The sequence below is a fragment of the Lissotriton vulgaris genome, chromosome 3_1, assembly GCF_964263255.1.
Source record: "Lissotriton vulgaris chromosome 3_1, aLisVul1.2, whole genome shotgun sequence".
NCBI lineage: Eukaryota > Metazoa > Chordata > Amphibia > Caudata > Salamandridae > Lissotriton > Lissotriton vulgaris.
In genome coordinates this window covers 7259751-8413183 of record NC_141689.1, presented here as the reverse complement: position 1 = coordinate 8413183, position 1153433 = coordinate 7259751, and the positions used below count along the sequence as shown (strand labels likewise).

The window sequence follows — 1153433 nt, the reverse complement described above, 5'->3', positions numbered from 1 at the left end:
CCTATAGGTCAATCAGTAATGGCAGAACATGTTTGTGTGCTTCAAAGGGAAGGTTGTGGAATAGGAAAACACAGGGAGAGAATAGCGAAGGCCAAAATATAAGATACGGCACGAGAAGAATACTAAAGGCTAACAGATAGTTGATATAGAGATTAGGTAGTCCAGACAAGGATTAGTTTAGGCCGGCTGGTGTCTGAGATGGGTTTCAAGACAAGAACGGAGGGGTTTTGTGACACGTTGCAGTCCAAGGGGCAGAGACACTACGTGAATCGAGCAACCCGTGTTAAGGCAACACAAAATGGCGGTGAATGTAAAATGGAGTCGAAATTAAAGAACCTCAGACCCTCCTTTTGCCATCACGCAGGCAACTCCTAATTCATTGCTAGGTGAAATAGGAATATCCTTTATCAGAGTACATATAGAACACTACCTCAGGACCATTTTGGATGAACATATCCAACACCCATTTCATACAGTGGCACTGGAAACACTTGTGCAACCACAACTATACCCAAAGTCCATTCTAAGCCTCTCTGGTAGGCTTCTATCGTCCATCAAATCTGCTTCCATTGTCGCATTGGGCCTCTTGATTCAGGCCTTCCATGAAAATACCGCTTCTCAGTATCCGTTGGAGTGCCCTCCTGGCAAACACTTACAGCTCACTCGAAAGTTCCAATGTCTCAATGCAGTGCACCAGTGTCTCTCCTCTGCGGCAGACACTACAGATATTGTGCTCTTCGTTGGTCATGGGCACAGATCATCTTGTGCAGACCCAAGTACTATTAATCGGGAAAGAGCAACAGACTTTCACACTCAGCAACGCTTTCAGGCTCCAACACTCGTTATTTAGTGTCAGAGGACGCCTGGGCTGCTCTTTCATTTAATTTTTTCCTTTCATCATGGTACCACAATGTAGTGCCTTTTGACAATCTTGGATCCTCCGGTGCACTGCCCTTCTGTTGGAGCAAAGAAAAGGGGGTGTGTGGCCAAAACTCAGGCCAAGGGGCTCAAGGGACTGCACACTGTCAGAGGTTACCAGCACATGACAGGTAGAAAACTGAAGCCTCACAACAACAGGGATCTTTCTCTTTCGCTCTTTTGCACTGAAACTCTGGTTCTGTGATGTCCAACGCCGTCTGATGGAGCAAGTACGATGCTTTGGAGATACCATTGATGACGTGCTGGCGATCGCTGTCCAGCCTTGCTACTTTCTGGGTGCTGGGACTGTAGGGCTAAGACGTCTGCCTTTCATCTGTAGCTGTCACTTGATGGGAATTAGGCTTAAATTAATGTTCTGCAGTTTATTATGCCGCAGAACCTAGTGACGTAGGAAATGTGGCACAGTTGTTAGTTTCTTTCAATTTAGTACAAAAACAGTTCATTGTATTTGACAATGGGACTGCAAGCAGGTGGCCTGCAATCTGCGAGGGAGTAGCCATACGCCATGGAACAATTCTGGTCTAGAATACACTGTCATTCTCAAAGGCAATACTTCTAATCTCTTCAATTGGGTACCCTTCATTATCCTCTGCCATCTAAGGGGAGATAGTTACATGGGAATTCTATCTGAATGGATGTCCTCACATATGGTGGCATTGCCTAATGGGGTAAACATTTTTTGTTCTTTTTCAATGATTACGTGTAGGTGTGGAAACAAATGACAAGAACTAAAGAGTCCTGGTATTTCCACGATTTAGAACACATCTGATCCGACCGAATATTAAAGAAGCAGGAACAAAAGGGTAAAAATCCAAATTAAAATAGTCATTGAAAATTTGTCATGTTCAAAAAAATAAATGTAAGTTATCTCCTATTGAGGTGGAAAACTTGTCTTACTATAGTATTGAGTCAGTTAACCAGTCCATCACTACCCTGACGGTCAGACTGGAAAACATCAAAGTAGGCCTAATGAAAATTCTTGAAAACCAGTCGGGTCATACAAAAGGGAATTATACATAATATGGGGGTCCCTGGTACATTTCTGTAGTCTGGAAGTGTAAACCTGAACAATACACCAACAATAATAAAAGGGCTAACTGGTGAAAGGAATCCGGAAAAAGGAAATGGGACTAGGACACAGCTAAAATCCCCAATAACTAGGCACAATGCGACATCAATCACGGGAGAAGTGGCAAAAGAAAAATCTATAGGAAGAACAAGAAATTACTCGGGTGATAGTCAAGTTTGTGACAGAATCCCAAGGGTATAGGTGATACACAAAAGTCAAAATAGTACACAAATTTTAACTCTACCGCTGGCCGCTACACCATATACGGTAATCTCAGCTAATGTTCCAGTTCCTTCTTCAGGGAAAATGAAACCTGGTTTCCTTTAAGGCACAAAGCCATACACCACTTAGGAAGCAGAACAAAACTGACTAATGTAATATAGAAATTAGGTCACCATGTACAAGAGTCACAGATCTATAATTAATCCTTACGTCTAATCAGGATACATAAATCTAGGGCTGCCGGTTCCTTTAGGGAAGGGGCAGTAACGTGACTAACTGCAGGTGACACACTTTGATCCTGTATATCTCTTTTTATTTTCCTTCAATACCATTATAGCCAAATAGACATGCACTGGTGAAGTGTTGTCTCTCATGTTCACAGCATGAAATATCATTATCTTTGGAATTTAGTATCAGACTAAGTCCAACCAACTGTTGTGCAGCGATATGCATCGGAAGCAACAACATAAAACAAAAAAATTCATAAAATAAAAAAAACGCACATGTCAAGCCATCAGATATACTTGCTGTATACCAAGCACAAAAAGCATAGACAAAACAATAGCATATGTAAATGAGCGGTGACGCACAACACCATGTCATGTACTTTACGGACTGTGAACCTGCAGCCCAAAACCCAATATTCGGGTCTGCTTAATTTGTCAGGCTTAAAATCAAAATTACACTTTCTTTTACTTTCCTCATCCTCCTTTTGACAGCTGGTCACCAGTTAGTGGTGATCGGCTGTCAAATACAACTTACTGTGTCGCTTCTGACACACAGGACCAGCAGGAACAATTCATAGAAGGACAAAATGCAAAAACATGAAAAACACACAAACATCTTTTTTTCTCTCAAAGGAGTCATACAAAAAAACTCATCTTGTTTCAACATACTGCTGATACTTCACATAACACACAAAATATCAACTGTAACCAACCATCTTAAATTAAGGCAACTACATGGACATTATTTTTCAAAAACAGAAATACGAATGTATCATCCCCTTTGAGGCCCTGCTTTTCGAAGCAATGATTTCTCCATCTGTTTACACTCACTCCTAACTCCCATCTTACTGACCTCAAGGTCAAAATCTTCCTCGCATCCTCAGCCCTCTCTCTCTCCTCACCCTGAAGCTGTCAAAGACAAAAAACCTTCCTAACTCTTTCTAACCTGCAATAATTAACCCTATTTAAAAACACATGTTATATATATTACTTCTGTTAGGGGGCTACAATTTATTTCTATTTTTAGATTATTAAAACAGTTACTGTGAATAATTCGCAGAACATAATAACATAACATACCAGCCTTAGAACACATGTTTGTTACTACCCTATGCAACAGTACTCAGTTCATCAACCTTAAATGAATGAACGTCTCAGTAGGTCCAGTTAGAGTTAGAACCTTCAACCCTGATATTAAACTCAAACCTCTGCACCGGGCACATTGGCTCACTGAGCCATTAAAAGCAACCCCAAATGGGAACAACCTGCAAATTTGTATTATACCTAAATGTATGCATTTACTGAAGCCTAAGGCACTTTAAAGCTATTGTAAATGGCAAGAATGCTGTTTGAATAGTCTATTTTACCCAAATTCGACTTTGATATTTGTGGCACTTAAAAATAAATATCCTATAATTGTGTTACATATTAATCATCCTCAGAATGTACTTTTACAAATTGCAGAGATTGGACATTAGACATATCTCATGCAAATCCTTTAGAAAAATTAGTTTTTTACGCCTGCGCCAAGTGAAATTCCATATGCTAATGTCCTCATTATGCAGTACAACACAACTTAAATTACATTATAATTCTAGGAGGTCACAGTATGAGTATTAAGCTTTATAACTAGTAAAAACGAATTTAGAAGCACTTATTTTTAATAATTCTTTTTCACAATTAATAATTATTTTTAATAAACCCAATCATGTTTGATAAATCCACATATAAAAGCAAGCTGCATCTCTTGCCTATCATTATAGACGCATTCATTTATAAGCCTAAGCACAGAAGCCTAACTTGAAACATGACACATTTTTGCACAACTTTTTTTTTAAAAAAGGACAATTATTATTTAGCAACCGAACCAAGAATATGCTTACAAAAATGCTTAAAGAGAGGAAACCCTTAATTGAAATGTCTTCCTGTAATACAAAATAATAAACCTTATGTTTGTAACCTTTTTTAAAACACTATTCTGAAATGCAAAGTTTTCACCCGTGTTTAACTGAGGGCGAAGTCCTGGCTGAGTAAATATTCCTGTTTATTTAGCTTGTCTCTCAGTGTTGTAACATGAGCACGGTGGCAGTCTTTTTCAAACTAAGACATATCAATGTGTGTTCTATAATATGCGTTTGAGTTCAGCAAAAATCTACTTCAGCTGAAGTGTTTGCCTGTTAACATCAAATACAATGTATGTTAGTAATAAGTGCTATAAGTTTGTTTTTCTACAAAACACACAATTTTGTTTTTGAGGCCTTTTTTATTCCTAGTGAATGTGAATTTTAATTTTATTTTTTAAGCATTTAACAGTTAGTACATGTTCATAATTGCTTATTCTATAAATTAAATAGCAACATATAGCTATTGTAGCATATCATATGGTTCATTTCTGGATTTTTATTTAATTTCTACTTAATAGTTATTAACTGAAATTTTGCTTAATAGACTGAAAACATAAAAAAAACACAAACACACATTGAGCTAATTTCAGACATAAACAGAAAGGGGTCAAACACCCAGGACACACAATACGGCGTGCTTCAGCCATTCGTTTCATAAATAGCGCCATCGCTATTTACTTACAGAAGTTGCACTAATGGGAAAACCACATAGACATTTAAACACACATTTAACCCACAGATCAACACTTAGGACTGAAACAAAGGACAGCCCACAAACTGTACTTAAATCAAACCATTTGTAAATACTAGTTGTAAGTCATATTTACAAGAAGCGCTTCTCAATAATGTTCCAAAGGGCTGCAAAAACAGCCCAACAGACTGCTGTATGTTCAAGAAGCCAAAATACACTCATTGCACAGAATAAAGGATCCCTGAATGTATTATGTCCATATTTTAATTCCCTGGGGATACAGAATCACCAAGGAAGAAATATGTTTTTAAACCTAAACCTATTTAGGTATTCCCTCTAGGGGAGCTGACTAATTTACTTCACATCACACTATGGTACCTCCAAAAAAAGCAACACATTCTTTGATGTGAGCTTGAAAACAGGCATGCCAAAAATATTGCAGAGTATGCAAATATTATAATCAAAGTAGTGCTTAAGGTACTCTTCGTACGTGCACCGTTCAACAAAATCAGATAGAGAAAAATCTCCTCATTACCTGCCTACACAAATTGCAATTTGCATATCAAATCCATATATATCCAAAGTTGGCCAACACAAATTACAAAATTCCAAAGCTACAGTAAGCGTTACTAAACTACCTTACTCTTACCAATCAAAAGGTTGTCCAAATTCTAACTGCCAAGTTCTGAATGACCTAATGGTCTTTTTTAGAATACTCAGGCCAAAAAGGTTCTCAGTCAGGAGTGACATCATGTGGAGGATCAAAATCAGGAAGATCAGAAATATACTGGGCTGCAGAGACAAAGAATCCCCAGAATCTCCGTGCACAGAATACCTCCTTAGTAGAGTCCTGTCCTGTCCTGTCCTCCTCAGTAGATTTCAGTCTCCTGACAAGATCACTCCCTCAAATAGTCACTTCTCTGATGAGGTCCCCGTTGGCGCGCCAATTGAAGAAATCAAAACTCCTTCTCGGGGGTCTCACTAATACAAAGAAGAAGTTGACACAGAAGCTGGAATATAAAATAACATCTTTATTAAACTCAAATGAGTGAGACTACGTCACACAGAAGCCTTAGCAACTGAATGAGGCAGTCTTAAGAGTACAGAACACTGGGGTCTTATATATACTTAGGGTTACAAACTCAGCAAAAAAGTAAGGGGCAGTCCTAGCTCATGCAAGCATGCAAAATGCCTAATATGGACATGCAAGATCTGCCAAATATTAGCCAATAGGAAAACATTCAAAACAAGGCATCATGTAACCAGAACGTCCGCCTTGAGTCGTGTTTTTGCCCAACCCCATAAGTCAATCAATGACAGCACCTATAGGTCAATCAGTATTGGCAGGACATGTTTGTGTGCTTCAAAGGAAAGGTTGTGGAATAGGAAAACACAGGGAGAGAATAGCGAAGGCCAAAAGATAAGATACGGCACGAGAAGAATACTAAAGGCTAACAGATAGTTGATATAGAGATTAGGTAGTCTAGACAAGGATTAGTTTAGGCTGGCTGGTGTCTGAGATGGGTTTCAAGACAAGGACGGAGGGGGTTTTTGACACGTTGCAGTCCAAGGGGCAGAGACACTTCGTGAATCGAGCAGCCTGTCTAAAGGCAACACAAAATGGCGGTGAATGTAAAATGGAGTCGAAATTAAAGAAACTCAACGTTAAGGAGACCAGCATTGGCCGCGTGTGAAAGTGAAAGTAGTGCGGCGCGGTGGGGGAGGGGCGGAGGAGCGTGAAAGCAATCAAGTGAGAGGAAAGACAGGTGGCGACTGATCGGGCGCTGAAAGCTGGCGGTTGCGTGCTTGCACGCATGTGCTTGGCCAGCCAAAGCAGCTTGTAGTAGCACTTTTTAAAGCCCCTACTTAATGTCTCACAGAGCAGCGCATGCTTTGGCTCTAGCAAGACCTAAAAAAAGGATCTCTTTAAAGCACTGACTGTGGCACACTCAACCTTTTACAAGGATGGTCCCAAATACCGTCCAACAGGATTTCCAAATACTGTCCTAAAAGACCTTCGCATTTACAGTCTGCCCAGTTGATGGCTACTGCCCACACCAAACAGAAGAAGTGGGGCGGGCACGCCTGCTCTGCTTTGGCAGCTAAGCACTGGAAAGTGCTCCCTCTCCCACACGGATATATCCCAGAGAAAACCATATTTCAAAAGAAACTGAAAACAAATTTGTTCAACTGTAGGGGGGTTGCCGCTCTCTTTTTGGCCACTTGCCTTGGCGTTGGGTCACTCTTGTGGGAGCTGTGGGCTTTAGAAATTGACTCAATTATTTATTCAACCCAGCTGAGGTTACTCCTGAACTACCAGGAAGTAGAATATGGATTCCACCAAGTCCAAGTAGAGGGCAGGGTGGGGTTCAGCATGGGAAGAAGCATGGGGAGGGGCAGGGGTTCTGGCCTGAGGCCCTACATGCACCGAGCAGCCCCAAACAAGAAAGGCCCTTCACAAATGCACCCCAAACCTGAGACCTGAACCCTGACATCTCGGGAGGAAAGGCTAAGGAGGGACAGAGGAGGGAGTAAAAGGACTACAAAAGATTGCCCTGAAATAGGACAAGTGGAAGGGGAAGCAACGGTCAGCCCCAAAAGCACCAGGGTGCGTAAAAGCACACTGGAAATGGTGCGAAGAGCTAAGCAGCACAACACTCATAGGAGCCCAGGGGCAGCACACGAAGACAAACAGAAACGTGCAAGCCAACCCTTTAATACACATTACTTTACAAGCCCCCGGAGATCCTTCTCCTCCCCCTTTACAAGCCCCTTGCGCCACTTTTGCATCACTTTTAACATGGGAAAAGTGACGCAAAAGTGGCGCAAGCGGCTTGTAAATCTGCTCCAGAGTACTCAAATGTGTTGCTCAGTCTCTTATATTCCATTGATGATTGAACACATTTATTTTCAACTAAGTAGGTATGTTAGCAGGGATCTGCGACTCATGCTTCCCACTTTCAGCTAGATTCATCATTGTTAAATCGGCTCGCAAAGGGCCAGATTCTGAGAATCTGGCCCTTTGCGAGTGCAATTTTTGCATTTGGGACTCATCATCCCAAATGCAAAAATCGCTAATTGCGAAATTGCATATTTGCGAGGAATTGCATTTAAGGAATCTCTATTTGAGATTCCTTAAATGCAATTCATTAACCATTTATTATTTGCGAATTCGCTATTTCTGGCCGCTATTTACCACGAAGTCTGACTTCGTGGTAAATAGCGAAAACTTAGAAAAATGCACTTTAGTGCATTTTTCTAAGTGGTATGTTACACACACACATGTCCTTTGGACATGTGTGTGTGCAACATCAGTCTACATTTTCATTTCAGGGGTGCTACAGGGTGTCCTTTGGACACCCCTGGCACCCTTTGAATTTGCATCCTTATTTGCATTTAGGCCCAAAGGAATGAATGGGGAGTTATTCCTTATTTGCGATTAGCAATTTGCCAATCGCAAATAAGGAAGATGTAGGAATCGCATTTCTTTATGCAATTTCTACATGAATCCCGTTTTGCAAGTCCTTAATAGCGATTCCTTAATAATCGCTATTAAGGACTCGCAAAACGGGACTTTGATGAATCTAGGGGTTTATGTTTAAATGTGTTTATTAGCATTTTCAAGAAATAGAAAAAATACCAAGGCATAAACCACACAATGAGATAAAGGGCGCCATCTGCACACAGTGCGGGCACAGGAAAAACACTTTGCATACAAGAGAGACAGGAAGAATCTTACCTTCTTCCTTGTCTTAAATCATTTACGAATTAACAAGCAGACAAAATCAATGTTGCAAAAATGAAACAGACTCGCTGAGAAACTAAGAGGTCTCAGCCAGCAGGTCTGCGTCTGATGCCTCTGGAAGACTTTTAAAGCAGCTGTAATAACCTTGACTCTGGCAGAGCCGGTGTACTATCGAGCTCTGTACCCCATCGAGCGATGTACCCCCATTCGTTTTGCGCATGCGCAACATTCCTGCGCATGCGCAGATTATGCCCCTATGACGTAGTATGACGTTTTGTGACGTGGGTCATTATATGCTGTACCCCCTTTCGTCTCTGACCAATCAAACTCTCTCTCTTATTCTCATCCAATCACAAGTAACAGTTTTTTTCTCATCCAATAGATCGCTTCCAAACTGTTAGCTTTAACCAATCATCGCATTTCTATGTATTTATTAATCGCCAAACTTCTGTAACTTTTCCCACAGCCCTGCTGAACTTAGTAGTTTGCAGTTCCGTGTGTTGCAGTGTGTACTACATCCTTTGCATCGTCTACTTGCAGCCCTTGTATCGATTGGGCTTCACTCTGTTGCTTTCAGTCGGTGAGTAGTTTAGCTATGTGCGGTTTTTGGTATCTCAAACCGGCGTTGTGCGTATTTTTTAAAGGTAGACCGCTACGCCCATGAACTTCTATCTTATGTCTTTTGTAAATTAATATTTCTGCTAGCCAACAATGTGCCTTTTTTGGGTTCATGCCTTTGTTCGAAGTTGAAAGCCAGATATTCGACGTTGAAAGCCAGACATGTGCGTTACCAATATGTATAGTTATGGTGTATATTTACACCTTCGTTACGTATTGGCCTTTGTAATTATTTGAATGATACCATGTAAAATGGCATAATGGTATATATGACTGTGTATAATTCTTTAAACTTTCTCTATTTATAGTAATGGATGCCATAAAGTACAATGAGCTTGTGGATTATGTGAGCCGTAATGTTTATCCAGATGGTTTTACAAAAGTTCAGAAGCATGGTTTACGCCGGATGTCGAAAACGTACACCGTTGATGGTAGTATATCTCATTATTTATTTGTAAGTGGCATGCGTTAACGGTTTATGTGTTATTGCATGTTTTTTGTTAATGTTTTCACTTTTGTCTTGCATAGTTTGCGTAACTGTTTTTTTTTTCTCTTTTTGATAATAGGTGGGTGTTTGTTCTATACTGCTAAAGCTAAGAAGACTAAAGTGGTCTTTGGTGCTGAATCTGCTTATAAAATATTTCAAGAATTCCATTCCTCTACTCTTGGTGGCCATTCCGGTATTAATACAACTCTGAAAAGCATTTCCTCCCGTTATTTTTGGCCAAATATGTCTGTTCAAATTGATGAATGGGTGAGTTTCCATTTGTCCTGTTTTTATAAAAACTTATTACATATGTTTTAGCCTTAGCGACTGTCCTTTTAATACAAAAAAATTGAACCCTAATATTTGTTTTATTTTACTATCTCTCCACTATGGTATGGTATGTACAGTTTTTCAATGAAGCACTCTATGGGGTATGTTTTGTTCTTGTTCTCCCTTAGCACTGTCGATGTAAGGCGTCAAGTTTTTAAGATTGTGCACTCAGTGACATGGTTATTAGTTGTACTTGTAAGATTTGTATTTTTTTAACTTGCAGATCAAACACTGTGATGTTTGTCAAAAGGAACAACCATCCCTCAAGATTTCCCAGAATTGAAACCAATCGAAGTATGTTTTTCATTCGTTGACTCTACTGTTACAAACTTTCTGTCCATTACCTGTTTTTGATCTTAGTATTGCGTTTTTTCTGCCTTCAAGTTTTGTACCTGTGATTGTGTTTATTAACAGGTTGAAGAAGTTTGGGAACTTATTGGATTAGATTTGATTGGACCTTTACCTACCACTCCTACAGGATACAGATATGTTCTGACAGCCACAGATTATTTTTCGAAATGGGTTGAGGCATTCCCTTTACAATCAAAGAGTGGAGTTGAGGTGGCTTCAAGACTGGTGCAAATGTACCTTCGCCATGGTACTCCAAAAAGGATCCTAACCGATCAAGGTCGTGAGTTTGTGAATGAAGTGAGTGAGCCATTTAGCCGTAACTTATAATGCTCTGTTGTCTATTGTGATCTTTGTGTTCTTTTTTTTATTAACAGTTCTAAAGTTTATTTCACCCACATGTCCCAATATGTTTTTTTTTTATTCAGGTTAATATGGAGTTGTGTAGGCTCTTACAAATAGGACGTTCTGTAAGTGCAGCCTATCATCCACAGACAAATGGGTTAGATGAGCGTACAAATGCTAACATTAAAAGGTAATGCAAGTTTGTCATTGACTTTCTAAGCACTTGTGAGTTAGCTGTCACAGTGATGTTTTTGCACTGTACTATTTCACTACTTTTTCTCATGTGGTCTGACGGGTTTGTTTTGCTGCAGTGCAATTGTAACTGGAAAGTAATGTATCTACTTAGGTTAAAGTATTATTTATGTTTTATTACAGCATGTTGTCCAAGTACGTCAATGAGCATCAGACTGATTGGGATGTTTATTTGGACCAAACATTGTTTGCTTTACGATCGAAGCCGCATACCACCACAAAAGTTTCCCCTTTTCTACTTATGTATGGCCGTGAAGCAAGATTTCCTAGTGAGGTCATGGATGGACCGGTATGATATTTATAATATTCCAATGTATATTTTAAAGTGGCAGTTGATGTACTTTGACATACATGTTTGGCGTGCTTTTTTGCATTTGAAACAAACTTTGTTTATCATATTTGTGCTAAATAGCTGTATATTAAATTTCTCCATTTAAAATCGGTAAAAAGCATTTTTTTTATTTTTTCCTTTATTAGCTTCTGTTTAAACTACCAACAGAAAGCGAGTATGCATCAATTGCTGCAGAAAAGGAAATTAGAGAAGCAGAGTTGCAGAAGCAGACAATGCAGAATATAGAGGTTGCACAGGAAAAACAAAAAGAGAAGTTTAAAAAAAGAGTTTGTAAAAGATATAAGCCGTACTTGTTCAGCGAGGGAGAGTTTGTCCTTGTGAACAATTGTAGGCGATTGGCAAGGAAAGGCGGCATTTTGGAGCATAATTTTGCAGGACCCTACCATATACATGAGATTAAAGGGAAGCGTGTAAAGTTACTCAATAGTAACAACGTGGTCTTACGTAGGACTTATAATCTGGACATGTTGAGGCCTTATCATTTGAGTGCGACAGGTAATTTTGTTAGGGCTACCTTTTTTAAAGTAATGGCCAAATATTTTTATGTTTTGTATTATGTTGCTCACTGTGCCTGTGTAAATGTCTCTTTCATATGCGCAAAGTTAAATTTTGTTGTGTAAAGAACACTACTTTACATTTGGGATTTATCAATATGTTCTCTTGTTTCAGTATTGTTTGCGGTTGCATGTTTGAGTATTCTGTCTAAATGATTAACAACCACTTTAAAAAATAATTTAGCAGGAAACATGACCAGTGACCGAAGGCCATCCGTGCTCCCACTACCTGCCGCACCGCCTGCATCATGTCCCGCCACGCCTGCATCATGTCCCGCCACGCCTGCATCATGTCCCGCCACGCCTGCATCATCTCCCGCCACTGTAGCATCATCTGCCGCCACGCCTGCATCTTCCGCAATGGCCGCTTCATCTCCCACAAAGCCTGCATCCCCCTTAGGTCCTACTACCAAATTGTGTAAAAAAGTTCATGATGTATGGCGTAAACCGGCGATTGGACGGTTAGAAGCAGTAGTGGCGGGTTTCAAATTATATGATGAATCTTTTTGGTCCTTAAAAGAGGACCAATGGATAGTTGATGAGGTTGGTTTTCATAAATTGTATTCTGACTATAGTATCTAATTATGTAGGATGTACATGTAGAGTCCCGTGGTAGAGTTTATTTGTTTTCTTCATTTTTTTGAAAGGTGATTGATGCGTATCTCATCAGATTATGCCTGTTAACCACTAATGTACGTATATTGTCATTAATTATTAATGCACCAACCAAAAATATTAAATATGTATGAAATGTTCCTAACCTACTTTATTTTATCTTGACTTCAGTGCTTATTGATTTCTGCAACAGTCTCTTCGTCCATTTTCCTTGGATCATATCGCCCCTCTCATTGCCGGGTAAAGATTGAAATGTGTATCATGATTACAATATTTATTTGGGTTCTTAATGATTATTCCATAGTTCCAATTATTTTTTATGCCATTTATTAATATTGGAACATTTTTCCGAGCACTAAAAAAGGTGTATGCTGTATGTCATTTATTTTTTGTCATTGTCTTTGAAGTGATTATTGTTCGTTTCTAGTTCTCTTTTAATAGTTAATCACTTGTTAGCATTTTTCTGCATACATCGAGTAGGGATGTTGTATTTCACTTGCATTTTTTCATATGCTTATTTTGTACTGTATAGATACCTTTTAAGATGAAGGATACAGTCCTGTGTCTGACCAATACTGGCGTCCATTGGCTACTTTTGGTAATTGTAATCTTTTTTCACCTTTGTCACTTTTGTCATATTCTTCTCCCTAGCTTCGACTTTGTATTACTAGTAACTGCTGATCTGTTTTGCTGAACACTATATTAATTTTCATTTTTTGATTTAGCAATCACGTTTGTAGCATACAAAATCATTGACAAATTTCCATATGTTAATATTTCTTTTCCTATTGTGCGTACCGTTTCAGATTTTAAAAACTTTTGCCAGAAAAATAATAGTGTATGATTCGCTGGATGCCAATCCTGGGACCTACCTTAATTTTTTACAGAATTGGAGGTAGCACTTACTTTTACTTTCTATTGCATATGTTATGTCAAAAGTGCGCAGATACTTTTTGTCCAACATTTTCTTTTTTTCTAAGTTGAAATATGTATTATATTGTAATCGTATTTCTGTTTCATTTTTCTAAACAATATGTAACCTGACCGTTCGTATGTTTCTAAAGGACTTTTCTACAGGCAATCGACTGTCCACACAGTGAGCTCTGGCACTTAGTGGTAGAATGTAATGCCAAACAACAGGATAGCTACAATTGTGGTGTTTTTTGCATGCTGGTAATTTTCCCATACTTTAATTTCAAGTTTGAATTTGTCGTAGATAGGTTTATGTTAAATATTGCTTACGCCTTCGTAGTAGTTGCATACATTAAAGACTGCTTTATATTTAAATTACTGTTTTGAACGGCAAGTGATCCTGGTGGTACTGCCTGTCGGCCTTGATTTTCATTTGCCTGTGTATTTGTCCGACAAGGAGATGTTACTGATGTGGTAGGTGTGAGACGTTTTACAAAAGAATTGTAAATTAAAATGTGCTTCAATGTATGAGTTCTTTTTTTATTTCCATTATGTTATTAGTTTACCTGTACGTTTTTAAACTCTGTCTAGTTTGCAGAATCGTACTTACTTGGAAGACCACTTCCGTCAAATGAAATCAATACCACGTTTCTGAATGATTATAGAATGTTTATTGTAGTAAAGCTACTGGAGTATTCAGGTTAGAATTTTAGATTGTACGAAACATGTTTGTACATTTGTAATGCCCTGGCTTACTTTCAAACTTTATGTGTGTGGTAGCAATTTTTCTTTTCTTCAAAGATCAAACGAGCACTGCCAAGTATTTCATTGTATCCAAGCTAGTAAGTAATGGAAATTACCTTGTAGTTTTGTAAATGGTTGTTTTTGTATTGGTTTTTTCAAAGACTTTCGAACAGCAGTGACTGGCCTATGTACTTCGTTTTAGTATTGTTTGAAATCTGTCCATAATGTCCTTTACTGATGCACTACTGTTGTCCTCTGTCACATTTAGAATCAGTTCAAGACTTCTGCGGGGTCTGCAATGAACAAAATTTACAGCTTGTTCTGAATTCCTCTAAGGCACAATGCCAAGTATGCTGTAGATGGATCCACATGGAGTGCATTCCAAGTGACCCCTCGTCTTCCTTACCTTCTCAAGGTTTTACTTGTCAGAAATGTATTTAAAAATGCAATGTATTTTAGTTCACCTTTTTCCGCATTTTGGCTGTAGATTTACATGGTGTCTACTTTCCTGCCTTCTATAAATGTGTATGTATTATCATCTAATATTAATCTTTGTTTGTCAAGTGCAAACAAACCATCATCCGTTACAGTGGCTAGCTGACTAATGGTATGCGCGAATATAATGTAATTTCCGTGAAAGCCAGCCATGTTTTATTTTTCATTTGCTACACACTTTGACATAACCCCTGTCTGGGAAATGGCGTGTGCGTTAAGAAATGTGGTAAGCTCTCAGGCACTCTGCCAAATCGCATCCAATTCACTTCTCACAATGGTCTCTAGGTGCAGGGGGCTGTCCGGGACATTAAGGAAGTCATTAAGCAAGGCACCGTTGAATCACCCTTGATGCTACGCCACACCTTTCCACAACTACAAATAACATCAAACAACTGTAGGTTTTGGTTTGGTAGGCAGCAGGGTCCATGCGAATCACCTTCACCTTATTCAGCATCCACAGAATGCAACGCATCCACAGAATGCAACACATCGATTTCAAAGTGCAGTGACAATATTTCTTTACATTCAAACTACAGGCCCTTTCTGATCTGTGTTTGTCTATTCTTTTAATTCAAACTACAGGCTCTTTCTGGGCTGTGTTATTTTGTATTTGGCCTGTACTTTTATTGTCGATATTCCAAAGTATAGGCCCCTTCTGGGCCTGTACTTTTACTGTCGATATTAAGAAGTACAGTCCCCTTCTGGGCCTGTACTTTTATTGTTGACATTCCCAAGTACAGACTAATCGGTCACCAAGTTCAAGATCAGTTTGGACAAGTGGAGTCCACTCGACTTCTGGACTTATTCACCGCCCACACAATGCAACACACCAATTTCAAAGTACAGTGACTCTAATTCTTTACATTCAAAGTACCGGCCCATTCTGATCTTTGGTTCTCTATTTTTTCAATTCAAACTACAAAACCTTTCTGTGCTGTGTTTGTTCATTATTCTTTCAACTCAAACTACAGGTCCTTTATGGGCTCTTTTTGTCTGTTATTGTTGAACTTCAAAGTACAGGCCTTTTCCGGTCTGTGTTTGCCAATTAATCATCAAAATCAAAGTACAGGCCATTTATTGACCCTTTGTGGCAAGTACTATCCCGTGAATGCAGTGGCTACTTTGCACACCTGCTGCCTTTTGGGCTGTGTTTGCCAATTATAACATACAATTTTGTAGCGGGGGACCCGATTTTGTAGCAGGGATTAGACTTTGTAGCCGGGATCAGATTTTGTAGCTGTGATCAGATTTAGTAGCAGTGACTGGATTGCTACTTACCTCAGCTGGCGAATGAGCAGGTATAATGTTTAGTTTATTCTGCTTATTCAGGTAGTTCGTCAAACATGTCCTGGCTGTTAATGTCTTATCTTTGAAGAGTATGTTTGGTATCTCATTTATTCAATTTTTTGGGTGTTCTTTTGTTCAACGTCTACCTTCTTTGGGCTCGCCCTCTCAGCTGAAGCGGTTAACACCTTCAAAATCAGTTTGACTCTTATCTGACAACCTGTCAGATCTTACGCTTCCGCGTAATGCAACCATTGGGCAATAGTAGTAAATCTGTATGAAATGTATTTTTTCTTTCATGTATTTCCACCTTCCTCTTTATGGTATATTGCAAGAGTGTCTTCCGCTATAATTTTTGACACTAGGGCGCCTTTCTTCACCAGGCTCTTGGCCGCATTGTAGCCAGCACCGATTAGCGCCTTCTTCTTGATACACTGGGACCGGCCAACCTTATAAGTTGTGCGGAAAAGCTTATTTACCGAGGCAAAAATATTCTTACTGTGTTTTGTCATGGTGACTCTTTAATTCAACACACCTACATGTTGCCTTTCTGGGCTGTGTTGGCAAATTTATTTTCTAATTGTAATGGCAGGCCCTGGTATGGGCCCGGTAGTCACATTTTTCAGCCCAAACGCACAGTCTTGAGTGGGTACTTTGTGCACTTGCTTGCTTCCTTAGATATGGTACCCGTTTCTCAGGCTCGCACTGAGGAATCAGACTCCCATTCTTTGTAATGGCCACGACTTTGACTTGTCAGTAAATGTGCACCATACATTGTTGTTCAACTTCTTCTTCAGCCTTCGGGGGCATCAAGCATTGCTGTACTTTGCCATGTTGTAAAAGTCAATAAGACGGATCGACATCGGTGTGTGTTTTCCACAGGATGGCGATTCTCACCATCCAGACGTATGTCACCCTCTCCCTTTGAAAGTTCTTTTTGGTTGTCATTTTCTGCGACATTCATAATTTCTATGTAGGTTCGTGAAAATTAGAACGTAACAGCCTCCTCATATTATTGGATTTTAATTTTGATATTTCTAGCTGTAAAATGCAGATTTAAAATTCACTTATGAAATAATAAAAAAAAGAAATGTTGGCTCCAAGCTACAGGTAGCCCGATGTAGATGTTAATGTCGTGTCCCTCTGACACTTTCTGATGGACCATCATGGGTCGTGAGAAATGGTCTGCTCAGTCCTTTTTGACTGCTGTGTTGCTCAGGTCCTCTGGTGACAGATGGTCATCACTTTATGGGACCGTCCTCTCAAGCGTTGGGTCGCTGTCATGCATCTTCTCCCCTCAATTCATTCATGGCATTTGTTCACCGTTTCTGGTTCAGTCCAGTCCATCACAGAGGTTGGCGTCTTTCAGGTCCAACCGGACCATCCAGTCCCCTTCCTGCAGCAGATATGTCAAAAGATGGATTCCCTCTGTGAGGAGGAGCAGGACGGGTCCCGTGGTGTTACCCAGGAAGGCACTTCCGCTTTGCCATCATGCACGGACCAGGAACGGGCCAGCGCTCTAGTCTCAGGCAAACCGGAAGGGGCGGAGCCGAGTCTGACTGCGGAAGTGAGGAGGATAAGAGGACTGGGGATGGAACGGACGGTGTGCAGCATTGGAGGCAGGAGAGCCGAGCACCTGGAGGACGGAGAGGAGAACCAACGGAGAGGACGTATTCCAGTAGGAGAGGAAGTGACGGACGTCGGAACAGCGGAGGAGAGAGCCGAGAGCTGCGTCGGACCAGAGGAGGAGGGAGCAGAGAGCCGCGTCGGAGCAGCGGAGGAGGGAGCAGAGAGCTGCGTCGGAGCAGCGGAGGAGAGAGCAGAGAGCCGAGCAGAGGACCCGGCGAGTGAATACCCAAGTAAGAAGAACGTCTTATACAACGCGAGTAAACCCGGTGGGCCGACGGGAGGAGGAGAAGACGCCCCGGGTCCAGGCGCCGTGGTCCAAGGGACGGGCCGCGGCCACAGGCAAGTGCTGTTGCAAGGGGCATTCTGGTGGGGTGTTTGGGGAGGTGGGAGGTAGAGTACTTGATTCGGGGAGGTGGGAGGCAGAGCACTTGAGTGGAACTGGGTTTTGTTTAATGTTCCTCACACCCCTCATCCCCACTGACTGGTGACGGTAGCACACATAACAGAGAGGCAGACTAGTGGATTGACCCCGTGTCTTGCACCCTTTTCTCTTCCCTTCTGAGGCCCAGAGACCCGGGATACCAGAGAACTATGAGCCCAAGGAGAGACCCCATCATCCTGACCCGCTCTGGACAAGCAGGAAGCAGAGAACCAGTGCCCTGAGATCCTATGGATTCCACCCTTACATAGTGTTGTTCATAACTGCCAATATCTTGAATAAAACAATCAAGAACATAAGTACTGTGGTCTGGCTATTTACATCCCTTGGGTCCCAAAATGCCTACACTTGGTGTCAGAAGTGGGATCCTAGTGTGACGACATGTCACAACCCGTGCCCATCCCAGTGGAAAATGTCATTACCCAATTGGCGGAAGGCCAAAGACATCTTCAGATTATATTCGAACAACAGATGCAAACTGCAAAAACAGAGAGGGAAGTATTACAGGATGCGCTAAAAGAGCAGGCCACTCTCCTAACCACAAACCAGCATGTTCAAGACACTGCCATCCTGCGTCTTACGGATGTCATAGACAATACCAGAATACACCCTGACGTGCCTATCTCTGTCCTACAGAAATTCCAAGAAGGAGAAGACCCTGACTATTTTTTTACTAATTTCGAACGTGTTGCCACCTCAGCAGCATGGCCTAGGGAAAGGTGGAGCCAATATGTTGCACCCTTGCTGTCCGGTGAACTACAGGCAGCCTATCAGGCCGCTAATTCAGCCGGCAGAACACCTTATGATGAAGTAAAGAGAGCCATCCTTGAAAGACTCGGGTGCGACCAGGAATATTACAGGGCTAAGTTCCGAAAAGAGAAGTGGAACCCTGGGGACAACCCCAGGGCCCTATACTACCGGATACAGGACCTAGGGACACGTTGGCTTACTCCCCAAGACTCCACCGTGGAGGAGCTGACCGCCAAAGTGTACCTGGAACAGTTTTTGGATGCCCTGCCGATCTCCACTTGTTCATGGGTTAAACAGCATCCCCATCTTACTCCCGCTACAGCCATTGACCTAGTCTATGCATATCACAGGGCCCCCGAGTTCCGAATAGGGCACACCCGATCTCTTACTCCCCTTCCACGACAGAATAGCCCCAGAGCACCAGTCCGACCTGAACCTCGAGCCCCTTTTCTCCCACGTATCCCCTTCAGGCCTGTTACCCCCGTCCCGAGTCCCAGTGCACAAGGACCCCAATGTGATCACTGTTCAGAGTGGGGCCATATAGCCCGACAATGCCCTCACAGAAACCCACCGGCCGAACCAATGGATATCGGCTATTCCAAAGGAAGGATATACCTGACTGGTCGGGGTCATCCTCAATATAATAGGGAGGTCTTACTAAACGGAAAGAAGCAACAGGCCCTGTTAGACACAGGTTGTAGAGTGTCAGTCATAGACGAAGCCCTTGTATTCCCACAACAGCTGCGAAGCCACGAAAAGGTCCATGTAACCTGTGTCCACGGTGACACCGTGGAATACCCTGTCGCCGAGGTGTTGTTGGATGTCTCAAATGATCCCCAATTGCGCCAAGTGGGTGTAATACCCTCCTTACCGGAGGCGATTATAATCAGGACAGACCACCCCAGGTTTGACCAGTACATAGACGAGACAAAGAAGGATACAGTGACTTGGTGGGGTGATACCCTTTCAATAAAAGCGAAGTGGAGGGAGAAGGGGGAAAAATCCGGAAAAGCAAAAGTGAGAGACGAAAAGCAAAAACCCTGTACGCTCAAATACACCGACGCTCACACGTTTTTCCTGTGACCCTTACAGACGTGGTGGAACCCTCCCCTACCAGCTTTCGGGTAGCCCAGAGGGACGACAACACCCTTCAGCACGCCTGGGAACAAGTGCAAGAACCAGAGCCCGATAAGGTAGGACCTTATTTTTATGAAAGCATGGTTTATTGTAAAGAGCCACAAAAAGAGGAGACGCTGTCTCAAACCAGCTTCTTGTTCCCCTACCCTTTCGTGATCATGTGCTACAGTTGGCCCACAACCACACTGGGGGAGGTCATTATGGGAAGGAACAAACGCTTACGTATTTACTGGGACGGTTTTATTGGCCTGGGGTCTATGGAGACGTGGCAAGGTATTGTGCTGCATGCGCAGGATGTCAATTGTCTAACCCGGCGGGAACAAGAAAAGCCCCACTGTTTCCTCTGTACATCATTGATGTCCCGTTCAAACGCATTGGAATGGACTTAGTGGGACCACTCACTCCCTCAGCCCGGGGCCATAAATACATATTGGTGGTGGTAGACTATGCCAGTCGATACCCCGAAGCGTTCCCACTGAAATCCATGACTACCCCTGCCATAGCCAGAGCCCTGGTCACCTTGTTCACCCGGGTGGGGTTCCCCGAGGAGGTTCTCACGGACCAGGGGACCCCTTTCATGTCTCGTTTGATGTCCCAGGTGTGCGAGATTCTGGGTATCCGACGAATAAGGACTTCGGTATACCACCCCCAGACAGATGGCCTTGTGGAGCGTTATAACAAAACCATCAAGAATATGCTCCGCAAGGTCATCTCAGACACAGGAAGATACTGGGACCACCAGTTACCTCTCGTTATGTTTGCCATTCGCACGCATGAACAGAGGTCCACGGGCTACTCCCCGTTCGAGATTCTCTTTGGTAGAAGACCAAGAACCCTGCTAGACATGGCAGCAGAGCAATGGGAAGAGGAAGAGGAGGAGGGGAAACCCCTTCAGCAGTACGCAGCAGACTTAAAAGCCGCCATTTCACACATATGGGGTCTGGTACACGAACACTTAGAGACCGCTCAAACCTCACAGAATGACTATATGATCGGGGTTGCCAGATGAGGACTTTCCAGCTAGGCGATAAAGTACTCCTACTCCTCCCAACCAATGACAACAAGTTATTGTCCAAATGGCAGGGTCCCTTTTCCATAGAAAAACACGTCACCCCTGTCACTTACAGTGTTCTCCAACCACTCCACCCAGGGGGGAAACAGATCTATCACATTAACCACTTAAAAAAATGGGTTAAACCCCCTAAGGCCAGGGGTGGGGGTCAATCGGCCCTGTTTGTAAACACGCAGAAACCGTTAAACATCCCCACAGCACCTACCACCTCTTCACAGACCGAGGAAGCCCCGATAGGCAACATCATCACTCCCACCCAGCGTACTCAGTTAAAAGCCACCCTCGCTCACTTTCCTGATCTCTTTTCCTCTAATCCCGGGTTGACCACATTGGTACAACACAACATCGTGGTCCTAAACAATACCATAGTCAAACAGAAACCATACTGAATCCCTGAGGCCAGAAGAGAGGCAGTGGAAAAAGAAGTATCCGCTATGCTTCAGGCCAACATAATCGAACTATCCACGAGCAACTGGTGCTCCCCAATAGTGCTGGTACCAAAACCCGACGGAAGCATACGCTTTTGCATAGACGTCCGCCAGGTGAACAACGTGACCAGGTTCGACTCCTACCCAATGCCTCGGGTTGATGAAATGCTAGAAAAATTAGGAAATGCCACCTATATGACTACCCTTGACCTAACTAAAGGGTATTGGCAGGTCCCCCTTTCACCACAAGCAAAAGAAAAGACTGCCTTTTCCACTCCGTCGGGGCTTTACCACTTCTGCGTCCTTCCTTTTGGATTGCATGGAGCCCCGGCGACATTTCAAAGGCTAATGGACCGTCTCTTGCAACCCCATAAAGACTATGCGGCTGCGTACTTAGACGATATAGTAGTATTCAGCCCTACATGGGAAGCCCATTTACGTCATCTGGTTCAGGTGTTCACAGCGATCCAAGAAGCTGGGCTCAAGATTAATCCAAAGAAGTCACTACTGGCCACAGACTCAGTACACTATCTAGGATACACCGTACAGGGAGGACATATCAAACCCCAAATGAGCAAACTAGAGGCAGTAAAAGCTATCCCGACCCCTAAGAAAAAAAAAGATGTTAGATCCTTTTTAGGGTTCATATGCTACTACAGGCGCTTTATCCTGCACTTTTCCACCCTAGCCAGCCCTCTTACAGACCTGTTGGCCAACAACCGTCCCACCCGCATTGCTACCTGGGGACCATAACAAGCAGACAGCTTTCAGGCCCTCAAAACAGCCATATGTAAGGCACCCATCCAGCAGTGCCCTGACTTCCGACGGACTTTCGTCCTACAGACAGATGCCTCCGGTGTTGGTCTAGGGGCAGTCTTACAACAACCAAATGCGGATGGTGAACTGGTGCCCCTCATATACATCAGCCGAAAGCTATTCCCTAGGGAGATACATTATTCAGCCATCGAAAAAGAATGCCTGGCAATCAAGTGGGCGATAGAAGCCTTGCAGTACTACCTCCTGGGTCGCTCCTTTTTCTTGTTGACAGATCACGCCCCACTGACCTGGTTGGCACGGAACAAAGACACTAACCAGCGTATCCTCCGATGGTTTATGTCCATGCAACCTTTCTCTTTTCAGACACTGCATGTTCCCGGTTCCAGACAGATCTGTGCGGACTATCTGTCTCGGCACCCTTGTCCTGATTGGCCACCCCGTCCGTTCTTACGGGGGGAGATGTGTGAGGAGGAGCAGGACGGGTCCCGTGGTGTTACCCAGGAAGGCACTTCCGCTTTGCCATCATGCACGGACCAGGAACGGGCCAGCGCTCTAGTCTCAGGCAAACCGGAAGGGGCGCAGCCGAGTCTGACTGCAGAAGTGAGGAGGATAAGAGGACTGGGGACGAAGCGGATGGTGTGCAGCGTTGGAGGCAGGAGAGCCGAGCACCTGGAGGACGGAGAGGAGAACCAACGGAGAGGACGTATTCCAGTAGGAGAGGAAGTGACGGACGTCGGAACAGCGGAGGAGAGAGCCGAGAGCTGCGTCGGACCAGGGTAGGAGGGAGCAGAGAGCCGCATCGGACCAGCGGAGGAGGGAGCAGAGAGCTGCAGCGGAGGAGAGAGCAGAGAGCCGAGCATAGGACCCGGCGAGTAAATACCCAAGTCAGAAGAACGTCTTATACAACGCGAGTAAACCCGGTGGGCCGACAGGAGGAGGAGAAGACGCCCTGGGTCCAGGCGCCGTGGTCCAAGGGACGGGCCGCGGCCACAGGCAAGTGCTGTTGCAAGGGGCATTCTGGTGGGGTGTTTGGGGAGGTGGGAGGTAGAGTACTTGATTCGGGGAGGTGGGAGGCAGAGCACTTGAGTGGAACTGGGTTTTGTTTAATGTTCCTCACACCCCTCATCCCCACTGACTGGTGACGGTAGCACACATAACAGAGAGGCAGTCTAGTGGATTGACCCCGTGTCTTGCACCCTTTTCTCTTCCCTTCTGAGGCCCAGAGACCCGGGATACCAGAGAACTTCGAGCCCAAGGAGAGACCCCATCATCCTGACCCGCTCTGGACAAGCAGGAAGCAGAGAACCAGTGTCCTGAGATCCCATGGATTCCACCCTTACATAGTGTTGTTCATAACTGCCAATATCTTGAATAAAACAATCAAGAACATAAGTACTGTGGTCTGGCTATTTACATCCCTTGGGTCCCTAAATCCCTACACCCTCCATCTTGAAATGATTGGAATTGATAAAGTGATTGAAATCCCTGAGGTCCCGAACTACTTTGTTTCCAACTCCGCTTCTTCTGTACAATAAATATACAATACATATATTGTTTCAAAAGCCGTGAGGCCCCTGGGTGACTGGTGCTATCGCGTGTTTTTGCAGCAACACATCGATCTCCTCTATAAAACTGAGATTTGTCCGGGAAAATGTAGACCTGCAGGAATACCTGAATGAACAGGGCAAGAATAAAACATCAAGTGAATCATGTAGGACCCTACCGTGTTGCTGGAAGGGAGCGTGTAAATTTAATGAATGCTAGCAAAATGCTATTACGTAGAACTTTGCAATGTGGACATGTTAAGGCCGTATCATGTATGCGAGCAAGGTAATTTATTGAGGGAAACCTTCAATGCAGTCTTGGCATAATATTTAGCATTTGTTTTGTCATGGTGTTCCCTCCGCTGCCTCTTCAATTCTCTCGTTGATCGGTGCATCTTCTCCCCTCAACCCATTCATGGCATTTATTCACCGTCTGTGGTGCAGTCACCTTGAAGTAAAAGAAACAGCTTTTATTTTACTCGCAATGACCTGTTTGGATACCTGTGGATGTGAATGCACGTTTGTGTTGCAGTCGTCTTCTGTTGAATTTTTCCTTCCAATTGTTAACTTTCACCATTGACCTGTCTATTTAATGGGCTTAATCCGGTTCCAGCTGTTCCGATAGTTTTCCACTTCCCAGAGAATTCAGATTTTAAACCTCTCCTCAAACAGCCTACTCCTTGCAAACTTGGTCGACACTTGTTTTACTGTTTGCCAAACGTATACTGCTGCTCCATTGAGTTTAAATCAGGCCTTTCGGGGCCGCGTTTGTGTATTATTAATATAAGTTAAGGCACTGGCCATTTATTGAGCCTCTGTTCAAATTACAAAGTACACGCCTTTTCCGGGCCTGTACTTATATTGTCTAATTTCCAAAGTACAGGCACCTTCTGGGCCTGTACTTTTATTGTTGACATTCCCAAGTACAGCTGAAGCGGTCACAAACTTCAAGATCAGTTTGGACAACATGAGTCCAGTCGACTTTTCACCGTCCACACAATGCAACACACCAATTTCAAAGTACAGTGACTATAATTCTTTACATTTAAAGTACCGGCCCATTCTGAGCTGTGTTTCTGTATTCTTTCAATTCAACCTACAGACCCTTTCTGTGCTGTGTTTGTTCATTATTCTTGTAATTCAAACTACAGGCCCTTTTTGGGCTGTGTTTGTGTTTTATTACTGTAAGTCAAAGTACTGGCCGTTTGTTCAGCCTGTTTTGAAATTACAAAGTACAGGCCCTTTGTGGGCCTGTACTTTTATTGCTGAATTTTCCAAGTACAGGCCCCTTCTGGGCCTGTACTTTTATTGCTGAATTTTCCAAGTACAGGCCCCTTCTGCGCCTGTACTTTTATTGCTGAATTTTCCAAGTACAGGCCCCTTCTGGGCCTGTACTTTTATTGCTGAATTTTCCAAGTACAGGCCCAGGGGCCTGTACTTTTATTGCTGAATTTTCCAAGTACAGGCCCCTTCTGGGCCTGTACTTTTATTGCTGCATTTTCCAAGTACAGGCCCCTTCTGCGCCTGTACTTTTATTTCTGAATTTTCCAAGTACAGGCCCCTTCTGGGCCTGTACTTTTATTGCTGAATTTTCCAAGTACAGGCCCCTTCTGGGCCTGTACTTTTATTGTCTGATTTCCAAAGTACAGGCCCCTTCTGCGCCTCTACTTTTATTGTTCAATTTTCAAACTACAGGCCCCTTCTTGATGATCCTCTGCTGTTCCATTGTGTTTAAATCAGGCAATGTGTCACTTTCTGCTTCTTTATGGATTTGTATAATGTCATCCTGAGACATGTCGATCGCCTTCATGGCTGCGCACTCATTTCACTCATTGTCTGATTTCCCAATTACAGGCCCCTTTCTGGGCCTGTACTTTTATTGTTCAATTTTCAAAGTACAGGCCCCTTCTGGGCCTGTACTTTTATTGTCAGATTTCCAAAGTACAGGCCCCTTCTGGGCCTGTACTTTTATTGTTCAATTTTCAAAGTACAGGCCCCTTCTGGGCCTTTACTTTTATTGTCTGATTTCCAAAGTAAAGGCCCATTCTGGGCCTGTACTTTTATTGTCTGATTTCCAAAGTACAGGCCCCTTCTGGGCCTGTACTTTTAGTGTTCAATTTTCAAAGTACAGGTCCCTTCTGGGCCTGTACTTTTATTGTCTGATTTCCAAAGTACAGGCCCCTTCTGGGCCTGTACTTTTAGTGTTCAATTGTCAAAGTACAGGCCCCTTCTGGGCCTGTACTTTCATTGTCTGATTTCCAAAGTACAGGCCCCTTCTGGGCCTATACTTTTATTGTCTGATTTCAAAAGTACAGGCCCCTTCTGGGCCTGTAATTTTAGTGTTCAATTTTCAAAGTACAGGCCCCTTCTGGGCCTGTACTTTTATTGTCTGATTTCAAAAGTACAGGCCCCTTCTGGGCCTGTACTTTTATTGTCTGATTTCCAAAGTACAGGCCCCTTCTGCGCCTCTACTTTTATTGTTCAATTTTCAAACTACAGGCCCCTTCTTGATGATCCTCTGCTGTTCCATTGTGTTTAAATCAGGCAATGTGTCACTTTCTGCTTCTTTATGGATTTGTATAATGTCATCCTGAGACATGTCGATCGCCTTCATGGCTGCGCACTCATTTCACTCATTGTCTGATTTCCCAATTACAGGCCCCTTTCTGGGCCTGTACTTTTATTGTTCAATTTTCAAAGTACAGGCCCCTTCTGGGCCTGTACTTTTATTGTCAGATTTCCAAAGTACAGGCCCCTTCTGGGCCTGTACTTTTATTGTTCAATTTTCAAAGTACAGGCCCCTTCTGGGCCTGTACTTTTATTGTCTGATTTCCAAAGTAAAGGCCCATTCTGGGCCTGTACTTTTATTGTCTGATTTCCAAAGTACAGGCCCCTTCTGGGCCTGTACTTTTAGTGTTCAATTTTCAAAGTACAGGCCCCTTCTGGGCCTGTACTTTTATTGTCAGATTTCCAAAGTACAGGCCCCTTCTGGGCCTGTACTTTTATTGTTCAATTTTCAAAGTACAGGCCCCTTCTGGGCCTGTACTTTTATTGTCTGATTTCCAAAGTAAAGGCCCATTCTGGGCCTGTACTTTTATTGTCTGATTTCCAAAGTACAGGCCCCTCCTGGGCCTGTACTTTTAGTGTTCAATTGTCAAAGTACAGGCCCCTTCTGGGCCTGTACTTTCATTGTCTGATTTCCAAAGTACAGGCCCCTTCTGGGCCTATACTTTTATTGTCTGATTTCAAAAGTACAGGCCCCTTCTGGGCCTGTTATTTTAGTGTTCAATTTTCAAAGTACAGGCCCCTTCTGGGCCTGTACTTTTATTGTCTGATTTCAAAAGTACAGGCCCCTTCTGGGCCTGTACTTTTCTTGCTCAATTTTCTAAGTTATTTTCCAATTTCTAAAGTGCAGGCCCAGAGGGGGCCTGTACTTTTACTTTAGAGGTGTGTCCCGTCCCCCTGCCCGGGAGCCATTTTTGGGCTCCAGGGCGGGGGCAGCTATTTTGTTGTCTGGACGTTTTGGCCGCCTTCTTGTCTTCAAAGTCTTTTAAAAGGTTTATTGTAAATCTGTGTACGCCAGAGTTGACAGGTCCATTAATGGCTGAATGAGGCAAATCCATGCATTCAAACGATCCCCTGACTGGGACCCAACACTCCTATCAGTGTGGCGCAAGTATTTAGACTTAATTTGAGTTTGCTATACTGCTCAAAGCCACATATCTGTGTAGTGAGGTTAAAAACCTAACAGGACAAACTATGTCTTCATTTTTTTTTCTCAGGTGTCAGTAATCGATGTGCTGATACTCAATTGAACACACCCCAGTGAGAGCTTCTCTTCCTGTGCAAGTACTTTTTAAAAGTTGAGTAGGGTGCTGGCAGAAAGTCTCTGTGGGTCCTAGCAAACAGCGACATGTATCCTGGACATGTAGCACTGTGCGAGCTGCAGATCATGGCTTCTTGTCACCACCCAGACACATATCAGTATAGTGAGCGAGGAATCCCAAACATCCAGCCTTTAATATTGCTCCCTTCTTGTTTTCTATTATTTTTTTTGCTTTCCTCTATTTTTATTATGCACCCAAAAAAAAGTTTATGTCTCCGAGAAAAGATGCACCTCTGGGACAGACGTATTTGTGATTGAGGATGAATCGGGACCAGAAGGATGGCACTGGATGCTTCCACAGATTCCGGATAGGCCACGCCCTCGTATCTAGGCTAATGTTCTTTTGGAAACTAAAGAGAAACAAGTGGGTGCCATCGTCCCAGCTGCGCATGTCGTCCTGCCTTTGTCATAGTGATGGTGTTGTGAGTAGATGCATCTAGCAGGTTGATGTTGTGGTCGGCACAATAAATGACGAACCGCTTCCATTTCGCCGCATAACATGCTCTGGTGGTGGGCTTTCTTGCCTCCCTTATGATATTCATACAGTCTGGAGGCAAGTTGAGGTACCCAAATTCTAAGACCTCAGGAGCCAGATCGTCAGGTTGAGCTGTTGCGGATCTGGATGCTGAATGTCGCCATGGCTCTGCGTCAGAAGGCTGGGTGTGAGGCTCAGCCTTTGATGCGGTACCACGGATAGTTCTAGAAAAAACGTGGTGTACCATGGTTGGCGTGCACACGTCGGAGCAACCAGGATGAGTGTCATCCTTCTGGGCCTGTACTTTTATTGTCTGATTTCCAAAGTACAGGCCCCTTCTGGGCCTGTACTTTTACTGTTCAATTTTCAAAGTACAGGCCCCTTCTTTCAAAGTATAAGGCCCCTTCAAGTGCAGCTGAAGCAGTCACAAACTTCAAGATCAGTTTGGACAACATGAGGCCAGCGGTTTTTCACAGTCCACACAATGCAACACACCAATTTAAAAGTACAGTGACTCCAATTCTTTACATTTCAAGTACCGGCCCACTCTGGGCTGTGTTTGTCTATTCTTTTAAAATTCAAACTAGAGACCCTTTCTGAGCAGTGTTTGTTCATTTTCTTTCAATTCAAAGTACAATCCCTTTCTGAGCTGTGTTTGTGTATTATCACTGTAAGTTCAAGTACTGGCCATTTATTGATCCTGTGTTCAAATTACAAAGTACAGGCCCCTTCCGGGCCTGTACTTTTATGGTCGAATTTCCAAAGTACAAGCCCTTTTATTGTCAAATTTGCAAAGTACAGGCCCCTTCTGGGCCTGTACTTTCATTGTCCAATTTCCAAAGTACAGGCCCAGAAGGGGCCTGTACTTTTACTGTTCAATTTCCAAAGTACAGGCCCAGAAGGGGCCTGTACTTTTATTGTCTGATTTCAAAAGTACAGGCCCAGAAGGGGCCTGTACTTTTACTGTCGAGGTGTGTCCCGTTCCCCTGCCCGGGACCCATTTTTGGGCTCCAGGGCGGGGGCAGCTATTTTGTTGTCTGGACGCTTCGCCGCCTTCTTGGCTTCGAGCTCTTTTTAAAGGTTTATTCTAAATCTGTGTACACCAGAGTTCACGGGTCCATTAAAGTCTCTGTGGTTCCTAGCAAACAGCGACATGTATCCTGGACATGTAGCACTGTGTGAGCTGCAGATCATGGCTTCTTGTCACCACCAAGACGCATATCCGTATAGTGAGCGAGGAAACCAAAACATACCGCCTTTAACATGGTTCCCTTCTTGTCATGGACCCTGACATGGCTCGACATCGGTATGTCTTTTCTATTTTTTTTTCTTTCCTCTATTTTTATTATGCACCCAAAAAAAAGTTTATGTCTCCGAGGGAAGATGCGCCTCTGGGACAGATGTATTTGTGATTGAGGATGAATCGGGACCAGAGGGATGGCACTGGATGCTTCCACAGATTCCGGATAGGCCACGCACTCCTATTCAGACTAATGCTCTTTTGGATGTATCTCCCACTCGTGCATCTGGTGGCTGTACCTGCTGAGCAGGTCCGCCATCTGATTGTCCTTGCCCGGGAGGTGCTCCGCCATGAGGAAGATGTTCCTTTGAATGGCCCACTTCCACAAGCTCTGAGCCAGATGAGACAACTGTGGAGAGTGTAGGGGGCGTGGCCATGGCAGCAAACGTAATGGCCGCTCTGCTGTGAAGTTCCTCCGAGCGGGCGCCCGGCGAAAGCGAAAAGAGATGTAATCTGCGTCCAATCCCTTTCCCAGACGCTAGGACCCATCTCCCGATGCCCGCGTGACCACCTGGGTGAAATTTCCGTGCCGCGGGAGCGGCCGGACACGGAGTGCACGGCGGAGGGGATCTGAGGCCTCCGGACCTCGACGCCATCTTCCCTTCTGCACTGGAGCGCCGGGTGAGTGCTGCTTGGCCGTTGGCGGTCGCGATCCCGTTCCTTGCTGTCTCCCCTGCTGGGCTCGCGTAGGCGCCGCCATTGCTGCGCGGTTCCCGTTTTCCTGGGCTACCTGGTTCCCGGCGTGAGGCGGGGGCCTCTGGCCCGGGTGAGCGCAGGAGCCGGGGCCTAGATTACGGGCCCGTGCGGGAGTGTAGGTGACGGCTGTGGGGCCTGGTGGAGGGTGGGGGGACGGAGCGCGCGGCTGCTGGGAGACCTAGCGGCGATCTCCGGTGTCGCACAGCGGCCCCACCGTGCGACTGCTGCAATAGACCCGGTGCCTCTCCGCTTTATTATAACGCGGTCTATCCCTGAATAGTCACGCTTGAGGTAGCGAAGGCCCATGACCGGGAGAGACTCTGAGTCATTTCACTGTGCTGGCTGTGCCTGGCTGATATCTCACTGACCTAGCTCCTCTGGACTGGGACCTACTCACTGGGTACACGCACCGCCGGTATTACACAGGCTCTGGTGGCTTCTGAGATTGATCACCCACCTTGACCATTGATCCCTGCTCTACGCCACTGTCGCTGCATCTGCGGCCTCGCCACGCGTCCTTGACGATGGGGAAAAGAGATCCGGCCCAGAGGACGCTCAACTTCGACAAAACACCTCTCCCTGACGCTGATTCCCCCACCTGGTGCGGCCTCTGGCGCTCATGGGACACAGGACAGTGGTGATGCAACGTCCATGATGGCCACCATGATGGGGGAAATGCGTGCTGGCTTCAAAGCACTTGACACGCACTTCGAAAGTCTGGAGAAAAAGTTGTCTGACATTGGCTCCACGGTACAGGCCCACGACCGGCGTCTCGACTTAGCCGAGTCCAGAATATCAGATGTGGAGGACGGGTCCTCTAAGACGCTGAAACGACTGGAACGAGTCGAAAAAATTCTTAAAGATGTGGCCATTAAGAATGAGGACTTGGAAGCGCGTAGTCGGAGGAATAACATTCGGATCCTTGGCGTGGCGGAGACAACTGCCACTGGCCGGTTTGACACCTTTGTTGAAAGCCTCCTTATTGAACTGTTCGGAAAAGACACCTTCACGGTTGGCTTTGTGGTGGAGCGAGCACATAGGTCGCTGGGGCCTAAACCGCGCCCGGGGCAACTGCCCCGACCCATTATTGCCAGGATTATGAACTTTCGGGACCGTGACGCCGCACTCCGAGCTGCACGCGATATGGGGGAGGTGCAGTGGCAGGGGAGCAAGTTGTCCTTCTTTCCGGACTACACTTTAATGGTGCAGGAGGCACGGCGGAAACTCACTAGTGTCAAAGCGGCTCTTTGCAATCTAGGCTTGAAATACAGTATGCTTTACCCGGCGCGTCTGAAGGTGGACGTTTACGGCAGATTCCGCATCTTTGACTCTCCGGCTGAGGCCCAGGACTTCTGTCAAGCTTACAAAAAGGGCCCGGGCTCGGCTTCCGGCTCCAGACCTAACTCTCCACCTCAACCTGACACGCAGGCTAGCGCAGACTTGTTCGTAGAAACTGGCCTGGGCTGATAATCCGAGGACACTCCGGTCATGGCTCCTTGTCTATTTGGGAGGACGGTCCGACTTTGCTGGATTTCATCATTTGCCAATATCTCGTATTTCGCGCAGCTGGGTTGCCCGCTTGGGGGTAGCGATGCTTCCCCCCATGGCGTATGCCTGCTTATTTTGCTCTTCTTGGGGTTTATTACGTTTAAGTTTGCAGATGTGTTTTGCTGTTCTGTATAATTGGCTATTGGTGTTCTGCACTGCTGTTCAGAGACTGGCTGGGTTCTGCCTCTCATGGGGTATTGGGAGGCTGGGTGGTGGGTGGGAGATGGGTTGTATGTTTTTTTTGTGGCTCAATTTCTTTTTGTTGTTTGATTGCGAGACTTATGGTGTCGGCTTGTTGGGCGACCACTTATTGCTTACAGTCCTTGATCTGACGATATGGCCCGGTTAGGTCTGCAGTCTGGACCATATAGACTAACATTGATGACATGGAATGTCGGTGGCTTGAACTCCACCCGTAAACGTAAACAGGTTATGCAATATGCTGAACGGCATAAAACAGATGTTCTTTTCCTACAAGAAACACACATGGTGCAGGCGGACACAGCCTCATTGGCAAAGGGATGGGGTGCCCATAGAGTGTTTTCAAGCTACAGTAGGTACGCACGTGGGGTTGCGATTCTGATACATAAGCGGATTCCCTTTGTGTTCACAGATAGTAAAATTGATGGCGAAGGCAGATATGCGATACTCTCTGGGGTGTTGTATGGTTATAAGATTGCCTTTGTGGGGTTCTATGGTCCCAATACTGACTCACCGGCCTGTCTCCACGACCTGTTCCTATCACTGCTCCACTCCAACATAGAATTACTGGTGCTGGGGGGCGATTTCAATCTGTTGATGGACCCTCGTAGGGATAGCACATCTCCCTCCCCTGATCGCAAACCACTTGCCCGCGCAGCCGTGGCAGCTATATGCTCACATTTCTCACTGCTTGACATAGAGGCCAAACGGCACACTAACACCCCTGCATTTACTCACCACTCCAGTTACCACAACACGAGCACCAGAATTGACTACTGGCTACTCTCTCCGGGCTTGGCGGGATGGGTCACTAATCTTCGCACGCTTCAGCGCACTCTTTCTGATCACTCCCCTGTGGTCCTGACACTGGCGATCCCTAGGCTGGGCGGATTGAGCGACAATGGAGATTCCCAGGGAGAGTCTTAGCGGACCCGGTCTTCACTGAGGAGGTCCGTTCCGCCATTGAGGACTACTTTGAAATTAACACTGGCTCTGTGACCACTTGGGCCACTTTGTGGGAAGGGTTTAAGGCTACCATAAGGGGGGTATGCATCACCAAACGTGTTGGAGCACTGCGTGAAATCCGTGCAACTCTGAACCGCCTAGAGACCGAACTGTTAGCGGTTGAAAGTGAGATCCTTGCTGACCCTTCACCGGGTCACAAGGCGCGGCGCCTCGAGCTTTTACTGGAGTTCAGGGACACCGCGGACAGAGAGTTGCGGTTTCAGGGCAAATACCAGACGGCGCGCCGGTATGGTGAGGGAGATAGGTCGGGCAGGTTATTGGCCCAGCTGCTGTGCCTGCCTCGGCAAGCCGCATACATTACCGGCATAGCTGACGCACAGGGCGAACATCACTTCTCAACCCCTGCTATTTGTGACACCTTTTTGACCTACTATCGACATCTTTAGACATCTGCCCTTCCAGAGGATTGCCACGATCCGGGGTCGTATATTAACGAAATTGCCATGGTGTACTTAGAGAAATATATGCAGGACTCTCTAGCTCATCCCATCACTCCGGAATTGATTACGGAAGCCATTGACTCCCTGAGGCGCTCCTCGGCGCCGGCCTTGATGGCTTCACAGCCGATTTTTACCAGGAATACAAAGAGGAACTGGTGCCCATACTTGTTGAAGTATATGCCGAAGCCCTGGAGTCTGGTATTCTTCCCCCAACACTTCGAGAAGCGGTCATAGTTTTGTTGCCTAAACCGGGACGCGATCCCACGGTCTGCAGTTCCTACAGCCCACTGTCACTTCTAAACCTAGATTACAAGATTTTGGCCAAAGTACTGGCGATGCGGCTTGCACTGCTGGTGAACACCATTGTTTCGCCAGCACAGTCTGGCTTCATCCCTCAGAGATCAACTTCACTGAACCTTCGCACACTTTTCTCGGTCCTACATAGAATTGATCCCTCCACTCCAGCGGCTGCGGTCTTATTAGATGCCGAGAAGGCTTTAGACACTCTAGAATGGCCCTTTTTTTTGGAAGTAATGTGAAGGATGGGCATGCCCGCAATGTTTGTTGCGACGGTGGAGCTGCTGTATACTGCGCCCACGGCTCGCATTCGCTTAAATGGCACCATCACTGATGGGTTTACTCTCTCTAGAGGCACCCGGCAAGGGTGCCCCTTATCTCCCCTGCTTTTCATTTTGGCAATGGACCCCCTGGTTCGTCACTTCCAGGAGAAACATCTCCACAGAGGGCTCCAATTCCGCACCAGCTTTCTGTTGGTCTCGCTTTATGCGGACGACATGGTTTTATATGTCCGTACTCCGGAGACCAATCTACAACCCCTGTTATCTGAGATTGCTCGATTTGGCGAATACTCGGGCCTCAGGGTCAATTGGCACAAATCACAATTATTTCCGCTCACTCCCGCCACCACGCGGTGGCCTTGCTCCCTCCCATTGGAGTGGTGTGAGGAATCTGTCAAATACCTGGTGATACATGTACATCTTGACACTGTGTCCATTATTCGTCTAAACTACGGACAAGCTCTTGATTTTCTGGCAGATAACACTGACAGATGGCTCCGTCTCCCTCTATCGTTGGCCGGACGTATCGCTATTGTTAAGATGGTGGTTTTTCCCCCGGTTTTTGTACCTCTTCAATAACATACCAATCCCTCTAACCAAGGTTTTTTTCACACAATTACGCACTGCCCTGTTGAGATTGGTGTGTGGGGGGGGAAACCCACGCATAGCCTGGCGAACACTGACGCTACCTTATGAGAGAGGTGGCTTTGGGGTCCCGGATTTCTATCTCTATTACTTGGTCGCCCAGTGCTCGTATGCCCACCCTTGGTACCATCCGGACGCCAGAATTCCACATTTGAAACCTGAAGCTGATGCGGCACTCCCGGTGTCACTTAATACAATTCTCCCCAAGGGCCTCCCTCGAGAAGCTCACGACATAATCCCGCTCACTACGACGACTTGGGCTTGGGACAAGATTAGGCGCTTACTACACATAGACACACTATACTCATCTGCCCTTCCGTTGCCCAATTCGCACTGCCTCCCTATAACGGGCGAAACTGTGGTGCGCCGGTCGCTATCCAAATTCCAGCTACTCACGGTCGGTGACCTGTTCCCCAATGGCCATGCCTTCTGTGTGACTGAGGACCCCCGCTTCATTGATCGGACCTTTATGGATACCTTCATACTCACGAGATTGCGAGCGCTGTTGAGAGCTAAATTTCCCACATTCCCCCTTCCGCCTGATGATAATCCCGCACTTGCATTCATCATACAAAATACCTCAGGGGCTCACGTGGTATCCAAACTCTACAAGTTGTGCTTGTCTTCACTTCCATCGTCGGATGGGGCGGTTCGCGCCGCATGGGAACATGATCTGGGCACGCAGATTTCAGACGGCCAATGGGAGGCATGTTGTGCTATGACCAGAGAGGTCTCCATGAATAGCAGACACAAACTCATACACTTTAAATTCCTGCGAAGGATGTATCACACACCGGCACTTGCTCACAGAATTGACACCAACAGACCCCATACCTGCCCCAAATGCAGCGCCCCTCAGGCCGACTTCGCACACCTGTCCTGGACTTGCCCGAGACTCCACACCTACTGGGTAGAGGTACACAAGATTCTGGGTAACATACTGGGTTTGTTGCAAACTGTTACACCGGAAATTGCGCTGCTGGGTTATGTGGCAAATTTCCCCCGCAAAACCCGTAAATTGGTGTCCATTTGCTTCCTCCTAGCCAAAAGGGAGGTTGCACTACTCTGGTGTGCACGACGCGCCCCTACGGTCACCTCGTGGCTTGGGAGTGTGGCATACTGTAATGTGAATAGTGTGGAATATTCGGAGCAACTCCCAACCCCTTCTCGTCCTATAGACTTTTGGGGTCCATATCGCCAATATATTGCAAAGATGACACGGGAAGCGCCCTCTTGGTGACGCATTGCCCTTCCTGGCTCCGGGGGTGCATTGCCTGACGCACAGGGAGATTGTATCATGTTCAATCTATCCTTCTGACCTTCTTGTGATCACACAACTGTGTGGGCTACTGAACGCCGTCCATGTCCCGGTTGGGTGGTGCATGATGTCGTCTGCTTTGGCTGGACTGTGGTTGTTGTCAGAGATGGTGGTTACCACAACACGAGCTGAATTACTGTGTTGGTCTTGCAATCTAGTAATTATGATTTTTGTTTCTTTTATCTTGCTTTCGATTTTCGTGCTATTCATTTTGTTCTTTTTGGATCTCTGTTGCCTTATCAGAAAATGTTTACCTTGCATCATTCTCTATGTTCAAATACGCAATCCTGCTGGAAACATCAATGTTTTATTTGCAATGTTATATGTGGTACCTGATGTCAATCTATACTTGATGTATACTTGGTCTTTACAAATGTGGATTGCCTCTGCAGCTTTAATAAAGTGTTATAAAAAAAAAACTGTGGAGATTGTACCTCCCTGCTTTTGTATGTAGTACATGGCCGTCATGTTGTCCGTCCGGATCAACACAACCTTGTTGCACAGATGTACCTTGAATGCTTTCATAGCCATCAGTTCCAGAAGATTGTCCGACAGTAGTAGCCTTCTCTTTAATATGTTTGAGCGAGTCCGACACCTGCTTTGAAAAGGAGGCGGATGGCTGTGTTGACTCGACGGGTTCCTTCGAGCCACCACCGGGTGTGGACTCGAGGCCTGTACTGCTTCGAGCTTTGTCGGGTCGACGATTAGGATCGAGAACCTTCTGAGTTCCGAGTCCCTTGTCTGTGTTGACGGCCTTCGGCACCGACTTCTTCGGGTCGACGTCCTTGACCAGTTTTTTCAGCGCCCCGGTCTTCGGCTTGACACCCTTAAACAACCTCGCCGGGTCGATAACACTCTTCTGCTTTGTCGGTGCCGATGGTTCAGAGGTCTTCCAACCGACCAAAGTGATACGCACTTTTGGTTTCGATTTAGCGTCCAGCGCTTTCGGTTTTGTTGACACCGATGCTTTCGGTTTCGATTTGGATCGGTCAACCAAAGTCTCGTTAGAAATGTCCATAGCCGGGCCTTGAGGCGGGGCTGTAGAACCAAGTGTACGATCTTGGGTAAGGCCATGTGGCGATCCCTCGACCTGAGCCTTATCGACTGTTCTAGTCACGGCCCCCGTACCAACGGTTGGGCCTAGCTCCTCGCTTGAGCTATCTTCCATGGCTGCGAAGGCCTCATCGTCGTCTCCTACCTCGTTGACGACGTCTTCAGTATCGACCATCTCTACATCTGCGTCGTAGCTGGAGTCGATCTCCGAAGCTGGATCAGACAGGTTCTCCTGATCTTCCTGCTTGATTCCCTCATCTTCCTCGGCATCGAAGATGTTCACCGGGTCAGGTGGTGTCTGCTGGGCCTCCTTCCGCGCAGCGCGTCAAAGGCGAATACTCTTCTTGGAGCGGAACCGAGAACAAGCCATACAGCTGGCTTCATCGTGATCCGGAGACAGGCACTTGTTGTACACCGGGTGGACGTCGATGTGAGGATACTTGGAGTTGCAAACGGGGCATCTCTTGAACGGGCTCCGTTCCATGATTGATCGTCGATAAGGCCTCTGGCGTCGACCGGGCCTGCAGTGTCAAAAAGCCATGCGGCTCCTCTTGATGTCCGGCTCAGGACAGAGCAGGAACAACTACTGGTACCGATTGCAAGACAATACCGACGATAACTAAAGGCCTTTTGGCCAAAGAGAAAGTTTATTATCGATTACGACCTTGAGTTAACCAATAGACATCCGACCCCAATGGCGGAAAAAAACAATCTGAGGATGGAGTGGATGCCCATGCTCGCTGTAGTCCAGGTCAACAATGTGCAATCGATCCAAGATGGTCGCGTGAGCTGTGAGCTCCCGAAGCCCTCGCCGCCTCCACCATCTATCCTGTCACGGATCCTGTTTCTAACTACGGGTTATTGTAGCTGAGACTCTCCTTACCTACATGGTCTTTTTCAAAATTCGAATCGGATGCCGGACACCTGAAATACTCCATCCTGAAGCCTGAAGGCCTACACCGTGAGTCATCCCGGGACTTGGGCATCCGAAACACCCCGAGAGTAGTTGAACAACAACTGCGTATGGAAGGAGAAAGCTACCAGGGGTCTACTTTCGGTTTCGTTTTTCCTGTCTAAGACGGCTGGGAGACGACTGTCCCTTGATCTTGCTGGCCCGTAGCACACTCGCTTGATTGCTCTTCATCGGTGCCCTGCACTTTGATTTGTCGCTGTTTCTCTCCGTGGGGAGCCATTTTCACCAGGTCCCAAAAGCCCCCAAGGGGCGCGCAGCCTACCATGGCGGGCAAGTCCGATAGCGACAAACGGTCGATCAAGAACACGTCTCGAGGTGGCATTACTCAAACCACCATTATGGACCGATTTGCACGCAACAAGGGTTCACCCAGCGGAACTGGCAAAACCTCTGAGGACCTTGGTGGTGGCCCCCCCGAAATGGAGGAGCTGACCCTTCGAGATGTGATGGGCGCCATTGTGAGTATGAAGTCATCCATGGGCCAACAATATGAAACTTTGGCCGCCAAGATTGACACTGTGGCTGTGGATGTTAGCTTGATCAGGGCGGACTTGGCCAAGACCAACGAGAGAGTCAAGTCGCTGGATCTCAAAGCTGCCAGTCTCACCACCGACGTTTCCGATCTCCAGACCGAGGTCCGGACCCTTCAAACCTCTAGTGAACCGGTTGCCCGCCGGCTTGAGGATTTTGAAAGTCGCGCTAGGCGCAATAATGTTCGCATCGTCGGAGTTCCGTAGTCCTCAGCCGATCAATCGACGGACCTCCTTGTAGAAGACCTGATCCTAAACCATCTTGCCCCTAAGGGCCTCAGTAACTTTTTCGCGGTGGAGCGTGCCCATAGAGTACCTGGCGGAAGATGCAAACAGGGTGCTACACCACGACCCATCATTGCGAGGATCTTCAACTTCAGGGACAGAGACGCCATTTTACAGGCCTTGAGGACTAACGCCCCCACCAAATTTGAGAATGCGTCCATCAGCTTCTACTACGATTTCACTCAATCGGTGCAGAAACAGAGACTGGGATTTACCGGGGTGAAGCGTAGACTGAGAGACCTGGGCATGAAGTATGCCATGCTCTTCCCTGCCCGACTGCGTATCGAACATAATGAGCGTGTGTTATTTTTTGATATGCCAGAGGTGATTAGTGACTGGTTGGACACATTGTCGACGCAACTGGACAATGCGGAGCACTCCAAAGGCGCAGAGGGAGGCCAACGGGACCAGGAGGAGTAAGGACACCGGCGTGTGCAACCACCGTACCGTGTTGCGGTGGATCGTTTTCTTTTTGGGTCAATGACAATTTCATGAGACAATCCCTGGGGCGGCGGGGAGTTTGGGACTTTTCCTCCTCCTGGGTTGTTTCCTTTTCTTCTTGTAGATTAGTTTTCTTGGGTAGGGCGACAGGCACACTGCAACTTGGGGTGGTTTTTTGTATTGACGCAGGGGTGCAGGGTGGGGGGATGTGTGTATGGGGCATTTTGGGGGAGGAGGGGGGCTATTTCTTTCCGTTTGAATTGTTTCATAGGCTACGCATTGTTGCATATTGTGATCTGTGTTTCCTTCACGGGTTTGGGGGATCCTGCCACTGCTTATGGGATGGGGGATAGGGGGTTGAGAGTTTTGAGTTGGAACGTCAATGGCTTGGGGGACAAGATAAAACGGGGGATTGTACTTCAATATATAAAACGCCATTCCCCCGATATTGTACTATTGCAAGAAACGCACCTGGTGGGGAACACGTTCCATGCTATGAACCGTAGGGGCTACAGGTTGGTTGCACACTCGGGGTTCACCTTGGGATCCAGAGGGACCGGTGTTATGATCCGAAGTTACCTCCCATTGGAGATTGATGATACGGTACTGGATGATAGGGGACGGTATGCAGCCATCATTGGTAGGTGGGAGGGGAAGGCGATTTCCATCCTTTCAATATACGTTCCCCCGGGTTTACAGACCCCCACGTTTGCCGACCTGGGGAAACTGGTGTTGGGGCTTCCTGAGGGGATCTTGGTGGTTGGAGGAGACTTCAACTCTGTTGTTAGCGGCTTGGAGGATCGTCATCCTCCCAGAGCTCTCACACAGTCGCAGTCCTGCCTGGGTGGCTTCTTGGAAACGTTTGGTATGGTTGATTGTTGGCGGATGCTCCACCCCGGGCAGGCTCAGTATACCTTCCACTCTGGGGCACATGGGAGCTTGCCTAGACTTGATTACATCCTCATGCCTGCAGCCCAAGCAGCATCGGTAAGAGAGGTCCGACATTTTCCTAGAGGCATCTCGGATCACTCCCCGCTATGGATACTCATTGATCTCCATCTGGGCAGCGGGGGCCGGGTTGCCCCGATCAATCCCTGGCATCTCCGTCTTTCGGAGACCAGGGCTGGGGTGATTAAGGCTATTGACCATTACTTTGCCGAAAATGAGGGATCGGTGTCTTCGTCTGTGTCCCTGTGGGAAGCCTTTAAAACTGTTATACGGGGTCAGACGCTATCGCTGATTGCCGGTTTTAAGAAACACCACAAGGAAGAGGTTGAGCAGTTGGAATCTGATATTGTTGCTTTGGAGGCAGATCTTGAGTCTGGGGGTCACGCGAGATAAGGTACATGTTTTGCAACTGAAACTGTCAGGGCCTGCTCCACAGGATCCGATCGATGAACAAAGGGGTCCACCTCCTGATGTTACCAACACCCTGAATGAGTACACAGGGGGTTCGAACCATCAGGCGAGGGATAAATAATGAAAAGAGACCGGGGACGGGTAGGGGTCAGCAGGGACAAGGGATCTGAAACGACAGAACATAAGTTTTATAACACCAACCAAATGATAAGGCTACTCTCAATACTACTCTCTCAAACTTCTGAATACCTTGAGGGGCTGTACACATTCCTCCAACAAGTTTAAATGATTATCGGTTCAGCTTCCTGAAAGGAAACACAATGGTTATCATAACATATATCACACAGGTTTAAGATCTAGAAACTGTAAACCCTTTGTGAATACACACCGTATTATGTGGAGAATTAACCTTATTAAATGATCCCCCCCGGGTAAAAAGACTTGTTCCTCTAAATTAGTCTTTGAGCTATTCACAAGTCTATCGTCCGGATTAATCCTAAAAGAGTTTGTGGTATAATATCACACGTTGTCACTCGATCAAGCAATGCTCTGTCCCTTAAAATCACATAGAATATCTTTTAGCCAAAAAGAGGCAATACGTTGGTGTACACTTCTGCATAACAAAAAGTCTTTAAACCATATAACGTGTGGTTGCGACCACCACCACGCTCCGCTATTTGAATCTGATCAGATAAACAAAATGTCTAGCCGGCAGTAGGTAGTTAGCTCACCACTCTACTCCGGACATTGCAGGAAATGAAGGTTACTCTAACCGGCAGTAGGTAGTATGAGTCACCACTCTACTCCGGAATGCAGGACACGGATATACAATTCAAATTAGGCTTTCCGCAGTAACTTGCAGCAGCCGCCGCAAAGCCTCGTGAACCGAAAACCCAGAGGAGCCGGGTTTGAAATTGACACGCACCAGGCGGTGCGTTACTTCGAAAAGGAAACAAGGCTTCAATCACTATAATGCCGGCAAGCGCCCGAGACCAGGGCTCCCAGCGGATCCTTTGCAACAGTACCTTAACGCTGAGAGGAGCTTGATCAGCGCTCTCACTTCCCAACGCGGCAGCAGCTCGATGAATGCCGGTCTTCTCCCAGCAACACGGAAAACACAAAGAAAGGACACAAAATTACGAGCAACTCTTTTCCTGTGAACACCACCCTTATACTTCCCCCTACAAGGATCATGGGAGATGTAGTTTTCTAATGATTGGGTAGGCGCGGTGATGCAGGAACCTGACAGAAACAGTCTGACTATAAAGCCTTGGTTACGAATGCCGCGAAAGCTATGAGTCGAGAGCAACAGGGCCGCTTGTATGATGTGGGCGACAAGGCGGGGAAGTTGATTGCTTGGCTGGACAAGAAGGAGAGACTGAATCGAGTGGTGCCGGTTGTTGAACGAGTGGATGGTGTACGTGTGACGGATCCACTGGAGATCATGGAGGAGTCGCTTGTCACTTCCTAGCGGTGTACGTGCCGGTCTCTGACCGGCCGAAGGAGGACTCGCATCTTTTGCTTAGGGATATCGCTTTGCCTAGCTTGTCCGAATCTGACAGAGAGCTTATGGAGGCGGACTTTTCCACCGATGAAGTTGCGCTCACTATTCGCTCCATTCGCTCTGGAAAAGCTACGGGCCCGAACGGCATACCTATTGAGCTGTACAAGTTGTGTCCGAACAAAATGGCGCCGTACCTTCGCTCGATGTTCTTAGAGTCCAGGGAGAAGGGTTCACTCCCCCGAGATCAGAGATTGGCATCTATTGCAGTAATACATAAAGAAGGAAAACCCCGTGAGTTGTGTACTTCCTATAGACCCATTTCACTTCTTAATGCTGAACCCAAGATCCTGGCAAAATTGTTAGCGAATCGATTGATTAAGGTGATTGGGGATTTGCTGCACCCAGATCAGTCTGGCTTTATTCCGACCCGCAACACTGCGTTGAATTTACGTCGTCTACACGGCGTACTGGCGAGGGCGGAGACGTTACGTGAGCCGGCCATTTTGGTCTCTCTGGATGCCACCATGGCATTTGATACAGTGGAATGGCCGTACCTATGGGCGGCTCTGACGAAGTTCGGCTTCGGACCGGTATTTATTGGCTGGGTCCGGCTACTATATGAAGAGCCCCTGGCCCAGGTGGTCGTTAATGGTTGGGTCTCGGCTTCTTTTGTCCTGGGGAGGGGTACGCGACAAGAGTGCTCCCTGTCCCCGCTGCTTTTTGCCTTGCTTTGGAGCCCTTGGCCGCTTGGTTGCGGTGGGAACCGTCACTCAGGGGTATCAGATGGACCCCTGACTTTGAAGACCGCATCTCACTGTATGCGGACGACATTCTCCTTTATCTCACTTCCCCTCGGAAATCTCTGGGGGGTGCTGTTCGACGTCCTTGGTTCCTTCGGTAGAAACTCTGGTTTAGTGATCAACTGGAGTAAGTCCTGTGTTTACTCGCTCACGGACGATACGCCACTCGTGCCGCGCAACTGCCCAATACAAATCTCGCCTTCTGGGTTCAAGTATTTAGGTATATATGTCTTGCGCGATCCTGCAGTCGGGTATCAGCGCAACTTGCTCCCCCCGCTTCTTCGTTTGAAGGCTGATGTGAAAGCCTGGTGTAGGCTGCCGCTGTCCCTGGTGGGCAGGGCAGCTCTTTTCAAAATGATGTCCCTCCCTAGATTTTTATATGCACTGCAAAACACTCTTGACCTTGTGCCTACTAGCTACTTCCACGAGATCGAGAGCCTCCAAAGAAAGTTGTTGTGGACCGGACGTCCCCAGGTTGCCTTGGCTAAGCTCACGCTGCCTTGGTACGATGGCGGTGTAGCGTTGCCTGATATCAGGCGCTATTACTGGGCCTCTCAATTGAGTTTGGTTAATCACGCGATGTATGGCCCAGTTTCTAACCCGGCCTTTGCTATGGATAAATGGCTGCTGCCGGGCGGGGATTACTACAGGGCACTCTACTCCAAACGGTCAGATACTACGTTAACTGGGCCCACCAAGGTAGCGGTGCGGATCTGGTATAACGCTAATGCGGCTATGGGCTGGTCAGACACTGTCACTCGAGCAACTCCACTCTTTGTCTCCGAGAGGTTAGGCAATTTGTGGACTACCAAGGGCTTTGAGAAATGGGATCTCATTGGTATCAGCAAGGTGGGGGATCTTTGGCGGAAAGACAGGATAAAGACTTTTGATGAGCTGCAACTTGAATATAAACTTAGTGATCGAGAATACTTCCGGTACTTACAGGTCCGACATGCCATCTGCTCGGTCTTCCCGACCGACTCTCTGGTTCCGGAATCCTTGCCCCTGGAGGATAGAGTGCTCGACAGCCATGTCCCGGACAGTACGATCTCTCTTATATATAAGAAACTGATCAATGACCGGGCAGACCTTCTTTTACAGCTCAGTGAGGCCTGGACTAGTGATGGATTGGAACTTGATGATGAGGATTAGCAGGCAGCGATATCCTCCCCGAAGGAGGTGGCGATCCCGGCCCGTCTGCGACTGGTGCAATAGAAAATCCTACACCGAGTGTACGTGACAGGCCCTCGATTGCTGCGTATGGGATACTCTTTGGATGGATTGTGTAAGCGTGGGTGTGGAATGGTGGGTACCTTCCTGCATATTTTGTGGGAATGTCCAGCGGTGGTGTCCTTTTGGAACCGTGTGTATGGCGTCATGGAAGAAGTAACGGGTGTTTCGATCTTGCCTGAGGCCCGAAGGTGTCTTCTGAATGTGTGGGAACCCAATGACTACAACGTGGCTCAGACACAGTGGGCCACCTTAGGGAATATGGTCGCCAAGCGTGATATTGCGCAACTGTGGGGATCGTCGAGGGCACCTAGTCTGTCAGCCTGGTCAAGAAACATGGACTGGTGTATGTTTCGCGAGAAAACGGTCTATGTCGCCCGGGGCAGGCTCAAGAAGTGGGGGAAGGTATGGAATCAGTGGAACCAGTATCGTTGAGAGATCTGTACTCCCCCCTTTGTGAATCCACCGGAGGTGTTGAACTCCCCCTAGCTGGATGTTCCTTCTGGTCTTGATTTTCGTCAATATACTGCTTGCTTGCTCTCTTCCCCCTTGCCCCCTCCCTCCTTGCTTTACCTGTGGCATTTCAACTTCAATTGTTGCTGTATACGATCCTTGGATGCGGTTCTCCCTCTCCCGAAGGTCACTTGTATATAAGCTTCTTGTTTTGCCTCAACAGTTATTTACTTTTTTCTTTTTTATTGGTTTGTTTGGTTTTCCTAAAAAACATAAAAAAGAAAAAGACCTTATTTCTCCTGCGATTGAATATATGGCTATGACATGTTTGCTTAATTGCCGCCGGACCCCCGGGCTGTCCGCTGAAGTGCTGTGTAACTGACTCATCCGTTATATTTACTGACAATGGTGACAGCCGACTCGGAGTGGCTACATGCTTGCAACTGTATAACCATGTTTGTTGATAAACGTTTTTTATAAACAAAATAAAAAATAAAAAAAAACAATGTGGAATCATCCGGACCCAACATTAGGCGGCGATCTATGCACAGATGTAAATTCAGCAGCCCACATGCCTCGAACATGTTGTGTACAGAAATTAGCAGCTACTGTAGCTAGGCATTATGTGAACACCCGCGGGCTGTTGTCACACCAAATGGTAGGACTTTGACTTGTCAGTAAATGTGCACCACACATTTTTTTTCAACTTCTTCTTCAGCCTTCGAGGGCATCAAGCGTTGCTGTACTTTGCCATGTAGTCTAAGGGAATAAGACAGATCTACATCTACGTCTACATGTGTGTCCCGTTCCCCTGCCCAGGACCCTTGATGGGCTTCTGGGTGGGGTCAGCTAATTCTTCAAATATCCAACTTGTCCGCCTTCTTTAGTCTCTGGTGATCCTTTTTGGTTTTTTGTTCACTCAATCGCCATGTACTGGCATCACCGTCTAATGCAACACTCTAAATTACTCATGTTGTTCCACATGCAGTTGTGTTGATGTCAGCAGATATTTTCCACTTCTGCTTCCATGTATTCAGACTGGACACAATAACAGCAAATGGGGGTCTCTTCTTGACCCCAGCGTGAGTCTTTGCGTTCATTCGACTCTCCTTGTTGACCCCAGTCTGAGTCTGAGCACTCTCCCATCGCAGCACCTCGGTTGCGTCTGTCCGATCTCTGCTCTTCCCTCTGCAGTGTCTTCACTGTGCTTCATAAAGGTCCATCGTCCCCCGGGGAAATAGTGTCGACTTGCACTCCCATGATGCTATCAGAACAAAGCAGGCCATGTGTATGAAATGTTTGTTTTCTACTTTCATTCATTTTCACCTTAGTCTTTTTTGTTTTCTGCAACAGTAATTTCCTCAGTAGTCTTGGACAGTAGGACGCCTTTCCTAACCAGGCTCCTGGCCGCATCTTAGCCTCATTTTCAAGGCAGATCGCAGTATTTTGTGACAGTGGTTTGACTATGACTTCTTTGCGCCCGCCAGTGGAACTCCATTCATCTCGGCAGAGGCGGTCATCACTTTCAAGATCAGATCTGAGAAGCCGCCCTTTGCTTGCCTTATAAGTTGTGTGTGAAAGGTTATTCTCTGAGCTGTTCTCAGCCTCCCTCTTTCTTCACAGATTCTTGTGGTGTTTTGCTAAATGCTGCGCGCTTGCACTCCAGGCAGCCGCACCTGGCTATCTGGTTCCGTTCGATGTGGCTCGTGTGTTTTCTTCTTTTCAAAACTGCATAAAATCGTTAACTTTTGACATGAACCTAACTCAGCATCCCCAGAATGCAACACACCGATTTCAAAGTACAGTGACTCTAATTCTAGACATTTAAAGTATCGGCCCATTCTAAGCTGTGTTTGTCTATTCTTTCAGTTCTAACTACAGACCCTTTCTGGGCTTGTTTGTTTATTATTCTTTTGATTCAAACTACAGGCCCTTCCTTGGCTGTGTTTCAGTATTGTAAAGTGAAAGTACTGGCCATTTATTAAGACTCCTTTGAAATTACAAAGTACAGGCCCCTTCTGGGCCTGTACTTTTGTTGTCGACATTTTTCCTGTTGTTGGTCCATTTTTGGGCTCCAGGGCGGGGGCAGCAAATTTGTTGTCTGGAATCTTGGCCGCCTTCTTGGCTTCAAGCTCTTTTTTAAAGGTTTATTGTAAATCTGTCTATGCCAGAGTTCACTGCTCCATTAATGGCTGAATGAGGCAAATCCATGGCAGATCGTGTGCATTCAAACGATCCCCTGACTGGGACCCAACACTACTATCAGTTTGGCGGAAGTATTTAGTCTTAGTTGGAGTTTGCTATGCTCAAAGCCACATATCTGTGTAGTGAGGTTACAAACCAAACAGGACACACTATATCTTCATTTTTTTTTGCCGGTGTCAGTACTCGTTGTGCTGATAACCAATTGTTCGCCGGCTTGTATTTCAAGCAATGGCTTGTTAATAATGGATTTTATTTGGAAGTGTGCCGTAGTGGACTTCAAAGCTTAACATTATTATATAAGTTCATTTTTTTCAACCTTCACAATCATTGTGCTGTCCATAACAGCCTAAAATTAATATTGGTTTTGCATTTTTTTCTTCCACTTCTTCTGCCGCCAAGAGTCAGTGTTCTTTTATGGCTTTCTACGGTCATAAGACGCTTCGACATCGTTGTGTGTCAACGGGATCACGCTCAACGGGATCTCCGTCGAGGTGTGTACCGTTCCCCTGCCTGGGACCCTTTTTGGGGCTCCAGGGCGGGGGGCGGCTGTTTTGGCGGATGTCCCAGTGGCCGCATTGTAGGCTGCTGGATTCTTGATCTTGGCGGCTGAAATATTTTCCGCCTTCTTGGACTCCACCTTTCTTTTTGTTCACCTTGAATGATGTAGATGCCTGGTTACTCCCGGTTTGTTCGGAGATTTTTGTGGTGTTTTCAAATGAGGCACGCTCTCCATGCCAGTGGTGGTGGTGGTGATGATTTAATCCTCGGCTTCTGAGTGTAGGTGGAACTGTAGAACGCTACATCACTTGTGTGTGTCAACGGGATCACGCTCCACGGGATGTCCGTCGACGTGTGTCCCTTTCCCCCGCCCGGGACCCTTTTTTGGGCACCTGGGCGGGGGGCAGCTATTTCTTTAGATTTTCAACTGCCCGCCTTCTTTGCTTCCAGCTCTTTTTTGTTCACCTTTATCTTCTTCCGCCAAGGGCATCAAGCATTGCTGTACTCTTCCATTTTATCAAAGTCAAGGAGAAGGGGATCAAACTGTTGTATCCACGAGACAGACTAAGTCCAGACTAAGTCCTGTTTACTGTAGGCACAGACAATACTGCTGTAAATAAAGAAATTTTAACAGGCAATTTACTTTTGTAAAAAAGTATTGAAGGCTCTTCTGCGTATTAAACGGTCCCACTCATTCTAGTGCCACATAAACAACCTGTTCTTGGCACAAAACTCGAAGGTTTCATCGTTTAGAAGAAACTCGAGTACCAGCTTTGCCCCTCTGGTCTTCACGACTACCCTTAATTGGCAAATAGCTCTGCTGGCACATTATACCTTTCAACTGGCCAGCCTCACAGCAGGGGCACTGTGGTGGCTGCACGTTGAGGCTCGTCATCTTTGTAAATGTAAACCTGCTGTGAGCTGTATTTCAGGGCACGCACTCCCGTCCAGCGTAATTTCCTTTTGGAAATGTAAGAGAAAAGATTGGCTGCCATCGTCCCAGCTGCGCATGTCGTCCGTCCTTTGCCAGAGGGCTGTTGTCCACTTTGCATTGCATCATGAAGGCCATTCTTCTAAGGATGTGTCACCACCTTTTTTTGTAATCCTTGAATGGTCAAATATGATCTTGTAACATTTCTATGAACAATACCTACCTTGCTCCCTTCAGAAAGGATATTCTCCTCCAGGGAAGCCAAGATTGCAGTAGACGCACTGGTCACCTTATGGGATGCATGCTGAACTACCATCTGCACGCTTCAAGACACCATTTATAAGAAATACTTAAATATGCTTGAATTGATAACACTCCAGTGAGTGTATGCACATATTTACACTTCTTCCAATATAATTAATCTAAAAATTTCAAAGGTACACGTTCTAACAGTGCTCTGTGGACTGTATGGCCACTGCCTTGCCACATCTAGGGCATACGAGTTGAGTGCTTTGTATCCAGAGGTGTTCAGTTGGCCTTAGATTTCTTCTATGGATAGCTCCAACGCGGTTTCTTCTTGCTCTCGGTGATCATCGCCTTCTTGTTAAGCCACTGCTAAACCTTTTTGGGCTTCGGGGTGGGGGGCGGCAACTTATTAGAAACTTGTGCGGCTTCTACCTCTGTTTGGCTTAAGGTAGGTTGTTTGTGACTGTTCACTGTTTTTTTCACGTCCAATGACAATACTACACCGGTGTGTGTCAACGGGATCACGGACGACTGGCTCGCCGTCGGTGTGTGTCCCGTTCCCTCGCCAGGAACCGCTTATGGGCTTCTGGGCGGGGAGCAGCTAAGCTGTTCATTCTGATCTGTTTCTTGTCCGATATTTTTGTTTTGTTTATAATTTATTCTACTTAGAATTGTAAACACAGGCCCTGGAAAGTTCCCGGTTTTGTTATTTTTTTTATCCCTACCGCTCAGTGTGTACTGGGTACGTTGTTCACTTACTATCTTCTTTACATGTGGTAGCAGTTTCTCAGGCTCCCACTGCGTAATCCGACTCCCATTCCGTGTAGTGGACTGGAAATCCAAACACCCAATGCCCTGAAAATGCAGAGGTTGATTTACGCGTTTGCTGCCTTTGTTGTTTCGAACTTTAATCCTCATGGCCTTCTGGGCGGGGGGAAGCAACTTATTGAAAACTTGTGCAGCTTCTACCTCTGTTTGGGTCATCTTTTTCCGTCATCGGCCTTGTAAGCTTCCCCCTCTTTTTTGTTTTCTTCCGTTTAGTCACTTCAGAGACATTATGTCGTGAAACGCTGCCCCTGCTTGTCACTCAGTATTCACATGTAGATTTAAAAGTGCAAACGCTTCGACACTGGTGTGTGTCAACGGGATCATGTTCGACGGGGTCTCCGTCGAGGTGTCCCGTTCCCTCACCCGGGACCCTTTTTTGGGCTCCTGGGCGGGGGGCAGCTATTTCTTTGGATTTGCAACTGCCCGCCTTCTTTGCTTTCAGCTCTTTTTTGTTCACCTTTATCTTCTTCCGCCAAGGGCATCAAGCATTGCTGTAGTCTTCCATTTTGTCAAAGTCAAGAAGAAGGAGATCAAAGTCTTTGATCCACGAGACAGACTGGTTCGCCGTCGACGTGTGCCCCGTTCCCTTGCCTGGAACCCTTCATGGGCTTCTGGGCGGGGGGCGGCAACTTATTAGAAACTTGTGCAGCTTCTTCCTCTGTGTGGCTTTAGGTAGTTTGTTTGTGACTGTTCACTGTTTTTTTCGCGTCCAATGACAATACTACACCGGTGTGTGTCAACGGGATCACGGACGACTGGCTCGCCGTCGACGTGTGTCCCGTTCCTGGAACCCTTCATGGGCTTCTGGGCGGGGGGGCGGCAACTTATTAGAAACTTGTGCGGCTTCTACCTCTGTTTGGCTTTAGGTAGTTTGTTTGTGACTGTTCACTGTTTTTTTCACGTCCAATGACAATACTACACCGGTGTGTGTCAACGGGATCACGGACGACTGGCTCGCCGTCGACGTGTGTCCCGTTCCCTCGCCTGGAACCCTTCATGGGCTTCTGGGCGAGGGGGCGGCAACTTATTAGAAACTTGTGCGGCTTCTACCTCTGTTTGGCTTTAGGTAGTTTGTTTGTGACTGTTCACTGTTTTTTTCACGTCCAATGACAATACTACACCTGTGTGTGTCAACGGGATCACGGACGACTGGCTCGCCGTCGACGTGTGTCCCGTTCCCTCGCCTTGAACCCTTCATGGGCTTCTGGGCGGGGGGCGGCAACTTATTAGAAACTTGTGCGGCTTCTACCTCTGTTTGGCTTTAGGTAGTTTGTTTGTGACTGTTCACTGTTTTTTTCACGTCCAATGACAATACTACACCGGTGTGTGTCAACTGGATCACGGACAACTGGCTCGCCGTCGACGTGTGTCCCGTTCCCTCGCCAGGAATCTCAGAGATATAACCAGAAGATTTAAAAACATAGGCTATAAAGATAAGGTTATTATGAAAGCGTATGACAGAGCTTCTAAACTTAGGAGAGAAGATACACTAAAAATCTAGGAATAACAGTGAGGGGACTAAAAATCTGCAGCAGGTGAGGATGATTACCAATTTTGGAGCAGGGAGTCATAAACTGTATGCAATTCTAGATACACATTGGCATCTCTTGAGAACAGATGGTGACATAGTACCCTTTTTAACTGACAAGCCCAGTTTGGCATTTCAAAAAGGTACTACAATTGCAAATATGGTGAGTCCGAGTTACCCTAAACTCATTAAACCTTTACAGACAGAACATTGGTTACGTACTAAACCTTCAGGTTTTTACCACTGTGGCCTCTGCAGTTGCTGTAGATGGGCCACTAAGAAAATATCATCTTTTGAATATAACAATACAGGTACTTACAAGATTCAATCATTTATAAATTGCGAGACCACGTTTGTTATTTATATAACAGCATGTACGTGTGGAAAAATTTATGTTGGAAGTACCGTGAGACGATTGAAAGATCGGATGATGGAACATTTCCGTGCCCTTAAGAATGGGGATACACGATACCCAATCGCCTCCCATGCTATCCAAAATCGGAATGACTCTGTCAACCATAAATTTACATATCATGGAATAGAACATGTCAGTCGAGATAGAAGAGGCGGGAATAGAATTCTGAAACTGAGACGTAGAGAAGCGAGATGGATTATGGTCTTACGAGCAGTTGAGGAAGGATTAAATTTAGACCCTGAACTACAATTTTTCTTAGGTGTGGAGCGCATGGTATTTTATCCGTTCCTGGAAAACCGGATAAATAAAAACATTAGTAGTCTTCCAGCACTTTTTTCTCCTGGTTCTTCTGCCGCCAAGAGTCACTGTTCTGGGCCTGTACCTTTATTGTTGTGTTTTCTAAGTACAGGCCCCTTCTTGATGTTCTTCTACTGTTCCATTGTGTTTAAATCAGGCAATGTCACTTTCTTCTTCTTTGTGGAGTTGTATAATGTCATCTTGAGACATGTCGATCGCCTTCATGGCTGCGCACTCACCATCGCTCTGCTCCATGAGCGCGCCGATACAAGCACACTGTAGATTAACGCCATCATACCAACCATTACAAGCATCCCCCAGCACTACCTTGTCAGCTGCCGGTATGGTGTGGAGCGCATGGTATTTTATCAGTTCCTGGAAAACCGGATAGATAAAAACATTAGTAGCCTTCCAGCACTTTTTTCTCCTGGTTCTTCTGCCGCCAAGAGTCACTGTTCTGGGCCTGTACCTTTATTGTTGTGTTTTCTAAGTACAGGCCCCTTCTGGGCCTCTACTTTTATTGTCGAGGTGTGTCCCATTCCCCTGCCCGGGACCCATTTTTGCGCTCCAGGGCGGGGGCAGCTATTTTGTTGTCTGGACGCTTGGCTTCAAGCTCTTTTTAAAGGTTTATTGTAAATCTGTGTACGCCAGAGTTGATGGGTCCATTAATGGCTGAATGAGGCAAATCCATGGCAGATCGTGTACATTCAAACGATCCTCTGACTGGGACCCAACACTCCTATCAGTTTGGCGGAAGTATTTAATCTTAGTTGGAGTTTGCTATACTGCTCAAAGCCACATATCTGTGTAGTGAGGTTAAAAACCAAACAGGACACAATATGTCTTCATTTTTTTTTGCAGGTGTCAGTACTCGATGTGCTGATAACCAATTGTTTGCCGGCTTGTATTTCAAGCAATGGCTTGTTAATAATGGTTTTTATTTGAAAGTGTGCCGTAGTGCACAATCATGTGTCTGTGTAATGGACTTGAAAGCTGAACATCATTATATAAGTTAATTTTTTTCAACCTTCACAATGATTGTGCTGTCCACAACAGCCTAAAATTAATATTGGTTTTGCGTTTTTTTCTTCGACTTCTTCTGCCGCCAAGAGTCAGTGTTCTTTTATGGCTTGGTACGGTCATAAGACGCTTCGACATCGTTGTGTGTCAACGGGATCACGCTCGACGGGATCTCCATCGAGGTGTGTCCCGTTCCCCTGCCTGGGACCCTTTTTTGGGCTCCAGGGCGGGGGGCGGCTGTTTTGGCGGATGTCCCAGTGGCCGCATTGTAGGCTGCTGGATTCTTGATCTTGGCGGCTCAAATATTTTCCGCCTTCTTGGACTCCACCTTTCTTTTTGTTCACCTTGAATGATGTAGAGGCCTGGTTACTCCCGGTTTGTTCGGAGATTTTTGTGGTGTTTTCTAATGAGCTCTTTTGTTTTTCATCTTCCTCTTTTTTTTGTTTTCTTCCGTCTTGTCACTTCAGAGACATTATGTTGTGAAACGCTGCCCCTGCTTGTCATTCAGTATTCACATGTAGATTGAAAAGTGCAAACGCTTCGACACTGGTGTGCGTCAACGGGATCATGGACGACTGGCTCGCCATCGACGTGTCTCCCGTTCCCTCGCCAGGAACCCTTCATGGGCTTCTGGGCAGGGGGCAGCAACTTATTTGAAACTTGTGCAGCTTCTACCTCTGTTTGGCTTTAGATAGTTTGTTTGTGACTGTTCACTGTTTTTTTCACGTCAAATGACAATACCATACCGGTGTGTGTCAACGGGATCACGGACGACTGGCTCGCCGTCGACGTGTGTCCCGTTCCCTCGCCAGGAACCCTTCATGGGCTTCTGGGCGGGGGGCAGCACCTTATTTGAAACTTCTGCAGCTTCTACCTCTGTTTAGCTTTAGATAGTTTGTTTGTGACTGTTCACTGTTTTTTTCACGTCAAATGACAATACTACACCGGTGTGTGTCAACGGGATCACGGACGACTGGCTCGCCGTCGACGTGTGTCCCGTTCCCTCGCCAGGAACCCTTCATGGGCTTCTGCGTGGGGGGCAGCACCTTATTTGAAACTTGTGCAGCTTCTACCTCTGTTTGGCTTTAGGTAGTTTGTTTGTGACTGTTCACTGTTTTTTTCACGTCAAATGACAATACTACACCGGTGTGTGTCAACGGGATCACGGACGACTGGCTCGCCGTCGATGTGTGTCCCGTTCCCTCGCCAGGAACCCTTTCTGGGCTTCTGGGTGGGGGGTAGCAATTTAGTCAAAACTTGTGCGCCTTCTACCTCCTTTTTGGGTCATCATTTGCTATCATCAGCCTTCTAGGCTTCCACCTCTTTTTTGTTTTCTTCCGTCTTGTCACTTCAGAGACATTATGTTGTGAAACGCTGCCCCTGCTTGTCATTCAGTATTCACATGTAGATTGAAAAGTGCAAACGGTTCGACACTGGTGTGTGTCAACGGGATCACGGACGACTGGCTCGCCGTCGACGTGTGTCCCGTTCCCTCGCCTGGAACCCTTTCTGGGCGGGGGGCAGCAATTTAGTCAAAACCTGTGCGCCTTGTACCTCTTGTTGGGTCATCTTTTGCCGTCATCAGCCTTCTAGGCTTCCCCCTCTTTTTTGTTTTCTTCCGTTTAGTCACTTCAGAGACATTATGTTGTGAAACGCTGCACCTGCTTGTCATTCAGTATTCACATGTAGATTGAAAAGTCAAAACACTTCGACACTGGTGTGTGCCGTATTACATGCATTTAATACAGTGCAGTTAATTCTGTTCTCAGATTCTCAGGGAAGGCAATAGTTATTCAATGTTTGTGTGCGCAAAAATTACCCAAATTATAAATTGGGCAATGCCCAACCACCCATATGGTTAATCTGCCACGGTGTACTGCTGTCTACCAACACCCGGTCTGAGAGCTGACCTTGAGCCTGGTTCCACTGTTGTTCTAGCCATTCTTGTAACCGACGCAACATACAAGTATATTATAGTCTAAATAATTCCATGATCACCATCTGCAGACAAATATGGTAGCAAGTCGGGGCCCAGGCACAATATCAGAAGGAGACAGCCTTTCCACAGAGCAATTTCTAAACATCCAAAAAGAAAAAAAAAGGCAGGATTATGGCAACCATGTGAATCTACAGCTGTACATGCCAAACAAATACCTACAGTGTAAGTGACAATAACCATATCCAAGATGTGTCAGTAGTAATGAAACATGTTGTCATTGAATTGAAATGAGTTTTTCTGAAACAGTAAAACTATTTTCACAAGTTCTGTAATGTTCTAACACGGTTTGGGGTCCTCTTTTTTTTAATTTAGAGGAACAGTGAAACAGTACAGAATTTTTAAAAATAGTAATACTTGCATTTGTGGGCCCACAGATTCTTTTGGCTGATACATTGAAATGTGTTTCAAAAGTTACTGTTTGAAGAGCAGAGATGTAAATAATTGAGTTTGGATACATGCTTAACATTTCTTTACTGTAATATCGGCATTTTTGAGGTATAATATCAAATGTAATTAATATTTATGTATTATGGAAATAATGTCAAAAAACTTTGTACTTGTGCCAAATAAATTTCCCTAAAATAAATACTTACAAATAAAAACAGTGTCAGTGGATTGTGTCAAGTGCTTGATTATGAAATATGCATGGAGAAGGCGATTTCAATTGTTGGGACGCACACATACACACAATAATAGACTGTGCAACAGAGGCACATTACGGAAAAGTACGTAGCATTTCAGTCAATAATTTGGCCTTTAAGATGGCTCGCAGACCTCACATACAAAGTAATATCACAGCCATCTTACTTTTTATATGAAAGGGTTGCAAAGGTCTTTCACAAAAAATGTAAACAGAGAAGGCTGGAGGTTACTTATGACAGTAGACTAATGCTTGAAAAGCGTGTGCCAAAGTTTGCATGTACAATGCCCGGTGGAGGCATTTTCAGGGTGGGTGCACACAAGGTGGTGTGTAGAGGTCAATATCTGGTACAGTATCAAACTTGCACTAAGAGGGCAAGAGCAGATTAATTGTACATGCTTGGACTATAAGCATTAAACACTGGAGGAGTAACAGGTTAAGTCAAGACTTTTGATAGAGTAGTTTCTAACAAATCAGTACAGTTCTGGACTCTGGGTATCTGTGAAGAACAAAGTTAAACGAATTTGTATGTGCATGCTGGAATACCAAAGATCTCTAAACATTTGCAAAAAGGAATGGTATGAATTTCCAAGACACATGAGAGCTATATAGGGAACATCTCTGCCCAACCCTTCGTCTTCATCTATTCAATCATTTTGGTGAAGAGAAGTTTCTCTATGGGTAAAAATTGAAAATAAAATGAAATTATATTGTAATTAGCCTATCCTTTTCACTTGTTGAGGAAGTACTGGGCAGTGTAGACTTGTATTTGTACACTACATTGTTTGTGTTTGTAATTATCTGAACTCTATGCAGGACTGGAATGATAACCGCTTAACAAAGTAATTTAGATTACTACAAGCACATGGGCAGGATTATTCACAACATTAACACTATAACAAAGATACCCCTAGTACAAAACTGGAATTATAGATAAGAAACGACCGCATAAGGCATTGCAAACAAAGGAGTAAAGAACAGGCTGGAAGGTCCATAGGTGGTGGAGGCAGAGTTTGGTAATCTGTGTCCTACCTACTTAAGACACTATAACAACCAAAGCACCTTATTTTATGTCCCCAACATAAATGAAAACTAAGATTTGAGGAAGTCAGTGTAAAATAAAAGTCACTAAATTAACTACTATGGTCAGAACACTGGATAGTGCACCGGAGACCCATTGCAATATATAGCAAAGAAGATACAAAGCAACGCGCCATAAAAAAGAAAGTAGATCGCCTACGCACAATGAAAAATCAGATAAAGAACAAAGCTACAAAACTACAAGAAACACACAATGTGGAACAGATTGCGATGAGAGGTCCAAAGGAAGTATGAAAAATTATATATTTATCATTTATTATTATAATTAATTCTTCATAATTATTATATCATTATATTTTATAACATGTATTATATATTGCATAAGAAATTAAAAGATAAATATAATATTATAAATTTAATATTATAAAAACAATTTCAAACTTTACAGAATTAAAAAGAACGATTAGAACAATATGTGAAAAAAACTTGCTTTATACATGCAAAGAACATGTGTCCAAAATGAATTCCATCAATTTCAAATAATCCCGCTGAGCAGCCTTGAAACCCAGTCTATAAATCTGCAACAAAGTCACATGCACCCACCTTCTCCTTTCCCCATGTGCACGAGGAGTCCAGAGGTGAGGCAGGCTCAGTTGATACCTGTAAAGATATATATTTTTAACAACAAAAAAACAATAACATTTGCAACACCAATTGCTCAAATATTCACTAATGCGAGACCGATTGCATTGCAAATGCTTGTTGTTAACTGCGGAGCACATCCGCTCCAGCGACTGGCCACTTGCCCTTGTGGCAAGGTCGATTTTGAAACTCTCTTTACACTTCACAGGGTTTGACAGGAATTCCGATGTACAAGGCAGACATCACACCCACATATGGTCACTTCAGTGCCTTAAGTTATTAGACGCTGTGCAGGCCATTATCTGCTGCAGGTGGGGCGTCAGGAACGTGGGAAGCATACGGCAGTGCATGTTTAGTTTATTAGTCGACACCATATATGGCCCTGTGTCTATCAATCCTTTGAGCAGGCTCACACCAAGCGGGTCACACCACACAGTACAAGGGCCAGATCGGCCCAAACACGTCATCACAAGCACTTTTAGACTCTAGTCGGAAATGGCAACGGTAAAACAGCATGCGCGGCGTCGCAAAGTGCGATTCGCAATTAAGGAATACCTCCCCATTCATTCCTATGGGCCTAGAGGCCCATAGAATGGGAAGACATTCTCAATTTGCGATTAGCAATTAGAGAATCGCAAATTGAGAATAATTTCAAGGTAGCAGGGCTGTCAATAGGACACCGTGTTGCACCCCTGAAATAAGCATGGGTGCACATGTGGCGCACATACATGCCCTAAGGGCATGTATGTGCTTCACATGGCACTTTAAAAAATGCAACAAAAAAATTAATATTTCAAAGAAATTGAAAATTACCACCAACATGAAGTTGGTGGTAATTTGCGATTCCTTAAGTCCAAATTGCACTTTTTCTGTGCTTCTTACATTTCATTCGATTCCTTAAATGCAATCACAAAATAGGGCACCGCAAATTTTGTGAGCCAGTTTTTCATTCATACATACCACTAAGCCAAATTGCGATCGCAAACGCTGAAATTCTGCAAATTTCAGGGTTTGCGATCGCAATTTGGAATGAGACATGTGGCCCTTAGAGTTCAACTTTGAATATTCTGCATGTCAGGCCAGTCACTGTTCTGGCCCCTGAAGATGTGCTACATATAATCAATGTTTGTTTCTACAGATCCGAACAAGGGGCCTTCGGCGGTTCTATTGGCGGAGCCGCTCGGGCCACTGTTGTGAAATGACTTGAATCTCACAGAAAACATGAATTTCCTGCAAATCACAGGCTTGACTTCAGCCAACATTCTTCCAGCCGTGCGTATCACAGGGAGTCAAAACGCACTTGTTTACCCTGAGGGTGCTTTGGCTTTTGTAAAGTGTGAGGTAATGTTGTGTAGATGCCACACAGTGCAATGTTTTTCTTGTGGCACACTTTATGTACGAGGTTTTTCCACCACACCCAATGCTTTAGTTGGAAATCAGTTTAGCATGTTTGCTCGTGTTTCTGTAGGGAAGACCTTCTCATGTGGGGAGCATGTCTCTGAATGCTGGGTGTCCCTGTAGAGTTAGTCCTAGGAACCACACACCTGCATCAGTCTCACACTCAGAAAGGCAGTCTCTGAAGGTCACTTCAAGTGTGAAGTATTTGAGACTTAGTCCCTGATTACAATATCAGGCCGTCGGACTGCCGACTGCTGTTGCGGCGGTCAGGAGACTGCCCGACAAGTGGTCAGCAGGCTGACCGCCCAATTACGATAGGGCACCGCGCTGGCGGTCAGAAAGTGCTCATTAACACTGTGGCTTGTGCTGCAGACCAGGAAAAGGACTGCATTATAAGGCACAGTGTTAAAGAGCTCTTAGTGCATGGCACACAGTGTATGGATGTGCACAATGTGGCGCATGTCATACGGTGCGTGGGGCACTACATGTGCTCCCAGGGCCACTTTGCAGAGGCCCACGAGCGATAGGGGTCTTGTTTGGGTCGACCAAAGCTGCTTTTCGACAGTCTTTTCTTTCCCTGGCCGTCTTCCCAACATGAAAAGGCTGTCGGAAAAGGACATCGTAATCCCGACGGCAGTGCCTGCCTCGGATCCGCCTCTTGTCGGGACTATGATTCCGACCGCCGCCCTTTCAGGGTCTGCGATCCTGGCGGAGGCCGCGGTCTTCCCTCGACTACTGACGGTTCGACCGCATGCATCGAGAGGCGGCGGCCGGACTTCCACCCACAGCCTGTCGGTGGCGGTCCGCCTGACATCGTAATCAAGGCCGTAAGTGTCTCTTAACAGCCCTCTTTCAGAGAAACACATCTGACATGCTAGAGAATGTTTTGGGCTTTGTTTTCTCAGGAAATCAAGTAGATACAAAGCTACTCAAATGTAAAGTCTCGTTGCCTCTTGACAGTGGAATGGAACTGGGCCAACGGCTTGCTGATTGGGACCAGCAGTTAGTAAGGACACTGCCCTGCTGGAATCAGGAGCCATGCTTGCAAACATTCCAGATATTAATATAGGCCTTCTAGCATGCCAAATAATACAGGGGAGACCACAGAATGTTTTATACACCCACCAAACTGTCCTGCTTATGTTTGCTCGATTCCTAAACCTGATAGAATTGTGGAGATTGCGTTAATGAGGGCTGCAGCACACCCATTCTGCGACTTGACACTAAAACATGCTGTGAGCCGTCTACATTCTACACCATAGAAAGTTCAATTTCACCTTAATGTTTTCATTTCAGGAATGATGTAGTGAGGCGAAGACCCCTGCAGAGTCCTACAGAGGTTGGCGCGATGCCTGGACGATGGGGCGGAGAGATACCAGCTCTTGCTGCATCTTCCAGGCTGACCTTGCAGTTGCTCTCCTCGGTGAGATGGTCACCACGGTGGCTGAAGATGTTCAAAGCACAGACGGTGCTGCCCTGTTCTGGATTCTGCAGCACTGGCCACTTCAGCCACCCACACCCCAGCCAGCGGGGAGACTGACAAGCAGGAAGAGGTCAATGGAAATGAGGGGTTCTCCTGGAAACTGACCAGAACAGCGGGGCAGATGATCAAGAACTAGGGGAACTCCTGGCCACCTACAAAGACATATGACAGTTTAAGGATCTCGCATTTTGTCCATGAACCCATCTCCCTGCTCACCTTTGATCTATGGGTGGCAACAGAACTGTGCAGTGGGTGCCACCCTGGACGTGGATTCTGGCCCTTCGATTGGACTCTTGTGCTGACCACGCGTCACACCCCGCCAGAGTCGGGGTGCAGCGGAGTAACCCCAGTTATACTGCATCGTCTATTGACACCCGTGCACATCTGAATCACAGGAGTATCTACGTTTGCCCTTCTTAGTAGGCACTCCCGTGACGTCATTCATTGAATATGTTGGAACTCTGATCTAGATGGACAGGTGCAGCCAGGTCACTTCAGCCATAATACGATTGACGCCACGTCTATGCACAGTGACCACGGGTGTCTTTGACGTTAAGAACATTAAACCAATTCTTACAGAAAAAATAGGACCATGTCCCCCAGTTTTCCATAAAATGTGACTCACTGTGTTGCAAATTCACAAACCTGTGTTGAAGTGTTTCCCCTCATGGTTTAAGTGGATTTGCTTCTTTTAAGGAATTTGCACAAAAGCTGCGATATTTGAATGCGGCGGCTTGCTGTCCTACACTGGTGGATTGTTGCCCTAGCCCTCTCTGGAAAACACTCATCTTCCCATTCCGAACCATGAACCTATTTCTGTGTCAAATCACCAACAGTGGCAGATTCTCTGGCTTAAATTCAATTTGTGGCATTAAATGCCCAGATATCTTGATTTACAAAATAAGATCTTCTACGTTGAATTGTTTGTTCAACAAATTTGAACTTGGGTGCCCAGAATAAATTTTGAATTCCACCCTTTGAGCCTGATGAATACATTCGGGAATGAACATCTGCTACATTCTTTGGAATTGATTTCCGTCTAATGTCTCCAAACCTGTCTGTCCTGCTTCTGCGTCAAGCCTGTGGTGGCAGCCGATCTTTTATTCTGCATTAGTTGTTTACTGACAAATACACACCATTTGCTTTACATTTCTCAGCAGTTGCACAGAGTGCTGCCTTCCTGTTAATGTTTGCTCTTTAGAAATGTCTACAGAGTAATTATTTCTGCTGATCTGCTGGAAATGCAAAGTTTGAGGACCCTCTCAGGGGTAGCCCTCATGTACCTGAGCACACTCACTCCTGTGACCCCTCCATGAGGTGGTTGCTTCGGGTGGATGCATGCAGTTGTTGCTGAGGGGGCATATAAAGTCACAGAGGAAGAGGCCCATGTCTGAACCATGGTTAGCTGCTGTGATGGCGGTTGTTGCAGGAAGTTACATTCTGAAGAAACGTGCATCGGTTTGAGGGATGCCGCGGTGTCGTCACTTCCTTTACGCGTGAAGTCGCTGATCTCGGCTTCTTCAACTATGCTCAGCCGGCAGGTTTCTGGGTACCAGGGATGAGGGCTTCCTCCTCCCACTTCCTTATCACAGTCTTGCTTCACTGAGGCGTCCCGCACTCTGCACGCACATACCCCAGTCCCCCACGCCTCCGGGATGCCATACAAGAATGAGTATTACCCAACACCATTCCTAGTGCCTCTGCCCCATGAAGGAGACTGGTGCCCAGACACTCTCTTAAAACATCCTTGTTTCTCTTGGTTGTTAGAGACTTTGATGACCTCGTGTGTAGGTTTCAGTGAGTCTCGTTGACCTACAGTGGTCCTGGAGTGTGACGGCGGGTCATAGAGGCTCACCTAACCGCTGTGGGCTCAGTTATACGGCTGAGAAGCCACTGGCTCCCGAAGGGATCTGCAAGAAGTGGATTGTGTGGTATGTGATGTGATTCCAAGGCCGGATCTGTTGAGCAGAGGTCCCAGTGCTGCTGAGCAGAGGCCCCAGTGCTGCTGAGCAGAGGCCCCAGTGCTGCTGAGCAGAGGCCCCAGTGCTGCTGAGTAGAGGCCCCAGTGCTGCTGAGCAGAGGCCCCAGTGCTGCTGAGCAGAGGCCCCTTAAAGGCTGCTGAGCAGAGGTCCCAGTGCTGCTGAGCAGAGGCCCCAGTGCTGCTGAGCAGAGGCCCCAGTGCTGCTGAGCAGAGGCCCCAGTGCTGCTGAGCTGAGGCCCCAGTGCTGCTGAGCAGAGGCCCCTTAAAGGCTGCTGAGCAGAGGTCCCAGTGCTGCTGAGCAGAGGCCCCAGTGCTGCTGAGCAGAGGCCCCGGTGCTGCTGAGCAGAGGCCCCAGTGCTGCTGAGCAGAGGCCCCAGTGCTGCTGAGCAGAGGCCCCAGTGCTGCTGAGCTGAGGCCCCAGTGCTGCTGAGCAGAGGCCCCAGTGCTGCTGAGCAGAGGCCCCAGTGCTGCTGAGCAGAGGCCCCAGTGCTGCTGAGCACAGGCCCCAGTGCTGCTGAGCACAGGCCCCAGTGCTGCTGAGCAGAGGCCCCAGTGCTGCTGAGCAGAGGCCCCAGTGCTGCTGAGCAGAGGCCCCAGTGCTGCTGAGCAGAGGCCCCTTAAAGGCTGCTGAGCAGAGGTCCCAGTGCTGCTGAGCAGAGGCCCCAGTGCTGCTGAGCAGAGGCCCCAGTGCTGCTGAGCAGAGGCCCCAGTGCTGCTGAGCAGAGGCCCCAGTGCTGCTGAGCTGAGGCCCCAGTGCTGCTGAGCAGAGGCCCCAGTGCTGCTGAGCAGAGGCCCCAGTGCTGCTGAGCAGAGGCCCCAGTGCTGCTGAGCAGAGGCCCCAGTGCTGCTGAGCAGAGGCCCCAGTGCTGCTGAGCAGAGGCCCCAGTGCTGCTGAGCAGAGGCCCCTTCAAGGCTGCTGAGCAGAGGTCCCAGTGCTGCTGAGCAGAGGCCCCAGTGCTGCTGAGCAGAGGCCCCAGTGCTGCTGGGCAGAGGCCCCAGTGCTGCTGAGCAGAGGCCCCAGTGCTGCTGAGCAGAGGCCCCAGTGCTGCTGAGCTGAGGCCCCAGTGCTGCTGAGCAGAGGCCCCAGTGCTGCTGGGCAGAGGCCCCAGTGCTGCTGAGCAGAGGCCCCAGTGCTGCTGAGCTGAGGCCCCAGTGCTGCTGAGCAGAGGCCCCAGTGCTGCTGAGCAGAGGCCCCAGTGCTGCTGAGCAGAGGCCCCAGTGCTGCTGAGCTGAGGCCCCAGTGCTGCTGAGCTGAGGCCCCAGTGCTGCTGAGCTGAGGCCCCAGTGCTGCTGAGCAGAGGCCCCAGTGCTGCTGAGCAGAGACCCCAGTGCTGCTGAGCTGAGGCCCCAGTGCTGCTGAGCAGAGGCACCAGTGCTGCTGAGCAGAGACCCCAGTGCTGCTGAGCAGAGGCCTCAGTGCTGCTGTGTGGCCACGTGAGGTGCTCAGAGAGAGTCTGTTGCCAGCACGGGCATGAGACAGGGCCGGGCGGTGGAGTTATGACCATCCAGTGCCACCCTGGAGCCAGCGACTGGTGGAAGAGCGGACCAGCCTGCTCCTTGCAGACTTCAATCACCCATGGCGGGAAGGAAGTCTTGTGAAAGCGGCCCGCAGAGGAGGACAACCATAGCAGAGCAGCATTGGAGGAGACGCGGGCGGCCCCCCCGGTTCACGGAGCTCAGCCGGTCAATGCGCAGGTGGCAGCGATTCTCTTTCCTCCACATTCGCCCTGTATCTGTGGGTACAGGCGTCTGTCCGTGTGCTGTGGCACCCATGACCTCTGTACAAGCATTGAGAATAACGTCATCTGTGAAGAATGGATTCTGAAAGTAAGAACCCCGTCCTACGTTGCCTTCGCCCGGCATCATGGAAAACTTTTAGCTCAAATGAATGTGACATTTGGAAAATTGGTGGAAGAGCGAAGGAATCGCCGGGCCCGCGCCGCCCCCGAGATGTAGTCAGTCCATCTTGAATTTAATGTATCAAAGTGGATCACACAGTAAATTAGCACAATATATGTCGAGCCCTAGGGACATAAAATGTAAATGTAAATTGATACTTGTATAGCGCACTACTCACCCGCAAGGGTCTCAAGGCACTTGTACGAATACCGCTGTGGAACCCATCCTGGCTTTCCCTGTGAGGCGTCCACTCCTGGGCACCCCCAAGGTGGAGGCCAGGCATCCTTAGCGTTGTGGGGGCCGCTGTGGAGATTAAGCAAGCTATTGCCCAGAGTTGCAGAGTGGGACTCCATGATTGGAATAGGCACCGAGGTGAGAATTATCAGGTCCGTGGAATTTTGAGCCCAAGACCCACCGAGGCGGGGAATTGAACCCTGGTCCCGGGCTAGACCTCTGCATCAGGGTCTGCCGCTCTAACCATTGAGCCACACGTCTCCACAAACCATACACCATATACTAAGGAAATGATATAAGAACCACGACTTGACTAGACACAAGGCCTAGAGCCTTCAGAACCGCTGAGGCCACCAGGAACCACCCAAGGTAGTGACCCAACCAGCCCGTGTGGTGGATGAGAGTGAGGAAATGAACATCAGCGGTGGCTTTGTCCGCAAGTGAGTTTCCTCTGGCTATCACTACTTCTTTCTCTGCTGTTATTGACATATTTACGGCGCTGCTCTTTGAACGTTGGGACTATTTTGCTGAATCCCCATACCTGCTTCGTGGTGCAGAAACACTATCCCCGCCCTGAGAGTCCCCCCGCTGCCGCTTGCTGACATCTGCGGTCGCCGAGCGGGGGACTCCATTTCCCAGGATCCTTTGGCGGCGCAGAGTGACGAGGTCATACCAGCGACCGGGGGCGCTTAAAACTTCGTGCACCCCACCCTTCGCGGGATCGCGCACGGGTCTGCGCCGGGCTAAGCCCGGGCTAAGGGTGGGCCGTCTGTGGCCGTCCGGGGCAGTCCAGAGCCGGGCTGGGCCACCCCCCTTTCTGTTTTTTGTTTAGTTATCTGCCAATTCCACTTCGGACTCAGAAGTAAGAACTGCTGTGAACAATTTTGCTTAACATTTTGCTATAACACTATATGTTCCCTACCTTAAAATGACCACGAAATCTAGTCTGGGTAGGAAATCGCTAGCGGGGGGCTCATCCACCTCCTTTAAAGGAACTCTAGATAACTACATGACCAGGGTCGTCACAGTTGTTGAACGCGAAATAGAGCAGGCTGAACGGCGTATATCCTCAGAGTGGCACAACAAACGCTCCTCCCTTGGCCCTTTCCAGAAAGCCTTATCTCCATCTCTGCCTCATTCTGGCTCTGCTTTATTAACGGACATTGGTATCCCCCGCAACTCCAAGACCTAACTTAATGTCCGGCCAGTGTGGGGGTTTGTAATTCTACCAATATTATAATCTCTTCCCCTACGGATAGCTCGTTCGAAGAGCAACTCCCAGTAAAAACCATCAGCGCTGGAACACCAGCGCCATCCCTCCCCATAAAAAGAAAACGAGGCCGAAATAAACAACAAAAAGGTTCCAGAGCAAAAAAACCTAAACCCTCAATAACCACCAAAACTCCTAGCACTGACCCTCAAAGCAAAAATGAACAAAATCCCCTGCACACGCTTCTGCCAGACGATCTCTTGAGAAATATAGAGCACCTGCTGAAATCCCTACTGCTGCCTCTTGTAGAGAGGGTTAAGCGAATAGCAGACCAACTTGGGTCAGTTCAAGCCACTGGTATCTTGAACACGAATTTACTCAGAGAACTGTCTACAACAAGGTATCCATTGAACACTCCAGTACCTGCAGAAAACTCAAACTTAGCGACTGTCCATCTAGGGGTAAGTCTCAATCAACTACCCAAGATATTCTTCCCACTAGTCAACTTATTAAACGAGCTCCCTCTCCCACAAACTTCAGAGAACCCCGAGAATCAGAGCAAACTAATAAAAGGGGACAGGCACATGACAATCCCGGGGGGAGGCGAATGGCAGTCAAAAACCCTAGAGGGAACGTGCAGCACGTAAAACTCCCGCCTGAAGCAGAACCGTACGTAATAGTATTAACTGGGGTTCCAGTGCTGAAGCCAGGACAATTTGAAAACTACCAGACCCTGAAAAACAAGGTCACGTACTGGTTAAGTGTCAACAGGCCACTACCCGCAAGTATTGATGGTAAAATCTTAAACGTTAGGAGGCTACCATGGTTGGGTCAAAGACCTAAGGAGGTACAAGGGGACAGTGTAATTATACATTTTAAAGACTATAGGGCTACAAATTTCATCAGAGACTGGTATAGCGATAGCTATGAGGGAGGCATATCTACTAGATCATTAAGCTATTTCTACCCAAGAGCCCTGGTTGAAATTCAAAAGCCAATGAACCCCAAGAGCAACTCGGGCCCAACCATTAATATTGCTACCTTCAATCGCTTTGTGGCTCTCTCGAGCTTAGAGGGGGTAGACTGACTCGCAGATAAGCCCAACACGATCCAAAAGGACCATGTAACCGTAACTAACACAGGTACTGAGAATGTAGATGCTCCCATTTCGGAAGCTCTTTCTTATAACCCTCCCCCAGAGAGCATCCCTAAATCACAGAATGCCCAGCGGCGGTTGGTTCCCTCAAATCACCACACAATCCCTTCTTTCCCGACCTCTCCCCTGTAACTGAAGTCTTACAAGTTCCTCCTTCTCGCTCTATTGAACCAATTAGTTCCTTAACCCTGACCATGATCTATTCGAATGTAGCAGGGTTACGTACAAAAATCGACCAACATTCCTGGCTTGAAATAATCCATAAACACAACATGCTATGTCTCCAGGAGACTTGGTTGATTTCTCCTATTCATTTACAGGGTTACACGACGTTCCACTCAAGTGCTCGATCTTCTCCTTCAGGTAGACCTCAAGGAGGTCTAATTATCTATCTATCCAACGACCTCCCTCTGAAGGAAATATCTGAACTGAAGATAGCCGAGAATTATCAAATTCTTAGAATAACGGTGAAGAAAGGGTCCTTGTATTTTCTGGTTAACTTCTACAATAATTTGTCTCTACCTGAATCCGTAAATGTTTTAAACGAAATATCAGTTTTTTTAATGGAGCAACGGTCTAGATACCCAGTATCTTCTTTTAATTTGATTTGGGGCGGTGATTTTAATATTCTTTTGTGTGCTAATTATGAAAATGCTAAGTGTGGTATTACAGACGAATGTGGGTGCCCTTTAGCCCATTATATTCATTCTAACTCCGGGAACTGTTTAAATGAACATCTTTTCTCCTTAAATTTGGGTTTTGCAAACGACCTGGTAGACCCTCCTACAGCTTTTTCCCCTACATTCCATGGGAGGGGTCTATTGAGTGTTATAGACGTCATTTTATGCACACATAACACGAGAGCACACTTGTCAAATTTTGCAACGGGAGTGGATATTAGCAGTGATCACTATTCTAACAGTCTTACAGTTACAGTTCAGAGTACTTCTCAACAACCTAGGATTCCCAGTCTGCTTAACCAACAAGCCATGACCATAGCCAAGTTGAACGGCTATTCAGTTAAATGGTCGAAAGTAGACCCGAATGTACTGTCCGCTAATATAAAAAAAAGAGCACTCCCCTTATTGGAAACATGTTTAGACCTAGAGTCTCCAAAGGATCTGATTCAAACCAGTTTTGCTGAGATCACTAAAATAATTAGGGAGGAACTATTCCGTAAGCAAAATCTCAATAAATCCCAAGTGAAAAGCTGGTTTAACCCCCAATGTCGTAGGGCACTCTCATCTTTAAAGGAGGCCCTACGCAATCCTATAAGAGATCCACTTGAAGTCAGAAAATTAAGGAAAGAATATAATTTGGTCATTAAGAACTGCAGACGAGAAATTAAGAAGGACCTTTGGGAACAGCTCCATGAGAGCTGTCGCACTAAGGACTGCTCAGCTTTCTGGCGAGTAGTCAAATCCCCTTTTCTCTCAGACTCAAGCTCTGCACCCAGGTTAGAAGTGGCAGTAACCGCAGAGAGCTGGGTTAACCTTTTTTCGAAAATTTTCTCTGCCGACAATTTAACCCAGAACGATAATGGGAAAGCTAGGGAAGGAGTCCCCATATGACCAGCATCTACCCCATCCAGTTAGCATTTGGGCATAATGAAATCATCAACTTCTAAATCAAGCAAGGCGCCCAGCCCGGACGGGGTACCGTTAGATGTCTTTACCCATAATCAGGAGTTATTGTCACCGATTTTGACCCGTGTTCTTGAAGCTGCCACATCACTGGGGTTAATTGACTCATGGTCTACCTCAACCTTGCTCCCCATTTTTAAAAAGGGAGACCGCAATAACCCTGCATGCTATAGGCCCATATCCCTCCTTGATTCCCTTGGCAAAGTGGCCGGTCGGCTGGTCCTTGAGCGCCTACAGGATTGGGCCGCTGCTAATGATATCATGACCGATTTGCAGTATGGGTTCCGGGAGGGACTGGGAACCGTAGAGCAGGTGTTAAACCTCTCCCTTTTAATTGGAAAATGCGCTGGGGCAAAGAATGGCAATCTACATCTAGTGTATGTAGACTTGTCCGCAGCGTTTGACTGCGTGTCTCACTCTAAACTGTGGTCAATCCTTGCCGAATTGGGTGTTGACCCGCCTCTGGTCACATTTCTATGAGAACTCTACTCTGACGCCTCGGCGAGAGTGAGATACGGGGTGCACGGCGAACTTACTCTATCATTTGCCGTCACCAGGGGAGTTAGGCAGGGCTGTGTCCTGGCTCCCTTCCTTTTGAACCTTTGCACCAATGGCCTTGAGTTGGCCATGTTGGAAGGGAGCCAGGACCTACCAACAATTGACCACCGCCCCATTCCCGCATTATTGTATGCGGACGATTCAGTGATCATGGCAAGAACCCCAAACCAGCTGCAGCATCTTCTTAATAATTACTGTAATTTTATGTCATCTCTGGACCTGATGCTCAACATTACAAAGACCTTCGTAATGCACATTGGCAAGCGGGGGCAGCTGCGCGCTATAAAAATATAAATAACATAACATAACATAAAGAAGCCTAAACCGATCTATATCGCAAAAGATAAGCTGGAATGTACTAACACGTACCCTTATCTAGGTATTCTATTTGACAGCAAAATGTCCTGGAAGCAGGCCATGTGCAGTAGGAAACTAATGTTTCTACGCGCAACAACTGCCCTGGTTTCTTTCGCACGTAAGCTTGGAACGCCTCCTCCCGAAGAACTTCTGAAAATATACTATGCCAAATGCCACAGTGTGGCAGTCTATGGTGCGGGGGTGTGGGGCTATGCTGCCGCAGAAGCTCTTCAGGTGGTAGAGAACGGTTTTATTAGGTATATACTGGCAATCCCGAAAGGTGCTCCAAACTACGGTAGCCATATAGAGCTGGGTATGGATTACATCACGGATAACATCAAAATCCAGCCCATTCTCTTATGGCACCGAGTTTGGACCACGGAGCAGTGTAATTTGACCCGCTCGCTCATCATGAACTGCCTGGGCCTGACCAACTGGATAAAAATCCCCTGGCTGGCCTATGTGAGTAACTTTTTTAAGGATATAAACATGACTATGTATTTCTTTGAGCCCTCAACTTTGTTAAGCATTTCAAGGAAAAACCTAAAAATGTTATGCTTATCACATTTGAGGGAGCTCCGCTTATCTCAAGAAATGACCAAGATTTCCAATATTCAGATACTAAGTGTTCAATCTGCCTTAGGCATTCAACCCTACTTGAAACACCACCTAAGTGCATATGAAAAATATCTGTTGACTCAGTTTCGTTTTAATATATTCCTTCGTATTGTTTCCTTTCCGAAAAAGCAAGATTGGTCAAAATCTATTACCAAGTGCCCATGTGATGATACTTCGGAACAATCCACAATCCATGTTACGCTATTTGGCAGATTTTATGAATTACCTCGAAAGCGTTGGATTATCCCTTTATTGTCATCTATGGGTTTGAGATCCTGTCGTCCCGCTTTCCGTGCTCTGCAATACCTAGACTCTGAATTCACTGCCAAATGCGTAGCTGGTTTTCTCAAAACATGTATAAAATATCGATGTAATTATGACTAATTTGTCTTTTAAAGCACTCGCACTTTATCAACAGTCTGTTTAATAACCCCGTCTGATTTTAACCCTAAAATGTATCGCTTTTTAATGAAAATTTTGTATTTTGCTATAACTCTTTCCGCCGTCCTATTTTTATAAATTGTTTGTTGTAATGTACTTTTTATGGTTCCTAAAAAATTATGGAAACCGAATAAAAGATATATGACTGACTGACTGACACAGGAGACCCACGGAGGACACATGCAGTATCTGAACACAGCCACGGATCGCCGTTAACTTCAATGGGGAAAGTCGCTGTTGGAAATTTAAAGATAAAGGACACTTAGGAGAGGACTTTGAGCAAACCCCTTTAGACTTAAAGGGTTCTAGGGCGAACACCCAAGGGAGCACTGGAGTACACGAGTTACCTTACCCAGGGAAGCCGGGTGCATAGGTGTCTTTTAGTGTCGGGAATCGTCGTTAATTTCAATTGCGATCTGCGGCAAAGTGCGGCTGCAGTCAAAGAGGAAAGTGTCCGGAGTGATCCAAGCCTGGATCAAAGATGAGAAGAACCTGAAAGCAGGGGGACAGAGTCTGGGTCACTAGCCAGTGACCAGGGGCACAATAGGCGAATGCTCACTGATGTCGGGTGATTTCAGGTTGAGGAGGTGAAGCTTGACTCTTCAGCCATGAGGACCAGGAGGCGTCGACGACGACCAGGATCTGGAATCGAGCTGCCTCATAAAGGATGTTGAGTGCTGCGATGTCGGTGCCCGGATTGTATCCAACAAGCCTTGGCAACAGCAACCCACGCAGGAATCAAAGAAATGCTTCGTGCAGACCAGCAAGCTCTGAGGGACTCACCACGTGGTGGGGAGTCTGGGCACGTCTGGAGCAACCAGGGAAGTCCAAGGAAAATCAGAGTTGCCTTCGAAGGGACCCACCAGTCGACGGACCAGGGATCGCGAAGGGACACGCACGCACTCAGTAGTGGCTCAAGGAACACTCGTGGAGTGTAAGCCAGCAATCTTCGGTGCAAAAGGTGCTTGGGGCTTGGGCTACAAGTAACCCAATGCATAGCCTCAAAGAACGTTGAGAAGCTGATGCACTTGAAAATGTGCACAGTTTCCAGGAGTTCCGGTTCCACGTCACTGACGAGGGCTGCAGGTCTCAGCTGTGCTGGGGACTCGGGTCGGCCTCTGAAAAGTCTGGAAATCCTCTTCCTGGGCTGCAAGTACTTCGGAGTCCGTCGGAAGCTTTGAAGAGGCAGACTGGCAAATGCTTTGTTGGTGCCTGCCAAGCAGGGGAGTTACTCCTTTACTCCAAGGGAGATTCTTCAGTCATCTAGTCGTGTAGATCATCGAAATTCCAGGATATCTGTAGCAGAGTTTCGTCCAGGGATATCTAAAGTCCTGTTGTCAGGGGTTCCTGTTTTATACCCAAGGAAGGGGTTGGACATACTCTAGGAACCCACCTATGAAAGGGCTTGGAAAGAGGGGTGGCTACACCCATTTCCTTTATTTATTTATTTATTTTCAGAGTTTTATAGAGCGCGGACAAGACCCTTCCGGGTATCAGAGCGCTTTACACTACATGGGAATAATGATAACATAAGTCCAAGAAGAGTACGTAATGCCTAAGGGCAATCATAGAGCAGGGCAGTAGGACGTGACCTGAAGAGTGAAGGTAATACAGTCCATGTAAATAAGTGAAAATAAAAAATAACATCATTACGAACGACAAAGAGGAGCAACAAGGAGATGATAATAACGGACTGAGGGGAAATGGTGACAACAACAAGGATACTTAGGAAGGATAGTTTGAAACCATGTACGTAGGTACTTCGGGAAAACAAGGGTCTGTGCTTAAGAGAATTTTGCCATAAGAATGCCTTTTACTTCCAGTTTAAAAGCTGCGGTGGAGGGGTTCAGTCTAGTTTCGGGGGGAGGGCATTCCAAATCCTGGGCGCCATTCCAGAGAAGGAGCGTTTGTACGTTTTTTTCTTGTTGAATCTTTGTGACTTCAATAGGAGGTTTTCCGCGCTTCTCGTGGATCTTATTCCGCCGGATATTGTGAGTTTCTGTGTGAGATAGCCGGGTGCCTTGTGGTGAATGGCCTTATGCGTCATACATGCTATTTTCAGGTGAATTCTGGCTTCAATTGGCAGCCAGTTTAGGGATTTAAGGTCAGGGGAGATGTGAGCCCTTCTTTTTGAGCCAGTGATGAGTCTCGCTGCCGCATTGGTAGAAGCTCTTAGGGGGGCCGTAGTAGCTGTAGGCAGTCCGCAAAGCGAGACACCCTGTAGTCTAACCGAGGTAGAACTAGGGCTTTCACCACCATCTTGAAGTCATTGGCCGGTAGGAAGGGTTTAAGTTTCCTGAGGGTGTTAATCTGAAAGTTTGCTCCCTTGGTTGCGTTACTAATGTGTTTCTGCATGTTGAGGCTGCAGTCCATTGTTATGCCCAGTGATTTCGCTGAGTCCACAATAGTTGGCTGAACGTTGAATGCCGTGAGTTGTTTGATCCACTCCTGCATTATGGGGACTTTGGCAGGTGGGGCTATTAGAAGGAATTCTGTTTTTGAGGCATTCAATTTGAGGGGATTCTCTGCCAGCCATGTTTGGGTGGTCTTAAGGGTAGTGTTAAGCAGGTTGATGTCTTCAAGAGTGTTGATCTTAAGGTAGAGTTGGGTATCATCAGCATACATGTGGAATTGCACTTTGGACGTTTGTAGAAGATCTGTGAGTGGTTCCATGAATAAGTTAAAAAGTGTTGGTGATAGTGAGGACCCTTGTGGGACTCCTAGCGTAACTGGCACTGGTTTAGAGAGGGTGTTGTTGACCTTGACTTTTTGGGTCCAGTTTTGCAGAAAAGAGGTAAACCAATTTAGCACTGATCCAGATAGGCCCATTCTACAGTTCAAAAGATCTATCAAGTTCTTGTGTTTGACTGTATCGAAGGCTGATGAGAGGTCTAGAAGGATAAGAAGGCATGATCCGTTTTGATCCAGTATTTGAAGGGCATCATCAATGATGTGAGTCATGGCTGATTCCGTGCTGTGATCTGCTCGGAAGCCGGATTGGTGTTTGTTGAGAAGGTTGAAGCGATCAATGTGTTTTGTTAGTTGGTGATGAACACATTTTTCTAGAAGTTTGGCCAAAGTGGGAATGTTGGTGATAGGTCGGTAGTTGTTTAGGTCCGAAGAGTCAGCTGTGGGTTTCTTAAGGATGGGAGAGACCTGCCCCACCTTAAGGGAGTCAGGAATGCAACCTTGTATGAGTGAACCGTTGATGATTTTGGTCCAGAGAGGGAGAAGCAGTGGGGTAAGTTCTTTAACCGCATTTGCGGGAAGAGGGTCGGTGAGGTGATTGGAAGGCTTCAGGGTATTGAGAAACTTGCCTATAGTGTCTTCAGAATAGGTGTTAAAGGAAGACCACACTGAATCGTTTTTTAAAACATACTTTGAAGGTGTAGGTGGTGTTGCAATTATGGATAAAGTGGAGGTATTGGTGAGAGGACAAGTGTGAGAGATAAGGTCACTGAGGAGGTCTTTCTTGATGTTCTCAGTCTCCAGATTGAAGAAGGTAGAGAATTCTTCACATGTGGGTTGTGGATGAGTAAGGTCTTGTGGACGCTGAGGTACGTCCTTAGTTTGGGTTTTGATTAATTCAAAGAGTTTCTTTGGTCGATTTCTTGCTTGGTCGAGTTGGTGATTGAAGAAGTCTGCTTTAGTGCGCCTGATCTTAGGGTAGTAGGCATTTCTCTTTTCTTTTTAGAATCATGAGGTGCTTGGCGGATGGGACCGATCTCCAGTTGCGTTCAGCAGTTCTCAGAGAAAGTCTATCATCGTTAAGTGGATCATTGAACCAAGGTTTAGAGTCTTTTGTGGAGACTCTCTTTAATTGAAGGGTAGCAAATTCATTGATTATCGTAGTCATGGAGTTGAGATAATGGTTGGTAAGATCATGTACGTTGGACAGACCCCCCAGGATATGATATAGCGGCATGGATTGGCAAATTTAGCGGCACAAAAATGGAAATTTAGCGGCATTTAGCGGCGTTTTATTTTGGGGTTTTTGCAACACCAAACACAGATATCTTACTGTTTGAGTTTTTTGACAACATGGAGCTATGTACATTTTTTGTTTATTTACAATTCAGCCCATTTGTTTTAGTTATAATCTGCCTTTCTGCCTGTAATTTCGCTTCCCCCGGTCTCTCTGCCTTTGGGATTCGCTCTTTCCCTTTCATCAGCTGCCATTTTCAGCAGCATGGAGAGTTCAGCAATAAGAAATTCGAACTCCGTAGCAGGTACTTTTAAAGCAAATTTCTTTTTTTCAAATAATCAGCAACTTCCACCCCAACCTCAGCTTTAGGTGCGGCTGAATCAAACGGTTCTCTGTGACAAAAGAAGCAACCCACTGAGCTATCTACATATAATGCAGTTCATTACAATACAATATGCCGTTATACTTTCTTTGCAGTATGCATATAAACTCTCTGCTATACTTAATAGTGAGTGAAAACAGCCATGAGACGAACTCAGACAGCTCTCTAGCGGGGATAATAATCATCTGCCTTAACTCTGACTAAGCAAGTCTCACAGTGCTGCGAAAATAAAGGCTGCTGCTTGTAGTACCGCTGACAACTAAGGATATTAAACCCTTCAACTAAACTAGCAGTTTGATGATTTATTAGTGCAGACAAAACTCAGGGATGGCCTGCATTTACAACACAAACAGACAACTTCAGTGTACCCATTTCCAAAGCGCTATGCTGCGCTGGAGACCCCCTCCCCATTCTCTTAATAAACATTTTGAGTTTCATCAGCGAATTATTAAATGCATATCTGACTTACCTGGTGTGGTCTCTTGATGGTCAGAATGATCCACTGAGAGGAGCTGCCTGCCTGAGTGTCACAGCAGAGATTGTTAGCCTGTCTCTTCTTAAGAGAGTCAGACAGACAGCCGTGCTGCAGCCTCAACCTGTGCCACCTGCTCTCACTGTGAGAATCACGGTTGGGTGGTGAGTCCGGCCATGGGCACTAGTTGGGCTGACTGGCTGGGCAGGGTACAGCAACAGTATGTGCCCAGGTCATGAGGAGGTGAACAGGTGATCGATTGTCGCCGGCGTCCTCCTTTCACTCTGGGCCATGTATCAGGGCGTGCAGAGGAACAGCAATGAATTCCTCGGTGCCTTGGGGCCCGACTGGCAGGCAGGAAATGAAACATCCTGTCAGACTGGTACAATCGAATGAGGACTTAACATTTACTAAAAGTAGTTGTGGCGCTAGGTTCTTTGGCATAAGAAAGCCTTCGTTCCATTGAGCAATTATTGCATTGTAAGTATGTGCCTCTGCAGAGTTAGAGACGAGCAACAGTAAGCTGCATCTCTCCTCGATCCTTTGTCCGTGCACCGACCCTTCCCTCCCATAGAGAGAAGCTGTCACACCAACCTCGGAGGGGTGGGGGGCCAGGGCCGGGGGTAGAAGGACGGGAAATTAATAAATCCTCTCGGCTTGTTCTGTCTCTGCCCCATGCTTACTGCGCCGGCCGGCGTGACTCTCTATGCCAGTGAGCCTCGGTAGAAAATAAACAGCCATTTAGGAAACGGAGGCAAAACGCTTCATGCTCTCTCCCCCTCTTGCTGGTGTGGCACTGGTCTCCTCCCTCTCTCGGCCGCCGTCCTCGACCTCCTCGCTCCTTCTCTTCTCGCCGCGAAATCAATCCTGGGGGGAATGGTAAGGCGGAAACGAGCGGAAAGAACGGGCGGAAAGACCTCGAACGGCGGAATTGGCAAACTTCGCGGCCTTTTTGCCAAATATCGCGGCATTTCCAGAGATCGGCCGATTTCGCAATTTTTTTGCAAATCGCGAAATCGCGATAAGCTGGAGGGTCTGGTTGGAGGCATCAACAGGGGGCAAAAGTAGGTTGTGGCTGGAAATGGGTAACATGTTTGGATTGAGTTTTTTCCAGTCTCTTTTCCAGGCTTTGGGTTTTGTCGATTGAGGCAAGTTGCGTTTCACTGTTTCATTGATAAAAAAGGTGATGATGTGATGGTCTGACCAGTCACAGGGGAGGATCGATTCAAGGTGTGTGGAATCGCCCTTGGAGATTATTAGGTCTAGAGTTGCGCCTTTATTGTGTGTAGGGCTGTTGCAAATTTGGTGGAGGTCTAGGGCGTTGAGGAAGTTTTTAAGACTGTTGACTAGAGTATCGGTGAGGTGGTTCCAGTGGAGGTTGAAATCACCCAGGAAAATTTGGGTGTTTTGTCGTCCAGTGTAGGTTGTAATCATGTCCATGAGATGTTCTGTGAAGATGAGGTTGCCACCAGGAGGGTGATAGATAGTGTGTAACGTACACACGGGTTTGCCATTACTGTTGATGTCCAGGCATATGTATTCGCAAAAGGGGAGTGTAGGAGATATGGCTTGGTTTACGGTGATGTTACTCCGGTGGATGCTAGCAATTCCCCTTCCTGTCTTGCCACTCCTATCCAGCCTGATGATGTCATAGTTAGGTGGAACTAGGATGTCAATGAGAGGCGAGGAGGATTCTGTAATCCATTTTTCAGTGAGGATTAGCAGATCCAGGTCAGAAGAGATTATGAGGTCTGCTAAGTCGGTTGCGTGCTTAGAGGCCGATCTGCAGTTCAGGAGTGTGCATTTAAGCTGAGGAGTAGCGAGGTGGTGTGATCCTGCGTGATTGGAACTATACTAAGATTGTTGTTGTTTATTCCTCTGATGTTGTGGGTAGAGGGCCTATTAGGGTCGGAGAGGATAGAGGGGATGGGGATGTGTCTGAGGGCAGCTGGACTTGCGATGGAGGGTTCGTAGGAGAGAAGAAGAGAGCGAAGATCGATCTCCAAAAGAGGGTTGGTGGAGCGCATTGGGTGGGAGGATAGATTACAGTAAGGTATTGATTTCCAACAGGGAACATTCCGTATGGGGGTGATAGGTAAGTGAGCTGGGGGCTTGCTGGGTATACATGTGCTGTAGAATCCAGAGAGCCGTGGCTGTCTCACAAGCATTGATTTAAAAACAAGGAGATCCTCTTTGATTGAGTGAAGTGTGGACATGATCTCATCTAGTCTAGTATCAGAATTGGTCATGATTGGGGTGTGTGTCTGAGGTGTGTGAAGGACGGGTATAAGGGCCGGGGCAGGGGTGAGCGGGTTAGTAAGTGTGTTTGAGTGTGTGTGTGGGCTATTTGTTAATGTGGGTGGTTGAGTAGAGGGAAGATGGTGGGCAGGAGTGGTGTGGAGTGTGGTAGGAGGCGGCGTGTTTTCCAAGGGTGGGTAGTTACTTGAAGGGTCATGGGGTGACCTGAAAAATACATGCGACTGAGGTGAGGGGGGCAGGTTGACCTGGATGGGGTCTTTGCTAGGTGTGTTATTGCGGGGAGGGGAATAGATGGAGGGAGCTCTGATTGGAAGGGGGGTAGTGTTAGTGGGATGGGGAGCTATGGTTGTTCCCGAAGTAGGTGACAGTGCTATATGGGGGGGGAGCTATGATCGCTCCTGGGATGGGTACAGTGGGTGTGGGGGGGTGTGAGTAGCTACGACAGTGTTTGCTAGGGGAAAATGGAGCGGGAGGGGGTCAGTTTGAGGTGTGGTGTTGTGGGGGGAGACGGAATAGTGGAAGAGATGGTGTGGGAGAAGAATGTGAAGGAGGGGTGAGGAGCTATGGTCGTGTCAAGAGTGGTTTCCATGACTGTGTAGGGTGTGGGCGTAGTCGCGGCTATGCTAGTTGGTGGATGGTTGCGATGTTTCTGAGGAATGCTGTTCGGTGTATTGGTGAGAGGGTCATCAGGGTCATCGGGGGAGAGGAGGAGGATGTGGAAGGAACAGGAGTGGAAGCAGCTCGAGAGATGATAGAGGGGGTGGCTTGGGAGGCAGTTTGGGGATTATCCATTTGTTCCTTAATTTTGGGGCTAGGAGTACTTTCCTCCATTGGGCTCTCCGTTTCGTGTGGAAGATGATGTCCATGGTTGAGTGCCCGTTGCGTGGGGAGAAGCAGGGATCAGCGAAGAGGGTTTCAGGGTGTGATTTGATAAAATTCAGTGAACGGAGAGCGCGAGATCAGAGCTCTCTGTGCTCTCAGTGTTGTTGTAGTAGGCAACGGAGGGGGCGGGGCTTCCTAGCGGTATTTGGCAATGAACCGAGCGTAGTCTGTGCAATCCTAGGAGGCCTCGATCCCCAAGCGAGAGGGCAGGATCAGTGCACAGCCGTCAGGAGAACCCGAGCCTTCTGGGCCGGTCGGCAGCTGTATACAGGGGCCCTCCATCTCCTCGGTCCACGCGGAGCCTGGGAGCAAGGAGCCGTCTATGAGGAACGCGTCAACCACGTAGCAGTGTGGGGCGAGAGCTGCGCCAGCAAAATCACTCCCTAGCTCGCAACAGATCACAACAGATCGATGGGGGTTGGCTCCAGTCACGAACACCCTTGTATGCTGATGGGGGTTGAAAGGGGCTCACTTCCGCCGCATCGCAAGTCGGCTGCAGCCCCAGTCTGTGTCGGGGCCCACTCGGGACGTTAGGTCAGTCATGCCCCACTCGGAGAGAAGATGCTGAATCCGTGTGGACGAGGGAGGGCAGGGCCTGATTGCCCCTGTAACCGGTTGGGACTGGACTATGCACAGGGACACCAAATGTGCCCCCAGTGTATACATCAAAGCACTCTCAGAGTGCACCCACCCAGCCCCAATCCACTAAGGCTTGTTTGGGAGGTAGACACACCTCCCTGTGACAGAAAACCTATTGTCCAGGCCTCCCCTGCCAGAGTTTCGGTCGGAAGCAGGAGGCCAGACTCTTGTCTGTGGCTGAAGCATCCATTTTGTGATGGCAGGGTTCTTCTAAACTGGTACTGGGTATACCGGTGTGTACATGTCTCTCCCTCCAGAAGGGTGGAATTCTACCCCAGCCGCCAGGACTGGCGGGGTTGGAGTGGGGGGTAGGGGGGGTAGGATTCCAAAGTGTTTGACACCAAACACGACATGTTTCCATGCAGCCATTCCGAAGGTAGCATTTACCTCGAGGTTAAAAGGCACTTAAGAGTATATGGTCAGGCTGCATCACACAACAGCCTCAGAGAATAGGCTCTGAACGCTGCAAAGGGGTCCTGCTCATGCATGGGCACCCTCTCACACAAAACCAAGCGCTCTGCCTTCAGGATTCATAAGGCCTGCCATAGGGGTGACTGATAGGTTTCTATGTGCACATAAAAAGGCTTACTTCATCCATTTTTTTCATCTTGAAAATTTTAAGGAATGTGCTCCCTTTTATTCCAGGAAAGCTACAAAAACAGTGATGTCAACCTTAGTCCTTTCAAAACTCGACTATTGTAATGAGCTTCTGGTAGGAGTAAACAAATCCGCGCTGGTTAAGCTTCAGGTACTTCAGAACTCTGCAGCAAGACTGCTTTTTGGACTAGCCAAATTTACATCAGCAAAACATGCTCTCAAAACGTTACATTGGTTACCCATGGAAAAGCGCATAATGTTGAAGGCCATGTGTATTGCCTTCAAGTCATTGCAAAGCTCTAGACCTTGCTATGTGAGGAAGTGTTTTATATGGTTTACCCCCTGTCGAACCCTGCGCTCAACCTCATTGAAGCTAGTAGAGGAACCCTCGTTTCGTCTTCAAAGATGGGGTGGTAAAAGCTTTTTTAGTATTTCCACTAGATGGTGGAATAAGCTACCATTTGATTTGAGAAATGCCCCTGATTTGTTATCCTTTAGGAGAGGCCTAAAGACTTGGCTCTTTACTCTGTAACCTGGAGTTGGTCTGAGTTGAAGTACAGTTAACGTTCACCTGATGTAGTCTCCTCAAGCACCTTGACGCCTTGGGGTATATGTTGCGCTATATAAATATTTAAAATAAATAAATAAATAAAATATGTGCAGTGATTAAAGATAGATATAGGTAACCTATACCTTAGTAAGGGGTGCATACATTACCCTACTCCGCCTGCAGTAGAAGACCTGTGGTGTCATTTTGGAGGGCTTCCCATGGGTGGCACAATACATGCTGCAGCCCCTGGTAGGCTTCTGGGTACCTATGATCTTAGTACCTAGTGAACCATATACGAGGGACTCACAATGGTACCCCAGTAACCAAACTGGAGTGAACCTAAAGCACATGCAGTCATTGTAGAGAAGAGGCAGCTAGGCTGGGGTCCTGGATAGCAGGATCCCAGCCAGACTAAAGTGAGAAACAGTGAAACACCAGCAAAAAGTGGGGGTAACTAAAAGAAGCTGATCCTACTCTCCTCCACTAATGCACCTCGAGGTACATGTGTCCTTTCTGAGGTTTTGACACTTCTTCCTGTCACAAAATCCCAAGTTGATCCATTTCACTCTGCACGTGTTTTCTGATGATGCGCCAATTGGTGAAGTTGATACTGAATTGTACTCTTGCTTCAGACTCTGGAGTGGCTTTGAAGTTTGAATGCTCATAATGGTTGTGATTGCCACAGCGGCAACATCTCTGCTTCATCCCAATTCAGTGGGGGTAGGGTTCCCGTTTTTAAGTTTGCAACATTGTTGTGGGTCTGGGACCTCGTTACATTTTCTGTGAGAGATGTAATTCCTCTAATGGGAGATGCTGTGCGCTAAAGCACCGGAGTTTCTTTTGGGTGAAATTCTGAGCCCGACATAAGGGGTGAAGTCCGTTTGTGGTCCTTTTCATTCGATACTGTGTTTGGTAAGTGCTGCTTGTGGAGTTTTATGCGTTTCAGATTCCTTTGGCATTTATTTTCTATTCAAAGTTGGCATGATGCTATCTAAAGAATGAGTCTACGTTTGAAAGAGATTAAAGCGGTGTGGCCATATTAAGTGCTACCAATGGGAGGTGCGTGTTGACACTATCCTGGCAAGATGATGGGGGAGTGAGGGGCAATATGTTTTTGATGGGCATATTATACGACATTAGACCGCGTGATGTAGGGTTCATGCCCCACCCGCGCTCTACAAGAGGTTCCGCTCCCTCATCAGATCCATCCTCCGGGCAGCGTTGACAGGTTTCACAATGGTGGGAGTTGATTTTAATAACCTGATGAATGACACAGTGGACCTGTGACCCTCCACTATTAGTGGTACCTGAGTCGTCACCGCTGGATGTTTTTCTGAGATATGAGATTGAGTGATCTATGAAGGCGCGACCACCCTGGGAAATTCTTCTGTCCAAAACCTCAATTTCTCAATCAGAAGAGATCCGGCTTTGACGAAGTAATTGTCAATGAGGCCCTTGGCGGCTCCGGCCGCGGCCAGTGTAGTTTTACTTCTGGTTTCTCTAGTGCTCATTGCTCCGTTATGTGGGGGACCGGATATGGCAAAAAGGGGGGAGGGCCCGGACCGGACTCTCCCGTACTCGAAGGGCCTCAAACGGCCCGCTCTTTGCCCGGTCTTCGCCCACGCTTCCGTCTGCGCGCGTCCCGCGTTCGCGTCAGGAGGCTGGGCTAAATAGGAGGAGGGGGGCGGGAAGAGGCACCAGGTGCGTGGGATGATCTTGCGCAAGCACCCCTGGTCCTCGCAGTCCCGCTCCCGGTATCAGGGCGTGGTTTCCTCACGGCAGGTGGTGACCGAGTACACGGGCTCCCAAGTCACAAGGCAAGTTCGGTTTGGTGGTGATTTCCAAAGCAGGGAAGGCTTGTCCACAACACGACTGCGAGCGGCACCCGTTTTTTATAACTACAGCCAAACAATTAAGATCATTTGTCTACACACCAAGGAACTCTGACCGCACACCCTTGGAGTCACAATCTTAGTGCTAAACCTCCTGATGATCCGTTTCCGTGGTGGCCGAGACCCTGGTGGACACTGGAACAAGAGGTCAGAGAGGCCCTTTTAGAAGACAAAGCACATTGTTTTGAAACAAACGCAGGAACAGTCAATGGGAAGGGGCCAAGTAATAAAGGCTGTCTTACTCCACAAAAGGGAACAATTGAATAACATAAACAAGCCCTGGACACTGAATGCAAATCCGGATCCAATCACACGGAAGATAATTTGCATACACTCACTCAAAGCAAACTCCAAGACAGGCAAGCCAGAAGGAAAGCCGCTCAAGACATGGCTTCCGCACACAGCAGGCGGTATGAGCAAGAACGCAAGATTGATCAACGGATCCCCTGACTGGCATAGAAAAGGAATCCAGGCGCATTAGTGATTTATCTGGAGGAAATGGTAATATCCTTACCCAACCATTTGACTTTGCAACCATGTTTGTTTACTATAGATCTTTATTTGAGTCATTTTGTTCCTGTTTACAGGATCACCGCTCAACATATTTGTCTTCCATGTCGTTGCTGACGCAGCGTGAGATGGATACATTCTCTCCTAATGAACCAATATCAACAGATGACATTAGTTGCAAAGCGCCGGTCGGAACAGATATCCAGCAGAATTCTTCAAAGGACTCACCACACCACTAGTCCAGTGCAACCGGCTCGAAAGAGCTTAGGCTATGGGTGCTTTTCCATTGGAGAATAGGGAATCATACTGACTGGTTGTACTGAAGCCAGACTGTCCTCAAGACAAATGTAAGTCGTATAAACCAATGCCGAGATCTCAGCAAAAACATGAGTTTAGTAGTTTTGGATATATGGAAGACTTTGCATAAACAAAATATAGATTATCCAGTTACATAGAAAACTCCCTTTGGACATGACTCACTACATCTCACAACCAATTCATACTCTACTCACAATTTCACTCAGCACACCATATGCTTCCCTGGAGACATGAAGGTAGGACCCCGTGACTGTACGATTCTTTCTTTAATTATAAAAAGCATAAGGTCTATACTGAGTAAAAAGGTTTTTTGCAAATAATTATAAAAATATTCAAAAACCAAATTGTGACAGTTAAGAATCCTATTCACATATAGTTAAAAAAGAAATGAATCCTCTAAGTGCAAAGGCAAGAATACAAACAGCAAGAAAAAGAAGAGAGTGGACAGTCACAACTCCTAACACCCAGAGGCGACCTCAGGAGGATTTGCCCCACCCACATGACAGTAACAGACTGCACGCAGCTCTGCAATGGCAGGCCTGAGACACACTTCACAAGGCTGCTTCTGTGGGTTATATCAAAAAAGCGAGCAATCCAATATACCCTTGAGGGTTCGGGCAAGAAATATAATAGGGTAACGGTACCTTCAAGGAATTTTGTTCGTATTGTTTATAACTTAAAGCAAATAGCGCAAATTTTGAGACTCAAAGTAATTTCGGTCAATCGTGCAAATATGCAACAGTGATTACTTATTCAAATTCAAACAGTCACACTTGGTGATCGAAGCATAAAGAGCAAAAGCAGAACATGTATTTATGAAATATGTGTATTTAATACATTTCAAGAGATTAAAAGAGGGTACACAATCAGTGTCAACAATGTTACAAGAAGTACATGTTAAAACAATGAATTGAACACTTCTTTGAAACAATTGTCTGAGCTTTTCTCCCTATTCGCAATTAATATATTGAATTCAACGGAGAAAAAGCGTGAGTCGACGTTTCGGTCTCTAGTAGTCAATTGATGAGACCATCTTCAGGACAAATGGATATTTCTGAAGACCCTAAAAATGATATAGAATTGTCATTATTGGCATATTCTATATCGAATCTAGCAAATAAAAATTATACATTATGTACATATCACACCCGTGATCTTTGTCGCTTTGAACAATTATTGTCATCAAGATCCATAATTTTAGCTGTTTGCAATCTTTGCCTATCTCCGAACAGTAACCATGTACTATAAATAACATCTGGTCATTAGGAGCTCATGTTTTATACATACATTTATCATTTAGATCTACATAGTCTTTTGAGCTTGAACAATTTGTTTAAATAAATGGCACATCTCTAATTTTATTTAAAAAAGTGAGATGGCACAACCAGTGCTGCAGGCCCACTAGCAGCATTTGGATTACACACCCTGGCACACTCAGTGCACTAGACTAGGGTCTGACAAGTAAACCAAATTAGCCAAACATGGAACCACTAATTCATACATTAATTTACAGTAGGGAGAGCATATGCACTTTAGCACTGATCAGCAGTGCTAAAGTGCCCAGAGTCATGGAACCAACAAAAACAGGTCAGAGAGAATATTGGAGTAAGGCAAAAAGTTCAGGGATGACCCTGCCAAGAGGGCCAAGTCCAACCCACCGTCTTGCAATATTTGACTTCTGTTGACGTGGCTGATCCTCCGGACTTTAGCCCTTTAGAAGCCAAGTTAAATATGTCAAAACTCCACCTGTAAGGGAAAATAACCTGTTTCTATAGGACCTTGATTATTAACTGCCAAGACACCTTCATCTTCGAGAGCCTGGGAGAAGTTGATAGACCTCCTGCCTAGAGGATGATGAGTGGACCTTTGCACTTAGGACCCAGGTCCCTCTGCAATTTCAAGTCGAATATTTTGAATACAGTTGAACTCTCCACGCGCAGCAGATTTGACTCCAGCGAAGCGATTGCATTTTTGAGGAGGTCGCTTTCCAGAATTCCTTAATGTCGGGAGAGGTGGGAAACTTTCATCAAACAAGTTGGCCCTGTGTATATATTAGGACCCTTTGGAACGAGGGATCCTGTACATTCCAGGCAGCCCTGAAACACCCAATTGAATTGCATCCAAACATTGCATTATTACATCTTCTTGAGGATAAGGACTGTGCCTAATACTGCAAACAAGAGATCTTGTGCAGAATCGAAGGCGTGAACCCCCCCAGTACAGTGAAGTAGAAAAGGGGCATGGACAGGTGTCATGAACAAGGGTTTTCCCCAAAACCTTGCCAGATCTGGGAGGGATACTGCACAGAGGAGGGGTGCTATGACAACCCATTTCACTCATTTCATTGGCAATGAGGGGCCAGTTTATCTATGTGCTTCAGAAGGGATCATGCTGGTTGAGTCCAGGGAGATGTAAATGAGCATCAGCAACACTGAATCGTCTTGTTGTTTTGAGCACCTGCAAACCTGCCAGTTTACCCCACGGCTCTTCCATACAGGTGACCAGTTGCCACAAGACATGATGAGTTGTGTTTTGTTTCCTGCAGAAGTGTGCTGCTTTGCTTTAAATCTCTGGGTGTTGGAAGCCAGTCAAGGAGTTACTCAACAACTGAGCTGGATGGGAGTTCCAGTGCTTGTTGAATCTGCAATGGCAGGGCCATAGGCTTGGCTGAGGTTCTGTTTGCTCAGCTGTCCATCAGTCCCTGTCTTGGGTGATTGATGGCTGTCATGAAGGATACAGGTGATCTCTGACTGAAGATATCCTGAGGGTGACCCAAACTCCTCCAGTGCCTGCATGTGTGTATATGTTGGCATTAGCATCGAGACGTTGCTGGTTGCTTGGGGTCAAAGGCAGCGGGGCCCTGCTTGGATATATCTTCAGTGGAGACTGTGACAAAGCAGTGGTCCATAGGGTAATACTTCCCGGGTTGGTTTCTGGTGATAATTATGACTCTCTTTCCTCAGGCCAATGCTGTGCACATCCCCTTCCAGGCCTCTTTCCAGCTGGCTGCAGCCTTGCTTGAATATTGCTTTTATGGTCAACAGAGGTCAGTTCAGGAGGGGTATTCTTATGTCTAAGGCGTCCATGCAGAGCGGGAGCTTGTTTAAGGAAGTCTGGTGTGGTGGGATGCAGATTGGCTGCACTAAGAAAGCTGGCACACTGCATTGAAGCAAGGACTGTGACGGGGGAGAGTTGGAGACGCGGGGCCATCTGGGGCCTCGGTGCAGACATTGTCGCAGTTAAAGGGTTAACGGCAGTAGTCCCTGGAGGTCAGATCAAACCTCTAAACTTTACCATTTTAGGAGATTTTAACATCCATGCAGATGAATGTGACTCGCCGGCCTGCATTAATTTGACTACCGGTCTGGAAGTTCTTCATTTGAAGCAGCTAGTCACAGACTCTACACACACTGCAGGACATATCCTGGATCATTGCTACACCAATGTAAACACTCTTAGTTATGACAATGCTATTAGGGTCCCCTGGTCTGATCACTCACTATTACTGTTTTCTATGCCCTCTCAGAAGCAAGTTGAACATGCCACATTCGCGAAAAAAATTTGCCGCGTCTGGTCCAAACTCCCAATAGAAACCTGGGATATTAATCTCAAAAACACTTTACCTAAAATTACCAATGACCCTTTGCAAGCCGATATGTCTTTCACTCAGTGGGTAGAGGCCTCTTTGGACCTCACTCTTCCTAAGACTGAACTGTCTCATAGAAGTGGGGAGCATAAGAAAGCCTGGTACACGCCCGAGTTGAAATTATTGAAGCTAGTATGTAAACAACAGGAAAGACAGTGGAGAAAACATTATTCTGAAACTGACAAGGCCAACTACAAACTTGCCTTAAAAAAGTATAAAAAGGAGATTAAAATCACTCAATCCAATTACTTTCAGACAAAAATTAGTACAGCCGCCAACTCCCGAGAGAAATGTTTTAAATTTTTAAATCTTTGGTCATCCCTCCTTCCCCTATTGATGATCCAGGACTCGCACAGGTGCGATGTGAGGAGCTGGCAAAATTCTTTTTCACTAAAGTGGCCATCATATACTCATCCTTCCAAAAAACACCTATTGAATTTCCTTCCTCATCCCACATGGCTCTGACTCAATTGGAAGAATTGGATCCGGTAGACCTTCCTACTACTCAGCGTCTTCTAAGTAATTTAAAATCAGGCTTGCCAAATGATCCTGCACCCCCTACCATATTAAACCTGGTATCAGACACTGTTGCCCCAGTTATTCAGGAGGTGATCAATGCCTCTCTGGCCTGGTTCCGTCTACTTGGAAACAGGCCAAAGTTAAGGCTCTGTTGAAGAAACCTAACCTTAACCCTGAAGACTGGGCAAATTATCGCCCCATCTCCCTTTTGCCCACTATTAGTAAACTCACGGAGAAGTATGTTAATTCTCTATTGGCTACTTTTCTGGAGGATAACAACTCTTTTCATGCTACACAGACAGGGTTTAGGAGAAATCAGGGCACAGAAACTGCTCTCATTTCAGTGGTTGAGGAAGCAAGGAAGATCGTAGACAACGGAAACCATGCGGCCATACTACTATTATTATTATTATTATTGGACATTTATTAAGCGCCTGGTTACGCCACTGGCGTGTCCCCGCGCTATGATAAGTGGAATGACTGTCCCCCCTCCTCCTAACCCAGCTATCTACTGAAAAAGATAAGTTTTAAGTTTTTTCCTAAACTGGATTTCGGAGGGCTCAAGCCGAAGTTCCAGTGGCAGTTTGTTCCAGCATTTGGGAGCAAGGTATCTGAAGGACCTGCCTCCCATACGAGCTTTAAATATTCTTGGTACTTTTAACAGCCCGACCTGCGAGGACCGAAGACTGCGTGTAGGCTCGTAGTAGGCTACTAGGCTCTGGAGCGGGAGAGGTGCCTTGCCATACAAAATACGGTGGCAGGTGGCAAGGGCCTTAAACTTTACTCTCCTCTCAATGGGGAGCCAATGGAGCGCTCGCAAGGCTGGCTTGGCGGAAGATCTCCTGGGGAGTCTGAGGACCAACCGCGCTGCCGCGTTTTGAAGAACCTGCAGGCGACCGATGACCCTGCCTGTGGCCCCCAGATAGAGCAGGTTCCCATAATCAAGTCGGGAGGTGACCAAGGCATGCACCAGCGTCTGACGAGCAGAGATGGGAAGCAGGTCTAAGACTTTCCTAAGAGCTCTCAGAACGCTGAAGCATACCCCCGCCACCCGACCGACATGTGGGCCAAAGGTGAGGTCCTTATCGACCCACACGCCCAGATTCCTAGCCTCACGGCAGGGAGCGGGGACTTCCCCCAAACAAGGTGGCCACCACGCCGACGACCACGCCGACGGTACACCCCCCACCACGAGCACCTCGGTCTTGCTCCCGTTCAACTTTAAACAGTTGGCAGACATCCAGGCAGCAAGGTCTTTCATGCAGTTCCTGAAGATGTCTGCCGCAAGACCGGGCGCGCGCGATAGGGAGATGACCAACTGCGTGTCATCGGCATAGGACACCAGGCGGAGGCCGTGACCCTCCACAATGGCCGCTAGGGGGGAGACGTAAATGTTAAATAGAGTTGGGCTCAGGGACGAACCCTGAGGGACGCCCTGGCCCAGCTCAATCTCCCTGGAATAACACTCACCCAGTCTGACCTGAAAGCATCTCTCAGAGAGGAAGGACTTGATCCAGCCAAGCGCAGCACCTGTCACCCCGCCTTCATTCAGACACTGTAGCAAGGTGGAATGTGCTACAGTGTCGAATGCTGCGCTTAAGTCTAAGAGGATCAGTGCCATCGTCTGGCCCTCGTCTACTCCCTGTCTGAGAGCTTCTACCGCCACGAGGAGAGCAGACTCCGTCGAGTGACGGGGACGGAAGCCAAATTGCGAGTCGTGGAGTAGCGAAGCCGTCTCCACGAACTGCATGAGCTGTATATTGGCTGTTTTTTCCGCCACCTTCGCCATGTAGGGGAGGAGTGAGATAGGACGGAGGTTATCCAAATTTTCAAAGGTGACGTTGGCCTTTTTTTGCAGGGGAAGTACCACCGCCTGCTTCCAGGCCTTCGGGACCACCTGAGACTCAAAGGAGACATCCAGAAGCTGACGTACGTAGGGCTCTAGCACTGGTAAGCTGTCCTTGAGCCGGCTCGGGGTAGTCGGGTCTCTGGGGGAACCGGATTTGATGGATCCACATATACGGAGAAGCTCCATAGTGGAAGGAGTGACGAACATGGTCAACCGATGTTCCCCTTCCCTTCTAGGGAGTTCCACGGGGGCAATGCCTCTATCTGTCTTCTGGGGGAAGGAGTTGTAAATGTTGGAAACTTTAGTTGCGAAGTACTCCGCAATACGATTGCAGCCCTCCGTAGTGCAAAGTTCCTTCGGTGCTGTGGCAGTTTTTCCTATTGCAATGGATTTGTAAATAGAGAAAAGCTCCTTGGTGGACTGTTTGGCTTCCTCAATTTTATTGCAATAATACAATGATTTGGCCTTCCTAATCATCATGTGATAGGCACGCCTGCAATCGGTATAAACAGTTTTGGCCTGCGCGGAGTATGCAATCCTCCATTGCCTTTCGGCGCGTTTACATGCAGCCTTGGCCGTTCGCAGATCTTCATTATACCAAGGTGCCGACCGTTGTATACGGCCGCCTGATTTCGACATGCCCAACGGTGCCACCTGATTCAGGGCTTCCAAAATGCGTTGGTCAAAGTTGGAATTGACTTCATCAGCCCCGTCGCCCCCAGGAAGACCTTTCTCGGTAAGTGCCAGATTGAATTTGGCCTGGGAGAACGCTGTCCATTTCCGCCTAGGATGTTTATCAGAGGGAGGGTCATTGGGACGGGGTTCCTGTAGTTCGATGGAAAAAGGGACAAGGAAGTGATCGGACCATGCGATGGGAATCGGGGCATGGGCGTCCACTTGGCTCCAGTTAGCAAAAACTGGGTCCAGAAGGTGACCCAGCTTATGGGTGGGCAACAGCACCTTCTGCTCAAATTGTAAGCTAGCCATCGTGTGGCATAGCTCGCTTGCCACTTTGTCGGAGGGGGTATCTAGGTGTAGGTTAAGATCCCCTAGGACCAAATATTTGTCCGAGCGTAGAGCGGCTTCTGTGACACCTTCCACTAGTTCTTCAATGAAGGCTGTAGAAGAGCCTGGAGGACGATAGATTAGTAAGCCTTTCAAGGTGAAGCAGCCATTAATAAGAATGGAAAAGGCGCCAGCTTCACTGCCATCAATCGCAGTGCGATCCAGCTGACATTGGTAATCTTGCCGCGCAACAATGGCTATACCGCCCCCTCTTCCGCGTGGTCTGTCTAGCCTTTGTATACCGTAGCCTTCAGGAATGGCCTCAATGATCTCCGGCATGGAGTCTTGATCAAGCCACGTTTCCGTGAGGAATAAGAGGTCCCACTGTTTCCCCGTGAGGAGGTCATGAATGTCGAGGGCGTGTTTCCGTAGGGAGCGGACATTTAGTAGGCCACATACCAAAGTATGTTGGCCTGCGGTTAGCGCCTTGCCTGTGTCAAAGGTGTATTCACAGTGACTGCAGCCCGCATAGGTTCCTGCGTCAATGCTGTGGGGGCACAGCCCGCATAGCTCTCCTCGGAGGAGAAGTAACTCATCTCGACTCCAGGAGGTTTGACAGGAGGGAGAGGCAGGGGTTATGGCCCTGGGCCGCAGTCGGCCGCGGACGGGCGCAGACGGGCTTAACTCTGGCGCGACTCCGGCGCGCCTTCGTCGCGCCCGCTGCGCTCGCCCGCTGCGCTGTCGACAGCACATCCGCCTTATATCCCCCCCAGCGTTCCAACCACTAGAGCGCTGCTGTTCCCTACCGGAAGTGCCTGGCTCGGACCCTCCACGCCCTCTGCACAAACGGCGCTAATCACCGGCGTCAGACCGAGGCGGGAGGGAGGGGCGAGTCCAGTCCTCCGTGATCCGTCTAGTAGAGCTCAGCCGAGCTAAAATCAAGGGGCACACCCAACGCGCTGCCAACACGCTGTGCTTCCCAGCCAGGTAAGGAGAAATAATGTGCAATTTAAAAAAGCATAAAATGCTCACGCGCCGCTAAGCAGGCGAGCTACACGCAAAAGCGCTTAGGTTTTAAAAGCGGTAGGGACGCTGCCACAGTCCACTTACCACACAAGGCTTCTGAATCCAGTGCCTTATATCCCCCCCAGCGTTCCAACCACTAGAGCGCTGCTGTTCCCTACCGGAAGTGCCTGGCTCGGACCCTCCACGCCCTCTGCACAAACGGCGCTAATCACCGGCGTCAGACCGAGGCGGGAGGGAGGGGCGAGTCCAGTCCTCCGTGATCCGTCTAGTAGAGCTCAGCCGAGCTAAAATCAAGGGGCACACCCAACGCGCTGCCAACACGCTGTGCTTCCCAGCCAGGTAAGGAGAAATAATGTGCAATTTAAAAAAGCATAAAATGCTCACGCGCCGCTAAGCAGGCGAGCTACACGCAAAAGCGCTTAGGTTTTAAAAGCGGTAGGGACGCTGCCACAGTCCACTTACCACACAAGGCTTCTGAATCCAGTGCCTTATATCCCCCCCAGCGTTCCAACCACTAGAGCGCTGCTGTTCCCTACCGGAAGTGCCTGGCTCGGACCCTCCACGCCCTCTGCACAAACGGCGCTAATCACCGGCGTCAGACCGAGGCGGGAGGGAGGGGCGAGTCCAGTCCTCCGTGATCCGTCTAGTAGAGCTCAGCCGAGCTAAAATCAAGGGGCACACCCAACGCGCTGCCAACACGCTGTGCTTCCCAGCCAGGTAAGGAGAAATAATGTGCAATTTAAAAAAGCATAAAATGCTCACGCGCCGCTAAGCAGGCGAGCTACACGCAAAAGCGCTTAGGTTTTAAAAGCGGTAGGGACGCTGCCACAGTCCACTTACCATATTAGATCTGAGCGTGGCCTTCGACACCGTGAACCACTCCATCCTGTTACACAGGCTGGAGGAAGTTGGTGTCTCGGGCCGCGCGCTACAGTGGCTGCACTCTTTCCTGTCTGATAGGACCTTTGTGGTCTTCGAAAACGAGGCTTCCTCCCCCCAAATGTGTCTTAATTGCGGTGTTCCCCAGGGTTCGTCCCTCAGCCCCACCTTATTTAACATTTATATGAGGCCTTTGGCTGAGGTGGTGCTGCCCTGGGGAGTACAACTTGTTACATACGCAGACGACACACAACTGATTATTTCATTAACCACGCATGATGCCCCTTTTGAAAACTTCTCCATTTGCCTTAATAGAGTTCGGGAATGGATGGATAAATCCTTCCTAAAACTTAATGGGGCAAAAACAGAGGTGATGATGCTGGGACACAAGGCACCTACCACAGTGGAGGAATGGTGGCCGGACAGTCTGGGCCAACCACCCAAGCCCAAGACTCAAATTAAGAGCCTTGGGGTATGGATGAACCCAGCTCTTAATTTCTCAGTTCAGGCCCGGAAGGTAGCTGCCACATGCTATGCACTTATGAGGCTTCTGAGGAAAATTATCATCCTTCTCCCCTTTGAAGCTAGAAGGATCCTAGTTCAGGCGTTGATATTATCACGCCTAGATTTTTCAAATGCACTATATCTAGGTGCCTCTCAAGGGACAATTAAGATACTGCAGCCTGCGCAGAATTGCGCTGCTCGTATGTTGTTGAACGTCCCACGGAGAACATCTGCCAAACCTGCACTCCGCCAGTTGCATTGGCTTCCAGTGCAACAGAGGATCGAATTTAAAGCTCTGGTCACGGTCCATAAAGTAGTTCATAAAACAGGACCTGCATTGATGCAATCATTATTCTGCCTGTATTCCCCTGGTCGGGAATTAAGATCTCATAATAAAAACCTCTTGACTGTCCCTAAAACAAGGAGAGTGCGTATGGGTGGTCGACGCTTCTCCCTACAGGCCTCAAAACTTTGGAACAATCTTCCACTCTCCATTCGAATGGAAAGCAACCATCTTAGTTTCAGGAAGATGCTGAAAACCCTCCTGTTCGTCTAGCCCGGGTGAATGAACGTTGGTCTAAAGCGCTGGGATGCCTTCGGGTAGCCATGCGCGATACAAATACTTAATCATTCATTCATTCATTCATTCAAATGTTTTTGTTTATGTCTTATGTCATTGCTGCTTATTGTTAAAAACAGTATCTGTTGTTCTGTTCAGCTATTGTCAAAGGGCCACTTCAGGAGCTAAAAACATGCACGACAGAAATGAGACCTTCACACTGTGGCCCCTTCTAACTGCTTAAAGAGACAAGTACCTTTGCTGTTGTATCAGAGCAAGTGACAGTCCACCGATGTGAGCAACAGGCTGAGCAAGCCCTGCTGCGGGACATAATCTGGACATATTTGTTGAAGTTGCTTTGATTTTAAACAAAATGAAAATAGTGCTTTAAATAAGATTCTGCCTTCATCTGAATCCATTGGATTCATAGTTTGATTTCTTACCCAATCCCTGCCCTGCTTATTTTCAGGACACCTTGCAAGTTGGCAATGGGTGTTTCTTCTTCCATTCACACTGCATTTGTGGACAGGGGTGTTAGTTACACCGTTGTACCAGCCAGAGAAACCCACAATGATGTTAAGAATTGAACAGTGTTTCAAGGATCTCATACCTTCACGTTTAGGGATCCAATGGTCCGTGAGAGTGGAGCGTGGAACTGAGACCACAGTTATTCATGCCGTTAGGATCCGCTTGGATGCGGGGACCTCCGCTGTCCTCATCCTTCTAGACCTCTCAGCAGCCTTCGATGTGGTGCCTCATGGAACCTTGATGAGAAGACGGCACCACCTTGGAACCCTTTAAAGGCTCTGGCAGGGCCTGGGGTCTCTGACACACAGAGCTCAAACCATCTACTTGCCACCTTTGAGATCTAAGGCCATCGGTGCCGTATATAAGGTTCCTCAGGGAACTAACTTCCCTGAGCTTCATACTTTTCAAAATGTTTACGGCGCCTTTGGCTAAAATCATCCCTGTTGATAGTTTTGAGATATAATCGAGGCTGGCACACGGCTGGCACGCGGCTGGCACGCGGCAGGCGGGATCTATGGCTGAACCTCTCAAATCTACTAGTCAGACTCTGGGAAGGTTTGAGATCAGCTGCCACTTGGGCGAAAAAGAACCGTCTCAAATTAAACTGAGACAAGGCCACGATTGTCCTGTTTGGCAAGACCAAGAAGACATGGCCAGATGAGTGCTGGCCTCACAAGCTCACTCTTCCCGCTTCTCTTAACAAGCATTTGCAATGCAATAGGTCTCGCATTAGGAAAGTTTGAGCTATTGGTCTTATAACACATTTTTTATTTATGTGTTGATTTTGTGTTGATTTTGAAAATAGCGAAATAGCGAAATTATAGCTTTGTCATTTACAATGCCAATACTTTTATCTTTTGCAAATGTGACACCTATAGCATTTGTAATGCAATATGTGTTGTATTTACGTGACTTAGAGGTATCGATATTACAAATAACAATGATTTTTATTTTTTTTAAATAATTAATACTTAAAAGTTATTGTAATTTATAATGGCAATAGCTTAAATTTTTGTAAATAACTTTTGTAAAGATTATGTTCAGTGTATGTTATTGTGACGAAAATCCAAGAACAGAAGTGAAATATCAAAATCTTTTTGTGACATTTGTAATAAAGTTTGAAACATTGAGAGAACATATTTAAACCAGTTATTGTTGAATGGTTGCACTGAGTGATGTTGTGGTGCCCCTGAGTGGTGATGCTGTGGTGGGGCTGAGTGATGCTGTGATGATGCCATAGATAGATAGAGTGAGGGCGATAGATAGATAGAGTGAGGGCGATAGATAGATAGACAGAGTGAGGGCGATAGATAGATAGACAGAGTGAGGGCAATAGATAGATAGATAGATAGATAGATAGATAGATAGATAGATAGATAGATAGATAGATAGATAGATAGATAGATAGATAGATAGAGTGAGGGCGATAGATAGATAGAGTGAGGGCAATAGATAGATAGAGGGCGATAGATAGATTGAGTATGGGCGATATATAGATAGAAAGATAGAGTGAGGGCGATAGATAGAGTGAGGGCGATAGAGTGAGGGCGATAGAGTGAGGGCGATAGATAGAGTGATGGCGATAGATAGAGTGAGGGCGATAGACAGAGTGAGGGCGATAGACAGAGTGAGGGCGATAGAGTGAGGGCGATACAGTGAGGACGATAGAGTGAGGGCGATAGATAGAGTGAGGGCGATAGAGTGAGTGAGGTCTACAGATAGAGTGAGGGCGATAGACAGACTGAGGGCGATAGACAGAGTGAGGGCGATAGAGTGAGGGCGATAGATAGAGTGAGGGCGATAGATAGAGTGAGGGCGATAGATAGAGTGAGGGCGATAGATAGAGTGAGGGCGATAGAGTGAGGACGATAGATAGAGTGAGGGCGATAGACAGAGTGAGGGCGATAGACAGAGTGAGGGCGATAGACAGAGTGAGGGCGATAGACAGAGTGAGGGCGATAGACAGAGTGAGGACGATAGACAGAGTGAGGGCGATAGACAGAGTGAGGGCGATAGAGTGAGTGAGGGCGATAGATAGACAGAGTGAGGCCGATAGATAGATAGAGTGAGGGCGATAGATAGAGTGAGGGCGATAGATAGAATGAGGGCGATAGATAGAGTGAGGGCGATAGATAGAGTGAGGGCAATAGAAAGAGTGAGGGTGATAGATTAAGTGAGGGCGATAGATAGAGTGAGGGCGATAGAGTGAGGGCGATAGATAGAGTGAGGGCGATAGATAGAGTGAGGGCGACAGAGTGAGTGAGGGTGACAGATAGAGTGAGGGCGATAGATAGATAGAGTGAGGGCGATAGATAGAGTGAGGGCGATAGATAGAGTGAGGGCGATAGAGTGAGGGCGATAGATAAAGTGAGGGCGATAGATAGAGTGAGGGCGATAGATAGAGTGAGGGCGATAGATAGAGTGAGGGCGAAAGACAGGGTGAGGGCGATAGACAGAGTGAGGGCGATAGATAGAGTGAGGGCGATAGATAGAGTGAGGGCGATAGATAGAGTGAGGGCGATAGATAGAGTGAGGGCGATAGATAGAGTGAGGGCGATAGAGTGAGTCAGGGCGATAGACAGAGTGAGGCCAATAGAGTGAGGGCGATAGATAGATAGAGTGAGGGCGATAGATAGAGTGAGTGCGATAGATAGAGTGAGGGCGAAAGAGTGAGGGCGATAGATAGAGTGAGGGTGATAGATAGAGTGAGGGCGATAGATAGAGTGAGGGCGATAGAGTGAGGGCAATAGATAGAGTGAGGGCGATAGATAGAGTGAGGGCGATAGATAGAGTGAGGGTGATAGATAGATAGAGTGAGGGCGAAAGATAGAGTGAGAGTGATAGATAGAGTGAGGGCAATAGATAGAGTGAGGGCGATAGATAGAGTGAGGGCGAGAGATAGAGTGAGGGCGATAAATAGAGTGAGGGCGATAGATAGAGTGAGGGCGATAGATAGAGTGAGGAAGATAGATAGAGTGAGGGCGATAGATAAAGTGAGGGCGATAGATAGATAGAGTGAGGGCGATAGATAGAATGAGGGCGATAGATAGAGTGAGCGCGATAGAGTGAGGGCGATAGAGTGAGGGCGATAGATAGAGTGAGGGCGATAGACAGAGTAGGGCAATAGACAGAGTGAGGGTGATAGACAGAGTGAGGGCGATAGATAGAGTGAGGGCGATAGACAGAGTGAGGGCGATAGACAGAGTGAGGGCGATAGACAGAGTGAGGGCGATAGATAGAGTGAGGGCGATAGATAGAGTGAGGGCGATAGATAGAGTGAGGGCGATAGATAGAGTGAGGGCGATAGAGTGAGTGAGGACAATAGACAGAGTGAGGCCGATAGATAGAGTGAGGGCGATAGATAGATAGATAGAGTTAGGGCGATAGAGTGAGGGCGATAGATAGAGTGAGGGCGATAGATAGAGTGAGGGCGATAGATAGAGTGAGGGTGATAGATAGAGTGAGGGTGATAGATAGAGTGAGGGCGATAGAGTGAGGGCGATAGATAGAGTGAGGGTGATAGATAGAGTGAGGGCGATAGATAGAGTGAGGGCAATAGAGTGAGGGCGATAGATAGATAGAATGAGGGCGTTAGATAGAGTGAGGGCGATAGATAGAGTGAGGGCGATAGATATATAGAGTGAGGGCGATAGATAGAGTGAGAGTGATAGATAGAGTGAGGGCAATAGATAGAGTGAGGGCGATAGATAGAGTGAGGGCGATAGATAGAGTGAGGGCGATAGATAGAGTGAGGGCGATAGATAGAGTGAGGGCGATAGATAGAGTGAGGGTGATAGATAGAGTGAGGGCGATAGATAGATAGAGTGAGGGCGATAGATAGAGTGAGGGCGATAGAGTGAGGGCGATAGATAGAGTGAGGGCGATAGACAGAGTGAGGGCAATAGATAGAATGAGGGCGATAGATAGACTGAGGGCGATAGATAGAGTGAGGGCGATAGACAGAGTGAGGGCGATAGATAGAGTGCGATAGATAGGGTGAGGGTGATAGATAGATAGAGTGAGGGCGATAGATAGAGTGAGGGCAATAGATAGAGTGAGGTCGATAGATAGAGTGAGGGCGATAGATAGAGTGAGGGCGATAGACAGAGTGAGGGCGATAGATAGAGTGAGGGCGATAGATACAGTGAGGGCGATAGATAGAGTGAGGGCGATAGAGTGAGGGTGATAGACAGAGTGAGGGCGATAGACAGAGTGAGGGCAATAGATAGAGTGAGGGCAATAGATAGAGTGAGGGCAATAGATAGAGTGAGGGCGATAGATAGAGTAAGGGCGATAGATAGAGTGAGGGCGATAGACAGAGTGAGGGCGATAGACAGAGTGAGGGCGATAGACAGAGTGAGGGCTATAGAGTGAGGGCGATAGATAGAGTGAGGGCGATAGATAGAGTGAGTGAGGGCGATAGATAGATAGAGTGAGGGTGATAGATAGAGTAAGGGCGATAGATAAAGTGAGGGCGATAGATAGAATGAGGGCGATAGATAGAGTGAGGGCGATAGAGTGAGGGAGGGCGATAGATAGAGTGAGGGCGATAGATAGATAGAGTGAGGGTGATAGATAGAGTGAGGGCGATAGATAGAGTGAGGGCGATAGAGTGAGGGCGATAGATAAAGTGAGGGCGATAGATAGAGTGAGGGCGATAGATAGAGTGAGGGCGAAAGACAGAGTCAGGGCGATAGACAGAGTGAGGGCGACAGATAGAGTGAGGGCGATAGATAGAGTGAGGGCGATAGATAAAGTGAGGGCGATAGATAGAGTGAGGGCGATAGATAGAGTGAGGGCGATAGAGTGAGTGAGGGCGATAGACAGAGTGAGGCCGATAGAGTGAGGGCGATAGATAGATAGAGTGAGGGCTATAGATAGAGTGAGGGCGATAGAAAGAGTGAGGGCGATAGAGTGAGGGCGATAGTAAGAGTGAGGGTGATAGATAGAGTGAGGGCGATAGATAGAGTGAGTGTGATAGAGTGAGGGCGATAGAGTGAGGGCAATAGATAGATAGAATGAGGGCGATAGATAGAGTGAGGGCGATAGATAGAGTGAGGGCGATAGATAGATAGAGTGAGGGCGATAGATAGAGTGAGAGTGATAGATAGAGTGAGGGCAATAGATAAAGTGAGGGAGATAGATAGAGTGAGGGCGATAGATAGAGTGAGGGCGATAGACAGAGTGAGGGTGATAGATAGAGTGAGGGTGATAGATAGAGTGAGGGCGATAGATAAAGTGAGGGCGATAGATAGAGTGAGGGCGATAGATAGAGTGAGGGCGATAGAGTGAGTGAGGGCGATAGACAGAGTGAGGCCGATAGAGTGAGGGCGATAGATAGATAGAGTGAGGGCGATAGATAGAGTGAGGGCGATAGAAAGAGTGAGGGCGATAGAGTGAGGGCGATAGTAAGAGTGAGGGTGATAGATAGAGTGAGGGCGATAGATAGAGTGAGTGTGATAGAGTGAGGGCGATAGAGTGAGGGCAATAGATAGATAGAATGAGGGCGATAGATAGAGTGAGGGCGCTAGATAGAGTGAGGGCGATAGATAGATAGAGTGAGGGCGATAGATAGAGTGAGAGTGATAGATAGAGTGAGGGCAATAGATAAAGTGAGGGAGATAGATAGAGTGAGGGCGATAGATAGAGTGAGGGCGATAGACAGAGTGAGGGTGATAGATAGAGTGAGGGCGATAGATAGAGTGAGGGCGATAGATAGAGTGAGGGCGATAGACAGAGTGAGGGCGATAGATAGAGTGAGGGCGATAGATAGAGTGAGGGCGATAGATAGATAGAGTGAGGGCGATAGATAGAGTGAGGGCGATAGAGTGAGGGCGATAGATAGAGTGAGGGCGATAGACAGAGTGAGGGCAATAGATAGAATGAGGGCGATAGATAGACTGAGGGCGATAGATAGAGTGAGGGCGATAGACAGAGTGAGGGCGATAGATAGAGTGCGATAGATAGGGTGAGGGTGATAGATAGATAGATAGAGTGAGGGCGATAGATAGAGTGAGGGCAATAGATAGAGTGAGGTCGATAGATAGAGTGAGGGCGATAGATAGAGTGAGGGCGATAGACAGAGTGAGGGCGATAGATAGAGTGAGGGCGATAGATACAGTGAGGGCGATAGATAGAGTGAGGGCGATAGATAGAGTGAGGGTGATAGACAGAGTGAGGGCGATAGACAGAGTGAGGGCAATAGATAGAGTGAGGGCAATAGATAGAGTGAGGGCAATAGATAGAGTGAGGGCGATAGATAGAGTAAGGGCGATAGATAGAGTGAGGGCGATAGACAGAGTGAGGGCGATAGACAGAGTGAGGGCGATAGACAGAGTGAGGGCTATAGAGTGAGGGCGATAGATAGAGTGAGGGCGATAGATAGAGTGAGTGAGGGCGATAGATAGATAGAGTGAGGGTGATAGATAGAGTAAGGGCGATAGATAAAGTGAGGGCGATAGATAGAATGAGGGCGATAGATAGAGTGAGGGCGATAGAGTGAGGGAGGGCGATAGATAGAGTGAGGGCGATAGATAGATAGAGTGAGGGTGATAGATAGAGTGAGGGCGATAGATAGAGTGAGGGCGATAGAGTGAGGGCGATAGATAAAGTGAGGGCGATAGATAGAGTGAGGGCGATAGATAGAGTGAGGGCGAAAGACAGAGTCAGGGCGATAGACAGAGTGAGGGCGACAGATAGAGTGAGGGCGATAGATAGAGTGAGGGCGATAGATAAAGTGAGGGCGATAGATAGAGTGAGGACGATAGATAGAGTGAGGGCGATAGAGTGAGTGAGGGCGATAGACAGAGTGAGGCCGATAGAGTGAGGGCGATAGATAGATAGAGTGAGGGCGATAGATAGAGTGAGGGCGATAGAAAGAGTGAGGGCGATAGAGTGAGGGCGATAGTAAGAGTGAGGGTGATAGATAGAGTGAGGGCGATAGATAGAGTGAGTGTGATAGAGTGAGGGCGATAGAGTGAGGGCAATAGATAGATAGAATGAGGGCGATAGATAGAGTGAGGGCGATAGATAGAGTGAGGGCAATAGATAAAGTGAGGGAGATAGATAGAGTGAGGGCGATAGATAGAGTGAGGGCGATAGACAGAGTGAGGGCGATAGATAGAGTGAGGGCGATAGATAGAGTGAGGGCGATAGATAGAGTGAGGGCGATAGATAGAGTGAGGGCGATAGATAGAGTGAGGGCGATAGATAGAGTGAGGGCGATAGATAGAGTGAGGGTGATAGATAGCGTGAGGGCGATAGATAGAGTGAGGGCGATGGATAGAGTGAGGGTGATAGATAGAGTGAGGGCGATAGAGTGAGGGCGATAGAGTGAGGGCGATAGATAGATAGAATGAGGGAGATAGATAGAGTGAGGGCGATAGATAGAGTGAGGGCGATAGATAGATAGAGTGAGGGCGATAGATAGAGTGAGAGTGATAGATAGAGTGAGGGCAATAGATAGAGTGAGGGCGATAGATAGAGTGAGGGCGATAGATAGAGTGAGGGTGATAGATAGAGTGAGGGCGATAGAGTGAGGGCGATAGATAGAGTGAGGGCGATAGATAGAGTGAGGGCGATAGATAGATAGAGTGAGTGCGATAGATAGAGTGAGGGCCATAGAGTGAGGGCGATAGATAGAGTGAGGGCGATAGACAGAGTGAGGGCAATAGATAGAATGAGGGCGATAGATAGAGTGAGGGCGATAGATAGAGTGAGGGCGATAGACAGAGTGAGGGCGATAGATAGAGTGAGGGCGATAGATAGAGTGAGGGCGATAGATAGAGTGAGGGCGATAGATAGAGTGAGGGCGATAGATCGAGTGAGGGCGATAGATAGGGTGAGGGTGATAGATAGATAGAGTGAGGGCGATAGATAGAGTGAGGGCAATAGATAGAGTGAGGGCGATAGATAGAGTGAGGGCGATAGATAGAGTGAGGGTGATAGACAGAGTGAGGGCGATAGACAGAGTGAGGGCGATAGATAGAGTGAGGGCGATGCCTGATGTTTGTGGATGCCTGATGCTTGTGGATGTCTGATGCTTGTGGATGCCTGATGCTTGTGGATGTCTGATGCCTGATGTTTGTGGATGTCTGATGCCTGATGCTTGTGGATGTCTGATACTTGTGGATGTCTGATGCATGATGTTTGTGGATGTCTTATGCCTGATGTTTGTGGATGTCTGATGCCTGATGCTTGTGGATGTCTGATCGCCACCTACAAAATAATGATAACGGCAGCAAAAAAGCACTTTTTTTTCGCTACGTATAGAAAAAGCAAAAAATTCTAGCAAACAACTATACAACATTGCCAAGACCCTAACCGGTAACACACCGACCTAAATCCGCCCCCATCACAACTATTATGCGACGCCTTGTCCGAGTTTTTCTTCTCGAAGGTAAACAACATATACCAAGCTTTTACCTTAGAACCTAATAACAGTAGTGTTGCTAACCCCCCGACCATCCTGCGAAATACCATGACTAGTTTTAAAACCCTAACCATTGATCAAACAAAGGACATAGTGAGATCTATCAAATCAGGATCAGCCCTGGACCCCTGTCCTACTTCTGTGCTCGCCATGGTATCAGATACAATTATCCCAATTATCACTCATGTCTGCAACACGATATTGAGCTCTGGGACCTATCCTGACTCTTTAAAAAACACGCTGATCAAACCTCTGCTCAAAAAGCCAAATCTAGATAGGGAGGAATTAAAACATTACCGGCCTATAGCAAGTCTCCCTTTTCTAGCTAAAGTGACGGAAAAGGCCATGAATCAGCAGCTATCGAAATACATAGAAAGAAATAATTTGCTTGATGACACTCGGTTCGGTTTCCGTAAACACCATGGTACGGAAACCGCTCTCATCAAAGCAGCAGATGATATTAGAATCATCCGTGACCAAGGAGGAATAGCATTGCTGGTACTCCTGGATCTCTCGGCAGCCTTCGACACGGTCGACCATAAGATCTTGGTTGACCGTGTCGAAAAGATGGGTATACAGTTCACTGCGAGAGACCTGCTTGCTTCCTTCCTGGCCAACAGAACTTAGGCGGTCACATTAAGACCATTCCAATCGGCCAATCTGTCGTTACCGTGTGGGGTTCCTCAAGGCTCATCCCTAAGTCCGACACTATTTAACATATATGTGTCGGACCTTGCTAGTGTCATCAAAGCACACGGGATGAGCCTAACCTCATACGCAGACGACACACAATTGGTGTTGGCCATTAAGGGTGATGGGCAGGAGGTAGTAGAACGGTTCTAAAATGGAATGATTGCTATTGGTGAGTGGATGGCAAGAAACTGCCTGAAGCTCAATTCCGATAAAACGGAGGTGGTTATCTTTGGTACTCTCTCGCCAGCCTGGTCTGTAACTTGGTGGCCATCAGTTTTTGGCACCCCACCTTGCCCTACCTCTAAGGTCAGAAACCTGGGAGTTAACTTTGATGACCAGCTCAATGTTATGCCACATGCAAATAAGGTAGCGGTCACTGCCCATTTTAAACTCAGAATGATAAGAAAAATCATCCCTTTTCTGCCGGACACGGCCGCCAAGACCTTGGTTACTTCATTGGTTTTAACATCACTAGACTACTGTAATGGACTCTTTCTTAATGCACAAACCAGAGTTACAAAAAAGCTGCAGACTGTACAGAACGCGGCTGCACGCCTGCTCTCTAAAAAACCTAAATTCGTGCCCATTTCAGATACCTTGAAGACCTACCATTGGCTGACCATCCAAAACAGGATAAAGTTCAAATCACTGTGCACAGTTTACAAAGTGTTGCAGGATCAAGGGCCTTGCTTTCTTAAAGACCAACTAATACCTTATAACCCGGTCCGAAAGCTCCGATCCACATCACTTAATCAAATAGTGGTCCCACTCAGCAGAACAGTCTCCTGGGGCGACCGCCGCTTTCTAGTTGCGGCTCCTAAAATCTGGAATACTCTGCCACACCACATAAAAACCAGTCCCTCACTCCTACAGTTCCGAAAAAGACGGAAGACGTGGTTATTCAACCAATAACACAGCATACTAGTCCGCATAAACTTCAGCCTTGGGGAGGGACATTACTGTAGTCTAGCGCCGAGACGCCCACGGGTATTCGTTCGCGCTCTAAAAATGTCATTAAATAAATAAATAAATAAATGCTTGTGGATGTCTGATGCTTGTGGATGTCTGATGCTTGTGTATGCCTGACGCTTGTGGATGCCTGATGCTTGTGGATGCCTGATGCTTGTGAATGTCTGATGCTTGTGGATGCCTGATGCCTGATGTTTGTGGATGTCTGATGCCTGACGCCTGTGGATGTCTGATGCCTGATACTTGTGGATGTCTGATGCTTGAGGATGTCTGATGCCTGATGTTTGTGCATGTCTGATGCCTGACGATGTCTGATGCCTGATGCTTGTGGATGTCTGATGCTTGTGGATGCTTGATGCTTGTGGATGCCTGATGCTTGTGGATGCCTGACGCTTGTGGATGCGCCTGATGCTTGTGGATGCCTGACGCTTGTGGATGTCTGATACTTGTGGATGTCTGATGCTTGTGGATGCCTGATGCTTGTGGATGTCTGATACCTGTTGCTTGTGGATGTCTGATGCTTGTGGATGTCTGATGCTTGTGGATGTCTGATGCTTGTGGATGCCTGATACTTGTGGATGCCTGACGCTTGAGGATGTCTGATGCTTGTGGATGTCTGATACTTGTGGATGTCTGACACTTGTGCATGCCTGATGCCTTTGGATGTCTGATGCTTGTTGATGCCTGACGTTTGTGGATGTCTGATGCCTGATGTTTGTGGATGCCTGATGGCCAACGCTTGTGGATGTCTGATGTTTGTGGATGTCTGATACTTGTGGATGTCTGATGCCTGAGGCTTGTGGATGTCTGATCGCCACCTACAAAATAATGATAACGGCAGCAAAAAAGCACTTTTTTTCGCTACATATAGAAAAAGCGAAAAATTCTAGCAAACAACTATACAACATTGCCAAGACCCTATCCGGTAACACACCGACCTAAATCCGCCCCCATCACAACTATTATGCGACGCCTTGTCCGAGTTTTTCTTCTTGAAGGTAAACAACATATACCAAGCTTTTACCTTAGAACCTAATATCAGTAGTGTTGCTAACCCCCTGACCATCCTGAGAAATACCATGACTAGTTTTAAAACCCTAACCATTGATCAAACAAAGGACATAGTGAGATCTATCAAATCAGGATCAGCCCTGGACCCCTGTCCTACTTCTGTGCTCGCCATGGTATCAGATACAATTATTCCAATTATCACTCATGTCTGCAACACGATATTGAGCTCTGGGACCTATCCTGACTCTTTAAAAAACACGCTGATCAAACCTCTGCTCAAAAAGCCAAATCTAGATAGGGAGGAATTAAAAACATTACCGGCCTATAGCAAGTCTCCCTTTTCTAGCTAAAGTGACGGGAAAGGCCATGAATCAGCAGCTATCGGAATACATATAAAGAAATAATTTGCTTGATGACACTCGGTTCGGTTTCCGTAAACACCATGGTACGGAAACCGCTCTCATCAAAGCAGCAGATGATATTAGAATCATCCGCGACCAAGGAGGAATAGCATTGCTGGTACTACTGGATCTCTCGGCAGCCTTCGACACGGTCGACCATAAGATCTTGGTTGACCGTGTCGAAAAGATGGGTATACAGTTCACTGCGAGAGACCTGCTTGCTTCCTTCCTGGCCAACAGAACTCAGGCGGTCACATTAGGACCATTCCAATCGGCCAATCTGTCGTTACCGTGTGGGGTTCCTCAAGGCTCATCCCTAAGTCCGACACTATTTAACATATATGTGTCGGACCTTGCTAGTGTCATCAAAGCACACGGGATGAGCCTAACCTCATACGCAGACGACACACAATTGGTGTTGGCCATTAAGGGTGATGGGCAGGAGGTAGTAGAACGGTTCTAAAATGGAATGATTGCTATTGGTGAGTGGATGGCAAGAAACTGCCTGAAGCTCAATTCCGATAAAACGGAGGTGGTTATCTTTGGTACTCTCTCGCCAGCCTGGTCTGTAACTTGGTGGCCATCAGTTTTTGGCACCCCACCTTGCCCTACCTCTAAGGTCAGAAACCTGGGAGTTAACTTTGATGACCAGCTCAATGTTATGGCACATGCAAATAAGGTAGCGGCCACTGCCCATTTTAAACTCAGAATGATAAGAAAAATCATCCCTTTTCTGCCGGACACGGCCGCCAAGACCTTGGTTACTTCATTGGTTTTAACATCACTAGACTACTGTAATGGACTCTTTCTTAATGCACAAACCAGAGTTTGTGGATGTCTGATGCCTTTGGATGTCTGATGCTTGTGGATGCCTGACGTTTGTGGATGCCTGATGTTTGTGGATGTCTGATGCTTGTGGATGTCTGATGCTTGTGGATGCCTGATGCTTGTGGATGTCTGATGCTTGTGGATGCCTGACGCTTGTGGATGTCTGATGCTTGTGGATGTCTGACGCCTGTGGATGTCTGATGCTTGTGGATGCCTGACGCTTGTGGATTTCTGATGCTTGTGGATGTCTGATGCTTGTGGATGTCCGATGCCTGACGCCTGTGGATGTCTGATGCCTGATGCCTGTGGATGTCTGATACTTGTGGATGTCTGACGATTGGGGATGTCTGATGCCTGATGCTTGTGGATGTCTGATGTTTGTGGATGTCTGATGCTTGTGGATGTCTGATGCCTGATGCTTGTGGATGTCTGATGCCTGATGCTTGTGGATGTCTGATACTTGTGGATGTCTGATGCATGATGTTTGTGGATGTCTGATGCCTGATGCTTGTGGATGTCTGATGCTTGTGGATGTCTGATGCTTGTGGATGTCTGACGCTTGTGAATGCTTGATGCCTGTGTATGCCTGACGCTTGTGGATGCCTGATGCTTGTGGATGCCTGATGCTTGTGGATGTCTGATGCTTGTGGATGCCTGATGCCTGATGTTTGTGGATGTCTGATGCCTGTGGATGTCTGATGCCTGATGCTTGTGGATGTCTGATACTTGTGGATGTCTGACGCTTGTGAATGGCTGATGCCTGATGTTTGTGGATGTCTGATGCCTGACGCCCGTAGATGTCTGATGCCTGATGCTTGTCGATGTGTGATACTTGTGGATGTCTGACGCTTGTGGATGTCTGATGCTTGTGGATGTCTGATGCTTGTGGATGTGTGATGCTTGTGGATGTCTGATGCTTGTGGATGTCTGATGCCTGATGCCTGTGGATGTCTGATAATTGTGGATGTCTGATGCTTGATGTTTGTGGATGTCTGATGCCTGATGTTTGTGGATGTCTGATGCCTGATGCTTGTGGATGTCTGATGCTTGTGGATGTCTGATGTTTGTGGATGTCTGATACTTGTGGATGTCTGGCACTTGTGGATGTCTGATGCTTGTGGATGTCTGATGCTTGTGGATGTCTGATGCCTGATGCCTGTGGATGTCTGATAATTGTGGATGTCTGATGCTTGATGTTTGTGGATGTCTGATGCCTGATGTTTGTGGATGTCTGATGCCTGATGCTTGTGGATGTGTGATGCTTGTGGATGTCTGATGCTTGTGGATGTCTGACGCTTGTGGATGCCTGACGCTTGTGGATGCCTGACGCTTGTGGATGCCTGATGCTTGTTGATGCCTGATGCTTGTGGATGCCTGATGCTTGTGGATGTCTGTTGCTTGTGGATACTTGACGCTTGTTGATGCCTGACACTTGTGGATGCCTGATGCCTTTGGATGCCTGATGCCTGTGGATGCCTGATGCTTGTGGATGCCCGACGTTTTTGGATGTCTGATGCCCGATATTTGTGGATGTCTGATGTCCGACACTTGTGGATGTCTGATGCCTGATGCTTGTGGATGTCTGACGCTTGTGGATGTCTGATACTTGTGGTTGTCTGATGCTTGTGGGTGCCTGATGCTTGTGGATATCTGATGCTTGTGGATGTCTGATGCGTGTGGATGTCTGATGCTTGTGGATGTCTGATGCCTGACGCTTGTGGATGTCTGATGCCTGATGCTTGTGGATGTCTGATACTTGTGGATGTCTGATGCCTGATGTTTGTGGATGTCTGATGCCTGACGCCTGTGGATGTCTGATACTTGTGGATGTCTGATGCTTGTGGATGTCTGATGCTTGTGGATGTCTGATGCCTTTGGATGTCTGAAGCTTGTGGATGCCTGACATTTGTGGATGTCTGATGCCTGACGTTTGTGCATGTCTGATGCTTGTGGATGTCAGACGCTAGTGGACGTCTGATGCTTGTGGATGCCTGATATTTGTGGATGTCTGATGCCCGACGCTTGTGGATGTCTGAAGCCTGATGCTTGTGGATGTCTGTTGCTTGTGGATGTCTGATGCCTGATGCTTGTAGATGTCTGATACTTGTGGATGTCTGATACTTGTGGATGTCTGATACTTGTGGATGTCTGATGCTTGTGGATGTCTGATGTTTGTGGATGTCTGATACTTGTGGATGTCTGATACTTGTGGATGTCTGATACTTGTGGATGTCTGATGTTTGTGGATGTCTGATACTTGTGGATGTCTGATACTTGTGGATGTCTGATGCTTGTGGATGTCTGATGTTTGTGGATGCCTGATGTTTGTGGATATCTGATGCTTGTGGATGTCTGATGCCTGATGCTTGCGGATGTCTGATGCCTGATGCTTGTGGATGTCTGATACTTGTGGATGTCTGATGCAGGATGTTTGTGGATGTCTGATGCCTGATGTTTGTGGATGTCTGATGCCTGATGCTTGTGGATGTCTGATGCTTGTGGATGTCTGATGCTTGTGGATGTCTGACGCTTGTGAATGCTTGATGCTTGTGTATGCCTGACGCTTGTGGATGCCTGATGCTTGTGGATGCCTGATGCTTGTGGATGCCTGATGCTTGTGGATGTCTGATACTTGTGGATGTCTGACGCTTGTGGATGTCTGATGCCTGATGCTTGTCGATGTCTGATGTTTGTGGATGTCTGATGCTTGTGGATGTCTGATGCCTGATGCTTGTGGATGTCTGATGCTTGTGGATGCCTGACGCTTGTGGATGCCTGACGCTTGTGGATGCCTGATGCTTGTGGATGTCTGATGCTAGTGGATGTCTGATGCTTGTGGATGCCTGACGCTTGTGGATGTCTGATGCTTGTGGATGTCTGATGCTTGTGGATGTCTGATACATGTGGATGTCTGATACATGTGGATGTCTGATGCTTGTGGATGTCTGACGCTTGTGGATGTCTGACGCTTGTGGATGTTTGATGCCTTTGGATGTCTGGCGCTTGTGGATGTCTGATGCCTGATGCTTGTGGATGTCTGTTGCTTGTGGATGTCTGATACTCGTGGATGTCTGTTGCTTGTGGATGTCTGATACTTGTGGATGTCTGTTGCTTGTGGATGTCTGATACTTGTGGATGTCTGATACTTGTGGATGTCTGATGTTTGTGGATGTCTGATGTTAGTGGATGTCTGATGCTTGTGGATGTCTGATGCTTGTGGATGTCTGATACTTGTGGATGTCTGATACTTGTGGATGTCTGATGCTTGTGGATGTCTGATACTCGTGGATGTCTGACGCTTGTGAATGCTTGATGCTTGTGTATGCCTGACGCTTGTGGATGCCTGATGCTTGTGGATGCCTGATGCTTGTGGATGTCTGATGCTTGTGGATGTCTGATGCTTGTGGATGCCTGATGCCTGATGTTTGTGGATGTCTGATGCCTGACGCCTGTGGATGTCTGATGCCTGATGCTTGTGGATGTCTGATACTTGTGGATGTCTGACGCTTGTGGATGTCTGATGCCTGATGCTTGTGAATGTCTGATGTTTGTGGATGTCTGATGCTTGTGGATGTCTGATGCTTGTGGATGTCTGATACTTGTGAATGCCTGACGCTTGTGGATACCTGACGCTTGTGGATTTCTGATGCTTGTGGATGCCTGACGTTTCTGGATGTCTGATGCCGGAGGCCTGTGGATGTCTGATGCCTGATGCTTGTGGATGTCTGACGCTTGTGGATGCCTGATGCTTGTGGATGCCTGACGCTTGTGGATGCCTGATGCTTGTGGATGTCTGATGCTTGTGGATGTCTGATGCTTGTTGATGCCTGACGTTTCTGGATGTCTGATGCCGGATGCCTGTGGATGTCTGATGCCTGATGCTTGTGGATGTCTGATACTTGTGGATGTCTGATGCTTGTGGATGTCTGATGCTTGTGGATGTCTGACGCTTGTGGATGTCTGATGCGTGTGGATGTCTGATGTTTGTGGATGTCTGACGCTTGTGGATGTCTGACTCTTGTGGATGTCTGATGCCTTTGGATGTCTGACGCTTGTGGATGTCTGATGCTTGTGGATGCCTGATGCCTGTGGATGTCTGATGCCTGATGCTTGTGGATGTCTGATGCGTGTAGATGTCTGATGCTTGTGGATGTCTGATGCTTGTAGATAACTGATGCTTGTGGATGTCTGATGCTTGTGGATGTCTGATGCTTGTGGATGTCTGATGCTTGTGGATGTCTGACGCTTGTGGATGTCTGACGCTTGTGGATGTCTGATGCTTGTGGATGTCTGATACTTGTGGATGTCTGATGCATGATGTTTGTGGATGTCTGATGCTTGTGGATGTCTGATGCTTGTAGATAACTGATGATTGTGGATGTCTGATGCTTGTGGATGTCTGAGGCTTGTGGATGTCTGATACTTGTGGATGTCTGATGCGTGATGTTTGTGGATGTCTGATGCTTGTTGATGTCTGATGCTTGTAGATAACTGATGCTTGTGGATGTCTGATGCTTGTGGATGTCTGATGCTTGTGGATGTCTGACGCTTGTGGATGTCTGACGCCTGTGGATCTCTGATGCCTTCGGATGTCTGACAATTGTGGATATCTGATGCTTGTGGATGCCTGATGCTTGTGGATGTCTGTTGCTTGTGGATGTCTGATGCCTGATGCTTGTGGATGTCTGATGCTTGTGGATGTCTGATTCTTGTGGATGTCTGATTCTTGTGGATGTCTGATACTTGTGGATGTCTGATACTTGTGCATATCTGAAACTTGTGGATGTCTGATGCTTGTGAATGTCTGATGCTTGTGGATGTCTGATACTTGTGGATGTCTGATGCTTGTGGATGCCTGATGGTTGTGGATGTCTGATACTCGTGGATGTCTGATGCTTGTGGGTGTCTGACGCTTGTGGATGTCTGATGCTTGTGGATGCCTGATGTTTTTGGATGCCTGATGTTTGTGGATGCCTGATGTTTGTGGATGTCTGATGCTTGTGGATGTCTGATGCTTGTGGATGCCTTACGCTTGTGGATGCGTGATGCTTGTGGATGCCTGATGCTTGTGGATGCCTGATACTTGTGGATGCCTGATGCTTGTGGATGTCTGATGCTTGTGGATGCCTGACGCTTGTGGATGTCTGATGCTTGTGGATGTCTGACGCTTGTGGATGTCTGATGCTTGTGGATGCCTGACGCTTGTGGATTTCTGATGCTTGTGGATGTCTGATGCTTGTGGAAGTCTGATGCCTGTGGATGTCTGATGCCTGATGCCTGTGGATATCTGATACTTGTGGATGTCTGACGCTTGTGGATGTCTGATGCCTGATGCTTGTGGATGTCTGATGTTTGTGGATGTCTGATGCTTGTGGATGTCTGATGCCTGATGCTTGTGGATGTCTGATACTTGTGGATGTCTGATGCATGATGTTTGTGGATGTCTGATGCCTGATGTTTGTGGATGTCTGATGCCTGATGCTTGTGGATGTCTGATGCTTGTGGATGTCTGATGCTTGTGGATGTCTGACGCTTGTGAATGCTTGATGCTTGTGTATGCCTGACGCTTGTGGATGCCTGATGCTTGTGGATGCCTGATGCTTGTGGATGTCTGATGCTTGTGGATGCCTGATGCCTGATGTTTGTGGATGTCTGATGCCTGATGCCTGTGGATGTCTGATGTCTGATGCTTGTGGATGTCTGATACTTGTGGATGTCTGTCGCTTGTGAATGCCTGATGCCTGATGTTTGTGGATGTCTGATGCCTGACGCCCGTAGATGTCTGATGCCTGATGCTTGTCGATGTCTGATACTTGTGGATGTCTGACGCTTGTGGATGTCTGATGCTTGTGGATGTCTGATGCTTGTGGATGTCTGATGCCTGATGCCTGTGGATGTCTGATGATTGTGGATGTCTGATGCTTGATGTTTGTGGATGTCTGATGCCTGATGTTTGTGGATGTCTGATGCCTGATGCTTGTGGATGTCTGATGTTTGTGGATGTCTGTTACTTGTGGATGTCTGACACTTGTGGATGTCTGATGCTTGTGGATGTCTGATGCTTGTGGATGTCGGATGCTTGTGGATGTCTGATGCCTGATGCCTGTGGATGTCTGATAATTGTGGATGTCTGATGCTTGATGTTTGTGGATGTCTGATGCCTGATGTTTGTGGATGTCTGATGCCTGATGCTTGTGGATGTGTGATGCTTGTGGATGTCTGATGCTTGTGGATGTCTGACGCTTGTGGATGCCTGACGCTTGTGGATGCCTGATGCTTGTGGATGCCTGATGGTTGTGGATGCCTGATGCTTGTGGATGTCTGTTGCTTGTGGATACTTGACGCTTGTAGATGCCTGACGCTTGTGGATGCCTGATGCCTTTGGATGCCTGATGCCTGTGGATGCCTGATGCTTGTGGATGCCCGACGTTTGTGGATGTCTGATGCCCGATATTTGTGGATGTCTGATGTCCGACGCTTGTGGATGTCTGATGCCTGATGCTTGTGGATATCTGACGCTTGTGGATGTCTGACGCTTGTGGATGTCTGATACTTGTGGTTGTCTGATGCTTGTGGGTGCCTGATGCTGGTGGATATCTGATGCTTGTGGATGTATGATGCGTGTGGATGTCTGATGCTTGTGGATGTCTGATGCCTGACACTTGTGGATGTCTGATGCCTGATGCTTGTGGATGTCTGATACTTGTGGATGTCTGATGCTTGTGGATGTCTGATGCCTGATGTTTGTGGATGTCTGATGCCTGACGCCTGTGGATGTCTGATGCTTGTGGATGTCTGATGCTTGTGGATGTCTGATGCCTTTGGATGTCTGAAGCTTGTGGATGCCTGACGTTTGTGGATGTCTGATGCCTGATGTTTGTGCATGTCTGATACTTGTGGATGTCTGACGCTTGTGGATGTCTGATGCCTTTGGATGTCTGATGCTTGTGGATGCCTGATATTTGTGGATGTCTGATGCCCGACGCTTGTGGATGTCTGAAGCCTGATGCTTGTGGATGTCTATTGCTTGTGGATGTCTGATGCCTGATGCGTATAGATGTCTGATACTTGTGGATGTCTGATGCTTGTGGATGTCTGATGCTTGTGGATGTCTGATGTTTGTGGATGTCTGATACTTGTGGATGTCTGATACTTGTGGATGTCTGATGCTTGTGGATGTCTGATGTTTGTGGATGCCTGATGCTTGTGGATGTCTGATGTTTGTGGAGGTCTGACGCTTGTGAATGCTTGATGCTTGTGTATGCCTGACGCTTGTGGATGCCTGATGCCTTTGGATGTCTGATGCTTGTGGATGCCTGATATTTGTGGATGTCTGATGCCCGACGCTTGTGGATGTCTGAAGCCTGATGCTTGTGGATGTCTATTGCTTGTGGATGTCTGATGCCTGATGCTTGTGGATGTCTGATGCTTGTGGATGTCTGATGCTTGTGGATGTCTAATGCTTGTGGAGGTCTGACGCTTGTGAATGCTTGATGCTTGTGTATGCCTGACGCTTGTGGATGCCTGATGCTTGTGGATGCCTGAAGCTTGTGGATGCCTGATGCTTGTGGATGTCTGATACTTGTGGATGTCTGACGCTTGTGGATGTCTGATGCCTGATGCTTGTGGATGTCTGATGTTTGTGGATGTCTGATGCTTGTCGATGTCTGATGCCTGATGCTTGTGGATGTCTGATGCTTGTGGATGCCTGACGCTTGTGGATGCCTGATGCTTGTGGATGCCTGACGCTTGTGGATGCCTGATGCTTGTGGATGTCTGATGCTAGTGGATGTCTGATGCTTGTGGATGTCTGACGCTTGTGGATGTCTGATGCTTGTGGATGTCTGATGCTTGTGGATGTCTGATACATGTGGATGTCTGATGCTTGTGGATGTCTGATGCTTGTGGATGCCTGACGCTTGTGGATGTCTGATGCTTGTGGATGCCTGACGCTTGTGGATGTCTGACGCTTGTGGATGTCTGACGCTTGTGGATGTCTGACGCTTGTGGATGTTTAATGCCTTTGGATGTCTGATGCTTGTGGATGTCTGATGCCTGATGCTTGTGGATGTCTGATGCCTGATGCTTGTGGATGTCTGATGCTTGTGGATGTCTGACGCTTGTGGATGTCTGACGCTTGTGGATGTTTGATGCCTTTGGATGTCTGGCGCTTGTGGATGTCTGATGCCTGATGCTTGTGGATGTCTGTTGCTTGTGGATGTCTGATACTTGTGGATGTCTGTTGCTTGTGGATGTCTGATACTTGTGGATGTCTGTTGCTTGTGGATGTCTGATACTTGTGGATGTCTGATACTTGTGGATGTCTGATACTTGTGGATGTCTGATGTTTGTGGATGTCTGATGTTTGTGGATGTCTGATGCTTGTGGATGTCTGATGCTTGTGGATGTCTGATACTTGTGGATGTCTGATACTTGTGGATGTCTGATGCTTGTGGATGTCTGATACTTTTGGATGTCTGACGCTTGTGAATGCTTGATGCTTGTGTATGCCTGACGCTTGTGGATGCCTGATGCTTGTGGATGTCTGATGCCTGACGCCTGTGGATGTCTGATGCCTGATGCTTGTGGATGTCTGATACTTGTGGATGTCTGACGCTTGTGGATGTCTGATGCCTGATGCTTGTGGATGTCTGATGTTTGTGGATGTCTGATGCTTGTGGATGTTTGATGCTTGTGGATGTCTGATACTTGTGGATGCCTGATGCTTGTGGATGCCTGACGCTTGTGGATTTCTGATGCTTGTGGATGCCTGACGTTTCTGGATGTCTGATGCCGGATGCCTGTGGATGTCTGATGCTTGTGGATGCCTGCCGCTTGTGGATGCCTGATGCTTGTGGATGCCTAACGCTTGTGGATGCCTGATGCTTGTGGATGTCTGATGCTAGTGGATGTCTGATGCTTGTGGATGTCTGATGCTTGTTGATGCCTGACGTTTCTGGATGTCTGATGCCGGATGCCTGTGGATGTCTGATGCCTGATGCTTGTGGATGTCTGATACTTGTGGATGTCTGATGCTTGTGGATGTCTGACGCTTGTGGATGTCTGACGCTTGTGGATGTCTGATGCGTGATGCTTGTGAATGTCTGATGTTTGTGGATGTCTGACGCTTGTTGATGTCTGACTCTTGTGGATGTCTGATGCCTTTGGATGTCTGACGCTTGTGGATGTCTGACGCTTGTGATGTCTGACGCTTGTGGATCTCTGATGCCTTTGGATGTCTGACAATTGTGGATGTCTGATGCTGATGGATGCCTGATGCTTGTGGATGTCTGATGCCTGATGCTTGTGGATGTCTGTTGCTTGTGGATGTCTGATGCCTGATGCTTGTGGATGTCTGATGCTTGTGGATGTCTGATACTTGTGGATGTCTGATTCTTGTGGATGTCTGATGTTTGTGGATGTCTGATACTTGTGGATGTCTGATACTTGTGGATGTCTGATACTTGTGGATGTCTGATGTTTGTGGATGCCTGATGCTTGTGGATGTCTGATGTTTGTGGAGGTCTGACGCTTGTGAATGCTTGATGCTTGTGTATGCCTGACGCTTGTGGATGCCTGATGCCTTTGGATGTCTGATGCTTGTGGATGCCTGATATTTGTGGATGTCTGATGCCCGACGCTTGTGGATGTCTGAAGCCTGATGCTTGTGGATGTCTATTGCTTGTGGATGTCTGATGCCTGATGCTTGTGGATGTCTGATGCTTGTGGATGTCTGATGCTTGTGGATGTCTGATGCTTGTGGAGGTCTGACGCTTGTGAATGCTTGATGCTTGTGTATGCCTGACGCTTGTGGATGCCTGATGCTTGTGGATGCCTGAAGCTTGTGGATGCCTGATGCTTGTGGATGTGTGATACTTGTGGATGTCTGACGCTTGTGGATGTCTGATGCCTGATGCTTGTGGATGTCTGATGTTTGTGGATGTCTGATGCTTGTCGATGTCTGATGCCTGATGCTTGTGGATGTCTGATGCTTGTGGATGCCTGACGCTTGTGGATTCCTGATGCTTGTGGATGCCTGACGCTTGTGGATGCCTGATGCTTGTGGATGTCTGATGCTAGTGGATGTCTGATGCTTGTGGATGTCTGACGCTTGTGGATGTCTGATGCTTGTGGATGTCTGATGCTTGTGGATGTCTGATGCATGTGGATGTCTGATGCTTGTGGATGTCTGATGCTTGTGGATGCCTGACGCTTGTGGATGTCTGATACTTGTGGATGTCTGACACTTGTGCATGCCTGATGCCTTTGGATGTCTGATGCTTGTTGATGCCTGACGTTTGTGGATGTCTGATGCCTGATGTTTGTGGATGCCTGATGGCCAACGCTTGTGGATGTCTGATGTTTGTGGATGTCTGATACTTGTGGATGTCTGATGCCTGAGGCTTGTGGATGTCTGATCGCCACCTACAAAATAATGATAACGGCAGCAAAAAAGCACTTTTTTTTCGCTACATATAGAAAAAGCGAAAAATTCTAGCAAACAACTATACAACATTGCCAAGACCCTATCCGGTAACACACCGACCTAAATCCGCCCCCATCACAACTATTATGCGACGCCTTGTCCGAGTTTTTCTTCTTGAAGGTAAACAACATATACCAAGCTTTTACCTTAGAACCTAATATCAGTAGTGTTGCTAACCCCCTGACCATCCTGAGAAATACCATGACTAGTTTTAAAACCCTAACCATTGATCAAACAAAGGACATAGTGAGATCTATCAAATCAGGATCAGCCCTGGACCCCTGTCCTACTTCTGTGCTCGCCATGGTATCAGATACAATTATTCCAATTATCACTCATGTCTGCAACACGATATTGAGCTCTGGGACCTATCCTGACTCTCTAAAAAACACGCTGATCAAACCTCTGCTCAAAAAGCCAAATCTAGATAGGGAGGAATTAAAAACATTACCGGCCTATAGCAAGTCTCCCTTTTCTAGCTAAAGTGACGGGAAAGGCCATGAATCAGCAGCTATCGGAATACATAGAAAGAAATAATTTGCTTGATGACACTCGGTTCGGTTTCCGTAAACACCATGGTACGGAAACCGCTCTCATCAAAGCAGCAGATGATATTAGAATCATCCGCGACCAAGGAGGAATAGCATTGCTGGTACTACTGGATCTCTCGGCAGCCTTCGACACGGTCGACCATAAGATCTTGGTTGACCGTGTCGAAAAGATGGGTATACAGTTCACTGCGAGAGACCTGCTTGCTTCCTTCCTGGCCAACAGAACTCAGGCGGTCACATTAGGACCATTCCAATCGGCCAATCTGTCATTACCGTGTGGGGTTCCTCAAGGCTCATCCCTAAGTCCGACACTATTTAACATATATGTGTCGGACCTTGCTAGTGTCATCAAAGCACACGGGATGAGCCTAACCTCATACGCAGACGACACACAATTGGTGTTGGCCATTAAGGGTGATGGGCAGGAGGTAGTAGAACGGTTCTAAAATGGAATGATTGCTATTGGTGAGTGGATGGCAAGAAACTGCCTGAAGCTCAATTCCGATAAAACGGAGGTGGTTATCTTTGGTACTCTCTCGCCAGCCTGGTCTGTAACTTGGTGGCCATCAGTTTTTGGCACCCCACCTTGCCCTACCTCTAAGGTCAGAAACCTGGGAGTTAACTTTGATGACCAGCTCAATGTTATGGCACATGCAAATAAGGTAGCGGCCACTGCCCATTTTAAACTCAGAATGATAAGAAAAATCATCCCTTTTCTGCCGGACACGGCCGCCAAGACCTTGGTTACTTCATTGGTTTTAACATCACTAGACTACTGTAATGGACTCTTTCTTAATGCACAAACCAGAGTTTGTGGATGTCTGATGCCTTTGGATGTCTGATGCTTGTGGATGCCTGACGTTTGTGGATGCCTGATGTTTGTGGATGTCTGATGCTTGTGGATGTCTGATGCTTGTGGATGCCTGATGCTTGTGGATGTCTGATGCTTGTGGATGCCTGACGCTTGTGGATGTCTGATGCTTGTGGATGTCTGACGCCTGTGGATGTCTGATGCTTGTGGATGCCTGACGCTTGTGGATTTCTGATGCTTGTGGATGTCTGATGCTTGTGGATGTCCGATGCCTGACGCCTGTGGATGTCTGATGCCTGATGCCTGTGGATGTCTGATACTTGTGGATGTCTGATGATTGGGGATGTCTGATGCCTGATGCTTGTGGATGTCTGATGTTTGTGGATGTCTGATGCTTGTGGATGTCTGATGCCTGATGCTTGTGGATGTCTGATGCCTGATGCTTGTGGATGTCTGATACTTGTGGATGTCTGATGCATGATGTTTGTGGATGTCTGATGCCTGATGTTTGTGGATGTCTGATGCCTGATGCTTGTGGATGTCTGATGCTTGTGGATGTCTGATGCTTGTGGATGTCTGATGCTTGTGGATGTCTGACGCTTGTGAATGCTTGATGCCTGTGTATGCCTGACGCTTGTGGATGCCTGATGCTTGTGGATGCCTGATGCTTGTGGATGTCTGATGCTTGTGGATGCCTGATGCCTGATGTTTGTGGATGTCTGATGCCTGATGCCTGTGGATGTCTGATGCCTGATGCTTGTGGATGTCTGATACTTGTGGATGTCTGACGCTTGTGAATGGCTGATGCCTGATGTTTGTGGATGTCTGATGCCTGACGCCCGTAGATGTCTGATGCCTGATGCTTGTCGATGTGTGATACTTGTGGATGTCTGACGCTTGTGGATGTCTGATGCTTGTGGATGTCTGATGCTTGTGGATGTGTGATGCTTGTGGATGTCTGATGCTTGTGGATGTCTGATGCCTGATGCCTGTGGATGTCTGATAATTGTGGATGTCTGATGCTTGATGTTTGTGGATGTCTGATGCCTGATGTTTGTGGATGTCTGATGCCTGATGCTTGTGGATGTCTGATGCTTGTGGATGTCTGATGTTTGTGGATGTCTGATACTTGTGGATGTCTGGCACTTGTGGATGTCTGATGCTTGTGGATGTCTGATGCTTGTGGATGTCTGATGCCTGATGCCTGTGGATGTCTGATAATTGTGGATGTCTGATGCTTGATGTTTGTGGATGTCTGATGCCTGATGTTTGTGGATGTCTGATGCCTGATGCTTGTGGATGTGTGATGCTTGTGGATGTCTGATGCTTGTGGATGTCTGACGCTTGTGGATGCCTGACGCTTGTGGATGCCTGACGCTTGTGGATGCCTGATGCTTGTTGATGCCTGATGCTTGTGGATGCCTGATGCTTGTGGATGTCTGTTGCTTGTGGATACTTGACGCTTGTTGATGCCTGACACTTGTGGATGCCTGATGCCTTTGGATGCCTGATGCCTGTGGATGCCTGATGCTTGTGGATGCCCGACGTTTTTGGATGTCTGATGCCCGATATTTGTGGATGTCTGATGTCCGACACTTGTGGATGTCTGATGCCTGATGCTTGTGGATGTCTGACGCTTGTGGATGTCTGATACTTGTGGTTGTCTGATGCTTGTGGGTGCCTGATGCTTGTGGATATCTGATGCTTGTGGATGTCTGATGCGTGTGGATGTCTGATGCTTGTGGATGTCTGATGCCTGACGCTTGTGGATGTCTGATGCCTGATGCTTGTGGATGTCTGATACTTGTGGATGTCTGATGCCTGATGTTTGTGGATGTCTGATGCCTGACGCCTGTGGATGTCTGATACTTGTGGATGTCTGATGCTTGTGGATGTCTGATGCTTGTGGATGTCTGATGCCTTTGGATGTCTGAAGCTTGTGGATGCCTGACATTTGTGGATGTCTGATGCCTGACGTTTGTGCATGTCTGATGCTTGTGGATGTCAGACGCTAGTGGACGTCTGATGCTTGTGGATGCCTGATATTTGTGGATGTCTGATGCCCGACGCTTGTGGATGTCTGAAGCCTGATGCTTGTGGATGTCTGTTGCTTGTGGATGTCTGATGCCTGATGCTTGTAGATGTCTGATACTTGTGGATGTCTGATACTTGTGGATGTCTGATACTTGTGGATGTCTGATGCTTGTGGATGTCTGATGTTTGTGGATGTCTGATACTTGTGGATGTCTGATACTTGTGGATGTCTGATACTTGTGGATGTCTGATGTTTGTGGATGTCTGATACTTGTGGATGTCTGATACTTGTGGATGTCTGATGCTTGTGGATGTCTGATGTTTGTGGATGCCTGATGTTTGTGGATATCTGATGCTTGTGGATGTCTGATGCCTGATGCTTGCGGATGTCTGATGCCTGATGCTTGTGGATGTCTGATACTTGTGGATGTCTGATGCAGGATGTTTGTGGATGTCTGATGCCTGATGTTTGTGGATGTCTGATGCCTGATGCTTGTGGATGTCTGATGCTTGTGGATGTCTGATGCTTGTGGATGTCTGACGCTTGTGAATGCTTGATGCTTGTGTATGCCTGACGCTTGTGGATGCCTGATGCTTGTGGATGCCTGATGCTTGTGGATGCCTGATGCTTGTGGATGTCTGATACTTGTGGATGTCTGACGCTTGTGGATGTCTGATGCCTGATGCTTGTCGATGTCTGATGTTTGTGGATGTCTGATGCTTGTGGATGTCTGATGCCTGATGCTTGTGGATGTCTGATGCTTGTGGATGCCTGACGCTTGTGGATGCCTGACGCTTGTGGATGCCTGATGCTTGTGGATGTCTGATGCTAGTGGATGTCTGATGCTTGTGGATGCCTGACGCTTGTGGATGTCTGATGCTTGTGGATGTCTGATGCTTGTGGATGTCTGATACATGTGGATGTCTGATACATGTGGATGTCTGATGCTTGTGGATGTCTGACGCTTGTGGATGTCTGACGCTTGTGGATGTTTGATGCCTTTGGATGTCTGGCGCTTGTGGATGTCTGATGCCTGATGCTTGTGGATGTCTGTTGCTTGTGGATGTCTGATACTCGTGGATGTCTGTTGCTTGTGGATGTCTGATACTTGTGGATGTCTGTTGCTTGTGGATGTCTGATACTTGTGGATGTCTGATACTTGTGGATGTCTGATGTTTGTGGATGTCTGATGTTAGTGGATGTCTGATGCTTGTGGATGTCTGATGCTTGTGGATGTCTGATACTTGTGGATGTCTGATACTTGTGGATGTCTGATGCTTGTGGATGTCTGATACTCGTGGATGTCTGACGCTTGTGAATGCTTGATGCTTGTGTATGCCTGACGCTTGTGGATGCCTGATGCTTGTGGATGCCTGATGCTTGTGGATGTCTGATGCTTGTGGATGTCTGATGCTTGTGGATGCCTGATGCCTGATGTTTGTGGATGTCTGATGCCTGACGCCTGTGGATGTCTGATGCCTGATGCTTGTGGATGTCTGATACTTGTGGATGTCTGACGCTTGTGGATGTCTGATGCCTGATGCTTGTGAATGTCTGATGTTTGTGGATGTCTGATGCTTGTGGATGTCTGATGCTTGTGGATGTCTGATACTTGTGAATGCCTGACGCTTGTGGATACCTGACGCTTGTGGATTTCTGATGCTTGTGGATGCCTGACGTTTCTGGATGTCTGATGCCGGATGCCTGTGGATGTCTGATGCCTGATGCTTGTGGATGTCTGACGCTTGTGGATGCCTGATGCTTGTGGATGCCTGACGCTTGTGGATGCCTGATGCTTGTGGATGTCTGATGCTTGTGGATGTCTGATGCTTGTTGATGCCTGACGTTTCTGGATGTCTGATGCCGGATGCCTGTGGATGTCTGATGCCTGATGCTTGTGGATGTCTGATACTTGTGGATGTCTGATGCTTGTGGATGTCTGATGCTTGTGGATGTCTGACGCTTGTGGATGTCTGATGCGTGTGGATGTCTGATGTTTGTGGATGTCTGACGCTTGTGGATGTCTGACTCTTGTGGATGTCTGATGCCTTTGGATGTCTGACGCTTGTGGATGTCTGATGCTTGTGGATGCCTGATGCCTGTGGATGTCTGATGCCTGATGCTTGTGGATGTCTGATGCGTGTAGATGTCTGATGCTTGTGGATGTCTGATGCTTGTAGATAACTGATGCTTGTGGATGTCTGATGCTTGTGGATGTCTGATGCTTGTGGATGTCTGATGCTTGTGGATGTCTGACGCTTGTGGATGTCTGACGCTTGTGGATGTCTGATGCTTGTGGATGTCTGATACTTGTGGATGTCTGATGCATGATGTTTGTGGATGTCTGATGCTTGTGGATGTCTGATGCTTGTAGATAACTGATGATTGTGGATGTCTGATGCTTGTGGATGTCTGAGGCTTGTGGATGTCTGATACTTGTGGATGTCTGATGCGTGATGTTTGTGGATGTCTGATGCTTGTTGATGTCTGATGCTTGTAGATAACTGATGCTTGTGGATGTCTGATGCTTGTGGATGTCTGATGCTTGTGGATGTCTGACGCTTGTGGATGTCTGACGCCTGTGGATCTCTGATGCCTTCGGATGTCTGACAATTGTGGATATCTGATGCTTGTGGATGCCTGATGCTTGTGGATGTCTGTTGCTTGTGGATGTCTGATGCCTGATGCTTGTGGATGTCTGATGCTTGTGGATGTCTGATTCTTGTGGATGTCTGATTCTTGTGGATGTCTGATACTTGTGGATGTCTGATACTTGTGCATATCTGAAACTTGTGGATGTCTGATGCTTGTGAATGTCTGATGCTTGTGGATGTCTGATACTTGTGGATGTCTGATGCTTGTGGATGCCTGATGGTTGTGGATGTCTGATACTCGTGGATGTCTGATGCTTGTGGGTGTCTGACGCTTGTGGATGTCTGATGCTTGTGGATGCCTGATGTTTTTGGATGCCTGATGTTTGTGGATGCCTGATGTTTGTGGATGTCTGATGCTTGTGGATGTCTGATGCTTGTGGATGCCTTACGCTTGTGGATGCGTGATGCTTGTGGATGCCTGATGCTTGTGGATGCCTGATACTTGTGGATGCCTGATGCTTGTGGATGTCTGATGCTTGTGGATGCCTGACGCTTGTGGATGTCTGATGCTTGTGGATGTCTGACGCTTGTGGATGTCTGATGCTTGTGGATGCCTGACGCTTGTGGATTTCTGATGCTTGTGGATGTCTGATGCTTGTGGAAGTCTGATGCCTGTGGATGTCTGATGCCTGATGCCTGTGGATATCTGATACTTGTGGATGTCTGACGCTTGTGGATGTCTGATGCCTGATGCTTGTGGATGTCTGATGTTTGTGGATGTCTGATGCTTGTGGATGTCTGATGCCTGATGCTTGTGGATGTCTGATACTTGTGGATGTCTGATGCATGATGTTTGTGGATGTCTGATGCCTGATGTTTGTGGATGTCTGATGCCTGATGCTTGTGGATGTCTGATGCTTGTGGATGTCTGATGCTTGTGGATGTCTGACGCTTGTGAATGCTTGATGCTTGTGTATGCCTGACGCTTGTGGATGCCTGATGCTTGTGGATGCCTGATGCTTGTGGATGTCTGATGCTTGTGGATGCCTGATGCCTGATGTTTGTGGATGTCTGATGCCTGATGCCTGTGGATGTCTGATGTCTGATGCTTGTGGATGTCTGATACTTGTGGATGTCTGTCGCTTGTGAATGCCTGATGCCTGATGTTTGTGGATGTCTGATGCCTGACGCCCGTAGATGTCTGATGCCTGATGCTTGTCGATGTCTGATACTTGTGGATGTCTGACGCTTGTGGATGTCTGATGCTTGTGGATGTCTGATGCTTGTGGATGTGTGATGCTTGTGGATGTCTGATGCTTGTGGATGTCTGATGCCTGATGCCTGTGGATGTCTGATGATTGTGGATGTCTGATGCTTGATGTTTGTGGATGTCTGATGCCTGATGTTTGTGGATGTCTGATGCCTGATGCTTGTGGATGTCTGATGTTTGTGGATGTCTGTTACTTGTGGATGTCTGACACTTGTGGATGTCTGATGCTTGTGGATGTCTGATGCTTGTGGATGTCGGATGCTTGTGGATGTCTGATGCCTGATGCCTGTGGATGTCTGATAATTGTGGATGTCTGATGCTTGATGTTTGTGGATGTCTGATGCCTGATGTTTGTGGATGTCTGATGCCTGATGCTTGTGGATGTGTGATGCTTGTGGATGTCTGATGCTTGTGGATGTCTGACGCTTGTGGATGCCTGACGCTTGTGGATGCCTGATGCTTGTGGATGCCTGATGGTTGTGGATGCCTGATGCTTGTGGATGTCTGTTGCTTGTGGATACTTGACGCTTGTAGATGCCTGACGCTTGTGGATGCCTGATGCCTTTGGATGCCTGATGCCTGTGGATGCCTGATGCTTGTGGATGCCCGACGTTTGTGGATGTCTGATGCCCGATATTTGTGGATGTCTGATGTCCGACGCTTGTGGATGTCTGATGCCTGATGCTTGTGGATATCTGACGCTTGTGGATGTCTGACGCTTGTGGATGTCTGATACTTGTGGTTGTCTGATGCTTGTGGGTGCCTGATGCTGGTGGATATCTGATGCTTGTGGATGTATGATGCGTGTGGATGTCTGATGCTTGTGGATGTCTGATGCCTGACACTTGTGGATGTCTGATGCCTGATGCTTGTGGATGTCTGATACTTGTGGATGTCTGATGCTTGTGGATGTCTGATGCCTGATGTTTGTGGATGTCTGATGCCTGACGCCTGTGGATGTCTGATGCTTGTGGATGTCTGATGCTTGTGGATGTCTGATGCCTTTGGATGTCTGAAGCTTGTGGATGCCTGACGTTTGTGGATGTCTGATGCCTGATGTTTGTGCATGTCTGATACTTGTGGATGTCTGACGCTTGTGGATGTCTGATGCCTTTGGATGTCTGATGCTTGTGGATGCCTGATATTTGTGGATGTCTGATGCCCGACGCTTGTGGATGTCTGAAGCCTGATGCTTGTGGATGTCTATTGCTTGTGGATGTCTGATGCCTGATGCGTATAGATGTCTGATACTTGTGGATGTCTGATGCTTGTGGATGTCTGATGCTTGTGGATGTCTGATGTTTGTGGATGTCTGATACTTGTGGATGTCTGATACTTGTGGATGTCTGATGCTTGTGGATGTCTGATGTTTGTGGATGCCTGATGCTTGTGGATGTCTGATGTTTGTGGAGGTCTGACGCTTGTGAATGCTTGATGCTTGTGTATGCCTGACGCTTGTGGATGCCTGATGCCTTTGGATGTCTGATGCTTGTGGATGCCTGATATTTGTGGATGTCTGATGCCCGACGCTTGTGGATGTCTGAAGCCTGATGCTTGTGGATGTCTATTGCTTGTGGATGTCTGATGCCTGATGCTTGTGGATGTCTGATGCTTGTGGATGTCTGATGCTTGTGGATGTCTAATGCTTGTGGAGGTCTGACGCTTGTGAATGCTTGATGCTTGTGTATGCCTGACGCTTGTGGATGCCTGATGCTTGTGGATGCCTGAAGCTTGTGGATGCCTGATGCTTGTGGATGTCTGATACTTGTGGATGTCTGACGCTTGTGGATGTCTGATGCCTGATGCTTGTGGATGTCTGATGTTTGTGGATGTCTGATGCTTGTCGATGTCTGATGCCTGATGCTTGTGGATGTCTGATGCTTGTGGATGCCTGACGCTTGTGGATGCCTGATGCTTGTGGATGCCTGACGCTTGTGGATGCCTGATGCTTGTGGATGTCTGATGCTAGTGGATGTCTGATGCTTGTGGATGTCTGACGCTTGTGGATGTCTGATGCTTGTGGATGTCTGATGCTTGTGGATGTCTGATACATGTGGATGTCTGATGCTTGTGGATGTCTGATGCTTGTGGATGCCTGACGCTTGTGGATGTCTGATGCTTGTGGATGCCTGACGCTTGTGGATGTCTGACGCTTGTGGATGTCTGACGCTTGTGGATGTCTGACGCTTGTGGATGTTTAATGCCTTTGGATGTCTGATGCTTGTGGATGTCTGATGCCTGATGCTTGTGGATGTCTGATGCCTGATGCTTGTGGATGTCTGATGCTTGTGGATGTCTGACGCTTGTGGATGTCTGACGCTTGTGGATGTTTGATGCCTTTGGATGTCTGGCGCTTGTGGATGTCTGATGCCTGATGCTTGTGGATGTCTGTTGCTTGTGGATGTCTGATACTTGTGGATGTCTGTTGCTTGTGGATGTCTGATACTTGTGGATGTCTGTTGCTTGTGGATGTCTGATACTTGTGGATGTCTGATACTTGTGGATGTCTGATACTTGTGGATGTCTGATGTTTGTGGATGTCTGATGTTTGTGGATGTCTGATGCTTGTGGATGTCTGATGCTTGTGGATGTCTGATACTTGTGGATGTCTGATACTTGTGGATGTCTGATGCTTGTGGATGTCTGATACTTTTGGATGTCTGACGCTTGTGAATGCTTGATGCTTGTGTATGCCTGACGCTTGTGGATGCCTGATGCTTGTGGATGTCTGATGCCTGACGCCTGTGGATGTCTGATGCCTGATGCTTGTGGATGTCTGATACTTGTGGATGTCTGACGCTTGTGGATGTCTGATGCCTGATGCTTGTGGATGTCTGATGTTTGTGGATGTCTGATGCTTGTGGATGTTTGATGCTTGTGGATGTCTGATACTTGTGGATGCCTGATGCTTGTGGATGCCTGACGCTTGTGGATTTCTGATGCTTGTGGATGCCTGACGTTTCTGGATGTCTGATGCCGGATGCCTGTGGATGTCTGATGCTTGTGGATGCCTGCCGCTTGTGGATGCCTGATGCTTGTGGATGCCTAACGCTTGTGGATGCCTGATGCTTGTGGATGTCTGATGCTAGTGGATGTCTGATGCTTGTGGATGTCTGATGCTTGTTGATGCCTGACGTTTCTGGATGTCTGATGCCGGATGCCTGTGGATGTCTGATGCCTGATGCTTGTGGATGTCTGATACTTGTGGATGTCTGATGCTTGTGGATGTCTGACGCTTGTGGATGTCTGACGCTTGTGGATGTCTGATGCGTGATGCTTGTGAATGTCTGATGTTTGTGGATGTCTGACGCTTGTTGATGTCTGACTCTTGTGGATGTCTGATGCCTTTGGATGTCTGACGCTTGTGGATGTCTGACGCTTGTGATGTCTGACGCTTGTGGATCTCTGATGCCTTTGGATGTCTGACAATTGTGGATGTCTGATGCTGATGGATGCCTGATGCTTGTGGATGTCTGATGCCTGATGCTTGTGGATGTCTGTTGCTTGTGGATGTCTGATGCCTGATGCTTGTGGATGTCTGATGCTTGTGGATGTCTGATACTTGTGGATGTCTGATTCTTGTGGATGTCTGATGTTTGTGGATGTCTGATACTTGTGGATGTCTGATACTTGTGGATGTCTGATACTTGTGGATGTCTGATGTTTGTGGATGCCTGATGCTTGTGGATGTCTGATGTTTGTGGAGGTCTGACGCTTGTGAATGCTTGATGCTTGTGTATGCCTGACGCTTGTGGATGCCTGATGCCTTTGGATGTCTGATGCTTGTGGATGCCTGATATTTGTGGATGTCTGATGCCCGACGCTTGTGGATGTCTGAAGCCTGATGCTTGTGGATGTCTATTGCTTGTGGATGTCTGATGCCTGATGCTTGTGGATGTCTGATGCTTGTGGATGTCTGATGCTTGTGGATGTCTGATGCTTGTGGAGGTCTGACGCTTGTGAATGCTTGATGCTTGTGTATGCCTGACGCTTGTGGATGCCTGATGCTTGTGGATGCCTGAAGCTTGTGGATGCCTGATGCTTGTGGATGTGTGATACTTGTGGATGTCTGACGCTTGTGGATGTCTGATGCCTGATGCTTGTGGATGTCTGATGTTTGTGGATGTCTGATGCTTGTCGATGTCTGATGCCTGATGCTTGTGGATGTCTGATGCTTGTGGATGCCTGACGCTTGTGGATTCCTGATGCTTGTGGATGCCTGACGCTTGTGGATGCCTGATGCTTGTGGATGTCTGATGCTAGTGGATGTCTGATGCTTGTGGATGTCTGACGCTTGTGGATGTCTGATGCTTGTGGATGTCTGATGCTTGTGGATGTCTGATGCATGTGGATGTCTGATGCTTGTGGATGTCTGATGCTTGTGGATGCCTGACGCTTGTGGATGTCTGATACTTGTGGATGTCTGACACTTGTGCATGCCTGATGCCTTTGGATGTCTGATGCTTGTTGATGCCTGACGTTTGTGGATGTCTGATGCCTGATGTTTGTGGATGCCTGATGGCCAACGCTTGTGGATGTCTGATGTTTGTGGATGTCTGATACTTGTGGATGTCTGATGCCTGAGGCTTGTGGATGTCTGATCGCCACCTACAAAATAATGATAACGGCAGCAAAAAAGCACTTTTTTTTCGCTACATATAGAAAAAGCGAAAAATTCTAGCAAACAACTATACAACATTGCCAAGACCCTATCCGGTAACACACCGACCTAAATCCGCCCCCATCACAACTATTATGCGACGCCTTGTCCGAGTTTTTCTTCTTGAAGGTAAACAACATATACCAAGCTTTTACCTTAGAACCTAATATCAGTAGTGTTGCTAACCCCCTGACCATCCTGAGAAATACCATGACTAGTTTTAAAACCCTAACCATTGATCAAACAAAGGACATAGTGAGATCTATCAAATCAGGATCAGCCCTGGACCCCTGTCCTACTTCTGTGCTCGCCATGGTATCAGATACAATTATTCCAATTATCACTCATGTCTGCAACACGATATTGAGCTCTGGGACCTATCCTGACTCTCTAAAAAACACGCTGATCAAACCTCTGCTCAAAAAGCCAAATCTAGATAGGGAGGAATTAAAAACATTACCGGCCTATAGCAAGTCTCCCTTTTCTAGCTAAAGTGACGGGAAAGGCCATGAATCAGCAGCTATCGGAATACATAGAAAGAAATAATTTGCTTGATGACACTCGGTTCGGTTTCCGTAAACACCATGGTACGGAAACCGCTCTCATCAAAGCAGCAGATGATATTAGAATCATCCGCGACCAAGGAGGAATAGCATTGCTGGTACTACTGGATCTCTCGGCAGCCTTCGACACGGTCGACCATAAGATCTTGGTTGACCGTGTCGAAAAGATGGGTATACAGTTCACTGCGAGAGACCTGCTTGCTTCCTTCCTGGCCAACAGAACTCAGGCGGTCACATTAGGACCATTCCAATCGGCCAATCTGTCATTACCGTGTGGGGTTCCTCAAGGCTCATCCCTAAGTCCGACACTATTTAACATATATGTGTCGGACCTTGCTAGTGTCATCAAAGCACACGGGATGAGCCTAACCTCATACGCAGACGACACACAATTGGTGTTGGCCATTAAGGGTGATGGGCAGGAGGTAGTAGAACGGTTCTAAAATGGAATGATTGCTATTGGTGAGTGGATGGCAAGAAACTGCCTGAAGCTCAATTCCGATAAAACGGAGGTGGTTATCTTTGGTACTCTCTCGCCAGCCTGGTCTGTAACTTGGTGGCCATCAGTTTTTGGCACCCCACCTTGCCCTACCTCTAAGGTCAGAAACCTGGGAGTTAACTTTGATGACCAGCTCAATGTTATGGCACATGCAAATAAGGTAGCGGCCACTGCCCATTTTAAACTCAGAATGATAAGAAAAATCATCCCTTTTCTGCCGGACACGGCCGCCAAGACCTTGGTTACTTCATTGGTTTTAACATCACTAGACTACTGTAATGGACTCTTTCTTAATGCACAAACCAGAGTTTGTGGATGTCTGATGCCTTTGGATGTCTGATGCTTGTGGATGCCTGACGTTTGTGGATGCCTGATGTTTGTGGATGTCTGATGCTTGTGGATGTCTGATGCTTGTGGATGCCTGATGCTTGTGGATGTCTGATGCTTGTGGATGCCTGACGCTTGTGGATGTCTGATGCTTGTGGATGTCTGACGCCTGTGGATGTCTGATGCTTGTGGATGCCTGACGCTTGTGGATTTCTGATGCTTGTGGATGTCTGATGCTTGTGGATGTCCGATGCCTGACGCCTGTGGATGTCTGATGCCTGATGCCTGTGGATGTCTGATACTTGTGGATGTCTGATGATTGGGGATGTCTGATGCCTGATGCTTGTGGATGTCTGATGTTTGTGGATGTCTGATGCTTGTGGATGTCTGATGCCTGATGCTTGTGGATGTCTGATGCCTGATGCTTGTGGATGTCTGATACTTGTGGATGTCTGATGCATGATGTTTGTGGATGTCTGATGCCTGATGTTTGTGGATGTCTGATGCCTGATGCTTGTGGATGTCTGATGCTTGTGGATGTCTGATGCTTGTGGATGTCTGATGCTTGTGGATGTCTGACGCTTGTGAATGCTTGATGCCTGTGTATGCCTGACGCTTGTGGATGCCTGATGCTTGTGGATGCCTGATGCTTGTGGATGTCTGATGCTTGTGGATGCCTGATGCCTGATGTTTGTGGATGTCTGATGCCTGATGCCTGTGGATGTCTGATGCCTGATGCTTGTGGATGTCTGATACTTGTGGATGTCTGACGCTTGTGAATGGCTGATGCCTGATGTTTGTGGATGTCTGATGCCTGACGCCCGTAGATGTCTGATGCCTGATGCTTGTCGATGTGTGATACTTGTGGATGTCTGACGCTTGTGGATGTCTGATGCTTGTGGATGTCTGATGCTTGTGGATGTGTGATGCTTGTGGATGTCTGATGCTTGTGGATGTCTGATGCCTGATGCCTGTGGATGTCTGATAATTGTGGATGTCTGATGCTTGATGTTTGTGGATGTCTGATGCCTGATGTTTGTGGATGTCTGATGCCTGATGCTTGTGGATGTCTGATGCTTGTGGATGTCTGATGTTTGTGGATGTCTGATACTTGTGGATGTCTGGCACTTGTGGATGTCTGATGCTTGTGGATGTCTGATGCTTGTGGATGTCTGATGCCTGATGCCTGTGGATGTCTGATAATTGTGGATGTCTGATGCTTGATGTTTGTGGATGTCTGATGCCTGATGTTTGTGGATGTCTGATGCCTGATGCTTGTGGATGTGTGATGCTTGTGGATGTCTGATGCTTGTGGATGTCTGACGCTTGTGGATGCCTGACGCTTGTGGATGCCTGACGCTTGTGGATGCCTGATGCTTGTTGATGCCTGATGCTTGTGGATGCCTGATGCTTGTGGATGTCTGTTGCTTGTGGATACTTGACGCTTGTTGATGCCTGACACTTGTGGATGCCTGATGCCTTTGGATGCCTGATGCCTGTGGATGCCTGATGCTTGTGGATGCCCGACGTTTTTGGATGTCTGATGCCCGATATTTGTGGATGTCTGATGTCCGACACTTGTGGATGTCTGATGCCTGATGCTTGTGGATGTCTGACGCTTGTGGATGTCTGATACTTGTGGTTGTCTGATGCTTGTGGGTGCCTGATGCTTGTGGATATCTGATGCTTGTGGATGTCTGATGCGTGTGGATGTCTGATGCTTGTGGATGTCTGATGCCTGACGCTTGTGGATGTCTGATGCCTGATGCTTGTGGATGTCTGATACTTGTGGATGTCTGATGCCTGATGTTTGTGGATGTCTGATGCCTGACGCCTGTGGATGTCTGATACTTGTGGATGTCTGATGCTTGTGGATGTCTGATGCTTGTGGATGTCTGATGCCTTTGGATGTCTGAAGCTTGTGGATGCCTGACATTTGTGGATGTCTGATGCCTGACGTTTGTGCATGTCTGATGCTTGTGGATGTCAGACGCTAGTGGACGTCTGATGCTTGTGGATGCCTGATATTTGTGGATGTCTGATGCCCGACGCTTGTGGATGTCTGAAGCCTGATGCTTGTGGATGTCTGTTGCTTGTGGATGTCTGATGCCTGATGCTTGTAGATGTCTGATACTTGTGGATGTCTGATACTTGTGGATGTCTGATACTTGTGGATGTCTGATGCTTGTGGATGTCTGATGTTTGTGGATGTCTGATACTTGTGGATGTCTGATACTTGTGGATGTCTGATACTTGTGGATGTCTGATGTTTGTGGATGTCTGATACTTGTGGATGTCTGATACTTGTGGATGTCTGATGCTTGTGGATGTCTGATGTTTGTGGATGCCTGATGTTTGTGGATATCTGATGCTTGTGGATGTCTGATGCCTGATGCTTGCGGATGTCTGATGCCTGATGCTTGTGGATGTCTGATACTTGTGGATGTCTGATGCAGGATGTTTGTGGATGTCTGATGCCTGATGTTTGTGGATGTCTGATGCCTGATGCTTGTGGATGTCTGATGCTTGTGGATGTCTGATGCTTGTGGATGTCTGACGCTTGTGAATGCTTGATGCTTGTGTATGCCTGACGCTTGTGGATGCCTGATGCTTGTGGATGCCTGATGCTTGTGGATGCCTGATGCTTGTGGATGTCTGATACTTGTGGATGTCTGACGCTTGTGGATGTCTGATGCCTGATGCTTGTCGATGTCTGATGTTTGTGGATGTCTGATGCTTGTGGATGTCTGATGCCTGATGCTTGTGGATGTCTGATGCTTGTGGATGCCTGACGCTTGTGGATGCCTGACGCTTGTGGATGCCTGATGCTTGTGGATGTCTGATGCTAGTGGATGTCTGATGCTTGTGGATGCCTGACGCTTGTGGATGTCTGATGCTTGTGGATGTCTGATGCTTGTGGATGTCTGATACATGTGGATGTCTGATACATGTGGATGTCTGATGCTTGTGGATGTCTGACGCTTGTGGATGTCTGACGCTTGTGGATGTTTGATGCCTTTGGATGTCTGGCGCTTGTGGATGTCTGATGCCTGATGCTTGTGGATGTCTGTTGCTTGTGGATGTCTGATACTCGTGGATGTCTGTTGCTTGTGGATGTCTGATACTTGTGGATGTCTGTTGCTTGTGGATGTCTGATACTTGTGGATGTCTGATACTTGTGGATGTCTGATGTTTGTGGATGTCTGATGTTAGTGGATGTCTGATGCTTGTGGATGTCTGATGCTTGTGGATGTCTGATACTTGTGGATGTCTGATACTTGTGGATGTCTGATGCTTGTGGATGTCTGATACTCGTGGATGTCTGACGCTTGTGAATGCTTGATGCTTGTGTATGCCTGACGCTTGTGGATGCCTGATGCTTGTGGATGCCTGATGCTTGTGGATGTCTGATGCTTGTGGATGTCTGATGCTTGTGGATGCCTGATGCCTGATGTTTGTGGATGTCTGATGCCTGACGCCTGTGGATGTCTGATGCCTGATGCTTGTGGATGTCTGATACTTGTGGATGTCTGACGCTTGTGGATGTCTGATGCCTGATGCTTGTGAATGTCTGATGTTTGTGGATGTCTGATGCTTGTGGATGTCTGATGCTTGTGGATGTCTGATACTTGTGAATGCCTGACGCTTGTGGATACCTGACGCTTGTGGATTTCTGATGCTTGTGGATGCCTGACGTTTCTGGATGTCTGATGCCGGATGCCTGTGGATGTCTGATGCCTGATGCTTGTGGATGTCTGACGCTTGTGGATGCCTGATGCTTGTGGATGCCTGACGCTTGTGGATGCCTGATGCTTGTGGATGTCTGATGCTTGTGGATGTCTGATGCTTGTTGATGCCTGACGTTTCTGGATGTCTGATGCCGGATGCCTGTGGATGTCTGATGCCTGATGCTTGTGGATGTCTGATACTTGTGGATGTCTGATGCTTGTGGATGTCTGATGCTTGTGGATGTCTGACGCTTGTGGATGTCTGATGCGTGTGGATGTCTGATGTTTGTGGATGTCTGACGCTTGTGGATGTCTGACTCTTGTGGATGTCTGATGCCTTTGGATGTCTGACGCTTGTGGATGTCTGATGCTTGTGGATGCCTGATGCCTGTGGATGTCTGATGCCTGATGCTTGTGGATGTCTGATGCGTGTAGATGTCTGATGCTTGTGGATGTCTGATGCTTGTAGATAACTGATGCTTGTGGATGTCTGATGCTTGTGGATGTCTGATGCTTGTGGATGTCTGATGCTTGTGGATGTCTGACGCTTGTGGATGTCTGACGCTTGTGGATGTCTGATGCTTGTGGATGTCTGATACTTGTGGATGTCTGATGCATGATGTTTGTGGATGTCTGATGCTTGTGGATGTCTGATGCTTGTAGATAACTGATGATTGTGGATGTCTGATGCTTGTGGATGTCTGAGGCTTGTGGATGTCTGATACTTGTGGATGTCTGATGCGTGATGTTTGTGGATGTCTGATGCTTGTTGATGTCTGATGCTTGTAGATAACTGATGCTTGTGGATGTCTGATGCTTGTGGATGTCTGATGCTTGTGGATGTCTGACGCTTGTGGATGTCTGACGCCTGTGGATCTCTGATGCCTTCGGATGTCTGACAATTGTGGATATCTGATGCTTGTGGATGCCTGATGCTTGTGGATGTCTGTTGCTTGTGGATGTCTGATGCCTGATGCTTGTGGATGTCTGATGCTTGTGGATGTCTGATTCTTGTGGATGTCTGATTCTTGTGGATGTCTGATACTTGTGGATGTCTGATACTTGTGCATATCTGAAACTTGTGGATGTCTGATGCTTGTGAATGTCTGATGCTTGTGGATGTCTGATACTTGTGGATGTCTGATGCTTGTGGATGCCTGATAGTTGTGGATGTCTGATACTCGTGGATGTCTGATGCTTGTGGGTGTCTGACGCTTGTGGATGTCTGATGCTTGTGGATGCCTGATGTTTTTGGATGCCTGATGTTTGTGGATGCCTGATGTTTGTGGATGTCTGATGCTTGTGGATGTCTGATGCTTGTGGATGCCTTACGCTTGTGGATGCGTGATGCTTGTGGATGCCTGATGCTTGTGGATGCCTGATACTTGTGGATGCCTGATGCTTGTGGATGTCTGATGCTTGTGGATGCCTGACGCTTGTGGATGTCTGATGCTTGTGGATGTCTGACGCTTGTGGATGTCTGATGCTTGTGGATGCCTGACGCTTGTGGATTTCTGATGCTTGTGGATGTCTGATGCTTGTGGAAGTCTGATGCCTGTGGATGTCTGATGCCTGATGCCTGTGGATATCTGATACTTGTGGATGTCTGACGCTTGTGGATGTCTGATGCCTGATGCTTGTGGATGTCTGATGTTTGTGGATGTCTGATGCTTGTGGATGTCTGATGCCTGATGCTTGTGGATGTCTGATACTTGTGGATGTCTGATGCATGATGTTTGTGGATGTCTGATGCCTGATGTTTGTGGATGTCTGATGCCTGATGCTTGTGGATGTCTGATGCTTGTGGATGTCTGATGCTTGTGGATGTCTGACGCTTGTGAATGCTTGATGCTTGTGTATGCCTGACGCTTGTGGATGCCTGATGCTTGTGGATGCCTGATGCTTGTGGATGTCTGATGCTTGTGGATGCCTGATGCCTGATGTTTGTGGATGTCTGATGCCTGATGCCTGTGGATGTCTGATGTCTGATGCTTGTGGATGTCTGATACTTGTGGATGTCTGTCGCTTGTGAATGCCTGATGCCTGATGTTTGTGGATGTCTGATGCCTGACGCCCGTAGATGTCTGATGCCTGATGCTTGTCGATGTCTGATACTTGTGGATGTCTGACGCTTGTGGATGTCTGATGCTTGTGGATGTCTGATGCTTGTGGATGTGTGATGCTTGTGGATGTCTGATGCTTGTGGATGTCTGATGCCTGATGCCTGTGGATGTCTGATGATTGTGGATGTCTGATGCTTGATGTTTGTGGATGTCTGATGCCTGATGTTTGTGGATGTCTGATGCCTGATGCTTGTGGATGTCTGATGTTTGTGGATGTCTGTTACTTGTGGATGTCTGACACTTGTGGATGTCTGATGCTTGTGGATGTCTGATGCTTGTGGATGTCTGATGCTTGTGGATGTCTGATGCCTGATGCCTGTGGATGTCTGATAATTGTGGATGTCTGATGCTTGATGTTTGTGGATGTCTGATGCCTGATGTTTGTGGATGTCTGATGCCTGATGCTTGTGGATGTGTGATGCTTGTGGATGTCTGATGCTTGTGGATGTCTGACGCTTGTGGATGCCTGACGCTTGTGGATGCCTGATGCTTGTGGATGCCTGATGGTTGTGGATGCCTGATGCTTGTGGATGTCTGTTGCTTGTGGATACTTGACGCTTGTAGATGCCTGACGCTTGTGGATGCCTGATGCCTTTGGATGCCTGATGCCTGTGGATGCCTGATGCTTGTGGATGCCCGACGTTTGTGGATGTCTGATGCCCGATATTTGTGGATGTCTGATGTCCGACGCTTGTGGATGTCTGATGCCTGATGCTTGTGGATATCTGACGCTTGTGGATGTCTGACGCTTGTGGATGTCTGATACTTGTGGTTGTCTGATGCTTGTGGGTGCCTGATGCTGGTGGATATCTGATGCTTGTGGATGTATGATGCGTGTGGATGTCTGATGCTTGTGGATGTCTGATGCCTGACACTTGTGGATGTCTGATGCCTGATGCTTGTGGATGTCTGATACTTGTGGATGTCTGATGCTTGTGGATGTCTGATGCCTGATGTTTGTGGATGTCTGATGCCTGACGCCTGTGGATGTCTGATGCTTGTGGATGTCTGATGCTTGTGGATGTCTGATGCCTTTGGATGTCTGAAGCTTGTGGATGCCTGACGTTTGTGGATGTCTGATGCCTGATGTTTGTGCATGTCTGATACTTGTGGATGTCTGACGCTTGTGGATGTCTGATGCCTTTGGATGTCTGATGCTTGTGGATGCCTGATATTTGTGGATGTCTGATGCCCGACGCTTGTGGATGTCTGAAGCCTGATGCTTGTGGATGTCTATTGCTTGTGGATGTCTGATGCCTGATGCTTATAGATGTCTGATACTTGTGGATGTCTGATGCTTGTGGATGTCTGATGCTTGTGGATGTCTGATGTTTGTGGATGTCTGATACTTGTGGATGTCTGATACTTGTGGATGTCTGATGCTTGTGGATGTCTGATGTTTGTGGATGCCTGATGCTTGTGGATGTCTGATGTTTGTGGAGGTCTGACGCTTGTGAATGCTTGATGCTTGTGTATGCCTGACGCTTGTGGATGCCTGATGCCTTTGGATGTCTGATGCTTGTGGATGCCTGATATTTGTGGATGTCTGATGCCCGACGCTTGTGGATGTCTGAAGCCTGATGCTTGTGGATGTCTATTGCTTGTGGATGTCTGATGCCTGATGCTTGTGGATGTCTGATGCTTGTGGATGTCTGATGCTTGTGGATGTCTGATGCTTGTGGAGGTCTGACGCTTGTGAATGCTTGATGCTTGTGTATGCCTGACGCTTGTGGATGCCTGATGCTTGTGGATGCCTGAAGCTTGTGGATGCCTGATGCTTGTGGATGTCTGATACTTGTGGATGTCTGACGCTTGTGGATGTCTGATGCCTGATGCTTGTGGATGTCTGATGTTTGTGGATGTCTGATGCTTGTCGATGTCTGATGCCTGATGCTTGTGGATGTCTGATGCTTGTGGATGCCTGACGCTTGTGGATGCCTGATGCTTGTGGATGCCTGACGCTTGTGGATGCCTGATGCTTGTGGATGTCTGATGCTAGTGGATGTCTGATGCTTGTGGATGTCTGACGCTTGTGGATGTCTGATGCTTGTGGATGTCTGATGCTTGTGGATGTCTGATACATGTGGATGTCTGATGCTTGTGGATGTCTGATGCTTGTGGATGCCTGACGCTTGTGGATGTCTGATGCTTGTGGATGCCTGACGCTTGTGGATGTCTGACGCTTGTGGATGTCTGACGCTTGTGGATGTCTGACGCTTGTGGATGTTTAATGCCTTTGGATGTCTGATGCTTGTGGATGTCTGATGCCTGATGCTTGTGGATGTCTGATGCCTGATGCTTGTGGATGTCTGATGCTTGTGGATGTCTGACGCTTGTGGATGTCTGACGCTTGTGGATGTTTGATGCCTTTGGATGTCTGGCGCTTGTGGATGTCTGATGCCTGATGCTTGTGGATGTCTGTTGCTTGTGGATGTCTGATACTTGTGGATGTCTGTTGCTTGTGGATGTCTGATACTTGTGGATGTCTGTTGCTTGTGGATGTCTGATACTTGTGGATGTCTGATACTTGTGGATGTCTGATACTTGTGGATGTCTGATGTTTGTGGATGTCTGATGTTTGTGGATGTCTGATGCTTGTGGATGTCTGATGCTTGTGGATGTCTGATACTTGTGGATGTCTGATACTTGTGGATGTCTGATGCTTGTGGATGTCTGATACTTTTGGATGTCTGACGCTTGTGAATGCTTGATGCTTGTGTATGCCTGACGCTTGTGGATGCCTGATGCTTGTGGATGTCTGATGCCTGACGCCTGTGGATGTCTGATGCCTGATGCTTGTGGATGTCTGATACTTGTGGATGTCTGACGCTTGTGGATGTCTGATGCCTGATGCTTGTGGATGTCTGATGTTTGTGGATGTCTGATGCTTGTGGATGTTTGATGCTTGTGGATGTCTGATACTTGTGGATGCCTGATGCTTGTGGATGCCTGACGCTTGTGGATTTCTGATGCTTGTGGATGCCTGACGTTTCTGGATGTCTGATGCCGGATGCCTGTGGATGTCTGATGCTTGTGGATGCCTGCCGCTTGTGGATGCCTGATGCTTGTGGATGCCTAACGCTTGTGGATGCCTGATGCTTGTGGATGTCTGATGCTAGTGGATGTCTGATGCTTGTGGATGTCTGATGCTTGTTGATGCCTGACGTTTCTGGATGTCTGATGCCGGATGCCTGTGGATGTCTGATGCCTGATGCTTGTGGATGTCTGATACTTGTGGATGTCTGATGCTTGTGGATGTCTGATGCTTGTGGATGTCTGACGCTTGTGGATGTCTGATGCGTGATGCTTGTGAATGTCTGATGTTTGTGGATGTCTGACGCTTGTTGATGTCTGACTCTTGTGGATGTCTGATGCCTTTGGATGTCTGACGCTTGTGGATGTCTGATGCTTGTGTATGCCTGATGCCTGTGGATGTCTGATGCCTGATGCTTGTGGATGTCTGATGCTTGTAGATGTCTGATGCTTGTGGATGTCTGATGCTTGTAGATAACTGATGCTTGTGGATGTCTGATGCTTGTGGATGTCTGATGCTTGTGGATGTCTGACGCTTGTGATGTCTGACGCTTGTGGATCTCTGATGCCTTTGGATGTCTGACAATTGTGGATGTCTGATGCTGATGGATGCCTGATGCTTGTGGATGTCTGATGCCTGATGCTTGTGGATGTCTGTTGCTTGTGGATGTCTGATGCCTGATGCTTGTGGATGTCTGATGCTTGTGGATGTCTGATACTTGTGGATGTCTGATTCTTGTGGATGTCTGATGCTTGTGGATGTCTGATACTTGTGGATGTCTGATACTTGTGCATATCTGAAACTTGTGGATGTCTGATGCTTGTGAATGTCTGATGCTTGTGGATGTCTGATGCTTGTGGATGCCTGATGTTTGTGGATGTCTGATGCCCGACGCTTGTGGATGTCTGAAGCCTGATGCTTGTGGATGCCTGATGCTTGTGGATGTCTGATACTTGTAGATGTCTGATGCTTGTGGATGTCTGATGCTTGTGGATGTCTGATGTTTGTGGATGTCTGATACTTGTGGCTGTCTGATACTTGTGGATGTCTGATGCTTGTGGATGTCTGATACTTGTGGATGCCTGATGCTTAAGGATGTCTGATGTTTGTGGATGCCTGATGCTTGTGGATGTCTGATGCTTGTGGATGTCTGATGCCTGACGCCTGTGGATATCTGATGCCTTATGCCTGTGGATGTCTGATACTTGTGGATGGCTGACGCTTGTGGATGTCTGATGCCTGATGCTTGTGGATGTCTGATGCTTGTGGATGTCTGATGCCTGATGTTTGTGGATGTCTGATGCCTGATGCTTGTGGATGTCTGATACTTGTGGATGTCTGATGCATGATGTTTGTGGATGCCTGATGCCTCATGTTTGTGGATGTCTGATGCCTGATGCTTGTGGATGTCTGATGCTTGTGGATGTCTGATGCTTGTGGATGTCTGACGCTTGTGAATGCTTGATGCTTGTGTATGTCTGATGCTTGTGGATGCCTGATGCTTGTGGATGCCTGATGCTTGTGGATGCCTGATGCTTGTGGATGTCTGATGCTTGTGGATGCCCGATGCCTGATGTTTGTGGATGTCTGATGCCTGATGCCTGTGGATGTCTGATGCCTGATGCTTGTGGATGTCTGATACTTGTGGATGTCTGACGCTTGTGGATGTCTGATGCCTGATGTTTGTGGATGTCTGATGCCTGACGCCTGTAGATGTCTGATGCCTGATGCTTGTCGATGTCTGATACTTGTGGATGTCTGACGCTTGTGGATGTCTGATGCTTGTGGATGTCTGATGCTTGTGGATGTCTGATGCTTGTGGATGTCTGATCCCTGTGGATGTCTGATAATTGTGGATGTCTGATGCTTGATGTTTGTGGATGTCTGATGCCTGATGTTTGTGGATGTCTGATGCCTGATGCTTGTGGATGTCTAATACTTGTGACGTCTGATGCCTGTGGATGTCTGATGTTTGTGGATGTCTGATTCTTGTGGATGTCTGACGCTTGTGGATGTCTGATGCTTGTGGATGTCTGATGCTTGTGGATGTCTGATGCCTGATGCCTGTGGATGTCTGATAATTGTGGATGTCTGATGCTTGATGTTTGTGGATGTCTGATGCCTGATGTTTGTGGATGTCTGATGCCTGATGCTTGTGGATGTGTGATGCTTGTGGATGTCTGATGCTTGTGGATGTCTGACGCTTGTGGATGCCTGACGCTTGTGGATGCCTGATGCTTGTGGATGCCTGATGCTTGTGGATACCTGATGCTTGTGGATGTCTGTTGCTTGTGGATACTTGAGGCTTGTGGATGCCTGACGCTTGTGGATGCCTGATGCCTTTGGATGCCTGATGCCTGTGGATGCCTGATGCTTGTGGATGCCCGACGTTTGTGGATGTCTGATGCCCGATATTTGTGGATGTCTGATGTCCGACGCTTGTGGATGTCTGATGCCTGATGCTTGTGGATATCTGACGCTTGTGGATGTCTGACGCTTGTGGATGTCTAATACTTGTGGTTGTCTGATGCTTGTGGATGCCTGATGCTTGTGGATGTCTGATGCTTGTGGATGTCTGATGCTTGTGGATGTCTGATGCCTGACGCTTGTGGATGTCTGATGCCTGACGCTTGTGGATGTCTGATGCCTGATGCTTGTGGATGTCTGATGCTTGTGGATGTCTGATGCTTGTGGATGTCTGATGCTTGTGGATGTCTGATGCTTGTGGATGTCTGATGCCTGACGCTTGTGGATGTCTGATGCTTGTGGATGTCTGATGCTTGTGGATGTCTGATGTCTGATGCTTGTGGATGTCTGATGCTTGTTGATGTCTGATGCTTGTGGATGTCTGATGCTTGTGGATGTCTGTTGCCTGTGGATGTCTGATGCCTAACGCCTGTGGATGTCTGATACTTGTGGATGTCTGATGCTTGTGGATGTCTGATGCTTGTGGATGTCTGATACTTGTGGATGTCTGATGCTTGTGGATGTCTGATGCCTGATGTTTGTGGATGTCTGATGCCTGACGCCTGTGGATGTCTGATGCTTGTGGATGTCTGATGCTTGTGGATGTCTGATGCCTTTGGATGTCTGAAGCTTGTGGATGCCTGACGTTTGTGGATGTCTGATGCCTGATGTTTGTGCATGTCTGATACTTGTGGATGTCTGACGCTTGTGGATGTCTGATGCCTTTGGATGTCTGATGCTTGTGGATGCCTGATATTTGTGGATGTCTGATGCCCGACGCTTGTGGATGTCTGAAGCCTGATGCTTGTGGATGTCTATTGCTTGTGGATGTCTGATGCCTGATGCTTATAGATGTCTGATACTTGTGGATGTCTGATGCTTGTGGATGTCTGATGCTTGTGGATGTCTGATGTTTGTGGATGTCTGATACTTGTGGATGTCTGATACTTGTGGATGTCTGATGCTTGTGGATGTCTGATGTTTGTGGATGCCTGATGCTTGTGGATGTCTGATGTTTGTGGAGGTCTGACGCTTGTGAATGCTTGATGCTTGTGTATGCCTGACGCTTGTGGATGCCTGATGGCTTTGGATGTCTGATGCTTGTGGATGCCTGATATTTGTGGATGTCTGATGCCCGACGCTTGTGGATGTCTGAAGCCTGATGCTTGTGGATGTCTATTGCTTGTGGATGTCTGATGCCTGATGCTTGTGGATGTCTGATGCTTGTGGATGTCTGATGCTTGTGGATGTCTGATGCTTGTGGAGGTCTGACGCTTGTGAATGCTTGATGCTTGTGTATGCCTGACGCTTGTGGATGCCTGATGCTTGTGGATGCCTGAAGCTTGTGGATGCCTGATGCTTGTGGATGTGTGATACTTGTGGATGTCTGACGCTTGTGGATGTCTGATGCCTGATGCTTGTGGATGTCTGATGTTTGTGGATGTCTGATGCTTGTCGATGTCTGATGCCTGATGCTTGTGGATGTCTGATGCTTGTGGATGCCTGACGCTTGTGGATGCCTGATGCTTGTGGATGCCTGACGCTTGTGGATGCCTGATGCTTGTGGATGTCTGATGCTAGTGGATGTCTGATGCTTGTGGATGTCTGACGCTTGTGGATGTCTGATGCTTGTGGATGTCTGATGCTTGTGGATGTCTGATACATGTGGATGTCTGATGCTTGTGGATGTCTGATGCTTGTGGATGCCTGACGCTTGTGGATATCTGATGCTTGTGGATGCCTGACGCTTGTGGATGTCTGACGCTTGTGGATGTCTGACGCTTGTGGATGTCTGACGCTTGTGGATGTCTGACGCTTGTGGATGTTTAATGCCTTTGGATGTCTGATGCTTGTGGATGTCTGATGCCTGATGCTTGTGGATGTCTGATGCCTGATGCTTGTGGATGTCTGATGCTTGTGGATGTCTGACGCTTGTGGATGTCTGACGCTTGTGGATGTTTGATGCCTTTGGATGTCTGGCGCTTGTGGATGTCTGATGCCTGATGCTTGTGGATGTCTGTTGCTTGTGGATGTCTGATACTTGTGGATGTCTGTTGCTTGTGGATGTCTGATACTTGTGGATGTCTGTTGCTTGTGGATGTCCGACGTTTGTGGATGTCTGATGCTTGTGGATGTCTGACGCTTGTGGATGTCTGACGCTTGTGGATGTTTGATGCCTTTGGATGTCTGGCGCTTGTGGATGTCTGATGCCTGATGCTTGTGGATGTCTGTTGCTTGTGGATGTCTGATACTTGTGGATGCCTGATGCCTTTGGATGCCTGATGCCTGTGGATGCCTGATGCTTGTGGATGCCCGACGTTTGTGGATGTCTGATGCCCGATATTTGTGGATGTCTGATGTCCGACGCTTGTGGATGTCTGATGCCTGATGCTTGTGGATATCTGACGCTTGTGGATGTCTGACGCTTGTGGATGTCTGATACTTGTGGTTGTCTGATGCTTGTGGATGCCTGATGCTTGTGGATGTCTGATGCTTGTGGATGTCTGATGCTTGTGGATGTCTGATGCCTGACGCTTGTGGATGTCTGATGCCTGATGCTTGTGGATGTCTGATGCTTGTGGATGTCTGATGCTTGTGGATGTCTGATGCTTGTGGATGTCTGATGCCTGACGCTTGTGGATGTCTGATGCTTGTGGATGTCTGATGCTTGTGGATGTCTGATGTCTGATGCTTGTGGATGTCTGATGCTTGTTGATGTCTGATGCTTGTGGATGTCTGATGCTTGTGGATGTCTGTTGCCTGTGGATGTCTGATGCCTAACGCCTGTGGATGTCTGATACTTGTGGATGTCTGATGCTTGTGGATGTCTGATGCTTGTGGATGTCTGATACTTGTGGATGTCTGATGCTTGTGGATGTCTGATGCCTGATGTTTGTGGATGTCTGATGCCTGACGCCTGTGGATGTCTGATGCTTGTGGATGTCTGATGCTTGTGGATGTCTGATGCCTTTGGATGTCTGAAGCTTGTGGATGCCTGACGTTTGTGGATGTCTGATGCCTGATGTTTGTGCATGTCTGATACTTGTGGATGTCTGACGCTTGTGGATGTCTGATGCCTTTGGATGTCTGATGCTTGTGGATGCCTGATATTTGTGGATGTCTGATGCCCGACGCTTGTGGATGTCTGAAGCCTGATGCTTGTGGATGTCTATTGCTTGTGGATGTCTGATGCCTGATGCTTATAGATGTCTGATACTTGTGGATGTCTGATGCTTGTGGATGTCTGATGCTTGTGGATGTCTGATGTTTGTGGATGTCTGATACTTGTGGATGTCTGATACTTGTGGATGTCTGATGCTTGTGGATGTCTGATGTTTGTGGATGCCTGATGCTTGTGGATGTCTGATGTTTGTGGAGGTCTGACGCTTGTGAATGCTTGATGCTTGTGTATGCCTGACGCTTGTGGATGCCTGATGCCTTTGGATGTCTGATGCTTGTGGATGCCTGATATTTGTGGATGTCTGATGCCCGACGCTTGTGGATGTCTGAAGCCTGATGCTTGTGGATGTCTATTGCTTGTGGATGTCTGATGCCTGATGCTTGTGGATGTCTGATGCTTGTGGATGTCTGATGCTTGTGGATGTCTGATGCTTGTGGAGGTCTGACGCTTGTGAATGCTTGATGCTTGTGTATGCCTGACGCTTGTGGATGCCTGATGCTTGTGGATGCCTGAAGCTTGTGGATGCCTGATGCTTGTGGATGTGTGATACTTGTGGATGTCTGACGCTTGTGGATGTCTGATGCCTGATGCTTGTGGATGTCTGATGTTTGTGGATGTCTGATGCTTGTCGATGTCTGATGCCTGATGCTTGTGGATGTCTGATGCTTGTGGATGCCTGACGCTTGTGGATTCCTGATGCTTGTGGATGCCTGACGCTTGTGGATGCCTGATGCTTGTGGATGTCTGATGCTAGTGGATGTCTGATGCTTGTGGATGTCTGACGCTTGTGGATGTCTGATGCTTGTGGATGTCTGATGCTTGTGGATGTCTGATACATGTGGATGTCTGATGCTTGTGGATGTCTGATGCTTGTGGATGCCTGACGCTTGTGGATGTCTGATGCTTGTGGATGCCTGACGCTTGTGGATGTCTGACGCTTGTGGATGTCTGACGCTTGTGGATGTCTGACGCTTGTGGATGTTTAATGCCTTTGGATGTCTGATGCTTGTGGATGTCTGATGCCTGATGCTTGTGGATGTCTGATGCCTGATGCTTGTGGATGTCTGATGCTTGTGGATGTCTGACGCTTGTGGATGTCTGACGCTTGTGGATGTTTGATGCCTTTGGATGTCTGGCGCTTGTGGATGTCTGATGCCTGATGCTTGTGGATGTCTGTTGCTTGTGGATGTCTGATACTTGTGGATGTCTGTTGCTTGTGGATGTCTGATACTTGTGGATGTCTGTTGCTTGTGGATGTCTGATACTTGTGGATGTCTGATACTTGTGGATGTCTGATACTTGTGGATGTCTGATGTTTGTGGATGTCTGATGTTTGTGGATGTCTGATGCTTGTGGATGTCTGATGCTTGTGGATGTCTGATACTTGTGGATGTCTGATACTTGTGGATGTCTGATGCTTGTGGATGTCTGATACTTGTGGATGTCTGACGCTTGTGAATGCTTGATGCTTGTGTATTCCTGACGCTTGTGGATGCCTGATGCTTGTGGATGTCTGATGCCTGACGCCTGTGGATGTCTGATGCCTGATGCTTGTGGATGTCTGATACTTGTGGATGTCTGACGCTTGTGGATGTCTGATGCTTGTGGATGTCTGATGTTTGTGGATGTCTGATGCTTGTGGATGTTTGAAGCTTGTGGATGTCTGATACTTGTGGATGCCTGATGCTTGTGGATGCCTGACGCTTGTGGATTTCTGATGCTTGTGGATGCCTGACGTTTCTGGATGTCTGATGCCGGATGCCTGTGGATGTCTGATGCTTGTGGATGCCTGCCGCTTGTGGATGCCTGATGCTTGTGGATGCCTAACGCTTGTGGATGCCTGATGCTTGTGGATGTCTGATGCTAGTGGATGTCTGATGCTTGTGGATGTCTGATGCTTGTTGATGCCTGACGTTTCTGGATGTCTGATGCCGGATGCCTGTGGATGTCTGATGCCTGATGCTTGTGGATGTCTGATACTTGTGGATGTCTAATGCTTGTGGATGTCTGATGCTTGTGGATGTCTGACGCTTGTGGATGTCTGATGCGTGATGCTTGTGAATGTCTGATGTTTGTGGATGTCTGACGCTTGTTGATGTCTGACTCTTGTGGATGTCTGATGCCTTTGGATGTCTGACGCTTGTGGATGTCTGATGCTTGTGGATGCCTGATGCCTGTGGATGTCTGATGCCTGATGCTTGTGGATGTCTGATGCTTGTAGATGTCTGATGCTTGTGGATGTCTGATGCTTGTAGATAACTGATGCTTGTGGATGTCTGATGCTTGTGGATGTCTGATGCTTGTGGATGTCTGACGCTTGTGATGTCTGACGCTTGTGGATCTCTGATGCCTTTGGATGTCTGACAATTGTGGATGTCTGATGCTGATGGATGCCTGATGCTTGTGGATGTCTGATGCCTGATGCTTGTGGATGTCTGTTGCTTGTGGATGTCTGATGCCTGATGCTTGTGGATGTCTGATGCTTGTGGATGTCTGATACTTGTGGATGTCTGATTCTTGTGGATGTCTGATGCTTGTGGATGTCTGATACTTGTGGATGTCTGATACTTGTGCATATCTGAAACTTGTGGATGTCTGATGCTTGTGAATGTCTGATGCTTGTGGATGTCTGATGCTTGTGGATGCCTAATGCCTTTGGATGTCTGATGCTTGTGGATGCCTGATGTTTGTGGATGTCTGATGCCCGCCGCTTGTGGATGTCTGAAGCCTGATGCTTGTGGATGCCTGATGCTTGTGGATGTCTGATACTTGTAGATGTCTGATGCTTGTGGATGTCTGATGCTTGTGGATGTCTGATGTTTGTGGATGTCTGATACTTGTGGCTGTCTGATACTTGTGGATGTCTGATGCTTGTGGATGTCTGATACTTGTGGATGCCTGATGCTTAAGGATGTCTGATGTTTGTGGATGCCTGATGCTTGTGGATGTCTGATGCTTGTGGATGTCTGATGCCTGACACCTGTGGATATCTGATGCCTTATGCCTGTGGATGTCTGATACTTGTGGATGGCTGACGCTTGTGGATGTCTGATGCCTGATGCTTGTGGATGTCTGATGCTTGTGGATGTCTGATGCCTGATGCTTGTGGATGTCTGATGCCTGATGCTTGTGGATGTCTGATACTTGTGGATGTCTGATGCATGATGTTTGTGGATGCCTGATGCCTCATGTTTGTGGATGTCTGATGCCTGATGCTTGTGGATGTCTGATGCTTGTGGATGTCTGATGCTTGTGGATGTCTGACGCTTGTGAATGCTTGATGCTTGTGTATGTCTGATGCTTGTGGATGCCTGATGCTTGTGGATGCCTGATGCTTGTGGATGCCTGATGCTTGTGGATGTCTGATGCTTGTGGATGCCCGATGCCTGATGTTTGTGGATGTCTGATGCCTGATGCCTGTGGATGTCTGATGCCTGATGCTTGTGGATGTCTGATACTTGTGGATGTCTGACGCTTGTGGATGTCTGATGCCTGATGTTTGTGGATGTCTGATGCCTGACGCCTGTAGATGTCTGATGCCTGATGCTTGTCGATGTCTGATACTTGTGGATGTCTGACGCTTGTGGATGTCTGATGCTTGTGGATGTCTGATGCTTGTGGATGTCTGATGCTTGTGGATGTCTGATCCCTGTGGATGTCTGATAATTGTGGATGTCTGATGCTTGATGTTTGTGGATGTCTGATGCCTGATGTTTGTGGATGTCTGATGCCTGATGCTTGTGGATGTCTAATACTTGTGACGTCTGATGCGTGTGGATGTCTGATGTTTGTGGATGTCTGATTCTTGTGGATGTCTGACGCTTGTGGATGTCTGATGCTTGTGGATGTCTGATGCTTGTGGATGTCTGATGCCTGATGCCTGTGGATGTCTGATAATTGTGGATGTCTGATGCTTGATGTTTGTGGATGTCTGATGCCTGATGTTTGTGGATGTCTGATGCCTGATGCTTGTGGATGTGTGATGCTTGTGGATGTCTGATGCTTGTGGATGTCTGACGCTTGTGGATGCCTGACGCTTGTGGATGCCTGATGCTTGTGGATGCCTGATGCTTGTGGATACCTGATGCTTGTGGATGTCTGTTGCTTGTGGATACTTGAGGCTTGTGGATGCCTGACGCTTGTGGATGCCTGATGCCTTTGGATGCCTGATGCCTGTGGATGCCTGATGCTTGTGGATGCCCGACGTTTGTGGATGTCTGATGCCCGATATTTGTGGATGTCTGATGTCCGACGCTTGTGGATGTCTGATGCCTGATGCTTGTGGATATCTGACGCTTGTGGATGTCTGACGCTTGTGGATGTCTGATACTTGTGGTTGTCTGATGCTTGTGGATGCCTGATGCTTGTGGATGTCTGATGCTTGTGGATGTCTGATGCTTGTGGATGTCTGATGCCTGACGCTTGTGGATGTCTGATGCCTGATGCTTGTGGATGTCTGATGCTTGTGGATGTCTGATGCTTGTGGATGTCTGATGCTTGTGGATGTCTGATGCCTGACGCTTGTGGATGTCTGATGCTTGTGGATGTCTGATGCTTGTGGATGTCTGATGTCTGATGCTTGTGGATGTCTCATGCTTGTTGATGTCTGATGCTTGTGGATGTCTGATGCTTGTGGATGTCTGTTGCCTGTGGATGTCTGATGCCTAACGCCTGTGGATGTCTGATACTTGTGGATGTCTGATGCTTGTGGATGTCTGATGCTTGTGGATGTCTGAAGCTTGTGGATGCCTGACGTTTGTGGATGTCTGATGCCTTATGTTTGTGCATGTCTGATGCTTGTGGATGTCTGACGCTTGTGGATGTCTGATGCCTTTGGATGTCAGATGCTTGTGGATGTCTGATGCTTGTGGATGTCTGACGCTTGTGGATGTCTGATGCGTGATGCTTGTGAATGTCTGATGTTTGTGGATGTCTGACGCTTGTTGATGTCTGACTCTTGTGGATGTCTGATGCCTTTGGATGTCTGACGCTTGTGGATGTCTGATGCTTGTGGATGCCTGATGCCTGTGGATGTCTGATGCCTGATGCTTGTGGATGTCTGATGCTTGTAGATGTCTGATGCTTGTGGATGTCTGATGCTTGTAGATAACTTATGCTTGTGGATGTCTGATGCTTGTGGATGTCTGATGCTTGTGGATGTCTGACGCTTGTGATGTCTGACGCTTGTGGATCTCTGATGCCTTTGGATGTCTGACAATTGTGGATGTCTGATGCTGATGGATGCCTGATGCTTGTGGATGTCTGATGCCTGATGCTTGTGGATGTCTGTTGCTTGTGGATGTCTGATGCCTGATGCTTGTGGATGTCTGATGCTTGTGGATGTCTGATACTTGTGGATGTCTGATTCTTGTGGATGTCTGATGCTTGTGGATGTCTGATACTTGTGGATGTCTGATACTTGTGCATATCTGAAACTTGTGGATGTCTGATGCTTGTGAATGTCTGATGCTTGTGGATGTCTGATGCTTGTGGATGCCTAATGCCTTTGGATGTCTGATGCTTGTGGATGCCTGATGTTTGTGGATGTCTGATGCCCGCCGCTTGTGGATGTCTGAAGCCTGATGCTTGTGGATGCCTGATGCTTGTGGATGTCTGATACTTGTAGATGTCTGATGCTTGTGGATGTCTGATGCTTGTGGATGTCTGATGTTTGTGGATGTCTGATACTTGTGGCTGTCTGATACTTGTGGATGTCTGATGCTTGTGGATGTCTGATACTTGTGGATGCCTGATGCTTAAGGATGTCTGATGTTTGTGGATGCCTGATGCTTGTGGATGTCTGATGCTTGTGGATGTCTGATGCCTGACGCCTGTGGATATCTGATGCCTTATGCCTGTGGATGTCTGATACTTGTGGATGGCTGACGCTTGTGGATGTCTGATGCCTGATGCTTGTGGATGTCTGATGCTTGTGGATGTCTGATGCCTGATGCTTGTGGATGTCTGATGCCTGATGCTTGTGGATGTCTGATACTTGTGGATGTCTGATGCATGATGTTTGTGGATGCCTGATGCCTCATGTTTGTGGATGTCTGATGCCTGATGCTTGTGGATGTCTGATGCTTGTGGATGTCTGATGCTTGTGGATGTCTGACGCTTGTGAATGCTTGATGCTTGTGTATGTCTGATGCTTGTGGATGCCTGATGCTTGTGGATGCCTGATGCTTGTGGATGCCTGATGCTTGTGGATGTCTGATGCTTGTGGATGCCCGATGCCTGATGTTTGTGGATGTCTGATGCCTGATGCCTGTGGATGTCTGATGCCTGATGCTTGTGGATGTCTGATACTTGTGGATGTCTGACGCTTGTGGATGTCTGATGCCTGATGTTTGTGGATGTCTGATGCCTGACGCCTGTAGATGTCTGATGCCTGATGCTTGTCGATGTCTGATACTTGTGGATGTCTGACGCTTGTGGATGTCTGATGCTTGTGGATGTCTGATGCTTGTGGATGTCTGATGCTTGTGGATGTCTGATCCCTGTGGATGTCTGATAATTGTGGATGTCTGATGCTTGATGTTTGTGGATGTCTGATGCCTGATGTTTGTGGATGTCTGATGCCTGATGCTTGTGGATGTCTAATACTTGTGACGTCTGATGCGTGTGGATGTCTGATGTTTGTGGATGTCTGATTCTTGTGGATGTCTGACGCTTGTGGATGTCTGATGCTTGTGGATGTCTGATGCTTGTGGATGTCTGATGCCTGATGCCTGTGGATGTCTGATAATTGTGGATGTCTGATGCTTGATGTTTGTGGATGTCTGATGCCTGATGTTTGTGGATGTCTGATGCCTGATGCTTGTGGATGTGTGATGCTTGTGGATGTCTGATGCTTGTGGATGTCTGACGCTTGTGGATGCCTGACGCTTGTGGATGCCTGATGCTTGTGGATGCCTGATGCTTGTGGATACCTGATGCTTGTGGATGTCTGTTGCTTGTGGATACTTGAGGCTTGTGGATGCCTGACGCTTGTGGATGCCTGATGCCTTTGGATGCCTGATGCCTGTGGATGCCTGATGCTTGTGGATGCCCGACGTTTGTGGATGTCTGATGCCCGATATTTGTGGATGTCTGATGTCCGACGCTTGTGGATGTCTGATGCCTGATGCTTGTGGATATCTGACGCTTGTGGATGTCTGACGCTTGTGGATGTCTGATACTTGTGGTTGTCTGATGCTTGTGGATGCCTGATGCTTGTGGATGTCTGATGCTTGTGGATGTCTGATGCTTGTGGATGTCTGATGCCTGACGCTTGTGGATGTCTGATGCCTGATGCTTGTGGATGTCTGATGCTTGTGGATGTCTGATGCTTGTGGATGTCTGATGCTTGTGGATGTCTGATGCCTGACGCTTGTGGATGTCTGATGCTTGTGGATGTCTGATGCTTGTGGATGTCTGATGTCTGATGCTTGTGGATGTCTCATGCTTGTTGATGTCTGATGCTTGTGGATGTCTGATGCTTGTGGATGTCTGTTGCCTGTGGATGTCTGATGCCTAACGCCTGTGGATGTCTGATACTTGTGGATGTCTGATGCTTGTGGATGTCTGATGCTTGTGGATGTCTGAAGCTTGTGGATGCCTGACGTTTGTGGATGTCTGATGCCTTATGTTTGTGCATGTCTGATGCTTGTGGATGTCTGACGCTTGTGGATGTCTGATGCCTTTGGATGTCAGATGCTTGTGGATGTCTGATGCTTGTGGATGTCTGACGCTTGTGGATGTCTGATGCGTGATGCTTGTGAATGTCTGATGTTTGTGGATGTCTGACGCTTGTTGATGTCTGACTCTTGTGGATGTCTGATGCCTTTGGATGTCTGACGCTTGTGGATGTCTGATGCTTGTGGATGCCTGATGCCTGTGGATGTCTGATGCCTGATGCTTGTGGATGTCTGATGCTTGTAGATGTCTGATGCTTGTGGATGTCTGATGCTTGTAGATAACTTATGCTTGTGGATGTCTGATGCTTGTGGATGTCTGATGCTTGTGGATGTCTGACGCTTGTGATGTCTGACGCTTGTGGATCTCTGATGCCTTTGGATATCTGACAATTGTGGATGTCTGATGCTGATGGATGCCTGATGCTTGTGGATGTCTGATGCCTGATGCTTGTGGATGTCTGATACTTGTGGATGTCTGACGCTTGTGGATGTCTGATGCCTGATGTTTGTGGATGTCTGATGCCTGACGCCTGTAGATGTCTGATGCCTGATGCTTGTCGATGTCTGATACTTGTGGATGTCTGACGCTTGTGGATGTCTGATGCTTGTGGATGTCTGATGCTTGTGGATGTCTGATGCTTGTGGATGTCTGATGCTTGTGGATGTCTGATGCCTGATCCCTGTGGATGTCTGATAATTGTGGATGTCTGATGCTTGATGTTTGTGGATGTCTGATGCCTGATGTTTGTGGATGTCTGATGCCTGATGCTTGTGGATGTCTAATACTTGTGACGTCTGATGCGTGTGGATGTCTGATGTTTGTGGATGTCTGATTCTTGTGGATGTCTGACGCTTGTGGATGTCTGATGCTTGTGGATGTCTGATGCTTGTGGATGTCTGATGCCTGTGGATGTCTGATAATTGTGGATGTCTGATGCTTGATGTTTGTGGATGTCTGATGCCTGATGCTTGTGGATGTGTGATGCTTGTGGATGTCTGATGCTTGTGGATGTCTGACGCTTGTGGATGCCTGACGCTTGTGGATGCCTGATGCTTGTGGATGCCTGATGCTTGTGGATACCTGATGCTTGTGGATGTCTGTTGCTTGTGGATACTTGAGGCTTGTGGATGCCTGACGCTTGTGGATGCCTGATGCCTTTGGATGCCTGATGCCTGTGGATGCCTGATGCTTGTGGATGCCCGACGTTTGTGGATGTCTGATGCCCGATATTTGTGGATGTCTGATGTCCGACGCTTGTGGATGTCTGATGCCTGATGCTTGTGGATATCTGACGCTTGTGGATGTCTGACGCTTGTGGATGTCTGATACTTGTGGTTGTCTGATGCTTGTGGATGCCTGATGCTTGTGGATGTCTGATGTTTGTGGATGTCTGATGCTTGTGGATGTCTGATGCCTGACGCTTGTGGATGTCTGATGCCTGATGCTTGTGGATGTCTGATGCTTGTGGATGTCTGATGCTTGTGGATGTCTGATGCTTGTGGATGTCTGATGCCTGACGCTTGTGGATGTCTGATGCTTGTGGATGTCTGATGCTTGTGGATGTCTGATGTCTGATGCTTGTGGATGTCTGATGCTTGTTGATGTCTGATGCTTGTGGATGTCTGATGCTTGTGGATGTCTGTTGCCTGTGGATGTCTGATGCCTAACGCCTGTGGATGTCTGATACTTGTGGATGTCTGATGCTTGTGGATGTCTGATGCTTGTGGATGTCTGAAGCTTGTGGATGCCTGACGTTTGTGGATGTCTGATGCCTTATGTTTGTGCATGTCTGATGCTTGTGGATGTCTGATGCCTTTGGATGTCAGATGCTTGTGGATGTCTGATGCTTGTGGATGTCTGACGCTTGTGGATGTCTGATGCGTGATGCTTGTGAATGTCTGATGTTTGTGGATGTCTGACGCTTGTTGATGTCTGACTCTTGTGGATGTCTGATGCCTTTGGATGTCTGACGCTTGTGGATGTCTGATGCTTGTGGATGCCTGATGCCTGTGGATGTCTGATGCCTGATGCTTGTGGATGTCTGATGCTTGTAGATGTCTGATGCTTGTGGATGTCTGATGCTTGTAGATAACTGATGCTTGTGGATGTCTGATGCTTGTGGATGTCTGATGCTTGTGGATGTCTGACGCTTGTGATGTCTGACGCTTGTGGATCTCTGATGCCTTTGGATATCTGACAATTGTGGATGTCTGATGCTGATGGATGCCTGATGCTTGTGGATGTCTGATGCCTGATGCTTGTGGATGTCTGTTGCTTGTGGATGTCTGATGCCTGATGCTTGTGGATGTCTGATGCTTGTGGATGTCTGATACTTGTGGATGTCTGATTCTTGTGGATGTCTGATGCTTGTGGATGTCTGATACTTGTGGATGTCTGATACTTGTGCATATCTGAAACTTGTGGATGTCTGATGCTTGTGAATGTCTGATGCTTGTGGATGTCTGATGCTTGTGGATGCCTAATGCCTTTGGATGTCTGATGCTTGTGGATGCCTGATGTTTGTGGATGTCTGATGCCCGACGCTTGTGGATGTCTGAAGCCTGATGCTTGTGGATGTCTGTTGCTTGTGGATGTCTGATGCCTGATGCTTGTGGATGTCTGATGCTTGTGGATGTCTGATACTTGTGGATGTCTGATTCTTGTGGATGTCTGATGCTTGTGGATGTCTGATACTTGTGGATGTCTGATACTTGTGCATATCTGAAACTTGTGGATGTCTGATGCTTGTGAATGTCTGATGCTTGTGGATGTCTGATGCTTGTGGATGCCTAATGCCTTTGGATGTCTGATGCTTGTGGATGCCTGATGTTTGTGGATGTCTGATGCCCGACGCTTGTGGATGTCTGAAGCCTGATGCTTGTGGATGCCTGATGCTTGTGGATGTCTGATACTTGTAGATGTCTGATGCTTGTGGATGTCTGATGCTTGTGGATGTCTGATGTTTGTGGATGTCTGATACTTGTGGCTGTCTGATACTTGTGGATGTCTGATGCTTGTGGATGTCTGATACTTGTGGATGCCTGATGCTTAAGGATGTCTGATGTTTGTGGATGCCTGATGCTTGTGGATGTCTGATGCTTGTGGATGTCTGATGCCTGACGCCTGTGGATATCTGATGCCTTATGCCTGTGGATGTCTGATACTTGTGGATGGCTGACGCTTGTGGATGTCTGATGCCTGATGCTTGTGGATGTCTGATGCTTGTGGATGTCTGATGCCTGATGCTTGTGGATGTCTGATGCCTGATGCTTGTGGATGTCTGATACTTGTGGATGTCTGATGCATGATGTTTGTGGATGCCTGATGCCTCATGTTTGTGGATGTCTGATGCCTGATGCTTGTGGATGTCTGATGCTTGTGGATGTCTGATGCTTGTGGATGTCTGACGCTTGTGAATGCTTGATGCTTGTGTATGTCTGATGCTTGTGGATGCCTGATGCTTGTGGATGCCTGATGCTTGTGGATGCCTGATGCTTGTGGATGTCTGATGCTTGTGGATGCCCGATGCCTGATGTTTGTGGATGTCTGATGCCTGATGCCTGTGGATGTCTGATGCCTGATGCTTGTGGATGTCTGATACTTGTGGATGTCTGACGCTTGTGGATGTCTGATGCCTGATGTTTGTGGATGTCTGATGCCTGACGCCTGTAGATGTCTGATGCCTGATGCTTGTCGATGTCTGATACTTGTGGATGTCTGACGCTTGTGGATGTCTGATGCTTGTGGATGTCTGATGCTTGTGGATGTCTGATGCTTGTGGATGTCTGATCCCTGTGGATGTCTGATAATTGTGGATGTCTGATGCTTGATGTTTGTGGATGTCTGATGCCTGATGTTTGTGGATGTCTGATGCCTGATGCTTGTGGATGTCTAATACTTGTGACGTCTGATGCGTGTGGATGTCTGATGTTTGTGGATGTCTGATTCTTGTGGATGTCTGACGCTTGTGGATGTCTGATGCTTGTGGATGTCTGATGCTTGTGGATGTCTGATGCCTGATGCCTGTGGATGTCTGATAATTGTGGATGTCTGATGCTTGATGTTTGTGGATGTCTGATGCCTGATGTTTGTGGATGTCTGATGCCTGATGCTTGTGGATGTGTGATGCTTGTGGATGTCTGATGCTTGTGGATGTCTGACGCTTGTGGATGCCTGACGCTTGTGGATGCCTGATGCTTGTGGATGCCTGATGCTTGTGGATACCTGATGCTTGTGGATGTCTGTTGCTTGTGGATACTTGAGGCTTGTGGATGCCTGACGCTTGTGGATGCCTGATGCCTTTGGATGCCTGATGCCTGTGGATGCCTGATGCTTGTGGATGCCCGACGTTTGTGGATGTCTGATGCCCGATATTTGTGGATGTCTGATGTCCGACGCTTGTGGATGTCTGATGCCTGATGCTTGTGGATATCTGACGCTTGTGGATGTCTGACGCTTGTGGATGTCTGATACTTGTGGTTGTCTGATGCTTGTGGATGCCTGATGCTTGTGGATGTCTGATGCTTGTGGATGTCTGATGCTTGTGGATGTCTGATGCCTGACGCTTGTGGATGTCTGATGCCTGATGCTTGTGGATGTCTGATGCTTGTGGATGTCTGATGCTTGTGGATGTCTGATGCTTGTGGATGTCTGATGCCTGACGCTTGTGGATGTCTGATGCTTGTGGATGTCTGATGCTTGTGGATGTCTGATGTCTGATGCTTGTGGATGTCTCATGCTTGTTGATGTCTGATGCTTGTGGATGTCTGATGCTTGTGGATGTCTGTTGCCTGTGGATGTCTGATGCCTAACGCCTGTGGATGTCTGATACTTGTGGATGTCTGATGCTTGTGGATGTCTGATGCTTGTGGATGTCTGAAGCTTGTGGATGCCTGACGTTTGTGGATGTCTGATGCCTTATGTTTGTGCATGTCTGATGCTTGTGGATGTCTGACGCTTGTGGATGTCTGATGCCTTTGGATGTCAGATGCTTGTGGATGTCTGATGCTTGTGGATGTCTGACGCTTGTGGATGTCTGATGCGTGATGCTTGTGAATGTCTGATGTTTGTGGATGTCTGACGCTTGTTGATGTCTGACTCTTGTGGATGTCTGATGCCTTTGGATGTCTGACGCTTGTGGATGTCTGATGCTTGTGGATGCCTGATGCCTGTGGATGTCTGATGCCTGATGCTTGTGGATGTCTGATGCTTGTAGATGTCTGATGCTTGTGGATGTCTGATGCTTGTAGATAACTTATGCTTGTGGATGTCTGATGCTTGTGGATGTCTGATGCTTGTGGATGTCTGACGCTTGTGATGTCTGACGCTTGTGGATCTCTGATGCCTTTGGATATCTGACAATTGTGGATGTCTGATGCTGATGGATGCCTGATGCTTGTGGATGTCTGATGCCTGATGCTTGTGGATGTCTGATACTTGTGGATGTCTGACGCTTGTGGATGTCTGATGCCTGATGTTTGTGGATGTCTGATGCCTGACGCCTGTAGATGTCTGATGCCTGATGCTTGTCGATGTCTGATACTTGTGGATGTCTGACGCTTGTGGATGTCTGATGCTTGTGGATGTCTGATGCTTGTGGATGTCTGATGCTTGTGGATGTCTGATGCTTGTGGATGTCTGATGCCTGATCCCTGTGGATGTCTGATAATTGTGGATGTCTGATGCTTGATGTTTGTGGATGTCTGATGCCTGATGTTTGTGGATGTCTGATGCCTGATGCTTGTGGATGTCTAATACTTGTGACGTCTGATGCGTGTGGATGTCTGATGTTTGTGGATGTCTGATTCTTGTGGATGTCTGACGCTTGTGGATGTCTGATGCTTGTGGATGTCTGATGCCTGTGGATGTCTGATAATTGTGGATGTCTGATGCTTGATGTTTGTGGATGTCTGATGCCTGATGCTTGTGGATGTGTGATGCTTGTGGATGTCTGATGCTTGTGGATGTCTGACGCTTGTGGATGCCTGACGCTTGTGGATGCCTGATGCTTGTGGATGCCTGATGCTTGTGGATACCTGATGCTTGTGGATGTCTGTTGCTTGTGGATACTTGAGGCTTGTGGATGCCTGACGCTTGTGGATGCCTGATGCCTTTGGATGCCTGATGCCTGTGGATGCCTGATGCTTGTGGATGCCCGACGTTTGTGGATGTCTGATGCCCGATATTTGTGGATGTCTGATGTCCGACGCTTGTGGATGTCTGATGCCTGATGCTTGTGGATATCTGACGCTTGTGGATGTCTGACGCTTGTGGATGTCTGATACTTGTGGTTGTCTGATGCTTGTGGATGCCTGATGCTTGTGGATGTCTGATGTTTGTGGATGTCTGATGCTTGTGGATGTCTGATGCCTGACGCTTGTGGATGTCTGATGCCTGATGCTTGTGGATGTCTGATGCTTGTGGATGTCTGATGCTTGTGGATGTCTGATGCCTGACGCTTGTGGATGTCTGATGCTTGTGGATGTCTGATGCTTGTGGATGTCTGATGTCTGATGCTTGTGGATGTCTGATGCTTGTTGATGTCTGATGCTTGTGGATGTCTGATGCTTGTGGATGTCTGTTGCCTGTGGATGTCTGATGCCTAACGCCTGTGGATGTCTGATACTTGTGGATGTCTGATGCTTGTGGATGTCTGATGCTTGTGGATGTCTGAAGCTTGTGGATGCCTGACGTTTTTGGATGTCTGATGCCTTATGTTTGTGCATGTCTGATGCTTGTCGATGTCTGATGCCTTTGGATGTCAGATGCTTGTGGATGTCTGATGCTTGTGGATGTCTGACGCTTGTGGATGTCTGATGCGTGATGCTTGTGAATGTCTGATGTTTGTGGATGTCTGACGCTTGTTGATGTCTGACTCTTGTGGATGTCTGATGCCTTTGGATGTCTGACGCTTGGGGATGTCTGATGCTTGTGGATGCCTGATGCCTGTGGATGTCTGATGCCTGATGCTTGTGGATGTCTGATGCTTGTAGATGTCTGATACTTGTGGATGTCTGATGCTTGTAGATAACTGATGCTTGTGGATGTCTGATGCTTGTGGATGTCTGATGCTTGTGGATGTCTGACGCTTGTGATGTCTGACGCTTGTGGATCTCTGATGCCTTTGGATATCTGACAATTGTGGATGTCTGATGCTGATGGATGCCTGATGCTTGTGGATGTCTGATGCCTGATGCTTGTGGATGTCTGTTGCTTGTGGATGTCTGATGCCTGATGCTTGTGGATGTCTGATGCTTGTGGATGTCTGATACTTGTGGATGTCTGATTCTTGTGGATGTCTGATGCTTGTGGATGTCTGATACTTGTGGATGTCTGATACTTGTGCATATCTGAAACTTGTGGATGTCTGATGCTTGTGAATGTCTGATGCTTGTGGATGTCTGATGCTTGTGGATGCCTAATGCCTTTGGATGTCTGATGCTTGTGGATGCCTGATGTTTGTGGATGTCTGATGCCCGACGCTTGTGGATGTCTGAAGCCTGATGCTTGTGGATGCCTGATGCTTGTGTGATACTTGTTGATGTCTGATGCTTGTGGATATCTGATGCTTGTGGATGCCTGATGCTTGTGGATGTTTGATGCCTGATGCTTGTGGATGTCTGTTGCTTGTGGATGTCTGATGCCTGATGCCTGATGCTTGTGGATGTCTGATACTTGTAGATGTCTGATGCTTGTGGATGTCTGATGCTTGTGGATGTCTGATGTTTGTGGATGTCTGATACTTGTGGCTGTCTGATACTTGTGGATGTCTGATGCTTGTGGATGTCTGATACTTGTGGATGCCTGATGCTTGTGGATGTCTGATGTTTGTGGATGCCTGATGCTTGTGGATGTCTGATGCTTGTGGATGTCTGATGCCTGACGCCTGTGGATATCTGATGCCTTATGCCTGTGGATGTCTGATACTTGTGGATGTCTGACGCTTGTGGATGTCTGATGCCTGATGCTTGTGGATGTCTGATGCTTGTGGATGTCTGATGCCTGATGCTTGTGGATGTCTGATGCCTGATGCTTGTGGATGTCTGATACTTGTGGATGTCTGATGCATGATGTTTGTGGATGTCTGATGCCTCATGTTTGTGGATGTCTGATGCCTGATGCTTGTGGATGTCTGATGCTTGTGGATGTCTGATGCTTGTGGATGTCTGACGCTTGTGAATGCTTGATGCTTGTGTATGTCTGATGCTTGTGGATGCCTGATGCTTGTGGATGCCTGATGCTTGTGGATGTCTGATGCTTGTGGATGCCCGATGCCTGATGTTTGTGGATGTCTGATGCCTGATGCCTGGGGATGTCTGATGCCTGATGCTTGTGGATGTCTGATACTTGTGGATGTCTGACGCTTGTGGATGTCTGATGCCTGATGTTTGTGGATGTCTGATGCCTGACGCCTGTAGATGTCTGATGCCTGATGCTTGTCGATGTCTGATACTTGTGGATGTCTGACGCGTGTGGATGTCTGATGCTTGTGGATGTCTGATGCTTGTGGATGTCTGATGCTTGTGGATGTCTGATGCTTGTGGATGTCTGATGCCTGATCCCTGTGGATGTCTGATAATTGTGGATGTCTGATGCTTGATGTTTGTGGATGTCTGATGCCTGATGTTTGTGGATGTCTGATGCCTGATGCTTGTGGATGTCTAATACTTGTGACGTCTGATGCGTGTGGATGTCTGATGTTTGTGGATGTCTGATTCTTGTGGATGTCTGACGCTTGTGGATGTCTGATGCTTGTGGATGTCTGATGCTTGTGGATGTCTGATGCCTGATGCCTGTGGATGTCTGATAATTGTGGATGTCTGATGCTTGATGTTTGTGGATGTCTGATGCCTGATGTTTGTGGATGTCTGATGCCTGATGCTTGTGGATGTGTGATGCTTGTGGATGACTGATGCTTGTGGATGTCTGACGCTTGTGGATGCCTGACGCTTGTGGATGCCTGATGCTTGTGAATGCCTGATGCTTGTGGATACCTGATGCTTGTGGATGTCTGTTGCTTGTGGATACTTGAGGCTTGTGGATGCCTGACGCTTGTGGATGCCTGATGCCTTTGGATGCCTGATGCCTGTGGATGCCTGATGCTTGTGGATGCCCGACGTTTGTGGATGTCTGATGCCCGATATTTGTGGATGTCTGATGTCCGACGCTTGTGGATGTCTGATGCCTGATGCTTGTGGATATCTGACGCTTGTGGATGTCTGACGCTTGTGGATGTCTGATACTTGTGGTTGTCTGATGCTTGTGGATGCCTGATGCTTGTGGATGTCTGATGCTTGTGGATGTCTGATACTTGTGGATGTCTGATGCTTGTGGATGTCTGATGTTTGTGGATGCCTGATGCTTGTGGATGTCTGATGTTTGTGGAGGTCTGACGCTTGTGAATGCTTGATGCTTGTGTATGCCTGACGCTTGTGGATGCCTGATGCCTTTGGATGTCTGATGCTTGTGGATGCCTGATATTTGTGGATGTCTGATGCCCGACGCTTGTGGATGTCTGAAGCCTGATGCTTGTGGATGTCTATTGCTTGTGGATGTCTGATGCCTGATGCTTGTGGATGTCTGATGCTTGTGGATGTCTGATGCTTGTGGCTGTCTGATGCTTGTGGAGGTCTGACGCTTGTGAATGCTTGATGCTTGTGTATGCCTGACGCTTGTGGATGCCTGATGCTTGTGGATGCCTGAAGCTTGTGGATGCCTGATGCTTGTGGATGTGTGATACTTGTGGATGTCTGACGCTTGTGGATGTCTGATGCCTGATGCTTGTGGATGTCTGATGTTTGTGGATGTCTGATGCTTGTCGATGTCTGATGCCTGATGCTTGTGGATGTCTGATGCTTGTGGATGCCTGACGCTTGTGGATGTGTGATGCTTGTGGATGTCTGATGCTTGTGGATGTCTGATGCCTGATGCCTGTGGATGTCTGATAATTGTGGATGTCTGATGCTTGATGTTTGTGGATGTCTGATGCCTGATGTTTGTGGATGTCTGATGCCTGATGCTTGTGGATGTCTGATGCTTGTGGATGTCTGATGTTTGTGGATGTCTGATACTTGTGGATGTCTGGCACTTGTGGATGTCTGATGCTTGTGGATGTCTGATGCTTGTGGATGTCTGATGCCTGATGCCTGTGGATGTCTGATAATTGTGGATGTCTGATGCTTGATGTTTGTGGATGTCTGATGCCTGATGTTTGTGGATGTCTGATGCCTGATGCTTGTGGATGTGTGATGCTTGTGGATGTCTGATGCTTGTGGATGTCTGACGCTTGTGGATGCCTGACGCTTGTGGATGCCTGACGCTTGTGGATGCCTGATGCTTGTTGATGCCTGATGCTTGTGGATGCCTGATGCTTGTGGATGTCTGTTGCTTGTGGATACTTGACGCTTGTTGATGCCTGACACTTGTGGATGCCTGATGCCTTTGGATGCCTGATGCCTGTGGATGCCTGATGCTTGTGGATGCCCGACGTTTTTGGATGTCTGATGCCCGATATTTGTGGATGTCTGATGTCCGACACTTGTGGATGTCTGATGCCTGATGCTTGTGGATGTCTGACGCTTGTGGATGTCTGATACTTGTGGTTGTCTGATGCTTGTGGGTGCCTGATGCTTGTGGATATCTGATGCTTGTGGATGTCTGATGCGTGTGGATGTCTGATGCTTGTGGATGTCTGATGCCTGACGCTTGTGGATGTCTGATGCCTGATGCTTGTGGATGTCTGATACTTGTGGATGTCTGATGCCTGATGTTTGTGGATGTCTGATGCCTGACGCCTGTGGATGTCTGATACTTGTGGATGTCTGATGCTTGTGGATGTCTGATGCTTGTGGATGTCTGATGCCTTTGGATGTCTGAAGCTTGTGGATGCCTGACATTTGTGGATGTCTGATGCCTGACGTTTGTGCATGTCTGATGCTTGTGGATGTCAGACGCTAGTGGACGTCTGATGCTTGTGGATGCCTGATATTTGTGGATGTCTGATGCCCGACGCTTGTGGATGTCTGAAGCCTGATGCTTGTGGATGTCTGTTGCTTGTGGATGTCTGATGCCTGATGCTTGTAGATGTCTGATACTTGTGGATGTCTGATACTTGTGGATGTCTGATACTTGTGGATGTCTGATGCTTGTGGATGTCTGATGTTTGTGGATGTCTGATACTTGTGGATGTCTGATACTTGTGGATGTCTGATACTTGTGGATGTCTGATGTTTGTGGATGTCTGATACTTGTGGATGTCTGATACTTGTGGATGTCTGATGCTTGTGGATGTCTGATGTTTGTGGATGCCTGATGTTTGTGGATATCTGATGCTTGTGGATGTCTGATGCCTGATGCTTGCGGATGTCTGATGCCTGATGCTTGTGGATGTCTGATACTTGTGGATGTCTGATGCAGGATGTTTGTGGATGTCTGATGCCTGATGTTTGTGGATGTCTGATGCCTGATGCTTGTGGATGTCTGATGCTTGTGGATGTCTGATGCTTGTGGATGTCTGACGCTTGTGAATGCTTGATGCTTGTGTATGCCTGACGCTTGTGGATGCCTGATGCTTGTGGATGCCTGATGCTTGTGGATGCCTGATGCTTGTGGATGTCTGATACTTGTGGATGTCTGATGCTTGTGGATGTCTGATGCCTGATGCTTGTCGATGTCTGATGTTTGTGGATGTCTGATGCTTGTGGATGTCTGATGCCTGATGCTTGTGGATGTCTGATGCTTGTGGATGCCTGACGCTTGTGGATGCCTGACGCTTGTGGATGCCTGATGCTTGTGGATGTCTGATGCTAGTGGATGTCTGATGCTTGTGGATGCCTGACGCTTGTGGATGTCTGATGCTTGTGGATGTCTGATGCTTGTGGATGTCTGATACATGTGGATGTCTGATACATGTGGATGTCTGATGCTTGTGGATGTCTGACGCTTGTGGATGTCTGACGCTTGTGGATGTTTGATGCCTTTGGATGTCTGGCGCTTGTGGATGTCTGATGCCTGATGCTTGTGGATGTCTGTTGCTTGTGGATGTCTGATACTCGTGGATGTCTGTTGCTTGTGGATGTCTGATACTTGTGGATGTCTGTTGCTTGTGGATGTCTGATACTTGTGGATGTCTGATACTTGTGGATGTCTGATGTTTGTGGATGTCTGATGTTAGTGGATGTCTGATGCTTGTGGATGTCTGATGCTTGTGGATGTCTGATACTTGTGGATGTCTGATACTTGTGGATGTCTGATGCTTGTGGATGTCTGATACTCGTGGATGTCTGACGCTTGTGAATGCTTGATGCTTGTGTATGCCTGACGCTTGTGGATGCCTGATGCTTGTGGATGCCTGATGCTTGTGGATGTCTGATGCTTGTGGATGTCTGATGCTTGTGGATGCCTGATGCCTGATGTTTGTGGATGTCTGATGCCTGACGCCTGTGGATGTCTGATGCCTGATGCTTGTGGATGTCTGATACTTGTGGATGTCTGACGCTTGTGGATGTCTGATGCCTGATGCTTGTGAATGTCTGATGTTTGTGGATGTCTGATGCTTGTGGATGTCTGATGCTTGTGGATGTCTGATACTTGTGAATGCCTGACGCTTGTGGATACCTGACGCTTGTGGATTTCTGATGCTTGTGGATGCCTGACGTTTCTGGATGTCTGATGCCGGATGCCTGTGGATGTCTGATGCCTGATGCTTGTGGATGTCTGACGCTTGTGGATGCCTGATGCTTGTGGATGCCTGACGCTTGTGGATGCCTGATGCTTGTGGATGTCTGATGCTTGTGGATGTCTGATGCTTGTTGATGCCTGACGTTTCTGGATGTCTGATGCCGGATGCCTGTGGATGTCTGATGCCTGATGCTTGTGGATGTCTGATACTTGTGGATGTCTGATGCTTGTGGATGTCTGATGCTTGTGGATGTCTGACGCTTGTGGATGTCTGATGCGTGTGGATGTCTGATGTTTGTGGATGTCTGACGCTTGTGGATGTCTGACTCTTGTGGATGTCTGATGCCTTTGGATGTCTGACGCTTGTGGATGTCTGATGCTTGTGGATGCCTGATGCCTGTGGATGTCTGATGCCTGATGCTTGTGGATGTCTGATGCGTGTAGATGTCTGATGCTTGTGGATGTCTGATGCTTGTAGATAACTGATGCTTGTGGATGTCTGATGCTTGTGGATGTCTGATGCTTGTGGATGTCTGATGCTTGTGGATGTCTGACGCTTGTGGATGTCTGACGCTTGTGGATGTCTGATGCTTGTGGATGTCTGATACTTGTGGATGTCTGATGCATGATGTTTGTGGATGTCTGATGCTTGTGGATGTCTGATGCTTGTAGATAACTGATGATTGTGGATGTCTGATGCTTGTGGATGTCTGAGGCTTGTGGATGTCTGATACTTGTGGATGTCTGATGCGTGATGTTTGTGGATGTCTGATGCTTGTTGATGTCTGATGCTTGTAGATAACTGATGCTTGTGGATGTCTGATGCTTGTGGATGTCTGATGCTTGTGGATGTCTGACGCTTGTGGATGTCTGACGCCTGTGGATCTCTGATGCCTTCGGATGTCTGACAATTGTGGATATCTGATGCTTGTGGATGCCTGATGCTTGTGGATGTCTGTTGCTTGTGGATGTCTGATGCCTGATGCTTGTGGATGTCTGATGCTTGTGGATGTCTGATTCTTGTGGATGTCTGATTCTTGTGGATGTCTGATACTTGTGGATGTCTGATACTTGTGCATATCTGAAACTTGTGGATGTCTGATGCTTGTGAATGTCTGATGCTTGTGGATGTCTGATACTTGTGGATGTCTGATGCTTGTGGATGCCTGATAGTTGTGGATGTCTGATACTTGTGGATGTCTGATGCTTGTGGGTGTCTGACGCTTGTGGATGTCTGATACTTGTGGATGCCTGATGTTTTTGGATGCCTGATGTTTGTGGATGCCTGATGTTTGTGGATGTCTGATGCTTGTGGATGTCTGATGCTTGTGGATGCCTTACGCTTGTGGATGCGTGATGCTTGTGGATGCCTGATGCTTGTGGATGCCTGATACTTGTGGATGCCTGATGCTTGTGGATGTCTGATGCTTGTGGATGCCTGACGCTTGTGGATGTCTGATGCTTGTGGATGTCTGACGCTTGTGGATGTCTGATGCTTGTGGATGCCTGACGCTTGTGGATTTCTGATGCTTGTGGATGTCTGATGCTTGTGGAAGTCTGATGCCTGTGGATGTCTGATGCCTGATGCCTGTGGATATCTGATACTTGTGGATGTCTGACGCTTGTGGATGTCTGATGCCTGATGCTTGTGGATGTCTGATGTTTGTGGATGTCTGATGCTTGTGGATGTCTGATGCCTGATGCTTGTGGATGTCTGATACTTGTGGATGTCTGATGCATGATGTTTGTGGATGTCTGATGCCTGATGTTTGTGGATGTCTGATGCCTGATGCTTGTGGATGTCTGATGCTTGTGGATGTCTGATGCTTGTGGATGTCTGAGGCTTGTGAATGCTTGATGCTTGTGTATGCCTGACGCTTGTGGATGCCTGATGCTTGTGGATGCCTGATGCTTGTGGATGTCTGATGCTTGTGGATGCCTGATGCCTGATGTTTGTGGATGTCTGATGCCTGATGCCTGTGGATGTCTGATGTCTGATGCTTGTGGATGTCTGATACTTGTGGATGTCTGTCGCTTGTGAATGCCTGATGCCTGATGTTTGTGGATGTCTGATGCCTGACGCCCGTAGATGTCTGATGCCTGATGCTTGTCGATGTCTGATACTTGTGGATGTCTGACGCTTGTGGATGTCTGATGCTTGTGGATGTCTGATGCTTGTGGATGTGTGATGCTTGTGGATGTCTGATGCTTGTGGATGTCTGATGCCTGATGCCTGTGGATGTCTGATGATTGTGGATGTCTGATGCTTGATGTTTGTGGATGTCTGATGCCTGATGTTTGTGGATGTCTGATGCCTGATGCTTGTGGATGTCTGATGTTTGTGGATGTCTGTTACTTGTGGATGTCTGACACTTGTGGATGTCTGATGCTTGTGGATGTCTGATGCTTGTGGATGTCTGATGCTTGTGGATGTCTGATGCCTGATGCCTGTGGATGTCTGATAATTGTGGATGTCTGATGCTTGATGTTTGTGGATGTCTGATGCCTGATGTTTGTGGATGTCTGATGCCTGATGCTTGTGGATGTGTGATGCTTGTGGATGTCTGATGCTTGTGGATGTCTGACGCTTGTGGATGCCTGACGCTTGTGGATGCCTGATGCTTGTGGATGCCTGATGCTTGTGGATGCCTGATGCTTGTGGATGTCTGTTGCTTGTGGATACTTGACGCTTGTAGATGCCTGACGCTTGTGGATGCCTGATGCCTTTGGATGCCTGATGCCTGTGGATGCCTGATGCTTGTGGATGCCCGACGTTTGTGGATGTCTGATGCCCGATATTTGTGGATGTCTGATGTCCGACGCTTGTGGATGTCTGATGCCTGATGCTTGTGGATATCTGACGCTTGTGGATGTCTGACGCTTGTGGATGTCTGATACTTGTGGTTGTCTGATGCTTGTGGGTGCCTGATGCTGGTGGATATCTGATGCTTGTGGATGTATGATGCGTGTGGATGTCTGATGCTTGTGGATGTCTGATGCCTGACACTTGTGGATGTCTGATGCCTGATGCTTGTGGATGTCTGATACTTGTGGATGTCTGATGCTTGTGGATGTCTGATGCCTGATGTTTGTGGATGTCTGATGCCTGACGCCTGTGGATGTCTGATGCTTGTGGATGTCTGATGCTTGTGGATGTCTGATGCCTTTGGATGTCTGAAGCTTGTGGATGCCTGACGTTTGTGGATGTCTGATGCCTGATGTTTGTGCATGTCTGATACTTGTGGATGTCTGACGCTTGTGGATGTCTGATGCCTTTGGATGTCTGATGCTTGTGGATGCCTGATATTTGTGGATGTCTGATGCCCGACGCTTGTGGATGTCTGAAGCCTGATGCTTGTGGATGTCTATTGCTTGTGGATGTCTGATGCCTGATGCTTATAGATGTCTGATACTTGTGGATGTCTGATGCTTGTGGATGTCTGATGCTTGTGGATGTCTGATGTTTGTGGATGTCTGATACTTGTGGATGTCTGATACTTGTGGATGTCTGATGCTTGTGGATGTCTGATGTTTGTGGATGCCTGATGCTTGTGGATGTCTGATGTTTGTGGAGGTCTGACGCTTGTGAATGCTTGATGCTTGTGTATGCCTGACGCTTGTGGATGCCTGATGCCTTTGGATGTCTGATGCTTGTGGATGCCTGATATTTGTGGATGTCTGATGCCCGACGCTTGTGGATGTCTGAAGCCTGATGCTTGTGGATGTCTATTGCTTGTGGATGTCTGATGCCTGATGCTTGTGGATGTCTGATGCTTGTGGATGTCTGATGCTTGTGGATGTCTGATGCTTGTGGAGGTCTGACGCTTGTGAATGCTTGATGCTTGTGTATGCCTGACGCTTGTGGATGCCTGATGCTTGTGGATGCCTGAAGCTTGTGGATGCCTGATGCTTGTGGATGTCTGATACTTGTGGATGTCTGACGCTTGTGGATGTCTGATGCCTGATGCTTGTGGATGTCTGATGTTTGTGGATGTCTGATGCTTGTCGATGTCTGATGCCTGATGCTTGTGGATGTCTGATGCTTGTGGATGCCTGACGCTTGTGGATGCCTGATGCTTGTGGATGCCTGACGCTTGTGGATGCCTGATGCTTGTGGATGTCTGATGCTAGTGGATGTCTGATGCTTGTGGATGTCTGACGCTTGTGGATGTCTGATGCTTGTGGATGTCTGATGCTTGTGGATGTCTGATACATGTGGATGTCTGATGCTTGTGGATGTCTGATGCTTGTGGATGCCTGACGCTTGTGGATGTCTGATGCTTGTGGATGCCTGACGCTTGTGGATGTCTGACGCTTGTGGATGTCTGACGCTTGTGGATGTCTGACGCTTGTGGATGTTTAATGCCTTTGGATGTCTGATGCTTGTGGATGTCTGATGCCTGATGCTTGTGGATGTCTGATGCCTGATGCTTGTGGATGTCTGATGCTTGTGGATGTCTGACGCTTGTGGATGTCTGACGCTTGTGGATGTTTGATGCCTTTGGATGTCTGGCGCTTGTGGATGTCTGATGCCTGATGCTTGTGGATGTCTGTTGCTTGTGGATGTCTGATACTTGTGGATGTCTGTTGCTTGTGGATGTCTGATACTTGTGGATGTCTGTTGCTTGTGGATGTCTGATACTTGTGGATGTCTGATACTTGTGGATGTCTGATACTTGTGGATGTCTGATGTTTGTGGATGTCTGATGTTTGTGGATGTCTGATGCTTGTGGATGTCTGATGCTTGTGGATGTCTGATACTTGTGGATGTCTGATACTTGTGGATGTCTGATGCTTGTGGATGTCTGATACTTTTGGATGTCTGACGCTTGTGAATGCTTGATGCTTGTGTATGCCTGACGCTTGTGGATGCCTGATGCTTGTGGATGTCTGATGCCTGACGCCTGTGGATGTCTGATGCCTGATGCTTGTGGATGTCTGATACTTGTGGATGTCTGACGCTTGTGGATGTCTGATGCCTGATGCTTGTGGATGTCTGATGTTTGTGGATGTCTGATGCTTGTGGATGTTTGATGCTTGTGGATGTCTGATACTTGTGGATGCCTGATGCTTGTGGATGCCTGACGCTTGTGGATTTCTGATGCTTGTGGATGCCTGACGTTTCTGGATGTCTGATGCCGGATGCCTGTGGATGTCTGATGCTTGTGGATGCCTGCCGCTTGTGGATGCCTGATGCTTGTGGATGCCTAACGCTTGTGGATGCCTGATGCTTGTGGATGTCTGATGCTAGTGGATGTCTGATGCTTGTGGATGTCTGATGCTTGTTGATGCCTGACGTTTCTGGATGTCTGATGCCGGATGCCTGTGGATGTCTGATGCCTGATGCTTGTGGATGTCTGATACTTGTGGATGTCTGATGCTTGTGGATGTCTGATGCTTGTGGATGTCTGACGCTTGTGGATGTCTGATGCGTGATGCTTGTGAATGTCTGATGTTTTTGGATGTCTGACGCTTGTTGATGTCTGACTCTTGTGGATGTCTGATGCCTTTGGATGTCTGACGCTTGTGGATGTCTGATGCTTGTGGATGCCTGATGCCTGTGGATGTCTGATGCCTGATGCTTGTGGATGTCTGATGCTTGTAGATGTCTGATGCTTGTGGATGTCTGATGCTTGTAGATAACTGATGCTTGTGGATGTCTGATGCTTGTGGATGTCTGATGCTTGTGGATGTCTGACGCTTGTGATGTCTGACGCTTGTGGATCTCTGATGCCTTTGGATGTCTGACAATTGTGGATGTCTGATGCTGATGGATGCCTGATGCTTGTGGATGTCTGATGCCTGATGCTTGTGGATGTCTGTTGCTTGTGGATGTCTGATGCCTGATGCTTGTGGATGTCTGATGCTTGTGGATGTCTGATACTTGTGGATGTCTGATTCTTGTGGATGTCTGATGCTTGTGGATGTCTGATACTTGTGGATGTCTGATACTTGTGCATATCTGAAACTTGTGGATGTCTGATGCTTGTGAATGTCTGATGCTTGTGGATGTCTGATGCTTGTGGATGCCTGATGTTTGTGGATGTCTGATGCCCGACGCTTGTGGATGTCTGAAGCCTGATGCTTGTGGATGCCTGATGCTTGTGGATGTCTGATACTTGTAGATGTCTGATGCTTGTGGATGTCTGATGCTTGTGGATGTCTGATGTTTGTGGATGTCTGATACTTGTGGCTGTCTGATACTTGTGGATGTCTGATGCTTGTGGATGTCTGATACTTGTGGATGCCTGATGCTTAAGGATGTCTGATGTTTGTGGATGCCTGATGCTTGTGGATGTCTGATGCTTGTGGATGTCTGATGCCTGACGCCTGTGGATATCTGATGCCTTATGCCTGTGGATGTCTGATACTTGTGGATGGCTGACGCTTGTGGATGTCTGATGCCTGATGCTTGTGGATGTCTGATGCTTGTGGATGTCTGATGCCTGATGTTTGTGGATGTCTGATGCCTGATGCTTGTGGATGTCTGATACTTGTGGATGTCTGATGCATGATGTTTGTGGATGCCTGATGCCTCATGTTTGTGGATGTCTGATGCCTGATGCTTGTGGATGTCTGATGCTTGTGGATGTCTGATGCTTGTGGATGTCTGACGCTTGTGAATGCTTGATGCTTGTGTATGTCTGATGCTTGTGGATGCCTGATGCTTGTGGATGCCTGATGCTTGTGGATGCCTGATGCTTGTGGATGTCTGATGCTTGTGGATGCCCGATGCCTGATGTTTGTGGATGTCTGATGCCTGATGCCTGTGGATGTCTGATGCCTGATGCTTGTGGATGTCTGATACTTGTGGATGTCTGACGCTTGTGGATGTCTGATGCCTGATGTTTGTGGATGTCTGATGCCTGACGCCTGTAGATGTCTGATGCCTGATGCTTGTCGATGTCTGATACTTGTGGATGTCTGACGCTTGTGGATGTCTGATGCTTGTGGATGTCTGATGCTTGTGGATGTCTGATGCTTGTGGATGTCTGATCCCTGTGGATGTCTGATAATTGTGAATGTCTGATGCTTGATGTTTGTGGATGTCTGATGCCTGATGTTTGTGGATGTCTGATGCCTGATGCTTGTGGATGTCTAATACTTGTGACGTCTGATGCCTGTGGATGTCTGATGTTTGTGGATGTCTGATTCTTGTGGATGTCTGACGCTTGTGGATGTCTGATGCTTGTGGATGTCTGATGCTTGTGGATGTCTGATGCCTGATGCCTGTGGATGTCTGATAATTGTGGATGTCTGATGCTTGATGTTTGTGGATGTCTGATGCCTGATGTTTGTGGATGTCTGATGCCTGATGCTTGTGGATGTGTGATGCTTGTGGATGTCTGATGCTTGTGGATGTATGACGCTTGTGGATGCCTGACGCTTGTGGATGCCTGATGCTTGTGGATGCCTGATGCTTGTGGATACCTGATGCTTGTGGATGTCTGTTGCTTGTGGATACTTGAGGCTTGTGGATGCCTGACGCTTGTGGATGCCTGATGCCTTTGGATGCCTGATGCCTGTGGATGCCTGATGCTTGTGGATGCCCGACGTTTGTGGATGTCTGATGCCCGATATTTGTGGATGTCTGATGTCCGACGCTTGTGGATGTCTGATGCCTGATGCTTGTGGATATCTGACGCTTGTGGATGTCTGACGCTTGTGGATGTCTGATACTTGTGGTTGTCTGATGCTTGTGGATGCCTGATGCTTGTGGATGTCTGATGCTTGTGGATGTCTGATGCTTGTGGATGTCTGATGCCTGACGCTTGTGGATGTCTGATGCCTGACGCTTGTGGATGTCTGATGCCTGATGCTTGTGGATGTCTGATGCTTGTGGATGTCTGATGCTTGTGGATGTCTGATGCTTGTGGATGTCTGATGCTTGTGGATGTCTGATGCCTGACGCTTGTGGATGTCTGATGCTTGTGGATGTCTGATGCTTGTGGATGTCTGATGTCTGATGCTTGTGGATGTCTGATGCTTGTTGATGTCTGATGCTTGTGGATGTCTGATGCTTGTGGATGTCTGTTGCCTGTGGATGTCTGATGCCTAACGCCTGTGGATGTCTGATACTTGTGGATGTCTGATGCTTGTGGATGTCTGATGCTTGTGGATGTCTGATACTTGTGGATGTCTGATGCTTGTGGATGTCTGATGCCTGATGTTTGTGGATGTCTGATGCCTGACGCCTGTGGATGTCTGATGCTTGTGGATGTCTGATGCTTGTGGATGTCTGATGCCTTTGGATGTCTGAAGCTTGTGGATGCCTGACGTTTGTGGATGTCTGATGCCTGATGTTTGTGCATGTCTGATACTTGTGGATGTCTGACGCTTGTGGATGTCTGATGCCTTTGGATGTCTGATGCTTGTGGATGCCTGATATTTGTGGATGTCTGATGCCCGACGCTTGTGGATGTCTGAAGCCTGATGCTTGTGGATGTCTATTGCTTGTGGATGTCTGATGCCTGATGCTTATAGATGTCTGATACTTGTGGATGTCTGATGCTTGTGGATGTCTGATGCTTGTGGATGTCTGATGTTTGTGGATGTCTGATACTTGTGGATGTCTGATACTTGTGGATGTCTGATGCTTGTGGATGTCTGATGTTTGTGGATGCCTGATGCTTGTGGATGTCTGATGTTTGTGGAGGTCTGACGCTTGTGAATGCTTGATGCTTGTGTATGCCTGACGCTTGTGGATGCCTGATGCCTTTGGATGTCTGATGCTTGTGGATGCCTGATATTTGTGGATGTCTGATGCCCGACGCTTGTGGATGTCTGAAGCCTGATGCTTGTGGATGTCTATTGCTTGTGGATGTCTGATGCCTGATGCTTGTGGATGTCTGATGCTTGTGGATGTCTGATGCTTGTGGAGGTCTGACGCTTGTGAATGCTTGATGCTTGTGTATGCCTGACGCTTGTGGATGCCTGATGCTTGTGGATGCCTGAAGCTTGTGGATGCCTGATGCTTGTGGATGTGTGATACTTGTGGATGTCTGACGCTTGTGGATGTCTGATGCCTGATGCTTGTGGATGTCTGATGTTTGTGGATGTCTGATGCTTGTCGATGTCTGATGCCTGATGCTTGTGGATGTCTGATGCTTGTGGATGCCTGACGCTTGTGGATGCCTGATGCTTGTGGATGCCTGACGCTTGTGGATGCCTGATGCTTGTGGATGTCTGATGCTAGTGGATGTCTGATGCTTGTGGATGTCTGACGCTTGTGGATGTCTGATGCTTGTGGATGTCTGATGCTTGTGGATGTCTGATACATGTGGATGTCTGATGCTTGTGGATGTCTGATGCTTGTGGATGCCTGACGCTTGTGGATGTCTGATGCTTGTGGATGCCTGACGCTTGTGGATGTCTGACGCTTGTGGATGTCTGACGCTTGTGGATGTCTGACGCTTGTGGATGTCTGACGCTTGTGGATGTTTAATGCCTTTGGATGTCTGATGCTTGTGGATGTCTGATGCCTGATGCTTGTGGATGTCTGATGCCTGATGCTTGTGGATGTCTGATGCTTGTGGATGTCTGACGCTTGTGGATGTCTGACGCTTGTGGATGTTTGATGCCTTTGGATGTCTGGCGCTTGTGGATGTCTGATGCCTGATGCTTGTGGATGTCTGTTGCTTGTGGATGTCTGATACTTGTGGATGTCTGTTGCTTGTGGATGTCTGATACTTGTGGATGTCTGTTGCTTGTGGATGTCCGACGTTTGTGGATGTCTGATGCTTGTGGATGTCTGACGCTTGTGGATGTCTGACGCTTGTGGATGTTTGATGCCTTTGGATGTCTGGCGCTTGTGGATGTCTGATGCCTGATGCTTGTGGATGTCTGTTGCTTGTGGATGTCTGATACTTGTGGATGCCTGATGCCTTTGGATGCCTGATGCCTGTGGATGCCTGATGCTTGTGGATGCCCGACGTTTGTGGATGTCTGATGCCCGATATTTGTGGATGTCTGATGTCCGACGCTTGTGGATGTCTGATGCCTGATGCTTGTGGATATCTGACGCTTGTGGATGTCTGACGCTTGTGGATGTCTGATACTTGTGGTTGTCTGATGCTTGTGGATGCCTGATGCTTGTGGATGTCTGATGCTTGTGGATGTCTGATGCTTGTGGATGTCTGATGCCTGACGCTTGTGGATGTCTGATGCCTGACGCTTGTGGATGTCTGATGCCTGATGCTTGTGGATGTCTGATGCTTGTGGATGTCTGATGCTTGTGGATGTCTGATGCTTGTGGATGTCTGATGCCTGACGCTTGTGGATGTCTGATGCTTGTGGATGTCTGATGCTTGTGGATGTCTGATGTCTGATGCTTGTGGATGTCTGATGCTTGTTGATGTCTGATGCTTGTGGATGTCTGATGCTTGTGGATGTCTGTTGCCTGTGGATGTCTGATGCCTAACGCCTGTGGATGTCTGATACTTGTGGATGTCTGATGCTTGTGGATGTCTGATGCTTGTGGATGTCTGATACTTGTGGATGTCTGATGCTTGTGGATGTCTGATGCCTGATGTTTGTGGATGTCTGATGCCTGACGCCTGTGGATGTCTGATGCTTGTGGATGTCTGATGCTTGTGGATGTCTGATGCCTTTGGATGTCTGAAGCTTGTGGATGCCTGACGTTTGTGGATGTCTGATGCCTGATGTTTGTGCATGTCTGATACTTGTGGATGTCTGACGCTTGTGGATGTCTGATGCCTTTGGATGTCTGATGCTTGTGGATGCCTGATATTTGTGGATGTCTGATGCCCGACGCTTGTGGATGTCTGAAGCCTGATGCTTGTGGATGTCTATTGCTTGTGGATGTCTGATGCCTGATGCTTATAGATGTCTGATACTTGTGGATGTCTGATGCTTGTGGATGTCTGATGCTTGTGGATGTCTGATGTTTGTGGATGTCTGATACTTGTGGATGTCTGATACTTGTGGATGTCTGATGCTTGTGGATGTCTGATGTTTGTGGATGCCTGATGCTTGTGGATGTCTGATGTTTGTGGAGGTCTGACGCTTGTGAATGCTTGATGCTTGTGTATGCCTGACGCTTGTGGATGCCTGATGCCTTTGGATGTCTGATGCTTGTGGATGCCTGATATTTGTGGATGTCTGATGCCCGACGCTTGTGGATGTCTGAAGCCTGATGCTTGTGGATGTCTATTGCTTGTGGATGTCTGATGCCTGATGCTTGTGGATGTCTGATGCTTGTGGATGTCTGATGCTTGTGGATGTCTGATGCTTGTGGAGGTCTGACGCTTGTGAATGCTTGATGCTTGTGTATGCCTGACGCTTGTGGATGCCTGATGCTTGTGGATGCCTGAAGCTTGTGGATGCCTGATGCTTGTGGATGTGTGATACTTGTGGATGTCTGACGCTTGTGGATGTCTGATGCCTGATGCTTGTGGATGTCTGATGTTTGTGGATGTCTGATGCTTGTCGATGTCTGATGCCTGATGCTTGTGGATGTCTGATGCTTGTGGATGCCTGACGCTTGTGGATTCCTGATGCTTGTGGATGCCTGACGCTTGTGGATGCCTGATGCTTGTGGATGTCTGATGCTAGTGGATGTCTGATGCTTGTGGATGTCTGACGCTTGTGGATGTCTGATGCTTGTGGATGTCTGATGCTTGTGGATGTCTGATACATGTGGATGTCTGATGCTTGTGGATGTCTGATGCTTGTGGATGCCTGACGCTTGTGGATGTCTGATGCTTGTGGATGCCTGACGCTTGTGGATGTCTGACGCTTGTGGATGTCTGACGCTTGTGGATGTCTGACGCTTGTGGATGTTTAATGCCTTTGGATGTCTGATGCTTGTGGATGTCTGATGCCTGATGCTTGTGGATGTCTGATGCTTGTGGATGTCTGACGCTTGTGGATGTCTGACGCTTGTGGATGTTTGATGCCTTTGGATGTCTGGCGCTTGTGGATGTCTGATGCCTGATGCTTGTGGATGTCTGTTGCTTGTGGATGTCTGATACTTGTGGATGTCTGTTGCTTGTGGATGTCTGATACTTGTGGATGTCTGATACTTGTGGATGTCTGATACTTGTGGATGTCTGATGTTTGTGGATGTCTGATGTTTGTGGATGTCTGATGCTTGTGGATGTCTGATGCTTGTGGATGTCTGATACTTGTGGATGTCTGATACTTGTGGATGTCTGATGCTTGTGGATGTCTGATACTTGTGGATGTCTGACGCTTGTGAATGCTTGATGCTTGTGTATTCCTGACGCTTGTGGATGCCTGATGCTTGTGGATGTCTGATGCCTGACGCCTGTGGATGTCTGATGCCTGATGCTTGTGGATGTCTGATACTTGTGGATGTCTGACGCTTGTGGATGTCTGATGCCTGATGCTTGTGGATGTCTGATGTTTGTGGATGTCTGATGCTTGTGGATGTTTGAAGCTTGTGGATGTCTGATACTTGTGGATGCCTGATGCTTGTGGATGCCTGACGCTTGTGGATTTCTGATGCTTGTGGATGCCTGACGTTTCTGGATGTCTGATGCCGGATGCCTGTGGATGTCTGATGCTTGTGGATGCCTGCCGCTTGTGGATGCCTGATGCTTGTGGATGCCTAACGCTTGTGGATGCCTGATGCTTGTGGATGTCTGATGCTAGTGGATGTCTGATGCTTGTGGATGTCTGATGCTTGTTGATGCCTGACGTTTCTGGATGTCTGATGCCGGATGCCTGTGGATGTCTGATGCCTGATGCTTGTGGATGTCTGATACTTGTGGATGTCTAATGCTTGTGGATGTCTGATGCTTGTGGATGTCTGACGCTTGTGGATGTCTGATGCGTGATGCTTGTGAATGTCTGATGTTTGTGGATGTCTGACACTTGTTGATGTCTGACTCTTGTGGATGTCTGATGCCTTTGGATGTCTGACGCTTGTGGATGTCTGATGCTTGTGGATGCCTGATGCCTGTGGATGTCTGATGCCTGATGCTTGTGGATGTCTGATGCTTGTAGATGTCTGATGCTTGTGGATGTCTGATGCTTGTAGATAACTGATGCTTGTGGATGTCTGATGCTTGTGGATGTCTGATGCTTGTGGATGTCTGACGCTTGTGATGTCTGACGCTTGTGGATCTCTGATGCCTTTGGATGTCTGACAATTGTGGATGTCTGATGCTGATGGATGCCTGATGCTTGTGGATGTCTGATGCCTGATGCTTGTGGATGTCTGTTGCTTGTGGATGTCTGATGCCTGATGCTTGTGGATGTCTGATGCTTGTGGATGTCTGATACTTGTGGATGTCTGATTCTTGTGGATGTCTGATGCTTGTGGATGTCTGATACTTGTGGATGTCTGATACTTGTGCATATCTGAAACTTGTGGATGTCTGATGCTTGTGAATGTCTGATGCTTGTGGATGTCTGATGCTTGTGGATGCCTAATGCCTTTGGATGTCTGATGCTTGTGGATGCCTGATGTTTGTGGATGTCTGATGCCCGCCGCTTGTGGATGTCTGAAGCCTGATGCTTGTGGATGCCTGATGCTTGTGGATGTCTGATACTTGTAGATGTCTGATGCTTGTGGATGTCTGATGCTTGTGGATGTCTGATGTTTGTGGATGTCTGATACTTGTGGCTGTCTGATACTTGTGGATGTCTGATGCTTGTGGATGTCTGATACTTGTGGATGCCTGATGCTTAAGGATGTCTGATGTTTGTGGATGCCTGATGCTTGTGGATGTCTGACGCTTGTGGATGTCTGATGCCTGATGTTTGTGGATGTCTGATGCCTGACGCCTGTAGATGTCTGATGCCTGATGCTTGTCGATGTCTGATACTTGTGGATGTCTGACGCTTGTGGATGTCTGATGCTTGTGGATGTCTGATGCTTGTGGATGTCTGATGCTTGTGGATGTCTGATCCCTGTGGATGTCTGATAATTGTGGATGTCTGATGCTTGATGTTTGTGGATGTCTGATGCCTGATGTTTGTGGATGTCTGATGCCTGATGCTTGTGGATGTCTAATACTTGTGACGTCTGATGCGTGTGGATGTCTGATGTTTGTGGATGTCTGATTCTTGTGGATGTCTGACGCTTGTGGATGTCTGATACTTGTGGATGTCTGATGCTTGTGGATGTCTGATGCCTGATGCCTGTGGATGTCTGATAATTGTGGATGTCTGATGCTTGATGTTTGTGGATGTCTGATGCCTGATGTTTGTGGATGTCTGATGCCTGATGCTTGTGGATGTGTGATGCTTGTGGATGTCTGATGCTTGTGGATGTCTGACGCTTGTGGATGCCTGACGCTTGTGGATGCCTGATGCTTGTGGATGCCTGATGCTTGTGGATACCTGATGCTTGTGGATGTCTGTTGCTTGTGGATACTTGAGGCTTGTGGATGCCTGACGCTTGTGGATGCCTGATGCCTTTGGATGCCTGATGCCTGTGGATGCCTGATGCTTGTGGATGCCCGACGTTTGTGGATGTCTGATGCCCGATATTTGTGGATGTCTGATGTCCGACGCTTGTGGATGTCTGATGCCTGATGCTTGTGGATATCTGACGCTTGTGGATGTCTGACGCTTGTGGATGTCTGATACTTGTGGTTGTCTGATGCTTGTGGATGCCTGATGCTTGTGGATGTCTGATGCTTGTGGATGTCTGATGCTTGTGGATGTCTGATGCCTGACGCTTGTGGATGTCTGATGCCTGATGCTTGTGGATGTCTGATGCTTGTGGATGTCTGATGCTTGTGGATGTCTGATGCTTGTGGATGTCTGATGCCTGACGCTTGTGGATGTCTGATGCTTGTGGATGTCTGATGCTTGTGGATGTCTGATGTCTGATGCTTGTGGATGTCTCATGCTTGTTGATGTCTGATGCTTGTGGATGTCTGATGCTTGTGGATGTCTGTTGCCTGTGGATGTCTGATGCCTAACGCCTGTGGATGTCTGATACTTGTGGATGTCTGATGCTTGTGGATGTCTGATGCTTGTGGATGTCTGAAGCTTGTGGATGCCTGACGTTTGTGGATGTCTGATGCCTTATGTTTGTGCATGTCTGATGCTTGTGGATGTCTGACGCTTGTGGATGTCTGATGCCTTTGGATGTCAGATGCTTGTGGATGTCTGATGCTTGTGGATGTCTGACGCTTGTGGATGTCTGATGCGTGATGCTTGTGAATGTCTGATGTTTGTGGATGTCTGACGCTTGTTGATGTCTGACTCTTGTGGATGTCTGATGCCTTTGGATGTCTGACGCTTGTGGATGTCTGATGCTTGTGGATGCCTGATGCCTGTGGATGTCTGATGCCTGATGCTTGTGGATGTCTGATGCTTGTAGATGTCTGATGCTTGTGGATGTCTGATGCTTGTAGATAACTTATGCTTGTGGATGTCTGATGCTTGTGGATGTCTGATGCTTGTGGATGTCTGACGCTTGTGATGTCTGACGCTTGTGGATCTCTGATGCCTTTGGATATCTGACAATTGTGGATGTCTGATGCTGATGGATGCCTGATGCTTGTGGATGTCTGATGCCTGATGCTTGTGGATGTCTGATACTTGTGGATGTCTGACGCTTGTGGATGTCTGATGCCTGATGTTTGTGGATGTCTGATGCCTGACGCCTGTAGATGTCTGATGCCTGATGCTTGTCGATGTCTGATACTTGTGGATGTCTGACGCTTGTGGATGTCTGATGCTTGTGGATGTCTGATGCTTGTGGATGTCTGATGCTTGTGGATGTCTGATGCTTGTGGATGTCTGATGCCTGATCCCTGTGGATGTCTGATAATTGTGGATGTCTGATGCTTGATGTTTGTGGATGTCTGATGCCTGATGTTTGTGGATGTCTGATGCCTGATGCTTGTGGATGTCTAATACTTGTGACGTCTGATGCGTGTGGATGTCTGATGTTTGTGGATGTCTGATTCTTGTGGATGTCTGACGCTTGTGGATGTCTGATGCTTGTGGATGTCTGATGCTTGTGGATGTCTGATGCCTGTGGATGTCTGATAATTGTGGATGTCTGATGCTTGATGTTTGTGGATGTCTGATGCCTGATGCTTGTGGATGTGTGATGCTTGTGGATGTCTGATGCTTGTGGATGTCTGACGCTTGTTGATGCCTGACGCTTGTGGATGCCTGATGCTTGTGGATGCCTGATGCTTGTGGATACCTGATGCTTGTGGATGTCTGTTGCTTGTGGATACTTGAGGCTTGTGGATGCCTGACGCTTGTGGATGCCTGATGCCTTTGGATGCCTGATGCCTGTGGATGCCTGATGCTTGTGGATGCCCGACGTTTGTGGATGTCTGATGCCCGATATTTGTGGATGTCTGATGTCCGACGCTTGTGGATGTCTGATGCCTGATGCTTGTGGATATCTGACGCTTGTGGATGTCTGACGCTTGTGGATGTCTGATACTTGTGGTTGTCTGATGCTTGTGGATGCCTGATGCTTGTGGATGTCTGATGTTTGTGGATGTCTGATGCTTGTGGATGTCTGATGCCTGACGCTTGTGGATGTCTGATGCCTGATGCTTGTGGATGTCTGATGCTTGTGGATGTCTGATGCTTGTGGATGTCTGATGCTTGTGGATGTCTGATGCCTGACGCTTGTGGATGTCTGATGCTTGTGGATGTCTGATGCTTGTGGATGTCTGATGTCTGATGCTTGTGGATGTCTGATGCTTGTTGATGTCTGATGCTTGTGGATGTCTGATGCTTGTGGATGTCTGTTGCCTGTGGATGTCTGATGCCTAACGCCTGTGGATGTCTGATACTTGTGGATGTCTGATGCTTGTGGATGTCTGATGCTTGTGGATGTCTGAAGCTTGTGGATGCCTGACGTTTGTGGATGTCTGATGCCTTATGTTTGTGCATGTCTGATGCTTGTGGATGTCTGATGCCTTTGGATGTCAGATGCTTGTGGATGTCTGATGCTTGTGGATGTCTGACGCTTGTGGATGTCTGATGCGTGATGCTTGTGAATGTCTGATGTTTGTGGATGTCTGACGCTTGTTGATGTCTGACTCTTGTGGATGTCTGATGCCTTTGGATGTCTGACGCTTGTGGATGTCTGATGCTTGTGGATGCCTGATGCCTGTGGATGTCTGATGCCTGATGCTTGTGGATGTCTGATGCTTGTAGATGTCTGATGCTTGTGGATGTCTGATGCTTGTAGATAACTGATGCTTGTGGATGTCTGATGCTTGTGGATGTCTGATGCTTGTGGATGTCTGACGCTTGTGATGTCTGACGCTTGTGGATCTCTGATGCCTTTGGATATCTGACAATTGTGGATGTCTGATGCTGATGGATGCCTGATGCTTGTGGATGTCTGATGCCTGATGCTTGTGGATGTCTGTTGCTTGTGGATGTCTGATGCCTGATGCTTGTGGATGTCTGATGCTTGTGGATGTCTGATACTTGTGGATGTCTGATTCTTGTGGATGTCTGATGCTTGTGGATGTCTGATACTTGTGGATGTCTGATACTTGTGCATATCTGAAACTTGTGGATGTCTGATGCTTGTGAATGTCTGATGCTTGTGGATGTCTGATGCTTGTGGATGCCTAATGCCTTTGGATGTCTGATGCTTGTGGATGCCTGATGTTTGTGGATGTCTGATGCCCGACGCTTGTGGATGTCTGAAGCCTGATGCTTGTGGATGTCTGTTGCTTGTGGATGTCTGATGCCTGATGCTTGTGGATGTCTGATGCTTGTGGATGTCTGATACTTGTGGATGTCTGATTCTTGTGGATGTCTGATGCTTGTGGATGTCTGATACTTGTGGATGTCTGATACTTGTGCATATCTGAAACTTGTGGATGTCTGATGCTTGTGAATGTCTGATGCGTGTGGATGTCTGATGCTTGTGGATGCCTAATGCCTTTGGATGTCTGATGCTTGTGGATGCCTGATGTTTGTGGATGTCTGATGCCCGACGCTTGTGGATGTCTGAAGCCTGATGCTTGTGGATGCCTGATGCTTGTGGATGTCTGATACTTGTAGATGTCTGATGCTTGTGGATGTCTGATGCTTGTGGATGTCTGATGTTTGTGGATGTCTGATACTTGTGGCTGTCTGATACTTGTGGATGTCTGATGCTTGTGGATGTCTGATACTTGTGGATGCCTGATGCTTAAGGATGTCTGATGTTTGTGGATGCCTGATGCTTGTGGATGTCTGATGCTTGTGGATGTCTGATGCCTGACGCCTGTGGATATCTGATGCCTTATGCCTGTGGATGTCTGATACTTGTGGATGGCTGACGCTTGTGGATGTCTGATGCCTGATGCTTGTGGATGTCTGATGCTTGTGGATGTCTGATGCCTGATGCTTGTGGATGTCTGATGCCTGATGCTTGTGGATGTCTGATACTTGTGGATGTCTGATGCATGATGTTTGTGGATGCCTGATGCCTCATGTTTGTGGATGTCTGATGCCTGATGCTTGTGGATGTCTGATGCTTGTGGATGTCTGATGCTTGTGGATGTCTGACGCTTGTGAATGCTTGATGCTTGTGTATGTCTGATGCTTGTGGATGCCTGATGCTTGTGGATGCCTGATGCTTGTGGATGCCTGATGCTTGTGGATGTCTGATGCTTGTGGATGCCCGATGCCTGATGTTTGTGGATGTCTGATGCCTGATGCCTGTGGATGTCTGATGCCTGATGCTTGTGGATGTCTGATACTTGTGGATGTCTGACGCTTGTGGATGTCTGATGCCTGATGTTTGTGGATGTCTGATGCCTGACGCCTGTAGATGTCTGATGCCTGATGCTTGTCGATGTCTGATACTTGTGGATGTCTGACGCTTGTGGATGTCTGATGCTTGTGGATGTCTGATGCTTGTGGATGTCTGATGCTTGTGGATGTCTGATCCCTGTGGATGTCTGATAATTGTGGATGTCTGATGCTTGATGTTTGTGGATGTCTGATGCCTGATGTTTGTGGATGTCTGATGCCTGATGCTTGTGGATGTCTAATACTTGTGACGTCTGATGCGTGTGGATGTCTGATGTTTGTGGATGTCTGATTCTTGTGGATGTCTGACGCTTGTGGATGTCTGATGCTTGTGGATGTCTGATGCTTGTGGATGTCTGATGCCTGATGCCTGTGGATGTCTGATAATTGTGGATGTCTGATGCTTGATGTTTGTGGATGTCTGATGCCTGATGTTTGTGGATGTCTGATGCCTGATGCTTGTGGATGTGTGATGCTTGTGGATGTCTGATGCTTGTGGATGTCTGACGCTTGTGGATGCCTGACGCTTGTGGATGCCTGATGCTTGTGGATGCCTGATGCTTGTGGATACCTGATGCTTGTGGATGTCTGTTGCTTGTGGATACTTGAGGCTTGTGGATGCCTGACGCTTGTGGATGCCTGATGCCTTTGGATGCCTGATGCCTGTGGATGCCTGATGCTTGTGGATGCCCGACGTTTGTGGATGTCTGATACCCGATATTTGTGGATGTCTGATGTCCGACGCTTGTGGATGTCTGATGCCTGATGCTTGTGGATATCTGACGCTTGTGGATGTCTGACGCTTGTGGATGTCTGATACTTGTGGTTGTCTGATGCTTGTGGATGCCTGATGCTTGTGGATGTCTGATGCTTGTGGATGTCTGATGCTTGTGGATGTCTGATGCCTGACGCTTGTGGATGTCTGATGCCTGATGCTTGTGGATGTCTGATGCTTGTGGATGTCTGATGCTTGTGGATGTCTGATGCTTGTGGATGTCTGATGCCTGACGCTTGTGGATGTCTGATGCTTGTGGATGTCTGATGCTTGTGGATGTCTGATGTCTGATGCTTGTGGATGTCTCATGCTTGTTGATGTCTGATGCTTGTGGATGTCTGATGCTTGTGGATGTCTGTTGCCTGTGGATGTCTGATGCCTAACGCCTGTGGATGTCTGATACTTGTGGATGTCTGATGCTTGTGGATGTCTGATGCTTGTGGATGTCTGAAGCTTGTGGATGCCTGACGTTTGTGGATGTCTGATGCCTTATGTTTGTGCATGTCTGATGCTTGTGGATGTCTGACGCTTGTGGATGTCTGATGCCTTTGGATGTCAGATGCTTGTGGATGTCTGATGCTTGTGGATGTCTGACGCTTGTGGATGTCTGATGCGTGATGCTTGTGAATGTCTGATGTTTGTGGATGTCTGACGCTTGTTGATGTCTGACTCTTGTGGATGTCTGATGCCTTTGGATGTCTGACGCTTGTGGATGTCTGATGCTTGTGGATGCCTGATGCCTGTGGATGTCTGATGCCTGATGCTTGTGGATGTCTGATGCTTGTAGATGTCTGATGCTTGTGGATGTCTGATGCTTGTAGATAACTTATGCTTGTGGATGTCTGATGCTTGTGGATGTCTGATGCTTGTGGATGTCTGACGCTTGTGATGTCTGACGCTTGTGGATCTCTGATGCCTTTGGATATCTGACAATTGTGGATGTCTGATGCTGATGGATGCCTGATGCTTGTGGATGTCTGATGCCTGATGCTTGTGGATGTCTGATACTTGGGGATGTCTGACGCTTGTGGATGTCTGATGCCTGATGTTTGTGGATGTCTGATGCCTGACGCCTGTAGATGTCTGATGCCTGATGCTTGTCGATGTCTGATACTTGTGGATGTCTGACGCTTGTGGATGTCTGATGCTTGTGGATGTCTGATGCTTGTGGATGTCTGATGCTTGTGGATGTCTGATGCTTGTGGATGTCTGATGCTTGTGGATGTCTGATGCTTGTGGATGTCTGATGCCTGATCCCTGTGGATGTCTGATAATTGTGGATGTCTGATGCTTGATGTTTGTGGATGTCTGATGCCTGATGTTTGTGGATGTCTGATGCCTGATGCTTGTGGATGTCTAATACTTGTGACGTCTGATGCGTGTGGATGTCTGATGTTTGTGGATGTCTGATTCTTGTGGATGTCTGACGCTTGTGGATGTCTGATGCTTGTGGATGTCTGATGCTTGTGGATGTCTGATGCCTGTGGATGTCTGATAATTGTGGATGTCTGATGCTTGATGTTTGTGGATGTCTGATGCCTGATGCTTGTGGATGTGTGATGCTTGTGGATGTCTGATGCTTGTGGATGTCTGACGCTTGTGGATGCCTGACGCTTGTGGATGCCTGATGCTTGTGGATGCCTGATGCTTGTGGATACCTGATGCTTGTGGATGTCTGTTGCTTGTGGATACTTGAGGCTTGTGGATGCCTGACGCTTGTGGATGCCTGATGCCTTTGGATGCCTGATGCCTGTGGATGCCTGATGCTTGTGGATGCCCGACGTTTGTGGATGTCTGATGCCCGATATTTGTGGATGTCTGATGTCCGACGCTTGTGGATGTCTGATGCCTGATGCTTGTGGATATCTGACGCTTGTGGATGTCTGACGCTTGTGGATGTCTGATACTTGTGGTTGTCTGATGCTTGTGGATGCCTGATGCTTGTGGATGTCTGATGTTTGTGGATGTCTGATGCTTGTGGATGTCTGATGCCTGACGCTTGTGGATGTCTGATGCCTGATGCTTGTGGATGTCTGATGCTTGTGGATGTCTGATGCTTGTGGATGTCTGATGCTTGTGGATGTCTGATGCCTGACGCTTGTGGATGTCTGATGCTTGTGGATGTCTGATGCTTGTGGATGTCTGATGTCTGATGCTTGTGGATGTCTGATGCTTGTTGATGTCTGATGCTTGTGGATGTCTGATGCTTGTGGATGTCTGTTGCCTGTGGATGTCTGATGCCTAACGCCTGTGGATGTCTGATACTTGTGGATGTCTGATGCTTGTGGATGTCTGATGCTTGTGGATGTCTGAAGCTTGTGGATGCCTGACGTTTGTGGATGTCTGATGCCTTAGGTTTGTGCATGTCTGATGCTTGTGGATGTCTGATGCCTTTGGATGTCAGATGCTTGTGGATGTCTGATGCTTGTGGATGTCTGACGCTTGTGGATGTCTGATGCGTGATGCTTGTGAATGTCTGATGTTTGTGGATGTCTGACGCTTGTTGATGTCTGACTCTTGTGGATGTCTGATGCCTTTGGATGTCTGACGCTTGGGGATGTCTGATGCTTGTGGATGCCTGATGCCTGTGGATGTCTGATGCCTGATGCTTGTGGATGTCTGATGCTTGTAGATGTCTGATGCTTGTGGATGTCTGATGCTTGTAGATAACTGATGCTTGTGGATGTCTGATGCTTGTGGATGTCTGATGCTTGTGGATGTCTGACGCTTGTGATGTCTGACGCTTGTGGATCTCTGATGCCTTTGGATATCTGACAATTGTGGATGTCTGATGCTGATGGATGCCTGATGCTTGTGGATGTCTGATGCCTGATGCTTGTGGATGTCTGTTGCTTGTGGATGTCTGATGCCTGATGCTTGTGGATGTCTGATGCTTGTGGATGTCTGATACTTGTGGATGTCTGATTCTTGTGGATGTCTGATGCTTGTGGATGTCTGATACTTGTGGATGTCTGATACTTGTGCATATCTGAAACTTGTGGATGTCTGATGCTTGTGAATGTCTGATGCTTGTGGATGTCTGATGCTTGTGGATGCCTAATGCCTTTGGATGTCTGATGCTTGTGGATGCCTGATGTTTGTGGATGTCTGATGCCCGACGCTTGTGGATGTCTGAAGCCTGATGCTTGTGGATGCCTGATGCTTGTGGATGTGTGATACTTGTGGATGTCTGATGCTTGTGGATATCTGATGCTTGTGGATGCCTGATGCTTGTGGATGTTTGATGCCTGATGCTTGTGGATGTCTGTTGCTTGTGGATGTCTGATGCCTGATGCCTGATGCTTGTGGATGTCTGATACTTGTAGATGTCTGATGCTTGTGGATGTCTGATGCTTGTGGATGTCTGATGTTTGTGGATGTCTGATACTTGTGGCTGTCTGATACTTGTGGATGTCTGATGCTTGTGGATGTCTGATACTTGTGGATGCCTGATGCTTGTGGATGTCTGATGTTTGTGGATGCCTGATGCTTGTGGATGTCTGATGCTTGTGGATGTCTGATGCCTGACGCCTGTGGATATCTGATGCCTTATGCCTGTGGATGTCTGATACTTGTGGATGTCTGACGCTTGTGGATGTCTGATGCCTGATGCTTGTGGATGTCTGATGCTTGTGGATGTCTGATGCCTGATGCTTGTGGATGTCTGATGCCTGATGCTTGTGGATGTCTGATACTTGTGGATGTCTGATGCATGATGTTTGTGGATGTCTGATGCCTCATGTTTGTGGATGTCTGATGCCTGATGCTTGTGGATGTCTGATGCTTGTGGATGTCTGATGCTTGTGGATGTCTGACGCTTGTGAATGCTTGATGCTTGTGTATGTCTGATGCTTGTGGATGCCTGATGCTTGTGGATGCCTGATGCTTGTGGATGTCTGATGCTTGTGGATGCCCGATGCCTGATGTTTGTGGATGTCTGATGCCTGATGCCTGGGGATGTCTGATGCCTGATGCTTGTGGATGTCTGATACTTGTGGATGTCTGACGCTTGTGGATGTCTGATGCCTGATGTTTGTGGATGTCTGATGCCTGACGCCTGTAGATGTCTGATGCCTGATGCTTGTCGATGTCTGATACTTGTGGATGTCTGACGCGTGTGGATGTCTGATGCTTGTGGATGTCTGATGCTTGTGGATGTCTGATGCTTGTGGATGTCTGATGCTTGTGGATGTCTGATGCCTGATCCCTGTGGATGTCTGATAATTGTGGATGTCTGATGCTTGATGTTTGTGGATGTCTGATGCCTGATGTTTGTGGATGTCTGATGCCTGATGCTTGTGGATGTCTAATACTTGTGACGTCTGATGCGTGTGGATGTCTGATGTTTGTGGATGTCTGATTCTTGTGGATGTCTGACGCTTGTGGATGTCTGATGCTTGTGGATGTCTGATGCTTGTGGATGTCTGATGCCTGATGCCTGTGGATGTCTGATAATTGTGGATGTCTGATGCTTGATGTTTGTGGATGTCTGATGCCTGATGTTTGTGGATGTCTGATGCCTGATGCTTGTGGATGTGTGATGCTTGTGGATGACTGATGCTTGTGGATGTCTGACGCTTGTGGATGCCTGACGCTTGTGGATGCCTGATGCTTGTGAATGCCTGATGCTTGTGGATACCTGATGCTTGTGGATGTCTGTTGCTTGTGGATACTTGAGGCTTGTGGATGCCTGACGCTTGTGGATGCCTGATGCCTTTGGATGCCTGATGCCTGTGGATGCCTGATGCTTGTGGATGCCCGACGTTTGTGGATGTCTGATGCCCGATATTTGTGGATGTCTGATGTCCGACGCTTGTGGATGTCTGATGCCTGATGCTTGTGGATATCTGACGCTTGTGGATGTCTGACGCTTGTGGATGTCTGATACTTGTGGTTGTCTGATGCTTGTGGATGCCTGATGCTTGTGGATGTCTGATGCTTGTGGATGTCTGATACTTGTGGATGTCTGATGCTTGTGGATGTCTGATGTTTGTGGATGCCTGATGCTTGTGGATGTCTGATGTTTGTGGAGGTCTGACGCTTGTGAATGCTTGATGCTTGTGTATGCCTGACGCTTGTGGATGCCTGATGCCTTTGGATGTCTGATGCTTGTGGATGCCTGATATTTGTGGATGTCTGATGCCCGACGCTTGTGGATGTCTGAAGCCTGATGCTTGTGGATGTCTATTGCTTGTGGATGTCTGATGCCTGATGCTTGTGGATGTCTGATGCTTGTGGATGTCTGATGCTTGTGGCTGTCTGATGCTTGTGGAGGTCTGACGCTTGTGAATGCTTGATGCTTGTGTATGCCTGACGCTTGTGGATGCCTGATGCTTGTGGATGCCTGAAGCTTGTGGATGCCTGATGCTTGTGGATGTGTGATACTTGTGGATGTCTGACGCTTGTGGATGTCTGATGCCTGATGCTTGTGGATGTCTGATGTTTGTGGATGTCTGATGCTTGTCGATGTCTGATGCCTGATGCTTGTGGATGTCTGATGCTTGTGGATGCCTGACGCTTGTGGATGCCTGATGCTTGTGGATGCCTGACGCTTGTGGATGCCTGATGCTTGTGGATGTCTGATGCTAGTGGATGTCTGATGCTTGTGGATGTCTGACGCTTGTGGATGTCTGATGCTTGTGGATGTCTGATGCTTGTGGATGTCTGATACATGTGGATGTCTGATGCTTGTGGATGTCTGATGCTTGTGGATGCCTGACGCTTGTGGATGTCTGATGCTTGTGGATGCCTGATGCTTGTGGATGTCTGACGCTTGTGGATGTCTGACGCTTGTGGATGTCTGACGCTTGTGGATGTTTAATGCCTTTGGATGTCTGATGCTTGTGGATGTCTGATGCCTGATGCTTGTGGATGTCTGATGCCTGATGCTTGTGGATGTCTGATGCTTGTGGATGTCTGACGCTTGTGGATGTCTGACGCTTGTGGATGTTTGATGCCTTTGGATGTCTGGCGCTTGTGGATGTCTGATGCCTGATGCTTGTGGATGTCTGTTGCTTGTGGATGTCTGATACTTGTGGATGTCTGTTGCTTGTGGATGTCTGATACTTGTGGATGTCTGTTGCTTGTGGATGTCTGATACTTGTGGATGTCTGATACTTGTGGATGTCTGATACTTGTGGATGTCTGATGTTTGTGGATGTCTGATGTTTGTGGATGTCTGATGCTTGTGGATGTCTGATGCTTGTGGATGTCTGATACTTGTGGATGTCTGATACTTGTGGATGTCTGATGCTTGTGGATGTCTGATACTTGTGGATGTCTGACGCTTTTGAATGCTTGATGCTTGTGTATGCCTGACGCTTGTGGATGCCTGATGCTTGTGGATGTCTGATGCCTGACGCCTGTGGATGTCTGATGCCTGATGCTTGTGAATGTCTGATACTTGTGGATGTCTGACGCTTGTGGATGTCTGATGCCTGATGCTTGTGGATGTCTGATGTTTGTGGATGTCTGATGCTTGTGGATGTTTGATGCTTGTGGATGTCTGATACTTGTGGATGCCTGATGCTTGTGGATGCCTGACGCTTGTGGATTTCTGATGCTTGTGGATGCCTGACGTTTCTGGATGTCTGATGCCGGATGCCTGTGGATGTCTGATGCTTGTGGATGCCTGCCGCTTGTGGATGCCTGATGCTTGTGGATGCCTAACGCTTGTGGATGCCTGATGCTTGTGGATGTCTGATGCTAGTGGATGTCTGATGCTTGTGGATGTCTGATGTCTGATGCCGGATGCCTGTGGATGTCTGATGCCTGATGCTTGTGGATGTCTGATACTTGTGGATGTCTGATGCTTGTGGATGTCTGATGCTTGTGGATGTCTGACGCTTGTGGATGTCTGATGCGTGATGCTTGTGAATGTCTGATGTTTGTGGATGTCTGACGCTTGTTGATGTCTGACTCTTGTGGATGTCTGATGCCTTTGGATGTCTGACGCTTGTGGATGTCTGATGCTTGTGGATGCCTGTGGATGTCTGATGCCTGATGCTTGTGGATGTCTGATGCTTGTAGATGTCTGATGCTTGTGGATGTCTGATGCTTGTAGATAACTGATGCTTGTGGATGTCTGATGCTTGTGGATGTCTGACGCTTGTGATGTCTGACGCTTGTGGATCTCTGATGCCTTTGGATGTCTGACAATTGTGGATGTCTGATGCTGATGGATGCCTGATGCTTGTGGATGTCTGATGCCTGATGCTTGTGGATGTCTGTTGCTTGTGGATGTCTGATGCCTGATGCTTGTGGATGTCTGATGCTTGTGGATGTCTGATACTTGTGGATGTCTGATTCTTGTGGATGTCTGATGCTTGTGGATGTCTGATACTTGTGGATGTCTGATACTTGTGCATATCTGAAACTTGTGGATGTCTGATGCTTGTGAATGTCTGATGCTTGTGGATGTCTGATGCTTGTGGATGCCTAATGCCTTTGGATGTCTGATGCTTGTGGATGCCTGATGTTTGTGGATGTCTGATGCACGACGCTTGTGGATGTCTGAAGCCTGATGCTTGTGGATGCCTGATGCTTGTGGATGTCTGATACTTGTAGATGTCTGATGCTTGTGGATGTCTGATGCTTGTGGATGTCTGATGTTTGTGGATGTCTGATACTTGTGGCTGTCTGATACTTGTGGATGTCTGATGCTTGTGGATGTCTGATACTTGTGGATGCCTGATGCTTAAGGATGTCTGATGTTTGTGGATGCCTGATGCTTGTGGATGTCTGATGCTTGTGGATGTCTGATGCCTGACGCCTGTGGATATCTGATGCCTTATGCCTGTGGATGTCTGATACTTGTGGATGGCTGACGCTTGTGGATGTCTGATGCCTGATGCTTGTGGATGTCTGATGCTTGTGGATGTCTGATGCCTGATGCTTGTGGATGTCTGATGCCTGATGCTTGTGGATGTCTGATACTTGTGGATGTCTGATGCATGATGTTTGTGGATGCCTGATGCCTCATGTTTGTGGATGTCTGATGCCTGATGCTTGTGGATGTCTGATGCTTGTGGATGTCTGATGCTTGTGGATGTCTGACGCTTGTGAATGCTTGATGCTTGTGTATGTCTGATGCTTGTGGATGCCTGATGCTTGTGGATGCCTGATGCTTGTGGATGCCTGATGCTTGTGGATGTCTGATGCTTGTGGATGCCCGATGCCTGATGTTTGTGGATGTCTGATGCCTGATGCCTGTGGATGTCTGATGCCTGATGCTTGTGGATGTCTGATACTTGTGGATGTCTGACGCTTGTGGATGTCTGATGCCTGATGTTTGTGGATGTCTGATGCCTGACGCCTGTAGATGTCTGATGCCTGATGCTTGTCGATGTCTGATACTTGTGGATGTCTGACGCTTGTGGATGTCTGATGCTTGTGGATGTCTGATGCTTGTGGATGTCTGATGCTTGTGGATGTCTGATCCCTGTGGATGTCTGATAATTGTGGATGTCTGATGCTTGATGTTTGTGGATGTCTGATGCCTGATGTTTGTGGATGTCTGATGCCTGATGCTTGTGGATGTCTAATACTTGTGACGTCTGATGCGTGTGGATGTCTGATGTTTGTGGATGTCTGATTCTTGTGGATGTCTGACGCTTGTGGATGTCTGATGCTTGTGGATGTCTGATGCTTGTGGATGTCTGATGCCTGATGCCTGTGGATGTCTGATAATTGTGGATGTCTGATGCTTGATGTTTGTGGATGTCTGATGCCTGATGTTTGTGGATGTCTGATGCCTGATGCTTGTGGATGTGTGATGCTTGTGGATGTCTGATGCTTGTGGATGTCTGACGCTTGTGGATGCCTGACGCTTGTGGATGCCTGATGCTTGTGGATGCCTGATGCTTGTGGATACCTGATGCTTGTGGATGTCTGTTGCTTGTGGATACTTGAGGCTTGTGGATGCCTGACGCTTGTGGATGCCTGATGCCTTTGGATGCCTGATGCCTGTGGATGCCTGATGCTTGTGGATGCCCGACGTTTGTGGATGTCTGATGCCCGATATTTGTGGATGTCTGATGTCCGACGCTTGTGGATGTCTGATGCCTGATGCTTGTGGATATCTGACGCTTGTGGATGTCTGACACTTGTGGATGTCTGATACTTGTGGTTGTCTGATGCTTGTGGATGCCTGATGCTTGTGGATGTCTGATGCTTGTGGATGTCTGATGCTTGTGGATGTCTGATGCCTGACGCTTGTGGATGTCTGATGCCTGATGCTTGTGGATGTCTGATGCTTGTGGATGTCTGATGCTTGTGGATGTCTGATGCCTGACGCTTGTGGATGTCTGATGCTTGTGGATGTCTGATGCTTGTGGATGTCTGATGTCTGATGCTTGTGGATGTCTGATGCTTGTTGATGTCTGATGCTTGTGGATGTCTGATGCTTGTGGATGTCTGTTGCCTGTGGATGTCTGATGCCTAACGCCTGTGGATGTCTGATACTTGTGGATGTCTGATGCTTGTGGATGTCTGATGCTTGTGGATGCCTGACGTTTGTGGATGTCTGATGCCTTATGTTTGTGCATGTCTGATGCTTGTGGATGTCTGACGCTTGTGGATGTCTGATGCCTTTGGATGTCAGATGCTTGTGGATGTCTGATGCTTGTGGATGTCTGACGCTTGTGGCTGTCTGATGCGTGATGCTTGTGAATGTCTGATGTTTGTGGATGTCTGAAGCTTGTTGATGTCTGACTCTTGTGGATGTCTGATGCCTTTGGATGTCTGACGCTTGTGGATGTCTGATGCTTGTGGATGCCTGATGCCTGTGGATGTCTGATGCCTGATGCTTGTGGATGTCTGATGCTTGTAGATGTCTGATGCTTGTGGATGTCTGATGCTTGTAGATAACTTATGCTTGTGGATGTCTGATGCTTGTGGATGTCTGATGCTTGTGGATGTCTGACGCTTGTGATGTCTGACGCTTGTGGATCTCTGATGCCTTTGGATATCTGAGAATTGTGGATGTCTGATGCTGATGGATGCCTGATGCTTGTGGATGTCTGATGCCTGATGCTTGTGGATGTCTGATACTTGTGGATGTCTGACGCTTGTGGATGTCTGATGCCTGATGTTTGTGGATGTCTGATGCCTGACGCCTGTAGATGTCTGATGCCTTATGCTTGTCAATGTCTGATACTTGTGGATGTCTGACGCTTGTGGATGTCTGATGCCTGTGGATGTCTGATGCTTGTGGATGTCTGATGCTTGTGGATGTCTGATGCTTGTGGATGTCTGATGCCTGATCCCTGTGGATGTCTGATAATTGTGGATGTCTGATGCTTGATGTTTGTGGATGTCTGATGCCTGATGTTTGTGGATGTCTGATGCCTGATGCTTGTGGATGTCTAATACTTGTGACGTCTGATGCGTGTGGATGTCTGATGTTTGTGGATGTCTGATTCTTGTGGATGTCTGACGCTTGTGGATGCCTGATGCCTTTGGATGCCTGATGCCTGTGGATGCCTGATGCTTGTGGATGCCCGACGTTTGTGGATGTCTGATGCCCGATATTTGTGGATGTCTGATGTCCGACGCTTGTGGATGTCTGATGCCTGATGCTTGTGGATATCTGACGCTTGTGGATGTCTGACGCTTGTGGATGTCTGATACTTGTGGTTGTCTGATGCTTGTGGATGCCTGATGCTTGTGGATGTCTGATGTTTGTGGATGTCTGATGCTTGTGGATGTCTGATGCCTGACACTTGTGGATGTCTGATGCCTGATGCTTGTGGATGTCTGAGGCTTGTGGATGTCTGATGCTTGTGGATGTCTGATGCTTGTGGATGTCTGATGCTTGTGGATGTCTGATGCCTGACGCTTGTGGATGTCTGATGCTTGTGGATGTCTGATGCTTGTGGATGTCTGATGTCTGATGCTTGTGGATGTCTGATGCTTGTTGATGTCTGATGCTTGTGGATGTCTGATGCTTGTGGATGTCTGTTGCCTGTGGATGTCTGATGCCTAACGCCTGTGGATGTCTGATACTTGTGGATGTCTGATGCTTGTGGATGTCTGATGCTTGTGGATGTCTGAAGCTTGTGGATGCCTGACGTTTGTGGATGTCTGATGCCTTATGTTTGTGCATGTCTGATGCTTGTGGATGTCTGATGCCTTTGGATGTCAGATGCTTGTGGATGTCTGATGCTTGTGGATGTCTGACGCTTGTGGATGTCTGATGCGTGATGCTTGTGAATGTCTGATGTTTGTGGATGTCTGACGCTTGTTGATGTCTGACTCTTGTGGATGTCTGATGCCTTTGGATGTCTGACGCTTGTGGATGTCTGATGCTTGTGGATGCCTGATGCCTGTGGATGTCTGATGCCTGATGCTTGTGGATGTCTGATGCTTGTAGATGTCTGATGCTTGTGGATGTCTGATGCTTGTAGATAACTGATGCTTGTGGATGTCTGATGCTTGTGGATGTCTGATGCTTGTGGATGTCTGACGCTTGTGATGTCTGACGCTTGTGGATCTCTGATGCCTTTGGATATCTGACAATTGTGGATGTCTGATGCTGATGGATGCCTGATGCTTGTGGATGTCTGATGCCTGATGCTTGTGGATGTCTGTTGCTTGTGGATGTCTGATGCCTGATGCTTGTGGATGTCTGATGCTTGTGGATGTCTGATACTTGTGGATGTCTGATTCTTGTGGATGTCTGATGCTTGTGGATGTCTGATACTTGTGGATGTCTGATACTTGTGCATATCTGAAACTTGTGGATGTCTGATGCTTGTGAATGTCTGATGCTTGTGGATGTCTGATGCTTGTGGATGCCTAATGCCTTTGGATGTCTGATGCTTGTGGATGCCTGATGTTTGTGGATGTCTGATGCCCGACGCTTGTGGATGTCTGAAGCCTGATGCTTGTGGATGCCTGATGCTTGTGGATGTGTGATACTTGTGGATGTCTGATGCTTGTGGATATCTGATGCTTGTGGATGCCTGATGCTTGTGGATGTTTGATGCCTGATGCTTGTGGATGTCTGTTGCTTGTGGATGTCTGATGCCTGATGCCTGATGCTTGTGGATGTCTGATACTTGTAGATGTCTGATGCTTGTGGATGTCTGATGCTTGTGGATGTCTGATGTTTGTGGATGTCTGATACTTGTGGCTGTCTGATACTTGTGGATGTCTGATGCTTGTGGATGTCTGATACTTGTGGATGCCTGATGCTTGTGGATGTCTGATGTTTGTGGATGCCTGATGCTTGTGGATGTCTGATGCTTGTGGATGTCTGATGCCTGACGCCTGTGGATATCTGATGCCTTATGCCTGTGGATGTCTGATACTTGTGGATGTCTGACGCTTGTGGATGTCTGATGCCTGATGCTTGTGGATGTCTGATGCTTGTGGATGTCTGATGCCTGATGCTTGTGGATGTCTGATGCCTGATGCTTGTGGATGTCTGATACTTGTGGATGTCTGATGCATGATGTTTGTGGATGTCTGATGCCTCATGTTTGTGGATGTCTGATGCCTGATGCTTGTGGATGTCTGATGCTTGTGGATGTCTGATGCTTGTGGATGTCTGACGCTTGTGAATGCTTGATGCTTGTGTATGTCTGATGCTTGTGGATGCCTGATGCTTGTGGATGCCTGATGCTTGTGGATGTCTGATGCTTGTGGATGCCCGATGCCTGATGTTTGTGGATGTCTGATGCCTGATGCCTGTGGATGTCTGATGCCTGATGCTTGTGGATGTCTGATACTTGTGGATGTCTGACGCTTGTGGATGTCTGATGCCTGATGTTTGTGGATGTCTGATGCCTGGCGCCTGTAGATGTCTGATGCCTGATGCTCGTCGATGTCTGATACTTGTGGATGTCTGACGCGTGTGGATGTCTGATGCTTGTGGATGTCTGATGCTTGTGGATGTCTGATGCTTGTGGATGTCTGATGCTTGTGGATGTCTGATGCCTGATCCCTGTGGATGTCTGATAATTGTGGATGTCTGATGCTTGATGTTTGTGGATGTCTGATGCCTGATGTTTGTGGATGTCTGATGCCTGATGCTTGTGGATGTCTAATACTTGTGACGTCTGATGCGTGTGGATGTCTGATGTTTGTGGATGTCTGATTCTTGTGGATGTCTGACGCTTGTGGATGTCTGATGCTTGTGGATGTCTGATGCTTGTGGATGTCTGATGCCTGATGCCTGTGGATGTCTGATAATTGTGGATGTCTGATGCTTGATGTTTGTGGATGTCTGATGCCTGATGTTTGTGGATGTCTGATGCCTGATGCTTGTGGATGTGTGATGCTTGTGGATGTCTGATGCTTGTGGATGTCTGACGCTTGTGGATGCCTGACGCTTGTGGATGCCTGATGCTTGTGAATGCCTGATGCTTGTGGATACCTGATGCTTGTGGATGTCTGTTGCTTGTGGATACTTGAGGCTTGTGGATGCCTGACGCTTGTGGATGCCTGATGCCTTTGGATGCCTGATGCCTGTGGATGCCTGATGCTTGTGGATGCCCGACGTTTGTGGATGTCTGATGCCCGATATTTGTGGATGTCTGATGTCCGACGCTTGTGGATGTCTGATGCCTGATGCTTGTGGATATCTGACGCTTGTGGATGTCTGACGCTTGTGGATGTCTGATACTTGTGGTTGTCTGATGCTTGTGGATGCCTGATGCTTGTGGATGTCTGATGCTTGTGGATGTCTGATGCCTGACGCTTGTGGATGTCTGATGCCTGATGCTTGTGGATGTCTGATGCTTGTGGATGTCTGATGCTTGTGGATGTCTGATGCTTGTGGATGTCTGATGCTTGTGGATGTCTGATGCCTGACGCTTGTGGATGTCTGATGCTTGTGGATGTCTGATGCTTGTGGATGTCTGATGTCTGATGCTTGTGGATGTCTGATGCTTGTTGATGTCTGATGCTTGTGGATGTCTGATGCTTGTGGATGTCTGTTGCCTGTGGATGTCTGATGCCTAACGCCTGTGGATGTCTGATACTTGTGGATGTCTGATGCTTGTGGATGTCTGATGCTTGTGGATGTCTGAAGCTTGTGGATGCCTGACGTTTGTGGATGTCTGATGCCTTATGTTTGTGCATGTCTGATGCTTGTGGATGGCTGACGCTTGTGGATGTCTGATGCCTTTGGATGTCAGATGCTTGTGGATGTCTGATATTTGTGGATGTCTGATGCCCGACGCTTGTGGATGTCTGAAGCCTGATGCTTGTGGATGTCTGTTGCTTGTGGATGTCTGATGCCTGATGCTTGTAGATGTCTGATACTTGTGGATGTCTGATGCTTGTGGATGTCTGATGCTTGTGGATGTCTGATGTTTGTGGATGTCTGACACTTGTGGATGTCTGATACTTGTGGATGTCTGATGCTTGTGGATGTCTGATGTTTGTGGATGCCTGATGCTTGTGGATGTCTGATGTTTGTGGATATCTGATGCTTGTGGATGTCTGATGCCTGATGCTTGCGGATGTCTGATGCCTGATGCTTGTGGATGTCTGATACTTGTGGATGTCTGATGCAGGATGTTTGTGGATGTCTGATGCCTGATGTTTGTGGATGTCTGATGCTTGTGGATGTCTGACGCTTGTGGATGCCTGATGCTTGTGGATGCCTGATGCTTGTGGATGCCTGATGCTTGTGGATGCCTGATGCTTGTGGATGTCTGATGCTTGTGGATGTCTGACGCTTGTGGATGTCTGACGCTTGTGGATTTCTGATGCCTGTTGCGGTTGGATGTCTGATGCTTGTGGATGTCTGATGCCTGATGCTTGTGGATGTCTGATGCTTGTGGATGCCTGACGCTTGTGGATGCCTGATGCTTGTGGATGCCTGACGCTTGTGGATGCCTGATGCATGTCGATTTCTGATGCTAGTGGATGTCTGATGCTTGTGGATGCCTGACGCTTGTGGATGTCTGATGCTTGTGGATGTCTGATACATGTGGATGTCTGATGCTTGTGGATGCCTGATGCTTGTGGATGCCTGACGCTTGTGGATGTCTGATGCTTGTGGATGCCTGACGCTTGTGGATGTCTGACGCTTGTGGATGTCTGACGCTTGTGGATGTTTAATGCCTTTGGATGTCTGACGCTTGTGGATGTCTGATGCCTGATGCTTGTGGATGTCTGATGCTTGTGGATGTCTGATGCTTGTGGATGTCTGACGCTTGTGGATGTTTGATGCCTTTGGATGTCTGGCGCTTGTGGATGTCTGATGCCTGATGCTTGTGGATGCCTGACGCTTGTGGATGCCTGATGCTTGTGGATGCCTGATGCTTGTGGATGCCTGATGCTTGTGGATGTCTAATGCTTGTGGATGTCTGATGCTTGTGGATGCCTGATGCCTGATGTTTGTGGATGTCTGATGCCTGACGCCTGTGGATGTCTGATGCCTGATGCTTGTGGATGTCTGATACATGTGGATGTCTGATGCTTGTGGATGTCTGATGCTTGTGGATGCCTGACGCTTGTGGATGTCTGATGGTTGTGGATGCCTGACACTTGTGGATGTCTGACGCTTGTGGATGTCTGACGCTTGTGGATGTTTAATGCCTTTGGATGTCTGACGCTTGTGGATGTCTGATGCCTGATGCTTGTGGATGTCTGATGCCTGATGCTTGTGGATGTCTGATGCTTGTGGATGTCTGATACTTGTGGATGTCTGATGTCTGATGTTTGTGGATGTCTGATGTTTGTGGATGTCTGATGCTTGTGGATGTCTGATGCTTGTGGATGTCTGATACTTGTGGATGTCTGATGCTTGTGAATGCTTGATGCTTGTGTATGCCTGACGCTTATGGATGCCTGATGCTTGTGGATGTCTGATGCCTGACGCCTGTGGATGTCTGATGCCTGATGCTTGTGGATGTCTGATACTTGTGGATGTCTGACGCTTGTGGATGTCTGATGCCTGATGCTTGTGGATGTCTGATGTTTGTGGATGTCTGATGCTTGTGGATGTTTGATGCTTGTGGATGTCTGATACTTGTGGATGCCTGATGCTTGTGGATGCCTGACGCTTGTGGATTTCTGATGCTTGTGGATGCCTGACGTTTCTGGATGTCTGATGCCGGATGCCTGTGGATGTCTGATGCCTGATGCTTGTGGATGTCTGATGCTTGTGGATGCCTGCCGCTTGTGGATGCCTGATGCTTGTGGATGCCTAACGCTTGTGGATGCCTGATGCTTGTGGATGTCTGATGCTAGTGGATGTCTGATGCTTGTGGATGTCTGATGCTTGTTGATGCCTGACGTTTCTGGATGTCTGATGCCGGATGCCTGTGGATGTCTGTTGCCTGATGCTTGTGGATGTCTGATACTTGTGGATGTCTGATGCTTGTGGATGTCTGATTCTTGTGGATGTCTGACGCTTGTGGATGTCTGATGCGTGATGCTTGTGAATGTCTGATGTTTGTGGATGTCTGACGCTTGTTGATGTCTGACTCTTGTGGATGTCTGATGCCTTTGGATGTCTGACGCTTGTGGATGTCTGATGCTTGTGGATGCCTGATGCCTGTGGATGTCTGATGCCTGATGCTTGTGGATGTCTGATGCTTGTAGATGTCTGATGCTTGTGGATGTCTGATGCTTGTAGATAACTGATGCTTGTGGATGTCTGATGCTTTTGGATGTCTGATGCTTGTGGATGTCTGACGCTTGTGATGTCTGACGCTTGTGGATCTCTGATGCCTTTGGATGTCTGACAATTGTGGATGTCTGATGCTGATGGATGCCTGATGCTTGTGGATGTCTGATGCCTGATGCTTGTGGATGTCTGTTGCTTGTGGATGTCTGACGCCTGATGCTTGTGGATGTCTGATGCTTGTGGATGTCTGATACTTGTGGATGTCTGATTCTTGTGGATGTCTGATGCTTGTGGATGTCGGATACTTGTGGATGTCTGATACTTGTGCATATCTGAAACTTGTGGATGTCTGATGCTTGTGAATGTCTGATGCTTGTGGATGTCTGATGCTTGTGGATGCCTGATGTTTGTGGATGTCTGATGCCCGACGCTTGTGGATGTCTGAAGCCTGATGCTTGTGGATGCCTGATGCTTGTGGATGTGTGATACTTGTGGATGTCTGATGCTTGTGGATATCTGATGCTTGTGGATGCCTGATGCTTGTGGATGTTTGATGCCTGATGCTTGTGGATGTCTGTTGCTTGTGGATGTCTGATGCCTGATGCCTGATGCTTGTGGATGTCTGATACTTGTGGATGTCTGATGCTTGTGGTTGTCTGATGCTTGTGGATGTCTGATGTTTGTGGATGTCTGATACTTGTGGCTGTCTGATACTTGTGGATGTCTGATGCTTGTGGATGTCTGATACTTGTGGATGCCTGATGCTTGTGGATGTCTGATGTTTGTGGATGTCTGATGTTTGTGGATGCCTGATGCTTGTGGATGTCTGATGCTTGTGGATGTCTGATGCCTGACGCCTGTGGATATCTGATGCCTTATGCCTGTGGATGTCTGATACTTGTGGATGTCTGACGCTTGTGGATGTCTGATGCCTGATGCTTGTGGATGTCTGATGCTTGTGGATGTCTGATGCCTGATGCTTGTGGATGTCTGATGCCTGATGCTTGTGGATGTCTGATACTTGTGGATGTCTGATGCATGATGTTTGTGGATGTCTGATGCCTCATGTTTGTGGATGTCTGATGCCTGATGCTTGTGGATGTCTGATGCTTGTGGATGTCTGATGCTTGTGGATGTCTGACGCTTGTGAATGCTTGATGCTTGTGTATGTCTGATGCTTGTGGATGCCTGATGCTTGTGGATGCCTGATGCTTGTGGATGTCTGATGCTTGTGGATGCCCGATGCCTGATGTTTGTGGATGTCTGATGCCTGATGCCTGTGGATGTCTGATGCCTGATGCTTGTGGATGTCTGATACTTGTGGATGTCTGACGCTTGTGGATGTCTGATGCCTGATGTTTGTGGATGTCTGATGCCTGGCGCCTGTAGATGTCTGATGCCTGATGCTTGTCGATGTCTGATACTTGTGGATGTCTGACGCTTGTGGATGTCTGATGCTTGTGGATGTCTGATGCTTGTGGATGTCTGATGCTTGTGGATGTCTGATGCTTGTGGATGTCTGATGCCTGATCCCTGTGGATGTCTGATAATTGTGGATGTCTGATGCTTGATGTTTGGGGATGTCTGATGCCTGATGTTTGTGGATGTCTGATGCCTGATGCTTGTGGATGTCTAATACTTGTGACGTCTGATGCGTGTGGATGTCTGATGTTTGTGGATGTCTGATACTTGTGGATGTCTGACGCTTGTGGATGTCTGATGCTTGTGGATGTCTGATGCTTGTGGATGTCTGATGCCTGATGCCTGTGGATGTCTGATAATTGTGGATGTCTGATGCTTGATGTTTGTGGATGTCTGATGCCTGATGTTTGTGGATGTCTGATGCCTGATGCTTGTGGATGTGTGATGCTTGTGGATGTCTGATGCTTGTGGATGTCTGACGCTTGTGGATGCCTGACGCTTGTGGATGCCTGATGCTTGTGGATGCCTGATGCTTGTGGATGCCTGATGCTTGTGGATGTCTGTTGCTTGTGGATACTTGAGGCTTGTGGATGCCTGACGCTTGTGGATGCCTGATGCCTGTGGATGCCTGATGCCTGTGGATGCCTGATGCTTGTGGATGCCCGACGTTTGTGGATGTCTGATGCCCGATATTTGTGGATGTCTGATGTCCGACGCTTGTGGATGTCTGATGCCTGATGCTTGTGGATATCTGACGCTTGTGGATGTCTGACGCTTGTGGATGTCTGATACTTGTGGTTGTCTGATGCTTGTGGATGCCTGATGCTTGTGGATGTCTGATGCTTGTGGATGTCTGATGCTTGTGGATGTCTGATGCCTGACGCTTGTGGATGTCTGATGCCTGATGCTTGTGGATGTCTGATGCTTGTGGATGTCTGATGCTTGTGGATGTCTGATGCTTGTGGATGTCTGATGCTTGTGGATGTCTGATGCTTGTGGATGTCTGATGCCTGACGCTTGTGGATGTCTGATGCTTGTGGATGTCTGATGTCTGATGCTTGTGGATGTCTGATGCTTGTTGATGTCTGATGCTTGTGGATGTCTGATGCTTGTGGATGTCTGTTGCCTGTGGATGTCTGATGCCTAACGCCTGTGGATGTCTGATACTCGTGGATGTCTGATGCTTGTGGATGTCTGATGCTTGTGGATGTCTGAAGCTTGTGGATGCCTGACGTTTGTGGATGTCTGATGCCTGATGTTTGTGCATGTCTGATGCTTGTGGATGTCTGACGCTTGTGGATGTCTGATGCCTTTGGATGTCAGATGCTTGTGGATGTCTGATATTTGTGGATGTCTGATGCCCGACGCTTGTGGATGTCTGAAGCCTGATGCTTGTGGATGTCTGTTGCTTGTGGATGTCTGATGCCTGATGCTTGTAGATGTCTGATACTTGTGGATGTCTGATGCTTGTGGATGTCTGATGCTTGTGGATGTCTGATGTTTGTGGATGTCTGATACTTGTGGATGTCTGATACTTGTGGATGTCTGATGCTTGTGGATGTCTGATGTTTGTGGATGCCTGATGCTTGTGGATGTCTGATGTTTGTGGATATCTGATGCTTGTGGATGTCTGATGCCTGATGCTTGCGGATGTCTGATGCCTGATGCTTAAGGATGTCTGATACTTGTGGATGTGTGATGCAGGATGTTTGTGGATGTCTGATGCCTGATGTTTGTGGATGTCTGATGCCTGATGCTTGTGGATGTCTGATGCTTGTGGATGTCTGACGCTTGTGAATGCTTGATGCTTGTGTATGCCTGACGCTTGTGGATGCCTGATGCTTGTGGATGCCTGATGCTTGTGGATGTCTGATGCTTGTGGATGTCTGACGCTTGTGGATGTCTGACGCTTGTGGATGTCTGATGCCTGTTGCTTGTGGATGTCTGATGTTTGTGGATGTCTGATGCTTGTGGATGTCTGATGCCTGATGCTTGTGGATGTCTGATGCTTGTGGATGCCTGACGCTTGTGGATGCCTGATGCTTGTGGATGCCTGACGCTTGTGGATGCCTGATGCATGTCGATGTCTGATGCTAGTGGATGTCTGATGCTTGTGGATGCCTGACGCTTGTGGATGTCTGATGCTTGTGGATGTCTGATACATGTGGATGTCTGATGCTTGTGGATGTCTGATGCTTGTGGATGCCTGACGCTTGTGGATGTCTGATGCTTGTGGATGCCTGACGCTTGTGGATGTCTGACGCTTGTGGATGTCTGACGCTTGTGGATGTTTAATGCCTTTGGATGTCTGACGCTTGTGAATGTCTGATGGCTGATGCTTGTGGATGTCTGATGCTTGTGGATGTCTGATGCTTGTGGATGTCTGACGCTTGTGGATGTTTGATGCCTTTGGATGTCTGGCGCTTGTGGATGTCTGATGCCTGATGCTTGTGGATGTCTGTTGCTTGTGGATGTCTGATACTTGTGGATGTCTGTTGCTTGTGGATGTCTGATACTTGTGGATGTCTGATACTTGTGGATGTCTGATGTTTGTGGATGTCTGATGTTTGTGGATGTCTGATGCTTGTGGATGTCTGATGCTTGTGGATGTCTGATACTAGTGGATGTCTGATGCTTGTGGATGTCTGATACTTGTGGATGTCTGACGCTTCTGAATGCTTGATGCTTGTGTATGCCTGACGCTTGTGGATGCCTGATGCTTGTGGATGCCTGATGCTTGTGGATGTCTAATGCTTGTGGATGTCTGTTGCTTGTGGATGTCTGATGCCTGACGCCTGTGGATGTCTGATGCCTGATGCTTGTGGATGTCTGATACATGTGGATGTCTGATGCTTGTGGATGTCTGATGCTTGTGGATGCCTGACGCTTGTGGATGGCTGATGCTTGTGGATGCCTGACGCTTGTGGATGTCTGACGCTTGTGGATGTCTGACGCTTGTGGATGTTTAATGCCTTTGGATGTCTGACGCTTGTGGATGTCTGATGCCTGATGCTTGTGGATGTCTGATGCCTGATGCTTGTGGATGTCTGATGCTTGTGGATGTCTGACGCTTGTGGATGTCTGACGCTTGTGGATGTTTGATGCCTTTGGATGTCTGGCGCTTGTGGATGTCTGATGCCTGATGCTTGTGGATGTCTGTTGCTTGTGGATGTCTGATACTTGTGGATGTCTGTTGCTTGTGGATGTCTGATACTTGTGGATGTCTGTTGCTTGTGGATGTCTGATACTTGTGGATGTCTGATACTTGTGAATGTCTGATGTTTGTGGATGTCTGATGTTTGTGGATGTCTGATGCTTGTGGATGTCTGATACTTGTGGATGTCTGATGCTTGTGGATGTCTGATACTTGTGGATGTCTGACGCTTGTGAATGCTTGATGCTTGTGTATGCCTGACGCTTGTGGATGCCTGATGCTTGTGGAGGCCTGATGCTTGTGGATGCCTGATGTTTGTGGATGTCTGATGCTTGTGGATGTCAGATGCTTGTGGATGCCTGATGCCTGATGTTTGTGGATGTCTGATGCCTGACGCCTGTGGATGTCTGATGCCTGATGCTTGTGGATGTCTGATACTTGTGGAAGTCTGATACTTGTGGATGTCTGATGCATGTGGATGCCTGATGCTTGTGGATGTCTGATGCCTGATGCTTGTGGATGCCTGATGCTTGTGGATGTCTGATGCCTGTTGCTTGTGGATGTCTGATACTTGTGGATGTCTGATACTTGTGGATGTCTGATGCTTGTGGATGTCTGATGTTTGTGGATGTCTGATGCTTGTGGATGTCTGATGTTTGTGGATGTCTGATGCTTGTGGATGTCTGATGCCTGATGCTTGTGGATGTCTGTTGCTTGTGGATGTCTGATGCCTGATGCTTGTGGATGTCTGATGCCTGATGCTTGTGGATGTCTGTTGCTTGTGGATGTCTGATGCCTGATGTTTGTGGATGTCTGATGCCTGATGTTTGTGGATGTCTGATGCCTGATGCTTGTGGATGTCTGATGCTTGTGGATGTCTGATGCTTGTAGATGTCTGACGCTTGTGAATGCTTGACGCTTGTGGATGTCTGATGCTTGTGGGTGTCTGATGCTTGTGGATGTCTGATGCTTGTGGATGCCTGAAGCCTGATGTTTGTGGATGTCTGATGCCTGACGCCTGTGGATGTCTGATGCGTGTGGATGTCTGATACTTGTGAATGTCTGACGCTTGTGGATGTCTGATGCCTGATGTTTGTGGATGTCTGATGCCTGATGCTTGTGGATGTCTGATGCTTGTGGATGCCTGACGCTTGTGGATGCCTGATGCTTGTGGATGTCTGATGCTTGTGGATGTCTGATGCTTGTGGATGTCTGTTGCTTGTGGATGTATGATGCTTGTGTATGTCTGATGCTTGCGGATGCCTGACGCTTGTGGATGCCTGATGCTTGTGGATGTCTGATGCTTGTGGATGTCTGATGTTTGTGGATGTCTGATGCTTGTGGATGTCTGTTGCTTGTGGATGTCTGATGCTTGTGGATGTCTGTTGCTTGTGGATGTCTGATGCTTGTGGATGTCTGATGTTTGTGGATGTCTGACACTTGTGGAGGTCTGATACTTGTGGATGTTGGACGCTTGTGGATCCCTGATGCTTGTGGATGCCTGACGCTTGTGAATGCCTGACACCTGTGGATGTCTGACGCTTGTGGATGTCTGATGCCTGATGCTTGTGGATGTCTGATGTCTGATGCTTGTGGATGTCTGATGCTTGTGGATGCCTGACGCTTGTGGATGTCTGATGTCTGATGCTTGTGGATGTCGGACGCTGGTGGATGCCTGATTCTTGTGGATGCCTGACGCTTGTGGATGCCTGACGCGTGTGGATGCCTGACGCCTGTGGATGTCTGACGCTTGTGGATGTCTGACGCTTGTAGATGTCTGATGCCCGACGTTTGTGGATGTCTGATGCCTGATGCTTGTGGATGTCTGATGCTTGTGGATGTCTGATGCTTGTTGATGTCTGATGCCTGATGCTTGTGGATGTCTGATGCCTGATGCTTGTGGATGTCTGATACTTGTGGATGTCTGTTGCTTGTGGATGTCTGATGCCTGATGCTTGTGGATGTCTGATGCTTGTGGATGCCTGATGCTTGTGGATGTCTGATGCCTGATGCTTGTGGATGTCTGATACTTGTGGATGTCTGATGCTTGTGGATGTCTGATGCCTAATGCTTGTGGATGTCTGATGCCTGATGCTTGTGGATGTCTGATGCTTGTGGATGCCTGATGCTTGTGGATGTCTGATGCTTGTGGATGTCTGATGCCTGATGCTTGTGGATGTCTGATGCCTGATGCTTGTGGATGTCTGATACTTGTGGATGTCTGATGCATGATGTTTGTGGATGTCTGATGCCTCATGTTTGTGGATGTCTGATGCCTGATGCTTGTGGATGTCTGATGCTTGTGGATGTCTGATGCTTGTGGATGTCTGACGCTTGTGAATGCTTGATGCTTGTGTATGTCTGATGCTTGTGGATGCCTGATGCTTGTGGATGCCTGATGCTTGTGGATGTCTGATGCTTGTGGATGCCCGATGCCTGATGTTTGTGGATGTCTGATGCCTGATGCCTGTGGATGTCTGATGCCTGATGCTTGTGGATGTCTGATACTTGTGGATGTCTGACGCTTGTGGATGTCTGATGCCTGATGTTTGTGGATGTCTGATGCCTGACGCCTGTAGATGTCTGATGCCTGATGCTTGTCGATGTCTGATACTTGTGGATGTCTGACGCGTGTGGATGTCTGATGCTTGTGGATGTCTGATGCTTGTGGATGTCTGATGCTTGTGGATGTCTGATGCTTGTGGATGTCTGATGCCTGATCCCTGTGGATGTCTGATAATTGTGGATGTCTGATGCTTGATGTTTGTGGATGTCTGATGCCTGATGTTTGTGGATGTCTGATGCCTGATGCTTGTGGATGTCTAATACTTGTGACGTCTGATGCGTGTGGATGTCTGATGTTTGTGGATGTCTGATTCTTGTGGATGTCTGACGCTTGTGGATGTCTGATGCTTGTGGATGTCTGATGCTTGTGGATGTCTGATGCCTGATGCCTGTGGATGTCTGATAATTGTGGATGTCTGATGCTTGATGTTTGTGGATGTCTGATGCCTGATGTTTGTGGATGTCTGATGCCTGATGCTTGTGGATGTGTGATGCTTGTGGATGTCTGATGCTTGTGGATGTCTGACGCTTGTGGATGCCTGACGCTTGTGGATGCCTGATGCTTGTGAATGCCTGATGCTTGTGGATACCTGATGCTTGTGGATGTCTGTTGCTTGTGGATACTTGAGGCTTGTGGATGCCTGACGCTTGTGGATGCCTGATGCCTTTGGATGCCTGATGCCTGTGGATGCCTGATGCTTGTGGATGCCCGACGTTTGTGGATGTCTGATGCCCGATATTTGTGGATGTCTGATGTCCGACGCTTGTGGATGTCTGATGCCTGATGCTTGTGGATATCTGACGCTTGTGGATGTCTGACGCTTGTGGATGTCTGATACTTGTGGTTGTCTGATGCTTGTGGATGCCTGATGCTTGTGGATGTCTGATGCTTGTGGATGTCTGATGCTTGTGGATGTCTGATGCCTGACGCTTGTGGATGTCTGATGCCTGATGCTTGTGGATGTCTGATGCTTGTGGATGTCTGATGCTTGTGGATGTCTGATGCTTGTGGATGTCTGATGCTTGTGGATGTCTGATGCCTGACGCTTGTGGATGTCTGATGCTTGTGGATGTCTGATGCTTGTGGATGTCTGATGTCTGATGCTTGTGGATGTCTGATGCTTGTTGATGTCTGATGCTTGTGGATGTCTGATGCTTGTGGATGTCTGTTGCCTGTGGATGTCTGATGCCTAACGCCTGTGGATGTCTGATACTTGTGGATGTCTGATGCTTGTGGATGTCTGATGCTTGTGGATGTCTGAAGCTTGTGGATGCCTGACGTTTGTGGATGTCTGATGCCTTATGTTTGTGCATGTCTGATGCTTGTGGATGGCTGACGCTTGTGGATGTCTGATGCCTTTGGATGTCAGATGCTTGTGGATGTCTGATATTTGTGGATGTCTGATGCCCGACGCTTGTGGATGTCTGAAGCCTGATGCTTGTGGATGTCTGTTGCTTGTGGATGTCTGATGCCTGATGCTTGTAGATGTCTGATACTTGTGGATGTCTGATGCTTGTGGATGTCTGATGCTTGTGGATGTCTGATGTTTGTGGATGTCTGATACTTGTGGATGTCTGATACTTGTGGATGTCTGATGCTTGTGGATGTCTGATGTTTGTGGATGCCTGATGCTTGTGGATGTCTGATGTTTGTGGATATCTGATGCTTGTGGATGTCTGATGCCTGATGCTTGCGGATGTCTGATGCCTGATGCTTGTGGATGTCTGATACTTGTGGATGTCTGATGCAGGATGTTTGTGGATGTCTGATGCCTGATGTTTGTGGATGTCTGATGCCTGATGCTTGTGGATGTCTGATGCTTGTGGATGTCTGACGCTTGTGGATGCCTGATGCTTGTGGATGCCTGATGCTTGTGGATGCCTGATGCTTGTGGATGTCTGATGCTTGTGGATGTCTGACGCTTGTGGATGTCTGACGCTTGTGGATGTCTGATGCCTGTTGCTTGTGGATGTCTGATGCTTGTGGATGTCTGATGCCTGATGCTTGTGGATGTCTGATGCTTGTGGATGCCTGACGCTTGTGGATGCCTGATGCTTGTGGATGCCTGACGCTTGTGGATGCCTGATGCATGTCGATTTCTGATGCTAGTGGATGTCTGATGCTTGTGGATGCCTGACGCTTGTGGATGTCTGATGCTTGTGGATGTCTGATACATGTGGATGTCTGATGCTTGTGGATGCCTGATGCTTGTGGATGCCTGACGCTTGTGGATGTCTGATGCTTGTGGATGCCTGACGCTTGTGGATGTCTGACGCTTGTGGATGTCTGACGCTTGTGGATGTTTAATGCCTTTGGATGTCTGACGCTTGTGGATGTCTGATGCCTGATGCTTGTGGATGTCTGATGCTTGTGGATGTCTGATGCTTGTGGATGTCTGACGCTTGTGGATGTTTGATGCCTTTGGATGTCTGGCGCTTGTGGATGTCTGATGCCTGATGCTTGTGGATGCCTGACGCTTGTGGATGCCTGATGCTTGTGGATGCCTGATGCTTGTGGATGCCTGATGCTTGTGGATGTCTAATGCTTGTGGATGTCTGATGCTTGTGGATGCCTGATGCCTGATGTTTGTGGATGTCTGATGCCTGACGCCTGTGGATGTCTGATGCCTGATGCTTGTGGATGTCTGATACATGTGGATGTCTGATGCTTGTGGATGTCTGATGCTTGTGGATGCCTGACGCTTGTGGATGTCTGATGGTTGTGGATGCCTGACACTTGTGGATGTCTGACGCTTGTGGATGTCTGACGCTTGTGGATGTTTAATGCCTTTGGATGTCTGACGCTTGTGGATGTCTGATGCCTGATGCTTGTGGATGTCTGATGCCTGATGCTTGTGGATGTCTGATGCTTGTGGATGTCTGATACTTGTGGATGTCTGATGTCTGATGTTTGTGGATGTCTGATGTTTGTGGATGTCTGATGCTTGTGGATGTCTGATGCTTGTGGATGTCTGATACTTGTGGATGTCTGATACTTGTGGATGTCTGATGCTTGTGGATGTCTGATACTTGTGGATGTCTGATGCTTGTGAATGCTTGATGCTTGTGTATGCCTGACGCTTATGGATGCCTGATGCTTGTGGATGTCTGATGCCTGACGCCTGTGGATGTCTGATGCCTGATGCTTGTGGATGTCTGATACTTGTGGATGTCTGACGCTTGTGGATGTCTGATGCCTGATGCTTGTGGATGTCTGATGTTTGTGGATGTCTGATGCTTGTGGATGTTTGATGCTTGTGGATGTCTGATACTTGTGGATGCCTGATGCTTGTGGATGCCTGACGCTTGTGGATTTCTGATGCTTGTGGATGCCTGACGTTTCTGGATGTCTGATGCCGGATGCCTGTGGATGTCTGATGCCTGATGCTTGTGGATGTCTGATGCTTGTGGATGCCTGCCGCTTGTGGATGCCTGATGCTTGTGGATGCCTAACGCTTGTGGATGCCTGATGCTTGTGGATGTCTGATGCTAGTGGATGTCTGATGCTTGTGGATGTCTGATGCTTGTTGATGCCTGACGTTTCTGGATGTCTGATGCCGGATGCCTGTGGATGTCTGTTGCCTGATGCTTGTGGATGTCTGATACTTGTGGATGTCTGATGCTTGTGGATGTCTGATTCTTGTGGATGTCTGACGCTTGTGGATGTCTGATGCATGATGCTTGTGAATGTCTGATGTTTGTGGATGTCTGACGCTTGTTGATGTCTGACTCTTGTGGATGTCTGATGCCTTTGGATGTCTGACGCTTGTGGATGTCTGATGCTTGTGGATGCCTGATGCCTGTGGATGTCTGATGCCTGATGCTTGTGGATGTCTGATGCTTGTAGATGTCTGATGCTTGTGGATGTCTGATGCTTGTAGATAACTGATGCTTGTGGATGTCTGATGCTTTTGGATGTCTGATGCTTGTGGATGTCTGACGCTTGTGATGTCTGACGCTTGTGGATCTCTGATGCCTTTGGATGTCTGACAATTGTGGATGTCTGATGCTGATGGATGCCTGATGCTTGTGGATGTCTGATGCCTGATGCTTGTGGATGTCTGTTGCTTGTGGATGTCTGACGCCTGATGCTTGTGGATGTCTGATGCTTGTGGATGTCTGATACTTGTGGATGTCTGATTCTTGTGGATGTCTGATGCTTGTGGATGTCGGATACTTGTGGATGTCTGATACTTGTGCATATCTGAAACTTGTGGATGTCTGATGCTTGTGAATGTCTGATGCTTGTGGATGTCTGATGCTTGTGGATGCCTGATGTTTGTGGATGTCTGATGCCCGACGCTTGTGGATGTCTGAAGCCTGATGCTTGTGGATGCCTGATGCTTGTGGATGTGTGATACTTGTGGATGTCTGATGCTTGTGGATATCTGATGCTTGTGGATGCCTGATGCTTGTGGATGTTTGATGCCTGATGCTTGTGGATGTCTGTTGCTTGTGGATGTCTGATGCCTGATGCCTGATGCTTGTGGATGTCTGATACTTGTGGATGTCTGATGCTTGTGGTTGTCTGATGCTTGTGGATGTCTGATGTTTGTGGATGTCTGATACTTGTGGCTGTCTGATACTTGTGGATGTCTGATGCTTGTGGATGTCTGATACTTGTGGATGCCTGATGCTTGTGGATGTCTGATGTTTGTGGATGTCTGATGTTTGTGGATGCCTGATGCTTGTGGATGTCTGATGCTTGTGGATGTCTGATGCCTGACGCCTGTGGATATCTGATGCCTTATGCCTGTGGATGTCTGATACTTGTGGATGTCTGACGCTTGTGGATGTCTGATGCCTGATGCTTGTGGATGTCTGATGCTTGTGGATGTCTGATGCCTGATGCTTGTGGATGTCTGATGCCTGATGCTTGTGGATGTCTGATACTTGTGGATGTCTGATGCATGATGTTTGTGGATGTCTGATGCCTCATGTTTGTGGATGTCTGATGCCTGATGCTTGTGGATGTCTGATGCTTGTGGATGTCTGATGCTTGTGGATGTCTGACGCTTGTGAATGCTTGATGCTTGTGTATGTCTGATGCTTGTGGATGCCTGATGCTTGTGGATGCCTGATGCTTGTGGATGTCTGATGCTTGTGGATGCCCGATGCCTGATGTTTGTGGATGTCTGATGCCTGATGCCTGTGGATGTCTGATGCCTGATGCTTGTGGATGTCTGATACTTGTGGATGTCTGACGCTTGTGGATGTCTGATGCCTGATGTTTGTGGATGTCTGATGCCTGGCGCCTGTAGATGTCTGATGCCTGATGCTTGTCGATGTCTGATACTTGTGGATGTCTGACGCTTGTGGATGTCTGATGCTTGTGGATGTCTGATGCTTGTGGATGTCTGATGCTTGTGGATGTCTGATGCTTGTGGATGTCTGATGCCTGATCCCTGTGGATGTCTGATAATTGTGGATGTCTGATGCTTGATGTTTGGGGATGTCTGATGCCTGATGTTTGTGGATGTCTGATGCCTGATGCTTGTGGATGTCTAATACTTGTGACGTCTGATGCGTGTGGATGTCTGATGTTTGTGGATGTCTGATACTTGTGGATGTCTGACGCTTGTGGATGTCTGATGCTTGTGGATGTCTGATGCTTGTGGATGTCTGATGCCTGATGCCTGTGGATGTCTGATAATTGTGGATGTCTGATGCTTGATGTTTGTGGATGTCTGATGCCTGATGTTTGTGGATGTCTGATGCCTGATGCTTGTGGATGTGTGATGCTTGTGGATGTCTGATGCTTGTGGATGTCTGACGCTTGTGGATGCCTGACGCTTGTGGATGCCTGATGCTTGTGGATGCCTGATGCTTGTGGATGCCTGATGCTTGTGGATGTCTGTTGCTTGTGGATACTTGAGGCTTGTGGATGCCTGACGCTTGTGGATGCCTGATGCCTGTGGATGCCTGATGCCTGTGGATGCCTGATGCTTGTGGATGCCCGACGTTTGTGGATGTCTGATGCCCGATATTTGTGGATGTCTGATGTCCGACGCTTGTGGATGTCTGATGCCTGATGCTTGTGGATATCTGACGCTTGTGGATGTCTGACGCTTGTGGATGTCTGATACTTGTGGTTGTCTGATGCTTGTGGATGCCTGATGCTTGTGGATGTCTGATGCTTGTGGATGTCTGATGCTTGTGGATGTCTGATGCCTGACGCTTGTGGATGTCTGATGCCTGATGCTTGTGGATGTCTGATGCTTGTGGATGTCTGATGCTTGTGGATGTCTGATGCTTGTGGATGTCTGATGCTTGTGGATGTCTGATGCTTGTGGATGTCTGTTGCCTGACGCTTGTGGATGTCTGATGCTTGTGGATGTCTGATGTCTGATGCTTGTGGATGTCTGATGCTTGTTGATGTCTGATGCTTGTGGATGTCTGATGCTTGTGGATGTCTGTTGCCTGTGGATGTCTGATGCCTAACGCCTGTGGATGTCTGATACTCGTGGATGTCTGATGCTTGTGGATGTCTGATGCTTGTGGATGTCTGAAGCTTGTGGATGCCTGACGTTTGTGGATGTCTGATGCCTGATGTTTGTGCATGTCTGATGCTTGTGGATGTCTGACGCTTGTGGATGTCTGATGCCTTTGGATGTCAGATGCTTGTGGATGTCTGATATTTGTGGATGTCTGATGCCCGACGCTTGTGGATGTCTGAAGCCTGATGCTTGTGGATGTCTGTTGCTTGTGGATGTCTGATGCCTGATGCTTGTAGATGTCTTATACTTGTGGATGTCTGATGCTTGTGGATGTCTGATGCTAGTGGATGTCTGATGTTTGTGGATGTCTGATACTTGTGGATGTCTGATACTTGTGGATGTCTGATGCTTGTGGATGTCTGATGTTTGTGGATGCCTGATGCTTGTGGATGTCTGATGTTTGTGGATATCTGATGCTTGTGGATGTCTGATGCCTGATGCTTGCGGATGTCTGATGCCTGATGCTTAAGGATGTCTGATACTTGTGGATGTGTGATGCAGGATGTTTGTGGATGTCTGATGCCTGATGTTTGTGGATGTCTGATGCCTGATGCTTGTGGATGTCTGATGCTTGTGGATGTCTGACGCTTGTGAATGCTTGATGCTTGTGTATGCCTGACGCTTGTGGATGCCTGATGCTTGTGGATGCCTGATGCTTGTGGATGTCTGATGCTTGTGGATGTCTGACGCTTGTGGATGTCTGACGCTTGTGGATGTCTGATGCCTGTTGCTTGTGGATGTCTGATGTTTGTGGATGTCTGATGCTTGTGGATGTCTGATGCCTGATGCTTGTGGATGTCTGATGCTTGTGGATGCCTGACGCTTGTGGATGCCTGATGCTTGTGGATGCCTGACGCTTGTGGATGCCTGATGCATGTCGATGTCTGATGCTAGTGGATGTCTGATGCTTGTGGATGCCTGACGCTTGTGGATGTCTGATGCTTGTGGATGTCTGATACATGTGGATGTCTGATGCTTGTGGATGTCTGATGCTTGTGGATGCCTGACGCTTGTGGATGTCTGATGCTTGTGGATGCCTGACGCTTGTGGATGTCTGACGCTTGTGGATGTCTGACGCTTGTGGATGTTTAATGCCTTTGGATGTCTGACGCTTGTGGATGTCTGATGGCTGATGCTTGTGGATGTCTGATGCTTGTGGATGTCTGATGCTTGTGGATGTCTGACGCTTGTGGATGTTTGATGCCTTTGGATGTCTGGCGCTTGTGGATGTCTGATGCCTGATGCTTGTGGATGTCTGTTGCTTGTGGATGTCTGATACTTGTGGATGTCTGTTGCTTGTGGATGTCTGATACTTGTGGATGTCTGATACTTGTGGATGTCTGATGTTTGTGGATGTCTGATGTTTGTGGATGTCTGATGCTTGTGGATGTCTGATGCTTGTGGATGTCTGATACTAGTGGATGTCTGATGCTTGTGGATGTCTGATACTTGTGGATGTCTGACGCTTCTGAATGCTTGATGCTTGTGTATGCCTGACGCTTGTGGATGCCTGATGCTTGTGGATGCCTGATGCTTGTGGATGTCTAATGCTTGTGGATGTCTGATGCTTGTGGATGTCTGATGCCTGACGCCTGTGGATGTCTGATGCCTGATGCTTGTGGATGTCTGATACATGTGGATGTCTGATGCTTGTGGATGTCTGATGCTTGTGGATGCCTGACGCTTGTGGATGGCTGATGCTTGTGGATGCCTGACGCTTGTGGATGTCTGACGCTTGTGGATGTCTGACGCTTGTGGATGTTTAATGCCTTTGGATGTCTGACGCTTGTGGATGTCTGATGCCTGATGCTTGTGGATGTCTGATGCCTGATGCTTGTGGATGTCTGATGCTTGTGGATGTCTGACGCTTGTGGATGTCTGACGCTTGTGGATGTTTGATGCCTTTGGATGTCTGGCGCTTGTGGATGTCTGATGCCTGATGCTTGTGGATGTCTGTTGCTTGTGGATGTCTGATACTTGTGGATGTCTGTTGCTTGTGGATGTCTGATACTTGTGGATGTCTGTTGCTTGTGGATGTCTGATACTTGTGGATGTCTGATACTTGTGGATGTCTGATGTTTGTGGATGTCTGATGTTTGTGGATGTCTGATGCTTGTGGATGTCTGATACTTGTGGATGTCTGATGCTTGTGGATGTCTGATACTTGTGGATGTCTGACGCTTGTGAATGCTTGATGCTTGTGTATGCCTGACGCTTGTGGATGCCTGATGCTTGTGGAGGCCTGATGCTTGTGGATGCCTGATGCTTGTGGATGTCTGATGCTTGTGGATGTCAGATGCTTGTGGATGCCTGATGCCTGATGTTTGTGGATGTCTGATGCCTGACGCCTGTGGATGTCTGATGCCTGATGCTTGTGGATGTCTGATACTTGTGGAAGTCTGATACTTGTGGATGGCTGATGCATGTGGATGCCTGATGCTTGTGGATGTCTGATGCCTGATGCTTGTGGATGCCTGATGCTTGTGGATGTCTGATGCCTGTTGCTTGTGGATGTCTGATACTTGTGGATGTCTGATACTTGTGGATGTCTGATGCTTGTGGATGTCTGATGTTTGTGGATGTCTGATGCTTGTGGATGTCTGATGTTTGTGGATGTCTGATGCTTGTGGATGTCTGATGCCTGATGCTTGTGGATGTCTGTTGCTTGTGGATGTCTGATGCCTGATGCTTGTGGATGTCTGATGCCTGATGCTTGTGGATGTCTGTTGCTTGTGGATGTCTGATGCCTGATGTTTGTGGATGTCTGATGCCTGATGTTTGTGGATGTCTGATGCCTGATGCTTGTGGATGTCTGATGCTTGTGGATGTCTGATGCTTGTAGATGTCTGACGCTTGTGAATGCTTGACGCTTGTGGATGTCTGATGCTTGTGGGTGTCTGATGCTTGTGGATGTCTGATGCTTGTGGATGCCTGAAGCCTGATGTTTGTGGATGTCTGATGCCTGACGCCTGTGGATGTCTGATGCGTGTGGATGTCTGATACTTGTGAATGTCTGACGCTTGTGGATGTCTGATGCCTGATGTTTGTGGATGTCTGATGCCTGATGCTTGTGGATGTCTGATGCTTGTGGATGCCTGACGCTTGTGGATGCCTGATGCTTGTGGATGTCTGATGCTTGTGGATGTCTGATGCTTGTGGATGTCTGTTGCTTGTGGATGTATGATGCTTGTGTATGTCTGATGCTTGCGGATGCCTGACGCTTGTGGATGCCTGATGCTTGTGGATGTCTGATGCTTGTGGATGTCTGATGTTTGTGGATGTCTGATGCTTGTGGATGTCTGTTGCTTGTGGATGTCTGATGCTTGTGGATGTCTGTTGCTTGTGGATGTCTGATGCTTGTGGATGTCTGATGTTTGTGGATGTCTGACACTTGTGGAGGTCTGATACTTGTGGATGTTGGACGCTTGTGGATCCCTGATGCTTGTGGATGCCTGACGCTTGTGAATGCCTGACACCTGTGGATGTCTGACGCTTGTGGATGTCTGATGCCTGATGCTTGTGGATGTCTGATGTCTGATGCTTGTGGATGTCTGATGCTTGTGGATGCCTGACGCTTGTGGATGTCTGATGTCTGATGCTTGTGGATGTCGGACGCTGGTGGATGCCTGATTCTTGTGGATGCCTGACGCTTGTGGATGCCTGACGCGTGTGGATGCCTGACGCCTGTGGATGTCTGACGCTTGTGGATGTCTGACGCTTGTAGATGTCTGATGCCCGAAGTTTGTGGATGTCTGATGCCTGATGCTTGTGGATGTCTGATGCTTGTGGATGTCTGATGCTTGTTGATGTCTGATGCCTGATGCTTGTGGATGTCTGATGCCTGATGCTTGTGGATGTCTGATACTTGTGGATGTCTGTTGCTTGTGGATGTCTGATGCCTGATGCTTGTGGATGTCTGATGCTTGTGGATGCCTGATGCTTGTGGATGTCTGATGCCTGATGCTTGTGGATGTCTGATACTTGTGGATGTCTGATGCTTGTGGATGTCTGATGCCTAATGCTTGTGGATGTCTGATGCCTGATGCTTGTGGATGTCTGATGCTTGTGGATGCCTGATGCTTGTGGATGTCTGATGCCTGATGCTCGTGGATACCTGATGCTTGTGGATGTCTGACGCTTGTGGATGCCTGATGCTTGTGGATGTCCGACGCTTGTGAATGCTTGACGCTTGTGGATGCCTGATGCTTGTGGATGCCTGATGCTTGTGGATGTCTGATGCTTGTGGATGTCTGATGCTTGTGGATGCCTGATGCCTGATGTTTGTGAATGTCTGATGCCTGACGCCTGTGGATGCCTGATGCTTGTGGATGTCTGACGCTTGTGGATGCCTGATGCTTGTGGATGTCTGACGCTTGTGAATGCTTGACGCTTGTGGATGCCTGATGCTTGTGGATGCCTAATGCTTGTGGATGCCTGATGCTTGTGGATGCCTGATGCTTGTGGAGGCCTGATGCTTGTGGATGCCTGATGCTTGTGGATGTCTGATGCTTGTGGATGTCAGATGCTTGTGGATGCCTGATGCCTGATGTTTGTGGATGTCTGATGCCTGACGCCTGTGGATGTCTGATGCCTGATGCTTGTGGATGTCTGATGCTTGTGGATGTCTGACGCTTGTGGAAGTCTGATACTTGTGGATGTCTGATGCATGTGGATGCCTGATGCTTGTGGATGTCTGATGCCTGATGCTTGTGGATGCCTGATGCTTGTGGATGTCTGATGCCTGTTGCTTGTGGATGTCTGATACTTGTGGATGTCTGATACTTGTGGATGTCTGATGCTTGTGGATGTCTGATGTTTGTGGATGTCTGATGCTTGTGGATGTCTGATGCTTGTGGAGGCCTGATGCTTGTGGATGCCTGATGCTTGTGGATGTCTGATGCTTGTGGATGTCAGATGCTTGTGGATGCCTGATGCCTGATGTTTGTGGATGTCTGATGCCTGACGCCTGTGGATGTCTGATGCCTGATGCTTGTGGATGTCTGATACTTGTGGAAGTCTGATACTTGTGGATGTCTGATGCATGTGGATGCCTGATGCTTGTGGATGTCTGATGCCTGATGCTTGTGGATGCCTGATGCTTGTGGATGTCTGATGCCTGTTGCTTGTGGATGTCTGATACTTGTGGATGTCTGATGCTTGTGGATGCCTGATGCTTGTGGATGCCTGATGCTTGTGGATGCCTGATGCTTGTGGATGCCTGATGCTTGTGGAGGCCTGATGCTTGTGGATGCCTGATGCTTGTGGATGTCTGATGCTTGTGGATGTCAGATGCTTGTGGATGCCTGATGCCTGATGTTTGTGGATGTCTGATGCCTGACGCCTGTGGATGTCTGATGCCTGATGCTTGTGGATGTCTGATACTTGTGGAAGTCTGATACTTGTGGATGTCTGATGCATGTGGATGCCTGATGCTTGTGGATGTCTGATGCCTGATGCTTGTGGATGCCTGATGCTTGTGGATGTCTGATGCCTGTTGCTTGTGGATGTCTGATACTTGTGGATGTCTGATACTTGTGGATGTCTGATGCTTGTGGATGTCTGATGTTTGTGGATGTCTGATGCTTGTGGATGTCTGATGCTTGTGGATGTCTGATGTTTGTGGATGTCTGATGCTTGTGGATGTCTGATGCCTGATGCTTGTGGATGTCTGTTGCTTGTGGATGTCTGATGCCTGATGCTTGTGGATGTCTGATGCCTGATGCTTGTGGATGTCTGTTGCTTGTGGATGTCTGATGCCTGATGTTTGTGGATGTCTGATGCCTGATGTTTGTGGATGTCTGATGCCTGATGCTTGTGGATGTCTGATGCTTGTGGATGTCTGATGCTTGTAGATGTCTGACGCTTGTGAATGCTTGACGCTTGTGGATGTCTGATGCTTGTGGGTGTCTGATGCTTGTGGATGCCTGAAGCCTGATGTTTGTGGATGTCTGATGCCTGACGCCTGTGGATGTCTGATGCGTGTGGATGTCTGATACTTGTGAATGTCTGACGCTTGTGGATGTCTGATGCCTGATGTTTGTGGATGTCTGATGCCTGATGCTTGTGGATGTCTGATGCTTGTGGATGCCTGACGCTTGTGGATGCCTGATGCTTGTGGATGCCTGATGCTTGTGGATGTCTGATGCTTGTGGATGTCTGATGCTTGTGGATGTCTGATGCTTGTGGATGTCTGTTGCTTGTGGATGTATGATGCTTGTGTATGTCTGATGCTTGCGGATGCCTGACGCTTGTGGATGCCTGATGCTTGTGGATGTCTGATGCTTGTGGATGTCTGATGTTTGTGGATGTCTGATGCTTGTGGATGTCTGTTGCTTGTGGATGTCTGATGCTTGTGGATGTCTGTTGCTTGTGGATGTCTGTTGCTTGTGGATGTCTGATGCTTGTGGATGTCTGATGTTTGTGGATGTCTGACACTTGTGGAGGTCTGATACTTGTGGATGTTGGACGCTTGTGGATCCCTGATGCTTGTGGATGCCTGACGCTTGTGAATGCCTGACACCTGTGGATGTCTGACGCTTGTGGATGTCTGATGCCTGATGCTTGTGGATGTCTGATGTCTGATGCTTGTGGATGTCTGATGCTTGTGGATGTCTGATGTCTGATGCTTGTGGATGTCGGACGCTGGTGGATGCCTGATTCTTGTGGATGCCTGACGCTTGTGGATGCCTGACGCGTGTGGATGCCTGACGCCTGTGGATGTCTGACGCTTGTGGATGTCTGACGCTTGTAGATGTCTGATGCCCGACGCTTGTGGATGTCTGATGCCTGATGCTTGTGGATGTCTGATGCTTGTGGATGTCTGATGCTTGTTGATGTCTGATGCCTGATGCTTGTGGATGTCTGATGCCTGATGCTTGTGGATGTCTGATACTTGTGGATGTCTGTTGCTTGTGGATGTCTGATGCCTGATGCTTGTGGATGTCTGATGCCTGATGCTTGTGGATGTCTGATACTTGTGGATGTCTGATGCTTGTGGATGTCTGATGCCTAATGCTTGTGGATGTCTGATGCCTGATGCTTGTGGATGTCTGATGCTTGTGGATGCCTGATGCTTGTGGATGTCTGATGCCTGATGCTTGTGGATGCCTGATGCTTGTGGATGTCTGACGCTTGTGGATGCCTGATGCTTGTGGATGTCCGACGCTTGTGAATGCTTGACGCTTGTGGATGCCTGATGCTTGTGGATGCCTGATGCTTGTGGATGTCTGATGCTTGTGGATGTCTGATGCTTGTGGATGCCTGATGCCTGATGTTTGTGAATGTCTGATGCCTGACGCCTGTGGATGCCTGATGCTTGTGTATGTCTGACGCTTGTGGATGCCTGATGCTTGTGGATGTCTGACGCTTGTGAATGCTTGACGCTTGTGGATGCCTGATGCTTGTGGATGCCTAATGCTTGTGGATGCCTGATGCTTGTGGATGCCTGATGCTTGTGGAGGCCTGATGCTTGTGGATGCCTGATGCTTGTGGATGTCTGATGCTTGTGGATGTCAGATGCTTGTGGATGCCTGATGCCTGATGTTTGTGGATGTCTGATGCCTGACGCCTGTGGATGTCTGATGCCTGATGCTTGTGGATGTCTGATACTTGTGGATGTCTGACGCTTGTGGAAGTCTGATACTTGTGGATGTCTGATGCATGTGGATGCCTGATGCTTGTGGATGTCTGATGCCTGATGCTTGTGGATGCCTGATGCTTGTGGATGTCTGATGCCTGTTGCTTGTGGATGTCTGATACTTGTGGATGTCTGATACTTGTGGATGTCTGATGTTTGTGGATGTCTGATGCTTGTGGATGTCTGATGCTTGTGGATGTCTGATACTTGTGGTTGCCTGATGCTTGTGGATGCCTGATGCTAGTGGATGTCTGATGCTTGTGGATGTCTGATGCTTGTGGATGTCTGATGCTTGTGGATGTCTGATGCTTGTGGATGTCTGATGCCTGACGCTTGTGGATGTCTGATGCCTGATGCTTGTGGATGTCTGATACTTGTGGATGTCTGATGCTTTTGGATGTCTGATGCTTGTGGATGTCTGATGCTTGTGGATGTCTGATGCCTGATGTTTGTGGATGTCTGATGCCTGACTCCTGTGGATGTCTGATACTTGTGGATGTCTGATGCTTGTGGATGTCTGATGCTTGTGGATTTCTGATTCCTTGGGATGTCTGAAGCTTGTGGATGCCTGATGTTTGTGGATGTCTTATGCCTGATGCTTGTGGATGCCTGATGTTTGTGGATGTCTGACGCTTGTGGACGGCTGACGCTTGTGGACAGCTGACGCTTGTGGACGGCTGACGCTTGTGGACGGCTGAGGCTTGTGGATGGCTGACGCTTGTGGATGTCTGATGGGTGATGCTTGTGGATGTCTGATGCTTGTGGATGCCTGACGCTTGTGGATGCCTGATGCTTGTGGATGCCTGATGCTTGTGGATGTCTGATGCTTGTGGATGTCTGATGCTTGTGGATGTCTGTTGCTTGTGGATGTCTGATGCTTGTGTATGTCTGATGCTTGCGGATGCCTGACGCTTGTGGATGCCTGATGCTTGTGGATGTCTGATGCTTGTGGATGTCTGATGTTTGTGGATGTCTGATGCTTGTGGATGTCTGTTGCTTGTGGATGTCTGATGCTTGTGGATGTCTGTTGCTTGTGGATGTCTGATGCTTGTGGATGTCTGATGTTTGTGGATGTCTGACACTTGTGGAGGTCTGATACTTGTGGATGTCGGACGCTTGTGGATCCCTGATGCTTGTGGATGCCTGACGCTTGTGAATGCCTGACACCTGTGGATGTCTGACGCTTGTGGATGTCTGATGCCTGATGCTTGTGGATGTCTGATGTCTGATGCTTGTGGATGTCTGATGCTTGTGGATGCCTGACGCTTGTGGATGTCTGATGCCTGATGCTTGTGGATGTCTGATGCTTGTGGATGTCTGATGCCTGATGCTTGTGGATGTCTGATGCCTGATGCTTGTGGATGTCTGATACTTGTGGATGTCTGATGCATGATGTTTGTGGATGTCTGATGCCTCATGTTTGTGGATGTCTGATGCCTGATGCTTGTGGATGTCTGATGCTTGTGGATGTCTGATGCTTGTGGATGTCTGACGCTTGTGAATGCTTGATGCTTGTGTATGTCTGATGCTTGTGGATGCCTGATGCTTGTGGATGCCTGATGCTTGTGGATGTCTGATGCTTGTGGATGCCCGATGCCTGATGTTTGTGGATGTCTGATGCCTGATGCCTGTGGATGTCTGATGCCTGATGCTTGTGGATGTCTGATACTTGTGGATGTCTGACGCTTGTGGATGTCTGATGCCTGATGTTTGTGGATGTCTGATGCCTGGCGCCTGTAGATGTCTGATGCCTGATGCTTGTCGATGTCTGATACTTGTGGATGTCTGACGCTTGTGGATGTCTGATGCTTGTGGATGTCTGATGCTTGTGGATGTCTGATGCTTGTGGATGTCTGATGCTTGTGGATGTCTGATGCCTGATCCCTGTGGATGTCTGATAATTGTGGATGTCTGATGCTTGATGTTTGGGGATGTCTGATGCCTGATGTTTGTGGATGTCTGATGCCTGATGCTTGTGGATGTCTAATACTTGTGACGTCTGATGCGTGTGGATGTCTGATGTTTGTGGATGTCTGATACTTGTGGATGTCTGACGCTTGTGGATGTCTGATGCTTGTGGATGTCTGATGCTTGTGGATGTCTGATGCCTGATGCCTGTGGATGTCTGATAATTGTGGATGTCTGATGCTTGATGTTTGTGGATGTCTGATGCCTGATGTTTGTGGATGTCTGATGCCTGATGCTTGTGGATGTGTGATGCTTGTGGATGTCTGATGCTTGTGGATGTCTGACGCTTGTGGATGCCTGACGCTTGTGGATGCCTGATGCTTGTGGATGCCTGATGCTTGTGGATGCCTGATGCTTGTGGATGTCTGTTGCTTGTGGATACTTGAGGCTTGTGGATGCCTGACGCTTGTGGATGCCTGATGCCTGTGGATGCCTGATGCCTGTGGATGCCTGATGCTTGTGGATGCCCGACGTTTGTGGATGTCTGATGCCCGATATTTGTGGATGTCTGATGTCCGACGCTTGTGGATGTCTGATGCCTGATGCTTGTGGATATCTGACGCTTGTGGATGTCTGACGCTTGTGGATGTCTGATACTTGTGGTTGTCTGATGCTTGTGGATGCCTGATGCTTGTGGATGTCTGATGCTTGTGGATGTCTGATGCTTGTGGATGTCTGATGCCTGACGCTTGTGGATGTCTGATGCCTGATGCTTGTGGATGTCTGATGCTTGTGGATGTCTGATGCTTGTGGATGTCTGATGCTTGTGGATGTCTGATGCTTGTGGATGTCTGATGCTTGTGGATGTCTGTTGCCTGACGCTTGTGGATGTCTGATGCTTGTGGATGTCTGATGTCTGATGCTTGTGGATGTCTGATGCTTGTTGATGTCTGATGCTTGTGGATGTCTGATGCTTGTGGATGTCTGTTGCCTGTGGATGTCTGATGCCTAACGCCTGTGGATGTCTGATACTCGTGGATGTCTGATGCTTGTGGATGTCTGATGCTTGTGGATGTCTGAAGCTTGTGGATGCCTGACGTTTGTGGATGTCTGATGCCTGATGTTTGTGCATGTCTGATGCTTGTGGATGTCTGACGCTTGTGGATGTCTGATGCCTTTGGATGTCAGATGCTTGTGGATGTCTGATATTTGTGGATGTCTGATGCCCGACGCTTGTGGATGTCTGAAGCCTGATGCTTGTGGATGTCTGTTGCTTGTGGATGTCTGATGCCTGATGCTTGTAGATGTCTTATACTTGTGGATGTCTGATGCTTGTGGATGTCTGATGCTAGTGGATGTCTGATGTTTGTGGATGTCTGATACTTGTGGATGTCTGATACTTGTGGATGTCTGATGCTTGTGGATGTCTGATGTTTGTGGATGCCTGATGCTTGTGGATGTCTGATGTTTGTGGATATCTGATGCTTGTGGATGTCTGATGCCTGATGCTTGCGGATGTCTGATGCCTGATGCTTAAGGATGTCTGATACTTGTGGATGTGTGATGCAGGATGTTTGTGGATGTCTGATGCCTGATGTTTGTGGATGTCTGATGCCTGATGCTTGTGGATGTCTGATGCTTGTGGATGTCTGACGCTTGTGAATGCTTGATGCTTGTGTATGCCTGACGCTTGTGGATGCCTGATGCTTGTGGATGCCTGATGCTTGTGGATGTCTGATGCTTGTGGATGTCTGACGCTTGTGGATGTCTGACGCTTGTGGATGTCTGATGCCTGTTGCTTGTGGATGTCTGATGTTTGTGGATGTCTGATGCTTGTGGATGTCTGATGCCTGATGCTTGTGGATGTCTGATGCTTGTGGATGCCTGACGCTTGTGGATGCCTGATGCTTGTGGATGCCTGACGCTTGTGGATGCCTGATGCATGTCGATGTCTGATGCTAGTGGATGTCTGATGCTTGTGGATGCCTGACGCTTGTGGATGTCTGATGCTTGTGGATGTCTGATACATGTGGATGTCTGATGCTTGTGGATGTCTGATGCTTGTGGATGCCTGACGCTTGTGGATGTCTGATGCTTGTGGATGCCTGACGCTTGTGGATGTCTGACGCTTGTGGATGTCTGACGCTTGTGGATGTTTAATGCCTTTGGATGTCTGACGCTTGTGGATGTCTGATGGCTGATGCTTGTGGATGTCTGATGCTTGTGGATGTCTGATGCTTGTGGATGTCTGACGCTTGTGGATGTTTGATGCCTTTGGATGTCTGGCGCTTGTGGATGTCTGATGCCTGATGCTTGTGGATGTCTGTTGCTTGTGGATGTCTGATACTTGTGGATGTCTGTTGCTTGTGGATGTCTGATACTTGTGGATGTCTGATACTTGTGGATGTCTGATGTTTGTGGATGTCTGATGTTTGTGGATGTCTGATGCTTGTGGATGTCTGATGCTTGTGGATGTCTGATACTAGTGGATGTCTGATGCTTGTGGATGTCTGATACTTGTGGATGTCTGACGCTTCTGAATGCTTGATGCTTGTGTATGCCTGACGCTTGTGGATGCCTGATGCTTGTGGATGCCTGATGCTTGTGGATGTCTAATGCTTGTGGATGTCTGATGCTTGTGGATGTCTGATGCCTGACGCCTGTGGATGTCTGATGCCTGATGCTTGTGGATGTCTGATACATGTGGATGTCTGATGCTTGTGGATGTCTGATGCTTGTGGATGCCTGACGCTTGTGGATGGCTGATGCTTGTGGATGCCTGACGCTTGTGGATGTCTGACGCTTGTGGATGTCTGACGCTTGTGGATGTTTAATGCCTTTGGATGTCTGACGCTTGTGGATGTCTGATGCCTGATGCTTGTGGATGTCTGATGCCTGATGCTTGTGGATGTCTGATGCTTGTGGATGTCTGACGCTTGTGGATGTCTGACGCTTGTGGATGTTTGATGCCTTTGGATGTCTGGCGCTTGTGGATGTCTGATGCCTGATGCTTGTGGATGTCTGTTGCTTGTGGATGTCTGATACTTGTGGATGTCTGTTGCTTGTGGATGTCTGATACTTGTGGATGTCTGTTGCTTGTGGATGTCTGATACTTGTGGATGTCTGATACTTGTGGATGTCTGATGTTTGTGGATGTCTGATGTTTGTGGATGTCTGATGCTTGTGGATGTCTGATACTTGTGGATGTCTGATGCTTGTGGATGTCTGATACTTGTGGATGTCTGACGCTTGTGAATGCTTGATGCTTGTGTATGCCTGACGCTTGTGGATGCCTGATGCTTGTGGAGGCCTGATGCTTGTGGATGCCTGATGCTTGTGGATGTCTGATGCTTGTGGATGTCAGATGCTTGTGGATGCCTGATGCCTGATGTTTGTGGATGTCTGATGCCTGACGCCTGTGGATGTCTGATGCCTGATGCTTGTGGATGTCTGATACTTGTGGAAGTCTGATACTTGTGGATGGCTGATGCATGTGGATGCCTGATGCTTGTGGATGTCTGATGCCTGATGCTTGTGGATGCCTGATGCTTGTGGATGTCTGATGCCTGTTGCTTGTGGATGTCTGATACTTGTGGATGTCTGATACTTGTGGATGTCTGATGCTTGTGGATGTCTGATGTTTGTGGATGTCTGATGCTTGTGGATGTCTGATGTTTGTGGATGTCTGATGCTTGTGGATGTCTGATGCCTGATGCTTGTGGATGTCTGTTGCTTGTGGATGTCTGATGCCTGATGCTTGTGGATGTCTGATGCCTGATGCTTGTGGATGTCTGTTGCTTGTGGATGTCTGATGCCTGATGTTTGTGGATGTCTGATGCCTGATGTTTGTGGATGTCTGATGCCTGATGCTTGTGGATGTCTGATGCTTGTGGATGTCTGATGCTTGTAGATGTCTGACGCTTGTGAATGCTTGACGCTTGTGGATGTCTGATGCTTGTGGGTGTCTGATGCTTGTGGATGTCTGATGCTTGTGGATGCCTGAAGCCTGATGTTTGTGGATGTCTGATGCCTGACGCCTGTGGATGTCTGATGCGTGTGGATGTCTGATACTTGTGAATGTCTGACGCTTGTGGATGTCTGATGCCTGATGTTTGTGGATGTCTGATGCCTGATGCTTGTGGATGTCTGATGCTTGTGGATGCCTGACGCTTGTGGATGCCTGATGCTTGTGGATGTCTGATGCTTGTGGATGTCTGATGCTTGTGGATGTCCGTTGCTTGTGGATGTATGATGCTTGTGTATGTCTGATGCTTGCGGATGCCTGACGCTTGTGGATGCCTGATGCTTGTGGATGTCTGATGCTTGTGGATGTCTGATGTTTGTGGATGTCTGATGCTTGTGGATGTCTGTTGCTTGTGGATGTCTGATGCTTGTGGATGTCTGTTGCTTGTGGATGTCTGATGCTTGTGGATGTCTGATGTTTGTGGATGTCTGACACTTGTGGAGGTCTGATACTTGTGGATGTTGGACGCTTGTGGATCCCTGATGCTTGTGGATGCCTGACGCTTGTGAATGCCTGACACCTGTGGATGTCTGACGCTTGTGGATGTCTGATGCCTGATGCTTGTGGATGTCTGATGTCTGATGCTTGTGGATGTCTGATGCTTGTGGATGCCTGACGCTTGTGGATGTCTGATGTCTGATGCTTGTGGATGTCGGACGCTGGTGGATGCCTGATTCTTGTGGATGCCTGACGCTTGTGGATGCCTGACGCGTGTGGATGCCTGACGCCTGTGGATGTCTGACGCTTGTGGATGTCTGACGCTTGTAGATGTCTGATGCCCGAAGTTTGTGGATGTCTGATGCCTGATGCTTGTGGATGTCTGATGCTTGTGGATGTCTGATGCTTGTTGATGTCTGATGCCTGATGCTTGTGGATGTCTGATGCCTGATGCTTGTGGATGTCTGATACTTGTGGATGTCTGTTGCTTGTGGATGTCTGATGCCTGATGCTTGTGGATGTCTGATGCTTGTGGATGCCTGATGCTTGTGGATGTCTGATGCCTGATGCTTGTGGATGTCTGATACTTGTGGATGTCTGATGCTTGTGGATGTCTGATGCCTAATGCTTGTGGATGTCTGATGCCTGATGCTTGTGGATGTCTGATGCTTGTGGATGCCTGATGCTTGTGGATGTCTGATGCCTGATGCTCGTGGATACCTGATGCTTGTGGATGTCTGACGCTTGTGGATGCCTGATGCTTGTGGATGTCCGACGCTTGTGAATGCTTGACGCTTGTGGATGCCTGATGCTTGTGGATGCCTGATGCTTGTGGATGTCTGATGCTTGTGGATGTCTGATGCTTGTGGATGCCTGATGCCTGATGTTTGTGAATGTCTGATGCCTGACGCCTGTGGATGCCTGATGCTTGTGGATGTCTGACGCTTGTGGATGCCTGATGCTTGTGGATGTCTGACGCTTGTGAATGCTTGACGCTTGTGGATGCCTGATGCTTGTGGATGCCTAATGCTTGTGGATGCCTGATGCTTGTGGATGCCTGATGCTTGTGGAGGCCTGATGCTTGTGGATGCCTGATGCTTGTGGATGTCTGATGCTTGTGGATGTCAGATGCTTGTGGATGCCTGATGCCTGATGTTTGTGGATGTCTGATGCCTGACGCCTGTGGATGTCTGATGCCTGATGCTTGTGGATGTCTGATGCTTGTGGATGTCTGACGCTTGTGGAAGTCTGATACTTGTGGATGTCTGATGCATGTGGATGCCTGATGCTTGTGGATGTCTGATGCCTGATGCTTGTGGATGCCTGATGCTTGTGGATGTCTGATGCCTGTTGCTTGTGGATGTCTGATACTTGTGGATGTCTGATACTTGTGGATGTCTGATGCTTGTGGATGTCTGATGTTTGTGGATGTCTGATGCTTGTGGATGTCTGATGCTTGTGGAGGCCTGATGCTTGTGGATGCCTGATGCTTGTGGATGTCTGATGCTTGTGGATGTCAGATGCTTGTGGATGCCTGATGCCTGATGTTTGTGGATGTCTGATGCCTGACGCCTGTGGATGTCTGATGCCTGATGCTTGTGGATGTCTGATACTTGTGGAAGTCTGATACTTGTGGATGTCTGATGCATGTGGATGCCTGATGCTTGTGGATGTCTGATGCCTGATGCTTGTGGATGCCTGATGCTTGTGGATGTCTGATGCCTGTTGCTTGTGGATGTCTGATACTTGTGGATGTCTGATGCTTGTGGATGCCTGATGCTTGTGGATGCCTGATGCTTGTGGATGCCTGATGCTTGTGGATGCCTGATGCTTGTGGAGGCCTGATGCTTGTGGATGCCTGATGCTTGTGGATGTCTGATGCTTGTGGATGTCAGATGCTTGTGGATGCCTGATGCCTGATGTTTGTGGATGTCTGATGCCTGACGCCTGTGGATGTCTGATGCCTGATGCTTGTGGATGTCTGATACTTGTGGAAGTCTGATACTTGTGGATGTCTGATGCATGTGGATGCCTGATGCTTGTGGATGTCTGATGCCTGATGCTTGTGGATGCCTGATGCTTGTGGATGTCTGATGCCTGTTGCTTGTGGATGTCTGATACTTGTGGATGTCTGATACTTGTGGATGTCTGATGCTTGTGGATGTCTGATGTTTGTGGATGTCTGATGCTTGTGGATGTCTGATGCTTGTGGATGTCTGATGTTTGTGGATGTCTGATGCTTGTGGATGTCTGATGCCTGATGCTTGTGGATGTCTGTTGCTTGTGGATGTCTGATGCCTGATGCTTGTGGATGTCTGATGCCTGATGCTTGTGGATGTCTGTTGCTTGTGGATGTCTGATGCCTGATGTTTGTGGATGTCTGATGCCTGATGTTTGTGGATGTCTGATGCCTGATGCTTGTGGATGTCTGATGCTTGTGGATGTCTGATGCTTGTAGATGTCTGACGCTTGTGAATGCTTGACGCTTGTGGATGTCTGATGCTTGTGGGTGTCTGATGCTTGTGGATGCCTGAAGCCTGATGTTTGTGGATGTCTGATGCCTGACGCCTGTGGATGTCTGATGCGTGTGGATGTCTGATACTTGTGAATGTCTGACGCTTGTGGATGTCTGATGCCTGATGTTTGTGGATGTCTGATGCCTGATGCTTGTGGATGTCTGATGCTTGTGGATGCCTGACGCTTGTGGATGCCTGATGCTTGTGGATGCCTGATGCTTGTGGATGTCTGATGCTTGTGGATGTCTGATGCTTGTGGATGTCTGATGCTTGTGGATGTCTGTTGCTTGTGGATGTATGATGCTTGTGTATGTCTGATGCTTGCGGATGCCTGACGCTTGTGGATGCCTGATGCTTGTGGATGTCTGATGCTTGTGGATGTCTGATGTTTGTGGATGTCTGATGCTTGTGGATGTCTGTTGCTTGTGGATGTCTGATGCTTGTGGATGTCTGTTGCTTGTGGATGTCTGTTGCTTGTGGATGTCTGATGCTTGTGGATGTCTGATGTTTGTGGATGTCTGACACTTGTGGAGGTCTGATACTTGTGGATGTTGGACGCTTGTGGATCCCTGATGCTTGTGGATGCCTGACGCTTGTGAATGCCTGACACCTGTGGATGTCTGACGCTTGTGGATGTCTGATGCCTGATGCTTGTGGATGTCTGATGTCTGATGCTTGTGGATGTCTGATGCTTGTGGATGTCTGATGTCTGATGCTTGTGGATGTCGGACGCTGGTGGATGCCTGATTCTTGTGGATGCCTGACGCTTGTGGATGCCTGACGCGTGTGGATGCCTGACGCCTGTGGATGTCTGACGCTTGTGGATGTCTGACGCTTGTAGATGTCTGATGCCCGACGCTTGTGGATGTCTGATGCCTGATGCTTGTGGATGTCTGATGCTTGTGGATGTCTGATGCTTGTTGATGTCTGATGCCTGATGCTTGTGGATGTCTGATGCCTGATGCTTGTGGATGTCTGATACTTGTGGATGTCTGTTGCTTGTGGATGTCTGATGCCTGATGCTTGTGGATGTCTGATGCCTGATGCTTGTGGATGTCTGATACTTGTGGATGTCTGATGCTTGTGGATGTCTGATGCCTAATGCTTGTGGATGTCTGATGCCTGATGCTTGTGGATGTCTGATGCTTGTGGATGCCTGATGCTTGTGGATGTCTGATGCCTGATGCTTGTGGATGCCTGATGCTTGTGGATGTCTGACGCTTGTGGATGCCTGATGCTTGTGGATGTCCGACGCTTGTGAATGCTTGACGCTTGTGGATGCCTGATGCTTGTGGATGCCTGATGCTTGTGGATGTCTGATGCTTGTGGATGTCTGATGCTTGTGGATGCCTGATGCCTGATGTTTGTGAATGTCTGATGCCTGACGCCTGTGGATGCCTGATGCTTGTGTATGTCTGACGCTTGTGGATGCCTGATGCTTGTGGATGTCTGACGCTTGTGAATGCTTGACGCTTGTGGATGCCTGATGCTTGTGGATGCCTAATGCTTGTGGATGCCTGATGCTTGTGGATGCCTGATGCTTGTGGAGGCCTGATGCTTGTGGATGCCTGATGCTTGTGGATGTCTGATGCTTGTGGATGTCAGATGCTTGTGGATGCCTGATGCCTGATGTTTGTGGATGTCTGATGCCTGACGCCTGTGGATGTCTGATGCCTGATGCTTGTGGATGTCTGATACTTGTGGATGTCTGACGCTTGTGGAAGTCTGATACTTGTGGATGTCTGATGCATGTGGATGCCTGATGCTTGTGGATGTCTGATGCCTGATGCTTGTGGATGCCTGATGCTTGTGGATGTCTGATGCCTGTTGCTTGTGGATGTCTGATACTTGTGGATGTCTGATACTTGTGGATGTCTGATGTTTGTGGATGTCTGATGCTTGTGGATGTCTGATGCTTGTGGATGTCTGATACTTGTGGTTGCCTGATGCTTGTGGATGCCTGATGCTAGTGGATGTCTGATGCTTGTGGATGTCTGATGCTTGTGGATGTCTGATGCTTGTGGATGTCTGATGCTTGTGGATGTCTGATGCCTGACGCTTGTGGATGTCTGATGCCTGATGCTTGTGGATGTCTGATACTTGTGGATGTCTGATGCTTTTGGATGTCTGATGCTTGTGGATGTCTGATGCTTGTGGATGTCTGATGCCTGATGTTTGTGGATGTCTGATGCCTGACTCCTGTGGATGTCTGATACTTGTGGATGTCTGATGCTTGTGGATGTCTGATGCTTGTGGATTTCTGATTCCTTGGGATGTCTGAAGCTTGTGGATGCCTGATGTTTGTGGATGTCTTATGCCTGATGCTTGTGGATGCCTGATGTTTGTGGATGTCTGACGCTTGTGGACGGCTGACGCTTGTGGACAGCTGACGCTTGTGGACGGCTGACGCTTGTGGACGGCTGAGGCTTGTGGATGGCTGACGCTTGTGGATGTCTGATGGGTGATGCTTGTGGATGTCTGATGCTTGTGGATGCCTGACGCTTGTGGATGCCTGATGCTTGTGGATGCCTGATGCTTGTGGATGTCTGATGCTTGTGGATGTCTGATGCTTGTGGATGTCTGTTGCTTGTGGATGTCTGATGCTTGTGTATGTCTGATGCTTGCGGATGCCTGACGCTTGTGGATGCCTGATGCTTGTGGATGTCTGATGCTTGTGGATGTCTGATGTTTGTGGATGTCTGATGCTTGTGGATGTCTGTTGCTTGTGGATGTCTGATGCTTGTGGATGTCTGTTGCTTGTGGATGTCTGATGCTTGTGGATGTCTGATGTTTGTGGATGTCTGACACTTGTGGAGGTCTGATACTTGTGGATGTCGGACGCTTGTGGATCCCTGATGCTTGTGGATGCCTGACGCTTGTGAATGCCTGACACCTGTGGATGTCTGACGCTTGTGGATGTCTGATGCCTGATGCTTGTGGATGTCTGATGTCTGATGCTTGTGGATGTCTGATGCTTGTGGATGCCTGACGCTTGTGGATGTCTGATGCCTGATGCTTGTGGATGTCTGATGCTTGTGGATGTCTGATGCCTGATGCTTGTGGATGTCTGATGCCTGATGCTTGTGGATGTCTGATACTTGTGGATGTCTGATGCATGATGTTTGTGGATGTCTGATGCCTCATGTTTGTGGATGTCTGATGCCTGATGCTTGTGGATGTCTGATGCTTGTGGATGTCTGATGCTTGTGGATGTCTGACGCTTGTGAATGCTTGATGCTTGTGTATGTCTGATGCTTGTGGATGCCTGATGCTTGTGGATGCCTGATGCTTGTGGATGTCTGATGCTTGTGGATGCCCGATGCCTGATGTTTGTGGATGTCTGATGCCTGATGCCTGTGGATGTCTGATGCCTGATGCTTGTGGATGTCTGATACTTGTGGATGTCTGACGCTTGTGGATGTCTGATGCCTGATGTTTGTGGATGTCTGATGCCTGGCGCCTGTAGATGTCTGATGCCTGATGCTTGTCGATGTCTGATACTTGTGGATGTCTGACGCTTGTGGATGTCTGATGCTTGTGGATGTCTGATGCTTGTGGATGTCTGATGCTTGTGGATGTCTGATGCTTGTGGATGTCTGATGCCTGATCCCTGTGGATGTCTGATAATTGTGGATGTCTGATGCTTGATGTTTGGGGATGTCTGATGCCTGATGTTTGTGGATGTCTGATGCCTGATGCTTGTGGATGTCTAATACTTGTGACGTCTGATGCGTGTGGATGTCTGATGTTTGTGGATGTCTGATACTTGTGGATGTCTGACGCTTGTGGATGTCTGATGCTTGTGGATGTCTGATGCTTGTGGATGTCTGATGCCTGATGCCTGTGGATGTCTGATAATTGTGGATGTCTGATGCTTGATGTTTGTGGATGTCTGATGCCTGATGTTTGTGGATGTCTGATGCCTGATGCTTGTGGATGTGTGATGCTTGTGGATGTCTGATGCTTGTGGATGTCTGACGCTTGTGGATGCCTGACGCTTGTGGATGCCTGATGCTTGTGGATGCCTGATGCTTGTGGATGCCTGATGCTTGTGGATGTCTGTTGCTTGTGGATACTTGAGGCTTGTGGATGCCTGACGCTTGTGGATGCCTGATGCCTGTGGATGCCTGATGCCTGTGGATGCCTGATGCTTGTGGATGCCCGACGTTTGTGGATGTCTGATGCCCGATATTTGTGGATGTCTGATGTCCGACGCTTGTGGATGTCTGATGCCTGATGCTTGTGGATATCTGACGCTTGTGGATGTCTGACGCTTGTGGATGTCTGATACTTGTGGTTGTCTGATGCTTGTGGATGCCTGATGCTTGTGGATGTCTGATGCTTGTGGATGTCTGATGCTTGTGGATGTCTGATGCCTGACGCTTGTGGATGTCTGATGCCTGATGCTTGTGGATGTCTGATGCTTGTGGATGTCTGATGCTTGTGGATGTCTGATGCTTGTGGATGTCTGATGCTTGTGGATGTCTGATGCTTGTGGATGTCTGTTGCCTGACGCTTGTGGATGTCTGATGCTTGTGGATGTCTGATGTCTGATGCTTGTGGATGTCTGATGCTTGTTGATGTCTGATGCTTGTGGATGTCTGATGCTTGTGGATGTCTGTTGCCTGTGGATGTCTGATGCCTAACGCCTGTGGATGTCTGATACTCGTGGATGTCTGATGCTTGTGGATGTCTGATGCTTGTGGATGTCTGAAGCTTGTGGATGCCTGACGTTTGTGGATGTCTGATGCCTGATGTTTGTGCATGTCTGATGCTTGTGGATGTCTGACGCTTGTGGATGTCTGATGCCTTTGGATGTCAGATGCTTGTGGATGTCTGATATTTGTGGATGTCTGATGCCCGACGCTTGTGGATGTCTGAAGCCTGATGCTTGTGGATGTCTGTTGCTTGTGGATGTCTGATGCCTGATGCTTGTAGATGTCTTATACTTGTGGATGTCTGATGCTTGTGGATGTCTGATGCTAGTGGATGTCTGATGTTTGTGGATGTCTGATACTTGTGGATGTCTGATACTTGTGGATGTCTGATGCTTGTGGATGTCTGATGTTTGTGGATGCCTGATGCTTGTGGATGTCTGATGTTTGTGGATATCTGATGCTTGTGGATGTCTGATGCCTGATGCTTGCGGATGTCTGATGCCTGATGCTTAAGGATGTCTGATACTTGTGGATGTGTGATGCAGGATGTTTGTGGATGTCTGATGCCTGATGTTTGTGGATGTCTGATGCCTGATGCTTGTGGATGTCTGATGCTTGTGGATGTCTGACGCTTGTGAATGCTTGATGCTTGTGTATGCCTGACGCTTGTGGATGCCTGATGCTTGTGGATGCCTGATGCTTGTGGATGTCTGATGCTTGTGGATGTCTGACGCTTGTGGATGTCTGACGCTTGTGGATGTCTGATGCCTGTTGCTTGTGGATGTCTGATGTTTGTGGATGTCTGATGCTTGTGGATGTCTGATGCCTGATGCTTGTGGATGTCTGATGCTTGTGGATGCCTGACGCTTGTGGATGCCTGATGCTTGTGGATGCCTGACGCTTGTGGATGCCTGATGCATGTCGATGTCTGATGCTAGTGGATGTCTGATGCTTGTGGATGCCTGACGCTTGTGGATGTCTGATGCTTGTGGATGTCTGATACATGTGGATGTCTGATGCTTGTGGATGTCTGATGCTTGTGGATGCCTGACGCTTGTGGATGTCTGATGCTTGTGGATGCCTGACGCTTGTGGATGTCTGACGCTTGTGGATGTCTGACGCTTGTGGATGTTTAATGCCTTTGGATGTCTGACGCTTGTGGATGTCTGATGGCTGATGCTTGTGGATGTCTGATGCTTGTGGATGTCTGATGCTTGTGGATGTCTGACGCTTGTGGATGTTTGATGCCTTTGGATGTCTGGCGCTTGTGGATGTCTGATGCCTGATGCTTGTGGATGTCTGTTGCTTGTGGATGTCTGATACTTGTGGATGTCTGTTGCTTGTGGATGTCTGATACTTGTGGATGTCTGATACTTGTGGATGTCTGATGTTTGTGGATGTCTGATGTTTGTGGATGTCTGATGCTTGTGGATGTCTGATGCTTGTGGATGTCTGATACTAGTGGATGTCTGATGCTTGTGGATGTCTGATACTTGTGGATGTCTGACGCTTCTGAATGCTTGATGCTTGTGTATGCCTGACGCTTGTGGATGCCTGATGCTTGTGGATGCCTGATGCTTGTGGATGTCTAATGCTTGTGGATGTCTGATGCTTGTGGATGTCTGATGCCTGACGCCTGTGGATGTCTGATGCCTGATGCTTGTGGATGTCTGATACATGTGGATGTCTGATGCTTGTGGATGTCTGATGCTTGTGGATGCCTGACGCTTGTGGATGGCTGATGCTTGTGGATGCCTGACGCTTGTGGATGTCTGACGCTTGTGGATGTCTGACGCTTGTGGATGTTTAATGCCTTTGGATGTCTGACGCTTGTGGATGTCTGATGCCTGATGCTTGTGGATGTCTGATGCCTGATGCTTGTGGATGTCTGATGCTTGTGGATGTCTGACGCTTGTGGATGTCTGACGCTTGTGGATGTTTGATGCCTTTGGATGTCTGGCGCTTGTGGATGTCTGATGCCTGATGCTTGTGGATGTCTGTTGCTTGTGGATGTCTGATACTTGTGGATGTCTGTTGCTTGTGGATGTCTGATACTTGTGGATGTCTGTTGCTTGTGGATGTCTGATACTTGTGGATGTCTGATACTTGTGGATGTCTGATGTTTGTGGATGTCTGATGTTTGTGGATGTCTGATGCTTGTGGATGTCTGATACTTGTGGATGTCTGATGCTTGTGGATGTCTGATACTTGTGGATGTCTGACGCTTGTGAATGCTTGATGCTTGTGTATGCCTGACGCTTGTGGATGCCTGATGCTTGTGGAGGCCTGATGCTTGTGGATGCCTGATGCTTGTGGATGTCTGATGCTTGTGGATGTCAGATGCTTGTGGATGCCTGATGCCTGATGTTTGTGGATGTCTGATGCCTGACGCCTGTGGATGTCTGATGCCTGATGCTTGTGGATGTCTGATACTTGTGGAAGTCTGATACTTGTGGATGGCTGATGCATGTGGATGCCTGATGCTTGTGGATGTCTGATGCCTGATGCTTGTGGATGCCTGATGCTTGTGGATGTCTGATGCCTGTTGCTTGTGGATGTCTGATACTTGTGGATGTCTGATACTTGTGGATGTCTGATGCTTGTGGATGTCTGATGTTTGTGGATGTCTGATGCTTGTGGATGTCTGATGTTTGTGGATGTCTGATGCTTGTGGATGTCTGATGCCTGATGCTTGTGGATGTCTGTTGCTTGTGGATGTCTGATGCCTGATGCTTGTGGATGTCTGATGCCTGATGCTTGTGGATGTCTGTTGCTTGTGGATGTCTGATGCCTGATGTTTGTGGATGTCTGATGCCTGATGTTTGTGGATGTCTGATGCCTGATGCTTGTGGATGTCTGATGCTTGTGGATGTCTGATGCTTGTAGATGTCTGACGCTTGTGAATGCTTGACGCTTGTGGATGTCTGATGCTTGTGGGTGTCTGATGCTTGTGGATGTCTGATGCTTGTGGATGCCTGAAGCCTGATGTTTGTGGATGTCTGATGCCTGACGCCTGTGGATGTCTGATGCGTGTGGATGTCTGATACTTGTGAATGTCTGACGCTTGTGGATGTCTGATGCCTGATGTTTGTGGATGTCTGATGCCTGATGCTTGTGGATGTCTGATGCTTGTGGATGCCTGACGCTTGTGGATGCCTGATGCTTGTGGATGTCTGATGCTTGTGGATGTCTGATGCTTGTGGATGTCTGTTGCTTGTGGATGTATGATGCTTGTGTATGTCTGATGCTTGCGGATGCCTGACGCTTGTGGATGCCTGATGCTTGTGGATGTCTGATGCTTGTGGATGTCTGATGTTTGTGGATGTCTGATGCTTGTGGATGTCTGTTGCTTGTGGATGTCTGATGCTTGTGGATGTCTGTTGCTTGTGGATGTCTGATGCTTGTGGATGTCTGATGTTTGTGGATGTCTGACACTTGTGGAGGTCTGATACTTGTGGATGTTGGACGCTTGTGGATCCCTGATGCTTGTGGATGCCTGACGCTTGTGAATGCCTGACACCTGTGGATGTCTGACGCTTGTGGATGTCTGATGCCTGATGCTTGTGGATGTCTGATGTCTGATGCTTGTGGATGTCTGATGCTTGTGGATGCCTGACGCTTGTGGATGTCTGATGTCTGATGCTTGTGGATGTCGGACGCTGGTGGATGCCTGATTCTTGTGGATGCCTGACGCTTGTGGATGCCTGACGCGTGTGGATGCCTGACGCCTGTGGATGTCTGACGCTTGTGGATGTCTGACGCTTGTAGATGTCTGATGCCCGAAGTTTGTGGATGTCTGATGCCTGATGCTTGTGGATGTCTGATGCTTGTGGATGTCTGATGCTTGTTGATGTCTGATGCCTGATGCTTGTGGATGTCTGATGCCTGATGCTTGTGGATGTCTGATACTTGTGGATGTCTGTTGCTTGTGGATGTCTGATGCCTGATGCTTGTGGATGTCTGATGCTTGTGGATGCCTGATGCTTGTGGATGTCTGATGCCTGATGCTTGTGGATGTCTGATACTTGTGGATGTCTGATGCTTGTGGATGTCTGATGCCTAATGCTTGTGGATGTCTGATGCCTGATGCTTGTGGATGTCTGATGCTTGTGGATGCCTGATGCTTGTGGATGTCTGATGCCTGATGCTCGTGGATACCTGATGCTTGTGGATGTCTGACGCTTGTGGATGCCTGATGCTTGTGGATGTCCGACGCTTGTGAATGCTTGACGCTTGTGGATGCCTGATGCTTGTGGATGCCTGATGCTTGTGGATGTCTGATGCTTGTGGATGTCTGATGCTTGTGGATGCCTGATGCCTGATGTTTGTGAATGTCTGATGCCTGACGCCTGTGGATGCCTGATGCTTGTGGATGTCTGACGCTTGTGGATGCCTGATGCTTGTGGATGTCTGACGCTTGTGAATGCTTGACGCTTGTGGATGCCTGATGCTTGTGGATGCCTAATGCTTGTGGATGCCTGATGCTTGTGGATGCCTGATGCTTGTGGAGGCCTGATGCTTGTGGATGCCTGATGCTTGTGGATGTCTGATGCTTGTGGATGTCAGATGCTTGTGGATGCCTGATGCCTGATGTTTGTGGATGTCTGATGCCTGACGCCTGTGGATGTCTGATGCCTGATGCTTGTGGATGTCTGATGCTTGTGGATGTCTGACGCTTGTGGAAGTCTGATACTTGTGGATGTCTGATGCATGTGGATGCCTGATGCTTGTGGATGTCTGATGCCTGATGCTTGTGGATGCCTGATGCTTGTGGATGTCTGATGCCTGTTGCTTGTGGATGTCTGATACTTGTGGATGTCTGATACTTGTGGATGTCTGATGCTTGTGGATGTCTGATGTTTGTGGATGTCTGATGCTTGTGGATGTCTGATGCTTGTGGAGGCCTGATGCTTGTGGATGCCTGATGCTTGTGGATGTCTGATGCTTGTGGATGTCAGATGCTTGTGGATGCCTGATGCCTGATGTTTGTGGATGTCTGATGCCTGACGCCTGTGGATGTCTGATGCCTGATGCTTGTGGATGTCTGATACTTGTGGAAGTCTGATACTTGTGGATGTCTGATGCATGTGGATGCCTGATGCTTGTGGATGTCTGATGCCTGATGCTTGTGGATGCCTGATGCTTGTGGATGTCTGATGCCTGTTGCTTGTGGATGTCTGATACTTGTGGATGTCTGATGCTTGTGGATGCCTGATGCTTGTGGATGCCTGATGCTTGTGGATGCCTGATGCTTGTGGATGCCTGATGCTTGTGGAGGCCTGATGCTTGTGGATGCCTGATGCTTGTGGATGTCTGATGCTTGTGGATGTCAGATGCTTGTGGATGCCTGATGCCTGATGTTTGTGGATGTCTGATGCCTGACGCCTGTGGATGTCTGATGCCTGATGCTTGTGGATGTCTGATACTTGTGGAAGTCTGATACTTGTGGATGTCTGATGCATGTGGATGCCTGATGCTTGTGGATGTCTGATGCCTGATGCTTGTGGATGCCTGATGCTTGTGGATGTCTGATGCCTGTTGCTTGTGGATGTCTGATACTTGTGGATGTCTGATACTTGTGGATGTCTGATGCTTGTGGATGTCTGATGTTTGTGGATGTCTGATGCTTGTGGATGTCTGATGCTTGTGGATGTCTGATGTTTGTGGATGTCTGATGCTTGTGGATGTCTGATGCCTGATGCTTGTGGATGTCTGTTGCTTGTGGATGTCTGATGCCTGATGCTTGTGGATGTCTGATGCCTGATGCTTGTGGATGTCTGTTGCTTGTGGATGTCTGATGCCTGATGTTTGTGGATGTCTGATGCCTGATGTTTGTGGATGTCTGATGCCTGATGCTTGTGGATGTCTGATGCTTGTGGATGTCTGATGCTTGTAGATGTCTGACGCTTGTGAATGCTTGACGCTTGTGGATGTCTGATGCTTGTGGGTGTCTGATGCTTGTGGATGCCTGAAGCCTGATGTTTGTGGATGTCTGATGCCTGACGCCTGTGGATGTCTGATGCGTGTGGATGTCTGATACTTGTGAATGTCTGACGCTTGTGGATGTCTGATGCCTGATGTTTGTGGATGTCTGATGCCTGATGCTTGTGGATGTCTGATGCTTGTGGATGCCTGACGCTTGTGGATGCCTGATGCTTGTGGATGCCTGATGCTTGTGGATGTCTGATGCTTGTGGATGTCTGATGCTTGTGGATGTCTGATGCTTGTGGATGTCTGTTGCTTGTGGATGTATGATGCTTGTGTATGTCTGATGCTTGCGGATGCCTGACGCTTGTGGATGCCTGATGCTTGTGGATGTCTGATGCTTGTGGATGTCTGATGTTTGTGGATGTCTGATGCTTGTGGATGTCTGTTGCTTGTGGATGTCTGATGCTTGTGGATGTCTGTTGCTTGTGGATGTCTGTTGCTTGTGGATGTCTGATGCTTGTGGATGTCTGATGTTTGTGGATGTCTGACACTTGTGGAGGTCTGATACTTGTGGATGTTGGACGCTTGTGGATCCCTGATGCTTGTGGATGCCTGACGCTTGTGAATGCCTGACACCTGTGGATGTCTGACGCTTGTGGATGTCTGATGCCTGATGCTTGTGGATGTCTGATGTCTGATGCTTGTGGATGTCTGATGCTTGTGGATGTCTGATGTCTGATGCTTGTGGATGTCGGACGCTGGTGGATGCCTGATTCTTGTGGATGCCTGACGCTTGTGGATGCCTGACGCGTGTGGATGCCTGACGCCTGTGGATGTCTGACGCTTGTGGATGTCTGACGCTTGTAGATGTCTGATGCCCGACGCTTGTGGATGTCTGATGCCTGATGCTTGTGGATGTCTGATGCTTGTGGATGTCTGATGCTTGTTGATGTCTGATGCCTGATGCTTGTGGATGTCTGATGCCTGATGCTTGTGGATGTCTGATACTTGTGGATGTCTGTTGCTTGTGGATGTCTGATGCCTGATGCTTGTGGATGTCTGATGCCTGATGCTTGTGGATGTCTGATACTTGTGGATGTCTGATGCTTGTGGATGTCTGATGCCTAATGCTTGTGGATGTCTGATGCCTGATGCTTGTGGATGTCTGATGCTTGTGGATGCCTGATGCTTGTGGATGTCTGATGCCTGATGCTTGTGGATGCCTGATGCTTGTGGATGTCTGACGCTTGTGGATGCCTGATGCTTGTGGATGTCCGACGCTTGTGAATGCTTGACGCTTGTGGATGCCTGATGCTTGTGGATGCCTGATGCTTGTGGATGTCTGATGCTTGTGGATGTCTGATGCTTGTGGATGCCTGATGCCTGATGTTTGTGAATGTCTGATGCCTGACGCCTGTGGATGCCTGATGCTTGTGTATGTCTGACGCTTGTGGATGCCTGATGCTTGTGGATGTCTGACGCTTGTGAATGCTTGACGCTTGTGGATGCCTGATGCTTGTGGATGCCTAATGCTTGTGGATGCCTGATGCTTGTGGATGCCTGATGCTTGTGGAGGCCTGATGCTTGTGGATGCCTGATGCTTGTGGATGTCTGATGCTTGTGGATGTCAGATGCTTGTGGATGCCTGATGCCTGATGTTTGTGGATGTCTGATGCCTGACGCCTGTGGATGTCTGATGCCTGATGCTTGTGGATGTCTGATACTTGTGGATGTCTGACGCTTGTGGAAGTCTGATACTTGTGGATGTCTGATGCATGTGGATGCCTGATGCTTGTGGATGTCTGATGCCTGATGCTTGTGGATGCCTGATGCTTGTGGATGTCTGATGCCTGTTGCTTGTGGATGTCTGATACTTGTGGATGTCTGATACTTGTGGATGTCTGATGTTTGTGGATGTCTGATGCTTGTGGATGTCTGATGCTTGTGGATGTCTGATACTTGTGGTTGCCTGATGCTTGTGGATGCCTGATGCTAGTGGATGTCTGATGCTTGTGGATGTCTGATGCTTGTGGATGTCTGATGCTTGTGGATGTCTGATGCTTGTGGATGTCTGATGCCTGACGCTTGTGGATGTCTGATGCCTGATGCTTGTGGATGTCTGATACTTGTGGATGTCTGATGCTTTTGGATGTCTGATGCTTGTGGATGTCTGATGCTTGTGGATGTCTGATGCCTGATGTTTGTGGATGTCTGATGCCTGACTCCTGTGGATGTCTGATACTTGTGGATGTCTGATGCTTGTGGATGTCTGATGCTTGTGGATTTCTGATTCCTTGGGATGTCTGAAGCTTGTGGATGCCTGATGTTTGTGGATGTCTTATGCCTGATGCTTGTGGATGCCTGATGTTTGTGGATGTCTGACGCTTGTGGACGGCTGACGCTTGTGGACAGCTGACGCTTGTGGACGGCTGACGCTTGTGGACGGCTGAGGCTTGTGGATGGCTGACGCTTGTGGATGTCTGATGGGTGATGCTTGTGGATGTCTGATGCTTGTGGATGCCTGACGCTTGTGGATGCCTGATGCTTGTGGATGCCTGATGCTTGTGGATGTCTGATGCTTGTGGATGTCTGATGCTTGTGGATGTCTGTTGCTTGTGGATGTCTGATGCTTGTGTATGTCTGATGCTTGCGGATGCCTGACGCTTGTGGATGCCTGATGCTTGTGGATGTCTGATGCTTGTGGATGTCTGATGTTTGTGGATGTCTGATGCTTGTGGATGTCTGTTGCTTGTGGATGTCTGATGCTTGTGGATGTCTGTTGCTTGTGGATGTCTGATGCTTGTGGATGTCTGATGTTTGTGGATGTCTGACACTTGTGGAGGTCTGATACTTGTGGATGTCGGACGCTTGTGGATCCCTGATGCTTGTGGATGCCTGACGCTTGTGAATGCCTGACACCTGTGGATGTCTGACGCTTGTGGATGTCTGATGCCTGATGCTTGTGGATGTCTGATGTCTGATGCTTGTGGATGTCTGATGCTTGTGGATGCCTGACGCTTGTGGATGTCTGATGTCTGATGCTTGTGGATGTCGGACGCTGGTGGATGCCTGATTCTTGTGGATGCCTGACGCTTGTGGATGCCTGACGCTTGTGGATGCCTGACGCCTGTGGATGTCTGACGCTTGTGGATGTCTGACGCTTGTAGATGTCTGATGCCAGACGCTTGTGGATGTCTGAAGCCTGATGCTTGTGGATGTCTGATGCTTGTGGATGTCTGATGCTTGTTGATGTCTGATGCCTGATGCTTGTGGATGTCTGATGCCTGATGCTTGTGGATGTCTGATACTTGTGGATGCCTGAAGCCTGATGTTTGTGGATGTCTGATGCCTGACGCCTGTGGATGTCTGATGCGTGTGGATGTCTGATACTTGTGAATGTCTGACGCTTGTGGATGTCTGATGCCTGATGTTTGTGGATGTCTGATGCCTGATGCTTGTGGATGTCTGATGCTTGTGGATGCCTGACGCTTGTGGATGCCTGATGCTTGTGGATGTCTGATGCTTGTGGATGTCTGATGCTTGTGGATGTCTGTTGCTTGTGGATGTATGATGCTTGTGTATGTCTGATGCTTGCGGATGCCTGACGCTTGTGGATGCCTGATGCTTGTGGATGTCTGATGCTTGTGGATGTCTGATGTTTGTGGATGTCTGATGCTTGTGGATGTCTGTTGCTTGTGGATGTCTGATGCTTGTGGATGTCTGTTGCTTGTGGATGTCTGATGCTTGTGGATGTCTGATGTTTGTGGATGTCTGACACTTGTGGAGGTCTGATACTTGTGGATGTTGGACGCTTGTGGATCCCTGATGCTTGTGGATGCCTGACGCTTGTGAATGCCTGACACCTGTGGATGTCTGACGCTTGTGGATGTCTGATGCCTGATGCTTGTGGATGTCTGATGTCTGATGCTTGTGGATGTCTGATGCTTGTGGATGCCTGACGCTTGTGGATGTCTGATGTCTGATGCTTGTGGATGTCGGACGCTGGTGGATGCCTGATTCTTGTGGATGCCTGACGCTTGTGGATGCCTGACGCGTGTGGATGCCTGACGCCTGTGGATGTCTGACGCTTGTGGATGTCTGACGCTTGTAGATGTCTGATGCCCGACGTTTGTGGATGTCTGATGCCTGATGCTTGTGGATGTCTGATGCTTGTGGATGTCTGATGCTTGTTGATGTCTGATGCCTGATGCTTGTGGATGTCTGATGCCTGATGCTTGTGGATGTCTGATACTTGTGGATGTCTGTTGCTTGTGGATGTCGGATGCCTGATGCTTGTGGATGTCTGATGCTTGTGGGTGCCTGATGCTTGTGGATGTCTGATGCCTGATGCTTGTGGATGTCTGATACTTGTGGATGTCTGATGCTTGTGGATGTCTGATGCCTAATGCTTGTGGATGTCTGATGCCTGATGCTTGTGGATGTCTGATGCTTGTGGATGCCTGATGCTTGTGGATGTCTGATGCCTGATGCTCGTGGATGCCTGATGCTTGTGGATGTCTGACGCTTGTGGATGCCTGATGCTTGTGGATGTCCGACGCTTGTGAATGCTTGACGCTTGTGGATGCCTGATGCTTGTGGATGCCTGATGCTTGTGGATGTCTGATGCTTGTGGATGTCTGATGCTTGTGGATGCCTGATGCCTGATGTTTGTGAATGTCTGATGCCTGACGCCTGTGGATGCCTGATGCTTGTGGATGTCTGACGCTTGTGGATGCCTGATGCTTGTGGATGTCTGACGCTTGTGAATGCTTGACGCTTGTGGATGCCTGATGCTTGTGGATGCCTAATGCTTGTGGATGCCTGATGCTTGTGGATGCCTGATGCTTGTGGAGGCCTGATGCTTGTGGATGCCTGATGCTTGTGGATGTCTGATGCTTGTGGATGTCAGATGCTTGTGGATGCCTGATGCCTGATGTTTGTGGATGTCTGATGCCTGACGCCTGTGGATGTCTGATGCCTGATGCTTGTGGATGTCTGATGCTTGTGGATGTCTGACGCTTGTGGAAGTCTGATACTTGTGGATGTCTGATGCATGTGGATGCCTGATGCTTGTGGATGTCTGATGCCTGATGCTTGTGGATGCCTGATGCTTGTGGATGTCTGATGCCTGTTGCTTGTGGATGTCTGATACTTGTGGATGTCTGATACTTGTGGATGTCTGATGCTTGTGGATGTCTGATGTTTGTGGATGTCTGATGCTTGTGGATGTCTGATGCTTGTGGAGGCCTGATGCTTGTGGATGCCTGATGCTTGTGGATGTCTGATGCTTGTGGATGTCAGATGCTTGTGGATGCCTGATGCCTGATGTTTGTGGATGTCTGATGCCTGACGCCTGTGGATGTCTGATGCCTGATGCTTGTGGATGTCTGATACTTGTGGAAGTCTGATACTTGTGGATGTCTGATGCATGTGGATGCCTGGTGATTGGGGGATGAGTTTCCCAGTGGATGCACCAGTGGACCAGGGACTAGCCAGTTGGGCTAGATCTTCTTGGGGGGACCCGGGTGGCGCCACTTCTGTTCTGGGGGATCTTCGCGCACTGTCAGGTGGACAGGGGATTGGAGATCTGCGCCATACAGACAGTCACACAACGTATGTGTCATTTGTTAGCCTCAGGGGGGATGGTGTGTGAATCCCCAGAAGTCCTGGAGTGGCAGGCAAATGTTCCACCAAAGGTTTTAGACCAGAGGTTGGGAGGCCAGGTCCAGGATCCGCATGACCTGAAGGGTAGGACGACTGTAACCAGTGTCCTGACCGGTTCTCTTTCCAGAGGAACCTCTCCAGTTGGGAGAGGGCAGACCTCTGGAAGGGGGTGCAGAGGGAGGGAGAGCCCACCTCTGACCCCGGTGCAACCTGAGGGGTTAAACCCTGGGTTGGAATGGCGTTCTAGGTGTACCCCTCGCCGGAGGAGGAGGAACCCTAGGAGAAGAGGTAGGGGGAGGAGAGCCTTCCCTGAGACTCCTGGTCCGCCTGAGGGTGTTGACCCTAGGCTGGAGAACCAGTGGCAGTATGGTCCTTTCTTGCAGACAGAAAGAGTGGAGAATAGCTACTATGTGCCAGGGGTTACTACCCCCCGCTCTGCGAATAGGCAAGGACCAGTGGCACCTGGGTGGCCCAGGGCCTGGTCCTGGCCGCGGACAGCTCAGGAGTGCCAGTGGGGTAGCCCAGTTGGTCCAGACAGTGTTTTGAGAAGGAATCCCATGGGTTCACCTCAGCGTAGAACAGGAGGGTGTCCCTGCAGTTGCGGGCCCGCGTCCGTGTTCTATCGCCCCAAGCAGGGAAGTCCATCACGGTGGTGATCGGTCTCTCCTGCGTTTTGGCTGGAAGGGGGTTGTGTTGGACTTGGCCCTTCTGGCAGGTGTGTAAATGTGAATGTGTTGTATTTGTATAGCGCGAACAGTAACCCGTAAGCATCCCGGCGCTTGTACTCCTACCACAAGGGAACCCCTCCTGGCTTTTCCTTGTGAGGTGTCCACTCCTGGGCATCCCATGGTGAAACCAGGCATCTCTTGTGTATCGGGGGCCATTGTGGAGACTAAGCAAGCTATTGCCCCGAGTTGCAGCGTGGGGCCCATGCTTAGATTCGGCACTGAGGCGAGAATATCCGGTCAGAGGAATTTAAGCCCACTCCAGCCGAGGCAGGAATCGAACCCTGGTCCCTGGCCAGCGCTCTGCATCAAGGTCTGCCGCTCTAACCATTGAGCCACACTTCTCCACTAGGTTCACCCCTAATCTTTTTGCTTTCAATGGCGACCTGGTGATGGTGATTTTTGGGTTCTGCGCACTTTCACTGTGTCCCAGTGGAAATTGCGTGCGCACTCTGAGTGCGTGGAGTAAGGTTGGCCTGCCCTCCCATAGGAATGCATGGGGAATGTATGTGTCCCTGGTAGTTCCTGATGCGTGGGGTGTACAGGCTCGAGTCTGGTATGTGCGGAGTTGTGTGATTGAATGCTTCGAAATGATGTATGCGGCGTGTATGTGTCTAGTGTGGAAGTGCCACTTCTAGACAATGGTGTGCGTGTGCTGTGAGAGTGCTGGCGCGTGATTGGCTGAAGCTGGCTGGGGAGCCTGGCTCCAAGAGTCTGTGTGGGTCTGCCCCGGTGGTGAATGGAGAGATTAGCGTGCTGCTGTGAGGGAGGGGCTGCACCTGGGTCCTGAATAGGGCTGGGCTTTCCCCACACAATGCTGGCTCCGCCCTCTGTGGTGCGTCTAATGACCCTAGCCTCCCTAGTCAATAGAGTGAGGGGCTGAGCACATCAAGGGTTCTCCAAAACCCGCTGCGACTGGTTTCTCCCCCACCCTGCACCCTGAGACAAAGGGATTTCATGTATAAGAAGGGGCTGTGTCCCCTTACAATTTGTTCTGTTCCATTATCCTGTCTGAGGGGGCTGCTGCTGTTACTGGGCAGGAGGACCGCCACTTGGACTGCCTCCCTGCCTGGAGGCCCAGTGAGCTGGGGATCCCATTTCTAACATTAACCAGCCTTGCCCCCCTCACCTCCCTGAAGAACTTTGCTGGACTTTGGTTCCTTCTAGCACTTGGGAGCGCTGGTTACTTCCTTCTAGCGCTTGGGGAGCTCTTCATTTCTGCCTTAGCGCTGAGAGCGCTTTACTTTCACCCCTAGCGCTGGGAGCGCTGTGAATTGTCCTTGAGCTTGGAAGCGCTTGATTTGTGCCTTAAGCGCTTGGGAGTGCTTTGTTTTACTTCTAATGCTTGAGGGCGCTTTTTCTGGACCTTCAGCCCTGGGGAGCGCTGTGAATTGCCAAGCCGGTGCCCACCCGGCATTTGCCCCAGATTGCCGCCGCTGTCCTTCAATATCGAGTGCCCACCTCGATTTATTGATTATTGCCAAGGAGCCGATGCCACTCGGCATCTGCCCCAGATTCCTGTGTGAACCTTCCCTCGGGCCGCCGCTCTGCCTACGGCGACCCGGAAGCAGCTTGCTGGCCGGCCAATCACGGCCCGGGAGAAAGACCGGAAGTCCCGCCCCCGAGAAAGAACCTACGGCGTCTGCCCACGAGGCTCCCCCAGCGAGAGGAGAGCCCCGACGTGTAGGGAGAGCAGCTGGGAGTGCAGGCGGGGCTCCGGTGTGTAAGAGGAGCCCCGCGCTGCCTGAAGGAAGTCCCGGCACCAGGGTAGATACCGAGGACAAGGGAGGAGTCTCCGGTGCCAAAGAGAAGTGCTGGCGGGGTCCAGAAGCAACCTGTCTGGCAGCGGGGCTCCCAGGCATTGAGAAGAGCCCCGTGGTGGAGTCCCCTGCGATCGAAGCGCCGCCCGGTAAGTCCAGACGGGCACACTTACTAAAGGGGGCCTTCTTTCTTTACTGAGCCACGAGGGCTCCGGGGGCAGCTTGAGGAGGTCGAGTCCCCCGGGAGGGGGGACTCCAACATTGGGGGCAGTTCCGTTTTACTCCGAGCAGCCCCGGTTGACAGCAGTCGCTCCCACCTTGCCCCTGAGTTGTTCGTGAGCCCAGAGAGGCTCACAGGGCCCCGAGTGTTCCTTGTTTTGCGAGCCCAGAGAGGCTCTAGGGGGCATTTATTTGTCTTCAGTCCAGGAGGGACTCCAACAAGGGGCACATCATTATTTAAGAGCCCACAAGGGCTCAGGGGGCATCAGTCGTTGCGAGCCCAGAGAGGCTCACAGCCCACCTTCTTGTTTCAGAGCCTGCCAGGCTCCAGCATTGCCCCGATCTTTGTTACATAGCTGCCCAGCACTTCGTGGGCAGCTGCTACGTTTAGGCCCCCCCCCCTGACTTTGGTACACAGGGCATCCTAGCCCTAGAGAGGCCAGTTGGCCTAGGGACTGCCACAGGTGGTGGCTTATGTGATTTTTGCGCAATTGGGTTCTTTGATACACCTCTGAATGTTTTTAGGCATCATGTGTTTTCCTTCCCTGCTCCTCTGAATGTGTTGTTAATGTGTCATGTGCCTTGTTCCTTACACCCCTGAATGTATGTTACGCATCATGTGTTTTCCTTCCCTGCTCCTCTGAATGTGTTGTTAATGTGTCATGTGCCTTGTTCCTTACACCTCTGAATGTATGTTACGCATCATGTGTTTTCCTTCACTACACCTCTGAATGTGTTTATGCATCATGTGTAAAATGTTCCTATGCTAATACCCCTAAAATGTATGGTGATACTTAGGTGGTTGTTCTTGCTAGTACAGGTGGTGCTAGTGAGGTCCTGGTTCCCTGCGTGACCTTTTCCTAAGGTGGTTAGGGTTGCGTAGGTGGTACTTACCTGTCACCAGTAGTTACTGGTTGTGTGCTAATTTGTGCTACAGTGATTCTAAGTTCTAAGTGCTAGTTCTAAAAGTGCTGATTACTGACAGTGGTCCATGTGGCCCTGTCTTGTACATATCCCCTGTAAATTCTGCCCGTGCCTGTTGGCACATTGAGAAGTGTGTGTTTTAATCTAATGTGTTTTGGTGTAATACAAAGGCTATTTTTATACATAACCTTGTGTGGAGTTTCCTTTGTGGTTGGCCTTGGGTGTTGTTGCTGGGGTGCGCGCAAATACTTAACTCACATAGCCTCCAAGTTTAGCCTTGCTGCTCGCGCCACGTTACCTAGAGGGTGAGCAGGGGTTATCTTGGCGTGTAACTCCCTTGCCCTGACTTAGGAGTGGTGGTCTCTGATTGACTTTAGCGCAAGCCCTGGCCAGCCAGGGATCCCATTTCTAACACTATTCATCATCTGTGCCAGTCTGGTTCACCCATGCCAGGGTCTATACATCATCTGTGCCAGTATGTGTCTCCCATGCCAGTGTCTATTCATCATCTGTGCCAGTCTGTGTCTCCCATGCCAGTGTTTATACATCATTTGTTCCAGTTTGTGTCTCCCATGCCAGTGATTATACATCATCTGTTCCAGTTTGTGTCTCCCATGCCAGTGTCTATACATCATACCAGTGTCTATACATCATCTTTGCCAGTCTGTGTCTCTATGCCAACGTCTATTCGTCATCTTTGCCAGTCTGTGTCACCCATGCCAGGGTCTATACATCATCCATGTCACCCATGCCAGTGTCTCTACATCATATGTGCGAGTCTGTGTCACCCATGACAGTGTCTATACCTCAACTGTGCCAGTCTGTGTCTCCCATACCAGTGTCTATACATCGTCTGTGCCAGTCTATGTCACCATGCCAGTGTTTATAAATCTTCTGTGCCAGTCTGTGTCACCCATGCCAATGTCTATACATCATCTGTGCCAGTCTCTGTCTCCATGCCAGTGTCTATACATTATCTGTGCCAGTCTGCTTCTCCCATGCCAGTGTCCATAAATCTTCTGTGCCAGTCTGTGTCTCCCATGCCAGTGTCTATAAATCTTCTGTGCCTGTCTGCCTCACCCATGCCAGTGTCTATTCATCATCTGTCTCAGTCTGTGTCACCCATGCCAGTGTTTATACATCATCTGTGCCAGTCTGTGTCTCCCATGCCCGTGTCTATTCATCATCAGTGCCAGTCTGTGTCACCCATGCCAGTTTCTATACATCATCTGTGCCAGTCTGTCTCCCTTGCCAGTGTCTCTACATCATCTGTGCCAGTCTGTGTCTCCGATGCAAGTGTTTAATCATCATCTGTGCCAGTCTCTGTCTCCATGCCAGTGTCTATACATTATCTGTGCCAGTCTGCTTCTCCCATGCCAGTGTCCATAAATCTTCTGTGCCAGTCTGTGTCTCCCATGCCAGTGTCTATAAATCTTCTGTGCCTGTCTGCCTCACCCATGCCAGTGTCTATTCATCATCTGTCTCAGTCTGTGTCACCCATGCCAGTGTCTATTCATCATCTGTCTCAGTCTGTGTCACCCATGCCAGTGTATATACATCATATGTGCCAGTCTGTGTCACCCATGCCCAGTTTCTATACATCATCCATGTCACCCATGCCAGTGTTTATACATCATCTGTGCCAGTCTGTGTCTCCCATGCCCGTGTCTATTCATCATCTGTGCAAGTCTGTGTCACCCATGCCAGTTTCTATACATCATCTGTGCCAGTCTGTGTCACCCATGACAGTGTCTATACCTCGAATGTGCCAGTCTGTGTCTAATCATCATCTGTTGCAGTCTGTGTCTCCCATGCCAGTGTCTCTACATCATCTGTGCCAGTCTGTGTCTCCGATGCAAGTGTTTAATCATCATCTGTGCCAGTCTGTGTCTCTGATGCCCGTGTCTAATCATCATCTGTTGCAGTCTGTGTCTCCCATGCCAGTGTCTCTACATCATATGTGCCAGTCTCTGTCACCCATGCCAGTGTCTATACATCATCTGTGCCAGTCTGTGTCACACAATCCAGTGTCTATACATCATCTGTGCCAGTATGTGACTCCCATGACAGTGTCTATGCATCATTTCTGCCAGTCTGTGTCTCCAATGCCAGTGTCTATACATCATCTGAGCCAGCCTATGTTTCCCATGCCAGTGTCTATTCCTTATCTGTGCCAGTCTGTGTCTCCCATGACAGTGTCTATTCATCATCTGTGTCAGTCTGTGTCTCCCATGCCAGTGTTTATACATCATCTGTGCCAGTCTGGTTCACCCATTCCAGTGTCTATTCATCATCTGTGCCAGTCTGTGTCTCCCATGCCAGTGTTTATACATCATCTGTGCCAGTCTGGTTCACCCATTCCAGTGTCTATTCATCATCTGTGCCAGTCTGTGTCTCCCATGACAGTGTCTATTCATCATCTGTGCCAATCTGTCTCCCATGCCAGTGTCTATACATCATCTGTGCCAGTCTGTGTCTCCCATGACAGTGTCTATTCACCATCTGTGCCAGTCTGTCTCCCATGCCAGTGTCTATACATCCTCTGTGCCAGTCTGTGTCTCCCATGACAGTGTCTATTCATCATCTGTGCCAGTCTGGTTCACCCATTCCAGTGTCTATACATCATCTGTGCCAGTATGTGTCTCCCATGCCAGTGTCTATTCATCATCTGTGCCAGTCTGGTTCACCCATGCCAGTGTCTATACATCATCTGTGCCAGTATGTGTCTCCCATGCCAGTGTCTATTCATCATCTCTGCCAGTCTGGTTCACCCATTCCAGTGTCTATACATCATCTGGGTCAGTCTGTGTCTCTCATGCCAGTGTATATACATCATATGTGCCAGTCTGTGTCACCCATGCCCAGTTTCTATACATCATCCATGTCACCCATGCCAGTGTCTATACATCATCTGTGCCAGCATGTGTCTCCCATGCCTTTGTATATACATCATCTGTGCCAGTCTGTATCACCCATGCCAGTGTTTATACATCATCTGTTCCTGTTTGTGTCTCCCATGCCAGTGTCTTTACATCATCTGTGCCAGTCTGTGTCTCCCATCCCAGTGTCTATACATCATCTGTGCCAGCATGTGTCTCCCATGCCTTTGTATATACATCATCTGTGCTAGTCTGTATCACCCATGCCAGTGTTTATACATCATCTGTTCCAGTTTGTGTCTCCCATGCCAGTGTCTATACATCATACCAGTGTCTATACATCATCTGTGCCAGTCTGTGTCACCCATGCCCAGTTTCTATACATCATCCATGTCACCCATGCCAGTGTCTTTACATCATCTGTGCCAGTCTGTGTCGCCCATACCAGTGTCTATACATCATCTGTGCCAGCATGTGTCTCCCATGCCTTTGTATATACATCATCTGTGCCAGTCTGTATCACCCATGCCAGTGTTTATACATCATCTGTTCCAGTTTGTGTCTCCCATGCCAGTGTCTTTACATCATCTGTGCCAGTCTGTGTCTCCCATACCAGTGTCTATACATCATCTGTGCCAGCATGTGTCTCCCATGCCTTTGTATATACATCATCTGTGCCAGTCTGTATCACCCCCACCAGTGTTTATACATCATCTGTTCCAGTTTGTGTCTCCCATGCCAGTGTCTATACATCATACCAGTGTCTATACATCATCTGTGCCAGTCAGTGTCACCCATGCCAATGTCTATACATCATCTGTGCCAGTCTGTGTCTCCATGCCAGTGTCTATACATTATCTGTGCCAGTCTGTGTCTCCCATGCCAGTGTCTATACATCATCTGTGCCAGTCTGTGTCTCCCATGCCAGTGTCTATACAACATCTGTGCCAGTCTGTGTCTCCCATGACAGTGTCTATTCATCATCTGTGCCAGTCTGTCTCCCATGCCAGTGTCTATACATCATCTGTGCCAGTCTGTGTCACCCATGCCAGTGTCTATACAACATCTGTGCCAGTCTGTGTCTCCCATGACAGTGTCCCCCTCTAACAGTTACAGCGCCTTAGCATGCGCTACACATAGCCAAAATATGACACAACACTTAATTTAAGTTTATTATAATTTAATCTGCACCTTTTCACATATCTCATTGGTCCTGAGGAAAGCCAGCTTAGAATTCAAAAGGCACTGGCTGAAACATGTAGACCACACTGGACGCTGGAGGTCATCATAGCACTCTTTTTTACGTCCCCTTGCCTTTTTAACCTGCTAACAGAGGCCCAGTTTATTAAAAATTGTTAACCCTCGGGTGCTGGGACCTCGTGTATAGCTTTTTAAACTTCACCTCTTTCACCTTTTCACTGCACACTCAGCAATATACCAGCTCCGCAGTCACCTGGCGTTGCAGCACACCCGGGGCACATTCGGTGCCACTGTGGTGGGCCCGTTGATGAAGCATTCCACCGACTAGGTCGGTGGGGGAGGGCTTTATAAGGAAAACAGTGCTTTTTTCTTAACATTATTGTCTGACGTACCAGAGTCTCCTATACTCCTCCCTAACTAGCTAGTCCTTTTTTGATCTATACATATAAACCAGGGGATTCGGGCTAGCCTATCTAGTCCTCTCTCTCCCTTTGATCTGCATATACATCATCTCTGCCAGTCTGCTTCTCCCATGCCAGTGTCTATAAATCTTCTGTGCCTGTCTGTGTCTCCCATACCAGTGTCTATACATCATCTGTGCCTGTCTGTATCACCCATGACAGTGTCTATTCATCATCTGTGCCAGTCTGTGTCTCTCATGTCAATGTCTATACATCATCTGTGCCAGTCCGTGTCACCCATATCAGTATCTATACATCATCTGTGCCAGTCTGTGTCTCCCATGCTAGTGTCTATACATTATCTGTGCCAGTCTGTGTCACCCATGCCAGTGTTGATACATCTTCTGTGCCTGTCTGTATCACCCATGGCATTGTCTATACATCCTCCGTGCCAGTCCGTGTCACCCATGCCAGTGTCTATTCATCATCTGTCCTAGTCTGTGTCACCCATGCCAGTGTTTATACATCATCTGTGCCGGTCTGTGTCTCCCATGCCAGTGTCTATTCATCATCTGTGCCAGTCTGTGTCTCCGATGCCAGTCTCTATACATCATCTGTGCCAGTCTTTGTCTCTGATGCCCGTGTCTAATCATCATCTGTTGCAGTCTGTGTCTCCCATGCCAGTGTCTCTACATCATCTGTGCCAGTCTGTGTCTCCCATACCAGTGTCTCTACATCATCCATATCACCCATGCCAGTGTCTACACAGTCAGTCAAAAATACTTTATTCGGTTCATTACAAAAACCACAAAAGTATACAAAAACATGCAAAGAGGTCCTAAGGGCACCAAGTAGCACAATAACATAAAAAAAGATATGCAATTTAGGTACAAACAGGGGTGAATGCCCAATTGAAAATGCATAAAAGTACAAGTACATGGTGTCCAATTTAAAAAAGAGTTATGAGCAGCAATCCATGGTTAAAAAAGAGGAATAAAAACATTATGCTCTAATTTTAAAAAGAAATAAGATGCATTATAATTCATCTAAGTCCAATTGATCTTTTTACTGAGTCTCATTGCTATGGTTAAAAATTTGGCGACATTGCAGATTTCCCATATGTTTGGCAGTAATTGAAGGTACAGTAAAGCGGGCTTCACTTGGCTAAATCCTTTCCCCTTTAATAAGGGTATAATAAACTTTTTCCTTATATAAGTGAAGTAACCACAGAAAAACAAGAAATGGGCAGTATCCATGAGGGAACAACCATCGCATTTGCAAAAATCCAGATCAAGGGATTTAGTCCAACAGGGGCGGCCAGAAATTAAAAAGTGGATTTTATTTAACCGAAACTTAGTTAAAAGATATCTATGGTTTGGGATGTTGACGACCTTTAGATACAGTTCCAGTTCGCACTCAGAGGATACGATCAATTGATGCGTTCTCACAGTAGGCTTTGCCAGTTCCAGGCCTTCTCTGTCCGACCCTCTATTTAACATAAAGGTGCTTTTCACCCACTTTAGGTCGCCCTTAACCAAGTGAGATGGCTTATTAAACAGTTCTGGCCGTCCCAGCTTTAGAGATAATTGTTGAACATATTTCAACCACGGAATGTAGTCCCAATGATTTAGTGCGAGGCAATCATTTAAAACTTCGTGGTTCACCTTCAATTCCGGGTTCAGCCAGACTGAAATCCACTTCAGTAGCGGGGCCATAGCGATTCGATCCTCCAAATAATCTATGCCACATTCCTGATGTACAATAAAACCGGCCGTAGATCTTGGTAAGGAAAGGATTGTTTTGAGAAAATTGTCCTCCGCTACCTGAAGCATCTTAACGGGTCTGAAGCCCCACAAGTCTGCACCATACATCGCAATAGCAATGCATTTTGCAGTATAAACCTTCAGTACCGCCTCCAGAGGTTTCACCCCTAATTTGCGGGAAAAACCCAGAACTGCCGAGATAGAACGAACAAAGGCATTCTTTTTCTCCAATAGTTGGGGATGCCAAGTTGAACAATCATCAAAAACAACCCCCAGATAGGGAAATCTTGACACTCTTGTCAAATTATGCCCATTACAATGCAACGCCTTGACATTTTTCTGGGCCCTACCTTTCTGGGCCACAACCATTACATGAGATTTACCATAATTGACACTTAGATCAAGAGATGACGTAAAAACATAAAAAGAATTTAATAGGCATTGGAGACCCACTGCGGTGCGGGCTAAGAGGGCGGCATCATCCGCATATAATAATGCCGGTAATAGAAACTTCCCTGCCCTGGGTATATCTTTACATGATAGTTCTAAGACACCTCCCAGATCCTTAATATATAGTGTAAAAAGCAAGGGAGCTAAAATGCATCCTTGCCTTACACCATTGGAGATGCTAATCTTCCCCGTGCTGTTACCTTTTCGATCATACCTCACAGAGGCTGTAAGATCCCTATGGAGTTCTGCCAGGAAGTACAAAATATCGGGGTCAATACCAATCCTTAAAAGCAAACCCCATAACTTGGACCTATTTACTCGATCAAACGCCGAGGATAGGTCCATAAATGCAATATACAGATTTCCTTGCTTCGCTATTGTGTACTTCCCTATGAGCAGTTGCAAATTGAGGCTTTGGTCTATTGTGCTTCGCCCTTTTCTATAACCATACTGTAGGGCGGAAAGAGTATCACTTTCTTCAAGCCAATCAGTAAGTTTGCATAAGACCACTCTCCCTAGGACCTTTACGGCTGAATCAATGAGAGAAATTGGGCGGTAATTACCCGGGTCACCTCTATCGCCTTTTTTATAGATAGGGACAATCACCGACTGGGACCATGTCTCCGGAATGCCTATACTAGAAATTCGTTAAGATTTTGGACCAAAATGCTATGTTAGCTTTGAAAAGGTCGGAGGGGACACCATCCGGCCCTGGAGCCTTATTACTAGTCATTTTGCCAATTGCGTCGGCCACCTCACCTTCGTTTACTACTAAGGTATAAGGGAGCCTGGTGAAGGTGGTCGACGCCTCAGCCCCAGAATTCTCATCCTCATAAACTGACTTAAAGTGCAGCAGCCATTTATCTTCTTGTATTCCGCAGTCGAGTTCATTGTTACAAGAGTCAGCAAAATAAGATTGGTTTACCACTGCCCAGAACTTGGCGCTATTTTTCAACACGTCAATTGACGTTAACTCTGCCCAGGCGTCCTCTCTAATCTCACGTCGCCTCCTTTCAACGGCTACCTTATAATCTTTCCTGAGGGTGGCTACAAGCAGTCTGTCCACTGGTTTGCTTTTAAGGGCCGCTTTTAGTTTTTTGTTGGCCATTGAACAATTTTTATCAAACCAGCCTGCCCTCCCATTGGTTTTACCTTTGCCATGTTGTGTCAGGTTGGAGGCAATTTCATGACAGACTTTTTGATACGCCTCCACTACTTCTTTGTCCCCAGCATCGGCATTCATACAAAGGTCCAGTTCCTCCCGGCTACCATTACAGAGATTTGAGAAAAACTCCTTTGGGACTATCTTGCACCACTTAATTCTGCGGGCTTGGTCAGTTGACCGGATATCGCATTTGTCCACCATATTCGGCCTACTCTCAGCTATTATAATAACATCTCTTATCCTTAACAGGACTGGATTGTGGTCACTGAAATGGGACCTCACAACGGAATAACTGATGATATGACTGCCACAGGTACTACCTAAAAAAATAAAATCTATTGTTGACCCGCTGCCTTGCCCTTTAAATGTGGGAATGTCTTCACCTCCCCTGCTTGGTACCATCAGCCCATTTTCAGCCAACATGGTTTCCAGTAAAACACCGTGGTCTGTATGCTCGAAGTGAATGTCAGCTTGATCCGGGGGACCCAAAAAGACGTTTGTTGGACATTTGTCCGGACACTCATGGATATTAAAGTCCCCCAACAGTAAAATGGTGCATTCAGCCTCAAGTGACTCTTTAGATCTTAAGAAGAAAGAGTTTAGCATCATTAAGTTGCTAGTAGGTTGAGCCCTGTCAAAGGAATTATAAAAGTTTACCACAAGGACATTGTGGTGACCCTTACATGCTATTTGTACTGCCAGGCAATAGGGGCAGCCAGTGGCTATTTCTTTGTACATACCAGGGATTTTAGCAGAGATCAGCGTTACCAAACCACCCCGTGCCCGTCCCCGAGTAGAGGAGACAGCTGGGAGATAGAAAGTGGTGAAACCATCTACTGTTAGGACATTTTGTGTGTCCCAGGTTTCCTGCATGCCGATAATGTCCATAGTACTTAGGAAATCCCTCCAAATGGGGTAATCAACTTTGTTCCTAAGACCAGCAATATACCATGTGGCCACAAATAACTCCCCCTTCCCTCTTACTTTCTTATTTTCAATTACGGGTTCTTGTTCGCCACCGCCAATACATTAGTCGGTAACTAAGGCTGGTAGGCCAGTGTCTGTATTCAACTCCTGAAAAGTCTGGGTAGTTTTTACCTGCTGTGGTGGAGTTTGGGGGGTGTTTTCCATCTCACTTACCAATGGGCCCTGTGTTTGTCAATCTACCCAGCCTAGGTTGGACAAGCAGTCATAACGATTAGCCATGGGGATATTAAAGTATTGTTCTTGACAGTTAACAGACTGGGGATAACTGTTGAAATGGCCATTAAATGACCCTGCCCCAGATCCCCCATGTGTGGATCTACCACCTCTTCCATAGACCATGCTCCAGCTATCCTCACCTCCATTAGCATTCCATGGGAAGTTAGACCTCCTCCTTCCCTTTTGGTCATTTGGAGCTCTCAGCCAACTCCATCTTTTATCCATCTGCTCAGTTGGCTGATAGAAATAAGAGAGTGGCCTAGCAGTGACTGTACTGGCTTGATAGCGAGGGGTCCTCCTGCAGATATGTTCCACCACCTGCGGGTTTTCAAAGGTTACCACTATGCAATCCCCTTGTAATCTTTTCTTGTTTCCACCCACCCAAGGGGTTCTTTCCACCATTAAAATGTTACTGGGGGTGTTCACTGGTAGGGGATGGTTATTTGATAGCATACCTTATTCTTTAGTGCTTGGAAGGGTTCCACGTAGGGTGGTGTTAGTTCTGTTACCCCGGTCAGAACCACAACATAGGGGCCAGCATCTGGAGGAAGGTGAATATTTCTTCGGGGCTCTGCCTTTTCTAGTGGGGCTGAGTACAGATTTGGGGTCAGAGGGGTCTGTGGTACCTGGTCTTTAAATTTAACCTGGGTGGTAGGCTTGGGTTTAACAGGAATAGGTGTTTTATTTAATTCAGGTGTCTTAACATTTGATCCTCCCAAGTTTGAGGTCCTAGTCGGGTTCTTTGGCATGTTTTTTTTTACCCGTGGCTGCATTGTTATTAGCCAAAGGTTGTTTACGAGCGTTAGTTGTCGCACTGGGGGCCATGTTATTCTTAGCGGGGCTAGGGGCACTTATATCCATATGGATATTTTTCAACACAAGTTCAATGCCTCGAAGCCTTGCCTCCAAAGGTGCAAGTAGGGTTTTCAAGATTTCAATGACATTGTTGCTCATCAGGTTTGCCTCTCTTCCTTCCTTGCGAGTATCCTCCAAGTTGTCATCTTCCCCACTTACTTCCAGGATATCATCCAAACTGTCATCTGCAAGCGTATCATCAGGTAAACTCAATGATAGGCCACCAGCTACCAGCTGGACGTCCCCTGGATCTTCGACTCTTACGGCCGAGTCCCCACTAACAACTACAGTCTCTTTGCCAGCTGTCATCTGGTTAGAGATGGTTTCTACATTCCTGGTTTTATTGACAATCGACTTGGTAGGCCTAATTTCAGGGATCGCCCCCTCTATCTGTCCCCTCTGGTTAATATCAGTAGTCATGGATTGGGTGTTCACATGCAAGGCTGCAGAATCGTTTCCCAATGTGCCTTCTAACAAAGAATTAGAGTCAGGGGGTACACCAGGGCTTTGTTGGGGACTGGACCTAGCTGGCATAGTAATGCATACTGAGGTGTCAGGTGTTCGTGTCTGGGCAATATGGCCTAATGAGGATCTTTTGGCCAATGCCAAATCTTGTGACACCGTTCTGCCCATTAAGACTATCCCCTCATCAATTAGTGAGTTGGTACGAACTATAAAATCATCTAGGGTACCAGTCAACTTTTTAACCCCTGCGGTCATACTTCTGGTCTCTCGGCACTCCATATCAACTCCTCTTAATGCTTAAGTTACAGTCTTATCAAATCCCAGCAAAAAACAAATACTAAGCAAGTATACACACCCCCTTTGTATCTAAGTGAGAAGGAGTTCGAATTATTGCACCCGTGCTTACAGTTCAGGTGTCCATGTGTCGGTAAGTTGATACAATTGAAGCAGGGTGAGTGGCCCAGCCAAGGCTCTGAGGGCCTCTGAGAGCCACAGAGGGCCCGCCCTGTGCCCGGGCTTAGCCCGGCGCCACCCGCGCGCGTCCCGCGAGGCGGGGAGTGATGCTTGGTCTTAAGCGCCTCCTGGGTGAGGTACTTCCGGCCAAGGAGGCCGCTGGGAGATGTAGTTGCAGCCTCCTGATGCTCGCCCCCACTCTGCAGCCGCTGTAGAGTGTTGTGCGCGGCGGCGGGGGGTGAGCTGCACTGCCGGTGGCGAGGGAAGGGCTCCGATGCACAGGTTGCAGAATGCAGGTAAGGGCTCTCCTTGCGTAGGGAAAAGGAAGCGGATTGTCCCACTCACCCGGAAGTGACGCTTGGTCTTAAGCGCCTCCTGGCGCGCTTCCCGGGTGAGGTACTTCCGGCCAAGGAGGCCGCTGGGAGATGTAGTTGCAGCCTCCTGATGCTCACCCCCACTCTGCGGCCGCTGTAGAGTGTTGTGCGCGGTGGCGGGGGTGAGCTGCACTGCCGGTGGCAAGGGAAGGGCTCCGATGCACATGTTGCAGAATGCAGGTAAGGGCTCTCCTTGCGTAGGGAAAAGGAAGCGGATTGTCCCACTCACCCGGGAGTGACGCTTGGTCTTAAGCACCTCCTGGCGCGCTTCCCGGGTGAGGTACTTCCGGCCAAGGAGGCCGCTGGGAGATGTAGTTGCAGCCTCCTGATGCTCTCCCCCACTCTGCGGCCGCTGTAGAGTGTTGTGCGCGGCGGCGGGGGGTGAGCTGCACTGCCGGTGGCGAGGGAAGGGCTCCGATGCACAGGTTGCAGAATGCAGGTAAGGGCTCTCCTTGCGTAGGGAAAAGGAAGCGGATTGTCCCCATCATCTGAGCCAGTCTGTGTCTCGAATGCTAGTGTCTAGTCATCATCTGTTGCAGTCTGTGTGTCCCATGCCAGTGCCTCTACTTTATCTGTGCCAGTCTGTGACTCCCATACCAGTGTCTCTACATCATCTGTGCCAGTCTCTGTCACCCACACTAGTGTCTATACATCATCCATATCACCCATGCCAGTGTCTACACATCATCTGTGCCAGTCTGTGTCACACAAGCCAGTGTCTATACATCATATGTGCCAGTCTGTGACTCCCATAACAGTGTCTATGCATCATCTCTGCCAGTCCGTGTCTCCAATGCCAGCGTCTATACATCATCTCAGTGAGTCTGTGTCTCCAATGCCAGTGTCTATACATCATCAATGTCACCCATGCCAGTTTCTATACATCATCTGAGCCAGTCTGTGTTTCCCATGCCAGTGTCTATTCATTATCTGTGCCAGTCTGTGTCTCCCATGCCAATGTCTATACATCATCTGTGCCAGTCTGTGTCACCCATGCCCAGTTTCTATACATCATCCATGTCACCCATGCCAGTGTCTATACATCATATGTGCCAGTCTGTGTCTCCCATACCAGTGTCTATACATCATGTGTGCCAGTCTGTATCAACCATGCCACTGTCTATACATCCTCTTTGCCAGTCTGTATAGCCCATATCAGTGTCTATACATCATCTGTGTCTCCCATGCTAGTGTCTATCCATCAACTGTGCCAGTCTGTGTCACCCATGCCAGTGTCTATACATTATCTGTGCCAGTCTGCCTCTCCCATGCCAGTGTCTATACATCCTCTTTGCCAGTCTGTATAGCCCATATCAGTGTCTATACATCATCTGTGTCTCCCATGCTAGTGTCTATCCATCAACTGTGCCAGTCTGTGTCACCCATGCCAGTGTCTATACATCATCTGTGCCAGTCTGCCTCTCCCATGCCAGTGTCTATAAATCTTCTGTGCCTGTCTGTATCACCCATGCCAGTGTCTATAAATCTTCTGTGCCTGTCTGTATCACCCATGCCAGTGTCTGTACATCCTCTGTGCCAGTCCGTGTCACCCATGCCAGTGTCTATACATCATCTGTGCCATTCTGTGTCACCCATGCCAGTGTCTATTCATCATCTGTGCCAGTCTGTGTCTCTGATACCTGTGTCTCTACATCATCTGTGCCAGTCTGTGTCTCCTATACCAGTGTCTCTACATCATCTGTGCCAGTCTGTGTCTCTGATACCTGTGTCTCTACATCATCTGTGCCAGTCTGTGTCTCCTATCCCAGTGTCTCTACATCATCTGTGCCAGTCTGTGTCTCTGATACCTGTGTCTCTACATCATCTGTGCCAGTCTCCGTCACCCATGCCAGTGTCTATACTTCATCTGAGCCAGTCTGTAACCCATGCAAGTGTCTATACATCATCTGTGCCAGTCGCTGTCTCCATGCCGACAATTGCCTGAAACTAAACTCTGAAAAATCAGAAGTTGTAGTTTTCGGCAATCTTTCCCCGGAGTGGTCCTCTTTATGGTGGCCTTCGTCTATGGGCCAGCCTCCAGACCCGGTTGATAAGGTCAGGAACCTGGGTGTCATGTTTGACAATCGTCTGAACTTCCTACCTCATGCTAACCAGATCTCCTCCTCAACCTTTTACAAACTCCGGCTCATTAAGAAAATTCTGCCCTTTCTACCCGAACATCTTGCCAAAACCTTGGTGAGCGCCCTGGTTCTCTCCACCCTAGATTACTGCAACGCCTTGTTTCTAGGTGCTCAGGAGAGAGTGCTAGCTAAAATGCAGGTTATCCAGAATGCAGCCGCAAGGCTTCTAGGGTGCATCTCTAAATACCAACCGTTCTCACCAACCATAAGACAACTTCATTGGCTCCCGGTGAAAAAGAGGATTAAGTTTAAGGCATTATGTCTAATATGCAAGGCCTTACACAATGCCGGACCAGTGTTCTTCACTCAGAACCTAACCCACTACTGCCCGTCTAGAACACTGCGCTCCTCTAGTTCCTCTGATCTGGTGGTCCCCCGAACTAAAACTGTCAACTGGGGTGACAGACGATTCCTGGTAGCTGCACCGAAACTGTGGAACACACTCCCTCACTCAATTAAGACCAGCTCCTCCCTCTGGTCTTTCCGGAAAAGCCTTAAAACCTGGCTTTTCAATCTTTGATTTCCACCATCCTCTGTACTTCAGCGCCTTCACGGGTTAAACATTGCAGTTATCTAGCGCCGAGATGCCTTAGGGCCGTCGTTCGCGCTTTACAAATGTTGTTATAAATAAATAAATAAATGCCAGTATCTATACATTATCTGTGCCAGTCTGCTTCTCCCATGCCAGTGTCTATATATCTTCTGTGCCAGTCTGTGTCTCCCATAACAGTGTGTATAAATCTTCTGTGCTTGTCTGCATCACCCATGCCAGTGTTTATACATCATCTGAGCCAGTCTGTGTCTCCCATGCCAGTTTCTATTCATCATCTGTGCCAGGCTGTGTCACCCATTCCAGTTTCTATAAATCATCTGAGCCAGTCTGTGTCTCCAATGCCAGTGTCTAATCACCATCTGTGCCAGTCTGTGTCACCCAAGCCAGTGTCTGTACATCATCTGTGCCAGTCTGTGTCTCTGATGCCCGTGTCTAATCATCATCTGTTGCAGTCTGTGTCTCCCATGCCAGTGTCTCTACATCATCTGTGCCAGTCTGTGTCACCCATGCCAGTGTCTATACATCATCTGTGCCAGTCTGGGTCAACCGTACCACCCTCTTAGCACCACTAATGCAACCAGGGCAGAGGTTCTTGCTTGTGAATGAAATACTTTTGGCTGAAAGGTTGCCATCCCAAGTATTTTAGAGCACAGTGAACCACTAGCATTGGTCTTAAATGAGTGCATTTAAAGGCAAAGGTATATTTATTTGTGAGCTCATTTTCAAAGGTTCTGTGATAAAAATAGAAACCTGTAATAAAAGTGGTTGGTTGATTTCTGACCAGAAAACAATCACCTCCCTGGAAGTCTGTAGGGCAAAACAGTATCAAAGGTAGGTCGGTGTCAGTGCCGCCACTAACCCACCCACTTATCTGAATTGTGTCAGTCAACAGCGTTCTTGTTTCATATCACCCACCTGAAGTCCATGTCTGTTCTGTGTGAAGACTATTTTGTAGCCGGGGTTGGTACTGGGGTCCCTGCTGCCTGGAGTGTGTACTTTCCGGGGGTGGTGTACACCTTCTCAAAGTCCAGCTGCCTCTTCACAAGTGTCTCATATTTGTCCTGGTGATCGGAGACCTGTCAGGAGTTGGAACAAAACATACACAAGAGTCAAACGGTGTCTAATCCTGGACACCAACACAAATACTCAATGTAATCACTCCACTGATAGGGACACGGCGCAGATGAGAGTATGAGACTGCGCCACTAATTATCCGTCACAGGTTTAAAGACTTGGTGTAGGAAGCTGGCTCTATATATACTATACCAACGTGAGGTATGGTGTCCACAGCGCCCAGTGGATCCCCAGAGGTAGGCAGAGGCAAAGTTCGATAGAACCTTACTCTCTATTTGTGGTAGTTTGGTCGAGCAGTAAGGCAGTATCAGAGGACAGTGGTAAACATTTGCTGTACACACTCAGTCAGCAAATGAATTCACACACTTAAAGACTGAAGGTCAGACCAATTGTTTTTGTGTAAAAATATTCTTTTAGTTATTTTATTTCTACAATCACGCAAGCTTGGCACAGGTAAGCAATAAGTACTTTACAGTAATAAATGCTGATTGAAAAACAGTTCAATTGCAATTGTAAATGTACTATGGTTTGACTTACAATATTGTTTCAGAAAAATGCAGTCACTTGTAAATACAGTACATGTACTTGAATGGGATTTTCAGTAAAATAGCAGGTAGGATATTTTTGGATTAATATTCTTACTCAGTGCTTTATGCCTGGGTGCAGCGCTGGGACATTTCCTGTAAACAGGTGAGTAAAAGCGTTTTAGGTAAATCGTACAATTTAAAAGAATTTCTTTAGGTTTCAAAATTTTACACTTTGAAACTTTTTCAGGAAAAAGTGTCAATGTTATCCTATGGAGGAAAATAGTGTTATCGGTTCTGAGGTAAGTATTTGGTAGTGGGAGTTGAGGTTCTTAGCTTAGACTTAGGGGTCTCCCAGGGTCAGCGATGCACTCTTGTTGTACCCTCAGCTGCACTAGGGCAGCCGGGTGCAGAGTGTTGAGGCCCCATGTTATACAATGGGGGATAAGAGGCAACCGGTTGGTGGCTGCTGGGAAGCAGGCCACTGGGTTGTGGGAGAAAAGCTCCTGGACTTTAACTCGGGGTAAATGGGGAAACAAATTAGCACCAAAGGTGCACCCTCAGCGGCACTAGGGCGGCCGGATGGAGGGTGCTGTTTTGACCTTGTATGCCCAGTTGTTTCCAATGGAGAGCCTCCGGTTTGCAAAATCACTGCAGGCAGTGGGATGAAGGACATCTGGGTGTGACCACCACATTGAGAGGTAAGTTGGAATGTTAGGAGTCAGTTAGACACTGTCGGTTTGGGCACATAAGGCTGTGGGGCGTCGGGTGCAGGGGTTAGGGGGGGCCTTCTGGATTAAGACTTCAGGCGTCGGCTGGAGGTTTGAGGCAGGTCAGGGGTCACTGGATCTCGGGTCAGGATCACCAGGGGAACCTCCTCGTTTGCCCACAAGCTTGAGCCGGGGACAGCTGAGGAAATCCAAAATCTCCATTCTCAGGGGTCTTCCTAATAACAATAAAGAACTTGGCACAGAAGCTGAAATATGAAAAGACATCTTTATTAAACTTTCAATAAGCGAGGCTACGTCACCCAGCTGCCTTAGCAACTGAATGAGGCAGTCTGAGGAATACAGAGGACAGAGGCCTTTTATATGTTTTAGGGTTACATGACTCAGCACAAAAGTAAGGGGCAGTCCTAGTTTTTGCAAGCATACAAAAATCCCAACATTCCTTATTTACAGTTTGACCAATCCCATGTATACACGACCAAAGCATTGTATGATGACAAACCCACATTTCAGTTTATCCAGCCCATAATTAATCATCAAACAAACCCAAGATAAACATTCTTCTTTAGACAAGCTGGACAAAACCCATAATAAAAGGGCCAGCAGCCCCCATCATAAATAGACCATAAAGAAGGAACAGAAACAGATAGGAGCAAGATAAAGGTGTGTGTGCGTGTACAATAAACTCAACAATGACCTGCTCTTTGATCCTAATCTTGATCAGCTACTGGGCAAGAAACTGGTCTAACAAGTTCAGCTTCAGGCAACAGGGTCAGTTCACTCAGGTCATTCAAAAGTCAGCTAAAGTCATCAGCCTATGTGACAGCAACTACAAAATGGCTGCCATGCACAAAATGGAACCCATGGTTCAGAACGAAATTGTCAAATACACAGTGAATCCATCGGTGTAACATGACGAATACACTCATGCCTGCTGAGCTCACTATTTACGGTTCGATGTTACCAAAATCGAAACGGAACCATAACCTTTATGACCCAGGTTCAGAATTCACGGAACCTCAAGCGGGTTAAGAGTTGGGTGAATTTGCGGTCTCCAGCTGCTGCCAGAGAATGCAGTTGAACTAATCCGGTGTTCACAGGAGAAGCAGTCTTTGGAAGTGAAGGTAGGCTGGTCCTCTGGGGTTTTCAAGGTTGTTGACTGCAGGACACACCAGGATTTTACAAGAGCAGGTTCAAGGGGACGCTGCTGCCCGGATGTTCGGTCCTTCTGCTTCTTTTTTTCTTGTTTCTTGTCTGAATCTGAGGAAGCAAGCTTCAGGGTGCCCCTAAATACTACATTTAGGTGTGTTTCAGGTAGGTAAAAGGTAAAATGGGTCCCTTCCCTGAGATAGGTACACTCCCTATTATGCCACCCTCCAGTGGGAGGGGACATGTGCCTGTCCCTGGTTGTCTGAGTACCCCCATTTTCTAGATGACGTGGACTAAGAGTTGTGCTTCACCTCACCTCCTCCACCTGAGGGGTGGAGTTGGCAGCGGTGGGAACACCTATCTTCCCACTTGTTTTACCCGCAGGTTCTCCCGCCCAATTTGGGGGTCCGAACGATTGGGGACCAGTTGCTGAAAGGAGCAATCTGCCTTAGGAAGCTCACAAAGGTGGCAAGCCTTTAAAGCTTCCCCTTCGTGAACCCTGTCCATCCTGGGGGAGATGGTTTGGCACCTTCTCCCATGGTGTGCATTGTTTCAGGCCCCAGAGAGCGGCAAGCTCTCGACCCAGGGGTCCAGAAATATGTCGGGTTGTGGCAGCTAAAAACAGCCACTCAGTCTGGACACTAGTGGTGGATTAGTTTTCAGGGGGCTTCTCTAACATTCCCTCTGTGTGCATTGTTCATTAAAGTGGGTTTAATGTGCTGAGAAGTTTCATACCAAACTTCTCAGTTGTCAGTGCAGCCATTATTGTGCTGTGGAGTTCGTAGTGACAAACTCCCAACACCATATACTCTTAACTGCAGCACTTCACTTACAATGTCTAAGAATGGACTTAGACACTATAGGGGTACAGGGCTCATACAACTGTACCCTCATCGCTGGTATAGTGCACCGAGCTAGAGGGGTGCCTGACCTATGCCAGGGCAGTGGGTTGCAGGCATAGTACACAGGGATGTGTGCCATGTCGACTCTTTGTTCTGCACCAAGACACACAGCCTGCAAAGGCAGCGCATGTGTGTAATGGTACAGGACCTCTAGACACCTGCTTCATCCATCCTTGTAGACACCAGGTCCAGCCATCCTTCTAGGCACGCGCTCCATCCATCGATTAGGTACCAGCGCCATTCATCCTTCTAAACACCCACTCCATCCATTCTTCTAGGCAATCAGTTCATCCATCCTTCTAGGCACCCACTCCATCCATCCTACTAGGCACCCACTCCATCCATCCTTCTAGGAACCCCCTCAATCCATCCTTTTAGACAGCTGCTCCATCTGTCCTTCTGGACACCAGCTCCATACATCTTTCTAGATACCCTCTCCATCCATCCTTCTAGACACCAGCTCCATCCATCCTTCTAGGCACTCACTTCATGCATCCTTCTAGACACCAGCTCCATCCATCCTTCTAGACACCCTCTCCATCCATCCTTCTAGACACCAGCTCCATCCATTCTTCTAGGCACCCTCTCCATCCATCCTTCTAGGCCCTGGTTACATCCATCCTTCCAGACACCAGCTCCATCCATCCTTCTAGACACCCTCTCCATCCATCCTTCTAGACACCAGCTCTATCCATCCTTCTAGGAACCCTCTCCATCCATCCTTCTAGGCCCTGGATACATCCATCCTTCTAGACACCGGCTCCATCCATGCTTCTAGACACCAGCTCCGTCCATCCTACTAGACACCAGCTCCATCCATCCTTCTAGGCACCCACTTGATCCATCCTTCGACACCAGCTCCATCCATCCTTCTAGACACCCTCTCCATCCATCCTTCTAGACACCAGCTCCATCCATCTTTCTAGGCCATGCTCCATCCATCCTTCTAGACACCTGTTCCATCCATCCTTCTAGTCCACGCTCCATCCATCCTTCTAGACACCTGTTCCATCCATCCTTCTAGGCACTCACTTTATGCATCCTTCTAGACACCAGCTCCATCCATCCTTCTAGACACAAGCTCCATCCATCCTTCTAGACTCCAGCTCCATCCATCCTTCTACACACCAGCAGCTCCATCCATCCTTCTATGCACCACTCCATCCATCCTTCTAGACACCAGCTCCATCCATCCTTCTAGACACCAGCAGCTCCATCCATCCTTCTAGACACCAGCTCCATCCATCCTTATAGGCACCGGCTCCATCCATCCTTCTAGACACCAGCTCCATTCATCCTTCTAGGCACTCACTTCATGCATCCTTCTAGACACCAGCTCCATCCATCCTTCTAGACACCAGCTCCATCCATCCTTCTAGGCACCGGCCCCATCCATCCTTCCAGGCACCCTCTCCATCCATCCTTCTAGGCACCGCCTTGATCTATCCTTCCAAGCCCGCTCCATGCTTCCTTCTAGACACCAGCTCCTTCCATCCTTCTAGACACCCACTCCATTCATCCTTCTAGACACTAGCTGCATCCATCCTTCTAGGCACTCACTTCATGCATCCTTCTAGACACCGGCTCCATCCATCCTTCTAGACACCCTCTCCATCCATCCTTCTAGACACCAGCTCCATCCATCCTTCTAGGCACTGTCTCCATCCATCCTTCTAGGCCCTTGCTCCATCCATCCTTCTAGACACCGACTCCATCTATCCTGCTAGACACCAGCTCCATCCATCCTGCTAGACACCAGCTCCATCCATCCTTCTAGGAACCCTCTCCATCCATCCTTCTAGACACCAGCTCCATCCATCCTTCTAGGCACTCACTTCATGCATCCTTCTAGACACCAGCTCCATCCATCCTTCTAGACACCCTCTCCATCCATCCTTCTAGACACCAGCTCCATCCATTCTTCTAGGCACCCTCTCCATCCATCCTTCTAGGCCCTGGTTACATCCATCCTTCCAGACACCAGCTCCATCCATCCTTCTAGACACCCTCTCCATCCATCCTTCTAGACACCAGCTCTATCCATCCTTCTAGGAACCCTCTCCATCCATCCTTCTAGGCCCTGGATACATCCATCCTTCTAGACACCGGCTCCATCCATGCTTCTAGACACCAGCTCCGTCCATCCTACTAGACACCAGCTCCATCCATCCTTCTAGGCACCCACTTGATCCATCCTTCGACACCAGCTCCATCCATCCTTCTAGACACCCTCTCCATCCATCCTTCTAGACACCAGCTCCATCCATCTTTCTAGGCCATGCTCCATCCATCCTTCTAGACACCTGTTCCATCCATCCTTCTAGTCCACGCTCCATCCATCCTTCTAGACACCTGTTCCATCCATCCTTCTAGGCACTCACTTTATGCATCCTTCTAGACACCAGCTCCATCCATCCTTCTAGACACAAGCTCCATCCATCCTTCTAGACTTCAGCTCCATCCATCCTTCTACACATCAGCAGCTCCATCCATCCTTCTATGCACCACTCCATCCATCCTTCTAGACACCAGCTCCATCCATCCTTCTAGACACCAGCAGCTCCATCCATCCTTCTAGACACCAGCTCCATCCATCCTTATAGGCACCGGCTCCATCCATCCTTCTAGACACCAGCTCCATTCATCCTTCTAGGCACTCACTTCATGCATCCTTCTAGACACCAGCTCCATCCATCCTTCTAGACACCAGCTCCATCCATCCTTCTAGGCACCGGCCCCATCCATCCTTCCAGGCACCCTCTCCATCCATCCTTCTAGGCACCGCCTTGATCTATCCTTCCAAGCCCGCTCCATGCTTCCTTCTAGACACCAGCTCCATCCATCCTTCTAGACACCCACTCCATTCATCCTTCTAGACACTAGCTGCATCCATCCTTCTAGGCACTCACTTCATGCATCCTTCTAGACACCGGCTCCATCCATCCTTCTAGACACCCTCTCCATCCATCCTTCTAGACACCAGCTCCATCCATCCTTCTAGGCACTGTCTCCATCCATCCTTCTAGGCCCTTGCTCCATCCATCCTTCTAGACACCGACTCCATCTATCCTGCTAGACACCAGCTCCATCCATCCTGCTAGACACCAGCTCCATCCATCCTTCTAGACACCCTCTCTATCCATCCTTCTAGACACCAGCTCCATCCATACTTCTAGACACCAGCTCCATCCATCTTTCTAGGCAACGCTCCATCCATCCTTCTAGACACCTGTTCCATCCATCCTTCTAGGCACTTACTTCTAGACACCAGCTCCATCCAACCTTCTAGGCACTCACTTCATGCATCCTTCTAGACACCAGCTCCATCCATCCTTCCAGGCACCGGTTCCATCCATCCTTCTAGACACCAGCTCCATCCATCCTTCTAGAAACCTGTTCCATCTATACTTCTATTCATTCACTACATGCATCCTTCTAGACACCAGCTCCATCCATCCTTCTAGGCACCGGCTCCATCTGTCCTTCTAGACACCAGCTCCATCCATCCTTCTAGGCACTCACTTCATGCATCCTTCTACACACCAACCCCATCCATCCTTTTAAACAGCTGCTCCATCTGTCCTTCTGGACACCAGCTCCATCCATCCTTCTAGACACCCTCTCCATCCATCCTTCTAGACACCAGCTCCATCCATCCTTCTAGGCACTCACTTCATGCATCCTTCTAGACACCAGCTCCATCCATCCTTCTAGACACGCTCTCCATCTATCCTTCTAGTCACCAGCTCCATCCATCCTTCTAGGCACCTTTTCCATCCATCCTTCTAGGCCCTGGCTACATCCATCCTTCTATACACCAGCTCCATCCATCCTTCTAGACACCCTCTCCATCCATCCTTCTAGACACCAGCTCCATCCATCCTTCTAGGCACCCTCTCCATCCGTCCTACTAGGCCCAGGCTACATCCATCCTTCTAGACACCAGCTCCATCCATCCTTCTAGGCCCTTCTAGACACCAGCCCCATCCATCCTTCTAGGCACTCACTTCATGCATCCTTCTAGACACCAGCTCCATCCATCCTTCTAGACACCCTCTCCGTCCATCCTTCTAGACACCTTCCCCATCCATCCTTCTAGGCCCTTCTAGACACCAGCCTTATCCATCCTTCTAGGCACTCACTTCATGCATCCTTCTAGACACCAGCTCCATCCATCCTTCTAGACACCATCTCCATCCATCCTTCTAGGCACCGGCTCCATCCATCCTTCCAGGCACCCTCTCCATCCATCCTTCTAGGCACCGGCTTCATCTATCCTTCTAGGCCCTCTCCATTCATCCTTCTAGACACCAGCTCCATCCATCCTTCTAGACACCCCCTCCATTCATCCTTCTAGACACCAGCTCCATCCATCCTTCTAGGCACTCACTTCATGCATCCTTCTAGACACCGGCTCCATCCATACTTCTAGACACCCTCTCCATCCATCCTTCTAGGCACTGTCTCCATCCATCCTTCTAGGCCCTGGCTACATCAATCCTTCTAGACACCGACTCCATCCATCCTCCTAGACACCGGCTCCATCCATCCTTCTAGACACCGGCTCCATCCATCCTTCTAGACACCAGTTCCATCCATCCTTCTAGGCACTCACTTCATGCATCCTTCTAGACACCAGCTCCATCAATCCTTCTAGGCACCGGCTCCATCCATCCTTATAGACACCAGCTCCATCCATCCCTCTAGACACCTGTTCCATCTATCCTTCTAGGCACTCACTTCATGCATCCTTCTAGACACCAGCTCCATCCATCCTTCTAGGCACCGGCTCCATCCATCCTTCTAGACACCAGCTCCATCCATCCTTCTATGCACTCACTTAATGCTTCCTTCTAGACACCAGCTCCATCCATCCTTTTAGACAGCTGCTCCATCTGTCCTTCTGGACACCAGCTCCATCCATCCTTCTAGACACCCTCTCCATCCATCCTTCTAGACACCAGCTCCATCCATCCTTCAAGGCACTCACTTCATGCATCCTTCTAGACATCAGCTCCATCCATCCTTCTAGACACCCTCTCCATCCACCCTTCTAGACACTAGCTCCATCCATCCTTCTAGGCACTCACTTCATGCATCCTTCTAGACACCGGCTCCATCCATCCTTCTAGACACCCTCTCCATCCATTCTTCTAGACACCAGCTCCATCCATCCTTCTAGGCACTGTCTCCATCCATCCTTCTAGGCCCTGGCTACATCCATCCTTCTAGACACGACTCCATCCATCCTTCTAGACACCAGCTCCATCCATCCTTCTAGACACTCTCTCCATCTATCCTTCTAGACACTAGCTTCATACATCTTTCTAGGCCACGCTCCATCCATCCTTCTAGACACCAGCTCCATCCATCCTTCTAGGCACCGGCTCCATCCATCCTTTTAGACACCAGCTCTATCCATCCTTTTAGACACCAGCTCTATCCATCCTTCTAGGCACTCACTTCATGCATCCTTCTAGACACCATCTCCATCCATCCTTCTAGGCACCGGCTCCATCCATCCTTCTAGACACCAACTCCATCCAATCTTCTAGGCACTCACTTCATGCTTCCTTCTAGACACCAGCTCCATCCTTCCTTTTAGATAGCTGCTCCATCTGTCCTTCTGGACACCAGCTCCATCCATCCTTCTAGACACCCTCTCCATCCATCCTTCTAGACACCAGCTCCATCCATCCTTCTAGGCACTCACTTCATGCATCCTTCTAGACATCAGCTCCATCCATCCTTCTAGACACCCTCTCCATCCACCCTTCTAGACACCAGCTCCATCCATCCTTCTAGGCACCCTTCTCATCCCTGCTTCTAGGCCCTGGCTACATCCATCCTTCTAGACACCAGCTCCATCCATCCTTCTAGACACACTCTCCATCCATACTTCTAGACACCAGCTCCATCCATCCTTCTAGGCACCCTCTCCGTCCATCCTTCTAGACACCCTCTCCATCCATCCTTCTAGACACCAGCCCCATCCATCCTTCTAGGCACTCACTTCATGCATCCTTCTAGACACCAGCTCCATCCATCCTTCTAGACACCCTCTCCATCCATCCTTCTAGGCACCGGCTCCATCCATCCTTCCAGGCACCCTCTCCATCCATCCTTCTAGGCAATGGCTTCATCTATCCTCTAGGCCCGCTCCATTCATCCTTCTAGACACCAGCTCCATCCATCCTTCTAGAGACCCACTCCATTCATCCTTCTAGACACTAGCTCCATCCATCCTTCTAGGCACTCACTTCATGCATCCTTCTAGACACCGGCTCCATCCATCCTTCTAGACACCCTCTCCATCCATTCTTCTAGACACCAGCTCCATCCATCCTTCTAGGCACTGTCTCCATCCATCCTTCTAGGCCCTGGCTACATCCATCCTTCTAGACACGACTCCATCCATCCTTCTAGACACCAGCTCCATCCATCCTTCTAGACACTCTCTCCATCTATCCTTCTAGACACTAGCTTCATACATCTTTCTAGGCCACGCTCCATCCATCCTTCTAGACACCAGCTCCATCTATCTTTCTAGGCCATGCTCCATCCATCCTTCTAAACACCTGTTCCATCCATCCTTCTAGGAACTTACTTCATGCATCCTTCTAGACACCAGCTCCATCCATCCTTCTAGGCACCGGCTCCATCCATCCTTTTAGACACCAGCTCTATCCATCCTTTTAGACACCAGCTCTATCCATCCTTCTAGGCACTCACTTCATGCATCCTTCTAGACACCATCTCCATCCATCCTTCTAGGCACCGGCTCCATCCATCCTTCTAGACACCAACTCCATCCAATCTTCTAGGCACTCACTTCATGCTTCCTTCTAGACACCAGCTCCATCCTTCCTTTTAGATAGCTGCTCCATCTGTCCTTCTGGACACCAGCTCCATCCATCCTTCTAGACACCCTCTCCATCCATCCTTCTAGACACCAGCTCCATCCATCCTTCTAGGCACTCACTTCATGCATCCTTCTAGACAGCAGCTCCATCCATCCTTCTAGACACCCTCTCCATCTGTCCTTCTAGACACCAGCTCCATCCATCCATCTAGGCACCCTTCTCATCCATCCTTCTAGGCTCTGGCTACATCCATCCTTCTAGACACCCTTTCCATCCATCCTTCTAGACACCAGCTCCATCAATCCTTCTAGGCACTCACTTCATGCATTCTTCTAGACACCAGCTCCATCCATCCTTCTAGGCACCGGCTCCATCCATTCTTCTAGACACCAGCTCCATCCATCCTTCTAGACACCTGTTCCATCCATCCTTCTAGGCAGTCACTTCATGCATCCTTCTAGACAACAGCTCCATCCATCCTTCTAGACACCAGCTCCATCCATCCTTCTAGACACCAGCTCCATTCATCCTTCCAGGCACCCTCTCCATCCATCCTTCTAGTGACTGGCTCCATCCATCCTTTTATGCCACGCTCCATCTATTCTTCTAGGCAACCACTCCATCCATCCTTCTAGTCCCCCGCTCTATCCATCCTTCTAGGCAACCACTCATCCATCCTTCTAGTCCCCCGCTCCATCCATCCTTCTAGGCACCAGCTCCATCCATCCTTCTAGACACCAGCTCCATCCATCCTTCTAGGCACTCACTTCATGCATCCTTCTAGACACCGACTCTATCCATCCTTCTAGACACCCTCTCCATCCATCCTTCTAGGAACCAGCTTCATTCATCCTTCTAGGCACCCTCTCCATCCATCCTTCTAGGCCCAGGCTACATCATTCCTTCTATACACCGGCTACATCCATCCTTCTAGACACCAGCTCCATCCATCCTTAGAGACACCAGCTCCATCCATCCTACTAGGCACCCGCTCCATCCATCCTCCTAGACACCAGCTCTATCCATCCTTCTAGACACCCTCTCCATGCATCCTTCTTGACACCAGCTACATCCATCTTCCTAGACCACGCTCCATCCATCCTTCTAGACACCTGTTCTATCCATCATTCTAGGCACTCACTTCATGCATCCATCTAGACACCAGCTCCATCCATCCTTCTAGACGCCAGCTCCATCCATCCTCCTAGACACCAGCTCTATCCATCCTTCTAGACACCCTCTCTATCCATCCTTCTTGACACCAGCTCCCTCCATCTTCCTAGACCACGCTACATCCATCCTTCTAGACACCTGTTCCATCCATCCTTCTAGGCACTCACTTCATGCATCCTTCCAGACACCAGCTCCATCCATCCTTCTAGACACCAGCTCCATCCATCCTTCTAGGCACCGGCTCCATCCATCCTTCTAGACACCAGCTCCATCCATCCTTCTAGGCACCGGCTCCATCCATCCTTCTAGACACCAGCTCCATCCATCCTTCTAGGCACCAACTCCATCAATCCTTCCAGGCACCCTCTCCATCCACCCTTCTAGGCACCGGCTCCATCTATCCTTCTAGGCCCGCTCCATTCATCCTCCTAGACACCAGCTCCATCCATCCTTCTAGACACCCGCTCCATTCATCCTTCTAGACACCAGCTCCATCCATCCTTCTAGGCACTCACTTCATGCATCCTTCTAGACACCGGCTCCATACATCCTTCTAGACACCCTCTCCATCCATCCTTCTAGACACCAGCTCCATCCATCCTTCTAGGCACTGTCTCCATCCATCCTTCTAGGCCCTGGCTACATCCATCCTTCTAGACACCGACTTCAACTATCCTGCTAGACACCAGCTCCATCCATCCTTCTAGACACCAGCTCCATCCATCCTTCTAGACACCCTCTCCATCCATCCTTCTAGACACCAGCTCCATCCATCTTTCTAGGCCACGCTCCATTCATCCTTCTAGACACCTGTTCCATCCATCCTTCTAGGCACTTACTTCATGCATCCTTCTAGATACCAGCTCCATCCATCCTTCTAGGCTCCGGCTCCATCCATCCTTCTAGACACCAGCTCCATCCATCCTTCTAGGCACTCACTTCATGCATCCTTCTAGACACCAGCTCCATCCATCCTTCTAGGCACCGGCTCCATCCATCCTTCTAGACACCAGCTCCATCCATCCTTCTAGACAACTGTTCCATCTATCCTTCCAGGCACTCACTTCATTCATCCTTCTAGACACCAGATCCATCCATCCTTCTAGGCACCGGCTCCATCCATCCTTCTAGACACCAGCTGCGTCCATCCTTCTAGGCACTCACTTCATGCATACTTCTAGACACCAGCTCCATCCATACTTTTAGACAGCTGCTCCATCTGTCCTTCTGGACACCAGCTCCATCCATCCTTCTAGACTCCCTCTCCATCCATACTTCTAGACATCAGCTCCATCCATCCTTCTAGGCACTCACTTCATGCATCCTTCTAGACACCAGCTCCATCCATCCTTCTAGACACCCTCTCCATCCATCCTTCTAGGTACCCTCTCTATCCATTCTTCTAGGCCCTGGCTACATCCATCCTTCTAGACACCGGCTCCATCCATCCTGCTAGACACCAGCTTCATCAATCCTTCTAGACACCAGCTTCATCCATCCTTCTAGGCACCCACTCGATCCATCCTTCTAGACACCAGCTCCATCCATCCTTCTAGACACCAGCTCCATCCATCCTTCTAGACACCCTCTCCATCCATCCTTCTAGACAGCACCTCCATCCATCTTTCTAGGCCACACTCCATCCATCCTTCTAGACACCAGCTCCATCCATCCTTCTAGGCACCCACTCGATCCATCCTTCTAGAGACCAGCTCCATCCATCCTTCTAGACAACAGCTCCATCCATCCTTCTAGACACCAGCTCCATCCATCCTTCTAGACACCAGACCAATCCATCCTTCTAGGCAGCCACTCCATCCATCCGTCTAGACACCAGCTCCATTCATCCTTATAGGCACCCTCTCCATCCATCCGTCTAGACACCAGCTCCATCCATCCTTCTAGGCACCGGCTCCATCCATCCTTCTAGACACCAGCTCCATCCATCCTTCTAGGCACTAACTTCAGGCATCTTTCTAGACACCAGCTCCATCCATCCTTCTAGACACGAGCTCCATCCATCCTTACGGACACCAGCTCCATCCATCCTTCTAGGCACCGGCTCCATCCATCCTTCCAGGCACCCTCTCCATCCATCCTTCTAGGTACCGGCTCCATCTATCCTTCTAGGCCCGCTCCTTTCATCCTTCTAGACACCAGCTCCATCCATCCTTCTAGACAGCCTCTCCATCCATCCTTCTAGACACCTGTTCCATCCATCATTCTAGGCACTCACTTCATGCATCCTTCTAGACACCAGCTCCATCCATCCTTCTAGACGCCAGCTCCATCCATCCTCCTAGACACCAGCTCTATCCATCCTTGTAGACACCCTCTCCATCCATCCTTCTTGACACCAGCTCCATCCATCTTCCTAGACCACGCTCCATCCATCCTTCTAGACACCTGTTCCATCAATCCTTCTAGGCACTCACTTCATGCATCCTTCCAGACACCAGCTCCATCCATCCTTCTAGACACCAGCTCCATCCATCCTTCTAGGCACCGGCTCCATCCATCCTTCTAGACACCAGCTCCATCCATCCTTCTAGGTACCGGCTCCATCAATCCTTCCAGGCACCCTCTCCATCTACCCTTCTAGGCACCGGCTCCATCTATCCTTCTAGGCCCGCTCCATTCATCCTTCTAGACACCAGCTCCATCCATCCTTCTAGACACCCGCTCCATTCATCCTTCTAGACACCAGCTCCATCCATCCTTCTAGGCACTCACTTCATGCATCCTTCTAGACACCGGCTCCATACATCCTTCTAGACACCCTCTCCATCCATCCTTCTAGACACCAGCTCCATCCATCCTTCTAGGCACTGTCTCCATCCATCCTTCTAGGCCTTGGCTACATCCATCCTTCTAGACACCGACTTCATCTATCCTGCTAGACACCAGCTCCATCCATCCTTCTAGACACCAGCTCCATTCATCCTTCTAGACACCCTCTCCATCCATCCTTCTAGACACCAGCTCCATCCATCTTTCTAGGCCACGCTCCATTCATCCTTCTAGACACCTGTTCCATCCATCCTTCTAGGCACTTACTTCATGCATCCTCTAGACACCAGCTCCATTGATCCTTCTAGGCTCCGGCTTCATCCATCCTTCTAGACACCAGCTCCATCCATCCTTCTAGGCACTCACTTCATGCATCCTTCTAGACACCAGCTCCATCCATCCTTCTAGGCACCGTCTCCATCCATCCTTCTAGACACCAGCTCCATCCATCCTTCTAGACAACTGTTCCATCTATCCTTCTAGGCACTCACTTCATTCATCCTTCTAGACACCAGCTCCATCCATCCTTCTAGGCACCGGCTCCATCCATCCTTCTAGACACCAGCTCCGTCCATCCTTCTAGGCACTCACTTCATGCATCCTTCTAGACACCAGCTCCATCCATACTTTTAGACAGCTGCTCCATCTGTCCTTCTGGACACCAGCTCCATCCATCCTTCTAGACCCCCTCTCCATCCATCCTTCTAGACACCAGCTCCATCCATCCTTCTAGGCACTCACTTCATGCATCCTTCTATACACCAGCTCCATCCATCCTTCTAGACACCCTCTCCATCCATCCTTCTAGGCACCCTCTCTATCCATCCTTCTAGGCCCTGGCTACATCCATCCTTCTAGACACCGGCTCCATCCATCCTTCTAGACACCAGCTTCATCAATCCTTCTAGACACCAGCTTCATCCATCCTTCTAGGCACCCACTCGATCCATCCTTCTAGACACCAGCTCCATCCATCTTTCTAGGCCACGCTCCATCCATCCTTCTAGACACCTGTTCCATCCATCCTTCTAGGCACTCACTTCATGCATCCTTCTAGACACCAGCTCCATACATCCTTCTAGACACAAGCTCCATCCATCCTTCTAGACACGAGCTCTATCCATCCTTCTAGACACCAGCTCGATCCATCCATCTAGGCACCCACTCCATCAATCCTTCTAGACACCAGCTCCATCCATCCTTCTAGACACCCTCTCCATCCATCCTTCTAGACACCAGCTCCATCCATCCTTCTAGGCACCGGCTCCATCCATCCTTCTAGACACCAGCTCCATCCATCCTTCTAGGCACCCACTCCATCAATCCTTCTAGACACCAGCTCTATCCATCCTTCTAGACACCCTCTCCATCCATCCTTCTAGACATCAGCTCCATCCATCCTTCTAGGCACCAGCTCCATCCATCCTTCTAGACACCAGCTCCATCCATCCTTCTAGGCACTAACTTCATGCATCCTTCTGGACACCAGCTCCATCCATCCTTCTAGACACCCGCTCCATTCATCCTTCTAGACACCAGCTCCATCCATCCTTCTAGGCACTCACTTCATGCATCCTTCTAGACACCGGCTCCAAACATCCTTCTAGACACCCTCTCCATCCATCCTTCTAGACACCAGCTCCATCCATCCTTCTAGGCACTGTCTCCATCCATCCTTCTAGGCCCTGGCTACATCCATCCTTCTAGACACCGACTTCAACTATCCTGCTAGACACCAGCTCCATCCATCCTTCTAGACACCAGCTCCATCCATCCTTCTAGACACCCTCTTCATCCATCCTTCTAGACACCAGCTCCATCCATCTTTCTAGGCCACGCTCCATTCATCCTTCTAGACACCTGTTCCATCCATCCTTCTAGGCACTTACTTCATGCATCCTTCTAGATACCAGCTCCATCCATCCTTCTAGGCTCCGGCTCCATCCATCCTTCTAGACACCAGCTCCATCCATCCTTCTAGGCACTCACTTCATGCATCCTTCTAGACACCAGCTCCATCCATCCTTCTAGGCACCGGCTCCATCCATCCTTCTAGACACCAGCTCCATCCATCCTTCTAGACAACTGTTCCATCTATCCTTCCAGGCACTCACTTCATTCATCCTTCTAGACACCAGATCCATCCATCCTTCTAGGCACCGGCTCCATCCATCCTTCTAGACACCAGCTGCGTCCATCCTTCTAGGCACTCACTTCATGCATACTTCTAGACACCAGCTCCATCCATACTTTTAGACAGCTGCTCCATCTGTCCTTCTGGACACCAGCTCCATCCATCCTTCTAGACTCCCTCTCCATCCATACTTCTAGACATCAGCTCCATCCATCCTTCTAGGCACTCACTTCATGCATCCTTCTAGACACCAGCTCCATCCATCCTTCTAGACACCCTCTCCATCCATCCTTCTAGGTACCCTCTCTATCCATTCTTCTAGGCCCTGGCTACATCCATCCTTCTAGACACCGGCTCCATCCATCCTGCTAGACACCAGCTTCATCAATCCTTCTAGACACCAGCTTCATCCATCCTTCTAGGCACCCACTCGATCCATCCTTCTAGACACCAGCTCCATCCATCCTTCTAGACACCAGCTCCATTCATCCTTCTAGACACCCTCTCCATCCATCCTTCTAGACAGCACCTCCATCCATCTTTCTAGGCCACACTCCATCCATCCTTCTAGACACCAGCTCCATCCATCCTTCTAGGCACCCACTCGATCCATCCTTCTAGAGACCAGCTCCATCCATCCTTCTAGACAACAGCTCCATCCATCCTTCTAGACACCAGCTCCATCCATCCTTCTAGACACCAGACCAATCCATCCTTCTAGGCAGCCACTCCATCCATCCGTCTAGACACCAGCTCCATTCATCCTTATAGGCACCCTCTCCATCCATCCGTCTAGACACCAGCTCCATCCATCCTTCTAGGCACCGGCTCCATCCATCCTTCTAGACACCAGCTCCATCCATCCTTCTAGGCACTAACTTCAGGCATCTTTCTAGACACCAGCTCCATCCATCCTTCTAGACACGAGCTCCATCCATCCTTACGGACACCAGCTCCATCCATCCTTCTAGGCACCGGCTCCATCCATCCTTCCAGGCACCCTCTCCATCCATCCTTCTAGGTACCGGCTCCATCTATCCTTCTAGACACCAGCTCCATCCATCCTTCTAGGCACCGGCTCCATCCATCCTTCTAGACACCAGCTCCATCCATCCTTCTAGGCACCCACTCCATCAATCCTTCTAGACACCAGCTCTATCCATCCTTCTAGACACCCTCTCCATCCATCCTTCTAGACATCAGCTCCATCCATCCTTCTAGGCACCAGCTCCATCCATCCTTCTAGACACCAGCTCCATCCATCCTTCTAGGCACTAACTTCATGCATCCTTCTGGACACCAGCTCCATCCATCCTTCTAGACACCCGCTCCATTCATCCTTCTAGACACCAGCTCCATCCATCCTTCTAGGCACTCACTTCATGCATCCTTCTAGACACCGGCTCCAAACATCCTTCTAGACACCCTCTCCATCCATCCTTCTAGACACCAGCTCCATCCATCCTTCTAGGCACTGTCTCCATCCATCCTTCTAGGCCCTGGCTACATCCATCCTTCTAGACACCGACTTCAACTATCCTGCTAGACACCAGCTCCATCCATCCTTCTAGACACCAGCTCCATCCATCCTTCTAGACACCCTCTCCATCCATCCTTCTAGACACCAGCTCCATCCATCTTTCTAGGCCACGCTCCATTCATCCTTCTAGACACCTGTTCCATCCATCCTTCTAGGCACTTACTTCATGCATCCTTCTAGATACCAGCTCCATCCATCCTTCTAGGCTCCGGCTCCATCCATCCTTCTAGACACCAGCTCCATCCATCCTTCTAGGCACTCACTTCATGCATCCTTCTAGACACCAGCTCCATCCATCCTTCTAGGCACCGGCTCCATCCATCCTTCTAGACACCAGCTCCATCCATCCTTCTAGACAACTGTTCCATCTATCCTTCCAGGCACTCACTTCATTCATCCTTCTAGACACCAGATCCATCCATCCTTCTAGGCACCGGCTCCATCCATCCTTCTAGACACCAGCTGCGTCCATCCTTCTAGGCACTCACTTCATGCATACTTCTAGACACCAGCTCCATCCATACTTTTAGACAGCTGCTCCATCTGTCCTTCTGGACACCAGCTCCATCCATCCTTCTAGACTCCCTCTCCATCCATACTTCTAGACATCAGCTCCATCCATCCTTCTAGGCACTCACTTCATGCATCCTTCTAGACACCAGCTCCATCCATCCTTCTAGACACCCTCTCCATCCATCCTTCTAGGTACCCTCTCTATCCATTCTTCTAGGCCCTGGCTACATCCATCCTTCTAGACACCGGCTCCATCCATCCTGCTAGACACCAGCTTCATCAATCCTTCTAGACACCAGCTTCATCCATCCTTCTAGGCACCCACTCGATCCATCCTTCTAGACACCAGCTCCATCCATCCTTCTAGACACCAGCTCCATTCATCCTTCTAGACACCCTCTCCATCCATCCTTCTAGACAGCACCTCCATCCATCTTTCTAGGCCACACTCCATCCATCCTTCTAGACACCAGCTCCATCCATCCTTCTAGGCACCCACTCGATCCATCCTTCTAGAGACCAGCTCCATCCATCCTTCTAGACAACAGCTCCATCCATCCTTCTAGACACCAGCTCCATCCATCCTTCTAGACACCAGACCAATCCATCCTTCTAGGCAGCCACTCCATCCATCCGTCTAGACACCAGCTCCATTCATCCTTATAGGCACCCTCTCCATCCATCCGTCTAGACACCAGCTCCATCCATCCTTCTAGGCACCGGCTCCATCCATCCTTCTAGACACCAGCTCCATCCATCCTTCTAGGCACTAACTTCAGGCATCTTTCTAGACACCAGCTCCATCCATCCTTCTAGACACGAGCTCCATCCATCCTTACGGACACCAGCTCCATCCATCCTTCTAGGCACCGGCTCCATCCATCCTTCCAGGCACCCTCTCCATCCATCCTTCTAGGTACCGGCTCCATCTATCCTTCTAGGCCCGCTCCTTTCATCCTTCTAGACACCAGCTCCATCCATCCTTCTAGAAAGCCTCTCCATCCATCCTTCTAGACACCTGTTCCATCCATCATTCTAGGCACTCACTTCATGCATCCTTCTAGACACCAGCTCCATCCATCCTTCTAGACGCCAGCTCCATCCATCCTCCTAGACACCAGCTCTATCCATCCTTGTAGACACCCTCTCCATCCATCCTTCTTGACACCAGCTCCATCCATCTTCCTAGACCACGCTCCATCCATCCTTCTAGACACCTGTTCCATCAATCCTTCTAGGCACTCACTTCATGCATCCTTCCAGACACCAGCTCCATCCATCCTTCTAGACACCAGCTCCATCCATCCTTCTAGGCAGCCACTCCATCCATCCGTCTAGACACCAGCTCCATTCATCCTTATAGGCACCCTCTCCATCCATCCGTCTAGACACCAGCTCCATCCATCCTTCTAGGCACCGGCTCCATCCATCCTTCTAGACACCAGCTCCATCCATCCTTCTAGGCACTAACTTCAGGCATCTTTCTAGACACCAGCTCCATCCATCCTTCTAGACACGAGCTCCATCCATCCTTACGGACACCAGCTCCATCCATCCTTCTAGGCACCGGCTCCATCCATCCTTCCAGGCACCCTCTCCATCCATCCTTCTAGGTACCGGCTCCATCTATCCTTCTAGGCCCGCTCCTTTCATCCTTCTAGACACCAGCTCCATCCATCCTTCTAGACAGCCTCTCCATCCATCCTTCTAGACACCTGTTCCATCCATCATTCTAGGCACTCACTTCATGCATCCTTCTAGACACCAGCTCCATCCATCCTTCTAGACGCCAGCTCCATCCATCCTCCTAGACACCAGCTCTATCCATCCTTGTAGACACCCTCTCCATCCATCCTTCTTGACACCAGCTCCATCTATCTTCCTAGACCACGCTCCATCCATCCTTCTAGACACCTGTTCCATCAATCCTTCTAGGCACTCACTTCATGCATCCTTCCAGACACCAGCTCCATCCATCCTTCTAGACACCAGCTCCATCCATCCTTCTAGACACCAGACCAATCCATCCTTCTAGGCAGCCACTCCATCCATCCGTCTAGACACCAGCTCCATTCATCCTTATAGGCACCCTCTCCATCCATCCGTCTAGACACCAGCTCCATCCATCCTTCTAGGCACCGGCTCCATCCATCCTTCTAGACACCAGCTCCATCCATCCTTCTAGGCACTAACTTCAGGCATCTTTCTAGACACCAGCTCCATCCATCCTTCTAGACACGAGCTCCATCCATCCTTACGGACACCAGCTCCATCCATCCTTCTAGGCACCGGCTCCATCCATCCTTCCAGGCACCCTCTCCATCCATCCTTCTAGGTACCGGCTCCATCTATCCTTCTAGGCCCGCTCCTTTCATCCTTCTAGACACCAGCTCCATCCATCCTTCTAGACAGCCTCTCCATCCATCCTTCTAGACACCTGTTCCATCCATCATTCTAGGCACTCACTTCATGCATCCTTCTAGACACCAGCTCCATCCATCCTTCTAGACGCCAGCTCCATCCATCCTCCTAGACACCAGCTCTATCCATCCTTGTAGACACCCTCTCCATCCATCCTTCTTGACACCAGCTCCATCCATCTTCCTAGACCACGCTCCATCCATCCTTCTAGACACCTGTTCCATCAATCCTTCTAGGCACTCACTTCATGCATCCTTCCAGACACCAGCTCCATCCATCCTTCTAGACACCAGCTCCATCCATCCTTCTAGGCAGCCACTCCATCCATCCGTCTAGACACCAGCTCCATTCATCCTTATAGGCACCCTCTCCATCCATCCGTCTAGACACCAGCTCCATCCATCCTTCTAGGCACCGGCTCCATCCATCCTTCTAGACACCAGCTCCATCCATCCTTCTAGGCACTAACTTCAGGCATCTTTCTAGACACCAGCTCCATCCATCCTTCTAGACACGAGCTCCATCCATCCTTACGGACACCAGCTCCATCCATCCTTCTAGGCACCGGCTCCATCCATCCTTCCAGGCACCCTCTCCATCCATCCTTCTAGGTACCGGCTCCATCTATCCTTCTAGGCCCGCTCCTTTCATCCTTCTAGACACCAGCTCCATCCATCCTTCTAGACAGCCTCTCCATCCATCCTTCTAGACACCTGTTCCATCCATCATTCTAGGCACTCACTTCATGCATCCTTCTAGACACCAGCTCCATCCATCCTTCTAGACGCCAGCTCCATCCATCCTCCTAGACACCAGCTCTATCCATCCTTGTAGACACCCTCTCCATCCATCCTTCTTGACACCAGCTCCATCTATCTTCCTAGACCACGCTCCATCCATCCTTCTAGACACCTGTTCCATCAATCCTTCTAGGCACTCACTTCATGCATCCTTCCAGACACCAGCTCCATCCATCCTTCTAGACACCAGCTCCATCCATCCTTCTAGGCACCGGCTCCATCCATCCTTCTAGACACCAGCTCCATCCATCCTTCTAGGTACCGGCTCCATCAATCCTTCCAGGCACCCTCTCCATCTACCCTTCTAGGCACCGGCTCCATCTATCCTTCTAGGCCCGCTCCATTCATCCTTCTAGACACCAGCTCCATCCATCCTTCTAGACACCCGCTCCATTCATCCTTCTAGACACCAGCTCCATCCATCCTTCTAGGCACTCACTTCATGCATCCTTCTAGACACCGGCTCCATACATCCTTCTAGACACCCTCTCCATCCATCCTTCTAGACACCAGCTCCATCCATCCTTCTAGGCACTGTCTCCATCCATCCTTCTAGGCCTTGGCTACATCCATCCTTCTAGACACCGACTTCATCTATCCTGCTAGACACCAGCTCCATCCATCCTTCTAGACACCAGCTCCATTCATCCTTCTAGACACCCTCTCCATCCATCCTTCTAGACACCAGCTCCATCCATCTTTCTAGGCCACGCTCCATTCATCCTTCTAGACACCTGTTCCATCCATCCTTCTAGGCACTTACTTCATGCATCCTCTAGACACCAGCTCCATTGATCCTTCTAGGCTCCGGCTCCATCCATCCTTCTAGACACCAGCTCCATCCATCCTTCTAGGCACTCACTTCATGCATCCTTCTAGACACCAGCTCCATCCATCCTTCTAGGCACCGTCTCCATCCATCCTTCTAGACACCAGCTCCATCCATCCTTCTAGACAACTGTTCCATCTATCCTTCTAGGCACTCACTTCATTCATCCTTCTAGACACCAGCTCCATCCATCCTTCTAGGCACCGGCTCCATCCATCCTTCTAGACACCAGCTCCGTCCATCCTTCTAGGCACTCACTTCATGCATCCTTCTAGACACCAGCTCCATCCATACTTTTAGACAGCTGCTCCATCTGTCCTTCTGGACACCAGCTCCATCCATCCTTCTAGACCCCCTCTCCATCCATCCTTCTAGACATCAGCTCCATCCATCCTTCTAGGCACTCACTTCATGCATCCTTCTATACACCAGCTCCATCCATCCTTCTAGACACCCACTCCATCCATCCTTCTAGGCACCCTCTCTATCCATCCTTCTAGGCCCTGGCTACATCCATCCTTCTAGACACCGGCTCCATCCATCCTTCTAGACACCAGCTTCATCAATCCTTCTAGACACCAGCTTCATCCATCCTTCTAGGCACCCACTCGATCCATCCTTCTAGACACCAGCTCCATCCATCTTTCTAGGCCACGCTCCATCCATCCTTCTAGACACCTGTTCCATCCATCCTTCTAGGCACTCACTTCATGCATCCTTCTAGACACCAGCTCCATACATCCTTCTAGACACAAGCTCCATCCATCCTTCTAGACACGAGCTCTATCCATCCTTCTAGACACCAGCTCCATCCATCCATCTAGGCACCCACTCCATCAATCCTTCTAGACACCAGCTCCATCCATCCTTCTAGACACCCTCTCCATCCATCCTTCTAGACACCAGCTCCATCCATCCTTCTAGGCACCGGCTCCATCCATCCTTCTAGACACCAGCTCCATCCATCCTTCTAGGCACCCACTCCATCAATCCTTCTAGACACCAGCTCTATCCATCCTTCTAGACACCCTCTCCATCCATCCTTCTAGACATCAGCTCCATCCATCCTTCTAGGCACCAGCTCCATCCATCCTTCTAGACACCAGCTCCATCCATCCTTCTAGGCACTAACTTCATGCATCCTTCTGGACACCAGCTCCATCCATCCTTCTAGACACCAGCTCCGTCCATCCTTCAAGGCACCGGCTCCATCCATCCTTCCAGGCACCCTCTCTATCCTTCCTTCTAGGCACCGGCTCCATCTATGCTTCTAGGCCCGCTCCATTCATCCTTCTAGGCGCCAGCTCCATCCATCCTTCTAGACACCCGCTCCATTCATCCTTCTAGACACCAGCTCCATCCATCCTTTTAAGCACTCACTTCATGCATCCTTCTAGACACCGGCTCCATCCATGCTTCTAGACACCCCCTCCATCCATCCTTCTAGACACCAGCTCCATCCATCCTTCAAGGCACCGTCTCCATCCATCCTTCTAGGCCCTGGCTACCTCAATCCTTCTAGAAACCGACTCCATACATCCTTCTAGACACCAGCTCCATCCATTCTTCTAGACACCAGCTCCATCCATCCTTCTAGACACCCTCTCCATCCATCCTTCTAGACACTAGCTCCATCCATCCTTTTAGACAGCTGCTCCATCTGTCCTTCTGGACACCAGGTCCATCCATCCATCCTTCTAGACACCCTCTCCATCCATCCTTCTAGATACCAGCTCCAACCATGCTTCTAGGCACTCACTTCAAGAATCCCTCTAGACACCAGCTGCATCCATCCTTCTAGACACCCTCTCCATTCATCCTTCTAGACACCATCTCCATCCATCCTTCTAGGCACCCTCTCCATCCATCCTTCTAGGCCCTGGCTACATCCATCCTTCTAGACACCAGCTCCATCCATCCTTCTAGACACCCTCTCCATCCATCCTTCTAGACACCAGCTCCATCCATCCTTCTAGACACCAGCTCCATCCATCCTTCTAGACACCCTCTCCATCCATCCTTCTAGACACCAGCTCCATCCATCTCTCTAGGCCACACTCCATCCATCCTTCTAGACACCAGCTCCATCCATCCTTCTAGGCTGCCATACCATCCATCCTTCTGGAGACCAGCTCCATCCATCCTTCTAGACACCAGCTCCATCCATCCTTCTAGACACCAGCTCCATCCATCCTTCTAGGCACCCACTCCATCGATCCTTCTAGACACCAGCTCCATCCATCCTTCTAGACACCCTCTCCATCCATCCTTCTAGACACCAGCTCCATCCATCCTTCTAGGCACCGGCTCCATCCATCCTTCTAGACCCCAGCTCCATCCATCCTTCTAGGCACCGGCTCCATCCATCCTTCTAGACACCAGCTCCATCCATCCTTCTAGGCACTCACTTCATGCATCCTTCTAGACACCAGCTCCATCCATCCTTCGAGGCACCGGCTCCATCCATTCTTCTAGACACCATCTCATCCATCCTTCTAGACACCTGTTCCATCTATCCTTCTAGGCACTCACTTCATGCATCCTTCTAGACACAAGCTCCATCCATCCTTCTAGGCACCGGCTCCATCCATCTTTCTAGCCACCAGCTCCATCCATCCTTCTAGACACCAGCTCCATCCATCCTTCTAGACACCCTCTCCATCCATCCTTCTAGACACCAGCTCCATCCATCTTTCTAGGCCACACTCCATCCATCCTTCTAGACACCAGCTCCGTCCATCCTTTTAGGCACCCACACGATCCATCCTTCTAGAGACCAGCTCCATCCATCCTTCTAGACACCAGCTCCATCCATCCTTCTAGACACCCTCTCCATCCATCCTTCTAGACACCAGCTCCATCCATCTTTCTAGGCCACGCTCCATCCATCCTTCTAGACACCTGTTCCATCCATCCTTCTAGGCACTCACTTCATGCATCCTTCTAGACACCAGCTCCATACATCCTTCTAGACACAAGCTCCATCCATCCTTCTAGACACCAGCTCTATCCATCCTTCTAGACACCAGCTCCATCCATCCATCTAGGCACCCACTCCATCAATCCTTCTAGACACCAGCTCCATCCATCCTTCTAGACACCCTCTCCATCCATCCTTCTAGACACCAGCTCCATCCATCCTTCTAGGCACCGGCTCCATCCATCCTTCTAGACACCAGCTCCATCCATCCTTCTAGGCACCCACTCCATCAATCCTTCTAGACACCAGCTCTATCCATCCTTCTAGACACCCTCTCCATCCATCCTTCTAGACATCAGCTCCATCCATCCTTCTAGGCACCAGCTCCATCCATCCTTCTAGACACCAGCTCCATCCATCCTTCTAGGCACTAACTTCATGCATCCTTCTGGACACCAGCTCCATCCATCCTTCTAGACACCAGCTCCGTCCATCCTTCAAGGCACCGGCTCCATCCATCCTTCCAGGCACCCTCTCTATCCTTCCTTCTAGGCACCGGCTCCATCTATGCTTCTAGGCCCGCTCCATTCATCCTTCTAGGCGCCAGCTCCATCCATCCTTCTAGACACCCGCTCCATTCATCCTTCTAGACACCAGCTCCATCCATCCTTTTAAGCACTCACTTCATGCATCCTTCTAGACACCGGCTCCATCCATGCTTCTAGACACCCCCTCCATCCATCCTTCTAGACACCAGCTCCATCCATCCTTCTAGGCACCGTCTCCATCCATCCTTCTAGGCCCTGGCTACCTCAATCCTTCTAGAAACCGACTCCATACATCCTTCTAGACACCAGCTCCATCCATTCTTCTAGACACCAGCTCCATCCATCCTTCTAGACACCCTCTCCATCCATCCTTCTAGACACTAGCTCCATCCATCCTTTTAGACAGCTGCTCCATCTGTCCTTCTGGACACCAGGTCCATCCATCCATCCTTCTAGACACCCTCTCCATCCATCCTTCTAGATACCAGCTCCAACCATGCTTCTAGGCACTCACTTCAAGCATCCCTCTAGACACCAGCTGCATCCATCCTTCTAGACACCCTCTCCATTCATCCTTCTAGACACCAGCTCCATCCATCCTTCTAGGCACCCTCTCCATCCATCCTTCTAGGCCCTGGCTACATCCATCCTTCTAGACACCAGCTCCATCCATCCTTCTAGACACCCTCTCCATCTATCCTTCTAGACACCAGCTCCATCCATCCTTCTAGACACCAGCTCCATCCATCCTTCTAGACACCCTCTCCATCCATCCTTCTAGACACCAGCTCCATCCATCTCTCTAGGCCACACTCCATCCATCCTTCTAGACACCAGCTCCATCCATCCTTCTAGGCTGCCATACCATCCATCCTTCTGGAGACCAGCTCCATCCATCCTTCTAGACACCAGCTCCATCCATCCTTCTAGACACCAGCTCCATCCATCCTTCTAGGCACCCACTCCATCGATCCTTCTAGACACCAGCTCCATCCATCCTTCGAGGCACCGGCTCCATCCATTCTTCTAGACACCATCTCATCCATCCTTCTAGACACCTGTTCCATCTATCCTTCTAGGCACTCACTTCATGCATCCTTCTAGACACAAGCTCCATCCATCCTTCTAGGCACCGGCTCCATCCATCTTTCTAGCCACCAGCTCCATCCATCCTTCTAGACACCAGCTCCATCCATCCTTCTAGACACCAGCTCCATCCATCCTTCTAGACACCAGCTCCATCCATCCTTCTAGACACCCTCTCCATCCATCCTTCTAGACACCAGCTCCATCCATCTCTCTAGGCCACACTCCATCCATCCTTCTAGACACCAGCTCCATCCATCCTTCTAGGCTGCCATACCATCCATCCTTCTGGAGACCAGCTCCATCCATCCTTCTAGACACCAGCTCCATCCATCCTTCTAGACACCAGCTCCATCCATCCTTCTAGGCACTCACTTCATGCATCCTTCTAGACACCAGCTCCATCCATCCTTTGAGGCACCGGCTCCATCCATTCTTCTAGACACCATCTCATCTATCCTTCTAGACACCTGTTCCATCTATCCTTCTAGGCACTCACTTCATGCATCCTTCTAGACACAAGCTCCATCCATCCTTCTAGGCACCGGCTCCATCCATCTTTCTAGCCACCAGCTCCATCCATCCTTCTAGACACCAGCTCCATCCATCCTTCTAGACACCCTCTCCATCCATCCTTCTAGACACCAGCTCCATCCATCTTTCTAGGCCACACTCCATCCATCCTTCTAGACACCAGCTCCGTCCATCCTTTTAGGCACCCACACGATCCATCCTTCTAGAGACCAGCTCCATCCATCCTTCTAGACACCAGCTCCATCCATCCTTCTAGACACCCTCTCCATCCATCCTTCTAGACACCAGCTCCATCCATCTTTCTAGGCCACGCTCCATCCATCCTTCTAGACACCTGTTCCATCCATCCTTCTAGGCACTCACTTCATGCATCCTTCTAGACACCAGCTCCATACATCCTTCTAGACACAAGCTCCATCCATCCTTCTAGACACCAGCTCTATCCATCCTTCTAGACACCAGCTCCATCCATCCATCTAGGCACCCACTCCATCAATCCTTCTAGACACCAGCTCCATCCATCCTTCTAGACACCCTCTCCATCCATCCTTCTAGACACCAGCTCCATCCATCCTTCTAGGCACCGGCTCCATCCATCCTTCTAGACACCAGCTCCATCCATCCTTCTAGGCACCCACTCCATCAATCCTTCTAGACACCAGCTCTATCCATCCTTCTAGACACCCTCTCCATCCATCCTTCTAGACATCAGCTCCATCCATCCTTCTAGGCACCAGCTCCATCCATCCTTCTAGACACCAGCTCCATCCATCCTTCTAGGCACTAACTTCATGCATCCTTCTGGACACCAGCTCCATCCATCCTTCTAGACACCAGCTCCGTCCATCCTTCAAGGCACCGGCTCCATCCATCCTTCCAGGCACCCTCTCTATCCTTCCTTCTAGGCACCGGCTCCATCTATGCTTCTAGGCCCGCTCCATTCATCCTTCTAGGCGCCAGCTCCATCCATCCTTCTAGACACCCGCTCCATTCATCCTTCTAGACACCAGCTCCATCCATCCTTTTAAGCACTCACTTCATGCATCCTTCTAGACACCGGCTCCATCCATGCTTCTAGACACCCCCTCCATCCATCCTTCTAGACACCAGCTCCATCCATCCTTCTAGGCACCGTCTCCATCCATCCTTCTAGGCCCTGGCTACCTCAATCCTTCTAGAAACCGACTCCATACATCCTTCTAGACACCAGCTCCATCCATTCTTCTAGACACCAGCTCCATCCATCCTTCTAGACACCCTCTCCATCCATCCTTCTAGATACCAGCTCCAACCATGCTTCTAGGCACTCACTTCAAGCATCCCTCTAGACACCAGCTGCATCCATCCTTCTAGACACCCTCTCCATTCATCCTTCTAGACACCAGCTCCATCCATCCTTCTAGGCACCCTCTCCATCCATCCTTCTAGGCCCTGGCTACATCCATCCTTCTAGACACCAGCTCCATCCATCCTTCTAGACACCCTCTCCATCCATCCTTCTAGACACCAGCTCCATCCATCCTTCTAGACACCCTCTCCATCCATCCTTCTAGACACCAGCTCCATCCATCTCTCTAGGCCACACTCCATCCATCCTTCTAGACACCAGCTCCATCCATCCTTCTAGGCTGCCATACCATCCAGCCTTCTGGAGACCAGCTCCATCCATCCTTCTAGACACCAGCTCCATCCATCCTTCTAGACACCAGCTCCATCCATCCTTCTAGGCACCCACTCCATCGATCCTTCTAGACACCAGCTCCATCCATCCTTCTAGACACCCTCTCCATCCATCCTTCTAGACACCAGCTCCATCCATCCTTCTAGGCACCGGCTCCATCCATCCTTCTAGACACCAGCTCCATCCATCCTTCTAGGCACCGGCTCCATCCATCTTTCTAGACACCAGCTCCATCCATCCTTCTAGGCAATACTTCATGCATCCTTCTAGACACCAGCTACATCCATCCTTCTAGACACGAGCTACATCCACACTTCTAGACACCAGCTCCGTCCATCCTTTTAGGCACTCACTTCATGCATCCTTCTAGACACCCGCTCCATCCATCCTTCTAGACACCCCCTCCATCCATCCTTCTAGACACCAGCTCCATCCATCCTTCTAGGCACCGTCGCCATCCATCCTTCTAGGCCCTGGCTACATCAATCCTTCTAGAAACCGACTCCATCCATCCTTCTAGACACCAGCTCCATCCATTCTTCTAGACACCAGCTCCATCCATCCTTCTAGACACCTTCTCCATCCATCCTTCTAGACACTAGCTCCATCCATCCTTTTAGACAGCTGCTCCATCTGTCCTTCTGGACACCGGCTCCATCCATCCATTCTTCTAGACACCCTCTCCATCCATCCTTCTAGACACCAGCTCCATCCATCCTTCTAGGCACTCACTTCAAGCATCCTTCTAGACACGAGCTGCATCCATCCTTCTAGACACCCTCTCCATCCATCCTTCTAGACACCAGCTCCATCCATCCTTCTAGGCACCCTCTCCATCCATCCTTCTTGGCCCTGGCTACATCCATCCTTCTAGACACCAGCTCCATCCATCCTTCTAGACACCCTCTCCATCCATCCTTCTAGACACCCTCCCCATCCATCCTTCTAGACACCAGCTCCATCCATCCTTCTAGGCGAGTACTTCATGCATCCTTCTAGACCCCAGCTCCATCCATCCTTCTAGGCACCGGCTCCATCCATCCTTCTAGACACCAGCTCCATCAATCCTTCTAGGCACTCACTTCATGCATCCTTCTAGACACCAGCTCCATCCATCCTTCTAGGCAGCAGCTCCATCCATTCTTCTAGAGACCATCTCATCCATCCTTCTAGACACCTGTTCCAACTATCCTTCTAGGCACTCACTTCATGCATCCTTCTAGACACAAGCTCCATCCATCCTTCTAGGCACCGGCTCCATCCATCTTTCTAGACACCAGCTCCATCCATCCTTCTAGACACCAGCTCCATCCATCCTTCTAGACACCCTCTCCATCCATCCTTCTAGACACCATCTCCATGCATCCTTCTAGACACAAGCTCCATCCATCCTTCTAGGCACCGGCTCCATCCATCTTTCTAGACACCAGCTCCATCCATCCTTCTAGACACCAGCTCCATCCATCCTTCTAGACACCAGCTTCATCCATCTTTCTAGACACCAGCTCCATCCATCCTTCTAGACACCCTCTCCATCCATCCTTCTAGACACCAGCTCCATTCATCTTTCTAGGCCACACTCCATCCATCCTTCTAGACACAAGTTCCATCCATCCTTCTAGGCACCGGCTCCATCCATCTTTCTAGACACCAGCTCTATCCATCCTTCTAGACACCAGCTCCATCCATCCTTCTAGACACCCTCTCATCCATCCTTCTAGACACCTGTTCCATCTATCCTTCTAGGCACTCACTTCATGCATCCTTCTAGACACAAGCTCCATCCATCCTTCTAGGCACCGGCTCCATCCATCTTTCTAGCCACCAGCTCCATCCATCCTTCTAGACACCAGCTCCATCCATCCTTCTAGACACCAGCTCCATCCATCCTTCTAGACACCAGCTCCATCCATCCTTCTAGGCACCGGCTCCATCCATCCTTCTAGACACCAGCTCCATCAATCCTTCTAGGCACTCACTTCATGCATCCTTCTAGACACCAGCTCCATCCATCCTTCTAGGCAGCAGCTCCATCCATTCTTCTAGAGACCATCTCATCCATCCTTCTAGACACCTGTTCCAACTATCCTTCTAGGCACTCACTTCATGCATCCTTCTAGACACAAGCTCCATCCATCCTTCTAGGCACCGGCTCCATCCATCTTTCTAGACACCAGCTCCATCCATCCTTCTAGACACCAGCTCCATCCATCCTTCTAGACACCCTCTCCATCCATCCTTCTAGACACCATCTCCATGCATCCTTCTAGACACAAGCTCCATCCATCCTTCTAGGCACCGGCTCCATCCATCTTTCTAGACACCAGCTCCATCCATCCTTCTAGACACCAGCTCCATCCATCCTTTTAGACACCAGCTTCATCCATCTTTCTAGACACCAGCTCCATCCATCCTTCTAGACACCCTCTCCATCCATCCTTCTAGACACCAGCTCCATTCATCTTTCTAGGCCACACTCCATCCATCCTTCTAGACACAAGTTCCATCCATCCTTCTAGGCACCGGCTCCATCCATCTTTCTAGACACCAGCTCTATCCATCCTTCTAGACACCAGCTCCATCCATCCTTCTAGACACCCTCTCATCCATCCTTCTAGACACCTGTTCCATCTATCCTTCTAGGCACTCACTTCATGCATCCTTCTAGACACAAGCTCCATCCATCCTTCTAGGCACCGGCTCCATCCATCTTTCTAGCCACCAGCTCCATCCATCCTTCTAGACACCAGCTCCATCCATCCTTCTAGACACCAGCTCCATCCATCCTTCTAGACACCAGCTCCATCCATCCTTCTAGACACCCTCTCCATCCATCCTTCTAGACACCAGCTCCATCCATCTCTCTAGGCCACACTCCATCCATCCTTCTAGACACCAGCTCCATCCATCCTTCTAGGCTGCCATACCATCCATCCTTCTGGAGACCAGCTCCATCCATCCTTCTAGACACCAGCTCCATCCATCCTTCTAGACACCAGCTCCATCCATCCTTCTAGGCACTCACTTCATGCATCCTTCTAGACACCAGCTCCATCCATCCTTTGAGGCACCGGCTCCATCCATTCTTCTAGACACCATCTCATCTATCCTTCTAGACACCTGTTCCATCTATCCTTCTAGGCACTCACTTCATGCATCCTTCTAGACACAAGCTCCATCCATCCTTCTAGGCACCGGCTCCATCCATCTTTCTAGCCACCAGCTCCATCCATCCTTCTAGACACCAGCTCCATCCATCCTTCTAGACACCCTCTCCATCCATCCTTCTAGACACCAGCTCCATCCATCTTTCTAGGCCACACTCCATCCATCCTTCTAGACACCAGCTCCGTCCATCCTTTTAGGCACCCACACGATCCATCCTTCTAGAGACCAGCTCCATCCATCCTTCTAGACACCAGCTCCATCCATCCTTCTAGACACCCTCTCCATCCATCCTTCTAGACACCAGCTCCATCCATCTTTCTAGGCCACGCTCCATCCATCCTTCTAGACACCTGTTCCATCCATCCTTCTAGGCACTCACTTCATGCATCCTTCTAGACACCAGCTCCATACATCCTTCTAGACACAAGCTCCATCCATCCTTCTAGACACCAGCTCTATCCATCCTTCTAGACACCAGCTCCATCCATCCATCTAGGCACCCACTCCATCAATCCTTCTAGACACCAGCTCCATCCATCCTTCTAGACACCCTCTCCATCCATCCTTCTAGACACCAGCTCCATCCATCCTTCTAGGCACCGGCTCCATCCATCCTTCTAGACACCAGCTCCATCCATCCTTCTAGGCACCCACTCCATCAATCCTTCTAGACACCAGCTCTATCCATCCTTCTAGACACCCTCTCCATCCATCCTTCTAGACATCAGCTCCATCCATCCTTCTAGGCACCAGCTCCATCCATCCTTCTAGACACCAGCTCCATCCATCCTTCTAGGCACTAACTTCATGCATCCTTCTGGACACCAGCTCCATCCATCCTTCTAGACACCAGCTCCGTCCATCCTTCAAGGCACCGGCTCCATCCATCCTTCCAGGCACCCTCTCTATCCTTCCTTCTAGGCACCGGCTCCATCTATGCTTCTAGGCCCGCTCCATTCATCCTTCTAGGCGCCAGCTCCATCCATCCTTCTAGACACCCGCTCCATTCATCCTTCTAGACACCAGCTCCATCCATCCTTTTAAGCACTCACTTCATGCATCCTTCTAGACACCGGCTCCATCCATGCTTCTAGACACCCCCTCCATCCATCCTTCTAGACACCAGCTCCATCCATCCTTCTAGGCACCGTCTCCATCCATCCTTCTAGGCCCTGGCTACCTCAATCCTTCTAGAAACCGACTCCATACATCCTTCTAGACACCAGCTCCATCCATTCTTCTAGACACCAGCTCCATCCATCCTTCTAGACACCCTCTCCATCCATCCTTCTAGACACTAGCTCCATCCATCCTTTTAGACAGCTGCTCCATCTGTCCTTCTGGACACCAGGTCCATCCATCCATCCTTCTAGACACCCTCTCCATCCATCCTTCTAGATACCAGCTCCAACCATGCTTCTAGGCACTCACTTCAAGCATCCCTCTAGACACCAGCTGCATCCATCCTTCTAGACACCCTCTCCATTCATCCTTCTAGACACCAGCTCCATCCATCCTTCTAGGCACCCTCTCCATCCATCCTTCTAGGCCCTGGCTACATCCATCCTTCTAGACACCAGCTCCATCCATCCTTCTAGACACCCTCTCCATCCATCCTTCTAGACACCAGCTCCATCCATCCTTCTAGACACCCTCTCCATCCATCCTTCTAGACACCAGCTCCATCCATCTCTCTAGGCCACACTCCATCCATCCTTCTAGACACCAGCTCCATCCATCCTTCTAGGCTGCCATACCATCCAGCCTTCTGGAGACCAGCTCCATCCATCCTTCTAGACACCAGCTCCATCCATCCTTCTAGACACCAGCTCCATCCATCCTTCTAGGCACCCACTCCATCGATCCTTCTAGACACCAGCTCCATCCATCCTTCTAGACACCCTCTCCATCCATCCTTCTAGACACCAGCTCCATCCATCCTTCTAGGCACCGGCTCCATCCATCCTTCTAGACACCAGCTCCATCCATCCTTCTAGGCACCGGCTCCATCCATCTTTCTAGACACCAGCTCCATCCATCCTTCTAGGCAATACTTCATGCATCCTTCTAGACACCAGCTACATCCATCCTTCTAGACACGAGCTACATCCACACTTCTAGACACCAGCTCCGTCCATCCTTTTAGGCACTCACTTCATGCATCCTTCTAGACACCCGCTCCATCCATCCTTCTAGACACCCCCTCCATCCATCCTTCTAGACACCAGCTCCATCCATCCTTCTAGGCACCGTCGCCATCCATCCTTCTAGGCCCTGGCTACATCAATCCTTCTAGAAACCGACTCCATCCATCCTTCTAGACACCAGCTCCATCCATTCTTCTAGACACCAGCTCCATCCATCCTTCTAGACACCTTCTCCATCCATCCTTCTAGACACTAGCTCCATCCATCCTTTTAGACAGCTGCTCCATCTGTCCTTCTGGACACCGGCTCCATCCATCCATTCTTCTAGACACCCTCTCCATCCATCCTTCTAGACACCAGCTCCATCCATCCTTCTAGGCACTCACTTCAAGCATCCTTCTAGACACGAGCTGCATCCATCCTTCTAGACACCCTCTCCATCCATCCTTCTAGACACCAGCTCCATCCATCCTTCTAGGCACCCTCTCCATCCATCCTTCTTGGCCCTGGCTACATCCATCCTTCTAGACACCAGCTCCATCCATCCTTCTAGACACCCTCTCCATCCATCCTTCTAGACACCCTCCCCATCCATCCTTCTAGACACCAGCTCCATCCATCCTTCTAGGCGAGTACTTCATGCATCCTTCTAGACCCCAGCTCCATCCATCCTTCTAGGCACCGGCTCCATCCATCCTTCTAGACACCAGCTCCATCAATCCTTCTAGGCACTCACTTCATGCATCCTTCTAGACACCAGCTCCATCCATCCTTCTAGGCAGCAGCTCCATCCATTCTTCTAGAGACCATCTCATCCATCCTTCTAGACACCTGTTCCAACTATCCTTCTAGGCACTCACTTCATGCATCCTTCTAGACACAAGCTCCATCCATCCTTCTAGGCACCGGCTCCATCCATCTTTCTAGACACCAGCTCCATCCATCCTTCTAGACACCAGCTCCATCCATCCTTCTAGACACCCTCTCCATCCATCCTTCTAGACACCATCTCCATGCATCCTTCTAGACACAAGCTCCATCCATCCTTCTAGGCACCGGCTCCATCCATCTTTCTAGACACCAGCTCCATCCATCCTTCTAGACACCAGCTCCATCCATCCTTCTAGACACCAGCTTCATCCATCTTTCTAGACACCAGCTCCATCCATCCTTCTAGACACCCTCTCCATCCATCCTTCTAGACACCAGCTCCATTCATCTTTCTAGGCCACACTCCATCCATCCTTCTAGACACAAGTTCCATCCATCCTTCTAGGCACCGGCTCCATCCATCTTTCTAGACACCAGCTCTATCCATCCTTCTAGACACCAGCTCCATCCATCCTTCTAGACACCCTCTCCATCCATCCTTCTAGACACCAGCTCCATCCATCTTTCTAGGCCACGCTCCATCCATCCTTCTAGACACCTGTTCCATCCATCCTTCTAGGAACTCACTTCAGGCATCCTTCTAGACACCAGCTCCATACATCCTTCTAGACACAAGCTCCATCCATCCTTCTAGACACCAGCTCCATCCATCCTTCTAGACACCAGCTCCATCCATCCTTCTAGGCACCCACCCCATCAATTCTTCTAGACACCAGCTCCATCCATCCTTCTAGACACCCTCTCCATCCATCCTTCTAGACACCAGCTCCATCCATCCTTCTAGGCACCGGCTCCATCCATCCTTCTAGACACCAGCTCCATCCATCCTTCTAGGCACTAACTTCATGCATCCTTCTAGACACCAGCTCCATCCATCCTTCTAGACACCAGCTCCGTCCATCCTTCAAGGCACCGTCTCCATCCATCCTTCCAGGCACCCTCTCCATCCTTCCTTCTAGGCACCGGCTCCATCTATGCTTCTAGGCCCGCTCCATTCATCCTTCTAGACACCAGCTTATCCATCCTTCTAGACACCCGCTCCATTCATCCTTCTAGACACCAGTTCCATCCATCCTTTTAGGCACCCACTTCATGCATCCTTCTAGACACCGGCTCCATCCATGCTTCCAGACACCCCCTCCATCCATCCTTCTAGACACCAGCTCCATCCATCCTTCTAGGCACCGTCTCCATCCATCCTTCTATGCCCTGGCTACCTCAATCCTTCTGGAAACCGACTCCATCCATCCTTCTAGACACCAGCTCCCTCCATTCTTCTAGACACCAGCTCCATCCATCCTTCTAGACACCCTCTCCATCCATCCTTCTAGACACTAGCTCCATCCATCCTTTTAGACAGCTGCTCCATCTGTCCTTCTGGACACCAGGTCCATCCATCCATCCTTCTAGACACCCTCTCCATCCATCCTTCTAGATACCAGCTCCATCCATGCTTCTAGGCACTCACTTCAAGCATCCTTCTAGACACCAGCTGCATCAATCCTTCTAGATACCCTCTCCATTCATCCTTCTAGACACCAGCGCCATCCATCCTTCTAGGCACCCTCTCCATCCATCCTTCTAGGCCATGGCTACATCCATCCTTCTAGACACCAGCTCCATCCATCCTTCTAGACACCCTCTCCATCCATACTTCTAGACACCAGCTCCATCCATGCTTCTAGGCACCCTCTCCATCCATCCTTCTTGCCCCTGGCTACATCCATCCTTCTAGACACCTGCTCCATCCATCCTTCTAGACACCCTCTCCATCCATCCTTCTAGACACCCTCCCCATCCATCCTTGTAGACACCAGCTCCGTCCATCCTGCTAGGCACCGGCTCCATCCATCCTTCCAGGCACCCTCTCCATCCTTCCTTCTAGGCACCGGCTCCATCTATGCTTCTAGGCCCGTTCCATTCATCCTTCTAGACACCAGCTCCATCCATCCTTTTAAGCACTCACTTCATGCATCCTTCTAGACACCGGCTCCATCCATCCTTCTAGACACCCCCTCCATCCATCCTTCTAGACACCAGCTCCATCCATCCTTCTAGGCACTGTCTCCATCCATCCTTCTAGGCCCTGGCTACATCAATCCTTCTAGAAACCGACTCCATCCATCCTTCAAGACACCAGCTCCATCCATCCTTCTAGACACCAGCTCCATCCATCCTTCTAGACACCCTCTCTATCCATCCTTCAAGAAACTAGCTCCATCCATCCTTTTAGACAGTTGCTCCATCTGTCCTTCTGGACACCAGCTCCATCCATCCATCCTTCTAGACACCCTCTCCATCCATCCTTCTAGACGCCAGCTCCATCCATCCTTCTAGGCACTCACTTCAAGCATCCTTCTAGACACCAGCTGCATCCATCCTTCTAGACATCCTCTCCATCCATCCTTCTAGACACCAGCTCCATCCATCCTTCTAGGCACCCTCTCCATCCATCCTTCTTGGCCCTGGCTACATTTATCCTTCTAGACACCAGCTCCATCCATCCTTCTAGACACCCTCTCCATCCATCCTTCTACACACCCTCCCCATCCATCCTTCTAGCCACCAGCTCCATCCATCCTTCTAGGCACCGGCTCCATCCATCCTTCTAGACACCAGCTCCATCCATCCTTCTAGGCACTCACTTCATGCATCCTTCTAGACACCAGCTCCATCCATCCTTCTAGGCACCGGCTCCATCCATTCTTCTAGACACCATTTCCATCCATCCTTCTAGACACCTGTTCCATCTATCCTTCTAGGCACTCACTTCATGCATCCTTCTAGACACAGGCTCCATCCATCCTTCTAGGTGTCGTAAATATTTAATTTACCGTCTTAATTTCTATGCAGGTAAGTACTTAATCAATAATAACTCAATCGGAAAGAAAAAAGCAGAGTCCGTGGTGTTAGAGTTCTTAGGGGTTTTATTCCTTAAAAAGGAATCGTTCCGGAACTGGATATCATGTTCCTGCAACCACAAGGGGTTCAGGAAGGGATAGAGCAAAAATGTATTGACAATACATAGCTTATATACTTAAGTTGCATTATAGAAACCAATACAGTAGGCGTAACAGCTGAGAGAAACAAGATAACAGTATTCACGTGGTAGTGATACGTAATTAGAAGGCGTGAACTAGGCGTGAACATAGAGGTGTGTGCTAGAAACGTCACAGATAGGTATCATAAGTGGGTGGCAACAAAGCAGAATCTTGTAATGTCAGCAGAAATCTGAGGCCTAGATGCGCGCGCAGCTGCATGACGTGTGATTGACGTGGAAACTGGAGGGTGCAGGGGACTTGACATTTACACTGGCGGAAAGAGACAGAAGTCTGGCATGTCAGATCAACTCGTACTTCTATCATATCTGATATCTGATGTTTGGGAACCATATTATCTGAACGGAAAAGGTCTCTGGGGCAGAAGCTATTCTATACTGACTGTGAATGCGTGTATAAGCGCCTAAGTGTCTGCATGAAAAGCGTGGGGGCATGGGCCTTCTTTGGGAGCATGGTAACAGAGGCTATGAATTACTTGCACGGAGACAGTGAGGCCGGCCCTTCTGCTCTGCAGCTGGGGGGATGTTTACTTAAACTAGTAGGCAGGAATGCATTTTCGAGGAGCGGAACAGATAATTCGAAGGTTGTAGTCAGTCTTGGCAGGCAGCAGGCTGAGCTAAGCGCGGTGGGCCGCGCTGGAAGTAAGTCAGAGTTCACGAGTACAGAGACAGCCTGGGCTGAGGCTTTCAGAGTCAGAAGCCAGAAAAAGGCTCGATGGCAGGATTTCAGGGCCTACTTTGCCAGAGCTGAAAAACGTGTAAAGTACACTACAAAAAGACGTTGGCATAGCATACTTAGGAACGGACTATTCAACCCATTCAGGGTGGGTCTGAAAGAGGACATGTTAACGTTGGACGCAAATGTATTTGCGTCTTCATAGCTGGCACAGGAGGGAAGTTACATGCACTTTAAGCTGGTACATGGAGACGGTGGGGTACACGCTAGGGAACACAACTTGACCATAAAATTTATATTTCCTCATTCCCTCCTTGTTCCCTACGGACCCTTCATGATATATCGATCCTCATGAATCGATCAGTTTGTTCTTGTAACATCATTTGTTCATCTTTCTTTCTTTGACGTTGTGAGAGAAAACTGGAATGTTCAATGCATGATGTGGCGCACAGTCCACAAATCGCAGGCCCACACTGTAGGCACAGGCAACAACTGAATACTATGACTAGGCCAATACCTAGGAAGGATAGGATCTTCCATCCCCAAGCAGTTAACGTTGTCCAGAACCAACCGGACCAAGTCCAGGTGCCTGGATTCTGATGTATCAGATTGGCAATTTTATGAAGACGTGTAATAGCTTTGTATACAGATGGCGCGTTTTCTGGAATGAAAACACAGCAACTTGACCCGATGACCTTACAAGCTCCACCTCTATCTGCCAAGATGACGTCAATAACAAGACGATTCTGAAGGACAACAACCCGCATGGCGGACTGCTCTTCGGTTAAGTTACCTAAGGCGGAGGCAGTTTCATTTACTACTGCTTCAAGTGTTCTAGTTAATCTGCGTATTAGTTTACTATTTTGGACGGGGCCTAAGAAGAAAAAGAATCCTTTATTAAAATCGGTGTATTGTTCCCATGCCGTTTCTGTGTAATCGACAAGCGGGAGATCTCTTCGGAGTCTATTCTTTACTAGATTAGTATTTCTGTGATAATCAGGAGGGGCTAGAAAAACAGGTGGCAGAAGGAATGCAATATAACAGGTACCATCCCAATCTGGAGGTAAGCGTATGTATGCGGTATGACCACAAACAAAATAGGAATGACGGGTAGCTCTAAAGGACGATTTACCTTGATCACTGAATTCGACCACAGTAGTACATTTACTATGACCTAAGTGTACTGAACCTTTCTTACTGACACATAATTCACCAGTGACTGGTAATACTGACATAGCGGGGAGAACTGGTGCAGCTTCGGATTCAACAGTAAGAATCATAAGGTTAATTGTATAATTACCTAATCCCTATACTTCATTTTCTAGGTCAGTTCCTATTCTAGTGGGGAGTCCCTTCTTATCAGGGTAACAGACATTGAGCAGAACTAAGTTCAAGTTTCCCCAAACCCAGCTCCCTTTGAAAACAGCAATATCAGGATCTAAAGAATTAATTATTTTAAACCATGCACCACAGGAGCCATTGTGAGTGAACGGGTACGGAAAGAGGGGCAGAGCTCCCTTGTATTTCTGGTAGGGAGGGAGTCGGCCACATATCCAGCAGTTAGTAGCATTGTTAGTCTGATGGGAATGATGTAACATACTAATGAATGTGTTGTTGCGCAGCGCGAGTCTGTAAGAAAGTTCATGTGGAGGTAATTCACTAAAATAATGTTCAGCAGAAACATTGTAAGCAGATTGTTCACGCTTGAAAATAGGGTAATAGATAGGAAGCAGTATACTGGCAACAATAATCAGAAGACTTAGAAAAAACATAATTAATAATGTCACTATACAGTGACTACGCAGTGATTTGCAATATGTATGTTTCTTGAGTTGTCTCTCTCGCTCTCTATCTCGATCTAGGGGATACATGTCAGAAACTATTTAACCGATTCACCTAGGGGAGGACTTAAACAATTAAACTGTCTGACTTGCTAGATCGGAGTTTTAGTTTATACTCCTCTTGGGGAGTTTTCTCTCGTTCGGAAACTTTAAAGTCACTAGGCTCAATACAGTCTTTGGAGGGGGTGGACGAGTCTGGGTCCGGTTTCAGTTCGTTGCATTGTTTAATATGACTCGTGTGTATCCACCCCTTTCTGCCTTCCACCTTTACTGCGGTCCTCGTAGTAAGAAGGACGGTCTTCGGCTCTTTCCAGCGGGGCTCCAGCGGACTTTTCCTGTCAAAGTTCCTAATCAAGACCAGATCCCCAGGACGGACATCATGCGGCTTTACATCAGTGTTGTCAGGGAAGGCTGCGGCAACCTGTGAACGACATGATTGGAGTGCAGACATCAAGGAGGCAAGGTAATCTGTCAACATGTTACAATCAACATCAGTAATTTTCTTAGGAATGGGCGTCCCCCACATATTCGGTGGTCTGCCAAAGACCACTTCGTACGGGGATAGTCCTGATCTCGAGTGGGCAACCATTCTCATGTAGAACAGTGCAACTGGCAGGGCGACTATCCAGTCGACCCCTTTCTCTTGACATATTTTAGCAAGGCGGGTCTTTAGTGTCTGGTTATGCCTCTCTACAAGGCCTGCGGCTTCGGGATGTCGGACACAATGGAATTTCCACTGATATCCTAGCAGCAAGGAAACTTGTTTCATTAATTCGGATGAGAATGGCTGTCCGTTATCTGAGTACACGACACGAGGCAAGCCGTACCGTGGGAAGAATTCTCGAACCAGCTGCTTGGCAGTGGTCGGAGCAGTGTAATCTGGGACTGGATATGCTTCGGTCCAACGGGAAAGTGCACAAACAATTACGAGGACATATTTGAATCCTCGACAACGGTCCATCTGGATATAATCCATCTGGAGGACTTCAAAAGGGTGATCGGGAGGATGAAATCCACCTTGCTCTACAGGGACGCTTTTACCTGGATTGAACTGACAACAGATCATGCAAGTACGCACTTTCTGTTTTGCGGCTGCTCGTAAGTGTTTATTGCTCCAGAGATTTTGTAAACTGTCTAACATCGCTTTCTCTCCTAGATGTGCTGGACTATGTGCTGTATTGATTATGACTTGAACCATAGAGTCAGGGAGAAACCATGTAGATTTTCCCTTTGTCATCCAACCTTGATCTGTCTGGATCCCTCCTAGTTCAGTCCATTTCTTTATTTCATCTGGGGTAGCATGTGTCTGAATATCGATTACATCTAGTGTGGGATCCCTGACTGTCATACAATTTGTCGGTACTATTGTCTTTGTCACGTCAGTTGTCTGGATGTGAGTCAATGCTGTATGTTTTGCTGTCTGGTCTGCCAGGTCGTTACCCTGGGAAACAGAATCTGTAACTTTAGTATGTGCTTTGCACTTCATGACGGATATGCCTGAAGGCAGATGTATTGCTTCTAACAGTGCTTGAATGAGGGAACCGTGTTGGATCTTGGCACCATGAGAGGTCAAAAAACCTCGTTCTTGCCATAACATTCCGAAGTCGTGTACAACTCCGAAGGCATAACGGGAATCAGTGTATATGTTGACATTTCTGTTCTTGGCTAGTATACAGGCTCGGGTCAGAGCAATAAGCTCTGCCGCTTGAGCGGACAGTGTGTCAATACAATGTGTTTCTTTAACTTCGGTTTCAGTGGTCACTGCATACGCGGCCACTAATTCTCCTGTACTTGTTCTCATACATGAACCATCTACATAAAGTGTCAGGTCTGAATTTGTCAGTGGGACATCTGTTAAGTCTCGTCGAGGTTTTGTTACTGCATTAATGATCTCTATACAATCATGCGGGGCTGGATCTGTCATAATTGTAGGTAACAATGTTGCGGGGTTCAGAATGCTGCAGCGTCTGATTTCTATGTGTGGCTGAAATAGGGTTAATTCGTAACCTGTCAGTCGTGCTATAGTCAAGTGCTGAGTCTGGGTTCTGTTTAAAAGAACCTCTACAGAATGTGGAACTTGTACTGTTAATTGATGGCCTAAAACAATTGAATCGCTCTGTCTGATTGCTAATGCTGTTGCTGCTACTGACTTTAAGCACGCAGGGAGTGCCTGGGCTACTGAATCCAATGTACTTGAAAAATAAGCGCAAGGCTTATGTGAACCTGCTTGGTCTTGAGTGAGGACAGACAATGCTGTGCCATCACGTTCTGTAACAAAAAGTGTAAAAGGTTTGCTGTAACATGGTGTCGCTAAAACTGGTGCTTGGCATAAGGCTTTCTTTAATTCCTCAAAGGCTTGTGTGTGTTCCTGAGTCCAAGGGAGGACAGTCGAAGTCGCTGCCTCCTGTGTTGTTAACTGAATGAGTGGTTTAGCTAGAAATGCATACTGAGGGATCCATTGTCTGCAGTACGAGGTGAGGCCTATGAAGGCCCGCACTTCCTTTTGTGTCTGGGGTTGTGGCATATTTACAATCAACTGAATGCGATCAGGAGTGAGCTGTCTCCCCACTTTGGACAGCAAGTGACCCAAGTACACAACTTGCTGAACACAGAATTGTAGCTTCGAAGGAGACACCTTGTGTCCCTTGTCGGCCAGAAAATGTAAAACTGTCAGTGATGCTTGTTCACATTCGGGCTCACTTCGTGCGGTGATCAGCAGATCATCGACGTATTGCAGTAAAGCGGTATTAACTGGCATTTGAATACAATCTAGTTGTCTTTTCAGTGCTTGACTATAGATGCTGGGGCTTTCTGTGAATCCTTGAGGTGCGCGGGAAAATTTGAAACTTCGTCCATTTAAACTGAATCCGAAGAGGTATTGGCTCTCTGGATCAATGGGTACACTAAAGAAAGCGTTCTTGAGGTCAATTACAGTAAAGAACGTTGCTTCAGAATCAATAGCAGTCAATAGGGAAGAGATATCGGGGACCACAGGGTACTGTGGTACAATGCATTTATTCAGTTCTCTGAAATCAATTACCAGCCGATATACTGGCGGTGCATTGGGATCAGTACGTTTAAGAATTGGAATGATAGGGGAATTGCAGATATTGGAGTCGGTCTCTACGACCACTCCTTGGGCAATGAGCTCTTCAATGATTTCCAGTAAAGCCACTACAGCATCGGGTGGTAACTTGTATTGTCTGATTCGGGGTAAAACAACTCCTGGCTTGAGTGTAACACGGTATGGTGTGATATGCATACAACCTACATCAGTTGGGCCTTTTGCCCACAAGTGATCTGGTACATTTTTCAATCTGACATCAAACTCTCGTAATACATAATGACCCTTGAAATCCCGCAGAAAGAGTCTAACTCCCTCGGGGAACAACATATTATGGCTCCTAGAGCCTTCAATGTCTTTATTCCTAACAGATTTTCTGGACATGATTTCGTCAATAACAGGTCTGTAACTCGTGATAATGGACCCACAGCCAGGGGAACGGGTTCTGATACCTCATTTACAATAGGCTGTCCTGAAAAACCAAGGGAAACATTCTGTGAGCCTGAGAGGGGTGCCCCTGGGACTTCGTATTGGCTTATTGTGGTGCGGCTTGCCCCTGTGTCAATTAAAAACTTTCTGTCTTTTCCCAATACTTGACTATGTACATAAGGACCCTCTTGATCTACAGGAATTTCAATAAGAGGCAAGCCCAACTCCCTCTCTAGGCTGTTTCATGCGTATCGTTGGTAATCGGGGTAAGCAGATTGGGCATACTGGTACATTTGTTGTGAAACTTGCTGAGTCGCGGCAATGGGCTGTGGCTGTGGTACCGCTACTGTCTGTGCTGTATGAGATGAAGCATGCTTAGGCTGCGTATTCTGCATGGGCTGTACGTTCTGTGAGGTCTGATGCTGGGCCTGGTCTTGTCTTGGTGGATGCGGTCTCTCTTTAGTTTTACCTGTTGCTATGTTATGTTTCAGAACTGGACATTCATGTACGTAGTGACCTGGCTGCTTGCAATAGTTGCATGTCCCTTTAACGGGAGCTGCGGTGTGACCTGTCTGGGTCGTACCCTTTCTCTGGCTGTCGGCTGGAACTGATTGGGCCACTAACATTTTCATTTTCGTGTCTTTCATGCGTTTCTGTTCATGATCTTGTTCTTCTCTAATTCTGTTCTGATGGTATTGTAACATTTGTAACATCTGTGATGGCGTATTTGCTTGCCATGTACTCTCAACCTTGTATACACGGTTTTTAACTGCTAACAGGGAATTCTCGACTAACTCTGATACAAAAAGATGCGGGTACGACTCGCTACTTGGTTTAAGACCACTAATAATAATGAAACATTTTTCGAATCTTGAATAGAAGTCACTAGTATCTTCATCGGGTTTCTGTTTACATGCTGAGATTGCGTCCCAATCTTCCTTTCTAGTTGTCAGTAATCTTGGCAGAACCTGTACTATCAAACCTGGTAATGCTTTAGTTTTCTCCCCAAGACCTAGCCCTGGGATACGCTTTTCCTCCTCGTCTTCTATTTCTGCCCATACAATCTTTTTCTCTCCCACCTCCCATTCTTTTTCCTTGAGTTTCTCGTAGATGCCCGTGGGCAGCAGTACCTTTAACATTTTCATGATATCTTCATATGTGTAATCCCCCATTAGTAACATGTCTTTAAGTTCTCTGTGAAAACCTGCAGGGTCTTTATCATGACACAGTACTAGTTTCTTCATTTCTAACAGTTCTAACTTGGTCAGAGGCGTGTGTACATACACACGTTTCAAGGTATGATCGTCACCCATAACTGGATGTACTTCTCGTAAGGGGTTCTGACTTTCAATGCCATGCAGACGTTCCATATGATACATTTTTCTTTCTGGGGGCGGAGCGGGAACATATTCGGAGCTTACGAAAGTGTTATATCTATGTCGTTGTTCTAGAATTATTTGTATTAACTTGGTACTTAGACCTCTCCATCTATCCATGAGTAGTGCTTCTAATGTATCGTGTAAGGGACCTGGATCAGAATGTTGGTTTCTGTATAACGTGAGGAGGTGCTGAATCATGTATACACCTGCTAATTTCTGCTCGTCTGGGGAAAGGTTCAGAAATGTCTGCGCTACTGTGTCATCATTGTATATGTTCGGATTGTCAGCCCATAATACTGCTGACCGGGCTAGTTCTTGTTCATCCATAGAATTGAGTACATGGTACCCTTTTCGATCTCGAAGCCTTTTATCAGTCTCTTGGAACTGATGTTCAGGAGAATTCGGTTTGGTTAAGCCAGAGAGAAAAACTCTCTTGCTTTCTGGACGAATGCCTTTCCTAAGGTAAGTTCCCTTACCTACATACGCTATCGTATCTGTAGTCCTTTCTGGTTCTTCAGGTTCTTCTTCCTCCTCGGAGGAAGCTTCTTCTTTCTCTTTTTCGTGTATTTCTATCACTGTTTTTCTTATTCTCTTGTACATACTGGCTATGCAACTCCCTTTATCATGTTTTCCGTCAGATATATTTTGACCCCACTTGTTGAGTGCATCTAATTCATCCTGTTCTGTCCCAGGCCTGTCTCGTTCTCTGATTAGGCAATTTATAAAAAAACGTAATATATATGCTTGAATGTCAACTTTCTGATGCGCCATGGCATCCTTAATACTTTCAGGGTCTTGCCCAGTTTGGACAAAGTGATATATTCTATCTAGGTGCTCTTTCATTCCTGATAATAATAATAGGTAATCTGCAGCATGTCGTAAGCGTAGTGATGCTAAAAACATCCTATCGTCTTTACCGGGTACTGGATCGTATCTGCAAACTTGGAGTATGTCGAGACGGGGTGATTGGAACGAAAAAGGATTCTGCATATACCTAAGCTGTAATCTGTGTGTTGGGGGCGGGGTCTGGTGACCCCCGGTCGCACCTCCTGAAGCGGAAGCTTGGACATTACCTCTCTGCGGAGTCTGTATCTGTACTTGAACTTGTCTTTTAGTAGGATCAGGTAGAGGCGGTTTTGGTAGATCAGTTTTAAGTGCGGGAAGTGGTGGAGGTGGAGGAATGATGGGCTGTCGAACGGGGAAACCTGCTTGCAGTTGTGGCGGGTTTTGGTCTGGAGGCGGGTTGACACCCCCGTCACCGTCAGTAGGCGGGACGTGGACAGGCATACTGGTGTAAGCGGGTGCTACATCCTCTAGATAGGAATTCAAGAATATGTCTTTAGTGGTCCTGTGAGTTACTTTAGTTGAAACCAATGGTGGCGGCAGATTTTTCGGTATTTCTGAAGTGGCCTCGGGCGAACCCTCGGCCGCGAGATACATGCCATTTATGAGATTGTTTCGGGCGCGGTCTATTTGCTCTGATTTCACTCGGATCCCTTCAGTAGCTAATTCATTTTCTCGGGCTTTATCTGATTCTTTGAGTCTGTCTTCTTGACGGAGTGCTTTTTCAGCACGCTTATGTGATTCCTTACGCCAAAACTCTATGGCGTCTTTCTGAGATTGTCTGGCTTTCTTTTTCCATAGTGCTTCCTCTACCTTCATGATGCACTCGGCATCCCATGTTCCGGTAACAGGCCATCTGTGTCTTTCGTCTAGATGCTTAGTATAATCGGCCCATAAATCTAGATACAATATGGCATCTAAGCCATGCTTGTGGTACATAAAATTTCCAGGAGTGTCCCTAGGGGGGATAGGAATTTCTTCCTCTAGTATCCCTTTCCTAGTTCCTATCTGCTTTAACTTGTTGAAAAACGGCATTTTGTTTACTTAGTACTGAATGCTCAATCCTTGCTACTTAATACTGAATACAGCTAGTTATACAAGAACACAATAATGCACATTAAAAACAGTCACACTTATACCACGACATTAATCACATGAAAAGACATTTGAGACATATATGACTACCCCCTATACCGGATGTGCTGCTAAACGGCACAGATACACTGCTAAGAACAGTGCAAGAACTTGAAATAACTGATGTACTGCTAAACAGTACAGATACACTGTCTAAAACAGTGCAGACCGGACTTGTGTACCCAAACCCGTCTAGATACGTCCCAGCAATGGTACTCACCGGGAAGCACGGAAAACGGAAGGCCTCGGAAAACTCGACTGGACTGGACCGGACTCGACTCGACTCGACACACGTGGATACTTCGGAAACTGGTGGGCCTCTTGACACCTCGGACCTTGCTTCTTTCGGCTAGGCTCTGGTCGGGATCCTCCGCACTCCTCACCGCCTCGTCTGGGTGCTGATTGCAGTCTTCGTCACCTCCGTGGGCCAGAGGGAGATACAGGAAATCCTGCCGGTACGCGTAGTTTCCGTCTAACTGATGGCAGGGGACAGAGTTTGCAACGCACCAACCGGCGCGTGGGGTGGGGGAGGGGTCCCTGTTCGGGCGCCAAAATGTCGTAAATATTTAATTTACCGTCTTAATTTCTATGCAGGTAAGTACTTAATCAATAATAACTCAATCGGAAAGAAAAAAACAGAGTCCGTGGTGTTAGAGTTCTTAGGGGTTTTATTCCTTAAAAAGGAATCGTTCCGGAACTGGATATCATTATCATGTTCCTGCAACCACAAGGGGTTCAGGAAGGGATAGAGCAAAAATTTATTGACAATACATAGCTTATATACTTAAGTTACATTATAGAAACCAATACAGTAGGCGTAACAGCTGAGAGAAACAAGATAACAGTATTCACATGGTAGTGATACGTAATTAGAAGGCGTGAACTAGGCGTGAACATAGAGGTGTGTGCTAGAAACGTCACAGATAGGTATCATAAGTGGGTGGCAACAAAGCAGAATCTTGTAATGTCAGCAGAAATCTGAGGCCTAGATGCGCGCGCAGCTGCATGACGTGTGATTGACGTGGAAACTGGAGGGTGCAGGGGACTTGACATTTACACTGGCGGAAAGAGACAGAAGTCTGGCATGTCAGATCAACTCGTACTTCTATCATATCTGATATCTGATGTTTGGGAACCATATTATCTGAACGGAAAAGGTCTCTGGGGCAGAAGCTATTCTATACTGACTGTGAATGCGTGTATAAGCGCCTAAGTGTCTGCATGAAAAGCGTGGGGGCATGGGCCTTCTTTGGGAGCATGGTAACAGAGGCTATGAATTACTTGCACGGAGACAGTGAGGCCGGCCCTTCTGCTCTGCAGCTGGGGGGATGTTTGCTTAAACTAGTAGGCAGGAATGCATTTTCGAGGAGCGGAACAGATAATTCGAAGGTTGTAGTCAGTCTTGGCAGGCAGCAGGCTGAGCTAAGCGCGGTGGGCCGCGCTGGAAGTAAGTCAGAGTTCACGGGTACAGAGACAGCCTGGGCTGAGGCTTTCAGAGTCAGAAGCCGGAAAAAGGCTCGATGGCAGGATTTCAGGGCCTACTTTGCCAGAGCTGAAAAACGTGTAAAGTACACTACAAAAAGACGTTGGCATAGCATACTTAGGAACGGACTATTCAACCCATTCAGGGTGGGTCTGAAAGAGGACATGTTAACGTTGGACGCAAATGTATTTGCGTCTTCATAGCTGGCACAGGAGGGAAGTTACATGCACTTTAAGCTGGTACATGGAGACGGTGGGGTACACTCTAGGGAACACAACTTGACCATAAAATGTATATTTCCTCATAGGCACAGGCTCCATCCATCTTTCTCGACACCAGCTCCATCCATCCTTCTAGACATCCTCTCCATCCATCCTTCTAGACAACAGCTCCATCCATCCTTCTAGGTACCCTCTCCATCCATCCTTCTTGGCCCTGGCTACATCCATCCTTCTAGACACCAGCTCCATCCATCCTTCTAGACACCCTCTCCATCCATCCTTATCCATCCTTCTAGGCACCGGCTCCATCCATTCTTCTAGACACCATCTCCATCCATCCTTCTAGACACCTGTTCCATCTATCTTTCTAGGCACTCACTTCATGCATCCTTCTAGACACAAGCTCCATCCATCCATCCTTCTAGGCACAGGCTCCATCTATCTTTCTCGATACCAGCTCCATCCATCCTTCTAGACACCAGCTCCATCCATTCTTCTAGACACCCTCTCCATCCATCCTTCTAGACACCAGCTCCATCCATCTTTCTAGGCCACACTCCTTCCATCCTTCTAGACACCAGCTCCATCCATCCTTCTAGGCACCCACACGATCCATCCTTCTAGAGACCAGCTCCATCCATCCTTCTAGACACCAGCTCCATCCATCCTTCTAGACACCCTCTCCATCCATCCTTCTAGACACCAGCTCCATCCATCTTTCTAGGCCACACTCCATCCATCCTTCTAGACACCTGTTCCATCCATCGTTCTAGGCACTCACTTAATGCATCCTTCTAGACACCAGCTCCATACATCCTTCTAGACACAAGCTCCATCCATCCTTCTAGACACCAGCTCCATCCATCCTTCTAGGCACCCACTCCATCGATCTTTCTAGACACCAGATCCATCCATCCTTCTAGACACCCTCTCCATCCATCCTTCTAGACACCAGATCCATCCATCCTTCTAGGCACCGGCTCCATCCATCCTTCTAGACACCAGCTCCATCCATCCTTCTAGGCACTAACTTCATGCACCCTTCTAGACACCAGCTCCATCCATCCTTCTAGACACCAGCTCCGTCCATCCTTCCAGGGACCCTCTCCATCCTTCCTTCTAGGCACCGGCTCCATCTATGCTTCTAGGCCCGCTCCATTCATCCTTCTAGACACCAGCTCCATCCATCCTTTTAGACATCCGCTCCATTCATCCTTCTAGACACCAGCTCCATCCATCCTTTTAGGCACTCACTTCATGCATCCTTCTAGACACCGGCTCCATCCATCCTTCCAGACACCCCCTCCATCCATCTATCTAGACACCAGCTCCATCCATCCTTCTAGGCACCGTCTCCATCCATCCTTCTAGGCCCTGGCTACATCAATCCTTCTAGAAACCGACTCCATCCATCCTTCTAGACACCAGCTCCATCCATCCTTCTAGACACCAGCTCCATCCATCCTTCTAGACACCCTCTCCATCCATCCTTCTAGACACTAGCTCCTTCCATCCTTTAAGACAGCTGCTCCATCTGTCCTTCTGGATACCAGGTCCATCCATCCATCCTTCTAGACACCCTCTCCATCCAGCCTTCTAGACACCAGCTCCATCCATGCTTCTAGGCACTCACTTCAAGCATCCTTCTAGACACCAGCTGCATCCATCCTTCTAGACACCCTCTCTATTCATCCTTCTAGACACCAGCTCCATCCATCCTTCTAGGCACCCTCTCCATCCATCGTTCTAGGCCCTGGCTACATCCATTCTTCTAGACAACAGCTCCGTCCATCCTTCTAGACACCCTCTCCATCCATCCTTCTAGACACCAGCTCCATCCATCCTTCTAGGCACCCTCTCTATCCATCCTTCTTGCCGCTGGCTAAATCCATCCTTCTAGGCGAGTACTTAATGCATCCTTATAGCCCCCAGCTCCATCCATCCTTCTAGGCACCGGCTCAATCCGTCCTTCTAGACACCAGCTCCATCCGTCCTTCTAGGCACTCACTTCACGCATCCTTCTAGACACCAGCTCCATCCATCCTTCTAGGCACCGGCTCCATCCATTCTTCTAGACACCATCTCCATCCATCCTTCTAGACACCTGTTCCATCTATCCTTCTAGGCACTCACTTCATGCATCCTTCTAGACACAAGCTCCATCCATCCTTCTAGGCACCGGCTCCATCCATCTTTCTAGACACCAGCTCCATCCATCCTTCTAGGCACTCACTTCATGCTTCCTTCTAGACACCAGCTCCATCCATCCTTCTAGACACCCTCTTCATCCATCCTTCTAGACACCAGCTCCATCCATCCTTCTCTGCACCCTTCTCATCCATCCTTCTAGGCCCTGGCTACATCCATCCTTCTAGACACCCTCTCATCCATCCTTCTAGACACCAGCTCCATCCATCCTTCTAGGCACCCTCTCCATCCATCCTTCTAGGCCCTGGCTACATCCATCCTTCTAGACACCAGCTCCATCCATCCTTCTAGACACCCTCTCCATCCATCCTTCTAGACACCCTCTTCATCCATCCTTCTAGACACCAGCTCCATCCATCCTTCTCTGCACCCTTCTCATCCATCCTTCTAGGCCCTGGTTACATCCATCCTTCTAGACACCCTCTCATCCATCCTTCTAGACACCAGCTCCATCCATCCTTCTAGGCACCCTCTCCATCCATCCTTCTAGGCCCTGGCTACATCCATCCTTCTAGACACCAGCTCCATCCATACTTCTAGACACCCTCTCCATCCATCCTTCTAGACACCCTCTCCATCCATCCTTCTAGACACCAGCCCCACCCATCCTTCTAGGAACTCACTTCATGCATCCTTCTAGACACCAGCTCCATCCATCCTTCTAGACAACCTCTCCATCCATCCTTCTAGACACCAGCTCCATCCATCCTTTCTAGGCACCCTCTCCATCCATCCTTCTAGGCCCTGGCTACATTCATACTTCTAGACACCAGCTCCATCCATCATTCTAGACACCCTCCCCATCCATTATTCGAGACACCAGCTCCATCCATCCTTCTAGGCACCCTCTCCATCCATCCTTCTAGGCCCTGGCTACATCCATCCTTTTTGACACCAGCTCCATCCATCCGTCTAGCCACCCTCTCCATCCATCCTTGTAGACACCAGCTCCATCCATCCTTCTAGGCACCCTCTCCATCCATCCTTCTAGGCCCTGGCTACATCCATCCTTCTAGACACCGCCTCCATCCATCCTTCTAGACACCAGCTCCATCCTTCCTTCTAGACACCAGCTTCATCCATCCTTCTAGGCACCCACTCGATCTATCCTTCTAGACACCAGCTCCATCCATCCTTCTAGACACCAGCTCCATCCATCTTTCTAGACACCCTCTCCATCCATCCTTCTAGACACCAGCTCCATCCATCTTTCTAGGCCACACTCCATTCATCCTTCTAGACACCAGCTCCATCCATCCTTCTAGGCTGCCATACGATCCATCCTTCTAGAGACCAGCTCCATCCATCCTTCTAGACACCAGCTCCATCCATCCTTCTAGACAGCCTCTCCATCCATCCTTCTAGACACCAGCTCCATCCATCTTTGTAGGCCACGCTCCATCCATCCTTCTAGACACCTGTTCCATCCATCCTTCTAGGCACTCACTTCATGCATCCTTCTAGACACCAGCTCCATCCATCCTTCTAGACACAAGCTCCATCCATTCTTCTAGACACCAGCTCCATCCATCCTTCTAGACACCAGCTCCATCCATCCTTCTAGACACCCTCTCCATCCATCCTTCTAGAGACCAGCCCCATCCATCCTTCTAGGCACTCACTTCATGCATCCTTCTAGACACTAGCTCCATCCATCCATCTAGAAGCCCTCTCCATCCATCCTTCTAGACACCAGCTCCATCCATCCTTTCTAGGCACCCTCTCCATTCATCCTTCTAGGCCCTGGCTACATTCATACTTATAGACACCAGCTCCATCCATCATTCTAGACATCCTCTCCATCCATCCTTCGAGACACCAGCTCCATCCATTCTTCTAGGCACCCTCTCCATCCATCCTTCTAGGCCCTGGCTACATCCATCCTTTTTGACACCAGCTCCATCCATCCGTCTAGCCACCCTCTCCATCCATCCTTGTAGACACCAGCTCCATCCATCCTTCTAGGCACCCTCTCCATCCATCCTTCTAGGCCCTGGCTACATCCATCCTTCTAGACACCGGCTCCATCCATCCTTCTAGACACCAGCTCCATCCTTCCTTCTAGACACCAGCATCATCCATCCTTCTAGGCACCCACTCGATCTATCCTTCTAGACACCAGCTCCATCCATCCTTCTAGACACCAGCTCCATCCATCTTTCTAGACAACCTCTCCATCCATCCTTCTAGACACCAGCTCCATCCATCTTTCTAGGCCACACTCCATTCATCCTTTTAGACACCAGCTCCATCCATCCTTCTAGGCTGCCATACTATCCATTCTACTGGAGACCAGCTCCATCCATCCTTCTAGACACCAGCTCCATCCATCCTTCTAGACAGCCTCTCCATCCATCCTTCTAGACACCAGCTCCATCCATCTTTCTAGGCCACGCTCCATCCATCCTTCTAAACACCTGTTCCATTCATCCTTCTAGGCACTCACTTCATGCATCCTTCTAGACACCAGCTCCATCCATCCTTCTAGACACAAGCTCCATCCATTCTTCTAGACACCAGCTCCATCCATCCTTCTAGACACCAGCTCCATCCATCCTTCTAGACACCCTCTCCATCCATCCTTCTAGACACCAGCCCCATCCATCCTTCTAGGCACTCACTTCATGCATCCTTCTAGACACTAGCTCCATCCATCCATCTAGACGCCCTCTCCATCCATCCTTCTAGACACCAGCTCCATCCATCCTTTCTAGGCACCCTCTCCATCCATCCTTCTAGGCCCTGGCTACATCCATACTTCTAGACACCAGCTCCATCCATCATTATAGACACCCTCCCCATCCATCCCTCTAGACACCAGCTCCATCCATCCTTCTAGGCACCCTCTCCATCCATCCTTCTAGGCTCTGGCTACATCCATCCTTCTAGAAACCCTCTCCATCCATCCTTGTAGACACCAGCTCCATCCATCCATCTAGGCACCCTCTCCATCCATCCTTCTAGGCCCTTGCTACATCCATCTTTCTAGACACCGGCTCCCTCCATCCTTCTAGACACCAGCTCCATCCATCCTTCTAGACACCAGCTTCATCCATCCTTCTAGGCACCCAATCGATCTAGCCTTCTAGACACCAGCTCCATCCATCCTTCTAGACACAGCTCCATACATCCTTCTAGACACCCTCTCCATCCATCCTTCTAGACACCAGCTCCATCCATCTTTCTAGGCCACACTCCATCCATCCTTCTAGACACCAGCTCCATCCATCCTTCTATGCACCCACACAATCCATCCTTCTAGAGACCAGCTCCATACATCCTTCTAGACACCAGCTCCATCCATCCTTCTAGACACCCTCTCCATCCATCCTTCTAGACACCCTCTCCATCCATCCTTCTAGACACCAGCTCCATCCATCCTTCTAGGCACTCACTTCAAGCATCCTTCTAGACACCAGCTGCATCCATCCTTCTAGACACCCTCTCCATCCATCATTCTTGGCCCTGGCTACATCCATCCTTCTAGACACCAGCTCCATCCATCCTTCTAGACACCCTCTCCATCCATCCTTCTAGACACCCTCCCCATCCATCCTTCTAGACACCAGCTCCATCCATCCTTCTAGGCGAGACCTTCATGCATCCTTCTAGACCCCAGCTCCATCTATCCTTCTAGGCACCGGCTCCATCCATCCTTCTAGACACCAGCTCCATCCATCCTTCTAGGCACTCACTTCATGCATCCTTCTAGACACCAGCTCCATCCATCCTTCTAGGCACCGGCTCCATCCATTCTTCTAGACACCATCTCCATCTATCCTTCTAGACATCTGTTCCATCTATCCTTCTAGGCACTCACTTCATGCATCCTTCTAGACACAAGCTCCACCCATCCTTCTAGGCACCGGCTCCATCCATTTTTCTAGACATCAGCTCCATCCATCCTTCTAGACACCAGCTCCATCCATCCTTCTAGACACCCTCTCCATCCATCCTTCTAGACACCAGCTCCATCCATCTTTCTAGGCCACACGATCCATCCTTCTAGAGACCAGCTCCATCCATCCTTCTAGACACCAGCTCCATCCATCCTTCTAGACAACCTCTCCATCCATCCTTCTAGACACCAGCTCCATCCATCTTTCTAGGCCACGCTCCATCCATCCTTAAAGACACCTGTTCCATCCATCCTTCTAGGCACTCACTTCATGCATCCTTCTAGACACCAGCTCCATACATCCTTCTAGACACAAGCTCCATCCATCCTTCTAGACACCAGCTCAATCCATCCTTCTAGACACCAGCTCCATCCATCCTTCTAGGCACCCACTCCATCGATCCTTCTAGACACCAGCTCCATCCATCCTTCTAGACACCCTCTCCATCCATCCTTCTAGACACCAGCTCAATCCATCCTTCTAGGCACCGGCTCCATCCATCTTTCCAGGCACCCTCTCCATCCTTCCTTCTAGGCACCAGCTCCATCTATGCTTCTAGGCCCGTTCCATTCATCCTTCTAGACACCAGCTCCATCCATCCTTCTAGACTCCCGCTCCATTCATCCTTCTAGACACCAGCTCCATCCATCCTTTTAGGCACTCACTTCATGCATCCTTCTAGACACCAGCTCCATCCATCCTTCTAGACACCCCTCCATCCATCCTTCTAGACACCAGCTCCATCCATCCTTCTAGGCACCGTCTCCATCCATCCTTCTAGACACCAGCTCCATCCATCCTTCTAGGCACTAACTTAATGCATCCTTCTAGACACCAGCTCCATCCATCCTTCTAGATACCAGCTCCATCCATCCTTCTAGACACCAGCTCCGTCCATCCTTCTAGACACCAGCTCCATCCATCCTTCTAGACACCCTCTCCATCCATCCTTCTAGACACCAGCCCCATCCATCCTTCTAGGCACTCACTTCATGCATCCTTCTAGACACTAGCTCCATCCATCCATCTAGAAGCCCTCTCCATCCATCCTTCTAGACACCAGCTCCATCCATCCTTTCTAGGCACCCTCTCCATTCATCCTTCTAGGCCCTGGCTACATTCATACTTATAGACACCAGCTCCATCCATCATTCTAGACATCCTCTCCATCCATCCTTCGAGACACCAACTCCATCCATTCTTCTAGGCACCCTCTCCATCCATCCTTCTAGGCCCTGGCTACATCCATCCTTTTTGACACCAGCTCCATCCATCCGTCTAGTCACCCTCTCCATCCATCCTTGTAGACACCAGCTCCATCCATCCTTCTAGGCACCCTCTCCATCCATCCTTCTAGGCCCTGGCTACATCCATCCTTCTAGACACCGGCTCCATCCATCCTTCTAGACACCAGCTCCATCCTTCCTTCTAGACACCAGCATCATCCATCCTTCTAGGCACCCACTCGATCTATCCTTCTAGACACCAGCTCCATCCATCCTTCTAGACACCAGCTCCATCCATCTTTCTAGACAACCTCTCCATCCATCCTTCTAGACACCAGCTCCATCCATCTTTCTAGGCCACACTCCATTCATCCTTTTAGACACCAGCTCCATCCATCCTTCTAGGCTGCCATACTATCCATTCTACTAGAGACCAGCTCCATCCATCCTTCTAGACACCAGCTCCATCCATCCTTCTAGACAGCCTCTCCATCCATCCTTCTAGACACCAGCTCCATCCATCTTTCTAGGCCACGCTCCATCCATCCTTCTAAACACCTGTTCCATTCATCCTTCTAGGCACTCACTTCATGCATCCTTCTAGACACCAGCTCCATCCATCCTTCTAGACACAAGCTCCATCCATTCTTCTAGACACCAGCTCCATCCATCCTTCTAGACACCAGCTCCATCCATCCTTCTAGACACCCTCTCCATCCATCCTTCTAGACACCAGCCCCATCCATCCTTCTAGGCACTCACTTCATGCATCCTTCTAGACACTAGCTCCATCCATCCATCTAGACGCCCTCTCCATCCATCCTTCTAGACACCAGCTCCATCCATCCTTTCTAGGCACCCTCTCCATCCATCCTTCTAGGCCCTGGCTACATCCATACTTCTAGACACCAGCTCCATCCATCATTATAGACACCCTCCCCATCCATCCCTCTAGACACCAGCTCCATCCATCCTTCTAGGCACCCTCTCCATCCATCCTTCTAGGCTCTGGCTACATCCATCCTTCTAGAAACCCTCTCCATCCATCCTTGTAGATACCAGCTCCATCCATCCATCTAGGCACCCTCTCCATCCATCCTTCTAGGCCCTTGCTACATCCATCTTTCTAGACACCGGCTCCCTCCATCCTTCTAGACACCAGCTCCATCCATCCTTCTAGACACCAGCTTCATCCATCCTTCTAGGCACCCAATCGATCTAGCCTTCTAGACACCAGCTCCATCCATCCTTCTAGACACAGCTCCATACATCCTTCTAGACACCCTCTCCATCCATCCTTCTAGACACCAGCTCCATCCATCTTTCTAGGCCACACTCCATCCATCCTTCTAGACACCAGCTCCATCCATCCTTCTATGCACCCACACAATCCATCCTTCTAGAGACCAGCTCCATACATCCTTCTAGACACCAGCTCCATCCATCCTTCTAGACACCCTCTCCATCCATCCTTCTAGACACCCTCTCCATCCATCCTTCTAGACACCAGCTCCATCCATCCTTCTAGGCACTCACTTCAAGCATCCTTCTAGACACCAGCTGCATCCATCCTTCTAGACACCCTCTCCATCCATCATTCTTGGCCCTGGCTACATCCATCCTTCTAGACACCAGCTCCATCCATCCTTCTAGACACCCTCTCCATCCATCCTTCTAGACACCCTCCCCATCCATCCTTCTAGACACCATCTCCATCCATCCTTCTAGGCGAGACCTTCATGCATCCTTCTAGACCCCAGCTCCATCTATCCTTCTAGGCACCGGCTCCATCCATCCTTCTAGACACCAGCTCCATCCATCCTTCTAGGCACTCACTTCATGCATCCTTCTAGACACCAGCTCCATCCATCCTTCTAGGCACCGGCTCCATCCATTCTTCTAGACACCATCTCCATCTATCCTTCTAGACATCTGTTCCATCTATCCTTCTAGGCACTCACTTCATGCATCCTTCTAGACACAAGCTCCACCCATCCTTCTAGGCACCGGCTCCATCCATTTTTCTAGACATCAGCTCCATCCATCCTTCTAGACACCAGCTCCATCCATCCTTCTAGACACCCTCTCCATCCATCCTTCTAGACACCAGCTCCATCCATCTTTCTAGGCCACACGATCCATCCTTCTAGAGACCAGCTCCATCCATCCTTCTAGACACCAGCTCCATCCATCCTTCTAGACAACCTCTCCATCCATCCTTCTAGACACCAGCTCCATCCATCTTTCTAGGCCACGCTCCATCCATCCTTAAAGACACCTGTTCCATCCATCCTTCTAGGCACTCACTTCATGCATCCTTCTAGACACCAGCTCCATACATCCTTCTAGACACAAGCTCCATCCATCCTTCTAGACACCAGCTCAATCCATCCTTCTAGACACCAGCTCCATCCATCCTTCTAGGCACCCACTCCATCGATCCTTCTAGACACCAGCTCCATCCATCCTTCTAGACACCCTCTCCATCCATCCTTCTAGACACCAGCTCAATCCATCCTTCTAGGCACCGGCTCCATCCATCTTTCCAGGCACCCTCTCCATCCTTCCTTCTAGGCACCAGCTCCATCTATGCTTCTAGGCCCGTTCCATTCATCCTTCTAGACACCAGCTCCATCCATCCTTCTAGACTCCCGCTCCATTCATCCTTCTAGACACCAGCTCCATCCATCCTTTTAGGCACTCACTTCATGCATCCTTCTAGACACCAGCTCCATCCATCCTTCTAGACACCCCTCCATCCATCCTTCTAGACACCAGCTCCATCCATCCTTCTAGGCACCGTCTCCATCCATCCTTCTAGACACCAGCTCCATCCATCCTTCTAGGCACTAACTTAATGCATCCTTCTAGACACCAGCTCCATCCATCCTTCTAGATACCAGCTCCATCCATCCTTCTAGACACCAGCTCCGTCCATCCTTCTAGACACCAGCTCCATCCATCCTTCTAGACACCCTCTCCATCCATCCTTCTAGACACCAGCCCCATCCATCCTTCTAGGCACTCACTTCATGCATCCTTCTAGACACTAGCTCCATCCATCCATCTAGAAGCCCTCTCCATCCATCCTTCTAGACACCAGCTCCATCCATCCTTTCTAGGCACCCTCTCCATTCATCCTTCTAGGCCCTGGCTACATTCATACTTATAGACACCAGCTCCATCCATCATTCTAGACATCCTCTCCATCCATCCTTCGAGACACCAGCTCCATCCATTCTTCTAGGCACCCTCTCCATCCATCCTTCTAGGCCCTGGCTACATCCATCCTTTTTGACACCAGCTCCATCCATCCGTCTAGTCACCCTCTCCATCCATCCTTGTAGACACCAGCTCCATCCATCCTTCTAGGCACCCTCTCCATCCATCCTTCTAGGCCCTGGCTACATCCATCCTTCTAGACACCGGCTCCATCCATCCTTCTAGACACCAGCTCCATCCTTCCTTCTAGACACCAGCTTCATCCATCCTTCTAGGCACCCACTCGATCTATCCTTCTAGACACCAGCTCCATCCATCCTTCTAGACACCAGCTCCATCCATCTTTCTAGACAACCTCTCCATCCATCCTTCTAGACACCAGCTCCATCCATCTTTCTAGGCCACACTCCATTCATCCTTTTAGACACCAGCTCCATCCATCCTTCTAGGCTGCCATACTATCCATTCTACTAGAGACCAGCTCCATCCATCCTTCTAGACACCAGCTCCATCCATCCTTCTAGACAGCCTCTCCATCCATCCTTCTAGACACCAGCTCCATCCATCTTTCTAGGCCACGCTCCATCCATCCTTCTAGACACCTGTTCCATTCATCCTTCTAGGCACTCACTTCATGCATCCTTCTAGACACCAGCTCCATCCATCCTTCTAGACACCAGCTCCATCCATCCTTCTAGACACCCTCTCCATCCATCCTTCTAGACACCAGCCCCATCCATCCTTCTAGGCACTCACTTCATGCATCCTTCTAGACACTAGCTCCATCCATCCATCTAGACGCCCTCTCCATCCATCCTTCTAGACACCAGCTCCATCCATCATTATAGACAACCTCTCCATCCATCCATCTAGGCACCCTCTCCATCCATCCTTCTAGGCCCTTGCTACATCCATCTTTCTAGACACCGGCTCCCTCCATCCTTCTAGACACCAGCTCCATCCATCCTTCTAGACACCAGCTTCATCCATCCTTCTAGGCACCCAATCGATCTATCCTTCTAGACACCGTCTCCATCCATCCTTCTAGGCCCTGGCTACATCCATCTTTCTAGACACCGGCTCCCTCCATCCTTCTAGACACCAGCTCCATCCATCCTTCTAGACACCAGCTCCATCCATCCTTCTAGACACCAGCTTCATCCATCCTTCTAGGCACCCAATCGATCTATCCTTCTAGACACCGTCTCCATCCATCCTTCTAGGCCCTTGCTACATCCATCTTTCTAGACACCGGCTCCCTCCATCCTTCTAGACACCAGCTCCATCCATCCTTTTAGACACCAGCTCCATCCATCCTTCTAGACACAGCTCCATACATCCTTCTAGACACCCTCTCCATCCATCCTTCTAGACACCAGCCCCATCCATCTTTCTAGGCCACACTCCATCCATCCTTCTAGACACCAGCTCCATCCATCCTTCTATGCACCCACACAATCCATCCTTCTAGAGACCAGCTCCATACATCCTTCTAGACACCAGCTCCATTCATCCTTCTAGACACCCTCTCCATCCATCCTTCTAGACACCCTCTCCATCCATCCTTCTAGACACCAGCTCCATCCATCCTTCTAGGCACTCACTTCAAGCATCCTTCTAGACACCAGCTGCATCCATCCTTCTAGACACCCTCTCCATCCATCATTCTTGGCCCTGGCTACATCCATCCTTCTAGACACCAGCTCCATCCATCCTTCTAGACACCCTCTCCATCCATCCTTCTAGACACCCTCCCCATCCATCCTTCTAGACACCAGCTCCATCCATCCTTCTAGGCGAGACCTTCATGCATCCTTCTAGACCCCAGCTCCATCTATCCTTCTAGGCACCGGCTCCATCCATCCTTCTAGACACCAGCTCCATCCATTCTTCTAGGCACTCACTTCATGCATCCTTCTAGACACCAGCTCCATCCATCCTTCTAGGCACCGGCTCCATCCATTCTTCTAGACACCATCTCCATCTATCCTTCTAGACATCTGTTCCATCTATCCTTCTAGGCACTGACTTCATGCATCCTTCTAGACACAAGCTCCATCCATCCTTCTAGGCACCAGCTCCATCCATCTTTCTAGACACCAGCTCCATCCATCCTTGTAGACACCAGCTCCATCCATCCTTCTAGACACCCTCTCCATCCATCCTTCTAGACACCAGCTCCATCCATCTTTCTAGGCCACACGATCCATCCTTCTAGAGACCAGCTCCATCCATCCTTCTAGACACCAGCTCCATCCATCCTTCTAGACAACCTCTCCATCCATCCTTCTAGACACCAGCTTCATCCATCCTTCTAGGCACCCACTCGATCTATCCTTCTAGACACCAGCTCCATCCATCCTTCTAGACACCAGCTCCATCCATCTTTCTAGACAACCTCTCCATCCATCCTTCTAGACACCAGCTCCATCCATCTTTCTAGGCCACACTCCATTCATCCTTTTAGACACCAGCTCCATCCATCCTTCTAGGCTGCCATACTATCCATTCTACTAGAGACCAGCTCCATCCATCCTTCTAGACACCAGCTCCATCCATCCTTCTAGACAGCCTCTCCATCCATCCTTCTAGACACCAGCTCCATCCATCTTTCTAGGCCACGCTCCATCCATCCTTCTAGACACCTGTTCCATTCATCCTTCTAGGCACTCACTTCATGCATCCTTCTAGACACCAGCTCCATCCATCCTTCTAGACACAAGCTCCATCCATTCTTCTAGACACCAGCTCCATCCATCCTTCTAGACACCAGCTCCATCCATCCATCCTGCTAGACACCCTCTCCATCCATCCTTCTAGACACCAGCCCCATCCATCCTTCTAGGCACTGACTTCATGCATCCTTCTAGACACTAGCTCCATCCATCCATCTAGACGCCCTCTCCATCCATCCTTCTAGACACCAGCTCTATCCATCCTTTCCAGGCACCCTCTCCATCCATCCTTCTAGGCCCTGGCTACATCCATACTTCTAGACACCAGCTCCACCCATCATTATAGACACCCTCTCCATCCATCCCTCTAGACACCAGCTCCATCCATCCTTCTAGGCACCCTCTCCATCCATCCTTCTAGGCTCTGGCTACATCCATCCTTCTAGACACCAGCTCCATCCATCCTTCTAGAAACCCTCTCCATCCATCCTTGTAGACACCAGCTCCATCCATCCATCTAGGCACCCTCTCCATCCATCCTTCTAGGCCCTTGCTACATCCATCTTTCTAGACACCGGCTCCCTCCATCCTTCTAGACACCAGCTCCATCCATCCTTCTAGACACCAGCTTCATCCATCCTTCTAGGCACCCAATCGATCTATCCTTCTAGACACCAGCTCCATCCATCCTTCTAGACACAGCTCCATACATTCTTCTAGACACCCTCTCCATCCATCCTTCTAGACACCAGCTCCATCCATCTTTCTAGGCCACACTCCATCCATCCTTCTAGACACCAGCTCCATCCATCCTTCTATGCACCCACACAATCCATCCTTCTAGAGACCAGCTCCATACATCCTTCTAGACACCAGCTCTATCCATCCTTCTAGACACCCTCTCCATCCATCCTTCTAGACACCCTCTCCATCCATCCTTCTAGACACCAGCTCCATCCATCCTTCTAGGCACTCACTTCAAGCATCCTTCTAGACACCCTCTCCATCCATCATTCTTGGCCCTGGCTACATCCATCCTTCTAGACACCAGCTCCATCCATCCTTCTAGACACCCTCTCCATCCATCCTTCTAGACACCCTCCCCATCCATCCTTCTAGACACCAGCTCCATCCATCCTTCTAGGCGAGACCTTCAGCCATCCTTCTAGACCCCAGCTCCATCTATCCTTCTAGGCACCGGCTCCATCCATCCTTCTAGACACAAGCTCCATCCATCTTTCTAGGCACCGGCTCCATTCATCTTTCTAGACACCAGCTCCATCCATCCTTCTAGACACCAGCTCCATCCATCCTTCTAGACACCCTCTCCATCCATCCTTCTAGACACCAGCTCCATCCATCTTTCTAGGCCACACGATCCATCCTTTTAGAGACCAGCTCCATCCATCCTTCTAGACACCAGCTGCATCCATCCTTCTAGACAACCTCTCCATCCATCCTTCTAGACACCAGCTCCATCCATCTTTCTAGGCCACGCTCCATCCATCCTTAAAGACACCTGTTCCATCCATCCTTCTAGGCACTCACTTCATGCATCCTTCTAGACACCAGCTCCATACATCCTTCTAGACACAAGCTCCATCCATCCTTCTAGACACCAGCTCAATCCATCCTTCTAGACACCAGCTCCATCCATCCTTCTAGGCACCCACTCCATCGATCCTTCTAGACACCAGCTCCATCCATCCTTCTAGACACCCTCTCCATCCATCCTTCTAGACACCAGCTCAATCCATCCTTCCAGGCACCGGCTCCATCCATCTTTCCAGGCACCCTCTCCATCCTTCCTTCTAGGCACCAGCTCCATCTATGCTTCTAGGCCCGTTCCATTCATCCTTCTAGACACCAGCTCCATCCATCCTTCTAGACTCCCGCTCCATTCATCCTTCTAGACACCAGCTCCATCCATCCTTTTAGGCACTCACTTCATGCATCCTTCTAGACACCAGCTCCATCCATCCTTCTAGACACCCCTCCATCCATCCTTCTAGACACAAGCTCCATGCATCCTTCTAGACACCAGCTCCATCCATCCTTCTAGATACCAACTCCATCCATTCTTCTAGACACCAGCTCCGTCCATCCTTCTAGGCACCGGCTCCATCCATCCTTCCAGGCACCCTGTGAAGTGAAGTAGTGTGGCTCACTGGTTAGAGGCGGCAGACCCGAGAGCAGAGGACGGCCCGGGACCAGGGTTCGATTCCCGGCGCGGCAGGTTTCTGGGCCAGGGTCAGCGGACTCGATAATTCTTTCGCCTCAGTGCCCACTCTGATCAGCTATCACACTCGGCAACTCTGGGCATTAGCTTGCCTCATCTTCAATAACGGCCCCACCAAACCGCCGGGGATGCCTGGTCTCACCCTGGAGATACCCATTAAGGGACCATCTCTCAGGGAAGCCAGGAAGGGTTTCGCAGCGGTCGAAGCGCCTTGGGACCCTCCGGGTAAGTAGTGCGCTATATAAATGCCTATACATTTACATTTACACCCCCTCCATCCTTCCTTCTAGGCACTGGATCCATCTATGCTTCTAGGCCCGCTCCATTCATCCTTCTAGACACCGGCTCCATCCATCCTTCCAGACACCCCCTCCATCAATCCTTCTAGAAACCGACTCCATCCATTCTTCTAGACACTAGCTCCATCCATCCATCCTTTTAGACAGCTGCTCCATCTGTCCTTCTAGACACCAGCTCCATCCATGCTTTTAGGCACTCACTTCAAGCATCCTTCTAGACACCAGCTGCATCCATCCTTCTAGACACCCTCTCCATTCATCCTTCTAGACACCAGCTCCATCCATCCTTCTAGGCACCCTCTCCATCCCTCCTTCTAGGCCCTTGCTACATCCATCTTTCTAGACACCGGCTCCCTCCATCCTTCTAGACACCAGCTCCATCCATCCTTCTAGACACCAGCTTCATCCATCCTTCTAGGCACCCAATCGATCTATCCTTCTAGACACCAGCTCCATCCATCCTTCTAGACACAGCTCCATACATCCTTCTAGACACCCTCTCCATCCATCCTTCTAGACACCAGCTCCATCCATCTTTCTAGGCCACACTCCATCCATCCTTCTAGACACCAGCTCCATCCATCCTTCTATGCACCCACACAATCCATCCTTCTAGAGACCAGCTCCATACATCCTTCTAGACACCAGCTCCATCCATCCTTCTAGACACCCTCTCCATCCATCCTTCTAGACACCCTCTCCATCCATCCTTCTAGACACCAGCTCCATCCATCCTTCTAGGCACTCACTTCAAGCATCCTTCTAGACACCAGCTGCATTCATCCTTCTAGACACCCTCTCCATCCATCATTCTTGGCCCTGGCTACATCCATCCTTCTAGACACCAGCTCCATCCATCCTTCTAGACACCCTCTCCATCCATCCTTCTAGACACCCTCCCCATCCATCCTTCTAGACACCAGCTCCATCCATCCTTCTAGGCGAGACCTTCATTTTTCCTTCTAGACCCCAGCTCCATCTATCCTTCTAGGCACCGGCTCCATCCATCCTTCTAGACACCAGCTCCATCCATCCTTCTAGGCACTCACTTCATGCATCCTTCTAGACACCAGCTCCATCCATCCTTCCAGGCACCGGCTCCATCCATTCTTCTAGACACCATCTCCATCTATCCTTCTAGACATCTGTTCCATCTATCCTTCTAGGCACTCACTTCATGCATCCTTCTAGACACAAGCTCCATCCATCCTTCTAGGCACCGGCTCCATCCATCTTTCTAGACACCAGCTCCATCCATCCTTCTAGACACCAGCTCCATCCATCCTTCTAGACACCCTCTCCATCCATCCTTCTAGACACCAGCTCCATCCATCTTTCTAGGCCACACGATCCATCCTTCTAGAGACCAGCTCCATCCATCCTTCTAGACACCAGCTCCATCCATCCTTCTAGACAACCTCTCCATCCATCCTTCTAGACACCAGCTCCATCCATCTTTCTAGGCCACGCTCCATCCATCCTTAAAGACACCTGTTCCATCCTTCCTTCGAGGCACTCACTTCATGCATCCTTCTAGACACCAGCTCCATACATCCTTCTAGACACAAGCTCCATCCATCCTTCTAGACACCAGCTCAATCCATCCTTCTAGACACCAGCTCCATCCATCCTTCTAGGCACCCACTCCATCGATCCTTCTAGACACCAGCTCCATCCATCCTTCTAGACACCCTCTCCATCCACCCTTCTAGACACCAGCTCAATCCATCCTTCTAGGCACCGGCTCCATCCATCTTTCCAGGAACCCTCTCCATCCTTCCTTCTAGGCACCAGCTCCATCTATGCTTCTAGGCCCGTTCCATTCATCCTTCTAGAGACCAGCTCCATCCATCCTTCTAGACTCCCGTTCCATTCATCCTTCTAGACACCAGCTCCATCCATCCTTTTAGGCACTCACTTCATGCATCCTTCTAGACACCAGCTCCATCCATCCTTCTAGACACCCCTCCATCCATCCTTCTAGACACCAGCTCCATCCATCCTTCTAGGCACCGTCTCCATCCATCCTTCTAGACACCAGCTCCATCCATCCTTCTAGGCACTAACTTAATGCATCCTTCTAGACACCAGCTCCATCCATCCTTCTAGATACCAGCTCCATCCATCCTTCTAGACACCAGCTCCGTCCATCCTTCTAGGCACCGGCTCCATCCATCCTTCCAGGCACCCTGTGAAGTGAAGTAGTGTGGCTCACTGGTTAGAGGCGGCAGACCCGAGAGCAGAGGACGGCCCGGGACCAGGGTTCGATTCCCGGCGCGGCAGGTTTCTGGGCCAGGGTCAGCGGACTCGATAATTCTCTCGCCTCGTTGCCCACTCTGATCAGCGATCACACTCGGCAACTCTGGGCATTAGCTTGCCTCATCTTCAATAACGGCCCCACAAGACCGCCGGGGATGCCTGGTCTCACCCTGGAGATACCCATTAAGGGACCATCTCTCAGGGAAGCCAGGAAGGGTTTCGCAGCGGTCGAAGCGCCTTGGGACCCTCCGGGTAAGTAGTGCGCTATATAAATGCCTAAACATTTACATTTACATTTACACCCCCTCCATCCTTCCTTCTAGGCACCGGATCCATCTATGCTTCTAGGCCCGCTCCATTCATCCTTCTAGACACCGGCTCCATCCATCCTTCCAGACACCCCCTCCATCAATCCTTCTAGAAACCGACTCCATCCATTCTTCTAGACACTAGCTCCATCCATCCTTTTAGACAGCTGCTCCATCTGTCCTTCTGGACATCAGGTCCATCCATCCATCCTTCTAGACACCCTCTCCATCCATCCTTCTAGACACCAGCTCCATCCATGCTTTTAGGCACTCACTTCAAGCATCCTTCTAGACACCAGCTGCATCCATCCTTCTAGACACCCTCTCCATTCATCCTTCTAGACACCAGCTCCATCCATCCTTCTAGGCACCCTCTCCATCCATCCTTCTAAGCCCTGGCTACATCCATCCTTCTAGAAACTAGCTCCATCCATCCTTCTAGACACAAGCTCCAACCATCCTTCTAGGCACCCTCTCCATCCATCCTTCTTGCCCCTGGCTACATCCATCCTTCTAGACACCTGTTCCATCCATCCTTCTAGACACCCTCTCCATCCATCCTTCTAGACACCCTCCCCATCCATCCTTCTAGACACCAGCTCCGTCCATCCTTCTAGGCACAGGCTCCATTCATCCTTCCAGGCACCCTCTCCATCCTTCCTGCTAGGCACCGGCTCCATCTATGCTTCTAGGCCCGTTCCATTCATCCTTCTAGACACCAGCTCCATCCATCCTTCTAGACACCAGCTCCATCCATCCTTCTAGACACCCGCTCCATTCATCCTTCTAGACACCAGCTCCATCCATCTTTCTAGGCACCCACTCCATACATCCTTCTAGACACCAGCTCCATCCATCCTTCTAGACACCAGCTCCATCCATCCTTCTAGTCACCGGCTCCATCCATCCTTCTAGACACCAGCTCCATCCATCCTTCTAGGCACTCACTTCTTGCATCCTTCTAGACACCAGCTCCATCCATCCTTCTAGACACGAGCTCCATCCATCCTTCTAGGCACCGGCTCCATCCATCCTTACAGGCACCCTCTCCTTCCATCCTTCTAGGCACCGGATCCATCTATCCTTCTAGGCCCGCTCCATTCATCCTTCTAGACACCAGCTCCATCCATCCTTCTAGACACCCGCTCCATTCATTCTTCTAGACACCAGCTCCATCCATCCTTCTAGACACCCTCTCCATCCATCTTTCTAGACACCAGCTCCATCCATCTTTCTAGGCCACTCTCCATCCATCCTTCTAGACACCAGCTCCATCCATCCTTCTAGGCACTCACTTCATGCATCCTTCTAGACACCAGCTCCATCCATCCTTCTAGGCACCGGCCCCATCCATCCTTCTAGACACCAGCTCCATCCATCCTTCTAGACACCTGTTCCATCCATCCTTCTAGGCACTCACTTCATGCATCCTTCTAGACAACAGCTCCATCCATCCTTCTAGGCACTGGCTCCATCCATCCTTCTAGACACCAGCTCCATCCACCCTGCTAGGCACTCACTTCATGCATCCCTCTAGACACCAGCTCCATCCATCCTTCTAGACACCAGCTCCATCCATCCTTGTAGACACCGGCTGCATCCATCCTTCCAGGCACCCTCTCCATCCATCCTTCTAGTCCCCCGCTCCATCCAGCCTTCTAGTAACTGGCTCCATCCATCCTTTTAGGCCACGCTCCATCCATCCTTCTAGGCAGCCACTTCATCCATCCTTCTAGTCCCCCGCTCCATCCATCCTTCTAAGCAACCACTCCATCCATCCTTCTAGTCCCCCGCTCCATCCATCCTTCTAGGCACCAGCTCCATCCATCCTTCTAGACACCAGCTCCATCCATCCTTCTAGGCACTCACTTCATGCATCCTTCTAGACACCGACTCCATCCATCCTTCTAGACACCCTCTCCATCCATCCTTCTAGGCCCTGGCTACATCCATCCTTCTAGACACAGGCTCCATCCATCCTTCTAGACACCAGCTCCATCCATCCTTCTAAGCACCCACTCCATCGATCCTCCAAGACACCAGCTCTGTCCATCCTTCTAGACACCCTCTCCATCCATCCTTCTAGACACCAGCTCCATCCATCCTTCTAGGCACCGTCTCCATCCATCCTTCTAGACACCAGCTCCATCCATCCTTCTAGGCACTAACTTAATGCATCCTTCTAGACACCAGCTCCATCCATCCTTCTAGATACCAGCTCCATCCATCCTTCTAGACACCAGCTCCGTCCATCCTTCTAGGCACCGGCTCCATCCATCCTTCCAGGCACCCTGTGAAGTGAAGTAGTGTGGCTCACTGGTTAGAGGCGGCAGACCCGAGAGCAGAGGACGGCCCGGGACCAGGGTTCGATTCCCGGCGCGGCAGGTTTCTGGGCCAGGGTCAGCGGACTCGATAATTCTCTCGCCTCGGTGCCCACTCTGATCAGCGATCACACTCGGCAACTCTGGGCATTAGCTTGCCTCATCTTCAATAACGGCCCCACCAGACCGCCGGGGATGCCTGGTCTCACCCTGGAGATACCCATTAAGGGACCATCTCTCAGGGAAGCCAGGAAGGGTTTCGCAGCGGTCGAAGCGCCTTGGGACCCTCCGGGTAAGTAGTGCGCTATATAAATGCCTATACATTTACATTTACATTTACACCCCCTCCATCTTTCCTTCTAGGCACCGGATCCATCTATGCTTCTAGGCCCGCTCCATTCATCCTTCTAGACACCGGCTCCATCCATCCTTCCAGACACCCCCTCCATCAATCCTTCTAGAAACCGACTCCATCCATTCTTCTAGACACTAGCTCCATCCATCCTTTTAGACAGCTGCTCCATCTGTCCTTCTGGACATCAGGTCCATCCATCCATCCTTCTAGACACCCTCTCCATCCATCCTTCTAGACACCAGCTCCATCCATGCTTTTAGGCACTCACTTCAAGCATCCTTCTAGACACCAGCTGCATCCATCCTTCTAGACACCCTCTCCATTCATCCTTCTAGACACCAGCGCCATCCATCCTTCTAGGCACCCTCTCCATCCATCCTTCTAGGCCCTGGCTACATCCATCCTTCTAGAAACCAGCTCCATCCATCCTTCTAGACACAAGCTCCAACCATCCTTCTAGGCACCCTCTCCATCCATCCTTCTTGCCCCTGGCTACATCCATCCTTCTAGACACCTGTTCCATCCATCCTTCTAGACACCCTCTCCATCCATCCTTCTAGACACCCTCCCCATTCATCCTTCTAGACACCAGCTCCGTCCATCCTTCTAGGCACAGGCTCCATCCATCCTTCCAGGCACCCTCTCCTTCCATCCTTCTAGGCACCGGATCCATCTATCCTTCTAGGCCCGCTCCATTCATCCTTCTAGACACCAGCTCCATCCATCCTTCTAGACACCCGCTCCATTCATTCTTCTAGACACCAGCTCCATCCATCCTTCTAGACACCCTCTCCATCCATCTTTCTAGACACCAGCTCCATCCATCTTTCTAGGCCACTCTCCATCCATCCTTCTAGACACCAGCTCCATCCATCCTTCTAGGCACTCACTTCATGCATCCTTCTAGACACCAGCTCCATCCATCCTTCTAGGCACCGGCCCCATCCATCCTTCTAGACACCAGCTCCATCCATCCTTCTAGACACCTGTTCCATCCATCCTTCTAGGCACTCACTTCATGCATCCTTCTAGACAACAGCTCCATCCATCCTTCTAGGCACTGGCTCCATCCATCCTTCTAGACACCAGCTCCATCCACCCTGCTAGGCACTCACTTCATGCATCCCTCTAGACACCAGCTCCATCCATCCTTCTAGACACCAGCTCCATCCATCCTTGTAGACACCGGCTGCATCCATCCTTCCAGGCACCCTCTCCATCTCTCCATCCATCCTTCTAGTCCCCCGCTCCATCCAGCCTTCTAGTAACTGGCTCCATCCATCCTTTTAGGCCACGCTCCATCCATCCTTCTAGGCAGCCACTTCATCCATCCTTCTAGTCCCCCGCTCCATCCATCCTTCTAAGCAACCACTCCATCCATCCTTCTAGTCCCCCGCTCCATTCATCCTTCTAGGCACCAGCTCCATCCATCCTTCTAGACACCAGCTCCATCCATCCTTCTAGGCACTCACTTCATGCATCCTTCTAGACACCGACTCCATCCATCCTTCTAGACACCCTCTCCATCCATCCTTCTAGGCCCTGGCTACATCCATCCTTCTAGACACAGGCTCCATCCATCCTTCTAGACACCAGCTCCATCCATCCTTCTAAGCACCCACTCCATCGATCCTCCAAGACACCAGCTCTGTCCATCCTTCTAGACACCCTCTCCATCCATCCTTCTAGACACCAGCTCCATCCATCCTTCTAGGCACCGTCTCCATCCATCCTTCTAGACACCAGCTCCATCCATCCTTCTAGGCACTAACTTAATGCATCCTTCTAGACACCAGCTCCATCCATCCTTCTAGATACCAGCTCCATCCATCCTTCTAGACACCAGCTCCGTCCATCCTTCTAGGCACCGGCTCCATCTATCCTTCCAGGCACCCTGTGAAGTGAAGTAGTGTGGCTCACTGGTTAGAGGCGGCAGACCCGAGAGCAGAGGACGGCCCGGGACCAGGGTTCGATTCCCGGCGCGGCAGGTTTCTGGGCCAGGGTCAGCGGACTCGATAATTCTCTCGCCTCGGTGCCCACTCTGATCAGCGATCACACTCGGCAACTCTGGGCATTAGCTTGCCTCATCTTCAATAACGGCCCCACCAGACCGCCGGGGATGCCTGGTCTCACCCTGGAGATACCCATTAAGGGACCATCTCTCAGGGAAGCCAGGAAGGGTTTCGCAGCGGTCGAAGCGCCTTGGGACCCTCCGGGTAAGTAGTGCGCTATATAAATGCCTATACATTTACATTTACATTTACACCCCCTCCATCCTTCCTTCTAGGCACCGGATCCATCTATGCTTCTAGGCCCGCTCCATTCATCCTTCTAGACACCGGCTCCATCCATCCTTCCAGACACCCCCTCCATCAATCCTTCTAGAAACCGACTCCATCCATTCTTCTAGACACTAGCTCCATCCATCCTTTTAGACAGCTGCTCCATCTGTCCTTCTGGACATCAGGTCCATCCATCCATCCTTCTAGACACCCTCTCCATCCATCCTTCTAGACACCAGCTCCATCCATGCTTTTAGGCACTCACTTCAAGCATCCTTCTAGACACCAGCTGCATCCATCCTTCTAGACACCCTCTCCATTCATCCTTCTAGACACCAGCGCCATCCATCCTTCTAGGCACCCTCTCCATCCATCCTTCTAGGCCCTGGCTACATCCATCCTTCTAGAAACCAGCTCCATCCATCCTTCTAGACACAAGCTCCAACCATCCTTCTAGGCACCCTCTCCATCCATCCTTCTTGCCCCTGGCTACATCCATCCTTCTAGACACCTGTTCCATCCATCCTTCTAGACACCCTCTCCATCCATCCTTCTAGACACCCTCCCCATCCATCCTTCTAGACACCAGCTCCGTCCATCCTTCTAGGCACAGGCTCCATCCATCCTTCCAGGCACCCTCTCCATCCTTCCTGCTAGGCACCGGCTCCATCTATGCTTCTAGGCCAGTTCCATTCATCCTTATAGACACCAGCTCCATCCATCCTTCTAGACACCCGCTCCATTCATCCTTCTAGACACCAGCTCCATCCATCTTTCTAGGCACCCACTCCATACATCCTTCTAGACACCAGCTCCATCCATCCTTCTAGAACACCAGCCCCATCCATCCTTCTAGACACCCGCTCCATTCATCCTTCTAGACACCAGCTCCATCCATCCTTTTAGGCACTCACTTCATGCATCCTTCTAGACACCGGCTCCATCCATCCTTCTAGACACCCGCTCCATCCATCCTTCTAGACACGAGCTCCATCCATCCTTCTAGACACCAGCTCTATCCATTCTTCTAGGCACTGTCTCCATCCATCCTTCTAGGCCCTGGCTACATCCATCCTTCTGGAAACCGACTCCATCCATCCTTCTAGACACCAGCTCCATCCATCCTTCTAGACACCAGCTCCATCCATCCTTCTAGACACCCTCTCCATCCATCCTTCTAGACACCAGCTCCATCCATCTTTCTAGGCCACGATCCATCCATCCTTCTAGACACCAGCTCCATCCATTCTTCTAGGCACTCACTTCATGCATCCTTCTAGACACCAGCTCCATCCATCCTTCTAGGCACTGGCTCCATCCATCCTTCGAGACACCAGCTCCAACCATCCTTCTAGACACCTGTTCCTTCCATCCTTCTAGGCACTCACTTCATGCATCCTTCTAGAACACCAGCCCCATCCATCCTTCTAGGCACCGGCTCCATCCATCCTTCTAGACACCAGCTCCATCATCCTTCTAGGCACTCACTTCATGCATCCTTCTAGACACCAGCTCCATCCATCCTTCTAGACATCAGCTCCATCCATCCTTCTAGGCACCAGCACCATCCATCTTTCCAGTCACCCTCTCCATCCATCCTTCTAGGCCCGCTCCATCCATCCTTCTAGGCACTCACTTCATGCATCCTTCTAGACACCAGCTCCATCCATCCTTCTAGGCACCGGCTCCATCCATCCTTCTAGACACCAGCTCCATCCATCCTTCTAGGCACTCACTTCATGCATCCTTCTAGACACGAGCTCCATCCATCCTTCTAGACACCAGCTCCATTCATCATTCTAGCACCCACTCCATCCATCCTTCTAGACACCAGCTCCATCCATCCTTCTAGGCACCGGCTCCATCCATTCTTCTAGACACCAGCTCCATCAATCCTTCTAGACACCTGTTCCATCCATCCTTCTAGGCAGTTACTTCATGCATCATTCTAGACACCAGCTCCATCCATCCTTCTAGACACCAGCTCCATCCATCCTTCAAGACACCGGCTCCATCCATCCTTCCAGGCACCCTCTCCATCCATCCTTCTAGTCTCCCGCTCCATCCATCCTTCTAGTAACTGGCTCCATCCATCCTTTTAGGCCACGCTCCATCTATCCTTCTAGGAAACCACTCCATCCATCCTTCTAGTCCCCCGCTCCATCCATCCTTCTAGGCAACCACTCCATCCATCCTTCTAGTCCCGCGCTCCATCCATCCTTCTAGGCACCAGGTCCATCCATCCTTCTAGACACCAGCTCCATCCATCCTTCTAGGCACTCACTTCATGTATCCTTCTAGAAACCGACTCCATCTATCCTTCAAGACACCAGCTCCATCCATCCTTCTAGACACCGGCTCCATCCATCCTTCCAGGCACCCTCTCCATCCATCCTTCTAGTCTCCCGCTCCATCCATCCTTCTAGTAACTGGCTCCATCCATCCTTTTAGGCCCGCTCCATCTATCCTTCTAGGCAACCACTCCATCTATCCTTCTAGTCCCCCGCTCCATCCATCCTTCTAGGCAACCACTCCATCCATCCTTTTAGTCCTGTGCTCCATCCATCTTTCTAGGCCACGATCCATCCATCCTTCTAGACACCAGCTCCATCCATTCTTCTAGGCACTCACTTCATGCATCCTTCTAGACACCAGCTCCATCCATCCTTCTAGGCACTGGCTCCATCCATCCTTCGAGACACCAGCTCCAACCATCCTTCTAGACACCTGTTCCTTCCATCCTTCTAGGCACTCACTTCATGCATCCTTCTAGAACACCAGCCCCATCCATCCTTCTAGGCACCGGCTCCATCCATCCTTCTAGACACCAGCTCCATCATCCTTCTAGGCACTCACTTCATGCATCCTTCTAGACACCAGCTCCATCCATCCTTCTAGACATCAGCTCCATCCATCCTTCTAGGCACCAGCACCATCCATCTTTCCAGTCACCCTCTCCATCCATCCTTCTAGGCCCGCTCCATCCATCCTTCTAGGCACTCACTTCATGCATCCTTCTAGACACCAGCTCCATCCATCCTTCTAGGCACCGGCTCCATCCATCCTTCTAGACACCAGCTCCATCCATCCTTCTAGGCACTCACTTCATGCATCCTTCTAGACACGAGCTCCATCCATCCTTCTAGACACCAGCTCCATTCATCATTCTAGCACCCACTCCATCCATCCTTCTAGACACCAGCTCCATCCATCCTTCTAGGCACCGGCTCCATCCATTCTTCTAGACACCAGCTCCATCAATCCTTCTAGACACCTGTTCCATCCATCCTTCTAGGCAGTTACTTCATGCATCATTCTAGACACCAGCTCCATCCATCCTTCTAGACACCAGCTCCATCCATCCTTCAAGACACCGGCTCCATCCATCCTTCCAGGCACCCTCTCCATCCATCCTTCTAGTCTCCCGCTCCATCCATCCTTCTAGTAACTGGCTCCATCCATCCTTTTAGGCCACGCTCCATCTATCCTTCTAGGAAACCACTCCATCCATCTTTCTAGTCCCCCGCTCCATCCATCCTTCTAGGCAACCACTCCATCCATCCTTCTAGTCCCGCGCTCCATCCATCCTTCTAGGCACCAGGTCCATCCATCCTTCTAGACACCAGCTCCATCCATCCTTCTAGGCACTCACTTCATGTATCCTTCTAGAAACCGACTCCATCTATCCTTCAAGACACCAGCTCCATCCATCCTTCTAGACACCGGCTCCATCCATCCTTCCAGGCACCCTCTCCATCCATCCTTCTAGTCTCCCGCTCCATCCATCCTTCTAGTAACTGGCTCCATCCATCCTTTTAGGCCCGCTCCATCTATCCTTCTAGGCAACCACTCCATCCATCCTTCTAGTCCCCCGCTCCATCCATCCTTCTAGGCAACCACTCCATCCATCCTTTTAGTCCTGTGCTCCATCCATCTTTCTAGGCCACGATCCATCCATCCTTCTAGACACCAGCTCCATCCATTCTTCTAGGCACTCACTTCATGCATCCTTCTAGACACCAGCTCCATCCATCCTTCTAGGCACTGGCTCCATCCATCCTTCGAGACACCAGCTCCAACCATCCTTCTAGACACCTGTTCCTTCCATCCTTCTAGGCACTCACTTCATGCATCCTTCTAGAACACCAGCCCCATCCATCCTTCTAGGCACCGGCTCCATCCATCCTTCTAGACACCAGCTCCATCATCCTTCTAGGCACTCACTTCATGCATCCTTCTAGACACCAGCTCCATCCATCCTTCTAGACATCAGCTCCATCCATCCTTCTAGGCACCAGCACCATCCATCTTTCCAGTCACCCTCTCCATCCATCCTTCTAGGCCCGCTCCATCCATCCTTCTAGGCACTCACTTCATGCATCCTTCTAGACACCAGCTCCATCCATCCTTCTAGGCACCGGCTCCATCCATCCTTCTAGACACCAGCTCCATCCATCCTTCTAGGCACTCACTTCATGCATCCTTCTAGACACGAGCTCCATCCATCCTTCTAGACACCAGCTCCATTCATCATTCTAGCACCCACTCCATCCATCCTTCTAGACACCAGCTCCATCCATCCTTCTAGGCACCGGCTCCATCCATTCTTCTAGACACCAGCTCCATCAATCCTTCTAGACACCTGTTCCATCCATCCTTCTAGGCAGTTACTTCATGCATCATTCTAGACACCAGCTCCATCCATCCTTCTAGACACCAGCTCCATCCATCCTTCAAGACACCGGCTCCATCCATCCTTCCAGGCACCCTCTCCATCCATCCTTCTAGTCTCCCGCTCCATCCATCCTTCTAGTAACTGGCTCCATCCATCCTTTTAGGCCACGCTCCATCTATCCTTCTAGGAAACCACTCCATCCATCCTTCTAGTCCCCCGCTCCATCCATCCTTCTAGGCAACCACTCCATCCATCCTTCTAGTCCCGCGCTCCATCCATCCTTCTAGGCACCAGGTCCATCCATCCTTCTAGACACCAGCTCCATCCATCCTTCTAGGCACTCACTTCATGTATCCTTCTAGAAACCGACTCCATCTATCCTTCAAGACACCAGCTCCATCCATCCTTCTAGACACCAGCTCCATCCATCCTTGTAGACACCGGCTCCATCCATCCTTCCAGGCACCCTCTCCATCCATCCTTCTAGTCTCCCGCTCCATCCATCCTTCTAGTAACTGGCTCCATCCATCCTTTTAGGCCCGCTCCATCTATCCTTCTAGGCAACCACTCCATCCATCCTTCTAGTCCCCCGCTCCATCCATCCTTCTAGGCAACCACTCCATCCATCCTTTTAGTCCTGTGCTCTATCCATCCTTCTAGGCACCAGGTCCATCCATCCTTCTAGACACCAGCTCCATCCATCCTTCTAGGCACTCACTTCATGCATCCTTCTAGACACCGACTCCATCTATCCTTCTAGACACCAGCTCCATTCATCCTTCTAGACACCAGCTCCATCCATCCTTTTAGGCACACACTTCATGCATCCTTCTAGACACCGGCTCCATCCATCCTTCTAGACACCCGCTCCATCCATCCTTCTAGACGCGAGCTCCATCCATCCTTCTAGACACCAGCTCTATCCATTCTTTTAGGCACCGTCTCCATCCATCCTTCTAGGCCCTGGCTACATCCATCCTTCTGGAAACCGACTCCATCCATCCTTCTAGACACCAGCTCCATCCATCCTTCTAGACACCAGCTCCATCCGTCCTTCTAGACACCCTCTCCATCCATCCTTCTAGACACCAGCTCCATCCATCTTTCTAGGCCACGATCCATCCATCCTTCTAGACACCAGCTCCATCCATTCTTCTAGGCACTCACTTCATGCATCCTTCTAGACACCAGCTCCATCCATCCTTCTAGGCACTGGCTCCATCCATCCTTCGAGACACCAGCTCCAACCATCCTTCTAGACACCTGTTCCTTCCATCCTTCTAGGCACTCACTTCATGCATCCTTCTAGACACCAGCTCCATCCATCCTTCTAGACATCAGCTCCATCCATCCTTCTAGGCACCGGCACCATCCATCTTTCCAGTCACCCTCTCCATCCATCCTTCTAGGCCCGCTCCATCCATCCTTCTAGGCACTCACTTCATGCATCCTTCTAGACACCAGCTCCATCCATCCTTCTAGGCACCGGCTCCATCCATCCTTCTAGACACCAGCTCCATCCATCCTTCTAGGCACTCACTTCATGCATCCTTCTAGACACGAGCTCCATCCATCCTTCTAGACACCAGCTCCATTCATCATTCTAGCACCCACTCCATCCATCCTTCTAGACACCAGCTCCATCCATCCTTCTAGGCACCGGCTCCATCCATTCTTCTAGACACCAGCTCCATCAATCCTTCTAGACACCTGTTCCATCCATCCTTCTAGGCAGTTACTTCATGCATCATTCTAGACACCAGCTCCATCCATCCTTCTAGACACCAGCTCCATCCATCCTTCTAGACACCGGCTCCATCCATCCTTCCAGGCACCCTCTCCATCCATCCTTCTAGTCTCCCGCTCCTTCCATCCTTCTAGTAACTGGCTCCATCCATCCTTTTAGGCCACGCTCCATCTATCCTTCTAGGAAACCACTCCATCCATCCTTCTAGTCCCCCGCTCCATCCATCCTTCTAGGCAACCACTCCATCCATCCTTCTAGTCCCGCGCTCCATCCATCCTTCTAGGCACCAGGTCCATCCATCCTTCTAGACACCAGCTCCATCCATCCTTCTAGGCACTCACTTCATGTATCCTTCTAGAAACCGACTCCATCTATCCTTCAAGACACCAGCTCCATCCATCCTTCTAGACACCAGCTCCATCCATCCTTGTAGACACCGGCTCCATCCATCCTTCCAGGCACCCTCTCCATCCATCCTTCTAGTCTCCCGCTCCATCCATCCTTCTAGTAACTGGCTCCATCCATCCTTTTAGGCCCGCTCCATCTATCCTTCTAGGCAACCACTCCATCCATCCTTCTAGTCCCCCGCTCCATCCATCCTTCTAGGCAACCACTCCATCCATCCTTTTAGTCCCGTGCTCCATCCATCCTTCTAGGCACCAGGTCCATCCATCCTTCTAGACGCCAGCTCCATCCATCCTTCTAGGCACTCACTTCATGCATCCTTCTAGACACCGACTCCATCTATCCTTCTAGACACCAGCTCCATCCATCCTTCTAAGCACCCACTCCATCCATCCTCCTAGACACCAGCTCTATCCATCCTTCTAGACACCCTCTCCATCCATCCTTCTAGACACCAGCTCCATCCATCCTTCTAGACCACGCTCCATCCATCCTTCTAGACACTCACTTCATGCATCCTTCTAGACACCAGCTCCATCCATCCTTCTAGACATCAGCTCCATCCATCCTTCTAGACACTCACTTCATGCATCCTTCTAGACACCAGCTCAATCCATCCTTCTAGACACCAGCTCCATTCATCCTTCTGGACACCAGCTCCATCCATCCTTCTAGGCACTGGCTCATTCCATCCTTCCAGGCACCCTCTCCATCCATCCTTCTAGGCACCGGCTCCATCTATCCTTCTAGGCCCGCTCCATTCATCCTTCTAGACACCAGCTCCATCCATCCTTCTAGTCCCCCGCTCCATCCATCCTTCTAGTAACTGGCTCCATCCATCCTTTTAGGCCACGCTCCATCCATCCTTCTAGGCAACCACTCCATCCATCCTTCTAGTCCCCCACTCCATCCATCCTTCTAGGCAACCACTCCACCCATCCTTCTAGTCCCCGCTCCATCCATCCTTCTAGACACCCGCTCCATCCATCCTTCTAAATACCCGCTCCATCCATCCTTCTAGTTCCCCGCTCCATCCATCCTTCTAGACACCAGCTTCATCCATCCTTCTAGGCACCCTCTCCATCCATCCTTCTAGGTACCCGCTCCATCCATCCTTCTAGACACCCGCTCCATCCATCCTTCTAGTTCCCCGCTCCATCCATCCTTCTAGACACCAGCTCCATCCATCCTTCTAGGCACCCGCTCCATCCATCCTTCTAGACACCCGCTCTATCCATCCTTCTAGTCCCCCGCTTCATCCATCCTTCTAGGCAACAACTCCATCCATCTTTTTAGGCACCGGCTCCATCTATCCTTCTAGGCACCCCCTCAATCCATCCTTCTAGGCACCTGCTCCATCCATCCTTCTAGGCGCCGGCTCCATCCATACTTCTAGACACCCGCTCCATCCATCCTTCTAGGTACTGCTCCATCCATCCTTCTAGGCACCTGCTCCATCCATCCTTCTAGACACAGGCTCCATCTATCCTTCTAGGCACCGGCTCCATCCATCCTTCTAGGCACCGGCTCCATCCATCCTTCTAGACACGGCTCCATCCATCCTTCTAGACACCGGCTCTATCCATCCTTCTAGGCACCGGCTCCATCCATCCTTCTAGACACCAGCTCCATCCATCCTTCTAGGCGCTCACTTCATGCATCCTTCTAGACACGAGCTCCATCCATCCTTCTAGACACCAGCTCCATTCATCCTTCTAGCACCCACTCCATCCATCCTTCTAGACACCAGCTCCATCCATCCTTCTAGGCACCGGCTCCATCCATTCTTCTAGACACCAGCTCCATCAATCCTTCTAGACACCTGTTCCATCCATCCTTCTAGGCAGTTACTTCATGCATCATTCTAGACACCAGCTCCATCCATCCTTCTAGACACCAGCTCCATCCATCCTTCCAGGCACCCTCTCCATCCATCCTTCCAGGCACCCTCTCCATCCATCCTTCTAGTCTCCCGCTCCATCCATCCTTCTAGTAACTGGCTCCATCCATCCTTTTAGGCCACGCTCCATCTATCCTTCTAGGCAACCACTCCATCCATCCTTCTAGTCCCCCGCTCCATCCATCCTTCTAGGCAACCACTCCATCCATCCTTCTAGTCCCGCGCTCCATCCATCCTTCTAGGCACCAGGTCCATCCATCCTTCTAGACACCAGCTCCATCCATCCTTCTAGGCACTCACTTCATGTATCCTTCTAGAAACCGACTCCATCTATCCTTCAAGACACCAGCTCCATCCATCCTTGTAGACACCGGCTCCATCCATCCTTCCAGGCACCCTCTCCATCCATCCTTCTAGTCTCCCGCTCCATCCATCCTTCTAGTAACTGGCTCCATCCATCCTTTTAGGCCCGCTCCATCTATCCTTCTAGGCAACCACTCCATCCATCCTTCTAGTCCCCCGCTCCATCCATCCTTCTAGGCAACCACTCCATCCATCCTTTCAGTCCCGTGCTCCATCCATCCTTCTAGGCACCAGGTCCATCCATCCTTCTAGACACCAGCTCCATCCATCCTTCTAGGCACTCACTTCATGCATCCTTCTAGACACCGACTCCATCTATCCTTCTAGACACCAGCTACATCCATCCTTCTAAGCACCCACTCCATCCATCCTCCTAGACACCAGCTCTATCCATCCTTCTAGACACCCTCTCCATCCATCCTTCTAGACACCAGCTCCATCCATCCTTCTAGACCACGCTCCATCCATCCTTCTAGACACTCACTTCATGCATCCTTCTAGACACCAGCTCCATCCATACTTCTAGACATCAGCTCCATCCATCCTTCTAGACACTCACTTCATGCATCCTTCTAGACACCAGCTCAATCCATCCTTCTAGACACCAGCTCAATCCATCCTTCTAGACACCAGCTCCATTCATCCTTCTGGACACCAGCTCCATCCATCCTTCTAGGCACTGGCTCATTCCATCCTTCCAGGCACCCTCTCCATCCATCCTTCTAGGCACCGGCTCCATCTGTCCGTCTAGGCCCGCTCTATTCATCCTTCTAGACACCAGCTCCATCCATCCTTCTAGTCCCCCGCTCCATCCATCCTTCTAGTAACTGGCTCCATCCATCCTTTTAGGCCACGCTCCATCCATCCTTCTAGGCAACCACTCCATCCATCCTTCTAGTCCCCCACTCCATCCATCCTTCTAGGCAACCACTCCACCCATCCTTCTAGTCCCCGCTCCATCCATCCTTCTAGACACCCGCTCCATCCATCCTTCTAAATACCCGCTCCATCCATCCTTCTAGTTCCCCGCTCCATCCATCCTTCTAGACACCAGCTTCATCCATCCTTCTAGGCACCCTCTCCATCCATCCTTCAAGGTACCCGCTCCATCCATCCTTCTAGACACCCGCTCCATCCATCCTTCTAGTTCCCCGCTCCATCCATCCTTCTAGACACCAGCTCCATCCATCCTTCTAGGCACCCGTTCCATCCATCCTTCTAGACACCCGCTCTATCCATCCTTCTAGTCCCCCGCTTCATCCATCCTTCTAGGCAACAACTCCATCCATCTTTTTAGGCACCGGCTCCATCTATCCTTCTAGGCACCCCCTCAATCCATCCTTCTAGGCACCTGCTCCATCCATCCTTCTAGGCGCCGGCTCCATCCATACTTCTAGACACCCGCTCCATCCATCCTTCTAGGTACTGCTCCATCCATCCTTCTAGGCACCTGCTCCATCCATCCTTCTAGACACAGGCTCCATCTATCCTTCTAGGCACCGGCTCCATCCATCCTTCTAGGCACCGGCTCCATCCATCCTTCTAGACACGGCTCCATCCATCCTTCTAGACACCGGCTCTATCCATCCTTCTAGGCCACGCTCCATCCATCCTTCAAGACACCGGCTCCAACCATTGTTCTAGGCACCCGTCCATCCATCCTTCTAGGCACTGTGTCCATCCATCCTTCTAGACACCCGCTCCATCCATCCTTCTAGGCACCCTCTCCATCCATGCTTCTAGACACCCTCTCCTTCCATCCTTCTAGGCCCGCTCCATCTATCTTTCTAGACAGCTGCTCTATCCATCCTTCTAGAAACCAGCTCCATCCATCCTTCTAGACACCAGCTCCATCCATCCTTCTAGGCACCCTCTCCATCCATCCTTCTAGGCACCAGCTCCATCCATCCCTCAAGACACCCGCTCCATCCATCCTTCTAGACACCCTCTCCATCCATCTTTCTAGACACCGGCTCTATCCATCCTTCAAGGCACTCTCTCCATCCATCCTTGTAGGCACTGGTTCCAATCATCCTTATAGGCACCCTCTCCATCCATCCTTCTAGGCCCTGCTCCATTCATACTTCTAAACACCCACTTCATCCATCCTTCTAGACACCCGCTCCATCCATCCTTCTAGGCTCTGCTCCATCCATTCTTCTAAACACCCACTTCATCCATCCTTCTAGACACCTGCTCTATCCATCCTTTGAGACACCAGCTCCATCCATCCTTCTAGGCTCTGCTCCATCCATTCTTCTAAACACCCACTTCATCCATCCTTCTAGACACCTGCTCTATCCATCCTTCTAGACACCATTCTTGTAGGAACCCGCTTTATCTATCCTTCTAGACCCCGCTTCGTCTATCCTTCTAGGCCCCGCTCCATAAATTCTTGTAGGCATCCGCTCCATTCATCCTTCTAAGCCGTGGCTCTATCCATCCTTTTAGACACCCACTCCTACTGCAGATTCAAACCTGAATAAGCTCTTGTCAGTGAAGCTTGTTCCTTCTCACACTAGTGCCATGAGACCCTCACAGGTGAGTAGCACACTTTATGAACTCCTGATTGATTGACAATTGTTGGACCTGGCCTTGTGGCGTGGTTCCCCCGTTCCTCAGCACCCCGTTAGCCTAGCTCTGCACCCAGACGCCCCTGGTCGTCCTGTCCATGCACACCCAAACTTCCTACACGACCCCACCAGCCGACGACCAGCCCCGCAATTCCCGTCCTCCTTCCCGGCCCCGGGCACCCCGTACCTGCATCACCCCACAGGGCCCCGGCCGCCATCTTCCCTCCCCGAGGTCCCTGACTCCTTGGTCCTTGCATCACCCCGGCCCCAGCTAAACCTAGGCCCCAGATGCGCCAGCCCCGACTGGGGGGTAAAGGGCACCCAGAGTGAGATAAGACAGGGAGTTTTGATTGCACCTCCGGCCTCCCCTGAGAGACTGGTTTCTCTCACACCTCTGGCCTTCCCCTGTGGGCTGGTTTCGATCGCACCTCTGGCCTCCCCGAGGGCTGGCTCCAGACTCTGCTGGGAATCTGGGAATTTCCAGAAGCATCTACAAAAGGATCAAAGGGCCAACCGACGGACCTCCCCAACGACCAACCCCGAAGGCATGAGACCTCCACCTGTGAGGGTACGGACATCAAAGGGCCACCATACTATATCAAGGCACAGCCAAGAACTAGCGGGCAGTTGTATCCTGGACAAGAGAGACCTGCTGATCTGATCGCGGCTTACCCTTGGGGAAAACGGAACCTTCAAACTCTTAGAGCCCTGCTGACGCTGTCGCGGCTCATCCTCGTGAAGACGGAACTGGAACACCAGAGCCCTGCTGATGCTGTCGCGGCTCCCTCCTCGTAAAGATGGAACTAGAACATCGGAGCCCTGCTGACCTTGTCGCGGCTTGATCTTGAACATCAAAGAGACTTCCTAGAACATCGGAGCCCTGTTGACCTTGTCGCGGCTCGATCTCGAACATCAAAGAGACTTCCTAGATCATCCAGAGCCCTGCTGACGTGGTGGCGGCTCCTCAAGAACTGACCTCCGGATCGAGCCCCGCTGACCTCGTCGCGGTTCGAGGAGTACTCTGGTCCGGCTGGACCATCGACGCTACCAAGACGACCTGAGTCGACCCGAAGTGAGTAAATCAGCCAGTACGACCATCAACTACCGTATCCCCCGGCTCGAGGATTGAGGGCTGTGCGCAGGTTAGGCTTTGTACTGGCCTAAAAACTGAGACTGTCCCGCTTCCCTCTTCCTTAATTTCTGAGACTGTACGATTCATCGATCGCTTGTAAATAAGAGTGCTGATTTCTGTTTACTCTTCATAAAGAACCTGTTACTGAAAATCTACGGCGTGGTGTCCGTTCGTAAATGTGGTGTGAGCTCAGTGTGTACGATCCTAGACCCGAAGTCCTCCCCAGTGAGGACCTCACGTTAAGACTCAGCATTATTTGTGGGAGAGGTGGGTCACGGAGTGGTCGGGTGAGCATAACCTGGCTCTCCGGGATTCGCCCCTTCCAACATTGGTGGCAAGCGACGGGATCATACAGTAAAATGACTGACACACTACCTGAACAAAGAACAACCATGAGTCTCACCGGAACAAGCGAGAAACCCACATTCCAAAAGGACCTTCTGGAAGAGTATACCCACCGAGAACTGAAACAATTCTGCAAAGACTTCCACAATGTTACCACTGGTTTAAGCACCAAAGAAGACTACCAAAAAGCCCTGACAGCCTGGGTAGAGGCCGGGGCCCTCCTTCCCCTGCCAGAAGGAGACAGCGGAGAGGAAGGGCCGCAGACCGAAAACCGCGGCCAAGAAGGTGAGAGAACAGACTCCCTGACACGGAGTCCCAGCACGGAGAGAGGTCTGTCACCGGAGGAGATGACAGACCGAGAACACAATCGAAGCCACGAGCTAGAGCTGGCACGCCTTAAAATGGAAGGAGAACTCAAGTTGGCCGAAAAGAAACTGGCCGTAGAACAATTACGGCTGTAAGGAGAACTGGAAGAGAAGAAGCTCCCGAGGGAGCATGAGGGAAAGAAACTCCAGCTCCAACATGAGCGCAGCTTGAAAGAACTGGAACTTAAAGCCAGAAGCGAAGACTCCCGACCCCCGGGGAACAGAGAAGCCCCTTCCCCGGTAGAGGCCAAAGTACATATACCCAAGGATGTCGTGAAGGAGTATTACAAGGGGGACGACATCAAGCAATGGTTCAAGGCGTATGAGGTCGCCATGACCTCCCATCGAGTACCCGAAAAGGATTGGGGGGCCGGATTATGGGGCAGCTTCCTCAGTGAGGGAAGAGACACCATGCTGGACCTGCCCTCCTCCGTCATGAACTCCTACACCCATATGAAGGATTACCTGCTATCCCGATATGGGCTCACCCTGGAGATGTACCGGCAACGATTTAGAGACTGCAAAAAGATCCCCCGCACCACCTGGGTAGAATATGTGAATTTCTACAGCCGGGCCTTGGAAGGGTGGATCAAGGGCAGCAAAGTGACCACTTTTGAAGGCCTCATTGATCTCATTGCCTATGAACACTTATCCACCAACTGCTTTGTGGAACTGAGACAGCACCTTCTGGACAGAAAATTGGCAGACCCCCGGAAGCTGGCTGTCGAAGCAGATCGCTGGGTGAGCACCAGGGTCCCCCGGGGTCCCGTGGGAGACTATGGCTGAAACGAGCAAGGATCTTCCCGCCTGAGGGGAGGGGGAGGTCAGAGTAGACAGAGGGGGACCTAGTCTGGGCCCCCACGCAGCCCTCCCAGAAACCAGTCTGGAACATCTCCTCCCGCAAAGAGAGCAGGGTTCCCCCAAGCTAGACAAGGACCCCGAATCAGCACAGCCTGCTACCGATGTCAGCAAACAGGGCATTATGCCAATGACCCACAGTGCCCCTTGCTCAAGAAAACAGCCGTAGCGAGCCCCCCTGCTTACCAGCTAGCCACAGTAGCCTTAGAAGAGGAAGAGATAGAGGACCCAGAGGGGTGGGAACCAGCAGCCATGACCTTAGTCTCCCTGGGGGATAGAGAAATGGTCCCCGGAGCCCCCCTGCCAGACAACACTGAAAAGTACAGACAACAGGTGACCGTCAACGGGCACCGAATAGGGGCCCTCTGAGACACAGGGGCCAGTATTACTGCAGTAAGGTGTCACCTAGTCACAGAAGACCAAATTATACCCCACGCCTCCTGCAGGGTAATCTCAGCCGACAATTCCGTCCGCACCTGCCGAATAGCTCAGGTCCCGTTTGAGTGGGAGGGAGTCTCCGGGGACTTACGAGTAGTGGTCCGCACCAACATGCCCGTGGACTGTCTACTGGGTAACGACCTGGATAGCTCCCCGTGAAAGCAGGTGGAGGGAAGGACCCACCTCGAGATGGTGGGCCTGCCCGAATGGGCATGCGTGAGCACACAATCCATGACCGCCCGAGTGTCCCCCCCCCCGAGGGGGTAGAACCCGAGAACCCTCGTCCGGTCTCTGATGACCTGGAGAGCAGCGGGCGACCCGAGGGCCCCGAGATGCCCCCCAGTGAGAGCGTTGACGCCGACGCAGGTCCCCTAGGCCCTGTCGTCGAACAGACCACGAACTTGGACGACCTTCCTGAGTTAGCCGAGTGGCGCCAGGAAGGAAGACCTTCCCGAGAAGAATTCTGCGAGGAACAGACCTCCTGTCCTTCCCTGGTCGGGCCACGGCAACAGGCCGCTGCCCAGGCCGCCGGTGACCAGACCGGCTCCCACCTTGTCTATTGGGAAAACGGCCTGTTATACAGTGACCAGAAGTCCGCCGAGCTAGGGTCAGCCCGGGTGCTGGTGGTACCCCTACGCTTCCGCGGCTTCCTCGTGAACCTGGCCCATGATGTGCCCCTGGCGGGACACCTGGGACAAGACAAAACCTACCACCGCCTGGTCACCCACTTTTACTGGCCCCGCATGCGCTCCAATGTAGAGGCCCACTGCAAGTCCTGCCCCACGTGTCAGGCCAGCGGGAAGAGCGGAGGGAGGCGCAAGGCCCCCCTCCAACCCTTCCCCGTGGTCAGTACCCCCTTTGAACGGGTGGGAATAGATATCGTAGGGCCCCTAGACCCCCGGACCTCCTTAGGCCACCGGTTCATCCTCGTCCTAGTAGATCATGCCACCCGGTACCCCGAGGCCATTCCCCTCCGAACGGTGACAGCCCCCATAGTGGGGCGGGCCCTCGTGGGGATCTTCTCCCGAGTGGGATTTTCGCGTGAAGTGGTGAGCGACCGAGGAACAAACTTCATCTCCAAGTACATGAAGTCCCTCTGGCAACAGTGTGGGGTGACGTACAAGTTCACCACCCCCAAGGTAACGGCCTGGTTGAGCGATTCAACCGTACTCTTAAAGGAATGATCATGGGTCTCGAGGAACCTTTGAGGCGCAAGTGGGACGTCCTTCTTCCCTGCCTCCTGTTCCCTTACCGAGTAGTCCCCCAGAAATCCTTGGGGTTTAGCCCCTTCGAGCTGCTGTACGGGCACCCCGTCCGGGGGCCCCTCAGCCTGGTCAAAGAAGGTTGGGAGACAGCGGCCCAGGATCCCCCCAGATGTGTTTCGTTACATCCTGGCCCTCCGAAACCAGACGCGGAAGTTCCGAGAGCTGGCCGAGGCAAACCTCGAGGCCAGTCAAGAAGAAATGAAACGCTGGTATGACCAGAATGCCACTCTGCTCGAGTTTCAGCCCGGCCAGCAGGTTGGGGTGATGGCCCCGGTGGAGCCTTGTGCCCTGCAGGACAAGTGGACCGGGCCCTTCAAGGTGGTGGAGCGCAAGAGCCAGGTGACCTATCTCATCGATGTGCAGTCCCCCAGGAACCCCTTGAGGGTCCTTCATGTGTACCGCCTCAAACTCCACTTCGTGCAGTCCGAGTTGAGTCTGCTCCTCGCCACCGACGACGGAGCGGAAGAGGACACAGACCCTCTACCTGATCTCCTGGGTGCGAAGGAAAAAGATGGCTTTGTAGAGGGAGTGAGACTCTCCTCCTCCCTCACCCCCGAGCAGCGCGAGGACTGTCGCCAGTTACTGGGGCAGTTCTCTGACCTTTTCTCTCTCGTTCCCGGCATCACCAGCTGGTGCGTCCACAATGTGGACACCGGGGACAGCCCTCCGGTATGGCACAGAGCCTACCGCGTCCCTGACAGAGTCCGAGCCTGCATCAAGGCCGAAGTCTCAAAGATGCTAGCCCTGGGAGTGGTCGAAGCCTGTGACAGCCCATGGGCCAGCCCCGTGGTCCTGGTTCCGAAGGCGGCCGCCCCCGGTGCTGTTCCCGAGCTAAGGTTCTGCGTAGACTACCACGGCCTCAACGCAGTCACCAGAATCGATGCTCACCCCATTCCCCGAGCAGACAAGCTCATTGACCGCCTAGGGTCTGCTCGCTATCTCAGCACTTTCGACTTAACCTGCGGATACTGGCAGATTGCTCTCACAGAGAGGGCCAGAGAGAGATCCGCCTTCTCCACCCCGGATGGTCACTACCATTTCCGGGTGATGACCTTCGGAATGAAAAATGCCCCCGCCACCTTTCAGAGGCTGGTTAACCAGGTACTGGCTGGGTTGGAGGGATTCAGCGCCGCATATCTTGACGATATCGCGGTATTCATCTCCCACTGGACTGAGCACCTCCACCACCTCTGGGAGGTGTTGATGGCCCTGCAGCGGGCAGGCCTCACCATCAAAGCCAGCAAATGTCAAATCGGACAAGGGTCCGTGGTCTACCTGGGGCACCAAGTCGGGAGCGGCCTAGTGGCACCTCTTCAGCCCAAGATCGATGCGATCGTGGCCTGGGAGGCCCCCACAACCCAGACGGAAGTGCGGCAGTGCCTAGGGCTCACGGGATACTATTGAAGATTCATGAAAGGGTATGGCAGCATCGTAGTCCCCCTCACGGAGTTGACCTCCAAAAACCAGCAGAAGAAAGTTAGTTGGACCCCCGCCTGCCAAGAGGCGTTCTAAGCATTGAAAGATGCCATGTGCACGGCCCCAGTACTACAGGCCCCCGACTACTCCCGAGAGTTCGTGGTCCAAACGGACGGTCTACGTCGTGGTGTCCGTTCGTAAGTGTGGTGTGAGCTCAGTGTGTACGATCCTAGACCTGAAGTCCTTCCCGGTGAGGACCTCACGTTAAGACTCGGCATTATTTGTGGGAGAGGTGGGTCACGGAGTGGTCGGGTGAGCATAACCTGGCTCTCTGGGATTCGCCCCTTCCAACAACAATCGTCTATCAGAATCCTTGCCTACCTTGTAATTTACCAGCTAAGGATGTGTTAGCCGTGTCTATGTCTGCTCCAAGCATCCTCATGCTATGGGGCATAACCACCTCTTGAATTCTGAGACACTCTCCACTTCCTGATCCACCTGCTCCTACAAGTCTTGAACTGAAGGGTTGGCGGTAAGTGTGGGGTGAGTGGTTCAGAGCGTGTTACCATCCTCCTTGTGAGCTGGAAGACGAATCTTCCGGAATAAATAGATATTTTTCTGCATCATTTTTCCTCTAGGGGCTGCAGGCTTACTACTCTCATCAAAACAGGGCAAGGATCCAGAATAATACAAAGAAGGAGGCATCTCACAGGAAGCAGATCTCATTCAGAGAGGAGTTTAACGTCCCTTTAAGTGTCACCTATATACCGGAAGCGATGGGTTCCTGACTCACAATATGTGTCACTTTATTGTGGCGAAATGTGTGCTCGAATTTAGCCATATAGATATTCGTTTCTGAAAGGGCACAGGAGTCCCCCACGCTCACGTCTTTAATCATTTTGTATATTTGACTGTTGATTTCAAAGGTGATGCAGAAACTCTTAACCAATCCTCTGTCTCGACTGCCTGCTCTTGAGGAATCTCCAGGCTTCAATATCAGAAGACACTTTTGCTTCGCAGCTGGCATGAAGCGAAGGCATGCCACTGCATTGATGGTGAACCAGGCATCCTGTTTGAATGACGGAACCCTGGGCAAGCAAGGTCAAAGTGTGGAGCCTCCATATTGGAGAGCGGCTCAGTAATGGAACCTACAGCAGTGACCATAGGGCTTTAGGATTCCTAGATGCTTGTCATTCTTGATGGGCTGATATCTAAAAATTGGAGATCGCTTCGTTTTTGTAAGGATCAGGCGCTCAATACAACCCTAGTCGTGGCATTAATTGGACTGGCCCACAGTGCTCCAAAGTGCCAAGTAGTTCATTCAAGTTCAAGTTCAAGTTCAAAAGCTTTTATTCGATTTGTACATACAAATCATACAAGCAAAAACACAATTGAAACATTAAAATCACAAAATAATCTTTCCTAAAAAAAGGGAAAAAGGCTAAAGTGCAGCAAGTGGAAGGTTTACATGCCTCTGAAGGTCAAACATGTTCTTATAAAATATACGACGTTCTTACATAGACTAACTAGGAATCAATAGAAATTAATTACTAGGCCTTTACTGGGAACTGTATTAAAATTATTAAATAATCATTCAATACTGTGTGGCACTACATAAATACCTTAATACAGACATTGATATAAAACTCAAAGAAGAATAAACATATGCATACAGACAGGGATAATAACATTAAATTCATCATGAATAGACCCTGGCAGCTGTATAGCACAAGTACAGACAGGTTTAGTAAACAACATTAAAGTACAATACTTTTCCTGGCAGCTGTACATTTTAAAATAAAGGTAGCCAAGAAGAAACAAATCTCCTCGTTCTCTAGTAAAGATAAAAATATCAGTGCTGTTTGTGCGGTACAGATGTTATATTTGATAAAAATTGGTTTAAGGTATTTAAGCCTAAAATGCTGATAAAATTTACAAAAAAGTAAAAAATGGCAACTACTCTGACGAGAAGTACCGTCACACGGACAAGGTGTGTTTGAACTGGTCTTTGTGTTTGGGAAAGCAACCAAGTGATGTACAATACCCAATCTGACCCGTGTTAAAACATACTGATGGGAAGAACGGGTCACGAATACAAGATAGGGTTGCAAACCAGAGTCTAAATTTAAATCTTTGTAAAATTTCAAAGTAGCAAGATTTCCAACAACTTTGTCTCGCTCAGCTTTACGAAAATTAAGGAATGTTATCTTAATCTCTTTTTTTGAAATAGATACAACCTTTTCCGGCTCACGAAACACATTAATGTTAAACAAAAGTAGATACCAATGATGGATGTATCTTAGCCATAATACCCGTGAGGAATAATCTAAACCTATACAGTCAAGGATAATATCCTGAGTAAATCGGGTCTCCGGTTTTGCCCAAATAGATCGCCACAGTAAAAGTGGCCGAACTGCTGCTAAATCGGAGATGTACTCGATCCCAACTTCATCATGGATCGACTGTATGGAGGCGGAGGGGGGAACACATAATAACCTCCTTAAGAACTTATTTTCCTCCTTCTGCAAGAGGATACCCCCACAGTGGCCCCACACCCCTGCCCCATACAGAGCAGAGGAAACACAGCATACATTATATATGTACATCATATCATAGATACTTCGTGATCCAAGTTTAGAGGCAAAACGAAAAATGCTACTAGTGGACCGTAACATTTTTATTTTTACGGCATCAAATTCCGCATGCCAGGACCCACTATTACTGTATGTTATTCCCAAATAGCAAAAAGATTTGACAGAGGTCAGCTTTTCTTTATCTAAGAAAAAAGTATGTTTTACCTGCTTGGCTGCTTGACCACATGACATTACATATGTCTTAGCTTTATTCACACGAAGCTGCCTAGCTTGTATAAACTGCGTGAAATTATCAATAAGGCGCTGCAAGCCCAACTGTGTTCGAGATAAAAGAACAGCGTCATCCGCATAAAGTAACAGCGGAACAGGTTTACCACCGATCTGGGGGGCATCTGCTAAAATATTGGTCAGGGATTGGTCGACACCATTAATGAAAAGGGAAAATAAAAGCGGGGCTAAAACACAACCCTGACGAATGCCCCGAGACACTTTAAAAAATGGGGTACATTCGCCAAGGGTACCATAGCGGACTTTACATGAAAGTTTTTCATATAGTCTAGCTAAAAAATACACTATTTCCCTTGGTGCCCCTGCTTCGAGCAGAACCTCCCAAAGGATACTATGGTTAACCAAATCAAAAGCGCTGCTCAAATCAGCAAAACATAAAAAGAGGTTGCCACTTTTGGCCACAGTATATTTACTGATTAAAAGGTCCAGATTTACGCATTGGTCCAGTGTACCCAGACCTTTGCGGAAACCGTATTGGACTTTAGTTATGATATTAAAATCAGTTGCCCAGTCTTCTAGCCTCTTCAGTAAAATCCTGCTCATCACCTTTACAGAAGCATCCAGTAATGAAATTGGGCGATAGTTAGAAGCCTCTGACTTATCGCCCTTCTTATGTAAAGGGATGATGATCGATTGACCCCAGGTAGAAGGAAATTCCTTTTCAGCCGCACAATTAAAAATCCTTGTCAAAATGGGGGCCCATAACGCCATTTCATCTTTATATAAATCCAGCGGAACCCCATCGGGACCAGGTGCCTTGCCTCCTTTACTCAAAGAAATTGCTTCCTGACATTCTTCCAATGTTATAGCCAACGAAAGGGGCAACCATGGATTTATATCTGGTGGTGGTAACTCAGAAGTTGGCCCTTCAGGGTTAAATATTTTGGTAAAATGATTAACCCAGTCGCTACATGCCACGTATGAGGTCAATTCTGGGACATTTTCTCTACTGAGAAATGAGCTATTAATCGTTTCCCAGTAGAGTTTACTATTTTTAGTCTCAGCTGCCTCCCTCAGCTTGTCCCACGCCTCAGACTGTAATACCCTTTTCCTTTTATAGATGGCTAATTTATAACTAGCCCTGAGGTGCTGTATCACAGTCTTAACACGTGGTTTAGTGCCCAGCGCATTCTTTAGGTTACGGAGGGCAACGATGCATGTCTTGTCAAACCATCCTTGCTTTTGACCACTGTTGGCTGATGGGGACTTAGTAAAAATACCCTCAATAATGATGTTCAAAGATACAAAACATTCTATTAAACAGCCAGGATCACTGTCATCATCCAAACAATAACAAATTTGATTCTTGCATTGGGTGACAACCTCCTTCTGCTTAACTTTAGAGTTTGCACCGGTCCATTTAATCCTAAGGCCCTTTGGTCTAGTAGGCACTATGTTGGTTGTACATTTACCACCTGAAACTGTTGAGGTGCCATGCCCCAAGAGGGTAACACGTAAGCTATTGTGGTCACTGAGACTTTCTTCATTCACATGTAAATCAATGTAGTCTCCACTGCTAGACAACAAGATATGATCAATAAATGAACATGCGTCTCTGCCCGTGAATGTAGGGCATATTATTGCCCGTTTGTTAACATTACACTTTAGCAGGGTCATATCTAACATGGCTAGCATATTATTTAGCGTGGAACCATAGCTACAGTGTTGGAAATGAGGGGAATCCTCCTTCCCCCCCTGTTCTCTCCCACGGCTATCAAAGCCACAGATATTCCCATTAAGTAGATGGCAAGGTTGCAGGTTAAAATCCCCCGCCCATACCACCTCAGCCTTTCTTTTCGAAACGTCTAATGCTTTAATAATTTCCTTCTCTAGAGGCAGTAAAATATCCCCCCTGGTGGCGTCAAAAATGTTATTATAGAAATTAACAATAACTAAATCAATGTTCTTTCTACATTCCACCCTTATGACTTGGCTATGTGTCCCCACAGTTGTACTATACTTAACCGTACAATCACACAGCTTAGTTGACACTAACAATAAAAGGCCTCCCTTAGCCCTGCCCGAGCTGGATTTGGTTGCTCTGAGACAAAAGGATGCATACCCTTCAATATTAACAAGATCTAGACACCAAGTTTCTTGTAATAAAATTAAATCAAAACCCTCGTTCAAAAAGCTGGTCCAAAAGGGTGTACCCAGTTTGCTAGTAAGACCAGCAATATTCCAGGAGATAAGAGAGATTCCTGCAGGTTTCCCAGCATTACCAGCAACAGATAACTCCTGCTGGTTAACTGGTGATGTTAAGGCAGGACCCTCTTCCTGAAAGATGGTAACCAGACTTGGTCTGGAGCTAGCAGTGATTGTTCCTATATCCAGGCTCCCCTTATTGCCTGTGTGCTGAAAGGGTCTTAATAATGACAAGTCAATAGATTCGTGTGGTACGATTGGGGGCTTGGGAGGGGAAGAAGAAGAATACTCTATCTCAGGATTAGGGTTGTTTAAATCCGATGTTTCTAATGAGCTGAGTCAGTCGACCTCATCTAACATGGCATATCTGTTAGGGTGGGCGAATTGTGAGGACATGGGATTTTGAGAGTGGGGCGGGTCCTGCCACGTTTGTTGCCAAGAGTATTTATCCAATTGAGGTGGCTGAAAGGATTGTGGCCATTGATAAACTGACTGAGGCATAGGTGGCGGAAAATGAAAAGGGTGTTGCCAGTGTGCTTTTACTTGATGCGTAGGAAAGGGTGAGGCAATTGGGGGCTGCTGCTGTAAATTAACATGATGTGGAAAAAAAGGGGGCGGATAAGGTGGTTGCAACCAAGATTTAGCAGGTTGATGTGGAAAATATCCAGGTCCACCATTGCTTTGAAAATTGGGACAGGGAGTGTTAGGTCGTGCGGACTTTGATAGAAAATAAGACAGGGGAAGTGGGTTAATTTGGGTCACGGGACCACTATTGGGTGCATTACACACGTAGCTTGCTGCCCCTACATCCCTAAAATTAACAGTTATTACGTCCCCTGCTATTGATTTCTTGCTTCTGCCCACCCAATCCCCTCTACGCACGGTAAGGATTTCACCATTCACGTTATTAGGTAGGGGTTTATGTAAATGAAGCCATTGGGCGCATTTGTTTCTGAGCTCAGTAAACGATTCTTTTACTCCCTCCTTCAATGGTGGAACCGCCGTCAACACGACTACAAAAGGGGAAACCTCTGGTGGTAAGTTTATGGACCTGAAGCGTGTCTGCTTTGGTTTGGACCCTTCAGGCTTGTTTATACTGGGAGGTGCAGAAGGTGAGTTAGGTTTCCCTGTTACTTCTTTAGCTTGAGCAATGGGGGTCACTGTATTGTTATCAACAACAAGATGTTGGTTCGCTTGGACAGGAGTATTCCCCTTTGTAATCTGGGCAGATGATGATTGAACGAGAATATTCCCAGTTTGCGGTTTAGGAGGTATAACTGGGATCCCACGAACTGCAGTGCCTTGAACCTTATTTAATATACTATTTGGGGCCTGGGTGCTCGTTGGACATTCAGGGGTTGATTCTGTGGTCCCTTGTGACTGGACAGACACTTGTACCTGCTTTTTTTGTGGCCATTTAGAGTGTATTAAAGAAGTTAGCCTATCCACTTTAGAAATTAAAGGCTTAATTTGTGCAGCTAAAGTGGCTTCTAGGTCTAGTTTTAAGTCTGTTACCATATTTTGTACCCAGCACGGGATACCTGATGTCAATTGTGGGGTAGGGGAGATTAGATTATGATTCCTAACTGGGGCTTTTGCTTTACTTTTGCCCTTCAATATAACCTTAGGAGCCCTCCCCCGTGGAACAGTGGGTACAGAAACTATTTCTGCGTCCTTAAGCCCACTCAGACTGGGCTCCACTTTGTCAGGTGACTGACAATTTTCGAGATCTGGTGTAACCTCCAGATCTTCAACAGACGGGTCCGAGTCTGATGGAGCAACCGATAGATCTACAGTATTAGGTACAGTCGAAACATAATTAGTGGGCAAAGTTATAGATAAAGGACAATTATTCTCAGTCTGTGGAACAGGGGATTTGGCCTTTGCCAAAGGGCCCAGGGATGAACGCCTAGCGTTAGCAAGGTCCATAGAGACTCTTTTTTCCAATATAACAATACTTTGATCGATAGTCTCATGTACGCGTGAGATAAAGAGATCAATTGGACCAGTCACCTGAGCTACCGCCGTAGCTTTCTTCGCGCAGCTTCGGGTTCTGTTGCGTATGGTAGACATCTTGGGTATTAGCTACAGGGGTGAAGACACAAAAGTTCTGGGCCGGGGCCGTCCTCTGCCGTCCTTGAACGGCCTTAAACGGCCCGCTCTTTGCCCGGTCTTCGCCCCGGTAGTCGCCCCGCGCGCGTCCCGCGTGCGCGTTACCCACGTCGACTATAAGGACTAGGCAGGAGGAGTGGGCGGGAAGAGGACCAGCTGCGGCCGATCTCCGCCGCTCGGAACGCTGGTCCTCGCAGTCCCGCCTCTACCCTTTCAGCTGGCTGTGAAGTCCACAATGCGCGTTGGTGCACAGAGCACAAGCAGGGGCTGCAAAGGGATATTTCCCCACAGGTGGCACTCGCCTACGAGCGGCACCCGCGGAGCGGGGGCCGCGAGGCGTGAAGGACGGAATCAGGAATCAGGCAGCAATTTAAGGACAATGCTTCTATCGGCACAGGCTCCCAGGGCACGACTCGCTCCCCAAAGGTTTTAAAGAGAGGAGGAGTGGGCGGGAAGAGGACCAGCTGCGGCCGATCTCCGCCGCTCGGAACGCTGGTCCTCGCAGTCCCGCCTCTACCCTTTCAGCTGGCTGTGAAGTCCACAATGCGCGTTGGTGCACAGAGCACAAGCAGGGGCTGCAAAGGGATATTTCCCCACAGGTGGCACTCGCCTACGAGCGGCACCCGCGGAGCGGGGGCCGCGAGGCGTGAAGGACGGAATCAGGAATCAGGCAGCAATTTAAGGACAATGCTTCTATCGGCACAGGCTCCCAGGGCACGACTCGCTCCCCAAAGGTTTTAAAGAGAGGAGGAGTGGGCGGGAAGAGGACCAGCTGCGGCCGATCTCCGCCGCTCGGAACGCTGGTCCTCGCAGTCCCGCCTCTACCCTTTCAGCTGGCTGTGAAGTCCACAATGCGCGTTGGTGCACAGAGCACAAGCAGGGGCTGCAAAGGGATATTTCCCCACAGGTGGCACTCGCCTACGAGCGGCACCCGCGGAGCGGGGGCCGCGAGGCGTGAAGGACGGAATCAGGAATCAGGCAGCAATTTAAGGACAATGCTTCTATCGGCACAGGCTCCCAGGGCACGACTCGCTCCCCAAAGGTTTTAAAGAGAGGAGGAGTGGGCGGGAAGAGGACCAGCTGCGGCCGATCTCCGCCGCTCGGAACGCTGGTCCTCGCAGTCCCGCCTCTACCCTTTCAGCTGGCTGTGAAGTCCACAATGCGCGTTGGTGCACAGAGCACAAGCAGGGGCTGCAAAGGGATATTTCCCCACAGGTGGCACTCGCCTACGAGCGGCACCCGCGGAGCGGGGGCCGCGAGGCGTGAAGGACGGAATCAGGAATCAGGCAGCAATTTAAGGACAATGCTTCTATCGGCACAGGCTCCCAGGGCACGACTCGCTCCCCAAAGGTTTTAAAGAGAGGAGGAGTGGGCGGGAAGAGGACCAGCTGCGGCCGATCTCCGCCGCTCGGAACGCTGGTCCTCGCAGTCCCGCCTCTACCCTTTCAGCTGGCTGTGAAGTCCACAATGCGCGTTGGTGCACAGAGCACAAGCAGGGGCTGCAAAGGGATATTTCCCCACAGGTGGCACTCGCCTACGAGCGGCACCCGCGGAGCGGGGGCCGCGAGGCGTGAAGGACGGAATCAGGAATCAGGCAGCAATTTAAGGACAATGCTTCTATCGGCACAGGCTCCCAGGGCACGACTCGCTCCCCAAAGGTTTTAAAGAGAGGAGGAGTGGGCGGGAAGAGGACCAGCTGCGGCCGATCTCCGCCGCTCGGAACGCTGGTCCTCGCAGTCCCGCCTCTACCCTTTCAGCTGGCTGTGAAGTCCACAATGCGCGTTGGTGCACAGAGCACAAGCAGGGGCTGCAAAGGGATATTTCCCCACAGGTGGCACTCGCCTACGAGCGGCACCCGCGGAGCGGGGGCCGCGAGGCGTGAAGGACGGAATCAGGAATCAGGCAGCAATTTAAGGACAATGCTTCTATCGGCACAGGCTCCCAGGGCACGACTCGCTCCCCAAAGGTTTTAAAGAGAGGAGGAGTGGGCGGGAAGAGGACCAGCTGCGGCCGATCTCCGCCGCTCGGAACGCTGGTCCTCGCAGTCCCGCCTCTACCCTTTCAGCTGGCTGTGAAGTCCACAATGCACGTTGGTGCACAGAGCACAAGCAGGGGCTGCAAAGGGATATTTCCCCACAGGTGGCACTCGCCTACGAGCGGCACCCGCGGAGCGGGGGCCGCGAGGCGTGAAGGACGGAATCAGGAATCAGGCAGCAATTTAAGGACAATGCTTCTATCGGTAGTTCATTCATTTTGGTCACAAGAGGTTGGCATCAATTATTTATTTCTTTCTTTCATAGTTTTATAGAGCGCGAACCAGAACTGAGAGGGTATCAGAGCGCTTTACAGGATTAAGGGGGAGGAATACAAACCATAAGAAAGGGAGGGATCACGTTGGGAAAGTTTGGGATATATTGTAAGGGAGGAGCACGCAGTATATAGTTCAAGCTGCATATGGGGAAGGAAGAAAAAAAAGCAAGTAGAATGAAAAATACAAGGAGCTGCCTTATACATGAGGTGTGTGCCGTCAATGGTCCAATCTACTTGTGGGATGAATATTAAAGTAGTTAAACAATTAAAGCAGGAAGGGATACCATACACGCAGTCTCAGCTCTTGAGGGAATGATTGAAAGGTATTCATTAGATGAGGTATTTTCCCATTAAGAACGTTTTGGTCTCCTTTTTAGGTCGAGCCTAGCGCAGCTAGGAAAACGACCTCTTGCCATCAGTTCAGCTCTCCTCAAAGCTCGTGCATGTGGGCCTCACACGCCATTGGCCTTTGCGTCTGGCTTTATTGCGCAATTGGCTAATGGCGTGTGGAAGTCTCAGCTTCTTTTAAAAGGTTTACTCCCAGAGTGTTTTGCTTTCGGGAGCCAGCAGAGGTGTACAGGGCCATATGGGTTTAATTAGCTGCGGGGCGCTTGTTTGTATATGGCTTCAGCCTTCAGTGAGCTGTAAAACGGGTTGCTTGGATTTCGGAATGCTCCTTTGGGGGAGCAAGGTCTGAGCGCGTTGTGGGGGCTGTTTGCACATGCCCGGAGCTAATTACAGGCCGTGGCGGGCATGTCCAGCCTGGGATAATAGCAACAGGGAAACATCTGTCTGTCTCAGGGCAGCGCTGGGTGACTCATTTTCACAAAGTGACACAAACTAGAAAAAAATCTAAGGAGCAACACACTGGTGTTAAGGAGAGTGGCCGGGACGAATCAGGCGCTCCGCCCTCTCGAGGGCACACATTAGCATTTGCTCAAGCAACATCGCCAATCATTATTAATTTTTGGGTTCCAGCCCACCTGAAAACCAGACACAGAATGGCAAGCATGAAGGGGCAGCATCACTCAGGCGAAATCATTCCTGCCTGACCAGTGCATGCAATGCAGTATTTTACGTGGAGATACAGAAATGCAGGGGCCCATTTTCCAGAGTGCTGCTTGCTTCTAGGAAGTGGCGGTACTCTCCCATTAAATGCATTTTAGCAGTGCAGAAGAATACAGGTACTGGCCCTTTTAAATTAAAGAAGGGCATGTACTCAGTACCTGCCTGCTATTGAAAAGTGCTGGTACTCACCCCCCCCCCCGCCCCCCACCAAGACCTGCCTGCTTTTTGAAAGTGCTGGTACGCTCCCATTCAAAGTAATATTACACCCCTACTGAGAAATTGAGGTACTCTCCCTTTTAGAGTTCTAGAATCGCAGGCACTGAGTACCAGACAGTACCTGCCCACTTACGTCACTATGCTTAACTGGAAGCTATATGGAAATGCATGTGCATATGTGATTCCGCATATGAAGCAGAGGTTTGATGATTGTAGGCCTTGCCTTCTTCTCAGAATCTTCTTTAAAAGGAGTGCAATATTGTGATTTCGTTATTTTGTGTTCAATGGCTGAAACAGAAATGTCGAAAAAGGCAATGGATTTTAGAGCCCGAACCTCCCAGCATGCTCCCCGCCCGCAAAGAAATTCGGTGCAACCCACCATCAAATTCACACATCAGAGAAAGGTGGGTGTAAAACGGCCATGTTTAATTATCAACATTCATAAACATGACTAAACAATACATATTAAAAATTAAAATCAATAACACAATTTTTATATTCACATTCAAAGTTCTCAGTTATACTAGTTACTTTAGGGGCCCTCTGGCTCGCACCTCCCAATCTGAGCACCCCACGCAAGGCGCAACCCACCTGCGTCCTTGGGTGATGGGCCCCTGCCCTCTGGTCCTTGTCAAGTCAAGTCAAGTCAAATAATTTATATAGCGCGCTACATACCCAGAGGGTCTCAAGGCGCTTGAAGAAGGGTGGGGAATTACTTGTCGAATATCCAAGTTTTAAGTTGTTTTCTGAATGCTAGGTGGTTCTGAGTGAGACGAAGGTGAGTGGGAAGTGAGTTCCAGGTTTTAGCTGCCAGGCAGGAGAAGGATCTTCCTCCCATGGTGGTTTCGTTGATGCGAGGTACGGCAGCAAGGGCTTGGTTGGAGGAGCGTAGCTGGCGGGAGGGGGTGTAGAAGGAAAGTCGTGTGTTGAGGCATTCGGGTCCAAGTTCGTAAAGTGCTTTGTGAGCGTGGGTTAGGAGGCGGAATGTTATCCTCTTATTAACGGGGAGCCAGTGGAGGTTTTTCAGGTGACTAGAAATGTGGTCTTTACGCGGGATGTCTAGTATGAGTCTGGCTGATGCGTTCTGGATGCGTTGGAGTTTTTTCTGAAGTTTTGCGGTGGTACCGGCGTATAGGGTGTTTCCGTAGTCTAGGCGGCTCGTGACCAGTGCGTGGGTGACCGTTTTTCTAGTTTCGGTGGGGATCCAGCGAAATGTTTTTTTGAGCATGCGAAGAATGTTGAAGCAAGATGATGAAACGGCATTGACTTGTCTGTTCATTGAGAGTGAGGAGTCCAGGATGACGCCCAGGTTCTGTGCGTGGTCCTTCGGGATGGGTGCTTTTCCAAGGGCCTCTGGCCACCAAGAGTCATCCCAGGCGGAGGGGGAGGTACCTAAGATAAGGACTTCTGTTTTGTCTGAGTTCAGTTTCAGACGGCTGCGCTTCATCCACTCGGCTACTTCTTTCATTCCTTCATGTAGGTTGGTTTTGGCGGTGTTCAGGTCGTTGGTGAGTGAGAGGATCAGTTGAGTGTCATCAGCGTAGGAGATGATGTTGAGGTTGTGTTGGCGTGCGATGGTCGCGAGGGGGCTCATGTATACGTTGAAGAGGGTGGGGCTTAGTGAAGATCCTTGTGGCACGCCGCAAATGACTTCAGTGGCCTCTGACTTGAATGGTGGGAGGCGGACTCTCTGAGTTCTTCCGGTAAGGAACGAGGTGATCCATTCCAGTGCTTTTCCTTGGATTCCGATGTTTCTGAGGCGTTGTAGCAGGGTGCTATGACAGACTGTGTCGAAGGCTGCGGAGAGGTCAAGGAGGATGAGGGCGACTGTGTCTCCATTGTCCAGTAGAGTTCGAATGTCGTCTGTTGCTGCGATGAGTGCGGTCTCAGTGCTGTGTTTTGCTCGGAAGCCGGACTGTGAGGAGTCGAGGGATTTGTTGGTTTCGAGAAAGGCGGCGAGTTGTTTGTTGACAGCTTTCTCGATGACTTTGTCCGGGAATGGAAGGAGCGAGATGGGGCGGTAGTTTTTGAGTTCAGTGGGTTCAGCTGTGGGTTTTTTCAGAAGGGCGCTGAGTTCGGCGTGTTTCCAGCTTTCCGGGAAGGTGGCGGAGTTGAGGGAGCAGTTGATGACGTCTCGGAGGTGTGGTGCTATGATGGAGTCTGCTTTGTTGAAGATGTGGTGAGGGCATGGGTCTGTGGGGGATCCTGAGTGGATGGAGTTCATCAGGCGGATGGTGCCCTCAGTGGAGATTGGGTTCCAGTCATTAAGGATGTTCAAGGGGGGTGAAGGTATGGCAGAAGGTTGGGTGGGTTGGTCTCCGGGTTGGTTGTTGAAGCTGTTGTGGATGTCTGCGATTTTGTTGTGGAAGAATGAAGCTAGGGAGTCGCAAAGGGTTTGAGAGGGAGTGATGTCGTTGGAGTTGGCTAAGGGGTTGGTATATTCTTTGACGATATTGAATAATTCCTTGCTGTTGTGGGCGTTGTTGTCTAGTCGGTCTTTGAATGCGGCTTTCTTGGCAGTCCGGATCAGTTGGTGGTGTATGCGGGTGGCGTTTTTGAAGGCGTCCCTGGTGCTGGTGTTTGGGTCTTTTTTCCAGGCCTTCTCAAGGAAGCGACAGAGTTTCTTGGATTTCTTAAGATCATCGTTGAACCAGGAGGCGTTTTTGCTGCCTAGTTTGATTTGACGTTTTTTCAAAGGTGCTAGGTTGTCGTCGCTGTTGGTTAGCCATTGAGTGAGGTTAATGGCTGCTTGGTTGGGGTTCGAAGAGTGGGCAGGGGGGTTTTGAAGAAGTGATGAGGAGATCTGGTCAATGGTGATTTTGTTCCAGTTTCTTCGCAGAGTAGGTTGAGGATGGTTGTGGTTTGTGGTCTTTTTGTAGAAAAAGTGAACGCAGCTGTGGTCCGTCCAATGGAGAACTGTGGTGTGACTGAAGGAGATATGTTTGTTGAGGTGACGATGGGGTCGAGTGTGTGACCTGCGTAGTGAGTGGGGGTATTAACAAGTTGTTTGAGTCCGAGGTTGGCGAGATTGGCCAGAAGGGTGGTGGCGTTGCTGTTGTTGCTCTTTTCCAGGTGAAAATTGAGGTCTCCCAATAGAATGTGGTCCTCGGAGGGGAGGGCGTGTGGGGTGATAAAGTCAGTGATGTCATCACTGAATTGTGCACGGGGTCCTGGAGGCCGGTAGAGGAGGGTGCCTCTGAGTGTGGTCTTGGGGTCGGTGTGAATCTGGAAGTGAAGGTGTTCGGCGCTAGCGAGGTTGACGTCTGAGCTGGTTGAGATGCGGATGGAATTCTTATGGACAATAGCGATGCCTCCTCCTGTTTGTTTGGTGCGGTCCTTACGGATGATCTTGTAGCTGTCCGGGATGGCAATGGTGATGTCTGGGGCTGATGAGGCGTTCATCCATGTTTCTGTTAGGAAGGCGACGTCCGGAGAGATGGTGTCTAGTAGATTCCAAAGGTCGATGGCGTGTCCGCCATATCTGGGGCCCACCCCCCGCCCACCAGGCTGGCCAAGATCCCAGGAGGCTCGTAACTAGTCTTAGGACACCCCCGCGCCGCACGGCCACCAGCTGCTGCGTGTGCCTCCCATCCCTTTGTGCCTCGCTGCCCGACTGCCGGCTCGTGACCACGCCCCCTCCTTCGAGCGGCGTGGTCCGGGATCAGCCCTCCTCTCCCTCTGCCCCTGGTGTGTTCTCTGTGCAGTATTATAGTTGTTAATTACTGTGTTTCCGCCGTATTGCCTGTAGTATTGTTTTGTGTTTATTGTTGTGCTTTTTCCGCCGTATTGCCTGTTCTTCCCGCTTGCTGCCGCCTTCTGTCTTCCCGCCCGCTCCCCGCTTCCCGCCACCAACGCTGACCCCGCCCCTTTTTTCCTTCTGTTCCCTCCCCGCTCCCGCCTCCCAGCTGCTCCGCCCACCCGCGCACTTGGCCATATATGGCGACCGTGCGACGCAGGTGAGTGTGTCCTAGTCTTAGGACACCCCTGCGCCGCACGGCCACCAGCTAATGCGTGTGCCTCCCATCCCTTTGTGCCTCGCTGCCCGACTGCCGGCTCGTGACCACGCCCCCTCCTTCGAGCGGCGTGGTCCGGGATCAGCCCTCCTCTCCCTCTGCCCCTGGTGTGTTCTCTGTGCAGTATTATAGTTGTTAATTACTGTGTTTCCGCCGTATTGCCTGTAGTATTGCTTTGTGTTTATTGTTGTGCTTTTTCCGCCGTATTGCCTGTTCTTCCCGCTTGCTGCCGCCCTCTGTCTTCCCTCCCCGCTCCCCGCTTCCCGCCACCAATGCTGACCCCGCCCCTTTTTTCCTTCTGTTCCCTCCCTGCTCCCGCCTCCCAGCTGCTCCGCCCACCCGCGCACTTCGCCATATATGGCGACCGTGCGACGCAGGTGAGTGTGTCCTAGTCTTAGGACACCCCCGTGCCGCACGGCCACCAGCTAATGCGTGTGCCTCCCATCCCTTTGTGCCTCGCTGCCCGACTGCCGGCTCGTGACCACGCCCCCTCCTTCGAGCGGCGTGGTCCGGGATCAGCCCTCCTCTCCCTCTGCCCCTGGTGTGTTCTCTGTGCAGTATTATAGTTGTTAATTACTGTGTTTCCGCCGTATTGCCTGTAGTATTGCTTTGTGTTTATTGTTGTGCTTTTTCCGCCGTATTGCCTGTTCTTCCCGCTTGCTGCCGCCCTCTGTCTTCCCTCCCCGCTCCCCGCTTCCCGCCACCAATGCTGACCCCGCCCCTTTTTTCCTTCTGTTCCCTCCCTGCTCCCGCCTCCCAGCTGCTCCGCCCACCCGCGCACTTCGCCATATATGGCGACCGTGCGAACGCGCAGCGGTCACGCGCAGTGGGCGCGCCGATTGTGCGCCGAAGGCGCGCCAAAGGTAAGCCCGTCTACGCCCGTCCGCGCCTGGACCGCGCCCAGTGCCAGGACCCCTGGCCCTCGAGGACCCCGACCGACCCGCCTGACGTACACCGCCGCCACCCTCATCGCACTCAACACCGGCCGAGTCCCGGGATGCTGCAGAGCCACCCCACGACGCGTCCACGGACCCTTCAGCTGCAACACCTGCAAGTTCACCTGCATCCGGACCTGCCCGACACCAGGACCTGCACCTGCCAAGCCGAACACCAGCAGCAACCACCTCAAGTGCATCCTGCTCAACACCCGCTCCATCCACAGACACGCCATTGAACTCTGGAACCTCCTAGACGCCACAGCCCCTGACGTTGCCTTCATCACGGAGACCTGGATGAACGCCTCCTCAGCGCCCGACATCGCCATCGCCATCCCAGAAGGCTACAAGATCACCCGGAGGGACTGCAACGCCAATCAGGTGGGAGGAGGCATCACCATCATCCACAAGAACACCATCCGCATCACGACCAGCACCGACAACACCCCACCCTCCGCCGAACACCTGCATTTCCAGATCCACACCGACCCGAAGACCACCCTCAGAGGCACCCTGATCTACCGACCTCCGGGACCACGCACTCAATTCAGCGAGGACATCGCCGACTTCGTCAGCCCGCACACCCTCCCCTCCGCTGACTACATCCTCCTGGGGGACTTCAACTTCCACCTGGAGAACAACAACGACTACAACACCAGCACCCTGCTCGACAATTTCGCCAACCTTGGACTCAAGCAGTTGGTGTCCACCCCCACCCACCTCGCCGGACACACACTCGGCGCCATCTTTTCATCCAGCAAAGACATCGCCTTCAGCCACGCCACAGAACTCCACTGGACGGACCACAGATGCATCCACTTCACCTTCAGAAGAACGACGATCCACCACCACCAGCAACAGGTTGCTTGAAGAAGCTGGACCAAGATCACAGCAGACCAGCTCGCCGCTTCCCTGAGCCAGCACCCTCCGTCCAGCTCAACGAACCCCAGCCAGGCCGCCGACAACCTCACGAAGTGGATCAGCAACTGCGCGGACGAACTCGCCCCTCTGAGGATCCCGCCCAGCAGACCCGGCAACAAGAGAGCCCCATGGTTCACCGACGAACTCAAGAGCTCCAAGAAGAACTGCCGAGCCCTCGAGAAAGCCTGGAGAAAGGAACCCACGCCGGACAACAGGACCACCCTGAAGCTCGCCACCCGTAAACACCACCAACTGATCCGCACCGCCAAGAAAACGGCTTTCAAGAACCGACTGGACGACAACGCACACAACTGCAAGGAACTCTTCAACATCGTGAAAGAGCTCTCCAACCCCAACGCCGGAAACAACGACATCACCCCATCACAAGACCTCTGCAACTCCCTCGCCTCCTACTTCCACAACAAGATCGCGGACATACACAACAGCTTCAGCACCCAACCGACGCACGCTACGACCGCAGCAACGCCACCCACCAACACCCTCCGCGCCTGGACCCCGGTCAACACCGAAGACACCGTCCACATGATGAACTCCGTCCACTCCGGATCTCCGACCGACCCCTGCCCTCACCACGTCTTCAACAAAGCCGACGCTGTCATCGCACCCCACCTGCGGGACATCATCAACACCTCATTCGACACCGCCACCTTCCCCGAGAGCTGGAAGCAAGCCGAACTCAACGCTCTACTCAAGAAACCTACAGCAGACCCCACCGAACTCAAGAATTACCGCCCCATCTCTCTACTCCCGTTTCCAGCCAAAGTCATCGAAAAGACCGTCAACAAACAGCTGGCCGCCTTCCTCGAGACGAATGGATCCCTTGACCCATCACAGTCCGGATTCCGTGCCAACCACAGCACCGAGACAGCCCTCATCGCCGCCACTGACGACATCCGAGCCCTGATGGACAACGGAGAAACAGCGGCCCTCATCCTCCTAGACCTCTCCGCGGCCTTCGACACCGTCTGCCACCGCACCCTAGTGCAGCGCCTCAGCAACGTCGGAATCCAGGAGAAGGCACTAGAATGGATCGTCTCCTTCCTCGACGGAAGAACACAAAGAGTCCGCCTACCACCGTACAAGTCAGAGGCCACCGAAGTCATCTGCGGCGTCCCTCAAGGATCCTCGCTGAGCCCTACTCTCTTCAACGTCTACATGAGCCCCCTCGCGGCCATCGCACGCCAACACAACCTCAACATAATCTCCTACGCCGACGACACCCAGCTGATCCTCTCCCTGACCAACGGCCCGCCGCCGCCAGAGCCAACCTGCACGAAGGGATGAAAGAGGTAGCCGAGTGGATGACGACGAGCCGCCTGAAACTGAACTCAGATAAGACGGAGGTCCTCATCCTGGGCTCCTCGCCCTCCACCTGGGACGACTCCTGGTGGCCCCCCGCCCTGGGCACCGCACCCAAACCGACGGACCACGCACGCAACCTGGGGTTCATCCTGGACTCCTCCCTCTCCATGACCAGGCAAGTCAACGCCGTCTCCTCGTCGTGCTTCAACATCCTGCGCATGCTGCGGAAGATTTCTGGTGGATCCCCACAGAGACCAGGAAGACCGTCACCCAGGCCCTCGTCACCAGCCGACTGGACTACGGCAACGCACTCTACGCCGGAACCACCGCCAAAATCCAGAAGAGACTCCAGCGCATCCAGAACGCCTCAGCCAGACTCATCCTCGACATCCCACGACACAGCCACATCTCCGAACACCTAAGAGACCTACACTGGCTCCCGGTCAACAAGAGAATCACCTTCCGCCTCCTTACCCACGCACACAAAGCTCTCCACGATCAAGGCCCGAGCTACCTCAACAACCGCATCAACTTCTACGCTCCCAAACGCCACCTCCGATCTGCCAGCCACGCCCTCGCCGCCGTCCCACGCATCCGCAGAGCCACCACAGGAGGAAGGTCCTTCTCCTACCTGGCCGCCAAGACCTGGAACTCCCTCCCGGCCGACCTGCGCCTGACCCAAGACCACCTCTCCTTCAGGAAGAAGCTCAAGACCTGGCTGTTCGAGCAGTAGCGGCACCCCCCCTCCCCCCCCAAGCGCCTCGAGACCCTACGGGTAGGTAGTGCGCTCTATAAATGTCTTTGATTGATTGATTGATTGATTGTAACCTGCCACCCTTGCCTCCCATGCCAGTGGGCCCATTCTCAGTGCGGAAAGCTTACTGTCTCTCCCCTCAGTGCTGGCCTAGGGATTACGCAAGGAGGACTCCCGTTCACTCTGTAAGTCCATGTCAATGTTCTAAGGCCTCTTTACCACCACAAAGGTGACCCGGGCCCCCAGGTCCGGCACCCTCCCCACCACCAAATTGGTTCTGCACAGAAGACCATATTCTTCTGATCCATAAGTCTGTGCCAATGTATGATAGATGTCTGCCATCCTGGTGAAACATCAGATCTCCCGTGATCATCCGGTGTGGGAAATTACACAAGCGGCCCTTCACTGAGCACAACTTGGCCACATCCCCATTGAGCCACCTATCTGAAACATCAGATCGCCCACCATCATACGGTGTGGGAAATGACACAAGCGGCCCTTCACTAAGCACAACTTGGCCAATTCCCCATAGCTGAAGCATTCAAGGCTCTAGATCATACTCCGGAACCCCCTGACCAGAGTGAAATCATGCAGGGCCAAGCTGCCGCATTCGCACGCCCCTGACGCCCCGCCAGAAGAACTCCATCCCGTTCCAGCCCAGTGGTTTCTCCACTCGCCGCTGCTGCAATCGCACCGTGGCGTGCCACCCAAACCAGTGCCCCAGTACCCCTACCACCTTAACAGGGCACACTAATGAACACGAGAGAAATGGAAAAGTCAGGTATAGTCATGACCTAATTGTGAGCATTATTCCATAGCCACTCGGGCCGGATATACAGTCTAAAACAATCAGACTACCAGTGTCCCACTTTCCTCACCGTGTCAGGCGATGAGCCCGGCCCTGCCGCTAATGTTGCCACCCCAATTCTAAATGATTGAACTGAGACCGTCTGCTCATTAGTCCAAAACTGGCCCCACAAAATGGAGCACCTCCTGCAGTAGAGTGATACCAGTTGGGCACCTAGGACCCTCTAACGACAGGGACTAGCTTGTGTCACAGTCCCCTTAAATGAAAACCACACTGCACACTCATGGACACTTCCCCCTATGTCACTGTCCCTTAGAGTGTATTACTGCCCATAGCTAAGCTCATTTAAAGACTTCATATCACTTTTTGCAGTCTCCACAGCCCTGTCCAACAGACTAGCAAATTACTTGTTCTTGACCTCAGGACTAAATACAGGGACACATCGCTTCAGTTTAGAACTCCCTTCTGCAGGCTCTGTGACCTTACCAGGCCTTACCCGGCCCCTCCTATCCAGCAGCTTGAGATGACACCTCATTCAAGGAAATTCGAGGGTGGTAATCCCCAAACTAGTACTCCAAGTTGATAAGGCCATCTTCCTTCCTGGGACAGGTCTTTCACCTCCCCAGAAATCGCTCTACGGTGATGCATTTCCATAAAGGTCGATGACAACTCTTCACCCAAATGTTTAATGTGGGAAGATGTTTATTGTTACCGAGCTCAATAGTACTCATTTTATTGATCTCAGAAGGACGAAAGGCTTAATGGCCCTGCTGGGATTTGAACCTGTGGGCAGAGTCTCCCAGATGTCCGACACTTAGGATTAGCTGCCGGCTTTCAGAAAGTCCTCCTCTGGTGAAAAACGTAATACCATAATGGCAGTAAAAACCCTTGACATGGGACGTGTGCCTTTAAGATGCTGCCAAACATTTATGTCAGCTTCATGTTCATACCTGAACATCTTATCCGTTACGGCGGTTTATCCTTACTCTCAAACCATGATAGTCGATAACAACCTGAAGCAATGGAGCAAGCTGGCTAACTGGAAAAACCCGGTGAATTCCGGATGGGCCGGTCTCAGGACTCTCCAAATACCCTTCCGCATCCATGTCCAGCTAATATGGTTTATCTATACTATGGTGTGCCTGTATTTAAGACGTGCCTTAGTTGGCTAACGTACCCCCGACCACCCTTGAAAACTGCTTGATGTGTTTATTGATTTACAATTATGAACAGCTGGGTCATTTTACCAAAACTTATTTTCTCATTCTGGCATTTATGACTAGATAGAGTTCCAAAGGATCAGCCAGAGCTGGGAAACCAGGTTAGAATCCCATCCTCTGCTCACCCACCTCAGGTGCTTTCAAATGAAAGGAATATCACAACCAGGCATCCCCGGCCCCTTCCTGCACTCTTCTAATGGATAGCTGGAAATAGGTTTATGAGTGCATATCGGATAGCGTATCACCCGTGCCTGGAAACAGGCACACGCATCCATATCATACATGCTCCCACCCATGTCTAAAAACGGTCGACGGGTTCGGTTCATATCATGTTAAATCAAGATCCCTGGAAACAGGCACATATAACGGGTGTGTTTCATACTCTCTGATGTCTATATCTGGAAACCTGCACACAGGTCTGCCTTGTGCTGTCTTTTATCCACTCCTGAGGTCTACAGGTACCTATCAAATAGTCCATCATCCATGCAGGAGAATAGGGTCTACCCAAAAATGCGAAATATGTAACCATTAATCCACCTCTGCGAGTGGGGATACAGTTGTCTATCATGCTGGCTGATGTCACATCCGATAAGGGGGGGCCCGTGGGTGCATATCATGCATTTCGTCCTTCTAGTATGAGAGCAAGTCCGTTACTCCTAATTACCGGCAGCTCACTTCTTATATAATGATCAATTAATTTGGTCCCCACTAGCCAGTCCGATTGCTATCTCTTTCTGCCCTGAAGAAGACCCTTTTCAAAGTAGATGTTTGAGTCGCTAAGCCAACAATTTTCTGCGTTTGTCACTTATTTAATTTCATACTTAAGTATTCCTAACCTGATACATGTCTGGGTGCTTGATTAATTTGTATCCATGTGACCATTGCTAACTGTTTATAATTTTCTGTGCACCTTGCTATTTGTTCACCATTGCACTTGTACAGCATCTGCACAAGGAACACCTATGCTTGAATTGTTTATTGCTTTACGGTTATTGTCCATAGTGAAAAGCGTACTGTACGCCTGCCCGAATTCCAGTTGTAGAAAAACAAACATTGCCAAAGCCAGGAGGTCTCCCTTGCATTTCAGTCTTAATAAAACATTCAACGCATGTGGCAGTAAATTATATATGAAAAAATGCCTGCTGTATAAAATAAGATCTTAATTCAATGTGTGATGATTTGGGGTACTTTTAACGTAAAGTGCGTTTTTCTGCAGAGATGCCTGAGAGGCATGTGTGCAAGGGCAAGCGCTGTCTCTTAACCCGGCTCATCTCCAGTAACAACAGGCAATTTGGCTCTTGAACTGTAATAATACATGTGCGGACGCTGGTTTATTCCGAAACTTTCTCCAAATACCCTGTTTCATTGGGCAACTGATACTGTCTAAGCTCTCGCCACTACCTTTTCTTTCAAGAGGCCCCTTGTGAGCACCCCCGTCCACTGCGAGGGGGGTTTGATGTTATAGCGCCCACTGGTGTGTGCAACGCTTGCCATCACTTCATAAAAACTTGGTCGCAGCAGAACCCGATACAAACCATTCAGCACCAACAGCGACTAACTTTCTCAACCTTGTGAAATTATAAAGTACGTTTAATATCGCATTTTACCTTTACCACGTTGTAATTCCACTTTAATTACCGTCTCGAAACAACACTGTGGATGGGGGCCAGTGGGCGATCGTGGGCTCTAATCCCGGCGTCAGCTCGTCCACTGGAAACATTGTGTGGCTCTCCGCCACACGCCAAATGTCCGTTCACTGCAACTTATAAATGTGAGCAACTTCCTAGAACCACTATGGCTGTAATTCTACACGCTTATTCGCAACACTTCCCAGTCTTTTGGAAACCAGTTTTATCCAACAAAACTAAAGACCCCTAAAGCTCACTCTGAGTGATGCACCTCCTGCCTCAGTTCGTTTCATGACAATAAAACTATCAGTGTAGCGCTTCGTAGCTGTCTTGTGCAAGGGGGAGCTGCCTCGGCAACCCATAGTGAGGTTCCGTGACGATTTGAACCCGTGTTTTCAACATTGTCGTAAATACATAATTTTGGTATCAGTGAACCGCAAATGATCCATTTAGCATATCCTGGTGTTTTCGCTATGTTACGAGCAAGAGCACTCCTGTTATGACCATATTTCTGGTTTACTCATGGCATCCATCTTAGATCACGGCAGCCATTTTGTATTCTTGCCCTCACATAGTCAATGAACACGCAATGACCTCTGATCATTTGATTTCAATTAAGGACACGTAAGCTTTAGCCGGCGATTCACCTCTCTTGTGACACGTGTACCTTAGGACAGAAAACGCCATGGCTGCATGACTTGGCAGAAGCTGCCTCCTCTGCCTGAGGGCCAGTCCTGCTATACTGGTTCTTGTGTTCGTTGGCCTGATCATGATTAGGCGGCCGAAGCTGGTAGCCTTGCCCATTTACGACCCACAAACATCTCTTATCCTGCTTTTCTATCTTCTGCACCTGGCTCTGCTCCTTTCCTTCTGGGCCTTTATTAGGGGGAGGTAACGAAATTTACGATGAGGCGGTCCGGCTCTTGAATGAAAAGTTGACATTGGATTATGATGGAACAGTGGGAACCCCTCGTTCGTAATGTTTTGACATCAGATATTGTTGACGATTCTTGTGTAACGCCAAATATTTATTGTTTAGGACATGAAGGTTTAGAAATGTACTAGCATGTAAAGAATATGCCCCAAGCTGAAAATTTAGTATTTAAGGAGCAACCCACTTTGTACAAATCGAACAGGCTCCTAGATTCTGCCCGTGTGTAGTTTCTGTGACTTCTGTGTCCCTGCAGTAATAAACCTTTGGTCTTTGACGCCACCATCGAGAAGCCCGTGTTTCTGTTTATTTGTGCACCGAGACAGGTAGAACTCAGGGGTCTTCGGGTGTTGTCCCTGACACCTCTGGACGGAACCAAAAAGTCCAGAACTCCAATTGGCGCCCAACGTAGGGCGACGTCATTCGGTACCGGTCCAAAAGCCTGAAGAGTTCGAGAAGCTTCGTGTGAAGATTCCAGAGGGAGGCGCCCCACTTCATCGATCCCGGCATATCGCAAAAGTGGCCCGATGTTCTCTTCCACGAGGGTTCCCGTTCAGACGGCTGCAGTGGTCCGTTGCCTTGACTGTCGCCCTGTCTTGGACCCGAGGTGCAGACCTTAGTACGGCGAGACAAGACGGGTTTCTCCTTGGTGACGTCTTCAGTGCCTCAGTTAAGTATAGTGGTTGCTAGTTGGTTACTTCGTAAGGGTTTGAATAATCCTTTTAGTTCTTGGTTTGGTTTGGTTTCGTAAGATTATCACTGGTTGTTCTAGTTACGATAATCATTTGGTTTAGTTTGGGTATCGATACATTTGTTCGCTTTGGTAGGCCTAAGTTCTTGGTTCGAGCGCGCGCACCTTTGTTTGTGTTTTGTTTGTTCTGTGTTCCGGATTATAAAATGGTAAGTCGGAAACATTGTATGTTGTCGTGTTTTGGTTGCAACAGTGATTCCCGGTTGGAGGACTCATGTCTGGTTCCTCCGATTGGAACTCCTCTTTATGATCTGTACTGTAAGTTTGGTGTGGGTCCTATATCTCATAACGAGGTATGGATCCGCTATACAGAGAAAGACGGTGTCCTTAGTTGGCCACTACATGGTAGTTTCGAACCTGAAATTCTCGATAATCTAGAAATGAAATTATTTAAGAAGAAAGCCCGGCGGGCAATGTTTGATTCTTTCCGTTATTGGCGAAAATAATCCAAACAGAGAGAAACTAAAAAGTTAAAGAAAGAACAGAAAGAACAAGAGTTGACTTTAGAACAGTCTGCCAAGCAGCTGCAACTCAACGAGTCTGAGAAAGCAATGGAGGTGGCCAATAGAGAGCGTAATTTAGCGATAGACAAGTGCTATCCTGCCTTGCCATCGAGTACAGCTAAGATAATAGAGGACCCCGAAAAGGATCCCCGGCTTTCTTACTTGTTAAGGTCACCCCCACCGTATGCACAGGGTGCTACAGCTCCACCTTTACCGAATGTTCAATTACCGGTTGCTGGACAGCCTGGTATTCCTGCTCCTGCTCCCTTGAATCAAGCTCCTGTACTTCCTGTGCCTAATGTTAATGTTCCTCCGGCACCCCCTCTTCCAGGGTTGCCTGCTCCTTTGCCTATACCTGCTCCGCTTATGCCTGTTGTTTCACAAGTTGTTTCGCCTGCTACTCCTACTGTTCCTGTTCTATCTGTTCCGACTGCTACTCTATTTTCGGCTTCTGCTAGCATTATGACTCCGCTTTCTGTTCGTCGGAGAATCACTGACTCTGTCTCTAATATTCTATCTCCCTTCTATAAAACTTTAATTAAGACTCCTGCTTCTGACTCTGTTCAGAGACGTAGTCAGCTTCCCAGTACTGAAGAACGGGGAATACTAGATTCCACAGCTCTTAGATGGATTTCGAAAAGTGGAAGATATAGTGTAAGAGATGTATTAGATACATTTATGCAATGGAATGAACCGACACAGCGATATGTGTTTGATGAAATGTGCTCCCTTTTGCGTGAGGAATTGGAAGAGGATGACTCTGAATCAATTCTAGACGAATTAATTAATGTTCAGAAAGAATTTGCTGCAGGTATGATAGTTGGTCAGAATATAAAGGAAGCGATGGAACTGATTTTAAGTTATAGGAAAGATCCATCCCTTCGTTCACCAAGAGAGTTAGAGAAAAGTAGTACAAAACAAGGTCGCCAATATCCTATGAGGGAGGTTCCTCCAATTTGGCGCGAAGCTGTGCCAGCTGATGTGAACCGTGGTATTGCAGCCGCTCCGGCCCAATTCCAGAGAGTGTGGATACACATTCCGTGGAAGCGAGCCGAAGTGTTAGCAGTGAAACAGGCCTTGCCAGATCCGCGTAAAAATCCAGCCGGATACTACAAAGAATTAGCACAGACAGTTGAAGCTTGCGTAATGAATTTAGCGGACATTGACATGTTATTTGGGAATGTAGTACCGCAACCAATTTGGGCTAAAATTCGTAAAGAAAATCATCCAGTTGCCCTAGGTGGTGATTGGGCAGCTATTATAGCGGCAGATGGTCAACAAATAGGTGGTTCTAAACCCGAACCTCTAATTGCTGATTTGCCCGGCAGAATAATCGTTTTAATGAAGACTCTGATGCCAGCATTGCGCGTTAATTGGGACAAGTTGTCCGCATGCAGGCAGAAGAAGGACGAAAGTGTTTCCGACTTTTTCACAAGGTTTGAAGAAACTTTCGTAGATCACAGTGGTCAGGATATGAGCACGGAAGGAGACAGAGACTATTTGTCGATAAATTTGTACACAATCTGTTACCAGAGCTCAGTAATAAATTGAAAGATTCTGAAAGTGCGTGGGCTGTTTCTACGACTGCGCAAATACTTGCAACTGCCCAGTACTATGAAAATAGGGATAAAGAAGAGAAGGAAAAGTCAGATAAGAAGACGAAAGATTTAAAAACTAAAGTTCTTTTGCAGCAAGCATATCCGCCTCGCACGAATCAGACTAACACGCAGCAAGGGCCATATCAGAGGACAGATTATGGTTCTCAGAGACCGCAATATCAATGGAATCAGTGTGCTTACTGCAAAAAGGAAGGTCATTACAAGAATGAGTGTCCAGTATTAGCACAAAATAATGCGGCAGCAGCTCAGAGAGGTCGTGGTGGTTCTATGCAAAATTCTAGAGGTCGAGGACGAGGCGCTATGCCTCCACAGACGAATGATCGCCCTTCTAATTATTTTGATCAGCGAAATGGTCAGTCTGCCCAACCGAATAGATCTCAACAGTATCATGTTGAAGACTACTGTGAAGTTAGTGAGGAAGTTCAGCAAAATGAGTACTAGGACAGCCATGGACAAAGAGAGGGAGTAGTATCAGTTCCAGTAGATCAGAGTGGGCCTTATGTCGCAGTAGCAACATCAGGTGTAGTCGAACCGTTTCTGTTGGATACTGGTGCAGCAAAAAGTTCTATCATACATGCAAAACTCCCTGGCGCACCTTTGTCTGGCTTAACAAATGTTTCTGTAGGTTTTTCAGGCGCCACTGTTTACAACCCCGTATCTGGTCCTTTGTCTATTTCTGTTGGACCCCGTCAATTGAAAGCTCCCTTGATTTTGACGACTGGTTGTAATGAAAATCTGCTTGGTTTAGACTTGTTGAAACGCCTGTACGCGACTTTATACTGTTCTCCTTCAGGAGTACAGCTTACATTGGGCAAGAGGATCATCTCTCCGATGTACTTGTCAATGGATGCGCTCCCACCAGAGCTGCGTTCACTCCCTGATACTCTTTGGGCGACTGGTCCTAACGATGTAGGCCTTTTAGAAATTCCACCATATGTAGTCACTTTGAAAGCGAATGTCAAATTTCCACGAATACCACAATACAAGATTTCTAGTGAAGGTGAACGTGCACTTTTATTGATTGTCCAAGATTTGATCAAGAAAGACGTAGTGGAAGAAACTAGAGGAAATGTCTGTAACAGTCCTGTATTGCCAATTCTGAAATGCACTGATCCTTCAAAGCCTCCAGTCTATAGATTTGTAATTGATCTTAGAGAGGTTAACAAAATTGTAATTCCACAATTTCTTGTGGTTCCAGACATCACTGCATTGTTAAAGTTGATTCCTGCTACAGCCACATGGTTTTCAGTTATCGACTTGAAGAATGCCTTTTTCAGCATTCCGATAGCCGAGGAAAGCAGAGATATTTTCGGCTTCTCTTTAGGAGGTCGAAGCTTCAGGTTTAAACGTGCTCCACAAGGCTATTGTGAGAGTCCGTCCATTTACAGTCAGGCATTAAAAAGTCAGTTAGATTCCTTTGCACTTCCTCCTGGTTCTTCTTTAGTGCAATATGTTGATGATCTTCTAGTGGCTGCCGATGACAAGGAAACTTGCAAAGCAGCTACAATTTCCTTATTGCATCATTTGTCCAGTTTGAATCACAAGGTGTCACCTTCGAAAATGCAATACTGTTGTCAAGAAGTGACCTACCTAGGTCATCTCTTGTCAAAGGAGGGAAGAAGGTTGACCCCAGAGAGAATAAAAGCAATTACGCAGATGAATGTTCCTAGCACACAGAGAGAAGTGCGTGCCTTTTTAGGTATTACCTCATACTGTAGGCAATGGATCCCAAATTTTTCTCTTTTGGCAAAACCATTGGTGGCCTTAATAATAATAATAATACTGTGTTTTATAGAGCGCAAACAGCTACCTCACGAGGAGGTGTCCCGGCGCTAAAGAAACGTACCACAGAGGTCTAGGGGCAGAAGTGGGAGACCTAGCGAGGCTGGGAGAAGAGCCAAGTCTTTAGCAACCTCCTAAAGCAAGGTTCAGATGGAGCCTGCTGGATTGCTTGAGGTAGGGAGTTCCACAGAGTAGAAACATTTGCTGAAAAGGTACGACCACCAAGGCGTGCCTTTTTAGCTCGTGGGACAACCAGCAGGATACGGTCATTTGACCGTAATACACGGTTTTGGGTATACCTTGGAAGGCGTTTTTTTAGGTAGAGTGGGCAGGAGCCATGCAAAGATCTAAACGCGAGTGTCAGGGCTTTGAATTTTATCCGGTTGGCCACAGGGAGCCAATGCAGGGTTCGAAGATGCGGAGAGACTGACTGTTTGAAAGGAATTCGCAGTAGCAGCCTCGCAGCCGCATTTTGAACTACCTGCAGTTTATGGGTTAAGAATTTTGGGAGGCCCAGGTAAAGACCATTGGCGTAGTCCAGCCGTGAAGTGACAGTTGCATGGACTACCATTTTCCTGCAGCTCTCGGGTAGAAGTTTAAGAAATTTTCGGAGGTTTCTTAATTTACTTAGGCAGCAGCCGGCCACTTGTTGGATATGGGAAGAGAAAGACATCTTATCATCCCATCTCACTCCAAGGTTTTTTGCCGAATGACTGGGTAGGGGTGAGGGGCCCATTTCCACCGGCCACCATAGCTCTGGGGCGGGGACAGGGCCTTTACCGAAGAAAATAACTTCGGTTTTATTGGCGTTTAATTTTAGTTTGTTGGTATTCATCCAGTGTGCAATGTCCTGGAGACAGCCTTTAAAATTTGCGAAGGCTTCCTGTGTCATTTCAGAGTAGGGAAATACCAACTGGGTGTCGTCGGCATATGAAATTGCCTTAACACCCCAGTTGGCAATAAGCGTAAAGAGGGGGGCCAGGTAGATATTGAATAAGAGAGGGCTAAGGGCCGAGCCCTGCGGGACTCCACAGTTGAGGGTTTTAGGTGTGGAAGAGATCGTCCCGAGAGCCACCTTCTGCGTTCTCTGAGATAGATAGGAGTTAATCCACCTCAGCGCGTGGTCTTGAATGCCTATCTCTACCAGCCGACTGAGTAATCTGGCGTGGTCCACCGTGTTGAAGGCGGCCGATAGATCCAGAAGTACCAGCATAGCTGAACTTCCTGCATCCATCGACCACCTCACTGACTCGGCTACCTCTAGGAGCGCTGTTTCAGTACTGAAACCGGGCCGAAAGCCAGATTGAGTTTCATGGAGAAGGTTGCTGGTTTCCACAAATTTACTCAGTTGGCGTTGTATCACTTTTTCCAGCATTTTTCCCGGTGCGGCTAGAAGGGATATTGGGCGGAGGTTCGTCAGATCATCTGGGTCCCCATTTGGTTTTTTCTTTAGGGGGAGGAGCGTGGCATGCTTCCAGACGTCAGGGAAGATTCCTGACGTAATGGAAGAGTTCCAGATACTTTGGAGGGTGGGCGCTACAGAGTCCGCTATGGTGCTCCAAAGTTTAGCCGGACAGGGGTCATCAGGTGAACCGGATTTGCAGCGGTTGAGCTCTTGCCTCACCTCGTTCAAAGGGATATGCGCGAACTGGGTGAGGGTTTCTTCTGACTCGCTATTGTACACTGTGTCCTGTTTCTCAGTATTTATTACTGGACCAAAGGAATCATATACTTTCTTGATTTTATGATCGAAGTATTCTGAAATTTGCTCACAAAGTAATGGTGTGGGGGTAACCTCTCTTTCAATACATTGAGGTTTGAGGAAGGACTGTACAACTTTGAACACTTGTTTGCTGGATTGTTCTGCCTGCCTAATCGAGTCCGCATAGAAGCGCTTTTTATTATTCCTAATGGTTTTGCGGAATTTTTTTAATGCATCCTTATATATAGTTTTTTCTTCTAGACCGTAATTTTCTCTCCAGCGTCTTTCCAGTTTTTTACAGGCCGCTTTCTCCTCTCTAAGTTCCTGCGTGAACCAGGGAGCTGAGGGGGATTCTCTTTTTGATAGAGCACGAGAGGCAGGGGCAATAGAGGAAACCATCCCTCCTATCCATTCATTGAGTAGCACAGCGTCCATATTGGGATTATTTGTCAGGAGGGGGGTGGTACGCGCCAGAGCCGGGAGCATAGCCTCGGAGGTCAGTTTTTTCCAATGTCTTTTCATAAAGTAGCATTTACTAGACACCTTGATATCGCTTCGGATGTTCAGAGTGAATATGATAAGTGAATGGTCTGACCATATCAGAGGGAGAGGTTTTTCAGGTCGCACATCCTTAATATTAGTAAAGATGAGATCAATCGTATGGCCCCCAGTATGTGTGGGGCCCTCATTGATCAGTCTGAGGCCGGCCGCATCTAACGTAGTTCGGAGTGTCTCTGCCAAGGCACAGTCTACTTTATCCATGTGGATATTAAAATCACCCACCACTAGAAAAAGGGGATGAAGGAGTGAACTCTGTACTATTGTATCTAATAGGGTAGTGAGGATGGAATCCGCACTGGCCGGGGGGCGATATATCACTAGCCCTGCTAGTGAGAGCTGAGGGCTTACTTGGAAGCAGAAGTGAAGACCTTCAATTCTTTGAATCGTCGTGGCAGCCGAGGATGTCAGTGCTAGGTGCTCTTTGAAAATAATCGCTACACCACCGCCCCTTTTTGTCCCAGGTCGGTTGGCGAGGCATATTTTAAATCCCGGAGGGATAGCCAAAGCGGTAGAGGACAGGCTGTCCTCTTTAATCCATGTTTCAGTTAGGAACAGGATATCCCAATTCTGCTCTTCTAATAAGATCCAGATCTCATCCGTGTGTTTGACAAGGGATCTGCAATTGAGTAGGCCCGCTTTGATGTTGGTTTGAGGGGGGGTTTTAGGGTTGGGATGTATTGCGGGGGCGGCGCTGTCAAATGTTATCCCACAGTTGCTACAAGTTTGGACGGGGTCAGGAGTTGTTAGGTCTATAGAGTGGGGGCAACAGTTGGATGGTAAGTTAAATACCCTTAAGTCCTCACCGGACCATACTATCTGTCCTCCAGATGTACCGTTTTTGGCAGCATGTCTGGCCCTGGCCGCAGTCTGGTCGCGGACGTGCGCAGACGGGCTTGCCTTAGGCGCGCCTTCGGCGCGCAGACGGCGCTCCCGCTGCGCTCGTCCGCTGCGCCTCCTGGCGAGGCACATAATTTATGACTGAAGGGGAGGGCGTCACGGGGGCGTGGCCAGCTGAGGTGGGCGTGTCCGATGACGCGCCTCGCCCTCGGTGGTTGCGATGTCAGGGGAACGTTGCAGCGTTACAACACGCTGTTCAAGAAAGACAGAGTAAGTTTTAAAAAGGTGTTTACAAAGTATCACAGTCAACAATTAAAATAGTGACAGCACACTCCCGGCTTCCGCCTCAGGAGACTCGTGGATTCGTGGGAGTCGCGCTGTGAGCTGCGCGCTCTTTATATCGTCAGGGAGGGGGCGTGGCCAGCTGAGGTGGGCGTGTTCCGCCTCAGGAGACTCGTGGATTCGTGGGAGTCGCGCTGTGAGCTGCGCGCTCTTTATATCGTCAGGGAGGGGGCGTGGCCAGCTGAGGTGGGCGTGTCCGATGACGCGCCTCGCCCTCGGTGGTTGCGATGTCAGTTGCAGCGTTACAACACGCTGTTCAAGAAAGACAGAGTAAGTTTTAAAAAGGTGTTTACAAAGTATCACAGTCAACAATTAAAATAGTGACAGCACACTCCCGGCTTCCGCCTCAGGAGACTCGTGGATTCGTGGTACTGGGAAAGGTGTTCCGAGTCCGGTGCCATGGTCTGCCGAATGTCAGCAAAGTTTTTCTGAGTTACGAAATGCACTGTGTTCAGCTCCTGTGTTGGGTACACCCGACTACAGTAAGCCATTTACGCTCTATGTTCACGAGAGAGAAGGTTGCGCGTTGAGTGTTCTGACGCAAAGATTTGGTGAGAAACAACGCCCTTGTGCGTATTTTTCATCAACATTAGATCCGGTAGCCAGAGCGTTGCCTAGTTGCTTGAGAGCTACAGCAGCAGCTGCAGCGTCCACTCGACAATCTGCTGGTTTGGTTATGAACAACATGCTAGTGGTAATGGTTCCTCATGCTGTGGATACACTCATGAACCGAACCAAGACGCAGCATCTTACCAGTGCTAGATTATCAGGCTATGAGCTGACACTGTTAGCGAGTCATATTCAGATCAAAAGATGCAATGTATTGAATCCAGCAACATTGTTGCCGACTAGTCAGGAGTCGAGTGATTCGGAACCACATGACTGTTGTTTCAGAACCGAGGAAGAGATAAAAGGACGAATTGATCTTAAAGACACTCCGTTACCAGATTTAGATGGCACGTTGTATGTTGATGGATCGTGTTTTAAATTGGAGAATGGTGATGTGACAGCTGCCTATGCAGTAACGACTTTGAGTACGATTGTGGAGACTGCAAGAGTGAGTCAGAATTCTGCCCAAGCTGCAGAATTGATCGCATTGACGAGAGCGTGTGTTTTAGCTAAGGGAAAGAGAGTGAATGTGTTCACAGATAGTCAGTACGCGTTCGGCGTGGCCCATAGTTTTGGCCGCTTGTGGAAAGAGAGAGGTTTCATTACGTCCCATGGGACTAAGATTCAACATGGTCAGCTAGTTAATGACTTGTTGGAATCTCTAACCTTGCCGACTGAAGTTGCGATTGTGAAGTGTAGTGCTCATCGAGCAATCACGGATGATGTTGGTCGTGGGAATGTTTTTGCTGATGAGATCGCTAAACAGACAGCTAGAAATACGATGAGTAGAATGTATGTTGCAACGTCTGCAAGATGGATTACTGAGTCTGGAATGTGTGAGGATACAGTGGAAAGTGTGAAAGCAATTCAGAAAGAAGCGACTGAGGAGGAAAAGCTTGCATGGAAAGAGGAAATGGGTAAATTGGACTCGAGTGGGTGTTGGATCGATTTGTCAGAACAGCAGCGTTGGATGTTGCCTGATGCGTATGTGCTTGCGGTAGTAACGATGGCGCATGGAGCAGCGCACATCAATTCTAAAGGGATTTGTAAGATGTTGGCTCCAGTCTGGAAGAATGATGGGATTAGTAAGTGTGCAGAAAGAGTGGTGAGAAATTGCATGATATGCCTGATGCATAATCCTGGCAAGGGAATCCCCACACCCGCTGGTCACTTCGCTCCTCCTTCTTGCCCCTTTGAAGTGATCCAGTTAGATTTCATTCACATGGATCGTTGCAATAATCTAAAGTACGTCCTAGTGGTAGTCTGTGCTTTTTCCAGGTGGATCGAAGCTTATCCACTTAACGACAATACTGCCTTGTCCACTGCCAAAATCCTTCTCAAGGAATACTTCCCCAGGTTTGGAATGCCACGGATTGTATGGTCAGATAACGGAAGTGAGTTCGTAGGGAAAGTTATGCAGAGTGTGTGTGCAGGCTTAGGCATAAAACAGAAGTTCCACAGTGCGAATCACCCCCAGTCTGCGGGTTTAGTTGAAGGGTACAATGGCACCCTCAAGCTGAAACTGGCTAAGATACAAGCCTCCACGGGCTTGGCCTGGCCAGACGCTTTACCTTTGGCTCTGTTATCCACAAGAGCGACTGTACATTCTAGAGTAGGGCTTAGCCCTTATGAGATTGAATTCGGTCGACCTGCGAATGTTTGGGGGGTACCTAGACCAAAGGAATTTAAGCAGCTGGAATATCCAATGTTAATTGATTACCTTTTCGACTTGACTGCTAAATTGAGTCTTATTCGCCAACAGGTTTTCGATGCATTGCCAAAGCCACCGGAGAGTCCAGGTCATCAGCTGAAACCCGGTGACCAAGTGGTCATCAGAAACTTTGGACGGACGAGAAATCTCCAACCCAAATTCGTCGGACCATTCCAAGTCTTGTTGGCGACGAGGACTGCTATACGTGTGGCTGGCAGAAAGAACTGGATACATGCAACGCACGCAAAACGTGTGCCCCTTCCACTTCCTTATGACGACTGGGTGAAAAAAGGCATCGGTGCTACTGAAACTGAACACGTCCCCAAATATATACCTTTCAGAGATGCAGAACTGATCACTGATTCACCGAACTCTGACTCCCCATCTGAAACTGCTCCTTTGAACACTGAACATTTGCCCTCTGCATCAAACGAACACTTGCCATCTGCGAATCTGAACATTGTTACTCCTGCTGAACACAATCTGTTTCCAGATCACACAGCTCCAGGAAAATTGAGATACAATTTACGGTCTCACACAAAAGACAAATAAAGCAGGAAACTGCCTACTTTACATATTTGAATTTTGATACATTGCCTCCAGCCAGGAAGTTTGCTAATATTTTGTATTGTTATGTTGTTTTAAATTGCCTTGCCGTCTGGGTAGCCGTAGGGTCGTGGCTGTGTGCCTAGTTGAATCTGCGGGGGTCAGACACAAGGTCGACCTTTCTGTTAGTTCTGGGAACTCCTAGGGCTGATAGAGGCATTTTCAACTACGTACACATCATCAGTGGTCGCGAGCGGTTGTAGAAGATGGAGCTTCCTGAGCTGCACCGAGAGAATGTAATTTATGTTCGCAGAAATAGACTTTACAAGATTCTTCATAACAAATGTTTTCTGATGCAATGTGCAATTACGTTTTTGATTGTTTTAATAACGTTGGTGGGTGGAATCGTCTTTGGTGTGCATTTAATCTTTACACCAATAACAACTACAGTACCTCCCCTTGTTTCTTTTACTGTTGCTTCTTATCATTCTTTTCACTCGTTTCCTGAACATGAACAAGCTCGACGCTCAGAATTCATTAATAACACTTTTGTACAACTCTTGCATCAACACCAACTGGTAGTTAACACAACAGACTGCTGGGTGTGTGGTTTGATACCCCACACTATGGATAAAGGCATTCCCTATCTGGTCTTGCCTTTTAGCTATAATGGATCATTTCAGGCCTTTCAGACTATTTTTGTCTATGCCCTTGAGACCTATCCTCCGCGTCCACCACGTTCCACTAAATATAACTCTGCCAACAAAGCTTTAGTCAAGGGAATCATTGACATGATTAAAGACGTCAATAACACCCTATCTTATCCTAGGGATGAATTACGAGTATATCTGAGTTGGACTTCTACAGAGTATCGCATTAGTTTGGGTGAAAGCAAGCGTAAGAGCTCCACTCCAATCTGGGTCGTACCTCACCGAGGTCAAGTCTGTTTGCAAGGTAATGGGAGAAATCCAAGAGCTCAGCTAGGGAAGAGTGAGTGCGTTGAGACTTATGTGTATCCGTCTAACTCTTCCCCTGCCTTTCTCACTGCTAGGGGTACCTACTTCATTTGTCAGGATAGAGCATATACATGGCTGCCTGCTGACTTTTCAGGTTCAGGTTATATTGCTCGACTGTTGCCTCCAACATACACTGCTTCCCCAGATTATCACAAAACCAGAATAGCAAGAGGTGTTTTCAGCAAGGAAGATACCGCTGGTCAGGAAGCCGGAGACTTCTTCAAAGGTTTCCTTCCGTTCTGGGGGCCTATGGCCAATAGTAGAAATATACGACAACAAACACGGGTAGTTGAATCTACTATTACAGAAACTGCTGGTGCCCTTAGTAACTTAACAGCTGAGCTCCAGGCGGATCGTCTCATGACGTTGCAGAACCGCATGGTTCTAGACGTAATACTTGCAGATCGAGGTGGGGTATGTAGAATGATCCAATCGAGCTGCTGTGTTTTTATTCCCAATAATGCTCCTACTGTATACGAAGCGATCTCTAAGCTACACAAGATTTCCGACTCTATTCACGTAGACAAGGGAAACTGGTCCTTAATGGAATGGCTTTGGACTTTACTATCAGCGTGGGGATGGAAGGTTCTTATGGTCGTTGGTATCATCCTAGTATTTCTATTCTCGTGTTGCCTTATTATCCAATGTGGTCCCGCTCTGTGTAGTCTTTGTGCTGCAACCTGTCTTAGAAAACCACCTGCGTTTGGAGACAAGGTACGAGAAAGGATGATGATGCAACAACATGTCACTGACCTAATGAACATCGAGATAGACTCTGACATAGACTGAGTAATTGCCTATGTAAGGGCAAAAGGAGGGTCTGAGGTTCCGTGACGATTTGAACCCGTGTTTTCAACATTGTCGTAAATACATAATTTTGGTATCAGTGAACCGCAAATGATCCATTTAGCATATCCTGGTGTTTTCGCTATGTTACGAGCAAGAGCACTCCTGTTATGACCATATTTCTGGTTTACTCATGGCATCCATCTTAGATCACGGCAGCCATTTTGTATTCTTGCCCTCACATAGTCAATGAACACGCAATGACCTCTGATCATTTGATTTCAATTAAGGACACGTAAGCTTTAGCCGGCGATTCACCTCTCTTGTGACACGTGTACCTTAGGACAGAAAACGCCATGGCTGTATGACTTGGCAGAAGCTGCCTCCTCTGCCTGAGGGCCAGTCCTGCTATACTGGTTCTTGTGTTCGTTGGCCTGATCATGATTAGGCGGCCGAAGCTGGTAGCCTTGCCCATTTACGACCCACAAACATCTCTTATCCTGCTTTTCTATCTTCTGCACCTGGCTCTGCTCCTTTCCTTCTGGGCCTTTATTAGGGGGAGGTAACGAAATTTACGATGAGGCGGTCCGGCTCTTGAATGAAAAGTTGACATTGGATTATGATGGAACAGTGGGAGCCCCTCGTTCGTAATGTTTTGACATCAGATATTGTTGACGATTCTTGTGTAACGCCAAATATTTATTGTTTAGGACATGAAGGTTTAGAAATGTACTAGCATGTAAAGAATTTGCCCCGAGCTGAAAATTTAGTATTTAAGGAGCAACCCACTTTGTACAAATCGAACAGGCTCCTAGATTCTGCCCGTGTGTAGTTTCTGTGACTTCTGTGTCCCTGCAGTAATAAACCTTTGGTCTTTGACGCCACCATCGAGAAGCCGGTGTTTCTGTTTATTTGTGCACCGAGACAGGTAGAACTCAGGGGTCTTCGGGTGTTGTCCCTGACACCTCTGGACGGAACCAAAAAGTCCAGAACTCCAATAGCCCATCCCTCCTGCAACATCGTGTGAGTGGCTGAAGCCCCCTTCCGCCCTGTCAGCCCTCTTCAACCTGCAATACCCGCTGTGAGAAGTTGGCCTGATATATGATGTTTCCAATTCTGGAACCACCTTGTATCAGTCCAAACAATCCCTTATGGTGTCTGGTTGTAAGTCAACCTTATAGACAAGCTATCTTAATGGTAGCATAGACTAAGCAGCCTTAAAGGCTAAACTCAAGAGGTCGTGTTAAGCGAGCTGTTTTACCAATCACAATCCTGTAATATCAAATGAAAGGACACCACACAAGTTTATATTATAAAAATATATGTGTTTTTTACTAAAATAATCCCCAGTACTCTTTATGAGCAAAGGGGCACAAGCGTTAAATCAAAAGCACAGTATAACATACAAAGTTGCACAATTATGGATGAGGGCGGGTGGCCACTCAAACTATATATTAAAAAAGTGGTATAAGAGATACCAATCGAACAGTGGTTAGGCCTAGGGCCTAGGGAATCGCTGGGAGCAGTCGGGACAAGCAATGCTGAAGACGGGAAAAGCCCCGCAGGATTCGGGTGCAGCGCTTAAAGCACACGCATGCACCAATGTAAAGTCAATGGTGCGAAAAAGTTACACAAATAGAGTTTAAGCATACTTCCGCGGAACCTAGATGGACAAAACTTTAGACACAGACCCAAGAGGTGTGTACCAGTTGGGGAACACTGGCGTTGCAATGTTACCTCACCCACAGGAAGCGGGTGCATAGGGTCGAAATGGCGTCGGGTTTCGTCACTCAGGTTCTTGGTGCTTGAAGCTGAAGATGCTGCAGGCGATGTGAAGGAGAAGTGTCCGGTGTGATCCAAGGGTGGATCAGAGTAGAAAAGTACCTGAAAGCAGAGGGGACAGAGTCTGGGTCACTCAGCAGTGACCAGGGTGGAACCAGGATGGAACCAGGCAATGTCGGGCGCAATCAGGTGGTTGTCGAGGAACTTCTCTCCGCTGCCACGTGGGCTCTGGGGCATCTGCGATGTCCAGGAGCGGGCCACGAGCTGTCCAACGCAGGCTCTCACCGTCGGCGCTGTCGGCTTCAAGATCGGAGCAAACAACACTTGGCAAGAGCAATCCACGCAGGACTGGAAGATTGCTTCTCACTCGGACCAGGAGGGTCAGAGCGGGTGCTCCTTTTCAGAGGAGCTGGTGCAAGTCTGGAGCAACCAGAATCGCAAGTCGGTTTTAGGTTTTCACCGGCACAGGGGCCACAAGCCAGCTGGCAAGTGACCGGGCCAACGCATCAAGCCAAAGAAAGCAGAAGGGCCCCACGCAGCACTCATCGAGTGTAGAGAGGTGAGCTTCGGTGCAAAAGTGGCTCAGGGTTGGGGCTTCTCAAATCCCGGTGTACAGCTTCGAGGGTCACTCGTGGGCTGCACGGTCAGTGTCTTGTGGTCTTTTCAAGATGGCGTGCCCCATGCTTCCGGTCACGTCCACGGGTCTCAGCTCTGCAGGGACTGTGGATCGGGCTGTAAGAAGGCAGGCAAGCTTAATCTCGTTGATCTCTGTTGCTCGAGTTCTGGCGGGAACTGCAACAAAGCAGATGTCGAGGTGCTGGATGGTGCCTGTTTGCACAGGGTGGTCACTCCTTGACCACAAGGGAGATTCTTCAGTCTTCTACGTTGAGTAGGATGTCAAAGGGTCCAGAGTTTCATTTCAAATGTTTCATCAGGATAATCTGAGTGCGTTGGCACTGCTCCCATTGTTATACCAATCTAGGGGGCTGGATTACCTGCTAGGTCCCCTCCTATGGGTGGGACCCAGGAAGGGGGTGGATACACCCCTTTCCTTTGATCCAGGCCTCGCCTGGTGGAGTCATGGGGCCATTCCAAGTGAGCATGTGAACCACTGATCAATTGAACTCCATATACCATTTCCCAGGTCAAGCACCTCACCAGCAGGTGGGCAAACATACATGCCCTCACAAAGCAAGAACAATTCACTCCCAGTACGTCTCACAAGACCCCCGCAAACCCCGATCGCACTGCGGTGCCAGCCACTCCCCACTAGGCAAGCCTGGCTCACAAGAACAACCAGCCAAACCAAATAGATTATACCTAAGCACCCTGCACAAATCGGCTCCGCTGTACGCCTGCCCTAGGCTCACCTCAACTTATTAGCTTGCAATTGATTATCCCCCCTATGATGCAGCAAGCTCATACCAATGCCCCTGATCCCTTGTCCCCCAGGTCGGAAGTGAAAATGCCGGTGCCCGATGCGCACCAACAGAGACGCGGGACACTGCAGGCAGCCGCGGGCCACAGGAGATACCCCAAAGCACAGCGGCTTCTCAAAACAGCCCCTCACCACCCCCTATGGCTGCCCACAGCTCCCCGGGACCCCCCACACCCTACCTGTCGAGCTGGTTCCCACTCGAAGGACGCTGCAGCTCCTTGCTGCCACGTGGTCCGCAATCGCGCCTCCCCCACTCGTAGGCTTCTCCGAAGGAAGCTGCTCTCTGCCGCCACGTGGTACACTCTGCTAACTCAGGACCAGGATACCGTTACTCATTAAAGTTTAAAACTAAACAAAGTTACAATTAAATAAAGTTAAAACTAAATAGGGGCAGTGTGGGGTCTGCCCGTCCGGTGCAGGAGAGGAAAGAGACCAGGGACCCCGAGTCCCAGAGCCTAAATAGGCCTGAGTCTCCACCCTCTCCCGCACCGGACCAGCGTCACCCATGACCCGGAAATGGATCCCGGCCGGCCTCCCATCGGGCGAGCCGGCCGCCTACTCTCCCCTGGGCGTGGCGAGGAGCCGGGAGGCCGGGCCCTAAGTACGCGCTCGTTCAGCCTCGCGCTTGGCAATGTGTACAGCATACTCCGCCAACATAGTGGCATATATTTTTTTTCCAGTTTATACATTGTCACGTCTGTGGACAAGAATTTGACCGAAATACCCAAAACATACACACGGAATTGCACGCAGACCCGCTTTCAAATGAACTCTTTCAACAGAGTGTTTATGATTTTTACACATTTTGTATAGCTTGAACTTGACCCGAATGCACTGGAGTAGTGTACAGAAGCACACGGGTACATTCATATTTTTTGTTGTTGTTTTTTTGTTATGCATCGAAAATTTAAGTGATGTGCAATCACAGGATGTTGAGCTGTGTAGAATCGAGCCTATCTCCACACTTCTAAAATTAGCACCTCTGACCGTAACTCCACATTTTCTAGCCATTTTCTACAAACTTTGTTTTGGGCCAGTGCACTATACCGAAACATGATTCCATTTCATCAGAGTTCGCACTTATCCTACCATAGTAATCAAAAACGTCAATTGCCATCTAAGTGCTTTACAATAAGTGGGATTAAAAACTCCCTTCTGCACTCTATATCAAAGGTTTCCTGCCACCATAAATGATTCTCAATAAATGGCCGACATTAAGAATTCAGAGATATTGTATCTGGCGAACAGAGGGACTTTTTCTGTTTTTCTGGGTGCAAGGTGCGTGGGTGGGGGTCTCTTGTAGTGAATGGTCCCATCAGCACCCCGCACGGATCTGCCTGCCAAGCCCAGGGTTGCTCACCCAGGAGCCCCCTCTGCTGCCCTTTGGAGGGCCTGGGATTAGGGGAATAATTGGCACCACACGGCCTAATTAGGGCCCATTGGGCATGAGCTCTTCCCTTAGGAGGCGTGTAGCGGGGGCACTGTTTAGTCAACACGGGTATTAATAGAAGCCATTAGGCGCCACAAAGGTGCCTGGGAAGTGGCACTGAGGAGTTGGCTTGCAGTGGGCACCAGTGCCGGTCCTAGGCCTTCTGAGGCCCCGGGCGAAAGGGAAGATGTGAGGCCCCTCTAAGTGACATCACAGAAAGTGAGGCAACGGCGGCGTAAAAGAGGCGCAAGGGGCTTGTAAAACTGCCCCTTAGTCTCTAGTAAGTGGGCTCCTTGGCTTCTTCCGTTTATAGGTGTGGATAGAGCCGCAAGTGAAGCATGTGGGGTGCATTTGCTAAATAAATAATAATCACTCATTTTTATAAAGCAATAAATGCGACTTTTTTGCTGTTTCTAAGTGCAGTAAATAACATATGGTGCAATTTTCCAATTTATGGGTAAGAGAAAGCAACAATTTCCCCACCTCAGACAGGTGAAAGGCTGAATCTTCCACGCTGGAAATGAGTCATTGAGTCATGATCTTTAGAACACCGCATTTGGGAGCAGCAACCATTTAGCTCACAGATCCATACAGCTGGTTTTTGGGCGCTTGGCAGTCCAGGTGCTCAGCGAGTAGTGTCTTCTGTCAGAAGCGAGAGATTGCAGTACAGGAGGTAGGTTCTTCTTCAGGTTGTTTCCATCCTGGTGGATGTGACGACCCACATGTGGCTTCCCTCTGTGGGACACTGTAACCAGCTCTTGGAAAAATATTGTTGTGGAAGTTCAATATACTCTTAAGGGTTCACACTCAAAATGATACTTTTAAACCAAAGCATAATCCATGGAGGTTTCTGGTTTACTGACTTCAATTTGGCGAACTGAGGGCTTTTTGCGGTCCAAGGAAAATAAAAGAGCAGACTCCCCTCTGTCCCTCTACTAATGGTCACACATTAATATATTCATTTAATCTCCAACAAAGATACTGGTATAAATCATGGAATGGTGCCCTTGCGAGCACATTGCTAACCTAAATAATCAACAATAATCAATAGCACTAGACTAACCACTACGCGTGGATTCCAGAACAGAGTTTTTTCCCAATTAAAACGCTTCAACACCTCTTCAGGGGAAGAATGCACTACATGAATGCACTTGCAATACAGTACGATAACCAAAGCATTCTGTTTGTGCTCTCTTCACTACTTTTTCTGAACAGAATTCATGTCTGCTTGTCGTGAATTAATTCCTAAATCTGCATATCAATTAAATCAATAAAACATATATTTATTTACATCATTGGCCTTTAAACAACACAACATTTATATCCATTACACTATATAAATACCTTATAAAACATTATTTTTTTATAAGAAGAGAGCAAATACATATATAATGGTAAATTCCATCTAATAAGATGATAAACAACTACCCATGTAAAATACATTTTCCAATAAAATCTGCAGATAATCCCATAAAATACATCAACCCTTCTAGATAATAAATTTCAATAAACACTGCACTTGCTGCGCTCATGAATTTTCCAATAGCACATGCTATGTCTAAAGAGCCATGTCAGTTGATATTTCTGCAGCGTTCCAACGAGTCATTATCCCATATTTAAGGAATATTCGGCGTAACCACTGGCTCCGCAGTTGTTTGATTTTTAAGCAGTCCAAAAAAATATGCAACATATCACATTTAGTATTCAACCCATAAGAACAATTTCCTCCTATACGAATCATTTTAGCTTTTACCATGTCACTTATTTTACCGGTCACCGAGTCAAAAGATGCTAGTAATGATGAAATGGCTTGCTAGTCACAGTGTACATTAAAATATACAACTAACATGCACTGTGATCATTATGTTAAATAATTCAATTTTTTTTAATCATATGTCTGAGACTCCACAGGCGAATGGGGTCAGACCTCTCCGGTTTCTCAATTCCGTACCTAAGTAGTTTAACAAGTGCCGGCTTTATTCATTTGTTGCCTTCTGGAATGTGAAGTCCTTATGAATCGTGATCCATTCCCATGATAAAATCCTGACTAATATTCAGCGTGCAAAGAATAAACATGGTTGGATAACCTATGTAAGCATGGGCTGGGGAAACCTGCGAGCTCTGTGGGGCTTATTGTAGTGATGAACGTACGTGAAACATTCTAAGTATAATAATATATGTGAAGCAGCAGCAGGTCTCTTACCTTTACTGCTCAACGAGGAGGCCAGGGCCTGACCAACTCCTCCTGCCTGCAGCACTGCCCACGCTGCCCGATCCGAGTAGTGACTGACTGCTCATGAATGGCGTGTGCGCATGCTGAGTGCGTCACACTGAGCGGGGGCTTGCCATAAAATCATGTCCAGGGCCGTCATTGGTAGCGCTTTCGCACGCTACCAGATTGACGGCCCTGGGACTCACTGTCAGTCACTCACCCGCATCATGAGCAAGGCCGGCCGGCGTCACGTCACCACCACCACCACCACCACCACCACCACCACCAAGCTACGTGGTGGGGTGCATGTGTCACGGTGCGTGTGGTGCTTGCGCAGTCAGTGTTTTTCCCGGCCTCCTTCCCTGCCTTAACTGTACTGCCTGCTGCGGCCCGGCCCCTGCGTGAGCGCGACGAGAGTGCAGCAGCGCTTATTGCTCCTGTCCATGATTATAATTTATTTATAACAAAAACAAAAATGTGTGTGGAGGGTCAAGGGGCATATGTACCGACCTGTCTGCTAATACCCCTACTCAAACTATGAAACATACAACAAAGCAGACCAGGTCAAGCAATGGTGGGTAACTGTACCAGTGACTGAAAAACAAATAGAATGCAAGTGTGCATCAGTGCCGATGGTAATAATTGGCAACATATAGCTAGAAATAATCCCATCAGACCACCCTTCTTGGTGGAGTTTGCGTCATGTGGGAGTCGTTGATCATACCATAACACATATGGCCATGTAGTGCCGCAGTGGAAATGGATGTCAGTGATCTAGCCATAGTGTTTGCCAAAAGGTGGACATACTAATGTGCAGTGCTCAAGTGATAATAGTGAAATAAAATTGACTACCTTAGTTCTGACAAAGTGTACATACAGAAACCTTGGTGTCAAAAATTAAAAACGCCTGGTGAGAAAATCTACCCTATGGCGCTGTGCAGGACGGTCGACATGTTTCAGCCTGTGGGAGGTTATCCCGGCTTTCTTCAGGACCATAGATACAAAAAAGCTACTGCAACTGTAACCACAATCAATGTGTTGGGTAAGAAACTGATACATATCTACCAGAAATCCATACGTTTTAGGCGTCCACTGGTGGGAGAAGACTGTCTTCTTCCTGTCGACAAACAAAAGATGATTGTACAACAACATAGAATTACACCTACATAACTACCTGAATACACAGAGACAGTATACAGGAACACACCTGCGTGAATACATTATATTCCGCATATATAAGAAAAAGCATAGTAGCTAAATCGCCTAGAGGCATTTCCTCTAAGTGATACTCACCCAGCCTTGTGTGGGTGAAGGCCTCACCTCACCCGGCAACTGCTCGGGAGTAGGAGGCCCCGCTCTATGGTGTAGAAAAAGAAGGACACAGTAAGTAAAAACTTTACGGTGCCCAAGCCAATCGCTCTACACACTGAACCCAACCAAACTGTAGTGCGGTCCCCTCTGCCAAGCCCAGGTCCCCACACCCCAACTCTAGCGACATAATAAAATCGCATATGTTGCGAAATGTCTCATGTAACGAGACTCAATACAGACCCTGGGGAGTGTATATATATAACAATTTATCTTCCAGTTATATAACTGCTGCATCCCAAACATATGCTCAATGGTAGGAAAAGTTTGGAAGTAGTCCAATGGTGACTAAAATAGACTGCCCAGAAGCACGGGCTTCTTAGGTGAAATGGGATGTGGGTCAAATAAGTCCCCTAAGACTGCCCAACCATACAGAGAGCTGGGACCATACAGACTCCATTAAGTCTTAAAAAGCTTAGGGCAGTTGTCTAGTCTGAAATTACCAGGAAGTCAGAGCATTCAGACACTCACCTGTCCGTCGGTGCCCCAGTATGTGAGCCAAGCGGAAGAGGAGGTATCGAACAGGACGCCCCGAGCATTTAAATAACTTCCAGGCGATAGCGTGTACCACGAAGAAAAACGCGATAGGAGACACTGCTCCCTCGCGCGTGCGCAGGCGGTAGTCAGGCGCCGATCACTAATACTCGCTAGTATCAACATTGCGTTGCGCAATGGAAAAGAGAGAGAAAATATACATCTTCAAACTAAAAGTAGATGCAACTATGAACCCCCTTGGAGAGGGCTGCCCTGCGTTATTATTCAATGTTATCCACAGCGCCAGGGAGCATGACCAATGCGGGAGACACTGTTCCCTGGAGCATGCGCCCGGCGACTGTGTTCACTCAGCCCCCAGTCTGTTTGAAAATGCTGTAAATGCGCAGCGTATATCTCCCGATAGGAGAGCTGCCATTGTGTCAGGGAGCAGCTAGCATGCTTGATGTCAAAGCAGGTGCAAATTAAATTTAATGTGTGCTCTCATCATAGAAATATCCACCCTGAGAATGGTGGGCAAATTATTATCATTATGTTATTGATGCAGATAAACAGTCAGCATACTGTATGGAATGAATACACATACTCATATAGGAGCAGGGCCAGACTACGCCTGTGTTTGTATATTTATATGTAGTACATCGGCGGTCTGAAAGATATTCACTCAATGTTCAAAGGCGACTAGACTAAAGGGTCATCGTTTTCGCAAGCTAAATGTCATGGGAATAAGCAGTAGATGTGAAGTAGTCTACAGATGTCACTTGGGAAGGGATGCGGAGGAGAGGGGCCGGGCAGAAAAGGAGTACACACACAATTAAGTTAGGTGAGCTAACAAGGTGCGAATAACCAATGATTCCACCTATATTTAATGGACCCGCAACTGAAAAGTTGCTCTCAATACAACAAAAACAAAAATGTGTGTGGAGGGTCAAGGGGCATATTTACCGACCTGTCTGCTAATACCCCTACTCAAACTATGAAGCATACAACAAAGCAGACCAGGTCAAGCAATGGTGTGTAACTGTACCAGTGACTGAAAAACAAATAGAATGCAAGTGTGCATCAGTGCCGATGGTAATAATTGGCAACATATAGCTAGAAATAATCCCATCAGACCACCCTTCTTGGTGGAGTTTGCGTCATGTGGGAGTCGTTGATCATACCATAACACATATGGCCATGTAGTGCCGCAGTGGAAATGGATGTCAGTGATCTAGCCATAGTGTTTGCCAAAAGGTGGACATACTAATGTGCAGTGCTCAAGTGATAATAGTGAAATAAAATTGACTACCTTAGTTCTGACAAAGTGTACATACAGAAACCTTGGTGTCAAAAATTAAAAACGCCTGGTGAGAAAATCTACCCTATGGCGCTGTGCAGGACGGTCGACATGTTTCAGCCTGTGGGAGGTTATCCCGGCTTTCTTCAGGACCATAGATACAAAAAAGCTACTGCAACTGTAACCACAATCAATGTGTTGGGTAAGAAACTGATACATATCTACCAGAAATCCATACGTTTTAGGCGTCCACTGGTGGGAGAAGACTGTCTTCTTCCTGTCGACAAACAAAAGATGATTGTACAACAACATAGAATTACACCTACATAACTACCTGAATACACAGAGACCGTATACAGGAACACACCTGCGTGAATACATTATATTCCGCATATATAAGAAAAAGCATAGTAGCTAAATCGCCTAGAGGCATTTCCTCTAAGTGATACTCACCCAGCCTTGTGTGGGTGAAGGCCTCACCTCACCCGGCAACCGCTCGGGAGTAGGAGGCCCCGCTCTATGGTGTAGAAAAAGAAGGACACAGTAAGTAAAAACTTTACGGTGCCCAAGCCAATCGCTCTACACACTGAACCCAACCAAACTGTAGTGCGGTCCCCTCTGCCAAGCCCAGGTCCCCACACCCCAACTCTAGCGACATAATAAAATCGCATATGTTGCGAAATGTCTCATGTAACGAGACTCAATACAGACCCTGGGGAGTGTATATATATATAACAATTTATCTTCCAGTTATATAACTGCTACATCCCAAACATATGCTCAATGGTAGGAAAAGTTTGGAAGTAGTCCAATGGTGACTAAAATAGACTGCCCAGAAGCACGGGCTTCTTAGGTGAAATGGGATGTGGGTCAAATAAGTCCCCTAAGACTGCCCAACCATACAGAGAGCTGGGACCATACAGACTCCATTAAGTCTTAAAAAGCTTAGGGCAGTTGTCTAGTCTGAAATTACCAGGAAGTCAGAGCATTCAGACACTCACCTGTCCGTCGGTGCCCCAGTATGTGAGCCAAGCGGAAGAGGAGGTATCGAACAGGACGCCCCGAGCATTTAAATAACTTCCAGGCGATAGCGTGTACCACGAAGAAAAACGCGATAGGAGACACTGCTCCCTCGCGCGTGCGCAGGCGGTAGTCAGGCGCCGATCACTAATACTCGCTAGTATCAACATTGCGTTGCGCAATGGAAAAGAGAGAGAAAATATACATCTTTAAACTAAAAGTAGATGCAACTATGAACCCCCTTGGAGAGGGCTGCCCTGCGTTATTATTCAATGTTATCCACAGCGCCAGGGAGCATGACCAATGCGGGAGACACTGTTCCCTGGAGCATGCGCCCGGCGACTGTGTTCACTCAGCCCCCAGTCTGTTTGAAAATGCTGTAAATGCGCAGCGTATATCTCCCGATAGGAGAGCTGCCATTGTGTCAGGGAGCAGCTAGCATGCTTGATATCAAAGCAGGTGCAAATATTAAATTTAATGTGTGCTCTCATCATAGAAATATCCACCCTGAGAATGGTGGGCAAATTATTATCATTACGTTATTGATGCAGATAAACAGTCAGCATACTGTATGGAATGAATACACATACTCATATAGGAGCAGGGCCAGACTACGCCTGTGTTTGTATATTTATATGTAGTACATCAGCGGTCTGAAAGATATTCACTCAATGTTCAAAGGCGACTAGACTAAAGGGTCATCGTTTTCGCAAGCTAAATGTCATGGGAATAAGCAGTAGATGTGAAGTAGTCTACAGATGTCACTTGGGAAGGGATGCGGAGGAGAGGGGCCGGGCAGAAAAGGAGTACACACACAATCAAGTTAGGTGAGCTAACAAGGTGCGAATAACCAATGATTCCACCTATATTTAATGGACCCGCAACTGAAAAGTTGCTCTCAATACAACAAAAACAAAAATGTGTGTGGAGGGTCAAGGGGCATATTTACCGACCTGTCTGCTAATACCCCTACTCAAACTATGAAACATACAACAAAGCAGACCAGGTCAAGCAATGGTGTGTAACTGTACCAGTGACTGAAAAACAAATAGAATGCAAGTGTGCATCAGTGCCGATGGTAATAATTGGCAACATATAGCTAGAAATAATCCCATCAGACCACCCTTCTTGGTGGAGTTTGCGTCATGTGGGAGTCGTTGATCATACCATAACACATATGGCCATGTAGTGCCGCAGTGGAAATGGATGTCAGTGATCTAGCCATAGTGTTTGCCAAAAGGTGGACATACTAATGTGCAGTGCTCAAGTGATAATAGTGAAATAAAATTGACTACCTTAGTTCTGACAAAGTGTACATACAGAAACCTTGGTGTCAAAAATTAAAAACGCCTGGTGAGAAAATCTACCCTATGGCGCTGTGCAGGACGGTCGACATGTTTCAGCCTGTGGGAGGTTATCCCGGCTTTCTTCAGGACCATAGATACAAAAAAGCTACTGCAACTGTAACCACAATCAATGTGTTGGGTAAGAAACTGATACATATCTACCAGAAATCCATACGTTTTAGGCGTCCACTGGTGGGAGAAGACTGTCTTCTTCCTGTCGACAAACAAAAGATGATTGTACAACAACATAGAATTACACCTACATAACTACCTGAATACACAGAGACCGTATACAGGAACACACCTGCGTGAATACATTATATTCCGCATATATAAGAAAAAGCATAGTAGCTAAATCGCCTAGAGGCATTTCCTCTAAGTGATACTCACCCAGCCTTGTGTGGGTGAAGGCCTCACCTCACCCGGCAACCGCTCGGGAGTAGGAGGCCCCGCTCTATGGTGTAGAAAAAGAAGGACACAGTAAGTAAAAACTTTACGGTGCCCAAGCCAATCGCTCTACACACTGAACCCAACCAAACTGTAGTGCGGTCCCCTCTGCCAAGCCCAGGTCCCCACACCCCAACTCTAGCGACATAATAAAATCGCATATGTTGCGAAATGTCTCATGTAACGAGACTCAATACAGACCCTGGGGAGTGTATATATATAACAATTTATCTTCCAGTTATATAACTGCTACATCCCAAACATATGCTCAATGGTAGGAAAAGTTTGGAAGTAGTCCAATGGTGACTAAAATAGACTGCCCAGAAGCACGGGCTTCTTAGGTGAAATGGGATGTGGGTCAAATAAGTCCCCTAAGACTGCCCAACCATACAGAGAGCTGGGACCATACAGACTCCATTAAGTCTTAAAAAGCTTAGGGCAGTTGTCTAGTCTGAAATTACCAGGAAGTCAGAGCATTCAGACACTCACCTGTCCGTCGGTGCCCCAGTATGTGAGCCAAGCGGAAGAGGAGGTATCGAACAGGACGCCCCGAGCATTTAAATAACTTCCAGGCGATAGCGTGTACCACGAAGAAAAACGCGATAGGAGACACTGCTCCCTCGCGCGTGCGCAGGCGGTAGTCAGGCGCCGATCACTAATACTCGCTAGTATCAACATTGCGTTGCGCAATGGAAAAGAGAGAGAAAATATACATCTTTAAACTAAAAGTAGATGCAACTATGAACCCCCTTGGAGAGGGCTGCCCTGCGTTATTATTCAATGTTATCCACAGCGCCAGGGAGCATGACCAATGCGGGAGACACTGTTCCCTGGAGCATGCGCCCGGCGACTGTGTTCACTCAGCCCCCAGTCTGTTTGAAAATGCTGTAAATGCGCAGCGTATATCTCCCGATAGGAGAGCTGCCATTGTGTCAGGGAGCAGCTAGCATGCTTGATATCAAAGCAGGTGCAAATATTAAATTTAATGTGTGCTCTCATCATAGAAATATCCACCCTGAGAATGGTGGGCAAATTATTATCATTATGTTATTGATGCAGATAAACAGTCAGCATACTGTATGGAATGAATACACATACTCATATAGGAGCAGGGCCAGACTACGCCTGTGTTTGTATATTTATATGTAGTACATCAGCGGTCTGAAAGATATTCACTCAATGTTCAAAGGCGACTAGACTAAAGGGTCATCGTTTTCGCAAGCTAAATGTCATGGGAATAAGCAGTAGATGTGAAGTAGTCTACAGATGTCACTTGGGAAGGGATGCGGAGGAGAGGGGCCGGGCAGAAAAGGAGTACACACACAATCAAGTTAGGTGAGCTAACAAGGTGCGAATAACCAATGATTCCACCTATATTTAATGGACCCGCAACTGAAAAGTTGCTCTCAATACAACAAAAACAAAAATGTGTGTGGAGGGTCAAGGGGCATATTTACCGACCTGTCTGCTAATACCCCTACTCAAACTATGAAACATACAACAAAGCAGACCAGGTCAAGCAATGGTGTGTAACTGTACCAGTGACTGAAAAACAAATAGAATGCAAGTGTGCATCAGTGCCGATGGTAATAATTGGCAACATATAGCTAGAAATAATCCCATCAGACCACCCTTCTTGGTGGAGTTTGCGTCATGTGGGAGTCGTTGATCATACCATAACACATATGGCCATGTAGTGCCGCAGTGGAAATGGATGTCAGTGATCTAGCCATAGTGTTTGCCAAAAGGTGGACATACTAATGTGCAGTGCTCAAGTGATAATAGTGAAATAAAATTGACTACCTTAGTTCTGACAAAGTGTACATACAGAAACCTTGGTGTCAAAAATTAAAAACGCCTGGTGAGAAAATCTACCCTATGGCGCTGTGCAGGACGGTCGACATGTTTCAGCCTGTGGGAGGTTATCCCGGCTTTCTTCAGGACCATAGATACAAAAAAGCTACTGCAACTGTAACCACAATCAATGTGTTGGGTAAGAAACTGATACATATCTACCAGAAATCCATACGTTTTAGGCGTCCACTGGTGGGAGAAGACTGTCTTCTTCCTGTCGACAAACAAAAGATGATTGTACAACAACATAGAATTACACCTACATAACTACCTGAATACACAGAGACCGTATACAGGAACACACCTGCGTGAATACATTATATTCCGCATATATAAGAAAAAGCATAGTAGCTAAATCGCCTAGAGGCATTTCCTCTAAGTGATACTCACCCAGCCTTGTGTGGGTGAAGGCCTCACCTCACCCGGCAACCGCTCGGGAGTAGAAGGCCCCGCTCTATGGTGTAGAAAAAGAAGGACACAGTAAGTAAAAACTTTACGGTGCCCAAGCCAATCGCTCTACACACTGAACCCAACCAAACTGTAGTGCGGTCCCCTCTGCCAAGCCCAGGTCCCCACACCCCAACTCTAGCGACATAATAAAATCGCATATGTTGCGAAATGTCTCATGTAACGAGACTCAATACAGACTCTGGGGAGTGTATATATATAACAATTTATCTTCCAGTTATATAACTGCTACATCCCAAACATATGCTCAATGGTAGGAAAAGTTTGGAAGTAGTCCAATGGTGACTAAAATAGACTGCCCAGAAGCACGGGCTTCTTAGGTGAAATGGGATGTGGGTCAAATAAGTCCCCTAAGACTGCCCAACCATACAGAGAGCTGGGACCATACAGACTCCATTAAGTCTTAAAAAGCTTAGGGCAGTTGTCTAGTCTGAAATTACCAGGAAGTCAGAGCATTCAGACACTCACCTGTCCGTCGGTGCCCCAGTATGTGAGCCAAGCGGAAGAGGAGGTATCGAACAGGACGCCCCGAGCATTTAAATAACTTCCAGGCGATAGCGTGTACCACGAAGAAAAACGCGATAGGAGACACTGCTCCCTCGCGCGTGCGCAGGCGGTAGTCAGGCGCCGATCACTAATACTCGCTAGTATCAACATTGCGTTGCGCAATGGAAAAGAGAGAGAAAATATACATCTTCAAACTAAAAGTAGATGCAACTATGAACCCCCTTGGAGAGGGCTGCCCTGCGTTATTATTCAATGTTATCCACAGCGCCAGGGAGCATGACCAATGCGGGAGACACTGTTCCCTGGAGCATGCGCCCGGCGACTGTGTTCACTCAGCCCCCAGTCTGTTTGAAAATGCTGTAAATGTGCAGCGTATATCTCCCGATAGGAGAGCTGCCATTGTGTCAGGGAGCAGCTAGCATGCTTGATGTCAAAGCAGGTGCAAATATTAAATTTAATGTGTGCTCTCATCATAGAAATATCCACCCTGAGAATGGTGGGCAAATTATTATCATTATGTTATTGATGCAGATAAACAGTCAGCATACTGTATGGAATGAATACACATACTCATATAGGAGCAGGGCCAGACTACGCCTGTGTTTGTATATTTATATGTAGTACATCAGCGGTCTGAAAGATATTCACTCAATGTTCAAAGGCGACTAGACTAAAGGGTCATCGTTTTCGCAAGCTAAATGTCATGGGAATAAGCAGTAGATGTGAAGTAGTCTACAGATGTCACTTGGGAAGGGATGCGGAGGAGAGGGGCCGGGCAGAAAAGGAGTACACACACAATCAAGTTAGGTGAGCTAACAAGGTGCGAATAACCAATGATTCCACCTATATTTAATGGACCCGCAACTGAAAAGTTGCTCTCAATACAACAAAAACAAAAATGTGTGTGGAGGGTCAAGGGGCATATTTACCGACCTGTCTGCTAATACCCCTACTCAAACTATGAAACATACAACAAAGCAGACCAGGTCAAGCAATGGTGTGTAACTGTACCAGTGACTGAAAAACAAATAGAATGCAAGTGTGCATCAGTGCCGATGGTAATAATTGGCAACATATAGCTAGAAATAATCCCATCAGACCACCCTTCTTGGTGGAGTTTGCGTCATGTGGGAGTCGTTGATCATACCATAACACATATGGCCATGTAGTGCCGCAGTGGAAATGGATGTCAGTGATCTAGCCATAGTGTTTGCCAAAAGGTGGACATACTAATGTGCAGTGCTCAAGTGATAATAGTGAAATAAAATTGACTACCTTAGTTCTGACAAAGTGTACATACAGAAACCTTGGTGTCAAATTAAAAACGCCTGGTGAGAAAATCTACCCTATGGCGCTGTGCAGGACGGTCGACATGTTTCAGCCTGTGGGAGGTTATCCCGGCTTTCTTCAGGACCATAGATACAAAAAAGCTACTGCAACTGTAACCACAATCAATGTGTTGGGTAAGAAACTGATACATATCTACCAGAAATCCATACGTTTTAGGCGTCCACTGGTGGGAGAAGACTGTCTTCTTCCTGTCGACAAACAAAAGATGATTGTACAACAACATAGAATTACACCTACATAACTACCTGAATACACAGAGACCGTATACAGGAACACACCTGCGTGAATACATTATATTCCGCATATATAAGAAAAAGCATAGTAGCTAAATCGCCTAGAGGCATTTCCTCTAAGTGATACTCACCCAGCCTTGTGTGGGTGAAGGCCTCACCTCACCCGGCAACCGCTCGGGAGTAGGAGGCCCCGCTCTATGGTGTAGAAAAAGAAGGACACAGTAAGTAAAAACTTTACGGTGCCCAAGCCAATCGCTCTACACACTGAACCCAACCAAACTGTAGTGCGGTCCCCTCTGCCAAGCCCAGGTCCCCACACCCCAACTCTAGCGACATAATAAAATCGCATATGTTGCGAAATGTCTCATGTAACGAGACTCAATACAGACCCTGGGGAGTGTATATATATAACAATTTATCTTCCAGTTATATAACTGCTACATCCCAAACATATGCTCAATGGTAGGAAAAGTTTGGAAGTAGTCCAATGGTGACTAAAATAGACTGCCCAGAAGCACGGGCTTCTTAGGTGAAATGGGATGTGGGTCAAATAAGTCCCCTAAGACTGCCCAACCATACAGAGAGCTGGGACCATACAGACTCCATTAAGTCTTAAAAAGCTTAGGGCAGTTGTCTAGTCTGAAATTACCAGGAAGTCAGAGCATTCAGACACTCACCTGTCCGTCGGTGCCCCAGTATGTGAGCCAAGCGGAAGAGGAGGTATCGAACAGGACGCCCGAGCATTTAAATAACTTCCAGGCGATAGCGTGTACCACGAAGAAAAACGCGATAGGAGACACTGCTCCCTCGCGCGTGCGCAGGCGGTAGTCAGGCGCCGATCACTAATACTCGCTAGTATCAACATTGCGTTGCGCAATGGAAAAGAGAGAGAAAATATACATCTTTAAACTAAAAGTAGATGCAACTATGAACCCCCTTGGAGAGGGCTGCCCTGCGTTATTATTCAATGTTATCCACAGCGCCAGGGAGCATGACCAATGCGGGAGACACTGTTCCCTGGAGCATGCGCCCGGCGACTGTGTTCACTCAGCCCCCAGTCTGTTTGAAAATGCTGTAAATGCGCAGCGTATATCTCCCGATAGGAGAGCTGCCATTGTGTCAGGGAGCAGCTAGCATGCTTGATATCAAAGCAGGTGCAAATATTAAATTTAATGTGTGCTCTCATCATAGAAATATCCACCCTGAGAATGGTGGGCAAATTATTATCATTATGTTATTGATGCAGATAAACAGTCAGCATACTGTATGGAATGAATACACATACTCATATAGGAGCAGGGCCAGACTACGCCTGTGTTTGTATATTTATATGTAGTACATCAGCGGTCTGAAAGATATTCACTCAATGTTCAAAGGCGACTAGACTAAAGGGTCATCGTTTTCGCAAGCTAAATGTCATGGGAATAAGCAGTAGATGTGAAGTAGTCTACAGATGTCACTTGGGAAGGGATGCGGAGGAGAGGGGCCGGGCAGAAAAGGAGTACACACACAATCAAGTTAGGTGAGCTAACAAGGTGCGAATAACCAATGATTCCACCTATATTTAATGGACCCGCAACTGAAAAGTTGCTCTCAATACAACAAAAACAAAAATGTGTGTGGAGGGTCAAGGGGCATATTTACCGACCTGTCTGCTAATACCCCTACTCAAACTATGAAACATACAACAAAGCAGACCAGGTCAAGCAATGGTGTGTAACTGTACCAGTGACTGAAAAACAAATAGAATGCAAGTGTGCATCAGTGCCGATGGTAATAATTGGCAACATATAGCTAGAAATAATCCCATCAGACCACCCTTCTTGGTGGAGTTTGCGTCATGTGGGAGTCGTTGATCATACCATAACACATATGGCCATGTAGTGCCGCAGTGGAAATGGATGTCAGTGATCTAGCCATAGTGTTTGCCAAAAGGTGGACATACTAATGTGCAGTGCTCAAGTGATAATAGTGAAATAAAATTGACTACCTTAGTTCTGACAAAGTGTACATACAGAAACCTTGGTGTCAAAAATTAAAAACGCCTGGTGAGAAAATCTACCCTATGGCGCTGTGCAGGACGGTCGACATGTTTCAGCCTGTGGGAGGTTATCCCGGCTTTCTTCAGGACCATAGATACAAAAAAGCTACTGCAACTGTAACCACAATCAATGTGTTGGGTAAGAAACTGATACATATCTACCAGAAATCCATACGTTTTAGGCGTCCACTGGTGGGAGAAGACTGTCTTCTTCCTGTCGACAAACAAAAGATGATTGTACAACAACATAGAATTACACCTACATAACTACCTGAATACACAGAGACCGTATACAGGAACACACCTGCGTGAATACATTATATTCCGCATATATAAGAAAAAGCATAGTAGCTAAATCGCCTAGAGGCATTTCCTCTAAGTGATACTCACCCAGCCTTGTGTGGGTGAAGGCCTCACCTCACCCGGCAACCGCTCGGGAGTAGAAGGCCCCGCTCTATGGTGTAGAAAAAGAAGGACACAGTAAGTAAAAACTTTACGGTGCCCAAGCCAATCGCTCTACACACTGAACCCAACCAAACTGTAGTGCGGTCCCCTCTGCCAAGCCCAGGTCCCCACACCCCAACTCTAGCGACATAATAAAATCGCATATGTTGCGAAATGTCTCATGTAACGAGACTCAATACAGACCCTGGGGAGTGTATATATATAACAATTTATCTTCCAGTTATATAACTGCTACATCCCAAACATATGCTCAATGGTAGGAAAAGTTTGGAAGTAGTCCAATGGTGACTAAAATAGACTGCCCAGAAGCACGGGCTTCTTAGGTGAAATGGGATGTGGGTCAAATAAGTCCCCTAAGACTGCCCAACCATACAGAGAGCTGGGACCATACAGACTCCATTAAGTCTTAAAAAGCTTAGGGCAGTTGTCTAGTCTGAAATTACCAGGAAGTCAGAGCATTCAGACACTCACCTGTCCGTCGGTGCCCCAGTATGTGAGCCAAGCGGAAGAGGAGGTATCGAACAGGACGCCCCGAGCATTTAAATAACTTCCAGGCGATAGCGTGTACCACGAAGAAAAACGCGATAGGAGACACTGCTCCCTCGCGCGTGCGCAGGCGGTAGTCAGGCGCCGATCACTAATACTCGCTAGTATCAACATTGCGTTGCGCAATGGAAAAGAGAGAGAAAATATACATCTTCAAACTAAAAGTAGATGCAACTATGAACCCCCTTGGAGAGGGCTGCCCTGCGTTATTATTCAATGTTATCCACAGCGCCAGGGAGCATGACCAATGCGGGAGACACTGTTCCCTGGAGCATGCGCCCGGCGACTGTGTTCACTCAGCCCCCAGTCTGTTTGAAAATGCTGTAAATGCGCAGCGTATATCTCCCGATAGGAGAGCTGCCATTGTGTCAGGGAGCAGCTAGCATGCTTGATGTCAAAGCAGGTGCAAATATTAAATTTAATGTGTGCTCTCATCATAGAAATATCCACCCTGAGAATGGTGGGCAAATTATTATCATTATGTTATTGATGCAGATAAACAGTCAGCATACTGTATGGAATGAATACACATACTCATATAGGAGCAGGGCCAGACTACGCCTGTGTTTGTATATTTATATGTAGTACATCAGCGGTCTGAAAGATATTCACTCAATGTTCAAAGGCGACTAGACTAAAGGGTCATCGTTTTCGCAAGCTAAATGTCATGGGAATAAGCAGTAGATGTGAAGTAGTCTACAGATGTCACTTGGGAAGGGATGCGGAGGAGAGGGGCCGGGCAGAAAAGGAGTACACACACAATCAAGTTAGGTGAGCTAACAAGGTGCGAATAACCAATGATTCCACCTATATTTAATGGACCCGCAACTGAAAAGTTGCTCTCAATACAACAAAAACAAAAATGTGTGTGGAGGGTCAAGGGGCATATTTACCGACCTGTCTGCTAATACCCCTACTCAAACTATGAAACATACAACAAAGCAGACCAGGTCAAGCAATGGTGTGTAACTGTACCAGTGACTGAAAAACAAATAGAATGCAAGTGTGCATCAGTGCCGATGGTAATAATTGGCAACATATAGCTAGAAATAATCCCATCAGACCACCCTTCTTGGTGGAGTTTGCGTCATGTGGGAGTCGTTGATCATACCATAACACATATGGCCATGTAGTGCCGCAGTGGAAATGGATGTCAGTGATCTAGCCATAGTGTTTGCCAAAAGGTGGACATACTAATGTGCAGTGCTCAAGTGATAATAGTGAAATAAAATTGACTACCTTAGTTCTGACAAAGTGTACATACAGAAACCTTGGTGTCAAATTAAAAACGCCTGGTGAGAAAATCTACCCTATGGCGCTGTGCAGGACGGTCGACATGTTTCAGCCTGTGGGAGGTTATCCCGGCTTTCTTCAGGACCATAGATACAAAAAAGCTACTGCAACTGTAACCACAATCAATGTGTTGGGTAAGAAACTGATACATATCTACCAGAAATCCATACGTTTTAGGCGTATGTCGCTAGAGTTGGGGTGTGGGGACCTGGGCTTGGCAGAGGGGACCGCACTACAGTTTGGTTGGGTTCAGTGTGTAGAGCGATTGGCTTGGGCACCGTAAAGTTTTTACTTACTGTGTCCTTCTTTTTCTACACCATAGAGCGGGGCCTCCTACTCCCGAGCGGTTGCCGGGTGAGGTGAGGCCTTCACCCACACAAGGCTGGGTGAGTATCACTTAGAGGAAATGCCTCTAGGCGATTTAGCTACTATGCTTTTTCTTATATATGCGGAATATAATGTATTCACGCAGGTGTGTTCCTGTATACGGTCTCTGTGTATTCAGGTAGTTATGTAGGTGTAATTCTATGTTGTTGTACAATCATCTTTTGTTTGTCGACAGGAAGAAGACAGTCTTCTCCCACCAGTGGACGCCTAAAACGTATGGATTTCTGGTAGATATGTATCAGTTTCTTACCCAACACATTGATTGTGGTTACAGTTGCAGTAGCTTTTTTGTATCTATGGTCCTGAAGAAAGCCGGGATAACCTCCCACAGGCTGAAACATGTCGACCGTCCTGCACAGCGCCATAGGGTAGATTTTCTCACCAGGCGTTTTTAATTTTTGACACCAAGGTTTCTGTATGTACACTTTGTCAGAACTAAGGTAGTCAATTTTATTTCACTATTATCACTTGAGCACTGCACATTAGTATGTCCACCTTTTGGCAAACACTATGGCTAGATCACTGACATCCATTTCCACTGCGGCACTACATGGCCATATGTGTTATGGTATGATCAACGACTCCCACATGACGCAAACTCCACCAAGAAGGGTGGTCTGATGGGATTATTTCTAGCTATATGTTGCCAATTATTACCATCGGCACTGATGCACACTTGCATTCTATTTGTTTTTCAGTCACTGGTACAGTTACACACCATTGCTTGACCTGGTCTGCTATAATTTATTTATTCCCGCTGGCGCAGCTGCCAATTTATTTATTCCCGCTGGCGCTACCCGCAATTGCAGGCCAGCGGAGGGGCCCCCCTGAGCGCGAGGCCCTGGGCAGCTGCCCATACCGCCCATGGCTAGGACCGGCCCTGGTGGGCACCACACCATCTCATTGCCCTGCCTCCGCAAGCTCCCCAGGCCTTCAGCCAGGCTGCGAGTGGAAATGGAGGGAGGGCTAGTAAAAAACAAATACAGGTGAAAGGTTATTGGAGGTAAATATATATTCTGTGAGGGCAGGCCAGACAGCTTATAGGCGCTGGGGGCGGTGAGCCCCGCGAGCGAGCAGCTATGCAGAATCATTCCTAAACATGGTGAAGTCAGTCCGGTTTATTCACCCCATCTAGGGCTCGAGTCGGGGTACCACGCGGGTGAACGGCATCCCCCCACTTATTTTACCAGGTGGACACCGTCCCCCTTGTCAAACAGCTGGGCTTCACTCTTTGGCCTCTCTGGGATGAGCACAATCAGGGCCACAGCTCGGCTCTTGCAATTCTTCACACAGTGGACATCCCCTTGTGCATCACAGATACAGGAAAGTCATGCCTTCTGCATCTAAGGGGTGAGGGAGGGGAGGCAATGAGCCCAATGGTGCAAGCCACCTTTTGTGGGGTCACTTCCTGTCATGACACCACTTCCGGTGACAGCGTCCCCCCATTTCTTTTTTTAGGACTTGTGCCCTGACCCCACTTGTCTGCCTCTGCAGTGGGAGGTGGCGCTGCATGTTTGTCTGGTGTGAATGGCCGTGTTTACAGGAGCGTGACTACAGTTCTGTCACAGTACTGAATGAGAAGTGTCTGTCTGAAAGTCTGAAAAGTGTGCACTGAATCACTCAGTGAGTGAAAAGACACAAGCTCCTGTTTGCGACAGATGCATGGTGTATACAGGCCCTTCAAAGGACCAAGGATTCTATATGACACGAATCTGTGAGTGCTGGAGCTGTGACGTGGGAGCCACGGATGCACCAGCCTCCTACTTACTACTAAGGATAAAATGCAGCATGCCACAGCGCGGAGGCCAGTCTCCCAGCATGCTCGGCGGCATGCCATTATTTGCACTAATAGTCACGTGAGCCCTCACCTTTGCACTCAATGCAGATAACTATTCCCCAAGAGTCCTGTCTGTGCCCTCGTACTTAAGCACAGCAGTGAGCGCACTACATGTGGTTTGGTCCATAAAAGGTCGCACCCCGTCCCACAATCTCGCCTCTCCTTCACGAGTGCACATCGTAATAACCTTTGCTGAAGTCCCAATCGAGCATTAAGATGTTGTAAAACATCGAGTGGCCTCCCCACCCGTTCCACCTCCTGTAATACCTTTCCCATTCTTCCTTAAGAGACTGGATATGCCTACCACGAGGGTGACCACTGGTCGCCCCCTGCACAAGACAGAAGTACTGCCCCAAGGCCCTAACTGCTCCTGTCCCGGCACAGGAGCTTGAGGTGGAGTCTGTCATACCCGCCCCACTCCAGTGGGGGATACATCCAGATGTGCACGGCTGGAGTCCATAGCTCCAGGCCTGTGCCCTGCCACTGGGGCCTTCTGGGGGTGAGGATCTGATGGGGCTGGGGCACACTGGCAGAGGAGATATCGCTAGGCGACTTCCTGGGTGCGATGCTGCGGCTGACGATTAGGCGCTCAGGAAAAGCAAAGCCGGGAGGACACTCCTCTGTTTCGGTTTATTTCAGATTATGCTGCACAATATCATTGGTGCAACATCAACTGTTGCATGGCTGAACACTTATGAAGTCCCATGCTATGCCAATGCTTGTTAAAGTGTGCCAAGGACAGAAGTCTTCTAATGGCGGGTGGGAGACAGTTCCAAATTCTTGGTGCGGCACCCGAGAAGGCCCGGTTGTAGGTTTTGTTCTTCCTGAAGCATGCTGGTTGCACCAGAAGGTCTTTGGCAGATCGGGAGTTTCTGGTTCCTCCGGATATCACAAGTTTTCGTGCGAAAAATGAAGGGGAATTGGAGTACAGAGCTTTGTGAGTAATGCAGGCCAGTTTAAATTGTATTCTGGCCTCAAGGGGAAGCCAGTTCAGTGCTTTGAGGTGGGGAGAGATGTGGTCAATTTTTTTTGATTCTGTAAGGAGTCTGGCGGCGGTGTTGAGGCAGGCTTTCAATAGGGCCAGAGAGTTCTTGGGTAGCCCTACAACAGTAGAGCATCCATATTCAAGTGGAAATGACTAGGGCCTGGGTTACCGTTTTAACCTCTTCGACCCTGATGACGGCTCCCGGCCATCATGCGTCACGGTGGGCGAGTGCTGATGACGGCCGGGAGACGTCATGACCACGCCCGTGATAAGAATGTTCAGCACTGCAGCGGAATTCGCGCCACAGTGATGAGGTTAAGGTCAGACGCATCGAGGAAGGGTTTTAGGTTTCTTAGGTAGCTCAGGTGTAATCTAGCCGTTTTGGCCATGGAGTTTATATGGCCTTTCATATTCAAGCTGCTGTCAAGGGTTATTCCAAGGGATTTTGCCGAGTCAATAATGGTAGGAGGGCAGTTTAGTGCCGTGATGGTCTTGATCCATTCCTGGATGCCTTGATTGGGTTTGGGTGGGGAGATCAGAAGAAATTTGGTTTTATTTGAGTTTATTTATTTATTTATTGAACAGTTTTCTGTAGCGCGAACATGACCCTTGGGTATCAGAGCGCTTAACAACAAAAGGGGCAGATTATAAAACACAACATATAAATATACAATATGACTGTTAGGAAATTGGTTAAGAGAATTTCCATATAGGGGTACATAAGGATCGATACTTGTTTCAACATGAGTATACAATGCTGTGAGATTTGTTAGTGACTGATTAATATATATAGATAGATTGGCTCTTTCCATGATATAAATGATTTTATTACTCTCCATCTGGCCACTATCTTCTCCAGACCCAGGTTGGCATCATTGTGATCATAACGTTGGAGTATTTCTATATATTTCCCTAGTTTTTATCTAACAGTGATCATCACAGTACCAAGTCATAGATGGTGGGGAGTCTTGCCTATGGAAGGAACTTATTCATAAGAAAGATCTTAGTTTCCCTCTTAAATGTTGTAATGTTTGTGATTTTTCTGAGGCTCGGAGGAAGAGACTTCCAGATTCTGGGAGCCACTCCTGAGAACGTCCTCTTATAGGTTTGTTTCTTCCTGAAGATAGGTGGTCTCAGCAACAGATCTTTGGCACTCCTGGCAGGTCTGTTTCCTCCTGAGATTTCTATTTTCTGGGCGAGGTATTCCGGTGTGTTGTAATGAATTGCTTAGTGTGTGATACATGCCATTTTTAGCTGTATTCTCGCTTCGTAAGGTAGCCAGTTTAAAGCTTTCAGGTGAGGGGAGATATGGTCAAATTTCCTCCTTTCCTGTTATAAGTCTTGCCGCTGCATTGAGGCATGCTTTTAATGGTGCTGTAGAGATTTTTGGTAGTCCTGCTAGCGTTGTACATCCATATTCGATCCTTGAGATAACCAGTGATTGTACTGCTAGTTTTAGATCCGTCTCCGTTAAAAATGGTTTCATTTTTCTCAAATAGTTCAGATGGAAACAGGCGTTTTTTGCCATTGCTTTAATGTGGGATTTCATGTCTAGATTCTCATCCAGTGTGATTCCAAGTGATTTTTCTGTTTCAACTAGTGTGGGGGTGCAATTTAACGCTGTAATCATTTCTGACCATTCCCTCACTTCTGCCTGGTTTTTTGAGGCGAGATAAGTAAGAATTCTGTTTTATTTGCGTTTAACTTGAGATGATTGATAGTTAGCCATTTTAGTGTCTTTTTGAGGGCTTGATTCATTAAGATAATGTCCTCCAGGGACTCGATCTTGATGTATAACTGAGTGTCGTCCGCGTACATGTGGTAAGATATTTTGGCATTTCTCAGAATTTCTGTGAGGGGTTCAATGTATAAGTTGAACAGGGAAGGAGATAAAGTAGATCCTTGGGGTACTCCTATTGTGTTTGGCCTAGCAGGTGAAAGTGCTTGATTTACTAGGAATCTCTGAGATCTATTCTGTAGGAATGATTCGAACCATTTAAGTACAATACCCGATATTCCCATCCTGTCTTGAAGTCTGTTCAGTAATTTTTCATGGTTAACTGTATCAAATGCCGAAGACAGGTCTAGGAGGATGAGTAGACAAGATTGATTGTGGTCTAGTGCCTGCAATGCATCATCGACAATGTGAAGGATTGCTGTTTCCATGCTGTGACCTGTTCTGAATCCCGATTGGCAGTCATCCAACAGTGAGAAGTTGTCTATGTGCCGGCTCAGCTGTTTCTGAACACATTTCTCTATTAATTTGGCAAGAAGAGGAATGTTGGTCACTGGGCGATAGTTGTTTGGATCTGTTGGGTCAACTGTAGGTTTTTTTATGATTGGGACTACTTGTCCAGTCTTAAGGCATTCTGGTAGGATCCCCTGGGAGAGAGAGGGGTTTATAATTTCTGTCCATATTGGAATCACTAGGTGTCTAATTTCTTTCAGGCATTTTGATGGTAAAGGGTTGTGGTAGTGGTTATTGTGTTTGGTGACAACCAGCGTTTCAGCAATCGCGATCTGGTCTAGTAATATGAAGGTGTCCCATTTTGCCTTGTTTTTTGTCGCATCATTCACATAATTCAGTGTTTGTTGTGGTGATGTATTGTATTCAGGATTATCTGCTGCGATCCGGAGTTCTCTTTCCAGCTTGATGGTGAAAAAGGTAGAGAACTCTTCACAACTTAGTTGCGTTTTGGTGACTTCTTGGACAGATTTAGCCAGCTTGTTTGATTGTTGTTTTATAATCTCAAACATTTTCCGTGGTCTGTTTTTGGCGTTATCCAGTACTGTTCTGATAAATTCCTTTTTGGCGTTGAGGATCTTTTTGTTGTATTCATTTCTAATTTTTCTGAGGGATTTCAGCTCAGGTGATGAAAGGTGTTTTCTCCACTTTCTTTCGGCATGTCTCAGTTTTCGCCTGTCTTCATTCAGTAATCCGTTGAACCATGGGTTTTTAATCTTTTCAGTAACTCTTTTCAATGTAAGTGGAATGATGTCATTGACTATATTCGTTACTACGGTAGTGTAGTGGTTCGTTAGATCATTCACATTCTGCGTGTTGGCAGGAAGGTATAATTCTTTCTTGCAGCTTTCCAATAATAGATCCATATTCGAGTCTCTGGTATCTCCTATCCATCTTAAGATTATTCTAGGTTGAGTGGTTTTTATCTTCTCCCAAGTGGGAATTCTGAATGTTATGGCGTGATGATCTGACCAGTCGCATGGGTCTTTTGCGAGGATCGAAATGTTCTCCTTTTTAGATATAATCCAGTCCAAAGTTGCTCCTTTCGCATGTGTTGGTTGTAGGCATGCTTGGGATAGGTTCAGTTCTGTTAGAAAGTCTTTAAACTTGTTGACCTGTTTGTCGTTGATGTCGTTCCAGTGTAAATTGAAATCACCTAAAAATATATTATTAGTGTCGGTGTTAGCGTTAGCTGTGATGATCTCCATAAGCTGGTCTATGAAGTTCGTATTATTTCCCGGTGAGTGATACAAGGCATGTAGATTGCAAATCTGTTTGTTCTCCGATCTTAAATTGAGTCCTAGATATTCGCATGAATCAAGAGGGTCGGATTGAAATTGTTTAACTTCTAAGTTCGATCTGTGTATACAGGCTATACCACCTCCTGTCTTTTTTTGTCTATCAAGTCTCATTATGTTATAGTGCGGTGGCACCAGAAGGTCCATGAGTGGGGATGAGGATTCCGATAGCCAAGTTTCAGTAAGGATTGTTATGTCTATATCCTGGCTGATAATGGTGTCGGCTATGTCTGAGGCATGTTTAGCTGCAGATCGACAGTTGAGCAGTAGGCATTTTAAAGATTTCTCTGTTTTATCTGTGTTCGTGTTTGTCGACTTAGTGGTTAGTTGGATTTGTTGTAGGTTGTTGGGATTGGGTTTCCTCTCATTCCTCTTGGATATTCTGTTGGCGTCTATCAGTACTTTTTTGATTTCTTCTCCTCTGAATCGGTCTTTAAGCTCATAATCCCGGAGTAGGGATATTATTTCTTCTTCCGTTAGATAATTCTGAATTCTATCTGGTCTGTGTTGTCTGTTTACAAATGGCATTGCCCTCTTATTGCTCTCAGCTTTGGATGTATTTAATAGATCTCGTATTTTCTCAACTTCGGTATGAGTGATTTCCGTGATATCACGCAACTTTTCTATCCCTTTCATAGTGTTTAGTAAATCCTGCAACAGATTGTTTATTTGTGTTTGGGTTGAGTAGCTGGTTGGCTGTGAGCCAATGGACTGTCAGCTTCAGGGCCACGTTAAGGGAGAGAATGTCCTCAGGGGAAGAGATTTTAATGTAGACCTGTGTATCGTAGGCGTACATAAGGTAGGAGATGTTGGCAGCACGAAGCACCTCGGTGAGCAGTTCAAGGTAAAGGTTGAAGAGGGTGGGCGAGAAGGTTGATCCTTGTGGGACTCCAACAGAAACTGGCGAGGGGGCGGATAGATCACCGTTTATGAGGACTCTCTGTGGGAGGTTTCGGAGGAAGGATCTGAACCATTCCAATCCCTTCCTGAGTTTGAGGCGTTCTATGAGAATTTCGTGGTTCACTGTATCAAAGGCGGAAGAAAGGTCTAGAAGGATTAGGAGACAGGTTTTGCCTAGATCTAGGGATTGGAGGGCTTCCTCCACAAGGTGGAGGAGGGTGGTTTCCGTACTGTGCCCAGGTCTGAAACCTGATTGGAAGTCATCTAGCAGGTGAAAGTTGTTGATGTTTAGACTTAGTTGCTGTTGCACACATTTTTCGAGAACTTTAGCAAGGAGTGGGATGTTAGATATGGGTCTGTAGTTCTGAGTGGAGGCAGGGGCCAGCGTGGGATTTTTTTAGGATGGGTACAACTTGGCCAGTCTTGAGCGAATCAGGGATTGAGCCCTGTAGGAGGGAGGCATTGATTATTGCGGTCCAGGAAGGGATGATAGCCTGAGAGGCGGCAGCTAGGCAGTTAGAGGGGAGAGGATCATTAAAGTGATTGTTCGGTTTTAAGGAGGCAAGAATTTGCGAGGTAGAGTGATTGTCATAGACTTTAAAGTTGGACCAGTGCGCTCGGCTTTTTGGTGAGGTTTGGGAGGACAATGCAGAGAGAAGAGGTGGAGCTGGCTGATTTTGATTTTGGTGGTGGGATGCGGATTTAAGTTCATTTCCAAGAGCAGAGTTTTTTCACATAAGTGGAGAATTCCTCACTTGATATTAGGGGTTTAGGTGTTTCTTTGTTGGGTTTCGCTAGTTTGTTGGATTGGTGTTTGACCAAGTCAAACAGCTTGCAAGGTCGATTTTTGGGGTTCTCCAGTTCCGTTCTGAAATATAAGGATTTTCTTATTGTAGGCATTTCTGGCCTGTCGAAGGAGTTTAAGATGTGCTGCAGATGGGTGTTGTTTCCAGATTCTTTCGGTCTGTCGAAGGGATCTCCTCTCCTTGTTAAGGGATCCGTTGAACCAGGGATTTCTGTCCTTGATCTGGGTTCTTTTTAATTTTAGAGGTGCCAGGGCATTTAAAATGTCAGTTATTGTAGGAAGGTGGATATCTGACTATGGTTACCCCCAAACTTTTTGCCTGGTGTTTAGCTGGTTATAGACATAGTTGGCCTGGGATCCTGCTATTCAGGGCCCCAGCCTAATTGCTCTCTCCTTAAAATGGACTCCATGTACCTTAGGTGCATACACGATTGGAACTGGTTCACCTTATTGGCCCCTGTAACAGTGTACCCTAGGTACCCAGGGCATAGGTGCATCCAAGGCCTACCAGGGGCTGCAGCATGTATTGTGCCACCCCTGGCCTGGCCTCCATATTTGACACAACTGGCTGATCACTCAGCTGGGGTAAGTCGGTGTAACCACCTCTTACTTAGGTACAGTATCCCTATATCTACCCTTAAACTGGACACATATGTTCCTATCAGCCACTCCTATGGAAGGCCTCATCAATCCTAGAGGCAGAGTGCTTTGAAATATGTGAGATGGTGCTCTAGCATGAGCTGAGCCTGTCTGCAGCTGTCGGGAACCACTCCCTAAGCTGTTCCGGGATATTGCCATACCATATACTCTTAAGTGCATTATAATCCTCGCGGTTAAATGCTATCTTTGGTTTGGCTTTATCAAAACAAGTCGAGTAAGGTGTCATACGAATTGGAATACTATCCCCTCGACAGTTCTGTCGACGGGGATAGCTTTCCACCCTTCTAGAGGGACACGACATGTGTGTAGCCTTAACCCCGGTTAAAGTTAACCAGAGCCTCAGCATCACAAAATGGATGCTGCCACCACAGACACGAGTCTGACCTCCTGCTGCTGGGAGTCCTTCCAGCGAGGGAGGCTTGGACAAAGGGTTTCCTGCCTTGGGAGGTGCGAGCACCACCCCAGACAGGATTTTGTGTATTGGGTAGGACAGGGCTGAATAGAATCAGACATGCCCGGGGCACACAAGGTGTCCCCGTGCATAAGCCAGTCCAAACCGGTCCTGGGACTTTCCAGACCCAGGCCTGGCGAGGAGCTGGACAAAGGAAAGGGGGTGTAACCGCCCCCCTTCCTGGTTCCTCCCAGAGGAGGGACCTAGTAGGTGATCCACCCCTCAGATTGGGAATAAGAGTGGGAGCAGTGCCATTGCACAGCAGATCATCCTGAATCAACTTGAAACTAAGAAGACGACTGGACTTCGACATTCTGCTGCTCAGAAGACTGAAGAGAATCTCCCTTGTGGCCTAGGAGTGGCCATCCTGTGAACACAGGTACCAACCAGCAACTCGACGTCTGCTTTGCCGCCGCCTCCCGCCGGAGCCCGAGCCCAGAGCCCGACAAGAACCAGACTCCCAGACCTGTCAGAGCCCGATCCACAGTCCCTGCAAAGAAGGGACCCGTGGAGGCACCGAGTGACGTGGGACCGGACCTCTTGGAAGACACTCGAAAAGCTGACTGCGCAGCTTCTGAGGTATCCTCGACGTTGTGCTTTGAGGACTGAGAACCTCCACCACCGAGCAGCCCTTGCACCGAAGATCAGCCCCCCAGCATCTCCACGATCTGCGTGGGGCCCTTTTGCATTGTGCCACTTGACGCGCCATCCCGGCCACTAGCCACGTGGTCAGCGGCCATCTTGGCAACGAAACCGACGATTTACACAGCAGGTCTGGTTGCTCCAGACCTACCTAAGCTCCTGTAAAAAGGAGCACTCGCTCTGACCTTGCTAGTCCGAGTGTTAAGCATCTTTCAACTTCTGCGTGGCTTGCATTTGCCAAAGCCTGTTTGCTCCGATCAAGTTGCCGACACCGCCAACAGCGAGAAGCCTGCGTGGGACAGCTCGTGACCGACTCCTGGACGTCCTCGACCCCCGGTGTCCACGTGGCTGCAGAGAGAAGCTACCCAACAACGCCTGTTTTCACCCGACATCGCCTGGTTCCAATCTGGTTCCACGGTAGTCACTGGCTAGTGACTTTGAACATTGTCCCCTCTGCTTTCAGGTCTTCACCACTTCAGATCCATCCTTGGATCCACCGGAACTCTTCACATCGAGCCGCCTGCAGCATCTTCAGCTCCAAGCACCATCGACCAGCGTGACGAAACCCGACACTACTTCGACCCTGTGCACCCGCTTCCTGTGGGTGAGGTAACTCAGCTCCGCCAGTGCTCCTGCACTGGTACACATCTCAAGGGCCTGTGTCTTAAGTTTCAGCTCCATAGGTCACTCGGAAGGTTCCTAACATTCTAACTTTGTACTTTTTACGCACCATAGACTTTGCATTGGAAAGTGCGTGCACTTTGAACACTGCACCCGAGTCCCGCGGGCCTTTCCCGACTTAGTCACTGCTAGTCTCGAATAGCTCCAGCGATTCCCAAGGCCCTAGGCCTGTTCCCTTTCCTATTGGTATCTCTTATACCACTTTCTTAGTATATGGTTTAGGTGGCCCCTAGGGCTCATCCACATTGTGCAACTTTTGTGTATTTTAAACTGTCTTGTGATTTAACGCTTGTGCTTCTGTGCTCATAAGGAGTCCAGGGGATTTTATAGTTAATAAATCAATATATATTTTCAATATATATCTGTGTGGTGTCCCTTTCATTTGGTATTCAAGGGGGTTGCGTATGGTATAACAGCTGGCTTCACATGCCTTTCAGAGTTTAGCCTAAGACTGCTTTGTCCACGTTACCACTAGGATAACTGGTCTACAAGGTTGAATTACAACCATCACCATAAGGGTTGCTTGGCATGGTACAAAGTGATCACTAAGAATTAGTGAGCATCATATACCAGGCCAACTTCTCACATTGGTGAGCAGCGGATTGGGATCTGAGCTTGCTGTTGTTTTACCATTACAATCTTTGAGATTATCATTTGAAAGATCATACAGGTACCTGCTAGGTACATATAAAACAAGACTAGTATACTTAAGTTCTACTGAACTCAGTTGTTGTAGAGCAAAGGGAGTAGCACACCCTGACTACAACTACTAGATAGGTTTAGTAGGTAAACACCAGTGTAGGTAGATTGCAACACATCCACCCACACTAGAGCAATGTCTGGAGCAGAGGGTTCCACTGGGAACATCCCTGTTGAGAGTGACCCTCCAAGGGCACCATCCAAATTTGCTATTTTTTCTTTTAAGGAATTAAGACAGCTTTGTGTCTTAAGGGGTCTGAAGATAGGGCCTTCCCCTACTACAGACCACCTAAGAGAGCTCTTAGACCAGTCTGAGACTCTAAAGCCCTCTAAGGCAAACCCCACAGGGAATGCTGAAGGAGGCCATCCTTCAGAGGATGACACTGTAGACACCCCTGGTCCTATCATCCTGGTAGATGAGGAAGCCCCCATCACTGGAGCTCCTCAGGTAGATGAGGAGGAAGAGGAAGAAGAGGAAGAAGAGGAAGAGGTGGAAAGCAGTGAGTCAGATGATGACAGAAATAGTCAGGTGCTGGTCAGTAGACTGAACCAGGCTAACTTAAGCCTATTTGGGACTGAATCAGGTAGCAACCCATTCAGACCCCCAGGTGGACTTAACCAGAAGCCTAGGAGGAGAAGGACTCACTCAGGTGACTCTAACAACTCCCATGCTTCTAGAGGTTCTCATGGTCACTCCAGGAAGGAGATGACTAGCCCTCAGAGAAGGGAACATGAGGCCAAGATGAGAGAGGCTGAGCTTAGGATTCAGAGGCAGGAATTAGAGGTTGCCCTGGCCCAAGAGAAACTTGCTAGAGCAAGACAGCCTAGAGAGAGTGGGGTAATAGAACCCACTGGTGGCAGCAATATCCACAAGGATAAAGACAGGTCTTTTGATAACAGAAACCTGAGTAAGATTGTGCCCCCCTACAAAGCTGGGGATGAGATCCATAAATGGATTACTGCAATGGAGAGAGCCTGCAGAGTACAGCAGATCCCTCAGGAGCAGTGGGCAGCAATCTTGTGGCTCTCCTTTGAAGGTAGAGGCCGAGACAGACTCCTCACAGTTAGTGATGGGGATTCTAGAAACTACCTGGTCCTGAAGAGTGCTCTGATTGATGGGTTAGGCTTAACCACTGAACAGTACAGGTTAATGTTCAGAGATACCCAAAAGACACAGACTCAGGACTGGTCTGAATTTGTTGAATGTGCCACTAAGGCTCTGGAGGGCTGGTTGCTGGGAAGTAAGGTTACTGACTATACAGGATTGTATAATTTAATTATGAGAGAGCAAATCTTAAGTAATTGTCAAAATCAGCTTCTACATCAGCACCTGGTTGACTCTGATCTGACCTCCCCACAAGAATTGGGTAGGAGGGCAGACAAATGGGTCAGAACCAGGATCAGGCCTAAGAACCAGGGTGGTGACCAAAAGAAAGAGACTACTAAGCCTCAAGAGAAGGGTGGGGATAAAAGTAAGGAAAAGACTTCCCCAGGGCCCCAAAATCCAAGAATGGGGGTGGGTCCCAAGACACTTCTACAACCCAGAAAAAGCCTTATTGTCATACCTGTAAACAGGTGGGGCATTACAAAACAGATAGCTGTTGTCCCAAGAATGGCAATAAAGAGAATATACCTCCAGGTAAGGCTCCAACACCTCCTGTCACTGTTAGCAGTGGTACCCCAGGTGGTGGGAGCACCCCCAAGAATTTGGGTGGGTTTACTTTTGGAGGACAGGTGGACTCTGGCCTATCCAGGTCCCCTAACTCAGATACTCTTGTCTATGAGACTGGCATGGGGTTTGCCAATTTCACTGCTTGCCCAAACACTTTGAGCAAGTATAGACAGGAGCCCCTCATCAATGGCTTGAAAGTTGAGGCCTTCAGAGACACAGGGGCTAGCATCACCATGGTGGCTGAATGTCTAGTCCCCTCAAGGCAACTTTTACCTGATGCCAAATATCAGGTGACAAACATTGATGGCATAGAAACCAATCATCTCATGGCAGTAGTCAATCTAAGCTGGGGAGGTGTCACTGGCCCAAAGAGAGTGGCAGTGTCAGCAAACTTGCCTGTAGATTGCCTACTGGGTAATGATTTGGAAATCTCAGCCTGGGCTGAGGTTGAACAGCAAACCCATTCTAGAATGGTAAATCTCCATGGAAAGGTTAGTGGGGCTGTGATGGCTACAGCCCCAATACAAGATGTCCTTCCTGGAAAGGTTGGGAGGGCTGAGCAAACCTCAGCCCCATCTTTAGATAACTTACCTCCTGAAAAGAGTAGCAGGGCTGTACTAGTAACAGCCCATACCCAAACTGAGTCTCCTCCTGAAAAGGTTGGTGGGGCTGTGATGGCCACAGCCCAAACTCAAACTGATACATGGGTAGTGAAGCCTGAAATGATGGATCACTCCACCCAAACAGAGAGCATTGAGGAGGAAGAGAAATCTCCCTCCCACCAGACTTTAGGAAAGGATCAGCCTCCTCCGGGAACTGATCTTACCTCCGATGAAGGAACTGTCCCAGAGGTTGTTAGGCCTGGCCTGACAGAGCCTCTGATGGCAGTGGACCCTTCTCAGGTGGGACCCAGTCTGGAGCAGGTAGCCTGCCCCTCTCTACCTTGCCTTACTCAGCCCAGGGCTGCAGAGGACAAGAAGGACAGTGAGACCCAAAGGGGCCCCTGTCAAATAAAGCACCCCCATCAACAGATTAGGGGCACCGAAACTAGTAGCCCTAGTGAGGTGCAAACTTTAAAAACTCCTGAGGGATCCCCCTTAAAAGTAGTTAGGGACCTCCCCCAGATGGATTCTGTTGGGCACAGCCAAACCTGGGACCCTTAGGGCCCAAACCTGAACTGTCCCTCCAGTAAGCCAAACAGAGGGACCCAGCCTCCAGCTTTAGGTAGCCAGAGGTTGACCCTGAGAGCACAGTGCAACTCAGTCAAAGAAAGAAAGGCACACATGGTGGAGAGTGATTGGAGGAAGCTGAGCCCTACAGAGGAAACTCACTTCAGTACTCCATCTCAACACCAGCCTTTGACTTTGCAAAGACACACCACAGGTAGAGATTCCCTATGGTGGAGACCCGCAGATACCCTTAGGGTGAGGGATTGCTTAGTGGACCATGAGACAGGGGGTTACCAAGCCAGAGCTGGTACTTCCTTATATGGCCACTTAGGCAATATAGGCTTACCTGGTCAAGGATAGCCTTATCTCCTTTCGTTTGGGGGGGGGTTATGTAGGAAGGTGGATATCTGACTATGGTTACCCCCAAACTTTTTGCCTGGTGTTTAGCTGGTTGTTGACATAGTTGGCCTGGGATCCTGCTATTCAGGGCCCCAGCCTAATTGCTCTCTCCTTAAAATGGACTCCATGTACCTTAGGTGCATACACGATTGGAACTGGTTCACCTTATTGGCCCCTGTAACAGTGTACCATAGGTACCCAGGGCATAGGTGCATCCAAGGCCTACCAGGGGCTGCAGCATGTATTGTGCCACCCCTGGCCTGGCCTCCATATTTGACACAACTGGCTGATCACTCAGCTGGGGTAAGTTGGTGTAATCACCTCTTACTTAGATATAGTATCCCTATATCTACCCTTAAACTGGACACATATGTTCCTATCAGCCACTCCTATGGAAGGCCTCATCAATCCTAGAGGCAGAGTGCTTGGAAATATGTGAGATGGTGCTCTAGCATGAGCTGAGCCTGTCTGCAGCTGTCGGGAACCACTCCCTAAGCTGTTCCGGGATATTGCCATACCATATACTCTTAAGTGCATTATAATCCTCGCGGTTAAATGCTATCTTTGGTTTGGCTTTATCAAAACATGTCGAGTAAGGTGTCATACGAATTGGAATACTATCCCCTCGACAGTTCTGTCGACGGGGATAGCATTCCACCCTTCTAGAGGGACACGACATGTGTGTAGCCTTAACCCCGGTTAAAGTTAACCAGAGCCTCAGCATCACAAAATGGATGCTGCCACCACAGACACGAGTCTGACCTCCTGCTGCTGGGAGTCCTTCCAGCGAGGGAGGCTTGGACAAAGGGTTTCCTGCCTTGGGAGGTGCGAGCACCACCCCAGACAGGATTTTGTGTATTGGGTAGGACAGGGCTGAATAGAATCAGACATGCCCGGGGCACACAAGGTGTCCCCGTGCATAAGCCAGTCCAAACCGGTCCTGGGACTTTCCAGACCCAGGCCTGGCGAGGAGCTGGACAAAGGAAAGGGGGTGTAACTGCCCCCCTTCCTGGTTCCTCCCAGAGGAGGGACCTAGTAGGTGATCCACCCCTCAGATTGGGAATAAGAGTGGGAGCAGTGCCATTGCACAGCAGATCATCCTGAATCAACTTGAAACTAAGAAGACGACTGGACTTCGACATTCTGCTGCTCAGAAGACTGAAGAGAATCTCCCTTGTGGCCTAGGAGTGGCCACCCTGTGAACACAGGTACCAACCAGCAACTCGACGTCTGCTTTGCCGCCGCCTCCCGCCGGAGCCCGAGCCCAGAGCCCGACAAGAACCAGACTCCCAGACCTCTCAGAGCCCGATCCACAGTCCCTGCAAAGAAGGGACCCGTGGAGGCACCGAGTGACGTGGGACCGGACCTCTTGGAAGACACTCGAAAAGCTGACTGCGCAGCTTCTGAGGTATCCTCGACGTTGTGCTTTGGGGACTGAGAACCCCCACCACCGAGCAGCCCTTGCACCGAAGATCAGCCCCCCAGCATCTCCACGATCTGCGTGGGGCCCTTTTGCATTGTGCCACTCGACGCGCCATCCCGGCCACTAGCCACATGGTCAGCGGCCATCTTGGCGACGAAACCGACGATTTACACAGCAGGTCTGGTTTCTCCAGACCTACCCAAGCTCCTATAAAAAGGAGCACTCGCTCTGACCTTGCTGGTCCGAGTGTTAAGCATCTTTCAACTTCTGCATGGCTTGCATTTGCCAAGGCCTGTTTGCTCCGATCAAGTTGCCGACACCGCCAACAGCGAGAAGCCTGCGTGGGACAACTCGTGACTGACTCCTGGACGTCCTCGACCCCCGGTGTCCACGCGGCTGCAGAGAGAAGCTACCTGACAACGCCTGTTTGCACCCGACATTGCCTGGTTCCAATCTGGTTCCACGGTAGTCACTGGCTAGTGACTTTGAACATTGTCCCCTCTGCTTTCAGGTCTTCACCACTTCAGATCCATCCTTGGATCCACCAGAACTCTTCACATCGAGCCGCCTGCAGCATCTTCAGCTCCAAGCACCATCGACCAGCGTGACGAAACCCGACACTACTTCGACCCTGTGCACCCGCTTCCTGTGGGTGAGGTAACTCAGCTCCGCCGGTGCTCCTGCACTGGTACACATCTCAAGGGCCTGTGTCTTAAGTTTCAGCTCCATAGGTCACTCGGAAGGTTCCTAACTTTCTAACTTTGTACTTTTTACGCACCATAGACTTTGCATTGGAAAGTGCGTGCACTTTGAACACTGCACCCGAGTCCCGCGGGCCTTTCCCGACTTAGTCACTGCTAGTCTCGAATAGCTCCAGCGATTCCCAAGGCCCTAGGCCTGTTCCCTTTCCTATTGGTATCTCTTATACCACTTTCTTAGTATATGGTTTAGGTGGCCCCTAGGGCTCATCCACATTGTGCAACTTTTGTGTATTTTAAACTGTCTTGTGATTTAACGCTTGTGCTTCTGTGCTCATAAAGAGTCCAGGGGATTTTATAGTTAATAAATCAATATATATTTTCAATATATATCTTTGTGGTGTCCTTTCATTTGGTATTCAAGGGGGTTGTGTATGGTATAACAGCTGGCTTCACATGCCTTTCAGAGTTTAGCCTAAGACTGCTTTGTCCACGTTACCTCTAGGATAACTGGTCTACAAGGTTGAATTACAACCATCACCATAAGGGTTGCTTGTCATGGTACAAAGTGATCACTAAGAATTAGTGAGCATCATATACCAGGCCAACTTCTCACAGTTATGGTGGAAGAATAATGGTCCGCTAGATTGGAGACTGATGTGCACTGGGGGGGGGGAGGTCAGATTCACATCCCACTGCCAGTTTCTCGTGGTCGAGGTTCTTTGTGTCCATAACCCATCGTTTGGGAATCACAGGTTGAGGTGTCCTTGATTTATGGGTGCTGGGCAGGAGGAAGGTGATGGCATGGTGATCAGACCAATCACAAGGATCAATGGAGATAAGTTTGACCGCTGATTCCTTGGCAATGACTCAGTCTTGGGTGGCACCTTTCGAATGAGTGGGAAGGGAGCAGACTTGGGTAAGGGCTTGGTCGGCCAAGAAGTCTCTGAAGGCATTGACCTGAGGGTCCTTAGGATCGTTCCAATGCAAGTTGGACCCTTGCAGGCAGGACACTCCCCACACTGCTGCACGGCTCTGCCTGCATTGTTTTTGCCTAATCTTGTATTTTTCCCCTGTGCCTAACTTGCTTTCTTGCCCAGACTTGTTTTTATTCCCCTGTGCCTGTATTTGCTTTCTTGCCCAGATTTGTTTGTATTCCCCTGTGCCCTTACTTGCTTTCTTGCCCAGACTTGTTTTTATTCCCCTGTGCCTAACTTGCTTTCTTGCCCAGACTTATTTTTATTCCTCTGTGCCTGTACTTGTCTTCTTGCCTAAACTTGTTTTTCCTTCCTGTGCCCAGTTCTCCTGCGGCCCCCGCCCGTTTTTCCCACCGATGCGTCCCTGCGGCCCGCCCACCTGCAATCCCATTCGCCACCCCGATCGCGCCTCCCAGCTGCCCCTCCCTCCCACATCCCTTCATATGAACGCCGCGCAGCGTTGAAAGGAGCGGCCTATGACCCTGCTCGCAGGCAGGTCGCTCCCCACACTGCTGCACGGCTCTGCCTGCATTGTTTTTGCCTAATCTTGTATTTTTCCCCTGTGCCTAACTTGCTTTCGTGCCAAGACTTGTTTTTATTCCCCTGTGCATGTACTTGCTTTCTTGCCCATACTTGTTTTTATTCCCCTGTGCCTAACTTGCTTTCTTGCCCAGACTTGTTTTTATTCCTCTGTGCCTGTACTTGTTTTCTTGCCTAAACTTTGTTTTTCCTTCCTGTGCCCAGTTCTCCTGCGGCCCCCGCCCGTTTATCCTGCCGCTGCGTCCCTGCGGCCCCGCCTACCTGCAATCCCATTCGCCGCTCCGCTCCCATCTCCCAGCTGCTCCTCCCTCCCACATCCCCTCATATGAAAGCCACTACGCGGCCGCGTCGCTGGCGCGCCGCTGGCGCACCTAAGGCAAGCCCGTCTGTGCCTGGACCGCGCCCAGCGCCAGGACCCCTGGACACCACGAATCCCACGAATCCCATGACGCCCGACACCGCTATGATGCCAGAACCCTCCACGCACTCAGCACTGGACGATCACACACCTGCTTCCTGGCTGCCCCGAAGCGCACCCACGGAGCTTTCACCTGCCGGAACTGCAGCTTCACAAGCATCCGCCCCACCATACTGCCAACCAGGAAAGAACCCAACCACCTCAGCTGCATCCTTCTCAACACCCGCTCCACCCGAAAACATGCCGTTGAACTCTGGGACCTGTTGCGTGTTTATCTAGGTTCCTGATCGATACTGTGACCTTATGCCCCTATTCGGCTATAAACCCATTTATTCCCTATATTGGCATAACCGTTCAAGTGCGATTTTCTGAAAAGTCATCTCTGGCCTCACACGAACAGAGCCACATTCCAGCATAGTTCTCTCTGCCACTTCCTTTGCGACCAATTAGTGCAATGACAGAGCAGTAGTCACTATCTGATATTCCTAGATAACACTCCGAGTTCTTCAACAAGATAAAAACTCAGCAAACCTGGAAATCCCCGCTTGCTATGTTTTGATTAGTAATGGAACTCTAATGAGCAACTGATAACTATCACTTCCTAGTGACATCTTTAATTGACGTCTTATGTCCAGCAAACTTGCGTCAAACCCGGCACCTGTCAGGTATAAATATTACCAACGTTGCCTTAAGCAATGCGAGCTACTGTTGCTGATGCCAGCTGCCTGCAAGACCCCGTGTTGGTAAATCTAGCACTCTGTCGCTGCAGCCTGCTGTCCCTGTGGTGGTGAAGCTGCTGATACCATTATCGCTGCTAAAGCGCGAACTATGGTGCAGTACGCTTAAGGAGCTGAACAGCCGTCCTCTGCGAAGACATCCAGCAGATTCCAGCTGCCCGCAGACGCTGTCCCCCCTCCTTCCTCGACGCGCTGAAGAGACCCGCTGCCTTTCTCGTGCAGAGAAATCCAGCTCCGGCGTTTCCGGTCTACCCTCGCGGGTGACTGGGATATCGAGAGAGACCCCTGAAGGAGATACCAATCCTCCATCATTCTATTCAGAGGTATGGTGTTGACTAAACCCTTAGACGAGAATTCTTGAAACAAACCTTGGCAAAACCAACTTAACTTAAAGCTACTTACTTGCTCCCCTTCCACGTGTTAGGCTTAGGTCAGGCACACTGGGGTAGGCTTAGTTAGAAGCACCAGTTGAGTATGTTAGCCTAATGTATATATGACTGTATATATGTTTATTACTTTTAAACCATTGTATGGCTAAGAAACCATATCAATGCTTTTACAGTTCTATTTCGCAATACTTATCTTACTGTACGTACTTTTTATAATAACAATTCTTGCAATTGTGGCAATACATTTCTCTTGTACGAGAAGAAAGACTGTTCAATAAATGTTAACCCTTTATTGACAAACGCCCGTCTCTCTATTCTCTACATCTCGTGAAAGTAAACTGCACTAGACTGACTGAGTGAAATACATGTCTATTGTTTCACACGACCCTAGAGATTGACTCTTGATCTGAGGAGCAAAGTTGTCATGTTGCACGGTTGTTGGAAAGCTGAATCCCTTCTTGTCTGTACCAAGGAAGCTGATCACTTCCTATGCAGAGAAGAAAGTTTCTAGTGACCTCTGAGCTAGTTGGTAACACAACCCAATTAAGTTTAGCATAGTCAGTGGAGGCCTGGAATATCCGCAGTTCCACGTCGATACTACTGTTTATGTTATTCCAATGCGCAGGGCCTAGTGGGAAACTAGGAACTACACTACATGGCGCCCAACGTTTGGTAAGGCGATAAACTAACGCAAGACTTTTAGAGTAACTCAGTCGTGCATATTTCACAGACCCCTTTCTCCCGTAAATACTCCAATAGACGTCTGGAGTGGGTGAAAGGTTAAAATCCGCCCGACCTTAGTAGGAAGAGATTCCTATGTAAAGCTCTGGTTTATTCAACGTTGAAGGATACAGTGTTCCAAAATATTGTGCACCTAATCTTTGTCTCCTTGGAGACCTACTCTGCAAACCTTGCATTTTTACAATGCCAGAAAATAACGGAACCTCTGGGGCCGCAGCAGATGCGACTCAGCAAGGTCCTGAATACACAGACCCGGATGCTATTATCATCCCTGTCCACTTAAGAAGATCTATAACTTTAAAACTTATAGATAACGGACTGACACCTCAAGGTGGTACAGTAATTTTCGTGATAGAGGCTCACGAGTATCGGCAGACAGAGGTATTCTATTCATGGATAAACTTTCCAGCGGTAAACGCTAGAACAAAAGAGTTTCACTATTACAAAATAGAGAAACCTCCGGAAGAGTACGCTCCTTTCGAGAAGATTGAAATTCCACTTAAATTTCAAGAGCACCTGCTCTGGTTTAATGGCGCCCTAAAACATACTGATCACATAACTAGGCTCGGTCCACTAGGTAGACCAGGAGCCACGTGGCCGGTTCTAGCCAGCTACACACCACATCCTGACATTGTAAAAATGTCAAAGGAAGAGCTGTTAGTACAGCTAAACACATTAATAAAAATACATAGGCAATTAGTCCAATATGTAATGCGGACTGCAACAGTCCAGCCAGCTGTTAATGTACCACAGCTGACCCCTCAACAGGGGAACACAAATAAAATTACACCACAGAACATACAGTCATGTCTTGGTTAAACACCCGTAAAACGGGAACAAATTCCTTTCTGGTTAGCACAGAAAATCACTCAAATAGAGGCAGTATTTCCTGATACTACCCCTATTGAGAAACACAGAATCTTGACCATCTGCCTTCCTATGGGAATCGCACCACACGTGGAGGACTGCGACACTTGGGGTACAGTCTTTGCTTCCATTTACACAAAAACACACGGTGTTCCGTCTATGGCGGTAAAACCAGAAGTGCTTAAACAGATTCAAAATGAATTCGGTCCAGAGCCCGCTTTAAATCTAGGTATGAAATTACTGAAAGACTTCAAGCAGGTCTCGGCTATATTATTAGCCAACATAAAGGGAGAAGCAGCATCTGTGGCGATCCGCCAGAAGTTGAAGGAAACAGATATAAAAGATCCTGTTGAGCTTGCAAAAATCATAGAAAAGTGCTATGAAGAATTAGGTAGAGACAGCTTGGGTGGAAAACCGGTAAAGCCCCAACTGCTCGAAAATCCTGAAAAATTATTTATTAAAAATAATTTAAATACTCCTAAAAAGAGCTGGGATGGAAATAAACAATCCACTCCCAAGGAAAAAGTTTTCCAGTCCAGAGGAAGGTCTCCTCGACGGAGGGAAAGAACTCCGACTCGAGAACGCCAGTCTCCCCAGAGGGAGCCCTCTGAGAAAAGATATAACCTTAGAAATAGGGATAATTTGAAAAAAACTGATAGATATCAAAGTATTGATACACGTCCCTCTCGATCTTTTCCACAGAATTCGGAAAGAAGAGGACGGTCAGACCCAGGAGAGCACACCAAGTCCAAAGACAAGGAACCTGCTCAGAGTAAAAAATCTCAAATTCAGAAAAAGAAGGTAGCCAGTATTAGAGTAATCAACCATGCCGAGAATACTGAGGACACCGTTGAAAAACGGGGAGTGGGCATTGACAATGTTGGACAGTGCAGCAGAAATCAGTATAGCGCGCAAGATCTTGATGAGTCATCTGGAGACAGTGGACACGAATGAATACATTCAAGTTGAAACTGCCGACGCCAGACTTAGCGAGCCCCATAAAATATACGAAATAACATTGCGTATAGAGGGTGATAAGACTAGGAAAATTAAGGGTCTATTTTGGGATAAGCTCTCAAAAGGCTATGATATTCTGTTAGCTGAAAAAGATTGGCCCCCAGAGTTTGTCAGGGAGTGCCCTCGTGGCGAAGAAGTGATTATGCCTGCCTTCTCGAATCACATTCCGATTCACAAAAAATATACATATGCAAGGAAATGGGCAGTGGCCCAGGCACCTGCATTATATAAAAATCATGTAGGATGGGATGAGGATTCACCGCCTCACAAAATCCAATTGAAAAGTGAACCAACTGCCCAACGGCAGTATCCCATAAAGCAAGAAGCTAAAAAACAAGTCAGGGAGATCTTAGATCAACTTGAGTACCAGGGGGTGATTGAAACATGCACCTCTCAAATGAACAATCCTTTGTTTCCTGTCTCCAAGCCAGACAATTCATATCGTCTAGTTTTGGACTACAGACATCTTAATACATGTTGCAAAACTATTGCAGTACAAAACTCGCATAGTGCAGCCCTAATGAATAACATAGTTAGGAAAAAATATAAAACGACATTAGACATTTCTAATGGTTTCTTTTGTCAAAACATTGCACCAGAAAGCAGATATTTGACCGCTTTCTCTGCATTTGGATCGCAGAAAAAATTCTGTCGACTCCCACAGGGGTTCAAGAACAGCCCAGGACTATTCTCAGCTAGGGTAACAGAGTTACTACAAATCTATGATGATGAAGCATTATCTTACGTAGATGATATTTATCTCACAGACGACGACTTGGATACTCACTTGAAAAGAGTGAACACCATTATACTTGGGTTCGCAGCAGAGGGTTACAAATTCAACTTTAAAAAGTCTCGAATTGCCCATCTGACAGTACTATTTTTAGGGTACGAATTATCAAGTGAAGGGAAAAGCCTAGCGGACAACTTCTTAGAGAAGTGCGCTGTACTCCAAGCTCCAAAAACGCTGAAGAATTTACAATCCATACTAGGTTTTCTGAATTTCGGAAGAACTTACATTCTTAATTACGCGGAGAGGGTTAAACCTCTCTACGAACTAATTAAACCTGATTTTAATCAAATCTATTGGACTCAAAAACACACAGAAATTTTGAGATGACTGCAAACAGACATGTTAGCAAAAACAAAATTAGATACACGTGACAACACGATCGATCTTGTAATCCGAGTCATCCCAGGAAGATGCGGATTCACGTACCTAACCTCTAATGAGGGAGAAAAGGTACCAATTTCAATTAAATCTCACTTGTACACACAAGTAGAAAAAACATTCAGTCACACAGAAAGAACTGTGAAAGCAGTGCAAATCGCATTAGCAAATGAACGAGAACTAGCACACGGCAAACGGATTAATATCCTCACAGCGGAATCCGCCTTCGAGGCGCTATTCAGCCCAGTAAACCTGCCTACAGTGTCACTGGATCCGAAATGGATACAGTGCATAGATTCTCTAGGAGCGGAAGACGTGAAATACTATTTCGCCCCGCAATTTGAAGAACTGAATGATTTAGAGTATGAAGAAGAATATCCTCTGCCAATCGAAATTCTGCCTCTCCCACAATATGCCTGTATAATCTACACAGATAGCTCTGTACAGCATTTCAACGTAGAGAGAAAATCCTACGATGCAGCATGTGCGATTACTAAATGTCGTTGGCTGTGCGGTAAAATTACACCGAAAGTAACAAAAACCGAATCTGTAAGAAACTGTTCGGTTCAAAGAACTGAAATCAGATCTTTAAAGATGGCGCTCGAAAATGCAGAACGTGAATTCCCGACACTTATAGTGTGCGATTCTCATTTTTGCGTCAACTCTTACAACAATAAACTGCAGAGTTGGATCAAAAACGACTACAAAGATGACACAGGTGCCACAATAAAGCATAAATTGCTCTGGATCGAGGTAGCTCTATTACACAAAGAACTACAAAAGACTCACGTGATTCACGCACAGAGTCTTCAACGTGATGGCGTTCACGTTGCAGGGAATTCATTGGCTAATACAGCCAAAGCGGAAGCAACTAACCCGGCTTCCGTAGCCACAAAAAAGCGTACAGATAAATACATAGACGGGGAAACCATGCTGGCAGTAAAAACGACCGTAAAAGGCGACTGTGCAGCACTACCCGTAAACTATCCACTCAATTATGCATACATAATCGATGCAAACTCCGTTCCTTTTGCTCGAATCCCTGGAGTGGGGGACAGAGTAATTCCAAACAGGAGCAGGAGGGGCTTCCTCTTACTGGAAGCACACATGGGGTTGGGTCTGAGACTCCAAACAATTAAGGTTTCTCTGAAAGAATTACAATCAGAGTACTGGTGGCCAGGAATGAGTATAGATATTCAATGTTTTGCTCAAAATTGTGAAAACTGCAACAGAGATCGCAGGAATGAACAGGCCAGTGTAGTTTCAGGATCCCTTCTAGACAGCATAAGGCGGTCTATCTGCGCAATCAAAGAAGAGAAGCGCGTCCCAGTGTACACCATTAAGACGAAAAGCACTTAAAAAATGAGGCCTCCAGCGCTCGGCTGACGCTAGAACGGTTATAAAAGATTTCTTTATCGGCACATACGCAATTACCACGTTCCATTCTGACCAGGGTCCTGCTTTCAGCTCTCGAGCCTATAAGGAGGCCATGGCTAGCATGGGAATTGGGTTGCGGTATTCTTGTCCGTCGCACCCCGAAGGGAATAGTGTGGTAGAAAGAAAAAACCGTGACATAAAGCAATCTATACCAGCGAAGGTATTAGGTTCAGGCGCTGGGTGGGTCAAACATTTAATAAGTGTCCAGACTAGTCTTAACAAGATGCCAAGAAATTTTCTAAAAGGTTTCAGCCCATACGAACTATTGTTCGGAATTAGAATGCGAGTTCAGGACCTCGATAGTCAGATGTCAGTGGTACAAGAAAAAACAACAGACTTTGACATCAAAGATCGTTTGGCTGTTTTACAGGAACTGAATGAAACAAGAAAATCATTAAGCAACATAAAGTTAAAGCAACAGCCAAGTACCACTGACGAGGCACCACCCGCAACAGCCCCAGCAAGGCCTGTCTGGATTCCAAAGATTGGGGATCTAGTCAGTGAAAAGATCGCGGTTAAGAAGGAATTTGGGCCTTCTTACAGAAAAGCAGTACTTGTCTTAGCAGTCACCGGAACAAGATCAGTTGTGCTACCGCCCCTTGCTGGTAAAAAGGAGAACAGAGTCGTGTCTATCGATCTGGTAAAACCACAAGCATGTGGCCTATAATCAACAGTAGGCCCAGTGGACTCCCAAGAAACAACAGAATACCCAAACTTGCAACAATCCAAGAGGTTCAAACTGAAAGACTAATCACATTTGATCAGCCTGCAGTGCACAATGAAGGACTATGCAATAATGCCATGGAACTCGTGCCTCTTGAAACACAGATTGAAACAGTTCGTCAAGAAACAACACCAGTCTACACTAATGTGGCATCAGAAAGTGCTACGGAGAGACAGATTGAAAGAACAATCCCATCAATTGACAGAACTGCCTCTGGTTATTTCATCAACTTCGACAACTTCTCTGAAGATCAAAACGACCCCGAAGTGATGCCAGAAACAAAAAAGTATTCTAAAGAAAATACAACAGGACTCCTTCAACAAATCAAAGAACTATATCTGGATTCACCGTTGATTGAGCATTGGATTATCTCAGGGGTATTCATACTCCTACTATGCCTAATTTTAGTTTTAATTTTAGGAAAGTTTATTACAATTGAATGGACACAGCAAGTCAGAACATCAACCTAGTCCTGAAACCACACAGATCATCCCACGTGAAGAAAAGAGAACTGTCAACAGTAAATGTCACAGCAATTCCAATACCGGGTGGGGTAGTATGGGAGAAAACAGACTATGAGATCTATGGTCCGGTCGAAATCCTGAAGTATCCTCATCAACTAAAGGTTTCCTTAAGTGACTTTGTGACACCTAGTACATTCTCTGATGATTGGGACTTTAACAGTATTAATGACATGATGTCTGATTTAGTAATGTCAGCTAGATTCACAGATCATGATTATTTACAAGGTTCATCTAGTTATGAGCAGTTATTCTGTTACACCCATTATGGGGATCATTACTTGCATAAATCTGCACAGCCTAGAAATGTTTTTATGTATAATCAATGGGAACATTGTTCTACACCACCTAAAAGCAGTTCTAAAGCATTTTTTGAGAAATTCAAATACTTCTCAGGGTTTAACACCAGTAATGCAGAAACGTTTTATTACAAACTGTTAGATAAAACAGGAATGAAAACAATGCTGACAAATTCTAAATTGATATATTCAGAAGCATTTTATGACAAAATGATGACATTTGGTTTTGATTATTGGAAAAATAATATTGAAACGAAAACAATTTGGGGTACAAAAGATTGGCAGGTGCAAGGCATTGAAGCACTATTTAGAACCTGCATGATACCAGAACAAATGTTATTTTTAAATGACACAATACACCAAACATCTTGTCTTGGCCTAGCTAAGATCAAAGACCTTAAAACACCGTCTATACCAAAGCCAATACCTGAGAATACAACCACAGATATTGAGTTAGACGTGTCACAAATTTTAAATTTCAACAGAACACATCCTGATTGGAAATAGTGGTTAATCTGGCCTACAGACACAAATAGCTGTCAAGATAGATTCCTGAATAAGACGCAGGGGTTAAAAATGACCAGATTAGACCCTAGATATTCCCAGAGGCAACATCCAGGGATTATAACAACATACAGTGTAGGGAAACTCTGCCTTGAATGGCTAACTTCATCCACACTGGCTGAAATTAAGCAACACTTGTCTTTATTAAAAGAGGGTGCTGATTTGCGCGATTTCATTCTTGGACCACGCAAACAGCGTCAAAAGCGTTTCATAGCGACCAGTATCTATGCTGCTTACAACGAGGCTTGGAAAGTAAAGCAAATTGAAACTGCTGAAAAAATACGAGAAATTGATCGTATTAATTTGGAAAAATCACTTTCTGTGGTAGACAATGGGTTAATGACTCTGTCTTCCAGAATATATTCGTTGGACAATATTGTATCCTCTGCCTTTGATGTGATAGACAGAGATTTGCTAATGTTACAACATGGCCAGTCTCAATTACGCTCTATTATAGAACTAGGCTGGACGCTGCAAAATCTTCGTTCAGGCTATTGGCCTTGGCGTTTAATCAACACGACGTCATTATTTTCCAGTTTTAACCTTACTGATAAACAGATCAGTTTGGCACAGAAAGGAGCAGACTATACAATCCTGAGCATCGAAAAACTCGAGAGATTACCATTGACAATGTCAGAGAGTCCTGTCATTGAATGGATAATACACGGAATTATCACAATTCCGATAACAACTTTCCGATTTAAAAAGTGCCTTGAGTACATACCTGCTGGCCAGTATGAACAATTGGGTAAAGGATATGTAAAATCCGAATGGAAATTACCATACACTCATTCTTGCTATAGTGACAGTGACAAAAATGTATTTCTTAGTGGTGAGAATTGTAAACATTCACTAAGCGGTATACTTTTGTGTCAGGGTATTAATTTACACGGAGCATGTGATGGAAATTCAAACAACCTTTCATGCCACCAGCTAGTCACACCTGCAACTCAGATAGAGCCCTTCTTTATGCAACTCGCGAACGGGAGTTACATTCTTAGAACGGATCACAGATGTTGTGGCCTCGTGCCAGGGAAAAGTTATCTAGTAGAAGTAACATCCATGGTCAAATGCTGTATGCAAGCATTGTTTCCGAGTGGGCCTCCAGACATAGTGACTCCCATCTGGCCTCGTCTGAATCTCTATTCTATACGAATTGATACATTAAGCAAAATGAAATCTGTACTTTTACAGACAACAGTGCCTATAACGTCATCTAAAGAGACGTATGATCTTCTAGTTGCAAGGACAGCTACTGAAGTTCATGACCTTTTATCAACAAATTGCCCCGTGCATTTCGTAGAAATGTTCAGCCAGCTACTTAACATGTCTAGTGCAACAAGCATCCCAGGCATATTTAAGACAGTCTTTTCGGGACTGCTAACACCCTTCCAGGCAATTTTGGGAATCTTTCCTAATTTTGTGCACTCCATTTTTGGCGGCATACCATTATTTTTGGGACTCGTCGCAGGGATTCTATTTTTGACCCTACTGCTTCGTTATGGCAAGCCTCGGCTCAGACATAGCTCCCATGGGAATAGAAGAGACAATCCTAGCAATGCGCTACCGGGACAGGATAACTAACGTCCTTGGATTGGCCAGGCTGAGAGATCTAAACATGACCTGGTTCCTTTCATTCAGACCGATATGGCAAAATTGCATTTTACCTGTGCTACGGTGTATGCTTTGCGGCGATGAATGCGTGTTGGACATCTGTCTTTCACTTCCATCAGCAGTACCAATGGACGTCGATACTTTGCTCAGTCCAATAACGGCTCACGCATTGTGTTGTCCCCAGCGGCTACCAATCCTGATGACGGCATTCGTGGAGACTCCTGTGCTACAGTCAAGTGATAACAGTGGAGCGAGTGACAAAAGCAACATCATCCAGGTACAACGTTCTGTGAGCATTGCTGGTCCCGACTATGATGACAGCAATCATTCTCACACCTGCCAAGTTACAGCGCTATCTAATTTGGTTGAACTATCACCTGAATTTGTAGACCAATTCTTTGAGAGCCTGTCTGATACGATGTTCTCACCCGTACAGAAACAATAACTTTTAGAAGCTTTCCGACACACAGCGTTCCCATGAACTCTGAATTCGGCCTTCAGTTTTGATCAACAAAAACTGCCAAGAGCTTTGGAAATCTATTTTCTTTGAATTGGACAATTTTTCTAATATTGACCTTTTTTGGCACGAACAATTCTTTGCTTAACGTAAAAAGTATTCTTAGAGAACAGAAGCTTCAAACTTCTATTTCTAAACACATCTAGAGACATAACAACATTACACCAGCCTCTAGCACACATGTTATTACAATGCATTTTTATGTGATGATTTATCTCGCTTTTCTTCTGTCAGAGATACTTCATGTGTAATTCCTTTTGCATAATCGTTCATTGATTTCATATGCAATAATTTTTTGAATGATTACTATGCTTTAAAAAACGTACAGTACCTAAAATTCATGTATTACAAGTACGCCTATTTCGAATGCATTTATGTATTTTGGGGTGGGCAATGTTACACATGCATCTAATTGCTTTAGTTTTAGTAATTTTGATGGACATTAACCCGTGGAGTGGGTGTTGCGTGTTTATCTAGGTTCCTGATCGATACTGTGACCTTATGCCCCTATTCGGCTATAAACCCATTTATTCCCTATATTGGCATAACCGTTCAAGTGCGATTTTCTGAAAAGTCATCTCTGGCCTCACACGAACAGAGCCACATTCCAGCATAGTTCTCTCTGTCACTTCCTTTGCGACCAATTAGTGCAATGACAGAGCAGTAGTCACTATCTGATATTCCTAGATAACACTCCGAGTTCTTCAACAAGATAAAAACTCAGCAAACCTGGAAATCCCCGCTTGCTATGTTTTGATTAGTAATGGAACTCTAATGAGCAACTGATAACTATCACTTCCTAGTGACATCTTTAATTGACGTCTTATGTCCAGCAAACTTGCGTCAAACCCGGCACCTGTCAGGTATAAATATTACCAACGTTGCCTTAAGCAATGCGAGCTACTGTTGCTGATGCCAGCTGCCTGCAAGACCCCGTGTTGGTAAATCTAGCACTCTGTCGCTGCAGCCTGCTGTCCCTGTGGTGGTGAAGCTGCTGATACCATTATCGCTGCTAAAGCGCAAACTATGGTGCAGTACGCTTAAGGAGCTGAACAGCCGTCCTCTGCGAAGACATCCAGCAGATTCCAGCTGCCCGCGGACGCTGTCCCCCCTCCTTCCTCGACGCGCTGAAGAGACCCGCTGCCTTTCTCGTGCAGAGAAATCCAGCTCCTGCGTTTCCGGTCTACCCTCGCGGGTGACTGGGATATCGAGAGAGACCCCTGAAGGAGATACCAATCCTCCATCATTCTATTCAGAGGTATGGTGTTGACTAAACCCTTAGACGAGAATTCTTGAAACAAACCTTGGCAAAACCAACTTAACTTAAAGCTACTTACTTGCTCCCCTTCCACGTGTTAGGCTTGGGTCAGGCACACTGGGGTAGGCTTAGTTAGAAGCACCAGTTGAGTATGTTAGCCTAATGTATATATGACTGTATATATGTTTATTACTTTTAAACCATTGTATGGCTAAGAAACCATATCAATGCTTTTACAGTTCTATTTCGCAATACTTATCTTACTGTACGTACTTTTTATAATAACAATTCTTGCAATTGTGGCAATACATTTCTCTTGTACGAGAAGAAAGACTGTTCAATAAATGTTAACCCTTTATTGACAAACGCCCGTCTCTCTATTCTCTACATCTCGTGAAAGTAAACTGCACTAGACTGACTGAGTGAAATACATGTCTATTGTTTCACACGACCCTAGAGATTGACTCTTGATCTGAGGAGCAAAGTTGTCATGTTGCACGGTTGTTGGAAAGCTGAATCCCTTCTTGTCTGTGCCAAGGAAGCTGATCACTTCCTATGCAGAGAAGAAAGTTTCCAGTGACCTCTGAGCTAGTTGGTAACACAACCCAATTAAGTTTAGCATAGTCAGTGGAGGCCTGGAATATCCGCAGTTCCACGTCGATACTACTGTTTATGTTATTCCAATGCGCAGCGCCTAGTGGGAAACTAGGAACTACACTACAGACCTACTCGACTCAACCTCCCCAGACGTCGCCTTCCTGATGGAGACATGGCTGAACCCCCCCTCAGCACCCAACATAGCCATAGGCGTCCCGGAAGGCTACAAGATCACCCGCAAGGACCGCACCAACAGAGCGGGAGGAGGAATCGCCATCGTCCACAGGAACACACCCAGAGTCTCGACCAATACCGATGACACCCTCAGCACTGCCGAACACCTGCACTTCCAGATCCACACTGATCCCAACACCACCCTCAGAGGAACCCTCATCTACAGACCGCCTGGACCCCGACCACAGTTCAGCGACTCCATCGCCGACTACGTCAGCACACACGCCCTCGCCTCTACAGACTACATCCTCCTCGGGGACCTGAACTTCCACCTCGAGAACAATGACGACACCAACTCCACCACCCTGATCGACAACCTAGCCAACCTCGGTCTCAGACAACTCATCACAACACCCACCCACTCCGCCAGTCACATGCTTGACCCCATCGTCTCCGCAAGCCCCCACGTCTCCTTCAACCATACCACCGAACTCCAGTGGACCGACCACCACTGCATCCACTTCACCTTCAAGAAACCCACCACGCACCACCGCACCCACCAGATGCCTCACCGCTGCTGGAGCAAAGTCACCGAAGACAAGCTAACCACCACCCTCGCCCAGAGCCCACCCACCGAACATACCGACCCCGACACCGCTGCCCGCAACCTCAGACAGTGGATCAAACACTGCGCCAACACCCTCGCCCGATCAAGAAACCCTCCAACAATCATACCAACAAGAAAGCCAGCTGGTTCACTGAAGACCTCTGGGCCTCCAAGCAAACCTGCCGAAACCTGGAGAAGATTTGGCTCCGTGAACGAACACCGGACAGCCACGCCGCCCACAAGAATGCCACCCGCAGACACCATCACCTCATCAGATCTGCCAAAAGGGCCTCCTTCAAAGACCGCCTAGACAACAGCGCGCACAACAGCAAAGAGCTCTTCAACATTGTGAATGAACTCTCCAACCCCAGCTACAACACCAACGACGTCCCACCATCGCAAGACCTGTGCGACTCGCTGGCCACCTTCTTCCACCGCAAAATCACAGACATCCACGACAGTTTTAACGCCACGACTGCCCCGACAACCACTGAGACCTCCGCCCCCACACCACCATCCGCATCAACCGCCTGCTCTACTGGGCCAACATCAACGACGATGACACCATCAAGATCATGAACACCATCCACTCCGGATCTCCGTCAGATCCATGCCCACACCACATCTTCAACAAAGCCAGCACATCCATCGCACCCCATCTCCGGAAAGTCATCAACACCTCCTTCGAGACAGCAACCTTCCCGGAGATCTGGAAGCACGCCGAGATCAACGCCTTACTCAAGAAACCCAAGGCGGACCCCAAGGACCTCAAGAACTTCCGGACCATCTCCCTGCTCCTGTTCCCAGCAAGGTCATTGAGAAGACCGACAATGAACAACTGACCCGCTACCTCAAAGAGAACAACATCCTGGACCCTTCCCAGTCCGGGTTCCGCAGCAACCTCAGCACCGAGACTGCCCTCATCACCGCCACCGATGACATCAAGTCCCTGCTGGACAACGGAGAATTGACGGCCCTCATCCTCCTGGACCTGTCAGCCGCCTTCGACACAGTCTGTCACCACACACTACGAACACGCCTCCACAACGCTGGGATCCAAGAGAAGGCCCTGGACTGGACCACCTCCTTCCTCTCTGGCAGAACACAGAGTGTCCGCCTTCCCCCCTTCCGCTCCAAAGCCACTGAGATCATCTGCGGCGTACCCCAGGGCTCATCGCTCAGCCCAACCCTGTTTAACATCTCCATGGCATGGCTCGCCCACTTCGCCCGTCGGCACGACCTCAACATCCTCTCCTATGCCGATGACACCCAGCTGATACTCTCCCTCACCAAGAACCCCCACACCGCCAAAACCAGCCTTCAGGAAGGAATGAAGGCCGTTGCTGAATGGATGAGGAACAGCGGACTGAAGCTGAACTCGAACAAGACGGAGGTCCTCATCCTCGGATCTAACCCTTCGGCCTGGGATGACTCCTGGTGGCCGACCGCACTGGGACTCGCTCCAACACCCACCGACAACGCACCCAACCTAGGGGTCATCCTCGACTCCACCTTCTCCATGAGTAAACAGGTCAACGCCGTCTCCTCCTCCTGCTTCAACACCCTCTGCATGCTCCGTAAGATACAAAGTGGATCCCCACTGAAACAAGAAGAACAGTCACCCAGGCCCTTGTCAGCAGCAGGTTGGAGTATGGAAACGCCCTCTATGCAGGAGCCTCGGCCAAACTCCTGACACGGCTCCAACGCATCCAGAACGCCTCTGCACGCCTGATTCTCGACATCCCTCGCTGCAGCCACATCACTCCCCACCTGAGAGACCTGCACTGGCTCCCAGTCAACAAGAGGATAACCTTCAAGCTCCTCACCCACACACTGTAGTGTAGGTCCTATTTTCCCTATAGGCCCTGCGCATTGGAATAACATAAACAGCAGTGTAGACGTAGGACTGCGGTCTTCTAGGTCTCTACTGACTATGTTAGACTTAATTTAGGTTTGCGCCAGCTAGCTCAGAGGTCACTGGAAACTTTCTTGACTGAATAGGAAGTGATCAGCTTCCCTGGCTCAGACAAGAAGGGATTCAGCTTCCGACAACCGCATAAACATGACAACTTTGCTCCTCAGAATAAGAGTCAATCTCTTGAGTCGTGTGAAACAATAGACAGCTATTTCACTCAGTCAGTTGTGCAGATTTACTTTCACCAGGGTGCAGAGAATAGAGAGATGGGCGTTTTCAATAAAATATATTATCTATTGAGCAGTCTTCCTTCTCATGCAAGAGAAATGAATTGCCACAATTGCAAAACTTGTTATTATGAAAAGTGCGTACAGTAAAAGGAGTATTACGAAATAATACTGTAAAAGCATTGATATGGTTTCTTAGCCATAAGATAGTTAAAATGAATAAAATATATACATTCATATATACATTGGCTAACAACCTCAACTGGTGCTTCTAACTACGCCTACCCCGGTGTACCTGACCTAAGCCTAATACGTGGGAGGGAGTAAGTAGGTAGCAATTTAAGTTAAGTTGGTTTTGCCAAGAGTTTGTTTCAAGAATTCTCTCTAAGGGTTTAGTCAGCACCGTACCTCTGGAATAGAATACAGGAGGTCTGGTATCTCCTCTCAGGACCCGATATCCCAGTCACCCGCAAGGGTAGGCTGGAAACGCAGGAGCTGGATTTTGTCGGCAGGAGAAAAGACAGCGCGTCAAGGAGGAGGGGCATCGTCCATGGGATTCTCGCATCTGCTGGGCTCTCTGCAAGGGGACAGCTGTTCTGCTCCAGTATTCACCACCACCGTGTGTTTGCTTAAGGCAACGTTGGTATATTTATACATGAAAGGTGCCGAGTTTGACATAAGTTTTTGGACACAAGACGTCAATAAAGATGTCACTAAGAACTGGTCGTTCTTACAGTGCTCGCAGGAGTTCTATTACTAATCAAAACAAAGCAAGCGGGGCTTTCCCAGGTTGCTGGGGGTTTGGTATGTCGAAAGAACTCGGTGTGCTATCTAGGAATCTAAGGAAGTGGCTTCTGCTGTGTCATGGACTGTCATGAACTGCAGAGACGAGTTACTGAAATATGGCTCTGATTGTTATGCCATTATAGGGATATGTATTGATTATAGCCGTATAGGGGCATGAGGTCACAATATTGATCGGGGTCCTAGATAAAACACATCAACACCAAGGCACTCCACAACACCGGACCAACATACCTCAACAGAGGACTCAGCTTCTACACCCCCACCGGCCAGCTCCGCTCCGCCGACCTCGCCTTCGCTACAACCCCCCGCTTCCAGAGAGCACCTCAGGCAGAAGATCGTTCTCTCACCTCGCCGCCAAGACCTGGAATACCCTCCCCATACACCTACAGAAGACCCAAGACCTGCTGACCTTCAGAAAACTCCTCAAGATCTGGCTTTTCGAGCAGTAGCAGCATTCCCCACCCCAGTGCCTTGAGACCCTCACGGGTGAGTAGAGCGCTTTACAAATGATATGATTGATTGATTGATTGAAATCGCCAGGGAAAATGTCTTTACAGTTTTGGGACACCTTGGCTGTGATGATTTCCATGAGAAGGTCCATAAAGGTGTTGTTCTTGCCAGGGGGGTGGTAAAAGATGTGAAGTTTGCACAGCTGTGAGGTGTTATTGGAAATGGCGAGTGTGAGGTATTCGCAGGAGTCCGAGGGGACCACCGGCAGTTCCTTAACAAGGAGGTTAGAACGGTATATACAGGCAATGTCACCCCCTTTTTCCTTTGAGGGCCGGTCCATCCTAACGATGTTATAGTTGGGCAGGACTAAGAGGTCGAGGTAAGGCGATGAGGAGTCCTTGAGCCAAGATTCAGTTAAGACCGCTAGGTCGGATTTATGACTCAGGATGAGGTCAGCGACATCAGATGCATGCTTTACAGCTGACCGGCAGTTAATTAGGAGGACGGCTAGGGAGGGGTAGGAGTGGGAGTCTAATGTAGAAGGGGAGGTGGGAACTATAGCTAGGTTGCTATTGACCACCCCTCTGATGCGGAGGGTATCAGATCTGTTAGGGTTGGTTGCAAACGTGCAGATAGGGTGTTCTCCCCTCAGGTTTAAGGGACATGGGGTTGTCAGGGCCGAGTCGTAGCTACTGAGATCAGCCACTTCTTCCTCCGTGAGTTTTGTGGGATTAAGTGTGCCATGGATGAGTTTGTAGGTGTGAAGGAGAGAAAGGATTTCCTCCACAGAGTGGTGGCAGGGATGCTTACGAGGGCGCAAGTGTCTCAGGGATAGTGGTAGAGGTTGGAGGCGGGACATCGTGAGGGGGATGTGGGTCGCATTCTGTGAGAGCCGTAGATTAGAGAAGAGAGTTCAGTGATGTGAAGGAGGTGCTTAAGGTCCAGAAACGATTTCTGGTTGCTCAGTGTTAACTCAGAGTATCTGCGGGGAGAATATCAATATCACTACGAGAGGTATGTGCTGGTAGGCCGGGGTCCCGTTGCCAGTGAGCGGTTTTGATGGTGTATGCAGGTGGCCTAGAGGTGGGTTCAGGTGGACTTATGACAAAACCTCCACCTTGGTCACAGTTTTTAAAGTGTGTGGTCTTGTTGTCTTTGACCTTTTTCAAGGCCAAGTTCCTGATGGCCTAGATTGATGGCAGAGCAAGGTATGAACCTAGTTGCTGCTGCAATGTATTTATATTCCATATTTTCAAATATTGCCTCTTCAGGCCCCACCTGGTAAGGACTGGGAGTGAAGCCAGAGGGTAGAGAGTGGATCAGAATCAGAGTCACTATTCGCACAAAACCAGATTTTGGGAAAGAACCCCATGAGGTCTAGGGCAATTAAAATATATGAACTGCTATATGCAAGTTGTTAGACCTTGCACCATTGGCGTGGGTCTCCCTTCCATTTTTGCTGTTGCCTCATGTGTTTTTGCTGGTGTTTGATGCTTTGGGCACTGTGCCACTGCTGTCCAGTGCCACAGTGCAAGTGCTCCCTATTGTAAACACATGTATTAATTGGTGATTCCATGATTGACTATTTGGTTTACTTGTCAGACTCTAGTATAGTGCACCAGGAGTGCCCAGGGCTTGTAAATCCAAATGCTGCTTGTGGCTTTGCAGCACTGGTTGTGCCACTCACAGAAGCAGCCTTGTAAAACTGGTCTAAGGTCTGCCTGTGTTTAGTCTGGTGCTGTCATGCTGACTGGGCAAGTGCACCTACTTGTCAGTCCCTAAACCTTCCCTTTTCTTCATATCAGACACCCCTATGGCCCATGGGCAGGGTGCATTGTAAGTATAATGTAGGACATGCCATGGTGTGTGTGGCATGTCCTAATAGTGAATTACAGTCATTTTCGTTTTTCACTATTGCAAGGCTACCTGTTCTCCATAGGCCATAATGTACAGTTAGATTATTACATTCTTATTATCCTAACTGACTCAGAGAACATGGTAGGGATTCAAGTTTAGTATGTCTGAACTCAAAATGATAAAATACATCGTTTAGTGAAGTTGGTTTTAACATTTTGTGTTTGGAAATACCACTTTTAGAAAGTAGGTATTTTCTTGCCTAACCTTTCAAGCCTGCCTCAGCTAGATTGTGTATTCCTTGTCTGGAGTTTGTGAGTGACAGGGCTGGGGATTTCCAGGAGACAGAATGAGTCAGCCCAGTGGTGAATAGAGAGATCTGCATCTAGATGAGAGGGAGGAGCTGCACCTGAACCTTGAATAGGGCTGTGCCTGCCTTCCACAATGCTGGCTCCACCCCTCGGGGTGCTGCTGATGTCTCTGCCCTGCACAGTGAAAGAAGAGAAGGTATCCTGTCAACAAAATGCTCCAAGGCTGTACTTTCCCTCCACAATGCTGGCTCCACCTCCTGTGGGGCGTCTGATGTGCCTGCCCTGCACTGTGAAAGGAAATAAGGAGTCATGTAAACAGAGTGCTCCAGAACTGGTTTGGACTGGGCAAAGGCCGCTCTGCCCTCAGAGGACAAAGGATTTTGGGGTATAAATATTAGGACCCTGATCCCAAGAGACTAAATCACTTTTAGACAAACAAGAAGAAACCTTTGCTGAGGAGTGGAACCAGAAGAAACTGAGGAGATACTATTCCTATGCTGAAGTGCTGTTTGGGGGATTGGCCTGCAGTGGTTGCCTGACTGGCAAAGGAAGGAGAAAGGACCTTTGTGTACTTTATTTTCAACTTGTGAAGGATCTCCAAGGGCTTGGGAAAGAGCTTGCCTCCTGCTGAAGTCTCAGGGACAACAGACTTCAACCCCCAGCTCCCCAGAGTTCTTTTGGAAGTGCCTGGTGCTGTTTTGGGCCTTCTGAGGGACTGCGTGTCACAAGGAGATAAAAGCGCGACACATCGAGGAAGAAGCGTGTCGCCGTCGCTGCTGCTGCCATCGCATCATGAATGTCGGCGCTGTAGCTGTCGTATTACACCGCATCGAGAGAAGCATCTCGCAACGAAGAGGAAGCGTGTCGCCGTGGCTGCTGCTGTCGTCGCATCGTGAATGTTGGCGCTGTAGCTGTCGTATTGCACTGCATCGAGAGAAGTGTCTCTCAATGAGGAAGAAGCATGTAGCCGTCGCTATTGCTGCCATCGCATCCTGAATGTTGGCGCCGTAGCTGACGTATTGCACTGCATCGAGGAAAGCGCCTCGCATCCCCCGGAGAAGCGGGTCACCGTCGGAGCTGCTGCCATCGCATCTTGGATGTTGCCGCTGTAGTTGTCGCATTGTGAGGAAGCCTCTCGCAACATCGGAGAAGAGTGCCACAGCTGAGGCTGTTGCCGTGGCATCGCTGAACAAGGGTGTCACCGCTGCAGCTGATGCATCGAACCGAGAATTCTCGCATCATCGGAGAAGCGGGCCTCATCTGGAAGATCCTCACGTCTTTATTACTTTGCATCGGAACTTAGCCGCATTTCCATCACTGCAACATTGCTTGTTGTGGAAGCACAAAGCATCGTAAGGTACATTGACGCAAAGTGTTACATCTTAAGAACTGAACTGAACTAAGCTAAAACTACCGTTTGTAAGTATAGTATTGTGGATTTTTGTCGTTTATGGTCTTGTGTTAAATCTCTATAAAGAATACATGTTTTTTATATAAAATCGTGTGTGGTGTCCATCTCTAGTGTTGTCACTGGGTTACTGTATGTGTTCACAAATGCTTTACACACTGCCTTTGAGATAAGCCTGTCTGCTCGTGCCAAGCTACTAAGCGGGTGAGCAGGGGTTATTTTAGGAGTGTACCCCCTTACCCTGACTAGAGGCAAGGGTCCCTATTTGTCACAAGTACCTACCTGTGCCAACTAGCAACCCCCAAATCTAACACATGTGATATTTGTAGCATGTTTGTGTGTCCGTCCTGCATCAGCTCCTAGTCCCGCGCGGTTCCGTCTGGACTTGAGCTCATTTTGTGTCCTGTTCTTAGTCAGACGCTGTGCAGACCTCCTCGGGACCCGCTTCTACCATTCATTCCTTTGCCCACAGTATCTTCACTTTCCAGTGTGAAAAGCATTGAATTCAGAGATTGGCATTGTGCATCTGTGCAAAGCCTTTGGGGCAGATTTACAAGCCCCTTGCGCCACTTTTATGCAGCCGTTGCGTCACTTTTGTGACGCAGCGGCGGCACAAAGCTAGCGCCATGCTGCGGTGTATTTACAACATGACGCACTTGGGAGATGCGTCATGTTTTAAAGCCCTGAGCCACAAGTGGGCGTTCCGGCGCAGGGGGGCGGGGGGGGGGGGCGTTCCGGCACCAGAACACCTCCTAAAAGTGGCTGAGTGAAATCTACAAGATTTCACTCTGTCACTTTTTCAGGCCATGCTGCGTCAAAACCCTGCACCTGCTTGAAGCAGGTGTAAGGATTGACGCAGCATGTGAAGGATAGGGCACCCCCGAGCCTTGCTGGAGCTGCTTTGCGCTTGTGACTCAACTCCAGCAATGCGCCGCCTTTCCGACAGGGATGCGACACGCATCTGCCTATCTGTGTGCCACGGTGCACCGCATTATTAATGTGATGCATCAGTGGTGGCACGCAGGTGGGCAGATGCATCGCAACTCTTCTGGCGAATCCCTGCTGATTAGCAGAGGTGCGCTAGAAGTAGTAAATCTGCCCCTAAATGTCTCCTTGGTACATTCTAGGACAATGATGTTGATTGTGGCTTTATAATCTTTCACCTGTTATTCCTTCCTTCTTTTGTCATTAGGCACACCAGTTTATTATTTGAGAACTTTTCGGGTTTCACTTATTCTTTAGGGACAGAGACGCTTCTTTGGAATGTATGGGTTTGCACAAATCCCGGTCTTCACGTGGTGTTTCTTTTGCTCTTTCTTTTTCTTTTGTGATGAGTTGTGACGTTTGGTTACAAACCATTGTAGTTTTTAGAATCCCTGTTTTTTTTGCTGTTTGTGAGTATGGCCTCCAGTTAAACACTGCATACTGAGGGGCAGAATTACAACCCCCTTGCAACACTTTTGCACCACTGTTGCGTCATTTTTGGGACGCAGTGGCAGTGTAAACAATGCACCACATTTTGACACATTTACAACGTGACACATCTAGGAAGATGCCTCGCGTTGTAAAGCCCTGCGTCATATACCTGTGTGAGGTAAAATGTATGCAGGGTGAAAACTCAGATGCAAGAAAGCCTCGTAAAAGTGATGCAGGCAATTCTATAAGATTTCACTTCACCACTTCTACAATGCCACTATGTCAAAACTTTATGCCTGCTCGAAGCAGGCGTAAGGAGTGACACAGCACAATAGGAATAGGCATTCCTGAGCATTGCTGGAGTTGTGTTGTGCTTGTGACACAACTGCAACCTTTGAGCCAACATATACGTTACACATCTGTCAATCCTTGCGCCATGGTGTGCTGCATTGTAAATGTGATGCATCGATAGTGATGCAAGTAAACAGACGCATCCCTTCTATGATCCAGAGATGCGTCAGTTTCATGTAAATCTGCCCTTATATTTGCAGGTACCTCTGTTGGTAAGCATCATGTAGCTTCCTGAAGAAGGCACTGTGCGAAACGTGTAGAGATACTGAACAAAAGCCACAAGAGGGTTGAATATATGTATCCATTGTACTTTTTATCACTACATCACCTACTGTCATTCAGGACAGAACCTTGATTATGTATCATTGACGCGTTCTGCTGCTGCCTTAGGAGTGAGTGTTTTCATTGAATGAATGACTGAAATAGTGTTGTAAGTTAAAAATCTCCTTGCTGAACGCCTTGGTTCAACAATGCTTTTAAATATTTTCTATTTACGGCATAATATTGAATTCAAGTTAAATAATAAAAAGCATTCGGTGTGACTCAACTTCTATGTGATTATTCCTTGTGCCCTTTGTTAATGTAGAATGTGTTTTATAAATTAATTTTTGTGATTCATACTGTTTGAGTTGTCAATGTTTTTTGTACATTGGTTTTCATTGCCCTGCCTTAGGAACTCACATTAACGTCAGAGGCTTCCCTTCTTTATTAGAATAGACAGGAAAATACTTTTTATTTACACTTTTGTTTAGGATGCTGCATCTACAGCGCCAAGTGTTTCCCTCGTGAAAACATCAAAGGCACTCACTGAGTAGGTACCGTGGGCTGTTGTTGGCAGTCTGAAGCGTCCCGCAGGAATTAAGTATTAGAGGTTAACCTGCAAAACCTACCCGACCCGGGTCAGTAATGCAGTACAAACAGATAGGCGGTCGTGGTAGCAACACATTTGATTGACAATAAAAAATAGCATTCACCAGTTTTTCTCATACAGCAGATTTATTAAATTGGAAATAAACAGGAACTTTTGACCTGTTCTAGGCCGGAAAGGTTCATATCATGTATAACTGATGTATATATGTCACAACCACCTTTTCCCAGTCCTTCACCCACACGTCACCACCTGTTCCCCATACCTTTTCCTTTTTCTACTCATACCAAGAGCACTGTATAAAATATATTGCACTGTGATATAATTGAGCAACTGTGTTGCCATCATCTATTAATGCTTTGAATTTAATTGCATTAGATGCTCTTGTTCCAATTGAATAAATTGGACTCATGCTTTATAAGAACAAGCTTTGGCATAGCCAATAGGTCTCGCCTTTGGGACCTTACAAGTGTTTAGTTATCCAGCACAATATCCTTGGTGCAACAACATCAACTGTTGCATGGCTAAACACTTTTAAGGTCCCAAATGCAAGACCTATTGGCTGTACCAATGCTTGAGAAAATTACTGAAAGTTTGAGCTATTAGCGTTGCAAATAATAATGCAACACCAGTAGCTCAAACTTTCAGTAATGCAAGACCTATTGCATTGCAAATGCTAGTTTTTATTACAGCTGAGATGAATACTGGGCAAATGCTAATAGAAGGAGGCCAAAATAATGCCGTTCCGTATCTTATTACTGCAATGAACCCCCAATGAACCCCTAATTGCTGAGATGCATCTAGGAAATGTATAGGAGGTTGATACTACCCCCACCCAGACCTGTGCAGAAACTGACTGTCATTAAAAGCGAACTGTTAATTGGACAGAGTCAGATTAATACAATTTAAAAGAGAGGCAAAAGAGGTGAGTTGCGTGGACCATCATAAGACAAAAAACTAAATTGGAAACAGAACAAGCATTTGCAATGCAATAGGTCTTGCAGTTGTTCGAGTTTGAGCCATTGGCATTGTAAATGGCAATGCCTTTTATTTACGTGTTGGTTTTTAAAACGTAAATAAAAGGCATTGCCATTTACAATGCCAATAGGTTAAACTCTCGAAAATGTGAGACCTATTGCATTGAAAATGCTTGTTTATTATTGTCAATGATACATAATATATACTATTGGCCTGTGCAAGGGACTGTTTTGGTTTAGCTTTAAATGTTATTTTCTAAAATAAACAAGCACTAGTTGCTTACACAAGGACACGTTCATTTTTTGTAGGCTCGGGGAGATTAGGTGATTTGCCCAGAATCACAGGATGGTGAGCGAACGACACTCGAACCTTGGTTTCTCCAACTCCAAAGTCAGCAACTCTGGCCCTTACGCCACATCCTCCATTAATAATGTTGGCGCCATATTTGCTTTAAGCAGAGTTATTAGCACGAGTGTATCTAAATGCGCACCAACATTACAGTGAGTCAGCTTGCTGAAATGAAACGTACACTTGACCTATGTATATCCTTTCAAGAATTCATTACAGAAACACAGCTTGCATGCTCCTATTTCTCTCCTTCTGTGTGATGTACCCCCGTCCTACTAAAAGGTGGACACATTAAATATGAACCACTGAGCTCTGTTGCTCTTACAAGGAATTGTCTTACTCAAGGAGAGTCGCAGAGTCATTTCATTCCAATTGCAAGTAGCTGCTACCGCGATTTTCCAAGTATCACACAGTTTGGTCAAGAAAGGTAGCCGGGGTCACGGTTCACTTGTTTTGGAACCACAACTGACAATTAATAAACTAACTATACATCCAGTACCAGTACATTAGGTTTGGAGATAGTTATGCATTTGTCGGTATGTTAGAGATTCTTCTTACACACATGCAGACACACACGCAAACGTACGTTCGTGCATATACCCTTTTATTTCCTCAAGTGAAGAACTTGCAAACAGTCAATATACAATTTTATCCAGTTTGATCGGAAACGGCGTGACTACATTTAAAGCAACAGGTGCTTCAGAATCATCCTCCTCAAATGCTACTTACTCACTTGTATCGCCCCCAGGAGGATGAAAGTCCGAGTCATCGCGCGCGGCCTGATTCCACATACATTTCCAAGCCGTGCACAGTAGTAATTACCCAGCCTGATGTGCAATCAGATGGTCAGAAAACCTCTGAGGCTATAAAAACCGAGCACGTCTGCAAGAGTAATATATTTCATTTATTGTCTACTGACGAGATCATACAAAAACAAGCTCTAACCTGGTTCCCAAGCTGTAAAGTCGGTAGCTCTGACCGTTTAGCCACATCCTCTCTTTGTCACATTAAGGGGATTCACTAGAGGAGGCCCATTTCTGCCTTCCAGGAGGTCAGGAGGGTGTGTTTGGAATACATCAAATCGCACCGCTGGTTTACACAATTTTTACTGTTTCAAGCACATGGATATGAAGTGATCTGCCCAGAATCACACGATGTGCCCGGCTAAGTGGCAAAGCCACGATTGTACCACAGCTCTCCAAGTTCCCAGCTCGGGCTCAAGACACTAGCCCACGTTTACCATTTAAAGCAACTCTGCCATTTTACAAACCTCGTGACATCCAGTAACTGCAGAGAATTAACAAGTTAGCTCCCAATACTAAACACCGTTTCCTCTGATGGCCAGGATTGTTTATGTTCTGTGAAAGTCAAGTCCTATGCAGCAAGAACAATCCTGTACTACTTTTTTCCGATTCCAATTCTCTCGCTGCGCCCAAGTGCACCTTTCGTACTATATTTATATTTTATATATTTATATTTAAGGGGAGAGGATGTGGTTCGTCGGCTAAACGGCCGACTTAGGTGCTGGAAACCAGCGTTCGAGCCTCGGGTCGCGTCCACATCCTGTGATTCAGTGCAAATCACTTAATCTCCCCGTGCTTGATTGTGTAATGTAAATACGGTGCATGTGTAAAGCGCTCCAATACCTTCGGGTCGAGTTCGCGCTATATAAAATATGCAAAAAAAATGTATAGCGCTTTTTCATTTTGCGCATACCTTCTGAAACAAACAGAACTCAAACGTAGACTTTTTTGTTTCAATACATAAACGCTTCCTTTGATTTTATGGGCCCGAATTACATGCACTGCCTGGGTGGTACTGATTTTTACTGAGGCGCTATTTTACATAAGTGCCATATTACATAGGTGCGCTATATAAAAATAACGCACGAGGTAACAATAAATAGTTACGGCTAGATAACCAAACGCATAACAAACAAGAAAAGAGCTCAAGCTGTCAATGATGTCACTGAGAACCCGGAGGTGCATAACATCACCATAAGACTTAACCATGTACAATTCTATGTTGTTTATGGTTTCTGCACCCCCTTCCCTTTCCTGAATAAATACTGTAAACACAAGCAAACTCTGGCCACAAAGTAGGGCTAACATGCAGCACAGAAATCAGGAAGCTCAAACGACAAAATGTCCACTCAGATCCACACAACTCTCACTCAGAGGTACACAACTCACTTTTTCAGCTAAAGCTAGGACAAACGAAGTGCGGGAAGTCATTTTATTACACGCAAGGAAACCGATCAATCGTAACCGAATGAACCTGGTGCAAGCCTAATTCACTTCAGTGCAGCTCTACTAGGGGGGGAGAGGGGCAGGTGGGGGAGGGGTGGCACTCAAGTAACGACTTCTTAAAATAACACCAAACACAAGCACAAGTACTACTCTGCCGTCTTTCATGCACAGCTGAACACACGCAACTCGACTCTGGCCTTCCCGGCTCATGCCAATGCTATTTCTTTCATGGGTCGCAATGTCACATCCATCAACTGTGTCCAAGGATGTGATGACTTTGAAGGACGTCCCTACTCCCACTAGGAATCGGGTGACAACTGCCACGCTCCCATGAATGGGCCTGGACATTACGGGGTGACCCAATTATCCAGGCCTGTCTGCATCTTGCAATTAAATACTGTAATCTTACCTTGTATGTGGACGGGTACCTCAATCAAATATTTCCCTCTTGAAGCCGCTTTTGCGCCAATTATAGTTAGACGCTACTAATAAAAACAAAGCTAGGAGGCCTTATCTCAAATGCATATACATTACCTTCAGCACTAACTCCAGGATCAGGTGCAACACTTTTCCAAACACGCATTGGCCGCGCAGCAGTAAAGCTGCACGGCCGTGAAAGGATCATCTGCACATTAAAAAAAAGCCGTGAGCGTGCACTCTCCCGAACTTCCGGTCTCGGGATGTGCACGCTCACGGCAGTCGTGGGGCGGGACTTCCGACATTGCGAGAAGCCCGCGCCCTCAGAGTGGATGGCAGCAGAAGTCAGGAGAGGCGGCTGAGGCGGTAAGTGGGGCTTGGCACCTGTGTGTGAGGTGTGTATGGTGTGTGCGTATGGTGTGTGCGTGTGTGTGTGTGTGTGTGTGCGCGCGCTTCCGTGAGTGTGGCTGTGTGCGTGATTGTGAGAGGCTGCCGCTGTGAATGTGGAATGTGGAGCAAAAGATGTGCACGGCTGGGGGGGGGGGGCGGGGCATGATGCGCGTCCACGATGTGCAATCGGCGCTCGTGCACCAATCTACGTCCCTTGAGGAGCAGCTTGGTCACAATAGGTCGAGAGAGCTCGACCTAAAAAGGGCAATGAGATTGCCTGAGAAGGTGTATAGAACTGCCCCGTCTCCATTAATACGAGGTTTGCTGCATGACAGATTCTGGAAGTAGAGCGGCACAGGCTGAGGCTTTGCTGTTATTCATGGAAAAACAGTAATCTAACAAACCATGTCAGGGGTACATGCGTTGGGATCCACAGAAGATTTGTACTGGGTAATTTCATATAACCTTGTTTGGAGACCTGCACCACATGAGGTCAGCCTCTTTGGTTTGATAATCATCCGCTTATGAAATAGTATGCCCAATCTGCATGGTACAGAGTCAAAAGACTGCACTCCGTGATAGGGGTCTGGGGAGGGGGTGGAACGAGCGGGAGGTGAAATGGAGGTGTGCGACCTGCCCCGTGCAAAACAAAAGAAAGGCAGGGCTGCAATAGTTGCAGATAAGGATGGGCATGCCTGCGCGGCAATAAAAAAAATAAAGCACAGCGCCCATTTAAGAAATGTGTACATGCTGTTTCAGCACTTACAAAGTGCAGGCCGGTACATCAGTGCTATGGTGAATTGGGGAGATCCCCGGGAGCAGAGGAATGAGTTCACCCAGAGCAGCGAATGCTGCGGGAGGGAGGAGCAGTGAGGATTGAAGATGCGTTGCTGCTTCATTAAGGAAAAGGCTGTGTCTATTGTGAAAGTAAAAGCGCGGCATGAGCCACGTGATGTTTTTGCAGTGCAGTGGTCCTGCCTGCTGTACATGTGTGCTCTGTGGCGGGGGGTGGTTGAAGCGAGGAGAGGAAACCAGAGCTGCCACAGGAGCATGCAAGCCACAAATGCAAACAAGCTTAAATCAAAGCAAGCAAGACGAGCGGCTGCAAGACGCGCTCTGTGGTGGGGGAGGGGGGAGGAGCGTTGAAGCGCGTGCTTGGGCGAGCAAACGAGAGGAAAGCCAGATGGCGCCTGATTGAGCGATGCGAGGAATGCGCATTACTGTGCACGTAACCACACACTCTAGGTCACCCAAAAAGCTGTGGTCAGCTTTTTAAAGCCCACTAGTGTTGACGCGCCATTCCTGGCACATGAGTGCATCTCTCTTTAGGCAAGGGTGGACATAAGATTAGGCAAAATGCAGTCACTTCCAGTGCAAAAGAGCCCGTGATGGAAGTACACATTGCCATGTTCCAATGCAGTAGACTGTGGTGGGCGGGGCAAAATGTGACTGACATTGGAACCGATCAATAGATGAAGAAATGAAGGCTTCCTCAAGGTTCCTCTGTCTATGTATATATGTAAGCGCATTTTAATCTATACTTTTTTTGTTTACATAATGCTGTCTCTAGGCAGACCAAAAACATACCATTATCACTAACTCTTAATGGAAATATGCACTCATGGCATGCATGCATTCTTTAATGTATGACGTAGATGAATGCGCCATGGTACATTTTCAATGATGCTGAGCTCTATATATCATGGATAAGAGCACAAATGCGTAACAACATAAGTGTATAGCTTCTTAAAACAATGTTTGCATTTCTTGTCTTCTATGACATGGCAGATGTAAAACAGAATGTTTACAAAAACATACCACTTTTAAATCTAACCTCATTTGATGTCATTCATAAAAATATATAAAGTAAGTGGCTTACACAGGTTTTATGGGTATGTGTTCTGGAGACTGCATCCATTCCAAGGCCTTTCCTCATCAGCACATGGATCTGATTATCCTGCCAGCAATGCATGTTAACAGGCCTAGATGGATATGCTCACATGACCCGGAACCCACTAATGTTGTGAACCTGGCTTACATGGAAGATAGGAATATAACAACAGGGAGAAGAAATGAGAAGGAAAATTATAAAATGGGGCAGAAGAAGAAAGGGACTGAGGAAGGGGGATTTGAGAAAAAAGCAAGAGCAAACAATTGTGCAAAGATTTAATAAAAAGGGAAACAAACACAACTGCAGGAAATGGGCTGGGGTAAAGAAGGACAGAAAATGATAGGATAAACCACAAAAAACAAAATTACAAAATTCAAATAAAGGTTGAAAGACGGATGGTGGTAATAGAAAGAGGCAGCACTAGACATGCTAAACAAAAAAGATTTATCAGGAAAATAATGAGAATAGTGAAAAAATAGGAACAAATTGAGCTTGGAAAAAATATGAAGAAATAAGGGATAAACTTGATGAGGTAAAAAAAGCATTAAAAAAGAAATAAGCTCTGTATGTTATAGTCTAAACGGTGCAAAACCGGTCATGGTTGTTTGCGTTCTGGTTCAGGAAGGACCAGGCTGGGCAGCTCGGGCAGGATTATTCCCATGAGTGGCAGGGTGAAGACTTATTTGCATATGGCTGATTCCAAACTAAGGGAGCATGATGGGTGAAAAACAATGGATTGGAATGAGGACCCCAGCTATTGCCAGTGGCTGAAATCAATTCAAGCATTACATCCATCCATCACCTTCTTGTTTTTGAATTTGACTGATAAGGTAAAGAAAGGATAAAAAAGAAATTCGCTCTGTCTATTATAGCTCTATGTTTAATCAGGAAGTCAGTCTAAAAATAGATCTACCAGTTCATATTCCGACTGATGATGAAGCGTATTTATAAAGGGCAACAAACACCCAATCAGGTTGTCCTGGTGCTGCTTGGATCAAATCTCCTGAATCTGAGGTTAATTACCTCGGGTCCTTGTTTATAAAAAGACCATGAAGAAATGCATGTTTTTCTTTCAGTTAGGTAGAACACATATCTTAGATGTAGTTACCTGCTTCATGTGACTTTTTGTACTGTCAAAACTGGTGCTAATCTCATGTACATCAGAAGAATGAAAGGCTATGTTGGCTCCAACAGGGTTCCAACCTATCTATCATCTACAAGCTGCTCAGATTTCTGCGGCAGGCACGCAGTACACTGGATTATCTTGGCGTTGAGATGTTCAGAGCTCAGGCATGGAGTATGTTAATTCATCAACTCAGCTGCTATCATGCCATCGACCTCGAGTGGATTAAAGGTTGATCCGTCCAGCTTGGATTTTCCTTGCAGAATAATGACTGAACTTGACGTCGGGGGTAGGGGTAAACCTAGGAACTGCTTTATTGTTGCAATGCTGCACGTCACATCTGCAAGTGAACACACTGCGAACAAGATAGCTGCTTCTTTTTGAATGTCTGCAGCATCCGTTAATACTTTTCCGCATAGTCCACCTTAAAAGGCAGTGCAGTGAAACGACTAACAAGGCTTTTAGCCACTGGGTGGGAGTCTAGAGGAATCTGCAAGCCAGTGAGAGACATGTGAAGGGCGGGAGGCTGATCTTTGCTCAGGTGACCTGGAAACAGGGGGCAGGAGGAGGCTGGCATCAGCTGGCAGAGAGGGGGGGGGACAGGGAGTCCATTGACCAGAATAACTGAACCTGTCAAGGGGGTTGGTGGTGCGGAGGCAAGGGGAGCGGGGCTTGAAGCGCAGAGAGAAACAGAGGAAAGCCAGATGGCGCTTGATCGAGCGATGCGCTTGCCCGCACATGTAACAGCACACTCTAGGCCACCCAAAAAGCTTTGGTTGGCTTTTTTAAGCCCACCCACTAAATGTCTCTCCAGTTCAGCACATGTGCTGGCTCAGGCGAGACCTAGAAACTGATGAATGCTATTTTTTATTGTCAATCAAATGTGTTGCTATCACGACCACCCATCTATTTGTAATGCTTCCCGCAAGAAGGCTGATTTTTCATAACTTGATCTCAGTAGAAACTGGTAAACTGGCCTGGTACATGGAATTGAGCTTGATTTGATTTTTGTCGCACTCATATTTATTACAAGTCTTTTGACATCACATCAAGGAAAAGTTTTGTTTATAGGTCGAGCCTAGCGGCAGCGTGCATGCGCTGCTCACTCTGCGTGACTGCTGTAGTAGAGTACAGGAGAGAAGCAGCGCCCACATTCCTCCCATATTTTTTATTGGCTTGTGTCATTGTCATTTGTAAATGCTGCGTTCTGATTAGTTAATAGGCTTGTTAGTCCCTCCTTAATATGGTTTTGTCTTCATTTGGAACCTCCCATGACTACTGGACCCTTTACTTGGTTTTTACGCAGTACGTGTACTAATTTTTTTTTTTTTTTTATTTCAAGCTTGATCTCTATCAAAGGCGGCTGCATATCTTTTGTTTTGTTAGCGAGCCGCCACCAAACTCAACGCTTGTGGCTGTCTGGTATCCACTGCTTGCTCTGCACTGAGCTCCAGCACAAACCAATTCAAGACTACAGCACAGCAAGGATACCAGCGTCGCAGGCAGGAAGCTTGTACCACCTGTGGGGCACCGACAGATGGGAGCTGCAACAGACAGAACTTCCTGTCCCCGTAGCTGCACAAGCATATGCGTACAAGCATACATGAATACGCTTGTAAATAATGCTCACCAATGAACTGATGTAGATCAATTCTTTTTATACTTTAGAAACCCCGAAGAAGGGATTATTCCCGAAATGCATTGGGTATCTTGCATTAAAAACGTGGCATGAGGAAATGATGACTCCTGTGTTTTTTGAAGAGTGAAATTAATATGGAAATGGATAGAATGGATTGAAGATAAAAACGGAGCAAGAATATAATAAGATGAAGATAAATGTTGGATAAAAGATAAACTGATTACGAATTTGATTCATTATATTCATTACAATAGTAGAAAGGGGGCCTTTAAGTCCATAATCCAGATATGTAATTTGATTCCACAGTTTCTGAAATGGGTTGAGGCCTGCATCAGGCCTATTAATTAGCTTTGGGTGATATGTGTGCATAACACTTGTTTTTAAACTTGGTAACACAATCTGCACATATAAACTCCACATCATACCACATAATTCCATTCAGCATAATTACACTCAATACCACACACTTCCATGCCATACAATTCAACTTTACACATTTCCATTTCATACCACGTAGTTCGACAACGACCACATATTTCAACTCCATTACACAACACACAATATACATCCAATCCCCGCCACAAAATTCCACATCATACCACAAAATTCAACAACACACCAATTAATTAAACTTCACAATATACCACTCAACAACACAAAATGACATTCCATATAATTACAATCCCACTCCACATTATTCCATTGCACGCAATATCACATAATTACTATCAACATATTTCCACTGCACACCATGCCACAAAATTCCACTCCACAAATCCATTTGACACCACACACAATTCCACAACTAACAATTTCAATACAACGCACACAATTCCACTCCACGCCACATACTTCCACTCCACTCCAATACACAAAGGTAAAAGGCATTGGGCCAGATGTACGACCATTTCATTTAGCTCCTCACAATTTGAGATACATTGCGAGTCACAAATTGCATGTCGCTAAATAAAAATGTACAACAGTGTTTTTTACACTGTTTGCGATTCCCAATGGGCTCGCAAATTTAATATTAATGAGGCTCTCGCAATTTGCGAGCCTATTGGGAATGCCATCCCTCCCAGGGATGGTGGCCTGCTGGGTTTAGCAGACCACCATGTCTGGGACTGCTTTTAAATAAAGCATCTTATTTTTTAAATGCAGCCTGTTTTCTGGGAAGAAAAACAGGATGCATTTACAAACAATATATGAAACGTTTTTGTTTAATTTTTTAAGGGCCTGTCCGTCAAAAAATAATTTTGCATTGGACGCCACGCTGAACGCTACATAAACAAAAACAAGGGGCAATTGCACCACCTTGGAAGTTTTTTGAAGATATCTACAACTTGCATAATAAAAAGAAAAATAATTTGACTTTTCAAAAAACAAAACAATTTCTTTCTTTTATGAATAATTCATCTTACTATTGAAGTTCTCGACGCTGTGCCACTCTAGAGTTGGGTGTTTATTTACAGAAAGCCTTGAAGATGTCTCATGGAGACGAAACGCGTCGCGTCGGCTATGATGGCTATGATTTTGCACTGTATTTTAAATGATTGATCGTCTATCAAAAAAAAACTTCATAAAGAAGAAAATACGTTTTTTCACAAAAAACTTTTGGCACTGTGTACTTTCTTGGGAGGATTGTCTATTGGTTCTTGTTCAATTTTGATTTGTTAGGATTATTAATCTTGTGACACGTATTATATATTATCGGGGTATGTGCTGAGCATATGTGAATCTCGTGTTTTTGGTCATCCAAAAGTTGACGGAACTAGGGAGGTCAGGTTCCCAGCTCTTGCACTACCATATTTGCCCAACACCACTGAACAATATACTTGTACCAGTGCATGACTTCAGTGCCCTGACCTTTTCTCTTGTGTGTTGTAAAAAATATATAAATGTAACTGAACTTGAATGTAATTTTAAGCAAGTTCTAATGGGTATCAGAAAAAATGAGTTTGAAGGAAGTTTTTTTTTCATTTTACGACACTTTTAGAAAGGCTGTGTATTGGTGCCTTCATCTACAAGACTGTGGTGAATAGGTTAAGATGTTAAGTGCTTCTGCTCTAGAAAACATGGGCTGACACTGAGGGGAGCATTAACCCTCCCAATGTGTGCTCTGCAGTTACATTATTGCAAGTGAGGAGGTAGGGGCGGAACACAACATTATGGCCCCCCACCAGGCATGTAATGAGAGGCGCCTGAGTCTCCACATCTCAGAGATATTCATTCACCTTCGGCTGAGTGGACCCCCCCCCCCTTGAAGTGGCGGGGGGCTCTGAAACTGCCTGTGTTATGCCCCTGTGAGGAGGAAAGAAATCAGGATGTGTAGCAAATAAGTGTCTCCCTTGACATGCAGGTGAAGAGAGCGGTGAGACAGGAAGTGATGTGAGGAGGAGGGGCTTGAAGGGATAGCGGGTTGTTACATGGTCATGGGGAGGTGGGGGGTGCTGTAGGACTACAGAGGGTGGGCAGCAGGGAGCAAGGGACGTCAGTACACTGGAGAGATGGAGAAGATAAGGGGGAGAAACCAGATGCGCACACACACACAGATGTGGATCAGAGGAGAGAGGATAGTCACTATGAGGGGAAGCTGAAATACCCCCCTGAACCAAACTGGAAGGAAATGATGGTGGCATCTGTAGAGGAGGGTGGGGGTGTCTGTGGAGTAGAGTGGGAACATCTGGAGAGGAGGATGAGAGCGTCTGGAGAGGAGGATGGGATGTTTGTAGAAGAGGGAGGGTGGGGGTGTCTAAAGGGTAGGGTGGGGCATCTGTAGAGGAGGATGGGGGCATCTCCAGTGGATGGTCTGGACATCTGTAGAGAGGATGGGGGCATCTCCCGAGAAGGGTGGGGCATCTGTAGAGATAGATGGGCTATCTCCAGAGGAGGGAGGGGTGTCTGTAGAGAGGATTGGGGTGTTTCCAGAGAAGGGAGGGGGTGTCTGTAGAGGAAGATGGGGGCATCTCCAGAGGAGGGTGGGGGCATCTGTAGAGAGGATGAGGGTGTCTCCAGAATAGGTTGGTGGCAGATAAGTTCTGCCAGTGATGTCCTCTAACAGTGACAGGTGACAGAATGAGGAGTGAATGTGTAGAGTATAAGAGAGGGCTTCCAATCTCTACTCAAAGTTTACTTGCGCACTAACACTGGAGGGATGGAGCAAGGTGTGAGTGGAAGAGAGTTGTCTCTGAGTAAGGCTTCCAGGACTCACTCACACAATTTCATCTAGAGTGAGCCAGGTATGATTAGAAGAAATGTGACTCAGAGTCAGACTGCCAAAGCTCACACTAACATCTGAAGGTGTAAACTAGGAGTGAGTAGAAGAGATGTGTCTCTGAGTGATGCTTCCCAGGCCCATGCACACACTAAGATCAGAAGGAGTGAGCCAGGTGTGACTGGAAGAGATGCGTGTCTGAGTGAGGCACCCAAGACTCACTTACACACTGACACAGGAAGGAGTGATCCAGGTTTGAGTAGAGGAGTTGTGGCTCTTAGTGAGACTGCCAAAGCTCACACTAACACCTGAAGGATGAGCCAAGTGTGAGTAGAAGAGATGTGGCTTGGAGTGAGACTCCAATGGCTCACTCTCACACTTACACCAGAAGGAGTGATTGAGTTGTAAGTAGAATAGAATGGGTTCTGACTAAGGCTTCCAAGGCTCACTCACACAATTATAGCAGGGGTTTCCCAAGTGTCAATGAAGAGTTAGAGCAAAAGGAGTGGGCCAGTGGTGAGTATAAGGGATGTGGCTCTGAGTGTAGCTACCAGGGCTCACTCCCTCAATGATCTCTGTCATATTTTGTTATGTTAGATTGGTTTGCATAGCACACAAATCACCAAAAGGGTATCTAGGTGCTTAGGCAGGTGAGTAGATATGTAGTTGTGTGGTACTCAAAGGTGCTTATACTAAGAGCCATGTTTTCAGTTTCGTGCGGAACTCAAGATGTGAGGAGGAGGATTTGATGTGTTAAGGGGGGTCGTTCCACGTCTTGGGTGTGATGTAGGAAAATTAGCAACCTTCAGTTTTGCTTTTATGGATGCGGAAATTGTTCGGCAGTAAGAGTGAGGCAGAGCAATGGTGTCTGGAGGGTTGGTGAAAGTGTATGTGGCTGTTCAGGTATTCCGGTCCTGAGTTGTGTAGGGCTTTGTATGTGTGCTTGAGAAGTTTAAATTGGCTGCGCTTGTGAACGAGAGCCAGTGAGGTTTCTTGTAGTGCAGTGTAACATGAGTCTGCCTTAAGAGGTTCAGTATGAGCCTTGCAGTGGTGTTCTGAATGAACAAGAGTCTTTATCGGAGTTGTGTGGAGTTTCAGGCATAGAGAGCGTTTCCGTAGTCCAGCCTGCTGGTGACAAGTGTGACAGTCCATCTGGTATACTGAGGCAACTATTTGAATATCTTTCGTAGCATGCACAGGATGCGGAAGCAGGAGGTGCACATTGCGCGGACTTTGTGCCGCCATGTTGAGCTTGTCGTCTAGGATGATCCCTGAATTTCTTGTGTTGTGTGTGGGTCCTAACTACAATGGCCACCAGGTGGAGTCCCATGGAGAGGCCTTGTTGCCAAAGACCAGTACTTCCTTCTCGGAGTTGAGCTGCAGGCAGTTGGTCTGCATTCAATCTGCTACCATGATCATGCAAATGGTGAAGTTGGCTCTGGTGGTGATTGTCTTGTCCAGCAGGGACAGCATGAGTTGAATGTCTTTGATGTTGGAGATGATATGATGTCTTGTGATTGGATGATGTTGGCCTGCGGTGTTATGTATATATTGAAAAGGGTGATGGATGATCCCTGTGGGACTTTGCATATCAAGGTTTTTGGTCTCTGATGTGAAGGGTGGCAGCCTGACCCTTTGGGTTCTTCCATTGAGGAAGGAATAGACCCATTTAAGAGCTGGTCCTTTTATGCCAATCTTGTGGAGTCTTCTGATGAGGGTGTTGACAGTGTTGGGAGACAGTGTTGAAGACCGCAAAGAGATCAAGCAGGATAAGAACTGCTTTGTCTGTCGAGTCCAGGATGATTGAATGTCGGATGGCCGCAATGAGTGCGGTGTCAGTGTTGTGGTTCTTACTGCATCCTTATTCTTAACTGAATGTTGTCTAGAAGATTGTGAAGGTCGAAGTGGGTTGTGAGTTGCTTGTTGATGGCCTTTTCTATCATTTTGGCTGGATAAGGGAGCAAGGAGATAGGTCAGAAGTTCCTCAGTGGATGCGGGTTGGCTATGGGCTTCTTAAGAAGGGCGGTGATTTCTGCAAGTTTCCATTCATTCTAGAAAGTGGCGGACGTGATGGAGGTGTTGATGATGTGGTTTTTGGTGGTGGTGAATTGTGATCTTCCCAGGTTGTATATGTGGTGGGGCCAAATGTCCGTTGGCCCCCCGAATGGATGGTACACATGATTGCTGCTCTGACGTTTCTGGTGAGGGTTGTCCCTTTCGTCAGTGGGTTTCTTGGTAGGTGGTGGGTGAGATAGCAATGAGTTCTCTGGGGTTGGATTTGTTTGCAAAGTCGTTGTAGATAGGTACCTAAATGTAAATAGAAGTGGTGTGGCTCTGAGTGTGGCTGTCAAGGCTCATTCACACACTAAGATCAGATGGAGTGAGCCAGGAGTGCGTAGAAGGGATGTGGCTCTGAGTGTGGCACCCAAGTCTCACTCACACACTAAGATCAGATGGAGTGAGCCAGGAGTGCGTAGAAGAGATGTGGCTCTGAGTGTGGCACCCAAGTCTCACTCACACACTAAGATCAGAAGGAGTGAGCCAGGAGTGCGTAGAAGAGATGTGGCTCTGAGTGTGGCACCCAAGTCTCACTCACACACTAAGATCAGAAGGAGTGAGCCAGGAGTGCGTAGAAGGGATGTGGCTCTGAGTGTGGCACCCAAGTCTCACTCACACACTAAGATCAGAAGGAGTGAGCCAGGAGTGCGTAGAAGGGATGTGGCTCTGAGTGTGGCACCCAAGTCTCACTCACACACTAAGATCAGAAGGAGTGAGCCAGGAGTGCGTAGAAGGGATGTGGCTCTGAGTGTGGCACCCAAGTCTCACTCACACACTAAGATCAGAAGGAGTGAGCCAGGAGTGCGTAGAAGGGATGTGGCTCTGAGTGTGGCTGTCAAGGCTCATTCACACACTAAGATCAGAAGGAGTGAGCCAGGAGTGCGTAGAAGGGATGTGGCTCTGAGTGTGGCACCCAAGTCTCACTCACACACTAAGATCAGAAGGAGTGAGCCAGGAGTGCGTAGAAGGGATGTGGCTCTGAGTGTGGCACCCAAGTCTCACTCACACACTAAGATCAGAAGGAGTGAGCCAGGAGTGCGTAGAAGGGATGTGGCTCTGAGTGTGGCTGTCAAGGCTCATTCACACACTAAGATCAGATGGAGTGAGCCAGGAGTGCGTAGAAGGGATGTGGCTCTGAGTGTGGCTGTCAAGGCTCATTCACACACTAAGATCAGATGGAGTGAGCCAGGAGTGCGTAGAAGGGATGTGGCTCTGAGTGTGGCTGTCAAGGCTCATTCACACACTAAGATCAGATGGAGTGAGCCAGGAGTGCGTAGAAGGGATGTGGCTCTGAGTGTGGCACCCAAGTCTCACTCACACACTAAGATCAGAAGGAGTGAGCCAGGAGTGCGTAGAAGGGATGTGGCTCTGAGTGTGGCACCCAAGTCTCACTCACACACTAAGATCAGAAGGAGTGAGCCAGGAGTGCGTAGAAGGGATGTGGCTCTGAGTGTGGCTGTCAAGGCTCATTCACACACTAAGATCAGATGGAGTGAGCCAGGAGTGCGTAGAAGGGATGTGGCTCTGAGTGTGGCTGTCAAGGCTCATTCACACACTAAGATCAGAAGGAGTGAGCCAGGAGTGCGTAGAAGGGATGTGGCTCTGAGTGTGGCTGTCAAGGCTTATTCACACACTAAGATCAGATGGAGTGAGCCAGGAGTGCGTAGAAGGGATGTGGCTCTGAGTGTGGCTGTCAAGGCTCATTCACACACTAAGATCAGATGGAGTGAGCCAGGAGTGCGTAGAAGAGATGTGGCTCTGAGTGTGGCACCCAAGTCTCACTCACACACTAAGATCAGAAGGAGTGAGCCAGGAGTGCGTAGAAGGGATGTGGCTCTGAGTGTGGCACCCAAGTCTCACTCACACACTAAGATCAGAAGGAGTGAGCCAGGAGTGCGTAGAAGGGATGTGGCTCTGAGTGTGGCTTTCAAGGCTCATTCACACACTAAGATCAGATGGAGTGAGCCAGGAGTGCGTAGAAGGGATGTGGCTCTGAGTGTGGCTGTCAAGGCTCATTCACACACTAAGATCAGATGGAGTGAGCCAGGAGTGCGCAGAAGGGATGTGGCTCTGAGTGTGGCTGTCAAGGCTCATTCACACACTAAGATCAGATGGAGTGAGCCAGGAGTGCGTAGAAGAGATGTGGCTCTGAGTGTGGCTGTCAAGGCTCATTCACACACTAAGATCAGATGGAGTGAGCCAGGAGTGCGTAGAAGGGATGTGGCTCTGAGTGTGGCACCCAAGTCTCACTCACACACTAAGATCAGAAGGAGTGAGCCAGGAGTGCGTAGAAGGGATGTGGCTCTGAGTGTGGCACCCAAGTCTCACTCACACACTAAGATCAGAAGGAGTGAGCCAGGAGTGCGTAGAAGGGATGTGGCTCTGAGTGTGGCTGTCAAGGCTCATTCACACACTAAGATCAGATGGAGTGAGCCAGGAGTGCGTAGAAGGGATGTGGCTCTGAGTGTGGCTGTCAAGGCTCATTCACACACTAAGATCAGATGGAGTGAGCCAGGAGTGCGTAGAAGGGATGTGGCTCTGAGTGTGGCACCCAAGTCTCACTCACACACTAAGATCAGAAGGAGTGAGCCAGGAGTGCGTAGAAGGGATGTGGCTCTGAGTGTGGCACCCAAGTCTCACTCACACACTAAGATCAGAAGGAGTGAGCCAGGAGTGCGTAGAAGGGATGTGGCTCTGAGTGTGGCTGTCAAGGCTCATTCACACACTAAGATCAGATGGAGTGAGCCAGGAGTGCGTAGAAGGGATGTGGCTCTGAGTGTGGCACCCAAGTCTCACTCACACACTAAGATCAGAAGGAGTGAGCCAGGAGTTCGTAGAAGGGATGTGGCTCTGAGTGTGGCACCCAAGTCTCACTCACACACTAAGATCAGATGGAGTGAGCCAGGAGTGAGTAGAAGAGATGTGGCTCTGAGTGTGGCACCCAAGTCTCACTCACACACTAAGATCAGAAGGAGTGAGCCAGGAGTGCGTAGAAGGGATGTGGCTCTGAGTGTGGCACCCAAGTCTCACTCACACACTAAGATCAGAAGGAGTGAGCCAGGAGTGCGTAGAAGGGATGTGGCTCTGAGTGTGGCACCCAAGTCTCACTCACACACTAAGATCAGAAGGAGTGAGCCAGGAGTGTGTAGAAGGGATGTGGCTCTGAGTGTGGCACCCAAGTCTCACTCACACACTAAGATCAGATGGAGTGAGCCAGGAGTGCGTAGAAGAGATGTGGCTCTGAGTGTGGCACCCAAGTCTCACTCACACACTAAGATCAGATGGAGTGAGCCAGGAGTGAGTAGAAGAGATGTGGCTCTGAGTGTGGCTGTCAAGGCTCATTCACACACTAAGATCAGAAGGAGTGAGCCAGGAGTGCGTAGAAGATATGTGGCTCTGAGTGTGGCTGTCAAGGCTCATTCACACACTAAGATCAGAAGGAGTGAGCCAGGAGTGCGTAGAAGAGATGTGGCTCTGAATGTGGCACCCAAGTCTCACTCACACACTAAGATCAGATGGAGTGAGCCAGGAGTGAGTAGAAGAGATGTGGCTCTGAGTGTGGCACCCAAGTCTCACTCACACACTAAGATCAGCTGGAGTGAGCCAGGAGTGCGTAGAAGGGATGTGGCTCTGAGTGTGGCTGTCAAGGCTCATTCACACACTAAGATCAGATGGAGTGAGCCAGGAGTGCGTAGAAGGGATGTGGCTCTGAGTGTGGCTGTCATGGCTCATTCACACACTAAGATCAGAAGGAGTGAGCCAGGAGTGCGTAGAAGAGATGTGGCTCTGAGTGTGGCTGTCAAGGCTCATTCACACACTAAGATCAGAAGGAGTGAGCCAGGAGTGCGTAGAAGGGATGTGGCTCTGAGTGTGGCACCCAAGTCTCATTCACACACTAAGATCAGATGGAGTGAGCCAGGAGTGCGTAGAAGGGATGTGGCTCTGAGTGTGGCACCCAAGTCTCACTCACACACTAAGATCAGAAGGAGTGAGCCAGGAGTGAGTAGAAGAGATGTGGCTCTGAGTGTGGCTGTCAAGTCTCATTCACACACTAAGATCAGAAGGAGTGAGCCAGGAGTGCGTAGAAGAGATGTGGCTCTAAGTGTGGCTGTCAAGTCTCACTCACACACTAAGATCAGATGGAGTGAGCCAGGAGTGAGTAGAAGAGATGTGGCTCTGAGTGTGGCACCCAAGTCTCACTCACACACTAAGATCAGATGGAGTGAGCCAGGAGTGCGTAGAAGAGATGTGGCTCTGAGTGTGGCTGTCAAGTCTCATTCACACACTAAGATCAGATGGAGTGAGCCAGGAGTGAGTAGAAGAGATGTGGCTCTGAGTGTGGCACCCAAGTCTCACTCACACACTAAGATCAGAAGGAGTGAGCCAGGAGTGCATAGAAGAGATGTGGCTCTGAGTGTGGCACCCAAGTCTCACTCACACACTAAGATCAGAAGGAGTGAGCCAGGAGTGAGTAGAAGAGATGTGGCTCTGAGTGTGGCACCCAAGTCTCACTCACACACTAAGATCAGATGGAGTGAGCCAGGAGTGCGTAGAAGGGATGTGGCTCTGAGTGTGGCACCCAAGTCTCACTCACACACTAAGATCAGATGGAGTGAGCCAGGAGTGCGTAGAAGAGATGTGGCTCTGAATGTGGCACCCAAGTCTCACTCACACATGCAGTTCAGAATGAAGAGCAGGATACATATAAGAATTAATTTGGGGAAGTGGGGCAAGGGGCATTCTTTCCACAGGACCCTCACAGACAGCCACTCAGACGGGAGCATTGTTTAGAATGGGGAAGCATCGAGAAAGAGTCACTCACACAATGACACCAGAAGCAGTGGCAGGATTGATGCAAAATGTCGTGCTCTGCATTCACCTGTGCTCAGCGGCCCATAAAATGTCAACGCAGCCTGTAAAGTGTCATCTATCCTTTTAACTATAATTAATGCTAACTTACCTCCTTAAACACCTTCTGCTTGAAATCCGCCGCCTCCTTTGAGATATCCTGGTTCGGTTGGACCCCTTTGGTCATTGCCAGAGCACGGTACAGGGAGTTGTCTTCAGACTTGGTTGGGATCACAGAACCATCAGGCGCTACCAAGTTGAACTGCCCCTTGTATAGATTTTCCTTTTCTGTGACACGATTGATGAGTGTGTTGGTCTTGTTTGAATCCCTGGAAAATATATATTAATGGAACCATTTCTAAAACAAACATACAGTGTGTGAAACAAATGCCTGCATAGCATGGATACCATACATAAATGTACATGTGCAGCCACTGTAGGATTATGCACTAGAGAAACATCTCACATGGCTAATTCTTTGTCCCAGTGGCCCCCCAGAACTTGGAGTTAAGATTGTAAGAAGAGGGAAGAAAATAAAGAGGATTGTTATGAATCAACCTGAAAATAGATCAACGAGTTGGGCAGTCCACTTTCAAATGTTTCAGCTTCATAGCGGCATGGGGTGCACTGGTGCATCTTCCTGCACAAAAGAAATCACTGCAGCAATTTCCCTCTTTCAATGGGTTCTGCACGCATTGAAAGAGGAAAAAAACCTAGAGATCACTTCTTTCTTGGATTTAGATCTGTTGGTCTAGCTCGGATGCCTTGTCGGTTTTCAAGGTGGTGGTAGCGGTGTCTTTGAGGTATGCTGTTACAGCCTCAGGGTAGAGGTCCAGCGCTGAGTAAAGAGTCTGGCAGTAATCGTGAAAGGATTTTATGATGTGTGCGTCGTCAGTCTATTCCTGAACCTCAGTGTCTGTTATCTTTTGAACTCCATTCTCATGGTGCTGAATGCGCAGCTGGTTAGATAAGTGATTGCCACAACGGTAGCCACCTAGTTAAAACTGGTGTCAAAACCAAAGTGCTGCGTATTCATCCCTGTCCGTGTCTATCCTCAACAGTTGGTCTCGGGCTGCCTCAAGATACCCCAGACCCTGGGGACCTCGATTCTCTTGTGTATCCGCTCATTATCTAGGAATTGGCAGGTCAGGTGTTCTCTTTGATCCTTGCTAAGCTGGTTGTCTGGTGCCAATGACAATGAATTTCTGTTAGACCTGGCACCTTTTCGCCTGTTTCCCCTGAGATTTTGCTTTCTGACCTCCCGATTTTGATTTTGTTTTGCTAGCTTAGTGTCTCTGCACACATTTCTCACTGATGATCAGTGGAAAAGTGCAAGTGCTCCTGTTGTAAATTGTGTTATGGATTGGTCTTTCCATGATTGGCATGTTTGATTTGTTTGTCAGTCCCTAGTAAGGTGCACTCGGTGTGCTAGGGCCTGAAAATTAAATGCTGCTAGTGGGTGGCAGCACTGGATTGTGCCACCCATACAAGCAGCCTCTAAACATAACTCTCGCCTGCTATTGCAGAGCCTTTGTGCAGTCTGGGACTGCAAAGTCGACTCTGATTAGTGTACCCACTTTCCAGGCCCTAACCTTCCCTTTTCGTACATGTCAATCACCCCTAAGGTAGGCCCAGTATACACCTGTGGGCAGGGTGGAGTATATATAAAAGGTGTGTGTGGCATGTCTTGATAGTGAATTACTGCCAATATTGTTTTTCACTATTGCAAGGCTACCTGTTACCATAGGACAGAATGGGGAGTTTCTTTATAACATCTTATAAACATAACAGGCCCTGTGAACTAGGTAGAAAAATAAAGTTTAGTATGCCTGAACTTAGAATCTAAAGATGCATCTTTTAGTAAAGGTGATTTTTATATTCTACTTTTAAAAATAAATATTTTCTTGCTCAGCCATCCGGTAGACCTCTGCTGGGTTTGAGGAATTACTGTCTGGTTTTAAGATGAGAGGAGCTGGGGAGGACCGGTGGCTCCAGATATTTTAGGTGGGTCACAAAAGGGCTGAATAGTGCACACAATCAGTACAGATTAGTAGTGAAGGCCATCCGTGCACACAATCAGTACAGATTAGTAGTGAAGGCCATCAGTGCAGACTATCAGTACAGATTAGCAGAGAAGGCCATCAGTGCACACAATCAGTATAGATTAGTAGTGAAGGCCATCAGTGTATACAGATTAGTAGTGAAGGCCATCAGTACACACAATCAGTACAGATTACTAGTGAAGGCCATCAGTGCATACAATCAGCACAGATTGGTAGGGAAAGCCATCAGTGAAGACTATCAGTGCAGGTCAGTAGTGAAGTCCATCAGTGGACACACTCAGTACAGATTACTAGTGAAGGCCATCAGTGCACACAATCAGTACAGATAAGTAGTGAAGGCCATCAGTGCACACAATCAGTACTGATTACTAGTGAAGGCCATCAGTGTAGAATATCAGTACAGTTTAGTAGTGAAGGCCATCAGTGAAGACTATCAGTGCAGGTTAGTAGTGAAGGCCACCAGTACACACAATCAGTACAGATGAGCAATGAAGGCCATCAGTGTAGACTATCAGTACAGATTAGTAGTGAAGGTCATCAGTGCACACAATCAGTACAGATTACTAGTGAAGGCCATCAGTGTAGACTATCAGTACAGATTAGTTGGGAAGGTCATCAGTTAAGACTATCAGTGCAGGTTAGTAGTGGAGGCCCTCGGTGCACACAATCAGCAAAGATTAGTAGTGAAGGTCATTAGTGCACACAATCAGTACAGACTAGTAGTGAAGGCCATCAGTGCACACAATCACTACAGATTAGTAGTGAAGGCCATCAGTGCAGACTATCAGTACAGATTAGTAGAGAAGGCCTTCAGTGCACACAATCAGTACAGATGAGCAATGAAGGCCATCAGTGCACACAATCAGTACAGATTAGTAGTGTACTAGTGAAGGCCATCAGTGCATACTATCAACACAGATTACTAGTGAAGGCCATCAGTGCATACACTCAGCACAGATTAGTAGTGAAAGCCATCAGTGAAAGCTATCAGTGCAGGTTAGTAGTGAAGGCCATCAGTGGGCACAATCAGTACAGATTGCTAGCGAAGGCCATCAGTGCACACAATCAGTACAGATTAGTAGTGAAGGCCATCAGTGTAGACTATCAGTGCAGGTTAGTAGTTAAGGCCATCAGTGCACACATTCAGCACAGATTAGTAGTGGAGGCCATCACTTCACACAATCAGTACAGATTAGTCATGAAGGCCATCAGTGCACACAATCAGTACAGATTACTAGTGAAGGACATCAGTGCACAAAATCAGTACAGATTAGTAGTCAAGTCAAGTCAAGTCAAAGAATTTATATAGCGCACTACATACCCAGAGGGTCTCAAGGCGCTTAGGAAAGGGAGGAGGATTATTTGTCAAATAACCACGTTTTAAGTTGCTTTCTGAATGCTAGGTGGTTCTGGGTGAGGCGAAGGTAAGTAGGGAGTGAGTTCCATGTTTTAGCAGCCAGGTATGAGAAGGATCTGCCTCCCATGGTGGTCTTGTTGATGCGAGGTACGGTGGCGAGGGCTTGGCTAGAAGAACGTAGTTGGCGGGAGGGGGTGTAGAAGGACAGTCGTGAGTTGAGGCATTCTGGTCCGATGTCGTAGAGTGATTTGTGTGCGTGGGTTAGCAGTCTGAAAGTGATTCTCTTATTGATGGGTAGCCAGTGGAGGTCTTTCAGGTGACCAGAGATGTGTTCGTTGCGCGGGATGTCTAATATGATTCTGGCTGAGGCGTTTTGGATTCGTTGGAGTTTCTTCTGGAGTTTGGCGGTAGTACCTGCGTAGAGGGTGTTTCCGTAGTCCAGTCGGCTCGTTACCAGAGCATGGGTGACTGTTTTCCTGGTTTCGGTGGGGATCCAGCGAAAAGTTTTTTTGAGCATGCGAAGAATGTTGAAGCAGGATGAGGATACGGCGCTGACTTGTCTGTTCATTGAGAGTGAAGAATCCAGGATGACGCCTAGGTTCCGTGCGTGGTCTGTCGGGATGGGTGCTTTTCCAAGGGCTTCCGGCCACCAAGAGTCGTCCCATGCAGAGGGGGATGTACCTAATATGAGGACTTCTGTTTTATCTGAGTTCAGTTTCAGACGGCTGTGTTTCATCCATTCGGCAACTTCTTTCATTCCTTCGTGTAGGTTAGTTTTGGCGGTGCTGGGGTCATTGGTGAGGGAAAGGATTAGTTGAGTGTCATCCGCATAAGAGATGATGTTGAGGTTGTGTTGGCGGGCGATGGTCGCGAGGGGGCTCATGTATACGTTGAAGAGGGTGGGGCTGAGTGAGGATCCTTGTGGTACGCCACAGATGACTTCAGTGGCCTCGGACTTGAATGGTGGAAGGCAGACTCTCTGGGTTCTTCCGGAGAGGAACGAGGTGATCCAATCAAGTGCTTTTCCTTGTATTCCGATGTTACTGAGGCGTTGTAAAAGGGTGCTGTGGCAGACTGTGTCGAAGGCTGCAGAGAGGTCGAGGAGGATGAGGGCGACTGTGTCTCCATTGTCCAGTAGAGTTCGAATGTCGTCTGTTGCTGCGATGAGGGCGGTCTCAGTGCTGTGTTTAGCTTGGAAGCCAGATTGTGAGGAGTCGAGGGATTTGTTGGCTTCGAGGAAAGCGGCGAGCTGGCTGTTGACAGCTTTCTCGATTACTTTTGCCGGGAATGGAAGGAGCGAGATGGGGCGGTAATTTTTTAGTTTGGTGGGGTCCGCTGTGGGTTTTTTCAGAAGGGCGGTGAGTTCAGCGTGTTTCCAGCTCTCAGGGAAGGTTGTGGAGTTGAAGGAGCAGTTGATAACGTCTCGGAGGTGCGGTGCTATGACTGAGTCTGCTATGACTGAGTCTGCCATCAGTGTACACGATCAGTACAGATTAGTAGTGAAGGCCATCAGTGCACACAATCAGTACAGATTAGTAGTGAAGGACATCAGTGCACAAAATCAGTACTGATTAGTAGTGAAGGCCATCAGTGTACACGATCAGTACAGATTAGTAGTGAAGACCATCAGTGCACACAATCAGCACAGATTAGTAGTGAAGGACATCAGTGCACAAAATCAGTACAGATTAGTAGTGAAGGCCATCAGTGTACACGATCAGTACAGATTAGTAGTGAAGGCCATCAGTGCACACAATCAGTACAGATTAGTAGTGAAGGCCATCAGTGCAGACTAACAGTACAGATTAGTAGAGAAGGCCATCAGTGCATACAATCAGTACAGATTAGTAGTGAAGGTCATCAGTGTAGATTATCAGTACAGATTACTAATGAAGGCCATCAGTGTAGACTATCAGTACAATTTAGTAGTGAAGGCCATCAGTGAAGACTATCAGTGCAGGTGTCGTAATTGGCCCGTCCGGGTTAGCGATTAGCTGAACCAACACGTTGTCCTCCTTAACTTGGCTGTATACGATAAACGCCATTTTGAATACTGTGGCGGCCATCTTAGCTCATGAGCGGCCTCGTGGCCGACGTGCCCTTTAGTCCTTTGTCCGTTCCACTGACCACTCTCATCTGCCCAGCAACAGGCTATTTTTAGTATTGGTCAAGCCGCACATGCGCAGTTCTCACTGACCCGTAAACCTTCAGGAATGTGCCCCAAACTGACCAGTGGGTTTGAAACCCTCCAATAAGCTGGCAGTATTCCAAAACATGACCATATATGTCTCTAAAACTGTGTCTTAACTTATGCCGCCTATCTTTTATTGCCCCAAAATTGTATATAAACGGGGTCACACCGGTGTTCGGGGTGATACCTCTTGCAATACCGAAGGGTGCTGTTTGAGTGTACCACCACCCCATGGGGTTTTAATAAACTTGTTCTTTGCCTTTTACAGCTTCCGTGCCAACAGTTCTTTTGTGTATGTGGGTAATCTCTGGAGCGTGTAGGCCTTGGGAACCCTGAAATACTTCAATTGGCGACCACGAAGGGACTCATCGGCGACTCGGATGCCCGAAGGAGAGGTCGTGACGAAGGCTTGGAAACTCGCCATGGACGCGCACTGCCACGAGTGACCCGAGTCTTGGCTGCCAAGGTGTTTTTTCCTTTCCTTCCGATCTGACCTTCCAGGTGGCGCCGGTCTCCGACTGAGTTTTCGAGTGTCCGCTTCACTGAGAAAGTGCCGTTTGGCTGATTTGGCTTACAAGACCTTGGCAGTTGGAATCTGGACAGTTGAGTATTTGGTAAGCTTTGTGTTCGGTAAGGTAGTCTTCGGACGCTTACTGAAGTCCTACGAATTGTGTTCGGTAAGGTAGTCTTCGGACGCTTACTGAAGTCCTACGAATTGTGTTCGGTAAGGTAGTCTTCGGACGCTTACTGAAAATCTGTGCTTTGTGATCGGTGAGGACGCTTGCCGAATTCTATGAACTTTGATTTGAGTTAGCTAACATTTTGAATTTGTGACCTTTGAACTTATATGTGTAGTGCACTTCACATAGGCAGGCATGTAGAGATGTTTCTCTAATCTTGTGGGTTTTTTTTCCTTTGAGCGGCACAATCGTGTGAAGAACTGTAAGTGCCATTTGGTCTGGTGTCACGCTTTCGTGATACTTTTTGAACATGCCTGTTTTCAGCAAACTCCGGGGAATGTGTTGCTTAGGAGATGATGCATCAATTAGGTTAGCGGAATCACAGCCAGCTCCCCCAGAGGGGACACCAAATAGGGAAATGTATATTAAGCACGGCCTTCCACCTATTATGTATAGTAAATTATGGCATAAGTACACTAAGGCCGATCCCGAATTGCAATGGCCCCTACACGGGTCATACGATTTGAGTAAAATCCAATTTGTCGAGCAATGTATGTTTCAACGAAGGTCTAGACAAAATATGTTTGATTGTGTACGAATGTGGGAGAAAGCGGCGCGTGAACGAATGAAGCGTGAGGTTGCCTTGGCGGACAAAGAGCAGCGCAAGGCTGCTCGGGATAAGGCTTTACAGCTTGAGGAGAAGGAGGCTCAGGAGAAGAAAGAGAGGGAGGAACGGGAACGTAAATTGCAAACGACTGGTCAGTTTCCTATTCGCCGACCGCTTTATCCTGTCCTTAATAATGAAATTGATGATTTTTCTTTGTTAGATCGGTCACCGCCTCCGTATGTTTCACCGACGGCTCCGGCTGCGGATTCCGAGGATGATGGGCAGATTCAAGTGAGCCAGAAAGGGGTATCGGCTCTCAGGTTTACTGCGGAGAGGTCCGCTCATTTGCGCAGTTGGGCTCGTAAAGTGAATAAGCATTGTGTTACTCAGGAACAGTTGGTAACGGAGAAACAGGGGTGGTCGGATCTTGAATTAATGTATTTCTTGTCTACTTTAGCGGATGAAGTTGTAAATGCATATCGTGAAGTTTCTGAAACGTTAGAGCCTAAAGCTTTGTCGGTATATCGTGAGAATTTAGCTAAAGGTGATTTTGATCTTACAGATGTGGATGACCTGTTCAAGCAGTTGATCGCGCTGCGGGATGAGACAATTTATTTACGACAGGAACTGAAACGGAGGAAAAAGGAGTCCGAGCCGGGAAACGACGGGGCGGTTAAGGAGTGTTCTCTTCGTGGTTCAGATAAGAGCTCTGCGTTGCATGTTATGCCTATGCGTGAAGCCGCGCCTTTGTATGTTCCACCAAAAGGGGAAGGTACGGATGATGATAAATTGTCAAAGGATGCGAAGGGATATTTTGTGTATAATTGGGTATATACACCATGGAATAGAGCAGATGTCATGGCACTTAAAAATTCTTTACCTGATCTCCGAAAGAATCCAGCAGCATTTTATGAGGGGGTGGAGGGGGCTATATCGTCTTGTGTGATGACTCTTGTAGATATAGATTTGTTTTTCGGGTTGATATTACCACCTGACATGTGGCGGCAGATTCGTAAAAATAATGATGAGACAATATTGGGAGGGACATGGAAAGAAATAAATGCTGCAGATTTAGATAGGGCACCAGCATGCAAGCCTTGTCAGCTAATCCTAGAACTCCCGGCAGCTATTTTGCGTAAATTGAAAACGCTTGTTCCCGCCAAAAAGATTGATTGGACCATGTTAACGTCATGCAAGCAGAAACATGATGAAACGGTTTCAGATTTCTTTACGCGCTTCGAGGAGGCCTTTCATGATTACAGTGGTCAATCTTTAACAGACGATACGGGTCGGCATCTGTTTGTAGATAAGTACGTAGCTAATCTCCTACCGGAGATTGCTAAGCGATTGAAATCGAGCGAAAGTTCCTGGGCCACGGCGACCCCTGCGTCTTTGTTAACTATGGCTCAGTACTATGAGCGGCAGGAGGTGGAAGCTAAAGAAAGTGTGGAGAAAAAGGCGAAGGAATTGAAAACGAAGGTGATGTTGGCGCAGGTTCGGGGAACACAGAGCAGAGGGAATGATAGAGGTAGACGAGGTGGAGGAAATGCGTCGTATGGTCGTACGGACATTGCGGAGGATCAGTGTGCTTATTGTAAGGAGTTTGGGCATTGGGCCGACGATTGTCCGGTACTTCGTGAACAGCGTAGTCAGCGTGGTCGAGGCAGTGGAAGGTCAAGAGGAGGTTATGCGGGAGCGAGAGGTGGCGGAGGTGATCATAGACAGGTTGAGGAGCGGGGCCGTGGCCAGGGCGAACGAAACACGTTTGATAGACGGAATCAATATCAGATCTCGGAAGGAGAGAATGTGGAACACCAGGATTATGTGCATGCATAGGATTGCGTAGGATGGGGTAAGGAATCAGTTGAAGTACGGGTAGATCAGCAAGGTCCATATGTAACAGCGGGTATTTTGGGCTCTACTGATAAATTTTTAGTCGACACGGGAGCTACTCGTAGCGCTCTGTCGAAAAACTTGGTTCCAAGGGCTCCCCTGTCTGGCGAAATGATTACGTGTGTAGGGTTCGATGGCACACCCTCCCCCAGCCCATTGTCCAAGCCCCTTGCACTATGCATTGACAAATATTTTAGCTTTGGCCAATTTTTGTTATCACCTCATACCCCAGACAATATCCTGGGCATTGATTTGCTTAAATATTTTCGAGCAACAATACGTTGCGCTCCGGAGGGAGTGCGGGTTATCTTGAATGACAACTACCCTGACCCTGATGATTGTATTGAGCCCGACAGATTTTATGCCATATTGGATATCCCTGCTTTGGCCTCCCTGCCGCACACATTGTGGGCGACATCGGATACGGATGTGGGAGAGATGCACATTCCACCAATACGCATTACTGTTAAGGAAGGGGCCCCTCTACCACGAGTGCCACAGTACAAGATCTCAAAGGAAGGTGAAATTGCACTGACACATATTGTCCAGGATTTGATTTCTGCAGGGGTAGTGGAGGAGGTCCCTTATAATGTCTGTAACAGCCCTATTCTACCAATTCTTAAGAGAGACTCAGATGGCAAGATCTATCGATTTATTATTGATTTGCGTGAAATAAATAAAATTGTCATTCCCCAATACCCAGTGGTGTCCGATATTACGACCTTGCTTACATTGGTTCCTCCGACGGCCACCATTTTCACTGTTATCGACCTAAAGAATGCGTTCTTTTCTATCCCTGTCCATCCAGATAGTAGATATCTGTTTGGTTTTACGCTCAATAATAAATCATATAGATTTTGTCGAGTTCCCCAAGGATATACTGAGAGCCCTAGCATCTACAGCCAGGCTTTGAAACGACAACTCGATTCCTTCGAATTGCAGTCTGGCGTTGCGCTCATCCAGTACGTGGATGACCTTCTGCTTGCCGCCGACTCCTATGCACAATGTGAACAGAGTACGCTTGCGTTGCTTTCCTTTTTGGCACAAAACAATCACAAGGTCTCCAAGAAAAAGCTTCAATACTGTAGACCCCAGGTGACCTACATCGGTCATCTGTTGTCTAAGGAGGGGAGGGCATTAACATCTGATCGAATTCAAGCAATTTTAGACACACCAGTCCCCCGCACGCAGAGAGATGTGCGTGCTTTTATAGGGTTGACATCTTTTTGTAGACAATGGATTATGGGTTTCTCACATATCATAAAACCTTTGCTAGTATTATTGTCAAAGACCACACCAATGCCTCTTGAGTGGACAGATGAATGTCAGAAAGCTTTCGAACAGCTAAGGCAGGCACTCTGTTCCGCACCCGTGTTGGGAACACCAGACTACACAAAACTTTTCACATTATATGTACATGAGAATGATGGGTGTGCATTGTCAGTATTAGTGCAGTTACACGGGGATAAGCAGAGACCATGTGCATACTTCTCTGCCATTTTGGACCCTGTAGCACGAGGGCTGCCTGGGTGTTTTCGAGCAGTAGCGGCAACAGCAGTAGCCATACGACAGAGTGAGGGCATAGTGTTATCACACAAATTGCTGGTGTTAGTCCCCCACGCAGTAGATGCCCTGCTAAACCAAACTAAGACCCAATACCTCACGAGTGCACGACTCACAGGATATGAGCTGACACTTTTAGCGCCACACATAACATTGAAAAGATGCGCTACTTTGAACCCCGCGACTTTATTGCCCTATCCGGCCGAGGAGGGTCAGGAAGAAAAACATCATGACTGTGTTTTCCTGACTGAGGAACAGACAAAGGGTCGTGTTGACTTACAGGATGTGCCACTTCCCGATGTGGATGGGGAGCTGTGGGTTGATGGATCGTGCATACGGCTGCCAGATGGTACGACTTCCGCAGCATATGCGATCACGACTCTTAAAACGGTGGTAGAAACAGCTAGGATACCACAAAAATCGGCTCAGGCAGCAGAGCTGATAGCTTTAACAAGAGCCTGCGAATTGAGTGCTGGCCTATGTGTGAACATATACACAGACAGCCGGTACGCCTTTGGAGTGGCCCATGACTTCGGGCTTCTTTGGAGGGAACGTGGGTTTCTGACATCGCATGGAGAGCACATTATGCACGGAGACTTAGTGCGTGATCTCCTAAATGCGTTGCTTGGCCCTAAAAAAGTAGCGATAGTGAAGTGCAGTGCCCACAAGAAAGTTACAGATAAGGTGGGCCAAGGAAATGCCTTTGCAGACAGCATAGCAAGGCAAACGGCGATGTCCCGAACTAGCTCCCCCATGTACGTGGTACAATCACAGGCTGAGCGATGGAGTGATGCTAGAGCAGAGATACGGGATATACAAAATTCAGCTACAGAATCTGAGCTTGCGGCTAGGGCAGCAGATGGGGTACTAGATGACGAGGGGTGTTGGAGAAGCAAAGACATGGAGAAGTGGAAATTGCCTGCGGCTTATTTACAGGCGATGGTCCAGATGACACATGGACTGGCTCATGTTGGAGCTCTTGCAATCACTCGGCTTTTAACACGAGTTTGGGAACATTCCGAGATTGCAAACACTGCAAAGAGAGTAGTGCAGACCTGCCTGGTATGTTTGCAACACAATCCTGGAAAGGGGGCCTATACTCCGAAAGGAGGGTTCGTTCCACCTTCTGCACCGTTTGAAGTCCTTCAAATGGATTACATCCAACTCGAGCGTTGCAATAACCTGAAGTACGTCTTAGTGGTGGTGTGTGCTTTTAGCAAATGGGTTGAGGCCTACCCCACGAAAGACAATACAGCTCTGACAACAGCTAAGGTGTTGCTTAAGGAATTCTTTCCTCGCTTCGGAGTTTGCAAATTTTTGTGGAGCGATAATGGGCCCCATTTCGTCGGAAAGATTGTGGAGTACGTACTGAAGGGGTTAGGGATTCAGCAAAAGTTCCACGCTGTATTCCACCCTCAGTCAGCAGGTTTGGTCGAGCGGTACAATGCAACGTTGAAGCTTAAGCTGGCCAAAATTGTGGCGTCTACATCATTGAAGTGGCCAGATGCGTTGCCGCTAGCACTACTGTCTCTTAGGTCAGTACCCCATTCACGAACTGGCCTTACACCTTATGAGGTGGTGTTTGGCCGCCCCATGAATATCTGGGGAGTGCCCAAGCCGCGATTGATACATGATGTGCCTTGTGTTATGATGAATGATTATTTGGCACGATTAACAAATGATTTGCTCTCCATTCATCAACAGGTTCGAGAAGCGCTCCCTGACAACTCTACTGGAGAAGGCCACGATCTTCGTCCTGGGGATCATGTGATGATCCGTTCGTTTGAAAGAGCAAGCAGTTTGGAGCCCAGGTGGAAGGGCCCCGAGCAGGTCCTTCTGGCAACCCGCACCGCCGTACGAGTGACCAACAGGAAGCGGTGGGTGCATTCGACTCACTGTCGTCGAGTCTCTTCGGATCTGGTGACTCCTGCTGTGCTTACTGATTATAAAGAGATCTTGGAGAAAGAAAAGAGCCCAGCTGTGACGTCGGCCGAAGTGGAGGGAGCCTTCCCGGACCAATCTGCTACCGGAAGAGAGCGCTATAATCTACGTCCGCGATAAGAAGTTTTTTTGTCCTTTTTGAACTGGTTGGTAACCGCTCCAGGTTTGTGAAACGGAAACCGGGAATTCCAAGGGGGGGGGATCAGTTCTGCCAGAGTAGCGACACCCGTCTTGGCCCGGAGAAGAAAACAACGGCTACCTCGGAGTTCAGCACCGCATTTTTCCTTTTTTTTTAGGTATACACGTACGTGTATCAGAGACCACTTGTGAGAAACTGTGAACAATTTGTGTCATTTGAGACTTTGCACAGAACTTTCTTGAACTATGGCATCAACGGCATCGCGTGATAAGAAAATACTGGGTGCCTTCCTTTTTGTTTTCACGATTGTGGTGATAGCTGTTATTGCCTGGGTAGTCGAACTTGTGGTGCCTGTACGTGAACATTTGCTGCCGACTACCCCGGCACCGTCTGAACATTTTCACTTTACATTGCCTTTTCATGAAGAACGCCACCGCCAAACGTATTTAAATAACAGCTTCATTCAGATTCTGCACCACACACATAATATGACCAATACCTCTAATTGCTGGGTGTGTGGAATGTTGCCTGGGCACCAGAAGAGAGGGGGCACCCCACTTATTCCACTCCCGTTTTCGCACAATGGGTCTTGCAATGCCTGGTACACTCTCCTCTTTACTTTGAGATGGCCAACAAAAGGGGGGGTGCTTTTTCGCCTAAATAAAGAATGTCCCCATGACAAGGATGGGTTTCCACGGGCTGAGGGTACACGTTTTGAATGGGAAGAGTACAAGCCCGACAATGTATCTGCCCCACGAATATACAGCAATCAGAGAAATGTGAATGTATTAAGTGCTCATGTTATAAATGTCATTGCTACAAAAGCTGATTTATGTATCCGAAATAAGGGCACGATTGCAGTGGGGAAAAGTGACTGTAACGTTACTCTTACGTTTGATAGCCCGAATGGTATTTCATTTGTTGCATCCAGAAACACCTACTTCATTTGTGGAACGAAGGGGTACCATCGGCTTCCAGTGGGGTGGTTGGGCACCTGTTATGTATCGTTTGTGCTACCTCCTGTATTCATTGCCCCACCGATGTATCACAACGACTATACTCTGTACCACGATTTTGTTTTGAACAGAGTTAAGCGAACTGTTGCTTTAGAGGACATTGATCAAACGGACACTGCGTTGCAACAGTATGTGGACTTCAATTTGGGACTGTTCTCCTTTGTGGGGGCTGCCTTGAATAGTCGGAAAATCAGACGGCTGACTCGCGTTGTCGAGGCTGTTGCGAATGACACTGCTGTTGCCCTGGGAAATATCACCGAAGAACTGCAGATTTCTAGAATTGTCACCCTCCAAAACCGGATGGTGCTGGATGTTGTTTTGGCTGATCGTGGGGGGGCATGTAGAATTATCGGAAGCAGCTGTTGTGTTTACGTGCCTGATAACTCTCCATCTGTGTATGATGCGATTTCCAAGCTGCACAAAATAGCTGCCGAAATACATCCGGACAATGGAACCTGGACACTTTCTGGATGGTTCTGGTCCATGATTGCAACTTGGGGCTGGAAACTGTTGACAATTCTCTGTATACTTGTGGGAGCAATGTTTTTTATCTGCCTGTGTATCCAATGTGGTCCTGCATTGTGTTCAATGTGCCTATCGGCCTGTTTGCCATCGAGACGAGCTCTTGCTTACGACAAAATGATGCTACATAAGGAGGTGACACAAATTATGTTAATTGACATCGAGGACGAACATCCAGATTATGTTCACTATGAGGTAGATTCAGCTAAACGCTAAAAGGGTCGTCTGTCGTAATTGGCCCGTCCGGGTTAGCGATTAGCTGAACCAACACGTTGTCCTCCTTAACTTGGCTGTATACGATAAACGCCATTTTGAATACTGTGGCGGCCATCTTAGCTCATGAGCGGCCTCGTGGCCGACGTGCCCTTTAGTCCTTTGTCCGTTCCACTGACCACTCTCATCTGCCCAGCAACAGGCTATTTTTAGTATTGGTCAAGCCGCACATGCGCAGTTCTCACTGACCCGTAAACCTTCAGGAATGTGCCCCAAACTGACCAGTGGGTTTGAAACCCTCCAATAAGCTGGCAGTATTCCAAAACATGACCATATATGTCTCTAAAACTGTGTCTTAACTTATGCCGCCTATCTTTTATTGCCCCAAAATTGTATATAAACGGGGTCACACCGGTGTTCGGGGTGATACCTCTTGCAATACCGAAGGGTGCTGTTTGAGTGTACCACCACCCCATGGGGTTTTAATAAACTTGTTCTTTGCCTTTTACAGCTTCCGTGCCAACAGTTCTTTTGTGTATGTGGGTAATCTCTGGAGCGTGTAGGCCTTGGGAACCCTGAAATACTTCACAGGTTAGTAGTGAAGGCCATCAGTGCACACAATCAGCACAGATTAGTAGTGGAGGCCATCACTTCACATAATCAGTACAGATTAGTCGTGAAGGCTGTAAACGCACACAATCAGTACAGATTAGTAGTGAAAGCCATCAGTGCACCCAATCAGTACAGATTACTAGTGAAGGCCATCAGTGCAGACTGTCAGTGCGTATTAGTGGTGAAGGACATCAGTGCACACAATCAGTACAGATTACTAGTGGGGGCCATCAGTGTAGACTAGCAGTACAGATTAGTAGTGAAGCCATCAGTGCACACAATCAGCACAGATTAGTAGTGAAGGCCATCAGTGAAGACACTCAGTGCACATTACTAGTGAAGGTCATCAGTGGACACAATCAGTACAGATTACTAGTGAAGGCCATCAGTGCACACGATCAGTACATATTAGCAATGAAGGCCATCAGTTCAGACTATCAGTACAGATTAGTAGTGAAGGCCATCAGTGTACACAATCAGTACAGATTAGTAGTAAAGGCCATCAGTGCACACAATCAGTACAGATTACTAGTGAAGGCCATCAGTGCACACAATCAGTACAGATTACTAGTGAAGGCTATCAGTGTAGACTGTCAGTACAGATTAGTAGTGAAGGCCATCAGTGCACACAATCAAAACAGATTAGTAGTGAAGGCCATCAGTACACAAAATCAGTACAGATTACTACTGAAGGACAACAGTACAGACTATCAGTGCAGGTTAGTAGTGAAGGCCATCAGTGCACACAATCAGTACAGATTAGTAGTGAAGGCCATCAGTGGACAGAATCAGTACAGATTACCACTGAAGCCATCAGTGCACACAATCAGTACAGATTATTAGTGAAGGCCATCAGTGCACACAATCAGTACAGATTAGTAGTGAAGGCCATCAGTGCAGACTATCAGTACAGATTAGCAGAGAAGGCCATCAGTGCACACAGTCAGTACAGATTAGTAATGAAGGCCTTCAGTGCACACAATCAGTATAGATTAGTAGTGAAGTCCATCAGTGCACACAATCAGTACAGATTACTAGTGAGGGCCATCAGTGTAGACAATCAGTACAGATTAGGAGTGAAGGTCATCAGTGAAGAATATCAGTACAGATAACTAGAGTAGGCCATCAGTGCAGACGGTCAGTACTGATTAGTAGTGAAGGCCATCAGTGCACACAATCAGTACAGATTAGCAATGAAGGCCCTCGGTGCACACAATCAGTACAGATTAGTAGTGAAGGCCATCAGTGCACACAATCAGTACAGATTACTAGTGAGGGCCATCAGTGTAGACAATCAGTACAGATTAGTAGTGAAGGCTATCAGTGAAGACTATCAGTACAGGTAACTAGTTAAGGCCATCAGTGCAGACTATCAATACAGATTAGTATTGAAGGCCATCAGTGCACACAATCAACACAGATTAGTAGTGAAGGCCATCATTGCACACAATCCGTACATGTTAGTAGTGAAGCCCATCAGTGCACACAATCTGTGCAGATTAGCAATGAAGGCCATCAGTGCACACAATCAGTACAGATTAGTAGTGTAGGCCATCAGTGCACACACTCAGTACAGATCACTAGCGAAGGCCATCAGTGTAGACTATCAGAATATATTAGTAGTGAAGGCCATCAGTGAAGATTATCAGTGCAGGTTAGTAGTGAAGGCCATCAGTGGACACAATCAGTACAGCTTACTAGTGAAGGCCATCCGTGCAGACAATCTGTGCAAATTAGTAGTGAAGGCCATCAGTGCACACAATCAGTACAGATTAGTAGTGAAGGCCATCAATGCCGACTATCAGTACAGATTAGTAGAGAAGGCCATAGTGTAGACTATCAGTACAGATTAGTAGTGAAGGCCATCAGTGAAGACTATCAGTGCAGGTTAGTAGTGAAGGCCCTCAGTGCACAAAATCAGCACAGAATGGTAGTGAAGGCCATCAGTGCACACAATCAGTACAGATTAGTAGTGAAGGCCATCAGTGCACACAATCAGCACAGATTAGTAGTGAAGGACATCAGTGCACACAATCAGTACAGATTATTAGTGAAGGCCATTAGTGCACACGATCAGTACAGATAAGTTAAGAAGGCCATCAGTGCACAAAATCAGCACAGATTAGTAGTGAAGACCATCAGTGCACACAATAAGTACAGATTAGCAGTGAAGGCCATCAGTGCACACAATCAGTATAGATTAGTAGTGAATGCCATCAGTGCACACAATCAGTACCGATTAGTAGTGAAGGCGATCAGTGTAGACAATCAGTACAGATTAGTAGTGAAGGCCATCAGTCAAGACTATCAGTACAGGTAACTAGTGAAGGCCATCAGTGCAGACTATCAATACAGATTAGTATTGAAGGCCATCAGTGCACACAATCAGTACAGATTACTAGTGAAGGACATCAGTACAGACTATCAGTGCAGGTTAGTAGTGAAGGCCATCAGTGCACACAATCAGTACAGATTAGTAGTGAAGGCCATCAGTGGACACAATCAGTACAGATTACTAGTGAAGTCATCAGTGCACACAATCAGCACAGATTAGAAGTGAAGGTTATAAGTGCACACAATCAGTACAGATTACTAGTGAAGGCCATCAGTGTAGACTATCAGTACAGATTAGTAGTGAAGGCCATCAGTGCACACAATCAGTACAGATTAGTAGTGAAGGCCATCAGTGCACACAATCAGTACAGATTAGTAGTGAAGGCCATCAGTGCACACAATCAGTACCTATAAGTCATGAAGGCCATCAGGGGACACAATTAGTACAGATTACTAGTGAAGCCATCAGTGTAGATTATCAGTACAGATTAGTAGTGAAGGCCATCAGTGAAGACTATCAGGCCAGGTTAGTAGTGAAGGCCCTCAGTGCACACAATCAGTGCAGGTCAGTAGTGAAGTCCATCAGTGGACACAATCAGTACAGATTACTAGTGAAGGCCATCAGTGCACACAATCAGTACAGATAAGTAGTGAAGGCCATCAGTGCACACAATCTGTACTGATTACTAGTGAAGGCCATCAGTGTAGACTATCAGTAGAGTTTAGTAGTGAAGGCCGTCAGTGAAGACTATCAGTGCAGGTTAGTAGTGAAGGCTTCCAGTACACACAATCAGTACAGATGAGCAATGAAGGCCATCAGTGTAGACTATCAGTACAGATTAGTAGTGAAGGTCATCAGTGCACACAATCAGTACAGATTACTAGTGAAGGTCATCAGTGTAGACTATCAGTACAGATTAGTTGGGAAGGCCATCAGTGAAGACTATCAGTGCAGGTTAGTAGTGGAGGCCCTCAGTGCACACAATCAGCACAGATTAGTAGTGAAGGCCATTAGTGCACACAATCAGTACAGACTAGTAGTGAAGGCCATCAGTGCACACAATCACTACAGATTAGTAGTGAAGGCCATCAGTGCAGACTATCAGTACAGATTAGAAGAGAAGGCCTTCAGTGCACACAATCAGTACAGATGAGCAATGAAGGCCATCAGTGCACACAATCAGTACAGATTAGTAGTGTACTAGTGAAGGCCATCAGTGCATACTATCAACACAGATTACTAGTGAAGGCCATCAGTGCATACACTCAGCACAGATTTGTAGTGAAAGCCATCAGTGAAAGCTATCAGTGCAGGTTAGTAGTGAAGGCCATCAGTGGGCACAATCAGTACAGATTGCTAGCGAAGGCCATCAGTGCACACAATCAGTACAGATTAGTAGTGAAGGCCATCAGTGTAGACTATCAGTGCAGGTTAGTAGTTAAGGCCATCAGTGCACACAATCAGCACAGATTAGTAGTGGAGGCCATCATGGCAGACTGTCAGTGCATATTAGTGGTGAAGGTCATCCGTGCACACCATCAGTACAGTTTACTAGTGAGGGCCATCAGTGTAGACTAGCAGTACAGATTAGTAGTGAAGGCCATCAGTGCACACAATCAGCACAGATTAGTAGTGAAGGACACCAGTGAACACAATCAGTACAGATTACTAGTGTACTAGTGAGGGCCATCAGTGTAGACTAGCAGTACAGACTAGTAGTGAAGGCCATCAGTGCACACAATCACTACAGATTAGTAGTGAAGGCCATCAGTGCAGACTATCAGTACAGATTAGAAGAGAAGGCCTTCAGTGCACACAATCAGTACAGATGAGCAATGAAGGCCATCAGTGCACACAATCAGTACAGATTAGTAGTGTACTAGTGAAGGCCATCAGTGCATACTATCAACACAGATTACTAGTGAAGGCCATCAGTGCATACACTCAGCACAGATTTGTAGTGAAAGCCATCAGTGAAAGCTATCAGTGCAGGTTAGTAGTGAAGGCCATCAGTGGGCACAATCAGTACAGATTGCTAGCAAAGGCCATCAGTGCACACAATCAGTACAGATTAGTCATGAAGGCCATCAGTGCACACAATCAGTACAGATTACTAGTGAAGGCCATCATGGCAGACTGTCAGTGCATATTAGTGGTGAAGGTCATCAGTGCACACAATCAGTACAGTTTACTAGTGAGGGCCATCAGTGTAGACTAGCAGTACAGATTAGTAGTGAAGGACACCAGTGAACACAATCAGTACAGATTACTAGTGTACTAGTGAGGGCCATCAGTGTAGACTAGCAGTACAGATTAGTAGTGAAGGCCATCAGTGCACACAATCAGCACAGATTAGTAGTGAAGGACATCAGTGCACAAAATCAGTACAGATTAGTAGTGAAGGCCATCAGTGTACACGATCAGTACAGATTAGTAGTGAAGGCCATCAGTGCACACAATCAGTACAGATTAGTAGTGAAGGTCATCAGTGCAGACTAACAGTACAGATTAGTAGAGAAGGCCATCAGTGCATACAATCAGTACAGATTAGTAGTGAAGGTCATCAGTGTAGATTATCAGTACAGATTACTAATGAAGGCCATCAGTGTAGACTATCAGTACAATTTAGTAGTGAAGGCCATCAGTGAAGACTATCAGTGCAGGTTAGTAGTGAAGGCCATCAATGCACACAATCAGCACAGATTAGTAGTGGAGGCCATCACTTCACATAATCAGTACAGATTAGTCGTGAAGGCTGTAAATGCACACAATCAGTACAGATTAGTAGTGAAAGCCATCAGTGCACCCAATCAGTACAGATTACTAGTGAAGGCCATCAGTGCAGACTGTCAGTGCGTATTAGTGGTGAAGGCCATCAGTGCACACAATCAGTACAGATTACTAGTGGGGGCAATCAGTGTAGACTAGCAGTACAGATTAGTAGTGAAGGCCATCAGTGCACACAATCAGCACAGATTAGTAGTGAAGGCCATCAGTGAAGACACTCAGTGCACATTACTAGTGAAGGCCATCAGTGGACACAATCAGTACAGATTACTAGTGAAGGCCATCAGTGCACACGATCAGTACATATTAGCAGTGAAGGCCATCAGTTCAGACTATCAGTGCAGATTAGTAGTGAAGGCCATCAGTGTACACAATCAGTACAGATTAGTAGTGAAGGCCATCAGTGCACACAATCAGTACAGATTACTAGTGATGGCCATCAGTGCACACAATCGGTACAGATTACTAGTGAAGTCCATCAGTGTAGACTATCAGTACAGATTAGTAGTGAAGGCCATCAGTGCACACAATCAGAACAGATTAGTAGTGAAGGCCATCAGTACACAAAATCAGTACAAATTACTACTGAAGGACATCAGTACAGACTATCAGTGCAGGTTAGTAGTGAAGGCCATCAGTGCACACAATCAGTACAGATTAGTAGTGAAGGCCATCAGTGGACACAATCAGTACAGATTACTAGTGAAGCCATCAGTGCACACAATCAGTACAGATTATTAGTGAAGGCCATCAGTGCACACTGATCGCACACTGATCAGTGCACACTGGTCGCGCCCTGAGAGCGCCAACACAGTGATAAAGGAAGGAGAACCCCGGCAGAGCGGGGGAGAGACTTACAATTCCGCCGCCACCGCCGAGAGTCACACGTGTCCAGAGAAGCTCGCTGGAATCACCGCCGCCACCGCCAAGAGTCAAAGGGCATCGGACTCGGCGCCGCCGCTCCGGGAGACTACAAATCCCGGCAGGCCTCACGGCGGCGCGTGCAGAGTGACGCGGTCGCGCCCTGAGAGCGCCAACACAGGGATAAAGGAAGGAGAACCCCGGCAGAGCGGGGGAGAGACTTACAATTCCGCCGCCGCCGCCGAGAGTCACACGTGTCCAGAGAAGCTCGCTGGAATCACCGCCGCCACCGCCAAGAGTCAAAGGGCATCGGACTCCGCGCCACCGCTCCGGGAGACTACAAATCCTGGCAGGCCTCGCGGCGGCGCGTGCAGAGTGACGCGGTCGCGCCCTGAGAGCGCCAACACAGGGATAAAGGAAGGAGAACCCCCGCGTCGCGGGACGCCCGGGGCGAAGCCCGGGCAAAGGGCGGGCCCTCTACGGCCCTCATCGGCAGGAGGAGGCAGGGGCAGGGCCAGAAATCCTGCACGAGGCTCACGAGGCTTTCTACTGTCCAAGTAAGACTGTATTGTGCATAATACATACCTCTCTGTGTGTTTGAGGAGTTTCTGCTCTTCGTTATTTCCTTCAGGATGTCTAAAAAGGGTTCTGCACCACCAGCTAACACAATGGAAAACTACATGGTGCAAACAGGGAAAAAAATTAACCTACAGAGGAGAGAATCACTGGGACTGAGTCAGTCACCTGACTTAAACTGTCTGACCCCTACTCTATCCCCCTCACTTGATGACTTACTTCCCCTTCAGACTCTTCCTGAACCTTGTTCTAATGGCCCCACTACACAGGATTCAGGCACCTCAAATGACAATATGTTGTCTGGATCTGAGGTTCTTATTGTGGAGCATGTAAACAACTTAGACAGTGATTTGGACCATGAGAATCGTGTTGATCCCTCAGATGAAGACATCTCTATCTCTGAACAAACATCCCGGATAGACACTGTAAAAACCAAAAACCCGCCGAAACGGGGAGGACTAAGATCAGGGACAAGGAGGAAGAGGGTAAAAACTCCAAAAGCTAATCTGAAGGAAGTTGGAGAGGGAAGTGTTATGTCGAATGTTAGTCATGATGAGGATTTGTTTGATAGAATTGCTGAATTAATAGAAAGTAAAATCAAATCCATTGTTAAACCTTTACTCACCAAAATAGATAAATTACAATCAGAGGTCAAAAAGCTAGGTGGGCAGCTGAACAAATTAACAGAGGGTGTTGATAATGTTACGATGTTGGTAACAAACTTGGACAATAATATTCGAGAAGTTGATGATCAGGAGGGGGAGAACACAGATGAAGTATTACATAATAATCCGCTATCTTAGTTTCCAGACTTAAACGCTAATGGAACCAATAATAGTAGAGGGGACGGTCCTTTAACGGTTGAGATACCCCCTGCACAAGCTCAGCCAACTGACCCTCTACAATTTATAGTTGAAGCCTCACCTGTTGTCTTAGTACTGGCAAATGTACCGCCCTTAGAAGTCGGCACTGAAGAATCCCCTTCCTCACTGTCTAACAAGGCATTGCAGTGGCTTACAACGAATATGAGGATAGCCCCAGGGGGGGGTCAACAGCTGGCTCAAGAGATTAAAACTGCTAAAAGGGTTTCATGGCTAGGAAACCGCCCCCAAAAATTTAAGGGGGATTGTGTGGCAGTAAGCTTTACACACTCTGGTGTGTTGCCAAACATCCTCATTAATTTACTCCCACCCCAACGCAGGCAGGGTTCTGTTGTACCATTAACTTTGAAGTTTTTTTATGGAGAGCAGCAGAACGTCACCTACCCTAAAACACCAGCCTTTGGATGGGATATTAATTGTGACTTAAACAATAGATGGGGCCGTGAACAACCCTGGAATATTGTAAACCAACCCGCTCCCTTAGTATATCAGAATCCTTTTGCTCAACCCCTCTTATTGTCCAATCGATTTGCACCTCTATCCTTTTTGGTCCATAATGACTGACTTTTGTCAGAACATCCTAATCAAGCAGAGAATATTGCGCCAGTACTCAGTATGCTTACTTGGAACATAGCGGGTATTAGGACTAAACTAGGTAATGCAATATGGACAACTTTTATAACTAAGTATGACATTATTGCATTGCAGGAAACCTGGGACACAAATAATAGTTTCTCTCTAGATGGCTACAGTCATTTTTGTATTCCCGCTGTGGCTAGCACAGCAGGAAGAGGTAAGGGAGGATTGCTAAGCCTCTTTAAACTAGACATCAAAGGTAGCCTTAAGAAATGTGACTCAGGATCTGAGCAATGTCTTATTGTTGAATTGTCTTGTGTGGAATCTCCCAAAATTTTGTTTATAAATATCTACAATTCCAACGCAGTAGACTGTACATCATATAGTCTAGGTAGATTGGATTACTTCTTGTCAGTCTATAGTGAAGATGTTAATGCATTTGAAATCATATTTTTTGGGTGATTTTAATATACACCCTTGTTCACTTATGTGTGTTTGCGATGACTCAGAATCCCCTCCTAATTGTGCGCTTGTTCATCTTGAACATAACAAACAGGGTGGTTGCCTAGAGAACTTCCTAGCAAGATGGAACTTATACGAATCCAGCTGTGGGGAGGGGGGGGGGTTAGGGCCCCTACTTTTAAGGGAACAGACAATGGCTCTATTATTGATTACATTTTTATTTCTGCATGTTTTTTACTTAAGGTTTTAATGTATAGAACTGTGGTCTCTGCTTTCAGTGATCATAACCCAGTCTCCCTGGACCTAGTAGCTTCTGAGCTCATAGGGCGTAATTATGGTCCTTGTTATGACAAATGAACGCTCAAAGTTAAGGATCAGGGACGCAGACTGAAATGGGATAGCATAATCCCAGAACCCTTCGTACAAGAGGTTCTTTCTGAGGCTGAGGAGGAGGTCGGAGTGTGTTTATCCAGTGTGTCCAATGATAGGGAGGTGATTCTTGCATTTAGTAGCATATGTAGTAAAATAAACTGCAGGCTTTCTGTGACTAGCAAACCTAAGTTGAAACCTATTAAGAGATGGTTTGATCACAGTTGCTCAAAAGCACATTCTGCATTGCTCAATGCTTTAAAAACCGTACCGAAAGATCGTGATCTCATCACTATTAGTAGAGCACTATACAAAAAGGCCATTACAGAAAGGAAAAAACAGCTCAAAGATGAAGCCTGGACACAACTCACTGATCCAGCCATACTAAAAAATAGTGGAGAATTCTGGAGGATTGTCAACCAACCCCTACTCGCTGGGGAGGATAATTCCCCCCTAGAAACTAACCTCCCTGATGAGGGTTGGATCAAACATTTCAGTGACATCTATTCAGATCACAGTAATGGTGAAATTAGGGAACAGGAGGTGAATATTATGCCAAGGGGGAACCATCTGTTCCTGCAGATGCCTTTAAATGCTTCCCTAACTTCTGGTCAAGACTACTCTGCAGGGTCTTTAATGCCTTAAACCATGATAACATCCCCAAGTCATGGAAAACATCCATAATTATTCCTGTTTTTAAAAAAGGAAATAGGCAGGATCCTGCATGTTATAGACCAATTTCACTGATAGATTCTTCAGTCAAGATTTTAGGGACAGTCATATTAGCCAAATTGAACGAATGGGCTACAGAGAATAGTATCTTGACTAACGTGCAATATGGGTTTAGACCTAAAAGAAGTACCTTGGATCAATGCCTTAATCTCCACTTGTTAATCGAGTTATATACCAGGGCCAAGGATGGGTCCATGTACCTCGGTTTCATGGACCTCTCCTCTGCGTTTGATATGGTCAACAGAACTAAGCTCTGGTTAAAATTACTTGACATGGGCCTGGACAGGACCATAGTTAATTTATTGGCTGATCTACACTCTGACCTTACTGCAAAAATTAGAGTTTCCTCGAATGGAAGGTGTACAGACGTCTTTGCCTCTGAAAAAGGAGTCAGACAGGGATGTATACTGGCACCACTGTTATTCACGTTATACGTGAACGCTTTGGAGCCTGCTCTTAGGGGCGTTACTAGCGACATCCCGCGTGCAGGGGATCAGGGGATACCAGTTCTCCTTTACGCTGACGACGCGGTTCTTCTTGCACGCACTGGGGTGGGGCTTCAACGACTCCTGGATGCCTTTGAATCTTTCATGGGCTCACTTGACCTGAAAATAAACGCTAAAAAATCTCAGGTTATGCTCATGGGCAGGGCCTCTAGGAGACCTTTTCATAAAATCTTTCTTTGTGGGCAGGAAAAGCTTGCACGCGTCTCCTCCTTTCCCTACCTGGGGATCACCTTTGATGAGAAAGGTAGCTGGGGTCCTCATGTTAATAGCAGAGCAACCATGTTGGCTAGGACATCTGCAGCCCTCCATGGGTTTTCTAAAAAACTTGGGGGTAGGCCATTTGCAGCTGTTAGTAAAATATACAAGGCCAAATGTATTTCAGTTGCATCATATGGTGGTTCATTGTGGGGATATAGGGGAGTGGAACCAATACAGATAGTGGAAAACAAATTCTTTAGATCTGTTCTCGGTGTCCCTCAGTCAACCCCGTCCTACACCGTCCATATGGAATTAGGGGAAGGCTACATCTCAGACCTGATCAAAATAGCACCTCTAGTTGCTTGGCTGAGGATGTGGCTTAACACAGAAATTCCCCTAAATCATATTATAATGAGGGACTGTTTGTCCCTAGATAAAGTGCATAACATCAGGTGGTTGACGTATATTAAGGAAAGTTTTCTGAGGTTGGGGAGGCCTGAGCTTTATACTGTTATTGACTCTATAACATCTAAAGACATTGATTACACCAAACTTGCAATGAAGGAGCTCCTACCCTTGGAGAGGGAAGAAATAGAGCTGAAAAAACCCAGTGTCAGGGCCAGTTTATTGTTGGCTATACCTAACGGTCCTGATAGCTATCTTAATGTGGTGACTCATCCCTACCACAGGTTTATTTTAACTCGTTTCCGTTTTAATTTGATACATTTTAACTTGGGCTTTTATCCCGTATGGAGTACCCCAGAAAAGGCACCACCCTGTTCCTGCGATCATTTCTCTGAGCAAAATACCATGCACTTTATAATGTTTTGTAGTCATTACAATGAAGCTCGGAGACTGTTCCTTGTACCTATACTTAAGGAAGCAGGATTCATTTTAGTTAGACCTGCTCTTATTTATTTACAACTGTTACAAACTCCCAGGATTATGTTTCACGTGGCTAGTTTCCTGGTGAGAGCTATTAGAAGCAGGAACATTAGATTAAAAAATGTGTCTTCCTCCCTTTGTAGTACAGACCTGCACTTCAGTTAGTCTGTTTGTTTGTGATCGTCTTGGTGCAGTAACCATAGAAAGCACTGTAACAGGGTCAGTAGTTGCTAGTAATGAATATTTCGCTGGGGACCTCCTTAGTATTTTTAAGCCTTTTTAAGTCCTTTCTGCACATTAGCACTTTGCACTTTAGCACCTTGCACTTTGTATTTCTCATGCGGATATAAATTGTAACATGATGTATGATGATTTTTAACTTGTTACATTTTAATTGTTTTCAATTGTTCCCAATGTATGTGCTGCTTGTATTAATGTATCATATATTTGCCATTGTCTTTGTATGATATTAAGTTACGGCAATAAAGTATTTTGACTGACTGACTGACACAATCAGTACAGATTAGTAGTGAAGGCCATCAGTGCACACAATCAGTACAGATTAGCAGAGAAGGCCATCAGTGCACACAGTCAGTACAGATTAGTAATGAAGGCCTTCAGTGCACACAATCAGTATAGATTAGTAGTGAAGTCCATCAGTGCACACAATCAGTACAGATTACTAGTGAGGGCCATCAGTGCACACAGTCAGTACAGATTAGTAATGAAGGCCATCAGTGCACACAATCAGTATAGATTAGTAGTGAAGTCCATCAGTGCACACAATCAGTACAGATTACTAGTGAGGGCCATCAGTGCAGACGGTCAGTACTGATTAGTAGTGAAGGCCATCAGTGAAGACTATCAGTGCAGGTTAGTAGTGAAGGCCCTCAGTGCCCACAATCAGCACAGATTAGTAGTGAAGGCCATCAGTGCACACCATCAGTACAGATTAGTAGTGAAGGCCATCAGTGCACACAATCAGTACAGATTAGTAGTGAAGGCCATCAGTGCACACAATCAGAACAGATTAGTAGTGAAGGCCATCAGTGCACACAATCAGTACAGATTAGCAATGAAGGCCCTCAGTGCACACAATCAGTACAGATTAGTAGTGAAGGCCATCAGTGCACACAATCAGTACAGATTACTAGTGAGGGCCATCAGTGTAGACAATCAGTACAGATTAGTAGTGAAGGCCATCAGTGAAGACTATCAGTACAGGTAACTAGTTAAGGCCATCAGTGCAGACTATCAATACAGATTAGTATTGAAGGCCATCAGTGCACACAATCAGCACAGATTAGTAGTGAAGGCCATCATTGCACACAATCCGTACAGATTACTAGTGAGGGCCATCAGTGTAGACAATCAGTACAGATTAGTAGTGAAGCCCATCAGTGCACACAATCTGTGCAGATTAGCAATGAAGGCCATCAGTGCACACAATCAGTACAGATTAGTAGTGTAGGCCATCAGTGCACACACTCAGTACAGATCACTAGCGAAGGCCATCAGTGTAGACTATCAGAATATATTAGTAGTGAAGGCCATCAGTGAAGATTATCAGTGCAGGTTAGTAGTGAAGGCCATCAATGGACACAATCAGTACAGCTTACTAGTGAAGGCCATCCGTGCAGACAATCAGTGCAAATTAGTAGTGAAGGCCATCAGTGCACACAATCAGTACAGATTAGTAGTGAAGGCCATCAGTGTAGACAATCAGTACAGATTAGTAGTGAAGGTCATCAGTGAAGAATATCAGTACAGATAACTAGAGTATGCCATCAGTGCAGACTGTCAGTACTGATTAGTAGTGAAGGCCATCAGTGAAGACTATCAGTGCAGGTTAGTAGTGAAGGCCCTCAGTGCCCACAATCAGCACAGATTAGTAGTGAAGGCCATCAGTGCACACCATCAGTACAGATTAGTAGTGAAGGCCATCAGTGCACACAATCAGTACAGATTAGTAGTGAAGGCCATCAGTGCACACAATCAGAACAGATTAGTAGTGAAGGCCATCAGTGCACACAATCAGTACAGATTAGCAATGAAGGCCCTCAGTGCACACAATCAGTACAGATTAGTAGTGAAGGCCATCAGTGAAGACTATCAGTACAGGTAACTAGTGAAGGCCATCAGTGCAGACTATCAATACAGATTAGTATTGAAGGCCATCAGTGCACACAATCAGCACAGATTAGTAGTGAAGGCCATCATTGCACACAATCCGTACATGAAAGTAGTGAAGCCCATCAGTGCACACAATCTGTGCAGATTAGCAATGAAGGCCATCAGTGCACACAATCAGTACAGATTAGTAGTGTAGGCTATCAGTGCACACACTCAGTACAGATCAGTAGCGAAGGCCATCAGTGTAGATTATCAGAATATATTAGTAGTGAAGGCCATCAGTGAAGATTATCAGTGCAGGTTAGTATTGAAGGCCATCAGTGCACACAATCAGTACAGATTACTAGTGAAGGACATCGGTACAGACTATTAGTGCAGGGTAGTAGTGAAGGCCATCAGTGCACACAATCAGTACAGATTAGTAGTGAAGGCCATCAGTGGACACAATCAGTACAGATTACTAGTGAAGTCATAAGTGCACACAATCAGCACAGATTAGAAGTGAAGGTTATAAGTGCACACAATCAGTACAGATTACTAGTGAAGGCCATCAGTGTAGACTATCAGTACAGATTAGTAGTGAAGGCCATCAGTGCACACAATCAGTACAGATTAGTAGTGAATGCCATCAGTGCACACAATCAGTACAGATTAGTAGTGAAGGCCATCAGTGCACACAATCAGTACCTATAAGTCGTGAAGGCCATCAGGGGACACAATAAGTACAGATTAGTAGTGAAGGTTATAAGTGCACACAATCAGTACAGATTACTAGTGAAGGCCATCAGTGTAGATTATCAGTACAGATTAGTAGTGAAGGCCATCAGTGAAGACTATCAGGCCAGGTTAGTAGTGAAGGCCCTCAGTGCACACAATCAGCACAGATTAGTAGTGAAGGCCAACAGTGCACACAATCAGTACAGATTAGTAGTGAAGGCCATCAGTGCACACAATCAGTACAGATTAGTAGTGACGGCCATCAGTGCAGACTATCAGTACAGATTAGCAGAGAAGGCCATCAGTGCACACAGTCAGTACAAATTAGCAATGAAGGCCTTAAGGGCACACAATCAGTATAGATTAGTAGTGAAGGCCATCAGTGCACACAATCAGTACAGATTACTAGTGAGGGCCATAAGTGTAGACAATCAGTACAGATTAGTAGTGAAGGCCATCAGTGAAGACTATCAGTGCAGGTTAGTAGTGAAGACCCTCAGTGCCCACAATCAGCACATATGATTAGTGAAGGCCATCAGTGGACAAAATCAGTACAGATTACTAGTGAAGGCCATCAGTGCACACGATCAGTACAGATTCGTAGTGAAGGCCATCAGTGCACACAATCAGTACAGATTAGTAGTGAAGGCCATCAGTGCACACAATCAGTACTGATTAGCAATGAAGGCCATCAGTGCACACAATCAGTACAGATTAGTAGTGAAGGCCATCAGTGCACACAATCAGTACAGATTAGTAGTGAAGGCCATCAGTGTAGGCTATCAGTACAGATTAGTAGTGAAGGCCATCAGTGAAGACTATCAGTACAGGTTAGTAGTTAAGGCCATCAGTGGACACAATCAGTACAGATTATTAGTGAAGGCCATCAGTGCACACAATCAGTACAGATTACTAGTGAAGGCCATCAGTGCACACGATCAGTACATATTAGCAGTGAAGGCCATCAGTTCAGACTATCAGTACAGATTAGTAGTGAAGGCCATCAGTGCACACAATTAGTACAGATTAGTAGTAAATGCCATCAGTGCAGACTATCAGTACAGATTAGTAGACAAGGCCATAAGTGCACACAATCAGTACAGATTCGTAGTGAAGGCCATCAGTGCACACAATCAGTACAGATTAGTAGTGAAGGCCATCAGTGCACACAATCAGTACAGATTAGCAATAAAGGCCATCAGTGCACACAATCAGTACAGATTAGTAGTGAAGGCCATCAGTGCACACAATCAGTACAGATTAGTAGTGAAGGCCATCAGTGTAGACTATCAGTACAGATTAGTAGTGAAGGTCATCAGTGAAGACTATCAGTACAGGTTAGTAGTTAAGGCCATCAGTGGACACAATCAGTACAGATTATTATTGAAGGCCATCAGTGCACACAATCAGTACAGATTAGTAGTGAAGGCCATCAGTGCACACAATCAATACAGATTAGTAGTAAACGCCATCAGTGCACACAATCAGTACAGATAAGTAGTGAAGGCCATCAGTGCAGACTATCGCTACAGATTAGCAGAGAAGGCCATCAGTACACACAATCAGTACAGATTAGCAATGAAGGCCATCAGCGCACACAATCAGTACAGATTAGTAGTGAAGGCCATCAGTGAAGACACTCAGTGCACGTTACTAGTGAAGGCCATCAGTGGACACGATCAGTACATATTAGCAGTGAAGGCCATTAGTTCAGACTATCAGTACAGATTAGTAGTGAAGGCCATCAGTGTACACAATCAGTACAGATTAGTAGTGAAGGCCATCAGTGCACACAATCAGTACAGATTACTAGTGAAGCCCATCAGTGCACACAATCAGTACAGATTACTAGTGAAGGCCATCATTGTAGACTATCAGTACAGATTAGTAGTGAAGGCCATCAGTGCACACAATCAGAACAGATTAGTAGTGAAGGCCATCAGTACACAAAATCAGTACAGATTACTACTGAAGGACATCAGTACAGACTATCAGTGCAGGTTAGTAGTGAAGGCCATCAGTGCACACAATCAGTATAGATTAGTAGTGGAGGCCATCAGTGGGCACAATCAGTACAGATTACTAGTGAAGCCATCAGTGCACACAATCAGCAAAGATTAGTAGTGAAGGTTATAAGTGCACACAATCAGTACAGATTACTAGTGAAGGCCATCAGTGTAGACTATCAGTACAGATTAGTAGTGAATGCCATCAGTGCACATACTCAGTACAGATTAGTAGTGAAGGCCATCAGTGCACACAATCAGTACAGATTAGTAGTGAAGGCCATCAGTGCACACAATCAGTACAGATTACTAGTGAAGGACATCAGTACAGACTATCAGTGCAGGTTAGTAGTGAAGGCCATCAATGCACATAATCAGTACAGATTAGCATTGAAGGCCATCAGTGCACACCATCAGTACATATTAGTAGTGAAGGCCATCAGTGCACACAATCAGTACAGATTAGTAGTGAAGGTCATCAGTGCAGACTATCAGTACAGATTAGTAGAGAAGGCCATCAGTGAAGGCAATCAGTGCAGGTTAGTAGTGAAGGCCCTCAGTGCACACAATCAGCACAGATTAGTAGTGAAGACCATCAGTGCACACAATACGTAAGGATTAGCAGTGAGGGCCATCAGTGCACACAATTAGTATAGATTAGTAGTGAATGCCATCAGTGCACACAATCAGTTCAGATTAGTAGTGAAGGCCATCAGTGCACACAATCAGTATAGATTAGTAGTGAAGCCATCAGTGCACACAATCAGCAAAGATTAGTAGTGAAGGTTATAAGTGCACACAATCAGTACAGATTACTAGTGAAGGCCATCAGTGTAGACTATCAGTACAGATTAGTAGTGAATGCCATCAGTGCACATACTCAGTACAGATTAGTAGTGAAGGCCATCAGTGCACACAATCAGAACAGATTAGTAGTGAAGGCCATCAGTGCACACAATCAGTACAGATTACTAGTGATGGACATCAGTACAGACTATCAGTGCAGGTTAGTAGTGAAGGCCATCAGTGCACATACTCAGTACAGATTAGTAGTGAGGGCCATCAGTGCACACAATCAGTACAGATTAGTAGTGAAGGCCCTCAGTGCACACAATCAGCACAGATTAGTAGTGAAGGCCAACAGTGCACACAATCAGTACAGATTAGTAGTGAAGGCCATCAGTGCACACAATCAGTACAGATTAGTAGTGACGGCCATCAGTGCAGACTATCAGTACAGATTAGCAGAGAAGGCCATCAGTGCACACAGTCAGTACAAATTAGCAATGAAGGCCTTAAGGGCACACAATCAGTATAGATTAGTAGTGAAGGCCATCAGTGCACACAATCAGTACAGATTACTAGTGAGGGCCATAAGTGTAGACAATCAGTACAGATTAGTAGTGAAGGCCATCAGTGAAGACTATCAGTGCAGGTTAGTAGTGAAGACCCTCAGTGCCCACAATCAGCACATATGATTAGTGAAGGCCATCAGTGGACAAAATCAGTACAGATTACTAGTGAAGGCCATCAGTGCACACGATCAGTACAGATTCGTAGTGAAGGCCATCAGTGCACACAATCAGTACAGATTAGTAGTGAAGGCCATCAGTGCACACAATCAGTACTGATTAGCAATGAAGGCCATCAGTGCACACAATCAGTACAGATTAGTAGTGAAGGCCATCAGTGCACACAATCAGTACAGATTAGTAGTGAAGGCCATCAGTGTAGGCTATCAGTACAGATTAGTAGTGAAGGCCATCAGTGAAGACTATCAGTACAGGTTAGTAGTTAAGGCCATCAGTGGACACAATCAGTACAGATTATTAGTGAAGGCCATCAGTGCACACAATCAGTACAGATTACTAGTGAAGGCCATCAGTGCACACGATCAGTACATATTAGCAGTGAAGGCCATCAGTTCAGACTATCAGTACAGATTAGTAGTGAAGGCCATCAGTGCACACAATTAGTACAGATTAGTAGTAAATGCCATCAGTGCAGACTATCAGTACAGATTAGTAGACAAGGCCATAAGTGCACACAATCAGTACAGATTCGTAGTGAAGGCCATCAGTGCACACAATCAGTACAGATTAGTAGTGAAGGCCATCAGTGCACACAATCAGTACAGATTAGCAATAAAGGCCATCAGTGCACACAATCAGTACAGATTAGTAGTGAAGGCCATCAGTGCACACAATCAGTACAGATTAGTAGTGAAGGCCATCAGTGTAGACTATCAGTACAGATTAGTAGTGAAGGTCATCAGTGAAGACTATCAGTACAGGTTAGTAGTTAAGGCCATCAGTGGACACAATCAGTACAGATTATTATTGAAGGCCATCAGTGCACACAATCAGTACAGATTAGTAGTGAAGGCCATCAGTGCACACAATCAATACAGATTAGTAGTAAACGCCATCAGTGCACACAATCAGTACAGATAAGTAGTGAAGGCCATCAGTGCAGACTATCGCTACAGATTAGCAGAGAAGGCCATCAGTACACACAATCAGTACAGATTAGCAATGAAGGCCATCAGCGCACACAATCAGTACAGATTAGTAGTGAAGGCCATCAGTGAAGACACTCAGTGCACGTTACTAGTGAAGGCCATCAGTGGACACGATCAGTACATATTAGCAGTGAAGGCCATTAGTTCAGACTATCAGTACAGATTAGTAGTGAAGGCCATCAGTGTACACAATCAGTACAGATTAGTAGTGAAGGCCATCAGTGCACACAATCAGTACAGATTACTAGTGAAGCCCATCAGTGCACACAATCAGTACAGATTACTAGTGAAGGCCATCATTGTAGACTATCAGTACAGATTAGTAGTGAAGGCCATCAGTGCACACAATCAGAACAGATTAGTAGTGAAGGCCATCAGTACACAAAATCAGTACAGATTACTACTGAAGGACATCAGTACAGACTATCAGTGCAGGTTAGTAGTGAAGGCCATCAGTGCACACAATCAGTATAGATTAGTAGTGGAGGCCATCAGTGGGCACAATCAGTACAGATTACTAGTGAAGCCATCAGTGCACACAATCAGCAAAGATTAGTAGTGAAGGTTATAAGTGCACACAATCAGTACAGATTACTAGTGAAGGCCATCAGTGTAGACTATCAGTACAGATTAGTAGTGAATGCCATCAGTGCACATACTCAGTACAGATTAGTAGTGAAGGCCATCAGTGCACACAATCAGTACAGATTAGTAGTGAAGGCCATCAGTGCACACAATCAGTACAGATTACTAGTGAAGGACATCAGTACAGACTATCAGTGCAGGTTAGTAGTGAAGGCCATCAATGCACATAATCAGTACAGATTAGCATTGAAGGCCATCAGTGCACACCATCAGTACATATTAGTAGTGAAGGCCATCAGTGCACACAATCAGTACAGATTAGTAGTGAAGGTCATCAGTGCAGACTATCAGTACAGATTAGTAGAGAAGGCCATCAGTGAAGGCAATCAGTGCAGGTTAGTAGTGAAGGCCCTCAGTGCACACAATCAGCACAGATTAGTAGTGAAGACCATCAGTGCACACAATACGTAAGGATTAGCAGTGAGGGCCATCAGTGCACACAATTAGTATAGATTAGTAGTGAATGCCATCAGTGCACACAATCAGTTCAGATTAGTAGTGAAGGCCATCAGTGCACACAATCAGTATAGATTAGTAGTGAAGCCATCAGTGCACACAATCAGCAAAGATTAGTAGTGAAGGTTATAAGTGCACACAATCAGTACAGATTACTAGTGAAGGCCATCAGTGTAGACTATCAGTACAGATTAGTAGTGAATGCCATCAGTGCACATACTCAGTACAGATTAGTAGTGAAGGCCATCAGTGCACACAATCAGAACAGATTAGTAGTGAAGGCCATCAGTGCACACAATCAGTACAGATTACTAGTGATGGACATCAGTACAGACTATCAGTGCAGGTTAGTAGTGAAGGCCATCAGTGCACATACTCAGTACAGATTAGTAGTGAGGGCCATCAGTGCACACAATCAGTACAGATTAGTAGTGAAGGCCATCAGTGCACACAATCAGTACAGATTAGTAGTGAAGGCCATCAGTGCAGACTATCAGTACAGATTAGCAGAGAAGGCCATCAGTGCACACAGTCAGTACAAATTAGCAATGAAGGCCTTAAGGGCACACAATCAGTATAGATTAGTAGTGAAGGCCATCAGTGCACACAATCAGTACAGATTACTAGTGAGGGCCATCAGTGTAGACAATCAGTACAGATTAGTAGTGAAGGCCATCAGTGAAGACTATCAGTGCAGGTTAGTAGTGAAGACCCTCAGTGCCCACAATCAGCACATATGATTAGTGAAGGCCATCAGTGGACACAATCAGTACAGATTACTAGTGAAGGCCATCAGTGGACACGATCAGTACATATTAGCAGTGAAGGCCATCAGTTCAGACTATCAGTACAGATTAGTAGTGAAGGCCATCAGTGCACACAATTAGTACCGATTAGTAGTGAATGCCATCAGTGCAGACTATCAGTACAGATTAGTAGACAAGGCCATAAGTGCACACAATCAGTACAGATTCGTAGTGAAGGCCATCAGTGCACACAATCAGTACAGATTAGTAGTGAAGGCCATCAGTGCACACAATCAGTACAGATTAGCAATGAAGGCCATCAGTGCACACAATCAGTACAGATTAGTTGTGAAGGCCATCAGTGCACACAATCAGTACAGATTAGTAGTGAAGGCCATCAGTGTAGACTATCAGTACAGATTAGTAGTGAAGGCCATCAGTGAAGACTATCAGTACAGGTTAGTAGTTAAGGCCATCAGTGGACACAATCAGTACAGATTATTAGTGAAGGCCATCAGTGCACACAATCAGTACAGATTACTAGTGAAGGCCATCAGTGCACACGATCAGTACATATTAGCAGTGAAGGCCATCAGTTCAGACTATCAGTACAGATTAGTAGTGAAGGCCATCAGTGCACACAATTAGTACAGATTAGTAGTAAATGCCATCAGTGCAGACTATCAGTACAGATTAGTAGACAAGGCCATAAGTGCACACAATCAGTACAGATTCGTAGTGAAGGCCATCAGTGCACACAATCAGTACAGATTAGTAGTGAAGGCCATCAGTGCACACAATCAGTACAGATTAGCAATGAAGGCCATCAGTGCACACAATCAGTACAGATTAGTAGTGAAGGCCATCAGTGCACACAATCAGTACAGATTAGTAGTGAAGGCCATCAGTGTAGATTATCAGTACAGATTAGTAGTGAAGGCCATCAGTGAAGACTATCAGTACAGGTTAGTAGTTAAGGCCATCAGTGGACACAATCAGTACAGATTATTAGTGAAGGCCATCAGTGCACACAATCAGTACACTTAGTAGTGAAGGCCATCAGTGCACACAATCAATACAGATTAGTAGTAAACGCCATCAGTGCACACAATCAGTACAGATAAGTAGTGAAGGCCATCAGTGCAGACTATCACTACAGATTAGCAGAGAAGGCCATCAGTACACACAATCAGTACAGATTAGCAATGAAGGCCATCAGCGCACACAATCAGTACAGATTAGTAGTGAAGGCCATCAGTGAAGACACTCAGTGCACGTTACTAGTGAAGGCCATCAGTGGACACAATCAGTACAGATTAATACTGAAGGCCATCAGTGAACACGATCAGTACATATTAGCAGTGAAGGCCATCAGTTCAGACTATCAGTACAGATTAGTAGTGAAGGCCATCAGTGTACACAATCAGTACAGATTACTAGTGAAGCCCATCAGTGCACACAATCAGTACAGATTACTAGTGAAGGCCATCATTGTAGACTATCAGTACAGATTAGTAGTGAAGGCCATCAGTGCACACAATCAGAACAGATTAGTAGTGAAGGCCATCAGTAAACAAAATCAGTACAGATTACTACTGAAGGACATCAGTACAGACTATCAGTGCAGGTTAGTAGTGAAGGCCATCAGTGCACACAATCAGTATAGATTAGTAGTGAAGGCCATCAGTGGGCACAATCAGTACAGATTACTAGTGAAGCCATCAGTGCACACAATCAGTACAGATTAGTAGTGAAGGCCATCAGTGCACACAATCAGTACAGCTTAGTAGTGAAGGCCATCAGTGCAGACTATCAGTACAGATTAGCAGAGAAGGTCATCAGTGCACACAGTCAGAACAAATTAGCAATGAAGGCCTTAAGGGCAGACAATCAGTATAGATTAGTAGTGAAGGCCATCAGTGCACACAATCAGTACAGATTACTAGTGAGGGCCATCAGTGTAGACAATCAGTACAGATTAGTAGTGAAGGCCATCAGTGAAGAATATCAGTACAGATAACTAGAGTAGGCCATCAGTGCAGACTGTCAGTACTGATTAGTAGTGAAGGAAATCAGTGAAGACTATCAGTGCAGGTTAGTAGTGAAGGCCCTCAGTGCCCACAATTAGCACAGATTAGTAGAGAAGGCCATCAGTTGACACAATCAGTACAGATTATTAGTGAAGGCCATCAGTGCACACAATCAGTACATATTAGCAGTGAAGGCCATCAGTTCAGACTATCAGTACAGATTAGTAGTGAAGGCCATCAGTGCACACAATCAGTACAGATTAGTAGTGAATGCCATCAGTGCAGACTATCAGTACAGATTAGTAGACAAGGCCATAAGTGCACACAATCAGTACAGATTCGTAGTGAAGGCCATCAGTGCACACAATCAGTACAGATTAGTAGTGAAGGCCATCAGTGCACACAATCAGTACAGATTAGCAATGAAGGCCATCAGTGCACACAATCAGTACAGATTAGTAGTGAAGGCCATCAGTGCACACAATCAGTACAGATTAGTAGTGAAGGCCATCAGTGTAGACTATCAGTACAGATTAGTAGTGAAGGCCATCAGTGAAGACTATCAGTACAGGTTAGTAGTTAAAGCCATCAGTGGACACAATCAGTACAGATTATTAGTGAAGGCCATCAGTGCACACAATCAGTACAGATTAGTAGTGAAGGCCATCAGTGCACACAATCAGTACAGATTAGTAGTGAAGGCCATCAGTGTAGACTATCAGTACAGATTAGTAGTAAAGGCCATCAGTGAAGACTATCAGTACAGGTTAGTAGTTAAGGCCATCAGTGGACACAATCAGTACAGATTATTAGTGAAGGCCATCAGTGCACACAATCAGTACAGATTAGTAGTGAAGTCCATCAGTGCACACAATCAGTACATATTAGTAGTGAAGGCCATCAGTGCAGACTATCAGTACAGATTAGTAGAGAAGGCCATCAGTGCACACAATCGGTACAGATTAGCATTGAAGGCCATCAGTGCAGACTATCAGTACAGATTAGTAGACAAGGCCATAAGTGCACACAATCAGTACATATTCGTAGTGAAGGCCATCAGTGCACACAATCAGTACATATTAGTAGTGAAGGCCATCAGTGCACACAATCAGTACAGATTAGCAATGAAGCCCATCAGTGCACACAATCAGTACAGATTAGTAGTGAAGACCATCAGTTCAGACTATCAGTACAGATTAGTAATGAAGGCCATCAGTGCACACAATTAGTACAGATTAGTAGAGAAGGCCATCAGTGAAGACTATCAGTACAGGTTAGTAGTTAAGGCCATCAGTGGACACAATCAGTACAGATTATTAGTGAAGGCCATCAGTGCACACAATCAGTACAGATTAGTAGTGAAGTCCATCAGTGCACACAATCAGTACATATTAGTAGTGAAGGCCATCAGTGCAGACTATCAGTACAGATTAGTAGAGAAGGCCATCAGTGCACACAATCGGTACAGATTAGCATTGAAGGCCATCAGTGCAGACTATCAGTACAGATTAGTAGACAAGGCCATAAGTGCACACAATCAGTACATATTCGTAGTGAAGGCCATCAGTGCACACAATCAGTACAGATTAGTAATGAAGGCCATCAGTGCACACAATCAGTACAGATTACTAGTGAAGGCCATCAGTGCACACGATCAGTACATATTAGCCGTGAAGGCCATCAGTTCAGACTATCAGTACAGATTAGTAGTGAAGGCCATCAGTGCACACAATTAGTACAGATTAGTAGTGAATGCCATCAGTGCAGACTATCAGTACAGATTAGTAGACAAGGCCATAAGTGCACACAATCAGTACATATTCGTAGTGAAGGCCATCAGTGCACACAATCAGTACAGATTAGTAGTGAAGGCCATCAGTGCACACAATCAGTACAGATTAGCAATGAAGGCCATCAGTGCACACAATCAGTTCAGATTAGTAGTGAAGACCATCAGTGCACACAATCAGTACAGATTAGTAGTGAAGGCCATCAGTGTAGACTATCAGTACAGATTAGTAGTGAAGGCCATCAGTGAAGACTATCAGTACAGGTTAGTAGTTAAGGCCATCAGTGAACACAATCAGTACAGATTATTAGTGAAGGCCATCAGTGCACACAATCAGTACAGATTAGTAGTGAAGGCCATCAGTGCACACAATCAATACAGATTAGTAGTAAACGCCATCAGTGCACACAATCAGTACAGATAAGTAGTGAAGGCCATCAGTGCAGACTATCACTACAGATTAGCAGAGAAGGCCATCAGTACACACAATCAGTACAGATTAGCAATGAAGGCCATCAGTGCACACAATCAGTACAGATTAGTAGTGAAGGCCATCAGTGAAGACACTCAGTGCACGTTACTAGTGAAGGCCATCAGTGGACACAATCAGTACAGATTACTACTGAAGGCCATCAGTGAACACGATCAGTACATATTAGCAGTGAAGGCCATCAGTTCAGACTATCAGTACAGATTAGTAGTGAAGGCCATCAGTGTACACAATCAGTACAGATTAGTAGTGAAGGCCATCAGTGCACATACTCAGTACAGATTAGTAGTGAAGGCCATCAGTGCACACAATCAGTACAGATTAGTAGTGAAGGCTATCAGTGCACACAATCAGTACGGATTAGTAGTGAAGGCCATCAGTGCAGACTATCAGTACATATTAGCAGAGAAGGCCATCAGTGCACACAGTCAGTACAGATTAGCAATGAAGGCCTTCAGTGCACACAATCAGTATAGATTAGTAGTGAAGGCCATCAGTGTATACAGATTAGTAGTAAAGGCCATCAGTACACACAATCAGTACAGATTACTAGTGAAGGCCATCAGTGCATACAATCAGCACAGATTAGTAGGGAAAGCCATCAGTGAAGACTATCAGTGCAGGTCAGTAGTGAAGTCCATCAGTGGACACAATCAGTACAGATTACTAGTGAAGGCCATCAGTGCACACAATCAGTACAGGTGAGTAGTGAAGGCCATCAGTGCACACAAGCAGTACTGATTACTAGTGAAGGCCATCAGTGTAGACTATCAGTGCAGGTTAGTAATGAAGGCCACCAGTACACACAATCAGTACAGATGAGCAATGAAGGCCATCATTGTAGACTATCAGTACAGATTAGTAGTGAAGGTCATCAGTGCACACAATCAGTACAGATTAGTAGTGAAGGCCATCAGTGCAGACTATCAGTACAGATTAGTAGAGAAGGCCATCAGTGAAGGCAATCAGTGCAGGTTAGTAGTGAAGGCCCTCAGTGCACACAATCAGCACAGATTAGTATTGAAGACCATCAGTACACACAATCAGTACAGATTAGCAGTGAAGGCCATCAGTGCACACAATCAGTACAGATTAGTAGTGAATGCCATCAGTGCACACAATCAGTACCGATTAGTAGTGAAGGCGATCAGTGCAGACTATCAGTACAGATTAGCAATGAAGGCCATCAGTGCACACAATCAGTACAGATTAGTAGTGAAGGCCATCAGTGAAGACACTCAGTGCACGTTACTAGTGAAGGCCATCAGTGGACACAATCAGTACAGATTACTAGTGAAGGCCATCAGTGCACACGATCAGTACATATTAGCAGTGAAGGCCATCAGTTCAGACTATCAGTACAGATTAGTAGTGAAGGCCATCAGTGTACACAATCAGTACAGATTAGTAGTGAAGGCCATCAGTGCACACAATCAGTACAGATTAGTAGTGAAGGCCATCAGTGAACACAATCAGTACAGATTACTAGTGAAGAACATCAGTACCGACTATCAGTACAGATTAGTAGTGAAGGCCATCAGTGCACACAATCAGTACAGATTAGTAGTGAAGGCCATCAGTGCACACAATCAGTACAGATTAGTAGTGAAGGCCATCAGTGCACACAATCAGTACCTATAAGTCGTGAAAGCCATCAGGGGACATAATCAGTACATATTACTAGTGAAGCCATCAGTGCACACAATCAGCACAGATCAGTAGTGAAGGCCATCAGTGTAGATTATCAGTACAGATTAGTAGTGAATGCCATCAGTGAAGACTATCAGGCCAGGTTAGTAGTGAAGGCCCTCAGTGCACACAATCAGCAAAGATTAGTAGTGAAGGCCATCAGTGCACACAATCAGTACAGATTACTAGTGAGGGCCATCAGTGCACATACTCAGTACAGATTACTAGTGAGGGCCATCAGTGCACACAATCAGTACAGATTAGTAGTGAAGGCCATCAGTGTAGATTATCAGTACAGATTAGTAGTGAAGGCCCTCAGTGACCACAATTAGTACAGATTACTAGTGAAGACAATCAGTGTAGATTATCAGTACAGATTAGTAGTGAAGGCCATCAGTGAAGACTATCAGTTCAGATTATTAGTGAAGGTTATAAGTGCACACAATCAGTACAGATTACTAGTGAAGGCCATCAGTGTAGATTATCAGGCCAGGTTAGTAGTGAAGGCCCTAGGTGCACACAATCAGCGAAGATTAGTAGTGAAGACCATCAGTGCACACAATCAGTACAGATTAGTAGTGAATGCCATCAGTGCACACAATCAGTACCGATTAGTAGTGAAGGAGATCAGTGCAGACTATCAGTACAGATTAACAAGGAAGGCCATCAGTGCACACAATCAGTACAGATTAGTAGTGAAGGCCATCAGTGCACACAATCAGTACAGATTACTAGTGAGGGCCATCAGTGTAGACAATCAGTACAGATTAGTAGTGAAGGTCATCAGTGAAGACTATCAGTACAGGTAACTAGTGAAGGCCATCAGTGTAGACTATCAGTACAGATTAGTAGTGAAGGCCATCAGTGCACACAATCAAAACAGATTAGTAGTGAAGGCCATCAGTACACAAAATCAGTAAAGATTACTACTGACGGACATCAGTACAGACTATCAGTGCAGGTTAGTAGTGAAGGCCATCAGTGCACACAATCAGTACAGATTAGTAGTGAAGGCCATCAGTGGACACAATCAGTACAGATTACTAGTGAAGCCATCAGTTCACACAATCAGCACAGATTAGTAGTGAAGGTTATAAGTGCACACAATCAGTACAGATTACTAGTGAAGGCCATCAGTGTAGACTATCAGTTCAGATTAGTAGTGAATGCCATCAGTGCACACAATCAATACAGATTAGTAGTGAAGGCCATCAGTGCACACAATCAGTACAGATTAGTAGTGAAGGCCATCAGTGCACACAATCAGTACCTATAAGTCGTGAAGGCCATCAGTGGACACAATCAGTACAGATTACTAGTGAAACCATCAGTGCACACAATCAGCACAGATTAGTAGTGAAGGTTATAAGTGCACACAATCAGTACAGATTACTAGTGAAGGCCATCAGTGTAGACTATCAGTACAGATTAGTAGTGAAGGCCATCAGTAAAGACTATAAGGCCAGGTTAGTAGTGAAGGCCCTCAGTGCACACAATCAGCACAGATTAGTAGTGAAGGCCATCAGTGCACATACTCAGTATAGATTAGTAGTGAAGGCCATCAGTGCACACAATCAGTACAGATTAGTAGTGAAGGCCATCAGTGCACACAATCAGTACAGATTAGTAGTGAAGGCCATCAGTGCAGACTATCAGTACAGATTAGCAGAGAAGGCCATCAGTGCACACAATCAGTATAGATTAGTAGTGAAGGCCATCAGTGTATACAGATTAGTAGTGAAGGCCATCAGTACACACAATAAGTACAGATTACTAGTGAAGGCCATCAGTGCATACAATCAGCACAGATTGGTAGGGAAAGCCATCAGTGAAGACTATCAGTGCAGGTCAGTAGTGAAGTCCATCAGTGGACACACTCAGTACAGATTACTAGTGAAGGCCATCAGTGCACACAATCAGTACAGATAAGTAGTGAAGGCCATCAGTGCACACAATCAGTACTGATTACTAGTGAAGGCCATCAGTGTAGACTATCAGTACAGTTTAGTAGTGAAGGCCATCAGTGAAGACTATCAGTGCAGGTTAGTAGTGAAGGCCACCAGTACACACAATCAGAACAGATGAGCAATGAAGGCCATCAGTGTAGACTATCAGTACAGATTAGTAGTGAAGGTCATCAGTGCACACAATCAGTACAGATTACTAGTGAAGGCCATCAGTGTAGACTATCAGTACAGATTCGTTGGGAAGGTCATCAGTGAAGACTATCAGTGCAGGTTAGTAGTGGAGGCCCTCAGTGCACACAATCAGCAAAGATTAGTAGTGAAGGCCATTAGTGCACACAATCAGTACAGACTAGTAGTGAAGGCCATCAGTGCACACAATGACTACAGATTAGTAGTGAAGGCCACCAGTGCAGACTATCAGTACAGATTAGTAGAGAAGGCCTTCAGTGCACACAATCAGTACAGATGAACAATGAAGGCCATCAGTGCACACAATCAGTACAGATTAGTAGTGTACTAGTGAAGGCCATCAGTGCAGACTATCAACACAGATTACTAGTGAAGGCCATCAGTGCATACACTCAGCACAGATTAGTAGTGAAAGCCATCAGTGCAAGCTATCAGTGCAGGTTAGTAGTGAAGGCCATCAGTAGGCACAATCAGTACAGATTGCTAGCGAAGTCCATCAGTGCACACAATCAGTACAGATTAGTAGTGAAGGCCATCAGTGTAGACTATCAGTGCAGGTTAGTAGTTAAGGCCATCAGTGCACACAATCAGCACAGATTAGTAGTGGCGGCCATCACTTCACACAATCAGTACAGATTAGTCATGAAGGCCATCAGTGCACACAATCAGTACAGATTACTAGTGAAGGACATCAGTGCACAAAATCAGTACAGATTAGTAGTGAAGGCCATCAGTGTACACGATCAGTACAGATTAGTAGTGAAGGCCATCAGTGCACACAATCAGTACAGATTAGTAGTGAAGGACATCAGTGCACAAAATCAGTACTGATTAGTAGTGAAGGCCATCAGTGTACACGATCAGTACAGATTAGTAGTGAAGGCCATCAGTGCACACAATCAGCACAGATTAGTAGTGAAGGACATCAGTGCACAAAATCAGTACAGATTAGTAGTGAAGGCCATCAGTGTACACGATCAGTACAGATTAGTAGTGAAGGCCATCAGTGCACACAATCAGTAAAGATTAGTAGTGAAGGCCATCAGTGCAGACTAACAGTACAGATTAGTAGTGAAGGCCATCAGTGCATACAATCAGTACAGATTAGTAGTGAAGGTCATCAGTGTAGATTATCAGTACAGATTACTAATGAAGGCCATCAGTGTAGACTATCAGTACAATTTAGTTGTGAAGGCCATCAGTGAAGACTATCAGTGCAGGTTAGTAGTGAAGGCCATCAGAGCACACAATCAGCACAGATTAGTAGTGGAGGCCATCACTTCACATAATCAGTACAGATTAGTCGTGAAGGCTGTAAATGCACACAATCAGTACAGATTAGTAGTGAAAGCCATCAGTGCACACAATCAGCACAGATTAGTAGTGAAGGCCATCAGTGAAGACACTCAGTGCACATTACTAGTGAAGGCCATCAGTGGACACAATCAGTACAGATTACTAGTGAAGGCCATCAGTGCACACGATCAGAACATATTAGCAATGAAGGCCATCAGTTCAGACTATCAGTACATATTAGTAGTGAAGGCCATCAGTGAACACAATCAGTACAGATTAGTAGTGAAGGCCATCAGCGCACACAATCAGTACAGATTACTAGTGAAGGCCATCAGTGCACACAATCAGTACAGATTACTAGTGAAGGCTATCAGTGTAGACTATCAGTACAGATTAGTAGTGAAGGCCATCAGTGCACACAATCAGAACAGATTAGTAGTGAAGGCCATCAGTACACAAAATCAGTACAGATTACTACTGAAGGACAACAGTACAGACTATCAGTGCAGGTTAGTAGTGAAGGCCATCAGTGCACACAATCAGTACAGATTAGTAGTGAAGGCCATCAGTGGACACAATCAGTACAGATTACTAGTGAAGCCATCAGTGCACACAATCAGTACAGATTGTTAGTGAAGGCCATCAGTGCACACAATCAGTACAGATTAGTAGTGAAGGCCATCAGTGCAGACTATCAGTACAGATTAGCAGAGAAGGCCATCAGTGCACACAGTCAGTACAGATTAGTAATAAAGGCCTTCAGTGCACACAATCAGTATAGATTAGTAGTGAAGTCCATCAGTGCACACAATCAGTACAGATTACTAGTGAGGGCCATCAGTGTAGACACTCAGTACAGATTAGTAGTGAAGGTCATCAGTGAAGAATATCAGTACAGATAACTAGAGTAGGCCATCAGTGCAGACGGTCAGTACTGATTAGTAGTGAAGGCCATCAGTGAAGACTATCAGTGCAAGTTAGTAGTGAAAGCCCTCAGTGCCCACAATCAGCACAGATTAGTAGTGAAGGCCATCAGTGCACACCATCAGTACAGATTAGTAGTGAAGGCCATCAGTGCACGCAATCAGTACAGATTAGTAGTGAAGGCCATCAGTGCACACAATCAGTACAGATTAGCAATGAAGGCCCTCAGTGCACACAATCAGTACAGATTAGTAGTGAAGGCCATCAGTGCACACAATCAGTACAGATTACTAGTGAGGGCCATCAGTGTAGACAATCAGTACAGATTAGTAGTGAAGGCCATCAGTGAAGACTATCAGTACAGGTAACTAGTGAAGGCCATCAGTGCAGACTATCAATACAGATTAGTATTGAAGGTCATCAGTGCACACAATCAGCACAGATTAGTAGTGAAGGCCATCATTGCACACAATCCGTACATGTTAGTAGTGAAGCCCATCAGTGCACACAATCTGTGCAGATTAGCAATGAAGGCCATCAGTGCACACAATCAGTACAGATCACTAGCGAAGGCCATCAGTGTAGACTATCAGAATATATTAGTAGTGAAGGCCATCAGTGAAGATTATCAGTGCAGGTTAGTAGTGAAGGCCATCAGTGGACACAATCAGGACAGTTTACTAGTGAAGGCCATCCGTGCAGACAATCAGTGCAAATTAGTAGTGAAGGCCATCAGTGCACACAATCAGTACAGATTAGTAGTGAAGGCCATCAATGCCGACTATCAGTACAGATTAGTAGAGAAGGACATAGTGTAGACTATCAGTACAGATTAGTAGTGAAGGCCATCAGTGAAGACTATCAGTGCAGGTTAGTAGTGAAGGCCCTCAGTGCACAAAATCAGCACAGAATGGTAGAGAAGGCCATCAGTGCACACAATCAGTACAGATTAGTAGTGAAGGCCATCAGTGCACACAATCAGCACAGATTAGTAGTGAAGGACATCAGTGCACACAATCAGTACAGATTATTAGTGAAGGCCATTAGTGCACACGATCAGTACAGATAAGTTAAGAAGGCCATCAGTGCACACAATCAGTACATATTAGTAGTGAAGGCCATCAGTGCAGACTATCAGTACAGATTAGTAGAGAAGGCCATCAGTGCACACAATCAGTACAGATTAGCATTGAAGGCCATCAGTGCACACCATCAGTACTTATTAGTAGTGAAGGCCATCAGTGCACACAATCAGTACAGATTAGTAGTGAAGGCCATCAGTGCAGACTATCAGTACAGATTAGTAGAGAAGTCCATCAGTGAAGGCAATCAGTGCAGGTTAGTAGTGAAGGCCCTCAGTGCACACAATCAGCACAGATTAGTAGTGAAGACCATCAGTGCACACAATAAGTACAGATTAGCAGTGAAGGCCATCAGTGCACACAATCAGTATAGATTAGTAGTGAATGCCATCAGTGCACACAATCAGTACCGATTAGTAGTGAAGGCGATCAGTGCAGACTATCAGTACAGATTAGCAATAAAGGCCATCAGTGCACACAATCAGTACAGATTAGTAGTGAAGTTCATCAGTGAAGACACTCAGTGCACGTTACTAGTGAAGGCCATCAGTGCACACAATCAGTACAGATTACTAGTGAGGGCCATCAGTGTAGACAATCAGTACAGATTAGTAGTGAAGGCCATCAGTGAAGACTATCAGTACAGGTAACTAGTGAAGGCCATCAGTGCAGACTATCAATACAGATTAGTATTGAAGGCCATCAGTGCACACAATCAGTACAGATTACTAGTGAAGGACATCAGTACAGACTATCAGTGCAGGTTAGTAGTGAAGGCCATCAGTGCACACAATCAGTACAGATTAGTAGTGAAGGCCATCAGTGGACACAATCAGTACAGATTACTAGTGAAGTCATCAGTGCACACAATCAGCACAGATTAGAAGTGAAGGTTATAAGTGCACACAATCAGTACAGATTACTAGTGAAGGCCATCAGTGTAGACTATCAGTACAGATTAGTAGTGAAGGCCATCAGTGCACACAATCAGTACAGATTAGTAGTAAAGGCCATCAGTGCACACAATCAGTACAGATTAGTAGTGAAGGCCATCAGTGCACACAATCAGTACCTATAAGTCATGAAGGCCATCAGGAGACATAATTAGTACAGATTACTAGTGAAGCCATCAGTGCACACAATCAGCACAGATTAGTAGTGAAGGTTATAAGTGCACACAATCAGTACAGATTACTAGTGAAGGCCATCAGTGTAGATTATCAGTACAGATTAGTAGTGAAGGCCATCAGTGAAGACTATCAGGCCAGGTTAGTAGTGAAGGCCCTCAGTGCACACAATCAGTGCAGGTCAGTAATGAAGTCCATCAGTGGACACAATCAGTACAGATTACTAGTGAAGGCCATCAGTGCACACAATCAGTACAGATAAGTAGTGAAGGCCATCAGTGCACACTATCTGTACTGATTACTAGTGAAGGCCATCAGTGCATACAATCAGCACAGATTGGTAGGGAAAGCCATCAGTGAAGACTATCAGTGCAGGTCAGTAGTGAAGTCCATCAGTGGACAAACTCAGTACAGATTACTAGTGAAGGTTATCAGTGCACACAATCAGTACAGACTAGTAGTGAAGGCCATCAGTGCACACAATCACTACAGATTAGTAGTGAAGGCCACCAGTGCAGACTATCAGTGCAGATTAGTAGAGAAGGCCTTCAGTGCACACAATCAGTACAGATGAGCAATGAAGGCCATCAGTGCACACAATCAGTACAGATTAGTAGTGTACTAGTGGAGGCCATCAGTGCATACTATCAACACAGATTACTAGTGAAGGCCATCAGTGCATACACTCAGCACAGATTAGTAGTGAAAGCCATCAGTGCAAGCTATCAGTGCAGGTTAGTAGTGAAGGCCATCAGTGGGCACAATCAGTACAGATTGCTAGCGAAGGCCATCAGTGCACACAATCAGTGTAGATTAGTAGTGAAGGCCATCAGTGTAGACTATCAGTGCAGGTTAGTAGTTAAGGCCATCAGTGCACACAATCAGCACAGATTAGTAGTGGAGGCCATCACTTCACACAATCAGTACAGATTAGTCATGAAGGCCATCAGTGCACACAATCAGTACAAATTACTAGTGAAGGACATCACTGCACAAAATCAGTACAGATTAGTAGTGAAGGCCATAAGTGTACACGATCAGTACAGATTAGTAGTGAAGGCCATCAGTGCACACAATCAGTACAGATTAGTAGTGAAGGCCATCAGTGTACACGATCAGTACAGATTAGTAGTGAAGGCCATCAGTGCACACAATCAGCACAGATTAGTAGTGAAGGACATCAGTGCACAAAATCAGTACAGATTAGTAGTGAAGGCCATCAGTGTACACGATCAGTACAGATTAGTAGTGAAGGCCATCAGTGCACACAATCAGTACAGATTAGTAGTGAAGGCCATCAGTGCAGACTAACAGTACAGATTAGTAGAGAAGGCCATCAGTGCACACAATCAGTACAGATTAGTAGTGAAGGTCATCAGTGTAGATTATCAGTACAGATTACTAATGAAGGCCATCAGTGTAGACTATCAGTACAATTTAGTAGTGAAGGCCATCAGTGAAGACTATCAGTGCAGGTTAGTAGTGAAGGCCATCAGTGCACACAATCAGCACAGATTAGTAGTGGAGGCCATCACTTCACATAATCAGTACAGATTAGTTGTGAAGGCTGTAAATGCAAACAATCAGTACAGATTAGTAGTGAAAGCCATCAGTGCACCCAATCAGTACAGATTACTAGTGAAGGCCATCAGTGCAGACTGTCAGTGCGTATTAGTGGTGAAGGACATCAGTGCAAACAATCAGTACAGATTACTAGTGGGGGCCATCAGTGTAGACTAGCAGTACAGATTAGTAGTGAAGGCCATCAGTGCACACAATCAGCACAGATTAGTAGTGAAGGCCATCAGTGAAGACACTCAGTGCACATTACTAGTGAAGGCCATCAGTGGACACAATCAGTACAGATTACTAGTGAAGGCCATCAGTGCACACGATCAGTACATATTAGCAATGAAGGCCATCAGTTCAGACTATCAGTACAGATTAGTAGTGAAGGCCATCAGTGTACACAATCAGTACAGATTAGTAGTGAAGGCCATCAGCGCACACAATCAGTACAGATTACTAGTGAAGGCCATCAGTGCACACAATCAGTACAGATTACTAGTGAAGGCTATCAGTGTAGACTATCAGTACAGATTAGTAGTGAAGGCCATCAGTGCACACAATCAGAACAGATTAGTAGTGAAGGCCATCAGTACACAAAATCAGTACAGAGTACTACTGAAGGACAACAGTACAGACTATCAGTGCAGGTTAGTAGTGAAGGCCATCAGTGCACACAATCAGTACAGATTAGTAGGGAAGGCCATCAGTGGACACAATCAGTACAGATTACTAGTAAAGCCATCAGTGCACACAATCAGTACAGATTATTAGTGAAGGCCATCAGTGCACACAATCAGTACAGATTAGTAGTGAAGGCCATCAGTGCTGACTATCAGTACAGATTAGCAGAGAAGGCCATCAGTGCACACAGTCAGTACAGATTAGTAATGAAGGACTTCAGGGCACACAATCAGTATAGATTAGTAGTGAAGTCCATCAGTGCACACAATCAGTACAGATTACTAGTGAGGGCCATCAGTGTAGACAATCAGTACAGATTAGTAGTGAAGGTCATCAGTGAAGAATATCAGTACAGATAACTAGAGTAGGCCATCAGTGCAGACGGTCAGTACTGATTAGTAGTGAAGGCCATCAGTGAAGACTATCAGTGCAGGTTAGTAGTGAAGGCCCTCAGTGCCCACAATCAGCACAGATTAGTAGTGAAGGCCATCAGTGCACACCATCAGTACAGATTAGTAGTGAAGGCCATCAGTGCACACAATCAGTACAGATTAGTAGTGAAGGCCATCAGTGCACACAATCAGAACAGATTAGTAGTGAAGGCCATCAGTGCACACAATCAGTACAGATTAGCAATGAAGGCCCTCAGTGCACACAATCAGTACAGATTAGTAGTGAAGGCCATCAGTGCACACAATCAGTACAGATTACTAGTGAGGGCCATCAGTGTAGACAATCAGTACAGATTAGTAGTGAAGGCCATCAGTGAAGACTATCAGTACAGGTAACTAGTGAAGGCCATCAGTGCAGACTATCAATACAGATTAGTATTGAAGGCCATCAGTGCACACAATCAGCACAGATTAGTAGTGAAGGCCATCATTGCACACAATCCGTACATGTTAGTAGTGAAGCCCATCAGTGCACACAATCTGTGCAGATTAGCAATAAAGGCCATCAGTGCACACAATCAGTACGGATTAGTAGTGTAGGCCATCAGTGCACACACTCAGTACAGATCACTAGCGAAGGCCATCAGTGTAGACTATCAGAATATATTAGTAGTGAAGGCCATCAGTGAAGATTATCAGTGCAGGTTAGTAGTGAAGGCCATCAGTGGACACAATCAGTAAAGCTTACTAGTGAAGGCCATCCGTGCAGACAATCAGTGCAAATTAGTAGTGAAGCCATCAGTGCACACAATCAGTACAGATTAGTAGTGAAGGCCATCAATGCCGAATATCAGTACAGATTAGTAGAGAAGGCCATAGTGTAGACTATCAGTACAGATTAGTAGTGAAGGCCATCAGTGAAGACTATCAGTGCAGGTTAGTAGTGAAGGCCCTCAGTGCACAAAATCAGCACAGAATGGTAGTGAAGGCCATCAGTGCACACAATCAGTACAGATTAGTAGTGAAGGCCATCAGTGCACACAATCAGCACAGATTAGTAGTGAAGGACATCAGTGCACACAATCAGTACAGATTATTAGTGAAGGCCATTAGTACACACGATCAGTACAGATAAGTTAAGAAGGCCATCAGTGCACACAATCAGTACATATTAGTAGTGAAGGCCATCAGTGCAGACTATCAGTACAGATTAGTAGAGAAGGCCATCAGTGCACACAATCAGTACATATTAGCATTGAAGGCCATCAGTGCACACCATCTGTACTTATTAGTAGTGAAGGCCATCAGTGCACACAATCAGTACAGATTAGTAGTGAAGGCCATCAGTGCAGACTATCAGTACAGATTAGTAGAGAAGTCCATCAGTGAAGGCAATCAGTGCAGGTTAGTAGTGAAGGCCCTCAGTGCACACAATCAGCACAGATTAGTAGTGAAGACCATCAGTGCACACAATAAGTACAGATTAGCAGTGAAGGCCATCAGTGCACACAATCAGTATAGATTAGTAGTGAATGCCATCAGTGCACACAATCAGTACCGATTAGTAGTGAAGGCGATCAGTGCAGACTATCAGTACAGATTAGCAATGAAGGCCATCAGTGCACACAATCAGTACAGATTAGCATTGAAGGCCATCAGTGCACACCATCTGTACTTATTAGTAGTGAAGGCCATCAGTGCACACAATCAGTACAGATTAGTAGTGAAGGCCATCAGTGCAGACTATCAGTACAGATTAGTAGAGAAGTCCATCAGTGAAGGCAATCAGTGCAGGTTAGTAGTGAAGGCCCTCAGTGCACACAATAAGTACAGATTAGCAGTGAAGGCCATCAGTGCACACAATCAGTATAGATTAGTAGTGAATGCCATCAGTGCACACAACCAGTACCGATTAGTAGTGAAGGCGATCAGTGCAGACTATCAGTACAGATTAGCAATGAAGGCCATCAGTGCACACAATCAGTACAGATTACTAGTGAAGGACATCAGTACAGACTATCAGTGCAGGTTAGTAGTGAAGGCCATCAGTGCACACAATCAGTACAGATTAGTAGTGAAGGCCATCAGTGGACACAATCAGTACAGATTACTAGTGAAGTCATCAGTGCACACAATCAGCACAAATTAGAAGTGAAGGTTATAAGTGCACACAATCAGTACAGATTACTAGTGAAGGCCATCAGTGTAGACTATCAGTACAGATTAGTAGTGAAGGCCATCAGTGCACACAATCAGTACAGATTAGTAGTAAAGGCCATCAGTGCACACAATCAGTACAGATTAGTAGTGAAGGCCATCAGTGCACACAATCAGTACCTATAAGTCATGAAGGCCATCAGGAGACATAATTAGTACAGATTACTAGTGAAGCCATCAGTGCACACAATCAGCACAGATCAGTAGTGAAGGTTATAAGTGCCCACAATCAGTACAGATTACTAGTGAAGGCCATCAGTGTAGATTATCAGTACAGATTAGTAGTGAAGGCCATCAGTGAAGACTATCAGGCCAGGTTAGTAGTGAAGGCCCTCAGTGCACACAATCAGTGCAGGTCAGTAGTGAAGTCCATCAGTGGACACAATCAGTACAGATTACTAGTGAAGGCCATCAGTGCACACAATCAGTACAGATAAGTGGTGAAGGCCATCAGTGCACACTATCTGTACTGATTACTAGTGAAGGCCATCAGTGCATACAATCAGCACAGATTGGTAGGGAAAGCCATCAGTGAAGACTATCAGTGCAGGTCAGTAGTGAAGTCCATCAGTGGACAAACTCAATACAGATTACTAGTGAAGGTTATCAGTGCACACAATCAGTACAGATAAGTAGTGAAGGCCCTCAGTGCACACAATCAGTACTGATTACTAGTGAAGGCCATCAGTGTAGACTATCAGTACAGTTTAGTAGTGAAGGCCATCAGTGAAGACTATCAGTGCAGGTTAGTAGTGAAGGCCACCAGTACACACAATCAGTACAGATGAGCAATGAAGGCCATCAGTGTAGACTATCAGTACAGATTAGTAGTGAAGGTCATCAGTGCACACAATCAGTACAGATTACTAGTGAAGGCCATCAGTGTAGACTATCAGTACAGATTAGTTGGGAAGGTCATCAGTGAAGACTATCAGTGCAGGTTAGTAGTGGAGGCCCTCAGTGCACACAATCAGCAAAGATTAGTAGTGAAGGCCATCAGTGCACACAATCAGTACAGATTAGTAGTGAAGGCCATCAGTGGACACAATCAGTACAGATTACTAGTGAAGTCATCAGTGCACACAATCAGCACAGATTAGAAGTGAATGTTATAAGTGCACACAATCAGTACAGATTACTAGTGAAGGCCATCAGTGCACACAATCAGTACAGATTAGTAGTAAAGGCCATCAGTGCACACAATCAGTACAGATTAGTAGTGAAGGCCATCAGTGCACACAATCAGTACCTATAAGTCATGAAGGCCATCAGGGGACATAATTAGTACAGATTACTAGTGAAGCCATCAGTGCACACAATCAGCACAGATTAGTAGTGAAGGTTATAAGTGCACACAATCAGTACAGATTACTAGTGAAGGCCATCAGTGTAGATTATCAGTACAGATTAGTAGTGAAGGCCATCAGTGAAGACTATCAGGCCAGGTTAGTAGTGAAGGCCCTCAGTGCACACAATCAGTGCAGGTCAGTAGTGAAGTCCATCAGTGGACACAATCAGTACAGATTACTAGTGAAGGCCATCAGTGCACACAATCAGTACAGATAAGTAGTGAAGGCCATCAGTGCACACTATCTGTACTGTTTACTAGTGAAGGCCATCAGTGTATACAATCAGCACAGATTGGTAGGGAAAGCCATCAGTGAAGACTATCAGTGCAGGTCAGTAGTGAAGTCCATCAGTGGACAAACTCAGTACAGATTACTAGTGAAGGTTATCAGTGCACACAATCAGTACAGATAAGTAGTGAAGGCCATCAGTGCACACAATCAGTACTGATTACTAGTGAAGGCCATCAGTGTAGACTATCAGTACAGTTTAGTAGTGAAGGCCATCAGTGAAGACTATCAGTGCAGGTTAGTAGTGAAGGCCACCAGTACACACAATCAGTACAGATGAGCAATGAAGGCCATCAGTGTAGACTATCAGTACAGATTAGTAGTGAAGGTCATCAGTGCACACAATCAGTACAGATTACTAGTGAAGGCCATCAGTGTAGACTATCAGTACAGATTAGTTGGGAAGGTCATCAGTGAAGACTATCAGTGCAGGTTAGTAGTGGAGGCCCTCAGTGCACACAATCAGCAAAGATTAGTAGTGAAGGCCATTAGTGCACACAATCAGTACAGACTAGTAGTGAAGGCCATCAGTGCACACAATCACTACAGATTAGTAGTGAAGGCCACCAGTGCAGACTATCAGTGCAGATTAGTAGAGAAGGCCTTCAGTGCACACAATCAGTACAGATGAGCAATGAAGGCCATCAGTGCACACAATCAGTACAGATTAGTAGTGTACTAGTGAAGGCCATCAGTGCATACTATCAACACAGATTACTAGTGAAGGCCATCAGTGCATACACTCAGCACAGATTAGTAGTGAAAGCCATCAGTGCAAGCTATCAGTGCAGGTTAGTAGTGAAGGCCATCAGTGGGCACAATCAGTACAGATTGCTAGCGAAGGCCATCAGTGCACACAATCAGTACAGATTAGTAGTGAAGGCCATCAGTGTAGACTATCAGTGCAGGTTAGTAGTTAAGGCAATCAGTGCACACAATCAGCACAGATTAGTAGTGGAGGCCATCACTTCACACAATCAGTACAGATTAGTCATGAAGGCCATCAGTGCACACAATCAGTACAAATTACTAGTGAAGGACATCACTGCACAAAATCAGTACAGATTAGTAGTGAAGGCCATAAGTGTACACGATCAGTACAGATTAGTAGTGAAGGCCCTCAGTGCACACAATCAGTACAGATTAGTAGTGAAGGACATCAGTGCACAAAATCAGTACTGATTAGTAGTGAAGGACATCAGTGCACAAAATCAGTACTGATTAGTAGTGAAGGCCATCAGTGTACACGATCAGTACAGATTAGTAGTGAAGGCCATCAGTGCACACAATAAGCACAGATTAGTAGTGAAGGACATCAGTGCACAAAATCAGTACAGATTAGTAGTGAAGGCCATCAGTGCAGACTAACAGTACAGATTAGTAGAGAAGGCCATCAGTGCACACAATCAGTACAGATTAGTAGTGAAGGTCATCAGTGTAGATTATCAGTACAGATTACTAATGAAGGCCATCAGTGTAGACTATCAGTACAATTTAGTAGTGAAGGCCATCAGTGAAGACTATCAGTGCAGGTTAGTAGTGAAGGCCATCAGTGCACACAATCAGCACAGATTAGTAGTGGAGGCCATCACTTCACATAATCAGTACAGATTAGTCGTGAAGGCTGTAAATGCAAACAATCAGTACAGATTAGTAGTGAAAGCCATCAGTGCACCCAATCAGTACAGATTACTAGTGAAGGCCATCAGTGCAGACTGTCAGTGCGTATTAGTGGTGAAGGACATCAGTGCACACAATCAGTACAGATTACTAGTGGGGGCCATCAGTGTAGACTAGCAGTACAGATTAGTAGTGAAGGCCATCAGTGCACACAATCAGCACAGATTAGTAGTGAAGGCCATCAGTGAAGACACTCAGTGCACATTACTAGTGAAGGCCATCAGTGGACACAATCAGTACAGATTACTAGTGAAGGCCATCAGTGCACACGATCAGTACATATTAGCAATGAAGGCCATCAGTTCAGACTATCAGTACAGATTAGTAGTGAAGGCCATCAGTGTACACAATCAGTTCAGATTAGTTGTGAAGGCCTTCAGCGCACACAATCAGTACAGATTACTAGTGAAGGCCATCAGTGCACACAATCAGTACAGATTACTAGTGAAGGCTATCAGTGTAGACTATCAGTACAGATTAGTAGTGAAGGCCATCAGTGCACACAATCAGAACAGATTAGTAGTGAAGGCCATCAGTACACAAAATCAGTACAGAGTACTTCTGAAGGACAACAGTACAGACTATCAGTGCAGGTTAGTAGTGAAGGCCATCAGTGCACACAATCAGTACAGATTAGTAGGGAAGGCCATCAGTGAACACAATCAGTACAGATTACTAGTAAAGCCATCAGTGCACACAATCAGTACAGATTATTAGTGAAGGCCATCAGTGCACACAATCAGTACAGATTAGTAGTGAAGGCCATCAGTGCAGACTATCAGTACAGATTAGCAGAGAAGGCCATCAGTGCACACAGTCAGTACAGATTAGTAATGAAGGCCTTCAGTGCACACAATCAGTATAGATTAGTAGTGAAGTCCATCAGTGCACACAATCAGTACAGATTACTAGTGAGGGCCATCAGTGTAGACAATCAGTACAGATTAGTAGTGAAGGTCATCAGTGAAGAATATCAGTACAGATAACTAGAGTAGGCCATCAGTGCAGACGGTCAGTACTGATTAGTAGTGAAGGCCATCAGTGAAGACTATCAGTGCAGGTTAGTAGTGAAGGCCCTCAGTGCCCACAATCAGCACAGATTAGTAGTGAAGGCCATCAGTGCACACCATCAGTACAGATTAGTAGTGAAGGCCATCAGTGCACACAATCAGAACAGATTAGTAGTGAAGGCCATCAGTGCACACAATCAGAACAGATTAGTAGTGAAGGCCATCAGTGCACACAATCAGTACAGATTAGCAATGAAGGCCCTCAGTGCACACAATCAGTACAGATTAGTAGTGAAGGCCATCAGTGCACACAATCAGTACAGATTACTAGTGAGGGCCATCAGTGTAGACAATCAGTACAGATTAGTAGTGAAGGCCATCAGTGAAGACTATCAGTACAGGTAACTAGTGAAGGCCATCAGTGCAGACTATCAATACAGATTAGTATTGAAGGCCATCAGTGCACACAATCAGCACAGATTAGTAGTGAAGGCCATCATTGCACACAATCCGTACATGTTAGTAGTGAAGCCCATCAGTGCACACAATCTGTGCAGATTAGCAATAAAGGCCATCAGTGCACACAATCAGTACGGATTAGTAGTGTAGGCCATCAGTGCACACACTCAGTACAGATCACTAGCGAAGGCCATCAGTGTAGACTATCAGAATATATTAGTAGTGAAGGCCATCAGTGAAGATTATCAGTGCAGGTTAGTAGTGAAGGCCATCAGTGGACACAATCAGTAAAGCTTACTAGTGAAGGCCATCCGTGCAGACAATCAGTGCAAATTAGTAGTGAAGGCCATCAGTGCACACAATCAGTACAGATTAGTAGTGAAGGCCATCAATGCCGACTATCAGTACAGATTAGTAGAGAAGGCCATAGTGTAGACTATCAGTACAGATTAGTAGTGAAGGCCATCAGTGAAGACTATCAGTGCAGGTTAGTAGTGAAGGCCCTCAGTGCACAAAATCAGCACAGAATGGTAGTGAAGGCCATCAGTGCACACAATCAGCACAGATTAGTAGTGAAGGACATCAGTGCACACAATCAGTACAGATTATTAGTGAAGGCCATTAGTACACACGATCAGTACAGATAAGTTAAGAAGGCCATCAGTGCACACAATCAGTACATATTAGTAGTGAAGGCCATCAGTGCAGACTATCAGTACAGATTAGTAGAGAAGGCCATCAGTTCACACAATCAGTACAGATTAGCATTGAAGGCCATCAGTGCACACCATCTGTACTTATTAGTAGTGAAGCCCATCAGTGCACACAATCAGTACAGATTAGTAGTGAAGGCCATCAGTGCAGACTATCAGTACAGATTAGTTGAGAAGTCCATCAGTGAAGGCAATCAGTGCAGGTTAGTAGTGAAGGCCCTCAGTGCACACAATCAGCACAGATTAGTAGTGAAGACCATCAGTGCACACAATAAGTACAGATTAGCAGTGAAGGCCATCAGTGCACACAATCAGTATAGATTAGTAGTGAATGCCATCAGTGCACACAATCAGTACCGATTAGTAGTGAAGGCGATCAGTGCAGACTATCAGTACAGATTAGCAATGAAGGCCATCAGTGCACACAATCAGTACAGATTAGCATTGAAGGCCATCAGTGCACACCATCTGTACTTATTAGTAGTGAAGGCCATCAGTGCACACAATCAGTACAGATTAGTAGTGAAGGCCATCAGTGCAGACTATCAGTACAGATTAGTAGAGAAGTCCATCAGTGAAGGCAATCAGTGCAGGTTAGTAGTGAAGGCCCTCAGTGCACACAATCAGCACAGATTAGTAGTGAAGACCATCAGTGCACACAATAAGTACAGATTAGCAGTGAAGGCCATCAGTGCACACAATCAGTATAGATTAGTAGTGAATGCCATCAGTGCACACAATCAGTACCGATTAGTAGTGAAGGCGATCAGTGCAGACTATCAGTACAGATTAGCAATGAAGGCCATCAGTGCACACAATCAGTACAGATTAGTAGTGAAGGCCATCAGTGAAGACACTCAGTGCACGTTACTAGTAAAGGCCATCAGTGGACACAATCAGTACAGATTACTAGTGAAGGCCATCAGTGCACACGAACATTACATATTAGCAGTGAAGGCCATCAGTACAGACTATCAGTACAGATTAGTAGTGAAGGCCATCAGTGTAAGCAATCAGTACAGATTAGTAGCGAAGGCCATCAGTGCACACAATCAGTACAGATTACTAGTGAGGGCCATCAGTGTAGACAATCAGTACAGATTAGTAGTGAAGGCCATCAGTGAAGACTATCAGTACAGGTAACTAGTGAAGGCCATCAGTGCAGACTATCAATACAGATTAGTATTGAAGGCCATCAGTGCACACAATCAGTACAGATTACTAGTGAAGGACATCAGTACAGACTATCAGTGCAGGTTAGTAGTGAAGGCCATCAGTGCACACAATCAGTACAGATTAGTAGTGAAGGCCATCAGTGGACACAATCAGTACAGATTACTAGTGAAGTCATCAGTGCACACAATCAGCACAGATTAGAAGTGAAGGTTATAAGTGCACACAATCAGTACAGATTACTAGTGAAGGCCATCAGTGTAGACTATCAGTACAGATTAGTAGTGAAGGCCATCAGTGCACACAATCAGTACAGATTAGTAGTGAAGGCCATCAGTGCACACAATCAGTACAGATTAGTAGTGAAGGCCATCAGTGCACACAATCAGTACCTATAAGTCATGAAGGCCATCAGGGGACACAATTAGTACAGATTACTAGTGAAGCCATCAGTGCACACAATCAACACAGATTAGTAGTGAAGGTTATAAGTGCACACAATCAGTACAGATTACTAGTGAAGGCCATCAGTGTAGATTATCAGTACAGATTAGTAGTGAAGGCCATCAGTGAAGACTATCAGGCCAGGTTAGTAGTGAAGGCCCTCAGTGCACACAATCAGTGCAGGTCAGTAGTGAAGTCCATCAGTGGACACAATCAGTACAGATTACTAGTGAAGGCCATCAGTGCACACAATCAGTACAGATAAGTAGTGAAGGCCATCAGTGCACACAATCTGTACTGATTACTAGTGAAGGCCATCAGTGTAGACTATCAGTAGAGTTTAGTAGTGAAGGCCATCAGTGAAGACTATCAGTGCAGGTTAGTAGTGAAGGCTTCCAGTACACACAATCAGTACAGATGAGCAATGAAGGCCATCAGTGTAGACTATCAGTACAGATAAGTAGTGAAGGTCATCAGTGCACACAATCAGTACAGATTACTAGCGAAGGCCATCAGTGTATACTATCAGTACAGATTAGTTGGGAAGGCCATCAGTGAAGACTATCAGTGCAGGTTAGTAGTGGAGGCTCTCAGTGCACACAATCAGCACAGATTAGTAGTGAAGGCCATTAGTGCACACAATCAGTACAGACTAGTAGTGAAGGCCATCAGTGCACACAATCACTACAGATTAGTAGTGAAGGCCATCAGTGCAGACTATCAGTACAGATTAGAAGAGAAGGCCTTCAGTGCACACAATCAGTACAGATGAGCAATGAAGGCCATCAGTGCACACAATCAGTACAGATTAGTAGTGTACTAGTGAAGGCCATCAGTGCATACTATCAACACAGATTACTAGTGAAGGCCATCAGTGCATACACTCAGCACAGATTTGTAGTGAAAGCCATCAGTGAAAGCTATCAGTGCAGGTTAGTAGTGAAGGCCATCAGTGGGCACAATCAGTACAGATTGCTAGCGAAGGCCATCAGTGCACACAATCAGTACAGATTAGTAGTGAAGGCCATCAGTGTAGACTATCAGTGCAGGTTAGTAGTTAAGGCCATCAGTGCACACAATCAGTACAGATTAGTAGTGGAGGCCATCACTTCACACAATCAGTACAGATTAGTCATGAAGGCCATCAGTGCACACAATCAGTACAGATTACTAGTGAAGGCCATCATGGCAGACTGTCAGTGCATATTAGTGGTGAAGGCCATCAGTGCACACAATCAGTACAGTTTACTAGTGAGGGCCATCAGTGTAGACTAGCAGTACAGATTAGTAGTGAAGGCCATCAGTGCACACAATCAGCACAGATTAGTAGTGAAGGACACCAGTGAACACAATCAGTACAGATTACTAGTGTACTAGTGAGGGCCATCAGTGTAGACTAGCAGTACAGATTAGTAGTGAAGGCCATCAGTGCACACAATCAGCACAGATTAGTAGTGAAGGACATCAGTGCACACTATCTGTACTGATTACTAGTGAAGCCCATCAGTGCATACAATCAGCACAGATTGGTAGGGAAAGCCATCAGTGAAGACTATCAGTGCAGGTCAGTAGTGAAGTCCATCAGTGGACAAACTCAATACAGATTACTAGTGAAGGTTATCAGTGCACACAATCAGTACAGATAAGTAGTGAAGGCCCTCAGTGCACACAATCAGTACTGATTACTAGTGAAGGCCATCAGTGTAGACTATCAGTACAGTTTAGTAGTGAAGGCCATCAGTGAAGACTATCAGTGCAGGTTAGTAGTGAAGGCCACCAGTACACACAATCAGTACAGATGAGCAATGAAGGCCATCAGTGTAGACTATCAGTACAGATTAGTAGTGAAGGTCATCAGTGCACACAATCAGTACAGATTACTAGTGAAGGCCATCAGTGTAGACTATCAGTACAGATTAGTTGGGAAGGTCATCAGTGAAGACTATCAGTGCAGGTTAGTAGTGGAGGCCCTCAGTGCACACAATCAGCAAAGATTAGTAGTGAAGGCCATCAGTGCACACAATCAGTACAGATTAGTAGTGAAGGCCATCAGTGGACACAATCAGTACAGATTACTAGTGAAGTCATCAGTGCACACAATCAGCACAGATTAGAAGTGAAGGTTATAAGTGCACACAATCAGTACAGATTACTAGTGAAGGCCATCAGTGCACACAATCAGTACAGATTAGTAGTAAAGGCCATCAGTGCACACAATCAGTACAGATTAGTAGTGAAGGCCATCAGTGCACACAATCAGTACCTATAAGTCATGAAGGCCATCAGGGGACATAATTAGTACAGATTACTAGTGAAGCCATCAGTGCACACAATCAGCACAGATTAGTAGTGAAGGTTATAAGTGCACACAATCAGTACAGATTACTAGTGAAGGCCATCAGTGTAGATTATCAGTACAGATTAGTAGTGAAGGCCATCAGTGAAGACTATCAGGCCAGGTTAGTAGTGAAGGCCCTCAGTGCACACAATCAGTGCAGGTCAGTAGTGAAGTCCATCAGTGGACACAATCAGTACAGATTACTAGTGAAGGCCATCAGTGCACACAATCAGTACAGATAAGTAGTGAAGGCCATCAGTGCACACTATCTGTACTGTTTACTAGTGAAGGCCATCAGTGTATACAATCAGCACAGATTGGTAGGGAAAGCCATCAGTGAAGACTATCAGTGCAGGTCAGTAGTGAAGTCCATCAGTGGACAAACTCAGTACAGATTACTAGTGAAGGTTATCAGTGCACACAATCAGTACAGATAAGTAGTGAAGGCCATCAGTGCACACAATCAGTACTGATTACTAGTGAAGGCCATCAGTGTAGACTATCGGTACAGTTTAGTAGTGAAGGCCATCAGTGAAGACTATCAGTGCAGGTTAGTAGTGAAGGCCACCAGTACACACAATCAGTACAGATGAGCAATGAAGGCCATCAGTGTAGACTATCAGTACAGATTAGTAGTGAAGGTCATCAGTGCACACAATCAGTACAGATTACTAGTGAAGGCCATCAGTGTAGACTATCAGTACAGATTAGTTGGGAAGGTCATCAGTGAAGACTATCAGTGCAGGTTAGTAGTGGAGGCCCTCAGTGCACACAATCAGCAAAGATTAGTAGTGAAGGCCATTAGTGCACACAATCAGTACAGACTAGTAGTGAAGGCCATCAGTGCACACAATCACTACAGATTAGTAGTGAAGGCCACCAGTGCAGACTATCAGTGCAGATTAGTAGAGAAGGCCTTCAGTGCACACAATCAGTACAGATGAGCAATGAAGGCCATCAGTGCACACAATCAGTACAGATTAGTAGTGTACTAGTGAAGGCCATCAGTGCATACTATCAACACAGATTACTAGTGAAGGCCATCAGTGCATACACTCAGCACAGATTAGTAGTGAAAGCCATCAGTGCAAGCTATCAGTGCAGGTTAGTAGTGAAGGCCATCAGTGGGCACAATCAGTACAGATTGCTAGCGAAGGCCATCAGTGCACACAATCAGTACAGATTAGTAGTGAAGGCCATCAGTGTAGACTATCAGTGCAGGTTAGTAGTTAAGGCAATCAGTGCACACAATCAGCACAGATTAGTAGTGGAGGCCATCACTTCACACAATCAGTACAGATTAGTCATGAAGGCCATCAGTGCACACAATCAGTACAAATTACTAGTGAAGGACATCACTGCACAAAATCAGTACAGATTAGTAGTGAAGGCCATAAGTGTACACGATCAGTACAGATTAGTAGTGAAGGCCCTCAGTGCACACAATCAGTACAGATTAGTAGTGAAGGACATCAGTGCACAAAATCAGTACTGATTAGTAGTGAAGGCCATCAGTGTACACGATCAGTACAGATTAGTAGTGAAGGACATCAGTGCACACAATCAGCACAGATTAGTAGTGAAGGACATCAGTGCACAAAATCAGTACAGATTAGTAGTGAAGGCCATCAGTGCAGACTAACAGTACAGATTAGTAGAGAAGGCCATCAGTGCACACAATCAGTACAGATTAGTAGTGAAGGTCATCAGTGTAGATTATCAGTACAGATTACTAATGAAGGCCATCAGTGTAGACTATCAGTACAATTTAGTAGTGAAGGCCATCAGTGAAGACTATCAGTGCAGGTTAGTAGTGAAGGCCATCAGTGCACACAATCAGCACAGATTAGTAGTGGAGGCCATCACTTCACATAATCAGTACAGATTAGTCGTGAAGGCTGTAAATGCAAACAATCAGTACAGATTAGTAGTGAAAGCCATCAGTGCACCCAATCAGTACAGATTACTAGTGAAGGCCATCAGTGCAGACTGTCAGTGCGTATTAGTGGTGAAGGACATCAGTGCACACAATCAGTACAGATTACTAGTGGGGGCCATCAGTGTAGACTAGCAGTACAGATTAGTAGTGAAGGCCATCAGTGCACACAATCAGCACAGATTAGTAGTGAAGGCCATCAGTGAAGACACTCAGTGCACATTACTAGTGAAGGCCATCAGTGGACACAATCAGTACAGATTACTAGTGAAGGCCATCAGTGCACACGATCAGTACATATTAGCAATGAAGGCCATCAGTTCAGACTATCAGTACAGATTAGTAGTGAAGGCCATCAGTGTACACAATCAGTACAGATTAGTTGTGAAGGCCTTCAGCGCACACAATCAGTACAGATTACTAGTGAAGGCCATCAGTGCACACAATCAGTACAGATTACTAGTGAAGGCTATCAGTGTAGACTATCAGTACAGATTAGTAGTGAAGGCCATCAGTGCACACAATCAGAACAGATTAGTAGTGAAGGCCATCAGTACACAAAATCAGTACAGAGTACTTCTGAAGGACAACAGTACAGACTATCAGTGCAGGTTAGTAGTGAAGGCCATCAGTGCACACAATCAGTACAGATTAGTAGGGAAGGCCATCAGTGAACACAATCAGTACAGATTACTAGTAAAGCCATCAGTGCACACAATCAGTACAGATTATTAGTGAAGGCCATCAGTGCACACAATCAGTACAGATTAGTAGTGAAGGCCATCAGTGCAGACTATCAGTACAGATTAGCAGAGAAGGCCATCAGTGCACACAGTCAGTACAGATTAGTAATGAAGGCCTTCAGTGCACACAATCAGTATAGATTAGTAGTGAAGTCCATCAGTGCACACAATCAGTACAGATTACTAGTGAGGGCCATCAGTGTAGACAATCAGTACAGATTAGTAGTGAAGGTCATCAGTGAAGAATATCAGTACAGATAACTAGAGTAGGCCATCAGTGCAGACGGTCAGTACTGATTAGTAGTGAAGGCCATCAGTGAAGACTATCAGTGCAGGTTAGTAGTGAAGGCCCTCAGTGCCCACAATCAGCACAGATTAGTAGTGAAGGCCATCAGTGCACACCATCAGTACAGATTAGTAGTGAAGGCCATCAGTGCACACAATCAGAACAGATTAGTAGTGAAGGCCATCAGTGCACACAATCAGAACAGATTAGTAGTGAAGGCCATCAGTGCACACAATCAGTACAGATTAGCAATGAAGGCCCTCAGTGCACACAATCAGTACAGATTAGTAGTGAAGGCCATCAGTGCACAAAATCAGTACAGATTACTAGTGAGGGCCATCAGTGTAGACAATCAGTACAGATTAGTAGTGAAGGCCATCAGTGAAGACTATCAGTACAGGTAACTAGTGAAGGCCATCAGTGCAGACTATCAATACAGATTAGTATTGAAGGCCATCAGTGCACACAATCAGCACAGATTAGTAGTGAAGGCCATCATTGCACACAATCCGTACATGTTAGTAGTGAAGCCCATCAGTGCACACAATCTGTGCAGATTAGCAATAAAGGCCATCAGTGCACACAATCAGTACGGATTAGTAGTGTAGGCCATCAGTGCACACACTCAGTACAGATCACTAGCGAAGGCCATCAGTGTAGACTATCAGAATATATTAGTAGTGAAGGCTATCAGTGAAGATTATCAGTGCAGGTTAGTAGTGAAGGCCATCAGTGGACACAATCAGTAAAGCTTACTAGTGAAGGCCATCCGTGCAGACAATCAGTGCAAATTAGTAGTGAAGGCCATCAGTGCACACAATCAGTACAGATTAGTAGTGAAGGCCATCAATGCCGACTATCAGTACAGATTAGTAGAGAAGGCCATAGTGTAGACTATCAGTACAGATTAGTAGTGAAGGCCATCAGTGAAGACTATCAGTGCAGGTTAGTAGTGAAGGCCCTCAGTGCACAAAATCAGCACAGAATGGTAGTGAAGGCCATCAGTGCACACAATCAGCACAGATTAGTAGTGAAGGACATCAGTGCACACAATCAGTACAGATTATTAGTGAAGGCCATTAGTACACACGATCAGTACAGATAAGTTAAGAAGGCCATCAGTGCACACAATCAGTACATATTAGTAGTGAAGGCCATCAGTGCAGACTATCAGTACAGATTAGTAGAGAAGGCCATCAGTTCACACAATCAGTACAGATTAGCATTGAAGGCCATCAGTGCACACCATCTGTACTTATTAGTAGTGAAGGCCATCAGTGCACACAATCAGTACAGATTAGTAGTGAAGGCCATCAGTGCAGACTATCAGTACAGATTAGTAGAGAAGTCCATCAGTGAAGGCAATCAGTGCAGGTTAGTAGTGAAGGCCCTCAGTGCACACAATCAGCACAGATTAGTAGTGAAGACCATCAGTGCACACAATAAGTACAGATTAGCAGTGAAGGCCATCAGTGCACACAATCAGTATAGATTAGTAGTGAATGCCATCAGCGCACACAATCAGTACCGATTAGTAGTGAAGGCGATCAGTGCAGACTATCAGTACAGATTAGCAATGAAGGCCATCAGTGCACACAATCAGTACAGATTAGCATTGAAGGCCATCAGTGCACACCATCTGTACTTATTAGTAGTGAAGGCCATCAGTGCACACAATCAGTACAGATTAGTAGTGAAGGCCATCAGTGCAGACTATCAGTACAGATTAGTAGAGAAGTCCATCAGTGAAGGCAATCAGTGCAGGTTAGTAGTGAAGGCCCTCAGTGCACACAATCAGCACAGATTAGTAGTGAAGACCATCAGTGCACACAATAAGTACAGATTAGCAGTGAAGGCCATCAGTGCACACAATCAGTATAGATTAGTAGTGAATGCCATCAGTGCACACAATCAGTACCGATTAGTAGTGAAGGCGATCAGTGCAGACTATCAGTACAGATTAGCAATGAAGGCCATCAGTGCACACAATCAGTACAGATTAGTAGTGAAGGCCATCAGTGAAGACACTCAGTGCACGTTACTAGTAAAGGCCATCAGTGGACACAATCAGTACAGATTACTAGTGAAGGCCATCAGTGCACACGATCATTACATATTAGCAGTGAAGGCCATCAGTACAGACTATCAGTACAGATTAGTAGTGAAGGCCATCAGTGTAAGCAATCAGTACAGATTAGTAGCGAAGGCCATCAGTGCACACAATCAGTACAGATTACTAGTGAGGGCCATCAGTGTAGACAATCAGTACAGATTAGTAGTGAAGGCCATCAGTGAAGACTATCAGTACAGGTAACTAGTGAAGGCCATCAGTGCAGACTATCAATACAGATTAGTATTGAAGGCCATCAGTGCACACAATCAGTACAGATTACTAGTGAAGGACATCAGTACAGACTATCAGTGCAGGTTAGTAGTGAAGGCCATCAGTGCACACAATCAGTACAGATTAGTAGTGAAGGCCATCAGTGGACACAATCAGTACAGATTACTAGTGAAGTCATCAGTGCACACAATCAGCACAGATTAGAAGTGAAGGTTATAAGTGCACACAATCAGTACAGATTACTAGTGAAGGCCATCAGTGTAGACTATCAGTACAGATTAGTAGTGAAGGCCATCAGTGCACACAATCAGTACAGATTAGTAGTGAAGGCCATCAGTGCACACAATCAGTACAGATTAGTAGTGAAGGCCATCAGTGCACACAATCAGTACCTATAAGTCATGAAGGCCATCAGGGGACACAATTAGTACAGATTACTAGTGAAGCCATCAGTGCACACAATCAACACAGATTAGTAGTGAAGGTTATAAGTGCACACAATCAGTACAGATTACTAGTGAAGGCCATCAGTGTAGATTATCAGTACAGATTAGTAGTGAAGGCCATCAGTGAAGACTATCAGGCCAGGTTAGTAGTGAAGGCCCTCAGTGCACACAATCAGTGCAGGTCAGTAGTGAAGTCCATCAGTGGACACAATCAGTACAGATTACTAGTGAAGGCCATCAGTGCACACAATCAGTACAGATAAGTAGTGAAGGCCATCAGTGCACACAATCTGTACTGATTACTAGTGAAGGCCATCAGTGTAGACTATCAGTAGAGTTTAGTAGTGAAGGCCATCAGTGAAGACTATCAGTGCAGGTTAGTAGTGAAGGCTTCCAGTACACACAATCAGTACAGATGAGCAATGAAGGCCATCAGTGTAGACTATCAGTACAGATAAGTAGTGAAGGTCATCAGTGCACACAATCAGTACAGATTACTAGCGAAGGCCATCAGTGTATACTATCAGTACAGATTAGTTGGGAAGGCCATCAGTGAAGACTATCAGTGCAGGTTAGTAGTGGAGGCTCTCAGTGCACACAATCAGCACAGATTAGTAGTGAAGGCCATTAGTGCACACAATCAGTACAGACTAGTAGTGAAGGCCATCAGTGCACACAATCACTACAGATTAGTAGTGAAGGCCATCAGTGCAGACTATCAGTACAGATTAGAAGAGAAGGCCTTCAGTGCACACAATCAGTACAGATGAGCAATGAAGGCCATCAGTGCACACAATCAGTACAGATTAGTAGTGTACTAGTGAAGGCCATCAGTACATACTATCAACACAGATTACTAGTGAAGGCCATCAGTGCATACACTCAGCACAGATTTGTAGTGAAAGCCATCAGTGAAAGCTATCAGTGCAGGTTAGTAGTGAAGGCCATCAGTGGGCACAATCAGTACAGATTGCTAGCGAAGGCCATCAGTGCACACAATCAGTACAGATTAGTAGTGAAGGCCATCAGTGTAGACTATCAGTGCAGGTTAGTAGTTAAGGCCATCAGTGCACACAATCAGTACAGATTAGTAGTGGAGGCCATCACTTCACACAATCAGTACAGATTAGTCATGAAGGCCATCAGTGCACACAATCAGTACAGATTACTAGTGAAGGCCATCATGGCAGACTGTCAGTGCATATTAGTGGTGAAGGCCATCAGTGCACACAATCAGTACAGTTTACTAGTGAGGGCCATCAGTGTAGACTAGCAGTACAGATTAGTAGTGAAGGCCATCAGTGCACACAATCAGCACAGATTAGTAGTGAAGGACACCAGTGAACACAATCAGTACAGATTACTAGTGTACTAGTGAGGGCCATCAGTGTAGACTAGCAGTACAGATTAGTAGTGAAGGCCATCAGTGCACACAATCAGCACAGATTAGTAGTGAAGGACATCAGTGCACAAAATCAGTACAGATTAGTAGTGAAGGCCATCAGTGTACATGATCAGTACAGATTAGTAGTGAAGGCCATCAGTGCACACAATCAGTACAGATTAGTAGTGAAGGTCATCAGTGCAGACTAACAGTACAGATTAGTAGAGAAGGCCATCAGTGCATACAATCAATACAGGTTAGTAGTGAAGGTCATCAGTGTAGATTATCAGTACAGATTAGTAGTGAAGGCCATCAGCGCACACAATCAGTACAGATTACTAGTGAAGGCCATCAGTGCACACAATCAGTACAGATTACTAGTGGGGGCCATCAGTGTAGACTAGCAGTACAGATTAGTAGTGAAGGCCATCAGTGCACACAATCAGCACAGATTAGTAGTGAAGGCCATCAGTGAAGACACTCAGTGCACATTACTAGTGAAGGCCATCAGTGGACACAATCAGTACAGATTACTAGTGAAGGCCATCAGTGCACACGATCAGTACATATTAGCAATGAAGGCCATCAGTTCAGACTATCAGTACAGATTAGTAGTGAAGGCCATCAGTGTACACAATCAGTACAGATTAGTAGTGAAGGCCATCAGCGCACACAATCAGTACTGATTACTAGTGAAGGCCATCAGTGCACACAATCAGTACAGATTACTAGTGAAGGCTATCAGTTGAGGTTCCGTGACGGTTCCGTGACGACTTGAACCCGTGTTTTCAAGTTTGTCGGAAATACATAATATTGGTATCAGTGAACCGCAAATGATCCATTTAGTATATCCTAGTGTTTTCGCTACGCTACGAGCAAGAGCACTCCTTCCATTGACATATTTCTGATATACCCATGGCATCCATCTTAGATCATGGCCGCCATTTTGTGTTTCCTTGCCCTCACATATGCAATAGCCTCTGATCACTTCATTCACTCCACTTTGATTAAGGACACATAGCCTTAGCCGGAGATTCACCTCTTACATGACACGTGCACCTTAAACCAGATCACGCTGTAGCTGCATGACTCGACAAAGGCTGCCTCCTCTGCCCGAGGCCAGTCCTGCCAAACTGGTCTTCGTGTCCATTGTACCTGATCATGATTAGGCGGCCGAAGCCAGTAGCCTTGCCCATTTACAACCCACAAACATCCCTTATCCCACTTTTCTATCTTCCACACCTGGCTCTGTTTCTTTCTTTCTGAATCTTTATTAGGGGGAGGTAACGAACTTTACGATGAGGCGGTCCGGGTCCTGAATACAATATTGACAGGGAATTGTGACAAACTAGTGGGAACTAGTGGGAACCCCTCTTTTCGCAATGTTTGGCCTCAGATATTATCGACGGTTCCTGTGTAAACGTCAAATATTTATTGTTTTAGACACAAAGGTTTTGGGAATGTATTACATGTAAAGAATTTGCCCCTAGCATAAAAAACCGTATATAAGGAGCAGCCCTCTTTGTATAAATCGAACAGGCTCCTAGTCTCTGCCCGTGTGTAGATTCTGTGACTTCTGTGTCCCTGCAGTAATAAACCTTTGGTCTTTGACGCCACCATCGAGAAGCCCGTGTTTCTGTTCATTTGTGCACCAAGGCAGGTGGAACTCCGGGGTCTTCGGGTGTTGTACCCTGACACCTCTGGACGGAACCAAAAAGTCCAGAACTCCAATTGGCGCCCAACGTGGGGCGACGTCATTCGGTACCGGTCCAAAAGCCTGAAGAGTTCGAGAAGCTTCGTGTGAAGATTCCTGAGGGAGGCGCCCCACTTCATCGATCCCGGCATATCGCAAAAGTGGCCCGACGTTCTCTTCCACGAGGGTTTCCCGTTCAGGACGGCTGCAGTGGGCCGTTGCCTTGACCGTCGCCCTGTCTTGGACCCGAAGTGGTGCAGTCCTTAGTACGGCGAAACGTGACGGGTTTCTCCTTGGTGACGTCTTCAGTGACTCAGTTAAGTATTTAGTGATAGCTAGCTGGTTACTTTGTGAGGATTGTTAAAAATCCTTGATCGGTTCTTGGTTTGGTTTGGTTTTGTCAGATTATCACTGGTTGTTCTAGTTACGATAATCTATTTGGTTTAGTTTTGGGTATCGATACATCAGTTCGTTTTGGTAGGCCTAAGTTCTTGGTTCGAGTGCACATATTTGTTCCGTGTCTTGTTTGTTTTGTGTTCCGGACTGAAAATGGTAAGTCGGAAAATGTTGTCTTGTTTTGGTTGCAACCGTGACTCACGATTGGAGGACTCTTGTCTGGTTCCTCCGATTGGGACTCCTTTATATGATTTATATTGTAAGTATGGCGTGGGTCCTATAACTTATAATGAGATATGGGTCCGCTATTGTAAGAAGGATGGTGTCCTTAGTTGGCCACTTCATGGTAGTTTTGAACAAGAGATTCTCGACAATTTAGAAGAGAAATTGTTCAAAAAGAAAGCCCGGCCGGCAATGTTTGATTCCTTCCGTTATTGGCGGAAAGAATCCAAACAGAGAGAAATGAGAAGGTTGAAGAAAGAGCAGAAAGAACAAGAAGAGTTAACTCTAGAACAAGCGACTAAACAGTTGCAGGCTAACGAGTGTGAGAAGGTCATAGATGTAGCCATTAGAGAGCATAACTTAGCGATTGACAAGTGCTATCCTGCCTTGCCATCGAAAATGGCTAAGATACTGGAGGACTCCGAAAACGATCCTCTGCTATCTTATCTGTTACGGTCACCTCCACCGTATGCACAAGGTGCTACGACTCCACTCGTCCCGAATGTTCAATTGCCGGTTGCTGGACAACCTGGTGCTCCTGCTCCTATCCCTCAGAATCAAGTTCCTGTACTTCCAGTGGTGAATGTAAATGTTCCTACAGCTCCTCCTCTTCCTACACTGCCAACCCCTATACCTACCCCTGTACCTACTGCTCCAGAAACTATTTTCCTCGATACTCCTACTGCTTCCTCATCTATTCCTACCTCTACTGCATTCTCTATGTCTGCGAGTGTACTAACTCCACTTTCTGTTCGTCGAAGAATCACTGATTCGGTTACTAATATGCTGTCTCCTATATATAAAACTTTGATTAAGACTCCTACTCCTGACTCTGTTCAGAGACGGAGTCAGCTTCCAAGTACTGAGGAACGGGGAGTTTTAGATTCCACGGCTCTCAGATGGATTTCGAAGGGTAGAAGATATAGTACAAGAGATGTGCTAGACACATTTATGCAGTGGGGAGAACCAACGCAACGATACGTCTTTGATGAGATGTGCTCGTTGTTACGTGAAGAGATAGAAGAAGACGATGTCGAATCAGATTTGGAAGATTTAATTAGGGTTCAAAAGGAGTTTGCTGCTGGAATGATAGTGGGTGAGAATATAAAGGAAGCGATGGAACTCATATTAAGTTTTAGGAATGATCAATCTCTTCGTTCATCGAGAGATTTAGAAAAAGGTAAAGTGAAGCTAAGCCGCCAATATCCTATGAGGGAGGTTCCTCCAATTTGGCGCGAAGCAATACAACGTGATGATAATGCTGGTATTGCGGCTGCTCCAGCACAGTTCCAACGAGTGTGGATACACATTCCATGGAAGCGAGCAGAAGTGTTAGCAGTGAAACAGGCCTTGCCAGATCCGCGTAAGAATCCAGCCGGATATTACAAGGAATTAACACAGACAGTTGAGGCTTGTATAATGAACTTAGCCGACATTGATATGTTGTTTGGTAATGTAGTTCCGCAACCAGTGTGGGCTAAAATTCGTAGAGAAGATCATCAGGCTGCTTTAGGTGGTGATTGGGCAGCTATCACTGCAGCAGATAATCAACAAATAGGTGGTGCGAAACCTGAACCTTTGATCGCTAATCTGCCAGGTAGAATAATCGATCTAATGAAGACTCTGATGCCAGCATTGCGTGTTAATTGGGACAAGTTGTCAGCATGTAGGCAAAAGAAAGACGAAAGTGTCTCGGACTTCTTCACGAGGTTCGAAGAGACTTTTGTGGATCATAGTGGTCAGGACATGAGTACAGAAGGAGGGCAAAGATTGTTTGTCGATAAATTTGTGCATAATTTGTTACCTGAATTATGCAATAAATTAAAAGACTCAGAAAGTGCGTGGGCTGTATCTACGACAGCGCAAATACTTGCGACTGCACAGTACTACGAAAATAGAGATAAAGAGGAAAAGGAAAAATCAGAAAAGAAAACGAAAGATTTAAAAACTAAAGTTCTTTTGCAGCAGGCGTATCCGCCTCGCGCGAATCAGACTAATACGCAGCAAAACTCATACCAAAGGACAGATTATAGTACATCAAGACCTCAATATCAATGGAATCAGTGCGCGTACTGCAAGAAAGAGGGTCACTATAAAAATGAATGTCCGATCTTAGCGCAAAATAATGCAGCAGCAGCTCAGAGAGGTCGTGGTGGTTTTGTGCAGAATTCTAGAGGACGAGGACGAGGTGCTATGCCTCCACAAACGAATGATCGTCCCTCCAATCACTTTGATCAGAAAAATGGACAATCTGTTCAGCAAAATAGATCTCAGCAATATCTTGTTGAAGATTATTGTGAAGTAGAAGAGGGTTTTCAACAAAATGGGTACTAGGACAGCCATGGACAAAGAGAGGGAGTAGTATCAGTTCCAGTGGATCAGAGTGGGCCTTATGTCGCAGTAGCAACATCAGGTGTAGTCGAACCGTTTCTGTTGGATACTGGTGCCGCAAAAAGTTCTATCATGCATGCGAAACTCCCTGGCGCACCTTTGTCTGGCTCAACAAATGTTTCCGTAGGTTTTTCAGGCGCCCCTGTGTACAACCCGATATCTGGTCCTTTGTCTATTTCTGTTGGACCGTGCCAATTGAAAGCACCCCTGATTTTGACGACAGGTTGTAATGAAAATCTGCTTGGTTTAGATTTGTTAAAACGACTATATGCGACATTGTACTGTTCTCCGGAAGGAGTACAGCTTACATTGGGTAAAAATATCACCTCTCCGATGTACTTGTCAATGGACGCACTCCCGCCGGAGCTACGTTCACTCCCTGATTCTCTTTGGGCGACTGGTCCTAATGATGTAGGTCTCCTAGAAATTCCACCGTATGTAGTAACTTTGAAAGCAAATGTGAAATTTCCAAGAATTCCCCAATATAAAATATCGAGTGAAGGTGAGCGTGCACTTTTATTGATTGTGCAAGACTTGATTAAGAAGGGTGTAGTTGAAGAAACTAGAGGAAATGTCTGTAACAGTCCTGTATTACCGATTCTGAAGCGAACTGACCCTACAAAACCTCCAGTTTATAGGTTTGTCATAGACCTTAGAGAAGTTAATAAGATTGTAATTCCGCAGTTTCCTGTAGTACCAGACATTACTGCCTTGTTAACATTGATTCCTGCTACAGCTACATGGTTCTCAGTTATTGACCTAAAGAATGCTTTCTTTAGCATTCCGATAGCCGAAGAAAGTAGGGATATTTTCGGCTTCTGTTTAGGAGGTCGAAGTTTCAGATTTAAACGCGCTCCACAAGGCTATTGTGAAAGTCCATCCATTTATAGTCAAGCCTTAAAAAGTCAGCTAGATTCCTTTGTCCTTCCTCCAGGTTCTGCCCTAGTACAGTACGTAGACGATCTTTTAGTGGCTGCCGATGACAAGGAAACTTGCAAAGCAGCTACAATTTCCCTATTGCATCATTTGTCTAATTTGAATCATAAGGTGTCTCCTTCCAAGATGCAATACTGCTGCCAAGAAGTGACCTACCTAGGTCATCTCTTGTCAAAAGAGGGAAGGAAGTTGACCCCAGAAAGAATAAAAGCCATTACGCAGATGAGTGTTCCACGCACACAGAGAGAGGTACGTGCCTTCCTAGGTATTACCTCTTACTGTAGGCAGTGGATCCCAAATTTTTCTCTTTTAGCAAAACCATTGGTAGCTTTGACTGGGAAAAACGTTCCGAGTCCGGTGCCATGGTCTGATGAATGTCAAGAGAGTTTTACTGAATTACGAAAAGCATTGTGTTCAGCTCCTGTATTAGGTACACCTGATTACAGCAAGCCATTCACGTTCTACGTTCACGAAAGAGAAGGTTGCGCGTTGAGTGTTCTGACACAGAAATTTGGTGATAAACAACGCCCTTGTGCGTATTTTTCATCAACATTAGATCCGGTAGCCAGAGCGTTACCTAGTTGTTTGAGGGCTACAGCGGCAGCTGCAGCTTCCATTCGACAATCTGCTGGTTTGGTGATGAACAATATGCTAGTGGTCATGGTTCCTCATGCAGTGGATACACTCATGAACCGAACGAAGACACAACACCTTACTAGTGCGAGATTATCTGGTTACGAGCTGACATTATTAGCGAGTCATATTCAGATCAAAAGATGCAATGTATTGAATCCAGCAACATTGTTGCCGACTGATCAAGAGTCGAGTGATTCTGAGCCACATGACTGTTATTTCAAAACGGAGGAAGAGACAAAAGGACGTATCGATTTGAAAGATACTCCCCTGTCCGACCCAGATGGTACGCTATATGTGGACGGGTCATGTTTTAAATTGGAGAATGGTGATGTGACTGCTGCCTACGCGGTAACGACTTTGAAGACGATTGTGGAGACTGCAAGAGTGAGTCAGAATTCTGCCCAAGCTGCAGAATTAATAGCTCTAACGAGAGCGTGTGTTTTAGCTAAGGGAAAGAGAGTGAATGTGTTTACAGATAGTCAGTACGCATTTGGCGTGGCCCATAGTTTTGGCCGGTTGTGGAGAGAAAGAGGTTTCATTACGTCCCATGGGACTAAGATCCAACATGGTCAGCTAGTTAACGACTTGTTGGAATCTCTAACCTTGCCGACTGAAGTTGCGATTGTGAAGTGCAGTGCTCATAAAGCAATCACGGATGATGTTGGTCGTGGGAATGCCTTTGCTGATGAAACTGCTAAACAGACAGCTAGAGACACGATGAGTAGAATGTACGTTGCTACGTCTGCAAGATGGATTGCTGAGTCTGGAATGTGTGAGGACACTATGGAAAGTGTGAAAGAGATTCAGAAAGAAGCGACTGAGGAAGAGAAACGTGTATGGAGAGAAAGTGCGGGCAAGTTGGACTCGAATGGATGTTGGATTGATTTGACAGAACAGCAGCGTTGGATGTTGCCTGATGCATATGTGCTTGCAGTAGTGACGATGGCGCATGGAGTAGCGCATATAAGTTCTAAAGGGATATGTAAGATGTTGGCTCCGGTCTGGAAGAATGAGGGAATCAGTAAGTGTGCAGAGAGAGTGGTGAAAAATTGTATGGTGTGCTTGATGCATAATCCTGGCAAGGGAATTCCAACTCCAGCTGGTCATTTCGCTCCTCCTTCCTGCCCTTTTGAAGTGATTCAGTTAGACTTCATTCACATGGAACGCTGCAACAATTTAAAATACGTCCTGGTGGTAGTTTGTGCTTTTTCCAGGTGGATAGAAGCATACCCACTAAAGGACAACACTGCTCTATCAACTGCCAAAATTCTTCTCAAGGAATTTTTCCCTAGGTATGGAATGCCACGGATTGTATGGTCAGATAACGGAAGTGAGTTTATAGGGAAAGTTATGCAGAGTGTGTGTGCCGGCCTAGGATTGAAACAAAAATTCCATAGTGCAAACCATCCCCAGTCTGCTGGTTTAGTCGAGGGTTATAATGGCACTCTGAAGCTTAAGATAGCCAAAATACAAGCATCCACAGGTTTAGCCTGGCCAGACGCACTTCCTTTGGCCTTGTTATCAACGAGAGCAACAGTGCATTCTAGAATAGGGCTTTCTCCATACGAGATTGTGTTTGGCCGCCCGGCAAATATCTGGGGTGTGCCAAGGCCTAAACAATTTTGCTCCATTGAATATCCTATGTTGATAGACTACCTTTACGACTTGACTGCTAAATTAAGTCTTATTCATCAACAGGTCTTCGATGCTTTGCCAAAACCTCCGGAGAGTCCAGGGCATCAGCTGAAACCCGGCGACCACGTGGTGGTCAGAAACTTCGCGAGGACAAAGAATCTTCAGCCTCGCTACATCGGCCCCTTCCAGGTCCTGCTGGCAACGAGGACAGCCGTACGTGTCGCTGGCCGAAAACACTGGATTCACGCTTCTCACGTAAAGCGTGCTCCGTTGCCGCTGCCTTACGACGACTGGGTGAAGAAGGGAATTGGTGCCTCCGAATCTGAAATCACTCCGAAATTTATCCCTTTCAGCGATGCCGATTTGATTACTGACACTTTGAAACTTGACTCTCCTCCTGAAAAGACTCCTTTGAACACTGAACATTTGTCTCCAGCATCAGAAGAAACTTTGCTATCTGCGAACTTAAACTCTGCAACAGCTGCTAGTGATACACTATTTTCCGATCAGACAGTACCAGCGAAGCAGAAATACAACCTTAGAAGCCATAAAAAGGACAAATAAAGCAGGCAACTGCATATTGTGATTTTGATATATTGAACCTTTTGCTTTCAGCCAGGAAGTTTGCTATTGTTTATTGTTTTTAAAATTGCCTTGCCGTCTGGGTAGCCGTAGGGTCGTGGCTGTGTGCCTAGTTTGAATTTGCAGGGGTCTGACACAAGGTCGATCTTTCTGTTGGTTCTGGGAACTCCCAGGGCTGATAGAGGCATTTTCATCTACGTACACATCATCAGTGGTCGCGAGCGGATTGTAGAAGATGGAGCTTCCTGCGCTGCAACGAAAGAATGTGATTTACGTTCGCAGAAACAGACTTAATAGAATTCTTCACAGCAAATGTTTCTTGATGCAATGTGCCGTTACATTTTTGATTGTTTTAGCAACATTGGTGGGTGGAATCGTCTTTAGCATAAATTTGATTTTTGTGCCAGTTTCTACAGTACCTCCCCTTGATCCTGCTATTTCTACTGTTTCTTCTATACACTCTTTTCACTCGTTTCCGGAACATGAGCAAGCCAGACGCTCAGAATTCACCAACAACACTTTTGTACAGCTCTTACACCAACACCAACTGGTAGTTAACACTACAGACTGCTGGGTGTGTGGCTTGATACCTCACACTATGGATAAAGGTATTCCCTATTTGGTTTTGCCTTACAGCTATAATGGATCATTTCAGGCCTTCCAAACCATCTTTGCTTATGCCCTTGAAACTTATCCTCCACGTCCGCCACGTTCCACTAAATATAACTCTGCTAACAAAGCTTTAGTCCAGGGGATTATTGACATGGTCAAGGACGTCAATAATACTCCATCATACCCTAGAGACGAATTGCGAGTATATTTAAGTTGGAATACTTCAGAGTATCGCCTTAGTTTAGGAGAAAGCAAGCGTAAAAGCTCAACTCCAATCTGGGTCGTACCTCACCGAGGTCAGGTCTGTTTGCAAGGTAATGGGAGAAATCCGAGAGCTCAGCTAGGGAGAAGTGAGTGCGTAGAGACTTATGTGTTTCCGGCTAACTCTTCCCCTGCCTTTCTTACTGCTAGGGGTACCTATTTCATTTGTCGAGACAGAGCTTATACATGGTTGCCTGCCGACTTCTCAGGATCATGTTATATTGCTCAATTATTGCCTCCGACATACACTGCTTCACCTGATTACCACAGAACAAGAGTAGCGAGAGGTGTCTTCAGCAAGGAAGATACCGCTGGTCAGGAAGCCGGAGACTTCTTCAAAGGCTTCCTTCCATTCTGGGGACCTATGGCCAATAGTAGAAACATACGTCAGCTAACACGGGTAGTTGAATCTACTATTACTGAAACTGCTGGTGCCCTTAGCAATCTGACAGCTGAGCTTCAGGCGGATAGGCTCATGACGTTGCAGAACCGTATGGTTCTAGACGTTATACTTGCAGATCGAGGTGGGGTATGCAGAATGATCCAATCGAGCTGCTGTGTCTTTATTCCTAATAATGCTCCAACAGTCTATGAGGCGATCTCTAAGTTGCACAAGATTTCAGACTCCATACATGTAGACAAAGGAAACTGGTCCTTCATGGAGTGGTTTTGGACTCTGATCTCAGCGTGGGGATGGAAGGTTCTAATGGTCATTGGTGTCATCCTAGTATTCCTATTCTCATGTTGTCTGATTATCCAGTGTGGTCCTGCCCTGTGTAGTCTTTGTGCTGCGACTTGTCTCAGAAAACCACCCGCGTTTGGAGAAGAGACACGAGAAAGGATGATGATACAACAACATGTCACTGACCTGATGAGCATAGAACTAGATTCTGACATAGACTGAGTAATTGCCTATGTAAGGGCAAAAGGAGGGTCTGAGGTTCCGTGACGGTTCCGTGACGACTTGAACCCGTGTTTTCAAGTTTGTCGGAAATACATAATATTGGTATCAGTGAACCGCAAATGATCCATTTAGTATATCCTAGTGTTTTCGCTACGCTACGAGCAAGAGCACTCCTTCCATTGACATATTTCTGATATACCCATGGCATCCATCTTAGATCATGGCCGCCATTTTGTGTTTCCTTGCCCTCACATATGCAATAGCCTCTGATCACTTCATTCACTCCACTTTGATTAAGGACACGTAGCCTTAGCCGGAGATTCACCTCTTACATGACACGTGCACCTTAAACCAGATCACGCTGTAGCTGCATGACTCGACAAAGGCTGCCTCCTCTGCCCGAGGCCAGTCCTGCCAAACTGGTCTTCGTGTCCATTGTACCTGATCATGATTAGGCGGCCGAAGCCAGTAGCCTTGCCCATTTACAACCCACAAACATCCCTTATCCCACTTTTCTATCTTCCACACCTGGCTCTGTTTCTTTCTTTCTGAATCTTTATTAGGGGGAGGTAACGAACTTTACGATGAGGCGGTCCGGGTCCTGAATACAATATTGAAAGGGAATTGTGACAAACTAGTGGGAACTAGTGGGAACCCCTCTTTTCGCAATGTTTGGCCTCAGATATTATCGACGGTTCCTGTGTAAACGTCAAATATTTATTGTTTTAGACACAAAGGTTTTGGGAATGTATTACATGTAAAGAATTTGCCCCTAGCATAAAAAACCGTATATAAGGAGCAGCCCTCTTTGTATAAATCGAACAGGCTCCTAGTCTCTGCCCGTGTGTAGATTCTGTGACTTCTGTGTCCCTGCAGTAATAAACCTTTGGTCTTTGACGCCACCATCGAGAAGCCCGTGTTTCTGTTCATTTGTGCACCAAGGCAGGTGGAACTCCGGGGTCTTCGGGTGTTGTACCCTGACACCTCTGGACGGAACCAAAAAGTCCAGAACTCCACAGTGTAGACTATCAGTACAGATTAGTAGTGAAGGCCATCAGTGCACACAATCAGAACAGATTAGTAGTGAAGGCCATCAGTACACAAAATCAGTACAGAGTACTTCTGAAGGACAACAGTACAGACTATCAGTGCAGGTTAGTAGTGAAGGCCATCAGTGCACACAATCAGTACAGATTAGTAGGGAAGGCCATCAGTGAACACAATCAGTACAGATTACTAGTAAAGCCATCAGTGCACACAATCAGTACAGATTATTAGTGAAGGCCATCAGTGCACACAATCAGTACAGATTAGTAGTGAAGGCCATCAGTGCAGACTATCAGTACAGATTAGCAGAGAAGGCCATCAGTGCACACAGTCAGTACAGATTAGTAATGAAGGCCTTCAGTGCACACAATCAGTATAGATTAGTAGTGAAGTCCATCAGTGCACACAATCAGTACAGATTACTAGTGAGGGCCATCAGTGTAGACAATCAGTACAGATTAGTAGTGATGGTCATCAGTGAAGAATATCAGTACAGATAACTAGAGTAGGCCATCAGTGCAGACGGTCAGTACTGATTAGTAGTGAAGGCCATCAGTGAAGACTATCAGTGCAGGTTAGTAGTGAAGGCCCTCTGTGCCCACAATCAGCACAGATTAGTAGTGAAGGCCATCAGTGCACACCATCAGTACAGATTAGTAGTGAAGGCCATCAGTGCACACAATCAGTACAGATTAGTAGTGAAGGCCATCAGTGCACACAATCAGAACAGATTAGTAGTGAAGGCCATCAGTGCACACAATCAGTACAGATTAGCAATGAAGGCCCTCAGTGCACACAATCAGTACAGATTAGTAGTGAAGGCCATCAGTGCACACAATCAGTACAGATTACTAGTGAGGGCCATCAGTGTAGACAATCAGTACAGATTAGTAGTGAAGGCCATCAGTGAAGACTATCAGTACAGGTAACTAGTGAAGGCCATCAGTGCAGACTATCAATACAGATTAGTATTGAAGGCCATCAGTGCACACAATCAGTACAGATTACTAGTGAAGGACATCAGTACAGACTATCAGTGCAGGTTAGTAGTGAAGGCCATCAGTGCACACAATCAGTACAGATTAGTAGTGAAGGCCATCAGTGGACACAATCAGTACAGATTACTAGTGAAGTCATCAGTGCACACAATCAGCACAGATTAGAAGTGAAGGTTATAAGTGCACACAATCAGTACAGATTACTAGTGAAGGCCATCAGTGTAGACTATCAGTACAGATTAGTAGTGAAGGCCATCAGTGCACACAATCAGTACAGATTAGTAGTGAAGGCCATCAGTGCACACAATCAGTACAGATTAGTAGTGAAGGCCATCAGTGCACACAATCAGTACCTATAAGTCATGAAGGCCATCAGGGGACACAATTAGTACAGATTACTAGTGAAGCCATCAGTGCACACAATCAACACAGATTAGTAGTGAAGGTTATAAGTGCACACAATCAGTACAGATTACTAGTGAAGGCCATCAGTGTAGATTATCAGGCCAGGTTAGTAGTGAAGGCCCTCAGTGCACACAATCAGTGCAGGTCAGTAGTGAAGTCCATCAGTGGACACAATCAGTACAGATTACTAGTGAAGGCCATCAGTGCACGCAATCAGTACAGATAAGTAGTGAAGGCCATCAGTGCACACAATCTGTACTGATTACTAGTGAAGGCCATCAGTGTAGACTATCAGTAGAGTTTAGTAGTGAAGGCCATCAGTGAAGACTATCAGTGCAGGTTAGTAGTGAAGGCTTCCAGTACACACAATCAGTACAGATGAGCAATGAAGGCCATCAGTGTAGACTATCAGTACAGATAAGTAGTGAAGGTCATCAGTGCACACAATCAGTACAGATTACTAGCGAAGGCCATCAGTGTATACTATCAGTACAGATTAGTTGGGAAGGCCATCAGTGAAGACTATCAGTGCAGGTTAGTAGTGGAGGCTCTCAGTGCACACAATCAGCACAGATTAGTAGTGAAGGCCATTAGTGCACACAATCAGTACAGACTAGTAGTGAAGGCCATCAGTGCACACAATCACTACAGATTAGTAGTGAAGGCCATCAGTGCAGACTATCAGTACAGATTAGAAGAGAAGGCCTTCAGTGCACACAATCAGTACAGATGAGCAATGAAGGCCATCAGTGCACACAATCAGTACAGATTAGTAGTGTACTAGTGAAGGCCATCAGTGCATACTATCAACACAGATTACTAGTGAAGGCCATCAGTGCATACACTCAGCACAGATTTGTAGTGAAAGCCATCAGTGAAAGCTATCAGTGCAGGTTAGTAGTGAAGGCCATCAGTGGGCACAATCAGTACAGATTGCTAGCGAAGGCCATCAGTGCACACAATCAGTACAGATTAGTAGTGAAGGCCATCAGTGTAGACTATCAGTGCAGGTTAGTAGTTAAGGCCATCAGTGCACACAATCAGTACAGATTAGTAGTGGAGGCCATCACTTCACACAATCAGTACAGATTAGTCATGAAGGCCATCAGTGCACACAATCAGTACAGATTACTAATGAAGGCCATCATGGCAGACTGTCAGTGCATATTAGTGGTGAAGGCCATCAGTGCACACAATCAGTACAGTTTACTAGTGAGGGCCATCAGTGTAGACTAGCAGTACAGATTAGTAGTGAAGGCCATCAGTGCACACAATCAGCACAGATTAGTAGTGAAGGACACCAGTGAACACAATCAGTACAGATTACTAGTGTACTAGTGAGGGCCATCAGTGTAGACTAGCAGTACAGATTAGTAGTGAAGGCCATCAGTGCACACAATCAGCACAGATTAGTAGTGAAGGACATCAGTGCACAAAATCAGTACAGATTAGTAGTGAAGGCCATCAGTGTACATGATCAGTACAGATTAGTAGTGAAGGCCATCAGTGCACACAATCAGTACAGATTAGTAGTGAAGGTCATCAGTGCAGACTAACAGTACAGATTAGTAGAGAAGGCCATCAGTGCATACAATCAATACAGATTAGTAGTGAAGGTCATCAGTGTAGATTATCAGTACAGATTAGTAGTGAAGGCCATCAGCGCACACAATCAGTACAGATTACTAGTGAAGGCCATCAGTGCACACAATCAGTACAGATTACTAGTGGGGGCCATCAGTGTAGACTAGCAGTACAGATTAGTAGTGAAGGCCATCAGTGCACACAATCAGCACAGATTAGTAGTGAAGGCCATCAGTGAAGACACTCAGTGCACATTACTAGTGAAGGCCATCAGTGGACACAATCAGTACAGATTACTAGTGAAGGCCATCAGTGCACACGATCAGTACATATTAGCAATGAAGGCCATCAGTTCAGACTATCAGTACAGATTAGTAGTGAAGGCCATCAGTGTACACAATCAGTACAGATTAGTAGTGAAGGCCATCAGCGCACACAATCAGTACTGATTACTAGTGAAGGCCATCAGTGCACACAATCAGTACAGATTACTAGTGAAGGCTATCAGTGTAGACTATCAGTACAGATTAGTAGTGAAGGCCATCAGTGCACACAATCAGAACAGATTAGTAGTGAAGGCCATCAGTACACAAAATCAGTACAGAGTACTTCTGAAGGACAACAGTACAGACTATCAGTGCAGGTTAGTAGTGAAGGCCATCAGTGCACACAATCAGTACAGATTAGTAGGGAAGGCCATCAGTGAACACAATCAGTACAGATTACTAGTAAAGCCATCAGTGCACACAATCAGTACAGATTATTAGTGAAGGCCATCAGTGCACACAATCAGTACAGATTAGTAGTGAAGGCCATCAGTGCAGACTATCAGTACAGATTAGCAGAGAAGGCCATCAGTGCACACAGTCAGTACAGATTAGTAATGAAGGCCTTCAGTGCACACAATCAGTATAGATTAGTAGTGAAGTCCATCAGTGCACACAATCAGTACAGATTACTAGTGAGGGCCATCAGTGTAGACAATCAGTACAGATTAGTAGTGAAGGTCATCAGTGAAGAATATCAGTACAGATAACTAGAGTAGGCCATCAGTGCAGACGGTCAGTACTGATTAGTAGTGAAGGCCATCAGTGAAGACTATCAGTGCAGGTTAGTAGTGAAGGCCCTCTGTGCCCACAATCAGCACAGATTAGTAGTGAAGGCCATCAGTGCACACCATCAGTACAGATTAGTAGTGAAGGCCATCAGTGCACACAATCAGTACAGATTAGTAGTGAAGGCCATCAGTGCACACAATCAGAACAGATTAGTAGTGAAGGCCATCAGTGCACACAATCAGTACAGATTAGCAATGAAGGCCCTCAGTGCACACAATCAGTACAGATTAGTAGTGAAGGCCATCAGTGCACACAATCAGTACAGATTACTAGTGAGGGCCATCAGTGTAGACAATCAGTACAGATTAGTAGTGAAGGCCATCAGTGAAGACTATCAGTACAGGTAACTAGTGAAGGCCATCAGTGCAGACTATCAATACAGATTAGTATTGAAGGCCATCAGTGCACACAATCAGCACAGATTAGTAGTGAAGGCCATCATTGCACACAATCCGTACATGTTAGTAGTGAAGCCCATCAGTGCACACAATCTGTGCAGATTAGCAATAAAGGCCATCAGTGCACACAATCAGTACGGATTAGTAGTGTAGGCCATCAGTGCACACACTCAGTACAGATCACTAGCGAAGGCCATCAGTGTAGACTATCAGAATATATTAGTAGTGAAGGCCATCAGTGAAGATTATCAGTGCAGGTTAGTAGTGAAGGCCATCAGTGGACACAATCAGTAAAGCTTACTAGTGAAGGCCATCCGTGCAGACAATCAGTGCAAATTAGTAGTGAAGGCCATCAGTGCACACAATCAGTACAGATTAGTAGTGAAGGCCATCAATGCCGACTATCAGTACAGATTAGTAGAGAAGGCCATAGTGTAGACTATCAGTACAGATTAGTAGTGAAGGCCATCAGTGAAGACTATCAGTGCAGGTTAGTAGTGAAGGCCCTCAGTGCACAAAATCAGCACAGAATGGTAGTGAAGGCCATCAGTGCACACAATCAGCACAGATTAGTAGTGAAGGACATCAGTGCACACAATCAGTACAGATTATTAGTGAAGGCCATTAGTACACACGATCAGTACAGATAAGTTAAGAAGGCCATCAGTGCACACAATCAGTACATATTAGTAGTGAAGGCCATCAGTGCAGACTATCAGTACAGATTAGTAGAGAAGGCCATCAGTGCACACAATCAGTACAGATTAGCATTGAAGGCCATCAGTGCACACCATCTGTACTTATTAGTAGTGAAGGCCATCAGTGCACACAATCAGTACAGATTAGTAGTGAAGGCCATCAGTGCAGACTATCAGTACAGATTAGTAGAGAAGTCCATCAGTGAAGGCAATCAGTGCAGGTTAGTAGTGAAGGCCCTCAGTGCACACAATCAGCACAGATTAGTAGTGAAGACCATCAGTGCACACAATAAGTACAGATTAGCAGTGAAGGCCATCAGTGCAAACAATCAGTATAGATTAGTAGTGAATGCCATCAGTGCACACAATCAGTACCGATTAGTAGTGAAGGCGATCAGTGCAGACTATCAGTACAGATTAGCAATGAAGGCCAACAGTGCACACAATCAGTACAGATTAGCATTGAAGGCCATCAGTGCACACCATCTGTACTTATTAGTAGTGAAGGCCATCAGTGCACACAATCAGTACAGATTAGTAGTGAAGGCCATCAGTGCAGACTATCAGTACAGATTAGTAGAGAAGTCCATCAGTGAAGGCAATCAGTGCAGGTTAGTAGTGAAGGCCCTCAGTGCACACAATCAGCACAGATTAGTAGTGAAGACCATCAGTGCACACAATAAGTACAGATTAGCAGTGAAGGCCATCAGTGCACACAATCAGTATAGATTAGTAGTGAATGCCATCAGTGCACACAATCAGTACCGATTAGTAGTGAAGGCGATCAGTGCAGACTATCAGTACAGATTAGCAATGAAGGCCATCAGTGCACACAATCAGTACAGATTAGTAGTGAAGGCCATCAGTGAAGACACTCAGTGCACGTTACTAGTAAAGGCCATCAGTGGACACAATCAGTACAGATTACTAGTGAAGGCCATCAGTGCACACGATCATTACATATTAGCAGTGAAGGCCATCAGTACAGACTATCAGTACAGATTAGTAGTGAAGGCCATCAGTGTAAGCAATCAGTACAGATTAGTAGCGAAGGCCATCAGTGCACACAATCAGTACAGATTACTAGTGAGGGCCATCAGTGTAGACAATCAGTACAGATTAGTAGTGAAGGCCATCAGTGAAGACTATCAGTACAGGTAACTAGTGAAGGCCATCAGTGCAGACTATCAATACAGATTAGTATTGAAGGCCATCAGTGCACACAATCAGTACAGATTACTAGTGAAGGACATCAGTACAGACTATCAGTGCAGGTTAGTAGTGAAGGCCATCAGTGCACACAATCAGTACAGATTAGTAGTGAAGGCCATCAGTGGACACAATCAGTACAGATTACTAGTGAAGTCATCAGTGCACACAATCAGCACAGATTAGAAGTGAAGGTTATAAGTGCACACAATCAGTACAGATTACTAGTGAAGGCCATCAGTGTAGACTATCAGTACAGATTAGTAGTGAAGGCCATCAGTGCACACAATCAGTACAGATTAGTAGTGAAGGCCATCAGTGCACACAATCAGTACAGATTAGTAGTGAAGGCCATCAGTGCACACAATCAGTACCTATAAGTCATGAAGGCCATCAGGGGACACAATTAGTACAGATTACTAGTGAAGCCATCAGTGCACACAATCAACACAGATTAGTAGTGAAGGTTATAAGTGCACACAATCAGTACAGATTACTAGTGAAGGCCATCAGTGTAGATTATCAGTACAGATTAGTAGTGAAGGCCATCAGTGAAGACTATCAGGCCAGGTTAGTAGTGAAGGCCCTCAGTGCACACAATCAGTGCAGGTCAGTAGTGAAGTCCATCAGTGGACACAATCAGTACAGATTACTAGTGAAGGCCATCAGTGCACACAATCAGTACAGATAAGTAGTGAAGGCCATCAGTGCACACAATCTGTACTGATTACTAGTGAAGGCCATCAGTGTAGACTATCAGTAGAGTTTAGTAGTGAAGGCCATCAGTGAAGACTATCAGTGCAGGTTAGTAGTGAAGGCTTCCAGTACACACAATCAGTACAGATGAGCAATGAAGGCCATCAGTGTAGACTATCAGTACAGATAAGTAGTGAAGGTCATCAGTGCACACAATCAGTACAGATTACTAGTGAAGGCCATCAGTGTATACTATCAGTACAGATTAGTTGGGAAGGCCATCAGTGAAGACTATCAGTGCAGGTTAGTAGTGGAGGCTCTCAGTGCACACAATCAGCACAGATTAGTAGTGAAGGCCATTAGTGCACACAATCAGTACAGACTAGTAGTGAAGGCCATCAGTGCACACAATCACTACAGATTAGTAGTGAAGGCCATCAGTGCAGACTATCAGTACAGATTAGAAGAGAAGGCCTTCAGTGCACACAATCAGTACAGATGAGCAAGGAAGGCCATCAGTGCACACAATCAGTACAGATTAGTAGTGTACTAGTGAAGGCCATCAGTGCATACTATCAACACAGATTACTAGTGAAGGCCATCAGTGCATACACTCAGCACAGATTTGTAGTGAAAGCCATCAGTGAAAGCTATCAGTGCAGGTTAGTAGTGAAGGCCATCAGTGGGCACAATCAGTACAGATTGCTAGCGAAGGCCATCAGTGCACACAATCAGTACAGATTAGTAGTGAAGGCCATCAGTGTAGACTATCAGTGCAGGTTAGTAGTTAAGGCCATCAGTGCACACAATCAGTACAGATTAGTAGTGGAGGCCATCACTTCACACAATCAGTACAGATTAGTCATGAAGGCCATCAGTGCACACAATCAGTACAGATTACTAGTGAAGGCCATCATGGCAGACTGTCAGTGCATATTAGTGGTGAAGGCCATCAGTGCACACAATCAGTACAGTTTACTAGTGAGGGCCATCAGTGTAGACTAGCAGTACAGATTAGTAGTGAATGCCATCAGTGCACACAATCAGCACAGATTAGTAGTGAAGGACACCAGTGAACACAATCAGTACAGATTACTAGTGTACTAGTGAGGGCCATCAGTGTAGACTAGCAGTACAGATTAGTAGTGAAGGCCATCAGTGCACACAATCAGCACAGATTAGTAGTGAAGGACATCAGTGCACAAAATCAGTACAGATTAGTAGTGAAGGCCATCAGCGTACATGATCAGTACAGATTAGTAGTGAAGGCCATCAGTGCACACAATCAGTACAGATTAGTAGTGAAGGTCATCAGTGCAGACTAACAGTACAGATTAGTAGAGAAGGCCATCAGTGCATACAATCAATACAGATTAGTAGTGAAGGTCATCAGTGTAGATTATCAGTACAGATTACTAATGAAGGCCATCAGTGTAGACTATCAGTACAATTTAGTAGTGAAGGCCATCAGTGAAGACTATCAGTGCAGGTTAGTAGTGAAGGCCATCAGTGCACACAATCAGCACAGATTAGTAGTGGAGGCCATCACTTCACATAATCAGTACAGATTAGTCGTGAAGGCTGTAAATGCACACAATCAGTACAGATTAGTAGTGAAAGCCATCAGTGCACCCAATCAGTACAGATTACTAGTGAAGGCCATCAGTGCAGACTGTCAGTGCGTATTAGTGGTGATGGCCATCAGTGCACACAATCAGTACAGATTACTAGTGGGGGCAATCAGTGTAGACTAGCAGTACAGATTAGTAGTGAAGGCCATCAGTGCACACAATCAGCACAGATTAGTAGTGAAGGCCATCAGTGAAGACACTCAGTGCACATTACTAGTGAAGGCCATCAGTGGACACAATCAGTACAGATTACTAGTGAAGGCCATCAGTGCAAACGATCAGTACATATTAGCAGTGAAGGCCATCAGTTCAGACTATCAGTACAGATTAGTAGTGAAGGCCATCAGTGTACACAATCAGTACAGATTAGTAGTGAAGGCCATCAGTGCACACAATCAGTACAGATTACTAGTGAAGGCCATCAGTGCATACAATCAGTACAGATTACTAGTGAAGTCCATCAGTGTAGACTATCAGTACAGATTAGTAGTGAAGGCCATCAGTGCAAACAATCAGAACAGATTAGTAGTGAAGGCCATCAGTACACAAAATCAGTACAGATTACTACTGAAGGACATCAGTACAGACTATCAGTGCAGGTTAGTAGTGAAGGCCATCAGTGCACACAGTCAGTACAGATTAGTAGTGAAGGCCATCAGTGGACACAATCACTACAGATTACTAGTGAAGCCATCATTGCACACAATCAGTACAGATTATTAGTGAAGGCCATCAGTGCACACAGTCAGTACAGATTAGTAGTGAAGGCCATCAGTGCAGACTATCAGTACAGATTAGCAGAGAAGGCCGTCAGTGCACACAGTCAGTACAGATTAGCAATGAAGGCCTTCAGTGCACACAATCAGTATAGATTAGTAGTGAAGGACATCAGTGCACACAATCAGTACAGATTACTATTGAGGGCCATCAGTGTAGACAATCAGTACAGATTAGTAGTGAAGGTCATCAGTGAAGAATATCAGTACAGATAACTAGAGTATGCCATCAGTGCAGACTGTCAGTACTGATTAGTAGTGAAGGCCATCAGTGAAGACTATCAGTTCAGGTTAGTAGTGAAGGCCCTCAGTGCCCACAATCAGCACAGATTAGTAGTGAAGGCCATCAGTGCACACCATCAGTACAGATTAGTAGTGAAGGCCATCAGTGCACACAATCAGTACAGATTAGTAATGAAGGCCATCAGTGCACACAATCAGAACAGATTAGTAGTGAAGGCCATCAGTGCACACAATCAGTACAGATTAGCAATGAAGGCCCTCAGTGCACACAATCAGTACAGATTAGTAGTGAATGCCATCAGTGAAGACTATCCGTACAGGTAACTAGTGAAGGCCATCAGTGCAGACTATCAATACAGATGAGTATTGAAGGCCATCAGTGCACACAATCAGCACAGATTAGTAGTGAAGGCCATCATTGCACACAATCCGTACATGTTACTAGTGAAGCCCATCAGTGCACACAATCTGTGCAGATTAGCAATGAAGGCCATCAGTGCACACAATCAGTACAGATTAGTAGTGTAGGCCATCAGTGCACACACTCAGTACAGATCACTAGCGAAGACCATCAGTGTAGACTATCAGAATATATTAGTAGTGAAGGCCATCAGTGAAGATTATCAGTGCAGGTTAGTATTGAAGGCCATCAGTGCACATAATCAGTACAGATTACTAGTGAAGGACATCAGTACAGACTATCAGTGCAGGTTAGTAGTGAAGACCATCAGTGCATACAATCAGTACAGATTAGTAGTGAAGGCCATCAGTGGACACAATCAGTACAGATTACTAGTGAAGTCATCACTGCACACAATCAATACAGATTAGAAGTGAAGGTTATAAGTGCACACAATCAGTACAGATTACTAGTGAAGGCCATCAGTGTAGACTATCAGTACAGATTAGTAGTGAAGGCCATCAGTGCACACAATCAGTACAGATTAGTAGTGAAGGCCATCAGTGCACACAATCAGTACAGATTAGAAGTGAAGGTTATAAGTGCACACAATCAGTACAGATTACTAGTGAAGTCATCAGTGCACACAATCAGCACAGATTAGAAGTGAAGGTTATAAGTGCACACAATCAGTACAGATTACTAGTGAAGGCCATCAGTGTAGACTATCAGTACAGATTAGCAGTGAAGGCCATCAGTGCACACAATCAGTACAGATTAGTAGTGAAGGCCATCAGTGCACACAATCAGTACAGATTAGTAGTGAAGGCCATCAGTGCACACAATCAGTACCTATAAGTTGTGAAGGCCATCAGTACACACAATCAGCACAGATTAGTAGTGAAGGTTATAAGTGCACACAATCAGTACAGATTACTAGTGAAGGCCATCAGTGTAGATTATCAGTACAGATGAGTAGTGAAGGCCATCAGTGAAGACTATCAGGCCAGGTTTGTAGTGAAGGCCCTCAGTGCACACAATCAGCACAGATTAGTAGTGAAGGCCATCAGTGCACACAATCAGTACAGATTAGTAGTGAAGGCCATCAGTGCACACAATCAGTACAGATTAGTAGTGAAGGCCATCAGTGCAGACTATCAGTACAGATTAGCAGAGAAGGCCATCAGTGCACACAGTCAGTACAAATTAGCAATGAAGGCCTTAAGGGCACACAATCAGTATAGATTAGTAGTGAAGGCCATCAGTGCACACAATCAGTACAGATTACTAGTGAGGGCCATCAGTGTAGACAATCAGTACAGATAAGTAGTGAAGGCCATCAGTGAAGACTATCAGTGCAGGTTAGTAGTGAATGCCCTCAGTGCCCACAATCAGCACATATGATTAGTGAAGGCCATCAGTGGACACAATCAGTACAGATTACTAGTGAAGGCCATCAGTGCACACGATCAGTACATATTAGCAGTAAAGGCCATCAGTTCAGACTATCAGTACAGATTAGTAGTGAAGGCCATCAGTGCACACAATTAGTACAGATTAGTAGTGAATGCCATCAGTGCAGACTATCAGTACAGATTAGTAGACAAGGCCATAAGTGCACACAATCAGTACAGATTCGTAGTGAAGGCCATCAGTGCACACAATCAGTACAGATTAGTAGTGAAGGCCATCAGTGCACACAATCAGTACAGATTAGCAATGAAGGCCATCAGTGCACACAATCAGTACAGATTAGTAGTGAAGGCCATCAGTGCACACAATCAGTACAGATTAGTAGTGAAGGCCATCAGTGTAGACTATCATTACAGATTAGTAGTGAAGGCCATCAGTGAAGACTATCAGTACAGGTTAGTAGTAAAGGCCATCAGTGGACACAATCAGTACAGATTATTAGTGAAGGCCATCAGTGCACACAATCAGTACAGATTACTAGTGAAGGCCATCAGTGCACACGATCAGTACATATTAGCAGTGAAGGCCATCAGTTCAGACTATCAGTACAGATTAGTAGTGAAGGCCATCAGTGCACACAATTAGTACAGATTAGTAGTAAATGCCATCAGTGCAGACTATCAGTACAGATTAGTAGACAAGGCCATAAGTGCACACAATCAGTACAGATTCGTAGTGAAGGCCATCAGTGCACACAATCAGTACAGATTAGTAGTGAAGGCCATCAGTGCACACAATCAGTACAGATTAGCAATAAAGGCCATCAGTGCACACAATCAGTACAGATTAGTAGTGAAGGCCATCAGTGCACACAATCAGTACAGATTAGTAGTGATGGCCATCAGTGTAGACTATCAGTACAGGTTAGTAGTTAAGGCCATCAGTGGACACAATCAGTACAGATTATTAGTGAAGGCCATCAGTGCACACAATCAGAACAGATAAGTAGTGAAGGCCATCAGTGCAGACTATCACTACAGATTAGCAGAGAAGGCCATCAGTACACACAATCAGTACAGATTAGCAATGAAGGCCATCAGTGCACACAATCAGTACAGATAAGTAGTGAAGGCCATCAGTGAAGACACTCAGTGCACGTTACTAGTGAAGGCCATCAGTGGACACAATCAGTACAGATTACTACTGAAGGCCATCAGTGAACACGATCAGTACATATTAGCAGTGAAGGCCATCAGTTCAGACTATCAGTACAGATTAGTAGTGAAGGCCATCAGTGTACACAATCAGTACAGATTAGTAGTGAAGGCCATCAGTGCACACAATCAGAACAGATTAGTAGTGAAGGCCATCAGTACACAAAATCAGTACAGATTAGTAGTGAAGGCCATCAGTGCAGACTATCAGTACAGATTAGAAGAGAAGCCCTTCAGTGCACACAATCAGTACAGATGAGCAATGAAGGCCATCAGTGCACACAATCAGTACAGATTAGTAGTGTACTAGTGAAGGCCATCAGTGCATACTATCAACACAGATTACTAGTGAAGGCCATCAGTGCATACACTCAGCACAGATTTGTAGTGAAAGCCATCAGTGAAAGCTATCAGTGCAGGTTAGTAGTGAAGGCCATCAGTGGGCACAATCAGTACAGATTGCTAGCGAAGGCCATCAGTGCACACAATCAGTACAGATTAGTAGTGAAGGCCATCAGTGTAGACTATCAGTGCAGGTTAGTAGTTAAGGCCATCAGTGCACACAATCAGCACAGATTAGTAGTGGAGGCCATCACTTCACACAATCAGTACAGATTAGTCATGAAGGCCATCAGTGCACACAATCAGTACAGATTACTAGTGAAGGCCATCATGGCAGACTGTCAGTGCATATTAGTGGTGAAGGCCATCAGTGCACACAATCAGTACAGTTTACTAGTGAGGGCCATCAGTGTAGACTAGCAGTACAGATTAGTAGTGAAGGCCATCAGTGCACACAATCAGCACAGATTAGTAGTGAAGGACACCATTGAACACAATCAGTACAGATTACTAGTGTACTAGTGAGGGCCATCAGTGTAGACTAGCAGTACAGATTAGTAGTGAAGGCCATCAGTGCACACAATCAGCACAGATTAGTAGTGAAGGACATCAGTGCACAAAATCAGTACAGATTAGTAGTGAAGGCCATCAGTGTACATGATCAGTACAGATTAGTAGTGAAGGCCATCAGTGCACACAATTAGTACAGATTAGTAGTGAAGGTCATCAGTGCAGACTAACAGTACAGATTAGTAGAGAAGGCCATCAGTGCATGCAATCAATACAGATTAGTAGTGAAGGTCATCAGTGTAGATTATCAGTACAGATTACTAATGAAGGCCATCAGTGTAGACTATCAGTACAATTTAGTAGTGAAGGCCATCAGTGAAGACTATCAGTGCAGGTTAGTAGTGAAGGTCATCAGTGCACACAATCAGCACAGATTAGTAGTGGAGGCCATCACTTCACATAATCAGTACAGATTAGTTGTGAAGGCTGTAAATGCACACAATCAGTACAGATTAGTAGTGAAAGCCATCAGTGCACCCAATCAGTACAGATGACTAGTGAAGGCCATCAGTGCAGACTGTCAGTGCGTATTAGTGGTGAAGGCCATCAGTGCACACAATCAGTACAGATTACTAGTGGGGGCAATCAGTGTAGACTAGCAGTACAGATTAGTAGTGAAGGCCATCAGTGCACACAATCAGCACAGATTAGTAGTGAAGGCCATCAGTGAAGACACTCAGTGCACATTACTAGTGAAGGCCATCAGTGGACACAATCAGTGCAGATTACTAGTGAAGGCCATCAGTGCAAACGATCAGTACAGATTAGTAGTGAAGGCCATCAGTGTACACAATCAGTACAGATTAGTAGTGAAGGCCATCAGTGCACACAATCAGTACAGATTACTAGTGAAGGCCATCAGTGCACACAATCAGTACAGATTACTAGTGAAGTCCATCAGTGTAGACTATCAGTACAGATTAGTAGTGAAGGCCATCAGTGCACACAATCACAACAGATTAGTAGTGAAGGCCATCAGTACACAAAATCAGTACAGATTACTACTGAAGGACATCAGTACAGACTATCAGTGCAGGTTAGTAGTGAAGGCCATCAGTGCACACAATCAGTACAGATTAGTAGTGAAGGCCATCAGTGGACACAATCACTACAGATTACTAGTGAAGCCATCATTGCACACAATCAGTACAGATTATTAGTGAAGGCCATCAGTGCACACAGTCAGTACAGATTAGTAGTGAAGGCCATCAGTGCAGACTATCAGTACAGATTAGCAGAGAAGGCCATCAGTGCACACAGTCAGTACAGATTAGCAATGAAGGCCTTCAGTGCACACAATCAGTATAGATTAGTAGTGAAGGACATCAGTGCACACAATCAGTACAGATTACTAATGAGGGCCATCAGTGTAGACAATCAGTACAGATTAGTAGTGAAGGTCATCAGTGAAGAATATCAGTACAGATAACTAGAGTATGCCATCAGTGCAGACTGTCAGTACTGATTAGTAGTGAAGGCCATCAGTGAAGACTATCAGTGCAGGTTAGTAGTGAAGGCCCTCAGTGCCCTCAATCAGCACAGATTAGTAGTGAAGGCCATCAGTGCACACAATCAGAACAGATTAGTAGTGAAGGCCATCAGTGCACACAATCAGTACAGATTAGCAATGAAGGCCCTCAGTGCACACAATCAGTACAGATTAGTAGTGAATGCCATCAGTGAAGACTATCAGTACAGGTAACTAGTGAAGGCCATCAGTGCAGACTATCAATACAGATTAGTATTGAAGGCCATCAGTGCACACAATCAGCACAGATTAGTAGTGAAGGCCATCATTGCACACAATCCGTACATGTTAGTAGTGAAGCCCATCAGTGCACACAATCTGTGCAGATTAGCAATGAAGGCCATCAGTGCACACAATCAGTACAGATTAGTAGTGTAGGCCATCAGTGCACACACTCAGTACAGATCACTAGCGAAGACCATCAGTGTAGACTATCAGAATATATTAGTAGTGAAGGCCATCAGTGAAGATTATCAGTGCAGGTTAGTATTGAAGGCCATCAGTGCACACAATCAGTACAGATTACTAGTGAAGGACATCAGTACAGACTATCAGTGCAGGTTAGTAGTGAAGGCCATCAGTGCACACAATCAGTACAGATTAGTAGTGAAGGCCATCAGTGGACACAATCAGTACAGATTACTAGTGAAGTCATCAGTGCACACAATCAATACAGATTAGAAGTGAAGGTTATAAGTGCACACAATCAGTACAGATTACTAGTGAAGGCCATCAGTGTAGACTATCAGTACAGATTAGTAGTGAAGGCCATCAGTGCACACAATCAGTACAGATTAGTAGTGAAGGCCATCAGTGCACACAATCAGTACAGATTAGAAGTGAAGGTTATAAGTGCACACAATCAGTACAGATTACTAGTGAAGTCATCAGTGCACACAATCAGCACAGATTAGAAGTGAAGGTTATAAATGCACACAATCAGTACAGATTACTAGTGAAGGCCATCAGTGTAGACTATCAGTACAGATTAGTAGTGAAGGCCATCAGTGCACACAATCAGTACAGATTAGTAGTGAAGGCCATCAGTGCACACAATCAGTACAGATTAGTAGTGAAGGCCATCAGTGCACACAATCAGTACCTATAAGTCGTGAAGGCCATCAGGGGACACAATCAGTACAGATTACTAGTGAAGCCATCAGTGCACACAATCAGCACAGATTAGTAGTGAAGGTTATAAGTGCACACAATCAGTACAGATTACTAGTGAAGGCCATCAGTGTAGATTATCAGTACAGATGAGTAGTGAAGGCCATCAGTGAAGACTATCAGGCCAGGTTTGTAGTGATGGCCCTCAGTGCCCACAATCAGCACAGATTAGTAGTGAAGGCCATCAGTGCACACAATCAGTACAGATTAGTAGTGAAGGCCATCAGTGCACACAATCAGTACAGATTAGTAGTGAAGGCCATCAGTGCAGACTATCAGTACAGATTAGCAGAGAAGGCCATCAGTGCACACAGTCAGTACAAATTAGCAATGAAGGCCTTAAGGGCACACAATCAGTACAGATTACTAGTGAGGGCCATCAGTGTAGACAATCAGTACAGATTAGTAGTGAAGGCCATCAGTGAAGACTATCAGTGCAGGTTAGTAGTGAAGGCCCTCAGTGCCCACAATCGGCACATATGATTAGTGAAGGCCATCAGTGGACAGAATCAGTACAGATTACTAGTGAAGGCCATCAGTGCACACGATCAGTACATATTAGCAGTAAAGGCCATCAGTTCAGACTATCAGTACAGATTAGTAGTGAAGGCCATCAGTGCACACAATTAGTACACATTAGTAGTGAATGCCATCAGTGCAGACTATCAGTACAGATTAGTAGACAAGGCCATAAGTGCACACAATCAGTACAGATTCGTAGTGAAGGCCATCAGTGCACACAATCAGTACAGATTAGTAGTGAAGGCCATCAGTGCACACAATCAGTACAGATTAGCAATGAAGGCCATCAGTGCACACAATCAGTACAGATTAGTAGTGAAGGCCATCAGTGCACACAATCAGTACAGATTAGTAGTGAAGGCCATCAGTGTAGACTATCATTACAGATTAGTAGTGAAGGCCATCAGTGAAGACTATCAGTACAGGTTAGTAGTAAAGGCCATCAGTGGACACAATCAGTACAGATTATTAGTGAAGGCCATCAGTGCACACAATCAGTACAGATTACTAGTGAAGGCCATCAGTGCACACGATCAGTACATATTAGCAGTGAAGGCCATCAGTTCAGACTATCAGTACAGATTAGTAGTGAAGGTCATCAGTGCACACAATTAGTACAGATTAGTAGTAAATGCCATCAGTGCAGACTATCAGTACAGATTAGTAGACAAGGCCATAAGTGCACACAATCAGTACAGATTCGTAGTGAAGGCCATCAGTGCACACAATCAGTACAGATTAGTAGTGAAGGCCATCAGTGCACACAATCAGTACAGATTAGCAATAAAGGCCATCAGTGCACACAATCAGTACAGATTAGTAGTGAAGGCCATCAGTGCACACAATCAGTACAGATTAGTAGTGAAGGCCATCAGTGTAGACTATCAGTACAGATTAGTAGTGAAGGCCATCAGTGAAGACTATCAGTACAGGTTAGTAGTCAAGGCCATCAGTGGACACAATCAGTACAGATTATTAGTGAAGGCCATCAGTGCACACAATCAGAACAGATAAGTAGTGAAGGCCATCAGTGCAGACTATCACTACAGATTAGCAGAGAAGGCCATCAGTACACACAATCAGTACAGATTAGCAATGAAGGCCATCAGTGCACACAATCAGTACAGATTAGTAGTGAAGGCCATCAGTGAAGACACTCAGTGCACGTTACTAGTGAAGGCCATCAGTGGACACAATCAGTACAGATTACTACTGAAGGCCATCAGTGAACACGATCAGTACATATTAGCAGTGAAGGCCATCAGTTCAGACTATCAGTACAGATTAGTAGTGAAGGCCATCAGTGTACACAATCAGTAAAGATTAGTAGTGAAGGCCATCAGTGCACACAATCAGAACAGATTAGTAGTGAAGGCCATCAGTACACAAAATCAGTACAGATTACTACTGAAGGACATCAGTACAGACTATCAGTGCAGGTTAGTAGTGAAGGCCATCAGTGGGCACAATCAGTACAGATTACTAGAGAAGCCATCAGTGCACACAATCTGCAAAGATTAGTAGTGAAGGTTATAAGTGCACACAATCAGTACAGATTACTAGTGAAGGCCATCAGTGTAGACTATCAGTACAGATTAGTTGTGAATGCCATCAGTGCACATACTCAGTACAGATTAGTAGTGAAGGCCATCAGTGCACACAATCAGTACAGATTAGTAGTGAAGGCCATCAGTGCACATACTCAGTACAGAGTAGTAGTGAAGGCCATCAGTGCACACAATCAGTAAAGATTAGTAGTGAAGGTCATCAGTGCAGACTATCAGTACATATTAGCAGAGAAGGCCATCAGTGCACACAGTCAGTACAGATTAGCAATGAAGGCCTTCAGTGCACACAATCAGGATAGATTAGTAGTGAAGGCCATCAGTGTATACAGATTAGTAGTGAAGGCCATCAGTACACACAATCAGTACAGATTACTAGTGAAGGCCATCAGTGCATACAATCAGCACAGATTAGTAGGGAAAGCCATCAGTGAAGACTATCAGTGCAGGTCAGTAGTGAAGTCCATCAGTGGACACAATCAGTACAGATTACTAGTGAAGGCCATCAGTGCACACAATCAGTACAGATAAGTAGTGAAGGCCATCAGTGCACACAAGCAGTACTGATTACTAGTGAAGGCCATCAGTGTAGACTATCAGTACAGTTTAGTAGTGAAGGCCATCAGTGAAGACTATCAGTGCAGGTTAGTAATGAAGGCCACCAGTACACACAATCAGTACAGATGAGCAATGAAGGCCATCAGTGTAGACTATCAGTACAGATTAGTAGTGAAGGTCATCAGTGCACACAATCAGTACAGATAAGTAGTGAAGGCCATCAGTGCAGACTATCAGTACAGATTAGTAGAGAAGGCCATCAGTGAATGCAATCAGTGCAGGTTAGTAGTGAAGGCCCTCAGTGCACACAATCAGCACAGATTAGTAGTGAAGACCATCAGTACACACAATCAGTACAGATTAGCAGTGAAGGCCATCAGTGCACACAATCAGTACAGATTAGTAGTGAATGCCATCAGTGCACACAATCAGTACCGATTAGTAGTGAAGGCGATCAGTGCAGACTATCAGTACAGATTAGCAATGAAGGCCATCAGTGCACACAATCAGTACAGATTAGTAGTGAAGGCCATCAGTGAAGACACTCAGTGCACGTTACTAGTGAAGGCCATCAGTGGACACAATCCATACAGATTACTAGTGAAGGCCATCAGTGCACACGATCAGTACATATTAGCAATGAAGGCCATCAGTTCAGACTATCAGTACAGATTAGTAGTGAAGGCCATCAGTGTACACAATCAGTACAGATTAGTAGTGAAGGCCATCAGTGCACACAATCAGTACAGATTAGTAGTGAAGGCCATCAGTGAGCACAATCAGTACAGATTACTAGTGAAGAACATCAGTACAGACTATCAGTGCAGGTTAGTAGTGAAGGCCATCAGTGCACACAATCAGTACAGATTAGTAGTGAAGGCCATCAGTGGACACAATCAGTACAGATTACTAGTGAAGCCATCAGTGCACACAATCAGCACAGATTAGTAGTGAAGGTTATAAGTGCACACAATCAGTACAGATTACTAGTTAAGGCCATCAGTGTAGACTATCAGTACAGATTAGTAGTGAAGGCCATCAGTGCACACAATCAGTACAGATTAGTAGTGAAGGCCATCAGTGCACACAATCAGTACAGATTAGTAGTGAAGGCCATCAGTGCACACAATCAGTACCTATAAGTCGTGAAAGCCATCAGGGGACATAATCAGTACATATTACTAGTGAAGCCATCAGTGCACACAATCAGCACAGATTAGTAGTGAAGGCCATCAGTGTAGATTATCAGTACAGATTAGTAGTGAAGGCCATCAGTGAAGACTATCAGGCCAGGTTAGTAGTGAAGGCCCTCAGTGCACACAATCAGCAAAGATTAGTAGTGAAGGCCATCAGTGCACACAATCAGTACAGATTAGTAGTGAAGGCCATCAGTGCACATACTCAGTACAGATTAGAAGTGAGGGCCATCAGTGCACACAATCAGTACAGATTAGTAGTGAAGGCCATCAGTGTAGATTATCAGTACAGATTAGTAGTGAAGGCCCTCAGTGACCACAATTAGTACAGATTACTAGTGAAGGCAATCAGTGTAGATTATCAGTACAGATTAGTAGTGAAGGCCATCAGTGAAGACTATCAGTTCAGATTATTAGTGAAGTTTATAAGTGCACACAATCAGTACAGATTACTAGTGAAGGCCATCAGTGTAGATTATCAGTACAGATTAGTAGTGAAGGCCATCAGTGAAGACTATCAGGCCAGGTTAGTAGTGAAGGCCCTAGGTGCACACAATCAGCACAGATTAGTAGTGAAGACCATCAGTGCACACAATCAGTACAGTTTAGTAGTGAATGCCATCAGTGCACACAATCAGTACCGATTAGTAGTGTAGGCGATCAGTGCAGACTATCAGTACAGATTAACAATGAAGGCCATCAGTGCACACAATCAGTACAGATTAGTAGTGAAGGCCATCAGTGCACACAATCAGTACAGATTACTAGTGAGGGCCATCAGTGTAGACAATCAGTACAGATTAGTAGTGAAGGCCATCAGTGAAGACTATCAGTACAGGTAACTAGTGAAGGCCATCAGTGTAGACTATCAGTACAGATTAGTAGTGAAGGCCATCAGTGCACACAATCAGAACAGATTAGTAGTGAAGGCCATCAGTACACAAAATCAGTACAGATTACTAGTGAAGCCATCAGTGCACACAATCAGCACAGATTAGTAGTGAAGGTTATAAGTGCACACAATCAGTACAGATTACTAGTGAAGGCCATCAGAGTAGACTATCAGTACAGATTAGTAGTGAATGCCATCAGTGCACACAATCAGTACAGATTAGTAGTGAAGGCCATCAGTGCACACAATCAGTACAGATTAGTAGTGAAGGCCATCAGTGTAGACTATCATTACAGATTAGTAGTGAAGGCCATCAGTGAAGACTATCAGTACAGGTTAGTAGTAAAGGCCATCAGTGGACACAATCAGTACAGATTATTAGTGAAGGCCATCAGTGCACACAATCAGTACAGATTACTAGTGAAGGCCATCAGTGCACACGATCAGTACATATTAGCAGTGAAGGCCATCAGTTCAGACTATCAGTACAGATTAGTAGTGAAGGCCATCAGTGCACACAATTAGTACAGATTAGTAGTAAATGCCATCAGTGCAGACTATCAGTACAGATTAGTAGACAAGGCCATAAGTGCACACAATCAGTACAGATTCGTAGTGAAGGCCATCAGTGCACACAATCAGTACAGATTAGTAGTGAAGGCCATCAGTGCACACAATCAGTACAGATTAGCAATAAAGGCCATCAGTGCACACAATCAGTACAGATTAGTAGTGAAGGCCATCAGTGCACACAATCAGTACAGATTAGTAGTGAAGGCCATCAGTGTAGACTATCAGTACAGATTAGTAGTGAAGGCCATCAGTGAAGACTATCAGTACAGGTTAGTAGTCAAGGCCATCAGTGGACACAATCAGTACAGATTAGCAATGAAGGCCATCAGTGCACACAATCAGTACAGATTAGTAGTGAAGGCCATCAGTGAAGACACTCAGTGCACGTTACTAGTGAAGGCCATCAGTGGACACAATCAGTACAGATTACTACTGAAGGCCATCAGTGAACACGATCAGTACATATTAGCAGTGAAGGCCATCAGTTCAGACTATCAGTACAGATTAGTAGTGAAGGCCATCAGTGTACACAATCAGTAAAGATTAGTAGTGAAGGCCATCAGTGCACACAATCAGAACAGATTAGTAGTGAAGGCCATCAGTACACAAAATCAGTACAGATTACTAGAGAAGCCATCAGTGCACACAATCTGCAAAGATTAGGAGTGAAGGTTATAAGTGCACACAATCAGTACAGATTACTAGTGAAGGCCATCAGTGTAGACTATCAGTACAGATTAGTTGTGAATGCCATCAGTGCACATACTCAGTACAGATTAGTAGTGAAGGCCATCAGTGCACACAATCAGTACAGATTAGTAGTGAAGGCCATCAGTGCACATACTCAGTACAGATTAGTAGTGAAGGCCATCAGTGCACACAATCAGTACAGATTAGTAGTGAAGGCCATCAGTGCACACAATCAGTACAGATTAGTAGTGAAGGCCATCAGTGCACACAATCAGTACCTATAAGTCGTGAAAGCCATCAGGGGACATAATCAGTACATATTACTAGTGAAGCCATCAGTGCACACAATCAGCACAGATTAGTAGTGAAGGCCATCAGTGTAGATCATCAGTACAGATTAGTAGTGAAGGCCATCAGTGAAGACTATCAGGCCAGGTTAGTAGTGAAGGCCCTCAGTGCACACAATCAGCAAAGATTAGTAGTGAAGGCCATCAGTGCACACAATCAGTACAGATTAGTAGTGAAGGCCATCAGTGCACATACTCAGTACAGATTAGAAGTGAGGGCCATCAGTGCACACAATCAGTACAGATTAGTAGTGAAGGCCATCAGTGTAGATTATCAGTACAGATTAGTAGTGAAGGCCCTCAGTGACCACAATTAGTACAGATTACTAGTGAAGGCAATCAGTGTAGATTATCAGTACAGATTAGTAGTGAAGGCCATCAGTGAAGACTATCAGTTCAGATTATTAGTGAAGTTTATAAGTGCACACAATCAGTACAGATTACTAGTGAAGGCCATCAGTGTAGATTATCAGTACAGATTAGTAGTGAAGGCCATCAGTGAAGACACTCAGTGCACGTTACTAGTGAAGGCCATCAGTGGACACAATCAGTACAGATTAGTAGTGAAGGCCATCAGTGCACACAATCAGTACAGATTAGAAGTGAAGGTTATAAGTGCACACAATCAGTACAGATTACTAGTGAAGTCATCAGTGCACACAATCAGCACAGATTAGAAGTGAAGGTTATAAGTGCACACAATCAGTACAGATTACTAGTGAAGGCCATCAGTGTAGACTATCAGTACAGATTAGTAGTGAAGGCCATCAGTGCACACAATCAGTACAGATTAGTAGTGAAGGCCATCAGTGCACACAATCAGTACAGATTAGTAGTGAAGGCCATCAGTGCACACAATCAGTACCTATAAGTCGTGAAGGCCATCAGGGGACACAATCAGTACAGATTACTAGTGAAGCCATCAGTGCACACAATCAGCACAGATTAGTAGTGAAGGTTATAAGTGCACACAATCAGTACAGATTACTAGTGAAGGCCATCAGTGTAGATTATCAGTACAGATGAGTAGTGAAGGCCATCAGTGAAGACTATCAGGCCAGGTTTGTAGTGATGGCCCTCAGTGCACACAATCAGCACAGATTAGTAGTGAAGGCCATCAGTGCACACAATCAGTACAGATTAGTAGTGAAGGCCATCAGTGCACACAATCAGTACAGATTAGTAGTGAAGGCCATCAGTGCAGACTATCAGTACAGATTAGCAGAGAAGGCCATCAGTGCACACAGTCAGTACAAATTAGCAATGAAGGCCTTAAGGGCACACAATCAGTACAGATTACTAGTGAGGGCCATCAGTGTAGACAATCAGTACAGATTAGTAGTGAAGGCCATCAGTGAAGACTATCAGTGCAGGTTAGTAGTGAAGGCCCTCAGTGCCCACAATCGGCACATATGATTAGTGAAGGCCATCAGTGGACAGAATCAGTACAGATTACTAGTGAAGGCCATCAGTGCACACGATCAGTACATATTAGCAGTAAAGGCCATCAGTTCAGACTATCAGTACAGATTAGTAGTGAAGGCCATCAGTGCACACAATTAGTACACATTAGTAGTGAATGCCATCAGTGCAGACTATCAGTACAGATTAGTAGACAAGGCCATAAGTGCACACAATCAGTACAGATTCGTAGTGAAGGCCATCAGTGCACACAATCAGTACAGATTAGTAGTGAAGGCCATCAGTGCACACAATCAGTACAGATTAGCAATGAAGGCCATCAGTGCACACAATCAGTACAGATTAGTAGTGAAGGCCATCAGTGCACACAATCAGTACAGATTAGTAGTGAAGGCCATCAGTGTAGACTATCATTACAGATTAGTAGTGAAGGCCATCAGTGAAGACTATCAGTACAGGTTAGTAGTAAAGGCCATCAGTGGACACAATCAGTACAGATTATTAGTGAAGGCCATCAGTGCACACAATCAGTACAGATTACTAGTGAAGGCCATCAGTGCACACGATCAGTACATATTAGCAGTGAAGGCCATCAGTTCAGACTATCAGTACAGATTAGTAGTGAAGGCCATCAGTGCACACAATTAGTACAGATTAGTAGTAAATGCCATCAGTGCAGACTATCAGTACAGATTAGTAGACAAGGCCATAAGTGCACACAATCAGTACAGATTCGTAGTGAAGGCCATCAGTGCACACAATCAGTACAGATTAGTAGTGAAGGCCATCAGTGCACACAATCAGTACAGATTAGCAATAAAGGCCATCAGTGCACACAATCAGTACAGATTAGTAGTGAAGGCCATCAGTGCACACAATCAGTACAGATTAGTAGTGAAGGCCATCAGTGTAGACTATCAGTACAGATTAGTAGTGAAGGCCATCAGTGAAGACTATCAGTACAGGTTAGTAGTCAAGGCCATCAGTGGACACAATCAGTACAGATTATTAGTGAAGGCCATCAGTGCACACAATCAGAACAGATAAGTAGTGAAGGCCATCAGTGCAGACTATCACTACAGATTAGCAGAGAAGGCCATCAGTACACACAATCAGTACAGATTAGCAATGAAGGCCATCAGTGCACACAATCAGTACAGATTAGTAGTGAAGGCCATCAGTGAAGACACTCAGTGCACGTTACTAGTGAAGGCCATCAGTGGACACAATCAGTACAGATTACTACTCAAGGCCATCAGTGAACACGATCAGTACATATTAGCAGTGAAGGCCATCAGTTCAGACTATCAGTACAGATTAGTAGTGAAGGCCATCAGTGTACACAATCAGTAAAGATTAGTAGTGAAGGCCATCAGTGCACACAATCAGAACAGATTAGTAGTGAAGGCCATCAGTACACAAAATCAGTACAGATTACTACTGAAGGACATCAGTACAGACTATCAGTGCAGGTTAGTAGTGAAGGCCATCAGTGGGCACAATCAGTACAGATTACTAGAGAAGCCATCAGTGCACACAATCTGCAAAGATTAGTAGTGAAGGTTATAAGTGCACACAATCAGTACAGATTACTAGTGAAGGCCATCAGTGTAGACTATCAGTACAGATTAGTTGTGAATGCCATCAGTGCACATACTCAGTACAGATTAGTAGTAAAGGCCATCAGTGCACACAATCAGTACAGATTAGTAGTGAAGGCCATCAGTGCACATACTCAGTACAGAGTAGTAGTGAAGGCCATCAGTGCACACAATCAGTAAAGATTAGTAGTGAAGGTCATCAGTGCAGACTATCAGTACATATTAGCAGAGAAGGCCATCAGTGCACACAGTCAGTACAGATTAGCAATGAAGGCCTTCAGTGCACACAATCAGGATAGATTAGTAGTGAAGGCCATCAGTGTATACAGATTAGTAGTGAAGGCCATCAGTACACACAATCAGTACAGATTACTAGTGAAGGCCATCAGTGCATACAATCAGCACAGATTAGTAGGGAAAGCCATCAGTGAAGACTATCAGTGCAGGTCAGTAGTGAAGTCCATCAGTGGACACAATCAGTACAGATTACTAGTGAAGGCCATCAGTGCACACAATCAGTACAGATAAGTAGTGAAGGCCATCAGTGCACACAAGCAGTACTGATTACTAGTGAAGGCCTTCAGTGTAGACTATCAGTACAGTTTAGTAGTGAAGGCCATCAGTGAAGACTATCAGTGCAGGTTAGTAATGAAGGCCACCAGTACACACAATCAGTACAGATGAGCAATGAAGGCCATCAGTGTAGACTATCATTACAGATTAGTAGTGAAGGTCATCAGTGCACACAATCAGTACAGATAAGTAGTGAAGGCCATCAGTGCAGACTATCAGTACAGATTAGTAGAGAAGGCCATCAGTGAAGGCAATCAGTGCAGGTTAGTAGTGAAGGCCCTCAGTGCACACAATCAGCACAGATTAGTAGTGAAGACCATCAGTACACACAATCAGTACAGATTAGCAGTGAAGGCCATCAGTGCACACAATCAGTACAGATTAGTAGTGAATGCCATCAGTGCACACAATCAGTACCGATTAGTAGTGAAGGCGATCAGTGCAGACTATCAGTACAGATTAGCAATGAAGGCCATCAGTGCACACAATCAGTACAGATTAGTAGTGAAGGCCATCAGTGAAGACACTCAGTGCACGTTACTAGTGAAGGCCATCAGTGGACACAATCAGTACAGATTACTAGTGAAGGCCATCAGTGCACACGATCAGTACATATTAGCAGTGAAGGCCATCAGTTCAGACTATCAGTACAGATTAGTAGTGAAGGCCATCAGTGTACACAATCAGTACAGATTAGTAGTGAAGGCCATCAGTGCACACAATCAGTACAGATTAGTAGTGAAGGCCATCAGTGAGCACAATCAGTACAGATTACTAGTGAAGAACATCAGTACAGACTATCAGTGCAGGTTAGTAGTGAAGGCCATCAGTGCACACAATCAGTACAGATTAGTAGTGAAGGCCATCAGTGGACACAATCAGTACAGATTACTAGTGAAGCCATCAGTGCACACAATCAGCACAGATTAGTAGTGAAGGTTATAAGTGCACACAATCAGTACAGATTACTAGTTAAGGCCATCAGTGTAGACTATCAGTACAGATTAGTAGTGAAGGCCATCAGTGCACACAATCAGTACAGATTAGTAGTGAAGGCCATCAGTGCACACAATCAGTACAGATTAGTAGTGAAGGCCATCAGTGCACACAATCAGTACCTATAAGTCGTGAAAGCCATCAGGGGACATAATCAGTACATATTACTAGTGAAGCCATCAGTGCACACAATCAGCACAGATTAGTAGTGAAGGCCATCAGTGTAGATTATCAGTACAGATTAGTAGTGAAGGCCATCAGTGAAGACTATCAGGCCAGGTTAGTAGTGAAGGCCCTCAGTGCACACAATCAGCAAAGATTAGTAGTGAAGGCCATCAGTGCACACAATCAGTACAGATTAGTAGTGAAGGCCATCAGTGCACATACTCAGTACAGATTAGAAGTGAGGGCCATCAGTGCACACAATCAGTACAGATTAGTAGTGAAGGCCATCAGTGTAGATTATCAGTACAGATTAGTAGTGAAGGCCCTCAGTGACCACAATTAGTACAGATTACTAGTGAAGGCAATCAGTGTAGATTATCAGTACAGATTAGTAGTGAAGGCCATCAGTGAAGACTATCAGTTCAGATTATTAGTGAAGTTTATAAGTGCACACAATCAGTACAGATTACTAGTGAAGGCCATCAGTGTAGATTATCAGTACAGATTAGTAGTGAAGGCCATCAGTGAAGACTATCAGGCCAGGTTAGTAGTGAAGGCCCTAGGTGCACACAATCAGCACAGATTAGTAGTGAAGACCATCAGTGCACACAATCAGTACAGTTTAGTAGTGAATGCCATCAGTGCACACAATCAGTACCGATTAGTAGTGTAGGCGATCAGTGCAGACTATCAGTACAGATTAACAATGAAGGCCATCAGTGCACACAATCAGTACAGATTAGTAGTGAAGGCCATCAGTGCACAAAATCAGTACAGATTACTAGTGAGGGCCATCAGTGTAGACAATCAGTACAGATTAGTAGTGAAGGCCATCAGTGAAGACTATCAGTACAGGTAACTAGTGAAGGCCATCAGTGTAGACTATCAGTACAGATTAGTAGTGAAGGCCATCAGTGCACACAATCAGAACAGATTAGTAGTGAAGGCCATCAGTACACAAAATCAGTACAGATTACTAGTGAAGCCATCAGTGCACACAATCAGCACAGATTAGTAGTGAAGGTTATAAGTGCACACAATCAGTACAGATTACTAGTGAAGGCCATCCGAGTAGACTATCAGTACAGATTAGTAGTGAATGCCATCAGTGCACACAATCAGTACAGATTAGTAGTGAAGGCCATCAGTGCACACAATCAGTACAGATTAGTAGTGAAGGCCATCAGTGTAGACTATCATTACAGATTAGTAGTGAAGGCCATCAGTGAAGACTATCAGTACAGGTTAGTAGTAAAGGCCATCAGTGGACACAATCAGTACAGATTATTAGTGAAGGCCATCAGTGCACACAATCAGTACAGATTACTAGTGAAGGCCATCAGTGCACACGATCAGTACATATTAGCAGTGAAGGCCATCAGTTCAGACTATCAGTACAGATTAGTAGTGAAGGCCATCAGTGCACACAATTAGTACAGATTAGTAGTAAATGCCATCAGTGCAGACTATCAGTACAGATTAGTAGACAAGGCCATAAGTGCACACAATCAGTACAGATTCGTAGTGAAGGCCATCAGTGCACACAATCAGTACAGATTAGTAGTGAAGGCCATCAGTGCACACAATCAGTACAGATTAGCAATAAAGGCCATCAGTGCACACAATCAGTACAGATTAGTAGTGAAGGCCATCAGTGCACACAATCAGTACAGATTAGTAGTGAAGGCCATCAGTGTAGACTATCAGTACAGATTAGTAGTGAAGGCCATCAGTGAAGACTATCAGTACAGGTTAGTAGTCAAGGCCATCAGTGGACACAATCAGTACAGATTATTAGTGAAGGCCATCAGTGCACACAATCAGAACAGATAAGTAGTGAAGGCCATCAGTGCAGACTATCACTACAGATTAGCAGAGAAGGCCATCAGTACACACAATCAGTACAGATTAGCAATGAAGGCCATCAGTGCACACAATCAGTACAGATTAGTAGTGAAGGCCATCAGTGAAGACACTCAGTGCACGTTACTAGTGAAGGCCATCAGTGGACACAATCAGTACAGATTACTACTGAAGGCCATCAGTGAACACGATCAGTACATATTAGCAGTGAAGGCCATCAGTTCAGACTATCAGTACAGATTAGTAGTGAAGGCCATCAGTGTACACAATCAGTAAAGATTAGTAGTGAAGGCCATCAGTGCACACAATCAGAACAGATTAGTAGTGAAGGCCATCAGTACACAAAATCAGTACAGATTACTAGAGAAGCCATCAGTGCACACAATCTGCAAAGATTAGTAGTGAAGGTTATAAGTGCACACAATCAGTACAGATTACTAGTGAAGGCCATCAGTGTAGACTATCAGTACAGATTAGTTGTGAATGCCATCAGTGCACATACTCAGTACAGATTAGTAGTGAAGGCCATCAGTGCACACAATCAGTACAGATTAGTAGTGAAGGCCATCAGTGCACATACTCAGTACAGATTAGTAGTGAAGGCCATCAGTGCACACAATCAGTACAGATTAGTAGTGAAGGCCATCAGTGCACACAATCAGTACAGATTAGTAGTGAAGGCCATCAGTGCACACAATCAGTACCTATAAGTCGTGAAAGCCATCAGGGGACATAATCAGTACATATTACTAGTGAAGCCATCAGTGCACACAATCAGCACAGATTAGTAGTGAAGGCCATCAGTGTAGATCATCAGTACAGATTAGTAGTGAAGGCCATCAGTGAAGACTATCAGGCCAGGTTAGTAGTGAAGGCCCTCAGTGCACACAATCAGCAAAGATTAGTAGTGAAGGCCATCAGTGCACACAATCAGTACAGATTAGTAGTGAAGGCCATCAGTGCACATACTCAGTACAGATTAGAAGTGAGGGCCATCAGTGCACACAATCAGTACAGATTAGTAGTGAAGGCCATCAGTGTAGATTATCAGTACAGATTAGTAGTGAAGGCCCTCAGTGACCACAATTAGTACAGATTACTAGTGAAGGCAATCAGTGTAGATTATCAGTACAGATTAGTAGTGAAGGCCATCAGTGAAGACTATCAGTTCAGATTATTAGTGAAGTTTATAAGTGCACACAATCAGTACAGATTACTAGTGAAGGCCATCAGTGTAGATTATCAGTACAGATTAGTAGTGAAGGCCATCAGTGAAGACACTCAGTGCACGTTACTAGTGAAGGCCATCAGTGGACACAATCAGTACAGATTACTAGTGAAGGCCATCAGTGCACACGATCAGTACATATTAGCAGTGAAGGCCATCAGTTCAGACTATCAGTACAGATTAGTAGTGAAGGCCATCAGTGTACACAATCAGTACAGATTAGTAGTGAAGGCCATCAGTGCACACAATCAGTACAGATTAGTAGTGAAGGCCATCAGTGAGCACAATCAGTATGTCGTAATTGGCCCGTTCGGATTAGCGATTAGCTGAACCTACACGTTGTCCTCCTTAACTTGGCTATATACGATAAACGCCATTTTGAATGTCGCAGTGGCCATCTTACACCATGAGCGGCCTCGTGGCCGATGTGCCCTTTAGTCCTTTGTCCGTTCCACTGACCACTCTCATCTGCCCAGCAACAGGCTATTTTTAGTACTGGTCAAGCCACACATGCGCAGTTTTTACTGACCCGTAAACCTTCAGGAATGTGCCGCTAAACTGACCAGTGGGTTTGAAACTCTCCAATGAGCTGGCAGTATTCCAAAACATGACCATATATGTCTCTAAAACTGTGTCTTAACTTGTGCCGCCTAAACTTTTATTGCCCCAAAACTGTATATAAACGGGGTCACACCGGTGTTCGGTGTGATACCTCTTGCATTACCGAAGGGTGCTGTTTGAGTGTACCACCACCCCATGGGGTTTTAATAAACTTGTTCTTTGCATTTTACAGTTTCCGTGCCAACAGTTCTTGTGTAAGTGGGTAATCTCTGGAGCGTGTAGGCCTTGGGAACCCCGAAATACTTCAATTGGCGACCACGAAGGGACTCATCGGCGACTCGGATGCCCGAAGGAGAGGTCGTGACGAAGGCTTGGAAATCCGCCATGGGCGCGCGCTGCCACGAGTGACCCGAGTCTTGGCTGCCACGGTGTTTTTTCCTTTCCTTCCGATCTGACCTTCCAGGTGGCGCCGGTCTCCGACTGAGTTTTCGAAGTGTCCGCATCACTGAGAGAGTGCCGTTTGGCTGATTTGGCTTACAAGACCTTGGCAGTTGGAACCTGGACAGTTGAGTATTTGGTAAGCTTTGTGTTCGGTAAGGTAGTCTTCGGACGCTTACTGAAGTCCTACGAATTGTGTTCGGTAAGGTAGTCTTCGGACGCTTACTGAAAATCTGTGCTTTGTGATCGGTGAGGACGCTTGCCGAATTCTATGAACTTTGATTTGAGTTAGCTAACATTGTGAATTTGTGATCTTTGAACTTATATGTGTAGTGCACTTCACATAGGCAGGCATGTAGAGATGTTTCTCTAACTTTGTTTTTTCCCTTTGAGCGGCACAATCGTGAGAAGAACTGTAAGTGCCATTTTGCCCGGTGTCACGCTTTCGTGATACTTTTTGAACATGCCTGTTTTTAGCACACTCCGGGGAATGTGTTGTTTTGGAGATGGTACCTCAATTAGGTTAGCGGAATCACAGCCGGCTCCCCCAGAGGGGACACCAAATAGGGAGATGTATATCAAATTCGGCCTTCCACCTATTATGTACAGTAAATTATGGCATAAGTACACTAAGGCCGATTCCGAATTGCAATGGCCCCTACACGGGTCGTACGATTTGAGTAAAATCCAATTTGTAGAGCAATGTATGTTTCAACGCAGGTCTAGACAAAACATGTTTGATTGCGTGCGAATGTGGGAGAAAGCGGCGCGTGAGCGAATGAAGCGTGAGGTTGCCTTGGCGGACAAAGAGCAGCGCAAGGCTGCTCGGGATAAGGCTTTACAGCTTGAGGAAAAGGAGGCTCAGGAGAAGAAAGAAAGGGAGGAACGGGAGCGTAATTTGCAAACGACTGGTCAGTTTCCTATTCGTCGACCACTCTATCCTGTCCTTAATAATGAAATTGATGATTTTTCTTTGTTAGATCGGTCACCGCCTCCGTACGTTCTGCCGACGGCTCCGGCTGCGGATTCCGAGGATGATGGACAGGATAAGTCGAACCAAAAGGGTGTATCCGCTCTCAGGTTTACTGCGGATAGGTCCGCTCATTTACGTAGTTGGGCTCGTAAAGTGAATAAGCATTGTGTTACTCAGGAGCAGTTGTTAACAGAGAAGAAAGGGTGGTCGGATCTTGAATTAATGTATTTTCTGTCTAGTTTGGCGGATGAAGTTGTAAACGCATATCGTGAACTTTCTGATACGCTTGAGCCTAAAGTGTTGTCGGTGTATCGTGAGAATTTAGCTAAAGGTGATTTTGATCTTACAGATGTTGACGACCTGTTCAAGCAATTGATCAAGCTGCGGGATGAGACAACCCAGTTGCGACAGGAACGAAAACGGAGGCAAAAGGAGTCCGAGCCGGGAAATAGCGGGGAGGCTAAGGAGTGTTCTCTTCGTGGTTCAGATAAGAATTCTGCGTTGCATGTTATGCCTATGCGTTTGTATGTTCCACCAAAAGGGGAAGGTACGGATGATGATAAATTGTCGAAGGATGCGAAAGGGTATTTCGTGTATAATTGGGTATATACGCCATGGAATAGAGCAGATGTTATGGCATTGAAAAATTCTTTACCTGATCTCCGAAAAAATCCAGCGGCATTTTATGAGGGGGTGGAGGGGGCTATATCGTCTTGTGTGATGACTCTTGTAGATATAGATTTGTTTTTTGGGTTGATATTACCCCCTGATATGTGGCGGCAGATTCGTAAAAATAATGATGAGACAATATTGGGAGGGACATGGAAAGAAATAAATGCTGCAGATTTAGACAGGGCACCAGCATGCAAGCCTTGTCAGCTAATCCTAGAACTCCCGGCGGCTATTTTGCGTAAATTAAAAACGCTTGTTCCCGCCAAAAAGATTGATTGGACTATGTTAACGTCGTGCAAGCAGAAACCCGATGAAACGGTTTCCGATTTCTTTACGCGCTTCGAGGAGGCCTTTCATGATTACAGTGGTCAATCTTTAACAGATGATACGGGTCGGCATTTGTTTGTAGATAAGTATGTGGCTAATCTCCTACCAGAGATTGCAAAGCGATTGAAGTCGAGTGAAAGTTCCTGGGCCACGGCGACCCCTGCGTCTTTGTTAACTATGGCTCAGTATTATGAGCGGCAGGAAGTGGAGGCTAAAGAAAGTGTAGAGAAAAAGACGAAGGAATTGAAAACGAAGGTGATGTTGGCGCAGGTTCGGGGAACACAGGGTAGAGGGAATGAGAGAGGTAGACGAGGTGGAGGTAACGCATCGTATGGTCGTACGGACATTGCGGAGGATCAGTGTGCTTATTGTAAGGAGTTTGGGCATTGGGCCGAAGATTGTCCGGTACTTCGTGAACAGCGTAGTCAGCGTGGTCGAGGCAGTGGAAGGTCAAGAGGAGGTTATACGGGAACAAGAGGTGGCGGAGGAGATCGTAGACAGGTTGAGGAGAGGGGCCGTGGCCAGGACGAACGAAATACGTTTGATAGACGGAATCAATATCAGATTTTGGAAGGAGAGAATGTGGAACATCAGGATTATGTGCATGCATAGGATTGCGTAGGATGGGGTAAGGAATCAGTTGAAGTGCCAGTAGATCAGCAAGGTCCATATGTAACAGCGGGTATTTTGGGTTCTACTGATCAGTTTCTAGTCGACACAGGAGCTACTCGTAGCGCTCTGTCGAAAAACTTGGTTCCGAGGGCTCCCCTGTCTGGCGAAATGATTACGTGTGTAGGGTTTGATGGCACACCCTCCCCCAGCCCATTGTCCAAGCCCCTTGCACTATGCATTGACAAATACTTTAGTTTTGGCCAATTTTTGTTATCGCCTCATACCCCAGATAATATCTTGGGCATTGACTTGCTTAAATATTTTCGAGCAACAATACGCTGCGCTCCAGAGGGAGTGCGGGTTATTCTGAATGACAACTACCCTGACCCTGATGATTGCCCTGACCCTGACAGATTTTGTGTCATTTTAGATATTCCCGCTTTGGCCTCTCTGCCGCACACGTTGTGGGCGACATCAGATACGGATGTGGGAGAGATGCGCATTCCACCAATACACATTACTGTTAAGGAGGGGGCCCCTCTACCACGAGTGCCACAGTATAAGATCTCGAAGGAAGGTGAAATTGCACTGACGCATATTGTTCAGGATTTGATTTCTGCAGGGGTGGTGGAGGAGGTCCCTTATAATGTTTGTAACAGCCCTATTCTACCGATTCTTAAGAGAGACTCAGATGGCAAGATCTATCGATTTATTATTGATTTGCGTGAAATAAATAAAATTGTCATTCCCCAATACCCAGTGGTGTCTGATATCACGACTTTGCTTACTTTGGTTCCACCGACAGCCACCACTTTTAGCGTTATTGACCTAAAGAATGCGTTCTTTTCTATCCCTGTTCATCCAGATAGCAGATATCTGTTTGGTTTTACGCTCAATAATAAATCGTATAGATTTTGTCGTGTTCCCCAAGGATATACTGAAAGCCCTAGCATCTACAGCCAGGCTTTGAAACGTCAACTAGATTCCTTTAAATTGCAGTCTGGTGTGGCGCTCATCCAGTACGTGGATGACCTTCTGCTCGCCGCCGACTCCTATGCACAATGTGAACAGAGTACGCTTGCGTTGCTTTCCTTTTTGGCACAAAACAATCACAAAGTTTCCAAGAAAAAGCTTCAATACTGTAGACCCCAGGTGACCTACCTCGGTCATCTGTTGTCTAAGGAGGGGCGGGCATTAACATCTGATCGAATTCAGGCAATTTTAGACACACCAGTCCCCCGCACGCAGAGAGATGTGCGTGCCTTCATAGGGTTGACATCTTTTTGTAGACAATGGATCATGGGTTTTTCACATATCATAAAACCTTTGCTAGCATTATTGTCCAAAACTACACCGATGCCTCTTGAGTGGACAGACGAATGTCAGAAAGCCTTTGAGCAGTTGAGACAGGCCCGTTGTTCTGCACCTGTGCTAGGAACACCAGATTACACGAAACTTTTCACATTGTATGTGCACGAGAATGATGGGTGCGCGTTGTCAGTGTTAGTGCAGTTACACGGGGATAAGCAGAGACCATGTGCATACTTCTCTGCCATTCTGGATCCTGTAGCACGAGGGTTGCCTGGGTGTTTTCGAGCGGTAGCGGCAACAGCAGTAGCCATACGACAGAGTGAGGGCATAGTGTTATCACACAAACTGTTGGTGTTAGTTCCCCACGCAGTAGATGCCCTGTTAAACCAAACAAAGACCCAATACCTCACGAGTGCACGACTTACAGGATACGAGCTGACACTTTTAGCGCCACACATAACATTGAAAAGATGCGCTACTCTGAACCCCGCGACTTTATTGCCCTATCCGGCCGAGGAGGGTCAGGAAGAAAAACATCATGACTGTGTTTTCCTGACTGAGGAACAGACAAAGGGTCGTGTTGACTTACAGGATGTGCCACTTCCTGATGTGGATGGGGAACTGTGGGTTGATGGATCGTGTTTGAGGCTACCAGATGGTACGACTTCCGCAGCATATGCGATCACGACTCTTAAGACGGTGGTTGAAACAGCTAGAATACCACAAAAATCGGCTCAGGCAGCACAGCTGATAGCTTTAACAAGAGCCTGTGAATTGAGTGCTGGCCTATGTGTGAACATATACACAGACAGCCGGTATGCCTTTGGAGTGGCCCATGATTTCGGACTTCTCTGGAGGGAACGTGGGTTTCTGACATCACACGGAGAGCACATTATGCACGGAGAGTTAGTGCGTGATCTCCTAAATGCGTTGCTTTGCCCCAAGAAAGTAGCGATAGTGAAGTGCAGTGCCCATAAAAAGATCACGGATAAAGTGGGTCAAGGAAATGCCTTTGCAGACAGCATAGCAAGGCAGACGGCTATGTCCCGAACTAGCTCCCCTATGTACGTGGTACAATCACAGGCCGAGAGATGGAGTGATGCTAGAGCAGAGATACGGGATATTCAAAAATCAGCTACAGAATCTGAGCTTGCGGCTTGGGCAGCAGATGGGGTGCTAGATGACGAAGGTTGTTGGAGAAGCAAAGACATGGAGAAGTGGAAATTGCCTGCGGCTTACTTACAGGCGATGGTCCAGATGACTCATGGACTGGCCCATGTCGGAGCTCTTGCAATAACTCGGCTTTTAACACGAGTCTGGGAACATCCTGAGATTGCAAATACTGCAAAGAGAGTAGTGCAGACCTGCCTGGTGTGTTTACAACACAATCCTGGGAAGGGGGCCCATACTCCGAAAGGAGGGTTCGTTCCACCTTCTGCACCGTTTGAAGTGCTTCAAATGGATTACATCCAACTCGAGCGCTGCAATAACCTGAAGTACGTCCTAGTGGTGGTGTGTGCTTTTAGCAAATGGGTTGAGGCCTACCCCACGAAAGACAATACGGCTTTGACTACAGCTAAGGTGTTGCTTAAGGAATTCTTTCCTCGCTTTGGAGTCTGTAAATTTCTGTGGAGCGATAATGGGCCCCATTTTGTTGGAAAGATTGTGGAATATGTACTGAAGGGTTTAGGGATTCAGCAAAAGTTCCACGCTGTATTCCACCCTCAGTCAGCAGGTTTGGTCGAGCGGTATAATGCCACCTTGAAGCTTAAGCTGGCCAAAATCGTGGCGTCTACATCGTTGAAGTGGCCAGATGCATTGCCGCTAGCACTGCTCTCTCTTAGATCAGTACCCCACTCACGAACTGGCCTTACGCCCTATGAGGTGGTGTTTGGCCGCCCCATGAATATCTGGGGGGTGCCCAAGCCGCGATTAATACATGATGTGCCTTGTGTTATGATGAATGATTATTTGGCACGATTAACAAATGATTTGCTCTCTATTCATCAACAGGTTCGAGAAGCGCTCCCTGATAACTCCACTGGAGAAGGCCACGATCTTCGTCCTGGGGACCACGTGATGATCCGCTCGTTTGAGAGAGCAAGCAGTTTGGAGCCCAGGTGGAAAGGCCCCGAGCAGGTCCTCTTGGCGACCCGCACCGCAGTACGAGTGACGAACAGGAAGCGGTGGGTGCATTCGACCCATTGTCGCCGTGTCTCTCCGGACCTGGTGACTCCTGCTGTGCTGACTGACTATAAGGAGATCCTGGAGAAAGAAAAGAGCCCAGCTGTGACGTCGGCCGAAGTGGAGGGAGTCTTCCCGGACCAATCTGCTACCGGAAGAGAGCGCTACAATCTACGCCCGCGATAAGAAGATTTTTGTTCCTTTTTTATGACTGGTTGGTTACCGCTCCAGGTTTGTGAAACGGAAACCGGGAATTCCAAGGGGGGGGATCAGTTCTGCCAGAGTAGCGACACCCGTCTTGGCCCGGAGAAAAAAACAACGGCTACCTCGGAGTTCAGCACCGCATTTTTTTTTTTTTTAGGTATACACGCACGTGTATCTGGGACAATTTGTGAACAATTTGTGAACAATTCGTGCTACTTGAGACTCTGTACAAACTTTCTTGAACTATGGCATCAACGGCATCCCGTGACAAGAAAATATTGGGTGCCTTTCTCTTTGTTCTAACTATTGTGGTGATAGCTGTTATAGCCTGGGTAGTCGAACTTGTGGTGCCTGTACGAGAACATTTGCTGCCGACTACCCCGGCACCGTCTGAACATTTCCATTTTACATTGCCATTCCATGAAGAACGCCATCGCCAAACGTACTTAAATAACAGCTTCATTCAGATTCTTCACCACACGCATAATATGACCAATACTTCTAACTGCTGGGTGTGTGGAATGTTGCCTGGGCACCAGAAGAGAGGGGGCACCCCACTTATTCCACTCCCGTTTTCGCACAATGGGTCATGCAATGCCTGGTACACCCTCCTCTTTACTTTGAGATGGCCAACCAAAGGGGGGGTGCTTTTCCGTTTGAATAAAGTATGTTCCCATGACAAGGATGGGTTTCCCCGGGCGGAGGGTACACGTTTTGAGTGGGAAGAATACAGGCCTGATAATGTATCTGCTCCACGAATATATAGCAATCAACGGAATGTGAATGTATCCAGTGCTCATGTCATAAATGTCATTGCCACAAAAGCCGATTTATGTATCCGAAACAAGGGCACGATTGCAGTGGGGAAAAGCGAATGTAATATTACTCTCACGTTTGATAGCCCGAATGGCATTTCATTTGTTGCATCTCGAAACACCTACTTCATCTGTGGAACGAAGGGGTACCATCAGCTTCCAGTGGGGTGGTTGGGCACATGTTATGTATCGTTTGTGCTACCTCCTGTATTCATTGCCCCTCCGATGTACCACAACGACTATACTCTGTACCACGATTTTGTTTTGAACAGAGTTAAGCGAACTGTTGCTCTAGAGGACATTGATCAAACGGACACTGCATTACAACAGTATGTGGATTTCAATCTGGGACTATTCTCCTTTGTGGGGGCTGCATTGAACAGCCGGAAAATCAGACGGCTGACTCGCGTTGTCGAGGCTGTTGCGAATGACACTGCTATTGCCCTGGGGAATATTACCGAAGAACTGCAGATTTCCAGAATTGTCACCCTCCAAAACCGGATGGTGCTGGACGTTGTTTTGGCTGATCGTGGAGGGGCATGTAGAATCATCGGAAGCAGCTGTTGTGTTTACGTCCCTGATAATTCTCCATCTGTGTATGATGCGATTTCCAAGCTGCATAAAATAGCTGCCGAAATACACCCGGACAATGGAACTTGGACACTTTCTGGATGGTTCTGGTCCATGATTGCAACTTGGGGCTGGAAACTGTTGACAATTCTCTGCATACTTGTGGGAGCAATGTTCTTTATATGTTTGTGTATCCAATGTGGCCCTGCTTTATGTTCAATGTGTCTATCAGCTTGCTTACCATCGAGACGAGCTCTTGCCCATGACAAAATGATGCTACACAAAGAGGTGACACAAATTATGTTAATAGACATCGAGGACGAACATCCTGACTATGTTCATTATGAGGTAGATTCAGCTAAACGCTAAAAGGGTCGTCTGTCGTAATTGGCCCGTTCGGATTAGCGATTAGCTGAACCTACACGTTGTCCTCCTTAACTTGGCTATATACGATAAACGCCATTTTGAATGTCGCAGTGGCCATCTTACACCATGAGCGGCCTCGTGGCCGATGTGCCCTTTAGTCCTTTGTCCGTTCCACTGACCACTCTCATCTGCCCAGCAACAGGCTATTTTTAGTACTGGTCAAGCCACACATGCGCAGTTTTTACTGACCCGTAAACCTTCAGGAATGTGCCGCTAAACTGACCAGTGGGTTTGAAACTCTCCAATGAGCTGGCAGTATTCCAAAACATGACCATATATGTCTCTAAAACTGTGTCTTAACTTGTGCCGCCTAAACTTTTATTGCCCCAAAACTGTATATAAACGGGGTCACACCGGTGTTCGGTGTGATACCTCTTGCATTACCGAAGGGTGCTGTTTGAGTGTACCACCACCCCATGGGGTTTTAATAAACTTGTTCTTTGCATTTTACAGTTTCCGTGCCAACAGTTCTTGTGTAAGTGGGTAATCTCTGGAGCGTGTAGGCCTTGGGAACCCCGAAATACTTCAAGTACAGATTACTAGTGAAGAACATCAGTACAGACTATCAGTGCAGGTTAGTAGTGAAGGCCATCAGTGCACACAATCAGTACAGATTAGTAGTGAAGGCCATCAGTGGACACAATCAGTACAGATTACTAGTGAAGCCATCAGTGCACACAATCAGCACAGATTAGTAGTGAAGGTTATAAGTGCACACAATCAGTACAGATTACTAGTTAAGGCCATCAGTGTAGACTATCAGTACAGATTAGTAGTGAAGGCCATCAGTGCACACAATCAGTACAGATTAGTAGTGAAGGCCATCAGTGCACACAATCAGTACAGATTAGTAGTGAAGGCCATCAGTGCACACAATCAGTACCTATAAGTCGTGAAAGCCATCAGGGGACATAATCAGTACATATTACTAGTGAAGCCATCAGTGCACACAATCAGCACAGATTAGTAGTGAAGGCCATCAGTGTAGATTATCAGTACAGATTAGTAGTGAAGGCCATCAGTGAAGACTATCAGGCCAGGTTAGTAGTGAAGGCCCTCAGTGCACACAATCAGCAAAGATTAGTAGTGAAGGCCATCAGTGCACACAATCAGTACAGATTAGTAGTGAAGGCCATCAGTGCACATACTCAGTACAGATTAGAAGTGAGGGCCATCAGTGCACACAATCAGTACAGATTAGTAGTGAAGGCCATCAGTGTAGATTATCAGTACAGATTAGTAGTGAAGGCCCTCAGTGACCACAATTAGTACAGATTACTAGTGAAGGCAATCAGTGTAGATTATCAGTACAGATTAGTAGTGAAGGCCATCAGTGAAGACTATCAGTTCAGATTATTAGTGAAGTTTATAAGTGCACACAATCAGTACAGATTACTAGTGAAGGCCATCAGTGTAGATTATCAGTACAGATTAGTAGTGAAGGCCATCAGTGAAGACTATCAGGCCAGGTTAGTAGTGAAGGCCCTAGGTGCACACAATCAGCACAGATTAGTAGTGAAGACCATCAGTGCACACAATCAGTACAGTTTAGTAGTGAATGCCATCAGTGCACACAATCAGTACCGATTAGTAGTGTAGGCGATCAGTGCAGACTATCAGTACAGATTAACAATGAAGGCCATCAGTGCACACAATCAGTACAGATTAGTAGTGAAGGCCATCAGTGCACACAATCAGTACAGATTACTAGTGAGGGCCATCAGTGTAGACAATCAGTACAGATTAGTAGTGAAGGCCATCAGTGAAGACTATCAGTACAGGTAACTAGTGAAGGCCATCAGTGTAGACTATCAGTACAGATTAGTAGTGAAGGCCATCAGTGCACACAATCAGAACAGATTAGTAGTGAAGGCCATCAGTACACAAAATCAGTACAGATTACTAGTGAAGCCATCAGTGCACACAATCAGCACAGATTAGTAGTGAAGGTTATAAGTGCACACAATCAGTACAGATTACTAGTGAAGGCCATCAGAGTAGACTATCAGTACAGATTAGTAGTGAATGCCATCAGTGCACACAATCAGTACAGATTAGTAGTGAAGGCCATCAGTGCACACAATCAGTACAGATTAGTAGTGAAGGCCATCAGTGTAGACTATCATTACAGATTAGTAGTGAAGGCCATCAGTGAAGACTATCAGTACAGGTTAGTAGTAAAGGCCATCAGTGGACACAATCAGTACAGATTATTAGTGAAGGCCATCAGTGCACACAATCAGTACAGATTACTAGTGAAGGCCATCAGTGCACACGATCAGTACATATTAGCAGTGAAGGCCATCAGTTCAGACTATCAGTACAGATTAGTAGTGAAGGCCATCAGTGCACACAATTAGTACAGATTAGTAGTAAATGCCATCAGTGCAGACTATCAGTACAGATTAGTAGACAAGGCCATAAGTGCACACAATCAGTACAGATTCGTAGTGAAGGCCATCAGTGCACACAATCAGTACAGATTAGTAGTGAAGGCCATCAGTGCACACAATCAGTACAGATTAGCAATAAAGGCCATCAGTGCACACAATCAGTACAGATTAGTAGTGAAGGCCATCAGTGCACACAATCAGTACAGATTAGTAGTGAAGGCCATCAGTGTAGACTATCAGTACAGATTAGTAGTGAAGGCCATCAGTGAAGACTATCAGTACAGGTTAGTAGTCAAGGCCATCAGTGGACACAATCAGTACAGATTATTAGTGAAGGCCATCAGTGCACACAATCAGAACAGATAAGTAGTGAAGGCCATCAGTGCAGACTATCACTACAGATTAGCAGAGAAGGCCATCAGTACACACAATCAGTACAGATTAGCAATGAAGGCCATCAGTGCACACAATCAGTACAGATTAGTAGTGAAGGCCATCAGTGAAGACACTCAGTGCACGTTACTAGTGAAGGCCATCAGTGGACACAATCAGTACAGATTACTACTGAAGGCCATCAGTGAACACGATCAGTACATATTAGCAGTGAAGGCCATCAGTTCAGACTATCAGTACAGATTAGTAGTGAAGGCCATCAGTGTACACAATCAGTAAAGATTAGTAGTGAAGGCCACAAGTGCACACAATCAGAACAGATTAGTAGTGAAGGCCATCAGTACACAAAATCAGTACAGATTACTACTGAAGGACATCAGTACAGACTATCAGTGCAGGTTAGTAGTGAAGGCCATCAGTGCACACAATCAGTATAGATTAGTAGTGAAGGCCATCAGTGGGCACAATCAGTACAGATTACTAGAGAAGCCATCAGTGCACACAATCAGCGGTAAAGGTAGACAGTGGCAGTGTCTCCCTACCCCGCTTGGCGCCAGGTAAACATTTGCAGAGCTGAAGACTCTGCTGGCTTTGTTCTCTCCTAATTTAGCTCTGTTATGCTTCTTTTTTAAAATTGACACCGGATTTTAAAACCTGTTACTTGTGTAAAAATCGATTTAATAATTCTTTTAAACACGCACTTACTGCGCAGTTACGATCTCTGAAGCTGCAAGGGTCATTCAGGCTCGTTTTTCAGTCTCTGCTCAATGTTGCAGCCTGCCCGCCCCGGTCCGACTCGGTAGCCAATACCGTTGAGCGGAGGGCGGGACAGGTAAGAGCCAGAGTGACACGCCCAGGCACTTCCTGTAAGCTCGAGGCGAGCGGTTAGCGCTCTAGCCTTCTAGGACACAGGGCTATTTAGGCTGCGAGGAGGCGAGGAGCTTTGCGGTAAAGGTAGACAGTGGCAGTGTCTCCCTACCCCGCTTGGCGCCAGGTAAACATTTGCAGAGCTGAAGACTCTGCTGGCTTTGTTCTCTCCTAATTTAGCTCTGTTATGCTTCTTTTTTAAAATTGACACCGGATTTTAAAACCTGTTACTTGTGTAAAAATCGATTTAATAATTCTTTTAAACACGCACTTACTGCGCAGTTACGATCTCTGAAGCTGCAAGGGTCATTCAGGCTCGTTTTTCAGTCTCTGCTCAATGTTGCAGCCTGCCCGCCCCGGTCCGACTCGGTAGCCAATACCGTTGAGCGGAGGGCGGGACAGGTAAGAGCCAGAGTGACACGCCCAGGCACTTCCTGTAAGCTCGAGGCGAGCGGTTAGCGCTCTAGCCTTCTAGGACACAGGGCTATTTAGGCTGCGAGGAGGCGAGGAGCTTTGCGGTAAAGGTAGACAGTGGCAGTGTCTCCCTACCCCGCTTGGCGCCAGGTAAACATTTGCAGAGCTGAAGACTCTGCTGGCTTTGTTCTCTCCTAATTTAGCTCTGTTATGCTTCTTTTTTAAAATTGACACCGGATTTTAAAACCTGTTACTTGTGTAAAAATCGATTTAATAATTCTTTTAAACACGCACTTACTGCGCAGTTACGATCTCTGAAGCTGCAAGGGTCATTCAGGCTCGTTTTTCAGTCTCTGCTCAATGTTGCAGCCTGCCCGCCCCGGTCCGACTCGGTAGCCAATACCGTTGAGCGGAGGGCGGGACAGGTAAGAGCCAGAGTGACACGCCCAGGCACTTCCTGTAAGCTCGAGGCGAGCGGTTAGCGCTCTAGCCTTCTAGGACACAGGGCTATTTAGGCTGCGAGGAGGCGAGGAGCTTTGCGGTAAAGGTAGACAGTGGCAGTGTCTCCCTACCCCGCTTGGCGCCAGGTAAACATTTGCAGAGCTGAAGACTCTGCTGGCTTTGTTCTCTCCTAATTTAGCTCTGTTATGCTTCTTTTTTAAAATTGACACCGGATTTTAAAACCTGTTACTTGTGTAAAAATCGATTTAATAATTCTTTTAAACACGCACTTACTGCGCAGTTACGATCTCTGAAGCTGCAAGGGTCATTCAGGCTCGTTTTTCAGTCTCTGCTCAATGTTGCAGCCTGCCCGCCCCGGTCCGACTCGGTAGCCAATACCGTTGAGCGGAGGGCGGGACAGGTAAGAGCCAGAGTGACACGCCCAGGCACTTCCTGTAAGCTCGAGGCGAGCAGTTAGCGCTCTAGCCTTCTAGGACACAGGGCTATTTAGGCTGCGAGGAGGCGAGGAGCTTTGCGGTAAAGGTAGACAGTGGCAGTGTCTCCCTACCCCGCTTGGCGCCAGGTAAACATTTGCAGAGCTGGACACTCTGCTGGCTTTGTTCTCTCCTAATTTAGCTCTGTTATGCTTCTTTTTTAAAATTGACACCGGATTTTAAAACCTGTTACTTGTGTAAAAATCGATTTAATAATTCTTTTAAACACGCACTTACTGCGCAGTTACGATCTCTGAAGCTGCAAGGGTCATTCAGGCTCGTTTTTCAGTCTCTGCTCAATGTTGCAGCCTGCCCGCCCCGGTCCGACTCGGTAGCCAATACCGTTGAGCGGAGGGCGGGACAGGTAAGAGCCAGAGTGACACGCCCAGGCACTTCCTGTAAGCTCGAGGCGAGCGGTTAGCGCTCTAGCCTTCTAGGACACAGGGCTATTTAGGCTGCGAGGAGGCGAGGAGCTTTGCGGTAAAGGTAGACAGTGGCAGTGTCTCCCTACCCCGCTTGGCGCCAGGTAAACATTTGCAGAGCTGAAGACTCTGCTGGCTTTGTTCTCTCCTAATTTAGCTCTGTTATGCTTCTTTTTTAAAATTGACACCGGATTTTAAAACCTGTTACTTGTGTAAAAATCGATTTAATAATTCTTTTAAACACGCACTTACTGCGCAGTTACGATCTCTGAAGCTGCAAGGGTCATTCAGGCTCGTTTTTCAGTCTCTGCTCAATGTTGCAGCCTGCCCGCCCCGGTCCGACTCGGTAGCCAATACCGTTGAGCGGAGGGCGGGACAGGTAAGAGCCAGAGTGACACGCCCAGGCACTTCCTGTAAGCTCGAGGCGAGCGGTTAGCGCTCTAGCCTTCTAGGACACAGGGCTATTTAGGCTGCGAGGAGGCGAGGAGCTTTGCGGTAAAGGTAGACAGTGGCAGTGTCTCCCTACCCCGCTTGGCGCCAGGTAAACATTTGCAGAGCTGAAGACTCTGCTGGCTTTGTTCTCTCCTAATTTAGCTCTGTTATGCTTCTTTTTTAAAATTGACACCGGATTTTAAAACCTGTTACTTGTGTAAAAATCGATTTAATAATTCTTTTAAACACGCACTTACTGCGCAGTTACGATCTCTGAAGCTGCAAGGGTCATTCAGGCTCGTTTTTCAGTCTCTGCTCAATGTTGCAGCCTGCCCGCCCCGGTCCGACTCGGTAGCCAATACCGTTGAGCGGAGGGCGGGACAGGTAAGAGCCAGAGTGACACGCCCAGGCACTTCCTGTAAGCTCGAGGCGAGCAGTTAGCGCTCTAGCCTTCTAGGACACAGGGCTATTTAGGCTGCGAGGAGGCGAGGAGCTTTGCGGTAAAGGTAGACAGTGGCAGTGTCTCCCTACCCCGCTTGGCGCCAGGTAAACATTTGCAGAGCTGAAGACTCTGCTGGCTTTGTTCTCTCCTAATTTAGCTCTGTTATGCTTCTTTTTTAAAATTGACACCGGATTTTAAAACCTGTTACTTGTGTAAAAATCGATTTAATAATTCTTTTAAACACGCACTTACTGCGCAGTTACGATCTCTGAAGCTGCAAGGGTCATTCAGGCTCGTTTTTCAGTCTCTGCTCAATGTTGCAGCCTGCCCGCCCCGGTCCGACTCGGTAGCCAATACCGTTGAGCGGAGGGCGGGACAGGTAAGAGCCAGAGTGACACGCCCAGGCACTTCCTGTAAGCTCGAGGCGAGCGGTTAGCGCTCTAGCCTTCTAGGACACAGGGCTATTTAGGCTGCGAGGAGGCGAGGAGCTTTGCGGTAAAGGTAGACAGTGGCAGTGTCTCCCTACCCCGCTTGGCGCCAGGTAAACATTTGCAGAGCTGAAGACTCTGCTGGCTTTGTTCTCTCCTAATTTAGCTCTGTTATGCTTCTTTTTTAAAATTGACACCGGATTTTAAAACCTGTTACTTGTGTAAAAATCGATTTAATAATTCTTTTAAACACGCACTTACTGCGCAGTTACGATCTCTGAAGCTGCAAGGGTCATTCAGGCTCGTTTTTCAGTCTCTGCTCAATGTTGCAGCCTGCCCGCCCCGGTCCGACTCGGTAGCCAATACCGTTGAGCGGAGGGCGGGACAGGTAAGAGCCAGAGTGACACGCCCAGGCACTTCCTGTAAGCTCGAGGCGAGCGGTTAGCGCTCTAGCCTTCTAGGACACAGGGCTATTTAGCCACTCGTCGGCTCTAGCGCGCAGCGTTAGCGCGCAGGGTGGCGCCTAAGTCTGCGCCTAAGACCAGCCAAAGACCTGCCCGTCTGCGCCCGTCCGCGACAGGACGGGACCAGGGGCTTGGCGGAACTCTGGCACATCATGCACAACCTACAGTCCTCCAGAATAACCTACTCTTCAACAACGCTTCGGAGCTTACAAGTGAGTCCTACACATGCCTGTATTGTGGACACAAACTACTCGCTTGAGGGTCCTTTCGCTTGCCCTCAATGCAGAGCGGTATTTACCACCCAATGTCAGGAAGTCAAGGTTGAGGAAAACGCTTCTGTATGTCCTTACCTCCCTAGAGTGAAGGATAAAACTGTATATACCGACAGTCTCACTGGAGGGAAAAATATTCTCTGCAACCTAAGATCCCTACCTAGACATACTTCTGAGGTGTGGGATCTCATTTCCACTATTCAGCCAGACTTCTGCTTTTGCACTGAGACATGGCTCAAGCCCCACTCAACCCCTGCTATTGCTCTGGCCATTCCTATGGGATATAAAATTCTACGATTAGATCGCCCCATTAAAATTGGTGGGGGGATTGCGATAATTCACAAACAAGAAATCAATTGCACTATAGTGGCAGAACTATGTACGCAGGATATTGAAATACTTATTTTTAAATCTGCCTTATCCCCTAAACATACAAGAATGGGTGCTCTAGTATATCGCCCTCCTGGACCCACTACTAACTTCTCGAATATTTTACTTGAGACTCTCGCACCTTATGTCTGTAATGACAGAGATTTCCTTTTAATTGGAGATTTTAACATACATAGTGAGCTGAAAGATTGCACAGAAGCACAATCTATTCTTAATGATCTTCTTCTATTAGGACTGAAACAATGCAATGAGGGCCCAACTCACTTAGCCGGGCATACCTTAGACCTTATTTTAGCTAATTTTTCTTCTGTTATTTGTTCCCCTCCCACCCAAGTCAGTTGGACCGACCACTTCATTATTGAGTTCCATACCCCTTACCCAAAACCTGTCTCTCATGGGTCAATGTCTCTTCCTAGTGTACGAAGACAATGGCACAAAGTCAACAAAACTGCCTTTTCGAATAAATACATTGAACCATCCCTCACCTCAATGGATCATATAGAAAATGCCCTTAATAAATTCGAAAAAGCCTTAACATCTGCCATAGATGCTGTAGCCCCCATGAAAAAGTTTAATCCACGGCCAGCAAAAAAACAGGAAGTGTGGTTCTCTGACAATCTTAGGAAATTAAAACTAACAGCTAGGAAGTTAGAGAAAAAGTGGAGAAGCTCTCACTTAGATATCGATAGGAGCATCTATTGGGAATCTTTAAGCACATACCACAAAGCTATTCGCACTGCAAGGAAAACCCACATAACATCTCTTATCTCTGAAGCAGATAATTCCCCCAGGGTTTTGTACCAAATATTACAGTCCTTTGTCAAACCTACAGCTAGCGAAAGTCCTGACATTTCATCTCAAAAACTTTGTGATGAGACATCCCAATTCTTCTCTAACAAGATAGATCTGATCTACACGAAAATCATGCACTCTAACAAAATCATGACTTGTGAGGCAGACTTTGCTTCATATGATATAGAGAGTAACCATAATGACCATTCTTTGGATATTTTTCCCCCTATAACTTCCAAGGAGCTGTCAGTACTCACCATTCAAATTAAAAGTGGTAGTCCTAATGATACTATCCCTGCCAGACTTATGCCCTCTTTGCTGGAGGTATTAGGCCCCACTATGGAAAAACTTATTAATCTTTCTCTTGAATCAGGCACTGTCCCAAGACAATGGAAACAGGCGTTAGTCAGGCCTATTAGAAAAAATGCCGCTATTCCATGGACGGAACTAACAAACCTTAGGCCCATTTCTCTGCTTCCGTTTTTGAGCAAGCTGACTGAAAAACATGTAAATCAACATCTTTCACAGTATGTGGAAAACAATGGAGGCCTTGACTATTCCCAATCTGGGTTTAGGCCGAAACACAGCACGGAATCTGCCCTCTTGTCTGTCACCGATGACTTACATATACTTCAAGACAAAGGCTACTCCGTGATCCTAGTGTTACTAGATCTGTCGGCAGCGTTCGACACCGTGTCACACAACATCCTTATTGACCGGTTGTCGAACGTAGGAGTTAAGAACAGAGCCCTTGATTGGATAAGGAGTTTTCTAACTGAGCGCACCCAGACTGTCACCATGGGTGCTCACCGCTCAGCAGAGGTGGAGATTTCAAAAGGGGTGCCACAGGGCTCCTGTTTGAGCCCAACACTCTTCAACATCTATGTGGCTCCCCTGGCAAGAGTGATGCGAAGATTTGGTTTCATCCCCGTATCCTACGCGGACGACACGCAGCTCCTCTTCCCTTTTGAAACTCTCACTACTGAAATAAAAAACTCCTTTTCTGCTGGTATGAAGGCCGTTGCACAGTGGATGTCCACTAACTATCTGCAGTGCAACGTTAGCAAAACAGAACTCATGCTATTTGGCGAAGCCAAGCTTCTATGGGCTCCAGACTGGTGGCCTTCTGATCTTGGTGCGGTCCCAGAACCTAAACAGGTCGTGAAAAACCTGGGGATCCGCCTCGATCAGGATTTGTCATTAAAGCAACACACTAACACTGTTGCAGGTTCATGTTTTCATGTCATCAGCATGCTACGAAAAATGTTCCCTCTGCTGCCTGACACGTTTAGGAAGACCTTAGTGCAAGCCCTGGTTCTAAGTCGTATTGACTACTGCAACGGCCTGCTCCTATCTGCTAACGAGGGAGTGTTGGCCAGACTTCAGGTAGTCCAGAACACAGCGGCGCGCCTGGTTCTGAATGCCCCTCCAAGAACAGCATCCAAACCTCTTTTACAAAAACTCCACTGGCTCTCCATACGACAGCGAGTAAAATTTAAAATCTGCTGTATTATACATAAAAACATAAATGGACAAGGCCCTACCTACCTGCAACAGAAATTCATTCCCTACATCCCGTCCAGGCCACTTAGATCCAGCACAAACCACCAACTGGTGGTTCCTCGTGTCAAAAAGACCAGACACGGAGGCAAAGCACTGTCCGTAGCGGGACCCAAGCTATGGAATCGACTCCCCTTAAATCTCAGGATCTGCACCTCTCACATACAGTTCAGAAAACTTCTCAAAACTGTCTTATTTAAAAATGAGATCTAATTCCTTATTAGTGTTCTTTTCTGTATTTGTTGACTGGCCCAAAAGCGCAGAGATACTCCTGAAGGAGTCGATTCCAGCGCTATATAAGCTTGTAAATAAATAAATAAATAAATCTGCAAAGATTAGTAGTGAAGGTTATAAGTGCACACAATCAGTACAGATTACTAGTGAAGGCCATCAGTGTAGACTATCAGTACAGATTAGTTGTGAATGCCATCAGTGCACATACTCAGTACAGATTAGTAGTGAAGGCCATCAGTGCAGACAATCAGTACAGATTAGTAGTGAAGGCCATCAGTGCACATACTCAGTACAGATTAGTAGTGAAGGCCATCAGTGCACACAATCAGTACAGATTAGTAGTGAAGGCCATCAGTGCACACAATCAGTAAAGATTAGTAGTGAAGGTCATCAGTGCAGACTATCAGTACATATTAGCAGAGAAGGCCATCAGTGCACACAGTCAGTACAGATTAGCAATGAAGGCCTTCAGTGCACACAATCAGGATAGATTAGTAGTGAAGGCCATCAGTGTATACAGATTAGTAGTGAAGGCCATCAGTACACACAATCAGTACAGATTACTAGTGAAGGCCATCAGTGCATACAATCAGCACAGATTAGTAGGGAAAGCCATCAGTGAAGACTATCAGTGCAGGTCAGTAGTGAAGTCCATCAGTGGACACAATCAGTACAGATTACTAGTGAAGGCCATCAGTGCACACAATCAGTACAGATAAGTAGTGAAGGCCATCAGTGCACACAAGCAGTACTGATTACTAGTGAAGGCCATCAGTGTAGACTATCAGTACAGTTTAGTAGTGAAGGCCATCAGTGAAGACTATCAGTGCAGGTTAGTAATGAAGGCCACCAGTACACACAATCAGTACAGATGAGCAATGAAGGCCATCAGTGTAGACTATCAGTACAGATTAGTAGTGAAGGTCATCAGTGCACACAATCAGTACAGATAAGTAGTGAAGGCCATCAGTGCAGACTATCAGTACAGATTAGTAGAGAAGGCCATCAGTGAAGGCAATCAGTGCAGGTTAGTAGTGAAGGCCCTCAGTGCACACAATCAGCACAGATTAGTAGTGAAGACCATCAGTACACACAATCAGTACAGATTAGCAGTGAAGGCCATCAGTGCACACAATCAGTACAGATTAGTAGTGAATGCCATCAGTGCACACAATCAGTACCGATTAGTAGTGAAGGCGATCAGTGCAGACTATCAGTACAGATTAGCAATGAAGGCCATCAGTGCACACAATCAGTACAGATTAGTAGTGAAGGCCATCAGTGAAGACACTCAGTGCACGTTACTAGTGAAGGCCATCAGTGGACACAATCAGTACAGATTACTAGTGAAGGCCATCAGTGCACACGATCAGTACATATTAGCAGTGAAGGCCATCAGTTCAGACTATCAGTACAGATTAGTAGTGAAGGCCATCAGTGTACACAATCAGTACAGATTAGTAGTGAAGGCCATCAGTGCACACAATCAGTACAGATTAGTAGTGAAGGCCATCAGTGAGCACAATCAGTACAGATTACTAGTGAAGAACATCAGTACAGACTATCAGTGCAGGTTAGTAGTGAAGGCCATCAGTGCACACAATCAGTACAGATTAGTAGTGAAGGCCATCAGTGGACACAATCAGTACAGATTACTAGTGAAGCCATCAGTGCACACAATCAGCACAGATTAGTAGTGAAGGTTATAAGTGCACACAATCAGTACAGATTACTAGTTAAGGCCATCAGTGTAGACTATCAGTACAGATTAGTAGTGAAGGCCATCAGTGCACACAATCAGTACAGATTAGTAGTGAAGGCCATCAGTGCACACAATCAGTACAGATTAGTAGTGAAGGCCATCAGTGCACACAATCAGTACCTATAAGTCGTGAAAGCCATCAGGGGACATAATCAGTACATATTACTAGTGAAGCCATCAGTGCACACAATCAGCACAGATTAGTAGTGAAGGCCATCAGTGTAGATTATCAGTACAGATTAGTAGTGAAGGCCATCAGTGAAGACTATCAGGCCAGGTTAGTAGTGAAGGCCCTCAGTGCACACAATCAGCAAAGATTAGTAGTGAAGGCCATCAGTGCACACAATCAGTACAGATTAGTAGTGAAGGCCATCAGTGCACATACTCAGTACAGATTAGAAGTGAGGGCCATCAGTGCACACAATCAGTACAGATTAGATGTGAAGGCCATCAGTGTAGATTATCAGTACAGATTAGTAGTGAAGGCCCTCAGTGACCACAATTAGTACAGATTACTAGTGAAGGCAATCAGTGTAGATTATCAGTACAGATTAGTAGTGAAGGCCATCAGTGAAGACTATCAGTTCAGATTATTAGTGAAGTTTATAAGTGCACACAATCAGTACAGATTACTAGTGAAGGCCATCAGTGTAGATTATCAGTACAGATTAGTAGTGAAGGCCATCAGTGAAGACTATCAGGCCAGGTTAGTAGTGAAGGCCCTAGGTGCACACAATCAGCACAGATTAGTAGTGAAGACCATCAGTGCACACAATCAGTACAGTTTAGTAGTGAATGCCATCAGTGCACACAATCAGTACCGATTAGTAGTGTAGGCGATCAGTGCAGACTATCAGTACAGATTAACAATGAAGGCCATCAGTGCACACAATCAGTACAGATTAGTAGTGAAGGCCATCAGTGCACACAATCAGTACAGATTACTAGTGAGGGCCATCAGTGTAGACAATCAGTACAGATTAGTAGTGAAGGCCATCAGTGAAGACTATCAGTACAGGTAACTAGTGAAGGCCATCAGTGTAGACTATCAGTACAGATTAGTAGTGAAGGCCATCAGTGCACACAATCAGAACAGATTAGTAGTGAAGGCCATCAGTACACAAAATCAGTACAGATTACTAGTGAAGCCATCAGTGCACACAATCAGCACAGATTAGTAGTGAAGGTTATAAGTGCACACAATCAGTACAGATTACTAGTGAAGGCCATCAGAGTAGACTATCAGTACAGATTAGTAGTGAATGCCATCAGTGCACACAATCAGTACAGATTAGTAGTGAAGGCCATCAGTGCACACAATCAGTACAGATTAGTAGTGAAGGCCATCAGTGTAGACTATCATTACAGATTAGTAGTGAAGGCCATCAGTGAAGACTATCAGTACAGGTTAGTAGTAAAGGCCATCAGTGGACACAATCAGTACAGATTATTAGTGAAGGCCATCAGTGCACACAATCAGTACAGATTACTAGTGAAGGCCATCAGTGCACACGATCAGTACATATTAGCAGTGAAGGCCATCAGTTCAGACTATCAGTACAGATTAGTAGTGAAGGCCATCAGTGCACACAATTAGTACAGATTAGTAGTAAATGCCATCAGTGCAGACTATCAGTACAGATTAGTAGACAAGGCCATAAGTGCACACAATCAGTACAGATTCGTAGTGAAGGCCATCAGTGCACACAATCAGTACAGATTAGTAGTGAAGGCCATCAGTGCACACAATCAGTACAGATTAGCAATAAAGGCCATCAGTGCACACAATCAGTACAGATTAGTAGTGAAGGCCATCAGTGCACACAATCAGTACAGATTAGTAGTGAAGGCCATCATTGTAGACTATCAGTACAGATTAGTAGTGAAGGCCATCAGTGAAGACTATCAGTACAGGTTAGTAGTCAAGGCCATCAGTGGACACAATCAGTACAGATTATTAGTGAAGGCCATCAGTGCACACAATCAGAACAGATAAGTAGTGAAGGCCATCAGTGCAGACTATCACTACAGATTAGCAGAGAAGGCCATCAGTACACACAATCAGTACAGATTAGCAATGAAGGCCATCAGTGCACACAATCAGTACAGATTAGTAGTGAAGGCCATCAGTGAAGACACTCAGTGCACGTTACTAGTGAAGGCCATCATTGGACACAATCAGTACAGATTACTACTGAAGGCCATCAGTGAACACGATCAGTACATATTAGCAGTGAAGGCCATCAGTTCAGACTATCAGTACAGATTAGTAGTGAAGGCCATCAGTGTACACAATCAGTAAAGATTAGTAGTGAAGGCCATCAGTGCACACAATCAGAACAGATTAGTAGTGAAGGCCATCAGTACACAAAATCAGTACAGATTACTACTGAAGGACATCAGTACAGACTATCAGTGCAGGTTAGTAGTGAAGGCCATCAGTGCACACAATCAGTATAGATTAGTAGTGAAGGCCATCAGTGGGCACAATCAGTACAGATTACTAGAGAAGCCATCAGTGCACACAATCTGCAAAGATTAGTAGTGAAGGTTATAAGTGCACACAATCAGTACAGATTACTAGTGAAGGCCATCAGTGTAGACTATCAGTACAGATTAGTTGTGAATGCCATCAGTGCACATACTCAGTACAGATTAGTAGTGAAGGCCATCAGTGCACACAATCAGTACAGATTAGTAGTGAAGGCCATCAGTGCACATACTCAGTACAGATTAGTAGTGAAGGCCATCAGTGCACACAATCAGTACAGATTAGTAGTGAAGGCCATCAGTGCACACAATCAGTACAGATTAGTAGTGAAGGCCATCAGTGCACACAATCAGTACCTATAAGTCGTGAAAGCCATCAGGGGACATAATCAGTACATATTACTAGTGAAGCCATCAGTGCACACAATCAGCACAGATTAGTAGTGAAGGCCATCAGTGTAGATCATCAGTACAGATTAGTAGTGAAGGCCATCAGTGAAGACTATCAGGCCAGGTTAGTAGTGAAGGCCCTCAGTGCACACAATCAGCAAAGATTAGTAGTGAAGGCCATCAGTGCACACAATCAGTACAGATTAGTAGTGAAGGCCATCAGTGCACATACTCAGTACAGATTAGAAGTGAGGGCCATCAGTGCACACAATCAGTACAGATTAGTAGTGAAGGCCATCAGTGTAGATTATCAGTACAGATTAGTAGTGAAGGCCCTCAGTGACCACAATTAGTACAGATTACTAGTGAAGGCAATCAGTGTAGATTATCAGTACAGATTAGTAGTGAAGGCCATCAGTGAAGACTATCAGTTCAGATTATTAGTGAAGTTTATAAGTGCACACAATCAGTACAGATTACTAGTGAAGGCCATCAGTGTAGATTATCAGTACAGATTAGTAGTGAAGGCCATCAGTGAAGACACTCAGTGCACGTTACTAGTGAAGGCCATCAGTGGACACAATCAGTACAGATTACTAGTGAAGGCCATCAGTGCACACGATCAGTACATATTAGCAGTGAAGGCCATCAGTTCAGACTATCAGTACAGATTAGTAGTGAAGGCCATCAGTGTACACAATCAGTACAGATTAGTAGTGAAGGCCATCAGTGCACACAATCAGTACAGATTAGTAGTGAAGGCCATCAGTGAGCACAATCAGTACAGATTACTAGTGAAGAACATCAGTACAGACTATCAGTGCAGGTTAGTAGTGAAGGCCATCAGTGCACACAATCAGTACAGATTAGTAGTGAAGGCCATCAGTGGACACAATCAGTACAGATTACTAGTGAAGCCATCAGTGCACACAATCAGCACAGATTAGTAGTGAAGGTTATAAGTGCACACAATCAGTACAGATTACTAGTTAAGGCCATCAGTGTAGACTATCAGTACAGATTAGTAGTGAAGGCCATCAGTGCACACAATCAGTACAGATTAGTAGTGAATGCCATCAGTGCACACAATCAGTACAGATTAGTAGTGAAGGCCATCAGTGCACACAATCAGTACCTATAAGTCGTGAAAGCCATCAGGGGACATAATCAGTACATATTACTAGTGAAGCCATCAGTGCACACAATCAGCACAGATTAGTAGTGAAGGCCATCAGTGTAGATTATCAGTACAGATTAGTAGTGAAGGCCATCAGTGAAGACTATCAGGCCAGGTTAGTAGTGAAGGCCCTCAGTGCACACAATCAGCAAAGATTAGTAGTGAAGGCCATCAGTGCACACAATCAGTACAGATTAGTAGTGAAGGCCATCAGTGCACATACTCAGTACAGATTAGAAGTGAGGGCCATCAGTGCACACAATCAGTACAGATTAGTAGTGAAGGCCATCAGTGTAGATTATCAGTACAGATTAGTAGTGAAGGCCCTCAGTGACCACAATTAGTACAGATTACTAGTGAAGGCAATCAGTGTAGACTATCACTACAGATTAGCAGAGAAGGCCATCAGTACACACAATCAGTACAGATTAGCAATGAAGGCCATCAGTGCACACAATCAGTACAGATTAGTAGTGAAGGCCATCAGTGAAGACACTCAGTGCACGTTACTAGTGAAGGCCATCAGTGGACACAATCAGTACAGATTACTACTGAAGGCCATCAGTGAACACGATCAGTACATATTAGCAGTGAAGGCCATCAGTTCAGACTATCAGTACAGATTAGTAGTGAAGGCCATCAGTGTACACAATCAGTAAAGATTAGTAGTGAAGGCCATCAGTGCACACAATCAGAACAGATTAGTAGTGAAGGCCATCAGTACACAAAATCAGTACAGATTACTACTGAAGGACATCAGTACAGACTATCAGTGCAGGTTAGTAGTGAAGGCCATCAGTGCACACAATCAGTATAGATTAGTAGTGAAGGCCATCAGTGGGCACAATCAGTACAGATTACTAGAGAAGCCATCAGTGCACACAATCTGCAAAGATTAGTAGTGAAGGTTATAAGTGCACACAATCAGTACAGATTACTAGTGAAGGCCATCAGTGTAGACTATCAGTACAGATTAGTTGTGAATGCCATCAGTGCACATACTCAGTACAGATTAGTAGTGAAGGCCATCAGTGCACACAATCAGTACAGATTAGTAGTGAAGGCCATCAGTGCACATACTCAGTACAGATTAGTAGTGAAGGCCATCAGTGCACACAATCAGTACAGATTAGTAGTGAAGGCCATCAGTGCACACAATCAGTACAGATTAGTAGTGAAGGCCATCAGTGCACACAATCAGTACCTATAAGTCGTGAAAGCCATCAGGGGACATAATCAGTACATATTACTAGTGAAGCCATCAGTGCACACAATCAGCACAGATTAGTAGTGAAGGCCATCAGTGTAGATCATCAGTACAGATTAGTAGTGAAGGCCATCAGTGAAGACTATCAGGCCAGGTTAGTAGTGAAGGCCCTCAGTGCACACAATCAGCAAAGATTAGTAGTGAAGGCCATCAGTGCACACAATCAGTACAGATTAGTAGTGAAGGCCATCAGTGCACATACTCAGTACAGATTAGAAGTGAGGGCCATCAGTGCACACAATCAGTACAGATTAGTAGTGAAGGCCATCAGTGTAGATTATCAGTACAGATTAGTAGTGAAGGCCCTCAGTGACCACAATTAGTACAGATTACTAGTGAAGGCAATCAGTGTAGATTATCAGTACAGATTAGTAGTGAAGGCCATCAGTGAAGACTATCAGTTCAGATTATTAGTGAAGTTTATAAGTGCACACAATCAGTACAGATTACTAGTGAAGGCCATCAGTGTAGATTATCAGTACAGATTAGTAGTGAAGGCCATCAGTGAAGACACTCAGTGCACGTTACTAGTGAAGGCCATCAGTGGACACAATCAGTACAGATTACTAGTGAAGGCCATCAGTGCACACGATCAGTACATATTAGCAGTGAAGGCCATCAGTTCAGACTATCAGTACAGATTAGTAGTGAAGGCCATCAGTGTACACAATCAGTACAGATTAGTAGTGAAGGCCATCAGTGCACACAATCAGTACAGATTAGTAGTGAAGGCCATCAGTGAGCACAATCAGTACAGATTACTAGTGAAGAACATCAGTACAGACTATCAGTGCAGGTTAGTAGTGAAGGCCATCAGTGCACACAATCAGTACAGATTAGTAGTGAAGGCCATCAGTGGACACAATCAGTACAGATTACTAGTGAAGCCATCAGTGCACACAATCAGCACAGATTAGTAGTGAAGGTTATAAGTGCACACAATCAGTACAGATTACTAGTTAAGGCCATCAGTGTAGACTATCAGTACAGATTAGTAGTGAAGGCCATCAGTGCACACAATCAGTACAGATTAGTAGTGAAGGCCATCAGTGCACACAATCAGTACAGATTAGTAGTGAAGGCCATCAGTGCACACAATCAGTACCTATAAGTCGTGAAAGCCATCAGGGGACATAATCAGTACATATTACTAGTGAAGCCATCAGTGCACACAATCAGCACAGATTAGTAGTGAAGGCCATCAGTGTAGATTATCAGTACAGATTAGTAGTGAAGGCCATCAGTGAAGACTATCAGGCCAGTTTAGTAGTGAAGGCCCTCAGTGCACACAATCAGCAAAGATTAGTAGTGAAGGCCATCAGTGCACACAATCAGTACAGATTAGTAGTGAAGGCCATCAGTGCACATACTCAGTACAGATTAGAAGTGAGGGCCATCAGTGCACACAATCAGTACAGATTAGTAGTGAAGGCCATCAGTGTAGATTATCAGTACAGATTAGTAGTGAAGGCCCTCAGTGACCACAATTAGTACAGATTACTAGTGAAGGCAATCAGTGTAGATTATCAGTACAGATTAGTAGTGAAGGCCATCAGTGAAGACTATCAGTTCAGATTATTAGTGAAGTTTATAAGTGCACACAATCAGTACAGATTACTAGTGAAGGCCATCAGTGTAGATTATCAGTACAGATTAGTAGTGAAGGCCATCAGTGAAGACTATCAGGCCAGGTTAGTAGTGAAGGCCCTAGGTGCACACAATCAGCACAGATTAGTAGTGAAGACCATCAGTGCACACAATCAGTACAGTTTAGTAGTGAATGCCATCAGTGCACACAATCAGTACCGATTAGTAGTGTAGGCGATCAGTGCAGACTATCAGTACAGATTAACAATGAAGGCCATCAGTGCACACAATCAGTACAGATTAGTAGTGAAGGCCATCAGTGCACACAATCAGTACAGATTACTAGTGAGGGACATCAGTGTAGACAATCAGTACAGATTAGTAGTGAAGGCCATCAGTGAAGACTATCAGTACAGGTAACTAGTGAAGGCCATCAGTGTAGACTATCAGTACAGATTAGTAGTGAAGGCCATCAGTGCACACAATCAGAACAGATTAGTAGTGAAGGCCATCAGTACACAAAATCAGTACAGATTACTAGTGAAGCCATCAGTGCACACAATCAGCACAGATTAGTAGTGAAGGTTATAAGTGCACACAATCAGTACAGATTACTAGTGAAGGCATTCAGAGTAGACTATCAGTACAGATTAGTAGTGAATGCCATCAGTGCACACAATCAGTACAGATTAGTAGTGAAGGCCATCAGTGCACACAATCAGTACAGATTAGTAGTGAAGGCCATCAGTGTAGACTATCATTACAGATTAGTAGTGAAGGCCATCAGTGAAGACTATCAGTACAGGTTAGTAGTAAAGGCCATCAGTGGACACAATCAGTACAGATTATTAGTGAAGGCCATCAGTGCACACAATCAGTACAGATTACTAGTGAAGGCCATCAGTGCACACGATCAGTACATATTAGCAGTGAAGGCCATCAGTTCAGACTATCAGTACAGATTAGTAGTGAAGGCCATCAGTGCACACAATTAGTACAGATTAGTAGTAAATGCCATCAGTGCAGACTATCAGTACAGATTAGTAGACAAGGCCATAAGTGCACACAATCAGTACAGATTCGTAGTGAAGGCCATCAGTGCACACAATCAGTACAGATTAGTAGTGAAGGCCATCAGTGCACACAATCAGTACAGATTAGCAATAAAGGCCATCAGTGCACACAATCAGTACAGATTAGTAGTGAAGGCCATCAGTGCACACAATCAGTACAGATTAGTAGTGAAGGCCATCAGTGTAGACTATCAGTACAGATTAGTAGTGAAGGCCATCAGTAAAGACTATCAGTACAGGTTAGTAGTCAAGGCCATCAGTGGACACAATCAGTACAGATTATTAGTGAAGGCCATCAGTGCACACAAACAGAACAGATAAGTAGTGAAGGCCATCAGTGCGGACTATCACTACAGATTAGCAGAGAAGGCCATCAGTACACACAATCAGTACAGATTAGCAATGAAGGCCATCAGTGCACACAATCAGTACAGATTAGTAGTGAAGGCCATCAGTGAAGACACTCAGTGCACGTTACTAGTGAAGGCCATCAGTGGACACAATCAGTACAGATTACTACTGAAGGCCATCAGTGAACACGATCAGTACATATTAGCAGTGAAGGCCATCAGTTCAGACTATCAGTACAGATTAGTAGTGAAGGCCATCAGTGTACACAATCAGTAAAGATTAGTAGTGAAGGCCATCAGTGCACACAATCAGAACAGATTAGTAGTGAAGGCCATCAGTACACAAAATCAGTACAGATTACTACTGAAGGACATCAGTACAGACTATCAGTGCAGGTTAGTAGTGAAGGCCATCAGTGCACACAATCAGTATAGATTAGTAGTGAAGGCCATCAGTTGGCACAATCAGTACAGATTACTAGAGAAGCCATCAGTGCACACAATCTGCAAAGATTAGTAGTGAAGGTTATAAGTGCACACAATCAGTACAGATTACTAGTGAAGGCCATCAGTGTAGACTATCAGTACAGATTAGTTGTGAATGCCATCAGTGCACATACTCAGTACAGATTAGTAGTGAAGGCCATCAGTGCACACAATCAGTACAGATTAGTAGTGAAGGCCATCAGTGCACATACTCAGTACAGATTAGTAGTGAAGGCCATCAGTGCACACAATCAGTACAGATTAGTAGTGAAGGCCATCAGTGCACACAATCAGTAAAGATTAGTAGTGAAGGTCATCAGTGCAGACTATCAGTACATATTAGCAGAGAAGGCCATCAGTGCACACAGTCAGTACAGATTAGCAATGAAGGCCTTCAGTGCACACAATCAGGATAGATTAGTAGTGAAGGCCATCAGTGTATACAGATTAGTAGTGAAGGCCATCAGTACACACAATCAGTACAGATTACTAGTGAAGGCCATCAGTGCATACAATCAGCACAGATTAGTAGGGAAAGCCATCAGTGAAGACTATCAGTGCAGGTCAGTAGTGAAGTCCATCAGTGGACACAATCAGTACAGATTACTAGTGAAGGCCATCAGTGCACACAATCAGTACAGATTACTAGTGAGGGCCATCAGTGTAGACAATCAGTACAGATTAGTAGTGAAGGCCATCAGTGAAGACTATCAGTACAGGTAACTAGTGAAGGCCATCAGTGTAGACTATCAGTACAGATTAGTAGTGAAGGCCATCAGTGCACACAATCAGAACAGATTAGTAGTGAAGACCATCAGTACACAAAATCAGTACAGATTACTAGTGAAGCCATCAGTGCACACAATCAGCACAGATTAGTAGTGAAGGTTATAAGTGCACACAATCAGTACAGATTACTAGTGAAGGCCATCAGAGTAGACTATCAGTACAGATTAGTAGTGAATGCCATCAGTGCACACAATCAGTACAGATTAGTAGTGAAGGCCATCAGTGCACACAATCAGTACAGATTAGTAGTGAAGGCCATCAGTGTAGACTATCATTACAGATTAGTAGTGAAGGCCATCAGTGAAGACTATCAGTACAGGTTAGTAGTAAAGGCCATCAGTGGACACAATCAGTACAGATTATTAGTGAAGGCCATCAGTGCACACAATCAGTACAGATTACTAGTGAAGGCCATCAGTGCACACGATCAGTACATATTAGCAGTGAAGGCCATCAGTTCAGACTATCAGTACAGATTAGTAGTGAAGGCCATCAGTGCACACAATTAGTACAGATTAGTAGTAAATGCCATCAGTGCAGACTATCAGTACAGATTAGTAGACAAGGCCATAAGTGCACACAATCAGTACAGATTCGTAGTGAAGGCCATCAGTGCACACAATCAGTACAGATTAGTAGTGAAGGCCATCAGTGCACACAATCAGTACAGATTAGCAATAAAGGCCATCAGTGCACACAATCAGTACAGATTAGTAGTGAAGGTCATCAGTGCACACAATCAGTACAGATTAGTAGTGAAGGCCATCAGTGTAGACTATCAGTACAGATTAGTAGTGAAGGCCATCAGTGAAGACTATCAGTACAGGTTAGTAGTCAAGGCCATCAGTGGACACAATCAGTACAGATTATTAGTGAAGGCCATCAGTGCACACAATCAGAACAGATAAGTAGTGAAGGCCATCAGTGCAGACTATCACTACAGATTAGCAGAGAAGGCCATCAGTACACACAATCAGTACAGATTAGCAATGAAGGCCATCAGTGCACACAATCAGTACAGATTAGTAGTGAAGGCCATCAGTGAAGACACTCAGTGCACGTTACTAGTGAAGGCCATCAGTGGACACAATCAGTACAGATTACTACTGAAGGCCATCAGTGAACACGATCAGTACATATTAGCAGTGAAGGCCATCAGTTCAGACTATCAGTACAGATTAGTAGTGAAGGCCATCAGTGTACACAATCAGTAAAGATTAGTAGTGAAGGCCATCAGTGCACACAATCAGAACAGATTAGTAGTGAAGGCCATCAGTACACAAAATCAGTACAGATTACTACTGAAGGACATCAGTACAGACTATCAGTGCAGGTTAGTAGTGAAGGCCATCAGTGCACACAATCAGTATAGATTAGTAGTGAAGGCCATCAGTGGGCACAATCAGTACAGATTACTAGAGAAGCCATCAGTGCACACAATCTGCAAAGATTAGTAGTGAAGGTTATAAGTGCACACAATCAGTACAGATTACTAGTGAAGGCCATCAGTGTAGACTATCAGTACAGATTAGTTGTGAATGCCATCAGTGCACATACTCAGTACAGATTAGTAGTGAAGGCCATCAGTGCACACAATCAGTACAGATTAGTAGTGAAGGCCATCAGTGCACATACTCAGTACAGATTAGTAGTGAAGGCCATCAGTGCACACAATCAGTACAGATTAGTAGTGAAGGCCATCAGTGCACACAGTCAGTACAGATTAGCAATGAAGGCCTTTAGTGCACACAATCAGGATAGATTAGTAGTGAAGGCCATCAGTGTATACAGATTAGTAGTGAAGGCCATCAGTACATACAATCAGTACAGATTACTAGTGAAGGCCATCAGTGCATACAATCAGCACAGATTAGTAGGGAAAGCCATCAGTGAAGACTATCAGTGCAGGTCAGTAGTGAAGTCCATCAGTGGAGACAATCAGTACAGATTACTAGTGAAGGCCATCAGTGCACACAATCAGTACAGATAAGTAGTGAAGGCCATCAGTGCACACAAGCAGTACTGATTACTAGTGAAGGCCATCAGTGTAGACTATCAGTACAGTTTAGTAGTGAAGGCCATCAGTGAAGACTATCAGTGCAGGTTAGTAATCAAGGCCACCAGTACACACAATCAGTACAGATGAGCAATGAAGGCCATCAGTGTAGACTATCAGTACAGATTAGTAGTGAAGGTCATCAGTGCACACAATCAGTACAGATAAGTAGTGAAGGCCATCAGTGCAGACTATCAGTACAGATTAGTAGAGAAGGCCATCAGTGAAGGCAATCAGTGCAGGTTAGTAGTGAAGGCCCTCAGTGCACACAATCAGCACAGATTAGTAGTGAAGACCATCAGTACACACAATCAGTACAGATTAGCAGTGAAGGCCATCAGTGCACACAATCAGTACAGATTAGTAGTGAATGCCATCAGTGCACACAATCAGTACCGATTAGTAGTGAAGGCGATCAGTGCAGACTATCAGTACAGATTAGCAATGAAGGCCATCAGTGCACACAATCAGTACAGATTAGTAGTGAAGGCCATCAGTGAAGACACTCAGTGCACGTTACTAGTGAAGGCCATCAGTGGACACAATCAGTACAGATTACTAGTGAAGGCCATCAGTGCACACGATCAGTACATATTAGCAGTGAAGGCCATCAGTTCAGACTATCAGTACAGATTAGTAGTGAAGGCCATCAGTGTACACAATCAGTACAGATTAGTAGTGAAGGCCATCAGTGCACACAATCAGTACAGATTAGTAGTGAAGGCCATCAGTGAGCACAATCAGTACAGATTACTAGTGAAGAACATCAGTACAGACTATCAGTGCAGGTTAGTAGTGAAGGCCATCAGTGCACACAATCAGTACAGATTAGTAGTGAAGGCCATCAGTGGACACAATCAGTACAGATTACTAGTGAAGCCATCAGTGCACACAATCAGCACAGATTAGTAGTGAAGGTTATAAGTGCACACAATCAGTACAGATTACTAGTTAAGGCCATCAGTGTAGACTATCAGTACAGATTAGTAGTGAAGGCCATCAGTGCACACAATCAGTACAGATTAGTAGTGAAGGCCATCAGTGCACACAATCAGTACAGATTAGTAGTGAAGGCCATCACTGCACACAATCAGTACCTATAAGTCGTGAAAGCCATCAGGGGACATAATCAGTACATATTACTAGTGAAGCCATCAGTGCACACAATCAGCACAGATTAGTAGTGAAGGCCATCAGTGTAGATTATCAGTACAGATTAGTAGTGAAGGCCATCAGTGAAGACTATCAGGCCAGGTTAGTAGTGAAGGCCCTCAGTGCACACAATCAGCAAAGATTAGTAGTGAAGGCCATCAGTGCACACAATCAGTACAGATTAGTAGTGAAGGCCATCAGTGCACATACTCAGTACAGATTAGAAGTGAGGGCCATCAGTGCACACAATCAGTACAGATTAGTAGTGAAGGCCATCAGTGTAGATTATCAGTACAGATTAGTAGTGAAGGCCCTCAGTGACCACAATTAGTACAGATTACTAGTGAAGGCAATCAGTGTAGATTATCAGTACAGATTAGTAGTGAAGGCCATCAGTGAAGACTATCAGTTCAGATTATTAGTGAAGTTTATAAGTGCACACAATCAGTACAGATTACTAGTGAAGGCCATCAGTGTAGATTATCAGTACAGATTAGTAGTGAAGGCCATCAGTGAAGTCTATCAGGCCAGGTTAGTAGTGAAGGCCCTAGGTGCACACAATCAGCACAGATTAGTAGTGAAGACCATCAGTGCACACAATCAGTACAGTTTAGTAGTGAATGCCATCAGTGCACACAATCAGTACCGATTAGTAGTGTAGGCGATCAGTGCAGACTATCAGTACAGATTAACAATGAAGGCCATCAGTGCACACAATCAGTACAGATTAGTAGTGAAGGCCATCAGTGCACACAATCAGTACAGATTACTAGTGAGGGCCATCAGTGTAGACAATCAGTACAGATTAGTAGTGAAGGCCATCAGTGAACACTATCAGTACAGGTAACTAGTGAAGGCCATCAGTGTAGACTATCAGTACAGATTAGTAGTGAAGGCCATCAGTGCACACAATCAGAACAGATTAGTAGTGAAGGCCATCAGTACACAAAATCAGTACAGATTACTAGTGAAGCCATCAGTGCACACAATCAGCACAGATTAGTAGTGAAGGTTATAAGTGCACACAATCAGTACAGATTACTAGTGAAGGCCATCAGAGTAGACTATCAGTACAGATTAGTAGTGAATGCCATCAGTGCACACAATCAGTACAGATTAGTAGTGAAGGCCATCAGTGCACACAATCAGTACAGATTAGTAGTGAAGGCCATCAGTGCACACAATCAGTACCTATAAGTCGTGAAGGCCATCAGTGGACACAATCAGTACAGATTACTAGTGAAGCCATCAGTGCACACAATCAGCACAGATTAGTAGTGAAGGTTATAAGTGCACACAATCAGTACAGATTACTAGTGAAGGCCATCAGTGTAGACTATCAGTACAGATTAGTAGTGAAGGCCATCAGTGCACATACTCAGTACAGATTAGTAGTGAAGGCCATCAGTGCACACAATCAGTAGAGATTAGTAGTGAAGGCCATCAGTGCACACAATCAGTACAGATTAGTAGTGAAGGCCATCAGTGCAGACTATCAGTACAGATTAGCAGAGAAGGCCATCAGTGCACACAATCAGTATAGATTAGTAGTGAAGGCCATCAGTGTATACAGATTAGTAGTGAAGGCCATCAGTACACACAATCAGTACAGATTACTAGTGAAGGCCATCAGTGCATACAATCAGCACAGATTAGTAGGGAAAGCCATCAGTGAAGACTATCAGTGCAGGTCAGTAGTGAAGTCCATCAGTGGACACACTCAGTACAGATTACTAGTGAAGGCCATCAGTGCACACAATCAGTACAGATAAGCAGTGAAGGCCATCAGTGCACACAATCAGTACTGATTACTAGTGAAGGCCATCAGTGTAGACTTTCAGTACAGTTTAGTAGTGAAGGCCATCAGTGAAGACTATCAGTGCAGGTTAGTAGTGAAGGCCACCAGTACACACAATCAGTACAGATGAGCAATGAAGGCCATCAGTGTAGACTATCAGTACAGATTAGTAGTGAAGGTCATCAGTGCACACAATCAGTACAGATTACTAGTGAAGGCCATCAGTGTAGACTATCAGTACAGATTAGTTGGGAAGGCCATCAGTAAAGACTATCAGTGCAGGTTAGTAGTAAAGGCCCTCAGTGCACACAATCAGCACAGATTAGTAGTGAAGTCCATTAGTGTACACAATCAGTACAGACTAGTAGTGAAGGCCATCAGTGCACACAATCACTACAGATTAGTAGTGAAGGCCATCAGTGCAGACTATCAGTACAAATTAGTAGAGAAGGCCTTCAGTGCACACAATCAGTACAGATGAGCAATGAAGGCCATCAGTGAACACAATCAGTACAGATTAGTAGTGTACTAGTGAAGGCCATCAGTGCATACACTCAGCACAGATTAGTAGTGAAAGCCATCAGTGAAAGCTATCGGTGCAGGTTAGTAGTGAAGGCCATCAGTGGGCACAATCAGTACAGATTGCTAGCAAAGGCCATCAGTGCACACAATCAGTACAGATTAGTAGTGAAGGCCATCAGTGTAGACTATCAGTGCAGGTTAGTAGTTAAGGCCATCAGTGCACACAATCAGCACAGATTAGTAGTGGAGGCCATCACTTCACACAATCAGTAAAGATTAGTCATGAAGGCCATCAGTGCACACAATCAGTACAGATTACTAGTGAAGGACATCAGTGCACAAAATCAGTACAGATTAGTAGTGAAGGCCATCAGTGTACACGATCAGTACAGATTAGTAGTGAAGGCCATCAGGGCACACAATCAGTACAGATTAGTAGTGAACGACATCAGTGCACCAAATCAGTACTGATTAGTAGTGAAGGCCATCAGTGTACACGATCAGTACAGATTAGTAGTGAAGGCCATCAGTGCACACAATCAGCACAGATTAGTAGTGAAGGACATCAGTGCACAAAATCAGTACAGATTAGTAGTGAAGGCCATCAGTGTACACGATCAGTACAGATTAGTAGTGAAGGCCATCAGTGCACACAATCAGTACAGATTAGTAGTGAAGGCCATCAGTGCAGACTAACAGTACAGATTAGTAGAGAAGGCCATCAGTGCATACAATCAGTACAGATTAGTAGTGAAGGTCATCAGTGTAGATTATCAGTACAGATTACTAATGAAGGCCATCAGTGTAGACTATCAGTACAATTTAGTAGTGAAGCCCATCAGTGAAGACTATCAGTGCAGGTTAGTAGTGAAGGCCATCAGTGCACACAATCAGCACAGATTAGTAGTGGAGGCCATCACTTCACATAATCAGTACAGATTAGTCGTGAAGGCTGTAAATGCACACAATCAGTACAGATTAGTAGTGAAAGCCATCAGTACACCCAATCAGTACAGATTACTAGTGAAGGCCATCAGTGCAGACTGTCAGTGCGTATTAGTGGTGAAGGCCATCAGTGCACACAATCAGTACAGATTACTAGTGGGGGCCATCAGTGTAGACTAGCAGTACAGATTAGTAGTGAAGCCCATCAGTGCACACAATCAGCACAGATTAGTAGTGAAGGCCATCAGTGAAGACACTCAGTGCACATTACTAGTGAAGGCCATCAGTGGACACAATCAGTACAGATTACTAGTGAAGGCCATCAGTGCACACGATCAGTACAGATTGCTAGTGAAGGCCATCAGTGCACACAATCAGTACAGATTACTAGTGAAGGCTATCAGTGTAGACTATCAGTACAGATTAGTAGTGAAGGCCATCAGTGCACACAATCAGAACAGATTAGTTGTGAAGGCCATCAGTACACAAAATCAGTACAGATTACTACTGAAGGACAACAGTACAGACTATCAGTGCAGGTTAGTACTGAAGGCCATCAGTGCACACAATCAGTACAGATTACTAGTGAGGGCCATCAGTGTAGATAATCAGTACAGATTAGTAGTGAAGGTCATCAGTGAAGAATATCAGTACAGATAATTAGAGTAGGCTATCAGTGCAGACTGTCAGTACTGATTAGTATTGAAGGCCATCAGTGAAGACTATCAGTGCAGGTTAGTAGTGAAGGCCCTCAGTGCCCACAATCAGCACAGATTAGTAGTGAAGGCCATCAGTGCACACCATCAGTACAGATTAGTAGTGAAGGCCATCAGTGCACACAATCAGTACAGATTAGTAGTGAAGGCCATCAGTGCACACAATAAGAACAGATTAGTAGTGAAGGCCATCAGTGCACACAATCAGTACAGAATAGCAATGAAGGCCCTCGGTGCACACAATCAGTACAGATTAGTAGTGAAGGCCATCAGTGCACACAATCAGTACAGATTACTAGTGAGGGCCATCAGTCTAGACAATCAGTACAGATCAGTAGTGAAGGCCATCAGTGAAGACTATCAGTCCAGGTAACTAGTGAAGGCCATCAGTGCAGACTATCAATACAGATTAGTATTGAAGACCATCAGTGCACACAATCAGCACAGATTAGTAGTGAAGGCCATCATTGCACACAATCCGTACATGTTAGTAGTGAAGCCCATCAGTGCACACAATCTGTGCAGATTAGCAATGGAGGCCATCAGTGCACACAATCAGTACAGATTAATAGTGTAGGCCATCAGTGCACACACTCAGTACAGATCACTAGCGAAGGCCATCAGTGTAGACTATCAGAATATATTAGTAGTGAAGGCCAGCAGTGAAGATTATCAGTGCAGGTTAGTAGTGAAGGCCATCAGTGGACACAATCAGTACAGCTTACTAGTGAAGGCCATCCGTGCAGACAATCAGTGCAAATTAGTAGTTAAGGCCATCAGTGCACACAATCAGTACAGATTAGTAGTGAAGGCCATCAATGCCGACTATCAGTACAGATTAGTAGAGAAGGCCATCAGTGTAGACTATCAGTACAGTTTAGTAGTGAAGGCCATCAGTGAAGACTATCAGTGCAGGTTAGTAGTGAAGGCCCTCAGTGCACACAATCAGCACAGAATGGTAGTGAAGGCCATCAGTGCACACAATAAGTACAGATTAGTAGTGAAGGCCATCAGTGCACACAATCAGCACAGATTAGTAGTGAAGGACATCAGTGCACACAATCAGTACAGATTATTAGTGAAGGCCATTAGTGCACACGATCAGTACAGATAAGTTAAGAATGCCATCAGTGCACACAATCAGCACAGATTAGTAGTGAAGTCCATCAGTGCACACAATCAGTACATATTAGTAGTGAAGGCCATCAGTGCAGACTATCAGTACAGATTAGTAGAGAAGGCCATCAGTGCACACAATCAGTACAGATTAGTAGAGAAGGCCATCAGTGAAGGCAATCTGTGCAGGTTAGTAGTGAAGGCCCTCAGTGCACACAATCAGCACAGATTAGTAGTGAAGACCATCAGTGCACACAATAAGTACAGATTAGCAGTGAAGGCCATCAGTGCACACAATCAGTATAGATTAGTAGTGAATGCCATCAGTGCACACAATCAGTACCGATTAGTAGTGAAGGCGATCAGTGCAGACTATCAGTACAGATTAGCAATGAAGGCCATCAGTGCACACAATCAGTACAGATTAGTAGTGAAGGCCATCAGTGAAGACACTCAGTGCAAGTTACTAGTGAAGGCCATCAGTGGACACAATCAGTACAGATTACTAGTGAAGGCCATCAGTGCACACGATCATTACATATTAGCAGTGAAGGCCATCAGTACAGACTATCAGTACAGATTAGTAGTGAAGGCTATCAGTGTACACAATCAGTACAGATTAGTAGTGAAGGCCATCAGTGCACACATTCAGTACAGATTACTAGTGAAGGCCATCAGTGAAGACACTCAGTGCAAGTTACTAGTGAAGGCCATCAGTGGACACAATCAGTACAGATTACTAGTGAAGGCCATCAGTGCACACAATCATTACATATTAGCAGTGAAGGCCATCAGTACAGACTATCAGTGCAGGTTAGTAGTGAAGGCCATCAGTGCACACAATCAGTACAGATTAGTAGTGAAGGCCATCAGTGGACACAATCAGTACAGATTACTAGTGAAGTCATCAGTGCACACAATCAGCACAGATTAGAAGTGAAGGTTATAAGTGCACACAATCAGTACAGATTACTAGTGAAGGCCATCAGTGTAGACTATCAGTACAGATTAGTAGTGAAGGCCATCAGTGCACACAATCAGTACAGATTAGTAGTGAAGGCCATCAGTGCACACAATCAGTACAGATTAGTAGTGAAGGCCATCAGTGCACACAATCAGTACCTATAAGTCGTGAAGGCCATCAGGGGACACAATCAGTACAGATTACTAGTGAAGCCATCAGTGCACACAATCAGCACAGATTAGTAGTGAAGGTTATAAGTGCACACAATCAGTACAGATTACTAGTGAAGGCCATCAGTGTAGATTATCAGTACAGATTAGTAGTGAAGGCCATCAGTGAAGACTATCAGTACAGGTTAGTAGTTAAGGCCATCAGTGGACACAATCAGTACAGATTATTAGTGAAGGCCATCAGTGCACACAATCAGTACAGATTAGTAGTGAAGGCCATCAGTGCACACAATCAATACAGATTAGTAGTGAAGCCATCAGTGCACACAATCAGCACGGATTAGTAGTGAAGGTTATAAGTGCACACAATCAGTACAGATTACTAGTGAAGGCCATCAGTGTAGATTATCAGTACAGATTAGTAGTGAAGGCCATCAGTGAAGACTATCAGTACAGGTTAGTAGTTAAGGCCATCAGTGGACACAATCAGTACAGATTATTAGTGAAGGCCATCAGTGCACACAATCAGTACAGATTAGTAGTGAAGGCCATCAGTGTACACAATCAGTACAAATTAGTTATGAAGGCCATCAGTGCACACAATCAGTACAGATTAGTAGTGAAGGCCATCAGTGCACACAATCAGTACAGATTAGTAGTGAAGGCCATCAGTGCAGACTATCAGTACAGATTAGCAGAGAAGGCCATCAGTGCACACAGTCAGTACAGATTAGCAATGAAGGCCTTCAGTGCACAAAATCAGTATAGATTAGTAGTGAAGGCCATCAGTGTATACAGATTAGTAGTGAAGGCCATCAGTACACACAATCAGTACAGATAAGTAGTGAAGGCCATCAGTGCACACAATCAGTACTGATTACTAGTGAAGGCCATCAGTGTAGACTATCAGTACAGTTTAGTATTGAAGGCCATCAGTGAAGACTATCAGTGCAGGTTAGTAGTGAAGGCCACCAGTACACACAATCAGTACAGATGAGCAATGAAGGCCATCAGTGTAGACTATCAGTACAGATTAGTATTGAAGGTCATCAGTGCACACAATCAGTACAGATTACTAGTGAAGGCCATCAGCGCACACAATCAGCACAGATAAGTAGTGAAGGCCATCAGTGCACACAATCAGTACTGATTACTAGTGAAGGCCATCAGTGTAGACTATCAGTACAGTTTAGTAGTAAAGGCCATCAGTGAAGACTATCAGTGCAGGTTAGTAGTGAAGGCCACCAGTACACACAATTAGTACAGATGAGCAATGAAGGCCATCAGTGTAGACTATCAGTACAGATTAGTAGTGAAGGTCATCAGTGCACACAATCAGTACAGATTACTAGTGAAGGCCATCAGTGTAGACTATCAGTACAGATTAGTAGGGAAGGCCATCAGTGAAGACTATCAGTGCAGGTTAGTAGTGGAGGCCCTCAGTGCACACAATCAGCACAGATTAGTAGTGAAGGCCATTAGTGCATACAATCAGTACAGATTAGTAGTGAAGGCCATCAGTGCACACAATCACTACAGATTAGTAGTGAAGGCCATCAGTGCACACAATCAGTACAGATTAGTAGTGTACTAGTGAAGGCCATCAGTGCATACTATAAACACATATTACTAGTGAAGGCCATCAGTGCATACACTCAGCACAGATTAGTAGTGAAAGCCATCAGTGAAAGCTATCAGTGCAGGTTAGTAGTGAAGGCCCTCAGTGCACACAATCAGCACAGATTAGTAGTGAAGGCCATTAGTGCATACAATCAGTACAGATTAGTAGTGAAGGCCATCAGTGCACACAATCACTACAGATTAGTAGTGAAGGCCATCAGTGCACACAATCAGTACAGATTAGTAGTGTACTAGTGAAGGCCATCAGTGCATACTATAAACACATATTACTAGTGAAGGCCATCAGTGCATACACTCAGCACAGATTAGTAGTGAAAGCCATCAGTGAAAGCTATCAGTGCAGGTTAGTAGTGAAGGCCATCAGTGGGCACAATCAGTACAGATTGCTAGCGAAGGCCATCAGTGCACACAATCAGCACAGATTAGTAGTTGCAGGCCATCACTTCACACAATCAGAACAGATTACTACTGAAGGACATCAGTGCACACGATCAGTACATATTAGCAGTGAAGGCCATCAGTTCAGACTATCAGTACAGATTAGTAGTGAAGGCCATGAGTGTACACAATCAGTACAGATTAGTAGTGAAGGCCATCAGTGCACACAATCAGTACAGATTACTAGTGAAGGCCATCATGGCAGACTGTCAGTGCATATTAGTGGTGAAGGCCATCAGTGCACACAATCAGTACAGTTTACTAGTGAGGGCCATCAGTGTAGACTAGCAGTACAGATTAGTAGTGAAGGCCATCAGTGCACACAATCAGCACAGATTATTAGTGAAGGACACCAGTGAACACAATCAGTACAGATTACTAGTGTACTAGTGAGGGCCATCAGTGTAGACTAGCAGTACAGATTAATAGTGAAGGCCATCAGTGCACCCAATCAGCACAGATTAGTAGTGAAGGACATCAGTGCACACAATCAGTACAGATTAGTAGTGAAGGCCATCAGTGCACACGATCAGTACAGATTAGTAGTGAAGGCCATCAGTGCACACAATAAGTACAGATTAGTAGTGAAGGCCATCAGTGCAGACTAACAGAACAGATTAGTAGAGAAGGCCATCAGTGCATACAATCAGTACAGATTAGTAGTGAAGGCCATCAGTGAAGACTATCAGTGCAGGTTAGTAGTGAAGGCCATCAGTGCACACAATCAGCACAGATTAGTAGTGGAGGCCATCACTTCACATAATCAGTACAGATTAGTCGTTAAGGCTGTAAATGCACACAATCAGTACAGATTAGTAGTGAAAGCCATCAGTGCACCCAATCAGTACAGATTACTAGTGAAGGCCATCAGTGCAGACTGTCAGTGCGTATTAGTGGTGAAGGCCATCAGTGCACACAATCAGTACAAATTACTAGTGAGGGCCATCAGTGTAGACTAGCAGTACAGATTAGTAGTGAAAGCCATCAGTGCAAACAATCAGCACAGATTAGTAGTGAAGGCCATCAGTGCAGAATATCAGTACAGATTAGAAGAGAAGGCCATCAGTGCACACAATGATTACAGATGAGCAATGAAGGCCATCAGTGCACCCAATCAGTACAGATTAGTAGTGAAGGACATCAGTGTACACAATCAGTACATATTAGTAGTGAAGGTTATCAGTGCACACAATCAGTACAGATTAGTAGTGAAGGCCATCAGTGCAGAATATCAGTACAGATTAGTAGAGAAGGCCATCAGTGCACACAATCAGTACAGATGAGCAATGAAGGCCATCAGTGCACACAATCAGTACAGATTAGTAGTGAAAGCCATCAGTGCACACAATCAGTTCAGATTAGTAGTGAAGGCCATCAGTGCAGACAATCAGTACAGCTTAGTAGTGAAGGCCATCAGTGTAGACTATCAGAACTGGTTACTAATGAAGGCCATTGGTGTAGACTATCAGTACAGTTTAGTAGTGAAGGCCATCAGTGAAGACTATCAGTGCAGGTTAGTAGTGAAGGCCCTCAGTGCACACAATCAGCACAGAATGGTAGTGAAGGCCATCAGTGCACACAATAAGTACAGATTAGTAGTGAAGGCCATCAGTGCACACAATCAGCACAGATTAGTAGTGAAGGACATCAGTGCACACAATCAGTACAGATTATTAGTGAAGGCCATTAGTGCACACGATCAGTACAGATAAGTTAAGAATGCCATCAGTGCACACAATCAGCACAGATTAGTAGTGAAGTCCATCAGTGCACACAATCAGTACATATTAGTAGTGAAGGCCATCAGTGCAGACTATCAGTACAGATTAGTAGAGAAGGCCATCAGTGCACACAATCAGTACAGATTAGTAGAGAAGGCCATCAGTGAAGGCAATCTGTGCAGGTTAGTAGTGAAGGCCCTCAGTGCACACAATCAGCACAGATTAGTAGTGAAGACCATCAGTGCACACAATAAGTACAGATTAGCAGTGAAGGCCATCAGTGCACACAATCAGTATAGATTAGTAGTGAATGCCATCAGTGCACACAATCAGTACCGATTAGTAGTGAAGGCGATCAGTGCAGACTATCAGTACAGATTAGCAATGAAGGCCATCAGTGCACACAATCAGTACAGATTAGTAGTGAAGGCCATCAGTGAAGACACTCAGTGCAAGTTACTAGTGAAGGCCATCAGTGGACACAATCAGTACAGATTACTAGTGAAGGCCATCAGTGCACACGATCATTACATATTAGCAGTGAAGGCCATCAGTACAGACTATCAGTACAGATTAGTAGTGAAGGCTATCAGTGTACACAATCAGTACAGATTAGTAGTGAAGGCCATCAGTGCACACATTCAGTACAGATTACTAGTGAAGGCCATCAGTGAAGACACTCAGTGCAAGTTACTAGTGAAGGCCATCAGTGGACACAATCAGTACAGATTACTAGTGAAGGCCATCAGTGCACACAATCATTACATATTAGCAGTGAAGGCCATCAGTACAGACTATCAGTGCAGGTTAGTAGTGAAGGCCATCAGTGCACACAATCAGTACAGATTAGTAGTGAAGGCCATCAGTGGACACAATCAGTACAGATTACTAGTGAAGTCATCAGTGCACACAATCAGCACAGATTAGAAGTGAAGGTTATAAGTGCACACAATCAGTACAGATTACTAGTGAAGGCCATCAGTGTAGACTATCAGTACAGATTAGTAGTGAAGGCCATCAGTGCACACAATCAGTACAGATTAGTAGTGAAGGCCATCAGTGCACACAATCAGTACAGATTAGTAGTGAAGGCCATCAGTGCACACAATCAGTACCTATAAGTCGTGAAGGCCATCAGGGGACACAATCAGTACAGATTACTAGTGAAGCCATCAGTGCACACAATCAGCACAGATTAGTAGTGAAGGTTATAAGTGCACACAATCAGTACAGATTACTAGTGAAGGCCATCAGTGTAGATTATCAGTACAGATTAGTAGTGAAGGCCATCAGTGAAGACTATCAGTACAGGTTAGTAGTTAAGGCCATCAGTGGACACAATCAGTACAGATTATTAGTGAAGGCCATCAGTGCACACAATCAGTACAGATTAGTAGTGAAGGCCATCAGTGCACACAATCAATACAGATTAGTAGTGAAGCCATCAGTGCACACAATCAGCACGGATTAGTAGTGAAGGTTATAAGTGCACACAATCAGTACAGATTACTAGTGAAGGCCATCAGTGTAGATTATCAGTACAGATTAGTAGTGAAGGCCATCAGTGAAGACTATCAGTACAGGTTAGTAGTTAAGGCCATCAGTGGACACAATCAGTACAGATTATTAGTGAAGGCCATCAGTGCACACAATCAGTACAGATTAGTAGTGAAGGCCATCAGTGTACACAATCAGTACAAATTAGTTATGAAGGCCATCAGTGCACACAATCAGTACAGATTAGTAGTGAAGGCCATCAGTGCACACAATCAGTACAGATTAGTAGTGAAGGCCATCAGTGCAGACTATCAGTACAGATTAGCAGAGAAGGCCATCAGTGCACACAGTCAGTACAGATTAGCAATGAAGGCCTTCAGTGCACAAAATCAGTATAGATTAGTAGTGAAGGCCATCAGTGTATACAGATTAGTAGTGAAGGCCATCAGTACACACAATCAGTACAGATAAGTAGTGAAGGCCATCAGTGCACACAATCAGTACTGATTACTAGTGAAGGCCATCAGTGTAGACTATCAGTACAGTTTAGTATTGAAGGCCATCAGTGAAGACTATCAGTGCAGGTTAGTAGTGAAGGCCACCAGTACACACAATCAGTACAGATGAGCAATGAAGGCCATCAGTGTAGACTATCAGTACAGATTAGTATTGAAGGTCATCAGTGCACACAATCAGTACAGATTACTAGTGAAGGCCATCAGCGCACACAATCAGCACAGATAAGTAGTGAAGGCCATCAGTGCACACAATCAGTACTGATTACTAGTGAAGGCCATCAGTGTAGACTATCAGTACAGTTTAGTAGTGAAGGCCATCAGTGAAGACTATCAGTGCAGGTTAGTAGTGAAGGCCACCAGTACACACAATTAGTACAGATGAGCAATGAAGGCCATCAGTGTAGACTATCAGTACAGATTAGTAGTGAAGGTCATCAGTGCACACAATCAGTACAGATTACTAGTGAAGGCCATCAGTGTAGACTATCAGTACAGATTAGTAGGGAAGGCCATCAGTGAAGACTATCAGTGCAGGTTAGTAGTGGAGGCCCTCAGTGCACACAATCAGCACAGATTAGTAGTGAAGGCCATTAGTGCATACAATCAGTACAGATTAGTAGTGAAGGCCATCAGTGCACACAATCACTACAGATTAGTAGTGAAGGCCATCAGTGCACACAATCAGTACAGATTAGTAGTGTACTAGTGAAGGCCATCAGTGCATACTATAAACACATATTACTAGTGAAGGCCATCAGTGCATACACTCAGCACAGATTAGTAGTGAAAGCCATCAGTGAAAGCTATCAGTGCAGGTTAGTAGTGAAGGCCCTCAGTGCACACAATCAGCACAGATTAGTAGTGAAGGCCATTAGTGCATACAATCAGTACAGATTAGTAGTGAAGGCCATCAGTGCACACAATCACTACAGATTAGTAGTGAAGGCCATCAGTGCACACAATCAGTACAGATTAGTAGTGTACTAGTGAAGGCCATCAGTGCATACTATAAACACATATTACTAGTGAAGGCCATCAGTGCATACACTCAGCACAGATTAGTAGTGAAAGCCATCAGTGAAAGCTATCAGTGCAGGTTAGTAGTGAAGGCCATCAGTGGGCACAATCAGTACAGATTGCTAGCGAAGGCCATCAGTGCACACAATCAGCACAGATTAGTAGTTGCAGGCCATCACTTCACACAATCAGAACAGATTACTACTGAAGGACATCAGTGCACACGATCAGTACATATTAGCAGTGAAGGCCATCAGTTCAGACTATCAGTACAGATTAGTAGTGAAGGCCATGAGTGTACACAATCAGTACAGATTAGTAGTGAAGGCCATCAGTGCACACAATCAGTACAGATTACTAGTGAAGGCCATCATGGCAGACTGTCAGTGCATATTAGTGGTGAAGGCCATCAGTGCACACAATCAGTACAGTTTACTAGTGAGGGCCATCAGTGTAGACTAGCAGTACAGATTAGTAGTGAAGGCCATCAGTGCACACAATCAGCACAGATTATTAGTGAAGGACACCAGTGAACACAATCAGTACAGATTACTAGTGTACTAGTGAGGGCCATCAGTGTAGACTAGCAGTACAGATTAATAGTGAAGGCCATCAGTGCACCCAATCAGCACAGATTAGTAGTGAAGGACATCAGTGCACACAATCAGTACAGATTAGTAGTGAAGGCCATCAGTGCACACGATCAGTACAGATTAGTAGTGAAGGCCATCAGTGCACACAATAAGTACAGATTAGTAGTGAAGGCCATCAGTGCAGACTAACAGAACAGATTAGTAGAGAAGGCCATCAGTGCATACAATCAGTACAGATTAGTAGTGAAGGCCATCAGTGAAGACTATCAGTGCAGGTTAGTAGTGAAGGCCATCAGTGCACACAATCAGCACAGATTAGTAGTGGAGGCCATCACTTCACATAATCAGTACAGATTAGTCGTTAAGGCTGTAAATGCACACAATCAGTACAGATTAGTAGTGAAAGCCATCAGTGCACCCAATCAGTACAGATTACTAGTGAAGGCCATCAGTGCAGACTGTCAGTGCGTATTAGTGGTGAAGGCCATCAGTGCACACAATCAGTACAAATTACTAGTGAGGGCCATCAGTGTAGACTAGCAGTACAGATTAGTAGTGAAAGCCATCAGTGCAAACAATCAGCACAGATTAGTAGTGAAGGCCATCAGTGCAGAATATCAGTACAGATTAGAAGAGAAGGCCATCAGTGCACACAATGATTACAGACGAGCAATGAAGGCCATCAGTGCACCCAATCAGTACAGATTAGTAGTGAAGGACATCAGTGTACACAATCAGTACATATTAGTAGTGAAGGTTATCAGTGCACACAATCAGTACAGATTAGTAGTGAAGGCCATCAGTGCAGAATATCAGTACAGATTAGTAGAGAAGGCCATCAGTGCACACAATCAGTACAGATGAGCAATGAAGGCCATCAGTGCACACAATCAGTACAGATTAGTAGTGAAAGCCATCAGTGCACACAATCAGTTCAGATTAGTAGTGAAGGCCATCAGTGCAGACAATCAGTACAGCTTAGTAGTGAAGGCCATCAGTGTAGACTATCAGAACTGGTTACTAATGAAGGCCATTGGTGTAGACTATCAGTACAGTTTAGTAGTGAAGGCCATCAGTGAAGACTATCAGTGCAGGTTAGTAGTGGAGGCCATCACTTCACACAATCAGTACAAATTAGTCGTGAAGGCTGTAAGTGCACACAATCAGTACAGATTAGTAGTGAAGGCCATCAGTGCACACAATCAGCACGGATTAGTAGTGAAGGAAATCAGTGCACACAATCAGTACAGATAAGTAGTGAAGGCCAACAGTGCACACAATCAGTACAGAGTAGTAGTGAAGGCCATCAGTGCACATAATCAGTACAGATTAGTAGTGAAGGTCATCAGTGTAGACTATCAGTACAGATTACTAATGAAGGCCATCAATGTAGACTATCAGTGCAGTTTAGTAGTGAAGGCCATCGGTGAAGACTATCAGTGTAGGTTAGTAGTGAAGGCCATCAGTGCACATAATCAGCACAGATTAGTAGTGGAGGCCATCACTTCACATAATCAGTACAGATTAGTCGTGAAGGCCATCAGTGCACACAATCAGTACAGATTGAAAGTGAAGGCCGTCAGTGCACACAATCAGTACAGATTAGTAGTGAAGGCCATCAGTGCACACAATCAGTACAGATTACTAGTGAAGGCCATTTTAGAAGACTATCAGTGCAGGTTAGTAGTGAAGGCCCTCAGTGCACATAATCAGCACAGATTAGTAGTGAAGGCCATCAGTGCACACAATCAGTACAGATTAGTAGTGAAGGCCATCAGTGCACAAAATCAGAACAGATTAGTAGTGAAAGCCATCAGTGCACAGAATCAGTACAGATTAGTAGTGAAGGTCACCAGTGCAGACAATCAGTACAGATTAGTAGAGAAGTCCATCAGTGTAGACTATCGGTACGGATTACTAATGAAGGCCATCAGTGTAGACTATCAATACAGTTTAGTAGAGAAGGCCATCAGTGAAGACTATCAGTGCAGGTTAGTAGTGAAGGCCATCAGTGCACACAATCAGCACAGATTAGTAGTGGGGGCCATCACTTCACACAATCAGTACAAATTAGTCGTGAAGGCTGTAAGTGCACACAATCAGTACAAATTAGTAGTGAAGGCCATCAGTGCACACAATCAGTACAGATTACTAGTGAAGGCCATCAGTGCAGACTATCATTACAGATTAGTAGAGAAGGCCATCAGTGCACACAATCAGTACGGATGAGCAATGAAGGTCATCAGTGCACACAATCAGTACAGATTAGTAGTGAAGGCCATCAGTACAGACAATCAGTACAGATTACTAGTGAAGGCCATCAGTGCATACAATCAGCACAGATTAGTTGGGAAAGCCATCAGTGAAGACTATCAGTGCAGGTCAGCAGTGAAGTCCATCAGTGGACACAATCAGTACAGATTACTAGTGAAGGCCATCAGTGCACACAATCAGTACAGATAAGTAGTGTAGGCCATCAGTGCACACATTCAGTACAGATTACTAGTGAAGACCATCAGTGTAGACAATCAGTACAGTTTAGTAGTGAAGGCTATCAGTGAAGACTATCAGTGCAGGTTAGTAGTGAAGGCCACCAGTACACACAATCAGCACAGATTAGTAGTGAAGGCCATCAGTGCGCACAATCAGTAGAGATTAGTAGTGAAGGCCATAAGTGCAGACTAGCAGTACAGATTAGTAGTGAAGGCCATGAGTGCACACAATCAGTACTGATTAGTAGTGAAGGCCATCAGTGCAGACTATCAGTAGAGATTACTAGTGAAGGCCATCAGTGTAGAATATCTGTACAGATTAGTAGTGAAGGCCATCAGTGCATACTATCAACAGAGATTACTAGTGAAGGCCATCATTGCATACAATCAGCACAATATTAGTAGTGAAGGCCATCAGTGGACACAATCAGTACAGATTACTAGTGAAGGACATCAGTGCACATAATCAGTACAGATTAGTAGTGAAGGCCATCAGTGCACACAATCAGGACATATTAGTATTGAAGGCCATCTTTGCAGACTATCAGTACAGATTAGCAGTGAAGGCCATCAGTGCACAAAATCAGTACAGATTACTAGTGAAGGCCATCAGTGCCGACATTCAGTGCAGATTAGTAGTAAAGGCCATCAGAGCACACAATCAGTACAGATTAGTAGTTAAGGCCATCAGTGCACACAATCAGGACATATTAGTATTGAAGGCCATCTTTGCAGACTATCAGTACAGATTAGCAGTGAAGGCCATCAGTGCACAAAATCAGTACAGATTACTAGTGAAGGCCATCAGTGCCCACATTCAGTGCAGATTAGTAGTAAAGGCCATCAGAGCACACAATCAGTACAGATTAGTAGTTAAGGCCATCAGTGCACACAATCAGTACAGATTAGTAGTGAAAGCCATCAGTGCAGACCATCAGTGCAAGTTATGAGTGACAGACATCAGTGCACACAATCAGTACAGATTAGTTGTGAAGGCCATAAGTGCACACAATCAGTATAGATTAGTAGTGAAGGCCATCAGTGCACACAATCAGGACATATTAGTATTGAAGGCCATCTTTGCAGACTATCAGTACAGATTAGCAGTGAAGGCCATCAGTGCACACAATCAGTACAGATTAGTAGTTAAAGCCATCAGTGCACACAATCAGTACATATTAGTAGTAAAAGCCATCAGTGCAGACCATCAGTGCAAGTTATGAGTGACAGACATCAGTGCACACAATCAGTACAGATTAGTTGTGAAGGCCATAAGTGCACACAATCAGTACAGATTAGTAGTGAAGGCCATCATTGCACACAATCAGTATAGATTACTAGTGAAGGCCATCAGTGCAGACTGTCAGTACAGATTAGTAGTGAAGGATATCAGTGAAGACTATCAGTGCAGGTTAGTAGTGAAGGCCTTCATTGTACACAATCAGCACAGATTAGTAGTGAAGGTCATCAGTGCACACAATCAGTACAGATTGGTAGTGAAGGCCATCAGTGCACACAATCAGTATAGATTACTAGTGAAGGCCATCAGTGCAGACTGTCAGTACAGATTAGTAGTGAAGGATATCAGTGAAGACTATCAGTGCAGGTTAGTAGTGAAGGCCTTCATTGTACACAATCAGCACAGATTAGTAGTGAAGGTCATCAGTGCACACAATCAGTACAGATTGGTAGTGAAGGCCATCAGTGCACACAATCAGTACAGATTAGTAGTGAAGGCCATCAGTGCATACAATCAGTACTGATTAGTAGTGAAGGCCATCAGTGCAGACTATCAGTACAGATTAGTAGAGAAGGCCATCAGTGCACACAATCAGTACAGATGAGCAATTAAGGCCATCAGTGCACACAATCAGTACAGATTAGTAGTGAAGACCATCAGAGCACATAATCAGTACAGATTAGTAGTGAAGGCCATCAGTGCACACAATCAGTATAGATTACTAGTGAAGGCCATCAGTGCAGACTGTCAGTACAGATTAGTAGTGAAGGATATCAGTGAAGACTATCAGTGCAGGTTAGTAGTGAAGGCCTTCATTGCACACAATCAGCACAGATTAGTAGTAAAGGCCATCAGTGCACACAATCAGTACAGATTGGTAGGGAAGGCCATCAGTGCACACAATCAGTACAGATTAGTAGTGAAGGCCATCAGTGCACACAATCAGTACAGATTACTAGTGAAGGCCATCAGAGTAGACTATCAGTACAGATTAGTTGTGAAGGCCATCAGTGCATACTATCAGCACAGATTACTAGTGAAGGCCATCAGTGCATAAAATCAGCACAGATTAGTAGTGAAAGCCATCAGTGAAGACTGTCAGTGCAGGTTAGTAGTGAAGGCCATCAGTGGACACAATCAGTACAGATTACTAGTGAAGGACATCAGTGCACACAATCAGAACAGATTAGTAGTGAAGGCCATCAGTGAAGACTATCAGTGCAGATTAGTAGTGAATGCCATCAGTGCACACAATCAGTACAGATTACTAGTGAGGGCCATCAGTGCCCACACTCAGTGCAGATTAGTAGTGAAGGCCATCAGTGCACACAATCAGAACAGATTAGTAGTGAAGGCCATCAGTACACAAAATCAGTACAGATTAGTAGTGAAGGCCATCAGTGCAGACTATCAGTACAGATTAGAAGAGAAGGCCTTCAGTGCACACAATCAGTACAGATGAGCAATGAAGGCCATCAGTGCACACAATCAGTACAGATTAGTAGTGAAGGCCATCAGTGCAGACTGTCAGTATAGATTACTAGTGAAGGCCATCCGTGTAGACTGTCAGTACAGATTAGTAGTGAAGGCCATCAGTGAAGACTATCAGTGCAGGTTAGTAGTGAAGGCCTTCATTGCACACAATCAGCACATATTAGTAGTGAAGGCCATCAGTGCACACAATCAGTACAGATTTTTAGTGAAGGCCATCAGTGCACACAATCAGTACAGATTAGTAGTGAAGGCCATCAGTGCACACAATCAGTACTGATTAGTAGTGAAGGCCATCAGTGCAGACTATCTGTACAGATTAGTAGAGAAGGCCATCAGTGCGCACAATCAATACAGATGAGCGATTAAGCCCATCAGTGCACACAATCAGTACAGATTAGTAGTGAAGGCCATCAGAGCACACAATCAGTACAGATTACTAGTGAAGGCCTTCAGTGTAGACTATCAGTACAGATTAGTAGTGAAGGCCATCAGTGCATACTATCAGCACAGATTACTAGTGAAGGCCATCAGTGCATATAATCAGCACAGATTAGTAGTGAAAGCCATCAGTGAAGACTGTCAGTGCAGGTTAGTAGTGAAGGCCATCAGTGGACACAATCAGTACAGATTACTAGTGAAGGACATCAGTGCACACAATCAGTACAGATTAGAAGTGAAGGCCATCAGTGAAGACTATCATTGCAGATTAGTAGTGAAGGCCATCAGTGCACACAATCAGTACTGATTAGTAGTGAAGACCATCAGTGCACACAATCAGTACAGATTAGTAGTGAAAGCCATCAGTGCAGACAATCAGTGCAAGTTATGAGTGACATACATCAGTGCAGGCTATAAGTGATTCCTGGAGACTGCCCATCTTCTTCCCATCTGACATGAATTTGTTGGTCACTAATGACAGAGCGTGCATTTAAGCAAATTTACAATATTTAATTAATAATCAGCAGATATATCTATGAGTTGTTCTGTTAGCAATCATCAATTGCTGTCTTACCCTTCAGCTTTCTCCTTTACTTTCTGCAGCTGCAGGGTGATGACGCCGGCAGCGGAGTCTTTGCCCGGGTAGACCTCCGTGGAGATCTTCTTCTGATTCTCGTCCACCATGATGACCTTGATGCCTTTCCCCTTCATCAGGTCACTCTTGGTGAGGACGTTCAGGTCCAGCTCGGTCGCCGGGCAGCTTGTATCCTGCATTTTCTTCACATAATCATTGACTTCTTTCTGCTGAACTTCTGTTAATTTATTAGTTGCTCCCTCAAATGATGTCTTTTCCATATCATTGTGTTCTTGTTCAATGAAGAATCTCTCAGTCTTATTCCTTCCAAGAATATTGTCGACAATTTTACCTGCTTGCTCATTCACTGCTTTATGCAGAGGTTTACTCACCAACCCGTTTAGGCGGCTTGAAAGCAAATCAACAAAGTTATCATTGATCTTTTGGGATATCATATCCAATAGTTGATCTTTCATTTTCTCTACAGCTGGGAAGTTGCGGCGTCCATCATCCTTATAGTCGGCATCAGATTCTAGCTCATCGCATTCTTTGACTATGAAAGGAATGACTCGATTGTCAATCATGTCTTGAGTTGGGGCAGAACTTATCATCTGCACAAACTCCACAGTTTTTTTTCCGACTTCAACACTCAGCTTGATTCCTTTCTGGATGACTCCTTTTGCTTTGGCCTCGTTCATGATTTTCAGAATGCCATCTTTCATAGAGTCGAGATAAGCAAAGAACGTTTCCATGGTGCTGTAATCCTCAGCAATGTCATCGACAGCAGACCGGCAAATATCTTCCATTGCACTATTCATCATCTGTTTATGGGTGTCTCGAATCTGAAAAGTCTTTGGGTTTTCTGTTTTTAGGGCACCCTCGGGCACCCCATTGACCACTGTAAACTTTATAATTGTTTGTTTCAAAACTTGATTCTGCTTGATGGAGTTTGCTATCATGCCTTTAAAGGCTTTTACAAATATGTCCTTGAAGACACATTCGAGAGCTTCATCCATGCCATAATCTAATACTTGAATAACTCCTTGTTTGGCCATTTCTTGACCAGTGTACTTCACTGCCTGCACAAAGTTCTTCTTCATGGCAGAACTCGAGGCGAGGGTTTTAATGGATTGGGATAGAGTATTTTTGGAAATGGCAGAGGTGGCTGATGTTACTGATGTTTTAACGGAAGAAACTAGCGCTTTTCCGGAACGAATGATGTCATCGGCAAGAGATGCAAATGTTTTGGTTCCATTGAGTAGACCTTTTGTCACTTTCACAACAGCCTGTGCTGCCTTTTTAATGATGCTAAACCCTGCAGTTATAAGTGATAGCCCAATACTAATGGCCTTGGATATTGCCCATTCTGCCCAATCGAATGCCCCTTTTATCATCCCTTCGATCCCCGATATCATATCCGATACACCCTCAGAAATCACACCCATTCCGAACTGACTAGCCGTCCCACAGGTGAAAACACACACAAGAATCCCAGCGAGGACCTGCAAAGCTCCAATTATGAAGCAAACGAGAGCACTGATGCAGAATTCAGGCCTCTTCTCGACTTCAAACACAAAGGACAGGCCATAGTCATACAGCACATTCAGTTCATCGGTTGTTATAGGACTGTGATCAGTTGACAATGAGAAGACAGCTTGGTCCTTGGTAATAGCGTTGCTTTTGTTCTTTTGGAGCTCAGTTAGCTTTGCAATGGATTTATCGATGTAATCGATCCAGGACTTGAATAGACTCATGCGCGTCTGCATTTGTTTTGAGAAGTTGGGATCATCTCTTTTGTGAGGTTCAAACTTGGCTAAGCAGGACATCTGGCAGGAAACAGTGGTGTTTGTCACCTCAGATATATAGATTTCCATCATCTGCTTAGAATCTTTCAAGAGATCCAATGCCTTCTGCATGTAGCCTGCCTGTCCCAGATTGATTGTAATGTAGGCCTGATTGTAGAGTGAGACGGCACGGTATACCCGATCCGTCTTCTCTGCTTTCTGCCAGAATGATAGCGCCCCATAATCCGATCCTTTATTCTGAGTGTGTAGGTACATGCGATCCATAGCTTGTTTGATGAAGTCGTAGAAGTTATCAGATTCTCCTTGCAGGAGGCTGTCTGCTCTCTTCTGAATCACTTGGCTAAGGTCTCTTTTGAGCTCTTTGATGTCTTTGTGTTTATCTATGTCCTTTTCATGTAGTGTGAGCCAAAGAGCCCAGCTCTCCTTTAACGCATTGAGAGCTGGTCGGTAGTCTAGCTTTGTCTGAGAGTAATCAAAGGAGCCCCTGTCATTCGATGAATCAGAAGTCTTATAAATATCACGTTGTTCAGTCTTATTGTAATTCCCCTGAAAAACATTGAGATGTTCACAAAACTTCTGAAAGAGTTCTTCTCGCATTTGTAGTTCAAAGAGCTCCTCAGCCTCCATCTCTGCGATCTGCGTTTTCTGGTAGTCTGCTCTGAGTTGTCTCATCACCTCGATGGGTTGGTCCTGATAGGATGCTGACAGTTCATCATAGTTTAATATCATCTGGACCATGCCCGGGTTTCCTTTACGGGAGGTTCTGCCAAATATCTGCTTTTCTACCCTCATGTTTGTGGGAAAATGTGTGAGAATCACAAAGAGTCCCCCACATTTATTCACATCTTTAGTGACTTTAACATCTGTGCCTCTTCCACCGAGGTTTGTGGCAATTATAACATCTCCTGCATCAAAAATTCTTGTTTCAATATTGTCTTTATCACTTCTGGTATACAAACTTATTTTATCTGGCTTGGAAATAGCTTTTAATTCTATTAACTCTTTTTGAAGCTTTCCAGCTGTTTTCACATCTTCGCAGACAACTAATGCTGCTTGGCCCTTGCCCCACTGGCTTGGACTTGTGCGCTCCTTCACATGTTCACAGATACTTTTGATCCAGGGTTCATGGCCTCCTACGACCTGTAGAGTTGGTAGCTCAGTCCTCTTTGTATGGCGGTGAGTAGGCATAACATAGCAGGATACCTTGTAGTGCTTTTTAAGAAACTCTACCTCTGCTTCATCCCCTAGGGTCCCAGAGACCCCGAACATGCCTGTGCCGTTAGTGTATCGCTGAAAGAAATGGAAATTTGACATGAAGTTGGTGACATTGGACAGTGGTGAGATCGCCAGCTGGTGCTTCATCTCCAGGAACTGCTGTAAGCCGTCACCCCAGCGCTTGTTCTTCTCAAGGACACCCGTGGCTTTGAAGTCCACTGGGATGATGGAGTGGTATTCATAGATGGGCGAGGTGGACATCAAACGACTTGTGTCTGTGGATGATTCTATCATGTACTCTCGATCCTTCTCCATCACGATTGCCTTCATAGCATTTTCCACAAAGACCTTCATCCTATCCCGAGTATATTCCTTCAGGTAGGCTGGCAGGAGAATAAAGTTCTCATCCTTGTTCTCTTGTTTATCAGGTGGCTGATAGGTATCTGAGTACCTGATTCTTGATTCCAGTTCGGTGACCGCTCCTTCTATGAGACCCTTCTCGCTCATCACCACACAGGCACAGCCATGTTCCTGGAGAAGAATGCAAATTTTGTCATGATCAGATGTGGATTTATTGTCTGATGTAGAACTGATCTCAAATTCCGATGCTTTACCATCCTTTACCTCATAATATTCAAAAACAACCGCATCTTCAAGAACCTTCTGAAATATAGACAAGAGATCTCGCTGCTGAGCCGGCCCCAGTTTATCCATGAGTTCTTTGATTGCAGAGTCTTGTGGAGCTTGAGTGATTGGCTGATCAGACTCTACTAGGGTGGATTGAAGCTTCTTCACATCCTCTTCAGTAAAGAACCCCAGCTGCAGTCCCGGCATTAGAATGTCAAACGAGGAGAAATGCTTTGATGTCTTTGACCCCATGACAGCTGTAGCAGCAACTTTGTGAAAGTATTGTGTTCCTGTGGCCCAAAGAATGTCACCAGTTTTGGCCTCCTGGATGCGTTGGCAAGTGCACATCTTTGCCCAGATGGCTGCCAGCAGTTGTTCTAAGTGCCGCATTCCTGTTGCTGCATGAGAAAGGTATGTGACTTGGACGCCGCTGTCTAAGGTCATATAGTCCACTTCATCCACAATGGCTATGTCAAAGGTCCGACCTCCTCTGGTTTTATATTTTTCAAACTCTTGTTTTAGAATGTCAGCAGCAAAGTTTCCAACAGTGCCGTACATAATATCAGCTGCATACGCCTTTTTAATTGCCTTGTCAATTTCTCTTGAGTCAGTACATTCATCTAACCCTGGAGGTGGCACAACACTACAAGACACATCAAACATCTTGTAGAGTTTGATCCATTCTTCTTGATCTCGACGGGCAAGCACTGGTGAACTTGTGATAACATCAACCTTCTTCCCTCGGATGGCATGAATAAGGGCGAGCATGGCCACGATGGTAGATTTACCCTCTCCGGTAAAGATCTCCAAAAGACAACCATTGCATTCAGGGGCTTTAGACATGAGAAGAACTAATAGAGCTGCGAGCTGAGTCATGCGTGGAAAATATCCCTCAATCTTCTCTCCCGAGTTATTTGTAATAGTCGTGGTGTCCTGAACAGCCACACACAAACCAATCAACATTTTCACCAGTATCTCAATATCAGGATTTTCAAAGTCCATTGATCTGGTCATGGCTATACCTTCTTTCTTCATTGTTTCATCCAGATCTAGGGTTTTAAATGCTGGAAGCCGAGCTTCAACTTCACTCAGCACTTGGTCCAGGATAGAAAGAGCCTTTCCCGGATAATTGTTTTTTCTCATTTCTGCTATTATGGCTTTCAAATCTTTGTCCTTTTCATTTTTTACGTGTTGCTGCAGAAGCAGCAGAGGATCCTGGTCTTTCAAAGATACAATGGTCGTGTTTATATCAATCTGATACGTCTGTACAAGTCGGAGTATGCTCTCCACCTTCTCTTGTGAAATATTGCTCTCCTGCACGTTTAGAGTGAATCTAACAGCCTGGATGTGGGTCCAGACTCCACTAAATAAAATGTGCTCTAGAAAGTCTTGGCTGCTTCTGGAGAGATCAGAAAATACTTCTCTTGACAATTTCCCAGCTAAACTCTTGTTTGTTTTGTGGAGCATGTGCAGGATACACATAAGAAAGCAGTATTTGATGTCAAGCTCGTCTTTATACTGCTGAAGTTCAGTTGTATCTAGGTCACAATCTTTCAGTGTCACTTGTGCTGTTGCCAGAAGGAGACTCAGCTGTTCGGTCAGTGACATATTCTCCTCTAAGGCGTTATTCAAACTTCCATGACACCAGATGTTTAGGCCCATCGATTCGATGTTCCTGGCGATGAGATACTGCTGTAGGGTTTGCATCCTTTCTCCAATGTCCTTAGAAGCAGTACTTATATCTTCATTTATGTCATAATTAAGTAGGAGCTGGTTGAATTTCTCCACAACATGATTTTCCTAAAATAAAAAAGATCACAATATGTGTTAATTGCTCTTTCAGTGGGAATCTAGGATGACAACATAGACAGGAGAATCAGAGTAAAATCTATCTTCCACTTGGCCACTACTTTTGCTGGTACATGTTGGAATTATTTTTTTATGACAGTCCTGCAACAGGTAAAGGTGATTTATTAGTTCAGTTGTAACTGTCTACGTCTTGAGTCCCAGGGGCTCAGGTCTTACCGCACTTCTCTTTGGACACCATACCTTCCTGTTTCAGTCTTGATTCATCAAGGGTGAGAAGTGGTCAAGGAGGGCCAAGGGTTAACCTAGGAGGGGCTGCGCTATTAAAACTTGGATACAGTATGTCACAAAGTAATAACAGTAAATAAAGGTTATGGAAGCAACAGGTTGAACAAGAGCTAACCTATAGAGTTTCTTAGTGCATACATGTTCTAGCACTACAGGCGCATGAAAGCTATGATCCAAGGGCAATATTATCCTGTTGGCTGAAGACACAAGCCTTCAGCAACCTCCAGAATGACTTGGATCTCAATTGTGTACAATGGCCCGTGGTTTCTTGTGAGATTATGACCAGGTATATGGTTGCATAGTGTTGAATGTTCTGTGATATGTCTGCATGTCTCTATCCATGCTTCTGAGGTGGTTATGGGTTGTCGTTAGTGTATGGTCCAAATCTCTTACTACCCCACCATGAAAACATGAGTTAGATTGTCATTCCACAATGAGGATATTTGAGTTTGGGAACCCTGTAGTCCATGGACGGCTGCTGGGAACTGGACTCGGCACAATGATGGTCTTTCGGGAATAAGAAATGCTAGTGGATTGATTTGTCATAATTATCCTGTTTTCCCCTTTAATTTAGGCCGCTTCTTGAATGACATATGTTAGTATTTTAGATATAATTCTCAAATATATGATCCACATTTATTTCTGGCATTATTCATTGTTTGTTCCTGTTGTCCATGGTATCTGAATTTCCTATTTTGAGAAATTATTATAAATAATGTACGTGATTTAATGGAAGCTGATATTTTCATTTTTTTAAATGTATTTATTTAAATAGATGTATGCTTTCTTAATAAAAACCATTGCATAATGATACAATAAAATTCATCCTAGAACACTTCTAAAAGAATAAGAAATTATAGTGCTCCACGCCATATCTGGTTGACACCAATTTGTAGGCTCTTGGGAACAGTGAGGCCGAAAGAATCCTAAAAACTGACACACCAGAAGTGATTGTCATAGCAATGGCAAAATTCCTGGGATGGGCGTGGCCAAAAAGAACACGTTACCAGGATTAGCCATTAGATTAAATGAGATTATATCATGCTGTGCAGTATTTTTCTTCTGTGTGAATGCATTCCATTTTTGACAACTACCTCGCTCCAAAATTTGAAGACCGCATTATGAATTACAACAAAGTTTTTTCATAATAACTTTTATTGTATTTTATAATTGTACATAGGGATTTTATACATCCATTTGGGCGTGTTCCACTTTTGACATGATGTTGTTCCACAGGGGCGCAGAAAGCACCCTAGACACCAGGGGTTATTTTTTTTGTAGGTCAGGGGTGGGGGCTGCCTAGAATGAGCATGCCATGCTCCAACCCTTCTGCACCCAAAATAGGCAAAAGTCTTTCTGCCTCCCACCTAGGAGGGCAATCGGGGCAAAAAGCACACGGCACCAGGGATTAATTTTTTATTTTTTATTTTTCTAGGTAGCGATGGGGGCTACCCAAATCAGCCTGCCAATGCCCCAAACCCACCGGAGGCAGATGGGGGCCTCTTATCTGGCCCCCAGGGCAGAAAGTCTACTAGACACCAGGGATATTTGTTCTCCAAAGTTCAGGGGTGGGGTTTGCCCAGAATGTCAGTTGCAGGCCATTGGCCCACCCACACAAGTAAGGTATCATTTTACTAGGGAGAAAATGTAGTTGAAACAACTTGCCAATGCTATGAGAAAAAGATGGTACTCCTAGTACACAAGAGGAAATGGATCTTAGAAATGTAAAGGAAGAGATTGGTGAAGAGGTACCAGGAAGGCATAGACATGCCCCGGTGTATACATGGGAATGCAGTATTATTTGCAGTGTTACAAGGATTGAATCCATGGAAAGCGTGAAAGTATTCTAAATTACAAGGACATTCATTGGTGTGTCTAGCTGTTGAAACTTGGCAGAGATTACTGTTAGCATGAGCTGAAGCCATTTTGTTTTTGGCATCCATTTTAGTTAAGCCATATGTTTGCCATATGCTTCCCCGTCTTTGCTTTTGCCTGCTTCTCTATTACGCTTGAGTCATTGTCTATAGTTAGCTCCTGCAGCACTGAACCTGAGTACTGTGCATGCTCAGAGAAGTTTTAGCTGTTAGGATTCACCTGTCTTGTACTCAACTGCCAGGCTATTTTAACTGATGTGAGCAGTGATTTAGCTCCTCCCATTTTGTTGGCTAAGCGATTCTCATGTGTCCTTGTATGTGAATGTCTCTTTATGTGTGCACTTGTACTGCTTCTTTTTGAACCTCCATGCTTATACTGCACTTACTACAATGTAAAAGGCCATGATTTCTGTACTCCATGTGCTGCCTTAAACATTGCCTGAGGGTTCTGTATCGATGCAGTTCCACTCATGAGTCCTAATAAAATACTTTCTTGATATTACGGCTTCCGTGCCAATCTCTACTTTGTCAGTCTAAAGGACCAGTGCGCAAAAGGGCGAACCCCTGCACCAGGTGGGCTGCTGAAAAGGCTCACCTCCACAAATTGGCAGGCAACGTGGGGCTCATCCGCGATTCGGATGTCAGACGGAGTGGTCTTGACGGAGGTTTGGAATCTCGTTTAGGATGTACACTGCATGAGGTGGCCCTTGTCTTTGCAGGCCGGAGTGCTTTTCCGATCTTCCCAATTCAACCCTCCAGGAGATGCCGTTCTTTGACTGAGATCCTTTTGGCGTTCGTCTTACAGTGACCGTTTGGCCAATTCAGAGCTTGGTAGTTGGAGGCTGGAGACTTTTGCTTGGTAAGGTCGTTGGATGCGACACTTCTTGATTTGTTTACCCACTCTCATTTGAATATCCTCTGAGGCGGAAGCCGGAGGACTGCACGCTCACACCTGACCTCTGATTTTAAAACTGTCACTTTCATTGTTATCTGTGTTTTTAAAAATCGAACGAAGCTCACCTTGAACACAGCGCCGGCTTGTCAGCGCTAAAGCAGCCCTCCCAACCCTCCTGACACAGCGAGCCCACCGCTGATACAGGGGAACGCCCTCACCTCACCGCCAGCGCGGTCAAAAGGCTTAGCCACGCCCATTGCGTGACCACGCCCACCAGGAAACAGTACTTAAACGCTGTCAGACAGCGCAACGATCCACTCTCATTTGAATATCCTCTGAGGCGGAAGCCGGAGGACTGCACGCTCACACCTGACCTCTGATTTTAAAACTGTCACTTTCATTGTTATCTGTGTTTTTAAAAATCGAACGAAGCTCACCTTGAACACAGCGCCGGCTTGTCAGCGCTAAAGCAGCCCTCCCAACCCTCCTGACACAGCGAGCCCACCGCTGATACAGGGGAACGCCCTCACCTCACCGCCAGCGCGGTCAAAAGGCTTAGCCACGCCCATTGCGTGACCACGCCCACCAGGAAACAGTACTTAAACGCTGTCAGACAGCGCAACGATCCACTCTCATTTGAATATCCTCTGAGGCGGAAGCCGGAGGACTGCACGCTCACACCTGACCTCTGATTTTAAAACTGTCACTTTCATTGTTATCTGTGTTTTTAAAAATCGAACGAAGCTCACCTTGAACACAGCGCCGGCTTGTCAGCGCTAAAGCAGCCCTCCCAACCCTCCTGACACAGCGAGCCCACCGCTGATACAGGGGAACGCCCTCACCTCACCGCCAGCGCGGTCAAAAGGCTTAGCCACGCCCATTGCGTGACCACGCCCACCAGGAAACAGTACTTAAACGCTGTCAGACAGCGCAACGATCCACTCTCATTTGAATATCCTCTGAGGCGGAAGCCGGAGGACTGCACGCTCACACTTGACCTCTGATTTTAAAACTGTCACTTTCATTGTTATCTGTGTTTTTAAAAATCGAACGAAGCTCACCTTGAACACAGCGCCGGCTTGTCAGCGCTAAAGCAGCCCCCCCAACCCTCCTGACACAGCGAGCCCACCGCTGATACAGGGGAACGCCCTCACCTCACCGCCAGCGCGGTCAAAAGGCTTAGCCACGCCCATTGCGTGACCACGCCCTTTATACCCACTACAAATGTGCCGGCCATACCAGCGCAGCGGACGAGCGCAGCGGGAGCGCCGTTTGCGCGCCGAAGGCGCGCCTAAGGCAAGCCCGTCTGCGCCCGTCCGCGCACGACCGGGCCTAGGGCCAGAACCCCTGTCTGATACATCCGCCACAAAGGTAAGATACTCTCGTCGGGACCTCCTCAGTCTAAGACCCCTTAGGGCTTCCTCCTGCAAATATGTTCACGACTTAAACGGAACATTCAGTAGCTGCACTCATTGTCACCCAGTCCAGCTTAAACTCCCCACCCGACCCCAAAAACCCTCAGCCCTTAAACTTGCGACGCTAAATTGTCGCTCGCTCCCCAAGCACGCAATACGGATTAACCACCTTATAGAAGACCTTGACATAGACGTCCTGTTCCTGACGGAAACCTGGCTTTCACCACACTCGGCGTCAGATATGGTGCTGGCAACTCCACCTGGCTTCCTCATTCAATCCCTACCGCGTCCCTTAGGCAGGGGTGGTGGGGTCGCCATCATCCACCGGGATCATTTCCTCTGCAAAACTAATGATGCGCAGATCCCCGAATCTGAAAGCCTGCATTTCACTATTAAGTTAGACCCGACCATCTCACTTACAGGGCTCCTAGTGTACCGCCCTCCGGGCTCCCCAGGCACCTTTGCTAGCGCTCTCTTGGATACGGTTGCCACACAGGCCCATGCCATCACCAACTTCATGTTATTAGGGGACCTTAATATCCATTTTAATGACCCTTTAGACTCGGTGGCTGTCGACCTGATCACCGATCTAGAGGCTCTCGACATCCACCTCCTAAACTCCGAGGCCACTCACAACAAAGGGCACCTGTTGGACCCTGTGTTCACAAGCACCCTCACTATGCATGCAAGTGATCCCCTCCCTCTCCCCTGGACGGACCACTTTCTAGTTGCATTCCAACTACCGGGAATGTTTAAGAAACCCCAAAAACCACCTACATACTCCAGGGACAGGGCATGGCCCAAACTCTCCACTGAAGAATGGACCAGGACCTTAAAGTCAACTATACCTGCTTACGCAGATGACCCGGCCATCGCCGATGGTAAATATAGAGAGTGGATTACCACCTCCCTGAACTCCGTCCTCCCACTTAGAAATCGTGAGAACAACACTGGCAAACCAGTCTCTGCACCTTGGTATACCTCTGAACTCCGCTCACTACGCAAAGATTGCAAGAAAGCCGAACGATCTTGGAGGAAAAATTGGCAGCACTCCAACAAGGAAGCCTATCAAAATGCAGTTAGACTATACAAAACTGCCATTAGGCGCTCTAAAACTGCGCACTACGATACACGGATAAAAGAATCCACTAACTCAGCCAGGGAATCGTTTCTAATCGTAAAAGAACTTCTGAAAGTCCCTTCCACCCCTTCCACCAACTCCCCCCCGGTAGACCGGAGCAATGAATTAGCCACCTACTTCAATGATAAAATTGCCCGTATCCTAGCATCGCTTCCACCTCCCCACCCCTCCAGTCACACGGACAATGATCCACCCCGTAGGCCGATTGATGACAGCCCACACCCCCAACTGGCAACATTTAGGCCAGTAACCTGCAACGAGGTAAAAGACACTCTAACCAAAATGAAAAGCGGATCTCCTTTGGACCCAGCACCCATCAGAGTCCTCAAAACGGTAGCACCCGTCATCATCCCCACTATCACGGAGCTCATAAATAGCTCACTTGCCCAGGGATCTGTTCCTGCCAGCTGGAAGAGTGCAGTGGTGAAGGCACTCCTCAAAAAACCCCAGCTAGACCCAGCAGATTTGGCAAACTATCGGCCAATCTCACTCCTCCCAGGCATTAGTAAGATAGCCGAGAGACTGATCAACGGACAATTGTCTCAGTTTCTGGAGGATAACAACATCCTACGACAATCCCAAACTGGGTTCCGCCCTGGCCACGGCACAGACACGGCCCTTCTTGCCGTCATCGAGGAGGCAAGGCGCATTCTAGATTCAGGAGGGTCAGTGGCAGTGATCCTCCTGGATCTCAGTGCTGCCTTTGACACTGTTAACCACCGTGTCCTTCTCCGGCGGTTGGCGGCAGCAGGGCTCACCGGAACGGCACTCAGATGGATGGAGTCCTTCCTTGCCGGGCGTACGTTCCAAGTGTGGGACGGCAACCATCGCTCTTCTATCCTTCCCCTCATGAGCGGAGTCCCTCAGGGTTCGTCCCTGAGCCCGACGCTCTTTAACGCCTACATGGCCCCCCTTGAGGACGTGGTAACACCATACGGTATAAAAATTGTGAGCTACGCCGATGACACACAACTGGTCGTCTCCCTATCACAACTTGACGACCACCCAGACAACCTGGCTAACTGCCTCACAGAGATCCATGGTTGGATGTGTGATTCATCACTAAAACTTAACGGGTCAAAGACCGAAGTGATGCTCATGGGGAAACAGTGGGCGACCATTCCCTCAACGGTCTGGCCAGAAGTGTTCGGAGAAATTCCCATCCCGAAACGCGAAATTAAGACCTTGGGAGTATGGATCGAACCCGAGCTCTCAATGAAAACACAAGCGGCCAAAACCGCAGGGACATGCTTTGGGCTCATGCGCACCACACGCAAGATCCTCCCCCTACTCCCCCTTGCATCCAGGAAACTATTAGTCCAAGGGCTCATACTATCACGCCTGGACTATAGCAACACGGTCTACTTGGGGGTCCCCGAGTACACCCTGGCGAAACTGCAACGTACTCAGAATGCAGCAGCCCGTCTAATCATGAATCTCCCCGCCAGAGCATCAGCGAAACCTGCCATTAAAGCCCTGCACTGGCTCCCTGTTCGCCAAAGGGTGGAATTCAAAGCCATGTGTACGGCGTACAAACTGATTAACGGAAGCGGCCCCTCCATCCTCAGCGACCTAGTTACGCCCTATAAAGCTTCCAGATCCCTGCGGTCCGAGAATGAACACCTAGCTAACATCCCCAAATTTAAAAAGACTCGCACGGGAGGTCGGCGATTCTCTGTTAAAGCCTCCACGGGTTGGAATTCTCTCCCACGTACCCTCAGACTCGAACCCAACTACTTAGGGTTCAGAAAAAAACTGAAAACTCTCCTATTCCCCAAGTAATGCCTTCCCCCTCTTCCCTCTCTTCTGGATATACAAACCCTCATAGCGCGGGGATGCCTCCGGGTCACCAGGCGCTTTATAAATCGCCAAATAAATAAATAAAAATAAGATTCTGGTTTGATTTGGGTATATATAAATTGCAATTTATATAGGCAGGTAATGACGAGATTTTTTTCTCAATTTTGAATTCATGAACGGAACAATATTGGTGTTAATTACCACTTTGTTATAATATTATATATACTATCATGTTTTTGGCATGAATGTTTCAAGCACGCTTCAAAGGATGTGTTGCTTTCTTGGAGGTACCAATATGGATTTAGAACACAATCAGCTGGCTCCCCCCGAGGGGACACCAAATAGGGATATGTATATTAAACATAGCATTTCTTCCATAATGTATAGTGCACTATGGAACAAATTTACTAAGAAGGATCCTGATTTACGATGGCCAATATATGGGTCATACGATATTATGAAAATTAAGTATGTGGAACAGTGTGTGTTTAAGTGCAAAAGTAGACCAGATATGTTTGACTGTGTGCGAATGTGGATGAAAGAAGCGCATGAGATAGTGAGGAAAGAGCAAGCTTTAGCAGGCAAAGAACAGCGCACAAATATCTATCTAAAAGCGCAGACAAATGAAAAATAATGAACTGAAGGAAATAAAAGAAAAATAGGATAGGGAACACAGTCTACAGGTAAACGGCAAATACCCTGTCCGGCGCCCCCTCTATTCTCTACTTAATAAACTACAGGATGATTTAATTTTGTTAGATCGATCTCTGCCACCGTATATGTTTCCCTCTACCCCCGAGGATGATTCTGATGATGACAAATCTTCCCCAGATCACACAGGGACAAGATTAGACCCTAAACGACACACTAGTTCAATGTTGCTCGCTGACCGTGCAGCCGCTGTTAGATCTGCTGCTCAAAAAGCAGCTTGCGGTACCACCTCTGCTCCAGACATTATAGTAGAGGTTCAGCAATGGTCAGAGTCAGAGCAGTTATATTTCACAGAGTCATTTGCTGAAGAAGTAATTGGGAGTTTTAGGAAACATTCCTAAGAATTAAAGCCTGCTGATATAAAATATGATCATAAACAATTGAGTGACAGTCATTTTCTCCCTTCTCAGGTGGCCGATTTAATTAGACGTGTGGTTAAACTACGAGCCGATGTGTTCCATTTGCGAGAGGAGAAAAAGGCAGCTGCTTCAGTTGAACAAACTGCTCAGACCCCCGTGACGCAGGAGGGAGTTCCTGGGACAGATAGGTATACTGTAGTTCATGGGAAACCAATGCGTGAAGCTGCACCTTTATATGTCCCTCCTAGGGGTGCAGGATCGAGTGATAATAAAGATTCAGCAGATGCAAAGGGATATTTTGTTTACAATTGGGTTTAAACTCTTTGAAGTAGAGCGGGTGTCATGGCGCTTAAAGCTGCTTTGCCTGACCCGCGGAAATATCCGGCTGCCTTTTACGAAGAAGTTGAGGGGGCTATTAGTTCTTGCACTATGGCTTTGCCTGGCATTGACATGTTTTTTGACTTTTTTATCCCCTGATATGTGTAGATTTATTCGGAAAGTAGATGCTCAGAAAAATGTGGGGATATTTGGACAGAAATAGAGAGAAAAGATGCAGAAAGGGCCCCTGCGCAGAAACCACAACAAGAGATGTTAGACCTCCCAAAGGTTATCATTGTTAAATTGAAAACCCTTATATATTCTAAAAAGATAAACTGGACTATGTTAGCATCCTGTAAGCAAATGCCCATGAGTCAGTTTCTGATTTCTTTACATGGTTTGAGGAGACATTCCATGACTTTAGTGAGCAGTCATTGACAGATGACATGGGCAAGCAGCTGTTCGTTGACAAATTTGGCGCGAACATGTTGCCAGGAATAGCTAGTCGCCTAAAGACAAGCGAGAGTTCATGGACTACTTCTTCCCCAGTTTCCCTTTTGACTTTGCCCAGTATTATGAACGTCAGGAATTGGAAGAAAAAGGCAAGGAGGATAAAAAGACTAAGGATTTAAAAACAAAAGTTATGTTAGCTCAGGTTTATGGTCCATCTTATAGAGGTGGTGGAAGAGGCGGACAAGCGATGTTTCGTCCTGGTGCACCCTCTTTTCCTCGAGTTACTTAGGACAAATGAGAAGCCGCCCAGGGAACTCAGGAAATAAGGGAGGTATGGATAGTCGTGTAAGGTTTGAGTCAGTAGGGCATGCTCAAAATTCTTCTAATATCCTTGATAGGCTGTTGGACTTGGCTCCCTCTGCAGGGTCATCCCTGAACTTTTTGCCTTCCCCCAATATTCTCTCTGACCTGCTTGTGTTGGTTTAATGACTCTGGGCACTTTACCCCTGCTGACCAGTGCTAAAGTGTATATGCCCTCCCTGTATAAAATGTATATATTGATTGGATTCCATGATTGGCTTATTTGGTTTACTGTCAGACCCCAATACAGTGCACCAGGAGGGCCCAGGAATTGTATATCCAAATGCTGCTAGTGGGCTTGCAGCACTGGTTGTGCCACCCACAGAAGCAGCCAGGTAAAATATGTCTAAGGTCTGCCATTGCAGAACCTGCGTGCAGTCTGGTACTGTCATGCTGACTGGGCAAGGGCACCCCCTTGCCAGTCCCTAAACCTTCCCTTAACTTCATATTAGTCACCCATATGGTAGGCTCAAGGGCAAGGTGCATTGTAAGTATAAGGTAGTGTCATATGGATACTTCGTTACATATATTGCGTTAAGTTAGCATGAGTGCATTACATGTTTAAACAGCCTTTTTTCCTTCGGCTTCAGTTTTGCACACGACACATACTTGTTGTTGTCGCCTTCACCCTAGAAGCGGTGAGGTGGTTTATTTGAGAATAATATGTTATTTCTATGCTATCAGCTTTGCCTGGTACAATTGGTACAACTGTCTGCACACTGAGAGCTGCACACTCTGAAATTAACCTAACACAAGGTTGCTGGGAGGCTTGATCCTCGCACCACATTAGACATAACACAAATAATGTTGATGCCAACATTTTGGGCTCTACGCGGGTTTAAGATAGAGTTACACGGAATGAACGTAGACACTTGGTGCTGCGCATGAAGAGAGCAGGTAGCGGTTGATGTGAACTGCTCCTACTGACATTGAGAGGTATGGGGCCGCCCTGCTAAAACCCGAATGAGACCTTCTTAGATATAATATAATATGCTAGATAGGGTGCGCGAAATATAGGTGATACAGATTTCTATAGAAATTGCATTATAACATGCTAGCACCTTTTGCTTACTATGGATTAGTGACTATGCTGCTGACTCTGATTTTTATAATCTGCATTTTGGTATTATACAAGATACTGCGTTTGAGAACTTTGCATTGAATAATAAATATTTCAAACTTGCACTTGTGTTCTTTGACTCTCAGTTTTGGTTTGAAATGATTATATAACGAAAGAGTGTTCATGTGTTCCACGACTCCTGAGGTATTCTAAAGATCATGTTCTGGTTTGTCTAATACATGGATCATTCCATAATGATCCATGAGACACTGTAGCTAGCTAGGTAACGAGATTTCTGACACTGAGATGAGTTTTTGGATCATCCTAACTCACTGAGGTTCTAGATCTCTATGCACAGTTCTGTGGGAGAACGGAAACCCTGCTACATGGCGCCCAACGGTTTGGTTGGCCTTATTTCATGACACTCGAGTAGTATATCATTCAAACCTTAACACCTTCATTCCCGTTTCCGGTAAACGGTGGTGTCGGAAAAACCTACCTGTTTTTGAAATAGGTCTTTTCAAGCTTGAATTCTTCTAAAAAAGGTTTCTTTGAATCACTACCCAGTTGCGCTACAAAGTGTTCTTTGTCTTTTCTTTCTTCTTCCTGTGCTAACATGGCAGTGGAAATAGCGCAGCATAGCCGCGTCGCGGTTCGCGACCACTTGCGGGGTTATAATGTACCCGCGGAAGGCTTAGCTGTGGTTCTAGTGGTGAGTGCGGAACATGCGTACCCGTACGAATTGTTTTATTCCTGGGTGACATTTCCGGAAGTGGACGCTAATTCGGGTGTCTACCATTCATACACTGCCACGGATGTACCGGCGGCTTATGCTCCGTACAGGGCACTGGAAGTACCTATAGACGCTTGGCAGCACGGAGTTTGGTTTGGTGGCGCCCTACCCCATTCTTTAACGGCTCCGAGGTTAGGTCCCTTATCCATTCCGGGCACAAATTGGCCCGCGTTGGGTGGATTTACTCCTCATCCTAATCGCACCACTTGTAACGTAGGTGACCTGCGGCGTCTTCATGAGGTCGCGGTTGGAGTGATTAGAGCGCTTGTTCATTACATTGGTCGTAATATTCATGGCGCAGCCCCCGCAGGTGCGCAGCTTCGAGCAGACCAGGCTGGCTTGAAAATCAGTCCTGTCTTGGTGAATTCCGTTATGGGCAGAAAGCCAGACAATAAGGATGATTTTCCTTACTGGCTTGCCGAGAAATTCGACCAGCTGGAGGCTGTGTTTCCTAATACGACTCCGGGTGAAAAACACCAGATTCTTACGCTTAGTTTACCGAAAGATTTAGCCCCGGAACTTGTTGACTGTGAGACATGGGGTAAGACTTTTGCAGCGGTTTACTCGAGGTGCTTTGGCACACCGTCAGTGTCGAACCTGTCTGCGATCCTCAAACGTGTTCAGGATGATCACGGACCTGAGTCGGCGGTTGAGTTGGGTATGCGCCTGAACGGTTCATTTGAGACAGTTTGCGGTATTATCCTTGCCAATGTAAAAGGGGATGCAGTGAACTTTCAAGTGGCCAATGGTCTGGCGTTAATTCCCGATGCCGAGAAACCCCGTCAGCTGGCAAGAATAATTGTGGCGGCTTATAAAATGGTTGGCCGCAATTCTAAGGGTGCGAAGGTTTTTCTTGAAAAAGAAAAGAAGCAGCCCCAGGGGCAGTCTTCGGAAACAGGTGGACAGCCCAGGTCCAAAAAACAAAATTGGCCTAAAAAGCAGAATCAGGGTAAGCAACAACAACAACAGACACAGGTCTCGGGTCCGGCGCCTTCACAACCTGCGCAGTCAGAGCGTGTTTATGAATTGCGCGACCGCGCTACGATTAAATCGCCTGACAGATATCAGGCATCTGACCAACGCTCTCCTCGTTCCTTTCAGGACTCATCGGCTCCGTCAACCGGTGGTGGAGGGGGCGGCAGGGGCAGGGGTGGTCAGCAAGGACGTGGCCAGCCCCGCACGCGAAGTGAAGGGGACCAGCGGGACGACTCTACGCCAAAGAGACCGCAGTTTGCCAAGAAGAAAGTCGCAGCCTTAACGGCACATCGATATGCCCCAGATAGTGAGAACGCGGCTTCGGAATCTGACGTGGGCTCTGACCTTGCTGGACAGCGCGGCGGAGATTACCATAGTGAGAGAGGCCCTCCGTCCACTGTTGAAGGTGACAGCGACTGACACTTATGTTGTAATCGAAACAGCTGATACACATGTTGCTCCCCCTGAAAGACTTTTTGAAATTGTCCTGTTAATTGAAGGTGACATGCAGCGAACTGTAAAAGGGGTATTTTGGGAGAATCTTTCGGATACGTATGATATTTTGCTTTCGGAGGCTGACTGGCCCCCACCTTTTGTTCTCGCAGCTCCGCGAGGGGAGGAGGTAATCCTCCCCAGTTTCGCGCACACTGTACCGAGAGTGGAAGCGCTGCATTTTGCAGAAGAGTGGGCTCTGGCGCTTGCGCCGGCTGTGTACCGAAATCAGTGTTGCTGGGATAAATTGTCCCCTAGCCATGAGATTCCTTTACGGTCACAGCCTCAGCCACAACCCCAGTATCCCATACGGCGTGAAGCTAAAGCTTCGGTCGCGGCTATCCTTGAACAATTGGAATATCAAGGTGTAATTGAAACATGTGTGTCACCAATGAATAATCCCCTTTTTACTGTTAACAAGCCGGACGGCTCATATCGTCTGGTTTTGGATTACCGGCATTTGAACTCGCATTGCCGTAGCTGTGCAGTACAGAATACTCACGGCTCTGCCCTAGTGAATAGTCTTGAGCGTAAACGGTTTAAAACCACGCTTGACATTTCCAATGGTTTTTATGCACATAGATTAGATGGTCTAAGTTCCCAATGGACCAGTTTTACATGCGGCGGCGTACAAAAAATGTTTAAACGACTCCCAATGGGATATAAAAATAGTCCTGGAGTGTTTTCCGCCCGCATAGTCTCTCTTTTAGAGAGTTTCGATCCAGTTGCATGTTCGTATGTGGATGACATTTATCTCACAGACGACGAGCTTTGGGTGCATCTGTGTCGAGTAAACAGCATAATTTGTAACTTTGCAGACATGGGTTACAAGTTTAACTTTGCAAAGTCACACATTGCGGAGTACACAGTGTTGTTTCTAGGTTATGAACTTAACCATGAAGGAAAGGGATTGGCTCCTCACTTCCTGGAGAAGTGCGCGCAGTTGCGCTCTCCGACAACTCTGAAAAAATTACAGTCTTTACTGGGTTTTTTAAATTTCGGGAGGACATACATTCCGGAATATGCCCAGCGTATCAAGCCTTTATATGCCTTGGTACAACCATCTTTTTCCAAATCATGCTGGCTGCCTGAGCATTCGGCCATTCTGCAGTCTTTGCAGGCTGATTTGCTCACTTCTGACTACTTACAGACCCGTGATAACCAGACCAACCTGGTGATAAGAATTATCCCTGGGACGGTGGGTTTCACGTACCTGACTTTTAATGAGGGGGATACTGTACCTATTGCTTACAAGTCGCACTTGTACACTTCGGCTGAACTGCGTTTTTCCACTGTGGAGAAAGTGTTAACGGCTGTGCAGATGGCAATTCTTAAAGAACGGGCCCTGTCGCAGGGAAAGCGCATGTTGGTTGTTACCCCGTGTCCTGCCTTGGAGGCGGTCACGAAAGCCAGTGTACCTAATTCTAAAGCTTTGCACCCTCGGTGGATTCAGTGGGCTACTTCCTTGACATCTCAGGATGTCACGTTTATTTTTGACGCCGCTTTACGGTCGCAGGAGTATTTACAGTATGAATTTGTTCATCCTGCTCCTTTAGCAATGCGGCCGTTGGAGGATTTCCACTGTATCATTTACACGGATGGTTCGGCGCAGGTTGCGCATGGCTCTAAACATGCCTACGTTTCCGCTTGCGCCATTGTGGTCGGTGCCATGGTGAACAATGAGTTCGAGTCCAGTGTCGTGCACACGCAGACGCTTGGAGACTGCACCGCACAATTAGCAGAGCTCCGTGCTCTTATGCTCGCATTGGAGTACGCAGATCCTAGTGTGACAACTTTAATCGTAAGTGATTCTTACTACTGTGTCCAGTCTTACAATGAGAACTTGTTCTTTTGGATTCAGAATGATTTTCGTGATTCCAAAGGTAGCACAATAAAACATAAAATGATCTGGGTCCGAGTGGCGGAACTTAAAGAAAAGCTGCCGCTCGTGTTTGTGATTCATACTCTCGGCCACCAGCGCGTGGGAGTCCACGCTGTTGGCAACTCGCTTGCTGATGAAGCAGCGAAGTCAGCGGTATCGAAATACTTAGTTGCAGCAGTCACAAGGTCCAAAAGCAAAATAGATGATGACATCTTGGCGGCTGTTGCTGCCACAGCGAAGGGAGGTAAATATCCTGCGGGGTTCCCTTCGAAATACACATACCACTTAAGTCCCGATAAGGTTCCTTATGTGAAAATTCCTGAAGTTGGAGAGCGTCTAGTTCCCAACTCGGATCGCAGAGCTTCTCTGATTACAGCGGCTCATGAGGGTGTGGCGTCTGCGCATGCGGGCGTCTCAGCCACTGTATCTCAGCTACAACAGAGGTTCTGGTGGCGGGGACTGTACAAACAGACGCGCGATTATGTCCTTATGTGTGACATTTGTCAGCAGATTAAGCCTTCTACTGCTGCGCGTCCGCCTCAGACACAGTTGTACATCTCTAATAAACCACTTGGATGTGTTTATTTGGATCACTGCGGTCCTTTTTCTTCTGATACTGCGTATAAATACATCTTAGTAGCAGTTGACTCATGCACACGCTTTGTGTGGTTATGGCCGCATCGCAGCGCTGATTCACGGACTGTCATTAAGGATTTGCGTGTCTTTGTGGGAATCTTTGCTTGTGGTGCTTTCCATTCGGACCAGGGTCCGGCTTTCGCCTCTAAGGCGTATAAGGATGCTATGGTTTCGTTGGGAGTACAGGTGAAGTTTTCAAGCCCCTACAGGCCTGAGGGCAATTCTGTGGTAGAAAGAATGAACCGCGACTTAAAGCAATCTTTGACAGCCCGAGTTATAGGCACTGGTAGAAACTGGCTGACCCACCTCTATGGCGTGCAGCGTGCGCTTAATAATCTCCCTAGAAGGTCTCTGGGTGGGCGGACCCCATACGAAATGCTCTTTGGTATCAAGATGTACGTCCCTGACCTTGATGGTGCAGACTGCGAGGCCCAGGCCGCGGCCTTTGACGTAGATGAACATTGCAATGTTTTACAGGATCTACAAAAGACCAGAGACAGTCTTGCAAAGGAACACTTGCCCTCCACGTCGGATGATGCGTTGCAGATCCCGGTAGTTGGCTGGCTACCCCAAGTTGGAGAACTGGTTCGAGAGAAGATCGATAACAAAAAGGAGTTTGGTCCCTCATATCGAGCGCCGGTTCGGGTCCTTGGAGTGAAGGGCACAAGAACAGTCATTTTACCACCACTTTCAGGTCGTAAAGAAAACAGATTTATTTCTATTGACAATGTCAAGACACACAGGGTGGCCGATTCTTCATAGCATGACACCGGCTGTATCCTGTCCTTCCATGGTGAGGCACTCTGTGCTGGCTATTACATCTGGTGCAGATCAGGAGGTGTCCCTCGAGATGCCTGCCATATCAAGTCCTTTATTAAATACTATTCCTGTTACTAACATTGATGAGGTGACCTATGCAGATCCTGCTGATTTATCTATGTCCGATTTACATGCTCGTTTGGCTAACCAGTCCAGATTCTCTTTTGACTCTGATTCGGAACTTTCAAAGAAACCATCGACTATTGCAAAATATGCCACGTTATTTAAAAAACATTTTTTAGTTCCACCTTGGACATACATTTGGCTGATACTATTTTCATTTTATCTTTTTATGTCAATTGGTTTTGTGTTTTATTTTTTCCGCCTGGTTGATGCCCATTATGTGAAAGAAAGAACAGGAATTCGGTACCTTAATGGAACATTGGCCCCTCACTCCTCCTCACATTCAGCACACAGACTAAAGAGAGACTTACATTCAGTACAAATTACTGCGTGGCCTGTCCTTGATGGGATTGTGTGGGATGCGGTTAGGTTTCAGATACATGGCCCCACAGAAGTTATTAATGTTCCTAATGTGCTTAGAGTAAACATGGGAGATGTGATTAAGCAAAATATTCGTTCTGATGATTGGGATCTTCAGGCCGTAGAAGCATTGTTCTCTGATTTGAAATATTATGCGGCCTTTGATGATGAGGATTTGTATTTAGATTCTGTCAATTATGGTGATTTGTTTTGTTACCAACATTATGGAAATCATTTCTTGCACAAGACAAGTTCCAGGCGGGTTCCTGTGAATTACACTCAGTGGGAACATTGCCCTACTCCTTTACAGGGGAGCTCAAGTACGTTTCTGGGAAAATACTCTTACTTTACAGATTTTAATCAATCAAATCCTGAGTCGTTTTATTTTAAAGTGAAACAGAAATTCATGCCAAAAGTTAGACTAACTGACACAAAATTGTTGTATTCAAAGTCCTTTCTAGAAAGGTTATCTGTGGATGGCTATGAGTTATGGAAGGATGCTATTGACCTTAAATCGGTTTGGGGTACCAAAGATTGGCAGGTACAAGGCACTGAGGCTTTGCATCGTGCATGTCTCATCCCGAATCACATGTTGTTTTTAAATTCGACTATTTCCCAAACAACATGTTTTGGATTGGCTACATCTAAAAAATTAAATAACCCTACTATCCCTGATTTGGAAGAATATTCAGGTTGGAGTAATTTCACTACATTGTCCATAAATGAGATACAAGCACTTTTGCAGAATTCCTCCTTTAATATTTCCAGTTTTGATCCAGATGGGTGGCTTTTATGGCAAAGAAGCTCTGATTCTTGCCAACGTCGTTTTTTGGGTTTGTCTGAAGGTTTTACACGCATCAGGCCAGATCCCAGGTTTGGCTCAGATCACACTGTTACAACTTATTCAGTAGGCAAATTGTGTCAGAACTGGTTACAACATTCCACTTTATCTGCAGTTAAACTGCATCTGTCCCAGTTGAATGAGAACATAGAGTTAAATGATTTTATAAAAGGCCCGACTATGGGTAGGTCTAAACGCTTTATTTATGCTATTTACAATGAAATTTGGAAATTTTCACAAGTCGAAGCAGCTAAACGCCTGAGGGCTATTGATCAAGCCAATTTGGAAAAAGTGCTTGCAGTGGTCGATAACAGTATTAACACGCTTTCTTCCAGAATTTACACATTGGATAATATTGTTTCTTCTGTTGTTGATATTGTACATGATGAAGTGTCCACGTTATACCATGGTCAAAATCAATTGCGTTCTGTAATGCAGTTTGCCTGGACTCTACAGACAATTAAGGCTGGTCGAGTTCCCTGGACCTCATTGAACGTTTCATCACTTTTTGCCCCTTTTAATCTTACTGAAAAACAGCGCATGCTTTCAATGCGTGATGCATCATTTTCTATGTTACATATTGAGAAGCTAGAATCCTTGCCTTTTTCTGTTGCTGAAACCACTACTGCCACGTGGCTTATTCATGGTTTGATTACATTACCATTTCCTTTATATACATTTACTAACTGTATGCGATATATTGCTATAGGACGTTATGAACCACTAGGCAATGCATTCCTACATGAGACATGGTCATTACCATACACATACAGATGTCTGAAGGATGGGAAAGAAGTGAATCTTAATGGTGAGGAATGCACACAGTCACCTGACCATTCATTAATATGCAGACACATTCAGTTACACGGTTCTTGTAATCAGGACCGCCCAAATTTAGCATGTGTTTTAAAAGGCACGCCAGTTCCAGCAGTGGTTCCCACATTTACATTGTTAGCTAATGGTAGTTATTTACTTTTAAACAACGAATTATGTTGTGGTTTATTAATTGGTGTGGCTTATGTGGTAACTGTATCAGAGCGTGTAGTGTGCTGCAAGAATGTTCTATACCCACCCACGCATGGGTCTTCAGATGTCTCCATCTGGCCACGGATTCTAACCTTGGAAGCAAAATTCAATGGTTTAAGCAGAATAAGGGCCCTTTTGTCTCAAAAACAAGTGACCCTGAGTTCGGCCCGGGAAACTTATGTCCTTCACATAGCCAACACCCGCACAGAGGTGCAGGCGCTTTTAAATACTGATTTGCCGTTTCATTTCTGCGAGCTGGTACACCAGATTTTTAATGCTTCTTCAACGACTGGGCTGGCACATTTTTTCAAGTTAGTGAGCAGTGGCCTCGTGACTACGTTTGAGAAGGTTTTTGGTATCATTCCCACGTTTTTTCATACTATTTTTTCGAGTTTGTTTGGTGGACTACCTGTGTTATTGGCTGTAGCCGCAGGCATTCTGTTGGTATTTTTCTTCATAAAACATGGATGCCCATCCTGCACAAGACGCCGTTCAACGCCTCCTGACACTGTGCCGTAATCGGATGCTCAATTACTATGGAACATTGCCGCTTGCAGCATTAAGCACGGCCTATAGATTGTCATTTCGGTTCACCGACTTCACGTGTGTCCAACCTGTGTTTCACTGCCTGAACTGCGAGTTCGATTGGGCCATTGATTTGTGCCTATGCTTGAGGACTGCTCCTGACGTCGATTTTGATCAGCTAATGCGTCCCGTGGTGGCTCATGAGTTGATCTGTTCTGGCGAAAGAGTTATGGCCTTGGCAGCGATAAATGGAGTTCTGGGCCAATGGGAGATCTCTGCAGCGGCGGATGCCTTTCTGACACACAGCGATCTGGTGAACCCACCGAGTTGTCCTCTGACGTTACAGGAGGATCCGATGCTGGAGGAGCACGTATGTTCTTTCCCATTGCTGAATTGGATTGCTGAACTATTTTCGGATGATGGCAGTGATTTCATACTGGAGGCTGTTGCAACTTTCTTTGCATATACTTTCCAATCGTGACATGCCTGAAGGAGTGCTTTGTTGTGAAATATGACTTTCCCCTCGCTGAATTGGAGGGATGGACTGTGTTCAGCTGATGGAGAGTTCAAGCACGTGATGTCGCTGAGGATAACGTCAACATGGCACATGACTTTGGATATCGGATAAGTGCCTAAAAAAAAAAAAAAAAAAAAAATGTTTTTCTCTCTTACAGACATTTGGATTGATACGGCCTGGTCCTACATTTTATAATTTTGAGGCCTGGCGAATAACTTTAGGTTCGAAAGTTTTGTTTTTATTTTTAGACTTGAGGCCACTGTAGGCATTCGTACATATACATTCATACATATTTTTTAGCTTATTTTAGCTCAAGATTATTGAACTTTGCTTTCAATCTTTGTATCTGGTTTAGTATTGCCTTTTCCCTTATGTTTGACGGTGCTCGGACCAATGGGGGGGTGTCATATGGATACTTCGTTACATATATTGCGTTAAGTTAGCATGAGTGCATTACATGTTTAAACAGCCTTTTTTCCTTCGGCTTCAGTTTTGCACACGACACATACTTGTTGTTGTCGCCTTCACCCTAGAAGCGGTGAGGTGGTTTATTTGAGAATAATATGTTATTTCTATGCTATCAGCTTTGCCTGGTACAATTGGTACAACTGTCTGCACACTGAGAGCTGCACACTCTGAAATTAACCTAACACAAGGTTGCTGGGAGGCTTGATCCTCGCACCACATTAGACATAACACAAATAATGTTGATGCCAACATTTTGGGCTCTACGCGGGTTTAAGATAGAGTTACACGGAATGAACGTAGACACTTGGTGCTGCGCATGAAGAGAGCAGGTAGAGGTTGATGTGAACTGCTCCTACTGACATTGAGAGGTATGGGGCCGCCCTGCTAAAACCCGAATGAGACCTTCTTAGATATAATATAATATGCTAGATAGGGTGCGCGAAATATAGGTGATACAGATTTCTATAGAAATTGCATTATAACATGCTAGCACCTTTTGCTTACTATGGATTAGTGACTATGCTGCTGACTCTGATTTTTATAATCTGCATTTTGGTATTATACAAGATACTGCGTTTGAGAACTTTGCATTGAATAATAAATATTTCAAACTTGCACTTGTGTTCTTTGACTCTCAGTTTTGGTTTGAAATGATTATATAACGAAAGAGTGTTCATGTGTTCCACGACTCCTGAGGTATTCTAAAGATCATGTTCTGGTTTGTCTAATACATGGATCATTCCATAATGATCCATGAGACACTGTAGCTAGCTAGGTAACGAGATTTCTGACACTGAGATGAGTTTTTGGATCATCCTAACTCACTGAGGTTCTAGATCTCTATGCACAGTTCTGTGGGAGAACGGAAACCCTGCTACAGTAGGACAAGCCCTGATGTGTGTGGCATGTCCTAATAGTGAATTACAGCCATTTTCGTTTTTCACTATTGTAAGGCTATCTGTTCTCATAGGCCAGAATGGGCTGTTGGAAATGTTACACTCTATGACCCTAACAGACTCAGGGAACATAGTGGAAATTCAAGTTTGGTATGCCTGAAGTCAGAATAATAAAATACACCTTTTAGCAAGGTTTATTTTAATATCCTGTGTTTGCAAACACCACTTTTAGAAAGTTGGTGTTTGCTTGCCTAACCATTTCAGCCCGCCTCTGCTATGATGTGTATCTGCTGTCTGGTTTCTGTGAGTGACAGGGCTGGGGAATTCCTGGAGACAGGCTGGGCAGCCAGGTGGTGAATAGTAAGATTACACCCGGATGGGTGAGAGGAGTGCCCCTTGACTCTGAATAGGGCTGTGCTCTGCCGCCACAATGTTGGCTCCACCTCCTGTGGAGTGTCTGATGTCTCTGCCCTGCACCCTGAAAGAAGAATGTAAATGTAAATGTCATGATACTTATAGAGCGCACTGTCACCAGACGGTCACCTTGCGGTGTCGCCTATTCGGCTTCCTGGCGCTGATACTCATACCGCTATGGAACCCCTCCTGGCTTTCCCTGTGAAGTGTCCACTCCTGGGCACCCCCAGGGTGAAGCCAGGCATCCTTAGCGCTGTTGGGGCCGGTGTAGAGGCTAAGAAAGCTATTGCCCAGAGTTGCAGCGTGGGGTTGCAGCGTGGGGCCCGTGATTAGAATAGGCACTGAGGCGAGAATTAACAGGTCAGAGGAAATCGAGCCCGGGACCCCGCCGAGGCGGGAATCGAACCCTGGTCCCTGGCCAGAACTCTGCATCAGGGTCTGCCGCTCTAACCATTGAGCCACACTCCTCCAAGTCAGCCTCATGTCAACAAAGTGCTCCAAAACTAGGCTGAACTGGGCAAAGGCCCCCTGGCCTTAAAGAACAAAAGATTTGTAGTATAAATATGGGAGCCCTACTCCTAAGAAATTAGATCCTGCTTGAACCAAGAAGAACCTCTGCCCGACGAGAAGGAAATGGGAAAGCTGCAACGAGGTGCACTGTCCCTGACCTGGGGGATTGGCCTGCAGTGGTTGCCTTGCTGCGAGAAAAGAGAGGAAAAGACTGAAGAGACTTTTATCTACTTGTGCTTTGAAACAGATCTCCAAGGGCTTGTGGGTGAGCTTGCCCCCTGAACGGAGTCCCAGGACTATTGGACTCCTCCTGCCTTCACAGCATGCTGGACATTGCCAAGATTTGCCCTGCCGCTGGAGCCCCGATCTTAACTGCAACCCGTAAATCCTGCCCACTTTGAAGTCCGTGCCCGGCCGCCCCGCACCGTGTGACTCCACTCTCCAATTCAAGCTGCAGCTCGCACCGTCAGCGAGAGCCACCCGCACAACGCTTCACCCTCCCCCCTGTGAGCCGCACTGTTCACTGCCTCCTGCCGCTGGACTGAGGGACGGAGTGCACCGCAAGGCTGAGCACGGGCAGTACACTCGCAGCTTACCGGCCACCCTGCTGGTGAAGGTACGGCTCAAACGCCGCATCACCCTGTGACCGCTTCAGGACCCGGACCATCCGCCCCGCCCCCCCCCCTGGCCCCCGCTTCACACCTCGCCCAGAGACGCCGCAACAAGCCGGGACCGCATCGCAGGGGGGCCGCCAATGCTCTGAGTCCGCCGTCACTTCTGCACGCCTCGTCCGAGCCGGACATCTAAAAGGTACTGTAAAACACCTTGCACACCCGCAGCATCCGCCTCGGACCGGAGTGTCTGTAGTGCCGGTGCAGCCTCGTAGACATTGTCCTCAACATGGTGGAAGTCGAACAGAGGGTGCGAAACGCCCCGAACCAGAATAACGCATTTTTAAAAGAACTCCTAAAACTTGCTAATAGTATTGTGGCCTTATTTTTAACGTGATTTGGTCTTGGGCTAAGCCTTACATAAAGATACTTATTTTTATATAAAACTCTGGTGTGGTGTCAATGTGTGGTGTTGTCACTGAGTTACTGTATGTTCTCACAAATGCTTAACCTATAACGCTCTGAGATAAGTCTTGTCTGCTTGCGCCACACTACCTAGAGGGTGAGCAGGGGTTATTTTAGAGGGTGATCCCCTTATCCTGACTAGAGGAGAGGGTCCCTGCTTGTCACAAGTACTAACCTGTGCCAACCAGAGACCCCCAATTCTTACATAGGCGTAATCAATATCAAATGTCTGATTATTTGCCCGATGATTTGAAGGATTCTAACTATGCATAGGAAAGCCTAGGATGGGGTAAGGAATCAGTTGAAGTCCCAGTAGATCAGAAGGGTCCCTAAGCTAATGCCAATGTTTTGGGTTCTAATGATCGGTATTTGGTTGACACAGGAGCTACTCGTAGTGCTCTGTCTAAACAATTGGTTCCTAGGGCTCACCTGTCTGGCTTAAAAATAACATTGATAGGATTTGCTGGGATACCTTCCCTTAGCCCACTGTCACAACCACTTGAATTCCATGGTGATAAATTAACTGCTGCATGTACATTCTTGCTTTCCCCCAACACACCGGATAATATTGTGGGTCTCAATGTGCTCAAAAAATTTTGTGCCATGATACGATGTTCCCCAGAAGGTGTGCAAGTTATTTTAAATGATAATTACCCTCTCGCTGAAAGATCTTGCCTCCTTAAAGAAGATATTGCTCTGGCTTCACTACCTAGTACTTTGTGGGATATGTCAGACACTGATGTGGGACAAATGGTTATTCCCCCAGTTCACATTCAAGTAAAGGAAGGTGCTTCATTACCACAACTGCCTCGATATAAAATATCTCAAGAAGGTGAAGAAGGGAGGCGTGGCCAACTTCCGACGGGAATGGTCGCTCGATAGCTTAGCTCTGGAGCACCACTCCCGAAATATCGGCCTGATTTGAGAACCCCCTAGCTGAATCGTCGCCCAGAGGGGTTCGCTGCCTACTGTGATGGTGGTGGGAGTTGTGGGCTAACTCTGAGGAATATCGGGGATGCTGTCAATGGAAGGCTCCGAGCCCCGGCTCCTCCAGGGGCATCCATGCAGCCAGAAGTGACACTGGGCGATGTGAGCGCACCACGCAAGACCGGTGCAGAGGCCTGGAACGAGCGAGGGCCGGGAAAAAAGTTGTATTGGTCACCCTGACGGCACTCCACTGCCCCGCACCATGCTAAAAGAGACAAAAACAGCACTAGAGGCGCAATCGTAGGGGTGGACACTGCTCGGAGTAGCCTTTTGCCGCTGCTGAGGGGCTAAATCATCCAGAAAGCACGCACTTGAGCGGGGCCTCCCCCGCGGTCCTGGCGCCAGGTGGAGTTGAATTCTAGCGAGCACCATATCAGGTCAGGGGCTTAAGTGAGGGCTTGTGGAGGAGTTGGACACTGGAGGCCTTACACAACCAGAGGGGCCACCCCTTGGGTGAGATCGAGCAACTGCTGTAGACTCTTGTGCATTGCATAGCGGATGGCGGTCTGAGGCACAGTGGTGTTCCCTGCAGGGGCTTAGCGGACCCAGTGACCTGACAGGGGGCAGAAAGACGGGGGAGGGCGGAGATCAAAACTACCCGACTGGAATGAGTGTGCTGCTACGTTAGTGAATAGATCTGGGCCTGCTATGTTAAGGAGGCCCAATGACTCTGTTGTGTGATCGGCCCCTCACGTTTGGCAGTCTGATTGGGTGAGGCACTGTTGAAGGAGCATATTGTGGGATCACCTTGAGCACTGGGAAGAGTGGAGTTACCTCCCTGTGCAGATCAAGCTGCTAACCGCGGATGCGCTTAAAGATTTCCCAACCCAGGACAGTTTGGTTACAGCAGTGAGGCGGTGGTTGCAGTGAGGTGGTTAACTTGTTGGGCAGATGGGGTGCCAGTCGCCAAAACCGACAGGCCGAGTGGTATTATCCACTGCAGGCGGCGGGGAGTAACGAGAGCGCCCCCACAGTGAGTGGCGACCACCGAGACAGGCACACCATGATGTCTGGGTGCACCAACCGTACGGCTGGACACATTTTCTTGGCAAAAGCAACAGGGCGCGGACCGAGGAGAGTCGGCAGCCTCGAGTGACAGTACGGAACCCACAAACAAAGATATCCTGGAGGCCATCATGACGGTAAGGACCACCCTCAAGACCCGTATAGATACAGTTGCGACAGAGGTGGCTTTAATTTGTGAAGATATAAAAAAAATTGTGGATCGAGTGGGCACAGTAGATAACACCACCAAGGAACTAGTTACGGATACTGCACCCCTTAAAAGGCAGGTGACTGAGCTGCGCACTTCTCATGAGGTGATGGTGCTTACAACTGGACGATTCTGAAGGCAGAAAGCGGCGTAACAATGCTTGCATTCTGTCCATGCCGGAGTGCATGGAAAGGCAGGCTGCCGATCTGTTAGTCGAGGTACTTTTTCTCAAACATCTGCAACCACGTGGAATCTCCAAATGCTTTTCCATTGAACGTGCTCATCATGTTCTGGGGGGCTGCCCACAGGCAGATGCGCCACCACGGCCACTCCTGGCCCGGGTGTTTAATTTTTGGGACCGCAATGTTATCCTGCAGACTGCGAGAGCAGCCCCCCGCTGAGGTTAGAGAACTGCAAAATCACATTCTTCCCAGATTTTACCTTGAGAGTGCAGAAACAATGCCACCGTTTTCTGGAGGTAAAACGTGCCCTCAGGGACCAGGAGATTAAATATGCTATGATGTTCCCGGCCAAACTCAGAGTATAAACTAACGGCAAATTGTGGTGATTCACGAGGCTAGAGGATGCCTAGGACTGGCTTGAGGGCTGGCGAACGGTTGGACAGAAGTCACGTAAGTCCTCCCGCAGCCGATGGAGGAGAAGTTTGGCGACACCAAAGACGTTCCCCTCTGCATTCAGACTCAGACTCTCAGAGTCACACAGTAAGGCGCTGAATCAGTGGTCTGACTCCGATTTGTTTCAAACAATCAATCAGAACACTTGTAAAGCGCGCTACTTACCTGTGAGGGTCTCAAGGCGCTGAGGGGAGGGGGTGCCGCTACTGCTCGATGATCCAGGTCTTGAGGAGTCTTCTGAAGGTGAGTAGGTCTTTGGTCTGATGTAGGTGGGTAGGGAGGGTGTTCCAGGTCTTGGCGGCAAGGTAGGAGAAGGATCTGCCGCCAGAGGTTGTTCGTTGGATGCGGGGGACATCGACAAGGGTGAGGCTGGCGAAGCGGTGCTGGCGGGTCGGGGTGTAGAAGTTGAGGCTGCTGTTCAGGTAGGCTGGTCCGGTGTTGTGGAGTGCTTTGTGTGCGTGGGTGAGGAGCTTGAAGGTGATTTTCTTGTCGATGGGGAGCCAGTGTAGGTCTCTCAGGTGGGGGGTGATGTGGCTGCGACGGGGGACGTTGACGATCAGTCGGTGGAGGCGTTTTGGATGCGTTGTAGTCATCGTAGGTGTTTGGATAGGATTCCTGCATAGAGTGCTTTGCCGTAGTCCAGTCTGCTGCTGGCGAGGGCCTGTGTCACCGTTCTTCTTGTTTCGGTCGGGATACACTTGTAGATCCTGCGGAGCGTGCGGAGGGTATTGTAGCAGGAGGAGGAGACGGTGTTGACCTGTTTAGACATGGAGAGGGAGGAGTCGAGGATGAATCCTATGTTGCTTGCATGGCCGGTGGGTGTCGGTGCTGTTCCCAGTGTGGTCGGCCACCAGGAGTCGTCCCAGGCTGAGGGGGTGGGTCCGAGTATGAGTACCTCCGTCTTGTCCGAGTTCAGCTTCAGACAGCTGTTTTGCATTAAGTCAGAAACGGCCTTCATTCCCTCCTGGAGGTTGGTTTTGGCGGTGTGCGGGTCCTTGGTGAGGGAGAGGATGAGCTGGGTGTCAGCGACGTAGGAGATGATGTTGAGGTCGCGTTGGCGGGCCACTTGTACGAGGGGAGCCATGTAGACGTTGAACAGCGTCGGGCTGAGGGATGAGCCCTGGGGGATGCCGCAGATGATGTCGGTGGCCTCGGATCGGAAGGGCGGGGGGAGGACGCTCTGGGTTCTGGCAGAGAGGAAGGATGTGGTCTAGTCAAGGGCCTTCTCTTGGATTCCGGCTTCTAGGAGGCGTGTCTTTAGAGTGCGATGCCAGACCGTGTTGAAGGCAGCTGACAGGTCCAGGAGGATGAGGGCTGATGTTTCGCTGTTGTCTAGTTGGCGCCTGATGTAATCTGTGGCGGCAATGAGGGCTGTCTCGGTGCTGTGGTTTCGTCTGAACCCGAACTTGGACGGGTCTAAGATGTTGTTGTCTTCCAGGTGGTGGGCCAGTTGCATGTTGACGATTTTCTCGATGACCTTCGCCGGGAACGGGAGCAGGGAGATGGGCCGGAAGTTCTTGAGGTCCTTGGGGTCCGCCTTGGGCTTCTTGAGGAGGGCGTTGATTTCAGCGTGTTTCCAACTTTCCAGGAATGTTGCTGTTTCGAAGGAGATGTTGATGACCTTCCGTAGTTGGGGTGCGATGGCATCGTCTGCTTTGTTGAATACGTGGTGTGGGCACGGGTCTGACAGAGATCCTGAGTGGATGTAGTTCATGACCTTGTGTGTCTCATCGTCATTGACGTTGGACCAGGAGGTCAGGCGGTTGGCGCTGGTAGTGTTCACAGGGATGGTGGGGTCTGGCGTAGTCGGGCGGTCATGGGTAATTCCAGGACGAAGTGTGCCCTTATGGGTAATCTGTCGATGGGTGATTGTTGTGCTCTACACTTGAACCTGGCTTGTGGCTTATATTTCAGCTGGGAGGGCCAGAAGTTTTAGGTGAATGTTAAGGAAAAGGCCGCAGGTTTTATGAGCGGGCCTAGATTGAGCCTTGCTCCATGTTAACTATGGGGGTGGTGGGGCCGGGGTGGGGTCTGTGTTGTATTTACAATTGTCTCAGGGGGTGGAGGTGCTCACGTTCCCTGAAGTTGTTTAAGGGTGGGCGACAGGCACTCTGCATGTTGGGGGTGGCGGGCGGTTCTAGACCCGTAGTGCAGGGAGGCAGGGAATGGGTGGGGAGTTCAACTGGAGTCAGGGGTGGGGTGGAACTGTTGGAGGGTTTATTGGGTTCTTGCATCGGGGAGAGATAATCTTTGGATAGCTAATATCTCACTTGGCATTACAACTGTTGATATTGATATTGTGTTTCGCGACACTGTCATGCATTTTTATTGTTTTGGCTCCGCTCTGAACGACAACTCTGGGGAGACAGACAGGGATGACCGATTTACCGTATTAGTTGCACATTTGCTGTATTCTGATGGTGCCAGGACAGGGACTTAGTGTCCACTTGGAAAGTAAACATTCTGGGGGACAAAATAAAAAGGGGTACTGTCCTTCAATATATTCACCGGCATGCACTTGACACAGTATTGTTACAGGAGACTCACTTGATAGGGAATTCATGCATGGCACTGAACAGTAAGAACTACCACATGATTGTACACTCTGGGTTTACAACGGGCTCTAGAGGGGTTGGGGTACTCCTGCGCAAGGGCTGCCCTCACGTGGTACAGAACACCTGGACAGAAGTGCAGGGTAGATATGCAGCAAGAACGAGTATGTAGGAAGGTAGGGTAATCAATGTGGTTTCAATGTACGTCCCACCTGGACATTCATGTTGGCCCTACCCATGGGATCGCTAGCACTGGGGGGCGTCTTTAATTTGACTATGGACGGCCTATGTGACCGACTTCCGCCTAGACCTGACCCAACACATGGACTCATAACTCCAGGGATTCACCGATGCTCTGGGGGTGGTAGATGTATAGAGGTGGTCACACCCTCACCACACACATTACACACATCAGTCGGGTGTCCATTGCAGTCAATCACGGATCGATTAACTGTTTACTCATGCCCAAGACATAAACAATTTCACTGACTCCACAAATCTGGCACGAGAAATATCAGACCACTCCCCCGTTTTGGCAGTCTCCGGCATCCAACCCAGGCGTCCCGGCCCAATTATGATACAGCCGTGACACTAAAGATGCCCCACGTTAATGAACACCTCCGGCAAGATACAGATTACTATTTCAACAAAAACGTGGGATCGGTCATGTCGGCGGTTACAATTTAGGGGCCATAAGGGGCGCAAATGGAGGGGGCTCTATCTCTGGATCCTAACCCCGACACCTAACACAGGGTCAAAGTAAAAAGACAGGATTATAGACAACTTCTACTGGAGGAGGCTACTATGCGCTCCCTAGATACGCATCACCGGATTTATGAACAGGGTGATATGGGTGCGAGCAATAGCTGGCTCTGATGGCGTACTGATAACGGACCCCCAGGGTATCGCAGAAGCTTTTGCATCTTATTTTGAGTAGGTGTATAGGGTCCCGCAGACCTCGCAAGTCTCAATGGCTATAGGCCTTCTTGCCACCATAGATGTAGTGTGTCTCTCGCATCAAGATAGAGAGGTACTGGAAACGAATTTCTCTGTGGATGAGGTCCAAAAAGCAATACAGGATGTTCAGTCGGGTAAAGCGATGTGTCCTATCGGACAACCTATTGAGCTTTTCAAACCGATGGCTACGGAGAATTGCAAATCGTACTATATTGCTGCTTACAGTGGAAGCGAAAATTCTGGCCAAACTCCTGGCCAATCGTCTAGTCCCATATCATCATGATTGAATTCATCCAGATCAATCAGGCTTTATGCCCGAAAGAAATACTGTTAGGAATCTGCGACGCGTACACAGGGTAATGGGGCGAGTGGACACTCTAGAGGAGGAAGTGATCTTGCTATCACTTGATGCCACCATGGAATTTGATACTATCGAACGGGAGTATCTTTGTGCTGTCCTGGCTCGCATGGGGTTTGGACCCAAACTAATTGGATTTATCAGGATATTATATACACAGCACATGGCGAACCTCATGGTTAACAATCATCGCTCCACCTCTTTTCCCCCTCCGTCGGGGCACAAGGCAAGGTTGCCCGCTGTCACCACTCCTCTTTGCCATGGTGCTGGAGCTGCTGGCCGTTTGGATCAGGGGGGATCCGGGTATAAGGGGCATTAAATGGACCAGCGATCATGAGGACCCAACATCGCTCTACGCAGAAAATATTTTGCTATATCTGGCCTCTCCAGCACGCTCGCTACTGCGGGTGTTACACATCTTTCACATCTTTGGTGTGCACTCGGGTATCAGATGAATTGGTCCAAATCCCAGATGTATGCACTCTGGGGGGAACCCCCATATAGTCCTAGAAGTTATGACATACCAGTGGCAACACAAGGTTTTCCATATCTGAGCATTTTTTATCACATCCAAAGTTAATCTTTTTTATGAGCGGAATCTGAAGGTTCCCCTGCAGCAGAGAATTTAGATGTTACGCATTGGAGGTCGTAGCCCCTTACTCTTTTGGAACCCGCCTCCCTGTTTAAAATCATCTTCCTCCCGCGCTTTCTTTATGCATTGGAAAATGCTCCTAATCCTGCCCGTGTCAGAACTTAGAAAACTGAATACCCTTACCATACACTTTCACAAGAGCAGAAGATGCTAGCTCCCAACTCTCTCTCCAGGATCCTTCGGAGACCAAGCAACCCCAGCGGGGGAAGGGGGAGTGGATAAAATAACAAACAACAGAGAAGACTGGTTCAAGACTTGCAAATTTCCTTTTCAGTACCCTCTTCTTGTCAGTATACTCTATCAATCAATCAATACACTTGTAGAGCGCGCTACTCACCCATGAGGGTCTCAAGGCGCTGGGGGGGAGGGCCGCTACAGCTCGAAAAGCCAGGTCTTGAGGAGTTTCCTGAATGTGAGGTGGACCTGGGTAAGACGTAGGTGGGCAGGGAGGGAGTTCAATGTCTTGGCCGCCAGGTAGGAGAATGACCTTCCGCCGGCAGTGGTTCTGTGGATCCGTGGGACATGGCGAGGGCAAGGCTGGCGTAGTGGAGTTTGCGTGTTGGAGTGTAGAACGTGAGGTGGTTGTTGAGGTATTCAGGGCCTATGTCATGAAGAGCTTTGTGTGCGTGGGTGAGGAGCCTGAACGTGATCCTTTTGCTGACGGGGAGCCAGTGCAGGTCTCTCAGGTGGGCTGATATGTGACTGTGGCGGGGATGTCGAGAATGAGTTGTGCGGATGCATTCTGTATGCGTTGGAGTCTTTTCTGAAGTTTGATTGTGGTTCCTGCGTATAGGTCGTTGCCGTAGTCAAGTCAGCTGGTGACGAGGGCCTGGGGAACCGTCTTTCTAGTTCCGGTAGGGATGTAAATGTAAATGTACAGGAATTTATATAGCGCAAATCACCGAGCGGTTTCTAAGCGCTTGCTTAGGGAATAACCCCGGCAGGGTATCCGCAAGGTGAAAGCCAGGCTTCCCGCCGCGTGGGGCCATTGTGGAGATTAAGCAAGCTGTTGCCCAGAGTCTCATAGTGTGAACCCGTGAATCCAGTATGCACCGGAGCGAGAATTGTCGAGTCCATGGACATTTTTAGGACTCAAGACCCCGCCGAGCCGGGAATTGAACCCTGGTCCCGGGCTGACCTCTGCTTCCAGGTCTGCCTCCTCTAACCAATGAGCCACACTTCTCATGGGATCCAGCGGAAGATCTTACGGAGCTTGCGCAGGGTGTTGAAGCATGAAGATGAGATGGCGTTGACTTGCTTGGTCATCGTGAGAGAGGAGTCCAGGATGAATCCCAGGTTGCGTGCGTGGTCAGTGGGTGTCGTTGCGGTTGCTAGTTCTGCGGGCCACCAGGAGTCGTCCCAGGTGGATGAGGATGGTCCGAGGATGAGGACCTCCGTCTTGTCTGAGTTCAGTTTCAGACGCATGAGTTTCATCCATTCTGCGATGTTTTTCATTCCTTCATGCAGGTTGAGGTTGGCGGTGGCTGGGTCTTTGGTGAGGGAGAGTATCAGCTGGGTGTCGTCGGCATATGAGATGATGTTGAGGTTGTGTTTGCGTGCGATGGTGGCGAGGGGGCTCATGTAGATATTGAAGAGGGTTGGGCTGAGTGATGAGCCTTGGGGTACGCCGCAGATGATCTTGGTGGCCGCGGAGCAGAAGGGAGGGAGGTGGACTCGCTGGGTTCTGTTGGAGAGGAAAGAGGTGATCCAGTCAAGGGCTTTGCCTTGGATACCGGCGTTGTGGAGGCGGGTTATTAGGGTGCGATGGCAGACTGTATCAAAGGCGGCTGAGAGGTCTAGGTGAATGAGGGCGGTGTTTTCACTTTGTCGAGTAGGGTCCTGATGTCGTCGGTGGCTGCGATGAGGGCAGTCTCGGTGGTGTGGTTGGCTCGAAATCCGGACTGGGATGGGTCGAGGGACCCATTGGCTTCGAAGAATGTGGTCAGCTGCTTTTTGACTGTTAGAAATGGGATCCCTGGCTGGCCAGGGCTTGCGCCAAAGTCAGTCAGAGACCACCACTCCTAAGTCAGGGCAAGGGAGTTACACGCCAAGATAACCCCTGCTCACCCTCTAGGTAACGTGGCGTGAGCAGCAAAGCTAAACTTGGAGGCTATGTGAGTTAAGTATTTGCGCACGCACCCCAGCAACAACACCCAGGGCCCACCACAAATGAAACTCCACACAAGGGTATATATAAAAATAGCCTTTGTATTATAGATAAAACACACACTTTACAATGTGCCAACAGGCACGGGCAGAATATACAAGGGATTATATGTACACAGGACAGGGCCACATGGACCACTGTCAGGAATCAGCACTTTTAGAACTTAGCACTTAGAAAATCACAAAGAACATATAATAATAATAATTACTAAAGCACACAAGTAAAAAAAAGGTAAATGTTAAGTACCACCTACGCAACCCTAACCACCTTAGGAACAGGTCACGCAGGGAACCAGGACCTTACTAGCACCACCTGTACTAGCAAGAACAACCACCTAAGTATCACAGTACCTATAGGGGTATAAGCATAGGAACATAACACATAATGCATAAACCTACATTCAGCGGTGTAAGGAAGGAAGACACATAATGCATCAACAACATATTCAGAGGTGTAAGAACAAGGCACATGACGTATAAAAACACATTCAGAGGTGCAGCAAAAGAACAATTGCGCCAAACTGACATAAGTCACCACCTGTGACTGTCCATAGGCCAATTGGCCTTGTGGGGCTAGGACGCCCTGTGTCCTAAAGTCAGGGGCCTAAACGTGGCAGCTGCCCACGAAGTGCTGGGCAGCTGTGTAACAAAGTTGGGCCACCGCTGGAGCCTCGCAGGCTCTGGCCAAAACAATGTGGGCTGCCACTGAGCCTCTCTGGGCTCAAGAACCACTCAGGGGCAAGGAGGAAGCCTCTCAGGGCTCTAAGGAAACAGATCTTGCCCCCACGAGCCTCTCTGGGATCGCAAAATAAACAAGGGTGCAGCTTGAGCCTCTCGGGGCTCTGCACAAATGACTGGCACCTTGGAGCCTCGCCGGCTCTGCACAAACAGAATGGCCTTCAAGAGCCTCGGGGCTCTAAAACAACTGTGCCACTCAGGAGCCTCGTGGGCTCTGTGCAGCGATGTGCCCCTTGAGCCCTCGTGGGCTGGTAAGTAATGCCCCCGATCGTTGGAGTCCCCCACTGGGGACTCTGAGAAGAACTGCGGCAACCAAGAGCCTCTCAGGGCTCGCAACTAACAAAGGGATGCCCCTAGGTGGAGTGAGCACACAGGAGGGGGGCGGGCACCGGCAATCTGCCCCGACGCCCCCCTCTTCAACAAGCCACCCCGGGCCAAACTCACCGGCTCTGGGAGGCTGCCGGTCGTCTCCTCTTCACCGGCGGCCACACAGGGCTTCAAGGCTCTCCTCTCTCATCCTGAGGGGGGGCGAGACTTCAGGGGCCTGCTCCTGAGGCACTCCTAGGCTTCCCCAGACCGGGGGAAGCGGAAGGGAGACTTGCCGGTCCCGCCCTTGTCCGGGCGTCTTGTGCCTGCCTTCTTGTGGGGCAGGCAGTACTTCCGGGTCGCGGCTGCAGCCAATAGCAGCGCGGCACTGGGAGAATGGAGGCGGGACTTCCGGGTTGCCGTAGGCAGCCCAGCGGCCCGGCAGGGTCTCCCGGGCTGCGGCGGCGATTTCAACACGGGGTGGGCTCCCATGTTAATTAAATATAAAGCGAGGTGGGCACTCGCTATGGGGGCCAAAGAAATAGCGGCAATGTCCCTGGCAGGGTGGGCACCTGCCAGGGGACCTTAAAATGCGGCAATAAAGCGGGGCAAACGCCGGGTGGGCACCGGCTTTGAATGAAAAGCGCTCCCAAGCGCTTAGGGGAAAAAGAAAGCACTCCAAGCGCTAGGGACTCAACCAAAGCCCTCCCAGGCGCTGGAAGCCAGCAAAAGTCATTCAGGTGGGCAAGGGGGCAAGGCTGGGCCCAGAGCCAGCACACTGGGTCTCCAGGCAGGGAGACAATCCAAGAGGTGGTCCTCCTGGCCCCAGCAACAGCAGCAGCCCCCTCTGGCAGGATCCTGGAAGAGAACTACCTCTGTGGGGACACAGACCCATTTTTATTCACCACATTCCTTTGTCTTTGTGCAGGGTAGGGGAGAAACCAGTCGCAGCTGGTTTTGGAGCACCCTTGATGTGCTCAATCACCTTTTTTATTCACTGGCAGGACTAGGGTCATCAGTCGCACCACAGGGGGCGGAGCCAGCATTGTGTGGGGAAAACGCAGCCTCATTCAGGACACAGGTGCACTCCTCCCCAGCCATCAGCATGCTAATCTCCAAACTCACCACCGGGCAGACCCATCATGACTCATGGAGCCTGGCATCCCAGCCGGCTCCAGCCAATCACACGCCAGCACCTTCACAGCACACACACAGCCATGTCTAGAAGTGGCACTTCCCCAGTAGACACATACACGCCGCACATACCATTGCGCATCATTCACTCTCACGAGTTCGCACATACCAAACTCGAGCATGCACACCTCAGGCATCAGGAACTACCAGGGACACAGACATTCCCCATGCATTCCTATGGGAGGGCAGGCCAACCTCACTCCACGCACTCAGAGTGGCAACGCACTTTCCACTGGGACACAGTGAAAGTGCGCAGAAACCAAAGATCACTACCTCCAATTCACATTTAAAAAGCAAAAAGTTTAGGGGTGAACCTGCCAGAAGGGCCAAGTCCAAAATTGACGATCTTCTCGATCACTTTTGCCGGGAAGGGAAGAAGAGAGATGGGGCGGAAGTTTTTGAGGTCTTTGGGGTCCGCTGTGGGTTTCTTCAGTAGGGCGTTGATCTCTGCGTGCTTCCAGCTTGCTGGGAAGGTGGCGGATGCGAGTGAGTTGTTTATGACGTTCCGTAGGTGGGGAGTGATGATGGTGTCGGCTTTGTTGAACATGTGATGAGGGCATGGGTCGGAAGGAGAGCCGGAGTGGATGGTGTTCATAGCGTGGGCGGTGTCTTCGGTGCTGATGGGAGTCCAAACGCTGAGGGTAGTTGTAGGGGGCGTTGGTTCGGTGGCTGGGGGCAGAGTCTGGGCACCAAACCTGTTGTGTATATCAGCGATCTTGCAGTGGAAGAACGTGGTGAGGGAGTTGCAGAGGTCTTGTGACGGTGTGATGTCGTTGCTGTTGGCGTTGGGATTGGAGAGCTCTTTTTTGATGCTGAAGAGTTCCTTGCTGTTGTGTGTGTTGTTGTCCAGCATTCTTTGAAAGATGTCTTTTTGGTGGTGCGGATCAACTGGTGGTGTTTGCGGGTGGTGTTCTTGAGGGCTGTCATGTTTTCTGTCGTCTGTTCGTGGCACCAGGTTTTCTCAAGGATTTCTTTGTGGTTGTCGGTGAACCATGTTGTTTTCCTGTCCCACAAGTAATTCTCTGCAGGATTGCTGGTATGGAGGTGCACTGCGGCTCCTGCCGCCACACTCTGCGCTCTGTAGGGGGAGAGGTGCTCCTTGCGGTTGCTGCTGCAGCTGAGAAGGGAGAGAAATGCTTGTGGGGCCGCACTTCACTTGCAGGACCGCAGCTGCACTCTCCCAACTCTGTCCCAGCCGCAGCGCTCCTCCACTCGTGGCTTGATCACGGCTTACGGCTCAGTGGCTCACAGCAGCAGCACGGGTATGCCTGTAATGAGGCCACAAAAGATTGGTTGAGCAACCGTCCTGGGTTAGTGAAAGGCTTAGCCGAGGGGGGGGGGGATTTTTTTCCTAGTGACACCCGTCTAAACTCTCAGTGAAGAAACCAACGGCTGCCCAGAACATTACAGCTCCATCAGCTTTGTTGTTTCAACATTGAGATAAATATGCCTATGAAGAGAACATTGACTGCTGCAAAAGTTTGTGACAGAAAGGCAATGTTTATTGTTGGTCTCACTTCTGTTGTCATCATCATTGCTACGATAGCTTGGGTTGTAGAGGAAGTGTCTCCTGTTTGACAAGTGCTGAATGCCACTTCTCCAGCCCCCATTGAACACCATTCTTTCTCCCTTCCCTATCATGAGCAGCAACATAGAATGTCCTACCTTAATAATACGTTCATTCAGATGTTGCACCACACCCATAATGCTATGAACATTACTAACTGTTGGGCGTGTGGAATGATTCCAGCTCATTAGAAAAAGGGAGGGAAACCTTTCATTCTTCTGCCGTTTTCACACAATGGCTCTTGTCAGGCCTGGTGCGCATTACTTTGGGCTTCTGAAGTTGCTAATATCACCTATGCTGATGTAGTGAGACTACATTTTCAGCTAAATAAAGTGTGTTACCCTGATGAGGAAGGAGATCCACAGGCAAAATGAACTGTATGGAAGTAGGAGGAGTATCGCAGAGGAAACTCCTCCATGTGCTATGTTTTCCCAAACACCCGAACATCCAAGGGTAATGGACTACCTGTTATAGCTGTTACTAGAGCCCGAGCAGACTTGTGTGTGAACAGTGTTGGAAATATTCCTGTGGGGAGGAGCAACTATACCCTGGTAGTAAACATTACTGGGGCGAATAACAGTAGCTTTATGTCATCCCACAATACTTTCTTCATCTGTGGGAGTAAAGTATCCTACCATCTACCCATTGGATGGTCAGGAACTTGCTATGTGTCCTTTTTGTTGCCCCCCTGTGTTTTTGGCCCTGCATCTTATCACAAGGACTATAGAGTGTTTAATGACTTTCCCAAGAACTGATATAGGAGGACAATACATCATGATGAGGTGGATCATACTGACACTACACTACAGCAATATGTTGACTTACATTTGGGATTGTTCTTCTTTGTTGGTGCTGCTTTGAGCAGCAGGAAAATCAGATGCCTAACACGTGTCGTAGAGGCTGTGGCCATCCAGACAGCTATGGCACTTGGAAATATCACAGAAGTACTGCAAATTGGAAGGACTGTTGCGGATCAATATAGAATGGTCCTTGATGTTGTGTTAGCTGATCGCGGTGGTGCATGTTGCATCATTGGGAGCAGTTGCTATGTGTATATCCCTGCTCACGCCCCTTCAGTTTTTAATGCAATCTCTAAACTGCATAAAATCGCTACTGAGATTAACCCTGATACCGAAAAATGGACTTTAACCGGCTGGCTATGGTCACTATTTGTTACCTGGGGCTGGAAAATATTGATAATCTCATGTATTTTCTTTGCAAGCCTACTATTATGTTGCTTATGTCTACAATGTGACCCAATGCTTTGTTCCCTCTGTATCACTGCTTGTATTTCTACCAAACGCAACGTTAAGAATTTAAACACCCAATATGTATTAGACCAAGTAGTTAATCAAATGATGTTAATTGATGTACAAGATGTTTTCTTTGTTCCTTCTAAATCATAGATGTCTTCAGCTAATGCTAAAAGGGTTGTCTGTCGAAACTTGGCAGAGATTACTGTTAGCATGAGCTGAAGACATGTTGTTTTTGGCATCCATTTTAGTTAAGCCATGTGTTTGCCATATGCTTCCCCGTCTTTGCTTTTGCCTGCTTCTCTATTACGCTTGAGTCATTGTCTATAGTTAGCTCCTGCAGCACTGAACCTGAGTACTGTGCATGCTCAGAGAAGTTTTAGCTGTTAGGATTCACCTGTCTTGTACTTAACTGCCAGGCTATTTTAACTGATGTGAGCAGTGATTTAGCTCCTCCCATTTTGTTGACTAAGCGATTCTCATGTGTCCTTGTATGTGAATGTCTCTTTATGTGTGCACTTGTACTGCTTCTTTTTGAACCTCCATGCTTATACTGCACTTACTACAATGTAAAAGGCCCATGGTTTCTTACTCCATGTGCTGCCTTAAACATTGCCTGAGGGTTCTGTATCGATGCAGTTCCACTCATGAGTCCTAATAAAATACTTTCTTGATATTACGGCTTCCGTGCCAATCTCTACTTTGTCAGTCTAAAGGACCAGTGCGCAAAAGGGCGAACCCCTGCACCAGGTGGGCTGCTGAAAAGGCCCACCCCCACATATTTTCATCATTTTCAAATGTTGACTGTTGACTTTTGCTATGTTCAAGTGTAGAGGAACAAAACACAGATTTTAGTTCTGATAACTTTAGATGAGAAGTATCAACGTTTAATGAAACTATGGGCCTGATTTAGATCTTGGCAGATGGGTTAAACCATTACGGATAGCCCGTCACTGAAATATAAATCCATAGGTTGTGACGGAGTAACCTGTCTGCTGAGATCTAAATCAGGCCCTTGTCACATGGTTGATAGGGGCATTGGAGAAATTGTTAAGATAGCATGAGCCCCGTCGCCATGATGCTGCTTTTGCGCACAACACTACATGCTTTTGATTTGCACGTCTCAATCTCTACCTTTCACATGAGAACACTTTGCTGTGCTCGTTCTCTGTCTGTTCCTGGAGTTTGGTCTGAAAACTGTGAGCAAGGTCGATAAACAATGCCCCTTGTTATTCTGTTCTGGTCAGGCCCTAGCACCGAGACAAAACATACTGGTGCAGCTGCTATAGGCGGGAACTCATAGTTTGATATTATGGGAATGCGTGCTTAGGTGACACACACTTGGAGAGGGACCAGCACCAGTGATGTATAAATACGATCGATGGCCTGAGGTATGGGGTCTGCTGACAAAGCCCAGAGATCTTCTATCACATAATAATAATTCTACTTACCAAGGGGAAGGTGGTTCTTTAGGCACTCTAGTCCTTTCTCCACTGTCTTTATATAATGACGTCTCCCTTTAGGATATATGGCGTTACTGCAACGCTAACTATATTGGTAATATGTATCATTCCTCTTGTTGTGGCACATATACTGCATTTAAGAACACGTTCGTTGAAATAAATATTTTAAACTATCTTCGTGTTTCTGTTTGATCTTATTGTGGATGAGTATGAGTAAGTGAGCGAAAAGGTGTGTCTTGAGTCCGCGATTCCTGAAAGATCTTGGAGTGTTGTGTTCTGGGGTATCCAATCATTTGTTACTCCAGTTGTGAGTTGGAAAGCGAGTGAGTCACTATAGCTAGTGGGTCCTGGGATTGTGGGTACTGAGGTGGTAGGAAGGCAAAGCCCCTATGCACCGAGGTCCAATAATCCTCCGCATAGTTCTGCGTTTATGCAGAATCCCTGCAACACCCTGTGTTTTTATTTGTTGTTGGCGCACCCACTACAAATTCCAAATTCGAAATGTTAATGTCTGCCTAAAAACAGAGGATGAAAACAGAGAAAAGTGACTAGAATTTACAGTGCATTTATTTTTGAAACAATGTTTTGATTTGACGATATGCCATATCATCTGCAGGTATTGCTATGACAAATTAGAGGATTACAAAAAGCCTGCCAGAGCAATACACAGTAAGTTAGAAGTGGTTAAAATTCAAGATGATCTTCAACATTTAATGTTTATGAAACAATACCGATACAATTTCTACACCCTTTTCAAGCAATAGTTCATATGAAACCAGAGATTGGGAAACTACGGCCCACTGATCTTCAGAAAGGGCTCAAAGGTAGGATTGCGCATTCACCTTTAGATTTTAAACTCTGTGTACGAGAGTAGGATCTGCTTCTTATGGTTACCCCCACTTCTTGCTGATGTTTCACTGTTTTTCGACTTTAGTCTGGCTGGGACCCTGCTATTCAGGGCCCCAGCCTAGCTCCTTCCTCTCTAAATTGATTGAATGTAGTTTAGGTACACTCCAGATTGGATTCTGGGGTACCCTTATGAGTACCTAGTATATGGTGTACTACGTACCCAGGGCATAGGTACCCCAGAGGCCTACCGGGGGCTACAGCATGTATTGTGCCACCCCTGGGAAGCCATTTAAAATGACACAACAGGTCTGCTACAGTACCCTGTGTAAGCTGATGTATGCACCCCTTACTGAGATGTAGGTAACCTATATCTCTCAATATCACTACGGCAGGCATTAACAATCCTGAAGGCAGGGTGCTGGGTTTCATGTGAGAGGGTGCCCATGCATGAGCGGAGCCTGTTGCAAGGATTCCGTTCCTACACAGAACTGTTCACAGAAACCCAGGACATCAGTGAATTGTGCTGTACCAGAAACTCACCTCAGTACCCAGAGAACCCCAACCAGCTAGTATCAGTGTCTCATTACCTCTTGGTCCTATAGCAAAGCTACCAATGATTAGACAACCTAGAACATGCGACTTAGTACAAACTCAGGAATGGTGGGAAGTAAGAACACTCTTTTGTTATACTCTCATACCAGTCCACAACAGGAGTAAAGAAGAGACACAGTAAGATTAAAGTATTTATTTTAACGACGTGATCTCATGTGCAGTATCTAATCCAACATAAGCAGACATATGATTGAAAATAATATGGTCAGCATGTTTACAATTCCATAAAACACAAAAGGAGAAAGCATATTATATTGCTGGTGAAAACAGGTCCTATTTTGCCTAGTTTTAACACACATCCCTATATAGGAACTATGTAATATAAACTAAAGAAGGTCTCTTGGGCTTTTTTTGGGAGACCCCATTACCTTTCCACTCAGTAAGAGTGAATTACATCTGGGTCAGCTTAGTTCTCTGCATCCCTAGAAATGACAAACCTCCAAGTGTGTGAAATCATGGCGAGTGTGAAATAATAATGGCGCCAGAATCTTAGTTAGCTCACAGCTGCCAAACTGTTGTGTCTAGAAAACGTCACTCAAACATGACAAAATACAGCCAACATGTTTTGATAACCATGGCGGCTTCAGCATGAACTGTGCAGACCAGGGGCACAATGTAAGTCTAGAGATGTTGACAACAAAACCTTTTCTCATGTGTAAACCTTTGTGAAGGCTAACTTACAAAAACAGCTTTGCAGTGTTGTGTGCAAAAGCAGCAAAAGGTAAATTGGCGTTTAAACTTCTAATAAGCCATGCTAACATAAAATGTGCGCAAAGCAGGCCTTAGGCCACACTACGCCCTCTGCAGCTTTCGGAACCTTTATTCCAGATTTTGTTTGTGATGCAGCCAGACCATATACTCTTAAGTGCATTGTAATCTCGCAGTAAATACTAACTTTGGAATGGCTGCATGTAAACATGTTGTGTTTGGTGTCAAACACCTTGGAATCATACCCCCACACCAGTTACTGGTGTGGGGGTATGATTCCACCCTACTAGAGGGAGAAACATGACAGCAAAGGTATGCCCATTGCCAGCTTAACAGGCCCTAGCATCAAAAAATGGATGCTGCCAGCCAAAGACACAAAGCTGCCCTCCTGCTGCTGGACGAAACTCCGGCAGAGGAGGCCTGGACAATATGTTTCCTGTCACAGGGAGGTGTGACCACCTCGCAGACAGGCTTTAGTGTATTGGTGTTAGGTGGGTGCACTCCAAGAGTGTTTTGGGGGCAAATTTGGTGTCCCAGTGCATAGTCCAGCTCAAACCGGTTGCAGGGGCACTCAGCCCCTGCTCTAGGGAAAAAATGAACAAAGGAAATGGGTGTAGCCATCCCTCTTTACTGACCCTCCCATAGATGGGTTTTCAGAGTTTGTCCCACCCCTTCCTTGGGTATAAAGTAGGAACCCCTAACTACAGGACTTTACATTTACCTGGACGAAACTCTGCTACAGATTTGCCAGAACTTCTACTATCTACACAAAGTTGGATAACCGAAGAATCTCCCTTAGAGTAAAGGAGTTACTCCCCTGCAAGGCAGGCACCATAGACGCCTATGTCTGGTTTGCATCGACGCTGCACCTGAAGGACACTGACAGTTTTGCAACACAGTAGGTGGGTTTCCAAGCTTCCCCGAGGCCGATCCATGTTCCCAGCAACTCTGAGATCCAAATCCCTCATGGGGACAGTGCAGCCCGAACCCCTGGACAACACAACCATTTGCAGCAGCATATGCTTCTTGGTGATCCCTGAGGCTGTGCTTTGGGCTACTTGTATTCCAGACCCCTAACATTAATTCCACCGAAGATTGCTGGCCTAGACTCCTCAAGTGACCCGTGGGCTGGTATCCAGTGATTCCTCTCGAGTTCCCTTTGCGATCCCTTGTCTGTAGACTTGTGTGTCTCTGAGAAGGGTACTTGTACTTTCAATTGACTTTCCTGGTTTCTCTAGATGTGCCCTGACTCTTAATTGCTTGGGGAGTCCACAAGACCTTCCTGGTCCACACCGAAGACATTTTCTTCTGAACGCGTGGGTCGAAGTTGCCAAGGCTTGTTGGTCTCCTATCCGGGATCTGTCCCCCCAGCACTCAACATCCTTCGTGGGCCAGCTCTCCAGCAGACTTTGGTCATCATCTACGCCACCTGGTCCCAGTGGCAGTGGAGTCAAGCTTCACCTCTTTGCACCTGAAATATCCGACATCGGTGGGCATTCGTCTATCGTGCCCCTGGTCCCTGGCAAGTGACCCAGACTCTGTCCTCTCTGCTTTCAGGTTCTTCACATCTTAGATGCAGGCTTGGATCACACTGGACACTTCCCCTCTCCACAGCAGCAGCACTTTGCAGCACATCGCCATTGAAATCAACGCCGATTCCCGACACCATTTGACACCTATGCACCAGCTTCCCTGGGTGAGGCAACACGAGTTCTCCAGTGCTCCCGTGGGTGCTGGCCCTAGAACCCCCTAAGTCTAAAGGGGTTTGCTCAAAGTTCTCTTCTAAGTGTCCTTATTCTTTAAAATTCCAACTTTGACTTTCCTATTGAATTGTACGTGGCTCGGGCTGTGTTCTCACACTGCACATGTACCCCGGGGGTCACTTGTGTCATTGCCTTGGGTGCTGCCTTGGGGTCCCAGTGATTCTACGTGCTCTAGGCCTTGTGTCTATTCAAGTCGTGGTTCTTATACCACTTTCTTAATATATGTTTTGGTCTCCCCCTGGGGCCCATTGTATATTGTGCTATTTACTGTTGTTTAATAACTCTATTATTGTGTTCCTTGCTATGACTTCTTAAAGAGGTTAGTAGACAGTGTTTAGAAATAAATACATATATTTTATATATCTACCTTGTGTGGTTCTCCTTTCATTTAGTTATTCAACAGTTTATAATCTAGTAAACCAAGCTGCTTTACACTCCTTCAAGACTTAGCCTGAAGGATAGTTTTAAATAAAGGTTGTCTTAAACCTATCATAAATAAGGGTTGTTTGGACTGGTACAAGGTGCTCACTATAACTTGTGGACAGCATATGTCAGGCCAACTTCTCACATTGGTTGCAGCGGTGGGATTCAAGCTTGCTACTGCTTTACCAGATAATCTCTTTTAGTAACTAACAGAAAATCACTATAGGTACATAGGAACATTGTTAGACCTGGCACCATTGGCATGGGACTCCCTTCCATTTTTGCCGTCGCCTCATGTGTTTTCGCTGGTGTTAGATGCTTTGGAAACGGTGCCACTGCTATTCAGTGCCACAGTGCAAGTGATCCCTACTGTAAATGTATGTATTAATTGGTGATTCCATGATTGACTATTTGGTTTACTTGTCAGACCCTAGTACAGTGCACAGAGTGTGCCCAGGGCGTGTAAATCCAAATGCTGCTAGTGGGCTTGCAGCACTGGTTGTGCCACCCACAGAAGCGGCCTTGTAAAATGCGTCTAAGGTCTGCCATTGCAGAGCCTGCGTGCAGTCTGGTACTGTCATGCTGACTGGGCAAGCGCACCAACTTCTCAGTCCCTAAACCTTCCCTTAACTTCATATTAATCACCCCTGTGGTAGGCCCAAGGGCAGGGTGCATTGTAAGTATAAGGTAGGACAAGCCCTGATGTGTGTGGCATGTCCTACTAGTGAATTACAGCCAATTTCGTTTTTCACTATTGCAAGGCTACCTGTTCTCTATAGGCCAGAATGGGCTGTTAGAATTATTACATTTTATAATCCTAACTGACTCAGAGATCATGGTAGAAATTCGAGTTTAGTATGCCTGGGCTCAGAATGATAAAATACATCTTTTAGTGAAGTTTATTTTATTATTTTGTGTTTACAAATACCACTTTTAGAAAGTAGGTATTTGCTTGTCTAACTATCCAAAGCCTGCCTCTGCTAGGTTGTGTATTCCTTTGTCTGGGTTTGTGAGTGACAGGGCTGGGGGATTCCAGGTGACAGGTTGGGGCAGCCCAGTGGTGAATAGAGACATCTTCATCTAGATGGGAGGGAGGAGTTGCACCTGGAACCTGAATAGGGCTGGGCCTTCCCTCTACAATGCCAGCTCCACCCCCTGTGGTATGTCTGATGTCTCTGCCCTGCACACTGAAAGAAGAGAAGGAAGACTGTCAACAAAGTTTCCAGGACTGTACTTGCCTTCCACAATGCCGGCTCCACCTCCTGTGGGACATCTGATGTTCCTGCCCTGCACTGTGAAAGGAAAGGAAAAGTTGGTAAATAGAGTGCTTCAGAGCTGGTTTGGACTGGGCAAAGGCCCCTCTGCCCTCAGAGAACAAAGGATTTCTGGGTATAAATATTGGGACCCTGATCCCATGTAATTAGATCACTTTGGACTACAAGAAGAAACCTTGACTGAGGAGAGGAACCTGAAGAAACTGAGGAGAGACTATTCCCAAGCTGAAGTGCTGCTTGGGGGATTGGCCTACAGTGGTTGCCTTAGTGCCAAAGGAAGGAGAAAGGAACTTTGTAACTTTGCTTTCAACTTGTGAAGGATCTCCAAGGGCTTGGAAAAGGGCTTGCCTCCTGCTGAAGTCTCAGGAACAACAGACTTCAACCCCCAGCTCCCCAGATTTTTTGTGGAAGTGCCTGCTGCTGTTTTGGGGCCTTCTGAGGAACTGCGTGTCGCAAGCAGCTGGAAGCGTGACTCAACGAGAAGAAGCGTGTCGCCGTCGCTGTGCCTGCCGTTGCAACTCTGGAGAAAGGAGGGTGTCGCCGCTGGAACTGTTGCACTACACCGCATCGGAGAGAAGCGTGCCACAACGAAGGGAAAGCTTGTCGCTGTCGCTGCTGCTGCCATCGCAACTCCGAAGAAAGAGGGTGTCACCAATGTGGTTGTCACACTGCACCTCATCAGGAGAAGAATCTCGCAACGAGGTTGGAGCGTGTCACTGTCGCAGTGCCTGCCTTAGCAACTCTGAAGAAGGAGGGTGTCGCGGCTGGAAATATCGCATTACACCGCATCGACCAAGAGCACCTCGCCTTCCCGAGAAGTGCGCCGCCGTCGGAACTAGATGTCACCGCTGTAGCTGTCGCATTGAGCGGAAGCTTCACGCATCATGGAGAAGAGTTTTGCCGCTGGAGCTGTTGCTGTCGCATCGTAAGGGTGTCGCCGCTGCAGTCCACGCATCAAACCAAGAGTTTCTCGCATCCCCGAGAAGCATCTGGAAGATCTTCACGTCTTTATTTCTTTGCACCTGACTTTGACACATTTCACATCGCTGCTACATTGCTTGTTGTGGAAGCGCAACGCAACTTAAGGTACATTGACGCAGAGTGTCGCATCTAAGAACTGAACTGAACTAAGCTCAAATGTACCATCTTAAAGTAATCATAGTATTTTTGTCGTTTATGGTCTTGTGGTAACTCTATATAAAGTCTACTTATTTTTTATATAAAACCTGTGTGGTGTATATTTGTGGTGTTGTCACTGGGTTACTGTATGTGGTCACAACTGCTTAACTTACAACACCTCAAAGCCTTGACTGCTTGCACCAACCTAGAGGGTGAGCAGGGGTTATTTTAGGTATGTAATCTCCTTTTCCTGACTAGAGGATAGGGTCCCTACTTGTCACAAGTACCTACCTGTGCCTACCTGCATCAAACAGAGACCCCCAAATCTAACAGCGCCAAAGGCAAACAAAACACCAAGTACAAAACGAGAAATGAAGAGTCACAGGTGTTTTGTAAATCAAATAAGTACTAGTCCATTGTTAGATGCAGTGTTAGTAATCCGAGCATAACAACAAAAGCATGGCAGGTAGTAGAGGAGAGCGCTCCTGCGCATATCTCTATCTCTCCCAAAATACCTGAAAACTCCCGGGCCGGGAGTTTAATCTCACAGTCCTCACGGTCCAAAAATGAGCAATCGAGTTCTCCGACGGTCATCAAGGAATCCTCGGGAAGAAAGCTGTACCTCTGCGACGTTGCATACGAAAGTCCTCCAGCGGGGAACACCTTCCGCTATACGATCTTGGAAGATTGTCAAGCACCGACTTCCTGTAGAGGCTGTGTTCACAGCGAGTGGAGCTGTTCTTGGGCAAACCGGTTCAGAATACCTCTACTACGCCCCATGGCCTTATGGGACTGGTAGTGTAGTGGGTCTGGCAAACTGGCTTTCACTCATGCAGGGAAAGGATGAACTACGTGCATTTTCCCACTCTGCCCTCCCTTCCTGTCTCTGACATGTAATCGCGACAGGGACACATGCCCCCCTCTTTGGGCTGTTTTCTTTGTGCTCGGCTGTGCTTGTTATGGTGAGGAGAGCTGCGCTGCCCCCTGCATAGAGCCATTATTGGCCCTGCGGTCCCCATCCCCCAGGGCTGTCTCAGGATAGGCCCACTCATACAGCCACTTTTGGTTGGGATCTGATCCGAAGACCGGTCGTGGGTTCACCTGCAATATAGCTGGCAGACTCCTTATTTTGCTGGAAATCCACAGCAGATCCATTGATTAGGAAGAAGGATTTGAAAACAAAAAGAACCAATGTTTGGAAAAGGGGTTGGCTATGAAAAGAGCCTTTATGTTCATGGTGTGCAGATGATAACTACACATACAACATGATGAAGTCTTTTAAATTTCATGAGGAACACTCTGTTGCCTGTGTCATGGAATTTATCTTTTCAAAATATTTCATCCATGTCTAAGTGTAAGTTGGTATGTTAGATCCTGTGTTGGTGGTCTTGGAGAAATTAAAAAAGAGCTGTACTGATATGTTTCATAGATTTCTCTACCTGCAGACAACATTGGTTTGACCACTGCCACTTCTGTCTTTGGCATGTTTCAGAGAATACCAAGGCAGTATGTGGGAAAAGTGACATTCATTTGCCAAAGGTATCCTTCATTAGAATTTCCAATCCGACCCCAGTAATTATGCCTAGGTCATTGCCCCCACAGTGCACAATCATGAGGTCAAGATGTTGGCAATCCACAATGTTTCAACCAAAGGAGGCAATTGTTGCCACTTGAATCCTCTCCGTCCAACCCAAGTAATGTCAGAGGCCGCAGGATTAAGGGGTCCCTGCTACGGACCCCATAAGTCACTTTCCGACACCCTTTTCATGTCGGAAAGGCGGGCATGGAAAGCTTGTTGGAAACTGACATCGTAGTCCTGAGGACGGAAACGCTGTCCATAAGGGGGTACGATGCTGTTCCAACCAACACTGATACGCTGCGAGTCGGTCGGACCCAAGTCAGAATGTCCGAATGGTTTACGTTCCAACCATGAACATCGTAATTGGGTGGTTAGAATATAAACCGACCAAGTCGGTTGGAAGGGCACAGATGCAGTCGGGGGAATTCCGACTGTCGGGAGGAGACTTTCCGCCAGACATCATAATCAGCCCCTTATTTGGTAAATACTATTAGTTATTCAAATGAATGAGGGACTGAATCTGCCCATTTCTGTTTGCTCACCGGCTCATTTCCCTGGAGTACTGCAGCCTGTTTCTCGTTCCCGGACCTGTGTGTGCTTACCGCTCTCCCCCCGCCCCCGCCGCCGCAGACCAACAGCAGCCGCCGAGTGGGGGAGAGCGAGAGGGCGCCCAACTACATCACCCAGCTGCCCTTGCACCGGGACCGGAAGGGAGGAGCTCAACCAGCGCGCCAGGCGGCGCTAAAAAATAAGGCTCTACATCCATGTCGCGGGAGCGCCCGGGGGGAAGCCCTGGCAAAGGGCGGGCCCTCTACGGCCCTCAAAGGCCAGATAAGGCTGGGCTGGGCCACCCCACTAAGATAAGGCCTGTGACCACGTGCCAAAGAACTTACAAAGGTACTGTCTCCCAACCCTTATATCTGGCTTTCTTCCTGAAAACATACATTGTGACATTGTCTGCGAGTACTATTGCCTAGGGGGATATCTGTTATACAACTAGAGAAGTATAGACCACACAAGTATGAGGAAAGGGGTTAAGACGAGTAGGATGCCAACATTAAGGTCCAACTCGAAACAGAAAACAGATGCGCCACAGCCATTACCATCTTTAACTGCAATTGACAAGATGTTGCAGCAAACTATAGGGGCAGTAGCATCCGCTATTGTTAACACCGAAGGACGACTTTCATTAGTACCTACAATAGAGATTCAGGACTCAGAGGATGGCCCTGTAGTGGTAGTGCCAGACGAGCTAGAAACCAGCTTTTCTCTAACTTCTTCGTTTGTGGACCTGTCTTGCGCACAGGCACTTACGGATACACCAGGAGCCCCACAGTTACATCGCTCGGATGCGTCCCCCTCTCCTAATCTAGAAAAGTCGCACCTAGGCAGATCCAACATGACAGGGAGGAAAGATACTCACGGAAACAAGCACAAAAAAAAGGGGGGCCAGGAACAAAACCAATCACAACTTGGTGTCACCATTAACAAGCACTGCGCCTGGTATACCTTGTTGGATAGCTAACATGGTAGCAGATCTTAAGGCTGGTTTGGAAGAGTCTATCATTAACCACATCAAACCCTTGGTATCAAAAATTGATAAACTGACCTCACTAATAAATAGTAGAGGGACTGGATCAGCTAAGCCAGTGACCATCCCAGCCCCACAGGATCGGACAACGGGAAAACCAAACACACTTACTAACACATATGCTGACAAGCTAGCACAAAATACTAACCCAACTAAACAAAAGAAAAGTGCAGCGCCTCAAGTAACTACTACTTCCAAGCCAACAGTCCCCCCACAACCTGGTATCACTGTTAATACCCCTCAAACACAAGCAAGCCAAGGGCACGGAAAGAACAGTCTGTCTGCGAGCAATGACACCAATGACACCAATGACAACCCAGGCACTACCCAGGAGAAGTGTACCAACCCAGCAAAGAATAGCCCTCAAAAAAACTCAGTAGCAACAAAAGGCCCAATACGCTTCCACACAATTAATTTACCACCACAAGCATTACCCTATGTGGTAGTCCTAACAGGGGTTCCCCCGCTTAAGGAAGGGAAAAAATAAAATGAGATAGAGCTAAAAAACAAATGCATACAATGGCTAAGAATAAACAGACCATTACCGCCCCACTTCTCTGGGGAAATTCTCTCTGTGAGAAGAGGGGAATGGATAAGAAAGGGAATAAAAACCATAGCTGGAGACATTATAGCTATAAATTTTAGGGACACCTCAACTGTGAACCATATCTGTAATGCCCCAACGCATGGTTCAACAACCAACATCTACCCATTACACCTATCCTACTTTTATCCCTCAGTACCTCAGACACCAATACGTATAAATAGGGCCCAGATGAGTAGAGCCCCATACTTTGGCCTGCAAAACAGGTGGGAACAATGGCAAGCTCCATGGCAGGCTCTCTCCCTATACGACCCAGCCATCGCAATGCATGCACACTGGAATAAGTTCTGTGCACTGGATGAGGTAGACTGACTCGGTCAGGATCAAATGTGTTCACCTCAATCCGTTGGCGGACCCCCAGACAAAGTACAACCACATTCAGGGAGTCCCACATTTTCTGTAGCAATATGAGCCCTTCAGTAAATTCTGTAAATTTTGTAGTCAATGAAGGGGTAGACATAAAGTGGAAAGAAAAATGGGTTGAGCCAAATGAGAGTAATACTCAGTCCATAACTGATGGCCAAATAACATCGGGGAATAACAGGGGACCCAGTAGATCAGGGGAGGGCGAGAAAGGGTCTGGCACTCAGGACGGAGTGAAAGTCATATCCTGGAACATAGCCGGGGTGGCGGCTAAATTCAAATGTAAGGAATGGAGAGACTACATAAACAGATTCCAAATTATATGTCAGTTGAGCCTGGCCAATACATATTGGATGGGTTTAAATGCTTTGCGGTCCCAGCTGTAAGGGCGTCATCAGGGAGAGCTATTGGCGGTTTGCTTACCAATGTGGATCTCCGCATACAAGGGACATGGTCCGATCTAAAATGGAATTCAGTGAATATGCAGGCGATAGGCTTCTGCAACAAGGGGCTAAACATCACTGTGATAAACTGGTACAACGCCACGGGAACAAACGTCACTGCCAATCCCATTAAAGAACTGGATGGTCTTCTACAGGCAGAGCAGGCTTCTAACAAGCCTGTCACGAAGCCAAATGTTATCCTTGCAGGAGACTTTAACTGTCATCTGTGCGAGAGATTAAGACCCATTAATAAAGAATGGTCAAGATGTCCAGCAGCAAGTGGGCCTCATTTTGTCCACTCTGCGGAAGGGTTGGAAGTAGACAACCTTATCAATAAGCACAACCTGACACACGTAATGGACCTAATAAAGGTAGACAGTGCTGGGGAACCCAACCCAACATTCAAAGGCAGAGGGTGTCACTCCTATATAGACTTTATCATGGTCTCCCCTACACTCAGGAAATGGATTGGCCACTTTAATATTGAACTTAGCCCCTTTAGTGATCACAACCCTTTGGTTGTGGTCTTAAAATGCCTTAACCTTGAAAAAACAGAGGGTAGACCTGGCATTATAGAAAAGGCTACAGACCAGGGAAGGAGATTAAGGTGGGCTAAGATAAACGGAGATGAATTCTACCGCAACCTTGTAATGAAAGGCCAAAAACATATAAATGTCTGCCTTGATGAAAAGGTGGTAGGAAAAAGTGTAGTCAGGGCATTTGAAGAAATAGCCCGTTTGGTGGACGGTCTATTAAAATCAGTAAAAAGCCCAAAAACAACTCAGAGTCCGCGACGGTTCGACCACGACTGTACTAAGGCACTTAAAGATCTAAAAAAATGCCTTAGCCAGAGACCAAGGGATAATCTTAAAATAGCTTGCTGTAAATCCAATTACAAAAAAACCTTGAAATCTCGCATATTAACCCTGCAAACTCAGGTATGGGAGGACCTAAGGGAGGCAGCAGAGAGGAGGGACATGGCTGCATTTTGGAAAGTCATCAATGACCCATGTTTTAGCGACCCGAGCAGGCCAGAAGTGGTGAACACAATTCTACCCGAACAATGGCATACCCATTATCAAAGCCTTTACAGCCACACAGGAGCGCCACAGGGGGAGGAGGGAGCAAGTCCACCAGTATCCACTTGTTTAGATTTCTCTCTGACAGAAGTGAAACTCGCAATCTCAGGGCTATCAAAAAACAAAGCGCCAGGCCCTGACGGGATACCGCCGGACCTTTATTTGAGCAACATCGACTTGTGGGCCCCCATTCTCACGAGGGTCTTGAACGAGGCAGTAGTGGCAGGATTGCCCCGTTCCTGGTCCACGGCTACCATCGTGCCCATTAACAAAAAGGGGAATCGGGGCGACCCACAATGTTACCGTCCCATATCGTTAATCGACGTGACGGCCAAGGTCCTGGGGCGTGTCGTCCTAGGCCGCCTACAATCCTGGGCAGAGGACAATGATATATTATCGGACACGCAATACGGTTTCAGAGAAGGGAGATCAACAACAGATCAATGTTTTAACCTATACCTTCTGACGGCGAAGTACACCATTGCCAGTAAAGGGGCTATTCACATGGGGTTCATGGACCTCTCCGCGGCCTTTGATCGCGTCAACAGACAAAAACTATGGGCCTTGATGACAAACCTAGGAGTGGATGAGGGGCTGGTTGACACACTAAAAGCCCTACATTGGGAGACCACAGCCACAGTGAGATGCACGAAAGAAGGAATGAAGACAGAACCATTCTCTTGCACCAGTGGGGTGCATCAGGGCTGTATATTAGCCCCATTCCTATTCTCATTATACATTAACAAACTGGACAAAGAGCTAGTGAAGTTGGGTGTGGACTCCCCCCAAATAGGTCAGCACCCGGTGCCAGTCCTCCTATATGCGGACGACGCCGTGTTGTTGACCCGCAACTCACTGGGACTCCAAAAACTGATAGATGGCTTTGTCAACTTTATGAACTCGCTCGACCTTGCAGCAAATCTGGAAAAATCATATGTAATGTCAACAGGCACAAGCACCAAGAGGGTCTTTGTACACAGGATAGGATCCCATAGGCTGGGCAGGGTGAAGTCCTTTTCGTATTTAGGAGTCCTATTCGATGAGAAATTGGAATTCAAAAGTCTCATTGAAAGACACGCAGCCAAACTGGTGGCCTCAACGAGTGCCATAATGGCATACGGGAAGAGGCTTGGCAGATGGTCACCTGAGCAGATACTTAACCTGTACAGATCAATTGTTTGTTCCAAAGTTTCATACGGTGCTGAAGTATGGGGTTTTAAGAGCAACCGGGTGTGCCAGATCCAAAAAGAGGAAAACAAGTTCTTCAAAAGGTTATTAAAGGTTCCCCAGTGCACCCCCTCTTATATTACACACAATGAATTGGGGGAATCATACATTGAAGACAGAATAATGATTAGACCACTCTTGGCTTGGATCAAAATTTGGATCAACCCAGAGGCCAACTTTAGCAGACAAATCATCAAAGACTGTATGAGCCGGGATAGAGGGGTACAGATCCCGTGGCTAAAGTATGTAAAAGTCTCTTTGGAATCAATTGGCTGCAAGAATTCCTTTTTGGACCCTGAGTCCATGACTAATCTGAATAGAACTCAGGTTAAAAAACTTTTTTTTGATTGGACATCCTCGAAAAGGGCCGACAGGGAAATGGGGAAATCGTCTGTCACGGCGCATTGCCTGCTGAAAAAATCATGCAGAATGGAACCTTATTTGGCAGTGATACACAATGCGCAGGAAAGATTTTATATGACTTGTTTCAGACTAAACCTCCTACACCACCTACTTGCCGTTCCCTCTGGTTTTACAAGTACAGTGGAGTTGAAGGGTACCTGCAGCTGCGACGCTAGGTCTCCGCAGGATACCCTTCATTTTGTTCTACTATGTCCCTTTTACTCAGTCCCTAGGCGTAAGTTTTTAGTGAGGATTCTGAAGAAAAAGAAGCTGAGACAGGCGAAAGCAGCCTTACTTTTTTTACAAGAAGCTCCTGACCCCCACCACCTGTCATGTACAATAAGTTTTATCAAAATGGCAATGAGACTGAGAAATACACGAGAGGCGGTGGATTTTAATCTTAATAACCTGTAAATTTTGCCCCATATCAGTAAATCTCCTTAATGAATGTGTCGCCCCATTTTAGGACATTTTATCTTTTTTTTTAACAAAAAATCGTCTTTTTTAAAGAAAACAAAATGTTTTTAGAATTCATGTTTACTTTGTATGCTCTTTTATGGTATCTTTTGAAGTGCCGAATAAAGGTATTTGAAATGAAATGAAAATGAAAAATATTTACTTTAATTGTGTATTTCATTTTTTTGTTTAGCTTAATTTTAGGCGTGGGTTGTGGGGTACATAGGGGTAAAAGGTGAAAATGTAATTCATTCTAATGAATTAGTATTTCATTTTTAATTAATAATATTTGTTTAATTGATAATTAATTATGTAAATTGTGAAATTTAATGTCTTTATTATTAGATTTTAGATGTGGGTTGTGGTTTTTGTAGGGGTATGGGGAGGAAAGTAAATATATTTTAACAAATCAAAAATTATTTTTTATACATTAATTACTATTTATTATTAATTATTCATTTATTTGTTATTTATTTTAATTGTGTATATTATTTTTCTGTAAACTTGTATGAGTGTTTTGTGTGTTTTGTAGAGGTATATTGTGGGCAGTACATTTATGATGATTAAATAATAATTAATAGTGCAAATAATTTTTTTTTAAGTTACCTTTTAAGTGCATGTTGTGAATTTTGTGGTGTTATAGTAAGTAAATTAAATTTATATCAGAAATAATGATTTTTACAAAAACTAATTTCTAAATTAAAGTACCTATTTGTATGCAAATTATTATTATTTTTTATTTAGATGAATATTTGTAGGTATTTAAGGTGTGCTTTTCACGTTATTTAAAAAAGAATGTCGTTTATTTCTCAAAATATTAATATTTATTTTTATCTATTTTGTTTTTTAAATTATTTTATTTTATTCAAAATATATATATGTTTTTCAATGTTGAACTGACTGGAGTGGGAATAGTAATATTTTACCCCTCTGCTAGCCAACACTTTCCCCAAGGTTGCACTTATTGAAGTGGGAATAGTAAATTTACCCCTCCGCTATCCAACAATTTCCCTTTTTTTGCATTTGTTGGAGTGGGAATATTACATTTTACTCCTCAGCAATCTAACACTTTCCCTACTGTTGTACTGACTGGGGTGGGAATAGTAAATTTTATCCCTCAGCTAGCCAACACTTTTCCTACTGTTTTACTTATTGGATTGGGATTAATGCATGTTTCCCTTTTGCAATCCAACACTTTCTCTACTGTTACACAAATTGGCGTGGGAATGGTAGATTTTACCTCTCCACAATCTAACACCTTTCATACTGTTATATTGATTGGAGTGAGAAAAGTACATTTTACCCCTCAACTATCCAACACTTTATTTAATGTTGCATGTATTGGAGTGGGCATACTAAATGTTACCCCTCCGTCATCAAACACTTTCCCAACTGTTGTATTGAGTGGAGTGAGAATAGTAAATTGTACCCCACTGCAATCCAACACTTTCCCTACTGTTTCACTTATTGGATTGGGAATAGTACATTTTACTTCTCTGCTATCCAACACTTTCTCTACTGCTTTATTTTTTGAAGTGGAAATAGTCAATTTGACCCCTCCGCAATTCCAACATTTTTCCTAATGCTACACTAATTTGAGTGGGAAAAGTAAATTTACCACTCCGTTATCCAACACTTTCTTTAATGTTGCACTTATTGGAGTGGGAATACTAAATTTTACCCCTCCATCATCCAACACTTTCCCAACTGTTTTATTGACTGGAGTGGGAATAGTAAATGTTACACCTCTGCAATCCAACACTTTCCCTACTGTTAGACTTATTAGATTTGGAATAGTAAATTTTACTTCTCAGCTATCCAAGACTTTACCTACTGTTGCATTCATTGGAGTGGGTATAGTACATTTTGCCCCTCCGCAAGCCCAACACTTTTCCTACTGCTACACTAGTTGGGGTGGGAATAGTACATTTTACCTATCCGCAATCCATCACTTTCCCTTCTGTTACACTAATTGGGGAAGGAATAGTACATGTTACCCCTCAGCTATCTAACACTTTGCCTACGGTTGTAGTGATTTGAGTGGGAATTTAAAATGTTACCCCTCTGCAATCCAAAACTTTCCCTACTATTACACAAATAGGAGTGGGAATAGTACATTTTACCACTCCACAATCGAGGGCTTTCCCTACTGTTGTAGTGACTGGAGAGGGAATATTACATTTTCCCCTTCTGAAATCCAACACTTTCACTACTGGTGTACTTATTGGAGGGAGATTTATACATTATATTCAGTTCTATTATTTTTACATTGTGCTAAGTGGGAGCAGTAAAACATTTATATATTTGTTTTATTAGTTTGCGTGGTTTTGTATAAATTATAGTGGGAATAGTTTATTTTTTGAAAATGTACATTTATTTTATATTGTTCTACTTTATATTATGTTGTTTTTGTTTATTTAATATTATAATATTTTTAAATATTTTTAATGTGTGAAATAATGTGTATTTTATTTAAAGATTTTTCATTTGTTTAATTTTTTTATTTACTTGGAACGGTTTGTTTTCTAAAGAGTTTTTTATTTTTAGATTATAAAAGAAATTAAATGTATTTGTTTAATAACTGTTTTTCAAGTAGATATATGTGTATATATATATATTACCTACTGGCGGTCGCCAGTAGGTAGTTATAGTCAGGACCTAGCTACCATAGGAAATCCGCAACATTCTATTGGGAATAACTTTGGCGCCGGTTGAGGAATTTGCATGTAATTTTCCAAAATTTAGGCCAGCTCCGCTCCGCTCCTTCCCTGAAAGTTTCGGGGGGATTTGTGAAGTGGGGGGCCGAGAAAAAAGGGGGGTCCCAAAACGTGTTTTCCCCATGTTAATTTTCATAGGACGAATTGACAAGGCTACAGCCCGAACCGCTGAACGGAATTACACCAAACTTTGCAAAATTGTAGGGACTGATACGCAGATGTGCCTTTGCTATATTTGGTGAAAATTGCTCCAGTGTTTTTTTTTTAAATTACCTTAAAAAACACATATATATCTATAGGCGCGCTCCGATCGCTCACCGGTACGCGTACCGGGGAACGCACCCGGCGCGCTAGGGGAGTGAGCGGCAAACTGATTGGCTCTCAGATGTCTGTCAACATTCTAAACAGTCCGGAGAGTCCGCCATCTTGTGTCTCGGTTGAATCGAGACACAAGAGGTGAAAATAAAAAGGGGGAAATGATTAAAAAGGGGAAGGATAGACACCCCCTGACCCCCTAGGTTTTTTGAGGGGGGCCTAGAAGGACCCTAAAGAGCAAAAAAACTATTTTTTTTTTTTTTAATTTTCGGGGTGAGCGCTGGGTGCATTCCCATGTACGCTTCCCAGTAGGCGCAACCTGAGCGCACCACGGGGAAAAACAGTGTAAAAAATTAGAGTACAAAAATAATTTAGAGTGCTTAGAGGTAGGGTAACTCTGAAAAGAGCTGTTGTGTTATGTGGGTGTTTTTTGTACCTACAAGTAGGTACCAATGCAGAGTCTCAAATTCAAGAGGAAGACTCTATTCCCCTCATCTGTAAAATGTACACCATCTCTCCTATATATGCTTTGCATGTTGTAACGCAAGTTGTTGTGGTATATGGAACCCATACCATAGTCTCTGAGAAAAGCAGAAACAGATTTATTCACATGTTTCCTTGCTTTCTCAATCTGTGGACAACATAGATTGGACCAGTTCCATTTTTGCCTTTGGCATATATTAGAAAATACCAAAGCAGTTTTTGGAAAAAGTGACATAAATTGCCCAAAGATGTCCTTTAAAAGCATTTCCAGACCTACCCCAGTCAAAGTGCCCAGGTCATTGCCACCACAGTGCACAATTATGAAGTCAGGGTGTGGTAGATGCATAAAGGATTTTACCAATTGTATCAATTGGTGACTTCTCAATCCTCTTGTCCAATCCATACAATGTCCACATTTGGTAAATCAACTTTGTAAATACCTCTGTTACTTGCAAATTTTTCACTCCTGTAGACAAAGCTATGACCCACAAACCAGACTTTTGGCATCTTGAAGGTAGATGTGCTTGTATTCAGATGAGTTGTGGAAATGAAATGGCAGTTTGAAAGTAGGAGTTATGAAAAAAGTGGTTGAGATTCAGTGCACTTGAAAAACAAGAAATAATTGGTGGTTTCTTAAAATTCTCCACCGTAAATTAGGGTGCATGCTTTTGTTTTTTGAAAGAAGTCATTTTAATGGTTGAGAAAAAGTCATTGAAAGAAACATTACACATTATTAGCTAGTACATTGAGAGGTCATACACCCTTGCTGGATTCTTTTGCAACATAGTATGATGAACTTTTCAACTGTGTGCTGAGTTAGGTGGGAGTTACCATGGTAACCGGGTGAATGAGCACTGGGGGGATGGGTGAATATTATGTGAGTTTCAAAGGGTTGAAATGTAACCAATTAAAATGTGCAGTTTGGTTTTGAATTTGTGTGGGAAGAATTTTGATTGGTTATGTACAAGAATATGGGTTTGAAATTAGAGGAATCTGTGCCATTATTCAGAGATTCTGCTTAAGAAAATCTGGTGTGTGTGACTGACACTGTTCTAAATCTTCCAAAGCATTTTTAAAGGTGAGTAATGATTCTTTTAATAACGATAGACTGCTGTATGCACTATGGGGAAGATTAAGAAGCATATTGTGCTTCTTTATTCTTGCATTGTCTGTCATGTTTTTTGTAATGCTGTTTAAAAAATTGAATGGTGCATATTGGAAATGTATTTTGGAAATGAGTTAGGTTTCTGCTTTGTTTTGTAGTGGTACAAAAGGGGGGTGGTGATGGATGGAGCATCGGAATCAATCAAACACTCACACCCAGTCAAAAGATCTGGGTTTAATCCATCACCGTTCTTTCGCCCACTCTGCCACCCCAGTTCAGACATGGCTAGATGCAAATCAGTCTGACCCTGTGCCTCATGGGAACAGTCCAGCCCGAACTGCCAAGCCATGTCTTCCCTGGACCGGAAACAAGCTTCCAAGGACCGGTTTCTGGCATTCCAGCCGTCTTCAGCCCGGCTTGCTTAAATCCAGTGGCAAAGTGAGCAAGGGACTCACGTCTGAGCATACCCTGCCACACTTATGGCGACCAAAAGCGGTACAAAAGGGGGTTGTGATGGATGTTTTGTAGTGGTCATTTAAAATGGGCTGTGCTCTGCGTTAAAAATGATTTACTATGGAAAAAAAATTCTGGTAAAATGTCTGGCTTTTAAATTTTGGTCAAGTATTACACTAAGTGTCTGTGAGAAATAAGGAACTATGTTTTCACATTTTTCAATAATGTCACCTGTGTCTCCTGACATTTTTCCTCTCTTAGCTTTAAAGGTACTCTGTGCCTGTGTCTCATGTCACTTTGCACGTGCATAATCTCTCTTTTTCTATGTGTCATTTCTCTCTTTGTGTGTGTTTCATGACATGTGTCTCATGTGCCTAAGATCACACTGTAAGTCAAGCTCAATTTTAAATGGATCTGGGTGAATAATTTGCTTAGTTGATGTGTTTACAAATATGGAAATACATGTTTTCTTAAAGTCAGTTAGGCTTTAGCATATGTACTAGTAGGGAATCTTAGGCAGCATGTCTGTTATGCCTCTTACTTCACAAATAGGCTCTAAGCTCTGCAAACAAGATTCAGGGTGTGCCGTTGAAATGAAAAAGGAATGTTATGTCTTGCTTATATATATGTGGTCTGTTTTTTGCCAGTAGAGACAGTGAAAAAGTATGAGCAGAGACACACATATTGCATGCAGAGACAGACATGGTAGATTACATGTAACATCCTGGTCATGTGCCTAAGATCACACTGTGAGTCAAGCTTGATTTTAAATGGATCTGGGTGAATAATTTGCTTAGTTGATGTGTTTAAAAATATGGAAATGCATGTATTTTGAAAGTCAGTTAGGCTTTAGCATATGTACTAGTAGGGAACCTTAGGCAGCATGTCTGTTAGGCCTCTTACTTTACAAATAGGCTCTGAGCTGTGCAAACAAGATCCAGGGTGTGCTGTTGAAATGAAAAAGGAATGTTATGTCTTGCTTATATATATGTGGTCTGTTTTTTCCCAGTATACACAGTGAAATAGTATGAGCAGAGACACACATGTTGCATGCAGAGACAGACATGATAGATTACATGTATCATCCTGGTCATGTGCCTAAGATCACACTGTGAGTCAAGCTCTATTTTAAATGGATCTGGGTGAATATTTTGCTTAGTTGATGTGTTTAAAAATATGGAAATACATGTTTTCTTAAAGTCAGTTAGGCTTTAGCATATGTACTAGTGAGAATCTTAGGTAGCATGTCTGTTAGGGCTTTTACTTTTCAAATAGTCTCTAAGCTGTGCAATCAAGATCCAGGGTGTGCCGTTGGAATGAAAAAGGAATGTTATGTCTTGCTTATATATATGTGGTCTGTTTTTTCCCAGTAGAGACAGTGAAAAAGTATGAGCAGAGACACACATATTGGATGCAGAGACAGACATGGTAGATTACATGTAACATTCTGGTCATGTGCCTAAGATCACACTGTGAGTCAAGCTCGATTTTAAATGGATCTGGGTGAATAATTTGCTTATTTGATGTGTTTAAAAATATGGAAATACATGTTTTCTTAAAGTCAGTTAGGCTTTAGCATATGTACTAGTAGGGAACCTTAGGCAGCATGTCTGTTAGGCCTCTTACTTCACAAATAGGCTCCAAGCTGTGCAAACAAGATCCAGGGTGTGCCGTTGAAATGAAAAAAGAATGTTATGTCTTGCTTATATATATGTGGTCTGTTTTTTGCCAGTAGAGACAGTGAAATAGTATGAGCAGAGACACACATATTGCATGCAGAGTCAGACATGGTAGATTACATGTAACATCCTGGTCATGTGCCTAAGATCACACTGTGAGTCAAGCTTGATTTTAAATGGATCTGGGTGAATAATTTGATGGGAGTTAGAGAGATGGAAACTGTGAGCAGACACAGGTGACATTATTGAAAAATGTGAAAATATAATTCCTTATTTCATACAGACACTCAGTGTGATCCTTGTCAAAAATGTTAAAGCCATACTTTTTACCATGAAACATTTACAAGAGTGAGATGAGACACACACAAACAGACAAATGATACATAAAAAAGAGAGAGAGATGGGGCAGGCACAGAGTGAGATGAGACACAGGCACAGAGTACCCTTTTAGCTTAAAGATGCAAACTGTGAGCAGATTCAGGTGACATTATTGAAAAATGTGAAAATATAATTCCTTATTTCATATAGAGACTCAGTGTGATCCTTGTCAAAAATGTTAAAGCCATACTTTTTACCATGAAACATTTACCAGAGATGAGACACATGCAAACAGACAAATGGCACACAGAAAGACAGAGAGATGGGGCAGGCACCGAGTGAGATGAGACACAGGGACAGACTGAGATGAGACACAGGCACAGAGTGACATAAGACATAGCACAGAGTGAGATGGTGCAGGCAGAGAGTTAGATTAATATTGAAACTGTACTGCACTGTTACTGTGACACAGTTGCTGTGGTATAAAGTAGCTTATGTTGTAAACTAGTGTTTATATCGTTTACTTATTGTAATTGCTATGTAGTATGTTTGTAGTGGTCTATAATATGTTATTTTTTCTTTACCACAGATTATAATCATCTATAGAAAGATAAAATAATCTGTTGTCAAAGGAAAGATGTCAAAAGAAATACAAACAGGATTGACGGTCCAAGAAAACAGAAATTCAAGACTCATCCAAAACACAATCTTCAGTGAAAAAAAATAATGCTCCTGGTAAGCAAACTAAGGACTTTTTAAGGAAGTTATTGAAATGTCAAAAAAAAGATGTTGTTTCAAAGAAAAATAACACATCTCTAAATACTAAGAAAAAACTGTGCCCCTCAAAAAATATTAGACCGGTAGAAGGAGATGATATTGTCTATAGCAATAGAAGGAGAAATCAATTTATTGAAATTTGTAGACGAATGTTTTATAACAGAATAGTTACAAATTTATTAAAAGATGTATCAAAAAAAGGCTGCTTTTTACAAGAAAAAAAAAGCATAGAGAAGATTGTGGATGAACCATTTAAAGTGAAAAATAAATTATATTCTTTAGTAATCAATAGAATTCGTACACTAGATAAGGTAATCAATGTGTTCAAATCAAAATGTAAGTGGAAAAGAGTAATTAATCGGACTAATTTTTGTGATGTTTTTTCTGGGGAATGGAAGCATAGTTCAAGTTGTGAGCCATTTTTTAATGAAGAAAGTTACTTTCAGGATAATGATTTGGTGTATGCAGTTGACACCAGTGGTCGAGCATATGAGGTGAAGGACGGTTGTCCGGTTGAAAAAGAAAAAATTGTATCTACAAATACAGAAGAGGTGTTAGCTGATGAAGTTTTAGGGAGATGTCCTAAGGCTCCAGTGTATACTTGGAATTGTAGTAGTATTTGTAGTGTGCGACAGAATTCAATTGATTTGTTTCTTACTTTCTTACAGACATATACTAGAAAAGTCTAAAACAAAAAATGAAAATTTTGCAAGAGTTAGATCCTTGTAGAGTGAGAGAAAAAACAGGCTTGCATGGGCATTCACTGGCTTGTCTTTCAAGAAAAGTATGTCAGAGTGTTTTTCACTGTTTTAGGATGTTAGCAGTGCATCATAATAAAGTGATGAAATTAGTGAGAAGGTTGTATTATGCAAAAAGTCCAGCACTTAAGCTAAAACAGTTAAACAGTGCTCTTTTGCATGGAACTGAATTAGATGGACAAGGTATTATTTGTGTAACGTGGTGCTTTCTATGCACCACGCGCTCTCAGCTAGCCAATTCGTGGAAGCATGCGCGTTTTTTAAAACTTGCTGTGTTTATTTTAATAAATTAGTTTTCAGCCTCATATTTTAAATAGCAGGTATAGCGCTTACTTGCACCATAATTGGCACTCCCACCGCTGTTTTAGAGGGTCATTTGCTGCACCACACTCCTCACAGCCATGTTGGGGGTAGGTAGGGACGTATAGCCGCGCCATTTTGGTGAGCGCTCTAGTGCTCAGGCGGGCTGACGATTCCCCTACTTAAGACGATCTTTTTCGCCTGCCCGGCCTTGGACAAGGTATTATTTGTGTAACGCGGTGCTTTCCATGCACCACGCGCTCTCAGCTAGCCAATTCGCGGAAGCACACGCATTTTTTAAAACTTGCTGTGTTTATTTTAATAAATTAGTTTTCAGACTCATATTTAAATAGCACGTATAGCGCTTACTTGCACCATAATTGGCACTCCCACCGCTGTTTTAGCGGGTCATTTGCTGCTCCACACTCCTCACAGCCATCTTGGGGGTAGGTAGGGACGTATAGCGGCGCCATTTTGGTGAGCACTCTAGTGCTCAGGCGGGCTGACGATTCCCCTACTTAAGACGATCTTCTTCGCCTGCCCGGCCTTGGACAAGGTATTATTTGTGTAAAGCGGCGCTTTCTATGCACCACGCGCTCTCAGCTAGCCAAGTCGCGGAAGCAGGCGCGTTTTTTAAAACTTGCTGTGTTTATTTTAATAAATTCGTTTTAAGCCTCATATTTTAAATAGCACGTATAGCGCTTACTTGCACCATAATTGGCACTCCCACCGCTGTTTTAGCGGGTCATTTGCTGCTCCACACTCCTCACAGCCATCTTGGGGGTAGGTAGGGACGTATAGCGGCGCCATTTTGGTGAGCGCTCTAGTGCTCAGGCGGGCTGACGATTCCCCTACTTAAACCTGCTATGGTGACGCGCAGCGGTGACGCGCAGTGGGCGTGCCGTAATCACGCCGGAGTCCAGCCAGAGTCCTGCCCATCTGCGCTCGTCAGCATCGAGGCTGCGGTGGAGGCAAGGTATGCCGTTTCTGGGGTCAATAGTTTAGTTAAGTCTAGGGAGTGGTTAGACTCTTTTGATAAGTGCTCCTCTTTTTGCCACGATTCCCTATTCCCAGATACATGGGAAGGCTCTGTTTGCTGCCTTCATTGTAAGACGAATCTTATTTCTGAGTTGTGCTCCCATGATGACACTTATTCAACTGTATTACGAGGGGGACTTATTAATGCCAGGTCGAAGTGCAAAAATGCACAACACATTCACGACCTGATTATAGAAATGAACCTAGACTGGCTACTTGTTACGGAAACCTGGCTTCGTCCATGGTGTAACCCGGACATAGCCGTGACTCTTCCACATACCTTTTCAATTCAGCGATTAGATAGACCTCTACAACGGGGAGGTGGTCTGGCAATTATTCATCGTAGCACAATAAAATGTACTACGTATGAGTTGCCAGACATTAAAGGAGCAGAGGCCATGGCCTTTTGCCTTGGTATCCATGACTCCTTCACTTTCTCTGGTGCCTTGATTTATCGCCCACCTGGCCCACCCACTGAATTTTTGGAAAGTATTGGAGTTGCGCTGAGCGAACTTACACATACGTTTGCCCAATGTATGGTGCTGGGAGATCTTAATCTCCATTTAGATTCCCCTAAGGAATCAGGTACTATTTGTTTCATGGACATCATTAATATTCTTGGCCTTACTTTGTTAACGTTGGAACCCACTCACACAGCAGGCCATGTTTTAGACTGCATTTGCTCTAACTCTGACTGTTTGATAGTTAAACCCCCATATACTCTAACCTGGTCAGACCATAAACTCATTCCATTTGACCTCCTTGTAAAACAGAAGGCCCAGGTGAAATGTACGAAAACAGGCTCTGTCAGCCGTAAACCGGATTGGATAAATGCCCTCACCCGGCCCGATCTTTTGGAGAAATTAAGAGTCAGTAAACCAGCATTAACAGGTCACACTCTGACAGATAATCAGCAATTCTGTGAGTGGTTGGCAACATATGGTTCGTCCTTGGACCCAATGAAGAAGAATAAAAACTCAAGCTGCACTAAAAATAGAAAGAGTGCCCCATGGTTCTCATTTGCCTTAAAAATAGAGTTAGGCGAAGTGAGGTCCCTTGAGCGGAGGTGGCGAAGAAATTACAAGGCGGCTGCCCGTGATACATATAAATCTGCACGAAGGAACTACCACGCCGCAATGAAGTTGGCAAAAAAAGCATATTATTTAGAGGCCATTTCTTCTTCTGGCAAGGTACAGAAGGAGATTTTTAAGATAGTTAACAGCTTTACCAACCCCACAGCACTTTCTCAGAAAATTCCCCCCTCTCTCCCGCTCTGCAATGCCATAGCTAATTATTTTGAGAAGAAAATCTCAGACATTGTAAAGGATTTCCCTTCTGTGCTATCTACCCCGACGAATGTGGAAAAAATGAGGACGGGCTATGAGACAATTAAAACCTCTCGCTTTGAATCATTTACGCCCATTTCTCTGGAGGACTCACACCAGGCCATTTTAGCAATTAAATCTGGCCTATGGCTTTGCGGGCGTTGGTTGAGGATATAAACCCAACCATCAACAGTATTATTAATTCTTCACTGGCCACGGCAGAAATCCCAGGCGACTGGAAGCGCACAGCGTTTATGCCACTTCAGAAAAAAGCCCTACCAGATCCAGCCACTCTGTCCAACCTGTGTCCTATTTCCCTACTCCCTGTGGTGTTTAAGCCGACGTAGAAATTCGTTAATAACAAACTTACGAGTTTTCTCGAGGAGAATAACATCCTGCACACCAATCAATCAGGGTTTCGATCCAAACAATCAACTGAATCTGCCCTTTTGTTTACGGCAGAGACCCTACGAATGGCATTGGACCAAGGGAAGAAGGCCGTCCTGATTTTACTCGATCTATCGGCGGCCTTCGATACAGTCTCACACACTATCTTGGTCGACCGTTTGGGTAACGCAGGTATAGGAGGAGTGGTATTGGCATGGCTTACAAATTTCCTCACCCAGAGACGTCAGGTTACGGTATTAGGCGACTTCAAATCTGAAGAAAAAGTCATCAGCGCAGGGGTCCCTCAGGGCTCTAGTTTGAGCCCTGTACTTTTCAATCTTTATATGGTACCCCTGATTGAGCTAATCCCCTCTTACCAGATTAGAACCATATCGTACGCTGATGACACGCAGCTGATCCTGGTGTTGGACAGGGAGCTGCCTGGTGCAGAGGAAAACCTGAAAAATTGTCTTACGGCTACATTTGAGTGGATGAATAACAATCACCTCAAATGTAACTCAGGGAAGAAAGAAATACTGCCCTTTGGATCTCAAAATCTGTTTTCCCCTAAATAATGGTGGCCCGAGGATGCTGAAGCTCCTCCTAACACTATTTCCTCTGCGCGAAACCTGGGCATCAAGTTTGATGACCAATTATCATTTAAGCAGCAAGCGGTAGGTGTGGCTAGCACGTGCTTCCATATTATTAAATCACTTAGGAAGTTCTTTGACCTTCTTCCTCTTGCAGCCAGGAAAACAGTGGCAGTAGCATTGATAACATCTTGACTGGACTATTGCAACAGCCTGTATGCAGGTAAAAGCAAAGGAGTGCTCCACAGGCTGCAGATAGTCCAGCATGCTGCTGCCCGTCTAGTACTTCGCTGGCCAAGAAGGTCATCTGCTTCGGCTGCGCTTAAGACCATACATTGGTTACCCATCCATAAGCGTGTCCTATTTAATGTCCTTGTTATTACCTTTAGAGCCTTCCAGTTACAAGGACCGAGATATTTGTCTAATGGCTTCAAACGCTATCTGCCAGCATGCTGTTTGAGGTCTGCTAATCAAAATCTCTTGGTAACCCCCAGATTTAGATTGGCCACTAAAGGAGGGAAATCTCTCTTTGTATTAGGCTCTAGAGCTTGGAACAAATTGCCACCTCAGCTTCGGCTTATAGCTAAGGAGAGTCATTTCAGGAAATCTTTGAAGACATGGATCTTCTCCCTCACTGATGCGGCCTGTAGGGCACTGGTGTAAAGCTTGTAATGTGTTCGAAGTTGCCTTCAGTCCACCAACCTTTTCCAGCGGGGTTGGGTGTTGAGCGCCAAGATGCTCCCTGGAGCGGTAGTAGCACTATATACGTGTGATCTTACATTACATTACTTACTTACATTACATGTGAAGAACATTTGTGAAGATATTGAGTTTTGTTACTTTTGTGAAAAAGAGGACAGTGCAGAAACTGATACAGTAATAGAAGGTAATGTGGAAGAGAATGTAGAGATTTCAAGTACAGAAAAATTTGACCATGAAATTATAAAGTTTAAGGTCAATTCAAGTGAAAGGCCTAATTTTACTTGTGTGTGTTGTCGACAAACTCATTATAAGAATCAGACTAGATTAGTTGATTTATATGTAAAAACTGAAATGGAAAATAATAATGAGTGGAAGGATTTTGCAACTTATTTGTTGGTAGAAAATTGTTTTGATTTGGGTTCTAATCAACGTATTTGTAAATATTGTTATAATAAATTAAATGAAAACAGAATGCCTGCTAGAGCTGTTAATAATAATCTGGAGTTGGTAGACATTCCTTCTGAATAGATGGATTTAAATACCTATGAGTCTATTCTTATTCACTGTGTGCATCCTTTTCAGGCTATTGTTCACATGGAGCCTAAGATAGGGAAATTGCCTCCTTCAGATTTACAGAGAGGATTAAAGGGAAGAGTTGTTTATTTGCCTCTAGATTTTAAGAACAATATTGATACAATTGATGTGGAAAACATAGACGAGGAACCTCTAGTTATTCTAGTTAATGGTGTTCCAACAAAGAGTAAAAAAATTTGGCAAGAATTAGTGGATGTTAGGAAAGTCAAAAAGGCAACGTTGTATTTGGTAAAAAATAATCACTACTACAAAAATGAATATGTAGGAGAAGAGGAAACAACTGTAGAAGAGGACAGTGATTTCTCAGCTGGGCAAATTGAAAAAGTTGATGTCTCTAGAAGTGAAGAAATTTATGAACATTATAGTATTCATCCATTGCATTCCAAAGAAGTAATGGGGAATGCTATTGACTTGTTTCAAATGAAAGAAGCAAAAGAAAGTCCCATTAGTGTATGGGAAGAAAGTTTGGAAGCTCGGTGTTTTCCTCAGTTATTTCCAACAGGTCAAGGGGACGATATGATGACCGACCTGTTCAAATTCCTGGATCTGAATACCGGACTTCAAGATTATATGCAGAAGATCCAAGGTTTCGTCAATGTATTCCATATTTGTTCCATCTACTGTTTGAGAGTGACTTGTCTGGACTTTCTTATGCAGTGAACCATATACTGAAAAGTGGAGTACATCTACAAAATGTTTCGGCAAGGGACTTATAGATAAAGTAAAACTGCAAGACAGTGTTTTGGAATCTCAGCTAATTATTCTCATGGCATGTCAGCGTGGTACTAACGAGTATTGGTACCGTCGTCATGGGGAATTGAAATGTATGTTAAGAAACTTAGGAACTCCTACATGGTTCCTCACTCTTAGCTGTGCTGAGTATGCTTGGGAAGACTTACTTCAATTTCTATGAGAGGCAAATAAAAACATTGAAAATATTGAATACAAGACACCTGGAGAACTGTGCTCTTTGGATCCAGTTAATGTATGCAGGTATTTCAATCATAGGTTTGAAGCTATGGTGTCTTTTATTACAAACAAAAAAAATCCTCCACTCGGAGAGGTTTTGGATTTCTTTTGGAGAAAGGAGTATCAAGCAAGAGGTGCTCCTCACATACATATGCTGCTATGGATTAAAGATGCACCAAAATTTGGAACAGATTCAGATGAGAAAGTGATGAGTTTCATTGAACAGTATTCTGCATGTGCTGTTCCGAAAAGTACAGAAGAAAACAATTTGAGACATCAAGTTTTACGCTTTCAAACCCATCGTTGTGGAAAATACTGTCGTCAAAAATACAAATCCAAGGACAAGTTCTACACAAAATGTCGTTTTGCATTTCCACGTCCAGTAACATCGAAAGGAAGAGTGAACAATTTGATGTCTTCTCTGCGACATACTGTGACAAGAAAATCACCTAAAAATACATACAAGGGGGCGTGGCCAAGATGGCGGCGTGAGCAGACGTGCCTTGCCGAGCTCCCGCCGCCGGTCACCAACTTAAGCATAATCACAGCATCTGCCCGACCGAGAATAGCCCTGAGGGAACGCCTGACACCGGTGACACTGCAGCGGCAACCTTTGGGCCGGTTCTGTGTCCGGCAGCAGCCTGGTCCCCGCCGAGATTGGCCGCGGGGGCGACGGCGCTTGAGGCCTGGCGCGCTCCTCGAGCCCAGGGCGAGGACGAGAGTGAGGCCGAGGTGGGTGGAGCCACGGAGCCGTCTGGGGTCGACCAAGACCGGCGGTAGCAGCGGTGGCAGGTCCGGCCCGCGCGGTGCCGCGCGAGGCTTCTCACGGCTCACCGTGGAGGCTTCTGCGGACCTGCTACACACACCGAGAGGCGGAGCGGCCTCTGCCTGAATTGCCACCAGCCCCCGTCACCGGACCTGGCAGCGGCGCCTGGAGGGCCTGTGAGGCGCGAGGAGGTGAGGTGCCGAGGCCAGACGCGTGACCCCGACCCGAGGCGGACCCGATACAGCGGAGCGGAGGTACCGGGGGGGTGAGACAGTGGCACCGCCCCCCCCCCCCCCTCCGCAGAGCTCCTGCTTCCTACCTGGTCTGGCCGAGAGACGCGACCCGCAGCGGGAAACCGCCATCTTGGGTGGCCTGGCGGCGAGGCCGCGGTGGAGCGCGGTGTCGGCCTGGCCCCTTCGCACTGCGGCCACTGACGCCGCGCGTTTCGCCGGAGGCTGGGCGCAGCCCTGCCCACCCGCACACGCTGAGGCTCCGTGAGACGGACTCCGCACCTGCACCGGTTCTTCGCCTGGGAGACACACCTGGGGATTGCGGGGTCGGGCGGAGGGGCCCGAGGGAGGAGAGTGAGGAGCGGAGGCAGACGGCCCCCCCCCCCCCTCAGCGGACCTACCCCGCAGAGATCACGATCCGCAGGCGCTGGGCCTGTCGGCGTGGCCCCCCGCCGCCACCGGTCCCCGCCTGCAGCACTGCCCCAATCCCTGCCTAAACCTGCACGCCTCGACCCTCGGCGGGGGAGGTGGTAGCCTGTCGGCCCGGGGGACGCGGGGGGGATCCGCTGGGGCCCCCGCACGTGGTGGAACCGCACTGGACCTCTTGCCCTGCCTGTCGTGGTGGCACGGACTCTGGGGACACCTGCACCGGCGGCCGCGCGCTCCCAACCGCGGCCCTCACGGGGGTGAGCGGGCCCCCTTGATGTGAGGAGGCCCCTGTGGACCTGCTGCGCTCTCGCCCTCTGGGCAGGGCAGCACGGTGTGCCACGGGCGCCATCTTAGGCGGCTTCCCGCCCGGCCTGGCCGGCGTTTCCCGCCTCGCCGTGGGACCCGGAGTCCCTGCGCCCATCACGCGGCCCCCGCCGCGCCCTGTGACGCTACATTGCTCGCCCAGGAGGGCAGAAGACTGGGAGGAACGCGGAGGTGCCACTTACACAGCACTGGTCGACCAGGACCCGGAGCGGCGCCCAGAAGGCCTAGGGCTCGGTCTGCAGCCGGCAGAGGGAGGTGCCGGTGGACGCGGCTGGGGGCTTTGGGGCGATATGTCCGGCGGGAGGCCCAGAAAGGACCGTACCATTAAGGATCTCTTCACCCCCCCTGCCATGGGGAAGCGGAATGGCCCCGCGAGCTCCAATCCCCGGGGTGACACGGACAAGAAGGTGGTGGCCTCATCGCCCCCTGGGGGAGCGGACCCCGAGGCTCCAGTCACGCGGTCCTTTCTGGAGTCCCTGTTCACTGGCCTGAGGGAAGACATCCATGCCCTAAAGAAAGAGCTCCAGGACGAGATCAAAGAGGTCCGCCGCGACACCGATGCCATAGGGGAGAGAGTGGCAGACCTGGAAACGAAGAGCGACACGCGGGACGCCGAAATAGAGGCCCTAAGACAGGAGCTGGCCCGCATCCACGACCAACAGGTGGACCTCCAGACACACGCCGAGGATTTGGAGAACCGCTCCCGGCGGCATAACATTAGGATCCGAGGAGTGAAATTGTCCCCGGACACAGAGGACCTCTTCCGGTTTACACAGGGTCTCTTCAACCACATCTTGGGCCGTCAGGCGGACGCCTCCCTGCGACTGGACAGGGCCCACCGGACGGGCCCGCCGAGGGCCAACGCGACACACCCGCCGGACATCCTGGTGTGCGTGCAGGACTTCAGGACAAAAGAAGAAATCCTAAACAAGGCACGCCACATGGAGAGGATCACCTTTGGCGACCATTCCCCGGCATTATACCAGGACCTGGCTGCACTTACCCTAGAGAAGAGGCGCACCTTTCGGCCGGTGACGGCGGAGCTGAGACAGCGCAACATTTCCTACAGCTGGGGGCACCCCTTCCGCCTGGTGTTTCGGCTTGGCAATGTCCTCCATCAGCCGCGCACCCTTCGGGACGCCTGCCGAGTGCTGGGCATGGATGAACCGAGAGTCGACGACGGGTCGCCAGGAGACAAATCTACTAACAAGGCTGGCCCAGGCCGCTGGCAGCAGCAGCGGTGCAGACGCAGGCCGCGACGCCCCGCGGACACAGAGATAGAGGAGGGGCAGAGGGCGGCGGTGGAGACGGTGGCACAGGGCCTAGCGCCTGCGAACAATGGCTGACCGCTGGGAGAGCGACGCACTAGTGCCACAAGACATGGTTGGTTCGGGCTAATCTAGTCCGGCGGCGGGAGCGCGTGCAGTGCGCTCCTTGGCCTTCCCTGACGATGACATTGACTTTTCACCTGCGGTGGAGCACTTCGAGTGGGCTGACCTGCTTGCGACGTCGCCACTGCTCCCATTCTACGGACTTACCTTACCACGGGTCCAGCGGCCACGTGCCTGGACCTGGGACAATGTTGGACCACATTTCTTTGCCAGTTGGGGAGGAGGGTGGGGGGGGATCCGGGTACGGGGTGTTGGACGGGGAGAGTTTGCACTGAGGGTAGGGGGGATCCGGGCGGGGCAGTTGCTCCAGTTGAGCGGGGACAGGGGGGGGCAGTCGGGGTTGGGGGGGAGTTGGGGGGAGAGGGGGGAGGGGCGGGGGGGCTCTCCTTGTCCAGGGGGTTCGGACGCCACTGGAGGAACTGACGTGGCTCCCACCACGGTGTCTTCCACGACCCGCTGGCCCACAGACACGGCCTCCGGGTGGGCTTGGCATCTTTCGTACGATCCCAGATATGCCACGACACCTCATAGTGCTCACGCTTAATGTGCGGGGTCTCAACAGTCCGAACAAACGCAGGGCGATACTATCCTATCTCGAGCGCTCCAAGGCAGATATCTGCCTTCTCCAGGAAACACACCTTGTGCGCAGCGACCAGCATAGACTCAAATCCCGCGCTTTTCCATGGCAGTTCTTCTCCTCCTCCCTGAAGAAGTCTGCGGGGGTGGCGATCCTAGTGGCTAAATCCTTTGAGGGGAAGGTCGTCCAGAAAGAGGCCGAAATTAAAGGGCGGCTTCTACTCTATAGCTTCCAAATTGCGGGCCACACCTTGCTGGTGGGCTCTGTTTACGGCCCGAACGAGGGACAGGAAAGGTTCCTACATACAGCTCTAGAGACCGCTACATCCACTACACACACTCACTTGCTGCTGGGGGGGGACCTCAACATCGTATTTCATAACACGGCGGACCGCTCAGGCCAAAGATCCGGACAGGTAGGGGCGCTCACAGCGGCGGGTCATGCACATTTAGCGGACTTGGGCCTCACCGATTTATGGCGACACACACACCCCCAAACCACTGCCTATACGTATTTCTCGGCTGCACACAAGACGTATGCGAGGCTGGACTATTTTCTGGGCTCCTCGCAAATGGCGTTACAGGTTGAGGGCGTGGAGATACTGCCAGCCGCGCTATCGGACCACTCCCCGGTGGTGGCGACGCTTCGTGTGGGAGCCATGCCGGCTCCACAACGACACTGGAGGCTGCGAGACGGTCTCTTGCAGCTACCTGACACCCAGACCCGGCTCACAGCCGCGATTAGCCATTTTCTGGAGCACAACGCCAATGATGACACCACGAAGGCCACCCAGTGGGCGGCCCTCAAAGCGGTCCTGCGCGGGGAAATCATCTCCATCGCCACGGCCAACAACAAGGAAAGGGAGCTGAAACGTGCCGAGCTCACCCAACGGGTGGCGGAACTGGAACAGATGCACCGGCGCACGGGGGCGGCCAGGGCATGGCGACAATTGTGCGCCGAACGGAAAATGCTGGCGGCCTTGGATCAAGACGTGGCGGAATACGCCGCTATGCGCCTCAAACACGTCTACTATACCGGTGGCGACCGTTGCGGGAGGCTGCTGGCGAGTAGGCTACGGGCGCAAACCCAGAGGCAACAAGTGCGCTCTCTCCTGTCGGCCAATGGCGACCTGATTACAGAGAACGCGGCGATTGCGGCGGCCTTCGGCAATTTCTATGCGGCGCTCTACGACGCGGATCACCTGGACCCCAATGCCGGCCCGGCCTATTTGCAGGGCGCGGAGCTCCCCACCCTTACCCAGGCCCAGGCAGACTTTCTGGAGCGGCCCATAGGCCTGGAAGAGGTCATCTCGGCCATTGCCCGCCTCAAGGTTGGGAAATCCCCGGGACCCGACGGCTATACCGCGGCATTTTACAAGACCTTTTGCCAGCAGCTTGCCCCTCTCTTGCGCGACCTGTTTAACACATTTGACACGCCTGGCGCCATACACCTGGACCTGCTAGAGGCGTCTATCTCTGTTATTCCCAAACCGGGCCGTGATCCGGCGGCCTGCGGTTCCTACAGGCCCATCTCGCTACTGAACGTAGACTTGAAGCTCTACACTGGCATACTAGCGAGCCGCATCGCACCCTATATGCAACAACTGATAGACCCCGACCAAGCGGGCTTTATCCCCCAACGGCAGACCAGCGACAACACCAAGCGGGTGCTGCACCTCATTGAGGCCGGGTCACGCACTAAACCCGGCTGCATGCTCCTCACCATCGACGCGGAGAAAGCCTTCGACAGAGTGCATTGGCCATACCTCGACCAGGCCCTCCGTCACTTCGGCTTTGGGGAGAAACTCCGCCATCGCATCTTCAACTGCTACCGCCGGCCCAACGCCGCGGTAAGGGTGAACGGTCATACCTCCCCGAGGTTCGACATTGACAGAGGTACGCGCCAAGGCTGCCCTCTGTCGCCGCTCCTATTCGCATTGTATATGGAGCCGATGGCTCAGAGAGTGCGGCAACATGCTCTCATTTCTGGTATCAAATTTGGGGCCGACACGCATAAGATCAGCCTGTACGCTGACGACGTCTTGCTGTCCCTTACTGACCCGATGCGATCCCTGCGTGCTCTCTTTGTGGAGCTCCACAACTTCGCCCTGGCCTCGGGTTTTAAAATCAACGAAGCCAAATCTGAGGCCCTGAACATCTCCCTAAGCCCGGACGTGGTGGCCGAGATTAAATCGGAATTCAAAATACAATGGTCGGACGCAACCGTCCCGTACCTAGGCGTTCGCCTGGCTCCTACTGTCAGGGGCACTGCGCGAGTCAATTACGAGGCCCTCACACTCAAACTCCGGGAGCAGCTCCGGCGTTGGAAACCACTTACGCTGTCATGGCTAGGCAGAATTGTCGCAGTCAAAATGACACTGCTGCCGCAGATCCTGTACCTGTTTCAGACGCTCCCCCTGAACCCCCCGACGGGTTGGCTTCAACAAACCCAATCGGAACTGTCACGGTTCATTTGGAACGGCCGGCGACCCAGGTTTAAGCACACTCTCGCCACTCTACCCCCAGCGAACGGGGGGGTCGGCGTGCCAGACCTTACCCTGTACTTCCAGGCGGCACAGCTGCGCACCTTCGTGGAATGGTTCCAGCTGGAGTCCGGTAAACACTGGCTCTTCCTAGACCAGGCAGTGGCCGGCCGTACCCTCCAGGGCATGCCCTTCCTACCACGCCGACACCGTCCCCCTAACCTGTACGCTTCTGAAATCACCAGCACCGCCCTGCGAGTGTGGGACAGAGTGGCCGTGGCCAAGGGGCTGACCACCTTCCCCTCACCTATGACTCCCATCTTTGAGAATCCAGACTTCTCGCCGGGCTTGGACGCCGGTACATTCACGACGTGGCGGACGACGCCCTGTAGAGTGGCGGGACACATGTTCGATATCAAGGGAATCCTCCCGTTCCAGCAGGTCAAGGCGGATTACGGCGTGGCCGAATCGGAACGCTTGCAATACCTGCAGGTGCGCCACTGGGTGCTCCACCCCTCAATCCAGCCCGGAGCCCAACGGCACCTCACGCCCTACGAACGGTGGCTGCTGACGCGCACCTCGGATAAGAAATTGATATCGGACCTTTATCAGCAGCTACTTCTCACCCAGGCACACACATACAACGCGGGCCAAGTCCGGTGGGAGAGGGACCTGGGGAGGCAGCTCACTAGGAAAGAATGGGAGGGGGTGTACCATAGAGCCAGACATTCGGCGCACCACACCGGCCTTACCGAGACATTGACTAAGGTAGCCACATACTGGTACCACACCCCTGAGAGACTACATCACTGGGATGCCCGAATCAGTGACAGATGCTGGAGGGGGTGTGGGGAACTAGGGACATTGGAGCACCTGCTGTGGAGCTGTGCAGCGCTGCGCCCCTATTGGGACCCTATCCTGGACCTTATAGATACACATCTAGAAACACAACTGCCGCGCTTCCCAGCATACATTATACTAGGCCTCCCAAACGCACTCATGTACCCTCTGAAATCCTGGCGCGGACGCTTGATCGCACTTGCGCTTGGGGCTGCGGTCCAAAACATTGTGGCCCACTGGAGGGCGATCCAGGCTCCGCAGCAACTGGGGTGGCTTCACCGGCTCTGGGCGATCCTGGGAATGGAGAAACTATCGCTGGCGGCAGCGGGGAGGGGGGCGGACTTTGCGGAACTCTGGCCGCCATTCCTCGCCTTGCTTACCGGGGAGTTTCGGGAGGTGAGCTGCCCACGCTACCTGCGTCTGCTACGCCTGGCAGAAACACCTCTCCCGGACCCCAAGACTCACGCCCGTAAGCGCACAGGCCCTGCGCGCGCAGCGTCAACTGACTGTTAGTAGTAGACCACAACCAATAGCTAAATTCCGGACATGGACAAGGAGAGGGGAGGGCTGGGGTGGGAAGGGTGGTGGGGTTGTTCACAGTTCTTTGTTTCTCGAGTTTAAAAATGCACTAGCACTGATCAGCTTGCACCGTTGTAGCACCTCTTATGACGCGGCCGGCCCATTGGGTTGTAGGCGGCTTGCTGTGTTAACAAGATGATGTACCCGCTGGCCCTGTGAGGGGTATCAGCGGGGTCGCTGACCTAGGCCTCCCTGGTGTGGTGACGGCCCCTACAGATGTCTCTGAGGTGCATTTCTCTGCCTATGCTCAATAAAATATTTAATACATAAAAATACATACAACCTAAGAAGAAATGAAGAGTCCAAATACATAAATGACTACAACCCAGTCATTTTGTCCATGTGGAATGCTAACATGGATATTCAATATGTTGCAGACAACTCTATTGCTGTGGATCGATATGTAACGTCTTACATCACAAAATGAGAAAACACGGAACTGAAGGAAATGTGGGAAGAAATTTCACATGAAAAGAGTCTAAGCAAGAAATTATACAGTTACAGTCTGAAGATGTTGTCGCATCGAGAAATTGGAGCATATGAATGTTCTGATCGATTATCATCAGCAAGTCTATATGCCAAATCTAGAACCATCATTTGGGTGAGTCTAGGTCTTGCTGCAACACGAAACCGAGTTTTGAAATCTGTACAAGAAATAGAGTATTTGGCAGAGAAAGAACCAAACAGTACAGATATTTTGAAGACAAATATGTTGGATACATACTATCCAAATAGAAGTAGTCATCTTGAGAATATTTGTCTCTATGAAGTACTGCAAACCTATACTTTTAAGAGGAAGTTCACAGAAGATATCAATAAAGGTGTATATGCTGTAATTGGATGTGAAAGCTGTCTAGTGAAACAAAGAAAAGGCCAGTTGATTAATCATCGAAAATTGAGTTGTGAAACTCCAGACAAAAGGGAATTTGATTACTTAGCTCTTTTGCAACTCTTTAAGCCTTGGCATACAGAAGAGGAACTACTTGGAGATTTTTTTACTTATGAAGATTTGTTCAATGCAACCAAGGATACCATAGAATGTCCTGTTTTTTCAAATTATCTGCAAATGTTGAACGAGGAAATACAGCAAGAAGCTACAATTGCAGCAGAGATTGCTAGAGATAGTTCTCAAGACAGTCAGCGTTCTGCTTCATTGAGTCAGGATCCACTAGGAGGACCAATTATACAAAATGAAGCTGCCATGGATGAAGTTGAAAGAGCCATGGAACAAGCTCAGGAGGATGTAGTTAACTTAGAAGATTTGGAAAAAGAACTTAACGTTGAGCAGAGAAAAATATATGACGAAGTCACAGAACAGATTGAGCATGGTTTATGTCATGAGAAAAAAGAGTGCTCATGTACATCATTTATACCTGTCCGACTGTACGTGAGTGGAGAAGCAGGAACTGGAAAAAGTTTTCTGATTAAAGCAATTGCAACTTATCTGCAGAAAAGAATGGAGTCATTTCTGTCTTGTGTTGTTACCGCTCCAACTGGACTGGCAGCACATAATATTAAAGGGATTACTTGACATCGCTTATTGATGCTACCAGTAGAGCATGATAATACATTACAATACCACAAGCTATCTGGAGAAGCTTGTTGTGAAGTTTCCCGAGTCTTGAAGAAAATGAAACTTCTTATCATTGATGAGGTAAGCATGGTATTAAATGTAATGCTTGCTTTTGTGCATTTAAGAATGCAAGAAATTCTAAAAACAGAGTATGATGTGTTGTTTGGAGGCAAACACTACATTGTTTTTGGAGATCTACTGCAGCTAACTCCAGTGAAAGGACAACCAGTGTTTAAAATGCTTACACATGAAGATACAAGGAAGTGCCTAGGAAGCATTGGAAATGTTAACAACTGGTTAAATTTAAAATATGCAGAACTGCTACAAAATATGCGGCAGGCAAAGGATGAAGATTATAAAAATATTGTACAAGATGTAAGAATTGGAAAAGTAAGTGAGCATGGGAAAGCAGCTTTACATGCACGATTAATTTTAAATTTGTTTCCAAACAAAAACATTCTCCCAGAGAATATTTTTAAGAAAATTCCTGAAAACAAATCTGTCATATGCTTGATGCCAGCTCTGCAAGAATGTTCAATCTTGAACAACAAAATGTTAAAGTTAGAAAATCAAGAGATTGTGAAACTGGAAGCTATTGATAAAATAGAACATGAAGGAGCAACTATTATTTTGTCAGAAAAGTTGAAATCAAAATTGGATTCTTTAGAGACGACAATATCTAAAACTGCTGGTTTGGAAAAGACTCTGTATGCATCTTTCAATTGTCGTATACTTTTACGACGTAATTTACATGTGGAAAGAGGTTTAGTAAATGGAGAAATGGGTCATGTTGTTGATTTTGTAAATTACCGAAATAGAGATGGAATTGAATTAATAAAAATTAAATTTGATGGTATTGAAGAATTACAACAAATCAGTCGTTGTTCTGCCCGATTTTTGCTTGTGAAAGATTTATATGTCCGCAGAAAACAGTTTCCTGTTTCTTTGGCATATGCAGTGACTATTCATAAATCTCAAGGTTTAAGTGTGGATAGTGCTTTGGTGAATATTGGAAGTTCTGTGTTCAAGGAGGGTATGGCATATGTTGCTTTATCTCGAGTCAGAACTTTATCTGGATTGTACTTGATTGATTTTGATGAGACAAAGATTAATGCAGATCTAAATTGTGTAAAAGAATATAATAGGTTAAGAAGAGAGTATGCTCCAAATTTACCTCAATATCCTCTATTTGAAAAGCGTGTGGTAGGCTGAAAAAGTAGAAATGAGAAAAATTGTAGTGAAGTTGTAGCAAAAAGAAAAAAAGTAGATGAACCAGTAATTGTAAGCAGAAAGGGAAATGATTCAGTTAAAGATGTTGTTGGATTTCAGTTTGAAAACAGTTCTGGTGTCAACTGCTATGCTAATGTAGTGGTTAATGTTGTTTTCTTTCTCCAAACTGTACAAGAACAGATTGCTGAAAATCGTGATCAAAGATTTTGTTGTTTGTTGAATTCTGTGTTTGAGAAATGTAGCAGTGATAGAACAAAAATACAAAGTGTTTCCAAAATTCGAAATGTTTTAGACATATGTTCAGGTCTAAATCAATTTTCACAGAATATTCAGCAAGATTGTCAGGAATTTCTAATGTATATGCTTGTTGTATTGCAAGATGAAGGTGTAGATGTAGAAAATCTTTTTGGCCTTTCTTATAAATGGCAGCATGACTGCGACAATTGTTCCTTTTCAAGTAGTACTACAATAGACACTGAAAGATTTATATATTTGACTTTACCAGACTGCAAATCAGTGTCTTTTAATAATCTAGTTAGAGAAGCAAATCAAAACATGGTCTGTACTCAATGTAAATCTGCAATGCTATCAACATTATTTATACAAAGATATGGACCGTATGTAATTGTAATGTTCCAACGATGTAGACCTGATGGAACTAAATTGACAACTTTAATTAAAAAGGCTTGTGGCTTCTCAATTATCAATTTCAGGAAGAAACTTTGCAACTGCAGCAATTATTAACCATGATGGTCCTTCAACAACATCAGGACATTACACAGCTTATTTAAAATGTCAAAAAGGCTGGAGCAATTGTAATGATACTCAATTGACTTTCAAACAACGTTTGCCTTCTGACTTACAAAATTCATACTTAGTGTTCTTACAACCAACATTTTAGGGAAGGTAATTGGCCTATGAAGATTGGAGCAGTTAATACAACTTAGTTTGCTGTTCAAAATTACTTTGCGAGTGAGAGTGATCAAGATAATAAAAAACATGTAGTTGTCATAGAGGTAGTATAAGTGTATCACGTAGTGTGTGATGTGAGTATTATACGAAATATTAATTATAAGTAAGCCAGAGGTGGAAATGAAACTATTGTTTCATAATGTAAAAGATGTTGGAGCTTTTCTTTCAGAAACTTGGGTAAATGGGACATTATAAATACTATTGAGTAATTTCCAAAGAAAAGGACTTTCCATATACTATTTGGCCTCGTTGAAAAGTACGTGGATCAAAAGTGAGTTAAGATATGTTTTTTCTAAATTTTACATTATTTATTGAAAGGTTGTATAGGTTTTTTAAACACAATCATTTTGATTGTGGTTTTTTTTGCCCGCTGTCATATGATGAGTAGTATTGAAGTCACTGTTTTAAGTGAAATTCAATATATTCTGAGAACAGCAAAAATAAACCATATATCATGTTGTACAAATTATTTTGTATTTTGTATTATCAAATATATGTTATTCTCCCCTTTTCTTATGCTCACTCACCTTTTTCCACCCTCTATCACTCCTCTTAAATCACCCTCACTGGCCTTCTCTCACTCTCCCTCACCTCCCTTCCCTTATTCCACTTCCCTCACTTATCCTCATTCCCCATTCCTTCACTGCCCTTTCCCTCTCTCCCATCCACCACTTTCCAGCTGTCAGTCACTCTACTTCACTCCCCTTCCCCTTCTTTCCTTTCTTTGCTCCCTCAATAATTCCCCTTCTCTCACTCACCTTACTCCACTTCACTCACTCCTTCTCTCACTCCCTCTGTCCTCTCAAATCCTCACTCCCCTTCCCTCACTCCCTCTCTCTTAGCCTCACTCTCTAGGTCCTCTCGCTCTCTCACTCCTCTTCCACCACGCTCACTCCCTATAACTCACCCACACTCCCTCACTTACCTTTCTTTGCTCTCTCACTCAGTCCCTTTCTGTCACTCTTTCCTTCACTACCTCTATGTCCTCACTCCTTCACTTCCCTTGTCTCATGCTCACCTGCCTTTATCCTCCCTCTATATTCCCTCTTTCCTCAACCTCACTGCCCTTCACTCACCCTCCCTCACCCTTGTTCCCTTACTCCGGTTCCCTCAGTTATCCTCATTCATCATCCTTAACTTCCCTTCCTCTTTCTCTCCTCACACACTCACCTTTTCTCAGTCCCTTTGCTTCAGTTCTCTTCCCCTGCTTTCCGTCCTTTGCTCCCTCAGTCATTCTCCTTCTCTTACTCACCTTACTCCCCTTTACTCACTCTTTCTCTCACTCCCTCTGTTCTCTCATATTCTCACTTGTCTTCCCTCACTCCATCTCTGTTACCCTCACTCCCATTGTCCCCTCACTGTCTTACGACCCTACATTCACCCTCACTCACCTTCCATACCTCATTGTCATGAATCCACTGTCACTCACTCCTGCTTCCCTGTCACTCACTCCCCTTTCTTTACTCCCCTTTCTTCCTTTAGTTTTCCTAATGCACATTCCTTTAGTATCTTACTCACCTTCGCTTCATTTCTCTCTCCTGCTCTTCTTCTCTGTCACTGAATGTATCCATGTCATTATCCTTTTAGTAATTTGCTCTCCCTCTATTTCTTTTTCACTCTCTCTAACCTTCAACATTCCTTTGTTTTCCTTTCCGAGTCCTTCACTCCTACTTTATCTCTTACTACCCTTTTATGACTTTTAATCTCCTGCTTTGTCTCTTGTATTGTGAAATATATATTATAAATATTATAACTTACTTTTTTTTCCTCTTTCACAGATAATAAATGTACTGAAAATATGTAATTAAGTTTACATTACTTATAAGGTAAGTTTGACGTACAAAATTTACTTTCTCAACACTCTTTTCCTTAACCTCACTACTCTTCTCTCAAGCACCCACACCCCTGTTCCCTTACTGCGCTTACCTCACTTATTCTCAATCCCCATGTTTACTCCCCTTTTTCTCACTCCCCTCCCACACTCACCTTCTTTCAGACCTTCTCCTTTACTTTCCTTCCTCTCTTTTCCCTTCCTTCACTCCTTCACTCTTTCCCTTCCCTTCCCTTACTCACCTTACTCCACTTCACTAACTCCTTCTCTTACTCCCTCTGTCCTCTTACTTCTACACTCCCCTTCCCTCATTCTCTCTCTGTTAGCCTCATTCTCTCCGTCCTCTTAGTCTCTCACTCCTCTTCTGTCACGCTCACTCCCTATACCTCAGCCACACTCCCACACTCACTTTCTTTCAGATCTCCTGTTTTACTTCCCTTTCTCTCTCTTCCCTCCCTTCGCTCCTTCACTCTTTTCCCTTCCTTACTCTCCTTACTCCACTTCACTAACTCCTTCTCTTACTCCCTCTGTCCTCTTACTTCTACACTCCCCTTCCCTCATTCTCTCTCTGTTAGCCTCATTCTCTCTGTCCTCTTAGTCTCTTACTCCTCTTCTGTCACGCTCACTCCCTATAACTCAGCCACACACCCACACTCACTTTCTTTCAGATCTCCTGTTTTACTTCCCTTCCTCTCTCTTCCCTTCCTTCGCTCCTTCACTCTTTTCCCTTCTGTTACTCTCCTTACTCCACTTCAGTAACTCCTTCTCTCACTCCCTTTGTCCTCTTACTTCCTCACTCCCCTTCCCTCACTCTCTCTCTCTTACCCCGATTCTCTCCGTCCTCTTAGTCTCTCACTCCTCTTCTGTTACGCTCACTCCCTGTAACTCAGCCACACTCCCTCACTTATCTTTCTTTGCTCCCTCACTCAGTCCCTTTCTGTCACTCTTTCCTTCAGTACCTCTATCCCCTCACTTCCTCACTCCCTTTGTCTTACCCTCACTCACTTTTATCCACCCTCTTTTATCCCTCTTTACTCATGCTCTCCGCTGTTCTTTCACTCCTGTTCTCTTAGTTTGGTTCCCTCACTACCCCTCATTCCATATCTTTCTCTCCTTTTCCCTTTACATTCATCCCCCACTCACCTTCTCTCAGTACCTATGCTTCAGTCCTCTTCCCGTCTATTCCCTTCCTTCGCTCACTCACTCATTCCCCTTCCCTCACTCACCTTACTCCACTTCACTCACTCTTTCTCTCACTACCTCTGTCCTGTCATATCCTCATTCTCCTTCCCTCACTCCCTCTGTCTTAGCTTCACTACCTCCGCCCCCTCACTCTCTCACTCCTCTTCCGTCACACTTACTCCCTAAAACTCACCTACACTCCTTCACTTATCTTTCTATGCTCCCTCACTCAGTCCTCTTCTCTCATTCTTTCCTTCACTTCCTCTGTCTCCTCACTCCCTCACTCCCCTTGTCTCATGCTCACTTGCCTTTTTCCACCCTCTATCACCACTCTTTCCTCAACCTCACTGCTCTTATCTTACCCTTCCTCACCCCCGTTCCCTTACTCTGCTTTCCTCACTTATCCTCATTCCCAATGTTCACTTCCCTTCCCCTCACTCACCTCCCACACTCATCTTCTTTCAGTCCCCCTACTTCACTTCCCTTCCCCTCTCGTCCCTTTCTTTGCTCCCTCTCTCATTTTCCTTTTGTCTCTCACTGTACTCCACTTCACTCACTCCTTTAGAATTTGTAAAGAATATAGCTCTTTTTGGAGAATTGGAGGTAAAAGAACTGTTTTTTTTCTTCTTTTTTAGTTTTTTTTTTTACTTTTTCCGAAAGTTTTTGATTTTTTGGGGTATTTTTTTTAGAACAAAAAAAAAAACTAGGGAATGCCAAACTGCTCAACAGGAGCAAAAAAAAGGAGAACAATTAGGGCTGAGGGGCGCAGCGGTGTTCTTCTCTTTTTCGAACAATTAATAGAATGCTCTGCTCCCCGTAACAAAGCAGTTCGTCACACTGCTTACACCTAATTGTAATGTCCGAAAAAACAGGCTGAACATTTGGTATTAACTCGACTGATCTTCCTCTCCCCGATGATGTTGCTCCTCCGGTGGAAGTTGAGGCGCCATCTCTCGGTGGATTCCGTGCCAGGTCCCTGACACTCTACCGGGCATAGTTCTGGGGGTGCCTTCTTTGCACATGTCTGATCATGTTGGAGTTCCCAAAGCTATATTTTATTCTGGGGTCACCACGTGACAGAATAGTGTGGCATATCTTACATTCCACTTTAAGAGCATTTACCTTCTTCTCCCCTTCTGGAATGCTAAAAAACTTCCAGATGAAGTGCTCCTTCGTTTTTGGTTGAGGAGGGTCCTCATGAAGAAACTCATCAGAGTCACTGCTGCTTGGTGCTCTTGCAGCCATTCTTTCTAAACAATTGAACAGGAGAAAAAGGGAACAGGTCTTGCTCTCTTCAAAGTGAAAGAGGTAGTGAAGGAAATGGGTGGGGTTTTCATTAGTTGTAAAAAAAACTCTTAACTACCAATCAAAAGTGTTATTTTAAGGTCACATGACTTAACGCGCTTATGCTACGCGCTCCGGAGCGCTTCCGGGGGCGCTTATCCGGCACGTACGTAGGCGCTTCCGGGGGCGCTTACGCGGCACGACTGAATGACGTTTGTTTCGCACGCCAGTATACCACTCTCCTCTACGTGTACGGGTGCGTTTACGGGAGCGCGTACCCTGAGCGCTCCGAGGTTAAATGTTAAAAAAAAAAAACTGGAAAAATACATTGGAAACATTTATTTTAGAAAACATTTTTTTTTTATAAAAAATATTATAATTAATAGTTATAAAAACAGCTATTAAAAAAACGTAATAATTCACTTTAAAAATCGTAGGTTACAAACTCGTTATAGTAAGGAATTAGCTTTTAAAAAACCTTTCAAATTCACTGAAAAAACCATAGGTTTCACACCAGTTATAGTTAGCTGAACATTTTACTCATACAAAACCATTGAAATTCCCACGTTATAGTTAGTTGGACTCACTATAACTCGCGCGCCCGCAATCCACTGTTGATGATGTCACATATTACATCATTCATGACATAGTCAGTGACATCACTGATGACATCTCAAATGACATCACTGATGACATCACTGATGACATCTCAAATGACATCACTGATGACATCATCCAGTGACTGTGTGTTTCTGTAAAGTTAAAATATGTTTTACATATTGAAGAATGAGTGTATGTATGAGTGACTGGATAAAGGATTTAGTAGGTGTGTGACTGACTGTATGAGTGAGTGATTAAATGTGTCTTACTGAATGCATGGGTTAGTGATTAAACTGAATGTGTGCATCAGTATGTCTGTTGTTGTGTAAGCTGTTGTAAGTGTTGATCAGTAGCTATATGAGTGGCTATATGGGTTATTGATTGGTTGCCCAAGTATTTGTATGTGAGGGTGAATGTGTGTGTGGGTGACTGGGAGGTGTGTGACTCTGTGCATAGATGTGTGTGCAGTTGATTCACTTGGTATATGGGTTCAAGAGTGCATGTGGAAAGAGCTGTATGGGTGGTTGACTGTGTGCATGGGTGTGTTGGTGAGTGAATGGATATCTCAGTGCTACATGTCGAAGTAAGTACATATGTAAAACACAGTGCATGTGAGAGTTGGCATATATAAATGACTATACATGAGAGCCTGTGATTGCGTAAGTGAATGTATGGATGAATGTGTACTTGTATCAGTGATTGTAAAAGAGAGTAAGTATGTGTTATTATATGTTTGAATAAGTAAGGTTTTGTGTGTATAACTGTATAGATGACGAAATGGGAGTGTGATTGATTCTTTGCATGACTGACTAGGTGTGTGAGTAACTCCATGAATGAGTGGCAGTGTGTGAGTGTCTGTATAGGTGTATGAGTGCATATGATAGTGTTGTATTCATGAGTGACTGTATCTCGAAAATTTTGGAGAAGCATATCCATGGGGCACTATCATCGCACGCGGAGAGTAACAACCTGCTCCATTTCTCCCAATCGGGCTTTAGGGCGGGTCATTCAACTGAATCCGCCCTCCTGGGAGTTACGGAGAAAATCAGGGCACTATTAGACGACGGGCAAACGGTGGCTCTCGTCCTGCTTGATCTGAGCGCGGCCTTCGACACCATCTCGCACAACAGACTGCTTGCCAGGCTGAGCGTGGATGGTGTCGGAGGGACCGCATTGGGCTGGATCAGATCCTATCTGAGCGACCGGACTTTCCAGATCTCGTCCTCACACGCACAGTCGGACATTTTTCGGTCACCGCATGGCGTGCCCCAGGGCTCAATTTTAAGCCCATTATTCTTTAACCTTTACCTCCGCCCTCTCGCTGATCTAGCAGAGCGAGTAGGTCTGGAACTCATGACCTACGCGGATGACTCACAGATTATTTTTTCCCTTACTAATTCAGAGTCTTCATCCCCTTTAGTCCTGAAACTTGGTCTCCAGGAGGTCTTCAGCTGGATGTCAGCTAACCAGCTGAAGCTTAATGGGGAGAAGACAGAGATTCTTCTCCTGGGGAAAAATCGTGAGCTGTGGCAAGATAGACACTGGCCGCCATCTATGGGCGTTTTCCCTAGTCCGGCTACCCAGGTTAGAAATCTTGGGGTGTGTATCGACGATTCTCTGTCCATGAAGCAGCAGGCCAACAAAGTGGTTGGCACTTGTTTTACCATCATTAAATGGCTGCGCAAGATTATCTGGATGCTTCCTGTGGATACCCAGAAGACCGTAGTCAACGCGCTAATAACATCTAGGCTTGACTACGGTAACATTCTCTATCTGGGCTCCAATTTAGCCGTAGTCAGACGACTACAATTGGTCCAGAACTCCGCAGCCAGGCTGTTATGTAAGATCCCTAGGACAGCAAGGATTTCGAAGCACCTTAGAGACCTACACTGGTTGAAAGTTGAAAACCGGGTCCGGTTTAAGGCCTTGACCATTATGTTCAAGATCAGGGCAGGAACCGCACCACGGTACCTGCAGAATTTGGTCAGGCCCCATGTTCCTGTACGGAATCTTCGTTCCTTAAATGGAGCAACTTTCGTGGTTCCCAGATTCAAACTGGCCCGAATGGGAGGTAAATCTTTCTCCCACCTGGGACCAGCTCTTTGGAACTCTCTCCCTTTAGCTTTGCGCAAAGAGGGAAATTTTGCCAGTTTCAAGAAAAAAGTCAAAACCTGGTTGTTTAATAAATAATTGTGTTTACCAATGGTTGTTGATCTGTGACAGTATTTTGCCTTTCAGTATCTTTTTCTCGTAGCCATGGCGCCGGGAAACCCTTTGTGGGTATCTGCGCGCATTATAAGTGTAAGAAATAATAATAATAATAATAATAATAATAATATGAGTAATTGTATGGGTGAATGAGTGGATGTGTGTGTAGACTTAGGAATCAGTGAGTGCGTATGTAGTAACTGGTATTGGTGAGTCAATGGTTTCTGGAATGGTAGTCTGTATTTAACACTGGATGTATCAAAGGTTAGATTAGAGTGTGAGGAGGTGCATCGTATTTTCACATGAATGATGTCATCAGTGATGTCATTTGAGATGTCATCAGTGATGTCATCAGTGATGTCATTTGAGATGTCATCAGTGATGTCATCAGTGATGTCACTGACCATGTCATGAATGATGTAATATGTGACATCATCAGCAGTGGATTGTGGGTGCGCGAGTTATAGTGAGTCCAACTAACTATAACGTGGGGTTTCAATGGTTCAATGGGAATTTCAATGGTTGAGTAAAATGCTCAGCTAACTATAACTGATGTGAAACCTATGTTTTTTTCAGTGAATATATATATATATATATATATATATATATATATATATATATATTTATATACACATATATTACCTACTGGCGGTCGCCAGTAGGTAGTTATAGTTAGGATCTACTTTCCATAGGAAATCTGCAACATTCTATTGGGAATAACTTTGGCGCCGGTGGACGAATCTTTGCGATTTTCTCAAAGTTCGTGGCCCGCTCTGCTCCGCTCCTTCCCTGAAAATGTGGGAGGGATTCGTCAAGCGGGGGCCGAGATAAAAGGGGCGTCCCAAAACGTGTTTTCCCCATGTTAATTTCCATAGGGTGGTCAAACTCACTTTTAGCCCGAACGGCTGAATGGATTTGCACAAAACTTGGCAAAATTGTAGGGACTGATATGTGCTCCAGTGGATTTTGAGTAATTTAGGTTCAAAAAAATATATATATCTATGGCACCGCCCCGGTACGCGCACCGGGGAGCGCTCCGGGCGCGCTACGCGACTTGCGCACGGAAAGCTGATTGGCTCTAGGGTGTCTGTAAACATTCTAAGCGGCCGCCATCTTGTGTCTCGGTAGGATCGAGACACAAGAGGTGGCAAAAAAAAAGGGGGGAATTGACCATAAGGGGGCAGGGTAGACCCCCCTAGGTTTTATGTGGGGGCCATAAAAGGGTCCCGTGGGGCCAAAAAAAAAAAAAAAAAAAATCGATTTTCGGGGGGAGCGCCCGGTACGCGCACGGGGGAGCGCACCAGGGAGTGTACCATGGGGAAAAAGAATGACAGCTGTTTTAAAGAAATGTTCTTTTTGTTGTTTTTTATTTTTTTTATTTAAGTACCTACATGTAGGTACCAATGCAGAGACTTAAATTTAATGTACACTGTCTCCTCTGTAGATATCTTGCATGTTGTTATAGAAGTTATTGTGGTATATGGAATCCATAACATAGTCTGTCAGGAAAGCAGAAACAGATCCTTTAAGCACTTCCTGAGAAGTCCTAGGGGATCATGGGTAGTGTATCCTGCTCCCTTATGATGAAAAAGAGATGTAAAATACACATAGTGTTGCGTGCTTATCTAGGTTCCTGATCGATACTGTGACCTTATGCCCCTATTCGGCTATAAATCCATTTATTCCCTATATTGGCATAACCGTTCAAGTGCGATTTTCTGAAAAGTCATCTCTGGCCTCACACGAACAGAGCCACATTCCAGCATGACTCTCTGCTACTTCCTTTGCGACCAATTAGTGCAATGACAGAGCAGCAGTCACTATCTGATATTCCTAGATAACACTCCGAGTTCTTCAACAAGATAAAAACTTAGCAAACCTGGAAATCCCCGCTTGCTATGTTTTGATTAGTAATGGAACTCTAATGAGCAACTGATAACTGTCACTTCCTAGTGACATCTTTAATTGACGTCTTATGTCCAGCAAACTTGCGTCAAACCCGGCACCTGTCAGGTATAAATATTACCAACGTTGCCTTAAGCAATGAGCGAACCTGTTGCTGATGCCAGCTGCCTGCATGACCCCGTGTTGGTAAAAACTAGCACTCTGTCGCTGCAGCCTGCTATCCTGTGGTGGTGAAGCTACTGATTACCATTATCGCCGCTACAGCGCGAACTATGGTTCAGTACGCTTGAGGAGCCGTGCAGCCGTCCTCTGCGAAGACATCCAGCCCAGCTGCCCGCGGACGCTGTCACCCCTCCTTCCTCGACGCGCTGAGAGAAGCCGCTGCATTTCTCGTGCAGAGAAATCCAGTCCCGGCGCTTCCAGTTTACCCTCGCGGGTGACTGGGATATCGAGAGAGACCCCTGAAGGAGATACCAATCCTCCATCATTCTATTCAGAGGTATGGTGTTGACTAAACCCTTAGACGAGAATTCTTGAAACAAACCTTGGCAAAACCAACTTAACTTAAGCTACTTACTTACTCCCCCTTCTCACGTGTTAGGCTTAGGTCAGGCACACTGGGGTAGGCTTAGTTAGAAGCACCAGTTGAGTATGTTAGCCTAATGTATATATGACTGTATATATGTTTTATTACTTTTAAACCATTGTATGGCTAAGAAACCATATCAATGCTTTTACAGTTCTATTTCGCAATACTTATCTTACTGTACGTACTTTTCATAATAACAGTTATTGCAATTGTGGCAATACATTTCTCTTGTACGAGAAGAAAGACTGTTCAATAAATGTTAATCCTTTATTGATAAACGCCCGTCTCTCTATTCTCTACATACTGTGAAAGTAAACTGCACTAGACTGACTGAGTGAAATCTGTGTCTATTGTTTCACACGACCCTAGAGATCGACTCTTGATCTGAGGAGCAAAGTTGTCATGTTGCACGGTTGTTGGAAAGCTGAATCCCTTCTTGTCTGTGCCAAGGAAGCTGATCACTTCCTATGCAGAGAAGAAAGTTTCCAGTGACCTCTGAGCTAGTTGGTAACACAACCCAATTAAGTTTAGCATAGTCAGTGGAGGCCTGGAATATCCGCAGTTCCACGTCGATACTACTGTTTATGTTATTCCAATGCGCAGGGCCTAGTGGGAAACTAGGAACTACACTACATGGCGCCCAACGTTTGGTAAGGCGATAAACTAACGTAAGACTTGTAGAGTAACTCAGTCGTGCATATTTCACACCCCTTTCTCCCGTAAATACTCCAATAGACGTCTGGAGTGGGTGAAAGGTTAAAATCCGCCCGACCTTAGTAGGAAGAGATTCCTATGTAAAGCTCTGGTTTATTCAACGTTGAAGGATACAGTGTTCCAAAATATTGTGCATCTAATCTTTGTCTCCTTGGAGACCTACTCTGCAAACCTCGCATTTTTACAATGCCAGAAAACGGAGCCCCTGGGGCCGCAGTAGATGCGACTCAGCAAGGTCCCGAATACTCAGACCCGGGTGCTATTATCATCCCGGTCCAGTTAAGAAGATCTATAACTTTAAAACTTATAGAAAACGGACTGCCACCTCAAGGTGGTACAGTAATTTTCGTGATAGAGGCTCACGAGTATCGGCAGACAGAGGTATTCTATTCATGGATAAACTTTCCAGCGGTAAACGCTATAACACAAGAGTTTCACTATTACAAAATAGAGGAACCTCCGGATGAGTACGCCCCTTTCGAGGAGGTTGAAATTCCACTTAAATTTCAAGAGCACCTGCTCTGGTTTAATGGCGCCCTAAAACACAATGATCACATAACTAGGCTCGGTCCACTAGGTAGACCAGGAGCCACGTGGCCGGTTCTAGCCAGCTACACACCACATCCTGACATTACAAGAATGTCTAGAGAAGAGCTGTTAGCACAGCTAAACACATTAATAAAAATACATAGGCAATTAGTCCAATATGTAATACGGACTGCAACAGTCCAGCCAGCTGTTAATACACCACAGCTGACCCCTCATCAGGGGAACACAAATAAAATTACACCACAGAACATACAGTCATGTCTTGGTAAAACACCCGTAAAACGGGAACAAATTCCTTTCTGGTTAGCCCAGAAAATCACTCAAATAGAGGCAGTATTTCCTGATACTACCCCTATTGAGAAACACAGAATCTTGACCATCTGCCTTCCTATGGGAATCGCACCACACGTGGAGGACTGCGACACTTGGGGTACAGTCTTTGCTTCCATTTACACAAAAACACACGGTGTTCCGTCTATGGCGGTAATACCAGACGTGCTAAAACAGATTCAAAATGAATTCGGTCCAGAGCCCGCTTTAAATCTAGGTATGAAATTACTGAAAGATTTCAAGCAGGTCACGGCTATATTATTAGCCAATGTAAAGGGAGAAGCAGCATCTGTGGCGATTCGCCAGAAGTTGAGGGAAACCGATATAAAAGATCCTGTTGAGCTTGCAAAAATCATAGAAAAATGCTATGAAGAATTAGGTAGAGACAGCTTGGGTGGAAAACCGGTAAAGCCCCAACTGCTCGAAAATCCTGAAAAATTATTTATTAAAAATAATTTAAATACTCCTAAAAAGAGCTGGGATGGAAATAAACAATCCACTCCCAAGGAAAAAGTTTTCCAGTCCAGAGGAAGGTCTCCTCGACGGAGGGAAAGAACTCCGACTCGAGAACGCCAGTCTCCCCAGAGGGAGCCCTCTGAGAAAAGATATAACCTTAGAAATAGGGATAATATAAAAAAACCTGATAGATATCAAAGTATTGATACACGTCCCTCTCGATCTTTTCCACAGAATTCGGAAAGAAGAGGACGGTCAGACCCAGGAGAGCACACCAAGTCCAAAGACAAGGAACCTGCTCATAATAAGAAATCTCAATTTCAGAAAAAGAAGGTAGCCAGTATTAGAGTAATCAACCATGCCGAGAATACTGAGGACACAGTTGAAAAACGGGGAGTGGGCATTGACAATGTTGGACAGTGCAGCAGAAATCAGTATAGCGCGCAAGATCTTGATGAGTCATCTGGAGACAGTGGACACGAATGAATTCATTCAGGTTGAAACTGCCGACGCCAGACTTAGCGAGCCCCATAAAATATACGAAATAACATTGCGTATAGAGGGTGATAAGACTAGGAAAATTAGGGGTCTATTTTGGGATAAGCTCTCAAAAGGCTATGATATTCTGTTAGCTGAAAAAGATTGGCCCCCAGAGTTTGTCAGGGAGTGCCCTCGTGGCGAAGAAGTGATTATGCCTGCCTTCTCGAATCACATTCCGATTCATAAAAAATACACATATGCAAGGAAATGGGCAGTAGCCCAGGCACCTGCATTGTATAAAAATCATGTAGGATGGGATGAGGATTCACCGCCTCACAAAATCCAACTAAAAAGTGAACCAACTGCCCAACGGCAGTATCCCATAAAGCAAGAAGCTAAAAAACAAGTCAGGGAGATCTTAGATCAACTTGAGTACCAGGGGGTGATTGAAACATGCACCTCTCAAATGAACAATCCTTTGTTTCCTGTCTCCAAGCCAGACAATTCATATCGTCTAGTTTTGGACTACAGACACCTTAATACATGTTGCAAAACTTTTGCAGTACAAAACTCGCATAGTGCAGCCCTAATGAATAACATAGTTAGGAAAAAGTACAAAACGACATTAGACATTTCTAATGGTTTCTTTTGTCAAAACATTGCACCAGAAAGCAGATACTTGACCGCTTTCTCCGCATTTGGGTCACAGAAAAAATTCTGTCGACTCCCACAGGGGTTCAAGAACAGCCCAGGACTATTCTCAGCTAGGGTAACAGAGTTACTACAAATCTATGATGATGAAGCATTGTCTTACGTAGATGATATTTATCTCACAGACGACGACTTGGATACTCACTTGAAAAGAGTGAACACCATTATACTTGGGTTCGCAGCAGAGGGTTACAAATTCAACTTTAAAAAGTCCCGAATTGCCCATCTGACAGTACTGTTCTTAGGGTACGAATTATCAAGTGAAGGGAAAAGCCTAGCGGACAACTTCTTAGAGAAGTGCGCTGTACTCCAAGCTCCAAAAACGCTGAAGAATTTACAATCCATACTAGGTTTTCTGAATTTCGGAAGAACTTACATACTAAATTACGCAGAGAGGGTTAAACCTCTCTACGAACTAATAAAACCTGATTTAAAACAAATCAATTGGACTCAAAAACACACAGAAATTTTGAGATCACTGCAAACAGACATGTTAGCAAAAACTAAATTAGATACGCGTGACAACACGATCGATCTTGTAATCCGAGTCATCCCAGGAAGATGCGGATTCACGTACCTAACCTCTAATGAGGGAGAAAAGGTACCTATTTCAATTAAATCTCACTTGTACACACAAGCAGAAAAAGCATTCAGTTGCACAGAAAGAACTGTGAACGCAGTGCAAATCGCATTAGCAAATGAACGAGAACTAGCACACGGCAAACGGATTAATATCCTTACAGCGGAATCCGCCTTCGAGGCGCTATTCAGCCCAGTAAACCTGCCTACAGTGTCACTGGATCCGAAATGGATACAGTGTATAGATTCTCTAGGAGCGGAAGACGTGAAATACTATTTTGCCCCGCAATTTGAAGAACTGAATGATTTAGAATATGAAGAAGAATATCCTCTGCCAATCGAAATCCTGCCTCTCCCACAATATGCCTGTATAATCTATACAGATAGCTTTGTACAGCATTTTAATGTAGAGAGTAAATCCTACAATGCAGCATGTGCGATCATTAAAGGTCGTTGGCTGTGCGGTAAATTCAGACCGAAAGTAACAAAAACTGAATCTGTAAGAAGCTGTTCGGTTCAAAGAACTGAAATCAGATCTTTAAAGATGGCGCTTGAAAATGCAGAACGCGAATTCCCCACACTTATCGTGTGCGATTCTCATTTTTGCGTCAACTCTTACAACAATAAGCTGCAGAGTTGGATTGAAAACGACTACAAAGATGACACAGGTGCCACAATAAAGCATAAATTGCTCTGGAACGAGGTAGCTCTTTTAAGTAAAGAACTACAAAAGACTCACGTGATTCACGCACAGAGTCTTCAACGTGATGGCGTTCACGTTGCAGGGAATTCATTGGCTAATACAGCCAAAGCGGAAGCAACTAAACCGGCTTCCGTAGCCGCAAAAAAGCGTACAGATAAGTACATAGACGGGGAAACCATGCTGGCAGTAAGAACGACCGTAAAAGGCGACTGTGCAGCACTACCCGTAAACTATCCACTCAATTATGCATACATAATCGATGCAAACTCCGTTCCTTTTGCTCGAATCCCTGGAGTGGGGGACAGAGTAATTCCAAACATGAACAGGAGAATATTTTTAATAGCAGACGCACACATGGGTTTGGGTCTAAGGCACAGAGAGATCAAGGAATCACTGACTGAATTACAATCAGTATTCTGGTGGCCGGGAATGAGTGTAGAACACCAAATATATGCAAACAACTGTGAAAACTGCAATAGGGATCGCAGTAAGGAACCTTGCTACCAGCTACCAGTCAGAAAGAGCGTAACGCTGCCTACACCCCACCCTGCGTCCTATTAACAGTTAAGGCGAAAAGCACTTAAAAAATGAGGTCCCCAGCGCTCGGCTGACGCTAGAACGGTTATAAAAGATTTGCGAGTCTTTATCGGCACATACGCAATTACCACGTTCCATTCTGACCAGGGTCCTGCTTTCAGCTCTCGAGCCTATAAGGAGACCATGGCCAGCATGGGAATTGGGTTGCGGTATTCTTGTCCGTCGCACAAGTGTGGTAGAAAGAAAAAGCCGGGATATAAAGCAATCTATAACAGCGAAGGTATTAGGTTCAGGCGCTGGGTGGGTCAAACATTTAATAAGTGTCCAGACTAGTCTTAACAACATGCCAAGAAATTCTCTAAAAGGTTTCAGCCCATACGAACTATTGTTCGGAATTAGAATGAACGTTCAGGACCTCGATAGTCAGATGTCAGTGGTACAAGCAGAAACAAAGCAGTTTGAAGTAAAAGACCGTTTGGCTGTTTTACAGGAACTGAATGAAACAAGAAAATCATTAAGCAACATAAAGTTAAAGCAACAGCCAAATACCACTGACGAGGCACCACCCGCAACAGCCCCAGCAAGGCCTGTCTGGATTCCAAAGATTGGGGATCTAGTCAGAGAAAAGATCGCGGTTAAGAAGGAATTTGGGCCTTCTTACAGAAAAGCAGTACCTGTCTTAGCAGTCACCGGAACAAGATCAGTTGTGCTACCGCCCCTTGCTGGTAAAAAGGAGAACAGAGTCGTGTCCATCGATCTGGTAAAACCACAAGCATGTGGCCTATAATCAACAGTAGGCCCAGTGGACTCCCAAGAAACAACAGAATACCCAAACTTGCAACAATCCAAGAGGTTCAAACTGAAAGACTAATCACATTCGATCAGCCTGCAGTGCACAATGAAGGACTATGCAATAATGCCATGGAACTCGTGCCTCTTGAAACACAGATTGAAACAGTTCGTCAAGAAACACCAGTCTACAATGATGTGGCATCAGAAAGTGCTACCGAGAGACAGATTGAAAGAACAATCCCATCAATTGACAGAACTGCCTCTGGTTATTTCATCAACTTCGACAACTTCTCTGAAGATTTTAACGACCCCGAAGTGATGCCAGAAACAAAAAAGTCTTTTAAAGAAAATACAACAGGACTCCTTCAACAAATCAAAGAACTATATCTGGATTCACCGTTGATTGAGCATTGGATTATCTCAGGGGTATTCATACTCCTACTATGCCTAATTTTAGTTTTAATTTTAGGGAAGTTCATTACAATTGAATGGACACAGCAAATCAGAACATCAACCTAGTCCTGAAACCACACAGATCATCCCACGTGAAGAAAAGAGAACTGTCAACAGTAAATGTCACAGCAATTCCAATACCTGGTGGGGTAGTATGGGAGAAAACAGACTATGAGATCTATGGTCCGGTCGAAATCCTGAAGTATCCTCATCAACTAAAGGTTTCCTTAAGTGACTTTGTGACACCAAGTACATTCTCTGATGATTGGGACTTTAACAGTATTAATGACATGATGTCTGATTTAGTAATGTCAGCTAGATTCACAGATCATGATTATTTACAAGGTTCATCTAGTTATGAGCAGTTATTCTGTTATACCCACTATGGGGATCATTACTTGCATAAATCTGCACAGCCTAGAAATGTTTTTATGTATAATCAATGGGAACATTGTTCTACACCACCTAAAAGCAGTTCTAAAGCATTTTTTGAGAAATTCAAATACTTCTCAGGGTTTAACACCAGTGATGCAGAAACGTTTTATTATAAACTGTTAGATAAAACAGGAATGAAAACAATGCTGACAAATTCTAAATTGATATATTCAGAAGCATTTTATGACAAAATGATGACATTTGGTTTTGATTATTGGAAAAATAATATTGAAACGAAAACAATTTGGGGTACAAAAGATTGGCAGGTGCAAGGCATAGAAGCACTTTTTAGAACCTGCATGATACCAAAACAAATGTTGTTTTTAAATGACACAATACACCAAACATCTTGTCTTGGCCTAGCTAAGAACAAAGAACTTAAAACACCGTCTATACCAAAGCCAATTCCTGAAAATATAACAGCTGATATTGAGTTAGACGTGTCACAAATTTTACATTTCAACAGAACACATCCTGATTGGAAAAAGTGGTTAATCTGGCCTACAGACACAAATAGCTGTCAAGATAGATTCCTGAATAAAACACAGGGGTTGAAAATGACCAGATTAGACTCAAGATATTCCCAGAGACAACATCCAGGAATTATAACAACATACAGTGTAGGGAAACTCTGCCTAGAATGGCTAACTACATCCACACTAGCTGAAATTAAGCAACACTTGTCTTTATTAAAAGATGGTGCTGATTTGCGCGACTTCATTCTTGGACCACGCAAACAGCGTCAAAAGCGTTTCATAGCGACCAGTATCTATGCTGCTTACAACGAGGCTTGGAAAGTAAAGCAAATTGAAACTGCTGAAAAAATACGAGAAATTGATCGTATTAATTTGGAGAAATCACTTTCTGTGGTAGACAATGGGTTAATGACTCTGTCTTCCAGAATATATTCTTTGGACAATATTGTATCCTCTGCCTTTGATGTGATAGACAGAGATTTGCTAATGTTACAACATGGCCAGTCTCAATTACGCTCTATTAAAGAATTAGGCTGGACGCTGCAAAATCTTCGTTCAGGCTATGTGCCTTGGCGTTTAATCAACACAACGTCATTATTTTCCATTTTTAACCTTACTGATAAACAGATCAGTTTGGCACAGAAAGGAGCAGACTATACAATATTGAGCATCGAGAAACTCGAGAGATTACCATTGACAATGTCAGAGAGCCCTGTCATTGAATGGATAATACACGGAATTATCACAATTCCGATAACAACTTTCCGATTTCATAAATGCCTTGAGTACATACCTGCTGGCCAATATGAACAATTGGGTAAGGGATATGTTAAATCCGAATGGAAATTACCATACACTCATTCTTGCTATAGTGACAGCGACAAAAATGTATTTCTTAGTGGTGACAACTGTAAACACTCACTAAGCGGTATACTTTTGTGTCAGGGTATTAATTTACACGGAGCATGTGATGGAAATTCAAACAACCTCTCATGCCACCAGCTAGTCACACCTGCAACTCAGATAGAGCCCTTCTTTATGCAACTCGCAAACGGGAGTTACATTCTTAGAACGGATCACAGGTGCTGTGGCCTCGCGCCAGGGAAAAGTTATCTAGTACAAGTAACGTCCATGGTCAAATGTTGTATGCAAGCATTGTTTCCGAGCGGGCCTCCAGACATAGTGACTCCCCTCTGGCCTCGTCTGAATCTCTATTCTATACGAATTGATACATTAAGCAAAATGAAATCTGTGCTTTTACAGACAACAGTGCCTATAACGTCATCTAAAGAGACGTATGATCTTCTAGTCGCAAGGACGGCTACTGAAGTCCATGACCTTTTATCAACAAATTGCCCCGTGCATTTCGTAGAAATGTTCAGCCAACTCCTTAACATGTCTAGTGCAACAAGCATCCCAGGCATATTTAAGACAGTCTTTACGGGACTGCTAACACCCTTCCAGGCAATTTTGGGAATCTTTCCTAATTTTGTGCACTCCATCTTTGGTGGTATTCCACTATTTTTGGGACTCATCGCAGGGATTCTATTTTTGACCATCCTGCTACGTTATGGCAAGCCTCGGCTCAGACATAGCTCCCATGGGAATGGAAGAGACAATCCTAGCAATGCGCTACAGGGACAGGATAACTAACGTCCTCGGATTGGCCAGGCTGAGAGATCTAAACATGACCTGGTTCCTTTCATTCAGACCGATATGGCAAAATTGCATTTTACCTGTGCTACGGTGTATGCTTTGCGGCGAGGAATGCGTGTTGGACATCTGTCTTTCACTTCCATCAGCAGTACCAATGGACGTCGATACTTTGCTAAGTTCAATAACGGCTCACGCATTGTGTTGTCCCCAGCGGCTACCAATCCTGATGACGGCATTCGTGGAGACTCCTGTACTACAGCCAAGTGGTAACAGTGGAGCGAGTGACAAAAGCAACATCATCCAGGTACAACGTTCTGTGAGCATTGCTGGTCCTGCCTTCGATGACAGCAATCATTCTCACACCTGCCAAGTTACAGCGCTATCTACTTTGGTTGAACTATCACCTGATTTTGTAGACCAATTCTTTGCGAGCCTGTCTGATACGATGTTCTCACCCATAGAGAAACAATAACTTTTGAGAAGCTTTCCGACACACAGCGTTCCCATGAACTCTGAATTCGGCCTTCAGTTTTGATCAACAAAAACTGCCAGGTGCTTTGGAAATATATTTTTCTTTGAATTGGACAATTTTTTTTTTAATATTGACCCCTTTTTTGGCACGAACAATTCTTTGCTTAACGTAAAAACTATTCTTAGAGAACAGAAGCTTCACACTTCTATTTCTAAACACATCTAGAGACATAACAACATAACACCAGCCTCTAGCACACATGTTATTACAATGCATTTTTATGTGATGATTTATCTCGCATTTCTTCTGTCAGAGATACTTCATGTGTAATTCTTTTTGCATAATCGTTCATTGATTTCATATGCAATACCTTTTGAATGGTTACTATGCTTTAAAAAACGTACAGTACCTAAATTCCATGTATTACAAGTACGCCTATTTCGAATGCATTTATGTATTTTGGGGTGGGCAATGGTACACATGCATCTAATTGCTTTAGTTTTAGTAATTTTGATGGACATGAAAACGTGGAGTGGGTGTTGCGTGCTTATCTAGGTTCCTGATCGATACTGTGACCTTATGCCCCTATTCGGCTATAAATCCATTTATTCCCTATATTGGCATAACCGTTCAAGTGCGATTTTCTGAAAAGTCATCTCTGGCCTCACACGAACAGAGCCACATTCCAGCATGACTCTCTGCTACTTCCTTTGCGACCAATTAGTGCAATGACAGAGCAGCAGTCACTATCTGATATTCCTAGATAACACTCCGAGTTCTTCAACAAGATAAAAACTTAGCAAACCTGGAAATCCCCGCTTGCTATGTTTTGATTAGTAATGGAACTCTAATGAGCAACTGATAACTGTCACTTCCTAGTGACATCTTTAATTGACGTCTTATGTCCAGCAAACTTGCGTCAAACCCGGCACCTGTCAGGTATAAATATTACCAACGTTGCCTTAAGCAATGAGCGAACCTGTTGCTGATGCCAGCTGCCTGCATGACCCCGTGTTGGTAAAAACTAGCACTCTGTCGCTGCAGCCTGCTATCCTGTGGTGGTGAAGCTACTGATTACCATTATCGCCGCTACAGCGCGAACTATGGTTCAGTACGCTTGAGGAGCCGTGCAGCCGTCCTCTGCGAAGACATCCAGCCCAGCTGCCCGCGGACGCTGTCACCCCTCCTTCCTCGACGCGCTGAGAGAAGCCGCTGCATTTCTCGTGCAGAGAAATCCAGTCCCGGCGCTTCCAGTTTACCCTCGCGGGTGACTGGGATATCGAGAGAGACCCCTGAAGGAGATACCAATCCTCCATCATTCTATTCAGAGGTATGGTGTTGACTAAACCCTTAGACGAGAATTCTTGAAACAAACCTTGGCAAAACCAACTTAACTTAAGCTACTTACTTACTCCCCCTTCTCACGTGTTAGGCTTAGGTCAGGCACACTGGGGTAGGCTTAGTTAGAAGCACCAGTTGAGTATGTTAGCCTAATGTATATATGACTGTATATATGTTTTATTACTTTTAAACCATTGTATGGCTAAGAAACCATATCAATGCTTTTACAGTTCTATTTCGCAATACTTATCTTACTGTACGTACTTTTCATAATAACAGTTATTGCAATTGTGGCAATACATTTCTCTTGTACGAGAAGAAAGACTGTTCAATAAATGTTAATCCTTTATTGATAAACGCCCGTCTCTCTATTCTCTACATACTGTGAAAGTAAACTGCACTAGACTGACTGAGTGAAATCTGTGTCTATTGTTTCACACGACCCTAGAGATCGACTCTTGATCTGAGGAGCAAAGTTGTCATGTTGCACGGTTGTTGGAAAGCTGAATCCCTTCTTGTCTGTGCCAAGGAAGCTGATCACTTCCTATGCAGAGAAGAAAGTTTCCAGTGACCTCTGAGCTAGTTGGTAACACAACCCAATTAAGTTTAGCATAGTCAGTGGAGGCCTGGAATATCCGCAGTTCCACGTCGATACTACTGTTTATGTTATTCCAATGCGCAGGGCCTAGTGGGAAACTAGGAACTACACTACAATAGGAGATAATATAGTGGGAGAAATGTAGTAACTATGAGTAAACTTACCATGTTACACAAAAAAGTTGCACAGTATACTATAAGTCTCATTTTATAAAATATTCATTTTGGTAATACTTCATGAATTACATATAAAAATGAATATTGTCTCAAACAATTTAAAATTATTAAATATAAATTTATTCTTCTGATTCTTTTTCATAATTTAATAAAACTTGTAACATAATATTGTCCGGTATTTCCTCATAATTATAAGTCATGATTCCAAACATTCTATAAACTGTTGGTCCAAAGAGTCATCCATGAAATCAACTTTATCTTTTTGCTCTTCTGGATTTTCCACCTTTACTTCGATAGAAGTAACATTTGCTTGTTTTTCTCCTTCCATTTTCTTTCTGAAAATTGCATAAAAATTAACTATATTAGTAGAGTTAGGGTACTGTTGGCTTTAAATTCAGACAGCTATTTGTGAGTTATAAACAGTGAAGTGATCTTTGGGTAGTGTATGGTATGTGGTAGGAAGTAGAAATATGTCAAGTCAAGTCAAGTCAAGTCAAAAATTTGTATAGCGCACTACATACCCAGAGGGTTTCAAGGCGCTTAGGAAGGGGAGGAGGATTATTTATCAAATATCCACGTTTTAAGCTGCTTTCTGAACGCTAGGTGGTTCTGGGTGAGGCGAAGGTAAGCGGGGAGTGAGTTCCATGTTTTAGCAGCCAGGTATGAAAAGGATCTGCCTCCCATGGTGGTCTTGTTGATGCGAGGTACAGTGGCGAGGGCTTGGCTGGAAGAACGTAGTTGGCGGGAGGGGGTGTAGAAGGACAGTCGAGAGTTGAGGCAATCTGGGCTGATGTCGTAGAGTGATTTGTGTGCGTGGGTAAGCAGTCGGAAAGTGATCCTCTTATTGACGGGTAGCCAGTGGAGGTCTTTAAGGTGACCAGAGATGTGTTCGCTGCGTGGGATGTCTAGTATGAGCCTGGCTGAGGCGTTTTGGATTCGTTGGAGTTTCTTCTGGAGTTTAGCGGTGGTACCTGCGTAGAGGGTGTTTCCGTAGTCCAGTCGGCTCGTGACCAGAGCGTGGGTGACTGTTTTCCTTGTTTCGGAGGGGATCCAGCGAAATGTTTTTCTGAGCATGCGAAGAATGTTGAAGCAGGAGGAGGATACGGCGTTGACTTGTCTGTTCATTGAGAGTGAAGAATCCAGGATGACGCCAAGGTTCCGTGCGTGGTCTGTCGGGATGGGTGCTTTTCCGAGGGCTTCCGGCCACCAGGAGTCGTCCCAAGCAGAGGGGGATGTACCTAAGATGAGGACTTCTGTTTTGTCTGAGTTCAGTTTCAGACGGCTTTGTTTCATCCATTCGGCAACTTCTTTCATTCCTTCGTGTAGGTTAGTTTTGGCGGTGTTGGGGTCTTTGGTGAGTGATAGGATCAGTTGGGTGTCATCCGCGTAGGAGATGATGTTGAGGTTGTGTTGGCGTGCGATGGCCGCGAGGGGGCTCATGTATACGTTGAAGAGGGTGGGACTGAGTGAGGATCCTTGTGGTACGCCACAGATGACTTCAGTGGCCTCGGACTTGAATGGTGGGAGGCGGACTCTCTGTGTTCTTCCGGAGAGGAAGGAGGTGATCCATTCAAGTGCTTTTCCTTGTATTCCGATGTTTCTGAGGCGCTGTAGAAGGGTGCTGTGGCAGACTGTATCGAATGCTGCAGAGAGGTCGAGGAGGATGAGGGCGACTGTGTCTCCATTGTCCAGTAGAGTTCGAATGTCGTCTGTTGCTGCGATGAGGGCGGTCTCAGTGCTGTGTTTTGCTCGGAAGCCAGATTGTGAGGGGTCAAGGGATTTGTTGGCTTCGAGGAAAGCGGCGAGCTGGTTGTTGACGGCTTTTTCGATGACTTTGGCCGGGAATGGAAGAAGCGAGATGGGGCGGTAATTTTTTAGTTCGGTGGGGTCCGCTGTTGGTTTTTTCAGAAGGGCGGTGAGTTCAGCGTGTTTCCAGACTTCTGGGAAGGTAGCGGAGTTGAAGGAGCAGTTGATGACGTCTCGGAGGTGCGGTGCTATGACGGAGTCTGCTTTGTTGAAGATGTGGTGAGGGCATGGGTCTGTGGGGGATCCTGAGTGGATGGAATTCATCAGGCGGATGGTGTCCTCAGTGGAGATTGGGTTCCAGGCGTTAAGGGTGTTCACGGGGGGAGGATGGTCAGTAGATGGTAGGGTGGGTTGGTTTCCGGGTTGGTTGTCAAAGCTGTTGTGGATGTCTGCAATCTTGTTGTGGAAAAAAGAGGCTAGGGAGTCGCAGAGGGTTTGAGAGGGGGTGATGTCGTTGGAGTTGGCCGAGGGATTGGAAAATTCCTTGACGATGTTGAAAAGTTCCTTGCTGTTGTGGGCGTTGTTGTCAAGTCGATCCTTGAATGCTGTTTTCTTGGCTTTTCGGATCAGTTGGTGGTGAGTGCGGGTGGCGCTTTTGAAGGCGTCCTTGGTGCTGGTGGTTGGGTCTTTTTTCCAGGCCTTTTCAAGGGAGCGGCAGAGTTTCTTGGACTTCTTGAGATCATCGTTGAACCATGAGGCTTTCTTGCTGCCAGGTTTGCTTTGACGTTTTTTCAATGGAGCTAAGGTGTCGGCGGTGTTGGATAACCATAGGGTGAGGTTGGCGGCGGCTTCGTTGGCGTTAGAAGAGAGGGCTGGGGAGTTTCGAAGGAGCGATGCGGAGATTTGGTCCGTGGTGATTTTGTTCCAGTTTCTTTGCAGGGTAGGTTGGGAGTGGTTGATGGGTTTCGGCTTGTTGTAGGTGAAGTGAACGCAGCTGTGGTCGGTCCATAGGAGATCCGTAGTGTGGCTGAAGGAGACATGTTTGCTGGAGGTGAAGATAGGGTCGAGTGTGTGACCTGCGATGTGGGTGGGGGAAGTGACTAGTTGTTTAAGTCCGAGGTTGTCGAGGTTGTCCACGAGGGTGGCGGTGTTGTGGTCGTTTATCTTTTCAAGGTGAAAGTTGAGGTCTCCCAGAAGAATATAGTCTTTGGAGGGGAGCGCGTGTGGAGAGATGAAGTCCGTGATGTCTTCACTGAATTTTGCGCGGGGTCCTGGTGGTCTGTAGAGGAGAGTGCCTCTGAGTGTTGTTTTGGGGTCGATGTGGATCTGGAAGTGAAGGTGTTCGGAGTTGGCGAGGTTGGCGTCAGAGCTGGTTGAGATGCGGATAGATTTCTTATGGACGATAGCGATTCCTCCTCCTGTGTGGCTGGTACGGTCTTTGCAGGTGATCTTATAGTCTTCAGGGATGGCAATGGTGATGTCTGGTGCGGAGGTAGCATTCATCCAAGTTTCCGTAAGGAAGGCGACGTCTGGAGAGAAGGTGTCTAGTAGGTTCCATAGGTCAATGGCGTGCCTGTGCACCGATCGGGTGTTGAGAAGGATGCATTGTAGGTGGTTGGGGTCGGGAATCTGTGGTGTTGTCGTAGCGGAGATGTTGTCGGTGCCGCTGAATTTGCAGGAGTAGCAGGAGAAAGGTCCATGGGTGTGTCCAGGAGCGGCTTGGACGCAGTTGGGGGCGCGGCCGGGGTTAAGGGCTAGGAGGGTGGCGGCATCGTAGGTAATGCGGGAGGGCTGGGGAGCGCGAGGGGCAGGGGGTCTGGCGCTCGGCGCGGTCCAGGCGCGGAAGGGCGTAGACGGGCTTACCTTTGGCGCACCTTCGGCGCGACCGGGGCGCGGACGCTGCGCGTGGACGCTATGCGCGATAGCATCTGTCATATGCGGATGGTGGAGGGGGAGGGGCGAGGGAGGGGCCGCAGGTATGTGTATGTGTATGTGAAGAAGCCTAATATAATTCAAAATTATACCAGAGAAGCTTAATGCAATCTATAACTATAACAGAGAAGCCTATCTGAATCTGTAATTATAACAGAGGGACAGTAAATAACTGTCAGAAAACGTTTTTACAAATGAACTTAAAGTGCCCCTTCACAAATTTATAACTTACCTTATAGAAAGGTGATAAAGATCAATGAGGACATCTTTTAAAGATGTATCTCAGGTAGTTGTAGTCAAAATGGCCGTGTTTCCCTCTCATTTTTCATATATATTCAAGTGCATAACCAATCAAATGTCACGAAAAAAAAGTAGGATATGAAAGTAACATTTCAATTGGTTGAAAATTCTAACACTTTCATATGTGTTTTTGTAATGTAATTTACCTCAGGATATTTAGACAGGGCTACAGCCCAAATGGCTCAATGGAATACCATCAAATGTGGGATAATGGTAGGGACTGGTATGTAGTAGGGTCTACTCTATATTTGGTGAAAGTCTGTCCAGTGGTTTTTATGTAATTTCAATTCCCACATTTTTTTGGGGAGCGTTTACCGGTGCGCGCCCGGTACGCGTACCGGAAGCGCTACGGGAGTCCGCCATTTTGCGTTTCGGTCGAAATGAGAACTAAGATGGAGGACAAACAACGTTGGGAATGGGTAAAAAGGGGCACAGTAGACACCCCCTGACCCTCTATGTTTTCTGAGGGGAGTTTAGGAGGGGCATATATGCCAAAAAAAAAATTAAATTTCGCGGGGGGAGCGCCCAGTACGCGCACCGGGGAGAGTGCCGGGGAGCGTACTTTGGTGAAAAAACGGTGAAAAAAGTTAGAGAAAGATAATCATTTTGAGTGATCAGAGGTAGGGTAGCTCTGAAAAGAGCTTTTGGGTTCTGTGGCTGATTTAGGTACCTACAAGTAGGTTCCAATGCACAGTCTTAAATTCAGGAGGAATATTCTATTCCCCTCATCTGAGGAAGTGCACACCATCTCCTCTGTAGATGTCTTGCATGTTGTAACGCAAGTTATTGTTGTATATTGAACCCATTCCATAGTCTCTCATGTAAGCAGAAACAGATTTATTCACATGTTTCCGTGCTTTCTCAAATTGTAGACAAAATTGGTTGGACCAGTTCCATTTCTGTCTTTGACATATATTGGAATATACCAAGGCAGTTTGTGGAAAAAGTGTCATCAATTGATCAAAGGTGTCCTTTAAAAGCATTTCCAGACCAACCCCAGTCAAAGTGCCCAAGTCATTTCCACCACAGTGCACTATTAAGAGGTCAGGGTTTGGCAGATGCAAAAAGGTTTTCACCAATGGTATCAATTGGTGACATCTCAATCCTCTCTGGCCAATCCACTTGATTTCCACATTTGATAAATCAAGGTTGTGAAAATTTCTACAAGCTGCATACCTTTGAGCCCAGTGGATGTAGCTATGTCCAATAATCCAAACAGAATACATGATGAGAGAAGGTACAGGTGCAGTCAGATGAAGTGTGGGAATGAAATGGCAGTTGGAAGAGTAGGAGTTTACAAAAAAGAAATTGTGGAGTTTGCCTGCTCTTGAATCACAAGCAATGATTGGTGGATTCAGATAGTTGAAAACTGAAAGTTATGGTGCATGGTTGTGTTGTGTGAAAGAAGCAATTTGAATGGTTAAGAAAAAGTCAAGTAAAGCAATAATGCCCTGGATAAGATGGTGTATTTAGAGGTCAAACATCCTTGCTGACTTAATTTGCAACATTGTAGAATAAACTTTTGAACCTGAGAGTTCAGTTAGGAGGGAGTTGCTATGGTAACAGGTAGAAAGGTCTGAGAGGGGGAAGGGTGTTGGTTTGAAAATAGTGAGGGAAGAGTTTTGATTGGTTGAATTGAGGCATATCTGTGTAGAATTAGAGGTTTTCTTTGCCAGTCTTGGTTTCAGTGTATTGAGTGCACACCTTTTGCTCTGCTAAAGAAAAATTGGTGTGTGTGTCTGACACTGTTCTCAATCTCCCAAAGCATTTGTAAAGGTAAGTAATGATTCATTTAATTTATATAGAGACTTATTTGCTCTATGGAGAAGATTTGGGAGCAGATAGTGAAGTTTCAGTAGTAAAATTGAATGCTTGTACATAGGACTTGTGCTGTGTTTGTAAAAAGTTATTTAAAAAACGATATTGGGGTAAAAGAATGGCTTTTATTTTTTTGAGAAGCAATTAATAGTGTCTGCCTCTGTAAAGAAATATATTTGAATGTTTTAGAATTATGTCACCTGTGTTACCTCAAATTAGGAAGCAGATTGAGATTCTTTCTTGTTGGTTTGTGGCATGTTTTTTGGAAATGCTTGATATTAAAATATGCAAGATAGAGGAATTGTCTTTTGTGAAACAGTGAGGTTTCAGTAGTGAAATTGAATGCTTGTACATAGGACCTGTGCTGTGTTTTTAAATGTTATTTAAAAACGATTTTGGGGCAAATGGATGGCTTTTATATTTTTGAGAAGAAATTATTATGTTATGTTATGTTATGTTATAATTTTATTTGTATAGCGCACGGCTACTCAGTGAGAGTGTCCCGGCGCTTTATATAGGCAGCTCAGTGTAAAACAAACATAACACCATAAAACAGAGACAGATAAGGAAAGGAAAGACGTCCTAAAGGTTAAAAAGCCAGGTCTTGAGGCTCTTCCTAAATAGGAGCAGATTGGGAGTACGCCGCAAGGCCAGAGGTAAAGTGTTCCACAACTGAGGGGCCCTAAGACCAAAGGAGCGACCCCCGGTGCGGGCCTTCCTCACTCGAGGGACCACGGCCAGGAACAGAGATTCCGACTGAAGAGATCGAACCGGGTGATAAAAGGCGAGCCTTCGCTGTAGGTACCTTGCACCCGAGCCAAAAAGTGCTTTGTGAGCCAGAGTCAGAGCTTTAAACATAATCCGCTTCCGGATGGGCAGCCAGTGAAGCGACTGCACCAACCCGGACGCTCTAGCTTGCCTATGAAGGCCGAAGATGGCGCGAGCCGCAGAGTTCTGCACCACCTGCAGCCGCTGAACAAGATAGCCCGGAAGCCCTAAATATAGGACGTTGTCATAGTCCAGTCGGGAGCCTATTAAGGCTTGCACAGTGATCTTTCTATGCTCTTCTGTAAGCAGGGGTAAGAACTTCCGGAGCATCTTCAGAATACCAAAGCAAGTGCCTGTCAAACCGAGAATTATTAGTGTTTGCCTCATTAAAAAAAAATATTTGAACCTTTTATATTGATGTCACTTGCATTACCTCAGATTTGGAAGCAGATTGAGATTTTTTCTTGTTGGTTTGTGGCATGTTTTTGGGAAATGCTTGATATTTACATTTGCAAAATAGAGGATTTGTATTTTGTGAAACAGTGAGCTTTCAGTAGTGAAATTGAATGCTTATACATAGGACCTGCGCTGTGTTTCTAAAATGTTATTCAAAAAACAATTTTAGGGGCAAATCAATGATATTTACATTTGGGCCTTATTTATGATTGTCTTGTGGCGCCGGTGCGTCACTTTTAACATGCAAAAATAGTGGCGCACCGGTGGCGCAAGGCCTTCATAAATATGTCCTGAGTTTCTTTGCTGTTGGTTTGTGTCTTGCTTTTTGATAATGCTTACTTTAAAGATTTGCAAGGTAGAGGATTTGTATTTTGTGAAACAGTGAGGTTTCAGTAGTGAAATTGAATGCTTGTACATAGGACCTGCGCTGTGTTTCTAAAATGTTATTCAAAAAACGATTTTAGGGGCAAATCAATGGCTTTTACATTTGGGCCTTGTTTATGATTGCCTTGTGCCGCCGGTGCGTCACTTTTAACATGGGAAAAAAGTGACGCACCGGTGGCGCAAGGCTTCATAAATAAGGCCCTGAGTTTCTTTGTTGTTGTTTTGTGTCTTGCTTTTTGATAATGCTCTCTATCAAGATTTGCAAGATAGAAGAATTGTTTTTTGTGAAATAGTGAAGTTTCAGTAGTGAAATTGAATGCTTGTACATAGGACCTGCGCTGTGTTTCAAAAATGTTATTCAAAAAACGATTTTAGGGGCAAGTCAATGGTATTGACATTTGGGCCTTATTTATGATTGCCTTGTGCCGCCGGTGCGTCACTTTTAACATGGGAAAAAAGTGTCCAATATGAGTCTTGCTGATGCGTTTTGGATGCGTTGGAGTTTTTTCTGTAGTTTTGTTGTGATTCCGGCGTATAGTGTGTTACCATAATCCAGTCGACTCATGACCAGTGCATGCGTGACAGTCTTTCTTGTTTCGAGGGGGATCCAGCGGAAGATCTTTTTGAGAATACGAAGTACGTTGAAGCAGGAGGATGAGACTGCGTTGACTTGTCTGGACATCGAGAGAGAGGAGTCTAGGATGAAACCCAGGTTGCGTGCGTGGTTTGTGGGTGTGGGTGCTGTGCCCAGAGCGGAAGGCCACCAAGAGTCGTCCCAGGCAGAGGGGGAGGATCCTAGGATGAGCACCTCCCTTTTGTCTGAGTTGAGTTTTAGGCGGCTATGTTTCATCCATTCGGCTACATCTTTCATGCCTTCGTGAAGATTGGTTTTGGCGGTGTTAGGGTCTTTGGTGAGGGAAAGGATTAACTGGGTGTCGTCGGCGTAAGAGATGATGTTAAGGTTGTGTTGACGCGCGATGGAGGCGAGTGGACTCATGTAAACGTTGAAGAGGGTGGGACTGAGTGATGATCCTTGTGGTACTCCACAGATGACTTCAGTGGCCTCTGAGTTGAATGGGGGAAGTCGGACTCTTTGAGTTCTCCCGGCGAGGAATGAGATGATCCAGTCCAAGGCTTTTCCTTGTATGCCGATGTTGCTGAGGCGTTGTATAAGGGTGCTGTGGCAGACTGTGTCGAAGGCGGCGGAGAGGTTGAGTAGGATGAGGGCCACTGTTTCTCCGTTGTCCAGTAGCGTTCGGATGTCGTCTGTAGCTGCGATGAGGGCGGTTTTGGTGCTGTGTTTGGCTCGGAAGCCGGATTGTGTGGGGTCGAGGGAGTTGTTGGATTCAAGGAAGGCGGCGAGCTAGCTGTTGACAGCTTTCTCAATGACTTTGGCGGGGAAGGGGAGCAGGGATATGGGTCGGTAGTTTTTAAGTTCAGAGGGGTCTGCTGTTGGTTTCTTCAAGAGGGCGCTGAGTTCGGCGTGTTTCCAGCTTTCTGGGAAGGTGGCAGAGTTGAATGAGCAGTTGATGATATCACGGAGATGGGGTGTGATGATGGAGTCAGCTTTGTTGAAGATGTGGTGGGGGCAGGGGTCGGTTGGCGAGCCAGAGTGGATTGAGTTCATTAGCCGGATGGTGTCTTCGGTGGTGATTGGGTTCCAGGCGCTGAGGTTGTTAGTTGGCGGTGTAGGATCTGAGGGGGGTGGGGAGGGTTGTTCGCAGGGAGTGTTCTCAAAGCTGTTGTGAATGTCGACAATTTTGTTGTAGAAGAAGGAGGATAACGCATCGCAGTGGTCTTGGGAGGGAGTGATGTCGTTAGATGCTGCGGCGGGGTTGGTGAATTCTTTGACAATGTTGAAAAGTTCCTTGCTGTTGTGGGCGTTGTTGTCGAGACGATCCTTGAAAGCTGATTTCTTGGTGGAACGAATCAGTTGGTGGTGTTTGCGGGTGGCTGCCTTGAGGGTGGCCATGTTGTCGGTGGTTGGGTTTTTTCTCCATGTTTTCTCTAGGGTGCGGCATAGCTTCTTGGATTTTTTAAGGTCATCATTGAACCAGGGGGCCTTTTTGCTGCCTGAATTGATCTGGTGCTTTTTCAGGGGTGCGAGTTCGTCAGCGCTGTGGGTGATCCATTGCTTGAGGTTGGTGGCTGCTTGGTTTGGGTCCAATGAGAGGGTGGGAGGGTTTTGGTTGAGTGATGTGAGGAGTTGGTCGGAGGTGATTTTGTTCCAGTTTCTTCGAGGAATAGGTTGTGGGCGGTTGTGGGTCAAGGTAGTTTTGTAGCTGAAGTGAACACAGCTGTGGTCCGTCCAATGTAGAACTGTGGTGCGGTCGAAGGAAATGTGCTTGCTGAAGGTGAAGATAGGGTCAAGCATGTGCCCGGCTACATGGGTGGGGGTGTCCACAAGTTGTTTGAGTCCGAGATTGGCCAGGTTGTCCAGAAGGGAGTTGGTGTTGCTGTCGTGTTTGTTTTCAAGGTGGAAGTTGAGGTCTCCTAATAGAATGTAGTTCTCGGAGGCGAGGGCATGTGGGCTGACGAAGTCAGTGATGTCATCGCTGAATTGAGTGCGGTTCCTGGAGGCCTGTAGATGAGGGTGCCTCTAAGTGCGGTCCTAGGGTCGGTGTGGATCTGAAGGTGGAGATGTTCGGCTGTTGCAAGATTGTCGTCGGAGCTGGTCGTGATTTTGATGGTGTTCCTATGGATGATGGCTATGCCTCCTCCTGTTTGGACGGTGCGGTCTTTTCGGATGATCTTGTAAGCGTCCGGTATGGCTATGGCGATGTCGGGTGCTGATGATGTGTTCATCCATGTTTCTGTAAGGAAGGCGATGTCCGGTGACGCAGTGTCGAGTAGGTCCCAGAGTTCAGTGGCGTGTCTGTGGATCGAACGGGTGTTTAGCAGGATGCACTTCAGGTGGTTGGAGTCGGAGCTATGTTTGGAGGAAGTGGACTTGGAGAGGGTCCTGAAGCAGGTGAACTTGCAGGTGTGACAGGCGAATGGGCCGTGGGTATGTCCTGGCGTGGCCTCGCAGCAATGTGGTGTCCTTCCGGGGTTGAGGGCGAGGAGAGTTGCGGCATCATATGTGAATCTAGTGGGCTGGGTACGACGGGGGCCAGGGGGTATGGCGCTGGGCGCGGTCCAGGCGTGGACGGGCGTAGACGGGCTTACCTTTGGCGCACCTTTGGTGCGAATGGGGCGCGACCGCTGCGCGTGAATGCTGCGCGTAGATGCATCTGTCATAAGTGGAGAAGTGGAGGGGGGCGGAGCGTGGGAGGGGGAGCTGGGAGGCGGGAGCGTAGGGGGAGGGACGGGCTGCAGGCACAACAAAATGGTGGAAACAACAACAAAAAGGACAACAGGACGCTATGTGCGCAATCAGGCAGCAATTGTGCTCAGGGGGCAATGCGGGTAATGCGAGCTAGCGGTGGAGCACACAGGCACAATTTAAATAAAATCACCAAACAAAGCAATGCGGAGCGCTATGCCACAGACCGGGTGCAAAATCAATTAAATTAAAGCTATGGCAGTGGGGAGAAGCGGCGATACGCACACAGGCACAATTTAAACAAAATACACAAAAAACGATTTTAGGGGCAAATCAATGGTATTTACATTTGGCCCTTATTTATGATTGCCTTGTGCCGCTGGTGCGTCACTTTGAACATGGGAAAAAAGTGACGCACCGGTGGCGCAAGGCCTTCATAAATAAGGCCCTGAGTTTCTTTGCTGTTGGTTTGTGTCTTGCTTTTTGATAATGCTTGCTATCAACATTTGCAAGATAGAGGATTTGTATTTTGTGAAATAGTGAGGTTTAAGAAGTGAAATTGAATGCTTGTACATAGGACCTGCGCTGTGTTTCTTAAATGTTATTCAAAAAACGATTTTGGGGGCAAATCAATGGTACTATCTAATCCTTGTCAATAATGTAAAACCAATTCATGTGCTCAAAATATTTTTTTAGAATAACATTTAAAAAACAGAGATAAGTGCATATGTATAAGCATTATAGTGTTTATATTGTTTACTTATTGTCATTGCTTTGTTGTTTGGTAATAGTGGTCTATAATGTGTTTTTTTTTTTACCACAGATTTAAATCAACATTTCAATTGTAAGGAAATATGCCCTCAAGCCAGAGGAGAAGGAAAGATGCTATGCGAAAAAAGACAAAAAGAGCAACGGAATTAAAGCAGTGTCCTACAACAAATACTACAAAAAACGCCAAAAAAGCTCCTGGTAAGACAACAAAGTCCTTTCTTCGGAATATATCTAGATAAAAAAAAAATGATAATGTACATCTGAATTTACAGAAGGAGAGAGCAAATTTGAAGAGAAAGGAGAGGCCACCCCAAAATCTTACTACTGCAGCAGGAGACAATAATATGTATAGGAATAGAAGGCAAAATGAATTTAGGGACATTCGTAAACGAATGTTTCGCAATAAGGTAGTTTTAAATTTATTAAAAAACATTAAGAAAGGTACACAGAGAGCTGCTTTTTATAAGAAAAAGAAAAATGTAGAGAAGATTGTTGATCAAGCTTTTGAAGTTAAGAACAAATTATTTATTTTAGTAATCAATAGAATTAGGACACTTAAAAAGACAATTGATGTTTTCAAATCAAACAGTAGATCCAAAAGAGTAATTAATCAAACTAATTTTTGTAAAGTTTTTTCTGGAGAATGGATGCATAGTTCAAGTTGTGAGCCATTTTTTAATGAGGAGAGTTACTTTCAGGAGAATGATTTAGTGCATGCAGTTGACACCAGTGGTCGAGCATATGAGGTGAAAGATGGTTGTCCGATTGAAAAAGAGAAACTTGTGTCTAGAAATGTAGAAGAGGTATTAAGTGATGAAGTTTTAGGAAGACGTACTAAGGGTCCAGTGTACAATTGGAAGTGTAGTAGTATTTGTAGTGTGCGACAGGATTCTATCGATGTGCTTCGTAATTTCTTACATACATATAGTAAGAAAAGTCTAAAACAAAAAATGAAGTTGTTGCAAGACTTAGATCCTTGCAGAGTGAGAAAAAAAACACAGGTTTGCATGGACATTCATTGGCTTGTCTTTCTAGAAAAGTATGTCGGAGTGTTTTTCATCATTTTAGGATGTTAGCAGTGCATCATAACAAAATGAGGAAATTAGTGAGAAGGTTGTATTTTGCAAAAAGTCCAGCACTTAAGCTTAAACAGTTAAACTGTGCTCTTTTCCATGTAACTGAACTAGATGTGAAGAAGATTTGTGAAGAAATTGAGATTTGTTATTTTTGTGAAAAAGAGGACAGTGTAGAAATTAACACAGTAATACAAGATAATGTGGAAGACAATGTACAGATTTCAAGTACAGAAAGGTTTGACCAGGAAATTAGCAAGTTTCAGTTGAAATCAAGTGAAAGGCCTAATTTTACTTGTGTGTGTTGTCGACGAACTCATTATAAGATTCAGACTAGGTTAGTTGATTTATATGCAAAAAGTGAAATGGAAAATAATAGTGAATGGAGGAATTTTGCAACTTATTTGTTGGTAGAGAATTCTTTTGATTTGAGTTTTGATCAGCGTATTTGTAAATATTGTTATAATAAATTAAATGAAAACAGAATGCCTGCTAGAGCTGTTTATAATAATCTGGAGTTGGTAGACATTCCTTCTGAATTGATGGATTTAAATACATATGAATCTATTTTGATTCAATGTGTCCATCCTGATCAGGCAATTGTTCGCATAGAGCCTAAGACAGGGAAATTGCCTCCTTCAGATTTACAGAGAGGATTAAAGGGAAGAGTTGTTTATTTGCCTCTAGATTTCAAGAAAAATATTGATATAATTGGTGTAGAAAAAGTGGAAGAGGAACCTTTAGTTATTCTAGTTAATGGGGTTCCGACAAAGAGTAAGAAAATCTGGCAAGATTTAGTGGATGTTAGGAAAGTCAAAAAGGCAACGTTGTATTTGGTCAAAAACAATGAGTACTACAAACATGTATCTGTTGAAGCAGAGGAAATAGTTGCAGAAGAAGACAGTGATTGTTCAGTAGGCCAAATTGAAAAAGATGATGTGTCTAGAGGTGAAGAAATATATGAACATTATACTGTTCATCCTTTGCATTCCAAAGAAGTAATGGGGAATGCAATTGACTTGTTTCAAATGAAAGCAGCAAAAGGAAGTCCCATTAGTGTATGGGAAGAAAGTTTGGAAGTTCGTTGTTTTCCACAGCTATTTCCAACAGGTCGAGGTGGACGATATGACGATCGACCAGTTCAAATTCCTGCTTCTGAATACCGGACTTTAAGATTATATGCTGAAGATTCAAGGTTTCGTCAATGCATTCCATATTTGTTTCATCTACTGTATGAAAGTGACTTGTCTGGACTTTCATATGCAGTAAATCATATACTGAAAAGTGGAGCACATCTGCAAAATGTTTCGGCAAGGGACTTTATGGAGAAAGTCAATCTGCAAGATAATATTTTGGAATCTCATCTAATCAATCTCATGGCATGTCAGCGTGGTACAAACGAGTATTGGTACCGTCGTCATGGGGAATTGAAATGTATGCTAAGAAACTTAGGAACTCCTACATGGTTCCTCACTCTTAGCTGTGCTGAGTATGCATGGGACGACTTACTTGAATTTCTATGCGAGGCAAATGCTAATATACAAAATATAGAATTGAAAACACCAGGAGAACTGTGTTCTTTGAATCCAGTGAATGTATGCAGATATTTCAATCATAGATTTGAAGCTATGATGTCTGTTATTACCAATAAAAAAATACTCCTCTTGGAGAGGTTTTGGATTTCTTTTGGAGAAAGGACTATCAAGCGAGAGGTGCTCCTCATATACATATGTTGTTGTGGATTAAAGATACACCCAAAATTGGATCAGATTCGGATGAAACAGTGATGAGTTTCATTGAAGAGTATTCAACATGTGCTGTTCCGAAAAGTACTGAAGAAAACAATTTAAGGCAACAAGTTTTACGCTTCCAATCCCATCGTTGTGGGAAGTACTGTCGTCGAAAATTCAAAAACAAGGAAAAGTTCTACATAAAATGTCGTTTTGCGTTTCCACGACCAGTGATTTCTAAGGGAAGAGTAAATAATTTGATGTCATCTCTACGACATACTGTGATGAGGAAATCACCCAAAAATACATTCAATTTAAAAAGAAACGAAGAGTCCAAGTACATCAACGACTACAACCCAGTGATTTTGTCCATGTGGAATGCTAACATGGATATTCAATTCGTTGCTGACAACTCTATTGCTGTGGCTCGATATGTGACATCTTACATCACAAAAAAAGAAAAGATAGAACTAAAGGAAATGTGGGAGGACATTTCACATGAAAAGAGTCTAAGCAAGAAATTATACAGTTACAGTCTGAAGATGTTGTCGCATCGAGAAATTGGAGCATATGAATGTTCTGGTCGGTTATCATCAGCAAGTCTCTATGCCAAATCTAGAACAATCATTTGGGTGAGTCTAGGTCTTGCTGCAACACGAAACCGAGTTTTGAAATCTGTACTAGAAATTGAGTATTTGCGGAGAAAGAACCAAATAGTACAGATATTTTAAAGACAAACATGTTGGATACATACTATCCAAATAGAAGTAGTCACCTTGAGAACACTTGTTTGTATGAAGTTCTGCAAAACTATAGTTATAAAAGGAACATCACAGAAGATATCAATAATGGAAAATATGCTGTCATTGGAAATGAAGGATGTCTAGTGAAGCAGAAAAAAAGCCATTTGATTAATCATCGAAAATTGAGTTGTGAATCTCCAGACAAAAGAGAATTTTACTATTTAGCTCTTTTGCAACTCTTTAAGCCATGGCGTACAGAAGAGGAACTACTTGGAGATTTTCTCTGTTACGAAGATTCTTTTAATGCAACCAAGGATACCATAGAATGTCCTGTTTTTCCAAACTTTCTGCAAATGTTGAACGAAGAAATAGAGCAAGAAGCCACAATTGCTGAAGAGATTGCCAGAAACAGTTCTCAAGATAGTCAGAGTTCTACTTCATTGAGACAGGATCCACTAACAGGACCAATTATCCAAAATGAAGTAGCCACTGCCATGGATGAGGTGGAAAGAGCTATGGAACAAGCTCAAGAGGATGTAGTTAACTTAGAAGATTTGGTAAAGCAACTAAACGTTGAGCAGAAAAAGATATATGATGAAGTCACAGAACAGATTGAACATGGATTCAGACATGAGAAAAAAGAGTGCTCATGTACATCATTTGAGCCTGTCCGACTGTACGTAAGTGGAGAAGCGGGGACAGGAAAAAGTATTCTGATTAAAGCAATTGCAACTTATCTGCAGAAAAGGACTGATTCACCCCTGTCTTGTGTTGTAACCGCTCCAACTGGACTGGCAGCACATAACATTAAAGGGATTACTCTTCATCGTTTACTGATGCTGCCAGTTGAGCATGATAATAAATTGCATTACATCAAGTTATCTGGAGATGCGTGTTCTGAAGTTTCCAGAGTCCTGAAGAAAATGAAACTTCTTATCATTGATGAAGTAAGCATGGTCTCAAATCTAATGCTTGCTTTTGTGCATTTGAGAATGCGAGAAATTCTTAGAACAGAGTATTATGTGTTATTTGGAGGAAAACACATTATTGTTTTTGGAGATCTATTGCAGTTGACTCCAGTAAAAAGACAACCAGTGTTTAAAATGCTTACACATGAAGATACCAGGAAGTCCCTTGGAAGCATTGGAAACATTATTATATGGTTAAATTTCAAATATGCAGAACTGTTTCAAAATATGCGACAGGCAAACGATGAAGATTATAAAAAAATTCTACAAGATATAAGAATCGGAAAAGTAAGCAAGCATGCGAAAGAAGCTTTACATGCACGATTAATTTCAAATTTGTATCCAAATGAAAACATTCTTCCAGAGAATATTTTTAAGAAAATTACTGAGAACAAATCTGGAATATGTTTGATGCCAACTCTGCAAGAATGTTCCATCTTCAACAACAAAATGTTAGAGTTAGAAAATGAAGAGATTGTGAAACCAGAAGCAATAGATACAATTGAGCATATGGGAGCAACAATTATTTTGTCAGAAAATTTGAAATCAAAATTGGATACATTAGAGAAGAGTATATCTAAAACAGCTGGTTTTGAAAAGACTCTGAATGTGTGTTTTAATTGTCGTATCATTTTGAGAAGGAATTTAAATGTTGAAAGAGGTCTGGTAAATGGAGCAATGGGTCACGTTGTTGATTTTATGAATTATAGAAATAGAGATGGAATTGAATTTTTTTAAATTAAATTTGATGGCATTGAGCAAGTTCAACAAATCAGTTGTTGTTCTGCTAGATTTTTGCTTGTAAAAGACTTATATGTTCACGAAAACAGTTTCTTGTTTGTTTGGCATATGCGGTGACAATTCATAAATCTCAAGGTTTAAGTGTAGATAGTGCTTTGGTGAACATTGGAAGTTCTGTGTTTAAAGAGGGTATGGCATATGTGGCATTATCACGATTCAGAACTTTATCTGGATTGTATTTGATTAAGTGTGATGACACAAAGATTTGTGCAGATCTGGATTGTGTTAAAGAATACAATAGATTAAGAAGAGAGTATGCTCCACATTTGCCACAATATCCTCTGTTTGAAAAACGTGTGGTAGGCCGAAAAAGAAGAAATGAGAGTAATTGTAGTGAGGTAGTAGCAAAAAGACAAAAAGTAGATGAAAATGTAATTGTAAGCAGAAAGAAAAAGGGTTCTGTTCAAGATGTTGTTGGATTTCAATTTGAAAACAATTCTGGTGTCAACTGCTATACTAATGTAGTGGTTAACGTTGTTTTTTTTCTTAAAACTTTACAAGAACAGATTGTTGAAAATCGGGATCAAAGATTGTGCGGTTTATTGAATTCTGTTTTTGAGAAATGTTGCAGTGATAGAGCAAAAATAGAAAGTGTAACAGAAATTTGAAATATTTTAGACATGTGTTCTGGTCAAGAAAATTTTTCACAGAACATTCAGCAGGATTGTCAGCAATTTTTAATGTACATGTTTGGTGTTTTGGAAGATAAAGGTGTAAATGTAGAAAATCTTTTTAGCCTTCCTTATCAATGGCAGCATGACTACTAGAATAGACACTGAAAGATTTATATATTTGACTTTACCAGACTGCAAATCAGTGCCATTTAATAATCTAGTTAAAGCATCTGATCACAATATGGTGTGTACCCAATGTAAGTGTCCAATGCTGTCCACATTATTTATACAAAGTTATGGTCAGTATGTGATTTTAGTTTTCCAACGATGTAGACCTGATGGAACATATTGACAACTTGTATAAAAAATGTTGTGGCTTCTCAGTTATCAATTGCAGGAAGAACTTTTACAACTGTAGCTATTATTTATCATGATGGTCCTTCAACAACATCAGGGCATTATACATGCTACTTAAAATGTCAAAAAGGTTGGAGTTACTGCAATGATTCTCATTTGACTTATAAACAATGTTTGCCTTTTGACTTAACAAATTCTTACCTAGTGTTTTTAAAACCAAAATTTTAGTAAAGGTAATTGGCCTATGAAGACGGGTGCAGTTCATAAAAGTTAGTTACTTAGTTAGTCTAATGTTTAAAATTATTTATCTCAAATAGGTACTGTAAGTGGATCTCATAGTAAGTGATATAGTATTATAGGAAATGTTGAACATGAGTGATCAAAAAAGGGAATATGAATTTTTAAAGATTGTGAAAATGTTATATGAGCTTTTCTTTGAAAACTTCGGGTAAACGGTAATTTCAGAGATTAATTAGAGAAATTTCAAAATATACTCATATATCTGACACTATTTGGCCATAAGGAAAGTTGAAGGTATGAGCAATAATATATAACTTAACACAAGGAGGAAAATGAAAACGTTGAGAATTATTTCAGATGTTCTTAGAGCTTTTTTTATAGAAAGTCGATGAAATGGAAGTTTTAGAGAACAGCAGAGTATTTTCCAATGAAAAGGACCTTCACTATCTACTATTTGGCCTCATGGAAAAGTAAGTGAATCAAAGACTAGTGTACATATATGATTTGTAAGTTTATATGGGTTTTTTAAAACACAATCTTTTAGATTGTGTTTTTTTTTCCCGCTATTATATGATGAAGAGTTTGAACTCACTGTTTTTAGTGAAATTCAATATATTCTGAGAACAGCAAAAATAAACTATCTAACATGTTCTATAAGTTATTCTATAGTTTGCATTGTGTAATTGATATTGTATTCCCATTGTCTCACACTCATTTTCCATTTTTCCACCCTTTTTCAGCTCTCTTTACTCACTTACACTGCCTTTTTTCACTTTGTTTCATCGCTGTTCCTTTGCTCCACTTCTTTCACAACCCCTCAATCCAATTTCAACTGTCTGCATTTCCTCTCTCCCTTGCACCACTTTTCAGCTTTCTCACATTCTCTCAGTACCACTGCTTTAGTTCTCTTCCCCTCTCTTTCCTTGTTTTGCTCCTTGACTCTTTTTCCATTCTTCACTCATTGTACTGCACTTCACTCAGTCCTTCCCTTAGTCTTTCTGTGTAGTTACTTCCTCAATCCTTTTTCCACTATCATTCTATATTAACCTCATTCCCTTCATCCCTTCACTCTGTGACTCCCCTTCAGTCACTCTCAGTCATCTTCCATTCCTCTTTCTTGTAAATAGATCCTCATTTAGACTCCTTTCCCTTTCACGCATTTTCCTTTTTTTTACTTCTCTTTCTATTGCCTGAAGTAAGAGGAGCCTTCCCTTTGGACCGGACGACCTTCGCTGCGGAGCCAGAGTGGGAGAAATTGCCGTCATTTCACTGTTGTGGGAGAGCTGGGGAATCGTAGCAGACACTGCCCATCCGTGCCTTGAGTCACCCGCGGACCGCACACTGCTTGCCTACAACATCCAGCAGGCAGCGCGGTCTCGCGTGAGGTGCCGGCCGGAAGACACGCCCCCTGGACCCTTAAACTGACCACCGGCCCAACGCGCAGCGGGACGGCAAACTATTGCCTGAAGTAAGAGGAGCCTTCCCTTTGGACCGTACGACCTTCGCTGCGGAGCCATAGTGGGAGAAATTGCCGTCATTTCACTGCTGTGGGAGAGCTGGGGAATCGTAGCAGGCACTGCCCATCCGTGCCTTGAGTCACCCGAGGACCGCACACTGCTTGCCTACAACATCCAGCAGGCAGCGCGGTCTCGCGTGAGGTGCCGGCCGGAAGACACACCCCCTGGACCCTTAAAGTGACCACCGGCCCAACGCGCAGCGGGACGCGCGCAGGTTCACCCGGGAGAAGCCCGGGACAAGGGCGGCCGTCTGTGGCCGTCCGGGGACGGAGGTGGACGGGACGGGCCACCCCCCCTTTCATCCATTGAAGTTTACAAAGGTACTATTTCTTTTTGGATTAAAGCTCTTTGATGTATATAGTGCCCTAGCAACGTAGTGGGAGACCCTGAGGTGGGGCGTCTGACTGTTAGATATATTCTACCAGCTACTGACCTTGAAACATCCCACTTCCAAAATGAACAAACGGGGAAATAAAACTATAAGCCCCGCGACACGATCACACACCAAGCTGTTGGCAGCTGAATCACAACCCTTACCAACTTTGACGGCTATTGATAAGATGCTGCAACAGACTATCGGTGTTGTGGTTAATGCTATCGAGAACACCGAGAGGAGGCTATCGATAACCCCAACACTAGGTATGCAAAACCCGAGAAGAGACATCTCAGCTACCACGACTGATGTCTTGGACACTAGCTCATTTTTGGCGCCATCATATGTAGACTTGGCCTGCAGTCAGAAGCCCGTTGAGACTTCTACAGACGTGCAGGAGCACCCAATGACCCTGTCTCCCCCTTCCCCGGAGAAAAGGACAGCAGCACGTAAACCATGCATGAGGAAAAAGAAAGGAAATATCCTAAATAAACTGGGTAATAATAAATTGGCAAACCATGACCTTGTGACACCAACTACCTGTCCAACTGGCCCAACGCTAGGAATACCATGCTGGGTCACAAACATGGTTGCCGATTTACAAGCATCCTTGGAGCGGACTATTGTTGCCCAACTTAAGCCTCTGGTTTCAAAACTTGATAAACTCATTGCTGCTACAAATACAAAGGGGGGAGGGAAAATTGAGCCATCCAAACAAGTGAGAAACTCTGTACCCCATGTTATTGATACCCCATCTCAAAGTGTCCCAAGAACTAGAGTAGTGGAAAGCAAAAACCCCCTAGTACAGACCGCTAATGTTGTAGCTACACCAACTTCCCAAAAGCCCATGCACGTTCCACCACAACACATGCCAAGGACCAACACTCAGAAGCAGATCTGCCAAGCAGCAGGAAACTTGGCAAATGCCATAGCGAAAGATATGCCAAAGACAAAAGTGGCCGATATGGGGATTAACAACACTAGTTCACCACCGAAACAAAGCCAAACATCAAGAACCTTTTCTCGACAGCCACCAACAATTAACTTACCCCCCGAAGCCCAATCCTATGTGGTGGCACTCGCAGGAGTTCCTCCGTTAACTGAGGGGAAAAGAGAAAGGGAGACTGAGCTGAAAAACAAGTGCATCCAGTGGCTTAGTGTAAATAGACCCCTCCCGGGGAATGTCTCAGGGGAAATCCTGTCAGCCAGAAGAGTGGGCTGGATTGGGAGGAGCCCAAAAACAGTAGCTGGTGACGTGATAATTCTGAATTTTAGGGATGTCTCTGATGTAGGGTATATTTGTAATGCCCCGTACTATAGTTCAGACACGCAAATATGTCCTCTGCACCTCTCGTATTTTTACCTCACTCCTAGCCTGGAACCATGTCGCCCTAGATTCATACACAATAACAGGGGGAGTTTTCCCACATCTCATAGAACTTTAAATGGGGGGGTATTTAGGGAGGGCATGTCTTCCTACGGTTCACTACATCCGATACAGCCACACTGGAATAGGTTCAGTGTTCTGGAAGATGTAGATTGACTTAGTCAAGGAGGAAAGTCACCCTCAGAAGCCACAAATGTAGTAAACAGAAGCTCAGGGGTACCAGAGGAAAATATTCTGCCACAAACGTTGAGGGAGGTTCCAAAAGCAGCTAACATAGTAAGGGAAAGGATTAGCAATAGGGGGATTAGGGAAGTTGAAGGATCAGAAAGCTCAGAAGTAGGATGCCTAAAATTGGTCTCCTGGAATATAGCCGGGCTAAAAAAACAAGCTGCTTACTCCCGAGTGGGCCACCTTTATGGCAGCATATGACATCTGCCTGATGCAAGAGACCTGGGCACTAGAAGAGTGCTCGAGTGCGACCTTTGCAACGTTTGATATCTTGGCAGTATCCACAGGTAGAGGGCGCCCGTCGGGCGGGCTATCAATTTGGATAGGAACTCACCTGGGAATCCAAGCAACCAAGATTCAAACAAATTACCCGGACATCCAGTGTGTCTTAATAGAACCCCCAAGCCAACCCCTAGTAGTGTTGTAATTCGACCATGGCCGTGTTAGCGCTTAGCTGAACTACACGTTTTCCCGCTTAACTTGGCTATACACGAAAACGCCATTTTGAATGTTACGGCGGCCATCTTAGACCATAAGCGGCCTCGTGGCTAGCGTGCCCTTTAGTCCGTTGTCTGAACCACTGACCACTTGAGTTTGCCTAGCAACAGGCTATTTTTAGCACTGGTCAAGCCTGTACATGCGCAGTCCCCACTGACCAGTCACCCCTTAGGAATGTGTCGCCAAACTGACCAGCGGGGTTGTAACCCTCCAATGAGCTGGCTGTGTTCCAGAAAATGACCATATATGTACATAATGCCTTGTAACTTTGTGCCACCTATCTTTTATTACCTGCAAATTGTATAAAAGACCGAGTCACACCGATGTTCGGGGTGATACTTCTTGCATTACCGAAGGGTGCTGTAGGAATGTACCACCACCCCATGGGGTCTTAATAAACTTGTTCTTTGAATTTTACAGTTTCCGTGCCAACAGTTCTTGAATGTAAGTGGTTTATCTACGGAGCATGTAGGCCTTGGGAACCCCAATACTACAAATTGGCGACCACAAAGGGACTCATCGGCGACTCGGATGCCCGAAGGAGAGGTCGTGACGAAGGTTTGGAAACTCGTCATGGACGCGTACGCTGCCACCGAGTGACCCGAGTCTTGGCACCCGCGGTGTTTCTTCCTTTCCTTCTGATCTGACCTTCCAGGTGGCGCCGGTCTCCGACTGAGTTTTCGATCGTCTGCGTTGTTGGGAAAGTGCCGTTTGGCTGATTCGATTACAAGACCTTGGCAGTTGGAATCTGGATATTTGAGATTTTGGGTAAGATTTGTGATCAGTAAGGTAGTCTGTGGACGCCTACTGAAGTCCTACGATTTGTGATCGGTAAGGTAGTCTTCGGACGCTTGCCGGAGTTCTATGATCTATGATTTTGATTTGAGTTAGCTAACGTTTGTGAATTTGTGACCTTTGAATCTATATGTGTAGTGCACTTCACATAGGCAGGCATGTAGAGATGTTTCTCTAATTTTGTTTTCTTCCTTTGAGCGGCACAGTTGTGTGAAGTACTGTAAGTGCCATTTTATACGGTGTCACGTTTTCGTGATACTTTTTGAACATGCCTGTTTTAAGCACACTCCGAGGGATGTGCTGTCTTGGAAATGGTACCACAATTAGGTTAGCAGAAGCACAGCCGGCTCCCCCAGAAGGAACACCAAACCGTGAGATGTACATAAAATTTGGCCTTCCCCCTATAATGTACAGCAAATTATGGCATAAGTATACAAAGTCGGATCCTGAATTGCAATGGCCTCTACATGGGTCGTTCGATTTACGTAAAGTACAGTTTGTGGAGCAATGCTTGTTTCAACGTAGGTCTAGACAAAACATGTTTGATTGTGTGCGAATGTGGGAAAAAGCGGTGCGCGAGCGAATGAAACGTGAAGTTGCCTTGGTGGACAAAGAGCAGCGCAAGGCTGCTCGAGATAAGGCTTTACAGCTTGAGGAAAAGGAGGCCCAGGAGAAGAAAGAGAGGGAGGAACGGGAGCGTAAATTGCAAACGACTGGTCAATTTCCTATTTGTCGACCGCTTTATCCTGTCCTTAATAATGAAATTGATGATTTTTCATTGTTAGATCGGTCGCCGCCTCCGTATGTTTCGCCTACGGCCCCAGCTGCAGATTCGGAGGATGATGGACAGGATAAGCCGGGAAAGAAGGGTGTATCTGGTCTCAGGTTTTCTGCGGAGAGATCCGCACATTTACGTAGTTGGGCACGTAAAGTAAATACGAATTTTGCTTCTCAGTCTGAAGTTATTAAGGAAAGGGGTACATGGACAGACCAAGAATTACTGTATTTTCTGGCTACGTTGGCAGATGAAGTTGTTACCGCATATCGTCACTTTTCAGATACATTAGAACCTAAGGCTGTGTCAGTTCATCGTGAGAATTTGGATAAAGGTTTGTTTGATCTTGCAGATGTCGATGACCTTTTCAAGCAACTGATCCAGCTGCGAGATGAGACTACCAGATTGCGGGACGAGCGGAGAAAGAATAAGGAGTCCGAGCCGGAGTTTAACGGGCCGTCTAAGGAGTCTTCTCTCCGGGGTTCAGATAAGAGTTCTGCATTGCATGTTATGCCTATGCGGGAAGCCGCACCCTTGTATGTTCCACCTAAAGAGGAAGGTACAGATGATGATAAATTGTCAAGGGATGCCAAGGGATATTTTGTATATAATTGGGTATATACGCCTTGGAACAGAGCGGATGTTATGGCATTGAAAAATTCTTTACCTGATCTTCGTAAAAATCCGGCGGCATTTTATGAAGGGGTGGAAGGGGCTATCTCGTCTTGTGTGATGACTCTTGTTGACATAGATCTGTTTTTTGGGTTAATTCTTCCGCCAGATATGTGGAGACAGATTCGTAAAAATAATGATGAAACAATACTTGGGGGAACTTGGAAAGAAATAACGGCAGCCGATTTAGACAGGGAACCGGCATGTAAGCCTTGCCAGTTGATCTTGGATCTCCCGGCGGCTATTTTAAATAAATTAAAAACACTTGTGCCTTCTAAAAAGATCGATTGGACTATGTTAGCTTCGTGCAAACAAAAGCCAGATGAAACGGTTTCAGATTTCTTTACGCGCTTCGAAGAGGCGTTTCATGATTACAGTGGTCAATCTTTGACGGAGGATACGGGTAGGCATTTGTTTGTAGATAAGTATGTAGCTAATCTCCTACCGGAGATTGCAAAGCGATTGAAAGCGAGTGAAAGTTCCTGGGCCACGGCGACCCCTGCGTCTTTGTTAACTATGGCTCAGTATTATGAGCGGCAGGAGCTGGAGGCTAAAGAAAGTATTGATAAAAAGGCGAAAGAATTGAAAACGAAGGTGATGTAGGCGCAGGTTCGGGGAACACAGGGTAGAGGGAGTGATAGAGGTAGACGAGATGGAGGACATACGTCGTACGGTCGTACGGATATAGCGGAGGATCAATGTGCGTACTGTAAGGAGTTTGGGCATTGGGCTGATGATTGTCCGGTACTTCGTGAACAACGTAGTCAGCGTGGTCGAGGAGGTGGTAGGTCGAGAGGAAGTTATACGGGAGCACGAGGTGGTGGAGGCGATCGTGGAAGGGCTGAGGAGAGGGGCCGTGGCCAGGATGAACGAAATACTTTTGATAGACGAAACCAATACCAGATATCGGAGAATAAGAATGTGGAGCACCAGGATTATGTGCATGCATAGGACTGCGTAGGATGGGGTGCGGAATCGATTGAAGTGCCGGTAGATCAGAAGGGTCCATATGTAACAGCGGGCATTTTGGGTTCTACTGATCAATTTCTAGTCAACACAGGAGCTACTCGTAGCGCTTTGTCAAAAAACTTGGTTCCGAGGGCTCCCCTGTCTGGCGAAATGATAACATGTGTAGGGTTCGATGGCACACCCTCCCCTAGCCCATTGTCAAAACCTCTTGCACTTTGTATTGACAAATTTTTTAGTTTTGGCCAATTTTTGTTATCGCCCCATACACCAGATAATATCCTGGGTATTGATTTGCTTAAATATTTTCGAGCAACGATACGGTGCGCTCCTGAGGGAATGCGGGTTATCCTGAATGACAATTATCCTGACTCAGACAGATTTTGCACTATACTAGACATTCCAGCTTTGGCCTCTCTCCCACACACGTTATGGGCGACCTCGGATACGGATGTCGGAGAGATGCGTATTCCACCTATTCATATTACTGTTAAGGAGGGGGCCTCTCTGCCACGGGTACCACAGTATAAGATTTCGAGGGAAGGTGAAATTGCCCTGACACATATTGTCCAAGATTTGATAACTGCGGGAGTGGTCGGAGGAGGTTCCTTATAATGTTTGTAACAGCCCTATTCTTCCGATCCTTAAGAGAGATACTGACGACAAAGTCTATCGGTTTATTATTGACTTGAGAGAGATTAACAAAATTGTCATTCCTCAATACCCGGTGGTGTCCGACATTACGACCTTGCTTACATTGGTGCCACCAACGGCCACAACCTTTAGTGTAATTGATTTGAAAAACGCGTTATTTTCCATCCCTGTCCATCCTGATAGCAGATATTTGTTTGGCTTCACGTTAAATAATAAATCGTATAGATTTTGTCGTGTTCCTCAAGGTTACACTGAGAGCCCTAGTATCTAAAGCCAGGCTCTGAAAAGACAGCTTGATTCCTTTGAGTTACGGTCTGGGGTTGTCCTTATCCAATACGTGGATGACCTTCTGCTTGCTGCAGACTCTTATGCACAATGTGAGGAGAGTACGATTGCATTGCTTTCTTTTCTGGCACAGAATAATCACAAGGTTTCTAAGAAAAAGCTTCAATACTGTAGACCCAAGGTGACCTACCTCGGTCATCTTTTGTCTAAGGAGGGGCGTGCATTAACATCAGATCGAATTCAGGCGATTTTAGATACACCAGTCCCCCGCACACAGAGAGATGTACGTGCCTTCATAGGGTTAACGTCATTTTGTAGGCAGTGGATCATGGGGTTTTCGCACATTATAAAACCTCTGCTAGCGTTACTGTCCAAAGCTACACCAATGCCCCTTGAGTGGACAGATGAATGTCAAAATGCTTTTGAACAATTGAGACAGGCCCTCTGCTCTGCCCCCGTATTAGGTACACCAGATTACACGAAGATTTTCACATTGTACGTGCACGAGAAAGATGGGTGCGCGTTGTCAGTGCTGGTGCAAGCACACGGGGATAAGCAGAGGCCCTGTGCGTATTTCTCTGCCATTCTTGATCCTGTAGCACGAGGGTTACCTGGGTGTTTTCGAGCAGTTGCAGCAACAGCAGTAGCCATACGGCAGAGTGAGGGAATAGTGTTATCGCACAAATTGTTGGTGCTGGTTCCCCATGCAGTGGATGCTCTGTTAAATCAAACAAAGACCCAATATCTCACGAGTGCTCGTTTGACAGGATACGAGCTTACACTTTTGGCGCCACATATCACACTGAAAAGATGTGCTACCCTGAACCCTGCCACTTTATTGCCCTATCCGGTCGAGGAGGGTCAGGAAGAAAAACATCATGACTGTGTTTTCCTGACCGAGGAACAGACAAAGGGTCGTGTCGACTTACAGGATATGCCACTTCCAGATGTGGATGGGGAACTGTGGGTTGATGGATCGTGTTTGAGGCTGCCAGATGGTACGACTTCCGCAGCCTATGCGATCACGACACTTAAAACGGTGGTAGAAACAGCACGGATACCCCAGAAATCGGCTCAGGCAGCAGAGCTGATAGCTTTAACAAGAGCCTGCGAGTTGAGTGCTGGCCTATGTGTGAACATATACACGGACAGCCGGTATGCCTTCGGAGTAGCACATGACTTCGGGCTACTCTGGAGAGAGCGTGGGTTTTTGACTTCTCACGGAGTACACATTATGCACGGAGAACTAGTGCGTGATCTCCTAAACGCGTTGCTTTGTCCAAAGAAAGTAGCGATAATAAAATGTAGCGCCCATAAAAAGGTCATTGATAAGGTGGGTCAGGGAAATGCCTTCGCAGACAGCATAGCGAGACAAACGGCTATGTCTCGAACTGACTCCCCCATGTATGTGACACAATCACAGGCTGAGCGATGGAGCGATGCTAGAGCAGAAATCTTAGACATTCAGAAATCAGCTACTGAATCAGAACTTGCGGAATGGGCAGCAGATGGAGTGCTAGATGATGAAGGTTGTTGGAGAAGCAAGGACATGGAGAAATGGAAATTGCCTGCAGCTTACTTGCAAGCGATGGTTCAGATGGCACATGGGTTGGCGCATGTGGGAGCTCTTGCAATAACTCGACTGCTAACACGAGTTTGGGAACATTCCGAGATTGCTAATACTGCCAAGAGAGTAGTGCAGACCTGCCTGGTATGTTTGCAACACATTCCTGGAAAGGGGACCCATACTCCGAAAGGAGGGTTCGTTCCACCTTCCGCACCATTCGAGGTACTCCAAATGGATTATATCCAGCTTGAGCGTTGCAACAATCTGAAGTACGTTTTAGTGGTGGTATGTGCTTTTAGCAAATGGGTTGAGGCCTTCCCCACGAAAGACAAGACAGCTCTAACAACGGCTAAGGTGTTGCTTAAGGAGTTTTTCCCTCGCTTTGGAGTTTGCAAATTTTTGTGGAGCGATAATGGGCCTCATTTTGTTGGGAAGATTGTGGAGTATGTACTAAAGGGGTTAGGGATTCAGCAGAAGTTTCATGCTGTGTTCCACCCTCAGTCGGCAGGTCTAGTTGAGCGGTATAATGCTACGTTGAAACTCAAACTGGCTAAAATTGTAGTATCTACGTCGTTGAAGTGGCCGGATGCTTTGCCGCTAGCATTACTCTCTCTCAGATCAGTGCCCCACTCGCGAACTGGCCTCACACCATATGAGGTGGTGTTTGGTCGCCCTATGAATATCTGGGGGGTGCCCAAGCCGCGATTAATACATGATGTGCCTTGTATAATGATGAACGATTATTTGGCACGATTAACAAATGATTTGCTTTCTATTCATCAACAGGTTCGAGAAGCGCTCCCTGACAACTCTACTGGAGAGGGCCATGATCTTCGTCCTGGCGACCATGTCATGATCCGGTCGTTTGAGAGAGCGAGCAGTTTGGAGCCGAGGTGGCGGGGCCCTGAGCAGGTCCTTTTGGCAACCCGGACAGCAGTACGAGTGACCAATAGGAAGCGGTGGGTGCATTCAACTCACTGCCGTCGTGTCTCTCCTGATCTGGTGAATCCTGCTGTGTTAACGGACTACAAGGAAATTTTGGAGAAAGAAAAGAGCCCAGCTGTGACATCGGTCGAAGTTGAGGGAGCCTTCCCGGACCACACTGTTGCTGGACGAGAGCGTTATAATCTGCGGCCACGATAAGAAGATTTTTTGGTTTTCGAGACTGGTTGGTTACCGCTCTGGGGTTTGTGAAACGGAAGCCGGGAATCTCAAGGGGGGGGATCAGTTCTGCCAAGAGTAGCGACACCCGTCTTGACCCCAGAGAAGAAAACAACGGCTACCTCGGAGCTCATCACCGTATTTTTCTTTTTTAGGTATACACTTATGTGTATTTGAGACTTTGTGAACAATTTGAACTATTTGAGACATTAAGAACTTTCTGAACTATGGCGTCCACTGCATCACGAGATAGACGAATACTTGGTGCCATCCTTTTTGTCTTGACCATTGTGGTAATAGCTGTGATAGCCTGGGTAGTTGAACTTGTGGTGCCTGCACGTGAACATTTGCTGCCGACTACCCCGGCCCCATCTGAACATTTTCATTTCACCTTACCCTATCATGAAGAACGGCACCGACAGACTTACTTGAATAATAGTTTTATCCAGATTCTGCATCACACGCATAATATGACAAATACGTCCAATTGCTGGGTGTGTGGGATGTTGCCGGGGCATCAGAAGAAAGGGGGTACTCCACTCATTCCACTCCCGTTTTCACATAATGGATCCTGTAACGCCTGGTACACTCTCCTCTTCACTCTGAGATGGCCAACAAAAGGGGGGGTGCTTTTTCGTTTGAATAAAGTTTGTTATCACGACAGGGATGGGTTTCCACGGGCTAAGGGTACTCGATTTGAATGGGAGGAGTACCGGCCCGACAATGTATCTGCCCCGCGTGTGTACAGCAATCAACGAAATATCAATGTATCTAGCTCACATGTCATTAATGTTATCGGTACTAAAGCTGAATTGTGCATACGAAATAAAGGCTCAATCCCGGTGGGGAAAAGTGAATGCAACGCCACACTTACCTTTGATAGCCCGAATGGCATATTGTTTGTAGCATCTCGCAATACTTATTTCATTTGTGGAACGAAAGGTTATCATCAACTTCTGTTGGGATGGTTAGGCACGTGCTATGTATCTTTTGTACTACCCCCTGTATTCATTGCCCCACCAATGTATCATAATGACTATATTTTGTACCACGACTTTGTTTTGAATCGTGTCAAACGGACTGTTGTTCTGGACGATATCGACCAGACCGATACTGCCTTACAGCAATATGTGGACTTCAATTTGGGACTGTTTTCTTTTGTGGGGGCCGCGTTGAATAGTCGGAAAATACGACGATTGACACGTGTTGTTGAGGCCGTAGCCAATGATACTGCCATTGCACTTGGGAATATCACTGAAGAACTCCAGATTTCTAGGATTGTCACGCTCCAAAATAGGATGGTGTTAGACGTAGTTTTGGCTGACCGTGGGGGGGCATGCAGAATTATCGGAAGTAGCTGCTGTGTTTATATTCCTGACAATTCACCATCTGTTTATGATGCCATTTCCAAATTGCATAAGATAGCTGCTGAAATTCATCCGGACAATGGAACTTGGACACTTTCAGGATGGTTCTGGTCAATGCTTACTGCTTGGGGTTGGAAATTGCTAACGATTCTCTGTATTATTGTGGGGATACTGTTCTTTGTATGCTTATGTATTCAATGTGGCCCAGTTTTATGTTCTATGTGCTTATCAGCTTGTGTACCATCAAGGCGAGCTCTTGCCCATGACCACATGATGCTTCATAAAGAAGTAACTCAAATAATGTTAATAGATATTGAGGACGAACACCCTGATTATGTTCACTATGAGGTAGCTTCAGCTAAGCGCTAAAAGGGTCGTCTGTTGTAATTCGACCATGGCCATGTTAGCGCTTAGCTGAACTACACGTTTTCCTGCTTAACTTGGCTATACACGAAAACGCCATTTTGAATGTTACGGCGGCCATCTTAGACCATAAGCGGCCTCGTGGCTAGCGTGCCCTTTAGTCCGTTGTCTGAACCACTGACCACTTGAGTTTGCCTAGCAACAGGCTATTTTTAGCACTGGTCATGCCTGTACATGCGCAGTCCCCACTGACCAGTCACCCTTAGGAATGTGTCGCCAAACTGACCAGCGGGGTTGTAACCCTCCAATGAGCTGGCTGTGTTCCAGAAAATGACCATATATGTACATAATGCCTTGTAACTTTGTGCCGCCTATCTTTTATTACCTGCAAATTGTATAAAAGACCGAGTCAGACCGATGTTCGGGGTGATACTTCTTGCATTACCGAAGGGTGCTGTAGGAATGTACCACCACCCCATGGGGTCTTAATAAACTTGTTCTTTGAATTTTACAGTTTCCGTGCCAACAGTTCTTGAATGTAAGTGGGTTATCTACGGAGCATGTAGGCCTTGGGAACCCCAATACTACAGTAGCAATAATAAACACCTACTCGAGGCCATCAAGGAATGGCCAGGAATCAGCTACATTTAGAGCCCTGAATTCCTTCATTCAAGGGCTAGACCCCTCTATCTCAATAATCCTCTGAAGGGATTTTAACTGCCAATTTGAACCTCTGGGTAGTCTAGAACTGGGTGACCAAGACGAGGTAGATGCACTATGGCATATCCCGGACCCGAATATTGCCCCCGTCAGGGCATGGACACCCCTTGTGCTCCAAATAAAATGTTTCTCCCTTGCGACATCCCTGCGGGTGTGCAATGGGAGACTGGACCCTGACCGCCCAGCAATGGCAACCTTTAATCGGGCAAACAAAACAACCATCATTGACTACCTAATGGTGGATGCTAAAAACTGGGATAAGCTGGAAGAATTTAGGGTCATTCAAAGATAGGACAGTGATCACAATGCCCTGGTAGTAACTTTCAAACCAGGGTCATTTGGACTAACCACCCCTGACCACATACCTGCCACGATGACACTTCCCCTCACGCTGACCAATAACAGAAGGAGGGTTAAGTGGCCCCACCTTGTAGATTCAACCTCGAAGCTTGCCAAAATCTACCAACTCGCTATCCCTTTTATAGCGCCGATGGGTGACTCGCCTGGCTGGCAGCAGGCATTAGATATGCATAAACAACAAGTTGAGGTACTAGGGGATGTGTTCTACCCCATAAGTAGAATTAAGAAGCATGTTCCAAAAACTCACCTCTGGTTTAATGATGCATGCAGGAACTCAAAAAAGGAGCTCCTTGCGACAATTAAGGCAAAAGATAGAGAGAACATTAGGGCAGCCAGACGGATTTATAAAAAGGAGCTGACCAGGGGCAAAGGAGAGTGGGAAGAAGCCAGGTGGGAGGAACTCAGAGGTGCCCTTGTGACAAAAGATGCCAAACTATTCTGGGCATTAGTAAATTCCGGTGCAAATGATGGTGGGGGGATCCCTCTACCAAATATCCCCCCCTCAGTGTGGGAGGCGCATTTCTCTGCACTCTATACTAGCCCTGTGACCGGCTACAGTGACCATTTAGATAGGTCTGGGATGCTGGAGTTAGAAGGTCCCTCCTGGGTCTCCCCTGCCCAAGACCCCCGCACGAGTGTCCACTGCGGGGGGCCTCGGGCATGGAACACCAGATAGACCATAGGGACACCGAGGTGAGGATGGCCCCGAGAAGTGGTGAGAGTATTTCAGCAAAGGAGGTGGAGACTGCAATCATTAGACAACTCCCTAACAAAGCACCAGGCCTGGATAGGGTACCGGGTGACCTTTTCCGCTCTCAGCCAAAGATTTGGGCTCCGTACCTAACCGTATTGTTTAATGCGGTCCTACTGGGGGCAAAGATACCTGACACCTGGGCGGGGGCCGAGATCGTCCCCATTTTCAAGAAGGGGTGCCTTTTGGAGCCGTCAAATTATAGACCAATCAGTCTCTTGGACACTACCCAGAAACTGATGGGCCGGATACTCCTGGATAGAATACTGGGATGGGCGGAGGAGTAATGACTACCCTTCAGGCCGGCTTTAGATCAGGGATCTTGACCACGGACCAACTCTTTAGGCTGCAGGTCCTTTTTTGGAAGACCGTAAGTGTCGAGGGTGGCAGCCTCTACCTGGTCTTCGTAGACCTGCGGGCTGCTTTTGACCTTGTGCCGAGGGAGAGTTTATGGAGGGTCTTAAAAGACCTTGGCCTTCCTCCCTATCTATTGGAGGCCTTGAAGCGGTTTCATGTAGGGAACTATGCCCGGGTGAGGTGCGGGAAGAACGGGGAACTATCTGCACGTTTCCCTGTAACTAGAGGCGTACGCCAGGGCTGCGCCCTGGCTCCTACGCTCTTTAGTCGCTATATAAATGGCCTGGTGGGGGAACTAGATAGAGTCAGGGATAGCGATGCCCCTTGGTTGGCGTCAGGTCGGGTGCCTGCTCTGATGTTCGCAGACGTCACCCTATTGTTGTCGCGAACATCAACAGGCATCCAGCGGGTTCTGGGCGGTTTTGTCTCATTCTGCGCCTCGCGGGGACTCGAGATTAATTTTGAGAAAACGAAATTTATGATCTTCGGTCCCCCGAAACGCACTCGCCCTAGCCCTACATTAAACGGCATCTCGCTCGAAAGGGTGAGAACCTTTGTATACCTGGGGGTCACTTTGACCGAGGACTTTGGTTGGGGCCCTCAGGTAGCCAAATCTACCCTAAAGCTCTCACAGATTCTAGGGGGCATAGGTAAGTTCCAGCAGGCATCGCAATTTAAGCCAGTCTCCCCAGCACTTGAAATCTACAGTGTTCAAGTCAGACCTGCTGTAACTTATGGTGCTGAACTTTGGGGACATTCGAGTACAGCAAGCCTTCTCAGGGTTGAACGGGCCTTTATGGGAAATCTGATTGGTTTACCCCAAAGCACCCCGCTTATACCCTTGAGATTTGACCTAGGTGTGGAGCCCATCTCTGAACTATTAGCGGCCCGACCCCTCCTGTACTGGAGAAGGCTCTGGACAGTACCGGAGCTTGTGGATTACAGAGCTGAGTTCGCTGTGTCTGGGGGTCGTTGAAGAGTAAGAAAATACCCTGGTTGCTAAAACTATTGCCTATCGAATAGGAATGCCCCAAATATGGGAGACCCCGGCGGAGAGTTGTCCAGTGGTGTGGAGAACTGTGCTGCTGGCCTCTCTGAGGCACTACAACCTAAGTCTGCTGCACCGTTCGCCAAGTATGGGCAGGTTGTCTTCGGAATTTTTGCAGGTAAAACTCGTGCCCAGTAGGGAGGAATTTCTGGACCAAATAGAACTTCACCCTGCAAGAAAACTATATACACAATTAAGGCACGGTTGCCTGCCACTTGGGACACTGACCTGCAAATGGGCAGGTCAAGAGGAGGGAATCTGCCCTGTCTGCAACAATAGCAAAGAAGACATTGCCCATGTTTTGTTTTTTTGCCCTGCTTGTAGTGCAATCCGGAGAGCTTGGCTGGTACCACTATGTAGAAATCTGGGACTAAAACATTGTGCTCAAGCCGTTAGAATTTTAAAATATGATACATCCCCCCTCATTGTGTTCTCGGTCTCCCGCTTTTTGTGCGGTATGTGGCGCAGAAGGTCCACTTTGATTAATTGTGACTAATTTTAATGACGGCCATTTTTTCGTTTGATAACTGATTGTTTAATAATGTTTTAACCGCTGGTCTTAATTATTTATGTATTTCATTGTATGTACATACTTTGCTTGTGCTTTTATGGTCGTTGACCGAAATAAAGTCATCACAAACGAAACGACTTCTCTTTCCTGATTTCGTTTTGGTATGTCACATTCTTTTAGTATCTTACTTACCTTCAGTAATTTGTTCTCCTTCTATTTCTTTTTCCCTCTTTTTTGTCTTTCTACATTACTTTATTTACGTTTCTGTTCCTTCACTCTTGCTTTATTTCTTAGTACACTTTTTTTGATTTTTTACCTCTTGACCTGTTTCTTCTATTTTAAAATATATATTTTACTAATTATAACTTTTTTTTTCTTTTGTCTTTCACAGATATAAAGTGTAGTTTAAACATGCCAGTAAGTTTTAATTAATTATATGGTAACTGTGACTAAAAAATGTAGTTTGTCATCACCCTTTGCTTTAACCTCACTACTTTTCCCATACCCTGCCCCTCCCTGTTTCCTTAATCTTCTTCCCTCACTTATTCTTATCAAGTCAAGTCAAGTCAATAAACTTTATTCGGTTGTGCGAGTTGACAACCATAAAAGCATTTACACTACATTTAACAAGTACACATTAATACATAAGAATAAAATACAGTTATAGAATGAACAGGTAAAAACAAATATTCAACAAGCGTTCAGAGTGTTTAGCAGAGTCCAAAAAAAGAGATAAAAGCAATTCATATATTATTTTTACCCTTCCATACTATTTCTAAATTTTACTGCCAATTTTAAAAAACTACATAGATACAGGGTATATTCACAACTTAATAACTGTAGAAAGTGCAGTGCAGGACGATATTGTATAAAGTTTAGTTTTTTCAGACAGGGTTTTAAATATAAGTTCCTCGGTACAGTATAAAAGGGACAAAAAAAAAGAAAGTGTGCCAGGTCTTGCGGAGACATATCGTCGCAGCCGCAAGCCGGCAACACTTGTCCACGATGAGAACCCCTAGGTACAGCCAGCAAAAAGTGAAACAGATTAAACCTGAACCTGATCAGTAAGAAACGGTCATAACTGGACATTTGCCAGGATAAATAGGGTTCCATGAGCAAGGTGCTCTTTACTAATACATGATTACGAACACTTTCTTTTTTGAGCTCACGTGATTCCCTATCTTGAATTCTACGGTCGATAAAAGCTATCTTGACCGTTGCAACATCCTGCTTAGTGATCGATTCAGGAGATAAAAAGAGTTCAGGACGGCCTAGATCTGCAAAGCACTTAAAGAGATACTTTAACCAGGGAACCTTCATCCTGTTATCCCATGTAAGAGACTCTTTTAAAATGAGCTGGGTAAGTGGGATATTATCGTTTAACCAACAGTTCATCCAGCATAACATGGGATTAACAGCAATCTTGTCACTTACGAAAGAGACCCCCAGTTCCTCGTGCACGGAAAAGTTGGCCGTACCCCTGGGAACCCTTAATACCAATTTCAAAAAATTGTTCTCAACAGTCTGTAGGGGATCCAGAGGAACGTAACCCCAAATTTCACTACCATAGCACGCTGTGGAAATACTCTTTGCTTGATAGAGTTGGAGTAGGGCGGCGACTGGAGTATTACCCACTTTCTTAGAAAAGTCCATTATTGCTGCGTTTACCCTAGTGACTTCTCCCTTCTTTTTTTCTATCACGGGACCCCAGTTTAATTGACTGTCAAAGAGGACCCCGAGATAAGAAAATGTGTGTGTAGTGGGAATACGTACACCATTTACATTTAGGCAGTTTACTTTTTTATATCCCTGTCCGACCTTCATTATATATGATTTAGAGTTGTTAATACTTAACTCTCTGGAGGACATAAAAGAATGAAAGGAATCTAATAAGATTTGAAGTCCATTTGCTGTTCTTGATAGGAGAACTGCGTCGTCAGCATATAAAAGGACTGGCAGCCCCCTACGGCCTATATACGGGAAGTCCGTATTGGTGCTTAAAAGATGCTCTTCCAGATCGTTTATGTACAAGTTAAAAAGAAATGGGGCCAGAATGCAACCTTGACGAACACCACGATGCACCCCAAAGTCTTTGGTCACGTTCAGGTCTTGGGTGAATCTAACATTTGCATTGGTGTCCGAGTGCATATCATCTAACAAATCGACCAGGTTTGGGTCCACACCCATTTTTAGCATGGCGTCCCAGAGTTTTCCTCGGCTCACGCAATCGAAAGCCGAGGAAAGATCCATGAAAGCCATATGGATCGTTCCTCTTCGAGCCTTGGTATACTTCGCGATGATGAGGTATAAATTTAAACATTGAGAAATCGTAGAATGGCCAGGCCTAAATCCGTACTGGATTGAGGATATTATATTATTTTCTTCTGACCATCTGACCAATCTATTCAATATTACTCCTCCTACGACTTTGACCACGGAGTTTATTAAAGATATTGGTCGATAGCAGGCAGGGCTACTGCGGTCTCCTTTTTTGAAAATAGGTACAATAGTCGATACCCCCCATGATTTTGGGCATCCACAGAGCACAGCAGCATTAAGAACAGCTGTAAGGACCGGTGCCCAGAGTGTTATACAGGATTTGAAAAGATCAGGGGGGAGACCGTCAGGTCCTGGGGCCTTGTTGTTCGATAGGCCTTCTATGCCCTTTATTACCTCATCAATTGTGAAGAACAAGGATTTTACTCTAATTTCTTTTGACCTACATTGTACCTGGGAACCATTACCTTTGAAAATGGAACTGAAGTGGTTAATCCAAACTTCTTCTGGGATATTGGTACCTATACTTGGAGTGTTGGGATGATCAAATAAAGGCTTGTTAATGATCTCCCAGAACTTAGAGCTATTTTTTAGTATCTCTGGATCTAACAAGGACTCCCAAACGTTTTTCTTGACAGCACGTTTGCGAGTTACAAGAGACTTTTTATACTCAGCCCGCAACTCCCTGATGGTTGAGGGATCTCTTGGTTTTGTTTTTAATGCTTTCTTAAGCTCACGACTGGCCTTCGAACAGTTGCTATCAAACCATTTAGGGTTATTGGATAAGTTAGCTATCCTCTTAGCAGGTAACGTTAAAAGTGACTCCACCTTTTTAGCAATCTCGTTAAAAGACGACAGAATTTGTAATGGTGCTGAAACAGTAGATGTACATGTTATCAGATCCTGATGGCATACATTATTAATAGAAGAGTAAAATTGCTTACAGTCCACCGTTGACCACTTTAAACGTCGCTTACCATTAATACATTCAATGGTACCACAGTCCATTCGAGGGTTATGTTTTTCAAGTAAATTTACACCCATAATTATACATAAAGGATTATGATCGCTAAATATACTTGAAATAATCAAAAAATCCCCAACAAAATTAACAAATTCTGCCGATAATAGAATATGGTCTATAAATGACCCTGTTACATGACCTTTAAAAGTAGGGATTGAGAATACAGTTTGTTCCTCAACTATTGACATAGCAGTGAAAAGATTATGTTCATTCATTAAGTCATTTAAACATGAACCCCTACGCGAGTGATCAAAGTGTATTCCTTCCAGTTGATTACACCCCAAATGACCAACAGGACTCAGGTTAGGATTCCCACATAAATGAGTATTGAAATCACCCGCTATTATCTTGAGGCGGGGAAGGGAATCATCTTTGGCCCTTAGGAATTCACGCAATGACTCAATATTGCAATCGCCAGACTGACTCACTGCATTATAAAAGTTGACCAGAGCAAAACTTGTACTACCCCTCTTAAATTCAACAACCTGAATATTATTATTGACAGAATGATGTACAACTTTGAAGCAGATTAGTGACAAATTGACAAAGATTGCCAAACCCCCTTTAGCTCTACCACTAGGTGAAGGAACTGCCGGGATTATAAAACTCTCATAACCATCAATGTGTATATTTTCCCCCACTGCCCAGGTTTCTTGGAGACATATAACTGGGTAATCTTTAACAAAGGATAACCATTCTAAATTAGAGAGTTTGTCCTGCAGACCAGCTATATTCCAAGATAATAGCCCCTCTTTATATTTAATTGGTACATGTTGTTTTATGGACACATTTCCACGTGCAATTTGAGTAATAGATGTTAGGCCTGTACAGCAGCGAACCCCGTCTGTCCCGGGATTAGCCGAGGGACAAGCTTGAGGGCAGGATGGGTTTATAACAGGGGGTAAATCTGATATATCTATTGGGTTCCAGCCATCCAATCCCCCATCATTACTACCTTGCGGATCTAACCCTTGAGGGATGTCTACAAAATCAGTATCTTCTGGCAGTCGATCGGTGGGGGGGTGGTTAGTTGGTGTGTCAGGTAGTCATTCCACCCCATCCGATCCCCCCTCATCTGAGAAAATGCCATACCTGTTAGAGGTGGGGATGTTAAAATGATTATTAAAAAGATGAGTAGGGTAATATTGATCTTGATGGGGTGGCCGTATTGAACGTTCCCTTCTATCCTGACTATACCCCCAGTTGTTAATTGGTGCCTCAAAACCCCAACCATTTGGTGTCGCTGGCCATATAGGCCTAGTGAATTTATGAGTAGGCTTAGGATAGGACATACTCCGCTGTTTTTTGCCGAAAAATTCTAGGGTAAGAGGAATGATGGTACCTCTTCTGCGCTGCGGCGGCAAAATATTTGGCAGGATGTTTGGTAGAACTGCAGAATTGGTAAAATTTATGATAATACAATCACCCTAGAATTTTTTAGGGTTTTGACCTATCCAAGGGACTCTTCTGGCTGACTTAATATCTGCAGCTAGCTGTTGCTTCCCCCACGGGGCCAGCTGCATATTACCTGATAACCAATGCAGGGCCTTACTTGTTACTGCCGGGGGGGATTCTGATTGGTCTGGGGCTAGTGGAGGGACGTTAGCCAGAACCAGTACTAGTGGAGCCGCGTCTTCCAGAAACTGTACCGTAACTTCTTCTGTAATAGGTGCAGGTATAGCAGGCGGAATTGGGGGTAATGAATCTCCTGGCAATAAATGATGTGTCTCTGTAGTTGAGGACTGTTCCTGTAAATTTGCGTGTATAGTGTTAGAAGTTGTGCCTCCCTCAGATGAAGGAAAAAGAACCTCTTTTACAGGAAGAGCTAGGCTGGTAACTGTGTCTGATATATTAGATACAGCTTCTGCTAACTTTTTTTGGTCCGCACCTAATTTCTTTATATCGGCAGTTAGCTTATCCAATTTGGTCACTACTGGTTTGATTAGAATTTTAAGTTTAGTGTCAATTAAATCAGCTAACCTAGATAGTAGCTCCTCATCCATATTATGCTTCCCGGGTTCTTCAGCTTTCCCCCTGCTTTTATCCCTACTCCTTGCGGGTGACGCAGCCTTCTTCCTCCCTAAATGAGCTCCACCGCGATGTGATTGAGTTTTCCTACATTTCCTAATAGCACGTGGTGCATGGTCTTGAGCTGGGGGGTCGATTTCGTGGTGTGACTGCTCACTTTCCTGCGCAATTTCATCATGTTCAGTATCATCTAACTGAGGTGCCGAGTCATTAACCCGGACTGTATCTTGCTCCTGTATAGTATGAGTGCTGTGGTTTAAAATGCCGTTATCTAAGGTATCAGAGTCTAGAACTGCACAACCCTCAGCCTGAGAGGATATATCAATCCAGGGTGAATCAAGTGAAGGACTTAGGGGAGCTAAGTTAGGAGACAAGCTAAGACCTAGAGATTCGCGCCTCTTATTGTTAATCTTTGAGACGACTTGAATCATATAATTTTCTATGGAGTTGCCCCCCGCCGCTAAATTCTTTTTAGCCATTCTTTGTAATTTAGTAATAAAAACCAAGTGTCATCAATAATAAACAAGATGGCGATATGACCGGGGTGTAAAACAAAAGTAAGTAGTCTTACTGCAAACCAGAAAAATCGATGACAATAAGGGCAAAGTGATGTGTCCAGTCCAGTCTCAGCCTGTCTCGGACTGTCTAAGACTGTCCGCCCTTTGTCCGGGCTTCGTCCGGCGTCCCGCACACGCGTCCCGCTGTGCGTCAGTAGCAAGTTTTTATAGGAGGAGCAGGGGCGGGAAGAGACTCCAGGTGCGCTGCGTTGATCCTGCGCGGAACCCTGGGTCTCGCAGTCCCGGCCCCTGTTGAAAGCGCCTCTCACTCTCCTCGGCGACGGTAAAATATTCAAAGCTCCGCTCCACCACTTCAGGAGGCAAACGAACAAGGTGTCAGGAAAAAGTCACGGACTCTGCACACAGCTGCGAGCGGCTCCCGCGAAGCGGGGGCCGCGAGCTGTTTTAAAGGGCAAGGCAGGCAAAGCAAACAGGGAGGAGCAGGGGCGGGAAGAGACTCCAGGTGCGCTGCGTTGATCCTGCGCGGAACCCTGGGTCTCGCAGTCCCGGCCCCTGTTGAAAGCGCCTCTCACTCTCCTCGGCGACGGTAAAATATTCAAAGCTCCGCTCCACCACTTCAGGAGGCAAACGAACAAGGTGTCAGGAAAAAGTCACGGACTCTGCACACAGCTGCGAGCGGCTCCCGCGAAGCGGGGGCCGCGAGCTGTTTTAAAGGGCAAGGCAGGCAAAGCAAACAGGGAGGAGCAGGGGCGGGAAGAGACTCCAGGTGCGCTGCGTTGATCCTGCGCGGAACCCTGGGTCTCGCAGTCCCGGCCCCTGTTGAAAGCGCCTCTCACTCTCCTCGGCGACGGTAAAATATTCAAAGCTCCGCTCCACCACTTCAGGAGGCAAACGAACAAGGTGTCAGGAAAAAGTCACGGACTCTGCACACAGCTGCGAGCGGCTCCCGCGAAGCGGGGGCCGCGAGCTGTTTTAAAGGGCAAGGCAGGCAAAGCAAACAGGGAGGAGCAGGGGCGGGAAGAGACTCCAGGTGCGCTGCGTTGATCCTGCGCGGAACCCTGGGTCTCGCAGTCCCGGCCCCTGTTGAAAGCGCCTCTCACTCTCCTCGGCGACGGTAAAATATTCAAAGCTCCGCTCCACCACTTCAGGAGGCAAACGAACAAGGTGTCAGGAAAAAGTCACGGACTCTGCACACAGCTGCGAGCGGCTCCCGCGAAGCGGGGGCCGCGAGCTGTTTTAAAGGGCAAGGCAGGCAAAGCAAACAGGGAGGAGCAGGGGCGGGAAGAGACTCCAGGTGCGCTGCGTTGATCCTGCGCGGAACCCTGGGTCTCGCAGTCCCGGCCCCTGTTGAAAGCGCCTCTCACTCTCCTCGGCGACGGTAAAATATTCAAAGCTCCGCTCCACCACTTCAGGAGGCAAACGAACAAGGTGTCAGGAAAAAGTCACGGACTCTGCACACAGCTGCGAGCGGCTCCCGCGAAGCGGGGGCCGCGAGCTGTTTTAAAGGGCAAGGCAGGCAAAGCAAACAGGGAGGAGCAGGGGCGGGAAGAGACTCCAGGTGCGCTGCGTTGATCCTGCGCGGAACCCTGGGTCTCGCAGTCCCGGCCCCTGTTGAAAGCGCCTCTCACTCTCCTCGGCGACGGTAAAATATTCAAAGCTCCGCTCCACCACTTCAGGAGGCAAACGAACAAGGTGTCAGGAAAAAGTCACGGACTCTGCACACAGCTGCGAGCGGCTCCTCCATGTTTATTTCCCTTTTCCTTACTTTCCTAACACATTCAACTTCTTTCAGTCTTCCTGCTCACCCACACTCCCTCACTTTCCTTTCTTTTTTGGTTCACTCAGTCCCTTTCTATCCTTCCTTCCTTTACTCTCTCTGATCTTTTTCTCTGTCACTCCCCATATCTTACCCTTATTCACTTTTATCCACTCTTTTTCACTTCTCTTTACTTACACTCACTGCTCTTTTCTTTCCCTCCATTACGGCTGTTCCTTTTCTCTGGTTCCGTCACTACCCGTAATTCCCCATCCTTTACTTTCCTTCCTTTTACTTTCATCACCCATTCACATTCTCCCAGAACCTCTGCTTTAGTCTTCTTCCTCTTTCTTCTCTTCTTTTGCTCCCTTATTCATTGTTCTTTTCTCAGTTACTTCCACTTATACCTTTTCTCTGTTTTATTATCTATTACACAGTCCCTCTGTGTTCTTCCTTCTAGCTCTCTTTCTCTTTACACCACTATCTCTGTACCCTTTGCTCATGCTCACTCCTTCATTATTTTTTTTATTTATTTTTTTTGGTACGCTCCCGGGACGCGCACCGGTACGCGCACCGGGGCGCGCACCGGGAGCGCTCCAAGATGAAACATAAAAAAAATGAATATACTATAAAAAAAAGGTATTATATTAATATACATATATATTCACTGAAAAAACCATAGGTTTCACACCAGTTATAGTTAGGGATTAGCATTTAAAAAACCTTTGAAATTCACTGAAAAAACCATAGGTTTCACACCAGTTATAGTTAGGAATTAGCATTTAAAAAACCTATTAAATTCACTGAAAAAACCATAGGTTTCACACCAGTTATAGTTAGGGATTAGCATTTAAAAAACCTTTGAAATTCACTGAAAAAACCATAGTTTTCACACCAGTTATAGTTAGGAATTAGCATTTAGAAAACCTATTAAATTCACTGAAAAAACCATAGGTTTCACACCAGTTATAGTTAGCTGGAAATTTTACTGACATAAAACCATTGAAATTCCACGTTATAGTTAGTTGGACTCACTATAACTTGCACGTGTAATGCACTGCTGATGATGTCACATATTACATCACTCATGACATGGTCAGTGGCATCACTCATGACATCACTGATCACACCATCCTTGTGACAGAGTGACGGACCTCCTTTCACTGTAAAGTAACCCTTGAAACACATATTCAAAAATAGAAACTAACATTTACAAAAAAGTGGAGATACCCATACCAGTTACAACAACCAATTCAGTAATTCCACCATTTATATACACATCCACTAATTCACCAACAGTTCTATATAGTCACTCATACATATACTCACTCATCATATGTAGTGATACACCTATACATCCTGTAACACATCGACAGTCTTCCAAAAGTTGCTCACACACATACTCACACATGCAAATAAACTATTGAACATCCATTTATTTGCATATACAGCTATACACACACTACCACCTTACTTCTAAGGAAACTTACCCATACTTACTCTCTTAAACAATCACTTATAGAAACACATACTTATTTAAACAGGAACTCTTACAATCTCTCACTCTCACATATACTCACTTATATACATCAATACTCACATATACTAGATTAAAACATATGTAGTTACTGATAAAGACACTAGTGAGACAGTCATTCACTCACTAACACACACATATACACACTCATCCACCCATACAGTCCTGCACATATGCTGTCTTCCAAACACATACAAACAGTGAGTCAGTCATTGATGCATCTATGTGCTAAGTAATACCCCCACTAAACCATACAGACACTCATACTGATACTAAAAAAACACATCTAATAACCCATATACACACACATGTAGCTACTCACCAACCCATGCAGCCACTTATATACAAAGTGAAACACTGATACAAACATTTAAATATTTAAACAATACTCGCTAATATATGTATTCACTAAAATACACTTAATAAGCCAGTTAACCAATCAATTTTTTTTATAAAACATCCATTCACACCCTTATTTAAACATTTATTCGTCCATTGACCTTTACAAATACATATATAAAACATATTGATTTTTCAGAAAGACACACATTCACTGGATGGTGTCATCAGTGATGTCATGAGTGATGACACTGACCATGTCATGAGTGATGTAATATGTGACGTCATCAGCAGTGCATTACACGCACAAGTTATAGTGAGTCCAACTAACTAAACGTGGAATTTCAATGGTTTTATGTCAGTAAAATTTCCAGCTAACTATAACTGGTGTGAAACCTATGGTTTTTTCAGTGAATATATATATATATATATATATATATATATATATATATATATATATATATATTACCTACTGGCGGTCGCCAGTAGGTATATATAGTTAGGATTTTTTCCCTATGGGATTTCTGAAAATTCTATGTCTAATAACTTTGGCGTTTGTGGATGGAATTGGCTGAAATTTTCTGGAAAATGGCACATTTTGTTTCTGAGCAGCTCCTGGAAATTTGGGGGGTTAATGGATTTCCACCAAACTTGGCAAAATTGTAGGGACTGTTAGCCTGATGTGCCTTTGCTAGGTCTCAATATATGTGCTTCAGTGGATTTTGAGAAATTAACGTTTAAAACAAGATATATATCTGTAACAGCGCTCCGGGCTGCGCTCCGGTTCGCGAACTTTTCGCGTAACGGAACTTTGCGAAGCGAAGCTGATTGGCTCTCCGGTGTCTGTCAACATTCTAAACAGTCCGGAGCGGCCGCCATCTTGTCTCTCGGTAGGATCGAGAGACAAGAGGAGGCCAAAACAAAGGGGGAAATTACCATAAGGGGGCATAGTAGATCCTCGTTGACCCCCTAGGTTTTATGTGGAGGTTTTAAAAGGGCCCAGGAGGGTCAAAATTTTTTTTTTTTTTTTTTTTTTTGCGTGGTAAGCGCCAAGTTCGCGAACCGGAAAGCGTTCTGGGCAGCGTACTATAAGGATAAAAGAATGATAGACTTTTCTAATACTGTATGTTAATTATTTGTTGTTTTTGTTGTTTTTTTTTTGTTTTCTTTATTTTAATTTTTTTTTTTTTTTTTGATTGTGTGTCATAATTCATTAAACTTTTAACATTCAATAAACATATAAAAATAAATAATGTGTCAAACAATTTTTGAATTAAGAAATTAAAATTTATTTTTCATTTTGTTTTTCAAAATTTAAAAGAAAATCTAAAAAATCGTGATCATTTTTTTCTTCATTTTTTAGTAGAAAATCTACTGCATCTACGCATTGCACAAGTTCATTATTTATTGTGTCGTCGTAGAAATCCATGTCATCTTGTGTCTCAATTTTTTCTTCTTTTTCAGTTTTCATGTTGTTTTGTTGTTCTTTCTTTTTCAATTCTGAAAAATGAATTTTTAAAAAATATATCAGTACAGAAAGGGCATTGTTGGGTTTCAGTACAGATTGGCAGTTTGGTTATTTATATAGTGTTTTTTTCACAAAGAAAGGTGTCGCCTGCAATTAAGGTCTATTGCAGGGGGCCCCCTCCTTGGGCCTCCCATGGATGGTGTCAGGAGGTATAGGGGAGGGAGAAGGAGACGCTCCCTCAATTGCAAGGAGACCATTCACAGGCACTGAGGGGGCCCATTGTCCAGCATTTTTGCGCCCCCACAGTTTTAACTTTTAGACCACAATCAATTCTCACACCTATGAAGGTGTGAGATATGCGTGTGGATTTAAAGTTAAAACTGTGGGGGCGTCAAAATGCTGGACAATGGGGCCCCCTCAGTGCCTGTGAATGGTCTCCTTGCAAGGGGCCACTTATGTAAATTGGAGGGGGCTTCGCGCACGTTCCTTTTTAGCCTATGGTCTTGCAAATTCTTGGAATGGCTCTGCCATAACTAAAACAGAGTAGTCTATTTTTTTCTATAAGTATTACAGAGTGATAGAATATAATTCTCAGAAAATGTTTTTCTAATTAGGTTTCAGTACAGAACATACTTAAGTTTTATAAATAATATCTTACCTTTTAAATATAAGTTGAAGTTATCAGTTGATTTTTTGTCGTGCACTTCACGAAGTAGCAGTCAAAATGGCAGTGTTTCCTTCTCTTCCTTTATATATATTCAGGTATATAACCAATCAAATGTCAGGTAATAAAAGTAGAAAATGAAAGTAACATTTTCATTGGTTGTCAATTCCAACACTTCAGTTGTGTTTTGTGAAGTAATTTACCTCACGGTACTTAGAGAGGTCTACAGGCTAAATGGCTAAATGAAATTTCAATCAAATTTGTGAAAATGAAAGGGATTGTTATGTAGTATGAGCTAATCTATATTTGGTGAGAGTGTCTCTAGTCGTTTTTCTGTAAATTACTTTCCCACCTTTTTTTAGGACCGCTTCCCGGAAAGCGGCTCGGTTAGCGAACCTTAAGCGTCACGGGAGTCCACCATTTTGTGTTTCGGTCGCATTAAGATAGAAGATGGAGGGCAAATAATGTTTAGAATGGGTAGAAGGGGTCATGGTAGACTTATCTTGACCCCCTAGGTTTTCTGAGGGTGGCTGAGGAGGCTTATATGTGCGGAAAAAAAAACATTTAAAAAAAAAATTCCGCGAGGTTAGCTTTCGGTTAGCGAACCGGGTAGCGCCCCGGGGAGCGTATTTTGTGGAAAATTAGCGAAAAAAGTTAGAAAAAAATAATAATTGTGAGTGATCAGATGAAGGGTAGCTCTGAGAAGAGCTTTTGGGTTTATGGTACATTTAGGTACTTATAAGTAGGTACCAATGCACAGTCTTAAATTCAGAATGAAAATTCTGTTGCCCTCATCTGAGAAGTGAACTCCATCTCCTCTGTAGATATCTTGCATGTAGTAACGCAAGTTATTGTTGTACAAGGAGCCCATTCCATGGTCTCTCATGAAAGCTGAAACAGATTGGTTTACATGCTTCCTCGCTTTCTCAATTTGTGGACAAAATTGGTTGGACCGCCTCCATTTCTGTCTTTGGCATATATTGGAATATACCAAGGCAGTTTGAGGGAAAAGTGCCATTAATTGCTCAAAGGTGTCCTTTAAAAGCATTTCCAGACCTACCCCAGTCAAAGTGCCCAAATCATTACCTCCACAGTGCACAATTAACAGGTCAGGTTTTGGCAAATGCATAAAGGTTTTCACCAATGGTATCAATTGGTGACATTTTAATCCTCTTTGGCCCAACCACTTAATTTCCACATCTTGTAAATTGAGGTTAGGTAAACTTCTGTTCTCAGCATACCTTTGAGCCCAGTGGATGTAACTATGTCCAACAATCCAGACATTAAACATGGTGGGAGAAGGTTGTGCTGCAGTCAGATGAAGTGTGGTAATGAAAGGGCAGTTGAAACAGTAGGAGTTTGTAAAGAAAAAAACTGTGGATTTCCAATGCTAATGATTCATTAGCAGTGATTGGTGCATTTCCATTTCTGAAAACAGAAAGTTAGAGTGCATGGATGTGTTCTTTGAAAGATGTAATTTGAATGGTCAAGGAAGAAACATTTAATGAAAGATTGCACTGGATACGCAGGTGCACTGAGAGTTCAGAGTTCAATTGAAACATTGTTGTGTGAATTTGCAAACATGAGAGGTCTTCCAGGAGGTGGTTGCTATGGAAAAAAGGCAGAGAGGGCAGAGGGGGGAAGGGTTTTGATTTGAAAAAAGTGAGGGAAGAGTTATGATTGGCTAATATGAGAGATATGTGAAATGAATATCTGTATTTCTGTGCTTTCAATAGCTGCAGCCTCTGGAGTGCATCCTTTTTCTTCTGCTGAAGACAATTTGGTGTATTTCTGAGACTGTTTTCAAAACTCAAAAAGTATTTGCTAAGGTGAGAAAAGATTTATTTAATTTAGATAGAGAATAGTATGATTTAAGGAGAAAATGATGAAGAAAGCTGTGTTTTTAAAATGTGGCTTTGTCTCTAGTGATATACAAATAGATTTTGTTTCTTTGAGAAATTGTAATTGCATATTCGGTGTAGCATTCTGGCATGCAGTAACACAAGTTATTGTTGTACATGGAGCCCATTCCATGGTCTCTTATGTAAGCTGAAACAGATATGTTGTTTTTAAAAACGATTTTTGAAATCAATTACATTTCTGGATATGTACTGCTAGAGCTTCATAGGTTGTTTTGGGTCATATTTATAAGGCATTTGAGTGTCTTTGATGTTATTTTTTCCTTTTCAAATGGAAAGCATTCCTCATGGGGCAAGTGTCTTGTAAATACGCTCCCACCTGTGCTTGGCAAATTTAGATTTTGATTATGGGAGTTACATAGCCATGTTAATAATGTCCAAAAAATGGTGCTAGGGCATTCCAGAAAACACTTTCATGTGTCTCAAGGACATTTTCAGTCATTTCCTCTTGAATGCAGGTATACAATTGATTTATATGCTGTGTTTAAAAACGATTTTTTGAAATCAATTACATTTCTGGATATGTACTGCTAGAGCTTCATAGGTTGTTTTGGGTCATATTTATAAGACATATGAGTGTCTATGATGTTATTTTTCCTTTTTAAATGGAAAGCGTTCTTCATGGTGCAAGTTTCTTGTAAATACGCTCCCACCTGTGCTTGGCAAATTTAGATTTTGATTATGGGAGTTACATAGCCATGTTAATAATGTCCAAAAAATGGTGCTAGGGCATTCCAGAAAACGCTTTCATGTGTCTCAAGGACATTTTCAGTCATTTCCTCTTGAATGCAGGTATACAATTGATTTATATGCTGTGTTTAAAAACGATTTTTTGAAATCAATTACATTTCTGGATATGTACTGCTAGAGCTTCATAGGTTGTTTTGGGTCATATTTATAAGGCATATGAGTGTCTATGATGTTATTTTTCCTTTTTAAATGGAAAGCGTTCTTCATGGTGCAAGTTTCTTGTAAATACGCTCCCACTTGCGGTTGGCAAATTTAGATTTTGATTATGGGAGTTACATAGCCATGTTAATAATGTCAAAAAAATGGTGTTAGGGCATTCCAAAAAACGCTTTCATGTGTCTCAAGGACATTTTCAGTCATTTCCTCTTGAATGCAGGTATACAATTGATTTATATGCTGTGTTTAAAAATGATTTTTTGAAATCAATTACATTTCTGGATATGTCCTGCTAGAGCTTCATAGGTTGTTTTGGGTCATATTTATAAGGCATTTGAGTGTCTATTATGTTATTTTACCCTTTTTAAATGGAAAGCGTACCTGGTTTCTTGTAAATACGCTCCCACTTGCGGTTGGCAAATTTAGATTTTGATTATGGGAGTTACATAGGCATGTTAATAATGTCCCAAAAATGGTGTAAGGGCATAATCAAAATCTAAATTTCAAATTTCATCAAGTAGAGGGAATGTAAGTCTGCAATGCTGTCTAGATTATTGGTCCAAAACTTTTAATTATAATGTCAATTTAAAAATCCAACTATATAAACCTGATGCAAGTAAGTCTGCTTCATAGTAAGCAGTATCAGTGTCATAGGAAAAGGAGAACATGAGTGACAAAGAAGGGTAAGATATTAGTAGTCCAGGATTGTGAAAATAATCTTAAATGTTTTCTTTTTGAAAGTTGCGAAAATAGAAAATGACGGGATTTGATTGGAAGAATTACAAGAGTTGTGAATCGCTGCAACATGATTTGGCCTAGTGGAAACATGTGGTAGAATGTGAGAGGTCTTTTCTTGTATGTAACATATTTTTCAAAACGATGGAGGTTTTCTTTCAGAAAGTGGCGGGCTGAAAATATTTATAGCACAACAGAGTGGACGCTGTTCATAGGACATCCTTCGACGTCATTGAAAGTAAGTTAATTTTAAAGGGTTTTGAATTCAGATTTCTTAGGTTGTATGGGTTTTTTAAACACAATCATTTTGATTGTGTTTTTTTTTCCCCGCTGTTACATGATGAATACCTTCAAGTCACTGATTTAAGTGAAATTTGATACATTCTGAGAACAGCAAAAATAAACCATTTAACATGTATAATTAATGTTCTGCTTTTTGTACTTATGATATACATTTAGAAATGTGAGGTAGATATGGAGAAACTGAGTCTTCTGTAAGTGTCAATTTTAATGCTTACAGTGCTGTACTTCTGGGTACTGTTTTTTTTTTAAAAAAAGGAATAGGCCTCACCTCAAAGAAAGCTCTTGAAAGCACACATCTTATTTGCATCCTGAAACAATCATTTAAAATGTTAGACACAATTTTATGATGGCTTTACATCTTTTTTGCGCTGCTATTGCATCACTATTGTGAGACATCAGCAGTGCAAAAGAAGCACCATGTTCCAAAATAGGCCTCAGTTCATCAGCATGAAGATACTGTTTGTTTAAAATATATATCTTTAGGATTGTGTAGGGGACGTAGAGAAGCAGAGGCTTCTGTAAATGTCAAAGTTGTTGAAAAACTGTTTCTTCTTGAACCTTTTCCCTTTTCTTTCTTAATTTTTAAATACATGTTTTAATATTTTTGGAAATGTTTGTTCTCTCTTTTACAGATTGAAAGTATGAAAAAATATTTTAAAAAGTTAACAAGAATTATAAGGTAAATGTTTTCTACTCTTTTTACCCGCAATGCACTGCTGATGATGTCACTGACCATGTCATGAATGATGTAATAAGAGGACATGACTTACTTCATTGGTAGGCCTTCACATGCATTATCTGCTCTGTATTCTTCAACAAGTGTAAAATTGATCTGTAACCCTGAGTAAGTCTCACCTTAAACAAACCTCAGGAGAGATCACACCTTATCGTCATCCTGAATTAATAAATAGATCTATTAAACAGTATCTCTGGTTTACTCCCTATAGCTGTCTTTCTTTTAACATTACTCTCTGTTTACTTCCCTTATACTAACTCTTCTTTTTTTTTTAAAAATATTTTTTTGGTTCGCTTCAAGTTCGCGAACCGGGCAGCGAACCGGAAAGCGAACCAAAAGAAATAGAGCTTGCCAGAGTGCTAAACATTCTAGCAATTTTATTTGAAAGGGGAGGTAGTTCTGAAAAGAACTTTTTTTTATGTTTTTGTTGTTTTATTTTTTATTTTATTTTTTCTGAACATTTTTTGTTTTTTTTGTATTTTTAGAACAGTTTTATGTTTTTTTTGTGTTTTTCATGGAGGGGAAACAACAAAAAACAGGCATTGAAAAGGACTCAACAGGAGCAAAAAAAAAAATTACTGTTTGGGTGGGTTAGGGCAATTGTGGTTTTCGTACGCAATGTTGATTAATTTCACACTCATGTTCCCACATGAGAGCAGAGCACCACAATATATGCAGGTAAACTTCATGTGTTTGAAGTTTTGCTGTATGTTTGGCACAGTTTCCTGTGCCTCTCTTCCTGTCAAAGAGATAGTTGACGTTGACCTGGCCACAGGAGTTGTCGGGGGATTATCTTGCAGGTCCCTTAACTCTGCCCGGCTGTAGTTTAATGGATGCCACCTGGCCATATGGCGATGCATAGTATAGTTGCCCATACTATACTTTTTATCAGTGCCTCTAGATAATCTGTATTTGCAAATGAGGCAGGTGGCATACTTCGCATTGACCTTCTTCTCCCCTTTAGGGATTGAAAAAAACTGCCATATGAAACTTGTTTTCCTTCGGGAAACACGGGGCAACTCCTGTATAAACTGTGGTTCATCTGTGTCCTCTTCTTCTAGGTCCTCCTCTTCCTCCTCTCTGTTGGAGATGAATTGAGATGATGGTCCTCTCTTCTCATGAGGAGGTTGAGGTGGTGGTGGGGGTCCACCAGCTGAAGCAAGGATAGAAGCCATTGCTGAAATACTGGAAAATGGTCTTTCTCTCACCAAGATGAAAGTCAGAGTGAGGAAAGAAGGAGGGGTTTTCATGATTTGGGAAAAGCAAAAGTTCTGAACCAATGAAAAGTGTTATTTTTAGGTCACATGACCTAGTCATACATCATTTGGAAACCAAAAGTGAAATGAACCAATGAAAAGTTTGATAAACAAGTCACATGACCTGTTCCGCTTACGTTACGCGGTGCGCGCCGCGTCCCGGATCGTTTCCGGTTCGCGGTCCGGAGCACTTCCGGGAGCGCTAACGCGGCGCGTCATAAGACGCATTACGCGACAATGATACGTCGCGCTTCCGCGACGCGTCACAGTTGCGTTAACGAAACGTTTACCGGTTCGCGGACTAGGTCGCGGCATCAAGATGAGCTAACGGAAAGCTTCCCGGTTCGCTTACCGGAAGCGAAGAAAAAAATATTTTAAAAAAAATTATCAATAAACATCTAAAATATATTTTGGGATTTAAAGAAGAATACATTTTACAGCTACAGATGTTAGCTTTTAAAAAACCAATGAAATTCACAGAAAAAACCATAGGTTATAGACCATATATAGTTAGGAATTTGCATTTACAAAACCTTGAAAATTCACTGAAAAAACCATAGGTTATAGACCATATATAGTTAGGGATTAGCATTTACAGAACCTTATTTTACTCGCATAAAACCATTGAAATTTCATATATAGTTAGTTGCGCTAACTATATATCGCGCACCCGCAATCCACTGCTGATGATGTCACATATTACATCATTCATGACATGGTCAGTGACATCACTGATGACATCACTGATGACATCTCAAATGACATCACTGATGACATCACTGATGACATTATCCAGTGACTGTATGTTTCTGTAAAGTTAAAATATGTCTTACATATTGAAGAATGAGTGGATGTATAAGTGTCTGGATGAAGGATTTAGTAGGTGCATGACTGACTGTATGAGTGAGTGATTAAATGTGTCTCACTGAGTGCATGAGTTAGTGACTAAACTGTCTTAATGTGTGCATCATTATGTCTGTTGTTCTGTAAACTGCTGCATGTGTTGATCAGTAGCTATATGAGTAACTATATGGGTTATTGATTGGTTGCCCAAGTATTTGTATGGGACACTGAGTGTGTGTGTGGGTGGCTTGGAGGTGTATGACTCTGTGCATAGATGTGTGAGCAGTGGATTCACTAGATGTATGGGTTCAAAAGAGCATGTGGAAACAGCTGTATGGGCGGTTGACTGTGTGCATGAGTCTATTGGTGAGTGGATGGATATCTTAGTGCTACATGTCAAAGTAAGTACATATGTAAAACACAGTACATGTGAGAGTTGACATATATAAATAACTGTGCATGAGAGCCAGTGAATGTGTGAGTGGCTGTATGGATCATTGTGAACTTGTATCAAGGATTGTATAACAGAGTAAATGTGTGTTAGTATATGTTTGAATAAGTAAGGTGTGTATAACTGTATAGTTGAGGAAATGGAGGTGTGATTGATTCTTTGCATGACTGACTAGGTGTGTGAGTAACTCCATGGATGAGTGACAGTCTGTGAGTGTCTGTTTACACTGATTGTATCTAAGGTTATATTAGAGTCTGAAGAGGTTCATCGTATTATCACATGAATGATATCATCAGTGATGTGATCAGTAATGTCAAATGAGATGTCATCAGTGATGTCATCAGTGATGTCATTTGAGATGTCATCAGTGATGTCATTTGAGATGTCATCAGTGATGTCATCAGTGATGTCACTGACCATGTCATGAATGATGTAATATGTGACATCATCAGCAGTGGATTGCGGGTGCGCGATATATAGTTAGCGCAACTAACTATATATGAAATTTCAATGGTTTTATGCGAGTAAAATAAGGTTTTGTAAATGCTAATCCCTAACTATATATGGTCTATAACCTATGGTTTTTTCAGTGAATTTTCAAGGTTTTGTAAATGCAAATTCCTAACTATATATGGTCTATAACCTATGGTTTTTTCTGTGAATATATATATATATATATATATATATATATATATATATATATATATATATATATATATATATATATATATAATGATTATGATATGTGTGTGATTAATTTCTTTAAATTAAGTTTCTTTGTTAAATTTGTTAAAAATATATCAAATATATGTATTTATTTTAAGTTAATGTTACTATTTAATATATTTAATACTGATTATTTTATTGTATATATATATATATATATATATATATATATATATATTACCTACTGGCTATCGCCAGTAGGTATATATAGTTAGAATTTTTTCTCTATGGGACTTTTGAAAATTCTATGTCTAATAACTTTGGCGTTTGTGGACGGAATCGGCTGAAATTTTCAGGAAAATGGCACATTTTGTTTCTGAGCAGCCCCTGAGAATTTGGTGGGGTTTCGTCAAGGGGGGGCTGAGAAAAGGGGGGTCCCAAAACGCGTTTTTTGCATTGAGTTTTCCATAGGGCGGTTGGACTCACTTTTAGCTCGAACGGCTGAATGGATTTGCACGAAACTTGGCAAAATTGTAGGGACTGTTAGCCCGATGTGCCTTTGCTAGGTCTCAATATATGTGCTCCAGTAGTTTTTGAGAAATTAACGTTCAAACCAAGATATATATCTGTAACAGCGCTCTGGGCAGCGATCCGGTCCGCTTACTTTTCGCTTATCGGAACTTTGCGCGCAGAAAGCTGATTGGCTCTCCGGTGTCTGTCAACATTCTAAACAGTCCGGAGCGGACGCCATCTTGTCTCTCGGTAGGATCGAGAGAGAAGAAGAGGTGGAAAACGAAAGGGGAATTTAATGAAAGGGGGCAAGGTATCCCCCTCTTGACCCCCTAGGAATGTTGTTGGGGTTATTAAAGGGTCCCGTGGGGAAAATAAAAAAAAAATGATTTTTCACGGTAGAAGCGCGGCCGCGAACTGGTAGCGAAACGGGAATTCGCCATTTTGTGCTTCGTTAATTAAATTACTAGTTATAAGTGGGTGCGGGAGACGTATCCTAATCCCCTATGTTTCCTGAGGGTGGCTGAGGAGGCTGATATATGTTGATACATCTCTTCCAGCGGCTGTGCGTGAGCTTTTTTTTTTTTTTTGCTGCGTGACAGTCCGGAGCGGCCGCCATCTTGTCTCTCGGTAGGATCGAGAGAGAAGAAAAGGTGAAAAACTAAGGGGGAATTTAATGAAAGGGGGCAAGGTATCCCCCTCTTGACCCCCTAGGAATGTTGTTGGGGTTATTAAAGGGTCCCGTGGGGAAAATAAAAAAAAAATGATTTTTCACGGTAGAAGCGCTTCACGGGCCGCGAACTGGGCCGCAAACTGGTAGCGAAACGGGAATTCGCCATTTTGTGCTTCGTTAATTAAAGTACTAGGTATAAGGGGGTGCGGGAGACGTATCCTAATCCCCTATGTTTCCTGAGGGTGGCTGAGGAGGCTGATATATGTTGATACATCTCTTCCAGCGGCTGCGCCATCTTGCCTTTTTTCGAATGCCACAATTTTGTCGTGCACGGCAGCCATTTTAGATGCCAGGCTGGTCCCAGGCTATCACCTAACCCTGCGGATGTAGTTTATGGCCCCAGCTGTAGAGAATTCAGACATGCCAATCCTCCTGATTCAGGCGTGTGAGTACTGATTTCAGTGCTAGTCTCCCGCCTCCCGATTTCTGCAAGCAAAAACCCGGGGGCATATTACGAACAACTAGCGATAATTTTTGTCTCTAACTTGTTTAGAGACAAAAATTATCGCCGCACATCGGCGATTTTTATCGCAGATAAACCTTGCTATTATCGCTGAAAAGTCAGCGATATTCATGTATTATCGACCTAATGCTCTTAGCCATGTTATCCACCTCCCATTGGATAACATGGCTAAGAACTGCTCAGGGCAGGTGTTAGATTTTGGAGATATTCGCGCTTAGCGCGAATATCTCCAAAAGTTGGTAATAGAAGGTAGCGATGTTAGGGACTGTTTCCAGTCGCTAACATCTTGGCACGCCACTTTGCATGTCATTAGTGATAAGTATCACTGACATGCAAAGCGGGGCCCAAGATGGTCGCTATCTCCTTTTAGCTGTCACTAACTGGTGTTAGCGACAGCTTGGTAATAGGGAAATAATTTTATCTCCGCTTTCATGGCTTTTAAAGCCAAAAAAGCGGAGATAAACCCCCTTGATAATATGCCCCACGATTCCTTGGGGTTTCAGCTGACAGGGCTTGGTATTGTGTTACATGGTAATTTTTCCATGAAACGTCAGAGGGTCGATGCAGGGGTTCTAGAAGAGGTGATAAACCATTTAAGCCTCATGAACAAGCGCATGGTCTTTTAAAGATTTGTGAAGTACTCGGGGCGGCGGTGTGTGTGTGCCCTCTTTCAGGAGCGGGCGGGGGGGCACTGCCAGCAACTTGCCAGGTCAGGTAGTGTTCAACACGTGCATCACCCTTTCTCTGCCTGCTATTGCGCTCCATGCTTCGGAAAGGTAAGAAAAAGAACGTGCATTTGAGTTTGAAATGTCCGATCCTGCAGCAGCACACTTCCAAAGCCCACACATGACAATAACCCGATTCAAGGCCCCATTCACCCGTTTTTAAAAAAATAGATAACACTCCAACAAAGTAAGGTTATAAAACTTTATTGACTACTAACTTTAACGAACGGAACAAAAACTAAAAACATTTAAACATTTCTCAACACAAAAAGCAACAATGGTTAGAAGCTGTCTTTTGTGCGAATAGTCCCAAGGCAGCACAACGTGCAGAGTTCTGGACGGCACCCAGGTGATGTCGCCTGGGTGCCGCACTGGTTTAGGGATCCTACAATGCTGCTCCGAAAATTGGCGTGGGGCGTCCCGGGTGGGGCGGGGGGAGGCCTCGTCAGTAGCGGTCTGTTGTGCGAATAGTCCCAAGGCAGCACAACGTGCAGAGTTCTGGACGGCACCCAGGTGATGTCGCCTGGGTGCCGCACTGGTTTAGGGATCCTACAATGCAGCACAGAAAAACAGCGTGGGGCGTCCCGGGTGGTGCGGGGGGAGGCCTCGTCAGTAGCGGTCTGTGTCCAGTGTCACATGGCTGACACAACATGTACGACAGGCACCCAGGTGATGTCCAGTAAACTGCCGCACTGGTTTTGGTATCCTACAATGCTGCTCCGAAAATTGGCGTGCGGCGGCCCGGGGGGGGGGCGTGGGGGAGCCGGCGTGAACGGGCCTCCCCAGGTGGCGGCCATCTAGCTGAGTTGCGCTCGCTCTTGCGGCCACAGCGTCTCGCTCACCATGTTGTTGAGTTGCTCCCACTCTTGCAGTGCAGCGATAGGCGGCTGCCACATGGCTCTTAAAATGGCGGACAGCTCCTCGGTTTTAGGCCTGGTCCACTGAAATGGCCCTGGGACACTTTGGAACTCGGACGCTTGCCTGCTAGGGCTTGGGCTCCATTCTCGAAAAGCGTCCCCTCAGCCGTGAAGATTGTATAAAAGTCTTGGGGGGCCCCCGACTCCCGCAGGCTTCCGGTGGGGAGCGGCTGCCATGATTGCTCGCGGAATGACCACGACGGAGCCACGAGATGGTGGTGCTCTCATGCTGACGCCAGCTTCAGTCTGAATGATCCAGAAACAAGGTGGGGCTTTCATCGTTTGGGAAAAAAAAATGTTCTAAACCAATGAAAAGTGTTATTTTTAGGTCATATGACCAAGCCTTCCATCTTTAGGAAACCAAAAGTAAAATGAACCAATGAAAAGTTTTATAAACAAGTCACATGACCTGTTATGCGGCATAGGGCTACAAAAAGCGTAGAAAATCCGTTGGCACGTGAGGCGGCGTCAGTAGCGGACCGATGTGCGAATAGGCCGAAGGCAGCACAATGGGCCGAGATCCGGATGGTACCGAGGTGGTGTCCAGCAAATTGCCGCACTGGTGTGGCCATCCTACAATGCTGCGCCGAAAGACGGCGTGTCCAGCTGAATTGCGGTCACTGTTGCGGTACAGTGACTCGAACGCGCCGAGATCCGGATGGCACCGAGGTGGTGTCCAGCAAATTGCCGCACTGGTGTGGCCATCCTACAATGCTGCGCCGAAAGACGGCGTGTCCAGCTGAATTGCGGTCACTGTTGCGGTACAGTGACTCGAACGCGCCGAGATCCGGATGGCGCCGAGGTGGTGTCCAGCAAATTGCCGTACTGGTGTGGCCATCCTACAATGCTGCGCCGAAAGACGGCGTGTTCAGCTGAGTTCCGGTCACTCTTCCGGCACAGTGACTCGAACGCGCCGAGATCCGGATGGCACCGAGGTGGTGTCCAGCAAGTGGCTGCACTGGTGTGGCCATCCTACAATGCTGCGCCGAAAGTCGGCGTGGGGTGCCCCGTTGGCTTATGAGGTGATGTCAGTAGTGGACTGATGTGTGAATAGGTCGGAACCAGCACAAGGCGCCAAGATCCGAATGGCAAGTCCTGGATGTTGAGTGCCTCAGTTGAGATTTCTGAGCAGTGCTTGTAGGACTGTCTGAAGCTTATTTGCACCTGCTGCAGCTTCACTATTGCCCTGGTGTGGCTAAAGGTGGCACATGACATAGGCGGCCGGCTCCCGAGGTCCGGCGGAACTTTTTTCCTTTTCCTTTCTGCTTCTTTTCCTACAATGCGTTTCATCTGAAGACACGACCAGGTCCCTGAATGTGTGCAGGGGGACGCTATTGATTGAATGAAAATGGCGGCTTGACACAAAGCTGACTCAAGCGTTACTGTTGGTGCTATACAGACAAAAATTGGTTTTCAGTTTGTACATTCTTCAGGTTTTTTTTTTCCATCCAAGTCTGATTGAGAGTTTGTAGAAAAATGGCTTCAGATTTTCCACATACTACTCTTCAACATTCTTCCTAAATGTAACAATGTGAAACTCACTAGGAGAACGGCTGTTTCTGTTTCTTTTCAAAATGCTGCCACCAATATTTTCTGAATGGAAGACACCATCTTGTAGCATAAAGGGCCGAAAGGGGTTCTGGTCTGGCCGATGGTTGGTGGAGACATTTTGACTATATCTTGGACCTGCCCGGCCTCGCCCAAAATGGCGCCGGTATAAATGGGACTCGTAACTCCTTGCCCGCAAATGTATATCTAGAAAATGTTATTGTAAGTGGCCCTGTCGTATTTTAATTACAAAATGTACGTCCACCGATTCCGCAACTGTTAGACACCTTTGTTCTTGCAACCTAATGGCCCGCTCGTTACGTTCTTCTACAGTGTAAATGTCTCCTCATCATATACGATTTCAGTTTGCTCCGTGGCCGGCCCACGTGGTTATAGGCCCGTATTTGTATACTGACATTTTCACAATAAAGGTTTTTAAAACAAAACACGGTAGTAGTATTTACATTTGTAAAGTTTTTACTTTTAGTGACTGTTTTCGAATCAGTAAAAGGCAAGTGAAATAAAGCAGTCCAATTACATGACGGATAAAAGGTATAATATGTAGGAGCGCAGTAAAGATAAATGGTCAAGGGCAGTTGTGTTTTTCATGTCTGCAACATAAAGTGATCGATAAGAATCTGATAATCAGGCGTATCGGCGACTAAGACAGCAGGCCGAATCTCTTTTACTCAACGGCTCCGTCATGGAAGGAAGAAACGCCCTTTTTCTCGAAAAAGGAATATATTTTACTTGCAAGACAGTTGTAAATTTTCCGGGAAAGTACATTAGCCTGGAATATTATAACATATGTTTGAAAAAAAAATATTGTTCGAAAATAATAAAAAGCGTAATTTTTAGGTCATATGACCAAGCTTTTCATCATTAAATTAACAAAAGTAAAATGAACCAATGAAAAGTTTTAATAACAAGTCACATGACCTGTTATGCTTACGTTACGCGCTGCGCGCCGCGCCTCGGATCACTTCCGGGTGCGCTAACGCGGCGTGTCATAAAACGCATTACGCGACAACGTAGGTCAAGAATATAGTCTAAATGTCTCCACCAACCAGCGTTCAGAACACAACCCCTTTCAGCAGTCCAAAAAGTTCTGTTAAATGACAACAGAGGGGACAGGCAACAAGAACCATCAGTCAAAGAGGGGAGGGCAAGTTCTTCTCTTCCGGTTCATGTTGGGGCGCTACCGGAACTGATCGAATTGGTAGTCTATAGTGTTTCTGGATGTTTCAGACTAAAGCTGGCGTCAGCATGAGACCACTACCATCTCGTAGCTCCGTCGTGGCCATTCCACGAGCAATCATGGCAGCCGCTCCCCACCAGAAGCCTGCGGGAGTCGGAGGCCCCCAAGACTTTTGTAGAATCTTCACGGCTGAGGGGACGCTTTTCGAGAATGGGACCCAAGCCCTAGCAGACAAGCGTCCGAGTTCCAAGGTGTCCCAGGGCCATTTTAGTGGACCAGGCCCAAAACCGAAGAGCCGGCCGCCATTTTGAGAGTCCTGTGGCAGCCGCCTATCGCTGCACCGCAAGAGCGGGCGCATCTCAACTACATGGTGAGCGAGACGCTGTAGTCGCAAGAGCGGGCGGTAAACAGCTGAATGGCGGAAGAGGCACAGTGTAGCAAAAGCGGGCGGAATGGCAACTAAAACGATAAAGGGGCGCCCCACTACAGCTTGTCTTCAGGTCAAACGGATTGTGGGACAAGGTCCAGAATTGAAGAGTCATCAAAAGGCAAAAAGTTCCGCCGGACCCCGGGAGCCGGCCGCCTATGTCGGGGGCGATCTCAGGCTACACCAGTGCTATAAGACTTGGGGAGGGTGTCGGAGCCAAGCGTCTTCTCCGAGTCCATGGCCATCACACCGCCCCTCAGGGGCCTCCGTCAAGCTGTTTAGGAAGGTAACATATCACATTGTTTTCTAATGCAGTCAGGTCCACAAACGACACTCACTTACTTTGAGAATAGTGAAGCTGCAGTAGGTGGAAATAAGCTTCAGACAGTGTTACAAGCACTGCTCAGAACTCTTAACTATGGCACCCAACATCCAGAACTTATGCTATTTGAGAATGGTAGTGACATCGAAGCATCTCAGGGACCAAAACCATTAACGTACTTTCACGTATGAAAATCTTACTTGGGGAGGGGGCAGGAGCGAAGCGCCCCCTCCCAGTCAGCGCCACCACACCGTATGTTGAAAATCTGAAGCCATCGTTCTACAAAGTCAACCAAACTTGGATTGAAAAATCTAGAAAAATGTACAAACTGAAAACCAGTTTTGGTCTGCATAGCATCAGTAGCAACGCTTGAGTCAGCTTTGTGTCAAGCCGCCATTTTGATTCAACAAAGCACAGGCATTGAAAAAGGCTGAAATTCAGAACTCTAAACTATGGCACCCAACATCCAGGAGCTTGCCATCCGGATCTTGGAGCCTTGTGCTGTTTTCGTTCTATTCACACATCGGTCCACTACTGACATCATCTTATAAACCAACGTTATGTAAATAGTTTTTTAATAAAATGTTTTACCCTGTTTCTTTGCTGGTGTGTTGTCTACATTTTTAATATTTGCATAGGGTTTGTCGTTATTTTGTGCGGGATGGGTGATGGAGCCGAGCTGTCTTGCAGCCCTCATGGTGTGGAGCTCAGTTCATCTCACTATTTTCGTATTTCTCATGAAGGGTTGTTCCTAATATTTCTATTTTAGCGAGGTCAAAAAGAGATCCAATTAGTGGCCTACTGATTTTGCTCGATTACTTTTATTTTTTTACACGATTTTTCACTATCTGCAAAGACTAAACAGAGTATTGCGCCTTTGTGCTTGTTTGTAAATAGAGAATGATCCAAAGAGAACCAATTCTAAAACAGTAAATGCTTGGACAACAATCAATCAAATGGAGAGACAAGGAGGCACGACGGATTACAACGGGGGTAAAGGCCTGCGTTAACTACCCTTCAGTATCTGCAAAGAGAGAGTACTACTAAGGCAAAAGAGGGGAGGGGGGGGGGGTGCAGCGTTCAAAGCACATCAGCGTGCATAAATACGAAAATGTTTTTATCTATCACGTACTTGACATTTTAAAGCTTTTCATATTAAAACCAATGAAATTCACAGAAAAAACCATAGGTTATAGTGGATATATAGTTAGGAATTTGCATTTACAAAACCTTGAAAATTCAATGAAAAAACCATAGGTTATAGGCCATATATAGTTAGGAATTCGCATTTACAAAACCTTATTTTACTCGCATAAAACCATTGAAATTCCATATATAGTTAGAAGCGCTAACTATATATCGCGCACCCGCAATCCACTGCTGATGATGTCACATATTACATCATTCATGACATGGTCAGTGACATCACTGATGACATCACTGATGACATCTCAAATGACATCACTGATGACATCACTGATCACAACATCCAGTGATTGTATGTGTCTGTAAAGTTTAAATATGTTTCACATATTGAAGAATGAGTGGATGTATAAGTGTCTGGATGAAGAATTTAGTAGGTGCATGACTGACTGTATGAGTGAGTGATTAAATGTGTCTCACTGAGTGCATGGGTTAGTGACTAAACTGTCTTAATTTGTGCATCAGTATGTTTGTTGTTGTGTAAGCTGCTGCATGTGTTGATCAGTAGCTATAAGAGTGGCCATATGGGTTATTGATTGGTTGCCCAAGTATTTGAATGGGAGGCTGAGTGTGTGTGTGGGTGGCTGGGAGGTGCGTGACTCTTTGCATAGATGTGTAAGCAGTTGATTCACTAGGAGTATGAGTTCAAGAGTGCATGTGGAAACAGCTATATGGGCGGTTGACTGTGCATGGGTGTGTTGGTGAGTGAATGGATTTCTCATTGCTACATGTGCAAGTAAGTACGTATGTAAAACACAATACATGTGAGAGTTGAGATATATAAATAACTGAACATAAGAGCCAGTGAATGTGTGAGTGGCTGTATCGATCACTGTGAGCTTGTATCAGGGATTATATAAGAGAATAAATATGTGTTATTATATGTTTGAATAAGTAAGATGTGTATAACTTTATAGTTGAGGAAATGGAGGTGTGATTGATTCTTTGCATGACTGACTAGGTGTGTGAGTAACTCCATGGATGAGTGACAGTCTGTGAGTGTCTGTTTATACTGAGTGTATGTAATGTTATATTAGAGTCTGAAGAGGTTCATTGTATTATCACATGAGTGATGTGATCAGTGATGACAAATGAGATGTCATCAGTGATGTCATTTGAGTTGTCATCAGTGATGTCATCAGTGATGTCATTTGAGATGTCATCAGTGATGTCATTTGAATTGTCATCAGTGATGTCATTTGAGATGTCATCAGTGATGTCATCAGTGATGTCACTGACCATGTCATGAATGATGTAATATGTGACATCATCAGCAGTGGATTGCGGGTGCGCGATATATAGTTAGCGCTTCTAACTATATATGGAATTTCAATGGTTTTATGCGAGTAAAATAAGGTTTTGTAAATGCGAATTCCTAACTATATATGGCCTATAACCTATGGTTTTTTCATTGAATATATATATATATATGTGTGTTTACCAATGGCCCTAGAGCTTTGGGAGGGCTCACGACAGCTTTCCACCCACAGGCAGTGTAAATGCAGCCGGTCTTTCTTCCCCACATTGCATTATTCTGGCCGACGTGTTTCAAGGAGAACCTCTTCCTCAAGGGCCCCAAACTCAGCAACTCAGGCTTGTAATGTCTTCCCTGTGGGACACGAAGTCCCCAATACGAGAGTCAGTATTTAATTTAGTAATCGAGTTGATGGTTTGCTTTTTAAAAATGAAATTATTATTTTATTGTATATATATATGTATGTATAAAACACTATTTTATACAACTATATTAATGACCAGTATTTTTTTCAATATTTTTGCACTTACCATTATAAATATCGGATGACGATATTTATGACATCGATATTTTGGTCACAATATTTTGGTATGGGGATATTATGGGTGTTGATATTCTGTCAGTGAACCGTTGATTAGTATGAAGAAAATTGTTAAAATCCAATCCACATGAACTAAAAAAACAAGGAAATCATGATCCAGACATTTATCCAAGGAGGGACTAGGTAAGTGCATTTTAACCAAGAAATAAAAACACTAATCCCTGCTGGAGGTGGTTGCAAAACAGAAGAACTGTCTGAAAAAAAATCCTCTTGATCCCTATAGTACCTGGAGGTACTCAGCTGGAAAGCGGGAGTCTGTGACTCAGCAGTAGGATTTGAAAAATCCAATTTGGAAGGATTCTCCAATGGTGGGTTCTTATAAATGACATCCATTGTGGCAGACGTGATAGGAGAAACAGGTATCGTGCCAGGTAAGGTGTTGGTGGAGGAATCGGCCTCCTCCTCCAACCGTGGGAGTATCAGCATTAATGGTGCTCACAGACTGTAATAGTCTTGTGGGAAGAAAACAACTACTTCAAGGAATACTTTGGAAAATTGGCAAATGATGTAGTTTAACTTTATCAATAGAGACAAAGCGTTTGTCTTTATATCCAGGAAGCGGTATAAAAATCACAATTTGTGTACACTGCAGTCCGAGGACTGAAACTGGAGTGCGGTACTTATTGCCAAATTCCTTCTTGATTGGCACCTTTTCTCAAACTAGGTCAAAATAGTGGAAGCCATTCAGAAACTGGTATTTGATCGGCAGGGCTTGAAGAGGGTGGATCAAGCAAATGTTTGCGAGATTGAGTAGCCTGGAATTTTTGTAGGTCCTGTAAGATAGCACAATTGTTATCTATGTCAAAGGTTGTGACAGCTGCCGCAGTGTCTGGACCCTCAGGGCCTGAAACAAACATCTTGATGCCAAAAAGTACTTCATATACTTAATGCTCATTGAACCCCAAAGAGATGGTTAAACCAACCACTCTCTGTACCTAATACCCTAGATGTTAAGGACTGCTTTAAGTTATGGTTAATTCTTTCCACAAAATTGCACTCCGGCCTATATGGAAAAAAAATGCACTTGTTTGGACTTCATTGAATCACAGTACACTTTAGAAGCGAAAGCCGGACCTTGGTCCAAGTGTAAAGCGCAACATGCATAAGTCAAAAGGAAGATTTGCAAGTCTGTAATAACAATATGAGCATCAGCTGACCGCTGTGGCCAAAATCAGAGGAATCTAGAGCAAGAACCAACTGCAACCAACATCAATTTGAAAGCAGTATCTGCAATCAGTGAACCATAATGATCTAAGTAGATGCAGCCAAAAGGCTGATTGGAAATAAAAAGATGTATCTGTGGTGGATGACACACAGTGGAACTTTTTGTCTGTTGACAAGTGCCAATAATGAGAATGTATTTTTTGGTCTGTTGGTATAAACCTTGCCACCAATAGCATTGCTGTAAGAGCAAAATAATGTTCGCCACTTCCGGTAAAGCGGTGCTGTTTTTAAAAGCATTCACGGCATCCAAGATATAAGTATCGATACGGGTTTTAGACGGTGTTACTGCTGCTATTTTAGTTGTGGCTGCTCCAGATATGGCTACTTCATCAGCCTAAGAATTCCCTACTGCATGTGTTCTCACACGTTGATGACACAATGTTTGTACCATATGAGTTTGTGACAATGTATCTTAAGATCTTATGCTCTTGATTGTGCTACCCTTAGAATCTTTGAAATAATTTTGTTTTCAGAAAAGTAAATTATCATTAAAGGGTTGTACACAATAAAAGAACCACACACAATAAGAGTGGGGAATTCAGGATCCGTATTTTAAAGTGGAAGGAGTAAAGCCTTCAGTTTAGACAACTGTGCTATACAGTCTCTTAGAGACGTGTATGAGTGGTTTTAGGGTGAAATACTCCATCAGACATAGTACCAATGACAATGCTGCATGCTGCAGAATATAGCTATTTATAACCGACAGCCGGTTGTGTGGAACCATCTTTATTAATGCCATCTATATGGATCAAGAGGCAGAACTGAAGAAGGCAAAGGACAAACATGTTAATAATGCAAAAATTCTTGAGTTTGCAAATAAGGGTCAAAGACAAAATCTACATCTATGGCTGTTAAGGACATAGCTCACTGTATCGAAAGGGGATGGAGGGCTTTTGCATTAGGGATGCTGGCTTTTGTGACAGCCTCTAAGGCAGGCACAGGAGAAACTATAATAATGCGTTTACCTATGCAAGTGAACGATCCTTGAGGATGACCATTTGTACTGCAGTAAGAATGTTTACAGTAGAAGCAAAACACATCTCAGCAGGTGAATATAAATGCGATTTATATGCTATTGGTACCTTTTCACCTTCATTGAAGGTGACGTGTGTAAATGCAAATCTACTGGGTAAAACATGGATGGCTAAGTCAGTGGTATTGATACATCAATGTAAGTGTCATATTTCAAGCAAATCCGATTGTAAAAATCTGAGGATATCAATGTTTTCTGCCGTCCAGCAGGAAGCAGAAAAATCAGGGCTAATTAAAGCATAATGCATAGTCAGGTATGTAAGTCCTGCCATTATTAATTAATCCAGCAGAGAACTGCAGTTTTTTAAATGCACTCAGGGATTGCAATTGAGCACACTTTTGTAACAAATTAGGGACAAGAAGTATTCCCTTATTTGTAAGTCCGTATTCTAAGAAAAGGACACTGAGAAAAGCTATATAAGTTAAATTTGTAACCAAGTTCAGCAAATCACAATAATATGCAATCTACCCTCGCCAAATACGGGTTCAATTCATCATCAGTTAAGTAGATATCATCTACATATGAAAGAGCATCAGGGTCGATCTCATAAAGAATCAAAATAATTTGTGTTGCAAAAAGTCCTCAGCTGTTCTTATATCCCATAAGAAGTTGGGTGATGTCCTCCTTGAAAACCGAGGGCGCTAAATGCTGACTTAAAGCAGCTCTCAGGAGCCAAATTATGAGAGAAAAAAACATTGTAGATTTCCAAAGTGGTTTTGTACTTTTTACGGACCACATTGTTAATGAGTGATGTACTGTGAGCGTTCTGTACTGCAAAAGTGCACGTATGACTATTCAAATGTCGATAATCTTTTTTTTTATATAGCGTGAACTTGACCCGAATCAGGTATCAGAGCGCCTTACATAGCACCTAGTTACGTTACATGAGGACACACCTTCAATTTTGTTAGGCACGGGGAGATTAAGTGATTTGCCTAGAATCACAGGAGGTTTTAGCATCCTTACCGAGACTTGAACCCAGTTCCCCAGGTCCGAGGTCGAGCATCCTAGCCGTTAATAAATGTAAATGTAAATGTACAGGAATTTATATAGCGCAAATCACCAAATGGTCTCTAAGAACTTGCTTAGGGAACCCGTCCTGGTATTCCCCTGTGAGATAACCCCGGCAGGGTATCCGCAAGGTGAAAGCCAGGCATCCCGCCGCGAGGGGCCGTTGTGGAGATTAAGCAAGCTATTGCCCAGAGTCGCAGAGTGTGAACCCGTGAATCGAGTAGGCACTGGAGCGAGAATTGTCGAGTCCATGGACATTTTAGGACTCAAGACCCAGCCGAGCCGCGAATTGAACCCTGGTCCCAGGCTGACCTCTGCTTCCAGGTCTGCCTCCTCTAACCAGTGAGCCACACTTCTCCACAGGCCAACTCCTCTCCACAATCTAAAATAATATGGTAGGAACTGTGGTGTAGTTCCTACAAATATACAGCATCTGTACGTTTAGACAACATAAACTAAGTGATTGGTTTCCAGACTGATTCCAGACACCCCCAATGGTATGTTAGTCTGTAGACCAGCTAACTCACAGTGCAACTATAAGCACCCCAACTTTACCAAAGAGCGAAGAGTTTCTGGCAACTATCGAATATGACAACCCTGATCCCTCAGGGATTGTGGAAACAGTACAGTATTTTTTGCTAAGTCATTAATGGTCACTTTGTCTAGGAGAGATACACAGAATTAGTGGGGGCGTTTGTAATAAATATTTATTGAACCAGCGTCATTCTAGTATAAAATACATGTGTTGCAACAACCATGAGACAGAAACAGATATAGACAATTACAAGCACCAATAGAGTAAATAAAAGGTAGAATTCTTCCATAGTGTCACTCCCAGAATACCCACTAACCTGGGGTTGGCCAGAATTCACAGGAACGAAGAGGAGTACCCTTTGCCCCCAGAAGGTAGTGCCACAATGAGGCAAAAAAGGTACTCCAGCATAGACCACTCCCCTCTGAGAGATGGAGGGAAAAAAACTAAAGGATCCGGAGAAAGACCACACCGCTTCCACACATCCACAGAAGTATCACATCAGATGAGAATGCATAGGAAATTCGTAACTGTATGGTAGAGAATCGGATAACCTATTAGTAAATACTAATATCCCACTATGACAACTAATAAAGATTTCTAGTGCAATTCCGGTATGATAGACAATCACTTACCCAATTCACATGTCTCTTACTCATTCCACAAGGTGTCGAAAGTAGGATTTACTCTCACTCCTGGTAGAACAGTTAGGTTTTGTGATAATATATCTCATGTTTGAAAAATAGAGGGGAAGGCTATGGAAGTCCAAACCTTCTTGTCTGCGGTCAGATCACCCTCCTCTGTTGTACTGGTGGTAATACATGCCCTGAAAGGAACTAGGATAACGAGAATCGGGTATCTGCTACCTATCAGATGTCTTGAGTTCAGTGTATTGTGAAAATCATATAGTCTCTCTGAGGACTCTAGGGGAGGTGAGCCTACACGGGGTCTCCCCTTCTGTTGTGATCTAGATTTGTCCTATAGTTTTTTAGAAACCTCACAGGCTGGGCTGGTATCATTGTCAGAGACAGACTTGACAAGCGGGGGTAAAACAGGTCTGGTTTCCAAACTGTTACGTCTCAAAGATGTATAGACATTGGCAACAATGACCGTTAACTTGTGTTTGCGGGCAGCTACTGCCACTGCAGCTAGTCGCTGGCTTACAGTCAAAGACGCTGCTTCACCTTTAACATTAGAAAGAACAATTTTGGAGACAACAGGAACATTTCTGACAAGTTTTCTCCCCACATCGAGGGCAGGTCCTACCCCATGTTCATTCTGTATTTGTTTGAGGAGGTTATGTAGAACGGTGATCAAGGGAGTGCATATTTTAATGGCTCCCTTGAGCCACCGAGCGGATGAGCTTTGGAGCCTCTATGTGCCTGGAGTAGGATTGTGCCTGAAAAATTTGTGTAAAAGACACACAATTGATGGACGGAATGCAGAACAAATCAAAACATTCACCCCCAGTCAATAGATCTGGGTTAAATCCATTATTCTTTTGCTCACTGTGCCACCTCAGTTCCTTTGAAAAGTCTGTTCTTTACAGGCGTCGGGCCTGATTTAGGTTTTGGCAGACAAGTTACTTCATCACAACAGTAACAGATATCCCATTAGCCGCAATATACATACCATTATATTTAATGGGATTTATATTTCGGCAGACAGGATATCAGTCACTGTTGTGATGGAGTAACTCAACTTCTGAAATCCACTTCAGGTCCTTAGTCTGGCAGTGGTAAGTGCGACCTCTTCCAGGAGCCAATGTGCCGCAGGTAGCATCTATTAGCAAGTGACCTCTGGAAGGAACTTCAAGGATGAAAAAACCTCTAGAAGATGGGATGCTGGGCTCCACAGATGGTCAAAGTCTTGTCACCAGGAAATGTCAATAGGGTATTATGGAGCTGACAAGGATGACAGAAATTTGAGGAGTAAGGAAGCCAACAGTAGAACCTGAAAAGTTGCTCGAAGACTGGCAATGGAGCAGGAGAATGAAGAGTATCCTGGAAGCAAAAATAGAGGGAGGAACAAGGTAAAGAGGCAACTCAAAGAGGTGTGATGCAAGGAGCAATTGTAGGACTCTTACTTATGTATGGAGAGGAACAAGAAGGTGAATCAGCAATTGCTACCACTTTATTGGTACCATTGGGGACCATCTTAGGAAAACTGCTGTTAAATGGCCAACTTGAGTTTGAATAAATAACTCCATCCCAGAGACTCCCTTAGATGAACTCTGAGAAGGAGATGTATGGAACGGTCTGCGTGCCTGATAAGCAAATCTTACCCCCTCTCTGATACTGCCTACGGTTTAGGTTGTGTACTTAGAAATTGCGGTACAAAAGTCGGTGGTGATGGACGGAGCATCTGAACTAATCAAACACTCACACCCAGTCAAAAGAAGCTTGTTTCCGGTCCAGGGAAGGCATGGCTTGGCAGTTCGGGCTGGACTGTTCCCATGAGGCACATGGTCAGACTGATTTGCATATGGCCATGTCTGAACTGGGGTGGCAGAGTGGGCTAAAGAACGGTGATGGATTAAACCCAGATTTTTTGACTGGGTGTGAGTGTATGATTGGTTTAGATGCTCCATCCATCACCATCCCCTTTTGTACCGCTTTGTTCGCCATATGTTGGCAGGATATGCTCAGACGTGAGTCCCTTCCTCACTTTGCCTCTGGATTCAAGCAAGCCTGGCTGAAGACGGCTGTAAGGCCAGAAACCGGTCATGGGAAGCTTGTTTTCGGTCCAGGGAAGGCATGGTTCGGCAGTTTGGGCTAGACTGTTCCCATGAGGCACAGGGTCAGACTGATTTGCATATGGCCATGTCTGAACTGGGGTGGCAGAGTGGGCTAAAGAACGGTGATGGATTAAACCCAGATCTTTTGACTGGGTGTGAGTGTTTGATTGGTTCAGATGCTCCGTCCATCACCACCCCCTTTTGTACCGCTTTGTTCGCCATAAGTTGGCAGGGTATGCTCAGACGTGAGTCCCTTGCTCACTTTGCCACTGGATTCAAGCAAGCCTGGCTGAAGCGGCTGTAATGCCAGAAACCGGTCCTAGGAAGCTTGTTTCCGGTCCAGGGAAGGCATGGCTTGGCAGTTCGGGCTGGACTGTTCCCATGAGGCACTGGGTCAGACTGATTTGTATATGGCCATGTCTGAACTGGGGTGGCAGAGTGGGGTAAAGAACGCTGATGGATTAAACCCAGATCTTTTGACTGGATGTGAGTGTTTGATTGGTTCAGATGCTCCGTCCATCACCACCCCCTTTTGTACCGCTTTGTTCGCAATAAGTTGGCAGGGTATGCTCAGACATGAGTCCCTTGCTCACTTTGCCACTGGATTCAAGCAAGCCTGGCTGAAGACGGCTGTAATGCCAGAAAACAGTCCTAGGAAGCTTGTTGCCGGACCAGGGAAGGCATGGCTTGGCAGTTCGGGCTGGACTGTTCCCATGAGGCACAGAGTCAGACTGATTTGCATATGGCCATGTCTGAACTGGGGTGGCAGAGTGGGCTAAAGAACGGTGATGGATTAAACCCAGATATTTTGACTGGGTGGGAGTGTTTGATTGGTTCAGCTGCTCCGTACATCACCACCCCCTTTTGTACCGCTTTGTTCGCCATAAGTTGGCAGGGTATGCTCAGACATGAGTCCCTTGCTCACTTTGCCACTGGATTCAAGCAAGCCTGGCTGAAGACGGCTGTAATGCCAGAAACCGGTCCTAGGAAGCTTGTTTCCGGTCCAGGGAAGGCATAGCTTGGCAGTTCGGGCTGGACTGTTCCCATGAGGCACAGGGTGAGACTGATTTGCATATGGCCATGTCTGAACTGGGGTGGCAGAGTGGGGTGAAGAATGCTGATGGATTAAACCCAGATCTTTTGACTGGATGTGAGTGTTTGATTGGTTCAGATGCTCCGTCCATCACCACCCCCTTTTGTACTGCTTTGTTCGCCATAAGTTGGCAGGGTATGCTCAGACGTGAGTCCCTTGCTCACTTTGCCACTGGATTCAAGCAAGCCTGGCTGAAGACAGCTGTAATGCCAGACACCGGTCCTAGGAAGCTTGATTCCGGTCCAGGGAAGGCATGGCTTGGCAGTTCGGGCTGGACTGTTCCCATAAGGCACAGGGTCAGACTGATTTGCATATGGCCATGTCTGAACTGGGGTGGCAGAGTGGGCTAAAGAACGGTGATGGATTAAACCCATATCTTTTGAGTGGGTGTGAGTGTTTGATTGGTTCAGATGCTCCGTCCATCACCGCCCCCTTTTGTACCACTTTGTTCGCCATAAGTTGGCAGGGTATGCTCAGACGTCAGTCCCTTGATCACTATGCCACTGGATTCAAGCAAGCCTGGCTGAAGACGGCTGTAATGCCAGAAACCGGTCCTAGGATGCTTGTTTGCGGTCCAGGGAAGGCATGGCTTGGCAGTTCGGGCTGGACGGTTCCCATGAGGTACAGGGTCAGACTGATTTGTATATGGCCATGTCTGAACTGGGGTGGTATGGTGGGCTAAAGAACGGTGATGGATTAAACCCAAATCTTTTGACTGGGTGTGAGTGTCTGATTGGTTCAGATGCTCCGTCCATCACCACCCCCTTTTGTACCGCTTTGTTTGCCATAGGTTGGCAGGGTATGCTCAGACGTGAGTCCCTTGCTCACTTTGCCACTGGATTCAAGCAAGCCTGGCTGAAGACGGCTGTAATGCCAGAAACCGGTCCTAGGAAGCTTGTTTCCGGTCCAGGGAAGGCATGGCTTGGCAGTTCGGGCTGGACTGTTCCCATGAGGCACAGGGTCAGACTGATTTGCATATGGCCATATCTGAACTGGGATGGCAGAGTGGGCAAAAGAACGGTGATGGATTAAACCCAGATCTTTTGACTGGGTGTGACTGTTTGATTGGTTCAGATGCTCCGTCCATCACCACCCCCTTTTGTACTGCTTTGTTCGCCATATGTTGGCAGGGTATGCTCAGAAGTGAGTCCCTTGCTCACTTTGCCACTGGATTCAAGCAAGCCTGGCTGAAGACGGCTGTAATGCCAGAAACCGGTCCTAGGAAGCTTGTTTCCGGTCCAGGGAAGGCATGGCTTGGCAGTTCGGGCTGGACTGTTCCCATGAGGCACTGGGTCAGACTGATTTGCATATGGCCATGTCTGAACTGGGGTGGCAGAGTGGGCTAAAGAACAGTGATGGATTAAACCCAGATCTTTTGACTGGGTGTGAGTGTTTGATTGGTTCAGATGCTCCGTCCATCACCACCCCCTTTTGTACCGAGTTAGAAATTGCAGCATCATTGTTGGACACTGTGAATGCGATGTTTATTTTCCTACTCTACCTTAGCTCAAGATCTTTCACTGATATTGGACTTCCATTTGGAGTACTTTTTGACCCTAGCCATGCCATGATCAATCTAGCAAGCCCTTTGAATGTGGAAACTTAGGGGATGATCAACATCTTGGCAGACAGGTTACTCCATCACAATGCTGACTGATATCCTGTCTGTCGAAATATAAATCCCATTAAATCCTATATTTATATTTCGGCAGACGGGATGTCCGTCACCTTTGTGACAGAGTAACCTGACCATCAAGATTGAAATCAGGCCCTAAGTCAATGCCTGACTGCTCATGGACAGGGCAGGATTCTTCTACCATACCTGCTTTGTTTTTTTTCAGTGACTGTCCACCTTTTAATGATTCTATTACCTAGCTAAGAATGCAACTGTCTTTTTATGTGAGTTGTGAACTTGCAAAAGTGTTAGCAATGGTTCTGAACTCAACTGCCATCGCCCTCGGAGTATGACAGCTGAGAATTATGTTCAATTAGAGATTATGAGCGGGAGTCTTTTAAGCAAGCTCCGACTCGCAAAACATAAAATAAAAAAGGAAATAATATCTTTACAGCAGGGAGCTCCCTGCGGGAATCCAGAGTCCTCTCTCGGCTGAGAGCAGGCAACACGGAAGTCTTTAAAAGCCGATCCAGATTCAGCTTGTAACGTAAAAGGTTGTGCAACTACCTAGGCCTATATTGGGGTACATTGGGGTTCATAACAGAACGATCTGGTTTTAGGAACTAGAAAAACAGGGTTTAGAGACTCAAAGAACTGTGATTTGGCAAAACAGAATAGATCCTAATTTCATGTTGATTGCCACATGTGGAGTTTGCACCAGGATACTTACACAATGTTGTATTTTTATCCCACATGCTTCTTTCAGTAAAAATTAATAGATTTATCATATTTGTGAAAGTCTAAAAGGATTAAATATATTTAATGGTAATATTTGCAATTATTGGTTGGAGAGTATCATAGTCTTTTTTCTAAGTAATACGTCTAAAATGTTGTCATGTCCAACACAATCTCAGTAAATAAACCTGCATTCAACCCCTGTATCTAATGCATAGGGCAGACAGGTTTAACTTAAGTGAAAGTAGGTCAAGTATTTACCAGTAACAAAAGAAGTAAAATGTCAAACACAATTAAACTCCATCAATCACTTTCTAATAATTATAGAAAATGTTAGGAGAAAAACAACACAAAAAATAATTAAAATCAAATAAGGGTAACTAAAGGTATGGTTTTTAAAACATTTTAGGGCATAAATTGCTAACAAAAAGTAAATCTCAGAGCACAGCCTTCAACCTTGCTCCACTGGCCGATTTTGACCTTCATTTTAGAGACTAACGGCCTGATTTAGATCTCGGTGGACGGGTTACTCCATCACAACAGTGACGGATATCCCATCTGCCAAAGTATACACCCCAGTATATATCCTGTGGGCTTTATATTTCCGTGGACGGGATGTCCGTCACTGTTTCCTGGTCTAGTGGCTCAGTGGACTAATGCGCCCATTGCAGTGGCCTGTGTTTGACCTCATGGTCACAGGTTCAAATCCTGGTGGGTACATTCAGCCTTTCATCCATCCGAGGTCAATAAAATGAGCACCATTGAGTTGGATAACAAAAACATCTGTTGTTCGGCGCCAAGATGCCTACGGGTGACCGTGCGCTTTACAAATACACATGTTATGTTGTGATGAAGTAGCCTGTCCGACAAAATCGAAATCAGGGCCTAAGTCAGAAGAGGATAGCTACACTGTACCCTACGATGAAAGGGCTTCTCTTCTCAAAGGTTTCACTTTAAACCTAGCTATGAAAAGTCAATCCTCATCATTGTCTGTTTCAGGTTCATGAAGTTCCTTAAAGCTCTCCAACTGTGTTTCCTGAGCTTCAATGTTGCATACCCCACACCCAGGTCTTCGTTAAAAAAGCCCAAGTCATTGTTCCTGCTCCAGGAGACTTTTGCACACCTCATCAAGGAGAAAGCACTGACAGATTCAGGCAGGAAAAGTCAAAATGTTTAAAAGTAAATTTTCCTGTACATGGCTCTGCTGTCTTTTGGCTAGGTTTGCATCCTAGAAATGCCATGTACATACAGACAGACATACATATTTATAAAAACATGTATGATAATGCACTTAAACTGCTGGATAAGAATTAATCCCGCCTTCTCATCCTCCTTGACCTATCATCAGTCTTCGATACCGTCAAACAAGACAACCTCCTAGATCTACTTAAAATGTAGGATGGGTCTATCAGGGACCGTTCTCAACTAGTTTGCCTTTTTTCTTCAGAACAGAACTCAAAGAATCAAGGTCAATATGTCCCTATCCAACCCTTCACAGGTCACTCTAGGGGTCACTCAGGGTTTTGCACTCTCACGGACTCTCTTCAATTAACTCATGGAACCTCTAACCAATTTACTGAATTTATCTAACATCTACTATCACATGTACGCAGATGACATCTAATTGTACTTAAAAGTCTCTTTCTTCAAAGATATTAGGTCTCTAAACTCAACTCCACAAAAACCACAAAACTAGCTGACTGGTAACCACGTCACCTAAACTCTCTCAAAACAGAATTCCTTCTAATTGCCCCACCCAAACACTCACATGACATTGCAGAATGGATGAAACAACTAACAGCGCTGAATTGCGTACCACACCTTATCGAGTCAACTAGATCTCTGTGAGTAACGCTGGACAAGAATCTGAACATGCAGGAGCACATCAGGTCTGCCACCAGCGGAGCAAACTTTCACATGAGCATCCTAAGAAAAATAAGACCCTTCCCGCCCCCGGAGGACTTTAAGTCAGCTGTTAAAGCTCTAATGATTCCCAGGTTAGAGTATGGGAATGCTACCCTTTGTGACCTACCCAGACACCACTAAGGGCCTCTCTTAACTCTGCTGCTAAACTCATTACAGGAACAAAATGGAACACTCACAATACCGCACACCTGAAATCACTTATCTGGCTCTAGCATAAGGCAAGGATTATTTAGACAATTGACTGCATGACACATAAAAGCCCTCCACTTCAACACTCTGAGGTACCTTGCACAAAAACTAGAGCTGTCTGGTGGCTTCAGAGCATGGAAGCACTAGTTCCTTTCTGCCAAAACCACCAAAACTTCATAAAAAAACTTGTAACCGAACCTTCTCATGCATGGCTCGAGAATCTGGAGCACCCTTTCCCCTGAAATCAGAATGACTCCCTCAGCTGCCTCATTCAAGAAAGAAGTCAAAAGGATACTGATGAACAAATCTATGCCGGTGAAGCAATGAACTATACTCCAGAACTAGTTCTATCCCTTGCCTGCATGCATACTTATTTCTTGTCAGCTATACTCTTACTCTGATCTAATGGTTGCTGTCCACCTGAACCCTGTGGTGTGCTCTTTAGGACAGATGCCCACACCTTGTTCATGCTCGATGATGATGTTGTTATTTTTATACATGTTGGCGTAATCATTGTAAAGCGCTCTGATACCCGCAACAGTCATGTACGCGATATATGAGACTTTATAAATAAATAAATAACTTCACGATTGAATTGGATTTAATAAATATTAAAAACTGCAGTGGACTGGTTTATGTAGCTTATTCTAATCCAAAGTTAGCAAAAATAGTATTTCAATTGTACATCTTTTTCTCATAGGAAATGCTACAACCCTATACAGTCAAAATAGAATTTGTAGGTAGTCATTGTAGGAGCATGTCAAAATGAAATTCTTACATGTTCAACTTTCAAGTACTAGGCACCCTGCTGTGTATATGTTGCCAGGCTCAACTGTAGATTTAAATGTTGTAGCAGTCAGGCTTCCCCTGGAGGCCTGAACTCATATGTTTATATGTATGTGTCTATGTACATGGTGTTCCTATAGCCGAGAAAAGGCTGCTGTGTGCTCTACATGGTCAAAGAAAAGCATAAATTCATCGAGGAAGAGGAGTGGGTGCTGAGTCGTGGACACTTAATGCACTGTGATGTAGAGTTCTTTAAAGAGGTGAGTTTTCAGGTCGTTCCTAAATTGGAACCGCTACTTAATATATGTATGTGTGTATGTATATATATATATGTATGTATGTATGTATGGATGTGAGTATGTATCTATGTGTGTGTGTATATGTATGTATGTATGGATGGATGGATGTGTGGATGTGTATGTGTATGTTTGTATGTAAGTATGTATGTATGTGTGCATGTGTGTATGTGTGTATATATGTGTGTATGCGTGTATGGCTGTATGGATGTATGTATGTGTGTATGTGTGTATGGATGTATGTATGTGTGTATGTATGCATGTGTGAATATGTGTATATGTGTGTGTATGTTTGTAAGTATGTATATATGTGTGCATGTGTGTATTTATGTATGTGTGTATCTGTGTATGGATGTACGGATGTATGTATGTATGGATGTATGTATGTGTGTGTGTGGATGTATAGATGTATGTATGTATGCATGTGTGTATGTATGTATGTGTGTGTGTATGTGTGTATGTATGTATGGATGGATGTGTGAATGTATGTATGTATGTATATATGTAATTATGTAAGTATGTATGTGTGTATGCATGTATGGATGTGTGCATGTATGTGTGAATGTATGTATGTATGAGTGTAAATATGTATGTGTGTATGGATGTATGTATGTGTGTATGTATGTCCAATAACTTCCACTAATCCTGGTGGCCCCATTGAGACGAGCAGAGATCCCGACAACACCCTGACTAACTTGGGAACCCATGAGCAGGCCAATTCCCTGCATCAGTCAACATCTAGGGAAGGGAGACAACAACTACATGAAATCCCAAGCCCAGAGGTGCCCCAGCACCCTAAGACACTATCGTGGAATATAGCGGGGCTTAGTGCAAAAATGGGGCTCCCTGATTGGGGAGAGTTCATTGACAGTCACCAAATATTCCCTTTCCAGGAAGCATGGTCTAGGGTAGACTTGCATAGAGTAGGCTATGTTACATATAATATCCCAGCAGCCCAGAGCCTTAGGGGGTGACCCTCAGGGGGTTTATGCACATGGGTTGGTACACATCTGGGATGTTGTATCAAAATGGCAGATACCCTCTCTCCTGATATTCTGTGCATTCTTCTCTCTTTTTTAAACCCACTAAAGATAGCAATCATTAATATTTATTCTCGCCCAGTGAGGCTGGGGCAAACCTCCCCGGCAATAGATTGTATTGATACTTTTCTGCACACGCTCCCAGAAGATACATATGTAATTATCGGAGCTGATTTTAATTGCCACTATGAACCCCCAAATAGCATTGACTATTCCATCACGGGTGACGAAGACTCAGTCTGGTCTATACCCGACTGTAACAGCTGTCCAGCAAGGGGATGAATTCATTAACATATGGTCACTCTCTCAGGGCATGAAATGGCCGTTTTCCCTCTGATAGTCCGGGAAAACCCACTTTTAATAAGATAGGGCAGGCCTCTTCAACTGACTATATTATGGTTGACGTAAATCTATAGCACAAAACTATTGACGTTTTGGTCAGTCCCAGATCTGAAAGTGACCACAGCCCATTGGTACTTGAAATAGCCTTCCCCCAGTTGAAGGCTCCACAGAGTATATCCCCACGAGTTGCTCTAAACCTACTCACTACCGAAGGGGGTAGAAGAGTGCGATGGAGAACTTTTGTACAGTCACCGGAGAAAGTGGCCGCCCTTTGTAATCAAGTCATACCCTTTTTAGAAACAGCTTTTCGAGCAACTGATAATAGTTGAGGTTTAGAATTCCTGTTGTTAGTAAGCACGAACCACCAGAATTGTTCTCAAAATTAGCTGAGTCTTTTTATAACAATGAATGCAGCAACAGAGCTGACTCCAAACCTAAACATCCTTGGTACAACAAACTGTGCAAAGACGCTAAACGCGCTCTACTTCTGGGGATTAAAAATAAAGATAATCAATCCACAAAGGTAAATAGGGCATACTACAAAAAAAATTGCTGAAGCGAAAGCTACTTGGGAGTAAGATAACTGGGAAGCAATTAGAAAAGCATTAGATTATAGGGATATGAGAGGCTTTTGGAACCTAGTGAAAACTGGCAAATCCGAAGGCAACTCTGCAATTGAGCCAAACTTGGGGAAAGAAGTTTGGAGATCCCACTTTAAAACTCTATATACAAGGAACATTGACGGTGAAGCGGCTCCCATGGAAAAACTAACAAATGAAATCATCCCAATTAATGGTGCACAACCCTGCACCATGAAAGAGGTCACCGCAGGTCTGGGAAGACTGCTCCCAGCTAAGGCACCAGGACTTGAATTCCTGGCGACCTATTTAGAAATGAGTAAGCAGTGTGGGCACCCTATCTATGGATTCTGTTCAATGACATTTTACAAGGTATGGCAATGCCCTCGACTGGGCAGGGGCAGAAATCATACCTATTTACAAAAAAGATTCCCCGCTCAACCCAGCAAATTATCGTCCAATTAGTCTTATTGACGTCACTCAAATGATATTTGCCAGGGTTGTTCTTGACCAATTGCAATCATGGATGGAAGAAATTCTTTTATTAAAGCCTTTACAAGCTGGGTTTAGGACTAAAACTTGAACCATAGATCAGATCTTTAGATTGCAATTGATCTATTGGAAAAATGTTTACTTAGAGGATGGCAGCCTCTAACTATCCTACGTGGACCTTAAATCCACATTCGATATGGTGCAGCGGGTTCAACTATGGGGTATACTCCAGGATATGGGAGTTCCACCCCACCTATGCAATTTGCTTAAACGCTTACACCAGGACATGTATGCGAGAATAAGGTACGGCAAGAACGGGAAATTGACGGCCCCCTTCCCTGTAGAGAAAGGGGTGAGACAGGGATGTGTTTTAGCCCCAACCCTGTTCTCCCTCTATTGGCTGTAAAAGACATAGATTCCCCGAGGCTAGGTTACCGCAAAATACCAGCTGTAATGTTTGCAGACGATACCCTGCTACTCTCTAAATCACCAATGGATATGCAGCGGGTTTTGGAAGAGTTCCCGCAGGAAGCGGGATTTGGAGATAAACCTCCAAAAGACAAAATATATGGCCTTCCATGCAAGTACCATGAACTGCCCACACCCCCAAATGGAAGGTATGGCCCTAGAGAGGGTGTCTATCTTTGACTATTTAGGCCTTAATGATAAGATGGATGAGGGAATCGGATATAGAAAGCTAATTTAAAACTTACACAGTCCATAGGTAGGATTTTGAAAGTCTATAAAAGCTGCACCCAGAAAGTGGTAGGCCCACCAGCAGAAATATACAGGTACAGGCAAGGGGAGCGTCGCTATTTGGAGTGGAGCTCTGGGGACACTGCCCAACTAACATCCTATCATTAACTGAGAACACTTTTCTCAGGCAGTTGTTGGCACTCCGGAAAAGTGCCCCGTTGACACCACTATGGATGGACCTGGACATCGGCCCAATTACTGATTTAATTGCCTCTCGCCATTTTGGCGTTGTATCTGGAGCACATCCCAGCTGGTGAATTATAGGGAGGAATTGAGGGATGTTATCACTATCCTCGGTGCAGGGAATATACCCTGGCTGTCTCACATTAGGAACACTTGCCAAGTACTGGGGAGGATGAATATGTGGTTGACCCCAGAAGAGACTTGCCCCTCAAGTTCTAAAAAATCCCTATTTTCTGCTTATAAGGAATATAAATGTATCCAACTATCGCAGTGTGCCAACTCATGCAGTTTGACTTCCAGGTTTCTGGAAGCCAAGCAGCAATACAAACTGGAGTTGGCCCTGGACAGTATCCAGCCCCTTATTGCAAAGAAACTGTACCTTCAATTCAGGCACCGGTGCTCCCGCTTAGAGCATTCACCAATAAATGGAAGGGAGCTACTAAACTAGGTTGCCCCGGGTGTACTGCGACCGAAGAATCAGAACCTCACGTTCTCCTCTCCTGTCCTGCTTATAGCAGACCTAGGTGTAAATGGATTCTCCAGCTCTGCAGAAATATGGGAATCAGACACCACTCTGAGGCCATTAGGATTTTAAAATATGAAACTGACCCACTATATGTATTTGCCACCTCTAGGTTTCTATTTATGATGTGGTGTATACGTAGGAGCATTATAAAGGAAAATGAGTCTGCTGATAATTAAATTTTATTTAACAACTGACCACGATGCTGAGCCTTTGATGTACATTGCTCTCTCTTATTTTTACTATTTACTATCTACTGTTGTGTAGCGTTTTAGGACCCTAGTGTAATTTTCCTGATGTCCTTATATAGGTATATTTCATCATATCCTTATATAGGCATAGCAATCATACCATATTAAGACATAGCTCATGCAGCCCTAATACGGCATGGCTACTTCCACTAGTTCCGAAAATCCACAACAATTTCTTAGAACAACCCACCCTCAGCAGTCAGGGACTTCCCCCTGTTTAAATATTGATTTGTCCAAGAACTCATGGAGTTTTCAAAGAATTGAGTCTATGATGACGTTATTATGTCCAACTTTACATCAAACTCGGCACCTTCAAGGTATAAGTATGCCCACACATGCCCAGGCAAACACACAATGGTTTGGAGCAGTTCGACTATCTACCTCCACGACACAGCTCGCCGCAGCAAGCGCTAAAGGAAGCCGACCCTCCAGCTGATGCACTGAGAGACGCTGTCTTTTCTCTCGTCGAGAAATCCAGCTCCAGTTTTTCCAGGCTACCCTTGCGGGTTGCTGGGAAATCGAGTCCTGAGAGAGAGATACCAGATCTCCTTCATTCTAAAACCAAGGTACGGAGCTGATTAGACTCTTAGAGAATTCTTGGGTAGATTCTTGGCAAAGAATACTAAAACTAAGCTACACCTCACTTACTTCTTCCCTCGTACTAGACTTAGGTTAGGTACATCGGTGTAGGCGTATTTCAGAAGCACCAGTTGAGTGCATTTAGTCACTATTTATTGATGTATGTATTTTATGTTATTTTGTATGGCTTAGAAACCATACCATGCTTTTACAGTATTATTTTATAATACTCTTTGTACTGTACGCATTATACTTTGCAACCCGTATTACGATTGTAGCAGTTCATTTCTTTTGCATGAGAAAGAAGACTGTTAAATAAATATCTTTATTGGAAATGCCAGTCTCTCTATTTCTCGCCACCTCTGGTGAAACGAAGCATGCACGATTGACTGAGTGAAATAGCTATCTATTGTTTCCGCGACTCTAGAGATATATTTCTTATTCTTGGGAAACAAAGTTGTCAAGTTTATGCGGTTATCAGAAACGAATCCCTTCTTGTGAATTCGAGAAAGTTTCTAGTGACCTCTGAGCTAGCTGGCACTCACAATTAAGTCTTGTTCGATAGAGACCTAGTCGACCTCAGTTCTACGTCTAAACTATAGGATATATTATTCCAAAGCGCAGAGCCTATTGGGAATATAGGAACTACACTACATTGCGCCCAACATTTGGTAAGGCATTAATTTAACGCTAGATACTAGAGTAACTCAGTCGTGCTTTTCACACAGACCCTTTTTCCCGTAAATACTCCAATAGACGTCTGGAGTGGCTAAAAGGATATAATATCCGCCATAACTAAGTAGGACGAAAATCCTATTTGGTAGTTTTTGGTTTGTTCAACGTTGAAGGATACAGTGTTCCAAAATATTGTGCACCTTATCTTTGTTTCCTTGAAACTTTCTCTACAAACTTTCAGTCAACAAAATGAATGACCCCGAGAATGGTGGAAATCCAGTAAATGCAAACCAACTAGGTTTAGACATTACAGGTTTCCAAGAAACTGATGCGGATGCTACAATCATCACGGAAAACGTGCGAAAAACCATTACTAGGAAGCTTATAGCAAATGGCCTATCACCAAGAGGTGGTAGGGTAATTTTTGTAATAGAGGCACATGAATATCGGCAGACAGAAGTATTCTATTCATGGATTGTCTTCCCTGAAGCGAATCCAAGAACACATGTGTTTCACTTCTACAAAGAAGAGGAAACTCCAACGGAATACATTCCTTTCGAGGATGTTGAAATTCCATTAACATACCAAGAGCATCAACTCTGGTTTAAAGGCACCCTATAACATCAAAATCACATTACAAGGCTCGGTCCACTAGGTAGACCAGGAGCAACATGGTCGGTACTAGCCAGCTATACACCACATCCTGCCATTGAACAAATGACAGGTCCAGAACTGTTAGCTCAGCTGAAACAGTTCATTAAAATACATAGACAGTTGGTTCAATATGTCATGCATACTTTAACAGTCCAACCTGCTGTATGAATTCCACAGCACACCCCTCACCAGGGGAACACAAACAAAATTACACCACAGACTATACAATCAGTCATTGGTAAATTACTCGCAAAACCGGAACAAATTCCGTTCTGGTTAGCTCAAAAAATTACTCAAATCGAGGCAGTATTTCCAGATAGTACACCTCATGAGAAACACAGAATTTTAACAATCTGCTTACCAATGTGGATTGCACCACAAGTGGAGGACTGTGACAGTTGGGGTACAGTCTTTGCTTCAATCTACACAAAAACACCTGGTGTTCCGTCTATGGCGGTAATACCAGACATCCTAAGACAGATTCAAAATGAATACCGACTAGAACCTGCCTTGAATCTTGGTATGAAATTACTAAAAGATTTCAAACAGGTCTCGGCTATACTATTATATAACATTAAAGGTGAAGCAGCGTCCATGGCAATCCACCAAAAATTAAAAGAAACAGACATAACAGAGCAACCATATGAACTTGCAAGAATTATTGAAAAATCCTATGAAAAACTAGGTAGAGATTGTTTGGGTGGGAAACCATTAAAACCCCAACTAACGGAAAATCCTGAGAAAGTTTTTATTAAAAATAATCTCACTACTCCTAAAAAGAAGTGGGAGAACAGTAAACAAACACTTCCTAAATAGAAGCGTTCTCAGTCCAGAGGAAAGTCTCCTCAACAGGAGCCCTCTGAAAAGTGGTATAACCTCAGGAATTTTGATAATTTAAGAAAACCTGATAGATATCAAGACACTGATACACGTGCAAGACACTGATACACGTTCATCTCATACCTTTCAGACTTCCTCACAGAAATCCGAAAGAAGAGGACGGTCAGAAAACAAGGAAGAACGTGTGAAGTCCAGCACGTTCAAAGAAAACTCAATTCACCAAAAAGAAGGTAGCAAGTGTAAAGATCAGACATGCCGAGGATCTTGAGGACACAACTCAAGAACGGGGAGTGGGACCAGACAATGCTAGAAAGCGCAGCAGAAGTCACCATAGCTCGCAAGATCCTGAAGGATCATCTGGAGACAGTGGACTTGAATTAATTCATTCAAGTTGAAACTGCCGACACCAGGGTTAGTGTACCCCAGAAGTTTTATGGAGTAACGCTCCGGATGGAGGAGGACATAACTAGAAAAATAAAAGCACTCTTTTGGGAGAAGCTATCTAAGGGTTATGACATTCTTCTAGCTGAACAAGACTGGCGACCTGAGTTTGTCAGGGAGAGCCCACATGGCGAAGAAATCATTATGCCAGCCTTCACAAATCATATTCCAATTCATAAAAAATACACATATGCCAGAAAATGGGCTGTAGCCCAGGCTTCAGCATTATACAAAAATCACGTAGGATGGGATGAGGATTCTCCTCACCATCAAATCCAGTTAAAAACTCAACCAACAATGCAAAGGCAATATCCTGTTAAACAGGAAGCTAAAAAACAGGTCAGGGAGATTTTAAATCAACTTGAATACCAAGGGGTGATTGAAACATGCACCTCGTCTATAAACAAACCTTTGTTTCCTGTAACCAAACCAGGCAATTCATATTGTCTAGTTTTGGACTGCAGACATTTAAACTCTTGTTGCAAAACTTTTGTAGTACAAAATGCACACAGTGCAGCACTGATGAATAACATTGTGCATAAAAAATACAAAACCACATTAGATATGTCAAATGGTTTCTTCTGCCAAAACATTGCACCAGAAAGCAGGTATTGGACCGCTTTCTCAATTATGGGGACACAACAACAACTTTGCCGTCTCCCCAGGGATTCAAGAATAGTCCAGGGTTATTTTCAGCCAGAATTACAGAGTTACTACAAACAAATAATGATGAGGCATTATCTTCTGTCGATGACATCTATCTTACAGACGATGACTTGTACAGGCACTTGAAAAGTTCGAACACCATTTTACTTGGGTTCACTTCTGAAGGGTACAAATTCAATTTTAAGAAATCTGGAATTGCCCACCACAACGTCCTATTCTTAGGATACGAACTTTCAAGTGAAGGCAAAAGCCTGGCAGCAAACTTTCTAGAGAAATGTGCGCTGCTACAACCTCCAAAGACGCTGAAAAACTTACAGTCAATTCTAGGTTTCCTGAATTTTGGAAGAACTTATGTTCTAAATTACATAGAAAGGGTTAAACCTCTCTACGAACTAATCAAACCTGATTTCAAACAAACTAATTGGACTCAAAAACACACCGAAATTTTGCGTTCAGTGCAAACAGACATGTTAGCAAAAACACAGTTATAGACACGTGACAACGTGCACAACCTTGTGATCCGAAACATCCCAGGGAGATGCAGATTCACATATCTAACCTTTAATGAAGGTGGAAAGGTATCAATAGCTTACAAACCAACAAGCTGAAATGAAATTCACTTCAACAGAAAAGATTCTGACAGACGTTCAAACTGCAGTAGCAAAAGAGAGAGCTCTCGCACAAGGTAAACGCATAATGATCATTACACCTGTGCCTGCTTTAGAAGCAGTGACAAAAGAAGGCATTCCAAATGCTAAAGCTTTACATCCAAGATGGATGCAACGGGTTAATTCTCCTGCTGCAACAGATGTTGAATACATTTTTGACCCCTTCTTGAAAACACAAGAATTTCTACAATACGAACAAGAATGCCCTCTGCCTATTGAGTTTCTGCTTCCAGAACATTACAGATGTATAATTTACACAGACGGATCAGCACTGCCCGCAATTGGGGGTAAACAAGCCTATAGTGCTGCGTGCACGATTGTTAAAGGTCGCTGGCGTGAAGGTAAATTCAGACCTATGGTCAATAAAACGCAATCACTCGGAGACTGTACAGTTGAACTACAGGCTTTCAAGATGGTGCTTGAAAATACTGATCGCGAATTCCCCACACTCATAGTGTGCGATTCGTATTACTGCATTCAATCTTACAATGAATATTTGCAGAACTGGGTTCAAAACGGTTTCAAAGACGCAAAAGGTGACACAATCAAGAATAAAATGCTTTGGGAACAAGTAGTTCTACTACAGAAAGAACTACAAAAGACTCACGTGATCCATACACTGAGTCATCAGCGTGATGGCATTCACATTGAAGGGAATTCATTGTCTGATGAAGCCGCGAAGGCAGCTGTGCAACCGGCTTCCGTAGCTGCAATCATTCGTTCAAAAACAAAAATAGACAGCGAGATAATGCAAGCTGCCACTGCTTCAGTAAAAGACAGTGGTAAAACACTCCCAAAAGGCTTTCCAGTAAAGTACTCATATATAACTGTTGCAAATAATGTTCCTTTTGCTCGAATCCCTGGAGTGGGGGGTAGGGCAATTCCAAACATGGACCATAGATTAGGACTAATCTTAGCAGCACATGAAGGGCTCGCCTCTGCACACGCAGGAGTTTCCGCCACAGTATCATTATTAAAACAGAGATATTGGTGGCCGCGCATGAGGAAACAAACTAGAAACTATGTTCTAGAATGTGAAATCTGCCCAAAAATGAAAGTTTCAACAGTGAAATGACCTGCGCAGACACCCCTTCTAATTTCAGATAAACCATTAGCATGTGTTTACCTAGACCACTGTGGTCCCTTAAAACGGGATGGGAACTATAAATATATCATGGTCGCAGTGGACTCCTGCACAAGATTCATTTGGATGTGGCCCCGAACTGTTATAAAAGATTTGCGAGACTTTATCGGCACATACGCAATCGGCATGCTACATTCTGACCAGGGTCCTGCTTTTAGCTCTCGAGCTTACAAGGCTTGGGGTTTGTATTGCGGTACTCAAGTCCATTCCATCCTGAGGGAAATGCGGTAGTGGAAAGAAAAAACGTGAAATAAAGCAATCTATAACAGCTAGGGTATTAGGCTCGGGTGACGGGTGGGTCAAACATCTAATAAGTCTCCAACGTAGTCTTAACAATCTGCCAAGAAATTCTCTGGGTGGAGTCACTCCGTATGAACTATTGTTTGGTACTAGAATGCTCATACAGGATCTCGATTGTCAAACTTCAGTGGTGGAACAAAAACCCTTTGATATCAAAGACCGTTTGGCTGTTTTGCAGGACTTAAATAAAACAAGAAGAAGTCTGAGCAACACAACACAAAAGACAACGACCACTGAAGAAAAACCACCTGTCACAGCAATGCCTGTCTGGATTCCAAAGATTGGGGATCTAGCCAGAGAAAAGATCACGGTGAAGAAGGAATTTGGGCCTCCTTACAGGAAACAAGTACCTGTCTTTGCAATCCACGGAACGAGATCAGTGTTACTGCCGCCCCTTGCTGGAAGAAAGGAGAACAGAGTCGTATTCATTGACTTGGTAAAACCACATTATGTGGCCGATAATAAGTAGTAGGCCAAAGGGACTCCCAAGTTGTAGCAGACAACCAAATCTTGCTACAATCCAAGAGGTTCAAACTGAAAGACTTATCACCTTTGATAAACATGCAGTGAGAAAAATAAGGACTATGCAACAATGCCATGGAACTTGTGCCTCTTGAAACCCAAATATCAGTTCGTCAAGAAACACCTGTCTACAATTATATAGCCTCTGACTATACCAACATGGCAAAGGTAGACACAGCTCCAGCGATTTCAAACAATCGGATGCAATTCCAACAATTGACAGAACTGCCTCTGGCTATTTCATCAACATTTTCTGAGGATCCCAGTGAACCGGAAACAACGCCAGCAAATAAAACTTTCATAGAAAAAATAACAGAACTCTTTCATCAACTTGACAAAACATACCTGGTTTCACCATGGGTTCAATTTTGGATTGTGTTAGGTGTACTTTTTCTCCTACTTTGGCTCATTCTTGTTTTAAGTTTGGGAAAGATGATAGATGCAAAATACAGTACAATGGACACAGCAAGTAAGAACATCAACTTGCTCCTGAAACCTCACAAATCATCTCATCATGAGCGAAGATACCTGTCATCAGTGAACATCACAGCCGTTCCCATACCTGGTGGTATAGCATGGGACACAACTGATTATGACATCTATGTCCCAGTGGAACTATTGAAGATACCACACCAGTTTAAGGTTTCTTTGAGTGACTTTGTTTCACCCAGCAGTTTTTCTGATGATTGGGACTTTGATACTGTTAATAACATGATGGCAGACTTAGAAATGTCAGCAACATTTACACAACATGAATTCTTAGAAGGTTCATCAGATTATGAACAAATGTATTGTTTTAATCATTATGGTCACTACTATTTGCACAAATCGGCAAACCCTAGAAATGTTTTTACTTACAATCAATGGGAACATTGTCCAATGCCGCCAAAAGGCAGCTCTAAAACATTTTATGAAAAGTTTCCATACCTCTCAGGTTATAATGTCACAAATCCAGAAACGTTTTATTTAAAAAATTTGAATAAGACAGGAATGAAAAACATGTTGACCAATACTAAACAAATTTATTCTGCAAACTTTTATGATCAGCTGTCTACATTAGGGTTCAACTTTTGGAAAGACAACATTGAGACGAAAACTGTCTGGGGCACAAAAGATTGGCAGGTACAAGGTTTAGAAGCCTTATTCAGAGCCTGCATTATCCCAGAACAAATAATGTTTTTAAATGATACTATTCAACAAATATCTTGTCTTGGCTTGGCTAAGATAAAAGATTTAAACAAACCGTCCATGCCTAAGCCCAGACCTGATAGTAATTGCATTACAGATGAGGAGGTAGACGTAAAACAGATTTTACAACACAACAGAACTAATCCTGATTGGAAAAAATGGTTAATCTGGCCCACAGACACAAATAACTGTCAAGATAGATTCCTGAACAAAACACAAGGGTTCACAGTGAATAGGCCAGATCCAAGATACTCCCAGAGACAACATCCAGGGATAGTCACAACTTACAGTGTAGGAAAACTATGCCTTGAGTGGCAACAGAAATCCACACTTCCAGAAATTAAACAACACTTATCTTTACTTAAAGAAGGCGTTGATTTACGAGACTTCTTACTTTAACCAAGTAAACCACGTCAAAAATGTTTCATATACGCTGGTATATACGCTGCTTACAATGAAGTATGGAAAGTCACGCAAATGGAAACTGCAGAAAGAATACGAGAAATTGATTGTATTAATTTAGAGAAAGCTCTCTCTAAGTGGACAAGGGGTTAACGACTCTGCCCTCCAGAATTTATTCTTCAGGCAGCATTGTATCCTCTGCCATTGACATAATAGAACAGGATTTGCTAATGTTACAACATGGCCAGTCCCAATTACGTTCTATAATGCTGCTAGGCTGGACGTTACAAAATCTCCATTCAGGCTGCGTGCCTTGGCGTCTAATCAACACCACGTCATTGTTTTCTACATTTAACCTTACAGATAAACAAATCTCGTTGGCACAAAGAGGAGCAGACTATACAGTGATGAGCATTGAAAAACTGGAAAGATTACCATTAACTGTTTCCGAGAAACCTGTTGTGGAGTGCATAATACATGGCACCATCACTATACCAGGGACGATTTTCCAGTTTCAGTATTGCTTAAAACACATACCAGCAGGCATGTATGAAAGGTTGGGTAAAGAGTACATTAAGTCAACCTGGAATTTACCATACACACACAAATGTTGGAGTAGGGGAAAGGAGGTATTTCTTAGTGGTAAAAATTGTAAGAACTCACTAAGTGGTACACTTTTGTGTCAAGGTATTAATTTACACGAATCCTGCGAGTGTTCTTCAAATAACCTTTCTTTCCACCTGCACGGTTCTCCAGCAGCAGTGATAGATCCAGTTTTTAGGCAGCTATCCAATGGTAGCTACATAATGTTGAACGATCACAGCTGTTGTGGCATGTTGCCAGGTTAAGCCTATGTAGTTAGTGTGTCAGCCAGGGTCACTTGTTGTATGCAAGTATTATTTCCTAAAAGCAAGACAGACAGGAAGTCGGTGTTCTGGCCTTCACTGAATATCTCTTCTATTCAAATTGATACTTCAAGGAGAATGAAAGCCATTCTTTTGCAAAAAACTGTGCCTCTGACCTCGTCCAGAGAGTCGTATGATCTGCAAGTCGCAAGGACTTCCGCGGAGATACATTCCTTATTACCAATAAACTGCCCAATACATTTCGCAGAAATGTTAGGTCGTACCTTAAACATGTCTGATACCACTGGTATGGCACATGTATTTAAGACGATTTTTTTCGGGACTGTTAGCACCCTTTGAAGCAGTCCTCAGCATTTTTCTAAATTTCATGCACTCTGTGTTCGGCGGCCTGCCTCTCATTTTGGGACTCGTAGCAGGAATTCTATTTTTTTTTCTTCTCCCATACGGCAAAGTTCCGTCACCGATGATACCCAGACTACCATGGAGAATGCGGTTCCGTGACAGAATTACACAGATTCTTGGCTTGGCTCGTTTAAGAGATCTGAATACCACTTGGTTCCTTTCATTCAGACCAATCTGGCAAGATTACATCTTACCTGTTCTACGATGCCTGCTTTGCGGAGAGGAATACATGTTAGATGTCTGTCTTACACTTCTATCAGCACTGCCAATGGATGTTGACGGTTTGCTAGGTCCGGTAACGGCTCATGCATCGTGTTGCCCCCAACGGCTGCCAATCCTGATGTCGGCATTCATTGAGACCTCACCGGCGAATCCAGCTAATGGTGAGGTACGTAAGAGGTAAGAGGTAAAACTTTATTTGCATAGTTACTTAAAACCATTGCAATGCATACAAATATACAACCATATTAAAATGTTCCATATTTAAACGTACATGCTCCCTCGTGAGCGTTGCGACGTGAGCTGTAAAAGACGTTTCTGTGTCAATACAGTTTTAATGTCCCGGATGTTTTTGTCTTTACTGCCTGTGGAATGATGCAGTCCCCTGTGAGATTTATCCAGTCATTTAGCAAAGTTTCCCCCGTAGGGCAATTGTCTACAAAGTGACGATCAATTTGGCATTTTTAAGCGAGCTGCTTCGAGAAATTTAACTAGCCTAGTGTTCACTTGTGGTGATGAGGGATCAAAGCATGCCAGGACAGCTTGTCTCCTTGTCCTGATCCCTCTTTGATTGAGGGGAATTTTTAGCAGCTGTCTCCTTTCTTGACACAGCTCCGTGCAGGTGCAGATTGTGTGAATGATGTCGCCCACATCCTTGTTGCACAGACTACAAAGAGTAAAATCCTGCTCCCTTTTCCAAGGTGGGAGCTGCTGTGTAGTTGGTAACACTCCAAGTCTGAACTTTAAAAAATGTTGTTTTAGTATTTTTGAATATCCCAAATTAAAGTAATGTTGTGGGGCTAAGTACTTATATGTGGCCAAGGTCATCCAGGCATGCCCTCTAAGCGAGAAGGTCGCCTTATCCTCTAGCAAGGAGAGTGTCTTCAGCGTCTTCCGCACCGTTTTTTTGAACGCCAAATGGAGGCAGTGTGTGTCCCATAAGGGGGAAAGGCCTGTGATCGTCAAAGCCTCCTCAAGATATTGGCCTGCGGGTGAATTCGGCCTCTGTTGGATCTCTTGCCAGAGGAGGTAGTTTAATGTGTGAGGTACGTGGAACAACAGGCACACAGGTACCATCTACTGCGAACATTGTTAATGCGAACAACGCTGACGGCGATGCTTCTCATCTGTGCACAATTGATCTACTTAATGAAGTAGTTCCACTTTCACCTACTGGGGTAGATGATTTCTTTGCCAGCTCAGACTTTTTGATGTTTTCTCCTGACACCGAGAAATACTTTTGAAATCTGCACACAGCTTTCCATGAACTCTGAAATTCGGCCTTTGTTTTTTTTCAAACAAACCTTCTAACTTGACAATTCTATTTTCTACGAATTAATTTGAACTTTTTTCTTTTGGCACAGAGTAATCTGCTTAAGGTAGAACTATTCTTAGAGAACAAGAAATTCTTTTAAATACTTCCTAGAGACTATATTTGGCCTTGTCTTCAAAACCAAAACAGTTTATAAATTCTGCTATGGGATGGTCTCGACCTATTCTTCTGTATTTAAGAGCCATTTCATGAATGTAATTTCATGTTTCATTCAGTTTGCATTAATAATGTCATACTTTATGCTTAGAATGACATCATCTTCCTTTGAATGCGTACTATAGACATACTCATTTTGTGTACAACCATTTCAAATGCATTTCATGTATTTTGGTTGGAATTGCAAACACATGCTTTAGATATGTTTAGATGCTTATAATTTAGTAATGTTTAACATATTAAGGTGGAGTGGGTTTTGTGTAGCGTTTTAGGACCCTAGTGTAATTTTCACGATTCATGCCCTTATATCGGTATAATTCATTATATCCTTATATAGGCATAGCAATCATAACCATATTAAGACATAGCTCATGCAGCCCTAATACGGCATAGCTACTTCCACTAGTTCCGAAAATCCACAAGGATTTCTTGGGAAAACCCGCCTTCAGCAGTCAGGGACTTCTCCCTGCTTGAATATTGATTTGTCCAAGAACTCATGGAGTTTTCAAAGAATCGAGTCTTTGATGACGTTATTATGTCCAACCTTACGTCAAACTCGGCACCTTCAAGGTATAAGTATGCCCACACTTTCCCAGGCAAACACACGGTGGCTTGGAGCAGTTCGACTACCTACCTCCATGACACAGCTCGCCGCAGCAAGTGCCGAAGGTAGGCGACCCTCCAGCGGACACACTGAGAGACGCTGTCTTTTCTCTCGCCGAGAAATCCAGCTCCAGTGTTTCCAGACTACCCTTGCGGGTTGCTGGGAAATCGAGTCCTGAGAGAGAGATACCAGAACTCCTTCATTTAAAAACCAAGGTACGGAGCTGAATAGACCCTTAGAGAATTCTTGGGTAGATTCTTGGCAAAGAATACTAAAACTAAGCTACACCACACTTACTTCTTCCCTCGTACTAGACTTAGGTTAGGAACATCGGGGTAGGCGTATTTTAGAAGCACCAGTTGAGTACTTTTAGTCACTATTTATTGATGTATGTATTTTATGTTATTTTATATGGCTTAGAAACCTACCATGCTTTTACAGTATTATTTTATAATACTCTTCATACTGTACGCATTATACTTTACAACCAGTATTATGATTGTAGCAGTTCATTTCTTTTGCATGAGAAAGAAGACTGTTCAATAAACACTTTTTATTGAAAACGCCCGTCTCTCTATTTCTCTGCACCTCTGGTGAAACGAAGCTTGCACGATTGACTGAATGAAATAGCTATCTATTGTTTCCGCGACTCTAGAGATACATTTCTTATTCTTGGGTAACAAAGTTGTCATGTTTTTGCGGTTGTCAGAAACGAATCCCTTTTTGTGAATTCGAGAAAGTTTCTAGTGACCTCTGAGCTAGCTGGCACTCACAATTAAGTCTAATATGTTCGATAGAGACGTAGTCGACCTCAGTCCTACATCTAAACTATAGGATATATTATTCCAATGCGCAGAGCCTATTGGGAATATAGGAACTACACTACACTACTTAACCCTGTAATGTACCAGGCTGACGACCCAGAGAATAATGTATGAATTTACACTATTATACTCTTTTTTAAATTGATTCTTTGTTTTTTTTACTTGACTTTGTATGTAGGTATGTATGTATGTATGTGTGTATGTATGGATGGATGGATGGATGTGTGTAAGTATGCATGGATGGATGGATGTGTGTATGTATGTATGGATGGATGGATGTATGGATGGATGTGTGTATGGATGGATGTGTGTATGTATGGATGGATGTGTGTATGTGTGTATGTATGTATGTATGTGGGTATGTAGGTATGTCTGTAGGTGTGTGTGTGTGTATGTATGTATGTGTTTATGTATGTATGTATGTGTGTATGTATGTATGTATGTGGGTATGTGTGTATGTATATATGTGTGTATGTATGTATGTGTTTATGTATGTATGTATGTATGTTTGTTTGTATGTATGTATGTATGCATATGGCATTTCTATAATGCAAACCTATAGCGCTGTACATGGTAAATTTCCTTTTCAGTCTAGTAGAGAGCACAATAGGTGCTGCAGTCCATTGCAGACATTTAACTTTACATGACATTGGTGTATTTTCCTACATCATACGCTACGGCCTTACTGGAAAGCTTGTTAAAGATTGGACTGATTTGTTAGCATGAGCTGAAAGCCATTTTGTATTTCTGGCAGCCATTTTGATTGCCATGTGCTGCCACGTGCTCGCCATGTGCTCTGTCCTCCCTCATTGTTGACTGCTCTTGTAATCTGCCTAGAAACTAACTATATTCAGCATCTTCCACCTTCGCACATGCTCAGTTGAGCTTGTAGCTGTCCTTGCAACTGTTTCTAGTCTGTAAATGTCAGGATGTGGTCACCAGAATTAGCAACTGTTAGCTCCTCCCACTTTGTTGAGGAAGCAGATCTTGCATGCCCATATCAGTCATTTTGCATGCTTACATGAACCAGGACTGCCACTTGTTCTTATGCTTACTATGTAACCCTATTTACAACAAGGGGTGGTGAGGGACAGAGTCTCTGAATTAAACAGAATACTCTCACCCAGTCAAGAGATCAGGGCTAGATCCAACACCGTTTTTTAGCTCACTGCACCATCCCAGTTTCAGAACCTGACTGTATGCAAATTAGTCTGTTCCTGTCCCAGTGCATGATGGGAACAGGGCAAACCAAACTACAAAAGCCAATTCTTACACTGGGAAGGAAACAAGCTACCGGGGACCGGTTTCTGGCATTTCAGCCTCTTCGGCCCGGCTTGCTTGAATCCTGATGGTGCAATGAGCAAGGGACTCACATCTGAGTATACCCTTCCACGCTTAGGGTGGACAAAAATATTTACAACAAGGGGTGGTGAGGGACAGAGTCTCTGAATTAAACAGAATACTCTCACCCAGTCAAGAGATCAGGGCTAGATCCAACACCGTTTTTTAGCTCACTGCACCATCCCAGTTTCAGAACCTGACTGTATGCAAATTAGTCTGTTCCTGTCCCAGTGCATGATGGGAACAGGGCATCAGGATTCAAGCAAGCCGGGCCGAAGAGGCTGAAATGCCAGAAACCGGTTCCCGGTAGCTTGTCTCCTTTCTGGTAAAGAATTGGCTTTGTAGTTTAGTCTGCCCTGTTCCCATGATGCACTGGGCCAGGGACAGACTGATTTGCATATAGCCAGGTTCTGAGCTGGGATGGGGCAGTGAGATAAATAACGGTGATGGATCAAGCCCTGATCTTTGGACTGGGTAAGAGTGGTCTGCTCAATTCAGACACTCTGTTCATCACCACCCCCTTTTGTAAATCGATTTTGGCCACTATAGGTGTGGCAGGGTATACTCAGACATGAGTCCCTTTCTCACTGCTCCATCAGGATTCAAGCAAGCCGGGCCGAAGAGGCTGAAATGCCAGAAACCGGTTCCCGGTAGCTTGTCTCCTTTCTGGTAAAGAATTGGCTTTGTAGTTTAGTCTGCCCTGTTCCCATGATGCACTGGGCCAGGGACAGACTGATTTGCATATAGCCAGGTTCTGAGCTGGGATGGGGCAGTGAGATAAATAACGGTGATGGATCAAGCCCTGATCTTTGGACTGGGTAAGAGTGGTCTGCTCAATTCAGACACTCTGTTCATCACCACCCCCTTTTGTAAATCTACTATGTAACCCTAAGCATATATAAGGCCCCCGTTTTCTGTACTCCTTTGACTGCCTCATACATTTGCTAAGGCTTCTGTGTGACGTAGTCTCCCTCATCTGAGGTTAATAAAAATGTTACTTTTATATTTCAGCTTCTGTGCCAATTTCTTCTTTGTTGGTTTAAAAGGACCAAGTATCAGTGGGACCACTGAGAAGGTTTCTATTTTCTGTAAATGGCGCTCCAACGTGGACCTCATCAGAAGTGGCTATCTAAGGAGTGATCTTGTCAGGAGACAGAAATCTACTGTGGAGGACAGGACAGGACTCTACTAAGGAGGTACTCTGTGCACGGAGATTCTGTGGATTTGCTGTCTCTTCAGCCCAGTATATTTCTGGTCTTCCTCATTTTGATCCTCCACATGATGTCACTCCTGACTGGGAACCTTTTTGGCGTGAGAATTCTAAAAAACGACCGTTAGGTCATTCAGAACTTGGCAGTTAGAATTTGGACAACCATTTGTTTAGTAAGAGTCGTTCTGCGGCACTTGCTGTTGGTTTTGATGCCTTGGATTGGTAAGGTAGTTTAGTAACACTTACTGTGGCTTAGATTTGCGTTGGCCAACTTTTGATTAGTATGCATGTATATATATAAATTGCAAGTTATATAGGCAGGTAATGATGACATTTTTCGCTATTTGAATTAGTTTGAACGGCGCAACATACGAAGAGTACCTTAAGCGCTACTTTGATTATAATACTGCACATTTTGCACTATTTTTGGCATGCCTGTCTCCAGCACACATCAAAGAATGTGTTGCTTTTTGGAGGTACCATAGTGAGATGTGCGGTGAATTAGCCGGCTCCCTTGAGGGAATACCTAAATAGATTTAGGTATAAAAACATATTTCTTCCTTAGTGATTCTGTATCCCAATGGAATTCAAATATGGACATAATACAAACAAGGATCCTTTCCTGCGCACGTTTATAAATGGAGATATGCAGAGCGATTTTTTGGTGTTCTGCCAGCCAAAGCTAGTGAATTGAGTGTATTTTGGCTTCTTGAAAATAAAACAGTTTGTTGGGCTGTTTTATTTTTGTAGTCTTTTGGAATACTATTGAGAAGCTCTTCTTGTAAATATGACTTACAACTAGTATTTACAAATGGTTTGGTTTAAGTACAGGCTGTGGGCTGTCCTTTGTTTCTGTCCTAAGTGTTGCTCTGTGGGTTAATCATGTGTTTAAATGTCTATGTGGTTTGTGGTTTCACATTAGTGAAACTTCTGTGAGTAAATAGCGATTGCGCTCTTTGTGTAAGAATTGCTAGCCTTAAGCGCGCTTTAATATGTGTCTTGAGTGTATGACCTCTTCTGTTTATGTCTGGAATGAGCTCAATGTGTTTGTTTGTGTTTTCTTGCTGTCATCAGTCTGTTATGCAAAATGTCATTTAATTAATATTAAATAGAAATTAAATGAAAAAAACAGAAATGAACCATATGATATGCTAAATAACTGCATGTTACTATTAAATTGATAAGAGTAAGCAATTATACACATGTACAAACTGCTAATGCTTAAAAGATAAAACTAGAATTCACATTGAATAGGAATAAAATAGGCCTTAAAAAACGAAATTGTGTGTTTTTGCAATAAATAAACAATTATAAAACATTTTCCTTAGATACATTGTATTAGATATAAACAGGCAAACACGTCATCTGAGTAAATTTTTGTTGAACTAAACACATTTTTAAAACTTGAAATGACTCAGTTTTAAATAGACTGTCCCCTTGCTTACGTTTCAACACTAAATAAGTTTTCCAACATCTGTGTTTTAACTGCTGAGCAGCAGCTGTTGTTTTGATTGTAGGCCACGGAGAGACAGGAATGTTGACTCAGCCAGGATTTTGTCACTACAGAACATGGTGTAAAATCCTGCATTTCAGACTGCTGTTTAAAAAGTTACAAAAATCAGGTTCATTATTTTGGATAACAGGAAAACATTTAAAGTAAGGATTTCCTTTTCCAAAGCTTCTTTACTTAAGCATATCTGTGGTCCTGATTTTAAATAATGACTGTCCTTTTTTAAAAAGTGGCGCAAAATGTTTCATGTTTCAAGTTAGGCTTCTGTGTTTAGGCTTATGAATGAATGTGTCTAAATATGATAGGCAATGAATGAAGCTTGCTTTTCCTATGTGAAATTATCAAAATGATTGGTTTCATTAAAACATTTTTTTTATTAATTATGAAAAAAATATTTTTAAAATGTGCTTTTAAATTCGTTTTTTTAAATGTATAAAGCTTAATACTCACACTGTGACCTCCTAGCATTAAAATTAAATTTAAGTTGTGTTGTACCACATAATGAGGAAATTCGCATATGAAATATCACTCTGCACATGCGTAAAAAAACTCATTTTTATAAGGGTATATATGATAGATTTCTGATGCCCGACCTCTGTAATTTGTAGAGAACATATTGAGGATGACTATTATGTAAAGAAATTATAGGATATTCATTTTTAAGTGCCCCAAATATCAAAGTCAAAATTGGGCAAAATTCACAGATGTAAAAACAAATTGTGCATTCAGAGCAGTTTTAAACTGCCTTAGGCTTCAGTAAATGCATACATTTAGGCATAAAACAAATAGCTGACCTTTATATTGCTAGAAAAGTCTACTGCACACTGCTTATAATTGAAAATATGTATAAAACCAGCAGGTTATTTTCTTAACCCTAAACTGACAAACTGTTAGCTCCTCCCACTTTGTTGAGCAAGCAGATCTTGCATGCCCATATTAGCCATTCTGCATGCTTACATGAGCCAGGACTGCCCCTTGGTCTTATGCTGACTATGTAACCCTAAGCATATATAAGGCCCCAGTGTTCTGTACTCCTTAGACTGCCTCATTCATTTGCTAAGGCTTCTGTGTGACTTAGTCTCCCTCATATTAGGTTAATAAAGATGTTACTTTTATATTTCAGCTTCTGTGCCAATTTCTTCTTTGTTGGTTTAAAAGGACCAAGTATCAGTGGGACCCCTGAGAAGGTTTCTATTTTCTACAAGCTAAATATGCCAACTTGAGGTTGGCCAGTTTTATTCACAGGTCAGAGCAGATACACTTGGGACTGGTCAGTAGTTCCAAACCCAGCAATACCAATCAGCAATAAGTAGGAGTTCCAAGGCAAAAAGAGGGACATTTTTACAGTGCTGCATTTACTTGTTTTTGGTTTCAGTTGAAAGGAGCTTGTATGTAACCTTAACAGTTTGTCAGTGCAGCCTCTAGTCAATGGATTCTATGCTTCACAGTTTAATTTTTCTTTTGTTACTAAACTCTTCAGACTGTGACTGGCTTGTGAGTGGATTCTCTTTGTACAACAAAATGCAAAAATCCTGCTTCCTTCTGGCTGCAGCCAATTGTAAAGTTTCCTATGGTAGTAGATAAAAGGATAAATTCAGCCTAAAAATGCCTCCCTTTAATGATTGTTCTGCTGCACAGACCTGCAATAGCTTACCATGACAAGCATTACTTTAGTATGTTTTGCTTCGAGTGAAAACTAATGAACGGATTTATGCCTAACTTGGAATGCAAATTTGGTTTGGTATAAATCCGGTCATTAGTTTATGAGGTATTAGTGTTTAAAAAAGATGAAAATAGGATTAAGAGGGTTACTTTTGCATATCTTGTCATTTGAAAATACATTTTTTGATTTGTTTATAACTTTGTATCATTTGATGAATATGCTTGAATTTTCAAGTTTGTGTAGAATATTCAAACAGTGGCTAAATTAAAAAAAGGGTGTGCAAAAAAGTGTTCATTTGCTATAAACCTTGGCACTGTCTGACTAATCTGCACACTAGTTGGCAGAAGCTTTCAAGTTTTGGCATTCTAAGGCCATTCCCATTTTATTACAAATGCATCAGCGCGGGGGAGGTATGGACTGGGACAATACATTTTCCAATGCTTCTAACCATAGTGCTGTTAGATGAATCTGCTGGTTTAAAGAAAATGGTAAACTCAGAATCACTGGGACCTGGGTGCTAGACAGTATACAAAAAGGTGGTCCCAGTATTGTAAAATCAAAAATGTTAAACAGAAAAACAAATCACAGTAAAATACAATTGTGCAAAAACAGCGTTCTGGTTGTAGCAGTGTTATTTAATCACACTGAAACAGATATTGTGGCCCAAGTGGAGAAGAGAACAGGGGGGCGGGGGGGGTGGGGGGGGAGAGGGGAGGTTGTGACTTTGGTGGGGTAGTGAAATAAAGTATTTAGAAAAAATGGTGACAGAAAATCACAAGCAGTTCTGGCATATATTCCTCATATGCCTGTGCAACAGGTGGTGAAATACACATTCATGATAGTACAAAATACATGTATAGTTTTGCCATATAGCACGATTTTAACAGTAAAGTAAGTACTGTTGAAGAGGACTGGCAATATTCAAAAGTCGACATTTCGACCCCAATTGTTGTGTAGATAATTTTCAGCCTTACGCAAGGAGTCTTCCTCAGGACAGTGGTGTGGGGTGAGGGGGGACCATGAGTGAAAGGGAGGGTTCTCACTAATCAATGGTGGAGGAACGTGGGGCTCCATTGCTCACAGAAAAATGGCGGCAAGACTGAGAAGGCAGTGAGCCAGTAAAAGGTAATCCCTGCAAATCAGGGATCCATCGTTAGCTGGACGGCTGAAGCATGTGACTGTTGTCGTAAATGAATTAAGTAACCTGAGTCAATCAAGGGATAACCAGAATCAATAGTTCAAGTTCAAGTTCAAGTTGAGGAATTTGTATAGCGCACTACTCACCCAGAGGGTCTCAAGGCGCTTGGGGGAGGGTTGTGTATTACTTGTCAAATAGCCAGGTTTTAAGTTGCTTTCTGAAGGAAAGGTGGTTCTGTGTAAGGCGGAGGTGAGTGGGGAGTAAGTTCCAGGTCTTGGCCGCTAAGTAGGAGAAGGATCTTCCTCCCATGGTGGCTCTGTGGATGCGCGGAATTGTGTCGAGGGCTTGATTGGATGATCGTAGTTGGCGGGTGGGTGTGTAAAAGGACAGACGTGTGTTGAGGCATTCCGGTCCTAGGTTGTAGAGGGCCATGTTAGCGTGGGTGAGGAGACGGAACGTTATTCTCTTGTTGACGGGGAGCCAGTGTAGGTCTTTTAGGTGATCGGTAATGTGAGCTTGACGGGGGATGTCCAATATGAGCCTGGCTGAGGCGTTTTGGATGCGTTGGAGTTTTTTCTGTAGTTTGGCTGTGGTTCCGGCGTTGAGGGTGTTTCCATAGTCCAGTCGGCTAGTGACCAGTGCGTGGGTGACAGTCTTTCTTGTTTCGGTGGGGATCCAACGGAAGATTTTTTTGAGCATGCGAAGTACGTTGAAGCATGAGGATGAGACGGCGTTGACTTGTTTGGTCATCGAGAGGGAGGAATCTAGGATGAAGCCCAGGTTACGTGCGTGGTCTGTAGGTATAGTTGCTGTGCCCAGGGCCGGTGGCCACCATGAGTCGTCCCAGGCCGAGGGGGATGATCCTAAGATGAGAACTTCCGTTTTGTCCGAGTTTAGTTTTAGGCGGCTGTTCTACATCCATTCGGCTACTTCTTTCATTCCTTCGTGTAGATTGGTTTTGGCGGTGTTAGGGTCTTTGGTGAGGGAGAGGATCAGTTGGGTGTCGTTAGCGTAGGAGATGATGTTGAGGTTGTGTTGTCGCGCGATGGATGAGAGGGGACTCATGTAAACGTTGAAGAGGGTGGGGCTGAGGGATGATCCTTATGGTACTCCGCAGATGACTTTGGTGGCCTCTGATTTGAATGGGGGGAGGCGGACTCTCTGTGTTCTCCCAGCGAGGAACAAGATGATCCAGTCCAAAGCTTTTCCATGTATTCCGACGTTGCTGAGGCGTTGTATGAGGGTGCTGTGACAGACTGTGTCGAATGCAGCGGAGAGGTCTAGTAGGATGAGGGCAACTGTTTCTCCGTTGTCCAGTAGTGTTCGGATGTCGTCTGTAGCTGCGATGAGGGCGGTTTCGGTGCTGTGTTTGGCTCGGAAGCCAGACTGTGAGGAGTCGAGGGAATTGTTGGATTCAAGGAAGGCGACGAGCTGACTGTTGACCGCTTTCTCAATGACTTTGGCAGGGAATGGGAGGAGTGAGATGGGGCAGTAGTTCTTAAGTCCGGAGGGGTCTGCTGTGGGTTTCTTCAGGAGGGCGCTGAGTTTGGCATGTTTCCAGCTTTCTGGGAAGGTAGCGGAGTTGAAGGAGCAGTTGATGACATCGCGAAGATGGGGTGCGATGATGGAGTCTGCTTTGTTGAAAATGTAGTGGGGACAAGGGTCGGTTGGCGATGGATGGAGTTCATCAGGCGGATGGTGTCTTCAGTAGTGATTGGGTTCCAGGCGCGAAGGTTGTGAGAGTTCTGTTTTGGTTCGGGGGTGGGTGAAGGGGGCAGTTCTTCGGACTGGTTTTCAAAGCTGTTATGTATGTCGGCGATTTTGTTGTGGAAGAAAGAGGATAAGGAGTCGCAGAGGTCTTGGGAGGGAGTGATGTTGTTCGTGCCGCAGTGGGGTTGGTAAATTCCTTGACGATGTTGAATAGTTCCTTGCTGTTGTGGGCGTTGTTGTCGAGTCAGTCCTTGATTGCTGATTTCTTGGTGGATCGGTTTGCGGGTGGTGCCTTGAAGGTGGTCAAGTTGTTAGTGGTTGGGTTTTTTCTCCAGGTTTTCTCGAGAGTACAACATAACTTCTTGGATTTCTTAAGGTCATCGTTGAACCAGGGGGACTTTTTGCTAACTCGTTTGATTTGGTGGTTTTTCAAGGGTGCTAGTTCGTCAGCGCTGTGGGTGATCCATTGTGTGAGTTTGGTGGCTGCTTGGTTTGGGTCCGATGATATGGCAGGAGGGTTTTGGTTAAGCGATGTGATGAGCTGGTCGGCGGTGATTTTGTTCCAATTTCTTCGAGGAGCAGGTTGTGGGGGGTTGTGGGTCAAGGTCTTTTTGTAGTTGAAGTGAACGCAGCTGTGGTCCGTCCAATGGAGAGCTGTGGTGTGGTTGAAGGAGATAAGCTTGCTGGAGGTGAAGATGGGGTCGAGCGTGTGTCCGGCAAGGTGGGTGGGGGTGTCAACGAGTTGTTTGAGTCCGAGATTGGCCAGGTTGTCCAGAAGGGTGGCGGTGTTGCTGTCGTTTTTCTTTTCCAGGTGGAAGTTGAGGTCTCCCAGTTGGATGTAGTTCTCGGAGTTGAGGGCATGTGGGCTGATATAGTCAATGATGTCTTTGTTGAATTGTGTGCGGGTTCCTGGTGGTCTATAGATGAGGGTGCCTCTAAGTGTGGTCCTGGGGTCGGTGTGGATCTGGAAATGGAGGTGTTCGGCGGTAGCGAGGTTATCGTCGGAGCTGGTCGTGATTCGGATGGTGTTCTTATGGACAATGGCGATGCCTCTTCCTGTTTGGTTGGTGCGGTCTTTTCGGATAATCTTGTAAGTATTCGGGATGGCTATGGCGATGTCGGGCGCTGATGAGGTGTTCATCCAGGTTTCTGTAAGGAAGGCGATGTCCGGCGATGCTGTGTCGAGTAGGTCCCAAAGTTCAGTGGCGTGTCTGTGGACCGAGCGGGTGTTCAGCAGGATGCACTTCAGGTGGTTAGGGTCGGAGTTGATTTTGGGGGAAGTGCATTTGGTGTGGTTCTTGATGCAGGTGAACTTGCAGGGGTGGCAGGCGAATGGTCCATGAGTGAGTCCTGGGGTGGCTTTGTAGCATTGTGGTGCGCGACCGGGGTTGAGGGCATGGAGGGTTGCGGAGTCGTACGTTATGCGGGTGGAGAGGGGTATGCGGGGGCCAGGGGGTCTGGCCCTGGGCACGGTCCAGGCGCGGACGGGCGTAGACGGGCTTACCTTTGGCGCACCTTCGGTGCGCATAGGGCGCGACCGCTGCGCGTAACCGCTGCGCGCACAAACATCTGTCATATGTGGATAGTGGAATGGGGAGGGGCGAGGGAGTGTCAGCTGGGAGGCGGGAGTGGGGCGGAGATCCGGGTAGGGAGACACAAACAACAACAACAGCTAAGACAAAATGGCAGCGAGCCAAAATCGCTACAGGATTGGGGCACAGGCAGCGGCACAATCAGGGAGAATTAATGATTATAAGCAGCACAGTACAATTGAGAACAATCAGGCACAATCTGCACAATTGAGAACAGACTTACAGCGCACTTAGGCTGTCTCGCGCTTACAGATGATTACGCTTAGTGCTAATGCAAACAGTCAGGTAACCTAGCGCTACGTAATAATATACTACACGATCTCTGGTAATGGCAATAGCGGTAGTGAGGCGAGCAGGCAGGCAGCGGTGTGGCTGTATAGCGCTATGATTCCAGTTAGAGGCGGGGAGCAGAGTGAGGAGCGGCCGTTTCTGCTGGAAGCAGGGCGGTCACAGAGAAACTCACGGGGATCAAGGCTGATAGTATCAGTGGGAGGGAGGGTCAGCTGGGAGGTGGGAGCGGGACGGAGATCCGGGTAGGGAGGCACAAACAACAACAACAGCTAAGACAAAATGGCAGCGAGCCAAAATCGCTACAGGATTGGGGCACAGGCAGCGGCACAATCAGGGAGAATTAATGATTATAAGCAGCACAGTACAATTGAGAACAATCAGGCACAATCGGCACAATTGAGAACAGACTTACAGCGTACTTAGGCTGTCTCGCGCTTACAGATGATTACGCTTAGCGCTAATGCAAACAGTCAGGTAACCTAGCGCTACGTGATAATATACTACACGATCTCTGGTAATGGCAATAGCGGTAGTGAGGCGAGCAGGCAGGCAGCGGTGTGGCTGTATAGCGCTACGATACCAGTTAGAGGCGGGGAGCAGCGTGAGGAGCGGCCGTTTCTGCTGGAAGCAGGGCGGTCACTTGGACATCCGCAGCGCATCTGGAAAATGATCACGTAGGCTTTTGCAAAAAACAATCTGTTTCAGTGTGATTAAATAACACTGCTACAACCAGAATGCTGTGTTTGCACAATTGTACTTTACTGTGATTTGTTTTTCTGTTTAACACTTTTGATGTTACAATACTGGGACCACCTTATTGTATACTGTTAGATGAATCTGCATCAAACTTCGCAGGCACTTATCAAACAGGGATGGCTCTTTCGCTAAGGCGGAGGAGCGTTGCCCCATTTCTATCAGAGCAGTGGACAAATGAAAATGAAAATGATAATAACAGTGTTATTATCATTTTATTTTATGTAGATACAGGCCAGGTTAGGGCGGGTGGGGGTGGGAGGAGGGGAGCCTGAGTCAATATTTGATGTTAAATAGTTGTTTTTCAAATTAGTCAAAACTGACTTCTGTGTGCATATGCTTAAATAGGTGTTGGCGTATGCAAGGATTTCTATACATCACATGTATATGGTGTAATTAATGTTGAATAGCCTATTGACATATCGTATGTTCCATGTGGTCATTATGTGATTGTTTCATGTTTTGCTAATTTGTCTTTGTAATTTGTAGTAAATGTTAAATGAATGTGTAAAGTTTTTGTGTGATTCTCCAAAAAGTAGGAGGATAGGGTAAATGAACAACCCAAATCACAAAAAGTATATAGTGTGATTTTTCTAAACAAAGAATAGGACTTTTGGTAAATTTCTTTTTTAAACATGGTGACAGCAGCATCATGAGTGGCCTTCCAGCTTCCGGATCCGGAGTCAGGAAGAGAAGCAAGAGACAACGGAGGAGAGACGGAGAAAGAGGTGTTTTTTTTTATTTTGTAATATTGTTATTGTTTTTAACTCCCCTGCCGTGCCACCCCCATTCCCAACCAGTTATCACTGTAATCAGGGTTCTCCAAGGGCAGGTATTTAAGGTTTTGATTTGTTAATAACATTAACATTGTTTAATGGATCTGCACAAAGGCATAGCATGTTTAGCCTTCTCTTGGTTTTCTCAATTTTTTGCAGGTCTTTCATGGACACCATAATTCAAATGAGACGTCAGACAGAATCGGTCACATATATGTGGATTATACCCTACCTCGTCTATCTCGATGGTGCCAGTATTGCCTCCTATCGCATACTGCATAACACGTGTGCGTTCCTGAACACGGTTTTGCTCTCGCAGCTGTCTCTTCTCCTTCAAGTTCTTTGCATCTTTCACCATCTTCTCTTCTAGAGCACGGCTCTCTCTTTCAATCTCTTCTGCAATCCTCCTCTCTCTTTCTGCTCTTTCTGCCCGTCTCCTTTCTTCACATATCCGGTCTTCTTCCTGTTTTCCTTTAAGTGAAATGAAAAGAACATAGTGTGTTATAAATCTTTCCTTTGGTGAAGAATTTGAGGAAGGAATAATACTTTTTACTTAAAAACAAATTAAATTAAGTTTGGGTCATACCATTAATCACAAACATTTAATACATCAGCTGGCCAATTCTTTAATTGTAAAATAGCAAACGGAAACTAAAGGCAAAGTGCAGTCACACTCTCAGTTCCCCATTTATTTGCGATGCCATCTGACTGCTGATGTATGTGTACGGATGGGTGTGAGTATGAGTAATGGACAGCCCTATTAGGAGAGGGGGCGGTACTAAAACAAGGCCACATGGACATTAAGGGGCAGATTTACAAGCCCCTTAAGCCACTTTTGCGTCATTTTTAAAAAGGGAAAAGTGATGCAAAATTAGTGCAATAGGTTGCAAATCTGGCTCTAAATTCCTCACTAGAACCAAAGAGAGGCCAAATAGTTCAACAAAATAAAATCAAAATAAAAAACAAACAGACCACAAAAAAAAAAACAGACCACCACTGTAAGTCCATTCCTCTAACAGTCAGAAAGCAGGGCAACAATGCACAGCTGGGCAAACGATGCCAGCTGCAAAAGAACATCGTCACTTAAGTCTATCCCTAAAGATATTGTTGGAAATGGCCCTTTCTGCAGGGGCACCTTTATCTTGTTGCGTTCATCCTCCTATTTTTCTGACCTCATTTTTGTTGCCTTTAGGACTCTGGGCACTTTACCACTGCTAACTAGTGCTAATGTGCATGAGTTTGCTACTTAAAATGTGGTAACATTGGCTTATCCATAATTTGCATATTTGATTGCCTTATAAGTTTAGTAAAGTGCATTCACCACAAGTTCCCCGGGCCTGTAAATTAAATTGCTGCTGGTGGGCCTGCAGCACTGTTTTCCAACCACTGAAGTAGCACTTTAAACATGTCTCAGGCCTGCTGCTGCGCAGCCTTTGTATGCAGTTCTAAACAGCCATGTCAACCTGGCAAGTTAATCTTCTTGCCAGGCTCAAGCCTTCCTTTTTAGGTCTCGCCTAGGAAGCGCATGTGCTTTGTCATCGAGAGATGCTGTATATAGTATAGTGGGGGAAGCGCCACCCACTTTCCACCTATCTTTTTGATTGGCTGAATTCCTAAATGCTGCAATCTGATTGGTTTTCCTCAACCTAATCCCGCCTCCTGACGGCCATGTCGTAATTTTTCTCCCTCCATAGCTATCGGCCCCTTTACTTTTAAAACTGTCTTGCTCCCCTGCCTCTCCCGTTCTCTCCCGCAGTCTGTCACTTCTCTGCCCACCACCACCCCCACCCACTTCTGTTCCTGCCATCTTAGATGCCGGCATTTTAATTACAAGGCAATAGGGCTTGCGTAAATACGACTCCTATTGCATTTGTAAATGCTTTTCCCCACTCTGATTGGCTGGCTGCATTTGCACTCTATTTTGCCTGACCTGTCCTTCTCACCTGCATCATAGCTGCCAAGGTTTCAGATTGCTATGTGTGTCATTTTCAAAATATCGGTGTAATTATGAGTGACATTTCAACGACTATGAGTGACACTTTCTCGCAAGCAAAATCAAGCAATGAAGATGTGGGAAACATGTAAAAATCAGAAATTACATCCATTTGAGCAAGAAGATACTCCGAGAACAGCTTAAAAGTGCTGCAAAGCACCATAAATGGTCTCTGTCCACATGGGACCTGGCACAACCGGAAGGATGGATGTGTGAGGCACCAACATGAACAAGTTACCCACTGAGCCATCTCAGTTGCCTAAGTGTCACACTGTCTCAGCTGACACATGCACAGACAGACTGCCTAGCACCATTCTGCATTATCTTCACAGGCTGATGCCGGTGCAATAATCTCCCATTCAACATAGATGATAGTTTATGGCTGTCAGAAATCTGTTTTAAATTACCTTCGGCAGTTTCGAGAAATAAACTACAAATGGATGGCACAGAAACACACACTTGGTCACAGCTATTATCATTCTTTTAGCACTAAAGTCACAGGGACAGTGGCAGTGCATACCATGCTGTTACATGCTGTTTTGAACATGTCCTGTTTTCAACATGCTGTAAAATATAGGCTGTTCATAAAGACATCACATGACATTCACTGCAGACTATGTATGTACATTTCTAAAAGGTGGAGGTAAATAGATGAGAAGGAAGAAGAGGACAAATTGAAGGAGGGAGAGGAGAGAGAGACAAGGAGGGAGACAATGGAAGTAGGGAGAGGGGTAAGAGGGGAGGAGGTAGACAAAAGGAGGAGAGAGGGAGAGAGTAAAAATAAGAAGGGGTATAGGTGAGATTGGCGGAGAGAGAGGGACGGCCAAAGTAGAAATGGAAGTGGAAATGCAAATGTGAGGCACTTGACATGGCTACTGCAGCAAGTAAATATAGCCATTCGTGCGCTGGCCAGCTCAGTTGAATTAGAGAGAAGATCTCAGTTTTGGAATGGAAAACTGATGTGCTCTGCTGGGAATTACTATACTGTTCATTGGAAGCTGGAGAGCGCCATGCACCTTTCGAATACAGTGATAAGTAGTGTCAGTGGGCCCCCAAATGTGAGTCATTCAACGCGAGTTCCCTCTCTTGCCTGAGGGTCCTCGTCTGTGCATTCTAGTACACGCATGCTAGGATAAACGAAATACTTCTGGACTTTGAGGTTGCCAGGGAGTGGTGAGCAGTAATGGTTCAGGGGCGACAAGTAATCCTTTATATGTTTGCTTTGTGCTCTACATTTAAAGTGACATTAGGCAGTCTGAGTTTCAGACTCTTTATTTATTTATTTATTTATTTATTTATGCATTTTTATATAGCGCGGACTTTACCCGAAGGCGTCAGAGCGCTTCACATTAGGAACAGAAATGAAACATAATGAGAAACATTACAAAAGAGCAGATTACAAAAGCAAACGTTACTTACATAAGGTAATAGTGACAATTGTGAGCAAACAAAATACATGAGGTAGTAAAAATTGTGAGCCACCAAAATTACATGAGGTAGTAAAGGTAAAAGTGACAATTGTGAGCAAACAAAATACTTGAGGTAGTAGTAAAAATTGTGAGCAACCAAAAATACATGAGGTAGTAAAGGTAATAGTGATAATTGTGAGCAAACAAAATACTTGAGGTAGTAAAAATTGTGAGCAACCAAAAATACATGAGGTAGTCAAAAGTGCACAAGAGGAAAGTGACAAGTGTGTAGTTATAAGAGAAAACAGAGTATAATTTGAGGTATAATACTGCAATAAATGCTAGGCACAAGAACAAGCGTTACGTAGGCAAGGTGGCACTTGTGCAAGTATCAAAGGTAAAAACATGTGAGAGGTAGCAACCGTGTGTTACAAGGGCAAAGTGGTGTGTGCATGTTACAAAAGGGCACCGAACACAAGTACATGGAGACTACTGCGAAAAGGCAGACACTCCAACCACAGGACGAACACTGGGAAGGCACTTCCATGGTCATGGAGAGTAGAAAATATCAGTAGTGGGAAGTCTTCCTCCAAGTAGCAAGAGGACGTGAATTACTTTTGGAGGTGTCTCTGGAGGAGGAGAACTTTGAGGTCCCTTTTGAAGGCCTGGGAGGAGGCGGTGGTCCGGAGCTGAGGCGGAAACGAGTTCCAGATTCTCACTGCGTTGCCTGAAAAGGATTGGGCCATTGTTCTTTCCTTCTTGAAAGTGGGAGGTTCAAGCAGTAGATTCTCCACATTGCGTGAAGGTCTAGAGCCTCCAGAGAGTTTCAGTTTATTCGCCAGGTAGCGGGGAGAGGAGGAGTGCAAGGCTTTGTGGGTGATACAAGCGGTCTTGTAGATAGCTCTAGCCTCGAAGGGAAGCCAGCGGAGGGTGGATAACATCGGTGTGATGTGATCGCTTCTTTTGGCCCCATAAATGAAAAGAGCTGCTGAATGGAAGACAGACTTAAGTGGGGACAGGTGAGATTTGGGGAGGCCAGTAAGAAGAGAATTGCTGTAGTCTAGTCTGGAGAGGACCAGCGATTGCACCAGGGTTATATAAGTCCTGCTCCGGGAAGAAGCGGCGTATTCCCCAAAGAAGGCGCACTTGGTAGCGAGCAGATTTTGCAATAGAATTGATGTGGGGAGTTAGATTGAGTTTTTTGTCTAGAATGACACCAAGGGATTTTGCGCTGTCGACAATGATGGGTTTATTGTTGAGTAGATTCATCTGATCCATCCATGATTGAACCGGGGGAGGAGAGAGTGAGGAGGAGAAGAGGAGGAATTCAGCACTGAGCTCTTTCCCAGTTTCTGAGAGATGATTCCAAGATTACCGTACCACAGAAAGCCGATTCTTTCGAAAAGCATGCTGCAATGCATGCATAAAAAAAAACTTGACAGTTCAAGGGTAATTCCGCCTGGGCCACGAGGCGCCACTGATAGAGGAATGCTGAGGACCATGGTGTGTGCTTATTCTTGCTCACAGGAACTTCATGCCTCATCTGCATACCTATATTGTAAATCCTCTTTTCCACGTAAAATAGTTCACTCTTTATGTGCTCTAAAGAGAGGCTTTGATGCCCTTCATGTAACCTGCCTGGCCATCTGTGTTGCGCTGCGGGGCTCTGAGTCGGAGGATCATGCGGCCCGACCCGGGCTATTAATTGCATAACACCTTCACGATTTCTTTCAGAGACCCTGTTGCTGGCAAAAAAAATAACTGTGAGAGTCGTTAACGCACCCCGCCCCCCACACACACAGGATGAGAGCAGACAGAGACAAACTGTGCGCACTGCCTGGCAAAACACCCACCACCACCCGTCGTGGTAATGGTTCTATCTGAAGACCTAAACACTCTCAGTTTCGTTTTCCTACTGGTGCCCAATGCCTCTGAAGGAAGACTCACAGAGCAGCCCTGCTGCTCGGCCTGCAGATGACGAAATACATGCAGATCATTTCGCAGATAAACCTCACACTCCGACAGGATGAAGAGCCAGAGCAGCCCTGCCTTCAGATTTTGTTTGAAACAGATCATTTGCAGCGTGCGTGACGGTGGGCTCGGCTCATGCTAATGCTGTAGTGACAGACTACTAGTTACTTAAGTGACGACATTCGCAGCAGCGCCTCTCCTCAGGAAGTGGCTGAAACTACGAAAGTAAAACCTCAAACAACAGTAAAACCTTACTTGAGCGACGTCGGTAACGAAGTCAAGCCTCCCTCATTGTGTCATCTCACACCGACAGACACCAGTCAGTCCGTCTCCTCAATTCCGTGGCCATGGGGGCATGAGAGAGAGAGTACGAGTCTCCAGCCTGCACTAGAACCCCTGCCGCTTTCTGCCTACTTCCTCTCCGAGTCCAGAGGTGATGGCCACACTCTACTGCCGGCACATCCGGATTGGACCCCCAATGGTGCCACGCTGGTGATTGACAGCAGCACTATCGTCTGCTGAGAGGGCAGCCCCTCCCTCCCCCTGCCGCCGGCGCCGTATTCATTTGTTTCCAGGGGAACGAAAACAGCAGGCAGCCCTGGGCAGAGTTTTGGATTCATTGTAACGCTCCCAGCCACTCCACAGAGGCTGAGAGCAGAACAGTTATTAACTATTTAGGAACTCGGGCCGGGGCTCAACAATCAGCACGAGTCGAGCAGCAGAGTGGCCGGGCACTGGAGCAGCTGGTGGCGCGCCTGGCACTGGTGGCAAAAATGCGTGACAATGCATTTCAGTGCGGTGATGCGGATCACCGCACTGAAATGCGTGAGTGTCACACCTGTTGCGTGACGCTTGGCAGGACTGCTGCATGTGATGCTATACATCGTACACATCCGTCGACATTGAAGCTAGGACCTGGGAGACGCCCCACCCACCCTGGCAGGATTTTATTGCTTGAAGCACAGACAACAAACGCAGAGTGAGACGGTTTCCCTTTCTGTCCGCACCTCCTCGTCCCCAGCAGCGGAAAACAGTGAGTACTGCTATGTGGACATCCCCAATGCAAGTACCAGAGAGAGGGCGTGATTGTTCACTTGTGTGAATTGACAACAGACACAGGGTTGCGATCCATTTTTAAAGAGCAGTATTTTTAATTTCATGATTTGAGATAATGCAGGATACAGCCTGCCTGGAAAGGTACGAGCTGCTTGTTTTTTCGTGAATGGCCCGCCCCAAAATGAACACTGATTCTCTGAAAGACCGACAAACTCACTGCAAATGTTTAAGCATGCCATGGAACAACCTACCCCCCTCCCACCTCCTAGAACACTGCTTGCCTGACCCCCTCCACCACCTCTCGCTCCGAGGTCGCTGCTCGTTTTTTAAACTCATTTGTGCTAAAAGTAAAAACACCACTTTTCGTGCAGCTTTTACCAATCTATTTTATATTGATAAATAAGTAAAGTACTTGCTGTATTTTGTAGGTGTCAGCATGCATATTGGCGTCCTCCTACAAAATGACGTAGTTGGCTGCAAAACCAAAATGTAAGTAATGCTACTCTACTACGGTGCCCGACCAAAAGCCCGGGTCCTCAAGGGCCGCAGAAGAACATCGAGCCATATTTAGCATAGCATGTTCTCGGTGCATTTACCAACTGAGGTTTATTTTAGAATGAAAATCTGTATGGTGTATGAGTGCAGCACTTAAAGGGCTGAGGATGTAGCAAGCGGCAAGGGAAAGGCTACGAACAACTGGTGTAACCAAACTTAGAAGGCCAAACTCTGACGAAAAGCACAAAAATGTAAACATGTCTCCCATCCAAAATATCTCGCCTCCTAAGGTTGACTGCACGCCACTACATGCACATGAAAATATGTCTTTTCAGAAACACATGTTCTTTAAACTGCTCTATTTTTACTACTGCTGTAACTTTTCACGTTTCAATTTGTGCAAACAGTTGACTTTGTTGAACTTATTTCATCGCAGAGAAAAACTGCATCTCTGTGCTTTCAGTCATTCATCAACTCTGTTTTAAAATGGGTGCATCAGCACACCTTCCTAATACTGCATAGTAACTGGGTTATGTATATAGCACAGGCCTGAGTTGGATCGACTCTGGGCGCTTCGCGGTTGAAAGTAGTGCCTGAACAACATGCTCAGGAAAGGTGAGTTTTGAAGTTTTTCTTGATGGTGAGCAGGGGCGGCTCTAGGCTCATGGCAGCCCTGGGCAGGGAGCGTAGGTAGGAGGCCCCAGAAGAGGGGGTTCAAGCGGGGCGGAGCGTGGATGCCAGTGAAGAGGAGGTGGTCAGGGTGTTTGGAAGTGGAACAGAGCCAGAGCCAGCAAATTCCTGCCAGGGGCCGCCACGCAAATATGTATCCATCCTCCGAGGATTATTATATTAACGATATATATTGGCGTGGTGGCCCCTGGGGATTGGTGGCCCTGTGCAGGTGCACAGCTTGCACATGCCTAAGGCCGCCCCTGCGGTGAGGTCCGGGTTCAGTGAGCCGCTCCTTGGAGTTGGGGTCTAGACTGAGAAGTGTCTGCTTCCTTCCAAGGTGCACTTATATTTTGCAGCAGGTTTCATAAAATGAGCGCTAGTGTGTTTTTCCTTGCTTATTTATGACGGTGTTTTTCCGTGGAAGTGGAGTAAGGTAGAAAGTCTAGAACACAACTGAGCGGGCAGTATACGGTGAAGGTGGATTCCGACAGCTCTCTTCCCTTTACTGTTTGTTTATGTTATGCCACATTGTTTTATAACCAACTAGCTGACCCGTCGCGCGTTGCTGCGATCTCAGAAGAAAGGAAATTTAAGGAAACTTGTTATGATAACATTCAATTTACATTGTGTCATTTTTATTGAAACTTATTCATTTTAATATGGAAAACATTTCAAAGTGTCGTTTTAATTCTGTGTATTTACTTGAGTGATTGTGGATACACAATATTTTTTGCTTTTCCGTCCGGTGCGTACACGAATAAATCAGAAGGTTTTCCGAATCGTGAGCTGGCCACATACAGTTGTCCATGTGAGAAGCACGGATTCTCCAAATCTAGTCCACACACTTGCAGCGATTGTCCTTGTACTTTGTTGATGGTCATTGCAAAAGCGAGTGGCACCGGAAACTGTAAACGTTTGAATTCAAATGCCATACCTGTTGGGATCATTGGAATACATGGCAACAATACTTCTTCGCCCTTGAATTTCCCATTCAAAGTTGTAGCTTCAATGACATTGTTAATCATGTTTTTCATCAAGAGTCTTGTACCGTTGCATAGTCGGGATTGATGTTTCGGAGAAGAATGATAGGCACACCAATTTATTTTTATTTTTTTGCTAGAAACCTTCGCTGGAGTGTACTCAACAACTTCCCAAAGTTTCATGGAGATCGGATGAATGGTGTAGTAATGCATAAAGGACCAACAGACAGAGCGACAGACATACATTCATTTTTATATATATAGAAAACAAAACAGATGCCAATACTGAACACAACTTGCCAAACTACTTCAAAATAGGACCAATGAAGGATCAAAGGATCCACAAAAATCATATTCAAATTCATTTTATTTGCAAAACACTTTGAATTACTTTCAGATAATACATTTACTTTAACTATCAGAAATAAGGACAAACACTAAGTACAACTACAAATAATTACCAAAGAGACACCATCCTCACTCAATATTTTTCTACAGTCAAATGAAGACTTTAAATATGATTTTTGTAAAATCTTTGATTTAGCTTCATTGGTCCTATTTTGAAGTCGTTTGGCAAGTTGTGTTCAGTATTGGCATGTGTTTTTTTTTGTTATGTTGGCTCAGCCTTACTGGATGGATGGATGGATAGGTTTTTATATAGCGCAATATCACCGCCAGGTCCCAAAGCGCTTTGCATTGGGAACCCGTCCTGGTTTTTCCCTGTGAGATAGCCCCGGCAGGGTATCCCCAAGGTGAAAGCCAGGCATCCCGCCGCGGGGGGCCGTAGTGGAGATTAAGCAAGCTATTGCCCAGAGTTGCAGAGTGTGAACCCGTGAGTCGAGGAGGCACCGAAGCGAGAATTACCGAGTCCGTGGACATTTTGGGCTCAAGAACCCGCAGAGCCGGGAATTGAACCCTGGTCCCGGGTCTGATCTCAGCGTCCGGGTCTGCCTCCTCTAACCAGTGAGCCACACTTCTCACTCTGTGTAGAGTCAAGACCCTTTGGTGTTTTTTGACATTGTTAAATAAAGCATGGCGCACACAGCCAGAGCAGTCGCCTGTCTTTGAGCTGGAGCACACCTCTAGAAAGGATCCATAGTGTAAAAAGTATGTACAGGTGCACAGGGACCTGCGGTTCCAAAAGGAAGATAGCTGGGATAAACCTTTCAGCTTGATTGAATACTGCTGCGTTATCAATTGTGTTTGTGGGGTGGGTTTCATATGTGTAGCTACACACACTGTGAGGTTTAGTTGGTTTTATCATTGCTGCAGCAGGGGCAGTGCACCGGGCCCAAAGGCCTGAAGGGGCCCTCTAAACCCTGATTTTTGCTCTATTGTATTGTTCAAGCAGGAGCAAGGGGGCCCATTTCCTATATGCACTGTGGCCCAGGAAACACTGGCTAAGCTACTGGGTTTTACATTGCCAATCCACAAACTATTTCTGCAATGAACAATACAAATGTACCCTAGTAGGAGCAAATATTTTTCTAAATAAAGTCACTTAAGCCTCCTATTAGATGGACCAAACAACCAAAAAGTGCTGTAGTGGATGCTGCCAGGGGTGTAGCTATTCCATCATTTCGTCACTTTCATCCCTAGAAACCAACACTCAGTTATGTACATGCACTAGATGGTTGAATAAACTGTTGATGCATTTTGAACCCTCCACCTTTTCCAGGTTCGCCTCAGAACACCAATGATGCAGACAGTCATTCTGAATCTACATACCTGACTTCGTGCTGTCTGGATTTCACGACGTAGAAAGCATGATTTCTGTCATATGGTTGAAGACAAATCCCAATACATAAAGATTTCTAGCTACAGATGTAAAGTGCTAACTCGCTTGGATCACAGCAGAGTCAACAGTATGCATTGGAGTGCTTTTTACAGTAAAATACCAAGTATATATTGGACAAGAGTATTCTACAGTTCTGAGTCCTTAGGAGAACCCTGAAAAGGTTGAGGGTTCAAAACAAGTCAACTGCTTATTATCTTGGTCTAGATCAGTGTTAAGGAGTGACCCGGGAGGCTTGGAGGGGCTTCTAAAGGTGGAAAGAGGGTTGGATGTAGCCAGTAGAAAAGATATGTCCGCCTCCGTGAGTGGGTTGCAAACCTTCCAGGTTATTGGGCTTCTGTGGGACCCTGGAGTTTGAATGCACTCTATGTTGTCCTGTGGAGTGATTGATGCTAAAGAGGCAATGAAGTAAGAAGACTGTTGTTATCTCATTTCTGGAAGGGGGATCCCCGTTGGATGGCTGGTTGTGAATGAGGGAGAGCTCAATCTTCATGATTTCATCACTAAAGAAGGTGGCAAATGCTGCACATTGTTCTCTGGATATCTGAGGGTTTTTAGGGCTGGCTTGGAAGTTTGTTGATTGATGATGTTGAAGCACTCTTTTGGGCGGTTCTTGGCCTTATCTAGAGTGTGGCGGAAGAAGGAGGCTTTTTCATTCATGATGTTTTCATTATATTTTGAGGGTTCCATCCTGAGCTAGTACAGTTGGGCTGTGGATGTATTTGCTCGCTAGACTCTTTTGGCTGCTCTGATCTGCCTTCTTTCAGTGCTGAGATCTTTATTGAACCATAATCCCGAGGGGAGGTATCTCACCTTTTTCAGTTTCAGAGGGGCTATGTGGTCAGAATGGAGAACATTGTTGAGTTGAAGTGGGTAATGCATTAAGTTGTTGAGAGGATCTCTGATGAGGGGGGTAGTAGAGACACCATTCTTTCTTCAAAGTCCTTTAGAAGAACTTGTCTAATATTTCTCTTCGATTGGAGGGTTTTTTGCGGACAAGTTGGGAGGGAAGATACTTTGTTGATGTGCAAAAAGCTGATGTGTTGGTCTGACCAGTTGACAGGGAGGCTGCTGTCAATAGTTAGTATTTCTTTCCTGAGCTATGATGGAGTCAAGGATTGCCTTTATTGTGGGTTTGACTTTTGCAATGCTGGGAGAGGTTGTTGCTGAGTAATAGGCCATTTAGGGATTGGATTAGGATGTTGCTTTTATCATTCCAGTGAAAATTACTGGAGGTATCAGGTAGGCTAGTTGGCCCCTAAGGACCCTCAATATTGAAGGAGACCTTAATCCCCATCCAAGAACGTCCCAGGGAGCGCGTTTGCAGTGTGATGGGCAACGGGGGCATGACCTGGTATGAGAACTTACCAATGCTGCTGTATCGAACTTACTGGAGGTACTAGGAGGGGTTGTTTGCCTCCAAGGATGTCTTTGGGGGCCAACTACCCCTCCTCTTGCCTTCAGTAAGTCCCACACAGTGGTATTGCTAAGAGGTCTTTAGAGGCCACACCCCCTTCTCCACCACTCTGCAAATGCACCTCCTGGCACACTACAGGTTGGGGGATGAAGTTCACTTTACTCCCGAGGGACTTTGGGGGCCAATAAACCATCCTGGTACCTCTTTAAGTCATATGCAGCAGAATTCCAGAGCGCTGGTGGGAGGCCCAGCTTCCTTTCTGCACCACTCTGCAAATGTGACTACTACGTTTTAGTTTGAGATTAGCATTTAAAAAACCTTATTAATTCACTGAAAAAACACAGGTTTCAGAGACGTTATAGTTAGTTGGACATTTGACTCTTACAAACCCAGAGAAATTGGGCTGTTATAGTTAGTTGAGCTAACTATAACTCACACCCCTGCAATGCACTGCTGATGATGTCACATATTACATCAGTCATGGCATGGTTAGTGACATCACTGATGACATCTTATATGACATCACATCACTGATGACATCAGCCACTTAATATCTGATGCACCTCTTCACACCCTAATATAACCTTTCATTCACCTATTCTAAAATACAGACTACCATTCTCGAAACCATAGACACATCAATACAAGTTAACATATACCCACTCACTGCTTGACACCTATACAGATACTCACACACTGTCACTCACCCATAGTTGTGCCACACACCTAGTAAGTCACAGAAAGAATCAGTTACACTGTCATTTATCTTTATACAGTTATACACACTACCTCACTTATTCATATGGATTCTTACACATACTTACTCTCTTATACAATCACTGATACAAGCATCCACATCCATAAGTCACTCTCACACTCACTCAAAAAGTCACTTATATACTCCAACACTCACATATACTGCCTTTCACATATGCAGTTAGTCACCCAAATACTACTGAGATATCCATACATTCACCAAAAGAGCCATACACACACTCACTCAACCATACCATCCCTCAGAGAAGAAATCATGAACGCATACACCCAGAGATTTATCCACTCAGAAATCCATGCTGGGAGTTTCACATCCCTCACCCACCCACACAGACACTCAGGTACCCATACAGGTACTTGGAAAACTAATCAATAATACATATAGGCACTTATGTACCTACTCACCAACCCATGCAGCCATTTACATACCAACTGCCAGACTGATACACACATTTATGCAGATTATTCACTCACCCATACCTTCACTAAGACATGTTTATTTACTCACTCATACAGTTAGTCACACACTCAACAAATCATCCATACAGAAACTCATACACCTACTCATTATTCGAATGCACCTTGGCATATATATAACACTCAAACTTTTTAGAAACACTCACACTCACAGGATGATGTAATCAGTGATGTCATTTGAGATGTCATCAGTGATGTCCCTGACCATGTCATGAGTGATGTAAAATGTGACATCATCCGAAGTGCATTGTGGGGGCGCGAGTTATAGTTAGCTCAACTAACCATAAAGGCTGAATGCCTCTGATTTTGTATAAGTAAAATGTCCCGCTAACTATAACGTCCCTGAAACCTGTGGTTTTGTTGGTGAATTTCAAAGGTTTTTTAAATGCTAATTTCTAACTATAACGTCCCTGCAACCTATGTTTTTTTTCAGTGAATTTCAAAGGTTTTTTAATTGAAAATTTATAACTTTAATGTCCTTGAAACCTGTGTTTTTTTCAGTGAATTTCTAAGATTTTTTTACAGGCTAATCCCTAACTATAACTTTCTGGAAACATCTTTTCTTTTCAGTGAATTCCTAAGGTTCTTTTAAATACTAATTTCTAGATATGCCTACATAGGTAGGACAGAAAGAAGCAAGAGAAGTGCAGAAAGAGGCAAGAGAGGTGCATAAAGCGGAAGAAAGGTGCAGAAAGAAGCAAGAGAAATGCAGAAAGAGGCAACAGAAGTCCAGAAAGAGGTAGAAAGGTGCAGATAGAAGAAAGAGATGTGCAAAAATAACCAACAGGTGCAGAAAGAGGCCTACTTTGATTGTACCTTACAACAGACTCATACAAAGAAGCCTGATCACTAATCTGTCTCCCAAGATATCTTAAACCTCTCTTTTCTCTTGAAGGTTCAATATTCATCGACTGCTCAGAACGTTAGGCCTACCAAATATAAAGTGTTTGATTGATTCAGATTCAGATGATTCAGATGCTCCATCCATCACCACCCCCTTTTGTACCGCTTTTGGCCACCATAAGTGTGGCAGGGTATACTCAGACGTGAGTCCCTTGCTCACTTTGCCACTGGATTCAAGCAAGCCGGGCTGAAGACGGCTGGAATGCCAGAAACCGGTCCTCGGAAGCTTGTTTCCGGTCCAGGGAAGACATGGCTTGGCAGTTCGGGCTGGACTGTTCCCATGAGGCACAGGGTCAGACTGATTTGCATATAGCCATGTCTGAACTGGGGTGGCAGAGTGGGCTAAAGAACGGTGATGGATTAAACCCAGATCTTTTGACTGGGTGTGAGTGTTTGATTGATTCAGATGCTCCGTCCATCACCACCCCCTTTTGTACTACCAAATATGAAACAGCAATCCTAAGCATATCACTGTTGTAAGTCTGACCAAGTTTGTGAAGGTATGCATGCATGTGTCTCTGTTTTTACCTAGTGACATGTTACATCAAAAGAAACATACAAATACTTCAATACCTATTTTTCAAACAGCATACTCTATAAATTTGTGTACAAAAAAGTTGAAGCAAGAGAAGTGCAGAAAGAAGGAGCAGATGTGCAGAAAGAGGCAAAACGGGTGTAGAAAAAAGCAAGAGAGATGTAGAAAAAAGCAAGAGAAGTGCACAAAGAACCAATGGAGGTGCAGCAAGATACTGCAGCAAGTGGAAAGAGAAGTGCAGAAAGAGGCAAGAGACATGCACAAAAAGGGAAGAAGGGTGCAGAAAGAGGCAAGAGGGGTGCAGAAAGAAACACGAGAAATGCAGAATGAAGCAAGAGGAGGCAGAAAGAGGCAAGTAGGGTACAGAATAGGCCAACAGATGTGCAGAAGGAGGCACCACTACTACACAAAGAGGCAAGAGAGTTGCAGAAACAGACAGAAGAGGTGCGGAAAGAGGGAAAAGGAGTGCAAACAGAGGCAAGAGAATTACAGAAACAGGCAAGAAAGGTGCAGAAAGAAGCAAGAGCAGTACAGAAAGAAGCAACAGCGGTGCAGAAAAAGACAAGAGGGATACAGAAAGAAGAGACAGAAGTGCAGAAAGAAGTAACAGAGGTGCAGAAAGAGGCAAGGGGGTACAGAAAGCGGCAAGAGCAGTGCAGAAAGAACCAAGAGATGTACAGAAAGAGGCAGGAGTAATCCAGAAAGAGGCAAAAGATGTGCAGAAAAAGGGAAGAAGGGTGCAGAAAGAAGCAAGGGAAGTACAGAAAGAGGCCAGTAAGGTGCAGAAGGAGACAAGAGAACTACAAAAACAGGCAAGAGAGTGGCAGAAACAGGACAAAGGAGTGCAGAAAGAGGGAACAGGTGTGCAGAAAGTGGGAAGAGGGGTAAAGAAAGAGGCAAGAAGATGCAGAAATTTAAAACAGAGGTGCAGAAAGAAGAAGGAGCATTACAGAAAGATATAACAGAGGTGCAGAAAGAGGCAAGAGTGGTACAGAAAGACAAGAAAAGTGAAGAAAGAAGCACAGGAAGTGCAGAAAGAAGCAACAGAGGTGCAGAAAGAGGCAAGAGAAGTACAAAAAGAAGCAACAGAGGTGCCGAAAGAGGCAAGAGAGGTGCAAAAACAGGCAAGAAAGGTACAGAAATAGGGAACGGGGTGCAGAAAGAGGTAAGAGAGATATATCAATTTGCAAGACAAATGCAGAAAGAAGCAAGAGCAGTGCAGAAAGAAGCAAGGCAAGAGAAATGCAGAAAGAAGCAAGAAAGCTGGAGAAATGGGAAAAAGGGGTGCAAAAAGAGGCAAGAGGGATACATAAATTTGGAAAAAAGAAGCAGAAAGAAGCAAGAGCAGTGCAGAAAGAACAAATAGAGGTGCAATAAGAGACAATAGGGGTGCAGAAAGAGGTAGGAGAGGTGCACAAGGAGGCAAGAGAAGTACAGAAAGAAGCAACAGAGGTACTGAAAGAGGTACAAAGTGTCAGAAAGAGGAAAGAGAATGGCAGAAAGAAGCAAGAAAACTGCAGAAAAAGTCAGGAGAGGTACACAAAGACGCAGGAGAGGTACACAAAGAGTGAAAAGGGATACATAAAGAGGCAAGAGGGGTGCGGAAAGAAGCAAGAGAAGTGGAGAAAGAAGCAACAATGGTGCTAAAAGGTGCAATAGGGGTTCATAAAGCGGCAAGAGAAGTGCAGAAAGAAGCAACAGAGGTACAGAAAGAGGCAAGAAGATGGAGACATTTACAGGTGCACAAAGAAGAAATATCAGTGCAGAAAGTACCAACAGAGGTGCAGAAAGAGGCAAGAGGGGCACAGAAAGAGACATGGAACGTACAGAAAGAAGCAAGAGAAGTGCAGAAAGAAGCAACAGAGGTACAGAAAGAGGCAAGAGAGGTACAGAAATAGAGGAAGAGATGTAGAAAAAGGCAAGAGGGATACAGAAATTTACAGAAAAGTTGCAGAGAGAGGCAAGAGAAGTGCAGAAAGAAGCAAAGAGGTGCAGAAAAAGGCAAGAGAGGTATAGAAAAGGGCAAAAGGAGTACAGAAAGAGGCAAGAGGAATGTAGAAAGAAGCAAGAGAAGTGCAGAAAGAAGCAACAGAGGTGCAGAAAGAGGCAATAGAGGTGTCAAAACAGGCAGAAAGAGTACAGAAAGAGGCAAGTGGGTGCAGAAAGAAGCAGGAGAAGTGCAGAAAGAAGCAACAGAGGTGCTGAAAGAGGTACAAAGGGTACAGAAAGAGGCAAGAGAAGTGCAGAAAGAAGCAAGAGAGTTACAGAAAGAGGCAAGAGAGGTGCACAAAGAGGCAAAAGGAATACAGAAAGAAGATAGAAGGGTTGCAGAAAGAAGCAAGAGAAGTGCAGAAAGAAGCAACAGAGATGCTGAAAGAAGCCAGAGAGATGGAGAAACGGGGAAGAGTGGTGCATAAAGAGGAAAGAGGGAATTCAGAAATTTGCAAAAAATGTGCAGAAAGAAGCAAGAGCAGTGCAGAAAGAAGCAAGAGCAGTGCAGAAAGAGGCAACAGAGATGCAAAAAGAGCCAAGAGGGGTGCAAGAAGAGGTAGGAGAAGTGCAGAAAGAAGCAACAGAGTCCTGAAAGAGGCATGAAGGGTGCATAAACAAGCAAGAGAAGTGGAGAAAGAAGCAATAGGGGTACAGAAAGAAGCAAGAGAGTTGTAGAAACAGCCAGGAAAGGTGCAGAAAGAGGCACGAAGGGTGCAGATAGAGGCAAGAGAAGTGCAGAAAGAAGCAAGAGAGGTACAGAAAGAGGCAAGATAGGTGTAGGAACAGGTAGGGAAGGTACAGAAAGAGGGAACAGGGGTAAAGCAAGAAGCAAGAGATTTTCAGAAATTTGCAAGAGAGGTGCAGAAAGAAGCAAGAGAAGTACAGAAAGAGGCAATGGGGTGCAAAAAGAGGCAAGAGAAGTGCAGAAAGAAGTAACAGGGGTACAGAAAGAGGCAAGAGAGGTACAGAAAGAGGCATTCTATGATTGTACCTTACAAGAGACAAAGTAGCCTAATCACTAATCCATCTTCCAAGATGTCTTAAACCTCACTTTTCTCTTGAAGGTTTAATATTCATCAACTGTTCAGAACGTTAGGCCTACCAAATATAAAACAGCAATCCTAAGCATATTACTGTTGTACGTCTGACCACGTTTGTGAAGGTATGCATGTGTGTGTCTCTGCTTTTACCTAGTGACATGTTACATAAAAATAAACATACAAATACTTCAATACCTGTGTTTCAAACACCATACTCTGTAAATGTATGTACAAAAAGGTTGAAGCAAAAGATATGCAGAAAAAAAGCAAGAGAAGGGAAAAAAGGACCAACGGAGGTGCAGCAGGAGGGGTGCAGAAAGAAGAAAGAGAAGTGCAGAAAGAGGCAAGAGAGATGCACAAAAAGGGAAGAAGGGTGCAGAAAGAGGCAAGGGGGTGCAGAAAGAAACAAGAGAAATGCAGAATGAAGCAAGAGGGGTGCACAAAGAGACAAGAATTGGACAGAAAGAAGCAAGAGGGGTGCAGAAAGAAGCAATTAAGGTGCAGAAAGATTTAACAGAGGTGTAGAAAGATGCAAGAGAGGTGCAGAAACAAGCAAGAGACGTGTAGAAAGAGGCAAGAGAATAGCTGAATGAAGCAACTGAGGTGTAGAAAGAAGCCAGAGAAGTGCAGAAAGGGGCAAGAGAAATGCAGAAAATGGCAATAGAACTTAAGAAAGAAGCAAGAGAGATGCAGAAAGAGGGAAGACGAGTGCAGAAAACGACAATAGGGGTGCAGAATGAAGAAAGAGAGGCGCAGAAAGATTTAAAAAAGTGTTGAAAGAATCAACTGACAGAGGTTCCGAAAGAGGCAAGAGGGTTGCAGAAAAGGAGATAGAAGTACAGAATGAAGCAAAAGAGGAGCAGAAAGAGGCAAGGGGGTGCGGAAGGAGGCAAGAGTAGTGCAGAATTAACCAAGAGATGTGCAGAAAGAGGCAAGAGAGGTACAGAAAAAGGCAGGAGATGTGCAGAAAAGGGAAGAAGGGTGCAGAAAGAAGCAAGAGAAGGGCAGAAAGAGGCAAGTGAGGTACAGAAGGAAACAAGAGAATGGCAGTTAGAGGGAAGAGAGATGCAGACATAGGCAAAAGGGGTGCAGAAGGAGGGAACAAGTGTGCAGACAGAGGCAAGTGAGGTTCAGAAAGAGGGAAAAGGGTTACAGAAAGAGGCAAGAGAGATGCAGAAATTTACAACAAAGGTGCAGAAAGAAGAAAGAGCAGTACAGAAAGAAGCAACAGAGGTGCAGAAAGAGGCACGAGGGGTACAGAAAGAGACAATAAAAGTGCAGAAAGAAGCAAAAGAGGTGTAGACAGAGGCAAAAGAGGTGCAGAAAGAGGCAGGAGAGGTGAACAAATAGCAAAAAGGATACAGAAAGAGTCAAGAGGTGTACAGAAAGAAGCATGAGAAGTGCAGAAAGAAGCAACAGAGGTGCTGAAAAAGTCAAGAGGGGTGCAGAAAGAAGCAACAGAGGTGCCGAAAGAGGCAAGAAAGGTGTAAAAAGAGGGAACAGGGGTTCAAAAAGAGGAAAGAGGGCTACAGAAATTTGCAAGATGGGTGCAGAAAGAAACAAGAGAACTGCAGGAAAAGGCAGAAGAGGTGCAGAATGTAGGAGAGTCGGGTCTGCTTCCTATGGTCACCCCCACTTTTTGCTGTGATTTTCTGGTTTTTCGACTTTAGACTGGCTGTGGCCCTGCTAATCAGGACCACAGCCTGGCTGTTCTCTCTCTAAATTGATACCATGTACTTTTGGTACATACCAGATTGGGTATTGGGTCACCTTTGTGAGCCCTTGTATAGTGTACCTGTTGGACTTGGCCCTTCTGGCAGGTTCACCCCTAAACTTTTTGCTTTTAATGGTGACCTGGTGATGGTGATTTTTGGGTTCTGCGCACTTTCACTGTGTCCCAGTGGAAAGTGCGTGCGCACTCTGAGTGCGTGGAGTAAGGTGGGCCTGCCCTCCCATAGGAATGCATGGGGAATGTCTGTGTCCCTGGTAGTTCCTGATGCGTGGGGTGTGCAAGCTCAAGTCTGGTATGTGTGGACTCGTGTGATTGAATGCTGCGCAATGATGCATGCGGTGTGTATGTGTCTAGTGTAGAAGTGCCACTTCTACACATGGCTGTGCATGTGCTGTAAAGGTGCTGCCGTGTGATTGGCTGTAGCGGGCTGGGGTGCCAGGCTCCATGAGTCATGATGGGTCTGCTCGGTGGTGAGTGTTGAGATTAGCATGTGTGATGTGAGGGAGTGGTGCACCTGGGTCCTGAATAGGGCTGGGCTTTCCCCACACAATGCTGACTCCGCCCCCTGTGGTGTGTCTAACGACCCTAGCCCTGCCAGTGAATAGAGTGAGGGGCTGAGCACATCAAGGGTGCTCCCAGACCAGCTGCGACTGGTTCTTTCCCCACCCTGCCTACCAACAATGGAATTTACAGTATAAGAAGGGGCTGTGTCCCCTTACAATTGGTTCTGTTCCTGATCCTACTGAGGGGGGCTGCTGCTGGGCGCCAGGAGGAACCGCCACTTGGGATTGCCTTCCTGCCTGGAGGGCCCAGTGAGCTGGCCCCTGGCCCAGCTTTGCCCCCCCCTGCCTTGCTCTGCTGAGGGACCTTGGGGCTGACCTTTTGCTGGACTATTTTGGTTCCCCTCAAGCGCCTGGAAGTGCTTGTATTTTCCTTCTAGCGCCTGGGAGCGCTTTGTTTTGTCCTTAGCGCTTAAGAGCGCTACCCTGGTGCTTCGCCGGTGCCCACTCGGCGTTTGACCCGATTATTGAATTGCCGATTTTCGGCGCGGCTGCCCGCGCCGCTTATTGCCCCTCTTTGGCTGTGTTCTTTATTTTATTACGAGTGCCCACCTCGATCTATTAATTTACAAGGAAAGCCGGTGCCCACCTGGCATTTGCTGCTTTGTCCACCTCCGGGCCGCTGCTCTGCCTGCGACGACCCGGAAGTGTTTGGTCGGCTGGCCAATCGTAGCGTGGCCCGACCGGAAGTTCCGCCCCGCAGCCGGGCAGCGAGCAGAGAGGCGACGGATGGTGCAGGCGGGGCTCCGTTGTCAGGAGGAGAGCCCCGCCGCCCAAGAGTGAAGAGCCGCCCCAAGACTGGAGACTGCCTCCAGGCCCAATGTAGTGTTGCTTAGGCTATGTACCTTTAAGTAGCTCGAGCTATATATCTTTAAGAAGCTCGAGCTTGTAGATAGAATGTATGTATGTCATTGTAGGATTCTAGATAGGTCATTCTTGTGCGGACTGGAGATCGTTGATACCTATTTCCCTGGCGCTCACCTGTTGCTGAATAAAACTTACATCTAAGGAATTATACTACTCCTGTGTAACATTCAACTCTACAATTGGCGACGATGCGGAAACGAAACCCTATGAGTTAAGGAACTTTGATTTTTTTGGGGGGGTATTTTCTGCCTTAACGTAAACCTGACCGGAGACTGCAACGGAGGCTTCCCAAATGTAATTACATCGGCGTAAAGATTTTGTATCGTGAGGAACAGCTGACATCATTGGAAACGTAAAGTAAGATACCTTATATTTGTCTTTTGTGGCTGTTACCTAACTGGATCACATCACATCTTTTGAGAGTGCCGAAGTCGTTGGAGCGCGAGGCAGTGACTGTTGATGTGATCACGTCTTCTGGCATATGCGCGAGGAGCACTAATACGCGCGGCACCACGCCTGATGTATTCACGTAAGGTCACGCCTCCTGACCTTGCGTGGTGGCCATTTTTGTTGTAATTGTTCCGGAAGAGAGAATTCATTGTGAAGAGTTAAGACGCTGTTAGAGAACTGAAAATACAGCGTTACGGGTGACAGCTCTTCATTTGTGGCATTATTATATACTGTATACGGAGCAACAGGTGAGGCGGTCGGGGGATTGGAATTCGTTTTGTGAATATATAAAAAAAAATGATAATAATAATAGTAATAATAATTCAATAAATAATTGAAACGGAGTAAAGGAGGATGAAGGAAATTGTTCCTTATATTTTAAAGACTTCATCAATATTTGGACAGAAGTCTGTATTGGGAGACTTCAATAGTATCAGCTACCTTTTCTGTACATGGGTGAAGGTGACTCTGTTATTGAAAGAGAAATGGCACAACAAAACTTTTCAATAAGTTCTCCAGAGCCATTTTGGGTTAAAGGTGCACAACCCAACATTAAGTGGATTGAATGGAAAGAATATTTCATTAATTGTATTGAGGCAGTAGATGAGGCTAAAAAGATGAAGCCAGAACAAAAGAAAAGGATTTTATTACATTCACTTGGACCCGTTGGTCTAAAGACATATTCAAGAATGAGTAAAAGCGAGGATGCTGAAGCTGATGTTTTTGAAAAAGCTATTAAAGATATGGACATATATTTTGCACCGAAAGTGTGCACGGGTGTCATTCGACACAAATTCTTTCAACGGAAACAGACGAAAGAAGAAACAGTAGATGAATGGGTGGATGATCTTAAGAAATTGGCAATTGGCTGTCGGTTTGGAGGATTACATGATGAATTAATCCGAGATCAGCTCGTCATGTTTAATAATGTCTCGTCACTTCAGGATCGCTTGTGGGTTAATGGGGATGCACCATTAGATGATGTTGTTGCGATCATGAGGAAATCAGAAATGTCTGGCAGATGCGCGAATGTTATTAAAGAAGCGGATGTTAGTAAAACGTCTAATGGAACAGTCTGTAAGATCCAGACACCTCTTAAGAATTTACTCATGCAGCAGCAAGGAAGATGGACAGGCCAGCCGACAAAATTTCAAAACAGAAATGTAGAAAAAAGAAGATGTTACAGCTGTAACAGCAAAGAACATTTAGCCTTTAGTCAGTCGTGTCCAGCTTTAAAGAAAAAGTGTGGGAATTGTGGGCTAATTGGTCATTTTTCAAGGTTTTGCAGGAGACGTAGCAATGTAAAATTTGTGTGTGATGCGGATGTTGGGGTCGAACTGGAGGATGAAGATGAAGATGTGTGTGTGAAGAATGTTAGGGTGAATGTGGTGATAAACATCTCTGAGAAGTCCTTGGAAGGGAAACCTATTTGTGACGTTTTGTTTGGGTGTGTGTGTGTCAATGTTTATGCTGATTCTGGTTCACCGTATACAATAGTTAATCAAGAAGTATGGGATCAAAAGTTTATTTGTAAGTTAGGTGAACATTTAGATAAATCTGATATCAGCCCTGTCAGCTACACTGGTCAAAGAATTGAAATGCTGGGTTTCCGATGGCTAGTGTTTTTGTTTAAAGGAAGATCCACGAATGGGAAATTGTATGTTGAAAAATTAGGTCCATCAGTTTTGGGATGGTTCGACCAGAAAAATGTTAACATAATATTGGATCCGAACAGTGTTGAAAAAGTTCTGATTATGGATGAAAGGAGCAAGTTGGAAGATGAGTTGTGTGTGTGTTTTCCAAAAGTGTTTAGCAAAGATTTAGGTTCCTTGAAGGGATTCGAACACAGAATAGTGTTAAAGGACAATGCTCAACCGAAAGTACATAAAGTAAGACCTATCCCCATGCTAATTAGAGAGGAAGTCAAGAAGGAAATTCAAGGGTTGTTGAGTAAAGGTGTTATAGAGGAGATAGAAACATCTGAGTGGATTTCTCCGATTGTAGTAGCCAGGAAACCCAATGGGAAGATTTGTTTATGCATTGACTTACGCCACCTGAACCGTAACATCGTGGTGGACAAGTTTTTATTGCCTAGAATAAATGAGATGGTTTCTTCACTTAACGGCGCAACAGTGTTTTCCACAATTTACCTCTCTGCCGCATACCATCAGGTAGAATTAGAGCCAGAGTCAAAAAAAATTACGGCATTTTTAACACCCTTTGGTTGTTTCCAGTTCAGGAGGATGCCCTTCGGGCTAGCGTCAGCTGCTGCTGTCTTCAGCGGTTGATGCATAAGTTATTTGGGAACATGCACATGGTGTCATTTTTCCAAGATGATATCCTTGTTGCTGGCATGGACATGGGTGATCATGACTCAAAGTTGAAGGGTGTGCTAGGTACTTTACAATCTGCAAGGCTAACGATTGAAAGGTCAAAATGTAAATTTGATGAAAGAAGTGTGTCGTACTTAGGACATGTCATTAGTGGGGAGGGGGTTAAACCTAAACCTGCTTTAGTGGAAAACATTGTTACATTTCCAGCGCCTGTAACTAAAGAAGAGGTTAGGGCGTTTCTTGGAATGGCTGAGTATTGTGCAAAGTTTATTAGGAATTTTGAGTCAAAGGTCAATAAAATTCGCAACTTGTTAAAAAATAACACAAAATTTGTGCGGTGCAAGATGTGTGAGGAAGAGTTTACTGTAATTAAGACAGATCTACAGAAAGTGAATGCTCTTGCGAGTTTTGATCCTAATTTGGATTGTGTTTTGACTACGGATGCGAGCGATAAAGGCCTTGGAGCTGTTTTTGTCTCAATGTGATGTGGAAGGAAAAGAGAGTATAATTTTATTTGCATCAAGAGCTCTTTCCCCTGCGGAAAGTAGGTATCCAATTATTGAGAGAGAGGCATTAGTATGTGCTTGGGCGTTAGAGCATTTTCGTACCTTTGTGTGGGGCAAGCGTGTGGTGATTCGTACAGATCATAGACCTCTGGTTAGGATTCTATCTAGTGACGGTATATCTAGTGCTTCTGCTAGGATGGCCAGATTGTCTATGCGTATGAAGAAATACATCTATGAGATGGGCAACGATGGTCAGGAGAGCACAATCCTACAATGAAAATATATATCAGACTAATTCAGTATAAAGTCTAGGCAACAATAAATCCAAGTGAGGTCAGTAATTCCAAATAGGATGCAGGACAAATAGATGAGTAAAGTTCATATTTTGTTTCATCTTTTCCTTTATTGATTTCCTTAAAGTAATTTTCCAATTGATAAAATGACAGCCAACACGTGTTTCGTCCGTACTATGAATTAGTACAAGGACTTCATGCTGACGGAGTGCCATTATCAAGTGGTGCCAGACCACACATTACGCCTCATGGAACTTCGAGGTGTTCTCTAGGTAGTCCACTTTTGTCCCACTTAATTCTCTTGCCCGACTGTGAACTAAACTTAGCTAACCATTGAGTCCATCTGATTGGTCTCAGCAGCCACTCTCTGTGGCTTCACTCACGTGGGTTTCATCAGGATAATAAATACCATTTACAGAATAGAACTAATGGTTAAGAAACCTCATTTGATATCCACCCAGCTGCATATTTTCGATCTATCTAATCGGGCCACTCGGACTGTGATTACTTCTGCATCCAGGAGCTTCGAGCTGACTGTATCTTCCACGTGATTTGACAATACATATACCGTAATATTTTACCCCATTAGCCTTGAAAAAGTCCTTGTACTAATTCATAGTACGGACGAAACACGTGTCGGCTGTCGTTTTATCAATTGGAAAACTACTTTTAAGAAATCAATAAAGGAAAAGATGAAACAAAATATGAACTACACTGGCTCCCCGTCAACAAAAGAATCACCTTCCGCCTCCTCACCCACGCACACAAAGCCCTACACGACCAAAGCCCGAGCTACCTCAACAGCCGAATCAACTTCTACGCTCCCAAACGCCACCTCCGATCAGCCAACCACGCCCTCGCCGCCGTCCCCCGCATCCGAAGAGCGACTACAGGAGGCAGGTCCTTCTCCTACCTGGCCGCCAAGACCTGGAACTCCCTCCCGACCGACCTGCGCCTGACCCAAGACCACCTCTCCTTCAGGAAGAAGCTGAAGACCTGGCTGTTCGAGCAGTAGCGGCACCCCCCAACCCCCAGCGCCTTGAGACCCTACGGGTATGTAGTGCGCTCTACAAATGTCTTTGATTGATTGATTGATTGAACTTCACTCATCTATTTGTCCTGCATCCTATTTGGAATTACTGACCTCACTTGGATTTATTGTTGCCTAGACTTTATACTGCATTAGTCTAATATATATTTACATTGTAGGATTGTGCTCTCCTGACCATCGTTGCCTATATGTTTATTTGTCAATCCTTTGGCTTGAAAAGTTGTGTTCCTTCCTGGTAGTGGGGGATATTGGTCCATGTAGCACCCCGTCTTTGACATTGAGAAAGATCCTATTGACTGTCCAATACTGTTTTCTATTTCTACTAATATTAGTGAATGTGCGGTCTTTTCCAACCTTTTGGAAACACCACTACCGATCTGTGTATATAACATCTATGAGATGGTTTATTTGCCTGGAAAAGAGAATTTGATAGCTGATTGCCTATCTAGGTTGCCACCTCCTCTTGAGGAGTGTACAGATGACCCTTGGAGTGAATTTTGTGTGGCGTTTGTTCATGATTCTGGTATTCCTGCAATTAGTAAGGAAGAATGGATGGAGGAACAAAGGAAAGATACTGTATTAATGGATGTTATTGATTACATGGGTAATGGATGGCCTAGGAAGTGTTATATCAAGGATAATGTGAATGCTTTTTGGGAAATTCGTATGGAGTTGTCTTGTGAGCATGACTTGTTGTTTAGGGGTGAAAGGATTGTTCCTCCAGTGTCTCTGAGGATAAAGATTTTACAGTTATGTCATGAAGGTCACTTTGGGATTGTGAGAACTAAATCAATTGTGAAGGGTATGTTTTGGTGGCCAGGTGTGGATGGGATGGTCGAGAATTTTGTAAAGAAGTGTTTAATTTGCAGTTCTGCAGACAAAACACTTAAATCTTTGAAGCCAGAGATGTGTGATGGCTTAATTCCGGATTCACCTTGGAATACCATTGCTGTGGACATAATGGGACCTGTTGGAGAAGAAAAGGAGTGTGGTTTAGTGGTCATTGATCTTTTCTCCAAGTGGCCTGTGGTTAAATTTGTAGAGAAGATAGATTCGCAAACGGTGGTTGCATTTTTGGACAAGATTTTCATCATGGAAGGTTTACCGGTTTGTGTTTTATCAGACAATGGTGTTCAGTTCATGTCTAAGGATTATTTTGACAAATGTGGGATCAAACACAGGACTACAGAGTTGTACAATCCAAGTGGCAACGGTACTGTTGAAAGATTTAATAGAGTGATTAAAGGTGTTATTCAGGCATCGGTTAACAAGGGTTTGGAATGGAAGGTACAAGTACAAAAGGCTGTGTTGTCTTACAGAATTACTGCTCAAGTTAATACTGGGTTGTCCCCATTCATTATGATGAGAGGTAGATCACCGAGAGCTAAATTCAATCCTGGTTGGTTGAGCACTGGAAAGGTAATCAGTTGGTCTCCTATTGAGGAGCAGAGGAGTTTAGAAGTTACTCATGCTAAGAGCAAGGATTATTATGACAGGCATCATAATACTAAAGATATGCAAGTTAAGGTTGGAGATTTGATTAGGGTGAAGAAACCAGTTAAAGTGGCAAAGGGTGAAAGTTGTTTTGGACAACCAATCAAGGTGGTAGAAGTTTTGAGGAATGCAGTTAGACTGGAGGATGGTAAGGTGGGGAATCTCAAAAGTGTGGCGATGAATCCTATTCAGGATGTCTTTTGTGAACTACCTCCTTCGTCCTCAGATAATTATGAGTGGATTGAAGACCATTTTGAGAATAGTCAGTTACAATCGGAGTTGGCTGGTGATGGTGGTGGTGTTTCAAGTGCTAAGCAGATTGTTCCTTCTCATTTGGAAGCTGGTTCTTCCTCATGTGGTGAGGGGGGAAGGTTTCTATGTAATGACGTTGATTGTGACATCCATGTTGGTAATGATAGTGACATTCATATTGGTAATGCCAACAAATTGCCTGACAAAAGAACTAGAGTTTTACCTGGTTGGTTAAAGGGATTTGTAATGTGAATAAGGGTTACTGTGTTTTACTCATGTTTGTTGATCCTTAGTGCTTGTTTGTACATAGTTGTTTTTTTTCATTATCATTTATTTTCCTTCCTTTCCTTATTATAACGGGGGGATGTGTAGTGTTGCTTAGGCTATGTACCTTTAAGTAGCTCAAGCTATATATCTGTAAGTAGCTCGAGCTTGTAGATAGAATGTATGTATGTCATTGTAGGATTCTAGATAGGTCATTCTTGTGTGGACTGGAGATCGTTGATACCTATTTCCCTGGCGCTCACCTGTTGCTGAATAAACCTTACATCTAAGGAATTATACTACTCCTGTGTATCATTCAACTCTACACCCAAGAGAAGCCGGTGATTGGGGCAGCTGCTTCCCGTGTGGTGGAGGGGGCGTCGGGACACACTGTCGGTGCCTGCCCCTCCCCTCCAGAGCAAAGGCCCAGTTACTTTTTCCAAGCCCGGGGCATGGTTGGTCTCGAACCTAAGAGAGGCTCCGGGGGCACTACCTGGTATTCGAGCCCCGAGAGGCTCAGTTCGCCCTTTCGTATTTACGAGCCTGCGAGGCTCTGAGGGGCCTTTCTTTGTTTCAGAGTCCAGGAGGGACTCCAACCCAGACCGCAGTTGCTACGAGCCACAAGAGGCTCTGGGGCATTCTTAATTCCAGAGCCCCGAGGCTCCCAGCCCCCTTTTATTTTAGAGCCCTGAGAGAGGCTCAAGGGGGAATCACTTGCTTTAGAGCCCAGCGAGGCTCCAAAGACGGGGAATTTCTTTACTTAGAGCCCAGTGGGGCTCAGGGGGCAAAGTGGTACTACGAGCCCAGGGGGCTCAGGCGCATTGGTGACGAGCCCTGAGAGGCTCGTGAGGGCATTTGGTATTTAGAGCCCGGAGAGGCTCACAGTCCACATTGTGTTAAGAGTCCAGCGAAGCTCTTGGGGGACACAAGTGCTTTGGCCAGAGCCTGTGAGGCTCTAGCGTTGGCCCATCATTGCCTTCACAGATGCCCAGCACTTAGTGGGCAGCTGCTACGTTTAGGCCTCCCTGACACTGGGACACAGGGCGTCCTAGCCCCAACAAGGCCAGAGGGCCTAGGGACAGTCACAGGTGGTGACTTATGTAAGTTTTGCGCAATTGTGTTTTCCTACACCTCTGAATGTGTTGTTTATGCATCATGTGGTTTCCTTCCCTACACCTCTGAATGTGTTGTGATGCATCATGTGTAATATGTTCATGCTTATACCCCTACAGGTATTGTGATACTTAGGTGGTTGTTCTTGCTAGTACAGGTGGTGCTAGTGAGGTCCTGGTTCCCTGTGTGACCTGTTCCTAAGGTGGTTAGGGTTGCATAGGTGGTACTTACCTATTACAAGTAGTTACTGGTTGTGTGCTTTATGTTCTGTTTTGTGCTACAGTGATTATTATTATTCCTACAAGTGCTAATTCTACCAAGTACTAAGTCTGAAAGTGCATATTCCTGACAGTGGTCAAGGTGGCCCTTTCTTGTACATATCCCCTGTAAATACTGCCCGTGCCTTTTGGCACATTGTAAAGTGTGTGTTTTAATCTAAATGTGTTTTGGTGTAATACAATGTTAAGGGGCTAATCACTGAAGAAAGGATATGGTTCGCCGCTAGAGAGTGCCAGAGAGCTAACGGAGACGCTGGTCAGAAATGCCAGATCGCCATTCAGTGAAGACGCCGGAGTGGGCTGTCACGAGGGAGCTGCGAGCCTTGCGGACCAGGCGGACTAGGCAGCGAGTTGCGGGTTGCAGGCTGAGATTGCCTCAGCGATTCTCCCTGGCGCTGCAGAGGTTGCAGAGGTGAGCGTGTATTGTGTATCTCCCCCGCTCACCCGTCTCTGCACTTTCACCCGACCGGGAGGCGGCAGGGTTACGCGCCCGCACCCGCACTAGCCATGGAGGTGCCGTAGAGGTAACCCGCCTGCACCCACGATTGTACTTGCCCCTACCTGCGTCTGGCATCTGTGTCCACCCCTGTACTCCAGACCAGGGAGCGGACCTACTCCAGGATCCGCCTGCCTGTACCCCACCTGCACTCACCTGTATCTAGACCTGCATTTGATCCTGCCCTCACTCCAACACCCTGTCCCGAATCAAGCCCGGATTAAACCCGCACCGGTGCCGCGGGAAAGTGTCACAGAGCGTGTTGAGTGCTGAAGCTGCTGGAGCAGCGGTGGGGCTGCAGTGGGTCTGTGAGGTCGGCCCCCCTTTCAATCTGCCTCTTAGTTGCTAAGAATTTCAACCATTGCTCGGCAGAAAGGCAGAAAGGAGGCAAGGCGAGGGCAAGGCAAAGCAACTAACTGAGCATCTTTAGAGCGCTGCGCTATGCTCATACAGTACTGAAGGATCCTGCAGAGGAGTGCCGTTCGCAGTAGTACTTAGCCATTTGCTGACTCTGTTGAATTAATTGGAGCTGATAGTCCACTCTGCTATCTCCCTTACCGTGCCCGTGGAGGAGGTGACAAATCGTGGTGGTCCCTGATAACTAGGACCCACAGCGGTAGCCCGGGACTGCGAGGACCAGCATTTCTTTGATCATCTACGGCTGGAGCCTCTTCCCGGGCGTGACTCATTTCCTCCCTCTGCTTTCTTCACAGCTCGCGGCCTCCGCTCTTGTGGTGCCGTTTGCAGCAGTACTTTGCCGTTTGTGTACTTTGCCGAATTAATTGGAGCAGATAGTCCACTCTGCTGTTTCTCTTACCGTGTCCGTTGAGGAAGTGACAAATCGTTGAGGATCCTGACACTAGGACCCACAGCGGGAGCCCGGGACTGCGAGGACCAGCATTCCCTTGATTATCTACACCTGGTGCCTCTTCCCGGACGCGCCCCGCCCTCCTCCTGTATATAACTGTCGCTTCTGCGGCGCATCACGCGGGGCTCAGCCCGGGCAAAGGGAGGTCCCTCTGAGGCCCTCCAAGACTGGAGCCGGTTGGGCTGAGATACCCCCCTCTTAATATCAATTTTTAACGTTTCATTTTAGGTGACTGCACTAATATTGTATTTTGGTCCGTGTGTACTAAAACTACAGCTAGTTGTGACTTGTTATCCCACCTAATTTAGGGAACATCCAACAGGTGTAAAACTGTAGTTCCTCTTCTAACTGCTTTTTAACTTTATTGGTTTTCGTATCTCTAACTAGTGATTTGATTGTTTGAAATTGTAGTGTAGTTCCTATTTTCCCAATAGGCCCTGCGCATTGGAATAACATAAACAGTAGTATCGACGTAGAAGTGCGGATCTTCCAGGTCTCCACTGACTATGCTAAACTTAATTGGGTTTGTTACCAACTAGCTCAGAGGTCACTGGAAACTTTCTTGACTGAATAGGAAGTGATCAGCTTCCTTGGTACATACAAGAAGGGATTCAGTTTTCCAACAACCGTGTAACATGACAACTTTGCTCCTCAGATAAGAGTCAATCTCTAGAGTCGTGTGAAACAATAGACAGTTATTTTACTCAGTCAGTTTTGTGCAGATTACTTTCACCAATATGCACAGAATAGAGAGACGGGCGTTTTCAATAAAAGGTATTATTTATTGAACAGTCTTTCTTCTCATACAAGAGAAATGAATTGCCACAATTGCAAGACTTGTTATTATAAAAAGTCATACAGTAAAATGAGGATTGCGAAATAATACTGTAAAAGTATTGATATGGTTTCTTAGCCATACAATGGTTTAAAATGAATAAAACATATATACATTCATATATACATTAGGCTAACGTACTCAACTGGTGCTTCTAACTACGCCTACCCCAGTGTACCTGACCTAAGCCTAATACTTGGGAGGGAGTAAGTAAGTAGCAGTTTTAGTTAAGTTGGTTTTGCCAAGGTTTGCTTCAAGAATTCTCTCTAAGGGTTTAGTCAACACCATACCTCTGGAATAGAATGTTGGAGGTCTTGTATCTCCTCTCAGAACTCGATATCCCAGACACTCGCAAAAGTAGGCTGGAAACGCCGGAGCTGGATTTTCTCGGCAGGAGAAAAGACAGCGTCTTTCTCAGCGCGTCAAAAGAGGAGGAGGGGCAGCGTCCGCGGGCAGCTTGTATCTGCTGGGCTTTGCAGGGGGACAGCTGTTCAGCTCCTGTGTTCACCACACCATCGTTCGCTCGTTGGCAGCGATAGCAGTAGCGATAGTAGCAGCCGTGTTAGGATCAGCTGCATCAGCGTTTGCTTAAGGCAACGTTGGTAATATTTATACCTGAAAGGTGCCTGGTTTGACGTAAGTTTTTGGACATAAGACGTCAATAAAGATGTCACTAGGAAGTGATCGTCTCTCAGTGCTCATTAGAGTTCTATTACTAATCAAAACATATCAAGCGGGGCTTTCCCAGGTTGCTGAGTTTTTATCTTGTTGAAGAACTCGGAGTGTAATCTAGGAATCTTAGATAGTGGCTTCTGCTGTGTCATTTGCACTAATGAGCTGCAAAGGAAGTTGCAGAGGAAGAGATTCTGAAATGTGTCTCTGATCGTGTGAGGCCAGAGACGAGTTTCTGAATATTGCATTTGATCGGTTATGCCAGTATAGGGGAATAAATGGATTATAGCCGTATAGGGGCATAAGGTCACAGTATCGATCTGGGTCCTAGATTAGAACGCGACACCCACTCCACGAATTTATGCCCATCAAATTACTAAAACGAAAGCAATAAGATGCATGAGTAACATTGCCCACCCCAAAATACATATTCGCATTTGAAATAGGCGTATTTGAAATACGTGAAAATATAGGTACTGTACGTCTTTAAAGCATAGGAATCATTAAAAAATAATAGCATATGTATTAAATGAACGATTTTGCGAAAAAATTACACATGAAATATCTCTTAATACAGAAAAGAAGGGCGAGATAATTTCATCACATATAAATGCATTTCTGTAAAATGTGCTAGAGGCTGATGTAAAGTTATTATGTCTCTAGATTTACCTAAAAATAGAAGCTTCTGTTCTTTATGAATAGTTCTACTTTAAGCAAAGAAGGTAAATATTTTCAAAAAGTGTTCAATTAAAAAAAAATTGTTGGTGAACGGGGGAATAGTCTTCCAACGCTTTTTAGCAGTTTTTGTTGATCAAAACTGAAGGCCGAATTCAGAGTTCATGGGAACGCTGTGTGTTGGAATGCTTTTCAAAAGTTATTGTTTCTGTTCAAGGGAGAACATCATATCAGACAGGCTCTCAAAAAATTGGTCTACAAAATCAGGTGACAGTTCGACCAAGTTCGATAGTGCTGTAACTTGGCAGGTGTGAGAATGATTGCTATCATCAAAGTCTGGATCAGCAATGCTCACAGATGGTCGTACCTGGGTGATGTTGCTTTTGTCACTCGCTCCACTGTTACTACCTAGTCGTAGCACAGGAGTCTCAACGAATGCCGTCATCAGGATTGGTAGCCGCTGGGGACAACACAATGCGTGAGCCGTTATCGGACTGAGCAAAGTATCGATATCCATTGGTACTGCTGATGGAAGTGCAAGACAGATGTCCAACACGCACTCATCTCCGCATAGCATACATCGAAGTACAGGTAAGATGCAGGATTGCCATATAGGTCTGAATGAAAGGAACCAGGTCATGTTTAGATCTCTCAGCCTGGCCAATCCAAGGACTCTAGTTATTCTGTCCCAGTAGCGCACTGCTAGGATTGTTTCTTCCATTCCTGCCGGAGTCATGTCTGAGCTTTGGCTTGCCATATCGGAGCAGGAGGGTCAAAAATAAAATGCCTGCTACAAGTCCCAAAAGTAGGGGTATGCCGCCAAAGACCGAATGGACAAAATTGGGAATGATGCCCAGAATTGCTTCAAATGGTGATAATAGACCCGTAAAAATGGTCTTAAATACGCCTGGGATGCCTATGGCACTAGACATGTTAAGAATTTGGCTAAGCATTTCTACGAAATGCACGGGGCAATTTGTTGATAAAAGGTCATGTATCTCCGTAGCCGTCCTTGCAACTAGGAGATCATACGTCTCTTTTGATGACGTTATGGGCACTGTTGTCTGCAAAAGCACAGACTTCATTCTGCTTAAAGTATCAATTCGTATAGAAGAGAAATTCAAACGAGGCCAAATGGGAGTCTCTATGTCTCCAGGGCTGCTCGGGAACAATGCTTGCATACAGCATTTGACCATGGATGTTACGATTACGAGATAGGCTTTTCCTGGCAAAAGGCCACAACAGCTGTGATCCGTTATTAGAATGTAACTCTCATTTGCGAGTTGCATAAAGAAAGGCTCTATCTGCGTTGCAGGTGTGACATGTTGGTGGCATGAAAGGTTATTAGAATTACCTTCACAGGCTCCGTGTAAATTAATACCCTGGCACAAAAGTATACCGCTTAGTGAACGTTTACAGTTTTCACCACTAAGAAATACATTTTTGTTGCTGTCACTATAGCATGTGTGTGTGTATGGTAATTTCCATGTTGACTTAATGTATCCTTTACCCAATCGTTCATACTGGCCAGTAGGTATGTATTCAAGGCAATTTTTAAATCGGAAAAATGTTATCGGAATCGTGATAATCCCGTGTATTATCCATTCAATGACAGGACTTTCTGACATTGTCAAAGGTAATCTCTCAAGTTTTTCGATGCTCAGGATTGTATAGTCTGCTCCTTTCTGTGCCAAGCTGATTTGTTTATCAGTAAGGTTAAAGATGGAAAACAATGACGTTGTGTTGATTACACGCCAAGGCACATAGCCTGAACGAAGATTTTGCAGCGTCCAGCCTAACTGTACAATAGAACGTAATTGTGACTGGCCATGCTGTAACATTAGCAAGTCTTTGTCTATTATATCAATGGCAGATGATACAATACTTTCCAGTGAATATATTCTGGAGGACAGAGTCATTAACCCATGGTCCACTACAGAAAGTGATTATTCCAAATTAATACGATCAATTTCTCGTATTTTTTCTGCTGTTTCAATTTGTGTGACTTTCCAAGCCTCGTTGTATACCGCATAGATGCTGGTCGCTATGAAACGCTTTTGACGGTGTTTGCGTGGTCCCAAAATGAAATCGCGCAAATCAGCACCATCTTTTAGTAAAGACAAGTGTTGCTTAATTTCAGCCAGTGTGGATGATTCTAGCCATTCAAGGCACAGCTTCCCTACACTGTATGTTGTTACTATCCCTGGATGTTGTCTCTGGGAGTATCTAGGGTCTGGTCTGGACATTTTTAACCCCTGTGTTTTATTCAGGAATCTATCTTGACAGTTGTTTGTGTCAGTAGGCCAGATTAACCACTTTTTCCAATCAGGATGTGTTCTGTTTAAATGTAAAATTTTGGATACGTCTATTTCAATATCTGTAGTTGCATTTTCAGGTATTGGCTTTGGAATAGACGGTTTGTTAAGGTCTTTGATCTTAGCTAGGCCAAGACAAGTTGTTTGTTGAATTGTTTCATTTAAGAACAATATTTGCTCTGGGATCATGCAGGCTCGAAATAATGCTTCTAGGCCTTGTACCTGCCAATCTTTTGTACCCCAGATGGTTTTTGATTCAATGTTATTTTTCCAATAATCAAAAACAAATGTCATCATTTTTTCATAAAATGCTTCTGAATATATCAATTTAGTATTTGTCAGTATTGTTTTCAATCCATGCCGGAGATGAGTACTACACAATAGTATTCTGCCTTTAGGCCCAGGGTCCAAGATGGCGGATTGACACCGCCGGAGTGGTGAACACTGAAACGGGTCCAGGCGGATACTAAGCAATTGGTCTGAAACAGCAACAGCAACGTAATATTGGAGTGGCGAAGCTGCAAGCATACACTGCTTTTTTCGAGTCATATGCCTTGTGAGGAAAAAGCCAGACTGAAGACTTACTTGAACCGTAAGGACAGAGGAGCACTCTGAATGTTGCGGCTGATCGGCAATCGTATCCGGAGTCGGCTGCGGGCTGCTAGCGCAAAGAAACCTGCCGCTTCATCAAGTCAGGAACCCTTGAGTGGCTGGCCGAGCTGGTTGATTCTGACGAGGTGGACGAGGTGGACGAGACCGAGACTAACGGTATTCAATTGGTTTGGCCTGCGTTCCCCCGCAACACCGGCAACAGCACAGCCAGAGGAGACGAGCGGCAGCGGGAGCAACAGCGGGATGGCGCCGAAACCACCCACGCGCACAACCCGCACAACAGCTGCTAGCGGGAGAGCGACGGCCCCCCTGCTAGTCTCAATTGTGGCCACAAATGAACCTACAACAAGTAAGAAACCCTCTTGTATTAATAACGCGATGGATGCAGCCTTAGATTCAGAACAATTGCACTCAGGTAAACTTGGGGAGAAAAACCCAACTCAAAAGAAAAGTTATGCAGCAGATAGCGCCGCTGATAACACAGCAAAGAATCCATTAGTAATCGAGGGCGCTCAAATGAGAACAGAGGAGTCTGAGAACTCTCTTCAAAGTAGTGCTGCAGCACAGAATGATGATGCTTTAAGTAATGTAACTATGCTATTGTTGGACAGGCCACGTGAAGGGCCGCTCCCCCTCTGCCCGACCAGGCCCGAGCCCGGTCCCTCAAGTGTCACACACCACCACTTCACGTTTTCCGTCCCCTCCGGGACCCTTGCCTCTGAACATATCGACCTCGTGGGCCCGATCCATTACTGGCCCGCGCGCCCAGCCCGGGCGCCATCTTGGACACTCCGCCACGAGGCCGCGTGGCCCCCGGTCGACCCCAACCCTGGGCCTGGCCAGGCCTCAGACATCCCGGCACCACCATCCACCCAGGAGGTGAGCGGACTACTTGGCAGGTCAATGGGAGAAAGAGGTGTCGATGGTTCTCCCTCGCCAGGTGCCGCTCGCCACAACCTCCCCGGGCGCTGGCTCCACCCCCCTGCTGGGTGTCTGGACCCCTTCATCCCGGACCCCCCAACCTCCAAGTGCGAGGGTCCGGACATCAAAGGGCACCAGCCCTATAACTGGGGCAGCTCCAGAGCAGGAAGGCAGTTGTATCCTGGAGTCGAGAGACGCAGTGAAGAACTCATCCTTGACGGACTACTGGCGCTGCCGTAGCCCTGCCTTGCGAAACATCGTCCTGCCTGCTGGCGCTGCCGCAACCTTCGTAACCTTCATCGTCGTCGGGACCTGCTGGCGTGGCCGCGGACCGTTTGTAACCACCATCTTCATCGGGACCTGCTGGCTCCGCCGCGGACCGTCGCTTCCTTCATCCATCTCGGGACCTGCCTGGCTTCGCCGCGGCCCGATCATCTAGAACGCCGAGCTCGAGGATTGAGAGCTATTTTCATCTATTGGTAACAAGACTGTCCCGCTACCCTTTTCCCAATCCAGAGACCAGAATCGAGGGGACCCCTGAGTCCAGACCTCCTTGTATAATTTTACCGTACCTAAAGAATTGCTGATAAAGTATCGTTGAACCTTCTCCTGGTGTGGTGTCCGTCTGTGGGGGGGGAAGTTACTTGTCTGTACGATCGCTGGAGACGGCTCTCCCCGGAGACCTCTCCCCTTGTCCTCGGCCGACCCTCCCGGTCCGTCTAACATTGGTGGCCAGCGGCGCGATCCGAATCACCGCATAATCGTACAGAGAGTAGCTCACCCCACGACAAAATCACAATGACAACCAAAGAAAGCGGATCCACCGAGAAATTTCAAATGGAGAAATTGGACGAGTACAGCCATCGTGAACTAAAACAATTCTGCATCGAACTAGGTATCGCTACCACCGGTCTAAGTACCAAAGACGATTTCAAGCATGCCCTAGAGTCCTGGGCAGAAACCGGGGCCGTAGGAACCACCGACCAAAACATCGCAGCAGTAGGAAAAAACACCACGGCCCCCGAGGAGCAAAGAACGGGTCTCTCGCAAGACGAGATCCAGGAACGAGAAAGAACACGACTACATGAACTAGAAATGGCCCGGCTCAAAATGGATGTTGAACTTAAACTGGCCGAACAAAAAATAAGCTTAGAGCACCTGCGTCTCCGCGAAGAAAGAGAGGAAAAACAGAGACAAAGGGAGCTCGAGGAAAAGAGGCTGGCGTATGAACACGAGCGCAAACTAGCTGAGATAGACTTACGCAAGCAGAACAGAGAATTAGGGGTGCCCGAGCAACCCCGCGACCCAGGGGCAACAGAGAAAAAGGTACACATCCCCAAGGATGTCGTTCGAGAATACTTCCGAGAGGACGACATCCAGCAATGGTTCAAGGCCTACGAAATCGCTATGACCGCCCACCGGATCGATCGAAGCGATTGGGGAGCCGGTCTATGGGGGAGATTCCTCAATGAGGGCCGCGTGCCCTGCTACAGCTCCCGGACCATCAGATGACCTCCTATGACCACATGAAAGCTGCCCTCCTCACCCGCTATGGGCTCACACCCGAGATGTACCGTCAGAGGTTCCGAGACTGCACCCGCATCCCGGGTACAACTTGGGTGGACTACGTGAACTACTTTAGCCGAGCCTTCGAGGGCTGGATCAAAGGAAGCAATGTCACAACGTACGAACAACTCTTCAACCTCATGGTGTGGGAGCATCTATCAAACAATTGCTTCATTGAGCTCAGGCAGCACCTCCTCGACAGCAAATTGACTGATCCACGGCAGCTTGCAGCCGAGGCTGACCGGTGGGAAATCACCAGAGTGGGCCGAAATGGGTCCTATGAACAGAACCGGAACAACAACGGTCAGCACCGTCCCCGAGGAGGAGGGGGGGCCAAGGGCGAGGAAGAGACAACGCTCCGGTCGCCCCCGCTACCAGCACCACCCCCCCGGCCAACCGGGGCAGCACCCCGGCGCGACCGGGATACAGAGCCAATGTCACGTGTCACCGATGCCAACGAGTCGGCCACTATGCAAACGACCCAAATTGCCCGCAGTACCAGAGCCCAAGACCCCGCCAAGTGGCCGCTGCTGCCCTAGGGGAAGAACAGATCTCCGAGGAGCAGGAAGAATACGAACAAGAGCATCAAGAATGGGAGCCAGCCGCCATGACTTTAGCATGCTTAGGGGGGAAAGACATGGTCCCGCGGGTCCCCCTACCCGCTAACACCCGGAAGTACAGCCAATGGGTGAGCATCAATGGACGCCAGGCCGAGGCCCTCCGTGACACCGGGGCCAGTGTAACAGCCGTCCGCTGTCACCTGGTGACCCCAGAACAGTTCATACCAAACATTCTCTGCCCTGTCCGTTCAGCCGATAACTCGGAAAGTCTGTGTCGGATGGCCTGCGTCCCTTTCGAATGGGGAGGGGTCTCCGGCATGTTGAAAGTAACGGTCCGAGATGATGCTCCCGTAGACTGTCTCCTGGGGAATTACCTTGAAAGCTCTCCCTGGGCAGCCGTAGAACGAAGAGAACACCTGGGGATGTTGGGCGTCCCGGACTGGGCGTGCGTCACCACCCGGTCCATGGCCGCCCGTGCCAATCCCCGACAAGAGGAACCCGAATGGCCGGCGCCTCCTCCCCCGGTCGCCCCAGTCGAAGACACCGACCGTGCCGTCCCCCCAGAACCAGCTCAACCTCCGGACCTCGCTGGCCTCGACCAGTGGCATCAAGAGGGGGGACCCACACAGGAACAGTTTCGCCAAGAGCAAAAGACCTGTCCCTCCCTCGAGGGACTCCGCCAACAAGCCCTCGCCCAGAGCGCAGGAGATACCTCCGGAACACATTGGATCTACTGGGACAATGATCTGCTATACAGTGAACAAAGGATCGCGGAGTTGGGGGCCAGCCGAGTGCTAGTGGTGCCCCTCCGTTTTAGAGACTTCTTGCTAAACCTGGCCCACGATGTCCCCCTGGCTGGACACCTGGGTCAGGATAAAACCTACAGCCGCCTAGTAACCCACTTCTTCTGGCCCAAAATGAGAAATGATGTACTCCAGCATTGCCGATCGTGCCCCACGTGCCAAGCCAGTGGAAAGAGCGGCCGCAAACTAAAGGCCCCCCTGCAACCATTTCCCGTGGTCACCACCCCGTTCGAGAGGGTCGGGATAGACATTGTGGGGCCCCTGGACCCCCGTACAAAACAAGGACATCGGTTCATCCTGGTACTAGTGGACCACGCCACCCGCTACCCCGAGGCTGTTCCCCTGCGAACTGTGACAGCCCCGGTGGTCGGCCGGGCCCGGATGGGGATCTTCTCCCGTGTGGGCTTCCCCAGAGAAGTCGTCAGCGACAGGGGCACAAACTTTATTTCCAAATATATGAAGTCCCTCTGGCAACAGTGTGGGGTCACCTACCGATTCACGACCCCCTATCACCCTCAAGGAAACGGACTCGTTGAGCGGTTTAACCGCACGCTCAAAGGGATGATTGGGGGGTTGGAAGAGCCCCTCCGTCGCCAGTGGGATGTGCTGCTGCCGTGCCTCCTCTTCGCATATCGAGAGGTCCCCCAGAAGTCCCTCGGCTTCAGCCCGTTTGAGTTATTGTATGGACACCCCGTACGGGGGCCTCTCAGTCTAGTCAAGGAAGGCTGGGAAATGCCCCCTCTAAAGAACCCCCCAGATGTCTTCAAATACCTCCTAACCCTCCGCAACCAGACCCGACAGTTCAGAGAGCTGGCAAAAGCAAACTTGGAGGCCAGTCAAGAGGACATGAAAAAGTGGTATGACCAAAATGCCTCCTCCATCGAATTTGAACCCGGACAACAGGTATGGGTGATGTCCCCCACCGAGCCCTGCGCCCTGCAAGACAAGTGGACGGGGCCCTTCAAAGTAGTCGAGCGTAAGGGTCCTGTCACCTATCTCATCGACATGGAATCTTCACGGAACCCCCTCCGAGTCCTCCACGCTAATAGGCTGAAACCCCACTTCGTGCGTTCAGAACTCAGCCTCCTGATGGCCACAGACAATGGAGCCGAAGAGGACTCCGAACCCCTTCCTGACCTCCTACGGACTCGGGAGAAAGATGGCTCCGTGGATGGGGTCCGGCTCTCGGGAGCCCTCACCCTGGACCAACGCCAGGAATGTCGAGACCTTCTGTTGCAGTTCGCCGACCTGTTTTCCCTCACCCCAGGTGTCACTTCCTGGTGTGTGCACGACGTGGACACGGGGGACAGCCCCCCTATCCGCCACCGGGCCTACCGCGTACCAGATCGGGTACGGGCTTGCATCCAGGAAGAAGTAACCAAAATGCTCACCCTCGGGGTCATTGAGCCCTCAGACAGCCCCTGGGCCAGCCCAGTAGTACTGGTCCCCAAAGCAGCCGCTCCCGGCACCACACCGGAACTCCGGTTCTGCGTCGACTACCGGGGCTTGAATGCGGTCACCAGAACAGACGCACATCCCATCCCCCGGGCGGATGAACTAATCGACCGCATGGGAGCTGCCCGCTACCTCAGCATTTTCGACTTGACGGCGGGCTACTGGCAGATCGGCCTCACACCCCGGGCCCAAGAACGATCTGCATTTTCCACTCCTGATGGCCATTACCATTTCAAGGTCATGCCCTTCGGCATGAAGAATGCCCCCGCAACATTTCAGCGGCTAGTCAACCAGGTCTTGGCCGGGCTCGAAGGATTCAGCGCCGCCTACCTAGACGACATCGCTGTGTACAGCCACCACTGGTCCGACCACCTCCACCACCTCCGAGCGGTGCTACAGGCCCTTCAGCAAGCTGGCCTCACGATCAAGGCCAGCAAATGCCAAATTGGTCAGGGGTCCGTAACCTACCTCGGACACCAGGTGGGAAGCGGCCTGGTGGCCCCTCTGCAGCTCAAGATTGCCGCCATCCAGTCCTGGCAGCCCCCCATCACCCAGACCGAGGTCCGCGCCTTTTTGGGACTCACGGGCTATTACAGACGGTTCGTGAAAGACTATGGTACCATAGTGGGGCCCCTCACAGAGCTCACGTCCAAAAATCAACCCAAGAAGGTCAACTGGACCCCAGATTGTCAAACAGCCTTCGAACAACTGAAGGCCGCCATGTGCTCCGCCCCTGTGCTCCAGGCCCCCGACTACAGCCGGGAGTTCGTCGTCCAGACAGATGCCTCCGACCACGGCATTGGGGCGGTCCTGTCTCAATTGAACAACGAAGGCCTTGATCAGCCAGTGGCCTTCATCAGCAGGCGACTCCTACCTCGAGAACAACGCTGGAGCACCATCGAGAGGGAGGCCTTCGCCGTGGTATGGGCCCTCAAAAAGCTCCGGCCCTACCTCTTTGGCACACACTTCCGGGTGCAGACCGACCATCGACCCCTGCAGTGGCTGATGCAGATGCGGGGGGAAAACCCAAAACTACTACGTTGGTCCATCTCCCTACAAGGGATGGACTTCACTGTTGAACACCGGCCTGGGCCAGATCACGCCAACGCAGATGGCCTGTCCCGGTTTTTCCGCCTCGACGAGGAGAGTCCCCAAGAGGATGGGTGACTCTCCCCGCCTTCAGCTGGGGGGGACGCATGTTGGACAGGCCACGTGAAGGGCCGCTCCCCCTCTGCCCGACCAGGCCCGAGCCCGGTCCCTCAAGTGTCACACACCACCACTTCACGTTTTCCGTCCCCTCCGGGACCCTTGCCTCTGAACATATCGACCTCGTGGGCCCGATCCATTACTGGCCCGCGCGCCCAGCCCGGGCGCCATCTTGGACACTCCGCCACGAGGCCGCGTGGCCCCCGGTCGACCCCAACCCTGGGCCTGGCCAGGCCTCAGACATCCCGGCACCACCATCCACCCAGGAGGTGAGCGGACTACTTGGCAGGTCAATGGGAGAAAGAGGTGTCGATGGTTCTCCCTCGCCAGGTGCCGCTCGCCACAACCTCCCCGGGCGCTGGCTCCACCCCCCTGCTGGGTGTCTGGACCCCTTCATCCCGGACCCCCCAACCTCCAAGTGCGAGGGTCCGGACATCAAAGGGCACCAGCCCTATAACTGGGGCAGCTCCAGAGCAGGAAGGCAGTTGTATCCTGGAGTCGAGAGACGCAGTGAAGAACTCCTCCTTGACGGACTACTGGCGCTGCCGTAGCCCTGCCTTGCGAAACATCGTCCTGCCTGCTGGCGCTGCCGCAACCTTCGTAACCTTCATCGTCGTCGGGACCTGCTGGCGTGGCCGCGGACCGTTTGTAACCACCATCTTCATCGGGACCTGCTGGCTCCGCCGCGGACCGTCGCTTCCTTCATCCATCTCGGGACCTGCCTGGCTCCGCCGCGGCCCGATCATCTAGAACGCCGAGCTCGAGGATTGAGAGCTATTTTCATCTATTGGTAACAAGACTGTCCCGCTACCCTTTTCCCAATCCAGAGACCAGAATCGAGGGGACCCCTGAGTCCAGACCTCCTTGTATAATTTTACCGTACCTAAAGAATTGCTGATAAAGTATCGTTGAACCTTCTCCTGGTGTGGTGTCCGTCTGTGGGGGGGGAAGTTACTTGTCTGTACGATCGCTGGAGACGGCTCTCCCCGGAGACCTCTCCCCTTGTCCTCGGCCGACCCTCCCGGTCCGTCTAACAGCTATCTACATCAGACACTACTGAGCTGGCTGGCGCAGAGGGAGAGTTAAATAATCTGTCTATTACTCTAGCCAAAGAAGACACTGAACCTTCAGAACTTTTGAATAAAGTGACTAATTTTGATATTGATACTAATATGAGCGCCCCTCACATTGAAATAACCAACCTGACCAGCATGCCTGCAGACAAGGGGAGCGCTGAGGGCACGGTAGAAAGTGAGGGTGCAGAAAACACTGACAATACAGATATCGCTGAGACAGATGAAGAATACCTGGATCTTAACGATATAGGAAGCAATACAATGTTAAAAGTGACCAAAGACAAAAATAAAACACTCACCACAAAGAAATTAAAGGGCAAAAACAAGAATAAAGCTACTAAAATCATAAGCAAATCCAAAACAAATGTTATGAAAATGATTGCTGAGAACAGCCCAATTAGACAATGGGTACAGGCCAAGGGTGGTGTAAAATCTATGGCAATGAGATTGTCTGGCAACAGCCCCAGCGATCTAAATACTATCTCCAAAGACCTAAACCAGATTACTGTACCACTCAGCCCTACTCAGACTATTATCTCTAATGTAACAAAGGTGACAAAAGCAAAGACCGATAGTTATGACAAATCTGGCTTGAATAAGGAATCAGCAGAGTCTTTGGGGGAAAGTTTATTGGATCAGCCACACCCTTTAGTACCCTCAGTACCTTCAGTAACCTCAGTACCCTCAGTACCTAATACGATACTTGCGGAAGACAACTCCGCTTCTTTGTCAAATAGCTGCAGCAGTAGCAAAAGCAATAACAACAGTAGTGGCAGTATAACCCAAGACCTAACTCAAGATTTGCCTGATACTCCAATTGGGTCTACAAGTGAGGCATTAATTACTCCGACAGAAGAGGTTATACAAGAAATATATACGGAAAATATCGCATCTTCTTTATCTAGCGTGCCAACAGAATGGGTTCCACAAGGGGAGGTGTCTGCTTCTTTTCAGACAATATTACAACTCCTACACGAACAGAAACAAGAAGCTAAAAATCACTATCAGCAAATGAGGGAGGATAATAACAGAACTCAAACCTCTTTGCAAGAGATGACGTGCAAATTGGGGTCAGTATCTCAAGATATAGAGGAACTACAGCAAAGAGTGGTGGTGACAGAGGAGAAATCACAGCGCTCTGAGATAGCGGTGAATAAACATGACTCTCAATTACTGCAGATGCAAAATAAACTGGAAGACTTAGAAAATAGACAGAGAAGACAGAATCTCCGTGTTTTTGGTATTGCTGAAGGAACGGAGGGGGCGGACCCGAGAGCATATATTACCCAACTATTTCAAAAGGCATTTCCCGATCTTTCAGACTGGGACTGGGACTCTCAGATCCAGCGGGCTCATCGCTTACCCCTATTTCAAAAAGATAAGAGTGGTAAATTCCCACGACCGATTTTGATTTATATAGGTAACTACCTGCTCCGACAAGCTATTTCCCTAAAAGCACGGCCTAACACTCCAGTCACCATTGATTCTGTTATTTTTTTTGTGAGATCTGACCTAAGCAAACTCTCGCTAGAAAGACGATGGAAATTGAAGCAATTCGTCGATCCGATTAAAGAACTCGGACATCAAGCTTATCTGCAGGAACCTGCAAAGCTGAAAGTGATTAAAAACGGCCGATCTTATTTCTTTTTGGAAGTAAATGAGGTTGAAAATGCTATTGCTTCCTGGCGACAGGGGAAATGATTAGGCTAACAACTAAGTTGTGTCTAATGCTCAGCGCATACGGTTTTGTTGATTCTTCAGTTATATTTTGGTTAGCTTTAAAAGTTTATATGGTAACCAAGCGATTGCTCCTATGAACGAGCATTGGGTAGCACGGGTTTCTTCCTTTTACTTTTTGTGTTGCTTTTGTATTGCTACAATTAGTGTTGAATGCCTGGACCCTAACAGTGTTTTATCCGCTCACCGACTGCCAAGGGAACGGCAGTCAACCGAATGGGGGGACCAGAAGGTAGCCACTGGGTGGGAAATGGGGGAGGGGGAAAAAATAAAAAAATGCATCATGAGTATAAATATATCTATGTTCTTTTGGCTAAGAGAAGCTTATATGGTTTGCAAAAATGCTATGTTTTTTTTGGGGTAGAAGCCTTGTCAGAATTTTTAATAATAACACCAATTAAATGTATCAATTAAAACTTCTAGTTTGGAACGTGGCTGGTCTAAATAATCGGACTAAGAGGAGACTAGTATATGAAGAACTCAGGATACATAACCCACAGATAGTAGTTATAACTGAGACTCATATTGCATATAAGGATAGACGCTTATTGAATCAGTTAGGCTATGATCTTTTGGTCTGCACAGACTTCAATGCCTCAATTCGAGGTGTGGCCATACTGAAGCATAAACAGTTTAAAATAGAAGTTAACAAAAAAATGACGGATAAAGCGGGCAGGTGGGCCATGGTACAAGTGACTTTGGAAGGTCTCCAATATATAATTTGTGGGGTTTATGCTTCAAATCAGGACGAACCAAGAATAATTGATCAGGTCAATATGGAGTTACTTACTTGGGAAGGGGAACGTATAGTGATGGGTGATTTAATTGTGTTATGGATTATAATATGGACACAACCAGAAAGGGTGTGATGCAAAGGATGCGTAAGACGAGGGCTGCCATCTTAGATTTGGCTAATATACATGCAATCAAAGATGCTTGGAGGTATCTTCACCCACACTTAACAGGGTATACTTATTATTCATCCGCCCATAAACTCTGCTCACGCATCGATATGGTTTTTGCCTCTAACTCTATATTGTCAACTAGTAAAATGTCAATATGCCCTAGGGTGACATCGGACCATAACCCGCTTTCATTCATAATAGAAATTGAAACGGACAAGCATCCACCTAGGCCCTTCTCCTTTCCCCGATATCTTTTCTCTGAGGCTAAGTTTGTGAGTTTGTTGAAAGGACACATAAAAGATTTTATCGATATCAATGGGTCTTCTACATCTCCTCTGATGGTATGGGATGCATGTAAGGCCAGCATCCGTGGATTCACACAACAGTTTGTTTGGCAGCAAAATAAAATCAACAGGGTTCAAAATAAAAAATTACTAGATGATATATTTAATATCGAAGAGAGGCTATCTAAGATGCTAGCTAATTCTACCACTAGAAGGGCAAAAGAAATCGAAGATTTAAATTCAAAACTGATGGAATCAAGATTAGTTTTGAAAAATATTTTTAGGGAGAAAAGCATTTCTAAATTAGCTAAGTATAGGCTGAATCAATATGAAAGTGGGGAGAGGATAGGAAAAATTCTGGCATATAAAGTGGCGGAAGATCGAGCGCAAATGCTGATCAAGGAAATAAAAGGTGACGACGGACAGTTACATCAAGATTCTAAATCAATTTTACATCAGTTTGCCACATACTATCAAGAGTTATATACGCCTGAAACAATTCCAACAGGAGATAATATAAAAGTCTATCTGACAGAAAATGTTGTACAGAATATAGAGGATGAGCAAGCTGATCACTTAGAAGCAGATATAACAGTAGGAGAAATACAGGCAGCTATTAACTCCTTAGCACTTGGAAAAGCTGCAGGCGAAGATTCAATCCCCATAGAACTTTATAAAAAATGCATGGAAGAATTAATCCCTCTCCTGATTATGGTTATCAAAGCTATTGGTAAAGGCGAACAAGCTCCAAAATCCTGGAATCGCACTCAAATTATATTTTTTCTTAAGAAGGGGAAACCCCCACAAGAGAGAGGGTCTTATAGACCTATATCACTAATTAATGCTGATGCAAAGATATTTGCAAAAATACTAGCAACAAGGCTTGCGTTACTAATGCCACAGATGGTTTCACCATTTCAACATGGGTTTATCCCCAAACGGGATACTACTGCTCACATTAATACTGCTATATCGGCATTTGATATCGCTAGGACGTGTCCCACCCCACTCGGAATGATCCTTTTAGACGCGGAAAAGGCATTTGATCGCGTGGGGTGGGACTTCCTCTGGGCAGCTTTGGTTGCATTTGGCATAAAAGGTCAGTACCTGAAATGGGTTAAATCCCTTTATGATCAACCAAGGGGTAAAGTATGCTACTCAGGACTATGCTCACCTATCTTTCCAATTGAACGCGGCACTCGACAAGGGTGCCCTTTGTCTCCTTTGTTATTTGCTCTAGTAATAGAACCCTTCTTGATTGCATTACACAAACAAGAGATGATTGTACCGTTCAAAAATGGCCTTAATGCACTAAAAATAACTGCTTATGCAGATGATGTAGCGGTTTTTTCTACAAATGTCCCTGAAGCGATATCAGGTATAGGTATCGAAGCAGATAAATATGGTATGGCATCAGGGTATAGGTTAAATATCAGCAAAACACAAATAATTACAAATTTTACTTCACTAACACCAATAGATGGAATATGTAATGTGGCAACATATCTTGGGGCAAAAATATCTTCTAATCTTGATTCAATAATTGCACTCAACTATGAACCTTTATTAAAAGAAACTTCTCTTCTTCTTAAGAAATGGCACAAACTTCCGATGGGGATCTTGGGGCGAATAAACTTAATCAAAATGAAGATCTTACCTAGATTTCTATATCTTTTCCGGTCTATACCCTTAAGAGTATGTAACACTTACTTTAGCAGACTGGAGGGTATCATCAGCAGCTTCATATGGGGGTATAAGAAAGCACGACGGGCGATATCCCTGCTTAAACTCCCCTATGACCAAGGTGGACTTGGGTTACCAGACTTTAAATTATATTATTGGGCTGCTTTTTTAACTCGCTTTCGCAGCCTACTTATTCCTGACAAATGTCTTTACTTTCACAAATTCACATTAGGGGATGATGCTACTATGTTTCTGTACAGATTCAATGACCCCAATTACTTTAAACGAGTACGGTTCAAGACGATTCGAGACACAGTAAATATCTGGCGATCCATCCTTGTTAGGAATAACATCTCCCTATTTCACGCCAAAACACCACTCTGGTACAATCCAGGGTTACCAGGTGTCTTTCACGATCCAGCTACTTTTATGTTCTCGGATAATGGCATAAATAATTTGGGAGATTTGTATGACCATACTGGATTTTCTAATTTTGAAAAGCTAAAGATGATGTATAAATTACCAGAAAGGGCTTGGTTTAAATATAATCAGATCAAGGATTATATTACCCGTAGAACAGGCCTTGATAGTATATCTGAATCCGAAATCTGGAGTTGTATGTATAGGGATTCTGACAAGGCACTGATCAGGTGTGGTTATAAGACATTCTCTATCTTACATAAGGACGATATTAGTAAGGTGGCAGCAAAGTGGAGTACAAAGTTGGATGTGAATGTAACACCAGACTTAATAACCTCCTCACTAAATAGCCTAAATAATGCAGTTCAATCATCTAGTCTGAAACTACAGTTGTTTAAAACTGTGTTTCAACTGTATTACTCGCCAGACAGGATTCTAAAATGGGCTTCTAATAATGAATTGAACGATTCGAATGATCGTACAAAATGTCCTAAATGTGCACTCAAGGGGGCAAATATTGTTCATATGTTTTTTTCATGCCCCGAGCTATTCATTTTCTGGAAGGATGTAGCTGGTGTTATCTCGACTAAATTGGCTAGGCCAATTATACTCACGCAATTGGATATTTTGATTGGAGTTGTTGGGGTAAACAATAATTCTCGGGATCTGATGAATATACTTTTTACATGTGCCAGATTAACTATTGCCAGGGCCTGGATACAAAGTCATCCCCCCACGGTCATGGAATGGTGGCTTTTGGTTAAAGACATTTATAATATGGAAAACTCTTTAGCGATGACTAAGGGACTGAGGCAAAAACGGAAGATACAGGAAATTTGGGGAGTAATTATGTCTTAACGATTTAACAGAAATATTGATTTTCAGTATTGTTTTTGATTGATGCCGTATCTTATATGAGTTATCTGACATTGTATATATATGTAGTTGATGTTACTCATGATGCTAATAAAAATTAAAAAAAAAAAAAAGCATTGTTTTCAATCCTGTTTAATCTAACAGTTTATAATAAAACGTTTCTGCATCACTGGTGTTAAACCCTGAGAAGTACTTGAATTTCTCATAGAATGTTTTAGAACTGCTTTTCGGTGGTGTAGCACAATGTTCCCATTGGTTATACTTAAAAACATCTCTAGGTTGTGCAGATTTATGCAAGTAATGATCACCATAGTGTGTGTAGCAGAACATCTGCTCATAATTAGATGAACCTTGTAAATAATCATGATCTGTGAATCTAGCTGACATTATTGAATCAGACATCATATTATTAATACTTTCAAAGTCCCAATCATCAGAGAATGTACTTGGTTTTACAAAGTCACTTAAGGAAACCTTGAATTGATGAGGATACTTCAGGATCTCGACCGGACCATATACTTCATAGTCAGTTTTCTCCCATACTACCCCGCCGGGTATTGGAATGGCTGTGACATTTACTGTTGACAGTTCTCTTTTCTTCACGTGGGATGATCTGTGTGGTTTGAGGACTAAGTTGATGTTCTGGCTTGCTGTGTCCATTGTACTGTAATAAACTTTCCTAAAATTAAAACTAAAATTAGGCATTGTAGGAGTATAAATACCCCCGAAATAATCTAATGCTCAATTAATGGTGCATCCAGATATACTTCTTTGATTTGATGAAAGAGTTCTGTTGCTTTTTCTTTAAAAGTCTTTGTTTCTGGCGTTACTTCAGGGTTGCTTAGATCTTCAGAAAAGTTATCGAAGTTGATGAAGTAGCCAGAGGCAGTTCTGTCAATTGTTGGAATTGTTTTCTCAATTTGTCTTTCGGTAGCACATTCTGATGCCACATCATTGTAGACTGGTGTTTCTTGACGAACTGTTTCAATCTGTGTTTCAAGAGGCACGAGTTCCATGGCAATATTGCATAGTCCTTCTTTGTGCACTGCAGGCTTATCGAATGTGATTAGTCTTTCAGTTTAAACCTCTTGGATTGTTGCAAATTTGGGTATTCTGTTGTTTCTCGGGAGTCCACTTGGCCTACTGTTGATTATAGGCCACATGCTTGTGGTTTTACCAGGTCGATTGATACAACTCTGTTCTCCTTTTTACCAGCAAGGGGCGGTAGTACTACTGATCTTGTTCCGTTGATTGCTAAGACAGGTACTGCTTTTCTGTAAGAAGGCCCAAATTCCTTCTTCACCGCTATTTTTTCTCTGACTAGATCCCCAATCTTTGGAATCCAGACAGGCCTTGCTGGGGCTTGTGGTGCCTCGTCAGTGGTAGCTGGCTGTTGCTTTAACTTTATGTTGCTTAAGGATTTTCTTGTTTCATTCAAGTCCTGTAAAACAGCCAAACGATCTTTGATGTCAAAGTCTGTTTTCTTATCTTCTACCACTGATACCTGACTATCTAAGTCCTGAATTCGCATTCTAGTTCCGAACAATAGTTTGTATGGGCTGAAACCTTGTAGAGAATTTCTTGGCAAGTTGTTTAGACTTAACTGGACACTTATTAAATGTTTGACCCACCCAGCACCCGAACCTAATACCTTCGCTGTTATAGATTGCTTTATGTCCCGGTTTTTTCTTTCTACCACACTGTTCCCTTCGGGGTGTGACGGACAAGAATACCGCAATCCAACTCCCATGCTGGCCATGGCCTCCTTATAAGCTCGAGAGCTAAAAGCAGGACCCTGGTCAGAATGGAACATGGCTATTGCGTATCTGCCGATAAAGACTCGCAGATCTTTTATAACCGTTCTGGCGTCAGCCGAGCGCTGGGGCCACATTTTTTAAGTGTGTTTAGCCTTGATGATATACAATGGGACGCGTTTCTCTTGTTTGATTGCGCGGATAGATCGCCTTATGCTTTCTATTAGGGTTCCTGACACTACACTGGCCGGTTCTCCACTGCGATCTCTGTTGCAGTCTTCACAATTTTTAGCAAAATCATGAATTCCTTCACTCATTTCCGGCCACCAGTACTCTGATTGCAATTCTCTCAGAGAGTCCCTGATTGTTTGGTGTCTCAGACCCAACCCCATAGGTGCTTCCTGTAATAGGAAAACCCTCCGGTTCGTGTTTGGAATTACCCTATCCCCCACTCCAGGGATTCGAGCAAAAGGAACGGAGTTTGCATCGATTATGTATGCATAATTGAGTGGATAGTTCACGGGTAGTGCTGCACAGTCGCCTGTTACGGACGTTTTTACTGCCAGCATGGTTTCCCCGTCTATGTATTTTTCTGAACGCTTTTTTGTGGCTACGGAAGCCGGTTTAGTTGGTTCCGCTGTGGCTGTATTAGCCAATGAATTCCCTGCAACGTGAACGCCATCACGTTGATGACTCAGAGAGTGTATCACGTGAGTCTTTTGTAGTTCTTTCTGTAAAAGAACTACCTGTTTCCAAAGCATTTTATGCTTGATTGTGGCACCTGTGTCATCTTTGTAATCATTTTCAATCCAGCTCTGCAATTTATTATTGTAAGAGTTGACGCAAAAATGCGAATCGCACACTATTAGTGTCGGGAATTCACGTTCTGCATTTTCGAGCGCCATCTTTAAAGATCTGATTTCAGCTCTCTGAGCCGAACAGTTTCTTACTGATTCAGTTTTTGTTATTTTCGGTCTGAATTTACCCCACAGCCAACGACCTTTAACAATCGCACAGGCTGCATCGTAGGATTTGTTCTCTACGTTGAAATGCTGTATAAATCTATCTGTATAGATTATACAGGCGTACTGTTGGAGAGGCAGAAGTTCGATTGGCAGAGGATATTCTTCATAAGTCAAATCATTCAGTTTTTCGAATTGCGGGGCGAAATAGTATTTCACATCTTCCGCTTCAAGAGAATTTACACACTGTATCCATTTCGGATCCAGTGACACTGTAGGCAGGTTTACTGGGCTGAATAGCGCCTCGAAGGCGGATTCCGCTGTGAGGATATTAATCCTTTTGCCATGTGCTAGTTCTCGTTCATTAGCTATTGCAGTCTGCACTGCTTTCACAGTATTTTCTGTGAGACTGAATGTTTTTTCTGCTTGTGTGTACAAGTGAGATTTAATTGAAATCGGTACCTTTTCTCCCTCATTAGAAGTCAGGTACGTGAATCCGCATCTTCCTGGGATGACTCGGATTACAAGATTGCGTGTGTTGTCACGTGTATCTAATTTTGTTTTTGCTAACATGTCTGTTTGCAGTGATCTCAAAATTTCTGTGTGTTTTTGAGTCCAGGTGATTGGTTTAAAATCAGGTTTAATTAGTTCGTAGAGAGGTTTAACCCTTTCTGCGTAATTTAGAATGTAAGTTCTACCAAAATTCAGGAAGCCTAGAATCGATTGTAAATTCTTCAGCGTCTTTGGTGCTTGGAGTACAGCGGACTTCTCTAAGAAGTTGTCCGCTAGGCTTTTTCCTTCACTTGATAATTCGTATCCTAAAAATAATACTGTCAGATGAGCAATTCAGGACTTTTTAAAGTTGAATTTGTAACCCTCTGCTGCGAACCCAAGTATAATGGTGTTCACTCTTTTCAAGTGAGTATCCAAGTCGTCGTCTGTGAGATAGATGTCATCGACATAAGATAATGCCTCATCATCATACATTTGTAGTAACTCTGTTACTCTAGCTGAGAATAGTCCTGGGCTGTTCTTGAATCCCTGTGGGAGCCTACAGACATTTTTCTGAGACCCCATTACGGAGAAAGCGGTCAAATACCTGCTTTCTGCTGGTGCAATATTTTGACAAAAGAAACCATTAGAAATGTCTAATGTCGTTTTATATTTTTTCCTAACTATGTTATTCATTAGTGCAGCACTATGCAAATTTTGTACTGCAAATGTTTTGCAACATGCGTTAAGGTGTCTGTAGTCCAAAACTAGACGATATGAATTGTCTGGTTTGGAGACAGGAAACAAAGGATTGTTCATTTGAGAGGTGCATGTTTCAATCACCCCTGATATTCAAGTTGATCTAAAATCTCCCTGACTTGTTTTTTAGCTTCTTGCTTAATGGGATACTGCCTTTGTGCAGTTGGTTGACTTTTTAACTGGATTTTGTGAGGAGGAGAGTCCTCATCCCATCCTACATGATTTTTATATAATGCTGGTGCCTGGGCTACTGCCCATTTCCTTGCATATGTATATTTTTTGGGAATCGGAATGTGATTCGAGAAGGCAGGCATAATCATTTCTTCGCCACGAGGGCACTCCCTGACAAACTCTGGTGGCCAATCTTTTTCAGCTAACAGAATATCATAGCCTTTTGAGAGGTTATCCCAAAATAGACCCCTTATTTTCCTAGTCTTATCACCCTCTATACGCAATGTTATTTTGTATATTTTATGAGGTTTGCTAACTCTGGTGTCGGCAGTTTCTACTTGAATGTATTCATTCGTGTCCACTGTCTCCAGATGACTCATCAGGATCTTGCGGGCTATACTGATTTCTGCTGCACTGTCTAACATTGTCTGTGCCCACTCCCCGTTTTTCAACTGTGTCCTCAGTATTCTCAGCATGTTCGATTACTCTAATACTGGCTACCTTCTTTTTTGGAAATTGTAACTTTTTACTTTGAGCAGGTTCCTTGTCTTTGGACTTGGTGTGCTTACCTGGGTCTGACCGTCCTCTTCTTTCCGATTTCTGCGAAAAAGATCGAGAGGGACGTGTATAAATACTTTGATATCTATCAGGCTTCTTCAAATTATCCCTATTTTTAAGGTTGTATCTTTTCTCAGAGGGCTCCCTCTGGGGAGACTGGTGTTCTCGAGTCGGAGTTCTTTCCCTCCGTCGAGGAGACCTTCCTCTGGACTGGAAAACTTTTTCCTTGGGAGTGGATTGTTTATTTCCATCCCAGCTCTTTTTAGGAGTGTTTGAATTATTTTTAATAAATAATTTTTCAGGATTTTCGAGCATTTGGGGCTTTACTGGTTTTCCACCCAAGCTGTCTCTACCTAATTCTTCATAGCATTTTTCTATGATTCTGCCAAGCTCAATTGGTTGATCTGTTATATCTGTTTCCTTCAACTTCTGGCGGATCGCCACAGATGCTGCTTCTCCTTTTATGTTGGCTAATAATATAGCCGAGACCTGCTTGAAGTCTTTCAGTAATTTCATACCAAGAGTTAAAGCAGGTTCTGGACCGTATTCATTTTGAATCTGTTTTAGCACATCTGGTATTACCGCCATTGACGGAACACCATGTGTTTTTGTGTAAATGGAAGCAAAGACTGTACCCCAAGTGTCACAGTCCTCCACGTGTGGTGCGACCCCCATTGGAAGGCAGATGGTCAGGATCCTGTGTTTCTCAATAGGGGTAGTATTCGGAAACACTGCCTCTATTTGAGTAATTTTCTGCGCTAACCAGAAAGGAATTTGTTCCCATTTTATGGGTGTTTTACCAAGACATGATTGTATGTTCTGTGTTGTAATTTTATTTGTGTTCCCCTGATGAGGGGTCAGCTGTGGTATATTAACAGCTGTTTGGACTGTAGCAGTCCGCATTACATATTGGACTAATTGTCTATGTATTTTAATTAATGTTTTTAGCTGTGCTAAATGTTCTTCTCTAGACATTTTTTCAATGTCCGGATGTGGTGTGTAGCTGGCTAGAACCGGCCACGTTGCTCCTGGTCTACCTAGTGGACCGAGCCTGGTAATGTGATCATTATGTTTTAGGGCGCCTTTAAACCAGAGCAGGTGCTCTTGGAATTTTAATGGGATTTCAATCTCCTCAAAAGGAGCGTATTCATCTGGTGGATCCCCTACTATATAGTAGTGGAACTCGTGTGTTGCGGTGTTTGCCGCTGGAAATTTTATCCATGAATAGAATACCTCTGTCTGCCGATATTCGTGTGCCTCTATCACAAAGACGACTGTGCCACCTTGTGTGGTCAATCCATTTTCTATAAGTTTTAACGTTATAGATTTTCTTAAATGTGCCGGGATGATTATTGCACCCGGTTCAGTAGTATTATCGGGACCCTGCTGAGTCGCATTTACTGCGGGTGCAGTGGTTCCGTTCTCTAAATCTGACATTTTATTGTGAGAAAGGTTTTGCAGAGCAGGTCTCCAAGGAGACAAAGATTAGGTGCACAATATTTTGGAACACTGTATCCTTCAACGTTGAATAAACCAGAGCTTTACATAGGAATCTCTTCCTACTAAGGTCGGGCGGATTTTAACCTTTCACCCACTCCAGACGTCTATTGGAGTATTTACGGGAGAAAGGGGTCTGTGTGAAATATGCACGACTGAGTTACTCTAACGTCTTGCGTTAGTTTATCGCCTTACCAAACGTGGGGCGCCATGTAGTGTAGTTCCTATTTTCCCAATAGGCCCTGCGCATTGGAATAACATAAACAGTAGTATCGACGTAGAAGTGCGGATCTTCCAGGTCTCCACTGACTATGCTAAACTTAATTGGGTTTGTTACCAACTACCTCATCTGAAGCATCCAGTATGCCCTCTTTTTCTTCCTTTATATGAGGTTTAAATATGGGGAATGGTTCCTTGTCTATCATTTTTTCAGGGCCCCTCAGGATTTCAATTTCTTGATTAAGCTCAGCAACACAGTTGACTGCAGCAGTTTTTAATGTTTTTGCCTGGGAATTCCCTGGGGTAACTACAGGTATCTTCCTATCGGTGGAGAGGGAATTCTCATTTTTTCCTATTTGAACTAATCCTGAATCTTGAGGAGTGCTCTCAAGCTTATTCTCTACCATCTTTTCTTTCAATACTTGCACATCCATTAAAGATGGATCATGTTGTAGGCTAGATTTAAACCCTGATTTGCTTGTCAATAATACATTGAGTATTTATGTTACAGTTTCCAACACACAGTCTGAGCCACCACCGTTATTTGATTCGGATGTCATTTTAAACAGATCCTCGCTCATCAAATGTTTCTGGGAGATTGAAACTTATTCAAACCAATGATATAGATATAGTTTCTATTGTGCAACTAGAGGCTGGGAATCTAGCAAGGGTTAGATTTTTCTCTAAACTTGTTGTACACCATATCTTACATTGGTCAGAAGGACTACAAAGTAGGGGGATCGATGTCACTCCTTACCTAGCGGATTCTCGAAATAGAATAGTCCAGAAAAATTACAATACTTGCACACACTAGAAGCTAATATGATTTGTCTCCAAGAGACCTGGTGTGATGTGAATTTTTGGGGGGGCAAGGATTACTATTCACTAGATGGTAGAGCCACTCCCTCTAGGAGAGGCCATGCTAAGGGTGGAGTGGCTTGCTTGTTATCCAACAAGATCCAATGGAATTTTGAACACTATCTAGATCCTTGTAATCTTTTCCAAACAATAACACTACACAACGTCGTTATGGACAACCCATGTAAATTAATCATTGTGATAAATGTTTATATTCCTCCAGAAACTTGTTATAACATAGGCCTAAAGAAGGTTTTCTCTTATATAAAGAAAGTACTCGATTTGGAACCTTCTCCTCATATAATTTTACTAGGGGATTTTAATTGTAAAATCTCTAATTGTAGTTTGGAGCTCTTTAGAAATGCGTTTAAGGAAGAATCTCTACAGATACCCCAAGCCATCTTTCCGGGCAATATAAAAACTAATAGGAGAGGGAAATTATTTTTGGAAGAATTGTCAGAAGTAGATGGTGTTATAGTTAATGGAAGAATGTCCTCTGATACCCCTGCAAATGTTACTTATAAGTCCAATACCAGTGAATCCATCCTTGATTATGTGGTAGTGGGAAGTTCTTCTTTTTTCATCTTGAAAGACCTGTCAGTCTCCAATACCATATTCAGTGATCACAAGGTACTTGCTATTATAGTAAATTTGAGTCCTCTGTTATCGGACCCGTGGTCATTAAATAGCAAATCAGTAAGTTTTGGAGATAAATCTGGAAGATGTTATTGGAATTTAAGGGCTATTAAGGGGTTGGCAAGCATCCTAGAGGCCACTGTGGAGAATTTGATTTATTGGAAGGGCTCTGAACTTATATGTTTTGCTGATTTTATGACTAGAGTAACTTCCATTGCAAAAAAATCACATCCCATAAGTAACATTAAAGCAACTCCCAGTTGTCTTCGGCACCTCAATATCGAAATAAATAAATTAGTAAGGGAACAATACCTGATCTATTCTCCTGAAAGATACCACAGAATAGTTTAATTAAGAAGAAGAAGGAGCAGGGTGAAGGCCAAATTAAAACGTGAGAGTGAAGATTCCTTATGGGTGAAATTACGGGAAGCAGCTAGTAAGGGTTTAGCTAGGACATTCTGGTCACTTATTGGGGAAGGCTGTGGGCAAAGATCTAGACCATTACCAAGTCCAATTGAAGAACAAACCTGGGTTGGGTATATTGTGAATTTATATGCTAGCAATGGACTGGTGCTTGAATATGGTCGAACATATGTGGAAAGCCCCAAATATGAACCTCCATCTCAAAAGGACATTGAATTCGCTATTAAGGGCTTGCGTTCCTCTGGAGCAATGGGCTCGGATGAGCTTCCTATTTCAGTCATAAAACAGAATAGTGAGATGTGGAGCAAAATTCTCTTCCCGGTTTTTAACTTGTGTTTTTCCCGTAAATTGGTTATCCCCTCCTGGAGAGGGAGCATATTGGTTCCCCTTCATAAGAAGGGAAAACGGGATGCTCCAAACAATTACCGTCAAGTTGCCCTTTTGGATGCCATAGGTAAGGTTTTTGCAAAATGTCTGCTTGAGCGGATTAATGATTGGGTGGTTAAGGAGGAAATCTTGCCCCTTGAGCAGACGGGTTTTAGGCAAAGGCATGGCGCCTTGGACAATTTGACGGCTTTGCAGATCATAAGTGAAAAATATATCAAGGTCTGAGGAGGAAGAATCTATAGAGCCTTCATAAACTTCTCCACAGCTTTTGACAAAGTAGATCGGTCTTTGCTGTGGAGGAAGCTATCGGACCTGGGTATGCCGTCTACCCTCTTGGAGTTAGTTCAGGCTCTTTATTTTAATACCTGGTGTAGAATCTTGCTAGGTGGAGAAAGAGGACTGTCCCAAGTACTCCCTTCTGCTAATGGGCTAAAACAAGGTTGTTTATTGGCCCCTTTATTATTTTCCCTTTATATATTCGATCTCCCTCATGCCTTGTCCACAAGTGAAGGAATTGCTCCTACCCTGGGGGGTTCATCAATTGTTTGTCTGTTATATGCAGATGATATATTAATTCTGGATTTAACACCAAAAGGATTAAACAATCGTCTGCAGGCACTTTATGAATATGCTGAGGCACATTATTTGAAGATAAATGTGTCAAAAAGTAAAGTAATGTGCATGACGGGAAGGAAAAAAACAAAATATGTGAACTTTCCTTGGTCTATAGGAGGACAAAGATTAGAAGTGGTAAAATCTTATGTCTTCCTCAGAAAAATTATTGTTCGCAATCTAAGTGAAAATGCTCACATAGCAAATAACACCCGGAAAGCAATTGTTCAAGGAAAAAGTTTATTCTCCCTTTACAATTCGACAGGTAAAAGACACTTTGCTATTCTGTTAGAAGTTTACCGCGCTAAAATCCCAGCATCATTACTATATGGTATTGAACTATTGGATATAAGTAATTGGGGTTTTTTAAGTACTACGGAAGGCAAAATTCTCAGGCATCTAACCACAGTTAATACATCATGCTCTACAGCTGCCCTTAGGTTGGAATTTGGCCTACGTAGTAGCTGGGTCCAGGGCCTAGCAGGGATAGTGCATTGGGTCTTTAACCTTACAAGAGGAGAAGCCGGCACATTAAGACACCTTATTCAAAAAGAACTGTTAGGAACTTTCAAAGAGCATTCTTTAATTGTGAAACATTTCAGAACAGCAGTTGATCTTTTACAACTTGATGAATCAGTTTTGTTTACCTTATCTGCATATCAACTGAAATCCACCTTGAAGCTGGCATCTTCGGAATTAAGCTTTAAGATGGATAGGGAAGTCCGTACTATGAAGAAAGATGTCCCCATGATTATTGATACCTACCTAATACAAAAAGCGCAACCTTATGTTACCTGGAATCTACCCCATGGTGTACGTAGATTTCTATTTCTATTAAGGCAGGATTTACTTCCTTTGAATATATTATTGTCCAGATGGTACGGCTCCTCAGCTAGGTGTAATCTCTGTAATGTTTTCATTCAGGATATCAACCATGTGCTCTTTGTATGCCCTGCTTTAATTCCTTATAGGCGTAAATGGTTGAGACCAATTTGTCTTCAATTAGGTATTGTCACAGCCCCCGCACTATTAGATTCCATCTACAATCCCCTTAATGAAATGTTCTGTTATAAAAATGTGTATGCACAATACAATGTGTATGCCTTATATGACGATATATCACATCCTATATGACGATATATCACATTGTAGACTTTCTAAAATGGCCGCCGCATTGTACAAATTGAGTCCCATATAAAGACATGTGACCTAGACGTTCGACGTAACGTGATCTAAACGCTCGACGTCATTTCAGCATAAAAACGCTACCATTGGCTCAAAACGTTGTTCGCCTTTGACCCGATTCCCGACGAGCCGGAGCGTCTGTTACTTTCATAAGTAAGTAAAACGCGAGTTACACGCCTAACGAAGTTAGCCACGTTAAAGATGTGGCTTAGACCAGGTAGATTTAGAATTGCCTTTTAGAAGTTAATTTGTGACCAAACGCGTAAGAGCTGCAGAAACTATCTATATGAGAGGGCTGTTTCGATCATTTAAAACAAACCGCTAACCTCAGTCTAAAGAACTGAAATACTGTTAACCTTTGTGTCACAACAGAACTGAATTCGCCAAATAATTAGCCTGTTTAACTGAACGCAACTTAACATCATTGGCTAGTTTTTAATTGAAATGTATCGTTTTGAATAAGACACCATTTAAAATAGCTTTCAACTACATGCCTTTCCTATCGCTTAAATAGATGGGCATTTTTGCTTCCACCATGTCAAAAATGGTGATGTTAACCCTTGACACACACAATGACATCATCTTAGTAATACAAGTCACTGTGTGTGATGAGTCCTATATATGACCCTTTATACAACCTGGGTCAACATTTCATTAAACAATTCATTAAATGCTCACTTCTGAGCTAGCCATGAAATAAATAAACAATTTTTAAGAAATAAAAATGATGATATACAACACTATGAAAGGTTGAGTGTCACAAAATATATATTATTTATTTCAGCACAGTTGGACCTTTAATCAAGAACCGACTTACATATTTGGATCAATACGTGGATCATAAACTAAGGGATAATTTGTGGAATCCCTAAGGTAAAAATTATCCCCAAACATGCATTAATAAAAAAACAGCCAGTATGCATAAGAACAAATGAATAAGATCTCTCTTTTTTGCTCTCCATAGGGTACAAGTCGTACTGTACTTTCAAAATATCCTCTGTGCTTTCTCCATTTGTACTATGAGTAAGTTGTTTGATTGTTCAATTCCAAATAGAACTCTAGATTTTATCCTAAATTGTATTGTGTAAGCCACCAGTCTCTGTCACCACACTGACTAGTCTGTGAAGCTACAAGTTTTACATATGCTTTTGTAATGTAAATAGATTGAAAGGATATTAGCAACACTTGAATAAGTATATGTTATTAATTTCATGATTTAATTACCTTTTAGGGGTCATTCATACTGCATTTAAAAGTTTATCGTCCTGATGATGGTCTTTGGATTAAACGTGTGAGACCGAAACGTCGACACCACAGTCTATGTCTACATCTGCATCAAACTTTCTGTTTATTTGTAAAAGAAGTTATTCCCTTGTTCATTTACAGACTAGACTCTCTCTTATGTATTGATGGATTGATTTTACTGCTTCCATATACTTAAGAGTTTTGTGCATTCTTTCTTAACATGAACCCTTTTGTAATTTGAATCTGATTTGAAGAGATAAATAACAAGTTTCTTATGAATAATTCCTTGTGTTGCTTCTTCTTTTTCTAACTCCATTTGTTGAATAGACCTACCATTGCTTCTGGTGAAATTTTCTAGGCTAGTGTGGTAGCCTGTGCAAGGTCTCAAGTAAAAATTAATTGTCACAATAGTGGCTGATTGTTACGGTCCAATAGTCTTAAGTAATATAGACTGTACTATATTGTTTTTTTTAAAAAATTTCTATAAAAAAATCCCTTGCTGGAACTTTTCTTTAAACTTAATTCCTTATAGGCGTAAATGGTTGAGACCAATTTGTCTTCAATTAGGTATTCTCACAGCCCCCGCACTATTAGATTCCATCTACAATCCCCTTAATGAAATGTTCTGTTATAAAAATTTTAACTTCTTTAAAAGCTTTTTAAAAATATACTAGAGGGTTTTTAAATGTTTATTCTCTATTGTAATTTTTATATGTGATTGTATTGAAAATTTATTTGTTTCCGTTGCCTTTTTATGTGGATCTCATTTGAGTTCCAAATCATAAATAAATAAACTTGAAGTGTAATACAAAGGCTATTTTTACATATACAACTGGAGAGTGATAGAACTAACCACACTTAAAAGAAAATTAAGGTGGGATGAAAGGAGTAGATAGAAGGTGAAGGAGAACCAAAGAAATGTTTAGTAAGAACCCTCACTCACCACCTAGTGGTGACATGCTTCATCACTGGGTTCCCACTGGAAAGACCTAGCGTCTTTCCAGTGTGCTACAACGCCTGTTTTGTAGCGGAGCTGGTTGTTGTGAGTGTTGAGGGTGCAAACGAGAAGAAAGGTGCACCCAACCGTAAGGAATGTTATGTGAAAAAAGATTTAAAATATCCGGAAAATTGTTCCAAAATAATGACGGCTTAGAATCTCCCCTATGGACAATATCTTCGCATTAGAAGAAATTGCAATGAACAGTCTGATTTCAAAAAACAAGCAGATGATTTGACAGAGAAACTGGCTGCACGCAATTACCCAAAGAGGATCCTCAACAAGAGTCGGAAGAGAGCCCTAAACCAGAACAGAGACGCTTTGCTGGAGAACACCCCTAAAAATACAGCACAAGAAATCCCACTAACGTGTGTAACAACTTATAACACGATGTCCAACATGGTGAGTCGCTGCATCCCAAAAAATTGGAAAATTCTAACAAGCAACAAATTGAAATGGGAAAAACCGCTCTTTTCTTATAGAAGAGCGAGCAGTCTGAAGGACTCGCTAGTCCATACACGCCCGGCCAAAAAATAAAACAACTCTGTTTCTACTGTCCTATCATCCTGGGGGCTCCCAGCAGTGAAGGGACATTTCCCTTGTGGAGATTGTAGTATTTGCCACCTTACCACCCACTCAAAATTTTTGAACCTTGAACCAGGCAAGCAATGGGAACAACGTGGTCATACCAATTGCAATACCAGTAATGTGGTATATTTGATCATTTGTACTTGTGGTTTAAAGTATATTGGTATGACCACCAGAAGAGTAAAGTTAAGAATCTGCGAGCACCGCAGTAACATTCGGTGCAAACGCAATGCAACGAAACTCACCAACCATTTCATTGCCAATAATCACACACCGAATGATATGCGGTGGACGGTGGTGGAACACTTCCAGGGTGACGAAAGACTTCTGTTTGAAAAAGAGCAGCGGTGGATTCATCGTCTATCAAGCCACAAACATGGATTAAACGATGATATCCCAAGGGGTTCTGTACTTAGGCGCTAAATGTGACTATAATCGATACCCCTACAAAACAGATCCCTTTTTTTCCCCCTTCTGTTCATGAAATTACCCTCACAGAGCTCTTTGAGTAAACTTATGAATATAAATTTGACATTGAACATCTAATCTTGGTACTTAGCCACGCCATGTGCCTATTCGCAAGTACTTATGTAATAGCTAGCCTCAGCCTCCCTCCGCTTGATACACTACTAGTCGGAGTCCTAAGGGAGCTAGTAACACACGAATCAGTGAACCAGTATCACCATGGTGCACTGACTCCTAGTGGGATAAACATACCTGATATAAATATTGTATGCGAACCTTTGGTATCGAATCCCTGGTGACACAGCTCAGTCACGCCATGCTCTGATAAACAGCCTGCCATTCCCTACCTCTGCTTGAAATACCATCAGCCCCAATCTCCATGACATTTAATCTTATACATGGCAGCTCACTATTCTATTATCCATGATCTACCAATGAGCTGCCTGACAATAAATTAATTTTTTGACACGCAGTGGTTATCACTCCACCGAACACGATCAGTTTACATAAATTGCGCGCACCCAAATAAAATAATGAGAAGCGACTGATCTTGCAATATGAACACCAAAAACTGCCAAGTGATTGTAAAAACTCGAACTACATTACGCCTTTATTGCAATAATGCCATCTGTTATAACGTAAACAGAACCATAAATCAATACCGACGGGGCCCCTTTAACTAACGATGACGGTCATGGCTCACACTAGGTCACGTGTCCACCACGTGACCCCGTCATAGACATCGTAAACCCACACTGCGCAGACTTGGCGTTCTTCCGGGCCGCGGTGTTGATGAACTTAGGTCCCGAGTGGGGAGTCGTCAGCGGAAACGTAAGTGTTTTTGTATTTCGCTCCCAGAGCCCACGCTTATATACAAAAATACCTGGTTATTATCGCCAGAATTTACCACCAAGTACGGATGCTAATTTATATTTTAGCTGCACGCATCACAGCTCAGAAAAGACTGGCGCTGCATAGGAGACTTCAGGCATAATGCATTCTAATACCGGAGTACGGATGCTAATTTAAATTTAAGCTGCACGCATCACAGCTCAGAAAAGACCGGCGCTACGTAGGAGACTTCAGGCATAATGCATTTTAATACCGGAGTCACCGGGTAAAACTCGCTATTTATCTGCAGGCTTTTTTCCCTTTACTATGTCCAATATCGGGCACATGTACAGATATCCATACTACAATGGACAGGGTAATGACTCACCAGATATTTTACTAGCAGGCTTTGTGTTGCACATTACTAACCAACGACGTGCGCTTATATGACAACCTGTAATAATGTGCGCAAGGCACTGCCATACCAGACGTCTTACCAGATGATGTTAACCACTACTATAATGTGACACACTATGACTGTCTCCCCCCAGAAACGCGACGTGAAGCTTTCCCTCCATCTCGTTTTGCCCATGAGGAGAGTTTGTCTTCCTCTGAAAGTGAGTTAGAGTTTGACTCCCACCTTCCTGACTTGACCCTACCGCTCGGCAATAATTTCCTACTCATTTTATCATCTCCTTTTAAGAGTAGATATGGACATACTATGTTTCTTCAATAAATTAATTGCACCTTGGGCTAAAAGAGCCTTGATTTATAGATTAAATCCCTATTACTTCTGAGGATCTGTTTAATAGTAATGGGACAGACTGGTGTTCATGATGAGTTTTAAAAATAATATTGGACCCACATGACCCTGATAATTATGAATTAGCGTTCGGAATCCTTTAAGAACTATTTGACAACATGACTTGTCATGACTCCCCACTTAGCATAAGCATTGACACTGCCCGTTGATATAAGTTTCATCACCCGGGTGGTCATTTGTGGTGAAGGAGTATCATGATATACTGATTTATTGTGAATAACATATCAGAATGATGTTATGTTAACGGTACATAACTTTTTTCCTTACAGGTACAGACCCCAGCGACTGGCTGCATGGGTCACAATCGGCTCTAAGCTGTCATTATTTTTGGAACAATTTTCCGGATATTTTAAATCTTTTTTCACATAACATTCCTTACGGTTGGGTGCACCTTAGTGTGTGCATACCACCGGAGGATCACTGTCCTTTGGTCCTGACGAAAGCTGAGCGACTTGGGCTCACCAATAGCAGAAACATTTCGACCATTTTTTTCACCCAGTGGACTAGGTGTCTTTAATTATAGATACCTTCCCTAAGTTTCCACTTAACATTGTTTTTACTAGTGCTAGTTTTACCTTGAATAAAATAGTTTACTGTCACAACTACGCACTTTTTAATTTGCACTCACATAGCACTTTTTGGTTTCTTCTCGTTTGCACCCTCAACACTCACAACAACCAGCTCCGCTGCAAAACAGGCGTTGTAGCACACTGGAAAGACGCTAGGTCTTTCCAGGATGAAGCATGTCACCACTAGGTGGTGAGTGAGGGTTCTTACTAAACCTTTCTTTGGTTCTCCTTCACCTTCTATCTACTCCTTTCATCCCACCTTAATTTTCTTTTAAGTGTGGTTAGTTCTATCACTCTCCAGTTGTTTTTGTAGTCATTCCTTGGGGGTACGAGAGTGATCTGTTATACCCTTACTCTCTCTTTGTTTAGTAGTATTTTTACATATAACCTTGTGTGGAGTTTCCTTTGTGGTGGGCATTGGGTGTTGTTGCTGGGGGTGCATGCGCAAGCACTTAACTCACATTGCCTCCAAGTTTGGCCTTACTGCTCGTGCTATGTTACCAAGGGGGTGAGCAGGGGTTATCTTGGCGTGTACCTCCCTTGCCCTGACGTGGAAGTGATGGTCTCTGACTGACTTTGGCGCCAGCCAGGGATCCCATTTCTAACAGTACCATAGGTACCCAGGACATAGGTGCATCCAAGGCCTACCAGGGGCTGCAGCATGTATTATGCCACCCCTGGCTGGCCCTCTAAACTAACACCACAGGTCTGCAATTGCAACCGGGGTAAGGTGGTGTAATCACTCCTTACTTAGATATAGTATCCCTATATCTACATACATATATATATAAACACATATACACCTATAAGTCACTCCTATGGTAGGCCTCGACAATCCTGAAGGCAGAGTGCTTGGTTTTATGTGAGAGGGGGCCCTAGCATTAGCTGAGCCCCTCTACAGCTTTCGGAACCATCTTCTTTTAGCTGTTCTATGATGTAGGCATACCATATACTCTTAAGTGCATTATAATCCTCGCGGTTAATGCTAACTTTGGATTAGCTTTATCAAAACATGTTGTGTAAGGTGTCAAACACTTTGGAATCCTCCCCCCCCCCGCCAGTCCTGGCAGCGGGGGTAGCATTCCACCCTTCTAGAGGGAAAAGACATGTAGTTACTATAAAACCTGGTTAAAGTTAAACAGAGCCTCAGCATCATAAAGTGGATGCTGCTGCCATAGACAATCAATCAATCAATCAATCAGTGACACTTATATAGCGCGCTACATACCCGTAGGGTCTCAAGGCGCTGGGGGGGGGGGTGCCGCTACTGCTCGAACAGCCAGGTCTTCAGCTTCTTCCTGAAGGAGAGGTGGTCTTGGGTCAGGCGCAGGTCGGTCGGGAGGGAGTTCCAGGTCTTGGCGGCCAGGTAGGAGAAGGACCTTCCTCCCGTAGTCGCTCTTCGGATGCGGGGGACGGCGGCGAGGGCGTGGTTGGCTGATCGGAGGTGGCGTTTGGGAGCGTAGAAGTTGATTCGGCTGTTGAGGTAGCTCGGGCCTTGGTCGTGTAGGGCTTTGTGTGCGTGGGTGAGGAGGCGGAAGGTGATTCTTTTGTTGACGGGGAGCCAGTGAAGGTCTCTCAGATGTCCGGTGATGTGGCTGGTTCGGGGGATGTCGAGGATGAGTCTGGCTGAGGCGTTCTGGATCCGCTGGAGTCTCTTCTGGAGCTTGGCGGTGGTACCGGCGTAGAGGGCGTTGCCGTAGTCCAGTCGGCTGGTGACGAGGGCCTGGGTGACGGTCTTCCTGGTCTCGGTGGGGATCCACCAGAAGATCTTCCGTAGCATGCGTAGGGTGTTGAAGCACGCCGAGGAGACGTTGTTGACTTGCCTGGTCATGGAGAGGGAGGAGTCCAGGATGAAGCCCAGGTTGCGTGCATGGTCTGTCGGTTTGGGTGCGGTGCCCAGGGCGGGAGGCCACCAGGAGTCGTCCCAGGCGGAGGGTGAAGAGCCCAGGATGAGGACCTCCGTCTTGTCAGAGTTCAGTTTCAGGCGGCTGGTCGTCATCCACTCGGCTACCTCTTTCATCCCTTCGTGCAGGTTGGCTCTGGCGGAGGCGGGGTCGTTGGTCAGGGAGAGGATCAGCTGGGTGTCGTCGGCGTAGGAGATTATGCTGAGGTTGTGTTTGCGTACGATGGCCGCGAGGGGGCTCATGTAGACGTTGAAGAGGGTGGGGCTCAGAGATGACCCTTGAGGGACGCCGCAGATGACTTCGGAGGCCTCTGACTTGTACGGTGGTAGGCGGACTCTCTGTGTTCTTCCGTCGAGGAAGGAGATGATCCATTCCAGCGCCTTGTCCTGGATTCCGACGTTGCTGAGGCGCTGTACTAGGGTGCGGTGGCAGACAGTGTCGAATGCCGCGGAGAGGTCTAGGAGGATGAGGGCCGCTGTTTCTCCATTGTCCATCAGGGCTCGGATGTCATCGGTGGCGGCGATGAGGGCGGTCTCGGTGCTGTGATTGGCTCGGAAGCCGGACTGTGAGGGGTCGAGGGATCCGTTCGTCTCGAGGAAGGCGGCCATCTGTTTGTTGACGGTCTTCTCGATGACTTTGGCTGGAAACGGGAGGAGCGAGATGGGGCGGTAGTTCTTGAGTTCGGTGGGGTCCGCTGTTGGTTTCTTGAGTAGAGCGCTGAGTTCGGCGTGTTTCCAGCTCTCAGGGAAGGTGGCGGTGTCGAAGGAGGTGTTGATGATGTCCCGCAGGTGGGGTGCGATGACAGCGTCGGCCTTGTTGAAGACGTGGTGAGGGCAGGGGTCGGTCGGTGATCCGGAGTGGATGGAGTTCATTGTGCGGATGGTGTCTTCGGTGCTGATCGGGGTCCAGGCGTGGAGGGTGGTGGTGGGGGGTGGTTGTTCAGTCATGATGTGCGTTGGTTGGTTGTTGAAGCTGTTGTGTATGTCCGCGATCTTGTTGTGGAAGTATGAAGCGAGGGAGTTGCAGAGGTCTTGCGATGGGGTGATGTCGTTGTTTCCTGCGCTGGGGTTGGAAAGCTCTTTCACGATGTTGAAGAGCTCCTTGCAGTTGTGTGCGTTGTTGTCCAACCGGTCCTTGAATGCTGTTTTCTTGGCGGCGCGGATCAGCTGGTGGTGCTTCCGGGTGGCAAGCTTGAGGGAGGTCCTGTTGTCCGGTGTAGGTTCCCTTCTCCAGACTTTCTCGAGGGCTCGGCAGTTCTTCTTGGAGCTCTTGAGTTCGTCGGTGAACCACGGGGCTTTCTTGCTGCCGGGTCTGCTGGGCGGGGTCCTCAGCGGGGCGAGCTTGTCCGCGCAGATGCTGATCCACTTCGTGAGGTTGACGGCGGCCTGGCTGGGGTTCGCTGAGCTGGCAGGAGGGTGCTGGCTCAGGGAGGTGGCGAGCTGGTCTGCTGTGATCTTGTTCCAGCTTCTGCGGGCGGCCTGTTGCTGGTGGTGGTGGGTCGTCGTTCTCTTGAAGGTGAAGTGGACGCAGCTGTGGTCCGTCCATTGAAGCTCTGTGGCGTGGCTGAAGTCGATGTCTGTGCTGGAGGAGAAGACTGCGTCCAGTGTATGTCCGGCGAGGTGGGTGGGGGTGGACACCAGTTGCTTGAGTCCAAGATTGGCGAGGTTGTCGAGCAGGGTGCTGGTGTTGCGGTCGTTGTTGTTCTCCAGATGGAAGTTGAGGTCCCCCAGGAGGATGTAGTCAGCGGAGGGGAGGGCATGCGGGCTGACGAAGTCGGCGATGTCCTCGCTGAATTGTGTGCGTGGTCCAGGGGGTCGGTAGATCAGGGTGCCTCTGAGGGTGGTGTTCGGGTTGGTGTGGATCTGGAAATGCAGGTGTTCGGCGGTGGTCAAGGTGTTGTCGGTGCTGGTCGTGAGACGGATGGTGTTCCTGTGGATGATGGCGATGCCTCCTCCCATCTGGTTGGCGTTGCGGTCCCTCCGGACGATCTTGTAGCCCTCTGGGATAGCTATGGCGATGTCGGGAGCTGAAGAGGCGTTCATCCAGGTCTCCGTGAGGAAGGCAACGTCAGGGGCTGTGGCGTCTAGAAGGTTCCAGAGTTCGATGGCGTGTCTGTGGACGGAGCGGGTGTTGAGCAGAATGCACTTGAGGTGGGTGCTGCTGGCGTTCGACTTGGCGGGTGCGAGGCAGGTCCGGATGCAGGTGAATTTGCAGGCGTGGCAGCTGAAAGGTCCGTGGGTGCGTCGTGGAGTGGCTTGATGGCAATCTGGGAGTCGACCGGTGTTGAGTGCGATGAGGGTGGCGGCGGAGTACGTCAGGCGGGTCGGTCGGGGTCTTCGGGGGCCAGGGGTCCTGGCGCTGGTCGCGATCCGGTCGCAGACGGGCGCAGACGGGCTTACCTTTGGCGCGCCTTCGGCGCACATTCGGCGCGCCCGCTGCGCATGACCGCTGCGCGTGACCGCTGCGCGTTCGCACGGTCGCCATTTAAGGCGAAGTGCGCGGGTGGGCGGAGCAGCTGGGAGGCGGGAGCGGGGAGGGAACAGAAGAGAAAAGGGGCGGGGCAAATGGCTGTGGCGGGAAGCGGGAAGCGGGGAGGGAGAGCGGAGGGCGGCGAGGTAGGCGGGCAAACAGGAAGGAAACTGAACACGGCACAGAGGGTAAATTAAGTTAAACAGGCACAAATGGAGGGCAAAATAAAAGGCAAAACAGGAAGGAAAACGATGTTACGGCACAAAAAAGTACAGGCACAAATGACGGGCAAAACAAAGGAAAAAAACAGCTAAATAAACGATCAGACGGCACAAAAGAAAACAAGCACAAATTTAGGGCAAAACAACTGGCGAAAACCAGAGGGGAGCGACCAGGCGTCAGCCAGACCGGCGGCGAGGCAGAAGGCAGGCAATGGGAAACACACGCAGCAGCTGGTGGCCGTGCGGCGCGGGGGTGTCCCACAAGTGGGTCACACTCACCTGCGTCGCACGGTCGCCATTTAAGGCCAAGTGCGCGGGTGGGCGGAGCAGCTGGGAGGCGGGAGCGGGGAGGGAACAGAAGAGAAAAGGGGCGGGGCAAATGGCTGTGGCGGGAAGCGGGAAGCGGGGAGGGAGAGCAGAGGGCGGCGAGGTAGGCGGGCAAACAGGAAGGAAACTGAACACGGCACAGAGGGTAAATTAAGTTAAACAGGCACAAATGGAGGGCAAAATAAAAGGCAAAACAGGAAGGAAAACGATGTTACGGCACAAAAAAGTACAGGCACAAATGACGGGCAAAACAAAGGAAAAAACAGCTAAATAAACGATCAGACGGCACAAAAGAAAACAAGCACAAATTTAGGGCAAAACAACTGGCGAAAACCAGAGGGGAGCGACCAGGCGTCAGCGAGGCCAGCGGCGAGGCAGAAGGCAGGCAATGGGAAACACACACAGCAGCTGGTGGCCGTGCGGCGCGGGGGTGTCCCACAAGTGGGTCACACTCACCTGCGTCGCACGGTCGCCATTTAAGGCCAAGTGCGCGGGTGGGCGGAGCAGCTGGGAGGCGGGAGCGGGGAGGGAACAGAAGAGAAAAGGGGCGGGGCAAATGGCTGTGGCGGGAAGCGGGAAGCGGGGAGGGAGAGCGGAGGGCGGCGAGGTAGGCGGGCAAACAGGAAGGAAACTGAACACGGCACAGAGGGTAAATTAAGTTAAACAGGCACAAATGGAGGGCAAAATAAAAGGCAAAACAGGAAGGAAAACGATGTTACGGCACAAAAAAGTACAGGCACAAATGACGGGCAAAACAAAGGAAAAAAACAGCTAAATAAACGATCAGACGGCACAAAAGAAAACAAGCACAAATTTAGGGCAAAACAACTGGCGAAAACCAGAGGGGAGCGACTAGGCGTCAGCGAGGCCGGCGGCGAGGCAGAAGGCAGGCAATGGGAAACACACGCAGCAGCTGGTGGCCGTGCGGCGCGGGGGTGTCCCACAAGTGGGACCTCCTACTGCTGGACTAAACTCCGGCAGAGGAGGCCTGGACAATAGGCTGATGTGTATTGGGGCAGGGAGGGCTGCATTCTGTGAATGCATTTCAGACACTGCCTGGGGCACACAAGGTGCTCCATGCATAGCCCGGTTCAAACCAGTTGCTGGGGCACTCCAGCCCTGCTCTGGTGTGAAACTGGACAAAGGGAAAGGGGTGTTACCACCATCTTCTCAGGTCCACCCATAGGAGGGACCTAGCCAGGTAGTCCGGCCCCTAACCTTAGTGTAAGTATAGGAGCTGTGTCCCTCGGACTTCAGATTATCCTGGACGAATCTTTGAAAGACCTATCCTGAACCTTTGACGTTCCATTTCAACTGGAAGACGGAAGACATCTCCCTAGTTGTCAAAGAGTGACCACCCTGTTCAAACAGGCACCAACAGCAACTTTGCCGGTCTGCATTTTCAAGGCTCCCGCCAGATCCTGAAGAATCTGTGAAACAGGACATGGACTTTCAGACAACTCTGACCCCGACCCACAGCCGCAGCAAAGCTGAGACACGTGGCAGACACGAGAGACCTGGGACCGGAACTCCTGGACATCCTGTGTTTTGCTAACTGCTTGACTCCCAAGGTACCCTCACAGTTGTGCATTGGGGCACGAGAAGCCTTAGACACAAGCACCCTTTGCACTGAAGCACAGGCCCCCACAGTGTCCCCCGCTTTTGCATTTGTGCTCGATGTGTCTTCTCGGTTCCTTGCCCGTTGGCTAGTGAGCCCCCTGAAGACTTTTCTTTCAATTTAACTTGCTTGCCTGGTTGCTCCAGGCTTGCTCCAGCTTCCGTGCAAAGGAGAAGCACCACAGACCTTGCTGGTCTGCAACAGAGCCAATCTCGACATCCTGCGTGGGTCTGCGTTTGCCAAGGCTTGTTGGGTCCAATCCGGATACCGTCACCGCAGTCAACTATATCCTTTATGGTACAGCTTGAATCCAGTGCCTGGTCATCGTCGATGCCTCCTTGACCTCGTGCCTGAAGAGACAAAGTCACCTTCTTCACCTTCAAGCACCCGACTTCACCTGGTTCCTTCCTGGTACCTTCCTGGTCACTGGCTAGTGACCCAGACTCTGTCCCCTCTGCTTTCAGGTTCTTCAGATCTCTGATCCACCTATGGATCCATCTGGACACTTTTCCTCTGGTCGCCTGCTGCACTTCTTTGCAGATCTCCATTGAAACGACGACGAAGCCCGACACAAAAAGGGACCTATGCACCCGGCTTCCCTGGGTGAGGTAACACGAGTACTCCAGTGCTCCCATGGGTCTTGACTCTCGAAGTGTCCTAGTTTAAAAGGGTTCCATCGTAGTCCATCCGGAAGTGTCCTTAAATTGTAACTTTGTAACTTCTTTGTTTCCCATAGAAAGTCAATGGTAACCCGCGTCTGTGTTTAGACACTGCACGCGTCTCCCATGGGCCTCCTACTTCCTAACCTTTGGTTGTTTAGTGTAGCCCTAGCGATTCCCTAGGCCCTAGGCCTACTTTCTATTACAGATGTGGTTCTTATACCACTATTTTAGTATATGGTTTGTGAGGCCCCTAGTGCATTACTGAATATTGTGCAACTTATCGTATGCTAATTGAGAATCTTGTAATGTACTTTAGTCTCTGACCTCATAAAGAGTACAGAGGGGTTGTGTTTAGAATAAATACATATATATTTGATATATACCTTGTGTGGTGTCCTTTCATTTGGTATTCAAGGGATTAATATTGGTAAAACAACTAGCTTCACATCCTCTCTGAAGTCTTAGCCTATTGACTGCTGGTCCATGCTACCACTAGGATAGCTGGTCTATAAGGTTGACTTTACAACCACCATCAATAAGGGTCGATTAGACTGGTGCAAGGTGCCCACTAGAACTAGTGGACATCATATGCCAGACTAACTTCTCACATTGGTGTGCAGCGGATGGGATAAGAGCTTGCATTTGTTTTACCAAATAATCTTGAGATATCATTTGAAATATCACATTAAGGTACCTGTAGGTACATATAAACCAAGCTCTTATAATACATAAGTTCTACTGAACTTAGCAGTTCTAGGTGGTAAGGGCTTAGCACACCCTGACTACAACTCCTAGAGAGGTTCTAGTAGGAAACAAATAGTGTAAGTAGGTGCACACACCACACCTCACTAGAAATGTCCTTGGAAGCAAAGCCTTCTAAATATGACACATTCACTTTTCAAGAACTGAGAAGTTTGTGTTCAGTCAGCAGACTGAGACAAGGACCGATTCCAACCTTAAAAACACCTGGTAGATATCTTAGTGGCCTATGTAATGTAATGAAATGTAATGTAATGTAATGATGTCTTGTAAAGCGCCTGAATCACCCCACATAGGGTATCGCTGGTTTTCCCTGTGAGATGGTCCCTACTGGGTATCTCCAAGGTGAAACCAAGCATTCCCGGCGTATGTGGGGGGCCGTTGTGGAGATGAGGCAAGCTAATGCCCAGAGTTGTCGAGTGTGATCCCTGGTTAGAGTAGGCACCGAGGTGAGAATTATCGAGTCCGATGACCCTGGTCCACGACCCTGCCGCGTCGGGAATTGAACCCTGGTCCCGGGCCGTCCTCTGCTTCCGGGTCTGCCACCTCTAACCAGTGAGCCACACCACTCCAGCGAATGCATGCAGCGAATGCATCAGATCCAGGTAACCAAGGTAGTGGAGAGGGGGGCCAATCTTCTACTGAAGAGGATCACAATGGGCCAGACCCACAGGATTCCGAAGCAGAAGAGGTTGAAGAAGAGGATGAGGTAGAGACCCCCAACCTAGAAGACTTAGGACTAACTTGGACTGGATGAGGGCTAGGAAAAACTTACTCCAGACTCCCAAGTAGGCCTAATGGTGATCACAGGAGAAGCAGATCTTATTCAGAAGACTCTATACATTCTGACTCATCAGTAGGGTCCAATGCCTGAGCTCTAAGGAAGACGACTTCCCCTCAGAGAAGAGAGCATAAGGCTAGGATGAAGGAATCCAAGCTTAGGATCAAGAGGCAAGAAATTGCCCTTGCCAAGGAGACCCTTGCTCTTGAAAGAGAGAGAAAACTAGGGGCCTCACGAACCATATACTAAGTAAGTTGTATAAGAATCACTTCAGGAAAGGTGAATAGGCCTAGGGCCTAGGGAATCGCTTGGGCTACACTGGACAACTAAAGGATTGGAAGTAGGAGGACCACGGGAGACGCGTGCAGTGTCTTAACACGGACGCGGGTTGCCATAGAGTTTCAATGGGAACGTAAAAGTTACAAAGTAGTTGATTTCGGACACTTCCGGATGGACTACGGTAAAACCCCTTTAAGCTAGGACACTTGGATAGTTACCACCCATGTGAAGGACTGGGTTTTTCTAAGACCCATCGGTGCCAGGGATAACACCTGAAACCTTCGTGGGTTACCTGTTCCGGCGTACAAATGACAGAGACACGGGACACTTCCTTCGGCGTCAAAGATTCGAGGTTTATTTACTGCAGGGAACACAGAAGTCACGAGAAGTACATAGCATGTATGTTCACGGAGACTGCTTCAAATCGTATCTGTGTATCGCTCCTTTTATACAGTTTTTCGTCATAAGATAACATGGTAAACAAAAGGTTACAACCTGGTTCCCACAATAAATTTCATAGGGGGTCGCTTTCATGTATTCAGGGCCCGGAACATAATTACAGTAGCATTTGTCGGTTCCCAACTGTAAAAGTGCATCTTCCCACCATTAGTGCATTCCGTTCGGCTGTAAACGAATCAAGGAAGAGTCAGAAACAGGTGCAGAGGAAGACGAGGATAGCGAACAGATCGAAAAGAGTGTAAAGGGGGTGGTATCAGGAAACACAATTGCAGGGATCAAAGGAGACGTGCCTAATGAATGCACAACTGAGACAATAGACCGGCACGGCAAGATGAGCCTCGAGCGGGGCCATCTGCCTTACAGTGTCATCCCCCTCATCATAAAGACACCCTCAAAGGAACACGTGTCTTCCGCAAGAGTTTGGGAATCCCAGGGTCACGAAGAGGACAGCGTCCGTTCGCTGGCTACTTGAGGGCAAGAAACAAAATGGATGCCATGTCTAAAATGGAACCCGTGGGTTCAGATGAAGAAACCCACGAAACAAACTAACGGTTTAGGCTAGCACAGCGAAAACGCGTACACCCACTAAACTCGTCATTTGCGGTTCATAGATACCAGACTCGACCATATTCGGGCGAGTCGAAAACACCACTTACAATTGTCACGGAACCTTAGACGCTCCTTTTGCCCTCATGTAGGCAAGCACTAGTCGGAATCAGAATCGATCTCGATATTCATCAGACCATCCAGATGTTGTTGCAACATTATTCTATCCATCAGTGCTTCCTTGGTAACAGGCGGGCGTCTTATACACGTCGTAGCACAGAGGCCACATAAGGCAGGACCACACTGCACACAAAGACAACACGTGAACAGAAATGCTACAACAACCCCGATGATCATCAGAATTTTCCAACCCCACGTCGACATCAGGCCCCAAAACCACCCTAGTAGCGTCCAATCCCCTACGTCCACGTGTATGGACTCGGAGATCTTATGCAACTTCGAGATGGCTTGATAAACAGTTGGAGCGTTGTCAGGAATGAAAATGCAACAACTCGAATGGATCACCTTACATACTCCACCTCTATCTGCAAGGACAACGTCTAAAACCATACGATTTTGTAACGTCATAAGCCTGTCCGCCTGAAGCTCTGCTGTGATGTTGCCAAGGGAGCTCGCAGTGATATTAGCAGTCGATTCCACCACTCGAGTCAACTGTCTCAGGTTCCTACTATTGATCATAGGTCCCAAAAACGGCAAGAAACCCTTAAAGAAGTCTCCTGCCTCTTGACCGGCAGTGTCCTCTTCGCTAATTACGCCTCTCACAACTCTGGTCTTGTGATAATCCGACCCAACAGTAAAGGTCGGCGGCAACAGATTCGCAATATAACATGTGCCTGAAAAATCACGAGGCAACCATGTATATGCGCGGTCATAACAAACAAAGTAAGTACCCTTGGCAGTCAAAAGAATCGGGGAAGAGAGCATCGGCAAAACATACGTTTCGGTACAAGCACTCCTCCCAAGCTGAGCTCGCGGGCTTCGGCCTATGCCTTTCAGACAGAAATTACCGAGATGGGGTACGATCCAGATCGGAGACGAGCTTTTAAGCTGCCGATCACCCACTGACATGCTATACTCAGCCTCACTCAGATCTCGGTATGCTCGCACCTCTTCCTCTGGGATAAGCGATGCGTCGAAGATATCCCTATCTAAATCGGCAATCGCTCTTGCCAAAGGCTTGTGGTACGGGCCAGGACCATGATCTGCAGTGCGTGGCTCTCGATGGGGGTAAGAATCTAGTGCGCTACGAAACATTGTTTGGAATGCTCGAGCTGAGCCCTGGGAACTGTAAGGAAGGACCAAGTACGGAATTCCCTTATCGGTGGTATGTGGCATTAACCCACACACCCAACAGTTGGTAGTATTCATCACCAACTGATGCTGATGGAGGAGCTGAACGAAGGAATTGTTCATAAATTCTGCACGTCTAACCTGCTTGTGTTGGGGTAAGATGTGGAAGGAATGAGGAGAAACAGTGGAAGTAGCTTTAGGTTCAGAAGAAGGGGTAGGTGAAGCAGAAGGCAATAACGACTGTATCGTATAATACACTCCACCCACCAATAATGAGGAAACAGTTAGGAACAGAAGGAACACCTGAAACATAAAGCATTTAGTACATACAATCCTATGCAATTCAAATCCTTGTGATTGAGTCTTCTCCAACTCCGACAGCTTCGAGATAGCCATCCTCTAAAACCGTCCGCAACGTTCTTGACGCACTTCGTTCTGTGTAGCAATAGTCAATCCCCAGGAGTTCCTAGAAATCGACGGCCTCCGACCTAGTGTCAGGACCTACTAAACAGAAGGAAGTACCCGCATGGCCCTACGGTCTACCCGGATGTAAGGTTCTTTTAATTAAACAATGTACACAAAATCTCCTAGCTGTGGAAACAAACGTACATATGTGGAAAAGAACTCAAAATTCATACAAAAATCACAATTGTTCAAAAATGTTCAGAGTGATAATGGGGGTAACGTGGATTTCCAAGGGAAAAAAGCAAAAATAATCTTTATTAGTCTCTAGTATTGGAACGAAGAAAATATCTGCTTCTTCCGGGACGAGTCTGCTCTTCAAACAATTGGTCGGATGATGAAACAGAGTCCTGTCGGTCAGGCAACAGTTCAGATCCTGAATTCTCCAATGTCAAAGGTTCAACAGTATTGTCTGGCTGCACTGAAGTCTCTCCCACAGGCTGAGCGTCACTGAATGGCACAAAATTCGGCAAAGCCTCCGTTTCAGATGAGGCGATGCCCGTCCTCACCCACGAGTCCGCTGGCAAAGGTATTGGTACCTTTTTGGTGTGGGTGGCATGCACCCAATGCTTGCGGCCCTCCAAACGAACAGCAGGTCTCGTGGCAAGGAGCACCTGAAAGGGTCCGATGAACCTCGGCTCAAGGTTTCGTTTTCGGCCAAAGTTCCTCGTAACCACCCAGTCTCCGGGTTGGAGCTGGTGGCCTGGACCCTCCGTCTGCGCGGGCAGTGCTTCAAAGACCTGTTGATGAATTAACCTCAGTTTAGCAGTCAGATCATGAAGGTAATCAATCAGCATTGGATATTCAAGATCGGCGAATGCCCTAGGGCTAGGAACCCCCCAAATATTTGCAGGACGGCCGAAAACAATCTCATATGGGCTGAGCCCTACTCGAGAGTGTACAGTCGCCCTGGTTGACAGAAGAGCCAAAGGCAAAGCGTCAGGCCACGAGAGACCAGTCGTAGCCTGAATCTTTGCGAGTTTCAGTTTTAGAGTACCATTGTACCCCTCAACCAAACCTGCTGACTGGGGATGGTTGGCGCTATGGAATTTTTGTGTAATTCCAAGGCCCTTACACACACTCTTCATCACACTCCCCACAAACTCACTTCCGTTATCAGACCATACAATCCGTGGCATTCCATACCAAGGAAAGTATTCCTTCAGTAGGACTTTCACTGTGGACAGGGCAGTATTGTCTTTGAGAGGGTAAGCTTCAATCCATCGGGAGAATGCGCAAACCACAACTAAAACGTATTTTAGGTTATTGCATCGCTCCATATGGATGAAGTCCAACTGAATTACTTCAAAGGGACATGAAGGAGGAGCAAAATGGCTAGGGGGTGTAGGAGTTCCCTTGCCAGGATTGTACATCATACATATCATACAATTCTTGACCAATCTCTCAGCACACTTAGCGATCCCATCATTCTTCCATACGGGGGACAACAATTTACAAATACCTTTCGCACTAATATGTGACAAACCGTGTGCCATGGTCACAACGGCTAACACATATGCATCCGGCAAAATCCACCTTTTATTCTCCGACAAATCAATCCAACAGCCATTCGCATCCAACATTCCCGTACTCTCCTTCCACTTAGTCTTTTCAGTCTCGGTGGCCTCATTCTGAATCGCTTTCACACTTTCAATAGTATCCTCACACATACCAGTTTCTGCAGGCCACCTTACCGAACTCGTCACATACATTCTAGTTGTAAGGTTTCGCGCAGTCTCCTTAGCAATCTCATCAGCAAACGCGTTGCCACGACCAACATCATCCGTCACCTTACGGTGTGCACTACATTTAATAATCGCCACCTGCTTGGGCAATGTAAGTGCATGTAAAAGATCATTCACAAGCTGTCCATGCTGGATCTTCGTACCATGCGATGTCATGAAACCTCTCTCTCTCCACAATCGTCCAAAACTATGGGCAACACCAAACGCATACTGGCTGTCAGTAAACACATTCACCCGTTTCCCTTTCGACAAAACACACGCTCTGGTTAAGGCAATTAGCTCTGCCGCCTGTGCAGAATTCTGGTTCAATCTTGCGGTTTCCACAACCGTACTCAACGTTACCACAGCATACGCAGTCGTCACATCACCATTCGGCAACTTAAAACACGAACCATCCACATACAAAGTACCATCGGGTTCTTCCAATGGAGTGTTTTTTAGGTCAACACGACCCTTCGTTTCCTCCTCAGTTCGTAAGTAACAATCGTGTGGTGATACCTCGTCTGATTCCATATTGGTTGGCAACAAAGTCGCCGGGTTTAGGACATTGCAGCGCTTTATTTGAATGTGACTTGCCAGGTGCGTCAACTCATAACCAGACAACCTTGCACTCATCAAGTGTTGGGTTTTCGTACGATTCAAGAGAGTGTCAACTGCATGCGGAACCATCACCGTAAGTATATTATCCATGACCAATCCTGCAGATTGTCGGATGGACACCGCAGCCGCCGCTGTTGCTCTCAAACAACTCGGCAATGCTCTAGCTACCGGGTCCAAGGTCGAGGAAAAATATGCACATGGACGCTGCTTACCGCCAAATTGTTGCGTCAATACACTCAACGCACAACCTTCCCTCTCGTGAACGTATAGTGTAAACGGCTTACTGTAGTCAGGAGTACCTAACACAGGGGCCGAACACAACGCATCACGCAGTTCAGAAAAACTTTTCTGACATTCTTCTGTCCATGGCAAAGGAGTTGGAACATCCTTGCACGTAAGAGCTACCAATGGTTTCGCTAGCAACGAAAAATTTGGAATCCATTGCCTGCAGTATGACGTGATACCTAGAAAGGCACGCACATCTCTCTGAGTTGTTGGCACAGTCATCCGAGCGATCACTGCAATTCTCTGTGGGGTCAACCTTCTTCCCTCCTTTGACAATAAGTGACCTAGATAGGTTACTTCTTGGCAACAATATTGCAGTTTAGAAGGTGACACCTTATGAGGTAAGTCACAGAGATGTTGCAACAAAGACACCGTAGCAGTTTTGCAAATGTCTTGTGTGTCCGCAGCCACCAATAAGTAATCGACATATTGGATCAAGGCCGCACCAGCCGGCAACACAAACGCGTCAAGTTGGCTCTTCAGGGCTTGGCTATATATCGATGGACTCTCACAGTAGCCCTGAGGAGCGCGTTTAAACCTAAAGCTGCGGCCACCTAAAGAGAAACCGAACAAGTCCCTGCTCTCTTCAGCAATCGGAATGCTAAAGAAAGCATTCCTCAGATCGATCACTGAGAACCAGGACGCAGATGCTGGAATCAGAGTCAGTAAAGCCGTAATGTCAGGCACCACAGGGAACTGAGGAACAACAATTTTGTTCACCTCCCGTAAATCAATGACAAAACGATAAACAGGAGGCTTAGATGGATCAGTGCGTTTCAAAATGGGCAGCACAGGGCTGTTACACACGTTTCCCCGAGTCTCCTCGATAACATCTTTCTCGATCAAATCATAGATGATCGCTAACAACGCTCGCTCACCATCAAGGGAGATACGATACTGGGGAATACGTGGTAATCGCACATTCGATTTCAGTTGAACAACATAAGGGGAGATGTCAAGCAGGCCCACATCATTGGGACCTGTTGCCCACAAAGATGCAGGAAGAGAACTCAATTCCGGTGGGAGCTTATCAATGGACAAGTACATGGGAGAGATTACTCTCTCACCCAATGTAAGCTTGACTCCCGCAGGAGAACAATACAAAGTCGCATACAGACGTTTCAGCAAATCCAGGCCCAAAAGATTTTCACCACAACCAGTAGTCAAAATCAAAGGAGCTTTCAGCTCACGAGGACAAAGGTGCGCCAGGGAGTTTTGAATGCATGATGGAACTTTTCGCTGCACCAGTGTCCAACAGAAAAGGCTCAACTACGCCCGATGTTGCCACTGCGACGTAAGGCCCTCTCTGATCAACCGGAACTGATACTACTCCCTCTCCTTGTCTATGGCTGTCCTAGTAATTACCGTTGTCAGTACCCTGATCGACGTAATAATCGTCCACATTGTACTGTGCGGATCTACCTGATGATGACCCACGCTGATCAAAACAATTATTAGAATCAGAGGAATTATTCGAACGCTCATTTTGATTCTGTGTAACACCACGACCTCTACCTCGTGAAGCCTGTTGAGGACCACTACGGCCTCCTCTAGATGAATTGCCACTATTTCGATCGCGCAAGACCGGACAATCAAATTTCAAATGACCCTCGCCTCTACAGTAGGCGCACTGATTGTACCCAAGCGTAGATCTCTGCGAAGGAGAGTCATTTCGCGACTGTGACCTAGCAGGCTGTGATTGCGATCTATTCCGCTGCTGAGAATCATTTTGATTCGAGCGCTGAGGATATGCTTGCTGCAACAAAACTTTTGTTTTGAGCTCTTTCGTCTTTTTGTCTGCACGATCTTTTTCCTCTTTCTCTCTATTTTCATACTATTGAGCCGTAGCCAATATCTGGGCAGAAGTAGAAACAGCCCACGCACTCTCTGAGTTTCTTAATTTATTGCTAAGGTCAGGCAACAAATTCGACACAAATTTATCCACAAACAACCTCTGGCCTCCCTCAGTGCCCATATCTTGGCCACTGTGATCAATGAATGCCTCCTCAAACCTTGTAAAGAAATCGGAGACACTCTCGTCCTTCTTTTGCTTACAAGCAGACAATTTGTCCCAGTTGACTTTCATAGCTGGCATAAGCGTTTTCATAAAGGTAATTATTCTCTGAGGAAGATCGGTAATGAGCTGTTCAGGCTTAGCCCCACCGACTTGTTGTACATCAGCCGCGGTAAGCGCAGCCCAATCACCACCTAATTCAGCTGCATGGTCTTCGTGGCGTATTTTCGCCCACACAGGTTGCGGTACAACATTTCCGAACAACATATCGATGTCGGCAAGGTTCATGATCGTAGCATCCACTAGCTGAAACAATTCTTTATAGTACCCTGCAGGATTTTTGCGAGGGTCGGGCAAAGTCTGCTTAACCTGCAAGACTTCCGATCGTTTCCACGGGAGGTGTATCCACACTCTCTGGAAATGTGGCGGAATAATAGGAACGGCCTGCGCATCACCTGGCATCCACACTGGTGGAACTTCACGCATGGGATACTGACCAGGCGTTGACATCCATTCCTCATGCTCATCTTTAAATAATGCACGAGGCATTATGGTGGGACAAAAAGATAGTAGGTGCTCGACTGCAAGTCGAACATTGCTACCCACAAGTATACCACTCGCAAACTGAAGCTGTAGTTCAGTCAGAGCAGCCAGTACATCATCTGCTGCGTCAACTGATATCTCATCGCTTAAGAGTTTGCACATTTCTTCAAACACGAATCTTTGTGTCGGCTCATTGAATTGAGAGAAAGTGTCAACAACTATACGTGGAGGATTCTTAAGGGGATACCTAATCCAATTTTTCGCCATTTTAAATAGCGTGTCACGTTCCCTACCACCAGGAAGCTGACTTCGTCTTTGGGGAGCATCAGGTTCAGCAGACCCAAGAATCGGTCCAAGAGGAGAGTAGAAATTGGCGACAATATTAGGAATACGTCACCGAACAGACGGGGAAGAAGAAAGAAGTAAAGGGGCAACAATAGGAGGACCAAAAACGGGAGGGACAGGAGCAGCAGGAGTAGCCACAAGAGTAGACGTAGCGGGAACAGTAGATTGAGAAGGTATAGACGGAGGAGCAGTAGGGACAGTAGCAGGTAGAGGAATAGGAACAAGAGGATTTGCAATGGCAGGGTTAACGACAGGCTGATTAGCAGCTGCCGGAACAGCAGGTTGAGGAACAGGAGGAACCACGGGAGCTGTGGTATCCTGTGCATATGGAGGTGGCGACTTCAATAGATAAGACAACAAAGGATCCTCTACTGCTTCCTCTCCCTTCTTTTCCGTACCCGTCGGTAAAGCGGGATAGCATTTATCCACTGTCATACGTTGCAATCTATCAAAAATTTCCTTTTCCTTCTCTTCTTTGTCTCGCTGAAACTGCTCTGCATTTCTCATCGTTGTAACGATACCTTCTCTCTTATTACGTTTAAGCTGCTTGATTTCTTTCTGCTTGGCTTCTTTGCGCCATAACCGAAAGGAATCAAACATGGCCGGCCTTGCTTTTCTTTGGAACAATTTAGCTTCAAGATTATCTAAAATCGGAGTCTCAAAACTACCATGAGGTGGCCAACTAAGGACATTTTTAGTATAACGAACCCAATAATCATTGAATGTAATTGGACCCATACCATGTCGACTGTATAATTTGTAAATTGGAGTTCCAACTGGAGGTATCGGACACGAGTCCTCCAATCGGGAATCCGAACCACAACCTCTAAAGCAACTGAACAAAGTACTACGGCCAGGCATCGTGCACACTAACCGAGTTTCACAACCGTCAAGGGTTATTGGATTACAATGTCCCCGCAAAAGTGCATAAACCCTCGGTTTTTGGCGACTGCAGACGTCAAATAGAACAACTAAGAGCAAAATACAAAGAACCACAAATGCAATGGAACCATGCAACAACTAAGCACCCACAACAACTAAGGATTTTGTGAGCGACCCACAAATACTTAACTCAAGGAACAATGGCGTCACCAGGAAGGCCCGTCAATCGTCTCGCTGTACCAAGGTCTACGCCAGGCGCCAAAACAGGTCTACAGTCAGGGCAGCAGTCCGTCGCAGCCGTCAGGAGGCGGGGATCTTCGCGGGAAAAGTCTTCGGGCCACTTATCTCGACAACAGGATCGATGAAGCGGGGTGCACCTTCCCTCGGAGATTTCACACGAAGTTCCTCACGATCGTCGGGCTTTGGACCGGTACCACTGATGCAGCCCCAGGTTGGGCGCCAACTGAAGGACTGGGTTTTTCTAAGACCCAGCGGTGCCAGGGATAACACCTGAAATCTTTGTGGGTTACCTGTTCCGGCGTACAAATGACAGAGACACGGGACACTTCCTTCGGCGTCAAAGATTCGAGGTTTATTTACTGCAGGGAACACAGAAGTCACGAGAAGTACATAGCATGTATGTTCACGGAGACTGCTTCAAATCGTATCTGTGGATCGCTCCTTTTATACAGTTTTTCGTCATAAGATAACATGGCAAACAAAAGGTTACAACCTGGTTCCCACAATAAATTTCATAGGGGGTCGCTTTCATGTATTCAGGGCCCGGAACATAATTACAGTAGCATTTGTCGGTTCCCAACTGTAAAAGTACATCTTCCCACCATTAGTGCATTCCGTTCGGCTGTAAACAAATCAAGGAAGAGTCAGAAACAGGTGCAGTGGAAGACGAGGATAGCGAACAGATCGAAAAGAGTGTAAAGGGGGTGGTATCAGGAAACACGATTGCAGGGATCAAAGGAGACGTGCCTAATGAATGCACAACTGAGACAATAGACCGGCACGGCAAGATGAGCCTCGAGCGGGGCCATCTGCCTTACAGTGTCATCCCCCTCATCATAAAGACACCCTCAAAGGAACACGTGTCTTCCGCAAGAGTTTGGGAATCCCAGGGTCACGAAGCGGACAGCGTCCGTTCGCTGGCTACTTGAGGGCAAGAAACAAAATGGATGCCATATCTAAAATGGAACCCGTGGGTTCAGATGAAGAAACCCACGAAACAAACGAACAGTTTAGGCTAGCACAGCGAAAACGCGTACACCCACTAAACTCGTCATTTGCGGTTCATAGATACCAGACTCGACCATATTCGGGCGAGTCGAAAACACCACTTACAATTGTCACGGAACCTCACATGTGAGTCCCAGAGCACCCGAGTTACCGCACCCAGGGAAGCCCGGTGCATAGGTTTTCTTGTCGGGTTTCGTCATGTTTCCTATGGAGAGCTGCAAGGAAGTGCTGCAGGCGACCAGGAGAAAAGTGTCCGGGTGGATCGAAGATGTGAAGAACCTGTAAGAAGAGGGGACAGAGTCTGGGTCACTAGCCAGTGACTAGGAAGGAACCAGGAAGGAACCAGGCGATGTCGAGTGCTGTGCAGGTGAAGAGGTGAAGCTTGTCTCTGTAGCCACATGGTCCAGGAGGCATCGACAATGACCAGGAGCTGGAGGCGGACTGTACCACGAAGGATCTGGCTGACTGCAGTGTCGGTATCCAGATTGGACACAACAAGCCTTGGCTAACGCAATCCACGCAGGAGATGAAGATCGGCTTCTCTTCAGACCAGCAAGGTCTGGGGAGCTTCCCCTTTGCAGGGAAGCTGGGGCGAGCCTGGAGCAACCAGGCCAGTGGTGTAAATTCAAACGATGGTCTTCAGAGGGCTAACTAGCCAGTGGGCTAGCAGCCAGGAAGACGCTGTAAGCTGAAATGTGCCAGCAGGCCCCACGCGGTACTTGTGGATTGTGGAGGGCTGAGCTTCAACACAAATGGTGCTCGGGTCTGGGGCTTCTCAAACCCCAATGCACAACTGCAAGGTGCCTTGGTAGTTGCACAGTTAGCAACAAGCAGGATCTCCAAGGAATCTGGTCCCACGTCTCTCGTGTCTGCCACGGGTCTCAGCTTTGCTGTGGGTGTGGGTCGGGGTCAGAGAAGTATGGAAGTCCAGTCCTGAGTAGCTGAGTCTTCGGGTTCCGGCAGGAGCAGCGACAAAGCAAACCGGCAGGTCACTGGTGGTGCCTGTTTGCACAGGGTGGTCACTCTTTGACCACAAGGGAGTTGTCTTCAGTCTTCCAGCGATATAGAATGTTGAAGGTCCAAGAGTTTCATTTCAGAGTTTCTAATGTCTCTAGACACAGCTCCTATCTTTATACTAAACTAAGGGGCTGGATTACCTGCTAGGTCCCTCCTATGGGTGGAACCTGGGAAGGGGTGGTTACACCCCTTTCCCTTTGTTCAGTTTCACGCCAGAGCAGGGCTGGAGTGCCCCAGCAACTGGTTTGAACCGGGCAGTGTCTCATTTCTCAACCCACCCTGCCTCAATACACTAAAAGCCTGTCTGTGGAGGTGCTAGGCCCCCCCTGTCAGAGTTTCGTCCAGCAGCAGGAGGTCATACTCGTGTCGGTGGCAGCAGCATTTATTTTGTGATGCTGAGGCTCTGTTTAACTTTAACCGGGTAAAGCAGTAATATACATGTCTTTTCTCTCTAGAAGGGTGGAATGCTACCCCGCCGCCAGAATTGGCGGGGGGGTAGTATTCCAAAGTGTTTGACACCTTAAACAACATGTTTTGATAAAGCCAAACCAATGTTAGCATTAACCGCGAGGATTATAATGCACTTAAGAGTATATGGTCTGGCTATATCATAGAACAGATATAAGGAGATGGTTCCAAAAGCTGCAGAAGGGCCCAGTTCATGCTAGGGCACCCTCTCACATAAAACCAAGCACTCTGCCTCCAGGATTGTCGAGGCCTATCACAGGAGTGACTTATAGGTGCATATGTGTGTATATATACGGTAGATATAGGGATACTATATCTAAGTAAGAGGTGATTACACCACCTTACCCAAGCTGAGTGATCAGCCTGTGGTGTCAGTTTGGATGGCCAGCCAGCAGCGTCAGATTGGTAATGCGGGCATTCGGGCAATCAATGCCCGATGGGCCAGTATCCGAGTGCTGCTGTGGGCCTCTTTTTTTAGCAGTCTGGGGGGATATTTGGGCGCTGTCTCTATTGTTCGAAATCAGCCAGCGGCCCAGTAGGTATCTGAGTGGCCTTTCTAGAGGCAGATGGGCGCTCATTACCTCCGTTTAGCAAGAGGTGTCACTCCCTTTGTCTCGCTGGCCGGCCCATTAATGTGTGCACATACTGAGCGGGGGCAGGGGGCCTGAGTGGAAGTGGCCTCACTTGTTTCACCACTGTAAACTTAACGCATGCATTTTTTTACCCCAGCGTCCTAAAGTTGTTTTTTTATAAGAATACGCCAAACAGTGATTTGAGGAGTGAATATGCAAATGTGGGCCGATTTTTTTTTGCGTGCCCGGGCCGAATTTCAATCCCAATCCAACCCTGCCAGCCAGGGGTGGCATAATACATGCTTCAGCCCCTGGTAGGCCTTGGATGCACCTGTGCCCTAGGTAATTATGGTACTCTATACAGGGGCTCACAAAGGTGAACCAATTCCCATTTAGGCATTTATCTAAAGTACATGGTATCAATTTAGAGAGAGAACAGCTGGGCTGTGGGTCTGATTAGCAGGCCCACAGCCACACTAAAGTCGAAAAACCAGAGAATCACAGCAAGAAGTGGGGGTGACCATAGGAAGCAGACCCTATTCTCCTACAAACCCCCCCCCCCCCCAAATGCAGGGACATTAAACTAACCTTGACCAGATGAGTCTTCATGTTCTAAGTGGAAATATCTGGAGAGTTCATCTGCATTGGCATGGTCAGTCCCAGGTCTATGTTCCACTGTAAAGTCCATCCCCTGTAGGGAAATGGACCACCTAAGCAGTTTGGGATTTTCACCCTTCATCTGAAATAGCCACAAGAGGGGCTTATGGCCGGTCTGAATCTTGAAGTGAGTGCCAAACAAGTGTGGCCTCAGCTTCTTCGGGGCCCAAACCACAGCAAAGGCCTCCCTCGCAATAGCTGACCAACGTTTTTCTCTAGGAGTCAGCTTTCTGCTTATGAAAGCTTTTGGCTGGTCTCGACCATATTTATTAAATTGTGAAAGAACAGCTCCCACACCCAACCCAGAAGCCTCTGTTTGGACAATTAATTCTTTGGAGTAGTCTGGACTTTGCAGAATAGGTGCAGTGCACATGGCCTGCTTCAGTTCATCAAATGCCGTTTGACAGCTTACTGTCCACTGAACTTTCTTTGGCATTTTCTTGGAAGTCAAGTCATTAAGTGGTGTCACAATGGACCCATAGTTCTTAACAAACTTCCTGTAGTACCCAGACAGGCCCAAGAAAGCTCTGACCTGTGTCTGGGTGGTGGGAGCAGTACAGTCCTTTATGGTCTGGATCTTGCACTCCAATGGTTGAACTTGACCTCCACCTACAAGGTGGCCCAGGTACACAACCTTGCTCTGCCTTATCTGGCACTTGGTAGCCTTGATAGTTAGGCCTGCCTTCTGCAGGGCCTCCAAAACATTCTTCAGGTGGATCAGATGATCTTCCTCAGTGGACCTAAAGACAGCAATATCATCTAGATATGCTGCACAGTAGTCATCCAGACCTGAGAGGACTTGGTTCACCAGCCTTTGGTATGTGGCAGGTGCATTCTTCAAGCCAAAGGGTATCACCACAAACTGATAATGCCCACCAGGGGTTCAAAATGCTGTTTTAGCTTTTGCATCCTCAGCTAGTCTGATCTGCCAGTAGCCAGCTGTCAAATCAAATGTGCTCAATAACTTGGCAGAAGCCAATCTGTCAATGAGCTCATCTGCTCTTGGTATTGGGTGGGCATCTGTACTAGTGACAGCATTGAGACCTCTGTAGTCCACACAAGACCTCATCTCTCTCTTACCATCTTGGGTGTGAGGGTTTGGTACCAGGACCACAGGACTAGCCCAAGGGCTCTCTGAGGGCTCAATAACTCCCAACTCCAACATCTTTTGGACCTCTATCTTGATACAGTCCCTGACATGGTCAGGTTCCCTGTAGATTTTACTCTTCACAGGCAGACTGTCACCAGTGTCCACCTCATGGGTGCACCAACTTGTCTGACTTGGAGTCAGTGAAAACATATGCCTGTAAGATTGTAGAACCTGTCTGCAATCTTTCTGCTGTTGGTCAGTGAGGCTGCCTGCCAAGGATACACCATCAACTGAAGGTCTGGGAGAGGGTCACTCTCCTCCTCCTGTCCCTCATCTGTAGCCATGAGCAAGCCCATGTCTGCCCTGTCAACATATGCCTTCAGTCTGTTGACATGAAGCACCCTGTGGGGGCTCCTGGGAGTTCCAAAATCAACCAAATAGGTTACCTCTCCCTTCTGTTCAACAATAGTGTGGGGTCCAGACCATTTGTCTTGGAGTGCTGCTGGGGCCACTGGCTCCAACACCCACACTTTCTGTCCTGGCTGGTAAACAGTCAGCATAGCCTTTTGGTCATGCCAGGCTTTTTGGAGTTCCTGGCTAGCCTCAAGATTTTTAGATGCCTTCTTCATATACTCAATTATTATGAAAAACAGTGGTCCATAGGATTGAGTTTTCACAAAGACAAATAGAGATATAGACTCCAATCAGTACTATATTGACAAGATTTTCAGTACCCAGCCGGGCCTGAATTTTTATTTTCAAATATAGGTAAATTTAAAAGACCATCAAGAAGGTCTAATGTGACAGTTAATAGGGTACAAGCCTGTACCTATCCAAAAAGTGCACTCAAGAAAAATTCAAGAGTAGGAAGAGAGCAAGGAAGAAGAAGGTGAAGAATATCAGGCAAAAAGAGCTGCGGAGCCAATTGTCCCTTGCATCAATAACATATTAGCACTGCAAGTTCAGACAACCAATTCATGTAACAGTATAAACACAATGGACAGGTTACACAATCGGAATGAGTTTGTGTAACCTGTCCATTGTGTTTATACTATTTGTCTTTGTGAAAACTCAATCCTATGGACCACTGTTTTTCATAATAATTGATTGCCCAAGGTCCCTAGGTACCCATTGGGTCTCCCTTGTTTTCTGAAAATATTCTTCATATACTCATCCATCCTGGAGGGGAGACTAAGTACATAATCCAAGTAACTCCCATCCTTCCTTCACCAGACACAGTGAGGTTCTTCGGTTTTTGACTTTGTCCCGTATTCGGCCGCCATTTTGTGTCCCGTCGCCATTTTGTGTTGCCCTCACTCAGGCAGCACGGCGAACTGAGTGTTTTTGCCTTCTCCAGCTGCTACGTGTCTCTTCTGTTAAAAAGTAACCCCCTGCCCTTGTTTACGAAACCGATGTCAGGGTCTGGCCGAGTCCACTAATCCATGTCTAGGCTGATTGATCCCTGTCTCGACTGACTGTTTGACTCTCCCTATTCTTTCTTTACTTTATCTTATCCGATTGGCCTTCGCTATTCTCTCCTTGTATTCTCTTGTTACACAACTATCCTTTGAGTCACACAAATACGTCCTGCCACCTGCAAATTGGATTATAGGCACTAGCACTGATTAACCTGTGGGGAGGGGTGACACACAGGGTCTGAAAGAAGGGCGTATTTGGGACACTTGATAGCTTGTTTTCCAACTTTTCCTATTGGCTAGCCTTGTATGTATTGGGAGTATACGTCGTAAATATGTGTGCTATAAAAGATTGTGCGCCACGAATTAAAGTGGCAGTCTCCTAAGAACCTACTTTGTACTTCTGGGACAACTGTGCTTAGCTGCAGCTAATAAACCTGGTTTTCTATGCCTAACAGAGTGTCTCGTGTCTCTGTCCGACAAGGCAGGTGAACTCGGAGATTTAAGGCGTGCCCTGCGCCATCAGGCCCAAAAGGCCCGGTTCTTCAACTGGCGCCCAACGTAGGGCGGCTTCAGCAGTAGCGGTTCAGCCCAAGGGTCGTGAGGAGGCTCCCAAGAAAATTCCGGAGGATTCGCGAACCACGTCAAGCGACCCCTGCATGTCGAAGTGGACCGAAGGTCTTTTGCGGTGCGGCTACTCCTTTCCGACGGCTGCTGACGACTGCTGCCCTGACTGCCGCCCTGCCTTGGCCCCCTTGGTGATGACTGGTATTGCGAGACATTAGACGGACCTCTGTTGGCGTGAGAGAACACTTAGTTAAGTATTCGTGGGTAGTGCCCACTTCTTTGTTTTATTTTTGGGTTTGTTATTCGACCATTGCAATAGCCGAAGCCAAGGGGTGAGTACGTTTGTGCTGAGTATTTACTCTAACCCCTTGAAGTTTTTAAGTAGACCAGTGAATTAAAGATGCCTGGTCTTAGCAAGTTCAGGAAGTTTTGTTGTCTTGATTGTAATAGGGATTCCCGGCTGGTCCAATTCCTCCGGTTGGAACTCCCACTTATGAGCTCTATTCGAAACATGGTGTTGGCTCCATTGCCTTTAACGAGGCATGGATCCGATACACAAAGAAAGATGGTGTTCTGCAGTGACCACATAAGGGTAGCTTTGAGCCTGATATATTAGACAATCTAGAAGCAATTTTGTTCAAAAGAAAAGCCCGGCCGGCAATGTTTGACTCGTTCCGCCTCTGGCGTGAGAAAGCCAAACAGAGAGAAATTAAGCAGGCAAAAAGAGATAAGAAAGAGAAAGGTATGACGATTATACAGGCTGCCCATCAGTAAAGATAATGAGATTGATCAGGCGATTGAAGTCTCAGAAAGACAGCATCATATGGCAATAGATAGATGTTACCCTGTGTTGCCTACTTCTCCACTGAGTAAGGATCTTGACGAAGATCCCTTAATGTCCCATTTGTTGAGATTGCCTCCGCCCTATGTACAGGGTGCTAATGCACCCCCATTGTTACCACTTGTCCAGCCACCTGTCGTTCATCCAGTGATTGCGGTTCTTCCACAATTGCCCCTTCCAGTCTTGCCACCCCCGCCTCCTTTGCCACCGACTGCTGTCCCTTGGACTCCTGTACCTCAGTCTCCTTTATTCCCGGTTCCTCTTGTAACTGACAGTCCCTCTCCTGCTTTGCCTAATGCCTTGTCTCCCGTTCTACTGTCAGATTCTCCCACAGCTCGTAAACGATTGGTCGATACTGTTTCTGGCCTTTTCTTCCCCCTCTTTGGGTCTTTTAACCAGACTCCTGCTCTTTCTCGAAGACAATCCCGTAGTCAACTCCCAGGTCCCGACGAGCGAATTGTGTTGGACCATCTTGCTCACAAATGGATCATGTGTGGTCCACAGTATAGTGTGCATGATATCATGAGCACCTTTCACCAGTGGGATGCGCCCAGACAGAGATATGTTTTTAATGTTATGTGTGACACTCTGGTCAAAGGATGGGAGGATATCGATTTGGGTTTAGCTCCCCAGGGTCTGTTAAATGTACAGGCTAAATGTGATAACGGACTTATTGTGGGTTCTGAGGTTGAGGACGCCGTCAGGACACTTGTCACTTTCAGGTCTTTATTTTCTTCTCAGGCTTTTCTTGAACCTGATCCTGCAGTTAGACAAAAAGTGAAACCTTATCCTATGAGAGAAGTTCCTCCAATATGGAGAGATGCGGTTCCACAGGTAGGCAATATTCTGGCTGTCCCTGCTCATTTCCAGCGTATATGGGTACATGTCCCCTGGAAACGATCTGAAGTTTTGGCGCTTAAACAGTATTTACTGGACCCTCGTAAAAATCCTGCTGGGTATTATAAAGAGCTGTCCCAGACTGTTGATGCGTGTGTCATGAATTTGGCCGATATTGATATGTTGATGGGAAATGTAGTCCCACAAGCGTTATGGGTTCGGATTCGTAGGGAAGACCATGACCAAGCTTTAGGTGGTAACTGGGCTGCTATAACTGCAGCGGATGCAGCACAAGTAGGAGGTGCTAAACCCGATGTTTTGATTACAGAATTGCCCGGTAGGATCATCACTTTAATGAAAATGATCATGCCTGCCTTACGTGTTAACTGGGATAAGTTAGCTGCGTGTAAACAGAAGAAAGATGAGAGTGTTTCCGATTTCTTTACCCGTTTCGAGGAGACGTTCATCGACCACAGTGGTCAAGATATGAGTACTGAGGGTGGACAGCGATTATTTGTGGATAAATTTGTATTTAATTTACTTCCTGAATTATCGCATAAATTGAAAGACTCTGAAAGTTCGTGGGCTGTTTCTTCGTCTGCCCAGATATTAGCCACTACTCAGCATTACGAGAATAGGGATAAGGAGGAAAAGGATAAACTCGAGAAAAAGACTAAAGAATTAAAAACAAAGGTTCTTTTGCAACAGGCTTATCCCCCTCGTTCTGCTCAGCGCCAATTTCAACAGCCTCCCCAATTTCAGACGTTGTTACAGAAACCTGAACCCTTTGTTCCGCAACCTTTGCTAGGTCCTAATCAATGTGCCTATTGTAAAGAGGAAGGTCATTTTAAGAATAGTTGTCCGGTTTTATTGCAGCGTAATGGTGGATTGCCAGGGCCGCGAGGCCATGGTGGTTTTTAGTCAGCACCCAGTGATAGAGAGCGAGGTGCGTTGTCTCAGACACAGCTTTCCTTTCCCCCTCAGAATTCTATGAATTATTTTGACCAGCAGAATACTCAGTCTGTACAATATTACAATGACGACTATTGTGTTGAAAGTGAGAATCAGGATTTTCACACTAGCTAGGACAGCCATGGACAAACCAAGGGAGTCGTATCAGTTCCAGTGGATCAGAATGGGCCTTATGTTAAAGTTGTTGCATTGGGTGTTTCAGAGCCATTTCTTTTGGATACTTCTATCATTCACTCCAAACTCCCTGGGGCACCTTTGTCTGGCTTACCAAACGTTTCTGTAGGATTTTCTGGCGCCCCAGTTCGTAACCCGGTTTCTTGCCCTTTGCCTATCTCAATTGGTCCTTAATAATTTAGAGGCCCCGCTCATTTTAACGACTGGTTGCGGTGAGAATTTGCTGGGTTTCGACTTGCTGAAACGTCTTCATGCAACATTGCACTGTTCCCCCTCTGGTGTACATCTTACTTTAGGTGAGAAATTAGTTTCTCCTATGTATTTGTCTAAGGACCAACTTCCACCCGAATTGCATTCCCTTCCTGCTATGTTTTGGGCTACAGGTCGGAATGATGTTGGTCTGCTCCAAATTCCACCTTATGTGGTTACTGTTAAGCCTAATGTTAAATTACCACGCATTTCTCAGTATACAATTTCCAGCGATGGCGAAAGAGCTTTGTTGGCTATCATCTATGATTTAGTTCAGAAGGGTGTGGTGGAAGAAACAAGAGGAAATGTTTGCAATAGTCCTGTTCTCAGCCACCTGTATATCGATTTGTGATCGATCTTTGAGGTTTTTAAAGATTGTTGTACCCCAGTTTCCTGTCGTTCCAGATATCACTGCCTTGTTCACAATGATACCTGCTTCGGCTGCCTGGTTTTCAGTTATCGTTCTCAAGAACGCTTTCTTCAGCATTCCTATTGCTGAGGAGAGTAGATATCTTTTTGGCTTCTCTCTCAGAGGCCGAAGTTTCCGATTCAAACGTGCACCCCAAGGTTATTGTGAGAGTCCCTCCATTTATAGTCAGGCTTTGAAATCTCAGCTCGATGCTTTCACTTTGCCCCCAGGTGCCACTCTTATTCAGTATGTGGATGATTTGTTGGTTGCTGCTGATTCAGAGGATGTTTGTAAGAACGTGACTGTTTCGTTGTTGCGTCATTTGTCTGATCTGCCTCACAAGGTGTCACCCTCTAAACTACAATATTGCCGCCAAGAGGTTACCTATTTAGGTCATCTCTTGTCGAAGTAAGGAAGGCGATTGACCCCGGGACGTATTCAAGCAATCGCACAAATGTCTGTACCATCCACACAAAGGGAGGTGCGTGCCTTTCTGGGCATTACCTCTTATTGTAGACAGTGGATTCCAAATTTTTCTTTGTTGGCTAAACCTCTGCTGGCACTTACTCTGAAAGACACACCCCAACCTCTTCCTTGGACTGACGAATGTCAGAAGAGTTTTTCTAACTTACGTACTGCCTTGTGTTCTGCCCCTGTGTTAGGTACCCCGGATTACAGTAAGCCTTTCACACTCTATGTCCATGAAAGAGAAGGTTGTGCGTTGTCAGTTTTAACGCAACAATTTGGAGACAAACAGCGGCCATGTGCCTATTTTTCGGCTACATTGGATCCAGTAGCCAAGGCATTGCCTAGTTGTCTCAAAGCTACAGCAGCAGCTGCGATCTCCATTCGTCAATCTGCTGGATTGATACTGGATAACACTCTCGTTGTTATGGTACCACATGCAGTGGATACACTTTTGAACAGAACGAAAAAACAACATCTCTCGAGTGCCCGCTTGTCTGGGTACGAGCTGACACTCTTGGCTAGTCATATACACATCAAGCGATGTAATACTTTGAATCCAGCAACACTGTTACCCATTCCAGAAGGGAAAGACACCCAAGAACAACATGATTGTTTTCTCTGTACAGAGGAGGAAACGAAAGGAAGAATAGATTTAAAAGATACACCACTCGTGGACCCGGATGGGATCCTATGGGTGGATGGTTCTTGTTTCAAGTTTCCCAATGGTGAGACGACTTCAGCCTATGCTGTTACCACCTTGTATACAGTAGTGGAGACAGCACGCATTAGACAGAATTCAGCCCAAGCAGCTGAGTTAATTGCCCTGACGAGAGCGTGTGTGTTGGCTAAAGGAAAGAGAGGGAATGTTTACACCAATAGCCAATACGCCTTTGGCGTGGCTCATAGCTTCGGCCGCCTGTGGAAGGAAAGAGGATTCTTTACTTCCCATGGGACTAAGATACAGCATGGTCAGTTGGTTACTGACCTTCTCGAATCACTTGCTTTGCCTACCCAGATAGCAATTGTGAAGTGTAGTGCACATAAAAGGATCACTGATGATGTGGGCGCGGGAATGCTTTTGGAGACGAGGTAGCGAAAGAAACAGCGAGAGATGCTACAAGTCGCATGTATGTTGCAGGCCCTGCAAGATGGGTCAGAGAAGGAGGAATGTGTGAGGACACAATAGAAACTGTGAGAATGATTCAAGAAGAGGCTACAGAGAAGGAATTGAGTAAGTGGAGAGAAAGTACAGGAATGTTGGACGCGACAGGGTGTTGGACGGAATTGTCAGAACACCAGCGTTGGCTGTTACCAGACGCCTATGTGTTGCCTCTAGTTACTATGGCGCATGGTCCAGCCCACATCAGTGCGAAAGGGATATGCAAACTTCTGGCTCCAGTATGGCAGAATGAAGGAATCCCTAAATGTGCGGAAAATGTGGTGAAACATTGTATCGTTTGTTTGATGATAATCCAGGAAAGGGAACCCCAACTCCGGCAGGTCATTTTGCTCCCCCTACGTATCCTTTTGAGGTATTACAAATCGATTACATTCATATGGAACGTTGCAATAACCTCAAGTATGTTCTGGTGGTGGTGTGTGCCTTTTCCAGATGGATAGAGGCCTACCCCTAAAGGATACTGCTTTGTCCACTGCCAAAGCCCACTTGAAGGAATTCTTCCCGAGGTTCGGTTTGCCGCGAATTGTCTGGAGTGACAATGGAAGTGAATTTGTAGGCCAAATTATGGAGAAGGTGTGTGCGGGTCTTGGTATTAGGCAAAAATTCCATGCGGCAAACCACCCTCAGTCAGCAGGCTTGGTAGAGTGCTATAATGGAACTCTCAAGCTCAAACTGGCAAAGATTCAGGCTAGCACGGGTCTTGCTTGGCCCGATGCTTTACCTTTGGCACTCCTATCTACGAGAACAGCTGTACACTCTCGCTTGGGACTCAGCCCATACGAGGTTTTATTTTATTTATTTATTTTGAAAGTTTTATATAGCGCGAACAAGATCTTTGCAGATATCAGAGCGCTTTACAAGGACGAGGGGTGATAGCATAAAAGTGGGCAATAGTTGAGGTGGATAAGTGCAAGGTGCATAGTTACATAGGTAGGTCAAATACCTAAAGGTATTAGTTGAGGTAGTGTAGGTACAAGGTGCATAGTCAAACAGGTACATCAATAATATCAAAGTACAGAGAGAGGGAGCATATACTTGCTTAAGCGTGCTTAAAATGCTTTTGGAGATAGCATAATGGTAGGCATAGTTGAGGTAGGTGGTTACAAGGTGCATAGTCACACAGGTGCATCAGTAATACAAAACTAGGTAATAGTTGAGGTAGTGTAGGTACAGGGTGCAAAGTCAGACAGGTACGTCAATAATATAAAAATACACAAAGAGGGAACGTATACAATCAAGTAAGTTGATAATACAAGTAATACAAATAGGCCAAGGGGTCAGCAGGTAGTACAGAGCGGAGTCCTGAGAAATACAGAGTGATAAATCATGTGTATTTAGCCATGAAGATAGCTTTTACTTCTTTCTTAAAAGGTTTGTTAGAGGATATGAGCCTGGTTTCAGGAGGGAGTGAGTTCCAGATCCTGGACGCCATTCCTGAGAAGGAGCGTTTATAAGTTTTTCCTTCCGAAATCTTCGAGGCTTCAGCAGAAGATTATTTGTGCTTCTAGTAGTTCTAGAACCACCAGAAATTGTTAGCTTTTGAGTGAGGTAGCCGGGTGAGTTCATGTGTAAAGCCTTGTGTGTCATACAGGCGATTTTCAGATGTATTCTGGCTTCAAAAGGTAGCCAGTTCAGGGATTTAAAGTCAGGGGAAATATGCGAGTGTTTTTTTGAACCGGTGATGAGTCTCGCTGCAGCGTTAAGGGACGCTCTTAGGGGTGCAGTTGTAGTTAGGGGGAGCCCGCAAAGGGCGATGCTGCCGTATTCTATGCGCGGGATGACTATGGATTGTACTGCCGTTTGGAAGTCTTTGGCTGGAAGGAAGGGTTTAAGTTTTCTCAAGGTATTGATTTGGAAGTTCGCTCCTTTGGTTGCATTGCTGATGTGCTGCTGCATGTTGAGATTGGCGTCAAGTGTTATGCCTAAAGATTTTGCTGAGTTTCCGACGCCCTGCAGAGCAAGACGGCGAGACCCCCCCTCCTGCCGAGGGTCTCGCACCGGGGAAAAGCAGGCTTTGGGAGCCTCCATGCTGCCACAGCTCGTCAACACACACAGAGCTAAGTCGCTCCACGGTCCCGCCCCCGCACTAAAGGAAAGGAAGCTAAAACGGCACAAAACAGCACTGATAACACGGGCATTGACTATCGTGTGCCCAATATCGCTAATGTTTTAAGGATGGATTCAGCCGGATAAAGAAGGAATGCCTCACGCTGGCAAAGTGCTCAAAAGAGACAGAATGCAGCTGGCAGTGCAATCGCCTCACTCGTAAAACGCCCCCAGGTTCAGGACAAGGTATCGTGTTTTCATTTAATTTGCATCACCTTTTCACTGAATTACTCGAGTTTATTTCTCAGACCTGTCTGCCCAAAAAGGCTGGGGCCAAACACTTGTAGCCTCACCGGCCTCCATTTTCCCTGAAACCCAGGTTCAGAAAAGGGGAAAAGGGATACAGAAAGAGGCAAGAGGGATGCAGAAATTTACAACAGAGGTACAATAAGAAGAAAGAGCAGTCCAGAAAGAAGCAACAGAGGTGCAGAAAGAGGCAAGAGGGGTACAGAAAGAGACAATAAAAGTGCAGAAAGAAGCAAAAGAGGTGCAGACAGAGGCAAGAGAGGTGCAGAAAGAGGCAGGAGAGGTGCATAAAGAGGAAAAGGAGATACAGAAAGAGGCAAGAGGGGTGCAGAAAGTAGAAAGAGAAGTGCAGAAAGAAGCAACAGAGGTGCCCAAAGAGGCAAGAGAGGTACAGAAACAGACAAGAAAAGTACAGTAGTAAGGAACATAGGTGCAGGAACAGGCAAGAGGGGTACAGAAAGAGGAAATGGAAGTGCAGAAGGAAGCAAAAGAGGTAGAAAAGATGTAAGAAAACTGCTTAAAAAAGGGAGAGGTACAGAAAGAGGCAGGAGAGGTGCCCAAAGAGCTAAAAGGGGTACAGAAAGATTAAAGAGAAGTGCAGAAAGAAGCAACAGGGGTGCAGAAAGACCCAAAAGAAGTGCTGAAAGAAGAAACTGACAGTGGTTCAGAAAGAGGCAAGAGGGTGCAGAAATGGAGAGAGAAGTACAGAATGAAGCAAAAGAGGAACAGAAAGAGGGGTGGCGAAGGAGGCAAGAGTAGTGCAGAAGGAACGAAGAGATGTGCAGAAAGAGGCTAGAAAGGTGCGGAAAAAGGCAGGAGATGTGCAGAAGAGGGAAGAAGGGTACAGAAGGAGACAAGAGAACAGCAGAAAGAGGGAAGAGAATTACAGAAACAGGCAAAAGGGTGGAGAAAGAGGCATGATAACTGCAGACAAAGACAAGAGAGGTACAGAAAGAGGGTGCAGAAAGAGGAAAGATGGGTACAGAAAGAAGCAAGTAAGGTATAGAAAGAGGCAACAGAGGTGCAGAAACAGGCAAGAAAGATGTAAAAAGAGGGAACAGGAGTGCAGAAAGAGGTAAGAGGGATACAGAAATTTGCAAGAGAGGTGCAGAAAGAAGCAAGAGAACTGCAGAAAAAGGCATGAGAGGTGCAGAAATAGGCAGGAGAGGTGCATAAAGAGGAAAAAGGGATACAGAAAGAGGCAAGAGGGGTTCAGAAAGTACCAAGAGAAGTGCAACAGAGGTGCCCAAAGAGGCAAGAGAGGTACAGAAACAGGCAAGAAAAGAACAGTAGTGGGGAACAGAGGTGCAGGAACAGGCAAGAAGGGTACACATAGAGGAAATGGAAGTGCAGAAAGAAGCAAAAGAGGTGAAGAAAGAGGCATGAGAACTGCAGAAAAAGGCAAGAGAGGTACAGAAAGAAGGTGCAGAAAGAGGCAAGATGGGTACAGAAAGCAAGAAAGGTACAGAAAGAGATAACAGAGGTGCAGAAAGAAGCAAGAGAGGTGCAGAAACAGGCAAACAAGGTATAAAAAGAGGGAACATGGGTGCAGAAAGAGGTAAGAGGGATACAGAAATGTGCAATACAGGTACAGAAGAGTGGTGCAGAAAGAAGCAGAAGAGGTACATACAGAGGAAAGGGGGATACAGAAAGAGGCAAGAGGGGTGCAGAAAGAAACAAGAGAAGTACAGAAAGAAGAAAGAAGAAACAGAGGTGTTGAAAGAGGTAAGAGGAGTGCAGAAAGATTGAAGAGAAGTGCCGAAAGAAGCAACAGAGGTGCCCAAAGAGGCAATAGAGATACAGAAACGGGCAAGAAAAGTGCAATGGTAGGGAACAGAGGTGTAGAAAGAGGCAAGAGGGGTACAGAAAGAGGAAATAAAAGTGCAGAAAGAAGAAAAAGAGGTGCAGAAAGAGGCAAGAGAACTGCAGAAAAAGGCAAGAGAGGTGCAGCAAGAGGGAAGAGGGTGCAGAAAGAGGCAAGAGGGGTACAGAAAGAAGCAAGTAATGTGCAGAAATAGGCAACATGTTGTAATTTGGCAGTGATCAGGGTTAGCATCAGCTGAAGCCATCTTGTTTTCCGGCAGCCATCTTGTCTGCCATGTGCACCACACACGTGCTCACCATGTGCTCTGTCCTACTTTTCTGTTGTCTGCTCTTGTACTCTGCTTAGAGACAGGTTATATTTTGCCTCTTCCACTTTGCACATGCTCAGTTGAGCTTGCAGCTGTCCATGCAGCTGTTGTTAGTTTGTAAATGTCAGGATGTGTTTGCTAGAATTAGCCACTGCTAGCTCCTCCCACTTGTTGACTGTGCATTTTCTGTATGACCTTATATGTACATAAAACCTGCATTTTGTACTTGCACCGCCTTCTTTTGAGCCCCTGTGTGGGTATAAAAGGAACATGCTCCTTCTGTTCAGTGTGCTACTTCATACATTACCGAAGAGTGTTGTTTAAATGTAGTTCCACCTCATGAGGTTAATAAATTACTTTATTTTATATTCCAGTTTCTGTGCCAACTTCTATTCTATTGGTCTGAGAACTTGTGCAGAGAAGGGCGAACCCCTACCACTGGTAGGCCTGGCTGAGGCCCACCACGACAAATTGGCACCCAACCAGTGGGGCACATCTGTGACTTGGATGCCCGAAGGAGTGGTCGAAACGAAGGATTGGAATCTCGCTTTGGACGATCACTGCCCGAGGAGACCCGCGTCTTGGCAACCACTGCGTTTTTCCTCTCTTTCTGATCTGACCCTACAGGTGGTGCCGGTCCTCGACTGAGATCTCTTCTGTTGATTCGCCGTGCAATGACCATTTGGTCGATTCGAGAACTTGGCAGTTGGAATCTGGACACCAGTGATTGGTAAGAGTCATTTTGATGAGGCGCTTGCTGTTGGTTTGATACCAGGGATTGGTAAGATCGTCTGATACGGCTTACTGCTGGTTTAGAATTTGTGTTTGCCAATTTTGGATTCTGGGATGTATCTATAAATTACAATTTATATAGGCAGGTAATGAGGAGAATTTTCTCTACTTTGACTAAGATTTGGACGGCACAACGTACAAGTGTACCTTAAGGGCTACTTTGGTTATAATACTGCATATATTGCGCTATTTTTGGCATGCCTGTTTTTAGCACACTTCGTTGGATGTGTTGCTTTTGTAGTGATACCAGTTTGAGATTTGATGAAGCACAACCAGCCCCCCCGGAGGGGACGCCTAATAGGGATATGTATCTTAAATATGGTATTTCTACTACATTGTTCAGCATGTTATGGAATAAAAATACTAGCAAGAATCCTGAGTTGGGTTGGCCTATGCATGCATGGGTCATTTGATTTATGAAAGATTCAGAATGTGGAACAATGTATGTTTAAGGAAAAGACTAGGCAGGATATGTTTGACTGTGTACAAATATGGGAGAAAGGAGTGCATGAACAAATTAATCTAAGCAAGAGCAAGCCTTGATTGAAAAGGAACAGCGAAAAAACATTTATGCGAAAGCAATAGAGATGAAAAATAAAGAAATGTGGGACATAAAAGAGAGAGAATAGGGAGTGTCATTTGCAGGTAACTGGCCAGTACGCTGTTCAGCGACCTCTTTATCCTATCCTTAATAAACCACAAGATGATTCTCTTTTGTTAGACCGTTCTCCGCCTCTGTATACTTTCCCTTCTGCTCCTTGTGATTCAGATGAGGACTCCTACAGAGCAGGAGAAAACACGAGAAACCCAATCTATGTTGACCGCTGAACGAACGTCTGAACTTAGATCTTGTGCTCGCAAAGCCGTTTGCGGTATTGCTCCTGCCTCTGAATTAATAGATAACATGAAGGATAGGCAGGAAAGGGAGCAAATATATTTTACAGAGGTGTTTGCCGCAGACGTTGTTGAACGGTTTAGGAGGTGTTCTGATGATTTGGAGCCTGTCGATATAGAAAATGACTGTAAGCAAATCCGTGATGGTCTTTTTGTCTTTTCCCAGGTGGCTGACTCATTCAGACGTTTGGTTAAATTACGTGTTGAGACAGTCCGTTTGCTGGAAGAGAGAAAGGCAGCAGATGCAGCTGCACAAACATCCCAGACCAGCATGACACAGACTTCTACTTCAGAAACAGATAAGAATGTAGTAATTCATGTGAAACCTATGCGGGAAGCCGCACCTTTGAATGTTCCTCCTAAAGGAGCGGGTACAGATGATGATAAGGCTTCCACTGTTGCAAAGGGTTATTTTATTTATAACTAGCTTACCCGTTGCGCATTGCTGCGATCTTAGAAGAAAGGAAATTTAAGGAAACTTGTTATGATAACATTCAATTTACATTGTGTCATTTTTATTGAAACATATTCCTTATAATATGGAAAACATTTCAAAGTGTCGTTTAAAATCTGTTTATTTATTCGAGTGCTTGTGGATACACGATATTTTTTGTTTTTCCGTCTGGTGCGTAAACGAATAAATCAGAAGGTTTTCCGACGCGTGAGCTGGCCAAATACAGTTGTCCATGTGAGAAGCATGGATTCTCCAAATCTAGTCCACACACTTGCAGCGATTGTCCTTGTACTTTGTTGATGGTCATTGCAAAAGCGAGTGGCACCGGAAACTGTAAACGTTTGAATTCAAATGGCATATCTGTTGGGATCATTGGAATACGTGGCAACAGTACATCTTCGCCCTTGAATTTCCCATTCAAAATTGTAGCTTCGATTGCATTGTTAATCATCTTTTTCACCGAAAGTCTTGTACCATTGCATAGTCGGGATTGATGTTTCAGAGAAGAATGATAGGCACGCCGATTTTTTTTTTTTGCCAGAAACCTTCGTAGGAGTGTACTCAACAACTTCCCAAAGTTTCATGGCGATCGGATGAATGGTGTAGAAATGCATAAATGGCAAACAGACAGACATACATTCGTTTTTATATATATAGATTGGGTTTACACTCCTTGGAATAGAGCAGATGTTTTGGCTTTTAAAACTGCATTGCCTGATCCGTGGAAAAATCCAGCCGCTTTTTATGAGGAAGTTGAGGGAGCCATTAGCTCTTGTACCATGACTCTGCCTGATATCAATATGTTTTTTGGATTGATATTACTCCCTGATATGTGACGAACTGTACTTAAGGTTGGTGATCATGAGACTTTTGGGGCATTATGGAAAGATTTAGAAGAAATGGACGTAGAAAGGGAACCCGCTCAGACACCATGTCAGTTAATCTTAGCCCTTCCCTTAGCTATATTGGTTAAGTTAAAAACAAATTATTCCCCCTAAAAAGGTAGACTGGACAACATTAGCATCTTGTATGCAAAAGGCAGATGAATCAGTTTCTGATTTCTTTACACGTTTTGAGGAGGCATTCCACGATTTTAGTGGCCAGTCATTGACTGATGACACGGGCAGGCATCTGTTTGTCGATAAATATGTCGCCAACTTGCTGCCAGGGATAGCTAGTCGCCTAAAGGCCAGTGAGAGCTCATGGACTTCCTCTTCTCCGGTTTCTCTTTTAACTATGGCTCAGTATTATGAACGGCAGGAATTAGAAGCGAAGGGTAATGAGGATAAGAAGAGTAAGGAGTTAAAAACAAAGGTTATGTTGTCTCAGGCTTATGGTCTGCCTTCTAGAGGTAATGATAGAGGTGGACGTGGGTCTTATGGTCTGTCTTTTCCTTTTTATGCTCGTTTGACTTTGTCTTCTGACCAGTGTGCATTCTGTAGGAAATTTGAACAGCAGTATCCACGTGGACGGGGACAAATGAGAACTCGTTCAGGATATTCAGGGCCTAGAGGAAGCACGGATGCTCGTGATAGGTTGGATACTAATATGCGGGGACAGAATGGTTTTAATACTTTTGCTAGACGGAATCAATATCAAATGTCTGACTATTTGCCGTCTGATTTGAAGGACTCTGCTTCTGCATAGGATTGCCTAGGATGGGGTTAGGAATCAGTTGACGTTCCGGTAGATCAGAAGGGTCCCTATGTTACAGCACATGTTTTGGGTTCTACTGATCAGTTTCTGGTTGATACAGGAGCTACTCGTAGCGCCTTATCTAAACAATTGGATCTTGGGCTCCCCTGTCTGGCTTAACCATTACATCGATAGGTTTCAATGGAACACCTTCCCTTAGCCCACTATCAGAACCACTTGCATTCTATGTTGACAAATTTACTGCTCCTTGTCCATTTTTGCTTTCTCCGAACACACCAGACAATATTGTGGATCTTGATATGCTCAAGCATTTCAGTTCTACGATGCAGTGTTCTCCTGAAGGTAGACATGTTATTTTGAATGACAACTACCCCGTGATTGAGAGATCTTGTCTTGTTAAAGAGGATACTGCATTAGCTTCACTTCCTAGTACTTTGTGGGCTACTTCAGACACCGATGTAGGTCAAATGGTTATTCCACCAGTACATATTAGTGTCAAGGAGGGTGCTTCCTTACCACATTTACCGCAATACAAAATGCCTCCAGAAGGCAAAGAGGTACTTATACGCATTGTCCATGATTTAATTGAAGTTGGTGTTGGTGAGGAAGTTCCTTACAATATTTGTAAAAGTCCTATTCTTCCCATTTTGAAAAAATATACTGACACAGAGATTTATAGATTCATTATTGATTTGCGAGAAGCTAACAAGATTGTCGTACCACAATACCCAGTGGTTTCTGACATAACGACACTTCTTACTCTGGTTCCTCCGACAGCGACCATATTTACTGTGATCGACCTGAAGAACGCTTTCTTTTAGATTCCTATTCATCCTGATAGCCGATATTTTTTGGGCTTTACTTTGAATAATAGATCGAATAGATTTTGTAGAATTCCTCAAGGGTATACTGAGAGTCCTAGTATTTACAGTCAAGCATTGAAAAGACAGCGTGCATCTTTTACCTTACCTGAAGGAGTGGCTCTCATACAATATGTCGATGACGTCTTGTTGGCAGCCGATACGTCCGAACAATGTGAAAAATGTACTTTGTCTTTGCTTTCTTTTCTTGCTTCAGACCACCACAAAGGGTCACTGAAAAAATTACAATATTGTAGACTGAAGGTTACCTACTTAGGTCACCTCCTGTCTAAGGAGGGGCGTGCACTTACATCAGATCGCATTTAAGCAATATTAGACACACCAGTGCCTTCTACTCAGAAAGATGTTTGTGCATTCATTGGTCTTACTTCTTTTTGTAGGCAATAGATATTAGGTTTTTCACATATTGTTAAACCCTTGTTTGCTCTTCTGACCAAAGACACTCCAGGACCCCTTCCATGGACAACTGAATGTCAGAATGCTTTTCATCAGTTACGTCAAGCTCTTTGTTCTGCACCAGTGTTAGGCACTCCAGATTATACGAAGGCTTTCACGCTCTATGTACATGAGAAAGATGGGTGTGCATTGTCGGTTTTAGTACAGACACACGGTGACAAGCAGCGTCCCTGTGCGTATTTCTCAGCTGTTCTTGATCCTGTTGCTCGTGCATTACCTGGGTGCTTTTGTTCAGTTGCAGCACCCCATGCAGTAGATGCCCTTTTGAACCAGACTAAAACGCAGACTTGACTAGTGCTCGCCTGACAGGATACGAATTGACACTTTTGGTCCTTCACATTACCCAAAGAGGTGTGCAACTTTAATCCCAGCTACTTTGTTGCCATATCATGTGACTCAGTCTCAGTCAAAGGAGCCTCATGATTGTATATTCCTTACTAAGGGACAGACAAAGGGTTGCATCGATTTGCAAGATACGCCCCTTCCAGATGTAGATGGGGAACTGTGGGTTGATGGGTCCTGTTTAAAGTTGCCAGACGGTACGACCTCAGCTGCATATGCAATTACCACACTTCAGACAGTAGTGGAGACAGCTCGTATATCTCAGAAGTCAGCAGCTGAGCTAATAGCTTTGACACGAGCGTGTGAACTTAGTACTGGCTTGTGTGTGAACATCTATACAAATAACCGCTATGCTTATGGAGTGGCCCATGATTTTGGCCTGCTTTGGAAGGAAAGAGGCTTTCTTACATCCCACAGGATGCAGATAATGCATGGAGAACTAGTGCATGATCTTCTGACTGCATTGATGTATCCGAAGAAAATAGCTATTGTTAAGTGTAGTGCACACAAGAAAGTGACTGACAAGACAGGACAAGGCAATGCTTTTGCAGATCACATAGCTTGTGAGACTGCGATGCAACGAAGCACTACGTCTATGTATGTAGTAAAATCACAAGCTGAACGTTGGCATGATGCTAGACAAGAAGTACTAGATATACAGAGATCTGCTTCTGTGGAAGAACTTGAGCAATGGGCTAAAGAGGGAATATTGGATGATGAGAGCTGTTGGTGCAATAAAGAGATGGATAAATGGAAATTGCCCATAGCTCATTTACAGTCTATGGTTCCGATGGCACATGGGCCGGCACATGTTGGAGCCTCAGCAATAACAAAATTACTTACGCAAGTTTGGGAGCATCCTGAAATTGCCGGCGCAGCTAAAAATATAGTACAGTCCTGTTTGATCTGTTGGCAGTATGATCCTGGTAAAGGACATGAACTCCTACAGGAGGGTTTGCTACACCAACCGCACCTTTTGAAGTTTTGCAGATGGATTACATCCAACTTGAACGCTGTAACAACTTGAAGTATGTTCTAGTGGTGGTATGTGCCTTCAGTAAATGGATAGAGGCATACCCTAAAAGGATAATACGGCTCTCACCATAGCAAAGGTGCCTTTAAATGAATTCTTCCCTAGATTTGGTGTTTGTAAACTTTTGTGGAGTGACAACGGACCTCATTTTATTGGGCAAGTTGTTGAGTAAGTCCTGAAAGGATTAGGGATCAAACAGAAGTTCCATGCAGTCTGCCACCCGCAATCAGCAGGGCTAGTGGAAAGGTATAATACTACTTTGAAGCTGAAACTAGCAAAAATACTGGCTTCCACGAAGTGGCCCGATGCATTGCCCTTGGCATTATTATCTATTAGATCGGTGCCAAATTCATGATCTGGGCTTACACCATATGAAGTGGTATTTGGGAGACCGATGAACATCTGGGGAGTTCCTAAGCCACGCCCCATACATGATGTACCATGTGTTCTGATGAGCGACTATCTATCACAGTTGACTGACAGTTTGATTTCTATTCATCTATTCATCAGCAGGTTCAAGAAGCTCTTCCTGACAGATCCACAGGTGAGGCCCATGAACTCCGGCCTGGTGACCATGTGATGGTGAAGATTTTTGAGAGGTTGAATAGCTTAGAACCAAAGTGGCGAGGACCGGAACAAGTGCTCCTAGCCACGAGGACAGCAGTTCAAGTGACAAACAGGAAGAACTGGATCCACAGCACTCACTGTAAGCGAGTGCCGCCTGTTTTGGTGGAACCTGCTGTGCTGATTGGCCATCAAGATATCCTGGATGCGGAGAAAAACCAAGCCATATCACCTGACGAATCTGAGGAAGTCTTCCTGGACCACACGATTTCTAGAGTATCCCGATACCAACTGAGGCCACGGAAAGAGTCTGCATTGTTGAAAAAGACTGGTTAGCTACCGCCCTGGGTTGGTGAAACGGAGAGCTGATGTGGCAAGGGGGGGATCAGTCCTGCGTAGTGACACCCGTCATGAACCTCGGTGAAGAAATCAATGGCTGCCCAGGGCTTATAGAGCTTCAGCGATTGATTCAACAACAGAGTGGCCATGTCTGCAGTGAGATCAACTGTTAATAAGATCTGTAGCAAGAAGATAATTTGTGCTGCAGAATTTGTTGTTGCTATGGGAGTTGTGGCAGTGACAACATGGTTTGTTGAGATTATGGCTCCTGCTCGACAGCTACTGATCGCCACTACCCCAGTACCAGCTGAGCATCATTACTTTACACTTCCCTATCATGAGCAGAAACATCGACAATCCTACTTGAATAATACATTTATTCAGATGATGCATCACACTCATAATGCCACAAATACTACTGACTGTTGCTACCTGCTCACCAGAAGAAGGGAGGAACACCTTTCATTCCCCTTCCCTTTTCTCACAATGGTTCTTGTCAAGCCTGGTTTGCGCTTTTGTTTGCTTCTGAAAAGGCTAATTTCTCGAAGATGACAGTAGGACGGATTAATTATCACCTCAATCAAGTGTGTTATCCTGATGAAAATGGTTACCCATAAGCTAAGGGGACTAAATAGGAATGGGAGGAGTATCGACCTGACAATATTTCTACACCACAGGTTTTTACAAATACGAGTACTATAAAGAACAATGGACCATTTGTGATTTCAGTTACCAGGGCTAAAGCAGATTTATGTATAAGTAGTGTTGGGAGAATTGCAATAGGAAGGAGTGAGTGTACTGTAAGAAAGAAAACTGCAGTCAAGGATCGACTGGACAACAATGCACACAACAGCAAAGAACTCTTCAACATCGTCAAAGAGCTCTCCAACCCCAACACCGGAAACAACAACATCACCCCTTCGCAAGACCTCTGCAACTCCCTCGCCTCCTTCTTCCACAACAAGATCGTGGACATACACAACAGCTTCAGCACTCAACCGACGAGCACCACGACCGAACCACCGCCCCCCACCACCACCCTCCGCGCCTGGACTCCGATCAGCACCGAAGACACGGTCCGCACGATGAACTCCATCCACTCCGGATCTCCGACCGACCCCTGCCCTCACCACGTCTTCAACAAGGCCGACGCTATCATCGCACCCCACCTGCGGGATATCATCAACACCTCCTTCGACACCGCTACCTTCCCGGAGAGCTGGAAGCACGCCGAACTCAGCGCTCTACTCAAGAAGCCATCGGCTGACCCCACCGACCTCAAAAACTACCGCCCCATCTCGCTGCTCCCGTTTCCTGCTAAAGTCATCGAGAAGACCGTCAACAAGCAGCTGGCCGCCTTCCTCGAGACGAACGGATCCCTCGACCCCTCGCAGTCTGGCTTCCGGGCCAACCAAAGCACCGAGACCGCCCTGATCGCAGTCACCGATGACATCCGAGCGCTGCTCGACAACGGAGAAACAGCGGCCCTCATCCTCCTCGACCTCTCTGCGGCCTTCGACACTGTCTGCCATCGTACCCTAGTACAACGCCTCAGCAACGTCGGAGTCCAGGAGAAGGCACTGGAGTGGATCATCTCCTTCCTCGCCGGAAGGACACAGAGAGTCCGACTCCCTCCGTTCAGATCTGAAGCCACCGAAGTCATCTGCGGCGTCCCTCAAGGCTCCTCGCTCAGTCCAACCCTCTTCAACATCTACATGAGCCCCCTCACAGACATCGCACGCCAGCACAACCTCAACATCATCTCCTACGCTGACGACACCCAGCTGATCCTCTCCCTTACCAACGACCCTGCCACCGCCAGAGCCAACCTTCACGAAGGGATGAAAGAGGTAGCCGAATGGATGAAGAACAGCCGCCTGAAACTGAACTCAGATAAGACGGAAGTCCTCATCCTGGGATCCTCACCCGCCGCTTGGGACAACTCCTGGTGGCCCCCCGCCCTAGGCAGCGCACCCAAACCAACAGACCACGCACGCAACCTGGGCTTCATCCTGGACTCCTCCCTCTCCATGACCAGACAAGTCAACGCCGTCTCCTCGTCGTGCTTCAACATCCTGCGCATGCTACGTAAGATCTTCCGGTGGATCCCCACCGAGACCAGGAAGACGGTCACCCAGGCCCTCGTCACCAGCCGTCTGGACTATGGCAACACCCTCTACGCCGGAACCACCGCCAAACTCCAGAAGAGACTCCAGCGGATCCAGAACGCCTCAGCACGACTCATCCTGGACATCCCCCGTCGCAGCCACATCTCCGGACACCTGAGAGATCTGCATTGGCTCCCGGTCAACAAGAGAATCACCTTCCGTCTCCTCACCCACGCACACAAAGCCCTACACAGCCAAGGCCCAGGATACCTCAACAGCCGCCTCAACTTCTACGCTCCCAAACGCCAGCTTCAATCGACCAGCCACGCCCTCGCCGCCGTCCCCCGCATCCGTAGAGCCACCACAGGGGGACGGTCCTTCTCCTACCTCGCCGCCAAGACATGGAACTCCCTCCCCACCCACCTCCGCCTCACCCAGGACCGCCTCGCCTTCAGGAAGCAAATCAAGACCTGGCTGTTCGAGCAGTAGCAGATCCCCCCCCCCCCAGCACCTTGAGACCCTCTGGGTAAGTAGTGCGCTATATAAATGCAATGATTGATTGATTGATTGATTGATTGAAGGTGCTAATAACAGCAGTTTTACGTCTTCCGATAATACTTATTTTGTATGTGGTAACAAAGGATATTACCAACTCCCGGTTGGTTGGTCTGGAGTATGCTCTGTGTCCTTTTTGTTGCCCCCTGTGTTTTTGGCATCTTCATCGTATCACCGTAATTTTAAACTGTATAATGATATTTCCAAGAACAGAAATAGGAGGACAATAAGTATGGATGAAGTGGACCAGACTGACACCACTTTGCAACAATATGTTGATTTCAATTTGGGCTTGTTTTTCTTTGTGGGTGCTGCATTAAACAGCAGAAAGATAAGAGGACTGACTAGAGTTGTGGAAGCTGTTACCAATCAGACAGCTATGGCACTTGGGAACATTACATAAGAACTGCAAGTTGCGAGGATTGTAGTGCTCCAAAATTGCATGGTTCTAGACGTGATTTTGGCTGATCGAGGTGGTGCATGTCGCATTATTGGCAGTAGTTGCTGTGTTTACATTCCGGATCACTCTCCTTCAGTGTTTGATGCAATCTCTAAACTGCATAAGACTGCTGCAGAAATTCACCAAGAGACTGGTACGTGGACTTTCTCGAACTGGTTCTGGACACTATTTAACACCTGGGGCTGGAAGTTACTGACCATCCTATGTATAATACTAGTGATATTATTTACATGCTGTATATGTATGCAATGTGGTCCTAAGCTTTGCTCCATTTGCATCACTGCTTGTGCACCTGCTAAGAGAAATGTTGCAAAAATAAAAGCCCAACAAATGCTGAATAAAGAGATCACTGAAATAATGTTAATAAATGTACAGGATGCATATTTAGATTACCTCAGATGAACGAATGTCTTCAACTAATGCTAAAAGGGTCGTCTGTTGTAATTTGGTAGTAATCGGGGTTAGCATCAGCTGAAACCATCTTGTTTTCCGGCAGCCATCTTGTCTGCCATGTGTTACCACGTGCTCACCATGTGCTCTGTCTTACTTTTCTGTTGTCTGCTCTTGTACTCTGAGTAGAGACAGGTTATATTTAGCCTCTTCCACTTTGCAGATGCTCAGTTGAGCTTGCAGCTGTCCATGCAGCTGTTGTTAGTTTGTAAATGTCAGGATGTGTTTGATAGAATTAGCCACTGCTAGCTCCTCCCACTTGTTGACTGTGCATTTTCTGTATGACCTTATATGTACATAAAACCTGTATTTTGTACTTGTACCGCCTTCTTTTGAGCCCCTGTGGGGGTATAAAATGACCATGCTCCTTCTGTTCAGTGTGCTACTTCATACATTACCGAGGAGTGTTGTGTGAATGTAGTTCCACCTCATGAGGTTAATAAATTACTTTGTTTTATATTCCAGTTTCTGTGCCAACTTCTATTCTATTGGTCTGAGGACTTGTGCAGAGAAGGGTGAACCCCTAGCACTGGTAGGCCTGGCTGAGGCCCACCACGACAAACAGAGGTGCAGAAAGATGCAGGTGTGGTGCAGAAACAGGCAAGAGAAGTGTAGAAAGAGGCAAGATAATTGCTGAAAGAAGCAACAAGGGTGTAGAAAGAAGTCAGAGAAGTGCAGAAAGAGGCAAGTGAGGTCCGGAAAGAGCCAAGAGAAGTGCAGAAAATGGTAAGAGAACTTCAGAAGGAAGCAAGAGAGGTGCAGAAAGAGGGAAGGCAAGTGCAGAAAAAGACAATAGGTGTACAGAAAGAAGCAAGAGAGGTGCAGAAAGATCCAAAAGAAGTGCTGAAAGAAGCAATTGACAGTGGTTCAGAAAGAGGCAAGACGGGTGCAGAAATGGAGAGAGAAGCACAGAATGAAGCAAAAGAGGAGCAGAAAGAGGCAAGGGGTGGCGAAGGAGGCAAGAGTAGTGCAGAAGGAATGAAGAGATGTGCAGAAAGAGGCAAGAGGGGTGCAGAAAAAGGCAGGAGATGTGCATAAAAGGGAAGAAGGGTGCAGAAAGAGCAAGAGAAGTGCAGAAAGAGGCAAGTGAGGTACAGAAACAGCCAAAAGGGGTGTAGAAAGAGGGAACATGTATACAGAAAGAGAAAAGAGAGGTTCAGAAAAAGGGAAAGGGATACAGAAAGAGGCAAGAGGGAAGCAGAAATTTGCAACTGAGGTACAGAAAGAAGAAAGAGCAGCGTAGAAAGAAGCAACAGAGGTGCAGAAAGAGGCATGAGGGGTACAGCAAGAGAAAATAAATGTACAGAAAGAAGCAAAAGAGGTGCAGAAAGAGGTAAGAGAACTGCAGAAAAGGGCAAGAGAGATGCAGAAAGAGCCAGGAGAGGTGCACAAAGTGGCAAACGGGATACAGAAAGTGCCAAGAAGGGTGCTGAATGAAACAAGAGAAGTGCAGAAAGAAGCAACTGAGGTCTGAAACAGTCAAAGGGGTGCAGAAAGAGGCAAGAGAAGTGCAGAAAGAGGCAAGTGAGGTACAGAAACAGGCAAAAGGGGTGCAGAAAGAGGGAACAGATATACAGAAAGAGAAAAGAGAGGTTCAGAAAAAGGGAAAAGAGATACAGAAAGAGGCAAGAGGGAAGCAGAAATTTGCAACAGAGGTGCAGAAAGAAGAAAGAGCAGTGTAGAAAGAAGCAACAGAGGTGCAGAAAGAGGCATGAAGGGTACAGAAGAGACAATAAAAGTACAGAAAGAAACAAAAGAGGTGCAGAAAGAGGTAAGAGAACTGCAGAAAAAGGCAAGAGAGGTGCAGAAAGAGCCAGGAGAGGTGCACAAAGTGGCAAACGGGATACAGAAAGAGCCAAGAAGGGTGCTGAATGAAACAAGAGAAGTGCATAGAGAAGCAACTGAGGTCTGAAACAGTCAAAGGGGTGCAGAAAGAGGCAAGAGAAGTATAGAAAGAAGCAACAGAAGTGCCGAAAAAGGCAAGAGAGGAGCAGAAATAGGCAATAAAGGCGCAGCAGGAGGAAACAGAGACAATAGGGGTGCAGAAAGAGGTAGGAAAGGTGAACAAAGGTATGAAGGTTGCAGAGAGAGGCAAGAAAAGTGCAGAAAGAAGCAACCAATGTACAGAAATAGGTAAGAGAGGTATAGAAACAGGCAGAAAGGGTGCATGAAGAGAGAACAGGAGAGCACAAAGCGGCAAGAGAGGTACAGAAAGAGGGAAGAGGGTGCAGAAAGAGGAAAGCAGGGTACAGAAAGAAGCAAGTAAGGTACAGAAGGAGGCAACAGAGGTGCAGAAAGATGCAAGAGAGGTGCAGAAAGATGCAGGAGATATGCAGAAAAGGGAAGAAGGGTGCAGAAAGAAGCAAGAGAGGTGCAGAAAAAGGCAAGTGAGGTACAGAAGGAGATAGGAGAACGACAGGAAGAGGGAAGACAGTTGCAGAAAAAGGCAAAAGGGGTACAGAAAGGGGGAACAGGTGTGCACACAGAAGCAAGTTATGTACAGAAAGAGGGAAAAGGGATATAGAAAGAGGCAAGAGGGTAGCAGAAATTTGCAACAGAGGTGCAGAAAGAATAAAGAGCAGTGCAGAAAGGACCAACAGAGGTGCATAAAGAGGCAAGAGAGGTACAGAAAGAGGCAATAAATTTGCAGAAAGAAGCAAAACAGGTGCAAAAGAGGCAAGAAAACTGCAGAAAAGGCAAGAGAGGTGCAGAAAGAGGCAGGAGAGGTGCCCTAAGAGGCAAAAGGGGGACAGTAAGAAGTAAGAGCAGTGCAGAAAGAAGCAACAGAGGTGCAGAGAGAGGAAAGAGGGGTACAGAAAGAGACAATAAAAGCGCGGAAAGAAGCCAATAGGGGTGCAGGAAGAGATAAGAGAACTGCAGAAAAAGGCAAGAGAGGTGCAGAATGAGCCAGGAGATGTGCACAAAGTGGCAAAAGGGATACAGAAAGAGGCAAGATGGGTGCAGAATGAAGCAGGAGAAGCAACAGAGGTGCTGAGAAAGTCAAGAGGGGTGCAGAAAGAGGCAAGAGAAGTGCAGAAAGAAGCAGCAGAGGTCCAGAAAGAGGCAAGAGAGGTGCAGAAACAGGCAAGAAAGGTGCAGTAGGAGGGAACAGAGACTATAGGGGTGCAGAAAGAGGTAGGAAAGGTGAACAAAGAGGGAAGAGAAGTGCAGAAAGAAGCAATAGAGGTGCTGAAAGAGTCGTGAAGGGTGCAGAACGAGGCAAGAGAAGGGCAGAAAAAGCAACTGAGGTAAAGAAATAGGCAAGAGAGATATAGAAACAAGGAGAAATGGTGCAGGAAGAGGGAACAGGAGTGCAGTAAGAGGCAAGAGAGGTACAGGATGAGGGAGCAGAAAGATCCAAGGTGGGTACAGAAAGAAGAAAGTAAGGTGCAGAAGGGAGCAACAGAGGTGCAGAAACAAGCAAGAGAAGTGAAGACAGAGGCAAGAGAAGTGCTGAAAGAAGCAATAGGGGTGTAGAAAAAAGCCAGAGAAGTGCAGAAAGTGGCACGTGAGGTGCAGAAATGGAGAGAGAAGTACAGAATGAAGCAAAAGAAGAGCAGAAAGAGGCAAGGGGGTGAGGAAGGAGGCAAGAGTAGTGCAGAAAGAACCAAGAGATGTGCAGAAAGAGGCTAGAGAGGTGCAGAAAGAGGCAAGAGATGTGCAGAAAAGGGATGAAGAGTGCAAAAAGAAGCAAGAGAAGGACAGAAAAAGGCAGGTGAGGGACTGAAGGAGACAAGAGAATAACAGAAAGAGGGAACAGAGGTGCAAACACAGGCAAAAGGGGTGCAGAAAGAGAGAACAGGTGTGCACACAGAGGCAGGTTAGGTTAAGAAAGAGGGAAACGGGGATTAGAAAGAGGCAAGAGGGATGCAGAAATTTGCAACAGAGGTGCAGAAAGAAGAAAGGCCAGTACAGAAAAGAACCAAAACAGGTGCAGAAAGAGGCATGAGAGGTACAGAAAGAGGCAGGAGATGTACCCAAAAAGGCAAAAGAAGTACAGAAAGAAGAAGTAACAGGGGTGATGAAAGAGGCAAGAGGGGAGCAGAAAGATTAAAGAGAAGTGCAGAACGAAGCAACAGGGGTGCCCAAAGAGGCAAGAGAAGAGAGGTACAGAAACAGGCAAGAAAAGTGCAGTAGTAGGGAACAGAGGTGCAGGAAGAGGCAAGAGAGGTACAGAAAGAGGCAATAAAAGTGCAGAAAGAAGCAAAAGAGGTACAAAAGGCGCAAGAAAAGTGCTGAAAAAGGCAAGAGAGGAGCAGAAAGAGGCAGGAGAGGTGCCCAAAGAGCTAAAAGGGGTACAGAAAGATTAAAGAGAAGTGCAGAAAGAAGCAACAGGGGTGCAGAAAGATCCAAAAGAAGTGCTGAAAGAAGAAACTGACAGTGGTTCAGAAAGAGGCAAGAGGGGTGCAGAAATGGAGAGAGAAGTACAGAATGAAGCAAAAGAGGAGCAGAAAGAGGGGTGGCAAAGGAGGCAAGAGTAGTGCAGAAGGAACGAAGAGATGTGCAGAAAGAGGCAAGAAAGGTGCAGAAAAAGGCAGGAGATGTGCAGAAGAGGGAAGAAGGGTACAGAAAGAAGCAAGAGAAGTGCAGAAAGAGGCAAGTGAGGTACAGAAGGAGACAAGAGAACAGCAGAAAGAGGGAAGAGAGTTACAGAAACAGGCAAAAGGGTGCAGAAAGAGGCAACAGGTGTACAGAAAGAGGAGAGAGGTTCATAAAAAGGGAAAAGGGGTACGGAAAGAGGCAAGAGGGAAGGAGAAATTTGTAACAGAGGTGCAGAAAGAAGAAAGAGAAGTGGAGAAAGAAGCAACAGAGGTGCTGAAAGAGGTGTGAAGGGTGCAGAAAGAGGCAAGAAAAGTGAAGAAAGAAGCAACCGAGGTACAGAAATAGGTAAGAGAGGTATAGAAACAGGCAGAAAGGGTGCATGAAGAGGGAACAGGAGAGCAGAAAGAGGCAAGATAAGTACAGAAAGAGGGAAGAGGGTGCAGAAAGATGCAAATAAGGTGCATAAGGAGGCAACAGAGGTGCAGAAAGATGCAAGAGAGGTGCAGAAAGAGGCAGGAGATATGCAGAAAAGGGAAGAAGGGTGCAGAAAGAAGCAAGAGAAGTGCAGAAGAAGGAAAGTGAGGTACAGAAGGAGATAGGAGAACGACAGGAAGAGAAAAGAGAGTTTCAGAAAAAGGTAAAAGGGGTGCAGAAAGAGGGAACAGGTGTGCACACAGAGGCAAGTTATGTAGAGAAAGAGGGGAAAAGGGTATAGAAATAGGCAAGAGGGGTGCAGAAATTTGCAAAAGAGGTGCAGAAAGAATAAAGAGCAGTGCAGAAAGAACCAACAGAGGTGCATAAAGAGGCCAGAGAGGTACAGAAAGAGGCAATAAAAGTGCAGAAAGAAGCAAAACAGGTGCAAAAGAGGCACGAAAACTACAGAAAAGACAAGAGAGGTGCAGAAAGAGGCAGTAGAGGTGCCCAAAGAGGCTAAAGGGGGACAGTAAGAAGAAAGAGCAGTGCAAAAGGAAGCAACAGAGGTGCAGAAAGAGGCAAGAGCGGTACAGAAAGAGACAATAAAAGTGCAGAAAGAAGCAAAAGAGGTGCAGGAACAGATAAGAGAACGGCAGAAAAAGGCAAGAGAGGTGCAGAAAGAGCCAGGAGAGGTGCACAAACTGGCAAAAAAGGATACAGAAAGAGGCAGGATGGGTGCAGAATGAAGCAGAAGCAACAGAGGTGCTGAGAAAATCAAGAGGGGTGCAGAAAGAGGCAAGAGAAGTACAGAAAGAAGCAACAGAGGTCCCGAAAGAGGCAAGAGAGGTGCAGAAACAGGCAAGAAAGGTGCAGTAGGAGGGAACAGAGACTATAGGGTTGCAGAAAGAGGTAGGAAAGGTGAACAAAGAGGGGCGAGAAGTGCAGAAAGAAGCAACAGAGGTGCTGAAAGAGTCGTGAAGGGTGCAGAACGAGGCAAGAGAAGTGCAGAAAAAGCAACTGAGGTAAGGAAATAGGCAAGAGAGGTATAGAAACAAGCAGAAAGGGTGCAGGAAGAGGGAACAGGAGTGCAGAAAGAGGCAAGAGAGGTACAGGAAGAGGGAACAAAAAGAGCCAAGCGGGGTGCCGAAAGAAGAAAGTAAGGTGCAGAAGGAAGCAACAGATGTGTAGAAAGATGCAAGAGAGGTGCAGAAACAAGCAAGATAATTTAAGAAATAGGCAAGAGAAGTGCTGAAAGAAGCAACAGGGGTGTAGAAAGAAGCCAGAGAAGTGCAGAAAGTGGCAAGTGAGGTGCAGAAATGGAGCGAGAAGTACAGAATGAAGCAAAAGAAGAGCAGAAAGAGGCAATGGGGTGAGGAAGGAGCAGGCAAGAGTAGTGCAGAAAGAACCAAGCGATGTACAGAAAGAGGCAAGAGAGGTGCAGAAAGAGGCAGGAGATGTGCAGAAAAGGGATGAAGAGTGCAGAAAGAAGCAAGAGAAGATCAAGGGCAAGTAAGGTACTGAAGGAGACAAGAGAATAACAGAAAGAGGGAACAGAGGTGCAAATACAGGCAAAAGGGGTGCAGAAAGAGGGATCAGGTGTTCACACAGAGGCAGGTTAGGTTAAGAAAGAGGGAAAAGGGGATTAGAAAGAGGCAAGAGGGGTGCAGAAATTTGCAACGGAGTTGCAGAAAGAAGAAAGAGCAGCGCAATAAGAAACAAAGCAGGTGCAGAAAGAGGCAAGAGAGGTACAGAAAGAGGCAGGAGAGGTACCGAAAGAGGCAAGAGAAGTACATAAAGAAGTAACAGGGGTGATGAAAGAGACAAGAAGGGTGCAGAAAGATTAAAGAGAAGTGCAGAAAAAAGCAACAGGGGTGCCCAAAGAGGCAAGAGAGGTACAGAAACAGGCAAGAAAAGTACAGTAGTAGGGAACAGAGGTGCAGGAAGAGGCAAGAGAGGTACAGAAAGAGGCAATAAAAGTGCAGAAAGAAGCAAAAGAGGTACAAAAGATGCAAGAAAACTGCTCAAAAAGGCAAGAGAGGTGCAGAAAGAGGCAGGAGAGGTGTCCAAAGAGGCAAAAGGGGTACAGAAAGAAGAAAGAGCAGTGCAGAAAGAAGCAACAGAGGTGCAGAAAGAGGCAAGAGGGGTACAGAAAGAGACCATAAAAGTGCAGAAAGAAGCAAAAAAGATGCAGTAAGAGGTAAGAGAACTGCAGAAAAAGGCAAGAGGGATGCAGAAGGAAGCAACAGAGGTGCAGAAAGATGCAAGAGAGGTGCAGAAACAATCAAGAGAAGTGAAGAAATTGGCAAGAGAAGTGCTGAAAGAAGCAATAGGGGTGTAGAAAGAAGCCAGAGAAGTGCAGAAAGTGGCAAGTGAGGTGCAGAAAAGGAGAGAGAAGTACAGAATGAAGCAAAAGAAGAGCAGAAAAAGGCAAGGGGGTGAGGAAGGAGGAAAAAGTAGTGCAGAAAGAACCAAGAGATGTGCAGAAAGAGGCAAGAGAGGTGCAGAAAGAGGCATGAGATGTGCAGAAAAAGGATAAAGGGTGCAAAAAGAAGCAAGAGAAGTACAGAAAAAGGCAAGTGAGGGACTGAAGGAGACAAGAGAATAACAGAAGGAGGGACCAGAGGTGCAAACACAGGCAAAAGGGGTGCAGAAAGAGAGAACAGGTGTGCACACAGAGGCAGGTTAGGTTTAGAAAGAGGGAAACGGGGATTAGAAAGAGGCAAGAGGGATGCAGAAATTCGCAACAGAGGTGCAGAAAGAAGAAAGAGCAGTACAGAAGGAACCAAAACAGGTGCAGAAAGAGGCAAGAGAGGTACAGAAAGAGGCAGGAGAGGTACCCAAAGAGGCAAGAGAAGTACAGAAAGAAGTAACAGGGGTTATGAAAGAGGCAAGTGGGGAGCAGAAAGATTAAAGTGAAGTGCAGAACGAAGCAACAGTGGGGCCCAAAGAGGCAAGAGAGGTACAGAAACAGGCAGGAAAAGAGCAGTAGTAGGGAACAGAGGTGCAGGAAGAGGCAAGAGAGGTACAGAAAGAGGCAGGAGAGGTGCCCAAAGAGCTAAAAGGGGTACAGAAAGATTAAAGAGAAGTACAGAAAGAGGCAACAAGGGGTGCAGAAAGATCCAAAAGAAGTGCTGAAAGAAGAAACTGACAGTGGTTCAGAAAGAGGCAAGAGGGGTGCAGAAATGGAGAGAGAAGTACAGAATGAAGCAAAAGAGGAACAGAAAGAGGGATGGCGAAGGAGGCAAGAGTAGTGCAGAAGGAACGAAGAGATGTGCAGAAAGAGGCGAGAAAGGTGCAGTAGGAGGGAACAGAGACTATAGGGGTGCAGAAAGAGGTAGGAAAGGTGAACAAAGAGGGAAGAGAAGTGCAGAAAGAAGCAACAGAGGTGCTGAAAGAGTCGTGAAGGGTGCAGAAAGAGGCAAGAGAAGTGCAGAAAAAGCAACTGAGGTAAAGAAATAGGCAAGAGAGGTATAAAAACAAGCAGAAAGGGTGCAGGAAGAGGGAACAGGAGTGCAGAAAGAGGCAAGAGAGGTACAGGAAGAGGGAACAGAAAGAGCCAAGCGGGGTGCAGAAAAAAGAAAGTAAGGTGCTGAAGGAAGCAACAGAGGTGTAGAAAGAGGCAAGAGAGGTGCAGAAACAAGCAAGAGAATTTAAGAAATAGGCAAGAGAAGTGCAGAAAGAAGCAACAGGGGTGCAGAAAGATCCAAAAGAAGTGCTGAAAGAAGAAACTGACAGTGGTTCAGAAAGAGGCAAGAGGGGTGCAGAAATGGAGAGAGAAGTACAGAATGAAGCAAAAGAGGAACAGAAAGAGGGATGGCGAAGGAGGCAAGAGTAGTGCAGAAGGAACGAAGAGATGTGCAGAAAGAGGCGAGAAAGGTGCAGTAGGAGGGAACAGAGACTATAGGGGTGCAGAAAGAGGTAGGAAAGGTGAACAAAGAGGGAAGAGAAGTGCAGAAAGAAGCAACAGAGGTGCTGAAAGAGTTGTGAAGGGTGCAGAACGAGGCAAGAGAAGTGCAGAAAAAGCAACTGAGGTAAAGAAATAGGCAAGAGAGGTATAAAAACAAGCAGAAAGGGTGCAGGAAGAGGGAACAGGAGTGCAGAAAGAGGCAAGAGAGGTACAGGAAGAGGGAACAGAAAGAGCCAAGCGGGGTGCAGAAAAAAGAAAGTAAGGTGCTGAAGGAAGCAACAGAGGTGTAGAAAGAGGCAAGAGAGGTGCAGAAACAAGCAAGAGAATTTAAGAAATAGGCAAGAGAAGTGCAGAAAGAAGCAACAGGGGTGCAGAAAGATCCAAAAGAAGTGCTGAAAGAAGAAACTGACAGTGGTTCAGAAAGAGGCAAGAGGGGTGCAGAAATGGAGAGAGAAGTACAGAATGAAGTAAAAGAGGAACAGAAAGAGGGATGGCGAAGGAGGCAAGAGTAGTGCAGAAGGAACGAAGAGATGTGCAGAAAGAGGCGAGAAAGGTGCAGTAGGAGGGAACAGAGACTATAGGGGTGCAGAAAGAGGTAGGAAAGGTGAACAAAGAGGGAAGAGAAGTGCAGAAAGAAGCAACAGAGGTGCTGAAAGAGTTGTGAAGGGTGCAGAACGAGGCAAGAGAAGTGCAGAAAAAGCAACTGAGGTAAAGAAATAGGCAAGAGAGGTATAAAAACAAGCAGAAAGGGTGCAGGAAGAGGGAACAGGAGTGCAGAAAGAGGCAAGAGAGGTACAGGAAGAGGGAACAGAAAGAGCCAAGCGGGGTGCAGAAAAAAGAAAGTAAGGTGCTGAAGGAAGCAACAGAGGTGTAGAAAGAGGCAAGAGAGGTGCAGAAACAAGCAAGAGAATTTAAGAAATAGGCAAGAGAAGTGCAGAAAGAAGCAACAGGGGTGCAGAAAGATCCAAAAGAAGTGCTGAAAGAAGAAACTGACAGTGGTTCAGAAAGAGGCAAGAGGGGTGCAGAAATGGAGAGAGAAGTACAGAATGAAGCAAAAGAGGAACAGAAAGAGGGGTGGCGAAGGAGGCAAGAGTAGTGCAGAAGGAACGAAGAGATGTGCAGAAAGAGGCAAGAAAGGTGCATAAAAAGGCAGGAGATGTGCAGAAGAGGAAAGAAGGGTGCAGAAAGAAGCAAGAGAAGTGCAGAAAGAGGCAAGTGACGTACAGAAGGAGACAAGAGAACAGCAGAAAGTGGGAAGAGAGTTACAGAAACAGGCAAAAGGGGTGCAGAAAGAGGGAACACGTGTACAGAAAGAGGAGAGAGGTTCAGAAAAAGGGAAAAGGGGAACGGAAAGAGGCAAGAGAGAAGCAGAGATTTGCAACAGAGGTGCAGAAAGAAGAACGAGAAGTGGAGAAAGAAGCAACAGAGGTGCTGAAAGAGGTGTGAAAGGTGCAGAAAGAGGCAAGAAAAGTAAAGAAAGAAGCAACCGAGATACAGAAATAGGTAAGAGAGGTATAGAAACAGGCAGAAAGGGTGCATGAAGAGGGAACAGGAGAGCAGAAAGAGGCAAGATAAGTACAGAAAGAGGGAAGAGGGTGCAGAAAGAGGCAGGAGGAGTACAGAAACAAGCAAGTAAGGTGCAGAAGGAGGCAACAGAGGTGCAGAAAGAGGCAAGAGAGGTGCAGAAAGAGGCAGGAGATATGCAGAAAAGGGAAGAAGGGTGCAGAAAGAAGCAAGAGAAGTGCAGAAAAAGGAAAGTGAGGTACAGAAGGAGATAGGAGAACGACAGGAAGAGGAAAGAGAGTTGCAGAAAAAGGCAAAAGGGGTGCAGAAAGAGGGAACAGGTGTGCACACAGAGGCAAGTTATGTGGAGAAAGAGGGAAAAGGGGTATAGAAAGAGGTAAGAGGGGTGCAGAAATTTGCAACAAAGGTGCAGAAATAATAAACAGCAGTGCAGAAAGAACCAACAGAGGTGCATAAAGAGGCCAGAGAGGTACAGAAAGAGGCAATAAAAGTGCAGAAAGAAGCAAAACAGGTGCAAAAGAGGCAAGAAAACTACAAAAAAGACAAGAGAGGTGCAGAAAGAGGCAGTAGAGGTGCCCAAAGAGGCAAAAGGGGGACAGTAAGAAGAAAGAGTAGTGCAAAAGGAAGCAACAGAGGTGCAGAAAGAGGCAAGAGGGGTACAGAAAGAGACAATAAAAGTGCAGAAAGAAGCAAAAGAGGTGCTGGAACAGATAAAAGAACGGCAGAAAAAGGCAAGAGAGGTGCAGAAAGAGCCAGGAGAGGTGCACAAAGTGGCAAAAGGGATACGGAAAGAGGCAGGATGGGTGCAGAATGAAGCAGAAGCAACAGAGGTGCTGAGAAAATCAAGAGGGGTGCAGAAAGATGCAAGAAAAGTGCAGAAAGAAGCAACAGAGGTCCCAAAAGAGGCAAGAGAGGTGCAGAAACAGGCAAGAAAGGTGCAGTAGGAGGGAACAGAGACTATAGGGGTGCAGAAAGAGGTAGGAAAGGTGAACAAAGAGGGAAGAGAAGTGCAGAAAGAAGCAACAGAGGTGCTGAAAGAATTGTGAAGGGTGCCGAACGAGGCAAGAGAAGTGCAGAAAAAGACACTGAGGTAAAGAAATAGGCAAGAGCGGTATAGAAACAAGCGGAAAGAGTGCAGGAAGAGGGAACAGGAGTGCAGAAAGAGGCAAGAGAGGTACAGGAAGAGGGAACAGAAAGAGCCAAGCGGGTGCAAAAAGAAGAAAGTAAGGTGCAGAAGGAAGCAACAGAGGTGCAGAAAGATGCAAGAGAGGTGCAGAAACAAGCAAGAGAATTTAAGAAATAGGCAAGAGAAGTGCTGAAAGAAGCAACAGGGGTGTAGAAAGAAGCCAGAGAAGTGCAGAAAGTGGCAAGTGAGGTGCAGAAATGGAGAGAGAAGTACAGAATGAAGCAAAAGAAGAGCAGAAAGAGGCAAGGGGGTGAGGAAGTAGGCAAGAGTAGTGCAGAAAGAACCAAGAGATGTACAGAAAGAGGCAAGAGAGGTGCAGAAAGAGGCAGGAGATGTGCTGAAAAGGGATGAAGAGTGCAGAAAGAGGCAAGAGAAGTACAGAAAAGGGCAAGTGAGGTACTGAAGGAGACAAGAGAATAACAGAAAGAGGGAACAGAGGTGCAAACACAGGCAAAAGGGGTGCAGAAAGAGGGAACAGGTGTGCACACAGAGGAAGGTTAGGTTAAGAAAGAGGGAAAAGGGGATTAGGAAGAGGCAAGAGGCGTGCAGAAATTTGCAACAGAGGTGCAGAAAGAAGAACGAGCAGCGCAATAAGAAACAAAGCAGGTACAGAAAGAGGCTTGAGAGGTACAAAAGAGGCCAGAGAAGTACAGAAAGAAGTAACAGGGGTGATGAAAGAGGCAAGAGGGGTGCAGAAAGATTAAAGGATTAAAGAGAAGTGCAGAAAGACGCAACAGGGGTGCCCAAAGAGGCAAGAGGGGTACAGAAACAGGCAAGAAAAGTGCAGTAGTAGGGAACAGAGGTGCAGGAAGAGGCAAGAGAGGTACAGAAAGAGGCAATAAAAGTGCAGAAAGAAGCAAAAGAGGTACAAAAGACGCAAGGAAACTGCTGAAATAGTCAAGAGAGGTGCAGAAAGAGAAACTGGCACAAGTCACACGCAACAGTCCTGGCAGGCAGGCACTCAGCTGGAGCGAGGCAGCAGCTGAGGGCTCACAGCAGTAGCAGAGGGGTCAGGGGTCCTAGCACTCACGGGGGGGGAGCCGCGCGGTGTGTGGGGCGACCGGTCCTGCAAGCAGGGACAAGGTCTTGGCTCACCACTGTGCGGCGACCTCCATAAATGGCCAAGTGGGAGGGAGGAGCAGCTGGGAGGCGGGAGCGAGGTGACCAATGGGCGGGGTACAGAATAAAAAATGGGGCGGGCCGCAGGGGAGGAGCGGCGGGAAGGGGGAGAAGCGGCGGGAAACAGGCGCGGGCACACGGGGATGGTAAAATTACAAGGCACAGCTAGGACAGAAACAGAGAGACTGGAAATTAAATACAGGGGCACAAGCTAAGAAAAAAACAAAGAAACTGGCACAAGCTACATGCAACAGTCCTGGCAGGCAGGCACTCAGCTGAAGCGAGGCAGCAGCTGATAGATCACGGCAGTAGCGGAGAGGTCAGGGGACCTGGCACTCACGGGGGGAGCCGTGCGGTGTGTGGGGCGACCGGTCCTGCAAGCAGAAAGAGCTCCAGAAGACATTTGTGTGGAATTCCCAAAGGTGTTCAGCAATGACCTAGGATTGTTGAGGAATTTTGAGCACAATATTGTTCTTAAAGGTAATGCAGCACCCTTTGTATCTAAAGTAAGGAGGGTTCCCCACATGATGTTGACACCATTAGAACATAAACTCAATAGATTGAAGAACAATGGTGTGATTGAAGAGAGTGAGTGTTCAGAATGGTTGACTCCGGTAGTTTTGGCACCAAAGAGTGGAGGAAGTGAGATCCGTATGTGTGTGGACTTGAGGGGGCTAAACAAACATGTTTGGGTTGACAGGCAATCTGTACCCAATATTTTGGAGAAATTGGCGTCAATTAAGGATGAAAATATTTTAAGTGTAATGGATTTATCTTCAGCGAACCATCAAATTATGCTGCATCCTGACTCCAGGCATCTTCGTTTGTTACCCCCCCTGGGAGCGTGTTGCCTTATTTGCATGCCATTTGGTCTTACTTCTGCTGTGGCATATTTCCACAGTGTCATGAAGAAGGTTCTGTTCTTCCAGGATGACATATTGGTGTATGGTGGTGATGTACATGATATGTCCCTACGGAGTGTGTTAAGTCGATTGTAGTATGCAGGTTTGGTAGTTAAGAAGGAGAAGTGTAAGTTCAGAGTACCATTGGTGACATATTTGGGTCATACCATCTCTGGGGAAGGAAGAAGTCCCAAATTGGATTTCGAAAGCAACATTGCCTTTGAGATGCCTGCTGAGAAAGGGTAGCCAATTTGTGTGGACTGAGGATTTTTATCAGGATCTTAGGGGCATCAAAGAATGCATTGCTAAGTTGCCTACTTTGGGTCATTTCGATGCCATGGAAAAAACAATTTTATCCACTGATGCAGTATTAAGAGTTTGGGTGCCGTTCTAGCACAGGTGGACAAAGGTGAATTGAAAATTGTGCCTGTTGCCTCTCGTTCATTCAAGGGGCAGAGGAGCGTTATTCAGTTATTGATAGAGAGGCATTGGCTGTGTATTGGGCCAGTTTGCACTTCAAATTTTCTTGTGGGGATTGCAGTTTACTGTAAGATCAGACCACATGCCTCTCAACAGAATTTTCACTTACAAATACTCCATGAATTTCACATCCAGGATCATAAGATGGATGGAGGGCTTTTCTAACTATAACTTTGTTGTGGAATATATTCCTTGTTCTGAAAATTATGCAGGTGACTGTTTATCCAGATTACCAGTCAATGTGGGGGTGAAAAAGAGTGAGGGTGGGCTGGTGAAATGGGTGTGTGAGCCAGCATTGAAGGACAGTGAGTGGGAACAAGCTATAAAAGATGTTGATATGGAGAAACTTAAAGAATTTATTGTGGAGGGGTGGTCTAACAAGAAAGATGTACCTATGTCTTTGGAAGAGTTCTTTTCTGTCAAGGATGAACTGTGCATTGTGGAGGATAAGATATTTAGGGTAGGGAGAATTGTGCCTCAAAGAGTTTTGAGAGAAAAACTCATGAATTTAGCTCATGAGGGTCATCTGGGCAGGAACAAAACGAAAGCCAGATTGCGTGAATGGTACTGGTGGACGAGGATGGACCATGAAGTGGAGGAAATTGTCAAGGACTGTTGGCAGTGTGCTAACAATGAGAAAGCCAAGAAAATCCACACTGCTCCCTTGTTTCCTATTGAAATACCGGATGAGCCATGGACCAACTTAGCATTGGATATTGCTGGTCCCTTTGAGTTTTCAACCAAAATGAACGCTTTTGTGTTACTTTTGGTGGATTATACGCAAAAATGGGTGGTGACAAAGTATGCTTCTGTGGTTAATACCAAGACGGTAATTGAATTTCTTAAGGAGGAATTCTCACGGGAGGGTATACCTAAATGTTTGGTCATTGATAATGGGGTGCAGTTTGCATCCCAAGAGATGACAGATTTCTTGAGTAAACTCTCAATTACATACCTCAAGATGACCCTTCACTTTCCTCAAGCGAATGGCCTTGCAGAAAGCATGAATAGGATTGTGAAAAGTTGTGCTCACCTATTTCACCTTTTGCATTGCTGAGAGGCAGGAGACCTCACTGGAAGCTTAGCCCAGCTTGGCTGCAATCAAGCACCATGATGGGGAAGAAATGGTCTGAGAATGTACTCAAGCAACGCATATTTGAACATCAGAATAAGTATAAGAAACTTTTTGATGTCAAAAACTGTGTGCGAGCTGGTGGTTGGAAAAGGGGGTGATAGGGTGTTTGTGAGGAAATCTGAGTTTGTGAGAAAGGGAAGATCTATGTTTATAGGTTCCTCCCTAATTTGTGATGTGAGAACAAATGTGGCTGTTCTAGATTCTGGTGAAGTGTGGAGTTTCCCTAGACTCGTAAGAGCTGGGACTTCCTCTTTTCAAAGTGGGAGGTGTGATACGTTTTCCACTGGTGGTCCAGCAGTTGATTTGGACTTTCATAAGAGATCTTCATTCAGGCCCAAGTGACATTATGACTATGTGATGCAATAGTCGGTTTTATGTTATGCTATTATTGCAAATGTACTGATCCCTTGAGGATCATTACATGTTGTATTCCTTCGGGCTATTTTTGGTTTTTGCAAATTTTCCACTTCTGTATATAATTTTCTTTTGTGTTGTGCAATGTAAAGGGGGAAGATGGGCTATGTTCCAACTAACTTTCCCTCACTTTCCATGTTGGAAGGTCAGCTATGTCACCTGGGTAGAATGAGAAGATTGACGATGTCATACAGAGAATGTGGTAGGAGGAGAAACTGTTGGGACTTGATGGTGGGCGGTTGGTGATTATTCTGCTGCACGTAAGGTTTGATGTGACTAATTTGAGGAATTTGAGGAATTGACCAATAAATCCCTAATCCTCAAAAACGTTGATGGACTTTTGGACCTAGGGATTGACTTTAGCTGCAAAGATGTAATGTGCTGTGGATGAGAGCCTCTCAACTGGCGGAAATTGAGAGCATTCATCCATGAGTACCATCCATAATTGACCAGCAGCTAAAGGTCTAAAAAAATCAATTGCAACCCTCTCCCAGGTGCTTGAGTGGGGAGATCTAACATTGTTAGTGGATGCTGCATTGCCTTTGCTGCTAGACAGTTGCAGATGTGGCATGTTTTCAATTCCTTCTCCACTTTCTCCTCCAGCTTCGGGAACCATACCCTCTCTCTTAGTACTTAGTTTGTGATTACAATGTCTCCCCAAAAAAAAATAGTCTAAATACTTCACTCTTCTATCCCTCCACAATCCTTTTCAAACTAAATAACAGACTAACATGTCCACTGATCAAATTTCATAAGCCACTATACTAATTCACCACTAATACTTTATGGGCTCCAGAGTAGCGTGCTACTTGCCGAAAAAAAGCTCAACACCTCTTTAGGGGTAGCACACACTAAATAAATACGAACATTTTTTCCCTCTTCTATCCCTCTCAATCCAAATAACTGACTAATATCCACCACTCAAATTACGTTCATATTTCACCAGAATAATTCACCACTAATCCTTTATGGGTTCCGGAATAACGTCCTAGTCGCTGAAAAAGTGCTTCAACACCCCATCAGGGGTAACAAGCGCTATATAAATGCAAACATTTTTCCCTCTTCTATCCCTCTGCTACCCTTCTCAATCCAAATCACTGACTAACATATCCACCACTCAAATTACTTTCATATTTCATTCTACTAATTCACCACTAATCCTTTATGGGTTCCGGAGTAACGGGCTACTCGCCCAAAAAATCACTTCAACACCCCAAGCGCTATATAAATGCAATTACAATACAATAGTGGGGGAACCAAACCAAAAGTTACCAAGACAATCTGGCTATCTTTCCCTGTAGTAACAGATTCTCTACACTCGCAACCCCTTCAGAGCTGTCTGATACTCCCTCCTGCACTGGGAACCAGGTGATTAGGCTGGGCGAATGTAAATGTAAATGTTGTATACTTGTAAAGCGCGCAGCTGCCCGCACCGCGGGCGTCCCAGCGCTGTATACCGCTGGGGAACCCGTCCTGGCTTTCCCTGTGAGATGGTCCCTTCTGGGCACCCCCAAGGTGAGACCAGGCATCCCCTGCGTTGAAGGGGCCGTTGTGAAGATTAAGCAAACTACTGCCCAGAGTTGCAGAGTGGAGCCCAAGGTTAGAGTAGGCACCGAGGCGAGAATTATCAGGCCCGCGGACATTTTGACCCAAGACCCTGCCGCGTCGGGAATCGAACCCTGGTCCCGGGCCGATCTCAGCTTCCGGGTCTGCCACCTCTAACCATTGAGCCACACTTCTCCACGAATAGTATATGTAGCCCCAAACATGGCCAAGGAGTGGATGACACTGCAATAAATCACAATAGCTCAGATACCAGGAGTAATGATGGACAGATAGGTATGCACATTGAGGATGCTCCATGTAGACCATCTATGCTACAGATAACTGACCTGGCAAGAGAAATCAGAACCCTTACAGAATCTGTCTGTTGCCTCTTTGATCCCCTAAGTAAGGTTCATTCTGATGTACAACGTGTAAAAATGTTATTGGGAATGCGCGCAAAGCACACTGCTAACTCCCAAGGGGACAATGCAAGTCATTCCCTAAGTATCAACTGGGCATCGGCAAAGCAGAGTATAATGAACCCAGCTAGTCTATTGAGGCGTACTAACATAGGCCCCATACAAGCTGACAGGGTGTACACAAGCAGGGCAATCCAACTGTACACTGAACATTCCACTACGGCATCTGCTCCTCTTGTGGTTCCCGTCCCCCCACAGGCTGGTATGACTCGAGCGTCAGGACACGAGTAATGGTATAAATTTGATAAACATGCCAAGCTATCAGGGAGCTCGCCCATGGACAATAAATAAGTGTACCCAATGGATTCACCATGTAAGAGGCTGGCTGCAAGGGCTACTCTAGATTATATTGCTCTCTCGCTCTTGCACAATCACCTGGTTGAGAATCTTGTAAAATTTGAAATTCGTACACAACATTTCACTAGATCCAACGTCCATTTTAAATATAACGCCCCAGAAATTGTCTCTCAAGCTAACACTGCCCAACCTTTGCTATCCCCTAGAGGCACGTCCCTACTGCAAGAGATAGATTGAAGGCTACCCTCACTTGCTCAAGGTTATAGGGAGCATATACTGCAAACACCCATCAGTGAGTCTATTGCACTCCTTTCAAGGGGCGTATCTCCCTTGGAGTTCACAAATCAAGATATAACAAATACCTTAGAGGGTGGTGTGAGGAGGGTTAGCAGGGACAACAGATTCTGGGAGTAATGAGATGCTTCAAACCCACCCAACCTCACGTAGATTAGCATTTATGTCTTGGAACATTGCCGGGCTGAGGTCAAAGGTCGCCTCACCGGACTGGCATACCTTTATAGAACAACACAACATTTGTACATTCCAGGAAACATGGCTCTTAGAATCCCAATATTAACCAGGGTATTTAAACTATCACATCCCGGCTTCTTGCAGTGACAAGGGTCGCCCTTCGGGGGGACTAACAATCTGAGTTCACCAAGACATTAGCCCCAAGATACAGGAGTTCCCATCCCAGAACAATGATATTCTTGCCTTTCGGTTAATGATGGGTTTCTCACGGTGTCATCGATATCTATAATGTGTATGTGAGGGGGCTTTGTGGGGGTCGGAAGTCAGAAACCTGATTGGCCCTAGACAACCTCTTAGATAACCACTCTTGGGCTTCCCTAGTGCTAATTGTGGGGGATCTTAACTCAACTTTTGAGCCTCTTGATAATGAGGAAGTCGACTTGGCGGTGGACAGAAGTAACTATTCAAATTAAAGCTATCTGCCTTGGAAAAGGGCTAAGGGCGGCAAATGGTAGAACCATCTCTGACAGACAAGGGGTGAATACATTTAACAATGGCCATAATGCAAGTTGCATTGATTATCTTTTAATTAACCTTAAACTATGGCACATCCTTGAGGATATGGTTGTGCGGGATCGCATGGAGAGTATTCATAATCCATTATGCTCTGTATTTGAATTTCAAAACCCTATCCTTACCAACACGAATCCATAACCTATTAATTGCCGGAGATCTGCAAACTACCAATGATATGCAGCGACTTGAATGGGGAATGATTTTAGATGAACCAGACATCTTGTTTAGCATTGCCAATGATGCTGACCACACGTTAACAGAAATGGAGGCTATCCACCTTGCCTCCCACCCACTTGGGGCAGTAACTACACTCCACAATATGTTATTTGCCAAATTGCACTTATATTTTATAAGATCTTATAGGGCAAAGGCGACTTCTATTAAGCCTCCCTATCATTGCTTCAATAACGAATGCAAAACTGCACGCAGACTCCTAGGGAACGCCATCAGAACAGGAGAATAGTGTCGAATATAAAATGTTCGGAAAACATATAGGAAGGCGCAGGAAAAAGCAGAAATAGATGGCAAGACCTCAAACTAGCATGTGCCAAGAATAATTCCCAACGCTTCTGGATTCTGGTCAAATGGGGTAGGGGCAGTGTCCCATTGCCACCACAAAACTATGTAGACCAGGTCTCATGGGTCAATCATTTTGCATCACAATATGCTAGAGATGATGATGAGGCAAATGTTCCTTTCCCTTTCCACTCATGTTATACTGAGAAGATGTTTGACCTAGCGGATGTTAGCACTGCCCTTAGTGCAATTTCTGGGGGTAGAGCACCAGGTATTCATGGGCATCCCTGCTGACATTTTCCTCTATGATTAAGACAAATGGAGCAGGTATATTATGCTACTGGCAAATGCAGTTGCCCTTGGTGACCCCGTCCCTGACTCCTGAAAAGGTGCGGAGATCAGTCCAGTGTATAAAAAAGGTGACAAGTCCCAGCCAGGAAACTACAGGCATATTTGCCTAATCGACTCCATACAAAAGGTGGTTGTGCGCCTTGTCTTGACTAAGGTCCAAGAGTGAAGTGGAGTGGTGTGGCTCACTGGTTAGAGGCGGCAGACCCGGGAGCAGAGGACGGCCCGGGACCAGGGTTCAATTCCCGATGCGGCAGGGTCGTGGACCTGGGTCAGCAGACTCGATAATTCTCACCTCGGTGCCTACTCTAACCAGAGATGACACTCGGCAACTCTGGGCATTAGCTTGCCTCATCTCCACAACGGCCCCCCACTTATGCCGGGGATGCCTGGTTTCACCTTGGAGATACCCAGTAGGGACCATCTCACAGGGAAAGCCAGGACGGGTTCCCCAGCGGTCTATTGCGCAAAGATACTCATTCAAGAGTCGATTCTAGCGCGTTAGAAACCCAAAAATTAAATTAAATTAAATTAAATAAATGGATGATAACAACATCCTTACTCGACTACAGGTGGGTTTCCGGGAACATATCAGCACCCTAAATCAGATCTTTTGATTCATTTTAATACACATGTCGGACCGTGGTCCTTTGCAAGGGCGGCATGTATGCTGTCTCTTTAGACCTCAAGTCAGCCTTCAACCTGGTCTCACGTAGTAAACTTTGGGCGGTGCTACAGGAGCCGGGGATGCCCACGGAGCTGCTCTTCCTCATGGCCCGCCTCCATGAGGATAATTTTGCAAAAATATGTTGGGGATCGCAGGGGAACGTAACAAATTATTTTCCCATAGAGAATAGAGTGTTCCAAGGATGTGTTATGACACCTACACTATTTTCTCTATTTATTTACGGAATTGCAAAGTTCTTAGCAGGAAATAAGATTTCCATCCTAATGTTTGCTGACAACACGCTAATCATCTCAAAAAACCCAAATGGTCTGCGGTGTGCGTTGCTACTTTTTGAAGATTTCTGCTCGAAAAGGGGCTTGAAAATTAACGTTGCAAAGACCAAGTTCATGTCCTTCAAATAGCATAAAACTTTTAGGGGTGGCATACTCTTGGAGGGGATGCCATTAGAACAGGTAGACACATTTACTTACCTGGGAGTTATTTCGCAGAAAGATCTGAGATGGAGTTGTCACATTAACACTATGACATTAAAACTCTGTTATTTAGCTGGTGCCCTACAGACTGAGTTTAAAACCTCCCTGACCAAGGCAATCCATCCGCTACTACAGATTTATAACATGAAAGTAGTGACTTCGGTTCCATATGGGGCGAAACTTTGGGGCATTGAGCACCTTACCCAGCTAACCATCGCAGAGAATAGGCGTCTCTGAATGATCACCAGCCTACCATGAAACACCCTGGTACAACCACTGCTGAACGACTTAGGCAAGAAAGCATTGGTACATACAGCTAGGTTACGCCCTATTTGGAATTGGTGCAGAATCTGGTGCACACCTGAACTGGCAATCTCTGCAGATTGTCCTAGGGATATAATAAAGGAAGACATCTTTCACAAATTAGCTGGTTACGTGAGATCAGAGACTCCCTGATCAGCATGGGTTTGCCGAATCTGTGGGAGAATCCTTCAAATACTCAGTTTTCACCAAAAAGACATGTTAAAGGAAAGATACTGGGATCTGGTTTTCCAAAAAACACTCAGGAAAAGCGACAACACTACACTGACAGGGGGTTTCTTAAGAATTTAACCGTAGCCAAGCTTGGAACACTATTGGGACTTAATATCTAAATACTTTGATCACGAATTGTATTTTCAATTTAGAGTAGACTCCTTACCATTAAAGTTATTCACAGCAAAATGGACTGCATCAGGTGATAGCAAATGTCCCATTAGCATAGATCAAGAAGAATTACTCACACATAATGTTTGTTTGCCCTGCCTACGTTGGCCCCCGTAAAGCATGGCTTGCTCAAACCTGTAGGATCTTGGGCACCAGACAATGTATTGTCGCCCTTGAGAATATTGCGAATGGATCCATCACCCTGTTATGCTATCTCAGTAGCCACGTTTTTGAGCTGGATGTGGACCATTAGGTCACACACACTGTCTCTGAACAGATGAACTAATACCTATGGGTGTTTGTGGATTTGATGTTGGCACCTTATTCTCAAGCTGTGGCCATCTTAAATTTTAAAATGCTTGCATTATCTGTCTACAACCTCTATTGCTGCTGTCTTATTACCACAAGAACCTGGCCTTTTAATGTACCTATGATGAATTAATCCCTTTTCTGTGAGTGCTTGTCCACGTTTTTAAACGTTTTAATATTTTAAATATTACTTCGTTTTATGTCTAAATATAATTTAACTCTTGTAACGATGCTTATATGACATGAATAGTCGAATAAAGCTTATTTGGATTGGTAAAAAGCTGGGGAACATCCTTTTTCTCTCCCCTGTGGAGTCCTCGTCCAGCCCTACTCTTTTTAACATATGTCTCTCCACTAGCTGATTTGATAAGAAGATTTGGATTCTCCCTTACATCCTATGCTGACGACACTCACATTGTTGTCTCCATAGGAAATAGAAATTATGCTGACACAGAAATAAAATGTTATGATTGCATGCTGGGTGTCCATGATTGGATGAGCAACAACTTCCTTAAATTGTCCTTTTGGGGTACATCAGCCTGGCCAGCTATTATGGGCCCTATCCCCCCTCCAGTGGAAAAGGCTAGTAACTTGGGTGTCATCATTGACAATAAACTCAATTTTACAGATCATGTAAATAAACTGTCTTCGCCCACTTTTAATACATTAAGAATAATTCTAAAAGTTCAGCCTTTTATACCCACGAACTTGCAAAAGACATTAGTTACCTCTCTAATTTTGTCTAAAATAGACTATTGCAATAGTCTGCTTCTGACTACTCACAAGTACCATATAAATAAACTTCAGGTCCTGCAAAACGCTGCGGCAAGACTTTTGTTGAAAATTCCTAAATTTTACTCAGTGTCCGAAGAATTAAGAAATCTGCATTGCTTTCCTATTAAACAAAGAATCACCTTTAAGGTGCTATGTCTAGCTTACAAGGAATTTTATGATCTTGGTCCTGATTTTTTTAACCAGAGCTTCAAACAGTATCTCCCCCGAAAGAAATCTTCACTCAGCAAATGCAAAACTATTAGTACTGCCAAGATTTAAACAAGTGCGATGGGGTGGAAAGAGCATTTTACTTGAAGCATCCAAAACATGGAACGTACTTCCCTTATTTGTAAAAACAGCTCCTAGTCTCCTCTCTTTTAGGAAAGCTGTAAAGACCTGGTTATTCAGGTCTTGGTAATTCCTTTCAGTCCTCTGGCACTCGCAACCAGAACTGAACAGCGCTTGGACCTCTCAGGGTGGTAATGCGCTTTAGAAATCCAGCTAACATAACAAAACAAAGCGTATACCTACTAAGCTTAAGCGGATTTGTTTCCCTTCCCACTACGGACGTCTCTGGTTAAAATGTGAGTAGGGATCTCTGAGAAAGCAAGACTGAACTACTCGGATTTGACCATTAAATAAGAGCCAAACCAACATTGGGAGAGCCATGTCGTATAGTTCCTACTAATCCGTAGGACCTGCGCGTTGTTTGGACAATATAAACTACGGGCTTTGTGTCAAGACTGATTCCGGACACTGTGCCACCTTAAGCCCCCCTAATCTACCAGGAAGCAAATGGTTTCTAGCAACCCCTAAACATAACAACCCTGACCCCTCAGGGATTGTGGAAACAGTAAAAAACCTTTTGCTCAGTCACTCGTGCTCACTAAGGGGTCTATTATAATAGCAGGCAGATCACCACCGCCCTATGGCGGTGGCAATCCGCACGCCATTACGTACCGCCCACCTCCCATTTACCCCTGCCATATTACGATGGCGGGGAGACCCCAGCGGATGGAAAGACCGTCTGCCGGTTTTCTGCCTGTCGACGAGTCGACCGGGCGGAAAAGGGGCTGAATATGGTGGCGGTGTCTTCCAGACACCGACATCCATATTACAATACAGGCAGAGTAGTGCCTTTCCATGGCGGCGTTGTCGCCATGGAAAGGCATGCAGTGCCCAAATGTGGGGGCCGATTGTGGGCCCCCAGGGTGTTGGCGGGTGGAGGGTGCAGGCATTTGCATGCACAACCTGGCAGGCACTGTACGGTGCCTGCCACGTTGTGCATGAAAATGCACAAGGTGCATCCACGGCATTGTGGCGGGTGGTGCTGTGAGCACTGCCCGCCATAATGTTGTGGATGGGGAATGCCACCGCCATCATGGCGGTGGCATCCTAATTGCCGGTGCGGGACTGCCGCACCACTGGCGGCCGGTCCCAGCACCGCTAGGATGGCGGGCGGATGAAAGTCCGCCCGCCATCCTAATAAACTCCATAGTCTCAGAGAAATATGCAGAGAATAAACAGTAGGACGTTTTCAATAATATTTATTGAACTAATGTAACTCTTGCATAAAAAACGTGTGCTGAACTGATTAGTAGACAGAAGCAGATAAACGTGATTACAAGCACCAAAAGCATAAATAGTAGGTAGAGTTCTACTATGGTGCTAAAACATGTATATAAAACAAGGCAGTAATCGAGCGTTGGGATAAGATGAAGGACATCATTGTGGTCATAAACCGGAGACCCCTCACAAGATGTCAGATGGCTGTTTGGTGATTTCTCAGCATGCAAGGACCTTGGTGTCTGTGGAAGCGCCTCCTCCACTAATCTATCAGGAAGCTCATCTATTATAATAGAAATCAGCCTTGCGATGTGCGTATAGATTAGCGATGTTATGGATATGCAGATAGCTCTGTTGCCCCGCGAATGAAGATAGTGATGACATTTGTACGTAGTGCGAAACAAGACCTTGTACATGATGTTCATGGCGTTGTGATAATGTTGTACGAAGCTAGATGTAAAAACAAGTTTAGTTTCAGAGAAAGTAATCCAACATTGTCGTGCATGCAAATGTGTGCCAAAAGTCATAGTTGGAAATGTTGTTTGTGGGGACAATGTTAAGAAAGGATCTGCTTCACTACTTGTACCTAACTCTGGAATATAACACCTTATTTTGACACCACTTCCCAGCTCCCTTCCTCGCCCATGTCCTTCAGTCGTGACCTATTTCCTGCCCCGAGGCAGTGTGGCGCTCTGCAGGATCCTAGTGCCAGCGTTCATCACTACACTACAGTTAGTACAGCACTACATTTTGTAAACTTAAAGCAACTAAAGATGTACATAATGTACAAAAGGGACACATATGCATACATACATGTGTCTCTTTATTATATTCAATGTTGTGAATTTTATGTCCTAAAGGTATCTGGAATCAGCCCTCCAAGGATAACATCATCACATTGTGTATTTTAGGTAATCTGGGTTAAAACTGTCCGCTTGACTACATCCCATACTCTACAAATGTGAACACTTTTCACCTCTGGAAGTGCAGCCATTCAGGCTGAAATCTTACCAAAGTTGGGGCCGACGGGGAACCCCGTCCCATAGTTGCACGCGAGTTCGACTTGAGAACGGTCCCAGCCAATCTCCCGGATAGTGAACTCTGGCTGCTTCAATCCATAGTACCCACAATACAGGTCATAATTGTCACGACAAGTTTCTCCGGAATGGCGTCCATATTTCACGTACAGATTACTACCGACTGCTAATTGTACGGAGGAATAGCTGTCATTGGGTTCAAGGACTCTGTGATCCTGTGAGGGGAGAAATACAAATATCATAGGATTTTAGAATATTCCCTGTTACTTGTGAAATAAGACTGAGAGATAGCATGTCATTTGTTGACTGTAACATTTTATATTATAGATATGCCATATAGCATAGTGCACGCTCCCATTCAATAGTGGGTGTGCTCATTGAGCAACAGTTAGAAGGCACTATACAATCCACCAATCAACGAGGCACTTCAACCACAAAGCAACAATTTAGGATTATTCCAATGAAGTCAATTTATTACATTGAGTCACATTCAATACACTTGCTTTTTCCAAATATATTTCCTTTTGTTAAAAATTTCTTCCAAAGATATTGAACAACTGACCACACATATTTCATCCTGGTGTCATATTCATGTCCAAGGCATTTGCCATCGATGAAGGGACAGATATGGAAAGAGTTCATGCAACGCAGCAGGCTGAGTGTTTCATGAACAGGAGACAGCAGAACTGCACCGTCTCTAGTAAGAAGTGGCACAGATACGTCCTCTCCCTGCGGTGACACACTTTTGGCAGCTATGCACCATCGCGGTCACCCTTGCACCATAATGCAAGTGAGTATTATCTGTGGTCAGCATGGTTATTGTGTAAGCAAAGGTCCCTGTCTTTCCTCTTTGCATGTGTGCAGCACACATGCAAAGAGGAGAAACAAGAGGTGGCGTAACTCACGTCATTCCGAGTTGCTCAATCGCTTACCTAAGATTTGTGTGAGATTATGCAGAATTACATGTGAAGAGTCATTCTGTGTTTATGGACGCAAGGAGGCATTTAGTGCTAACAAACAGCACTAAATGCAGCATACTACGGATAGCGAGCGGCCAGCCACCTATGCTAAATGTGCTCTTCAGTAGGATTTTTTTCTCCAAATTACTCTTAATTATGCGAGCAGAAGTAATTGCATTCTGATTAGTAATTCTGCATTAAAGAGTATTGCAGAGTTACCAATTACTCCAGCGTCATTGAAATTCCACCCAGGCCCAGAAAAACAAGGAGAAATTATATTATTTCTCCTCAGTATGCCTGCTTTAGGTGCAAATCTCTGTCTACGATTCTTTTCAGATCGATATTTCTGTTGAAACCCGTGGAAATTCCCAAATACCATCCATGGACGCCCCCTTAAAGCAGAGTAAAGCAAGGTAGCACATAGCACTGTGGCTCTTTGGGTTACAATCGAACGCATATCAAGGCGATTGTTGGATTGTAAATCCCACCAGTAACTTTGCGTAAGGTTTGCATTAAAGCAATGTAAATCCACCCAAAGTGTTTGTAAATCTAAGCGTATGCGAGATCCAGTTGAGTTAATGATCAGCACTTGCATCTCAGTCATCATCACAAGTTGTAGATATCTTCATCAATCACTCAGAACCAACTCCATCGAGAGAGCACATAAAGATTAGGGAAGCTAAAGGAAAATCAAATCAAGAAAAAAAGTATTGTGCAGGTGCAGAAAAAAGAACCAAGAAGTTGAAGGCAGAAAGAATCAGAAAAAAAGAATCAGGAAGGACACAAAGACAGAATCAGAAAGGGCATTCCTGACAAGCCCCACCTGAAACCTCTTCAGACCACTTCCTTACTTCATACCCATCTGCTGTGGACCCCGATATGGTAAGAAATGATTTCTATCACAATTGTCAGATTGAATCATCACACTCAGAGCAAGAAGCAATTCATTTGGGAGTAGAATCATTGAGCTCACCAGTGAACTGGCACAGGACCAACTGCTCAAAGATCCAGCCATTCATGTTGAAGGCCCATCACCCTACCTTCCAAGGGCACATTCTGATTGGCTACAGGCCAGAAAATAAAATAGCTGAGGACAATCTACACCTTCCCAGAACATTTTGGAGCCCACTGAAGCACAGGCATTAGGTGATTTGTGTTTAAATCAGAATTCTGACTCTCCATGTAAGCAATATGTTCCACTAGTGAAGTAAAACAAATCCGAAACCTGGCATTCTGGTAGTGGTTGAAAATATACCATGGCATGCCAGGGGCCACATATAAGAACATCTTTTTAGAAAGCTCTACCGCCAACTTCAGGTGTGAAATGTTTTGATTAAGTCTGCCTTACAATTTGACTCTCTATTGATAAACATGAGTTCATATGATTTTTCCAGTAAACTGTCTCCGCGTCACTTGTGTATGATACAATGCATATACTGGGCCTCATGAACGAAAAAACTATTCAGTAAAAGTGGTTGCAAATTGCACACCTTCTTTTGCAAAAAGGAAGGAAGAGGTAGGACAAACTCTGGGGGCCCACCTATGGGAGGGTCTGGAAAGAGGGGTGGCTACACCCATTTCCTTTGTCCAGTTTCGGGCGGGGCAAGATGGCGGCGGCTCCCTAGACCGCTGTGAGACGCCCTCTGACCAGTGCCTCATTCTATGGGCTAGGAGGTGTTCAGCAGAAATGGGACCGGCATAGCGGAAAGAGACGCTATACAGAGCAACTTTGAAAATCGCGTGATGAATACTAAAGAAACACGAAGATATCATTACATGTGGGGCAGTTGATACAAATAATGCATGAAACCTACCCGGCAGGAATAGCTGATCCATCATCTTTAACAGGGTGGTCCCGCTCACATCTGCATCTGGTGGCCTCGGTTCTCGGTTATGCGGTGCTGAGACTCTTTTTGCGGCTCCAAACATGCAAGGAACTTGCCAGTGACCAGGATGAAGGCAGTAAAAAACAGAAGTAATCTACCATCGCTTCAGGGATGGACTCTGTTGGCCTCACTGAACAGATGGCCCCGAAAAATGCAGCGGCGGTCGCAGCGGTCGCAGCCACCTCCAAAACTCGAGCGGCTAAACAAGCTCTCCGCGACCTCAAGCTGGCAGCAAGACGCGCTGGTGGCTCTTTGACAGATGAAGCTATCGGCCCCGATGGTGCACAATTGCAGACACACCAGAAATATTCTAAGGCGGCAAAAACACCTACCACACCGGGCCCGGGCCCCTCGGTGGTAGATCTACTCCGAAAAACGCCTGCCGGTCCCGCTCCTGCAGTGGTTGCTCCCTCCCCTTCGCTCACCACGCAATAAGCGGGACGCTGCTTGCAGCGGCTCCCGCAGCTCTCACCAGTGTGGATTTGCCGTCGGTTCCTCCTGCAGCCTCGGCCTCTGGAGCGGGTGCCTCAACAGAAGCTGACCCAGCCACGCTGACACAGGGGACTGCAAACATCCGGAAGGATGGGGCGCCAAAGGACATACCAGGAGTGCTTGGTACAGTAACATTTCCAACAAAGCCAATAACGCAAGCAACGCCAGCAGATGGGCATGGGCCAGCTCAGGGAGATCAGGAACCGTTCCAGAAGGAAGGTAGGCCTGCAGCTGAATCGCACCAAACACAGGCTACTGCTACACCCACCCTCCCTAATACCATATCTTCTTTGAGCCTCAATACCACAGCACTAAGTCCAATGCAGCCCCAGACTAGTATTTCGCATCCTGAAGAAACTTTCTCTCCTAGCCTGATTAATGAGGATGCCAACTCTCTGCAGCATCTAGACAACGAGCAGGTTTTAGCGGCCCCTCCGTTCGATCTTAAGGGGGGGACGGGCATAGCTTCGGATACAGACAAGGAACCGTCTGAGTTTTTTACCATCTCTGAGGGGCTTGAGGATCCCAGATGGTCTCATGACCTGGATACAGACTCAGACTCTTACTCCTACTCTGATCTTCATACTGGCTCTAACATTAGCTCACAGGACAACGACCCTGACGCTGCCTTAGGCGAATCCAGAGATGGGCGGCATACAGTGTTAAGAAAGAAAAGGAGCCATCATGGCGCCGCTGGATTACTTTGGGACTACTCTCCAGCAATAGCTTCTAGCTCGCAGGATCCCCCCCCTAGAGTCCATATCGAAGGTACTCCCTCTTTTGAGCAGGAAAATGCCACTCTAACATCTGTTATGGACACGGTGCTTCAGGCGATAGCTTCCCATAGAGAACAGACCTCAAAGGATGGGCGTAGGGCTCAACAAGCACTACACAAGGTTCAAGGTGTAGTGCGTAAACTCTCCAAGTCAGTTGCAGCCTCTAACACAAGATTGATCGATATGGAGGATCGCATAGTAATTAATGAAGCCGAATCCACTGTTGTTAAGGAGCAAGTAGATGCTCATGATGCAGAACTTAAGGACGTTAGATGGAAACTGGAGGAAATGGAAAATCGTATGCGACGCAATAACCTCCGAATACTGGGTATTCCAGAAAAAATTGAGGGTGACAATATACCCGTATTTGTGATCCAGCTATTCAAGGATACATTTCCCCAGTTGGCCACATGGAACTGGGAGCTAGAAGTCCAACGTGTCCACAGAACACCGTTTACACTAAGGGCTTCAATCTCGCAGGGCAAATATCCTAGGGCGATCTTAGTATATTTTGGAAATTTTCTTCTCCGCCAAGCTATCGCTGAGAAAGCAAGACCAGATGCCCACCGGACTAGAGGTGATATCTCATACTTTGTTAGGCCTGACTTCTGCCACACTACAGTGGGGCGGAGGTGGCGGCTCCGTCAACTGATCAAGCCCTTTCTGGAGAAAAAGACTCAGGTTTATCTGAATAATCCAGCCACGCTAAAAGTTATCTATAAGGGCCAAGCCAAGTTCTTCACCTCGGAAATCAAAGCAAAGGAGTTCCTAGACAGTTTGACCTAAAGCCGCATCTAATCATCTCTCTATGACACTGGGTCTTACTGTGCAAAACTTGGTGGAAATTAACCCAACCGACGGATATACAAGTCTAGGATCTAGAAATCCATTTGACTCCGGGAATAGCTGCAAAAGTATCTATAGTGGTAGTACATACATGATATTTCCTAACTGGTTTGGGGACTATTTTGTCTCTTAGATTCAGAGGTAGATGGCGCCTCATCTGTACTGATTGTTTCTGGTAGGGTCTTTAATGCTCTCTATAAGGTCCTATATAAGGTTCCATTTTCTTTTTATTTTTTATATTTGTTTTCATTTGTTTTGCACCTCTTTCTTAGCCCAGCTAAGGGTTGTTAGAAGATATAAGATTTATATGTGTGGCACTGGGTAGGGGTGTCTCTCCATCACAACAGACTCTAGTTAGAGTCTAAATACCTCATTGGGTGGCATGTGGGGGGAAGGGACTGGGGAGGGGGGCGTGGGAAAGGGGGTGAAGGGGGGGGGGGGGGGGAATGTATAAAAATGAGCAAATTCATTCGAAAGTTAAAATATGTGCAAAGATTCTACTTTGATTGGTGCCAGTGTGACAGAAAGCAAAGAACCAGTATAAAATACAAGGCTAGCTGTTGCTTATGTGATCAGGGTATTAAAACCGGGATAGGCTTTCATCATGCCAAATGGGGAGAGTGAGCCTTTGTACCTGGAATGTGGCAGGCCTCAATGATAGAAGCAAAAGGGCCCAGTTATTTCAAATAACACATCAGAACCCAGTAGATATACTGTGCCTGCAAGAAACACACATCGCAGATGTTGACAGAGAATTACTTAAACTACCTGGGTATAACCTTATGGTAACCACATCCCAATCATCTAAAACTAGAGGAGTAGCTATTTTAGCTAAACCTATAATGGGTCACCCGACTCGCAGATTGGCTGATAAATATGGTAGATGGGCCATAGTTCAGTTAAAACTCGGCCTCACGATATGTGCAATATATGGCTCAAACCTCGATGATCCTACTATTTTTCAGGAGCTAGAAATTGAATTGGCCTCCTGGACAGGCCCTCTTATTTTTTGTGGGGATTTTAATATTGACGTAGGATTGCTCGTTAATAACCGATTGTCTTTAAGCTATAAAGGGCGCAAACCAAAGGTATTTAATGCACTAAGGCAGCTGATGGAAAGTCATAACTTATTGGATGTGTGGGATCTGTCCGGAAAAAATGCTGATGGTTACACATATTTTTCTCATCCCCACAACAAATATGTCCGAATTGACTACGTTATGTCATCTTTAGAGGGTTTGGCTATCATTGATATAATTAAAACCCCCAAAACAATCTCGGACCATAATGCACTTACCTTCATCTTTGGCACTGCTAAAATGGTAAAACCAAAGACCCAATGGACCTTTGATAGAAGACTTTTGGTCAATCAGGAATACATAGCACAAATTAAATTATGGGCTCAGGGTTTTTTTGATTGCAATCGGTTTAGTGCTTCAAGAACAACTGTCTGGGACTGTTTTAAAGCGGCTCTAAGGGGAGAAACTATCTCATTTGTAGCTAATAAAAGGAAGAAGGAGGATAATATCAATGTACAGCTCATGCAAGAACTCTCCGATCTTGAGACTCACCATGCCACTCAGATAGGTCAGGGTGACTCAACCTCAGAAACCCTCAAAAAAATACTGATTCTAAAGAATGAAATTAATAATTCTTTAATCCAGAAAGCCGCCGAAACCTATCAGGCAAATAAAGCCAAGCTATACGAATCAGGGGAAAATGTTGGTAGGCAGCTAGCACTACGAACACGCCAAAAACAATCATACAGTAACATAAAGATGATTGAACTTGAGGGTAAGGAATACTCATCCACGCAGGATATTGTAAATGTATTCCAAAAATACTATCAGAAACTTTATCACAGTGATGTTTCATACTCTGATGCTGATATTACAACATTCTTGAACAGCTGGCTCCCAGACCAAGACTCAAACACTATGATTGATGATAGGGTCAAAGCAAATCTGGACAGAGAAATCACAGTCACGGAGGTAGAGATTGCCTTATCCGAACTCGCCAATGGTAAAGCGGCGGGCCCAGACAAAATTCCTCTGGATTTATATAAAATCCTAGGTAATCAAATAATACCCTTTCTACTGGATTTGTTTCTCGGAGTACAGTACCACTCAACTCCACCGGACTCCTGGAAACAAACGAACATAGTAATTTTCCACAAAAAGGGAAAACCATCTCATCTCCCCTCATCATATAGGCCAATATCCTTGATAAACTCTGACTCAAAGCTTTACGCCAAAATACTAGCTAATCGGCTGAGCGGGGTCATCGAACATCTCGTATCCCCTTGGCAACACGGCTTTATTCCCGGGAAGGGCACTACAGATCATACCCGGAGAGCCATTACCCTTTTTGATATCATGGGAGCCACGGGGGCGAGATGTCGATGATCCTCCTCGATGCCGAAAAGGCTTTCGATCGTGTATCATGGCAGTTTCTTTGGAACATCTTGGAACGTAAGAAATTTGGAAACAACTTTATCAAAGTCATTAAAGCCATATATACCAACCCAGGGCAAAAATCTCTATATGCAGTGCTGAGTCAGAGTTTATTGAGGTACAAAGAGGCACAAGGCAGGGGTGTCCATGCTCCCCGATATTATTTGCCTTGTACATAGACCCCCTTATTCAGAAGCTTTTTTTGACACCCTCAATTCAACCAGTTAATGTAGGCTCATATTCCACCAAAGTCATGGCATACGCCGATGATGTTGCCGTCATAACCACCAATCCTGCCGATGCAATTCTGGAAATCGAAATAGTTACCCAGGCCTTTGGCACTTACTCAGGATACTCCCTAAATAGGGATAAAACTATGGTACTTGCTACTAAAAATATTCAATATGAAAGCCCTCTTAAGGTTAAAGAGGCTACATATTTAGGTGTATGCCTCTCTGTTGAGGTGGATAAAATTAGTCATCTGAATTACACCCCCCTTATTGATAAAATTAAAAATGACCTTAAAAGAAAAGATAACCTACACCTATCTATAGTCGGAAGGGCAAACTACATAAAAATGAATATTTTTCCACGGATTCTCTACCTTTTTAGAGCAATTCCGTTGCTGGCTGGAGCAAACTTCATTAAGACCATCGATTCTACCATCTCTAAATTTATTTGGAGCTATGGTAAGATAAGAAGAGCCCTCCCTCTGATGTCGTTACCACAAGACAGAGGAGGACTAGCTATTCCTAACCTAAAACTATATCTATGGGCAACATTAATTCAATCTATGGATCCCCTACTGACTGGTAAAAAAATTACCTCATTACCCCCAGATCCATACATTCCTTCGATTTACGAACTCAGCCTTGGTGATAGGTGTAAAGGGCTATTTTTAAGGCAAGTAGAGTCCTCGTATTACAAAAAAATTAAACTGAAGACAGTTCTAGATGCATGGGCTTTGTGGAAAGCCATTTCTAAATATCTATCTATTCCCACTTTTGCAAAATATACCCCTTTGTGGCACAGCGAGATTATCTCCCCCTCTCTTAATGATACTACCTCGCAAAGGTGGGAGCGTCTAGGTATCAACACAGTCGGTGAATTTTTAGGTCATAGTATCCCCACCTCTTTTGAATCTTTCCAAGATAAATATTCTATTCCCGCCTGTGACTTTCTCAAACATTATCAAATATTGTCGAGTATCCGTAACGTTATACCAACAACTTTATTGGATAATTTGCTGCTTTTTGAGGTTATAGGTAAAAAATCTACAAGAATAGGGGCTCTGTATCAGATGTTGATGGTAAAAACCCGTGACGATCTTGAGAGAACCGAACAATCTTGGGCCGTAAAACTAGCAAACCCCAATGTTGATATTGATCTTTCAATTGCTCTTTCGGCAAAATACTTTATAGCCTCCAACTTAAAAGCACAATACTACAGAGTCATATACAACTTATACTACACACCGGCAAAATTATTTGCTTGGGGTCTCCGGTCCGACAATAACTGCCCAAGATGCAAACAACCATTGGCCAATTTATTACATATGTTTTCTGAATGCTCGGAACTGGCAATGTTAAAGGCCATGATACTGGAGTTTTGGGCCCAGGTCTTCGGACATCAGATAAGAGACTCATTAACTCTGTATATATTAGGCCACGATGACTCTTTGGGTCATAATAAGGAGGAACAAGCGGTTGTTTTTCTGGGGTATGCCGTTTTTCGTATCATTCTGGCTGCTCGATGGAAAGATCCGGAACCCCCTACTTTTCGAATGTGGCTAAGTCGATTCCTCGCAATCTATAAACAAGAAATTGCTATATATGCTACTAGAGCCAGAAAAGCAAGAGCAGTTGGAGCACCGATTTGAGATCCTATCTCTATGTGGTATACTAATGAGAGGGGACATTTAGATTCTGTCATTAACTAAATAATTAGATATTTTTTCTGCTTACCTGGCTTCTTCCTTTCTATCTTATTAGGTTGTATTCTTTTTTTCCTTTTCTTTTTTTTTTATTATAAAATATACCTGCTTGAGTTTTTTTTCTTTTTCTCATATTCTTCTCTTTAACTATTGCTATCATGCCATTGTTATGTTATATGTTTTTGTACTATTCCTGTTACTCAGGTTATGATATGAAATGATATATTTTGTATTTTTCTTTTTTTCTTACCGGGAATTTGTATTTTGTCTGAATTTGCCAAATAAAAAAATAAAAAAAAGTAAGCAATATGTTCCACTAGTGAAGTAAAACAAATCCGAAACCTGGCATTCTGGTAGTGGTTGAAAATATACCATGGCATGACAGGGGCCACATATAAAAACATCTTTTTAGAAAGCACTACCACCAACTTCAGCTGTGAAATGTTTTGATTAAGTCTACCTTACAATTTGACTCTCTATTGATAAACATGAGTTCATATGATTTTTCCAGTAAACTGTCTCCGCGTCACTTGTGTATGATACAATGCATATACTGGGCCTCATGAACGAAAAAACTATTCAGTAAAAGTGGTTGCAAATTGCACACCTTCTTTTGCAAAAAGGAAGGAAGAGGTAGGACAAACTCTGGGGTCCCACCTATGGGAGGGTCTGGAAAAAGGGGTGGCTACACCCATTTCCTTTGTCCAGTTTCACGCCAGAGCAGGGTCTGGTAGCCCCTGCAACCGGTTAGAACTGGGCTATGCACAGGGACACCAAATGTGCCCCCAGTGCTGACTTCAAAGCTCTCTTGGAGTGCACCCACCCAGCCCCAATACACTAAAGCCTGTCTGGGAGGTGGTGACACCTCCCTGTGCAGGAACCCTATTGTCCAGGCCTCCCCTGCCAGAGTTTCGTCCAGCAGCAGGAGGCCAGACTCGTGTCTGTGGCATCCATTTTGTGATGCCAGGGTTCAGTTAAGCTGGTTCCGGGTGTACCAGTGTGGACATGTCTCCCCCTCTAGAAGGGTAGAATCATACCCCCGCCACTAGAACTGGCGGGGAAGGGGTAAGATTCCAAAGTGTTTGACATCAAACACAACGGGGCAGATTTACAAGCCCCTTGCGCCTCTTTTATGCAGCGTCACTTTTGTGACGCAGCAGTGGTGCAAAAGATGCGCCATGCTATGGGGTTGTAAAGCCCTGCGCCAGAAGGAGGCGTTCCTGCACGGGGGCGCAGGAACGCCTCCTAAAAGTGGCTGAGTGAAATCTACAAGATTTCACTCAGTCACTTTTGGGCCCATACTGTGTCAAAACCCTGCGCCTGCTTGAAGCAGTTGTAAGGATTGACGCAGCATTGGAAGAATAGGCCCCCCCCCAGAGCATTGCTGGAGCTGAGTCCTTTATGGCACAGATGCGTCACGCATCTGTCCGTTTTTGCCCCATGGTGCGCCGCATTGAAAATGCGGCGCATCCATGGTGGCGGAAGCATGGGGCACAATAACTGCCGCATCCCTGCTGATATGCAGGTATGCGCCAGTTATTGTAAATCTGCCCCAACATGTTTCCTTGCAGCCATTCCAAAGTTAGCATTTCCAGCGAGGTTATAATGCACTTAAGCATGGGTTTGGCGGTATAGCTTAATATTGTTAAACATTACGCTATTGAATAATTATCGGTTTTAGTCTTAGCTTTGACTTGCATGTTGTCCATTAAGTGAGCGTCCAAATGGTGACATTAGCGCGAGAAGAGTATACGAGGGTACGTGCATGTTTACACGATTGTGAGCGGACGGCTCACATTGAATATTTATTGGTTACTGGACCGAGTGAGGCTCGGATTGGTCCATTAGTAGTGTTTCCGCCGTAGACGGATAAGGTTTAGGGCGGGTGAGCGGACCTGAATGGAGACTGCAGCTCTGTGCAGATGATGGCACGTGATTGGCCGATTTGAACACAGCGGGAAACGCAAGACTTAAGCGGGAGCCGAAGTGGAAGATGGGTATGCGGACCCTTGGAGGACACCTTCTGCTCCACCAATTAGGTGAGATTGAGTGACATGTTTGATTGGCGGAGGGGGCAGTCAGCGGTGCACAGCGGTTGTAAACCGACCGCTTCTCGCCGTCCTACATGGACGTGATTTCACTCGGCAAGGTCAGACTTCAGTAGGGAGATGGTCATGTTTATTTTGTTCTCCTAAAAGTCGAGGTACTCATTTTTGTTATTTCTTATGCGACAGAATTTGGAGCTTTGAAAGAAGAATGCGCTTGGGTGCTCAGGTCAGATTTGAATGAGACATCATGGATGAGAGGTGAGCGACACTAGTATTATAATGGCTGTTTATTTAATGAGGGCTTGGTCGTTTTTTGCGACATATCAGATTTAATCGAGTTTTTGGATAAGGCATGTTCGAGTTAGTACTTTGACTGGACACCTAGGGAGATCAAACACCTTTTATACTGTTATAGATGTTGTAGGATGGCCTATGGACAGGATGTCTTTAGGGGCCATATGTATGAAGCCGTTTTCGAACCGCAAAGGCGAAATTCGCAGAATTTCGGCCTTTGCGATTCGCAAACAGCCTGTTTGCATTATTGCCAATGTATCATGCAATCACAATTTAAGGAATCCTTGAATGATATGTATGATACATTTTTGAAGTGCGAATTTGTGTTAAGGAATCGCAATTTACCACCAACGTGTAGTTGGTGGCAATTTGCGATTTCTCATAATAATGCCCTATTTGGCATTGGTGAGGGTGGTATGTGACACACATACATGCCCCTAGGGCATGTATGTGTGCCACATGCACACACTTGTAGATTTGAGGGGTGCAGCAGGGTGTCTTTGAGACACCCCTGCACCCTTGTAATAATTCTCAAATTGCGATTAGCAAATTGCGAATTCGCAATTTGAGAATTATTGCACCATCATTCCTATGGGCCTTCTGGCCCATAGGAATGCATTGGAAATCATTCTTTATTTGCGATTTCGCAAATTGTGAAATCGCAAATAAAGAATGATAAGGAATCACTAAAAAATAGCGATTTTGTACATACATACCGCTTTGCGATTTCTAAATAGCGATTCGCAAAAAATCGCTATTTGGAAATCGCAAAACGATATCTTGATATACGGCCCATAGAGAGTTACTACTACACATACATTGAAAAAGTAACATTAGATAAATATAGGAACTGGATAATTTATCCTTTAGAGATACCTTGTTATGCTCTTTTGTTGTGTGAAACTATACTCACATATTGCAATTGGTTTTTTTTGTTTTCGTATTTCTCATGGTCAGGAGATTCGGAATGGAAAGATACTGACATTTTTGGAGGTACACGGTGAAGAATTAGACATCCAGTGAATGTACATAGGATACAGGCCACCGATTAATTGAGTTGAAATGGTTTTTGAGGTATGTTGTTTCAAGTACACTGTCTGGGATACAATTGTGTTGTAGGCTCTGGTGTTAAACACTGTTCATGTGCAGCGATGTGGGTGGATCCGCTTATTGTGATCATGTGCGACATGTGTAATAGTGTTCACATTGTCATTATTAGAATGGAAAATTGGTAGGATAACTATAAGATTTGTGTAATCAATTGGTATGGTTTCATGAGAATGTTTTAAGTTGTTATTTTTCCGATGACATTAATGTAATTGAATCATGTATGGGTTTTTTCAGATTATGCACCACCAAGTGGATATTCTGATTTTGTTTGTTTTATTATTTTACAGCCCTGATGATGTCCATAGTAGACGACACGCGTAGGCTGTTCTAAGTTGTTATATCTTTTTGAACCAAGAAGCATTGATTCTGAGGGATTTTTGTTTTGGAATGTATATTTGATTGGACACTTGTTCTGTTGGAAATTGATCTGATTTGGGACTCATTGTCGATTTTTTTTGGGAATACGACGCTCCTTCTACTAATCTTCACATTTATGGATCTCTTGTGGCCTGGACGGTAGACCACGGGAAGAAGAGTGCAAGAATTTGTACTTTTATGGTTGAATTGTTTTGTTGATTGTCTCCCAGTGCTCACTGAGTTACCCTTACCGTTGTTTTCGTAGAAAAACTGAAAATCTATTAGATAGCTCTAGCCGAGAAACAGGCGCATCCCCAATCATATGGGGATGGCCCCCCTGAGATGATAAATGACTACCTCCCATATCGTCACTGGGTCTTTGAAACCACCTGTCACCCGAACCACCTGCACCTTGAGTAATCAGCTTTATAAAAAAAAGCGCAACGGGAGAACCCGGATACCAAAAACACGGTGTGTCTGATCATAATGGGCATCCTGAAGAATTCTATCCACAAGGGAAGAGATATTAAAATTCACAACAATACAGTCACCCCCCCCCCCCCCCAGGTTTCCTCGAGCTCCCCAACCAACCCACACATGATAATATTGCGTTCCACCATTGGGCCCACAGACGTGTTATTCGACAACTAGTGAGTTACCTTATTTTTAAGTTGAGTAAAGTTCTCATTGGACCCTGGTGAAAGTGGGGAGACATTATCCAGGAGTATTACAAAGGGTGTTGATTGGGATGGAAGAGTGATAACAGCTGTGTTCTGTGCGGCGTTTATTAGATGACCCTGTGCCTCTTCTGGTGGTACTCCTGACCTTTGTGAAACCGGGCCCTGGGGATGAATAGGTGTAATCACATTAGGGGCCTGTCTTTCTCTAGAAACATCAACCAACCCCCCCAAGGTCTTTAGGAGCCACATTTTTGCCACAAAGCTGGGCTCCGCTGGCCAGCCAAGGGGCCAAAACTGGCCCAGGTTTCAGCATGTTACCAGGGATCGTATTATCCCTGGCCAAATCAGAAACCGCCAATTTATTTGGTTGGGTGGATGGAACAGCCCTTTTATGTTTTACTAGAGCTTTCTCTATTACGTTTAGCTTGTCCAGGATGGGGCTCAGTTTAGCATCCAACAGACAGCTCATGGATGCCAAGAAGGCTTCCATCCGACTATCCACGGACTTGAGTCCCCGAGGTACCCAGGTGGCAATTGAACAACAACGGCCAGTGAGACTTGGCTATTGCCCCTGTGGTACTTTCGGTTTCGTTTTTGGGCACTGTCTACTGCGACTTGCTGCCTGTTGACACGGCTGGCCTGTATCTTCCTGCCGGATCAAGGCTTGTCTTTCGTCTTTCGCCTTCGTCCCCGGACTCCACAAGTCAGTTCTGCGGAGAGCCATTCTAACCAGATCTCAAAAGGCCTGTCAGGGCTCGCTACTCAATATGGCGGGCAAGTCGGAGAGCGAGAAGCGTGCCACTAGGGGCACGTACCGAGGGGGTGACGCCCAAACCAATACTATGGATCGCTTCACCCGCCCCAAGGGATCCCCTGGTGGTGTGGGTTAAGTATCAGACGAGACTGGAGATGGCTCTCCTGCGACGGAAGACTTGACACTGCGGGACGTCATGGGCGCCATTACAAGTGTGAAGGCCTCAATGGGCCAGCAGTACGAGACACTGGCTTCTAAGATAGACACAGTGGCGATTGAAGTCAACCTCATCAGGACGGATCTCGCAAAGACCAATGAGTGGGTCAAGTCCCTGGACATTAAGACTGCAAGTCTTACTACTGATGTCTCGGATCTTCAGACCGAAGTCCGTATTCTCCGGACATCTAATGACCTGTTTGCCCGTCGGCTGGATGATTTCGAGAGCCAGGCCAGGCGCAACAACGTTTGCATTATTGGTGTTCCGGAGAATTCCACGGAATTATCCACAGACCTTCTGGTGGAGGACCTTGTGCTGAATCACCTAACACCCAAGGGCCTCAATAACTTTTTCACGGAGGAGCGTGCCCACAGAGTTCCAGGCGGGAAGCCTAAACTGGGTACCGCCCGAGGCCTATCATAGCCAGGATCTTAAATTTTCGGGACAGAGACGCTATTCTTCAAGCATCACACACCAATGGTCCCACAAAATTTGAGAACGCATCAATCAGTTTTTATCCGGACTTTACACAGGCGGTGCAAAAACAACGCATGGGCTTCACGGTGTGAAACAGCGACTTAGAGACATGGGACTGAAGTACGCTATGCTTTTCCCGGCCCGATTGAGGATTGAATATGAGGAACGTGCGCTCTTCTTTGACCGCCCTGAGGTTGTCAGCGACTAGCTCGATACTCTGCCGGCACATCGGAACCGCCCGGAACAATCAAGGGGCGCTGAAGGTGGTCTGGAGGAACAGGAGGAATGAGTCCCTACCGGCGTGCCAGCTCTATGGACTTATAGCAGTGGTTTGATGGTTCTTATGTACATATATCGGTGATTACCCGGGGGTGGGAGGAATCGGGACTCTTCCTCCTCTAGGGGGTCTTTCTCTCTTTTTGTAGGTTAGTTTAATGGGGCGACAGGCACACTGCAAGTTGGGGTGGCTTTTTGGTCTAACGCAGGGGTGCAGGGTGGGGTGTGTGTTTTGGGGATTCCTCTGGGGGTGGGGGGGTCTTTGTTTCTTTGTTTATTTCGAGGCTTCACTTTGCTGCATATTCCGTCTTTTGTGCCTGTTTCTTTGTGGGGGGAGCACAGTTCTTATTTCTGGAATGGGGGTAAGGGGCTGAGGGTGCTGAGTTGGAATGTCAATGGTCTGGGTGATAGGATAAAGCGGGGGATAGTTTTGAAGCGTCTTTCACCAGATATAGTGTTATTGCAGGAAACACACCTGATAGGGAACACATGCCATGCATTAAACAGACGGGGCTATCGACTGGCGGCACATGCTGGATTTACTACTGGGTCGAGGGGGGCGGGCGTCCTCGTTAGGAGCTCTCTCCCCCTGGAGATAGTCGACACTGTGCTGGATGATAGAGGCCGATATGCGGCCATTACGGGCCGCTGGGAGGGGAAGACGATCTCCATACTCTCTGTATATGTCCCGCCGGGCCTACAGTCCACCACGTTCTCTGATTTGGGAAGGGTGGTTTTGGGTTTCCCTGAGGGTATGTTGATTGTGGGTGGTGACTTTAACTCGGTTGTCTGTGGTAGTGAGGATCGTAGCCCCCCCAGGATTCTTCCGAAATCACAATCATGGCTGGGCAACTTCCTGGATACGCTGGGTTTAGTGGATTGCTGGAGGCAACTGCACCCCGGACAGACACAATATACCTTTTACTCTGGAGCACATGGGAGTATCTCGAGGCTTGATTATATCCTGATACCAGCGGTGCAGGTGGTCTTTGTGAGGGAAATTTGACATCTTGCTAGGGGGATCTCGGACCACTCCCCACTTTGGCTTACTATTGATGTGCAGTTGGGAACTGAGGGCCGGGTTGCTCCGATTAACCCCTGGCACTTTCGTAATCCTAGAACTAGAGCTGAGGTGGTTAAATGCATGGATTATTACTTTGCCGAGAATGTGGGGTCAGTATCCTCCTTCATTTCCCTGTGGGAGGCCTATAAGACAGTGATCCGTGGTCAAACCTTGTCCTTGATTACCAGTGTGAAGAAAAGCAAGAATGAGGAGGTGGTATGTTTGGAGAATGAAATTACTGCTTTAGAAGAAGAGTTGGAATCTGGGGTTACATCTGAGGGGTTGCATGTTCTAGCCCTTAAACAGTCCGACTGCAGGGCTCTGGTGACGGATGCGGCCAAGGTGATGAGTCGTGAGCAACAGAGGCATCTGTACGATGTCGGTGACAAAGCGGGAAAATTGATTGCTTGGTTGGATAAAAGAGAAAGATTGAATCGGGTGGTGCCTGTTGTAGAAAAAGTGGATGGGACGCGGGCTGTGGACCCGGTTGAGATAGTCGGTGTCTTTGCCCAGCATTTTCAGAAGGTCTACGTGCCGGTCTCGGACAGACCGGAGGAGGACTCACATTTGCTACTTAGGGATATCGCGTTGCCTAGCCTTTCGGAGTCAGACAAGGAGCTTATGGAGACCGACATTTCCACCGATGAAGTAGCGCTCGCTATCCACTCCCTTTGCTCGGGGAAGGCCTCCGGCCCGAATGGTATCCCGATAGAGCTGTACAAGTTGTGTCCCGAAAAAATGGCGCCACATCTTCGCCAAATTTTTTGGAATCGCGAGATCTTGGATCCCTTCCCCGGGATCAGAGACTGACGTCCATTGCAATCATCCGGAAAGACGGGAAGCCCCGTGACCACTGTTCATCATACAGGCCGATCTCGCTTTTGAATGTCGAGCCTAAGATCTTGCCAAAACTTTTGCCAAATCGACTTATTAAAGTGATCAGCGATTTGATACACCCAGATCAGTCTGGGTTCATTCCCCATCGCAATACTGCGCTCAACCTCCGCCCTCTTCACGGCGTATTGGCAAGGGCGGGGTCGCTTTGTGAGCCGGCCATCTTGGTTTCTCTGGATGCCTCGATGGCCTTCGACACGGTGGAGTGGCCGTATTTGTGGGCGGCCCTCGCAAAATTTGGTTTCGGCCCAAATTTCATTGGGTGGGTTAAACTCCTGTATGAGCAACCGCTGGCCCAAGTGGTGGTCAATGGTAGGGCCTCGGAACATTTTGTTCTCGGAAGAGGCACACAGCAGGGCTGCCCCTTGTCACCACTGCTCTTCGCGCTCGCCCTTGAGCCCCTTGCCGCATGGCTACGGTGGGAACCATCGCTCAAAGGCATTAGGTGGTCCCCTGACTTTGAGGATCGTATATTGTTGTACGCAGACAATATTTTACTGTACCTCACTTCCCCTCGTAAATCATTAGGAGTATTGTTCGATGTTTTGAGCTCCTTCGGGAGGAATTCTGGCTTGGTTATTAATTGGGCCAAGTCCTGCATCTATCCGCTCACTGGAGAATTGCCTCTATTGCCCCGCGTCTGTCCGATACCGATATCGCACGACGGTTTCAAGTATTTAGGGATTTACATATCATTGGACTCCGCAGTACGATATGAGAGGAACTTGCTTCCTCCACTTCTCCTGCTTCGATCGGACGTCAAGGCGTGGTGTGGTTTGCCGCTGTCCCCGGTAGGGAGAGCGGCCCTCTTTAAGATGATGTCTCTTCCCCGATTCCTATATGCCCTCCAAAATACGCTTGACTTGGTGCCTGCTAGTTATTTCCGCGAGATTGAGGGCCTCCAGAGGAAGCTGGTGTGGGGCGGGCGGCCCGCATTGCACTGGCGAAATTGACTTTGCCCTGGTACGACGGCGGCATAGTGCTGCCCGATATCAAACAATACTATTGGGCAACCCAACTAAGTGCAGTCAACCACGCAATGTACGGTCCGGTCCCGAATCCCGCATTCGAGATGGATCGATGGCAGTTACCGGGAGGCGATTATAATAGGGCGCTCTACTCTAGATCGGCTAGGAAGAATCTGACTGGACCCACTGGGGTTGCGGTACGAGTGTGGGGTAGTGCAACCGCTGCTACGGGGTAGTCGGACAAGCTGACGAGAGCTACCCCGCTTTACGCGGCAGAGAGATTGGGCAGTCTCTGGGCGACGAAGGGGTTCGACAAATGGGACCTCATCGGCATCAGTAAGGTCGGAGATCTCTGGGTCAAGAATAGGATCAAAACTTTTAATGAACTCAGACGGGAATATAAATTGAGTGATAGGGAGCACTTCCACTATATCCAGATTCGCCACGCGCTTGAGTCTGTCTTCCCAGCCGGAACCACTATTCCAGAGTCCTCTCCCCTGGAAGATAGAGTGCTTGACGGGTATGTCCCCGATAGTACTATTTCTCCCATTTATAAAAAACTTATCAATGACCGCTCGGATCTTCTTGTACAGCTTCGTGCGGCCTGGACCGGCGATGGGCTGGAGTTGAATGATGAAGACTGGCAGGCCACGATATCTTCCCCCAAGGAGGTCGCGATTCCGGCGCGTCTCCGGCTGGTGCAACTGAAGATTTTACACCGTGTCTATGTCACGGGTCCACGCCTGATGAGTATGGGTTATTTTGTGGATGGGTTGTGTAGGCGCGGCTGCGGTATGCTTGCTACTTTTCTCCATATTTTATGGGAATGTCCGGATGTCGTGGTATTTTGGAGCCGTGTGCATGCAGTTATGGGAGAGGTAACAGGTGTTTCATTATAGCCAGAGGCCAGACGCTGCTTGTTGAATGTTTGGGAGCCGAATGATTACAGCGTTGCTCAGACTCAGTGGGCCACCCTCGGCAACATGATAGCGAAAAGGGACATAGCCCAACTGTGGGGGTCTCAAAGGGCACCTCTGGCGTCAACCTGGAAGGAAAACATGGATTGGTGCATGTTCAGAGAAAAAACTGTGTATGTCGCCCGTGGAAGGCCCAAGAAGTGGGGGAGGATATGGGGCCAATGGAACTCGTCTCCTGGAGAGATTTGCACCCCCCTTTCATAGAAACCTCTGATGTTCCTCTGTCCCCATGACCGTGCATTCCATGCATCCATATCCTATTGTATACGACTTGCCTGCATACTCTCGACCCCCTTCCCTCCTCGAGTTCCTCTATCCTTTATCACATTAGCTCCTTTAGCTGGGTCGCTCCCCCTGCTACCTGAGACAGCCACTTATTATATAGTCTATTGCCTCGGAATCTTTGTTGGTGTGTTTGTTTTATAAAATATAAAATGTGAAACCTTTCTTTTATCCTCATATCACCACAAGATCACTGCATTGACATATGGTATCGCTGCCGGACCCATGGGTTGTCGGCTGATGAGCTGTGTAACATTTTGAATTTGATATTTATTGCTACTGGCCGGCCTTTGTGGTTGTAGGTCTGTAACTGTATTACTTTTCTTGTAATAAAGGTTTTCCCAAAAAAAAAAAAAGAAGGTTTCCATCGTGGCCGGCTGGATTGTGTTTACTACTTGTGAAACGGGTATCAATAATTTCGCGGCTATCTTAAAAGATGAATTAGGTTTAGTTTTTTTGGCTTGGCTTCCCATGGGCTTCGGTTTTCTTTTTATACTCCCAGATGACCTTTGAGCCATCCTTAGTTGTTGAAGGGGGCCAACATTAGGATTAACTTCTTGCGGCTCGTTATTGCCTTTACCACCAATCCGAGGCGTAGGTAAATACAATAGTAACAACAAGAGAAAGTGGCCTAGGTGGCGTGGCATTGCGACAGAAGATCCTTGCAAAGGAGGTGAATCTTCATTGGGCTGTAAGTCGATACCTAGCATGGGAGACAAGGGTAAACTTGATGTTTCCATAACACCTTCACTGATGGGGTTGATAGAACCACCTGCCCGGGAGAATAGGCCGTTAGAAGGAGATCTGGAGAGGTGCCTGTTCACTAATTCGATCTCCTTATCTATAACTGAAGCTGCTCTTGTTAAAAAAACATCCATAGTTGTAACATTAGCCCTAGTTACAGGTTTGAACCCTTCATGGCTAACTTGCGTCTTCTGCCTCCCCATTACACAATAATGTGAAAACCCCCAAGACTGAAGCAAAAGTATTAACACAGCAGATACAAAATAAATTAAAAACACTGTACCAGCATAGGCAACCGTTACAGAACCCTACCACATGGCAGTGAAAGCACCAAGAGAGCCCCAACAGATAATACTACCCCCACCATAAAGAGAACAAAAGAGGACAAGGACCCAGTCCGGTTTTACAGTTCAGTCCCACCGCTACGATGTAAGAAAACCAAGAGGGGGGGGCACAGCCTGGCCTCCTCCGGCCCCTGACGGGCACAGACAGGCCCGCCCTTGGCCCAGGCTTCTCCCTGGCACGACTCGCACTGCGGGGGTCGAGGCAGCGCTTTATATCGCGATCACCACGCCTCCCCCCAGTGGCAGCCGATGGTGTTTAGTGCGCTGTGGTGTACTCTGGGACTACGAGTCCCACCAGATTATGGCGGCGGCAACCAGGGCTCAGGATTCACTTCACAGGCAGCAGGAGCAACAAGGGCGTGCAGGGGAGCCCAACAAACAGAGTTAGGAGCGTACAAAAGTACTCACGGTTCAAAGATACTAATCCTTCGCTCAACCAGGTAGTTAGCGGAGCCTATGGGGAATATACTTCAACAGGAGTGACTATATGTGCTGTTTCTCCACAGGGCGCTAGCGATGTTTATGGGATACAACCAAGGCTCAGGTTGCTGGAATGGAGTGCCTCCTCAAATACAACGTGATTTTAGATGGGCGGTAGCCTGTAGTACTCGTGCCAGGGTCTCCAAACTAGCGCAGGGTACGGTGTGGCCTTGACTCTAATTTGCCGCAATTCTGCACAGCTGGACAATGCAGGCAGCGGGTTGCCACCAGGGACATCGAAAGAAAGAGTAGTACCGGGTGAGCGCAGCAGGGAGCAGCAGTGCAGCACCCAAGTCTCCGGCGTGCAGCCGCCCCCGAAGCCAGGCCGTGTGCGGGCAGGCAGATGTAATCGGCAGCGCAACGCGGCACAATGAGGGCCTCTGCTTGAATTTAGCAACAATCCTGCCCTCACAAATGCACCCTGTCTGGAGTTGGTGATGCAGTGAGATCCAATGGAACCAACCCGAGGAGAGCGTGCTAGCACGAACGCGGCACTCACCCAGGGGGTATATCGACTCTGATACAAGCCGCTGTCAACTTGGAGACGTCCCATCACAGCGGCTCTTTAGTACGGGGCCAGTCGCACAGGCCGCAGAAGGCCTGCGCCGAGGTCCACTGCCAATGCAGGGGTCTGTGTCCACCGATACGCAGCAGGGCCGCACACCGATCGATCCAGCGCCCTTGCCCCGCTCAGCAGCTACGCCACGAATGGTGAAGTGGTAAGCCCACACAGCCTCACGCAGTCCTCATCGCAGCACCTCCTTCAAACCCTTTCCGCCATTTAGTGGGTTGCAGACTCTGCAGTTTACTTGCAGTGTTTTGTTGCCTGAGGCATAGCGGATTTTCACAGCGCTGGGCACCCAATGCCCTCCAACCCAGGGGCTGTTGGGTTTAGGATCATTATCGCTCGCGCCGTCTTTAGGGCACCTCTTCCCCCTAGCTCACCCGCTCCCTGCTTCCAGCTTCCGGCTTCCGTAAGGCAGGGGGTTGGCCTGCTTGTTGGGCTACTTGTACTTCAAGCCCGAGCACCATCTACACCGAAGATTGTGGACTTACACTCCACGAGTGTTCCGTGGGCTCGCTTCTAGCATTTCTGCTCGATGCTCCTTAGCGATCCCTGTTCTGTCAACTGGTGGGTCCCCACGAAGGTAACTCTTCTGTTTCTTGGGCTTTTCTGGTTGCTCCAGACATGCCCTGTCTACCCACCAAATGGTGAGTCCCCCGACCTTGCTGTTCTGCACCGAAGCCAATTTTTGCTTTCTGCGTGGTTGCTGTTACCAATGCTTGTTGGGTCCAATCCAGAAACGACACTGCAGTACTCGACATCCTTCGTGGGACAGCTTGAATCCAGGTCCTGGTCATCCTCGATGCCTCCTGGTCCTCGTGACTGAAGAGTCAAGCTTCACCTTCTTCACCTGAAATCACCCGACATCGGTGGGCATTCGACTATTGTGCCCCTGGTCACTGGCAAGTGACCCAGACTCTGTCCCCCTGCTTTCAGATTCTCCACATCCTTGATCCAGGCTTGGATCCCTCTGGACACTTTCTTTTTTTTTTAAACAGATTTTATTGATAGATCACACAAAAATCGCAGAACCCTGTACCCCAGAGGTGTCTGCCAGTCATAAGTACATACAGAGAGCAATGCAATCCATCATGTCTTTTACTTTTAATATCATGGCAAATAATGAGCCCGTCACCCTCCCCCCCCAACTACCCCAACTCCCATCCCACCCGGATCCCTCCCCCCTGCACAGTCTCTGACAACTCCGACCCTCCGTGTACACAGATCCAGTGGCACAGCACGCTCAATTATCCAATTCCGGGTCTTGCTCTGGCGGAGGCTCTAACCATATGCCCCTGTAGTCTGCCCATCGCTTCCAAATTTTGTAGTGGTTGCGGGGGCAGCCTCTATCAAGAAATATGGGCTTCTCCATCCCCATACAGCTGCGTTCACTTTATCTACAATAAGACCACAACCCACAACCATCCTCAACCTACTCTGCGAAGAAACTGGAACAAAATCACCATCGACCAGATCTCCTCATCGCTTCTTCTAAACCCCCCCGCCCACTCCTCAAACACCGACCAAGCAGCCATTAACCTCACCCAATGGCTATCCAACAGCGCCGACACCCTAGCACCGTTGAAAAAACGTCAAATCAAGCTAGGCAGCAAAAACGCCTCCTGGTTCAACGATGATCCTAAGAAATCGAAGAAACTCTGTCGCTCCCTCGAGAAGGCCTGGAAAAAAGACCCAAACACCAGCACTAGGGACGCCTTCGAAAATGCCACCCGCATACACCACCAACTAATCCGGTCTGCCAAGAAAGCCGCATTCAAAGACCGACTAGACAACAATGCCCACAACAGCAAAGAATTATTCAACATCGTCAAAGAATTTACCAACCCATCAGCCAACTCCAACGACATCACCCCCTCCCAAGCCCTCTGCGACTCCCTAGCTACCTTCTTCCACAACAAAATCGCAGACATCCACAACAGCTTCGACATCCGACCCGAAGACCAACCCACCCAACCTTCTGCAGGACCTTCACCCCCCTTAAACACCCTTAACGACTGGAACCCAATCTCCACTGAGGACACCATCCGCCTGATGAATTCCATCCACTCAGGATCCCCAACTGACCCATGCCCTCACCACATCTTCAACAAAGCAGACTCCATCATAGCACCACACCTCCGAGATGTCATCAACTGTTCCCTCAACTCCGCCACCTTCCCGGAAAGCTGGAAACACGCAGAACTCAGTGCCCTTCTTAAAAAACCCACAGCTGACCCCACCGAACTCAAAAACTACCGCCCCATCTCGCTTCTTCCATTCCCGGCCAAAGTCATCGAGAAAGCTGTCAACAACCAGCTCGCCGCCTTCCTCGAAAACAACAAATCCCTCGACTCCTCACAGTCCGGCTTCCGAGCCAAACACAGCACTGAGACCGCACTTATCGCAGCAACAGACGACATTCGTACTCTACTGGACAATGGAGACACAGTCGCCCTCATCCTCCCCGATCTCTCCGCTGCCTTCGACACAGTCTGCCATAGCACCCTTCTACAACGCCTCAGAAACGTCGGAATCCAAGGAAAAGCACTGGAATGGATCACCTCGTTCCTTACCGGAAGAACCCAGAGAGTCCGCCTCCCACCGTTCAAGTCAGAGGCCTCTGAAGTCATCTGCGGCGTGCCACAAGGATCGTCACTCAGCCCCACCCTCTTCAACGTATACATGAGCCCCCTTGCGACCATCGCTCGCCAACACAACCTCAACATCATCTCCTACGCTGACGACACTCAACTGATCCTCTCACTCACCAAAGACCCTAACACCGCCAAAACCAACTTACACGAAGGAATGAAAGAAGTAGCCGAATGGATGAAGCACAGCCGTCTAAAACTGAATTCAGACAAAACAGAAGTCCTCCTCTTAGGCACCTCCCCCTCCGCCTGGGATGACTCTTGGTGGCCAGAGGCCCTTGGAAAAGCAACCATCCCGACGGACCACGCACGGAACCTAAGCTTCATCCTGGACTCCTCACTCTCGATGACCAGACAAGTCAACGCCGTCTCATCATCTTGCTTCAACATTCTTCGCATGCTCAAAAAAACATTTCGCTGGATCCCCACCGAAACTAGAAAAACGGTCACCCACGCACTGGTCACGAGCCGCCTGGACTACAGAAACACCCTATACGCCGGTACCACCGCAAAACTCTAGAAGAAACTCCAACGCATCCAGAACGCTTCAGCCAGGCTCATACTAGACATCCCACGTAAAGAACACATCTCTGGTCACCTGAAAAACCTCCACTGGCTCCCCGTAAATAAGAGGATTACTTTCCGCCTCCTAATCCACGCACACAAAGCACTCTACGAACTTGGACCCGAATGCCTCAACACACGACTGTCCTTCTACACCCCCTCCCGTCAGCTACGATCCTCCAACCAAGCCCTTGCCACTGTACCTCAAATCAACAAAACCACCATGGGAGGTAGATCCTTCTCCTACCTAGCAGCTAAAACTTGGAACTCACTTCCCACTCACCTTCGCCTTACTCAGAACCACCCAGCATTCAGAAAGCAACTTAAAACTTGGATATTCGACAAGTAATTCCCTACCCTTCCTCAAGCGCCTTGAGACCCTATGGGTATGTAGCGCGCTATACAAATCTCTTGACTTGACTTGACTTGACTACAAGTGACGGGGCCCGCGGGTCCTTCCACTCCCTCGCAATATCACGTTTGGCCACTGTGAGTCCCAGTAACAATAGATGCCTTTCATAACGGTTGCCTCCCACATCATCTAAAACATGTAACAGACCCAGTCGCGGTGTGCGCGGGAGCGCCCAGCCCAGCGCATCACCAAGCTATTCCAAACTCCACTCCAGAATCCATCTAAACATCCACAACTCCACACCGTATGATAGAAAGTGCCCTCCGCACATCCACTGTTAGTACATTCCGGGGGTGCTATGAGGCCCGCCCTCCACAGCCTCCGCCGTGTGTAGTACACCTTGTGAAGGTATTTGAACTGAATCAGCCTAAGCCGAACCGAAATTGCCGCACTCCTGGGACCTGCCAACGCCTCATTCCAGTCTTCCTCCTCCAGTGTCCCAACATCAGCCTCCCAGGTCTCCTTTAGTGTTTGTAAATTAGAGGAACAGTGTATGACTAGGGATTGGTATATGCGTGATATCTTTTTATTCTCGATATCCCCCATGAAAACTCGGGCCTCCAACGTGTCGTAATTTGACGGTGATCGGGTTTGCGTTAAGCTTTGCTACACGAATTTCCCCTTAACTTGACTATGGTGTTTGGAAGCCATTTTGAAAACACTGGCGTCCATTTTATATGAACGCGCTGCCTCGTGGTCAGCATGCCCTTTTGTCCTTTCTCTGTACCACTGACCACTTAAACTTGCCCAGCAACAGGCTATTTTTAGAATTGATTATTAAGGAAGTGAGCAACCCGGAATACCCTTGAGGGCTTGGGTAAGTAAATATAGAAAGGTAAAGATGCCTTCAAGGGACTTTGTTCAATCTAAGTTTTGTTATTTAAAATTAATATGAGAAGAACCAATTTATCGTCCTTACAATGAGTGAATCAAAACTGATCAAATTGTGTTGTCAAGATGAAACATATAAACAAAGACACAGGGTGTATACGAAAAAAGTGTTTTTATCAAATAATTCATTAAGAAAAATCAGCTTCATATACAGACAAATAAGCGAATAAGATTTTAGGACTGTGGGTACACATAAAAATAAATTGCTAAGTGACTCAACAGAACCTAAAAGACACCTATCCCAAAACACATTGAGTAAAACAAAGCAAGGGATGAAGTGCAAAGTCGACGTTTAGGTTTCTTAGCAGTTATTTGATGAAACCATCCTCAGGACTGTAATCAGTTCAGATCTGTATAGAAATATTGTAGTCTGCAAGTTAAAAGATATTTACAGTTACAATATTACATTGGCTATATTCAACACACCCTGGTGACAAAACAATTACACTAAACTGTAGCGACAAAAGACATTATATTTACAACATATACGTGAACATAAAGTTCATGCTTCTAAAGACAATATCACTTTGTGGTTCATTAATTTAAAAGACAACAAGCATTGCATTGGTTTAATCTGTCCACAATAAACATTTACTTCTCATGTTCTATTTGTAGTAAAATCAAAAACATTCTAGAACCATTTTGTGTTCAAACAAACCATTTAACTCTTGGGTTGAAAGACCGATATTACATCAGGGTCATTGTATCCATATCAAACAAATGGGCGCATACATTAAATCATTGCTATGACGACTTCATAGTTGCAAATCTATATGTTCAGCATTAATGCGAAATCATTCAATTAAAGAAATTATATATAGGATGTTATATGAAACCCTTTATGAATCAGTAGTGGTGTCCATCTATTAGTCTAGGTCTGTATGCTTTGTAAATACCTGTTTGCGGATTATCGTCATCCGCAAGAAGATCTTGGAAGGATCACAATATCCTAGGGACCTGACTGGAAATTAAGAACTTATATTTTAGATCTGTGTATTAGTGGTCACAAGAAAAAAACTTATTTAGATGTTAAAGGACATACCTATCGAATGCGGAGATCGCTCATCCAAGTGGGATGTAGCGTCTGAACTTCACTCACATAGGGTTTGCGTATTCATACACAGTAGAATTCATCTAGAAAAAGTAATGGTAAATATTTTCACGATGTATTCAGTTTTTATAGAGAGAGCCCATTACTACTTAGAGGTAGATCTTACCCAGTGTATGTTAGGTGAATTATTATCAAATTTCTGAGACAAATCAGGGGTCGATGCACATAATTTGCGCTTAAACGAGCCTGTGAGCAGTCAGAGATCCTGCAGTGTCTGTCAGAGGGTACAAGAAAGGGTGCACATTAGATGCTAAAGTTTCTTAAATCTATTGGCATTATAATACTTGTAATAGCCTGTGGAGCATCCCACGATATACAATAGTCTTAGGTTTAAGCTTTAGGTGGGTCACTATCATTTGTGCTGCGCAGACAGTATTTTAAGCGGGAGCGACCTAGTTGTAGGTGCATATAGGTACGAAATAATGTACACGCTGCTCACGTTGTGTTCATTAATCCCAGCAAAACGCTATCAAAAATGCAAGCACGCGTTACTAACGTTGTGTGCGTTTGTGGCAATTGGACGCTGTTAAAATTATGGGCAACTTAATGCACAGAAGTTAAAATAAAAATGAAACTGGGCAGCCTGACCACAAGCGAATTTCAATTACAAAAGGCGACAAATTTCGTCTGCTACCTTACTCTATAAAGAGCGCAGCATAGTTTTAAGCGCATTTAGTTTCAGCTGGGCGGCCGTATGATTCTTACCTTAAGATGCAGCGAGGTGAAGTCAATAACGCGTGTTATCAAAGTGAAGCCACGGTTTGTTATCGGTCTCGCTGACATTTAAAGTCAGTGTTTGGAGATCGAAATGGGACTAAGTGTTTGGAAATCGAAATGGGACTAAGTGTTTGGAAATCGAAAAGGGACTAAGTTTGTCAGCCATTTTGAACTAGTCAAATGAATGCTGAGGCCATATATGTGTCACGTTGGAATAAAACAAGGGAAATTATTCTGGAATTACTCATAGAACATCCGTATTTTCATTTTATGGAAGCAGTACACTTATTTTACAGAAAATAGATTACATTTATGGCATTCAAAAAAATTTTTTTTTAACTGCATAAACATATCGATATGTACAGCTGTTATTTCAGTGTTGGATATGTATTATACAGAGGCATAGTGGGAAACTCAGCTTTGTTTTACTCAATGTGTTTTGGGATAGGTGTCTTTTAGGTTCTGTTGAGTCACTTAGCAATTTATTTTTATGTGTACCCACAGTCCTAAAATCTTATTCGCTTATTTGTCTGTATATGAAGCTGATTTTTCTTAATGAATTATTTGATAAAAACACTTTTTTCGTATACACCCTGTGTCTTTGTTTATATGTTTCATGTTGACAACACAATTTGATCAGTTTTGATTCACTCATTGTAAGGACGATAAATTGGTTCTTCTCATATTAATTTTAAATAACAAAACTTAGATTGAACAAAGTCCCTTGAAGGCATCTTTACCTTTCTATATTTACTTACCCAAGCCCTCAAGGGTATTCCGGGTTGCTCACTTCCTTAATAATTACTTTTTGCACAGACGACTGTCTGGTGTGAGCCGCTTTAATCAGTGGTTTTCTCTATATTGTTTCTTAAAAATCTCATCAATCAATGTCTGAGGCTGAAACCTTAGCCTATACTGATGAGTATATGTTAAAAATTGCGTCTGGTCCCTCTCTTCTAGGGAATAAAGGTCCAGTCATCACTTCACCTTACGAGTCAGATCTAAACCAACTAGAGAGACTTAAAAAGAAATTGGTACGCACGGAACTTCATTCAAAATTCTTAACTGACTGTCTCAACGCCAATATCATACCGGCGGGCCTACAGATTCGTAATGTTCCAATAATTTTTGTGGATGACGAAGAATTTAAAATTGGTTTCAGCTTTTCTGCCAACCGGTGCTCGCGCACCTGGATGGTGTTAAGCATTGAAACTGCCCTTCGCCAAATCCAAAAATTGACTAAAGAAATAGAGGCTTTAGAGAAAAAGATCTCTGGTGACAGTACCATCACCAATAGTAAACTTCTATTGGACAAAATACAACAGACCATCAAAGAGTTTGAGGAATTTAACTCCCACAAAAAAACTGAAAAACTCCAGAACGACATAAAAAGATATAATAAAGAAAACACCTATCCATATCTAAGAAAGGACTTTTATACATCACAAGGTCCCACCAACCAGTCCTCCAAAAGAGTCACATTTTCTGAAAGTGGTTCAGAATCTGGGGGTGACAGATCATTCAACTCCAACTATCGTCACAACGACCAAGAACCCTCAACATCTCACCAATCCCCTTTTTTAGGACAGGGCCAACGAGGCTCCAGGCCTCCAGGGAGACATCAACCACCGAAACGGGGATGATACCGGAAACAATACACCCCGGGCTTTCGCCAAACCCGGAACCGGTACTACGAATGGTAAATCAGAACCTTACAATTCCCATTTTTAATCTATCAACTTACAAACTGTCTGAACAAGAAATTGCAGTTCTTTCAAACGGCCTCAGTTTCGTGCCAACCTACAAGAACGATCTTTTCCAAACAAAATTGGAACTTTACCGCTTCTTTCGAACAGTCAGGTTAAAAAACTTTTTCGCAAGTAACACATCCGATCCAAAACCAGGCTACACAGGACTCAGGAATCCCTCTACCTTTTATCCACCCAATGCCATGGTCAATAAAGACATCATCACCTTTGAGAACGCAACATTACTGGAGATAGAAAATCTTTTTAAAACTCCACGAAAATACACCTCCAACTTACCCAAAGAACAACAAATAGCCCTTCAAAATCTCCAGAGGCTACCGGATGCACTACTCAAACCGGCTGATAAGGGGGGTGGCATAGTCTTATGGCAGAAATCAAAATATGACGATGAAATGCTCAAACAACTTTCCGTCCCTGCTCATTACAAAAAACTTACTTGTGACCCGACCAAAAGACTAACTACAGAAATTACAAATCTAAGTCAAAAAGGTTTGAAAGGGGGATGGCTTAATGAGAAGGAGGCTTCATTCCTAGTCAATAAAACACCCACTACACCAGTGATTTATATGCTCCCGAAGGTACATAAGGACCAAAACAACCCTCCGGGACGTCCAATTGTCTCGGGGTGCAATTCAGTCCTTAAACCATTGGCGCAATACGCAGATTTTTTCACTAGGCCATTTGCTGTTGAACGCTCTACATACATCAGGGACACAACAGCAGTAATAAATCAAATTGAGAAATTCCACTTTGACTCAACAACCAGTATACTTGCTTCTATGGACATAGAAAGTCTGTATACTAATATTCCACAGATTGAAGCCCTAGATTTACTTCACAAACTTTTGGAATCCAGACCCAGACCCCACTCTGTTCCAACTGAATTTATCATAGAATGCACAAGATTACCTCTGTGTGAAAACTTTTTTCTATATCAAAACACGTTTTACCAACAGCAGAAAGGGGTAGCCATGGGCGCAGTTTTTGCCCCAGATATTGCGAATATCTATGTTGCCCAATTTGAGGACGATTACATCTGGCATCCCTCCAACCCTTTCTCATCAAGAATTCTTAAATGGCTACGTTATATTGATGACGTGTTTTTAATTTGGGAAGGTACTGTTGACCAATTGAAAGAATTTCACACCTGGCTTAACACCAGAAATACTAATCTCCAATTCCCTCTGGAATACAACAATACTGAGATGCCATTTCTAGACATTACAATTAAGGTGGATATGAACAATCAACTTTTCACCACCTTATTTACTAAAAAAACTGCCAGAAACACGCTACTTAAGTATACCAGCCATCATCCGCAGGCGTTGAAAGACGGTCTACCCTTTGGACAGTTTCTTCGCCTTAGGCGAAACTGTACATATAAAGATGATTATTTTCAGGAAGCTAAAAAACTAAAAGACAAACTATTTACCCGTGGTTACCCAGGAAAACTACTAAGGAGATCAATGAAAAGGGCCTGGTACCAAGACCGTGAGGCCTTATTGACAGTGAAGAACCGGACAAATGAACCCAATATAGTTTGTGTTACCACCTTTGGCACGCATTCCAATGCGATTAAGAAAATCGTGTCAAAACAATGGAATCTACTCCATTCCTTCCCAGAATTTACACAGAAACCACTATTTGCCTTTAAAAGAGGCACTAATTTACAAGACAGGCTGATCCATGCATATGACCATCCTTTGACAGACAACATTGTAGATAACATGAGGCAACTCAGCCCTGTAGTTGGCCACTTTAAATGTAATAACTGTGCTGCTTGTGCTACTACTATGACGGTCAAGAACTGCACAATCAATAACATCCAGTTTACAAACAAAAGTTTCTCGAATTGCAATACCACCAATGTGGTTTATTGCATTCAGTGCCCCTGTCTGCTACATTACCTGGGAAAAACAATTCAACCTATAAAGAAGCGCATCTTACAACACCAGTCGCGCATTCGCTGCAAGAAGGAAACTGCTCCCCTAGTGGAGCATTTCCTGCGACTCGGACACAAAGAAACTGACATGACATGGTGGGTGCTGGAAGTTATAAAATCTAACAAAAGGCAAAACAATGTCAACAAAGTGCTGACATTGCGAGAAGGCAAACTGATTTGCCTGACTGACACTGTAAAACGAGGATTGAACTCAGCCACAGAATGGCATTCTCTTGCATGCCTTACGTGAACCATCCAACAATCTATGATGTAGGTTCTTTAGTTATTAATTAGGATAATCCTCGATTTAGACTGAGTTTCCCACTATGCCTCTGTATAATACATATCCAACACTGAAATAACAGCTGTACATATCGATATTTTTATGCAGTTAAAAAAAAAAAATAAAAAAAAAAAAAAAATTTGTATGCCATAAATGTAATCTATTTTCTGTAAAATAAGTGTACTGCTTCCATAAAATGAAAATACGGATGTTCTATGAGTAATTCCAGAATAATTTCCCTTGTTTTATTCCAACGTGACACATATATGGCCTCAGCATTCATTTGACTAGTTCAAAATGGCTGACAAACTTAGTCCCTTTTCGATTTCCAAACACTTAGTCCCATTTCGATTTCCAAACACTTAGTCCCATTTCGATCTCCAAACACTGACTTTAAATGTCAGCGAGACCGATAACAAACCGTGGCTTCAATTTGATAACACGCGTTATTGACTTCACCTCGCTGCATCTTAAGGTAAGAATCATACGGCCGCCCAGCTGAAACTAAATGCGCTTAAAACTATGCTGCGCTCTTTATAGAGTAAGGTAGCAGACGAAATTTGTCGCCTTTTGTAATTGAAATTCGCTTGTGGTCAGGCTGCCCAGTTTCATTTTTATTTTAACTTCTGTGCATTAAGTTGCCCATAATTTTAACAGCGTCCAATTGCCACAAACGCACACAACGTTAGTAACGCGTGCTTGCATTTTTGATAGCGTTTTGCTGGGATTAATGAACACAACGTGAGCAGCGTGTACATTATTTCGTACCTATATGCACCTACAACTAGGTCGCTCCCGCTTAAAATACTGTCTGCGCAGCACAAATGATAGTGACCCACCTAAAGCTTAAACCTAAGACTATTGTATATCGTGGGATGCTCCACAGGCTATTACAAGTATTATAATGCCAATAGATTTAAGAAACTTTAGCATCTAATGTGCACCCTTTCTTGTACCCTCTGACAGACACTGCAGGATCTCTGACTGCTCACAGGCTCGTTTAAGCGCAAATTATGTGCATCGACCCCTGATTTGTCTCAGAAATTTGATAATAATTCACCTAACATACACTGGGTAAGATCTACCTCTAAGTAGTAATGGGCTCTCTCTATAAAAACTGAATACATCGTGAAAATATTTACCATTACTTTTTCTAGATGAATTCTACTGTGTATGAATACGCGAACCCTATGTGAGTGAAGTTCAGACGCTACATCCCACTTGGATGAGCGATCTCCGCATTCGATAGGTATGTCCTTTAACATCTAAATAAGTTTTTTTCTTGTGACCACTAATACACAGATCTAAAATATAAGTTCTTAATTTCCAGTCAGGTCCCTAGGATATTGTGATCCTTCCAAGATCTTCTTGCGGATGACGATAATCCGCAAACAGGTATTTACAAAGCATACAGACCTAGACTAATAGATGGACACCACTACTGATTCATAAAGGGTTTCATATAACATCCTATATATAATTTCTTTATTTTGGATGATTTCGCATTAATGCTGAACATATAGATTTGCAACTATGAAGTCGTCATAGCAATGATTTAATGTATGCGCCCATTTGTTTGATATGGATACAATGACCCTGATGTAATATAGGTCTTTCAACCCAAGAGTTAAATGGTTTGTTTGAACACAAAATGGTTCTAGAATGTTTTTGATTTTACTACAAATAGAACATGAGAAGTAAATGTTTATTGTGGACAGATTAAACCAATGCAATGCTTGTTGTCTTTTAAATTAATGAACCACAAAGTGATATTGTCTTTAGAAGCATGAACTTTATGTTCACGTATATGTTGTAAATATAATGTCTTTTGTCGCTACAGTTTAGTGTAATTGTTTTGTCACCAGGGTGTGTTGAATATAGCCAATGTAATATTGTAACTGTAAATATCTTTTAACTTGCAGACTACAATATTTCTATACAGATCTGAACTGATTACAGTCCTGAGGATGGTTTCATCAAATAACTGCTAAGAAACCGAAACGTCGACTTTGCACTTCATCCCTTGCTTTGTTTTACTCAATGTGTTTTGGGATAGGTGTCTTTTAGGTTCTGTTGAGTCACTTAGCAATTTATTTTTATGTGTACCCACAGTCCTAAAATCTTATTCGCTTATTTGTCTGTATATGAAGCTGATTTTTCTTAATGAATTATTTGATAAAAACACTTTTTTCGTATACACCCTGTGTCTTTGTTTATATGTTTCATGTTGACAACACAATTTGATCAGTTTTGATTCACTCATTGTAAGGACGATAAATTGGTTCTTCTCATATTAATTTTAAATAACAAAACTTAGATTGAACAAAGTCCCTTGAAGGCATCTTTACCTTTCTATATTTTTAGAATTGGTCAAGCTCGCACATGCGCAGTTAAACCCTCTGTACTAGTGGACAGTCATGGCTTAGGAATGTTCTCCAAACTGACCAGTAGTGTTGTAACCCCTCCCATGAGTTGGCTGTGTTCCAAAAATGACCTTATATGTACCTAAACTGAGCAAATGTGTTCCGCCTACTCTTTTTATTACTGTAAAACTGTATAAAAGAGCTCTCACATCGATGTTTGGGGTGATACTTCTTGCATTGCCGAAGGGTGCTGTAGGAATGTACCACCACCCCATGGGGTCCTAATAAACTTGTCTTTGCATTTTCCAGTTTCCGTGCCAACGTCTGTTTTATGGTGTAGCGGGTTTTGCGGAATATGTAGGCCTGGAGAACCCAATACCACAAATTGGCGACCACAAAGGGACTCATCGGCGACTCGGATGCCCGAAGGAGAGGTCGTGACGAAGGATTGCAAACTCGCCATGGACGCGTACGCTGCCACTGAGTGACCCGAGTCTTGGCACCCACGGTGTTTTCTTCCTTTCCTTCTGATCTGACCTTCCAGGTGGCGCCGGTCCTCGACTGAGATCCTGCTCGTTCGAGTTGTCGTACAGTGCCGGTTTGGCTGATTCGATTAAAGAACTTGGCAGTTGGAACCTGGATATTTGAGAATTTGGTAAGCTTGTGATTGGTAAGATAGTCTACGGACGCTTACTGTGGCTCTTTGAATATGTTTTGAGTTAGCTAACATTTGGTTCTATGATTTGAATTATATGTGCAGTGCACTTCACATAGGCGGGCATGTGGAGATATTTCTCTAAATTCGTCTTTGTTTGAACGGCACACCTTGTGTGAAGTATATTAAGTGCCATTTTTGTGATATTGCGTTTCCGTGATATTTTGACATGCCTGTTTTAAGCACACTCCGAGGAATGTGTTGTCTTGGAAAAGGTACCAATTATCGATTAAATGAATCTCAGCCGGCTCCCCCAGAGGGGACACCTAATCGTGAAATGTACATTAAATTTGGCATTCCCCCTATTCTATACAGTACATTGTGGCACAGATAGACTAAATCTGATCCCGAATTGCAATGGCCACTACATGGGTTGTTTGATTTACGAAAGGTTCAGTATGTGGAGCAATATTTGTTTCAGCGCAGGTCTAGACAAGATATGTTTGATTGTGTACGTATGTGGGAGAAAGCGGTGCGTGAGCGAATGAAGCGTGAACTAGCCTTGGCGGACAAAGAGCAGCGGAAGGCTGCTCGGGATAAGGCTTTACAGCTGGAGGAGAAAGAGTTGCAGGAGAAGAAAGAGAGGGAGGCAAGGGAACGTAATTTGCAAACGAATGGTCAATTTCCTATTCGACGTCCTCTTTATCCTGTCCTTACTAATGAAATTGATGATTTTTCATTATTAGATCGTTGCCCGCCTCCGTATGTTCTACCTACGGCCCCAGATGAGGATTCGGACGGAGATGATCGAGGGAGTAGTCGTGTTAGGTTAAGTGCCAGTGAGGCTGCGGAATTGCACAGCTTTGCCCGCAAACTCAATTTGAACAAAATAACTATGTCAGAGATTAATGATCAAATGAGTAAGTGGTCCGAGCGAGAACGGTTGTATTTCTTGGGTCAGTTTGGAGACGAAGTTGTAGAACGATTTAGGAAAAATTCAAATGATTAAGAGCCTAAGGATGTATCAGTTGGTCGTGAGAACATGCGTAAAGGTCTTTTTGTTATTACAGATGCGGATCGGTTTTTCCAACGGTTGGTCCAGCTACAGGATGAGGCGTCAAGATTACGGGAAGCGAGAAAAGCATCAGATGCGCCTGCAACGGGATCGACGGAGATATCCAAAGAGTGTTCTATCTTTGGAGCAGATAAGAGTTCTACAGTTCATGTTATGCCTATGCGTGAAGCTGCACCTTTGTATGTCTTTGGCTTATTAGTGCGGTAGAACGGGCGTTACCAATGACATCTAAGCCTAAAGCCACACACCATTCTCCTGCCCCATGGTACTCGGAACAACTCAAGAGTCTTCGCTCTCAATGTAAGATCTTGGAGCGTAAATGGAGAAAAGGCTACTCTCCTTCTCGAAAAATCATATACAAAGAAGCCTTAAAAAAGTACCATAACAGCTGTAAAACGGCTAAAGCAAATCACACCACTAAAACAGTGACTGAGGCCCAAAACTGTCCTAAAGTATTATTTTCTGTTGTGAAAAAACTGACAGGTGCAAATTCTACTCCCCCCCCCCCCGGCTCTTGATGCTGTCCAATGCCAATCCTTGGCAGATTATTTCATAAAGAAAGTGGATCTCATCTATGACCACTTTTCCCCAAGTCCAGAGACCATCAATATTTCTTCTAGTGTGGCCACTGAACCAGTGAATACAATCTCCAATGATATCATTACTACCTGGCAGCCGCTAGATGCCAGCTCTTTTGTGTCCTGTCTAAATAGCGTGCGATCTGGCTCCCCACAGGACGCGCTCCCGGCAAAAATCCTAAAACAATTGGATCCCCTTACCCATCCCATTTTCATTAAACTACTTAATACCTCACTGAGCGAGGCCCTGGTTCCTCAACCTTGGAAACACGCCATGGTGGTCCCTTTATTAAAAAAATCAGGTGCTGATTCTTCCAACCCCGCCAACTTTCGCCCGATATCCTTGCTGCCGATCTTTTCGAAGATATTGGAGAGACACATTAACTCACAGCTTTCAAAACTGGTCGAAAACATCGCCTTTCTCCATCCTTCGCAGTCGGGTTTCCGGCCTAGGCACTCCACTGAGACAGCACTCCTGGGGGTTACGGAGAGTCTGAGGCACGGTGTCGACCAAGGTAACACCATGGCGCTCATCCTGTTGGATTTGAGCGCAGCGTTCGACACCGTGTCACATTCCATCCTTATCGACTCTCTGAAATCTCTAGGAGTGGGCGGCCAGGCCTTGGCCTGGTTGGTGTCTTTTCTTAACGACCGTAGTTTCCAAGTGTTCTCCCCTAAAGCAGCTTCCACCATTTGCCAATCCACCCGCGGTGTTCCTCAAGGCTCAATCCTTAGTCCTTTATTATTTAATATTTATGTTAAACCATTAGCATCCATTGTAGAACAGGCTGGACTTACCCTGTACTCGTACGCGGACGACACCCAGATTGTCTTCTCCCTATCAGGGAGAGACGAGAACAACATCTCCGCACTCAAATCAGGCCTCACTCTTGTGGCCGATTGGATGCGGAGAAATTGTCTCAAACTGAATGGGGAGAAGACCGAGGTGGTCATCTTGGGCCGGAATAAACATCTCTGGGGTCCCTGCCATTGGCCCATTGAACTGGGTACTGCGCCAACACCTTCCACCGCTGTCCGCAACCTGGGTGTTATCATAGATGATAGATTATCTATGCGACAACAGGCCACCAAGGTCGCAGCCATCTGCTTCTCTACGCTACGATGGCTCCACAAGATTCTGTGGATGCTTCCTCTCTCTTCCCGCCGAACCGTAGTCCAGGCGCTTGTAACATCCCGCCTGGACTATGGCAACATCCTTTATCTGGGCGCAGACAAAGCCACCTTACAGGTGTTACAGGTAGTACAAAATGCAGCCGCACGCCTTCTAAAAAACATTCCCAGACGTTCCTCAGCCAAGGCCGCCTTACATGATCTTCACTGGCTGAGTATCCCTGAACGCATCAAATTCAAAGCACTCTGCTATATGTTTAAGATCAAGCAAGGTTGTGCCCCAACCTACCTCCAAAAACTGATAACACCGTACATACAAACCCCTACGGCCACTAAGGTCATCGGACATGGGAAATTTTACCATGCCAAGATGGAAGTTGACAAAAATGGGAGGTCGTTCCTTTTCCACCCTGGGACCCAAATATTGGAACTCACTCCCACTGGCTCTAAAATTAGAGACCAACCTGTTCCACTTCCGCAAGGCCTTAAAGACACTACTTTTTACACAACGTGTCAAATAGTCTGCTATGACTCAATTCAGGTGAAGCTGCCTCCTTTTCTTCTCTAGTCTATCCCTTGCGCCGGGAAACCCACTGTGGGTAGCTGTGCGCGATACAAGCTTAAATAAATAAATGTCCCTCCCAAAGGGCAAGGTACAAGCGACGACAAATTGTCTGGGGATGCAAAGGGTTATTTTATATATAATTGGGTTTATACACCATGGAATAGAGCAGATGTTATGGGACTGAAAAATACTTTGCCTGACCCCCGTAAGAATCCGGCAGCTTTCTATGAAGGAGTGGAAGGGGCTTTTTCTTCGTGCGTTATGACGTTAGTTGATATTGATCTTTTCTTTGGGTTAATATTGCCTCCTGATATGTGGAGGGCAATTCGTAAGTTTGATGATCGAGCGATCCTGGGGGCGGATTGGAAAATTTTATCCCAAGCTGATTTAGACAGGGAGCCTGCATGTAAGCCATGTCAATTAATCTTAGATCTCCCGACAGCTATTTTGAATAAATTAAAAACGCTCGTTCCTCCTAAAAAGATTGATTGGACCATGTTAGCCTCTTGTAAACAGAAGGCGGATGAGTCGGTTTCTGATTTCTTCTCACGTTTTGAAGAAGCATTTCATGACTATAGCGGGCAGTTACTAACAGAAGACACGGGTAGACATTTGTTCGTTGATAAGTATGTAGCGAATCTCTTACCGGAGATTTCGCAACGATTAAAGACTAGTGAAAGTTCTTGGACCACGGCGACCCCTGCTTCTTTGTTGACTATGGCTCAGTATTATGAACGGCAGGAATTGGAGGCTAAAGAAAGTACTGATAAGAAAGCGAAGGAATTAAAGACGAAAGTGATGTTGGCTCAGGTTTATGCTACACAGCCGAGAGCGAATGATAGAGGTAGGCGTGGTTCGTACGGTACGTCTTCTGGTCGTACCGACATTGCTGAGGATCAGTGTGCATACTGTAAAGAGTTTGGACATTGGGCCTCAGATTGTCCGGTGCTTCGTGAACAACGTAATCAGCGTGGTCGAGGAGGTGGAAGGACACGGAATAGTTATTTAGGAGCGAGGGGTGGAGCAAGTGATCGTGGCAGGTTTGAAGCGAGGGGTCGTGGTCAGGCTGATAATAATACTTTTTATCGACGGAATCAGTATCAGATATCGGAGGGTGAGAATGTGGAGTCTCAGGACTATGTACATGCATAGGATTGCGTAGGATGGGGTGTGGAATCGGTTGAAGTACCAGTAGATCAAAGAGGTCCATATGTATCAGCGGGCGTTTTGGGTTCTACTGATCAGTTCCTGGTTGATACAGGAGCTACTCGTAGCGCTCTGTCTAAAAACTTGGTTCCAAGGGCTCCCCTGTCTGGCGAAACGATTACATCAATAGGGTTCGATGGAACACCCTCTCTTAGCCCATTGTCACAACCCCTTACATTTTGCATTGACAGATTCTTTGGTCCGTGTCCGTTTTTATTGTCACCAAACACTCCAGACAATATTATGGGAATAGATTTGCTCAAATACTTTCGAGCAACAATACGCTGCGCTCCTGAAGGAGTGCAGGTTATTTTGAATGACAATTACCCGGACGTAGAGAGATTGTGCACTATGCAAGAAATTGAAGCGCTGGCCTCTCTCCCACAAACGTTATGGGCTACTTCAGACACGGATGTGGGACAGATGCTCATTCCCCCTATTCGAATAACTGTCAAGGAGGGAGCGTCTCTGCCTCGTGTACCACAGTATAAAATCTCCAGGGAAGGTGAAGTTGCCTTAACTCATATTGTACACGACTTGATTATTGCAGGCGTTGTGGAGGAAGTTCCCTATAATGTCTGTAACAGCCCTATTCTTCCGATTTTAAAGAAAGATACTGATGACAAAATCTATCGATTTATTATTGACTTGAGAGAAATTAACAAGATAGTAGTGCCCCAGTACCCGGTGGTGTCTGATATTACCACCTTACTTACTCTGATTCCGCCCACTGCCACCACGTTTACCGTGATTGATCTAAAAAACGCCTTCTTTTCCATTCCCATCCATCCTGATAGTAGATATTTGTTTGGTTTCACATTAAATAATAAATTGTATAGATTTTGTCGAGTTCCTCAAGGCTATACAGAAAGTCCTAGCATTTACAGCCAGGCTTTAAAAAGACAGCTTGATTCTTTCGATTTGCAGTCTGGAGTAGCTCTTATCCAGTATGTTGACGACATTCTACTTGCAGCAGACACGCAAGAACAATGTGAGGAGAGTAGTCTTGCTTTGCTTTTCTTTCTTGCTTTTACCATAGCACTAGCGCCCTATCAATCCTTTAAAGGGCTTTTAGTTTACAGGCCCCCTGTACCAGTGGGCTCTTTCTTCGATGAGCTTCAATCGGTAATTTCAACGCTTGCTCTGAGAGCTGAACATTGTATATTGGCCGGTGATTTTAACTTTTACTTGGAGGAGAAACAGGATCCTGAAGTGAGTAAATTGATTGATATTACAGCTTCCTTAGGTTTTGTCCCTTACCTCTTTGGACCAACACATGAAAAGGGTCATACACTGGATCAGGTGTTTTCTACATCTCCGTTGGAGGTGTTAGCACTCCTGCCGGTGCTCTGGTCAGACCATAGCTTGGCTAAATTCTTTGTACTTGGCACAAAGAAACCATCTAGTATTGCTTCTAGGCAGCAGGGCAGAGCCCCTAGGGCACTTCATCGGGTGACGCCTGAAATGCTAGCCCAGGCGGCTCTTGATCATCCGTGCCCCGTGACAGGAGACCTGGAGAGGGATCTTGAGACCTTGCAAGCCTGGTTAATGGATAGGCTGAATGATTCAGCCCCTGAGATGGCCCCCTGACTAACATCAAAGCGGGTTTCGGCCCCTTGGTTTACGGAAGCTCTTTTGGCCTCTCGTCGGCAGTGCAAGGGGGCGGAAAGGGCTTGGCGATCTCAATATGATTCTTTGGCCAAGCTCGCCTATAGGGCAGCGGTCAAAGCCTACCACCGGGATATTCTCCTTGGAAAGAAAGATTATTTGGCAAGGAGGATAGAGACCGCGTCAAACTCTTGTAAAGAAATTTTTACGATTGTTAGGGAGTTTACTGCCCCTCGCTCCAATTCTACCCAGGTCACTCCCTCCGAGCCGTGGGTCTCTGCCCTTGCTGATTTCTTCACCACCAAGATCAAACTGATCCAGGATTCCTTTCCCTTGAAGGTGGTTGAAGTACATCCTAGTTTTGAGGACGACCCCGCTTTGGTGGCCCCGGCGGGTCCTGTTCTAGAGCATTTTCCGCCAATCTCAGCCACGTCTTCATTGGCACTGATGGCCAATCTTAAATCTGGGTCGCCTCTTGACCCTTGTCAGGCCAAATTTTTGGCTAAAATGGCGGAAGTGGTGAACCCGCTGGCAAATCCGCTTTTGAATCTTTCCTTGAGTCAGGGAGTGGTACCACAGGTTCGGAAACAGGCGAATGTTATCCCCCTCCTCAAAAAACCTGGCCTTGATCCTGAGACTTTGGCCAACTATAGGCCTATCTCTCTTCTCCCGGCGTTGGTCAAGATCTTGGAGAAGCATGTACACATCGTGCTCTCCAATTTTTGGGAATCGCACAATCTCCTGCGCCCCTCGCAATCTGGCTTCCGCCCCAATTTAAGCACCAAGATGGCGCTTTTGGAGGTGTCTGAAGCCATTAAAGAGGCACTGGACGAGGGTGGTAAGGCTATGCTTGTAATGCTAGTCCTGTCGGCGGCGTTCGACACCGTCCCCCATGAGGGTCTCTTCGCCAGACTTTATGAGATCGGTCTGAGGGGGACAGTGCTCAGCTGGTTTAAATCTTTTTTGGCTGACCGTCGTCAAACGGTCTGGGTCCCGCCTAGCTCTGCCGTGATGCCGCCTTTGGGAGTCGGAGTTCCGCAGGGCTCTGTGTTGAGCCTGACTCTTTTTAACATCTTTATGACCCCTCTGGCGGCACTGGCGGAGTCTTTTGGGGCCCAGATCGTTTCCTATGCCGATGACACCCAGCTCCTCTTTGCCTGCAGGAAAGGCGAAGATTTTGATGGAGAGAATATCCGTGAGTGCCTTGAGGCGGTTTTCAAATGGTTCCAGCTTAACTGCCTCAAGTGCAACTCAGATAAATCTGAGGTACTCTTTTTCGGTTGTCCATCTGATCCTGAGTGGCAGGAGTGGTGGCCGGTCAACATGTTCCCTCCAGTGGGTTCGTCCCAGCTGGCAAAGAATCTGGGGGTCAAGATTGACAACGGTCTGATGTTAAGATCTCAGATCCTTGGCCTTACCGGAACATGCTTTGGCCTCCTCAGAATGCTCCGTAAGTTCCTAACGCTGCTCTCTGAGGAGCACAGGAAGACGACGGTGCAGGCCTTAATAGGCTCAAGATTGGATTACTCCAACGTCCTGTATCTTGGCCTGCCGGAATATCTCTTGCAGCGGATGCAGGTGGTCCAGAACGCGGCAGCAAGGGCCATTTTTGGTCTATACAGGCGTGCTAGGGCCTCTGGCTTGCTGCAGTCGCTGCATTGGCTGCCTATCCGTAAGCGGATAATGTTTAAAGCTCTGACTTTGGCCCGTAAAACACTTTATGCCTCGGGAGCTAAATATCTCCAGAAGAGACTTGCCTTTTACCATCCGGCCAGATCTTTGAGGTCTGAAGCATTGTTCTTTGCTGTGGTCCCACGAGTTAAGAGGGCCCGGATTGGAGGTCGCTCTTTTAGGCTGCTGGCGCCACAGCTTTGGAATACTTTGCCCCTTGCATTACGCTCAACCTCTAATCTGTTAAACTTTAGGAAGGGCCTTAAAACTTGGCTTTTTGCCCTTTAGGTGGCTCTTGTCCTTCTTATCCTTGGTCTGTTTTTTACTGTGTTGTGTTTTTATCCTTTACTGGTTCATCAATAAAAGCGTCGGGACACTCTATGGAGTAGCCGAGGGCTATAAAAAAACCAAATAACATAACATAACAACAATCACAAGGTTTCTAGGAAAAAGCTTCAATATTGTAGACCAAAGGTGACCTACCTCGGTCATCTTTTGTCTAAGGAGGGACGTGCACTGACATCTGATCGAATCTAAGCGATTTTAGATACACCAATCCCCCGCACTCAGAGAGATGTGCGCGTTTTTATAGGATTAACGTCTTTTTGTAGGCAGTGGATAATGGGATTTTCACATATTATAAAGCCTTTGTTAGCACTATTGTCCAAGACTACACCAATGCCCCTTGAATGGACAGATGAATGCCAGAATGCTTTTGAACAATTGAGACAAGCCCTTTGTTCCGCACCAGTGTTAGGTACACCAGATTATACGAAGATTTTCACCTTATATGTACACGAGAAGGATGGGTGTGCATTGTCAGTCCTAGTGCAGACACACTGGGATAAACAGAGACCTTGTGCGTATTTCTCAGCAATACTTGACCCCGTAGCACGAGGATTACCTGGGTGTTTTTTCGAGCAGTTGCAGCAACGGCAGTGGCCATACGACAGAGTGAGGGAATAGTTTTGTCACACAAATTGTTGGTGTTAGTTCCCCATGCGGTAGACGCTCTGTTAAACCAAACAAAAAATCAGTACCTCACGAGTGCACGTTTAACAGGATATGAGCTCACACTGTTGGCGCCGCATATCACATTAAAGAGATGTGCTACTCTGAACCCTGCTACTTTATTGCCGTATCCAGTTGCTGAGGGCCAGGAGGAAGAACACCATGATTGTGTTTTCCTGACTGAAGAACAAACAAAGGGTCGTGTCGACTTACAGGATACGCCACTTTCAGATGTGGATGGGGAACTGTGGGTTGATGGATCGTGTTTGAGGCTGCCAGATGGTACAACTTCCGCAGCATATGTGATCACGACACTTAAGACAGTGGTTGAAGCAGCACGAATACCACAGAAATCAGCCCAAGCAACAGAACTGATAGCCTTAACAAGAGCATGCGAATTGAGTGCTGGCTTATGTGTGAATATCTACACTGATAGCCGGTACGCCTTTGGAGTAGCGCATGATTTTGGCCTACTCTGGAGAGAGCGAGGATTTTTGACTTCACACGGAGTGCACATCATGCACGGAGAACTAGTGCGTGATCTCCTGAACGCGCTACTGTGTCCAAAGAAAGTGGCGATAATCAAATGCAGTGCACATAAGAAAGTGACAGACAAAGTAGGACAAGGAAACACCTTTGCAGATTGCATAGCGAGGGAAACTGCTATGTTACGAAATGCCTCGCCAATGTATGTAGTGAAATCGCAGGCTGAGCGATGGCATGATGCTAGAGAGGAGATACTAGACATTCAGAAATCAGCGTCTGAAGCAGAACTCGCAACCTGGGCAACGGAGGGAGTGCTGGATGATGAGGGTTGTTGGAGAAGCAAAGATATGGAAAGATGGAAATTGCCTGCAGCTTACTTGCAAGCAATGGTCCAAATGACACATGGATTGGCACATGTTGGAGCTCTCGCAATTACTAGACTGGGAGCATTCTGAGATTGCCAATACGGCCAAAAGAGTAGTGCAGACCTGTCTGATATGCTTGCAGCACAATCCTGCTAAAGGGACGTATACTCTGAAAGGAGGGTTTGTTCCACCTACTGCACCATTTGAAGTGCTACAATTGGATTACATCAAGCTTGAGCGTTGCAATAACCTTAAGTATGTCTTAGTGGTGGTGTGTGCTTTCAGTAAATGGATTGAGGCCTTTCCCACGAAGAATAATACAGCGCCGACAACAGCTAAGGTTTTGCTCAAAGAGTACTTCCCTCGCTATGGTGTTTGTAAATTTTTGTGGAGCGATAATGGTCCTCATTTTGTTGGAAAAATTGTGGAATACGTCATGAAGGGATTGGGAATTCAGCAAAAGTTCCATGCTGTATTTCATCCGCAGTCAGCAGGTCTTGTGGAAAGGTACAACGCTACTCTGAAATTGAAGCTAGCAAAGATTGTGGCATCCACGTCTTTGAAATGGCCGGATGCTTTGCCTCTGGCATTGCTATCTATCAGATCAGTGCCCCATTCCCGAACTGGCCTCACACCTTATGAAGTGGTGTTTGGAAGGCCAATGAATATATGGGGAGTTCCTAAGCCTCGATTGTTACATGATGTGCCTTGTATAATGATGAACTATTATTTGGCACGATTAACAAATGATTTACTTTCCATTCATCAACAGGTTCGAGAAGCGCTCCCCGACAATTCCATTGGAGAGGCTCACAATCTTCATCCTGGCGACTACGTGATGGTCCGGTCCTTTGAGAGAACAAGCAGCTTGGAGCCGAGGTGGCGTGGACCTGAGCAAGTGCTATTAGCGACTCGTACGGCTGTGCGAGTTACGAACAAGAAACGGTGGGTGCATTCCACTCATTGTCGCCGCGTCTCTCCGGATCTGGTGAACCCAACTGTACTGTCTGATTATCGAGACATCTTGGATGAGGAGAAGAGCTCAGCTGTTACGTCTACTGAATCGGAGGGAGCCTTCCCGGACCACACCGTCTCTGGTAGAGAGAGATACAATCTACGACCAAGAGAAGCAGTTTTTTGTGCGAGACTGGTTGAGTTACCGCTCCAGGTTTGTGAAATGGAAGCCGGGAATATCAAGGAGGGGGGGGGATCAGTTCTGCCAAGTGTAGCGAGACCCGTCTTGAATCTCGGAGAAGAAACCAACGGCTACCTCGGAGCTCAGCACTCATATTTTTATTTTTTAGTTGCTTTCTTTTTTGAGACATTTTGAACTTTGAACTATGGCATCTTCTACAATGCGAAATAAGAGAATTCTTGGGGCAGTACTCTTTGTTATGACAATTGTGGTGATAGCAGTAATAGCTTGGGTGGTAGAACTACTGGTGCCGGCAAGAGAACATTTATTGCCAACTACCCCAATTCCATCCGAACATTTTCATTTTACTTTGCCTTATCGTGAAGAACGACACAGACAGACTTATCTGAATAATAGTTTCATCCAGATTCTGCATCACACCCATAATATGACAAACACTTCGAACTGTTGGGTATGTGGGATGTTGCCTGGACATCAAAAGAAAGGAGGCACTCCACTTATCCCACTCCCATTCTCTCACAATGGTTCTTGTAATGCTTGGTATACTCTTCTATTCACTTTGCGATGGCCGACAAAAGGTGGACTACTTTTCCGACTTAATAAGGTTTGCTTTAATGACCGAGATGGTTATCCACAAGCTGAAGGAACTAAATTTGAATGGGAAGAATATCGACCAGATAATGTATCTTCACCTCGAATTTATACTAACCAAAGAAATGTAAATATGTCCAGCCTGCATGTAATCACAGTCATTGATACGAAAGCTGATTTGTGTGTGCGAAATAAAGGTACAATCCCAGTAGGAAGAAGTGAATGTAATACTACTCTCACCTTTGACACTCCAAATGGTATCACCTTTGTGGCTTCACGAAACACTTACTTTATCTGAGGAAATAAACGTTATCACCGTCTCGGATCACTGAAATAATATAGACTGCCAAAATATCGACCTGCAAAAATATCGTTGCCAAAATATCGACAGACAAAATATCGACTTTCTATCTACAAACAGGTAAGTACAAAAATATCGAGTGCAAAATATCGTTAACAATAATATAGATGTAAAAAATATCGACTTTATTAAAAACAGTGTTAAATTAAATTAATATTAAATTTTAATTACTAAAATATACTTAAAAATACTTAAATTAAATTATAATAATTAAATAATAAATGAAAATAATAAAAATAATTTTTTACAATCTTATTTGTTGACCCTGAACCCTAAAATATACCCCTTTACCCAAAAACCCAAAACTGACCCTGAACCCTAAAAATACCCCTTTACCCAAAAAGTAAAAACTGACCCTGAACCCTAAAAATGCCCCTTTACCCAAAAACTGAAAACTGACCCTGAACCCTAAAAATGCCCCTTTACCCAAAAACTGAAAAATGACCTTGAACCCTAAAAATGCCCCTTTACCCAAAAAAACTGAAAACTGATCCTGAACCCTAAAAATGCCCCTTTACCCAAAAACTGAAAACTGACCCTGAACCCTAAAAATGCCCCTTTACCCAAAAACTGAAAACTGACCCTGAACCCTAAAAATGCCCCTTTACCCAAAAACTGAAAACTGACCCTGAACCCTAAAAATGCCCCTTTACCCAAAAACTGAAAACTGACCCTGAACCCTAAAAATGCCCCTTTACCCAAAAACTAAAAACTGACCCTGAACCCTAAAAATACTCCTTTACCCAAAATGTATCAATATTATTTAATTACCAATTAATTATTAATTAACAATAACAATAAAGTAAATATATTAGCACATTAGCTGTAATTATTTTAATAATTAATATTATTTTTTCCCAATTAATTACTTAACAATAACACAAAATTATATATATTAAAATGTACTCTAATTAATGTAATTAACTAATTACAATTAATCAATTACCAATTAATTACTAATTCAAAATATGTACAAAATTATATTAATTAATTAACTAATTATTATTAATTATCAATTAATTATTAATTATAAATATTTACAAACATATATTAATTAATTAATTATTATTAAATTACTTCCCACCCTATTCCCCTATAAACCCACAACCCGCTACAGAATTACATAACGCAATTATTAAAAAAACAAATTCCATTTAATAAAATATTTTATAACATTAATACACACTTTTCACACATATTATTACATAAAAATACACTATAAAATATTATATATTATTAAAAATTCGATATTTTTGCTATCTATATTTTATACAGTCGATATTACTTCACTTACCTGAAAAACGATATTTTTGTAGTCGATATTATGTCCAGTCGATATTTTGTCCAGTCTATATTTAAAACTCGATATTATGTCCAGTCGATATTTTGGAGTCGATATTTTGTCTGTTCACCCACCGTCTCCCTATAGGATGGTTAGGAACATGTTATGTATCCTTTGTATTACCCCCTGTGTTTATTGCCCCACCTATGTACCATAATGATTTCGTTTTGTACCATGATTTTATATTGAATAGAGTGAAGAGAGCAATAGCTCTCGATGATATAGACCAGACTGATACTTCTCTGCAGCAGTATGTTGATTTTAATTTAGGTCTTTTCTCATTTGTTGGGGCGGCTTTAAATAGCAGAAAAATAAGACGACTGACACGTGTTGTAGAAGCTGTTGCTAATGAGACAGTTTTTGCTTTAGGGAATTTGACTGAGGAACTTCAAATTACCAGAATTGTAACGCAACAGAATGGTTCTAGACGTAGTATTAGCCGATCGTGGGGGTGCATGCTGCATTATCGGAAGTAGTTGCTGTGTGTACGTGCCAGATAATTCACCCTCTGTATATGATGCAATTTCTAAATTACATAAGATAGCTGCTGAGATACATTCTGATAATGGTACTTGGACACTTTCGGGGTGGTTTTGGACGTTACTTAGTACTTGGGGTTGGAAGTTGCTGACCATCCTATGTGTAATAATTGGGATACTGTTCTTTCTATGTCCCTGCATTCAATGTGGCCCTATGTTATGTTCCATGTGCCTTTCTGCCTGTATCCCATCCAAACGAGCTATTGTCAAGAATGAACAAAACATTCATAGAGAAGTAGCAAATATTATGTCCATTGATATTGATGATGAATACCCTGATTATGTCCACTATGAGGTAGCTTCAGCTGAACGCTAAAAGGGTCGTCTGTCGTAATTTGACGGTGATCGGGTTAGCGTTAAGCTTTGCTACACGAATTTCCCCTTAACTTGACTATGGTGTTTGGAAGCCATTTTGAAAACACTGGCGTCCATGTTATATGAACGCGCTGCCTCGTGGTCAGCATGCCCTTTTGTCCTTTCTCTGTACCACTGACCACTTAAACTTGCCCAGCAACAGACTATTTTTAGAATTGGTCCGGCTCGCACATCCGCAGTTAAACCCTCTGTACTAGTGGACAGTCATCGCTTAGGAATGTTCTCTAAACTGACCAGTAGTGTTGTAACCCCTCCCATGAGTTGGCTGTGTTCCAAAAATGACCTTATATGTACCTAAACTGAGCAAATGTGTTCCGCCTACTCTTTTTATTACTGTAAAACTGTATAAAAGATCGATGTTCGGGTGATACCTCTTGCATTGCCGAAGGGTGCTTTATGAATGTACCACCACCCCATGGGGTCCTAATAAACTTGTCTTTTGCATTTTCCAGTTTCCGTGCCAACGTCTGTTTTATGGTGTAGCGAGTTTTGCGGAATATGTAGGCCTGGAGAACCCAATACCACAAATGGACTAAATTCCGGAAGCGAGGTCAATCCCACCAGGTCAGGGGCCAAGGCATGGCGAAATTGTAAATAGCGGAAAAATTGTGTGTGAGGCATATTGTATTCCATACTCCGATCCTGAAACGACTTGAGTGTCGTCCCCGTCATGACATCACCCAATTTAGAAATGCCAATATCGTCCCACCCCGTAAATCCCGGTAGGGCTGCCAGGCCGGGTAAGCGACCATTATGCCAAAGGGGAGTTTCTTCGGTCAGGGTCTGCCACCATCCCATCCGCCATAGCGCTCGCCTCCAAACATCAAAGACCACCTGTGTAACCGACGGTAAGGCCTCCTCCGGACACTTTTGACTTGGTCGCCAGCAGCACTTTGCAGCAGATCACCATTGAAATCGATGATGAAACCTGATACCAAAAGACACCTATGCACCCGGCTTCCCTGGGTGAGGTAACTTGAGTACTCCATTGCTCCTGTGGGTATTGACCCTAGAACTGCCTAGTTCTAAAGGGTTTTGCTCCAAGTACTCTTCTAAGTGTCCTTTTTCTTTAAAATTCCAACCGCGACTTTCCCCATAGAAGTTAATGGTGATTTGTTGCTGTGTTTAGACACTGCACGAGTCCCCCGTGGGTCCCCTGTGTCACCACCTTATGTGGTTCCTGGTGGCCCCAGCGGTTCTAAAGGCTCTAGGCCTTGTATCTATGTCAGTCGTGGTTCTTATACCACTTTCTTAATATATGGTTTGGTACGCCCCTAGGGCTCAACGTATATTGTGCTACTTTACTGTGTGCTAAATAAGTTTACTGTATGTACTTTTGCCTGTAGCCTCATAAAGAGACTAGAGGGATGTGTTTAGAATAAATGCATATATTTTATATATATACCCGGTGTGGTTCTCTTTTCATTTGGTCATTCACAAGATTATAGACTGGCAAAACAAGCTGCTTTACATTCCTTCAAGACTTAGCCTGAAGGCTGCTCTCCATAGCTACCACTAGGTTAGCTTTTAATAAAGGTTGTCTAAACCTACCATCAATAAGGGTCGTTTGGACTGGTGCAAGGTGCCCACTAGAATAGTGGACAGCATGCCAGACCAACTTCTCACAACCCTATAAAAAACATCATGGGATATAGGGTACCAGTTGTGCTACGGCCAACAGTTCAATAGAAAAACAAGCTTATCCTAGTTTGCCACACTCCTCATGCTGGAGCTAAGGATTATATATAGTCACTTACCCTGTGATGGCAGCCTCCAAATGGATCTCCATCCCGCGGATTTAGCAGAACTTTTAATCAATTACGAAGCCTGCTCACCGATCTTTTAGTGCAGATTTGAATCCATTTGGGAAGGGGTCCTTGTCCTTCAGCGGCACTCAGACTCGATAAACCAACCTCTCCTCTCTGGCTCACCAAAATGTTGCTCAGATATGAATTTATTTACCCCAAAGAAATTAAAAGACAAGAGGCATTTGGCAAAACAAAACAAGTTGGTTTAATCAAATGCAGCAGCCAGGAGAGTATCAACAGAGGTTGTGTCTGAAGAACATCTCTCGCTGTATAGAGTTACGGCTGACAATATATACATTTAGTGAGATGCAGTCAACCAAATCTGCATTCTTGGAAAAGCATCTTAATTGCAAATAACATGCTCAGTCATCTGATATGGGGACGCAAGTAGCTCTCGACCTTGACGTGAGCTATTGTGGGCCAGTGTGCATGTGTCCAGATGTGTGGGAAGTGCGTGATCACTACGTGTGATGGCTGAGTGTTCCTAGCTACATGTTGCATCTAGCTTTGTGGTATTAAGGGGAACGCGCACCTCTGACCAAACGTGTTTTACTGGGGCCAAATTCCTCGGGCCTGTAGTGGTGCAACTGGCTGTCAGTAGGATCGATAAGAGTTTTCTCTGGGTGCGTGTTTGTTTTTGCGCTAAGTGAGACCCCACTGTGACTTGTCAATTGATAGTCGTGGGTTAGGGTCACTGGGCCTATCTGACCATGTATCTCTGACTCGGGGTTGATGGGGAGGTCACCTTGGGTGAATCTGACAGCAATGATACGAGTTCGTTAGAACTTCTACAAAATATGTGGCGGTCATTGATATGATTTTTACCAACATCCTCACACAGGCTTTGGTATTTGCATCCAGAAGAAACCGTGCTTATCTCAGTGACTGGCATTAACGAATTAAAGCACTTACTGTTCAGAACCTGATTTGGTTTCTCAGGATAATAACGCACCATCTGTCTCTCTCTTTTCGAACACATGTGTATTTTATTTAGCTTTTTTAAAAATACTACTTACCACCAAATTGTTGGCCTTTAAGTGCAAAGGTGTGCGCCGGTGGGAGTTTAGAACTGGATGGCACCCACTCTAACCTGCTGTGTGTAAGAGTAAACACAGAGGCCACAGCTTTACATGATGAAGAAGTGCCCTTAGGGGAAAGCTAAGGGGTAAAGGAAGATATTAGGGCACGGCGAATAGCATGACATGCTTAGCCTAGAGGCTGTCCTGTTACCATTTGTACGAAAATATAATCCATTATCTGACTCATGGCATATGATATCATCCTATCAACCCCCGGAAGAGAGGTCCATAAATACATTTGTCTAAACCCTCCCTGGTTTGGACACAATGTGGGAGTTCCAATCACCCGCCTTAGTGAATGAAGGAGGCCTTGGGGGATTGGTAGATGTGAAACCCTTGGAGATGTCAGCCCCTAACATGAACACTTTCACTGAGGTATTACTGATACTTATATCTCTGAATATTTACACAAACATATTAAAAAGTCAGAAGATAGAAAAAGTGAAGATCTCAAGTGAGATACTCACCAGAATCTCATAGTCGGTGCCCTGGTAAGTGTAACTGAAGGAGTATGTGTGCCGGGTGGCATTTTTAACTATGATATTGCCCATGTTGGGGATGATGGAGACGTCTGGTCTCCAGTGCACCTGGGTGGTGGATGTGCGCCCTGTGAGGACAAGAAAACATACAAAAAGACACATGTGACCATAGAGAAAATATATAGAGAAAAGCTCAGATACTGGGGGGGAGGGGAGTACCAGGGGGAAGACACACATCGGAGAGAATGTGCAAGAGTCACTGTGGGTCAGAAGATGAAAGGGGGCAAACAAGTGTCCTAGGCAGAAATATTTATACATAATTATTCTCAATATGCTATATCAAACAGTACCATTCACAACCAGTGGGTAATCTGAGGAATCCTGAATGCAATCTATCAAACAGTACCATTCACAACGAGGGGGATATCTGGGGACTCCTGAATGCGCTCTATCAAACAGTACCGTTTACAACCAGGGGGATGTCTAGGAACTCCTGACTGCGCTCTATCAAACAGTACCTTTTACAACCAGGGGGATATCCCGGAACTCCTGAATACACTCTTTCAAACAGTACCGTTCCCCAGCAGGGGGTGATCTGGGGAATCCTGAATACACCCTATCAAACAGTACCATTCACAACCAGTGGGTAATTAGTGGAGCCAGCTCTGAGACATAGATGTTAAAAAGTGAAGGGCTTTAGGAGGAACCCTGGGGCACTCCACAGGGAAGGGTGTAGGCATCTGAGCGGAACGCGTCCTTCTCAACCGTGAGTCTTCTATCTTTAGGGAAGGAGGATAGCAGAGCCAATGCTGCGCCCCCGATCCCTATTCTCTCGAGCCGCTCATGCAGGAGAGAATGGTCAACTGTATCAAAAGCGGCTGACAGATCGAGGAGTATGAGCACGGCTGTGCCGCCCCGTTCCATCGCCATCCTGATCTCTTCTGTAGCTTTAATCAGGTCCGTCTCCGTGCTAAGTTCACGGCGAAAGCCAAACTGAGAGGAGTCCAGCAGGTCATTGTCATTAATGAATTGGGTCAATTGAGAATTCATAATTTTATCAATTATTTTGGCTGGTAGAGGTAGCCAGGCGATGGGACGATAGTTATTAGGGTCCGTTAGCTCCAGCAAGGTTTTTTTTAGTAATGGTAAGATGAGGTATCTTTCCAAATAGAGGGAAAGGATCCGGACCTGAACATTGAGTTGAAAATATCTGTGAGACCTGGACTAACCAAATCAGCGATTTCTTTAAGAATTTTGGCAGGCAGGGGTCAGTAGGGGATCCTGATTTAGAATATTGGATGTATCTGATTACGGTCTCGGAAGAGATGAGTGAGAAGGCGAGCAGCGTATTGGTGTTATGCTCTCTAAAGATGGATTCTATCGGGGATGAAGGAGTAGAATACTGAAAGTTATTCAAGATATTCAACACTTTAGTCTTGAAGGCTGCTGCAATGTTGTCACATAACTCTTGGTCACACTTGATTCCTGGGCTCTTTGTCGAGGTGAGTATATTCACCACTCGGAAAAGTTCCTTGGAAGAGTTTTTTGCGTCCTTGATTTGTCTAGTATAAAACTCCTTTTTACTGGCTATTAGGTGGTCTTTGTATTGTGATAGTGCTGTTTTATAGATAGTTTTCTGGTTAGGGCAATAGTTGGCTCCCCAGCGTCTCTCTAGTTGCTGCAGAGCTGTTTTTCTTTCCGAAGATCTTCAGAAAACCAGGGTGCTGAGTGGTTTCGCCTGTTTCCTGAGGTTTTCTTTTTAGAGGCGACGGTGTTAAAAAGCGTTGTTAAGCCATTTAAGATATTTCGGGGCTGAGACTTCAGGGGGCCCTAGAAGTAGGGGGCGGGACACTTCTAGCAGGGAGCGGAGGGATTGTTTATCCATAAGCTCCCATTTTCTCTTAGTTGTGGCCGGGGTCTTTGATGCCTCGGACGGTCCCAAGAGGGTGAAAGGAAGTGCAAATTTAATAAGTGCGTGATCGGACCAAGTTAAAACCAGAGTTTCAATAGGGGCAAGGTTATTAACAGAGGAAAAAAAGCCATCTAACGTATGGCCAGCCTCATGGGTGGGGGTCTGAACTTTTTGCTTGAGACCTACTGCTTCCAGGGTCTCCAATAATGGTTCAGTCTCCCTGTTGGTTCTATCTTCGAGATAGAAGTAGAAATCTCCTAAAATAGTGAATTCATCATTTTGTAAACTGGTTTCTAAGAGGCTGTCTATGTTAGAGATAAAGTGGCTCCTGAATCCGGGGGGCCGATATAGAAGAATACCCTTGAAAGTTTGTTTAGTGTTCAACGCGATAATAAAGAGTAAGGACTCATAGAAGGGTGTGGAAGTCGGGTAAAACCTAACCGGGAAGTGGTCCCTAAGTATAATGGCCACCCCTCCCCCGCGTTTGAGAGGCCTATCTACCCTAAATGCCTGGTAACCTGCCGGAGTTGCGGTTACAAAGTCTGGGTCAGATGCTGCGTCTGCCCAGGTTTCTGTCAGGCACAATAAGTCCAGATCATGGTCGGGGATGAGTTGGGAGATTTCTTACTTATGTTTGGCCAGTGATCTGACATCTACTAGGCCTCCCTTTAAGGTGGTACTCTTACTAGAAGGGGGAAGCTTGCTGTTTCCGGGGGGCTGAACTATCTGAAAAGCCCTGGGATTCAGAGGTTCCGGAAGGGAAAAGCCGTAAGCGCAAGCTGTTTTTATGTTGCCTGGTATTAGCTTACAGCAATTGAGGTCCGATGTGTTAAGACGACGAAGAGCTGTGGTATTATAGTGCAATATACGTGTTTTAGGAGAGGCGGAGGTTCTGGCCCTAGGCACGGTCCAGGCGCGGACGGGCGCAGACGGGCTTGCATTAGGCGCGCCTTCAGCGCTCTATCAAACAGTACTGTTCACAACCTGGGGGATATCTGGGAACTCCTGCATACACTCTATCAAACAGTACCGTTCACAACCAGGGGGGTATCTGGGTACATCTGAATACACTCCATCAAACAGTACCGTTCACAACCAGGGGGATATCTGGAAACTTCTGAATGCACTCTATCAAACAGTACCGTTCACAAACAGTGAGTGATCTGGGAAATCCTGAATACACCCTATCAAACAGTACCATTCACAACCAGGGGAATATCTAGGAACTCCTGAATGCACTCGGTCAAATGCACTCTGTCAAACAGCACCGTTCACAACCAGTGGGTGCCCTGGGAACTCTTAATACACTCCATCAAACAGCACCGTTCCCAACCAGTGGGTAATCTGGGGAATCCTGAATACACTCTATCAAACAGTACCGCTAACAATCAGTGGGATATCTAGGAAGACCTGATTGCACTCTATCAAACAGTACCATTCACAACAAGGGGGATATCTGGGTACTCCTGAATATACTCTATCAAACAGTACCGTTCACAACCAGGGGAATATCAGGGCACTCCTGAAGATAATCTATCAAACAGTACCATTCACAAGCAGTGGGTGATCTGGGAACTCCTGAATGCACTCTATCAAACAGCACTGTTCCTAACCTTTGGCTGATCTGGGGAATCCTGATTGCACTCTGTTGGAACTGGCCCTTCTTGTAGGGTCATCCCCAAACTTTTTGCTTCTTCCTCCCTTATTTTTCCTGACCCGTGGCTGTTGGCAATAGGACTCTGCGCACTTTACCACTGCTGATCAGTGCTAAAGTGCATATGCTCTCTATGTAAATTGTTATTCTGATTGGATATACATGTTTGGCATATTTGTATCACCATGAAGTCCCTAGTAAAGTGTACTGGGTGTGCCAGGGCTGGTGATGGCAAATGCTACTAGTGGGCCTGCAGCACTGATTGTGCCACCCACAGGAGTAGCTCTAAAAATGGTGTCTCAGGCCTGCCACTGCAGCGCCTATGGGCAGTTTAGAACTGCCATGTCCTCCTGGTCCGCGTCCCCGCTGACCAGGCCTAACCCTTCCCTTTTCGTGCACATCAGTCACCCCTATGGAAGGCCCAAGGTAACCCCCTGGGCAGGGTGCCGTGTATGTTAAAGGTGGAGCATGTACTAGTGCAGGTGACATGCTCTGGTAGTGAATTACAGCCATTTTCGTTTTTCACTATTGTAAGGCTATCTTGCTCCATAGGTTAACATGGGGGATGCTGGCTACAGTGGTTAACAGCATTTCTTCCCATAGGAACAAGATAGGACATAAGTATCTAGTATCCCTGAACTCAGAATTTAATAATACATCTTTTAGGAAAGGTGGTTTTTAAATCCTGTGTTTGAGAACAGCACTTTTAAAAAGTTGCTGTTCTCTTGTCTGACCCTTCTGTGTGCCTGGGCCTGTTTGTGTATTGACTGTCTGGTTTGTGAGTGACAGGGGCTGGGGAATTCCCCCAGAGGCTGGATGAGTCAGCACTAGGCTGAATGAAGCAATTGCTACCTGAGTGGTGGGCGGAGTTAGCACCTGGGCTGAATAGGGCTGTGCCTGCCTGTCACAATGCTGGCTCCACCTCCTGCTGGGCGGCTGAGGACCCTGCCCCTCACTCTGAAAGGAAAGATGCAGCCAGCAAAGCAAAGTGCTCAGGATCCACCCAGAACTGGTTCAGACCGGGCTCAGGGCCCACATGCACAGAGAGAACAAAGACTTTAGGGGTATAAGTACAGGACCCCTGACAACAGAAAATTAGATCATCCTGGAAATCAAGAAGGAACCTCTGCCAAGGAGAAAGCTGACCCTGAAGAAGGAAGACTGTCCTGCTGTTGCTCTGCTGGACTGACCTGCTGTTGCTTTGCTGCCAAGGAGAGGGGAAGGACTTTGCTGTGAGCTGTGTCCCCTGTCTTGTAAGGAATCTCCAAGGGCCTGAGAAGAGCTGGCTCCCTGTTTCCGAAGTCCCAGGACCAAAAGGACTTCACCCCCAGTCTCCCTGAACTCTGCTGAGAGAGTTCTGTCCTTCGTAGAGTGCTTGATCCAGTTGTGGGGCCTCTAGAAGTTGAACCTGAGCTGGGAAGCTTGAGACTAAGCTGAGAAACTTGTGAAGCTGAAAAGTGTCGCATCGCTCGCTTGCGGAGCGCATCCCCGACAGTGCGAGAAGTTTCCCGCCGCTACGAAGGTCGAGATCGGCGCAGCGCCTGACATCGCTGCCGGAGCCGTTGCACCCTTCGTTTGCGGGACGCACCAGACCGGTGCGGGAGAATCGAACATCGCTGCGAGTGTCGTCGCAGAGCCTGTCGCCTGGGTGAGATCGCCGCACCGCTTGCTTGCGGACCGCATCACGTCGCTGCGAACATCGTCGCAGAAACATCTCATCGAGGAGCTGCGAGAGAGAGGATCACCGCTGGACCGCGCATCGTCGCCCCGGAGATCGTCGCAGCCCCTACGAGAGCATCGCATCGTGCCTTTGCGAGAACAGACTTCCCACGGAACCTACGCACCGGAATCTACGCAAGCTGCCTTCCTCCTTCCTAAGAGCACTCTTTTGGGAGAAGCTCTCAAAGGGTTATGACATTCTTCTCGCTGAAAAAGACTGGCCACCAAAATTTGTCAGGGAGTGCCGACATGGCGAAGACATCATTATGCCAGCCTTCTCCAATCATATTCCAATTCACTTAAAATACATCTATGCCAGTAAATGGGCTGTAGCCCAGGCTCCGGCATTATATAAAAATCATGTAGGATGGGATGAGGACTCTCATCACCATAAAATCCGGTTAAAAAATCAACCAACTGCTCAGAGGCAGTATCTGGTTAGGCAAGGAGTTAAAAAACAGGTCAGGGAGATCTTAGATCAACTTGAATACCAAGGGGTGATTGAAACATGCACCTCATCCATGAACAATCCTTTGTTTCCTGTCTCCAAAACAGACAAAACATATCGTCTAGTTTTGGACTTCAGACACTTAAACTCTTGTTGCAAAACTTTTGCAGTACAAAATGCACACAGTGCAGCACTAATGAATAACATTGTGCATAAAAAATATAAAACCACATTAGATATTTTTTACGGTTTCTTCTGTCAAAAAATAGCACCATAAAGCAGGTATTTGACCGCTTTCTCAATTATGGGGACACAGTGACACTTTTGTCGTCTCCCTCAGGGATTTAAGAATAGTCCAGGGTTATTTTCAGCCAGAGTAACAGAGTTACTGCAAATGTATGAGGATGAGGCATTATCTTATGTCGATGACATCTATCTAACAGACGATGACTTGTGTAGGCACTTGAACAGAGTGAACACCATAATACTTGACTTCGCATCTGAAGGGTATAAATTCATCTTTAAAAAATCAAGAATTGCCCACCTCAACATCCTATTCTTAGATTACAAGTTGTCAATTGAAGGCAAAAGCCTGGCAGCGAACCTTCTAGAAAAATGTGTGCTGCTCCATCCTCCAAAACCGCTGAAAAACTTACAGTCAATTCTAAGTTTCCTGAATTTCAGAAGAACTTACATTCTAAATTACGCAGAAAGGGTTAAACTTCACTGCGAATTAATCAAACCTGATTTCAAACAAACTTATTAGACTCAAAAACACACAGAAATTTGTATGTTCAGTGCAAACAGACATGTTAGCAACATCAGATTTACAGAAACGCGTAAACGTAGGCTACCTTGTTATCAGAATGATCCCAGGAAGATGTGGATTCACGTACTTAACCTTTAATGAAGAAGAAAAAGTAACAATTGCTTACAAATCACACTTGTACACACAAGCTGAAATGAAATTCACTTCAACAGAAAAAATCCTGACAGCGGTTCAAACTGCAGTAGCAAAAGAGAGAGCTCTCGCACAGGGTAAGCGCATATTGGTCGTTACTCCTGTACCTGCCTTAGAAGCAGTGACAAAGGCAAGCATTCCGGAAGCAAAGGCTCTACATCCGAGATGGATACAATGGGTTAACTTTCTTGCTGCAATAGACGTTGAATACGTTTTTGACCCCTTCTTGAAAACTCAAGAATTTTTACAATATGATCAAGAATGTCCTCTGCCCACTGAGATTCTGCCTCTAGAACATTACGGATGTATAATTTATACAGACGGATCAGCACAACCCGCAATCAGGGGTAAACAAGCTTAAAGTGCTGCATGCGCGATTGTTAAAGGTTGCTGGCGCAATGGTAAATTCAGACCTATGGTCACAAAAACTCAATCTCTAGGAGATTGTACAGCTCAGCGAGCTGAACCACAAGCATTCAAGATGGTGCTTGAAAATACTGATCGCGAATTCCCAACACTCATAGTGTGCGATTCGTATTACTGTGTTCAATCTTACAATGAATACTTGCAGAACTGGGTTCAAAATGGTTTCATAGATGCTAAAGGTGGCACAATTAAGCATAAGTTGCTTTGGGAACAAGTAGTTCTATTACAGAAAGAACTATAAAAGACTTATGTGATCCATACACTGAGTCATCAATGTGATAGTGTTCACGTTGCAGGGAATTCATTGGCTGATGAAGCCGCGAAGGCAGATGTGCAAACTGCTTCCGTAGCTGCAATCACTCCTTCAAAAAGAAAAATAGAAGGCGAAAAAATGCTAGCTGTCAATGCCACAAGCAAAGGCAGCGGAGCAGCGTTACCTCTAAAATATCTACTCAAATATTCATACATAATTGATGCAAACTCCGTTCCTTTTGAATCCCTGGAGTGGGGGATAGGGTAATTCCAAACAGGAGGTGGAGAGATGCTTTAATGCAAGAAGCACATATGGGAGAGGTTCTGATCCATCAAGGGATCTCTAAATCTATACTAGAGTTGAAAGAGACATAATGATGGCCAGGGATAAATGCACACATTCACCAATTTGAAATTAATTGCTCTGACTGCAACAGAGATCGCAGCAGAGAAAGCCGCCAGATACCTGACTACAGTGTAGCCGGCCCAGTACAGACACTATTGTTAGACAGCAGTAGGCTTTCTACATGCAGACGTCACTATGGACGGATGCGGTCCCACAACTATTAGGACAGATTCATTTGGATGTGGCCTCAGCGCTCGGCTGACGCCCAAATTGTTATAAAAGAATTGCGAGTCTTTATCGGCACATACGCAATCGGCACGCTACATTCTGACCAGGGTCCTGCGTTTAGCTTTCAAGCTTACAAAGAGGCCATGGCCAATCTGGGTGTTGCATTGCAATTATTCAAGTCCATTCCATCCTGAGGGAAATTCAGTAGTGGAAAGAAAAAAAACGGACATAAAGCAATCTATAACAGCTAGGGTATTAGGCTCGGGTGACGGGTGGGTCAAACTCCTAATAAGTGTCCAACGTAGTTTAAATAATCTGCCAAGAAATTCTCTGGGTGGAATCACTCCATATGAAATCCTTTTTGGTACTAGAATGATTGTCGAAGACCTCGATCGTCATACTTCAGTGGTAGAACAAAAACCCTTTGATATCAAAGACCGTTTGACAGTTTTACAGGACTTAAATGAAAAAAGGAGAAGTCTAAGCAACACATTAAAGAAGCCAACGACCACTGAAGAAAAAACACCTGTTCCAGCAAGGCCTGTCTGGATTCCAAAGATTGGGGATCTAGTCAGAGAAAGAATCGTTGACAAGAAGGAATTTGGGCCTTCTTAAAGGAAACCAGTACCTGTGCTATCTATCCACGGATCAAGAATAGTGTTACTGCCGCCCCTTGCTGGAAGAAAGGAGAACAGGTTTGTGTCCATCGATCTGGTAAAACCACATTATGTGGCCGATAATAGTAGTAGGCCCAGTGGACTTCAAAGTTGTAGCAGACGACCAAATCTTGCAACTATCCAAGAGGTTCAAATTGAGAGACTCATCACATTTGAAGAATCTGCAGTAAGAAAAGAAGGACTAAACAATAAAGCCATGGAACTTGTGCCTCTTGAGACCCAAATAACAGTTTGTCAAGACACTCCTGTCTACAATGATATAGCCTCAGACTATACTAATATGACAAGGGATCAAGTAGCTCCAGCGATTTCAAATAATCCTGATGCAATACCAACACTTGACAGAACTGCCTCTGCCTACTTCATCAACTTTGATACATTTTCTGAGGATCCCAGTGAACCTGAAATAGCGCCAGCAAATAAAACTTTTAAAGACCAAGTAACAAAATATTTTAAGCAACTAGAAAAGATTTATCTGGTTTCACCATGGGTTGAATTTTGGATTGTGTTATGTGTACTTTTTCTCCTACTTTGGCTCATCCTTGTATTAAGTTTGGGAAAGCTGATAGATGGGAAATATAGTAAAATGGACACAGCAAGTAAGAACATCAACTTGATCTGAAGCCACACAAATCATCTCATCGTGAACAAAGAGACTTGACATCAGTAAACATCACAGCCGTTCCTATACCTGGTGGTGTAGCATGGGACAGAACTGATTATGACATTTATGGTCCTGCATAGCTGTTGAAGATTGCACATCAATTTAAAGTTTCCTTGAGTGACTTTGTTTCACCCAGCACATTTTCTAATGATTGGGACTTTGAGACTGTTAATCATATGATGTCAGATTTAGAGATGTCTGCAAAATGTACAAACCATGAGTATTTAGAAGGTTCATCAGATTATGAACAAATGTATTGTTTTAATCACTATGGTCATCATTACTTGCACAAATCTGCAAACACGAGAAATGTATATACTTTCAGTCAATGGGAACATTGTCCAACGCCACCAGAGGGTAGCGCGAAAACATTTTATGAAAAATTTCTATACCTTTCAGGTTTCAATACCACAAATCCGGAAACATTTTACTTTAAAAATGTTAATAAGACAGGAATGAAAAGTATGTTGACTAATACAAAGCAAATTTATTCAGCAGCCTTTTATGCCCAACTGTCCTCATTAGGTTTCGACTTCTGGAGAGACAACATAGAATCTACACAATCTACACAAAAACTCATGGTGTTCCGTCTATGGCGGTAATACCAGATGTCCTGAAACAGATTCAAAATGAATACGGGGCAGAGCCTGCTTTAAATCTGCGTATGAAATTACTTAAAGATTTCAAACAGGTCTCAGCTATAATATTAGCTAATATTAAAAGTTAAGCAGCATCCGTGGCGATATGCCAAAAATTAAAAGAACTTGATGTAACTGAACAACTGTATGAACTGGCCAGAATATTAGAAAAATGCTATGAAGAACTAGGTAGAGATAGTTTGGGTGGGAAACCAGTAAAACCCAAATTAACAGAGAATCCTGAAAAGGTATTTATTAAAAACAATCTCACTACTCCTAAAAAGAAGTGGGAGAACACTATCTATGTGCCCGACGCAGCTCGCTACAGCAAGTGCCGAAGTAAGCCAACCCTCCAGCTGATGCACTGACAGAGAGGCTGTCCTTTCTCTCGCTGAGAATCCAGCTCCAGTGTTTCCAAGCTCCCCTTGCGGGGTGTTGGGAAATCGAGTCCCAAGACAGAGATACTAGAACTCCTTCATTCTAAACCAAGGTACGGAGCTGATTAGACCCTAAGAGAAATCTTGGATAGATTCTTGGCAAAGAATACTAAACCTATACTACACCATACTTACTTCTTCCCTCGTACTAGACCTAGGTTAGGTACATTAGAGTAGGCGTATTTTAGAAGCACCAGTTGAGTACTTTAAGGCTTGTTATTTAAGTATGTATTTTATGGCTTAAAAACCATACCATGCTTTTACAGTATTATTTTATAATACTCTTCGTACTGTACGCATTATACTTTACAGCAAGTATTACGATTGTAGCAGTTCATTTCTTCTGCATGAGAAAGAGGATTCTTCAATAAATACTTTTATTGAAAACGCCCGTCTCTCTGTTCCGCTGCACCTCTGATGAAACAAAGCTTGCACGATTAACTGAGGAAAATATCTATCTATTGTTTCCAAGACTCTGAAGATACGTTTTATCTTGAGGAAACAAAGTTGTCATGTTTATGCGGTTGTCATGAACTAATCCCTTCTTGTTTATTCAAGAAAGTTTCTAGTGACCTCTGAGCTAGCTGGCACTCACAATTAAGTCTAATATATTCGAGAGAGACCTAGTAGACCTAACTCCTACGTCACATCTATAGGATATATTATTCCAATGCGCAGAGCCTATTGGGAATATAGGAACTACACTACACCACCCTGTTCAATCTGTATATGCAACCACTGGCAGCGGTGGCTAAGAACAGAGAGCTTACGGTGGTGTTGTATGCAGACGACACCCAGTTGGTAGTCACTCTCACCGACGATACTACTCGAGACGCCTGCACGTTTCGCAGCGATCTTGAGGCTATCGCTGGGTGGATGCCGGACAACTGTTTACAACTCAATGCCAGTAAGTCCGAGGTCCTGTTGGTGGGGGGAGACCCAGAGCTGTGGTGTGTGCACTGGTGGCCCGCTGCTTTGGGGGTGGCACCCGCCCCCAAACAGGCAGTAAAGAACCAGGGGGTCTGACTGGACACTGCCCTTAACTTTATAGCTCACACTAAGAAGGTGGCTGGGACGGGTTTTGGGCGGCTGCGGGGGCTTAAACCCCTTCTGGGCTTCTTCGATCCCTCAGTAAGGCAAGCTGTTGTCCAGGCTCTGATTTTGTCCAGACTGGACTATCCTAGTTCCCTCTACATCGGAGCTAATCAGACCGAGATTGTTATACTTCAAAGGGTTCAGAACTTCGCTGCCCGGATGCTCCTTGGCATGCCAAGGCAATGCTCTATCTCCAATGCTATCCACCGCCTTTCATGTGCTGGCTTCTTGACTCTCAAATTCCGTCCCCCTCTCCATCCATAGTCTCCAGCTTTATTTGCCCTTTCGCAAAGTGATCAAAACATTCTTGTTTCCTTCGTTATAAGTTGTTCTGTTGTCTCCAGCTGTACTAATCTGGTTTTATTGCCAGGACGCCCGTTCGCTGGGGCAGCCGTGCACTTTACAAATCCGCCTAGCATTAACATTAACATCTGCGGAAGCAGATGTGCCCTATAATATCTAGATATTACAAACGATCAGGGAGCCATTTTAACTATATGTACTGGGCACTGGTCATTACAAGTTACCAAGCTACATATTGGCTTCACAGAAAATAACGATGTTTGGTATCAAACATCTTGTCTTGCCAAATCCATACTGGTGCAAGTATCGGAATTGTCCTGACATGTACCCAAAGGGCACCTTAGAGGTGCCCACTGAATCCTACTAGCATCTCGCTGGCTGATTGGCATCATCCAGCCTGCTACCACAGACATGATTGTGACCCCCTGCAGGGGAAAGCCCAAGCTCTCTGAGGTCATAAACGATGCCTACTCATCCAGCAGGATGGCTAGTGTTTTATCATGTAAAGGCCAGAGGCTTCAAAACCTCTGCTGCCTTTGATATGTGTCTCGGTTTCCCCCAGACCTAGGAATGCCACCCCCTGCCCTGAGGTCCATTTGGCATCAGGGTGGGGGGAAATTATCTAGTCAAAAGGCATGTTTGCTCTCAGGCTATGCACACCTCGACGGTGGGCTAACTGAACTGAACAACTAAGGAAGGGTTTCACCATCTTTTTTTGGTGAAACTAGGAACACTGGATCAGGTTTATGACCACTCTCCCAGGAAATGGTCATAGAGGAGTTACCCAGTGGTAAGTAGCCCATTGGCTACTACACCACACTCCCCTTAATGTCCCTAAATTCAGTATTTAGGGGTCCGCGACATGAAGAACTCAGATTCCTCTACTGGGAACAGAAGAAGGATAAAAAGGAGCCAAAAATGCAAGAACTGTGGGACAGCTCCGGAACTGGTGCAAAACCCTGCCTGCCTGCTGTTGTCCTAACAACTGCAAGGACCCAACTCTTCCAGGTGCTGTGCCTCCTCCCAAAGCCTTGGAGGGCAGCTGACACTTTTCCAACCAGTCAGCATCTCCCTTGAAGTAGAAGAGCCACTTCCCAGCAGACAATTAAAGAGATGCTTCGCTGCAGTCTGCAGGTACCAACCTCATCAGCCCTGCACACCATTCTGCTGACCCCGCTTAGGAAGCAGAACCCCAGGAAAAGGACTTTGTGGCTCCCATTGGTCAGCCCTGTCTCCCTAGCGACTTTAAAGCCGCTAGACCCTCCAGGATTCCCCAGTAACCAACACCCTGGGTACCAGAGCCCTTGCAGCAGCCAAGGCTTGTTAAGTATCAGCCCTGCCAAGATTGACGAGGGACATCAGAATCACTGAGGCCAGTACCAAGAAGTGGCCCAGCTGTCCAGTCACAGTCATAATCCGAGCCAACCGACGGTGCCCCTTTTCTCCTGAGACCCTCAAGAGTCAAGCCCCCTTTGGGTTTTGCCGGACTTATCTCCACATCCCCACTTATAGCCTTCTTCTTTTTACAGATTTCTCTATTGACTTTAGTGCTCAAGGCTACCATCGCAACCAGCACCTTTGCAGTCGGACGGTGCACAGACATAATATTGAGTCCAAAATATCGATTGGACATAATATCGAGTTTTTAATATAGCCTGGACAAAATATTGACAGGACAGAATATAGGCAACAAAAATATCGTTTTTAAGGTAAGTGAAGTAATATCGACTGTTAAAAATATAGATAGTTAAAATATCAAGTATATAATATAGATAGTTAAAATATCGATTTTGTAATAATATATAATTTTTTATAGTGTATTTTTATGTTATAATATGTGTGAAAAGTGTGTATTTATGTTATAAATAATTTTATTTAATGAATTTTGTTTTTATAATTATTGCGCAGTGTAATTCTGTAGTGGGTTGTGGGTTTATAGGGGAATAGGGTGGGAAGTCATTTAATTATAATTAATTAAATATGTAAATGTATCTATCGATAGTAATTAGTAATTAATTGTTAATTATTTTATATTTGTTAATTGATTTAATTATAATTGTTAATTAATGTATATTAATTGATTAATTGGTAATTATGTAAATTTTATATTTTTTATTCTGTAGCGGGTTGTGGGTTTATAGGGGAAGAGGTTGGGAAGTAATTTAATAATGATTAATTAAATAGGTAAAATTATTTATTGATAGTAATTAGTAATTAAATTGTTAATTAATTTATATTTGTTAATTAATTTAATTATAAGTGTTAATTAATTTATATTAATTGATTAATTGGTAATTATGTAAATTTAACTAATTTAATTTCTGTAGTGGGTTGTGGGTTTAAAGGGGCATAGGGTGGTAAATAATTTAGTAATACTTAATTAAATAACAAAATTAATTAAAATTTATTTTTTTGTAATGTTAATGTTTAATTTAATTTGTATTAATAGGTGATTAATTGAAATTATTATTGTTAATTAGTAAATTTAAATTATTAATTATTGTATTACATCACATTTTTGCTTTATTATTTATTAGATATTCATTTTTAGATTTTTGGTTAATATATGAAATATTTAATTTCCCTAGAGTTGCACCCACAGGAGTGGGAATAGTAATTTTAACCCCTACGCTATCCAATGCTTTCCCTACTGTTGCACCCACTGGAGTGGGAATAGTAATTTTAACCCCTACGCTATCCAATGCTTTCCCTACTGTTGCACCCACTGCAGTGGGAATAGTAATTTTAACCCCTACGCTATCCAACGCTTTCCCTACTATTGCACTCACTGGAGTGGGAATAGTAATTTTAACCCCTACGCTATCCAACGCTTTCCCTACTATTGCACTCACTGGAGTGGGAATAGTAATTTTAACCCCTACGCTATCCAACGCTTTCCCTACTGCTGCACTCTTTGGAGTGGGAATAGTAATTGTAACCCCTACGCTATCCAACGCTTTCCCTACTGTTGCACTCTTTGGAGTGTGGCAGGGTATGCTCAGACGTGAGTCCCTTGCTCACTTTACCACTGGATTCAAGCAAGCCGGGCTGAAGATGGCTGGAATGCCAGAAACCGGTCCTCGTAAGCTTGTTTCCAGTCCAGGGAAGACATGGCTTGGCAGTTCGGGCTGGACTGTTCCCATGAGGCAGACTGATTTGCATATAGCCATGTCTGAACTGGGATGGCAGAGTGGGCTAAAGAACAGTGATGGATTAAACCCAGATCTTTTGACTGGGTGTGAGTTTTTGATTGATTCAGATGCTCCGTCCATCACCACCCCCTTTTGTAGCACTCTTTGGAGTGGGAATAGTAATTTTAACCCCTACGCTATCCAACGCTTTCCCTACTGTTGCACCCACTGGAGTGGGAATAGTAATTTTAACCCCTACGCTATCCAACGCTTTCCCTACTGCTGCACCCACTGGAGTGGGAATAGTAATTTTTACCCCTACGCTATCCAACGCTTTCCCTACTGTTGCACTCACTGGAGTGGGAATAGTAATTTTAACCCCTACGCTATCCAACGTTTACCCTATGCTTGCACTCTTTGGAGTGGGAATAGTAATTTTTACACTTTTGTTATTGTCCGTTAATAATATTGGCTATTATTTAATTATATTTTGTTACTATATATATATATGTTTTAAGAAATATGAATAAAAAATTTTGTTTTTTAACTTTCATTAATTATTTAATTATTATAAGTTAATTTAAGTATTTTTAAGTATATTTTAGTAATTAATTTTTAATATTAATTTAATTTAACATTGTTTTTAGTAAAGTCGATATTTTTTAATACTATGTTATTGTAAACGATATTTTAAACTCGATATTTTTGTACTTACCTGTTTGTAGATAGAAACTCAATATTTTGTCAGTCGATATTTTGTCCACGATATTCTTGCAGGTCGATATTTTGGGTCTCGATATTATTTCAGTGATCCCAGTCGGACACACCAGGCAGGTAAAACCAAACTGCTGGTAGTTCTAAGGACCTTGGCCTCAAAGCACCGTAAGTCCAAGAGATCAACCCTAACAACAATTGCAAGTATGTCTATGCAGTGTATGTTTCTCCTATAGGATAACATTACAGCGTTCGAGGCTCATGCCTCAAATTTATTTTATTTATTATTTATTGTATTTAAAGCATTTATTAAGCGCACTGTCACCTTGCAGGCATCCTGGCGCTGACTGGTTCAGAACGGACGTAGCAACTAGAGCGTGATCTTTCAAAGAGTTACCTTAGGAAACAGCCATGTTTTAATCTTTCTCCTGAACGGAAGCAGTTCAGAAATTTGCCTGATCTCAAGCGGGAGCAGATTCCAGAGTTTGGCAGCCGCCACCTCAAAGGATCTGCCTCCGGCTCTGACCTTCCTGAATCTTGGTACCTTTACCAACTTGGCAGTGGAAGATCGAAGCTGTCTAGTTGGAGCGTACCAAGCAAATTTCGATTGCAGGGAGGCAGGACCTGTTCAGTGGAGAGCCCTAAAAACTAGGCAGAGGGCCTTAAAATGTATCCTCTGCCTCATAGGTAGCCAATGCAGTTTCGCAAGGGCAGACAACCCATGTGCTCTTCTAGGGAACCCCAGAGCAAGCCTGGCCGCCGCTGATTGAACCCTTTGGAGCCTATCCAACAAAAACTCAGGGGACCCCAGGAAAAGGCATTGCAATAGTCCAGCCTGCTAAGAATTGTACACCTCATCACTTGAGCATGCACTTGAGATGGTAAAAGTGGCAAGACTTTCCTCAGGGAGCGTAAGATGGCAAAACAGCAGGCAGTTGTCTTTTTTACATGGGTCTCCATACTAAGCCTCTGATCTAGTATAACCCCTAAATTACGGACTGAGTCCACAGGCAGTACTTTAGTCCCAGTTTCCAGAGGCCAAAGTTATCTGGAAAAGGACGGGGGATCTTATTCCCGGCGCTAAAGAGCACCTCCGTTTTCCCAGCATTAAACTGGAGGGAGTTATCCTTTAACCATCGTGACGTATCACGCAGACAGTTGTGGAAAACCTCCACAGATGTTGAGTCTTCACCCTCAAGGGAGAGGATCATCTGCGTGTCGTCAGCATAATTTACAATCCTGATGTTATACGATTTAATAAGTGAGATCAAAGGTCTGAGATACAGATTAAAAAGTATGGGACTAATTGCAGAGCCCTGAGGGACCCCATGGGATACCTGGGTAAAGGCCGATTGAAAGGGGGTTAGAGACACCGCCTGCTGCCGATCCTGCAGAAATGAGCGAAACCACATCAAAGCACCACCTCTCACCCCAGCCTCAGATAGCCGGTTCAACAAGATCTTGTGGTTGACCGTATCAAAGGCGGCAGACATATCCAGCAGGATCAGAAACGCTGCCTGCCTCCTATCTGCAACTTTTGCTATTCTACTTTTTATCTGTAAAAACAATAACCCCCGAAAGTACTTACCTGATTCTAATAATATTTGTGTCTAAATTATTGTAAAAATCTCTGTTATTTTTCTAAATTGTTCTCAAATTTCTTATTGAGTATGTCTCATTTATTGGCACTGTGTGTACAGAAAATGCTCAACACTTCCCTCTGATAAGCCTAAAGCTGCTCGACCACACTATCACAAATAGAGTAGCTTGTGATTGTTAAAGCAAGCCCCTGTAAGCCAATAGGGGTTGCCTTGACATTCTGCATGGTTTACCTTGTTTTGGTACACCATATAGAAAGCCAGCTTTGTACATTGGTGGCAGTGGTAGGATACAAGACTTTGCATTTGCTTATACCTCTCTGTCAATAGGCGATACCAAAAATAAATTACATTTGACATTTATCAAAAAGATTTTTTCGAATAGTTGAATTTTCCCACTGTAACAGGGTCGGGGTGGGAGGCCTTGAGAACTGGTGGACCCCTGTCCCTAACCCTCTCGCTTCCCCACAGACTGATACTCTGAGGGCAGACTGGGACAGCGTATCGGAACAGGACGATGAAAACGACCCCGGCGCCTTTAACTGGGCGTACAACGAACGGGACGAGACTCCGCCCCTTCTGACGTCGATGGCTCCAGACTGGACAAAGGGCAGGAAGTCCTGTATGGAAGGTCTGTCATCACCCCGGAGGTTGGAGAAGGAAGCGGAGAAGCGGGACCGGAGATGAAGAAAGGAGAAAACGGAGAGGACGAGAGACACGAGAGCGGAGGAAAGCCAGGAGGCCAACGACCCCGTGTTCCGCCGTGCCACACTCCCGAGGAAAGAGTGTGGCTGTCTCAGGTACGGCGGCGTTGGGCAGCCTGGGTGGAGAAAAAGAGCGCCCCTTTGTAAATACTGTAGATACCCCAGTGTGTGCCTTTCCCATGTTTGTTATCATACCCTTCGTCCCTCCTTACCCCTCCCGTACTCCTCACACTCTCCCATCCTGAGCACGAGCACGTCCATTCTATACGGGTGCTCCCTCACTACCACTCGGTCCTAAGTCGGGTACGCCGGTATCAGGCCATTAAACTAACGGCTTCCCTCTGTTGGTCTCTTTTTCCCTGACAGTCCGGAGACGGCGTAGAGGAGGAAAAATCGCAGACACCCGACAGAAGATATCTCACCCTGAAGACTCCGTCACCACGGACAACCTGGAGTTTGCACGAGAGAGACTCACATTACGAACCCGGCGCACCCTGAAAATAAAACCCAGTTTAAAAAGATACTCGGGTCTTCAGCCTCTTACTGTTTCCGAGCCCATTTCCACCTCCCCTTCCACGCCCACGTCCACACCCACATTTCCTAACATGTGCTGCTGCAGCCTTGTGTTAAGTCCAAAAGTCAACTCTATTAGAAACTTTAAAAGTATATGTGGTAAATAAAGTGATGATGTTGTATCCTGTGATAAGCAACTGCCACAAAAGGGAACGTAGCAAACCACATCCTTCTGCATTTCACATTCCAAGGTTCACCAACCTGGAATGCAGAATGTGTCACATCACAATATATTTCCCTCCTTTCATAAAATATAATACAAACAGAGAAACAATAACATCAATGAAAAAAACTCAAATAGAAAAATACAATTGAACAGAATATACAACATGATTAATCATCACAAAATCTAATTGGCCTGTTGACAGACCTCAAACTCCTACGATGTCCCACATGAAAAACATACTTTTCGGTGCATTTTGGATGTGAACACCAGTCGTGCTCAAACCACTTTGATCCTCACCAGGCAAATCTGAGCTTACCCCTTTGTTAAGTATTTTTCTTTTTCCATCACATATATGTTCATTCTTAATTACGTACTCAACTGTGTGCACCTTGCTTTTATTCCACCATTCATGTCCTTTGACGCAAACAGCATTCTTAGACACAGCATCCACCCTTTCAGGATCTTTGAATTTCTAATTCCCTCTTACAACATGAGTAGGCACCTTGATCCGAACCCAATCTCCCATGCTGATACATGTAATCTTTCCTGTAACTCTATGCTTGTTGTCATAATACTCTTTCATTCTGCTCTGGTGCAACTCAACTTTCGAACGTATGATTTTGTCCACAAAACACTCTCTCAGTTTTAGTCTGATAACTCCTCAACCATGCAGGACACAACGTTGACGTGGGTACCCGCCCCCTCATCAATTTGAAGGGACTTTTACCAGTCACAGCGTTAGGAGTCGAGCGATGTGACCACTTTATGCTCTCCATAGCTTCATTAACAGCAACTAAATTCTGAATAGACCATTGGATGCACTCAACCAAAGTACAATTAATTTTTTCCACTAAACCATTGGCCTGTGGATGGTACAAAGCAATCATTTACATTCTTCACCAGAAATTCCCTAATTTCTTTGGAAACAAGCTGCACCCCATTGTCGGACACAATTGCTTTGAGACACTTTGAGACACCCTTCCCTAAGAAGATTCTTAAAAATCCTTAGAACAACAGAAGTATTGAGTTCCTCAAGAAATTCTACTTCCCACCACTTGCTGTAATAATCAACAATAACAAGTGCAAACTTGTACCTGCGTGGTAAAACATTGAACGGCCCAATGTGATCTATAGCAATCTTAGACCACGGTCCTTCAGGTAACACACGGTTAAAGAGGTAGAGTCGTAAGCTTGATACTCTTGTTGCTGTCAGCACTAATAACACATGCTTCTATTTTGTTATTTATGTCAGTGTCCATAGCTGGCCACCAATAATCCTCCCTAATCTTTCTCTTAGTCATAGTCTGTCCGAGATGCCCCTCATGTCCAATTTGGATAATCCTTTGTCTCAAACCAAACGGAGGAACAAACCTGTCTCCTCTCATGAGTATTCCATTCTTTTGAACATGTAATTCATCTGCGATTTTAACAAACACTTTTAACCTAACAGGCAACATTTGTTCTCTCTGTCATCCTTCAATAACATATCTCTTCACTATCAGTAGTTCTTCATCCTCTTCCTTCTTCAACTTCAACTCAACCTCACTGATTGCCTACCCTTGACAAACATCCATAGCTGCCATCTGACACTCATCACAATCCTCATCATAATCATTGTTGTTAACATCAACAGTTATGGGTGAACAAGATAAAACGTTTTTTCCAACAGGGATGTATTCTATTTTTAAGTCATATTGTAACAACTTTGCACTCAACCTTGACAATCTTGGAGGGTGATCCCTTATGACGGTACCACTCAGGATATTAACCAAAGGTTTGTGATCTGTCTGTAAAACAAACCTCCTCCCCATATAAAACATTTAAAGCTCTCCACGACCCAACAACATGCCAACAATTCCTTTCAATGACAGAATATATGTTTTCGTTCTCCCTTAAAGACCTTGTTGCAAAACCCAAAGTGACTTCTTTGCCAGTTTTGCATTTCTGTGACAGTGTTGCACCCAAACCCCACTGCTTGCATCAACAGTAATAATGCATTCCCTCAAAGGATCGAAAGGTGCCAAAACTCCTGCAGAACAAATATCTTTCTTGAGATTAACAAACTCATCTTGACACGCTACAGCCCATGCAACTCCGTTTTTTCTTCTTCAATAATTCCCTCATGTTTACAGTCTTAGGAGAAAAGTTCTCAACACATTTTGAATAGAATTCACATACACCCAGAAACGACTAAACATGTTCCTTAGTTGTTGGACAAGGTGCATGAGTGATAGCATCCACTACACCAGGTATAGGTTAAACCCCCTTTTGATAGATCACATGACCAAGATACTCTATGCTCTCTTTCGCAAACTCAGATTTCTTTACATTGGCAACAATTCCTGCTTTTTGTAACTTTCTCAGTACGGATTTCATCATGATGGACCAGATCTTTACCCGCCGCAAGTATGTCATCTTGCAAAGCCACCACTCCCTTTATATCTTCCAAAACATTTTCCAACATACGTTGGAAAAAAATCCCAATGGGGGAAACAAATGCTGAATAATGTTTAGATGACTCATCAAGAACCACCTGGAGATGGACAGATACCCAATCAATTTTACTGAAAACCTTGGCACCTGCAAATGTGGAAACAATGTCGTCAATGTGTGGAAGGTGATGTGAATCCACCCAGATGACTTTATTTAAACTCCTAAGGTCCATACAAACCCTAAGCTGGCCATTTTACTTCCTTGCTATAACTAAAGGAGATAACCAAAGTGAGGATTTGATGGGCTCTATAACTCCATCTTCACATATTTCTTTAAGAACTTGGGATAAATCCTCTTGTATTCTGAAAAGTACATTCCTCAGCTTGTGCTTTACTGGCATGGTACCATTCTGTACTTGTCATCAAAAACTTATTTGAACCTGCTAATCCACTTCTCACCTCCTACCTCTGGAACGGTTTGTTCCCTCCCACTGAGCCTACGACAGAAGCAAGACCTGCTGACCTTCAGGAAGATACTCAAGACCTGGCTGTTCGATCAATAGCGCCCCCCCAGCGCCTTGAGTCCCTTGCGGGTATGTAGTGCGCTTTACAAATGATTGATTGATTTTGTTCGCTAACAGGATGCTCTGCAACCAATGAAACCTGTACCTTCCTTCCTGGCCTTAGTGTCATCCCGAATAATCCTTTGTGATAGCCTTCCAAGGATATTCAGTCCTTTCTTTGCTACTTAAACTTTCCCATTAATCACTTATTCCTTGAACTTCAATTGAAATTCAAAGTATCCTGTGAATTCGATTTTCCTCCCATCATATGTAACCGGGTTCCTGTCAGGAGGAAGTAAAAAACTGTCACCCCCACGTTTTCCTGAACAAAGCGTCTGTCACCATTGTCATCCTAGCACCTGAATCAATCAACAAATTGACTGTTTTTCTGTCAACCAATATATCCTCATAAGGGTCGACACAATCCATCTCTCCCCCTTGTACAACAACAATAACATCTTTCTCAATTAGTTCACTGCCTGAATCATCTCTCACTTCCCTCTCAGCAACCAAATTCACTTTGACCTTATCTTTGGGAGATTGACACATTTTGACAAAATGTCCCACTCTGGCGCACAACTCACACTTCACACTCATGGCAGGGCAGGGACGACCAGTGAACCCATGCCTTGTGTTGCCACACCTGAAGCAAATGTTCTGCTGACTGAAAAAAATGTCTTTCCCTTCTTTTCTCTCAGTAAAAACTTTGCTGGGCCCTTTTGGTGTGACACTAGTTTTCTCCTTAGTGTTTTTCTTGACCACCGATACTCCACTCTCGGTTTTACGAGTCAACTCCCTTGACGAATTGTGTGAAAGTTCTATACTGTTCACGATGTCAATAGTCTCAGAGAGAGTAGGATTTTTCAACGTTAACAATTTCTCTTGAACTTTCTTATTCCAACACCTTACAACAATTTGATCTCTAATGAGTTGGGACGTGAAAGTCTCAAATTCATACTCAGACGCTAATGTACGTAAAACAGCATATGTGACAATGGACTCATCTTGTTGTTGTTACCTGGTGAAAAACGTGTGCCTGTTAACAATCAAACTAGGTTGAACATCAAATTGTTTTTCTAATTTTTTAACGGGTAACTGATACTCGTCGAAGTCTTCCTCCTCCTCTCTTCCTTCATGGGGTGGTAGGTGTTGATATACAGATTGCCCCTCAAAACACAAACTATGTTCTAACAAAAATCTCTTACGTTCGGGACAATACCTATTGCCACAAATTGCCCCAAGATATTTTGTGAAGGCCCTATACCATGAACACCAAGGATTAAGAGGATCTCCAGAAACTTGGAGAACAGGAGGAGGTGCATTGATGCTCATTGTGACATAAAATGTACTTATTTAACTAATGGTACGTTGTAATCTTTTGACAATACACAAATGGAGTAATATTAACTCAAACACACACAGGTAGAGCCGTGACACAGTGCGCACTTAAAAAAAAAAAACATTGTTCCCAAGAGATAATTGACACGCATATAAAAGTGTGTGCGTATCACAGTGCTGAACTAAACCATGTGGAAAATTAAAATAAAAAAAATATTATGTCTTAACACAGTGTTTGTGTCACCGTATTAATATAATGTGATGTCCTAATATGCAGATTTCAGTTGTAGTATATATTGAGACTTGACACGCAGAATGCGTGTGTATCACAGTGTTTGTTCGTTCTAACACATGATGCACAGCAATGTCAAGTGTGTGTGTGTATCACAGATCTGCTTTTTTGCCAGTGGACATACTTTTAAAATGAAAAATGCCCAAAAGCTGTAAAAACAAAAGGCAGAACAATTGTAAACCAATCCTTCTTGTATGACTGCAACACAAATCCGCAAATGAATAATATCATTATTTTTTTTAATATATAGATGGTTGCTAAGCAAGGCTGTAGCTTGTAACGCTGTCACTTGAAGCTTCACATAAATGTGAATAAACTGCGATGCTGTCAATTTAAACTTTTTGTAAATCCTAATAAGCACGGCGATGTGTAGATATAGTTGCTAAGCAATACCTTAACCATGTACGCTGTGCCCTGTTGCTGGACATTCTCGGCTGCGTCAGCATCAAATTCTGTGTAGAGGATTCCTTAACGTGACTCAGATTACTTGTCCCTTGTAAATTTTGTCCAATGAAAAGCAAGGCTTGAACACTGTTGTTAACACTTCATGTTAACAGTTCGCAACTGCCACAAAAGGGAGCATAGCAAACCACATCCTTCTGCATTCCACATTCCAAGGTTCATCAACCTGGAATGCAGAATGTTTCACATCACAACAGTATACTAAACAGGTAGGCCTTAAAAATATTTTAGAATTTTTTGTTGATTTTCTAAAAGGTCACACCTGCAAAAACGTCTGTGACAGAGGATATAGTCCAGGAACTCAAACTGACCACTTATCTGCAGCTTAGTATGAAGCAGTTAAGGAACCTCTGTGAAGCCAGTAAAATAAAAAAAGCTGGTCCAACTCCTACAAAATCACAGCTCCAGGAGTTCCTTGCTGAGTCTGATGTAACCAACTTTACAGAGGATCTTGACACCCTCTAGAGGAGGAGATGGACAGTGATCATGACAGTGGGGACAGTACTCCAAGAGACTGTCCCCCTAAACTAACAGGAGAAGGTGATGAGATACCCCCTCACATCTACCCTAAAACTGTACCTAGTGTGTCTGGCCCTACTGGGGGTAGGTCAGGCCAATCAGGATAGAAGAAGAACTAATGGAAGAGGAAGTACCCCTCGTTAGACTAGCCAGAAAGCTGCCATTGAGACCAAAATCCTGCCCATAGAACAAGAAAGGGCAGAGATTAATCTAGCACCCATAAGTGGCGGCAGCAACAAAATAAATAGGGAAAGAGAATAAACTTTTGATCCCCAAAGGTATTGTCCCCAAATATGTAGAAGGTGATGACATTACCAAGGGCTTGTAAAATCAGAAGGTTACACCATACGTACTAGCACTATCTACTATGGGAGTTGTTCTCGGGAAAGAAAAGAGATAGACTCCTGACATTGAATGAGGCAGACACTCAAAACCTCAAGATACTTCCTGGGTCGATTTTGGTTTCTTCTCACTAGAAGGCTGCTTAAAAGGAAGTAAGATGCAAGACTATGAAGGGATTTCCAATTTGCTAATGAAAGAGCATCTGTTAAGCAATTGTACATCAGAAGAACTGCATCAGTACCTACTGGATCTAGGGTTATCTGTCCCGAAGAGCTGGGGAGGAAGGTTGACCATTGGGTCAAAACAAGGGTGTCCAGGAAGGCCCAAGGAGGGCATGACCAATAGACAGGGGTTACTACTTCCCCCAAGGGAAAGATGCAGGATAAAAAGGGAAAAACTCAAAATCTTTAAAAGGCGGCTGACAATTTGTATAGGAGGGTGGGCCCAGAGGCACTTCCCAATCTAAGGGTGGTATCAGTGTAAGAACTGGGGTCCCAAACAGGTTTGGTGCCGTCTCTGCAAGCAAAATGGTCACAGAACTGGGAACTTTTCCTGCTCCAAAATGATTTCCACTAGTGTAGCACCTTCAGGGGTGGTACGTCTTCAGATGAGATCCTTGTTGTGCCCTGACCAGGTCAGAGAGCACACTGAAGCTACTTTCTTCTAGGAGGGAGGGGTGGATGTAGCTTCCCTGGCAGTCTAGCCCACTAATCTGGAAAAATACAGACATAAGTCTCACATCAGTGGGGTTGAAGTAGAAGCACTGAGGGATACTGGTGCAAGTGTCACCATGGTGACTGAAAAACTGGCATCCTCAGAAGAGTACTTAACTGGATAGACATATATAGTGCAGCTTATCACCTGTGAGGGTACCCAAGCGCTATCCATGGGCACCAGAAGATGAAGTGGTTTGTCAGGAATCACAGGATATTGTGCCGACATGAGACTCAAATCCGGATCCCCACCTTCTGAGTCGGCAGCTCTGCCCGCTGGGCCACATCCTCTCCCCAGTTATCAATGCTGATAACATTGTCAACGTTCATTGAAAGGTAAAGGGGGTGAACAGGGTAAACAGGCACACAAAGCTATGTACTTCCAAGTTTATGAATCCAAACGTAGATAGTGCTCAAAGGGTAAGGATGTCAACCCGCTTCCTCAAAATATGCGAACATTAACCTGTGCCCTGGGCACATACACCAATAGTGTCCAAAAAGAAGTAAAGTAATAGTTGTCTGATCGTTGTCCTCTTTTTATCAAATTTTCACTTAATTCTGGTGATATAAATCAGCCTCACACCACCAAACACATGTTTCGTCTTCAGGTTAAAGTCACCCCATGGCTTCTTCAGGGCTGGAATTGCCAAAAAATACAACATTGTCTCAATATACACACGTTGATCTCAGTAACACCAAACCACTGATGATGGTGTTATACCCAAGTCTGTTCGCTACATTCTTTGAAAGCCCAGAGGCACCTCACTGCCACTCTAAGATCCGCCATTCATTAGGTGAATTAATCCTTACATGATAACTGTGACGGATAAAATAAACAATACATACATCGTATCATATTTACATCAAGTCATATCATAGTGTTTATAATAGTCACTGCACCAAGGAGATATAAGTATATAGTTATGTCTCCATGCATGTTATCGTAAAAAGGAGGAAGGCTGTGCAATTTAGTCCTAATCTGTCTAGAATATCAAGAGAAATACCTGCATATCTTGGCGTGGTCTGGATAAGGGAAAAACCTATGCTCCGGCTCCCTTTCGATGGCGGTTGCAGTCCTCGCCTTTGCTAGATCCGGTGTTTAGGGACGGTGTAAGAGAGGCTATAGAACACTACTTTGATGAAAATGCCGGATCTGTGCAAATTGTGGGGGGTGTTTGGGAAGCATTCAAAGTGACCATTAGAGGGGCTTGCATAGGTCTGCAAGCAGGGATCCTTAAGTCATTACGAGACTCTATGGTACGACTAGAACGCAAGTTGTCTCGGCTTGAGCGGCAATACGAGGAAGCGCCTGCAGCAGCCACTCTGGCTGCCATACTCTCGCAAGTGAATGAATATAATGACTTAGCTGAGCAGGAAGTGCAGCATCTATCTTGTAGAAGCAAAGCTAGATATTATGGTGAGGGTGGCAGACCAGGCCGGGCATTGGCCGAGCGGGTCAGAGAACCATGGGCTAGGTACTGCGAGGTGCAAGCACTTACAGAAGGTTACAGGTCTATAACGGGTGTTGGTGATATATTAGACCATTTTGTTCAATATTATAAGACAATTTATGGGAGCAGGTCAACGGCGAGTGAAGAAGACATTGCACAATACCTAGATGATGTGGTCTTAATCTGGCTGTCTAAAGCGCAACAAGATTTTTTAATGCATCACATCACTGCTGAGGAAATTAGGGATGCGGGAATAGACGGCCTGCCGTCTGAATTCTATAAGGAATACACTGATTTGTTGTTGCCGCACTTAGCGGCTATGTACACGGAGGCCTTTGACCAACAGCGATTACCTGCTACACTCAGGGAGCCACTGCTTGTTGCGTTGTTGAAGCCGGGCAAGCCACCGGATAAATGCGAGTTGTATAGACCGCTATCATTGATGAACACTGATGTTTTTTGGTTGAAAGTATGGATTAATCCAGACTTACACCTAAATCATTTGATAATAAAAGTTTGTCTCAAACTAGATAAAGCTAAAGATATCCAGTGGTTATCCTACGTGAGCCATGATCCGAGACAATTGGGCCGACCTGAACTATTTGAAAACCCGGCTTCTATTGTTAAAAGGGACATTGTTTGGGTGAGGGAAAATTTTATGGCCCGTAAAGCCATGGAGAGGGAGGTAATTGAGCTTAAAAAACCCCATGTCAGAGCCCATGATCTACTGACCAAGACACCAGCGATAGAGCCATATCTACAGATAGGTACAAGGCCTTTCCACCTAATTTTATTGACAAAGTTTAGGTTTAACTTAATGCATTTTGCTTTGGGAGTGTTTGACGGGTGGAGTAAGCCTGAGGACACGGCACTTTGTAAATGTGATGATATGTCTTTGCAGGATACAATGCACTTTACTTTCTTTTGCGAATTTTATAACGAGAGCAGGTCAAAATGTCTAAAACCCCTGTTAAGAAATTTGGGGATTGCCCAGGTGAGGCCTGCTTTATTATACTTACAGATGCTTGATACTCCCTAGGTCATTTTTAATGTGGCTAGTTTTCTGGTTGCTGCTTTACGTGCAAAGAAGTTAAGATGTATAAATAATGTTGTTAGTATGGATATTTTGTGCTCATGATCACTCCTACTGATTCTTTTATCTACCTCATGTTTTTAAAGTATGTCTTTTTGATAAACTTGTAAATAGATCGTTAAGGTAGTTTTATTTTTTAAGGGGAAAAAAAGGAAAGAAAAAAAGGGAAAAAAGGCTTTTTACGATGTTTTTATACAGCATAATGAATGGAACTTTTGTATGTTTATGTGTACTTTGTGTGATTTTAATTAATCGAATAAAGTGGTATTGACTTGAACACTGATGTAAAAATACTTGCGAAAGTCCTTGGAACGCGTCTACGTCTCCTGCTTAATGTCATGGTCCTTCCAGACCAGTCGGGTTTTATCCCTACGCGCTCCACGACACATAATTTGAGAGCGTTATTTGCGGTGCTACATCTTATGAAACCTGACCTACCAGTGGCGGCAGTTTGTTGGACGCCGCAAAAGCGTTCGCTTCGATTGCATGGACTTATATGTTCGCAGTGTTACACCGTATGGGGGTGCCTTATTTTTTTACCAGCTGGATACGGCTGCTCTACACGGACCCGATGGCCCGCATACGGGTGAATGGTCATGTCTCTGAGGGGTTCCCAATCTGTAGGGGCACTCGGCAGGGGTTTTATCAAAGACCGTTGTCCATATCACTGTATCCGGATGATATGGTCTTGTATGTCAGGGAACCAGAGCAGCGCCTCGAACAAGTCATACGGGAGTACATTCGTTTTGAATGGTATTCAGGCCTGTCCATCAATTGGGGTAAATCTGTGATTATTCCCCTCACGCGGTGTACGGTGCCATTTGTGTTGAATTAACCTGTGCGATATCTCGGTATTTGGGTACACCAGGACCCGCAAGAAGTTATTAGACCTAACTATGGTGTGGCATTGTCTAAACTTGAGGATCAGGTGGCTCATTGGATACGGCTACCGTTGACATTTGCAAACAGGATTGCTTTAATTAAAATGGCGGTGCTGCCAAAATTCTTATATTTGTTTGTCAATGTCCCTATCCCTTTGACACAATTTTTTTTTATGACGTTGCGCTCCTTACTGATCACCCTTGCCTGGGGGGGGAAGAAATCACGCGTTGGGTGGGAGAATTTGACAAAGCCCTATGAGCTAGGTGGCTTCTCGGTGCCGGATATGAATTGATACTACCTTTGCACACTGGCGCAGTTTGCCTATTACTGGCAGAATGCACCTCTGTACCACCACATGTGGCTGTTGAGGCGGGCACAGTGCACCCTGTTCCATTAAGGGCGATGCTTGTAAACCCGCATACGGTCTATGAACGAGGAGAAGTTGATACGGTGCAGTGCACGACTAAGGCCTGGGCGGAGCTTGGGAATAGAGCACGGTGACTGCCATTGTACGCCCCTGCTACGCCTCTGTTGCATCACGCCAATCTTTCTGTGACGAACAAAGCTGGGGCACTGAAGGTCCTGCATGCCGCAAAGGTGCATGCCATGGGAGATATCTTTCCGGGTGGAAAGTTCAACGCGTTGCCCACTTTTTTGGGAGCTGGCGCTAATGAGGCTATGCCAACATTTATATATACCAGGCTGCGGGCAGCAGTGCGCAGCTTCTATCCGAGTTATCCAGATGAACCGGCTACACTTGGGGCGCTACAGCTCATTTATACAGTAACCAACACAACGCAATTGGTCTCTCGCCTATATCATACCTCACAAATGGATGAGGGTGCCCCACTGAATAATCCCAGGGGCAAGTGGGATGGGTGCTTGCCGCAGCCATTGACGGATGAGGAGTGGGAGGAAGGCTGTCGTATGACTGGAAGTTTTCCCGAAAATGGTGATTTTAAACGAATTCATTATAAATTCCTGCACCAGATGTATTACATCCCGGCCCAATTGCATAAGTATGGTTTGAGAGCATCTCATTGTTGTAAGCGTTGTGGTGCAGAGAAGGCTGACTTTTTACACCTGGCGTAGGGGTGCCCGCGCATTCTCACATTCTGGGATGAAGTGACGGTGGCCTTGACGAGTATGACTGGTGTGCAGATTGCACGTGAGGAGTGGGTATGCCTGCTAGGTATTGTTTCCAAAGTACCAGCTGGAGTTCGTAAATTGGTGGTGCTCTCTCTACAATTGACTAAGCGTAGGGTGGCCATGTGCTGGGATGGCAGACCTGCACCTAAACTCACCCAATGGTTACTAGATATGGCCTACTGCCGTGATCAGCTGGTTTGCTATTCAGAGAGTTTACCGGAAAGGTCCCGCCCGAGGGATATATGAGGGCCCTATACAGAGTACATGCTTGCACACTCGAAAGACGACTAACTGTGTCCCTTAGATATGCTAGGTTATCAATGTATTGCATTTTCACTGCTTCCCTGATTGCCACATGCACCTACATCTATTAGGATAAGGCAACTGCTCTATGCTCAGAGGATGGTCCTGGTCCACGTGATTGGAATTGCTGTCAAGCATAATTTATTGTGTGTCCTGTCGGATGTTTCCTATGTGTATACTGCGTACATCTGATCAGTGTAACCATGTCTCAATGCATGCCCATTGTACTGTACAGGAGAGGACTGTGACTGCACATAACAACTGTATGATGCTTGATTTTTCTTTATATGGGTTTCTAAAACTGAGAAATTAAACAAAAAAAAATGTTGCCTACACAAATAAGGTACACTACTGTGTGGGCTTAAAGTGGTGAAGTGAGACCACAAAAGCCACATTATGGTAATACCACAATGTGAAGTAACAAACACCACCGTAAGAAAATATCGATACCATTATGGTGCATTATATTTCATGTAAGGACACATCTGCATGAGCAGATATGCCCCTCTACTGGCCAGGTCGATTACTGATAGTAGAAGTAAACAGGAAAGTCATATTAAGGTATGTACTGGGTACTGGTAGACACAAGTTCCCCAGCGACATGATGGCTTCTCTGAAAAATCTCATGTCAAAAAAACCACACTGATTCCAGTGATGGATTTATTAATACATGCACCCAGAGGGCTCCTTGGAGGTACCCCCTGAAAACCGGCCGACTACTAGTGTGTGAACTGACTGGTCCTGGCCATCTTGCCACGACAGACATGTTTCTGACCCCCTGGAGGTGAGGGTCTTTGCCCTCTGCGGTCAGAAACAAAGGCTGGCTCTGGACGTGGGCATTGTCACCTCTGCCAGAGCTGGATTCCTAAGTGTCAGTCTATCAAGGTGGAACGCTTCAAAGCTTCTACCACCTTTGATATTCAACACTAGCTTTCCAGGATCGAGGAAATGCCAACCCCCCTCTTTTGGCCGCCCACTTTCTGGCAGCAAGACAGGCGTGTAAACAAGAAAGACAGGAGATGTGTCCCACACTAGGCTGGCATCACCCCTAGGATGGGCCACCTGATGTGGATACAACTTTTCAGACCCCCTCACCTTGTTTTGTGGGGAATTACATACACTGGGTTAAGGTTATGGCCACTCTCCGCAGAGAGTCGATATATAGAGAGTGTATTCCCCCTAAAGGTAGGCAGCCCATTGGCTACTACAGGGCACACCCATTAACCCCCCTAAATTGAGTATTTAGATGGCACCCCTGACACCAGAAACGTATATTCTGTCACCCTAAGAAGGACAAAAAAGAGCAGCAAAAAGCGAGAACAGAGGAGCGGCACTGACCTGGCAACAACCCTGCCAGCTTGCCAGCCTGCCTGCCATCCTCAACAATTACTCCAAAGTTGCCATCCTGCAAACACATCTACTCTGCCACTGTAGAACCAAATACAAACCCAAAGTGACTGTTTATCACAAGTATTGCAAGAGACCGAGTGCCCATTTCATTGACCACAATTGTAAACACCGTACGGAACTACACTACTCCATTGGCTGCGATGGTAAATGTTTGAAGTAACGGCCCCTGCTGAATCTCTTCACATTGATCTCTAAGATAAATGCTTGACAGTACTGCAAGTTACCATACATTTTTCTCCATTGACTGCCATGGTAAAGGTTTGATGGTATTTAATGACTCTCTTTGTAAATGCTTAAAAATATATAACTCAAAAAACACTTACATGATCGTAATGATTCTGTTGTCAAAATATAAATAAAGATACGTGTTATTCTTTTAAATTTGTGTGGATTTCCTTATTGAGTCGCGTGCATCATTTATTGATTGTGTGTGTACAAAGAATGTCTTACACTCCACTCTGATAAGCCGAAGGATGTTCGACCTCCCTACCCTATAAAATAGCACCTTGGGATTGCTAGAGCAAGCCCCGTCCACTTATAAGGGATACCTGGACTTTTTACACAGTGTACCACTTTTCGGTACAACAAAAAAAAACAGCTTCCTACAATGTCTTACTGCCATGCCTGTTTTTCGCCTCGAGAGAGTTGTAACAGAAAGGAGTGGGCTTTACTCTCCTTGAGCTTCTTTTTGGCCATCCGGTCCACTAAGTCTAGTAAAGAAAGGCTGGGAGAAGACTCTCAAAGAGCCCAGACTGGACATTGTAAACTATATGCTTGGCCTTCAGTCCAGGATGGCTGTGTACATCGAGATAGCCAATAAAAACCTTGAGGAAAGCCAGAAGCTCCAGAAACTCTGGTATGACTAAAAGGCTTCTTTGGTTGAGTTCCGACCAGGGCAGAAGGTGTGGGCTTTGGAGCCTGTGGCTACTAAAGCCCTTCAGGAGAAATGGAGTAGATCCTACGACATCCAAGAGAGGAAAGGGGAGGTCACCTATCTGGTGGACCGTGGCACATCAGGAACTCCCGGAGGGTCATCCATTTGAAGAGCCTTAACACTATGATGGCAGGGCAGCTGTGGCCATGCTCATGGTCAGGAAGAAGAGAGTGAGCTTCTCCCTGACCTCCTCACCAACAAACTTGAAGATGGGTCTGTTGATGGATTTATCTTATCAGAAACCCTCAAATGCCGAACAGCAGGCTGACTGCAGACAAGTCCTAAGGCAGTATGCTGAGCTCTGTTCTTTGACCCCTGGTCAGACAACCTGGTGCACGCATGATGTGGACACTGGGGACAGCCTACCTGTAAAAAACAAAATACACAAGTCAGCAAGATGCCGGAACAAGAGGTCATTGAACCCTCTGAGAGCCCCTGGGCCAGCGCACACGTCATAGGGAGGGAAACCATTGTGGACCATTGAGGCCTCAATGTGGTCACTAAGACAGATGCACACCCCATACTCATAGCAGATGAGCTCATAGAGAGGCTTTGGGGAGCAAATTTTCTCAGTGCTTTTGATTTGACATCAGGGCACTGGTAAATTAGGCTGACCCCAGGAGTAAAAGAGAAGTCAGCATTCTCCACCCCAGATAGGCATTACCAGTGTACTGTGATGCACTTTGGCTTAAAGAATGCCCCAGCTACTTTCCAAAGGCTGATAAACAAAGTCCTGGCTGGGCTGGAGCCTTTTGGTGCCACTTATCTTGATCAATCAATCAATCAATCAATCATTTCTAAAGCGCATTACATACCCACGAGGGTCTCAAGGCGCTGGGTGGGGAGGCCACTACTGATCGAACAGCCAGGTCTTGAGTATCCTCCTGAAGGTCATCACAGTTCTTGGGTCTGTCGTAGGCTCAGTGGGAGGGTGTTCCATGTCTTGGCGGGGTGGTGGCGAGTGAGAGGTCAGCGGAGCGTAGCTGGCGGTTGGGGATGTAGAAGGATAGCCGTCTGTTGAGGTAGGCTGGTCTTTGGAGTGCCTTGTGTGCGTTGGTGAGGAGCTTGAAGGATATCCTCTTGTTGACAGGAAGCCAGTGCAGGTTTCTCAGGTGGGGGGTGATGTGGCCGTGCGTGGTACGTCGAGGATCAGTTGTGCCGAGGCGTTTTGGATGCGTTGTAGTCGTTTGATGAGCTTGGTTGGGGCTCCCGCGTAGAGGGCGTTTCGGTAGTCGAGTCTGCTGCTGACGAGGGCCTGGGTGACTGTCTTTCTTGTATCTGTCGGGATCCATCTGTAGATCTTGCGGAGCATCCGGAGGGTGTTGAAGCAGGAGGAGGAGACGGCGTTGACTTGCTTGGTCATTGAGAGCATTGAGTCGAGGATGATTCCCAGGTTGCGTGCGTGGTCGGTGGGTGTCGGGGCTGCCCACAGTGCCGTCGGCCACCAGGTGTCGTCCCAGGCTGAAGGGTTGGAGCCGAGGATGAGGACCTCCGTCTTCTCCGAGTTCAGCTTCTGACGGCTGGTTTTCATCCAGTTGGCGACGGCCTTCATTCCTTCGTGGAGGTTTTCTTTGGCTTTGGCAGTGATGGGTTATTGGTGAGAGAGAGGATCAGCTGAGTGTCGTCTGCGTAGGAGATTATATAAATGTTGAACAGCGTCGGGCTGAGGGAGGATCCCTGGGGTACGCCACAGATGATCTCGGAGGCTTTGGAACGGAATGGGGGAAGGCAGACTCTCTGGGTTCTGCCGGAGAGGAAAGAGGTGGTCCAATCTGGAGCCTTATCTTGGATCCCTGCGGCGTGGAGACGTGCGCGTAGTGCCTGGTGGCAGATGGTGTAGAAGGCGGCAGAGAGGTCTAGGAGGATGTGTGCTGACTGTGACGTCAATTAGGAAACAATTACAGGCCAGGGGCTGGTTTGATCACTCTTGTACTACCTCTCTGAACCACCTGAAAATTGCACTTACGAATAAACCAAGGGACAGCACAGCAGTCCACACACTTAGAGTAGAATATAAGTCTAATCTAAAACGTAGGAAGAAGGAGCTTCGAAAAGAGGCGTGGGACAACCTTGCGCTCGCAGCTGAAACCTTAAACAATAATCTTTTCTGGGATACAGTGAATTCTAATTTACTTAAAACTGAATCTGTCCCATAACTTTTGACCCATGTGAGATGTGAGGAGTGGGTGGCCCATTTCTCCAGTATTTGTAATCCTAGCTATTCATCCTCAGTAGATTTAAATACTCAACTTAATTGGCCTATTATCCCACTTGATATAACCTTAGATGAAGTCTTGTTGGGCATTGGAAATAGTAAAGGAGGGAAAGCACCAGGTGCCGATGGTATACCCATTGATGTATACAAATCCATATCAGAGTTTTTAATGCAGCTGTAACTGAGGGTTGTCCGCCCTCATGGGGGGAATCTTTCATTATCCCCATTTATAAAAAAGGCGATAAATCTGAAGCAAAAAATTTCCACCTTCTCTCTCTACTCGACTCCTCAGTAAAAATTATGAGTATAGTCCTATTGTTAAGATTAGAGGAATGGGTTTTGGATAATGATATTATGGCACAGGTGCAATATGGTTTTAGAAAAGGGTTAGGTACGCTGGAACAGTGTATTAATTTGGATCTTTTAATTGGTAAACATACTAAAGTCAAACAGGGTCGGCTTTATTTATGTTTTGTGGATTTAAGTAGTGCATTTGATTTGGTAGACCGTGGAGTTTTATGGCCCGTTTTACTCAATCTTGGGGCCCCTAAACCTATTATTTATTTTTTGGCCAGGTTGTACGAAAACCTATCAACCAAAGTCCGCTATGACCAGAAGGGTGAATGTACCCCCAATTTTAATGTAAAATGCGGCATCCGCCAAGGCTGTTTTCTTGCCCCATTACTTTTTACTTTATTCATTAATGAAGTTGATGTTATACTTAAGGAGATACAGGTGGACTTCCCAATCGTGGAGGGCAAGGAAGTGCCAGTCCTGCTTTACGCGGACGATACCGTGCTTTTATCTGGAACACCGATTGACCTTCAGAGGTTAATAGATGGTTTTGCAGCTTTTATTAGAGGAAGTTGCTGATTAACAAAACAAAAACCTTTTCAATGGTTTGCAGGCCCAGAACCTGAATGTCAGAAACCTTTTTTTATAGAGGGTAACAAAATACAAAATGTGGATAACTTTTGTTATTTGGGTATTTCCTTTTCTTCGGACGGGAAATGGAATTACAAAACATACCAGGATAAGGCCAAATTGAGGAAGAACTTGTACTGTGTTTTTCAATTTGCTACTAATTTGGGGGACCGTCGTATTAAAGATATGATTGAGATTCATAAAGCGAGATGCACATCTGTTGCACTTTAAGGGGCTGGGCTTTGGGGATACGAACCCTGTCATGATCTCCAGGTGGAAGAGAACTCCTTTTTAAAGAAGCTTTATTGCCTCCCGGCCTCAGCCTCCTCAGAACTTACCCATTGCGAGGTCGGTCTTAACTATCTGAGAGATTTAATTATTTCTGTCGCTTAGGATTGTATATCTCAAACCTTTGTTTAAGAAATATGAAACTAATACCATTAATGCTGCTATGACCCTATTTCTTGCACTCAAAGAACCAGATATTAGTTTTTATACTGCCACATATACTTTAAGTGCAAAAAAGACCAGAAAGAGTATGCTGTTCTAACGTAAATTTTACCCCTGCACTTTAGATATTGCACTTTAAGCCCATGTGCTCTGGCCCTTCGTTTTTATAACCATGTTTTGCTGCTTGAGTTAATTGTTTCAATGCGGAGTTATGATACAATCTATGCACTCTAAACCATACTCTGTTTTTATAATCATGTTGTTCTTATCAACCTTAATTATGTAAAGTTGCTTACAATCTATACTAAGAGAACCAATGCAATGTATGACACATCGGAAAATAATTAACTGTATGTCTTTTTATCACGTATGTCGTCACATGTTATATACTGCACTTTTATGGTTGTTTGTTTCAACCGAATAAAGCTTGTTTTGAATTGAATTGAGTGCTGCGGTCTCGCGGTTGTCCAGCAGGGTCCTGATGTCGTCGGTGGCAGTAATGAGGGCAGTCTTAGTGCTGTGGTTGCTGCGGAACCCTGACTGGGAAGGGTCCAGGATTCTGTTTTTATCGCGGTATCTGGTTAGCTGTCTGTTGACGGTTTTCTCGATTACCTTGGCCGGAAAGGGGAGCAGAGAGATGGGCCGGAAGTTCTTGAGGTCTCTTGGGTCTGCCTTAGGTTTTTTGAGTAGGGCGTTGATCTCGGTGTGTTTCCAGATCTCTGGGAAGGCCGTGGTCTCGAGGGAGAGATTGATGACATTGCGCAGGTGGGGTGCGATGGAGCTGCTTACTCTGTTAAAGACGTGGTGCGGGAATGGGTCTGACGGAGAGCCGGAGTGGATTGTGCGCATGTTGTCCGCATGTTCTTGATGGTGTCATCGATGCTCACGCTGGCCCAGGCTAGCACGGGGTCGTGGTCGATTGTGTTGCTGTCTGTTGGGACTGTCTGGGTGTTGAAGCTGTCATGGATGTCTGCTATCTTGCGGTGGAAGAAGGTGGCGAGGGAGTCGCACAGGGCTTGGGGCGGCTGGATGTCGTTGGTTTTGGAGCTGGGGTTGGAGAGTTCCTTCACATTGTTGAAGAACTCCTTGCTATTGTGTGTGTTGTTGTCTAGGAGGTCTTCGAAGGAGGTCCTCTTGGCCGCCCTGATGAGGTGGTGGTGGTTGTGGATTGCGTCCTTGTCTGCTGCGTGGCTGTCCGGAGTTTGTTCACTGTGCCATTTCATCTCTCGTTTCCGGCAGGCTTGCTTGGAAGCTAGGAGTTCTGGGGTGAACCAGCTGGCCCTCTTGCTGATGTCTCTGTGGGGGGGTTTCTTCAGCGGGGCAAGGGTGTTGGCACAGTCCTCGAGCCAGCGTCTGAGGCTGTGGGCAGCGTCGTTGGTGTTGGAGGGTTCGGTGGGTGGGCTGACAGCAAGGTTTTGCGTGTAGTATGTCTTCAGTGATTTTGCTCCAGCAGAAGGCGGGGAATCTGTTGGGTGCGGAAGACGAAGTGGATGCAGCGGTGGTCGGTCCAGAGGAGTTCGGTGGTGTGGCTGAAGGAGACGTGCGGGCTTGAGGAGAAGACGGGGTCGAGCATGTGTCTGGTGGAGTGGGTGGGCATTGTGACGAGTTGCTTCAGTCCGAGGTTGGCGAGATTATCGATCAGGGTTGTGGAGTTGTCGTTGTTGTTCTCAAGGTGAAAGTTCAGGTCTCTGAGGAGGATGTAGTCGGTGGAGGTCAGGCCGTGCGTGCTGATCAAATCAGCGATGGAGTCGCTGAACTGGGGGCGGGGTCCGGGGAGGTCGGTAAACGGGGGTGCCTCTGAGGGTGGAGTTAGGGTCTGTGTGGATCTGGAAATGCATTTGTTTGGCGCGGCTGAGCGCGTCGTCGGTGCTAGTCGAGACCCTGATGCTGTTCTTGTGGACGTTGGCGATTCCTCTTCCAAATCCATTGGTGTGGTCTCTGCGGGTGATCTTGTAGCCGTCTGTGATGGCTATGGCAATGTCTGGTGTGGAGGAATTGTTAAACCAGGTCTCTGTCAGGAAGGCGACATCCGGGGATGTTGTGTCAAGCAGGTCCCAGAGCTCAACGGCATGCTTGCGTGCGGAGCGGGTGTTCAGTAGTAGGCTTCTGAGGTGGTTGTTGTCTTTCTTGGTGGGTGGTTCGTCGGCTCTGAGGCTGGTGTAGGGGCCAGGTGTAGCTCCGTCTATAGTTGAGAGCGTGCAGAGTGCTGGCATCGTAGTGGCGGCGGTCGTCGTGGCAGGTGCGGGGGCCAGGGGTTCTGGCGGTGGGCACGGAAGGGCGCGGACGGGCTTGCCATAGGCGTGCCTTCGGTGCACCAGCTAATCGTGCACTGTTCAACAGTGAACAGTGCACGATTAGGTGGGTCTAAAAACCCATCATAACCACTTCATATTTCACAGGAGTGACTACCCTGATTAATCGTAGCACCATTTGAGTAGCAGAATAATTTGATCAAAAATAACGGAGTGCTCCTCACGAACCCTATTTTCCTATATTCGGTGCACCAGCGGCATGGCCGCACAGGGGCTAGGCATATATCGAGAGGTGGGAAGGAGGATCAGCTGGGAGGTAGGAGGCGGGGGCAGCGAATGGGCAGTCAGGGGGCGGGCCGCAGGGGACGCAGTGGCAAGGGCGGTGACGGACAACGAAGGCAACAGAAGGCAAAAGGGAACCAAAAACGAGTGGAACAGAAGACAAAAGGGGCACAGAAACGAGGGAAAAACGAGTGGCACAGAGGGCAGAAGGGCACAAAAAAACGAGTGGAACAGAGGGCAGAAGGGCACAAAAAACGAGTGGAACAGAAGGCAAAAAGGAGCACAAAAACGAGGGCAAAAACGAGTAGAACGGAGGGCAGAAGGGCACAAAAAACGAGTGGAACAGAAGGCAAAAGAAGCACAAAAACGAGGGAAAAACGAGTGGCACAGAGGGCAGAAGAGCACAAAAAAACGAGCGGATCAGAGGGCACAAGGGCACAAAAAACGATTGGAACAGAAGGCAAAAGGGGCACAAAAACGAGGGAAAAACGAGTGGCACAGAAGGCAGACGGGCACAAAAAACAAGTGGAACAGAAGGCAAAAGGGGCACAAAAACGAGGGAAAAACAAGTGGCAGAGAAGGCAAAAAGGGCACAGAAATACCAGAAAAACGAGTGGCACAGAGGCAAAATACAGAAATACAGGGGCAGCTAAGAACAGAAGGCAGAACGGGCAGAGAGGCACGAGGGCAGCGAGGGGAACAGAAGGGAAAACGGGGCAGAGACACGGGGCAACAATGAAAATGCAGGCAATACAATAAAAGCAATAAAGCGGAGGATGAACAAACCTACCTACGGCCTACCACTGGCCACCAGAGATGAGGCGCAGGTGGTAGCCTGCGGGTGGTGGAGGGCCTTGAACTTCCTCAGCAGCGGCAGCTGGGGCAGGGATGCACAGGCGGTGCTGTGCGGTGGGGGAGCGACCTACCTGGTGGGGTCAAGGGTCGCTTGATGATACTGCTGTCTATTGCTCCACTTGGCAGGGGCACCTGATCCACCTTTGAAAGGTCCCCGAGGCTCTGCAGATTGCAGGTTGTACTATCAAGGCCAGTAAGTGCAAGATAGGACAGGGATCTGTTGTATGCTTGACCCACCTTGTAAGTGGAGGCCAAGTTTGACCATTCCAGCCCAAGATCCAGGCCATCCTGGACTGGGAGGCTCTAACAGTCCAGACTCAAGTCAGGGCATTCCTTGGCCTTTACTGGGTATTACAGGAGGTTTGTGAGGTGGTAGGGTACAATTGTGGCATCCCTCATAGAATTGACCACCAAGAAGCAACCAAAGAATGTAAACTGGACAGTGAGTTGTTGAAAGGCCTTTGACACTCTGAAGAAAGCAATGTGCTCAGCACTCATTCTAAAAACTCATAAGCAGATATGCCCTTGTGATGTCTAGTTCCACTGCAAGATATTTATTTATTTACTTATTTTGAAAGTTTAATAGAGCGCGAACAAGACCCTTGCGGGTATCAGAGCGCTTTACAGTAAGTAAAGTTCTTTATACATCAGTTAAATGCAAGTCAAAGCACGTATACATAACATCTTGTAAAAGCAAAGTAGTAAGGTACAACACAAAATTATCTCTGTGAGTCAGGTAAAGGATAGATATAATGTCCAGGTTGCCTAGATGTTCCCTTGTCATCATTAGGGTTAGTAGCGAGGGTACGTTTGGTCCCGAAATTTCTTTAGACCATGCTCAGGTGAATCCGGCCATGAGAAACGATTTTACTTCCTTTTTGAAAGATGCAGTGGAGGAGTTAAGTCTGGTTTCTGGGGGTAGGGCATTCCAGATTCTGAGCGCCATCCCTGAAAAGGTTCGGTTATATGTTTTCTGCTTGTTGAATCTTTGCAGTTTCAGTAGTAGGTTTTCCGCACTTCTTGAAGATCTGGTCCCACAGAGATTGTCAGTTTCTGTGCCATATCGCTGGTGCCTTGTGATGCATAGCTTTGTGTTTCATACCCGCTATTTTCAATTGAATTCTGGCTTCCAGAGGTAGCCAATTCAAGGATTTTAGGTCCGGGGAGATGTGGGAACTTCTTTTAGAACCAGTAATGAGTCTTGCTGCAGTATTGATTGCGGCTCTTAGAGGGGCCGTTATAGCTTTGGGCAGGCCACAAAGAGAGACACTTCCGTACTCCACTCTAGGGATAACTAGAGCTTGTACTGCCAGCTTGAAGTCATTGACTGGAAGGAAGGGTTTCAGCCTCCTCAGTGTGTTTATCTGGAAGTTAACTCCCTTTGTTGCGTTGCTGATGTGTTTTTGCACATTGAGGTTACTGTCAAGAGTTATTCCCAGTGATTTTACTGAATCCACAATGGTTGGTTGAACATTGAGTACCGTAACATGTTTGATCCAGTCTTGCATTATGGGGACTTGGGCGGGTGGAGCTATTAGGAGATATTCGGTTTTTAGGGCATTCAATTTGAGATGGTTTTCTGCCAGCCATGTCTGGGTATTCTCAAGAGTTGTGTTAAGCAATTTGACATCTTCTAACATATTACAAGTGAGAAATGAATATAGATATGTACTTGGCGCTGATCATTACGAGTTTCCCAGCTACATAATGGCTTCACTGAAAATAATGGTGTGTTGTATCAAACACCTCGTCTTGCCATATCCGTACTGATGCCAATATCGGATTTGTCTTGACATGCACCCAGAGGGCATCTTAGAGTGCTGCGGCATACATGGAGGTGGACTCAAAGAGAGCGGGCACCCGGCTTCCAGCTCACAAAACCAAAGGCGAGCCAGTGGCCTCACCTGCACCACACTGGGCAACCCGCCACTAGTGGGCAACTGGCAACACCTGCGCCACAGCGGTGACACAAGCTAGAGCCCAACTGGAGGTGGAGCATGCAACTGATCGACGACCAGCTGCAGAGAGGGCCGAAATCAGCACGGGAATAACCCCTAGCTGAGGTCTCGGGAGAGGTGTGCCAGCAGCAAGACGGTAGACAAGACCCAGGACGGAGCCTGCAATTACCTTGGCCTGCTTGCTGGTGAGACCCAGAGGGAGCAACCTGACCCCTGGTGGACAAGGAGCCCTGCCCAACAGTGGAGAGGAGAGATGGCCCCAAGCAGGACCTGACACAAGGGACGAGCACTTAGGCCCTCGGGGTAGAGGTGATACAGCTATCTTTCCCTCTCCTGATCTCTTGGGCCCAGGAGACCAGCAGCTGCTTGTGTGCTCACCTCACACACTGGGGGTGGCAGGGTCTGAGAGTGGGTCCCGATCCAGGATTCAGATAAGGGCCACGGACCCCAACCCGGTTAAAGCCTAAGCAACAAGAGAGAAGATGAGGGCCTCGCCCACAAAGGAACAAGCTGGAGCCTCCCACAATCTAGCATGATCACCGAATCTAAGCAAGATCTGCCTGGGTGTCCCACCTAGCCCCATCACTGGGATCCCAAGCTTAGACTCACTCGCAGGCAGCCAAATTCATACAACTCAGGGACCCCAATGTCCTTTATTCCTGGCTACTCCTGGGCTCTCTGCCCATCCTCAAACATGGCAACTGGAAAGGGCAAGAAAGAACGCAACCTCAAGGATATGCACCTAAAAACGTAGGGAGGGTCGGTGGGAGATGCAACGCCTACAGAGCCTCTGTGGGAGAATCCTGTTGCAGGAGCCCTAGACAAACCGATCAATCGATCTTACCTAGAGTCTCTAATGCCTCCCTCCGTGATCTCCAGTCCTTTAAGAATTAGCTTGTAACTGAACTGAAAGACCTCCGACAAGACATAGACAGGTTGGGGGACAAAGTCTTTACCCTGGAAGACTATAAGGCAAGCAGAGTGGAGGAAATAGAACAACTTCAACAAGAAATCCTTCTCCTTAGAGATCAACATCTGGACCTTCAAGCTCATACCGAAGATTTGGTCCTGCCTGAAGCATTCCGGTGCACACATTTGTTTGCTACAGGAAAAGTACCTCATCCCAGGAGACCAGCACTGACTGTACTTCTCTTCCCTCCTGAGTAAAACAGCAGGAGTGGCCATCTTGGTCTCTCGAAATTTTTGGGGAAAGGTGGGACACAAGGAAGCCGAGATAAAGGGTAGGTTGCTAGATTATTCACTACAGGTAGGCTCAAGCTCAATCAGAGTGACCACTCTTTATGCTCCTAATGAGAGGCAAGAGCCCATCCTTCTGAAAGTGGTGACAGAGGTTCTGGGAACTCAGAACCACCCGGTCCTAGTGGGGGGAGACCTAAACCTCATTTTTAATAATGAATAGATAGATCGGCACAGAGACATGGCCAGACGATAGCCCTATCTACAGGGTTGGAGAGGTGGTTAAAAGAAGTAGGCCTCACTGACATATGGGGATCCTTCCAACACAGTACCGAGATTACACATATTACTCCTTTGCACATAAAACCTATGCCAGACTAGACTACTTCCTAGGCTTGCCCGATCTCACCTCCCTCGTACACGGAATCAGTATCTAACTCCGCTTCCTGTCAGACTAGGCAGCTGTGGTGGTCACACTCACAACCCCTCAATCGAGCCCCTTCTCTAGAAACTGGCATCTACAGGAGAGTCTCCTGCAGTGACCTGAAAATGTAGCCCAAATCTCTAGAGTCATTACTGACTATCTGGCCTCAACGACACCCCTGATTTCGCAATCTCAACCCTTTGGGACTCCTTAAAGGCAGTCGTCAGGGGGAGTGGATCGCCATATCAGCTTCTGAAAACAAACTCCGCCAAGACAAAGGGGAGCTTCTCTCCCTTCAAGTAGCAGAACTTGAACGCATTCACAAAAACACTGGAACCTCAGGGTCTGGAGAAAGCTAGAGGCTGCCAGGACATAACTTGCTGACATCCATGTGGACAGAGCTGAATATGCGGTCCTCCATCTCTGGCACTGGTTTTACTTTGGGGGAGACAGAAGCGGGTGTCTACTCACCAACAGACTCTGTATACAACATCAGGAACACTGTGTCCAAATGGTACTAGAGTCTACGAACCGGGAAAGGAACGAGGATCCACTTATAGCAAAGGTGTTTAAGGAATTCCATCAAGACTTATACACTGCACAGTCCCTCTCACCAGAGGACACATCAGCATATCTAAAGGAGTTTTCCACCTCAACACTAACTCCAGAACAGAGAACCGACCTAGATAGTCCCATATGCTTAGAAGAGGACATCTCTAGCATAGCTTGCCAGAAACCATCCACATCTTCTGTGCCATCTTCTATAAGACCTTCTGCCAGATCTTGACACCCCTCCTCACTGACTGTTCAAAGCTCTAGGAACCTCATTGGCCCTTCCCCCATCAATGCGGATGGCATCTATCCTGGGATCCCTAAACCAGAGAAGGATAAAACACAATGCTCCTCTTACAGACCGACCTTAAAATCTTCACAGGCATCCTACCTCATCTTACTCCACAGCTCCCGGGCTTTATTGGCCTGGATCAGGCAGGATTCGTTCCACAGTGACAGTGCAGCGACAACACAAGGAGTGTCCTCCATCTCATAGACAAGGCCCAGAGAAACAACCAGGAAAGGATGCTGCAGGCTGCATAGAAGGAGTTTGGCAGAGTCCACTGGCCCTACCTCTAGGCCACCTTAAAACACTTTGGGCTCAGGGACCATTTCTGGGAGTTTATACTCAGCACCCCACAGCAGTATTCCGGGTCAACGGTTGCATGTCCAGCCCTTCTCCAGTAAGCAGGGGTACTAGACAAGGGTGCCCAGTTTCACCCTGCTCTTTGCCCTATACATGGAGCCCAAGTCCTATAGAGTGCAGACCAACCCTCTGATACAGGAGATTTCGTTTGGCGGAGACCGCCACACTATTAGCCTGTATGCAGATGATGTCCTGGCAATGATAGAGAAGCAAGTTACATCACTACCGGCTTTCCTTAATGAATTGACTCAATTCGACCGGATAAATCCCAGGCCCTCAATCTGACCTCACAGCACCACATGCAAGATACCTGTAGAATCCGCGTAAGGATGACCAAACACACAGCTGGAAGTCAGGTTGACGTTTAATAGGATTCTAGTGAACAAGTACAATAAACGACCTCAGCCACAGCAACGGCTCCGGCGGGTGACACTTCGTACTCTCCCAGGCGCTCGGCTTGGAACGCTGGTCGCGGTGACATTCTGAATGATGTCACCGCGAGCTGCTCCATTCTCTGCAGAGTTGCCGGGGGAGAAGAGAGTGGAAGATACCACACATCCTCCTCCCCTGCGGAAAGACATAAAAGCATTGAACATAACAACCAAAATATTCCAGGCAGATTACATCCTCACATACTGTTCATAATGTCTGGGTGGTCTGATCATTCTCCGGCTGGTAATACCACCTGGGTGGGAGACAGGCCACCGTTTCTTGGGAGGGAGACCACTGTTCCCCTCGGGGTCGCCCTCACCCTCCCCGCCACTACCAGAACTTTGACTGGATGGGCAAAACTTCACTACTCCCAGGTTCCAAATCTTCCCTTCCTGGGTCTTTACAGCATTCCTGAACAATTTAGTGATCTTGGTTGGCCTACTGTATTCTGACCAACTTGCCCTGCCAGTGGGTGTCCTGATCTTAATGTCATCACCTACTTTGAAGCCAGCCTCCCATGTAGAGTTGAGCCTGTCGAATCTTTCCTTCTTTTCACCCATGGCTTCTTTCTGCCTCACTAGCCCTCTCGCCTCTTTGGAGTGGTCTGACCAACCCTTATGCCACCCCATCCACCCTGGTGACAGTCTGGTGTTGGGTATCCTTCCTCGGAGCATTTCAAACGGGGTGACTCCCGTCGTCTGGTGCGGGGTAAACCTGTATGCTTCTAAGCGCTTCCATACTTCTTCTTTCCAATTCATGTTGCTGGCCTTGGCTAACTGGATACTCTCCTTGAGGGTCTTATTAAAACGCTCCACCATGCCATTTGTCTCAGGGTGATAAAGGCACAACGCTTGTGTGTGATTCCCCTCTCCTCAAGGAAATCATCCATCTCTTTAGAACACAGCTGTACCCCATTGTCTGTGAGTAGGCTGCTGGGTAATCCTTCCCTTTCAAACAGCCCTCGAAGGAACTCGATGACGGTCTTGGTTGTGATTTCGCTCACCAGCTTGACTGCCGGCCACCTGGAGTACAGATCCATAAGCACCAGGATGTATGGCGTGCGCACCTCTCCTGTCAATGGACCAACAATGTCCAACGCCAACTCTTCCCAGGGTCCTGATGGTGGTGGTCTGCACACCATTGGAGGTGTCAGTTGCTTTAGTACCTTGTCGCTGATGCCACACGGAATGCAGTCTCTCACCTTCCTTTCAATAGCAAGGTCCATGCTCGGCCACCAATAATCTTCTCTCAGCCTTTGCTTGGTCTTGGTGATGCCCAGGTGGCCATCGTGAGCCATGTCAACGAGATTCTCTCTCACCGTCACGGGAGGTACTAACCTAGTTCCCCTGAACAGACATTCGTCGATCACTAACAATTCATCTTTTACCATCCAGAATGGCCAAAGGGCCTTCACTCGTTTATCTTCGTGTTTCCACCTGTCTTTTACTCTCTTGCACACCTCATCCAGGACTCCGTCATCCCTTAGAGCACACTTCTAAGTTTCTTCACCTATCGCTCTCTGGATGGCACAAACATTTTCCATTTGGCGATCTTCCAGCTCTTCTTCCATCTTGTCATGCGCTTCGTTCCCATCACTTTCTTTCACCATCCTTGACAAACAGTCGGCCGCCAGATTCCGGGCTCCAGGGACGTACTCGGCATTGAAAGTATATTCCTGAAGGCCAACAACCCAACGCCTGATCCTACTGGAGATCGCATCCAACCCCATTGTCTGTCCCCTCCAATGGACCTCAACATCTATCCTCTACCTAGGGCTCCTAATCACCCCCACAATCTCGACAACAGTAGCCCTTAACTACCGTACTCTGACCAGTCAGGTGCAATCTTACCTCAACCTGGAAAAAATGGCCGCCAAGTAGGAGCTCACCGCTGGAGCTCCCGAGTTGGGGATTACCTTTTCAGTTTATATTCCCATGTAACCCCACTATCTGCCTCCATCTTACCCCGACATCTCCTGCTGCAACTTACTAGATCGTCTGGGCCCAAGTTTGGCTCACCTGCGAAGAAGATCTCCTTGATTCCTGATGCACCTTCGCCTCCCCTGCCGGGAACGATCTCTCTGAGATCTTTTCTAGTCGCGTCTGGATTGAGCTCTCCGGGGTGTTCTCAGGTTGTGCAGCATCCCCTCTACCTCAGATGATCCGGTGCTGTGTTTTGCACCTGCTTGGACTGTCTCCTGGAGCCCGTACAGCGGTTCTGCCATCTTTTGCGCCCGACTGCCAAATGCCTAAACCTAGCTCATCAAGGTCCTGCACAGTGTCCCCGCAGCCTCTAACAACAAAGTGCTGGGGTTCCCGTGCGGCATTGACCTCCCTGAACCCGATGAGCCTCTTGCCATCGCTCACGCTGATCGCCGGTACGAGCCTCCTTGATTGTGCTCCCGAAGTTGCTGGTGCGCGATGCCCCCCACTTGAAGAACCGGTGAAGTATATGCCTCTGTTCCAAGATGCTCCCCTGCAAGTCCGTGAATAGCTTGGGTTAGCGCACTGGGCAACTCCGTTTTCAGCTCTGGGTCTATGAACGGGCCAGAAAGTGACTAATCCACTTGCGCCTCCGTAGAGCTCTTAAGGTCCTGCTCTGGTTGTTTCAGACCCCCCGTTTTGGTGTTTGCTGCCAGATCGAGGTTTGGGGGGTCTGCGCCTACAATCTCGGCTCGACCAGCTACATTTCGTAGCCCCTTGACTGCCACTCCAACATTGCAGACATTTTGTTCTTCCACCTTAAAATGGCGACACCTGAACTCCTCAGCTCCCGCTCGGCGAGCGGCTAACCGATCCGTCCTCCGTATCTAATCACTGCATCGAATTCACAGCTGAAAGGTGAAGACCGGACCAACCGCTGTTCGAGCCGCTACCTGCACATCATGATCTGGTGATCCGATATGCTCTGAAATCACTGCCTACAACCAAGCCTCCCGATCTTTACTTCCCCCGTGCTCGGTCAATCAATGGTTGCAGTCTGGTCTACCACAAGCTTCAGCTTCAGCCTAATCGTTGGCACTGATCTCCGCACCCTGCCTCCATGCCCCCAGCGACCCGATGCAGAGGCTAGATTAACAGACATACAGGGCGGATCTGGGTCCCACAGGGACATGCCCTCGATGCGTCCTCCTCATTGCCCGACTTCTGGACCATGCCTAACGAAGCTGTCCCAGGGTGCCTGACAGCAGTCCGGCAATGTTACTAAGACCAGGCTCATCGATGCTTGTAACTCTGGCCTGACCCGTGGTACCACCCCGAAAAGCCGGTGCCTTCCTCCTGCCCCCCTGCCAGACCTTGTGACTCACCGGACCTCGCCCTCCGATGTTGGACTGCCTCATTGGACTTCATTGGACCGGCCTTAGACCTCTCTCGAGCTGCACTTCCCGATTCGCTGACGTCATCTTCACTGCTCAAGAGCCCAGTGCGGTTTCGCTGCATGAGGACTACTGTGCAGCCCCCGCCCGCCCGAGCCTTCCTGTCTGGAGACCATTGCTGCTTCACCTCTGCCCTCTCCAAATGCATTCCTTTAACTCTGATGCGCTACTGTTGATCTAATTCTAGTTTGGCTCTTTATTACGTATTTCCTCATTGCTATTTAATCTGATCTATATGCACTTTAAATTGCCTTTACTGATCTTACTGAATGCTCTATTTATAATATCCAGTGTTGTTGTTAAATTACTCCAATTTGTCAATCCCCCTCCTGAGTCTATTTCTCTCTCACTTTCTACATCTCACTCGCCCTTACACTCCCGTCACTTTACCTCTCCCTATCTTCTGCCTTCAGTACATACCTCACCACCTTACGTCAACCCCCCTACCCCTCACTCCTTGCTGTTGCCTAAATCTCTTTATATCACTCCACCCTCCCTTCTTTTCTCCTCCATCTCCTCCAACCAATTGACCTATCATGTCCCTCCTCAATCTCATTCTTACATCCCACCTCTATCCCGCTCTCACCTCCAAACACCGCTCCCTCACCAAACATGGCCCCAACTCCTGGACCATTCCTTACCCTCCTAATCTTTCCAAAAATGCCAAGGAAATTTTTAAACATAAAATACTAATCCGGCATCCCGAAACCCTAATTGTTGACAACTACCACAGCCTCTCGTCCCCCATAAAAACCAACTATATTTTCTTCCCCAAACGCCCCTCCAAATGGAAGAGCACCTTCTTACGCCACCTCCCAGTATCTAAATCGAGCAAAATCCCTTCCGTTTTAAAACTATCCACTACTCCTTCCCCACTTTTCCCTGGTGAAATTGCCATTTCCATTTTCAAAACAGGTAACATCCTGATACAAGCCTCCGAACACCACCTCACCATCTCTGAACACCATTTCAGCACCCAATCCCACCAGTTGTCCATACCTACTCCTCTTCCCACACCTGCTCAACCCCAAGACCCTTCCTGGCTCTCCCCTGACTTCCCAATGCTAACCCCTCTCCCTCTTGACATACCAAACCTTAATGACATATCCCTTTCTTTGAGCTCTATTCTATCACCCTGTCTTGAACCCACCCACCTCATCACCTCGAATTCCCTCACCACTCCCCAAACTACCATGCCCCCTAATGACCATCTCCCTACAACCCCTAATCCCATCTCAAACCCCTCTCCTTCCCCTCAAGTTCACCTCCTAGCTAATATACCCCTTCCTGCCCCTTCTCCTCCCTCCCCGAACTACACTCCAACCCCCAACTCTGATGCTGCGTCTCCTCACTCCCCATCTCCTACCTCTATAACTGTCCCGCCCTTCGCTTTGCCCCTCCCTCCCAAAGCTGGATCACACCTCCCTCCCCTCCCCAGGCCTCCCCCACTCCACAGTCTCCGTACTACCCTTGTCTCCCCCACCTGGCCTCTCTCCCTCTCCAAACACCACACCTACTCCCCCAGCCAACTCAGACCATACCTTCTCCCCTTCTTCTGCCACAACTACATCCCACCTCACTATTTCAACCCAGACACTTTGCAACAATTACTGCAATATCTCTACCTTAGTTACAGAACGTGCCCGACTTAGAGAGGATTTAAAAACAATTCAAATCCCTCAACCCTAGAACCCGCCCCTCTTGGTCCTCCTCTCCATGCTCTGGCCCTCTGAAAGCCCCATATCCCAAGCCTTTGATAACCACCCTCTTCACAATCGTACACACAGTCCTCTTCGTACCTTGAATGACTTCTCCGCCTCCGACCTATCTGACATCTGCACCTCCTACCTAAATAAGTCCCCCCTTAAGGATTCTTCCTTCCTTCACTTCAACATCCCTGTTATCATGGGGATCAGCAGAATCCTCCCTTCTCTCAGCTCCCCCAGTCCCCCCTTAACTCACCGCCATTCACTCATGCCCTCCCCCAATACTAACCCTTAACACCTGACATGCATGCTCTTGAACTGCCGCTCAGCTGTTTGACATGCAACCGAAATATCCCAAACCATCCTTAGCGAAGGTATTGACATTGCCTTCCTCACATAAACCTGGGTCAAAGAACACTCAACACCCATCCTAGACCTACTCCCCACCCCGCCCCCCGGTTACTACACTATCAGGAAGGACAGATCTGAGAGATCAGGGGGGTGGTTTAGAAATTATTTTTAAAAAAGAACTCCAGCACTCCCTAGCCAAGAACACAGACTACACAACCTTTGAATACCTTGGAGCCGAACTTAAAATGAAGGGCACTCCCCCAATACAACTACACAATATCTACCACCCACCCGGTGAGCCTCTGCCCTTCACTGAAGAACTATCTGACCTTCTTACTCAATCGTTACTTTCTAACAAGGAGATTTTAACCTTCACTGGAATGAACCTGAGGATCCCACAATCAACCTTCTCACTAATCTTCTCTAGATTAGCGACCTCAAAACAACTGTGCCACTCCTCAACCCACTCCAAAGGAGCTACTCTTGCCACCATCATCACTAACAAGAAATTTGGCATTCCTATCCAACATCACCCCTATCGACTGGTCTGACCACCACCTCGTATTGTTCACGATTTCCCCCTCATCCCCGCCCGCCCTAGCTAAAAACAACAAAATCATGATTGTGACCAGAAATCTTAAGCAAATCCCTCCTGGCACACTTGAGTCCAAACGCCAAACCCAACTTCGTCTCACCCCACCCTCTCTCAATGCAAATGAACTCACTGAGCACTTTAATAAAACTGTCTCTGAGGTTTTTGATCAACTTGCCACATCCGAACTTAAAACTCTAAAAAATATCCCCTCCAAATCATGGCTTACCTCACACCTCAACAATGAAAGACGTTCACTTAGGCTCGCTGAAAGAACATGGAGACAACACCCTTCCCCCATCCATCTCGCCCTCCTTAGAACCGCTAGATCTACCTTTAAAAAATACATTTTCTCTGAAAAGGCATATTTATTTTGCTCGCAACTCGGCCCTGCCAAGAACAAACCCAGAGAACTGATCAACACTGTTAGAAACCAAACCCCCCTCAACTTGTTGCCTCCACTAACAAATGTGAAGAAATTGCTAACTTTTACTCCGAAAAAATTGCCAACATTGATCAATCCTTCCTTGTATCTCAGCACCCCCCCACCCCCATTGTCCTCTTGATGCTACCTCATTATCACACTCCCCCCTGACTCTACCCCCTACTCCTTCCCTACACCTTCCTTCATCTACCCTGACTGAACCCTACCTCACTAACCCACTACTTAAAAATAATGCCTCCTGGCAGAATTTCCACTCCGTTCCGAACTCGAAGTCTTTAACATCTTATCCAAATTAAAATCGTACTCTCGCACAAAAGACCAGCTTCCATCTACCCTCGTCCAAGAGCTAAAGCACGTCATTGTCCCTTATTGGACCAATATCATTAATGTAGGAGAGTAGGATCTGCTTACTATGGTGACCCCCACTTTTTGCTGGTGTTTCTCAGTTTCTCGACTTTAGTCTGGCTGGGGCCCTGCTATTCAGGACCCCAGCCTAACTGCTTCCTCTCTAAAATGATTCCATGTACTATAGGTACACTCCAGTTTTGTTACTGGAGTACCCTTGTGAGTCCTTAGTATGTGGTACACTAGGTACTAAGGGCATAGCTACCCCAGAGGCCTACAAGGGGCTGAAGCATGTATTATGCCACCCCTGGGAAGCCTTCTTAAGTGTATTATAACCTCGCGGTAAAGGCTAACTTTGGAACGGCTGCATGGAAACATGTCATGTTTGGTGTCAAGCACTTTGGAATCCTACCCCCCTGCCAGTTATGGTGGCGGGGTAGTATTCCTCCCTTATAGAGGGAGAGACAAGTACACACCGGTCTACCTGGTAACAATTTAAAAGAACCCTGGCATAAAAAAATGGATGCTATAGCCACAGACACGAGTCTGACCTCCTGCTGCTGGACGAAACTCCAGCAGGGGAGGCCTGGACAATAGTTTTCCTGCCACAGGGAGGTGTTACCACCTCCCAAACAGGCTTTAGTGTATTGGGGCTGGGTGGGTGCACTCTGAGAGTGCTTTGAAGTCTGCACTGGGGGCACATTTGGTATCCCTGTGCATAGTCCAGTTCAAACTGGTTGCAGGGGCTACCAGCCCCTGCTCTGGCGAAAAACTGGACAAAGGAAATGGGTGTAACCCCCCCTCGTTCCAGACCCTCCCATAGAGTTAGTCCAACCCCCCTTAAGTATAAGTAAGGAACCCCTGGCAACAGGACTTTAGATTACACCTGGACGAAACTCTGAAACTGAATGCTGGAACTTTGACGCTCTACTAAAGACTAGAGGACTGAAGAAATCTCCCTTGGGGTCAAGGAGTGACTCCCCTGCCTGGAGGCACCAACAAAGCATTTGCTGGTCTGCATCTCCGAAGCTCCCGACGGACTCCGAAGTACCTGCAGCACAGAAAGAAGATTTCCAGACTTCTCAGAGGCTGACCCGAGTCCCCAGCAAAGCTGAAACCTGCAGCCCTCATGAGTGACGTGGACCCGGAACTCCTGGACACTGTACACATTTGCTAGTGCATTGACTTCTCGACATCTCTTGAAGTTGTGCTTTGGGTTACTCATAGCCTAAGCCCCGACCGAGCATCATCTGCACCGAAGATTGTGGGCATACACTCCACGAGTGTTCCGGGAGCCCGTTTCTTGCATTTCCGCTTGAGGCTCCTTTGCGATCCCTGGTCCTTCGACTAGTGGGTCCCCACAAAGGCAACTCTACTTTTCCTTGGGCTTCCCTGGTTGCTCCAGACGTGCCCTGACTCCCCACCGCATGGTGAGTCCCTCAGACCTTGCTGGTCTGCACCGAAGAATTTCTTTACTTCCTGCATGGGTTACTGTTGCCAAGGCTTGTTGGGTCCAATCTAGGCACTGACACTGCAGCACTCGACATCCAGGCGTGGGACAGCTCGATTCCAGATCCTGGTCATCGTTGACACCTCCTGGTCCTTGTGGCTGAAGAGTCAAGCTTCACCTTCTTCACCTGAAATCACCCGACATCGGTAGGCATCCGCCGATCGTGCTCCTGGTCACTGGCTGATAACCCAGACTCCATCCACTCTGCTTTCAGGTTCTTCTCATCTTGATCCAGGCTTGGATTCACCCAGACACTTTCCTCTTCACCGGCAGCAGCAGATCGCCATTGGAAACGACGACGATTCCTGACACCAAAAGACACCTATGCACCCGGCTTCCCTGGGTGAGGTAACTCGAGTACCCTGGAGCTCCCGTGGGTGTTGACTCTAGAACCAATTAAGTCTAAAGGGGTTTGCTCCAAGTCCTCTCTGAAGTGTCCTTAATCTTTAAATTTCCAACCGCGACTTTCCCCGTAGAAGTTAATGGTGATTCGTGGCTGTGTTTAGACGCTGAACGCGCCCCCATGGGTCCCCTGTGTCACTACCTTGGGTGGTTCCTTGTGGCCCCAGCACTTCTACAGGCTCTAGGCCTTGTGTCTAGCTAAGTTGTGGTTCTTATACCACTTTCTTAATATATGGTTTAGTACGCCCCCTAGGGCTCAACGTATATTGTGCTAATTTACTGTGTGCTATTAAGATTTCCTTATGTACTTTTGCCTCTAGCCTCATAAAGAGACTAGAGGGAAGTATTTAGAATAAATATATAGATGTTATATGTATACCTGGTGTGGTTCTCCTTTCATTTGGTCATTCATGAGATTATAGACTGGTAAAACAAGCTGCTTTACATTCCTTCAAGACTAAGCCTGAAGGCTGCTCTCAACAGCTACCACTAGGATAGCTTTCTATAAGGTTGTCTTTAACCTATCATCAATAAGGGTCATTTGGACTGGTGCAAGGTGCCCACTAGAATAGTGGACAGCATATGCCAGGCCAACTTCTCACAATTAGCTCCTCCCTTTCTACGGGGTGCGTCCCTGTCACCCTCCAACTTGGACAAATCACACCCATCCCTAAAAACCCCAAGGCTGACCCCAATGACCATAATAGCATCCGCCCCATCTCCAACCTATGCCTTCTCTCCAAAGCCCTTGAAAAATGTGCCCTACTTCAATTAGATAAACACATTGATACAACCTGCTTGACCCTCTTTAATCCGGCTTCCGCAAAGGCTGCAGCACAGAAACTGCATTGCTTAATACAGTGGATGACATCCACCTCGCCCTGGATAAGGGCGAGACCTGCCTACTCATTCTTCTCGACCTCACTGCTGCATTTGATTCAATTAACCATTCAACCTTACTTAATGCACTCAAAGATCGTTTCGGCCTTAATGGCACCGTCCTAAACTGGTTCACCTCCTACTTCCAACATAGAACCCAAGAAATTAAAATTCATATCTGCCCCCTTGCCCAACACCTGTCTCCCTCAGTGTCCCACAAAGATCTATCCTCTCTCCCGCTCTTTTCAACCTCTTCATGGAACCCCTTACCTTCATACTTAACAAGCCGGAATTAACTATCACCTGTATGCCGATGATACCCAACTGTACTATAAAATGTAATCCCACTCTGATATCTTACACTTCAACACTGCCCTCACCGAGTTTCAATCCTGGTTCTACTCCAATCATCTCAAACTCAATCCAAACAAACCTGAAGTCATTCTTTTCTCTCCTAAAAACAACCCTCTCCCCATTCAAACATGGATCCCTGACCTTAATACCCTAAACTGTTCTGTCTCCAATCCCGAATTAAAAAAATCTCTTGGCATCACCATCAACAGGAAGTTGATGCTCAATTCCCATATAAAAAATGTGGTAAAGGGAGCACTCTTCACACTCCAACATCTCAAAAAAATCAAACCTTTCATTCCGGTGGAAGATTTCAAATTGGTTGTCCAATCTCTAGTCCTCTTGAAAATTGATTACGGAATTGCTTTAATCTCCGGAACTCCCAAAGTTCACCTTGCCCTCCCTCAAATATATTCTCAACCTAGCAGTCAGGCTAACAACTGACTGTAAACGTTTTGACCATATCTCACCTGCCCTCAAGGACCTTAAATGGCTTCCCATCAAAGGCAGATCCTCCTATTAAGTTGCCTGCATTACGCACAAAGCCCTCTATCAAAAGACCTCACTCTACCTCTCAAACAACAAAGCAGGTTGCGCCCAACTGCTGAGAAGCATCAACTCTCTTCTCCTCATCCACCCTCTTCTGAAAAAAAGCCTCTCAATCCCGCTCCTTCTCTGGTAAGGCCCCCAGCATCTAGAATGCCCTCCCTGAAGATCTACGAGGTAACCCTTCTTATGTCAGTTTAAAAAAAGACCTTGAAATACACATGGGAAAAAATATGGGGGTACATAATCCCTCTCTTACTGTACTTGCTTAACTCTCCCTCATCCTTAATACCCCTACCTTCTCCCCCTCTCATCGATACATCCCCTTCCCGGCCCCTCTCCACCCTGCTTCCCCCATCCCACTCTTCTCACGCGCTCAACCCCGCCAGCTTTTTTCTGACCACTGAGCCTACCCCTTGTGTACTGTATTATAATTTGTAACGTCATCTTTTTCATGCTGTTTCTTTTTACACTACCCTTTCTTTCCATTTTCTTACCAATTAGTCTTTAGTACTCAATTCAATTCAAAATAGCTTTATTCGGTATTTTGACAAAAAACCATAAAAGCATAACATACAAATACGAGACACAAAAACAGACTAGACATATTTTCTCATATACAAAGATTCTTACAATATAAAATATCATCGGGATAAAAAGGATAAAATAGAACGAGTTCATTGAAATGTGAATATGTAACAATTCTAAAATTCATTTACAAGACTCTTGGGATTCATACAGTCTACTGCTGTATACGTACTATTCGGTGTTTATAAGGAACATTATAATACGAATTTTCAGTTTTATGTTTATCCAAGAAGTCCTATGCGTTTCCCATAGAGCCCCTGCATTTTACAATAAATGCCAGGAATTTTATCGCTGTCACTATGGTAACTTCATCCTGCAGCATGTATAGTCTAAACAGTGCAGCTTTACAGGTTCTTACACCCCATAACTTTAACAATGGTAACAGATATCTTTTTCTCCCCCACTCATAGTATTTACAAAAGAATATACAGTGTATATTTGACTGTCTAGATAAGTCATCGCACGGGCAATTTTCCATATTTACAGACCAGATGTTTGTGATAGGGAAAGATACAAGCCTATAGAACGACTCCGTCCTCATTCGGGTCAGGAGCATTCTATGGTAGCATGAATAAATTGGTGCTAGATAGGCATGGATACCCGAACCATGTAAGATGTTACGATGAGATACTATGGTGGACTTGTGCCCGTCTAAATACCATCTTCGTTCCGCCAATAAATCTAAACATGCCGTTTTTAGAGATTTTTTTGATATTAATGAGCATGTTGTGGGGTTTGAATAAAGATCTGGTTTACCAATAGAGAGACAGAACTTTTTCACATAAGCTAGCCATGGTTGTTTGGTAGACTCAGAGTAAGTTAGACAATCATTAATTACTTCTCTGTTGAACCCTGTATCCTCGCATGTCCAAATCTTAAACCACAGCATTACAGGGGCTATTTTTATCAAATCTGTGATATGTACTCTGTCCAGTTCATTGTGACACACAGTAGTAGACGTAGAGCGGGGGACTGAGAGTAGATATCTAAAGAAAGCATTTTCCGCTGTTTGGATCTGTGTGCTATCTGCTATGCCCCATATACCTGCCCCATATACGGCGGTTGACACGCATTTAGCAGCATATATCTTCAGTAGTATGTTCACAGGTTTCTTGCCCAGTCTCTTAGCAAAGTGTTTAAGAGCGCCTATTGTACGGGCAAAAGCTAAGTTCCTCGAGGTTATTGCTGGTGACCATGTTCCCTTATTGTTAAATGTAATTCCTAAATAGGAAAAGGTTTTGGTCATCGCTATCTTGCTGGTGTTTACAAAGGTTTTGCAGTCTGGTGTGTTTTTCCGCAGGGAGCATGACATTGTAAATGTTTTCCCCTCATTTATTTTTAAGCCTCTTGAGGACATAAAAGACGAGAAACCTGTTATGGCTTTCTGAAGACCTAACTGTGTACGAGCCATAATCACAGCATCGTCAGCATACAATAATAAAGATACTGGGGTGCCATTTATTTTAGGGTAGTCAACTCTAAGATCATTTAAAACGTCTGCTATCTCGTTGATGTATAGATTAAAAAGAAATGGAGCAAGGATGCAGCCCTGTCGGACGCCCTTCGCTATAGGGAATTTTTTTGTTCGCTCGCCATTTTTACCATATCTAACCGCTGCACCCGCATCTCTGTATAATTCCTGGATAAAATATAGGATATTTTTATCTATACCCAGCTTTGTCAGAGTTTTCCACAGCACCGCATGATCGAGGCAGTCAAAAGCCGAGGATAAATCGACAAAAGTAAGGAAGAGGTTCCCTTGTTTCTTGCTGATGTACTTATTTATTATTAAATTTAAATTTAAACCCTGCTCAACAGTACCAACTCCAGTTTTGAAGCCGTACTGTAATTTAGAAAGGATCCCTTTGTCTTTGGACCAAGATTGGAGTTTAGTGAGCAATACTCTACCTGCCACTTTCATTAATGTATCCAACAGGGAAATAGGGCGGTAGCATTTTGGGTCCTGTCTGTTCCCCTTTTTGAATATTGGGATAATTATGGCTTCATGCCATGAATCAGGAAATCCTATTGTGCTATACGCATTTAGTACGTTTGCTAGTAATGGAGCCCACAATTCTGCATTGACTTTAAATAGGTCAATGGGGACTCCATCTGGGCCGGGGGCTTTTAAGTTTGCGCTCTGTGCGATTGCTAATTCAACCTCCGCAGGGGTAAAAACTATATTTAAAGGGAAGCTATCTGGAATCGCCAAATTCCTGTTATAGATGTTATGTTCTGGGGTCAAATTTATTACTTCTTTTTTGTATAAAGAGGTAAAATAGTCAACCCAGACATCTTCCATTATGGCTATCTCCATTGAATCTGCCTTGTTGTCCGAGGAAAAGAAGGGAGCGTTAATTTCCTTCCAAAAAGAGACATCGTCTCTTATGGAGCTTGCCTTTACTAGGGCTTCCCAAGCCTGATTTTTAAGTTCATCCTGTCGTTTACTTAGCGTCTGCTTATAGACACATCTTGCTTGCTTGATCATACTGTTATCCTTGGGAAGTGTCTTTAGAGCCTGTAATAGGTCTTTGTGGGCTTTAGAGCAGGCGGAATTGAACCAGCCATGTTCTCTCTTTGCTATACCTCTCTTGAGCTTTTTTGTTAATTTATCATTTGTAGTGGCGATTATGCTTCCATATGCCGCTATAATTTGCTGAGGGGTAGTATTAGTTTCTAGGCAGACCATGAATTGGTTCATTTCTTTCTGCACTAGATCTTTTAGAAAGGTTGTAGCATCGATTTTTCCCCACTTTATAGCATACCCATTTTTTTTTGCCATTGACACCGAGCGACCATGTAAGATGCTCGTTATGCTTTGCTCGGGGCGCTCATCTTTCTCGATAAGGATTGTGGTGCTAATCGGGTAGTGGTCACTTAATGCTAGGTCTTCCGTGTTGAAGGCCCCCAGGCAACCCTGGTTCTTGTTGGTCATTAAGATATAGTCAATTGTGGTGCCTGACCCCCGCCCGAAGAATGTTGTCTGGAAGGCTACATAGGGCTCGCAAAGTTCATTAGCGAACCCCATGTCCCAGTCATGCATTAGTTGGTTAAGCATATTCCCAATAGTGGAGTGTTCAAAATGTGTGGTGGGGTCCCCTCTTAAATTATAAATGCCGCAATTTTTTGTGGCACTATAAGGGCACAGATGGCAATTATAGTCTCCCACTACCAGGATACAATCTGCATTTTTATCGCCCCTCAAGAGCATTGCGTTAAGTTCTGTTATTAAGGCTTTGGGCTCTACTTTGGGCACGTTTATGTATACATTCACCAAGAAAAAGGACCACCCATTTGTTTTGACCATGAGTCCTTGCAGGGATCTAGCCACCTCTGTATTGGATGCACTCGGCACATATGTGGATAGTTTTATATTACTCAAATTAGAGATAAAGATGCATAAGCCCCCCGACCCTCTGCCTCGGTTGCCCTGTAACGCCGGGATATAGTGGGTGCTGAAGCCCTCAATATGAGTTTCCTCCTGATCCCAGCATTCCTGTAGGCATGCTATATCCTGATTTGCCATAAATGATAGGAACGGGTAGGCTCTTGCTTTATTACTCAGCCCTGCAATGTTCCAGGAGGTAATTTTCAAATTTGATTTGTAACGGCTGGGTTCTGTGGCCACTAGCTGAGGAGTGGGGCTCTCTATTCCCTCTAGATTTAATCCTTGCTCCCTGTATGTTTGGATACAGTTCTGTGGGGTTATAGGGGTAAGAGGTGTATTCCATAGAAGAGGATCCGGCATGTGCCCCTCTGATGGTCCTTTAACAGTGACAAGCTGGTCTTCACTGTTTGGGGTTTTAACAGGAGTGCCTAGACTTGTATTTTTAAGGTTTGTTATCATTATTGGTCAATCAACCATGTCCAAGCACTCATACCTATTTCTCATAGGGACCCCCCTCCAGTAATCAGGATATGCATTCTCTCTTCTCATTGGCCAGGGATGATTGTCCCACCCTCCATTCCAGTGGTTTTTGCTGTTCCTATTCCTATTTCTATTTCCATTATAGTGCCCCACCTGTGTCCAAGTCCAATCCTGTGCTTCCTCCCAATTGTTTGGACTACCATAATCAGGGATGTTTAAAGGGGGGTAGAAAAAGGAAAGACGTTGTACATCAACGCCCCCCCTTTTTTCCAGAGCTGGCCATGAGGAGATATAGTCGGCTGTGTCAGGGTCCTCACAGTTTAGTACGATACAATCGCCCTTTAGAGATTTTTTGGTTTCACCAATCCAGAACACTCTCCTCATGGATACAATTCTGCCATGGTTGTAAGGGTGAAGAGGTCTGTTTTGGCTTAGCCACTGTAGTACCTTGTTTCGTAGGGACCAAGGGGGTTCATCCGTACCATCAGCCAGCTCTGTAACCCCTGTGAGTATAACGGTATACGGGGTCGCCTCAGGCGGGAGATGTATCGGACGTCTATACCTTGGGGCCTTCTTCTCATTAGCTTGTGGTTGAGGTGGTTGGGTTTTTTGAGATGGTGGTAGGGTATCCTTTTGTTTTGCTATTTGGCTGGTGGACTCCGCAGGAGCTGGAGTTTTTTGCGGGTTCTCAATAGGGCCTTTCCGTTTTACCGACCCTTCTGTTGTAACGGGGTTTGAGGTAGCTTGTGTGTTTTGCCTGTCAGTTTTTTGGATTTCTGTGTTAACAGCTTTTTTGGGCGGATGAGGCTTGGGCTGAATGGTTGGTGGAGTTGGACGTTGAGCCTGGGTGTTTGTGTTATTTACAGTCCCAGGGCCCTTAGCGAGTGTGCCCAGTGTGTTTTGCTTGAATGCTGGGGCATTTAATTTGGCAAGTTGTTTCTCTATGGTCATGATGCTCTTCTCTAGGGGTTGCAGGTGATGTTTTAGCAATCGCCCCATGCTGTTTGTGATAAAGTCGTGTAGTGTTATACATACAGAGCATGGATTCTGGATGACAACACCCGATGTTTGTGTCCCTAACAGCTCTCTTGGACAGGGGTCATGAGTTGTCACTGTGCAATCAGCACCGTTGTTAATGGAGGTTAATTGCCCTGATAGAATAGCATCAGTGGGAAGTTTAAGAGAGATCTTTGTGTTTTGCACAGCTGATGCTATCTCATATGGGGCTTTAACCGTGTTTGTGTTTGACCTCTTTGCTATGGCACCCTCCCGATTGCCCGTGGGGTCGAGGTCTACAACATCTGCGCTGTCCTGTTCGTCTTGGGAGAATTGTAGATCTGGTGTAATTTCCAAATCCTCACAGGAATTGGACCCCAGGGAGAGTTGGGTAGCAGATAAATCCACGCTATTTGGGACAGTATGGATTACTACATTCGTGTTCTCTGCCTGCTTGAGCAGGGGGGCAGTTGGACCCTTTAAGGGAGTTTGAGCAGATGCCAGAGGCCCCATGGACGACCTTCTTGCAACCTCCAACTCATGGGATACCCTACGTTGTAATATCTGTATGCTATTATCGATGACCTCATGCGTTTTAGTAATGAATAGGTCTAGTGGACCGGTGATGTCAGTTAGGCTAGAGGTCTTTTTGCTTCTAGTCCGTTTATTCATTATTAAAAGGGTTCGGGTGCTACAAAGCTTCAGGCTAATATAGTGGGAATATGCAGCAGTGTAACACTAGAAAATGATATGTGACTGTAAATGGAAATGACAATACCGTGGCCCAGTCCAGTCCTGCACAGTCTGTAACGGGCTGAAACGGGCCCGCCCTTGGCCCGGGCTTCGCCCGGCGAACGCCCGCGCGCGTCCCGCGCTGCGGGGCACCGGCTGGTCTTTTGAGAAGCCCTGGCGCCGCCTGATGACGCTGATAGCGGGCGCCTGGGCTTGGCCTTCTGGGAAATGTAGTCCGGTCCCTGGAAGGAGACACCGTTGGCCGTTTCCCTCACGGCGTTAGCGAGGTGCCGAGCGGCGTTTCCCTCGCGGTGGAACTGCTGGCAAGTAGCTGACTCCAATGTCAGTTAGGATAAGGTAAGTGGCGGTCTCAGAAAGCGCGTCCCGCGCTGCGGGGCACCGGCTGGTCTTTTGAGAAGCCCTGGCGCCGCCTGATGACGCTGATAGCGGGCGCCTGGGCTTGGCCTTCTGGGAAATGTAGTCCGGTCCCTGGAAGGAGACACCGTTGGCCGTTTCCCTCACGGCGTTAGCGAGGTGCCGAGCGGCGTTTCCCTCGCGGTGGAACTGCTGGCAAGTAGCTGACTCCAATGTCAGTTAGGATAAGGTAAGTGGCGGTCTCAGAAAGCGCGTCCCGCGCTGCGGGGCACCGGCTGGTCTTTTGAGAAGCCCTGGCGCCGCCTGATGACGCTGATAGCGGGCGCCTGGGCTTGGCCTTCTGGGAAATGTAGTCCGGTCCCTGGAAGGAGACACCGTTGGCCGTTTCCCTCACGGCGTTAGCGAGGTGCCGAGCGGCGTTTCCCTCGCGGTGGAACTGCTGGCAAGTAGCTGACTCCAATGTCAGTTAGGATAAGGTAAGTGGCGGTCTCAGAAAGCGCGTCTTACGGTCTACCAAGCGGACAGTGCCGGAAAACCTACACCCTCAACACAATCCTGGAGGTATCCCACTCTGATATCTTACACTTCAACACTGCCCTCACCGAGTTTCAATCCTGGTTCTACTCCAATCATCTCAAACTCAATCCAAACAAACCTGAAGTCATTCTTTTCTCTCCTAAAAACAACCCTCTCCCCATTCAAACATGGATCCCTGACCTTAATACCCTAAACTGTTCTGTCTCCAATCCCGAATTAAAAAAATCTCTTGGCATCACCATCAACAGGAAGTTGATGCTCAATTCCCATATAAAAAATGTGGTAAAGGGAGCACTCTTCACACTCCAACATCTCAAAAAAATCAAACCTTTCATTCCGGTGGAAGATTTCAAATTGGTTGTCCAATCTCTAGTCCTCTTGAAAATTGATTACGGAATTGCTTTAATCTCCGGAACTCCCAAAGTTCACCTTGCCCTCCCTCAAATATATTCTCAACCTAGCAGTCAGGCTAACAACTGACTGTAAACGTTTTGACCATATCTCACCTGCCCTCAAGGACCTTAAATGGCTTCCCATCAAAGGCAGATCCTCCTATTAAGTTGCCTGCATTACGCACAAAGCCCTCTATCAAAAGACCTCACTCTACCTCTCAAACAACAAAGCAGGTTGCGCCCAACTGCTGAGAAGCATCAACTCTCTTCTCCTCATCCACCCTCTTCTGAAAAAAAGCCTCTCAATCCCGCTCCTTCTCTGGTAAGGCCCCCAGCATCTAGAATGCCCTCCCTGAAGATCTACGAGGTAACCCTTCTTATGTCAGTTTAAAAAAAGACCTTGAAATACACATGGGAAAAAATATGGGGGTACATAATCCCTCTCTTACTGTACTTGCTTAACTCTCCCTCATCCTTAATACCCCTACCTTCTCCCCCTCTCATCGATACATCCCCTTCCCGGCCCCTCTCCACCCTGCTTCCCCCATCCCACTCTTCTCACGCGCTCAACCCCGCCAGCTTTTTTCTGACCACTGAGCCTACCCCTTGTGTGCTGTATTATAATTTGTAACGTCATCTTTTTCATGCTGTTTCTTTTTACACTACCCTTTCTTTCCATTTTCTTACCAATTAGTCTTTAGTACTCAATATGCTCTTTTAGTCCACCATGTATGAGTGCTGCATTTGAAACAACTGTTCTGTATTCCTTTAACATCATCATACTAATGTTAAGCGCTCTGATACCCCTGGATGGAGCCAGCGCTATAAAGAACTTCTTAAATAAATAAATAAAATAAATATTCTCTGGCTGCTGTATTCCTTCTCCTAGCTTGGAAGGGGGAACAACCTTTACAACGCAACTTTTACAACGCACTACCATTACAACAAAACTTTTACAACGCAACATCCATTACAACGCATGCCATTACAACGCAACAAATTACAACGCATGTCACTACAACAAATAACACTACAACGCATGTCATTACAACACAGTCATTACAACGCATACCTTTATAACGCATAACATTACAGCGCATAGTACCCTTACACTATCCAACACTTACCCTACTATTGCACCCCCTGGAGTTAGAATAGTAATTTTTACCCCTACACTATCCAATACTTACCATACATGCAATGTAATGTTATGCGTTGTAATGGTATGCGTTGTAAAGGTAGTATGCGTTGTAATGGAATGCGCTGTAAAGGTAGTTTTAAAAAATTCGTTGTAATGGCATGCGTTGTAATGGATGTTGAGTTGTAAAAAATGAGTTGTAAAGGTATGCATTGTAAAAGTATGCGTTGTAACGTCATACATCCCTTGGAAGGATAGCTGCAGTAAAAATGACCATATTACCCCAGATTCTGTATGTTTTCCAGGTCCTCCTAGCTGAACCTCCTTCGAGATCACTTTGCTCTCTTCAGGACGAGCTTAACCATTTTGTTTGGGCAAACAAAATACCCCGTCTGCACAGAGAATTCGCCTACAAACCTCCCCTTGATGGGGGCCTAGGACTTTCAGACCTTACCCAATATTATCAAGCCACCCAACTTCAAAGTTTTGAGGAATGGTCCCACCCAGAGTCTGAAAAGCACTGGCTTTTCATGGAGGCTCTAGCAGGACAACCATTGTGGAGAATCCCCTTTTTCCGGAAAGAGACGGCCCCAAAACGTATATCTCTCCTCAATTACTAAGCCCGTTCAGGCAGAGTGGGACAAATTGGGAAACCTTTACAGGTCTTTCCTTCTTCCTCCACCTTGACGCCCATAGTGGCGAACCTTGACTTCACACTGGCCCGACAGACCCAGCGTTGCACCACTGGAAGCAGATGGAAGCAGGTCGGTGGGACACCTGTTTGACATAGAAGGTCCAACCCCATTTGAGACTCTTTGTACAGAGCACGAATTGCTCTGAGGGCGAACGCTGGGGCGACACATACCTCGGTTCGCCCAGGAGAATAACGTTGTTCCCTTCTGAAAAGCGAGGTCATGTTCCAGAAGGGGTGGGCTTCTAAAACAATCCAGCACAAATCCTCTGGTAAGTGCCTCAGCTCACTGAACTAGTTGTACATCTTGGTTGAATTACGTCCACTTCAGATGGCGCTTTTGTGTTCCCCTATCCTGATCTTGATGAGCCTTTTTGTCATTCCTATGTAATCGAGTTTACAAAGACACAGTTCTTAGTGTTGCAAATAGGGTGCTGTCTCTGCATCCACATGGAGTTGCCCAAGTTCAGTGTCTTTGAATGTTAGGTGGAGGAGTATGCATTGCATGCCACACATGAGTAATGTTTAGTCACAGGAGGAAGATCCCAGATTGTATTTTGTGTGGGGGCCTTTTTGATCCATGGTCTAGTATGTACCAGCTGATCCTTCAGATTCTGGGTTCTTTTAAATGCAAACTGGGAACGAGCCAGATCCATGCCGCTTGTGTTCAGGATTTTCCAATGTTTCATAACATCATAACGTCTTCACTTATGTTGAATCCACATATTAAAGGCTGAGGTGATATCCCCTTGTGAGGTTTAACTCACTCAATCAAACACGCCATGCACCACCCCACGTAGACACTCTTGCACTCATAATAAGGCAATAAAACCAAAAGATGTCTGCCAAAGTGATCCTTAAGGTGATCCATAGGGCTTTGCAGCACCTGCCTGACAAGGAGCACCCGCCCGATGATGAACCATGTTGTCCCCAGGGACGTGTGAGGGCAACAAGAAACAGTCTTGTTGACTGTCCTCTTCACTCTGTTCAGAACCTATACCTTCTTTCTACATCTATCAGGAACAAAGGCCCCTTTTTCTTAGTCTGAGTGTCATACTTATACCCAGAAGGTGCCATGGGTCGATGACGCAGTCACTAGCCAATGTGCTACCAGCATCCCTCCCGTCTAGTGGCAACTTCAGACTATTGATGGCATTTAACAACCCCAGAATGCACTGCCCTGCCCACCCTCAAGACATCAGAACACTTTTTTGTAGTGAGAAGCTTGGTAGCCCACCCTAAAGGTGTAGATACATATGGGCTACATACCTACGGATAAAATGCTTTAACTGCAGGTAACCCCTCTCTGCTCGAACCAGCAACCCTCCACGTATGTGTGCCAGTTTCCCATCAAAGGCGGCTTCCCTCTTTGAAGCTCGCCTTTTCAGCCAACTCCCTGAGTGGCAGGCCTTTTTTTGTCCTAAGCCTGTGAGTCATAGACCTATCTCTCCAGGAGGACAGACGGCTGTCTGGTGGCTAGCAACTGCGAAGGCCACTGGATGAACTGAGCAGCAGAGGTGCAACTTTCTAAAAGTTGCCTTTTTGTCACCATTGGCATTAAATTCGTCTTGGGCAGAAGTCGGGCCTAATGTAACAATTAATTTGATACAGTGAAGTACCCATTCAGTAGTCCCTTTCAGAAGTTAGAAGGCTGCAATGCCAGTCTGTAATCCTGTACTAGCCCACGGGCTACTGAACTTTCCACAGTAAAATGACAATTTGGGATGTTTTACTGTTCAGGCATATGAAAGTAAATGTCCTACTTACTAATATTCTGCTCTATGCCTTAGGGCTCCATAAAGCTTCCTTAGAAGAGACATATATATTGATACAGTGAAGGAAAGTGCCTCATTTTGCATAGTTACCCCCTAACGTTTTGCCAGATACATGATGCCAACTTGACTAAGTGTTTCCTGGGTCCCTGCCAATCAGGCTCCCAGGGCTATGTTCTTTCCCAAAACTGTACCGTTATTTCCACAACTGGCACACCTTTGGACCACATGTAAGTCCCTTGTAAAAGGTACCACTTGTGTCCAGGGAGGGCCTCTGAGGGCTGCAGCATGTATTGTGCCCCCTCAGAGACCCCTCACCTTAACACCCACACACTGCCAGAGCATGCTGCGTGTTTTAGTGCAGACTAAACTGAAGAGTCGACATGGCACTGTGTGCCATGCCCACCAACACTGCCTGTGGCATGGGTAAGTCACTCGACTAGCAGGCATTAGAGCCCTAAAGGTAGGGTGCACCAAACCACCAGTGAGGGCATAGCTTCATGAGCAATATGCGTCTACAATGTCTGTGCCATTCACAGGCATTGTAAGTGCAGTGACACCGTTTTAAGTACAGGGGCTGGGAGGTTGTCATTATGAACTCCACAGCCCCAGTATGGCTAAAGTGAAAACTGAGAAGTTTGGTACCAAACTTCTCAGCACATTAAACCCACATTGATGCCAGTGTGGGATTTAATGTAAATGCACTGCATCTTAGAGATGCCTCCTGAAAAACAAACCACCTTGGTGTGGTTCCTGACTGGCTACTAACCATTTGCCACCACCAGACAGGTTTCACGACCCCCGGGTAGAGAGCCCTCTGCTCTCGGGGTCCTAAAACAATGCACATCCTGGGCAGAAGAGCCAAGCCTCCTCCCCCAGGATGGGTTGGGTCCGCGAAGGGGAAGCTTCAAAGGCGTGCCTCCTTTGTGAGCCACCCCCAGCCTCTGCTGCCCCCAGCAACTGGCACCCATCACTTCAGACCCCTAGTTTGGGCGGGAGAATTGGCAGGAAAACCTAGCAAGAAAGGCGTGCCTCCCTTTGCCAACCCCACCCATCAGGTAGGGGAGACGAAGTGAAGCATACATCAATCTTGAAGATAAGGGGACTCTTAGATTTGAAAAGACAAGAAGAAGGACCGAAGAGCCATGCTACAGAGAAGAGGGCAGCGACAACTGTTTTGGCCCCAGCTCTACCAGCCTTTCTCCTGGCCGGTAGGGCTGGCTGGCAGGGGTTCTGAACCCCTAGAAGCTGAAACCGACATGTCCTGTAGCCAGCAGTATCCGAGAACCCCAGGGACCTCCTTGCCTTCAAGGATTCAAAGAAAGACTCTGATCTCCCGAAGACACTGGATTTGTCCATCAACCATCTCCATCTCAGACACCGAATCGGGAAGGGACCGCTTGTCTGTACCACCCTGCACCCGATGACCTTGGCTAGAGTTAGAGTGGCCCAACAACCCAGTGAGGTCCCCCGGTGAAACTGACCTGGGATCAAGCATTGGATGATCTCCTCCGACCCCAACTGCAACACCTGCAGCCCCACCTTAAAGTGTCTCCCTGACCACGACCGGATCTGGAGAAAACTCGACACAAAAGGACACCCTCTGGCCTTGGGTTTGCAATGGGAGCATGACGCCTAGTCTGCACCCTGCTGCCCGGAGAGCTCATGGAGGTGCGCTTTTGGTGCCTATTTGTGGCCCCCTTTGTGCTTAACTTTGTTCCCTGGGCCCTGCCCAAGAAACTGCAGGAACCTGTCAGTGACCGGTCCTCTTCAGAGTACCCCCTGTCTCCATAGCACTACAATAAGCCAGACCTCTCATTTGACCTCTCCACCCAGCCGCCCAAGGGCGCACTCTCCTCACCTACCTAACCCTTGGCCTGTGTAAGTGCTACCAGCCTGAGACTGACCTGCAAAACCGAGTACTTACCTGTACGTCACTAACCTTTGTTTCATCCACAGGAATACATTGAACTGTAACATTACATTGCATGGCGTATCTTTTCTATTGCAAAGCCTAAAACCTACATTTAAGTGACATTTACAGAAAGCTTTCTTAAAACTGTAAAGTATTTAGTGCATTTACAAAATAATCCTGCATAAATACGGAATTATGATTCCTCTGATTCCTTGCCTGAGTGTGTACAATAAATTCTTACCACTGATAAGCAGAGGAAAAATAAAATGATAATAAAGAAGCGTTAATATAATTTTATTTTTCGTTCCCAAGTGTGGGGCGGGGCGGGGCTGGCCAGAGCAGGGGCCAGGGAAGGAGTGGTGAGCACGCTCAAAATGCGCATGAATGTTTGACTGACCGTCTTGGTCCAGCCAAACATGTATGCACACTTTGCATTTTACCCACCAGTCTGCTTTTCACAGCCTGGTGAGGAACATGCACAGGCTCCCTGTCCCCGTCTGAATGCCAAACCATGGCGCTCAGACCAATCACAATGCTGCAATTCAGAATTGGGATTGGCTTAGGGGAACTTAAGGGAACTTAAATCGTATTTTGCCTACCTGCACTTCCTGCCCTGTCCTGCCGCCTGCACCCCGGTCCACCATGGGTTATCCCGATTGTTGTGGAGAGTGCAGGCTGACAAAGGCAGCAGTATTTCTTCCGTGGCAGTTGGAGGCGATGCACCGCGACTAGCGCCATGCTTGCAGCCTATATCTCCTTATGTGCTATCCGTCGCGCAGCGGGCAACCACTTGCGCGCCAAAGGCAAGCCCATCTGCGCCCATCCGCTGCCGGCCGGGGTGAGGGGCCACGCACTCTGCCCATTTCCCCCTCTGTTACTCCTGAGTCAAATTACTTTCTCTACGGGCGTACCAGGCCATCTCCACTGACATCAGTAGAACTTTGAAGGTATTCGGGTTGCTATCCCCTAGGATCATGGTTGGGAAAGCCAATCCCCTCTCACCTGATGCCCCACTACTCCCTGACCAGAAGGATATCCCCCCCACACTTCCCTACCCCCTGATTAGGCAAACCCATAACAGCTTGTCCATTTGGTATATCAACACCCGTTCAATGGTCAAGCATCAATTAGAGATCTTCTACCTCCTAGACACACTCAAGCCCGACGTTCTACTTTTATCTGAAACCTGGATGACAGCGGAATCAACCCCAGATATGCTGGCAGCCATCCCTGATTACTACTATGCCCTTCAGGACAACAGACCAGAGCCAAGGCAGGTAGCGGGGTGGTGGCCATAATATCACAATCCCACAAATTCAACTCCCTATCTAACTTACAAATCACTTTGGTAGACTGCCTTCTCTTCAAACTTGATTCAATCTCTTCCTCCTTTGTTTGTGCTTTAGTCTACAGACCTCCTAGCCACATACCCACCTTCCCGCAATCATTTGGAAACGCTATTGACGAACTAGCCATAAATCATGCTAGGTTATTGATTATAGGCGATTTCAACTACTGGCCATATGTTGTACATGAAACCACCTCCTCAGTGGCTTTTTCGGAGTTACTGACCGGGATGAATCTTACCCAGCACAATAAGGCAGCCACTCACACCAAAGGGCATATACTGGACCGGGTCTGGACATCCAAACTGGAGATCTCAGACATACAGGTCACTCCCTGCACCTGGTCGGATCACCACTTTATTTATTTTTCCATCCCGACCACCTCCATCATTAAACCCCCGCCCCCTCCCCAGGCTGGCCAGGCCAGGAACTGGAGCCGGGTCGACATCTCCGAGCTCTGCTCCCTTTTAGCCACCTCCAAGCCCTCCGCTTCCCCACCCAACGGTCTCCCGGCCTCCCCCCATGTCCAGGTAGACAACATTAATGCCTGGCTGGCTACAGCCAGAGATAGACTGGCTCCCATTAGGAAGGCCAAATGTCGAAGACCACATGACGCCCAGCACTGGTTCACCAACAACCTCAAGGAAATGAAACTGACCTTGCGCCAATCTGAGCGCAAGTGGAGACAGGACTAAAAAATCCATCTTCATGTTGGCACTCAAAGAATACAAAGGTGCCATCCTAAAAGCTAAATCAGACTACTTCTCATTAAAACTCCACCAATAAAGCCAAAGACATCTTCTCCATCGTGGACAAACTCGTCAAACTCGACCGCATCACCACCAAACTAGTCCCCTCACAACAACTCTGTGTGACTCCCTCAACACCTATTTTATCGACAAGATTTCCAGCATTAAAGCCAGCATCCCCAGGAGCCTCTGCCCACCGGAGCCTGCCCTTGTGAATCGCAACCCGCTTTCTTTTGATCTTTTTCCACCAATCACTCAGGAGGCATTTTTTTCCCTCCTCAAAAGAGTCCATTCTGGCTCCCCCACAGATAGCTGTCCCCTCACATTGCCCGGGAGATCTTTCTCTAGCTCCCCGAACGCCCATTATCCCTCCTTAACAATTCCCTTGCCACAGGCATTGTCCCCAACTGTTTCAAGACTGCAGAAGTTAGACCCATCCTGAAAAAAGTAGGAGCTGACCCCCTTGTACCCAGCAACTTCCGACCTACCTCGCTTTTACCCTTTCTGGGTAAAATTCTGGAGGCTCATGTTGCAAGTTGCCTAAGTGCATTTGTGGAACACTCACATTACCTAGATCCGCACCAAGCGGGATTTCGACCGAACACTCCACCGAGTCCATCATGTTGGCAGTTCATGATGAACTAAGGAAGGGGGCGGGCCAAAACATCTCACAGGCTCTAGTGCTCCTGCATTTGTCGGCCTCCTTATTGGTAGAGCCGGTCGAGGGCGCCGGCATTCAGGGCATCCCTCTAAAATGGATTTCCTCCTTCCTTAGCAACTGCCATCAAGCTGTCCGCCTCTCTGAGTTCTCCTCAGAGAAAAAGACACTCACTTGTCGGGTTCCCCAAGGCTCTTCTCTCTCTCCGCTCCTATTCAATCTGTACATCCTGCCACTGATCTCAGATCTACTGAGGAGAGACGTAGCCATTTCTTACTACACCGACGACCTCCAGCTCATTTTCACCATCGATTCATCTCCCCACGCAATGGAGACCTTCCGGTCCACCATGACGTTCATCAGAAACTGGATGAACCTAAACCAGTTAAAATTAAACCTAGACAAGACGAGGCTTGTCCTCACTAGGACCTCAGTCAACCCCTGGAACCTCAACTTTTGGCCATCCACCATGGGCCTTCCACCCTCCCCAGTCAGTGTGGTCAAAAGCCTCGGTGTTACAATCAGCAGCGATCTTACTCTAAAGACTCAGATCAACTCAGTAGTCTCTTCTTGCTTCTTCCACTGACGCAGGATCCGGAAAATCAGTATATTTCTTTCCTTTGAAGCCCTTATTCAAGTCACCTTGGCCTTAGTCATGTCACGCATTGATTATGCTAATTCACTATATGCCGGAATCCCCGCCTGTCAGCTATAGCGGCTTCAACTGGTGCAAAACCAAGCTGCCAGACTTGTATACGGGCAACCCAGATTGCATCATGTAAAACCTCTGCTTTAGAGCCGTCATTGGCTCCCAGTTGCCCAGCACTGTCTCTTCAAACTGGGCTGTTTGATCCACAGAGCTATGTCATCCCACGGGCCAGTCTTCATCGCCAATAGAATTCAGCGCTATGTCCCCCCTCCGTGCCCTTCGCTCTGCTAGCTCCAATCTCCTGACCCCGCACTCTTTTAAACGGAAAACACTTGGTGGACTTCGATTTGCGTTCCTGGCACCTCAGTTCTGGAACACTCTACCTCCCGAACTACGCCAAATCGATTCCTACTCCATGTTCAGGAAATCCCTCAAGACGTGGCTCTTCTCCCGGGCCTATGTATAATAGCTTTTCCGCTGTACATGCCCACGCACCCCCCACTCAGCGCCAAGAAACCGCCGGTGAACGAGCGCTCTACAAGTCCCCATTATCATATCATATCATATCAAGGGGCCCAATCCCAAAGCTGCATTACAGCGCTGTGATTTGCTTAGGGAGCCTGGGAGCCCAGATGTTTCCTGCAAAGAGGAGAGGCGGTGGCTGGGAAGCGACCCGCAGGTACGTTTGCTTTATTCTTTCCTTATTTTTCTATTTTCTCGGCCCCCCCACATTCCCCCACCACTGTTCCCTACCAGCTGCCATTGCTGATAAGCCTGACTGCTCACTCCAGCTACCACTAACTTGAGAGTAAGGTATTATCTGCTTTAGCCTCTGCTATACCTTTGGGGTTCCCCTGGACTCGGTGCACACTTTACCTTACTTCGGTATGGTATATACAGAGCTTCCTACATTGGTGGATCAGCAGTGGGGTGTACGACTTTGCATCTGTTGGACCACTTAATCAACACCTCATCACACGACTACAATAAAAAAAACTGCCTTGTGCTCAACTCATTTTTTGACTTGACATTTTGTCTAAATTTGTAAAATTCTTGTTCGGGCCTTGGTTAAGTCCCTTTAGCATTATTAAAAGTTTAAAACGTACTATAGTTAGAGGAAAAAGTATTTTAGACGCGTTTTGACCTCTAGTAAAAAGATCCCCACTATATGTAAAATAAAGACTGACACACAGAATATGGCTGAGGATCTCGACCTCACCACATAGAGATGAGAGAGTTATGGTCTCTGTGTAAACTTAAAAAAGATATATGTGTGTCCCATACTTCCAAGTCCAAGCTCATGGAGCTCCTGGCAGAGTATGCAAAGGCCCACCCTTCAGAGGGGGGAGATCCCAAAAGAGGAGGATGTTAATGATGTGGAGGACAAACCCCAACCTCCCTCACTAAACAGGGAGAACGGGGTTCCTGAGCCCCTCACTCTAAGGGCAGTGCTCACAGCACCTCGAACCCACGCGGGGTCAGGTCCTGAGGAGATATTTACAAGCCCCTCTCGCCACAGGAACATCACTTTTAAGTCGTTCCTGTGGCAATAGGGGATCTGTCTTATTTACAAGGCAGCGTTAAGCCACTTAATATGACTTAACGCTACCTTGTAAATAAGGCCCCTCTCACGCTTTACTTAGCATGAATGTGGTGGGCAGTGGGTGTTGCTGTGGGCGTTCCGTTGCAACACCCATTGACTTTGAAACTGCCCCCTATTTGCAAGGGCAGCGTAAATAGGAGGCAGTTTCAAAATCAAGACCAGGGACCAGCACACGTAGAAACAGCAAAACCTCATGAATGACTGTTTATGCGCAGTAAGGTGTCACTTCCTGCACATAAACAATCATTAAAAACAATGCAGCACACGTAGACGTTTCAAATCGCCATATGTGATTGTTTATGTGCAGGAAGGGACACCTTCCTGCACATAAACAATAATGCCCTCAATGCAGGCTCCCTTGCACTATGGCGCCAGGGTGCCTGTGTTGGCACTAGGCAGCTTAATTTAGCACCAGCGCTAGGGAAAAAAGCAGTGTTGTGCCGTATCTTTGTAAATACCGTGCATACCTGCATTTTCAGAATGGCGGAGCGTGGCGTTAGCATTTTGTGCTTAATGCCATGCTCGGCCATTCCCTTGTAAATATGCCCCTCAGACTCTAGACTCCTGGCTCTAGAAAAAGAGAGAGCAGAGATTACCTGACCTCCTATCAATGGTGACAGCAACTTAACACCAAATAGAGAAAAAAAGAGTTCATATGACCCAAAAATCCCCAAAGGGATTATCACCAAATATGAGGAAGGTGATGACATCACCAAATGATTCACAGCCTTTGAGAGGGCTTGTGGAATGAGACAAGTGAAGAAGTTACAGTGGGGGCCTTACTTTGGGAACTTTTTTCTGGTAACTGCAGAGACAGACTTTTGACCCTCACTAGGCCAGCTGGTGAGTCTTGGGACCTCATTGGGTCAAGACAAGGATGACAAAAACTTCAACAGGGTGTGACCAAAAGAAAGGGGTTACAAAACCTCCTCAAGGGAAAGAGTGTGAGAACTCCAAAGAACAAAAACCAAGGCCGATTACGATGGCAGGCAAACTTACGTCTGCCGGCCACCCTATCAGTGATAGGGACCGCCTGACAGGCTGTCAGCAGACTCGCAGTAGACATTTTGTTGATGCAACTTTTCATTTATGCAATTATTTAACATATGTTCTTTCATCAACAGATTACAATAGCCCAACATAGTCCTGTACCTCACTTTAAAAAAAGAAACGCTCCATGAAAACCCAAAAAATAAAGGAAATGTATATTAAATATTTGTTTACTCGAAACTAATACACATTTCCTCAAAAAATGAAATAAAATGAAACCTTCTTCCAACAGCAAGTCTGGAATGAACAGTATCTGTAAAAACAAATAACACACATCCTTCCCACACAGACAGTAATAATACTATAAAACAAACAGAAACATACTTACAATTCTTCAAGACATACTACTGTACATATATCTGACGCTCTAAAACAGACCATTACACTGCACTTATGACGCACTATTCGTACTTCACATAAAATAACCTAGCAAGTAGTCTACACTACAATAACCCAAAACACAATGTACAAACCGTAAACATTACTTCCACCTACTATGAAATGTCCTTAAAACAGTAATTAAAATAAACTTACCTTAACCGATGCAACGCAGCTTCCAACCGCAAGCTACTCCCTTCAGAAAGAACCAAAATAGAAAACTGTTAGACTAAAAAATACAAGTTATTGAAAAAAAATGGGTGCCTAATTAAACTGAAAAAATACTATTCCCCATTGAACTCAATGTAAAATGAAAATCATATATAAAAAATATTTTAAAATCCAGGGCATGATTACGATTGTGGGAGCCAACACTGACAGGCTGTCGGCATCCCCGCCATCAGTGTCTGAATCACCGCCCGCCACATTATGATGGTCGGCGGTGTGGTGGCGGTCGGAAAGACCGACTGATGCGGGTCGACGGTCGGAGGCATTCCAATCACCTGTCGGACCGCCCTCCATCCCTAGAAGGGTGGTGATGCCTGTCAGGCACCACCGTGGGGATAACAATATCTTTTTCCGACGGTTGTTCTGCGGCAGTTAACCTGCGGTGAAACAGCTGGCGGAAACAGATTTGGGGATATAGCGGGCCCCCCTTATCCTATGGGGCTGGTACATGGGCCCTGGGGGCCACCTAAGTTGCCCCCCCTATATATCCCTGTACCATGTGTAGTGCAAGGATATGTAAACACCTACGGGCATATTAGCAAGGGCCATAGCACCGCTTTAGCGGCACTTTTTACCGCTAAAGCAGCGATATTTTTATCGCCCTATCAGCAAGCTGTCGGTAACAGCAGTTAGCGACAGCTTTCAGGCGATAGCGACCGGTTTGGGGCCCGCTTTGAATGGCAGCGATATTTATCGCTAATGACATGCACAGTGGGCGTACCCAACCTAACACAGCTATCGCCCATTAGCAAGGCAGGCTGAGCGATTCAAAAAATCGCGCTAAGCGTGATCATTGCTATAATCTAACGCCTGCTAAAAACATGACTTACCTGTTTATCCAATGGGAGGTGGATCTCCGGTTAAGTCCCAATTGACATTCAATAATTAACAAGTACAGAACCAATACAATTACCATACATGTATAACAAACAAACAATGACCAGTCCAAGTTTGAAAACAAGTGGCGGCAAAAAAGTATTTACATTTAAAAAGTGCAGCCTGCCACTAGGAGCTAGCCTATGGTGGAAACAGTGCAACAGGCTGATTGCCTTCTTTGCACACAGGATTACTTGGTGTATTCAATGGGTATTGTGACTAGCTGGTAAAGGTCGACGCGTTTCTGAACCCTCAACCACTGTGGGGTTCTCCTCAGGAGCGGGACTTGGTCAAACTCTAAAACATATGTACAAACAAAAAAAATCAGATTCAATGTCCCTCTAGTGTATCAGCCCTACTGACTTCTTTTTTGAGCTAGGTAAATCCTTAGGATTCAAATGTTAAGGGGAGCACCATGGTGGTTGCCACATGGTGGACTCAAAGCCCACAAGTGTGTGAAGAAACAGATTGGGATTATGGAGGGACGTGAGCCGCAGTTCATTGTGGCAGCGTGGGTGTGCACGCATTTAACTACATTATCTTACAAGACTTGCTTCAGTCAAGAAGGAGCAAAGGTTCGACGAGTGCGATTTATTTCTTAGCCTTTGAAGACCTGAAGAATTAACAAGCATTGGCACAGACAACAGGTCTCGCCTTTGGGACCTTCTAAGTGTTTAGATGTGCAGCACAATATCCTTGGTGCAACAACATCAACTGTTGCATGGCTAAACACTTATAAGGTCCCAAAGGCGAGACCTATTGGCCATGCAGCAGGAGCATCTGTATGGAAGCAGAGTACCATAAGGAGGAGCAGAGGGGATGTATATATAGATAACGGAGCGGGCGGGAGCGGCAGATTGCCGGGGCATTTAGAGGTATTTATTTGGAATGAGCTTGAGAATTTAAATTCAATGTCACTAACACGGGAACCGAGTAAATTCACTGTACTTCAGAATTAACATGAATTATATTTACATGATGTACTATGGTCCGATTTCCATAGCTAATAGGTCTTGCCCTCTGAACTTTAAACGTGTTCAGCCAAGCAGCACAGTCTCCTGACATCATATTTTGTGGTAAATTATTTATGATATACTGGCCCTATTATTTTCAGCCATTAATTAAAGTCTCATTGTCTGAGAGGCCCCTTGTATCCCACACCTGTGCATCCCTCATTGCCAAAGAGGCCCCTTGTATCCCACGCCTGTGCATCCCTCACTGCCTGAGAGGCCCTTGTATCCCACACCTGTGCATCCCTCACTGCCTGAGAGTCCTTGTATCTCACATCTGTGCATCCCTCACTGCCTGGGAGTCCCTTGTATCCCACACCTGCGCATCCCTCACTGCCTGAGTGTCCCTTGTATCCCACACCTGTGCATCACTCACTGCCTGAGATTCCCTTGTATCTCACACCTGTACATCCCTCACTGCCTGAGAGTCCCTTGCATCCCACACCTGCGCATCCCTCACTGCCTGAGAGTCCCTTGTATCCCACACCTGAGCATCCCTCGCTGCCTGAGAGTCCCTTGCATCCCACACCTGCGCATCCCTCACTGCCTGAGAGTCCCTTGTACCAGACACCTGTGCATCCCCACTGCCCGAGAGTCCCTTGTATCCCACACCTGTGCATCCCTCACTGCCTGAGAGTCCCTTGTATCTCACACCTGTGCATCCCTCACTGCCTGAGAGGCCCTTGTATCTCACACCTGTGCATCCCTCACTGCCTGAGAGTCCCTTGCATCCCACACCTGTGCATCCCTCACTGCCTGAGAGTCCCTTGTATCCCACACCTGTGCATCCCTCACTGCCTGAGAGTCCCTTGTATCTCACACCTGTGCATCCCTCACTGCCTGAGAGTCCCTTGCATCCCACACCTGCGCATCCCTCACTGCCTGAGAGTCCCTTGTATCCCACACCTGTGCATCCCTCACTGCCTGAGAGTCCCTTGTATCCCACACCGGTGCATCCCTAACTGCCTGAGAGTACCTTGTACCAGACACCTGTGCATCCCTCATTGTCTGAGAGGCCCCTTGTATCCCACACCTGCGCATCCCTCACTGCCTGAGAGTCCCTTGTATCCCACACCTGTGCATCCCTCACTGCCTGAGAGGCCCTTGTATCCCACACCTGTGCATCCCTCACTACCTGAGAGTCCTTGTATCTCACACCTGTGCATCCCTCACTGCCTGAGAGTCCCTTGTATCCCACACCTGTCCATCCCTCACTGCCTGAGAGTCCCTTGTATCTCACACCTGTGCATCCCTCACTGCCTGAGAGTCCCTTGCATCCCACACCTGCGCATCCCTCACTGCCTGAGAGTCCCTTGTATCCCACACCTGTGCATCCCTCACTGCCTGAGAGTCCCTTGTACCAGACACCTGTGCATCCCTCACTGCCTGAGAGTCCCTTGTACCAGACACCTGTCCATCCCTCACTGCCTGAGAGGCCCTTGTATCCCACACCTTTGCATCCCTCACTGCCTGAGAGTCCCTTGTATCTCACACCTGTGCATCCCTCACTGCCTGAGAGTCCCTTGTATCCCACACCTTTGCATCCCTCACTGCCTGAGAGGCCCCTTGTATCCCACACCTGTGAATCCCTCACTGCCTGAGAGGCCCTTGTATCCCACACCTGTGCATCCCTCACTGCCTGAGAGTCCTTGTATCTCACACCTGTGCATCCCTCACTGCCTGAGAGTCCCTTGTATCCCACACCTGTGCATCCCTCACTGCCTGAGTGTCCCTTGTATCCCACATCTGTGCATCACTCACTGCCTGAGATTCCCTTGTATCTCACACCTGTGCATCCCTCACTGTCTGAGAGTCCCTTGCATCCCACACCTGCGCATCCCTCACTGCCTGAGAACCCCTTGTATCCCACACCTGAGCATCCCTCGCTGCCTGAGAGTCCCTTGCATCCCACACCTGCGCATCCCTCACTGCCTGAGAGTCCCTTGTACCAGACACCTGTGCATCCCCACTGCCCGAGAGTCCCTTGTATCCCACACCTGTGCATCCATCACTGCCTGAGAGTCCCTTGGATCCCACACCTGTGCATCCCTCACTGCCTCAGAGTCCCTTGTATCCCACACCGGTGCATCCCTCACTGCCTGAGAGTCCCTTGTACCAGACATCTGTGCATCCCTCATTGTCTGTGAGGCCCCTTGTATCCCACAACTGCGCATCCCTCACTGCCTGAGAGTCCCTTGTATCCCACACCTGTGCATCACTCACTGCCTGAGAGTCCCTTGTATCTCACACCTGTGCATCCCTCACTGCCTGAGAGTCCCTTGCATCCCACACCTGCGCACCCCTCACTGCCTGAGAGTCCCTTGTATCCCACACCTGAGCATCCCTCGCTGCCTGAGAGTCCCTTGCATCCCACACCTGCACATCCCTCACTACCTGAGAGTCCCTTGTATCCCACACCTGTGCATCCCTCACTGCCTGAGAGTCCCTTGTATCCCACACTGGTGCATCCCTCACTGCCTGAGAGTCCCTTGTCCCTGACACCTGTGTATCCCTCACTGCCTGAGAGTCCCTTGTATCCCACACCTTTGCATCCCTCACTGCCTGAGAGTCCCTTGCATCCCACACCTGTGCATCCCTCACTGCCTGAGAGTCCCTTGTATCTCACACCTGTGCATCCCTCATTGCGTGAGAGTCCCTTGTATCCCACACCTTTGCATCCCTCACTGCCTGAGAGTCCCTTGTATCCCACACCTGTGCATCCCTCTCTGCCTGAGAGTCCCCTGCATCCCACACCTGTGCATCCCTCACTGCCTGAGAGTCCCTTGTATCCCACACCTGTGCATCCCTCACTGCCTGAGAGTCCCTTGTATCCCACACCTGCGCATCCCTCACTGCCTGAGAGTCCCTTGTATCCCACACCTGTGCATCCCTCACTGCCTGAGAGTCCCTTGTATCTCACACCTGTGCATCCCTCATTGCGTGAGAGTCCCTTGTATCTCACACCTGCGCATCCCTCCCTGCCTGAGAGTCCCTTGTATCCCACACCTTTGCATCCCTCACTGCCTGAGAGTACCTTGTATCCCACACCTGTGCATCCCTCACTGCCTGAGAGTCCCTTGTATCCCACACCTGTGCATCCCTCACTGCCTGAGAGTCCCTTGCATCTCACACCTGGGCATCCCTCACGGCCTGAGAGTCCCTTGTATCTCACACCTGCACATCCCTCATTGCCTGAGAGTCCCTTGTATCCCACGCCTGTCCATCCCTCATTGGCAAGGAAGTCCAATGTTTCCCACGAGTCCCTTGTATCCCACGAGTCCCTTGTATCCCACACCTGCCCATACCTCATTGCCTGAGAGGCCCTTGTATCTGACACCTGCCCATCCCCCATCGCATGCACAATTGGCAGAGCTTCATGCTTTAATGCTAGCATTGGAGTACGCAGATCCTAGGGTGACTACTCTTATCGTAAGTGATTCTTACTACTGTGTCCAGTCTTACAATGAAAATTTAATCTTTTGGATTCAGAATGAGTTTCGTGATTCCAAAGGTAGCACAATAAAACATAAAATGATCTGGGTCCGAGTGGCTGAGCTTAAAGAGCAGTTGCCACTTGTGTTTGTGATTCATACTCTCGGCCATCAGCGCGTGGAAGTCCACGCTGTCGGTAATTCGCTTGCTGATGAAGCAGCGAAATCAGCAGTAACTAAATATTTAGTTGCAGCAGTTACACGGTCCAAAAGTAAAATAGATGATGACATCTTGGCGGCTGTTGCTGCCACTGAGAAGGGGGTAAATATCCTGCGGGGTTCCCTTCGAAGTACACACACCACTTAAGTCCCGATAAGGTTCCTTAAGTGAAAATTCCTGATGTTGGCGAACGTTTAATTACCAACTCGGATCGCAGAGCTACTTTGATTACAGCGGCTCATGAAGGTGTGGCGTCTGCGCATGCGGGCGTCTCGGCCACTGTAACTCAGGTACAACAGAGGTTCTGGTGGCGGGGACTGTACAAACAGATGCGTGATTATGTCCTTCAATGTGACATTTGCCAGCAGATCAAGCCTTCGACTGCTGCGCGTCCGCCACAGACACAGTTGTACATTTCTAATAAACCACTAGGATGCGTTTATTTAGATCACTGCGGTCCTTTTTTTCTGATACTGCGTATAAGTACATCTTAGTAGCAGTTGATTCATGCACACGCTTTGTGTGGGTATGGCCCCATCGCAGCGCTGATTCTTTGCGTGTCTATGTAGGGATTTTTGCCTGTGGTACCTTCCATTCGTATCAGGGTCCGGCTTTCGCCTCTAAGGCGTATAAGGATGCTATGGTTTCGTTGGGGGTCCAAGTCAAGTTTTCGTCTCCGTACAGACCTGAGGGTAACAGTGCAGTGGAAATAATGAACCGTGACTTAAAGCAATCTTTGACAGCTCGAGTTATAGGCACTGGCAGAAACGGGCTGGCCCATCTCAATGGCGTGCAGCGTGCTCTTAATAATCTCCCTACAAGGTCTCTGGGTGGGCGGACCCCGTACGAAATGCTCTTTGGTATCAAGATGTACGTCCCTGACCTCGACGGTCTAGACTGCGTGGCTCAAGCCACGGCCTTTGACGAAGATGAACATTGTGCTGTTTTACAGGATCTACAAAAGTCGAGAGACAGTCTTGCAAATGAACATTTGCCCTCCACGTCGGATGATGCCTTGCAGATCCCGGTAGTTGGCTGGCTAACCAAAGTTGGAGAACTGGTTCAAGAGAAGATCGACAACAAGAAATAATTTGGTCCTTCCTATCGAGCACCGGTCCCCGTTCTTGGAGTGAAGGGCACAAGAACAGTCATTTTACCACGACTTCCAGGTCGTAAGGAAAACAGGTTTATCTCAATTGACAATGTCAAGATACACAGGGTGGCCGATTCTTCATAATATGACACCGGCAGTCTCATGTCCTTCGATTGTGAGAAATTCTGTTTTGGCCATTACTGCAGCTGCTGAGCCAGAAGTGGCCTTAGAGATGCCTGTCATTTCCAATCCTATACTGAATACTTTCCCAGTTAATAACAATGATGACCTCGATTATTCCTTTCCTGCTGATTTATCGATGCCTGATTTACAAACACGTTCGGCCACAGACTCTAGATTCTCATTTGACTCTGCTTCAGTGACTTCGACAAAACCCTCACGTTGTGCAATCTATGCCTCTTTATGCAAAAAACATTTTTTGGTTCCCCCTTGGACATATATTTGGCTAATGCTTTTTTCAGTATACCTTTTTATGTAATTTGGTTTTGTGTTTTATTTTTTCTGCCTCATGGATGGACACTATGTCGAGGAGAGAACATGCATTTGGCATCTTAATGGAACTTTGGCCCCCTTATCCTCTTCACATTCTGCACACAGACTGAAAAGAGACTTGAACTTTGTTAACATCACAGCATGGCCCGTACTCGAAATGAGCGGCCTCCAGCTCGGCTAAGTTTAAACCCAGGGACCACTGCTAGGTCCTGACCTAGAGATCTCAACGAACGGGCAGGAACATAAGGCGTCAAAAGATTCGTGAGAATCGGGGCCGAGAGGCCCTTAAGAATTTTGTAGGACAGGCAAAGTACTTTAAATTGAATCCTCTGCTTGACTGGAAGCCAATGGAGGGAACGTAGAGTATTGGCAGCGGAGCAAAACCTGGGCAGACCCACCACAGCCCTGGCTGCCGCATTCTGGACACGCGGCAGACGTGCAATTTCGGCTTGATTCACCCCTACCAAGAGAGAGCTGGCGTAATCAAGCCGAGAGATCACCGTCGCCTGCAGGACCAGCTGCCTGGTAGAAGCATCAATAAATTTCAATGCTGGTCTTAGTCCTCGCAGGATGCCAAAACAGCTGGCGGCAGTTCTCTTGGTATGAGAGACAAAACTAAGGGCGGGATCTAGCCACACTCCGAGATTTTTTGTCTCAATTACCGGAGTCGGGTAGGCCCCAGTTCCGGTGGCCACCATATGTCACCCCACAGTTCCGATTTCTTGCCGATGATCATTATCTCCGGTTTTTTTGCGTTCAGCTGGAGATAGTTGGAATTCATCCAGCTGGCAAGTGACCTCAGCTCATTCTGGAACCTAGGGGCATCCAAGTCAGAGTCCCCGCTGAGCGTGACTGCCAGCTGAGTGGCGTATGAGACCATGGTCAAGCCCCACTGCATGACGACCTCAGCCAGCGGCCTCACGTACAGATTGAATAACGTGGGGCTCAGCGAGGATCCCTGCGGGACCCCCTGGTCCAGCGGATGGAATTTGGACTGATGGGGTGGAATAGCTACGCAAAAGGATCGATCGGCAAGAAAAGAGCGGAACCATTGGAGGGCAGTCCCTGAGATACCAGCCTCTTCCAGGCGCTGGAGAAGGATTTTGTGAGAGACGGTGTCAAAGGCGGCGCTAAGATCTAACTGAAGTGGTTAATGTCCCAAATGTACTTAGAGTAAACATGGGGGATGTGGTTAAACAAAACATACTTTCTGATGATTGGAATGTTCAGGCCGTAGAATCATTATTTACTGATTTAAAATATTATGCTGCCTTTGATGCTGAAGATTTATATTTAGAATCTGCTAATTATGGTGACTTATTTTGCTTTCAACATTTTGGTAACCATTTTCTGCATAAAACAAGTTCCAGAAGGGGTACTGTAAATTACACACAGTGGGAACATTGCCCAGCACCATTACAAGGCAGCTCCAGTACATTTTTGAAGAAGTACACTTAGTTTACCGACTTTAATCAATCAAGTCCTGAGTCCTTTTACTTTAAGATGACACAAAAGCCCATGTCCAAAGTTAGACTTACCGATACTAAATTGTTGTACTCGAAGTCCTTTCTAGACAAATTAGCTGTAGAAGGCTATGAGCTATGGAAGGAAACCATTGACCTTAAATCGGTTTGGGGTTCTAAAAGTTGGCAGGTACAAGGCACTGAGGCTTTGCACCGTGCATGTCTCATCCCGAATCACATGTTGTTTTTGGATTCTACTATTTCTCAGACAACGTGCTTTGGATTGGCTACTTCAAAAAGGTTAAATACCCCTGCTGTCCCTGATTTGGATGAATATACTGGTTGGGATAGTTACACAAAGATTTCCATTAGAGAGGTGCAGACATTACTAGGTAATGCATCCTTTAATGTGTCTAGTTATGATCCAAAGGGTTGGCTACTTTGGCACAGAAGCTCTGACTCTTGCCAGCATCGCTTTCTGGGTTTAACTGAAGGTTTTTCACGAATCAGGCCTGATCCACGTTTTGATCCTGACCACACTGTTACAACATACTCAGTTGGTAAATTATGTCAAAATTGGTTACAACATTCTACATTAGCTGCTGTTAAATTACATCTCTCTAAGTTGACTGATGAGGTGGATATTAATGATTTCATTAAAGGCCCGGCAAGTGGTAGATCTAAACATTGGATTTATGCTGCTTACAATGAAATTTGGAAGCTATCACAAATTGAGGCTGCTAAGCGCCTGAGAGCAATTGATCAAGCAAATTTAGAAAAGGTGCTTGCAGTTGTCGATAACAGTATTAACATGCTTTCTTCCCGCATATACACGTTGAATAACATTGTTTCTTCTGTAGTTGATATTGTAAATGATGAGGTGTCTGTTTTATACCATGGCCAAAATCAACTGCGTTCTGTGATGCAGTTTGCATGGACTCTACAGACTCTCAAATCTGGCCGTGTGCCATGGAATTACATGAATGTTTCCTCCCTCTTTGCCCCATTTAATTTGACTGACAAACAGCGCATGCTTTCAATGCAAGATGCTTCAGAAAAGGGGGTGGTGATGAACAGAGTGTCTGAATTAAGCAGACCACTCTTACCCAGTCCAAAGATCAGGGCTTGATCCATCACCGTTTTTTAGCTCACTGCACCATCCCAGCTTTAATGCGAGATGCATCATTTTCCATGTTACACATTGAGAGGTTGGAATCTTTACCGTTCTCTGTTGCTGAGGCCGCTGATGCAACGTGGCTTATCCACGGATTAATTACATTACCATTCACATTGTACAAATTCACTAGTTGTATGCGACATGTTGCAATAGGGCGTTATGAACCGTTAGGAGGTGCCTTCCTCCATGAAGCATGGTCTCTTCCTTTCACATATAGGTGCCTGAAAGACGGCAGAGAAGTTTATCTGAATGGGGAAGAATGCACAGAGTTTCCTGACCATTCATTAATATGCAGACACATTCAATTGCATGGTTCCTGCAACCAGGAACGGCCTAATCTGGCCTGTGTTTTGAAAGGGACTCCTGTACCCGCAATGTTCCCACGTTCACACTTTTGGCAAATGGTAGTTATTTGCTGTTGAATAACGAGGAGTGTTGTGGTCTTAATTGTCGGTATCGCTTATGTGGTAACTGTATCTGAACGTGTTGTGTGCTGCAAAAATATAATGTATCCCCCTACTCATGGGAATTCAGATGTTTCCATCTGGCCGCACATCCCAACCTTGAAAGCAGAGTTCAATGGTATGACTAGAATAAGAGCCCTTTTGTCTCAGAAAGAGGTGGCCCTGAATTCGGCCCGAGAAACATTCGTCCTTCACATAGCTAACACACGCACAGAAGTGCAAGCGCTTTTAAATACTTATTTACCGTTACATTTCAGCGAGTTGATTCATCAAATCTTTAATGCCTCCTCCACTTCCGGCCTGGCTCACTTTTTTAAATTAGTTTGCAGCGGTCTCGTGACTTCATTTGAAAAAATATTTGGGGTCATCCCTGCTTTCTTTCATGCTATTTTTTCAAGTTTGTTCGGAGGATTCCCTGTCTTGCTGGCTTTAGCTGCAGGCGTATTGGTGATATTTTGTTTTATATCAAATGAATGCCCATCCTGCATTAGGAGCAGAAGAGCCCCTCCTGTCACTGTTGCGCAACCGGATGCTTGATTACTATGGCACCCTGCCGCTTGCGACTTTAAGCACGGCGTTTGGATTATCGTTTCGATTTTCCTATTTCACATGTGTCCAGCCTGTGTTTCATTGCCTGAGCTGCGATTTCCACTGGGCCCTTGATTTGTGTTTCTGCTTGACGGTGTCTCCTGAAGTCGACTTTAATCATCTGATGAGCCCCGTAGTTGCTCACGAGTTGGTTTATTCTGGCGAAAGGATTATGGCCTTGGCAGCGATGCATGGACTAATGGGTCGTTGGGATGTAATCGCAGCAGCGCATGAGTTCTTGGCAAGGAGCTTTCTTGAGAACCTACTGAGTTGTCCTCTGATGTTAATAGAGGATCTAGTGACGGAGCAGCACGTATGTTCCTTCTCACTACTTATTTGGATGGCTGAACTGTTTTCGGATGATGACAGTGATTTCTTATTGGAGGCTGTGGCTGCATATTTTGCATATTCAGTTCTATCGTGAGATGCCATGGAGTTTATTTTACTAATTTCGGCACGTGCTTTTTATATTTTTGGACAGTGCCCTGTTTTTCATGTGTGAACAATTTTTTATATACGTCCCAGACCTATTGACTTATATTTTCAAAGGTTGGATCAATTACATTTGGCCACTATAGGCCTGCATATATACGTTTGGAGAATAGATTAGTTCATTATAATTGAACTCTGTTTTCAGGTTAAGCCCCTTCCAGGTTCTGCCTTTAGATGATTTTTTGACAGTGCTCTGATCATTGGGGGGGGGTGTCATATAGCTACTTCTTTTCTACATACTGTGTTAAGTTATCATGAGTTTATTAAATGTTTGCACGCCGTTTTCATTCTTGCTTCACTTTTGCACACAACACATAATTGTTGTTTTAGCTTTCAACCCAGAAGAGCTTCGTGATTTACTAGAGAAATAATATGTTATTGCTCTGATATCAATTTTGTTCTGCACTCTGTCTGCACAGTGAGTGCTGAAGGCTACACGGATAACTTAACCCAGTGTTGTTGTAAGGTCTGATCTTCGCACCCCTATAGACATAACACACATGCTGCTGCCAAAATCTGGCTCTAGGCGAGTTTTATATTGTTGTGCTGAACGCACAAAGACACACTTGATGGTGCTTCGCATGCAGAGAGCTGGTGGAAGGTGATGTGATCCTCCTGCCACTGAGATTTTGAGGTATGGGCCCGCCCTGCTAAAACCCAAATGAGACCTTCATAGATATAAAATACTATGCTAAATAGGGAGGGTGTGAATTAGGTATTGTTATTTTCTATTCATTTCAGCATCTTAGTATGCTGTCCCCATTCGCCTTTTATGGACTGATAACTATGCTGATAACTCTGTTGCTTATAATATGTTTGCTAGTATTATACAAGATACTGCGTTTGAGAACCCTGCATTAGTAAATAAATTTTTCAAATATGCACGTGTCCTCATTTACTCCACGTTCTGGTTTTGAAATGATTATATAAGGAAAGAGTGTTCATGTGTTCCACGATACCTGAGGTATTTCAAGTTCATGTTCTGGTCTGTCTAAACATTGGGAGTTTGTTACGACCAATGAGACACTGTAACTAGCTCGGTAAGGGGATTTTGGGTACTGAGGTGAGTTTTGGGTCATCCTAATTCACCGAGGTTCCAGGTCTCTATGCACAGTTCTGTAGGAGAACGGAATTCCCGCTACACCATCTGACATCATCGCTGGCTGAGCAGCAGGGAGAGAACTTCTGTAGGGAGGGTGCATAAAGTAGAAAGTACATTAAAGTACATTACATCAAAATGCATTCCAAATGTTTGTGCATAGCGTCTATTTAAGGTTTAGTGAGCATGCACCACTTTTCTACATATTTTTGCTCCTTGGCTCCCATAATAATCAACGGCCCCTGGCTGAATGAGGAGCGAGTGGGTTGCGGAATATCTTTTCAAGGACGGATCCAGAGCAGAAAACTTGGCCACTTTGTTTTGTTTAAACCACATAAGAGAAGTGCCTAGGTACGAACAATTGGAATCGGTTATCAAAACGCTCAACACCAGGGGCTGCTTTGGCCGTTTAGGGTCTGTGTGCTCTGAGGATTGCCATTCACCCGGGGGAGAGGTCCACTGAAGGATAGATCTTCATTAAACTCCAAACCCTTATGACTGTCTCATGTGTAATTTAACTACTAGAAACAGGGCCAGTCAGTGGCGAAAGAAATTCTGTGGAGGGGATGAAATTGTGAGGCAAGTACATAAAGTCTGCAACAATTAACTGTAAATAGGGAATCTTTATAGGGTAAAGCTAATCGTGCAACATTCTCGTTATTGTCGAAGTATTCTAACACATTGGTTTGGGTTGACGGAAGCTCTGTGCAGACCTCTGGTGATTCCCAGTTCCAGGATGCAAGTCCTTCAACTTTGACCCTTCCTTAAGACTTATCAAGACATTTTCTAACAATCTAGGCTCCTCCTTCCTGTGGGGAAAGGGGTTATAGGGAAGTCCAAAATGCATCAGCATATTCAGTGTTCCATAATAACATCTGTTTAAAGATTATGCAAAACAAACCTCGCAAGTGAAAGGCCATCGCTGCATAATACTCAGTCAGCGGTGCTGAGGTAGTGGCTGGGAGACAGCATTTTCCTTTCCAAGAACGTATTTGGATGGGTTCGAACTTCGACTCGGACTGATGAATTTACATGACTCTTTCCCCCAGGAAGCTTAGCTGCATGTCGAGTTGATGCACCGATCAATCGGTCATGAGGGCGAAGGTTCTAGAAAGGGCGTGGGGGTATTCTAGAAGCTTCATTCCCCACTCAAAATCATGGATGTCCCAACTAGCCTAATATATTCAAAGGGACTTTATGGTAACATCCAAATACCAGTTGTGACTAAGTAAGTGGAGCCCCTCCCCCCAGCCATCTCATCATGTATGATGCTCGAACAACAACTTTACTGTCCTAACTTCAGTCACAGCATGGCTGGTGACCTGTGCTGGGTGAGAGCAAAGTCTGCAGGTTCCTATGAAAAGTAAGTAGAGATTGGCAATTCCTGAGAGCAGCAGGGAGAGAGTTCCAGAGTTTCAGGCCTAAGTAGGAAAAAGAGCGACCCTTCATGCAGTCCAGTTGAAACCTGGGCGTGGGGAACACTGAGAGGTTGGCTGAACTCAGCGATCGGGTGGGCATGTAGGGTGACACCAATCCTTGGATGTATAACGGAGCGAGTCTGTGCCTAGCCCAGAACACGTAGCATGAGGCCTTGAATTTAAAGCGGTTGTTGACCTTACGCCAGTGTAATTTGTGGAGCAAAGGAGAGACAGAAGCATATCTAGGCAGCCGAAAAAGAAGGCGGGCGGCTGCGTTCTGAAGGATCTCATTCTACAAATGCAGGGATTTCTTTCACACCAGCCCTGGCCCCCTCGCACACGCCACAACATGTCAGGAGTTTCTGGCAGGCGCCGCCATAACTAACCAGGCCACAAAGATCCCAGACCCTGCTGCGGGCGATTTACAAAGACATTCGCTTTCACGTGGGTAAAGTTATTAAGAATTTCCAAAACATAGACATAAACATAGATAAGGGCCTGGGGCTCCGGGCAAAAAGCTTCAGCATGCTTTGGGTTTTACATAGAACAAGCGGTTTTATTGTGAAATGTCCTTCCTTGAACAGAACGTATACTTCTATTACCATGCAGATTTTTAGTTCCAGCCTCGCGTTGCCGCGCATGCGCTGCTCACTGTGCAAGGCATGCTGTAGTAGAGTATGTTTTAGAAGTGGAGCGAAAGCCCCGCCCATATGTTTCATTGGCTGGTGGCACTGTCCATGCTAAACGCTGGCTTCCGATTCAATACCATGCTTGTCAGTCCCTCCTTGTTACCGCCCTGTTGTTGCCGCCCATAAGGACTGGGCCTTTTACTTCGCTCGTTACAGGGCTATCTAGTGGGTGAGCACTATTTAGATAATTTTCAATGTCATCTTTTTTTATATGTTCATGCTGAGCGCAGGACACCGCACTGTTTATATATTATTTTAACTAACACAAGGGTCTCTGGCGATTTAGACATGGGTTACACCGACTGAATTTGCTCAAATAAAAGTTATGGTTTGGGGCCACAGAACCTGGACATTGGGGGCCCAGCACAGGCACATGATATGCCCCTCTCATAGAATGCTAAATAGCTTAAGAATCCTCAACAAGAAGTGTTTTAAGGACCAAAATAAACACAGACTAATTATGCAGCTAAGTAAATGTATAAGCTACCTCTCAGCTAGTCACAAGTATACAACTGTACCATCACAGCTAGCTGCGGACCCCAAACCGCCACAGTAAACAACCCCCACTCACCTGAGCTTCTCTCTCCTCCGCCAGCAGCTCGCCCTAGACTCAAATACATGCACCTGCTCAAAAGGGCCTGTGGAAACTCTTTAAAGCTCCTCCGGCCACTGCAGATGGCTCGCTGGGGTTGGTGGGAGGCTGTCACGTGTCCGTGCACCTGGCTGAACCAGTTCCCCCTGTGTTCTTGGGTGGGGACACGGCGACTGGCCCTTACTGTGCCTCGTTATGCAGGAATGCGTCTCTCAAATGTCAGCATTCCTCTGTGCGCACAGGGGTGAAGGTGGACATCAAAGTCATGTGAGCCAGAGAGCCTGGGAGCTGACATTTGAGGGGCCTGTTGAACCACTATCCAGTGATATACATATTCAGTGTCGGATACATTCTAGGTTGTGCTATAGGTATGAGTAGCTCCTCTTTTTCATATACATTCTGGCACTGGCAGGGGCTTAAACCAGCCTCCACAATGCACCATCTCTGCCCAGGACCTCTGCACACACGAGGGAACCAGCCTCAATGACATTTCAGGATCTTTTCACCAAATACTGGAGAGTAGCCCCTCATTCGGCTCAATATGGCTAACTACAAGTACCAGAATGCAATGGAATTGGAAGGCTACAATGGCTTGATGTTTAGCAGAGATTTCGCATTTTTTGTGTCCTAATTCGCATTTAGTACTGCCTCCTACCCAGGAGTTTTCTTTGCATTTTGTGACCTGACGTCAGAACTACATTGCTCTTTGGGGCAGTATCGAAAAGACCTGCCTAGGGCAGTGTTGGAAGTGGGGGTCCTTATCCCTCACCGCCGCCACCAAATGCTGGAGGCGGGAATCCCTGTCCCACACCGCTGTCACCAGGTGCGAGATCCGGACCCCTCGTTTCAACGTTAGGCTAATTAAGGACATCTCTGACATTGACATGAGAAAAATTAACAATAAGAAACACATAACAAGAACACCATATGCGATAATAAAATAATAAACAACAGTACAAAATCAGAGACTAGACGGTAAAAACGCCTACGCGCATTTCGGAACAAAGACAAACATATACACAGTTCCTTCTTCAGGGCAAGAAAATAGTAGCCGGTATTTGAGGGGCCATCTGTATTCAATTGAAATAACCACAGGATATGCGGTATCACAAGATCACAAGCCGTTAATTATAGAGAAACAAAGCGCCAATGTTGTCCAGGGGTCCATGAAAGTAAGCATCCGAAGGGTCAAAGGTCCACAGGAATCACGATGCAAAGCACACACGAGTAGGCACTAGATCCTAGAGGCCTAATGACAATAGTTGGACTAAAGGTAACTGTCCCCGTCCAGGATTCTTAGAGGAACAGACAACCTGATGAAAAGGGTGGCTAAGCGGAGGATGATCAGGAAGGGGGGTATCCCGTAGAACGTTGTAGGTAAAGCTTCTGTGTAAAGTTCTGGTAGTTGAATACAGGGATCAGAATCGGCCTCTCTGGTCCTGCCGTGGTAGGTGTTTTTATGTGACCACCTTATTTAAGGTTTAAGTTAGCAGCAACATTGCATCAGCAATGTTCGACTTGGCCCTTCTGGCAGGTTCGCTCCTGAACTTTTTGACTTTTAGTGTTACATAATTATAATGATTTCTGGTCTTTGCGCACTTTAAGTGAGGGTGATAGATAGATAGAGTGAGGGCGATAGATAGATAGATAGTTAGATAGATAGATAGATAGATAGATAGATAGATAGATAGATAGATAGATAGATAGATAGATAGATAGATAGATAGATAGATAGATAGATAGATAGATAGATAGATAGATAGATAGAGTGAGGGCGAAAGATAGATAGAGTGAGGGCGATAGATAGATAGAGTGAGGGCGATAAATAGACAGAGTGAGGGCGATAGATAGATAGAGTGAGGGCGATAGATGGATAGATAGATTGAGGGCGATAGATGGATAGCTAGAGAGAGGGCGATAGATAGATAGAGTGAGGGCGATAGATAGATAGATAGATAGATAGATAGATAGATAGATAGAGTGAGGGCAATAGATAGGTAGAGTGAGGGCAATAGCTAGATAGAGTGAGGGCAATAGTTAGATAGAGTGAGGGCAATAGTTAGATAGAGTGAGGGCAATAGTTAGATAGAGTGAGGGCAATAGCTAGATAGAGTGAGGGCAATAGTTAGATAGAGTGAGGGCAATAGTTAGATAGAGTGAGGGCAATAGTTAGATAGAGTGAGGGCAATAGATAGATAGATAGATAGATAGATAGATAGATAGATAGATAGATAGATAGATAGATAGATAGATAGATAGATAGATAGATAGAGTGAGGGCAATAGATAGGTAGAGTGAGGGCAATAGCTAGATAGAGTGAGGGCAATAGTTAGATAGAGTGAGGGCAATAGTTAGATAGAGTGAGGGCAATAGTTAGATAGAGTGAGGGCAATAGCTAGATAGAGTGAGGGCAATAGTTAGATAGAGTGAGGGCAATAGTTAGATAGAGTGAGGGCAATAGTTAGATAGAGTGAGGGCAATAGATAGATAGATAGATAGATAGATAGATAGATAGATAGATAGATAGATAGATAGATAGATAGATAGATAGATAGATAGATAGATAGATAGATAGATAGAGTGAGGGCAATAGATAGGTAGAGTGAGGGCAATAGCTAGATAGAGTGAGGGCAATAGTTAGATAGAGTGAGGGCAATAGTTAGATAGAGTGAGGGCAATAGTTAGATAGAGTGAGGGCAATAGCTAGATAGAGTGAGGGCAATAGTTAGATAGAGTGAGGGCAATAGTTAGATAGAGTGAGGGCAATAGTTAGATAGAGTGAGGGCGATAGATAGATAGAGGGAGGGCGATAGATAAAGTGAGGTCGATAGATGGATAGAGTGAGTGCAATAGATAGATAGGAATCTGGGATTTATTTTCGATGACCGCCTCACTTTTCTCCCACATGCCAACCAGATTACCTCCTCCACCTTTCACAAATTGAGACTCATCAAGAAAATCCTTCCCTTCCTCCCCGATACAGCTGGCAAAACCCTGGTAACCTCCCTGGTACTTTCCACATTGGATTATTGCAATGCACTGTTCCTAAATGCACAAGAAAGAGTCTTAAACAAAATGCAAATTATTCAAAATTCAGCCGCCAGGCTCCTGGGAAGAATCTCCAAATATCAATCTGCTTCGGAAACCATTAGAGACTTACATTGGCTACCTATCAGAAACAGGATAAAATTATAAACTCTCTGCATAGTGTACAAGGCCTTGCACAACCTGGGACCAGCCTTTCTCATCCAAAATCTGACCCCCTATTGTCCCCCCAGAACACTACACTCCTCTAGTCTAAATGATCTTGTGGTTCCCCGTACCAAATTTGTTTCATGGGGAGATAGAAGATTCCTGGAGTCAGCCCCAAAGCTATGGAATACTCTGCCTCATTCGATTAAAACAAGCCCCTCACTTTGGTCCTTTCGCAAACAACTCAAGACCTGGCTTTTTAATCAGTAAACTCCGACCCCCCCTCTTTGGTTAAATATTGCAGATATCTTAGCGCCGAGATGCCCATGGGCCTTTGTTCGCGCTCTAGAAATATTATTAATAAATAAATAAATAAATAGAGTGAGGGCAAGAGTGAGGGCAATAGATAGAGTGAGGGCGATAGATAGATAGAGTGAGGGCGATAGATAGATAGAGTGAGGGGCGATAGATAGATAGAGTGAGGGCAATAGATAGAGAGAGTGAGGGTGATAGATAGAGTGAGGGCGATAGCTAGCTAGATAGAGTGAGGGCGATAGATAGATAGAGTGAGGGCGATAGATAGAGAAAGAGAGGGCGATAGATAGATAGAGTGAGGGCGATAGATAGATAGAGTGAGGGCGATAGATAGAGTGAGGGCAATAGATATATAGATAGATAGATAGATAGATAGATAGATAGATAGATAGATAGATAGATAGATAGATAGATAGATAGATCATAGATAGATAGATAGATAGATAGAGTGAGGGTAATAGATAGATAGATAGATAGATAGATAGAAATATAGATAGATAGATAGATAGATAGATAGATAGATAGATAGATAGATAGATAGATAGATAGATAGATAGATAGATAGATAGATAGATAGATAGATAGATAGATAGATAGATAGATAGATAGATAGATAGATAGATAGATAGATAGAGTGAGGGCGATAGATAGATATATAGATAGATAGATAGATAGATAGATAGATAGATAGATAGATAGATAGATAGATAGATAGATAGATAGATAGATAGATAGATAGATAGATAGATGGATAGAGTGAGGGGTGATAGATAACTAGAGTGAGGGCGAGAGATAGATAGAGTTAGGGCAATAGCTAGATAGAGTGAGGGCAATAGCTAGATAGAGTGAGGGTGATAGAGTGAGGGCGATAGATAGATAGAGGGAGGGCGAAAGATAGATAGAGTGAGGGCGAAAGATAGATAGAGTGAGGGCGATAGATAGAGTGAGGGCGATAGATAGATAGATAGAGTGAGGGCGATAGATAGAGTGAGGGCAATAGATAGATAGAGTGATGGCGATAGATAGATAGATAGAAAGATAGAGTGAGGCCGATAGATAGATAGAGTGAGGGCGATAGATAGAGTGAGAGCGATAGATAGAGTGAGGGCGATAGATAAAGTGAGGGTGATATGTGGAAAAAGGGTAGGGCTATGACCTTTTTCAAGATTTGCCCGGCGCTAACCGCCTTTGTACCATTCAAATTACCAAGCAATGAGGCAGGCGCCGGAGACCAGAAGGCAGGAAACAGAAGTTTTATTCCGACGGAGCAGAACACATCAGATCAGACAACAAGGTATCGTCTCGAGGTGCTCTCTCAGCTTCTCGGAGGCCTGGCCTCTTATACACTGGTTTATGGCATGTGACCTTTCTTTATTACAATCAGAACATTGTGAACAACAAGGAAAAAGACATCCCCGTAATCCTCGTGTCAATCCCACCCCACATGCCTCTACAATAGAGATCCTCAACCTGGTGATAAGAGGAAGGGGTCATCGCGCAGCTGAGTGTTCTGCTGATTCCTAGGATGTGTGCGCCTGATCATATCCCGGGGGGTGGGGAGGTCTTGATCAATAGAGGGTCCTTTGAAGAAGAGTGACTTCATGCAATAAGGGGCAGTAAATGATATCTCCCGGCTTAGGCGATGGCCTCGGACCTGTGTGGACAGCTGGACACGAGGGAAGGGGGTCATCAGAGGGGTGGCATTCATGCCGCGTGGACAATCGAGCGCGGAGGGAAGGTTTATCAACAGAGGGGCATTCATGGGAGGAAAGGAGATGCTGGTCAGGCGCAGGCGTGACTCCCAAGGACAGGGTCATGCAGAAGGGCTATGCTCATGAGAGGGAGGGAGGGGGAGCCAGGGTGCCCGGAGGATGCCTGCTGTGTCAGATGGGCGCGCTGGCGATCGATCGCGGACAGGGAGACCATGATACCTAAAATGGTTGTCGTGCACGTTGTACATGGGTGACAAGCTGGCGCAGATGATGTTCAGTTCGTAAACTAAAATTCCACAGTCCTCCCTTTTAACATGTCTCGCCAACTTGTCAGTTCGGATTTATCCCCATAAGGCCACGTATTTCTACTTCGTAGAGGGGACTCATGTGCTCAGTTCGAAAGTCCAAAGTCTTTGGGCACATACAGTTAGAAACGAGGCTGCACAAGGAGGGTAGACATTGAATACCTAAACAACACCCACATAATATGACAACAGGTATCAGTACGAAAGAAAATAACTTCCAACCCCAGTCCTTCAAAGTGTCCCAAAACCAGCTTCCAAGCGACCATCCTTCTTGTTCTTGGTGAACCTCTGAGGAAAGCCTGTGGAGGTGTTCAATTGCCTTGTAGACTGAAGGCGAGTTGTCAGGCACATAGGTGCAGCAGCTAGATCCGATGATGCGGCATGCTCCTCCTCGGTCGGCTAGGACCACGTCTAGGACAAGGCGGTTTTGTAGGGTCACAAGGCGGACCGCCTGAAGCTCAGCCGTGTTGTTAGCGAGGATGCCAGCCGTGATGTTGATCGTTGTTTCTACTGCCTGGGTCAGGTGCCGGATAGCGCGGCTATTTGCCATTGGGCCCCACAGAGGAACAAGTCCCTTTGCTGCATCTAGGAACTGTGCTCCAGTGGAGTCGGCTTGTCCAACGTCATCTGCACGCCTCTGCCGGTGATGGTTGGCAGGGGCTACATACATGGGGGGGAGAACGAAGGCAATGTAACAGACACCCTTCCAACTTTTCGGGAGCCAGGTGTAAGCTTTGGTGCCACACACAAAGTACATGTTTGGAGAAGCAACAAAGGAAGGGGGGGTCGGCTGAGTCCAATGTTCTAATGATTCGGCAGGAACTGCGACCCACCGGCTGTGATCCCTGGCCTTCGAGACACACGAGACCTGTGACATTGATAACAGACAGAGCCACAGTCAGAGTGGCGGTGGTTTGTTTCTGCAGATGAGAGAAGGTGGATCTAGCTGGATTGTGGAGTACCTGTACTTCAACACGTTCTTTGGCTGGAATGTCTTTAAGGAAGGTGGCGCCTGTGAGCGCAGGACACAAGGCAGCAGAGGTCTTTCCGGTTTTGTTCAGCCAGAAACCAGAGTAGAAGTGCGACACTGTCTGGCTGGAGGTGGCGTTGTCCTTGTGGCTCTCTTGCATGAGGATCAACCAGGCGAGGCAAGAGCCGTGAACTGAGAAAGGAGAAGGGATGAAGGGGATGGAGTGTCCAGTGGCATGCGGGAGCAACCCGCAGATCCAGCAGTTCGTGGCATTTGCAGCAAGGTTGTGTTGGTGCAACAGTTGCACGAAGGAATTGTTCCAGAATTCCCTGCGCCTTTCTCGCAGCTGAGGCGACAGAGAGATTAGGTGATGCTCTTTCAGGGGTGTTGGTTGTGCAGTAGGTAGCAATGCCTCATGAGCCGGTGTGCTTTCCTCCAGAATCCAGAAGGAGGTCATGAGGAGGAGGCAGAAGAGGAAGACAATAAAGAGGGCGATTGTCTTTGATTTGTGCAAGTTGTCAGTCTTTGGGTTTCTATAGTGGGTATTTCCTGTTGCTTCCATCATCTTCTTATCTGGCGCTTCCATCATCTTCTTATCTGGCGCTTCCATCATCTTCTTGTCTGGCGCTTCCATCACCTTCAAGGGGCTCGGTAGCGGGCAGAACCACGGACTTCGTATAGCTTCTCTCCCGGCAACCCTTGGTTGTGCTTAGGTCACCGTTCTGAGATTCAACTTAGTCCGAGGCCTACTTAGCCGAAGCTCCCTCCTTTCGACGCAGGAAATACCCTTCTCTGGATGGCACAGTGGGATCAGAGAATTTCGCAAGTTCGAGTGCCTCAGTATCGTGATAACAGTTCAATGTCGGTCGGTCTTTGTTCAGGAGCTCTCCTTGGGTGTTGACGTTTTCTGTAGTGGCCAGGTTTGCAGAGACCTTCCGGCAGTGATGCGCGTGCAGCCAGTGCCTCTTCCCCTCCACTCGAAGCGCCGTCCGTGTGGTAATCAGTACTTGCCAGGGGCCCGTCCACCGGGGTTCCAGACTCTTGGTCCGTTGGAAATTTCGTATTAGCACGAAATCTCCCGGCTGGATGTCGTGGCCGGGGCCCCTGGAAGCATCGGGGATGGCCTGCTGCACCTGTTGATGAATGACAGACAACGTTTTAGTTAATTTGCACAAATAATCAGACAGTAGGACGTCCGGGACGTCATGAATGGAGGTTGGTTTGGGAGCAGTCCAGAGGTTCATCGGTCGCCCGAATACAACCTCGTAGGGGGTCAAATGATGCTTGGTGGGAGTGGAGCGCATCGATAACAATGCCAGTGGGAGGGCATCCGGCCATTTAAGTCCAGTGGTGGCCACTATTTTTGACAATCTCAGCTTCAGTGTGGCATTATGGCGTTCCACCAGGCCGGCGGATTGGGGGTGGAAGACCGCATGAAACCTTTGCTTCACCCCCAACCCTTTTAAGATTAATTGGATAACCTCAGCTATGAAGTGGGGGCCATTGTCGCTCCATAAAATTCGGCAAAGGCCATAGCGAGGGAAGAATTCTTTCAGTAGTACTTTGGCAGTAGTCATGGCAGTGTTGTCACGGGTTGGATAGGCCTCTACCCATTTGCTGAAGGCACATACGATGACTAGTACATACTTCAAGCTTTGGCATCTTTCTAGTTGGATGTAGTCCATCTGAAGGACCTCAAAGGGGTGATTGGGGATCCCAAACCCTCCCCGGGGTACCACAGTTCCTTTCCCGGGGTTGTGTTGCAGACAGATAAGGCACTGTTGGACTAGGCGTCTGGCTGAGTCGGGGATTTTGTCGTTGTGCCAGACTTTGGAAATGAGTTCGATCATGGGTGCAGATCCTATGTGTGCGGGGGAATGAGCCATCGTCAGTATGGGGATCAGGTATGAGTCAGGCAGCAACCATTTGTTTGCATCTTTTGTTCGCCAGCAGCCCTCATCGTCCTTCAAACCCACCCCTGCCCACTTAGTCAGCTCGTGAGGGGTGCTGGCCGACTGGATGTCTCTGATCATTTCCCTTGTGTCAGTCCATTTCTCTGCTTGTGACCTGGTCACATACATGCGTGTCACCGTCCTATTCTCAGCTGTGGTTCGTGCAGTGATGTCAGCCAGTGCATTCCCTTGTCCGACTATGTCTGTCACCCTTTTGTGTGCCTGACATTTGATCACCGCTAATCGTTTGGGGAGGAGAACTGCATCAATCAGGGCGGAGACTAGATCTCCGTGGAGGATAGGGGTGCCGTGGGACGTCAGGAATCCCCTCTCCCTCCACAGAAGCCCAAAATGGTGAACCACCCCGAAGGCATACTGGCTGTCTGTATATACGTTCGCAGTGGTCCCTGTGGCTATGATGCATGCTCGTGTGAGGGCTATCAGTTCTGCTGCCTGGGCAGATCGTTGTGTGATGCAGGCTGTCTCAACTACTGTTCGGGCTGTCGTAACTGCATAGGCAGCTGAAGTGGTGCCATCTGGGAGTTTGATGCATGAGCCGTCTACCCATAGCTCTCCATCGGGGTCAGTGAAAGCGGTGTCTCGGAGGTCACCCCTACTCCGGGTTTGTTCGTCCGTGAGGGTCACACAGTCGTGTATGGGAGGAACGTCGGGGTCATTTTCAGGCAAGGGCAACAATGTGGCAGGGTTCAAAGTCGTGCATCTCTTTAGTGTGATGTGGGGTGCAAGTAGCGTCAGTTCGTACCCTGTCAGTCGTGCGCTAGTCAGGTGTTGAGTCTTGGTTTGGTTCAGAAGGGTGTCGACAGCATGGGGTACTAGCACAGTGAGGGAGTTGGAAAGTACGATTCCCTCGCTCTGACGGATAGAGACAGCAGCGGCAGCTACTGCTCGAAGGCAGGCAGGCAAAGCTCTGGCTACAGGATCAAGAGTGGCGGAGAAGTAGGCACAAGGGCGCTGCTTAGGACCAATTGATTGAGTCAGGACAGACAATGCACACCCCTCCCTTTCGTGGGTGAAGAGGGAGAAGGGTTTGGAGTAATCCGGGGTTCCTAGGACGGGTGCTGAACAGAGTGCATTTCGTAATTCACAAAAGGACGTTTGACACCCGGGGGTCCAAGGGAGCGGGGAGGGGACATCTTTGGCCAGCAGGGCAAGTAGGGGCTTTACAATGAGGCTGAAATTAGGTAACCACTGTCTGCAAAAAGAGGTTAGGCCAACCAAAGAGCGGACTTGCTTTTGTGTTTTTGGGACGGGGGTGTCTAGGATGGTTTGGATTCGGTCGGGCGTGAGTTTCCTCCCTTCTTGGGACAGGAGATGGCCTAGGTATGTCACTTGTGGCTGGCAGAACTGTAATTTCTTTTTGGAAACTTTATGGCCATTCTCTGCAAGAAAGTGTAGGAGTTGGATAGTGGCTGTGATTGCAAGTGGGGTGGTGTCGGCCGCCAAAAGGATATCATCGACATATTGGATCAACACCACTCCATCTGGTAGCTGGAAGGCATCCAGCTGTCTTTTGAGGGCCTGGCTGTAAATGCTGGGGCTTTCAGTGTACCCCTGGGGAGCTCTACAGAATCGGTACGAGTGGGATTTTAAAGTGAAGCCGAAGAGATAACGGCTGTCTGGATGGATGGGGATAGAGAAAAACGCATTCTTAAGGTCGATAACAGTGAAGGTGGTGGCAGTGGACGGGATGAGGGTCAGAATGGTGGTGATATCGGAGACTACAGGGTATTGGGGTACAACCACTTTGTTAATTTCTCGCAAGTCGATGATGAAGCGGTATGCTTTCTCATCTCCTTCGCCTTGCTTCTTAACAATAGGTAGGATTGGGCTGTTGCAGACGTTGCTAACCACCTCTTCAACCACTCCTGCGTCTACCAGAGACTGAATGATCGCTACCAGTGCCTTCTCGCCCTCTGGGGATATCCGATATTGCGGGAGTTTCGGGAGCATAGCGTCCTGTCTTACAGTTATATGAATAGGGTCAATCATCATTCGTCCCACATCAGAGTCATTTTTGGCCCACAGGTACGGAGGCAGGGTGTCAAGCAAGGACAGGTCAGCGTCAGTTATGGAGCACATGTGTCGTAGGGGGCAGGATCTGGGCATGCCTGGGTTGTCGTACAGGATGACTCGGATTCCATCTGGGGAACACCTAATGGTAGCTCGAAAATGTTTCAGCAAGTCAATGCCCATAATGGCGTCTGGGGAGTTGGAGGAGAGCAGAAATGTCGTGTCAGTGGTGTTGCTTTCTAGGTCAAAGGTGATAGGTACGGACAGGGGGTTAGTGGAGGGCGTCCCATCGAAACCTATCGATGTAATGTGTGAGCCAGACAAGGGTGCCCTTGGAATCAGTCGTTTCGATAACACACTACGTGTCGCCCCAGTGTCTACCAAAAATGGAGACTCTGTACCCAGGACCTTAGCGGTGACATAAGGACCTTGCTGGTCAACACAGAGCTCGACTGGATCCCTCCCTTGCCCCTGGCAGTCCTATGCAAAATCAGGGGCATTCTCACCATCAGATAGTTGATATTGGTTCTGTCGGGGGCGGTCAAATGTGTTCAATCTCCCTGATCTGTCATTGTTGGTGTCGTTTGTGTGCCCTCGTCCTTGTCCTCTGTTTCTTTGTCCACCCGCCACATCCCTGGGGTCCCTATTTCTATTCATCTCTAGCAGAACCGGACACTCGGATTTCCAGTGGCCGAATCCTTTGCAGAAGGCGCATTGGTCATTGCTAATGTCTCTACGTCCAGTGTGTGGTGTTGGGGAGTGATCTTTAGGAGGTAGATTTCTGGGGGTGGTCGATTGGTAGTTCCCTCTTTGGTGTTCCCGTCCTACCGCTATACCTTGTATCTGGGCTATCATTACCCTTTCCTTTAAATCTTTCTTCTTTTTCTCGGACGCCCTATCATTCTCATTCTTTTGGTGCTCGTAATACTGAGCCATCTGAAGGATAGCTGCGGGTTTGGAGGCCCCCCAACTACTCTCACTTGTCTGCAATTTTTGGGAGACCTCTTGTGTTAGGCCCTTTACATAATTTTGTACAAACAGGTGCTGTCCGGTTGCAGTGGTCATGTCTTGGCCACTGTAGTCGGAGAACACTGTCTCGAATCGGGAGAAGTATTCTGACACGTCTTCCTGGAGTTTCTGTCGACAGGCCGTGACTATCGACCAGTCTACCTTTCTTTCTGGGATCAGTGTCTTTAATTTCTGAACTAGTTTGTCTGGGAGTTCCAGTATGTCCTTTACTGGTTTCCTTCCTGGCTCTCGCTGTCTATCTAGTTTACCGAGTTGGTCCCAGGTATGTCCAAACAGATCCGTGTGGTCAGCCTTCCGGATTTGCTTCCACACGTCAGCTGGCAGGCATAACCCGAAGAACAAGTCAATGTCCGCTAAAGTCATTATCGTCGAACCCAAAGGTGTGCCTAATTCGGTATAGAATGCTGTCGGGTTCTTTCTCAAATCGGGCAGAGTTTGTTTAAAGGTTAGGATATCTTGTCGGTCCCATGGTTGGTAAACCCAATTATACACAACTCTCCCTTTTGCATCTGCGTGATTAATATCGTCGCTTGTTCCCAGGCCACGTGGCGGGATCCAATAAGGGGCCGCCTCTCTGATGGGCATCATAGTATTGGCTACTTCTACTGAGATCGTTTCAGGGACTGTAACCTTGGTTTCTGGTTTTTGTTCCGTGAGGTGGCGGAGGACCTCAAGCATTTGCATGAAGAGCTCCGTCGCCTCACATTCAGTCCCATCTTCAACGTCAATCTTCCTATACAGCGTTGTTAGTTTAGCGGGGCCCTTACTTTGATACCTATCTTCATATGCGTTCAGGATGTGGTAGCTGAATCGCAAAACGAAATGCCGTCTGTGGCTGTCGGCATGTGAATTATATATGCTCATTGTGTACTCTTCGCTCTCCCTTCGTTCTACTAATGTCTTTGCTATTTTGTCGATCCCATCCCGCTCATCTTTGCTCAACCTATTTGGTCTGGCTGGTGGTTGTTTGCTAGCCTCAGGGTCGTCTGACGATGTTGTTAATGTGGCCGGTGCAGAGGCCGTGACGGCTGGTGCACTAGCACTAAGGTCACTTTCGCTCGCACTCGGGGCTTGCAAGCTTTGTTGGCAGGGGGCATATGGAGGGGGCATGTAGATGATTGGGGGACCTAGCAGTAACTCATCGTTCGCCCGTTGTTTGGAGGGCAATTCAGGGTAGAGCGCAGAGGGGGTCCTAACAGGACATTGACCTGTCGACCCTGATTCTTGGTTTTGTGTAGCTTCCTTTCTTTCTTTTATTTCTTCTTCTAGTTGCTTAGCGGCTAGGTGGGCTGCCTTTCGTAATTCTTTCCCTATTTTTGCTTCTTCTCTTTTCTTTCGTTGTTCCGTTTCTTTGCGCCACATGCCTATACTATCGAGCATAGTGGGCGTGGTCTTATTCTTCTGGAGCGCTATTTCCAATGTTTTTATTTTGTTTTCATCGAAGGAACCTATCAGTGGCCACTGACTTTCAGGGTTCTTTTTTGTATATTTATGCCATAGCTTAGTATAAGCTATAGGGACTAGTCCATGCTTAGTGAACATGTCCTTATTAGGGGTGCCTTCCAGTGGAGCCGGATGGTTCATCTCTAATAAGCGGTCCGGGCTGTACAGGCTACCAATCAGTGGGGAGAAGATAGGCATGACGGGTTACAACGGGGACAAAGGTCTGCACTACCTATCTTATCACGGCGGGCAAAGACTAGACAGAATATTTCTATTCTCCGTTGTTTGCCGGCGGTGAATACCTCAAAAGAACCAATACTGAACAATCAGTGTTCGGTCAATCAAACAATCAGTGGGGAGAATAAGTGGGTACGAAAAGTTTGCGTTACCCACCCTTTCTCTACCTGCAAAGAGAGACCTTGTTCTTCCCTGTTTGCAGACAAAGAATCTCCAGACAATAATCCACGAACGATAGTTCGGGAAAACAGTGGGGGAGGAAGATAGGCACGACGGATTACAACGGGGACAAAAGTCTGCGTTACCTATCCTTCACTGCTTGCAAAGAGAGAGCCTGTTATTTTCTCCGTTTGCAGACGGTGAATCTCCAGAGGGTTCAACAAAGCGTAATACTAGTATTATCCAAACCAAACAATCTTTTCTCAGTTCGTCGTGTCTACACGACCTTACCCGGACCGCATGGACGGTTTCCTGTCTTCTGAATCCAGCGCCCGATCGTCCTCTCTTCTTCGTGATGTTCGTGGCACTCCTGATGGTTCCCAGTCAGGACCGTAGATCACTCGAGAGAGGTCTGTTCGGAACTAGTGAAGGTCGGATGATCGGCTGTCAGACGAGGGTCTATCGGACACGAGCTCTCCCGATCGTTGCAGTCATTCACTCTGTCGTCGGGACCTCTCCCACTGGATCCACGTGTCGCTGATGGGCCCCACGCTTTGGGACGCCAATTGTGGAAAAAGGGTAGGGCTATGACCTTTTTCAAGATTTGCCCGGCGCTAACCGCCTTTGTACCATTCAAATTACCAAGCAATGAGGCAGGCGCCGGAGACCAGAAGGCAGGAAACAGAAGCTTTATTCCGACAGAGCAGAACACATCAGATCAGACAACAAGGTATCGTCTCGAGGTGCTCTCTCAGCTTCTCGGAGGCCTGGCCTCTTATTCACTGGTTTATGGCATGTGACCTTTCTTTATTACAATCAGAACATTGTGAACAACAAGGAAAAAGACATCCCCGTAATCCTCGTGTCAATCCCACCCCACATGCCTCTACAATAGAGATCCTCAACCTGGTGATAAGAGGAAGGGGTCATCGCGCAGCTGAGTGTTCTGCTGATTCCTAGGATGTGTGCGCCTGATCATATCCCGGGGGGTGGGGAGGTCTTGATCAATAGAGGGTCCTTTGAAGAAGAGTGACTTCATGCAATAAGGGGCAGTAAATGATATCTCCCGGCTTAGGCGATGGCCTCGGACCTGTGTGGACAGCTGGACACGAGGGAAGGGGGTCATCAGAGGGGTGGCATTCATGCCGCGTGGACAATCGAGCGCGGAGGGAAGGTTTATCAACAGAGGGGCATTCATGGGAGGAAAGGAGATGCTGGTCAGGCGCAGGCGTGACTCCCAAGGACAGGGTCATGCAGAAGGGCTATGCTCATGAGAGGGAGGGAGGGGGAGCCAGGGTGCGCGGAGGATGCCTGCTGTGTCAGATGGGCGCGCTGGCGATCGATCGCGGACAGGGAGACCATGATACCTAAAATGGTTGTCGTGCACGTTGTACATGGGTGACAAGCTGGCGCAGATGATGTTCAGTTCGTAAACTAAAATTCCACAGTCCTCCCTTTTAACATGTCTTGCCAACTTGTCAGTTCGGATTTATCCCCATAAGGCCACGTATTTCTACTTCGTAGAGGGGACTCATGTGCTCAGTTCAAAAGTCCAAAGTCTTTGGGCACATACAGTTAGAAACGAGGCTGCACAAGGAGGGTAGACATTGAATACCTAAACAACACCCACATAATATGACAACAGGTATCAGTACGAAAGAAAATAACTTCCAACCCCAGTCCTTCAAAGTGTCCCAAACCAGCTTCCAAGCGACCATCCTTCTTGTTCTTGGTGAACCTCTGAGGAAAGCCTGTGGAGGTGTTCAATTGCCTTGTAGACTGAAGGCGAGTTGTCAGGCACGTAGGTGCAGCAGCTAGATCCGATGATGCGGCATGCTCCTCCTCGGTCGGCTAGGACCACGTCTAGGACAAGGCGGTTTTGTAGGGTCACAAGGCGGACCGCCTGAAGCTCAGCCGTGTTGTTAGCGAGGATGCCAGCCGTGATGTTGATCGTTGTTTCTACTGCCTGGGTCAGGTGCCGGATAGCGCGGCTATTTGCCATTGGGCCCCACAGAGGAACAAGTCCCTTTGCTGCATCTAGGAACTGTGCTCCAGTGGAGTCGGCTTGTCCAACGTCATCTGCACGCCTCTGCCGGTGATGGTTGGCAGGGGCTACATACATGGGGGGGAGAACGAAGGCAATGTAACAGACACCCTTCCAACTTTTCGGGAGCCAGGTGTAAGCTTTGGTGCCACACACACAGTACATGTTTGGAGAAGCAACAAAGGAAGGGGGGGTCGGCTGAGTCCAATGTTCTAATGATTCGGCAGGAACTGCGACCCACCGGCTGTGATCCCTGGCCTTCGAGACACACGAGACCTGTGACATTGATAACAGACAGAGCCACAGTCAGAGTGGCGGTGGTTTGTTTCTGCAGATGAGAGAAGGTGGATCTAGCTGGATTGTGGAGTACCTGTACTTCAACACGTTCTTTGGCTGGAATGTCTTTAAGGAAGGTGGCGCCTGTGAGCGCAGGACACAAGGCAGCAGAGGTCTTTCCGGTTTTGTTCAGCCAGAAACCAGAGTAGAAGTGCGACGCTGTCTGGCTGGAGGTGGCGTTGTCCTTGTGGCTCTCTTGCATGAGGATCAACCAGGCGAGGCAAGAGCCGTGAACTGAGAAAGGAGAAGGGATGAAGGGGATGGAGTGTCCAGTGGCATGCGGGAGCAACCCGCAGATCCAGCAGTTCGTGGCATTTGCAGCAAGGTTGTGTTGGTGCAACAGTTGCACGAAGGAATTGTTCCAGAATTCCCTGCGCCTTTCTCGCAGCTGAGGCGACAGAGAGATTAGGTGATGCTCTTTCAGGGGTGTTGGTTGTGCAGTAGGTAGCAATGCCTCATGAGCCGGTGTGCTTTCCTCCAGAATCCAGAAGGAGGTCATGAGGAGGAGGCAGAAGAGGAAGACAATAAAGAGGGCGATTGTCTTTGATTTGTGCAAGTTGTCAGTCTTTGGGTTTCTATAGTGGGTATTTCCTGTTGCTTCCATCATCTTCTTATCTGGCGCTTCCATCATCTTCTTATCTGGCGCTTCCATCATCTTCTTGTCTGGCGCTTCCATCACCTTCAAGGGGCTCGGTAGCGGGCAGAACCACGGACTTCGTATAGCTTCTCTCCCGGCAACCCTTGGTTGTGCTTAGGTCACCGTTCTGAGATTCAACTTAGTCCGAGGCCTACTTAGCCGAAGCTCCCTCCTTTCGACGCAGGAAATACCCTTCTCTGGATGGCACAGTGGGATCAGAGAATTTCGCAAGTTCGAGTGCCTCAGTATCGTGATAACAGTTCAATGTCGGTCGGTCTTTGTTCAGGAGCTCTCCTTGGGTGTTGACGTTTTCTGTAGTGGCCAGGTTTGCAGAGACCTTCCGGCAGTGATGCGCGTGCAGCCAGTGCCTCTTCCCCTCCACTCGAAGCGCCGTCCGTGTGGTAATCAGTACTTGCCAGGGGCCCGTCCACCGGGGTTCCAGACTCTTGGTCCGTTGGAAATTTCGTATTAGCACGAAATCTCCCGGCTGGATGTCGTGGCCGGGGCCCCTGGAAGCATCGGGGATGGCCTGCTGCACCTGTTGATGAATGACAGACAACGTTTTAGTTAATTTGCACAAATAATCAGACAGTAGGACGTCCGGGACGTCATGAATGGAGGTTGGTTTGGGAGCAGTCCAGAGGTTCATCGGTCGCCCGAATACAACCTCGTAGGGGGTCAAATGATGCTTGGTGGGAGTGGAGCGCATCGATAACAATGCCAGTGGGAGGGCATCCGGCCATTTAAGTCCAGTGGTGGCCACTATTTTTGACAATCTCAGCTTCAGTGTGGCATTATGGCGTTCCACCAGGCCGGCGGATTGGGGGTGGAAGACCGCATGAAACCTTTGCTTCACCCCCAACCCTTTTAAGATTAATTGGATAACCTCAGCTATGAAGTGGGGGCCATTGTCGCTCCATAAAATTCGGCAAAGGCCATAGCGAGGGAAGAATTCTTTCAGTAGTACTTTGGCAGTAGTCATGGCAGTGTTGTCACGGGTTGGATAGGCCTCTACCCATTTGCTGAAGGCACATACGATGACTAGTACATACTTCAAGCTTTGGCATCTTTCTAGTTGGATGTAGTCCATCTGAAGGACCTCAAAGGGGTGATTGGGGATCCCAAACCCTCCCCGGGGTACCACAGTTCCTTTCCCGGGGTTGTGTTGCAGACAGATAAGGCACTGTTGGACTAGGCGTCTGGCTGAGTCGGGGATTTTGTCGTTGTGCCAGACTTTGGAAATGAGTTCGATCATGGGTGCAGATCCTATGTGTGCGGGGGAATGAGCCATCGTCAGTATGGGGATCAGGTATGAGTCAGGCAGCAACCATTTGTTTGCATCTTTTGTTCGCCAGCAGCCCTCATCGTCCTTCAAACCCACCCCTGCCCACTTAGTCAGCTCGTGAGGGGTGCTGGCTGACTGGATGTCTCTGATCATTTCCCTTGTGTCAGTCCATTTCTCTGCTTGTGACCTGGTCACATACATGCGTGTCACCGTCCTATTCTCAGCTGTGGTTCGTGCAGTGATGTCAGCCAGTGCATTCCCTTGTCCGACTATGTCTGTCACCCTTTTGTGTGCCTGACATTTGATCACCGCTAATCGTTTGGGGAGGAGAACTGCATCAATCAGGGCGGAGACTAGATCTCCGTGGAGGATAGGGGTGCCGTGGGACGTCAGGAATCCCCTCTCCCTCCACAGAAGCCCAAAATGGTGAACCACCCCGAAGGCATACTGGCTGTCTGTATATACGTTCGCAGTGGTCCCTGTGGCTATGATGCATGCTCGTGTGAGGGCTATCAGTTCTGCTGCCTGGGCAGATCGTTGTGTGATGCAGGCTGTCTCAACTACTGTTCGGGCTGTCGTAACTGCATAGGCAGCTGAAGTGGTGCCATCTGGGAGTTTGATGCATGAGCCGTCTACCCATAGCTCTCCATCGGGGTCAGTGAAAGCGGTGTCTCGGAGGTCAACCCTACTCCGGGTTTGTTCGTCCGTGAGGGTCACACAGTCGTGTATGGGAGGAACGTCGGGGTCATTTTCAGGCAAGGGCAACAATGTGGCAGGGTTCAAAGTCGTGCATCTCTTTAGTGTGATGTGGGGTGCAAGTAGCGTCAGTTCGTACCCTGTCAGTCGTGCGCTAGTCAGGTGTTGAGTCTTGGTTTGGTTCAGAAGGGTGTCGACAGCATGGGGTACTAGCACAGTGAGGGAGTTGGAAAGTACGATTCCCTCGCTCTGACGGATAGAGACAGCAGCGGCAGCTACTGCTCGAAGGCAGGCAGGCAAAGCTCTGGCTACAGGATCAAGAGTGGCGGAGAAGTAGGCACAAGGGCGCTGCTTAGGACCAATTGATTGAGTCAGGACAGACAATGCACACCCCTCCCTTTCGTGGGTGAAGAGGGAGAAGGGTTTGGAGTAATCCGGGGTTCCTAGGACGGGTGCTGAACAGAGTGCATTTCGTAATTCACAAAAGGACGTTTGACACCCGGGGGTCCAAGGGAGCGGGGAGGGGACATCTTTGGCCAGCAGGGCAAGTAGGGGCTTTACAATGAGGCTGAAATTAGGTAACCACTGTCTGCAAAAAGAGGTTAGGCCAACCAAAGAGCGGACTTGCTTTTGTGTTTTTGGGACGGGGGTGTCTAGGATGGTTTGGATTCGGTCGGGCGTGAGTTTCCTCCCTTCTTGGGACAGGAGATGGCCTAGGTATGTCACTTGTGGCTGGCAGAACTGTAATTTCTTTTTGGAAACTTTATGGCCATTCTCTGCAAGAAAGTGTAGGAGTTGGATAGTGGCTGTGATTGCAAGTGGGGTGGTGTCGGCCGCCAAAAGGATATCATCGACATATTGGATCAACACCACTCCATCTGGTAGCTGGAAGGCATCCAGCTGTCTTTTGAGGGCCTGGCTGTAAATGCTGGGGCTTTCAGTGTACCCCTGGGGAGCTCTACAGAATCGGTACGAGCGGGATTTTAAAGTGAAGCCGAAGAGATAACGGCTGTCTGGATGGATGGGGATAGAGAAAAACGCATTCTTAAGGTCGATAACAGTGAAGGTGGTGGCAGTGGACGGGATGAGGGTCAGAATGGTGGTGATATCGGAGACTACAGGGTATTGGGGTACAACCACTTTGTTAATTTCTCGCAAGTCGATGATGAAGCGGTATGCTTTCTCATCTCCTTCGCCTTGCTTCTTAACAATAGGTAGGATTGGGCTGTTGCAGACGTTGCTAACCACCTCTTCAACCACTCCTGCGTCTACCAGAGACTGAATGATCGCTACCAGTGCCTTCTCGCCCTCTGGGGATATCCGATATTGCGGGAGTTTCGGGAGCATAGCGTCCTGTCTTACAGTTATATGAATAGGGTCAATCATCATTCGTCCCACATCAGAGTCATTTTTGGCCCACAGGTACGGAGGCAGGGTGTCAAGCAAGGACAGGTCAGCGTCAGTTATGGAGCACATGTGTCGTAGGGGGCAGGATCTGGGCATGCCTGGGTTGTCGTACAGGATGACTCGGATTCCATCTGGGGAACACCTAATGGTAGCTCGAAAATGTTTCAGTAAGTCAATGCCCATAATGGCGTCTGGGGAGTTGGAGGAGAGCAGAAATGTCGTGTCAGTGGTTTTGCTTTCTAGGTCAAAGGTGATAGGTACGGACAGGGGGTTAGTGGAGGGCGTCCCATCGAAACCTATCGATGTAATGTGTGAGCCAGACAAGGGTGCCCTTGGAATCAGTCGTTTCGATAACACACTACGTGTCGCCCCAGTGTCTACCAAAAATGGAGACTCTGTACCCAGGACCTTAGCGGTGACATAAGGACCTTGCTGGTCAACACAGAGCTCGACTGGATCCCTCCCTTGCCCCTGGCAGTCCTATGCAAAATCAGGGGCATTCTCACCATCAGATAGTTGATATTGGTTCTGTCGGGGGCGGTCAAATGTGTTCAATCTCCCTGATCTGTCATTGTTGGTGTCGTTTGTGTGCCCTCGTCCTTGTCCTCTGTTTCTTTGTCCACCCGCCACATCCCTGGGGTCCCTATTTCTATTCATCTCTAGCAGAACCGGACACTCGGATTTCCAGTGGCCGAATCCTTTGCAGAAGGCGCATTGGTCATTGCTAATGTCTCTACGTCCAGTGTGTGGTGTTGGGGAGTGATCTTTAGGAGGTAGATTTCTGGGGGTGGTCGATTGGTAGTTCCCTCTTTGGTGTTCCCGTCCTACCGCTATACCTTGTATCTGGGCTATCATTACCCTTTCCTTTAAATCTTTCTTCTTTTTCTCGGACGCCCTATCATTCTCATTCTTTTGGTGCTCGTAATACTGAGCCATCTGAAGGATAGCTGCGGGTTTGGAGGCCCCCCAACTACTCTCACTTGTCTGCAATTTTTGGGAGACCTCTTGTGTTAGGCCCTTTACATAATTTTGTACAAACAGGTGCTGTCCGGTTGCAGTGGTCATGTCTTGGCCACTGTAGTCGGAGAACACTGTCTCGAATCGGAAGAAGTATTCTGACACGTCTTCCTGGGGTTTCTGTCGACAGGCCGTGACTATCGACCAGTCTACCTTTCTTTCTGGGATCAGTGTCTTTAATTTCTGAACTAGTTTGTCTGGGAGTTCCAGTATGTCCTTTACTGGTTTCCTTCCTGGCTCTCGCTGTCTATCTAGTTTACCGAGTTGGTCCCAGGTATGTCCAAACAGATCCGTGTGGTCAGCCTTCCGGATTTGCTTCCACACGTCAGCTGGCAGGCATAACCCGAAGAACAAGTCAATGTCCGCTAAAGTCATTATCGTCGAACCCAAAGGTGTGCCTAATTCGGTATAGAATGCTGTCGGGTTCTTTCTCAAATCGGGCAGAGTTTGTTTAAAGGTTAGGATATCTTGTCGGTCCCATGGTTGGTAAACCCAATTATACACAACTCTCCCTTTTGCATCTGCGTGATTAATATCGTCGCTTGTTCCCAGGCCACGTGGCGGGATCCAATAAGGGGCCGCCTCTCTGATGGGCATCATAGTATTGGCTACTTCTACTGAGATCGTTTCAGGGACTGTAACCTTGGTTTCTGGTTTTTGTTCCGTGAGGTGGCGGAGGACCTCAAGCATTTGCATGAAGAGCTCCGTCGCCTCACATTCAGTCCCATCTCCAACGTCGATCTTCCTATACAGCGTTGTTAGTTTAGCGGGGCCCTTACTTTGATACCTATCTTCATATGCGTTCAGGATGTGGTAGCTGAATCGCAAAACGAAATGCCGTCTGTGGCTGTCGGCATGTGAATTATATATGCTCATTGTGTACTCTTCGCTCTCCCTTCGTTCTACTAATGTCTTTGCTATTTTGTCGATCCCATCCCGCTCATCTTTGCTCAACCTATTTGGTCTGGCTGGTGGTTGTTTGCTAGCCTCAGGGTCGTCTGACGATGTTGTTAATGTGGCTGGTGCAGAGGCCGTGACGGCTGGTGCACTAGCACTAAGGTCACTTTCGCTCGCACTCGGGGATTGCAAGCTTTGTTGGCAGGGGGCATATGGAGGGGGCATGTAGATGATTGGGGGACCTAGCAGTAACTCATCGTTCGCCCGTTGTTTGGAGGGCAATTCAGGGTAGAGCGCAGAGGGGGTCCTAACAGGACATTGACCTGTCGACCCTGATTCTTGGTTTTGTGTAGCTTCCTTTCTTTCTTTTATTTCTCCTTCTAGTTGCTTAGCAGCTAGGTGGGCTGCCTTTCGTAATTCTTTCCCTATTTTTGCTTCTTCTCTTTTCTTTCATTGTTCCGTTTCTTTGCGCCACATGCCTATACTATCGAGCATAGTGGGCGTGGTCTTATTCTTCTGGAGCGCTATTTCCAATGTTTTTATTTTGTTTTCATCGAAGGAACCTATCAGTGGCCACTGACTTTCAGGGTTCTTTTTTGTATATTTATGCCATAGCTTAGTATAAGCTATAGCGACTAGTCCATGCTTAGTGAACATGTCCTTATTAGGGGTGCCTTCCAGTGGAGCCGGATGGTTCATCTCTAATAAGCGGTCCGGGCTGTACAGGCTACCAATCAGTGGGGAGAAGATAGGCATGACGGGTTACAACGGGGACAAAGGTCTGCACTACCTATCTTATCACGGCGGGCAAAGACTAGACAGAATATTTCTATTCTCCGTTGTTTGCCGGCGGTGAATACCTCAAAAGAACCAATACCGAACAATCAGTGTTCGGTCAATCAAACAATCAGTGGGGAGAATAAGTGGGTACGAAAAGTTTGCGTTACCCACCCTTTCTCTACCTGCAAAGAGAGACCTTGTTCTTCCCTGTTTGCAGACAAAGAATCTCCAGACAATAATCCACGAACGATAGTTCGGGAAAACAGTGGGGGAGGAAGATAGGCACGACGGATTACAACGGGGACAAAAGTCTGCGTTACCTATCCTTCACTGCTTGCAAAGAGAGAGCCTGTTATTTTCTCCGTTTGCAGACGGTGAATCTCCAGAGGGTTCAACAAAGCGTAATACTAGTATTATCCAAACCAAACAATCTTTTCTCAGTTCGTCGTGTCTACACGACCTTACCCGGACCGCATGGACGGTTTCCTGTCTTCTGAATCCAGCGCCCGATCGTCCTCTCTTCTTCGTGATGTTCGTGGCACTCCTGATGGTTCCCAGTCAGGACCGGAGATCACTCGAGAGAGGTCTGTTCGGAACTAGTGAAGGTCGGATGATCGGCTGTCAGACGAGGGTCTATCGGACACGAGCTCTCCCGATCGTTGCAGTCATTCACTCTGTCGTCGGGACCTCTCCCACTGGATCCACGTGTCGCTGATGGGCCCCACGCTTTGGGACGCCAATTGTGGAAAAAGGGTAGGGCTATGACCTTTTTCAAGATTTGCCCGGCGCTAACCGCCTTTGTACCATTCAAATTACCAAGCAATGAGGCAGGCGCCGGAGACCAGAAGGCAGGAAACAGAAGTTTTATTCCGACAGAGCAGAACACATCAGATCAGACAACAAGGTATCGTCTCGAGGTGCTCTCTCAGCTTCTCGGAGGCCTGGCCTCTTATACACTGGTTTATGGCATGTGACCTTTCTTTATTACAATCAGAACATTGTGAACAACAAGGAAAAAGACATCCCCGTAATCCTCGTGTCAATCCCACCCCACATGCCCCTACAATAGAGATCCTCAACCTGGTGATAAGAGGAAGGGGTCATCGCGCAGCTGAGTGTTCTGCTGATTCCTAGGATGTGTGCGCCTGATCATATCCCGGGGTGTGGGGAGGTCTTGATCAATAGAGGGTCCTTTGAAGAAGAGTGACTTCATGCAATAAGGGGCAGTAAATGATATCTCCCGGCTTAGGCGATGGCCTTGGACCTGTGTGGACAGCTGGACACGAGGGAAGGGGGTCATCAGAGGGGTGGCATTCATGCCGCGTGGACAATCGAGCGCGGAGGGAAGGTTTATCAACAGAGGGGCATTCATGGGAGGAAAGGAGATGCTGGTCAGGCGCAGGCGTGACTCCCAAGGACAGGGTCATGCAGAAGGGCTATGCTCATGAGAGGGAGGGAGGGGGAGCCAGGGTGCGCGGAGGATGCCTGCTGTGTCAGATGGGCGCGCTGGCGATCGATCGCGGACAGGGAGACCATGATACCTAAAATGGTTGTCGTGCACGTTGTACATGGGTGACAAGCTGGCGCAGATGATGTTCAGTTCGTAAACTAAAATTCCACAGTCCTCCCTTTTAACATGTCTCGCCAACTTGTCAGTTCGGATTTATCCCCATAAGGCCACGTATTTCTACTTCGTAGAGGGGACTCATGTGCTCAGTTCGAAAGTCCAAAGTCTTTGGGCACATACAGTTAGAAACGAGCCTGCACAAGGAGGGTAGACATTGAATACCTAAACAACACCCACATAATATGACAACAGGTATCAGTACGAAAGAAAATAACTTCAAACCCCAGTCCTTCAAAGTGTCCCAAAACCAGCTTCCAAGTGACCATCCTTCTTGTTCTTGGTGAACCTCTGAGGAAAGCCTGTGGAGGTGTTCAATTGCCTTGTAGACTGAAGGCGAGTTGTCAGGCACGTAGGTGCAGCAGCTAGATCCGATGATGCGGCATGCTCCTCCTCGGTCGGCTAGGACCACGTCTAGGACAAGGCGGTTTTGTAGGGTCACAAGGCGGACCGCCTGAAGCTCAGCCGTGTTGTTAGCG

General features: G+C 46.4%; 2 protein-coding genes across 2 annotated transcripts; one reads left to right on the top strand and one right to left on the bottom strand.

The window, feature by feature from the left end:
- The first annotated feature begins 18582 nt into the window (after window positions 1–18582).
- LOC147725808 (uncharacterized) lies at window positions 18583–20034 on the top strand. The gene has a single exon (XM_086962788.1). It carries the CDS (start codon window positions 18583–18585, stop codon window positions 20032–20034), a length of 1452 nt encoding a protein of 483 aa, XP_086818914.1.
- Window positions 20035–264831: 244797 nt separating this feature from the next.
- Window positions 264832–989664, bottom strand: LOC147725807 (uncharacterized). The gene is made up of 6 exons (XM_086962786.1): window positions 989536–989664; window positions 986193–986433; window positions 850502–850740; window positions 638839–644285; window positions 473824–474040; window positions 264832–264986 (listed from the first exon to the last, which is right to left on the bottom strand). The coding sequence occupies exons 1-6, from the start codon at window positions 989662–989664 to the stop codon at window positions 264855–264857; spliced, it is 6405 nt and encodes a 2134-aa protein (XP_086818912.1). The 3' UTR covers window positions 264832–264854.
- Between the last annotated feature and the right edge of the window lie 163769 nt (window positions 989665–1153433).

Bases quoted from the DNA above. Each gene is read 5' to 3' on its own strand.
- LOC147725808 (XM_086962788.1), top strand. From the start codon at position 18,583: ATGTCACAACCCGTGCCCATCCCAGTGGAAAATGTCATTACCCAATTG.
- LOC147725807 (XM_086962786.1), bottom strand. From the start codon at position 989,664: ATGTCCTTTGGCGCCCCATCCTTCCGGATGTTTGCAGTCCCCTGTGTC. The intron at 986,434-989,535 runs GTGAGAGCTGCG...CTCCCCTCACAG, and splicing joins CCGACGGCAAATCCACACTG to GATCACAGAGTCCTTGAACC. The intron at 474,041-638,838 runs GTAAGACAGCAA...TATATTTTCCAG, and splicing joins GTAAAGGAGAAAGCTGAAGG to GGATTCAAACAAGACCAACA.